This window comes from Ciconia boyciana, chromosome 18 (assembly GCF_034638445.1).
Source record: "Ciconia boyciana chromosome 18, ASM3463844v1, whole genome shotgun sequence".
In the NCBI taxonomy this organism is placed as follows: domain Eukaryota; kingdom Metazoa; phylum Chordata; class Aves; order Ciconiiformes; family Ciconiidae; genus Ciconia; species Ciconia boyciana.
In genome coordinates this window covers 8,942,837-10,096,269 of record NC_132951.1, presented here as the reverse complement: position 1 = coordinate 10,096,269, position 1,153,433 = coordinate 8,942,837, and the positions used below count along the sequence as shown (strand labels likewise).

The 1,153,433-nt window shown below is 46.0% G+C and overlaps 5 protein-coding genes, 1 long non-coding RNA gene and 1 pseudogene across 24 annotated transcripts in view; 4 read left to right on the top strand and 3 right to left on the bottom strand.

The window, feature by feature from the left end:
- The window catches only part of TNFSF8 (TNF superfamily member 8), a 16,602-nt gene extending 6,626 nt beyond the window's left edge, over nucleotides 1-9,976 (bottom strand). Inside the window, exons 1-2 of the mRNA XM_072883366.1 lie at nucleotides 9,782-9,976; nucleotides 2,918-2,963 (exon numbers count right to left, since the gene is read on the bottom strand). Coding sequence (XP_072739467.1) covers nucleotides 2,918-2,963; nucleotides 9,782-9,976 — 241 coding nt within the window. The remainder of the gene's footprint in view (nucleotides 1-2,917; nucleotides 2,964-9,781) is intronic.
- A 33,548-nt stretch (nucleotides 9,977-43,524) lies between these two features.
- On the bottom strand, nucleotides 43,525-149,212 carry TNC (tenascin C). Of its 6 annotated transcripts, XM_072883527.1 has the most exons (27): nucleotides 117,205-117,430; nucleotides 91,444-92,036; nucleotides 89,170-90,483; nucleotides 87,132-87,395; nucleotides 86,166-86,281; nucleotides 85,914-86,070; nucleotides 85,024-85,293; nucleotides 83,691-83,876; nucleotides 82,860-82,949; nucleotides 81,878-82,141; nucleotides 71,749-72,021; nucleotides 69,413-69,685; nucleotides 68,011-68,283; nucleotides 65,386-65,661; nucleotides 62,846-63,118; nucleotides 61,101-61,373; nucleotides 55,497-55,619; nucleotides 54,096-54,239; nucleotides 52,798-52,917; nucleotides 52,205-52,348; nucleotides 51,237-51,367; nucleotides 49,478-49,610; nucleotides 47,480-47,631; nucleotides 46,450-46,546; nucleotides 45,616-45,777; nucleotides 44,173-44,336; nucleotides 43,525-43,689 (listed from the first exon to the last, which is right to left on the bottom strand). In XM_072883527.1, exons 2-27 carry the CDS (start codon nucleotides 91,904-91,906, stop codon nucleotides 43,579-43,581), a joined length of 6,246 nt encoding a protein of 2,081 aa, XP_072739628.1. In that variant the 5' UTR covers nucleotides 91,907-92,036; nucleotides 117,205-117,430; the 3' UTR covers nucleotides 43,525-43,578. The 6 variants fall into 6 exon arrangements, with proteins under 6 accessions (XP_072739628.1, XP_072739624.1, XP_072739623.1 ...); XM_072883523.1 differs by lacking the exons at nucleotides 62,846-63,118; nucleotides 65,386-65,661; nucleotides 68,011-68,283; nucleotides 117,205-117,430 and adding exons at nucleotides 142,577-142,648; nucleotides 145,282-145,380; nucleotides 149,077-149,212; XM_072883522.1 differs by lacking the exons at nucleotides 62,846-63,118; nucleotides 65,386-65,661; nucleotides 68,011-68,283 and having other exon boundaries at nucleotides 117,205-117,426.
- A 282,888-nt stretch (nucleotides 149,213-432,100) lies between these two features.
- On the top strand, nucleotides 432,101-686,353 carry PAPPA (pappalysin 1). Of its 3 annotated transcripts, none has more exons than XM_072883095.1 (23): nucleotides 432,101-432,149; nucleotides 528,195-529,263; nucleotides 554,765-554,910; nucleotides 559,305-559,598; nucleotides 563,706-563,898; nucleotides 570,339-570,460; nucleotides 576,029-576,536; nucleotides 593,752-593,880; nucleotides 595,491-595,582; nucleotides 608,038-608,234; nucleotides 626,552-626,665; nucleotides 627,073-627,208; nucleotides 630,855-631,068; nucleotides 640,472-640,640; nucleotides 647,154-647,337; nucleotides 649,953-650,163; nucleotides 650,771-650,942; nucleotides 654,326-654,473; nucleotides 657,183-657,292; nucleotides 663,967-664,038; nucleotides 667,925-668,023; nucleotides 679,886-679,989; nucleotides 680,411-686,353. In XM_072883095.1, exons 1-23 carry the CDS (start codon nucleotides 432,116-432,118, stop codon nucleotides 680,466-680,468), a joined length of 4,575 nt encoding a protein of 1,524 aa, XP_072739196.1. In that variant the 5' UTR covers nucleotides 432,101-432,115; the 3' UTR covers nucleotides 680,469-686,353. The 3 variants fall into 3 exon arrangements, with proteins under 3 accessions (XP_072739196.1, XP_072739194.1, XP_072739195.1); XM_072883093.1 differs by lacking the exon at nucleotides 432,101-432,149 and adding an exon at nucleotides 501,864-502,735; XM_072883094.1 differs by lacking the exon at nucleotides 432,101-432,149 and adding an exon at nucleotides 501,864-502,735 and having other exon boundaries at nucleotides 679,886-686,353.
- Nucleotides 464,045-472,902, top strand: LOC140661241 (uncharacterized). Of its 2 annotated transcripts, XR_012045680.1 has the most exons (4): nucleotides 464,045-465,090; nucleotides 465,975-466,137; nucleotides 471,739-471,899; nucleotides 472,800-472,902. It is a non-coding gene; the product is annotated as an uncharacterized lncRNA (long non-coding RNA). The 2 variants fall into 2 exon arrangements; XR_012045679.1 differs by lacking the exon at nucleotides 472,800-472,902 and having other exon boundaries at nucleotides 471,739-472,003.
- Nucleotides 686,354-694,972: 8,619 nt separating the features above from the next.
- On the bottom strand, nucleotides 694,973-1,060,385 carry ASTN2 (astrotactin 2). Of its 5 annotated transcripts, XM_072883508.1 has the most exons (23): nucleotides 1,059,995-1,060,385; nucleotides 1,002,137-1,002,324; nucleotides 965,438-965,822; nucleotides 945,596-945,745; nucleotides 936,669-936,776; nucleotides 922,286-922,432; nucleotides 909,945-910,112; nucleotides 897,977-898,061; nucleotides 897,724-897,798; nucleotides 897,116-897,253; nucleotides 861,432-861,582; nucleotides 848,986-849,152; nucleotides 846,796-846,984; nucleotides 826,765-826,889; nucleotides 826,222-826,326; nucleotides 824,492-824,671; nucleotides 801,070-801,335; nucleotides 787,837-787,970; nucleotides 786,528-786,676; nucleotides 729,303-729,444; nucleotides 703,495-703,595; nucleotides 702,342-702,525; nucleotides 694,973-695,864 (listed from the first exon to the last, which is right to left on the bottom strand). In XM_072883508.1, exons 1-23 carry the CDS (start codon nucleotides 1,060,317-1,060,319, stop codon nucleotides 695,627-695,629), a joined length of 3,900 nt encoding a protein of 1,299 aa, XP_072739609.1. In that variant the 5' UTR covers nucleotides 1,060,320-1,060,385; the 3' UTR covers nucleotides 694,973-695,626. The 5 variants fall into 5 exon arrangements, with proteins under 5 accessions (XP_072739609.1, XP_072739610.1, XP_072739612.1 ...); XM_072883509.1 differs by lacking the exons at nucleotides 897,724-897,798; nucleotides 897,977-898,061; nucleotides 909,945-910,112; ... (4 more) ...; nucleotides 1,002,137-1,002,324; nucleotides 1,059,995-1,060,385 and having other exon boundaries at nucleotides 861,432-861,577; nucleotides 897,116-897,130; XM_072883511.1 differs by lacking the exons at nucleotides 861,432-861,582; nucleotides 897,116-897,253; nucleotides 897,724-897,798; ... (6 more) ...; nucleotides 1,002,137-1,002,324; nucleotides 1,059,995-1,060,385 and adding an exon at nucleotides 859,101-859,116.
- Nucleotides 810,479-816,424, top strand: TRIM32 (tripartite motif containing 32). 7 transcript variants are annotated; one of them, XM_072883514.1, is made up of 3 exons: nucleotides 810,479-810,579; nucleotides 812,587-812,702; nucleotides 813,558-816,424. In XM_072883514.1, exons 1-3 carry the CDS (start codon nucleotides 810,493-810,495, stop codon nucleotides 815,566-815,568), a joined length of 2,214 nt encoding a protein of 737 aa, XP_072739615.1. In that variant the 5' UTR covers nucleotides 810,479-810,492; the 3' UTR covers nucleotides 815,569-816,424. The 7 variants fall into 7 exon arrangements, with proteins under 7 accessions (XP_072739615.1, XP_072739622.1, XP_072739616.1 ...); XM_072883515.1 differs by lacking the exon at nucleotides 810,479-810,579 and adding an exon at nucleotides 810,654-811,754; XM_072883516.1 differs by lacking the exon at nucleotides 810,479-810,579 and adding an exon at nucleotides 810,654-812,270.
- Nucleotides 1,060,386-1,144,426: 84,041 nt separating the features above from the next.
- On the top strand, nucleotides 1,144,427-1,151,001 carry LOC140661399 (CMP-N-acetylneuraminate-beta-galactosamide-alpha-2,3-sialyltransferase 4-like; annotated as a pseudogene).
- Nucleotides 1,151,002-1,153,433: the final 2,432 nt, after the last annotated feature.

Below are 1,153,433 nucleotides of genomic sequence, written 5' to 3'. Positions count from 1 at the left end.
ACATGAACATTTAATTAGCCGACATTGCATCGCTCTCAGCTACTGCTTGTGGATTCGTGCAAACCCATCCATTGAGGACTGACAGCTGAGTCTGGAAAACCTTCTATAAAGGTTTTCTTCTTTAGAAGAAAGAAAGAAAGAAAGAAGCTATAAATCTGCTTTAAATCTTCAATTAATCTTCTATAAATCTGCTTTAGTGCCCACTGGTGTTTCTCCTGCTTTAATATTACAGAATTAATTCAGAGATGTAGCTGTGTCTGGACCACTATCCATTTGCGTTACCATACAGTCTCTGCCTGAGTGAACCCCAGCTGTTCCCATTAGCACAATCCTGCATCCTCCATCAGCATCTCCAAGATGTTTTGCGCAAGTAGGTACCGACACAGGGCTGGAGCAAGGCTGAGCACCAACCTGGCAAGTCGGCAGTGCTCATTTTTTTTCTTGCTTGCCCACTTTTACAGCGCAGGGCTTCGAAGCCCTGTTGTGAACAAGGTGGGTACAAACCACATCCAAATTACACTATCAACATCTAGGCTGCCTGAGAGGCAGACATAGATCCAAATCTAAATCCACAGCAACTTCAGCCTCACCACAGTCCCCGTCCTGAAATGTTTCTTACGTTTCTGTTTCTTGCTGTTCTGCAGCTGCTGGATGGGACCTTGCAGCGGTTGCTGCAACTCCCTGCTTAGAAGTCAGCAAGCGATGCCTGGCTGCGTATGACAGAGCTCCCTGCCAACGGGGCCTCAGTAAATTACCCGCTGGGATATATTAATCAATTAGCCCTGCTTTATGCATTTTAAGAGAAAAATAAAAGGCCATTGTAATTCGCTTACACTTTAATGCTCCACTACCCTGCCAGAGACATACAATAGAGACTGATAGGCAATGAGGGGTAGGCTGATAGAGCACTTACACCCATTGCAAACAGCTTTCAGCAACTCTTCCTGCCGTGTGGGGTTTCTATATCATTCCCTCCTTTGCCTTTCACTAATGGAATCATCTCAGATTTAGCAGCAGAATTCAGAGCAAGAAGATGCCTGTAACTGATATTGACCCAAAGACAGAAAGGTTTCTGGCTAACGAAACGGCATCTTTACATTCCTGGAGACAGCGCATTCCTCCTCCCTGGCACCTGCCAGTTATTGATGAGGAGAGAAAGCATGATATGAAATTTAAAAAATTTATTTTCATATCATGCCTGATATGAAATTTAAAAAAAAAAAAAATTGCAATGCACTTTTGGATTACTGAGACCTCTCCTCCCTGTCCTGGGAATGCCAGTATTGCTCGTGCTTTGCTTTGAAATAATACTGACGTACAGATACAGTCTCTATGGCTCCTCCTCAGTCAGTCACTAGGCTCCACACCAACAGCTGTCACTGCCTCTTCCTAACTGGTGGTAAAGCTCAGCCATGAAAGCCAGCACAGTTCTGGTGACTTCTCTGAGGTTATGCTGGTTTACAGAAGCAGAGCTTCTGCTCTGGGGCCGTACCACCTTGCAGCTGCTGGGGACTCTCCATCATCAACGGTGGACTGTGGGCAGCGAGGCTGATGCTTTGCAGCCCATTAGGTTTCCAAAGCTCCTTTTTGGGCACCTTTTGTGGTGCAGTGGAGTGAGGCTGTGATGTGACTGTCCAAATGACCTTATCCAACTCTGCCTTGTATGTTCAGACCCTGCTTTATTTCTGAGGAACTTCAGCTAAAAAATAAAGCACTAGAAGACTTAAGAAAGACTTAAAAAGACTTAAGGAGCTACTTAGGTTGATAAAGAGAAAGCAATATGTGCTTAGGATGTCCTAGGGACATCCTAAGGGGAAAAGAAAATCCCTCCAGGGTACGGGAATTTTAAAACATAAAAAAAATGTTGGTTAGGCAAGACGTGAAGTTCTGGGAAAGGACACAGTGACATGCAGGCACTACGCTGAGACCTGTGGGCTATGAAACAAGCCCAATACGGAAGAGTCCCAGATTCAAAAATTATCCAAGATAGAGTATGCGTTGCCCAAATGCATTATGTCACCTGTGTGCAAAAACACAGCTGCAGAAAAGATGGTGACATTATTAGGACTCTTTGGACCTTGAACTTCCATCTCCCATTCTGCCATCACTCCTAGATGAACACCATGCTTCATTTTTCCCATCTGTAGAGTGAGAGGCAATGGTATCTCCTATCCTCCAGGACGGAGTATGAACTTGCATTTGCAAGACGTCAAAATACTTGGTGCTAAGGGCCATGTAATCAGGGAGGCAATGTCAATGAAATAAATAGTGCTCCTCCTGATTTATGCTAAGGAAAAGCAGAATCTTGGTACACTGTCTCTGCTAGTCTAGTCAGACAGTTTTTCCTATTTCGGGCTCCCTGTGCTCATACTCTGCCTGTTTTAATTCCTTGCTCTGTGCTTCTTGCTGCTGTTCTCCACTTGTCCCTTCTAGACCTACTCCTTCCCTCCTCCCTTTTCCTCACAAACCAGTAGGAAACACATGACTGCTCCAGGCCAGAGGAGTACAGGAGGAGTTTCAGTTGTTTTGAAATATATGCCAACACATTTGCACCCACGCCTTGTGAAGACGGGGACATTACGCCCACATGTGCAAGAGCCAGCCCTTAAAATAAGACCTAATAGTCAGACTGATGTTCACATCCTCTGGCAAAAAGGCTCTCTTGCAAAGGCACCTCAGGGCAGATTCAGACATACTTGTTATTTCCTCAGCCATGTGCTGGTTTCCGGAGGTACCGAGTAATTTGAAAGTTTTTTTCTTCTTCTTCTTTTTTTTTTCCCCACTGCCTTGGCTTTTCACCAAGAAGAGAATTTATGTGAAATGTTAAGATGTGCACAACTGGCTTATTTGTGATCCTGGGCAATATTTGCATTACAGATGAGACAAATGGCATTTGTAGTCAGTTTAGGTGTCTTACCTGTCCTGATAGGTTTTGCGATGCTCTCCGTGGCAGGATCAGCTGCCTGAAAGAGAAGTGAGAGAAGGGATGGTTATGGGAGCATACCCATGTTCAAGTACCACCCTGCTTTAAAAGTGGGTCTTAAAAGTTCCCATTGCATGCCATGAAGGCAATACACAGCCTGATGCACAGGGAGCCAGTGCCAGGCGCTGGCTCCTGTAGAGCCTCACAGGTCAGTGAGGGATTGCTCTGGAGCAAACAGGTCCGGCAAGCTCTCTGCACTCATCCAAATATCATCCTCGGTCATCCCTCATATCTGCCTTTTTTTTCTAACATAGAAAATCTACATTTCTGACACAGCCAGCAATTCTCTCACACAATAAATGTGTGTGGTTTTTGTTGGGGCTGTTTTGGAAGCACAAACCCTGGAAACCTCACTCCGTGGCTTGCAAAGCTTGGAGAGAGTAGAACAGAGTGGGACTGGACACCCTTGAGAGCCAGTGTCCATCCCTGGGAAGCCTGTAGCTGCATGAAAATAAAAGCTGTAGAGCCCCAACACAGATCTGAGAGTGACAGAGTTGTCCTGCTTCACCTCTCCTCCTACTTCTTGCTGGTATGTAAACCCAGTGGTCAAAATAGCACAGGAAATTGTCCTCAATCAGCATGGCCTGAGAACTTCTCAGGAAACATGCTCCAAGTGTGAAATATGGTAGGCTTCATCCATGGTCTTGTTTCTGTTTTATCATACCTCTCTGCCATCCAAACATAGAACCCAGAAGCATGTGCTTGCTTGCATATTACTTCCACACAAGTAAAGTCACTGACAGCTCATAAACGTCCATCAGTACCCTCAAGGAGCAAACAAATTCTCCCAGCAGCTGAGGAAAGATACTGAGAGTGCCTCAGTGCTTGAAACTCTGTGTCATGTCCCTTCACTCACACACACCGAGCAGTCCCACAGTGATTTCAGAATCAGGGAGTGGTTTTTGCTCAGGCTAGCCTAAACCAGCTCCTCTTATCTGGATACCAATTACCTGGGCTAATTGTGTAGGCTAACCAGGACAGGCCCAATCTAGCAGAGAATATCTGGTGTTGGAAGAGACCCATAAGGATCATCGAGTCAAACTCCTGCTCCTTGCAGGACTACCTAAAACTAAACTATATGACTAAGAGCATCATCCAGATGGTCCTTGAACTCTGACAGGCTTGGTGCTCTGACCACTTCCCTGGGGAGCCTGTTCCAGTGACTGACCAGGATGTCCAAGAAGAAGAAAGTTGGGAAGCTGGTACCAGCTTTAGCAGAAAATCTAATATCTCCTTGGAGAAATGAGGCACACCATCCCTGTGGTGGGAGACAACTTCATCCATAGTGGTCTTAAAACATAAGAACTTTATTGCTGTGTGTAAATAGGATAACGTGTGGTGTGGGGAGAAGGAAGATGGTTGGACAGTGAGAGAAGTCATGTTGTGTCTGTTTGTGGTACTTAATGTTCTAGGCTTAAATGTTTAAGAACATTTTTAATTAGACTTTGGCCTAACGTGACCATATTTTCAACCATGGCTGCAGTGTAGAGCTGCATCTACTCCCAGCAAAGCAATGTTATCCTTTGGTCTAATACCGAAACGCTGTGTCCTGCAGACAGAGGTGGCATAGGTGCTTCATAATTTGGGTATCTGTAATATGTGATTTGTTCATTTTCTCTCCCTACACCCATGTAACACAGGGGAGAAGTTACCTGTTGAGACAGTATTTCTCCAGGTGATCTTCCTAAGCTGTACAGGACAGCTGCTGGGTTAGGAGAAGAACGGGAGCCTAGAGCTGTAGTTTGAAAAACCAGGCATTTCCAAGCTTTTTGCTCCCCCACACGACATCCTCCTTTGAAAACTCTTATGGATCCTATGCGTGGATCCTATATCATCAAATGTGGGACTGAGAAGAGTCTTGGCTGAAAACTCTCCCAAGGACCACCTGCCAGAGCCTCTCAGCTCCTGTCTTGAACCCTTGCACTGGGCTGTCCCTCTGACATGCACTCGACGCAGGAAAGCATTACTTTTCAATGCAATGTATGAGCATTTCTGCCCTCTGCGGAGAATTAAAGGCATTTTTGCATGAGAGAAAAGGGATGCTCTGTCCCAGCTAGATTATGCTAAATGAGATCAGACAGCAGATCCACTGCTGCCTGCAGACAAGGATTTGGTAAAGTGAGACATTATCATCAGTGAGGTGTTCACCTTGCAGCCCTCCCTTGGAGACAGCATGCAGGACAAGGCTGATGGCTCACAGCTTGCTTCATAGTCAGGGCAACAGAAACAAAATTAAAATGTACTAATGTATGGTGTTCTCATGTGGTAAGTCTCCCAGTGAGTGAAAACAGCAGATACTAATGCAATTTATTTTAGTAACAATTGAGTAGATATTAAAATAAAACTTTAGAGCTTGCTTTGAAATGTTACTGGCATTACTTCTTTCTTTTCTAACAGCAAAAATATTGCGTACAATGCTGTAATTTGGAATGCAAAGAGGCACACAGTAGGAGCCCAAAGAGATTGAATTCTACAGTGCCAGCTCAGGAAGAATTCATGACAACAAGTTTCACCCTGTCTGGAGTGATCTGGGTGCTGCTGATGAAGGATCTCAGTCTTTACTCAGCAAGCGGAATAATTTGAGTTTGCTTCATTAGACAAAATGATAATCAGGTGCCAGTGAAAGTAATTTCTTTCTTCTTTCCCTTAATCATTTTACAAGAAATTTTGCCAAGCTGAGACAGACTGGTGCTGCTAGAGGGTCATTCTAATGTCTAATGTCACAGTCAGAACTGTGAATATTCATTTAATGAGGCATCTCTGAAGTGTGTATCTGCCTCTAGAAAGTCCAAGAAAACTCACCCTGAAACCACAGGGTGGTGGTTTCCTGGCCTGGGGTCAGCTTACTGGCCTGGGGTCAGCTTAACTAGGTCCAGGGCTCTTCCAAGAGCATGTCCGCACAGCAGCTCTGCGGGGACAAGCTCTTTGGACTGCTGTCCTCGAAGGAAGTTTTGCAATTTGAAAAAAAGCCTCCAGGCTCTCCCGTGTTTCTGCTCAGCCTCAAACCATCATTACCCGTCTCTGGCTGAGGGGGAAGGAAGGCAGTGGGACGTTAGGTAGGTGGGCCTGAGTAGCCAAGAGGCAAAGGTAGAAACTAGACGTGAAAACTCCAGAAAGCGGAGCGCTGTCCCCGCAGCTGCTCTGATAACAAGCATCACAGGAAACAGAAGTCTGTGTGAAATTCAATTTTTCCAGTGCTGACAAAGCCTATTGAAGTGACACCTCTAGACAGCAGGTGACTGTCACTGTACAGAATGCCAATGGCAAGAGTAGGAACAGCACCGTTTTCTTCTAAAATGCCTCAGTGGTTTTCCTGGGGTGTTCAAAGAGTTGGAAATCTGCTTTCAGGGGCAATTTTCAGTAGTGTTGGGGTTTTTTTTCTTTTAATTTTTGTCAGGGTTGTCCACCAGAGGGGGCCAATAGGCACCGATTGGGGCAGCCCGTGGCAAGATTATTTTTAAGTAGACATAAACCACCCAATAGATAGTGCAGGAACATGCTAGGAGCAATTCCTGGTTCCTGGTTACGGCAGTCCCACTGCTAAAGGGGTTTTGCATTTTTGGCTCCAGCAGCCTTGAAGACTAGGTCAGCAAATATAAATATCTGCACTGACTCTTATAATTTGCCACACTGGTGCCTTAACTCTGCTGAAAAGATTTGCCCACGCAGTTTGGAGGTTAAAAATGTGAAGTCTACAAAATCCAGAGCAGTGATTGACCATCTCAGATTATGGACTTTGGACGTTCACACAGAATTTGCTCATAGAGGTAGGTGGCCTGGGTGTCTGATACAGCATACCCTGCAGTACAGCATAAGATTTGCTAGGGTCTGTGTGTCTTAAAATTACATTTGTCTAGCCCTTTCTGTCCCATAGTCTTTCACTGATTTTACATATATCTCTCTATATACATAAATGTCTACATAGATGTGTATATATACATATAACCAGCAGCAGTGAAATGCAGCAGGCAGAAGGGTGGAGGTTTTAGCACTCTTGTAATAGTGTTAAGAAGAAAATTGAAGGCTATGGACCACCGTACAGTGACTATTCTTATTCCGGAGAAAAATAAAGTCACTTGTGAAAGATCAAGACAAGTGAATGGCCTGAAGCCAAGGGTTTCTGCAGATGAAAGCAAAAGAAATGAACTGACTTCAGCACTGCACATAGTTAGTGTCCAAAAGACGTAGTTTAGTTCCAAAAAATGACAATTCCCAGGTCTGACACTAATGTGCTGTGCCACCCTTCTTGAAAACAAGGCGTAAAGGAAATTTCTTGGGGTGTTGGAAAATGTAGGGGGGTGGGGAGGGATAATGTATATTAGAAGTGCTGTTAGATTCAGAGAAGCAGCTTTGGAATCATAGTTGCTTTTTTGTTTTGGTCTTTCATGTTGGATTTCCCTTATTCAGAGCACCTAGATTTTGGGTGATGTGAATGCCTTGTTTCTACACAGTTTGATTTTTCCTTTCCAATGCGTCTTCCTTCTTCTTAAACTAGGCAAGTGTAAATTCATCAAAAGGAATACAAGCAGCCAACTTCCATGTACCTGCAATGGGGCTAGAGGACTGTGTGATCTGCTTGCCACCAGAATTCTCTTAATGCACTGGTACCCGAGACAGGGGTCACAAGGCCTGCATTGTCCCTAAGACCCTCTAACACTCCTTTGGACAGAGGAAAATAAAAGTTTCTAGCTCAGCTCAGCATAGGGAGGGCATGACGTTGCCACCGTTGCCCCTGTGGTCACGAATCACTCACATAATCCATCTGACAAAGATGTCTCTCAACATCTGGAGGGAAAACCAGATCATCCCAAGAGGCTGATGACACAAAATATTGGTCCTCTCTTGAGAAGTTACAAAGAAAATAATTAAGCCAACTGATGATGCTCTACTCCCTACAGCAACAGGACTCAATAGCCACAGGGCTCCAAGTACAAGAACCCCCCAGACCTCCTGTCCTGGAGCTGCTGAAATCAATGCTACAAGATGCTCAGCCCAGCCACAACTGTATTTACCAAAGGAGTTTGTGCCTAGCCTTACGCTGACAGTGTGACCATGAGCTAAAGTGTTTTTGTAGCAAGACCTGGAGTTTCTTGAGGAACCTGCCTCACAGAATCAACACTTGTTCCCTGGTCTGGAAATTCAGGACCAGTCACGGATGGAGAATGACTATGCTGCCTCTGAACTGGGGGTCTTTCAGCTCCCTGAGAACAAGAACAGAAGTTATGCTTTTACTGCCAAATTCCTCTTGCCGTGTAAAATTACTGCTCGATTTTATTTGTTTCTCACACACCTCAGCTTCCTACTTTCTCCTTCAGCCAAACTCATTTCCAAAGCAGCTGCAGTAATGTCATTACTCTTTTAAATGAAATCCTTGACTCTTTCAGTAATATTGTTTCTCTGGCAACTAGTGTAACTGCATTTATCCTGATGGAGAGGTAATTTAATGCTTACTTTCATAATAAGTACAAATGAAAGCCTCATTATATAGGAAAGCTGTGGCAATTCTGTAATTACCCAGGCTGTTATTTTAAAGATCTCCCTTAATGTCCCACTATTTATCACTTGAAAACACCCATGTCTCATTCTAACTGTGCCCAAACTGCTTCTCTTTTGGAAGAACGTTGATTTCAGGTAAATGACTCCTCTCTGGTGCAACTTAAAGACATATCAGTCAAGCCTTCATGGTTTAATTTCTGGGTAATGTGCATACACAGACACACAAATTGCCCAGGGTAAATTTAGTAAGAGAAAATATTGAGCTGAAAGATCATATTTTGTTTTCCATGGCCAACTTCCTCCAGCAGCCCCACACTGGTGCTTTCATTCTTTGAACAGTGGTGGAGGCACTTCAGCACTTAGATTTTTGCAATAAGATTCCAAAGCCTATAAAAATTCTAACCTGTCATTTTACCCTGGTAAAGTTCATGGCAACGTTCCTGGTAAGATTAGAAACGCATTTTTTATATTCACCACCACCTGTACCTCTGCCCTGGCTGTAACTGTCTCACTAATTCCCCATTCAACCCCATATCCACTTGAGAGCAATCCTCTTTATTTTAAGAAGGAAAAAATGTCTGTAGGCAGAGAGAACAGTTGTTCTTGTCAGACCTTGCCTCACTTATATCCTTCAGTCATCCTTGCTATAACTCTACTTTTGCACTAAAAATCACACCCAAGAACACAACTGACAAAAAAGAGAGGGTCAGTGAGCTACTTTGCTCCCATCCAGTGCTCCGGGTAGTTCAAGAGAGCTCCTCTTCACCACATCACGGTGCATCCCAGCAGACAGCACCACACAGTGTCACACATAGAGATGTCTTGTGTTATGTCCATTACTAAAATTTATCAATATTTCAGAGGAACACATGTAGACACTACCAGACCACACCAGACCAGACCAGACCATCTTGGACAGTGGTCACTCTGTGCAGAAGTGACAGGAGACACATATAAAACCAGATAGCAGACACTAAGGCACTGATCTGTCTTCACCTCTCCTCCTAACTAGGCAGGACAGAGGGTGGCTTGCATCTTGGATTATGAGCTTTCCACTTCCATTTACAGCATAGAAATTGCATGGTAGAAGTTAAGGCTGCCCATGGAGAAAGGTCCTCTTTTTTGGAAAGTTCTTTCCTCTCCCTCTTTGTTCCATCTTTCTCTCCCCTAATTCATGTGTGTGCATTTATAACAGGAGACAGCGACTGATTTTCTGGCCACAGGACAATTTCTGGAAAGCAGTAGGTTAAAAAAAAAAAGGAAGAAAGAAAAAGCCAATGAGTAAAGTAAGAAATTGCTTACCATCCTCTGAACGACGAAGACCATGATGGTGGCTAACGCAAAGACGAGTAACGCAACAAGGGTAGCAATGATGAAATACAAACATGTTTTGTTAGTGGCTCCAAGCCTCCTTGAAACGGTATCTTCATTCACATGCATGGCTGATTCATGAGAGTCCTTCACCTGAAAAAGTGTTTGCTCTTGTGCTGAGCACATTCTTATATAGCTGTCAGGGTACTGCTCTGTATCTCCCCTTGATCAGGTTCAGGTTGCAGCCCATCGCTGTTCCTGGCAGGATTTTCCCCCTTCATCCTGGCTCATGTGATCTGGAAAAAAAACTTCATCACTTGTAGTACAAAGAAAGAGGGACCTGGGGGCGTGAAGCAGGACGCAGCTGTGAAGAGGGGAAGGAGCTTCATGTTCTTGATCAGGGATTTTGCGACGGCAGTCTTGTATGCTGCATCGGAGGTTTCTGATGTCAGAAGGTGAATAGTTACCAAGATCAGTTGTCCCCCCCGCCGTCAGTGGCTTTCTGTGAAACGGAGAGCTATGCAAATTCTGTTTCATTTTATACTCAGTGCAGCACCAGTTTGGTACAGTAAATCACCCTGAGCTCTGCCTTCCTGTTGCACAGAGTAACCTTTTCTTATTCCCAGTAGCGTCCCAGAGCTGCTATCTCCAGAGCTCTGCGGTCAGAGATGACCTAGCCTTTGAGTTTGGTGACTGTAGCTCCTGCCTGTGAAGGTCTGGAGATGTTGGGTGAGATTTTCATTGAAGTATTTCATAGAAATGTGTCAGGAAGACATCTCTGATGCAGGATGCAAGTTCTAGGCAGAGGCATAGAAAGCAAGTGGTCACACCAAAGTTGCTTGATGTTAGGATATGCCCACAGAGGGTGTCTGTATTCATGTTCCTGCCCTGGCTTATTTGCAGCTAGTGAATTAATGGTCATTTCTATCCTGTCCACAAGCCTCTCCTCTGTCCTAGACTGGGACCATCACCCAGACATGGGGTCTCTCATGGAACATAAATGAGATTTCTTCAACTGGAAATATGCCTACTTCATTCCAGTGTGAAAGGACCAGCCATTCCTAACCCTGCATTTTTTATGAGATGAATCCTTGCTTTCTGGCCAGTCCAGCTCTGAAGATACTTGGGTGTTTCTGAAAATTTTTATAGTTAGATGCATGTCCTCTTTTGATTCGTATCAATGCAAGCCAGTTAACTTGTGTAATGTGATCAGAATGACTAGGAGCATTATTTGTCTCAGCTGCTCCTGGTTCAGTGACACAAGGACATCAGAGAGGCTGAACAGGATCTTATCAATGGTCCCTCTAGCTCAACATCTTTCTTCAGTAGAGAGCAACAAGAAATGTCTTGGGAAGAATATCAGAACACAAAAAGCAGGTAGAGTTATTTATTGAGTTTAATTCTCCATTTTCCTCTGATTTGGGCTTGTGGGACTCCTGAACCAGAGGTAATACCTTTCTATTTTAATCCAATTCTTCTTTACACCCCTGACATTAAAGGGTCTTGGCATTGTACTATTATTACTACTATCTTTTAATAAAATCACTAGCGCACAGCACTACAAAAGCTTCTATAGTTTTCCAAAATAGTGTTTTTCAGAGCATCTCTTATCGCCGTGGAAACAGGCACAATCTATTTTAATCAGAGACAAAGGGAAGCAGCCTCCTCTCCTTAAGGATGAGACAATAGTGGAACATGCTTGATCAGGGCTTCCTCAGGAAATCTGTCACTCAAGCCTGACAGCTTGGACGAGATGGATCTTCACCTGCTGGGTTCCGCCTGATCAATGCAAAACCTTGGACAGCTGCTAGCAACAGTGGTTCTCACTCACCCTGGTTTGTACTGGAAATTAATCTCGATTTGCAAGAGAAAGATTTACACTCTCTTGCCTGTGAAAGTTCATTTGACCCTTAAAGCAGTCAGTCCTGCAGAGCAGCAAACCCACCTTTTGGGAAGCAGAACATGGAGGTCCCCTAACATTGTCATTGCTTCCCAGTCCTCCTTGACAATGTGACAATTCTGAAATGCAGGAAAATCCAAACTACAAAGATCTTGCAGTGACTGACATCATCTACTATTCTTGAAAAGACACTTCAACACCTCTTGCTCATGGTTGAGCAGATACATACCTTAGCAAGGAAGATGATTTTCAAGAGAATAATGGTAGTATAGTTTTAAGGATGTCACATCATGCTTGGTGTCATGACCTCTGTGAGCTTGTAGGCTTTTGTGGTTGCACATGGATGTGCATGGTCAGTTCTTCAAACTGTAAAACACTTGTGCTAAACTTACTTATAAGTAGGCAACCAGGTACTATAGTGGTGATGAGTACAAAAGAAAAAGAGATCAGTGAAGGCCAGTGAGGGAAAACGGGACAAACTCATCCACTGTGTAAAGAAGTGCAATCCAGATTAAATTTGGCCTGTTACTTTCGAAGCTAAATTTGGTTAGCCCACTGGTACAGCATTGGAAACCCACAGAGTTTAGTGAGTTGGAAATGTGGAAATCTGCTGGGAAGGACACATAATAATATATAGGAGCACAGAGCATCCACTCATGAAGCGATACCATGCTATAGAGTGTTCCAAGACAGCAAAGGCAAACACCTAAGATTGCTGCAGGTAACAGCAGGATCTATGAATGATTCCCCTTTAGTGATGGGTGAGATATCTTGATATGTGGAAGTGAAACACTGCTCAGCTAAGACAGCTATACTGTTAAGGCAGCCAGTAATTTTTAAACAGGATAACACTGCAGGATGAGTGGATACTTCTGTAGCTTTGTCTTTGGCAGTAAATAAACCACCACTCCTCCCTGTTACATAGGTGTTCTTGGGGTACTTGGCTGTATATCCTGGTTTGTAGGTGGTGATGCACTTTCAAACATAACTTTAGTGCAATGCTCTGTTACCCTCTAGTTCCTAACAACTTCACTCTACAAACCCTATCAGGCTATCTGTCTGATTATGCATGATTTCCAGGGCACAGTTCACTGCTTTCATGCCTTCTGACCAATGTTGCATCAGTTCTCACAAGCTCTGGTTCAAGACGCTAAATAGCAGGTGCTTGCCCTGTATTTGCATTGGCACATGCTGCGTCCTCTGCAGCAAAGCCCTTTGCATAAAAGGACAGAGAAGGAGAAAACAAGTGAACCACAAAGCCAGCAGTTCTAATTATGTCTTGGTAGAGTTTGCAAGTGACTCTCTTCAGCAGAAAAATACAAAATATCCCAGCCCCTTGTTAATATTTATTTATCTACTCCTCTGCTGAAGGAAATACACTTGCTGAGAACTGAAAACCGATCCACGTGGTCAATGGAAATTCACCCTTGACTGAAATCTGTGAGAAATGAAAACCTTTCTGAAAGACATTAATGGCCAGTTCTTCAAAGATGTGTAGGTACCCAGCTGCCACTGAAATCCAGGGGTCTGAAGTGTATAGGTGCCTTCAGAAGTTTCTGGTTTTATCCTCAATGGGAACTGGGTGCATTTCTCATCAAAACCACCATTCATGTTTACACCCATGTAGTTTGCTACCAGAATCTCGTCCTTAGCTTTTCAAGATCTAAGAGAGCTCAGAGAAGATGCACCATAATGTATATTTTATTATCCCGAGTGATTCCTAGTACCCCCCTAATTAAGGATCTTAGATAACAAAGATGCTATTGGGCTTCTTATCTTCAAAGAGAGACCCCATTAAAGACAGGGTTATTTAACTTCAGCTGAGTTGCATCTGAGTGCACACATATAAACTTTTGAGCACATGTGGGCACTTGTAAATCACTTGATTTGGAAATGCAAAATCAGTAAATTGAGGTTACTGCAAAGCGCCATTAGCACTCAAGGTATGAATCACCTTTTTGTCGGAGGTTTTTAAGTTTCCTCTGATGAATCACTCTCTCATGTTGCACTTCAGCATTATATCAGTACTCCACACCTCAGCCCGAGCCAAGGGAGATGGGTGCCTGGGCCAGGGTTGACAAAGTTGTTTGTTGTTTTGGGTTTTTTTATTATTATATTTATTAGAATCTGTGTCTATTCATGTGATCCTGATCCAAAGTTTGGTCACAGAATGAAGCAAATGACACTCCAATATCACACCCCTAACACTGTTGCAATGATATTGTTGGCTGTTGCCATAAAATACTCTTTTGAGGGAGATGCTGCGTAGCTCTCATCCAAGCCTTCTGCTCCTGAAACATTTTGGAAGGTTTCCAGGAATAGCAATGTTCTTTTCTCATTTTGTTTCTCAAATAAACTTACTGAATAAAAATAGACATCAGACGGGAGGAAAATAAGAGAAAAAAATAAATATTAGAGCTGCCATTGCGCAGTATTATCTCCTTGGGTAGCTACATAGTGTATTCATGCTGTGCAACTGTCTTCCTTGTTCATAAGACTTATATCACTCAGCCTTGTAAGGCAATAGAAAAACAGGTATATTAAATTAGCTGAAAATTGGCTATAGGGGGAAAAACACCTTTTTATACTGTAGGTGATATGCACCATCCATCTCCTTTGAAGTGCAGATAGAAACCAGAGGCATTAGGATAGATAATAAAATGCAATAATAAAGCAGTACAAATGGAACAGTTATAAAAGTGCAATAACTTCCACAGATTTGTCAGAGAGTTCATTTGCTCAGTAGGAGTTATTGTCTGCCCAAACAGTAACAGTTCTTCCCATGTAGCATCCTCCCCAAAGAAGGGAGCTGCCTGCTTTGCTAGAAAATCTTTGGTATCTTTCAGCAGCATTTGCTGGTAAGAGTCAGTCCAAGTGGAAAAGCTCTTTCCTGGGTACTAAACCTCTCTGTATTCTGATTAATGACTTGGGAGTAAGATGAAGAAGATAATGTATGAATCACAAAGCTGGAAGAAATGGGTTAATTAATAACATAGCTTAACTTAAAAAAAAAAGCAGAATTATTTAGAATGTGATTTTCAGGCATGTCTAGAGATTTCAGACACCTGAAAATCCAGTTATTCTGTTAGAAAACACTGGAAGGATCTTCATTTCCAGCATGGTTCTAATCATTTCCTGGAAATCAGGGCATTTCTGTGTGATTCAAGCAGCATAATAAAAAAATTGGAAGGATCTTCATTTCCAGCATGGTTCTTATCATTTCCTGGAAACCAGGGCATTTCTGTGTGATTCAAGCAGCATAATAAAAAATTGAGTCACCTGGAAGTATATTCAGACTCTGGTGCCTACTCTGGGGTCTAAACTCAAAAGAAAGCGGATTGTATCACTTTGAAGTTCATTAAGAGGGAAAAAAAGGACATTTATACTTGCTGGTCTGAGTATGGTTCTTAAAGTCTCTGGACATACCTGAAAATCTTGGCCTGAGCAAATCCATATGGTGGTTTTGGGTCAGCAGGAGGAAGCTCTAATAAATGGATTTGGGTGGCAGGAAGAAATAACCGTAAGCACTGAAACCCACAGAAATGAAGGGAACGGCTCCATTTCATTGTGCTGGACTTTGGATGAGGTCTGCAGACAACACACTTTGACTGTGTGTTGTATGAGGGGAAGCAGCACTGAAACTAGCTGCATCCAGGTATACCAGGGTTGGCAGAGAAATGCAACACTGCAATCAAGGCATCACAGAAAAGGATCTTACAGTCAATATGCATAAGAGATTCACAGATTTTAAGCCAGAAAAGGGCCTTTAGATCATATAATTTGACATGCTGTTCAGGAAAAGGGCATATAGTTTTACCTGGAAAACTTGGAAAATAATAAGGCTACTGAGCTAGGCAAAGAGACATCAGGTGGGGTCTGAGTTGTGGGACAGGATCAGACTCGAGTAGCATTTTGCATCTGCATGTGGCCCTCCAACCCCACCTAAGGAAGAGTGTGAGGCATGTAGACACCTGGGGATGCAGAAGAGCAATGGTTTCGGAAATGATGACAGTGCCTCTTAGATGGAAAGGGGAACTCAGGTGTCTTTGGAGACATAGATAAAAGGGTCTAGGTTGGGAAAGGAATTGCTCTGGAAATGTTAGGCTGTAATAATAAGAATTTTCCTGTGTGTGAAAATGAAACTTTTAGTAATTGGCCATGGTAAGAAGTGGAATCCTGAAATAAAGACTAGCTGGTCTGATTTATGTCAAAAGCTATTATTTGTGTTCCCTGTGCATTAGAAGTGTGTTGAAAGCTTTTGATTGAATAGAGATGAGTGATCTGGAGGTCAGATGTAAAATAATGAAACCTTCATAGGGACCACATCATCTCTGGTTAAACTTCACTAGAAGAGCAGAATTACATCATAACTGAATTTAGAGGGCAGTATAATGTATATACATATATAATATATGTAATATATGAATATAATATATGAATATATATAATATATGAATAAGGAAGAAATTCTTCACTATGAGGGTGGTGAGGCACTGGAACAGGTTGCCCAGAGAAGCTGTGGATGCCCCATCCCTGGAAGTGTTCAAGGCCAGGCTGGATGGGGCTTTGAGCAACCTGGTCTAGTGGAAAGTGTCTCTGCCCATGGCAGGGGGGGTTCGAACTAGATGATCTTTAAGGTCCCTTCCAACCCAAACCATTCTATGATTCTATGATTCTATTAGAAATAAAGACCACACAAAAGGATGGCACTCTACATTTGACAGCTACTAAATCTCCCTGTGTCCTATAAAGAGGGAAATATACAGTCTGCTCAGCATGACGTTCATACACTAAACCCTATAGGGAAATAATATGAGAACCAGCGAAAAGCCAAAGTCGTGACTAGCTTGAAATGCAGTATATACATCGCAGGAAGAGCAGGAATGTAGGGTGAAAGTATATTTATAATTCTGGCAAGTTGAAAGGCTTCAGTAGTTCACCTTTCTCAAAGTAATAAAACTCCATCACTCTTCTTCTCAGGGAAGAAACTGTGAAGTTGTTTATTTTTTCCATCCCTATGGTGCAAGGAAGGAAAGAGCCTGCAAAATTTCCACTGTAGCATATGTGATAGAGTTAGCTGCCTTAGGTACCACAGCTACCTTAGGTCACCTCACAGTCTGAGATGGGTTTATTCTCACAGCACCTATTTAAGGTGGGTCAATGTTGGTGTTTCTCCTCTATCTTGCTGTTAAAGACAAGTAATGAAGCATCAGAAGCTGAAAGTGCCTCTATACGGGCTCGGTGGTTAAATACAGCCATGCACTCAAGACTGGGGACCCTCTTCAGGTGTTGGTGCCCACAAAGGCTCCCTGAAGAGGTCCCCATGCCTCTGCAGAGTTGATGTGACATGGCTCAGGAGCCTGAACACACACGGAAAAGCTGTAGCCAAGGGCATCTTAGCTTAAGTGATCTGTCAAAATCCACACAAAGAATCGATGGTAAAAGAAGGAAATAAACCCTATCTCCTCAGGGAGATAGGAGCTTTCTCTCCTAGAATTGCTAGAAATCCTAAGAATGAGGCAAGAATGATGTTTCAAAAAGCCTTAAATGATGAAAGTAATCTGGAGCTTTTTATTCATGGCAATTAGCACAAGGTCAGCTTGAAGGTACCGGTGGCTTTTGGTTATGGGTTTGGGCCTGGGACACTTGCAAAGCAGTAGCTGCTTTCTAGTCATCCATAACTTCCACTTGGCTGCAATCAACATTTCTAAACAGAGCTGTTCAGATCCCAGCCCTATGCAATTTACAATTATGCTAATTTACAGATGTGCTAATTTACAACTCTGGATGAACATTTTTCTGCAGTGAATTTTCAGAGTTGCTTGGCTTCTCACAAGCTCTACTCATTGACAAGGGGCAAGATTTTCATAAATGCGTTGAACAAAATGCTTCTTGCCTCCCCAGGCCAATGCTGAAGGCAGGCATCGGTGTAGGCTAGATCATGCTTTCTTGGTAAGTGATTCATCCTGGCTTAAAACAGTTGAGTTAGGTGGGGTGAATCAGTTTGATAATGTTTGTGTCCCCAACCCATATTATGGAGGGATTATAGAAACAGCCTAGACAAGTTGTTTGGTCTAGATACTTTTCAGATAGCTAAAGGCAGGGAAAATGACTGGGGCTGCTTGTGATTTAGGAGCATGAGCCTCATTAGCAGGTGGAGGGCTGGGAGTTTAATCATTGCAGTTCTTGTGAAAAATCACACCCACCTTTTGACATCACCCTTCTGAGGGTGGCAGCCACCAAATAAGCATAATGCACCATGTTCGGGAATTAAATGATAAAAGGCCATCATCAAGCAAGGATGACCCCGGGATTGAGAGCTATCTCAGTCACAGAATCACAGAATCGTAGAGGTTGGAAAAGACCTTTAAGATTATCGAGTCCAACCATAAACCTAACACTACCAAGCCCACCACTACCCCATGTCCCTGAGCACCTCATCCAAACGGCTTTTAAATACCTCCAGGGATGGGGACTCAACCACTGCCCTGGGCAGCCTGTTCCAATGCTGGACAACCCTTTCAGTGAAGTAACATTTCCTAATATCCAGTCTAAACCTCCCCTGGCGCAACTTGAGGCCATTTCCTCTCGTCCTGTCACTTGTTACATGGGAGAAGAGACCGACCCCCACCTCTCTACAACCTCCTTTCAGGTAGCTGTAGAGAGCGATGAGGTCTCCCCTCAGCCTCCTTTTCTCCAGGCTGAACACCTCCAGTTCCCTCAGCTGCTCCCCATCAGCCTTGTGCTCCAGACCCTTCACCAGCTCCGTTGCCCTTCTCTGGACACGCTCCAGCCCCTCAATGTCTCTCTTGGAGTGAGGGCCCCAACACTGAACACAGTATTTGAGGTGCGGCCTCACCAGTGCTGAGTACAGGGGCATGATCACTTCCCTGCTCCTGCTGGCCACACTATTTCTGATACAAGCCAGGATGCCATTGGCTTTCTTGGCCACCTGGGCACACTGCTGGCTCCTATTCAGGTGGCTGTCAACCAACACCCCCAGGTCCTTCTCTGCTGGGCAGCTTTCCAGCCACTCTTCCCCAAGCCTGTAGCGTTGCATGGGGTTGCTGTGGCCCAAGTGCAGGACCCAGCACTCAGCGTTGTTGAACTTCATACAATTGACCTCGGCCCATCGATCCAGCCTGTCCAGATCCCTCTGTAGAGCCTTCCTCCCCTCAAGCAGATCAACACTCCCACCCAACTTGGTGTCATCTGCAGACTTACTGAGGGTGCACTCGATCCCCTCGTCCAGATCATTGATAAAGATATTAAACAGAACTGGCCCCGACACAGAGCCCTGGGGACACCACTTGTGACCGGCCACCAACTGGAGTAAACTCCATTCACCACCACTCTTTGGGCCCGGCCATCCAGCCAGTTCTTTACCCAGCGAAGAGTACACCCGTCCAAGCCATGAGCAGGCAGTTTCTCCAGGAGAATGCTGTGGGAAACCGTGTCAAAGGCTTTACTGAAGTCTAGATAGACAACATCCACAGCCTTTCCCTCATCCACTAGGCGGGTCACCTTGTCATAGAAGGAGATCAGGTTGGTCAAGCAGGACCTGTCTTTCCTAAACCCATGCTGGCTGGGCTTGATCCCTTGGTTATCCTCTACATGACGTGTGATAGCACTCAGGATGATCTGCTCCATCAGCTTCCCCGGTACCGAGGTCAGGCTGACAGGCCTGTAGTTCCCTGGGTCCTCCTTCCGGCCCTTCTTGAAGATGGGTGTCACATTAGCTAATCTCCAGTCAGCTGGGACCTCCCCAGTTAGCCAGGACTGCTGGTAAATGATGGAAGGGGGCTTGGTGAGCACATCTGCCAGTTTCTTCAGTACTCTCAGGTGGATCTCATCAGGCCCCATAGACTTGTGAGTGTCTAAGTGGTGCAGCAGGTCACTAACCATTTCCCCCTGGATTATGGGGGCTCCATTCTGGTCCCCGTCCCTATCTTCCGACTCAGGGGGCTGGGTACCCAGAGAACAATTGGCCCTGCTATTAAAGACTGAGGCAAAGAAGGCATTAAGTACCTCAGCCTTTTCCTCATCCTTGGTCACTGTGTTCCCTCCCCCGTCTACTAGGGGCTGGAGATTCTCCTTAGCTCTCCTTTTGTTGCTAATGTATTTGAAGAAGTATTTTTTGTTGTCTTTTACGGCAGCAGCCAGATTGAGCTCTAGCTCAGCTTTGGCCCTTCTAATTTTCTCCCTGCACAACCTCGCTACACCTTTGTAGTCCTCCTGAGTTGCCTGCCCCTTCTTCCAGAGGTCATAGACTCTCCTCTTTTTCCTGAGTTCTAGCCAGAGCTCTCTGTTCAGCCAGGCCGGTGGTCTTCCCCGCCGGCTCATCTTTCGGCACCTGGGGACAGCCCACTCTTGCGCCTTTAGGACTTCCTCCTTAAAGAATGTCCAGCCTTCCTGGACTCCTTTGCCCTTTAGGGCTGCCTCCCAGGGGACTCTGTCGACCAGTCTCCTAAACAGGCCGAAGTCTGCCCTCCGGAAGTCTAAGGTGGCAGTTCTGCTGACCCCCCTCGCCGCTTCTCCACATATCAAAAACTCTATCATTTCGTGATCACTCTGCCCAAGACGGCCTCCAACCATCACATGGCTCACAAGTCCTTCTCTGTTCGTGAACAAGAGGTCTAGCGGAGCACCTTCCCTAGTTGGCTCCCTCACCAGCTGTGTCAGGAAGTTCTCTGCCACACGCTCCAGGAACCTCCTAGACTGTTTCCTCTCTGCTGTATTGTATTTCCAGCAGACAGCTGGTAGGTTGAAGTCCCCCACAAGAACAAGGGCTAGTGATCGTGAGGCTTCTCCCAGCTGCTTATGGAATAGTTTGTCTGCCTCATCATCCTGGTTGGGTGGTCTGTAACAGACTCCCACCACAATATCTGCCTTGTTGGCCTTTCCCCTGATTCTTACCCATAGACACTCCACCCTATCGTCACCATCATTAAGTTCTAAACTATCCAGACACTTCCTAACGTGTAGGGCTACCCCACCGCCTCTCCTGCCTCGCCTATCCCTCCTGAAGAGTTTATAGCCATCCATCGCTGCACTCCAGTTGTGCGAGTCATCCCACCATGTTTCCGTCATGGCAACCATATCATAGTTTTATGTCAGGTGCATCCAGGGAGGAGCGGTAACAATGGGATAAGGAAATTGAGGCATCACTGTGTCACACAACAGCCATGACTGCCAGGGCATGATCACCTCCAGAAAAACTGGCTGTTCATTTACATAAGCCAGAGAAAGTGTATAAGTCACAGGAGAATGAAAAAGCAAAATCAAAATATTCAGCCTTGAGTGACAGTCCTTCTTTGTCCCTACAAAGGTAAATGTCTGGCAAAATACTGCATCTGCCACTATTTTCACTAGAACAGTTACCCTAAAAATACCCAAAGCTTTTATCAAAGCTGTATTTCTTATCCGCACGAAGGACATATCTGCCATGGATCCCGTTTTGTTTGCCTTCCATGGAATTAAATTTGGTGTTTCTGTCTTTAATTCCAATCACAGCTTACAAAATCTCTGTGCATTTCTGTTGATATTCATATCATTTCTACTTCAGCTTTTCTTGAATTAATGAAACCCAGGAACCTTCGCAATGCCAGTCTCAATTTATGCAGGCTTATGCTGAAAAATTTAATCTTGTCTATTCTTGAATTCCTCCTCCCCGCCTCCCCCTCCAAATTCCTTTATTTCTTTCTTTGATGCATTTATGCAAATGTCTTAGTACTTCCTTGGCATACAACACACAGCAGGTTTTGCTGATTTTTCACCCTGCTCAGAAGATACGGACACTGAGAGGCCCAAAGAACAATCAAGAGAACCCATCAACACGAATCACTGTACCAAATAGCAAGTGTTTTTCTGGCAATACTACTTCTCTGTACTTTTTCCCCAGATTTTTCCACACTGGAGGCCTGCCAGCCTACACATGGATTTCTAGCTGATCAGAGCAAAGCAGAAGGAATGCCACAAGGCAAGGCTCAGCCATGCATTCAAAGGTGCCACCATCAAAACAGCGGCACCTGGATACCTGTGTGTTCCCACAGCAACTTGACAATTCACAAGTAGCTAAAGAGTCATGGGGTCCACCAAACAGCAGCCATGGTTGAGTGAGTCAGCAGCAAACAGCATGCAGATCAACTCGAAGTGGTGCTAAACTCAGTTAGCAAACCTGACCTGCGGTTTCATGCAAACCCTTTTTCCTTCTTTTAGACTATATGGGTTCATGCCCCCTAAATTTCACTCTCAGTTTCAGGTATGAATGAATTAAAAATCTTTAGGTAAAATCAATCTAGAAGAAAAACTACCTAGTTTGGACTAGTTTCAGTACAAACCTAAGCAAAACCACAGAATTGCTCATGGTTTCCAGACCAAACCATACATTTCACCTAGTTTTTTGGGGTTTCATTATGAAAGTTTCATGGAGTCTGAAAAAAAAATAAGCACGAAGGTTAAGCACTTTGAATTGCTATCTATACACTTTTGTCTCCTGGGAATATAATGGTTGACAATGCAAGTCCTTGCTATCAGGTGCCTGGTTGCAAAGAGACAGTTCTCTGCACCGTGTGAACCCCCAGTTCATTTTAAGTGAAAATAGATCAGTTTGTCTTCTTGTCTCCTGAGCTTTGGACTTGGTTTTGGCTCTCGTATTGGTCTTGTTAGTATAGTTTCAGTCTTGAATACATACCTAGAATACAAAAATCAAGGATTCATTTTATCATTGCGGGAAATCTATGGATGGTGCAGGCTTGGCATAGACAAGTCTACATCTTTCATATCGCAGGGTTTAAAGAGCCTGGGAAAATACTAAGACTCTATTGTTGTTCTCTCTTATTGATTAACAGTGGCGTCTTTCAGTAGAGAATAAAACTGGATCATTTCTAAGTCAGGCCAGGGAACTCATCAAGCACTTGCTAGCTCAGGCTACTCACACGCATGTGAGTGTGGTGCAACAAGGGCTGTGCACATAAAAGATAGCTTCAGCCTTGAATTCATGACAGTCAAATAGCAGATAAACGAAAATAGGAGTGAGATGTAGGATGGGCAGTACTAGAGATATATTATACTGTTGAAAAGTTGTCTTGAAATATAACGCATTTTTAGTTATATATAAGCAAATGTGTGTATTTTTGTCGGGTACATTTCTGAAGGCTGTGTCTCGCCTACTGAGCCAATTCTGTCATCCAAGATACATCAGTATTAATTCTCTTGCTGAATTCCTTAGAAATTACCTTACTGGGCACAACTGAACCAGGAAACTCAACTAGACTGGAAGATTTCATTTTAAAAGACAGCTAGCTTTCATTTCAAAGGCTTCAAGGATTCTCTTTCTTTCCACATTTCTTTCAAGGAGTCATGCTAATGTTTAACTAACTTCAGTCTCACGGATTTGCTTCTCTTTCTTATTGGATTGACAGAGGGTCAGACAGAAAGATAGAAAAGAGAAAGCTTTGGGGTTTTCTTTCACCTCATTAACTCTTAACTCTTCTTTCACCTCATTAACTCCTATTTCCACTGGTCAAAACTTTCCTTTTCTTAACTTAAATGCACATGGACCCAGGTTCAAATTTTCTTAATTCCTCAGTTTGATTAAATAAATAAAGTGAATTGCTCAAATTTCTCTCATTAAAGGCATTTTCTAGACCCTGAATCAGTTGCTCACTCCTGCCACTGCAACTGTTTAGCAGAGAAAATCTATATGTTTCTCAGAACATGCAGGACAGGAAACTACAAACTGCAGCTTCAAACAGTGCTTCGAATGAAAAAAAACAACACAGCAAACAATTGAAATTTAGAGACACCCACTCAAATGCAAAAAATATCCCATTTTCTCTGTGGCCACTGTTAAATATAATTAGCAGTTTCAGGCGTGTCTTGACAAGCTGTTCTGTTTTGGTTTGGTTTGGTCTAGCTATTTTCTAGCGGGGGTTGGCCCGTGGGTAAAACTCAGACTGAAAGGAAATCTGCTTTCATGTCTGGGCTCTGCCACAGCTGTCCTGCCTGACCGGTGCCATGTCACCCACTGTGTCCCACTTTCCCCAGCGGCTCTGGGAGGGAAGCGGCATGCTCACCCGGGTGGGAGCTGTGCAAACATATGGCCTCGCCATCTGTCAGCATCTCTTGAAAGAGGAGGATAATTTTAGACGAGATGGTAATGACTTTGCCTTGAGTTTCTTAGGCCAAAAGCCCAAGGGAAAAGGGTGGGAGGGGACCGAATGACCACTCTGCAAGGAAAGCCATCAATGCACACTCTGAACTTGCCTGCTTCTTCTGTGAATGCTTTGGGAAGAGACATGTTTGAAACCAGCACTGAGCAGAAGGACCTGCTAATGCCTTTGGGTCTATTGCAATACACCTAACTCCAGTCTTTTCCGCCCCAGAGCTCAAATCCTTTTACAAGAAAGATCTGCCTGATCTCTACCATTTCAGAGACAGAAAAACTGAGGCAGAGGATGGAGAAGTAATTAACAGAGCAGAGACACCCCGCGTCTTTCCAAATCCTTTGCCAGATGCATTGGACAAGTGAGATCCATGGAGCTGCAGTGAGTTTCTATCCTGAACTCGGTTTGCAGAAACAACATCAGGGGCTGAGGAAAAGCTCTGTGGGTGCTTGTGGCAGCGGGTTGTCCCTGCCGTCCTGGCTGGGCCAGGACAGTCTCTTCACATGCAGCCGGGCAAGGCAAGGAATGAGAGAAGGAGTTTGGTGAAGATAATGAGAAAGAGGAGGTGGTGGTGTAGGTTGTGAGAGAAGATGAAACAGCTTTGACACAAGCAAAGGAAACTTCATGTTTGGAATTTCAAAAAATCGACTCAACATTTCTGCCGTAGCAGATAAACATCTATCTATTTTATTACTGGGAATCATCTTTTGCTGTTTATAAATAGAAAAAACATGTTACCTCATGTTATTTCCTCTGGGGTTTTTTGGGGGGTAGATATATGTGGGTGGTAAACAGCTCACAAAGAAGTTGTTGTTGTTATTATTAGTCAATATGAAGAACAGGAGGGCAGGGGCTGATGCTGTGATGTACCAGGTACGGGCTAGCCACAAGCCAAATATAGGTCATTCACTCATCTATGGTGAAGGAGGGACAGCACAGCCGAACCACTAATCTGTGGCTGTGATTATTGTTGCTTTGCGATACTATCTATATTCCTATAAGCATTTTTCTTGCTGAAAGACAACTTAGGCAGAGACACAAAGACCTCAAAGTCTAAAAACTAGCAACGAGACATAAAAGCATTCATAAGCAGCTAGACAGGGTTATCAGTGCACTTGTTTAAGAAAGCTTTTTAGCCTTGACAAAGCCTTGGTTGTGTGGTGGTAACAGCTAGCAATGGAAACATGTGGTATTGGTTGCTGTACAAACATATTACAAAGCAGTCTTGTGAGTCTGCAGTCTGAACAGGCAATACAAAGTCTGATAGGAAGCAAAAGCATGGAGCACCAGTTATCTGGTCTTTACGGCTCTTTCTTCCAGCCTGAAGTGCATGAACTACCCTTGCTTGCCTGGAGCATCCCTGGGGGTGGGCAGCAAAGCCCTTCAGTGCTGGTGCCTGAAGGATAGTCCTGCAGGGAGCTGGTCTGGCTTTGGGGAAAGGGAAAGGGAGGGCCAGCAGGAGCACGAACTCTGGAGATGGGGCTCCTGGGGCATGCACAGGCATTTCTGCATGCCCAGGTGGGCTCCAGGCATGGGGGAGAGTCTCAGCAAGTGATAGTGGTAGATATGTGCCTGTAGGTTCACCAAATCCAAGGAAACCTTAATCCTTTGGGTGCCATGGCATATTTGGGGTTTACTGTGGTTATATCTGGCCACTGCAAGCTTTAGAGCAACCTTCAAGGCAACCTTAACTATCAGGGTAGCTCTAGCCTGAAGGAAGTGACCTGTGACAGCCATACTGCATGTCTGTGGAGACTGACATGGATGACATGTCTGTCACACTGGGACTATCGGCTTCTGAGTCCGAGTCCAAAATGGTGTGCAACCAGTTGGAAACACTGCAGTGAATCCCCCTCACTCAAAAATGCTGGTTTGTTAAAAGCAAAACCCTTTTTCGGAAAGATGGCCATTCTGATAAAACTTTTCAGAAAATTAGAAAAACCCTTACATTTTAATGAGCTTGCATGATGCAAGTTCAGCATTTTGGGAATAGAGTGATTTCATTTTTCTATAAAAATGATATTTTGTTTTGGAACACATTACTTGATACTATTTTATTTACTCAATGTATTTATTCAGCTTGAAACTATGGGAAAAATTAAGCCCTTTGATCTCCGTTTCCTACACTTTGGTGGTGAAGAAAGGGACTTTTGCTTTGTGACACATTTCTAGGATTTTTTTTTCTGAATAGAAGTTATTCTTAAACTGCAGCATTACAGCCCAAATACAAAAACTAGTTCCTGATGAAATATTTGCATGACCAGTGCTTCTCCAGTGATAGCAAACTCTGTCAGCACTTTTTTTTCAGTAATTCAGGAAGACTTCCCTTACTGCCAGTATAATGAATTTCATAATACTTTGATAATTGATCAGTTTGCTTTGCTTCCCGAAGAGATACCTCAGTGCAATAAGGATTGGATGATGGTGCACAAAGACATGAGGAGAGGTGTCAGGGACTAGCAGACAGGGAAAGCAGGTGGAATATAGGAAGAGGTAGAGGAGAAGTAAGGAGCTGTAGCAATAGGTGAGGGACTGGGTGGCTGAAATATTAAGTTTGTGGGCCACAGGAATGGAAAAGATGTTCTCCATGAAGATAAGTCTGCTGTGACATAGCCTAGAGCCAGGGCCCCCCACCTCTGCCACCACTAAATCTCACTAAATGCACTGGGCTTCCCTGGAAAAGGAGTGTCATGACACCAAAGGGTCACGACTATTCACAATACAGCCACACATCACAGATGAACTGCTGCACTATCAGTGACTCTATTAAAGCAACAAGAGACTGGGCTGCCTTGCTAGTGAGGGACCAGCTTCTGCCCTTCTTGATGCAGCACTTGGGAGAGTGGCAGAGGGCTGGAGGAGGGAGCTGGGGTGATGGGATAGCCATGGGGTGCCTGGGAGGGGCGTCAAGGTAGGAGTGTGGGGGCAAACCGAGGATGAAGAGACTGTATGGATATGGTCCAGAGCTGGACAGGACATTTACACATATAATTGGGGGACTGAAGAGGAACAGAGAATAAGAGGTGATTGGGGATAAAGGCAGTGCAGTGGGGACAGCGGAGGCTGCGTGCCCTGAGCTGACGCCAGGGTGATGCACAGGCACTGGACGGTACAACTGGTGGTGAGTCACTATGTAGGCAGAGGATGTGGTGCATGGCTCGGAGGAGCGGGGAAGACGCAGCCCCACTGCTGCTGCTCTTGCCTCCACTTTGGAGAAGAGTGAGCAGCAGTGGGGGGGAGACGGCCAAGGGCACAGCTTGGCCAGGCATCACAGGACCTGGGCACGAGGGGCAGGTGCCCATCCTCCCAGCAACTGCCACTGGGGATGGAGACAGGCAGAAGCTGGGCAGCTCCTCTGGTGAGTACTCCAGCAGAGCCACAGACAGACACTGGTGACTGCGCTTTATTTCATATGGGAAATTGTTGGTTTGGGAACCATTTTTCTGATTAAAACAAGTGGTTGGGACAGTGGTTCTCCACACCAAGGGAGTTTTCTATAGGCCACCTTGAGACTTTTTATTGTTTATAATGTTAAAAATCTAAATATTTAGCCTGACCTACAGCTGACTGTGCAGCATGAAGGAAGGGAAACCAGCCAGGTGGAAAGCAAAATGACAGAGCACATGACAGACCTGCAAATCAAAGCACATCCTAATCATAAGGAGAGTGCAAAATCTGATAAGTTTAACCCTGGTAAATAGTTAACTGAATGCAGTAGTTGAATGGCAATAAATCTGTTAGATTAATTGAAAGAAGGTAGAGGTGGAGGTACCACAAGTGTTCAAGTTACCACAGAAGATAGTCCTAGACAGTTGCACAGCCCACAGCCTGCACTTTCAACACTCCTACAGTGGAATCGGTTGTGATAGCCATCTCTCTGAGCGAAGAACTGGCTTCCATGAAATGCTGTGGCTCTAAACCTGGGAGAAAATGGTTCAATGAATCATCAATTAATTGGAAAAGACACTTTCAGGTTAGCCAAGCCAGTTCATGAATTTGAGTTTAATTTTGCTGAATGGTTGAGGTGAAACCACAAATATGAAAACTTTTGGAAGTGCTGAAACACTGGAATTAGTCAAGATTAAACAGTGGTTTAGCCAGATCCAAGATTAATTGCTTTTACACTTCTGACAGGTTTGGCTCTTGCCAAAACCTGACCAGGTCAGGGACACATTGTTCCTCATCCATTAACTGGCTTGATTAAGGTACAAATGCACATCATAATAACTGTAGATATGATCTCCCTCTCTGAGTAATTCAGACCACAGATTTGAGCAATGTTCTTCACCCTCAAGAAATCATTGTTATTAAATAGCATGCACAAAACAGAATACCATAAGCTGAATGGAAGGGCAGGAAAATACCTGATAATAATTTCCCGAAAACTGCAATTTAAAATTCCCTCCCTGGGACTCACTTTTACAGAATGAGTACCTATTAGATAAGTCTGTGAATTCAAACACTTATGACCTGGACCCTGCAGGAGCTCAACAACCCTTTCAATATTAGTTGGATAAGGAGAGAGCTGTAATTTTATTTTTATGCCAGGAGCAGCAGCAGCAATAGGCACTAGAAAGGTGTGTTCCATATGTACAATAAAACCATTCTGGAGTCAGCGGATGCAAATTGTCAAGAGCCACTTAATGAAATGTCAAATAGGTCACCACCCGTTGTCTTTGGTCACTGCAGTGAATGAGAGCACTGTACTGAGTCAGACCAAATACCCACACACCATCTGCAAGCACAGTAATTAAGTACAAGACGCTTTGGGAGAGAGTATAAGCAACAGGGAAAATATGGTGGGCATTCACCTGAGTTATCTAATTCCTATTTGAGTCCAGTTACACACTGTAACAATAAAATCCATAATTTAATCATGCAACATATAAAGCAAATGTTCTTTTCATTTATTTTAAATGTTTTGAAGGGTTTATTTTCCTGGGGTGCCCCTTAGGCTTGTTAGATAAAGAACTGGATTAGTCTCTGTCTCGCTGCCTCCATGCACTCAATATTTCATAGGGCTCTTTCATACCTCCTCTCTTCGGGATGGTGGTGAAGCCCAGAATCTGTTGCATCCTCTAACCCTCCCTGTACTGTCTCCTCTGCCTGGTCCCCTTCCAGCTCCCCATGGGATGAGACAGCATCTACAGCACCAAAAAGTGCCTTTTCCAGTACATGATAATGTTGCCCAAACACTTGTTGGCAAAAAAAAATAGCTAAGAGCATCAGCCCTGTTGTGCAAGGCTTTCCATGTGATCAGACCTTGGTACAAGAGGGTCTCCCAGCAAATCACAGCTGCAGCCCTCTGGGTGCAGGAGATGGATGTTGATGAGGAGCTTTCCCTTAACCAAAAGGACCCCTAGCTCTGTGCTCCAGTTTTTATGGCATGCAGACTGATCTGGGAGAGCACCAAGAGCCTTCTTGTTTGGCGGCTGCTGGCTTTGGAGGACACGAGCTACTTTCACCCAGCTTTAGACATCTGCAATGGGACTTACCTGCCTGTTGTGCTCCTTACTTTGTAATCAGAGGGAGAAATAGACACTTTTCAGAAGGGGTTTGTCAAGCTTATTTTATGTATCTGCTTCGGGAGGGCATGATTCATACCCTGGAAGCAGCCGTTTCTCTCCAGTGACTCAGCTGCTGTCTGCTTTTGCTAAGAGGGCTCCATCTCCGGGACACTCAAATGTCTGGGGAAACAGAGAGCCCAGCTGTACAGGGGAGCAGCTGCCTGAAGTCTCAGACCATGGGAAAGAATAAGGAAAATCAAAAGCAAGGTGTGCTCTTTAATATGAACCCTGCAGGGCAGCCAGAACCTGAAGGGCTGTGACCGGAGGAGCAGCCCCTGGCAGCTGCTAATGAAACCCCATGAGATAATGAGCAAAAGGAGTTGTGTGCCGGTGTTTTGGCTTGGAGCAAAAAGCATTAATAATGAGCACAGTGAAAGGGGAAGGTGTCGCTGCAGGTTTCTGGGAGGAAGTGGCACAGGCAGCAGGCAGGACTCCCTGCCTGTCCCCGTGGGGGGACCAGAGCTGCGTGCCCACGCGCCCCATCCTCTGCACGAAGAGCCAGGAGGGATGCAGCCCTTCCCAGGGGCTGCCCCCCGTGCCCAGCAGGAAAACACTGAGCATCTTTGCTTTGCCTTGAGAGGTTTACCCAAGAGCAGGAAACCCCAAGCTGGTCAAAATTATGAAGAAAAACTAAAACGAAACAATATTTACGTGTTAAAAGAGCTGAAGCAGTTTTTTAGGTTTGTTTTCACTTCAGCCAATGCCAGGTCAGTTTTTCTTTTGATCTGTGTTAGTCCCCCTGTCCCTATTGGGGCAGGCACAGTGAGAACACACTTCAGACTAGCTGACAGATTTCTGGTGTGGTTTTGTGTGGTTTCCTGAGAATCGGGGGACATTTCTTGTTTTGCAATTTTACAGAAACCCACAAGTATGCCTAAGTGCTTTAAAGACCTAATAAACAGGTAGGTGTTGTGAAAGGTTAGCGAGGGGCAAAAAATTGTAGCACTGCCACGGTCGACCCGTCTGCTGGCCCCTCGCAGCAAACCCGCTTTGAAGTTACTTCTAGCTGCAGCGAGTACACCGCGCCGAGGGATTTTGACATACTGATGAGGCGGGTGGTTATGAAGCTGCAAGAAAAATGCGGTTAGTTTTACTAGCACCTGTGGCAAATTCCTCTCAGAGGTCCTCCCACAAGGCAGTGTGTGTTGTACAAGATGATGCAGAAAGAACAGGAGGAGGGACATGATTGTGTCATATGTTCCTCTGGAGCTCGTTATTTTATTTTTGAAAAAAAAAAAAAAAAAAAAAGCTTTAGAGTTCTTTTTTTTTTTTTTCTTTCACAAGGGACATTCAGTGGAAACTATTACAGCGGCATCATAGGAAGGAGCCAGGCAGCCTCCGTTTGCATGCTGAGCTCATCCCGATCCCTGTGCCTCGAGGAGGAGAGAGCCGAGGAGGAGAGCAGATGCTCACATGGTTGAAGCAATGGGGATGGCAGTTGAGGGAGGAAGGTGATGATGCTTTTGGCTCTGGCAGTGATTTGCTGTATGTATTGAACTGGGCATTTAGTGCCTCTGTGCTTGGGTTTTGACACAGATAAAATGGAAATCCCCAGGAGCGAGGAGGTCTGTTGTGGGGCTGCTGTCTCTTGGTGTGTTTGAGAGGTTCCAACAGAAAGTGTTTTCTAGCAGATTTCTCTTTGAGAATAAAAATTTAAGGTAAGAAGAAGAAAGATTAGGAAAACATTTAAAGTACAGAATGGCAGCAAGTAGCGCTTATTTTGCACTCTTCCCCATGCTCACATGTCCCTGGAGAACACCTATATCTGGCTATGCTTTTTTGCAATTATACAAGCAAAGATATAAGGAAAGCCGCCTTCTGTAGGTGTTCACCTAAGAAGCAAGAAAGTTATAGAATCAATGATACGAGGTGGTAAATGAACCAAACCATCTCTCTTCCCCCAACCACAGCACTGCACAATGGGTTTTCACTTTCTCCCAATGGCCTTGAAAACATTCTCATCCTGAGGAGCAGACTGTTTCGAGCTGATGTTTCCATACCTCATTCTATAGAAAGGGACTGGGGCTCTCAGAAGGGAAGGCACTTCTGTATAATTTCTGGTATACTTCTTTCTTGATAGATGGGTAAGAAGCATTGAAACATTATGCTGTCTCTTACACTAGAACATATGAAGCATCTCTTGGAAGGACAATGACATGAAAAATAATCTCGTGACTCTTACAAGAACTAACGGTGTAGCCTTCAACTTAGTAAATTAGAAATAACACCAGTGCCACTTATTGCTGTACACCCAGCTAGAACCAATGTAAACAGTGAAACAAGAGCTGCCAGATGTGAAAACTGCCCCAAAATTATCAGATTTGGATAATAGCTCTAGTTTTCCTGCTTTTTGAATTCCAGCTTGATGAACTTCATACTAATCTGCTGAGTACCTTCAGCCCCACTGGAAGTCAAAGGGAAGGTCGTGCAGCTAAGCCTGCCTGAAGAAAGAAGCCTTCAAATATCTCACATTGGCCAAGTGGAAATGAAGGCTTCCAAAGTCACAGGTGACTTCCAAAGAGTGGTCATGCTGGCTGAAGTGAGAGGCCTTTCTGCCCAACTTGGACCTACCTATACAGGTTGTAGGCTTAAGGCTGTCAACATTTTTAAACCATAAAAAAAGGAAAGAGTCCAGAAGGCAAATTTAAGAGTATGGTGCCAAGACTGCACTAATGGCTGCTTGTATATACATGCGGTTCAAAGGGATATTTGTTTGCGTAACTCCGTTAAAATAAGCTGTGGTAATTTGAGGGGAGGAATTTTCCTTTCTGGTGAAGTCCATCTGGCAGCTTACCTGCAACTGGGCAAACACAGCAATGTCTTTGGGGCCATAGTTCCAACTCACAACATTGCTAAGGTGCAAAGCGTTTGTTAGAAATAGATGGGGGCGTGGATTTTTTTTTTTAAGAGTATTGGTTTTCTGTGCTTTATTTTTTTCCAGGAAGAGATAGCTGAATCTCAGAACTGATGCACTCCAAACTCTTAAATGCTGGCACTGCTTATTAGCTGCTTGCTCAGTGGAGAATATTCTTCCTTATATAGGCCTTTCAGAAACTAGGTCAGAGGATTAACATGAGTACTGGTTGCTAAAAATCCTCTTTGACAGCCTGCCTTCCTTTATTATTTTCTCACTTTGCCCATTGCAGACGCCAACGCCTGCCAGCTTCTCTATTGATTTCTCCTGGGGTGAGCTGCGATGACCACAAAAAGTAGGTCCACTCCCTGCCACCGCCGCAGACCCTGCAAACACCCTCGGCCAGTTGGCCTGTTCGGCATGTTTGACCCCTGACATCAGTTGTCTTCCCAGGAAGGAGAGGTTGTTTTTCAAAGAAATGTGGCAGTGCTGCACCAGCCTAGGCATTCAGTTGATTTGTCAGTGGAAAAACATCTGAACACAGATGCCCTTGTGTGCCAAGGGATGGTGTACTCAGGCTATGCTGCCTTCATTTTCTGAAGGTCCTGTTCTGAGAAGAGGGTAGCTGGGCTAAATGCCAGGGAGGGTGTTAGATGCCCACACAATGGTCCCCCTAAAAAGCTACGTCTTCGCCATTGGAGCTTCTGGGAAGTACTGCACTGCAAATAACAATAATAATAACTGAAGCCTTCTGTGAAATGTTTGCACTGAAACTCCACGGAATATTCTTGCTTTTAGACGCTGTTGTTAACTCTGAAGGATCACACACAATACATTTGTGCTGATGGGACATTTCTTGCCATGCTGTTTACAGGAGATAGATAACATCTTTCTGTGAGATAGATATATATATATATTAAAAATACATATACCCACACATATTCACATATGCTGATCACCAATAACAGATTTAAAAACTATCATTATACACCCACTTGTCTGAAATAGGAGTGATTTCCTAGCAGGAACAGGAACACTGTTATCAGATATTCACTTTATATACACTCTTAATCTGATTCCTAATCCATATGCACATGCATGCCTATCTCAGGACTAAACTGACATAAAATAAGACTCTCAGTGCAGGTTTTTAAATCTCTAGATGGCCACTTAGCAAGGTGCTCTTAGTTCCAGAAATGCTAAGTGCAGAACAGCTCCCCAAAATCTGCTGTACCTTCAGTACTTTGGAAATCTGACCACCTGGGAGGGAGCAAAGTCCTAACAATAGGTTCTGGTTTTGCAGCTAATCATGCAGCCTTCAACTGAAAAATAAAGCAGCTGATGTTTCTTTGGCCAGTAATGTACGCAAAGCTCACGGGTTTTTTGCTATAGAAACTTTAAACTCTCATCATGTGTTGTTTGCTTTGCAGTTGGAATAAAAGTCGCTTGTCAGCCATGTGTATCCTTTCTGCTATTTCTTCTCCAGATCCATGGTCTAACCAAGCGTACAAACAATTTATCCACTTTTAATTTGGGCACTAACTGTTCAGACAGCTGACCATGCCAATGTTTTGCTTTCTTGCTATGTTCTAACTCCAGACAGCCCATTGGTTGTAGCTGGCTTTGATTTTGTTGCCTTTGTGATAAGAGCCGAGGGGATATCCTCATTTTTACTGCCTCCCATTTAGATGAACAGTTGGTGTCTTGTCGCAGAGGTGCCATGTGTTGACATGTTTGCTGTACTGTAAAGTTCCCTGCGTATCCACATAGGTAACATGATCAGGTGGTGCTTATTCAGTGTTCAACTAAGACAAAGAAAACAGACTTCTCCAGAACCCAGTGTGTTGCAAAGCCTCCCAGATCAATGCTTTATTGAGATTGGAACATTGATGAGAATTGCCAAACTGTAGGAAGGAGAGAAGCTCTAAAGGCACAGATTGTTAAAATCTTTCCCTGGGAGAAGTAAAACTTTCCAGCTAGGAGCATTAAACAAAGCTAGAAGTACACAATTACCATTCCTTTACTTTGATTACATTCCCCACCTGCTCAGGCCTTAGGCACGTGAAGCAAGCTCTGATCTGGGATGAATCCCTCCCAGGACAGAGACACCTCTTTGGTTCTTCCCTTCTTTTCTTTTTTCTATAATGTACTTTGAAGCATATACATAAGTGAACAAACTAATTGCTAGAGAAATCAGAGAACTCCTACTCATAAACACACTATAAAAAGAAAGATAAATGTGCATTTAGCACACACTAACAGAGTAGTGAAAGGAGGCATCCATCAAAATGTTTTGGAGTATTGTGATTTCTGCTTGCAAGTAGTGGGGCTGGTGGGACTCAGCAGCCACAGGCAGTTGCTAACAGCTCATGAGGGCCGATGCTGAGATCCTGATAACTGCTGCCACCTGAAACCTCAGTGGTTTCTGCTCCCTTTCTAAGCTGCAAGAAGAAATACTGAAATTTATGCTGAGCTGGTAGCTCTTTGGGGGTCTCTGTACCAGTGGTGCTCAGCTAAACACCTCCCAGCCTTGCAATAGTTTTTTATATATATATATATATGTATATGTGCATGTGTGTGCACGTGCATGCATGCTGTTCATGTGTACTCTCTCTCTTTCTCTCTAGTGCACAATGAATACACTCTAGTACAGATGGGTATTTGTGGGCAAATGTATATACAGACTTGGATAGTTTCTACACATGCATAGGTGTACACATATATGTATACATATATATATGTGTATCACCTGTTGAAGTACAGCTGACTCACTGAAGGCTGAAACTATTTGGCAGCTCACAGCAGTGCTTCCCCTGCACTTGGGGCATCATTTAAACTGCTAGAAGAAGGAAAGCTGGCAGGGTGCAGGATGTTAACCCAGCCCCAAAAGCTGCTGGGGAGAGCCTTTGCCCTGGCAGAGCCATAGCCCAAGGGCCTCTACAAAGCCACAACAGCTCAAACCTGTGCAAGGCAAACAGGAAAGAAAACAAGCTAGAGGGACTGCACCCCATAGCACTGCAGTGCAGGGTGGTGCAGAAGTGACCAGGGATGTGTCACCTAAAGTAACTTACTACGTCCTCCAGCACATGGAAATTTACCAGGGGAGTTTTCTGTCTGAATTCTTCCCTTGGTCTGATGGCATGATGGCAGTCATAAGACAGCACAGCTGAAGGGTACTCACGCACACACTCTTCCGTCTGCACTGGTACACGTGGGTGTTGCACTCTATACACAGAGCAATCCTGTTTCCCCTTGCAGCAGAGAGGGTTTCCTGCTATGGTGTGGAAGCAGCACCTTGTCAAAGAGCTGTTTTTCAGCTCCATAGCCAAGTGAAATGGCAAGGGTTTGGGATGGGGAAGACAGTTTGGGGTTGATAGTTAGAATTGAGGTTTTGCTCAGGGGAACTGAAATTTTGGTAGCTGAGGGAGACCTTAAGCTATTTCAGTGAGAAGAGTTCAGAGCAGTGGCTGGAGCTGTGAGTGCTTGGAAAGCCTTTTGGAAAGCAGAGATCAGGCCTGTCAGATGCAATCACAAATGTGAAATCAGGGTATCCCCCCTTAAGCCCCCCCCTCCCCAGGTATCCATGTATCCAGGTATAACCATGGCTGGAATATATTCACACACAGGGCTTCAGAGGAGACTCTTTGGGCTGATGGGAGACTGCCAAAACACAGAGCTTCCGCCTGTATCATTCATCTGATGAACTTATTAAAAAAGCATCTGCAATTAATTTGACTGATGTGCCAGCACTGCAGTGGGGGTGTGTTATTTCCAGGTAGTCTGGCCACTATAAGGTAGAGGATGTACAGAGCTTGTATGTAAAACATATAAAAATTGACTTCTCAGGGATCTAAGCTCATTTTTACTGTTTGTTTTCTAAGGAAAAGTCAAATGGTTCAGGGTATATGCATACTCAGAATATGATGGATTTTTTTTTTTTTCCAGTTTATCTCAGCCAGTTACACTTCTTGGGTCTTTCATAAAGGACTTGAAACATCTCTGTGGGAGCTACTTCAAAATTTCCCTTCAAAACCTTTTTCTAAGGAAGATAGAGAGCTTTTTTTTTTTTTTGGTCTAAGTACCTTCTTTGCAAGCAGCATCCTATTTGCATGGAAACCTAGAACATCTTGTTAATAAAAATGTCCCAACTCTTCCTAAAGCTGAGACTTTTACAATTCGTTTGATGAAAAAGTGGAAATTATCTTTGAGAATAAATCTGAATTGTTGTGCTCTCTAGTGACATAGCCAGGAATTTTTTTCTTCCATTTGGACAAGAAATAGTATTTTTCACATTATTTCTCCTCTCTCTTTGCCAGTTACAGAAATAGAAGGACAAGGCACTAAGTAAAGTAAAAGTAAAGAGGCAAGGGAAGGGCGGGGAGGAAATGAGCACTTTCAGTCGTGAAAGTAGTTTCATTTTAAGCAGTGGACAAAATTTCAGGTGAGCTGTTGTTTTTAACCCTTTCCGCACAACTATAAAGAAGGGGGATGCCTTAGGCAAAGGGAGCCACAAAAGTGGCAGTGAAAGGTATTATCTGTATTGGAACCATCCGTGTATTGCTTTTTTCCCTCCTAATCTGTCTGTCTGTCTTGGTCTCTTTCTCTCTTTCCTCTTTGCAGCATATAATTTACAGTAAAAACACAGGAAGCTGAATGATTTCCTCTGAGGAAAGTACCTGCCAAAGAGGTGAACGAGTAAAATCATCAGGCCCTTTGACTTCATCACTACACATGTATCCTCAATGGTTTCAGGCAGAGACGCTATCTTGCAAGAAGTTGCCTTTGAAGTGGTTTTGCCAGTGCGTGGCAAGCGGCAGGTAGACAAGGCTTGAATTTTTCCTTGTGGTAATCCAAGCACAGGGAGTCCTGAATTTGTGAATAACAGCAGCTATTACGCTGCATGTTGTACCCGAAAAAACTCTTAACCATTAACACACCATGACTAGTGGTCATTCTGCACACCGTGTGTGGGCTTTGGAGGCTCCTCTCCGTATCCAGAGACTGAAAAGTGCGAGGCTGCCAGGCTGAGTCTTGGGAGTTGCAATGGTGGTAACTAGGCAGGGGGAGGCAGTTTGCAAGCTGTGGTCTGTATGGCACAGCCTTAGCTGCCATTTCAAATCTATCCCCTCTATTCCTCTTCGCAATCTTCTGAGAAGCCAAATTGGGGAAGCAAAACATCAGCGCTAAGGAATGTGACTTGGGCCTCCTACATTGAAAGACCCCTTTGAAAAGCTCAGCCCAAACTTTTGCAGTTTCAGAGGTCCTGAAGAGAGGCTTTTACCCTAAAAAATCCTTATCCTCAATGTCACCTAAAAGGGCACGAGTGAGTAACCCTTCAGATATCATCTCACTGCGACCATGAGTTCCCCACACTTTAAAAGTGACTAAAACTGAAGTGGGTTTTTCAGTGTGCATATGTCTAAATGTAGCAGTAGAAGGGATGAAAGACAGAGATTGTATACTTGGGTAGAACATCAGCTTTGTTTAACTATAATGCAATAACTTCCTCTATCTTTCTTTTCCAACTCCTACCACCTCCAGAAAAACCTTCCTTTAAATTACAGAGGTGTTGAAATGCTTGTATGTGGTTATACTTTCCTGCTCCATCCTCCACTTGGGATTTCATTTCCACTGCAAAATGAAGTAGGACTGATTCATTTTGCAGAAGGAACATGACTGATATAAGCCCGGATGGAGACTCATTCTCAACCCTGTGGAAATTCCTCACAAAGGTTGCTATCAAGTGAAAACCTCTTCACCGTACAATCATCAGGGTTGTGTTGCTGCTCCTGAACTTCTCAGCTGGAACCAGGAACAGCTTGTGAGCAGCTGAGGATGACCCAGAAAGCCAGAGCTGTTCTTACATTGTCTTTTTATTCTTTTTTTCTGAGAACTGTCTTTCCCTCTCACCTAAACCAGCTTCTTATTCACCACAGAGAGGTCATGTTATTCTCTAGATTGAAGGTCTGATTAAAATGTGTTTTTTTACAGTGAGGCTGTCAGCCTTCCAAGAACAAAGATCACATGTGCAGCTTTTGCTGGTATTTGCTTGCAGTCTCTTGGTAACCAACCACACCTTGTTTATCAAGACAAACATATGTTGTATTCACACAAAGCTGCTATGGCACTACAGGCTGAGATTTCTTTACCTGGTGAGCTCGCTGGGGAAATACCCAAGAAAAAGGCATATGAACAAAGACTAGAGTCAGGATGGTTTCTGAGCAGACTTTTTTCAAAGAAAATGATAAGGCAATCCTCAACAGGGGATATCCCCACCTGGAACTCTAAAGCGGCTGAAGGGTTCATGTCTTCTTTTTTTTTAATTTATATAGGTTTTTTTTCCCCCCACTTCCCATAAAATACATTTTATCATTTTGCCTGATCATTTTGTCAAGATCCTATATTTGTAACATTATATGAAGGTGTCTCAAATCTGCTCATTACTTCCAGTCTGCCTGTAGCTCCTGATAAGAGTACAGAGAACCAGCAGCAACCAGCCAAGCACTGTCTCAGCAATCTCAGCTCTATTCCAGAGGCCTGTGTCATCTTGTCCACATCCCTAGAAGGCAGAAGTATGAAATGGCAAGGTACCTAGGAGGCTGTTGCCACCACCTTGCCATTTTCTGGGTGGAGGATCAAGCTGCTGCTTATTGATGACACTTAAACATTTGTATTAATCTTTCTAGTAATCAAGGTCTGACAGAGAAAGTTCATTAGGTTAAGCACAAAGAATGCTTAAAAGAAGGAGAAGGAGAAGAAAAGAAAAAGAAAAAGAAAAAGAAAAAAAGAAAAAGAAAAAGAAAAAGAAAAAGAAAAAGAAAAAGAAAAAGAAAAAGAAAAAGAAAAAGAAAAAGAAAAAGAAAAAGAAAAAGAAAAAGAAAAAGAAAAAAGAAAAAGGAAAAGAAAAAGAAAAAAGAAAAAAGAAAAAAAAAGAAAAAAGAAAAAAAGAAAAAGAAGAAAAATAAAGAAAAAAGTACTGCCCTCAGAGTTAATGTGGCAGCAGCGAGAAGGTTTTTCAAGGCTGCAGTTTTGGATTCAAAAGGGTAGAGGGGGCAGCCACTGGCTCACTCTATACTCGATTCCTAGTTTTACACACTCTTTAACCCCCAATTATGCCCAACCCCTCTTAAGGCAAAGCAAGTCAAACTTGTAATTTTGAATTAGGTGTCATCCTTGTACAGGAAAGATGGGAAACAGAAGGTGTCTTCTGTTACAGATCACTGCAATAGTTTGGGCTACTTATTCACTAATGGAGGCTTGGGCAAGATGCCCTGGTTTTCTGGTTACATTTAGCCCAGAAATAAGTGAGGTCAATTCCCTTGATCAATGAAAAAAATGGAATAGCATCAGGAGAAAACATAAGGGAGCTGCACCCAGAGATGGTGCAGCAGAGGAGGGTGCTCTCCTGGGGTCAAACTGAGCTGGCATCAACGTCTTGCTCTGGTTCAGGCAGATGGAGGAATTTAAAGTATCTATCATCTCCCACATCACACTGGAGTGCTCCAGCCACGCAGTCATTGTGGCTGCACACTCATGCCTGGATTCAGAAAAAAACCATCATTTAGTAGTCTGAGTCCCACAGAAAGCCAGAGGATTTAATAAGCTAAAAGCTGCCATCAGCTTAAGCCTCAGTCCCCAAAAATTACCTATCCAGCTGCCTTTTGCCCAACTGGCTTGAGGTGCTCACCTCACCCAAACTTAAGTAAAAAATCCAAGTCAGAGATCTTGCTAGGGCTGCAGTATGAGTAAGGCTCTCTGCAGGGCTGAGCATTGACTGAAGGAGGGAGGATAGGTGCAGCAGCACTGGAAAAGATTCTTTGCATCTTTCCACCCCTTATGGATACAGTTCTAACTCCATAAATCCCACTCACTTCCCCAAAGATCTCCTTCAGTGCCTTTGAGATCTTGGGTCTTGCTGCCTAAATATTTTTGAAGCGTCTTCCTCTCCTGCCCCCTTGAGGCTCCTAAACCGCTTCGTCACATTAAGTAGTATCATCAGCACTAAGGTAGCTTATAGTTTTTTAAGTTGACAAACCAACCAGACAGCCATTTGGTGCACCCTTGCCAGGTTTATTAATAGATTTCAAAACTGAGGGGTTTTTTAAGCGATTCTCACAAGTTACAGTCAGGAGAGGGGGGAGAGAAAAGCCAAAAGTGACCATCCCTTACAATAGCCCATGGTGGAGCTGTTTGGTACCTAATCAAGCTTGTGTCAGCTCTGAAGGGTGTTTTGGCATGTGTTACTTCAAGGATTTGCCAGTTTCTCTCTTGCAATAGTAATAATGAAAAATATCAAGCAGGGCATCTGTCAGTAATTACAGGAAATACCATCTTTCTTCTGTGCAGTGTGTTTGCATCATTTCTGGAGCAAGGTGCAAATCTGGGCCTATTTCCAGCAGCCCTATCTGAATCTGCCAAGCTAAATGACATCACAGCCAGGTACAGTCAGCTTTGTGATGTTACTAGAGATGAGGAAATAATTTCATAAATGTCAGTTCTTCCTCTGAATGTCTGCAAACAGACTGCAAGAGCTTTCAAGTCCTTAGTTATACAGATTTAGTGCCATTTCCTAAAAACTTGAAAAGCATCTTCAGAGTGGAGCATATTTCTTCATTACTGGATTTGTTCTCTTTTATACTGCCAATCATTTGCTCTGACAAACACCAAAGAAGGGCTATTAATTGCAGAGAATTAATTTAAGATAGTGCTGCAGCTCAGACCCTTGCCAGTGCTCTGGAAGGTCAAAGGAGACTTGTGTTCCCTGTGCAAAACAAACAACATTCACTAGTATAACTTCAATTATGAGGGCGGGGGGAAAAAAGAAATACATTCAAAATACGTGAAATAATATTAAAGAAGAGGGTAAATAGGAGTTCCTCTTTGACATGTGCTGTGACCTAGCTCCTGCAAGCCAAAAATAAACTTTTTCTCACAGATGCCCTTGCAAAGTTCCTGCTGTGTGGCTACAGGGCAATGTTTTACTACATGCAGTTAATTTTCCTAACAAAGACCACTGCTGCAGAGACACCAACAACAGCTAGGAAGCTCGGAGTGCTGGATGTCACCATATGAGAAGACAACAGTGAAGAATGGCAGCATCTGAACAGATGCTGGATACCTGCAGGATGTCCAAGTGCTGCCAAACAGAGCAGGCACAGACCAAGACAGACGGACTCCGTGTGCCATCTGCCGGTAGCCAGGCTTAAAATGGATGAGCAGGGTGAGCAGGGCTGCCAAGAGACGCTGGAATAGAAACTGGATGAACAGAAGACCTCCAATGTTTTACTAATTCTGTTAGGAACTTCTCCCACTTCCCCAGCTAGGCATTGCCTGTTCCCAGCTGGTAAATCCTCTGCACCATCCCCATGCATTCTCTTAGTCTGTGGTCCTAAAGTCTGCTTAGTGATGAATAGCTGCTCGCTGTGCGAGATGGTTCCTAGGAAATGCATTATAAATACCTACAGAAATTGGACATTTCTGAAATGTAGTTGCTGACACTGGCTATTAATAAAGCACAGAATACAGGCTTTGATGCTCCTGTCTGCAGCACCTTCTGTGTCTCCATACAGCAATTCCTGCTGTTCCGGGGCTCCCTCACAGCAAAGCTGGTCCCAGTGCACAGCCCAGCAATGGGGGATCCCCACCAGGCTCTCCCCTCTGGGGTGATGCCAAAATTTCGGTCAAGACCATAAACAAGATGGCCCTGGGATGTAACCATTCCCAAGGGCTAAAGCTCAGATGAAGCTCAGAAATGCAATAATCAAAGGATTGCAATTAAAAATAATAACGATATGAAAAGAAAAAAAAATTAGGAAGATGGGACCTAAGGGTGAAGGGAAGTGATTCCCTCCCTCCTTCCTTTCCTCCCTCCTGATTTTGAAGTTGTTTAGTGATATTTCCCATGCACGCACATTTTTACACCCTGTGTCAAATCAACAATATCTGACCTTACCTAATAGCTAGCACTTCACAGTAAGTCTTATTTGCAGAGCCGATCATATTCGCCCTGACTGAAAGCATCTTCTTTCCCAGCAACCCTCCAGTGATTGTCAAGGAGGAGGCAGAAACAATTGCTCTGTTTGAAAAGTGCAACTTTGAAGAAGGGCAGGGAGACTGGATTAAAACAAAAGATCTTTTATTGTCTTCAACTGAAGAGTATGATACAGAGGAACTACACAGAGGTTTCATTCATATAAAAAAAGAGAGCCCTTTATTTACACAAGTGTTCAAAGTCGCCAATGGTACCTAACAACAACTCTGTATTTTCTTCGTACTCTTTTGTTAGTTATTCCCACCTAGATGGAGCAAGCATTGGTCAGTTACACTTAGAAAAACATGTAAGAAACTTTTGGGAAGGAAAAAAAATCTTCTAAAAGAAACCAAATCCTTATGGGCGTTTCACTGTAACAAACCCAACAGAATACTTACAACCAATCACTGACAAAAGGAACAGTTTTCAGTACGGGCTCAGCAGTGTAATCATTCGCAGCCTTTCTTTTACTTCCCCATCTAAGTAAATATACCCTGGACATGCACAAACTCAGCATGTATGAAAAAAGGTAGAAATTTATTTAAAAGTAATTGTGCTTTTATTTATTAAAAAAAATTTACAATCAGACACTGTCCTGCTGTGTTTCCAAAAGCATGGTTCTCTTAAAAATGACAAAAACTTAGCTTATTATTATTATCATTATTATTATTACTTTGTCATTATATTAATAATATTAATCTTATGCTTAAGTTTAAAAACATACTGCTTTCCCCTTCCCATCCCCTCCTTCTCTGTGGTACTTGATATATATAAAAAAAGGCTTTCCAAGGACCGAAGAATTTCAATTATAACTAATAATAATAATAATGATAATTAATCGTACACATTTGTGTGTGTAAAATATGGCTGGTTCTAAAACAAACTACCAATGTACAAAACTGTTCTCCCTCCCCTACCCTGGGCCACCCAAGAGATAGTCAGACTGTGGAAGAACTTTATCCCAGAGGCTTTCCGAGAAAATAAAAATTAATAAAACAACATACAACCCTTGAGATCGTTGTCTTTGGTGTGGAGGACATTAGTGATGGGCAGCCGGAGCTGCTCTGCTGAAAATGCTGGGACACTTAAGGCTTGTTGTTTGGACTGCTGCAGAAGCCTCTGTTGGGCCAAGGGTCATGGATGCTTTGGTACGACTACCAGCTCCTCACACCCCACTATCCCAGTGATGCCAGAGGATCCCCCCACACCCCCACTCTATATCCCTCCCCCCCATCACCCTGCCCGTAGCCCCTTCACCACCTCTGGGGCTTTACGCTCGCTTTCGCCTTCCTTCCAGATTGCGGAAGCTGGAGGGTCTCACTTTCATCTCTGCAAACTGGATGGAATACTCGTGGCCCTTCCAGTGGAACCAGTTAACACCCTGTAAAGACAAAGATGAAGTGTAGGACGTCACTTCTGCTCCTGTTGTCAGCCTTTACCGCTCTCATTTCAGCTTGCAGGCTGTTTTCTACCTTGGGAACGGAGGCATAACGAAGTAGAGGGGCTTTGGGAAGCACAGGGCTCTGGCTGCTAGCATGCACAACCTGTACAAACAAACCCACATGCTGTCCCCTAGAGCTGTCACTCTTTGCCTGGCTTTCATGGCAGGAAGAACATCTTGTTTCACATGTTGAAAACTACAGTTGTTCCCTGAACACTTGGGATATTCCCTGTGTGGGATTGGGATTTCACCAGCTGACATTAAATTCTTGTTTTGTGAGCAACTGCCCATATTTTTCCCTATGATTCTTTGGTCTGGAGAGTGGGCTTGGTTGGTGCTCTGATGTCTGGCTAGCTGAACTGCCAGACAGATCCACAATTGCAATTCCCCTTCATTACGGAAGCCTTCAAACACCGATCTCACCTGACTGTGGCTGTTGTCACCATATCTGCCCATCAGATTGACTCGGTGACAGTTCTTGTACCAGAATGCACCCTTGTATGACAAAGCACAGTTGGTGATGGCAGAATCATTGTCCTTGTCAAAGGTGGAGAAGGACCTTCCATTATGGTACGTCATGGAGTCACCTGGGTGGGGGAGACAAAAGAAAGAGCAAAGTCAATGGTTTGCCTAGTTTAGGTTACATGTGAGTGACTATTCTGCAGAAAATGTTTGTATTGTGTCATGTACCATCTGTAAAGCCTGGCTGTATATCTAATTTTTAAAAAATTGACTTGTTTTACTACAGAAGGAAGTACACAATTTTTGTTGTGGGAGACAAGTCAAAATATTTTTCCAGGTGGTCTGTAATCCCCAACTTATTAAGTGGTTTTTCATGCAGCTCAATTTCTGCACTTCGTGCTGAAAGCTGGATTTTGGCCCTGTACAGAAGGCAGTGTGGACAAACCAAGTCCAAAGAGACCTCCCCAAGGAGTGAGTCAAGACCAAAGGAGTCTTCACACTTAGCTGGTCCATGCAGTAAAGCTACCCATCTTCATTAGCTGGAAACATAGACAGAGAGATGTCTGCCTACTCTTGACTTCCCACTCTCAGGGTCTGGGTGCTCATTTGCAGATGGGTGCAATAGGAGCAGCCTTCAGTGTATGCCTGGAGCAGAGCTCACATTCACACCTCAGGATCTGTGTTGCTCCATCCATTAATCTTAGACCAGAATGCTTAGGAAGAAGAAATAGTAGGATTCAATCTTACTAGCTGTCGCAGCTACTACTGCTCTGCATCACTGTGTTTGCCTTAAATAGACATTAATTCTACTACTGCTGCATATCCTTTGTCTGTCTCCCTGTTGGCTCTGTATAAAGTTCATGTAATGGTCACAGGGCAGAGTCCATACACACACATCTCTATGGTCTGTTTTATGCACCTTGCAGCATGAAAGGTACCTCCTTTTAAGACATCCTGTGGAGCTGGATTTATCTCTTAATCCCCTGAAGAAGACTCAATAAGTCCAGTTTGCCCTGGTATGATTACAAAAGGCAGATGATTTGTTCAGCAGAATTACAAATCATGCTATAGCAAGACTCTGATGCATATTCCACTGACAAGAGATGAGGCTGTGCCAAGCTATTATTAGCTGTATAAACGACAGTCAAGCATTGGCCAAATGAGATATGTGGCTGTTTCATATACTTGTTTATATTCTGTCATAAGCATGCCATAAACTGTGGCACCTAAATGACTGGAGGATTTAAAACGCAAACATAAAATATATTGGTATGTTCATATTTTCAAACATCTGATATACAAGAGGTACCTGCTGTGATGATGATCTGCAACATTCACACACTGTTACCTTGAGCCAACTGGGAGGAAATTGCAAATCACAAGAAAAAAAATATTTAATCTCACCTGCTGTGCCACTGTACCCATCCACTCTTAGCCGGTATCTGCTCTTCATGTCTCCAACGCTGAACCTGTCGTAGACAGCATAAGCTGTCTCACCTTTGTCCTGCAGATCCACGCGCAGCTCATACTGGCCCTGAGAAGTGATTTTGTGAAGGTTCTCCAGACCTGTGGAAATAAATGAACAATCCATTTGTCTCCCCATGTTTATTTGTCTACCATCGTGTTATCCCATAAAGGAGGTCATACTGGCCTGTATAGATACACCAGGGCATAAACACTGGTGAGGAAAGTGAGCTATTTCAGCTGTAGAGTAATGTTAGCACAAAACCAAATAGATAAAAACAGGCTGATTGAGAGACCTCTTCCCTTCAAACCACAGTAGCAGGTAGCCCTTTGGAAAAGTAATCAAAGTTGTGCTGTGTGATCATCATTGTCTTTCATTTACAACCAAATAAAATGTAGCACAATCTTTGAAAATTTGCTTTTTCTTCTATTTTCCCCACTTTGCTTTTGTTGCTGGGGGTGTTCTGGGAGTCCAGGAAGAAGGTTTGCAGTTGCTTCTTAGGTTACCCCCTGACTTCTCACAGAGCACCAGTGAACATTGGTTTGCTATGTTCAGTGACCCAAGAAGCATGACATCAACAAACTGCAACTGGAGGGACTGGCTTGGACCTGGCAATTTCAATCTCCCTCGCAGCATGCTGTCCCTAGCCTCCTTCGCACAGATTACATTCCTGTTTACAAATACTCTTGCCAACTAAATGGAGGCTTCAAAGTGGCTCCTAGTCTATTGGGCTTTGTGTTTTCTTTTTTAAAAGACAAATTCTTGCCACTTACCTATCCAGAATTCATCCTTAGGATCTCCAAAACCAGCCACATAAGTCTTCCAGTTCCTGTAGAAATCTTCCTTTCCATTTTGACGCCTCAGGAACACCTGCAAACACCACATGCAAGAATTGTTATCAACAGACTGCCTCTGACAGAAAGGGCACTAGCAATGTAGCTTTTACAAATGCAGAGCTTGGCATTGCTGCTCCCCTGCCCTTACCACCCAAAGTAGCAATCCCACTGCAATTACTGAATTGTACCAAGTCTGTTGAATGCTTCTTGCTTTTTTTAAGTCTCTAGTTTATCTACTGGGTTGCCAGGCTCCCCTGAGTGATATGGCCTTTTAGTTCCTGCTCTCTGCTTTTTTAAGAGCCCCTTGCAGTTCTCAGCCAAGATTTTCTACGTCCTCTAGTCTTCTAGCCATGCATTTCTCCAGCTCCTTCTTCCTTTCTGTGCCCTGGGTCCCTCTGACATGTTCAGATTTGAGGACATCAGTACAGAGAGCTGGCATTTTTATTGCCATTCATTTGTTGTCTGGGTGGGATGTGTCCTTTGTATAATGGCCTGGGAAGCCCATCCAGCTACCATGCCATGTGGCTGCTGAACAAACGCTTTCTCTGGCCTGTGCTTTAACCTCCTTCACTGTCTCTCTCATTCAAATAGAGTCAGTCCACCCTCCTTGCACCTAATTAGCTATTTAGAAGGTATGTATCTGATCTAAGATGGTCATTTCAGCAACCCCTATAGCCAGTGGAGAGAGATCAGTGCCTTTCCTAGGTGCTGAAACCAGTGATGTGACCCATCCTTTGGAGACCCCTCTCTCTCCTCCAACTACAGAAAGAGCTGGTAACCTTGTTCTAGGCACCTAGATGTCCTACCTGAGATAAAATTCCCCAAATTTATAGACAGGTCAGTGCTAGTCTGATAGTAGAACACTATGAGGGATGCCACAGATGAGCAGGGATGGGATCTGTTACCCCCGCTCTTAGCACAGGCAGATGCGTGTGAGGGTGGTGCGGGCCCTCTCCCTCTTACTCACAATCCATCCACCCCCGTCCTTGCCCATGTCGCAGAAAACTTGCAGAGGCTGAGCCTTGTCCCCATTCAGGTAAACTGTGTAGAGCCCAGAGGTGGTTTCTCCATTCAGGAGAGCCTGGGAGCAGTCTTTCGGGTAAGGATAGAGAAGACCAGCTGCACACACAAAAAAAGAGAAAGCAGTCTTTAAGAAATCAGCAATTACAAGGAACCTGTTGAATACAGATGACTCATGAAAATCTGTTGTAGGTCAATGGCACAGCCAGGTACAGAGCCCAGGAATGGGCTTGTAGTTGCTATCCTACATAAAAAAGATTCACAGTAAACAGCAGATGATGTAAATTTTTCTTTTGAATATGCTTTTGTACACTTGTCTACACTTTTGTAAGTGCTGTGAATGCCAGATAACCACTTCCTGCTATGATGGGAGTGCATCCTCCAGCTAAATATCTAAATGGCATGAGCTGTGTTTATAGCAACTTTTGGGTAAAACCAAATCTACCAATCTCTGATTATGTGACAGACAAGGGAGGGGGAATTAAAAAGACAGGACTACAACTAAAAATAAAAAAATTGGGAATATTTTCCTAGCGAGTACAGTATTAAATATGTTCTAAAACTACGCTTTAAAAAACAAAGCAAACAATAACAGTTGAAACTACAGGGAAATGTTGTTAAGCATTTCTTTCTGACAACAAGCTAATAGCATCATTGCAGTCAGAACAACTTCTAACCCCAAATAAAGCTTTTCTTTTTTTCTTTTTAAATTCACTTAGGCCATTAACTTTTTCAGCCAATGGTCTAAGTAAGTGATGTTCAAGGTATGTCCATAGGAGAGTTTTTAACTGTGGCTGCTCACAGAATGGCTGTTGCTCCCTTTCCAGTGTGTTGCACATCCCTGCCTGTGCGCAGCTACGAGAATTTGCATCAGCTTTGGGATTTGGAGAAAAGCAGCTGTCTGCAGGGGGCTGCTTCAGTGTTTCCCTCTCACTAAATAGCACACAAATGTATGTTTAGAGTTAAGGCCAGGCTTAAGTATCTGCTGAACGAGGCTGTCACTGCATTTGTATGGGCGAAGGCACCCCATTCAGTCCCTGCTTATGGTCAATTTGTCAAACATCACTTAAATACACCCAGATTTAATTCTTCTCCTATTTCTGGTTGTGAATTGTCGCCTGTTGGTGGAGTTCACCCTGCTCTACACAAAGAGTGGCTGTGGGCAGACTCGGGGCTGTATGGCTTTTATTAGCACTTCTGTGAGGCTGAAGTTGGTACAAGCGGCAGGAGGAAGAATGGAAATGGCTGAAGGTCCTACTGGGTCTGAAAGGCTGGAAACCATGAAAAATGAGACAAATAACAGGCAAGGTTTCACAGTTAATACTGAACAACTTTTTTTTTTTTTAATGTCAGCTGTGAAGTGACCTTCAGAGAACCCAATCTATTCTTGCATTCAGCTCACTGGAGAGCTGTCCTGTTAGGGCTGCAACAGACATGTTGTGTAGCTTTGCGAAAACCAGTCTCAGAAAGAGGAGAAAAAAACTGCCCAGAAATTCATGTCCTCGGACCACTGAACTGATGTGTGTGTGTGTGTGTGTGTGGTTTGCTTCATTTCAACTTAAAACGCTGATTTGTTTTAACAGCTTGCTATGCATCAATACAGAGGTAAATCAGTGTGTCAGTTTGGATTTTAAAGAGTAATGTTCCTTTTGATATTTTACATGGGAAAGGCAGGATATTTAATCAGAGAGAGGACTATAGAGGTGATGTGGATGGATATAAAGAAAATAATTTCATCCTGCCAGTCTAGGGGAAGCAGATGACACTACAGCTCAGGAGGAACAGGGACTTTTGCACCGACACTACAAGCAAATGAAGTGCATACTGACAAATGGATTAAAAATCTTCTGTGAGGTCTGTGTCTGCTTATTGCAGAGCTCGGTGCTGTCCTGAGAGCAGTAACTTATATGTTATTTCAGCTGTGCATGTGCTCTAAGGTCCTTACTTGTGGTGAAAATAGTCTGGATCGTTTTGCTCTTCAGGGATCTGTTCAGCGCCTGGAGTTTCACCGTGTACTGGGTAGATGGGCTCAGCTCTGTCAGGCTGTAGGAAGTTGTCTCGGGGTTTAGGATGACTTCCTATGGGGAGGATAAATAATACAAGGAAATCTCTGTGAGAAAATAATAATAACCGGAACTGTTACATATTTTAGTTTGTCACATTATTTTTTGTGGTAACTATTTATGGTATTTTTAACCATCAAAATTATTTAGTACAAACCTTCTATTCCTCTAAGATTTTTATCAAGCTAACTTTCTTTAGAAATTCGAGAAAAGTTGTCTGGAAATGAAAGTTTACCATCATAATGTATAAGCTGTTTAAAAGCAAGTGGTTTAAAAGCAAGTCAGCATAAATGTTTACATGCCTCAAATGTACACATTGTATAGATATCTCTGTGAAACTCATAAAAACTTGAGAAGAATCACCCTTTAGGACAAGGAAACATCATACTCCAGTCTTCAAAAGGCTGTTTTTCTGTAACTTAAAAGACTGATTTTCAGTAAGCTTAGGGAATTTGCCTTCTTGAAAATCACAACCCTTTCTGATGTACCAGGCTGGGCATCCAAAATTATCTGGCATTTTTGCTGGGATTCACCTCATTATATTTAAGCATCTAGTGTGATCTAGTTATGTAGGAACATAATAAAATCATCGGAGAGCAAGAGGCACTTTCAAAGACAACTAATCCTGCCTCAGACACCTCACTTGCACAGGGCTGGATTCTCCTGAGTTTAGAAAGGAGAATCCCATTCTTTGGGGTGTCTGAATTTATTCCATGATACAGGTTTGGAATGAGGGAAAATGGTTGCTTGTGCTTTTATCTGTATTGTGGAGAGATGACTGTCAAAATTCAAGCTGCAGTTGAGCTTCTGTTTCAGGATATAATATAGAAAAGTACTTACGCAGGTTTTAAATGCATTTGTGTTCAAGCTAGCACTGAAACAGGTACTTAGCGTTTTACCATGTGTCCTGGTTTCAGCTGGGATAGAGTTAATTTTCTTCCTACTAGCTGGTATAGTGCTGTGCTTTGGATTTTAGTATGAGAATAATATTGATAACACGCTGATGTTTTGGCTGTCGCTAAGCGGTGTTTACACTGGTCAAGGACCTTTTTTTTTTCTTTTCCTCAGCTCCCCATGCTCTGCCCAAGAAATGGGAGGGGGCACAGCCAGGATAGTTGATCCAAACTGGCCAAAGGGCTATTCCATACCATATGATGTCATGCCCAGTATATAAACTTGGGGAGTTGGCCAGGGTGTAGCGATTGCTACTCGGGGACTGGCTGGGCGTCGGTCGGCGGGTGGTGAGTGGTTGTATCATTTTTTTAAAAAAATTATTATTATTATTATCATTTTTTTTCCCTTTTTTTCCCTCCCTTAGGTTTTGTTCCTCTCTCTCTCTGTCCTTGTTTTCCTTCTCATTACAATTCATTATTATTATTATTATTATTTTGTTCCAATTATTAAACTGTTCTTATCTCAACCCACGAGTTTTCTTACTTTTGCTCTTCCGATTCTCTCCCCCATCCCACCGGGGGGGAGTGAGCGAGCGGCTGCGTGGGGCTTAGCTGCCGGCTGGGGCTAAACCACGACACCATGTTTAACTCAAGGCACATGATTATGTTCCATTGCTGGACACTTCAGTGCATCTCTACTGCCCAGTTTTGAGGCACAGCCCTTCTGGTTTGGTTAAAAGTGCTATACCTTGACTCTGCCATCAATGGACTCGTAGATCAGGAGATAACCAGTGACAGGAGCACGTGGAGGCCTCCAAGTTATCACAGCTGTTTCTGACTGAACCTCAGTGGCACCTAAATCTCTTGGAGCATCCAGTCCTGAAGTAGACAACAGATCAAATAGAATCACATCTATATAGAATTTAGTACACAGGCTATCTTATGGGCAGTATATTAAAACAGGCCAGGAAAGCAAACTTTTTTTCCCCAGCAATTTGAAATTAAAAAATATTTCAACCTAAATTTTGTGATTAAAAAGTAATTTTTCCCACTGGATGTTTTAAAATAAAGGTATTTACTTTGTCTAAGTTAAAATATTGGCTTGTCTCAGGCACTTTAGTTTATAAGCAGTTGCATTGAAATGGCTTTTGAAACAAAATTGTGCTTTTCATTATTTCACACAAGAAGACAGATCGGTATTTACATATTCCCAGGAAAAAAAACTTTGGTTCCAAAGATGCCTCTTTTGAATAGAAAAAAATTCATACTTGGTCTGGCTACAGCTTCCCTTCTCCACTGTAATTATAACACTGAATTTGTATGACAGCTCTTGGCTCTCTAGTTAATGCCCTGGGGCAAGTCAAGTAACAGTCAGGAAAATGAGAAACATCCATGATTTCATTGATGCTCCCAGAAAGCCATAAGTATGAAACCAACTAGATACCTTCAGCATTGGTACCCCAATATCAGCCCCCAAAGAAGAGCTCCTGCTCCTGCTTTGTGTGAGAACCTGTAGAATCGGTGACAGAAAACCACCTTCTGGATCAGTCACACCAGCCTTCCACCAGAGAAAATTTGGTGCAAATACTATCAAAATTCAGGTTTCTAGTAAAAAAAGCATAATGTGCTGGCTGAGTTTATGGTATTAGAGAAAAGTAAGCCAGGTGGGACTACAAGAGATGACAGCTCTCCCTGCAGTGAGGTGGGACACAGCACCTGTAGTAAACTGGGTGGAGAGGGTCTCACTCTTCTGCATGTCCTTCAGTGCATGGACACTCAGCGTATACTCAGTTGCAGGTCGAAGGCCCTTCAGGTCATACTCCACAGTGTTTCCTGATACCATCTGAGTAACTTCTGGTTCTAACAAGAAAACACAGAAGAGAACAGGTCCCAGCATTATTCAGACATGTCACAATGTACTCAACTCCATGCTCCACTCAGTGATTCTTTTTTTTTTTTACTAGATGTGAGCAAGCGCAAGATAGTAAAAGCCCAGAGCCTATGTTCCTGCTTACACCTATGCTGAATCTGAATTAACACCAGAGTCCTTTATCTAAAAGTATTAGCACTCTCTAGTGTTCATATGAATTTTAACACCATCTTTTCAAGAATATCAGTTATCTCTGTTCATGTCTGAATTGGGAATTCTTAACTAAAATGATGATTTTTAAAATGCTTCCAGCAAGGCATCTCCTTCAAATAACAGCCCCCTGCCATCCTCCTGGAGTCACATTGCTGCACCCATTTCTGAGCATCTCTTGAGAGCTGTAATGCTGTCAGCTCCCTGACCCATCACTAACTCTTCTTACCATCCTCAGAAGCATAGGAGACAACGTAATTATCCACAGCAGCAATTGCTGGCTGCCAGGTTGCCAGAGCCTCAGAGTCTGTGATGTTCACCACTACTAGGCCTGACGGGCTGTCCAGAGCTGAAAGAAAGAGAGTAACAGATTGAAGGAATTTGACAAACATTCTCAGCTCTGTGCAATGCTCTGTTGTAAATATATGATATAAAATGCGCAAACGCTGCTGCTTGATGCAGCTTTTATGATTCCCTTTGGAATAGTGGAGCTCTGCAGAAAAGACGTGAGTGCCTATAAAGAGACATCAAATGCCTCCACTGGAAAGGAAGGTCAATGAGTGAAAAGATTAAACACTGGGAACAGACATAACTAACTATGTTCTCAGATCAGTCTTGATTTCATCAATCTTAATGGCTCTGTCAGAGCTGACACATTTCTCTCAACACCCTCAAATCCGGACTGCTTTTTGGAGCAAACTCAGGAGACAGAGCTGGGAAAAATAACTAATGTGATGGCAACTGATAGCCACTGTGACCTTCCACCAGCTTGCCCTGCATGTTTAAAAATAAACCAATCAAACAGCCAGCCAACCATCCAAAATCCCCACATGTCCTGCCTTGCTTCCTCAGGGGACTCTATTTTGCACATTGTTTTATGCTCTCCCTGAATTGGGGTAGATATCTGCCTCCAGTACCTCTGGAATGGGCTATAAATTTCCTGTTATTATCCAATACTCATCATCTTGTTCCTTGCCTCAGTTCTCTGAATACTTGTTAACCCCCCAAAAAAGAATGAATGAAATGAGACTGCAGGGTGGGGTCAGCAGGCGCATAGTGGACCCTCATTTCCTGCAGGGATATTTAAAGCTGTATTGAAGAAAAACCAGGAGAGACAATCTTTTTATGCTTAGAACACAGTCTGGAACCTGGGAGATGTGGTGTTTGAGTCCACAAGAGAAACTGGTCTGAACTGCTCAGCTGAGCTGGCCCTTTGCTCCCTCATCTGTAAAATGGTATTAATTAAACTTCTGTTTTTTTTCTGATGTATTAGGACTGTAAATACATGAATTGTCTCTGTCTCACTGCAGGTTGGTTCAGCACTTAGCAAATGGGAGCCTGATCAAACTCACAAGTTCTATACTCATCTGAAATACAAAGACACAAAGAAAGAGGGTAAAAAACTTCCTACAGTTTGCGTGGACAGCAAAAATGGGATCTCAGTGGGTCTTCAGCTCCAGTTCCTGAGTCTCTCCTACAGCACAGACAATGCATTTGAAAGCCTGCTATTTCCCCTTTATATATTACCTGTTTTCAGAGTGCCAGAGATGGGTTCACTTTCTTCAAAGCCTTTCACAGAGATGATACTAACATTGTAGTCTACACCTGGGACTAACTTCACCAACTTGGTCCTTGTCTTGCTTCCATCGACTGTAACAACATTTGGAGTACCTAGGATGAAGCCAAATGACAAGGGATTAGTGACACAATACTCCAGTAAATGCCTGAAGGATGTGTTTCAAGTTAAAGACATTATGACCAACATGGATGTACTTGTACAGGAGGAAGTGAATTTTCCCTAGGTAGTTATGATCACCAATGTCAAAGGGCAGCCTCAGGAAAAAATATTGCTGCCATGACACCTAAATCTAAGACATTGGTTTGTATTCATTCCTAGTGGTATGCCAACAGTAAGAAAAAATTAACATTTCTGTTCAGAAAAATATAATTTTACAAATTATATGTAAGGTGAAAACACAGCACTCTCTACATGGAAGTTCATACACCTACAAGGACAGGACTTGCAGTTTAGATCTGCGTTGTTTCTGGTAAGGGTTGGAAGTTTCTCCTTCACCCATTAATTTTGAATAATGATATAGTAGATACTATTTTAAGAGGTGCTCCATGTGTGGGTGAGGACTTAGGACACATATTTGTTTCAAATTCTAAGTTTATTCCAGGAAAGCACTTAGACAAGTGCCTAACTTCATGAGTGTGGATTGCTCCTTTTCTTCTGTGGGATCACTATATATTTGAAGTTGCATGTGTGCTTACATACTCTGTTGCCTAAAGGCCTATATCTTTACTTGTCTTAGTCAATAGCGTGTCTTTTATGGTCCTGATGTCTGTAGTGTTTGCTCTTTAGCTGTTTCCTTTCAGAGATGTCCCTAAGTTGTGCTAAAATCTGTTTAAGTATAGGAAATTTTTTAAGCTGAACACCAAAACAGAGATACAATGGAATGAAACAACATTGAGGAGTACTAAGAAAAATCACTACCTTGGAAAACTATTATAACCATGGATTATGGTTACTATTATTTCCAAGGGCCACCTTTTCAAATATGCTTAGCTCATAAAGTGCCTAAAAAATAATGAGACAGTCTGGAAATAAATCCTTACTGAGGAGGCTCAGTGGGAACAGAGATTTTTGTGAACATGGCCCTATGAGGGGTACAACCATTCCAGCATCTAGCTCTGAGCTCCCTTACAAGTCTTGTCCATGGGATGTGGGACACTATGTTCAGACAGAGGTTGGCTACTGGGACCAGGTACGCACACGCACATTCCTGGTCAGCAGTTTGAAGAAAAAAGAGATTATCTCCGTAAGATCATCTGGGAGATGCACTGAGAGATGGATATCAGCACAACAAACCCTTTCTGCTCTCTCTTTTACCATCTTCCTCCCTGTCCCTCCTCGCAGTTACTCACCTCCTGTGACAGGGACATAGGAGATCCGGTAGCTCTCCACGCGGGTGCGAGGGGGTGTCCAGCTGACTGTAGCAGAGTTTTCCGTGATGTCAGAGAAAGAAATTCCCTTGGGAGATCCAACAACTGTCAGTGGAGAATAGAGAATAAACACACCACAAAGAAAGAAAAGGTAAATAATTTGTTTATCAGTCCTTAGTGCTGGAACACTGATTTTTCTTATCCCTCTATCCCAAGAGCTGATGCTGTCAATATTCTGTCTTAAACACTAATGCAGGGTGTACCAAACAGTTAATGGTTTTATTACGTACTGTCAGCAACAATCTATTTGGTCTAAATTTTCCTTTTTCAGTAACATTACAGTAGTGCATAGCTTAAAAATACCCCAGACGTATATCTACATATCATGTACACAAAAGTAACAGAGATTTCAGTGTTACAGAAAAGTATGGAAGAATACTCACAGGAATGCCATTCTATTACCCAGGGGTCATTGTATTTATAATTTTTTCTACCCCAGTTTCACTTGGATGATTTTTAGACTTTCCATGGAGTCTCAGAGCCCTATCTGTGACACACAGCAACAGCAGCCCTTAGCAGTGGAGAGATCTCTCTTCCTGAGCATAAAGTTTCTACTATAGGATGCCTAAAAAAGACCTGAACTCAGTTGTGCGAGTTCATCAAGGGTCCATCCTTTCAAGCACTGACTGCCTGTAACTTCTGCTGGCTTCAAACTAGAAGCGACAAGATTTTCTTGGAATCTCTATCTGAGACCATGATTTTTCTTAGGTACATTCAAGCACATCCATCCAGAGGACATCCAAGTACAACCATCATGAGGAAGGCACTTGTAGTTCCACTGCAGCTCTGTTGTACAACCCAGCCTTTCCCTCTATAAACCTGAGCACTACATTTGCCCATATAAATTAGATCAGTCAGCTGGGCAAACAAAGCCCAAGTTTCGCCAAAATGACGCAATCTTAAGATGCAAACCAAAACGTATCTGAAACATTCCAGTTTAAGGCTTAATTAAGCTATTGCAAAACAAGCATGGAAAGGGATTCTGGAAGGACACGGTAAAAAGACCTGCCACTTCAAAGTTTACATTGATCATCTCACTTCCAATTTGCTTTTTTGACTGTAAGCAAAACAACCCTGACGTGTTAAAAAAATATGCGGCCCACACAGAGTAGGCCTTTAGCACAAAGAGGAGAGATAGCAAACATCAGCCACATTAAGAGCGGTGGAGACAGGCTGAGGGCAGGGGAAGGGGGGCAAGAGGAGAAAAAAAGTGACTGTGCTTGAAATAGCTTGGAAAGAACGTGTCTGCGGGAAAGAAGTCAGAGGGCTGTTTGTTCCATGTGTCCCCAAAGCTCTAGCAGTAATGCACTAAATCAACTGAAAGACAAGGAAAGAAAAACAACTGAGCTCTCAAGAGAAATGTAAATTATTTCTCTGGAGCTCACTAGACATGTTGCGTTTGTGGGGTTTGCTCACATGGAAAAGCCAAAAAAAGAAAGAAAAGACTTAAAGATAAGGAAGAAAGCAAGGTGGGGTTAGTAAAGCTACACAGCACACAAAGTTGCTACTGGTTTAGGTACAGTCTGAAGGAAACAGAAGAGCATAAAGAAAACCTGGGAAAGAGAGAGAAGTGAAAATCACAATGATTTTGCTTCACATGGTAGGTGCCCTTAGTGACTGCTGAAAAGTGCTGGTGATGACTCTGGAGACCAAAGAGATGGACCAGCACTTGGTTTTCATACACATAGGCAATTCCAGCCTTTCCCAGAAAATAAAGTACCCAATCCATCCCACTTAGACTCTGCTGTGCACACTTCCATGGGCTTCATGCTTGTTTTCTGTACCAGGTGAACTGCGTAACAAACAGTAGTAAGAAGAGCTTTGACTATGTGAGAGTTCCACATCCCCAGCTACCCCAACTGCAGCTACTTTCCTGGGAGCAAACCTGGCAAAGAAAGTATAACAGACCATCAGAGCAAGCATCAGTCCTGGAATGAGTCCCAGAGATGTAAGAGAGTGGTACCTTTGAGCAGCTTTGAGGGAAATTAAAAAGGAGCAAATGAAACCATCTTCTTGAGCTACCTGAAAGCAAAAATTAAGCAGGCATAAAAAATGGCCAGCGTTCTTCTGCCTTGTCACTCATAAAAAACCTCAGTTCATCTGTTGGGCAGACACAGGTAATTAGCATTATTCTCCAGCATCATTCCCCATTAGCTGTATGAGAGTCAGAGAACTTTCCTGTGAGGTTGCTAAAGCACCCATGATACCTTAGTAGCTGCTATTCTTTGGGGATTTTTTTGCTAAAAAATTGTTCTTTCATTACTAACAGACTATAGAAGTATGTTCACTGGCTTTCTTCTCCTAAGCAACAGGAAGCATGAGGTTGCATTTATCATGTATAAAGAGCATGTGAATTGTTTTGTGATCCTCTCAGATGAAAAATGCTGCCACAGTGTGGCAAAACACCATTAGAAGAAGAGGAAAGTAGCAGCATGAGACCCACACTTCCTACCAAGGATATTAAGTGGCACATAGCCTTGTTGCGGTCTCCTGGTGAGGGCTGAATTGCACCTTAACAGACATTATACAGATGAATTTCCAAAAGACACTGACTGTCCCTCTGAGAGCAGCAGAGGACAAACTCCCTTGTGCCAACTTGATTAGACACTGCAGATCTGTATGATGCTGCCTTGCACTACAGTCATTTTATAATTAATGTTTTCTATCATAGCAGAATTGATGAGGGTAAACTGACAGACAAATGCAGAGGGTAGGGAGAGTGGGTAACATCATCACCCCAAAGAGGATAACCTTTTAAAAACATTATCATCATCATTTCTGGGGGAAAACTATTGCTGTTCACTTGTACATACGACTAAATAATGGAGGAAGAACTACTTGTGATGGGTGTGGAAAGATACGACTTTATTGTCAACACCCATGCCCAGCAGTTTCACACCACATTCCTGGTGTGATGGGAGCAAGGAAGATCATCTCAGCCTCTGGGCAAGTTATCAGCTGCAGGACCAACACAAGCTACATGGAGAAAATGGCAAATGCCAGTCCTGCCCTACTCATCCTTTCCACATCCAAAGCCCATGGCTGTCACTAGATAACTGCCTTGCTAACGTCTTCTTAAAAGAGAAAGAAGGAAAGAAAACCACAGAGGAGGACAAGGCAGCGAAAGGTGAACACTGCAAGATCTTTCCTCCCCCTCCTTCCCCATGGTGGGTGGGTGGTTTGCTGCACAAAGATAAGAGATCAGACCTTCAGAGAGGATTGCTTGGCAATGCTCAAACCAGACTCCCTCAACTGCACCAATTATACCAGCTGAGGACCTGATCCCCGAAGACTGCATTTGAGTATACAAGGGTACGTGCCCTTGTATAGGGAAGAAGGGGGACACTGTGAGTGATAAATACAGAGAAGGATTTTCAATCTAGATTATTTTCCTGCCTTCATTTCCATGGTAGTGTTTGGTTTAGGTTTGTTGGTCTGTTTGCTACCTTTGTTCCAACTGTTATTTTCCTATCTCCTCTACTAAAGCTTAAGACTTCCTAGCTAATTTATTCCTTGCTCACTTGTAACTTGTACACAGGCCAGAATAAAGTAATGCTGAATATAAGCCTGTCTGAGCTACCCCTTTCAGCAATAGAAATATTTATTTGCAACCAGACTGGAAATGCTATAAATATACATATGTTTGTCTAATAATCACTCCTAAAAAAGAAATTGGATGCCTTGGTGGCCCGGCTATCCAATGTGGCGTAACCTGCAGTCCAAATTATTTAGCTGGATTTTTGTGGCTCCAGCTCTATTATCAATTATCCATGGGCTATTTACATCTGACAAACATCTTTTGGGCTATTGGCTTCAGTAGGTGACGTGCTAAATCTCCCTGAAAGAGCTGAATAAGAATGTAGTCATGAGGGAAATTATAACTCTTAGTTGTTTACCATAAATATCCTGGAAGTCAGTGAAAATGGGGACATGCTGCTTACAAGTGCAGTTGACTTTAAACATCCCTCTCCATTATGAGTCAACCCGCATGAGCCTGGAGGAAGGTGGCTTGTGATGGATGCATGTTCTGCTTCATGTAAATGTCTGGGTGAGTGTATAATATGCCCTTGCTGTTTATTCAAGGGATGTGATGGCAATCAGTAGAGCTGGTCAGAAATGTGCCTTTCCATGCTAACAACTGGCACCACAGACATTAAGGTGAATCATGAGGCCATGCTATTTCAGGAAAAGCTGTTCAATACTGAGTTATTGTTGTCCCTTCTCTGTGCATTGTCTGGAGTACACTGCTACAGCTGCGCAAATGCCTCTCTTATGCACTGCTGTTGGCTGCCTCACACACTGAACTTACCTGGTCCCTTCTCATTCCCCTCCTCCTGGAATTAGGTTGATTTGAAATTACTATGTTTTCATATTAGCAAGCTCAAAATTTTTAAGAGAGTGAATTTGGGTCAAGGACATTACTTCATTTGTTTTAGATTTAAATAAGTTTCAAAATGAAGCCATGATTTGGGTGGAAAAAAATTGAAAAGCTTCATTCAGAAGTGCCAAAATGAAATGCTTCAAATTATGAACCTTTTTTTTTGTTTAAATTAATCTAAAGAATTCAACCTAAGCCTCGAGAACTTTTTACTTGACTAATAGAAAAATAATAGAAGAAAAAATATTCCAGTTACAAATAGCAAAAAATTCCTTCTTCTCCCTGGCACTGGGAAAACGAAGCTCTGTTCTGGTGGAGATTTTTCAGAAACATAGATAGGTTTAGGCTAGCTTCAGACAGAAGACATTTGCAGCTATGTTTACAATGTTTCATCATTAATGTGAGACTATGAAAGGCAAGAACTCCAGCTTTGTGGAATTGGCATGCTGCAACTGAGGGTTAAGGCCTTAATATTTTTAAACCAAAATGGCATGAAGTGGCAGTCATATCTGCATCTTTTCTTCTGGATGATTTTACCTGGGTAAGTCACTAAGCTAATTTACATCAGGATTTTTGACACACAAGAATGAGAATATATAGCAACTTCTGCTGAGGGAGTTCAAAGCTTTGATTTTGCAAGAAACTCAAGTTTATTTTGAATTATCGAGCACGTTGCTCCTGGTAAGTTCAGTCTAAGTTAATGGCGCTTAGTCCTTTGCTGATCAAGCCATAAATAAACTTCTCAGTAGCTCTGATAAATTCATTTTGCCATACCTCTTTTCTAGGGAGGTAAATTGTTGTGGAGTGGTGATATGTAATTAGTCCCAGGAAATCACTGAAAAAGGCTGATACAGAGACAATATTTCTTGGCTCTCAAAGCCAGTGCTTTAATTGCTAGACTCTGCTGCCTAATTCCAGATCATGAAAGTAATTAAATAAAACTATATCAAATAGATAATGATGAAGGCAAGGAATCTGAGATGATTGATTATAAATAACTACACCCCATTGAACCGGTAACTTGGCTAAGGGACATGCAGGAGACAGTTCAAACACCTCAGTAACAGCCCAAGCTGTCTGTGAGAAGGAGAGATGCTGAAAGAAACAGGTATGAGCATGTTATGCTTTTCCTACTGCAAAGACAGTACCTGTGGTTGCTACTGCATTTACAGGTTGGGAACGCCGTCCACTGCTAAATCCATAGAGCTCAATTTCATATTCAGTACCCTCTTTCAGCCCTGTTATATCCTGGGTGCGTTCATGGCCTGGTACTATTAGTTCCAGTGGATCAGATTTCCTTTTGGTATCCCTGATTTTTAGAACAAAACTGTCGAAAACCCCATCATCTGCAGTCCAGGACAGACGGAAGCCATCTGGAGTAGCATCTGAAACCAGAAGGTTGTCGACCTCGGGTTCTGCTTCTAAAAAAGGAGAAGACAGCAGTAGGGAAAAGAAATGATTTTTTAATCGGTTCGTTAGAGACCTGCCTGAGGTCTGGATATAGCATACTGCAAGAATCCAACCACAGTGCAAAGAAAGGGAAACAATCTGCCAGCTATTGAAAAAAAAAAAAAAAAGAATATTAGCATTATACACATACTAAAGAAGATATATGTGAGTGTGTACAGGCCCATTCAAACTTTCACTCTTTAATAGCAAATCCACTGCATGGACATACACCATTTGCCTCTGACATGCAAAGTTACACATGCTAATAGTAAGTTTCATGTGCATTTCTCCCTTGCTACCTATGCGAAACCTTTATGTATGATAAAAGCAAGCTCTTGTTATAGAACTGCAGGCATGCCTGTAATACTGTCAGGTCTCTCTCTGTTAGGAGGACAACATAGAAACCACTTGAAAGAGTATTTTTCTTCATGCAAACCCCTTATTTCATGCACTTCTGGCATCTGTGATGCTTCTGATCAGATGAATCCTTTACTTCAATATTAAACAAATGCTGAAGCAGCAAAGGGGAATCATGAGAATTCATATCCCTTAAACAGCACACTTAAATTCAAAGGCAAGACCTACTGTCTTTAGTGAAAGAACCCATTCAAGAGGATCACAGGAGCTGTAAGTTATTAATTACCTGCAAAATATCTTTAGCTCAGTATGGCCAGGCATTATTACCTAGAGAAATGCTACTGGAGTGGTTACTATCTTACAGCATCTCCAATGCACTTTCTTCCACAGAAAGACATTCCTATTTATTTTCTTGCGAACCTCTAATCAGGTAACCCCTAGCTTTACTGCTGCATAGGCAGCAACATGCAGATGAGACTTGATGGTTATGGGGCTAGAGAATCAGTCTGCAATGATTTTTCAAGAAAGCTCAAGTGCTGCTGGAAAACAGCAGCTATGATGAGGTTGAAAACGTGAGCTAAGGTTTTCTGAAGAGAGATGCCAGCTTCATGGGTGGCAATGATCACACTCGACAGTCTTTGGGTGGAACCCACACAGACAGTGAAAGAAAGGAGGCCATGGGCAAGAAATCCATGACTCTTCCTGAAGGTCCTGATGGCTGGCAAGTTGGAGAATGCTGATGTGCCCAGCAGCTGTTAACAAGACGAGCTTCTGCATGCAGCCATTTTTCTTTAAAGACTTCGGTTAGAAGTACCTGCATGACCATACCAGAAACTTTCACCCAGCAACCCACGTCATGCGCCTCTACAGGATCCCTCATAAAGACAAAAGAGAAACATCAAGTTAAAAGGAACAAAATTTCATTGGTGAACCTATCAATCATGAGGAGTTATATGTAGCCACGATGCAGAAAAGGATGCAAAAGCCAAGGTTTGCTTTGCAAATGGATTGCATGAAACATCTTCCATGTGAGAAGAAAAGCAAGAAAGAAAGTGTGGAAGAGAACAATTTGTTCACATTAAAATACCTGTAATGGCCACAGTGCTTAGGGGCTTTGTTTGGTGCCCCTTGGCAAAACCATAAAGCATAACCTCATAGCCAATGCCAGTAATAAGGCCTTTAAGCTTCAGTTGCCGCTGGGCTCCTGTAAGGAGGAACTCCTGTGGGTCCAGCAGCTTGCCAGAATCCACCACGACTACTAGAAAGTTGTCAAAGGCATTCTCCGATGCCATCCACGACACTGTGAACCCATAAGGGTTAATATCAGAGACAGTTAGGTTTTCCAGTGGGGGCATGGCCTCTAAAAGAAGGGAAAGTGCAAAAACACACAAAAAAAGAAGCGAAAAACATTGCAAATTAGAAAGTGTCACAGATTCCACCAAACATAAATCACATTTTTCCTCAAAGTATGGATTTAATAGAAGTACATAGCCAGGACCACAAGACTAGGATTTTCAATGGAGCCTCCAGAAGTTAGATGCTCAATTCTTAATTTTCATCAAGGGTGTCTTAGCACCTCATCTCACAAGCTCCATTGAAATTCCTTCCAAGCTCACTGTGTAAGCACTTTTATTCTGCTACACATACACTGTAAGACAGTTACAACCAAAACTGTTTAGAAATGCTATGCATAAAGCTTTCATTTCCTTCCACTTGTCTCCACCATCAGTGCTTTAGGGACAAGCCTCAACTTTGGCATTCACAACTCCTGTATTTTGCTGCTTTACCTCTCTATTTCACATGAATATCTCCAGCTTTTCCTTTCAATAGTGGAGGGGTCAGAGATGCCAGAATGACTGCCAGAAGCAGGACATTAATCAGTCAGGGTCATAGCCAGTGCAAGTACTAAATACTTGCAAGATTGTTTTTTGTGGGGGATAGGAGATGGACTGGATAAGGGCAGGGGCTAATGACTGCAGAATAGAGCAATAATCTCTCCAAAGAGCTTCACAGGCAGCTGCTAGTGTGGTATGTTGACAACTTAAAGAAATTCCAGTGAGGGGTCTTTTTTTTTCACATCAGCATGACATTTGTCAAAGTTTAGAGGCTGTGGATCAACTCCTCAAAACTTTCCCACCAAGTCTCTGAAAAAAAAAGGCCAAATTTTCACAAGATAGTTTATCAATGTATTTTGCTCACTCAAAATCTGACAAGTCAAATAGGAAGATCAGCTGGCTCTGATAAGCCCTGGCCTTGATCCTGGATCCCAGGCATTGCTAGTGTTTCTCTAAACTATTTGTCAAAACTTGCTTTCTTGGCTCAGGAGCTAACTCATTCAATCTTCCAATCACTCAAATTCCACTCACTTTAAGAAAATACCAGTTAGTTAAACAGAGAACTTTCACTGGGAAAGGATCTGGAGTTTCATTTTGACATTTCACAACTGCTGAAATTGATGTTCTGTTAGAATTTGGCATAAAAATTCCCTCCTAAAGTTTTATAATTTGGAAGTCCTTATGTTTTGATGTTTACACATTTGAGTGCCAGAGATTCAGCTCAAATTTACTCAATTTGGAGACATTTTTGCAGCTTACTTGCTTCTAATCAAGCAATCCCAAAGATTCACATTTTGGTTTGGTCTCTGGGAGGGTGGGTAAACAAATAATGAGCCCAAAATGCTGAAATTATTTTCCTGGGATAGGTGTTGAGTGACACCAACACTCTAAACCCAGCAGGTTTATGTGAACTGCTGGCACATCCTTCTGCTGTGTAGAGAGTGCCACATGTTTACCTAGCTGTGGGAAGCCTCCTCTCAAAATACCAGTGTCCATGGTTTATTTTCAAAAAGGAAGAACTTGTGCTCTGGTGGAGAAATAGAGCAGGGGTTTTGAAAGCAAAGAGTTGCTCACTTATAACTGTGTGACTAAATGTCATCCGAGGGCAGGTAAGAGCTGCTGCAAAATGCAACCATTTGTCTTAAGGAAAATGATCATGGACATTGCCTTTCACAGAAACTGACAGCCCAGATGCTGGAAGGGATGCTGCTACTGCAACTGGTGTTCCCACTGCATGTTAATGAAGAGAGGATAAAAAGGAAAAGGCCTCAATATCTCCATTAATCCTATTTAAGGATTAATGTGACAAGCCCTAGTAAAACATACTGGCCACATAATATGTAGAAGGTGAACTCTGTGGCATTTATTTGATCATCTAGGAGGCATGTGATATACAATCGATCCCAGTCAAAATCTGGCCAAAATATTCAGAGATAAGGGATGTGTTGAGGGGACATCACAGGACAGGAGGTGTTCTAAAATGCAGTCCTCTCTGGATCCTTCAGATGCAACTACTGAATATTAGGCAAATTTCCCCCTCAAACTTCAGGAGTTAAAAAAGATTATTCGAAATGGGAGAAAGAGGGCTCTTAACTCACTTTAAACTAGTACTCCTCGAAATTTTTTAAGGTCAACATGACTAGTCTGACCCATCCTTGCACTAAGTTTGCAAACAAAAGCATTGTTGCTGGACAAGATATTCAGTGCTGTAGAGAGTCTTTTTTTTTTAATCCATGCTGTAACAGATATTTTTATAAGCCAATAAATAGACTACAAACTTTTAAGCAGGTACCTGTCATGACAAAAGCAGTGAGGGGCTCTGTGTGAACACCTGCATTGGTGGTCCCCTTAATGTTAATATCATAGCCAGTGTAATCTAGCAGGCCTGAGATGTGAGCGCTGCGAGCACCTCCTGACACTGTAAGCTCCTGGGGTTCATGTGCTGCATAGGAATCTCTAATGTGTATAACAAACTTGGCAAAAGGCCCATCTCTTGTGGTCCATGAGAGGTTGAAGCTGTCGGGGGTAACATTTGTGAGTGTGAGCGTGCCCAGCTGTGGCTCAGCCTCTGAAGGAGAAAGGAACACACGTGAAGAGAGAGAGAGCATTACTCCGGGGGGCTGGGGGAATTAGCAGTGGAGGTTTACAGATGCTTAAAGATAAGGCTGAAAGTTTTAACCTTGTTTTGCAGTGGTTGAAGGAAAAAAAAAAAGGAGCATTGCAATAGCTATTTTGTAAGGTTTTGGAAAGAAGCCACTGAAATTAGTGCTGATGCTTAATTTATTTTTTCATTCCATTTTCTTAAAAAACCTCAATTTTCCTAATGAAATGTGGGCCTGATTTACAGAAGCACCAACAGCATACAGCCCTGTGGTAAAGCCATAAAAATTGCAGGAACTCCGCACTGGGAATTTGATGGGAATACAAACCCACATCAATTCCAAAGTAGATAAAGTAGGATTCAAGCAGGAATTAGGTGAGTGCAAAACAGACATCCCTGAAATCCCAGTTCGGCTTCTGTTTAGTGTTTCTGTTGCCTGGAGTTGTAGATACTTTTATTTTTGGACCCTGAAGTTTATGAGGGGTTTCAGTCCTAACAGTGATTATCTCAGCACTAATCTCAGCCCAAAACCTCCCTGGACTCCACAGATAAGGTGTTCCTCATCCTCTGATTAGGCTCAATCAGAGAATATCTAATAGACTGAATCCCCTCCTCCCCCCAACACTGCTGTTGCTCTCCTTTCTGACTGTTCAGTGGTCAGGGCACTTCTTTAAGAAGCAAATACTTCCCTTTTCTGCTAGAGAAAATTCAAAATTACATCTCTCCCTTGCCAGGGACAACTTGGCCTTCATGCTATGGGGGGAGGGGGGCAAGATCCTCACCCATCCTGTTTTAAAGCTATTTAGCTTTAAAATTTAGCATAAAATCATTAAAGATTCATTAGAGCACAGAGAGATCACAAACATGACCCGGTAGTCAGGTGGTCAGAGAATCCTGTGTCTGCTCTCAGGACTGATTTCTATTTTTTCTCTTGCCAATTGAGTATAAACCAAGAACACCTTGGGAAATGTAGCCAGTAAGATAGAGGAAAATAACAATGTAAGTGGTTCATGCTGGGAGAAAAGTAAGAAAGATGTATCCCACCAACAAAAAGAACAGTAAAAGAATGAAACCCTTTCTTAACTAAAACATGAACTGCTGCAAGATGTTCCAACTTTTACTCCCGTTCCCCTTTGCAAGACTTTTAAATAATAGTCCACCTTCTTCTCTGGAAATATCTAGGAACAGGCGAATCCAAGTGGCCCCAATTAAGGACACATGCTGTTGTCATGCTGTCAACCAGTGACCATCAATGCCTTCATGGCTGACAGTGAAGATGTCACCATGTAAGCATGGTACTTCCGAAGGCAGGGGTGGAGATGAGAGAATATCCACAAAGCAAACAGGCTTGGGTGGAGAAGCCAGCGAAACCGAGCATGGAGCCATGAGCCCCGCATGCAGGTCAGAGAGGACAAACCAATCCTTTCCAATCTTATCCTGAAATGGCCACATTCCTTCACATGCCACTTGCATCCAGTCAGGCACGTTCACATCATGACACCCAGACTCCAAAGAACACTACATGCAAAATAAGTTGAAATTATCTCTTCAGGCAAGTCTCCTGCTATCCTGGAATCACCATCATGATAGGAAAAGCTCTGACATCCAGTGAAACCAGACATGTCTTAGACACTCAAAGGTAGCAATGCAAGTGACAGAGTGGTGGGCTGACGATCAAGAAAGGGTGGACTTCCCTTTTGAGCCCTGCTGTCTGCTGGGAACACACAAAAACGCTAGGCAGAAAGAACATCAGAACCCGCACAAGGTGGCCAGACCACTCCATGCAGTTTTGGTTGATCATTTAGCATGCTGCATGAAACTCCCACAAGAGATGCAAATGTCTTGGCAGACATTTGGTTTTAAGAACAAAGAACCAAAATGGCATGCAGGTGCCTCTCCAGGCTGATAAAGACATGAAGGACTCCCACCCACAAAAAAGCAAGTAAGGATGGGATGAACAAGAACTTTATTCCAGATCAAGTGCAAAGATACTCTGTGAAAAATATTAGCCATCTGGAGCAAGTCAATTATATATACACAGAACTTGCAGGTAAGTGTATATATAAGGAAACCAATCATGGTTTACTACTGACTCCCTTAATGCTGGGGGCACTTTTTCAGCCTTTCCCATTGTCTCAGATCTCTCTTTTTCCAAGCACTCTCAAGCCCCGTGTTTTTCAGCCTCCCCTCATAGTGATGTCCCTATAATTTACCAAAGGAACGATGATGAGTTGGAGCCATGTTTTAGAGCAGTTCGGTGGACAGCAAAAGACAGAAGAGAAAAAAGCAAACCTGGAAGGTGAAACAGTGAAATACCTGTGGTTGCCAGTGCTGTCAAGGTCTGACCACCTTGCCCATCAATTACACCATGGAGTTGGACAGTGTAATTAGTGGCAGCTTTGAGGTTGGTGACTACATAGCGCCAGGAGGCCCCTGGCACTGTGTGCACCACGGAGTCCAAAGGAAAGTCAGAGTTTCTGACTTCTAGAATAAAATGGTCAAAGGCATTGTCCTGCGCTTCCCACGTGAGTGACATGCTGTCTGAGGTAGCATTTGATACAGTGAGTTTGCTAAGGAGAGGTTCCTCTACTACAGGAAGAAAAACAAATGGAAATGTATTGCAATTATTAAAACCCAAAGCAACAAAATAAAATAATATAGAAGTTTGAGTTCATATGAGCCACAGGTCACAAAAATAATCTAGCCTTGTGTTTCTCAATGTTTACCATACCACAACCCCTGCAGTCACCCTACCCATGTTAGCCGTGATTCAGTGAGGATATTCACAATCTGCTGATACTAGACACTGCAACTCTGTATTATCTGATTACTGGAATTTGATATTCTACTGAATGTCATTGACCACATTAATATATCGCTATGACAGATTGCTATGACAAATTTCCTAAGATCATGTCAGCAGGCAAAATTCAGTAGAGATATTAAATGATCACAACATGAGCTATTATCTGCCTACTATGAGAATACACTTTCTGCTTCCATAGTCTAGTCCTCTCCTTCCACTTTCATACTGTAATTGGCTAGAGCACATCGAACATTTGACTTCCCTGTCTTTTCTGGAAAAACTGTCAACTGTAAAACCTCGAGATGCACAATGTACCAATAACTAAATGCCTACCTATTTCATTCACCAACATCAAGTCAAATGGACTCTTTCAATCTCTCATCTCATGTAAACTGAATTCTGAAGCTGAATTCAAGCAATGCGTCTGCCTTGTAGGAGTCTGCTGTCACAGACTGAAATGTGCCTGAAATCTTATTTAGAGAATCAGGATAAAAAAATATATCTAGAAATCAGCTTATCTGAGAGAAATAGTGTCTCCTCTATGCTGTGTGCAAACACATGTTTGCAAGGCTAACATAATGAAGCATCTCCCACTTGGTTCTTGGGAGATTTGTTTTGCTTCTCGTCTGTGTCAGAGGTTGCCCCAACCTTAACGTTTGAACAAGAGCAAACTTATTATGTGAATGAAATCACATCACAATGTGATTGACTGACTTTGCTGGATGGGATGGTGGATTAACATTCACAGTTCAAAATGTCTCCGGCAGGTCTTCCTTAGAAGGTGTCAAACAATGAGGTAGAGGATTTGGCAATGGGTAGACTGATGGGGTAGCTGAGGGCAGGGAAAGGGGCACAACCTGTAAGGAAGAGTTCGAAGAAAGGAGAGTTAGCATTGAGGTAGGTTTTATATACCTGTTGTAGCTGCAGCACTTATTGCCTGTGTGCGGAAACCATGAGAGATCCCATAGAGGTAGACAATAAAATCAGTGCTGGGGGAAAGCCCTGAGATATGAGCAGTTCTTGAATTGCCTGAGATGTTGAACTCCATGGGCTCCAGCAACCTGTTAGAATCAATAATTTCAATAGTAAAGACGTCGAAGTCCCCATTGGTGGTTGTCCAAGACAGGTTGAAGCTTTCAGGAGTAATGTCGGAAACGGTTAGCTCACCAACTTCTGGGTGCAATCCTGAGGAGGGAAACAACATTGGTCAGAAGGGGACGGCCCTGTACCACCTCCTGCTCAGAAATGCCGTGCTTCTCTTTGCTCATGCTGGCAGCACTCCAAGATGCCGTTGGACAAAAGGGTTTGAGTAAAAGCTTGCTACAAGCGGACAGGTACTAAGGGGAAGAAATCAAATGGAAGCATCTCAAAATGTTAAATAAGGGAAAAAAAGGGGGGGGGGGGGAAACAACCAAAAAAACCCCCACAAGCTTTAAAGCTATGGCTATTTCCCTTTACCTCCAGGAGCAGCCACGTGTCTTTGAGGTCTGAGCATGAAAGCAGATGCAAAAGAACTTTTCTGAATGCCTCTGGGGCATTTGGAAAAGTCAGCTTCCAGTTTTAGGAGAAGCTAAAACTAGAGCTATTCCTTTATCCAAAGGAAAAGGTTGTGGTTTTTTGCTCTTCTACTTTCCCTTCCAGCTTAAGTCTATGAAAGCTGGCATGTAATTTTGGAACTGGAGCCAAAATGCAAAGCAGGGATAGCTGCCTTGGGGTTTCTTCCTCTCTGTAGACATCCCTGATGTGTTACAGGAAGGCTCAGAAAATTCTGACAGTTGGAAGTCCCCAGAAGGGAAAATTTTGAAAAGTCGGGTGCTGAGCATGACCCAGAAAGGGAAGGGAAAACCTCAGCAGGGCATCTTCTGCTTTTTTCATTAAGTTAATAAAAAGAGAGCACATTGCATATTTAGATGGAACACCCATGATGTCTGTTTTCTTGTTTGTCCCTGTACAGCCTCCTTTGTCTAGCCACATTTGTCTATTTTCAGTGGGCAATCTGCTACAAGCTCACACTCAGGACTCTCAAAGCACAGGACTTCTAGCCTGCAGTGGGACACAGCCCAAGGGAAGTGCCTTGTGCCAGACACATTTCTACCTAAGCCAGGCGGCTTAAAGCATTATTGAAACAAGCAAGCTCTACTGTGTTTAATGTTTTAATTCTGTTTAGTTCTTATGTGTACTTTTATCCCCTTCTCTGCTGGGTAATATGTGCTTGGGGAAATCAAATAGGAGCAAGCTCTGGCCATCTCACAATCACAGGAGGCTGCAAAGGTCTGTAAGGAAGCCCAGAGGCAGCAGATATTGTCTACAATAAATTATCTGAAGGAAGACCCACTGGTGCCCCTTTATTGCCAATTAATTCATACCCTGTTTGTTACCAATGACCATAACACCTGGAAGAATCAGTGAGCCATACAGGATAGACATAAGTTCTCACAGTCGAAGCTCATGATAAGCTCTCATTTAAAACTGCTGTCTTTCACAAGGTCAGCCAGAAAATTATTTTTGTGGCTCTTGAGAAGTTTCATGTAACCTTCTGATAATGTGGGGCTTACCTTCCTTCTTTCAGGTCAGTTTTATGCCGGGGTAGTTCTGCTGAATTTGGTCTTCTTGCTTTATACCTTTTTCTGACCAATCACACTGTTTAAGAACCTTATGTGGCTTAGTATATGATACTACTCTTGGTAGGAATTCACTTGTGTTCTTTTCTATATAAGAACATATAGAAGGTGACTGTCCTTGCCCTGGAGACAGATGCACACACTATACCCCTGAGTTTGTATTTACACAGAAGCTGGTGCATAATTTCAGAGGTAGCTTCTGAAGCGTAAAAAACTAAATATACTCTCAGGCTTTGATTATCTGGGCTATAAAGAACAGATTTTTATAATTTTACAAGGCAACCTGGGCTTTCCTGAGCATGTACAACAGCCAGTTGGGTTTTACTGTTAGTGTCAACCATCAGAAAACAGAGTAAAGGGAACAAAACAAGCCATTCTGAGGTGGGGGAAAAAAGCATTCCTAAAAGCAAAGGGCTCCATGGAGGCACTGAGACTCTTATTGAAAAGTCTGATCATGAGACATTTCCATGCCAGAGATGTTCAGCCAAGCTTTAATGAGTTCAGTGCACCCCATGCAAAGCCGACCAAGTGAGCAAGCTTTGCCGAGCAGTTGCAATAGCTCTGGCTCACATCCCTGTCTGCAAAGAAAGGGAGCCATGAGACTGGATGAGTGACTTGAAAAGATACCTGTCACGGTTTCAACAGAAAGGGGTTTGGTCCTGTAGCCTTGAATCACACCATGAAGTGTGATGTTATAAGGTGTGTTGGCCTTGAGGCCTGTAACATTCATAAAGCGCAGTCCACCTGGGACTGTGATATTCCGGGTTTCTTCGGGATTGTCAGACTCCTGCACCTGAATGATAAAGTTCTCATAGGCCCCGTCGGCTGCTGTCCAGGTGAGCTGGAAACCATCCCAGCCAGTCTCTGATACTGATAATTTTCCAAGCTCAGGTTCCTCCTCTGAATAAGGACAGAGAGTCAATCAGTTACTCAGATTACAGACTAGTGGTGATGACATATTATTTGATGATGACCTGTGTTAATGAATTTCACTTGTAATCAGTGACATGGAGACGCACCCACACACACACATTTACATTCTCAGCTGCCCCAGATAACTTGTAAAGTCTCTTCAAAGACACCGCAAAACAGAACAGTAAGAAAAGAACTGTAATAATAGATAATAACCACATTAATGCTAAAAGGCTGCTTACAGAAAGCACCTTATAGACCATCTTACAGCTGCAAGTGTTTTGGCAACATTAATTTGGCAACATTAATTTTAATTTTTACAGGGACAACATTAAAATTAACTCTCCCTATGAGACAAGTAAGTATTACTACAACCACTTTAGTGCACTATTAACAACTCAGTGTTTGCCATTATGAAATGACTGTGAATACTGCAATAATGTCTGTTGTAAGGGTAGGAAGACACTGAGTTTAGAGTAGTTGGGATTCAGATGTTTATGCTTTTAATCGTGTCTACATGAAGGATGCTACTTATTCTTCAAAACTATTTCTAATCTGAAACAATAAAGAAGGGGAAAATTCCTCCATGGCTGCATGTCTTCAGTTTAATGGATTTGTCTTCCTTATATTACATTATTCTGCCCACAAAACCTTCCTGGGGGCAGAGAAGCTTGGATTTTCAGAGTTACTGGTATTAGTCTAAAATTGAAATCTGCATTCACAGAAATCAACATTCTCATAAGCCATCACAGGGGTGGCCTAAGAAGTTGGGAACCATCAGAGCTAACCCTCTGATGCTGTTAAATCTGAAAGTTTAGGTCATTTTCTCGGCAAGAATAGAAAGTCCTCAGTTACAGAGGAAATACAACTAATTCCTTAAAATTAGCAGTCATATGGGAAAATGCTAGAGTAATACCTGTTTTTTTCTACATGGAAAATCTTGCTATATGGTCTATCATTGGCCTATGGACTGTGATGACTTTCTAGCACTTTTCTTATTTACTCGCATTGTCGACACATAAGCATTATAATAAGAACAGAGTCTAGCTGAATAATCCCAATCTGCACGACTAAGAATGTATAAGAGACAATGCATGGAGGGAAATGGATCTGATTTGTCAGTTGTAAACTTCAACTTTAAGCTTTATGCATTTTTAAAGGCAGAAGGTAAAGAGGCCTTGGAATAAATAAAAATTAGGCTCAGCAACATTACTCATATAAGTTTTCCCCCTGTAAAAACAGAGTGCTTATTGTATGAGTGCTGCATAGCCTTATATGGGTAGCTGGGGTTGTATTTTTAGAGGCTGAGTGCTCATAGATCACAGTCAATTATCTTCAGGGAGATTCACTAATGTATAGTAAATTGCTACTACTCAGGAATACACAAGTTTTGACGAGCTTTTCCCATCCTGTTAGAAAGAAAGAGATTGTTTATGAAATAACACAATGATGTTCAACAAAAAAAATGCATTAATCCAGAGCTGTTTTGCTTTATCAGGAACAGAAGTGAGACTCATTGAGGCAAACTATGTATCCTGTCAAAATAGCACTGTTTAGCTGGAAAAGAGAAAGCAGGACAGAAAAGGAACAGGTTGTATCAGAAATAACGATCTTTTGGTGGCAACAGAAACTAATAAAACAAACACATTTCCTTAAAATGAAAATGAAATTAAACCAAAAGTTACAGTAAGGTAAAATCTTCTAAGTAAAAGCTTGATTATAAGTAGTAATGCAGTAATCATCACAGCTTAAAAGCAATTCAGATTTCTCTGAAGAGTGCTCAGTTTCATTCACCTCCACGATGCAGAGTCCCTTTTCCTCCCATTTGTTTCTCATGCATGTCTGAAATGGAAGTGCACACAACCCCATCATGCTCTCTGGGGACCAAGAGATTCCCAGACAAAATCATGCGCCAACTTGGACTGTTGGAGACCTCCAAAAGCCCCATCCATAAAGCATCCAATATATATGAGAAAACAATGACAATGTCATGGCAAATGATACCAAGGGATGATGTTTCTTACTCAAAAAAAAAAAAAAAAGAGAGAACAAACCATTGAGAGATGAGACTGCTCTAGCCTTGTAGTAGGTGTGAAATAATCTATGTGTTTCCATGTAAATATTTTATCTCATGTTGTGAATTTGGTTTTGGGTGATGGACAGGTACAGTCATTATTCTCCAGCGAGGCTCTCCAGATATGAATTTATGCACTAGTACTTTGATCATTATTGAACTGAGCCCTGTGGCTATAAGCCTGTTTCCTCATGAAATTCATGTAATAGGGATAAGAGGTAGAAGTTTTCAGAAAGGTATACTCCCAATGTGTTACAATCTTTTTTTTCTCTGACATCACCACTTCCATGCCAATGCTTCAAACTGCAACCTCCTTGCAATCTTTCTTGTGTTTAAACCACAATCCAGATAAATACCTGTAGCATCTTGCTATTTTCATGTGCCTTTAAATAGCAGATGCATCAATGTCTCTCTTTGCATGCAATTTGAAAAGAGAGAATTGATGCCACATCACCTTAAAAGCTTCATGGGGCATTGTCCATGCTACACCACTCAAGGCTCTCATTCCATAGCAATAAGAGTTTTATCCCGTGCAAAAGGAAGAAAGAAAAGAAAAAAACTAAGAAGGCAGGCATCACTCACAAGGCCTAGAATTTCTGCAGTGGAACAACAGTACAAAAATTAAGTTCTGTATTTCAAAGCAGAAAAGGAACATACGGCTAATGAATCCATAGAAAATACCTGTAGCAGCTAGGGCTTCCAGGGACCAAGAGAGCTGGCCTTGAGAGCTTCCATGGAGGTTAATCTGGTATTGTGTGCCAGCTGTGAGATTGGTAATTTCTGTTTCTCGATGGTTTCCCGGCAAAAGGATTTCCTGTGTTCTGTTTAAACTGGACAGGTCTTTCAGACTGATAAAGAACTGATCAAATACCTCATCCTGTGCTGCCCAAGACAGGGTGAAACTACTGAAAGTCCTGTGTGTTATATTAAGGTCATGAAGAGCACCAGTGGCTTCTGAGATGGGAAGGTCAGTGAGCACCGAAAGCAGAGCATGAGAATCAGTGCTGGGGTTTGTTAAATAACTTAGCTCTGTAGGTGCAGGATTGGTAGGATTAAATGACGTTTCATTGTTTGATTCTCCAGGTGTTGTGACTAGATGTGCTAAACAGAGGTAAATTACAAGTTAAAATTGCCTGATAATAAACCCTCAAATATACCAAAAGACAGCTAACATCTGCTACAAAACAGTTTGTGTGCTTTGCATTAAAGAGTTCTAAGAACAGCGAAAACAAGTGGGTACTTCTTTTTTGGAGACTGAATCCAGGCCACAAGCAAAGGTAGCATCACCAAGCACAACATGGTTCTCATACAACCACACTGACTAGCAGATCCAGAGCAACAGCCATTAAACAGAGAGATGAGCTGAAATGCTTCCAGCAGAGAAATGGGCACATCCTCAGTTGATGTAAATCAGTACACTTTGACTACCTCCAAAGAACTTTGCTAATTTACATCGGTGAGGATTTGATCCCTAAGTCTCTCAAACATGCCTTTTTTCTTTATTGCAGCACATCTGCTATTGCTTCTGATACGAACTGTAAGTGGAATGCATGCCAAATATTGCAAACATATCCGAATCCAGATTATCAGATACTGAGAAATCAGCCACAGCAGAAGCATGCTAAATCTCATCCTATCCAATCAAAAACAGGCTTGGAGGAGTTATCCATCTGGATACATGCAGAATTTTCAAAAAAGGTGGGGACACACGCACATCCTTACCTAAAAACCAGACAGAAAAAACTTGAGCAAACTTTCTTTAAAGAGATCCAAAGGAATGGAAGGGAAAAAGACTTGGCCTTCAACATGCTGAATGATCTGTGAATATATCCTGTAGCACAGTCAGATTCTGAAAATCTGAGAACTGTGGAGATTACAGAGAATGTGTTTCTGATCACGGCTGTAAGGCAACAGGCAGGTGATTTTTCTGACATGCAGTATTATCTCCTCATTAGTGGAAAACCACATCATTTCACACCTCAATGACTTCCTTGCTTTCATGCTCCACTTGCATTCAATTAAGAGAGAGCAAGTCGTCTACCACCATCAATCAGATCAGCACAAATATGTACTCAGGATTCAGTATCTGTCTCCAAATTCACACATGTATCAGAAAAAAAAAGTTTTCAGAGGAGAAAGATTAAAAAGTTTTTCAAATAAATGCAGAAATGTTATCTGAAAATATACTCTCAGGACAAATACAGATGTAAAAACATTGTTTTCTGCTCACCTCCAGGAAGGAGAGAAGCCTGTGAGGCAAAAAGTGATTTTTATTTACATATATCACTGATATTCTTGACTTAGGTAAGGGGCCTCCTTAAATTACCCCAGCACACGATCTGAATCAGGCCCTACATATGCTGCAACCTGAAGACAGCCATGTTGTCATCACACCAGCATACCTGCAATGGTAACCACTAGCATAATTCCCTCTTTCTCAGTAAACCGACTGTCAGAACTATTATCTGACTGCACCAGGGTTACTGAGCTCATGTAACAAAGCAGGAAGACATGCAGTATGGAACTGTTAGCCTTCTGTGACTCTCAGTTGCTTGTGCACAATTAGATGCCAACCACCTCTTTCCTATTCTGGGAACAGGCAAAAAACTATGGCATCAAGCAGGTGCACTGGTACTTGTTCAGCCTTAAGGTTGTCCACTTAACATGCATAGTGGTAGCTGGGCTTTACTGTGGAGTATTTCTGCAGAAGACATACATAAATAGAGTGAACAGATCAGTGGGGAGGAAAGGGCAGCAGTACATTACACAGGTACAGCTCCATGCTGTGGATGGTCCCACTGGGAAACTGTCATGCACCCTGAATTGGAAACCAAGGACAAAACATCCAAAAATACAAGGGAAAAATAAAAAAACAAGACTGGCATTAAGCTCCTGATATACTGAGGATCCCCAGGAAAACCCTGTGTAATATTAGTCAAAACTGGCTTCTCATTTTCCCTCATTTTACTTGACCACCCCTACTGAAATTTCTCCCAGATTCCTGCTAGTTATAGTATAACCACACAAGGACTTGGTTACTCTAATCTGAATGGGAAATACAGTAAGAGTTCAACTCTATTATACAAAAACTGAGGAACCAACCACCTAAGCAGCATTTTAATTCAGAATTTTGCTGTCACAAGTGGATTAATTTTATTATGCCAACTTTGACAACTACATGGGAGGTTGCCATGTACAGATTATCTCATGGAGCATATGCAATTATATGTAGTTACATTACCTCTGATTTTTTTCAGACCTAATTCTGAATATTACCTTGGGTTTAATGACTTGACTCCACAAATGAATTTGTGGGTGAGAAAGAATGGTAGAAAGATACCACAGACAGTATCACTGTTTGTTGTTCAGCAGATAGAATACTATAACAGATAATGGAAAATCTGGAAAACAATCAAACTGTAGGATAACAAGACCAATGGAGTTCAAACACTTGAGTTAGCCACTAGGTGAATAGATGGGGAGAAAAGAGAGCTCTAGGAGCCCTAGGTGGGTGGATGACAGCCAAATAAAATGATTCATGGTGGCAAGATGACGGAATAGCAGATGCCAAAGAGCTGAAAGCTATGTAGAAGGGAAACTGGATGGACAACAAACATATGCTCTTTCTCAGACCGGAATACTTCTCAGTATCATTCTCTTAGTAAAATCTTCAAGCTGAATATGGCCTAAATATGTCTATACTGCTATTGCTGGCCTTTTGGGGAATTCCATTGTAATGCTTCACTGGCGATTTTACTAAAAATACGTTAATGTTCTGCCAGGATATTTCCCCAATGACTTGGGATGGAGCAAGGAGTATTCTGTATTATTTCTTGCTTCTGTCTCTTGGATTTTATATTATTTTCCAAGAGAGGCTATCAGCCAGTTTCACTGTGGAATCTTTCATCAGCTCAAGCACACTTGTAAAACATGATGGCCTACCAAGGTATTTGCATTCTTTTCAGACCCCTTTGGCTAAATGGCTTTCCCCTCTGTCAACCAGCTGATTAAACTAGGCTTATAGTACCAGTGCACCTCTGAATTTCATAAAGAAAACATTGCAGTATATCACAAGCCAGAAATACTACAGTAGCTACCACTAAAAATCCTCATATTGAAGTCATGTTCCAGGTACTCTTAGCAGAGGAATTAGCTGAAGAACTGGACAATTTTTACTAGCAAATTTAGTTTCCTGGTGGTCAGCACTGTAGCTTCCCACTGAACTGGCTCACCTAATCATTCTTCTTAATGTTTCTTTGAGTTTGTATAAAAAATGGTGGCGCAATCTAGGACTAGTAGAAGCCAGGAGAGGAAGAGGGACTGACGCACAACACAGCCAAGGGTCTTTGGTAAACAGCATAAATCTTCTTAAAAACATTCAACGGAACGGAAAAGTTACTTCCCCAAGCCATGCTCCTACGTGCAACTCACTTCCAGAGGTAAGACAGTATCACATCCACGATTCATCAGCAGTTGCTGCACAATCTGGGTCCTTCAGCAGAGGAATTTGAGGTTGGCGCTTAGTTTCTCTAATGTCCACTCATTTATCTCCACAGGCCTCTCATGCCTGATGTATTACCATCCGCCCTCCTCCAAGACCCACATTGTGCTATGCAGGCAGGGTTCCAGAACCAGAGCAAGAAAGAACAAAGCTGCAGTCTGACTGTTCAGCTTCCTCAGAGCTGGGTTACGTGCTTGCCCTACAGATTAGTTGTTAATCTGATGTAACATTCTCAAGACACGCTGCCAGAAAGGTCCCTCCAACTAGTAAAATGGCTCATTTTCTTTGATTTCTGAAGCGGTTCTAAACCAAAACCTTAGTGCAATGCTGGGTGAGACCTCTAACAAATAAGCAGTACCCTAGTTTGTGATACCTTTGTTAATAACAAAAAGAAGGTACCTGTTGAAGCCTCAGCTTCCAGAGGAGAGGAGCGCTGTTCTCCAGCCAATCCATACACCTTGATTTTATAGGAAGTGTTAGCTTGGAGGCCGTCAATCACAGCACCTAGGGATTCTCTGGGCAGGAACGTTTCTGCAGGGGGCCCAGCTGCCAATGACACTTCCTCGTACTCCACCACAAAACTACTGTAGACTCCTGTATTTGTATACCATGAGACACTAAAGCTGTGGTCTGTTACCCTCAAGACCACAAGGTCCCTCAGTGCATCCTCCTGCATCCCTGAGCCCTCTGGAGCAAGAAAGCTCCCAGAGCAAGAAAGCTCCTCTGGGTCAGGAGTCATTACCTGCATTAGGGTTAGACTATACAGAGCTACAAAGAAACAAACAAGCAAATAGCAGTGTGAAATATTCAGCCTTTCCTTTTCAGAAAAACAAAATAACATTTAGCAAACTGTTCACTTCAGAAGCTTTACCATCCCTTGAATGCAGAATCATGGACATCAGTTAAAAAACCTTTGTTACTTGAGCTGCACTTCATCCATATGAAGAGACAGAAGCAACGGAAGGCTGCCATCCTATATTATGGAATAGTTTGTGACATGTCCTTTGCTAGAGGTTCATGAGCTCTGAATGTGTCAGCTGTCTCTCTGTGGAGAGTTGATATACACAAAAAGATAACAGGAAGAATGTGAGAGGGGAGAGGAGGCACCAACAGAAGATCTTCAGCTCTGGGGCTGAAAGAAGCTTTACCCTCAGTGACAGAAAATGCACTATGCAAACAAATAAAAATAATGTGTGGGAAACTCCTGAGTACCTGCAGGCAGAGAAGCCTGACTGAACCATCAAGGGGCTGAGAAGAATATAAGAGAAAAAAATGGCAATCTGGAGAAGCAAAGGAAACTCTGAAAAGAAAAACTCTCAGTCCTTCTGCAGCCCCTGCCTTCCTTGTTCAGCAGGGATGGCACATGCCCCTCTAAACAGCAGGACTGTCTCCTCCACCCACTGAGAAGAGCTAGTCCAGTCCTAGCCATGCTCCTGGCATTTTCCACACTTCAGTCATTCCTCTCTCTCCCTGGTTGCTCCAAGTACTCTCCCCAGCAGTGCAATGGACCTGAAGTCCTCCATAGCTCTGCAAGGGAGGGTAAAACAAGTTTGTTTGGCTTAGCCTGAGGACTTCAGGACCTCCCAAGTACTGGGAACATGGATAAAGAAGACTGACTTGAGGGTGGACGAAAAAGTAAACTGAAGATGACACTGCTTGCCTTATACCCCACAGGCTTACAGAGCACTTCTGCCGCCCCACGCTCATGTGTTTGGATTTGTCCATTCCTATGCAGAAGGAAGGTCACAGAGATAGGTTATGTCAACTACTGTTGTTGCTTCTAAGGAGCCCACTGCAGAGAATGCTTTGTTTACTGGCTGCTCTGAGTAAAGACTTAAAACAAATACACTGACCAGATGAATGTATTTATAAAAAAACCCCAAAACCAAACCAGGAAAAAGAAGCCACCTTGTGAGACTTTGGAAGCTGGTGCTGAAAAGATCAAGCTGTGACATTCCACAGCTTGTTGTTTTTGCCTTTTCATCGTCCATGCATACTTCTTTTGAGACCACTCAGTCTTCAGACAGATGGGGAAACAGATAACTTTAGAAAAATAGAAGCCTGCTCACTCTGGCCACATAAACCTTCAGCTTCCTTTTGTATGTGTGTGCCTCAAGCCTTCCTAATTTTTCCCCTACATTGGACACAGGCCTGACTTATGCATCAAACAAGTAATTCAGTACTGATGGTTTTCTGTAGTTTACACCATACCTTATAACTCTCTGCTGTACTGGATTACTTGACTCTGTAAAGCATTCAGAGGTTTATGCTGCCATGAACACTACCAGGGAATATGAAACGAGTTTTGATCAGTTCAGCTGTATAGTTATTAATTTGTAAAATCCACAACTTCTGACATGTTTACCTCATAGACGGGGAGATGTCTCTGATCCTCTTCTTTGGGGAGAAAAGGATAAACACCTTGATATCTGCTAAGGACAATAATTGTAGCCCAACTGATTCTGCTTTCACTGTCTCTGCTTACTTATAGCAGTTAAGGCTTTGCCTCACAGGATTTAGCCTGAAGGCACCTAAAGATTCAGGACTTACTTGTGTTCTATACTGAGATATAATTCTGTATGCAACAAACTTTGGGTCAAAATGTTTCACAAAGAATAAAACCTTATTCATTAAGTAGTTCACTGATACTCGTTAAGTAGAGTGGCTTGTACAAATAGAGATGGCAGAAATGGACCCTCTCTTTGTAGACAAATGTAACAATCGTGGTATCCAATGGAAATGGTGACTGTGACCAGATTTGTGGTGGTAGCGTTTCTTGCTTTTGGATGAGAAAACTAAAAAAGGGCAACATCAGCCCTGTTGACCCTGCTGAAGCATGATGGGTGGGAGGCATGCTGTGAAGAGAATTCATTAGGCAGGAACAAGCAATGTTAAATACATTCTGGTTGTTCTTCCTCTTAGTTTTTGTCTGTAGAAAACAAAAAAGTTATAAGACATAATGCACAAAAAAGCAGCCTCATTTAAAACTAAGGATGAGGTCTGCATTTCCTGCAGGACAAATAGCTACATTCTTTGTGAGTCTTCTCAAAGGATAAGCAAGAAATCATTGAGAACATGGAGCTAAACACAGCAGGTAGGGAAATACACAGCTAGATCTATCTGCTAGACAGTGCTAAGTCTGCTCTGCAGGCAGTTGATGTTTTTAAGCAGTTGCCCAGACATGGCTTACAAAATCAGGTGAAGTTGTTCTTGGGCTAGTCATTGCCCAATGACCTGGTATACGTCACTCATCAAAAGCTGTTACTCACCAGTCGAACTCTTGACAGTTGTGGGTTTGCTTTTGTGTCTGCCTTTCTCTGCCACCAGACTAATGGTGTATTCTGTCCCTGCCTCCAACCCTCGCAGGATAAAAGAGGTGCTGTCCACAGGGATCTCCACTTCGTTCTTCCTTCCAGAAGGGTTAACGTAAATGAGGCGATAACGATCAAACTTGGCCACTGGTCTTCTCCAGCGAAGGGATAAGGTGGTTTCAGTAGGGTCACTGACTTCCAAGTCCTTGGGGTTATCAAGATCTACAGGTTAAAAAGAGAAAGTTGAGTTGTCCCTGAACTGTGCTGGGACAGTTTTTTAGGCATCTGTAGACAGGGCAACATCTATACTGGCTGTCTAGCAACAGCTCAGAGTCTTATCCACCTTTTGGAGCTTTTGAAGCCCCATTGTTTGGAATAGGTAGAGGATGATGAAGTTCTCTTTTACAGACAAACCACACTAGAACAAATTTCCCCGACTTGCACTCACTTCAGCAGGCACTGCATAGAGGAGAGGCAAAATTTAAGCCTTCAGAGAATTTACCTGGGAAAAGGGGGATATTGTGAGAAAAATCCTGGATTTGAAGGGCAGTCAGGACTATTACAACCACTGAGGCTGCGCTCTTTATCAGATTAACCTTTTGGCCATAACCACCATTTCTGCCAGAAACCCTCACAATTAGAGGATGGCCAGAGTAATCAGTGTAAGCATAATTATCATTAAGGAGCTCACCTAGAGATGAAACTCCCAGAGCATTAGGACATCCTCATACAGGAAAAGGAAGCCAGATTCAGAGGCCAAGATCTTTGGGGAAATGTTTTTTCTTTCCCGTGAGGGAAAAAGTCCCATTGGTACCAAAATGAAATCAAGAACTTTCTAAAATAATTCTTACAGCATTACTTCGAAAGGAAAGAAACATCAGAGTGACTCCATCTGACTTGCTGCTTCCTCCAGAGCACAAAGGAGGATCAAGCTACTCACCAGTGCCAGCATTAATGGTAGCAGGAGCGCTTTCCCTGTCCTGTCTCACTGCTGTCACTCCAATGCCATATTCAGTTCCAGGCCTCAAACCTAAGAGATGAGGAATAGAAGCATGAGTTCCTGTCCGTGGAATATGCCTACAGGCATTTGTTTAAATAAGGAAGCCTGAACGTATGCGAGGTAAGATACATACTTTCCTGTGTATGCAGAGAATCAAGGTTTCAGTTGACCCTCCAGCTGACCTGATGTTAATAAATCTTTTTCCATGTACATGCCAAAGGATAAAGATTATGGCTGACTGAGACTGCATTTTGGACACTGTGCAAATGCATAATCAGAGATAGCTTCTACTTTCAAGAGCTTGCAGTATAGGTACTTCTGCCAAAGAAAAGCAGGTAGACGTCCATATGACATGGAGAAAGTACCATTATCTAGCCTCGCAGGCTGGTAAGGCAACTTGCAGGTACACAGAAAAGTGGCAGACTGGCACCAGTAAACACCTAGAACATGCCAAAGTCTTTTGAACTCAGGGGTGTGAAGCCATCTCCACAAAGACATGTAGCTACCTAGAACTCAGGGAACTGACTAGTGGGATTCAGAGATGCACATGAAAGTGAAATGGCTACACATCTTCTGTTGGCTAGTTATCCATCTGCAGGTGTGTAAATATATATCACATGTATTCTAATTTAATTACTTGTACTCAAAATGCATAACCTCTGCTTGTACCTCTTACGCATAGTGACCAAAAAGACATTTTTTCACTACACTACTGCACTCTAGGGTGACAGCAGTGGCATGACATTAACGATGATCTCTCCATTCCCCTACCTGTGAGTGTAGCTCTGGTTGTTGCTTGGCTGCCCTTTGGCACTGTGATCTCAGCATGGTCTCCACCAGAGATGGGAGCAAACTTAATTCGATAGTTATCAATATTTGCATGGCTGTTCTTCCACTCCAAAGTAATGCTATTGTCTGTCTGTGACACCCGCTTCAGGTTTCTTGGAGCATCCAAGTCTGTAATCAATCAACCAACCAATAAATAAATATATAAATATGAATCATTCTCTTATGAGAGCAGTCTCTTATGACAGTACTTTTTAGAAGGTGAAATGATCCATAAAGCTGAAGTTAGGTTTCCTCTGATGTAATACCACTATGTTCTTAACTATATCAAGCAGATTTCTTTTAGCATGAAGTGGAGAGTTCACTAGCTTTGGGAAAAAATCAGTGGAAGAAATTCAGCTTTTATCTCCTGAGACAAAAATAACATTTTCAACTTTAGTAATTATTTTTTATTACAAAATAGGCCTGTGGAAAAACATATTTGGATGAAAATACTATTTTTCCTTTATAAATACCTCAGCTTTCAAAAGAAAAAAGGCTGCTAAGAAAAAAGAATTGATCACCTCTAGAATTTCTGTTCAGTAACTATCTTGCATTCATGGCTGAAAGGAACTCTAAGTCTCAAAAAAAAAAAAGTTGAATATTATGTAGAAATTCAATGGGCTTTCACTGTTCACACCTATAGTAGACTCAAATCCTGCTCTGAATGAACAACTACATTTTGGGATGAAAAGGGAGGTAATTCTCTATGTACCGTTTACTCAGCTCCCTTAATGCATCAAACCTTGATAACATGATAGAGGACCCACATTTTCATAAAGCATTCCCAGGATTACTAAGCAGCAAAGTAAATTTATAAAAGCATGACAGAAAACATTTGCAGAAATGATGAAGGAAAAAAAGCAAAGTTCTCTGCTAATCTGTTATGCATTTAGACAAACAGAAATAAGGTCTTAGATGGAATAGGAACCATGGAATATATTTATAGCCCAGCAGACAGACAAGTAATCCAGAGGAATTTGTTTCCTGAAGTAGAGATTTAGGGTATGATGAGCAAAAGCTTCTAAGTGACTTAATAACATAATTCCCATTTTCAAAATAAATTGAGATATTTGGGAGGTCTAAATATTTTGTTGAGCCAGTAAGGTATATAAGGCACAGGAAAACATTCTCCACTTTCATGTACCTCTATAACAGTGCTAATTCTGTGTTGACGCAGTAATTATCAACTCAAGCAACATGGCACAAACAGCACAGGAAGATTGATGGTGATTGCATTACCTTCCCAGAAGTTTGGATTGGTATCCAAGCCTCTTACCTGTGACAAAGATTTCTTTCATAGGGTCACTTTCCATGTCCCCTCGACGAGAGATGAGTGTCACTTCATACTCTGTGTGCGGCCTCAGGTTTCCAATAGAATATTGGGTTTCATCTTCAGAGAGGTCAATGGTTGTCCTGTCCCCTGGAACATCCTTGGGGCCATAAGTGAGCTCTATGCCTTCAATTTCAGCCAAGGGTTTGGACCATGTGATAAGAGCTGTGGTGTCTGTAACATCTTTTGCCTCGATCTGGCTAGGGGCATCAAGCTCTGTTACAAAAAGAGAAAAAGGTGGTTTTTTTAAAGAAATCTTGCCGGAAAAATCATACACATTCTTGTGCTTTTAATTGCTGATTCAGAGCAAAATTAAAATGAGTGGCTTCTACCAACTGAAGCTTATCTTCAATTACTTTCTTCCTTTAGTTTCTATAGTTATAGAAGAAAGTGCCAAATGGAGTCAATTCATCAGAAGCAAATTCATCAAAATTAATTAATGTTAGAAGCTGCCACAGGAAAGACAAGCAGGAACCGTAAGAGGTTCTCCATCTGCACAACAGAAACTCTCCTTTAAATGATTTCTTCATGCAAATATCACCAGGACGAAAGAAATTCTAGTTCCTGTTGATGTACATTTTGAAAAAGAATAAAAGTGCATACTGCTTGCTACCTTCTAGCTAAACATAAATTTTCTTTCCTCTTCAAACAGACAATTTGGAAAGGAATTCATTTCTCCTCATGTATTCTTCATTAGCAGCTCCCCTACTGTCTTCCCCCCCCCCATCAATTCACAGTATAGAGCTTGTATTTCTCTTTGTTTAAAAACTCCCTAGGCTACACCAAACAGCAGTTGTTTTATTGGTGGCACTACACCAAATACAGGTTCTGCTTACTTGTGGTTATCACTCTGGATAGTCCTGGTCCTCTGGTATTGTTTTTCACTATATGAAGGGATACATTATACTGTTGCCCTGGTGCCAAACCTGGCTGCATATAAGATGTCTCTGGCCTTTTCAGGCTGCTGGTTATATCTCCATTATCATCCTTTTTCTGTAACACATGGAATAATTGCTTAGTATAAATATAAAAAATCCAGGATCTTTCACTTATATATGGCCTCTATACAAGAAACACTGCTTCCTTACCATATTACGGAAGACCAGCTCCCAGCCATCAAATGAAAAGTTCAGAGGATCCCACTCCACCTGGACGGACGTTTCTCTAACAGATTTGAATTTCAGACCTTCTGGAGCAGGCAGATCTGTGACAGAAAAAAAGTGTATCGTTACATGAGCAACAAGTTCCCGTAAGTAGGGCACTGAGGGTGGGACATCTTTCCACCACTATAAATATCTGCCATGCAGGTATCTGCACCTGAGATGTTTAAACCCTCTTCACAGTCAGTTATTCTGTCTTCGGAGAAACATTCCTCTGACCTATTTTAGATGTCACCTTAGAGTAAAATGAATTTTTCCCTAGAAATCTCTATTTTTGCCCTCTTGAAAGAAGCGTAGTGTGGACATTTGAAGTTAGGTGAGATGAATCCTGCCCCAGGTCTCTAAAAATGAGCACAGTGACAGAAGTCAAAGAGTATCCTTTGAGGCTGGGATGTTTAGATACGACTGTGGTGTGCACAATACAAAAAGGAAGATGAACAACAAATGAACAGACAGGCAGATAGAAAGTAAGTTGTGGTAAAACACACTGAAGATGCAAAACAAATATCATGTCCTTTTCAGTTAAAACAGTTTGAATCCAAGTGATTTCATATCGCTTTTTTACACACATTTTAATATTCTTTCAGGAAGCATTACTAGATTTTAAAAATGTACCTTATTATGAAGAAGCCAAGGGTCTTAATTTACAAAGACCTCATGATATTCATTGGGAGGCACTGCAGAGAGCAGAAGAGCTAGTGAACGGTACTTTTAACACAGTCATTGGTATTGGAAAACAATAGAAAATGAAAGTGCAGAAGGCTGTCTTCATCCAGAACAGAAGGTGAATTGAAAATAGAAAATACAAATGAAATAATACCGTGAAAAAGGGATGCAAATACATGCATACTGTGGAATAGACAAAAGAATGAATACAGGGAATATTAAACTCACATGTTGCTACCCTGGCACTGACTGGAATACTCTTCTTGTTTTTAAGGATTGCAAAGACACGGATAAAGTATTCTACACCCGGCTCCAGTTCATGAATAGTGGCAGCTGTCTGGTTTCCTGGCACGGTGAACTGCATATCTAAGCCACCACTGCTGGTAGGGACATAGGTGATGAGGTACTCATTGACGAGATTCTCATGCTTCCATTCCAGATTTACGGTTTTATCTGTTATGTTTGTCACAGTCAGCTCAGTTGGAGGAGACACTAGGAAGGGAAAAAAACAAAACAAAACAAACTTCTAAGAAGTTTTCAAGGCTCAGAAACTAATGACTTACCCAGTTTCACATTTTTCCAGGAGCTGTTTATAAGAATTATCCAACAAACAGGGAATGTGGAAGCCTTGTCACACAAAGTAGCCGCTTGAAGAAAGGAATGTTCAGCTGATGAAGACTACAGACGTTTACAAAAGTCATGGGCCAATTTCTGTTCTTACACTTGCACACAACCTATGGCTGACTGTATTCCAGCTCCTCTCATGGCTACTGCACAAGACTACTATAGCTGTGTCCCTAGGGGTGCAGACATTTAATTCATTTGCCAGCAACACATGATTTTATAGCTGGAATTCCTGGGGTTTGGATACACAAAATTGCACAGATTTTCCAAAGTAAAATAAAAATTATTATTTTTGTAAATACTTTCAATAGATTACTCCACATTTGCATGTGCAAGAGCACAAAATGTGTCTTGGGAGTCTTCCAGAAGGAGGAGATGAAAAAAGGGAATTTCTTTTCAAGGGTATTCATTATCTTTTATAATATTCCCAACCCCAAAGTACTCTCCGATTACTTCACAAAGATCTTAGTTCCTAAAGAAAACTATCTCCTTTATAGAGTAATGCCTGTCCTTATCTAGCTGTCAAATTTTCTACCAATTTCCACAGAGTCAGTGGTACTGGGAAACTAAGCATGTGGCTCTACAGCTAAGTTTCCACTCCAGCTGATTCCATGATTTTACTCTAAGCTTTGTCAGATGTAACATATGCACACATACATATATAGACACATATATAATATATATTAAATCAAGTTTTACTTTAGTTAGAAAAATCTATTTGGCCAATTGAGAGATAGGCAAGGTCCCTGCAATAATCCTGAAAGCTTGCATTGCAATATTTGCAACATCTCGCAGTTCCATCGGGACAGTTGTCTCACACAGATCACTCGGATAGGACAAAGTTATTTTCTGTGTGTGACCTCCCTCCACTACACCCTCTGCCTCCACCAGGGCTCCAGCTCAGAGATCTACCTCCAAAGAAAAGTCACTGAGCCCCTGAGGTCTGTCAGTGTATATTGTCAGTGCTGTGTGTTTCATTTTTGGCTCCTACAATAGCAATGGCATTGTAAATGCAAACCCCTTTCTTACCCATCCAGCATGAGACTGGGAACCAGCACCTGGCTGTAAGAAAAAATTGATACCCAGGGTCTTTATTCACTGACATTCATTATCTACATTATCTAATTCCTGCAAAGCCTTATTATTTAGTCAAAATTCAGTCCATATTCTTTTGACTAATCCTGCTGAATACCTAGTAAGATGACTCTGGATACATCTCCCTCTTCTCCATAGCTAGAACTGTTTCTTTCAGATGCACTTTTTTTTAGCATCAGGAGGTACTATGAGAAACTGAAAGGTCATGGTGACAAATCCCACCAGTGCTAGCTACAGCTTGGGTGACATTGTGGTGGGAGCAAACCTGGAGATAACAAATGGACTGCATCACCATTATCAGCCTGTTGGCTTGCTGACCACAAAAAGTCACCGGCAACTGCTACACTATATAGCCCTGAAAAGTAAGGGAGGTGAAGAGCTTGCTGCTGGTGTTGTTACTTCTCTGATTCAGCTCTTTGGACTATGATAAAGAAGAGTGGCAACAGGACCCAGCTATATAGAAAAGGTTCACAGAGCCTTCGAGGCTACTGGATGGACACAGGGAATTACCCAGGGGAAGCAGTTCAAAAGGGACATTGCAACCTACCGTCAGAGCAGTCATCTCCCATGTAACCATCCTCACAGACACATCGTCCATCGATGCAGCGGCCCGCATTGTTGCAGTCGTTGGGGCAGGATCGTTCACGGCAGTCCTCCCCCATGAAGCCCTCATGGCACACACAGTGCCCATCAATGCAGCGCCCGCGCTGGTGGCAGTCGTTGGGGCAGGACAGCTCGCCGCAGTCCTCCCCTGTGAAGCCATTATCACACTCACAGCGCCCCTCCACACAGCGCCCACGGTTGTTGCAATCGTTGGGGCACCGCAGCTCACCACAGTCCTCCCCTGTGTACCCCTCGTGACACACACACTGCCCATTGACACAGAGTCCATGGTTGTTGCAATCATTGGGGCACCGCAGCTCACCACAGTCATCCCCCATGAATCCCTCATGGCACACACACTGCCCGTTGACACAGCGCCCGCGGTTGTTGCAGTCATTGGGGCACCGCAGCTCCCTGCAGTCCTCTCCAATGAATCCTTCGTGGCACACACACTGCCCGTTGACACAGCGCCCGCGGTTGTGACAGTCGTTGGGGCACCGCAGCTCCCCACAGTCCTCGCCCAGGTACCCCTCATGGCAGATGCAGCGCCCGCCCACGCAACGCCCGCGGTTGTGGCAGTCCTTTGGGCACCTCTTCTCACTGCAGTCATCCCCCACGAAGCCCTCGTAGCAGATGCACAGCCCATTCTCGCAGTGCCCATTGCCATTGCAGTTGTTAGGGCAGGTCAGCTCCCCACAGTCTTCCCCGGTGAAGCCCTCCTCGCAGAAGCAGGTCCCATTGACGCAGCGCCCACGGTCAAAGCAGTCATTGGGGCAGATGAGCTCACTGCAGTCCTCGCCAGTGTAGCCCTCATCGCAGACACACTCGCTGTCCACACAGCGCCCACGGTTGTGGCAGTTGCTGGGGCAGAGAGGTTCACTGCAGTCTTCACCGGTGAAGCCCTCATGGCACACACACTGCCCGCTCACGCACCTCCCATGCACAGTGCACCCTTGGGAGCAGAGCTCTTCACTGCAGTCTGTGCCTGTGTATCCCTCAAAGCACATGCAAACCCCATCCACGCACTTGCCTTGGTCGTTACAGTCAGATGGGCAGGTGGCCTGGCTGCAGTCCTCGCCAGTGAAGCCTTCATTGCAGATACATTTGCCCTGGACGCAAAGGCCCTGGTTGAAGCAGTTGCGTGGGCAGTCCGGTTCAGAGCAGTTGGGGCCTTTCCAGCCAGGCTCGCAGATGCAGCCGCAGATCTCGATGCTGTAATTGCCATGTCCACTGCAATAGGGTGTTGTGTCCAGGCGACCTGTACCAACGGTCCAGAAAACCCATTACTCCCCTTGGCTCTGGGATGTGTTAAGCCAGTGTGGCACATACAACCTAAAAGGGGTTTGATTTTCCCAGCTCCCTGAAGGACATAGTTTCCAGAATCACCAAAGCTCTTGAATGAGAATTCTTCCTTCTTTCTCTAGTGAGATTTAGTTTACCAGGAATGTTTTAATTTGCTCTAATGCCAGGGAAGAGCCCCTGCCAACAACTTGATAAATGAGCGTGCTGGATTCCTCTGCCCTTCTCAAAATCCCTCTTCCACTGACTGAGCAGCTTTCCTAACTGCTTCATTAGGGCAGGCACCATAAAGCATTATTCACAAGTTCACTCCAGAACTTAAAAAGCCAGGCAGCATGCCGTATTATCAACTGTGAGACGGGCTCCGTGCTCGGAGGGACTGCTCAGATTACTGCTGAGAAGACCTGTGGTTTCTCTCTTGTATGACCAATCTCTTACCTCAGTTTAAAAAACAGCCAGAAGGTTACCTTTTTTTCCCCTTTTCTAACTATTTGTGCTTGTCTATTGCCTTATGTCCTGCTGTATTTTCATTGGTCTCTATTAAAGAAAATTTTGAAATGAAAACGGTTACATTGGCAGCTTACTCAAGGGAACAAAAGGTGGAGCCAAGAGCTTTGACTGCATGAGTTTTAATCTTAACTCCGACACAGATTGTCACCATGCCCAAGTGCCACACATGCTCAATGCCACAGCTACAAAGCAGCCCAGGCAGGCTTCGGACCCACAGGTTCATAAAACTGCAAAATTGTGAATGAGTGTATCCTGCAAGCTGGCCAAATACATTCCTAGTTTTGATTATGTTTCAAATTTAACAGGTTGACTTTTGCTCATTCTTCAAACAGATTTGAGTATCTACTCTAAACAAGATCTACAGCCAGCACAAGGATTTCCCCAAGAGCAGGTCCCCAGTCTGCCTTACCTTCTACTGCCTGGGAATTAGGACAGCATCCAGCCCCACTGGCACACTGCTCCCGTAGGGAGGATACCAGCCCCTCCAGCTCCTCTAGTCTGCTCAACAGATCCTTAATGTCTGGGGCAGCTGCACAGCCACAAGCCCGGCGAGGGATGTTAATACGGTGCGTGAAGACGATCTGGTTCTCATCATTCACCGTGTGCTCCTCATAATTCTTGACAGGCTCAATTTCTGCCTTCAGGTCTGCATCACCACTTGCTGTATCCAGGTCCACAGAGCAAAGGGAGCCAACAGGCAACTTAATGTTGTAGACGTGGTTAAAAACCACAGGCTGATTATCCTCTGGCAAGGTCACGTTTAGCCCAGTCTCCCGCTTATGCCGGATAATTCGCTTGATGAGTCCACCATTGACATGCTGGTACAGCAAAGCTAAGATCACACAGGCCAAAACCTGGGTGGGGAGTCCCATTGCAGCGTTCAGTTCCTTTTCAAAGCTGATGGAGCCTTATATACGTTTGGCCTTTGTAGTCTGGAGCAGAAATTGGAGAGCCAGTCCAAACCAAGCTGGATATCCTTTCCTTTCCTGGTACACTTGTTCCCTAAAAAGAAGAAGGAGCCATGTAAGAGATGAACTGCAGCTACACCACCCAACAAAAGGCCTATGACACTGAATGCATGCTGGCATCCTCTAAGAACGTGGCTGGGGTGCTACTCAAATATATGATCTCACTTCACCCAAGCTGCTGAACTTGTTCTTATATATAATAACAGTGCATTACCTTGCTTTTTAGGATCTCAGTGTGCTGGTGAACAGAATGTCACAAGACATGAATCTTGAAGGAAGCTACTATTATTTCCAATTTAAAGCAAGTATAGTGGAGTATGGAAGGTTTAATGGCCTCAAGCAGACCAGGGCAAAGAAGCCTGCCGAGTCTCATCTCAACTGAAAACACTACTTTCAGACAGAGGTAGGTAAAATAAATATATGTTCTGTTATGATTCAACTGATGTTAAAAGCCTATATTTCCTTCACGCATTAGTCCACTGCTTGAAGGCTACTCAAGGCTGGATCATGTAAGAAACTCGAGACATTGTCAAAAGGCATATCAACTAAGCTCATTGCAGCCCTTTTCTGTATGCTTTAAATTATTCCAATTGCTTGGGAATCTGAACTCCATAGCTTGTAGCCCAATAATAAGTTCCACTGTACTGATGATTTGTCTACAGCATGAAGATAAACAGAACTCTCTGGAGAACACTGCAGGTTGAAGGTTCTGGTGTCAGTGCTTGTATCATAGCTAGCAACATTTTAGCATAGAAGTAGTGAAACACAACAGAAGATGAGACTCCAACAAGGGAGACACACTGCAAGAAACGGCAACAGAAACACACGTGTGTGCACACATAAAGAAGGGAGAGGAAGAGAAGGAAAAGAAATCCTTTGATCATCTAGGTCCTTCAAGAAAAAGAGAAAGCTTTACCTCAATAAAGGTGTAAAAAGGTCTTTTTAGCAATCAATACACCTTTTCAGTAGGCAACATTTCCCACTGTCTGATCTTTCATCAGCTGTAATACAAGAGCTCGCTTATGGTTACAAGCACCTGGCTGGGCTGTACTAGCTCTTCCTGAAACTCATTCTTTTCAATTAGCTTCAATATTTCCTCTTCCTGCTCAGTCTGTACCAGTTCCTTTCAAATGATAGGAGCCAGGGGAGCTGAAAGACATCTATTAACTTCCATGCAGAATCAACCCTTCAGCATGTAGAGTGAGAACCAAAAGCAGCTAATGGACTGACTAAACAAGTGCACCTCATAAATGTCATCTTAGCATTTGTTTTCCTTTCTACTCCCAGAAAAGCTTGGCTAAATGGTTAGGTCAGTGACTGTGCTTTCACTAGTTGTAAGCTAGTGAAATGCCAGTAATGGAGGAAACAGTAATTTAGTCTCTAAACACCACGGTTTTGATGATAATTCATTTGTCAGATGGGAGACTAGCTTCTCCCACCCTTCTCCTTCCCCCGAAATGTAGAGATCATTTTTTCCATGCTATCCCAGCTGCTTTTGTAAAAGTATGACAATAATACATCAGACACTTTACTGAAGTTAATTTTTTTGTAGACAATGTTGAGCTCACAAAGAGTGAACTTCACCCCTTTTTATTGGGGAATAAATCAGAAGTAAACAAGCAGCAGTGGAGGCTTTTTTCTTGTCATGGAAAAGCATTCAGCTTTAAGCCATTTCTAACACTTAACCCATTTGTTCAAATATGTCTGCAACCCCTGTCTGCACCAGAAAAGATCACAAGGTAGCTAATAAAGAATAACAGACACAGACATGGTCCAGGTCTCATTTGTGACTCAGGCCAACCCCTAAATGGGGTTGCCAGTTCATGAAACATGTTCAGGACAGTATTTGAAGTGGGATTTTACTCTCAAGCACTCCCACTTGGGGTTTTCAAATTGCTTTCCATGCAATGAAATTCCATGTGCTATACACTTTTTGCCCTGAGACAAGGTCATATGGCTAAAATTGGTACCTAATCCTCAAGTAGTTATTTAAGGGACAGGCTGCTTGACAGATGCCTCACCAATGGAAAATGGAACAAACTGGAAGCAGCTCTGCATCTAATTCTCACTGAATTTTAGTGAAAGTTGAGCATCAGTTTCCTTATGGCTTTTGTAAATGCTAACCTACAAGAATATGGGCCTTGCCCAAACCAAGAAAATTGATTGTAGTTTTTCTGCTGACTGATGTGAGTTTACATATAATTTTATAATGATACAAACTGTGATTTTTTTAATATGCCTGCAAAATGAAAAACCTGCTTCTGACAAGAGCCACTGTCACTATTACCTTCACTATTGATGAAAGCCACATGAACACCATTACTTTTACTGGATACTCATTGCACTAGAGTCAGCCAAACCTCTCAGCCTACAGATGATACTGGAAGATTTAATGTATCTTGGCTGACTTCCTTTGGAAGTTTATGAAGAAGCATTGTGGTGGTCTAGAAGAAGCACTCCCCAATGTCTGATCTGTGATGTCTATGTTTTGACACCTAGTGTGACATCTGAGCTAGTTCAGATCAGGTGTTTCTCATCTGATCTGCCAAGGACCCAGCATGATTAGCTGAGCTCCACTCCTAGATCTGAGATCTACAAAACAAGATACCTTCATGCAATTATTTATACATTAGCCATATTTTTGGCTGGAAGAACAAAGATGACATGCTTCTCTCCAACTCCCATTCCTCAAATATATCTAAACAATGGCTCAGACCACAACGGACCACCTAGGAGCAGGCCATTCTAGAGAGAAATAGAAGCCACAGCAACTGTCAGGCTCTGTTTTTCCTTCATTTTTCCCCATCTTCTTCCTTTCAGAACAGTTCATGTAGATCATATTTTAAACCTGCCTCTTGGAAACATCCTCTGTATACTTTCTTTGCAGACATTAGCTGCTGGATTATTTACAGGCACCTAAAATTCTTACAGCAAGAGTTTGCAAAAGAAGATGGCCCTTCTCATTGTGAGTTTGGCCTTGCTGCAATGCATATAGAAGGAGCTGGGTGATGTTTGTAGCATATGTCTCAGATATGTTGAGAGGCTTGTATGACCAAGAATGTGTCCATTTTTTACAAGCAGTTTGTCTAATACGGAATATTACTCATCCTAATGAACTGCGCCCCTCATGTCTTCCTGCTGTCCTGACTACAACACAATTGCTTCAAAAATCTTGGTAATGATTATGTGGTTGGTCTGCAAAATATTCTGCTTGTCATGCAGAACAATAAAGTCTAGAGCTCATGTTCTCCCAGTCTGATCGCTGGCATCTTCCCACAGCCATCACACTCATTGGGCTAGAGTTATCTTTTACTTCTCTCCTGTTCCCTTAGGCACAACCACAATATAAATAATAACAAGAGGTGCTGTGGCCTCTCACACGGGTCTTAAATTTCCTTGATCAGGAGTGACTTCCTACAGGACTGAATTTTGCAGTCATGTCTCTTAATGAGTTGCATGCTGGTACCAGATAAAAAATAGATACAAGAGTATATCTCAGAGTCACCTAAGGCCTGCTGTGCACATCATTGCTTCCAAGAACACTTAGGTAGCCTACCTATCTGAGTACAGCTTGTGCAGGTACAGGCTGAGCAATGAAACCTTGGGTCACTAGCACTGGATACAGCAGCTATCATCGTAAGAGCAAGACTTTTTTTTTTTTTTTTTTTAAATTGTGCAAGATTTTTAGAGCACATAAACTTAACGAGTGATATATCTGAAATTGTTCGTCTAGGTGCCTGGGACAGAGAGGTGGGTCTCTCTCTGATAAATGTGCTGTCTGTATCAATGTGACATGGGAAGAGGGCGTTTGGCAATGGCTTAGCCACTGGGGCAGTAGTGGTGTTGAAAGTTTGGAATCTCTGCAAGGAGACTTGGGTTCAAGTTCAAGTCAGAAGAGTATGAAGATAATACAGATTTTTTCATCCTAGCCACAGGCTAAACTTGCTGTCTCCTCTCTACTCCTCGGTCTTGGCTGGCTCTGAGTATGTTACTATTCACTTTAGAGTTTCTTTGGCCTATTAAAATAAATAGAGACTATTAATTGAGAAGCTAATCATGGCATCTACACAGTACCAGCTGATGCAGAAAGAGATTCAGGAAAAAAAATTTTCCTTGTCTTGTAAAAACACTAACTGTAAAAGTTAGATGTTATCCAAAGAGAAAAAAAAAGACCATTCTTAGAAAAACACTCCTTAAAAATGTGATTACTAGCTAGTAATACTCTTAATAATATGTGGTGGAAGTAAGATGGACTGTCAATAGCACAAAGGAAAGGAATAATTTTCATTTCCACTGCAGACCTTTCATCTGAGGATCTGAAAGCACATCATAGTCTGGCTGTTGAAAGCTGAAAAAATGTTAGGGTTATTTTTTTAGACATCCCCTCCCCGCCCCCCTCCTGCCATCAGAACTTTTTTGGGACCTTTCCATTTAATTAGAAATTTGTTTTTTAATAGGAAATTTTCAATCAATCTTGAAAAAACCCCAGGAATCCTGATTCCTGGGGAATACTAAGCAAAGGTAATGTATGAATATTTTCCTTCCCCAAAGACATATTTGCTGGAAACCAGCAGGTGTGAGAAACCAAATTAATGTTTGCATAGTTTAAAGTTCTAATGTACCACTCTAGTCTCTCTTGCAAATTCAGGAGTGGCAGAGTTGTGAGATGATTTGTGGGTATGTGGAGCGATAAATATGCAAATGAGAACCCTGTGCGATTTTAATCAAAACAGATTACAGCAATGAAGAAATGGAGGTGTTAAGAAGTATCTCAGCTGTCCTTCTTAAAGGAGGCAGAAGGCTTATTAGATTTGCTCAGACACCCTCTACATGTCATGACTTGGAAATTAGACTTAAAGAAGGCAGGGGAAAAAAAGGAGAGAAAAAAGGCAACAATTCCTCTCTAAACAGATACTTCCAACATTGCAGCAGGAGGGGATCAAATATTGTCAGCATATACTGCCTTCAAGCACATCTTGTTAAAATCTGCATAAAATTCTGACAGAGAGGAAGAGACAGTTAGGGAAGAGCCATAGCCCTCTAGAGAAAACATTAAAATGTGCATTATGAGGTTTGTCAATTGCTAACCCCAAAATAGTTTTCTGTGATCTGTTAACTGAAGAAACTTCATGTTTCAAGAATTTCCACCAAGGCGTGATCTGGCCAGCTGTTCCCTCAAGATTGGGGTATCCAGCAGTGCAAGTGTGTAGGCACTGGCATCATGATATCATGGTGCTCTTCTCTTTATCTGTTGCCATACAAACAAAAGAGCCACGTTAGGAATTTGATCTGACGTGGAACACTCCCTCTTTGCAGACACGGGGAATTTGTACATTTTCTACAAGGAATACAAGCAGTGCTATTACAGAGGATTAATAAATTGAAACTGTCTGCCAGAGTGCATTTTTACAAGGCAAGTCTTCAAAAGATGCAACCTTTTAAAGAAAAAGTGCTCATGTAGCTTTGCCAAGAACATGTGACTCTTGAGGCTGCAGGCATCTTCTCAAACACAGATGGATTAAGCCTGAAGTAAATTGAAATGTTCTCAAAGAAAGAGACTGGGGGAAGGGCTGAAAGTTTTGATACGGCAGACCAAAAGACGAACAGTTCTGACTTCATCATCTTTCACTGCTGTTTCCATACATTCATAACTACAGAAAATAATTTTCTTTCCATTCCCGATTCCAAGAGGGCAAAGGAATCAGCAGGGGTACTCAGTGTAGGTCAAACTACATTAAATCACAGTGGAGAGCAGAAATTCATAACAGTCCTAAACCATCAGTACTGAATCTTTCCAGCAGGAATGATCAAAGCCAAATTGTTGCTTTTATTCCTTCTTCTTCTTTATTTACATTGTATTCATTCTAAAGAGAAGAATTTTAAGGAAGCCAAATCTAGAGTAATTCAGAAAATCATTTGTGTTCCCAAGGCTTACAGAGAAGATGTGTGCAAAGAAATGCTGCAATTGTTTCAACATCAGTTAGACACCACAGATATAAATAGGCCCTTTAGGATGTGAAGCTCCAAAGGGAAATAGTCGTAATTTAGAAATTTCCTTCAAAGTCTTAAATCAACTGCATGAAGAGAGGAAAAGAGGATCATAACTATCAAAGAAGAAAGAAAGAAGCTGATTCCCTCAGTCTCAAAAGTTCTAACAGATAAAATGCAGTGTGATAAGTTGTAATCCATCCAGTTTCCAAGTTGCACTGTGAAGACTTACCTCTAATCTATATTCAGACAACTTCACGTCTACCTCCATGGCCAGTTCATGAAGAAAAAATGTCCTGCATATACTCTACAGTTTTCTATATAGGAAATCCCACATCTGGAAAACCCACAAACAACTATGGATCCAGACTCAGTGACCCTCCCCACCCCATTTATAAATAGCAAAATGCAAAGGCACCAATGTGAAAGCCTTTGCCACCCACCCTGCTCCAGATTTGCAGACTGAACCTATTCCTGGAAGTTAAAAAGGAAAGAAAAATATTAACCAAAAAGATCTTGCTGTCTGTGGATGTCCAACAACAGTGAAAAAGAACGAGAAAGCACCCTCTGCAACAACTGCATGGAGAAAGAGGCAGAGAGGAAACAACTGGCAAGGGTTTTAAATCACGTTTTTTTAATTAGAGAAGTATGAAGTCTAAAGATAGAAGGTGGTATAGGTACTAAAATCCACTTTCTGTCACAGAAGTGATTCAGTGATGTCCATAGCCCCAGAACAAGGGCCCCATGGCATCCATGTGTGCTGTAGGTGTGGCAGAAAGCCTTTTCTCCAAAAGATTTTGTAATTATAGTGGACAAACAAAGTGTCATTCCTCCATTTCAAATATGGAAAACTGAGACACAGGGAGGCCGGCACTGAGACACCTGAGCTCCTAGAAGCCTCTGCATTTAGGCTTAAGTATTTTACCCACTGCAAGACTGACAAAGCTGATCCAGTTTTGCTGAGTCCCATTCACAGTAGTTCAAACACAAGCACCTCCCAGAAGGCATTTATAACACCTTACAGCACCAGACCCCAATACCAAACTTTCCTTTTCATGAATCTGCCTTTATGACTTAAGCCCTTTTTATTTAAGGGCAAACTGGAAGTTCATGTTTGATGCGGGTAAGCAGCCACAACTCAGAGCTCTGGATACACCCTAAAGCCGCCTGTGTTTCATCCAGCGCTGGCACCGCACATTTGAGAGCAGTCCCTTTCATGGGACTGAGAACACTTACAAATATGGGCACTTTGAATGCAGAGATGGGAATTGATTTTCACAGTTAATTAATGATTGATTTCTTAGCTCTCATAGATTAGAGTTTTCATGTGCAGAATGCATTCGTCATACTTTCTGAGGGCCTTGCCCATGCCACTAGAATTACTAATAAAAACAAAACAAATTTTAGATTACCATAAATGAACCCTACAGTAGATCCTGGTGATCACTAGAATTGCAAACAGATTTATACCTCAGACTGCTTCAAAGAACAGCAATTAAAACAAATACACAGATATTTTTTTCCCCCATCCAGCCCTTGAGGTCCTGCATTAAACATCACTCAGCTAAGCATGAACTCTTCACTCCAGTTAATTTTTCATCTTTGGCTTCGGCTCTTAGATGACATTTCTACTTTGGGGAAGCTGTATAGTTTCTGGTTCACAGATCCTACTGTACGTCATCTATAAATAAAACCATTTGGATTCATTTTAGCTTCTGCCCATTCTACCTTGGCTGAAAACAGCATATAGACAGGGCTTTGCCAAGACTGTTTTGGAAGGAATTTTAATTAATTGCTTTGTGTACAATTTAGAATTTAGCAGAGGCTCATATTTCAAAGCCATCAGCATGACAGTGCCACAAAAGGGGAAGGAAAAATAACCCACTGAAGCCAACATCCATAAAAATGTGAAAGAGCTATGGTAAATTCTGAATGATAAGCATAAAAGGAGCCCCATGAGAGACTAAACTTTCTGTCGTACAGTGACTATTTTGAGTTAAATTAGCATGATTATTCCATTATAAACTACTTTGTTTCAAATGTTTTGTACTCTTAGCCATGGAAAATCTCTCTAGGTCTATCCTTGTTGAGGTTCTCAGAGACAGAACAGACCTTTCCAAACTAAACAAGGAGTTTGGCTGTTTTTCAAAGCAGAGCAAAAGTTCAGAGACCAGAGGTGGTCTTCTCTATCAGTGACACCTTTGATCAATAAAGTATTAAATATAATGAGCAAATCACATGAATTAAATGAAAAATTAAGTCAGCTGGCAGAGATACAGTTGAGAGAAAATGACTGCTGAAAACATGCAATAATTAAACAGAAGTGGAAAACAGATTATGGCATGAGGTGCCTGCAATAACAGGATATTGAACTGAACAACCAAGAGGTGCCTTCCAGTTTCGTAGTGCTAGAGAGTTTTTTCATTTATGTTTCTTAGGCATTACATGGCTAATTATGAGAAAAGCAAAAAAATTCTGCCTGAACATAATACTGCTGCTATTGCTATTCCATCAAGAACAAAGGAGCAAGAACTCAGAGGAGAGCCAGGTGTGTGGAAATGGCACTGTGCTGGGACATGTGAGATCTGAGGAAATTCCTAATTTCTGGCATGAGCTTAGCCAACTCAATTATCATCCTGATTTCTAATAAGTCTATGGCAGATTTGCAGCCTAAACAAAGTGCAAGTAGCTAAACTAAATTACTTAATTCTTTTTGGGTTTCCAATTGTTCCTCTAGAGAGATTCTTCAGTTTACCCTCTATGAAAAGACTTTCCCTGCTCTCAATTTTTCTGCCTAAGTTCTATGATCTTCATGCCAGAGGTTGTCTCTTAATGCATTTATATAGTACCTACATTAGAGGAAGCTCCAAGTGTGTTAAACAATAGTAGCCAAGTGGCTACAGTTCTTAATAAGGTCTAATCACAGTCACCTTCTAAGTAGGCCACAGATAGACAGTAGACAAGATTGACAGTGAAAAGGGCAGATGGGATGCCTTCAGAAATTATACAATCTGGGCAGAGCAGAGCTGGTCTGAAACAACTACCATGTTGTTTCGGGCTGCTGGTTATAAGATACTCTTGTTAAGGCCATGCCTATGCAATTACTTACAGAATAAACTCAGTGCTTCCTTTGGAGCCATTCCAGAGGCCAGACACCGTTGGAAGAAATTAAATAATAAACCTGTGTTTAACATATTAAAAGAAGATGAGTCTTATAGAAATGCTTTGTATTACTACAAAGAGATTTCCATTTCAAGTGTGTTGGGGTGGTGGGCAGTGATGGCCCCTACTGCAGTTTGCACAGCCAGCAGTGCAGGGCAGCCAGCAATGTGGCAGAACCTGCACACCTTCTGCTCTGCTTTTACCGCCCAGGCACAACTCCTGCAGGATGCGCGAGGGGCCACTACCCCTGAAAGCTGCCTCCTGCAGATAACTTCAAAGTTGTACATTCGGGCTGTCATGCTAAAAAGCAGCTTGCTGTCCCTTAAAGAAAAGAAAAGACACAGCACCTATTGTAACATGACGCTCTCATAACGGCTTGAACCCTCACTTAATCAAAACGATCATGAACATCAACCGGAAAACCTCAAGAACAAGGTTTTGCAACATCTGTTGTCCTGCCAACAGGTATCACAAGTGTTATGCAGAACTCATATTTACATGATCAGACCCTAAGGAAATGGCATCTGCTGAATCCTAGAATATCCCAGCTTCTCTTGGCTTGTGTCAGAGTCTTATGGCTATTTAAGCACAGTCGTTTATATGAGAAGCATCCAGTGTGGCATTACGTAATAGTTATATATAGCCAACCAGACTCAGGAAGAGACCCATACTAAATACAGGAATCAAAAGCTCTTAATAACTCATTTTCAGTGCCACCAGAATTAATAAAATTATCAGAGTTCAAAATGAATGAAGATAATTGCTGAGTGACTGAGATGCATAATGCAGAATTAATCAGACCATGCTCATAACTTGGTGTTTAATCTCTCATGTAATATACTGTTAAATGTGCATAATTAGAAACAAATAAATGATACATCTCGGTCTGAGTTGCAGATGTGTTGCCTTCCAGCATGCTCATAGGCTCCTGACTATAGATAATGTGGCTTATACCAAATATGCCTCCAGCTTGTGACTTGGCAGGATCTTGCCTTTTTAGTTAATTTTACTTCAACAACTGCTGAAGCTTTTCCTTGGAGACCCTAAGGTCTCTGCTGTTATACCTTGTCCAGCAAAAGCATGCCAGGGTGGGAGGCTACACTACTCTCCATGTCCTCCTCTTCATTCACAGGGGCAATACAAGCAAAGTCTTTACACCCAAACTAAGATTTCAAAGCATCTAGCTAGAAATCTACATACTCCCTGAGAAGCGCCTGTAAAAAGGATATGCTAAAGATATCAATGCTGTCCAGTATTAGGTGCTAGAAACCTTGAGAGTATCAAGGCAATACAATGGTGTCACTTCTTACATATTAGGGAGGTATGCATGCCACCTTCTGGCAAAGGGTTAGTTTTGGAAGTGCTGTGTGTGACCTCAGAAGCGTTCCCAGAATCAGCTCCTGGCTGCCAAGGCTCTGAGCACCCAGCAAAACCAAGAAAGACAATGGGAGCTGTGAGCAAAAACCAGACTTGCTCCGCCACTGCAAACCTGTGCCAGAGCTCACTGGAGGGCAATGGCCCAAATGCACGGTCCAGCCGGCAGCTTTTGAGTTCATGGCCGGCTATTTGCGACCAGGAAGATCTGCCTCTTGTGCTGAATTTCCATACATGTTTAATCCCAGTGACTGAGGAAGACATTGGCAAAGCATATGCCCTGCAGAATGGAGTAGAATAAAGCACTTTGCTGCAAATGGAGCCTAACATTTATTTTGGGTGTGCTATGGAGTCTGAATTCATGTGATAGAGTAATCCTGTCGATGAGGTCATGTGTTCCTCTGAAGGGGCTTCTTTGTACCCTGGGTTAGTTAGCAACGCTTTTTCTGTTATCAAGCATCTGATTAAACTCACAAAAGAAGGGTCTTTAAAATACAGTCTCGGGCAGAATTGAGAAGTGAATAAATAAATTGGGGTTTTTTTTCTTTTCATTTTATCCAACAGGAAAGAGAGACAGCAATAAGATGGGAAAGGGGCACAAGAAAGGTATTCATTGTTCTCAGATGACAGAACAAAGGTCTTAATCCATTTTCAAATTTTCTACAGAGCCCAACCCTATGGCAGATACTAGTTATACACATCCATGTGACAAATTTCACCTTGAAGGGTCACAGTGCACTATCCAAATAGCACAAGCCTCCCAGAAGCCATCCTATGCCTCTCACTGCTGGACTGACACAGCACCTACCTTCTGCAGTAGTGAAATCCTTTACCAAAACACTGGGCTTTTCTTCCATTATGGGGGAGGTAAACTAAAATATGGTCCCAATTTTTATTTGACTTGAAGAAAGACTTAGCCATTTGGATGAGAATATTTTTTGTCCTGCAGCTCAGACAACTATTGTAATGCTTTGTAGTACCCCTTACCATGTGGCAGGAACACCAGCTCAGCTCCAACAGCAGGGAGTGAGTTTTAACTAAATCATTACTAATTTCCCTGGCAGGACACACACCCAAGGTCAGCTTAGCTTGTGAAGTCTAAGAGCAAAGCTCGAGTTGTTTTGCAGTGATTTATCTGTAAGCACTCAAAGATGCTTATAAATTGTAAGATATCTGCTGTTAAATACCTGTACTTATTAGAATTATATTATTTCAGATTAGTTATTTGGTGGCATCAGTGATCCCCTATATTAGAAAAAAAAAATTAACTCAGTTCCTCTCATTCTGGATAATTTCATTCAGTATTTCCCTGTTCTCTCCATCCATTGGATGTCTGAGCAACCTAACAGGTGTATAAAGGTTGGCTCTATAAAAAGAGCACTATAAAAGAACTGTGACCAAGTGATGATAAAGTAATGGGTACAGCTGGTTGAAAATTTTTTCACAACACATATTTTGCCATTGTAAGATGCCATTTTTCATTCGATTCTGAAAACTCAGCAAGAAGAAAACTAAAATATAGTCAGCAGCATTTCAGGAGTTCCCTTTCTCAAGAAGAAATTCCATCTTATCCCAAACAACCTTTCTGGGAAATCTTTGAAACCAGCAATTTTTCTGCTATGGCTTGCTTTGAACAAAATGGCCTTTTTAAAGGATAACCACCTCAATAATTTCTTCAAGTTCCTTTTTCTAATAAATCGCAGAGCAGCCTGGACTTCAATTACTAAGTGAAAAGCATTATGAAAGTGAAACTACAGTGCCCATACTCTCCTTCATCCCAGGACAGGAGGAGAAAGAGAATTAATCTTATGTTCATTTACACCTCTAAAAGTGCGGAGATGTGCCCATAGGGAAGACATGTCAGTGCATTTTAAAACACCATTAGACACCAAACTGAATTTTCAGGTAGCAAAATACTTCAAAAATAGTGGTCCAAGAGCCAAAGAGCTTTTTATTGATGGCTGACTCATTGTCCGATTACCTTCCTGTTTCTTACCATCCTTGAGGACACTGATCCTTCTGTTTGCAAGGCAAGTTCTGCTTATTATACAAAAAAGTATCATAACTACAGATAAATAACACTCCCCTCGCACCCCCCAGCACATTTGGCTGGAAACCGTCTTGGCTCAAGATGTGAAACAAACAGCTTGAAAGACTGGGAAAAGAGAAGAAAGAAGAGCTGGGGAGGGGGGGCAGAGGAGACAGATACTCAGATTTCTCAGTTTTCTAATCTGATTGTACTGTTTTGGTGTAACAGCCAACTCCACTTTCTCTTTTCCTACAAAGCGTGTTAGACCAGCTGGTGAATTTGACCTGTGGCACTCCAGTGATTCACAGCAGCTAAAAATATGTCTCTGTATTACTTTTTTAAACATAGTTGTTTGAGGCAAAATAAGGATAAGATCATGTAAAAAGGATGCTGCTGAATGAGTTCAAGGGAATAATGCAAACTGTAGTGGGTTGACTGAAGTAATGTCTCACATGCTTTATATTGCTGCTTCTTTAAGCCTTAGAGGTGCAAAGCCCAGGAAATGAAAATACTGCATTAATAAAACACACAGGGTTTTTTTACAAATTAGGTTTATTCCCTTTATTATGTGAAGAGGTGAAACTGTGAATGCTGAGCTGAAAAAAACAAACAAATGTTCATTTGGAGTAATTTTTTTTTTTCTCAATATATTTCAGCTGACGTTTACAACAGTGGCTTATATGTTGGTGTGATTTGGGTCCTGCTACCCTGGCAGCATAAGAAAAGGAGGACATATCTTCTGGATTTGTCCTGCAGGGACATGTGGAAGATGATGGCAGGCAAGGGAGCACACAGGTCACTTCTGGTCTAGCACAAAGCCTTGGTTTGTGGTGCTGTGAGGATGGATCTTTCTGGAGAGTAGAGCCTCTCCTTTAAGAAAATTTGGAATACAAACTGCCAGATGTACTTACTAGGGAGTCTGCTGCTGACTGATAGAAAAATCAAAATGGAAATAAAGTTTGAGATGAACCGATATATATGGCAGCCAAAGAATATGTTCTTCTAGGAGTTATAGTTCAATGGAATGGTGAGGCAGAGACTGTTACCTTATAGTATCATTACAAAGTGAAAAATGAACAGGTGTCCCACTGAACGGATTCCCCTGGCCCGGAAAAACTACGTCTCAACAGTAATTGAGACAAAAGCTTCCCAACCAAGGGTCTGCCATCTCAGAGTCTTCTGAACCACAATGAGAGAAATGAAGCTAACTAGAGGCAGCTTGTAAAGGGCTGGACACATGGAGTTCCCACAGAACCATGTGCTCTCGTCAGAGACTCCCAAAAGTGCTCACAACCTTGGGATTAATAGTGTGGTCTCGTGGTTAGAACTGAGGACTGAAACTCCAGCATCCTGCACTGAAATTATTTTATCAATCGTCTGGTGTGTCTCAGTTTATCCGCTGGTAAAACCTCACAGGGGGAATGCATGTCTCAGTGAATTAAGTATTCCAAGGACCTCACAGGAAAGATACTGTCAAATCCTCATTTCCATAATTAAACATCTTCCTGAAGAGTGCTATAAAATTGCCAGAAAACACATAAGTAAAAGACAAAGAACTGGAGTGTTATCCCCTGCAATGTAAAGGAGAAAAAGAATCACAGATAGGGAAAAGTCTTTTGCACTGAAGAAGAAAGTCTGACCAGAGATGTGTAGCAAATATGCAGATAACTACATGACTGCTTGAAACTCTAGAGTAACAATAGAAAACTGAAGACTTATTCTGAAGCCAAAACATAGGATGTGCCAAGCCAATTACCAGAATAAGAAGATGGATCCATGGAAATAAACAAGGTTAACAAAACCCACAAACACACCAGAATATTCAAGAAAAATCTGCAACTGAAACAAAATACATGGGTCCAGCTAGTTATATCTATAGAATGCCCTTTCATCTATAACAGTCTCCAGGCATTTTTTGAAATCGGAGGAATCATTCATACACACACGTACACACAATCTTCCTCCATGATGAGCTGTATCCCCCATTGTGTAGCAACATCTTCTGCTGTTACACAACCGAAGTGATTCATGCTTTCAGACAGGAAGTAAAGAAGAATACTACATCCACCTCAAACCACAGAAAGATTTTTATACAAGCCACAAGAAACAAGCTAGTTATTTTATCGGGCAGATTATTCAAATGTGTTACATATAAACTAAAAGAGAGAAACAGTATTAGAAGAGTTAACTATGGGAGAACTAGCACCAACCCCATCTGGTCTAGCTCCCAGTGAGTGAGATGAGGCATAAGTTAACAGGGAATTCAGTCTGTCCTTGGAACTTGTTTTTGTGTTAAGAGCTCGGACACTTGAGCATCAATTTCTGGAAATGGGAACTCTGAAAAGAGAAACAAACCAAGCAGGTCAGTGGGGTGCTTTTGAGCTGTATTCAGACTCATGGCAGGGTGCACAGCAATCAGCCAAGTAGAGCAATTTGCTACAAACTTGAGAGAAAAAAAAATAAAAAAGAAGACAGGACTATGCATCTGCTAAATACTTTTTTTTTTCCTCCCATCTGCAAAGGAATCTCTGCTCTTACGGTAGCTTTCAGAGCTGGAAGAAAAAAGCCTAGACAAAAACTGTGGATTAGAAACAGCAGGACACATCAGTGATGTGAACAGCAACAAAGGCAATGGATTCAGAAAAACTGTCGCTGTTCTAAAAACAGAAGCAGAACTATAGAAATGGGTCATCTCAGGACTCCATGGAAAGCAGAAGGGATGTGTTCACACCTTCCTTTTGCTTAGTTTCCCACTGAAACCCCTGTTTGCATTTACAGCACAGAAGAGAGTTTTACCCATTAGTCTCTGAAGACATATGTGGAGCTCTGGATTATTAAATGTGGAATTGAATCAGGTCCACAGGAGAGCTGCCACAGACACTGAAGCCTAGATTAGTGCCTTTTACAATAGAAAAAAACCCTTTCATAGCAAAAGCAACTTTTGCGCACAATCTCACAGCAGAAATCACTCTTGCCTCCTGAGTATGTACTGTACCTTTTAATAAAGCCTTTCCTAATAGCAAAAGCATTCACTTGCTCTCTTGGCTTTTTCCTCCTCATAGCAAAGACGCAGAGCTGGAAAAGTTCTACTGTATTCTAAACTTGTCTTTGGAAAGTTTCTTTGCCAAGTTACACTTTGTCAGGAGCTCATTATTTTCTGGGTAGACACTAGAGACTTCACTTTGAATTATTTTGAGGGCTTTGCTGATGCAGTTTCAAACTATGAGGTTTGTGTGCTTTTTTGCATGAATCACAGCAACTTACGTTCATTCCACATACAAGGCTCTGCTTCATTTCCAGACCCTTCTCCACAGTGTTTCTTCCAAAACCAGCTATAGATTTTCCACAGCCCATTTCACAAAGTTCTAGATGGTTTTGTGATGAGATGGGAAGAGCAGAAATTCAGGACTTCTGAATTTTCTTCCCACTCCTTTCACACTGAGCAAGAGTTTCTGAGAACAAAGCAGCAGCCAGTTCTGGGGAAAGGAGCCTGGACAGTCTCATTTGCCTCTAAAATTCACAACTGAGGTATCAAACATCAGCTTTTCTACAGATAATGAGAGGTAGGAAATTAATCATCAACACTCTTGATAAATATAATATGAATAGGTGAATAAATAGGTGATCTACTATAAAAAGCAGATGGCAAATTAATCAGCTTATGGAAAATATTGGTGAAAACTATGCAGTAGAAAATAGGATCTTTACATTTATAAGAACCATGAACCATTGACACAGTAAACAAATACATAGTATACAAGTGAATAGGCTAAGCACACTGAAACAACATTGCTTTGTACAGCATCTCTGATGAAGCTGGTTTTTTTAAATTTCTCCTGGAGGTCAGAAGGAAGAGGTTAGCCAAAATTCTACTCCATACACCCAGCATCACATTTTTCCATATTTAAAGTGATTTTAGCTGAAGGAATGTCACATACAGAGACAAGTGATGTGGAATTCTTCTGTTTTAGTGACTTTGCTGTAACTAAGAGCACAAATAATTTACATGTGTATTGGTCTGGAATAACAAAATGTTTAAGAAGTATCAATTGCTACAGATGATATTGGCCAGCAGGCAGCAGGATATTTTCAGAATTAATTGTGGTTATTTGCATGCAGTTTGTAATTTTCCTTTGATTTAACCATATACTTATTCAAGCAATGAAAATGACATATCTAAAAATGTCTCAGAACTCAGTCAATAAAAGCCTATTCTTGGCGATCAGAAATATTATTACTTGCCTCCTGTCATTAACAGACTTTGGTCATCATCTTAAAAGAAGCTGGGGAAACATAACGGTAACCCTTCCCCAGACAATTCTTTGCTTTTAAAACAATTATTAGTTTACTTGGGCGGGTTTTCCTCCCCGCCAGAGCTCCTCTGTCCTTGGTACTAGCATCTGAAATGTGCAGGAATGTGCACATTTTTTTAACTCGCAAGACCACAGAAGGAGTTCCTTGAAACCTGACTTCCAGTAATAGCCCCCAGGCTAGATATCTACTTGGCCTAGTTCTGTCAGATGTGGTAGCATCAAGAATTTGCATCTTTGGCAACATAAGGTAGGGTAGCAAACTCTTAGTAGAACAAAATACATAATGAAGAGTGAAGATGGAGTGAAATCAACCATGGCTTTGCAAGACAAAATAAAATATAAGTTAGATTCACAAAACATGAAAGAAATTGAGTGCAAGGCATTTGGAAAAAGAGAGAAGGCTGTTTCTAAAAAGCCCAGTCTGAGGATGTTTCTCAGGGCTCTGATGTAAAGCAGAAGCACTTATATAATGTAATGGAAAATACAGCCATATACACAGCCCTGGGCAAGTGATTAGTCGCAATGGTGACTGAACTCGGACAAAAATCTGTGCTGCTGTTTCAAATGTCAACAAATTGGGCACTGTTACAGTAATGGGAGACTTGAGAAACCTCCACCAGCAACGCTCTGACCTCGTTCTCTTAACACACAGTGACTTGAGACCTGTCTGTGCTAAAGTCTTAGCTGACAGCAGTTTGAGCTGTGAAATAAAAGAAAGGATGTGGAGCTCAATTATCCAGCAACAGATCTCCAGTGAAATCAATGTAATTGTGTCACATGAGAATTTGGCTGGCAGCCTCTGAAGTTTGCATAGAAGAAAACTATCCCCTCAGAAATGCAAGCTGAAGTGAAGCGGACAAGGAATAATGCAGACAATGAAGTGCCATTCTATGCATGAAAAATGCTTGGTGGATTCTAATTTCCTCTCTGTCAGACTGGTTTTATCCCCATGTTACTCCATGAGCAGTACTCCTGACCTATATGAGCATAAACCAAATCAGATCAGGCCAAGGCATCCTCTGCAAAAAGTAATTTCTCTACTATATAATTAAGACAATGTCAGACAGGTATAGTATATGCCTGTATAATATATTCATACCCCTTATATTCAACACCCCTTATCAAAGGGAAATAATAATTGCTCATGTTAGCAGAAAAAGCTCTCTCTCCAGGTGAAACCACTGAAGTTAGACACCATAGACTCAAATTTTATTTACACTAAGGCCCCCTTTTTGTCAGTGTAGTAGGGCATATTAATAGGATATTAGGATATAGGATTATAGGATATATAGGGCATATTTCTATTTATAGGAATTACATTTTTCTTCCATCAAGTGTGAGTTCCATGCAGTTTAAGGGTTCCTGCACATGTTCTGAGCAACATAAATAGTACAAAAGAGAGTCAGGCCACAACCTGGAAAGCACTGCGTTAATTCAGGATCAGTTCCCTTTTCTTACAGATGAAACTTCATCCGTTTGAATAGTGCCAGTGGGACCATTAGAAATGTGGAAATGTAATCACACCCAAATCTAGAGGGAACCCAACCAAACCAAAGCAAATGAATCCTCTGTCCAAAATGACCTTCCTCAGCCCTGACATGGCATTACAATACCAGAAGCATGGGGCTTCTGAGAAGACAGACGGGGCAGTGACACGGAGTTCCCTGAGATGCAAGAGCCTAGGCACCATGTCCAGTGATGGGGAAAGCACGGACAGGCACACAGGGCTGGCTGGTAGTAAACCATATTTCCTTGCTTCTGCCAATGACCCTGTCAAATCCCACTGTACTACTACTAAGGCAAATAAACAGTATATGAAATAACGGCCTGAGAATGGCAAATAAAGTACAAATAATGTCTAATGCATTTGAGAATTACCCTCTCTTTAGGTCCTGCATTCTTTCCGTCAAACCTGGAACTGCAGCACTTGTAGTGCTGGATCACTGCGATTGACTTGCTAACCTGTAAAGTGTATAAGTCCACATCATAATTAACGCTTGACAGTGGAAATATAAACTCCCTGGCTTGTAGATGGTATATCCTCCTATAAACACTTCACTTGGCCACCAAACTGGAAAAATAGATAGGACATTCATAAGGAGTGCTCACCATGGGAAATACCAGCATTTTTTCCTAGAAACCATTTACATTGCCAAAATACTTCAATAAGAAAAATTATCTGAGATCTTTCCCTTAATATACATCCTGTTCTCATTTGACTTGTCTACAGTGTGCAGCATTCATTCTGAGTCAGACTTGAATTACTGTTGTACAAGCAATGCAGAAGGGGAAATACAAGCCACAAGTAAAGGAAAAATATGCATTACACTGCGTCTCACTAAGAGGAATGGATTGCCTACACATCACAGGCTACCTTTATATCTTTCTTGGCATAGGCCTTTGTCGCACAGCACAGAGAAACTATTTAGGAGGATTCAGCATATCCAAAATAGGCTGGCTTTCCAAAAGAACCAGTAAAAACAAAGAACCAGTGCAAAGTAGACACTGAGCTCCTTTTGAAAGCCTAACAAACTGACTTCTGACAAAATGAGATCATGCCAGGCCAAGAAGGAAGATAACCACTAAGGTCTTGTACTGAAGTGTATAACACATACTGAAAGTGAACCTTTCCTGTCCGAATAAAGGCTTTTCATCAAACCAAAGAGGCAGAACATCACAGTCTGAAGTGTTCAGCTCACAGTTGGCTGTCTCACCTGCTAACCCTGCATCCTGTCTTTGAGACAAGCCCAAAGCTGATTGACAAAATCTGCCTGTGTCCAGTTCTTTTAATTTCTTGGGAATGAAAAGCAAACTCCTTTCTTGGAAAGAAATATTTTTCTTAATCCCTTTCCAGCAGGAGTTCCTTAATGGTGGAAATAACTATTTAGCCAGTTCTGATGGGCACACAGGGAAACAATATCACAGTTTAATTTTCATGTATACTCAGAAGACGACATTTACATCCCCTTTTAGCTTTGTGCTGCCAGCATGGTGTAGGAGAGCATAAATTTAAAGAAGAATCAAAAGTTTAGATTAATATTATGGTTAATATTCTAATCCCATAAGAAAATTAGCATTTGTAATTTTAGGTGTTTGAGCTTATGATGTTCTGGTGCATCTAGGGATAAGGCACAGACAAACGCCCAAGTACTTAGTTGAAGCAAAATCATTACAGCGGAATTTCCCCAGGCACCCAGTTTCAGACTCCTTTGAGTACGTTGGCCAATATCTATACCCATATAGTCAATGCTACAGCCTGGCATGGGGAAGAGGCAGACTACTACAATAGACCTTTGTTGTGCCTGTGATTCAAGCAATTGTTTTTAAAATCTGTATTAAAGATTTCTGTTCTACCACCCTGTACTTTCTACTCAATTACTAAAAAGAATATGTTTTCTAAGCATGAAACAATATCATTTTTGTCAAGAGTTTGGAAACCGAGCTCTTATATGAATTGAAGAAAGCTTCCTTTCTCTTCCCTGTGCAGTTCTGGTTATGGGGAAAGAGCTTTCTGTGTGAGTAATCTTTCTAAGTAGGAAGCAGAGCTCCCCTATTGCTAGGGAAGAATGGACCTCCAGTAGGCTAATATGTGATGGATGACTGAATGCAAACTTGGCAACGTTGTTCTCTGCTACCCAAAGAATACAAAATGCCACAGGCTATTCGTACACAGGGACTCTCTAGTTGGAAGTTCTGAAAACTTGGCAACATCCTACCTTAGTTTAATTGAAACTACAGCGGCAAGACAATTAAGGATGTGAATTTGGAGAAATTTCTTGCAACAAGATCAACTCAGGATGAATTTATCTTTGGTGATTGACTCATGCATAAGCCAAACAAAAACATAAATAGAAAGTTATTCTCATTAACTCCACAACCTGAGCAGCAAAATCTCACATTTGTTTATGAGGGGTACTTTATGGGATATAATGTATATGAACTAGTATTCTTTAAAGTCTACATCCAGATATACTGAGTGAAGCTGGGGGAGGGGAGGGGGTGTTTTTTTGTCAGCAAAGGGATATGCAGTATATAGGGGAGAGAGAGAGAAATGATGCATATAGAAACACAGTAAAATATTACATTAAGCCATGTCTAGTTATAAGGACATGTATATCATTCCAGTGACTGTTAAAAACAGACACTAAGTAATTCAAACTTTGGCCTTATAGCAGAAGGATCCCTATTATATTCTTTCTTTCAATGCCCAAACACTTTCTGCTGGATCAAGAGACATTCTAGTCAGGCAGAATCCCATTCTGACTCCTCCTCCCCAGTCTGCCTATTCCACACAGTTTAGTTACATCATACATTGAAAGATTTTGCTAGCTGGAAGAATGCCTGGTTTTTAACTTTTCCCACATGTGGAAGGCATTTAACTTCAGCTCAGATTGGACAGAGGGTCGAACGCATGAGTGGACAGTAAGCACTGAGTTAGGGGAAGTTTCACACTTGTATAAACCCCAGAGCCTGGTGGAAACTGAAACAGCTCAAGATTGTCTCTCGGGATTGTTCATTTTCCTTCTTTCTGGTAGTCCCATCCTCAAAGAACTGCCTTCTTCCTTCTTTTTTCTCTTCACTACACAAAGAACTTTTTTAAACAGCTAATAATAGCAATTGTAAGTTCTTTGTGGCAGAGAGCATCACTTATTACGTCTATTCACTCTTTCTAATACAATGAGACCCTAAAATGCTATAGCAATAGTAACAACATCATCAACTTCTAATAAACTCCTACACAAAACCAATAGAAGCCATGGACAGCAAGTCCACTTTGATATCAAGCAGTTTAATGAATTAAATTACACCTTATAAACTCATAAGTGATCTGTACACATCTCCTATTTTTCAACTCTTAACCTCAAGTTATGATGTTTCCTGTCCAGTCCTACCATTGCTTGCACTAGTTTTGCATATTTCTGAGCCTGGGTGATGATAAAATATTTACTCCACTTAATTCACTCCAATTGCTATCTTCCTTAGTTTCCTACTTCAGTAACAATGATTTTTCTGCAATATTACATCAGCAACTTCCGTAAAACTAGTAAGAGTAACTATTACATTTTACAGTATTTTCAGACTTCCGTAGTTTATAACCACAGGTTTTGATAACAGAGATCAGTCTTTGAGAAGGGTGTGCTAAATTCACACCAGAAATTAAGTCTGAGAAAGTGCGTGTTAGTAAATCAGAGCACAACTGTAAAGCCCAGTATCTCAAACTGCCTCAGTTCAAAACAAATACCTTTTTATTATTGGAAAGCTGAGATTTCTAACTTTCCATCGATGTAAATCATCCATTCCTAAGCCTAGAACTTTATGAGATGCTGGACCTTAAAACTGTCAATGGTCCTTCAGCTTAGCAGACTGTGATGGCACTTGTCCAAGGACGAATATATCAAGTCACAGGTTTCAAATTAGAGTAATTTTTAACCACTCTGAATTTCTCATGTTTCAATATATGTCACACAGGTAGGACAGGTAAATGCATAGTTGATAATGAAGCAGACACCACCCTCTGCATTTACGCTTACTTCCAAATGTAATATTCAACCTAGACAGATACCAGGGTTCACTAATGGAAACAGCCAACTGAACGAACACTGTTTCTCCCTTACAGATTTGCCAATACGGGACATCCATTTACACCAGACAACTATTACACAATCCAGTACACTTCATTGTCATTTAGTACCACTCAAACCTCTGAACACAGCCTACAAAGCTGGATGAACCGCTGTGTTGTACTAGGAAAATGGCAGAGAACTGCACAAGCAGGTCTAGTATTTCAAATGGCTTTACCAGAAGGGACGAAAGGGTTAAAGCTCCGGCTCCAAAGTAATATCACTGCTTCAAAAGCACACTTGCTTCTCAGTTCTGCTTCACTCTTGAAAAGGATGAAAAAGTCCCAAGAAGCACAGACTCTGCCATCTAATCTCATTTTCTTATCAAAAAGTGAAACAATACTCAAGAACAAACTTTGACAGTCTCTTTATAGCAAGTCAGAACATCTTCATACATGAATAGTCTTTGGCTTTTTTTAGATATTTTATAAAAAGCAGTAATATGGAAAATAAGCCACCCGATCTGAACTTCAAACACCTTTAGAAATGCTGTTCTAGCAACATGATAGTTAAGTTTAAGTGAATAAGGAGGAGAAATGATCCAGTCTTAAAGAGCTGGGATCAATAAAAAAGAATAGATTTCCATTAACTAAAAGGCTCCAGCTAACACAGTTACTCATAATTTTGTGGAGCACTTTTTAGCCTGAGTTTAGGGATATTCCCAGTAAGTTCTAGCATCATTAAGCATCATTATTTCAACAGGAGGATTGGATCTGGTTGATTGTCTTTTCATGTGCCTATCACCACAATGTACCTGGATGAGATTTCTTTAGCAGAATATCAGTTTCCTCTCCAAATGAGACATGACATTCTAATCTGGAGGCTGTATGCTTTTCAGCAGATCCTCTGGCTCTTCTACAGCTTTGGAAACACTGATAAAATAACCGTAGTTATAGGATTAAGGACTGGAACTTGCAAAGAATTTTCTCTGGGCTGAAAGGAGCCCAAGGATAAAATTAATGAGCAAAAAATATGGGAAATGAATAGCAATTTACTGAGGATAGTGACTGTGATAGGGTCAGTGACAGTGGGGGCAGGCAGTCCCCTGTACAGCATCCCTCTCACTCTGCCCCTTTTCAGCTGCTAATAGCCCTGCTCAGTTCAGATGTGCATCCTTTCCTGAGCAATGGTGCAGAGGTGTAGCAGCTGCAAAGGGGATGTGCTAGGAACACCCTGATAACCCTTCCACATACTTTCAAAATTCACTGCCAGGGAAGGTGAACTGCATATAGACAGATTCACTTCTTTTGGCTAAACAATTTCATTTGATCAAACATTTGTGCCTGAGTTCCCAATAGCAGCAAGGAAAACACAAAAGACATCATAACACTTTTCTGCAAGTCTTCCTAGAATTCAAAGGACTGTCGCTAGCCCCCACTGTCCAGCTCATTCTCGGACTACAGCACCCTTAAGATTTCACAGCTTTGAAAGGCAACTACGCAACCCCAGCATAATAAAACAAAACCCACATAAAATGTTAATCAGGAAGCATGTAAAATGAATTTCCATTATTTAATATGATTTTTTTAAAAAAATAAACTGGGAAAGAAAAACAAACACAACAGCTTGACAAAGCTTTTATGCAGTCCATAGAATTGCATGCATCTCATTGGTTTCTATTTTTTTAATAAAGAAAAAATTGATAAATATCTTCATTATGCTTTTTAATTTCATAATGTCTCCACTGTGCAAGAGGACTTGTCACTGTCATTTCAATCTGAACATATCTTTCTCCTGCATAGTATGATACAGACTTTTCAGAAGTTTAGAATAACTGCCAAAAACTCTATCTTCTAGTAGCCAGAGAGCAAATCAGGCAGGGAAAACTCTGCAAAGGTGATGTAACACAAAGTTTTGAGTAAGTGGGCTTAAATCCGAAATGAAGCTAAGTGTGATCACCTTCTCCCAGATTCTCTATTTTAAACCAATTTGAGCCTAACTGGTAAGTGCAGACACAGTCATGCAGAAAACCTCAGTGCACAAGGGAGCAAGTAGTTAAGACACACTGTAAAGCAAGTGTCTCCATTTTTCCATGATGGTGGAGAATTTCACCCTCCCACTCCCCAGAACCCACCCATTTAAGTACTGGTAATAAGATACCAGTTGAATCTTCCTTTGTCTTTTGCTCCCCACTGCAGACTAATGTTACCATACTTCTAAAAGAAACTGGAGCCCAGTGGGGGTGGGGAGGAAGGTGACAAAAGCTTCAGTGCAAATAAGTGTGCAGACAGCAAATTAAAAAGGAAAAGGGCCTGACTCTTTTCAAGTTGTACACAATAGCATAGGAAGAGGAGTTACCTGGCACGTTTAAGAACTGCAAGTGGATTTAATCTGGTACACGAGGTGATGATGGGGCAAACATTTATATTACTTCAGTAGCCTAGAGGAAATCCCAAATCTGATTTTCTACCCTTCCTGTCAATTAGGCTTCTGTCTATATTTCTGTAGATGTTCACCATTCAACTAGCTCATCCTTCATTCATTCACTAGATCAGGTTGATGTCATTGAGACATTTCTTACATTATTATTACACCAGACAATAAAGACAAACTAAAGACAGGCATGCTCCAATTCAAAAATATTCCTTAATAAGATCCCTGCCTATTCAGACTGATAGTCATAACTATGAGGGTCATGACAGAACACTGTGTCATTGCAAACTCATGTGGGAGAAGAGCTCCTGATTTTTTAATTCAGGAAGGAAGCAGACTTACCTTACAGACTCTGACAGAGATTAGATCCCGCTGTGAGCAGTCTCCATGAAATAAATATGATGTTAAAGTCAGCTATCAGCTTCTGACTTTGTTGCCGTCCTGTCAAAACTCAGAGAAGTTGCGTTGTCTAATTTTGTGTGTGAGTGTGTGAAAGACAGAAACGTTTGACAGTAAGGCAAACTGGTCAGATCAGCCAGATTCTGCTGGGTTTATATAGCTGAGCTGCAAATCCTGATCCTTGGCTCATTCCACTGTAATAGGATGCCTGAAGGCATTTTTTTCAGTTTTGCTTTAAAGGAACAGCCTCTCTCTTTGGCTTAGCTTCTGAAAGACACACATGCACACTCACATACACACACTGTCATATACAGGCACACGCACAAAAAAAGAATTTGCATGCAATTTATGGCTAAAGAAGGAAACCCCTGAACCATTAAAAAAGAAAGTCAGCTCAGGGCAAATGACTCAGAAAGCAGAATATTTTCCTTACAGCATCAGCAGAATACATTATCAGGAGTTTTAATTCCCTCATCCCCATTATTTTAATGTTGCGAAAGAGTAGCAAACTTAAATAAAATCAGAGGAATCACAAGCAGGATTTCAATTCTAGAAACTCCTACAGAACATAATGGGTCTAACGTGCAGTTAGTGTAAATCGACCCCACTCCACTGGAAACAACTGAAAAGTTCAGATTTACACAAGCTGAGGATCTGGCAAATCCCGATATTTTCAAGCTTGTGATCTCCTTTGCGTCCTTTTGCACTCCTTCTGCTCTCTCAAGAGCCTCAAGAGCTGTAGGGAGAAGAGTGGAGAAATCAAGAGAAAAGTCTAGTAAGCAGAGTCCTAGACTGATTCTTTGTTTAAAAAAAAAAAAAAAAAAAAAGATAAAAACCCAAAGAGAATGACACAGGAGGGGTTCCCTTTCTTCTCAGATCTGATATAAAGAGATTACGTGGCCCTGTGTGTGTAAAGATAATCCAACCACTTTTGATGAGGCATATGGTTTCTCAGTCATTGCATTCTCCCTGCTTCCCATCCCAGAGCTATCAGTAACACACAGAGTGCTCATCTGGGACCTTTTCAGGGGTGTTTGTTATCTCTGACTAACCTTGAACCTCAGGCTTGTGGCAAAAAGGAAAGATCACAGTTAAAGGATTCTCATTTACACTGATCCCCTTCCTACCTGATACTAAAAATCTGCCTCTCCCTTGCCTACACCCCAGCCCACTGTTGGTTTGGGGTTTTTTTGTTCTTGTTTTTTGGTTTTGTTTTGGGCTGTGGGGTTGGTTTGGTTTTTTTTTGGGGGGGGGGGAGAGGTGCACAGGGGGAGAGAGGAATATTAATCTTTAACTTTCAAGTCTATCTTCTAAGATAAAAGATGAAATCACTTCTTCTGTTTGATGATTTAGAAAGCAAGACTTATCCAAACACCTCTGAAGACAATGAAAACAGAAAACTACTCACTGATTTCAAGGGGCTATGGGACAGCCCAGTAGGAAAGTAATGGGATCCTACTCAGGAACAAGGATGCTCATAAGGATAAAAACTGATTGCCCAGGCCTTTCTGATCATGTTTCTTTCTGAATGTATCTCTTCCCACCTGGCCTTTCCCAGGCTCCATGGACTCACACATCAATTTCAGGATTTTTTCCTTTTTGCTGCTTCACAAACACAGCACTACCAGGAAGATTTGGCCCATCCTACACATTTAGGAAAGGATGGGAGAATTCCTGACTCTGAAATTCTGAATCACCATTTTAGAATCATTATTTTTGGAGACCATAAAAAGTAGAGTTCTTTTGCTCACTGAACTACTTAAATTTTCTTTGCTGTGGCTTTCATACGTAACATTGACCCCATGTCTGTATTCTCTTGTGCCTAATAATATCGCTGAGCTCCTGCAGAGCTCCCTTCCTCAGCACATGGCACAAATTTTAGTAATTTCCAAATAGCTGCTGATGAAATCTAAACAAAAAACTCCAAACCAAAACAACAACAACAAAAAACTCATAGAAGTTTTTACAAATTATTTTTCCAACAAACAGATCCTGCTTCACCAACCAATTACAGAAGTGTTCAAAAAACACTGAGATCAAAAGTTTCAGTAAAATCAGTGATGCATCTCTATCAGCCATGTATGAACACCCATTTCCAATTTCTGTGTTAATTTTTTGACATGCTGTGTTTCATAACAGTCATGCCCTAAGAGAAGAAATGAGCCTCTGCTGGAGAGAGGATCAGAAATGTTATCTAATCTCTGGTAAAGGCATTGGATCCTCTTTGATTGCTGATTTCTTAAAAGTAAATCTTGTTCTGGACGTCTCCACCAATCTCAAAGGCAATGGGGTTACTGTATACAGCCACTGGTAAGTGTCCCATTTTTGTGTGCAGTTCTCAGAACATTCTCAAGATGGTCCTGGTACCAGCCTATGTCAGCTCTCCCCCAATTATATAGTTCTGTGAAATTCAATTAAAATGTGTACTCAAGGCCAAAAACTGCATGTGAGATGTAACACAGTTTTTCAAAAAAAATCAGGAAAAGATGGTTCCCCATACAGTGAACCATTTGCTATCTCTTACTTCAGTAGTCCTTTCACATACTTTTGCAAAACACTTTATTCCGTTGTCCACGCCCACAAGTCTAAACAAGATAGTTAAAGCTTGTGTGTAAACTGTGGAAAGCAACTTGCAGGATTTATTTTCGGAGCATTTGCAAATACTAGCTTTTCTGCCAACAGTTATTGAATCAAAATTTAAAGTAAATTTTTCTCCAATAATTCACCACCCACTTACCTGACTTCAAAAAATTATGCCATATGAGATGAGTTTCAGGTAAGAGTTCAGGCCTGTTCTTGTTTTATCTTTTTGGGCTCACCCATCCTTAATCATACTCTGTTGCAAACATTGAATGATACACTGAGTCAGAAGCAAATGATAACATGAAAGAACAGGGAAAATGTATTTTAATCAGAAAGATGGCTTTAGGTTGTGATCTCTAACAAGCAGAACTAAAACTGGATTCTGTGTCCTGTGGTATCCTCTTTCATTAGATAAATGTGGATAGCAATTGATTTTTTTTAAATGAAAGGAACAGGGAGAAATTAAACGAACACTGAACTTCATACTCTTGAGTTTATTCCTATGTTTTTATGTGCTTAACAGCTCATATTAGAGATGAAATGCAAACATGTAGGGAAGATCGTAACAGACAAATCTAGGAATATCTTGATATTTATGAAAGAATAAAAGAGACCAACTAATTGTTTTGGAAAATATTAGTGAATTGCAAAAAATATGCTCATTATTACCTTGGGACAAAATTGTTACAACACAGGTAATTAGACTTAGTTCCAATTTAATACCTGTGTTGGTTCACCCAGTCATAGGAATAATCTACTTTGTAGCAGCATATTTGAGAGAGTGAAAGCCGCCCTAAATGTGAAGACATGAACACAGGGGGAATTAACACTACCTGAGAAGCCTGAGAAGACTGAGAAGACTTTTGCCACATGCATAGTGCAGCCGATTTCAATAACATGCAGATGGGAATGCAGTGAGCCACTGGAATATAACTTATGAAACATAAATGGCTAGATGATATTGCTTTGGGGCAGGGAAACAGATACTTGATTCGAACAATTTTAGGAGCCAGAAGAAGTATTCAGTGCCTGTGGCTGGAAGGAAGTGCATTTCTCAAAGAAAACTAGTGTTAGAGTAGGACAATGCTCAAAAGCAGCACCCAAGAGCACAGCGTGGAGACAGCCAAGCCAGCCAGCTTGAGAAACAGTAACAATTTAGTCACAATGAAATGCATCCTGCTGAAGACAGCTTATCTTATTTAATGTTAAGAGGAAGATGAAAAATCAAGATTTAAAGAGAGACTGTAATATCACAGGGTTGATCCTTAAAGAGACATGACTTTAAAGATCCTTTTCATGCTCCGTTCTTATGACTGATGCTTTTAGGCCAAATAATTTCCAGAGACATTTTGATCCTTCTTCACTGAATATCCTTTCCCTACATTTTCTATCTTTTGAGACCATATTCACAAGATTTTACTGGTAGAGAATCAAGTTCACAGTACTTTTGTCTTTACATCTGCATTGCCTTGATTCCTTTATAACTGTAGCCAAATACAGGTCAGTTAATTCTAGTTCGCATTGAGAAGTATTCTGGCAACCTTGCTAAAACTTTGGCTCTTGGGCTACCATCTTATCTGCTGCTTTTCAGTTGATTTCCTACTAATTTGCAGCAAACCATTGTCCCACTGCATTCACTGCTTCTTACTCGACAATCATTTGCACACAGACCTTGAGTTCTATGAGAGCATTTATTTAGAATCACTCAATGCTAATACACAAGAAGAAACTTCAACTCATTTCCCCAGAAAATATCTAAATATCTAAACTATTGCTTTAAATATCTGCTATTTGCAGGAATTCATGTTGCCTCTACACTAACATTCTCCCTTCCCTGATGTGATGACTCTCAAACAGAATAAGGGCTTTCAAGCACTGCAGACTTTTGGCTACTTGTCCAGTGCTTAAGTATTTAGGTGACAACACTAATTTATATAGTTACACATAGACCATCCTTTCCCAAATGTTATGAGCGCTGGTATGACCATGTTCAACCATGCTGAAGACAACATTGCTTTGAGGCTGGACTGATCCTTATAATTGCAACCCATGTTGAAAGGCAGGAAGAATGTCCGCTGTTTTCATATCAGAGAATGCAGAAGCTCATTCTTAACCTGGGAGAAGTCTGGCCTAAACAGACGAACGCAGAAACTGAAGGTACAAGTTTGCAATTGCTGCACAGATCAGCACTACTGAGAACTTCAGTGGAATCAACTGCACATGTAAAGACAGTAAAGTTGAGGCCCCATAATATCCATTAAAATATTCAAAAAGGAAAAGGAAATTTCCTCTATTATTTGGATTTATTATCATCATTGTCATCGGGACATTTCCCAAGGGTTGCATTCATTCCCTAAATGAAGAAATAAGAAGCAGCTGTTTGAGAGCAGACCCACTGGGCTTGTGTACTGCCTGTACACAGAAAGACAGTTGTGACAGATATCCATGTAGCCTTTCTTTAACTGGCCTTTTAAGAGCTAAGTATGTCTTGGCAGTATTTGCATGACCTGGAAAGACCACAAGCTTAATCACAAACAAGAGGTAATTGAGAAAATGTTGGTGTTTAATAAAGTTATTTCAAACTGTCTTATCACATCAGTGAAAAGATCTTATGTGCCTGTTAAGGGATACATGAGAGTGGAGCCAGATATCTTGGGTGCTAATGCAAGGTCTGCCACGCTCTGAAAAGATGACCTTGATCATCTCTTTCCCTGATCTATGAAATAAATGTCCTTTGCAAGCTAGACATCAACACACTGGTAATATACACTAGACAAGAATTTGTTATTAGTGATATCAGGAACATTTACAAAGATAATCTAGATAGCACTATGCTAAATTCACTCAAGAAAAATCAGCTTCACTGAAAAAAAAAAAAAGAGTAAATAGAAAATAATAACTATGCCAGTACACAAATATTTTCCATCCAAACTGCTCATGTCAGACTCTGTGACAGAGTGACTTCTAATGTTCATAAATATCTTTGGCATTTATTATAGTTGCAGTAGATTTTATTAGAAGTTTGAGACAAAATATGGTTTTCACTACGTATCAAGGTAGGAAGAGCAACAAGAAAGAATATACCAAATTGCTGAGGACTGAGTGAGAAAGTGAAGCTCGCTATGTGGGATGGTGTAAAGCTTTTATCAGCATGTTAGCATTACTCATAAGTGGTTAATGCACAGATGACACAGGGAAAGTAACTCAACTGCTGTAAAGGTTTTATACCGTGCCACACGAATTTGTATCGTCTAAGTGCTTGACTTCATAAAAATACTTAAGCACAGGCTTCTATCCATCCCTAAATACTTATGTGCACTTTACTGTAATCATGTTTTTAAGCTTATTTATGTCAAAATTACAGATAATCACATTAAACACATCCTTAAATGTCTTGCAGGAACAGTTTCCCTACTGAAGCTTAAGTAACAAAAACAGCAAAGCCAAAGTCTGTAGTGCTTATCCATTCTATACGAAACATGTTCAAATATAACGATAGCCATTATCAGTATATGCGCTACAGTGATGAGGATTCCTAATGCTAATAAAGACTGAAGGGTGGATAGTTATACAGCACCAACAGATGTGAGCACACCTAAGTACCCTTCTGTTAGAAAACATGATACAATTTCACCCAACTATCATCACAAGCGGTTTGGCCTGGGAGGAAGATGGCCTACACTACCCACAGGATCGCTCTACATAAGCACTCCCTTAGATAGAGATGGGGGAATCTAATGAACACGGTAGTTGAAAAATGTAGCTCTCCACAGGCAGTGATAGCAATGTTCCTTTGGTTTGCATCTTGGTATATCAAGTAGGGTTTGTTTAATAAGAATTTGTCTTAATTTTGCGTAGGAATTTGGTGGCGCTTGCCACCCAAATGTCCCCATTTATGCCACATTAACACCTCCCATACACCTCCTCCACATCCCAGCAAAAAAGCCATGGACACTCCATAATCTTTGATGCCCTCCTGGACTAAGTGATGGCCCTGAAGGGCCCTGCAGTTAAAGGTGCCTGAAACAAGCACTTCTGAGTAAGATGTTGCTCCCAGAAAACGTGTTCAGTCACTAAAAGACACGCCAACTGGTCACCATAAATGGACCACTCGCCTAACATAACATAAGCATGAGAATACTCCTCTGCAAAAATGTGCACCTGTTACATAGACATATCTTTGTTTGCTGCTACTAAATATAAAAATCTACTTTCTTAGGAAAAAGGAGAATGAAGATTTAACAAGAAGCTCCTCTGGTAGTTAACTACTTCCTTAAATGATTCTAATTAGTGTGAACCATGCTGTGCTGTAACTGAAAAACAGAGAAATGGTTTCACGAGTTTAAGCAAAATTTAGTCCCAACTGTATGTTTCACCCAAAAATGTCAAAGCACTTACACAGAAAAAGAATGAGATGAGACCTTAAAGGTAAAATAGTCTTTCCCTAGGGCACAATAAGCTATATCAAAACCAATACAGTTTAGTAAAACAAGCTTGGCAAAGAGCACTTGGCACTTTTTTTTTTTTGAGGGGGAACTACAGCAAAATTAAATGTGATGTCAGCAGCAGAATGAGAAATCAAAGACAAGGTTCAAGACTTTCTAATACCCAGCCAGAAGCCTACATGACAAATTTTACATTTTTCAGCTACCCATACCCAAATACACAACACCGTGTTTCTAATTCCTGCCTTAGGATGAAGGCCTCTACTCTGAGGAAAACAGTGAAAAATTCTTCTCTAAGGAAAGGAAAAAGAAAAAAAGATTACAGCTCAGTTTTGTCATTCATACTTCAGACAATGCTGTCAATTAGTCTAAAAGTTGTACCTGTCCTGGCTAGCTATTTAACAGGTAATCCATAACAAATGTACACAAGCAACCATCCCCAAAATAACAAAAGAGAAATTCTACAAGGATTTGGATCCATGGAGTTGAAGGTGGTGGGTTTAATAATCACTATGCAGTGATTAATTTTTGCTAATTGGAGAGACAAGACCCACTGGCAGTCAAGGTAACCATGTCCAATCTTTAAAGTAGAAAGCTGGTTGCAATGGTGGACTTAATCTTAAAGCAACACCCTGACACAGGAAGACAGTATAGAAAAAATGTGGCAGAAGGACCTTCAATTATATATCCTCTGGAAATTAAATAAAAGCTGCTGTTTAGCCACATTTATAAACATCATATCATACATATCATCACTGGCATTCCTGTGGGTGAAGGTAGGCAAGCATATAGACAAATTAGGATTTATGATAGGTATTCCAACCAATGTTCTAGCAATAGCATCCATAAAAGACCCATCTGAGGATAAGCAGACACACTGTATCCATCTTGCACAGTTTGACTGGCTTTTACAAAGATAGTCCTGAGCCACTGACATAAGAGAGAGAGAAAAAAACCATTTCTATTCAAAGCACCCCAATAAGAGAGGAAGAGACCTGTTTGTCCGTCCTTTGAGTAAAAAAAAAAATATCTCCTCAAAACCCCCAAACAAACCTTGGAGGAAAGCTGTCTGTCCAAGTACTAGAAATCTCAAGCTGTGTTTGAGAAGACAGGAAATGTCCCAAAACAACTAAAAACCACCTGTTTGTGCTGGCCCTAGACACTTATGTTTCTAGTCTTTAAAGCATATCCTAAAATTGTTTGAAACTAATAAGTCATGGTCACAGATTAGCAAATAGGGATATTTAACATCTCCATCCAGCTTTTGGGGATGAGCAGCAGATAAAGTCATTAGAGAAAGTCAGGAATCTGGCTGATGAAGAACTGATCATTTGCTTTATAATTCTCAGCCTCTGCAATCAGCTGAAGAGGTGAAAGGTTCACTGAAATAATAGAGACGTAAGCCAGACAGCAGAGCTGTTTGACCTACACAGCATTTGTACAAAGCAGCCAAGTGTTTTAGTGTGAGAGTTGGAACTAATCTGTTCATTTTCAAGGAAGAACTAACTTTGGATGTTGAACCTCAGGTTCAAGAGCAATATCCCAGAAGCAGAAGGGAGGGGGGCTGGTAGGTACGATAGAAGCATATCCTTGAAATATAATTCTGGCTTCCTCAGGTACTAACAACAAGGTTTTTACAGCTATGTTTGCCTAATTATTGCCTCACTTCTTGATAATGTAACAAGAAACATGGTCAAGGAAAAGCAGACTTGTGAGAATTTCCACTTGACTCCCGAGCTCCAATCTTGTCAATTTTTAGTGAAAAGTGTTAATTCGTGTCTCCCTCTCCCCTGTTTTTTCTCAGAATTGCTCCCTGACCAGCTGGGATATCATATCCAAGTTGTCAAAGATGGGCAAGGACCAGCTGCATGATTAATCCCGCATCACTCACAAGACTCCTCAGAAATGTCCTGCCTGATCTAGCTGTTCATCTCCAGTTTGCACCCAGAGAGAAGAGACAGAAGGCATGAAGAAACAGAAGCATAGTCCTACCAGCCCAATTCCCAGTGCTGCCCATTTTACCCAAGATATCTATGGACACAGCAAAGCAATGGGAAAAGGGGGAGGTGATGCTGGCTCTTCACAGAGCTCTGATCCCATTGATATGGCAGTGAGGGGGAACACAAGCTCTTTCTGCTCTCTCCTTGTGTATCGCTCAACACACTGCACCGTGTTGCTAGTGAGGTCACATCATAAAAGCAGACCAAAGGAGGAGAAGAGGGAGGCCTTTTTTCCTTGCCTTTTTCCCAGCATATCCGGTAGGAGCCCATACACCTCTCCTCATATCCTGCATTTGGATTCTTCTGGGACCAAAGGGAAACCTCAAAGCAGATGGGATTTAGTTTACTTACATTCTCTACAGCTAACTCAGATTTTATTAAACACAGCTGTAATCCCAGGCTTCTTCAAATGGGCTAACTCACTTCTTACGTTGCTTCTGTATCTTTAGAAATCCAGGCTTAGCAATAATTTTGAGCCAAAAAAGAAAAGATGGTAAAAAAAGACAGAGTGAATTTGTCAGAAGTATCTAAGTCATGAATTTAACAAAAAAAAAGCAAGTTTGTAATTGAGCCCTGACCAATCCTTTATTTCCCAGTTCTTCACATCTTTAACAGGGCAGTGTTGTCCACCCTAGATTGAGACTAGAGTCTATCAGATAACACAGCAGAAGCAAAATATATGCTACAGTAAAACAGAATAATGCATAACTGACTACTCCTTATACCAAGTGTCTTCCCTGCATTCTCTAAAACCCAGGAGCATGCTGTTATCTCCTCATAAGTTTAGGGCTCTCTTAACATCAACAGAAGAGCAGCAAATTCAGTTTAAACCTTCTCCCTTGCTCCTAACCATCTTTTGTAGCTCAGATTTAAGATTATCTCCCTTTCAGAGCTAGCAAACAAGGCAAACTTTCCACAACAGAAGAATCCAAATCATTCCACGTTGAAATAAGGTTGCTTGCAACCTATTTATATGACAGCGCAACAATAGAAATCATGTATGCTGCTTGTATTCTGAATACAATTCTTTTATCCACATACTTTTAGAGTGCAAATTGTATGAGAGTATTGTGCAAATACTCCTCCAAAACTTCATTTACAAAATCGAAGTTAATTGAATGCACAAGTTCAATTCATAAAAGAACAGACATTTCAATTTTTTTGCACTATCAGTATCAGTAATTTAATAGTACCCGTGTTTTCAAAACAATCGAGACAGAGCAGAAAAGCCTTGTGGATGTGTACAGCAATAAATTCAACTTTTTTATTATCCCAAACAAATGGCAGTCGCTGTCCTAAGGAATAATAAGGAATGCACAGAAGCACACAACTAAAATGAGGATCTAACCAAGAAAAAAAGAGTCCGTGCTGAAGATCTCTGTTTTAATCTGTCATCTCCAGAACAGCCTTGATTTTGTTACGAGTGCAGTTAGGTTTCTCTCATCTAAAGCCATTTTTAGGGCAAACATTTGCATTATGAGAGTTATTTCTACTGTTGTTGTTTTAAACTGCATTTATTCTGGCAAAGGCAGTGCCTCCCACAAGGCTGAATTATAAAACTGATGCCTGGAGAACAGAGAGGACTCAGAACCTATAATAAGTATCAAATTCCAAATATTTTATTTCTTCTTTAAAAGCTTTTTACAGATACCATCGTTATGCAATGAGGATTAGAAGTACTCATTTAACAGCCAGTGCTTTAGTATCCCAAAATGATCATGTCCAAGATTGCTTATTACGGTTAGGAAGTGATTCCATTTTGTAAAGCCAACAAAAGAAAGTCCATGTCATGAATTCCAGTCAGTGATAGCCAAATTCAGCCCACGTCCTCCTATTGTACTTTTCCACCACCTCAACATGGTAGCTGCCACACAGTAAAGTTTGTATCTCACTACCTGTTGCTAAATAAAAATAAAATGTAAAAAAAGAGCAGCATGGTGGGAAACTCAGAATTCAACACATCAAGCATCTTGGATTTCAACTTGGCATTTGGTCAAGGCACAGAAGCACTTATGGACTTCACGCATATTTCTTTGATAGTATTATGACTTCACTTTTTCTTTTCTTTTTTTTTCCTTCTGTCTACATGACTAGTGTCTGTTCCCAATTTGCTGCGTAATGAAGTGACACAGGGCTTAGGAACGTCCCCTGGAACAAACTACCAACCCCCACCGCCTACTACAACGGGGAGACTCGTGGCTCTGACTTCATGGCACCCGGGACTAACAAGCACAGAGCTACTGCAGCAGCCCTGACAAGAATAAAAAAGCAACCAGACTCCATACATCCGCCCAGTACTGAGGGGGAAGTGAGTGAGGACAGATTTTCCATTCTATAGCCAGAGGCCCATCTTACGGGAAATTTCAGTCAGTAAAAGCAAAATGTTACTGGAATGTTGCCTTCTTGAGCCTGCATGGAATTTTTTATTATTATTAAATTTGGAGAAACAGGTGTGAGAAATTCATCTCTTTCCCCATGGGGCTTGTTCAGATGTTGCAGATTGCGTGGACTCTGTGAGATGCAAAAGGGCTTCTGTCTGGCAGTGTTACCTGCCAGACAAATAACTGTTTCTAATTAGCTGCGGGTGTTCCCCCGCTTGCCCACCCCAAGGCAAGCCAGGAGGAAAGCATTTGGCAATAACTACGATATTGTCTGCTGAAACAAGCTGCCAAATAACTTCCTTTGCATTCAGAGTATCCCATAAGGTAGCTGAAGTAGTGAGCTGGAGCATCTCAGTGCTTTGTGAGCAGCCACAATGCAAATAAACTGTCCTCTGTAGGTAGAGGATGCTCAGCGCCACTGAGAGACTACCATGAAATGATACTGAGCCCCTATTAAAACATTGACTGCTCTTCCTTTAGGTGAGGCAACACAGAAAGGCTTCACAGAGCCAGAAAGCATCTTTCCTGTTTGTGCCAGCTCCCTATCCATACTCACAGATCTCAGGCACTCAAGACAGGGCTGCAAGGGGGATATTAACCCTTGCTGCATTGACTCTCCTACTAGCCCAGAGCCCCATGCTAACAGTGTAAACGCAACATGACTCATTTCGGTACTCACATTTAGGTGGTTTAACAGGCATTTCTAACCACTCAAGAGTGTGAGCAGGTATAAGCAAGCCTATGTCCTATCTAGTGGAGGTGTCACAGTCCTACAATACTGAAAAACATTACGGTAAGAAGCCCCTGAGCAGGCAGCCAGACAACGGTAGCAAGAGAACTATTTATTCTACAGGGCACTCTGTTATGAGCTGCATATATTTAAAGACACATTACAATTCAGGAAGGATAGTACAATAGATTTTACTCCTTTCAGCAGCTGGCTCAGACAGCAGACACATGGGTTCAGGTGGTTTCCATTCAGATCCAGAAAAAAAAAAAAAAAAGTGCAGAGAGAACAACAAGCAATGCCTCAGTAAAACAATTTTCATCTCCAGGCTAATGGACACTTGAGGAAGTTAAGATATACTCTTGGAAGTGACTCTTGGCACCTATGCCTGTTCCAACACTGTAGTACAGATGAATAAATTAACCCTCAGTAAAAGAGGAAAAAATTATTTTACATTTTTTACATCTACTGAGAGACAAAAGCAAACAGCTCAGTAACAAGGGCAAGGAACATACAAAATGTTCTAAGTTTTCTAACTTAACTTGTGTCCTTTCCAGAAGCTGACTGCAAAGGATACAGTTGGTATAGGAGCTATATCAAGGGGAACAACAGACAACACAGACACCTTTCACGTTTTCTCTTCTGAAAGCAGTCCAGGGAATTAATACTTCTTGTATGGTGTATAAAAAACAAAACAACAAGAACTCTTGTGCATAAAAGACTCAGGTGATTAAAAGCTATGGGATGTTGCTTGCAGAGGCCTGAGAATCCCTGTGCACAGCATTTTCTAGGGTCAAATCCAGCCCCCCTGCATTGTGCCCACTTTACAGCCTGGTACACAGCAGGAGTTACACTGTGCTTCACTCTCTCCTCCCACTGCCAGCAAAGAACTGCCCTGGCCTGTGCCCGTGGGCTGGCCAGAAGGTTCAGCAGAGGATGGTGGTGGTTCAGGCATATACATGCATGTATGCATACCTGCTTAATTTGCACAGACACACCTAATCTTCCCTTTCCCTTTTTGTTTCTAGTCCTTATACTTATGTTTCGCTTAAGTGCAATGCATTTTGCCAAGGCGAGAACGTATGAGATTTTTCTCTCTAGGTTCTGGACCATTGGATAGTCAGACCTTTTCTCAAGGCAGTATTACAAGTGAGCCATTTGTTCCATAATTAACCATTTCAGAGACAAGTTACTGGACTGCCTGGACTTCTGTCTAGACCTTCTCTGGCAATTCTCTTTTTCCTACAGAGTCTAATGGAGTTGCTCATGTATCATGTATCTTTTATTTCATTTTATTTTTTTAACCATGAAATTTAATCTTTTACCTTATTAAAGAAGAATCTGATGAAAGGCGAATGTATTTCAGAGACAGTTGATATACTTACCACAATGGCGTAGGACTGTCTGACTTCCACGCTGCTGTGGATTTAATGTGGGAGCCTACGAAAACTTTGATGTTTTAACTAGGCAGGAAGAGGTTGAGAGGAAGGAGAGCACTCAAGAGCAAATTCTGCTTTTAAAAGGGCGTAAATCCAAAATAGCTTCCCCCCCCAAAAATGACATTATTTCAGGTTCTGACTGAGCTTGACCTCCTAAAAGGTCAAAAGTTTGATGTTCTAGACTAGAGGAGAGGAAGCGGTTAATGTTTCACCGCACTGTAAAAAGCCAACTGTGTCAATAGACTATATTCCACCTGGAGAAAGAAAGTTTCTAAATGTGGTTAAATTTGACATCAGAAATGCATACATGCAGCCTCCTATATAGTATCAGGAAACACAAGGCGAGACATAATATGTCAATGGAATATATTTTACCTCGAGAATAGGAATAATGTGATCATTGAAAACATGGCTCAGGGACCCTCATGACTCACAGTGTGCAAATCTCAAATTCCTTCACAGGTTAATAGGTCTATTTGGAGAAAATGTCAACAATCTGGACACTTCTACAAAGCTTTCTCCAAATGCTCCCATGTCAATTTGACTTGGAAACTAGGCTGAGCACAGCATGAGACCCAGCTCTCCTCAGAGAACTATGGGACTTGCTAAGCATCATTTGAATGGTTTCCTTTGCTCACTAAATGCAAGCTGCACAGGAGGTTTTGAGGACTGAATAAAAATTACTATAACTTATTTAGTTTTCTAAGAAGGTCATTGATGAAAGTTCCTGATCACAGACCCATCCTGAAGTCAATTATAACAACTGGGCAAAACCAATAATTTCCATTCTCCCGACAAGGTGGTCAAAGGATATGAAATGACACCACCTATGCCATGCAAGTTTGAGAACATGTACACATTAGAAAGGCACTTGGCTGTTACTATGACTTTCCAGTCTTGGATAATCATGAAGCGTCATATTGTGACTTAACTAGCTATCCCTCTCACCAGATCATGACAAGTATTAGCCAGAGAGACAACTACAGAAACAACGTTTACTGGGAACAAAGGCGTACTTTCAAAATGGCAACATTAAGGAGTGAAGGAGGCCTTAGAAATCAACTCGATGTTTCTCTTACCCTCAGGACACTCAGCACACTGAGCAGCCCCTGGAGCCTTATGCCCAGGATAAGCCTGTCCAGCACGTGCAACTGATACTAGAGACTGCTGCCAAAATCTCTTCGGAGAAACATCCTACCTCATTCATTTTACACTCTTTGCACAGTCAAAATCCTTTCATTCCTCATACCCGCAGTGGAAGTGACAGGTAGAGGAGCAGGCCCTCAGTACCTTCTGTTCCACCAGCCAGGCACTGTGAAGCCATATGTCTCCTCATTCAACCTGAATTCAGGATCCAGGGGAAGGCTCAGAAACAGCTTGTAAAGATATTTTCTCCTGCTTCATAAACTATCCCTGTATGACATGCAGCTGTTGCAAACAGCTGCAGCCTCTTGAATATCCCCTTTAAAAACATGCAACATGGTTTTGATATCTAGACAAACTTCAATTTAAAAGTTGTGAAAGCAGCTTATGCCAAGTAGTTCTAGACTAGATGGCAGAGGGAGCAACGTGAAGGCATAGAAAATAAAGTTTCCATACAGACTATTTGGTAACAGGTTGCCTCACAACATGGATGTCACTGAAGGTGTGTTTCAGAATCCCAGGGGAGTTTTGAAGCTCTTTTTCAGCACCACTGTGGTCCTACTACCAGAACTAGGAAGTTTATATGCATATAGTTGAGCCAAGGTTAAACTACTATCATACATCGGCCTGCAGTACAGACGTACCCAAAGGCTCCATATAAGTGTCTGGCTCTTTCAAATAGGACGAGAAAATAAAAGATAAAGATACTTGCCAAATACCAGAAACTCCTAGAAAATGCAATATTTTCTGGAGTGACTTTTGGCCTGTTCTTTCGCCTTTTGCCAGGGGTTTGGGCTGCACCTGAGCCGGATATTACAGTGCTGTGTTGGTCCCTTCACAGAGCAGACAGAACAGCTCTGCACTGATTATACAGCACTTGTCTTGTCTGAGCAAGACAGCTAGGGATTTTTCATTTCCATGATCATTCCTGACTGGCTGCATTTCCCTCGAGTTACTGGGCACTTTCAAATAGACTTTAAACACAGAAGAAAGGAACACGACAGCTGAATTGGGGACTATTTTTTAAAAGCTGTGCACAGATTTGCAAAACTCATCCCTTTATATCAGTTAAGAGAAGAATGTAAATAACAGCGTAGCATAATTTTGCTAAGAATCTTTGCAAATTTTTCCACAGCAAAGACTGGGAAATTCTCTGTACTGACAGTTACTGAGTTCTTTTGAGATCTATAACAACAACTTCTTTACAGAGGTTTCTAGGTTAGCCCTGCCCTAGAATAACAGTGATCTTTGGCCTTGCAGCTGTATGATCTCTGCTGAAAAGGCTACTGTTCACGCACACTAATGTATTCTTGGGATGCATCTGCACAGCAAAATGTAGGTGCAACTTACTATCCTGCTTTCACCTTAGTGACACAGATAACGGCTGTAATAAGGAGGTGGCAGTGGGGGATTTGGCTGCAACTGAGAGTTTACTGGAGACTGTAGCTATATAATGTGGCATCGCTCCAGTAGTAAATTCTGTCCTGTATTTTAATAGTCCTTACTATTCACGCCACCCAGTTTGAAACTTACTTGGAAGTTATGCCCGCATATAGTACAATTAGCTCTTTGTTTTGCTGGCAATATGTGAGGACAGAAAGGACACGTGGACTCTGAACGAGTTCAATGCAGGCTCCTTTCAAAGCAGCTGGAAGAGCCCCAAAGTTATGGTATAAATGACATCCATAAGCTCTCTAGCCACAGAGTCTTCACAAATTTGTAACACAGGATAACAGAAATAGTGCAATCATTTAAGTGGCTAATGGTCACCCTTTAATGACTCTCTAACTCACTGAACTTTCAAAAGTACTTGATAAACATGGCTTTGGCTCCCATTCACACTGTCTGGCCAACATTTACTACAAAGCAGTTTCCGGCAGACAATCTTGAACCATCTTCAATTCAGGGTTCCCTTGCAATAAGGAAGGGGGATGTAAGAACCCTTTTAATTGTTCTTATACTTTGTGAGCCCCAAAGTAGGAAAAATCCTGGAGGTGTATTGCTCAATGTCACCGAGTTAAGCAGCAGCAAGCAAAGTGACGTCATCAAAGGCATCAAGTCTATTTCTTGGAGATACTTGGATGAAAAGGCTATTGTGGGGGACTGATTTCATTTTGTAAGAATCCCAGCTATAAACGGATTAGCAAATTATTGTGACAGACAGTAAGCCTTTCATGAGAATGTTTACCACTGAGTTCCACAGGCCAGGATCTGGCCAAGCCCATCATCTTGAAACATAACCAATGAGTAGTGACTTCCAGGAATCACATGCTGCTAAGAAATGTGCCAGCAAGGCAGGCTGGAAGCTAGAAGATGACTGTGGAAAAGGTGGCGGGGGGGGATGACATTCTTTCCTGACTGTCACTCCAAGAATCAAGTTTGGAAGCCAGAGGACAGCAAGCCAAAGAGCTAAACACATCTGGTTTTGCAGAGGTGTTAGCCAGAAGAGTCGGACAAATGGATCCGTGCCTACAAAACGGGTCCCTAAGGTGTCAGGCTAGAACTGTGCAAGTGAAGAAGTTTTGTTTGAGCTTTATCTACTTCAGATTACTGTGGCAGTTTTTTCCTTCAGTAAGATAATCAAAGTATTAGAGCAGTGCAGTGAAGGATGGAAATACTTGTATAGATAGTCTCATAAAGGAGAAAGAATAAGTATTCCATGATACAGTTATTGTTCTTCCCAGTATAGCAAACCACAATAGCAAACCACCTTTCTGGAATAAGATAGGGTTAAGTCGAAAGTTGAACCTGAAAAACAATTAATTGTACATTAGTACTGTTCTTTGCCTTTCCAAAATCCTCTACCTGAAACCCACGCTGCATTTTGTATAGTTACACACAGAAAACAAAGTAAAGACCAAATGGCATAGATGAGGTTACATACAGTGCCTGTGACAGAGCTAGAAGCAGCCAGATCTCCTTGCACCCAGGAGGATGCCTCAGCCAAACCAAATCCTTCATCACTTTGCAAGTCTACAATGGAACATGTGGCTTCTGGGCAAGGCAGAACTAGAAGGAAACTTTCTTTGGAATGGACATATCTGGGAAAAAAAACTGTTTCAGCTTTTCAAAAAGGAAAAAACCCAACAACCCTTTCCCAACCTTTAAGCTAAAGGATACTTTTTCCTAATGACTCATGATAACTGTCAGACCCTGAACTTGCAGACACTTACACGTTCAGCTGACTACAACCCACATCACAAAATCTGTTTCATTAGTGTCATACTGGCTCACTGGGACCCCAAGCACAAGGGAGAATGAAGCTTAGAGCCAGCAGGGAACAAACACATCGCTGAAACCAAAGTTCTGCCCTCAACAAATCAAAATACTTCCTCTAATACTTCAGTATGTTAATATCAATTCAGGAATAATTCTTAGCTTGAAAAGGGCATCTACACCTCTGCATAGCTATTTACCTACCTGTCTAGAGCTTCAGAAGGTTACCTAAAATCTGGTGAAGAACAGATCCTTATATAAATTTCACCAGCCCCAGTTCTGCCCTCATGAGCCTCAGTCATGATTGCCCTTTTCATTCTTATTAATGCCGAGTAACGATGCATTCCCTACCAATGATGGCTATGTTCATAAATATTTACAACTGACTGAATGAAATCATACTTTGTTCCATTACCCATCTACACTTAAGTGTGTCAGAGAGCCTAAACTATTACACTGCCAAATACAGAGAACTTCATGAAATATAAAGCAATACAGTTCAACTTTGCTCAAATAGAGTTCAGCCAATTTTCATCAGCTGCAGATCTAGTTTTGTATATAGTTTACATTTAGGACCTCATAACACCGCTTGTTTCCTTGGTATACTGTGAGATATCCAGACTACCTGTTTTGTCTACTTCGGCTGCTATGGTTTCTCATGGTTTAGCTGAGAAGTCCCTCCTGAACTTCAGAAGCTTCATAGCCTTACACACATAGCCTTACACACCCTCCTCACACTGCTCCCCAAAAGACCTTAGCCTCACTAAGCTTTCTGTGTCTTGTTAAGCACTGATACTGATTGTCCGATCTCATACATAAGAATGGGGGTAAGCTATTTGGTCCATTCTTTCCCAGCCCGGTACATGTCAAATTCTACCCCAGTTATGAACTGTAATGAGTTTCAGCCGTCTGACATCTTTTTATCCATTATGTTTGTATGAACTGAGTAGATTGGTGCTTTCTCCAAATGCACAGTTCAAGTACAGAACATCAGAAGCACTGGATTTGGCTTTTTGTCCCAGGGCTTTGTTTTTTTCCACAGTTTATTTACAGACTGAAGGAAACTTTGGGATGGGAAGAGGAAGGCTCTAAAATTCACTCTCATTTCATCTTTCTCATAGCAAAAAAACAGGCCTTAGAGCCAAACACTGATTCTACTGCAGTAGCAGCAGGCCAGTCCAGTTTGTTTTCTTACAATATCTATTTAGAGACAATGAGGCTTTACTCTTTCTTAGTTTTGTCCTGTATTTCTAATTACTAGTAAGACTGGATTGTCTTTTTTTTTTAATATAACTATTAGATATAAATAGACTTATGTAATTTCAACAGTTCTGCAGTGTATTCATTATTTCTAGTTGCTGCTTCTTTGCATTCCTGCACACTGGACACTGAAATTGCCTTTTAATGAAGGTTTTGGCTTGCTGCATTTAACCTCATTGATCCTGAATGTAAATAAAGTTTCAATTTGTTGGAGTCCAGTCTAAAGTGTGACACAATGTTCTATTTCACAATCTTGAGGTGGGGGGGGAGAGAAATCAAGAAAAGCCCAAGTTCTTGAAAAGATCAAGAGAAGACCAGAGCTGGAATTCACTGAACCAAATAGGCTTGCTTGCTTGCTGCTTGTTTGCAAAGAGGAATGCTTCACCCCAATACAGGCCACTCATTTTCATGTGTACGTATTCCTTGCCTTCCTCCCTGCCTTATCTTGTCTTTCAGACAACAGTAATTCCTTGTTATTCACTGTAGTGATAATACAGCTTCCTAGGATTTAGATGAAAGGTCATTCAGAGAAAGGCATGCTATATCTTCAGGATACAGATTTCATACATTTCAGGTTTGTTTTTGGTTTCTTTGTTGCTTCTCCTTGTTAACTCAAAAGGAAAAATCACTGAAAAAGATATTAAATATGATCAAGTTCAGAAGGATGAGGAACGATAGTCTTGCAATAAATGCCCTGATTACCCCCAAGACATAGCCAAATCATTTAATATTCTTTGTGCCTGAGTTTCCTCATCAGAAATCCAGTCATACCTATAAGTCCTTTATTTCTTCCAATTTTTGAGGGCAAGAACTACCTTAGTTTCCAGGTCCTCTGTACATAACACAACAGATTAAAGTAGGGCCTGTAGTAAGACAAATACTGAGTAAAACCAATGCAACTGAGGACAAAATTTGACCAAGGGTGTTCAGTACATTAGCCCCATCCCAGTTATTATATATAAAGGCTAAAATAAGGATGAAGTTCAGAGTCAAAAAGAAGCATCAACTACATAAAACCAAATTTTCCACAAACCTGGGATTTAGTGACATATTCACATACGATATTAAAGGCAGCATACTACTGACTGAACACGCGATTCCAGTATATCCCTACAACTGGTATGTTGGAATAGCTCCTCAATGTCCAGCTACTGTGAAAAGTATTTATGAAGCATGCTGAGATGGATTAAAAAGGAAAGGAGGAGGGAGCTAACTGATTGCCCTATCACAGCTTCTCCATCACTTTCCTATCCCTATTTGGAGGGAACGGGAGCTTTCCAAATATCTGCATGCAGGAGAGGCTGTAGGTCTGAAATCTACGTCAGCAATCTGCGCTCTCACCCACTGCCCTACCAGACACAAACTCTGTCTGGTGGGAACCGAGTTGTTGTAGGACCTGCTGAGTTTGTTATTTGCACTGCAGTGTTTAAAACTGCTGCAAGGAAACCCTGGGGATATTAAGCAGAGCTATTCCTTCCCTGTCAAAATGTGTAAACATGAACAAATAAGGGGTCTGTCTGGAGAACATCAAAGTCAGGTAACACTTAGCCCAGTGCAACACCCCATAGCTGTGGGGGGACTGAAGTGTGAAAGAGTTATTGTTTTACATAGCTGCTGTGAAACGTCACACACCCTGGGATTAGAGCATGTGTTGGCTGCGTTTCCACACCCTGAACCTAAGTCCTCCTTCTTCTAGCTGCCTGGAGCCAGATTGTTTCAACCTTTTGTTTGCTTTAAAGTGTCCTTCTGTCCTGCTTTTCTTGAAACAACACACCCCCTGCATGCCAGATGCTGCTAATCAAGCACTGCTGACCTGGTGCATGTTCTGGCCTCATGGAGAATGAAAGAATCATTTCTTTAATGTCACAGTTTGATATTGTACACAGAAGACATATATTGTACACAGAGACAAATGAAGTGGACATACAATTCTCCCAAACTGTGTGGGTATCCACATAGAAACACCTGCTGCTGTCTCAGCCACAGATACTCCAGCCTCCAAAAACATCAGCAAACTTACGCTTTTCTGTCTCATAGCCCTACTGTGATTTGCACAGACACACATGAAAACATGGAGCAGATCTTAATCTTTACTTATGTGAATAATCAGATTGACAACTCATGTGTTTATAGACTGTTTATATGAGGAAGGTCTACAAGAAAAGACTCTGCTTGGATTTATACTTTATAAGGATATGACATCCTATAGTCCACGTATGCTGCAAATATATTCATATTCGAGGCCAGATCTCTACTCTGATACAGAACAACTGATTTTGGTGAAGTCATGTTGAGTAACAAGCTGGCCTTCTCTCATTAGTTCATCATTTTTATTTGCCCTTGCTATTTTAAAAGACCTGCCTGGGGTTTCCCATACCAGATATGACCTCCAGGCTGCCCTTCCTCTGTGATGACACAATAACGTCTAATTGCAAGCCCTTGAGAAAATTTTGTAAGAACATTATGCACCATTCTTGATCAGCCTTCCCCTCACCCAGCTCAGGTTCAAAACAGTTGGCTCAGTGATTCAGCTGCAAAAATCAGCTAGAAGACTATACAGTTTTGTTGTTATAACAGAAAACCTGAATCCACACACCACATCTTTCCTCCAGATGGGGAATTCCTTCTGTACAAAGCTCTCTTTAAAGTGGTGATTAGCAGTTACTTTATAAGAGAAAGGAGAAACTGCTTTCCTTTAATCCTCTCTAGAAACAAGTTGTTGTTTGTTTTTTTTTTCCCCACAGTGATGGTGGGGTGCTGGTCTAGCAGGTATATCTGGAAATCAGTAATATTATTAGTTCTCTGCAGAAGTCCAGACCCCTCTGATAGAAAACTCAGGCTCTCTGCAAACCCCAGAGGTCCTCAATGGGCAGGATGGACAGAGCAATCACTTTGACAAATTTTTTCAAAGCCCTGTTAGAACTGGATCTCCTCCCACTTCATCCCAGCAACCTAATAAAATAAGCATGTGTTTCCTTTACGACTTACTCTTCCAGGAGTGAAGAATGCTTTCATCAGGACACAGAGATGAAGGCTTTTCTTGCACCTCTTTGTGTATATATCACTGGAGAAGTTAGACCATCAAAATAAACTCACTGAGGAACAACTAATGATCTGTAACTTCATGTACAAAGCCCGCTTGCTACCTAACTCCAGCACTTTCTTCTACATCCACTGTCAATTGCCCCTTCCGTAAGATGCATATTGTCACACAGCTGGTGTCACCATTGACAAGTGAATGGAATTCACATGTGAAAAACACTTTCTTAAATAAAAGAGCTGTAGGGGGAAGGCTTATGTATTCAGTAGGGTTCTCATTCTAGGAGAATATACCTGCAAAAAATTCAGGCTGTTATCCTATTATTTCATTTCATTACCTTTGGCCAAGGCTCTAGGGTTAGATCTAATAAAGGATTTTGATGCTTACAACTTAAGCAGAAGCCCTGCTTCAGGTGTCTGTGTCTTCCCCCTCCTCCCCAAAGTCTATAAAGTCTCATTTTACCACTGGAAATTACAAAGGAGGTGAAATAATTTTGGAAAATTAATTCCAGAGGATTTCCTTCTCTAATTGAAACAGATTTCTGTGTGGAGACCATTGGGAAAGCCACATTTGGAGCAGGAATGGGTGGGGACTTCAAAGACACTGTTCAGATGAAAGAATAAAAATGTTTTATAGCAGATAAATTGTCACGGAGACCTGAGACTCAGAGTACAGCCTATGAGTGAAAACAGAGAAAAAAACTTCCATGAGGGTTTCTGACCCTTCAGACCAACACTTTGTTTCAAGATATACCTATATCTTTACCATATGCTTGTTAGAAAAATACTCAAATTTAAATCCTGATTTAAAAGACAAACCGACACCAGAAAATGTAAACCTAGGTAAGAACACAAAAACAGTATACCCACAGCCAAAAGAAATACTTACAGCATCTGCTAAGGGAAAAAAAGCCTCCCCCTCATACATCGTAGACTTCATTTGAATGATGAAGGGAGTCAGCACCTTCTAATACACCAAAGACAAAGAAAGTGGCTGTCCTCAAAAGGGTGATGCAAAGAGATTTGGAAAGCAGACAACTTACAGGTGGAAATGCCTCTACGGTACCCCAAACCCTGCCATATGACATGTTGAACTTCAGGTATGTGCCTGTATTTACTCTTACTCAAAAAACCACTGCAATCCAAAATCTTCAAACTCATGGACATCAAATGAATTTTAAATTTCAGCATATACTTAAGAGTTTTTTTGAGTCAGGGCGTATATCATGTAGTTTTAGCAGGTGTAGAGATGCAAGCATAACACTTAATCGTAAACTATTTGAAATTATTGGTGGGAAAAGATAAATATGTGTCAAAAATGCCTTAGTAAAGGTTTTCACATAATCTTAAGGTGAAGGTCATCTTCAATGGATCATAGTAGCGCTCTCTTACCATCATCCCATGCCTGTGAATTCCTTAACATTCTATAAAGATGAACACTTTGTCCTTCTCACTCTATTTTTGCATATTAAAAAAACCCTGAAGTTATACAAACAAATATCTTTCCTTGCACAGGAAGAGAATAAAACATCACTGTATAAAATGAAGAGAAGATTCTCAATTGTACTAATGCCCACCTGAGTTGCCTGTCCTGGAGGGAGAGCAAGTGAAATTAATGACTTAAAGACTACTTATGACACCATTTTGGTATGAACAGGCTTTACTTCAAATGAGAACCACAACTTCAATCTTTACCCTGTCTTGTACCTTACCCTTCCAAATCTATACACACAGTTCACAACTGCACTGCTTACAAAACAAGTTGTTCCAAAAGCAGTGGAACAGACTGAATTCCTATCGATTTGTGTCCTTTGCTCTCGAAATTCACTCTCTGCCCTTCCCTGACACAATATTTCTACCAAGCATAAGACATCATGTTCTGTTCCTATTTAAGACCTACAGAGCCTGAACTGGCCAGTCAGTACATACATGCTGACTGGCCAGCTGACCGTGACCAAGCCATGTCATGGCTGAATTCTTCCTGCCTTTCCATTAGTGGGCACACAAATATGGCTCTTCTGGTCTGCATAGTCGCTGGGTTCATGAATGTGTACAGATTTATTAACATAAAGAATTTCATCCCTCAAACATTTGATCAGAATCTGACAATATGTTCAAGTTAAAGGCACACGTGGAGTGCAGGGGGAGGAGACAGGCCAGGCAGGCTAGATGGTTAAATTTACGAATATGTAAGTTGTAGAAAACTCATTTCCCTAGGAAAACGGGCTAAAAATAGAGTCAGTAAAAAAGAAGAGGAAGCTTGGAATGCTTTATTTTTTGCTCATTTTCAGCACAGCTGATCTCTTTCAGAGTTAAATCGAGCCATGCTATTTTAGTCTTTGCCCAAGAAAGGGATTTTAAGCTTTTTACGAAACAAGGCATTATCTAGAACTTCCATGGGAAGGTAAATAGCTTGGCTATGTACCTTGTGGTACAACTATGGCAAAAATAACTTTAGTCTCTTGAACAGTAACTGAACCTTCAGATAAACCGACCAATCAAACAGAGCTGCTCAGCTAGGTCTACACCCCTACAGCTAACTGCAAGAAAGATCACGTTTATCATCACATTGACACATGTGTGCCAGGGAGAGAAGTGATTTCTCAATTACTCCTCTTTCTAACTGGGCAGTACACAGAGCGGAAAAGGGAGGTTTGCTGCAGAGAGTTCGGAAGTAAGCTACTACCCGTTTTGAGCAAAGGAAGAGATAAGGCCTCTGGCCTTGAGGAAGAAAAAATCCACAAAAACTACTCTGAACTACTTAATTTGCTTTTACTTTCCCATAGAAATACCTGTGCTGTACTAACAGTTTACATACAAGGCCATGTGCAAGCAAATTGCATGTCTCCTCCACCTGCAACCCATCCTGGCAGGTCACAAGCCAGCAAATCTGCAGCTGTGACAGCCCAGTACTAAACCCAAGCTGATACATCCTTCTCAGCACCACCTGGGATTCTAATGCCATTTTAACACAGATACAGAGCTCCTTAACCAGAGTGGGTGCACATCTGCCAGCTTAGAGCTCTTGCTGTACAAGTACATGATTGTCTACTCCTGTATGTGTAGCCATTATAAGGCTTACCTTAATCCAGTTTGGAACAGATGAGCTGAAACTGCACAAAGGCACTTAGAAGAATGTCCATAGGAGGATTTACTGCAAAAAAAGTAAGAGAATGAACTTTAATGGCAGTAGTTATCCTCTGTAGACAAGCCTTGAGCTAGTTTGTTCTCTGCTCTGCCCCAGCAGCAAGGCAGTAACAAATTCCCTTTTCCCTGTGCTGGCTCTGCAGCTGTAGACTAGGTCACGCTGCAAAACTCCTTTCAGTAAATCCTCATGAAGGAATCAAGCCCTAGCTACACTAAACTTTGATATTTTTTTTTCTTTTTTTGCTCTACACAGCAAATTCCACCCTCCCCAACTCCCCCCCAGATCCATGACCTAATTCAGTCTCAAAGGATCCAGTAGAAGCACACAGAGAAAAAGCAATGAACAATCTGGAATTATGGCACTGTATCTTTCACACAGGATTTAAGCCATTTCATCCTTGATATGGTATTGTTACTCCCGACAGCTCTCTGCATGTGATTTGTGGCACGCGGCAATGACACAGGGCATGATTGTTGCAAATGTTGTAGCAACAACTTAACAAATTCCTGTTAAGAGAGATCAAGGCAACATGACATTTGCAGAGAGCAGGATTAAGTTGCTTTTGTATGATGCTCCAGAAGGTTTAGCAGCTCTTGACAATTGCTTGGAAAAAGGTGACTTTTTTCTCCCTAGGAACAGATCCTTAAGGAATAAAGTCTGTTATCTACTTGTATGAAAACCCGTCAGGCAGAAACATCGCTGACATTACAGAATTCACAATGAAGGAGGCAGTAATGGGAAGCAGATGCAAACATTTTATGATTCAGGAGGCCAATCCAGACCAACAAAGTGGGTACATTTGGCTGGAAAGGAAGTGGGAACATCTCCCAAAAATATTCTGCTGACTTGACTTCATGTCTGCTGGTAGAGCTCATGAAATCTTCAACAGTTTAAAGACAGTTGTGGCAATGTCTGGACCTTCAGATTTCATGGAGACGATTATGCTTGATAGTGGGATACAAAGCTGATTCTCTGTACCCCTTCTATTAAAAAAAGTATCTAATTAAAAATTTTCAGCTTACTGTGTAACACATTCAATTTCTTGATTTAGAAGACAGCACAGACTCTGAAAAGCTGTTGTTCAAATGTATTTTAGGAATCCCTTTCCTGCACTACCCACTTGCCTGACAGCTTCTAAGAGTGTAGACTCACAATGTTCCTCATGAAAGAAGGCAACTTATTGCCTTCACTAAAGATATAAGACACGGAAAAACTGAGGTCTAGATATTTTGAAATGGGATCTTGACAGAATTTGGGCATCTCAAACAGCTTCAAAACCTCCCTTAACTTTGTTATTGACACTTTTTCCAGTAAGACTCCCTTGATATCTAAAGCCCTGTTTCTTCATTTCACAGAATAATTCATTTAGCTCATGTACTGGGAAGAGGTCTTCTTAACCACAGGCCACTTTGCCACCTTTCCACTGATGGGGGGCAATCCATCTAAAGCCAGTTCACAGAATTGAATCAGTCACTGAGTTGACAGAGCAAGGGTGCACATAGCTTATGCACTTCATATTAAACAGTAATTGAAGTAAATTCAAATATTTAAAATAGAAATTTTGGACAATTCTATCAAATGAAATAGAATTGCATCTGATTAACGAGTTACCCACTCATGAGGTCATCAGCATGCATAATCCCTCTGTATTACATGCAAAATGCACCAATTTAAGCTGCTGAAAGAAAATGAGCAAAAGCATGCCAGATTAAACACCAGTGAAAGACAAAGGATCTTCCACCTTGGGACATTTTTTTGCTGATCCAGCTGATAAGCAGTAACACTGCTGAGGCTGTAACTATCAACTTCAATAATGTCTCACAGCCTCAACCTCAGAAAGGCACGGCCTGGCGTCCCCTCCACTGCATATAAGCAAAAGGTTGTAAAGGAAAATTGTTACCTTTCAAGTAACAGTCAGTTGTTATACTAAAGACCTCTGAAGAAAGAAGCACTAAGAGATAACACTAAGCTGACAGAAAACAGGTGTGTCAAACTGGGCCAGTATATCCTGAATTTTCCACATCCTTCCTTCTTTTTCCATCTGACTCCCCACTTAAAACCTGAAAGTTCTTCCAATAGTTTAGTGTAAATCAGGCATACTTTATATAAAGATTATTATTATATTATTATTGCAGGAATATATTAAAAATAATAAAGCAGTAGAAGACACTTTAACTACCAGCATAATCAACTCCCTAGTAGATTTGAAGTAAGCAACTGAAATGTGTCACAGCCTTCATAGCCATTGCAGATATTAAGGCAGAGGAGCAGCACTGTGATTCTTAGAGTAGCTGAAAGTTTCAGCTGGATTACTTCACCTGATAATTTTAATCATTTCTGAATGCACAAATTCTGTTCTATCTACAATTTCTCTACTAAAATGATTGTATAGATCATCAAGACAAAACAGATTTGCATAGAAATTATATGGGATAGCGTTCCAATAACTATACAGCCTTAGAGAATTTATCTACATTTTTAAAGTTTAGCTACATATTTAATAGAGTACTCTAAGTACCAGGAAACAGTTTATGAACCCTATGGAAAAGATCTTTCTCTTGAACTGTTTTTCCCCCTGCAAAGCAAGGAACCTTGTGAGAAAGCACGTCCAAGAGGTCTGTGCCAGACCACCTACTGACCTGTTTAACACATGCCAGGAGCTGCAGGATGCCAAGTGGGCCAGTGGGTTTCTCTGCCCAGATGAACTGCTTGTGTCCCGGCAAGGGCAACAAGTTCAGCTGCAAGACAAAGGAGCATTTCATTTCTCCTGCTTTCTTGTTCCACTTTTGTGTCTGCCTGTGAGTCTCTGTCATTAAAAGCAAATGATTAATTGGGCACTGGGGAGCTGTCAGTGTTACGTGTTTTAACCAATGGACTTTTCTCAACTCAGATGCTAAGCACTTTAAGGTATTTGGGGTTTTTTCTTGAAATTTTATGTTCCTAAGTGCATGGTTTGTATTGGGTTTTTTGTTTGTGTGTTGGTTTTTTTTTTAAAAAAAAGCTTCTTTATCAGAATTTGTAGTTGACAAAGTACAAGAAAAGACAGTGAGCCCTTGCAATGCATTAATAAGAAGGCTACAGCCAAGTCCAGCTCCCTAACTATTGTATAATCAAAATAATTGTTTTCACTTCTGTAGAGAAGTAGCAAAACTAGGTACTGTAGCACAAATTAGAGTAACAGTAGTGCTGCTGCAATGTATGCTGGGCAGCTTACACCACCAAGGGGCTGTTTTAGCACTGAAAGAACCATCAAAATCTTGGCTGTTTGGACATGGCCTCTCCTTGTGGGACAGGTGGGCACAAGCTTCATCATATGAAGACTGCTTGTTACCAAACTTCTGCATGCTGCTAAAAGCTAATCAACACCTAGGTCAGCCACATTTACCTTTTTCCCCCCTATGGCCTGGCATAAGAGAGCTTCAAACAGACTCAAGGTCCGAGTATGTGTTGTGGTGAAAAAATCTTTACTGCGCACTCCTTCGAATCTGGCTTACTTCATGAGCAACAAGCTCTTCAGGATAGAAACAGATGCTTCTCGTACACATGGGCTGTGTTTGGAAGTGCCACTGGAATTCATCATCGCTATGGGTAACAGAGCCTTTTCAAATGTCACTTTATCCCTAAGCCAGGAACAGTAAAGTACAACCAAAAGCACAGAAGTGAAGTTCTCTGCCTACAGAAATCAATGAGAATTTTGTCCTTGACTTCACTGGAGCCAGGCTTTCATTCAATGTGTTTGTACTTCAGGTTTCCTGTGGTGAATAAATAGAAAAGAAAAGCTAAAGTCCTGGCACCAGTGTCATGAGTCAGACAATCAAGTATGTGCAGTATGCATTTATTCAGAAGAATCAGGCTTTTAGGGCATCAGTGTCTAGATATACAGCCATGTGAAATTGTTAAGCTAGACAACATGACTTCTTTAGTGGGAGCAACAACCTCTTGCATGTTTTCTGTTGTAGACAGGAAGTCAGCAGGGTTATCAGTCTCAAAGAAGTTTTGCAGATACAGAGTTGCTCTGGGAAGCACACAGGGTCATTTGGTATGCTGGGGAAGGAGGGGCATGAAAAGAATATTGTCAAAGCTGGGACAGCCCTTGTCAAAAGCTATGATGTAAATACAGAAGTCCCTGAAATGAGATTTTGCTATTTTATAACCCAAAGCCAAAGTGGTATTTGGTCCCAAGCGAGAATTTTTCCCTATAACCCAGCTGAAAGATTCTGTCCTTTGTAGGTACTTATACCACTATGCTGAAAAGAGTAAAAAGTATTTCCACAACAATTTTTACAATTGTTAATAGTTATCATGCTTCATAAGCATGTGTTTGTCACATCAGAATCACTGTTCACATTCATTAAGTCCAAGTTGTTTGATGCTACATTGTAATTTTCCATTAGGCAGATCTGACTGGAAAAAAAAAAAATCAAAGACTAAGTGAGGCTAGTATTAAAAAAAAAATCTCTTAAAAACTTTTATGGTGCTCCTTTTGTTGTTTAGTCTGTCCTTTATCTGTTAACATATTGGAGAAATTACAGCATTCCCATTATGCACAAACATCTGGGGATTTTTTTTTCTTTTCTTTTTTAAACACATCCACAGCTTACTTTTTGTCTATATGTACCTGGACATATGTACCAACAATCCCAGTTTTGGGTATCCAAAGTCACTGGCCATTTTGGAAAAAAAACTGAAGTGAAAAATTGTAAACAACGTGCTGAGCTAGCACATTTCTAGGATCTGTAAAACCAGAAACATTCTTCTACTAATTGCCTTTTATAGTTTATATTTTGTCACGTGCAAAATAACACCCATCTGCTTTGTAAGACGGATGAAGGAGAGATACCATTAAAAACAGGTTATACTGGCATCCAACATTTCTAATGACAGGGGGTTTTATCTTTTCTCTCTTTTTTTTTTTTAAAATAAGTAACACATTGAAGGTCTGGTTCTTTGCAAAATTACAGGTCTGTGGCATACAATTCTTCAGAGACACGTGTCTCTGAAGATCACCAGTCATCTGGGAAACACTTCCTTATTCAATGCCCTTCCTCCATGAGGTGCAGCTACAAGAGACATTACAGTGCTGCATGAACATGTGTATCACACTCAGCACAGCTCACAAATACCAAGGCTATTACCGGTGCCAGGAGGCTATTACAGGTAATACTTGCCCCAGGCTATTACAGGTGCCACCAGAAAATCCCATGTTCTCCATGTGAAGCAACATGATGTGCTGCTTTAAGAGCCCTTAAGGGAAATGAGTCAGAAATCCCAGAGCTTTTCCTTCTTTGGGTCATCCCCATCTCCCTCTCCATTCCCCCCTGGCTCTGCAGGGAAGTTGGGTCTGTGGTGCACAGACTTTCCATGTCTGCAGTTGCTCATATTCCCTTGTTATTGTTTCTTAGGAGCATTCCTGAACCGTGAACTTGTTGATTCTTCCAGATTAGAGCAGGGAAGCCAGTCCAAGTGCCTACTATTCCCCCCTCGATGCAGACAGACAGAGTTCAGCTGGTTTGCATGTGGAGCCTGAACTCCAGAGGTTCAGGCTGAAGCTAGAAGCAGCTGCTGATACTATCACAGCAGGATGCTAACTGCACATTTTCATGTGAAGACATCATCACTTAAGAGTTCTCTGCTAACAATCCCAACAGCTGCTTTTCTGGCTTCGTTGATGCAGATACCTCAGAGGGAGATATACAGGTGCCTGTGCCCTTTTCCTTTCTTCAGAGTCCTTTTAATATCCATTTAATAATGTTTACTGTTTTTCTCTTTAATCAAAATGATGACGTCAAGCAGCTCAGTCAGCTGCATGCATGACTTTTGAAGAGAAAGATATGTATACACACAGTTAGGGAGATGTTCCCTGAGCAGCTTGAGGGCTGAACATCCACTGAACAGTGTGGCTACCAGGGCGTCTCAGGGACTGATGATCCACTGACAGGCCATTAGCTTCAGCTCTTGATTCACTTTGGATATGTTGACATGGTATCCAGCAGACAGGCACGAGTTTGTTCTACCTATGTTCAGGTCCAGACAGCCACAAGCCCCTTTGAACCTAGCCTGGAAGAGCTTTTGCAGGTACCTACTTTTGCCCAAGTTAATGAGGTCTGCAGAGTGGTGGCATGTACTAGTTCGGGCACAGAGTCCTACATAGTCATGTGTCTTTTGGTCAGTGCAGTGCATGTGGTAAATAAGCTCATGTTTGCCTGCAAAAGACCCTGTAGGCATAATTTTAAATACTTTCAAAAACTGCAACGCAGGTCCTCATTTTCGTTAGGCTCTCTTGATAATTTTAAGGTTACTATTGTTTGTTTTGAAATTGCTATGGTGATTACCTAGGCAGGTGTCTGATTCAGATGATTTATTTTAAAACGATTAGCCCAAGGTAACATTATATTTCCATCTATAATTAGTAAGTGTTTGTAAATTGTGCTTACCAAGCTTCCAGCTGTGTGGTACCTCCTGCACTTCTTGCAGACCTCCTAGGCTCTCAGGGAGATGCAGCAGCTGCCAAGGCCGTGGGCAGCGGTGGCTGTTCTGATGGAGCTACTGATGCTGAAGCATTACTTCTTCCTGAAGAGATTTTGGTTAAATGTTAGGAGACTAAGAAAACTCCCCCTCCTCAACAGGGCAGGGGAAGAAAACAAGATGGAAAAAATGTGTGCTGAGATAAAGACAGGGAGATCACTTACCATCTACAGCCACGGGCAAACCAGGCATTTTTTGGAAAAGTAATGTAATGTATTGCCAATTAAAATAGGTTTGGAAAGTGAGAAGCAAGTTGAAACACTTTTCCCCCACCTTCACAGGCTCAACTTCACTCCTGGCTCCTCTGCTTCCCCACAACCCCAGGCGGTGCAGGGAGATAGGGAATGGAGAGTTACGGTCCGTCGGTAACAACTCCTCTCTGACACTCTTTCCTCCTTGCACTTTTCACCTGTTCCAGTGTGAGTCCTCCACAGGCCACAGTTCCTGTCAGGAAATATTCCCCTGCTCCAGCACGGGGTCCTCCAGGGCCTGCAGCGTGGTTCGCTGCTCTGGTGCGGTCCTCTCCACAAGCTGCAGGGAAATACCTGCTCCCCCTCCTCCTTCACTGACCTGGGTGTTTGCTGGGCTGTTTCCTCACCCTCACTGCCTGTGTGGCATTTTTCCCCTTTTTAAAATACATTTTTCACAGAGGCACCACCAGTGCAGTTTGCAGGCCTGGCTGTGCCCTGCAGTGAGGCTGCTGGAGCCAGCTGCAACTGGCTGTGCCTGGCGCGGGGCAGCCCTGGCCTCTCCTCACAGAGGACTCTGCAGCCTCCCCACTACCAAAACCTTGCCACCTGCACCCAGTATATACTTTTATCAACTTTATTCAAAGCGGGAGGCTTTTTTTTTTTTTTTTTTTAAAGATGAGTCTTTGCCCCTGAAGCACAACTGTTCTGTAAGAATGAAAAGGCCCATGAAGCTTCCTTGTTAAAATGGTAGGACAACATCCATGCTGCAGCTCGAACACGAGCAGCACATCCAGAGTCTGATTAGAATTCAGCTAAATTTGGCTTTTGCCAAAGTTTGTAGCCAGTGGCCTCTGTTCCACAGAAACACCAACTCCCTGCTCTGACGCAAAGGAAATCAGGATGTGTCGGTTCCTGTAAGAGCCTATGGACAACTTACATCCCATCCCAAATGGTGATGAATAACACAGCATTCATCTTCCACATTGAGCAAGCCGCGGCATTGCCAGCTCTCACCCCAGCAGCCGGTGAGTCAGCAGTCTGAGACGTCCCTAGCTGCCATTCAGGCAGCACATGCTAACACAAGTTAGACTACTATTTAAGGTCATTCCTAGCTTCTGCGTGGCCGTAGGCCAAATCATATTCACAGGGCTTTAGCTAGCTCCTCCTCTGTGAAATTATCCCCTCAAATGCGGTACACAGTCACTTCCTCTGCACGTCCCTGGTGCAGGGCTAGGGTGGCTTCCTCCTCCTCTGCCGCCTCCGCACGGCACTCCTGGGGCAACACGGGACACCTTTCTCCCAGAAACACAGCTGGAGCTTTGCTTTCTGGGCCATGAAGTCAGGGAAATCACTCACAAACACAGCTGGGGCTCCAGTCAGACCATAAATGGGGAGCTTTGGGCCTTGTTACGAGGTTTCATTTAGCATTTAAACAATTGTTTTCATGTGGCTGTGCATCCGGTAATACGTTTGTGGCACATGGTTTTTGGAATAGTGCAATCTCTTGTGCCTCCATAAATCACACAGGCTTTCTGAGTAATCCTGCCTGGGCGAATATACTAGCTCTGACCCAGGGATACTGCCCAGATGCACACGATCGAGGTTTTCCCTCGAGGTCAGATAAGAATACCTCACTCCACTGCAATGAAGCACATTTGAAGACATAGGGGAACCTTTCCCACCCTCCTTTTACAAGGGTAGAGGTAGATGGAATTTTAATGTCAGCCTTGGTCACGTCTGTCTTGCTGAGCACACTTTGTATTTGCCATCAGTTCAGTGATATCCCAATTGCTAACAAAAATATTACATTGGGAAAAAAAAAAAACCAAAACCAAACCCAACAACAACTTTAAATACTTAAAGATGACTATAGGAATGGTGGAAAACTGTAGCTGAGAAAGACATTAACAGCATAAGGATTCAGCTTTGCTTAACCTTCATTTATTACTCTTCTCCCATATATAGAGGCTTCACTCCAGAAATGAAGGGGTTAGAGATTAAGGTACTAGCTGAAGATGTGTATTCAACATTTTCTCCAGCACCAGAAATCCTGTGTGATTTCAGGTGATGCACAGTCCTTTCATGCCACTCTTCCTCACCTGGAAAACCCCAACATCAGTCCTACCTTTCAGGGGTGTCACAAAACAAAAGGCTATCAAGATTAGGAGATGCTGCTTTAAGATCAAACCCAATGGGATTTATACCTTGATTTCAGAGCAAGAAAAGCAGGCAAGCTTCTGAGCAAGCTGAAAAATATCACTTTAAATTCCATTTTTGTCTCGTTTATACTTTTTCAATTCCATTTATGTCAACACTTCATTTACCCCTAATGTATTCATGTCTCTAGCTGCAGCTGAGGTGAGAACCTTCACATTTAGAATAAAATCTTCAAAGAACTAGGTAAATAAGGACAGGTTCTTGATGCTATGCCCAGCCATTTGGGATTACTGAGAAATGCAAACACTTCATTAATTATCACAGTAATAAAGGAGGTCTCTCATAAGGTTTTGCAGGAAGAAGCCAGTGTATTGAACAGCAGATTGCTAAAATATTAAAAACAACTAGGAGAAAGGTGGAGTCTGAAGAAAATCCAGTGTTTAATTCTGGACTGAAAGAAGATGCTTAGCTCCAGAACAGCCTCCCAGAGAACACCAATGCAGGTGAATCCCATCTCACACAAAACTGAGAAGACAACAGCTAGTGCTATCCCCTTCAACTCAAAGTCAACAGCCAAAGCCATTTAGGGTGAAGGAGACATAGGATCAAGACCCAGCTTTGTTGGATTTGGAACAAGGATGGGAATCCTTGAGTTAAAGCTCCCATAGCAGTCACTAATTACCAGCTGGCAGTCTCTCAGCTTCTCCTCATGAACTTGCTCTGCTTTGTGTCACTAGCTAAATATTTCTTGGAGCAAGGATAGGAAGCTGTTCCCATATTTGTATTATATTCCATATCAAGTAGAGCATTTGGAGTGGGAGAGCAACTCACCCCAGATGAGCTGCTAGAGAAGACTGTATTCAAGTCTTTAAGCCAGGCAGACGAATTTACTACTGAGCTACTGGGTAGAACAGGGAACACTTTCACCTGAAGTTTTTCCCAGCAGGTCAAAGCACCCTTTAAGTCCAGCTGCTGAATCAGACACACAAGCTAGAGAAGGCAACATCTAGGTTGTGAAAAGTACTAGAGCTTAGCTGTGAAACAGCTGCCAGCTTCACTAGTGTTGTCACGGATGAACATGAATTAGTAGAAATTTGGTCACTGTTGATTTTAAGAGTAAAAACTAAGATTCAGAGATTTGGGGTAAACCAGGGCAAGCTGGCAGCTGAGTGAGAGCATAAAAAAATAACTGCAGTGCCTATGCAGTAGATTTACATGCTCAGAGGGACAGCAGGGTACCCAAGGTTCTATAGCCAATCTTCCTCTCCTGCCTGGAAATGTAAGATCAAGTTTTCTTGGATGTGCTAAGTCAGCTTTCTCAAGGTTACATGATTACGTGTGTTGCAAGAGAAGAGGAATAATCTATCCTACTTTTAACCATATCAAGATTCTAAGAAATACCCATCTAGTAGACTGTTTTAATTCTTATTTCACATGAGAATGTAAGCGTGAAAAGTGCATCCTTGATGCCATCCAAGACAGAACAGGTAAAAAGAGAACAGAAAAGTTCTCCTGTCATAAAGCCTCCTCTTTTATGTTGCTCTTCATAACTAGAAAAGGATAGTGAACTTCCTTTAAGTTTCTAGTCTAAGTGCCTCCTCAGAAACAACAAAGCAACAATAAAATCTGGTGTACATCAATATGCTAGCTGGATTTTTACAAGGTTTATTTCTTAATAAGATGTTGATTCATTTGTAAATTAAGAACACTGTTTGTTGTGCAATCTCCCTTTACATGCCACTCAAACATCACATGCAGAAAATTAAATAGCAGCTTGCTTATCAAGAAGAGGAGATCCTCTTTAATTTGGAAGAAAGTTGTTTTGTCTAAGGGTTGGGTTTTTTTTCGCCCCAGCATATGACAAGTGTGCCAAGAACATACAAATAAAATACACACAATATGTACTTCAGAAAAATAAAAAGCCAAGATTTGATTTGAATTTAGGACAACTATAAAGAGGTGATTCTTTTTGAACTAGTTATGTTACTCAAACTAGTTCCACTCTCACCAACCACAAATCCTACTCAAAAAAAAAAAAAAGCTGTACAGACTTATGTTTGCTTCCACAGTTAGAGAAAAGATGAGTAACAACTAGATCAGGCACTTTCCCTAGTGTCAGCCACCAATCCCTATTTCATTGAGAAAACAGCATTATGTTTCAAGTAGCAATAGTGACTTATTCAGAACCTGCTACTGGTTTTTCTCCATCAGTACTGGCCCTGCTGCCTGGGGAGCATGCACAGCTGCAAGACTGAGCTGTAGCAGAACTAGAAAACTGCTCAAAGATGCAAGATATACCATAAAAGTTTATAATGAGGCATATACAGCTAGCTGCCTTCAGCAGTTAGATGCACCATACTAAGTAATTTATAATGTAAAGCACAAGAATCTGCAAACTGTGTAACAGGGCTCAGCAAAATGTCTTGAGGGACAGTGAAAACTAGTTGAGTTTCTTGTAAACGTCTATCATAGTTGAACTGAAAGGCTGACAGAAAGAAAAATCAGTATATTCTGGAGAAAATGTTAGCTCTGCAAAACAGAACAAGTTGCAAAATAAACCTCATGGAAATCTTAGTGAAACTAGAGGCAGCTTCTGGTTGGGAAAATGGATAGCACAGCTCTTTGCAGCACTTACCACCTGCTCGTGCTGTGACACTCAGTGTAATTAGGCAGAACAAACTACTGGAGGGAATGGAGCAAAGACATGTAGGGAAAACATGCATTTCAGGAAACAGACGAAGTAGTCTTTATCACTCATAAATTAAACACTGAGCCCAAGTGGTATAGCAGCACGCACATTAAGCCAGATTTCTGTTCTCATAAAAATGGAAAAAATTACTTCCAGTAAAGTTTTACTTTAAAAGGGCTAGTTATCAAAGTCATTTTTGTGAAGATTAAGCAAAGACTGCCCCTGCCATGGCTTGCAGTGTAGCTTTTCAAGTGCCTGAGGTCTGTCTGCTGTTGGTTCATGCCTATACAATGGCTCCATTTGAACTCAGAAAAGCAGAACTCATCTTTCTTGTTATTCATTGCTGATACCGTTCAAGAGCTCATAGACCATTCATATTTATAGTGACTGTAAATAATCCACTTGTTTTGGTATGAGGGGAACAATCCTAAAACTTTTCTCAAATAAGACTTTTTTTTTTTATCCACATATTTTTAGAAGGGATAACATTACTTCACCTTTCCCCATGTGGTCCCATGTGGTTGCTAATCCTTCTCCAAATTTTGCTTTTACACAAGAATGAAAGTGCAGGGATGCTCTGGCACCATACCCTCTTCTCCTAAATGGAATGTTCGTGGTTATTAAAGCAAAAAAAATGTTGCCTTAATCATTCACCCTCATTTCCACTGTTAGTCAATTAGGTACAAGCAACTTTCCAGCAAGGGATGCACGCTCCACCTCAATTTTAATTGGATCCATATATTCAAAAAGAGCATCTTTCACCCCAAACCATGCTTCAGACCTGACATTTTTTTGACATCTGGAAGAATCCTGCTCCTTCTGAGTTTTCTTCTCCTTACAGCCTATTTTTTTGTTGTTCGCTGCCTTTTTTTAAGCTTGTCTTCTAGAAGCAAAATTCTGAGCAGAAAACCTCAATTTATCTTAACTTCCTTTCTGTGAGATGCTTGAGAATTTTTCCTATTTCATAATAATGGCGATAAAACCAACAGTACCATTGCAACACTCAAAAATTATTCCACAAAATACCTCAAAATTTACAAATATTTAAAACAAATCAGTCCAATGTTATTCTCTGAAATGTTCTGCTCATTTCTAGTGCAGAGCATGGCTTTGTCCCATTCTTCCATATGAGGCATACAAAAATGATTTGCAGCGGCAATGTACGTCACTGCAAATTTCTCAGAGTCCTACTCAGTTCTAAAGTCAGGCCAACATGAAGATGCTTAACACATTAGAGCATCAGAAAGTCAGTGCCACATCTGCATGGGACTGAGCCTTTTTCTGTTAACGACTCTGCATGAAGTTGAGTGTGCAGCTTGTTAGAGGAGAAGTCCTGACAATGTTTGCAGCTTGACTCTGAGAAACAGAGCACTGGCACTTCCTGCAAACACCATCAGCAGTGGATGACTGGGAATTTTTGGAGATGTTGCTGCCAATAGGAAGAAACTGTCAAGCAAAACAAACCACTTGGAAAATCCCATTTCAGGAGGCCAAAGAAGAACTGTGCCCATTTTCACATCTGAAGATTAATAGAAGCCCTGTTTTTCTTATGATTTCCCTTTTTTTGTTTGTTTTGGTTTTGTTTGTTTGTTTGGAGGTGGTTTGGTGTTGGTTTTTTTTTCATTTGTTTTGCGCTTTTGTTTGTTTTTAAAATACCTTTATAAGAATCAAGAACCAGCTACTGGCCTACAGCTGCTCTTTCCTCTAAAGGCCTTCAGAGTGTGCCTGCAGAAAGGGCAGCTGTCACACCAACAATGCAGATCAGACTGTCCAGCAAACCTCACCACTTGGAGAAATTAGTTTCAGGAAGCCAAAAAGTAATTGTTGCAAGCTTCACATCTGAAGACTATCAAGCTGCTTTTATTATGATTTCAGGTTTATTTTATTTTAGTGTCTTTAAAAGAACCAAGCCTCTTTTGTCAAGTAATAAACATATAAAAAGGATTAAAGTCTTTGTGAAACCGTTCATTACCAAAACAAAAAAAAGACATCAACAAGCAATCAAAAGCCATTTGTACAGCACCTTCCCCTGGGAATTTAGTGCTCTTAATTGCCATTTTACATTGATCATCATTTTTCTTCACTGGTGGGGAAGGAAATAAGAGTCTCATCTTGTACTCAAGACCAAAGTTGATCTGAATGTCTAAACCAGCTACAAGCTCTGACACAGGATACGATCAGATTTGTTTCATTTTCTTATTTTCCATTAAAAGAGGTAACTTGAAACCACAATATTCTTCGCTCCCTGGATTTAGAGTGGCTCCCCAGGAAAGTCTGCTATCCAAACATTTTGATTTGTAAACAAACAAGTTCAGACTGTAGTTGTTTACACTATAGTAGAAGAAATGAATGCTTCAATGCATAGTCACCTGCTGCAAAACAAACTGCTAAAAATATAAACAGATCCATATTCACCTTTGGGGCTTCACCAGATAAACAACAAGAACAGGGGAACTCAGCAAAGCTAAGCTCTCTGCCATTAGTACTTCTGTCAGCAAACACTTGTAGGCACAGACGTTATTGGAGAAGGGTCACGTTTTAGGCTTTGATCCTTACCACAACAAGAACTGCTAAGCCCTACCTCGGTGCCTTTAACAGATGACTTATCTAGAAGATCCACTGCTTTAGCAAACTAAGTTGCAAAATACCCTGGTAGATGTAGAGCATTATCTCTTCCCAAATCTCTCATCACTAATGCTGCTGGTTTCCTGCTGCTTCTTTTAAAGGCAGTCTGCAGTGACAATTAAAAGCACAATTTTGCTTCACCAACTGTGCACCATGCTCACAGAGCCTCCCCTGGGAAAACCACAAACTCACTGCCTTTCTAAAGGCTTTACTGACCTTTCTCAAAAGGCCACGGCAGCTACTTTTTGAAGACTTGTGAGGAAGAGAGGGAAACTCAATTACCACAAAGTATTTTTCTTATTTCTCAGCTATTTCCCCATTACAGTTAATCAAGGACTCTGGGGAACAGGCTCTGAGGCAGGCAATGTTGCAGGTGGCAACGGATTTCAGGAGAACCAGCTGTAGATCTGCGTTTGGCTGGGGATGAACTGGAAGAGCAGAGAAGACAGGAACTCGCATAGTCTTCAGCACTGTCTCCTCTTTAGCTGATCACTTCAATAAGAAAGCAGCAACCAATCCAGGCATACAAGGGCAGCTTTTGAGGAAAGCAGCTCTTAACCTACAGCTCGCTTGCCCTCTGAGCAGACAGGCAAGAAATCACAACTTTCCTCCTAAATCCAAAAATCTAACTGTTGCTAAATAGGAGATTTTTTCCTAGGAAACTCAGGGGTAATTAACTTTACAAAGTCTTCTACCTCCTTGCGACAGACGGTGAAACCCTTTAGTTGTCTGGTTTTCAGTTTGCTCCATAACTATGTTTGGTGAAAAAGCTATGGCCAGGCAGCAGCTCCCCATTTGCCTTGTCCTGCCTACTGTGCTTGGGTTAAAACAATCTAAGAAGAACTAACAAATCCAGTCAGGGAGACCAGAGTTTCACTGTCACAGAATCACAGAATCGTAGAGGTTGGAAAAGACCTTTAAGATCATCAAGTCCAACTGTAAACCTAACACTGCCAAGCCCACCACTACACCATGTCCCTAAGCACCTCATCCAAATGGCTTTTAAATCCCTCCAGAGATGGCGACTCAACCACTGCCCTGGGCAGCCTGTTCCAATGCTGGACAACCCTTTCAGTGAAGTAAAATTTCCTAATATCCAGTCTAAACCTCCCCTGGAGCAACTTGAGGCCATTTCCTCTCGTCCTGTCACTTGTTAACTGGGAGAAGAGACCGACCCCCACCTCTCTACACCCTCCTTTCAGGCAGCTGTAGAGAGCGAGGAGGTCTCCCCTCAGCCTCCTTTTCTCCAGGCTGAACAACCCCAGTTCCCTCAGCCGCTCCCCATCAGCCTTGTGCTCCAGACCCTTCCCCAGCTCCGTTGCCCTTCTCTGGACACACTCCAGCCCCTCAGTGTCTCTCTTGTAGTGAGGGGCCCAACACTGAACACAGCATTCGAGGTGCGGCCTCACCAGTGCCGAGTACAGGGGCACGATCACTGCCCTGCTCCTGCTGGCCACACTATTGCTGATACAAGCCAGGATGCCATTGGCTTTCTTGGCCACCTGGGCACACTGCTGGCTCCTATTCAGCCGGCTGTCAACCAACACCCCCAGGTCCTTCTCTGCCGGGCAGCTTTCCAGCCACTCTTCCCCAAGCCTGTAGCGTTGCATGGGGTTGCTGTGGCCCAAGTGCAGGACCCAGCACTGAGCCTTGTTGAACCTCATACAATTGACCTCGGCCCATCGATCCAGCCTGTCCAGGTCCCTCTGCAGAGCCTTCCTACCCTCAAGCAGATCAACAATCCCGCACAACTTGGTGTCATCTGCAAACTTACTGAGGGTGCACTCAATCCCTTCATCCAGATCATTGATAAAGATATTAAACAGGACTGGCCCCAACACAGAGCCCTGGGGACACCGCTTGTGACCGGCCGCCAACTGGAGTAAACTCCATTCACCACCACTCTTTGGGCCCGGCCATCCAGCCAGTTCTTTACCCAGGGAAGAGTACACCTGTCCAAGCCATGAGCAGGCAGTTTCTCCAGGAGAATGCTGTGGGAAACCGTGTCAAAGGCTTTACTGAAGTCTAGATAGACAACATCCTGTCACCTGCTTTCCAGAGCAATGGCCTGAAACTCAGGAACCAGTGGGCTTCTCTTCAGCTTTGCCGTGCCGTGCTGGCTTTTTGCTATAATTACATTCCCTGCAAATGTGTTCAGGCTTTCCTACCCTTTGTCACATCTGGATGTTAAGCAATTTCCCCCCTTAAGGAAAAATTAGTCAGGAGTTTCTGGAAGTGCTCAGCATTGCTGTACCCGTAATTAGTTTGTACACAATGCACAATTTCAACCATGAATTTACTTTTCCAAGGAACACTCTGAGGTGTTTGCTTTAATGACTCTAATCTCTGCGAAAGCTATCAACTATCTGCAGTGATCCTGCTCCCTCCTGAAATATTTTTCTGTTAGAGACATTACTGTCTCACAGGAAATCATTACCTTCTACGCATACACTACCTACCTCATACTTTTTGGTCACATTGCTATCAAAAGTGAAACTCAAAATTATGCCTAAACTGGGATGATCATTACCTATTTGTATAGGCAAGGTACCCTATTCATGGACTGACCACACAGAGACACCCCCTTTGGCATAGGCTGGAAAATGCAAACACACTAGAACTGCCTTGTTTCTTTTAAAAATAGCATTGAATAAAGGGCTCCTTCATTTCAGGCAACTACTTAGGAAATCAGAGCATTTTGTGACCCATTCCTTTGGATTACCTGCTAACATCTCCATTTCATTCAGAAAGCTACCTTGGGTTTGTGCAGTAAGGAATGAAATTCCCCCCTTCCCAGCAGGAAAAGAAATAGTTAGTGGTATTCAAAGATTAACCAAAGTAAGCCACAAAGGAAGCCTGCAAGCACATCTGGAACCCTGTACAGCATCACAGCAGTGTGTTTCACTTATGTTCCCTGTGCAGCCAGTCTTCACCAACAGTCATTGTTTTACTTCCTCTCCTTACTTATGTTGCTTTTTGGCAGGGGAGTGGTGGAGAACGTATTCAGAGCAAGATGCAACTCCATGTCAATAACAGTATCACAGTCTGTAACCGACTCAATTATGTTTCCTACACAGAAAAAGGTAGGGGAGATTCTAAAAACCAGACTAAACTTCAGAGATGGATCCAAAACCTTTCTATGAATATTCATTCATCCAGATGTGTAAACATAATTTATTTTGTCACATGTACTTGTCAGTATATGCCAACTTTACCAGTTTTTTAAGAAATAAGATGGCAGATCACTCAGTTTTTTTGCTTTCTATCATTTGCCCAGAATTTTATGGATACACCGCAGAAATGGGAAATGCAAATGCATTACCAACCTTATACTACATGTGGAGGAAACCCTGTTTAAAAATCTTGCTTTATAGTTGAACAAGATCATATCTGCATGGACTGAGGCAGTTTCCTTACTCATACTCTGAGTGGGTCAGATGTAGCAACTGTTTTAACAGGACACAGAGCACAAGTTACTATGCCCTGCCTCTCTGTTGATATGGATCTGAACTGGCTCATATCAGGCTTTCTTGGAGCACAAGAAGTGCAAATAAGGTCTGCCTGCACTGTCATTGAAAACATGCTCTTGACTCCACACTGCTTGTAGAGAATCTCTTTACTCTTTGCTATTTACGCTATGACAAGCTATTACTCCTTTGTGAAGGAGAAGCATTCTCAGGTGTAAGGAAGGCAAGGCAGAGGAGGAAGGAAGAGACTGGTGCAAAGACAGGGAAGAAACAGAAGAGACAAGTGTTATTGAGAAGTAAAATATACAAGGAGGCTGAGATCTGAGTCTGATGCAAGACTCCATAAGAGCTTGCATAGCCTGAAAATGTAACTGGAGAGCTGTTTCTGACAGGCATAGGTAGGGCCTGATTCTTGACGGTGGCATCTTAATGGACAGGCTGGCATCTTGAAGGAACATCTGACAAAGGCTCAGGTAACCAAGCAGACACAGAGGGTCTCTGGAGAGTCTTTTAGGGAAAAGGAAACATTCTGGACCATAGAGGGAAAGAGGAGAAATTCAGAAGTGAGAGCTGCGGTGTTATAAACAGACATTAGTAAGACAGTGTAGCAGGGTCTGAGAAGCAGAGTCACCATTGCTCACTGAAAGACAGAAGTAAAATGATTCAAGAGGTGAGGCACAGAGATGGGATAAAGGCCAACAGCAAATCTTTACTTTTAAATCTGTTCTTAGGTAATTTACATGTGAAAAAGGCTCAAAGGGAAAAAGCAGTGCAATGTAAAGTGGGATGCTGCATTAACCTTTTAGCATTTCCATTCATGCTTACCTTCCTCTCTGGCATGTTGGTAGGACCGGGCTTCAGGAGAGCTGGCCCTCTTCTCCCTGCAACATTGCAACTCCTATCAACATCTGTAACTGCACCATGCATCCAGCAAGCAAATGTAAACTTTTGTGGATAAATCACTTTGATGCCAACACCAGTAACTAACTTGTAATTTAAAACACTTCATCCCATCCACTGTAACATAAGTCAGTCTGCAAGGTTATGCCAGCTCTTGAAGGCATAACCTTCAAGGACAGATACAGGAAGAGAGGATAAACCAGATTTTTTAAAAGTCTACACTAGAGAAGCAACACTGCAAACAACTGCCCCACCTTCATTAAGTACTAAAACAAAGACTGTTTCTGCCACCTTCCTGTCTCTGCAAATGTTTCACTAATTAAATCCCTTCCCAACACAGTGTTGGCCTCAGCTGAAATAAGTTTACCTGTTTTTTCCAGCTATACAGAATTAGAGCAAGCCAGAGAAGCATCATCTTGCTTCTCAGCTTCAGAAGTAAGGACAAGTCCCCTTTTCAATCTCCTCCAGAAAAATCAATCTCTGCTAAATAGAAAAACAGTAAAGCTCATAAATCCCTGCCCCTACAGTTTCTAGGAGACAGAACCGGAATTGGAAATGAAAAAGTTTCTTATAAAAATCACAAGTCAACAACATTAATTATTGTATTGCAACATCAATGGCTCATTGATTAAAAGAAACATTTGTTCTCACGCAGAACTCATTTAACATCCTTTGTATCTATCACTGTGACACAAAGAAAAAAGCCCCTAATAGTCAAACTCTCATTACCTCCCTGTTTTTAGTACTCCCTCCCCTCTCTCATGCTCATGTCATTTGTGCTTTCTTTCCATCTCCCTTCTTTGCACCTTAGGGCATTCATCTAACTTCTCTGTCAGTTTTGCAGCTTTAAGTGAGAAATTTTGGATCCTCATAGGAATGAGGAGATACATACCCAGTAATGACTATGAGACACTGTGTTCAATAACAAAAAAGTCAAAAGGAAGCCCTTCTTGCGAGACAGATATAATTTCTCTCATTTTGTGGAAACAGAGGCACACAGAGGTTAGATGTCTTGCCCAGGGCTTCAGTGAGTCATTCTAAAGCCAGAGGTTGGACCCAGAGCCCTGAGCTCTTGCTCCTTTGCTCTAATCAATTAACCACTTTTCCTCTTCAGGATTTATTTCCTCTTTCATGACTGATGACTCAGCTCCTGTGTAAGGAGGGCATTATATTATACTGCTTCATGATGAGAGGCTAATTCCTCCTCGACACATGCTGTTGGGTATAACATGACCCAATGTTACTGAGATAATCAGTCTGTTGTCTCAGTATGTTAATTGAGACAAATGGTGTAATGAGTCATGTTTAGGTGTCTGCTTCAATGTTTCCTCTTTGTTTTCTGCTCCTGAGATTAATGCCTTCATTCCTTGGAGGTGATGTTCCTCCTCTCTGAACACTACTGCTGGGATACTGCGTGTGCTTGTGCTATCTCATTTGCAAAATATTCTGCTTATTCAGATTTGCTATTTTCAGAGTCTTTGGAGAATTATTTTTCCATGCCAACTGTTTTTGAGGGTAAAAGCAAATGAGAGGAATGGAATCAAAACAACAACTCCTCTTCCACCCCCGTCTTTACACTTGAATCAAAAATGTGAACCCTCATTTATAAGCTTCGCCATTTGGGATTATGTTTAAATTCTTTTATCAGCCAAACATTAGTCAGCTGTTAATCAGGGGCATTTCTGTCTGAGCTTTCAGTATGGGAGCCAGACACCTTCACTCACAGGGCCATGGACTGAGGAACAGAGGGCAAACAGTGGCACCCGATTCCTTTACAGCAGGGCCTTGTATTGGTATTTGTCATGTTCATGTTTTCACCTTTGCAGGGGAGTCAGTTCCCCACAACCAGCTGCTTGAAAAAACACCATCTAAATCATTCCTCCAGGGAGCAAACCCACAGCTTCCAGAGCTGAAAACACAGGCAGTTAAAACTTGAGCTAAAACCCTAAGCCAAGATTGTGACACTTCCTCACTAATGGATAGCTGAAACTTGGGATCCACTACTTTTTCCTCTTTTAATCCCAGTAGGTTGCAATCAAAGCACAGCAAAAAGATTTCCTTTGGTCTCTTCAGCTGTGTCTTAGGCAGCTATCTGAGTCTTGTTTCTCCCCAGCTGGTAAAGCACAGCACACCAAAGGCAGTCAGAGAGGCACTGTGACTCTTACTCACAGATGGGACCAGTGGTCATCCTCTCTGCTTGCATTCCCTGAAGGCTCATGTAAACACCCTTTGCAAGCAGCCACATACTTCTGCCCATATTTGAGGCTGGCTAGACATGAGCCTACTTCAGGCTAATAGTCATATGGGCCCTTTTACACATCCATCAAAGCCCCAGGCTTGTTGGCACATCAGCATAGCTGCACAGCTTCTAGACAGAGGCCAATTCACACACAGGTGGCTTAAGCAGGCACTTAAATACATGCATAAAACCATAGAGCCAGGCTCTGCATTTCTTCAGACAGATCTATTTCTCTGTTTCAAAATCTCACCAAGAGGGAGAAAGGAAATAGCCCTTATATAGACCCCTGCAATTTTTCTCTTTAAGGACTATATAATCCCACATATCATTTGAGAGTATTCAGCAGATGCAGCTGAATTCAACAGTTGCACATTTTCCCCTCAGCTTGCAATCAGTGCTTAGAGGTGAACAACTAGTCCTCGCAAACCAAAATATTGTTTAGTGTTAACAGCAGAAGCTAAACATAATAGCTAAACATAAAGCTAGAGGATTTTTAACATAGCAAAAGGCTTTGAAAGAATGCCTCCTATTCAGTCGAAATTAAAATCTTCCCTAAGACATCCACTGTGAATTAAGCCAAAGTCTGCACAGAAAAAACCCCAAATATCCCAGAGAGCTGCACTGTAACCATCCATGGTCATACTCAGCATCAGTAAATTACTGCATATCAAGCATGGCCACAGGGGAGTTTAGCAAAAGTTGTTTAAGGATTTAACAAAAGGGCACAAGTCTGTGCATAGACAAAACTCAAAGCAGGGCTAGCAAAGTCAATATGGTGGAATTTATTGCTAAAGGCAGTAGCAAAAATGGTGAAAAATTGTCTCTTTTGACAAATTCTAAAAAAAAAATACCATGCTAGCCTTTGCAAGATCACATATCAGAAACATCTGTGTCTCTACCAACCCATACACAGTTGGGCTTTCCATGGGGGTCCCTCAAATGCAGTAGGATAACATCAGCCACACACAAGACAGCAGATACACTCATCTAGAATATGATCCATATGGAGGCTGCCGAAGTACAGCTGACATAGCTTTATAAGAAGCAAAACTTGGCCCTGTGCTTTGCACTCTCAGTTGAGACAGGTTAGAGGAAGACAGCACCATCAGAGGGGAGCAGAGCACTCGTGCATTTGGATGTAAACAGTAGTTAATGATGAAGCAGCACATAAGTAGTGATCTGTTGTTACAAAACTTTATTCATCAGGATTGTACGGAGGTGTTAAAAGCTAGATGTAGTGACAACTCTTGGTCCCAAAATAGAGCCTTAACTCTTTAGCAAGGTGCCTCCCCTCCCCGCCCCCCATGAGGTAGAATTACCTGATTTGGATAAAGATAGAAGCTGCCACTGGAGTATCTCTTAGCTGACCCCAAGTACATGGTTTCAGTTATGCCCTTCATAACTGATTAAATTCCAGACTTGTTTGGATTTTGTTTCCAGCCTGGAAATACAATACATAAACACAATACAATCACATTTGAAACAAGTTCTGATGAAGAAGTTTGTTTCCTGGTAAGTGGTTAAAGTGCTACCAAAATATTTGGCTGCCCCTGTAAAGAAAGGGGTTTCCCCTCTATGCTGGGCTAGCTAAAATTGAAAAACAGCTTTATGGGTTCTTTCTAAATGTTTAAATAAGGACACGTCAGAAAGTTCAGTCTGAAACAAGAAAACACTTTTTTTCCCCTCTCCATTGCAGCTTTCTGTAATTTCCATCTGACTGTTCAAGGCTGGTCCTCTCTCAGGGACATAAACACCCAAGGGAAGCTCTAAATATCCAGCCACTACAAAGACATTTTATTTGCAGGAATATTATTCAGATGATGTTTTTATATAGTAGATGAGAGAGACTAAACCAGGCCATTAGCTGCATAAACAACCCAACTCTGTTTCAGTTTTGTCTCTACCACACTATTTCATTTTACAACACTATTTCAGTTTTGTCCCTACAACTACACATCTCTTACTGTACTAAGCTAAAAAGCTGAATTACGTCAACACACCAAACTCTGACCCTTATTGCAGGGAGGGAAGAGCAAACATTAGAATAATTGAACTTGAACTTTATAATGAACAAGTTAAAGGTAACGCCTGCTATTTGACATCTGGAGTTTAATCATTGGGGATTAGGATAAAGCTAGGTACCCTAATACCCACTCCTTCCTTCAGCCATTCTATCATGCTGAATGGGCTACTGTATGCACAAGTAGAGCTTTGCTACAGCATATTCAAATTCAATTCGCAAACCCTTGAGGAGACACAGAAAATATATCATTCCTACGTGTACAAATGATGTTCTTTATGGCTTTCTGGCCAAGTATGCCCATTTAAGACCTTTCCTTCTTGCTGCCAAAACAAACACAATCCCTGTTCATTGTTTATTATTTGAAGAACAATCAAATTACATGTTATTCAGTTTTCACTGAATTTATATGACCCTGCACAATGACTTAAAAAAAAAAAATCCAGATAAATTATACCAAAGGATTCGAAGTGAAGAGATGAAATGCAAGCTGGGCAGATGAAAGAAGAGTTTCAAAGCCAAGGTCAACATTATTTTGAGAAATGCAGGAGAAGTCTAAGCTGTCTTCTCTTAACTGCTGCCCACCCCACTCTTGCCTGCTGCCCTGCCCATCACAGATCTTCCCGTTACAGCCTCAGACACAGTCCTGAGTCTGGTCATTGGACTCAGGAGTACTGCAAAACCTCTGCAAGGACCAGATAACATCCCAGTTAAGACCTACAGCTACAAGAGAGATAATTTGTTCTCTTGGAAGCCCTTCAGGTCCCCTCCTCTGCCCCCCTTTTTTTTTTCTTTGTCTGTTTTCAATGTAAAAGCAGTTTTCAAAAAACAAAGGGTCCAGTGAATGATTTAATAAATTCTGGATTAAGTAAAAACTAATCTGTGCCATACACTTAACTCAAACAGCTGGAATCTCTCTCTCTCTTTTCAATGAGCTCTAAGAGGAGAGGAGGGGGGGGGGGGGGGGAGAGAGAAGAGAAAGTGTTTTAAAGACAGCAAAGCTCTACTGCAGATTTCCAGAGAATCCATGAGGAATTATAATCCTTAGAGAAAGACGAACAAATGGGGACTACACACAAAATAATTTTCTGGTGTGTGGTAGGGGAGGTGGGAAAAAAGGTGTTGGGTAACAGTGACAGAAGCAAACGCCAGAAACACAGAAAGAAAAGTGCCAGTGACGAGATCACTCCTGTTAGAAGCTGACCTTTGACGGGGCTCTGCAGAGCAGATGCAGCAATTCTTGCCTTGTAGATGCAGTGCTGTGTTTTGTAATTGGACGTTGTTGGAGGGGGGTTGCACAGTGAGCTCTTTGTGGTGGTTTCTTTAATAGTCTCCTATTCTTCCTGGGGCTGCCTGCGGAGGATGGAAGGGAGGCAGAGGGCAGGGTAAGATGGCAGAAACATTTCAGAGGGCTGGGAGAGAGAAGGGAATAACAGCAAAATAGATTGCCCCATGGGCTGCAGTGGCAAAAACATACACCAGAGGTTTGAGGGCTTGGAAAGTTTGAAACAGAGGATTTAAGTTCAATGCAAGATAACATTTTCATTTTAGGAGCTCAGACTATTTACATTCCAGTTGTAGCTGTGAATGAGCCTGGATAACCCACTGCCCCAAGCACCCCTCCATCTTCTTGGGCTGACAGGCTCAGCCTGTGCCAAGCAGGAAGCTAAACTTTCATTTGTTTTCTGACCTGCTGTCATCTCTGTCCTGAGAAAGGCTGTATGCAGGTAAATCACTCTGCCAACCTCTTCAAGGAAAATGCTTTATCTTTCCTAGCATTCGAGAGCCCAATTTCCCAAAACATAACTGTACTTCTACACTAATTCAATTCCTTTCATTTTTTTTCAGATTTTATTTCAGTGAAATTGGAGAACAACAGAAGCCTAAGGGCTCTATTAGATCTGTTCACCTTCAAGGAGAATTTGATAGAAATGGATAATCCTGCTACAGACTGTTGGGAGTTTGTTCAAGAAACCACACACATGCACACATGTTACTGTGTTTAGGTTTTGCAACTGTTCAGCTCCCATTATTTTCATCCTTGATAAATTCTGTAAGACATTTTGATAGTAACAGCTACCCTCTGAGTTTCTTTCTCCCTTGAAGTCACCTATGCTCTCTCATGCCTTCTCCCAGACTACCATCTCTAAATAAAGAAAAACATTCAGAACAACTGAAAGAAGAAAATTTGGAAATTTGGAAAGAGATGCACAGTTTCCACACCCATCCCTTGCATCACCAATAAATGACCATCAACAGCTTTTTTTTTTTTTTTTTAAATCCCAGGATATCAGTCAGTCCTTCCTGGACATGAGAACAGAAAGGTAACTCTAGCAGAGCATCACTACAAGTGTCACACCTTCAAAAAGAAGTTTCACTGATTTTAAACAACTCCTGTTTCCAAACACCAGTAGAGGACATGCACACAACCGTATAACTTGCGGTGACCTGGAAAACACTTTGCTTGCTTCCTCAATTCTTTGTTCACTCCTGTGCTTGTGACTTTTACCTCTCAGTTTGGATAATGGCAACTGTTCCAAATGCACATCCTTGCATCCACCCATATTATAGGTGCTTAAAGATGTGGACTTGGGATTCAGTCATGTGCTGATACGGCTTGCTGCTGTATCATACGGGTCTGACATGCAGTGCCATGACCTCAGCTGTCACATGCAGCCAGTTGCCTGGTCTGTTGATTTGCCAGCCAGTACTATGTGGCACACATGACTCAAACCAGAGAGCAACTGTACCTAAGGATATACCAAAATCCACACAGAAGCTAGTATGGTACTGTAGCTCCTTATAAGTAAATATGCACCACCGTGTGTGTACTGTGCAATCAGGTGCATCAAGTACCAGGCCAACAGCAAAGTTTCAAGTTCTGCAGTAGGGAGACAGTCTGCTAAAGCTAGACTCAGATCCTTTCATGCCAAGTCCTGATTTCTTACAGGAATGCCTTCTTTGACCTTATCACATTTGGACACCACCTACCTTTAATTATTCTTTCCTTTGTGCAAGTAAAAAAAGGCAAGCTGTGTTCCTAGGGAACATCAGTCTTATGATCCCAACATTTAGTCAGCTTCCCCAAACAGTACCAGCTGAGGGGAAGAAACACAAATACCCCCATGGACATAATAGTGCCTGTTCCCCTTTTATATTTGTACACAGCCAGCTCAAGGGAAAGTACACACACGGCAAGCAATCAGGGTTCATCACCCTTCTCTGTCCAGGTTCCAAATGCCTGTGTTTAAGGCAGTCATTGTAACCATCCAGGAATGCTTCTATACTCACATGCTCAGAAGATCTTCCACTTAGAAATCTTCCCTGTTCCAGCAGGAAGAAACCGTGTTCTTCTGCTTAAATAAGTTATAGCCTGATAATTAGAGTACTTGCTTGGATGCAGAAGATACAGGCTTGAATCTTTTCAGGAAAAGATTAGTTGCTTTTCTTTACTTAGATCCAAAGCACACCAAGTATTTGCAGTAAAACAAGTTTATGAACAGATGGTTACATTCCAGAGAGAAATGGGAAATACTGAAATATAATTCGATTCAACTAGGTATCAAAATCTGGGCCAAGAATAAATAGGCAAAGATTGCTGAGACAATCCATCTATTTAATACATCCTGTTCCCAATTAAAGCGCCTTGTTTCTTTCTCCACACCCTTTTCCCAGTTCCCTCCTGATTTCCTCTCATTCTGTCAGCTTCCTCCCCAGGTTGCTGGGCCAGGCCATTGCAGCTGGCAGCGATAGGCTATACCCCCCTCCTTGATGCAACTTGCTGTCATGTTAACAACTCAGGGTACCCTCATGGATCTACTGGACTCATGCAAAACCTTGACCTGCTGCTTCCCTGAAGCAATGCAAAATTTAAGCAGCAGAAACCTCCCATTTCACTAGACATTGCAGTATTTTTTTACAGGGACTGATGTCAGCTTGAACATGTGGCAATTGGAAAGACAACATTTGTACTCTGGGAACAGCAAAAGCTGTTTCCTTTGCTTTGTAATTAGATCTTCAAGTTGGCCTAATCCATGTGCTGCATAAAAAGGCTTATTCTTCTTAGCCTCAGTCACTCCAGTTGCAAAAAGAGACTGTCAAAATGCTCTAAAAGGTTTCCTTAAGCCTGTTTTGTGGCGTAAACCCCAAAACTTACCAACAAGTGGATCACATATAATTGAAAGGAGTCCAGCAGGGTTAAACACTGGCTGTGGATCACATGAGAATGGGCATACCTTTTGCAGCTCTGGAATGGGAATGTTATGAAACATTTTGAATCCAAAAGCAGGAATCACCTGCACCTTCAATCATAGCTAGGGTCAAAGTCATTCTCAGGAAGTTAGATGGTTCTAATTCTTCCCATTATGCTTTGCATGTCCACCTAGAAGTGTAAGCTCCCTTCATGCTGTAAGTCTCAGCTTTTCAGCAGCCTGTTGGGTGGAAACAGACAAACCAAGAGGCCTGTGGGTGTCTCAGTGTCTCCTACACAAAGTGTGGATAATGGTGATAACCTCTTTTGAGAGCTACAATGAAAAGTGCCACACGAGAACATTACTAACAGGAGATGAGTGCTTTCTAAAGTTTTGTCCCATATTTTACAGGAAAAATATGCCTGTAAGCTCTGGTGTGAAAAAACTTTTTAATTCCAAGTTTGCTGTGAAATACAGAAAAAACATTGCATGAGCCAATTCTCCCATTTTGTAAAAATAAATCGCAGTATGAGATCCACATGGACTACATTTTCTCCTGAGCCATTCTTCCCCTAGTGGGAACTAAAACAGATTTCTAAAATTTTCCCAGTAGGAAACATTCTGTGATGTCTCTACTCCACCACAGCACCATCGCATCAGAAACCATGCAGTCCTTATGCCTAATTTTGTTTTAACAAAGTTTATTCATGGGCCATCTTATTTTCATCAGCACAAGAAAGTCCTTGAGAGCAGCTCTGCATTCAATTTCTTCATTGGCAAATTCTGTTTGAGATTACCCCCTTCCCACCTCAATAAATTGTTTCTAATGTCCTAGGCGGAGGGGTTTTTTACCTTCATTTGTGGCAATGCAATTCTTGATTAGATTACACTTCAAACTAGGTCTGTGAAGTGGTCTGCAACTAACTAATCTAATGTAAGTACCAGTGCATAAATCCATACCACTTCTCTTTGTAATTCTGCCCCCCCCGCACATCTCTGCATTGTTTTGCTGACCTAGTTTAGAAAACCTCTGTTCCCAAAAAGTTATTCAGTACAAATGAGTACAAATTTAGCAGGGTGACAGTGTGTAGAACTGGGAACTGGCTTTATCATGAGCTTTCCTATGAGAGGAATCTTAACAGCACATCATTAAATTGAAGTTATCCTTAAGTTCTGAGTCGCCTTGAGACATTTTGTGTGGATGTATTACATCCTAGGTTGTGGACACACAAAATAAGTAATTACTTATTCCTCATTAAGAAGGCACAGAAATGAGTACTTATGTTTTGACTATCCAGCAGAAACATTTTGAGAACTGCAACAATTAATCCAACCTCAGAGTACAAAATGTTCATAGTTTTCTCTAAAAATAAGGTATCTGCTTTCCTCGGAGAAGTTGAAACTTCAATTAGAGAGCTGAAACTTTCAACTGAAATTCTTAATTTTAAGTTCTGCTTCAAAATATAAGGGTCTTCCCAGAGAAGTATTGTCAGTGCTTTTCAATTATTTGAGAAAAAAATTTTGGTGGAAAAAGTTCTGACTAGTGCCAGTAATTACACAATCTGTCATTAGAAAAATGTAACATCTGCCATCCACAGCACCTTATAACCATGATCTAGTTTCTGCTTAGGAAAAAAGTCATTGTGACAGATGCAGTAGCAATGTATGCACAAAAAAACCCCACAGAAACAATACCATCTTTAGATAGATCAAAAGATCTAACAGCAGCACTTGTTGCTATGCTGATTATGCACAGGAAGAAGTATCACTGAAGGCCCTTTTTGCCTTTATCAGGAGGTTTTGCAGACAGCTGCTTGTTATTGTCTGCCCATACCATTCCATGAATAGGGGTACACACTGAAAAATAAGTTTTTACTTGCTTTATTTCCTATTTAAAAAAAAAAAAATCACAAGAACTCAAGGGAACACCTCCCAGCCACCACATTATGGACTTAAGACAATGCCTAATTTTACCTGCACCATTCATATTTTGAGTTTATTTCATTTGAAGTGAAGTAGAAGAAAGCTTAAAACACCCAAGCCTGTTATCCTGTATCACAATAAATTGATATGCATTGTACAGCACTGGCTGAGTAGCAGGCTTTAGGTCAGAAGCCAGGAACCTTGCTCCAAAGAAACAGGCAAAACATAACTAATCAAACAGCATGAGTTAAGTTTGGGTGTTTGTTTGGTTTTAAAAAAATTCATGCAACTATTTAGATTGCTTCTGATATATGGAAACCAGAGGCCAGTCAGCAGGAGAACATCAAGAAGTTAAGCACTGATTTCAACTCACTTCCAGCCAGCTGAGGGTTTAGTGAAGAACATTCCCTTGCCCCCAGCTTGTCCTGGGGTACAAATCCCATTAGCTCAGTATCATGAGAATACAGAGTGAAAGAGAGCATAGCTTCAGAAACTAGCCCAAAGCACTCTAAGAACCAGAGCAAATTAGTGCAAATGATGGGAGGACAGTTGCCAAAGCAATCTTTGCAGTTGTTCTCTTCTGACTTTGGGTGGCAAGAGAACGGGGGTGTTGTGCCACAGCTTGCAGCTTCACACGATGTCAAAGGGAAAGATTAGCTCATCTTTCAGTGACAGACAGGAGCTTGGCCTGTGTTTTTTCACAAACATCACCTTTCCCAAGGGAGAGAGAATTTAAACCCTTGTCTGTCTCAAGCAATAAGTGTCAGTTATCAAATGCAAACCTCTCGCCTTCCAGTCAGCACTTCTCCAGAATGACAAGCAGCTGGAGGGAAACAGCACAATAACCCATTGAGTATGAGAAAGAGAAAGCTTTTTGCCACAGGGCAGCGTTACAGGTCTTTCTGAAGCTTAAGGAAAGGTAATTAGAGGTCTTGTATAATCTGTTCCCGTCACGTCTGGGCTGTAATGGAAAAAGGACCTCCACAGCTCTTCTAAGAAATTTAACATACTTCCGGAGACTCTCTTTACTTTAAACATATGGCATTTTCAGTGTAGTCCCCAAGCATGAATACTGTGTGAAATACTTACAGTACTGGATAACCTTTTCAGTACAATGGCTTTGCAGTTTTTGTATTTCAAACACAAATAAAAGCTTACTCAATTTAATGCCTTTTACTATCAAAAAAGCTGAACATCTTTCAGCCAAGTCAAACTTAGAGTAGAAGATGTGTGAAGAACATTTGCCTGAACTTGTGATGGAGAATTAAACATTGCTAATCCAGTTGTGACTATTTTGGTAAAGGTACTGACAAAAACCCCAAACAAATAAACATGGTTCAAAATCTCAGCCTGGATCTATTGGAGTAAGCATCTAAAATAAAGTTGCAAATTGATGTGAAAAATGGACAAAACCAGTGCCACCTCAAAAATCCCTGCCACAATAAAAGTTTGTACAAATTATCATAAAAGGAAAAGTTGACCCAAAATAGGAAGATATCAATCACAGCAGGAAAGGCAGTTTTCCTATGATGAAAACACTAAAAAAAAAAAAAGAAGAGGTGACAAATTGATGAATGTGGCAAAGCTAAGGAAATCCATTTTTGAGAAATGGCTTATGGCATGCTGAAAGTGCTTGATATCTGCCAGGCACAGCAGGTATGGGGGGAAGACCAATGTGTTTCCTTAAATATGAAGGCAAAGGGAAGAGGAACTAAAGAAAATAAATAAATAATAATAATAAAAAGACAGAAAACATAGAGCTAGTGGTTTTCAATGTTTCCTGCAGAAGTAGTAGCCAGTACTGTTGAAATGACAGATCCCTCTCAAGAGCTTTTAAACACATTGGAATTGACTACCTCTTCCCAGGAACTCAAAGTCTAAGCAGACAAGGTAGGCAAAGAAAGTGGTGGAAAGGGGAATAATTATCCAGAATTCATAGATGGGGAACAAAGGGACTAAGTTACTTGTCACACAATACCTTGTGTTTCAAATACCTAATCCCATAGGCTAAGCAATAAAGACCACCCTTTCTCTTGACAGTGTATTTGTAATTGCACACAATCCAAAGGAAAGGAAGGCTCTATCACTGAGAAGTATTAATCCTCCTAATTAAGTGGAGTAGTTGGAAAGCAGTTAAGAAAACAAGTGAAAGAGTGAAAGGGAACTAGCTGAATAACATCAGAAATAAACACTAGACTTCTTGCTAAATATGACACTTCCATCAGTCAGAGGCCCCAGGGGAGTACAGGGCTGGAGACAGACTGGTATTTTTTGAGGACCATTAAAAGCCTGAGAACCACTTTAAGCAGTGCAGTATATAATAGCACCACAGAGCCCCACTGGAGCAGGGTACAGCAGGCGGGAGGTCTGAATTGTATCCCTTCAGCTCCCACTGCCTCAAGTAATTTCAGGCTATTTACTTGGCTTAGCATCTTCAGTAGAAATGACCGAATTTGAAAACTCATCTTAAAATAAGCATCTAAACTGAAGACATTAAAAAATCAGTAACCGTTCTGCAAATGCTTTGCCTTTTGCTTCTACATCCCAGTCCGTAAATTAAGATAATGGAAACCACCATCTTCGTAAAGTGGTCAGACATCTCTGATGGCATAAGCAGCAGTGGGATGCTCTCTTCTAATTAAGATACTTTTAAAGCTTCATTATTAGTGTACTTGCAGATCAGCAGCTGTATTGGCAAGTCACATGCATGTTACAAATCAGTATTAAGGAGGTTTTCCCAACTTGAATGGGAAAAAGTATTTTAACAAGCATGCCCTATAGATAGTCTTTGTGACTCTTCCTCTGCAACTACAAAGCGCTTAGGATTTCCTCCTAATAATAAGTATTCATGATGCCTTAGCAACAATTTGGGTCTACTTCTCAATGTTAATTAAGTTCACATTTTCAGGTCATGTACTTAGTCTTCATTGCATAGTTATCAGACTTTCTGTTCTCATGTTTTGTTATTCTTTTGCTCCCTCCTTTCTTTCAAGCTTGGTTGAAGCTTTACTTTTTCACATTTGTCCTTTTCCTGTTACACTTCTTGACCTCTACAGCAGCTTTTCCCCACTCCTTTTGGACTCTGCACTTAACCTCATTGAAGATGGCTCTACCACTGCCAGTTACATTCTGGATTTATTTATTTTACAAGTTCCCTTTATCTCTTTCCCTCCTTTGTTTATGATCATACATATTCCTAATAGTTTTAACATTTTGACCATGAATAAATTCTTGGCCTCTTCCATAGTCAAGTCTTTGAGCTCCTCAGCCACACGACTTCATTCCCCGCTTTCCTTAGTGTATCCTTCTCCATTCTTTTAAAACCAGTTCAGACTTGCTTTTGCTTCTTATATTATATGCCAAGTCACTGAGAAAATGAAATTGGTTGGAAACTTTTCTGCAGAAGGCATAAAAGCCTTTAAGTCCTCTATTCCCAAATTCAAACAATGGAATAAGAAAAGCCCTGTTGCTTCAACACTGTATAGGCAGCAATTCACAAAATTACCACAGTGTATGAAGGTCAGTAACGCAGCCAGTCCTCGTCAGCTGGAATTCCTGACATACAGAAGCTGTTGTCCGTCTGAAATGAGTAGAGGAGAGTTACTGAGGATTTATTCCTCTTTCTGAGTAAACAGGGTCAAACATGCCATCCAAGAAAACCCCCAAGTCAGCAAAACAAAAAGTAATTGTGTTCTTCCAGGCCAAATATGGCCATAAGGAAAGGAGGAAAAGGCCTTTTGACCTTGTGAAGAGAGAGTTGTCAAAGACAACTTTTATTTTATTGTCATGCTATTTCAGCACAACTCTATCTCCTGCATTTCTAAAGAGAAAAAAAAAAAAGCAACAATAATAGCCAAAGAACTGAAGTTGAACAAACAAAATACCAATCAACTTCCTGAGAAATGGACTTCAGTAAACTTTTTATTTGATCCTCTGAACTTTTAGAGTGAGAAAAAGCTGAAAAATGTCTCCTCAACTAAAGCTTTCTTGAGGATAAACTTTTCAGTCCAGTGGTCAAAATGCACAGAGTATATTAAATCAAAATACCTCATTTAACCTCAGAGAGTTGGTTTCATCAGTACCTCAAGTTTTTCTTTCAGAATGTGCAGTTTTATATTTGAAACTTTATTATAAAATGAAGTCTCAAAACATTGTTTTGAAAGTAGCAAGTGTTTTCTAAAACAGAAGTTACATGAATATCTTTGGCTCTCCCCATCTGAACAGATAAGCAGGGAAAGAAGATTCTGTGCTCATTACAACTCAGTACTGAAACGAGGAGCCAAGATGATCAGAAAGCACATTTTCCATACACTAAAAAAATTCTGTAGCTGAAAAGCTGGTGGAATTTTGTAGCATTGGAGTCACTACTGAAAAAGCCCACAGCTTTCAATCACTAGTATTTAGTTTAGATTATTTATTTATTTTTTTTTTACATGCTGTTATAAAAACTTGATCTTTGGGAGATGTGAGATTAATTTTTATTTTTCTTACAGAAAGTCAGTTTAATCGGTGAGGCATAAAAAGATCAAACTGCAGTACAGCATTAGCAAAAATTTAAATAGCATCTTTCTAGCATAATGCCATTTCAGAAAGTAGTACTGCGTTCCTCCCAGGAGGACTGACATTTAAATATTTGTAGGATCAAATGCTGATGACAGAAGATTTACTTGACCTTCTCTCCCTGCCAATAGAGGATACAGCTCTATAATGTCTCCTAGTATTTTAACTGTGCTTCCTTTTAAGTGACACAATAATCAGGGATTTCTCCTATTTTGTCCTTTTTTTGTGTGTTTGAGGCCAGCACACTTATCAGCTTCATCAGATCATGGGCAGGGGCCTTATCTATACCCTCAGTGTAGAATCCTCAGGTTCCAATCCAAAACTGGATGAGGTGTTATGCAATAAAAGAAATTAATGAAGCAATAGTTTTCTAGTAGTTTATTATATCAGCTCTCCAACTGCTCTTATTAGATTACATTCTTACTGAAATCATAAGATGGATTCACAACATCTCAGCTAATCTTGCAGCAACATGTCAGTTAAGCTGATTTTGCACTGATTTAACACAACTAGATCTGAACACACTGGGAGAAAAGGGACTGTTCAAACATCAAATGTGAGCTCAAAGTGGTCATAGATACACCAGCTATAAAGTAAATCCTTTAATTATAAAGCACTGGAATACTAATTTTAACATAAAATGCAAGTTTCAGGAACTCATCTTCCAAACTTCCTTGGTACCTCTAAGAAAAAAAATCTTATCCTAAAATTGAGACAAATTAAGACTGAAGTATGAACTGGCAAGACACAGATGATGTTGAACTAGCAATTCTGCTCTGCTGGAAAACCTTTGGATTATCACTACAGGAAAGGAAAGTTCACCACATAGGGGAGTTGCTGTTGTTTAAAGTAATTATCTCCAATGAACTGGCATGATTTGATGTCTTAGAGCATGTCGGATAAACAGCACCTTACAAAATGAAGTTTTGCCTAAGTATACCAGTTGAAGTGATACAAAAACCCTTCTGTATCAATACATTAACCTTTTCTTTCCCCACAGGAGAGGCATAGAAACAGTCAGCTTCTTGGTGATACTAAGAAAACATTAATTTACGTAATCTGAGTTTTTCTTCAAAACACTGATTTCACACAGTAATTTTTACCTTTCTCTACTTGTCTCTGTAGGAAGTAGGAATCTACTACTACTGAAGTCCTCTGATATAACTATGTTGAGTATGGTAAAAGGGACATCAAGTATCTGCAAGAACCACGACTGACAACAGGACAGATTAGAGCAAGCAGGTAAAAAAACCCAAACAAACAAACAAAAAAAACCCACACCAAAAAAACACAATAAAAAACCAAAAAACCACAACAATTTGAGTGTTTCGCCTCTCTGATCACATCTGATCCCTTATTGCTTTGTTCACTGAGGTCTTCATCAGCATGACGCTGCTAAGCTTTCCTCCAAAGCAACAACAAACAAAGCTAAAAGTGTTCTTAAGCACCTTTTTACCATTCAAAGCAGCAAGTTAAGCCCCTAAATATCTCCAGGGCCCTGGGCCTGCATTCAGAGAGAAGCACTCAGCAACACCTTATTCAACTGAGACCACTATTCCCTCTGGGTTAACTGGAGTTTTTACGGGTCAAGTCACAGCTATATATAGAAAAACTTGGTAATTTATTGTTCTTGAATAGCATAATCTTACGAGGATCTAAGTATGTTTCTCATTAGAAGTGACATTTGAATTTCAGGGGGTGGTGGATGATGTTATTTTGTTTCCTTTTTTTTATTTTTAAAGACTTTTCCGATTAGTTGTTTGTTAAATTGATTTTTGTTTGATGTATTCTGTATTTAAGCAGGACAGTATGTGTTGTACATTAGATGTCATTTCATGTAACACTTTCTGAAAGAAATTCAGGTATCTCCTATCCACTGTTAATTCTAAAGACAAATAGAATATATTAATCAATGCCAGAGGCAAAAGAACTCAACAGAAACTAACTGGCTGCATTATGGAATAAGTGATTGCTCCATAATACCCTGCACATAGAAGATGAGCTTTTCTTTCTCCTGGCAGTCCTCATAAGTGGACTTTTATCATGACAGACAGAATGTCAAAGGGTTTCAAATGATTAAAGGCAAGAACAAATCACAACTCTTTCTCCCTCCCCCAAAAAGATTAATGTAAAGCACCTTGGGATTTGTCTACATGAAAAGCTTCATATAAAATAATTGTTGTATAAAAATACTTGCCAGTATTTGTCAAATGCTGTCCTTTGAATAGTTGACATCTCTATTAAAACCTCTCTCAATTAGTATTCCATTCAGCATTAGTAAATGGTAAGTGTCAAGCAGTCACAATAGAGTCCCAGCTGATGCAACTAAAAAAGAATCTAATGCAAATTCCAGCAGGCTTCAGATGTAGTTTTAAAACACTTTCCTTAGAGCCTAGCTTTTTATTTGCTGACAGATGCTTTTGTAGGCCTGCTAACTTTTGAAGCCAGGAAACAGTAATCACCCAGGCAGAGGTTGCATCAGCAGAATAAGCACAGCAACAATGAATAAAACTCCGTATTTTGAATGAAACTTGAGCACATTTGCCAATATCAACAGGTACCACACCATTGTTTCTTGGAGATTCATCTGCTTGTGTAAGCTGTCCCAGTTCCCTCTAGCAAAAAGGAAAAGCTGCTTTCAAATTTCACCTACATCAGCACCAATGAAGAGTAACACCACAAAAACAGAATTAGTTCCAGTTTATATCAAGATTACTGAGGTTGAAGCCCTTGAAATTTCAATTTTCCAGTTACTGAAATGAAGACAGTAAATAATACTTGCCTACCATAAGAAGGAATTGGGCTGACACATTAACATTTGCTCAGTGTTCAAAAAGTTCTAGCTCAAATAATTCACATATTCTAAATTTGCCTCAAGTTCATCCTGTGCCTAATGCCAGTGATTTCAATCAACTTACACCAAAAGATGTTTAGTCAACCTTTTCTTGCCTTGAGCACACTGTACTTTCTGACACTGTGGCCAAATGCAACACAGATGGCTTCCATGGCATGCAGCCAGACAGACACAGGTCTTCTTACCTGGCAGCAAATCCCCATGCCAATACACTGCTCAGCGGCCTGAATGTATCTTCATACATTAAAAACAAGAAACCACATGGAACCCAAGCTAAATTTCATTTCCCTTCCCACTTGCCAGCCTCCAGGAGCAAAGAATTTTCGCTTCAGGCTTTTTAATTAAAGCTTCCCTTCTACAGCTGCACTGTGTTAGCACTGGACCCATTATTTGGCTTACAACACACCTGTAGAGCCAAGAACTGTAGACATGAAACACAGGAATGTGTCAAACTAGAAAGGGTGAGAAAGATGGTTGCTGGTGAGATTTGGGTCAAAGCAGACAAAAAAGGCTGTATTCTCCATTGTCAATGCGTACAAGCACTATCAACAGAAGGGCAGAAAAGAACGGGAATCCAGAAATTTGCATTCAGAAGTTCAAGAAAAAAATCCCTGTGTGACTTTGGTTAAGTCACAAATTCATATTCAAAATGTAATTTTCTTTGTAAAAACTGTAGTCTTGAACACCACCGTTAGCTGTTGCTGAAATCCCCCGTCAATGCTTCAGTTTACCACTTCAAAATTGTACATATGCTTTAGCTTTACCTGCACTTCTGTGCATTACCAAAACACTTCAGTCTTGGTATTGAGTTGCTAACTGCCTATGCTCTGGCTGTGCTTGAATGAGATCCTAGTTCTGCATAACCCTCCTGTTTGACCAGCAGTTATAGTATGCTCAGGACTCATAATACAAAAAAGTCTCTGACAGAACACACTAACATGCATAAGTATCTTTTAAAAGATAAGCAGAGAAAGAGGTAATGTTCTCTCTTCTCATGTACAGCTTCCTAACCTTTAGGAGGCAAAGCAAGGGTAATGCTCACGAAACATCTCTCCAAGAGACATAACTACACAGTTATAGGCTACTCCCATACCGTTTTGGAGGTGTGCTTCATTAGTTTACCTAAAAAATTATTAAGAGTTAAGAGGTTTGCAGATGCTACAGTAACAGTGAACAGTCAATAGAAATATAGTATCTCTCTTCAATAAGTTGCCAGTTGAAACTAATGGCCATGTTTAGTTTTTCCCCATCAAATGGGAAAACAAGCCTATTACAATGTTTTATTGTAGTTTTATGGAGAAAGTGACATGTGTTGGGGATTAACGTTAATGAAAGAGAACCAAAACCTCATAATTTTGGAACAGAGTGTCCTGGAATGCAAGAGAAAATTTAGCCCTAAAAATCAAGGTTCACTTTCATAACAAGTATTTCCCATTTTCTGCCAAAGAAGACAAAAAGAAAATAGCAGACTTAATGAAAAATAAGCCGAAGCCCACAATCTCAATACAACATGGGGACATGGATGATACCTAAAAGTGAATTACAACCTTTTGGCTAAGTTGTTATGCAAAAGAGGCCACACATGAATCAACCACACAAAAGCTGGGACTGCAGTGCTGCAGGAAGCGGATGCATTGAAAGGGTGAGACAAGGAGAAGGGCTGGAACTTTTCACTGAGACAAAAATACTGAACACCAAGCTGCCTCCGCAGCTGCGCCTGGTGAACTCCAAAATGTAAAAATATATGGTCCCATTTGTAGTACCAGGCCCTTAATAAATTGGGAAGCACATGAGAAAAGGTAATGCATAACTAGCATAATTAACATCAGAATTATGACAAACTCTAGCTGATTGTTGAGACACCCCTTGCTTAAGGGAAGGCATGGCTTCCTCAACCTCAGACTTGTCTGCCTTTCAACCCAGGTGGTCATACTTTACCCAGTGCCACTAAGCAGTAGAATTTTACCACAAAATGCTGCAAGGATTTATCTTAAGAGCAAGCTGAAGTCCCTCCACCCCCAACCAAAACAGTTTTACATTTCCCAGTCCTTTTTTCCTACAAAGTCCTTTATTTTTCCCATTCAAAAAAAGAGCTTCAAAGAAAGGGCTGGACTCATGGATACAAAGAATATTCAGAGCTATAATGAGGGGTTTTGCCATAGGGCCAGTATTTTTTAAACAAGGAGTTTAAATTTCTTTTGGGCCTATTCGGAAATCAGCCAGTGAATATTGAGTTAGGAACAACCTCAAATTACTCCACAGCTGTCTACACATAGTTCCTTGAAACAGCTAGTGTAGCCTAGTTTAATTCAATAGAAGACAAGCTCTGCATGTCAGTCCACGCATATGTTAACCTCTTATACTTCATAAACTGTCCCCACAGGTTTACTTTTTTAAAAAAGATTTTATACCCTGAAGAATGTCCATCCTTCCATCTATCTCCCTTTCCCATAAACTGCAGAAGACTCCAAAAGGAATCATCAACCCACAATTCTTACGTGTCCGCTTCCAGTGCAACACGGCTGACAAAGACAACGTTTCACCAGGAGAAGAAATGAGAACCGGGTTTCGCCAGCCATGCAACAGCTTCACGTTGAGACCGTGACTGCCGCACCCGTGAATCTTGCCAAGACCATAGGGAACTGAGCTACGTTTGCGGAAACAGTTAAGCAAAGGCTACGGAGGCTGCGGGGAGACCACACGGTGCTGCCCGCGGGCCCCTGCCCACCAGCCCTCCGCAGCGCCCAGCCGCCGCGGGGACGGCCCTGAGCGCTGTCCCCCACCGCGGTGCTGAAACGAGGGGCGGAACGGGGCCGACAGCCCCGAAGCCGTGAGACATGAACCCCTTTACGGACAGTGAGGGAGCGGTGGCTTCCCCGGGTTCACCTGCAACGCAGAGTGACCTCCTGAGTTACCAGAGCCTGGTGTCCAGTTTACTCGTCACGTTTTAAGGACAGCTGTAGCCCAAGCAGGTGCTTTTCAACAAAGGAAGCTGCAGAGATGAGACAAGATCCATCTTTTCCCTGTCATATCTAGAAAAGGATTCCTGTGAATCATCACGAGAATTAAAAAACTGTATCATAAAAAACTGCTTCATCTGTATCCTAAACTATCTAGTGCATCTGAAACTCCCCCATTTTGCCCCAGTCCTGCACATTTTTTGAGAGCAGAGAACCAGTCACAACGTCAGAATGTACTTTCAGTATGAAAATTACCTGTGTCAGCTTTAACAGGTGACACTTGAGATGAAGCTTTAAGGGCCACATGAGCATCAGTTAGGGAATGAAACAGTCTATTTGTCTTGAGACTTCTTTAACATGAGAAAAGAAGAAACTAAAATGAGTCAATCCATCTTTTCGACTACGGTTCATACTATAACACTAGTAGTAGAAGTTACGGATAAGCTACCTAATTTACCAAAGGTCTTAATGACTTATCACAAGCATCTCGAGTTAACTGAAAACAAGCATTTTTACTAATTGGCCTAAAACCTTAAGTTGTTTTCATTCCAGGTTGGGACAAATATTTAAAGTTTTGCTCTACAGTTGGAGCATCTGTTGGACTAAACATGAGCAAAACTTAAAATTAAAGGATGGAAAAATCAGATCAAACAGATACACTATGCAGTTTTACAATGTACTTATATTCACTACAGTGAAAGCACCAAGAGGCTGACCAAGCACAAACACTTTGACACTGCAGCAACTGTAGTTTAAGAAAAAGATTCATTAAAACTGTTCATGGAAAATTCACATCTGCTAAGAGTGATAAAAATAGAAAGGCAAGAAACAGCTTGTTCTTAGTTCTTTTACTGTTTGCCAGCCAAACCCTCTGTAGTTCAAATAACTTCTCTAATCCCTGCTTTTAAGCTGGATTGTATATATACTTATATAACAAGTACTAAGAGCCTGTTTTCAACATTATTTAACTTAAACAGCTAAGTATATATACTAGCCTATGCATGCTGCCAATACTTTTCTCTTGCTTGTGGGCTCTTCTGCTGAGAAGAGCTTTAACCATGACATCATCACATAGTTCCATCAACTGAACAGAACAGGATCCCCTTTTCTTTTTCCTGTTCTTCATGGTTCTTTGGCACCACTTCCAGGAGCTTTAAATGCAATAAGTAGATCTTGAAAGACAACTCCTCCTTGAAAGACCTAAGCCACTGAAATTAGAATCTCTGAAGAAACAGAATGAGTACTCTAATTATTTTTTCCTCTCCAAAGAGAACAGAGCTTGATCTCCTGCTGTGGTAACCACATGCTAAGAACCGTGATGAAGACATCTGTTATCTGACAGACTACATTTGCACCTACTTTTATTAAATTCTTTCTCCAGCCAATTTTATCTTCTAATTACTGTACTACCTGAACACCTGTCTCCACAGAATTAATCCTTACAGCGCCATGAAAAAAAGGCAATAACAAAATTTCCCAGCATCATACAGAGCATGCCAGAAGCATTTCAAGGAAAAAAAAATTCCTTATGAAATGCCACTGAAACAGACTCTTATCCCTCTCCAAGAATACACCATTTTGTAAAGTAAAGGCTTCTCAGATGCAAAATAGTATTTCTAGTCTCATATATATGTGTGTGTGTGTGTGTGCGCGCACGCAGATCAAGAAGAATAAATGACAAGTGATTATGGCATGTCTGACATGCTAGTGATATGGCACGTTTTCAAATCTGTAGAGCTTTTTTTTTTCTTTTTATTTGAACCTTAGGACTAGAATCAGGGTCCCAGAGATGAGGAAGATAGTTCTTAAGAAGAGTAATCAAACTCACTAGACCCTAGATAATCCCATGCACTTTGAACAGCTGAGAATTCTTGCAGCAAAGGATACAGAGAGCTGTATATAGTGTTAGACAATAATTTCTGTTCAGGCTTGGAGGTCAGAACTGTAGATGCTGTGAAGAAACAAAGCCCCATTGAAGATGGTGTGATACATGGAGTCTACAGGATTATTTTTATCCCAGTGTGCCACTGAATTGACTGACATTTTATATCAAGTCATTTCATCTCTGTGCTTTAGCCTCCCATTTGTAAAATAGAAATGAGACATTTCATTAAGAGTATAGTCTGAAGACCTTCAGGTTTTGCCCTAGCCTTGAGTTATTGTCCCTGGCTGCACTTTATTTTCTCTCATTTGACTGCATGTACAAGACACCGTAAGAGACTGAACATGAACAAGCTGCTTTCAACGTGGTTAACCAGATTACATTAGATCACCTTCAGCAGCACATCTGACTGTGCCCCAAAACGTTTGCTTGAGAAAAACTTAAGACTTTACCCATGTTCAAATCGGCATTTTGCCATCTCTTAAATCATCACTAGGGGCACTTGCTACTACTGGCTGAGCTTGGTTTTCTGCATTGCAATGGATGAGATTTCCAAAATTATTCCTATGAGTCTTTTCCACAAATAAATCCTATACTTTCAGAATTTTTTCCTGTGTATTTTTACTTTCCTTCATAACACTAGTAGTAGCTACCTCCCTGTACACCACCTAAATAGTTTCTATACACTGTTTTTTTGATTGGGCTTTTCAATAGCTCTCAGGTGTTACCCTGTCCCTAAACACAGATATTTGTTTAATTTCCCTAAATGATCAACCCCTTCACCCTCCTGTTCATCCATTTTTCCACAATACTTTAATTACTCAGCAGATAATCTGGCAAATAAATTGCTAGACTATATCCTGGGTGTGCTACCCCACAGCAAGAGAGAAGCTGGAAAGCCAACACTAATAATTGTTTTTCCACAGGAAAGATATCAACTGGAAACCAAACCAGTTATTTTCTGATAAGTATCAATAGCTTCTCACCCAGAAGCGAGGAGTTCTATGGGACTTTATCTAGACTACTGCAAATCACTCAATTTACTTTATTCTACATTACTTTTGACTGAGAAAATGAATCCTTTAAAGATAATATTTGTGGTCATAACCACATACTCTCTAGGACCTCACACATACAAAGTTCTTGTGGCTTCCTTTAAATAAGTGTCCTCAGTATAACTTCTAACTCGGGCAGTGTTTATACTGCTCAGGCAGCAAAAGCTGCATTTGCCAAAAGGGCTATAAAATAGCCAAACAACATCGCTTGTTAAAAACTATGATCAGCTTGATATTGCATGCTTTTTACAGGCCTTCAAAGCTTGAGGACATCTCAAGAGGTGGCCATATAAATAACCTGCTGGTAGAAAAAGCTATAAATATCTATTCCTGGGGGGGAGGAGGGGGAAGGTGGGGTTTGGGTGGGTTGCTTTTTTGTTGTTGTTTTCCCCTGAGAAAAAAAACCTGTGGTATCTAGGGCAAGACCCCACAGCATCTAACTCCAGGATAAGAACTTCCACTGTCGTGACTCGCCTTGGAAATTGCACATCTGTATTTATTATACAACAGCTTCTGACTAAACTACACAGGACTTCAAAAAGCTGATCTCCCCCAACTGCAAAAAAAACCCAAAAAACAACTCATCTCCCCCTCCCAAACTTCTACTTTTATCTCTCTCCCTCAAGTTGCGATAAGACATTTCTGTATGACTGACATTTGGCATTCATTTTTCTGCTAAACCTAATGGCTGCTTGGAAGCCAAATACAGGCCACAGCTCCCAGAAGCCAGGTAGTGATGACTTTCACCCCAGCTTTTTGGAAGTGCATCTCACTAGAACACTGCCTAATTAAAGATCTATTATGGTGACCAGGCTTGATGCCTGTGATACATATATTGATTTAAGCCACAAAAGAAGACAAGGGAGGAAAAAAGAAGTGGAAACAGTCATGGCTAGAAAATAATTCCTAGCAAGTTCCGTGCAGGGCTGTCACCCACACTGTAGAGCAAGAAAACTCATTATCATTTGACACAATGGCATGTTATCTTGATAAAGAAACTGAACAATGCCTGACTCGCCTACAAAAGGCCAAAAAACCAAAAATCCACCAAATATTTGCTACCTGGGGCAAACTTTTAAGTGTTACAAAATATTTAGCAGTTGGTAATGGTGTCAATGCTTTGAGGCTCTGGAGAACATGTTTGCCAGTTTGTCAGGACAGTAAAACTGCACAGCTTAAGGTTACATAATTCAAGTTTTGAAACTAATGCTGGTATTACTGTGATAACATACACATATAGGCACTCAGGCACTTGGTAGGGAGTGACAGACTGACATTATTAGAACAGCACACATTTATATAGGCCAAAGATCTTGGAAATTCATCAACTTCAGTGACATTGATTCAAACTTCTAGCCTCCAAACTACTTTTTACAGAAGTTCAAGCATTTCTTTTATTTCGACAATGGCAACTTCACAGAAGTAATTCTTTAGCTGTTTTTTTTAATCCACAAGAGTTGAGTGACCCTGACCTTACTTTCCTCCAGTGAAATGGCTGTGGACATATTTTCATAGCTGTAAATAGCAGAGCTTCATACTCAGATATAATCACTACATTCAGTTCTAAAGCAAACTGCCTTTTTCTTAGAAAAAAAAATAATCAACAGGACAGACAGAATTAGGAAAATGCATTTTATTATCTATTTTAACTCCTACTATTTTGAGTTATTAGTTATTAAAGGAGACTAATTTTACCAACTATAAAAACAAGTCCCATGCAGTTTTGCACTAGCTGACTGCTCACTGACAAAGAGAATCAAGAACTCAGTAATACCGATCTTGCAAGACTGCAGACTGGAGTTCAGCAATGCTGAGCTCCCATGGTTTAGGTTTAAACTGCTAAAGCTTGCTATCTCTGCATTTTATACCACCATGAACTTCTGTGACACAAGACTGCATATCTGTACTTCCTTTTCTACAGTAGAATATCTACTTTCCACACACCTTCTGATGAAAAGCAGGCTCCAAACCACTTCCATAAAGCAGGAAGGAAAACAGATACATCTGACTTCTAAATATCTAAAATCCTTAGACGTACACTTAGTGGATAGCGTATCTCTAGTGATTCACTGGTTTGAGTAGGCTCTTTCTATATAACACCAGACAGGGCCATCACTTGGCCTATCAAAATTTAATGCTATGAGTACTGAGACAAAGTATAAAAGGATTGAAGAAATTTGTCTATTTTCAAGGTGAAATTCTAGCCCAAAGTCACAAGCAAAGATTCTGAATATAGTTCAGAATTTCATCCCTTTAATCTCAACATCTTACAGATATAGGAAAGATTTCTTTATAGCAATTCAACATAATTCAATGTCATTCGCTCTACAGAGGAGAGAATCCCTTAGAGCATTAGTAGATTAATAAAGCTAGTGTACTCTGCTCCTCCATTCATGATTGTATAATATGTATAAAAGTTTCCACTGCAAAGTCTGGCTAACTTTTAAACCCAGAGAAATCAGACATCAACCACTGGTTCCTACACACATCACCTTTTCAGTAATGTTCAGTAGAGAATACTACTTCTCTAAAGTGTTTTAGCATGGAAAAGGGAGCCAATGAACTGGCTGAATAGACTTCCATATGTTAAGCACATCCTCCAACAAATCACAGAGACTCCAAATGACCTTGTAATTTATGCAGTGAGAAATTAGAGGAGAGAATGACAACCAATACAAGGAGACTCTCTCCTAAAAGATGGGGCTTATCCAAAGCCTACTTAAATCAGTGGGAGTCTTTCTATCAACTTCAAGAGGCTTTGGACCAGATACCGTATGAAAAGTCCTACAGCTGGACCAAAATACAGAGACTATGGGGAGAAATTTTAAAACCAACAAAACCACTGCTTAAAAACCAGAAGTATGGCTCCTCCCCAGATGTCATTGAAATATCTTGTGCAGTTCCCTGCATTAAAAAGGCCCTCAAATCAATGCTGTGTGCCAACAAATAAAATACAAAAGAACTATACCATATATTTCTCTGGAAACCCAGGCCAAGGTAAATTACCAATGTCCAAGTACTGAAAGTTGTCTTGAGGAATATATAAATTGTCACCAAAATGCACTGGCTCCCAAATCCATCTGCACATTTCCAATCGGACATTATCAATACAGTCATTCAAACATGCAGCATAAGCACTATCAGAATACATACACACCATAAGCTACCCACCTGTGTTATTTCAGTGCCAAATGCCTTTAATACTATGAGGTCCTAGTCTTCTAGTCAACCCTTGCAAATGTCTATATGGACCTATGGAGGAAGGCTCGAATTTGTTCTGCCATAGCAATCTGTTATAAAACAAAGATTTCTGTGTGTTTAAATGCACTAGCTGGAATGGAAATTAGGGTCTCGCTTAGCTTTACAAATATGTGCATCTTGGCTTTAAAAAGCTGTGCATATCAATACCTAAAATAATAATAAAAAAAAAAAATAAAAAATTAAGTGAGCCTCAGTGATTCCCTCCAAGGGAGTTGAAGTCAGGTGAAGTAAAAACTTGAAATCAGTTCACCAACTTAAACTCTTTGGACAGAATTCTAAGCTTCTAGATTTCCAGCAGCCGAAGCTATCAGATGTCCAGAACTTTCAGACAAACAGCCTCACTCTATACGACATTCACATCTGGCACATCCCACACTCTGCCTTTGGTCCTGTGCAGGTACATACGAATTCTCCCAAGTCATCAGCATGTGCATTAACATGTAGCCCATTTCTTCAAGCTAAAGTTTGCCAGCACACAAATTTTTGCAGAAGTGAAAAGTTTTTGTATGAAAAGATAAAAGTTAAGATTAGAGTCCTAATTCAGCAAGACTTTTAAACATGTGTCTAATTTAAGTATGCAAGTAATTCAACTGAAAGGCTGAAAGATGGGAATGTGCAAAAGTGCTTTCCTTAATTATGTCCAAAAAGTAGACCAGCATTGGCTGAATAGAAAAACCAAAAGATTTCACTTGTTTATAGTATCAGCAAGAAAAATTTTGATCTCAAATTGTCATGATCTGCTCTGCAGTTTTGTTTTAAACACAGCTTCTGGTTTACCTCTAACAGTGAAACAGTTTTAATCTCCTAAAAATATGAAGTCTATCTGAATCTTAAGAATTTGTTTACACAAATGAACCCCTGTGCTAAAATGCTTTTTCAGCATTTGAGAGGTTCCTGAGTCTACTTACATTAAATACAGTTTAAACATACCAATAGGGCATTATAACCTTCTAGGCAGAACAAATACAGAGGACTTTCTTTTTTTTTTGCTGGTTTTCCATTTTAAAAACTTCAGTCTGCAGCCACACCGAGTTAGTCGATGAGTTGCATAAAAAGCAGAGTCACAAGAATAAACATGTGATTTTAGGGGAGAAATCAGGTGGAATCAGTTTATTCAATACATACCGACTTCCTCTCAGAACAGATCATTTTACTGCTAGGAATAGTGCTAACATCTGATACGAAACCAACCATCTTAAGAGGAAGGGTAATCTTAAAGATGAAAGGGTAGACAGTGTCCATTAATGACTTTATGAATAGAAGTAGTCTGTGGTGCTACCATAATTAGTAATAGTATTCCTGATAAATAATGCAATTAGCTCCAAAAAGAATAATGGTAATTAATGTTACCTTTTACCTGAAGTATATAGTAGCAAAAGCATGTAGAAAGCTGTGCTTTCTCCAGCTTCAAAGCCAAGGTGAAAGTCCACTGCAATAAACTACACCACCGGGTCTGGGATTTTTAACTACATTAAAGTCGAGACATCATGGAATCCATTTGGAGTCATTCCAGAATCTCTGCTCCATCACTCAGCCTCTAATCAGAACCAGTCGAGGGGAACCTGACTGCACAGCTCTGACTCAAACCCTTGGCATGCACAGAATAAATAGAAAGTAGCAAATTATTAATTTAAAAAACAACCCTTCAACAGAGGTGATACCTTAACAAATACAAGGAGATTTCAGAATGATGTATGTATGTAAATTCCCCCGTTGCCAAGGAAAGGAAACATTATATATGCAGTATGGGAAAGCTCCAGGGCTCAGCACACCTATTTCTTTCCCCACCTTCCCCTCCCTCTTTCTTTCTACTAATTGTCTAACTATGTATGTCTGAGGCAAGAGTTTGTCACAGTTTTCCATGCAAGAAGCCAATCTCAGTAGCAAAACATATGAAATACCTGGGGTATTACAGCAAAGTTTGCACGCAAGAACACAAAAATTCAAAACCTGAAACTAATATTTGGACATAGGCCTTGCCTACCATACATCAAAAGAGGAGCTTTCTTTTAATTATATGTTCTTTCTTCTCCTCAGTCATATTTACTACAGTGTGCTCAAAGCTTAAGCTGCACAGTGAGCGGTCTGCAAATTCTCTGCAGAACTTGTGCACCCATAGCAGTGCATGAAGTGCCCTTTATTACTCATGTACTACTGACAGAAGGTGTTCTTCAAAATTGGCTGTCCTGAACTGGGTCTGGGCTGGTAGCAGAAAGCAGAGATGCACTTTGAAATGTAATCAGTTCCCTGATGGAAATGAAAAAAGAACAGCTTGGCACAGAATTCCTCCATTCTCTCTACCCCCAGCAGTGACTTTTGTAGTAAATTAATCACATCACAACAGAGTCAGATCCAAACCAAATTTTGAACTCCACTCGGTTTTCCCACAACCCTCCCTATTGCTGGAAAATCATATTTCCCCAAACACCTACATGCTGCTCCACTGTGTCCAGCAACTGCAGATCTCCATAGCAGCACATGTTCTTTCTTAGTGACCTGATGTTCCACTCTCCCCTTGGCAGGGCTTGCAAGGGCCACTGCATGCCTGCTTACAGATGTGTATTAGCGGTGTGTTTACCTCCAGTTGACAAGTTGATCAGACAGACTGTAAATACACATCCAAATACAAGCACATGCTAATTTGGAATTGTACACTCTCAAATATCTGGGATCGGCAGAAGGGGAAGTCACTTCATGCTCCTTATCCCCGAAGGAGGGAACCTGGCTGAAAAATCATGAGATGGGAAAGCAAAATAAATTCTCACCATCTCACCTAATTACATGAAGACAAATTCCAAGACTTCAGGAAAAGAAACCAAGTTTCCAAAATTTTGGGACTTAAAATGGAATATTGAAAGCTGACAGTGCTGTGAATATCTCTGGTATTTCTTTGTCGCTATGGAGTACTGCACTTAATCTAGATGCCTGACATGGAAACCCTTAAACCGTTATGAATTCTGTTGCTATGGTATACATACATAGGTACACACACTTATATCCTGCAAAGTACTTATTTGTCTGGCAGGCTGGAAAATATAGGACAATGGGGGAATCTTTCTGGGTGAGTCACTACAGGAGCTGCTTAGAACCTTCCAGGGCAGCCTGGGTATTCTTCTGGCTTTTAATGTATTTCAGTAAGGACTGTAGAGTTTGGTGTAATCTTAATAATTCTCTTTCTCTTGGCAGCCTTCCACCTTTGTGAGGTAAAGACTGAGGTTTGCAAGAGCAGTAGGGGAAGAAGGATTAGTAAGTTATTCTCAATAACTCCCTCACCTCCTCCATTTCTTCCCCTTTTGGCTCTCATCATTTCTTTCCCCACCATTCCTCAAAATGCACTTTAATTACTTCATCATTGCCAAACAGAACCACAAAATCCCTGTTGACTAGTCTTCCACAATAAAAAGCAAACACACATGCATATAAATACATACACACACTCTATAATAACCCCTTCAAATCTAGAGCTTACAGTGATTTAAGACATTCTAAATATAGTACAGGCTGTGGCTGAAAACCCCATGAGTTTTATTTTTTTCAATCTAGGAAATAAAGCTTTCATCAGCCTGAAACTCCAGTTCTAATAAAACAAGGGAGTGCCTTTCACTTAATGTTACCTCTAATGCCTCAGGTGCTGAGCAGTAAAGGTTCAGCACAGACACTGATGGGTGAAAACTGTAAAGGAGATCCACAGCTTTCTGAGCAGGAAGGAATGTGAAGGGCTTTTGAGCCCACTGCAGACAGTTCTGCATGAAGATGCTGGTCTATTAACTGTGACAGCAAGGACAAAGACATCCCATTCAGCTGCCCTTGAAAGGCAAGGCACCTCCTCTGGCTAAGGGATGACTAGAGAAAGCATGAGTGAAATAACATTGCTGAACCTACTAGAGCTCAATCGGTCAGTGCTCTAAGAATATATAAGGGCAGAATCTCAAACTAACAGCATATATTATTAAAAACCATATTGAACAGGAGCTCTGATGACCTGGCTCAGGCCAGTTTTAGCCTGATGAATTGCCTTTAGTAGGTCACTGAAGTTTCTTGTACGTTCTGCCTATCCTGTCTAGGCTGTCAGTACATTGTGACCAGGACAGTCTCATTACACTGTTCTCATAATGATTCTAAAAGTGGAGACTACCACATGGGGTTGATAAGACAGCTAAAAAAGTTATAAAAGCATAAATGATTGCGCTGCTCCTCTTCACTACCTCTTACCAACTTTTCTAAGCAAGAGAAAGTGCATCCAACTGATTCATGGATCTATGCTTGGGGAAGAGCTTCTAAGGAATAGAAAGGACCATTAGGCTACTGAAGACCCAGAAGCTATTAACTGAAATTATGAGGATGGGCTGAGTTTAAGGTGACTATCAAAGAAAAATTAGGCTTTCAGCACAAGGACAGTGCAAAAAGTGAATGGCAAGTGATATCTCAACCTTCTGAATTCACCCTGTCACTTAAAACCCATAAAAACCCTACAGTTTTTATGGTTTCTCTGTCTTGCAGTATTGAAGCTGAACCTAAAGGGCCACATACAACCGATCTTCTATGCTAGACAAACATGGGACAAGTGCAGACCTAAAATCCTCCTCTAAAGCAAGACAAAGGAGTTGATATCCCTAATAAGCATCAGCTGAGGTCTAGCAAAGCAATACGTAGAAACAGCAAAGGAGAAATGCACTGATACTTGCTCCCTCAAATGAGAAGTGGAAGTAAGCCTTAGTCAGCAAGTGGCTTCTGCAGTAGCTTTGAGCAGGCTGACATTAAAAACCTAGTCTAAGCACCACCAGTTCCCCAGTAGATCTCTCACCCATGAAGCAATACAGACAAGCTATGCAGCTCACTTGCCTGTAGCTAGCTACTACAATCAACAGGTTTCCATTGCTAGTGCTGGCTTGCAAGCAGGCCAAAATGAAAGCAGGATGTATCCCCCTGCTGCTGAACGTCTTGTCTGCCTGTTCCTTAACCTCACTGATGTAAATTCTGTACTTCCCCCCCTCCCCCCTTCAGTGTTTAATTTCTATTTCAGCCTAATGGCTAGCTTGGATGTGTGTGTTTGCTTTTAATTTGATTTATTACCAAGCTGTGTCTGAAAACACAGAGGGGTGATGGAAATGTTTAAAAACATATTAAAAGCTATTAAAACTCATTGTTTTTGCATGTTACATGGGTTGTTTTCTCCTCTGAAATGAAATTAATGTTCTTTGAACACTGTTCTCCCTCCTGCCTCCCCACCTCTCCTTGCACCATGCCACTGTAATGTGCAGGTGTTATTCTTTGATAGGATGCTACTTGAGATCAGACCATCAGAGTTTGCCTAAAGGAAAAAAAAAAACAAGAAAGCCTACTTTCCCCTGCAAAATACAAGAGTTTTACAGTGCAAAAGTGTAGTTGAAAAAAGGTAATTATTTTTATTCAGTTGGCACTCTTATGCAGCCACTCCCCATTTCTGAGGCTAGACAAGAACAAACTACTTGAGAGCTCCAACTGATAAATATACCTGTATCAGCCCCAGTTAGGGGACACTTGCCCTCAGACTAGTTCTGAGACATCATAGCCAAGAGTGTGCACCTGTGTTGGGCAGGCCAGGGCTCATGGGCAGCTGCACATTTCCTAAAGCACTTCACCTTCTTTCCCCTTCCTTTAAGGTACCTTAGTACCCAAGATGGGGTTGCATAGGAATCTGCTTCATTAAATCATTTTCTGCCCTGTAGCTGTTTATACTTGATGCTACTATTTTTGCATTTGGTTACTGCTGAAGTCCTTCGTCACTGGAAGGCTGAATGTAGCAACCAAATGGACTTCAGGACATGAGAACAGTCCTCTCCACTCTTAAACTAGTCAAAGCATGGGAACTGAAGTCATTGGGGCACTATAATACAGTGAGCACAGATTAGTAGCACAGATAGCAGGAAACAGCATGTCTTTTGGGATGAAATCCAATGTTCCAACTCTGACCACATGCCATTCACATAAGATAAGTGTGCACTATTGGAGAACAGAGCCACACATTACATGAAGGCTTCTTCCATTTCTGGGTGCAGAATTTTTCATTTCTTCTCCTCAGTACAGCAAAAGCTAAAAACTCAAGCCGAACTCATAGCCACAAGAAAAGCAATTACGAAAGACCAGTGACAAGTGGTCCCACTTCTGCTGACTGGCTCTCCTAACTACAGCATCATTTCTTCTCATTTGCGTGGTCTCAGGCTTTTATACATAAATTAAGAAACAGTGACAGAATTTTGACAAATTTCTCATATATGTAATGATCAGAGAAAACCTGCTTAGGAAGAGCAAATCTACAGAATTTTACAAAACAATTTACAGTTTCTTATTCCTTTGTAGGAACAGTAAAGAAAGCTAGAGGTCTATGGTGTTACTCCACTGACTTCAGGAGTAGTTTTTGATTTACAATCAGTGTAGGTGAAGATAAGAAGAAGATAGAAGGAAAAGGTGAAGCTTTGGGCATAATGATAGGGCTGTTGTTATGGCAGATGTGTGCATAGGACAAAGTGCAAACCTAAAGTTTTGCTAGAAGGGTAAAACTGTCCTGTATAGAAGACAGTACTAGCCTCAGGACTAGCCTGATGCTGTTATGCACACTCAGAAAGTAAGGAAAGACCATCACCTTCTTCTGTAGCGTTCTCTTTGTAGCACCATATTTATATTTAAATAATGCAAAAGGAGCAGAAAACACTCCCAAAATACACACTCCACTGTGTACGTAGTGCTACCACTGGAGAGAAGATGAAAGAGCAAGACATTTCAGAGTTATTAGTCATGTAATGCAATGACACTGTTTAAACACTACAGAAGTGAAAGTGCACCAGAAAGAAGCTATTTGACTTACTTTAAAGAGCCTGCTATTCCTAAACAAGGTCCCTTTTCCTCATTTTTTTCACCCCCAAAGGAAAAAACAAAACCCACAATAAACCCAGGGTAGTTTCCAAGATGTGCACTCTGAGCGAACAACTGGCTGTGAACACATGAGGGTACTGGGAAATTATCATAATGATTTGGTTCTTATTGTATTGAGTACTCAGTAGCAGGCAGGAACAGTTTGCATCTACTATGCATCAGTGTATGCAGCATAGACAGATATCTGCACTGAACTGAAATGGTGAATTCCGCAAGAGACTAGTTTCTCAGAGGCCTGGCTCTCAAGAAATCCTTTACTGGGTGTCATTGTTGATGCCAAATACTGGTTTGTTCCAAACAAGTGAACTGAAGCTCCATCCCCAAGAGCTCTTCTTAGGACAAGCTGTCTGGGTCTGAAAAGATGGCAAAGCAGGGAAAAAGGCATCTCAGTGTTAAATGCTACCGGAGTCAGAGCAAGTAACATTAGGGAACTGGTGGTGGAAAGTTTCTGGAACTAACCTACACAGGGCTTTCCAACAGATAGAATCAACAAACCCATGCCTATCCTATTCCCCACTCTCATATACTCCCATCCACAATTCTAACCTGAATTATTGAAACTTCTTTAAGGCAAATTTGCATCCAGCTATTCTATGCACACACACAAAATCTAGTCTTACATTTCCTAGATTCATTAAATTTGGAAATGTTTCCCATAGCTTAGACTGGTGTACTAGGCCTAACTTCAGCCCATATAGCCTGACAGACAGTGCAGGGCACACTGATCTACATTTAAAAAGTAGAGTTGCAGCAAGAAAGGAAAGTGAGAGGAATGGAGAGAGGAGCTATGTCAAACAAAATAATGCAAATGAATTATCACCCAACGATCATGCAAGTGCGATCACTTCACAGCAACACATGAGTATAGTCCAGTGATTATTACAACTTATAGGAGCTCAAAAAAAAGAAGGCATACCCAGGCGACTTGTTAGGGTACTGTGAGATTTACTGAGCAGCCTGATGCAGGAAAAGTGCAAAGCAGGTCAACTCGTCATCACTACAAGGCCACTTAGTCTCTTCTATGCCTTTGCAGTGCTCTTTCAGCACTTTCTTACAATATTTTTACTAACTAGATCTCCTTTCTGCTTCAGCAGCATACATTGTTAGTAATAAACACCTATTGTCTTTGTAGATCATCATTTCTCCGGTGCAAGCACATTGCTTAATTTGTATAACTTGAATATTCACCTCCTCAGCAAAACCACCAAGGCCAAAGCACCTCTTCCTTTATGCACACAACCAGTTACTATGAAGCAGAATACAGTATTGAAAGGCAAATTCTTGCATAACACTAGTGGTTCCATAAAAAGTTCACAGTTTAAAGTACTATTGCTAAAACATAGTCATGAAAGTAAATTGTAAAACACTTGGGAACAAGAGACTCAATGCAACAATAACCCACTATGTAAAACCAGTAACAAGTAAGTGGAAAGTAACAAAAGAGTACATTAAGACAACTATTTAGCCATGTCCCTTTAAATCACTACATGATACAGCTTGAATACAGACCAAGTTCTCTGTTCCCCTGTTGTTAGGGCGGTAGCTGTTTAGCAGCTGTAGATATTTTTCCACAACAATTCAGAATACTAGGAAAGATCCAAGCTCTTCGGAACAAATTCTTCACCTATTCCACTCAATTTTGCAAAGAAATATATCACAGATGCATTCTTGCCATACCCTGTCCCTCCCAAGCCCCGACATGCACCAAACACTAAGACTCATGAACTGAATCCAAAAGCGGAATTCTTCCTCAGATCCTCCCTTTGAAATAAACCTGTTCTCTAATAGAATTGACTCTGCACTGCGGTCCTTCTAATTACTGAATGCCAGTACCTTTATGAAGAAAAGCTACCAGGTGTTAAATGGCTTTTAATCTACTACAAGGCAAAAAGCTTATTAAGAACTGACAGCTAAATATTAAGCCAGAAAAAGAAGAGTTTAAAAGAAGGCACAATTTCCTAGCAGAGATGGTGAATAAACTTCGGAACACCACATCCAAACAAGTGGCAGGATCACTCAATACTCCACAAGGTGAGGTCAGCATCTCTCCCTCAATATATAGAGATTAGGTGCCTTCAGAAGAAATGCTTCAACAAAAGAAGTTATGAGGTTCCATACAGGAGTAACAGGGAAACGTATAGCCTGCAACATGTACCATCTCTGTCTGACCTCTTTCAAGAGCTCCCTGTAACTTAAGCTGTGTGAAGTCTTTCTTCTGCCATCCTTTCAAGCTCAGACATTTGCCTCTGGAAAGAAAAGCCTTGACAAGAACAGTGTAGAGTCAGTCAGTGTAGTCTCATAGTTTTGCTAAGTTGAACAAACATGAGTCTGGCCAAACCAAAGAACTATTCCTTGGTGCTCAGTGGCAATTACGGTTTTCCTGGGGATTTGGTCAGCTTTGGAAGGCCAGACTATGCATTAGTCGACCTCCTCAGGCTTTGCTAGCCAATTTATGCTTCCTTAATCATCACTGTATTCTCCATGGGCAGCTCCCAAAGCCACCCAGTTGTCTGACGCCATTTCTCATGCCAGCCATGATTTAATGATAGCCTTCTCACTGGCATTTCCATTTCAACAGCGATCAGCACTTCTCGTATTTGCCTTGCTGACCAGGCTTCCAGCTGTGCAGTTCTGTACACACTCTGCACATTAGTCTGGTTCAGAAGTCCATACCCACATATCATTTCCAGCATAACCACAACTGGCAAGCATGTTTCCAGTGAAATCAGAAGGACAGGAAAGAAGTTCACCACTCAGCTTCAAAGCTGAAGAGTAGCAATAAAGCTGAATTACAATAGTACAGTTTGTTCATTTATGTAGCATTCTTTTGTCCAGCCTCCTAAAACCCCATAATGAAAAAAAGAGAACATTTCCTTTGGCCAAATTTAGATGTTATATAGACATGGCTGCCTAAACATGACTTCAGATGTTAAAATTATCTTGAGTTGTTCTGAGGGAGCATCCTAGGGTAGCAAAGAAACACTAGCTGTAGCCCTCCGAGCTGCATAGCACTGGGGAACACAACACAGCTCTGGTACATCAGAAAGTTGATGGAGTTTTATTGTCACCAGTTCTAGAGCCCCACACAAGGTACCTAAACTAACGATCTGTGCATACACTTCACTGCATGACAAACACCTATGACCATCCGCACAGGTCTTGTAAGTTCTGCTCACTCTGAGATAACCAGAATAAAAAGTGACACCTAGCCATACCTCTTGTAGCTTTGTTAATCCAGAATTTGTCACCATTTACAAAAGGCAGAACTTGTCAATACAAGTCAAGTTACCTCCATGTTCAATCTGCTTCAGAACAGGAGCTGCCACATTTGAACCCTGAGTAGCCAGACTGCCCCAGTGACAGTTGTTCTATGTGTATTTTTAAATTAGTTAGCAGTTATTATTCACCTACTTGATTACTTTTTTCCTTCCTTTTGTCCCTTATCACTTTCAGCCCATAGACAAGATGTTGCTTCTTCATTCACTCAAGGTGGGCAACGGGACTTGTTTTCTCTTAAAACTACATGGCTTTTCCTTTTCAGAATAGCACACGGACACTTGTGCTGTACCTGCTCCCAGAATAAACAAAATTCCAGATTTCTGCTTAGAGACAAGGGCTACCCTCTGTGGCCTAAACATATATTGCAGAATGAAGCACAGCTGCAGAGACAACTTCTTCAAGCTTGCTTGAAACACGTAATCTCAGATTCTTACATCAATGATGCCTGCACAAGGTAAAAGCAGTTAGTGTGCTCTCTTGCAAGAAAGTTACCTTGGACAGAGCTTCACAGCCCAGCTGATTCCAGTACCTAGAACCTTCTACTTTAGACCATGCTGTAGGTATACCTTTTATTATTGGTAGTTGCAAAGACCTCCTTTAGCTCAGGGGAGACATTATCATAGAATAGAATCATAGAATATCTCAAGTTGGAAGGCACCCATAAGGATCATCAAGTCCAACTCCCTGCTCCTCACAGAACTATCTAAAACTAAACCATATGACTAAGAGCATCATCCAGATGTTCTTGAACTCTGACAAGCTTAGTACTGCTGGCACATGGAAGAAATCTCAGATTTGGTTTTAGATTTTAAGAACAACCCTTTTTCTTACTGCAGCTGACAAGACAGATTTTTCTTCAAAAATTATAGTCAAGTGTTTCAGGCCCAGAGCACAGCAGAAACGTGCATGGATGTAACAGTACCACAGAAGTTCTTATTTCAAGAGCAGATATCCCCAGAATCTGTCAGAAACTTTGGACAAGTCTTTCAAGTATGGGTGACTGAACCTCCAAGTCCTACTGCCAGTGAAACTGACTGGAGCTATTCCCCCTTCAAACTATACACCTTTAGGCAGGATGGAAACAGCAATTGACTCCAATTCAGAAAAATAGTGTTCGGCCATCCAAAGATCTAAGATGGATTTGAAAGTTTCCCCTGTTCAGCGCAGAGGCAGCTATTTGAGAAGTCAAATCATGAAGGCAAAGACAAAATTCAGTTCTCATCTGAAGCTGAAAGTGTCTTTTAGCTCCTACAGAGCCTACTGTTTAAAATGCCTACTTAGAAAAAGCGCCTCTAAGCAACAGAGATCTGATTCATCTCCTGTTAAAGTAAAATGAACTTCTGCGCCCAGTTTACATTGGATTGGACCCCAACCTGGATAACCAAGTGGCCCAAACCTACACTTACAGAATGAGCAGGTACAGGCTCAAGCTACATGGGTATAGTCTGTAAGAGAGTTAAGAGTGCCATGTACGTTGCATCAACAGATCAATGGCAATTTTAAAACCTTTCTTTTTTTTAAGGAGCAGATTTTTTACTCCCAGATGTATTAAGCTAAATTAGAGCTAATGCACAGATTTGTAAGAGAGCAGGGCTGAAGAATAGCTCTATATATGGAAAGCTCCTGTAATGCAGATAAGTAATTTTTCCAAAATGAGAGGGTGACTAGGCAGACAGCAAGAATTTTGGCAGAGAAGAGATCTTTTGTGAAAGGGCAGTCATTTATCTCTATTCTCCTTCTACAACTCCAGGACAAGCAACAATCACTAAGATTTATAACTGGCCATAAATATGCTTAGTACCATTACACTCTTAAAGCAGCCCAGAAGGAACCACACCATACACTAAGGATTTGGGACTTCTCAAAGCAAGCTTAGAAATCCACACAAAAAAAGGCCCCTGCGTGCACCTGTTCAGACACACCTGAAAATTGCTTATATTAACCTGCTACCTCTGTGATAACATTAAGTTACCAACAGCTTTGTTTCAAAGCTTTTTGGAAGGGCTCTCTTCCCCCCATCACTTTGAGCTTTCCTCCTTGGATAACAGCCAAGGTTTCAAGGACAGCACTGGTGAAACAGTAACTCAAGTGAAAACAAATTGGAACTGAACAAAGGCACCCTCACATACTGCCTTCCCCATTGGAGCCAAGGTTTCTTATTTCCTTAGTGACTTCCAATTTATGAAGCTTCCACTATATTAACTAGAACAACATTTCTTTCAACAGTACCCAACTACTTCTGCCAGCTTTGGCCATGTGAGCTCATCCAAGCCTTGCCTTACAGCTCACCCACTGACCAGTTTAATCTCTGGCCCACACTGATTTTTATCATCCCAACTTTTATATTTCTCTGACTTCAGGGTTATGCAACTCCCAGGTTCTGCTCCCATTTCAGGACTTCTATGTTTCATGTCCAGCTGTCCACTGGCCAGCAAACCCCATATCAGCAAACACACACGGCCATTCTCTCTTCTCCTAAGAAATAATATTGGAAGGCACAAAGGGTGGATGACACTGCAAGGTGACTGAGAGCCCCACTGTACCTGCTCAGAGAATTAGGCTATGGGTTCCCAGTCCTTTGGAAAGCCCAAACAGAGAGAAGCAGCCAGCACCCAGCCCACGTGGTAGAAAGTGATACATCAAGGTGATGTAGGAAATTCTCTCCTTCAGTAATGCTGGCTGTTCAGCACAGATTCTGCCCTTCAGGAAAGCATGCCTAGCTGCCAGTGGCATGAGAGTTCAGCAACATTTTGCAGGACCAGGCTTAAGGCTCAAAGACTTGACAGTTTCCACCAGAAGAATGTATTCTTCCAGAGGACTGAAAGAAGTAGGAAGAATATGTCCCTTATTAGACCAGTCCAGTGTGCATGCAGAGGAAAGACTGGAGTCTGACATGTGACTAGCTTCACACTTCCAGGAACCTCTAGGAAAAGGGTAAAAGCAGACAGAAGAGCAGTGATTACAGTTCAGTGCAGAGGTAAGCAATCCTTGGCACTAGTCTCAAGTTTAGTATCAGAATTTTTGCATGGGCTTGGGGGCACAGTTAGCTATAAGGCTTTTTAAAATAAACTTGACTTTGGACTCCAGACACATTCGCTACTTCTGATTTCATTTATGGTAATTGCAGCAGGGAAATATCAGGGAGAGCATGGATAACCACCCTTTCAATGAAGATGTGCAACTGTAAAGTACCCAACAGCAGCTGACCTACCCACAATGGTTTAAGGTGAAAGAGCGAGATGCCAATAAGAGTAAAACCAATTGGTTGTCTTCAGAGTAAATGGGGAGGACAACCTCTAGCTTTCTAATTTACAATAGTTATTGACACTGGATCAACTTTTGTACATCCTGAAAAAGTGGCCTACAGGGCAGGAGTTCAGGATTCATTAAGGCCTTGCCCAGTGGATGCTAAATCACACTTCTAAACTACAAAAGTAAGAGACCCTTGCAGTTATTGACAAGCCTTTGGAAAGAACTGTTTAATTGCAATATGCTTAGGGTACTGGTCAAGTTTTTTATGCTTATACTCTGAATGGTCAGCCAACCTAGTCCAGACTCAAAAGGCAGGTAATTTGTGTCTTTCATCTGTCATCACGTGAGTGCAAAGACATCGTTAGGAAAGAGCTGGGCTACAGGATACGTCTATTGATTTAAATGTGCAGGTGCCCTCAGGGGTCATTCTGCAATTATATCACAAGGTATGCACTCCAGGCTTGTCTTAAACCAGTTCTCTCAGAAAATTCACTTCTCCTAATGAGTCCTTAAGAAATTTTCCAAGTAAACTGCTCAGCCCATAGCTCGTCAGCTTTCAGGCATGCTGTTCATCTGAAGTAAGTGTTCCTGGCTCTCTAGTTATTATTACGCAATCCTTTTGTGGCAGCCAACTGGCTACAGGAAAAAGCACTATAGCCTGGATCCCAGGACTGAGGTTTCAGAGATGCTCAGCACTTACAGCTATTCTTGTAGTTGGGAAAAATTGAAGGAGGGACAAAGACAAAAGGGAGAAGAATAAGTCTGGATCTGTAAACACTCATAATTAGTGATGGATTTAAACTATGAAACAACTCCGAAGAGAAAGATACAACTTAAAATCCTACTACTATTATCTGAGTATTCAGTATCACTCAGTGGATTAGTACTCTAGCATATATATGCATGACAAAATATCAAAGGGTTTCTTCATGTATGGGTACCTATTTAAGATGTCATTAAAAAACAGCATTTCCGTCTACAACAATAGTAGCTCTGTGCTTTTCTCACTGAGAAAGTGTTATTGGTGCTCTGCTAAGAGCCTCCTCAGGATTGCTTTTAGAAAATGAAATCCAGTAACTTTAGTTTAGTCACTAATTCCGTTGTCCTAGAAAGAAGTAGTGCTACTAGTGAATTACTACTTCTATCTGGGGATTTGTTTAGAGCAATTTTCTGTTAAAACACAAGTTGTATAACATAGAAACATGCCACTTCCACTGAAGTACCACTTAAGTCCTCTAATAATATCGTGACAGGGTTTTGTGTACACAGAAAACAGACAAATAAATCCAGGAGTTGCAAGTAAAGAATTCAGAGCAGTTCAGCTTACTGAAGTGCAGACTACAGCACTCCCCAAAATCTAGCAGACCTATGAGTCTATCCCTATTAGTGTTGGGCTCAGTTGCTTGCTGGTGCAGTCCAGCTGTCTCACTTGCAGGGAGAACTTAGGTGTAGATAAATCAGGTTAATTCCTAAGTGAAGAGATACTCTGCAAATGTACACAGTGGTCACACAGCAAAATATAAAGCACTGAACCTGGGACTGCTGGGAGTGCGAGAGCTCTATTATGCAGGAAGAACAAGGAGTTGCCTAGGGCAGCCAAATGCTTCAGAGTGCTTTATTGTGTGACTGCCTAGAGTGACAGGAGGGACATTTTCCAGACTGCCAAAGGAAGAAACCTCAGGGCCAAGCAGGGGCAGGGGAACAACCCACAACCTATTTTCTATCTTTAGCCTCCATCCCACTTTGAGAAGTTTTACTCATGAAATGGTAGATTCTATCATCTTACCTAGCTGGTCTCAGCATGTTCCTGCAGAATTAAATAGTGGCCATGAAGGAGAAGTTGGGACTTTAAGTGGCATGACTTTCTCCAGCTGTGAAATCAGAACTCTAGATGAAAAACAAACAGTCTTTAGTCACCCACCATCTCTTCAGATCACATTTTCCAGCTAACATGCAGTCATCTGACTGGAACTACATCTGGAAGCATATATAATCCTAAGAAAACATCAGAGCAGCTCATTCAGTGAAGCAGAAAAACCCAATCCAAGCTTCTGTTACAGGACACTTCTTGGATCTGGGGGGAAATGGAGAACTGAGGTAGATCTAATGCTGAAATTTTGTTTTAGTATAGTTTAATTGACACCCTCACTATGACATCCTGAAAGCTTCTTAGTATTCTATTGCCAATTCTTCACACCAAAACCCTCTCACACAGCTTCAGTTTGTGCAGGACTAGACAATGCCCTGGTCTGAAATAAGGGCTATACGGATATACTTCCATACAGGAAGTGACAGGAAAGTTACGGCTAACAAATGCAGTCTTTAGTTATCAGTAAAATCAAATCTAATGTGTGCTTCACCTACAGCCTGCTACTTCGAGGGTTAAGTGTCACAACCTTATATAAGGTGAACCACAATGCATCTGTCAAGCGGGTAGTTTGTATGGATACTTTCCCCCCACATTTTGAAATTCTTCAAGACAAGGGCTGTCTCCTGTTAGGCATATGACAGTGCTTACCTCAACAGGGCTCTGAGCTTGACCCTGGCTCCAAGGCGTCACTGTGACCAGCATGTCAAGTAAAATTTGAACAGTGTAGGCCAGGAGGCTGAATGAGAAGGCAGTGAGCGCTGCACACATGCTCCATGATGGGCTGCTGTACTTGGTAAGGTATGATAGATCATGATGTTAGTGTCATCATTGCTTTACTGGATTATAACCTGGCCAACATGACATTCTCTATCAAAGAAAAGAGTACCTCTATTGGGGACAGCAGGTAGGATTTCCCTGTTAGTTATCAGCTGTGGACAATTATCTAGAGAAGCCTTTTGGATTCTCTGCTAGTACCTGGGACTCAGACACAATACCATTACCACATCACTGCAGAGCACAAGGATGCCTTATGTTTACTAGTCAGAAATAAAGGAAACTGGCACCTTGAACTGAAGAAGTCTGTCCAAGAGCTTTCTTCCTTTGTCACATAGGACACAGATTCCATCTGTAAGTATATTTACAAAATACAGCAGCACAAGCCAAATGCATTCTCAGCCGACAGCTAGAATTGTCTTAAGAACAAGTTCATTGGGTTTTCAGGTTTGTCTCATTTGGTCATTTTTAAACACCATCTACCTTACCTGACACATGACACTGCCAGTAAAAACTCGAGTCCCTATGATGTTTGCTTCAGTAACTGAACCCTGACCATTCAAAGTGGCTAATTTTATTTGTAGCGTGGAGATACAGGTCAACTACTTTCTAGCTAGCACAGCTCTTTCAATATTTCAGGCAACTCCATTGTGCACCATTGATACCTCAATTCTTCCAAAGCATAACAGGTCTCCCAACAAGCCTTATGTAGTTGTACTGGTGCCCATAATTTGGGCACGGAAAGGAGCAGAAGGCAGGATTAATCCATGGAATTTACTTAGAATAGTCCATTCTGTTAGGAGTGTCATATCCTGAGGACTCTTCAACAGCCAAATTTCTTCCTAGTGATACAGGTTTGGTTGTATGGGTCTGCCTTTCTCTTTCAAGCAGATTAGGTGAATTAAGATTTAGTACATTGTGCTGGTCCCTCAATTTTAGATACTTCTATTAATAACTTTATTTACTCTTCATTTTGAATAAGTCTTCAACCTCAAATACTACCAGTGACATTAACAGCCTTCCTATGTTACTTCCCCCATGAGTGACAGAGTATAAAGTCTGCAAGAAAGTGAACTTTCAATTTTGGTCACCCACACCTTTGAGAAGTAAAGGATTAATTATAACATTTTCTTCTTCTAAATAGAGGGGAGGGAAGAATTATCCTAAATTTAGATATTTTGCTCTGTAGGAACTCAACTAGATGGATACTTTAAGTGTCAATTCATAAGCCAATACAAGTTATAGACAAATAGTTCAAAGCCTCACAAATTGAGAGGATACTCAGGTGTCCACAGTTTCTTGCAAAGCATCATCATGAAAGATTACACTCTGCTGAAAGTGCAATGAACTGAAAAACTGGCTGCAGCCGTATGGCAGAGTATAGCTACTTCTTGATACAAATTAACACAGCTTGGTGGATCAGGACAAGGACACAGGAGAACAGTATGAACGGAGAGAGAAGCAGCTGACTGGACAAGGCCTCCATCATGGTCAAACAATGCTGTTGCACCAGTGAAAAAAAGTTGGTCAGAAAATGAAAGCCATGAAAGTCGTTCTTTTGGGGACTGACATTTACTTATGTAATTCTATAAAAGTTAATTTCAGGAAGTTTCACTTCCATTTTTACCTCTTAAAAATTTTTTTCTACTTCTGTATGTCCTCTCGCCTCCTACCTTCTGTTTGCTTTCCCTCATATGTCCCACATTTTCTTCTCTGCTAGTAAAATAAACAAGAAAAGACAGAGTAGCTTGCAAGTTTGCCAAGCTTTCCAACACTCAAGTTTCATGACAGTGTAAAATGAAAGAGAATCTTTTGAAAAAGATTAAAAGATTAAAAATCCTTAGAGAAGGCCTTTCCCAAGTCCAGGATCAGCAGTCCTTATTGTGCCAAGCAAGGTAAAAAGAGGCACACAGCAGGCACTTCCTTCAGCTACCCATATTATTGGCTCTGTGTCCAAAGAAGAGGATGCGACTTTTCCTTACACATACAAGAAGCCTGCTAGGGCAGAAAACTGAGCCAGACTGCATACGTGGAAAAAATCAGACCTTGGAGAAGGTGACTAGTAGGGTTATGCTTAAGAAGGAAATAAAGAACGAGATGTATGAACTCCTGTTCTGCTGTGCTTCATGAGCAGCAGCTACGTGCTGCTTCCATCCCTCAGGACGGACTGTACCGTGCTCTTCTCCACGCCACTCAGTATGTTATACCCAAGGTTGCACAAGTATCCTGGAGACTTCGAGTGCATTGCTGGAGGGAGGAAGGGGGAGGGTAAGATGACTTATGAATAGAGCTATTCACCATATCCCATGGTGGGCATTCTTTTCAGCTTGAAACAGCAGCCAGGCTCTCCAACACTAACCACAGATGGAGGCTCTGCCAAAAGAGATGCTGAGAAAGGGGAAAAAAACCTCCTGGTTGATTTGTATTTAATCAAAGTAAGCTACTGCCAAGACTCACACCATATAGGGACTTAAGATGCCTCGATGTTCTGAATAGCAGACTTTGCTTTTGATAACTAGACCTGGATTATTTTTTTCCATGCAAAAAGAAAAGCAGCCCAGGCCAACCAGAACCATTTGTAGATTAATGCCAAGCTGTGGGAGTAGCTGTGGACAATTCTATTTTTTCTTCAAAATGTCAATCTGTTCTACTGTTTTTGAGAGCTGAAGCCAAACAAGGCAGTACACCAAGGTCAGGTTGCCTAAAATTTAAAAGGCAATAATCCCTGAAGTATTTCTTAAAAGCCTGAGATGTTTATCAAGAACAGTTTGATCCCAAAGATTTTCCTTTTACTTCAGGAGTAAGCCATAAAAAAGTTAAGTGATTTGTACAATTCAAACACTTCACCAAGGCATCAAGAGCCAGGAAAGCAGATTTGCCTAAGCACTCATCTCCTTTACTTCTTTCATATCTGAGCAACATTCCTAAGAGACATCTTCCTTCTCTTGAGTGGTCTCCTCAGAAATTCTACATTTCTTACAAGTCAGATGCTTTTGAAAGTTCAAGACCTGAAAGTTCAGCTGCTAGTGTCATGCTAACAACTGTGCTACTATGGACAAAATCTCAGATGGACTTTATCAAGACCTTTGCGGACTGCAAGACATCTTCTGCCTTGTGTAGGCTATACTACCACAAGAATGAAATCTATAAGTCATTCCCCTAAAATAATGGATTAATTAAGCTATTTCAAGGGGATAAACAAACAGTGCCAAAATGCCAAATACTGTTTCCTGCACAGCTCATATGTAAAAGCCTACTGCAGAGCTGGAAGTTACTGCCACAGCCAGTGGGCATCTCAAATGTAGCTTGCATAGAAAGATCTTGCCCTAGAGTACTATAATTATATTTTGCAAAGTTCAGACTTCTAAAAATTCAGACAAATTTTCATTTGAAGCACCTGTTTAGCTGAGGTTAGCATAAGTGATTGGAGTGTAATCTAACCAGTTTAACTCCTATTGCCTATTTACTGTGTTGCATTATAGCAAGTTCTTGCCTGAAGCAAGCAAATCATATGTGTTGGCAATAAACAAGGATCCATGCCTAATAATTGAGATACGTCCTGCCTGCACATCAGAGTGGTCCATATAAGAGTGTCTCAAGTTTCTTTTCAGAAAATCATCCAGAGGCTCTTTTTGAGCATTCAGTACATACTTTATAGCATTCAGAATAATGTTGGAAAGTCTAGCCATTTGTGGGTCTATAACAAGCTGAGCAATTTAGAGAAACCTAGTCCTTTGGTGCCAAGCCTTTTTAAGGACCTCAGCTTAACAGTGAGGTTCTTGAGAAGATTTTAAAGAGCTTGAGAGCAGATGTCAACACTAGAGACAACAAACTGGTGCACCTTTAGCAACTCCATGATTTCTAGCTGTATTGTCCCCACTTCACTTCTGATCATGATTCAACAGGAAAACACAGAACCAGAGCTCCAGACAAGCAACTTCAATTTCAGCTATATTTTTGCATTAATAAGGAACTTAGGCTTGGAAACCAGAAGCATGTACTTAAGAAACAGAAATCCCATGCTATAGCCCCTACCAAATGCCATCAGGAGCCAGGGATATACCATTTGAAGGAAATGGCAAAGATCTACAGGAGTGGAAGATGCACAGTTTCCATCCCTAGATGGGGGATTTATTCTAATACAGGCTTCTGGCAAGGAACTAGAGACCCTATCAAACTTGCCCCTTCAGAGAAAAAAGCCTTAAGGGAAAACGCCTCAAGGAGGTTTAACAGTCGGGATAGTGGGGTATAGGAAATTAAGACACGTGCTCCTACTCTGGAAGTTTGTCTGATGGCAACCAGCATCCAGCACAGAAGCTAGAGGTCATTCTGCAACTGGGATCTGAGAACTCCATGCACTGAATTGATGCCTCTGCTTCTGTGCTCCAGGGCAGGCAGCTTTAATTAGCACAGCCCAGATGTACACTGGCCTCCGATTAAATGGTTCATGACCCAGAACACAAACATCTTTAACAAAGTACTAATTCCACTTCAAAAGGCAAGCCCTTTAATGAATTTATACAAGCCTTGAGGCTAGAATTACCATCCAAATATTACTGGTCTTAAAAAGGAGGAAGTAAAGAATGGAGGAGGTAGAAGTATGGATAAATTATAGCCAGGAGCACTGGCACGAGACATACGCATTACCTGGCCTGGTGGCTGGGACAGTGAAGCAACTGGCAAAGTAACACAGAACTGCTATAAAACCTTGTTGCAGCTTCACAAGAAGTGCAACATTGCAGTACTTCAGGCAGATTGTCGCCTTCAAAAACAAGAGTGACGCTTTAGAATGGTTTAAGACAAACAATAATGCAGCTGAGAAAATGCCTTCACTGGGCCTTTTAGCTCCCCAGCTGAAAGGCACAGCAAATTTGCAGGTGAAGTTCAGAGAGGAAGAGCCCAAGGCAGCATACCTTACCAAGCTTATTAGCTTGGGCTCCATCCTACAACTCCTTGCCCTTTTCGCCATCAAGGTCAGATGAGCAGAGACATCTAGCTGGGAGGCAGTCAGGTCAACAACAGTTTACCACTGACGGGAACAGAGTAGAAACACAGGGGAGAACCTAGATGTCCTCTCTTCCCTACTCTGCCACTGACCTTATCATATCACTGACCTTATGACCTTATAAGACAAATACTTATCTTGTTCTAGCTCAGTATATTAACTCCTATAAATACTTAAATCCAACTAATGGAAGAGACCTCCAGCATCATTTTAAATAATATCCCTCATATCCCTGGTGGCTGTTGGCCAACAACATGGCTCTGTCTTCATCCTCAGCAAGCCAGCTTCCTTCCAGCCATGCCTGTGCTCCAAGCCAGCCAAACCAGCTCTGATCCCAAAGCCATGCAACTACAGTAGTGCAGTACTACACCTGAGATAGCAAACTAACAAACTCTGCCTCAGGCACAGGCAGAGGAATCAGCAAGTCCTAACACACCAGGCAGGCAGAATAGGCAAGATGCTTCATGAAGATGATGAAAAGTAAGAACAATCTGTTATCCTGAGAACAGCAAGACCACTGCAGGGGGAGTGAAGGACTACATAAAAGCAGGCATTGTCAAATGACTCCTGGGTCTACTGAGTAATTTTAACATCAACCTTCTTGGATATTTGAGCATGCCCTTAGTATCCTAGGTAGATGGCAGTTTTAGAGCCCATCTGTCCATAAAAACATTTCTTACCAATACTGCTTAGGCCTGTTTGCCTTGTAAGGTAAAGGAAAGCAGAAGAAAACAGTTGTTAAATGGAACAGATTAATTGCAGTCAGAAGTTTCTGAATTGTCTGTATGGAAACTCTAGCCTTCAGGAACAGCATGGGTAACAAGTCACTGAGAATAGAGTTGGTGATGAGGCTGCTTTTACAGGGCTTTGGTCCACAGGAGGAAAAAAAAAAACCCAGAACAAATTCTACCCACATATAGAAGGAACTTAATTACCTAGTCGTCTCCAAGAAAGTGCTAAAGTAGGCTGCTGGTAAATGCACCTCCTTTTCTTTCCTACTCCCACCTTACTTTACTCTTACCTTGCTTTAAAGAAAAGTTTCTTACCACCTTAAATTCCTAGTATATGATTGCCTGCCTTGCCTTCCTTTTCATGCGAGAGCCCTGAGAACTACAGCACTGTGTCCACAACATGTTCAATGATCTCTCTGCCAAGGCTGTTAATTAGTCCATCCATTACTCTGCCTCAGCAAGTTGCATCTTGCTTATCAGCTTTGCTTTCTTACTACTAGACTTGAACCAAATTTGGCCCAACAACACAGGGATTACCATTAGTGTTCATCCTTTACACAGCCCCTATTAATGTAGGGCTTACAAACTGCAGTATTTAATGTGTTGCAACTATTAAATGTTCTTACCAGTTTCACCAGCAGAAAACTGAGGCAGAGTATAAGCTGCATACCCACAATCCCATGGGAAATACACCTAAAATAATGACTCAACTTCAAGTCATTTAAGTCCCATGCAACAGTCACACTTTCTCCAAGTTCACATTACCATATTGAATCCTTTAAGACTGCTCAGGTGCCTAAAATCAGTCACATGCTCAAAGTAAGTTGTTGATAGGAGACCCCCCCAAAATATTTCATACTCATTTTCTTAAGCAGTGCTGAAGAAACTAAAAACTCCTGTTAATAAGGCACCAAGCAACTTTTCATACTGACAGTCTCACCTTTCCCATATCAAGATCCTGAGCAATCTGCACAGCCTGCTCCCAGAGTGGGCACTCACATCCACCACATCAGTAAAACAGACACAGAGAAGGATTACTCAGGGTGGACACTGCACAATTTTAGTCACTTGTGTCCAATTACGAAAAATCTGCAGGGGCCAGAAACAAGCCATTTTCTTTCAAGACATTGTCATGCTGTGCATCTGATCAACAAGCAAGCAACATGCCATGGCATGAAATAACTCATGAAGCTCTCTGACTAGAAAAATAAGTTTTCTGAAAAAAAAACCCTATATGAAAGCACATGCCTTTGTCAGACTCTTACTGGTTGCAAGCCTACATCTCCCAGGACTACTTTTTATGAAGACAAAAGCAAATATAATGCTGGCAAGAATCCCACACAGCTTGTATCTGTCCAAATAATCAGCTATGTTTTTAATTTAGTTGCAATTTAGACAGCTAGCTTCAACATACTGAACAAGGCAGAGTTGTTTTAAAGATGCTCTGAAAGTGAAGGGAGAGAAAGACAAACCATTCAAAAGCAAGGGCAGCGTGGTCAGGCAAGCTCCTGGGATCTCTATGGAAAAAGAAAAAGTGTTTGGTGCCTTCAGCACTCATAGATCCTAAACAGCTTGGGAAGGTGGGGAAAAGAACAGAGCTCTTCCCGGAGAGCTGGGGGATTTTTTTATTTTGGAACAAAACTAGCATTTGTCTTTATATTTGTCCTTGAAGCTGGCCAAGACCTCTTTGATCAATAGTATCTCTTTGTTTTGTCTCCTTTAGCATTGTCAAATGCTGTCTTTTCTTCATAAAACTTTGCTTATTTCTGCAAGAGCATGCAAGGAGCTCACATGCCCCTAACAGCACAGAAAAAGAGGTTGCATGAAAATCTAAAGTACTTGGAACAGGTAAGCAACAGTCACCAACAGAAAAAAGAGGAGGTGGGTGCTACATGTGGATGCACTTGATTCACTAAAGCTCAGATCTCACATTCTATGAAAAGGTTTAAAGTTCACATTACAACCAAAGATTAACTAAACATTTTGCTTTTAAAAGAAAACAGAAAAAGCTTGTTCTGAACATATTTTACTTCTAGATTATACCAGTATATATAAAGCACAGTAGAAAGACTTATACTGCATGCAGTTTACTGGTCTAATATTAGTGTTGCTTGTGAAAGAACGGTACCATTGCAAAGTATAAAGGGAGCAATAGCATTTGCACTCACACAGGTGACCAATCAAATAGAATCTCAAAAGATGACAAAAGCTCTCAATAAATTTTTGGAAGAGACTAGAAATCTGAAGCAGAGAACTGTATCCATGAGGAACAAAGATTAAAAAGCTGCCCTAATGTGCAGGAACAGCCATGACAGACTTGGACAGGCTTCTTGACTTCACAGCTGCTCATGGCAAAACCCAAAGCAAAGCCCTGACCGATACCATTGCACAGGAGTGTTCGCCTCAAAGGCGTGCAATAACCATAGCTCCATGAGCTCCTGTGGCCTGAAAAGTCACTTCAGCATACATCCGTATGCAAGAGGGCAGCTCAACTCTCCAGCAGTCATGCTCCAACAGAGCTGGACTACTCAAGAGCTTTGCATGGACTTTGCTTAATGCACTACAAACAGGCAGACAACAGTCATTAGTCACTGAAAAACAACCATCATTTTTGTACTCAGAAGAGCTCTGGGACATAAGGTGACCAGGGTATTACAAGGAACTGGACTTCAACATTTGGACTACTCTTTTCTACTGTTGTATAATTTTCTCTGCTTCCACTTAAGCACTGCCAGCCATCCCTGACCAAACTACTGCACTGTGAATTCCTAAACATAAGAGCATAAGCATAGATCACCCCTAAAATGGCAAGAGATGCACAGATGATGATCAGTGATGCCTCTTTAACCACCCAGGCTCTGCAGAGGAGTTTTCAACACTCATCACAAAATGACGAATATTAAAATACTCGTTCTGGTTTCTCTGAAGGCATTAGGGACTAGCCATGTAATGGAACACAGACATTCCTAGATTTCATCTCACCACTTTCACTTCAGTGATCAGTTTTAGTCTACAGCATAGAAGTAACCTAAAATGCACCAACAACTGAATTAAATTTAGGACTTACAGAAGAGTTTCAGCCATTCTAAAAAAGCTTTTAACAAGGAAGATTTTATTTTTAAGAAAAGCTTCTTAAGATGGTCTTAATATTTATTGCTTTTTAGTAACAGGAATAGGAAAAGGAGTAAGAGGCATGATTTAAACACAGAGAACACTCAGTGGAGCTGGAGTCTGGAAACGGTCTGTGCAACTCAAATGCTCTGTGAAGCCCAGTTTAAACAAAACAAAACAAAACAAAACAAAAAAGGCAAAACACTTAAAAGCACACTGAAAAAAAAAAGAAAAGAGTGCCTGATGAGACAGGCTCTTTTCCCTGTCAGAGTTTTGGGCCATTTGCTGAAATGAAGCAATGGTACATCTAACACTATCAACTATTTCAGACCTGTAACTAAGGCAGGCTCCTACTTTGCATTCCCCCCCTGCCCCCAGCACCGCTTTGAAGCAGTGGGCTCTGTTTCAGCTCAACAGGCAGAGCACAAATGAAACCAAGTTTATAGAAATTGAAAGATCTGATATCTCTGCAGCTGTGTTAGTCACGTTGACCAGTAACAACCTATTAGTCCTCAGGCGTGCATCACTCTAAATACATGTGCAAGCATCTGTCTGCTTCCTCCCTACCCATCAGCCACAGACTCCACTGTACAGCTGTACTGCACTGCTTCCCTTCTCCAAGCACACTCTGCTTAGAAACCTGGCTGCAACGCCACCCTGTGTTTCATCATTTCAAGGAAAAACGGTAATTACTGTTAGGGTAGACACTCATTTATCGTTTTCATCTAGATTTCCTTACCCCTAAGTATCAATTCCCTTCTACAGCTGAGATAGCAACAGCTGTCCAACAGAAGTGACAGCTTTAGGGAATTCTTATATCTAAGTTCTACAAGCCAGTGTAGGCCAAAAATACTGGGAACAATATATTCAAGCATATAATTTGTTCCAAGATAACTCTACAAAAGGTAGAAGTTTGACCTTCACCCTACTCATTCCTATCCTTACTTCCCTTAGACTTCAGACTCCACAAAATGCTTCATTAAAGACATATAGGTATATTAACCATCTTGATAGCACCTGCCACAAACAGTCCCTGAAGTTCATGCAAAACAGTCAAAATACTGCTCTCCCACTGGATCCAGAGAAAGAGTTTCTACTGATTTCAACACAGCTAGGAACTAATAGGACATCTGCAAGCTCTGGAGGACTGCTGCCAGAACAAAATTCTGCCTATTCTTGTTCTTGTAGATATTTCAACACCTACAGTTTGCTTTAGCGAATGAACAGGAAGAGGAAACAGAGTCTAGGAGGTTCCTAGAGCGTGTGGCAGAGAACTTCCTGACACAGCTGGTGAGGGAGCCAACTAGGGAAGGTGCTCCGCTAGACCTCTTGTTCATGAACAGAGAAGGACTTGTGAGCCATGTGACGGTTGGAGGCCGTCTTGGGCAGAGTGATCACGAAATGATAGAGTTTTTTGATATGTGGAGAAGCGGCGAGGGGGGTCAGCAGAACTGCCACCTTAGACTTCCGGAGGGCAGACTTCGGCCTGTTTAGGAGACTGGTCGACAGAGTCCCCTGGGAGGCAGCCCTAAAGGGCAAAGGAGTCCAGGAAGGCTGGACATTCTTTAAGGAGGAAGTCCTAAAGGCGCAAGAGTGGGCTGTCCCCAGGTGCCGAAAGACGAGCCGGCGGGGAAGACCACCGGCCTGGCTGAACAGAGAGCTCTGGCTAGAACTCAGGAAAAAGAGGAGAGTCTATGACCTCTGGAAGAAGGGGCAGGCAACTCAGGAGGACTACAAAGGTGTAGCGAGGTTGTGCAGGGAGAAAATTAGAAGGGCCAAAGCTGAGCTAGAGCTCAATCTGGCTGCTGCCGTAAAAGACAACAAAAAATACTTCTTCAAATACATTAGCAACAAAAGGAGAGCTAAGGAGAATCTCCAGCCCCTAGTAGACGGGGGAGGGAACACAGTGACCAAGGATGAGGAAAAGGCTGAGGTACTTAATGCCTTCTTTGCCTCAGTCTTTAATAGCAGGGCCAATTGTTCTCTGGGTACCCAGCCCCCTGAGTCGGAAGATAGGGACGGGGACCAGAATGGAGCCCCCATAATCCAGGGGGAAATGGTTAGTGACCTGCTGCACCACTTAGACACTCACAAGTCTATGGGGCCTGATGAGATCCACCTGAGAGTACTGAAGGAACTGGCAGATGTGCTCACCAAGCCCCCTTCCATCATTTACCAGCAGTCCTGGCTAACTGGGGAGGTCCCAGCTGACTGGAGATTAGCTAATGTGACACCCATCTTCAAGAAGGGCCGGAAGGAGGATTCAGGGAACTACAGGCCTGTCAGCCTGACCTCGGTACCGGGGAAGCTGATGGAGCAGATCATCCTGAGTGCCATCACGCAGCATGTAGAGGATAACCAAGGGATCAAGCCCAGCCAGCATGGGTTCAGGAAAGGCAGGTCCTGCTTGACCAACCTGATCTCCTTCTATGACAAGGTGACCCACCTAGTGGATGAGGGAAAGGCTGTGGATGTTGTCTACCTAGACTTCAGTAAAGCCCTTGACACGGTTTCCCACAGCATTCTCCTGGAGAAACTGCCTGCTCATGGCTTGGATGGGTGTACTCTTCACTGGGTAAAGAACTGGCTGGATGGCCGGGCCCAAAGAGTGGTGGTGAATGGATTTTACTCCAGTTGGTGGCCGGTCACAAGCGGTGTCCCCAGGGCTCTGTGCTGGGGCCAGTCCTGTTTAATATCTTTATCAATGATCTGGATCGAGTGCACCCTCAGTAAGTTTGCAGATGACACCAAGTTGTGCAGGAGTGTTGATCTGCTGGAGGGGAGGAAGGCTCTGCAGAGGGACCTGGACAGGCTGGATCGATGGGCCAAGGTCAATTGTATGAGGTTTAACAAGGCCAAGTGCCAGGTCCTGCACTTGGCCTTGCTTTCCTGCACTTGCTGTCCTGCCACAGCAACCCCATGCAACGCTACAGGCTTGGGGAAGAGTGGCTGGAAAGCTGCCAGGCAGAGAAGGACCTGGGGGTGCTGGTTGACAGCCAGCTGAATATGAGCCAGCAGTGTGCCCAGGTGGCCAAGAAAGCCAATGGCATCCTGGCTTGTATCAGAAATAGCGTGGCCAGCAGGAGTAGGGCAGTGATTGTGCCCCTGTACTTGGCACTGGTGAGGCCGCACCTCGAATGCTGTGTTCAGTGTTGGGCCCCTCACTCCAAGAGAGACACTGAGGGGCTGGAGCGTGTCCAGAGAAGGGCAATGAAGCTGGGGAAGGGTCTAGAGCAGAAGTCTTATGAGGAGCAGCTGAGGGACCTGGGGTTGTTCAGCCTGGAGAAAAGGAGGCTGAGGGGAGACCTCATCGCTCTCTACAACTCCCTGAAAGGAGGCTGTAGAGAGGTGGGGGTCGGTCTCTTCTCCCATGTAACAAGTGATAGGACGAGAGGAAATGGCCTCAGGAAAGTTGCACCAGGGGAGGTTTAGACTGGATATTAGGAAATGTTACTTCACTGAAAGGGTTGTCCAGCATTGGAACAGGCTGCTCAGGGCAGTGGTTGAGTCGCCATTCCTGGAGGTATTTAAAAGCCGTTTGGATGAGGTGCTTAGGGACATGGTGTAGTGGTGGTGTTGGTAGTGTTGGGTTTACGGTTGGACTCGATGATCTTAAAGGTCTTTTCCAACCTATACGATTCTGTGATTCTGTAACAGGATTCGAAGCCATCATTAAGTAATACAGATGCACACAAAATCATATATGAACCATTTGAGCAGGGATGAAATCATCCTTCAGCCCAAAGATCTTTCCTACCCATCCTGCTTTCAAACTGTAGCAACAGCCTACTTACAACAACCTCATCCAGCAAGAAAATTTAGAAACAAGTTTTCACATTACCTGTTCATCTTAGCAGCATTGGAGGAGGAAGACTATTGCCCAAGCCTTATTTCTACAGAGAAAAAAAAAAAAATATATATATATAAAAGTATAGTAGATCTCAGGTATTAAATATGAGAGCAAAAATTGCAGCATTGACTGCAGGGTTTACACATTGAAATTAGCTTGTATGTTTAAGGATACAGTTTAGAATTTCCAAAGAACTACAAGTAATAAATGGTCTTGCAAAGCAAAAACATTCTTGACAGATTAAAACTGCTTTAATCTAAAATAACGTTTGACCCTCAAATTAAGCATGCTTCATTCACATTTTGAAGGAACTTCCAAAAGGGGAAAAAAAAAAAAAAAGAAATCAAGATTATAACAAGAACTAACCTCAAAGCTGAAAGAATTAAATATTTAGAAGATGCCAAAGAAAAAGCTGTCATATCCCCTCCTATGGATTATGAAACATTCATTTATTAGTTTGATACCCTGACAAATTTTATTTGCCCCCAAACTTTAGTTGAAATAGAACAAGATGAAGTTTTTTCAAGACCTAACTTGCAGGAACTTCAGCAAAAAATCATTACTTTTTCTAAATTATACTTGTTCTTGGAACTCCTGACAAAAAAAAAACAAAAACCAAAACCAAAAAACAAACCCAAAAACCCCCACAAACCTTGGAGCTGATTTTAAAACCCCTGCTTCCACTTTTTCCCCATCCCTTCTTAGATTGTTTTACCCCTTATGCCTTCTACTCTGAAAGTCTACTCTCCAAAATAATTCTGTTTTATTAGAAATGAAATACAATTCTTATAATTAGGACATAAGAACATCTTCCATGACATCCAAAACTTCAGGGTTTTGGATGGAAACCATGAAAAAAAAAAAAAAGAGCACAGAACCTAGAAGCACTACCTGAGATCAGGTTATCACTGTATCAGCTTGCAAGAAGATAATGCTTTCTCCAGAAAAGTTACCCGCTGTCTGGATCATCATCTTAAACTGCAAAGGTACAACTAGATAAAAAAATCCTCCAAAGTTATCAAAGTAACAGGAGCCTTAAATACTTTTGTTAGTGTCTGTCACAGTAACTCGCCAAAGGACGAATGCATACATTGCCACACTGCTTCAGACCAAAGGTTCATCTAGCTAGAGAGAAAACAATACCAAGTTGTAAGCTGTTCACTAGAATGTAACACTGTATGAAGATATTCAGGGATTTTTTTTTTTTGCCAGTATCCCATTTGAACACTCTGGATTTAAAAAGGAAATGAATTGAAGGGGCTGGGCAGGAGAAAGAAAAGCCTGCTATCAACTTTTTATATACCCCAAGCCAGGTGCAAGCAGATCAGGAAGGTCAAAGGTGCCCAGGAACTGTTTGGAACCAATGCAGCATATTACAGAATGCTCCAGGTACTTAATAAACTGACAAAAGAGATACCAGCAAAGCCCTAGGGCTTTTCTGTCAGTTTAGTCTTTGAGACTAACCTGGGTGTTGGCCTTTTGGATAACTTCTTCACTGTCCTGGCACAAAGTCTTACAGAGTTTTCCAGAAATGACTTGCTTTGTTTGAAAGATCCTCAGTCAGCCCAAAGTAACTGAAAGCAACAACTTCTTTGGGGAAAGTGCTGAGTCAGCAAAAAGTTTGAATATGGTGAGGGCTTCCTGAATTCAACACCTGGGTGCATTCAGAAGAGAAGCATTTTTCAAGGGACATGGCTTGGAAGAGATGACTGATTAGGTACTGCTGGAGCTGATGAAATATTATCAAGTCAGCTGAAGAAGCAGAGGCAGAAGGGTCACACAAAAAGGACCTCTGGGCAAGTAGAAGTGAGGAGTTAGCTAAAAATAAAACAAACCAAACTCTACCACACTCACAAGTGAGGCCATGAGCACCTAAGAAAAGTAATGAAAAGGCAAGCCTGCATAGTATTTCCCCCCCAGTAGTCTCCCAAATTCAAACTGTTTTCACCTCCAGGAATTCCACAAGCTTGATGCTGTTTGTTATATTGTAACCCAACTGCACAGCCTGGTTTCTCCACCCCATGCCTAATCTAGTTATTGAATCTCCCTGTCTCACGCTGATGATGGATTATTGTGTCTTCCGTTCTGGAAACAGGCTGTTGAGACATGGAATAATCTTTGTAAACATTTTGATTTCCACAGACCTATTTTTCATCTCCTACAGCTTCTCAGAATCCACTGAAGATGTATGTTCGCATGCTAGTCTACCCCTCCTAGGAGGTTATTACCCTTAATACCAAAAGTTGCACACTTTAAAGACAGTCTTCTTTTCTTGAGGTTTTCTATCTGAAACTGAACTAAGTAAGATTAAGCAGCTTGTTTTTCCCTTCAATTGATGTTTACTTTCTGTTGGTGCACACACAACAGTATTTCCTTAAATTGCTCAGAGCAGTATGAGGCATTATTAATTCTAACTGACATGAGGAGTCACGCATTTCATATTTATACTAAGGCACATACACGCCACTCATTTTCAGTTCTTTTGAGAAAAGGAATCAAAAATGTCCATTGACTAAACAAACTGTCCAGTAGCATAAATACTTTGCCTCAAGTGCTTCAAAATGTTTGAATGTGAGATAAGAGGCAGCTGTTACTGCCTTCCACAGCCTGCACTGAGAACAATAGATGTGGTTCTTCAGATCTGGTGCTGTTCCTTTCACAGCCTAGAGATGTTGCACGTGCTCGGAGGATGGTTTCCTGTTGCTTCCCTGCCCAGGCATCACCAACCACATCAGTTAGCAGGCACAGAAAATGCACCTTTTAAGTGTGCCCATACTGAGACACCAGGTTCTTTGACCTCTAAGGATCAGTTTTCTGAATGACTTCATTACAGGCGTAAGTTACCCTTCCCTAAGCCAAATAAACCAGATTTAACTAAAGACAAGAGTAACATGCAAGTTTGACAACTGGCACAAGATTTAAGGGCGTTAAGGAAAACTGGAAGACAATGCAGAGATTCTTTGCACAGCACCCACTATTCCAAAAAGGTGATACAGCCCAGGGAAGAGCAGGATAACTCCTCTAAGAACTAGCATACTTCTCCTAGCTAGTGCAAATGCCATAAGCAGAAACAAATTATACTCTTTTTCCCCCCTTTCTCAAAATTAATTTATCACCAGGAAAATATACTAAAGACTTAAAAGAAGCTTTGCTCATTTCAGTGCATCTCTTCTCCCTGATCATACATTACTGATCAGAAACCACATACGCCTTTCTCAAAACCAGACAAGGGGTTTTTTTAAGGCCTGTCAGAAAGGACTTCAGCTATCTAGTCCCTGTAATAGCCATGCAACTTAGTCTACATATGTGATAGCCAAGACCTTGGAGCTGTATCTGTTAGTTTTGACCAGATATTTTTAGAGGGTAGTTCATTTTGCTTGAAGACACACACACACTGATTTTTTATTAAGGATGCATCTAGAAAGTGTGAACTAGCCTGGGGCATTTGGGCCACACCAGCAGTGACATACACTGGCAAATAACCAATAAACTGATTCTACAGTGCTAATCCTGCTTCTTCAGACTATACAGCAGCCACTTAGACAGTCTGCTCATCACTAGTTCAGGAGAACTGATCATTGTTTTCCTTAGCATTGAATTTTTCCTGTAAACTCTCTTTGCTTATTTTTGCCACAGACTTCAAAGGCAGATTACTCTAGAACTATACAGTTTTCAAGTCAGAGAAGGAAAAACAAGTATCTTTTTAGCTTCAGCTTGCATCAATTCAGTCCCCTTTTCCTTGTTTTCAGCTCAAATATGTACTTCAAACACATACTGCCAAGCATTTCCTGGAGTATCAGTACTTGTAATTAAAACCACACCCTGGCTCAAGCACCCATATATGAATCTCACCAAAACACACACCTGTTTGTCTTTGCTGGTCAAGGCTCCCCCATGTTGACAATCAAGGAATATGATGGAATTTGGGGATCAAAGTTTTTTTCCACAGTTGTTTCACCAAGTAACAAACACATGTGAAATTTACCAACTGGACAGCTGGGCAACACAGACAAGAAATTTAATCCAACTAGGTAAACTACAGACTGCTACTGGACTGCATCCTTGTTCCTCCTGGTTGGTGTTCTCCTCCAACCCAGCTGGACCTGTTGAGTACATACCATGCATAGAAGGTTCCTACCTGAGAGTTAGAAATCAAGCCCTTCATTCTTCATATGATTGGCTGAGAACTGGTGATATTGAGCCTTCCACACAAAGTACTTCATAAACATGAAGTAATAAGTCTTAATCCAGGTGGGAAGTAGAGAGGCTGACTGCACATGTATACCTCATATCAGAATCAAGCTCTTCAATGCTTAGGACTGCAGACAACTCAAATTTAGAGCTTCATTTTGGACCCACACCTAGTTTTAGTGTAACAGTGTGCATCATTTTAAGTTTTCTTAAGATCAGCTTCCACGGAAATATACTCCTTTGACACAACTAATCACTTAGAGTATCTGAGGGCCAGATCCCAAGCTGATTTACTGGCTTGGCTGCCTTTAACCCATCAGACATTTGCATTGCACCACTTCCTAGTGAGTAGCTCTAGATTGCAACAAGAGGGATGCAACCAAACTTTCTGCCCCAGATCTGGCAATGACCACCTGAGTTATGCCAGTTGTCCTCAGATTCAGCTGCTGCTGCTGAAGTATTTCTGTAGTGACAGGTGGTCTCACTTCTAAAAAAATTAGCTGTGAAGAATCCAGGAATGATTTTTCAGAAGCTTGAGACACACAGGAACACTTTAATCAGTTCATAAGTAATTATAATATAGTTACAGGTGTTCTATTCACATTTGACTTAGTCACTAGTGGCCATGTCCTTTGGAAACTGAAGGACTTGGGTCACATGCTGAGAATGTTACCAGTTCTCAGCCAATCCCATTTACACACTACCATCAACATCCTTGACTAAATTCAGGAGGGTGAGAAATGCAGATCTCCGGACATGCTTTCATGCTGTTATAGCTATTCCCACTTTCCCCTCAGCAAGATGTTAGGGATGAATTATTTGCTACAGCAAAGGAACTCCAATTCTTTATGCTGTGTGCTCTGGGGTCAGAGCACTGGGATGTTTTAACAGTCCTACTAAGAGTTTCTGAAAGCCGTAACAGCAGCTAATGGATCCACCAGACACAGCTTCTTGAAAATATCATCAAGTTGGCTAATGGAAACTCCAGCCCTCCTCTCCCTGTTGTTTCATACATATAAGTATCATTTCACTCATGTTAAGCATAAAACGCTGTCCCTCCACTCACATTTGATTCAGTGACAGATCTCCAGTTCTATTTCTAGGGCAATAAATTAAGCATTGATCAAGTTATGTTTACATTACCTCCTAAGGAAACATGGGTGTGAAAAACCAATCACAAAATATGGAGTCTGGTGTCTAAAACAGAGTTATGCCTCCCCTTGGTTTGGAACAGCATATATAAAGCTTTGCTTTGGGCATTATTCCACTAGCTGTAGGATAAGCTTGTTGTTATTATGGCTAACTACACCAATTTGTATGAAATACCAGACTTGAGCCTTCACCTAAAAACTCAACCCAGTTCTTTTGTTACTGAAGTTCAGATACGTTCCCTCCATCCATTCCAGGCTGGGACTAGGAACGCTGAAATACCAAAAGCCCATTTCTCTGTGGTGCTCACCTGAACCATACTGTTATGCAGCTGATGCAACAAAACAGAAAACCAGGCTGCCTGCAAAAAGCTGCCCTTCCATTTCCCTCACAACAAATCTCTGGTCCAAAAGGTTTTTCAATCCTAGATTTATAAATTCATATTTAAGTGCACAAAAGAATCAAAACAAATTAAAAAGCCCCTAAATCCACCAATGAACTGATACTGGCACAGCCTGCTCCAGTAGCTATAGTCTCCATCACACACCAAGAAGATAAGTTCTTGAGACTTCTCTCTCATTTAAGATTTTCCATGAAAGGAGACCTCAAGAACCTCAAGTTTCAAGCAGATGCACTACCAGCATAACTAAAGTTCCTCATATGGCTATGTCAATCATGAAAACTTGCAATCCAGACTCCAAATGCTCAGGGTTACATCCTTTCATTTAAATTCATTAAATTTAAATGAAATTAAATTTTGCTTTAAATTAAATTTACCCCAGCAGGTAGAACAGGTAGAGCAGTTTCTCCATCTCAAGAAGGAAGAAAGCATCAGCTGAATAGAGAAAAACAGAGGAAGATATTTTTCAGAAGTTAGACCCTTGTGACATCCAGGAACTCTGACATCTTTTGGGATTACTGTCCATCTGAAAATCCTGCCAGGTTAGATACATGGAAAAAACAAGTCTTTCAACACTCCCTAATGCAGAGTTTATAGTTCAAACCTTGTTTCCCACTAACAACCTTTGATTACTTGCCATGGGTGGAGTCCAGCAAGTACTTCCTGTTGAGCAGCACATGCCCTTGTCCTTTGCAGTACTACGGTATCTGAAAGGTGAACAGTAGAAGCAGCAGCTGTTAGCACATTTGCAGATCAGTAGAAGCATCATACCAGATGGAAATTACCTTATCTGTGCCAGTAAAAACTGAAGACTTGGCATGTGATAGGGTGCTCTATTCCTGCACTAGAATCTGCTTTCCAAAAAGCAAAGACAGCACACATGAATGTTGTTGACTTAAAAACCAAGTCAAGGGGAGGTCCAGATGGCTGTGACATTCCACGAGTATTCTGTATATATGTAGGACAGCATCACAGTCGTAAAGCATAAGGTGATATGAACACCAAACTGAAATGACTCTTTAAATTACCATGAAAAGCCAAGCATATCGAAGAGAAGTAGCATCAGCCCTTTCACAGGGAAATCTGAATTCATATCATCAATCTTGTGCTTGCCAAGAGCACAAGGCAAGGATGGAGAGCAGCCTCTTCAACAGATGGCATGTTCTGACACTCATTTTTCTAAAGCTCTATTTACCCACTACACAATCTCACCAGATATCCTCAGCTTTCACTGAAGTCCAGGCAATCTTTTATAACAGGGAGGGAGAGCACACAGACTTTGGTTAATGCTCTGTCGAAAGCTGACTTTATGGTGGGGTATTCTACAGTAATTGCATGAAACAAAACATGCACTCTTCACTTCAGCAAAAAATCCTATGAGGCCAATAAGGTCATTTACGTAGTTTTAACCTTGCACGACAACAAAACACTTGAGTTTTCTAAATATTCACATAGATGATACTGGCTTCTGAACTATAACTGATTCTAGCCTGAAAACAAACAGAAACTGAGCATCTTAAGGCAGAGTTTAGCAGGTCAAAAGATTTTCAGGCTAGAACAGTGCTTTATAGGCCAGACTGAATTACAAAAGCAAGATCTCGATCATGTCTTACTCAAGAGGTACCAAGTAACACAGGAATCCTCACAGACCACATGAAGGATGTCTGCTTTTCCATCAAAAATTAAAAACTTTTAAAGCCAAATCAGTTTTATTAAGCTGACCAAAGCCCTGATCGTAATAATTTTTTCCCCTCTGAAGTTATGCACAACAGCATAGGAAAGAGACTATATAGTGATACGGTGAGCTAGTAGATCTAGTTGGCCAGGCAGAAAGTTATTCAAAACAAGCTATTCAACCTCCTTGCACTTTGGTACATTCATGTTTCCCACCTTCTTTTAACCTATTTCAGTTATGAGGTCAGGACACCACCAGACATATGCCCTTTGTTGTGGATGGTCTTCAAATTCCAGCATAACACAGGTGAGTCCTGTTCACCCATCACACCAATTCTTGGCACAATCCCTTGTAAGCATAGAGCCAGGAGCACCCTGCACCAATTACCAATCCAATACCAGTCTGCATAGGTGAAAAATGATACAGGAAGCAGCCAATGCTAAGTCCACTAGAAATGTAGGGGGCAAGGCCATGAAAAACAAAGTGGATAGTATGGAAGAGGGATTAACTGGCCTTTCTGTGCTTGAAGCCCTCAGTGAGAGCTCAGACAGACCATGAACAGAACTATCAGAGTGGCAATGATTGGGGTAATTGACACTAGGAGGGGATTTTCCTCTCATTGGGTCAAAGCTTTTATATTGTATGGAAACACAAACACACAGTGCATCTCAGGACGACATCTTTAGAGAAAGGGGAAGGGATTCTTCATTTTATTTCTGTTTATATAGGTTGAATTTCTTTGTGTTAGCCTGGGAAATAAAACTTTTGATCTTTTTTCTCCTAATTAGGATTCTCTCATACAGTCCATGAAATCCTTCCAGTATGGAAAGACTGCAAGAGGCAGCAGGCAGAAATTGCAGTCTAATTTTCCACTGTATCTTATAAGGCCAATTCAAAAAAGATTGACGCTACCACCTCCTGCAGCCCCTTGCCACTGAAGCTCATGCCAGATATCTGTTCTTGGAAATCCACCCTGGGTCACCTGCAAACATAGCTGTTCCTCTCATTTGAGGACAGCATCATGACAAAAAACCCGAGAATTAAATCCCAATGGGACTAAGTGAAATTAAAGCAGTCAACAACTCCAAACTTGCTCCCTTGAACTTGACATATACTGAAATAAGATGTGCCTTACTGTTATTGACTTTCCATTTATACCTTTCCACTAGTAATTGGCCAAAACTCCCAATTCCAAAGCCAGCCGAAATCTGTAAGATGATCAGACTTAAATCTAAATTTTATAGCCAGTGTCCTATTGGCAAATAAAACATTTTGAGTAGTTATCTTCCCACTTGCAAACACGTTGAACATGTTGATTGCTGCACTGGCAAAAAACGCAAAGAATATCACAACAAAGCTCCCAAGCACAGATCACTGTAAAATATGGCCATTCAGTTGCACCAGACCTTTTGACTGGAAAAATGGCATTCATTCAGACCTGAGGATAAAATTGATTAAAACATTAATAATCCTTTCTACGTACAAATGATAATCCATTGAAATCAAAGCATCTCCAGTCCACATTCATATTTACATACATGAAAGATGCAGATCTAAGCTACCTGAAACTTAACTGTGCTTAATGCAATTAGTTACAAAACAGTTTCAGAATCTATGGGGTTAGGGGAACTTGTATAGATTCTAGGTCAACAGTTAGTATTTAAAAAACCTCCCTAACTGTGCTAAGGCATAACACTACACAAAACCCTCACAAATCTCGCAGCTGGAAAACATAAGCAACCTGCAAATAATTATCTCAACAACTGCACTTATCCTTCATATTTCCACCAGGCCATCTTGGGTGAGGTGATGTGTTCTTTGAGACATGAGGGTGAATTCCTGATGAATGCTGACAAACACTCCCTCAGCTAAATAGTTCTTCTTGAGTAAATTGTGTGGCAGCTCAGTGAATCACAAGCGGAAGATAAGCTCACAGCTGCACATAGTCATTTGTGCACATGGTTGTGGGAGAATATAGATGTGCCATGGGGAAAGGAAACAAAGCAGAGGAGGAAAAAAACTAAGAAAAAGTGTCAGGCTAGAGAACTGGGACACAGAGTGACTAGACATTACTCATTTTTTCTGGGTATACCTTAAAAGATTCTCTGAACTTCTGAGTTGGGAAGTTTCTTCAGTTCCTCTGGGCAGACAAATTACAAAAGTTCATCTCACATGAACAAGCATATTTGCAAGACTTCTTGTAAGTCCAGTGACTGATCACCCTACTGCCTCCTGACAGTTTGTCTTTTAGTTTTAGCAGGAAGCAGCTTGTTATTAGTATACCTATAAAGAACTGAGTGGATTTGCTGCAAGCATCAGTCTTTTGGCTGCCATTAAATAAATAAATAAGCCTCAAAACAGAGATCTTCAGTTGGAGGACCAGTTTAGGCTTTTCCTTGCCTCATGCACATGTGCAAACCCTCCCACATGGAATGATTCTAGCAGCATACATGTATCCCTAATTCTGTAGCAGCAGGAACCTCTCAACAGAGAGAGATGATAGCAAAACTATCCTCAGCATCTTTCACAGGCAGGGAAGCCAGCATGTGGCTGAATCCTCCTGCATTCCAGCCAGCAGCATTGAGTGTCCTAGAGCATTCCTCTGAGGACAGCATGGACAAACACTGTGCTTGGATGAGAATGAGAAACCACTGCCTGAAAAACAATCGTTTCCATCTTCTCATGTTTATATTTTTAAAAAAAATCAGTTGCATATGGGCTTTGTTGTGCCAAAATTGCCACCAACATAATGAAAGAAACCAAGGAAATATCATTCAAAATAACAGGCCTCTAACACAGTGCATTAGCAATACAGGTCCCAAAAAACCACAACGTGCTCCTCCTGGAAATAGTTATAAAACACCACACACACACCTCTCTGTAATAAAAGTCTGAATTTTCCAAGGCACACAAGTGAGCTGCGCACACCCTTTCATGTAAGATCCTATAGCCAGTCTAGCTTCTTATCACATCTGTGGCACTACTCTACATCATATTCTGCTTAAGTTCATTTTAAATGAATGTATCAAAGTTGTGGTTTCTGCCACTGCTGCCAAGTTAAAACACCTTTGCTCCTGCTGCTGCCACCCCCTCCCTTGATAAGAAGAACAGTTTATGTTCAAATTCAAGAAAACCTGTCTAGTCACTGCAACAAAAATAGGTGACTAAAACATGCTGAAGATTTTATCAGCTCTGATAGTTCAAATCTATCAAAATAAGCAGAAGTGGGCACACCAAAACAGCCTGCATTTTCAAATTTAAACAGAGCAATCTAAAGTGTGATTATAGTAAAAAAATCATGACTTGTAAATAATGGGCATTGCGCAAATATCACAGGTGGACAAAGTATCACAGTACTATCAATTACAAAGTCAAGAAGTTTAGAGTTAAGAAATGCCAGAATTCAAGACAGTTTTTGCAAGCTTTGTAAGAACCAGGCATCGCTAGTTACATTCATGAGCATGTGAATGAAGAACAGCTTCACAAACGTTGGGGTTATCTCCTTTGAACTCTGACAAGGCAATTAAAACTCAACAAGAGCTGGTTTAAAAAAAGAAAACCAAACAAAACAAAAAAAACAAAACAAAAAAACCCCACACTCAACAAAAAAACCCAAACAACCAAATACAGAGAGACAAGACCTTTTCATCTGTTAATGTCATTTTGGGAAAACAGTGAAGTAGTCTGCTGACAATAAGCTAGACAGGTAGCTATTCTCTAACATTTTGGATGGAAGGCACTGATTTCTAGGAATATAAACAAAGAGCAAGAAACCTTAGGCCTCTTTATATACAGCTGGTTCTATTAGCCCCATTAATAACCTTTATTTCTCTGTTTTGTTAGAAAACCAGACATTCTAAAACATCCTCATCTTTCCAGGGCAGATAACAGCAACATCCTAACTTTTTATACTAAGCACAGGTTATATATAAAAAATACACACAAGTCACTATACACAAGCTCAGCGTGAATTAAGAAAAATAGTAACTTAGTCCCATGTTAGTTACAATCAATATTTATCTACTTTAACAGAGCTATATTAGACAAAATCTTGCTTTTGTTGTATAGAATTTTAAGTAGACATGAGGCAAGATAATGCAGCCACAATGAACAAGAGACAAATTTTTAGTTAACAGGGAAAATGATACTCTAATGTGATTGGTGCTCAGTTCTCCCAAGAAAAATGCATGGAAATTGAAATTATAACAATACACACACCAAAGGGATCCTCAAGAAAGTTGCAGCATGGGATCTAGAACAAGAAGATAGGACCAAGAACACTTTATATTTTATGAAGGAATTCTGTGATAAATATTAGATAGACTCTGTTTGAGCAGGAATCCAAGATGCTCTCAATGACATTCCCTCACCCCCTCTCTTCCCACGTGATCTTGAGTCAGCACAGTTTCTATAACCAGCCAGTCAAAAAAGGTGATTATCCTGCTGTGTTCAGCATTGGTAAGGCCTCACCTTGAATACTGTGTGCAGTTCTGGGCCCCGCAATTTAAGAAGGATGTCAAGGTCCTTGAATGCATCCAGAGGTGGGCAACAAAGCTGGTGAAAGGGCTGGAAGGCATGTCCTATGAGGAGTGGCTAAGGACTTTGGGCTTGTCTAGTTTGGAGAAAAGGCTTGAGGGTCGACCTCATTGCTCTCTACAGCTTCCTGAGGAGGGGAAGTGGAGAGGGAGGTGCTGATCTCTTCTCCCAGATATCCAATGATAGGACACATGGGAATGGTTGAAAGCTGAGCCAGAGGAGGTTTAGATGGCACATTAGGAAGCATTTCTTTACCGAGACGGTGGTCAAACACTGGAACAGGCTTCCTAGAGAGGCAGTCAATGCCCCAAGCCTGTCAGTGTTTAAGAAGCATTTGGACAATGCTCTTAACAACAAGCTTTAGCATTCAGTCAGCCCTGAAGTGGTCAGGCAGTTGGACTAGGTGATTGTTGTAGGTCCCTTCCAACTGAAATAATCTATTCTGTTCTAAGAGTAGTGGCAAACACCGCTCAAGAGCCTAAAGACAAATGGTAAGGAGATCCTCCTTGGAGAAAGACAGTTTTGAACTCACCTCATCATGAGCAAGTTCTCTAACCACACATATAGAGCATGGTCATATCCTCCTGTAACTGTAAGAACACAAGTGCAATTTCTTTCTGAAGAAGGTAATCACTTGTGCTTGTTCCAGGACATGCTTCTGGACTGCAGATCTTGACAGAAATTGAGGAGGAGCCTTCCTTGCAAAGTTAGTGCTTCCTCCAAAATGACAGCATCAAAGAGGAAATCCTGTTTTCATTAATAATCCTCTGACAGGTAGAATGGAGGGCTCCTACTCCCTGTATTTGTGTTTCAGATCCTGTCCTGAGGTACTTTATACATTGTAGAGAAACCAGGCTTTCAAGACTTGGGAATAATTTCTTCTCTATTCAGCTTGGGGACCTCTCACTCCAGACCTCATCCCTAGTGTATAAAAGATGCAGTGAGGAAGCAAGCACATGCTACTGTAGCTATAGAAATGTAATGGCTAGATGCAACAAGACTTCTGAGAGCGCAAGTTTGAAGCCACATTCTCAGCTGCTGCAAGTCAGCACACACAGACTCTAGGGCTCAAAGCCACAACTAGTGTGTTACCAAAGAAGTATTCTCGAATTTATACTGTCCAAACCAAAGTAGATCACTAACATCAATTTCCTCCTTTTGTTGTTGTTGTGTTTGAGGTTTTTTTTAAGCAGTCCCAGTCTTCAGTTGTCTCTCGCTTGGGTGCAAGGTACAGCATGAGATATAAAAGGAATATCCAAAGCCAATTTTCTCTTTTTGAGAAAGTTAATCTATTAATATTAAATGTCCAAGTTAATAGAACAATTTCTGTTTTGGTTATGTCTGTTTACAGAACACTACATATCCAGAATATTAATTTTACTCTTTGCAGTCTGAGTAACTGTAATAACGCAAGAGAACATTTAATTTCAGTGCATTTACAGCACAGATGCTGTAGTCTGTCACCTTGCATACATGCTGTCATTTAACACTTATGCAGAATGCCACCAGGCAGAACATTTTGCATCTACTTTATAGTGTTGTAAAAGTTGTATGAGGATCCAGCCCCCCCAAAATATTTCCATTACTATTTTCAGTGCTTAGCACTCACAGTAGTAATCCTCACAGAAGTGAACATCACTCTTTAAACTGAAATCAAACATCATTCAGAGCTAAAGACTTATCACAATGTGAATGTGAAAGACCGACTAGCAACTGCTGTGGCACTGAAGGTTTAGGTCTGATTGAAAGACCAGAAAGGAGATATTTATGCTTTGGGGAAAGCACACCCTCAGGCTGTTTCCCCACCAAGACTACAGCAAAGCTGACAACCCCCCTACTTCTGTCAGATAAAGAGACTCTAGAAAAATGAACCCAGGCAGACAGTACACAGCACTTGATTTTCCTCTCTGAAGTTCAGTGTTATATCACATATATCACCACAGGACCCACTCAGTCCAGGGCTCAGAACACCAAGATTTTGAAATCAAAAAACATAGCTGTTTTACATTCATCTGCCTTGTAAAATAGTACCTAGGAAGGGATGGAAAGGAACACATGGCTCACAGATGCTTGCTCTGTAGACTCTTGAAGGAGTTTTGCCTGCAACACTTAAGGGCCTATCGTACTGCCTTCCAGTGACAGTTGATGTTCTAAAAGCAGTAGAGTGACTTCTGGAAGTTAACTGTTCAACTTCAGTCTTGGGTTACCTCAAGTTCAATGAGAATTCTTCATGAGAGTTTTCTCCAATGGAGAAATTCTCCATGAGAATGAGCCAAGCCAAATTGTTAAATAATTGCAAAACAGCTTTGGGTGGGGAGGGAATGTTTTGCATCTCACTTTGTGGGCTTCAGGGCTATGTTTTCTTTAACAGAGAGTTCAGTCCTCATGAAAGCAATCTACATTTGCAGAAACCAGCCCATACTCTCACGTTTTCAGATTCAAAATGGGATTGGTTATAAATTCTGTGTTTCCTTTTCATTCCAAACACAAGCAGAATAATTAGATTGGGAGCTTCTGCTTCTATCTGAGGCTCAAAGCTCAGTTCTTCCTTCCCAGTTACACTATGGGTGTCTCCATTACTCCAAATAATTAAGCACTTTGCAGAAGGCTATTAAAGAGCCTTTGACTGGGGTTTCATCTGTATCTTATTTTATTGCATGTATACCTTTAACTGATGTCCAATAAAGAATGAATTTTATCCAATGGGGAACTGTAAAAATATGGAATCCAAAGCTGTAAGCATTCACTCTGCTACTGCTATAGCTAGGAACATTTCCAACAGCACAATGCTTTCTTGAAAAGTCATAATTTAAAAGGTGACCTTAGGTGATATTTCTCAGAACTAGTACAAGAGTGATAACCTGAACATATTTGCTGATAGACTACCAAGAGAAAGCAGACAGACTGCTATGCCTTCTGCCATCTCTTCAGAATGCACAAAAAGGTGAAGTGGAATTAAATAGTGAGAAAGAGAGTTTTGACACAAAACCATGGAGTTGTTCATAACCAAAAAATGGTGCAGCTGAAAGCTAATGGACTATTCTGCTTTGAAACTATTTGCAAATTCATGCCTAAGTGAAGTGGTCATTTTACGTGCTGGATTAATTCATTGTGTTTAAGGTCAGCGGAAAGATAGCAACACGGGCTGTGGAAAGATGTTCTTTAAAAGAAGAAGTTCACTGTTAGTTTCTTTTTTTATTAGTAATAGTGCTATGGCTTTAGAGGACAAGATACTAACTACTGAGTCACATTCAGCTGCAGTAATGCACAATGCATCATACTTAATTTTACACATACCAACAGCAGTAGAACCACCTACTCAATGAAATATGATTCAGCACAACAAGTTCTTGCAAAACTATCGACTATTTAAGAATAACTAGAACTTGGTGGTTTACACTCTGCACCTATACAGGTTGTGAGAAAGGCATAAATACCTTCATACATCTAGCACAGCACACGTAAACTTGGTACCAGATTCTGTCTCCAGATGCACTTTCACATCATTTTGATCGAGAGGCAAACAGGCAGGACTGAAAGTTCTAAGTTTCTACCATGAGAAATATGTATTTTGCTCCTAGTGAAAGCTGACATCCATTTGTAGCCACCTCCTTTCTTTGTAAGAGAAGAGAATTTATTTTGAAGGGAAGAATGACAAATTAATTCCGCATACTACACCTTGGTACAGTACAGCACACATACTTCCTTTTACCCTATAATACTGCTGAGTTATGACTGACCCAAAAATTAAAGTTAGCACAGGATTCCCTCTCCCCAAGCCTAGAATGAATATACATAACATTAGCTTCCAGCTTTTACCCCCCCACAAATTTGGATATAAACAATACCCTGATATACCTGGGAAAGTACCAGAATAAGAATTTATCAGGATCATAATTCTAGAAAGGTTAACAGCTAATCGATGCTCCCAACTTATTTTATCTGAGACAATCAAACATAGGAAGTAGCAGGCACCGAAAGCAAAAATAAGGACAAGCAAAATTTCTACTGTATATTCCCAAAGAGGGGAGGAAAGAGGATCACAAAGAGAGTCCTAACATAAACAAAATTCTGTATTGTGAGCAGAGACAAAGGAGATAATGAGACTCACTTTGGGGAAGACAGAATGCAAAAACTTACACCAATAATTATCACCTAGACATTAATCCAGTCTTAAGATTAATCCAATCTTATCTGGTAAGAGAAAAATACTTCTCCTTATGTCATCTGTCAGTACATGATACTTAAATGTTTGCAAGAAATTTAGACGTGGCATTGCTGCCCTTCAATAGTATTCTCAGATCACTGAAGGCAAGGAAAAGATAGAAATGCTCAACTGATAGTACTAGCTGGAAAGACTTTTGAACAACTCTGACAGATCTGTAATAAATTACTATTATCTGGCTGCATATTCCCACCTACTGTCTCATGTAATGTGGAAAGAATGAAAAAGAAGAATACAGGCAGAAAGGAGCAGCATATAAAACCAGCTTCCTCAAGTCTCCAGAGAGGAAAAATAAAATGCCTTAAGAGTTGTTTTGCATGAGCAGTAGCCATGCTAAATGCACCATTACATCACCGTGATAGACACTGTAAAGCTTATATAGCTTCAAAATATCAAAAGACTAAACGTAACACCTTAGACAAGAAGTCCCTGAACACATCTACAAAGCACACATTTCCTTTACTTTGTCAGGGAGAAACAAGGATCAGTTACTCTCCAGAGCACAGTCAGGAGCAAAAGGAAATAGGGCTAGAGACGGATCTGGAAACAAGGCTACAGCATAGGTGCAAAGTCCATGCAAGAGACAGAGCCAAAGACAGGACTGGTGACAAACTATGGACGTGCACACAGAGTCCTGCCAGAAGGTGACCAACCTACCTCCATATGTCCAAAGTCCATTGAAGAGGTAGGGCTAGAGGAAGGGCTGGAGACACACATACATATAATATAGCTCCGGCAGATGTAAAAGTCCAGGACTGAGCTTAAATAGGTTTTCTGGGCCTTGGGCAGAATGTTGGTAGGGGTCCCAAGTAAGACTGGTCAGGGCTCTTAAGACCTAGTGGTGGACTCAGGGCCCTGACACACTTGTCACAGCTCAGCTAGTATATTTGTTCCTCTAGATTTTGTTTCTCCACACCCTAAAGACACATACAGACAATATGGTTTAACTTGAACACAGGTGTTTTGAATATACATAAGTGATTTAAGATACCTCTGATTGCAATCTTACTTTATTTTTTAACTTTAGTCTCCAGATATGAGGCCCCCCATACTTAGCCCTGCTGCCAAATCACAGCAGTCCAGAGTTGACATCATTATGCTACTTGCCACTCCTTCTTCCTTTTAATCCTTTCTCTCGTCATAGAAAGGCAAAAAAAGTCAGCTTCATGTCAGCACAACTGCTTCCGCAGGAGGATGCAGCCAATGCCTGTCTCAGTGCTCCATACTGAAGCAGAAAAGCCTCTTCTTTTCTTCCAGGCCATACTCTCAGCCAGCAGTACTTTCTAGACTGAAGGCCATTCTGCACCTCCAAGCTACTAAAAACTCAGCACAAAACACATGGACATGCTTCTACAAGGTATAGGCTAAAACAAGGCACAGTCAACTGCAGCTAGCCAAATTAATAATCATCATTTTAGCCTACAGGGAGAGCATGCCATGATACAGTTTTTCTTGGACTTAGACAGTAAGTTTTCTTACCACAAACCACCAGGCAGCTCTCCTACTCCCTTTTAAGCTAAGCCTTGTCCTCTACTGGCAAACCAAAAGGGGAAAACCCTAACACTTGCCTCTGATATCATTGACTGAGGCCAATGAGCCTTCTAATGAGCTTGTTAACCCTTTCCTCACCTATGTAGGGTTTGTTTAGTAGAAGAGGCGAAGTGCCTAGAGTACCTAGAAACAGTCAAGACTTTAGATCTTAACCTGTGAGCTTACCTATCCTCTATTAACTTAATGAAGGGTCTGATGATTGCAAGGCTTTTCGAGGAAAACAGTCTTAAGCTAGGTGTTGTATAGATATGTAACAAGGGATCTTTGTCAGTGCATTGCAGTTTTAGAGAAAAACATAAATAGCAAGCTGGACTATAAGCAAATTAAAACTTAACCAAACAAATGCTGTGCAACAGTCTCACTAACAAAATCAAAGTGAAAGATCAAAGCAATATTTCTTAGCTCCTACATGAGTGGGAAAAAGGAAGGCTGTTATAATTTTGTATACTGAAAACCTGCCTATCCCACAACTTATACATAAATGGACTCACAGACATGCAAACTTAATGCACTTATTTTTTTAGATTCCCAAACAGTGTCAGTCTCTGGCACCTACTGGAGCACTGTGCTTCAGATACTGCAATATTGCAAAAGAAAAACAGAAGAGGGAGAAAAAAGTGGATGGGTTTAATGTACTGCAAATATTGTCAATCTGAAGATTCTGAAAATCATAAGGCTGTTTTAAAAACAAAAGACTGCTTACTTTCTATTTTGGTAACTCTGCCTTTCAGATGCACTTAGACAACACATTTGATTTTTCTTCCAGTTGCACACAGGTCGGGGGAAGCACAGACTTGTGGTAACAGCGGCTGAAGTTCTCATGCCACTTGTCAGGTCTGGGAGCCGGGGCACTGTGAAAAACTCCAAATCCTGAGACATTCACACTCATATCACAGCTGTAGCAGAAAAAACCTGCCAGGGCCCAGAGAGCACTAACAACCCTGACAGGCCCCACCTGACCACAGCCATGGCAGGGCTGTATTTAATCCCAGATGGGCGTATTAAGCCCTTTTTTATGTGGGGGACTGTCTCCAGTGTTGTTAGGGTTGTGTTGGGCTGTATGCTGCTTTGTTCGTGTAGATTTTACCCTGCAAACTCACCTAGATGGACCTTGGACCTGTTTTATCACTATGAGCTTCCTCAATGCTCAGCTGCCCTCCCTGGGCTGGCCCTTCTGCCTTGCACAGGTACGGTGGGACAGGCCCTGCCAGGTGAGGCCTCTGCCCTGTTATCCTGCTCAGCTCTTGCTCAGCAAGCTCAAACCACCTGGAGCCCTGAGCTGGGCACACTGGGGCCTTGGCCCTACCGTTCCCCCAGAGCAACTGGCCTGGCCCAGGACTCTGGCTTCCCCACAGCACCCACCCCCTGCCTGGCCCCAGGTTCCTGAGAGCCCCCTGGCCTCCCCGTGGCTGGCTGGATCCCCTGCTCAGTACCCACTGTCCCTGTCCTGGCTCTGTGCCCTGAGGTAGCCCCTAACACCCCACAGCCATTAAACAGCTCTAGAGCCCAGGCCTCGGTGGGGTTTGGTGCCCACCTTGTTGGAGGAGGCCCTGAGGGCACCAACAGGCCTTAACAGCCCTGACCAGCCACCCTGGGCCTCCCAGACCTCATTCCAGCCTGGGGCCCTCAGTCCTTGCCCCAGCAATGCTGTAGGGTGCTGGTCTCCAGCTCTGCCACAGGCCTGCTGGGCTCAGCCTGGGCCCTGTGGCCATTCTGGGCTGTATCTGATCCTGCTGCCACCCTTGCCTGGCCTGGCAAGGCCCCTGGCCCCCAGGGAGCCCCTGGCCCTTACTATGCCCTGACAGGAATGCTGAAAGCTGCACCTCAGAAAAATCCCCACCTCAATATTCACAGCCCTCCTCTCATATATTCACAGTGGAAGGGTGCATCTACTGCCTCAGGCTGAAGTGGCTTAGCAGCCTCCATCCTCTTCCCTTGCTGCATCTACTGCACTGTGTGCAAGCACAATGTCATCTCCCCTTTCTGACGGGTAAGGGACATTTTGTGGGCTGCTCGTCATTGCCAGCTCTGGGTTAAAAGGCTGTGCCCTTTCCTGGGGCCTTCTGGCAGCAGGGAGCACCAACACTTTCTCAGTGGGAGATAATTGGAATCTCCATGCTCCTAAATCACTATGTCCTAAACATGTGCTTTCCAGAAGAGAGCATAAATCAGGCTGGAATCAGCAGAGGTATAAAAGATGGTGTGGAATGATTTTCTAGGTATAGCCTAACTGAAGAAAGGAGAGAAGAAAAGTAATTTTAGGTTTGGTTGGTTTTGGTTTTTTTTCAATCAAAGCCCAAAGGGAGAGAAAGATAAGAAAAATGAACAACGTTTTGTGTTTTCTTCCCACCAGCTCAAGAAAATTCACTTTGCATCAATCTATAACTGTTCTCTTGGACTTGAATCTTTTTTTTTCTTTTAGTTATTTAATCTTTTGAATGCAAAAAGAATCAACTTAAAGCATTGCTTTTGAGTCAATATATATTCATTTTCAAACCAGAAGATACAGAAAATGTAATTTAGAAAACAAAGTAAATTGGAGTGAAAACATCACATGACAGCATTTTGATCTTTTCAAAGGTTTTTCCCTAGCAACTTTGGCAAAACCTACCTGTTAAATTCAAGGTGCATTGGCAAAGAGCTTCAGCATCCCCTGAAAATCCTTTTCTTCCTTTTTTTACTATGGGTCCCCTCATTCAACCTACTTCAAAGAGCAAATCCTTATTCCAGCTCAGCCACTGCAAATGGAAATTGTAAACCCTCTCAAAGCATTTTCCTCCTAAATCACTAATTAGAAGGGAAGGCAGTAAAAAACCTATTGAACTTATGACTAGCAAAGATAGCAAGAAAAAAGTTTTCTTGTTATCTGAAAAAAGCATTTATCTGAACAACTATGAAAATGTCATTTGTACTGGAAGCCTCTCCACACTGCAACTGTGTCAACATAATTATTACTGCATTTTTTTCCCTTGCTAGTTGAGGGACCCTTTATGGTGTTGCCAAGTGTCCTTGCCCTATCCAGATATAAACCCTGCACTGTTTTTCTTGCAGAAGGATTTCCTGTAACTCTTCCCTCTGTCCTTCATAGGTTTTAAGTACGGACTGTGTGGCAGAATGGGTGTGACGGGTTATTACTAAACCACTAAATAAGCAGTCAAACTTCTGGACATGTGGCATGAACGGCATTCTAAAGTTCATCATTTAACTTGTTTTTTTTTTTATAAACTGAATTCATATAAGTTCCCAGCTCTCGTGATTTATCACACATTGAATATTTGAGTTTTACCTTACAGCCCCAATACAACTGTTGGAGTATGGTATCTGAACATGAACATCTTTTTTTCTTCCCTGATTTTAGGCATCATAGCTGTAGAGAAAATCTTGAACATGCGAATCCTAAAATTTCAGAAGCTAAAAGAAAAAAAAAAAATCTAGTGACTTAAGGCAGTCTTGTGATTAATTTTTTTTTTAATGCTTGGGCAAAGCAACACTGACTCACTGTAGCCATGCCTAGCATCTCCAAACACCCTTGACAAGGCTATTGCCTGGCCAAGATCTGTGCTTAAAAGTTCCAGATGTTTACAAGGTATTTGCGTGAGGGAAGTATGTGGCAATAATTGTGTTTCTTCTAACTGAAAAATGGTTGAAGGGATTTTCCTACACATTCCTCAAAATAATGAGCAAAACCAACTGTGGGCAGGAACTAAACAAGACCAGTTCACAACAAAAATAATATTTAGGACTGAAATCTTTCTGCACCTTCAGTTGTGGAGGTAGCTTCCTTGTGTACTCTAGAGGTAGCCTAAGGAAATGGGCTGGTATTCATCACGTTTTCATCACAAAGCTGCCTCTGTGGACCATCTATGAAATTCACTGTTCTGTAATTGTAGACTAGCAGCACTTTGCAGAATTTTCATTTGTGCTCTACTCAGAACACTAAGACCAAGGGTAAAACATCTAAAAAGAAAATTATTTGTAGATTTTTTCTTGCAGATTTGGGGCACCCCACTTTTATGCTATTTGCATACCACTTTCAGCCAGGTCTTGGCAAGGCTTTTATACAAACTGAACTGTCTGACTCCTGTGACTTAACAACTGACCCTAGATCATCTCTGGCATTGGATTCTACAGAATACCATTTTGAATCAGTTGTTGGACTTTAAAAGATTAAGCCTACAAATACTTCTAGATCCTGTCTCATCTGACTCCACCTGATCTGTCCCTGTTCTTAAAACCCATCTGTCTGTCTACATAGTTGTCTTGGTACTCATTGGGGAAGATCAGGAAGAGAAGCTGTAAAATGAGTTGTCCCATTGAATTTTAGGAGATCCAAATGCCTCTCTTTCATTCTTTTTCAGCTCAGGATAAGGTTTTAGCTCATTCCCCTTATGAAGTCACATATAGTATACAGGAAGGTAGAGAAACTAAAATAAGCACAATCACTCTAATAATTAAAAAATTGTTGCATCTCCACAATATTTTTAATTCCCCAAAATATGTTCATGGATATTTTTGCAAAATTTGGTGAGATATTTTTGGAATTTGTTCTAGGTTTGCTCATTTGTGCCTTTGCATGTTCATTTGGTTTAAACTAGCTGTGCATCTTGCACAAGCTGTGCATCTTGCCTCAGCCCCAAATAGGTTCTCTACAAATGCTTAAGCCCTGACCTGCAGGTATGTGGCACACAAGATAGGATTAACCTCAGTTTGTTGTCTAAAAGTTAGGTATTTAGTCCAAGTGGAATGTCTGGCTTGTGTTACAGTCAATGAAGAAACAAGCACTTTGAAAGAGTGATCTATTATATCGAACTCACACAACTACTTTGGGTAGGCAGTGTCGATCTCCTTATTGGGTAGAGAGGGCGTTCAGATAACCATGAAGTGAATCAAAAAGCAGATTTCTGCCATAGCTTATCCAGCACTAAGAAATAATTGGCGGAGGGAGGCACAATGGTTTAATTTGCACTTTCCAAATGTACAGATAAAGATAAACCCCTCTTTAAGGATCACTGACACCACAGGGATCCATGGTTCACCCTGTGAAGACTGTTGGATGTGCATCTTTAGTGTACATCTGGGTTTAAGAATCCCTGTGTGCAAATAAAGCAGCTTGGCTCGACAGACTAGCAGGCAGAAAGCCCACAGCATGTTTATAGCAACAGTTTTTTGGCTTGTATTTATCTGAAGGGTCCCACTTTTCATTTAATTACATTCTGTATAAATCATAAGTAAAGTTATATTTAAAACTGGAGAGTTGTCCTAATGTAGAACACTTTCAAGGGTGCTGCAGTTTGTAGAGAAAGACCATCAACCAGCCAGGGCAGACTGAGAAAAACAAAAACCTGAGCAATAACCTAGACCTATGTCCAGATAAAACTCATGCCAGGTCCTGTTGGTTGCACAAAAGGCCCAGAACCAAATACTTTGGAGTTCCCCAAGGAAACGTCAATGCTGATTGAGTCTGTAATTTCTGGAGGTGCATTTCTTGCCTGTAAGATGTGCTGTCTGAGGAGCTCTAGCAGCTTTTTCATAGCTGAAGTGATTTCAGGGCCAGTGTGAGCTACAGACACTCTTACCTAAGGCTATCTTATCTCTGCATGTGATTTCTCTGTCAGAAATGTGCATGCATGCACAGATGGCCTGCATATGTGCTATAAATTTTATATTTCAGGGACCCATTCAAATGACTGTGCCTGTGTTAAAGATCTGATATACAGCAGACCGCTGAGGGAAATAAAGAGAATCCTCAAATTCTTGTATTTTGGAAGATGAAAGGCAAAATACAGGAGTAGTATGGGAGAAAGTCCACCAGGGTGCCTTCACAAGGCTTGTTCTCCTTAGAGCTTCCACCTCAGCATTCACATCACAGGCTCCATTTGACTCCATGACTTAAAACAACTTGAGAGATGAATCCAAGTGGCTCTTTCTTCCCTAAAAGGTGTTTCTGAAGGGCATCTTTCCTCTTGTCTCTTCCAAAATCCCTTTCCCAACTACCTCAAGCTGTGAGGATGACTTGAGTAAATCCTTATCCCTAGGGCTTTCCCTGGCTTCCTGCTCCCAGGTACACAGCACTTTATTATCCATACATGAAAAGCATAACTTGAGCTTAACCAAAACACATAAGCTGGATCCAGATTCAAATTCCAGGCTCCCCTTGCCATGAGCACCCCTGGGAGTGGGCAGACTCCCTGCGTGAGGGACCCGCATACATCAGGGGCTGCATGGGGAGCTGCTGGAGGAGGATGGGTGGGCAGGATGACAGGCAGCCTTTTTGTCCAAAGCTAGCAGCGGAGAACACTGTGGAGCTCCTTCTTCAATGCATTGTCCATGTACAGAGGTGCTATGCCTTGCTGTTGCTGTGCCACAGAGTGGGTGGGGAATTCCTGCAGGGGTTCCCCTGGGGCTGCTGGGGTGCAGGCTGTGCCTTGCTTGGGTGCTGCCTCAGGGCTGGGCTGGTCTTGGTTTAGCTTCCTTGGGATTGAACTGCTGTTTTCTCTGGGAGGAGAAAAGAGCAGAGTGGCCTCCCCTAGATGGGGTGCAGGAGGAGTTTTCGTACATATCTTACTGTATGATTGTGCTTGGAACGATTCACTGTGCGAAGACATGTTTTTCCTTCACGTGAGTTTCAACAACCCACAGTATAATGGAGCTCCCTCTGTATGTATGATGCACAGCTAAAAGTCATAAATGGTAATGATGATACTGTAGAAGAAAGGAGGAGGTGAAAGCTGTCACTTTCTAGTGGGAATTACTGCTACTTTCATTTTCATGTAAATGGCATCTCATTTGGAACTGATGAATCCCCTCATATTTCCATCAAATATTTTATAGTAGCCAGTCCTCTCTATTACTGTGATTGTTCAGCATCTGATTATTGACAATGGAATTTTTCTAATGTATATGTTATAAATATGCATAGAAATAACACACAATTGGCTTCCTTTTCTGCTGCCTGGTACCCATTTACTTTTTCCTATGCAAAAGAAAGTGCAAATGGATGTGAAACATTACCATATCAGTGTATAAGTCTCTGTAAGATCTAATGAGATAATCCACATGCAAATGAATCTAATTTTTCCTTGCACAATACAACTGTATGTTGACTGTCTCTAATATAAAATGTAAATCCCTGGTATACGGGGAAGTTAGGGAAGGTGCTATACAAAACTACTGCCTGCCAAGCTCAGGCACAAGGACTAGCAAGTCATGACTCTTTCCCTGACCTATCTTTCAGCTAGCTCATAAAAAAATGAAATGCAACATGTCACTTTGAAAAGCTAAAGGCGGAAAAAAAAGAAAGCCTGTTGCTGAACTAGGCTGGCCTTTTTGTTCAGCAGCTTAAGCAAACAGAGGCACAGGGAGAAAAAGCATAGCACTTTGATTGACCTAGCCCTGGCTTGAGGTTATGAACAGGAGCCCAGTAAAACTGGCATTAAGCTTGCTTAGGAGAAAAGCTTGGAAAGGACTTCTATGGTCAGGGTGCAGGCACAGAGAAGGAAGAAAAAAAAAAAGGTGAATCAACTAGCTAGTTTGAACGCAAGTTTCACTCTGACTCAGAAAAAGAACTGAAAACAGTTCTTGCAGTTCTAGTCAATATATCAACGTTTTGGAAACAGTGAATGGAAACTTAGAAATAAGGAGCAGTGCACGGGGAGCTCAGACAACTCACGCTGATGGAGATGGATGTGTTTAGGCTGCTTGGTTAGTTAAGGTGAATGACTAGATCACCAGAGCCTGCATAACTGTTTACATTAATCTTCCTCTGTAAATAACATTCCTCCAGGAGTGTGTATGCACACATACACTCCACTTAACAGTCATAGTCATGTTAAAAAATGGTTATGTTAAAAAAACAAACAAAATCAGATCTAAGCCTCTGAATGATGCTTCTGTGAATGACTTTAGCAGAAGGAAAACAGAACTTGATGTGAAAAGTATGTTTTTCTATCCCCTCTTCCTTCTCTTTTGTGGTGCAAGCTCAGTATGATTGATGCGATGCTTAAATGTACAGGGCTTGCTCTCCAACATGCCTGTGGAGCAGGATGGTAGCCATGTGGTAATGTCATCCAATTTGACCAATTTTTCTCATGTAAATGGATAAGTCTCTGCTGTGAAATGATGCCTACAGTTTCCTCACCCATAAACAAAGTTTCATTTTCCACTGCCTAATCTTCCTCTTCCTTCTTGGAGGAAGAATGGTTTATTTTCAGAAGAGGAACAAATAGGAAGTAATGAGAGGAAACCCATTCTGTGGTCAAAGTGGAGTCCCTTAGCATTTTGTTTCTTCTCTGAAATCTGTGGATATTGGCTTTAGATATATATAGTGGGTTTTGACCTTGTAGCTTTTCTGGATTGCCTGAATCTTATAAAAGTGAGAAAAAACAGATGATCACATCACTTCCCTTATGTTTGTTCCATGTTCCTTTCTATTTGGCTCTTGTCTCTTTGTCACTCACTCTCATCGAACTTGCTTATAAATCCCGATGCTATGTTGTGCATCTCTTCTTGCTTCCCCTCCCCCATTATAGCAAAGAAAGTCTGTGATGCCTTCTTTCATCACCTACTTTTTTAAAGGAAAGATAAATCAGGAAAGACTAATTGCATTGTTAAGCCAGCAAAAGTGGAGAGGAGGGGAAGTGATAATGGGACAGACTTGCTTCCAAAAGTAACAGATTGACTTAGCCAGGCCTCATCCACTGTTGACTTCAAAGAATTTAAACTCTGAGATGGACTCTGGTTAAAGAAGCTTTGACTCAATGCTAAGAATAAGCAAACATATTCAGATAAGATAAGCACCCTGAGCTTTTACTTCATAATCCTGAGTTTTTGAAGTTGTACTAGAACAAGAAGTACTGTGAGCAAACATCCTCCTGATATTACAGTTTTGTTCCAAGGTTTTATTTGTCCCATTGCTCCCTGTCTTCAGAACTCCTGTATCCTGGGCTTCTTGCTTCCTGGTGGGCAGGACTTCTTGAATGGCAACGCACTTGAGGGAAGATGAAGAGCAGTTCAAGGAACCCTGGAGGAGAAAAACAAGAATGATCAAAGGTTTAAAAACAACCATGCCCTTTGGTGTATGACTGAAAGAATGGGGTTTATTAAATGAGGAGAGGAGAACTGAAAGAGACATAATGTTCTTCAAATACATAAAACTTAGCTGCAAAAGATTAAACTGTTCTCCATGTGCAGTATAAATAAGAATAGTAGTGAAAGGCTTAAATCACAGGAAAGGAAATTTTAGGGAATATGTTATAAAAGATGTTCTAAGGAGACTGAGGCACTGAATTGCCTAGGGGTGTGTGGAATTGCTGTCATTGGAGAGTTTTAAGAACAGAAGAGTCCAACATTTCTTGGAAATGGGGTTAATTAATGCCAGTACCAAATCTGTAGGGGAGAAAATCTGATCCTTTCAAATCAGTGGGATATTATGAAGAACATCCTTATGTGGGTTTCCTTTCCAGCATCCCCCTCTTAAACAGAAGACTTTACTATAACAAAAACATTTTTAACAGCAAAAAGCCCTTTAAAATATTGACATATCATATCCCATTTTTTGCAAAGACAGTGTTTTGTGTTTTCTTCAGCTTTTGGTGAAAATTGAATTGCTTTTTTTTTTTTCCTGAAAATCTATTTCAGGATGGTCTTGTATCCCAAGGGGAAGCACGTGAGTATTTTCTTTCCAGTTCTCTTCATGCTTAGAACAGCATTAGAATCTAAACAAGTCTTGTGTGTTTTTTCATGCTGGTGAATAAAAACCAGTGTTTTACTGAAGAGACACAAACTAGAGCTTCATCCTATCACATGCTGGTCATCTTCATGCAGCAAATCCAACTTCAGGCCTTAAGGGGACTTTGCTTATACATGCAGCTCCAATGGCTGAGGTTTTGATCTTGCAGGGTGAGCTACTGACAAAGTTTCACCAAAATACCAGTTGGCTTGGGATAGTCTGAAGCCCTCCAGGACCAAGAGAAAATGAAAGAGAACTCCTTTTCCTTCTTTCATGCATAACTGGCTATTGGCTTGACAGTAGTGTTGGCTAAAAACACAAGTGACAGGCTTAGGAAGAACAGACTTTGGGAATGCTGTTGACTGGGCTACAGCAGATTCAGCCCCATCTATGTCTGATCCACCTGAAATGCATGGAAGAGGAAGTGGCCTGCCCTGAGCTGCAGAAGTGCTCAGGCTGTAAATCTCTGAGGCTGGTGGGGTTTAGACTGAGCTGTTTGACAGGCAAGCTCTGAGAATGGGCTCAGGCCCAAACTACATATGTAGTGTGGGGAGAGCTGTTAAGTGTTCTGGGTCATAAAAAAGGATTCTGGGTCACAAAGGATTATGGCTGGTTGATGGATTTTATGCAAAACACTGTTTTGTATCTTTTCATTGCTTTTCGGTCCTTCTGAGCTGAGGCTTACTGATGTATTTGAAACAGTCATCTGGCAGCTCTCTGCTTGCTGTAGTGAAGTTACTGATTTGTTCACATTCGCAAAATCAGAGACTTACTGAGTTGTTCTCATGTGTAATCTCTTTAAAGCAAAGAAGAAAATTTTGTAAAGTACACCTCATCATGAACAAGGCTAGAGAGAACAAGCTCAGTTGTGCAGCACTGAGAATATGTGAGCCCAAATAGGCATCTTCCTTTAATGTCCAGTCTGAGGACAATGTTTCTGAATCCTTGCCCTTAAGACTGTTTTGGGTACGCCCCACTTTTATATTGGAACAAGTGAGCATGTTGTTTATGCTTGCCCTAGGCAACAGTTCAGCAAAGGAGAAACTTTCACCCATCAATAGTAAGGTTGATGAGCAACTGGCAGGATGCTATTATACCTCTGCTTCCTGCCAGCTCCCATATATCTTGCAAAGCCTAGATGCAGTTTATTTTAGTTGTTGCATGTCATTATGGTAGAAAGTCTGGCTACTTAGCCACAATGTAAATAAACTATATTTGCCTGACCAGTGTTTGTGTCATGAAGTATTAACTAGAAGGCCCTGCTAGGAGCTGAAATCTGGTGCTCTTCATTAACTCTTTGATGAGAGCAGAGTTCTAGCGGAGGAAACCAGATCAAATATTTAGAATTTACCCAACTAGGAGAAAACAAATTCTCTGCCTGATCCTGGTAAGACACTCTAGAAAAGCAAGGTTTGTTTATGCATGGTCTTGATGAAGCAATTAGCTTCCACTAGAGTCCTTTGGGGGAATGCTGGAGCCCAAAGGGGTATATGGATCCAAATTTTACAAATCATCCCAGTTTCGGGGATGGGCAGGAGCAAGGTGGTGAAAATAAAGATTTCTGACCTTTGCAGAAAGAGGCAATTGAAATCTACATGTGGAAACAGTGTAATATCTGAAACTCAGCCCGCCCTTTCAGTGAAACATTTCCAAAGTGTTGCTGAAGTTTGTTTTATGGAAGGTTTCAAACAAAGCTGCACTGGCTCGATGATAGGCCTTTAGATATTGCAGTCCAAATATGAAAGAAGGGCTGGTGCATTTCCTGTAAAAATTATTTTGCTTTTTATTCAGCTGGTGAATATGAAATTGCTTCAGTCTGGGGAGTTAGGAAGAATGCAGTGCAGCCCTGTGTTAAAGCGAACATAGACATTGACTGACTGATACGATGCTGTTGCAGGAACTAGGAAAAAGGGCTGGAAAGGTCTTTCAAGGTCGTGTCCAGTCTCTGGCTCTCTCAGGCATCCATATAACAATGGCATTCATAAATGCATCAATATGGATTTTCAAATCAAGACTGAGTCCAGCTACTCCTGTGAGGAGGCTGCTTCAAAACCTTATATCTATGATGGTTAAAATCCTTCTTATTTCCAACCTTAGCATATTACTGCCCAGCTTAAGGCCATTTATTAATAAAAGCTTTGAGCAAGGCTGCTGAACTTTATTTCATCAAGATTAAGTTCTTCTGCCAACAGCCTTTTTTTACATAGCTCTTTCCCTTCCTAACATTTATACTCATGAATGCCACTCCAAATATTATGCCACCATGTTATATTGCCAAATGACATGCTATGCTAGAGAATTGGATTAATACGAAAACAAACCCCTCCCCCTTGCCTTTTCATCTGAAACAGGTTTTTAACCCTCTCCTAAGATTTCCTAAAATTTAAGTTCCTTCTTCCTCATTTACTTTATCCATGTTTTCCTCATCCATTTGTGGTCTGTTCCAGTCCATCCTTTCTGGAACATGAAGCATCCCTATCACATTCTTTTAGCTCTTGCTTTGCCAGAGCTAAACTCCCCCCCTGGTTCTGAGTCACTTGTTTGCACCCTTTTCTGGATTCATCTCCAGGAGTCCCCTGGGATGGGTAAATGCCTTTCCACTGTAAAATGGTCTCCTGCTCAGTAAAGATTTTTTTGGATTGGAAATATTGCTAGAAGGGACAAACTTTTTCAAGGCATCTTTTACAAAATCTAGCATATTTTTCTAAGCTGTGTGTTTCATTAACTGGAATATTCCTTTGGCACCAAAGGTAGGATTTTGTGATGCTCTCTGCCAGCATCTTGGCTCTTGGGAAATTCTAGATTTTCACTGCATGGATTTACTTCTAGAGCCCTTTCCCTCTGTTAAATCAAGTTGGAGTAGTTTATTTTTTTCTAGGCCTGAGGGATAATTGCTCTATCACTTCTAGTTTCAAATGTTATTTGTAATTCTCAGAATATCCTATGGATATCCTGTAGCTTCTCTGGATAAAGTGTTTTCTTTTTGATGATTTTTTTTTTTTAGAAACATATACGCTTTCTCAGTTTTTCTCCAAAGTATTCCTTCCAATATTTGAATATCCATGCTAAAGTGGGCAACATGCTTCTGATATGGGCCTTTATTAATGAAGGCCCATTATTAACAAGGAGAAATTCCAAACACCAGAACACTTCTATATGGCAGAAGATTCCTTTGTTTTTGCCTGCACTTTGCATTTTCAGAGAAAGAAATTGAGAAGAATCTATACTCATGGAGTGAGTATATACTATCTATACTCATGGAGTGGCAGTGAGAGCAGGGAGGCTTATTCTCTATTTTATTGCATCACCTTGTAGGAGAAGCTTCTCTATACCACCACATCTGTCACCTCCATGTGAGCCTGCATGCAGGGAAGCTCTGCTCTGCTCCGGAAAGGGATAGATGTCCATGGAAGGAACAGGGGAGAACGATCTGTTTCCATCTGCCCCTTCACCCCACTGCCATGATATAGAGGAGATATGGATAGGGAGCAGGCCACAGAGGGGCAGCAGGACCTGGTGGTAGGACTAGTGTCAGACATACTTATGATGCTGTAGTATTACCAGCACCTAATTGTTTGGTACAGCATACAGCCAGAATCCTGGTAGTGCTGAGGCACCCTTGTATCACTGTTCCTGTATAGTCTGTGCACCATATCCCAGGGTCACAGAACTCAGGGTTCAAAATACCCATTAAGGCTCAGGAGCAATCATGCTTGGGAGCCCTTCAACTGCTGGCTAAATGGTGCTCTCTCATTGCTTAGTCTCTGCTGTAAGATTCAAGGACATACTGTCTCGCTTGTTCTGATCCTGGCCTGGGTTGGTTTGTGCAAATATTAACGTTGGCTTTTCCCTTTCTCAGCCTGCCTCCTCATATGCTAAGAGACCACATGTATGAATAATGTGACAAGCATTTCTTTTGGTGGGGTTGGAAAATGCAACTTTCCTAGAGTTAGATCCAGAATTGGCAAGTCACTGCTGCCACTCAGTTTTTGGACTTAGCAGAAGGAGCAGCAACCCCTTTTCATTAGCAGGCATCTGGGGCAGACAAAAGGCCTGCTGAAGTCAATGGGCACCAGAGAATTGCATTTGAGAGTATTTACTTCAAAGTCACAAGGCACTCATGCTGCTGAGCAAGAGGTTCCCTCTGTGCAAAGGGTGACCGCTCTGCTGCTCTTGAGCTGTGTGTGGTTCGGGCAGCCCCACAGTGGCTCCTCTGAGATGGCTAAATGACATGGTTAACTGTGGGAGGAAGCACGTAAGCACGAGTCCCCTGCTAAGTTGGGAGTCTAAAATTTGTTTGTGGATATTATCCTGACAAGAAGGGACTACCTTGGCCATACCAGTTGAAAACTTTGCTGGTAAAATGGAAACACGGTTGATTAATAAGAAAAAAGGTCAAAAAGCATATGAGTATTGTATTCAGGATTATGGAACAAATCTTGACATATCAACCTAAATCTAATTGCAGCCCCCTTTTTACAGGCTGGTTAGAGCTTATTGAAAATAAAATTAAAGCAGCTTTGATTTTGGCCCAAACATAAAGCTGAAATACTGAAATAGCATGAAAAGACATTTTTCTTATAGCAATTTCTGACCACATGAAAATAAGGAAATACTACAAATCTTTCAAGAAAGCCTGACTTTATGAGATTTCCAGCATCATTTCCAGATTAAACAGATTTGGCTCAATGTTCAAGCTTCGTTAGGCTCATCTGAACCAAACACATTTTCTGAGATTTATGTCAGTCTGGGCTTTACTCCTTATATAAGTATTATAGCAGATTTTTGAAAGCTCTATTTACAGGTATATTTAGGGGAACTGTGCAAATCATTCAGCCTGAATCTCAAAAGCCTGGATTCTGCTTTCAGCAGCAAACCTGGGATCACTGACCAGATCAGTAAGGGTCTAACAAATTCTGGACAAAGTTCCATGGAAATGGGGTCCAAGTTGGATTTTAATTTTGACTTTACTCAGTTTAGAGAAGAGAGAATATTGAGGAATGGGAACACTGCTGTATGATTTCTTGCTGTCCTACAGGCTTGTTTGATTTTTATACTGGCTGTGTCACTTCTAAAAGCTATTGAGGTATCCAGTTGCTGTTGATTTTAATCAGAGGTAAGGAAAACCTGGTGAGGATTAGCTCATTACTTTCTGAGCCGATGTCAATAATGATTTCATGATAATGCCTGAGTTGAAGCTCAGTTTTGCAGAGTGTAGCTGCTGAGCCTGCTGGGACTATCCTACAAGAGTGTCTGCAGTCAGCATTATTGCTTCTCTGCACAGAGACACAGGTACCTTATTTCAGATTCCAGCTGTTCAAAAAGGTTGTGACGTTGTCTAGCACGTAGGAATAAGGTTAAGGGAACTCAAGCCTGAGTAAGATATTGCCTCTCTGCTTCAGATCTGCGTGCAGCAGGGATGGTATATCGCTTTGGTACGCTACAGCAGTGTTAAAGATTGTGAAGTGTTTTCTTACCACTAGGATTAGTAGGACTGTTTAAGGATTTTTGCATTGTTCTGAAGAAAAAGCTATTGAACTAAGGCCAGCTGTTACAGGGAGATTTTTTCATTTATTTGAATATCAGCAATATGCAGGGTCAGAATCATGATGTTTTATCTAGGAAATCAAGATACTACTTCTTTTAATGTCTGTTGCGCTTTTACGCATCTAAGCTCTCTCCAGATCCATTTGAATGTAAATGCACTGAAGTCGCACTATGTAAAGGCTGCCTTTAGCTCCCTGAATGCAATGTTCAGCAGCCATTTTGTTCTTAGAGCAACTTTCTGGACTGTGACAAAGGAGATGAAAACACTAGGTTTTCTTATGACTACTTCACTTTCTTTGCTTTCTTTCATGCTACTCTTTACAAGAGTTAGATGAAGCTGGACAGTACATGTTTTGTTCATTTTGTAGGGAAAAAGATAAAATAACTGGAAGTCTCTAACAATTTAAAACTGCAAATCCTTGCAAAAATGAAACTGTCCTAATTCAGGAAAAAAAGTCTTTCCCCATAGTGCCCATCTTTCTGAAAGCAATAATGTTTACCAGATTAGTATTTTTGGCTTTTGTTTAACATTAAAAACAAAATAAAGTTTATAAAGGAGATTTGGCAAAGATGATACCCATAACAAAATCTAATCACTTTAGATTTTTTTTTAGTATAATGAGATCCATGCTTCTTTCAAAAACGTATTTGGACTCCCAATGGGGAAGATGTTTACAGCTCTGGACTTTCAAATTTTTAACTTGATTATTTGCAGGCAACATAGTCGGCCTACTTATATAACAGAACAACAATTGTGTAATCACCACTGTTAAGTGAAAAGTCACATGATTTGAGTTTTGTTTAAACTCAGCTGGTTCTTGTTTCTTAATGGGTTGCCATTCTCTTGTACGCACCCTCAAAGAGAGTGAATTTGATAATTTGAAACAGCATTTCATCTTTGTCTTTTCATGCTTTATAACTTTGTTATGGCTTTCAAAACCCCCCAAACTGCCAGGGAAATAGCTTCCAGTATTAGTTATCTAGACTAATTACACACTTCTGCGTGGAACTGGTCTGGCATTAATGGTTCAACAAGAGTTTTCTTAGTGAGTGTGTTTTGCCCTTATGCATGAACAGCTTCCCACAGATCAGTTTGTAGACTTCAGCTTTTAGTGGACCACAGAGACTTAGAGTGCTTTCAAGAACATGGTGGATGTAACTCAGAGGACTGGAAGGATGGAGGATCAGAGGCAGCAGTCACAAGCAAACATATGTATGTGTGTGTGTATGAAAGAAAATACATTTCCTGGAGAAAAAAAATAATCTAAATTATGTTTCTTAGGAATTGGGAATACAATAGTTCCCACACCAGGATCAGAGGATTTGAACTGAGCACATGGTTAAGCCTTCAGACCCTGCAGAATTTTAATGCCCATCTTTTGTGCCATACCAGTTCCTATATTCTATAAGCTGTTCTTTCAAACTGCAGGTCTTCTAGAAATAAAATAACAGGAAAAAAAAAAAAAAATTGTCCTGGATAAGAAATGGTATACTAGATTTCCTGTAGTGTTTCACTGATGACTGTTCGTAGTTGTAGTAAAAGCCATTGCTTGGGAGATAAATTGAGAGTGGCAGTAAACACAAAAAGGTAAATGGAGTACATGATGTCTGGCTCATTTGTTGGAAAGGAGAAAACATGAGAGGTTTTGGTGTTTGGAATTAATGAGTATTTCCGTTATCTACCCTCTGTCTCCTTTTTTCTTTCTTTCCTAGATCTAAGATTCTCTTCCTTTCCTGTTTCTTCAACATTCTCTTTTTTTACTACTTCCACTGTACTGCCCGTGGTGTGGAAGAGCTCCCTTGCCCCACACCCCAACTCCCCTGTTCAAGTGCCAGCAAGTCCTCTCGTTTTTTCTGCTCAGTCTTGTACTTTTAGCGGCCTTTCTGGCAGATCAGTTAGAACATATTTAAGATTTGTTTGCTCTTCAGGATATGCTAAACTATATGAGGAGAGCAAAATAAGTATGGAAAACTGTCTTAATATGACTGTGGCAGTGCAGTAGTTGCCCTCGGATGTCTGTTGATAGTAAATGAGAGAACAGCTGATCTACTAGTACAGGCTTTCTCTCCTGTAAGGTATGATTCCCCATTTGAAGAGTTTACAACTCCTGAGCTTGGCTCTTTTCCTAGAGACAGGTTTAGCCTGGGAAGGCTAAGTGACATAGCATCTCAGCATGGTAGAAGTACTACATCCCACAAACAGATCCTTCCCTTTGCGGCAAGACTAGAACTGCAAATATTTTCCATAGTTACTCTGCCGTTCTCTGTGTGGCTGTTACATTTTGTTAAGTGATGATGATACCTACGTGCATGAGCAAGATGTCTATTCTTTAACCTCTGCTATAAGCTGGTTTTGATTTCCTTAATATAAAGCAAGCAGAGGACAACGGATCATATTGTGCCTGATTACATTTTCTGAACAAATGGCTTAATGTCCCCTGTGCCCTATCTTAGCCAGGGTTACTTCACTATAACCACAAGAGAAAGTTGAATCAGCCAGCAGATTGAGCCACAGCTAGTGTCTGAATCCAGGTGCTGATGGGAAAGGCGTTTTTCCCCTCTTCCCAAGTCTTTTCCTGTAGCATAGTGTCCACTGGGATGGTTGTGGAGGCAGTATTACATTGCAAGGACGTGTGTCTCATTCTCTGACAGTCTTCCATGACTTCATAATTTATACCATTATAAAGTGAAAATCATATGTTGCAGTTACTCCTCCTGGAGTGGGCAAGGCAACACAGCTGCTGCCCTGGGAGGCAGGACATCATCTCTGATTTCAGAAGCCATTTTGAAAAGAAAGAGAGGATTACTGAGTATTGTTTATATGGAAAGAAGCAAAGTCACTATCAAAATGAGGAAAAGCAATCTATAAGTGCAAAAATGCTAAACACAAATTGTTATTTGGGGGGTGTGTGTGCTTGAGAGACTTTATCCCTCTGTTCTTTGTTTCTAATGTCTGAGGAATGGTATTTAATGGAATGGGGCAGACAGGGTCAAGCTGAGACATGGATTTAATTCCTTACCTCTATAAACAAAACCACATTTCTTGCTGAACCTTGCATGATGAGAGGGAAGAGATGGGGACAGGAATTTAAGCATTACACTCTGTTTACAAAAAAAGGGACGGAAAATGTTCACAAAGGTGATACTAGTTGCAGGCACTTCTGCCTTTGCCCAGCCACTAATGTAACTAATGTATATTTGCACTATTACACTTTGCTCATAGCATATGCGCACCACAAAGAAACAATGCAGAGGGGATTATCCATGGATCGAACTGCTTCCCCTTGGGTGTAGCCAAACTGCCAGTCACAAGGCAGATGCTGTAAAATACAGTAGCACATGGAAAAGTGGGACGTGATGGGGAACTGCTCTGGAGGCACAGGATGAGAGAAGTGGTGGAAAGAGCAGCGTGTGGTTCAAGGCAGTGGTGACAAGGGGTGGCATTTGGACATTTACAAAGCTGGAACTCAGAAGATATTTCAGATTTGGCATAGCAATTGCTCTTGGTAAACAAATTGATGCTCCTGGAAATAAAATGGCAAATAATCAGTAACCTCAGACTCAAGAGAAGCCCAAAATTTGGTGTTTGAATGTTTGTGGACCTGTTGGATCCTCTTGTACCATCAGCCTTGACTTTTGTGGTCACTCATAGTGTTAGCAGCCCAGGGGGACTGAAGATGCTGCAGTGCATTCGTGCACCTGGGGTTGTATTATTTACCAGCATCCTGCTCTACAGACTTTTGTTGTATGACAACTTATATTCTGTCATGCATTTTCATGCGTAGATCTGTGCCAAAAATTCCAGTACACCATACACAGATACTGGGGAGCAGATGCAAGAAAACTGTTTTTATTATAGGACAGGACCAGCGCCTTAAATTATACTTGGTGACTGAGAAATAAGGTGTTCAGATTTGATCAGTGCAGATATGTGCCCTATATCTTAACCACACTCTTGACAGCTATTTTTATCATACTTGGGGGCATGGAAAATAGCTGTATTTTTAATGTTGAATAGCCTGTACTGATAGTCATTCGGCACCCAGGTAATTTTCTTCTTTTTAACCCTTGACTAACCTCTGAATACAGACTCATTTTACATCACACTTTAGGAAGTTAGAAGGGCTCCCTGAGAACTGTGGAGTTTGAGCCACCTCAGGATTTCTTCAGTGCAGGGAGCTTTCCATTATGGAGTTTGCTTGGCTGCTCAGTTCTCTCCAGATATATTCCAGCTGCTTCCCACTTCTCAGCTGATGCAGGCTCTTGATGTTTTCATAGTTTGGTAAAAGAAGCCAGCAAATCCTTATCCCTTTTGCCTCCCCTTTCCTCACATACACACGACTGACAGGAAAATAAGCACTAATATGTCATCTTTAAAATAAGAGGGGGACATGGTTTCCCTATGAAGTAGTGGAAACACTGACATCATGTTTGGAACAGCTTTTTTCCCCTTTCCCCTTCTAATTGCACTGAGTTTTTAAAGCCAGGGAATAAAATCTTCCCCTCTGGAGTGGGAGAAGGTTCCCCATAGGCTGCTATTTGTCTGGGCTTGGTATGACTCATGCTGCTCCTTTTGCAGCTCATTGACAAATTACTAGAACCAGGAGCTGGGAACTTAGGCGGCAAAGGGAGAAAGCAAGGAGTGCAAGTCAATTGGTAAAAGAAAATGAGGAGGAAACATTATTTATGGAAAGTTCAGTGACTGGTTCCTTATTTCTCTATTATATTCTTTTTCTTTCCACTTTAAGGGAAATGGCTCCTATAGCAAGAATGACTCACTCATCAGATGTTGCCAGTGATGTGGGTTTGCCAGTAACTTATTATGTTAACCTTTTATCACAGCATGGTGCAAGTGCACGGTTCCAGATAAGACCACGGATGTGAAGGCAAAGGAGGGAAACAGTGGGGGGTGGAAAAACCATCATTTATGGTCAAGTATCAGTCCTGTGTGTCTGCAATGAGAAGCAGCTCTTTGATGGCTGTTTGAGCTGACCTGAAATAGCATTGAGAGGTTTGTCCTCTGTAGCACTGTGTCCACACAACAACATGTGCTGACTTTCATAGGAGTTTGGAGTTCTGTATCTTGACAAAGCAGAGGAAACTCCACCAGGCACAGTGACAAGCCAGGTACAAAATGATGTCAGCGCTCTTTGCTAAATGTTTTCTTGCTGCAACACAGTTTGGTTGCGGTGGCACCTGCTTCCCAGCTCTGCAGAGCTCCTCAGATCCCCAGAAGGTCCCTAACTCTTCACGGGGGAGAATTTAGCCTTGTGCTAACAGAGGCAAGGGAAGGAGAGAAACAAAGGAGACTGCAAGCGATGTAAGGAAGTGATCTTTCTAGTTTCCCTTCTTTCCCCTCTCTCTCTCTCTGCCTCTGCTTGATACAAAATGACAGTGAAACACAGGAAAGAACAGATAAATGGATCAAGGTATGATGTCTGATCATTCAGTCTATGAGGGAAGCCCAAAAGTTGCAAAAGGAGTCTGAGCTCAGCAAAGGAAGAAAATAGGACACTGTTCTCTTCAGGAGAAGACTTTAAATCCTTCCAATTTTGCTTTGTGTCTGTGTTTCCTGTTCTGAAATACTTTCTCTTGCAAGTAATACTTGAATTTTCACTGTTCTGAAATACTTGCAGACAGCATGTTTTAGACTCAGCACTAACAAGACTAAGCCTAAGAAGGTTAGTGCTAGAGATTTGATGTTTCACTATTCCAGTCAAATCAATCCAAATAAAACCTTCCAGCAGTGGCTAGAAACTGTTCTGCAAGAAGAGCTGGCTGCTGACTGATGGTTCAGTAACACACCTGAAATGGTCTAAGTACCATGAATATACTATCGGTACATCTGTATTGCTAAATAAAGGAGGTCCAGGAAATGAGGGAGAGCAATCAAGCAAGGACTCTTGGTTGTCCCTGCTGCTTTGTTAAATCTCTTTTGGACTCTGTTTTGGACCACTTCAACAAGCTCTAAGATAAGTCTGCTTTACAGAGGGCTGGCTGTAAGCAGTGTGGGTATGAGCCAGTAAGCAAAATCTGATGTTAGAACTGGGTATTAGTTCCTGGTCGTCCCTATTCAGCAGTATAAATACAGTCTCTGGAGTAACATAAAATCCATTGGCATATTGGTTGACGCAGGCTTTTTTAGTTTTCTTGATGTTATCCCCACTTCCTAGTTGCCTACACTGGAAGGTGCAGCACAAGACAAGACTGAGTCCCTTTTAATCCAAGTTGGCAGTTCTTATTGTGACTCACATCATCTAGTATCTTAGGACCATCAGAATAACTCCACCTGATAAAAGTTTGGACACATTTTCAAGGTAGAGTTGGACAGCTCTGCATTTAAACAGAGGCATCCCAAGAGCAGTAGTAATCTGCTCTCCAAAGAAACTAGAGTTACTCAGGAACCTTTGTGCTTATTTTAATAACTACCTCGGACATCTAGGAGTATATCAACTCCAAGTTTGAAGTTCAGAGTTTGCCACCTCTCAGATGTGCCATTGCTACAGGATATGGGAGGAGTTCTCTAAAGTGGATCAGGAAAATGATCAGACTTTAAATAAAAGCTATTAAAAATGCTCTTAACCCAAATAATTTCATTTATTTGCTTTAGAGCACACGTGACTGCCATAACCTAACTGTTAGTGCAACAACTGGGAGGAGGAGGAATATGCACAGCTGGGGGGTCTAAGAGGGTCATAACCTCTTAAAACATTGTTAGTGCTGTAGAAGATGAATGTATGCACCTTGAACATCTGTGCAAAGAAGGTACAAAATGTTTCTTTTGGTGCTTTAGCCTTACTAAGTGACTTACACCATAATCAGAAGGGAGTAGAGCATGTAAGGGCAGTGCCACAATTGCATTTAAATATCCTACAGAAAAACACCCTTGATAAACTTTTCTCAGCATGCTCTAGTCCCGTTAGTGTTACTTTATAGCTTAGATATTACATGTCAGAATCAGGCACAGAACCAATCCCTTTGTTTTAGACAAAGCAACTAGGAGACATGTAAGCAGTACACAGTTTTAATCCCTGTATCCAATATATCAAAAGTTTGGGGTTGTTTTTCTTTGAGTTGATGAAATGGAAATTCAAATGTTACTTTGACAGTGCCATAAGAAAGTCTAAAGTGAGGGACTGTAAACAGAGTTTGAGCTGACATTTCAGCTTGGAAGTTAGGGGAAAGAATGAAGTGAAGCAGCCAGCATGAACGCTCACTTGAATCTTGAGGGAAAACTTAACATTTAAGAGACTCTTTTTTTTCTACTGATATTGTAATTTGTAAAGCCACATCTGAAGGCCATTTGTTTTTGTACTCAATATATCAATTCAAGATACTCTTATTTAACACAAAAATCTTTGCCATCCTCTTTTCTTACCCCATTTCTCCATTCCCTTCTTGTCTTTGAATTCTCTGCAGTAATTCCTGAATACAGGTTGGAAATGAAGCTATTTACCAGCCTAGAAAGATGAAAATATTTGGTAACAAAGCTCAACACGCCAAACTTGGTGTCTGCGGTTGGGAGCATTCCTCATTGCTGTTTTGTGTACTAGCCTGGAGTTTTTAATTAAATATGATATAGTGGTCACTCACAGCAGCGTCGTTGTGCTAGGCAGTATTGTATATCCAGAAGCAGCATGGGCACTTGCTCTGCATTTTAGGGCAGCATCCTGAACAACCTCTGCAGAAGATGTTTTTTATAAGAACCTGCAAAGCAAAGCACTCTGAGGTGAAGGAGACACAGGATGCGTGTCTGAGAAAATTCACTAGGACTGGAAAGTGGGAGAGTTGCCCACAGATCTTTTCCTTTGCATTCCCTTTCGCTGTAGTATTATAAACAATCATTAATATTTTTAGGCTTGTGGTAGTTCTGGGAGATATTATCCTCATTTTGTGCATAAGGTCTTGGATGATCCATCTGTCTAGAGAGGTACTGTTTTATGCTGGGAAACATTTGATCAAGCCAGGCTAGCAAAGAAGTGCCTTTGGGAAGTTAGTAAAGCTGGCAGCCAAACAAAAGGCAATGTTTCATCATGTGTCTTTAGAAAATCACCCTGCTTTTCTGGTCTTTGTGCTCTTCCAGCTTTGTGTTCCAGAGCACTGCATGTGAGCCCTGCCTAGTGCTCGCTCCAGGTTGCTTCAGATTGCTATGACAAACTCACTGTGTGCTCTTGCTTGTTTACTACATTCTTATTCAGTTCTTTTCTTTTCTTCTTTTAATTCCTGTTATAATAAGCCCATTTTCAATGGAAAGTGACATTTTTATGGCCAAAGCTTTATAAGCCTCTTCTGCTCCTGCAGTCATGAAGCCAGTGTCATTTCGGTTGTTTGACATGGCAGCTGGGGGATTCGACTGCAGCATGAACCGACAAATGTAATTAACCTACCTGTAATCCACTTAGGTAGTAGTATCCAATCCAAAAAACTGTAACAGCGACAGCCATAACATCCTACCTGTTACCCCAGATATATATTCAACAACTGAAATCTATTTCACTGTGAGTTTTATTTACAGTATGACTCTGTGCTGTTTTCACACTTGGTAGACATACCCCTCAGAACAGCTTATGCTTCTTCAGCCTCTGAAGATGATGTTTATTATGCTCTAGGTGGCAACATCTTCGACAAGGCCCAAAGGATCTGTTACTTGCTTAAACAATGACTAAAATATTGTGCTCATTAGCTCTTTTCGAACATGTCTTCTCTACTGGGAATAAGCTTGTCTGTCAAAGCTTTAAAGGAATTGGATGATTTTTTTTAATTTTTATTTTCATTTATTTTTATTTTTTAGGATACTCAGATCATGCATTCTGCTGCCAGTTTTCCCTTTCTATTGGTGAATGCAAATACATATAACTTTCAAGCAAAATTCTGGCTCCAAGGAAAACGCAATGTAAAAAATTCTATTGACATGAGCGGAGCCAGGATTTCAAGTATTTTCACCTCATTTTCATTTATTAAACCCAGGTAGTATGTCAGGAGCTCCCTGAAGTCGGAGAAGCTGTGCTCATTTATGCTTGAGAGCAACCGATTCACATTTTCTGCTAGTTAAAACCCTCTATAAAGTTTATGTGGAGATATTTCCTTACAGTTTTTTTTCCCCTAGGCTGTCTCCTTCTCATGCCATTTCTTATCCAACACTTTATCACCAGTTTTTCTCTTTTGACTTTTTTCCCAGTAAGTTCAAAGCAGCCTTCATTCCAGTTACCGTTACTTTTGGCCTTGCAACACAAGGCTTTTTAGCCTTCATAATACAGTTGACATTTTTTGTCAATGAAAATAAGGATAGACTCAATGAATTAATGGAGCTTTAAAAAATGCTGTGACATAATTCCATATCTGAATACTTTTGGCATACATACCTTTATTTCAGGTGATTCTAGACTCTTAGATAACAAACAACTCATTCTCAGGATGTTATTATGCAATGGACTGATACGCTCCATGATGGCTTCCTCTTGAATTTTAATGATGTGCTATTTGTAAGTCTTTCAGTATCAGAGAATTCAGTGAGGGAGACTAGCATCACCTGGGAACAAGGCTGATACTAAATAAACAAGACATTAACAGGTCTCTGGCATCTAAGCTGTTATTCCCATTATGGAAGAGGATGATCTGTATTGACCAGATAGACATAGTAAAGTCTTTATTTAATACTAAATGGGAAAGATACATATAAGTTTGAAAACAACAACTGTTGGCTTTGGCAGACCTCTGTGGAATGTCATACCTGGAATCTGCATGTACAGAGTGAGACATTCAGCTATAAAATGGTTACGCCCATGTTCTTCAGGACAAAGCGCTGTAGGCTAATAGAAATGTCCTCTTTCCTCATCCTGGCCTACAAGCCACCATAAAAATTAAAAAGACTTTGATTTTTTAAGTCAAAACCCTCAAGATTCTCCTACTGTTGCCCACTTCAGAGAAGACAAACCATAAAAAGTAAAAACAATCTGGAAACTCTCTGCAGATTTACCTGCACGGCGCGGCACAGTGCAAACTACCGGCAATTGGGCTGTCTCTGATCAAGCTTGCTCAGAACCAGCAGCAGGCTTGGCCATGGCTTTCTTCCCAACGTATTCCTCAGTCCCATACAGCAACCCAGCTCCCAGTACCTGACCCACTCGGGTCAGTGCCACGTATGGTTCATTGTGTTGGTTGCCTTAATCACAATAATATCTCATAAATGATGACTTCATCACAAGTCTTGATGACCTTAATACAGTTAGTGGCCTTAACTGTATGCATGGGGAGTGCTGCTACAGAAAACTTGAGTATGTTAACTTAAAAACCTAGGCTAAAAGAATAGAGTTGAGCTCTCTCAGCACAAAAAGAGATTGTAGGGGGTTGACAGCTACCTGACAGGGATAAATTAATAAGACTTTGTATTCAAAAACACACAGGCACCTACATGAAGGTCCTGCGTGTCCATCCTTTGAAATCAGGTTCTGCACAGTTCTGGAAAAAAAAAAAAAAAAAAAGAAAAAAACCAAAGAAACCAAAACAAACCAGCTGCTTCTTTAAGCTGACCAAGTGGAAAAACTTCAACATTTGGCATATAGAAAGCATAAACCTAGCTGGATTCTTTCTGCACAAGAGAAAACTGGATGCATACTAAAGAGTCATGAGAACACCTACCCCGTCTGTGACCTGACTTGCTCTCTGCACACTACAGCATGTTTTGAAGTGCCATAAACATAAGAAATATCCGACAAAAAAGTCCTGTCTGTAAAATAATGCAAATCCTGGATGCTAGCTTAATTTAAAAGCGATATGTAAATTCTCAAGCATTTGCCGGAGAGCTATGACTCTATTTATTTAGTGTACTCTACTGGGAAATTCTGCAGATCTTGACAACATTTTTTTAATTAAAAAGTACTTTTTGGAAACTTCAACCTTGCACATCTCACCACAGCTGACTACGGTATGTGTATTCTCTCATATGAAAATAAGTATCTTTCCAGAATCCAAAATATTAACAACCTGAAATCAAGTTATATCAACAGTGAGCCTCATTCTGCTTGTTTGCTCTGGGGAGACATCAAAAGCTAATGAACTCAGCCTGGAGATTATGGACTTTCCTGTATCATACTCATAGCCATAGTATCCAAGCATATTAACCAACTTGACTAACATCTGTTGTGTAGTCTTCTCTCATCCTTTTGTCTCGTCCTTCCAAAGTCAATTTTCACAATTTTCAGAGAACAAAACCCAACTTGTAGTCCTTTTAAGTAGATTTTGCTTTAAATAACTGTTTTGTAAATGAAAGCACAATAACCGCAAACAGAACAGCAATGGCCAAAGCGCAGCTCCTCTTCTCTATCTTTTCCTGTTAAATATTTCCTTCCTATTCCAGTTCATGCATAGAGTAGCAAAACTTAAAACATTCTTCCTTTTCCATCCACAGCAGCCTATGGAGCTGTGCTGGGAACCAGAGCAGGGGACTGATCGTGTTGAATCAGTCTGCCTCGCAGCACGGGCATGATCACAGTTATTCTGAAACGTCCAGGGCGTGAAGGAGGAACAATAATTGATATTGCCACTGGCTTCTCTCTCTCTCTTTAAACTATTTTCTTGTTTGGGATCATGAGAAAGATCTTTTCGTAATATCCCATACAGAGAAACAGCCTTCTGGCTACAGCTTGCGATCAGTGTATGCTTGAAGCACAAAGTCATTGTCCTCGTGCTGTGCGAGTTTTGCACATTCAGAACTGCATGGATTTCACTTCAGCTGGCCACATGCCCAAGAAAACTATTCACTGCCAGCACAGGCAGATTTATATTTAAGGGTTGACTTTCTGCCTAAAAGACAAGGATTTTAAATCCTTCTGTTACTAGCTGTTTGTTAAAATATCTGTGATCTGAGGGCTTTAACAGGAGTTATATCTATGTATCTGAAGGAAGTGTTTGCATCAGTGGCTGCTGTAGGTCATGGGCTAAATTCATTCATGGAATAGCCTGACTGAATTCAAGTCATACCAGGAATAAGCTGTCTGGGTTTTGACTTTTGCTAGATGAATGAACAGATCAGAGGAATATGGATGTTAATGTAACATAAGCTTGGGTGTGACATTACATCCTGCCAGATCCCCTCTGATCACTCTAAATGTATCTCAGTACTTCAGGCTACACAGTAGCATGGATCTGTGCGGGTACCAGTAACAATTATCACCACAGGCCAGTTTGCAGCAGAATAATTACGATTATTGTCCATTTGTCCTCGTTTAGCACGAGCAACAAAGATTCTGGCAACAGAATTAGTGTGCATGGCTACATGCTCTGTCTAGGTCACAGCCCAGACATACCCAGTCTGCGGAGACCCCGAATGTTTCTCATATGCACGGTCAGACTGTAGCTAGCGGATCTGACGCTCATTGCGCCATGGGCTGCTGAGTGGGGATCTCTGCAGAGTCTGATTCACTGTCTGCAGGCAATCTGTGGTTGAGTAACTGAATCTTGCTGCCGCCTGCCTTTCTGGCTGAAGTTGGTCTGGGAGTCCTTGCAGCACATTCACATGTCCTTTAGGGAAGATCTTCTTTACTATTAAAATAAACAGATGTCTTGGTGGTTTCTGATATCATAAGTATTCTTTCCTGTGAACTAATACTACTATTATTAGTGGGTTCATATCTACGCAAAGAGTTCTTTTGTTCCCCTCTTCTTTTTTCATCCCACATACATGCTGGTTTTCTAGCATCTATTTTACATGTGCAAAGAACGTTGCTCTCCCTGTGGTTCTTGTCAATGCATTAGGCTGCTCCTAATGGGATTTCGGGGTCATCATGTGAGTCTGCAGTGCATCTACTTGGGGATATGCTAGTCATATGTCTATATTAAGAACTCTGTTGACAGCTATAGGCTGTTGGACATTCTGAGTGCATTTTTAGGCATGAACACATACCACCAATGTAAATATAAGGTTAGATTCCAAGTTGCCATGAAACAGAGGTATCAGAAACTGTTCCTTGCAGGCACTCCAGGCAAGAAACTTGCCGGTGGGCAGAGTCTTTCCTTCTGGGCAGTTGTTTAAATGGAGGAAAAAATTAGGAATGGGGTGAGAATGGAGAGACAAACTAGGAAGGGTGAGAATGGTCTGTGACCATGCTCTCCCTAAACTCACACAATCACAGCTGAAAATTGGATGAGGCTCTATTTTTTTTCTATGATTGGAATACTGTTTGAACAAGTCCTTCTAGGAAGTGCCATGGGATTGTGACACAGGGGCTGGACACATGGACAGAATCTTGTATATTGATTTGGGGTCCTGAAAACCTTGCTGTACTACCAGACTGTAGATTCAGGATACAGCCTGTATGAGTGTAAGCTCCTGGATTTTGGGCCTATCCTTCCTTGCTAAACAAATCATGGGCAGCTTGCTCATCCAGATGCCAAAGGGCACAGGCTGGCTACATTCACACAATACAGCTGGGTTTTCTGGTGTGTGTGTGTGTGACTCTTTAACACATAGTTATTAGTTTTTGCATGCTTTTTTTTTTTCATTTCAAGATGCTGGAAGTAGTGTGACAACTGTGTTGTAGCCCATCAAAATGGTGTTTTCATTGTATGAACAAAAAGATGCTGCATGCCTTGGGATGTGCCATGAATGCATACTGGGAATTCCTGAGGGTGCAAGGTCTCCTGGAGCAGCGTAAGGTAAGGAAACCAGCCTGGTGCAGTCTTGCCTAGATTACCTAATAAGCCCTGGAACTTGTTTTTCCCAGAACTGAGTCTGAGTGTTGCCCTGAAGACTGCTAGTTGGCACAGACCACGATTGTGCATGGGAGACAGCTAATGGTTGCATGGTATTGACTGCAACCCCCAGTGCTTGAGCCCCTGAACTTACCCTGTTCCACTTAGCAGTATAGCCACAACCTGAGAGACTACAGGGGAATTTCCTGAGGCTGGAGTTCCACTGTGCATTGGGATACACTTTAGGTTTATGAGCTAAAGACAAATGCTGACTATCTACATGGCACAGTGCAGTGGCATGCAAAGGTACTAGCCCTGAGCTTAGTTGCAAAGCTCGTATATCATTCCACTTGTGTTACTTTCCTTTCCTTCACCAGGGCTGACTGACACAGCTGTACTAAGCTGGCCAGTATGTTTTGTTTGGGAAGGATGCGTTGTATTGTATAGAAAAATCCACTCATTAGTCAGCACTGTGCTAAATTCTTTCTCTCTTCTGTACTTTCTGAAAACTTCTCTTGTGTACTTTGCTGTGACCTTTCTCTAGCAAGTCACCTTATTCCCATCTCTCTCCAGCCATATTTTTCCCTAGACTCTTCTGCTTTCCAGTACATGCTTCCAGTCACCATTTTCTCAAATTTGCCAGCCCTGATCTCTGCTCATAGCCAGCCCACCCACTTACAAATGCCTTTGGGAGTACCTGTTCCCCTCACTGAGTAGCTTCCTTGCAGGCAGACAGTCCTCTGGGGAGCATTAGTAAGCCTCTCAAAATGTTAGGAGGAATATCAAATTCTCATACTCTCTGTTATGAAATAGCCCCCTACTACAAGGAGAAATAAACACTTCTCTTACAGGCAATGTATTCATTATTTGTGCCTTCTAGGGGTTCCTTCTACTGATACCTGCCTCTGGGACACATAAATCATTAGTTTAACTTGATATGGGTATTTTCTAGTCTTCTTTTTTCAGGGAAGCGAACATGTTGGCATTTATCCAGTCAACCTCCCCTTAGCAGTACAGTTATTTTGTTACAGCTCTCTTGAATGCAGTATCTGTACATTTGTTCATATATTAGATTATGGTAATGTTAAAAATATTCCTTTAACCTTGTTTCAGTCAGGACTCAGAAAAATAGCCTGATTTATCTGCTTCATGGGTGGTACTTTAGGCAGTTAATTAACAAAAGCATAAACTACATTATTTACCTTGACTGTCTCTTGGTGTATGCCAATAACGTTTAATGTTTCAAATTGAAATTGGCCAGAAATGGAAGAATGTGCTCAGTGGCTTATTATCCTCTAACAGGACATTCCATCGGTTCACAAATTCATACTGCTCCTGATTCTCCACCTTCTTGCACTATTTTGAGCCAGAAAAGTAACCTGCTGTGGGTCACAGAACTGGAGAGGAACAGGCACCAGCAGTACCAAAAGCTTCTGCAGTGGTATCCCAGGTCAGTGCAGGTAGTCTGCATTTCCTGGGGCAGGGGAATGTTGCCAGGTTTGTACCTTAATAGAAAATCTTTTTCCAGTCCTAAACCTGACAATCCTGGACATGTGATCAAGACTACAGCTGATATGTTAAAACAAATAGTAAAGACACGGTACCAGCCTTGACAACTGTTATTCTCTGACCAGTTGGAAACAGGCAGAAATAGAGCATCTGTGATTTAGCAGAAGGAAACAAAACTGTGCCTGAGCTGCTACATGGCAGGAGCACACAGAGGGCACACTCCCTCCCAGAGTCCTAGAGGCAAGCAGCAGCAGCCCAAAAACATGAGATGTAATTCACTCAATGAAAATTGTGAAAGCAAATCAGGACTACATTTAGCAAAATTTCTCCCCACATTTTTGCTTTTATCAGCGTTAGGGAAAGCAGCAGCTCTGTAAATAGGCAGTACTTTTTCCTTACAGTGAAGTGCAACGTAAGTATTTGTGAGAGAGTCTTTCTTACATCGTCATAATGTGAAGTTGAGAACTACTGATGTAATGGGAACTGAACTGAACTGAACTGGAACTCTGATCTGTAAGTATCAAAGTTTCCTTTAAAATTCATCTTGTGAAAGAGTAGTCCCCTTGAGTCTCATCCAGATTTAACCCTTCAGAAAAAAGCTGGAGGATGCAGGTTTCTTTCTGTGTGACTTGACGCTATAAATCCAAGCTGCTAGGTGTCTACCTCTGTTTAGTCTCAGGGCGGGACTGCAGATTTGCCTGCCTTTAGAAATTTTCCTCAATCTTGTGCAGCTAAGGAGCCCTCATTCTTCTAACAAGTTTGCTTCCCATCTTTAGGAAAGGCAACTTTGCCAGCTTAGCTTTCAGAAGTTCCAGTGGTCAGTAATGATGTTTTAACGTGGATAATAAAAAGGTCAAACTCCATTTCTTTTAATCCCTAGGACTGCACTTCTTAGAAATGAGTAGGAGATATTCCATTTCACCAGAACAAATAAAACAGCTGAAGTGGATGGATGCTAGACTGCAACCCAAGAGCACAGTATCAAATTCCTTGTTCAGTCAGTGACTTCTTGTGCGACCCTGGCTAACAGCTTCAGAACAGGAATATCCTTTGTGATTATTCACCAAGTAGGTTAATACTTCTCTCACTGATAAAAGTGCTTTGGGAAGAGAAATGTGGTGGTTTAGGTGTAGGTGGACCATCTTTTTCTCCTGGAATCCAGCGGTGAAATAACTATTCTTCATTCAAAATAACCAGAAAAAGCAGTGAAGTTCATTGTGGAAAGGAAGAATTTTGTTTTGACAGGCAGTACGCCAGTCTGGTTAGAAAGACATAGCAATGATTGTATCTAGACAGTACAGTAAGCATGATTTGGTCCAGTTCTGAGGAACCTTCAAATAAACTTCCAGTTAGATTTGATATGTTGAGCATGGCCCCAAACCCAAGGCATCTGTACAACTGCTGACTTCATTATTTGGCATCCTCCTGGTGTCTGACTGCAGAGGCCAGTCCCCCAGAAGAAGTAAACTGGTGCCTTGGCTCATGCTCATTACCATCCACGAGACTGCTCTCTCTTTGTCTTAGCTATCACTTGCAACTATCTCAGTCTTGCAGTATGTTCAAAAGGAGGGGAGAATTAAAGGGAGACAGAGCAGGGGGAGGAAATCTGTTTCAATTTAGAAATCATCTGGGCACCACAAATTCTATCAGAAAAGATCCAAAATGAGATTCAGGAGAAGGGAGTCTTCACACTGAAATAAAGAGTTGAATATTCATTTGGAGCATGTCATTTTAATAGAAGAGGCTTTCAGATTGCTCTGCACTTAAAGCTTGCCAAGGCCATGGGTGAAAGGGCAGCTTGGGAAAAAGATTCTTTGAGTTTGCTTGCTAACAGCACTTCAGAAATAATGGGTTGTGAATGATGCATAAGGTTTGACAAAGCCTGTGGACCATCCGTCATCTGATATGTAGAGTCTTTACGTGCACAAGGTCAGGTTAACGTGGAGCCAAGATGAAATTGTAAAAGTGCTGAATGTGCCTTAGTGTCCCTAAAAAAACTATATGGGTTAACTAAATGCTCTTTTGAAGACACCTAAAAGTCTGACTGGAACTTGAGTCATAACAAAAGAACTGGCCTGTTGTACAAGTGCTTATAAACCATCACGTATTATCAGGTACTGCAGAATAAACTTTAATGGAGCTTGTGGACAAAAGTCAGCTTTGAAAGAGCAGAAAACCACCCTGCCCCCCAAATTTTTAAGGTTTAAGTGTAATACTTCACTGTGTTTTTTCCAATCCTCTTTTCTAGGCTTTCAAATATAAACCTAACATATCAAATGAATCCAGAACAGCACTTGACATTTTAAAAAGTTTACCGACCTAACATGCTGGGGTTTTTGCAGACTGCAAGTTCAAAAAATTAATACTAAAGTACATCTCATTTGTACTTTTCATTCTAATTTTCAATAGGAAGAGCGTGTAATTTATTTAATGTTTTGAACAAACAGTAAGGAGAGATCAGGGTATAAAGACAGGACACCATTTCCCATTCATTTCTGGAAAACAGAGAAATAATCAGACATGTCTTCTCTGGCAGAAAAGCTCACTGAAGAAATTTAAAATTGCATACTGCAGTTTACTTGCCTTCAGTAACACTGAGGCAACTGTCCACACACGGTTCTGAACAAGATTGCTGAAGTGATCTCACCTAAAAATAACTTATTTTTGTTTAAGGATTTTTTTAGCCAGGTCAGTGTGTGGCTTCATAAGTTGTTGTACAGACACAAAGGGAATGGGAGGGGGGCAGCAGCAGTGAGCAGGCTGGGTACACACGAGACCTTCCTAAACTGTCCAGAAAAAACACATCATCAGGCAACAGTGTAACCTTATAATTCTTAGGCAACTCTGAGCAAGTGATTTCTCAGAAACTTGTTGTAACACAGTGGACTATGTCTTGTGTTTGCAATGGTGACATCTTAATTTTCCTTATCCAGGAAAGTTCTACCTTTAATAGTGACATAGGTTGCAGGGCTATGTTCAGGTAGATCTCCAGAGTAAAAACTAAGGATGAGATTATGATTTCTTTATACATGTTCAGTAGTACTTGATTAACCATTAAACCATCCCCTTGAAAACAAGAAATATATTCATGGAGTGCTACAGCAGTAAGGAAAAGTATCAGGTTGTCCCAGAGGGTGGAGGATCACTAGGAACAGTCTGAGCCAACATCTTCAGATCATCTGCTTTGTGAGACCTGGTTACAAATGTTCTGTCTTTGTGGTCCTTCTGTTTTGTTTTAGGAATCAGCTTTAAAATATCTAAATGCTCATTTTGGAGTTTTTAAGAATACAAAGTGTTAATGAAGTATTTTGCTTCGGAGGGAAATCCATGAGTGAATTACAGCACGGTAACATCCTAGATGAAAGTTATCTGGGAGAACAGAAAAACATACTGGGAATACTCACTGGTTAAGAATGCTGCTGCTGTCATCTCACATAATTTGTTAATGTTTGGTGTCCTCAAAAAAGCATAAGAGAATTAGGCCCCTAAATTCCATGAGGATTCACTGGGACTTGGTTACACTACTTCCATGGACTGTTTTGTAAACAAAACCCTTTACAGTCACCTTTGCTCTTCAGCACATATGCATGGTCTTCTCTTATCGCTGCTGAGGAAACATGATCTTGTACAGATGTGGATACTTGACTTCTGCTCTAGCATAGCGTGAAAGCTTGTTGTTCTGCATTTAGTATATGAATGGCATAGTAACATGTTATCAATATACTAACCCCACAAGACTTGTAAGTTATTTCTCACACAAGCTGAGAAAAGCTACACTGTGGTGCTCCTTTCACATCATTACTGAACCTCACTTTCTTCCACTGCCCTGCACTACAGTGATGCTGTAGCAAAAGCAGGCAGGCTGCCTCAGAGTCACTGACCATGGGAAACTATTGCTTATGAGGCAGAGTAACTTGGCAATGCTACAGCTGATACTCAGCAGTCTCCATGACCTGTCCTATTCTTGATCTAAGACATCTAAAAGCCTGGGCCTGAGTTGCCTCAAAGGCTGCAGGCAGCCCAGCAGCCTGCAGCTGTGCTCTACTGACTAGCTCTGACTTGAGCCCTCAAGCCCAGGGAGCAAAGTATGGTAGTGGCAGGCCACCAGCACTGAGGCTATTCCCTGCAGAGATCAGTTAGTGTCTACTTTTGGCCCCTTTTAGCTCTCAATGCAAGATCCACCCACCAGTTTGAAAAGGTCTTTCCTGAGTAATATCCCCTCCACAAGCACTTTAGACTACCACAGCAAAGAAAAAGAAAAAAAGCAGAGAAATAAAGAGGAAGAAAGATGCATGTGAATTGTGAGGGTGTGAGAGCCCTGAGGGCACTAATAGCCTTAGCAGCCCTGACCAGCCTCACCTGAGGTCTCCACCCTGCCCATGGGCTCAGGAGGTCATTTAAGCTCAGTCCTGGGACTTTGCTCCTAGCTCAAGCTATGCTGCAGGATTGCTGGTCTCTAGCTCAGCCACAGCCATGCTGAGCCATGGCCCTCATTGACCTGCACCCTGACACGTGAATTAACTTCCTGGCTTGGACTCAAATGTCTGTCATCACTATGAACCTGTTTGTGGTCACTGGACTGTGTATGACCCTGTTCACCATCACTGAACCTAATCCTTAATTGCTGACTTGTACCTTCTCGTGGCTTGGTCTTGAACCTGATTCGTCACTATGAACTTGTATAGTGATTGGGACTCTTAACTGAACCTGGCCACCACCCCCTGTCCTGTCTTGCTCACCTTGCTCAGGGGCTGGTGAGGCTCCCCATCCCTTTGGAAGCAGCTAACACTACTGTGCCTGACGGAGGAGACCATGAAAGGATTAGGGTATCTATGCCAGCACGCCCGTGAGCTCGTTGGACATGAACTTATGAAAGTCTCTGTTATGCGTTCGCTTGCGGTAGCAGGGAACCAGCCTTGATGACCCAGGTGATTCCTGCCAGTTGCGTGCTGCTAAAATGCATGTGAACAGGATGCAGATGTATTGAAGGTAAATTCTGAATGACCTAGAATATCCTAAAGAAATGCCCAGTGAAATGAGGGGACTAACTATATTGCACTTACCACTGGAAGTACACCTTTAAAAGTGTGTGTTTGATAAATCCTTCTTGTGAGATTATGGGGTATTTGGGAATAACTCTTCTGGTTTGCTTAGGAAGCTAAAACTCTGGAGAGCAGATTGGCGGGAGCTGTTTTTACTGTTAGCCTTATTCAGGTTTCTAAGCTGATTAAATGAGGCTTTGGCTAATGTGTGTCATGTCTCAACACTGTGAGGATGAAGTGTTTCATGAGTTTCAGGAGCCAGAGCAGACTTTTAGTTACATCATAAGAACTCTGGTTACAATTTAAAGGCAGTTTACCTCTGCTTCTCGCTAGTTGTTTCTGCCAGCTGTGTCCTCTAAAGTAATTTCTGTTGGTAGGTACCATGACCCAAGTTCCAGAGGGGATTGGGGAATGCAGAATTAAGTGGTGCTATTCTGTATATACACTGCATGGAAAGACTTTGATGCTCCGGAATTGAGAAGGGGAAAAAAAAGCTCTGAGCAGGGGGCTATCACCTCCAATAAGTCAGGAAACACTGGGGACAGGCTGTGTTTTACATCTCATCCACTTCAATGTCTTGAAAAAGGGTCTTTTCCAGTGAACGTGAGCTGTTATTCTTTTTTTCTTGTTCTATTCTTAAATGAAAGTGTCCTCAGACTAGACAGTGCAATCAAGATCTGATTTCCTTCTCTAGCCACAAGGCAACAGCTCATCCTCACCCCCTCATTTGTGTAATCGAAGAACTGTAAACGTTGTCTGCAAAGTGGAACAGCTTCAAGCAGAAGCAAAGTAAAAATTCCTTGCCTCTCCACTGTGGAGTAGTCTCCTGTTTCAGGCACTGTCCTAAGGACTGAGAGCTCTGATGTTCAGACCACTAAAAATTAAATTTGTGAACAGAAGTGAGATTAAAGTCACTAAGTTTTCTCCTTTCAGTACAGAATAGATCAAGTCTTCATTATTTAGCTTGCAGGAAGGAATAAGACAAACAATAGATTAGAAACTAAAAAACCATGATGTGTCGTCTTTCCTCACAAAAGAATAATTATTTTAGATAAGGCATTTGGCAGAAAGACCATGCATGGTATAATCTAGGAAGCATGTCATTATTTAGCCTCTGTTATCTCGCAAATACTGTTTAAAAATTCCAGCTTCCTAGTAAATTAGGAATAAAGACTAGTTAGCCCAGTGCTGAAGGTCACTTTGTGGTACACAGTTGGCCTGTGTGAGAGTCACAGGATTTTCTGTGAAAGAAATCAATTTCTGCTAAAAAGATTTTTATACAGAACGGATTGTTTTTGCCAAACTGGATTGGTTTTCAAAATCATAACCACAATAAAAAGAAAAATCCTGGAATTACGAGCCTACACCCATTTCTGTATGAATATTTTGCACATACTTAATGTGGACACGTATCTACTTAGAAAATGGAATGAAACTAACAGCTCATTTCAAATAGGCCACCAAAGAATTGTTGGCTCACTTTAATGTTCATATGTTGTTTGCCTGCAACAAATTTGCTAAGAACATGCCTCATTTTGTTAATACTTCTGTTTTAATGTGTGTACAGAGCTCTCTAGCTGGACAGGAAGATTCTTATAAGGCCAAATTAAGATATTCCTCTTTTTCGTGAGAAAGTTGGGGTCTGATTTTTCTGCATATTAATTAGTTGCAGTGAAAAGAGGCTTTCAGACCCCTCTGATCCAGTAGTATATCACATGCCCTTTGTATCTGCCTTGTGACAGGAAAGGCAAATTCAAAACTCACTACTTTTTTTTGAGGTCTGATTCTCTGCTTAAACTGGCTTAAGTTAGTGATTTCACTAGGATTATTCCTGATTTACACTGCTATTTTTGAGGGGAGAATCAAGATGGTTGATATTTAGCTAGATAAATAGAGACACATGGAGGGAGGAGAGAGGCATGAATATACACTTACAGAAATGTGGAAGCCAATACTTTATTATACACTTGTGAACAGACCACATAGCACTTACCTCACCTGTTAGTGCATCGAAACTCCTATCAGTCAGAACAAATAACCCTAAAATGAGATTATAATACTTTCCTATTTTTGAAATCCTTCTTCTAAGAAATGCAAAGCTGAAGGAATTCTTTGCTAGAGGACTCATAATCCCTAGAGTGGTTTGTATTGTGTGTATTTCCCCAAAATCATTTTCATATGAGTATTGGAATGCTCTGCAAAACCCCTCTATTTGCCTTTGGGGATGTTCCAAAACTCTTCCAGAAAGTCTAAAGTTTCAGGGGGTTTCTGGGATTATTTGACTTCAACTGGAACGTGCCTCACTTTACTCCAGACAGAAGAGAAATAAAGTCAGCATGTTTCTCTGGAAGCTGAGCTTGTGTATATAAACACAGCACTTCCACTGGTAACTTTTTGTTGTAGAAGACTGTAAGCATGTGTTTGTGCACAGGAGAGGCCCCTTTGTCACTCAGGTTAGCAGATCTTTATTGTGATATGGAAAAATTAATAAAGCACAAGGAAACAAGTTTATAGAGTAAAGAACTTTTTGCCTAAAGGGAGGCAGTTCACTGGCCAGTTGTTTTCCTGCAAACAAGTATGTCCTTGTCAGAGTTGGGTTACAAAATGGAAAAAAGTGGAAAAGGGAAAAATGTGTGGGAGGACGAGCAATAGAAAATTTTCAAAGATCATGAAGTCTAGGACGATGTATGTGTCAGTTGTGGGAAACATGTCCTTGACTGCCAAGAGCCAGCTGGGAAACAGACTTCCATGGGAGATGACGTGAATCCAGCATCTTTAAGCAATATGACAAAACCATTGTTTTACAAAACTCTTCCTCTATAACAAGATGACATTAGCAATGAGGTCTAATCAATGAGCAGGAAGAAGGGGATGTCTTTTCATGTAAAACTGAATGTTCTAGAGGAAAAGTTTTCCTCTGAGGAAGATGCATCAGCAAGGGATGTAAATATCTAAAGAGGTTTTGTTTCCCTCTGAGGAAGATGCATCAGCAAGGGATGTAAATATCTAAAGAGGTTTTGTTTCCCTCTGAGGAAGATGCATCAGCAAGGGATGTAAATATCTAAAGAGGTTTTTTTCAGCTGTAACCTGCCAAAATATTAATTAAATATTCAGCCAGAAGTTCTTAATATCTTTCATTTCAAAATGAATACTCTTCAAGATGAAAACAGCTGAAATTCTTTTTAGAAGTATCTTATTTCTCAATTGAAAAATTGTAATCAACCCTACATACAAAAACGGCACTCATACTTGTCCACTGCACCAAGAACTGAAACTCATTAAGCAGACATTAAAACTTAGTAAGTGATCAACACAAGCAGAGAAATACCAAAGTTAACTATTAGCTCCGCAGTGCAAATGCATGTGGCCTTATCTAATGCACTAGAGAGCTCTCTAATGCTATGCAGATTGCTTGAAGGGCGCAGTGGGAAGCATCTTAAAAATCCTTAAACAGAGGAGTAGCTAGGACAAATTATAAAAGCTTAATAAAAAGTCTTTTTGGTCATGTATTAAAAAATGGCAGCTGAAACCTTCTGAAAGGGATGGAAGTCTCTCTTTAAAATCTTGCTACTGCAGGATTCCCTGGTCTCATGAAAAATGGGGAAAGCAAATACAGATAGGAAGAAAAAATATCTCCTCTTTCTTTAGCAATGGATTGTGTTACAAGACAAATTTTGGCATCCTATTTGTATTTCACCTGAATGGATGAAGTTTTCAGCTCTTATCCCAAAATACATGTGAAAGGGTTTCAAAGCTTCAGTACATCTATCTGAGCCGTATCTACTCTTTTTTCTTTTACCATACAATAAACTACCCAGTAAGCTTCTGTCTTTCTAGCTTTGGTGGCTAGGAAGGTCACTGAAAAGGTATCTATTGCAATTTTGCAGTCATCTGGAAATCTAAGCATGTCAAATTTTCTAGGTGCTTGTAGCAATTGCTTGGCATGCATACAGTAACTGAGCAAATCAAGTGTCTGTTTTCCCCTCCCAGAATAATATATGGGGGGCTTACAGATACAGTAAGACTTAAAGGATTTTAGGATTACCTTTGTGTTGTACCACATTCTTCTGGTGTTCACCTATATTGGGGGTTTAGGTACCACAAACTGTGTCATACATTCTTTAAGATTCTTTTAAATATAACAAACTTTGAAAAAGCTGTGATGCCAGAAAGCAGTAAACTCAAACCGGTTCCTAACAGGATAGCCGTTCATTTGTCAGCCTGATTGTTAACAGGCAGTGATGAATTAAATACAGGCTGGGGGATGATGTGATCGAGAGCAGCCCTGCTGAAAAGGACTTGAAGGTACTGATAGACAAAAAGCTGGACATGAGCTGACAATGTGCGCTCGCAGCCCAGAAGGCCAACCGTATCCTGGGCTGCATCAAAAGCAGCGTGGCCAGCAGGTGCAGGGAGGTGATTCTGCCCCTCTGCTCTGCTCTGGTGAGAGCCCACCTGGAGTACTGCGTCCAGCTCTGGAGCCCTCAGCACAAGAAGGACATGGAACTGTTGGAGTGGGTCCAGAGGAGGCCACGAAAATGATCTGAGGGCTGGAGCACCTCTGCTACGAGGACAGGCTGAGAGAGTTGGGGCTGTTCAGCCTGGAGAAGAGAAGTCTGCGGGGAGACCTTATAGCAGCCTGCCAGTACTTAAAGGGGGCCTATAGGAAAGACGGGGACAGACTTTTTAGCAAGGCCTGTTGTGACAGGACAAGGAGCAATGGTTTTAAACTAAGGGAGGGCAGATTTAGACTGGATTTAAGAAAGAAATTTTTTACAATGAGGGTGGTGAGGCACTGGCACAGGTTGCTCAGAGAGGTTGTGGAGGCCCCATCCCTGGAAACATTCAAGGTCAGGTTGGATGAGGCTCTGAGCAACCTGATTGAGTTAAAGATGTCCCTGCTCTTGCAGGGGGGTTGGACTAGATGACCTGTAAAGGTCCCTTCCAATCCAAAGCATTCTATGATTCTATGAACTACTATCAAAGTGTAACACTTTGATTATTCATTTCAAGAGGACTAAGGGGACCTTGATCTTTTGGCATTTTGCAGATTACATACCAAATGGCTGATATGAGGAAGGGCTTTGATATCATCCAAAGTCAATGCCAATTGCTTAATGCACAGCTGTAGCTGAGCTGTATGTCAGTTCACAAAGCCAGTATGGAAGACTTCACTACAAATTCATATACTTTTTGAGAACATATAGACATATGAAAGATGTCTTTGAAGGAAAACCTGAAATAGGATTAAGAAGGACTCGTTTGGAAATATTCCACTGTATTATGGGTCCTGATCAGCAGACCCCTTGATTCCACACTTGCAAGGACGATGTTTTCTGGTCTGGATGATTTAGATAAACCAGGAATAGCCCAGCCTGCAGAAAAGGCTAAGGGATAGATAACTACTAAGAGCCAAATGTTAATTTTGTCAGCAGTAGCACTCCCAGTGACATTAATGGTAACTGCATACTGCAATAGGGACAGAGAGAGTCTGCTTTCTACAGAAACCTTCAGCTGCAGCCTGTGAGAATTTCACCAGCCCTGAAATTTTTCTTGAAACAAGGGGAGTGGGATGTAGCTTGTTGCATGTTCTTGTTAGACATACTGGTCTTCTCGAGATGAAACTAAAGATACAAGGAAAACAAATCCAAGGAACTTTTGTTTGTCTTACTGAATCAATTGCATAAAGTCTGGCACAGGTAACCATTTATTATAGGTTATTTTGCCAAGTTTAAAATCCTCTTCCTAGATGCACCATGTTTCCAGTGCCTTTCAGAGGGGATTCCTTCCTGACAACCTTTTTTATAATATTTACTCAGGGGAGGCAGTGTGTTTTCCACAGAGTGATCCAAATTCACTGCTTGCATAAATCCACGGAAGTCAGTGAAATTATGTTGCCAACAAAGAAAACGGTCTTTTCATTCTTCGCAAGACTGAGAGAAAATTGCATACAAGTAGGAGAGTGTATGAGAAAGATCACGATGTGACTACTAAAGATAGAGTCCACTTGACAGACTTGCCCATTTTTTGACTTCCTAAGTTTCTTTGTTAGCACCATCTACCATATTAGTAATCATGTTGTCTTTCTACATCTCCATTTGCTCCTTATTAGTTAAAATTTATTTTGTGCTATATCTCTTTGAAGGGTGGAAAGATGAGTTTTTCATACATGTGGCTATCCTTATGATTGTTCTATTCAAAGTTCAGGATTTGGAGTAATTTAAGACATGCATAAGGCCTGCAGAGGTTCTGCAAATGTGTCTGAGGGGAGAAATATGGCAGCTAAGCTGGCTGGCTTTTCTTAAAGTACTTCCAAAACAGTATTGGATATGTCTGAAATTCTTCACTCTTTCAAACTAAAAATGGGTAGCCTCTGGAACCAGTTAGTAGGAGACCACATTGGCAACCACTGTGAAGATCTGATTCCTACGGTAGTGAAGTTGCAGCTCTTTTTGAAGGTCAGTTTTTTAAATTACCAGTAACAGATAATCAAGAAGATGATGCAGACCCTGGTTAAAGTGGCACCTTTACTTACCTTCCCAGATCCATCTTCTGAACCAAGACTTCGCACTGTCATCTATCAGTCGCCTTTACCTCAAATATTTGTTGGCTTCTGAATCATAGCTGTTCACAGAAAACCCAGGTTAATTTAGCCATTCAGACAACCTTCTGACTTTTTTTGTTTGGTTTTTTTTTTCCTTTTGTGCCCATTACTACAGCATTTTAGTACATTTACAAAACTCTCTTATATTCATTTCCATTATGCTTGGATACAATATGGAAATAGGGACCCAGGATGTAAGTAACCTCTAACTTTTGGGTGCTCATTGAGAGATCCCCAATGGCTGATTTTTTTCAGAGCACTTAGCAGTATAGACCACTTTATTTGTTCCCAGCTCCCACTGAGTTCAGCTGCAGCTGTGAGTACTTAGTGCTTCCACACATCAGGCTCCTGGGGCCCAGGTCAAACAAGGAACACACAATAAGTGGCTACCTAGCTGAAATGACTTAGCTTAGTGTGGTGGGGTACTTGGTGGTAGAAACTGATATCCAGTCTAAGTCTGTATCCAATTGCCAGAGCTATGAGATCATCTTTTCTTTTCCAGCACATTCCTCCTCATGTAGCATGTGAATCTTCCTAGAAATGAAATAGGAGTCTTAAAGTTTCTATAGTTATACAGCACTAATTCACTGCAGGACATGCCTGCTTTTTTTTTTAACCCAAATGAAGTAATTTGGAGTAAGGAGGGATAGTGTGGGGTCATGGCAGAGCTAGAAGGAAGTCAGCAGCTTTGAAGGAGGTAACCTGGTTAAGCATAGGAATCAGAGAGATGCATCTTTTTGGTAGGAGTTGCTGAGAGGAAGGGAAGAAAGATGTCTGAAACTTGTATCTGCCTCCTTAATGTTGGTTTTCTTCCAGCATGTCTTTGTTAGAAATATATTACTACTTCCTAATCTGTCTGCTTCCTGAGGGATGGAAACCCAAACGGGATATGGAGTGGTCACCTCTGATATTGGTACACAAGGAGGTCTGTTATGGCTCCTGCTGTCCTGCTCCACGTTTGCCCTGGACTCAAGACATCCCTGGCATCTTTGTCTTGTGGCTACTGTTCTGCAGACTGTATGCTTTTCCCCCCATGCTCCTTGAAAAAGCTTCAGGAGACCCCCGTTTACAGTCTTTCCTCACTAGGAGCAATGAGAAAGCTTCCTTTATTTGGGCAGGGTTCATCAATGCTTAGAGATGCAGGCCTCTGGAGACATTTACTAGACCTTTAATCATCTTACCAGAGAGACAGAAAAGCAAAGGCCAGTGTATATCAGCTTTTGCAATTCTGTTTTCTTGGCTATGTGTACAGCTGGTTCCTACCACCAAATGCCTTAACGAGAGATGGAAATGTTTCACTGAGGACAGTGAAGCCTTCACATGGCACTGAGAAAATTCACAATGACACCCAGTGGTTGAAGTCTAGAACCTTTCTCAGGGGAGGTGTTTTGGTCATTCCTTCTGTAGTAGTTTTAAGAAGATCTTGCTCTAGAAAGGATGGCTAGATACACAGACAGTCAGCCAGAGGACTGGTAAAGGGAAGAGAAGCAACTCCCTTTATACGCAAAGGATTATGGATAAGAAAGGTCCCTATAACATTTCTCTTAACTGTCTTAGCATGTTGTTTATTTTCTCATGGTTTAATCTTTTGAGCTAAATGTAGGACACAAACCATACGCAGATGAGCTGAGAAGGCTATTTTTGTTTAAGATGGCTTAAAAAGACTATTCCTAATCACTGTGCTCAGTTACAGCTGTTGTAAGAAGTCAGATCTGCAGCTTTTGCTTCAAGTATTGCCAATGTATCCCCAATATTCCTTCTTCTGCAAAGATGTCAGTAAAACAAAGTAAGTCTGATGATTCCTGAGGAAGGACTGTATGTACCGAAGGGGTTGTGTTAGTCATCCACTTTAAGAATATTCTCAGAAGTTTGAACTAATACTTGTTTAAGTGTCCACTTTCAAGTGGCATATGAATAAGCTTCTTTGAGTTTTCTGTTTTATTCTTAATTAGCAAGGGACACTACGAATCATCTCAGTATTCAGTTTTCAGACTTTGGATATCAAAACAAAACAAAAAAACAGGCAGAAAAGTAAAAATACTGATTATGGCTCTGTGTCTTGAAATGTGTGGTTCCATATAGCTAATGCCAGCCACACTGCTTGCCTCTATGATAATACTCTCATGTTACTTTGCTGTCTGTTCTTCAGATTTTTTTATTCCTGGGCCTCTAAACCAATGACTAACCCACCTCTTTCTTTAGTCTCTGGTTCTCCTGGAGTTTTGACTCCTGTCTGGGAAAGCAATGATCAGTCACAATTATTTTAAGAGACAGTGGTGGCCATGGAAACTGATTGAAAGGAAAACACTCGAAGGGTGGGAGAGCAGAGCCTGAAGAGCTCTTCAGGGAACCCCTTTATTGTTGGGTTTACAACTGCCAGTCAATAGAAATCACAATGAGGCAAGATCAGACTAAAAATGTTGTGCATTGCTCTAACAATGAAGCAATTAATCTGTTTAATAACTTACTAGTTACTGTGGTTGATTGTCTCACTGATAACCTTAAATCAAACTCACATTTGCTACAGATCTGCTTTAACTAAAATAGCAGTTATATTGTGGGCAGACTAGAGATGACAATCATTGCTTTTAGCCACACCTGTGCTTCACCATTTAGTAGCCTCAGACACTCCCTTTTTCAAAGGCAAGGCGACAGCAGCAAGTCCAGGAAAGTATTTTGTTGGCTTTGCACTCAGGTAACCTCAAAGGTGCCGGACTAGTCCTGGAGGCCAAAAGCTCTGCCTGTTTGCAGAAGGGGTAGATCACTAGCTATTAATAAAAGATTGCCCAGCTCAGGAGGCTCAGTTCCACGCTGGCCTAGAGGTAACCTCTTCTGCAGCAATTAATAAAAAATAATACTATTTTCTGAAACTGTTAGTAAGGTGTTTGAGCACAACATAGACCTTTGGCTTATTCCTGTTTAGCAAATAAATGGTTTTCAAATACATAGTCTGTGCAGTTACCTAGAAGCAAAAATTGTGTCTACTACTTGTCCCTCCTGCAGTCTATTCCTTCCACAAACAATATGTATTTGTTGGAGATAATACTGTAATGGACAATTTTGTCTCCAGAGTAGTTTGACAAGCACATACTGATTTCCAAATGACAGTCATGATGTTTGCACAGCTGCCTTGATAACCAGGTATTCCAACCACATTTACATGCAAAACCTTTCTAGTTTGCTTATGCTTGTATTTTGATGTTCAAAATATCCAACTTCATAAGTGGTTTAACCTGTGGTGAAACCTGTAATTCCTAGATGCTGATTCAATTTAGAAGATGGTGTGATCTGGTAGAATACTGTCTGGTTTCAGCTTAGTAAGGCTGGTAATACTGATGACTTATACAAGGCTTTGTTGCACGGGTCACAGTTTCATCTCCATCTTTCCATGCAAAATTGTACTTCATGAGAATGGAGGTAGGGTAGACTTAGGGTGAAGACCTAACTAAAGCTCCTATCCTTTGTACCTTTGGGGAGATTGTTTCTACTCAGCTTCATTTGTCTTTCATTCCTTCCTCAACCCTTTCTTTTTTGTCTCTCCTTTTTGTTGTTGGGGTTTTTTTTCATGTTTAGATTGATAGATGTTTAAATGCAGGTATTTGACTGTCACATCTGTTATATGCTATTTACTACAGCGAGGCTTGGTCTTAAACTGAGTTTCTGGCTCCTGCTGAATACAGTGAATGCCCACGTTCAGTCAGCTGTAGAGTCTACAAAGGCTGAGTCTATAAATGCTGAGCAAACTGACTGGGCAAATGTGTCTGATTCCCCAGAGACCTTCGGAGATGTTTGCCTTTTGATTATTTGCAAGATTCTAACCTATTCTGTTTTCTTCGGTACCCAAGGATGTGAACAGCTGGAGTAATCAGAATAAAACTCATTTCTAGTCAGAACCAAGTCACAGGGAGGTATTACCCAACACGTTCCTTTGCGTAGAGCTTGGATCCATTCCATTATTTTGTCAGCCAATATTTACGGTCTTCCAACCTCTTGCCATGGCATTTGGCTAAAGTTTGAAAGCAATTACAAGTCTGGGCTGATGTTTGTCAGTTTGTAGGAGGGAGTAACTAAGTGCGAACATTCAAAAACAATTCACTTTCTCTGCCTGAAAGAGTCTGTTGGGAGAAGACCCTTTTCTCTGGGTTAAATTGTTCATATAGTGTAAGTGCCAGAACTAGTTTGGGTGCAGTTCTGAGATGGAAAGAACCTATTTTGCCCAACTACTGTCTCATGTTTTCTTCTTCTAGAGTCTTTCACAAAGGATCCAGATCTTCCTCATAAATTTCTACCTAACCTTAGCTACACCCTTTTCTGAAACAGCAATCATAACATTGCATTCTGCAATAAGTGTCCAAACAACATCTTTGCCCAAGATACCCCACAAGTGACCTTCATCCTCCCTGTGAGGCAGACAGCAGTATTCCTAAATTTATAACTGGGTTTCAGGTTGTGGAAAAAAAGAATACATTATCATCACCCTTTCATTTTAGGAGTCATTTGGGTAATGTGTTTGAGAGCCATATCTGGTTTTGGATGGCTAGACAGATTGAAAGTGTGTAAGAAACAATTCATAACTTTTATTCTACTAGCCTTCCCATTTCACTTTTTAAAGTCTCCTTTTCTTTCTCCCAGTATTTCTTCTCCATAAGCAGACCCTACTGTATGATTGAACGGAGCCGTTATTGCTTCACTGTACAAAGCAACATTGATCAATTCATGCCAGAAATGCTTCATTTCAGCAAGCCTTGAGAAGGAAGCCCTTTCCTTTCCAAAGCACATGTCCAACTCACATACTAGCAAGAAAAGGTTTTGTCTTTCTCTCATAACTATTTGTTCTTGAAATCAACATGAAATCAATAACTGAACAATTCTCTCTCCTATCCTGATTCCCTATGACATCCACTGCTCATTTCTCACAAGCATTGGAGTGACTTCTCAGATGGAGATGGTCCTAAATTGGGGATCTGCATTCAGGATTTGATCCTAGTTCTGACTTAATTTTCAGTGCCTCTTTCCTACATTCTGGGATGATGGCAGTATGGGAGCTACTAGCTACCACTGCTGCTGCCTGCCCTTGTGAAATGGAAATCGCTCCTCTCTGACGTCACTGCATCATGGTCCTGGGAAAGAAGCTAAGCATGATTGCAGGGTAGGAAAAAAGCACTGAAACAAAAATTACATTGGTTTGAGGTTAAATCCGTGGTTGTAGTCCAAAGATACCCTAGGACTGACTGTCCTTTATAGCAAGCTATTGAGGGAACACTCACACAGAAATCTGGCAGACAGAGGAACTTTGAGATAGCCTGTGATAACCAGACCAAAAAATAAGGGAGTGGAGCCGATGGATGCTGGCCTGGAAATATGTAATCTAAAAATAACATATGATTTCAATAAGTTACTTCTCCTAGCTGCATTCTTTAAATGCCTGTTTATTCAGCACTATATACAGTGTGTTCTATGCTCCACATGCTATACATAACTTATCCTGCAGCCTGAAATAGTCCTGCAAAAAAATAAGCCCCAAAAAACACTCTACAGATGCAAAACTTCAGTCTATAGATTAAGGGCTTAGCACCAAACTGTTAGGCCAGACTACCACGCCTGGAAGTTGGTAAGCACTTTGTGAAGTTTCATGTTATCTCCTAGTGCTTCCCTCCTCCCCTGTTATGTCATCCCTTTAGCTTCACATCTGGACCACAGAGCACCTCTGGATGTCTATTTCCATACCACTGAGAAACACATTTTTCATAGCTTTATTGAGAACTATTGCAGTAGACTTAAAGTGAGGAGGAGCTGGTATTTTACAGTGGAGCTGACAATAGCTTCACACTTTTTTGAGGTTTTTCTAACCTAGGCAATTTTTTTGTTAATAATTGATGAATGCTGTAGTGTCTGTGTTGACCATAAAGAGCTACAGACCCAGAGCAGTCACCAAGGACTGCAAGCCGGGGAATCCTTGTCTGCTTGAGAGCCCAACACCTGCCCTCTTACAGGCTCTGTTTCTTCCTGCTCATACCCAAGGGCTAACCCCCCCAGCAGCCAGTGCACGTTTCAGGCAGGGAATAGCATGGACAAGAGATAATGTCATGTTTTTCAATCCTTCACGGAGCTTTTAAATGGCTGGAAGACTGTATGAGTAACGAATTGTTAAAAATGATTCATGTCAAGAGGTCGCCACCGCTGCTGCTACAGCAGCAGAAAGAAAGGAAAGGCAAATGGCTTATTTCTCTGAGCGAGCAATGACTCATTAACATCTGCGTTTTTCTATTTATACGTGTGAATTCCCTCATTGACTTGCAGATTTTCCTTTCCATTCTCTTTTACAGTAAGACTGTTGCTATTTTAGTCTATTTTAGTCCCTCTATAGGCAACTTTTTCCACTGCCCTCTTCCACTTCTTCCTTGGGAAGGAGGTGCTGCTCAAACTCCCTTTCACAAGGACTGTGGCTCTTTGAAGCCAGTCCGTCTGCAACCGATGGCGTTATGAGATCCTTCAGCACCAAAGTGGAAAGTATTTTACAGAAAGTTTTTCTTAGAGGCTTATGGAATATGAGACTTCTGAGAGAGGCAGATCTGAAGTGACTGAGATCTCCTATACAACTGTTCTCCTGCCCCATTTCCCATGATGTCTCTCTTTGGAAGGAGGTTTCCCCATCATTACTGCCAGGCTGTCTAACTCAGTGTGCTGCTGATTTTGTCAGTTTGGTCAGATCTATCTTTAGATTCCACTTCTGCAGAAATTGGTTGGTTTTCATGTTTCATCAAAACACTCTGATTCAAATTAAAGCCTGTTATTTTTGGTTTGTGTTCTTAGCTGCCAGCAGGGTGCTGGTGGATTTCTTTAATGACAGTCTTGGGTACATGCAGTTGTGCTGTGGCATTCTCTGCTTCCAAGAAATGCTGTGCGTAGGTGCTGGCAACATCTCAGAAGTGAGGGTACGCTGACAAGGCAGTGTCCCTCTTTCTCTGTGCCGCTGTGGCCCAAAGTATGGTGGGTAGTTCTCAGAAACAGAGCAACTCAAAGTCTGGGAACTGATGTTGGACATACTCTTAGGGCAGCTTCAAAATAAGGTGGTTCATTTAGACTTGTTTAGTGCTAATGTTTGTCATGAAACAAGCAAAAAGGCTTTAAAGGGTAAAACTGGCTTTAACTGTCATCTCTGTGATGTATAAACGATTCCAGTCTTTGCATCCCCAGCACTTTCTGGACTCTAAGTCCATCCAACTAAACTTTTCCAGTCTCTTACATTCCTTCCCTCCCTCTTTGTCTTGGTTGACTTTGGCCAGGACCTCTCTGCACACCCAATTCATTCAATTCAGACCCAAGTCTGAAGCTAGAGCTGTAAATGTTTTCTTAGAGATGCTTATCTTTGTGACCACAACAGGGAAATCATGACCTCCTTTTAAATAATAAGAATCTGAGCATTCATGTCTATGTTTTTAGACACCACAATATAGTGAAGGCTTGGATGGATGGTGGGCAGGAGGTGATTGTGGAGAAATGGAGGGCTCTAAAGTCATACCAGGAGAAGAGCTTAAGCACATCCCCTCCAGCCACTTTTTGGTTATTTTCCCAATAAAAGGAGAGACTTGTTCATTTTTGCTCATGGTTTGTGAATCATTAATCAGTGCTGTTTACCTTCAAAGCTGATATTAAAGGCGACTAGAGTGTGTTCAGTTTTTTGTTTTGCTTCAGGAAGTGAAGAGTATAGTGATTAGTTAAGGTTTGAACAAAACAGTATTGAAACCCAATAAAATACTTTGATTAGAAACATTTTCTCACATTTTAGCAAATTCAGAGAATATTCCTCTGTTAATTGAATTTTCCTTTTAACCACTTGGTGCACATGATTTCAAAATTATGTTGGAATTGCATTTTTTGCTAACCAACACAAGTTAAGACATGACCCTGCCTCCTGCAGATTGCAATGTGTAGTCATGCTGCCCAGTGTTGAAGGATTTCTAATGGATGCTTTTTATGGGTTGTGTCCCAAGCCAGGGGATGTGCTTAGCTCCTCACAGAACCGAGCTCTCATTTCTTACATGACAAAAGGAAAATGCCACAGGGCAGGAGACCCTGTCTGTGTCCTGCTGCTGAAGAGCTGCATATTGAGTTAAAATAGAGCACAAGTATTGTACAAATGGGATGTGATTTTTTTTTTCTTTTTTTGCTTTCTCTGCTTTTTATACCACCATTATGTAGCAGTGAAAACTGATAACATGAAACACATGGACTATCAGGTGACATTGCTGCTGTGGCAGGGGAAGCTCCCAAACCGCAGACTGCAGGGCTGCCTTTTCCTCTCCCTCTCCTTTCTGGATTTTCCCAGGGAGACTCCCCTGCAGGAACAGATATGAGACAGCTACATTATCTGTGAATCAACAGTCGCCGGTGATCTCATAGCAGATGCATAAAAGTGCAAATTTCAGCATTTTTCAAACCTCAGGTTACTTCAGATCTAACAAGCGTGCTTCTACCACCCACAACGGAGTAGGAAAAGAAAATTTTCTGTGCAGTCTCCCACAGCCAAGGAGCTCTTGGCCCCTGCTCCTCATGCAGAAGACCCCTGTTTGGTGGGAATAATTGCATTATAGTATCACCCAAGCTTGTCTTCTAAATAGAGCTTTTGCAATCTCTTTGGACTACCCTTATGTTGAAGGCCAAATATACTGTTAAAAATTGATGTAATTTGCTGAATGTCAATAGCTTTGCACCCTCAGCTGTTGTAAGTTAGGGCAGCTCCATAAAAGTCAGTGGGTCTATATTAATTGATATCAGCTGGGTTTATGACGCAGAGTTTCTATTTCTGCAGCAGCTTGCTTTCATAGAGATGAGGGGACAGGCAGTTTCATGGGGTTTGCAGGGAAGGAGGCAAAAGGAGATGAGTTTTAAAAGGTCTGTGTGCAAAATAGCTTTTTCAGCTGGTACGTTTTGAGAGCTTAATCAAGAGAGACCACAAGATGAGACCATTGTACATTGCAGGGCAGGACTAAGAGAACTGTGTGGTGCAGACTGTGCTACTGACCAGGGGACTGGTCCCATGAGGAGAGAGATGCTGCTTTACTGCGCTGCCCTCTCCTTCTTGCTGGCTCTGCTAATGCTTTCATGCACATTTCAAGTCTCTACTGTAAGGAGGACCACATTGTGTTTTTGTGAAGAGCAAGATAGCAACTGCCATGAAGTGCATAATTTTAAACCAGTCTGGGAGACGGAATCTGACCCATAATTTCCAGGGAGAAGGAATAACTTAAACTGTGGTTCAGGCTGCCCTGATGCTTTCTTTCCTCTTACATAATGTTCTAGGCAAATTATAAAATCATTTGATGTCACTTGGTGATTCAACACACTTGCAGAAGCAGTTGCATCCGTAAGAGAGAAATGAGGCTAGGGCACTGCAAAGCCATGTGATCTAAAAGGCATATTTTCCAAATGTCACTTGATGCAATGCTGTGACTGGCCATTGTTCAGTGAGACTTTAGCCTAAATATGGTATGTAGTTGTATCTGCACAGCAGCATTAAGGCCTGTAGGGAAGGAATCCAGGTGCACCAGGTGGCTGCAGGGTGGAGACCTCCAGAAAATGCCTCCAGTTATCCCAGCAACATGTGAATGGGAATGCACAAGCTGCTTGTCAGGGTAATTCTTTTTACCAAATTTTAGTTCACCTTGGTGCTGCTCACCTATGTTAACCACATAATGAAGATATGTCTGTACAGATGAGAGTATTTTCATATTCCTGATTCAAAAAATCTTCTGAAAGATCCTTAAAGGTCACATGGTGATCTAGAGGCTTCTTCATGGTCTCTGCAGCCTTTGCCTGTCACCACTGTCTGGCAGACTGATGTTCCACTATGCCAAGCTTGGCCTTGGATGAGGTGTCCATATCAAAATATTTCTGTTGAATATGGCTAACTTCCCATGTGATACACTTTGCACTGCAGTCCTATGCTACTTTCACAAACTTTGTTGCCTGGAAATTTTGATTGGCAGTGACTTTCATTTTTTATCATAAATGCAAGCATGCTCAACATTCAGCATAGAGTCTCAGCTATTGACCATTCTTGATATCTCACCCTGCTTACTTCTTGTTAGAATGATTACAAACCACTTGCAAAATCGTTGGAAATGCCTGAGAACATTGTGTCTGCAGTACAGCTGCAGGTCTTTCCCCCCTCCCCGCCCCAGTCTCTTAATACTCCTCATTTGCATCTAATGATATATCCACTGGATGCTGCCCCTACAGCTGAAGTTTTGCAATGGCCCGTGGATGCTCCTGCTGTGCTTTGGAGCCACTGCTCCCAGCTGGCTTTGCACTGAGGTGAATCAGGAAGGATTTGAAGGGTCTGTTTTGGTGACCAGCTGCTGGAGCCAGCCATGAGGAGCAGATAGCAGTTAGCACTCCAGCTGTTTTCAGTAATGTGGGACCATGCTTTATGAGCTAGTTTTTAGTGGATATATGCCAAAATCTCTCCCTAAAGCCCACTGGTGGTATTGGCACCATTCACCAACAGATGAGTTGCAGAAAAGAGCGCTCAGAGCTTCAACTCGCTTTGCCTTAGTTCTCCCAGATGGCTAAAACACAGCGTTGAAGGAGGACTGAGACATGCCAAACAACTGCCACTGCTGCACATGTTTTGTGGGTAAAGAGCAAGTTTCTGTCTCCTTACCCAGCAGTCCCAATGGTGCTAGTGTCTACCCTGGTTTTCTCATCCTCCTCTACCTGACATGTGAAAAGAGAGGATCTTCCCACTGCAATTCAATTATCTCTGGGGTGGAAGATGGAATATGCTCTTTGAAACCTTTAGTAGTACACACAATTTGAAGCAATGATCAAACAGATTACCTTATACAGCCAGGAATTCATAGAAGTTTAAATGGCACAGAAATATCACATTAGATTTAACCAACATCCCTGAATTTGGGTGATATGCTGGAGCTTAATTTCCGTAAGCTCAAATGAATGTTTGGTCTTAGTGATACAGGGAGGTCAAAACCTCAGCTCATGACACTCTGCAGGCATCATTTCCAGCCATGTGGAATACTCTTCTTGTTCCGGAGCATGGTCATGATTTACTTGAACGCTCATGAAAAGAGATACACCTGCTTTTCCTGGACTCCACTCAGTGACTGTGCATATGTGAAAATACATCTTCCATCTGCTGACTTCTGGTTGAAGTTTGTTTCTGTTCTTTAAGGTCTCAGTTTCAAACTCACAGAACCAGAAAAAGATCTGGTTCATAACAAAATTTTCAGTAAGTGGTTCTGAGGAAGCAAAGTTAAAGAAATCCCAAATAAATTGCTTGGTTATTCCAGCAAGGAATCCTGGATGTAGTCCCTTACTACCAGGGCTCACACTGGTATGCATTGCTGTGTTGAAATCATTTCAAGTCATACTTAAACTTCCAAAGTGAATTAGTTTATCTGCTACTCTGAATTACTTGTTTTGCTTTAGGAAATATGACAGCATTATCCAGAAATGTTCTCTTCTGAGTTGATTACAGAGATGAGTTTCTGGAAGGTATCAAACATTTACAGCTCCAAAGGGAGAGAGAAGTTTATGCATGGTAATAAACTGTAAACACTTCCGGTATTGCATAGTTCTGACAGAGAAGGCAGGCATTTATCATGTATAAACAATCTGAATAAACAAGAAGTTGTACAGGAAGGACGTGATGGACCAAGTCTTTGCCTGGTGTAAAGCAATGTTGCTTTACTTGACTTCCTTAGTGCAAGCTGGTTCATGGTGGCTGAGGGTCTGGTTCAAGGGCAATCAGTGGGCAGACTGTAGCAGGTACAGGGATTTGGTCTAGAAAAATAAGCTCTCTGTTTATACAAATCTCTTGCAAATATTTTCAAACAGTTTTGAGGAGATAAAATGATGCTGGAAAACTCAAGATCTTTTTTTTATTATTTACTTTTCTAATTCTTGAATTTTCCATGTGTCCAAATAAGCTGATTGATTCTCAAAGGTAACTTAAACTATTCTAACTGTAGCAGAGGGAAGAACCTGGGATGTCACAGATACCCACAAGAGAACTAAAAGGGCATCATCAATAAAGTGAGGCAGTTAATGGCAAATTAAACATGGAAAAAGCATCAAATGAATTTAAAAGTTGTTGGCTCTGATTTTAAGAATATTTTGTACTACATAGCTTCCCCAGTAAACGTCCAAATATACTTGGATCTAAAGTGTTCCTAGATACTAGCCAAGCTGCCACAATCTTTTTTAGTTTCCATGATCCATCTCCTTTGCAGCTAATCTAGCATGTACTACTTACTTTATTGACAGCTCCGTCACCTTTGGACTACACATCTGCGGTTAGCATGTGTGCACATTTTTAACTTTCAGCAAAAGCACCGAGACTTGATATAATGCAGGAGGAGACACTTTTAATAAGATGCTTAATTGAGGTCTGTCCCTGTCAAGGCAACGTGAAAACAGATGCTAAGATTTCTCTGTTCCTTTCTAAAATCCTGTATCATGTCATATTAACCAGGAAACATTTCTTCTTTCAGTGGGGGAAAAAACCAAACCAAACCAAACCCCCCCAAATTGATTAAAAGACTTGTTTAGCTAATTGACTATGAAAATAGAGATAGAACCAAGTAATAAAACTTGGTGAAATCTTTCAAATATGAAGCAAATGTATAAAATAGGGGGTTATCTATTCAATAATCTAAAACAGGCTGATACCTACAGCTTCCACTCTTCTCTGTGTGGTAATCTAGTCCAAGGTTAAAGGTAGCCAAGCTTAGTTTAGCTTGTCATAGATATTTTTCTAAAACTCGGCTAGACTCCGAATGTCATGTATAGATAAATCAAGATCTGATAGCCAAGACCATGCTGCCTGCTTACTATTAGTCTTATTAAAGTTATCCACCCGTGCCACTTGTCTGTCACCCTGTCCCTGGTGTGAAAAACATTATATAAACTGCTTTTTGTTAATGGTGTTGCTGGAATTCAGGCTACGAAATGTTGCAGGTCACATTGTTTGCACATGATTCAAGTGTTCAGGGGATCTGAAAAACTAATTTAGCTCTTCTCTGGAAGGTTTTAAAAACTCATTTGGCATTTCTGTTTGGAAGGTTTTTAAGTCACTGTAAACTAAGCATGGGCTGAGAGACATCTTTCCCCTGAGTCTTTCTTTCACTTCTTGCTCAGTCTGCCCATCTAGCTGATAAAGGTGTTCACCTCTTCTGAGGTCAAGAGAGGTGCTAGACAGGGGTCCTGGGGCTGGTCTGAAACCTGCAGTAGGGTTCTCTGTGCGGTACGACTGAATCAAATGATTACATCGATAATGTGGCCTTCTGCCCAGGAGCAACTTTTCAAATCTCTGTATTTAAAGCTAGCATTTTCTAGCAAAATATCACTGAAAAGTCAGGGGGTCTGTGAGCAAATGCATTTCATTGCTAGAAAGGGACAGGAACTCAAGGTACAGTTCCCTGGTCTCTGGGGATGGCAAGTCAAAATCCAGATTCTCCTCCACTGCTCACAGCTAATGTTGTAGGCTCAGCTTAACTCTTACAAGTCTGCTCTTTCCATAGTCTGGTAAGGCACAGGACTGGCAAGGACCGATTGCTCTTTGAGTCTGTATAAACCACAAAATATCTCCTAAAGCCATAAAATATAAATCACATAGTTAAAGACCAATGGTCGTAACGAGACCATGGCATAGGAAAGAGCACAAGGGATTAAGGACAAGGGCCCTAATGCTTCAGGGGATTTGTCAGAGAAAACCTCTATGTATCCCCAAGGCTTGGCTATGTCCCATGTCACTGAAGAAAGTAAAACACTGCCGGTAGTCCCTCCCTAATAATCTGACTTAGAGTAAAAAAAAATAAATCCATCCTGCCTCCAACTGTGGTTGTAGGCTAGATAAAATGGGCATCTCAGGATGTGAATGAGGCCAGGATTACTGGTGTATCCTCTGTACGGCGTGTCTCTAAGTATCGCTGGCTCCAGCAGTGCAGAGAAAGGGTGAGTTCCATATAAAGCAGAAGGTGTAGAAGGTAAATGCTTCCTAGCTACCCTATATACCTAACAGAAGAACCAAAGTGTGAGGTTCATACTGCATGAACCTGATGGACACAAACAGATCTCGCCCCCTTGGAAGAAGTATACAACTTATATTGAGCTCATGTAGAAGTTGAGGCAGCATCGAAGTTCAGATCTGGACCTGAAATCCTGCTCGGTCTTCAGTGTACTTTTAAATCCCTGTAGCACTTGGTGCTTTGAGGCTGGATTTAGGCAGCACTTAGAGAAAAATGGACCAGATACCAGATTCTGGTCCTTATAAGTCACTCGGTACAGCGTTCCTTACCACTGCGGCAGCCCATCCTTTAGCTGCCACACAAGTCTCTCCTTCAGCACAGTGGTTTCGATTCACACTACTGGCACTGTAGAAAATGCATTCAAACCTCACTGCAATGATTTGTTTTCCTTCATTCAGTTTTGTTTCACCCGTTTTATTGGTGCCAAGCAGAACCAGCTCTTTGAACACTTTATTTAAAAAACTTTTTATTGTGACTGTCGGGTGTCCCCTCCAGAGCTGACCACCAAGCACCGCACACGTGATGCCAAAATGCTCTGAGAAACTGCTCTTCCCTTTCCCCACTCCCCATACTGCCTTTTGTAGTTCGCTATTTAGAGATCTGGATAGAAGAACAGATGGAATAAATCGTCTGGTGGTAGCCAAGTGACGGAACCACTTCTGGGAAATGCTACATCTCTCTTTCTGTTGGTTTTATATGTGAGATGCCCAGAAGTCACTCTTGTGTCAGGAGTGTCAGGAACAATTTGCTTTGCAAAGCACTGTAAATCTCCGAGTCTGTTCTGCTTCCGGGAAGGCTCCCCAGCAGAGACGCCTGGAGCCTGCTCTTAGGGAATTTCCAGCCAGCCTGGGGCTCTGCTCTAAACCAGCGTCCATGTTGTTAGAGCATATAGGAATGAGGCCAAAACCACCATCTATATATCACCTCTGCGGATGTGGCATATAACCAGGGGGAAAGGGAGAGGCACACATTAAATCTTACAAGTACCATTTTGTTTTCTCTTCCTTCTTCTCTTCCACCCTCCCCCCCTCTCCTCCTTCCAACCCCCTGCTTTTTTTTTCAGTAGCTGATGGGGGTGGTAACATTCCAGGGGGCCAAGACAAACTGTTAAACGTTGTGATTTCTAATGGTTCCTCTTGAAAATTGCTGACAGATGCTGGTCCTGAGATCAGAATAGCAGAGGCTGCCAGCGTGAGGCTCAGGGCCAGCCATTGATTCCCTTTTTTAATAGTGAAGTCTAAATCTATGGTAACTCTCCAGGCAGAGACTATGTGCCACTTTTCTCAAAGTTTCTCCTTGTCCCCTCATCTTTCCTCTTTATTCCTATTCCCTTTCCCACTTCCCCAGGCTTTACCCTTTATTCTCCATTTCATAATTTTAATTAATAACTTTTCTGTCTTTTTTTTTTTTCCCCTTTTTTCCTTCCCTGTTTCTTTTTGCTGTCTAGCTACTGGACTCTATGGATGTTTGCCCAGCTACAACTTAGAAAAAGAAAAGTGCAGGAATTTGACTGATGCAGCAAGTTTCTCTTCTTTTTGGAGCCTCTAATTCACAAGACAGCCTATTTGTGTCTCAAAATAATAGATGGATAGAGCCAAAGAAGGAGATGGGATGGGGGCTCATTCGGTATTGAGGTCAGTCAAGGTCTTGCAGAAGGAGACGGAGGTAAGCTGCCAGCTTAGGGAAGGAATGTGTTTTGATTCCAGCCAGACGTGTAGCTGTATTTGTGCACACTGTGGCTGAACTATTGTTGCATCTATAATGCGCCCCGGCACCTGGCATAGCAGTCTGGGCTTTTTCCTCACTTAATACCAGCTCCTTGTGACAGAATATCCCTAACTGGAAGTTTTGCAAGGGAAGAGATTAGGCACGGTTTCAGTTTTGCTCATAGAGCTTGGAAAAGCACTGACACAGTCCCAAACATTGTTATGACTTTAAGAAACAATAGCAGGCCCCAGGATGTGGAGGAGGGGAGGTATTTGTCCCTAGAAAGGTCAATGAAATTTGGATGGAATTGGAAACTGCTATTCTCCAAGGCACAAATTTCTGCCAGCATGCAGGGTTAAGTCTCCCATTTATCTTTCTAAGGATTGCTGTGAATGTGGAAGCACTAGAGGTGCAGGGATGAGTACCTGGGAATTGGGTCTGAGGTCCTTAATTTCAAGGAAATACATATGCACAGCTGGGTGACCAAATCTGCTTTCTTTGTAAGTGTGCTACAGCCACAAGTTGTGGTGTAGGACATTTATATTGGGCGTTGGGGGGAAACATCTTCACTAGGAAGATAGTGCAGCACTGAGCAGGTTACCAGAGGGGCTGTGCCATCGCCATCCCTAGGGGCTCTCAGCCTTGGCTGCCTTGATCTACTACTGGCAATAGTCCAATAGCCAAATGGGAGATTGGACTAGAAACCTCCAGAAATCCTTTCCAACCACGACTTCTGTGATTCTGTGATGTTCAGATGCCAGTTGGCGAGGGCAGGATGTAAACACAAGTTGCCAGCTCAGCTGAGGCATATCCCTGTTCCAACAACGTGATCACAAAAATAGTGATGGCTATTCCTTACCTTTTGTCTTCAACAGCAGAGTCAATAGACCTCAAGATAGCATCACAGAGTTGCTTTGGGCCAGAAAGTATGACCCATTCAGAGCTGTGCTGCTTAACCAAGCCATCCTCTCACCAGTGTAGCAATTCATGCATGGAAAGCCATTTTATCCCTTTTCCTGTCTGCAAGGGGCTCCAGTATATCCCCTCATGCTTATCCATCAAGCAAATGTTGGAATCAGATCTGCCAGAGATGTGAATCCCCAGCTTCCTGGCTGGCAGCATTAATGGTCGTGCTTGCAGAGTGTTTTGCTGTCTTATTAGCAGCTGTCAACACCACTAAGGGAATGTCTCTCACTCTGACCAGCAGCCACGGGAGATTAATGTGTGTGATCCTAGAGGAATTGTTTCTTCTGGCTGCTGATGTGCCACAATTAGCACCGTCATCTCTAAGCTGGTACTTGGTTCCTTATTAATAAAACGATTGTCGAGGATTTCCTTCTAGAGAGTTGGGGGAGTGCCATGTCAGAGAGGCAGTGATGATGGATCAGCTGAACAGAGGCACAGCTTGGGAGCCGTGCAGATATTGCATTGCTCATGTCACCACCTCATTACTGTTGTTGGTTTTTATGGCACCATAAACATTCGGCTGCACCGTTTTCCTCCACTGCAATGCAGACAGTGAAACAAGAGAGCTATCAGCACCTCCGAGGAGGCACTCAACATGATGCAGGAGTGAGTTCAGTGCCTATACAAAGGACACCGTAAACGCAGTCTGGGAGAAGTTTGAGCGCAGGCATCCATAGGATAGGCTAATGCATCCTCTCCTGAAGCTGGAGGATTATAACAAAATTTCAAAAGAAAACCTGGTCTCCAAAATGGGGACATACAGCACTAATGTCCTTTTGCCTCATGGTTCCAAAGTGTAAGAGGTAGCCGTGATGTATGGTGTCTCCTGTTGTTGGAGGGCACTGTGAAGTGCGTAAATATATGATCTTCACAGTTGCATCTACACCACCACTAATGTGGAAGGCAAGTTCTTCTGCATTTTTAACATGGAAAGTCTGAAAGTTGAAGCAGCTACATACGGGCATCCCCATAACTGGTTAAATGAAGAAATTCAAGCAACTGACTCACTGACCTGCATTCATTTTCACTGCGGTCTTCAAACACTAGACAGCAGGGGAGACCCTGCTCGAAGCTGCAGCCATTCCCGAACTGTGAGCTATCTCCAGTGCAATGTAGTCCTCTCCCAGCTTCATGGGGACCATGTTCATGCTGTCATGTAATGCAAAAAAGCAGGAACCACAGTATATGCTCTAGGTGAGTGGTGTTTGTTCTTCACTGCTCTGCTTGTCTGTAGCAGATATGGGTATGGTGCTGTTCTATATCTTCTGTAGAAGGTACAACTGTTTGACATCACAGTGCAGACTGTGGCGGTGACAGATATTTCATTCAAAAACAGAATGAATTACGCTGCTTCAACCCACAGGCGCCTAACCACAGATGGGCAATTAATACCTAATGTCGGAAACATGACTTGAGTCTTCCAACTCTTAAATTCCAAGTGCTACTCAGAGAGTGAAAGCACTAACTTTGCCTGTAAGAACTGATGAAAAAAATATCAGTCAAGTCATTTAATTCAGTAAGGAACAGCAGTGAAATAGCACATATATACAAAGAAATTCATTACACTGTTTGATATTCTTGGCAAAATACAGAGCATATCTAATTGTGTTTTTCATTGCTGAGTTCACTGCCTGATCATAGCGGATAAATAAAGTTAGAGAAAGTAAAGTATATATATCTGGGTATATATTTCTATAAATGTCTCTGTTATAATTGCTATTTATTATTTATAGTGTAGTAACACCTAAATCCCATCAGAAATTGCAGCTCTGTTGTTTTAGGCACTGTACCCACCCAGAGTGTCTAATACAGCCTTTGTCTTGACAAGCAACCTTAAATAAGACCTCAGGTGTGCTTGGAACGGGAGAATGAATATCATCCACTTGCCTTAGATATTATGGCAGTGATCTGTCCACTGGGAACGCTCCTTGTGAGGGCACCAAACTGACTGCATGTTCTGCAGAGAGTTGTTCATATCTGGCTGTGGGATGTAGGGTATGAATGTGTACAGTCGCCAGAAAGGGCTATATTTCTTAGAGTGGCTATAGATGACACAAGTTTCAGATCCTCCTCTAAGCTCAAATTCTCTGTGCACAAACAGGAGAATGAAAATACAAAGAGAAAATATAACACTGAAAAGCAAGTGCTTTCATGTCACAAAGATGTAGTAAATATGAAGTCAGTGGGGTTTTTTACATTCCTACTGATCTGGTACTTTGCCAAGAACTGTGCAGACTTTACAAAGTCCACCTAGGGAGCTCATACAGGAGGAGGAGGAGGAAGATAATAATGTCTTTTCTTTGAAGTGTTTTGTTTTCTGCCTGGAGATACTCCTGTGCAGAACCAAGCTGCGATGGGAGAGAGATGGGGAACAAACAGAGGTCCAGAATACATAAATAACCATGATAGGGCCTCTACAGAGCCAAATTACTTTGCATGTGGGAAGAACTAAGTGGGGTGGAAAAAAAGCTATAGGTTAAAACCCAGGAGACTGTCTGTGTTAGAAAATGACTCATTATTAACAACACTTGTCAAAAATAAGTCCCTTCCCCCTCATGCAGGATTGAAAACTCATTGGCTACTAAAGTAGATAGAGCCAAAATGTTTTCAGTACCTATTATAGAAAATGTATGAGACCCCTGAGCAAGAGATTTCTGTTAAAGAAGGTGGGAAAGGTTTGGCTTTTTCTACCCTAGCAATCAGGTAATTATCCAGGCAGAGGTTACCAAGCAAGAACTCCTCGCTGGCATCTGTGGTCAGCCACACATCAGAGCCACCAATGACTCCAGAGCTCAAATTCCTGTCGTGCACCAAACCAGGACCTGCACAGAGATCCCTGATCATTTGGGTGAGAAAAGACATGAGTGAGATCAGCATCTGACGCGTGCTGTCTTCCTTGGCCTGTATTTTCTGCAACTGTAGAAAAGTACGCACAAGTCCATGCCACCGAGGTAGAGCCGTGAGCGTGTGCTAATTTGTGTCTAGACAGCCTGCCCTCACCTCTCCCCCGGCTTTCCCTGGTGCTAACGCACTGCCTTTTAGGCACTGTTTCAGATGGAAGAGGAAGTGTTGAAACGCAGATCCGAGGAAATGGTGTTAATGTCACTTATACCCTGATTATGTCACTGTATGGCTGCATCTGTTCGGTGCCCTGCAATAAACTGCGTTTCTCGTCCTCCTCGGGGGCCTGTTCAGGCACAGTCTAGAGCATTTCTAGCTTACGGGCTTGGGTTTCTTCACATGGAAACTGAAGTGCAGGAAGGGCTGAGCAGGGTCGAGACTTGGTCCCGTCACAGAGTTGGACCTCTGCCAGTACTTACACCTAGACCTGGGAGCCAGGAAGCATTCCTGGGTCCTACAGTATTGCCTGGCTTATTAATCATGGCCTCATAAACCTGGTTACATCAAACACCACCTTAGTTCACACTTGCATCATGGTGAGATTATTAAAAATCAAGCATAGGGATATGAGAGGACTTTGTCAGCCTTTTGGATTTCAGAACTGGAGGCAGAACAATTTATATGAAACTTGCAGAAATGCAGTCTGTGTGGTCCAACTTGGCTTTGTTGCTGAGGGAATTTTAAAAATTGGAAATACCAAAATTAACTATTAAATACTGAAAGATAATATTTAAAAAGTAAACAAAATAAAGCCAGAAAAAAGTTTTAAATACAAAATTCTGGTTTCCTCTTTTTAGCAATCTCTTTTAATGGCTCACATACACACTGTGGCTAATAATTTGCACTTAATTTACCACATATTTTTATTAGTAACCTAAAATCACGCAAACATCCTCAGATTGTTACCTTTCCTTTCTAGATGTTATTGTAAAAGTTTCAGAGCTAGCAAAGGAAAATATTTCACTGATCATGGTGCTTGGGAAGAGTCTGTTCAAGTCTAGGTTTAACTGGAGACTTGTTAGGTGACCTCAGTAAATGCTCAGATGGTATTTCAGTGCTTAGCGGTGATTGATTTCCACGGAAATGAGGTGCCTAACTTCCTTGCAAGAGAGCAAGTTACAGGACAGGACGATGACTGGCCTCAGCATGCTGTAATGTGAGAGCGATCTGAGGAAACCTTTGTGGGTCACCTTTCACTGAGGGCTGCAAATCAGCCAACACAGCAACTTCTTGGTGTGTCCGAGCCCTTAGATTGGTTATTTCTCTGTTTCCTATTGACAAAATGAAGATTTCAGTATTTTTTCCTCAAAGGAGTGAAGACGAGTACATTTGTGTTCATAAGGTTGACCTACGTTAGAAAAGTACTGGAATATATGAAAAATGTCAGTAATAGAACACTAAAGTGGATGTCTGCATGACTGTATTTTGTGTGACTTGTTGATCGGTTGCTGGTAACAGGGTGCTAAAAGCTAGGCCCACATGGTCACCTGGAGAGAAAAGTGTTTCTTGTTAATTATTAATATTTTGATAAAGGTTATCAGAGCTGCCCAGCACCTTTTGGAAATGCATGAATAATTCCCTTATATGATGAGAAAACAAAGTGATTTCTTCTGGTTGCTATTTTCCTTCGACATCTTGTTCTGTGCTGTGTTGGTAAAGGTTTTATGAAACTGAGTGATGCCCTCAGGAATCAGCCACAACTCCAGGAAAGGCAGCAGCAGGCTCAGGTTTGGGTAGTTCAGCTTTTTTTCAGATCCCTGGTTTCCAACAGCCCCTTGGGGAGGCAGCAGCCATGGGTGACCCTAGGCCTTTGGGGGCGGCTGTGGAGGTTCCTCACTCGTGGAACCAGGGAAGGTAAAACCAAGAAATAACTCAATGCAGAGCTCAGAGGAGCAGAAAGTGAGTGTGGGGTGAAACCATGCCATGGGGGAGGTTTGCTTGCTATTTCTGGGGCAAAGCAGCTCAGACTGGAAAAAAGTCAGAGAGGTGCATCAGGTGTAGCAGGCAACGGTGATACACTGCATCACGCATGCACAGTAGTAGATCAGGGTGGGTGAATAGATACTTTCAGATTTAGAGACAGTTTGTGTCCTTCCTGCAGCACAGGCAGAACTTGAGTCTGTCTGAACAGGCCTAGTTTGCTGAATCACTGCAGAAACTGTCTTAAAATCTTGTGATTCTCTCTGCTAGATGCAGCCAGGAGCTGCTGACCATCCTCTGTATGCAATCCCAGGCAGGAAGCTGCCAGTGCAGGCACAAGTGACTCTATTAGTATAAATTATGTTTAGGATCCTAGGGACTGGATATATATTGTTTCTCTAAGAAAAAAGGCATCCAACACTTGCAGTATCTAAACAGGTCTCCATGGCATTGAGTTGTGCTGTGCTACCCCTACGGGGCCACATGTTTGCAGGTTATTGGCCTTGCAGGGGAAAGCAGGAGGGTGTACACTCCTCAGGGGCATGCGAACACAGGGCCTTGTGCTGTCTCTCTGACACACCTCTTTGCTGGAGTACTTTGATTCCCCCCCCCCATTAACAACCTCTCCCTTGTCTAGGTCTCAGTGCATGGTTTTATGGCTGGGACTGAAGTGGTGATGGTTGGTCCATTCATTCAGAGCCTCTTAATGATAATAATAGTCCATCTAACCCATTGATAGTACCTCTGGATTGTCTCTTCAGACACAAGTCATTCATCCATCTGGGTTTTCCCTTTTGTTATTCCCCTTGAAAAATATTTCTCATTTCACAGTCTATCTCTGAGAAAGAGCTGGGGACCAGGGTGTGTTGCAATGACTGTGGGGATCACGCCGGCTAGTGACTGCAACACGAAATGCAGTCATTCACTGACAGCTGGCTCTTTTTTCCTTTCTTGTTTCTCTTTTTCCAGTTCCCCCCGCTGACGTTTGTGTGTAATTAGAGAAGAGAAAATTAAGGAGTAAATCATAGGAATTAAAAATGTCTCCAAAGCAGATGGATCCTATTAGCTCTACTTCTCAGGCTGCAGTAGTTTTCCAGTGCTTGGGACAAAGTCAGATTTGCAGACGTGTTTTGTTGTGGCAATTACACGCAGCATGTCAAGTGTCAGAGAAGATACATACCAAGGTAGCCTAGGAAAGAGAGAAAATCTTTCCGTTCATCTTCATAGTAGGAATAAATTAACTGGTTTAGACAGATCAAAAATTTACCCCTAGATTGAGAATACAAAAAAACAAAACCAACAAAAGCCCAAACCCACCCTTTTTTCTGTCCCTGTTGCTTTTTACATTCTCTGTAAGAAAACCATTTCCCCCAGAACCTGTACAATCTGATGTTTGCCAAAGTGCTGGATGCCTCTGGGATGATTCTTGTGAGATTCCTTAGTTTTTCAGCTGCCAGTCAGTTCTCTGAGTCTCTGTGCCAAATCCTTAGGGCTCACAGTTTTTAGATTGAACATGGTGCTGTGATACCCATACATACCTAAACGGCACAGTTATAACAGTTATATCCTCCTGACAGTAGCTGAATTAAAAAAACAGTAATAGGATCCAAAACATTAATCAAGAACTCCTTAGCTCCTTTCTGTGGTTCTTAGATGGGGGAAATTCTCCTCGAGCAAATACCCCGTAAGTATCTATTCTGCAATACAAGGTCATGGAGAAAAGCACAGAGGGCTTTGGCCAGGGCTGGTGGATGTCCTCTCTCCTTTCATGAGTGCTCCCAACATCACTGTTTGCTTCATTTTTTGTTTAAACATTTCAAACCAACGCTTGGGACTTGCTCCTCATTGCACAGCAGCTTGTCTCATGCAAGACACAACCATTTTTAGCCTCAACTAGAAGACAAGTCCAAGGGCTGAATCAGAAGGAGAAAAGTAATGTTCAGAGAATAACACCAGGGAATATTGGACATGCCAGAGATTCAAATGTGTTTCAGGGAGCTCCAGAAGAGTTTATCAAACACAGATGACATGACAGCTATGGATAGCAGAATTTCATATAACCTTTCAGGCAAAAATCAGTTGTCAAAAATCTTCAGCACACATTTTAAAATCTTTCACACAAATCTCACTTTTCTGCCAAGACAAACTTTCTCTCTTTGAAAAGCAGAAACAATTTTCAAAGGGCCTTTCTCCCATAATTTAATTATTGTGATTGATTTACTCGTCACCCGAGATACCATGCCCTTGACTTTTGTTGTACCAATAGTAACTGGCAGAAAGTGAGAGGCAGAGTAGATAAGCCAGCCAGCATACCTGTCAGTGTCCCTCCCAGCGAGACAAAGGAAGTTAATACTGTTGGTTGTGCATAAGTGGAACAACAGTAGGACTAAAAGGGTGGTTTGGTTCCTTTGTATGGCACTGGTCTGGAATTTGAAAACCAAAGAAAAGCATGTACATGAAATCTTTTCCTTCTAACTCCATCAGTTGACCTAATAAAGTATAAATTGCATGATTTCTCCCCACAAAGCTTGCCTCACTGGTGTCTTGGGCCGTCACATCTCCTGCAAAACCGTTCTACTGTGATATGTAATTTTGGCACTGTAGGAAGTGTGAAAACTTGTAAAGGAAGGTACAGAAGTTACACGAAGGCTGAGAAAATGCTTCAGAACAAGAACATAAATAAGTTAAATATGTTTGGTAAAAGAAAATATTGAGAGGTGAAGTAAAGATGTTATGTAAGTACATTCCTGGGGGAAAAAATAAAATACTGGGCCATGCTGAGCTCCTCAGTTATCCAGCAAAGTAAGAAGCAGCAGATAGATCTGAAGCTGAATAAATTTGTGTGAGAAATTCTGTGTTGCTGGATGTTTTCATACAAAGCCTTTCTGAAAGAGACATTTTAGACAAACACATTATTTGGTTCAGAATAATTAGGTGAAATGTAATGGCCTGGCCCACATTGGAGTAGGAGTTGGAGTAGGTAATCTAGTGATCCCCCCTGATCGTAAGGTCCCCGAGTACGCTTTGTGGCTGCCCACACCATGAAGAGCTGTCCGATAGCTGTGCAACCAAAGAGTGGGAGTGGAGGCAGAGGCTAAGTGACTTGCCTGAGGTCATGCAGTGGAGCAGGAAAGCAAAACCCCTGTCTCCTGACTGCTCTCGTCTCCCCTGTGTGCTGTCCTGCTCTGTCCTTCCAAACTGCGTCTTCTCCTCCACACATCCGGTCAGGACACTAAAATAAGAAAAAAGGCAGTTAAGGGGATTAGCCAGAAGGTCTGAAGTAGTTTCCTGTTCACATAATGACTTTCCGAGCTAATGGGGCTGTCATCCTATCCTTATAATGGTAATTAATGGAAAATCCTGACTATTAATTTTCTCAAGCAGATCAGGACAAATCGTATGTGTATTGGTGGCTGGAAGGTTAGGTAAGATATCTACAGGTCAGGTAGCCAAGTGTGCACCACCAACAGCACTTACTGGTCCTCTGAGAGGTCTGGACTCTACTGTTTTTGACAGAATATATGTCAGACCAGCACATCTTGGTTTACAGAGGTAGTTATGTGTCTTTATTGCCATACAGCCAATGGGGAAACCGAGGCATAGGGTGGCAATTGACTTTTCCAAGTCATTACAGCAAGTCCCTAGCAGATCTGCATACAGCAACTTTGTACCTGGCAAATGGGCCTTTTTGTAAGGTTTTCTGACATCTGACCCTGACAGGAAATCTTGGTCTTCCCCAACAGAAAAAAGGAACGCAGATGACAACAGAATAGTCAAACTTTTACGAGACATCACTGATTGAGGATTTGGGATTAGTTTGCAACTAGTTTGTGAATAACTTAAGCCATTTCCATTTTCTTTGCAGCTATTTCCCACATCTTAGAAATGAAAGCTGCCAGATATTCCTAATAGATAAATGAAGTGCCAGTGCCAAATAATATGCAGTAAATAATCACCTCAGGATGAATACTTCTTTGTCCCCTTTGGCTGAAAGGCACTGTTATAGTCTTTTTCTTGGTTTAAAGTTAATTGATGCTTAAAATTCTGTGTATTTCAATTCTCTGGTGGACCAGTATCTTTAAAGGTGGAGCCCATCTCCTGTGAAAGGCTTGGTGGCAGTGTGGGTCAGCCAGCACATCTGCAGTCTCGCAGCTACTGAGTTTAGGAGACCTGTTGCCTTCTGCTGAGAACTATGGCTTGTTTGCTCTTGAGAGTGCGTAGGATCTTCTGGCTTCTCATCTCAGGGAAAAAGACTGTTGTGGGCATGAAGGTTAGAGTTCAGGGAAGAAGTCTCACTACTTGAGTGAAATGAAGATCCAGCAGTAGGAAAGATTGAGAAATTGGGCAGCTCTGGGAGGCAAAGTCACAGAGCATAAGAATTATTATTAGAATTTATTATTATTTATTTTTCTCAAAGGAGAGGAAGGAACATTATGTGCTGCAAAGGTTATGCACTACACAGCTTGCAGGAAGAAAGTGGCTCTTGAAAAGCTGCTAACTAGGTTATGGGTGAGGAACGAGATAAAAGAGATCATGAACCCATGTAAACCTGTTTAATCAGCCCCAGCCCACCTTCTTACCTCCAAGTATAATGGCAGTCTGAAATCCAAACCCGTATAAGCCAAAGCACAGATGTCTAAGCACAAGTGAAGGCGCGTAACCTATAGTAATTCAGTACTTCTTTCCGGGCCTCTCCATACCATTTCACACCATTAAGCTCCCAGGGACGCGTGTTAGGACACAGATGCTGCATGACTGGATCTGGAGCACTGCCACAGAGGGACTGGAGGAAGGTATTTACAATATGGGTGTTGATCCTCTTAGGCATCCCCCTGGGTTTGGCCTCATATTTCTACCCTCATTCCCCGCCAAATGCCCAACCAAAGTACAGGCTTCAATCCCAGAAAGTGGAAGCACTCACAGAGCACAGCGCTGGTGAATTAGTCTGAAAATGCACCCTTTTTTGTGAGTTTGCACAAACACTGTTGCTGCTTGTGATGGGCAAGGGGCTGAGGACTGCCAGCAGGAACAGCACGGCTCCACAGGGTCTTTCTCCTGAATTCCTCTAATCAAACTATTAATAGTGAATAGTTTTGACTTAGTGTCCCGCACAATGACACTCACCAAACAGCTTCTCAAAAGATGCTTCAAAGCCAGGCAGGCATCACTGGAGCTGTTGTTTTCATTTAATTTCTTTTTGTAAACTGACTTAAAGCCAATATCAATATTTATCTGCAACTAGGGAAGTGCTTTGCTGCCAGGAATTTGAACATTCTGTTTTCCCCTAACTATAAATGGGGAAATTACTAATGAGAATATTTCCAAAATGAATGAGTGGAACATTAATTTCCCTTTAGCCCCAGCCTCTAGTCATCCCACAAATAACCTTTTACATGTTTTTAAGTCTTATCTGATGGTTAAGTTGCAGGGTCCCTTACAAAATATGATTTTAGTAAGATATTCTGGGTATTGCTATCCCTCAGACTTTAGTATCTAGTTGTTTTGTCCACATTAACTCTTGAGGATGGGTATGTTTCTTCTGTCTCCTTCACTTGGAGTGATAGAATAATTTTTTTTTAATCAAAGATAATAGAAAAAGTCTGAAAGGTACCTGAAGAAATTGTTTAGCTAGCCCCATGCCCAAGGCTGGATCAGCTATACCTGAACTGTTGTCTACAGATAGCAGCCTGACCTGCCTGCACTCAGAAACCTGCAACCTTGGCAAGTCTACAGCTTCCTTACACAAATTATTCAGGGGCTTTACTATTCCTATAAACTGCATTCCCTACAGTTTCATCAAAACTTCCTCAGCTACACTTTAAACTTATGACTTATTGTCCTTACCACAATGGATATAGTAAATGTTTTATTCCCCTCCTTTTTGCAATTACCTTCCACATATTTGAGCACTGTTATCATGTCTTTCCTCTGCCTTCTCTTCTCCAGGCTTAAATAGACCAAGTCTTTTCAATCTTTCATCACAGGTCACATTCTCTAGAGCTCTGATCATTCCTCTTGCTTTTCTTTGGACTTCTTCCAACTGATCTTCCAGTCTTTCTTGATGTGTGGTGCTTCAAACTGAATAGTCTGCCAGCTGGAGTCTCATGGTGTGAGCAGACTGGCAGGTGATCTATCAGCTCACACAAAACAATAAGGGGATATAAAATAGAAGCTGATCGTTACATGTCATCGGCTACTAGTACATCACTATCTGTTAATGTTTCTACTATGTTGTATTGTATACTGGTGTGCCAGCTGACACCAACAGACCAAAGAAGCCTTATGTTCCTTTCCACCTACACTTTGGCCAACTGTGCTCTGATTAATTTTCAATAGTGGGAGGTGAGATGGGTTCCAAACCTGCTCCGTTTAAACCATCCATCTTATTAACCTACTAAGCCAAATAAAAATGTTCTTTGATGATAGCTCATGCCCCTGAGGAGGAAAAGGTTGGAAGAAAAGTTGGAGAGAATGAGACATTTCATTAATTACCCCATAGCAACTTAGTGGGAGGCTGGATATTTTCCTAAACTCCCAAGCTGTTTTGTGCACACATCCTCCCCCACATTTTTTTCTACTTGGTACATTATTTCCATCTCTCTGCTAAACTCTTGGTGTTACCAGTTGCCAAGCTAAGATCTTGCAAATTCTCCCTTGCTGTTGAAAACAGGGTCATTTCTATGAATCACTCAGACTTAGAGGAGTTATCACATGCCAAGATACTTGTGATGGACAGACTTTAATGGAAGCTGTGACTTCACATATTTATATGTATAGATCAGCCTCCAGCTGTGGAAGGATTCCCCCTTCTCTATCAGTTCAGCTTGGGATGTGATCTCACCACGTTCTGCTTTCTCATGGAACACCTCCAAGTAAAGCCCGGATTACTGTGGGAAGCTGTTGCCCTCCTCCGTTTCAGCTTCCGAGCCAGTCTCTTATTGTAAAGTTTGCACGATATTCATATAAATCACTAGGCTCATGGTAGAAGATTGAAGCCAAGTCCCTCAACACCAGTATCCGAGATCCCTGTAACTTTTCCCTGTAAAGTAGCAATTTAATCCAGCAGTTACATTTCTCTTTCTAAAACTCTGACCTAACATTGCTAAATTAGTTCCTGATTTGCTTTAAAAGTTGCTGCATTAGAAGAAAAGATGGTGCAGCCAGAGCCTAAGTAGGTAAAGCCATACTTTCTAACATGCTTCATTAAAGCACGCGCAGAAATACCTCTTTGTGTAACGAGCCCCTGAGGTGTGAGGATGATCCAGTCAAGAATGAGTCTGAAGTTCTCTGTTCTCTGCCCTGTGTTGTCTCTGAGCTGCTGTTGGATGTGAAGCTGTTCCTTCCACTTCTCCTTGCCCAGTTAATCAGTCATTTATAAAAGAGAAAAAAGATGCTATTGTTTCGCATTTTATTTCTTTAGGATTTCTTGTCTTCAATGTGATGTAAAGGGTAGGCACTATACTATTTTATTTGGATATGGAATTTGCACAGTTTAAAGACCTGCTCTTAAAACAGTATAGATTAAGGCTGGATTATCCAATGTTAACTTTATGGAAAGTCAAACACTAACATTGGATGTTTGTAAGATTTTATCTATGTGCATTTTTGGATTAACAGTTAATTAAAAAAATCCCTCTGATGCTCTTATTTATTCAAGTAGATTGTGGGCAGGAGGTGAGATTCAAAAATAACCTCTCAGTAATTCCATATTGAATGCCTGATTACAGATTGCCAGCATGAGTTCATCAGTTAAATATAAATGAAAAAGAACTTAATTTTTTAAATTCTCTAAAGATCTAAATTGCTAATGGTAGACATTGCAGAGTGGAAGGAAAAATAATTAACTGTCTACATTTACAAATTAAAATGATGGTTTTCCAGTCCTAGCAAAGGCTGAAAGAAATACTGGGCTGTGTATTTTTTGTACTCACTGTCCAATGTGAGCACATTTCCCTCTCTGGAAGGGGACAGGCACTGTGGAAGGGGAGCCCATAGCTTCCAACAATTCCAGATAGCTCTGATTTCATCTCATGGGGCCAGGAACCAAAATTGTACAGGAGATCCTGGCATTCAAATCCAGTCTTCAATTCCCTTCATACTCAAAAAGGCAGGAACTCTCAGTTTTGGTTTTGACATCTCTCACTTCAAATGGTATCTAGCTTATTGTTTGGCTCTTTGGCCGTCTTTTCCATTCCAGAATTCTCTCTTATTACTATAGCACTTTTACTCCACCTACTTTGTGGACAATGTATTAGACAAACTTCATGAAAACATCTCTGTTCTTCAGTGTATTTGCTAAAAAGGCTGAAAGTTAATGCTTTCTCCACACAGGAGGCAATTTATGTATATCTGGAATAGCCTTTGCTTCCTTTGGCTGTAAAATACAATATCCTTCCCTGGTCTTAATGCCACGTCTGGTGTATGGCTCTAAACTGCTAAGGGCAGCTGTTGCATGTTCTGGGAGGCCATAAGCATTTGTTGGCATTCCCAAGGATTATCACCAAGGCAGATGCATGCTGGGGAAGAACGAAGGCCCAGTTCGGATAATGATGACTTCTTTACTTGATACAAATTTGGTCTCAAGCCCAGAAACCTTTCTGAACCCACTAGAGGTGATAATGTCACAAAGCTGAAGAAATATTTGAAAACGCATATAGTAAGTTTTCCCACCCTGTTAAAGTCGGTTGCAGAAGTTTCTCTGCCATCAACAGGAGCATGAACAAGCCCCATTAGAGGCAAAGGAGGGCTGCCACCTTCTCAGGAGGACTCATTGAAAGAGAAGCAATCAAGAAAACAAGGAGTAAGCCTGTGATTCAGCCTCTGAGCTCCCCAGAGTCATCCAGGCCTGAATCACTGCATGTGCAGAGGCAGATTAATTGGAAAGCGTTTATTAATAATTTAAGAATAGGATGACCCTTGGCTATGTGCTCATCCCCGGCAAGTTTCTCATACCACTGATTCAGTCAAGCCAATTCCAACATGTGACATTACACAGAGGTACTTGCCTGCTTACATACTGGGAAATAATGCAGAAAAATACACTAGCCAGAGGAAATGAAAATGCAAAGAGCATAAATTTACACTGTCACTTTGAGTCTGAGCCTGTTTTTAAATCCTCACATGCCTTCTCTCCATATTGTTTACCAGCACTTTGGCTAAGCCTTGGAGCTTTCTTGACGATCAAGCTTGAGCATGCTCCATGCTTTAGCATATCCCATGTACACATTCATGTAAGTGGGTGAGTGCAGTCAAATATGTTATGTTCCAGTCTACCAGTAGCTATCTCCCAGCGTGGTCATCTCTTTTTTTTAGATTCCTCTCTCGCCATCAGAAACCCAGGCCATTGGGCAACCGGGAAGTGGGAATCTGTTGCAAAAAGAAGCAGAGCAACCTGCATCCTCTGTAGTTTTCATATGGGAAACTGCATTCAACAGGATGACCAACATCTTTTGAAACTGGGATATGCTGGGGCTGAGCATTGTGGACCAACCTTAAATTGCATTTGCAAGGATATTTCTTTTTCCGAATTCTAGTTTGGATGCATCTAAAATCTCATGGTAACCTGGAGATTTTCTGAGATCGTAGGTAAATATAATGAAAGTACTACAACAATAAGTGAGCTGGAGATTTTCATCAGAATTAGGTAGAACTAGCTTGCAGGTCTGGACACCCTAACAGGTCTCTTCAAGGACTCTGATGACACCTATCTCTTGGCCTTTAACACAAATCCCAGTAGCCTACCTCCTCAGTCAATCTCCCCAGCGATTATTAGTGGTGGCAATCCACAGGGGTCGGACTTTAGTTCTAATAGTCTCCCAATACATTCAGTTTATTTTCAAAACTTTTTGTTTTGAAATGCCAAAATTAATCAGAGAAGAGATCCTCCACACAGTATTAAAGATGTTAAAAAAGAGGGGATTAGGGCCATGTCCTTTTCCAGTGAATCTCTCAAGACACCTGGACATGTAAATGCCTTTACTTGGACAGTTAGAGTTGTAAGAAAGATGATTTTGGAGACCTTGGCCACTGACTCAAAGGATGCCTGGGTTTCCTTGTAACAGTACAAATCACAGGACTGCAGACTTGCTTCATTTTCTGTGGTGCATCTTTCAGCAAGAGCAATGTGTTTGAAAATGGGGGATGTAACTTTATCCCATTATGGAGTCACACAGCTATATAAAAGGCAGCGTTGTTCCAGTTGTAAGATTGGTCCATGGCAAACAAGTCTGTATTCATCAAGGTATCTTCACAGCCCCATGAAATGCCAGCAGATAACTGCTCTTTCAGCTCGTGCTCTGGTTGGTATAAACGATTATGCAGAAACAACACTGCATCGGCCTCAGATGTGTTTCCAGTTAGCTGCTTAGAAATGCACGTGTATTAAATCTGTACTCCAAAGCACATTGACTGCTCCTTTTCTTCTGGGAAAGGTGGTAGAACCATGCATAAACTTCCTCATAGACAGGAACTTTGCATCTTCTTAACTAGGTGTAATTACCTTGAGCATACTATCACTGTAAACAGTCGAAACAAAATATGCTAGTCCATCTTGCACTACTGTGTCACCTGGCTTTTAGCTTAGTTCTTCTCTCTTTCCCTATGAGTAGCCTCATTGCAAAAGAATAGATTGACACCAGTATCAGTCTTATAGCAGGTCAGAGCAGAAATGAGTGCAGTATCCCTTGGTACGCTTCACTGTTGGCAGAGAAAGGGTTAAACCTAAATACAAACCACATTGCTGTGCTTTCTGTCCTTACCATTTTTTGAATGGTCAAGGGTAGGTGGAGGTACATATTTTTTTCTTATTGCTGCTGTTGCCTTTAAAACTTTAGAGAGGAAGGGATTTACAGGGCGAGCAACTGCTGATTCAAAGCAGTTCTAAGAATTGCTTCCAAGCTTTTAAAAAAAAATTATCTCTTCCCACTCCAAATGATTGATGAAGAAAAAGACAAAAAATTCCCTATCACACAAAAATCACTCTCAAACGCCATTTCCTTAGCTGTGTTTTGTATTACTGGCAACTCTCCCGTTTCCATCTCCTCCACTTGGCACATATCCTCTTGCTTTCCAGTGCCTAGGGGACCGTGTTATCATGATCAAGTGAGGAGGAAATTACAAAAATGGCATCCTGTAATATTTCATGCAGGAATCAAATGCCGCTTTACCATGAAGCCATTGGTTTTAGTCCATAAAATTCAGTGCACTTCAGAAGTTAATTCCAGTTGCTGGATACAATTTTTATACTGGCAAATAGATGTACATGAGCTGAAGTGGATTGGATCCCGTTTTGAAGAGAACTCCATGTTTATGTGTCACAGCTGTCAGAAATGCATGTACCTCCAGAGACTTAGGGCCTTTCTTTCACTCCAAGCAGTGACAGATCTTGTCAGGATTTGGCTTCTCAGTCCCTATATTGCTATGGATCTGGGCCCAGCAATGTGAAGTAAGAGAAGTTGACAGTAATCTCTGCTTGTGGTAAGGTGTCCTTGGTATTTTAACTAAATCCTCTTGTTTGTTGAAAAGGGAAGTTCCCACTTGCCACTTGGCTGGTAACCAGATGTAGGATGGTAACCAGATGTCTGCACCCTGGATCTCCATAACCAAAGGAGTGAGGCAGTGAGGGCACCAGTTAATTCCCATTGGGATCTCCAGACAGATTGATCTGAATAGCACATCCAGAGTGAGTGCAGTGAGCACAGAGCAGTGACCTCCCCTTGCACAAATGCCACGGTTGATCTGACTAGGCACTGTGGGCATTTCTCCAGGATTTCCAGATACTCACAGGCTGGTCTGAGCTACTGCCCTGCCTGAGCTGTGAGTTATGTAGAAATCTTGGAAAGTCAGCCAGTGCCATTGTGCCTGGACAAATGTTGAGGCAGAGAAAGCATATGTATCTGGGCTTTCCCAGACACAGGGTAACCTTTCAGCTGCTACATTTAAGCCACACAGTCAAAGTTCTCTATCTAGGTCTGTCCAAATTCTTCATTCTCTATAAATAGGCAGTGCTGGCTTCCCTCGGACAGTCTGGCTGGACTGCTTTCTCAGTGAGGACGATTAATTCTGACGGCAATCACACTTGTTGATATCCCTGATGAGACTGTCAGTAATTGATGCTGGTACTTGGATCAGTTGCATGTCTATTAGGAAAAAGCTCCGAGTTCATTTCCTCCAGGCAGAGAGCCAGACCACATGACAGACAGAAGTGCAGACACTCTCAAGTGATACCAGGCCAGAGTCCCACCAGCCCCGCTCCTTCGGGTCCATCCTAAATTCACAGTTATTTGCAGGGAAAGGCACATTCAGCAGCCTGTGCTCTGTGCCAGCTGTTAGATGAACTCCAGCCCTGCTGCCTTTTCCTGCTAGGAACCTAGAGGAGAAAGGACAGATTATGTGTTTTAATTCTCTGCTGAGTAACATGGAGGAGCAGATTTTTCAACAGAGGTTCAAGCCTAGGCCAAGCAGTCAGACCCCAGGAGCTCCCATTTCTAACATTTCACAGGCAGTTTCTGAATTCATCTGAAATCTGACTTCAAAACTACTGAGAGGCCAAAATGACAAATAAGCTCTTCACAAATCTTGTCTCCCTTTGTATACAAAACTTGAAATCTGCAGCCTAGCCCTTTCTGATAAACTCAGAGTGGTGGCTTTTTTTGGGGTTGGACTCGCTGTGGGTTAGGGAGAGGATTTGAAGGGCTATTACCTTCTGCTGTTGGTTTTGCTTCTTTCTCATGGGATGATGCAAGAGACAGAATCCCTCTTCCCCAGCCACACTGGGAGCTGGTCCTACCTTTCTTCAAATGCAACCCTATAGTTGAAATAATGTTCTACTTTTGTAAAAACACAATTTGCTCTCAAAGCTCCCGCTAAGCCAAGCCTGTTGCACTAGCATGATGGAAGCTGCTCCTCTTTGCATGGCTTGAGAGACTGAGCCAAAGATTTTTGTCAATAGATTTCAGAGTGGATGGCTGAAATCACCTTGGCTGATCTGAAATCCATGTCCTTTTATTGACTATTTCGCCATTTTACTGTAGTTCAGAGGGCATTTACTGTCACAGAGATCTAAGTGCATAAAGCACTGTCAAGAGGGGAAGAAGTCAATATGGAATAACTCCTGTAATTGGTTTTATGCTTCAAGGAAACTATTATTTTTAAAGTATCTCAAAAACTATACATTTGAGGTCCTTCCTATATTGTTGATATTAAATCAAACATTTAGAAGTCGAAATCCGAAGGTCTGGCCAAGGTTCAAAACTGCAGAGAAGTGTTGCAGAGCAAAGCTGAGGATTGTGTGAATTCACAGAGGTAACCTGCAGTGATGTCTTTTATACTCCAGCACTGACACAAGTCCAGCCTCTAGTTTAATTTAGAGCGGCCTGAGTCTTTTTTCTGTCTTTACCCTATTATCTAGGCTCTCAGGATGATTCTCAGAAGGCCTGAAGCTACACGTCAGACCTGCATGGATCATTTCATACTCTAATTGTCAAATAGTGATTTTGCCAAAAAATCTGTTTCAGTGATCCCCAAGCTGCTTGTTAATTCAGGCTGAATTCACAGATGAGGTCTGGCTGGAGGAGCACCATCATGGCTGGAGTCACGGTGCTTCCTCTTCTTTTTTCCAATATCTGAGTGGCAAGCAAATGCAAATGCAATGGGACTATGGGAAGCCTGGGTTTGCGTCTCTCCTCTGCCAAAGCAGGGCTCATCTTATAGCTCTCGCAAGTCTGTCCACTAGGTTATACGGTATTTAGGCTTCATGTCTCCAGTTTGGCTAACTCCACCTCCTATAGGCTATCTAGATAGAAAAGTGGAGAGCAAGTCAGTGACTGTCAATGGAGGGACTACCCAGGAGATCAGATATTACTTCTGCTCCTGGTAATATGGAGCAGAAGAGGACCCATAGTAGACTGAGAGCACCCCCAGTGATGCCATTCCCTCTAGCTCACACACTTCTGTGTAGTGGTAAGAGACAGGAGTACAAAGCCCTCCAGGCACAGAAGGCAATCTGTGAGCTGCTGGAGGGTTGCCAGGGCTGCTCCCAAGCGTCTCATATATGCCCTGAAAAGCAGGAGAAATTTCTCCACAAAGGAGAGCTCTTGAATAGGAGAAGCTGTTGTCTATTACTGCTCGGTTTGACACAATTAACAGAAGCCAGTATAATGCTGCCATGAGTAACAGTGCTCTCAGGCTGGGATCGTCGGAAGCAGCTCTGGTGAAAGTTGCCCCACTCTGCAAAGGCATCCCACACTGGTTTCAAGGGGTTGTTTTTCAGCAATGTGAAGGGTAGTTCCCTGCCTGTTAGCAGCTATTTCTTTTGGACTGCCTTGCTTATCTTTTCAAATAGAGTATTTAAATACATTTTCCAACTGGGAGAGATTTCATAGGGTGAGGGGAAGAGTTTTGGGGAAAGGATGAAGATCTAAGGAAAATAAATTCTGTACTGCAGGAAGGGCTCTGCAAAGGGAAGAACAGACTGGGCTGTAGGTTTTATTAACCATGTATTATACGCAATTATGTGCCCCCAAGTGCACATAAAGGCTGTAATAATATTTTTGAGTGTCTCCAGCTCCACTTCTGTGTTTGGTGATGTCACCACCAGTTTGCAGTGGGTTGGAGGCAGAAGAAAGATGGAAAGAGAATTTTATTCCTCATTTTGGATGATGTAGGAAGCAGGGATGTGTAAAAGCGATTCTTGGCATGGTGCTTTTCTTGAAGACATGTTTGAGGTAGCCTGAGCTACACTCCATGTGTTTCTTATCAGTGGCCTAAAAAATTGGTTGAATCTAAAAGCCCTGAAACACCACCACACCTACTCATTCTGTGAGGTAAGGGGAAATTCATTCTGCTGCGGTGCCAGCAGAGGAGGGATGCTGTGACACTTTTCTTATTTTTGTTAACTGTCTACCTTGAAAGTTGCTTTCACTAGGAAAGAGCAACAGAGCAAGTGCCAAGGCTTCCTTGTAAGCTGATCCTAAATTAATAGTTAACACCTGACCCAAGTAGTAATTACTACCCCTGTGTTACTTACTGTCACATGGGTAGCTGAGGTTTTTTTGCTTACCTGGACTTTTTTTTGGCTTTACATATTCTAAATTTAAGCTCGTCTGGAAGAAATTAGTTCTTTTCATCTCCTTTGCCTTCAGTGTTGCTGTGTCAGGAAAGCTTGAAAAACCACTTTGAAGGTTTCCTTCTGAGCAGCACGTGCTGTCACTGTAGGGAAGGGATTCACCCATGAGATGGCACGGCTCTGAGGAGATGCCAACCTGCCATGAAGCTCTGCTGCCATCCGGGGTCCCTCTTGCCTGCCAGTGACATTCAGAACCTTGAAACAGAACTGGAATGTCACAGGCTCTGTGACAAACAAGCACATCATATGGGACAGTGCCTGAACCAAAGAGGTTACAGCCTAAATAAGCAAAGAGCAGGAGGGGAAGCTGCCCTTGTCAAGGAAACAGCCTGGCAGGCCACCGGTATAGCTGCTCACAAAGCTGGTTGCCTGGCCTCCCTCGCCAGAGCCATAGCCCATATATCACTTGGAGGGTGATTAGAGTAGGTCTTCTGTAAAACAAAGTGGGGTCCTTCAGCTCAGCACCCAGCTATACATGCACAATACATGGATGCCTGCTTTAGTGCTGCATGTGCTCAGAAACACATATTTTCTGCTGTCACCCTGCAAGGATGTGTCTGTGTGGCTAAACACTGCTTCCACTAAACGGGGTGGGATGGAGGAAATTAAAAGCATGTATGCCAACATGCAGAGGGAGAACATGATTTTCTCAAAACTATCTTGGTTTTGTTTTCTTTTGATAGGAACGGATTTGACCCACCTCTTGATGCAGAATGCGGTGGCAAAATCAGTGTATTCAGAAAGCTTGGGAAAATGCTGCAGCCTAAGTCTCTCTCTGACTATTGTCTCTGGGTGCCTTGCCCTGGAGGATGACAAGCCGAATGGCCTGCTATCTGTGACTGTCTGTACCAGAACACTGCTTTCCCTGTCATTGACACTGCTAATCAGTCACGGGCAATTCTCCCTCTGTCTCACACGCATATACTTGGACACAGGCTTTCACCCCATGAACAAACAGGGCTCTATAGTCCTAGCTTTCCTCAAATTCTTTGCTTTGGGGAAACGAGTGGAAGCACAGAGCAATGTGGATTGAAAGCTTGCCACCTTCCGGACATTGCGAGTACTGTGTCTTCCAAAGAAAAAGTACAAAAAGGGAACTCCAGCCAGCAGCTGAAAGTAGATATGCAAGTACCAGTGTACATGTACGAATTTTAGGGATGAAAAAGGAAAAAGATGGATGGAGAAGGAATGTGAGCTGCATAGTGCAGCACTCTAATCCATCCTCACAAAGGCTGGAGTGCTCATTTTCTTTCTTTATGTTTGCGTATGTTGCTGAGCTCGTGAAAATAAGGGATGGTATAGCACGTGCAAGTATGTGCTAGTATGCCTCCCTCCCTCCATCCATCCATCCAACATATATCTTCTCTTTTCCCAGTCCCACCTGCACATCTGCACAGTGCTGGCGATGTGCTGGCACCCTGTCCTTTCCCACTGCAAACCCCTGTGAGCCGGAGAGCCCGTACCTCTCTGTGCCACACTCCCCCTGACATGTCCTTTGCCCAAGAGAGACCAAACCCAGGACTCCCGTGCTGTAAAACAAAGCACAGACACAAACCTATTTTCATTCATAACCCACCACGGTTTGAATTCAGGGCTCAGGAGATGGGAGGCCACGGAAGTCACCCACTGCATCTATCTGTCAGCCATACACCACACAATTCTCAGACATGGATTTCATACCTGGGTAAAAATGCACCTGCTCTGGTGATCCTAGACTGAGAGGTGTGATCTTAATTTTTAATAAATAGGTACAGTAAAACAAAATCCCATGGTAATAATAATAGACTCTAACCATGGGTCTTCAAGACGGGACGTAAGCCATGGGCACTGTGTGCTAGAGCTAGAGGAGGGTCTCTGCTGCTCAGAGCTTCTTTTCTCTGGACTAGCCCATAGACAAATCCTTCTCCTAGTAGCAAACAATATTGCTCAGATGATGGGAGCCTGCCAGTTTTTTTACCTGAAAGCAAAGCAAAACAAAATACAAAGTACAATATTTTTCCTTTTCTTTATTTATCTGGTTTTTAGATGAGTCCATCATTTGTGATGGGAGTCTGAACAGACATTTGTGCAGTCTCAGTACAGCTTTACTGGTGTGACTGGACAACAAGAGCTCTCAAAACCCCCAAGATCAGTACAGCTCTCCAATCCTACCCTTTCATTGAAATTTCACAACATTCACCAGTAACTCAACTCTCAACACAGAAAAAAGGCCTGCAGGGAAACAGATTTTGTTTCTGTAGCTATATCAGATATCAGTGACACACTGTGTACATGCACTGGATGTTGACAGGTCTGGGGAGCAGTGACATGGCTACCACAGAGACACTACTCTCAGATATACCACATGAAACCCAAGGCTCAATTTAAACATCAGTGCATTACTGGAGAGGAAATAATGGCTATTCTTTCTGTGACAGGAGCTATAAATGTTGATATTATTCCAAAATAAAGTCAGACTTATGTACTCTTGCAAGCTTCAAAAAGCTTTCATCTCCTACTGAAGAAGACAACTGCAATAGAAAGTGATCAACAAACCAAGGAGGTGGTTGTATTTTTGCCAGCAAATATGCCTTTTACTTTCTTGCTGGAGTACATTGGAGCCAGAAATTGCAAAACCCCATACGTGCTGCATCCAGCATCTCTCCCAAATATTGGTACCTGGACATTCTTTTAAAAAGAAGGTATAGGCATCATACAGGATGTAACAGCATCCCTATGTATTACGATTTCGTTCCTCTGAACATTCTAAATCACTTCTTTTCTGGCCCTGTTAAGCCTGACCTGCCTGAAACTCAGTTCAGGTGACTCAAATTAATTTAGTTCCCCCTCTGTCGCCCTCCCAGCCTGGTGCAGTAGCAGAAATTGCTTTAGATATTTGCATTCAGATCCAGGGATGTTACATTTGTCCTCAAGAGCAAAAGGTCAGAAGGACATTTCATCCCCCTCCTGCCTACAGTGCTGCTGTGCTTTGCTCTTGACTTTGCACACGTAAGAGCCACGTCCTGGTGCGTGCAGTGCAAACAAACGGCAACGACAAATTTGTCTTTGAGAAATGGAAGACAACTTTTATACAAATAGACCTACTTTGGGTCACGAGGGACATGCAACCCTGCATCATCTTTGGGACACAGAGAAAGGCTTCAATCTCTCATGTCTTTCTGCAGCCTTCAAGTGCTGCCTGAACCTTGGTGCATTCTTTCCTCCTGCTTTCGCCTCTGTGCAGATGTGCTGGTGTCGGCGAGGTGGTACATTGCATAAACCGCCATCACCACCTCCTCAGCGGGATCAGAATTTCCCACCCCTTCCAGGACAGCTCAGCAGGAATAAAGATCTTCCATCAGCTTCAGAGGCAAATGCTGTTATAGCAAAGATGATGATTGTAACAGGCATGCAAATGAGTAAAGTCATTTAATCTAGATTGGCATCATCTTAATTACAGCAGTGTGATCAACCTTTTTGACCGTACAAATTGCCTACCAAAAACATAGCAGAAAGCTTGAGGGCACATCCGGCAGAGCTCAGAGAGCTGTGAGGGGAGGGAACTCTAAGGGCAATTTGAAGGTGTGAGGTGGCATCAGCCTCCCACAACTGAGTCTCCAGGCAAGACAGCGATTTGAGCATCCCCCTCCTTGCTGGGGATTCACAGTAACCAGCATGCATAATGCTGCAAGGCTCTGAGACCAGCAGGAGTAAAGGGGTGTGTGTTCTGCTTAAAACTCATTTGAGGCTCACAGGACACCCTGAATTAGGGAGAAGTATGCAAGTGCTGTTACTGTACACTGTGTTACATCACGTCTAGGTTGCTTTTCCTTTTTGAAGTAATCAGGAATTGCGTATCTGTCTCCCAGTGCTGTCCTTAACCTCTGTCATCACAAAATTGTTGTCTGGCTAATAATGCACGGGTAGTTTCTGTTATCACTCACCTTTTAGCAGGGTGTGTGAGGTAAGATGCAACCCTAGGCAAAAGACTGACAGCTTCTGGGTTTTATCCCACAAACCAAGCTTCAGTCCCAGGATACAACACATGCAAATGCAGCAGTGTAACCACCTGGAGCAACATCAGCTCTTCGACTCCTAATTTCACTGTCTGCAGTGGCCTTGCATCAAGGTGTCCCTTTGCCTTGTCGGACCACCACAACACTGAAGCTAACTTCATGCCTAGCAAAATCAGGGCCACTCTTGAGATACTAGACCTGGTGGCACTGCTGTCACTGCTGCTGAACTCCGTCACAGAGATGACACAGAGGCAAAAGAACAACCTTGCCCTGCAATATTGCATAGATGCCTGCAGCAAAACCACCGCTGCCAGCCAGTATCAGTGTCCCAGGAGAGACGTGTGAACCAATACTAGACCACGGCAGAGCAACCTCACAATCTGCAGGTCTTCCCTCCTTAGATAATTCCCTGGATGTCCCCCATCTGAGTGGTTGTCTGACTGGGCGCTCTCAGCCAGGTGATGTCTGGCATGTTCAAGGCTTTGTATTGCAGACATTAAACTCAACATAAAGGAAGATTTCTTGGAATTTTCCACTAGCTGCAGAGGAAACTTTAGTCTAAATCCTTGTAGTACCTTTTATGTCTCTCTTCAGAAGACACCCCAAAATTACTAACATCAACCCTGTTAAAAATACTTTGATTCCTAGTGATATTAGCTACTGAATTTTGTCACTTGCAGCTAATGCTCTGTACCTGGAATGAATCTCTTCCTTGTTCTCAGGATAAGAAAGTAATCTCAAAAGCTTTTTGAATAAGCCCATGCTGTGCAGATTTCAGGCAGAGGCACACAGAAGAGCCCTTGCAGATGTACTCTGTACAAAACTGCAGACAGAGGCTGTTATCTGAAATAACATGTAAGTGCTTTTGTAGCAGAGGTAACATATTTATGCAGTGATAATTCTGCTGCATTTATCTTTGACTTTCCCTCCACTGTGTGTCCACACAGCTCTCTCCAAAACCCTACTACCAAGAGTAGTCTCTTTTTAATTACATCCATTTTTCTCATGGCACCTGCCTTTCCTTTACATTTCCACATACAGACCTGGCTCCTACTTTTAATTTTGTCTCACCCTTTAGCCAGGACAACCAGACATGCTGAAGTGACCCATACAGCCCTGGAGTTCAGGTTCCTCTTAAGATATCAAAGACACTCTTGGGGATACTGTCTTGTCCCACATTTTAGGAGCAGCACAATTGCCTCCCACGGCCTTTTCCTAAGACACAGCTTTTCCTCTTGCACCTTCTCAAGCCATCAGCCTGGGAACACATCTAGTACTTAACCCTGAAATAGGAAAGAGGAGCACTCACCACCCTTCCTTAGCCTCTGCAGAAAATTTCTTCACCTTCCTCTTTTTACCGTTACCATTAAAATCTGGCCTTGGCCACACTGAATCCTGCACGTCCCAGCTTCCTCACCGAGGGGAAGCTGGAGGTTTGCTCCTTCAAGGAGCACGGGGTGCAGGCCGCCTGTGCAGCACCTCATTACCCTGGCCCGGGGAGGGTCCCTGCGGGGCTGCTAGCGCATGGCGGGTGGGTGGCTGCTGGCACGGCACCCCCAAATACCTCCTCTGCCCCTTGATGTGACCCTGCAGTGAGCTCAGTCCCAGCTGCAGGCGATGCTGGGCCGGCTCAGGTGGCTCCAGCACGGATTTAAGGGCGGGCTTGGCAGGTTATACTGGTTTCTACCTGCGTGGCTTGAGGGGGTGAAGGGCCCCCCGTGAGGTGCGCTCCTGGGTCGGCCTGTCCCTCCTCGGGTGCTCCCCGCGGGAAAGGGTCGCTGCTTCGGGACAAGGCTTCGGGTAAGGCTGGAGGAAAGCCGAGCTGTAACCTGGACGTGAGGCACTCGGGGGGTGGTGTCGGTGTTCCGGGGCTGCGGGCCGCCCCTGAGCCGTTGGGTGCCGAAGCGCTCCGGTGCCTGCCCGGGCTGGGCGAAGGCCGCGGCCCGCCCGCGCAGGGCTGAGGGCGTCAGGCCCAGTAGGTGGCGGCAGCTCCTTAAACTTGTGCCTGGGCGCGGGCGGCGGCGGCGGCGGCGGCTGTGGGGAGCGGAGCGGAGCGCCGCCGGCCCCGCGTTCCCGCCTCCCCAGGCCGCGGTCTGCGGACAGCCCCGGAGCCCCTGCCAGAGGGGTCGGCGCAATTAACAACAGCTGCCTGGGGGGTCCCTTCAGAGCAGGGGGAGGGTGAAGACCTCGAATGTGTAATTCCTCTAATAAATGCTGCACGTCTGCCTCTCCGGCCCACGGCCGAGCGCGTTGCACACACACGCGACCCCCCAGCCCCGACCGAGCTTCGGCGTGGTCATGCCCGCTGGGATCTGTGCTCTCCGTGAGGTGGCTGATGTGCGGTTAGCAGAGCTGAAAGCCCTGTAAATAGGATCAAATGTGGGTAAACATTGCATCTATCTAAAAAGGCCGGGGGTCTGTTCGGAGTCGGAGCCTCCCTGGGTTTGCAGCTCGTGTGTGCCAGAATACTTCAGCAGCTCTGGCTGCTGTTGCCGAGACCTTTGCTGTGCTCAAAATCAGTCTTTTAGATGTCAGCAATATCCAAAGGTAGACTGGGAAGTAGATCTGGGGACAGATTCCTGATCTGTGACAGTGTAATTAACTCCTACCTGTTTAGGGCAAGGAATATTACATCCCAGCCCTACACAGGCTGGGTAATTCCTGTCTCTTGCCTTTTGTCATGCAGATCCACCTATTTAGGACTAAGAGCCCTTTCCTGGGTGGGGTTGCCTGAGCTCTTAGCAGCTAATGCGACCACCAGAAGCAGGGGTGTAGGATTCACGATTTCCTTTAAAGCAAGCGGACAGTGGTAAGGGGAGAGGGAGTTTTGCAGCTATCTGTGGCCACCGTAAAATTCTCTGCTGTGTAACAGACTACTCCAAGGTTATTCTTTGTCCTGATTATGCTGCTTGGTGACTGGGAGACCTTGTGTGTATATATAACTTATCAGACTTGCCTCCTGTCCTTCCCTGGAGTGGCACCTCGTTATGGACTGTGTCCTGGTACTGCTTTAAGCCAATGCAGCTTTACTCCTAGAGGAACTTGGTACGTGCTTTCATCTAAGTCGTAGCTGATGACTGGCCACAGTTTGACCACAGTTCGACAAAAATTCATGTGAATTTAGTGGCAAAGCAGAAAAAAAGCCTCTTCTATTGTTCTGTACTTTTCAAATGGACCCTCAATACATGCCTTGTGTTGTGTGAACCCTGGATGTGTTCACTGTATGAAATCAGTCCTGGCTAAAACCTTTACTCCCTGCAGATGCAGCAGAATTGCTGTGTTACTCTATTTATAGACAGGGGATAAATGACTTGATGAAGGTCCGGTGAGAAAGTTGTGGCAAAGCTGTGAGGTAAATAAGCACTTGCATCATGGGCAATGCCAAGGAGAGGGAGGACAGGTATGTTAGCTCAGACATCTTAATTCCCTTTTCACTGCTGTTGCTATTAGATTAGTCCCTCCCTTTTGTACGCTCATCTGTAGCTCTGGTGCGCAGTGCACATGCTTCTCCTTTCCCAGGCTGTGGAGAACATCCTTTTTCCTACTACAGCTGTGATGCATTTCATGGGAGTGAACATTTCTGAGTGTTTGCCTGCTGCCCTGCTTCACTTAGGTGCAATGCCGGGAAGAGAGCAGCCCCAAAGTCTTCATCTTTCATCTCCGGTTGGGTACAGGTTTGCTGGGGAACTTTCACAAACTGGGCAGTTTTCCAGTGTCTCATGTTTCAGCCTCACTTGTGTAGCTTTGCAGCAGAGTGCAGTCACCTGGGCATCTCTAGGAGTTGTATTGGGTGACAAGTACTGTGGTTCTTGCTATTGTCAATGCTAAATAATGGAATATGCTTCATTGCAGGTCCGTTACCCAGAAACTGTGCCTTTTGCTGTAACACTTCCCTAGTGTTAAAGGTGGCAGGCTGTGTTTCCAGTAGTTCACATACAAGACAGCGCAACCTGTAAGTGACTTAAAGATGTGCAATATTCCATTTGCTTGTCTTCTTGTAGCTTGTCAGAGGGTATCTCTTCTATGATGCTTATCACACTGCTGAAGTGCTCACCCAACTGTGCTGGTGGGGCTTGTTCATCCGGTTCTACTTTTCGTGGAATAGTCCGGCAAAATTGGGGACAACTATTCCCCAGACTTCATTTGGGTCCAAACCACTTCCCCTCTACACTTCAATGCAGTTTAACTGGGATGTGAATTTTAACCTTTTTCTGAGGTGCCATTTTCTTCCTGCTTTCCTAGTATCCCATACAGAAATGCTGATGTCCTCTGGATGCAGTTACCTAGAGCCAGCTCCTTTCTGGAAGGCAAAAGGGAGCTTGTTAACAGTTACCTCCGTGCTTAATTAATGGTCTAACTTGGTGGGGTGGAAATGCTCCCTTCTGCCCAGTGCAGTTCTGTTACTGCGCTGTGTCACTATGTACCCAAATCTGTACTTTGTCAGCGCTAAAATGGTAACTGTGCTTGATACAGACATAAATGGGATGAATATTGGTAGCTTACATGTAGCTCTTGATTCCCCTTGTGTGTCTGTTCTGTGAAATGTTTGGAGGGCTGAGCAAAGGAAGGGAATAGGATAGCAAATTTGAAGCCTTTATTTCTATCTGCTGAAGTCAAATGACTGGAATTAAATGTGACCTGTCTGAAAGCCAACCTTGTTTCCAAAAAGTGCATGGGGAGCTGAGATCAGAGGACACATTACAAACATTGCAGTAGCATAACTTGAGGCAAGTGCAATCATTTACTTGACTAATGAATCCCCTGGGCTGCTAGCAAGAGAGCAAATCTCTCATTCATCTTCTTAATTTAATAAGCAGAGGGGTTGGCCTTAAGGGTAAATGAAATGCGTAGTGATCCCATGAATGTTTCAGCAAATTGATGTACAATAAGATAAGGGAGACCCAGCAAACGGCTTACTTTATTCTGAGAGACTGTCAATGGGTTTTAAGGGCAAGGGAGAGAAGCTAGAGCTGATAGCTCTGTGTAGCTCTCTCCACTGCATTTCTCTCCCAATATCTCCAATTTGTACAGGTTGGAACACAGGATTTTTGTCAGGATATCATCTAGTGAGCTCAGTACAAAAGTAACGCCTGTTGTGCTTGGTGCTGCACGTTAAGACAGCCATCAGAGAGATCAATGAGCTTGCTGAGCTAGGCAGCATGTGAAAGGCTGAGCAGGGAATACAACCTGCAGCAAATACCCTCTGCTGTTTTACATGCCTGTGTACACACAGTGAGCTGTTGCTCCTTGGAAAGGTTCATGGAAGAGCTGGAGGATGCCTGTACTCGTGGGAGCTAATGAGGCTCATTCCTGTCTTTCATGCTCTTAATTACTTTAGAGAAGAAATCGATGGTGTGAAACGATGAAATGCTTTAATGGCTAGAACAGTGACTTATTTCTGCCATCACAGCAATTACTGTGTGATCACCTGAGTAAGTGTTATGTGTTAGGGAAACTGAGGCAGAGATGAAGTCATAATATTGATATAGCAATATTAAACTTTTTAGTATAAATATAAAAACTGGGTAAGAAAGCTTCTGACACATGCAATAAATTTGGTAGTGTTGTTTTTTTAAAAAAAATAAACACAAACCGAAACCAACAACCAATAAAAACCCTAGAATGGAATACTTTTAAACGTCAGTTAAACCATATAAAGTGACTTTTGGGAGGCTGGCTAAAGTATGAAGAAGTTGAAAATGGGAATGCTTGTTCTTGGCTATTGTTCGAGAAAGGATTTTGGGATTAGATGGTCCATTGCTATTGAATGTAGTTCATTACTTTACAACGAACACAAAATATAGAGCAGAAAACTGAGCTGAATTATCACAAAATTAGCGGATTTTCATATGTCATGAATTTCAGAGTTCTTGAAATCAAATTGGATGGACATGTTAAGGAAGGTAAAATATACAGATATAATGAAGTTCATGTATTGCATTGGAATCTGAAAAATTGCATTTGGGAACTGTCTAATTTGATGGGATGGAAGCTACAGAATATGGATTTAAGTTATGAAACTTCATGTATATGCATTAGTATAGTTCTGTATTAGAGTAAGATTGCTTATAATGGAGCGCTTTTGGATTCTGGCCAGTATTTGCAGGGCTGCTCTTCTGGAGCTTGGTGACTTGAAGAATACTGTGTAGCAAATTGCTCCTTTTAATTGAGGTAAATAGCTGTCATGTGCTAAACAAGGCATTGGCATAATGTAAGCAGTATCGTTTTATTTTACAGTTCAAGTTGCAGTTCTGAACACATCAAGGATTGAAGACCTTGAAAATCTCGGTATTGCAGCATTTATGCTACCACAAAGCAAAATTCCTCAGAAACTCCAGATTGGTGACTGGATTTGTTCTAAACACACAGGGACTCTCTCCACTTGGGAGCCAAGCTAAGAGCCAGCTCTCCTGTCCTGTTGTTCCCCGGGCGGGCAGCAGCACCACTGCCAAATGCAGTGGGGTTGCACGGTGCCTGCAACTTTGCAGTCTGTTTGGCGATTGCCGTAGATGCCACGTGCAAGATGCTCCTGTGTCAGGGCACAGACTGTCAGTTTTGGGGTGTGGATAGCTTAATGTTGTAACAAAATTCGACTGAGTTGGACTGCTAATGTTTCTTGTGCTTTGCAGTATTGTAGCTGTATGAGATACATGTTGTAGGAAGCATTTTTATTCACATGAGAGAAAACAGTAACCAGGAGTTTGGGTTTCGATGAGCTGGGGCAGGGAGGAAGCTTCCAAAGTGGAATATTCTCATTTCCACTGTGACTAAATAAGAGGCTTGACATTAAATGGTCTGTGCTGTCAAGCCTGTCTGGGAACTAAAAGGTTTAGGCAGGTATGTTGTGGTCAGATCCAGTAGTCAGAGCTGCTGCTCGTTCGTGGAGCAGACGGTACTGAGGGGTGAAACAACCCCATCTGGGCATGAGGTGTTGCTCCCTTAGGTGCTCCCTCGCCTGCGAGGTGACTTTGAACTGGTCATTAAAGGCCAGTTCCATCCCCAAATCAGACTTAAGACATGAGCACTGTTGGCATAGGAAGAGGAAAGAGAAGTGTGCTAAGTGTCCTGGTTCTGTAGTTAGGATGCAGAGGGTGGGGGATACATGCCTCTGTTGGTTAGGAGTCCCCATGATTTGGAGCACTCCTAAGGTCTTGTAGGTTGGCTACTCACTGCTATTCCAGTTTAGCTGCTGCATCTTCATCCCTTCTTGAGACAGGACTAGTTTTATCAAAGGAACAACTTGGAGTGAAGGAAGGGATGTGCTGTGGCTGAGCCTGAGGGACACTTCATTCCTGCTGGAAGAGGGTAGGTTGTGTAGGTTTGCTCTTGCTCCTGGTTGTAAAGTCTGCCCCTCGCCTTCCTTGCAGAGCTCATCAGATGCATTGAACTGATGCAATTTGCTGAACTAACAAAATTCTCTCTCTTGGGGTAACCTAGTAGACATACTAGTTCTGGGTGCAAGTGACTGGATAAGGGACTTAACTCCTTGACCCACCCCCCCCTTGGCTTGCTTCTTGGTGAGTATTTCAAAGCTGCTTGCTGATCTTACTTCAGCCAGACTAATTCTTTGATGCTTTATTCTGTTTTCACTTGAGAGTGATTTTTGTGCTGGTGTATTAGAATAGTGAATTTCTTTGGCTGTACTGCTAGCTGTCACTTCCTTCCTAAGAGTCTGGGTAACATTTAGCTGTGCTAGATGGGGAGAACAAATAGTGGAAACATTAAGCTGATTCAGCCCTGTGTTCACTTCTGCACACCAGTGTCTAGATAATGTTAGGGTTTTTGTGTGAACCTGATGAGCATTGGGGTGAAAGAGGCCAGCAGTCTTGGCTGAGACATCAGATTTTCAGTTCCCAGTTTGGTGTGCATAGGTCACTCCAAACCGGGAATTTTTTATCAGACTGGTGTCAGGCTTACAAGAAATAAGTCCTTCCTGCTGACAGACCCCAGGCTATCAGCAAACCATTGCACACCCAGGCACAGGGACCCTAAGTGTGTCCCATCTCCCAGGCATCTCTCTTGCTGTGCTGCCTCTCTGTGTAATTGAGAGGCATCTGGATTAGTGCGCTGTCCTGCCGTGTGCGGCTGGTGAGTGAGTGACTCTGGAGAAGCTTGCCTTGAAATGGAAGAGCTGAATGATAGGGATATGCAAGTGCTGTAATACCAGCCAGGGCCTGCGTTTGCATATTCCTGTGTCTCCGAGGGTGGCCAGTGCCAGATGCGTCTGAGAGAGGTGCCAGAAACTCCTTAGTGTGCTCTTTTAAAATGTCAAACTCTTCTGTCTGCTCCACAGAGCGATGAGATCTTTCATGTCTTCAGCTGAGCCTCCATATTAAAAATGGTGGCTCTGTACCTCGTTCCAGAGGTCGCTGGGTTTCACTTGGCCAGAAGTCCAACCTCTCCTGTAGTCCTGCCCCGGGAGGTTTAGCCTTAATGCATTTATCTGTGTGTACAAGGAGAAGGGAACATTTCTGTTTTTACAGATGGCGTGGATTCAGGAAATCCAGTCAGCTGGTGTGGATCTGGAAACCATTCTGCCCTTATTAACACCCTCCAATGATATAAACAGAGAATCCCCAAAGCAAGGAGCAGTCTAAATAAAACTTCAGGCCAAACCAGAACATCTAAGGTGTGCCAGATCTTGCCTCAGGGAAAGAGAGAGGTTGGGAAATGCCAGGAAAGGGAAGATCTTAATTTCTAAGAGAACAGCCCCATGATTAAGGAAAGTCTGTACTCCTGCCTCTCCCAGACAGGAGAGAGGAGAGCTGAGGAAGGAATATCCTAGGGAAAGGGCTTTTCTCTGCCACTGCCTTGTCTCTTCTCTTGGAAATGACTGGCGAGATCTAAGCCAGGGATTGTCTTAAGACAGAGGTTGGAGGCCAGAAAGCCTTTATAGATCTGAGCCTGTATTTGCTGTCTGCCTCAGTTTCCTGTCTGTAGTACAGGAAGAACAACTAAAAATATCCAGCTGCAGAGCAGTATCTGTGTCTGCGGTGGGAGCCCCGAGGTCTTGCTGTATGGCATGTCCTTCCTAGTTTCTGGAGGGAGATGTGGTGGCTGCAGGTATGTTACATCAGGGCTTGGGGATGTGCCACTTGCCACAGGGTGCTACAGCTGAGGATGCATCTCTGCTGTGTGCCCTCACCCTGACTTGCGTTTGTAGTGGGGAGTGAACTGTGGAGCAAAGTGATCTTTAATGGGGTGTTTAAGAGGCTGTTCCTATGTCCTGCCAAATGGACTGGGACAGTTCTTCCAGGGTTGACATGCCCAATCAAGAGAGAGACGGTGAAGGGGCTAGAAAATGCTGTGTGATGCAACTTTGAGAGCTGAAATTAAAAAAGGGAGTTTCCTCCTGCTTTTCTGCTACTGTCTTATCTCTTGCTGCTTTTCTTTTATCTCTCTTCCCTTTTTGTTTGGGTCTGTTCTTTCCCTGTAGCTCCTAGTGTAAGTAAGAAAGAATTTAATATGCTGAGACAGGAGAGAAGTTGTTCCATGCGTTGCAGATGCACAACGTGTCTTCATTAACTCCCCATGACATTCAAAATAGCTAGAGATAAAGACAAACTAAATCTGGGAAGACAAATATAAATACTGTTCCCCCTCCTTCCTCTCGCCCCTGCACAGTGCACCCCCCTAGGGCATGCATTCAATTACTGAAGATGAATGGAGCAAAGCAGTCCAGCATTTGGGATGCTTCGACTAGCGCTGCCCGCTTCTGCCATCAGATGGCCCCACACTTCACGAAATCTCTCCCTGCCCAGGGTCCAGCCTGGGAGATGCTCCATGGGCTCTGCAATCCCTCCTTTCCCTGGTGGGGTGACAGCTTGCAGGCAGTCAGGGAAGGCTAGCAAAGCCCTGAGCAGGCATTGCTGCATTTCCCACATCTGTGCTGTCTCTTTTTGACCTCCTAAGGTGTATGGAAGGGAAGACCTTGGTGTTTAAGGCACTAGATGGGGAGCAAGGAGTCAGGCTTGCTCTCCTTCACCATACTGTGTAAGTGTGAGCAAGCGATGTAGCTTCTCCCCTGGGTGTGTGGGGTGTGGACACAGGCTGGTGGCAGTGGAGGCAGGAGTGCTCGCTTGGAGAGGCTGCGTGTGCGGTTGCTTCTGCTCTCCAGCAAATCTCGATGGCATTTTAGGAAGCTTGAGGTTCTGGTTAGCTTTTGTTTTGCTGAGCGTAGGTTGGAGTAGTTGTTCTGTGTGCCCATGTCCACCCTGGCTTGTCTCCCCAGCGCATAGAGGGTTTGGGTCTTAGATCCTGCACTGTTGTGTAAGGAGAATTGATGTGCTAAGGCAGCGTGGGTGCAGAGGATCTCCGGAATCTGGGGTCACTGTGAAATTTGTTTGACACAGGATCCTGTCCTGTAAAATGACAGCATATTATGGGTCCTGTTCACCACTGGGTATTGTGTCTGTATAGGGCTTCATAACTTCTGGAGATCTGCACTAAAACTTGGGGTTTTTTTGTGGGGGGAGAAGTCTGTCTGCCCTGGGGTTTGCAGCTGGGTACCCAGAACACCCCAGCTTGCTCTGACTCAAAGGCACGCAAAGAGCTGCTCTTTCATGCATCCTTTCCTGTACTCCACCAGACTCAAACTCTGTTCAGGCTTTACTTGCGTGGAAGTCTCTCTGTGATCTCTCAGAGCTCTTCTGTTACTGCAGTGCTGCAAGAGTTAGGGTGAGCTCAGATTACTGCGAGCTGGGGTGAACAGCTTCCCAAGGAAGGACTTGCCATCTCTTTCCATTATAGTCTTTTCAGTTCCCTACCTCTCTGTGCACAGCAGATGATTATCTCACAAAAGCATTCTGTTTTTTTTTTCCTGTGTAGTTCAAATTATCCTTTCCTAAGTGCATTACCTTGCATTTGTCTGCACTGAACTTCATCTGACTTCGTGCTGCCCATCCACCTAGCTTTGTTAAATGTAATTGAAATTGAGTTTGGGCTGGGGGGAGGCCTGGGGTTGATGTAGCAGAAAAGCAGGCCTGTGTTTCCAGGACTAAAGAAATAGTGTGAGCTATTGCAGTTGTTGAGTCCTGTTAAATCCAGTTGTGTTCACGTTACAGTGAATTAAGTGAACATCAGAAACGAAAAGGCAGGGCAGAACCTCATCTCTGCTACACCAGGCTTAAAACTAGAATAACCGAATAGCCTTTCTTGTGTGGATTCACGTTTCATGCTCCTTTGTCTGAGGTTAGAATTTGTCCCTTGGAAATTGTCTGGAAACGGCATCTTCTTTCTTGCTCTAGTAGAAGCAGGCTGAGAGAGCGAAATGGGGATTGTTACCTTGTGTCAGAGGACACAACCCCTGAGGGTTCACTACAGCCCAAGCAGGAATCTGGACACAGTTTTCTCATTAAGAACGATATCTGCTTCCAAGGACTTAAGCAAGTTCATCTACACGAATGAACTGGTGAATAGTCTTACAATTTGCTCTGATTGTTTCATTGTTTAAATTACTCCAAGTAACTGGCTAATCATAAGAGGTTAAGCTTTTAATAGGAATAGTGGGGGTAAAGCCACAAACTACTGTTAAAATGAAGCTGCTTCTTGTGAATAGAATTATACAGTCCAGTTGACTACAATAGTGGGGGACTGTATTCCGCAACCCCGGCAATACCTTTCCATCCCTTGCTATTAAAAGGCTTTTGTGGTGTAAGGTGGCTTGCTGTTGAGAAGGACCCAGACCTCCATTTGGAGAATTGAACTCAACACTGTTCCCTGTAGCTTGCATACAGGTCAGATGAGATGATGTGTACATGATTTTTTTTTTTTTGCAAGGAGTCTATCAGAAATAGATGCAGAGTTCAAATTCTCCCTACTGCAGTCAGCAGAGGAAGGCATTTCAAAAGGTACCCTCTGTTCCCATGCTACTCCTTACAGGAGCAGCAGCTATAAATCACCTGCTCAAATGCTGTAATCAACTTGGTGCTGGAACTTGGATAGTGGGATGTTGAACCCCCTTTAAACTCCTTTAGTCTGGGATTTTTAAGCCTCGCAGCCCTGCTATGAGGAAGGGGTTGTGTCATCATACTGTATTTACAGAGCAGACACCTGAAATGGGGCAAGGTTCTGGTCTGATCAGCTATCCAGCACCAACAGAGATGAAACAGAGGGGAGACGGTGGGTGATGCGGGTTGTAAGTACTTGCTTGTTTTGCAGCAGTGACCAGCCAAGTTCTGCTGGAGATCTCCCTGCTGTTCCCTGTACTGCCTCACCTTTCCCTTTGTCAGTGCTTTGTGGTTCTGTTCCCCTCTCTCCTCCCTGTGTTCCTTTTAATGGTTTATTATTGCCTTAGTGGGGTTTTTCCCTCCTTCGGTTCCTGTGGCTTGCACAATGAACAGCTCCAGCATGCCTGTACATGACTAGCAGCTTCAGGTAATGTTTAGTGGCAATTAAATGAGATTCTCCTCCCCCACCCTGCCCCTTTGTTGAATGAATCTAAAAAGGCTTTTATGGGGGGGGAAATACGGGGGGAAATTAAAAGGGTTCATAAAAGTGAATTTTAAGAAAAGCCTAATGAAGGAAATGAACCTCCTGAGAGATCAAAGCTGAACCTGCTGTGCCAGTGCAGAGAGTTTAGGCTTTTTCTTATGTTTCCACTGGCATGAAAGCACATGCACAAATATGTCTTCCAACAGCTTTAACTCTTAAAGTCCTGTGGGGTTGGCATTAATGGCCTATTTCTGTTTTGTCTAGTGCTAGGGCTCAACTGTTTCATTACGAATTCACTTATGTGAAGCCTCCTTTCACTTATGGAGAGGGCTGGGCATCGCCATGATCCACCATGCCCAACAGTATAGGGATGCCACCTTCTCTAAGAACCGGGTCAGCTCTGTGCTTTGCATTGCAGCATTGCTCCTGTCTCTTGCTACAGTGGCACTACAAGGAAAATGCTGTCCCAAGTAGGAGGTATGAAGGCAATACCCCTCTATTCCCCTGGTTGCCAGCTCTGCCTCATGAGGGAGGTGGTGTTTGAAGGGGGGAAATGGCTAATCACCTGGTCACGGTAAGTTATGGAAATGTTATGAAGTCTTAAAATTCCATTTTCCTTAAATTAAAAAAATAGGTGGCTCTCAATAGGCTCCGAGGGGGGTGGAAATGTTGACTGAAATGTATGTAGGGGAAGTTCCATTAATCACGGAAAGCAAACTGAAGGCTCTTAATTTTACCCATTTTTGTAGACCAGACTCCCTATACCCGTAATTTTTCCATTACACATGTAATCTCCTTTCTGAAAAGGGCTAGGTTTGTTTAGCATCCATTTTTTTGGTTGTTGTGGATTAAAGACTGGATGGTTCAAATTTGTCAGGGGCTGGCTCTGGTCTCCTCTCCTCATCTCGTCACTTGTCGCCCTTGCACAGGTCCCAGGGCTCTTACTTTTAAAGTGTTTCCATGTGTTTGAGAACAGAATAAAAATGGGGCTGCACAGAGTGCCTTATGCACTCACAGCTTCCCAGAGTGCTAATGAGGAACATATTGGCAGTAAGTGGCTGAGTAGAGCAGTATAGCAGGAACAACAACTTGCACGCAGCCTTATTTATTGCAGGCCTGTTTCTCGGAGAGAGGGAATGTCAACCTGGATTTGGACTTTCACCTAATCTTCTCTGAAAGTACCCAGAGATATTAAGTGGCCACCTACTCAGCTGCTGGACTTCAGTTTAAAAGCAGATCCAAAAGCCTGCTTATACAAAAGCAAATTACTCGCAGGCGCAGTGGTGTCTGTAGGTCATGGCCATAAGCCTCAGGCTCAGTATAAAACCTTTGGACCTGATACTTTTGCGTGTAAATTGGGGTGATTTTGCCATGGTTGGAGTGCCGCTGATGTAGGATTGAAGGGGGGGAGGAATCATGTCCCTTTCCTCTACTGGGAGGTGATACTAAAGCTGCTACAAGAGAGTTAGCCAGAGCGTGGTCTTCCCAGAATCTAGCCTAGGAGGAAACAGTGGGCTTTCTTGGGTCTGCATGTCAGGAAAAAACCCTTCTGGCTTCCACAGAAGCCTGTTTAAGCAAGGAGGTGAGGAAGAAAACAATAGGGACCAAAGTCCAAATTTAGTTACGTGCGCCCAGACTCGGGGAACTTCATGGGCACGTACATGCCCATGATCAGAGCCTGTTTTTGCAGATTGGTCTGTTGCCTTTTAATAGGAATAATGTTGCCTGAATGGGCAAACAGGAGGATTTATTCATGGACCAGCACACGTGTTGCATTGCTCAGTCTCCTTCCTCTCTTTGCCCTTTTTGAATAGTGTTCATAACTGGTCTGCCGTTGGTGCTCCGCTGTAGTGCCCTGTTCTCTAGTAATACTCCTTGCTTAATACAGAAAGCAATGAGAAGTGTTCCTGCCTGCTATTAAGTCTCTATTAATGGGAAAAACTGGAGCTGTCTGATAGACCATCTCCCCTCTGCTACTGTGGTGCTTCTTGGAATCTACAGCAGTATTGAATTTGGCCCAATGAACATTGTTATGCTTTAAAAAGCTAGTGACTGAACTATTTTTATAATTAGTTGCCTGTTGAGATTCATGATTGTCCATGTGCATCCTAACACCTTGATTAAAATACCTTTGAACCACGCTTTCTCTGCTTTTTTCCATTTACCCAGATCCAATCAGACAAAGCCATGATGGAGAGCACTTTGCCTTTTACAGCACTTAGCAATTAGCTGACAGTTACAGCAACCTAAAAACAGTATATAGTTTAAGGGGTCATCTTCAAGGTGAACAGAAGAAATTTTTAAAAAGACTTAAGTTCTTTATTAACAGGCTGACCCAGCTGCTTCAATAGTGCAAAATTGATATTGCTCTGATTTACCCTGGCTGAGAACTTCACCCTCTGCATTAAATTACACAAATTACTGTGAATATTGCAAACTACAGTCAGTCCCTTCCTGCCAAGTGATGAGCTCATGATTCCTCACTTGTCTTGCAAGGGTTATGATGACCTAACCAGGACCAAAGATGCAAGTTCTTGCAGTTCCTTTGACTGTTGTTTGTAGCAGGAATGGTGACTTCTCTGAAAACCACCACTTTATCAGCGGCGACATGGGAATGACAATTCCTTTGTTCTTCCTGGAGGTGGAGGAATCTCTTACCAGCGTGTGTGTGAGCAGGATGGGGTCTAAAGGCAAGTCCGTCTGTGTCTGGTCACGTTATCTGGCTGGTAGAAGGTTATTTCTGATTCTATGCTTAGTCTGTTTCTCAGTATTGCAAACATCGCTTTCCCTAGGGATGGTGGTTCCCATTCTAACTGTGTATGAGTTTTGTCCCTGCACAAACTTGCTTATTTGCCTCTCAGACTTTTTACTGCTTATGCAGGGAATGAGGGAGCCGAAGCAAAGCCATCATCTCGCTTATGCTGAAAAACCTTATAGTGAAGGAGGAAGCTGGCTCAAATTGAAGCAGATGCTATGTGGGAACAATTACCTGAGAGAAACTCTGGGAGGGAATGGAAGAGATAATGAAACACCTAGGGATTTGGGAGTCAGCTTTCCAAGGAGCAAAGGGGTTAGCAGTTTAGAGTTGGAGCTTGCAGCTGTGGTGAGAATCAGCTTCCCTTTCTTTCTGCTCCTCCTTTTTCCCCCTCTTTCTTTCCCCCGGCTCAGGGGACGGAGGAGAAGGTGACCTTTGGAGCATGAGTCACATTGCCAGCAAAGAACCCCAGCTGCAATGGTGCTGTGCTCAAAATGCAACTTGCTGAGCTCAGCTGCTGCCTGCAGCCCTGGCCAAGGCAAACAGCCGGTGTGGGGGCTGCAGCAGGGATATTGCTGGGTCCTGACCCAGCTGCTTGTCAGCAGAGGAGCTCTATCCCTGCTAGATGGGGCGTCACTGTCACCAGATCCAAAGCAGCGTGAGCTCTACATGGATGTGAACTTAATGCCCTACGACTCCAGGAGAACAAGAGCAGGATGGGTGCCCAGAAATCATCCAGCCATGGATTCCCTGGAGCCTGAGGCTTAGCTAGTTCCCCTCCCCTTTCTCTTCTCCTGCAGGCAAGCACTCCTATCCCATCAGCTCATCTGAAAGGGCCAGCTTTGTTTTCAGTTTACCTACATGGCTTCCAGTACTGTTGATAGGGGATTTAGCATATGTGTTAATAGCAGGCTGAGCGGGGAGGACCAGGGGTTGAATAACACTCGCTGGGTTTCTGTACCTGTCCTGCCAAAAGCCCACTGTTAGTTAAGGCTGTTTCTATTCAGTCCAATAACAAAACCAGAGTTTGGACAAATTGTCATTCTTGCAAAATAGCCTGCACTGTTCAAAATGAGTTGCTGTGTGGGGTTGGGCAACAGCAGTAGCTCACTGGTGCAAGCAGCAACCTTTGCCCTTGCAACGCACCTGAAAGTAAAAATAGGGCCAGTTTTTGGCAGCTGAAGGCTCCCAAAAGATCCACTCGCATCTCGGAGCCTTCATCCCAGTTTGGGTTGACTCATTGTTCTCCCATCCTTCTGTGCCTCAGTTCCTTTCTATAAGTCTGAGGGTAGAAACCCTGGTTGCCAGGGAGCTGAGTGCTTCAGCCGCTCCTCTGTGTTGCCTTTCTGTTGACTTCAGAGCCTAGTTTGAGGTTTTGCCACTAATTTTGAAAGGCCTCCGTGGTGCTGGCTGTGGGTAATACTTCTTCCTTCTGAGATATGGATCTCTTGAGCTGCTAAGAGAAAGTTTGAGTGTTAAAGATGGCTGATTTGCAAGAGATGGGCTGTGGCCCAGAAGGTAGATGTATTGAGACAAAGAAAAGCATACCAGGATATTACTGAAACCACTGGTTTTCAACCTGTGGTTTGTGACCACTTCTAAGGAGTTGCTAAGAAATTTTTAGAGGAACCTGTCATCGGTATGCAGATATCTGCTTTACGGGGGAGAAACCTGTGTTTTAGGAACTTTAATAATAATAATAATAAAAAAAACCACTTTAACCATCTCGGTCTGTAATATCAATTTTTATGTAAATCTTGTCAAAACTGTCAAGTCTGCAATGCAGAGAGCTTCATGTTGTATACTATAAACCCACGTAAAGTGGGACGTGTATGGTTTGCTACTTACTTATCTGGTTTTTTTAACCCATACTGTGGGGTTCAAGAGGCTGCACTGTTTCTAAACCAACATGCAATTTGGCCCAATTCATACGTGGTTTCTGTTCTCCCACTTTAAATCTAAGCAAAGACTATAAAAGCTACATTGAGTGCATGCTGGAGGAGGTTTGAAATACTACTTTACAATACAGAAGATTACACTTTCATTTTTCTCAGACTTGATTAACTGGGGCTATTGCAGGCAATCACCTTGGCTCTGGATAAAATGTGTCCAGTTAGCAGTTTCTGCGGTGAGCACGGAGAATGCATCAGCAAAGACTTGAAACATCTTTGTTTATTATTTGTTATTGTTTCACCTGCCTTGAAATGGTAATTGCAAGCGCTTTGATTCATGGATTAGAATGCAATTTAGTTTCAATTGTTGCAGGCCCGTCCTACCCACCCCTGAGCCAGGCTTTGGAAACTTCCCCATCAGCACTCAGCAAATCCTGACAGATCCCCCCACTCCTGCTGCAGCAGCGTGCCTTCATGAGGAAAAGATGTAGGGAAGGTTATCTTTGTTAAAGCAAGGCATTTATGGTGATCTTGTCCCTTTTTCTTTTTTGAGCTTTGTTATTCAGTGTATTTTCTTTAGATTTCATCCTCAGGAAAGAATGGGCCAAACTGGCTTAAGGGAAGCTGTGGCGTTATGCTGATAGCAGCAGCGGAGGATCCTGCTTTCTGTTTAGTCTATTGATTTAGGTACTTGTGGATTTTCTGTACCTGAAATATTTTTTCATGCTGTAGCAGAACCAGCTTTAACTCAGACTAAAATTTGCAGTTAAGACAGTGAAATGTTTAGAGATGTTTTGTTTTCACAGTGATCAGGAGCTGCAAATTAGCGTTACCGCTGCTGTGACCAGCAGGAGATAGACAGTGCTGGGGATTGTGTATGTGACTGCCAGAGAAGAACTTTTGTATTTAGCTGTTGTACAAGCTTGTGCGTGATACTCTGAAAACAAACCTCGGTGTTAATCAGAGAGGAACAATTCCAGAGCTGAACACAATAGCAACAAGCCTGGAAGGGACCTCGAGAAATCATGTAATTCAGCCTGCTGCTTCAAGGCAGGATTTGTTCTACCCAGGTTATTCCTGACATACCTGCTTAATCTGCTTTTAATTTGCAGTGAGGGAGTACTTTAACAGACTGATTGAGGAGATTTTTGTCTTCCTAATATTTCACCTTAATCTCCCATGGTTCAAATCAGCGTTGTTATTCCTTGTCCTATCAACCAGGAGCAGAGAGAAAAAATTGTTTTTGTTCCCTCTTGCCTAGTTAAAAGACTGAGAGGAACTCGTTGATCTTTCCTAGCCAGGACCCTCCCTGATCATTCAGCCGTGTCTCTCAGTCAGTGTTTTCTAGACATCTTATTTACTAATTTCCTCTGAACTTGCTCCAGTTCTGTGCTTTGCTTAAAATGCAGCACCAAACACTGGATGTGGTACCCCCACCTGAGGCCTGAGCCAATGCAGGGGAAGAAATATTCATGTTTTACAGGAATCCCCTTTGTTTTTATAGGTGTTTTAGCTTTTTTCTCTTCCTAGGAAACCCAGAAAAGGGTGCAGTTCAGCTCTCTCTGGCCAGGCAGATTTGTGGGATGCCGTATCTACCAAGTGACTCCACAAAGTATCCGATACCATTTGAGTTCAACAAAAATCTGAGGTCACATATGCAAAATAGAGATCCAGGGGATCCACAAAAGCCTGGGAGTCAGTCATATTCAGTCTTGCACAGAAAATTAGTTCATTGCTTGGACGCTTGTAGCAGCCCTCAACATATTGCTGCTACAATGCTGTACGCTTTGCCATAGCCTGCTGCAGGAGAGCTGATTTGAAGGTCAAGTGCTGCAGAGCAATTAGTTTCAAGCCAGCCAAGCCAAAGTAATTCTGACCCCTCAGCACAAGAGGGTGCAATAGGTTTGTAATAAAACCTAGGCACGAGGTGGGCTTGTCCCTTCTCCTGCAATGGTGCCAGTGGAGAAGTTTTTCTTTGCTGAGACTTGTCTCGCAAACCTAACATTCTGTTAATTGGTGGAGTTAGAGCTGTGTGAGCTTGCTTCATTATTTTCAAGTCCTTTTCACTCTGAGTGTTTCCATAATTATGTTAATTAAACCTGGGTTTTTAATTATTATTTTTTTAAATAATCAGAACTGTAGTTGAATTATGAGAGTGCCAAAATGAGCCTGGCAAATCATAATTTTAGTTTGCTGCATTATAAATCAAAAGCAGACTTGATTTCCCAGCTTGCTGGATGTTTTGTTAACCAGATCACTCCAGCTCTCCTGAGGCCTTGTATGCCAAGAGCTGTCCCTGAACGAACAATCAGGCTTTATAAATAGCAGCCTTAACAAGAGCGTCACTGCCAGATGCTGCTGAAACAACTTAGGGACTCGTGCACAAAGGAAACTCCCTCATCTGGGGGCAGCTGGGCTCCCATCCATTATCTAGGACATCCCCCTCCTTGTGAAATTTCAGAGAAGCTGTTGGGATGCCTGCAGATGGGGTCACAAGCACGTTCCCATGTTTCTCAGATGCTGGGCTTGCCAGCAGCTCCTCCTGATATGCTTTGTGTTTACTACAGGAGTTCAAGATCTGAGTTTGATCTATTGCTTCCACTCATGTCTTGTATAGAAACAGCAGTAACTCCTCTCTGCCTAATTAGCTCTAACCAGCGTGTAGCTATGCTCTCCCTTAGCACGGCAGTGCCTGAGCTGCCTTTTAAGGGTCCCTGAATGTTTCGCAGCAATTGCAAGGGGTGGTCCAGGCTCCTGCCTTCCCTGAAGAATCAAGTTCTCCTCTCAAAATCCTTTCTTGTGACTATTGCCAGTTCTCTTGGCTTGGAACACTAGCCTTTCTAAGCAATTAAGGTGAGTGGTGGACAACATACTCCAGTTTTTAGGTAAACAATGATTTTTTTAAAGTGTAGGATATGTATGCAAGTCTCCAACAAGGCATTATTTAAGAAATACTATGTGCTGAGATCTGTTTCAGAATATAGTCAGAAATTACAGTCTTGGCCCTTCAGACATGTAGGTAAGGTAATAAGGACCCATGGGTACCTGAACTGCCTAGGATTTCATAAGGAGGCAGATGTCTTTTTGAACAAACTGTAAAAGACTCTCCAGAGGTGACGGAGACAAGAAGCCACGTAAACCCTGATTGCCTTTGTCCCCATAGTGTGCCTTATTCTGAATGCAGCCTGTCCTTTGCTGCTAATGTTCACAGACCAGCATGGCTGACATCGCAAAACTGTGGACTGCTCAAAAGTGTGCTTTGGCAGGAAAAGAGGATGGGGAAGAATGACAGAGGTGAACTCTTGTAGGGTTGGGTAAGTCATTTGGGGTCAGTGTCAGTTTTATCCCAGAACCGAAGTGTGGTTAAATACTGTTCTGGATAAGTGACAGTGGACTACATATAAGTGCTATGGATGGAAAAGAAGAGCACCATGTTGCTGTGGAAGCAAGTGACTTCACAACATAAGAGTGTTCTGTCTGAAATACTTTCTGCCTCGTGTGCTGGGTCTCCCGTAAGCCCTAATGTACAAACTGAATGTCTCTTGTTCTGTCTCACCAAAGGCTTAGAATTACAGGGGTTGGGAGGGCCAGAGCAATCTAAACTTACACTCTTCCATCTTTGGGCATCCCTGTATATTAGGAATGTGTTGGTCCATCCCCATGCTCTGAAAAATGAGCCCTTATCTTTCCAGAGAACTGCAAATTTTGTAGTTACTTTGGTAGCTTTTTTCTGGTTTGTTTGAATGTATTCCATATTGCGCAAGCTATATAATTTCTTCTATTTCTAGAAGAAATGCTAGAACTATGCCTCTGCTAACTTTAGTTTTCAGATTTCTAGGTAGGGGAAAGAGGGGATCATGGGGGAAGTCATCTCTAAAAAGGGAAGATAACGCTCTTTCACATCTGGAGTGGTGTTTCTCAGAGAAGTCAAACAGTTTGAGGCTACCTGATTCCCAGCATGTGGCATGCTAGGTTTCAAACATTAGAGGCACACTATATCCCAAGTAACTGCTGATCATGTACCACAGGGTATGTAAACACATCACCCTGTGGGTGGAACTATTTGGCTAAGGAACACTTACTTGCAATCGTTAAATACGTGCAATAAGCGCACCCTGTGCTAAGCAGCAGCTTCTGTATGTCTTTGTCTACAGGAAGTTATCAAAAGGCTAGGAAAATAAATCTCATTTCAGGCTTTAATCTGAAATGAGATTTATTTATATATAGGTATAACATATTTGAAAAAAGTCTAAAGACCTTATGCATACCAGTTGGGCTCTGTGATCATTTCTGGGAAGATGCTGTCAACAGAAATGCATACATGCTGGCTTACTCATAACCACCGTGATCTGTGGACTGTTCTGCTGCTCGGACAAACAAGAGCAGGAATGACCAGCTGGGTCACCACAGAGCTCTGAGAGCATCTTGAATTAACAATCAAAACATTCTCTGCCTTAACTTCATGACTCTGTGCAGCACTGATGTCTCCTGAAGAGGCGGTACTTGCTATGAGAGCTGGATCTGTTCTGAAATGCTGGTATTGAACTAGATGCTTGGGATGAGATTTTCTGTCATCCTGCCTGTTACGGGGTCTGTTACTCAGGACAAAAACAGAGACACGAAACTTTTGTCATTATGCTTAAAGTATTTACTTTCAATGCAAATGACTTCACAAACTGCAGGGCTGGAAGATCAGGTCATGTGTAATTTAAGTCCTTGTTTCTGCTCTTCATTTTTCCTGGTGTTTTTGCCCATGCGGTTTGCCTATTGCAATGACCTACTCTTACGCATCTTGCTATGAAGTTAAATTCCTAAGTGTAGTGCACAGGGGAGAGGTATTCCACAGGAGGACCCATGGAAACTAGTACAGGGAGTTGGGAGCTGCTGGTATTTCCTCATAGGAATTGCCTTGGGGAGGGAGAAAAAAAATGAAGACACTGAACTTGTAGCTGCCACAGACTGAATTGGGCATTACTAAATATGCATGTATCTCTGGTCAGCACTTTTGCTCTTAGAAAACAGAAGAGAGCAATTCCTTGATTTAGTCAAGAACAAATGACGGTGCAGCCTGCCTCTCCAAACTCTGAAAGCTTTGCTTGTGTGAGTTTTTCAGGGAATGCAGGCATGTGTGAGTGAGAAATAGGGAGAGATGTGTTGGCCGTTCTTCATTTCTTATCACTAAGAATTGTATATTTAGTGAATGGCATCTAACCCTTCTGACTTTGCCTCAGTCTTCACGGTGCTGGGTTTCTTAAGTGATATACTCAATAGCTGGAAAGTTGCTAATTGTGCCCCTTGGTTCTCCAGAATTGTTGTCATGGTCCAGGAAATGTAACCTCTTTCAAATTCTCTTTGTGTTTTACTTAGTCCTTGTCTGCTCTTCCTTCAGGCTTGCACTGCTCTGTCTTTTTGATTTAGATGTGGTATTAAGCCTATCTAGTTTAGTCTGAGCTGGCACTTTTGTGATGGGAAGCAAATACTTGCAGTCACCCATATCTACTGGATCCAGTTTCCATCAGTCTTTTGTGTGGAAGTCCACGATGTTTTTACACCATGATGTCTCAGACTGTAGTACAAGATGCCCCTCTACACCTGTCTCACAAACAGCTTATGTGGTGCTGTGACCAAATTTGGTGATGGTGCAAATGGGTGCAGCTCTGTGAAACCATATGGAGCTAGGGCAGGCTGCGTTTGCCCTGTGAAGCTTGCTGCTCATCGCACTTCATCAGTGATACAGAAGGAAAAAGAATGCTCTTTGCATTCAGACTGGAACAACTAGCTGCAATCCTTTCCCTCCCAATGAAACAAATCTCCCCTTTGAGGCAAACTGGTTACACTAAGCAGAGGTCTTTAGCAAATCCTCTGCTACATGACTGTGTGCATACGCTCCAACTTAAGCACCCCATACATGCAAAAGGTCTCTTGGGGTTCTCGCTAGGCAGCAGCTGCATTGCCTGTGTTCCTTCCTTATGCAGTTTGCAGCATCACCAGTTCCTGTGACACTTGTTCTTCTGCCACCCACCTTCCATTTGGATACAGAATTCGTCTCGCTGGAAAAAGGGAACATTGGAGGACTGAGCTCATCCTGGGTGAGGGCTCCGATTCACCTGCCTGCTCCAATCTACCTGTGCAGCCTGCAGATCAGACTCCTCGCTTGCCCCTTGCTTTCTGTGTCTTGGGAGCAGAAGGGGATGAGTGGGAGAAGGAATTTGCTTACTAATGAATCCCCAAGCTCTGCTTTTAAAGGATAAGACGATGGGGGTAATAAAAGGGTGTTGCCCAGGTGATGCAAGCTTTGATTAGCTGATGGTGGTTATTTCCTGCTTGCTTCAAGCCATCCACCTACTACTTCTACTGCCCTTTAACCTAAACACTAGACTTTCAAAGCTTGACAAAAACCCTGAAGTTTTACTGCATACAGCATTCTTTTAGTATACAAAATATTCTTAGCATATGCTAAAAATATACTGTGAGTACTAAAATTATACAGCCCTTTCCAGAGAATCTTCCTAATTTCTGTAGATTTAGTACATGTCAAGAAGCGATTTAAAGGTCATCTCATTTCCTTATGTTTGTTTAAAAAGAAGTGCTGAAGGCTAACACTTTGGCAAATGCTTGCTATGAGTTGTACACTTTGTACTTGTTTTTTTAGATAGTGGTGGGTTTCATCTTATGGAAGCAATCAAAATGGAGCTTGATTTGAGAAGTAAGGGATAACACAGATCTTGTGCATATAGGTAAATAAAACTCCTGAAAAGGCAAGATGTATTTTGTCTGTGTCTTGAACTAATTGGAAAAAATCTTTATCAGTTTTTCTCTCCCTGCCTTTTTTTAAGCATACAGATGCTAAAATGTCTTTCTAATGGCTTGAATTACTGTTGTATGACATCTGGCTGCACAGGTGTGGTAGCAGAATAGCTGATTCCTGATGGAAAGAAATGTCCATCTAAGTCGTATGAGGGCATTACTGAAGTACAGACTTTTGCCTTGAACTCCTCTTTACCGCCTGTGTTTCTGATGCACAGATGTGCCATCCATCTGAGCAGCTTAGGTGAGAAGGGAGGATCTGCCTTTGTTATTTTGAATAGCAAGAGGAATAATTGGGGAATTTATGAATTTATGACAAACCCTTTGCAAGCAGGGGTGGTGTTGCATAGAAGGGAAAGAGAAAGGCCTCCATTCAACAGAGAAGTTTGCTGCAAACTTCACTGAGCTAAACCTGGCAGTGGAACAAGAGCATAGGCAGCAGGCTGCCTGCAATGATAAGGCATTTTTGAATGCCTGAGTTTGGTGTATTTCAGTGGTACTAAGCCAAATTCTACTTTCATAGTGGATCTGGAGTATAATGCCAATTGTCTTAATGGAGATGTATTCCAGATTTACAGTGCTGGTGGAGAGAAGAGGGGAAAGATTATGCACAGAATGAGTGGATGATGGAAAAAAGCTTGTCTTTTTTTTTTTTTCCTTTCTCCTACCACAGTTTTCAATGAGAAATCATGTAGACAGCAGCTTCTAGTCTGCCAATGCAAATTGAGACAAATTAGAGGGTAGATGAACTAATTATTATAACGTCATGGTAGCAATGCTACAGTTCAGGCTGCAGAAGGCATTCCATTATCAGCTCTATTCTTCACAGTTACCTTTTAATTGGTAGTGTATTTGTATATAAATTAAGGCAAGAAAGCCTCTAGCCTTTTGTTTTATAGTCATTCAAGAAATGCTTCAGTGGGTTTTGGACTAGAAGGAAAGAGGGACCCTTTGCAATGATCGGAACAGACGGTAATGTCCCACAGGGGGGACATTTTTAAGAATGGAAATTCCTTTTTAGACCTCACAGTGGAATACGAGTTAGATACACATCTGATAAACAGGCTATTTTAAATCTCTGTTTGGGGATATGGGAAAGTGAAATGTGCAGCTGGCAAGCTAAATCTCATCATGCTTCACTTCTTAGAAATAGACAGTCGCCAAGCAAAAGGCCTTATTACAGTTATTCTAGTAATAACTAATATACATACCTGTATGTATATGTATATCTCCCTTCAGAGTACAGCTGCAGGAAGAAGCTGTGCAAAAAGATAGTTTGCATTTGCAGTTTTTTGGAGGTGACTGAAATTCTCCCCATCTTTAAAAACTTTGATGTGCACTTTAGGTGTAAACTGAGTTTCAACTCCTAATGAAAACTCCTCTGTAAATAAATATTCTACTTCTAATGTTCTATTTGAGAGGTGTTATGGCCTCAAAGATAAAAAAAATTTTATCTGAAATGTAGAAAATCTGTGCTATAGTTCTGATACCAACCCTTTCATGTGCTAGGTCATGTTACCTGTGCTTTCTTCCCAGGCTTTTATAAATGAAAGTATTAACTCAAGTAGGCTCTTTGGAACCTCACCTGTCTCTTATGGGGATGCAGAGATATATATATAAAAAAATAACATGAAATGGTCATCTTGGAACCATTAGGTTTTTCTGGAAGGTGGGTTAAATGACTGCATCGTGGGGAAAACCTGGGTGGAACATGAAATTTCCCTTCCAGCTGGAGCCTCATTGTTTTGTTTGACTCTTTGGAGAGGCTTTGGAGGAGCCTTTTGTACACCCTGCCCACTACTTGAGGAGAGCTGAGTGGCTTGGGCTGTCTTAGTGACACACCTCTGGAGCATCCATTTGGTGAACTACCTTGGGGCAAGAGCCCTGGGGCTTGCTGAATGGGAATCAGATTATAGGAGCTGGAACCTTCATATTTTTCTAGGGTTCCTTATCTCTCTGTCCATCACACTTACTTTCAAGGCATTTGGGACCTGGCCAGCCCACCTATTTGGTAGGGCATGGGAGGTGGGAATTGTCTTGGTAGCTCAATGGGCAGAGAACTGAGGACACAGGTGGGCAAATAGCTTTGAGGCTGCTTTCAAAATGGACACATTCGTGCAGTGTCTTGATAAATCATTGCTTTTTCTCAAGAGAACAGCAAAAAGACTGTCAGCTCCATACATACTGTACTTGCACTTAAAGTAAAAGCACTGAGACCCTTTCCTGCTCCTGGGAGCTGTACATTTACTTCAGTAGGAAGGACTGTTAATTTAAGTATGCAATTGATATATGTCATCTGAATCAAAACATCTTGCAAGAATGTGATTAAATGAAATTCCTCAAGTACGTTCCTGCCATCTGGAACAACTTTTCCATATTTTGTTGTCTCATTGACTTTTCAAAATTCAACTGAAAATGTGTTTTTTCACTTTTTTTTTCTTTGGTAATGCTTAGTTTTCATCTCCACTGCACTTCTATAAAAATCTGTAAATCATTTTGGAATAAGCATTAAGGGGAAGGAGCTCTTCAGAGTCAGAATACAATCCTGTTGGGTACTAGAGGCTTCCACTGCACTGAGATGCCATCCTATCCCTGTCTCTGGGGGACATGGCACCTCTCTGATTTTAGCCTAGGAGTCATATCCAACAAATTATCCTCAGAGTAGATGGGAAAGGATGTGTGGCTGATGTGATGCCCACAGCCTGGCCAGCTGATCTCACTTCAGCCTTAGAAGAGGCAGACTGACTTTGTCAGGTAAATGCAGTCCCCAAAGAAGCAGGAGATGAAGTAACCACTATTTGGGATCTGAGTTGCACACCCCTCGCATTGGACCATCCTGTTAGGAACAGCAGCCTTCCCGAGTCTGCTTCTGTGGAAACTGGGGTCAAAATGCTCTGTGTATGAATTCAGAACATAAAATACAAATGAAGTCCTAAGTGCATGGTCAACTTCAGGCTGTTAAGACTTGCTGCAAACGAGATATGCATGACATCAAGGCTCAGCTAAGCAGAGATGAAATGCCAAAGTAGGATTTGGGGACTACAAAGGCATAGATCACCATGCTCATTGCCTTTCAGTGACCTATTTAAGCATAGAAATATGGAGAAATTGTTACACACAGATTGCTGTGCATGTGTTTCATGAAAAAAACCCAACAAAAACTACTGCAAATGTGCTGAGTATGGACTGAATTATCTGAAACTAGCTTCTTTTCAGATACCCAGCCTGAGACTTTCAAATTTACCTGGATTGTTTGGTGCTCACTTTATTTCTTTAATGGCATCTTATTATCTGAATTACTGGAAAATCTGTAATTTTACATTGTCTCAAGTTTGTTTCTTTTTACTAAGTTCTGCTTTGGATTATTTTCAGTAAAAAACCAACGCCCTCCCACCCCCAAAACCTCCTTTGCCTTGGATGTGGGGTGGGTGCACTCTGGAAGGAACAAATTGAGAAGACCCAGCAATCAGTCATTTAGGAGATTGAAAATATTGAGGGATTCTGTCCTGTAAAATAAGTAGCTATTTCTGTACTCTTTTGTGACTCACTATTTCTGTTGTGAATAATTTACAAAAATAGTAATGAGGGAAGACTAAATAAGGGGAGAAGTACAAGAATTGAAAAGCAGGAATCCAAAAGTTAGGTTCAACTGGAACTGTTTGCAATTTGCAATGTCTATGGGTTTAGGCAACTTAAACATTTAAACCACAAAGTGAGGAAAGACTGGCTTGAGAGTACTTTGGCTCAAACTTTGAACCTAATGTAGCCCAATTTTGAACCTAATGTAGCCCTCTTGTTTGAATTTTAGTCTTGGCCTAAATCTGATCCTACCGAAGACAGTAGCAACATCCCCATTGCTATATGCCTGTCCACATAAAATTGAGCCAGTGCTTGCAAGGTCCTGCTGATGATATCAATTCAAAAATGTTTATTATGGTGTGGTAGAGGGAGAAGAGCCTTCAATATCTGCATTAACTCCATTTACCTTCTGGCACTTACTTCACTGACTCTGGGTGACAGTTGCCTTGGCATCCTACTATAGATGAGTGGCACACAGGTAGGTGTATGTATTCTGATGCTATGGAAGATCCCTTTGGAAGATGTTTTGCCCCCACACGGACAAATAAAGGGGTCTAAGGTGCTCCATGTGGTACCTTAGGTAAGATGAATGCAGATCTGTGCCAAGGTGGTCAGAAGCTTGAAGAGCGGTCTGCAGCTCATCACCATCCTAGACAGGCAATAGAGAAGCAGTCTCCACAAGGGACTAGGTACTGTTGCCTGGTGAAGAGACATCTTTTGATCGCTCCTCAGTCTCTTGACTCCTGAAATTGATACATATAAGGCAAAAATTTTTTGAAAGTTTTGGCCCACTCTCCTGCTGCTGACCCCAGTGGGAGTAGGGTGAGTACTTCTGACATTCCCACTCTCAAAGTTCAAGCCACTTCCTTTCTTTTCCCTTGAGCCCTCACCACGGATCTGTTGTGAAGAAAATGATGAGAAAATGTTCCTGTGTCTGACTTCTTGTTAATGGTGGTAGTGCTGGAGCCGTGCTGTCATGTTGTCAGGTCCCAGCTTGCATTTGCAAACTTATCTACTAGGAAAACTACTTGTCCTATAAATAGAGATGGCCAAGAATGGTTTGATTAAAAATTTGTTTACTGTTTGAAGTCTCCTGTTTGTGGAAAGCATTAAGCCAGTTGGAGTAATAAGTTTTCCTTGAAATACTCATCAGGAAGTTTCCTCAGGTTCAGGGCAGCTCTGTGACAGAGTTGTTGACCTGGAAAGATGGATAAGGTGCAATTGCTTTTCTGATTAAAGCAGATTGAAGTCTCTGTTCTCAACCACGTCAGTCACTCTCTCACCTTCCCCTAAATCCCTTGCAGAACTGTTCTCCTTGTACTACACCAGTGATGTGGAATGAAGCTAAATTTCAAAACGCTGGAGGGTTTAGTGGAGCAGAATTGTTGTTCTCTAGCCCTGCTATGTAAGTAGACTGAAGTCTGGGAGATAATAAATCTAGATAGCACAATGTCCCCCTTCTCTGCCCTCCCCTCGAGGTCCTTACTGAAGAACAGCATGGAATAGGAAAATGCCGTGGAACGTAAGATACTTATTTAAAGGCTTTAAAAAAACAGGGTACTTATTTATGTTCCTAAATTTGGACTTAGGTTGCCAATGTTAAGCACTCATCTTTGAAAATGCTGGCCTCAGTGGACAAGCTGTAGGCTGGGATTTTGTTTTTTTTTTTAAACTGCAGACAGATTAAGTGGAATTCTGTTTACCTGCCTGGCAGCCTTGCAGAAATAGGGTGGCAAAGCCACAAAAGGAAAAAAATATTCCATCATTTGGAGAGTGACATCATTTGCAAGTCAATGAATGATCTCCCATTTAGGAACTTGCATAAATGGCTGTTAATGGTTGTTTGGCAGACCCAGCCACATAGGGTCTGGATTAATGTGGTCATTGTTCTAGATTTATTATTCCCTTTTTTAAAGAATGCTCTTACATATTCAAACGGAGCAGAGGCAATATTTTCTAGTGTGAAGTGCAGCATACTGACTTAGGGTCACATGTCAGGCACTGAAATTACCATCCTGTATTGTGGTTTTCTTTATTGAAAAAAGAGTTTTAATCTGAATGGAAAGAGTTCCTTTGAACCTTTAACCATTCTCAGATTTCTAATTATTTATTTCTGAAAGACTTAGGTACACTTCCACCTGGACCGAACTGAACTCCTTTATCAAAGTTTCCTGAAAACTTGGAGAAGTTCTCGTCCAGAACTGGATCTCAGCTTTGTGGCTTCATCCCTTTGCCAGATGATGTTAGCATTTATAAGCAGCACAAGTAGCTAGAATTTCTCTGTCAGTTCCTATTATAAGATCCTGATTTTAGTTGATTATAACTTTGCCAGAGTGGTACTGCGGGATTGACGTTTTCCATATTTGATTTTTTTTTTTTTTTTTGCAAGTTGTAGTTAATATGGCTCATCTGTGTCTCAGTGCAAGGGAGGGAGCTGGAAAATATGCTGTTTTGCTCATGTGCTCCTTTTTGAACTAGCAATTTTAGAACTAGGAATTTTCCTTGTATAAGAAATTAGTTCAGATGTCAGCTTTCTCATTTTATGTGGCACTGGTGATTTCACCAAAAGCTGGAAGTTGGGGCTCATAGCATATATATAGCTTGTTTACAGGCTTATCCACCATAATTTCTAAGGGGTACACACAAGGGGGCCAAATTCTGTTAGTATGGATATTGCAATTCTGGAACATCACAACCTTTATAGTGCTTGACTAAAGAGCTTTAGCCTTCCTTATTTGCAGTTTTCATTTGGACTCTGGATTCTCGAAGTTTGGGTAGGAATCTTATATCTTGAAAATTGGATGTAAAATAGGAAAGTTCTTTTGTGTTGGTGTCACCAAAGTAATAAAGGGTTTATAGCCATAATCAGGATTTTGCTTAAAAAAGTGTGTGCATTTAAATCCTATTTTGTTTTTGCACGGTTTTTGTCTTGGCTGTGCGTTTTGGTGTTAGCTGAATCCACTTTACATCTCTGATAAAAACTTCAGAATAGCACCCTGCTTAGGACAATTCTGAAATGGATTTGAACCATATTGTGTTTACTTCTGTTTCTAGGTTATATTGCTGAATGCAAACACTTGTGAAAATGCAAAGAAGCAATGCAAATAAGAAGGAAGTGAACTTATTTGAACTTTCAGGAAAGAACTTAAAATCCCTTTAACTTATTTAAAATGTGAGTTGACTGCCCAGTTCTGTTCTTATGCAGTTTGGATAAATGTTCCTCTCCTTAATCACAGCAGAGATCGGTCACTAGTTCTTTGTATGTAAACTGTGTGCGCAAGGGCTTACACTGAGGGTGAACTTGGGGGAACGATGTTCCTGGTTGTAAAGCAATTAAACTAATATGTTCTGGAAGAGGATAGAAGGGACAAGGGATGTCCTTTGGCTGGCAGTTACTATTCCAGCTCTGTACATTATATGAAATGCTGGCTTTGCACCATACAGCTTTTCTCCTCCACTGTCATTTTTCTACAGTGCTCTTTAAAAGCTGAAAATAATTTATCTTAGCATATGTAAGTTTATTTTTTATGTAATTATATGTACCATCATGTTAACTTTGTGAAAAGGTTGCGCCTATTGTCCTTAGAAAACCAAAGTGATTATCATTGGTTTGTTTTGTTACACAATTGTTTAAATTATAATAAGTTACCATCATTGTTTCTTGAGTCCAGCTGTGTTTATGGATTAAGATCTACTGACTCAAATATTTACAGTGTTCCAAAAATTATGAGAACATGCAGTGCTGGGGGTTTTCCATATGCTGCTTTATTTGACTGAGACAGTTCTCCATCACAACTGGAAAAGAAGTCTTGGTCTGGAATAGTTTTGTAAAAGACTGTCAGGTTCCTCTGATATCTGTCTGGGCCAGTGCTGTCCGTCACTCTGTGGTGTTAGTATACAGAGGCAATTCCAGGTTTCCAAGAGAGACCAGAGCTCTGGTAGTGATGGGTGTTGAGTCCTTTGGAAAATTTGACCCAGTTGGGGGTACTGACTGAGCCCTTGAAGTCTGGCTAAAGCCAGTGATAATTGCATTGCATTCTACGCCCAGGACATGCCAGTTTAAAATATCTTCTTGATGTGGGTTACCTGCTTCTGCAAGGAGCATATTGTGCAGAGATACCCATTTAAGATCTGGACTGGGACAGCTCCCAGGAAATCTGTGGACCTCTTCAGAGCAGGTTTGTGTCTCTGTCTAAGGCAGTCTAAGAGTTGCATTTGAATTTGTGTTGTCATTATGGGCCAGATCTTTTTTGATGTGAGGAACTGGTGTTATTCACAGAAGAGCTGTGTTTCTTGCAGGGAAAGAGCAAGCCCCTGTGACTTAAACCTCTACACTGCAGTTCAGGAGCATGGCTCCGTGCAGGGAAACACTCCGTTCATTGAAGTCTGTGGATTTGAGCATGTGCCTATAAGCCCATGTTTAATGCTATGTTTGTGTTCAAATACTTCCTCATGCAGGGTCTGAGTCTGCTGCTACTGAAGCCATAAGCCAAGATCAAATGGCAAGGGGATTAGGAAGAAACTTTCCCTCTTGACTAGCTGTTCTGTAACTGCCTGCTGCAGAGCTGTTGTATTTTTCCTTTGTAGCACCAAGTACCAGCTACTGTTGACAGCAGGGTATTAAATTTGTTGGGCCACTAGTCAGTCACCATGGCAATTCCTATGCTTCTAAGAGGGGAGAGGAAGGGACGTGAGAGGCTGTTGTACTTTGCTGTGCTTTTCTGTAAATAGAGCAGAGTGAGTTTGTCGGAAGAGGTGAATCATCAGATCTTGTCCTGCGCGCCTCGAATACGCCCTGTCCAGGCTGCTGGCTGTCCCCCTCTGCCATGGCTGTTCAGACTTCGGCTGTGGGTCCTGCTACTTGCATTGAGCACAACAGACCTCATGTTATTTTTGGCACCTGCTCTGTATTTTTTTTTGTATTAGCAATAATAAGGTAGCCACCATTCTGCTGTCATTTGTAAAGCACAATCTGCACAGATGTTTAAGAGCAAAAACATGGAAAGCAGGTGAGATGCATGCCTAGCTTACCAAGACACTGCCCCAACATCAGCGTGGAGACTCTGATGGGACTAGAGTCTTGTAGACCCTTTCATGGGTTGTTTTTCTTGATCCTAGTTCCATATTGGTTTTTAAACTGAGTACGAGTGACCAGAGTGGTCACTTCTGTACAGCCTTTGTGTGTATCAAGTCTCTTGAACTAGGTCACACAAGCATGTGCTCTTACCTTCAGGTCTGAAACTACAAATATTTTCATTACCGTGGTAAATGGGCTTTTTTGCTGCATGTGTAATTTAGTCTCAAGTGTTTTGCCAGGAACCAACCTTTTCTGACCCATTCATGTGACAGCACCTCAGTCACGAGCAAACCCATAGAAGCAAAATGTTCTCCCAGTGTTGGTAGGCAGACTGTTCTGTGCATGGCCTGGGAATCTCAGCAGATCGGCCCCTGGATTGTGCCCTGTTTGTAGAGCCTTGTGTCTTTCCCCAAGCTGTGTTCCTTTTATTTTCAATGTGTGTGTTCCTTTTATTTTCAATGTTTGATTACCTATGAGTCTGTTACTGGGATCTCATGATGTATGGTGTCCTCCGTTCCATGTGCCCAGGCTCACTGTGGTGTAGATGGAGTCAGCACTCATCCAGTGATGCTTCGGTTGCACAAAACATTCATGAAGGATATTGAGGTCTGACTAAAACTAGGTTTATGGCAGCTTTTTTACCCAGACTGTTTAAAAAGAGCAAGTCCATTGTTATTTCTAGCATTGAAATAGGACATTGTCCGTTTCTTCATTCTCCAAGTGATCAGGCACATAAGCATGTGCTTAAAGTAAAGGAAGAAAGAGTTCAGTCTTGTCCTGAAAGAAGGCCTTGTGGTATTGTTTCATTAATAACACCGTAAACCCTGGTTTCTATGGGTCTGAGGGTTTTTAAAATTCTCATCTCTATTGCGCGTATTAGAATAAAAGTTATTCCCCTGCGCATAGGAAGTATCACTAATGGAGCTACGGATGCTTTATTTTCCTCTGTACCATGCTGAGAACTCACCTCATTGTGTCTGCCTAATTACAGTGTGAAATACAATCTTCTGTCTGTCTCTCTTTATTGTTAATCACTGTGAGTTTGGATAAAAATATTAACCCAAAGTATGAAGTAGTGTAAGTATGAAAGCAGTATGAAGACAAAGCAAGAAAGCCATCTGTTCTCTCCTTTTCTTCCTTTGGCATATGGAAGCATGTTCTACCGCTGAAGTCCACATATTCTTCCCGAGATGTTTGTTTTGTTTCATTTGTATTTAATTTTTTAATCACAAGTATTAGTGTGTCTGTGTAGGTGTGAATATCAATGTAATGATACAATGGAAGATGGTTGATAAAGCTGATGTGCTGAACAGCTGCGCTCTACCTGGGGTTTTAAAAAAAGTTTGAAATGTCCAAAATGTATTCACCACCTCTGGGGCTTTGTTTTTAGTGAGTTTTTGAAACTGCAAGATTAAACTGAGTAAAAATAATAGCATCAACTCCTTTTAAGGTTGTTCAATACTGTTAGTAATGCTATCTTGTGTTCAGAGGCTAATAAATTTGCTGAAGTGGTAGTCATTTGGGTAAGTGCTATATGCTAACTGCAGACTGATATTTTTCTGGAGTCTTGAGACAGCTGATCTGTTTGACATATGGATGGAGATGAATGTTTTGCCCATATTTAAAAATATCTTTTTAACTTCAGGGTGTTGGAGTACTTGAAATAAGTAGAAGGTCCTGGAGATGGGTCCTGCAGGATGGTCCTGGAGCTGTCCAGGATGGTCCAGGAAGGTCCTGGAGATGCGAGCTTTGTCCTGCAGATGTATGAACACATGCAGCTTCAGCCTTGTCAACATGGGGCTGAAACCAAACACAGCCCTATGAAGAGGTGTTGATGGAGGCTACTTCAACTGATGGGCATGGTTTTCTATCTTAGTGCCAGTGCCTTGTCTGAGTGGGTAGTAGGCCTTTTTCAGCAGTGTAAGTACATGCTGCTATTTGTGAGCTCTTGCTTGCTAAAATGATGATTTCCAGCAGAAAAGGCTGTGAAATGAGAGAACGGAGGTTGAAGAGTGTTGAATAAATAAATGGTGGGGGAAAGCAGAGTGCTGAAGGAGGGGGAGAGGAATATGTGCGCATTGCTAGCCCTTAGCCTGATCCTGGTGACGGCCAATGTGGTCATGTAAGAGAAGCGTTTCACAGGGGCTATGTAGGGCTGAAGGTGCAAACAGTCTGGTGTTCATTAACATCTTGATGCTTGCCTTCAATCAGTGCTATAATGTCTTTTTTTTTTTTTTTTTGCATACGGTATTAAATAGAAAGACTGTTCTTGTGAAATCTAGTTCTTTCATCTGGGGGATTACAGAGATAAATATCAGCTTAACACTCTAGTAATTATCTAGTACACTTTTATTTTGCTGATTAGAGCTGCGAAACTTCTGAAAGTTTGCATTAAATTTAACTCGTTCATTAAATCTGTTGGAACTATGGCACAAGTCAAGTCTGAAGGTGACAGATACAGCAGTTCAGTTATGAGTGCGTAAAACTTGTTTGGATTACCTGGATGATATCAAAGTGTATGTATGTATTAAAAATAAGGATATTTTTAACCCTGATGAATGTGTGAGAAACCAGTAGCTTTAAAAAATGCTATTCACTTTGGAAGATTCACTTAAACCTGAACACTAATGAGCATTATCATGGCAACTGTGCAGACAAGATAAGAGAGAAAAGAAAATAACCTATAAATATCTGTGATAATTCGTTAAAACTCCTGTTTTTATCAAGTTGTAGTGGATGAACGTTTGACCAGCAGTCACTGTGAACATAAGACAGAAATAGCATTCATAGAAATCTTAGATGATAACACATCACTAGCTTCATTGTATATTTTCCGTTTCATGGTGACTACAGAGGACCAGAGTCCACAAAACAGTCTGTGCTCATACAAAAGGCACCCCTGTATAGCAAATGAACAAAATGTTCTTGGATCAAACTCCAGTTTTTATTTTATTTTTTTTTAGGCCAGAAAAAGTTATTTGAATGCTCCCACAGCTTTCCTCTTCACCTCTTGTACTGTTACATCCTCTGACATCATACTGTGCTTCCAAGGAGAAGTTTATGGTGTCACGAAAAGGGCCTCAGAAGTTCAAGACGCTGTGACACTGAGAGAAAGTGCCTGTATGTTTTCAAACATTATGGAAATTGTAAGCGTGCTTTCCAAAACTGTCAGAAATATATACTTTGAAAAGATGAACGCCTGTGTGGGATTAACTCCTCATGTTACACATGTACTCTGGAGTGTGTTGTTTTCTCCCACTGGTCTCCAGAGCCCAGTATCTCAAATGGAATCTGACACACCACACCATATGCTAAATGAGGCCTTTCCAAATTGAGGTGTGTGTTTTTTCTGTGCTGAATGTAATCTTTCCAGACCTAGTTTGTGTAAGTCTGATGGGAGTTCTCCTGCTGTTTTGGAACAATTCACCTGGCTCAACCACAGCCCATCTTTGTATTTGTTGGTGTTAACAAATGCGTGTAGATGGGTCCCTCCTCCCCCTGCCTCTGAATCGCCCCCAGTTGAAATGTCTTGCTGGTGTAGTTGGTGTAGCTAGCTGGTGTACATATGGAGTGTATTTCTAGGAGATGTTATGCAAACCAGTTCCAAAAAAGAGGGAAGCATAGGAAAATGATGTTAATGCTATCCCTAAAGCAGATAAAATCCATTTCATATGTTATTCCTCTTCTTTTTAAGAAAGGAGAAGTAAATAATTATAGCAGCTGTTTGTGCTAGAACAAACTGGCACTGTGTATTCACAGCTAACACTAAACAGCTGATCTGTTGCAGATCCCAAGACTCTTCATAATAAGATCTTGAAAGACAGGGTTTACCTGGATATGAAACAAGAAATGCTCCACTAACATTGGCACTCACTAACTCAGAGTACAAATGGCAAGTCAAAATGAGCATAACCAGCTATGACAGATATCTGGCTTGGGCAGGAGATGTCCCATACCTCATCTAGAAGGAGGAGGGCAATGAGATTGCCTAAGCTCGTGTAGTTTAAAGTACTGACGTGGTAGATGGCACAAAGTTGTCAAGCCCCCTCTTTGTGTTTGACATAAATGATATGAGAAGCAAGTGCCCTCTCGCTCCCCTGTTGAGGTTGTCCAGAATGTCTCTGTTGAGAAAGGAGGAGGATGGATGAATGTGAATTTTTTCTTTCCAGTGTTTTTAGGCTAGTGATCAGGATTCTCATCAAGCTGAGCAGAGACCTGTACTCCAGTCTCTGCCCACCAGGAACTCCAAAATACATAAAAGTTCATTAATCTTTGGGTACAATACAGTGCCTCTGCCATGTTCAGTGTGGCACTGCATGAATCTGTCTTTTGATGATGTCAATCTGTCTGTTATGCTGTCTTCTAGATAAAATGCTGTTAACACATCATCTTTTAAAGCATGAGACATTCATATGGCAGTGACAGGTAATATATACTTGTTTCCTTGAAAAAAAATATTCTTTTCCGTTAGCAATGACTTGCTGATTGCCTATTTATTTTCACAAATCTTCTCATGTCAAAATATTTTGATAAAAGTCTGGCCCATATTAAATAATCAAGAAAATAATTACTACTTCCAATTTCATTTAATTTTTGACTGTCAAATAATCTAACAAGCTTATTTTTAGATCTCAGGAATACATCTTGTAAGGTGTTGCAGTGAGTGAGCAAAGATGGTTTGTACGCAGGGGAGGTTGGGGAATGGAGGGAAGCGGCTGATTTCAAAGCCCGGCATGCATTAGGATTGAAAGGGAGACAGCGTGGCGAAGGCAGGAATACTTTGTGTGCAATCTTGACCCAGCAACATTGGGTTAATGATCACAAAGTGGCAGCCAAATTGGCTAATTAGAGAATAAGTGCCTGCTGTTTGCATCTGTCTCATTAAGTCTGAAGAATAAAGCTGTAGAGGAGAGGTACTGAACAGAGCTGGTTAGCAGGGTGCTGGCTGTGGGGCGGTTCGGGTACTGGTCTACTGGAATTGTTTCTTTAGTTGTTGAATGTGACTTCTGTGGTTATTGTATGTCCTGTTGTGTACTCCAAAAGTTGTATTATGGGGTCAAGCATTGAGCTGTAAAGAATGTTTATTCTTAATTTGATATGCTGATTTGAAACAGTACTGTAAAACCTCTTCGTTTTAACATGCAGCAGGAATTTCCTGTATTTATCCCATTAATGTTGAAAATGTTGAAGTTGCAGAGAAAAGGTATGCAGAGAGGAAGGGAGTTAAGGTAGGGCAGGAGAGTGAAATTGCATGTTAATGGGTTGATTTTTAAAGGAGGATGTTGGCTATTTGAACAAGTCTTTTGAGGCTGTCCCCAGACATCTGCCAAGTTTAAAATTCCTCTTTGAACACCACCATGGCACTTCTGGGACTGGCGGGAGAGTTTGTGTTAAATAGCCAGTATGAGATTTACGGGAACCAGGCCTGAGTGGATGGGACTTGAGAAACTGAAGTGCTTGGGATGTGTTTTTTGCTTATTTGTTTTGGTTTTGTGGTTTGTTTTTTTTTTTTTTTTGGAAGGGGAAAGCAAGTGAAAGGATAGTGAATCTGTCCAGACAAGGTAACTCCCTGTTGCCCTGCCAGGTACGGAGGGGGACAGAGAGGTGAAGAAGGTATGAGGTGGTGCAGGTAAAGCAGGGCAGGTCAAGAGAAAAGTTTGGGGAATGCTTGTCACGTTTCCCCTGCAGTCCTTGCATGCACAGGGTGCACGGGTTAGGATTCAGGCAGTTAATAGATATACAAAAGTAGAAGTCTCGAAAGGTGGCACGGCACAGGGGACTCCAAACTAGCATTGGTAATAGTGAACTGAGGAAAAACAGTCCTGCTGCCTGTTAACGGGCAGCTGTAATGTGAGACTATTCTCTTAAGGCTGTTTCGGGTGATCCTTTTTCTTCCAAAGGCTGAGCGTTAACTGTATTTGGAGGGCTAAATGGGCAGAATGATGTTCTGCTTTATGAGAAAGATGGTAATTCAGGACACCTCCCAGAGCGTACTGAGGCCGTTAGGGACCTAGTCTAAATGACAGTCTTTCTCTATTGACTTTGAATCAAGTTGTTGCATCCTACAGCTGAAACTCCCAGCCCCCTTGCAAGGATTTTGGACACTTCGTCCCCCATGGAAAATTAAAATGAGATTAGAAAAGCTCAGCCTGCTATTCTAAGTGGATTGAATCAGAAGCAGGAACAGACTTGGGGTTTTGTTAACAATCAATTGAAACTTAATACTGCAATCACTTTCAGCATCCACAGGGAGGGAAGGCAATATCTCTGGAAAAAGACAGTATTGTATATCACAGAATTGAATATTCTGCATGGAATATTTATTGGAAAATGATTTACATTCCCTTAATTTTCCCCTACAAATGTCTGCCCTTTTCTGGCTGGAATTGTCTTCATAACCACATCCCTGTTTCTAAAACTGCTAATAGAGCTGATTTAAGTTGTTCATATAAAATGCTTTTCATGGAGAAAAGAATTGTTCTTAAAGTGCATCTGACTAAAATATGCCAAGGTTACTAGCACTTCGCATTTTGCAAATGAATTCATATCTTATTTAAAATTTTAATTGAACATACATGGCTTGCTTTTTTTAATAACTTTCATGAAAAGATTATTTTTTTCCCCAATAAAAACCAGGCTGTGCTCACTAAAGAAAAATCTAAGGAAAATTTGAGCTAAATTACCCTTTCCCTTAAAAAAGATGTTTGAAGAAATAAAATAGAAAAATAGGTCTCTTTGGGCCCTTGCAAAATGCAAATATCTCTTAATGGGCAGGCTTTGCTTGGCTGTTAACTAGTTGTAGGTGTTCTTGCTCCATTTGGTTTGCATAACCATGGCCTAATTCAAAACTATTTTTTCTTAATGTACCCCTTTGTTACTACTTCTGTGCTAACGTTTTGGCATTTACCTATTTCCTTGATAGCTTCATATCTCCTTGCTACCTGGCCTGCTTGAGTGGTGTGAATGGCAGTGACATTTGTGCCTGAGCTGGTGTCTGTCCCTGCAGCGTGCCTCCCTTGCTGTCTCCCTCCTGTCCCCCTCACCTCCGTCATGAAGGTGTTTGTCCCTGTAAGGACAAGGGACATGGGGAACAGTGGATGAGGTGCCTGCTCTCTGCCCCAAAGGGATGGTGGAGGGGCACTAGAGGCCTGGGGAAGAGGGACAGGCAGTGGGGTTGTGTGCTGGACCCTTGGGCAGGGAGATGGACGTGGCGGGGACCATGACCAGAAATGATGGGCCTGGACCTTATCCCTCCAGTTTGCAACCTACCTGGAAAAGCTCTTGCTTTTGTCTCCACCAGCACCGTGGGGGTTGAGTACACCCTTGTGTTAACTCTTCTAGCACAAGAGTGTTTAAGTCTACCTTTACAGGTGATGACCAGAGAATCCAGCCTCTATTAAAAACCAGAAAGATTAAAGCAGGGAAAGTCCAAAGAACTTTGATGGCAAGCATAAGTACTCAATTTCCAACAAATAGTTGTTCTGGATTTAATTCTTGCCATACATGAACAAGGGCTCCACCAATTGTACTTTGATATTAGAATTAGTTTGATTTGAAGTCAACCAGAACACTTGCATCCTGGCAATAGATCAATTTTATGTTGCATGTGGTTCCATTAGGAAAGATTTGCTGTCACTGTCAGGGTAAAATTGCTGATTTCAATCTTGTCTGGTTTCCCTCTTTGCACTTTGGCAAGTAGAGAAATATTTTGCTTTTCTATGTAGTTTTCCATTGAATAACTAGGGCATCTCAGTAGTCTCTTAAAAAAAAAAAAAAAAAAGGCTGGCAGCTGCCATCTTAATGTTCTCAAAAAAGTAAAGCATCTCAAAGACTTTTTTTTTTTCTTCTCTGCTGACTTGCAGCTGCTGTGTTCATTTATTAAGGTGGGAGTCTATGGGATCAAGCCATTAATTAAATAAATTTTGAAAAGTCTGTTGAGTGGGTGCTGGACACTTTACCAGGATGCATGAGACGTTGTCCTTCTGGGTTTTAACTCCCGCTGTTTGTACCTGTAAAAATATTGATAACCCAATATTGGGTGAGACTTTCTGCCCTGAGGCCCAGGTTCGACTGAAAAACAAGCAGAATGGGTAAAAGCAGAGCATCAGGGGGCAGCTGGAGAAAGGCGTTGTCATGTCATTGAAATGTTGTCCCAGTTCAGCATCATTGTTTACCAGTACCAGAAACTGCATGTTAAGCAGTCCCTCCTTCCTGTGACGTTGTATGACAACGTCCATTTTCACACTGATTTCTTTTTTTCTCCCTCAAATTTAAAAAGGGATATAATGAATGCAAGATGTAGTTCATGTGGCAATTATGACTGCTATTGTTAGGATGTTGGCCTGTCTATTCTGAATAACCAAAGCTACAGTTCCTGCCCCATGCAAAAATTAACTGTACATCCCAGGCGGGATCTAACCATGTTTTCCCCTGACTCACAGGCATGACAGAATCTCTGGAAGAGTTTAAGAGAGGTAATGTCACGGGAGGCAATGTCTCGAGTGAAATATTCTGGTGTTGACAATATTTTTGTTAAAATTCTTCAGACAAATCTATGTGGAGTATAATTGGTTTGGATCTACATTTAAAACACAAAACTAAATTGAATTTCCAGTCATCTTCTAGGCATTGATACTTTTTGACTAGGGCTTAGCGCTTACGTGTCCCGTTGTTATCAGTGATAAGTTAAAACATTATGGCCAAGTACCATACTCCCTGTGATATTTAAATATATAACATTTGGAGTTCTTTGCTTTTACTTCTAATCTTTCAGCAACCTTATACTTTCTAACTTTTCTCCCAAACTGAGGACAGGCTTTTTTCTTCATTAGGGAATTCTGTTTTCAATCAGAAGGTGTCAGCAGCTCAGACTTCAGGGATACTGTCAAGTAGTGCTAGATTATTGATAATTTTGCAAGAATGACCACAGCAAAACACAGTAAATGTTTGCAGATACTCTGAGTCTGTGGCAAGGGTAGGAATAAGTGCTAACATGTCATAAGATACAAAACCCAAACCCTCACATATGGGTTGTTTTTTTTTTTTTTACTTAATAAAAAGTAAAGAAAACTAGAGGTCATATGACAAGGCATTTCTCTAAACTTTTCTTCTGTTTCTTAAAGCCAAGTGTAATGTTGTAAGGTTTGGATCTGATAGAGAACCCAAATCTTTGCAAATACTGTGGAAGACTTTCTTGGAGCTGGGTACCTGGCAGGAGCCCATTTCTTTTCAAATAGTTCAGGCAAGTGTTCAGATGCTGGAGCATGCATCCGTGTTGCACAGAACCCTTTTTGCAACTGGTTTTTGGAAAATATTGCATTATTTCTCAGTGCAGGAGCTCAAGACCTATTTTACACCTGTTCCTTTAATACACCTGTGCTTCCAGGATCCTCATCAAATAGGCATAATTTATACTGACAGAAACTACTGTTGCTGATATTAGTTGATAACTATTCAGTGAGTGAAAAGTGCTGATAAATGTGCTTTTATATGGCTGCATTGGAAAAGCTTTTACTGGCACACATCACAAAAGCTGACCCTGTTCCTCACTTTAATTGACATCGATGGCCAGACTGGCAAGTTTCTTGTGTAGATTTAGGATCCATGCTCGAGTCGCATATCTTCTAGACTTTCATCAGGGCTCTAGCTCTTAATAATTTGCTGGGTTTTTTTGGAAAGCCAGAATTTAGGCACGGTAGATGTGTGGCATAGTGTGGTAATCCCCCTGCTTGTGCCAAGCAGGTTGGCTCCAGCTCTGCGCTGCCCTGGCAGTAGCTTTGGCGGGCTTGAATTTAGCTCTTGGAAAATGTTGTGCTGGGGAGTGCAAGAAAAGAAGTTTGGCGTTTACAGGGCCTGGAAAACAAAATGCTCTTTTTCACGGGAGGATTTTAGGATTGGTTTGGGGGAGCGAAGCAAGGAGCTTGTTGAGAGGTAAAGGGAATATCTCATTAATGATTTACTAATGAGCTGTAAAAGTTCTGACTCTTTATAACTTCTGAGGATGGAAAATGTTTCTTGGAATGCTGCAGCCCCACAAAGGCTGGGGCAGCTCCTGGCTGCCTCTGTGTAGGGTCTTTGATACAGTCTGACTTACCTCTTTACTCCAGTCCCTTAGGCCTTAGAAAAGATTAATCACAGTGTGGTGGGAAGCACATGGAAATAGCAAAGAGATGAGAAATGAGAGCGGGAGAGAGGAGGAAAAAAGCCCCAACATGAAACACTGTTTTCTTTCTGGTAGGGCTTGGGCAGGAATAAATTGCCAATGATCTCACTTTTGAGCAATGTCAGTTTATTTGTACTGCCTCTGAACTGACCATTTAGCAGGGGCTTCTCGCTCCGAGGCCCGACGGGCTTCTCTGCTCTGGCTTACAAGGGAAGAGCCTTGTAATGGCACAGGTCTTATGTACAGTGCAACAGTCACCAGGGATTTGGTCTGGGGAGGTCCAGCCAGAGCCCAGTGCAGTCAATGGAAAGGACACTGGCTTCAGCTGGTTAGCTCTGTCCCTGTCAAATTGACTCAGACTTAAAGGTAATGCTGCATATATCCAGTCCATAGGTGGGCACAACATCCACTGCTGTGGCTTATACAGAAGAAACGAGACAGATCAGATCCTAATGAAACAGAAATAATTAACTGAAACTTGACAACTCTGAAATCAGTGTCCCTGGAGTGTTAAACAGCAAGGACTTGGAAAGAGTCCAAGAAGGGCCAGGGTCTGGTACAGGTTTGCCTTTCCTGCAGTTATAATGCTTTCCTCTGTGTTATGTCTCTAGCTTGGAAGAATTTGAGTGCTTTTCTGCAGCCAGTTTTTGTGGTCTTTTTCTCTAGTAGTAGATAAGGATAGTGTTGGAGTTAAGGCATGGATCTTGAAATCATTGTACCAGGGTTGAAATCCTGGTTCTGCCAGTAACTTGTGTGGCAATCAGTCAGTCGCTTTATTCCCTCTGGGCTTCAATTTTCCACCTATGAAATGTGGTTAACAAAGCTTTTCTTCTGTTTGTTGTCAGTACAGCCTACAACTCTTTGGGATGGGGCCACTTGTGACCAAGTGCATGTGAAGTACCTTGCAGAACAAGGCTGTTGCTTTGTTCAGACCTGGTGGTGTTTTTCAATGAAATATTAAGAATAACACAAGTGGAAACCCCTGCTGGGCTTAGCTGTGAAATCTCTGTGGCTTCTAGCTTGCGAGCAACCTTTGTCGAGTAAGCACAGCACAGAGAGAGGCTGTGACCTCCCCAAAGCCCTGTGTGCACCTTTCCTTGCAATGACTCTTGCCTGGGAATGGCTCTAACACCGTAAATCCTCCTACACAAGGCAGCACTCCCACGTCCTTGTACAGTAAGGGAGAGCAGAGACTGTATGAAGGTGCTGCACATTCACAACCTCATCTTGCTAAGAAGTTGGAAGGTACCCAAGCATCTATCTAAGCAGTGTTAACACTTTGTGTTTTCTAGGTTTTTAAAGCTCAAGTGTTTAGTTAATGTCTGCAGAGGTGGTTAAATACAATGGCTCCCTCTGCCAAGTTACAAATCTGAAGTTTACTGGAAAGAAAAAAAAAATCATACAGTTAGAGTTTATTCATGGTTTTTGCAGGTTGTAAATGTAAGGAAATGAGACCACTCGTGCAGATGGGCATATACCGTATGCCTAGTACGACACCTAAAAATGCCACTCAATAATTATAGGCCTTGAGACTCAAAGCAGTGGGCAGAAGTCCCCTTTAACATTGTTGTTTGACACACAGTTTATATTTTACAAACAAAGTATGTTCGGTTAGTGTGACTATATTTTGCAAACATTGCTGCAGAAAAGCTATTTAACAGCAAAGCATATATATTTTAAACTAAGATATTTAAACCAAATATCTTTCTGAAAAAGAACTGCCATGCAGGGAGTGTGAGGTTGGTGGAGGAGGATCCTGCATTCGATTCATAACAGCCTGAGAAGTGGCACTCCAGGTAATAGTGCAAGCTGCAAGGTGCCGAGGCTGAAGTACTCCCAGTTTTGTGGTTCTGTCATTTTGATGATTCTGGGAAGAGCTAAATAACAAACATAAATCTAAATATTCTTTGTGCAACAGGCAAATTTTCATCTATTTCTGGATGCAAGGATGCAAATATAGTTTCCTGTGACTGACCTGTGAGGTAAGATACGCATCTTCTTTTCCCATTACTGATCACTCTAGGGGAGAGCTTCCTCCCTAGGAAAGAAGGACCTAAAAGCTTGTAGATAATGGAGTCCTGCCCTGTGTTCAAGGAAACGCTGTTGATGGGCTCTCTTCAGGAAGGGAGCAAGCTCTGCAGCTGCTGGGACAGCAGAGCTGTAACAGGCTGTTGCAGATCCCCCTTGTGCAGGTGGCAGGAGAGGCAGTCAGCACGTGCCAGGCAGCCGTGTTCATCTTCCTTCGTTTAGCACCATGGAAAGAGGAACTCGAAGCTGCTGGGGATGTGTCCTCTTAGGAAATGGTCTGAAAATCATCCATCTGAAGCATTGCTGGTATTGCTGCTGACCTGCTACCAGTTCTAGTAGCAGATCACTCCTCTAGATTTCCAGACAGAAAAACAGTGGTTTGGTTTTCTCCTGCATCCTAGTCTTCACATCATCTTCAGTTTAGGCTGTTATGAAAGGGAGAAAATTTATATTCCATTTCTGCAAGCTCTATCTGCACAGTAACCTTCTTGCAATGTAAATACACTTGTATATTCATGAGTAACAGGCAGTGCCATACCTGGTTGTCAGGCCTTTGAAACTAAGACTTAATTTTGAAATACATGAGGATGTACTGAATGTGAACACGTTGACAAGCTGAGCTTCCTGGAGGGGATGGGGACCTATTATTATTATTGCTAAATATATCTTGTGAAGATATAGTACTCAGTGGCCTATGTGCCCACCCCCTAAATACCCAGTGAAGAGTGTTGGACCAGCTCCTGTACACTCCGATAACAGCTAGGCATGTTTTTATGGTCAACCTAGTCTCTGGGACTCTTTTTCCAGTGGGTGAGTCAGGAGGCAAGGAGATACCTTCTCTGCCCTGGTGAACTTGTGTCATTTAGGTGTCAGAATCTACTTGAACCATCCCCAAGGAAATGTGATTAAAACAGGCCCCAAGTGACACACGTTCCTCTCTGCTGCTTCACAGTGGAAGGCTCCAAGGTCTGTTGGTGAGATTGAGCTTCCTGCTGAGAAGTCAACTCAAGCTGGCTTGAGATTAAATAACACTTTTAACTGCCTGATACTGTGAAGCTTAAAAGAAGAAAAAAAAGGCATGCAGTGTCACCTAGGGAGTAAACCAAAGCTTGCTGAAGCCCATTGAAAGGTTTCCATTGAATTCAGCAGGTATTGGATCAAGCTGCCAGCAACATGCTGATGTGACCTCAGGTTACAGCTGTGCCACTGCCACTAAAGGAGGTTGTTCAGGTTTGGAGCTCAGCTCTATCCCAGCAGAGGCAACTCAAAAAGAAAGAAAAGGGGTGGGATTGAATGTGGAGCTCATTTTGGATGCTTTCAGTTTATAGACTGGATTTATCACCCATAGCTGAAATGATTTCTCAGTGTTAGACACCTGCCCTTCCCCACAGCCAGCTCATAAATGACATTGCTCTTTAATATAATGGTTTTAAAGGTACAAAGGGTAAGTTCCAGCTGAAGCAATGTTTAATTTGGCTTTTGTGGTTCAGACAGCTAAGGAGCCGTGGGCATGTCAGTTTGAATTTCAGCTGCAGTTCTGTCATGCACCCAAACCCAGCTTTAAGCATGTACCACTGTGCCCCCATACAGGGCCTCGTGCTTTAGGCAGCCCTGTACTTCAGGGAGCACTTAACATACGAAAGAATTTATTTCTGTTTTGAATTTGAGCAGCACTACGGTGCATTGTACTTTATTACAATGCTTCTGAATTGCTTTCATAATTTCCCCTGTGCCACCACCCGAATGTAATTCTTCTCCTGTGCATACTCTACTCCAGCTTAGCACATGGCTGTCTGCTGAAGCTCGCCTGCAGGCTCCTCCAGTGTGGCTGATGCTTTACATTCCCATATCATCTCTTAACCAGTCTGAATGAATTTCAATTCACAGTAATCCTGTATGGGAACCAAGCACGATTATGTCCTGTAAGTGAGAAAAAACAAGGTGAAGAGAGATGAATGCTGTGCATGAAGACAGTGGCAATCCATGGCAGGAGGAAAAGCTGCAGAGCTGCCAGCTGCCCAGTTCATTTGTGCTACTGGATTTTGGTTTGTCCCATGTGTCATTAACTGGATTACAAGGAGAAAAATCTTTTGATTGCCTAAAGTTCATGCCTATCCTGGCAGAGGCAATGGGCAGCCTTCAGCACTCACATATATTCCAGTTTTAATTACACATTTTTTGAGCTTAAGAGTTTCCCTTGAGGCGCACATATTCTTCTGTTTGAACCTCTGGAAACTGAGGCTAAATGAGAAGATGAGTTTTCTTTAAGTATCCTTCTGCTTGCTCTCTTTTCTGGACCTGCAAAGTCCTTCAAGGTGTTAAACAAGTCTGTCAACGAGTTTCAGTCACATCTTGGTCCCATGAACAAGTTGGGATTATTGCATTAGAAAAGTGCTCAGCATACAGAGCCCCCATCCTCTGCTGTGATTTGAGAGAAGAAAACTGGATGCAAAGTTCCCTCTTAATAAATGTGTCCTCATTTATCATCACTTACTGTCTTTGGAAAATGAGAGATTGTTTTTCCAAGTGATCCTGCAGCACTGGGAAGACTTCTGCAGCTTTGACTCATTGTGATTATTCCCAAGTGTTGTCATCGGTTCTTCCTGTATTTATGTGAAATTGCTCTTAGCCTGTGCTTGGCTCCCAAAGCTGATCCTATTCAGAAGTTCTTTGAATAGGAAAAAAAAGACATCCCCACCCACTGCTTATGGTCTAAAATATGATTTGCTTCATCTAATTTCATGCTGCTGGGAGATGCCAGAATGAAACTTCTACAGATCCCAAATCTTCTATTTTTCTTTGTCAGGCTTTCATTCATGGTATAGGTTATATATGGTGGTTATAATTAAAGAGAGGCTGAAAAGAATGTAATATAGATCACTATACAATTATCATTAAACCTGTACCATGCTGGTCCGTTCTCTGGATGTCTAAACATGCTAAGACATGATTCTCTGCTGCCCTGCGTGTCGTAGTCACATCCATCAAAGCAGAAGTGAAAAGTGTTACTAAATTGGACTGTGGGTGTTTGTGCTCACTTTAATGTAAATGACTATGATGCAGATTCTAGTCCTGCTTTGCAATGTACTGCGTGAAGATGTGTAACTTACGCTTCCGATAAGCTTAAGGGAGAATTGGCTCCGTGTAGCAGGTACTGATAGAAACTATTACAATCCCAGGCTCAGTACAGTTAAGGATTATCAAGTAAAAGTGCAACTGCTAGTTATTAAACTTCAGAGAGGATGACTGTTTAGGGCCGTGCACACTAAGTAGTCAAAAGGGAAGGCTTTTTAACCTATAGCCTCCAACATTCATTCTGCTGATGAATGATAGTTTCTAAAGTTCCCGGTCTTGTAAGATGTAGCAGGATCCCTAAACACAAGTAGTATGCTGAGGCAACAGTTGAAGTATTGTGCAAAGCCACACATGAAAGGTGAAGTTTATTTCTATCAGCTCAGTTTAGTTTGGAGCTTGAGTGTATCTGCCTGCGGCAGCCATAATGTAAGGATGTTAATAATGACTTTCTGTATGAAATGGGCATAAAAACTCGCTGTATTCTCTTTAGCAAGTAAACACTCTCTTTTTACACCAGGGCTTGCAATAAAGGCTCCTTTCTCTAATTCCTTCTCCATCCAGATGTTTTTCCGTTACCAGCGTAGCAGAGAAACATCTTCAGATCTTAAGGCCACCATCGAAATATTCCCTACACCCCTGTCTTAATGTCATCTTTTCTGTTCTATTCATTCTATTCCAAGTATGTACTGTATTTTTCTTTTTAGAAAAAGAGAGCAGCTACTTCTAAGAAACTTTCTCCCACACTGAATGTCTTTCCCAAGCATGAGAACATTCTATCCTTTCATTTGCTTACCAGACATTGCATGATTTGCAATGGAAACTGGCAAGAACATTTAAAATAATAAAAATAAAAATTGTGATCATCTCAGAACTGGAAGATGAGTGCATTTGCTGAGATATGCAGGGTTTTTAAGCACTGTGATTGAAGTCTCCAGGAATGTTAACTGAATTTTAATTTGTCAGTAACAAAATGATATGTATGGAGTGAGTGTGTTAGAGGTCAGAAGAGGGTGAGAGAGGCTGAGCCATGCGGGGTAAATGCATCGCTTAGTGCACACTGAACAGGTTTTCGGTTACTGCAGTTTTCAGACTTGTGCTCTAATCTTTATTGATTTGAACAAGGGCTCTCACACAGCAATTAATGCGGCATTAGTTGTCTACAGTACTCTTGGAAAAGCTGTGTGCTGTATATTAGCATTGCTCCTGCTGATGTGGGATCTGCCATGTCTGCAAGGGCTGGAATGGGCAAAAGTGTGTGTGTATCCCTGGACTAAATAGTGGGTGGCCAGGGATCAGGTGAAGGGACACTTTTTTCCTCATCTACCTGCTTTTCTTGTGTGCTTTGTGGATGAATCCTTGGGAATTTTTCTTGTAATGGCTATTGAGTTGACTTGCCTCAGTTTTTTGGGAACCCCTATCAGACCTTTGGTCTGGCTTTGTGCAGCGATTTGTTTCCCTAAGATCCCATAAATTCTTGTTCAAAAGCAGCATGTAATTTAGCTCTACTCAAACAAAAATCAGGAATTCAAAGAAAGCGTTGGAGACAGCCCCAAAATTGAGGCTTCCTTTTAAAATAATAATAAAAAAGGCTTGATTCCTCTCTGTTACTTCCTCAGGCCAGAAGATCAAGCAGATAACTCCAAACCAATTTTGAAGTGCTGAAAGCTTTGAGTGAAGAGGTCCTGCATGTTGTCCGATGAAAACAGCATTAATCACTGTGTGTGAGGCCACTCAGAAACCAGTGGCGATCTGGTCTTTAATGGAATTGGCTCTCCTATAAGCATGAAGCTGAGCTGTACTTATTCTGCTCTAGCTTCTTTAAGGTCAGCTAAAGAATAATTCCTGCAGTAGGTTTTTGTTTTATACTAGGGTGAGGAGGTTGGCAAGTAATCCAAATAGGAGGTACACCTGAGGTCACCACACTGAATCGGGCAATGGCACACTCAAGTTTTGTGGGCTCTTGTCATTGTGTGAAGTTGCCAGGGACTATTTTGGACTATGTGGGTAGCTTTGCTGAGACAAAACTAGCAGAGCTCTGTGTTGTTTGTTGTAGGTAGGTCAAGGTGAATGCCCTCTCATGAAACAAGCTTTTGTGCAGCTGCCCCTTCAGACCTTTCTGTGTAGTGCACAGCATCCTCCGTAAATTGCATCATCTCCTCCATTTTCGTCTCTAAGTATGTGAAGCTGTCATCTAGCTTGGGCATTTCTCCTGCTGTTTTGTGCTCCTGTGGTGTCTCCTGCCACAGATCTCTGGGCAAAGAAGCAGTGACGAGGAAGTGGTTATATAGCCAACGTGGCTCTGAACTGAGGCACAGAGATTAAGGGGAATAAAGGTTTTGCTTCACCAGCATTGTCAGACCTTGTTGACATTTCTCACTCAGTCCTTCTTTCAGAAAGTGAGACTAAAAAAACCTCCCTAAATGCTGGAGGGGCTGGCTGAGAGGGTGATTTCAGTATCATTTGTAAGGTATTAAAGCCTAGATCCTTGAAGTATTTCAGCATCTTTTTTCTCATTTAAGAGTTGCTGAATGAAGCATCTAAATAAATCAATCTCATGGTTTTGAGTTGGCTTTATTTGTGATTTTTGAGCATTTTGGTTTGGCAAAACCACAATAAACCCTTTTTGGGCAGAGGCCACATTTCTCTTTGAAATCTTGTGAAGCGGCACACGAAGCTATGCGCCTCTCTACATGTTTCTCGGTAATAAGGGAGCGATGAACTGGGAGCTGCATGTAGTGGTCCAGCTGTTCCCACACAAATCCTTCATTTGGATGAAAGGAGACTGTAGCTGTTAAAATGATAGCAGTGAATGGCATCAGAAATACGACAGACAGATGGATGTTAATGTAACAGCTGTAAAAGGCCCATATGAGAAAACTGGGATAAAGGCTAATTTATCCTACTTCAGTTGTATTGCATTGTTTTTTTTCTGAATGAATTGGGTACTTGGTGATCCAATGGCAACATAATTTCCAATTGTAAAATGATAATGCACAATTGCCAAAGCTGTCAGGTACTGCCAGCTGGAGGGCTGGCTGCTGGGATCCTGCATTTGCCCAAATAAAAAGTGGGAAACTTTTTAGTAAGACGAAGCTTCAGGACGTGGGCGCCTGTTGAAGTGCAAAAAAAAAATTTGTTGTTTCCTTCCTTTACAAGTTTCCCCATTCTCCTGCAGTACTTGGGCACTGAAAACAGAGAGCTTCAGTTCTCCAAGTATAAGGGAGAGGATCCAGCACAAAGCTATCGGAGATGATTGGGAGCCAACAATACGTGACCAAGCAGGGAGGTTCACAGAGCTGGGCTTGTTTAGTCAGGCAAAGAGGGGATGAAGCAGCTCCCTACTAGCAATCTACAACTACTTGAAGGGTACTTACCAAGCTGAGGGAGATGTTAGTGCCAGATAATAAAACAAGGGGGCAATGGCTGTAAAATAGCTGTTTGGAAGCTGCAAGTTGAATATTAGGAGAATGGTTTTCACTAGAAAGGAAGTGCAGGCCTGGGACAGGTTGTCTAGACAGGCTGTGGAAGCGCCATCCTTGGAGGTTATTGAGTCTTGGCTAGACGAAGCCGTGGCTGACCTGAGCCAGCGTTGGCAATGATCCCGTGTTGAGCAGGAGGCTGAGAAGTCCCTCCCAGCCAGTATTTCTGTGATAAGAGATATTGGAAGGGAAAAGCTGTATCTGCAAAACCACTTATTTTTATACTTGACATTGGACAGAATTAGTTGAGGGACAGAAATCATGAGGAAAGCATTTCTTAAATATGTGGAAAAAAGCACAACTTGAAAATGTAATAAAAGAATAAGAAGTCCAGACACTGTATTTTACTTCAGGCTTCTTGAAAAAAATGTTCTGCAGCATCTCAAACTATATCCATTTACGTACGCGTAAAACCATACACCAGTGGATCTGTCATAGCTTTTCTTCACTTTGAGACGATTAAGCATAGATTCTGTGGGTTTCTTATTTCCAGCACATTTCTGTATAAACAAAATTTGCCTTATGTTTACTCATTTGGAAAACAGCTAAGACTTTGGGTGCGTATTCTAAGATTTTTTTTTTTTTTTTTGAACTCACTTCAATATTTTTTCCTGTGTCATAATAGTTGGCTTGTATCAGCAAAATGTAGTAATTGGCTGATTGTGGCTGAAATCAGAACCATATACCAGAGGCTGGTTTGATCTCTTATGTCAGTTATGGTTACTATAAAAATTTGACTAATTGGTTGAATTTGAAGATAGAGGAAAATCTCCTGGGTAAAAAATAAAAATGAATATTTGGAGCGGTAATAGTTGTTTAGCTTTCAAATGTTCAGGATTTCTTGAAGATTCCTTCTTCTCCCTGAAATGTGTGAGTTGGCACTGAGTCTTCAGAGTCATGGGAGAAATAGGTGGTGAAGGATTGATCAGGATCATTTCCGTGCAATAGCAGTACTCAGTGCTATGTGTATCTCAAACAAGCAGATCTCTTAGGCAAGAAAAATAAATTCTAGCCAAGCTTGGCACTGATGCTGTGAAGGAAAGAGGTGATATTTTTCTGCATGTAGGCTTCCTAAACTCGTGTATCGCATCTTCCCAAGTTGCAGAATAGGGAAAAGGATTTAAAGATCCATGTGAAATGCAGAACTCCTGGGGCTTCAGTGGAGTTAGAATTTCAGTCATATTTTCAATAACTACTGTCCTCTCTCCGATTTTTCTTATAAGAGATCACATCTCTTGAGGGCATTCTTGTCACGCTTGCTATGGGGAAATTACCTTGAAGGTGTTCTGCCAGAAGCCTAATTCTGGGCTGGTTCCAGTTTGCTTCGCTAATGGGTAAACGGTTGAGTTATCTTGGGAGCTTAGTCACATCAAGATATTGCTCATACCAAGCACTAATTCATTTAGTTGCATAGAAGGCTTTTGAGATGATGGCTTCATCGTGAGTCAGTTATTCATTATCACATTCCTCTGACGTTACACAGCAATATTGGAACTGCCACAAGACAACAGATGAATGATACAAGATTAGATGGACCTTGTCTCTGATAATGGCTAACGTGTCATGCCTCAGACAGACACAAACAACCAACGCGTTGCATCAGGCTGCTCATGCGAGGGAGACAGAAGCCTTTCTCAGCCCCTGCCTGTGGTTAGCTTATATATAGAAATGTGAAAGTGACTTTGCAGCTTGATTTCAGTTAATGGCATGGCAAAATTCCTATTCCTAACCATGTCTAATCATTCCTTTTGAAAATCTTGTTAAGGTATTCTCTTCAATTAGCGCTTGTTTCAGTGAGCTTCACAAATTAATTAGATGTTGCATTACAAAAATAATTATGCCTTTTAACCATTTTCAGTTATTTACTTCTTTAAATGTTAGTTTTGTGAAGCAAACTGGCTTGGTGCCATAATTCATTTGAGCAGAATCTGACACAGATTAATGAACAAACTTGAAAAGCAAGCAGTAAGTCCCCCAGCATTTTGTAATTAAGCAGTTTGATTAAAAACAACTGGAACAACTCTCTACACTGAGAAACAAAGTGGAACAGCTCTCTGCATTGAGACCTCTGTAACAACAAATATCAAAACCAGGTCTGAAAGTAATTTAGGTAGCTTAAAATTTTTCTTAGCTAACTGATAGTTTCCTAGGAGAGGTTTCTGAAGAGTGGACATTTAGGCAATGCACGTATTATTCCCCGACCTTCTACTTTGCAAACACAGAATGACAAAGGCATACAGCTGACTTTTTTTTTTTTTTGAGGAAGGAACTCAAATGCTATAACCCTGCTTTGCCCCTTGTCCTACCATGCTTCTGCTTGCTCTACAGGCACAGCTCATGCAATTCAAAGGAGGTGACTTTTTAATATGAGCTGAGAATTTGTGCCACCAGCTTTAATGGAGTTGCTTCTGCCTTACTGTGATGCCAGTGAGACCTAAACCAGGCTGTCTAAAAGTACCTGTGCACAAAATGGCTTGTGGCTATGAAGAGCTCTGTTACCTGTGTTGGACCAATGGCTTAAAATTGCTGCTGGGGTAAAATTCCAGCACTGATTTTGCGGAAGCTGTGCTGATTTACACCGACTGACAAGCTGGCTCTAAGTAAAGCTAGGCATAATAAGTAGTTTGACTGTGAGTATCCTAAGGCTTCATCATGCTGGTTCCTGTGCATGTGTGAACAGTGCTGTAATTGATGTGAACAAGGCTAGTCTGAAAAAGCTGACACTGCAGCTGAAGTGCGAGGCAGCGCTAAATTTCGTTCACCTCACATTAAGGGCAAATCAGGTAGAGAGAAAAAAAACATACGTTCTTCTCTCCCTGTCCTAGCATTACCTGCCTGAGCTACATTTCTGTGGAAATGTGCCTGTCTGAGGCCTCAGACATCGATTTTCTCTTATTTTCTAACCCATTTAGTGCTCTCTTTCGCAGGCAGATCTTGTTTAGAATCAATAGCTCCCCACTATCATCCCCATTTAGTGTATATTCATTTATTGGATTTTAAAAGTGGAGAGGAAGAAAAACTTAAAAGAGAAAATATGAGGTTTTCATTGGAAGTCTAGTATTTGAAATGCAAACCTTTTCTTTTGGCTTTTCGTATTACTACATTACAAAACACAGTTGAAGCCATTTGTGCTCCAGCTTGGCTTATAAAATCCATAAGCAGACTACAAAGATCTCTTCTAACCTCCTCCAAAACTCAGACATCAAATGCTGCTTGGGCCCTTTCAGTCAGTCCTCTCCTCAGATGCATCTTCCACAAATTTGCAGCAGGTCATAAAGTCTTTCAGATCTGTCCTCTACTGAGCTATGACACAAAACGAATTCTTGGAGACATCTGACAGTGACCTGTTCCATCATTTTGCTGTTCCTGTGCAGAAGGGTGGTCACCTCCTGTACTGAAGGTAGCTTAGATGGCATCTGTAGGGCTATGAAGCTGCTGGGCTGTCTGGGTCATAGATTTGTCAGGCATTCTCGCAGACTTTAAAATTAATTTGTTAGCTTTATTCAGGATTTGAGAAACATCCTGTCTTCCAGAAAGCCTGCTTATAACTTGGATGTTTGGAGAAAAAGGAAGTTTAGGGAAAGCTGTGCCCAGAGTCCTGTCCTTACCAGCTGGTCTCTTCCTTCCCATCACTGCTGTGCTGCACACCTCAATAAATGGGAGTATAAAACTCCTACACCTTCCAGGAAACTTGATTAAGTGAAACATTTCTGCTATCGATAAGGAAAGATAAATTTCTTTATCAATAATGATCCTCCTCCCCAGGCAAGGGGCAGAGGAGGACCACTAATGAGGTGAAATGAGCATGTTTTCACATTGCTTGCTCATAAGAAAGCCTGCACATAAAAATCTGCAGGTGTTGCATGGCATTACTCTTCTTTGTAACTTAATGTGCTTTTGCATGAAAAGACCAAACCAGCCTGTTCTTAACGTAAATCTGTGTGGACACTTCCCCTCTCTTCATAGTCTAATAAAACAACCAGCTCAATACAGGTTGCATGTTCCCCTTTTCCATGTGGCATGTTCTTTTGCCTTATTCAGGATTGTTTGTGCCTTCCTCTTCCTCAGGACTGCAGTGAGGAAAACGTGCTAATTTTCTGTCTGTTCAGTTGGCAGAGTGCTTGAGGGAGTTGTGTGGGGATGAGGTATGTAACAGTGATTTAAGCAGGATGTATTTAGCCTCTTCATATACATGGGATGACCCTTGCATGGAAGTCTTTCCTTGTATATGCAATATATGTATATTCCATTGTATGTACATTCCATGTATATGCAACACATGTATATTGCAAAACAGAGAGCTTTTCTGAGCTAACCCCAGCCCACAGAAAAATGCTTTGTCAGTCAAAAGGGTAACCAGGAAACTGATCTCTGCAGTAAAACAAACATAAGCAGCATGTATAGCTATATAACCTGATTTCAGTACTGTTATTCCTGATTTGCCTGAATATAGAAAGAGCAGCAGCAGGTCAACGTATCCTCTCACACTGGGAATGCTGACAGACTCCATGCTGGAGATCTGATGAAGTGGGTTTTATTTGAGAAGGTCCAGCAACATGGGAGAGGTTGTCTACAGAGGGTAACTTCTGTCACATGTGGCTCCTTTAAAACCCTATGGGTCATGTAAGAGGGTTGAAGAAGAAATAATTTTGGTAATGGCACTGTCTTAAAGCTCTGGGTGGAAATGTATGCCTGTCTCTACAGTTCTCATAAAAGATCCCAAGGAGGACCCAATGAGCATGAACACTTAAAGAAGCCCCTGGTACCTAGGTGCAATGCAGTGTCTTCCCCAGGAACCAGGCCAAGACTTTTACTGTAGCATCAATTACCGAAATGGGCCAGCACATCTCTCTTCTCAGCAGCCTTTCTCCTCTTGGCGAGGAGGATACTTTCAGGGTCCAGGGAAAAGAGATGTTTCTGCACCTGCTATTTGGCAGAGGCCTCAAACACATCAAGCACCAGAGGCAAAAGTCTTTCTGTTGCGAAGCATCCAACCCACCTGCTGGGGAGGCTTTCGATTATGCTGGAGGCTCCCAGTGTGCCAGAATGGTTAGTAAAAGGCATTTTGAGTTTGGGACTCTTTTTTTTTTTTTTTTTTTGAGCCAGACCTTGTGGTCTGAGATAGAGAAGTATGGACACAAAAATAAGTTAATTGAAGGTAAACTAAACTGAGCTTGCAAAATAAGTTCAGTGCAGTTACTACAAGTTATTTCTGTTGAATGGAACTCTACTCTGGAAGCAAACATCACAGAGTGTAGCTTTAGTCCAGGTAGCTCAAGGGCTGACAGATCTGCACCTTAGTAGTCCAGGCTTCAGTGCAAGGTGCACAAAGTGAATCTGAGTCTTTGTACATGTGCAGGATTAATCTTTGCAGCTCCTGCTTCACTGCTTTCAGTACTCAAGCAAACCAGATTAAAGATACCTTGTGTATCTTTGCTCGAACACCTCCCCTTGTCATTATAACATACATTTCCTTAGAGACCCATACCTACGATGGTGATTACTGGGAAGCAAACACAATCACCTTTTTTCCTCTTCTGTCTAACATATGCCTATCTGTTGTTTAACTTAGTTTCTTAGAGCAGGGTTTCATCTCCTTAAATTATTGGAAAGCATCTGGCAAATAACGGATGCAAGTGTGTACAAACAGTGATAAGCTTCACCAGTTTTAGACTGCTTTTCTTTTAGTGCTTTCTACTCAGGATGAGAAGCAAAACTGGAAAACATAAAACTTCCTAAAGCATATATTATTTCCAAGCTCCAGTACAGTGGCCCTGAACTCATGGCTCTCAAACCTCCTGTTTATCCGTAAAGCCCTGAGAGAGCTGAAGCTTACCAGGAATGCTGAGTTGCATCTTCCTTGCATCATGTCTCATGCTTCTGTGCTGCTGCTTATAGCCCCTATAGGTTAAGGGTCAATGCATGTGCATTTATGTAAAGTCTGAGTCTGCATTTAGGGGAAGGCTTGCACTGATGTTATGCATAAGCTATTCTGGTTGGTATATTTTCCTATACTTTGTAATCTGACTGTATTCTGCTTTCTTTCTACCTGAGATTTAGAAGACAAACACCGCTGATACCTTGGCCCCAAACTAGTCTCATTCTACGGCTCAACATGAGTAAGGGCTGCCAAATCTGCCCTTCTGATTAGATCCACCTTACAAAGCTCACATGGAAGTTTAACAGCACAAGTACAAAATCTGCACCCTTTTTTTCTGATGTGATAATGGATAAAATCAATGCTGTTTTACTGTTTATCTAGAAAATACAGTAATGTGAAGCAAAGTGGTATGAAAAATATTGTAAGGATGGCCATAATGAAGTTTGTCCCAAAACAGTAGAGTCTGTGTAGACTAGTAATAAGTTCACCTTATTGCTAAGCAGATGAAGCTGCTAAATGTGTAAAGGCTCTACTCTTAAGCATTCCCTTAAGAGTAAAGAGCCCTTCCTGGGGAGGTTGAAATAATGATCCATTTAGGCTTTTATTCAGAGTTTAAATTTCACCTACATCTCTCTGCCTAGGCTATATCAAAATTCAGACACTACTGAAATCCTCTGGAGACCTGAATGAAGATCTGAAGACCTGAATATGAAGCCAGCCAAGAGGCAAAGGGACTCAGGAGAAATCTAGGCAGCCTGAATATGCTCTTTAGTGGCTACTCACATCTCATATGTTCTTTAGCCAACAACTTACATCCAAGAATGTAATATCCTCCTCCGCTCTTTCCCCTCTTTCTGTCCAGTCCTACAGCCCTTATGTGAACTTTGAGTAATTCCCATCAAAGTCAGCTGGTTTGCTGAGTGAAGTTCAAATCCCCCTTGGCTCTGTGTAGTGCAGCTTTAAGTCCTGGTAATAAAAGAGATTGGGGAATCTGCAGAGAATTAGCAAACCACAGGCCAACTCCATATCCTGCTCACTTGCCTCATCAGCCCTTTTCTGAAGAAAAGGTAACTCGCTGTCCGGTCTTCCCAAGTCCAGCAGAGAGACCTTAAGCCTGCTACCTTTCAGCTAAAGATCTGTCTTGAGATCCTCTTCCCTGAAGCCTCAGAATAAATTATAAAGGAACCATGTTGTTCCGGTCCTCGTGGGGAGGTTAATGAGATACCTTCTCAAGATTGACAGTCTTTCTTGACAGCCTTCATAGCATTCCTTTGATGCTCTCCTGACAATAGTTTCCAAGGTAGTAAATTATAACTGGACATAAAGCCTTCACTGAGAAATGAAGACACTATTTTGCACTTACCAACTCTAATTACAGAAAGAGGCAATTTCAAGCGATATACTTATCAGGCTTAGCTTGAGCAATGATTCAGGCTTCCAAGAAAGATACTACTTAAGTGGTTTTATTGCTCTAAATGGGATTAAAATTCACTTTTTATCAAAGCATCAAGGTCCCTAAACATATACTTAATCAAGAATATTAGACTGTATCCTAACTTGTTCTATTCCTAACTTCAGTACAGAGCTTTTTAAGTGAACCTGGTGCGTGCTAAACAGAAGAGGGCAAATGCCTCAGAAACACGTTAGCTTTTGCGATTATTGTCCTGTGCCCTGAGCTGCTTTTGAATTGTAGCTGTGCCTTTTTTCTGTGAAGTATAGGTGCTTTTCGGGTTTGAAATTACTGATTTTTTAATTGTCTTGATCTGACAATGTGTGGTGATGCAAGCTCATTAGAGATGAACCCAACTGGAGTAGATGAGAAAACCCCTCTCCCAAACTTCAGGGCCTTGCCAGAGAGATTTGAAACAAAGCACTGCATTTCAGGTCTCCTTTATGGATGTGTCTGAACTGCATCACTTATTCTGACCAGCTTCAAGCTAGGGGAATTGATAGGAATATGAATCAGTGTCTGGATCCAATATCTGTGGCTTAAGATCAGCTCATGGAAATACAGGCGTTTCTGAGAGATGTCGTACCAAGGGATGAGAATAGGAAACTGCCAGCTCTAATGCAGCTTTCTCTTCTCCCTACTAATTGTTTTAGATAATGAGGGAGACGGAAGCACTCATGATGTTTAAGCCTAGGGGGTTGAATCCCAGCAGAGTTGACTCAGCTATTCATCTTTGCAAAGCAGATAAGCTTGGTGGTGTGCGTAGTAGGAAATGAAAAAAAAAAAGCTTTCCATTATGAAAAAGGACTGCGTTTGAACAATGCTTATAAAAATGCCCTTCCCCCATCCCCTACCCCAACTGAAGGAGGGAAAAATATTGTTAGAAAAGATGCATGTATTTGGAATCACTATTTTAACAGCTTTGACCAAGCTAAAATGGTAATAAGGTAATATTCACAGGGTAAAATAATATACAAAACAAGGAGGGGAAGCTGATCTGTACTGGCTGCGTTGCAGTCCCTGCCCCACCAGCCTTGCTGCAGGGCTAGCGATGCTCTCTGTGTACCGCTGTTGGCTCGGTAATAGCTCCCACTTCAGCTTTTTAATTTCCTATAGTGGAAGGTGCTGTAGGGGATTATCTTGCATCTTCTTTCATACATGCTGCTTTTATTTACTTTTCTAAAAAACTTATCTTCACGTAACAGACACTCACTTTCTGGCCCTGTGACAAACATGCTTTTGGTGACATACACAGAGCTACTTGTGTGGTGGGGCGGAGGGACGTGTTGTATCGTGGAGCTGAATGCCAGGAGCATGTCCCACGATGTGACACGCCCATGGGATCTGTCATGGCAAGAATGAGCTTTTTTAGGCTACAGAGGAGTTGTACCAACATTGTCATGTGCAAAGCGTTGGTGAAATCTGTGCTGTTGTGTGAAAGTGCCTGAGTAACCCCCACCTGCGCCGTGAGGTGTGATGGTGCAGGCTGAGCACTGGCAGCCTGATGCTTTGGGTCTTTAATGTGGTGTCGTACTGGTGCTGAGCAGTAATTTCTGTTTGTGACTAAACTGGAGTAAGGAATATCCTTGTAGAATGACTGGATTGAGAAGTTACTGCTTGGAGAAGGAAATTATTCTGGCTCGAAGCTTCACTGTGCAAGGCATTCTCCCTGGGTTTTGGGAGCGCTGAGGCATTGCTTTGCCTCCTCCTTGCCTGCTGGTGTGGTTAGGGCTCGTCGCAGCTCTGTGAGCCTGCGGGGCCTGTGTGTCAGCAGCGCTGGGATGGCACCTAGGTGCAAGGGAAAAACGAGTGCTCCATGTCTGCCTGGTCCTGCACATCTCTGCAGTGAACGGGCCACAGCCTGTAGCTTTGTCCTAGTACCGTGGGGTTTCTTTGGTATCTTTTCTGGAAGATTTTTTTCAATAGCTTTTACTTTACCTATACTTTGTAGTTTTAATTCCTTGATAGGAAGACTGTGGGACTTACCTAGCAGCCATTTTTCTCAGTGGGATGCTGTAGGTCAGAGGCAAAGTCCTTTTCCCTATATATTTTTCTTTACAAACATTTCATTCTTGTTACGTTCCCTTTGCCCCTGAGTGCTGATGTCTTGTGTGTGTTTATTTTTTTCTCCATTTCCTTTACAGACTCCCAGGAATGTGTCTGTTTTCAATGGGGAGAGGCGCCATTGTAACAAGTGTCATGTTTACCCTGTGACTTGTTTCTGAAAAAGGAAGAATTTCCAAGGAGTGGGGATGTCGTTAGGGGAATCCACTTGATCTGTCCCCACAGTTTTCATGTTTTCTTATCCTCTGGGGGGGTTTCTTACTCTAGTCAGAATTGGGAATTGACATAGCTATTTGTTATTTTTAGCTGCTTTTCAGAGAAGCCAAAAATGGTGGTTTCCATTAGTCATTTCCCATGTTGACCATATAAAGGCCATGGCAAGGCATGATGCTGGCCTTCAGCCTATTGCCAGTATCCAGGAATCAGGGTGGAGGACTCTCCCTGCAGACTGTACATTAAGGGGAATTCCTTTTCATGGCCAAAGGTTCACATTTTTCCTCTGGGGCTGGGGAATCATCCTGTTCCCTCATGCAGAGATTAAACTATGCTAGGCAGCTTCCTCAAGTTTGCCATGTCTGAAGCTCCCAGAATTTGACAGACTTTGCTCAGCCACTGAACTGCAATACAGCATGGCTTGACGCTAGGGGTAGCGTTGGGTTTGGCATACGGAGTAAAAGGATCAGCATGGATATAACAAATACAGAGTAAGGCTAATCCAAAATGCATATCGTTTCCTCTTTTGTTTTCTGTTCTGATTGTTTGAGGTTCACAAAACTGTGGTTAGTTATTTTTTTGTTTTCCTTTTCTCTGCTGCTTTTCAGCTTTGCCAGCCAGCTGCCTTCGTTCTTGTGGCATTCCTGGTACAAGAGGGAGGGCAGGCACTAAAAGGCAGCTTAAAGGCTGTTTGTGAAAGTCTTGCAGTCCAAGTTGGCAGACAGAAATGGCATAAGGGTTGGATGAATATTCAAGTGTTTTACTTCTGTGAGCCTAATGATCAGTGCTGTGTCATTGAACCACAAGCTGTATGGAACATCCATTTGAGCAAAGACTTTATTTGTTCTCTGAAATGCTTAGCATGTTCTAAAGCGATAATGGCATTAATAACAATAAAAAGGTATATTAAGTTATGGAGATGGCCTCTTTAAAGCAGAGAATACACTGGCCGTGGTAAAAAGAACACTGTTGCTAAGTGGTAACTTGGTATTATTGTTTGTTCTTGCTATTATCTATACCTCACAGCTTTGGGTGTATTTTTCTTGCTTATTTATTGCTGCTTGAACACTTTTTTTTGTCCAGAACATGCCAGGAGGCCTTGAGACAAGTCACATTACTCATAGCTTAGTGGAGTCCTAGGACTCATCTTTTATTTCTTGACACCATCAAAGTTTGTTGGAGCCTAATAGGCAGAAATGCTTGACCGACACCACTTGGTGACAGAGAACAGATGTTCAAGTCACTTGTGTGTTAGGACAGGCCTTGAAGTAGCTCCAGCTCCAGGCAGTGTCCAAGGTGCCCCTCTGCAGAGCAGACTCACCTGCACTGTCGCCTCGGGGTTGCTGTCTGGCGGGAGATGGTGAACTCTGTCTCTCAAACTCAGCACTTTCAGCAAGTTTCTGATTCTGTTGTACTAAGTTGCATATTCAGAGGCCCAGGGTGTTTTTACTCTTTCCCTTTATCTGCTTTAAATGTGTGATGTTACTATTTAAGGGTGAATTTCAAGCCCTTCCCTATACTGAAAGATAAGCATGCAGAGTACCAGAGTAATATAAAGCTGAAAACCATAAAGAGTGGCTTCTGTTATGGTGCACAGTTCTCCATCAGTAGTATCTTAGCACTGTGCAAGGGATTTTTTTTTTTCACTAATTGTACATTCTACAGAAATTGTAAGGAAATTTCAAGAAAGATGCCAAACAAAGAAGCTCACCAAAAGAGCCCCCACACTTTGAGAGATAATAATTTTTAGTGCCTAAGAAAGGAAGACAATTCAATGAGAAATTCCCATGAACTCCCTGGAGTCATACAGATGATTCCTCCTCCCCTTACTGCCAATCCAGGCCTTTATTCCTTTTAATTTTATTCTCGCATGCTCTAATTCCTTTTAATGACATTATTTACCTGGAACTGTGGCTTGCTTAACAACTCAGAGCCACAGAAACTTTGGGTTATGCTATTTTCCGAGCTTTAGCTGAAGCAGAATGAAAACTCATACTCCTTATAGAAGAGCTGAACGCCATCACATTGCGAGTTTCCTTCAGCCTGTGCAGTGCGTGGTGACCTCTGCGGGGTGAGCACAGCACACGTGCCAGCTCCACTGGGCTGTGAATAAGGATATCCAGGGGAAAAAAGTGGGACATGAGCTTTAGCTCAGTGAAAGCACTTTAAATTTTCTGGAAATGCAGAATAGAAGTGATAAATATTTTACATTTTTAAAAAGCCAGCATTTGTTCTGTTAAATTAAGTAATTTTTCATGTAGTTAATGTTTATCACAGAAAGCAAAGACTTCTGGTGCTAATCTTCAGCTGGTAAAAATTAGAGTGTTTCCATAGACGCATAAATATGCTCTGACTTATTCCAGCTCAGCATTTGACTTACTACAAATAATGAAATTGTGAGGTAGGGATGTAAGGAAGAAATTAGCCAAGCTGCAGCTTGGCAGAAATCACTGTGCTGTTTTCAAGGGTCCTGAATACTCAAGACTAGAATCGGCCAAAACGCTCATTACAAACAGTATTAACAACTTAATGCCTCTATAGTTGTTAAGTAGTTGCAAATCAACCCTGCTTTGCTTTCAGAGCGTTTGTTGTTTTGCAATCGGAGGGGTCACATTCAGGCTTCAGGCCCCAGGCCCGAATCTGTTTTCTATTCCCACTGCCCGTGGCGTGGTTGGTCACCCAAGTGACGTAGGATTGTTTCTCCTCCCTGACTGGGCAACCAAAACATTTTAAGTATGAGAATAATTAATACCATACTGCCTCATTATGCTAATGGAAGCTGCAGGTGTTTGACGTTTCTGAAACCCAGACTTCTATAGGACATTAAAATTTATTAACGTTGTAGCTCTGAGGGGCTTCTGTCACGGACAAGACCCCCATTGTACTTGGCACTGTACAAATGCCAAAGAGATGTCCCCTGCTCCAAAGCATTTACAATCCTAGTAATTTTTAATCCTATTGTTAAATTACAATGCATTGTGCCTTACAACTGTGTAACACAATGTTCGTGAAGCAGAAGGAGGCACTGAGAGACACAATGCCCACTTGAAAATCATACATCTGTCGGAAACACTTGACCTACTTTGTACAAATGACCTTCAAAGATACTGTCATGGATATAGATTTTGAAGGGCTAGGGAAAAAGATTGCCTTTTTAGTTTGCTTGTGTTCTGTATCTGAAATCACTTTGCATGCAGTCAGTTTTGCATCTGAGCTCTTCACTTCTCACCCTCATGATGTCCATTGAAGAAAATTATTAGCAGTGAACTTTGATGCATGAAGCCTCTTTCAAAGTCTGCTATATAAACTGTGATTCCCGCTCGTGTGTACTATGTCTGTAAGCACGTAAAATTTGATTGTCTTTGTCTTTTCATAAGACTATGCAATTTACAACTTCCAATTTATTGCATTTTTTCCTAGTTATAATTCACTTTGTTTTCTTTATGTTTAGGAGTCCTTGTGATAAATAGTTTTGCATTGTTTTTTTGTGTTGAGTAGACATGGCGATTTCAAATTTGCCAAAGGAAACGTGCTGCTTAGTTACCTTGGAGAAGCTACATGGGTGAATCACATTCCCATCTATCTCTGATAGTCTAGCTACAAGTCTGATAATATCTAGCTATAGTTTGCACTAAGCTGCTGCTCAAGTGGTACAACCTCAATTTTCCCCTTCCTTAGAAGCAAACAATCCCAAATAGAAAAGAAAAAGGTAATTTCAGAAAGATTTCTTCTCAGATTTTTTGATTAAAAGACAGACTTAAAGGAGTGTGTGTGGAAGGACTCGCTTGTGGTCATTACAGTCTTCTGTAGTGAAGAAAAAGATATCCTATTTGTTTAATTTCAAAAAGTTTTTTAGCCTTTGTATTTTTCACAGAGGCATAGATAATTTCTTTTTTTACACCAGAGTTTTGGAAAAAGCTCTTTAATATCTTCCAGAGCTGCATGTTAGAGACCAGAAAACTGAAGCTTGAGACTCTTGAAAGTAACCTATAGTTGGGAAACTCAAAAGCATCCTTTAAGAAATATAGGTGCTCTACTTCAGTTAATTTAAATGCAGTACTTAGAATGAGTGAATTGGCTGTGTGAAATATCTTCTATCTGTCATGTTTTTGTAAAGAAAAGAGACAATTTAAAGGCATGCTAATCTTTCCCATTATTCTGAAGCTAAGCTTTCAATAAGAAAAACTGCCTTTCAAACACAAGTGTCGTAGTTAACACCTCTTTATGAAAGATAAATGATAATGGAAGAGGAAAACAATCACCATGGTACTTTCAGCCATGAGGAAAGCCCTTGTGGATGAAGTAGAGGTTCTTAGTGGAAGATCATAACAGACAATGCATCATAAAACAAACAACCAAGAATAAGGAAAAGCTAAACTTAACAGAAAATTGTTTCCTTTTCTTTCCATTTCACTTGACTTATTTTCCTGTGGCAGTCAAAATTGATGCTTCTGGTGGAATTAGCATGTTTGTGATACTCTATCTTTTGTCATTGTAAATGTACTTTTACAAAGATATTTAGGGACCCGTTGGAGCTCTGAATCGCCCTGAAGAAATCGCCCTGAGAGAAACTTTTCTGGTCCAGGCTGGTTTGATGCCTCTGTTATGCCCTGCTGTGCCATCTTTGAGCTGAAATTTTCAAGAAACCCGGTGGGGATTCCACATTTTTGGCAAGAATTGGCCATAAAAATACCTTAGACCCATTTGATGTTTCCAGCCTTTATGTGTTTCATTCTCTGTTATCTCAGCACGCAGCTAGCAATGGCAAGGGTCAGTCAGAAGGCCCAGATCCAACAAAGCACTCTGACATATGATTGCATTTAAACAGTAAATAGCAGTGGCATCAAATCATATGAATTAGGAAGAAGGATGATGTTAGTCAAAGCAATGAACCCCAGTGCCTTGGATTCGGATGGTGGGTCTGCCACAGAATCCCTGTATGACGTTGGAAAACACCTAACCTTGCTGTGCATGCCTGTTAATCAGTGTATTTTCTTTATATCTTTGTTTCTGGGGAATTCAAAACCAAATATTTAGGGCCCTGTGGGCTTTATCAAATTGGACATTTCTAACTGCAGTAAAGCACACAGTTGTTTGAAAGTGTCTGCAGACTTCCTCAACCCCTTCAGTTTTCTGGACAGATTAGTGATGTATGAAAGTTGGTCTCTATCTTAAAATACAGACATTTGGAAGCTGGAGCGTGGTCTACAGCTGGAACTCCCTCAGAGAGAGAGGTGGAAGTGTGGCATGTTGAACTGCATCTAGAGACCTGCCCTGGGTCCACGTTGAGGACTGGACTTGGGGTCTGCACAGAGGCCAGCAAGCTCAACTGAGGTCAAGCCAGGCGTGCTATTTGGAAAACAGTGGACCGTGTTTGTTTGAATATGCCCAGCTGCTTAGGTGTCCAAGATGTGAAGTGTGGTTCCCAGATAAGGAGTCTGTAGGCTGGCCTTGAGGGATTCAAAGCCCATGCAGGGTATGGGCCAGCTGCTGCTGTGTCTGCCCACCAACCACAATCATAGCTAGGGTCCTCCTCCCTCCTTAAGCTCCTGCAAAAATCCTACCTTTAGTTTGTGTGAACTGAGAGGTACAATACAAATAAAGTAACAGATTATGCAAATATGTAAACAGTTGTGATTTCCCCTGAGATTTTCTCAGTGCAATTCAATGGAGTGACTAGAATGAAGGAATATTGCTCAGTACTCTTAGGCATGTGAGATCAGACCAATAATACATTACTAAGATAATACTTTCTTATCTCATACGTATGCTGGGAAGACTGATTAGTCTTTGCCTGTAATACGCTGGGAAGCTGGGAAACGTTACTTGCCATAAATGCTAAATATTACTCTTACTGAGGCATCTGTGACTCAGTTCCTTAGTTTTAAATAAAAAAAAGTGTGTCATTAACAACAACAACAAAAATGCACAAGAGCTTACTGAATTACAAATTTGTAGTGACAAATTTGAATTGACAAAGCTCAAGTAATTTAAAGCATGAGCTAGAAAAGATCCTCAGACTTCAGAGTAAGTCTGAGACCTGCAACTCTGCAATGCTGAGGACTTTTAACTTTGTATCCCAATGTATGTTTTTCTCCCATTTCTTTGGAGCCAGGATTAATACCTTGGCTTTTATCTGACCTCTTCTCTAAACACAGGAATATCTCAAGCTATGTGAACATTAAGGGTTTATAAGGATCCCAAAGCAATAAGCAGTAGACATCTGCAGAAGCTTGTATGTCATCTCATGTACAGAGCTTAAATTTGGAGCGATGCATTGCACCGCTTCCCAGCATCGTTAGCCTGGAGCATGAATGGGGTGGGCTCAGAAGGTAGATTATTTTACTTGATTTGTGAAGCTTTGGTGAACACTGAGAGAAAAGCTCCCAGGAGTGTTTCTTAGGTGGGGAAGGCTGATGAAGGTGCTGTACCAAAAACCCTCCCCGTGGAACTTCTCTCTCTAGCTAGGCTGAGATTTGCAAAGATGGTAATAGAGCAGGGTGGCCAACCTCTTTGCAGAGCCTGTGCCTGCTAGGAAATGTCTTGTCCTCTGAGATACTGATCAGCTGGAAAGGGCTTACATCCCTGTGGTCATTCTAAAACATGCATTTAGCAGGCACCGCTTACTGCTTTCTGTTGGCTTCATGGAGTTTTGCACTTCTCTGCCTCCCAGTTTGTGTCCTTTACTACCATATCAAACAGTTAAGATCTAGTAGATTGTTTTTCTATTTTAATTCCATAGATGAATTGACAAACAGCAGATTCTACACACTCTCTCTCTTGAGTTTTTCAAGTGAAGAGATAAGCTCGGCATCTTAATGTGGTATTGATCTGAGCCCTCTGGAATTTGAATTTGCTTGACTTTGTGAAGTTTGCATAGGTAGGATATCTGAACATCAGATGCCTGTCAAGCTAGAGACTGGCCTGTTTGATCTGGCTAACTCATAATTAATTGAGCTGTTAATGTGAGTGTTTGATAAGAACACCTGGGGGTGTTTGGCACAAAAGGTGCTGGAGACGTGGAGCTTGACAGATGGATGCTCTCCAAATTTAAATCAGGTAGGTCTTAAACAATGATTTATAGCTGGGGAGAGTGGAATGTAAAGTGATGTGATATTTTCCAAGTGAAGCAGTCTGGTCTTTCTTAAGATCAGGACACAGGATGGAAATGATCTGAGCTGTCTATTAACAGCCTTCATTTCAGCTGGAACAGGCTTTTCTATTGTGCTTTTTGTGCTGAGACTCTCCCTAAGCACTTTGCCATGACAAACCACATAATAGTTCAGTTTATGGAGGCAACAAATAGAGCAGCAATAATGCATGTAATACCTCAGTACTGATTTAGGGGTACACTTTGACTTGCTAGCAAACTTCACATCCCAGTAAAATTGACTGCAAGCCTGGAAGGGTTTCATCTCCAGTGATAGGTAGAAAGACTATGAAGAGCTCTTATTCTTCCTAAGTTACATCTACAGAGATCATCAGTCAGGTGCTATTAGGATTTTTGTAGCAGATGTAGCGAGTGTTGCAGCATGCTTACGTGTTAACCAGGCAAGATAGCAGCACCTCTTTTCTGTAGCATAACAAGTGGGACTGGAGAAAGAGGATCAGTTTTCATTTGAGGGACCTGTATCACTGGTGAGACTAAAGCGTGCAGGGGATGGAAATGAATGGCATCGTACGTTTGACTGGTTGCCTCCTTATTCTCTGCCAATGAAGCAGCTTTCCACCTGCAAATGCTTTTTTGGTTATTGCTTACTTCTTTTGGTGTTAACACCCACCACAAGAGTGGACCCAAACAGTGCTGTGGTATCACAAACTTCCTTCGTCCTTCAAAGTCTGGACTTCCCACTGCTGATTCCTCATCATCCTGGGCTGTTCTAGCCTACTTTGGCAAAAGTTAGAGCTGACTCTGGCCCTTGAACCTGAGCATGTACTTTATGAAAAGAGAGAACAACTGACAACCTCCACATAGACTGTCTTACTATGTGGGTGGAGGGGAACATACAGCAAGAACTTATTATCTTTTTATTACATCATTCCAAATATTTTTAACCTCAGTTGTACTAAGATTGTACCCAGAGCTGATTGAAACACCTGTTTTAACACATTCTTGGCTTGTTTTGCTCCTCAGACTGGAAAATTCCTCTGGGGAATGAATGCATTGCTTGAGGAGGAGGGTGTAGGAAACAGAGGTTGTGCAATGCACACTGAACACCCCATTCCTTTTCTGCATAGTATATATATATATATAGCTTTATGTGAAAGCTTACTGCAGGACAGCGTTAAGGATAGAAGCTTTACTGTTTGCTGTCTGATCAAACTCATCAGATGCTGAGCCACCAGAAACATTCATTTACTCAATAAACTTTCTCCCTTTGTGTCTGATTGTTGTTGAAGTTATACCGGTATCTGCCCATGCAGTTTTGGACTTTGTGCTATCGCCCTTCAGAGAGGATCTGAACTAACCACTGTGCCATTGTGAAGAACGTGTTAAGGTTGAGTTTCCCTGGCAATCTCTTCTCAATTGCTTTTGTTCGTTCTGTCTAGATCGCCAAACCAAAGGTGTCAAATTCCACTATAAAGAGTATTCTTATTTCACAGGGGGTTCTGTTAAGTATACTCACCATCAGAGGCACTGCTGTCCGCTAAGTGACATAAAAAGGGATTTGGTTTTTGTATTGAATTGTGTTCGTATTCGAGTCACAGCATTTTTAAAAATTCCTTTCTGTTGCTAAAAGACTTGACTCCCTCTTCTCTTAGGAAAAATACTGTCTCAATAGAAGATGAAATATATCACAGAATAACTAGGTTGGGTGTGAGGGGGAACATCTGGGTGTTTCTGGTCCAACCCTCCTGCTCACAGCAGGGCTAAGCTTGAGGTTAGATGGGGTTGCTTAGGGCTTTGTACAGTTGGGGTGCGGGTATCTTTAAGGATGGAGATTGCAGTCTCTCTAGGCAATCTGTTCCAGTACTTGCTCTTAGGGTTAATTTTCCTCCTTTTCTAGCTGGAATTTCTCTTACTGTAACCTGTGTATTTCCTCTTGCTCTTTATCTGTGTACCTCTAAGAAGAGCCTGACACCATCTTCTCATTACCTCCCTGTTAGGTGCTTGAAGATTCTGATGAGATGTCCCTTTAGCCCCCAGGTAGAGCAAACTCAGCTTTCCCCACTGCTCTTCATACTTCATGTGCTCTGAAGTATGGTCTGTTACCATCTTAGTCATCTGCCTCTGGGCTCAGTCCAGCTTGTCAATATTCTCATTTTACTGACCTTGGTTTTCCCTCTATGGTTATGCCTGAGACCCATTTCTAGGTTAATATAACTAACTTAAGGCTGTCTTCTGTTCTTTCATTTTTGTTAAAATGAATTTCAGCTCTACTCAGATTGTTTAAAACAGTCTGTTACTTTACGCAGATGCTGGGACTGGAAATAGTGAAAAGAGTCGAGTATAGAGGTAAATGTACTCAAACAAACTGTTCTCATATCTCAGTGCAGGCATCACAGTGAAGTAGGCATGTGCTTGCAGAAATACTCTGGGGTTTTGCACGTATCCAAACATATACACTGTTCCAGCTTCCTTGTCAAATTCTTATGCTTAATATCCCAAATATCTCTTAATCTGATCAGATCTATTCTGTACAGTTGAGAGTCGTCTTATTTCCTTAGGCCCAAATGAGGTTGGTAGCTATGTATCCTTCTTGGAGACAACTGGGAAATAATTAAAATCTGGAAATCATCGTTCAGGCAAGGATGGAAAATATTTTCAATTTCTGAAGTAGCTGTGACAGTTTTCACGTGAGTGCTTGTTTTCTTTTGAAATCTCTCGTTCTTCTCTTTGTCCACTCAGTGTTAATTGTTTCCTCTCCAAAAAACTATATCCTCATGAGAAGCACAGGCAATTTTGGGGTATGTGTATCAGTGAGGCAGGAAGGCAGATACCTTCTGCCCTGAACGTGCACATCTGTTATTTCAGTTTTCTTTCTTCCTGTAATATCAATGCTGCAGAATCCTGAAGCTTTTTTCGTTGTTCCTCATCCATCTCCCACCCTTTGGATGTGGTGGGTTTTTCTCTAAGCTGCTCTTAAGGGTTAGAGTCCAGAGCAGTCTTGCTGATGCCAAGTTCAACAGCAAATCAAGGACTTGCATCAGGGCATAAATGTCACAACATCCCAATTTGTGAGTGTGCACTGCTTATTCGAGCAGCTCAGCTCATCGAGCTTGTCCCCGCTGCACAGTCTGGTGTGCACGGCTTTGGGCACAGCCCAGCCAGCCTCTCAGCGCAGGCGACCCATATACCTATGGCATGGGAGAGCTGTGTGCAGGCTCTCCATCAGTGATCTGCAGGGTCTTTGCACGGTAGCCCCACCATAAGACACAACCGGCAGGATCCCACTGAAATCATAGTACAAAACCATTAGATTTCATTTAGGGACCTGAATCAAATTTCTATCTATATAACCTTTTTTCTGGCTCTGCTTGTAGAGAATGGTAGAAGGTGCTGTTATTTTTAGAAGTGACTTTGGTTGTGCAGAGTTGTCTGTGAGGAGCTGAAATACAACTGTCCCTTATTTCAGCTGGAGGCATTTCCATATAAAAGCTTCTTTAACTTGTCGCTGTATTGTAAATTTATTTTGGGGGTTTTAATATTGAAGTCTGCCCAGCATGTAGTATTAGTGAGAATGAAATTACATGAACGTGAAATAGAGGAGTTTAAATATTCAAAGGGCACTAAATGAATTAGGTTTCATTCTCCCACTGAAGGGACTGTTCTCTGTATTTCTCCCCAGCATTTTATGCCACACATACATTATAACTTCAGACTGAGGATACATAATGCATTCAGGCACTATTTCCAGTTTCTCCTTTTCTTCAGCTTGCAGTGTCTCGCTTAGCTAAAAATCAATTTGTTATTACATGAATTGCTGCAGGACGTAAAGCTGTCTATGTAACTAGCCCAATTAATTAATATTTTTGCACTGTACTTTAATCAAACATAGTAGCCAGGCAGTTAAATATGACCACTCATCAGTATTTTCCAATGGAGCTTATTTTTTGTGACTAAATTATTATTGCAGTCTATCTTTGTGCCATTCCACTACCATCATATTGAAATGAAGTGTTCTCGGCAGCAGCGGAGAAAGACTGGGAAGTGAGAATAGTGGGGAGATGGTAGAGACTCTGCCTAAGTCTTTTCAATGAACAAACTAGTCCTTGGTAAGATGTGTGGCCCAACAGATGACCCTGAACCTGTCTGTGAGCATTTCGGTTCCATTTGACTGAAGATCACTAGAGCTATGTCTTGGGGTCACTTTAAAGCTGTCTTAAACATGGTTTGCTCCTTGAAGGACTGATGGAGACACATGAGCCCTCCCCATTGTGTAGGTTACTCTAATTTACTCCACTTTGCCACAGCGTTCGAAGGAGCATGATCCAGATGGAGGCTGTGGCAAAGCAAAACATCTAAGTCCTCGGGTTTTTCCATTCCTCCTTGTCTCTTCTCACCCCTGAGATCAGAGCTGAGTTTGCAAAGGCATAAATCTACTAGTACTGTGCAAGCAGAGAAATACGAAGAGTTCATTGTACCAAGTTGGTTATTTTCCTATCCCTAGTGGAGCAGAGAGGCTCAGACATAGCAATATATTCTATAAAAATAACGCTTATATCTTTTTATTGTGCATTCTCCTGCAAGATAAAACACTGAATCACAAAATACAGTCTTTGGGAAGTATTCTGTCGTACTTCTCAAGGAAAAGAGAGAACGGGGCCAAGGGTTCTACGCGGTGGTAGACACTGTCGGTTGCTTGAAACAATGGCTAAGGTGAATATAGGAACAAGTTCCTGGAGATTGTCACAGTAGCAGTTTGCACTTCAGCTACAACTCTCAATGACTGTCCCAAATAACTTTAGTGCTTTTTGGATGTGCTAAATCCACAGGTGTGTGTGTAAGTGTGGCCAGTCAGAAAACTGCAGAAAATCAGGGCTAGAGAGGGCCTTGGTAGCCTTTGAACCTGACAATTCACCAGCTATTTTAACTCAAGGACTATCTGGACTTCTTTAAAAAAAATATAAAGGCTACCTTGACCAGCTTTGCCACAGTTGTTTATTGTTTAAGTCCAGCCAATATTAGGCTAAACTACAAATACCTATGTATTGCTATTTGTTTGCATGCAGATGTGCATGTACAAGAGGTTTTTACAATTGCTTTTACCTACAAGTTCCAGCACTGCTGAGGCATTGACTAAGTTTGGACTTGAAGGATTTCTGTGTTGATAGTCTTTTTTTTTTTTCCTTATAGTCTTTCTTTCTCTTTTCTGTTGTTCTCTATCTTTATTTCTACTATTTTAGGAGTAGAGAAAGAAGGAAGAGCTGTGCTGGGTGAGAAAGAAAGGAGAAGGAACCTATGCCCAACCTAGTAACTGCATAAAAGAAGAAAAATCTAGTTCAACCAAATCCTCAGTTTGACAAATGCCTCAACTTTCCATTTGGAAACAAAAAGCAGTTTTGACTTTCAGGAAATTTGGGGTTGGTGTATTGAATCTTTGAATGAAAACATTTCTATTAAGGGTAACTTTTTGTCAGAAAGACCCTCTACTGAAAAGTTCTCTAATGAAAAATAATTGAATGGTGCAGGATTCACCTGCTGCTTCCCCAGTGTCACTTGCTGCAATGGAGGTTCCCCAGTCCATGCACTGATCACAGGTACTCTGGGTTAGCAATTCACATCATTGCTGCTCCTCACGCCCTCTGCAACCACAGTTACAGATCTTGCATTAATTAAAAAAGTGGCCTTTTTACTTTCTCCAGAAGTCCCGTCACTGTGCAAGTGCAGCCTGAGGGATATTTCTTTTCCTCTCCAGCAAAGATTGCATAAGGATTGCTAGCACGTGGATCCAGTGCGTGGTGTGCGGCAGCCAAATAATCATGGATTTAAGAGTCCCTCAGCACTCATTCACACGCCAGACCGTAACCGCTCTGATTTTTCCCCTTTCAGCAGCTGCAATACCCAGGCACAATGGGGTGAGTTAAGGTTAAGGATGTCGTTTCAGCTTTAACTTGGAATGTCCTAGCTTTGATGGCCCCAAGCCAAATCCTTAACATTATTTTAATGTCGTTTTTCTTCTTCGTTTTATGTTTGCATACATTTAGAAGCAGAGCAGGGGTTACTTATGTCACAGCTGTGCATACTTTCTAAGGCCAATGGATAAATACAGGCTTTATACTCCAAGAGGAAATTTTTTGTAGGACCCAAAATATAAGTTGGTTGAGAGTTTGTTTGGTGGATGAGATTGGCAGCTGGTGCAAAGAGCTGTGTCTCCCTTGATTTTGATGGAATTGGGCTGATTTATCTCTGCCGAGGATCTGGCCCTCTGTTCCTCTCTAAGCTCAGAACTTTTTTCTGGCTACTTGACATATACTTTTGTTTGTATAGAATTATCTATCTCTTCCCACCCATTTCCTACTTCCTGTCTTTCCAGAGTTAGGGTTTAATTTTGCACAGACTGAATCTATTTATCTGATTTTTTTTCTAAAGAAAAAATATTTATTTATTTTTAAGCCAAACAAGTGCTGCGTGTTTTGCGTTGGTACCCAAGTGGTTTGGTTGAAGTCTCGGCTGAGTGAAGTTTTTAAATTTGTTTACTGGAGTCTTCCCCAGCAACTTGACTAATTCTTCCTTTTCTGATCAGGATTAATGATGTGCTAAAAGGTGTTTTAGTTTTTTTTTTCTGGTATTGAAACATTGAGCCAATATCTATAGTATGAAGTGTCAAAGTACAAAAATGCTTTAAGAGAACCTTTCAAACAAATTTTGTAGCCAAATAATAGAGAAAAGTATTGTTCTGTTTTCTTTGGGATTTTTTTTTGTTGTTTTCTTTGTAACAGAATGGAGATTTTTAGGATTAATGTCTATTTCTTTCTCAGTTTTCTTGTTTTTATCTTGGGTAAAAGTTTAAACTCTTTGTTTTCCTTACCATCAGAAAGTCTTTGAAAATCTGGAAGCCTTTTTTTCTGCCAAAACAACCTGCGATTTTAGTGGAGGAAGGTCACAGGGACCCAACAACTACAACTTTAATTATATACATGAAGTTGTAATGGCAAAAATAAATGATAGCAACGCTAGTTGAGACTAGTGCATTGTGTACCTAGATCAAAATTCAGAGAGATCAGTAGAAGGTTTCCCACTGACCTTAATAAGCTTTGGGTCAAGCCTTAGACTTGTAAGATGAAATTTGTTTCTTTGGCATCCCTCTATATACTGTGAAGCCATCTCATAAGCTTAGAAGCTCAGCAACAGCACATTTCCCCGTCGTATTGTGACTTGCTCTGGTTTCCTGTGGATCCCTCCGGAGCAGCAGAAGGTTTGAACGTGATGTTCATTTACAGATGCACAGTGCAAGTTCTACCCCGGAGCTCCTACGTGTGGTTCCCGTCCTCCAGGGCTGGAGGGAGATGAAACATTCATGGCTCTTTGGCCCCTGAGTGCAGCTAGCTGCAGAAGTGGATTTTTTTAATGCAGTCACGCTATCCCTGCCGTGCACAGACTTTTCAGGTGAGCACTAATGCTCAACCCGGAGACATAATTGTGGCGTTTGTGGTCAATGTAATACTGATTTGAGCCTCCTGACAGATGGATTTCAAAAGTGTTCTCCGTGTCAGTGCTAGTGCAGCAGTTGTTGCATTCCTAGGGGAAAAAGTGTTGCATACCCAGTTCTTTAGAAATCTCTATCTGTATTCTTATTAAAAATACATATTCCATATTTCTGAAAGAAAGGGAGGAAGAGAGCACAAAGCAGCAAGAGAGTAAAGTCCTATTCCTGAGCACCTGGAGGGTTTATTCCTTTTGGATGTTTTGTTCACAACGAATTCTCCCTGAGCCAAGAGTGCAGAGCTGAGGGAAGCGTGCAGTCCTGCCTGCTGCTGCTGCTGTCCACATTGTGTGTGGCTGTTAATGCCAAAACCGGTATTTTTCTGAGTAGAGGGGGTATATGAGGTAAAGCTTCAAGGGGCAGTTTCCTGCTCTGTTGGAAAGAGGCAGAAAGACATTTTGTATCCTGTCAAGCTGTATGCTTTTTCTCTCTCTCTTTTTTTCCCCTTTTTTTTTTTTTTTTTTCCCCTCCCCTGTTGTCTGAACTGCTGTATCTTGCTCAAACACGAACAGCGGCTGAGGGGCCGAAGCCTCCCCAGGCGCAGTGTGGTGGGGCCGGAGGGGCAGACGACTGCAAGTCAGCCTTGTCTTGTCCAGTTAAGCCCATTCTGTTTTCACAGTGCTGGAGGGTGTTGTCAGTTAAAATGTTTGCATTCCCCTTTCGAGCTGTGCCCTGGTTTGATGAGCATCTGCCCTGTGGAAGGGCAAGGAGCTGGCAGGGTGGGTGTGCAGGTTGCCCATTGATGTGCAAGAGCAGCTGACTCCTGCCGCCCTGTTTCCCCAGTGCTCCTGGGTCTTTGTGAGCCGACCAGCAATCAGGACGGTAGCTTTTTCCTCACGTGCTTTAGTAAAATGCACCAAAATTTACAAACCACTTTGAGTGCTGAACTGTGTGCCGAGAGCTGCAGAGGTTTTGTGTGCGATGTAAAACTCTTTATTCTGAGGGATCCTAAACTGAGGTTCATGCTCACTCTGGCAAGCAGACTGAAACATCATTGCTTTTTAATATATGCATTTGTCATGTATGGTGCTCCTATTCACCACCCAGTAATCTCTGTCTTGTGTAACAGCCACAGCTTTTATTGTCCTGACCCACCAAGTTGCTTCAGAGATGTGTGAGAGCTGGGCATAGATTCTTGTCATTTCTGCACATACATGCACATTCATAATGTCCTTGTAGGTTAATTCTTATCTCTCACGCACCCGCTTCTGCAGATACTTCAGTATCTTTCAGCAGTGATCCCAGGTTGTGTGCGGATCACACTTGCAACAAAAACCAAGGAGGAGTCAGAGCAGGTAAAAGCACAACAATCCACAATTAGCATCGTGAAACCTTTGTAAAGTTTTGCACTTTCATTCTGAGGAGTTGAAGCTGCAATTCTTCTTCCCAGTGGAAGCATTCAACAGTGTCAACAATTTTCCACAAAATAAAGAAGCTGTGCTTGGAAAAGCATTTTCCCCATAAGAAAACTGCTTAATCTGAAAAATAATTTCAGCCATCTCTAGTATGATACGAACTTCACTCTGCAATAACCTATAGTAACCTGAGTATACTGGGAACTAAAAATTATTATTCTTTCTTCTCTGAGAATACTGTATGTTTGTTGAAAAATAAACAAATCTGTTATACAGGTGCAGGCAACAAGGACAGTATCTTCGTGCAACCCTGCAGCAGGGGTGTTTACGCGTACCTTGCAGGATGCAAATTGTTAGTTTTATCTTTTTTAGAGCCTTGCTCTTTAGCCTGAATAAAAAAGCCATCAGTGATATGAGAATCTGAATAAAAAAGCCATCGGCGATGTGAGAATGCTGCTTTTGAATAGTGGGCTCCAGTACCAAAATTTGTGTCATTGCATCCTAATTTAGGAGGTGACTTCCACTGTTATAACTGACTGACTTTTTCCATGGCACATGGTTTGTGGGGGTGGGAAAGAGTATGTTACAGACATTGTCTGGTGAAATTATTGCTTCTCTTAGGCAGAAGAAATTCATCCTAATTTACTGAATCCCCACAGCAATTCTCTTTCTGAAACAGCCACACTTGTGATGGACACAATTCTAGCTGTTAGTAGAAATTGAAACTGTCCAAAAGCTTGAAGCTATAACTGTGAAAGGAAAACTAAAAGCATGGATTACTCGGCTTAAACTAATACCCTTTAGCAGAGAACAGTAATGGAGTTGCATTTTCTTTGGGATAGACAAGTTGCACTCAGGTAGCCTATGGAGCAAAAGGTGTTTGTGGTAGATGGGTGCACAGGAATAAATCCTGTCCTCAAGTGAACTAAAAAGTACCATCCAAAATCAATCTCCAGTGTCACTTTTAACTTGAGGAAGCAGGAACAGGGTCACACTGCAGATACTTCAAACAGGGTAATTTCAAATGTAAATTGTTTTAGTTGCAGTTCTTAGAGGCTGCTGAACTGTACCATGAATTAAGTCCAAGCCTGAGCAAATGCTGGGAAAGAATAATATGAATATTTCTAAATGTGAAGAAGTATTATTCTCTTCAACGGTAGTAAACAGATAGTATACTTACTGTGGCAATACATTTTTTAAATTATTTTTTTAGTAGTGGTGGAAACTACCAATCATATGCTAAACTAGTTAAGTCAACTCTTTTTCACAGAATGAAATTTCCTCAGATTTATGGCTACGGAGGGAATGTTTGACTTGATGACTGAATAAATAGCACCAACAAACTTGTTGTCATTGTAGTCCTGATCAAAACCTCAAAATTTTCCAAGAAGGGAGGCAGATGGACTCACCCAGAGCTCCAGCCATTTGCATCAGTGACTGAAATGTATCAGAGTCAGAAGTTCAGTGGATAGAGAAATGACTCACTTCTTTTTTTGACTAACAATAAAGTCATTCAGCTGAAGTGGAGACAAGTCATATCTGATATCATATTTTTATATCCTTTTTGCTTATTATAATTTATTTTCTTCAAATTGATATTGCACAGAGAAATATGATGCATTGTTCTGAAATTAAATTTGAATCTGTATCAAGGCAATTTAATCCCACTTGGAGTTGGTGGATAAAGGAGCAAGCGTAACCTTCGAAAAGTCCCTTGCTTATAGTTGGCTTTTTCTCATGCACAACAATTTAAACCAAAATCACTTTCTCTAATGAGAGACTATAAATTACTACTTTAATGAGACGCATGAAGTTTGAAGAGTTGAATTCCCACATTTCTCTTATCTGTAAGCCTGGGTGCCTCAAGGGATGGGAAAAGATCCGTAGTGCTGAATTTCTGTGTTATAACATCGCTCAGTATTAAGATGATTATTAAAATATCATTAAGTCCCAGATGGGAATCTGGACTTCAGTATGCTGACTATTGTTTCCATCTAATGTGAGAGTCTTAAAATGCTTAGAAATGAAACAAAAATTGGGAGGAGAACTTGGATCTGCCCAAAACCAAAGAGCAATGTGGTGACATAGTTTCTCACAGTTCCTCCTACGCTGTTCCTACAAGTGCACTGCTTTGTGTTTCAGTAACTTATTTTTCATATAGATACTGACATCTGCATTCTCTCTTGCAAAAAAGAACTATTTGGAAAGGATTACTTACTTATTTCCTTAGAATAACTAGCAGGTTGTAATGTGGTATAAAGAAGCAAGGATCAAAAAACCAAAAGTGATCATTGTGAAGTTAGTTGCACGGATCTTCTGTAGCATGGACTGTAGCAGCTCCACAAATTGAATCCTTGCTGCTCAGGAACAAATCTTGGGGTATCAGGAGTCCTGTTTTGATTTACAAATTGGTAGAAGGGGATAATCCAGCACAGCTTTTAGTCAGTTATCCTCATGGTTAAGTGTCCATAATACCAAAACCAACCCTACTTTTTCCATTGAGATGTGTTTAGTGTGTGCTTCCAGGTGTTGGCAGGTCTGGTGCATGGTCCCCAAGAGTGGCAAATGCTTTCAGAATCACAGAATCGTATAGGTTGGAAAAGACCTTTAAGATCATCGAGTCCAACCGTTAACCTAACACTGCCAAGCCTACCACTACACCATGTCCCTAAGCACCTCATCCAAACGGCTTTGGATCCATACCTCCAGGGATGGGGACTCAACCACTTCCCTGGGCAGCCTGTTCCAATGCTGGAAAACCCTTTCAGTGAAGTAACATTTCCTAATATCCAGTCTAAACCTCCCCTGGCACAACTTGAGGCCATTTCCTCTCGTCCTGTCACTTGTTACCTGGGAGAAGAGACCGACCTCCACCTCTCTACAACCTCCTTTCAGGTAGCTGTAGAGAGCAATAAAGTCTCCCCTCAGCCTCCTTTTCTCCAGGCTAAACAACCCCATTTCCTTCAGCCGCTCCCCATCAGCCTTGTGCTCCAGACCCTTCCCCAGCTCCGTTGCCCTTCTCTGGACACGCTCCAGCCCCTCAGTGTCTCTCTTGGAGTGAGGGGCCCAACACTGAACACAGCATTCGAGGTGCGGCCTCACCAGTGCCCAGTACAGGGGCACGATCACTGCCCTGCTCCTGCTGGCCACGCTATTTCTGATACAAGCCAGGATGCCATTGGCTTTCTTGGCCAGCTGGGCACACTGCTGGCTCCTATTCAGCTGGCTGTCAACCAACACCCCCAGGTCCTTCTCTGCCGGGCAGCTTTCCAGCCACTCTTCCCCAAGCCTGTAGCGTTGCATGGGGTTGCTGTGGCCCAAGTGCAGGACCCAGCACTGAGCCTTGTTGACTCTCATACAATTGGCCTCGGCCCATGGATCCAGCCTGTCCAGGTCCCTCTGTAGAGCCTTCCTCCCCTCAAGCAGATCAACACTCCCACCCAGCTTGGTGTCATCTGCAGACTTACTGAGGGTGCACTCGATCCCTTCGTCCAGATCATTGATAAAGATATTAAACAGGATTGGCCCCGACACAGAGCCCTGGGGACACCACTTGTGACCGGCCACCAACTGGAGTAAACTCCATTCACCACCACTCTTTGGGCCCGGCCATCCAGCCAGTTCTTTACCCAGTGAAGAGTACACCCGTCCAAGCCATGAGCAGGCAGTTTCTCCAGGAGAATGCTGTGGGAAACCATGTCAAAGGCTTTACTGAAGTCTAGATAGACAACATCCACAGCCTTTCCCTCATCCACTAGGCGGGTCACCTTGTCATAGAAGGAGATCAGGTTGGTCAAGCAGGACCTGCCTTTCCTAAACCCATGCTGGCTGGGCTTGATCCCTTGGTTATCCTTTGTACCCTTGTGTAACGGTTGAGCGGGAGTACCCTGGTGCAGAGCAATCTACTCTGTGCATCCTTAGGCTCCACGTCATGGCTGTTAACTTCTGCTTCTCATGGGGCCACTATGAATTTCTCTTTTCTTGACCTCATCCTGCAGTGTGTGCATGAGAGAGCTGGAGGGAAGAACTGTTTGCAGCATCCCTGCTCTGCCGATAGTGCAACACTCCTCCATGGTTTGCCTGGCTTGTCAGGGGATTGCTCTCAGCTGCACGACTGTCCAGGGCGGTTCTCCCTTCAGAGGTTTTTGGAAGTCAGCTCAGACAGGTCCTGGCCAGGGAAAACACAGAGCTTGTGGGTGGTGGCATGTGGCCACACTGTGGTTAGCACCAGTGAGGCATGTACAGCGTTTGAATGAAAGGTCATTCCCTGGGGGATCTTTGAAGAGGGGCCGTATAGCACTTGTGGCCAGAGAAGCTTATGCATCTATAAGGAACCACTATTTATGCACAATTATATATTTATATATACATTTGTATACTAAAAACATAGCACTCAATATATTGATTATGCAAATGCTGTACCGGCTAGCCTGATGTAATCTTTGCTGATGTTCTTCAATCGTAAGTAATGTAATAAGAGTACAGAGTATGATTGCGAGGTCATTCTTCTTTCTTGAAGAAAGGCAGTTTGTTTCATTTATTCTTGATAAACTGTCCAGTTGCTGGTATGGTAGCAATACAATTTAAGATATTAGCATATTTATAAACCAGCATGTGTTCTAGCGTACGGTTTCTGGTTGGAGTCAAATCTATTACTGGTCCTTTGCCTCTGCCAAGACCAGCTCAAGGCAGAGCTGTCTCAGCAGACTTTATGTATGTGTATTCTTTTCAGAAGATCTGTTCTTTGCAATGTGGACTTTCATTTATTATGTATTTATACAGCACTTAGCATCATGAAAATCTTGATCCGATTGATTTCTAGCACTTGGGTGAAAGAAATGTTATGCAATAACAATCATCATCCCTTGTTGCCTTTCAGACACTTCAAAATATAAGCTTAATTCGTAAAAGAGGGCTAATTAAGTAGAGTTGTTCCGCACAGAGAACCAGTGTTTCTCAAATGCTTTCAAAACCGTAAAACAATCTGTGAGTAGCCAACAAAAAAGTATGTTAACAATGGCCAAATCAAACAGTGATTCAGAATTTGAATTAAAGGTCATAAAAACCCTGTATGCATTAATCGCAGAGCTCTGGTATGAATATTAATAGCAGCTGAGAGCTGTTGGATAGATGTTTTAGCTTAATTTTAAGCATTAATTAAACATTTATTAAAACTTAACTCTATAAATACTTTATAGCTAAAAAGCTATAGTAAGGGCTAGGCTGGACAAAAGTGTGGGCTATTAGTGTCTGTTCTTTGAGTTAGGTGTGTCACCAGTAGGACTGAGATTGGTGTGAAAATATGATTTAGGAAACTATATTTGCAATATCTCAGAGCTATATATCTTGCAGTAAGGCCCTTGCAATACCAAACTTTAAGATATTTGTGAGAAGGTTAGATTTTCAAACTACTTCTGCTAGTTATCGAAATGATTTCTGCAGTAAGGTTATATCAGGACATTTTCTTTCTGCCCTAACCCAGCTCTCAAGAAATTCTTTGTGGACAAGATCTGGTGCATGAGATAAATGGTAGCTGCTCAGAATGGATTGCTTAATGGCTAATTTGGTTCTTGCCTTTAAATCTGGGAGAAATCTAAAAGAAATGCCAAAAAATGCGAGTCAGACCTGTCAAGTGTTGTTTACGTTTATGAATCTGCTGAAAATATAATTTTAACTGGTTTTGCAGACACTGAACATTTTTCTCTCTGCAGAAATGTAAGCCTAAACTCTTCTTTACTTGGCACATTAGTGTTTCTACAGATCATAATTTCTTTCTACTTCTCCTGTTCATTGTTATTACAAATAATTTTGCTTGATCTTGATATTATGGTTTAATGTTGATATATCAGAAAGAGGGACAACAGCTAGTTAGATAAACTTTGTGAATAGATGGGAAATGACCCATGAAGTTAAAGAAAATTAACCTGTGGAAACAAAGCTGTGTTTTACGTGACTGGTAGAAAATACTGCTAAGGGGGCTGGGAGCCCTGCAGTACTTCTCAATGCATCTCTGAATTGCTAGACCAGCACAAACATCCAGATATCTGTATTTGTAATACCTAATAAAATGGGACTCCAATTTTGAATTGATTCTCTGGTTATTTGCCTAATAAAAGCAATGGATATATTAATGTTAAGTGGGAAGGAATGGTACATGTCAGCAGGCAGCAAATGCCCTTTTTGAGTAATTGCACTTATTGAGGATAATGGTCAGATGAAATTACCTAATATTCTTTTTTTTCCTGAATTCCTGTACCATTCACTGACACATTGTAGGGTTCTTTCAGTAGTGTTTCCTAATGAGCTGTGAGAATGCAAAGGGTGCAAGTGATTCTTAGTTGACCTTGTTGGCCTGAATTCACATTAGTTGGAGACGTTGTAGAGGTCAGTCCTCTGTTTCATTTCAGGAACTGTTCAATAGCAGTTTTAGTAATTCACTGCTGTGAAAAGATAATTCAGTGTTTCAGATAAAAACACCTTGTCCTTAAAATGCACTGGATTCCTCTTTTTGGACAGTATGTGATTCCAGGGCTCAAAGGCTTGTTTTAGGAAGCAAGGGATTTTTACATGAGGGATTACATACCCAAAAGACCTTATGCATCTTGAAAATCTCAGCTCAAACATCTGTTGGCATACATATACAGCCAGGAGAAAATGTGTGTTGTTTTGCCTAGCTTGCATGTGAGCCTGAACTATGGCCAGTGGAGAACTTGGACAGGAGGTGTTTGCAGAATGAACTACGGACTGGATGATGGGAGCAGGAGTTACTGAGTACCAAGACAGTCTTCCTTCGTGGTTTGATGCTATATCAATAGCACATGGTACTATTGTTCAGGAGAGATCTGGTGGTAGGAGTTACCTTGGAAATCTGTAAAATCAAAATTCTACCTCTGGGTTGCAAAAAAGGTCTTTACAAATGTCAAAGACTTAGTCCCAGTGTACTGGCTAAATTCCAGAAGGCATAAACTTTATTTGTACCATGCTTCCTTAGTGCAATTTCCAATGGATATGATAAACTTGATCTATTTTGCTCTACTTGAGGAGCTGCTGTGCTTGACCTTTGCGGCGACTACATTTTGATGGCAGACAAAGTGCTAAATATCTTCCATTGGGGTCCTTCCAGATAAAAATGCCATGCAAATTTATTCTTTATATTAGATTTATTTATATCCTAGCTGACATGATAGTAGAGGAGAAGTGGATCCTCAGGAGATGTAAATTAGTGAATGCCCATTTCTGTCTGCCAAGAATCTGTCCAGGATGTCTTCAATCATACTGTTCAAGTTGTAATCGGACAGAGGCATATCTCCATCTTCCAAGGTCTCTTTGTCAAGCACTTGGTTCTTCATTTAAACCATCTTCTGAGTCCAGAAAAGGTTTTCTTAGCTGGCCTAAGTTTAAAAGTGCTCATTCTTCCCTGTCTGCCCTTGCATGTTGTTCCTATACCCTGTGCTACTGCAGCGTGCTATTCTGTCAAGCACAGGGGATGTTCTGTTGTGTGGAGGCTGAGACATCCTTGTGTTAGAAGGCAGACAACCTGGCAACATACTACAGCAAAGCTGGTTGTCATCCTCACAACACAGAAATAGGAGAAATTGGCATTGTCAAGGGAAGTGCTGGCTGTCTTGAACTTCCCTGACCGCCTAGTGCAGATCTCCAGTCCTGCAGGTGAGACTGCAAAACATGCAGTCCCCTAAAATCCTTTTAAGAGTGTTTTATTGATAGGCTACTTGTTTACGCTCTTTGAATAACTTAGCGCAAATAAAAATCTGTGAGAATGAAAGGTCATGCAGGCTGCAAAACTGAGCATCTGAAACTTATGAAGAGCTCTCCCTCTGCATAAAGAGGCAGAACTAGTTTGGAAAAATTTCAGTAAAAATATTAATAACTTCATGGACAGGAATAATCTGGATTATTCAAAATTTCTCATGAGAAAGGCTCTGTTTTTTATAGATATTCTTTTATCTAACACCAAAGAATTCTAAATTATATAATAGCTGAAATGAAGCTAAATTTAGAGAAAGAAACATCAAGTAAAAGTGATTTAAAGCAAAACAGGATATCTTTAAAAGGAGAGCATTCCACTTTACCCAAACTGTTTTTTCTCCCCTTCCTCATTAGCTTTTTGTTCCATACAAACTTTCTGCAATTTCAACTTTTTTCGTCTGGTTTGGGCATGGGGGTGGGAGGGGAGGGAGAATCTTCAAAATCCTGAAAACGTTTTCTGCCCAGAGCTAACAGCAAGAGAGAAATCACTCGAGGTTACTGAGGGGAGGCGGATATGGCATGCCCACTGCTGAAAAGTACTCCAGAAAGTCTAGTCTACCTTTACATCAATACAAAGGGAATTAACTTCCCTCTTACTACTGATGCTGGTTCACGGTGTGTATGTCTCACGGCTGCTATTTTATTTGCATTTTAGCTAGATGAAGTACCATTGCAATTAGTTCTTAAGGCTTCCTGTGGAAGTTCCTTCATTCTGAGGTCAGAAAAGCTTCGCTCTGCTGAAAAGTTTCTGAGAAAAGGAGAGCCAGCAAAGCAGGGAGCTTGTTAGCAAAGCTGGCCTATGCTTTGGATTGATTTTGTTTTCTCTAATGGCTTGATCATAACAGTTGCACTCTAATTTTTCTACAGGGTTGTGCACATTTCAGGCAATGTAAATATGTACATTGGCATGCTTATTAGCTCTGCTGTTTCAGTTACGGATATTTGATAGTGTATAATAAAACCAAGTGGTCCTGTATACCATTTGTCATGCTGAGCTTGGACTCATCTCTTTGTACTCCCACTCCACCCTTTCCAACTTCATTATATTCCAAATGCTCCTCCTTGCTTGGAGCAAAATCAGTCCTCGCTTTGCATTGGGTGGAAGAGGAGAAATGTGTGCTGGGATTTTTCTCAATGCACAGAGCTGCGTGCAGACTTAATAGTTGCTTAAACGATAAGCGTGGGGCTTCCCTGGGGGGGGAACATTGTAAGACAGCTGAGGTCACGGTCACAGCCTCAGCCCCCATGTATTAAGCTGCAGAAAGAAGTGGAAATATGAGAGGGCCCTTTCCACTTATCAGGAAAGAATACTACTGTGAATGCTGCTTCCCTGAGCCGCCATATGCTGCAGGCAAAATAGTAAGCCCCTGCAGCTCTGAGAAGTGATTTTTGTTTAATCATCCTTTCATTTCAAAACGCTGTTTTCTCCCCACTAGCCCAGTCTGTGTTCCCCTTGCCGAGGGACTGGCTCGTGTCACCGGCTAAATGCATCAGGCCTGTGTTGGAACGGTGGTAGAGGATGTATTTTTCTAACTGAGGATGAAAGTCACTAGGTGAGGTTTAGGGGATAGTATTTATACCCACAGGACCTCAGAGAGGTTAAAAAATGTGGCTTTCTAATTCCACTGGTAGTCAGGTGCTGATTTACCTGTATAACTTGCTAAGGTGAGATGCCAGTGGTGAAGCAGAGATAGGAGAAGCCCCAGTATAAATGTCGGAGGGCTACATGGTCCCCAGACTGTGTCCTGTCTTGCAGGAGTACATGCTCCACAGCTTATGCCAATCAGGAGGAAAAAATGCCCCAGAGACCTTCTCCCTGACATGGTACTCTCAGCGTGGGTAGGTTATTGGGGTGTACATTGTTCACAGGGGTGTCCTTGGCCCTCATCCCCTTCTCTTCCCACAAAGTCCAATGGCTCAGGCAAACTCTCAGAGTTTTACTCTGAAGCTCTTGAAATTATCCCGCATTGCCAAAAGAAAGGATTTGCTGACAGTCAGAATCCTATTGGCAAACCTAGGTGGATTTATGATCTTGGGTGGAAACCAATTTGAACTATAATTTTACGTGAATCCGATCCCTCTCCTGAGCCAGGCAAAACTTCATGATTCTGGCTGATTTTTCACACTCAGCTTTTGAGCACTTCTGTTCACATTTGAGCTGAAGATAAAACTCTGGTCCCATGAGTCTGTGCAAACCAAACTTCAAGCCCATGCAAATAGATACAGCTCTGTTCCCTGCTTCTTAATGTCTCTAGCGGTAGGTTGAATTTCTTGGTGTCTCCTGCTTGGTTGCCTTTTCCCCAAAGGAGCACCTCAGGGGTTACGCAGATGCTCCAGAATATAAACCGAGTAACATGTTTAAAGCATGTGCCACCATCTCATGTTATTATGACAATTGTTATAATTATTAAAAGCATTGCAATGTTACCTCCCCTACTCCTCTTAGCTCCTTCCACCATTTCTCTCCCCCACAAATCCAATGTTATTTGGGGAACAGCAATTTTGGGTATTCTGGATTCAGTTGCTGCTTCTGCTCCAAACACTCAGTGTGAACGTGGAAAATTACTTCAGGGTTGCCTACATGCAGGCAGGCATACGAGTTAAGTGGGTGCAGTCCAGTCCCCTGCAGATTTTCTGCATGCTGCAGCCACTGTTTGTAAACAGGAATACACATAATAGGTTGAGAAATCAGCTCCAAAACAACAGGCATTGTTTGTGTGCTGAGTAACTCTAGTGATCAGTTAGGATCTGGAAAAAAAACATGTTGTGTCCAGATGAATGTAAAACCAGAGCCTCCCCTGCCAAAAACTCCAACTGATACCTTGCAAGTTCTGGAAAGTTTAGTTAACTTTTTTCTCCATATTTAATCTAAATTGAGAGTATATTTTTTTTTATTTCAGCAAACTAATAAGAAATGTTATAAAAAATAATGAAATATCAAGTGAATGGTGGCTAGTTGCACCTCTCACTGTGTCCTGACAGGAATGCATCAGGGTTGTGTTCACACTGGTCAGAGCTAAGCCCTGTGAGCTGCACCGGTTGCATTTACGTTGGACAAAAATGGGCTTAGGCTTGACATGGTGTGAAGGTGGTGACATGACCCATTGGAACAAGTATTTTTCTACCATCCCATCAGAGTCTGTGCTGTGTGTGCTGTTAAGGTGTGAGTGAGTTAGGAGTAGTGTTAGAGGATGTATAAAGGACAAGATACAGCATGTCCATTTATTAGCAGGTGATACTTGTGGTCTGACTTGCTAAGGTGTTGAGCACCAAAACCAAGCAGTGATGTCTGTCAGTGTAATAGGAGCTCCCTGGTGCCTTGTAGCTATCTGGGCACTGATGGAAACCAGGCTTTGGTGCACCTGCCTCGGTCCAGAAGATCTGCAGGTCAGCTGTCGTAAAGATACAGGTTCATACAAGTCACTTGACTTTCATCTCTTTATTCCCTGTAATAGGAAGGACCATTTCGTAAAATTTCTTTCCTATCTGTAACACCTGTGGGCATTAGAGCTTTGTCTCTAACTTGCTCCCACATTGCTGAAGGCAGCACTATCGTTTTCTGCCCGAATTATACCTATGACAGCTCTTTCCTAAGCTGCACTGGTGACTTCAGAGCCACTCAAGGTCAGTGACCACGGAAGGACAGCAGCAGCATTGTTTGTGATCTGAGGAAAGCGCTTCAGTTGCTAAATGGATTTGAGTTGAGTTTGGTTTTTATCGTCCTGAAATAACCACTGCTCAAACAATTGTAATTCTTCTGATGTCTTTCTGGAAAACATTTGGCTTGTTTGGCAGTGCAGTGTTGTGTAAATAAATATGTACCAAGCATCAAAGTCAAGGAGGGGAGGGTGAGTTCTCAAATAATTATGTAAATAAATCCACATAGCGTGCTCTGATACTGGCTACCACGTGCATTTGTATTAATTGGTACAGACATTACTGACAAGTGAATCTATTCTGCTTCATTCTCTTGAAGGTTTCAAAATTAATGCTTCATTTTGCTCCTTGTTTCGCTGTAAGGGGTGCAGGGGGACGCCAAGGCTGTCTTATCTCCACATCCCCTTCAGGTGTCTCTGGGAGGCTGAGACCAATCAAACTTTGCATAAATAAGAGTACTTGGCGTGAAAGAGTTTACAAGCTTGATCCAGCACTTAAAAATTACATTGGGAAGAAATAAATATACTTATTTGCTGGAATGGCATTTATTTGTTGATCTCATCTTGACCTTTTTGGGGAGGCTAACAGACATTCAGCGACTGTAAAGTGCAAAGACTTTTGTATATATCCCCAGATGAACTTTGTCGATGCTTCATTGACAACATCTGTAATTAAGCCAACTTGAGTGGCTCTCTATTTTTCTTTATCCAAAGAACTCGTTTGTTTGTCCAGGGTTTGGCACCCATGCTTAATCACAGAATAAGTGAGAAAAAGCAGTTGCTCTTACTGCTTCTGTGATATTTTCCCCCTGAACTATTAAGCCATTGAAGTATATTGTAGGAAGATGGGAAATCTTCCAGTTTGGTGGTGATGCAGGCTACTTGAATTGTAAAGCTGGATCCTCATTCAGGGCTCCACCAAACCTGGGGCTGATAACTGCCTACCCCGGTTCCTAAGGAAAAAGAGAACTCCAGTAATGTGGCAGGAGGTGAAGATGGTCAGGAATAAGGTGTGAGGGTGCTCTTTTGGAAAGCAGGGAAATAATGAAAATAGCAGTTGGAAGTGACATTTTATGTTTGAAGTTTGAGTTAGGTGGCAACCAACCCACGTGTTAAAGTCATAAGGGTAGGAGTGAGGAGTAGGAGGTGGAGGAAGAAAGGATTGTTACCATCTTCTAATTCAGGGTCCCAGAAAACAGGAACTTAACTCATGACTAGGGCACAAAATCATGGTAAATGAGAAAGAGCTGAGAAAGTATCTTACTGCTTTTTAATTCCTAAAGAGAAGATGTGTTGCTTTCTTGGAGAGGCAGTTTGCTTCAGCACCAGAAGGGGCGAATGCCTGAGCAGCTGGAGAGAAAGAAAATCAATGGGGCAGAGAGGGCCACTTTGGGACCACAGAAGTCTCTAACTGGTTTGCTAGGATTTACTCAGCTTTTCTTCTTTCTTTGCAGCCTTATGGTAGGTTCCAGGTAACATGTGTGATTGTTGATTACATTATAGCTTGTGAAATGATTTGCATTAGAGTAGGGCAAGTGTAATAAGCCTTCGAACTAGAAGAATAGTGTAGGTCCTCAAGTATCAGTTTTTAATTGACACAGAATAGTTTAAGAAAGACCATGCATTATTTTCAATTCTCGGTGTGAGAATATCATACGGATTAATTTTATTCATGCTCTTGGCTTTTTTTGTTGCTGTGGATGGGGATCTATGTTTTCATTGTATCCTGAAGGTGAGCAAATATGCACTGCATGCATTGTTAAAATTCAGTGCACCTCCAGTTGTTAAGATGCTCAGCGAGAGTAGCATTGGTAAATTGATTCATTAGATCAATTACTTAAGTTTTTTTCCTCTCTGTGCTTGCACAGTTCGCTTCAAATACCAGTGTTCAAAATAGCACTGCCTGAGTTAGAGGTATGAATGATTACTTCTCTGGCTAGGTATCTCCTCTGGCCAAAACAGTACACGTTGTCAATTTGAAGCTATCTGTTCAATGTGTACTGCCTAACAAATGGCTTTGGCAAATATTGTATTTCTGCAGTACAATATATTGGTAAGCTGAAGTACTTGAGTGTTCACAGAATCTGCTCTTACTGCTGCTTACCACTATTTTTCTACTGCTCTTACTTGCTGCATTTTATTAAGCATGTATTATATGTAAAGTCCTGATTAAATGTTTATTGATAGATTGATTACGTGCCTTTTACAAAGACTGTAAAGGCAAAATGGGTGTATCTTTTATGGTGAAAAATCACAGCAAAACTTAAAAAAAAAAAATCTTTCAGGAAAGCCAGGTAACTGGACTAGACTTTAAGAATTGGGAGAACAGATCTCCTGAGAGGGTGAGCTAAGGAAAAAGTGACTTAAGGAAAGCTGGCAGACCCTTAGGGAGTCTTAAGGCCACAAGTTCAAGCTATCCCATTCAGAAAGTCTAGTAGGGGACTAAATGGGTTTAATCATGAGCTCATCATTGACCTCAAATGCAAGAAAGAAACATGCAATAAGAGGAAACTAGGTCAGGCTCCCAGAATGAGAACAGAAGTGTAGCGGGAGCATAGACAAAATCAGAAAGGCCAAAGAACTAAATAAAGATATAACGTATAAGAGCCATTGGCAGTAACTAGATATCATTCTGTATCACTGTTACAAGAGGCTGTTCTGCTCTACAATAGGGAAAGAAAGCTATCAACATATCAGCACTGAAGATAATTGTTTAATGTCTTCCTTCATATGAAGTTCAACACTAATTAGATGATTTCTGTAATTAGGACTAGTTATATAGCACTAAGGTCCCAACCTAGATATGTGAAAATGGGTTAGGGCCAACCTGGGTAATTTAGGTGTTTTCAAATTGGTTGGAATTATGAATTTAATTTTAGAATACTTAAAAAAATTTCCATGCTGCAAGTGGGGTTAACTTGCAAAGGAGAGAATAAGAAGCCTGGGAAAAGACTAGCACAGTGAATATTCTTAAAAAAGAAAAAGGAGGAATTGGGGAGCTAGAGATCCACCAACTTAACATTGATTTCTGGAAAAATACATGAACAAATAATCTAACAACCTTTTATAAACACCTATGAGAAAACAAGAATAAGAATAACATGCCAAAAATCTCATCAAAGCCATCTAACTTCCTTGTGCAGCATGGCAATAGGTCTTGTGGACAGGGAAGAAGCAGCAGATTTATGTATCCAGATTTCAGTTAGGTCTTTGGCAGCATCTCAGTGGCATCATAAGTAAGTTATGGAAACATTGCCTTAGTTCATCTCAGATCTTACTTACTTTCAGGAGGGCTATTGTCTCTTTATTGATTAGAGTGGGGATCTAGAAGGCTTACCCTAGGCTGTACCTCCTAGACTTCCTACTTAAAGGCTTCAGTAAGTTTATAAAGTAAGGTGAGATAAATCTAGGCTAATATTCAGTGCTGTCACTTAAAGAAGTCTATTTGCCCCATAGAGTCACCAGCAGAACCATAAATTAAGATTTCTTCATACTCAGTCCCATAGGTAATGTGCTGAAGGCTCCCCAAGGAGAAGGGAACCCCCTCTCTCTCAGTGATCCATGTTTGCCTTGCTGAGAGTGGATGAAGAAAGGCACCTTGGTAGAGTAGATGTATAAGTGTTAATATAAGTAGTCTGTACCAGCTTCTTCCCAGGCACAAACAGCTCCACAGGATGCAAGGAGTAGGGAATGAAACCACTGTTGGATCAGGGATCTGGGGTGACATCGAGGTGGGAGCTCCTCCATCTAGCTTCTGCAAATGCCCTGACTTGCACTGTTGCTGAATTTAGCCTTGTACTACCTCTCATGCCCCAGCAACCCAGAGCAATAGTCTGGTTATTCAGTCTTAAAATCAGGCCTAATTGCAAACCAGGCCCAGTGGCCAAAGGACAAGAGTATTATAAATGCCAAATATTTGTGAGAAGCCAACTTGTCCCAGGGAGGGACAGCTGCTCCTAATTTGCCTGAGAGAATCATATTTTAAAGCTTAAAAATACAATAATTTTTGTGCATAGCAGGGCAGTTACTCCCTACCCAGAAGGGTTTAGTATTTGTGTGCCTTGGCCTGCCAGCTGTGAGATGGGAAGAATACTTGTCTGCTCAAAAGGCGACTTTGAGACATGCTAAATTATTTCAAAATGCATCTTTGAGGCGTTCAGAAGAAAACTGCTGAATTGTACTAAGTTTTTAGATACTGGACCCTGTGGCAGGTTAACAGTGTCCAACTTGAATTAAGCCAGGTCTTCCAGTCCAGACAGACCTCAATGCATCTCCCAGCGTAACACAAGAAGGTAAAGATTGTGGATGTTTCACTCTGTCTTGGATTGAAGGAGCTATTGGAGAAGGCACATGTTCCTTGTCATGAGAGACAAGGGAGGAAGGAGGAGTCCAACTGGTCTGTTGGCACAGCCTACATCCAGGAGGGTTGGGAAGGACTGGAGCTGGGGCTCTTTGTAGTGCACAGCTAGAAGCTATGGCTGTAATTTCTTCTTTTACAGATGAGGTATCCTCTCTCAGCACCAGGCTTTGTCGGGCAGGTGGTTCTACCTGGGACAAATCTTGTTTTGCCTGGGGAAGTCGTTGTGACTGCTGTTCTTGAAAGGGGTTGTAAATCCTTGGTGGGAAGGAGTCCCACTGTTGCAAGAAGTGACTAACAGGCAAGTTGGAAAGTGATATCTGCACATGCTGAAGGTGTTCAGACAATCGCTGCATGCTTGCAGCAAATGTCAATGCTATGGGTTGGGAACATTGTTTATGCCTTGGCTGCACAGTCTGGCTGTGTGCTTCAGCTGCTGCTCCTTCTCTGAAGGTGAAAGAATAGAGGAAATAAGAGACAAGGGATCTGAAGAAAATCTGCGTCCCTCTCCCAAGGAGACTGTCAACCCACCTGCCTCCTCACCGTATGTAGGGAGAGGATGCAATGAAATTAGCCATCACTGGACCTATATAATAAGCTTCTTGTCCACATGCTGCTATGAATTTGGGTCATTGCAACCCATACAGATCAAACACTAGCTTCAAGGAAATGCAGGCACCCTCAGATGACTTTTTTCCTCCTGCATCAGATGTTTCTCTTGCAGATGTGTGGTACTTAGATCTCTGGTCAGTGACCGAGAATTTTGTTTTAAATGTTGTAGGTCTTCTAAATGTTCTCATTGTTGATAGCCACAAGGTGGCATTGCAGATTAAAGGGAAAACATCTCTTGTTGTTCAGTGAGATAAGAGGGAGGTGGGAGACTTGAAAAAAATTGTACAGCCACCCTGAAATTCTTTCCACGTCTTGGAGATGCAAGGAAGACTTTTCCTTTCAACTCACAGGCCTCCAGTTTTGATAGAAGTGAGCATGATGTTTGCTATATTATGAACATGAAGAGGTTCAACTGATTCAGCATCTGCAAATATGTTTGAGCTGTTCAGAGCTGCTACTTCGCTCTCCTCCTGCCTTTGGGATGTGATGTAGTTTTAGAGCTGTGAGAAAGGTGATGGTGTCACCTCACAGGCTCTTTTGTTTCAGTTTGTGCATTCAGATCCTGAAGAAAACTCATTTCTTTCTTTCCCTTCCTACTCCTTTCACATTTCCCTTGGTTTCTGCGCAGACTCAAATTTGGCTAAAGTTTGGGCTCTCTGAAAGGATGGCAGTCTGTAGCCAGTGAACCTAAACCCTCAAGCAAAGATTTGAAGCTAAACAAAGTCTTAAGGCTATTTATTTGTTTACTTATAAAGAGGAAGATGAGTTGAGCATTCTGTCGCTGGACCTTCCAGGTCCTACTTTCCAGGTTTTACTGTGATCCAGGCCTTAGTCTTTTATGTTAAGGGTAAGAAGACTTGGAGCAGGATGTTCAAAGGTGTTTGCTTCTCTGTTGAGTCCAGATGAAATAACAAGGCATTTAGGAGATCTGAGTGAATCCTTCAGAAGCCTATTTTGCACCAAAAAAATGACACCAAATTTCTCACTCCGGAAATACCGACCACTTAAAATGGTGAAGCACATTCTGATCTTATTTCCTTGTCTTTTTTATTACGAGTCCCTGTCCCAGGGAGCGTGTCATTCTTGTGCATGAGTACAGCTGTAATACGACGAAGGGCCCTGATTTTTGCTCAGTCCCCAGTACGTTGCTGTAATATAACTGCTGTATTGCTGATGGCTCTTTTCTAGTCCTAACTATTCTTATCAGTGCTTGTTGCCTTTGTATATACTTTCCATGTAAACCAGGAAAAGTAGCTCTCCTGAAAGATGGATCTTTCCAGCAGTGGAAACAAGTGCTAAATGGAGTGGAGGAGCACCAGGCCAGCAAAGGAAAATCTTACCTGTTTTGGAAAGAAAGTGAAAATAGTTTTATTTTTACCTCTGCTTTGGAGAAAGAATGAAAGGCAGATTGAATTAAAAAGCTAGCTTTTGCTCAAAAAACACTAAAAGTGTTGGTTATGAATTTTGTAGATAAATGGAAGATAACTGACAGTGTGTTTTACCAGGCAAGAGAAATACCCCTGTTCTAACTTTTTTCTGAGAAGGAGGAAAGCAGTTAAAATTTTTCATCAGCATTAACATGCACATGACAGCGGAGAAAAACATCACACAGTTTTGCTTGGACAATTTTCACCTGGGTGAGAAAGCCAGGGCATATAAATTCTTATAGGTCTGCAGATATAGATATATTTATATACATGCACATATGTGTATGTATAGGAGTTTCTTGATATATTGGACATGTCTGATTCCTTTTGTAACCAGCTTTTTTCAGAACCATTTCAGAAAAATATTCCTAGTGTCTTCAGCCATGTTTGCTTTGCCAATTGTCCATAAATTTATACTAGTTTTCCCTGCGTGTCTGCCTTGAGGTTACTGCACTGAGTAGGGAGGCTCTTGCACAGCTCAGCTGTCCCCAGGCTGTGAAACTGGTTTCCTCCATGGTCCAAAAGACCATGGTGAGCCCACCACAGAAGTGTGCAGAAATGTTGTCGGTCTAGGTAGCGTGGGAAACACTGATCTTGCTCCAGTTCCTTGTTCTGTTACAGATCTCTCAGCTAACTTTGCTCAAGATATTCATCTGCCTCTTTTCTCGGCAGGGGCAATGCTGCTCAGCAGTTCAGACTGGACAGTTTATATTCCTGCTTGAGCAGACACTGTCTCTTGCTATGTGTAAAGCACAGCCAGCCTTGGACCGGGAGGCCTGATGGAATATAAACATCAAGTATTTATTAAATATTGTGAATATTCTGCCCCTGACATGTAAATAAGCAGTTGGCATTTCGATTTATGGGATGATTGACCGTGGTAGAAATATGTAAGGCTAATGAGAACATCCAATTATGTTAGGATAATTTAAAAAGGGGTATATGCATACTTCTGGGTCCTATGTACTTCTGGGTGTAAGCCAACTACTAAATGATAGGGGTTAGGATGAGGCTAGCAAGAAACCTCCTCTTACCAAGGTTATTTCATAACTGCCTACTGCAGAGTTTCATATTTACCACTGGAGCAGCTGGTGCTGGCTCAACTCATCTGTCAGGCAAGGTGCTGAAAGAGATGTATTACTGGACTGACCCGAATAGTGAATCCGATGTTCTTGGCATTTTTTTAGTCTCCCGACCTGAAGGGAGAAGGCGAACCTTTAGAAAAAGAAAAGTTACACATTAAAATATTCTGTGCATTGCACATTTCTGTATGGATGTTCAGACCAGTGTTACTTCCTGCTGAAATCAAAGCTTTGGGGATTCATGGGCATTTCCAAAGCTGCTGTGATACCACAACTCCTGTGTATAACCTCATGCTTAACACAGGGCTTTTATTCAGCTTGAAATTCTCTTTTGCTCTTCGATCAGCTCTGCTCTGGAAGGAGAGTGGGGGAAGGAGTAATACGATTTAGCAGGATCTCTAGAGACGAGCAGATGCAAGTCTGTCTCTCCTGGAATAGAGATCTTTATTACTGTGATGGCTGTTGTTCGTATTCCAGAGGAGGTGGTCAAAGAAAATGCGGGACAGTATGAAGGTTTTCTGAGGAAAAAATGCTGTTTAAACTACCATCTGTGTGTAATCGTTAAGTAGTGTGCATCACAGTGGAAAAACTAAATTTTCTGCATCCTGGAAAACACTATGGGAACATGTTTGGTGGATGTAGTCTAGTAAAGATGGGATCTCTCTTGTGTGTATTGTTGCTTACTGATAAGCACCTTGGGGCAGTCTCAGCCTTGCTGAATTCTCATTGAATGCCCTTGTTGAATGGGAAAGCTGTACTTCAGCTAAAGGGGTTTGACACAAGGTCTAGCTTGGTGACACAGAGGTTCAGACATGTATTCTGCTACAGAATGAAATCACAAACAAGATTTATCTTTTTTTTCTTTTCTTTTCCTTCCTTTTTCTGTTCTCCAAAAGGGACTATACTATTTTCCCCCACTCCCCAGCTCAATAAACTGTATGGTGGTTGTCAGGGAGTTCACATAGCATGGCGAGTACTTGAATTCAGGTGCTTTCTGTAAAGCAGACAGTTCTTCAACCTGCACAAATTTGAGTGTTGTAATCACTCAGCTACTGCTGCTTAGTTTGAATTAGGGGTCAGGAAGAAACATCTCTCTGTTTTTGCGGAAACAAATGTACCTCTGAAAAATACCTTTGTTTTTGACAAATCAGTATTTTCTTTAAAATATTTCTAGTGTGTGTTGCTGAGTTCAAATGCTAAGGCCTTCATCTGGAATGGCATTGAGTTTGAAAGATTTAATTTGGTCTTCAAATCTATAACCTGCTGACACACTACAAAGGTCTGAGATGGCTGCCACCACCTAAGCACATTTTCAAAGCACAAACAGTGGCTTTAGTCATAGTTAAGTTGCATGAATCAGACCATTCTTCCTTGGACAGTCCTTCTGAGGAGGAAATTTGTTTAAACTTCTCTCTGTTGTGCCTCTGCAGTTCATGCTTTCATATAGGAACAATTTTTTTTGTGTGCATCAGAGAGGGGGGCGAGTAAGGGAACAGCGACACACTGACCCCAAAAGCTCTCAGGGAATTTTCTAGAGCCTTGGGCTGCTTGTATGGAGGTGTGTATATGCTTACTTCAGTCTTTCCTTGTTCCTCTGGTTATCCTGCGTACACCTCTCGCTGATCCACCATCCCTGCCAGGGGGGTATGAAAACACAGATGAGCCTTATTTGCACAGCAAAAAGTCTACAGGTATTTTGAAGGTGAGTGCTGAGAGGCAACGAGTCGATGGGAAGAAGTTTATACTATTGCTATTTTTGTTCTACCTGCTGTGTAGATGTGGAGGAATATACATACTCTCATCAACTGTCAAGTTAGCAATTTCTGTTCTCAGTAGATTCACTTCAAGGTTAAAGGCAGAACAATTGCTGCCCTTGATTTCCTTAGCATGAAACCAAGTCTCAAAGGCCCTGCTGATGCCCAGTTGAGAAGCAAATTTCATTTCCATTGCTTGAAATGACACCAAGAGATGTGGGCGTCTATGCCCAAGGGATGCTGAGCTCCTGTTGGCACTTCAGAGATGTCTCTACTCATGCACTTCTCCCTGTTAGACACCCGTTTTAGGTGCTGTTACTGAGTTCATGCTCAATCTCTTTGGAAAGCAGAACACATTGTTCTTGACACTCATCTCTCATCCTTTCTGTGCAAGATTCAGTTGGCTAAAAAGGCTTTATTCCCATTTGTTCTTGTGGAAATTAGTACAGAACCAGACCAGAGTAGATCTGTGTGCTCACATCTGGCTGTGAGAACATCTGGGAATGGGGCTGAGAGGGGCATGTATAAGCAACCCTCTTTGGGTAGTAGCAGGTTCAGTTTAGGAACCTGAGATTAAGGGGTATGGATAAGAGTTCCTCTGAGGTTAATATTTACGTTTTATGGGAAAACCTTAGGGGGAAAAATTTTTCATCTATTTTGGACCAAAAAAGTACAAATTTGAAATTTTCCATGGAAAGGAATTACTTCCATTTTAAATCTCCCCCCACCCCCCATTTAAATATTGGAATGAAGTGGAAACAAGTTTGAAGGTTCCTGACTGGTCCTTAAAAAGCTAACCAGGAGCTGACAGTACAGAAATCTTGTGGTGATAACTGAGCTGAACACTAAGAGCGATTACTCCTGAGCTCAGAAGCAGTGATCTGTACTAAGGCATGGGCCCAGATGTGGAGGAACATGAAATCTGTTCTTTGATTTTTACCTTGGTTTTAACTGTATCATTTAAAAGTTACAATTAGGAAACACAATAACTGTTCTCATGTACTTAATGGAATAATTGCATTAGTTTAATATCACTAATTTGTTTTGTATTTTATACTCCACTCCTTTGGAGTGCCTTTCTGTGGAGACTTTGGGCTCCCTTCCTCTTTCCTTTCCTCACTTTCTTCATTCTTGTATTGTTCATGGCTCATCTGGGATAGGCAGAACCATGTTGTTCTTCGTAGTCTCATAGCCCAGAAGAATTTTTTGTGAGATAGTCACTACCGCAAACGTTGAAGCCTCCAAATAACCCTATTTGTAATCCAGTTATGTTGTGTTCTCATAAATTCCTAGGCCACAAGACACCCAGATACGTCCCTGAGTTGATGACTGCCCGGTTAGCGGCTGTCGTTAGATAACTGAGTTCACCCTCGTGGCTCTGCCCATGGGAATATAGAATTGTTCATACATATGACTAGCTCTTGTGGTTAAGCTGTGCTCTTTCTGAAATGGCCAATGCATTAGAAGATGGTTTTCTCTTCTCTCTCTCCCCTCCCACTGACCTTCCCCAACATGTCCTTGACTAAATACGTAGTGCTGCACACGAAAGGAAGGAATTTAGAAGTGTGTGAAGTACTTGCAATTAAATGTCATGCAAGCCAAATGTGGTTTTGTTGCTCCAAATTCAGCTCAAATAAATGGAAAGGATTACAAAATGAGGGAACAACTTGGGTCAACCTGGAGTGTTAAACAAAATATGTTTTCCTTTCGTAGCACCTAGGAGTATGTGATGCATTTTACCGAATGGAGAAGACAATGTGGAATCCAAGTGAGGGGCTCAGGCGAGGTAGTCACAGGACTAAGAAAGTTGGGCAGTGTTGCTTCATGAGCCTTACTAGTTCTGGTGCTTGAAATAGTTGCTGCTTGCTTTGTTTGGCTTGCGCCACTGCAGAGGAGGGAATGTTTTCGATGCCTGCTGTGACAGGACAAGAAGGAATGAAGGTAGGAGTCGGAAGTGAGGTGATGGCTCAGGCTCACCAATGGGAAATCAGGCAAAGGAGAGACAGGAACTGTTCGTGTTGAGCCTGCCGTGAGCCAAAGCTTAGGGGGCTTTCAGGTTTTTAAGATTATTTAAGATTATTTTCCCTTGCTGGACCATGCAGCAAATGAGATATCCCCATATGTGAGATTTTATTACCCACCATTCCTAGTGACATTCCTAGGGAGATGAGTATAGTTTCTCGCTGAACTCGCTCAGATCTCTGACTTTCCTGTGATCAGGAGATCAATTTAATCTCCTGATTAGGAAATTTTCCACTGGTTTTAATTGAGAACTGCTCTGTCCTAGTAGAACTACTCAACTAATTTTGTTAAGTTGAGAGCCAAAAGACTACAGCAAACCTGACACAGCCCTGTTGTCTTCTGCACACCGAGCTCTGAAAGGTTTGGTAGCATTAGTTGATGGAGGAAGGACGTGTGCCTTTTCCTGAAAAGCCGAGGAGAATAATTTGCTCTCTGTATCAGCAATGCTATTGCCTTTCCCAGTCAACTGCTGCCAGCTGTGGAAGTCACGTTCCCTCCTGCCAGCCGTTCATTGTGCTTTTGCAGTAGGAAGAGGGGGAATGGAAGAAGGGGGGATCTTAATTGAAAAAATAGGCCTAGGGCTTCAGGGACATAACAAAGTCAGTGGGAGTGTGTGAACAGCAATTTATTTTGTCAGTTCAAGTTACAGTCACTCTGACATGTGAAAATTGCAGATGCCAGTTTCTCAATGTGTCACTGTTACACACAGCATCCCAAATAAATAAATAATGAAACTCTGGACTTGGTTTGCAGAGCTTTGGAAAGCCCAAAGAAATGGGATATAAAAATTGGCAGATAAACTGAGAGAGTTTTCTTTGACATAAGGGGCATGATCTTAGCTCAAGACTTTTGGAAGATGATCTTCATACCTTTCATTGCTTCAACAGAGTGTTCCTATTGTCATTGTAGTCTTCATATAGTTTATGGCGTTCATAGCCTCTTTGGGCTTTGAAAATGGAACTGTTTTCATGAAGAATGAAGCAGACATTTTCCCTTGAAATTGTGAAGGATTGGAAGGAGTGTGGCTGAAGTGTTGACCTGAGAATGAGTAGACCTCTGAAGCAACTCGTTAAGGCTCCAATTAGGAAATTCTGTTACCCTGATTGCTTAGGAGCCTTTTAAATGTTCCATTTCTATATTCTGTTCCTCACCTGTAAAATGGGAGTAATGGTGATATTTACATCTCCTGTCTTTTCTGACCTAGTTTAGATCCTTTGATAAGGAGCTCTCCTTTCCATGTGTTTCTATAGCACTTAATATAATTTGGCTCAGCCTTTATTATGGTATCTAGATATTCTAGCAATAATGTTTTGTGCAAATCAAGTAGATCCAGTAGCAGTCCCACCAATGAATGTTTGTTCATTGAGCTTACAGAAGTAGACAAATAGCCATTAACGATCAGGTGACTGAGTTAGAAAAATGAAGAGTTTATTAAAAGTTCAATCAGAAAGAAACTGCTCTGCAGAGACCCTTGGCAGGAGCTTGAGTGGCAGCAAAGACATTCATTGCCCTTAAAAGACAAGTCATTAATAACATAGCAATGCTGTGGTGGAAAGTTTTCTTTCCCATTTCCCCAGTTAGGAGTCAACAGGGTGGTCAGACAGAATATGTGACTTCTGAGGAAATCCTGAATAACTAGACTGATTTTATCTAAGAAGAAAAGAGAGAGGATATGATATGTCTTCAAATGCATAAAAGGCCTGTGTATGCAAGATGAAACATGTTATCTTTAGAGAAGAAGAATAGGACGTGAAGCTGTAAATTTAAATTGCAAGGAGATCTGTGTCCAGAAGCTGAAGAAAGTATCAGCAAGGCCAGTGAGAATGAGAGCTTGTGCTGTTATCGTAGCACGTAGTCCTAGCAAGTTGGGGACAGAATGGAGTTCAAGATACTGCGTAGCTAACCATCGCTCTAAACATCTGAAAGGTAGGTGCTAATATTTTTGCACAGTATTTCAGGAAGCTGAAGGTCAATGCAAACAGGAAGGTTTATTTGGTTTCATGACTTTGGAAGAACTGTTAAGCTGCCACTTCTTACCAGCAGGTAGATTTTGCCCAGGAACGTTCTCACGAGTGTAAGAGGATCCCCCTGTTCATAGAACAGTACATCACCTTTGGGCGCACTGCTATCTCTTTTCATGTAAACTTAAAAATTAGGGGATGGAGTCTCAGGAACTCAAAGCCAAACTGTCCTTCTTGTGCAGCCAGGGCCAAAAGTAATTTTGGTTACATGAGGCTGAAGACAGACATGTGAAATGAGCTGGAGAGGGATCAGCTCCTGATGACAGGTGAGCGAGCTCAGTCTGTACACTTTCTAGGACATGGTTAAATCTGAAGTTCTTCTCTTCCATGGAAAAGCATCCATTGACTTTGCAGCAGTGCTCCAATGGGAAGTGCTGCACTGCCCTTCTCACATTTTCGAGAGGACCTTATCTGCTTCCTTAGGAACTACAGAAAGAAACTGTATGAATTAGACTGCAAATAAATCTTAGGAGTTGTACTGGATGTTCTTCATCCACAGCTGCCCTGGTCACACTCTTCCCTAGATGGACAGACTTCGAGAGAGCTGATGCCGTTACTCGACAGACCACTTAACGTGATATTAGCTCTGTGCTTGTCTATACTCTTAAAACATGCGTCATTGTACACTGTAATTATAGGGAGAGTTAGCTGGCAAGGAAGGATGATTGCATCATTAAGGCACTGGAACAGGAATAACTAATTCTGCTGTTAACTCCTCATGTAACCCTGGCTATGACACTGAAGATCAGTTTTCTAATCCAAAAGGAAAAAATTTTCCTACCTTATTCACCTTATTTTCTTGTGTTGTATAATGTCGCTATGTCTACATAATATTTTGAAGGGACAGAGACATGAGGAAGTTGTGTCTACAGCATGAGCGATGAGGATCAAATTCAAACTGGAATTTGAACTAAAACTATAGGTGTCCTACAATAAGAATATTAATGTCAATAATAATATTTATAATAAAAACATTTACAAAGAGTTTGGAAGATTAATCATAACAGAAATAACTAGAAGAAAAGTCTGCAGTATATAAGAGAACCTGGTTAATTCTTTCTGTGTCAATTTGCAACCGTGACATCTCTCACCAAGTATTCTGGCAAGCTCATAGCACTTTCAAGAAAAGATTTAATGGCCAAGTTACAGCACTGAGGTCTCATGTTGCTTTTAGTTTATTATTATTGCAAAATGCTGTGGAATTACAAATAAATTTTGCTTGTAAGATGAATGAGTCTGTGATTTATAATCTTTGATATCAGTATTATTGATGCTTTCATGGTAAAGATGAATGCAGTCGCAAGGGTTGGGTTTTTTTTTTTTTTAATTTGAAGTTTTGGGACAATTTTGAAAAGGTGGATTTTGGTGAGATTCTTTGTAACCATTTTCCCAAAGAGTTCAGCCAGCTATGAAATGTGAGTGGTTTTGTTTGGTTCTCCCCCTGCCCTGCCCCCGTTTTGCTTCTTTTTCTTCTTCTAGATAAAAATTTTTTATGAAGTCAACAGTTTCCTACCTCTGCTCCTACCTCCCACACCCCTGCTTTCATGCACAGAATTCCACAGTCCCCTGGGGCTCTGTTGCCTGTTGATGCTGTTGGCAAGAAGCTCCTCTGTCCGTAGAAGCTGTTTGCCTGTGCTGTGTTCCTTGCACCTCCATTTTGTGTGTGTCACATTATAAACCCATGCAAAACTATCGCAGCTGAAGAGCAAAGTCATCACTTTCAAATTCACAGTGCAAAGCAATAGGTTTTTTTTCTTAACTGTTTCACACAATGCTTTTATCAAAATGGCTTATTCTTCTGTCTAGTCAGTGTGCCGCAATGACCAGTTCTAGGTGCAAGAACTGCTGCAGTGGGCAGTAATGGATTAAATATGTCCACTGTGAAAGATTCTTCCTTAATTGCATTAGTTTGAGGTTTATTTTATGCCTTGATATGTGGCATTGAGCCAAAGACACCACAATACACCTTCCTTTCCAAGGTCCGAGCGCTGAAAAGTATCCCTTTACAAGAAAGGTGCTTAAGTGCTTTTCTGAATCAAAGCCTGAGTCAGTGCTTTAATGTACTCTGTTCATGCTTGGAAATGGCTTATATTCCTCTGAGCAAATTTCCTTTAAAGAAGCTAAGCCTGCTACAGTGTCTGAAGAATTCAATGTCACACTGAAAACTTATCCCCCAGATCTGTGTCCAAAGAGATCCTGCTTAATGGATGCTACCTATTACTTACTGCCATACAGGATTCCACTTTCAAGCACTGAAACAGTCTGTTCTCTCTCCAGGCAATGTGTCAAATTTTTGTCTGGTCGCCTATGGTGTTTTCCATTTATATTCAAGGTTCTAGAGAAGGTCACTTCAGTGCAGCATCAATAGCACCTCCGTAACCATGATCTCATACATATATTTGAGGCTGGCTCTAAGGCAAGAGTATGGTAGGACTCAGACTGCCCACTGGAAAGTTTAGGCAGCCATCTCATGTAGGAGAGTGATTTAGGGATATGTTCTCTTCGCCACTGCTGCTTTCAGCACAGTGGACCACATTGTCCTTTCAGAAAGTCTGAAGCAGGTGCCTGACCTGCCTGGAAATGTTTTATCGTGGTTCATTTTAAGCCTTACTGCTGACTGCCGGTTCCTTGTCTGACTATTGCAGTCCTCGAGGAAGATTCATCCCTTAGTCTTGCTGGGCTATTTTAAGGCAGCGCTTCTAAGTATCTGCGTGAGCCCATATGCTTCAATTAGCTTTTGTCTGGCCTGAGCTGTTTTTGTTATCACCCTCTTTTTGCTGATAAAGCAGGAACATTTTTAGAGGCGATTTCCCCCCCTCCCCTCCCTGCAGGAGCCCTAGGATGGATGGGAATGAACTTTGTCAGGTGCTTAGAGTAAAAGGAATTGTCAGGATACCTGGCTCCCTGTTGGTCCTGACAAATCACTCGGGGAACTTGTGTCTCAGGTTGCTCAATCTGCAAAGCAAGGCTAATATTTATTTCCATTATATATATTAATAGCACTTAGTAATTTTGAACAAGGTCAGGACTGCACTGCATTACATACTGTGCTAAGACACGCATATATTAGTTCCTGTCTCATGCCTCCTGTAAAGAAGTGATGTAAGAATGCAGTGCCTGAGAGATGCAAGAAATGATCCATAATGCATAATGTATTCTGAGGTTCTGTCCTGTCACTCTGGCTCATCTGATGGAGTGCATAATGGGTGGGAGATAACTTGAGCTGGCCTTTCATAACTTGATTATCTTATTTCAATGTTAATACCCATGATAAGGATCCATGACTAAAGGGAAGCAATGTCTGAAAAACCGCTGCAAAGTTTTGGTGCTGCTGCTGGTGACGTAAAACAGAGAGAATAAAGCAGCAATGCCAAAGCACGTGTACCTCCACCAAAGCTGACCCATGTTTTTTCTAAATTTAAGCCTCTCATTTTCATCACTGGCTTACATACTGGAGTCGTTCTCTAGATGATCCTGTGCTCTTTCAAGCTCAGACCAATGACTCTCTGAATTAATAGGTTAGTAGACAACAACTCTGTGAACCTACAGTATGAATTAAGAAGTAGGCTGTCTCTAACCACCGTTAACACATCCCAGATCTAGGGCTGCCTGACAAGCAATGTTCTGCCATTGCCACCATGACTTTGTTCTGTACTTTAAACTTGGAAGCCATGGTTAAAATAAAGAATAGCTTGGAACCTCTGGTAGTTAAATCACTGCAAGCTCCTATTGTGGATGCACAGTGACACCGTGGTTGCTAATGTCCATAAAACTGCTTTACGGGACTAAGTTATTCTGATGGGATCCACACTATGTTAGTCCCTTTGCCACAAAGGATGAGGGACCTTTGTGTGCAAAAGTGACGTGTTGGGGTAGCATTGCTGAAGTTATGGAGATGTGAGTTTAGATATGTGATGGGACATGATTTTTTTGGTTCCTTCTATAAATAGACAATATTAATAAATGGGGCTTCCACCTAGTATCACCATGCCCATATATTCTGGTTTCATACATGGAGGCAACGATTAAAGTTCAGGGTGGGAACAAAGGCAACTGGATGTGCTGTTGATCGCATAACTTTGCTGGTGACAAATAGACAGCACTCGGTCCAGGGTTGGACTAAAGTGGAGTGGGTGCTTGTCTCTGCAATATTAAAGCAGGAGTTGCTAGCACTTGAGGAAAGAGCAAAGTCTCTTTAAGCAAAACTGTAGTAAATTGTCTGTAAGGCAATTGCCCACCTCTGTAAGGCACAGAGGTGGACCTGCAAAACCAGTTCAGCAGCAGAGCTAAAGCTTTGTATTAGTAGGACTGCAGCAAGGCTAGTGATGTAGTGATATATAGATGTCAACAGAACATCATATACTGAACTGAAATGGTTGTAATGGAGCAAAATCAGGGTGCACAAGCTGTGAAAGCAGAATGAATCTGAGATTAGCAACACTGTATGGAGAGCTACAGCTTAATCTTGTATGAAAAGATATATAAAATTATTTATGAAATGAAGGCCTGGTTGTGAGATGGTAATCAGTTGCTGAACTGCGATATTCTGAAGGTTTGCTTAATGCAGAATTAGCCAGAAATCTATAAAATCAATGGCAATTAAAATATCCTTTTAGCTTTCCATTTATACCTTTTTTTTTTTTCTATAACAAACCCCTGCTTTCTAAAGTTCGAAAGTGAGGTACAAATTTAGCGAAAGCAGCGAATACAGTTGAGAGATGCTGGCTCTTCATGCCTTGCAGTCATGCAGGGCAGTACTTGGGGGAAAAAAAGAAAATGATCCAGAGCCTTCATTCCAAGAAAGAGTCTAGACATTAAGCCACTACATAAAAAGCTATTGGAAATTCAAGGATTTCCTTACAAGTACTTGCATCTTTCTTTCCTGGCTTCTTCTGGAAGTTGCAAAGAGGTCCATTGACTTCTCTGAGATTCACAGTACCACATAAGTTAGACAGAAAGACTCCATGGGAAATGGGCCAAAGGAAAGGACAGTTCTTAAATATGTTATCTATTTCACTCTTCTCCTTTATACATTTCTCTCCACAGCAACTCTTCTTCTGTACTTAGTGAAATATGCTTTGAAGTAAGTTAAATTGCCAAAAAAGTAACTTAAACTGCCAAAAAAATAGTTAAGTTATATTTTCATTCTCCATTCCTTATGGAATAATACGGAAAAACTAGTAAACACGAGAGTCATGTTACTTCCAGTGTTGATGCAGTGGGCTCAAAAGTCACCTCAAATTGTTCTGCCCATCTCTCTTTAAGTGATAAGGTGACAACAATGCCAAGCAACAAGCAAAGAAAACAGAAGGCCCTATAGAGCAGTTTGAATACTGGGTCTCTTTTAGAGCTGGTTGTTTGGATAAAGAAACTCGTGGAAATAAGCCACAGCTGTACAGCTGGTACCCACTAATAGTCCTTTGGAGCAGGAAATAGGGTGGTCACAAGTGAGGTGTCCATGGCTGGTAGCAAGCAGGGATTGTCCATGCCTGATAGAAAAAATTACCTTTCCATGGCATTTCTGTCGACTGTTTCAGGGTTTAGGGGTGTTGAGTGTGGCTGTCTTCTGATTGTTCATGTTAGCCAGCTCCCAGCTACTTTTTGAAGATACTTATTTTTGTAACTGTTGCATTTATCAGGGTGGATTAGCCAAGTCTGTTGACTTCAGTGCTTTGGCACAGGCTGTCAGAAATTATTTTAGCAATGCTCTGCCCTGGACAAAGTGCATTTACTTTTCAACTTCTACTCTCACTTCCAAGCAGTAAGCTACTGAGGGTTTCATTTACAGTCAAACATTCAGTGGAGTTCCTATCTGCAGCTCTTTGTTGTACATTGGATTTTTGTTTGTTGAAATCAAAGAGAAGGAGAAAGGACCATTTCCACCTAATGGCTTCTGGCTACCAGTAAATTGTGGCTATTCCACAAGGAGGTATAAAGCATAGTAGGATGTTTTCAGAGAGGTAATAAATCTGCTGGGGTTGTCATGAGGAGTGCCAACATCATTTGACAGGGAGGAACTTGTGGCATTTCCTTTGCTCCATCTCAGGCGTAATCTCCACAAAGGCTTGGATACATGGGCCAAAGTCTCTACTCAGCAGATCTATCATTTTCCAGCACCAAAGGGCTGGGCCCATCCTCTGCTAATTGTTTAGGGTAATACCATGCTTTATTTTCACTACCAGTATTTTAGGGGAACTAAAAAAACAGCCCTCTTCTCGGTTAAGCTGATTGACCTTTGATAGTACCTTCAGGGCTGTGAAGAAGTTTTTAATGGAACATATTCACCCTAATGTTGTTCAAGGTAAGGAAGATTTTAATCTGAAGTAAAGGCTCATCATTTAAGAGACTTTCATTGGAAATTACTGAGTATCCTCTCTATGCCATTATCTCCAGCAAAAAGTTCACTAATTTTCTCTTGCATGACTCGGACTAACCTTTACATTCATACATACCTTTAAAGTAAATGCAACTACTCACTTCAAAAAGGTTTCTCACTCATGCGAATTAGTTTGTTCGTTCTCTTAATTCCACTTGTCTCCCCTGCAGATGAATGTCACCGTAACCTCTGTTCTCCCATACTAAAACCTGATCTCGTCACTCACTTCAAAGATGCAATTCACTGCCAAATACCTCGCCTTCATCCATCTCAATCTAAACTCAGCAAAATGACCTCTCAAAAAGTACTCTACAGAGGCACTCTTTAATCAACATCTGTTTAGAGCTTTCCCCGTTAACTTCCCATAGGCAGATTGTTTTCCATAATTAGATACAGATAGGCTTTGATATAACCAGCTGACATATAGAATACATATTCATTTCTCCCTCTGACTTCTTGAAGGATCTGAGTAATGCAGAAGAAACACCTAGTGCATTTAATACTAGTCTCAAGAGCTTCAGACTTGTCTAAGAGAGTCACTGAAGCACTTCAGGTAAAACTCTTATCTCTTGTTAAAATGAGAGGCTTAGGACAGTGTGACGCTCTTGATGAACTAAGAGGCTGTATTTAGATAAGAAATGGAGAGGAACTTGGAGCTCGTGTCTCCTCATTTTCCTTTGCTAGATGGGCTATAAGGGGCAGAAACATTCTTTAAGGACAAGAAAATTATGACATTAATAGAGCTATCACTGCAGAGTTTATGGTTTTGCAATTATAGCCCTGAACAGCTACTTGGGGCTCATTGATGCTTACTGCTGTGGACTTTGCTTGATCTGTATTGTCTTAGGCCATTTGTAGAGACTCTAGTTCAGATAAACACTTAAACATATGCTTAAAGTTATTTCATATGTAAAATATCCCCTAAGCCCTCTCTACTAAACATGACCTTGATCTCTTGGTGCTGCAGTTCCCCAGTGAAAAATAGAAATATGATAACAGCTTTATCAGTCTGAAAACTCCCAGCAGTCCCATGCTACTATTTCTCATGTAACATAACAAAACATATCTATAAACGTGATAGTATTTACTGGCTTGATTCTGCCCTTTCCCTTCAGTGAAATTAAATAACAGCTGACTCCAGAGGCAGGCTGATTGATTTCAGTGAAACTAATGCTGCTACTCAACAAGAGTAAAGGCAGAAGTAGCGAGTCAGGCACCAAGCAGTTTCTGTTATTACCCCGTTACTGCCACAGAGCTCTGGTTATTTTGAGAAAGCCTGTTTGTATTTTCTCTTTCACTGTCTCCTCCTGATCTTTTTTTTTCGCCTTTTCTCAGCTTCATAGAATAGTCTCAAAACTTATCAATTGACTGTCAGTTTTCAAATCTCCTATTTCTGGAATTTTCAGGTTCCTCGAGTGAGCATTTAGAGCTGCTGTATCTCCAAACCATCTGCTATTAGAGGAAAAAAAATAACACTTTAAAAGCTGACAGCTGACTTTCAGAAGACTTTAGTAATTACAGCCTCAGTTGAAATTATTGAGAACTAATAGTCTGAAATGTTTTGGAAAGTCAGGGCACGGAAGGGTTCATTTGCATTCTGCTGCCTCCAGCCCCATAATTTTCTACTGTTCTTCAATGTGTTATTGTTTCAGGTATCAAAGTTTGGAGGTTATTAAAACTCAGTAGTTCGCTTGGTCTTTAGCATATTGTTTTCAAACATTTCCAACAAAAGTAAATGCTTAAATCCCATTAAATTAGAGTCTAAATGCCTTAGGTTTCTTTACAAATCCTTCTGGTAGGCATCAGATATCAAACAGACAAAACAAAAAAATTAAGCTGAAGCCAGGGTATTTTTTTCCCTATGGGGAAAAGGGTATCCGTTATGCAATGAATCTTCTTTTGTAATGGTTTGGTGGCTTTGACAAAATCCATTTTACTTCATTGTCCTTTTACTTTACATAATGTCCATAAAATGGCAAAACAGAAGATGTTATTGCTGATCAGAACAATTAGCATAAGACTCTTGAGTAGGGTAACATTGCAAAAAAGCAACCTTTCGGGCCAGAGCAACTTTCTCAGGAACTGTATTCTGCATGAAGGTGTATGACGTGTCTCACAGTCCCCCAAAGCAGTTTTCATCTGTTGTTTTCATTTCGGAAAACAGAAAAAAGAAAAGAAAAGAAAAGAGGAGCTGGTTTAGTTCCCCTCACATTGTAATACCCAGCACGTTACAAGATACCAGAATAAATGTTACAAGACAAGTAAAGAGGTAAAGCTTAATTCTACGATGATCCCAGGGGATGTTGGAAACTCTAGTAAAATGAGATTCTATGAAATCGAAATAATTAAGTAAGCTTTAATATTTTTTTATTAGGCTGAGGAAGACCTGAAATGGGATCCGTTTGGGAGACCCTGCTCTCATATGGACGCCTCTGGATTTCGGAGAGGGGTTCCAGCCAGGTGTAGGGTTGTACCCACATGTATAAAGTTACAAGAAGGCTTAAAGGTCTTTCGGAGCAGACAGAAAGCTAATAAACCTATAGTTTATATAATCTGGATATAGTGCACAGGTCTTCCTTAGGTAAAACCCTTTGATGCAGAGGACACGTTTAAGGAGGACAGCTAAGCCAATGCCCCAGTTCCCATTGATTTTTACTGGGAGGCCGACTCCCATTTGTCTTTGATTATTGGCCCCTGGTTTCCAATGAATATAACCACCCTGCTTTCATCTGAACCCTGTTGTGTTCCCCTGTGGGCTGTCCTCTTCTCCTGCTATGCAACCCTCATAGCGGGCTTTGAGGAGCTGTGCCCAAAGCCCAGGGACAGCAGTGATGGGAGGGAGCAAGGAGCTTTGGCTAGCTTAATGCAGAAAACTCCAGGAGCATAGGTGGGAGCTGCTAAAATTGTTACGGCAGGCCTTGTAATTGGAATACAGTTCTGTAGATGGTTATTTCATTGGAGAGTAGTCTTTAATTAATACAGAGCCTCCAGAGAGCACTTTGTCATTTCTTTCTTCCCATCCCTCCCCTCACGTATATGTCTACACACATTAATCAAATCACTCTTCTGTTCTGTCCATGAGTTGAACACGGGGACTGGATTTCTTGCTCACCCTTGGAGAAGGGGCCAGCGTATGCATACATTAAAGCCGAGGTACTTGATCTGTGAACGCTGGCTGAGCTGCGGCACTCTGCAGTGAGCAGGTCTCAGTCTCTGAAGGCTCCCTCCCTCTCTCTGTCCCTGATCCTTCATTTCCTCTGATGTCATCACTCCAATTTAAACAGAGGGGCCAGGCTAAAAAGGCAGAAATTTCTCTTTGGCTTTAACCTCTGGCAAGTTCGGGCCTGTTTGGACATGTCCACAGACGTTTCAAGAAGCGGGAGTTTCTCTAGCAAACATGCAGCGTTCCTGTCCCCCTCCCCAGCACAAAGCTGTTTGGCATAAGTTCATTCTTCTGAAACCTCCATATTTACACAGGCCCTGTGAGTGCCATTTACTCAGGGTCCAGCTGCTGATACTTATCTTCAGTTTTCTGAAGTAAAAGGCTGAAATGTCATGCAATTTATATGTTTTCCCCCCAGCTTGCTCCACATTAGCCTGTTTGCAGCCAAATGGGGTCTCCCAGAACTGCATCCTGGAGCTTGGCATGGGGTAACATCCTGAAGATAGAAAGGTGTGGCTGCCATCCATGGGTGAGCAGGCCACCACTCCCCTTGGAAAATCTTTGCACCCAAGCATTTGGGTCAGGTCTGAAGTTCTTTTCCTTAGGATCACACTTGCTGTTGAGAGAAAGATACTGCAGTCAGCATGGATGTCCAGATGTTTTATAGGAACAGTAATGAAGTTCATGGGATGCAGAAGGGCCTGAACAGTACCAACTGCAGCTCTTCAGTGATTAGTATAAAAGGGCAGTGTGAAATTAGCAAATATTTTTCATTAATATTTCTAGTAGAAACAACAATAACTCTGTTCTAGGCCTGTAACTTTATTTTAAGAAGTCTTTCACCAACTTTCACTGAGTCTTTAACCTTGAATTTCTGTGTCTTTTTGTGTTTCTGCTTTGGATGGAGAACAAGAATCATCCTCATCAGTTGTATAATTTTTAGAAGTTGGAATTTCTTGAAAATGTAGAGTTTTAACCAAAAATATTGAGGACTTTTGTCCAGAACAGGAACACCCTTAAGTAATAATGCTAATCTCCCAGATAAAAAAGAAATCCTATTTTCAAGTAATACACTGGAAAAAAACCCACAATACTTTAATTAAATTAAATCACAATGAAATGCAGAAGACTTAAATAGATTGGCTGTCTAGTATAGCTGCTAATCTGTCTCATGTTCAGTGATCTGGTTCACCCTGCATAATCATAATCTATTCTGTGTATGTTGTTCCAGACCGACTACATACCAAAATATTTTTCTGAGTTAATCAAATGCAGCCTGAAATTCAAAGAAAAGGAGAAGAGTAAAGATGTATACGCAAGAGATAAATGTATTGCTTTCAGGTACGTCTTGGAAATAGATAAAAAGCCTCAGATCTGTAAGGGAACTTTCTCTGAATATGCTTTCCCTGTAAGCATATTCAGTAGCTCCTGTAAATGCACAGAGGATTGCAGCGACTCCAGGTGCTTGGCAGTTTGGTTTCTATATCTGGGGTCTATGAGTTAATAAAGAGGAGACAGAAGATGTTCCATCGCTACAGATTTTTTTTGTTTCATCGCTACAAATTTTTTTGTTCCAAAAAAATTACGCATCGTCTGCTCATGGTATCTGAGTTTCTAGATAATACAGATCCTGCTCGTGCATTACTTTACCCCCCATAAATCAGTCCCTGAGTCAAAACCCCTTAAAAACATAAATGCAAACATAAACCCAACAAATGTTAGGGTAGTTAGTCCATTACTTAAAAAGGAAGGAGAGGAAATAACAAATGATACAGAGCATGAAGTATTCAATGCCTTTTTTGGTTGCTTCTCCAAAAAATGGTTGATTGTGGTTATATACTAATGCAGTACGTTTTAACAAGGGGATCATCTAAAATAGCAAAAGACTATGCTGGCTAAAATTTAGATAATTTAGATGTTCTGCAATTCAGCAGGACCTGATGAAATCTACCCTGGAGTACTTTGGGATCTAGCTGAAACAGTCCCAGAGTGAGTAGAGATTATCTTTCAGAGTTCACAGATGACCAAGGTAGAGTCAGAGGCCCAGGGAAGGGTAAACATAAGGTCTATTTTTAAATAGACGGAAAATGAGAACCAGAGGGATTATGGAACAGTAAAACTAACTTCAATACCCAAAAAGTTTCTAGAATTAGATGTTACAAGCACTCAGAGAATAAGAAGTTAATAAGAAACAGCAAATATGGATTTGTCAAGAGCAAATCATGTCAAACCAGTACAGTTTCTTTGCAGGGTAGATGAACTAGTAAATAAAAACCAAGAAGTGGATATGACGTTTGTTGATTTTTAGTAAAGCTTTAAATGCTGTCATTCATGGTGTCCTCATAGTCAAAGTAGAGAAATGTGCTCTATTTCAAATTGCCACATGGTGGGGGCACAGCTAGTTGTAAATTAAGGCTCAAAAAGTAGATATGGATAGTTTTCTGTCAAGGTGGGAGGGCATGGCAAATGAGGTCCCTCAAGGGTCTGCCCTGGGTTGGGAAGTGCTCAGTACTTTAGTGACTGTCTTGCATGATGCTATAAAGTGCATACTAATAAAATTTCTGAGGTCCCGTTGGGTGGGATTGCAGCATTTTGGAAAGGAGAAGCAGAACTCTGAATGATTTGTATACCTGGTTATATGAAATTAGCAACTTGAAATGTGATAAAAAGAAATCATAGTAGTTAATGAAATAACTGCAAGTACAGAATACAATGCAAAACAGAAAATGCTTAGCAAGAGGAGCAGTATTTAAAAAGAAGACAATTAAGGATGCAGAGTGCTGGAAAGTCATAAACTGACTACGATATAACATCATAAAACTGCTTCAGGACAGACAACTCATGCAACGGAGAGTTTTAATGGGACTTGTGGGTAAAAGACAAGGGGTAAATTTTGCTTTTCAGGCAACCTTCATACAGCCTTGGCCGTGTTCCGCTTTGGTTGTGCAGTTCAAGAAAAATCTTGACAAATTGGAGAGGGACTAAAGGAGAGCCATAGGAATGATAAGAGGTTTGGAAAATGCAACCTATGAGGAAAGATTGAAAGAATTGGATTTGTTTAGTCTAGAGAAGGGAAGACTGACAGGACGTGATAACATTCCTCCAATATGTAAAACATTGCTAGAAAGAGAATGGTGATGAATTATTCTTCATAGCAGCAATGAGTAGGAGAAAAATAATTGGCATAATTTTTAGCAGAAAGGGTTTAGTTCAGATACTAGAAAAAGCTTTCTAGCTTCAAGGTTAGTTCAGTAATAAAATAAGCTGTGTGAGAAGATTACTGGATCTGCTTCTTTGGAGGTCTTTAAAAACAAGTTAGTCATCTGTCAGGAATGGTCTAGGAGTATTTTGTATTGCCCTCTGTATGAGAGAACAGGCTAGACTTTGGGTGTCTTGTGGCTCTTATATCTTAGTTTGTAACTGTAAGTGCATTTAAAGATTAGACTGAATAAAATATTAGGAAGTGGCAAGCAGATGGAGTGTTGATCGTTTGTCTACTCTGTTTTTCAGAGGGATGAGTCTGTAGAAGCATCTAAGTTCTTATAATCATGAAAGATTTTATTCATCCAACACTCGTGCGAGGTAAGTGGCTCTTACACTTCTTACAGTAGGTGAGGAACAAGGTAGATTAAGTACTTTCATCAAGGCTATTCTATATTATATAAACTAAGAGCTCTGGGCCAGGTGCACGTTCAACTGAAATTATCCTTCAGGTTTTGAGAAGCATTGTCCCCGTCTCATCTCTGGATATTTGGACAGTAGGCAGTTGGGAGTAGTTGTTCTGTATGATCGTAGTTTTCCTCGGCAGTTGTGTTGTGGTTTTCATACATTTGTCTACCTTTGTTTTACTTTTCTTCTTCATTGTGCTGTGGTTAGTATTTAATGTGCTTAGCTTTTTACATGGCTTAATTTGTTATTTACAGTTGATTGTGAGATAACTGTGACCGAGTGGAAGCAGTACTGGTACATATACAACTTTCCATTCCCAAGCTCACTGCTAACAGGTGAACACTGCTTCCTGGAAACTGAGTCCTCTCGTTTTAAATCACAGATGACTTTTTGATACAAAGGTCAAGGGACGCTGGGGTTTTCAAAGTGCCTAAGAGGTCCAGACACCTACAGCTTCCCAAGACTGATGAACACCTCATTGCTGCAACAAAGATAATTTAGAATGTAATCCCGTCTTCCCTCTTTCTTTCTAGAGTTGTGACTAGAAGGACATATATGTTATTGTATGCTATTTGTTCTTCATGCGTGAACATAGAAGTGTAAAAGGGATATAAATGTAGAGTAAGCACAGTTGTTGCATACAGGTTTTGAGTAAATGGAAATGGCCTCTGGAAAGGCCAAATACCTAAAAATGGCAGCATTTTAAATTTCATTACACTATTTAGGGGAAAAAAAAAGAAAAAAACCCCCAACCCCCCCAACAAAACACACTCCTGCCCTTTCAACCTGAAATGCTTTTGTAGCATTTCCTCAGGACTGGTCTGTGCTGACTTCATGGGGAGGCTCTGTTAGGTGAGGTCCAGCCCAGCAGGGGCTGGCAGTCCAGCTCCCTGTTACCCCACTCTGAACTGCCTTTCCCCAGGGATCTTGTGGCCTCTGTGAAGTCCAGCTCGTGCAGTTATGGGAAACTGAGACACAACAAGGCTACCAACACCACCAAATGCCCATGGCCATTTTGGCACAGCATCGTGAGGGATGTACATCGGCATACCTGTACGTTGGCAGTTAAGTAATTTTGTTAGAGACTACCCTAATGACAAGGTGAGAGAAGAAGCAGAGGTTGGCAGTTTTTCTGCCTTCACAGCACCCCGTCTTCCCTTACACATTGCTTTTGTGTGTCTGAGCAGCAGGAAGCAATTGTCCAAGTAACAAGAGCTGAGTCCTCGCCGCTGATGTGTGTGTTTAGCATTGGGATTGCCGTTTTTCATGCCTTGGGAATTGAGATGCAGGATTAGGTAGCCTGATGGTAGGTTTGAGGGAGGTTGCGCAGTGTAGCTGGCTGCCCCAGCACATGACCCTCGCTAGGGCTGGACCAGCACGATCCAGACGGGATGATTTCCAGCTGCACCGACCAGTTCCCAAATTCCAGTTTTAAACTTGGGACCAAACAAAGTGATATCCAGAACGTTTCTTGTTTGGGGGGTGTGTGTGTTCATGTGTGTTGTTTTGCTACACAGCTGCATCATCCCAGAATAAACTACCCTAACTAGAGACAGAGACTGTACGGACCAAGGAGACCTCTGTATCTCTGATCGGTGCTTACAAGCAGCAAGCCTCTGTAAAATCCCACCTTCACGCTTTGCCTGGGGAACGCAAAAGGTTAAAAGCCAAAGCTGTGTGTTACTTTCCTGCAGTGAATGTATTTCTTTTCTGATAAAGATAACAGGCAAGATGTTCCCCACACACACCTCCTGCATTGCTGATCCCTTCTTCTCACCCTGCCGCTGCACACGCCATTTCTTCTGCACTACATATTGTAAGTGGGGGAGATTTCTTGAACCAGGGGCCTCCTGCTTAATGCACTAAGGATTCAGTCAGGCCAAAAATGCCTGTAGCATATGGGGAAGGAAAGGGCCAGCAGTGAGCAAGCTTGGACAGATGTGCTATAGAGGGAGCGTGGTGTTGGTGGGGGTGGAGAAAGCTCTCTCCCCCCAGCCCTTTCGGAGGGTGGCCAATCAGGAGAAACGGACCCTTTTTAGGACCCCAACAGTTAGGGAGAGCCCCTGAGGCATTTTTGGCCGGGAGGTTGTGCACACACACATGCACACACACACACACACACAAGGAACAGTTCAGCAGCAGTCCAATCCCCAGTGACATGGAGCTTTTTCTTAATTCAGAGCATATTTCAGGCTTCAGTTTGAGGGGAAAAAAAAAAAAAAAACCACCAAAAACCAACCCATAAACCATAAAGAATCTATTGAAACAATTGTAAGGGGAAAAAATAGAATGTGGCTGCAGACGAGGTTGTTAGGGAGATGTAGGGGAGAGATGAAAAATAAAAAAAACAATTACCATTTTCCTCAATGGCCTCAGAGCAGCCTGGCAAAATACAGACCTGTGCAGGCGCTTTCCAAAAAAACCAGAGAAGTGTCTCCCCCAGAAACATTGTTGCCCTCAGGTGAGCTTCTGGTTGAACTGGGCTTCGTGATGGATGCGGCTCTGCTCATTCGCTCTTGTTTGCACGCCAGCATCTCTTGTGTTTCTCAGTGTTGTTTTTCAAATAGAAGCTTAAAGCCAGGTGATCAGTAGTTTATCTTCTTGTTTGTTCTTAATAAGCACCTTCATTTGGGGATCTCAAAGCACACTCGAAGCAAGAGGCTCACAAGCTTTCTGGTGATGTGAGGCCATCTGATCCGACTCCCCTCCATAGATGCAGAAACAGCCTCTTCAAAGTGTTCAAGTGATTTTTAAAGGGTGCCTGGCAGGACTGGGAATGGCACCTACATAACCCCAATCCTCCCGCATAGAATCTCTCTATAGCATGATCTTTCCTGACAACAAATTTTTTGTTTTGTTAGCAATTAGGAATTATATGCCTGGACATTGGCATCCTATACAAAGAGCAACTGAGTTGGTCCCTGCCCAAATACCTTCGTCTTCACTCTCAGGGACAATTTTCCTCTAAAGGCAATTTAAATGCACAAAACTCTTAGCACAGCTTGTTCATTACTGCCAAGGACCTGCAGTGCAGGATGCATCTCCTCAGTTAACATCTGTTTTTTTGACCAAATTGCCTCAGTTTCTGCATGGGCCCACAGCTGATATAAAATGCTGAGAAATTATGACTATTTTTGTTGTTTGGGTGTTTTGATATTTTTATTATTATTTTTTTAAACCTGCAATTCATTTTGGCATACTGAGCTGGATTTACTTACAATTGTACCTGGGCTATTATGATGTTAAAAAAATTACTCCCAACTTAGCCCAGTGCAGGGAGGTGAAAAAAACAGGGGAGGTGTGTGTGTCTCATGTGGGGATCTTTGGCATCAGACCAACAGGAGCAATCGACATTTGGAGGGAAAAGATGCATGTGCACATTAGGAAGCAACATCTGGTCCTAAGGCCACATGTTCACATGCTGGCCTTGATTCTGCTGCCACAAGAGAGAAATGCTGCTTCTGTGCTGTCATTCTGCCTGTGGCATTGGGTCTCTGTGTGCAAAGGGGTTCAGGGTGAGCGAGGTGCCTGTGTGGCAGGTTTAGGCATGCTGGCCTAGTTTTTTAGTTGTTTTTCTCTGCCAAATAAGTCAAGAAGAAAGAAAGCAGGCAAATGAAGTCCAATTTTGGAAGGGAACTGGACACCTGAGATATTTCTCTCACCCTGTTTTAAAATGTCCCTTATGCACGTAACAGCTTAAGGAACTGCATAAGTGATCCTTTGACTGCTGTCTGGGCACTAATTCCAATTCAAATCAGTGAGAAATCAATAGGAGTTAGATGCCTGGAAGTTGCTCTCCTAGTGAGGACTTGAAACGGTGGGTGGAGTAATGCTTGTGTGTCTTTGACAACAAAGCAGCACTTTGTCACCCAACTTTAATTGTCCCATCAGCCCTACAGCTCTGTTCCAAGGAGTTCCTGCTGTAGTTATTTCTGACCATATTTTACTGCTTTGCTGCTTCCAGGTCTGTATCTAGTGCTCACTAGGATTGTCCAAGGCAGATAGGAAGACTTTGTACTAAAAGCAGTAGCAGCAGTTTCCTTGGCTTTACTGGCAGCCTTTGGGGAATCTAGCACTGGTCATATCATCTACAGTTAAACTTTGGATCTGATGGCCCTGATTGAGGAATGTAGATCCAGCTTTGCATCACCTAAGGCAATAAAACGTCTGGCAGCCTTGAAGACTAATTATTGAGAGTAAAAGGAGACAATGTGTCTTGCTGCCTTTTCCAGGGGATGCAAGACATGCAACCTCAAAAGAGGTTCATCATTTATTGTCAGAGTCTCTCTAGTGAATTTGGAAAGTCTGAACGCAGGACAGAAAGAAACCAAAGTGCAAGGACAGGGGATCTCTTTTCCTTGTCCTTTACTCGATATTATAGAATGAGTTGTTAATTTTTATACTCTCTGCATTTCCTCACACCTTTGGGCATATTACGCTTCTTTGTGTAACTCCCTTTGGACCAAATCTGGATTACCTACCAGACCTCCTTAGTTTTGATTTAACTCTGTGTTGTGTTTGTAGTATTATGCTGAACTCTAACTCTTGTTTTGCTTCAGCCCTACCTTCCACTCATGCACGGAAGTCCTGATCATAAGGTGAGCAGGGCTGCAAGCTGAATCCATCTGGGTGACGCTGCTGGATGGAAAGGTTGAATGTGCATTGCAGGTAGAGGGGAGGCAACACAGTGGGGAAAAAACAAATTAGAAGCCTTGTTGCCGACAAGGATGTTATTGTGCAGTGCAGCCATCCTCACCCGAGGAACTCAGAGTGACCTAACTGTAGTAGAGACCAATCTGTAAGGAAATGGTGCTTCTCCTCTCCATCAGTCCACAGCTTGTGCTCCAGTCCCACGTCTGCTTTGGCAGGGATAAAAGCCGAGCACATCGCTGCTACCGGCCTGGGGCCTTGACTCTTGGAGGCTGTGGTCACACCACTCTCTACAACAGTATCTCCATTTTCTTGGCCAAATAACTATGTGGGTAACTCCATACTTCCTTGCTAAATTCCTCTTGGAGTTTTATTTTGATTTGCGTCTGTTCCTTGTGCGGTATAAAGTTTTACTTTGTCTTGACTAGCACTTGCTGTAAATGCATTTTTTCCCCAATAGTGGTAAAAGTCCGAGTTTGGAAAGCGAGAGCTTTTGGGAGGTGTTGCAGAATGTTACCTTTTCCCCAGTGCTCTTAATTTTCATCCACTGTCAGGGAAGGGGATGGTGAGTAGACTAAATAGGCCCAAAGGAGTTTAGAAAATGCAAAAGGAGTTAAAAAGCCAATGCTTTTGCAGGTTAAGGGATGAATTCGGGATCCTCTGGGTATCCAGATATCTGGATATGCTGGTGAAATCAAAGAACTGTAAGTTCAAGTGAGTGTTTACAGGCTCCCAAATTCAGTTAATTTATGACATGTTTAATATGTTTTTACAAATGTTTGCTGTACTCAAGTAGTGACGATGCTTTATTTGGTCAGTAAAATTCCATCCTGCCTGCAGTACGCAAAGACCTGAAAGTCACAAGGATGTTCTGTGTCTAAGGAAAAAATATTCACTCTCATTTTAAACAGATATTCCAAATTCTTCTTCTTTTTTTAATAGAAACCTAAACCTGTCACTGAAACCACCAACAGGACTTTCCAATTCTCACTAACATTAACGGATATTTCTGGTTTTTCTGGTTTCTATTCTTCCTCTTTTCCTTTTTTTCCTTTTTTTTTTCCTTCACCCTCTTTCTTCAGCATAACAAGATTGGAAATTAGTGCTGGCTTGAGGCCATGGCTGCATCTACGAGGCCATTTAAAGTTACTGCTCTCTTACTCCCTCTGGGCCAGTAGGAAGTTCAGCTGTGATCATAGAGAAAAAAACCACCCCAAAATGCTAGAAATAATAATTAAAAAAAAAATGTCAGAAGAATATGGAGTTGCTTTTATGCACTCCAAATTTAGGGGGAAAAGAACAGTGAAAGCAGCTAGAAATACTGAAAAGCAGCTTTTTGTGCTGAGGTGCTGGGATTGCTCTGGTGAGATTTGTGGTCACGGCCAGAAGGGAGAGTCTGTTTTACTTTGGACTGAGTTTGGGCTTCTGGCCTCTGACTTTTACATAGGTATAATCAGGAATAGTCCTACTGAAGGTGGTGGGGTTCAGCTGCTATGCAGTTGGAGTGAGGGAAAGGTCTGAGCATCCAGGCAGGTGGGAAAGGATTTGCAGCTTCATCCCCATTCTAGTTCTGAATCGTGCAAATCATCTTATGCAGGAACCTGACCTGAAGCAAGCCTTTTATTATAGCAGCATGGCTTGGACTAGCATTTGGGAAGGTGGACATAAGATTGGTTCGCATGGACTAGAATTTTAGTGAAAGAACCTGCCTCTTAGAAAATATCCTTGCTTGTGAATAGAAGACTTTTTGGCTGCAAACAGGGAGCTGAAGATGAAGAACTGGCCTGTACATGTTCACACAGATAACCTTTTTGCATGTACAAGTTGGTGGCTTTTCAAAGAGCTTGTGCACACATCTGAAAGCATCTGGCTTGGTCTAATGGGTATGAAAAGAGCAAATCCTGGCTTACATGAATTAATGGGTACCCCTAAGCCCTCACCCTCTTTTTTTGCCTGAAGTTGAATGACCTGGTCCTGTGAAATCTATCCCCACAAGCTTTGTTTTCACTTTTGTACAGTAGTAGCTACTGAGCAATATTTGGGCTGGTTCTTCTTGGAATACGAGTGGAGTTTTTGTCTTTGCAGACAGAAGGAGTTTTCTAGGAGGGAATGAAGGGAAACCTCAACATATTCACTTTCGGTGAAAAGGTGAAGGAATTGTCAGAGTCTCTGTATGAAGAGGGAGAGGTGTTGTTTAATGGATTCAGATATTCTCCCAGCACCAAATATACAAACCATGTCCAAGATCCATGAAACAGGTTGTGGGGCAGGCAAATTATGAACCTTTTAAAGAAATAAGTGACCAGAATGCTTTGGGTCCTCCTGATGTTTTCTGACTCGTAGTGGCTCTAGATTTTTATTCCTTTGAACATTTCAACTTTCCACTCAACTCTAAAATGATTAAATCCAGTCATTGATGGAGCTACGGTCGTACTTGCTATGGCCTGTCCCAAAAGGCTCCACAGTTGGAAAGTGGCTCCGATCAATATGTGATGATTTGGCAGTACCAAAATAATACCAAATCATCACATACTGTCCTGACCTGCTGTTATTTACATCACAGAACCTCCCTAGACTCCAACCCTGATGAGGATCTCATTCTTGATGCTATGCACATGAAGTAGATGTTCCTTCTTGCTCCTCAAAATTTAGTCAATATAGGTGAGGCAAAGAGAGTGTTACATCCTTGGTTAACAGCAAATTCAGACTGTTCTACTTTAACACCACTTATCCTACAGCTCAATTCAGTGCCGTATCCTATAGCTCGGTTCAGTGTCATATCCATTCCTCAGATTATTTTAAATGAATGTGGACCCTCTCTTTGCTGAACAGAGGTTTTGCCATAAATTTTCAAACTTAGGAGAATTCTTTAAATTTCCATGCATGGGTTTCCTGTTTCTCCCTTGGTCGTTGGTTGCAGATCCTGTGTAAGAAACTCCTTGCTTTCCTGTTTATCACGAAGGGTTAAAAAATAAATAGCGGCGCGTGTTGTGGGGTGCCAAACTTTTTATTCTGCTCCCTCTCCTTTTGATTTAAAAGCTTTGTTTATCTCTATGTAAAGTCACTGGCAGGCCATAAAGAGATATATTGCCTTGGTGCAGACAGCACAGACTCCGCTCCTGGGAAAGCAATGGACTGTGAAGTTGAGTGTGTGCGTGTGTGGGCCCGCTCATAATTCAGGAAGGGTTCTCTTTTGGGAAGCTCCCAATGGATGCTGCCTGCAGCCGCTTGCGGCTCCTTGTAGGAGAAGTGTGCATGTATCCAGGAGGGTTGGTCAGGCTCACTGCTTTTGATGTTCCCATAAAGCCATCACTCCAAAGCTTGGAATTGCAAGGCTATTTATAACTCAGTTATAATAGAGTGGATGAAGTACTCCCAATGGTTTTATTTTATTTTATTTTTATTTTTTGGTAGAGAAATAATGTCATGTCAGAGCCCAGCTTGCTCGGGCACTCCCTGTTTAGCCAGCATTGAGTAGTGAGACTTAACATCAGTGTTACTGCTTTATTTCGCAGACACTGCCATCAGTTGAACCTGCGAGCATACATTCCTTTACAGGACCTCTACTCTGATGTGCATTTGCAAACTGCATGTTCCCCCAAGCACATCTTGCACATCTTCCCAGCCAAGAGCACTGTTCCCCCAAGCACGCTTGCGGGTGCTCCCGCAAGTGTGGGGGAACAGTGCTCTTAGCTGGGAAGAAAGGTAGGGCATTTTAGTAGGAGAGATGGAATAGGTGAATTATTTCTGTCTGGCATTTAGACTGCAGAAACTGCTTATTTAGCTGAGCAGAGGACACTTGGGTTTAATTTTCAATGGAATTGACTTGTAATGTCCTTTTTGCTTATCACCAGAGGAGGTATCTACTGAAAAAGAGGGCAGAGCACCAAACGCAGCTGAACCACTGCCAGCAGAAAGGTTATTGATTCCCTGCAAGAGGAGATGGGAAGCTGCCTCTTTCTTCTTTTAACAGCAAGTCATGTTTTGTGGGAATCCCCTACCTGGACTCATGGATTTCCAAAGATCTGAGTCTTAGTCTTGAGAGAGGGAGTTGGGAAGAAGCAGACCCCTCTCTTGGAGAATTTCCTCCACACGGAGGATTAGCATGAGAACAACAGATCACTTCAATCCCACTGCCTTTCTCAATACATTAAGTGACACATAGCCTAGAGGAGGCCCCTGAAGATTAATGCTTTCCACAGATTCAGTTTATCTTTGGAAACTCTACCAACATATGTAGAACATGGGCCCTCAGCCTGCCACCTCCTCGTCCCTGACAGGCTGTACCCACCCTGTTTTTTCTTATGGCTGACACAAACAGGGTTCCAGACTCTCTGTGTCTTCTGCAACTCTGGGTCACTGTACTTAAAAGGCTGTTAATCACAGCCTCCCTGTGAGTTTGTTTGCCTGGGGAGAAATCATTAGTACCTTTTTACAGTGAGGATAAATCTGAGAATCGCCTGAAAATCTGCAGGAAATTACTTTTCAAGTGACCGATGATATGACCTCTAATTTCCTAATGATCTAGGAAGAGTTCAAGCCCAAGTGCTTGTATATGCAGAATGCCAAATTTATATATACAAAGCATCATAATTACTGTCATGGAGATTTACAGCGCTTTACAAATCATTAATAATCATAATAATAATATTTACCATAACTCTTTCTGGCAGATTAATTGCAATTCTCTTTGACCATCCTCAAACTACTTTTCTTACAACGTCGTTCCCATTGGCATGAAAACGAAGTACACAAACCATAATTTATTGCCATAAAGGGTGGCTCTATTTGCATGTGTTTATTTGAGACAAAACCAGATATTTGCTATTGAAGTGAAAGCATAAGCATCAATGAATCGGTAGATCTTTTAAGACAGTGCTGCATATTGCTACATTTCAATATGGCATTAGCAGATGATGTGCTCTTAACTGTTTGTGATAGGCAGGTGTGATTCTCACTGCTCAGTTAAGGTACCATTTGCAGTAATAAGTGTATAAAAGACATACATAGTAATTTGCATGAGAATCTTTCAGGTCTTTCATGCCTGTTTTGGGGTGGAATATCCACGGATGATAAATGTCAAGTTTTGGCTACAATGACTGATGTATAATCAATGGACTGAGGTGATAGAAATTTCTCATTCTTCTAAATACCATCACAATTATGAGATTTGGAGAAAGGAAAAAAGTAAGAAAATGTTTTCCCGTTTCCTCTGCTTTCCTACTCAGTATACAAAGTTTGTAAGCAATTTCAGATGGGATAGAAAATAAATGTTGGCATGCAATGGCATTTTTTAGTTTGAAATTTTTTATGTTAGTATATTTTCTTATATTTCCTTATATTTTTATAAGATAAAAGTCTTTATAAGCTATTTTATTGTAGCAGTTTTATGAATTTTCCTGCCATTTTTTGACAGTATGTATTATTCCTGCCAATGTCATGGGTATTGTTTCTCTTTTATGAATTATTCTATCTAGGTCTGGTTTTATCCGTTACTAGAAATCTGTTATTAATAGAACTTTATCCTATGGCAGATTCATTAATTTGAAAGGGCAGTTAAATTATTGTTTATGCTTTTTGACATTGTTCTGTTATCTATTAAAAAAAAAAAAGTCAGGCAATATTAACATTTTGTATCTTAGTTTCATGCTTCTCTTTGTTTATTCATCCCAAGCACATTTTGTGTGTAAAATGATCATTCCACTTGCTGTGGTAGCACAGCTGTAGGGTAGAAGAAATCATCTGCTTAATTGTTTACAGGAATACTACCCACGGGTTGGTGGTTAAAAAAAGTCTGGCTCTAAGATGTACCAACCACTCACATCTCTGGTTGAACTCACTGGGAGCTGCGAGTAGCTGCAGTAACTTTTGATGCGCGAGTCAAAGTTGCAAAAACATGTAACTTCATATTGAAATACTGCTTTAAATATATTATAGAGTAATTTAATAATTTGTCAGACCAACACACCCTTTAACTGCATTCAGTGTTGCAGCATCAGACTCTCTACAACAACCTGGATGTTCAGAAAACTTCCACAGGATGACAGACAGAAATCTCAGACACGCCTAACCTCAGCTCTGTCTTATCAAACTTTCATCTCTGTGAGACAATTCCAAAAGCTCATGTGTTATAATGCAAAACGTTGAACTATTAGTGCTTGCTGACATGGAGAAAAATGGTAATAGTATTTCTCTCCCACCTGCCTGTCCTTCAATTTAATTTTATAGCGGGTGTCTCATAATTTTTTTAAGTTTCCAAAAAAAGACTTAAAGAATCTTTTCTAAAAGAAAGCACCAAGCAAGCTAAATGTAGAAGTTGCTGCCAATTCTGCCTTTAATACTTTTAAAACAAATACAAATTTACAGGCACACATATACTCAAGCTGTGTGCCAAAGGCCATCAGAACTAAAGACATGTTTTAGAATATATATGTATAAAGTGGGTCTGATGATTAACATAATTTGATGCCTGGAGACAGAACACATTTACATGACATTCTTTAATCTATTTCTAATTTATATGATGTTCCTTGGTCTGATCTGTTGGTTCTCCATCCCGTGCGTCCAGCAATAGATGGTGCGTGTTTGTGTGAGACACGATGGCTCGCCTAACAAGGACCGTTCTATGTTTATTCATATAGTCTCTGTTCAGTGTAATCCCAGAGAGATAATTACCCATGAATGTGTTCTCCTTTCTCAAGTAAATTAAAGGGTTTCCCATATGGTACATCCTCCTGAGACCACAAGGAGTTTTCTGAGAATCTGCAACAGTTCAGGTACAAGGAGACTCCCAGCTTAGCTGTAACCTTTGAGGTCCTTCCTATTTTCATACCAACACCTATGTCATCAATCCCATTACAGAAAAATTCCTCTAATCGGAAAACCCTGCTGGTGGAAAACCTGTCCTCATCCTATGAAAAGTAAGAGGTACCATGGGGATGTTTTTGTTGTTAGTGAATCATATCTGGTAGGAGTTGTTTCTTTTTCTTGTGCCACACCTCCAGCCCCCTCCAAGCCATCCAGCCAATTGCTTTGGCTGAAACAGCTCATGGAAGTATAGCGTACAGTAATTGCTTCATTGTGTTGCTTTAAGAGGAAAGGAAAATAGCTATTACTGTGAGCAAGTGCTTCTGTTTTTTTTCCCCTATTGCTGTTGTGTGTTTTGGTTACGAAATGTATCGTATTCTGAAATTTGGTTTTTTGAGACTTTCTGTTGTTCAGGTGGAAAGCTGAGGTCGGGCATCTGTTGGTAACGCAGCTGCCAATAAAGAGAGGAAACATTGGTTTAGAGAAATACTCTTCATTTATAAAAGGGGAGTGAAACTATTACTGATTAATATTTTGTCCTGACCTCTTTATGTGAGGTAACAAAGCAGCATAGTTTTATTCCTGGAAAGCATGCCGAGGCTAGGCTTGATGCCTAGGTACTTTCATCTTGTCTCCAGTTACATAAAAGTTAATGGAGATTTGACTTTTAAAATTACTGTAGTTACTTGTTTACCCATTTGGCTATAGATGTAAATATGGAATTTAACGGTCAGTCAGTGGCTGAGATAAAGCTCTATAAATTCAGGGTACTGCCTATAAAGAAGCTCTTCTTCCGTAAGGCTGTTCTGAGAAAAATGAACAAAAAAAAGCGCAGCTCCAGTAAACTGAGATCAGACCTATTACTGGAGATATCTAGAAATTTATGACTGGAAAAGGTATTAGGTTGCGACCTGATGGTCTCCTGCTGCTGAGGCTTCAATGGTGATTTCATCGCCATATGAAGGCTGCTGCCCTCATCCCTGTTTTTTTCCTCATTCAGAAGCTGGACATGGTATTCAGGACTAAGAGGAAAAAATGCCTCCCCACACATACACACAAAGTGTTATCACTGCCAGCTCCTCATCTTCAAAGACCCCTGACTGATGGTCTCTGTGACTAAGTCCAGTTAATTCCCCACCTAAGAGAAAAAAGTAGAGTTCAGAAGTTCAAGGAACCCTTTTGCTAACCACACGCTTGTGGTTGTGTGGGCTGCAGGGTAAAGGGTTAGGCTGAATTGCTCAGTGTTTCAGACCTGGTCACAGTCATGTAATGTCTTCTTTCAAGGCAATGAATGGCCAAAAAGGTGGAAGGCTTCACACCTGCTGGTGGGACCTGAACGCTCATGGAAATGTAGCCTTAGATGTCACCTTGGGAGCTGTTTGATATGAAGTATCTGGAAGTCTCATCCCAAGTTCTGGGAATGTTTAGCATAAGATTGTGTATTCATGGCCTTGACAGGCTCATATATAACCCTGTATAGCATCCCCCTTTCCTCCCAACTTGTACAACCGTTAATAGTAGTAGTCTCCTATGAAGCTTAAAGTACATAGAACATTTAAAGCTTATAACATTTATAGATTGCTACAGTAGCAGGAGAATCAAGCTAATGAAAGGATTGGGTGGGTGCCCTGAATTAATACGACCATAATCTAATTCATTTTAACTTATTTTTTTGCTGTGTATAAAACCTTCCGCTCTTCTCCAGCAGCGCACTTAGGGCCCAATGCACAGGCTCGTAGCAGATAATGGGAAGGTTCCCGCATAGTGGGGCTGAGAATCAGGTTTTGAACAGGAGGCCCTTGGCAAGGGCAGAGTAGCGATGGTAGAGGTGGCAGAGGTCTTCTATGGAGGGCAACGGGAGGTCTAGGAAAGGGGGATTCAGAGTTTGAGGAGTGAATAGGAGAATCAGAGCCAGGAGGTGTAGATAAAGCAGTGAGTTTTGAAGCAGGCTCTCTGCCGTAATTTGAAATAGAGATACTTTTTTTTTTTTTCTTAGAAATTTACATAGTATAGAGCCTACTTGCACCCAGAGATTGTCTTATGGGCTGCTCCTTTCCATTTTATGACAATATAGCATTTTACTCTCTCTTCTCTGCCCTTGCCTATTCCCTGGAGAAATTGTGTTTGGAGAATACTTCTTGTAGTTATAACTCTAAGTGCAGTGAAATGTATTTGACTGTGCTGTCTACTTTTGTTCCTTGTTTCATCTCCATCTCCCATCTGTTTTGTTTGTTTCAGCCAAAAAGGAAGGATTATTGAATGCTCTGTAGATCATCCCTTGGAAGCTTGGAGGGTGGGGAGGGAGCTCGGGACCTGCAAACAGTCAGGTTGAGGAGCTGGAGGGGAAAGCAGTGATTTTGAGAGTGAGCAAGGCACTGTGGATTGTTCTGTCAGATTTTGTTGAACTGTGTTACTAGATCACTGAGTCCAAGAAAATATTACAGTACATGTCCATGTAACAGCCAGTTTATACTTATGGCCTTTTCATATTCTTCTCAGAAGCTATGTATGACACTGTTTTCTGTGTATGATCTTTGACAGCCCTCTCTGTCTACTAGAGAGCTATAGAAAATAATAATAATAATAATATAATAACATAATAAAGGACTATAAAATTCTTTTTCTTAAACCTGAATCCATGTATACCGTGCAAGGGTTTCAGTAGCTTCTGAGTGCTCATAAGCTAAGGGATGGGCCTGTTCTAGGATGTGGAAAATTCAGTGAAAAACAAGGCATTAAAGAAAGTAATAGCTGGATACGATTGAATGGGGAGCACTGTTCTTCATGGACCTGTCCTGAACTCATGCCCCAGCACAGTTTGAGGACTGGTGTTGTACTTGGAGTAAACCTAAAACCAAAGCTGAAGCCACTTGCGCTCATTAAAGAACCTGTGGCAGCTTTTGCTGTGCTGGATGAGCAACACCTTGCCCTGGTCAGACACTTATTCGAGTGAGTGTCTTCTGTGTGTTGATTGCAGCTATTTATAACAACTTATTTCGGAGGCTCTCTCCATCACTTTCTCTCTCCATTGAATCAATGAAGGGAGAGTGCATCTAAATTAAGTTTATTCTCTTACTTGCCTTCTGGAAGTATGTTTTTTCCCCTCACTAAGTATATAAGAAGTCTAGAGAGATTAGTCTCATAATGTAGGCTAAGATAGGTATCTAAAAGTAAGTGGTGTTTACACCCCTGTTCTCTGTGTCCTGCATCCTCATTCAGGTAAGATATGCGTTGTCCCTTCCTCCTAAATTGCTATGTCATGTTAAAGCATTTCCAAGGTGGCTGCACATCCATTGTGATCCCATGTGCTTCTGTGAATACCCAGATGTGTATGGGGGTGATAAAGTCTATTTTATCTGAAGGGACTTGCAAGCAGTAAAATACAGCCTTACATAAAAGAAATGCTTGCAAGGATTTGCACATACTAAAGGATGAAGAAATATGTGCAGTTGAAGAAAATCATGGTTCCCCCCCAGCTAATGCAATTAACAACCACTACCTGTAGACTTAGGGCTGGATTAAAGTTTAAGTGGATGAATGCAGAGTTGCGCTACCCAGAGCTCCTGCTCCTGACAAGGTGTGCTCTGGATGATGGGTTCTGCAGGGATGGAGGTGTTTCCCTGCAAGCCAGGACACTACAGGCATACAGTTCTCTGCAGCTTCTCCATTGCCAGGCTCCATCTGCTCTGTCCTGGATCCCACTGTGAGGCACATATGACAGATAGCATCGGCATTTCTCGGAGGGCTCTGTGTGCTGCCTGGGGTGCTGGTCCTCCTGCTGTCAGCCAGCCTGCAGAGCTGTGGTGCTCAGACGCACATCTGCCCGCTCCGCCTGGTTGAAAGGGATGTGGTCCAGCCCTTCTGGTCTAGGATGCAAGCAGTGAATACCCACAATTAGCATTTGCTTTGTTAATCTCTTGCGTAATCCTACAGATAATGCAGAGACCTGACTTGGTGTCTACTGGGGAGAGGAAACCACAGCTCTCAAAAGGGCAGTGTCAGGATTCATGGGATAGTCACCGTAAAAACACAATGTGGTATGGTGAAATATGCCCATACTAGGCTGAAACCTGCTCACGTTCTTTGTGGAAGAGCCATATTATAGAGTCTTTCCTTAAACAAAATATCTGCAGGCAAAGCCGATGAGATCCTACCTCAGAGGAGCACCTGCAGAGCCCGGCCTGTGCTCTCCAAGCCATTTCAGGATGCATGGCAGAGCAAAGCCGGTCAGCCTGCAAATGCAATTATTTGTTTATTTACACAGAAAATCCCTTCTGTTCCTTGCAGAAAACTGAAGCCAGAGCTTCGTCGGGGAGTGTGCGTGCTGGTTTGGGCAGGAAGCATGGCACGGGGGGCACCCGACCTGGTTGAAAGACAGCTCCTCTGACTCATCAGCTGAAAACAAAATGAGTATATATTTAAAGCAAAGCTCTATTTTAAAAATTAATGATCTGCAAGGGAGAGAGGAGAAACTGCTTCTCTGTAATGCAGAAAAAGGCCCTGATGACCACAGCCTGGGTCCCTTTCCAGATGATGTCATCATCAGTCTAAATAATAAATTTTTAACGATGTGGAAAAAAAAAAGGAGGAGGAAATAAAAAAGAGGGGGACTCTGTTTCAATGAGGAGTAAAAGTAGCTGGTGGCAACAGGGTCTAAGGAAAATATATGGTTGGGTGAGGTTTCTGCCCTGTGTAATTAGATTATCCCAAGTGTAGGAGTGTGCTGCAAAAGGCACATTGAAATGCCAGTAATTGACTGTTCTGTGTCTTCCCCTGCTGCATACCCATGCAGAGTGGAAAACTGGGGTACTTGGGATATATAAGGCAGAGGGGCATTCTATAAACAGGGTTGCTAATAATACGCAGTTAAGATTAGAAGGGAAAGTATGGGCTCTCATCAGCCCAGAGACTAGGGGATATTTTCCTCTCATAAATAACAGGCCACAAGAAATCTATTCAAATGGATTTGTGTTTGATTGACAAATGTTTGCAGTATATTACCAATGGAGTACTCACACTGGCTCTTTAATGCAGCTTAAATTACTAGCAACACATTCATTTTTAAATGCGCTCAGATTTGTTTCATAGTACCCCCCTGGAAACGTGTTGCCCATTGCCGAGAGCGTATTGTGCAGGCGAGGAGGGCTCGGGGAGAGCGGTGCAGGCATCAGCAGTGTGGCTTTGGAGGGGGCTGTGGCACCAGCGTGGACTGAATGATTTTGTTTTTTCACTTCATGCCGACTCCCCATCATGGGGGGCCCTTGGGCATTTTCCATGGGATTCCAGACAGACTTTTCACAAAAAAACGCCAAACTAAACCTTAGCTAATACTGGAATTGTGCAGGATATCAGAATGTACCTGATGTTATTTTGAGCTGTATTTTAAGTGATCTGACTTCCAGATCCTATTCAGGGCTTGAGCTCCAGTGCGCTGTGTATTCCTGTAGAGATGACCCTCTCCGTGAAGAACTTAGAAGCTAAGGAGACAAGACGGCAGCTATTCCAACCTGGCAGGCAAGGGGGCTCAGTTGTCCAAAAGCAACAAAAAATTCATGTCAAAGCTATGGACCAAAACTGCATTTCCTCAATCTCAGTCTTGTATTTTCCCAACTAAATGTATTAACCCTAATCGCAGTTTTCATGGACCTCAGCTATCTGAACGTCAGGCCTTGAAAGGAACAGATGTGTTTCATGAGGCTTGGGATTTTATAATGGGAGATTTCAGTGGTTTTCATACCCAAATCTACACCTTCTCCTCAAACTATAAGGGACAGATTTATGTCATGTTTTGTAGCGGGCTGATCCTAATACCCTTGTCATGAGACAGATTTACTGTAGTTGTCAAGACAGATTTGCTGTAGAAGTCAATACCTCAGCCCGCCGGTGCCTTAAGGAAAAAAGGCCTGGGTATTTATTGCCGTAAATATTTTATTCTTGCTCTCCCAATACAAACCTTGCATGGCCTTTCACAAACAACTTCTATTATGCCCCAGTTTCTCATGAGTTAAATGGGGATTAAGACTGATGAGATAAGGGAACTTCTGAACAGGAAGATGGAAAAAAAAAAGTCTTTTCTCTGCGAAGCCCTATTATTTTGCTTAAATGAATTATTTCCTTCTTGCTGTTTTCATTGCTCCTTAAATAGTCACTTTAATTTCCTTTTAGTTTTGTTCTGGTACGCAAAGACACACCGTTTAGATGCCCTTCAGCTTTGTGGGTCATTTGGTGTCTCTCTGTGTTGCTGCTACTATTCCCTTAGCAAGGAAAACTTGGAAAGTATTTGTTGGGTTTGAGGGTGACATTCACAGAGCCCAGCAGAGATGCTGAAGTTAGCAAACTCGATATGGGTCTTTCTACCGTTAGCTGGTGGAAATGCAGAGGAAGAAGACAAATATTCAGTCTTGACTGTCAAGTACTTTTGTCTGCTCTGGGTCCCCTGTGAGAAGAGGAGACACTGCTGCACTCACAGCTGGGTTTTTCTTTTCTGCTGGCCAGGCAGGAGGGGACCAAGCAGGACTTAAATCCTCAGGTCACTGATATGTCCTTTGTATTCCCATATTTCTTCCACCACTGTGAAGGATACATTGAGCTTTGGGTTTTATGCTGGGCTAAAGATGCTCTCATCCATCTGCGTCTGCTGCAATCTAAAACACAATTCACATTTCACTAGTCTAATACAGACACTTATGGACTCTTTTTTATTATTAACTTGCCCAGAGTTTGCCACGGATGGACAGTTTGTTAAACGTTGTCTCAGCTTGTGTGTGCTGTGTCTTTCTTTTGCCTGTTGTGATAAAGCTGGGCACTGGGTACTCTATCAGTGAGGAGCATACAGTGTAAACATGTCTCTTTCTGTACATGGTGACAGAGTAAGTTAATGAAAAAGATGAGCAATTTAGATGGAAAAAGGACACCGAGTTGGCAGTGAAAACTGACAATACAAGCTGACCCTGTTTGATGGAAACAAATAATGCTGGTGGGAGGACTGGAGTCACTTCGCCATTCCTTGTGTGTGTTGCACCGGCTGCAGTGGAGTTTCTTTGCCAGCACGCTGGATGCAGAGCTGGGAGAAAAAGTGAAGGAATTGCCAGGGGCTGTCTGGATGGGATGTATGTACAGAGGAAGTGTGAGCCATCACACCAGCTATTTGGCAGTTGAGGAACCCGTCTGTAGAAACCAGGCCTTCTCTGAAATGTGAGTTATACCATTTCTCAAAACTGTATGTAGCAAGAAATGACTGGGAGGCCAGTGATTCATTCTGGGTTAATGTAAAGGTACCAGAGGGGCTAATATAAAGGAAGAAAATTGATACTGGCTTTGCAGTGTTTGTGGTGCAGAAATGCGTACAAATGTTTCCCAGGGAAAGAGTGGAACAATCCGATGCAATATTAAAAACAAAAAATACCCACCCAGTAACAAACAAACAGCTACGGGGATATAGGGGCTGGTAACAGTGTTTGGATATCTGTAAATCAGTGCAGACTGCACAGGTATTTGCTTACTGCTATACATTTCATTGCAGCTGAAAGGAAAGGGCCCTTGTGAGATGGTAGAAATTGTATGAGAAAACTTTGCTTGAATTGTAGCACTGTGATTATTGTGTCAAATACACTTTATTGTGTATCCATGGGAATTACACGAGGGACAGATTTGACCCTTTGGGATGAATACTCTGGGGAAATTAAAACTAGCTATAAAAGCTATGTATAGTTGAAAAGGCTATGGTAACATTTTATACGGTATGAGCCATGTTCTATTCTTTACAGAAACCCGTATCTGTAAAAAAGCAATTAGAAGTGCTTCCCTGAAAAAAGGCAATTGAACACAGTGAATGAACTGCAGGAATTGTACAGTTTCCAGAAAATGGTGGTAGTGAAGCATTTGTGGGATCCATAAAGTCACCATAAATTCCTAACTGAATATGGATTCACTCTCCAACTCTAAAACCACAAGATTTATTTCCTGCTGGCAGGGGAGGTGAAGTTCGCAGAGCTAGATCTGTCTTGAGCGTGCCAGCAGGTGGTGAAAGCACCAGTACGTTCCCAAACGTGTGACGTTCCCAACGTCACGTTGATGGGCCGCGTCCTTTCAAGATGAGAAGAGGAGACAGGACTGGGGTTTTTTTGGTTGAAGACCTGTCTGTGCTTTCAACACATGTGATTGTAGATAGGTAGGAAGGTTTACTAACGCGCAGCATGTCCTATTGGAGAAGAAGGATAAGATAGTGGGTACACTCTTGGTTTCACTCAGGAAGATCTAGTTTTGGCTCAAGTGCTGACTTTGAAGTCACACAAGCTCTGTCTGTGCGGTGAGGATGCTCCTTGGTGATTCATGTGTTTTGTGGTACAAACCTAAAAAATGCAGTAAAGTTTGCTTTGTTACCTTTCCATGAAATTCCCTTTCTCCCCCAGACTATGGATGTTTCATGGACATATGCTTTCAGGAGGTATTGCTGTGGATGGTGGGCTTTTTGTTTGTTTGTTTGTTTGTTTTGGGCTTGTTTTTTTTTTCTTTCACCCTCTCTGCTCATTCCCATTGGGCAGTTCCTCTGGGTCCTGGTTCTAGTGCAGTTCACTTCAGACTCCCATCTTTTAACCCTGCTGTGCTTCTCCTACTGCTGAACGTAAGAAGGACACCAGCTCCGGCAGCCAAAACTTTTAGTCACTGACTGCCTGCAATAGTGATAGAAATACACAGATTAATGTGGATTTGGGGTGGGAAAACTGGAGAATAAGTCACAACTTCAGGTAGGATGAAGTAAGACAGGGAGATATGGACTAAAAGTCGCTGCATTGAAATGGAGAAGTCTGTGGCTGCAGAGATTTGTAATTGTTTGGGCCCTGTCAGAGATGAATGGCTACATCTCTTTCCTAAGTCATCTGCATAGCTGGGTAAATGTGATTGCATTGATTTAGTGTGTCTTCAAGAGTCTTTTTACAACCACAGGAGCTAGAAATGTCTTTTGTTGTTGTTGCTTTTTTTAATGAAAGCTGACGTTCTGGAGCACAATTCAGCAGGAAGTGGGGGTAAGTTTATTGGCTGTTTTGGTGGGGCCTGGAGAATAATTCTGCCTTTCTCCTGCCTTTTGTCTATTCAGACTGTAAATTCATTGAAGCAGGGACTGCTTTCTACTGTGTGCCTTTATAGCACTTGCTGCAATGGATCTGTGCTCTCAGCTAAATCCCCTAAGGCTTAACAAAATATAAATTAGGATAATGGTATAATAAGTTAAATGTTAAATGGTCGTGGAGGGTAGTTTATTTACATGAATTATCACCTTAAAAAAAAACCAACAAAAAAAGTCCTTCTGAAATCCTGGTGGGAGTTTTAGCTTTGTGGAAAAAACTATGCATTATTCTACAGTATTGAGAAGACAGGGCAGTCATATAGTGGTTGTGCCCCATTTTAATGGAGAGGACACGGGCTGGTTTCAGACTTCCTGTACCCCAAACTTCTCTAAGTTGAGTTTGCTGTTAGCAGTGGGAAATGACTCTCTGCAGTTCCTTTCCACAGACTTCAGTGATTGCTTTGTGTTGTACAGTGCCTTGGGCAGAGCTTAGACACGCAAGAATATATCCTGGAAAGATAAAATAATTTTTCCCTCCTTCAGCTCCTGCGCAGAGGGATCTTCAATGAGTTCTCTGTCTGTTTTGTTAAGAGAGAATGTAATGCTAAGCTGGGCAGATGTTACAGAGTGGAAGAGTGCAACAGAGCTGCAGCAAGCCTGATGTGGTGTCATGCTGGTGTAGAATTTGCACCTTTCCTTAATATGAGTGCGAATAAGGCCACAAGTGGTAAGACCTTGGGATCCAGGTTGTCGTGCATGTGTAGGAGCTCAGAAAAGATGAGTAGAATGGTGGGAATCCTCAAAATCCAGAGCAGATTTGCTCATATGTGTTGTGTGAAAAATGGTAATCTTAATTCCGCTCAGCAATCTGCCGGGTCCAAGCCCTCACCAGTAGCTCGTTCTCTTGCCTGCAAACCAGCAGCCTGTCGTCTGCATCCTTTAAGGTGCTTTGCTTAGGGCGGTGCTGAGACCTGCGGGCCCGTCCATAGCTGAAGCTAGTGGAAAACTTGTCTCTAGCTCTTATTTTTAGCATAGTTAAGATCATCAGCAGCAAAACTTTCTATTGCTCAGATATTGGAAGTCCTCATGAAAGTTAGTGGCCAGTCGATGTCTGTCTGCCAGTGTTGCACTGGCTACTTTGAGGTGACCTGCCAGCTGTGTTGTCAGGTCAGCTGGAGGCATCTTGTTCTAAGCTTTGCAGTGCGAAGCAGCCCTAAAGATGGCAAATTTTACTACCACATAACAGCCTTATTTGCAGGTTGCTCAGTGCAGTGATGCGGAGCACATCCCATATCCCTACCCACTCCTTCATAGTTTCTGGAGGCCAGAATACGCCGGCTACATTTTAGCACTGTTTGATTCAAACATTTGTATACCTGTCTCTCTGAAGCACCCGCTTCTGTAATAGATCACCCTTGTTTTTCCATTTCCAGAGCAGACAGCACAGCTCAGACACACCAAAGAGAGCCCCAATCCAAACACAGACCAATGTAAGAGAGCCAAACTGAGGACAGTGGTCTGTCAGCAGATAGTCCAGCTTGGGAGGAGGCAGAAACAGGATTTTCTGTCAGCTTCATGCCAGTGACGGCACCGCGACGTTATTTGCTGTAGATTAATGTGGGAGAAGGTCCTTGCCGACAACCCCTGTGAAACAGTTCAGCTTCAAGTGGAATTACAGTGGTCCTTTTAGATAAGTATATTTTTGCCAGCTGATCCCCAACAGCACTCCCAGTGGTGGAGAAAGCTGAAACTATTACTGTAAATACAAAAGGAAGACATACTTGGCATCCCTTTACATTAGAGCTGGCTCAGAAGAACGTCTGCGTAGCTGTTCCACTGCCAAGATGGATTGTAGTCAGATAGTACACATTGCAAAGGAACCAGAGCACACACTGAGATCTGTTGGGGTTTTTTTAACAATAGTTTATTTGTGTTTCAAAGGGATAGTTACAGGAATCCAGATCAATATGCTTGTCCAGAACTGTGCCTTCCTATTTTAGGGCCTGGATGAATAGGAGGTTACTTGAGTTCACATGCATATTGAGGGACCAGTGCCTGCGGTAATGCAGCCTCCCAGGCTTGTTACTTTTCCTTTTTCAAAGTGAACATGAAAGAGCTGCAAGACTGAAGTTGCCATTGTTCTGGTTCCTGGAGTTTTATTTTTTTTCCAACGAAGTCCATGTGGCGTTGCATGTTGTGAGGCTCTTTACGAATGCTGAGGTCGTGTCTCAACAGGAGATGGTAGGAGCTGAGCACTCCCCATCCAAGGTGTTTAAATAGGCTTTGGTTGAACCATTTTAGACATATGTCCTGAGAACATGTTGGGCTTTAGACTGAATCGAACACTTCTGAAAGGGAAGGAAGATTGACTGTTTCAGTTAAATGTTCTGATTTTTTAAATGGAAAATTGTAAAAGTACAACTTTGCTTTGATGAAAATATGTTCAGCATTTCCCAGTCCCAGGTTTTGAAACCATCTGTATATTTTCATGGTTTCAGTACTCTATCCTATTTGTTGGGACAGGAAAAATGGTTGATTAATGGAGTTGGTTGCATGGGACCAAAAAAATTATGTCTGGTTGGTTCTGTTTCTGAGATCTTTTGAAATGCTGGTTCAGACAATGAGTTGTAAGTGCTTGAGAATTAGACCTGTAATTGCTTTGAAAATCTTGGTTTATGACCTGTTTTTTCTCTACTGATCTTGATGTATTTTTAAAGGACACAGGCAAAACATGAGTTTGAATAGACTCAGGTACTTAGATGCTCAGAGTAAGAGTAAGAGTAAGATATTTTCCTATACAGAATTTCAAGCCCTGATTTATAGCAAGCAATAGATTTCTGACAGTTTTAAGCAAGCATGTACCACTGCTGCACCTGGGTTTTTGAGGGCAAAATTGCGTCCATTACTTGAGCATATATGGTATCTGGCTGATGATGAATTATGCTGCTCATTCTTTGAATGGTGCCACTGCATTTTTTGTGAAGTGTAGACTCAACAAAGTATCAGCAGACGGAGCCAGTTTCTTCTGAATTTCAACCTATGACAACTTTCTCCACACGCACTGGTCTACATTGATCCAAGGGGCTATCTTGATGGGTGCGTTCCAACACAGCAGTGCTTCAGAATTCAAATTCTGGTGTCATCTGGCACATTTCTGATGTCTCTGTCTTTAGTGATGACATCCTGTTACATGAAGAATTTTGGCTGGTGCATGGTGTTCTCCTTTCAACTGTTTTACATAGCTGAGGAAGACACCATCCTAACTCAGTACAGTTTGCAGCAGCGTATCTGGTATTTGTTGTGAGAAGGGCTTCTTTAATCTTGGCTTACTTTTCTCCATTTTTCTCTTCCCTCATGTGTTTCTGCATTGCCCAGCATGAAAGGTGGGGCAGTCACTGGTGGTGGCACTGTTGCAGGAGCAATAAGCACTGTGGCGGTCCCAGTGGAGGCCAAGAGAAAGGAGTTGTGGTTCGTCAGGGATTTCACAGCCCTCACTCTTAATTGCATTAGAAGGTGAATGATTGGGAAGGTTATGAGAAGGATGTGGATTCTTCTTCTGTTTGCCACTGGTTTTGTTGGTTTGTTTTTACCTGAGCTGATGGGCATGGTGGGGAGCAGGGAAGACTCTTCCTAGACACCCCATCACTATGAGGGGAAGAAATGGTTTTACAGGCTTTAAAGTAGCAAGGCAAGATTTCCAGAAGTGCATGAATTGGGAACCAGCCACAATTGTGGGGGACATTTTGAGAGCAGAGCTCTTTCCAGATCCAGGTCCCTTTAAAAAGAAACCTTTAGCATGTTTCTGACCCCACAGAATTAGGGGACTGGTCCGCCACTGCTGTGATGAGAGGGACAATGAGAGCGTGGTCCAGAAGACACTTGCACAATCCTTCCTGGCTCTGGCTAGGACTTGAAGTTCCTTGCCCTCCTGAACACAGTAGAAAACTCTGCACGCTGACATTGCCTTGCAGGTAACTGGCTGGGAAAGGATTTCTTCAGGGCTTATACTCCACCTCCACCCACGCTTGCAGTCCCAGAGTCACCAAAGAAAGTTTAAAAATATTCTGCCAAATGTTTGCTCAGTTAAATTTTTTAGGCCTTTTTGTATTTAACCCATTTTGATTCTTGATTTTTTTGTTCCTGTCTTCCCTTAAAAAAGTTTCCCTTCTGGGCGATGATCCTTAGGAGACGGATGTGTAGGAGACTCATAGAGAGACTGTCTTAGCAGTAGTCACCTTGTAAGTACTCCCATGCAATGCTTTTCTCTATGCACATTTGTGACCTGGGAGTTTTATTTAGCACTTTTTGATGGGAATCAAATCAGGGTTGGATTTCAACATCTCTTGGAGAGGGAACGCATGGCACATACTGCAATGCAGGGAAGAATACCCAGCACATCATGTGCCTCCTCACTCCTCATTCTTCACTTTGTTCTTACTGTTCTTCAAGTTGAGGGATCCGCCTCTATTTCCCCCTGTTCAGGAGTAAAGTCACTGAACCAGAGGGGTGACTAAAAGGCAGAGGAGTTCTTGTTTTGGCGTAACAAGAGATAGCCTTTCACTTCTGCTCTTTTGTGCTTTGCACAACTTTTGGAAGAAACAGTGGGCTTCCACGTTTATCGTATCTGCAGCATGACGCCATGGGATCCCTGTGTTGGGTCTACCTGTGCTTCTGGTTTAAGAGAGGAAGAGAGGGGCAGGGTGCAGCTCCAGGCTCAGCCCAAGTCACTTAATCAACCCCTCACCTCCAGGGGCTGAGAAACGTGCTTGGGACGTGCTTCCAGTTGGCTCTCGGATGCAGAGGGTCACGGTCTGTCCCAGCAATGGTTCCCCCCACCCCGCACTGGGGCGGTGGAAGTGCAAAAACTTTGATGTACAGTCAGCAGTTCTTGTAGGAAGTTTATAACCTGTTCATTTATCAAGATTTTCAATGTGTGCACGGCTGGAGAGGAATGAAAGCCACAGATTTATTCCTTTAGGAGGTGGGTTAATCCTGTTCCAGCAGTTCCTGGGCGGGGGTGGGTAGCAGGAGAGGGAGCTTTTTCTGTACCGTCCAAGGCAGCACGCTGTGAGGTGCATTCAGATGAGTTTCACCTCAGCACGCACACTGCGTCACCTGGGCTCCCTTAGCAGGTCTGCTCTTCAGCATCCCAAGAGAACCCCCGAAACAAATTACCAATTACAATTTGTGCTTTAATTAAACAGAAAGGTGGGCATACGCTTCAGCTTTGCTGTGAGCCACAGCATTAAATAATCTCTTGAATGATTACAGACCCAGCAAATTGGGGCACTGCTCACTGCCTTTCTTCACATACTGGTGATTTACCTCAAAGATTCCCCTGTGAGTGGTGAGTTCGGTGTCCTCCTAACCTGTCCCAGACAGGTTTTGAGGCTTGGGGATGGTATGAAGAGCCTTGAGCATCTGTTGAAGTTGGAGGGAGCCCCATGTCGTTAAGGGCCAGCTGGAAGATGCTCAGAATCCTACAGCATCTGGGCCCTGTGTGTAAGACCTGATGTTAAAGCAAGGAGCATATCCAAAATTTGAGCCACAGAGGGAAGCATTGGCAACATGACAGGAGCCCAAAGGTTGTGCTTCATTTGCATGTGTATTTGCATAATTGCAAATGCATGAGATGCACATTAATAATCACTCTTGCATCTTTATCATTCTCAATAGGTACAGAGAAAATTTCTTGCTCTTGGAGTTCATCAGCAATAAAAACCTGCAGTGTCCTCATTCTGTAATTGCAGGGAATTAGGGACACCTTGGAAGGGACATGTTTTATCATTCTGTTGGATGTGTCTGCCCTTAAATCTGTAGTCCATAAAATTTAACTCTGGACTAGTTCTGGGCAAGAGAAATTCGCTGTGAAGGGAAAAGTACTTTGAAATTTTTATACTAGTGGGGATATTTTGAGGAGCCTAGAACAGCTGGCACCTGGATCCTGTTGAATTTCAGTGGAAGTTACACTGCCTCTTGCTCTGTTCAAAGCCTCAGCAAAACCCTATGGGGCATGACCAAGGATGAGTGTAATTCTTTTTGGGTGTTCTGTGTAAGGACTTAGTGGGACTGACTTAGAGTGCTGGTTACTCTAGATGTATAGTCCCATACTGTCCCTGCCACAAAGACTTTATTTCTCAAGTAGGCAGATCATAAGAAGGATTGGAAGAGGGAATGCAGAGTCAAAGGGTTTTGCATATCAGAAAAAGCTGCTCTTTACCAGCTTGTCTTTTTTTAACCTCATTAACTAAATTTCTCATTCTCAAGATTATATTTACTTTTCAGAGTCGTTCCTTCTGACACCACTCTTCTGCATTATACTGTGATGGCATTACTTAATTGCTGAAAGTCGCAGTGGTTTTAGGATGGAGCGTGATAGATTTCTGCAAGTGATTAAATGATGCAGTTGTCTGTTGCAGGAGGGACCGGACTGTGATGGCCTTGATTTGATGGACCAGTGCTGTGTTCCAGCCTGGAAAGTCTGGGCTTTGCTCATGTACTTCTACAATGTTTTTGTTACAGTTGGCCCGAAAATGAGAACTCAATTCAACAGAAAACATTTTTTTTACTTTATAATGTTTGTTTTAATTTTTTCTCAGATTTAAAACTTTTAACATTTTTCAGGATGGGGGAGATGGAAGGATATGATTACATCCAGCCGAAACCATCACTGTCCAGTGGCTTGGATTGAGATGACTCAAATTCAGAGTCCTTCTTTTCTTTATTCGGGCCTTGAGTCAAATCTAGGTGGGTACCTTAATCATGTTAGAGGGCATAGATTCATGAATCCCATCTTGATCTTCTTTTAAAACAATAGTGTAACTGAAATTTATTGCTACAGTGTTTGGTTCAACAAATCAGCATTTTCTGTAAAAACAAATAAATGTCAATAGGGATCATTGCTATTGTTCCTTTATCTTCTCTGCTGGATGTGCTGTAATTATGGAATATTACCTTAATTGGTGAAGACAGGATAGGTTATGTATTTACCACTGCAGCATCTCAGTCTAATGTCTCTCTTGGGATACTGGCTCCAGAGTTTTCTCAGTGAAAAAGGAAATCTTCATTAATTTGTCCAAGGAAGCAACAGGCTGTGAAGAAGGGGACAAGCTACTTACAAGCCTTGTTCTGCATGACAGGAGTCCCATGATTTGGCAACAAGCAATGCCCTGTTTCAGGCACCTGCTTTGCCTCAGTAGGATGAATTCGTTGCTGGTGATTGTCTGGTTTACGTTGCTGGTGTACGTTTTCTCAGGGATCTGGGAAACTGCTGAGTTTTTGCATAATTGTCTTTACACTTCCATTTCAGGTGTCTTCAAATGTTTCTAAACAACACATAGGAGACTGAGCAGGCATTGATTGGTTTCTCTAAAGCAGAGATCTCACGCTTTTCTTCAACAGGATTTCACTTTACCCTTCAAATAATGTTTGTGCCCTCAGAGTCATTGTGGCTTCTGTGCTTACTTTGAAACTGTATTGATCATGTAATTAAAGTGTCTTCCGACCGCCTCAGGAATCTAACAAGATTGAGACCTAGGCTTTCTTGGCTGGTTTCAGAAACCTCAATCTGTCCTTCATTTTAATCTTAACTCCCAACATGATTCTTGCAGTTGCTGACAGATCTTGCAGCCTGTGCTCCTCAGAGTCTTCAACCATGCAGAATTCAGTCAGCTGGAAGATTTAGATGGATCTGAGTCCTGCACTGTGCTAATTCCAGTCTTGCATTGCAACTGTCTCATTTTAGTGGTAGTAGACTTCTGTCCACAGGCCCCAACGAAGACATGGGGAATCACTGTGCAAACACATGGAGATACATTCCCTTGGCCTTTGCCAACTTCCAGCAATGAGAATGGTTCTAGTAATTTTATTTAAAATTCTACATCTGATGGAAAGATGAATGCAATAATCATCATTCACTGTTCAAAATTATCATTGGTTCCCTTTCTCTTGGCTGTGTATAACGCCAAAGGTGCTTGCATAAAAAAACACATTAGAAAGATATCTGATTGATTGACTAACTTAAGTAGTACTACAAAGTGAGCCAATAAAAAAGAAGCAAGACTGTCAACCATTCAATCTCTTTTCATCTCTGCAGTATCTTTCACAGCTACTACTTCAAAGCCCTTCACAAAATTATCAATACTTTAAAAAGCTGTTTGGAATAGATAGTACAATTCCAGATGCAGCTAAATTATTTTGGGAAAGAAAGGGTTTAAAAAAGTTGTTTCAAGGAATAAAATACACACTAGTAACAAGAGGAGGCAAGTCAAGAGTGAATGTGAGTACACTCTGGCAGAGCGCTTCCCAGCTGAGGAATATAATGCAAAAAGCCTATTGGCCAAAAGTTTTTGTTCAAGACTTCCAAAGTCCAGCATTACCTATAATCATGTCCAATCTCTTGCTGATCCAAAAAACAATTTTTCAACTCAATTCCAGCTGAAATTAGAAACCCATGTAGAGATCTCAGATTGGTGAAAAAAGCCTGTTACCATGCATGCCAGAGATCATTCCTGCTGCCACATTCTGGACCAAGTGCAATTTCTTCTAATAAAAACATTTCTGGCAAAGCTGTACATTAAGAGTTAGTGTAATCGAATCTGGATCCGAGGAAAGCATGCAAGCTTGCTTCCAAGTCAGCAAGAGTTAGGCAGGATTTAATCCTCCATGTATTTTTATTATGATATAAAAAGCTGTTATATTGGTATTTTTAATACATTTATCAAAAGGAAACTGCAAATCCAGACTCACTTCCAAATTTCCCACTGATATAGGAATGAGTAGCTGAGACAATTCTGAAGTGAACTAAGGCAATGGGATTTTGTAATATGGGCTTAGCTGCCAGGACACCAGCACTCGGATTTGACTTTTAACCAGTTCACACTAGACCTATGCAAACATTTTCCCTGAACTATTTGCTGTAGTGTGAAGCTGATTTTTTTCCCCCCCTCCTGTCTGCTCTGTTTGTGCACATTTTTCTGTTGGCTTCTCATGAACATTTTAGCAACCCATAGGATCTCCTGGGATGACAAAGCCAGTCACCAGCCATGCACCAGCAGCTCCCACCACAACCAGCACCACTTACTTAGGGGCCTAAGAATAGGAGGCGGCAGACATTTCTATTAAACCCTCTTTTTTAAAAAGAGCTTGGCTCTCATTTGCTAGTCTAAATAAGGTCCAGATTTTCAGAATAGCTCTATAGATTGCGTGCTGAACACTTGTGAAAATAGAGTCTACATTTCGCATCTACTCTGGGGCTCAAGGCTTTCAGAAAGCTGGCCTCAAAATTTCTTGTTCTTGGACAAACAACGAATGTTTGGGGATACCTTGGGGTTCATTCTGCCTTCCTTACCCTGGGGTTTCCAGTGGTGGGACACCATGCAGCGTGAGTGGCCAGGCTGGTGTGACATCCTGCAGGATGCTATGGGAGGACGTGGTAAGGGGCCTCTGATATGGGAGATGGGCATTTCACTCCCTGCTCCACCACAGATGGCCTTCAGGGTCTTTGGCTGGGATTTTCAGGCTGTTTAATGGGTGTTTCAGGGTCAAAAGGAAGTGATTCAGCTTTTGAGTTCTAGAAATAAGATACTTTGAAAGGACCTGATTTTGAGACCTACCTCTGCCCTTTGATATATGCCAAATTAGGTGGTGAGAGTGGAGGCACTCCCAGTCATCCCTCAGAGTTGGTATGCTCTGACTTCTTGGTTTGTTTGTTTGCTTTTTAAAATTCTTGCCTCCTAGGAATTTGTGAGGACAAATGCATTAACGCTATAAAAAGTGTTTGGGAACTAAGCTAACAGAGACAGTGTAAATCCCATGTACCGATTCTGAAGCCCAAATTAGAGCAGCCTAGGGGCATCTCACCATCTTTTTATTCCTTCTCAGTACCAATTACTTTTGGATGCTAAACAACCTGTCCTGAAGCCTGACTGTACTACAGTATCTTTCATCCTAAAAAACCCTAAAACTACACAGCAAATATATTACATAAACCATACAGGGATCATTTTACCTATCTTTAGAAAGCAGCCTCTTGTGGGTTTGGAAAGTGTGAGAACAGCAGTGTTATGCAGGAAGCACCATTTTTAATCAGGATGCTTTCATCTCCACAGTTGAAAGTCCCTTGCCAAAAGCGCTCTCATCTCTGACCCCTTATGCGGTGATATAATGTAGTTCCTCCTGGGGCATGAGAGACGCTGAGGTCAGCTTTGCCATGTAGTCTGAATTACTGATACTAAAGAGGATAATTGGCATTTCTACCACCTGGTAGAGTTAATAAGACAGCATCCAGATCAACTGTCTAGAGCCCTGTAAAATAATCATAAGGAGAATACAGTTCTTTAATAGCAATAAAAGTATAATAAGGTCCTCTAAATAGAGTAACAAAAGTTGAACGAACCCAATATTAAAACACTATATATTACTAGATTTTTTAAAAAGTCCATAACAAGGAGATCCTTTGGCACACAAGTATAAAATCAAATTTAACAAGCGAGTTAAATAAGCAATTAGGAGTGGGGATTTTAAACTTCTTTCTAGTCTCAACTGCTCTAATTTAGCACAAGTGGAGATCTGCCTCGTGTATTGCAAACCCTCTTTGGTGATGGCCATACCTGAACAGTGGCATTATCGGAGAGATTGGCATTTTTAGAAAAAGATTGAAGACCCGATTCTCATGGTGGGTCAGATACCCCAAAATGACCCTTTCTTACATGATGGCCATGTGTCTGAATGCTCACCCAGGATGCTGGAGACCCAGATTCAGTTTTCACTTCTGTCTGGGAGAATTCAGGCTGAAATCTCCTTCTTTCCAGAAAGATCTCTGCCCAGGGAGCTGGTTTCTCTGCACTGGGTGCGTTTTCCAGCACTGCGGTTAGTTTTACTGGTCTCTTAATAAGAATGCAAGACACACTGGATAAGGAGGAGGGGAAAAAAAATCTGCGGCCTTGTAAAAAGTGCCTTTGCCAGTGGTAGGAGACCTGAGTTCCAGCTGTAACTCCAAGGTTGTTTAAGCGTTTTTCATGGAACAGCTGAGCAAGCAAAGAAGCAAAACCAGAGGAGCTTGGGGAGTTCAAAGGAACCGAGTGAGGTGCCTTTAGGGTTGGCGGAAGTTTTCAGGTTGCTGTTTTGAGCATAGGAATCTAAATTCAGAATCTAAATCTGAAGATCTGAGTCCTGTTTTGGCCTCGACCTGATGCACTCTCAAAAAAAATTACCTTTGCCTTAAAAAATGTGTATACACCAAGCAACAGGCGTATTTTCTGTTGGATGAACTCTCCCAGGAAACCATAGTATTTTTCTAGCTCAGCCACTGGGATTTTACTGGCAAATTGCACGTCAGCGTGTGAGGTCCTCAGATGCTGTACGTTGGAGGAGCTCCGTGACTGATACTGCTGGTATTCATGTTTGCACCAGTGCCATTTGAAGAATCTGATCGCTTATAGCCATAAAGAAGATAAGGCATCCTATCTGCTTTTCTAATTGATGAATCTGTTGTGGACGTCCTTAAAATAAGGTGGGATTTTTAAGCCATTCTCTTCAAGTGTTGTTACAAGAGGGATTTTAGAAGGATTTTGCAAAGCTGGACTGGTGTGTTGCCATCCCTGGCAATTCTTTGTTGATAATGGACTCCATCGCCTTAAAAGTCTCTGTTTCTGCAATTATTGAAAATGTCATGGATGGTAACTGACCAGCAAAGTAAAGACAACCAACTGTTTTGGAGGAGTGAAGTGTCTCAGCCACATTTTGCTTTGCCATTTTCATATAGCATCTGTCTTGCTCAGGAGCGTGTCCTGGTTTAACTCGCTGCTCAACAGCAGCAGAGCAGCAGTGCTGGCCCTGCAGTCAGCACTAGACACATCCTTTTTCATTCTCCTTTGTATGACTGAATATTTCCCTTTAGCTATTTTATTTTTTACAAAGAAACTTTTATCTGTAGCCACATGTGCAAAACTCTCAAATGGGCTGTTTCAAATCTAGTCAAGGTCATTGAAAAAAGATATTTTTAAAGTGGCTAGGGCTCTTAAAAGTCCTTTTGGATTCCCCAGAAGCAAAAAAGCAGCATTTACCCTGTAAGCCTTATAGATCAAGGACTTGAGTATCTTTCAACATCCTAAAGCCCGTGCAGACTTTAAACTGGTATTCCCAGCTCATTCGCCAAAAGAAGAGGAGGAGGAAAATGAAATGAACTGAAAGCTTTTGCCTTGAGGTCTGGTGCAATAGGCCTTCTGAAGTCTGGAGTTGGAATTGTTTCAATCTATGTAAATATCGGGAAATGAAATTCCATATGTCCCATGCCAGATGCTCCCAGCTGCTGCTGCTGTGTGGGGAACGGTAAGTAGACAGTTTAGCCTTATCAGGCGGGGGGGGGGGGAACCAAAAAAAAAACCCAAAAAACCCAGAAAGGGTGGGAGGGGGGCGGATTGTCATTTTGAGGTCAGGAGGGTAATGTGTACAAGTGCCTATGCCAGTGAGCTGACAAGCCAAATCACTGGACAGTTATAAGTGCCGTGTGAGGCTTAAAACTGGAAGACGCCAATGAGAGCATCACAGGACTTGGCATGAGAGCTTGACTCTAACGTATATTGTTTATTTCAAAGTGTATAGAAATTGCATGCGTATGGGAAAGAGTCAGGTTTGGACCGTGAGTGGCTCGAATGGGTAAAACCGACTTTGTTGTAGCCTGGGAAAAATAGCACAGAGCAGGCACAGGCCCATCGCTGAACCAACACAAGTTATTGCCAGTGACTGCACAGGCCACTTGTCACCAGTCCCCGCCATTGCCCTTGTTCATCATCCCCTCTCCAGCTTTTTGGCTGGGCCTTCTTTGTGTCTTATGGTAGGCTCGCACGTTTATTTAATAGATTTGCTATTTATATCACAAGCGTCGTGCTGTGGAAGGGAAAGAAGTAGAGCGACGCAACCACAATTTGAAATGACCTGTTCTTAAAAAAGCACACACACCCTAATGAAACTAGAGATTTAGGAATCCTCGTGGAAACTCCAGCTGCCTAAAAATAGGCAGTGCCCCTCTCGCATCTGCACGGATCCCTCGCCGTGCTCCTGGCCGTCAGCACAGCCGTGCTCCGGCCTGGCCAGAGGCGGGTGGAAGTGCCGCCAGCCTGGCCTGGAGCAGCCCTCTGCCTGGTCCAGCCCACGCTTGGGTGGCTGCTCCTGCCTCCCTCCCCCTTTTTATTTTTATTTTTTTTCTAACACAGTGACAAGTGGAACGGTCTCCAAAAAAGAGCGGCCTTGTGGCTTGCCCCGACATCGCTGCAGACATTCAGTAAACACGAGGGAAGCCGGAGCCCCATGGCCGGGGCGCGGGAGGGAGCAGGCGAGGAGGGCCGAGCGGTTACTCAGCATTTACTGTCTGAGAAGGTGAGAGTTACTGTGGAAAAACCCTGCAGCTTTATTGTTCTAACCTTTATTTAAATATAGAATCTATAACCCGTTTTTCCAGAGAATTTAAAATAGCAGTTTTTCTGCTCGCAACTGCCCCATCCAACTTCTGAGGTATCACATACTTATGTATTATTTTATGGAGCTGACAGAGGGGGAGTCTAGGGGGAAAAAATAGCTGAAATAGCCAACAGCAGTGTGTGGAATAAACCCGTGTGTCTCGGGAGGAAGGTTGGCTGCCGCGAGCCTGCCAAAGCCTGTGCTTGCTTTGACGTTAGCCTGCCATCCTCCTCCCGCGGCTCCCCGGCACGAGGGGCTTGGGCCTCGGGGCTGCCAACAAAAACCACCGTGTCCCCACGCAGCGCCCGCGAGAAGGGGTTAGGCGGGCGCCTTCGCCCCCGCCGTCCCGCCTGAAAGAATTATTTGTAAACTTCACCAGCGGAGGCATATCATTAGAAGTGATATTTTCTAGTGGCACGCCTGGAAAAAGAAGTGTGTGTGGGGGGAGAGGGTATCAAATGAGCGTGGTGGTTTCCTCGGTGCTGCTGGAGCTGGCCGGTCGTGCTGCTCTGCGGCGGGGTTTGTCCAGCCTCAGGACGCAGGGCCTCCCCCGCCGCTGCCTGTCCGAGACAGGCAGCAGCGTTTTGGTTTCTTGTATGTCAGAGGAATCCCTTACAACACCCATTCCTGCTCCCTCTTTGTTTTCTTTTAGTATGTTTTTAATACTTCGCTAAACACTTTTGCTATAGAATGAGAGGTAGAGAAGCTGTGAGGAAAACACCCTCCTTTATTCTCAAAGGGGAAACCTGCACATGTCTGTGGGGTAGTGTTTAGTCCAAAGCAAGGCTTTTTTAAGCTATGAGTGCTCATGTTGCGGTATTCTCTTGAAGTCCCTGTGGAAATCTGGGCCTTGGGTAGGTAGTGCTGTACCTAGCCTACTGATGGGCAAGACAGACCAACTGCATGTGGGGAGGTTGGCATGGCTCGCTGAGGGTCATGCTGTGGAGCTTGGTGGCAGAGCCAGGTCTGCTCCGCTGCCAGTGTGGTGCCCAGAGCCTGCTCGACGATTTTTTATGTTGGCCATTTTCTGTGTGGCTGTTTCTGTCCCGTTCTCACAGTGACGAGTGTTTTGTTCTGCAAAAGGCATGGTGTTTTTCCTCTTGAAAGAGTGTATTTTGGGGCCTTAAACTGCATCAAAGCAGTCAAGGTGTGCATATGGGTATGCCAGCAGAATCTCAATGGATGCACTTATCACTCATGTATCTGTTCCCCTGGTGCTTCCCTCCCCTCTCTTTGTTAGGTGCTTCCGTGATGTCATAGGATTTAATTCTTAATTTTCTGTGGTTTTGAATGGTTGGCATTTTGATTATCTGATGGCTGACCAAAAGTTGCCTACCTGTCTCCTAGTCTTGGTAAATGGGGCTGCAGAACTCAAAAAGTGTTTGAAAATCATGGCTGAAAGATACGGGGGTAGGAAGCGTAAAATGAATGTAAGCTATCAAAAGGTGTTAACCAAATCAAAACGGAATGAAGACAGTGGGTTGGTGTGCATCCATCTCATCAGGCAGGGTTTCAGAAAAGCGAGTTTGTGTGGAAAAGTTGCACTGTCTTTGTTTGAAAAATAAAAATGAAACATTTTATATTGAGTTGGTTATCTCAAGGTAAAACTGTAGTGTAGACAGGGCATGAGGAAGTTTCCTTTCCAAAGTTTGACAAGACCACTCCAGTGATGCTTTCCAAGCAGGTTTTTCATAGCCAGCTAGGTGGACATGAAAAGCGGTGATCCTTCCTGACCACCTGGTGTTTTACATGATAGTAGTTGTCTTGGTATAAAATCGCAAAGGAATTTTGTGCCTTTTTTTTTGTTTTTTCTTTTTCTTCACGAGGTGAGGTAAAATTACTGGTCCCTTGCCAGTCCTTTTGATTGATCAAGTTGAGGTAGGGGATTGTTCACGTTTGCTATTCATTCACAACTTGTATTGTATAGTGAGACACTAAAAATCTCTTTGATGCTCCCAGAATAAACTTCCAAACCATTTCAAATAAAGACCACGGCAGTAGGTTAATCAGTGACTCAACCAATATATTCTGGTACAAGTTCTTAGATCAATCATCATTTATTATGGAAATATACAGAAGTGCTAAGAGAGTATTGTGTATGTTATCAGGAACAACATACAAATAGTAAATAAAAGGAGACTGCTAAAGATCTAAACTGAACAGAAAGTGCAGAGATAGGAACGGGTTTGAAAGATTTTCAAAGATCTTCACCTCTGTGTTTCCTCTACTGCTGTCCAATATGGCATCTAAGGTATTCACAGGAAAGGTGACTTTTTTGGGGAGTCCTTGTGTGAGCGTAAGTTGCTTATAATGTGTCTTTCTGACCAATGTCTCTAAACATGTGGAATGCTAATTGATTTTTTTTAAACTTCTGTAATCACATGGGATTTAGGTTTCCTTTGAAGTCCTTAGTGAAAGTTCAAGTTGGTTTTTATTTACCATAATTTATTTACCTACTTTTAACTGTGAAAAAGGGCACTTCTACCATGATGTCAGGGGGCCAGCCTTCCTCTGTGCTCCCCTCCCACAATGTGACCATTATATCAACATATGGCAAACATTTCTCCTATTCTGTGTTTACTCCCAGCAGTAAAAATTCAGTAAAAAGCCAAGGGCCTTCCATAGAGAGAGGAAAACTCAGCTACAACCTTCAGGACAGGAAAAGCAAATACACTTTTAACAAGAAAGTTATTGGGACATTGCTAAATATTTCCAAGAAATAAAATAACAAAGGAGCTTGTATCCAAGAGGAGTCACATATCTTCAGAAAGTATAAGCATCATGGAAAAAAATCCTGAAGGATTATTATTGAAAGGTTAGCTGAAATTAAAGGCATGTTTATGCAGCCAAAGAGTTTTTGGGCTTTAATTCATTAGCTCAGGTTTCATCTACCAGGATTCCGCCCCCGGCACGTGTAATAAGATTAGTTCATTAATCGTCAAGTCCTTGGGAATTAACATACTGGAGGTGCTTTTCTCCCCCTCTGAAAAGTCCCCCTGGATATATAAACACAGCAGTGATTTTGTTCAACGTGGGATCAGAGTTAGTCGTGCCAGGTTTGGCTTGATGAGAGTGACTGAATCCTATAAACAAGTGAACAGTGGGAGAAACGTATTAAGAAAAAACCTCGTTTTGTCTTTTAGAGTTGTACTGCAATGTTTGGCTGATTGCATGTGGAAATCCAGTGTATTAACTCTTTTAAAGAAGAAAAAAGAAAAGAAAGAAAAAAAGGAAATACAGAGTGGCTTGTTTTACAGGATAATTACCCTGGGAACTCTGCTCCCTACCTGCCATCCCATTAGAAAAGTGAGGATGAAAGGTCAGAAGTGGACCCAAGCAGCAGATGGGCAAGTGTGTGGTATGGATGTGTGTGTATCCTTGGGGCCAGACCTGGGCAGAGTGATGCAGAAGCATTTCTGCCTCCCAGGGAGATGTTTTGTACATCCGTGGAAGGGACGGCAACACTGTCCTGGGGCAACACTGGCCTTGCTCAAAAGGCAGGACAGAGAGTTGAGTTGCTCCTACAGCAGATGGCTGAAGGTAGGTGGAGGGAGCGCATGGTCAGCAACATGGGAAAAGGATTTTGGGACTCTTGTCTTTCCTTCCCTCACTCAGAGCCTAAACAAGGTCAAGGCAAGATGTGGCCCAATCCTTTTCACTGACTGAATAGGAAAGAACCACCTTTGTAACAAGGTCTTTTAGAAATCACTTGGGTCGTGCGCCCATTTACATTCTGCCATGTTGTCATGCAATTTAAGCAGATTAAAAACACATTTAACAAAGTGCAAGGAAGGAAATGCCCTGATCCCAAGTGGCAAGGGTCAGAAGTGACATGAGTGATTAGGTGCGTTATTGGGTATTTTGATACGCCGTTGCTTAGTTCTGAGGTTCTTTAAGGATTTTGAAGCAGGGAACGTAAGGCATGAGGCTCTGGACTCATGGGAATTTTATCTGCCAGAGGATATTCGGCTTTCCTTTTCTTGTAATTTCTGAATCCATTTTTTCTTCTCTCTCAAATCAGATACAAGCTATTTTGTAACAGAGGTATATTTCACTTTTGGAGCTATAGGAAAACATTCCTGACATTGGCAAAGGAGACCAGGGTGGGATGATTTATGGGTAGAAGATTAAAAAGAGCTAAATATACCTGCTTGGTTTAAAAAGACTAAGTAGGTGTATGATAACTATCTTCAAACACATAAATACTAGAGAGAAACAGAAATGTCTAGTTTGAGCCAACAGAGGCAAACCCGTAGGCAGTGAAAGGAAAATAAGTAAAACTCAGGCTGAGTATCAAAAGAAAATTCCTAGTAGTGAGATCTCTCTAAAAATCTCAAGGTACAACAATGGTCCAGTTGTAATAATGTCGTAAAAGTGTCCCAATGCTACAAATATTGTAAAGAGTGCTGGGGATTTCCCATTTATTATGCCCAGGTGGGATTAAATAACCCAGGCAAAGGAAGGCTTGATTCAGTTATTAGCCCCTGCGAGGATCTGGAAGGAGTGCAGGAGCAAATCAGGTAAACCTCTCAGTGCCAATAAGTGGAGGGAGACAATGACCAAAAGAAAGGTGAATATGAACTTATCCTATTTGGGCTCAAAGTGCGATCTGAATGGTGAATGCTTTTAATGAAAGCATGGCTGCTTTAGTAACCCAATACCTCCATTACTATTTTAGGCTGTAATTGTAACTAATAGAAGGAAATGGACTTATATTTTGCTAGAATGCATTATTTATCAGTAAGAGTTTGAGGATTCATACAGCGTTGTGGTGAGAACTGCTTGATAAAGAGAGCCTAAATAGACTGAGTCAGCTACACTGTATGAACTGGTTTTTTGAGTGTAAACTGTAAGTCCAGAACAAAGCAAAAAAAGAGAAGAATAGTTCTGTATTGACATGGCCAAAGGAGACTTTGTAGAGTAAAGGCAGCAAGAAATACAAGGTGAGGGTCACTGTGGGATATACGGCCTGTAAATAAAGAAGAGAGGGAGTAGGGAGAGGGCAGAATATCCCAAATGTTCCTAAATCAAAGGGGCAATATGTAGAGAAGGACTGAAAAAACAACAGTTGCAGGGACCCTTTCCAGATCTGTGGAGCTGATGACCAAGCCCTCCTAAGATCATAAAGATCCAGGGGACGTTCAGTTTCCTGGAACAAAATCCTGTACTTCTTTCCTTAAGAGAAACTTCGTCACCACAGGATAAATCACTGCAATCCCAACAAGGTGAATCCTGCTGAATTTGAATTCTATGCCATCCCTTTGCCAGGGAGGGAGCAGTCTGGGGCTACAAATAATGGAGTAACATAGCAAAGAAACACAATAAATGTGGTTATCAGGAAATGTTTACAAGCAAAGGGCACTGGGCTATGAAATAGTCACTGCAGCATGATGGTGGAATCCTATTGTTTAGGGCTTTTTTAAAGCTGTCTGGACAAAATCCTAGAAAACGTCTTTGAAGACAAACCTGCATTGGCAGGGGAATGAGCTGAATGATCTAACTGGACTTCTCCACCTCCAGCTCTGGCGATCTGCACACAGCTTCCCACGAGGAAAGATGAAGCCCTGCTGCCTGAATCACTGCAGCGGGTGGGTCAGACCCACAGCCCCTTACGCTCATGACGGGCGTCTCCCAGCTCTGCAGACACCGGTGGGACTACTGCGTCGGTAATTCTTCACTGTGTAAGAAGTTGTTGCACAACCTGGCCCTTCCATTAGGAAGTGAGCCATATAATGAACAATTAACCATGCACATCCTAGACGCAATTTCTACACAATCATTTCTATTTTGTCATCCAGACTTTGGTTTTGCGGCTGCTGCTTCTTTCAAAAACCGAAGAAAACAAAGCGAGCTATTTTATATTTTGTTTTTCTTAGTAATTTATGATTAATGGGGTAAATCTTGGAATCCCTACTCAGTTTTCACTTCGTGTTACCCAGGGTTTCTGTTTATTCATGTTTTGTAACAGAAATAAAAACTATTTCCTTTTAGCTCAAGGCACCTAATCAGGATTAGGCCTGGAGCAGAATATTCTGCATTCTTGCGTTCCAGGAGTACCTTGATGTGGAGTTATCTTTTGTCAGCTGCAGACTGAATATTCAATTATACTACTGTCTTTTTTAAAAAGGTATTTTAGGGCCTATATGATAAGCTAATACTGAATACAGTTATTCTCTGCACTGCATTTCATGGTCTTCTTACAAGTTCGTTAGCTGGAAGTTGATAGTTGAAGAAGAATTTGGTTTGTGAAGCTGCCTCTCTGTGGAATTGAGGGATTGGGTGCTATTCATTGCTGTATAAGCTGTGCAGCAGTCTACTTATGGGTCACACAAGTTATGGGTCTCAGTCCTATGCTGAGCTCAGACTAGCATCCCATGCTTTTAGTCCCCAGTTTATGCAGTATCTGCAGCACAGGAGTTGCCATATCTCCTCCTACCTGTTGGCACTTCCTCCTTCTCTGCAGACCAATGAGCACTATAACGTTTACAAGAAGCTGTGATTTATGTACAAAATCAAGGCTCTTTTGAAACAGCATCTAATTCGTAGTTGCTTGAAATAACAGTCTGTCCTTATATCTCCAGTGGGTGAAGATGAGTGACTTGGAGGGAGACAGATGTCAAATCAAGGCAGAGCGTGTCCTGGATGCTTCTCAGTCGATGCCTCATTATCAAAGCCAAACTGAATTGTAGAGCTTTTCTGCAATTACAATAATAAGCAGCTTTATTTAAATGTAATTGCTTTAACTGAAAATATCCTAATGCGGTTTTTTTGTTTTTGTTCTGTCTGGTGTTTGGAAAAGTCTCCATAGCTTTGAGTCACCTATTTTGAATTTTTAAAAGGTTTATGTCTAGTTACAGTACAGACATATTATTACACATCGAGGTCTTAGTCATTTTGTTCTGCTCTTGCATCCTGGTGTGCTTATTCACTTTGGTTTATCTGACTAGAGAGGGAGGGAACTTGGAAGGAGCGGGAAGGGTATACAGATTGAAGGAAAGGTCCCACTTACCTTTAGAAGCAACTGACCTTTACTTTTTTATTATTATTATTATTTTTATTTCATTGACTTACTCTAAATAGTGATACAATTGTGAAAGAATAAGAAGTCCAGAAAAACACTGTTTTTTCTAAGACAGCTTTCTGAGTTGTACACTGTATTGGAGAATCCCATTGAGTTATAACGTCAGGTCTCACCTCCCCAAATAGCTTTTACATTTACAGTGCATTATTTGCTTTTATTTTTATACAAAGGGATTACGTGTTCCTTTTTTATTATTATTATTTTTCCTTTTCCGTTACTGTGCCTGTAACGTACTCAGAAAGCTGGGTTGTTACAGTAGTGCTTGGCAGACCTTACTAGGAACTGAGCAAAACTTCCAATCCCTTGACCTTTGGTTTTCCAAAATTAAAATTTGCAGCAGAAGTGTGTACGTTAGGCTTATCGCCTAAATATCCAGGCTGATGCTGCTGGGTTTGGGCTGCAGTGAACCTCGTTCTTCTCTGCTCTGTCGCTTTTGCTCCCCACCCTTCCTGTTTGAGCTGTGGTCTGTTCAGCCATGCAAGAGATTTTGAATCCGGACTCCTGAACCTCCTCTTGACCCTGTGCAGGTCACTGTACAATGTGAGTCACTTCACCAGTCAGCGAAGTTTGGCCTCGTTTTGCCTGAATATTGGACAAATTACATCACTGGGCTCTTGATGGGGCAGCTGTGGTCTCCGGGTCTTCCTGGCCTGGTGAGAGAAGCAATGAGATGACATGGAGGTGATACTGCTCAGCAGAAACTGCCACAGCAGTGTCCCTGAGGCAGCCTGTGTACCTGCGTGGCTCCCTGTTACTTTGTCTTCCGGCAGTGGCAAAATTAGTAAGTGTAGAAAAGACGATTATTAAACAAAACTAATGTGGTGGGAGAACTACTTAAATGCACTACACAGAGGAAAAGCATTGGCCAGGTACAAGGATAGGGCATAGGAAAATGGGGAAGGACACATCTGTAAATTAATATGAAGAAAGGAAGCAGATTTCCTTTCAGCCTGTCCTGAACACAGCTCTCTGTTTGCTTGTTGTTGCTTTTACCAACAGGGAAGTCGGCCTTTTAAATCTCTCTCTGGCTGCGCAGGTGGCAGTGTAAGTAGCATAAAACAGAACTTGTCAAATCCAGGAATCTGGCTTGTGGAGGGCAAATCCCAGAAAGAGGAAAAATAACCCTCAACCCCAAAACAAAACGAAAACACGATACCTAAACCAGACTTCCACTTCTGGGATCAGATCAAAACAACAAAAAGCCCAGAAAGATTAAACTAAGCTCAACTCAAATTAGTTTATTGTGTTGCATGTTTCTCGAGGCAAAAGAGTTTACTTTGGAATTAAAGCACACACACAAAGCATAGCCCTTGACTGGACATTCAGCATGCTAATAGTTTGCAGAGGAGTTCAGGGAAGTTGACTCTAAAAAACAGATGGGTGTCAAGAGGCACCGTTGAGGTCTCCGCATTCCTCTCCATGTATCGACGTGGGGTTGTTGTGCTGAGATGGTCAGAAACTGTGCAGCTGTTTGATTCCTCTGCTTAAACAGCTCTGCACACGTACAGCCGCCTAACACCCCATAGGGCCCTATATACCATATAGTGCAGCTTCTGCCAGGGACCAGTCCTGCTGCAAACATGGGGAGGGGGTGGAGGGGAGGGAGAGCACTTTAGGGGGCTGGAGACATGCTTTGAGGAAGCATCGATAAAGTGCTCTGGGTGGCTCTTTTGAAGTGTATCTGCCTCCATTGTTTCTTGTGGCTGTGGGACTGTTGTGTGAGAATTCCCCCAAAAGATTTCTCTTGTAGCATTGGTTGGTAGCATTTTGTAATGTTTTGGCAGGCAGGATCCTGGCCACAAATAATTAGTGCAGAGGTGGCATGAAATTGAAAAATGAATTATGAAAATATTTGCTTTTTAACTTTCAGCAAGAGCTTTGGTGTCGTGTTTGGGAATAGTTCCTGTTTTGTTCCAGCTGGGTTGAAGTTTTTGTACTTTTCTGGATTGTTCATCTTTTGAGGTGAGAGACGGGCATTTCTTTATGCTGGGGGGTGTCCCCACAAGTCTAGCCCTACATGTCCTTAGTGAATGGGGACAACATGGGATGCCATGATAGGAATGGGTCACTGTGAACCCACTGTGCGCTGGGGCCCCAAGGAAGCTGCCATGTTCCCAGCAGGACTCTGGCACAACGGAAGTGCACGAGGCTGTGACGAGTTCCTGTGAAATGATGCTTCCAGGTGGAAGTGAAGCCACTGGTAAAACATTTGGAGACCACTGCCCCAGTGACCCTCTTCTACCGTAGTAGAGGGTGCAACCTTCCCTGTTACTCTTCAGGATTGGCAAAGGAATGGAGATATTGCCCAGTCTTAGGTTTCTATTTTATTTACTTATTTTTAAGGCTGCAGTCCTGGCAATAGGAAAATACCAATGGCTATTTGTGCAAGAGCCACTAAGCATCACTGGGCTCTCTGCCCTGAGAAGGGCATTTCTTTCAAGGACACCTCCTGGAGACCAAGGATTGCTGTGTTCAGATGAAGGGCAGAGTCTCTCTTCTCCTCTCCTCCAAGGTTGCTTGGCTGGAAGCAGTACACTGAGAGCTCCCCAGTCTGACTGACTGGGAGGGCTGGGACAACGGGTGTGAATGCAAGGACACTGTGGAGAGCAGGAAGAGTGGCTGAGGTGGAGAACTGGCTGCTCTTTTATTCTACTTCTACTGGCCTAATTCCAGGCTCCTCCTTTACTTCATAGTATCACCCAAGATATGACCCTGGTCCATTTGGAGAAGGTACAGGTAGGATTACAGGGCTCTTTGGGAGCAATTAAGAGGCCAGCCGTGAGGCCTCTGAAACCACTTCCTAGTTGCCCACAGCTGCAAACCTCCTTGCTGCTCCAGCTTCTCCAAGTCTGGGGAGTGCCTGGGCAGATGCCTGCGCTGGCCGGCAGCTAGAAGGTAGGTAAGAAGCAGGGCATGAAACATTGGTTGCTTGAAGATGAGTTTCTGAGAAAAAGGGCAGCTTAGAGTCCAAGGACAAGGTGTCAGAGCAGTGCAATGCTTGAGGAAAGGACAGCCTGGTTTTTCTTAGTTTATTTTCACACTTGACCTTTTGGTTAAGGACTCCAGTCAGACTAATTTCTTCCAGCATAAAGACAAGACACTGAATTTTATTGGTGACAGGCAGTGGAAGGTTGTATTTTTGGACTGGGGTTGTATACTGAGGGAACCTATTCATTAGCTTTCCTAATATTCTGAATATTAGCTGCTGCTACTGCTTTATGATTCTGGCTTCATGTGAACAGTGTTCATGCTAGCACTCTGCTTTGATGGCATTGGATGTATTCCCCAACAGCAACTCCTAAGGTATGGTAAACCAAGGTGGAACTAGCACATGATAAATAGAACAGCCTGACTTTGCTATGGCCTTGTATGCCCTTGGCTCTCTTTGCAGTCAGTTGAGGTGTGATGTGGGGTTTCCCTAGCACTAAATCTTTGTGATTTTATACAGATTGAGGCAAGAAGAGGGAAACTACTTGGTTGGCTTTGTCTGTGTTGTTTTTTTTTTTTTTCCTGAAGGTCTAACTCTCTTGAAATAACACGTAAGAGTCAATAAAGTTGTTAGTAGCTACAGTGGGGATTATTAATCCCACTTTTGAAGATGAGTGATGACTGTTAAGGATGGATGTATGGTTAGATCCTCTCTAAACAGCTGGGATAATACGAAAACTTAAATTCTAACCAGTGGTTTATAGGTTTGGTGTTTTCTCCATGCTTGTGCTCCTTGCTAGGGACTTGCTAGGGAAGGGCTGTATTTATTGACTGTTATGTCCAGTCCCAATGAAAACAGGAAATCCTTAGGAATCACAAGAAATCCATCCAAATCTCATCCATTAAATGAAAATCAAAATAGTGAGGAATTAAACTGTTGATTCTTCCTAATAACACATTACTGCTGGAGAGGTGGTCCCTGAAATCAGCCAGAAGTTGATAGAAACTGGTGGACTTGAAGCTGCAAACTGGCTTTAGTTAGGGCTACAGGGAGCTAGGATGAAATGGTTCTTTCTCCTTTGCGTGTCCGTCTGCTGTACATTCGGACTATCTCCATGTGCCATATTGTGGCATCAGGTTTTTTAATTCCTCATTGATTTGAAGGAGGATTTGTGTTTAAAACTCAATGGCTCAGGGTGGCTTGTGAGGAACAGGGAAGGAAAGCCCATTTTGTGTTTGTGTAACATTTGCTAGAATTGGTTAAACAGACACACATCAAAATAAATGCTGTAACCTTTCAATAATGTTTAGTCTCCCTGAGAATGAACATACTGTAAGTATGTGTGTTAAGTATACACCATTAATAGTCTCTGTGACATTTGGGCTGGCTCCACAGGGGAGATGAAGGGCATGCACTGAAAATGGTATCAAAAGGGAAAAATAATCACCTCAAGTCACAGAAATAAAATTTACCAGAAGTTGCAGGAATAAAAATAGGTTATTTGGGTTCCCTTGATTGAATTTGATCTCTGTGATGTCGCCATCAGAGGACACAACTTATGTCCTTTCATAGCCCAGGTTTCTTCTCTGAAGTTGTGACAGGAATGGGTCCAGAAATTCCTGGAGAAGTGTCACAGATGATGGATAATTTTGCTGTAAGTTACTGCCGTTACTTAAAGGCAGTAATTTTTTCTTAAATTCTGGCTTTCCCTGTTGGTCTTTTCTGTTTCTGTTTGGAATGATATAACCGTAGGCATAAATACTTAAGGACAAATTCCCACTACAGTGGACTTTGTCCTCAGCTGGTTCACCATGTCAAAGCAACCTGATGGTCTGCCAGTGCAAGCAATCTTCTGCTTCTGGAAGCATGTGAATGATCTCAGTCCTCTGCCCTAAAATGAACAACAGCTGAGAGGTGAGGCTGGCCTAGATGTCAATTAGGCAATTCCAGGAAGGAAGAGCAATTTTGATGGAGAAGATGATAAAGCCAGTGAAGAGTTCTGTTAATGTCAGTGACCTTGAATACAGCCTTTGAGGAGCATAAATAGGTTTTTTTGTTGTGGTTGGTTTTTTTTGCTTTTAAGAATCATGCTTTACCAGCTCACTGTTGTCTGCACAATACCCCCTACCTGATGCTTGGGGTTTTTTATGAACTCAATGACACTAGCTAACTATGTAGGTTTATTTCCACTGAAACTGAAGCTGAAGAAGTCCATGACTTAACTGAAACTCCGAGCTGTATCAAGTTTTGCTTAGGCTCCAGAAAGCTTTGTTATTTCCTTTTTATTAACTTTTCTTGTCTCCTTTTATCTCTCAGTGATAAGAATGGTTATTATTTCTGGACCATTGAGCTAAGACTATTTAAATTGTTTATCGGTGTATAAAGGCTGATGTGATTTTTGTGGTGGATCATATCATCCTACAATAAACAGTTAGATAAAGTGAGATGGGATGCCTCAACCTGGTGGATTAATGGTGAGTTTTAACAGAACAAGAGTTCCATGTGATGTTCTGAAGGCCCCTGAGTTCACCCAGACCTGGCCATGGCTGCTTTTTAAGGCTTTGAACAGTCTCTAGAGATAAGTCACTAAGGATGGCTGCAGAGCACGCAACTTTCTCTTTACAGTGGACATATGTTCAGTCTCGAGAAAAACGGTTTTTGCTATGCTGTATTGCCCAGATCTGGGGGGTAGTTTGGGTGAAGGTAGTTGTCATGAGTTTATATAACTCTACCACATCAACTATTTACATCTTGCATTAGCCACAAGGTTTGATCTGACGTTTTTCTGTGGCTCTTAACATAAACCAAACTGACAGGTGCTGCAGGTGAAATCTTAGGGCCTTTCTGGAGTATCCTTGGTAATAGGAGGACTGGGGAGTCAAATGCAGATCTATTAATTTTGTATCACCTTTGCATCAGCCGTGGCCTTGGGGAATGTTCCAGGATGGACTGGAATAGGCTGAGATGGGAGCAAATCGGGGCATGGCTCAGACAGACCTACATTTGGCTGTGGCTCTGCCGACAGATTAAACTGGTTTTCTAAAAGATTTTATCATCAGTGTGACTCAGCATCATTAAACTTGAAAGCAATAGCCAAATTGGTGATCAGAAAGAGAACTTGGGGACCATCAGTCAAAGTCTGATGGCCTATAATAAGTCAGAGTGGCATCCAGATGACTCATGTTCTTGCAAGTCTCTAAGCCAATGTTTTTTAAACACAGAAGGGGTTTGGATAAGCTTCTGAACTGGACCCAACCTTCCAGTGGTTTGAGGTTCACCTATTACTATTTTCTGTCTAACTTAGGCAAAGGCTTAAATTTAGAAAAACAACTTAGTGTGTAAATATTAAGCACTTTTTTAAAATATTAAGCATTAAAGTTGCAGGTTGGTTTTTTCACTTGAGCATGGAAATATGTAACCTAATTTGCAGAGGTGTGGAAGCCAAATCAATTTTGGGACTGGAGTGAGCTCAGCTCATTGCACTTATCATGTGTGTATTGCTTAGAGCTATAACCAAAATGTCTGCAATTTCACTCTGTGCCCTGGAATAGTCAATATTTGGGATAAAAGATAAATTATTTGCAATTGTAATATTCCAGGGGTAGGAAATGAAATTGATAATGTCTGATTACATTTGAATAAGCATATAAGAAGACAAACCCCCAATTCTGGAAAGGCTTTTGTGTGTAAGCAAAGCTTTGCATCCTGGGAGTAGCTGCACGAAACAGCAATCAGAAGATATATATTAATAATGTACATATGTCTTTACAGGACTGGGGATGTACATATTCTCCCTCCGAGAGCCAAAACAGAATGAAATAAAAGTATAGCATTTGCCACTGTGATGTTTGTTTGGGGAAATTTTGGAAAACAAGGAACTATTGTGTAAAACCTTTGTCCTTGTTGAGGCTTGTGGTTTATCCTCCTCCCTCCTCCAACAATTACAATTTCTCAAGAGCAACCTAAGAATTGTTGAGTAAAAGTCATTTATCTAGTATGGTTTTCCCTAGGATTGCTTTTCACTCAGGCTGTCACTAAGATTTGATGCCGGAAACTGCCCAAATTCATTATAGAAGCAAGCTTGCTAATGCAGAGCTTGAATTGTTTGGAGGCAGTTGGCTGGAGAAAGGAAAGGCCTTGTCCACTATGAAGAAGTAATAGCCTGTTTTAGCTTGTTACCTCCTTGCTTGCCATATTGGTATCCAAAGAGCAATAACATTTCTACAAATGAAAACAGGAATGACAGCCAAATGAAACATCCTCCTCATTTAAGATAGCATCCAGATCTACCCGCTTTGGTTAGATTTGCTGCTTTTTTACCTGTTTGCTCCGTGCACTGCATGGATTTAGTAGGATTTGCCAAAGCAGACCTTCAAGTGCTGCCAGCAGGAGAAAATCTGACAGTGCAATATGTGAAGTACTCAAGAGGACTTTTCTAGCTCAATGCATTTTCCAGAGGTGCGTTTTCTACCTTGCATCCTCAACAAAGTACTTTCCCACAAGTTGTCGTGTCTCCTGCAGTATGATATTCTTCTACAAGTACATATATCTTTCAGTGTGTGGGAATGCCCAGTAATGAGGGCTGAATGGAGATTGAAGTTGTGAGTCAGGGACTTGGATAGCTTTAGTACTACGTATCATCAGCTTTCCTGTGAACTAGATTGTCATTCAAATGCATCGTGGGTTGTTGGTGTCTGAACGTTGTTGCCAGCTGATAATTGTCCAGGCATCCAGGTGGTTTCAGCTCTGTAGGTGTCAGAAGCCAACGAACAAATCCTCTGTTGTTTGGCTGACTCCAGCTGTTGCACTTTTAGGCAGTTTCAGCTAAAGACTGTTTTCCGTGTCTTTGCCAGTTTTCAGCTGCAGGCATTTCTCAAGGCCTGGACTTCAAGATTGGTTTGAAGCTGTGGTTATTTGCTTGCATGTAATGAAAGGGAACTGCACAAAAGCTATCACTTCTCAGGAGATCAGAGTGAGCCACATAGACTCCCTATTAACAACACCTTTGTAAGCCTGAAGTCTTAGGGCTCCCTTAATAGTCAAAGGGAGGTAGACAAGACTAAGTTAAGCTCCTGCTGGTTTTTCTGGAGGGTGATTCAATATAGCCACTTCTCGGGCTATAAAGGGAACCCGGGAAAGTTTACCTGACAAAACCGTGGATCACCTCTGTGAATGCTCACCACCATCACGCATGCAGCAAAGCCTTGCAGCCACTTGTCAGTGTTCAAAGTGACAGTGCAAGGTGCAGGAACCAGACCCGGTGGCTGGGAAGGAGAGGTATGCGCACTGCAGCTGTCTGGACTGTACCTATTACATGGATAAGCAATCAGCTCCTGTCTCCAGGGCTGTCAATCTGGAACCTTTCACCAGCACTAAATTCACTTTAGAAAAATAAAATAGAGAGACAGAAAGATTAGTCAGACTTCTAAAATGCTTCAAGAAACTTTAATGTTATTATCTAAGCAGAAAGATATCCAGCAATTCCTCAGCTATTTAACATAATAGGCAGTTGCTGACAAACGACGTTATCGAACATACACTCTTGAGTGAGGAAGAATGATATGATCTTGCTTAAATTGTATTTTAACAAACATGCCTATCTAACAATTAAGCTGGAGCAATTTTACTCTAATAGATGCTTTTGCTGCTTAATATAGAAATTTACATGTTCATTTGTAGCCCCCAGAGATCAAACAGCTGCCAGACTCCCAGCTGCCACCACCCTATTCCTCCCCTTACGACTTGCTCTCAGCTCTGGCTATGAGCACTTGATCTAACGAAGCACTTTAAAATACAAATCCCACTGTTTTCTTGGCTGCGGAGCTGAGCTCACTGGGCTGTATTTGAAATAGGCTGTCTGCCAGCCAGACACCCTTACTCACCTAAGCTAATTTTACTCTGTCTGATGGCAAAATTAGTCGTTCCCCCTCCCTCCTTATCAGAATCCTGTTGCATTATACGCAATGCTACGAAAGCCTGCAAAGGGCGATCCTCCTCGGTGCACTTGGCCGTTCACCCTGTCCCTCCTCCCACGACATGGTGCGAGGGCCATCCTGCCTGGGATCAGCCCTGTGGCTGCGGTGGGCTCTTTCGGGCGGGAAGGGCACCAGAAGAGGCAGCGGCTCTTCGGTTGAAAGTCTGCCATCCAATTCACAAGGCATTTCCCAGCTAAGGAGCTTACAGTGGGAGGTGGCAACAGGCAACTTGGGCGCTGGCAGCGTTTTTTCCATTCTCCAGTTACTCTGTAGTTCAGCTTGGGGCACACACGAGCCTGATGTAATACGCTGTGTGCTATTTCAAGGAAATGGAGCCCATGTCCTTCAGGCCAGCCCTCGGAAAGTTTAGTAGATAAGAAATCCCCCTCTGAATGTTTCTTACAGTCTCAGATGAGAGAAATAGGTTATGCTTTCTTTTAACTCTGCCAGTGAAATAGAGTTGTTTCATCTAAAATGCCAGAAGCGGGGTGCCTGTAGCTCTGCATTTCATGTGCACACACACTTTTAGCATTGATCTAGCAGAAGGTGGCAGGTAGAAACGAATGCATGGCTAGCAAATTGAGAGTTGTTAGGGAACTGTGAAATCAGTTACCTGTGGACTACAATACTAAAAGCCACACCGTGATGCAGATACTCGGCTCCTTTTTCCTCTGGGATAAAGATGCGGAGGGGTTTGGTTTACCTTCAGGTCTCATCTGTTGTTCTGTCATATGGATGAAGGCACTTCTGGTCTAGGCACTGTCTTTTGCTCCCTGGACACAGAGGCAGGATATTGAGCTAGATGGAGACTGGGTCTGGTCATGAAGTTATTCTTTTGCAGGAACCAGCAAAACTGTATCCCTAAGTAACTTGTCCAGCAACAGGAAAAAAGCCCAGACTTCTCTATGAGGTGATTTGGCATGAATAATTCTGGAAGCTATAGACAAAGGGGCATATTCTCCAGTATAAATCGATTTATGTTTTCTAGAGATTTGGCCTAGAGCTTTTTTCTCTGACTTGCATACCATTGTGACGGTTTTGTAAAACATTGTCAAAGATAATTCATTGTGGATTATCTTGTATTATGATCAGCTGTCCATATCATAACAAGGGGCATCCAAAAAAGTTATTTCCTCCCCCTCACTCTTTCTGAGTGATAAACCTCATACCAAAGGTGCCTGTGAGGGTTGGAAGGCCAGAGAATCTGTTCCATTTGTTTTCCTATTTAAACAAAACCACTTTTACTTAACCATAATCAAGGAGGGAGGCAACATCACTCCACTTGGCAAACAAATTTATAAGAAGTACACTTGCTGGAAAATTTTATAATTTATTCCTGAAAAATAGACTGAGTGTATTGATAGCATAGCACAATCTGGCTTGTGCTTCCTGTGTGGCAAAGGGAGTGAACATCCTCCCTAAGTCTAGAGCTGACCTCTCTTCTGCAAGATGACAGATGCCTTCATTTATAAATAGGTCCAATTAGAATCAGGATGATAGAGCTACACAATGAATTTGGGAAATTCCTCCCCTTCCAGAGGTAAGAAATGCATCTTCTGAAATAACTTGTGGACGATAATAAGTTACCCCTGGAAGAAATGATCCCTGGGCTGCTCCAAGGACAGGCAAAACACCACATTGAAATATTTTCAATGAACGCCTTTTCCCCCAGCTCCTGCAAGCTTTCCAGAGATGAACCAAAATGCTCTTGCAGAGAACTGTCCCAATTAATCGAGCACTGCAAAAGGAGGTCAGCATTGGACAACTAAATACCAGAAGGTACCTTGAACCAATAATTTAGCCAAATATGGGGTTGTTAAAGCAGTCAACAGTGACTGCATGATTGAGGAGGATGTCTCTGGAAAGCATCTTCCAAACCACACCCGGAGAGGGAAAGCAGAGTCTCAGATAACGGGAGTCTTGGAAATATTTTCCTCTGTCTAGCATGTGTCCAAAAAATCCTGGAAAGAGACTCCTGTGGATCTTGCATTGAAAAGATTTCAGCCTGCGGAAAAGCTCTGCTGACATTTGTCGCATGGCCTTGTGTCACTACCATCTCATGAAGTGCCTTCCCCTCAGGACATGGAGGGCATCAGATTAGACAACAATTTTTGTGTAGCTCGAAATAAAACATGGAATGGAGGCGTTCAGTGCTTTAAAATTAAATGGAGGTAAATTGGGTCTCAAAACTTCACATGGAGTGAAAAATTGAATCCCATCGTTTTGAAAAGTTGGAACTGAACATTTGGACTCTTTCAAAAGCTTTTGTTTTCTGTTCTTTTTCATCTCTTTTGGCCAGGACTATTAGCTTAATTTTATATAGCTTCAAGAGAAATTGTGAATGGTCCAGAATTTCACTTATAACACTTAAAACCCAACAAAACCAAAACAAAACACTAGACCTACCGTGAAACAAATGCCTTCAGGTGTAGCTGCTTCTGAGAACAGACTGTGAGAGATAACAGCTAAGGGTATGATTTTCTAGTGCTTTCAATATAAAACTATGACCTTTTTTTCAGTTACTCATGCAGGCTGAAATTTTTCCTGCTGGTTCATCTCTTAAAACGTTTGAGCCAAAGCAGTCTTCTCTTTCCAGGAACAAATTGGGAGGAAATTGTGTGGTATTACCCATTTAAAAAACCAAACAAACTCATAGCTGTTTCAATGTGAAACTCTTAAACGTCCACGCAAAAAGACATTTGTGAGGATGTGGGGGCCTCACTCTGCTGATGTGCATTTTTCTGGTCCTAAATTTGCAGCTAATTCTGTCTCCAACTGCGCATGTTGCATGGTTTTGGAGCCTCTGCTTCTGAACTATCAGTGCATGAAAGAAGAGCCTGCTGTCCGTGCTCACGTGCCAAAAATGGGGCTTCATTTGCTCTCCACCCCAGTTCAGTCCTGGAGCAAGGATCTGTGCCCTGAGTGGGGCAGCCCTAAGCAGCATGTGATAAAGGAGCATGTGATCGTAGTGTTGGGGACATTGTTGTAGTGTGTGTGCACATGGGGAACAAATTTTGGTTGCACAATCAAGCATAACTCAGGGATTTCCTAATCACTGAAATCTTGACTCTGTAACCTTATGAATTTTCTTCCATCTGTGGTGGTGTAATTCATTGCTATAATTGCAACAGATGGCTGTTGTTTTTTTTTTTAAATCATGATATGGCAGAAAACTGAAATAGTAAAAAATTGAGAGTCTTGGGGTCTATGACGTTATACACTGTATGAAGTGTCAGGTTCTGATACAAATATACATTTGGCATTACCTGTCTATAAAATGCAGTTTTCCTAATCAATGTTATAAAAATCCCTGCTTATATTTTTTTTGATAGCTCACAATACACTACTTTTTCCTGGGTAGTAGCCAGGTAGTAGCCACTTGTCACTGTAATAACTGTTACAGCTCTGCCCTGGCAACTTCATGTGGATGCGTCATCATCCTTAGCCTACCTACACTGATCTGAGACGGAGCATAAATGATAGGAAGGTATAATCCTGTCTGTCTTGCAGGCTGCAAGCTAAGGATAGGCGATACAAGTTTGGAGAAAGGAAATGCAACTTTCCCCCCAAATCTTTGGCTTAACTTAATGTACATTGTGAGCCCGGTGTTTCAGAAGAGATCCAAGTTACCTTTTCAGAAAGCTTCAGTTTCTGTAGACCTCTGCAATTCCTGGCTTCACAGCTCCAGGTATGTCAAAACGTCATGTCAGACGCTGTTTTGATGGCATCATAGTTCAACCACATGCAAGATGTAAATCCTAGGAAAGGTTTCCTGCCCTCCTTTGAATTTTGAAGAATTTTGGAGAGCCTAGAGCAGAGGCAGCAAAACATCTGAATTTTTGGGGGAGTTCTTCAAACAAACCTCTGAACTTTTGGGGGTTCCTAAGTGATCTAAGGAAAATGTCAGAATTTACCTCATTTGATATTGGGATAAGCAAACTGGAGAAAACTAGAGAATGAAGGTAGGGAACAGGACCTCACTCCCCAGTGTTGGGAAGAAATGTTCCTGCTCCAAATGATGTCTGCCCATCATAATTAACTTTAAAATACACTTTGTAAGTTATGCAGAAAGGGGCTGCATTTCAGCTTTGCAGAGCAATTACCTGGAAGTGATGCATTGATTAAAGACTATAGTTTTTGCTTATAGGTAATCAAATGTTGTCTTTGTGCCTCCTCTTATTCCAAAGGCTTCTAGGTAGACACTATATGGGATACTAGAGCACATGGAAAAATTAGTGTCTGTATACATTTAATAGCTGAAGAAGAATATTACCGATGTTAAAAGCAAAAAACAGAGCTGTTCACAGAATGCTCGTAGGGCCAGTGACATTAATGTGACGTGCTGAACCCTGCTCAGTATCTGTGGGAGCGCAGGTGAAAAGTTTTGTCTGGTCCAAGCGCAAGATACTGACAGCTTGAGAGGCAGTGCAGGTAGCAAAAGAGGCCTTGGCATGAGACAAAATAAGGGCAAATCTAGATACCCACATTCCTGCCCTGCTTCGCTGCGTGCTATGATGCTGTAGTGCGATCCTTTGGACTCTTTATGTTGCTGGTAGTTATTTGGGGATTTGGTGGTTTAGTGGCAAATTTTTTTGACTGTTTTGTTTTTCAAGGAACAGAAGCCATATATCAGCTGAAAAAAGTTGCAAGTCTAGGCTACTATAGATTTTGCTGGTCATCTTGTGTTTCTCTTGAATGAAAGTTTTTAAGAATCATTACATAAAGGTAAGAGAAACTTTGGGCGATGTTACCCACCCTCTGATACAGAGTATAGAGCTTTTCTAATTCTCCCTACTGTTCAGAGAGCATGCTACAACTGCAGAGAATAATGTTATAAAACTAACATTATTATTTTCAGGACATTTTTTTCACTTAATACAATCACTTGAATTTATAATTGAGGCTGCCTGCAACATCCTTTTAATCTAGTAATGGTATAACTCTATAACAGTCTATTTGAAATGTCAGCATTAGGGAGGGAGAGTGAGCTGGATAGCTGGAAAATGTGCTCATCCCTAATGCAATTATTAGTACTTTTAAATAACTTGTTCAAAAAGAGGGAGAGTGAGTTGCTGACTGCACGTTCAAAGTTTTCCCCCACCTTGGGATCCCTTTTCATCCCTGGTGGAGGTGTGGAAGAAGGGAAGCCAAAGCAATGACATAGCTTCTGCCTTTAGCCCTTGCTAGAAAAACATCCTGTTACACCTAATATCCTCCACAGCAATCGCTTCATTGGCCACAACCCAGAAAACCTTCCCACTAATGCCAGAGACTCCTGCATAACAATAACAGAAGTCGGTGACAGCCACTTGCGAGGTGTGGCTCTGACTCAAGCTTCGTGTTTGCGCTGCTTCCTCCTGCACACCCACCCCAAAACACATCCATGGAGCGGGGCCCCACGGTCCGCTTGGTCCTGTAGCCAAGCCCGGGGCCCCTTCCAGTGTTGCCGTCTGCTTCTGAGGCTGCTCCTGCACTGTTTCCTTTTCAGTTTCTTACATTCCTTCTGGAGGCCTCAATATACCCTCCGTAATCTCTCTTTGACCCTCCGGTCAAAAAACTAGACTGATGCCACTCAAAGGTGTCCTAATCGGCAGCAAATGTGTGACTGGATGCCTCTGTTGTGGGGCAAGGCGAGTGGTTGGGATCATTGCATCCACTCTCTGTTTTGCATGAGGACTGGTAACCGGTGTGATGGGTTCGGCAGGAGCTGCCCTGCATGCTCTCCCTTCCCCTGTCTCCTTTGGGTGCTGCTCTGAAAACCTGGGGACAGAGTACTTCTAATATGTTGATTTTTTTAATCGGTTAAGAAGCACAGGAGGAAATCAGTAATGGTAGACTGCTGGGATTATTTTCAAACCATGTTTTATTCCCTTAGTCAACTATAATGGGACTGCAGGAGGCTTTATGATAAGCTGTAAAAACTCATAGCTGAGTGTGGTGGTTTAATGGTCACAAGGACTTTCAAAAAAGAATATAGTTTATTTTTATGTAGCATCCTTTTAAAAAAAAAAGTAAAAAAAGTCAGGAAGTATTTTACAGGGAGGAGGTAAAATAGGCAGTGAATGCTTCCAGGAGCTGGATGCTGCTTTGGAGGGAGAAAGGGCGAAGTGGTATATAAAGAAGGACAGGTACCATTTACAAGTGGGAAGGATGAGGGGAGAGAATGGAAAGTGAGAGTAATGGGAGAAAGAAAATGAACGTGGAGGAGTCGGACAGTACGAGAGGGGAAGGATGCAATTTTAGAAAGGGAAAGAAGAGGGGAGGTGAATGTTACATTTGGGGCTAGATGCGGAGGAACAAGTTTGGGCAGGAGGCGAGAGCGATGGGTTTAGTGGGAGGTGGCTGCTGAGAGGGGAGGGAGAGGGGCAAGGGCTGTTAGATGAGGGATGATGGCTGGGCGAGACGTTTGCCTGACCAAACAGTGGGTTTCCGTGCTACTCCTGCAGGTGATGGTTGTACCCTGGTACGTAATTTCTGGGAATTTAAGGAAACACAGTTCCAATATTAGGTTCACTGGTTATGCCACTAGTTTCTGCACAGGAGCACTCTTTCTAAAGACAGTCTCTGTATTGGATTTGCATAGAAAGAAAGATTGCTAAGCAGAAACACCCTCAGGTAGACCAAACATCCAAACCCCTTTCTCAGTGACATGTACGTGAAGTTAGCACTGTCAAAGATAGTCCTTTGTGGTTTTAATCCTAAGTGATTATATGGCTTCTGCAACATGCCCTGTGATGGCAAACCTCAAAGAAAGGCGAGAACCCATTTGAGCTAACAGATTTTCACCTAAGCTCTCCTGACTTCTTGTCTTCAGAATAAACTGAGAAAGTAGCTCTCATAATCCTGTTGAGCACTCAGGGCATGAATACCCAGACACAAAGGCTTGGCATGTAGCAGATGAGAAGGGCATAAAGAGACATGGTACCTCCAGGGTGGCACCTCCTGCTCTTCCTATTGAGGAAGGAATCTCCCAACATCATTTTAAAGTCAGCATCCAACAACCAGTCTGAAATCCACCAGCACCAGAGTATTTCAGTTGCAACCTGTGTCCACTCCTGTTAGAAGCTCGTTCTTAAGCCTTGATAATGCTATCCCCGTCTCAAAGACCTCACAGGCCTTTGAGAGGTGTAGAGATAGGGAGGTCTGGAGCCATTGGCAGATTGAGACAAGAAATAATTTCCCTTCCCCACTTAAGAAGGTAAGTGAATGAATTTTATGCAGATGAAGTACTTGGTTTAAAAAAACAACACAACCCCCCCCCCCCCCAAACAAACAAACAAATCCCCAACAAAAACCAGGATGTCTCATGACTGGACAAGGAAATAGTGAGAGAAAACACCAATGAGCTTGAAGGCTGAAGAGCTTTTATTCCTCACTCTGAAGAAGAGTAGCATAGATTTAATGGTCTCAGGAGGAGGAATAAGGAAGCTAGAAGCAGCAGAAGTAATTATAGTAAGCTGTGCAGAAAATTAGCCTTTCTGAATGGGGTTATGTCTTGACCATTTGTCAGTGAATAATCTTAGCTTTTCCTTTGGATCCTCCCAATCAGAGTTTCCTATAGAGTGAAATCCTTGAAAGCCTGAAGCTTTCCTTAGGGTGCTGCAGGTTCTCCCCTGGCTCGCTGCCCTCCCTGACTCACTGCCTCCGGGGACCCTCATGCGGGGACACCCAGCAGGAGCCAGATGGACGAGGGGTGCTCTTCGTGCGAGTCTTAGATGTTGAGCTGTGGTACAGCAATGGAAATGCCACTGTGGATTTCCATTCAGTGTCTTTTTGCCTGAGATGAACCACTGAAAAAAAACCAATATCCAAGAGAGAAGTACTCTGTTCCTCTGACCTGCTTCCTACCCGGGTATGTGCGTGCTGCCTACCGTAGATATTAAGGCTATGAAAGCTTATTGTCAAATCAATTCCGCTCTTACTGAGACCAGAGAGACCAGGCGTGCGCCTTGAAAGACTTTAAATCTTGCCCCTCCCTGATGATTTGCAAAGTTTAATTTCTGTAATGGGCTTTGGTGACAGAGGCATTCACTGTTTTTCCAACAGGAATTGCTGAATGTATGAATGACTCATTCTGTAGGCGGGAGATATAATGGCAACCTTCGATATCCTGATCTAAGGGTGGGGAGGTTGTGTGGGAGGGGAGGAATGGGGTGCACTTTAAGTTAAATTATCCACCTTGCTTCCCCTTCATCAGGCAGCCCCTCCTTCTTCTCTCAAAGTCCCTTTCTGGCCTAGTATCAGGATAACGCTGAAAGAGGGAAAGGGAAGGCTGAAGGACCTCCTGTGGGAGATGAAGTTTATAATATATGCATTTGCCTGGAAATGCCATAAGAAATTAATATTTGTTACAGAAACAGTGGGACTGCATTAATATTTTAATATTAAATTAATATTTAATTTGAAAGCTTTGATTTGAAAGTGAATGAGACAGCCATGACATGAACAGTTGTGCTGTTCCTGTTAAGAAATGTTAATGATTTCTTGACAATGTCGGTAGCAATAACTTTACACTGTTTCAGTTACATAATGCCTTTGAAATATTGGTGAAGTGATTACTGAGAACAAAAAGCAGGCTGGCTTCAGCAGCCCTTTTGGGAAGGACTTATGTTACAGAAAAGTGTGATTTCCTCCAGAAAGAGGATCCCACCTGGTCCCCCAGAGCCAGGCAGGCTGGGGCATTGGGTGGCCGCCCTCTCCCCAACATCGGCATCCTACACCGATTTCAGTCATCTCTCTTGCCTGAGGTGCCCCAAGCCAACACACTGCTCTGGCAGTGGCTCCTGAAGAGTAAGGCTGAACCTGGAGGGGCTGAGAGCTTCCCAGAACCAGGCTTCTCAGCTGGCTTCCCACAGTGACTCCTGCCATGGACCTTGGCACCTTTTATAGCCAAAAATGGCTTACTCAAGGGTTTCTTATGGCTTCTCTGGCTGAAGATGACTATGGGGTATGTGTTAATTTTCATGCATTCAGTAATCTTAAACATCAAAAACATCTTAATCACTCAAGCAGGTTTATTTTGTACATTTTAAAGGGTTGTTGAATCAGAACCTGTAGTTTCTGGGAGCTCTCTTAGGGTTTTACTCTGGGGTGTGAAGGCAGTGAGGGAACAGAGGAAAGGAAACAGGTCTGTTGCCTCATGAGCATCCTGACTTTAATCTTAAATTGCAGCTGAAACTGGAAGTCCTTGGCTGAATGTGGCTCCAGTGAACCTGAACTAGATGCCTACAGCCTGTAGGCATCAATTGTGAGGACTCTCTGCCTATGGTTTTTAAACCCCTTGAAAACTCTTAGAAAAAGCTCTCCTCTGCTGAATAAATAGGGATGTGGAATATTTTTGTGACATGTCTGTTACCCATTAGCTCAGAACAAGGAAAATTCATCTAAAAAATAATTAAAGAGACACTTTGGCATGGTGTCTTGAAAGCTGTACCATGCTGTAGGTTCCCAATTCCAGAAATGTGTTTCTTCTTAAGGCCAATCTTTGCACAAAATTAAGAGAAAAATGAAACCTAAATTCACAATGTGACCCAATCTAAACAAACAGAGAGTGTTTTTCTTCCTTTCTTTTTTCCCCTTTTCCCCCTCTCTCTCTTAATTTCATGCCATTGTTACAATCAGCCTTATTAAACGTAAGTTAGGGAGAACGAGGAAACAAAACCCCAATATAGGATGCGGTTTAAAGTACTGGTTCTTGAGCCTGATAATCTTTCTCATTTTTCAGCTGCATTTTTCTGATGGCAGTCTTGGTGATTTTAGTGTTGGCAAAAGATGCTAGACGTAGAAGGATAGAGGCTTGAACTTGTATAATAAATGTCAGCACGTGTTTTTGTCTGCTGCACCTCTGCCTTGGTCCCTCTACTATCTCCTGGTACCTTCAGGTGGATTCTAGGTGAGGTTTTGAGGAGTGAAAGTTCATGATGTCCTCCAACAAATCATATCACAGAAGGCAATCAAAAAGGATCACATCAACTTGATAACCTCGGCCATACTTGACAAGGCTGGAAAAAGAACAGCTATCATTGCAACCTGTCAGAAACTTAGCAGTTGAATATGTAAACATCAACTCCTATTTAAATCCGTCACTTCTACTGACATAATTGCAAAGGTAGGCACCAACATACCTATATAGCTCCTGATTTTGGTTGGTTTGCCCCAACCTATACAATGGGGCTCATCACCCCACTCACCTTTAGTGAGAAAGCTGCCCGCATTCCCCACGACGTAATTGCTGTAAACTCCACGTACAGCTATTCCTATTAAAAGTTGGCAATACAGTACTTGCCACAAAGCATGCATTGTTTTGGAGCACATGACATTTTGAGGGCTGAAATATTGTGAATACTCCTAACAAAGTTGATTTCATTTGTGAACACAAAGCCTCCCTATTTTTCGTAGTAACTGTTCAGTAAACTATTCTGACAACAACCCAAGTCTGATCAAATTAAAATCAGTCCAACCTTTTTTTAGTGATGAACTGAACTGAAAAGGTTTTGGTATCCTAGAAAGAGTCGCTAACCTTTCTGGGCAGGTCCTATAGTATTTAATAGCAAAGGGTACCTTTTTGTATAAATATTGTGAACTATGGAATTTGATGAGATTTGTATTGCACTATAGAAATGTACTTTAGAGAATTAATTTTGAAGTCTGTAGGTTTAAATGTTTTCTAAAAATAGCATTGAATATATACAGGGCTTTGTGCTTCTATGCCTATTTAGTTTTGCAGAATGTTTTCATGTATTATTTGGGTTTTCATTTGATGCACTTTTCTTTTTCCTCATTCTTTTTTAAAGCATTGGTGGCAAAGGAATGAAAGGAGGCTATTTTTTGCTACAGGATAAATTTTGATATTTCAATTCCAGTTTTTGCCTCCTGAGGAATTTTCTATTTTCTTGAGATTTTTAACCAGGTCATTCACGTACTCATCGGTTTAATTACCTGCCTTAGCAGTGTATCTGAGCTGCCATTTCAACAGTCCAGTCCATTTAGTGTGTCTAATTCTGTGCACAGATGTACTTGTGCAATAACAAGCAGTCTTAAAACTAGGATACGTGAAATATCCTCCAATACAAACAAGGTTATACTCTTCTCAGATCCATTTCTGCGCAGCTTTTATAGCTGTCCATATGATGCTTTCTGTTTTTCTATGCTAGCGGGCAAATAGGGTTTGACACTCAATAGCGAGCTGTACTGCATCAGAGAGATCTGCTACGTATCACTGGAGAACCGGGTATCACCTCAAAGAGCGAAGGGAATTTTTGAAAATCCTGTTAAATGCATTAACAATGAGCTGGGGATAAAGTCAAAACCCTGCTTAGACATTTCGATTGAGAGTTGCCATACTACTATAGCCAGTGGTGGGTCTTGGCTGCAAATGTATTTATACATTAAGACAGATAGAGATGGATTTCACTAGTTTAAACGCAGCTTTAGTGCAGACAAAAACAATGGGGGGTGGCGGGGAAAGCACAGGCTGCCACCACCCTCACATATGGCAATCGTTTCCTATAATACTCGCTATATTGTATTTATTTCATGCAGTGACATATCACAGAAAGCCACCGATACCAAATTCTTAACCAAAAAAACCCCAACCTGTAGCTTTTAATGAGGGCTGTCCTCCAATTTATTTGTGTTTTGTTGTTGGTTTTATTTTTCCTTCTGCTTTTCATCTGTCTGGTTTCTATTTCCACTCTTTCTGTTCTTTCCTTCTCCGTTTTGTTTTGTCTCGTTTTGTTTTTTTACTGTATTTGAGGAATCTCAGTTGCACTGAGAAGCCTGGGAGGTATGAGTGGAATGTTTTGATTTAATACATCCTTGCCTGAACTTTCTTTTGACAAATCAATTAATATCTGTGGATTCTGGGAGCAGAGTATTGGGGGGTACAGGGAGATGAAGCAGCTGGGGTTGCAAGGCTGGTATGAGGATGGGGAAGCTTGACAGCACGGCTGGGATCAGAAAGGGAGGACTCCAGCGTGCTTGCTTCAGGTGCAAGAGGATGACAGATAAAGTTATGAGATTTTTCAAATTCTGAAGCTACGCACATGACTGAAAAGGCTAGACATATCTTCCAGGCAGGCAGGTAATCACCTTGCTCTGCGATGCCAGATCCTGCCTGCCTTGCTCTGAACTTCAGGTTTAAGGTATAATCCGCAGTTTGGCAGAGGTTGGCTCAGGTGCCGGGTGCATTGCGTTTGGACTGATGTAGCCTCCTGTGTCAGCCCGGGGCAGAAGTTAGCCTTTAACTGCTGATTTGTGCGTGATCTCAAGGACCCAAGTCCGGGTGAGGATCAGATGCCTGTGAGGCTTGGGAGCATTTGAGTCAAGGACTCGACTTGGGCCCTGTGTGCTGTGAAGACAGGACAAACTGCTAAATTCAGATCCGCTGCTGAAGGCTGTGACGGCCTGGCTGGGAGGGTTCCCCACTTGGCTCCATACCTTGTGTGCATGGGACTTTGCAGCTGTGTTTTTCAAATGCCATTCAAATGAAAGCAGAAAGGGGAAATCCCATTTCACTGGGAAGAGCTCTCAAATGCAGAGAGAAGCTTTTTCTCTGAATTCTGTCTTTTGGCTTCTTGCTGCAGAATGACACACAGTGTCTTTTTCTTGATCAATTTGTTTATAATTTGCTTGATTATCTTCTTCAATAGCAAGACAAAACAGGTTTCTCTTGTTAATCCTGTTAGTACTGGCACTGGAGCACAAATTTAGTTTAGGAAAAACATTTGGGTATGTTCAACTTTCTTGTAGATGGTGCCTGTGAATACCAAAACGTGGCCTGATATGTTTGAATTTTCTAGATTATTCCTGAGCCATGTATTTCCATCCGTCTGTCTGAGTCCTGCTCCTTGTCTCTCCCCATGCATACTTATGTGCCAGCACCAGACTTTCCTTTTGGCTTTTAGAGCAGCTTGTGTGGCTTTTCTGGTATAGTACCACAAATGTACTGACTACACTTTGGGGGAGCTGAGAGTGCAGCGAGTAGAGCCCTCTTCTCCATTCCCACCTCCTAGACCCGCCTCTCCTCCAGCGGCCAATGCCACTCTGCCCGAGGCAGCCCACCCTGGCATGTGAGGCTAGAGAATCGCCCTGCTGCTTCTGCTGTGTTCTTCCTCTAGGACAGCTGATAATGACCTTTCTCTCTTTAAAGTTTTACAAGTGATGTATGATTAAAGGAAGATGTTGGAGCAGAGCACTGGAAGACTGATGACCTCCCATGTATTTCTGAACAGGTACCCAGCTAGCAGAGGCCCCATATGCCTTTCCAAGGCAGCCTCCCTCCCCTCTCTGCACCCATGCACGCTATTTATCTTGTGGGGAAAACATTAGTAGGTCTAAGAGGATAGTTTAGGCTTCAGAGCTCACCTAGTCCTTGACCTCTCAGCTGAGACTTGCCAATGGGGCAGTGACTAATTAACAGCAACTGCAGTGGTGTGTTTTGTGTTGTGGATACATGCCTCTCTGGGTGGAATGTATCTGCTAATGTACCGTATGTTTACAAAGGCAGGGGAGCCCTGTGTAATAAGCAACCCCCCGTCTTTTCTGTCTTAGAGATGTCTGACTGTCTGGTGCTGTCCGATAAGTCTTTGGGTCAGTGAAATAGTCTTCTCCCCTGTTGCCCTCCCAGTTTGGTCTTGGCTGTTTTGGGAGCCCGAGTACTCCTGTGCCTCCCGGAGATGGACTTGAGGTGGCCCCAGCAGATGTCAGGGTGGGCTTGTGGGTCCTGTCACGGATACAGCTCTCTTGAGTTACAGACTACAACGAGGCAGCCCAAACAAACTGAAAATGCTCAGGGGTGAATAAAGCAACGGCCCTGTGCAGTCCTCCTCCTGTAGGTCATAAACCAACTACCAGTATTTGCAAATCACTAGGAGGTCCAAATCACAAGGAGTTTTTCCCTTCCTGGTCAGCTGACTGCTTCTCTTGTTCCCCTTTCCTTCCCAGCCGGGTCCAATTCTCTTCCCCCAGCATTTGACCCAACCCCAGAAATACTGGAGGGCATATAACCTTTGGGTGAGACAGTTTGGGAACCGCATAACACATCTTGCGTTCTGGAAAATCAGGGGATCTCCTTGTGCACTCCCCTGGGTTTTACCTGTTTTTTCAAGAGCAACATTTGGTATCCCCTCCTCACGGCCCCTCAGAAATTCCTCATTGGGCAGACAGTGCAGAAGCAATAAAAACAGTGTTCTGCAGTTCTGGGTTTCAGCATCCTGGTTTCATCTGAGGATCCTAAATCTCTGGGCAAACAGACTTTTAAAATAAGTATCATTTTAGTCTCCTTAAATGAGAGGGGAAAGCAAGGCAAAGAGTCTTTGTGTTCTTGTTGGGGTTTTAAACCTGTGCAAGAGGGGCAGGGGGCTCCAAGCAGGGCTTTTGATACAGGGGCAATACCAGAAGGGCCTGGGGAGGGTGCTGGGAGGTCACTCCTGCCAAAGGCGCGCAGGGGAGCCCCTCGGCCACCCCGGTGGTGTGGGGCCGGTTGGGTATGGTGTTGTGGGCACTTGCTGAGACCCAGGAGGTCCTTCCTCCTCTCAGTATCTTTTGCTTTAGGCTGTGATTTTGCTGCCCCCATCAGTCTGCTGGTTTAGGAACCTGCCTCCTTTGCCTGCGTGGTGCTCTCCCCTACCGGGATGTGGCCCTGCAGAAGTGAGAGGTAAAGGGCCTGGCCCCAAAGTCACCCCGTGGGACCCACTGAGGCTGCTCACGTAAGCCTTGTGCATCCTTACGTGTGCATCTTGGGTCACAGGGACGTGGTCTTGGAGTGGCGACGGGGCACCATGTAGGGGAGGTGTGATGGTTGTTCTCCTTTTCACAGCTGAGCAAGGATTTCATCCAGGCAGTCCATCCCGAACACCCAGAATTACAGTATACAGCCCAAATCAAAATGGACCCCCTGAATTAATCAGCATTTACATTGTTTAATTGAAGAGGAGGAATGTGCCCCATTGCTTACATCATCTGCAGTGTCTCTTTGCTCCCACCACAATGTTGTAGAATAGAGATTATTGCCCCACCCCCAAGAATGTATTTCAAGAATGTGGTGAAAAAAATACAAAGAATATGTAACTTTTCTGGAAATAAGATATTTCATGAGGGAAATTTGAAGGATAAAGTAACCGGATTCCAGGCGAACAGGCATCAGTATTGTTAGGAAATACAGCTCTTTGCAGGGCAAAAAAGAGTGGTATGCCAGGTTTAACTAGGAATTTATAGCCACTGACTGCAAAGTACCTTATAAAATTACTGATACTTTAATAAAGTCGTCAATTATGTGTTTAGTCTTGATTGTCAGCTATTGCACTCCTTAGCTGTTCAGTAAACTTTTCTGGGTTAAATGCTATATTTCAAATTGACACGAAGCTGTTTTATTGGTGTATATTAACATAGCATGTATTTTACATATGGGACAACTGGGGAACAGTGGTAGAAGAGTCTCTTAACCACTAGTAAAGGCAATGTAGTGCTGGTGTTCTGATTTCTGCTCAAGTTAGTGTAGTTGTATGGAATTATGAGTGTGCAGGCAATAGTTATAAAGGCCCCTTAAAATCAGGATTGTTATTAGTATGGAGTGTGACAATAAAGGCAGCATACAGACTTTTAATCATTCATCCTTTTTTAAAATAGGAGGAGGAAGGACAGATAGAGAAAACATTTTTAAAACTGGCAAATTTACACTAAGTCCAAATTAGGTCTTCTGTTAAATCTTTTCCAGGGCTGAACATGTTTGACATTTTTTTATTGTTGGTTTTTCAGTTATTAGCATTTCTGCGTTTTCCTGGGCTCATGAGGAGCCGTAGCCACGTTCCACCTAATGCAACCCTGTCTCACCATCTTGACACCAAGCGAGTGGCTCTATCCATCTCCTAAGAGGCGCTGGACTTTATGGGGCTTGCAACCCAGAATGCCCAAATCCCTTTTTCATTGAAGCTATTCTCGGCTCTTTGGGTTTCATTCCTCGGTATTCTGTGGAGGCAGCGTGATTCCTATCATACCATTGTTGATTGCATAAAATATTCCCTGAATCCAACACGTTGCATTAAAATCTGGTGTCTGGGCCCTGTCTGATTCTGAACAGAGTAGCTCTTGGATTGCGTTTCAGCGATCCTCAACCCGAGCCAAGTTCGGAGAGACTCGATTGGGATATCGGTGAGGGGTAAAACCCATGCAAACCTCTGCTGTGATTGATGGAGTTGTGCACAGTGAGGACAAATATGTACAAATACTTGCCCAAAATAGTAGGGCCTCAATTCAGCTGTAACTGGCAGACTTTTCAGCTTGACTTTCAAGAAACATTGTTTTTAATTGACCTTCGTGTGAGTAGTATGAAGAGCCAACGCTGCTTTTCACAATGAGAGTTTCAAATGGTGGAATCTCCCATCATATGTAAAATTAGTAATTTTACTATATCATGAGTGATTAAACCTGATCCCCAGGGAGCCAAAAATAATGCTGTGTGACTTCCTTGCCTAATTAACACAGAACAAATGTGAAAATGTGTACATTACAGTAAACGGTGTGCTAATTGGCCTTAGAGAAATACTAAATATGCGGAAGAAATGGGCATATATTTTCAAACATATTTGAGAGGTTTTGCAGTCTGCTTGCAAATAGGAGAAAAAAAAAGTCAAAATTTGACAAAACCATTATTTGTTATGATTTATTCACTCAGCTCTCGTCTTGAACCTAGGAGTTATTGGCAGCTTCAGCTAAGATTCCTGCTGAGTATTTCTACTTATAATGACTGCATACAGCATGTAGCTCAATGCTATTTTTTTGGCATAATATCATGAATATCTATTTTAATTCTTGTCTCTATATGTGTATCTAGGGTTTGGTGCTTTTTTCCTTTTTCTTGTGAAAATACCTCTAGATGCAGGACAATATCCTGCTCCCTTTACTTAGGAGAATACTCCACTCGAGTTCAACAGGAGGATTATTCTCCTTGGGTAGAAACCCCCCTGCCAGAAGGCCCGTACATCACTTAAGTACTGGCTTAAGCAGAGAATAAATGTCCATCTGTGCAGGGTAGAATTTCATCTGTTGTCAGGGAAGTTAGATCTGACCCACAGACTTAAGGAATCCCAGATTTACTCACTATTCCTAAAATCACATCTCTTCCACTCTCTGTTCTATATCACTCAGGACTCAAGAGTTTATGTATCACATTTTCTTTATGCTTTTGCTATGTCTTAGAAATAAAACTGATTAAATAAGAAATTCGTGCTCTAGAGGTAAATTCCATCTTCTTATACTTTCTTCCACATGCTGAGCTTTGGGCCTTTCCCTTGTAGCAAGAACACCCCAGAATTTGTTACTGGAATTGCAGTCTGATGCAGTGAAGTGTTGCGTTTTGGTCACAGTGAAGCCCTTTCTTTTGCCACTAATATTGTAAGAGACAGAAGGTCAAATATCTTCAAATTGAAACGGTGCAGTGCCATCAAATGGAAATGTTTCAATAATTTTCTTTGATGATTTCAGCCAAATCATAATGTCCCTAAGAAGTATTGTGACTTCACAGAATTAGCTTTTTCCACTGGAAAAACTGGAACCCGCATTTTTTTAAGTTAAAGAGCCTGCTCTTCCAGACGGCACGTGGGCAAAGTTCCCGGGGACTATGGGGGAGTTGTCAAGTGGAGAAAGCAGTGTCCCCAGCAGCAGGTATCTTCCTAATTTAGCTCTCATTTGAAGTTGAACAGGTTAACCTTAAATTTTTGAATTTTTGTTTGATTTGCACTGTCCTCTATGTGTTAAATTAGAATAGTAAAGTGCAGTACTTAAGCTCTGATCTTAAATTGTTTCTGCCAAGCAGGCACGTACGCATAAGTGTCTTTTTTGCATCCCTCTGAGTTCTTCGGGACATTTATGGGAGTTTATACTGTGGTATAGTTTGTTTCCTAGCTAACAATTTCCTCTTGGTTGTTGAGAGGCTTAATTGCTTTGAGGTCTTATATTAAAAACTTTGTAGATGTTGCCAATATTTTGTGTCTGTCTTCTAAGTAGAGCTGTTGTGGAGGGAAGGTCTATACGGCTAGAGAGGGGCTGGTCAGCTTGTAGTTCTTGTTGACTTCAGGTGGGACTTTGTGGATATATCCACATCTCTGACAATGCCAATTGTACATTCTTGAGTGTGTGCAAATTAGTAAGAAACTGAAAAAACATCTCTCAGAAGCCTTGCAAACATGCAACAACTCTTTCTCATTGAAAAATTTGCTTTTGTTAATTTTATCATATATATTTTAAGTGTAAGTAGCCATAACAAACTCATACTAATAGGGTAATCTGCAAAAGCAGAAAGATTACAGTCCCAGGAAAACTCTTTTGTTGTGATTGCTGTTAAAAGTTTGTAGGAAAGTAAGGTGTGACAATCGTTAATTTTGAGATGGAAGAAGGGGATGATGTGGGCTGCTGGGTTTGTGACTGAATTTGGTGCGATTTAACTTGGTTCTACTGGACTTCTTCAGAGTGGAATAGTGGCCCGTAGATTCAGACTGTGCTACTGCTAAGTCATTTCCACTTATTAAGTACTTGGAAAAATCCTTTTTGTTGCCATCAGGGGGAGCTTTTGAGATCTTTCAAGAGTGAAAAAAAATATTAAAAAAAAAAAAAAGGAGAAAAAAAAGAAACGTCCCAGCTCAGAAACAGAGATCTACAAACCAGCAAGCAGCCAGAATCTTACCTGTGGCTACAACTAAGCCAAGGAAACCAGGGGAGCTGAATTCCTTAGACTGAAAAATTAGCAATATTGAGAGAGGATTTTTTTTACTCAACCCACCAATAAAATTAATAATTTTTTTTATTATTATTTTAAAAAAAAACAGGAGTGTTTGGAGCATTCAAAAGCCAAATCCTGCTCTGTTGCTACAGCTTCTGGAAGGCAAATGCTCTTCAAAAAGCTTCTCTCCTTTTAGCTCCTGATGATTCGATGGGGACCTTTGATGCAACATTTGGATTAGCTGCACACAACTGCACTGAGGGGGACCACAAAAGGGGGAGCCTGGCTGATTGCATAACTTTAAGAAAATAATAAGAGGAAAAGAAAGAATTAGAAAAAGAGAGAGAGAGTGAAAAAGAGAGAAAGAAAGCAAGCAATTAAAAAATATCTGAGACTCAAGTTTCAAGACTCTTTATGTGCTGCAGAGGAGCATAAGGTTTACCAGCAAAGTGCAACGGGGAGTCTGAGAGGAGAAATAGCTTTCTCTTTTGCCAAGAAAAAAAAATAGGAATGTGTGTTTTGGACTGGACTGAGAAAGAAAGCTGGGGAGATTGCAAAAAGGGGGGTGCAGGATTTTTGTCACATTGACCCATTCATCTTGATTGTCTTCTTTAAAAAATAAATAAGAGGGGGGAAAGTGATAGGGGGAAAGAGGAAGAGAGGAAAAGAAGGGGGGAAAAAGAAAACAGCAAAAGTGTTTGAACCTCTGGAGCTATCTGCTCCTTCAAGCTGATTGATTAGTCATGATCCCTGCAGTTTTAATGGGAATCATTCAATTGGGAAGGTGGAGCACCCTAGAGTAGATTAGCATATTCTTGTTTACTCATCTTCTGAGGGGCTTTTTCTCTTTTCTTTCATTTTGTGGAGAAGAAGGGAGGGGGGGAGGTTGGGGGGAAGGAGGGGGTTGTGGCTTATGTTATAAAGGAGGCCAAAAAAATAAATAGATTAGAGCATCTTTTGGGGGGAGGGAAATCAGTGGGTCTGAGTCTTGGAGAAAGCTGGGGGGGTTGTTTTGTTTTTTTGTTTTGTTTTGTGTGTGAGAGAGAGTGTGTGTGTGTTTTTTTCAAGAAGAAAAAAATAAAGGGAAGAAAATCCAGCAGAGAAAAGAAGAGAGAGAGGAATTCCAGCTGTGGAGGAATAGAGGAGAAGACAGATAGAGGAGGAAGAACAGAGAAATACATTTCAACCAAGAAGGAGTTTTGATTTATTTTATTTTTATTTGTTTTAAGGAAAAAAAAATCTATAAGCAGGAAAAAGAAAGAAAGAAAAAGAAAAAAAGAAAAGAAAAAGCAACTGAGAAGGGTTATAAAAAGAGCAAATACCAAGAAGGGTGAACAAGAGAAGAAAGTCAAGGCAAGGAGGAGCCCAAAGCTGGCAGATCGGGAGGATTTGCAGGGGAGAAGGGGGGGGAAGATTGGAAATGCAGCTCTGGAGTTTGCTGCTGCCTCTTGCGCTTCTCTGTACAGCCCTAGCCAGTGGACCCGAATGTGGGATGGACGAGCGCTCCCGCAGGGCAAGAAGGGACACCAGGCAGAGCCGCCAGCTCCTCCACACTGCCCCGGGCACCTGTGCCACCAGGTTAGCCCGAGGAAGGCGCTCCACTGCTGGGCTGGAGCCTGGGCATGTCCCCCGCAGGAGGCAACAGCGGGAGGTGAAGGGCGAAGAGGAGTCCCTTACCCCGAGCAGGGCGCTCTATTTCAGTGGACAAGGTGATCAGCTGCGGCTGAAGGCAGATATTGAGCTGCCCCGAGATGCCTTCACTTTGCAAGTGTGGCTGAAAGCTGAAGGAGGACAGAGATCTCCGGCTGTCATTGCAGGTAGGTAGTTCGTCGTGCCTGTGGCTGCAGCATCCCTTTTACGTTCCGGGAGCCGGCAGAACAGCCAGCTGTAGGCGTGCGTGTGTATAGTATATGCGTGTGTACATTCAGATGTGCGTGTGTGCCTTGCAACATGCATATGTACATGAGTGCATGTGTAAACATGCTCGGGTGCGTTTATTATATATATATTGGGTGAAATACCGGAGCTCGGCAAACTGTCTGAAAGTATATGCTCACAGAAAAAGTTATGTAAACTTTTGCAGAGGGAAATGGCAGTATCCTGGGTAGTTTCTTTATTTCTGTGTGTACGGATTAAGATGCAGATAGGAGAGAGCGCTCTTACGGTGGGTTTTTACCTAATTTTCAGGCTGGAAAACTGTAAACAGAGCATTTGAAAGTAGCTTGTATGTATGTATGAAAAGAAATGTATGTGTCTAGTGTGTGGCCGCAAAGAAATGCATATCTGAGGTCCCTATACGATTTCCTTAGTTTTATTAGCTCCTTAGTGTACTTCACTGTTACCTTTTTAGATGCAATGTTAGCATGTGGTTTCCAAAAAGCCATAAAGGAACTTCTGGCTATTGTGAAACCTCAAATGAATCAAATGAGTTTATAAAGTTCCCAACCCCTCGGCACTCAGCTGGGGCTGGGACTAGCACTGGAGCTAGAGGATGCGTTGAGGATTTTTGTCTCCCCTTAGAAATGGCAAGTGTAACACAAATGATTGTAAGGTCAAATAGCCCTATAAAATCATTTAGTACTCAAAGCAGCTACCAGTCTAAGCTGTCTGAGCTGAACAATAATGAGGAATATTGCACTTTTCTTATTTAAATTTTATGAGCCCATCATCAATTTGGGTCCTTTTCCCCCACGTTCGCTCCCTCTCCCCCTCCCTCCCGCCACCTCCCGCCCTCTCCCTGCTTTAATGATAAAGTGCAGCAAAGTTGTCGTGAAATCGGATACTTTTCGGAGGGTTACAAACCCTTATAAATGTCGCCACATCCATCTTCGCTCCGAAGGAAGTCACAGAAAATGGAAATGCCCTCAAAAAAAAAAAGAAAACAAATCAGAAAGAGAAACGGGGGGGGCGGGGGGGTGGGGAGGAGGAAGACATGTTTTACAGTTCTTTTGGCAAGGAGATTCCCTGAAAGTACAAAGTTTCCATGTCCTAGGATGCCTTAAAGAGACAGGGAGGATTTCCCCTTCCCTTTAACCGGAGTCACTTCCTACCAGAAGGCAGCGGATGCTTTGCCGGTGGTGCCGCGGCTGCTCCGCGCCAGCCCAGCTCCTCTCCCCTGCCACCCTCCCTTCGGCGGTTTTCTCCATCCCCCCTGCCCCGTCCCCGACCTGCCCGACTGTCCTAAGGAAAACAAAAAACTAACATGAACTCGGCAGTGCATTTCCTTAACTTTCCCCATCCCAGCTGCTCTGCTCACTTGTGAGGAGGGGGACGCGGGGTGCGTGTGGCTGCTGGGGTGGGCAGGAGGTGCTGGGCACCGGCTGGTCCCTTTTGCCTTTAGTAGGACAGGCAGATGAGTAATTTTGTAGGTGAAATAGATTATTACTTGCTTTACTTCCCCTGGCTTTCCCATACTCCGCTCCTCTGGTTCCCAATCTTAACTTAAACCCTAGGGCTCAAAGTGCCTCTCTTTCAAGTTAGGAAAGGCAGAATTTGGGTTTACATGGATCTCATCAGTGGCAGAACATGGTCAGTGTATTTTTTAATGTGTTCAATCCAACACCTAAGATGCTGTGTCTGTCTTTGGTGCAAGTATCTCTATTTCATACAATAGGGAACCTAGACAAACACACACAAAGATCATTTGTAGTAAAATACTTTAATTGGATGGGGGAGGTTGGGTTGTTGCCTGTATAAAACACTTGACCCATTTTATGCATGGAAATAACATTCCACTGTGAAAAATGAAAAGAAATGCCCCAGTTTAGCACCGTAGAGCTTGCAGCTCAGCTCAGGAGGACTTTGTGATTTTTATTTTATTTTTCAGCCCCCCCCCCCTCCCCGGCCCCCCCCGCACACACTCTTGAAGAGGAGCCAGGTTTGGCTCTGTGTGTAAACACCTGGAAGAGGTCCAAGAGGAACTCACTCGGAGTATCCTCCGCACACCACAGCCTCCCAGACCTGCAGCAAGCTTAGGGAGAGATTACACTTCCCTCAATGAGGAAATCAAGGGTTCTGGCTGCCAAAACTCTTGGCTTTCTCATTTTCACTGTTTTGGGATGTAACAGACTTGGGAGCCCTGTTCTGCCATTGAAGTTGCATCTGTAGGACCCCACTGAAATCAAGAGCCCTTCTGGGTGTTTGGGAGGGACCAGGGACTGGGTCAGACTTGCTGACAGTGCTAGAAGTGAGTTTCTCCCCAACTTCCATCCCAGCTGTAAAGTGGGAAACTGTGTGATTGTACAGATCTGAGAGAGAGGGAAGGATTGACTGGAAGACACCTCTTTTTCGGAGTCCTCCTTGTATCTTCATCTACTTTCTCCCCCCCCCCAACCTGCGTTGACTGCTCCCCTTCCATCCGTCCTTGCTGGCATGTAAGTAGTCACTGCAAGTCATATAGGAGCCACATGTGTGCCTATAGGGAAAGCCTGTTGTGTCTGTTAAAAATCTCATGTAGGACCCGAGTTGTTATCAGCTTCTGTGCCTGAGCCCTGATATAACAGAGCTCTTCTGCTAATCCAGGCTACAGGAGTTTCTGTTTCTGTCTGGAGCCAACTCTCCTTACGTCACCCTCTGCTGCAGTATTCAATTTGTTTTCATAAATGGCTAATTTTACAGCGCTGTTAAGTGGGTTCGTCATTGTGCCGGGCCATGCCCTGTCTCTGATGATAGGCAGTCCTTGGTGCCAGGCTCTGCCAATTTTCACGCTGGTTGGCAGGGATGTTATTGCTGCCCTGTTTGACTTCACCGATATCTGTTCTGGCATTTGTCAGGGAAAGCTGTTGGGAAACTAGAAGTCTGACCCATTGATCTGTGTTACGCAAAAGCTCAGAAGCATTTTCGGAGCTGGGCTATGCTTCGTTTGTGCAGCTCCCGCGGTGCAGCTCTCAGCTCGTGCGTACTTGCCTCCCTCCCCGGGCCACATAGTTCTTGGACAAACACTCCTTGGATGTGCGTACCTACCACACAGCACAGTACATCCCTCTTACAAACACACATGTGCACATGGTATTAATCATGCAAGTTTCTGCACTTTCCCCTGTAGAGTCTTTGAAGGCATCTCTAGTTGTGAAGGAAGGAGTTAAAGTCCAGACTGTAGTCAAGTTAGGTAATACACATGCCATGCAAAATAAGACGCTTCAAAGCAACATTGACCTTGCTTCTGTTGTAATCAAAGATATTTCAGTTCTACTGTGGAAATGCAACTCCATCCTAAGAAACAGGATCCTCCTGAGTCTCTGTCAGTGTGTTTTCTGGTATATGGCTCAGGAGCGGGATAGCTCATGTTTTCATAGGAATGAGATGTTGACTCTTTACTGGCTGGGAGCTGAGAGGAGCGGGATGAATGATCGGCAGCAGGAGCTGGAGTAAGAAGGCGTGCCTGCTCTGAAGAGTGAAAGTTATTTGTGTTTTGTTTTGTTTTTTTTTCCGTTACAAGTTTCATTCTCCTCTGTCTCTCTATTCCTCTGCCTGCCAATAGAGAGCATGATCCCAACTTAATAAAGCTTCATATGTAAGGGAGTGCCTATGTTTTCCCAACTTCAGTCCTTGGTGAACATAAAATTGCAGCAGAATCCAAAGGGAAAGAAATGCCAAAATCAGCGCAGTGGAGCTCACTTAAAGCCACAGCTCTTGCATGTAAGAGACTGAGAAACATCTGTGTTGGGGCCAATAATTGGGCAGTTATAAAGATATGTAATTGACACTGCGTAGGTCTGTTCCCTCCACAGGGTTTAAGAATATATGTTTACTTTTGGGGGTTAATTTGGTTCCCTTCTGAAGTTCTGGAGTCTGATATTGAATTAATACACTTCAGGTAGAATCGGTGAGCTGGGTCCTGTCCCCGGAGCTGATCCTTGTAGTGGATGTGTTGGGAACTTGAGGACGTTTTCAATAGAGAATTTACTCTGAGTTTTACTGGCATTAAAATAATAGGTAGATAGATAATGCAGCATTTTCTCATCTTCAGCAGCCTGTTGTCTTTTAATTGCATGAATTTTCTTATTTTGATCTGTAATGAAGTACTAGAATGAAGTACTATAGAATAAGTCAAATGAAAAGCTTGTAGTTCTGTCATTTAATTAGTGCTGGCATGTGCCAGGTCCCAGGGTGATGGGCGTGATGGGTGGAGTGGAGTAATGGCTGGTCCAAAGTGACAGGAGCTTGAACACCTGCCCAGATGCTCCTTCACGGCGACAAGCCTCCAATACACCATTGCTGAAGGCTACAGATAGCTGTGTGGTTTTGGCTTCCCTGTTCCCTGGGTTCAAATGATTAGCCACTTCATGACTATGGATCTGGATAAGGCTTGACTAATAGGCCACTGAAAAAATACGGCATAGCTTGTCATTTCCTAAATATTTGCATTTGAACAGCACATTTCCTTTGGTCTGCATAAGCCGGGACAAGAGTCAGAAACTGGAAAAGAAAAATAATTTTTCTTTCAATAAGATTTCCAATTTTAACTGGTCTCATTCTTTTGACCAGCTACACAGTAGAGTCAGAACAGCACAGTTAGAAGAAAGTTGTTTGTTTTTTTTTCTTAAAGCACTTACATGTAGGCTGCTCTAATTAATAAAATGGTAATATAAGAAAGAGGGAAATTTGACTCTGTGTGTGTGAAGGATGGTGAATTTAGATTCCTAAATGATGTATAGCTGTCTCCTGTAGGCACGGAGATGTGTCCCAGGCTGAGCTCACCTCTCCAAGCTTCATTTTGGCCTGATTTATTTCAAGCCAGACTGTTTCAGTTAGAAAAACTCGTGCAAGGCAGAAAGCAAGCTGGGGATGGCGTTTTGGAGAGAGTGGGAGCGCGGCTCTCCTCAGGGATTCGTGGAGACGTCTGGAGAAGCACAGAGCAGAGCTGCAGCAGGCGGGCCTCGGTGGTGAGGGCGAGAAGAAGCCCTTGGAGAACCTTTCCATGCTAAGCCATTGTGGAAAGACAGACCTGGTTGGTGATTCAGACGCCTGAAAGTTATCACATCAGGTTGAAGCTGCTCTCCGGGTCCCCACGTCGCCTCCCCACACGGCGCCAGGGGAGTGTTGCAGATGGCCGAGGGGATCCCGAAGCCACGGCCGTGCCGAGCAGAGGTGGAGGTGCCCACCATCAGCCCCAGCCACACATGGCATAGTGAGGGATGCACTTAAATCCCAAATCCCAGAGCTCTCACTGAGCACTGCAGTGGCTGGGAGGGGCGACGCTGGCTCCCCAGGGACCCTAACCCAGACCCTTCCATGAAGGTAGGTGCCACTCACCTTCCTCATGGAGAACGGGCAGGTCTCTGCTTTCAGAGCAGGCCCAGGAGTTTGCTGATGCTGCTCCATGAGCTTTGTGTGTTCGTTAGCCTTTGCCAGGGCGGTAGAGATCCTTGGCTGGGTGCATCAAACAGTAAAGAGCTGAACTGCTGGTGGGCACCTCCTTGGTCACTGGGGCCCAACCCTGATTAAACGCAGCAGGGACACGCCAGCTGGGTGGAGCAGGGATTTTTGGTAGAGAAATGCCTTCTTTGGAGGCTGGGTCTGGCTCCGTCAGGACATAGGTGCCAAGCTCCTCAGGTGTGTCGCAAGGTGCAGCTTTAAGACAAAAATACTTCAGGACCAATACCAATGGGTTTTAGGTGCTCTCAAGGCCATGGGATTAACTGAGCGTTTTCACCTTGGATTTTCATCGCTCATGCTAGCCTGAGTCAGAAAGAAGAGCCAAAGTATAGTGGTGTTTTTCAAAAAGACATATTGAAAAAACAAAAATAAACCCTTCCATGACTGGGGTCATCTGAAATGTTCCTGTATAATAGTTTTGCTTCCAATTTTAGCTGTTGTTTTTTCAGCTCCTCTCTGCTTTACTCTGATAGAAATTATAGGAGCAGAAGCAGAGAAGGGACCACCTGGGTTGCCAAATTCAGTCCCCCACAGTGTCAGGGATATAACAGCAGATAATTAGTCCAAACATTCATGGAATATCCACTTTGTAGGTTCTGATATAGCACAGGCCACAGAAAATTTCCCAGTGCTGCACTATAAACCAAAGATCTTTAGCTAAGTCTAAGAGTAACCACTATAATGTAAGACAGGAAAAGAGAAGGACAGATTGACATAATCTTAAGTACCTAAAATCCAAAGCATTGGTTTAAAAAAGTGTTAAGTATGAGAAAGAAAAACATTTGCTGGTAAAAGATATCAGCTTTCTTATTTTCAGAAAGTTAAAAAAGAATCAGGTGTTTTGACAGTTATGAAACTTCTATTGAAATTTAAAGTTAGAATATTTGCCAAAACTGATCCTTTCCCACAGATAGTCTGTTTTGATTAATTTCCCTTTTTCCTGAGAAAAATATTTTATCAAACATTTCCCACCCTTCTCTGGTCTTAGTCTGTGTGGCAGTTCCTACATCCCGTCATAGTAAGAATGAACGTGTTCACTTATCTTTTTACTTCTTCAAACCTTGTATTCCAGATTATTCTGAAAATGCATCAAAAAAGTCTTGTTTGATCAAAACCCTCTACATTTTTCTCTCAACTATATCAGCTAGTCTAATATAATATTTTTCTTCATTTAACCTCCTCTCTCAATACTACCAAATTTTTCATCAATACTGTCTTTACTTGATCAGTATATATTACTCTTTCTATTTCAAATATGCAAAATACATTGGACTTTTCTATTTCCTAGGTTCTGGGCATGTGCTTCATGCATTGTTCTGGGCACAGAACAATTGACTGTGCTGTCCTTTTTGTTTGTTTATTTTCCCAAAATGAGACTTCTAAAAATGAAGGTGTACCTTTCTTTTGACCTTATACTTAAAGTGCTCTATGGGCATTTCTCTACCTTGGGGTAGCTGACATCTGGATATGATTGTTACTTAGTTTTATTTCAGCTTTCTGTGGAGAAGAAATGCCTGATTGTTGTTCTGCTAATTTCTGCTTGTTCCTACATTTCTCTTCATTTTCTCTGGTGTGAGCATGCATGCACATACACACACAATTTCCAAAGCACCTTTGATTTTTTTCCCAGATCAATAGAGCATTTAAACTCCAATGATCAAGGAAGAGCAGCTTGTTTATTTCCCCACATATTCTGACACAAGTGCTGGATCTTGTAAACTGCTTTGATTTGATGTTAGTGCCTATTATAAAGTTTACTCTCCCCAAAGCCATCCATGAAGTCAAAGTACTCTTACTCTGAACATGAGCAGAGCAGAACTCAAAAAGGTGAGTTAAAAAGAGAACAAGAGTGAATATCTTATCCCGGAATTTTCCTTTCTGCTATCCTTGTTCATTGTGATCAGAACAATTTGCTTAGTCAAGGACTGTTCGACATCCATAAGGTTGCCAGCACCAAGTGAGGGTGCAGTATGTACCATAGTTAAAACTGTGAGCAAATATAAATATAAGCCAAATTATCCCTTGGTGAGAATGGGGCTGGATTCATCATGAATCACAGTTTTAACTTCATGATTTACACAGGCAGCATGGATTTGATCCTAAACCTGTTCAACATCATGAAAAAATACCGTTGACCTCAGCTGACTCTGGCTTAGGCTCTGATTTCAGAGAGTCTTCTGCATCCCTCCTCCACAGCCTGGACCCTTCCATGGTCCTTGCTTTAACATCCTTTATTTTGCTATCCTTTCTTGCTTTGGATACCAGAGAAGAAAAATTGCAAAGCCCTAACGTCAGAGAAATTGGCCAGGGGAAGGGGACATGTTTATTTTAGTTGTTTTTGCTATACTTCAAATCCCACTTTGGCCTCTGTCTCTTTCAACCTTTCTCTTCTTTTTTTTTTTTTTTTTGGTTTTTTTTTTCAGTGTTAAAAAGAGCACGTATTCAAAACACACTGTCCGGTTTTCTGTTTTGCTGGGTGATGTAAGTGTGTAACTTCCCCGTCCAATCTCTCCACCCTCTCTTATCACCAACATAGTCTTGGTTCTTTCTCTACTATCTGGTGTCCTTGATTCCCCCGTCTTTCCCTTCTTCCTGCTTTGCACAGTTGCAGGTTTCCTCCTCCCTAGCAAGCGCGTGCCTTGGGTAACCCTGCACTCTCTGTAGTTCTCCTCTTCTTTTGCCGCAGGAGGGTGGTGTCCCCTCCTTTTAGACCAAGGGTGGCCACCAGGTTGGTGGCTTCAGCCAACTCGTGTTGGAAGTGCTGTGGGAATAGAGGGTAAGCAGGCTGTATGTTTGTGTGCTTAGTCAGGCATAAGCTCATGCATATTTTCCGGGAATTATTGATATTGTTCTGTTTAATATCCATCCTACTGGTACACAAACAAGGAGCTGAGCCGTTGTTCTCACAAAGAGGGAGTGAGGGTGAAGTGAAACTGAGAAGCATCTGGAATTGGCCTGGTGAAGCAGCATCTGAGCGATATGATAGCAGCTCATGAAAGCAAAAGAATTGCTGTGTTAGAGAAGAAAACCACTCTGTTCTTTGCTGATTAACTCCTGGGGTCTGGTAGGCTTTCCTTGGGTCTTCCTTTTGAGTGATACTTAGGGCTCTTTTATCTCTTCTCATTCCTCCCCTCTGCTGTGTTTTTCCTCCTTTTCCTTATCTAATTTATTGTCTCTTGATTTGCTTTAAATCACTTTCCCATATGGATTTCTCTCCTCTGACCCATCTTCCCCTCCCACATCTGATTCCCAGGAATCTTCTGTCGTCATGGAACTGGGAGAAGAGCAGCCCTGTTCCTGACAGGGAGAATCAGCTGCAGGCTCCTTTCCTCCTTCGTTTTCTTCCTTGCCTATTCTCTGCTGTTAGTGTTGGAAGCATATTCACAAAGATCATCCGTTGGATTGAGGAAAGAGATCTTATCACCGTTATTTTGTTTGTTTTATTTAAGACAGGGAAAGAAATGGAAAGGAAAGGCCTTCACTGTTACCAGTGTTACTTAGTTTTTAATGTAGTTTTTTTTTCTCCTGTTCTAATCTACCCTAGTATGGTTATTTTCCTTTATCATTGCAGCAAGATTGTGGTTTTGTAGTCCTGATAATTGCCTCAAAACATCCTGCTGATGGTGGTGATAAGTTTCTCAGGCATGAGAGAACATTGCCCTTAAAATCAGGGAAACTGAGGAATGGAGGGATGCTCTGATTTGTCCAAGATTTGTCAGTGTATTGGTAACAGAGCTAGACACAGATCCCAGCAGGTTTGGCCTTTTATTAAACTCTTTGGTTTTTTTTTTAGGGGCAATGATAGTTATTCCTCAGCCTGGGTTGTTCTCCATGTGAAGTCAACACACTCTAATTCCTGTAGGCTGTTTCCTTGTAGCTGTTGATGGTTCTTCGCTGGATAATTGTTGTACTGAGCTGATGGTGGTTATGAAGTCTTTCACCTGGTGTCACACTGTTGAAAGCACTGGCAACACGGGGGACAGGTGAAGAAGGCAGCTGGCATTTGTGACATGAGCTCTTTGGAGATGGCAGAAAATCAGATGGTCTGGAATTAATATCTCTGACCTAGACATGCTGGTGATGTTTGAATCAGCATGAATTATTGTATTTCTCAAATGGAAGAGCATATGCAGCCCATAATGGGAGAGAAAAGCAAATATCACTGAAGCCCCTTAGTTCAGAGTGCTCTTATTTAAATTGGAATACTTTGATATTTTTGATACATCTGCACATTGATTAATATATTGACTTGCTGAAAGAGCTTGTAAAATATGTAAGTTGTAACTGCTAAGCATGTTCCTAGGAAATGCTGTCTCTGGATATCTCAGGTTATTAATTAAGGGCAAAAATAACTCATTTACCCCATAGTTAAATACGGACCAGGTGAGTCATTGCAGAAGTGGCTTTGCATGTTAGTACCCCAGACTGTTTTGGGGAGGGGTCATCATCTAGTGCACGCTCTCATGGCTAAACAACCAGTGTTTCTTTTGGGAGCGTCAACAGAGAGGTACATCATACAATCCCCGCAATTTTGTTCTGAATTCAGCAGCATCTGTACTTGTATGGACTGAGGTGCAACGGCTGAAATCTGGAGCTTGCATTACTACTGTCTTACATTGCATCTGTCTTGTGGAAAAACAGAACAGCCTCTCTGAGGTCAAAACAGCACCTTTCACCAGTGATAATTTAATGGGAATTATTTTCAGCGTAAACTAGACAAGAATTGGAAGCCTCTTGTGCTGTAGCTCATGAATGGAGATGTTCAGGGAGAAAAGGAGTACTGGGAGAAAAAGCAAATGTTAACTAAATGCATTACGCACACGATTTTGAAACATGTACTTGGCAGAGGGAAGGGTGAGCAGTACAAGCCAGATTCTGCTGTTGAACACACCAATGTAAACCTAGAGTAACTCCTTTGGAGAGGAAATCAGGGGGGCTGCTCCAGACCGAGAACATGTAGAATTTGAGGCAGAGACAGAGTGCACGCAATGGGGAAAATGAACAAGCTGCGAAGTGGATGTCATGGAGAACAACCTCCAACCGCCGTCACCACTGTTGATGGTTTAATTTGGGTGTGTAATGGTTATGGTGATGCAGTGGGAAACATTTGTACAATGTGGGGTTGTTTTTACTTTTTGGAGCATTTTCTGCATATACCTATCGTAATCCCTCTGGACTGTGAAATTAGGCCATATACCGTTTTTACAGTGAGCCCTTTGTGTTTCCGGCAACAAACACTTCTGAACTCTGCTCTCCAGTCTTGTGGCCCTAAACTTCTTCACCCACTCCCATACTGTCCCATCTCCAGCAAAAATATCCCCTCCTTTGTTTATAAACAACACCCTCGGAGGAAGTTCACAGGAAGAAAAGTTAGTTAATGAAAATCAACGATGCACTCAGGTCCAGGCTGTGGGTTGGAGCCAGCAAGGCTGCTGGATGTTTCCTACTCTGCATCTGCTTGTAGGAGTTTCTTTGATGAGATGTTTGTCTGTCTGTCTAACTATGCGTCTTTCTCTTCTTTTCCCTTCGTCACGGAAAATATGAAAAAAGAGGGAGTAAAATTATAGTCTCAATTTGCTTTAAAATCAGCATGGACAGTATTCAGGAACCCCGAGCAGGGAGGCTAACTTCAATGAACTTGTAGAATTTCTTGATAAATCCACTGTGGTTGGTTGTCTTTTTTTTTTTTTTTAGCACTGAAATCTAGACTCTGGCTCCTGGCAAAACTGTTGCTCTTGAGTTGCGCAAAGGCTGTAAAAGGACTAAAATAGCCCAAAGGATAATTGTCCTACTATAGTCTGAGCATGAGGCTGATAGATCTGGTGTTGCACATCACGCTCACAGAAATACCAGCTTAAGGAGGTAGGAGTGAGCAGGACCCAAGGAAGTAGATAACAGGGGACTGTGGAGGCACCATGAGCTCTGGAGCAAGGGACAGATAGGCATGGTAATGGTGCTGTCAGCTGGAAAACACAAAATGCTTTAACTTGCTCCAGAGGTCCCCCAAACCCCTTTACAGCACAGGGGGGACCCAAGAAAAAGTCCATTTTCTTGTGACTGCTCCTGGATTGTGCCTTTAGTACTGCACCTTGGTGGTCTCAGATAGGAGGTGAGGGAATTATGTGTTTCTTTCCTCCCAGGAAACACTGGGATCCTCTAAAAAGCCTTTCTGGCTACTCAAAATGCATGGAAGAATCATCAGATAAAGAAAAGCTCTGGGAGTGAAGGAGGCAGCACTGGTCAGGTCTGTGGTTCCTCACTTGTGCAGAGGTGTAGTATCAATGCAATAGTCATGTCACTGTCCCAGGCTCCCCCTCTTCCATAAGGAGTGTCCTTGGAAATTGGGAATAAGGGAGTTTTTACAGATATAATAGATGTGAAAGTTGTGGTCCCACTTTTAGTTCTAAGAGCCTTGAAGTTTTAGATGTATTACAGAAGGTCTCTAGTGCTGGCAGAATCTCCATACCTTAAAATGTGATGGTTTAAAATAGTCTTATCTGTTGCTTTTTGTTGAAAGAGCTGTTTCTCTTATTGTACAAATATTTTTCTGGCATGTAATTAATAGCCTTACCTGTAAGACTATTCCAGTGCAGTCTCTCCACCTCCCACCCCAACAGGGGGGGGAGACAATCAGAAATGAGCATTTCGTATTGCGGCATGGACAAAGTTTATCAGTTGTTGCACAATCCCTTTGCCTGTGAACAGATTAAATAAAGAAGGTGGGCAGGGTGGTGGTGGAAATGGACCTGATGTGTACCGGTGAGCTTCCTCCAAGAATTCCAGGATAACTACCAACAGTTTCTCCTAGGAGGAAAGTTGAGTAATTCATTCTTGCCCTTTGAAGAGCTCTGAATTAATGAAGAGCAGAGTACCTTCTGCTCTTTGCACTGGAAAAGACTGGAATTCCCCAAAGTCCTCTTGCTAGAGATGGTTTAATCAAACGGACTGTTTACATTCTATGTCTCACCAAAAGCAATGCTCAAACAGGGGTGGTCTTCAGCTATACGCTGTAATACTAGGGGTTTATTTTATTTTATTTTAAACATCAGCATCCCACCAGTTTTATTGAGAAATGGCCATATCCAAACACCTACAGGAACAGAGTGGAGAGGGAAGCAACAGCAGCTGCATCTCACAGAGGCAAAATGATACTGTGAAGGGTCTGTGTTTCTTCTCCATAGGTTTCTGCAGGGTTGAGATTTGGCAGCAAAGGTGGGCCAGGAGCATTTGCACTCATAGAGGAAGACACCTTGCAGCGGTAGGAGGCTGAGCACTGGACCAAACTCTTCCCTCTGCCTCAAGCGCTGATGGCAGAGGCAGAGAAGCAAGAGCCTTTCTGCCCCAACCATGTGTTTTGTCTCACACTGTGGAGGCCAAACTCTTTTGGTGAACAGTTTCTGTGCTCTGATACTTAAGAAGGCACTAAATTAAATGGGAGCTATGTATTTCATGAGAGAGGGAAGAAGGAAACAAGATTAGGATAGCTCTTCCTGCTATTGCCCACCTCTCACTTCCCCTCCCTCAGGATGAACATCTCCTACACCTATATCAAGAAACCAACACTTTATTGCACATCTGTATGTCTGAAATTGGCCATAAACCTTGAGTCAGGATCTAAACTTGTGTTCAGATACGTTATTTTTTTAAAATACTTTGGTATCTTCTGGAAGTGATGTATTTCCGCTCCCCATGCACAGGATCTTCTGTGCATCACTGAGGAGGATGCACGTAAGTAGGCAACATGGCCAACATTCTTCCAAACCCAAGCAATCCAACCAGCTGTTCAGCAGGGATGTTATTTATTCAGAACTGTCAATGTGTTCAACACATGGTGTCCTTTGCACTGACGGACTCATAGCCTGGCTTTTATGGGGTTTCTCTGACACTTGTCAAACATTGGTGACAGGGCAAGCTTGATGAGGCACATGTTTTTATGTGAAAATTATTATAGAAGGGCATTGCAACAAGACGTTCTGTAAGGAAAGAACAGACAGAGACTAGATGGCAGAGAAGAAAAGAGGCAGTTGCAAAGGGTAGAGGTTTCTTTTTGGCTGGTGGTTTCGGGAAGAGAACAGAGATTCCTTCAGTGATAAATTAGATGCTTTGGGAGGAAGAAAGGGTGTTTGTTTCAGCAGTGATGAAACTGCTGTGTGAGAGAGAAGCAGGCTCCCTCTTCTGCTAATTCAAGCTGCTTATTTTGTGGCATAGTGGTTGGAGGTGGACAGGTTGCTCTGGGGTTTTAGTTGCTACTTTGCAATTGCTCTGATGTGCCTTCAGCTCTGTCCTTTCCATCTGTGAAGGTGGGCTAATGGTTCTCAGCAGCCCTCAGAGTGATGCTGTTTGTAAAGATGAGGTAATATCATCAGTGCAGCGCTTTGGTTGTGTATGATGCTGTAAATGGCAAATGCCTCTCCGTTGTACCAAAAAGAAGAAATGCTCAGCCAAGAAGTCCCATTGGCCAGGGTGGTTCTAGGTCCCTGCAGTGCTGTGCTGCTATAAAGAGAGGACTGAGGTTGTGGAATGCCAAAGAGACAGAAAGACAGAGGCATATCTTGCCAATCTCCTACTTATCGATTTGTCCCATCTTTTTTCTCTTGACTTGTGTAAGCTCATATTCATGAGTATCACAGGTATTTATTTTCCCCTACTGAAAAACAGAGCTGTTGCCTGAACATTGTGAGTCTGGCCACATTCCCTCCTGTTCAGCACAATGCAATCTTGGCTTTTTGCTAGTTAATATTTTCTGTCAACAACCTGCAAGAAAACATAAAATCAGTGCTGATAAAATTTGCAGATGTTGCAGAGTTCAGGGAGTGGTAAACAATGACCAAAACAGGACTCTCATTTGGGTGTTTTCTAAAATTGAGAACATGCAAACAGTGTGCGTTACAATAAAGCCAAATGTGAAGTCATACATATAGAAAGATGGGCGGCAAGTCATACATAAAGGATGGATGGTGGGGGAAGGGTCTTTCACCTGGAAGCTAAATGTGTAGGACTAACTGCCTGTTGGAATAGATAAAGCATGTAAATGTGAGCTGCCAATGTGATGCTGTGGCCAAAGGTTTAGAGTCATCGTTGGCTATGTAAACAAGGAAGCATCAAACAGGATTGGGGAGGTTGTGTTATCCTTGTATCGACACTGGAGTAGCTGCTGCTGAAGTACTTTGGCCAGTTCTGGTGTCTACAGTTTAAGAAGGATGTTGTATGAAAGAGGATTTAGAGAAAAAAAATGAACAATGACAATAATTATATGATTTGTAACAAGTCTTAAAGTATTTGACTCAAGAAGATTAAGAGGACACTTGATCATCATGATCTTTAAGTATACATTTGAGGAATATTAATCTGATAATTTGAGGTTGGAAATCTAATAATAGATGATATGAGTAAATCTAATGGATGGACATGGAGACTAAGCAACTTCAGAACAGAGAGAAAAGGCAGTATTTTAGCTCTGAGAGTAGTCAATTGTTAAAAAACTTTTCTGAGTAGAATGGTGGAATATCTGTCACCATAACTTGTAAATTAAAATTCAGTGTTTTTTGAAATTACAGGTTCTTTAGAGAGGAGTTAATTCAGTGCTCGCCCATATTGTGTTTGAGTGCTTCTAATGTCAGATTATTCTGGGATTTTCAGCTATTACTGTGAAAATAATTGAAGCCAACAGTAAAGCACAGATAGCACTAGGGTGCTAATTTCAAATCCTTTAATTTTCCAGTATTTCTATGGATTCTCCTTGACACTGGTAGGATATTTCTAATCACCATAATATTTCCAGCTCTTTGTAGGGTCTCCTGGGAATCACTATAGTTGAATTGTCAGGCTCAGTTCATATGTTGTTAATCTTGTTTACATTTTGTCACCTTTAACCAGAATGGTGTGCTGAGCAATGACTTGACTCTTCCCCTTCAAAACAGTCCAGCGTGCTAGTCTGAAGACAAGCTGAAAAACAAGACTGAAATATTTTCTCATTGAAGGCAGTACGAGTTTTACTGTTGAATTCAATGAAGCCAAGAATTTACCTCCAGAATACAAACTTCAGGTAGCAAAATCAAGGTTTCTCTCTGGAAGCTGGAGATTGGCAATGTCAGGACTGTGAAGCTAAAACAGCAGACATCCGTTAAAAACAAAGAAGTTAATGAAAAAGCAGAGAATAAGCTTGGGGTGACTTTTGCTTGTCATTTCCTTGCTGGGTGGTTTGTCTCACAGTCTCAGGGCAGTCCAGAAGGGTATGTAGGCTGTATGCTGAAATGACCTATTCCTGTGACTTTGGCCAAGTTGCAAACAGAAAATATAGACCAAAGACCTGTTGAAGGTAATTTGTGTTCTGAGACAGGATTTTGTTTCATTTGAGCCATCCCCAGCTGGAGACCATTCCTCAAAATTCAAATTTAAGCCAAGTGCTCAATGTGCCCCAGTCTGCTCCCTCAAACCCATGTGCACATGTATATATAGGCCTATGCACAGAGAAAGTAGTACGTGTACATGCTATTTTATTAGTCTTCATTTCTTTGGTTCCAAATTTAACCAGAAGTGGAAGGGCTGAAATAACATAAGAAAGGTTGGACATACGATATTTCCTGCTGCTCAGCTAAACACAAGAATTGCCAAAAATCTTCCAAGGTAGCTTGTTTCTTTTACATTTTTCTCCCAGTTCTGCAGACTTGAGAAGGTCAATTACTTTTGAGAAGCATTTGACTTTGGCAACGCTTATGGAAAGTGAAGGAGAATTATGACCTTTTGGAGGTTTGCCTATCGCTGTCCCATCTTGTCCTTTAAGAACTAAAGGCTGAATTTTCAGCTACAGCCTTCAGTTTAATAGGTGTGAATTTGTTTCTATACACTCTAAGACGTTGTGAGTATCTGTGTGAGAATTTTCTTTTAGATGTCTATTTATTTGTGCTCACAGATCAAGTGATCACTGATATTTGTAGAGCAGAAATACAGGCTCAGGTATTTCCAGGAGGAAAATCATACCAAAACAAATGAAATTGGATTCAAACTGAGCAGAAAAATAGAGGTCTAAAATTATATACTTAGGTTAGTATGTGGTGACTACAGCCTATCTGGAATGCATACTATAATAGTTATATCATGTTCGAGAGGCAGGTTTTTTCAGCAGGATGTTTCCTAGAAAGCAGAAATATCTCTGTGGTTTGTGTATGGGTTTGGAACTTGTATGCAAGTATGGAGTGGGGAATTTGAGGCACGAAATAGTCATGATTAGAGAAGGCCCGGATCCCTTTCAAAAGCGACAGCAGAAAATGGGCACAATCAGCTCTGTTCTGCCTGCCATTATTGTATGCTGTTCTGGGTATTGCATCGGAGACGTTTCTTTTAAGGCTGGTAAATTCCTCAGTTGTTTCTATTAGTACAGGAAAGTTACAGTCATATGGGAAAGCCAGATGCAATAAGATATTTGAGTCTGGATAAGATCTCAGATATTTTTACAATACGATATTTAATTCCCACCAAGGCAAAGACCTTGCATGGTATAAATCAGTGTAAATGCGCTGGAACTACTCAGTTTTGCACTCACAAAGTATCTGCCCAAGAATGTTCTCAAATCCAATTAAATAACTAGAACTGTTTCATGTGGAAATGCCCCTCAATTACAAAGACAAGCCTAAGCTATCATGATGTGATTTTTACAGTCTCCTCACAGGGTGCCCTACTTTGCATTTGTGGAATTTTTTGTTTTTGTTTTGTTTTTGTAATAATGTGGATGTTGGCCATCTGTCTGATGCTGGAAAGGTTGTAAGGTTGTCCCTGCTCCCCAGGTCCTCTTCCCACTCCCTCATTGATCATAATGTTTGATTTAGGTGCCACTAGATTTCCTTCTTTGTTCTCTAGCCCTAACCTCCCCCCCACAAACACACATGCATTGTGCAATGGTGTAAAAGCTCTTCTCTCTGCAGCTGGGAGTAGTAACTGCTCAGCTGGTTCCAGTGCTGCCCTAAAGCTGCTGTAAAGGTCAGAGACAAGGGAATTCTAAAAAGCAAAACAAGCTGTGTTGTGGTCCCCCCTTCAATACTTGCTGTGTATTTTGATCAGCACTACAGGCAATCTCATGCGTAGACCTCCACTTCTCAACTGCTCCACGTTTCTGGCCGTTGAGGGGGGTTCTGTAGGGCAGCATGTCGGGCATTTTTCCAGCACGACTATGGGTTTGGCTGCTGCTGCAGCTGATTGACTTGGATTCCTTGTCAGGCACAAAGCACATTTTGAAAGGAAATGCCATATTGAACTCCCAGTGAGCTGATGGGTATTGTGCATGGTCATCTGATGGCACAGATGTGCCCCTAATAATCCTTCCAGGAGAACGTTTCCTCCTGGGATGCTCTGGCCATCTGATCTGCTCTGAGGTATGCTGACCTATCTTGACCCAGTTTATGATCAATTCTCTCTGCTGTTTCCTAAAATGAGCCTAGAAATACCACTTTATCATTTAGATTGCCTGGAAGCTATGGTACTTACGTGTCTGTTCCTTCCATAGAAGATACTCTCTGTATTTGCTCTCAAGCATTAGCTGTTACAAAAGGGAGGAAAGCCACTCTGTGTTAGCATGCACAAGAGTAAATTTCTCTGTAGAGCTTTCATAGCTAATCAGTGTTTGGCTAATAGTTCAGGGAGGTAATGTATGTTCCACCAAGCACGTTGCTGGGTACATTCATCTGTGTGTGTAGAGCGACCCTTCTGGTGGTGTGCCATTGTATTTATCTCCTTTTTTGCAGGTTTGTGTGTGCTTCCAGTATTGTGTGTGTTACTTGTGCATGTGTCTGTGAAAGATGGATGATTTTCATGCATGCCTCTTGATATGTATCCATGTGTTTTGCAACATCTGCTTTCAAAGTGAGAATTATGTTAATGCTGGATTTCTCTAAAGGTGAATACACTGCCTCAGCTACAATAGGATGGTTAATTTGTAACGTGGTTCTGCTCATCAGTGAGCATAGATAAGCTTGGAAGCTGAGAGGTGTGTTCAAGTATCTTTGAGCCAAACCAACAAACTTACTGAGGGCTTTCCATTCCCTATATTTGACGGTTATCTGGGTTTTCATAAACACTAAACTCTGCTTTATTATCAGTGGGCCACACTAAAGTGTCTAAAACTGGCAGCCACCAACCTGAATTCTTGTCTGGATCAAGCCTGATGCAAAGCCTCCCATATTTATGACATACACCCGTGATTCTCTGAAGGACCATGCTGATGGCTGCAGAGTTTATGACTTAAAGTTAAGTAGTAGCAGAACGAAGCCTGCCTGTACTATCTTAATACTGTCCCTATGTCCGCATGTGTTACGATCATCTCTAATAACATGGACACATACTGGTTTTCCAAGCTTCAACCAAAAATATTCGGTTGTTTCTGAGAGCAAGGCAGACAAATAAATTGTTTTGAAGATATTAGAAAATCCTTACCCTTGTTCTCTGGAATGTTCCTCTGGTCCCAGACTTGATAGCAGGGACTGAAGTTTGACCCTTGCGAAGGATGTGCTTTTTGCTATCGATCTAAAAGCCCGCCTAAACCTAGTTATTAGATCATAAACAGCCACAGTTTGTTAACCAAGTACCAGTCTCCACTGGTTCTGTAGCTTTATTGTGAAATGCTTAGGGAGATAAGAAGCCAACCTTCCCACTAATACTTGTTTACGCTGATGCTGTATACAAAGGAGCCCTTGCAAAAGCAATACCCAGTCCAAGGATGACCCTGTTACAATACTGCAAGGACTGAAGCTTGCTCCTCTGTGCCATCTGGTTATGCGGTGTTGTGTGTTCACTTACACCTCAAAATCCTCACAATCTAATAATTTCTCACTAACCCCAGCCTACCAGTTCTATTTGTAGTAAGCTCTTATATACTGTTAGCGGGTATATTCTCACAATAGGCTCAGTGAAGTGTCACTAATATGATTGTCCATAACAGTGGCTGCTCTGTTGCAGCCTACATGATTTTGTTATCAGAAGGAAAGGATTTATGTAATGTTCATAACTAACCAGCCACTACAAATTCATGTTTTGCTGGTTTACCTGTTCTCACCTCCCTGTTTTCAGGCTTCAAGCTATCTCATTGAGCATATAAGTGACTTGGAATTTGAGAAACAGTACAGAATATATGCTTAATTTAATGCTAAATGGCAATGATATAAAGATTTTGATATTGCAAAGAGCTTCGGGTCAAATTCTCAACATTAAATAGGCATAGCTGTATTAGATGCTGTATTTCTACATGATGAAGATCTTGTCTTTCATGTCAAAACAAAAATAAATCCATCCTTCTGTCTCAGACCTGAATCCTATTGCATAGCTTGTAAATGAGAATGTCTGGTGTGAATTCAGCTAGATTGATAGCAGCAGCACACATCCTCTTTTTGCTCGCTTAAGTAGTATGTTGCCACCTGATCAAGTCTCAGGTGGTTTGCTTGAGCTGCTCCTTGTCTCAGGGTGCGACCTCAGGAGGCCTCTTAGCTGTGTTGGAAATGGTATAGACAGAGATGTTGCCGTAAGTACTCTGGACTTTGAATTATTTAACTATTGTGGAAGGAAATGGGGGCTGGGGTAAGCATGGTAAAGGAAAGGAGAGATTATTTCTGCCCTTTGTAAAACTATACTGGGTTCAACGTCATACCGTGAAATATCCAGTGCAGAACTCAAGAACTGCTCCAGTGGATCTTCGCTGACTTATCCAATTGCATGGAACATGGGGATACTTAACCCAAATCTGTCGGTTTTAATTATTTTCCTCTGGACAGATAAAAGCTTTCTATAGGTTCCTGTAGAATATTTGCTCTTTCAAGCGTTCCTCTGTGCTTTGATACTAAACGATTAAAGCATGCTAAAGAAAAAAACAGCCCCAACCTTTAGCTCCCTGTTCTTGGGCCCCCTGACTGCAGCTTTGATTGTTGACCTAAATTCCCCTTTCATAACTGAGTCCTGTCACCTCTGGTTGTAGTCCCCCAGCAAAACAGGCACAGCCAACTTTCAGAAGTGCAGGGCACTGTTTTCCGTTCTGCCTTGCATGGCTGTGACGGGCTCTACAGCACACCTGATGTGTTCAAAGTCAAACTGACCTCCTTCTTCCCCTTCCCCCAGCCTCTCGGCTCCGGGAAAGGAAAGCATAACAAGTTGGTTTTTTTTTTCCTTCTTCCAGTTGCTCAGCAAAGTGGGGAAACTTTTTCTGCATAAAGAATTAAATTCTTAGGTAATTCTATGGCTGGGCTGATTACCGGGAAGATTGCTTTTAGCAAGACGCAAGAAACTGCACTGAAGTGAGCGAGGGAGGCCTGGAGTCTGTTATTGATAATATTAAAGTGGATTACAGCAGCTTGCATGGGCTACTTCGGCCTCTCTTCTTTCAAACTCTGCCCACAGAGAGAGCTACTTAGGACTCCAGCAGCTACAGCCTCTAGCTGTGAGTTCCCGTTTCTCTGTGGCTGCTGCTGATAAACATCTGCTCCAATCTCAGCATCATGAGCTTGGTTACAGCAATGCCTCGTGTCCTCACCCAGGACTTTCTTCCAGAAGTTCAGCAGCTGATGCTACACACTGTGTTCATGCTGCCAAATCCTGTCCAGCGCACAGGGCCCATGCAAGAATGTGGCTCTATTTAAGTCCCCAGTGAAGTTCTGAAAACAAACTGGGTTATAAATCATACACTGGCCTTGTTTAGGGCCTCCTGGAAGAGGTCAGATGGACAGTGGTATACTGGAGCAATTGTGGGTCAGTAGCAAGAGCACTGAGATTTCACTCGTGAAAAAAGGGAGAGACTATATTTCTGGTTTTCCATGTTTGGCTTTTGGTATTGGGGCCTTGGAGCTTAATTTTCCAGCTTTTCCCACTCTTGATGCCTAGGAATTTACTTTTCCTATAAGGGACAAACATCATGGGACTGCAAGGAGCCTCATGGGCCATCAAAGACTGTCTTTGGCCAAGCATACAGGCCAAGCATACAGGCATCTTACTCTGTTCATGCACTTCTTTGGAGTTGTCTGAAAAGTGACTCACTTCTTTGTGGGGAAGGAAGGTTACCAATGACTCTTACTGGAAAGCTGAACTAGCACCTCTTTTTTAAAAATAAAAGATAAAATTCCATTTTAATCCCTCGGGTTTCAGGAACAGCAGCTTTATGGGGAAAAAATCATTCAGACTAAGGAGTTAGAAGGGCTGTCAGTATTCTTCTCAGCTGTAGCTCCATCCCTTTCTAGCAACTCGGGGCAAGCAGAAGTGAGGAAAACTGCTGCTATATGAAACTTGTACATATTTTTTTAATCTAATTGCTGTGGGGAAAACAAACATCAGTTTTATTTCGCACCATTTCTTGGCTCAGAAACTTCAGGCATATTCGCCAAATTGTGGTTTTGCAGTCATTGGCTTGAGTGTCATTTACCATGAGGCCTCTTTACACCAGTCTTGGTTTGTAAAGAGATGTTAAGTAGCTAAAAATGTCCTTTACCACGTTATTGTAAAGAATTCTCAGTATAAATGAGAATCTAAACTCTGTATGTTGTTCATGTAGATGTTGATTGTGGTCACAGCTGAATTTTGAAATTCAGAGTGTCAACCATTGTGAGGGGTGATTTTGCTCAAAACCAGCCTTGTTTGGGGTAAAAGAGGCCTCTTGTTTAAAATGTTCTTAATTATGTCTGAGAAATAACTCGTGGCTATGGAACCTTTTACTAAATTGAAATAAATTGTGAAAACATCAAATTATTCAGTTTTCAGAAGTTCTGGCAATTATTTCACATGTCCCTCTTCCAATGGCTTTGCCCTTATTAGTTGTCATAGAAGAAGTAATAAATTCTTTTATTATGACATCCAAAGTCCCAGCTGAAATTAGTTTCATTGTGCTGGGGACAAAACGGAAAAGTGACACTCCCTTAGCCAGAGGATTCTTAGTCTAAAGCCAAAAGTAAGTGAAGCATTGGGAAAGTAGGTACAGCATACAAGCAAAAGAAGGTCATAAAGAACTGGTATGACTTGCAAGTTATAAGAGAGTGTGGGGTTTCTTATCCCTTTTCTTACTCTTTTTCCTTTCTCTTAAGAATAAAACAAGTCTTGCTGCTGAAGGGATTGTGTTCAATCCATCTTTTCATCAAGAGTTGGATGTCTGTAATAGTAAAAGTTTGAGAAAAGAATACTGTACGTGGCATATGGATTCAGTAATGACCTTTGCCCTAAACTAGAAAATGTAAGGAACTGGAATAGTAGACTGTTTTAGTTCAGCAGCTTTCATACTGGCATGTTCAGTGGTGTCCCTATTGTCACTGTTTTTTTCTTTTTCTGCCCTCCTTTGGCTCCCTGTAAATCTTGAATTGATGGCAGCTGTTTGAGCCAAACTCAAGACACGTTGCATCACATCAGGGTTTAAATGCTCAAAGGCAAGGGAGGATTGCTACTATTCTGTAGTATTCCTCCAGCAGCTCCATCTGTTCAGCTGAGGTCAATCACTAGCATCATGCAGCACTTCAGAGAGAGAAGATGATGTTCTTTAATGCTGGCTAGGAAACTGAATTTCCATTCCACAATAATTTATTAGTTCTTTGGGGGAATATTTCCAGCCCCAGTCAGTACAAAAAGCCAAAAAACTTGACCCTTAAAGACTGGGTGGTAAAATTCCCCAGAGCTGGAGACCCCAGAAGCCTATTCCACGACTTCTAGCTGTCCATCCAACAGCAGGGATCTTGGATGCCTTAAGAAACAGGTGGAGCAGCTATTGCATGTGCAGCTGCCCTGTGGTCCACAGGCCTGGATAATTTGGTCGCTGGGTGGCAAAGGTGGCAGGAGATGATGGGGAGCATGGCTGGGATGTGTTGACCTTCTATGCCTGCAGTCAAAACAGCTGAGGGAGTCCCCAGGGTTCCCCCAGCCATGTTGAAGAACCACACCTTCCCAGAGAGATTTGCTGGGACTAGCCCATTTCTGCATCACTTCTTCTGCCCTCACCATGCTCTCACCATTTCTTGGCAGGGAAAAACTCTTACAAGATGTCTGATCAGCTCTGATGGTCTTACTACAATAAGTTGAGGTTTTTATAACTTTTTTTTTTGTGACTTATTTGGAAGAGGGACTTGGCATGCCAGCTGTCTTCTCATTCATTGCAGTATTATACACCCACTATCGTTGGACAATACCTTCATCTGAGATTCATAAAAATGCAAATGTTTATGGGCTCTCATACCTCTGAAAATGAATGCTTTGTAGAAGTATTTATTCCATAAAGGAAAAATAAGAAATGCTTAAAAAACAGACTCGAGAAGGTCATTGGTAGCTTTGGCTTTCATATCACAAATTTCTCAGGTAAATATCCATCCCAGCAAATGTAATTTTTTTTAGCATATTTGGTTTTTCCTTCCCTGGTTCTCCTCCTCTCCTTTCTCGTGATCAGAAGTAGCAGTATAAGCTAGAAGCTGGTCTTGAAAAGGTTTTGAACTGAGTGCGCCCTACAGATGAATAAACACATTACCTTCCGAACCCTGGGATCTCTCTTCCAAAGGAAACAGGAAAAGGGGGAGCTCAGAGTCCCTAGCAAAATACCAGCATGCAGAAAAAAGGCCTGTTTAAATTTTAACTTTCCCATCAGAAGACTTTTTTTACAAGGGGAGGAGGAGGAGAGGGGAAGGGTGTGAGGAGAGGGGGGAAGGTGGGTGGTGGGAGAGGGGAGGAAAAATACAGTGAACGCTCCTGTAACCTTTGCTCTGTTGATACTAGACAAGACTGCACAGTTAATGAGTGATTGTTAACAGATGGCTGTTGAGCAACTTAGTCAGAAGCAGAAGATGTTATTTGGTTGTAGTGCTGGGAGGGTTAGGGTGCAGGGGTGAGGTAAGGGGATATTTAGTCTTTTCATGAGGACTGAACTGTCAGAGATTTATGATTTTCATTTAGGTTTTTGGAAGTGAAAGCTTGGGAGAAGGATTGTTTTCTATGTGCTGATAGTAGAAAGGCTGTTTGGTGCTGAAGGCTCTGATGATTATTTTTTCAGTTGAGGGGTGTCCCTGCAGCCCTTGGCCTTTGAGAACGGAGAGATGGAAATGTCTGTCTTTAACTTGCCAAACCTATTGTCCCAAACTGAGAAGGTGCAGGCTCTTCCCACTGCTTGGAGCTGTCTGAAGACTGGTTGAGAGAGCTTTAGATGTGGATCCACACATTGTCTATGAGAGAAATCAGTAGTGTATATTCCCTGCGGTGCACTAAATTGTTAAGTGTGTGTGTGAGGGGGCAGGAAGCTTTCTGAATGTGTGTGCCTGTCTGTGCATGTTTCTTGCCCTTTCCTGGTGTGGTATATACCTTGTTCAGCACATCCAGCATACCCATGTATGCCATTTGCTTACCGATTTTTATTGGGTATGAATTTGAAGGTAGCCTGAACACATCCCATTCACTCTCTGTAGGATTTGGGTGCTTGATCCTACCAAGATTGTTGCAGCTGCTCAGTGTTTCTCAAACTGTGCAGTACTTCAATTTTATACTTATTTCTCCGCTGGACTTTATTAGATACAGGGTTCAGGGGTGTAAGATATGAGCGAGATCAACAAGGATTCCTTCTCAAGACTGTTCTTATTTTCAACCAGTGATGTATGGGTTGAGTAAAGGTAAGAACACGGTACAACATTTTGCTGATAGAAATTTGCAAAAGGGTTTTGGGTTTTGGTCAGGAAAAGAGAATCTCATTCATATGCCCCACTGGCAAAACATGACCTTTAATAGTAAGTCTTAATATGACCTCCCACAGTCACACACTAGATGATTTAATGTCTTTCTTATACACTAACTTTCTAACATATGTAGGTGAGTGTATGTATATACATATAGAGAGATATATTTATACAATTAAAAGACTAATTTCTTTATTCTGTCACCTTTATTTATTCATATTTCTTTTCTGGGGGCACATAGGACTATATGACAAATGTTCTTACACCTCCCGTGACCGAGGATGGGTCCTGGGGATTAACACCGTCAGTGACCAGGGGAATAGAGACCCCCGCTATTTCTTCTCTCTGAAGACGGACCGTGCTCGCAAAGTAACCACCATTGCAGCACATCGCAGCTACCTCCCCAACCAGTGGGTGCATCTGGCCGCCACATATGATGGGCACCTGATGAAACTCTATGTGAATGGTGCCCAAGTGGCCACAAGCGGAGAGCAAGTGGGCAGCATCTTCAGTCTTCTGACCTTGAAGTGCAAGGTGCTCATGGTTGGAGGAAATGCCCTGAACCAGAACTATCGGGGTTACGTAGAGCACTTCAGCCTCTGGAGGACAGCCCGGTCTCAGAAGGAGATCTTGTTGGACATGGGCCAGGCAATTCACAGACAAGACATGCCTCTACCTCAGCTAGTTCTTCAAGACAGTTTACTGAATGTGAAAAACACCTGGTCTCCCATGAAGGATGGCAGCAGTCCTCAGAGCAAGTTCAGCTATCATCATGGCTATTTGCTGGATACCAGTCTAGATCCTCCTCTCTGTGGACAGACAGTCTGTGACAACACGGATGTAATCGCCAGCTACAACAAGCTCCCTAGCTTCCGCCGCAACAAAATTGTTCGCTACCGTGTGGTAAATCTCTATGATGACAAGCACCAGAACCCCACCGTCAGCCGGCAGCAGATTGAGTTCCAGCATCAGCATTTAAATGAGGCTTTCAGCCGCTACAACATCACCTGGGAGCTGGAGGTGCTGGAGGTGAAGAACTCTTCCCTTCGCCACCGACTCATCCTGGCCAACTGTGATATCAGCAAGATCGGGGATGAGAACTGTGATCCTGAGTGCAACCACACCTTGACCGGGTACGATGGTGGAGACTGCCGACACATACGCCACACACTCTTCAACAAGAAGAAGCAGAATGGGGTATGTGACATGGATTGTAATTACGAGAGATACAACTTCGATGGTGGGGAATGCTGTAACCCAGAGATAACAGAAGTCACCAAGACGTGCTTTGACCCATATTCTCCTTACAGGTAGGCAATTTCTTGAACAAACAAGCTTTTTATGATCATATTAATGGATATTTGTCTAGGTATTGATCAGCCTGCTGGCTGATGAACCCTTGTGTTATTGGCATTATGGGCTTTGGAGTTTTTAATTAATTTATTTTTTCTTAGCTCACATTACAGTTATCCAAATGCAATCTCAGTAATGGTCTCAACAGCGTCTTAACATTGAATTGGTATTCACCATCTAAGCTAAAGAAAGTTAGTGCTACAGACCAAAGCAGCCAGCTTTGGGAGACCCATTAGTTGTTGGTTATGAGCAGTATATTGTAGCATTGCACAGTTCATTTTAACCACAGACTCTAAGGTGTGGGGATTGGGTGTCATAGAAAGCTAGTATGTATTTGGAGAGGGAAGAGCCCCTCAGGCATATACCCTTAGGTAAATTTTAATTCTGTAGGACTTCTTTGAAGGTAGGTAGGTTATTCTTTATTCTTAACGCTATGAGTACAGCTATCTGTAAGCACTGCTGCAGAGGGGCAGCTGAGTCTGTGGGTCATGAGGGGGAAGGTGGGTACCAGGCTCCTGGCAGTGCTGTTGCATGCATTGGGTGGATAATTGAACTCTTCTGCGCCCCTTTTTGTACATATGAAAATGGGGCTAATGCCACTTCATTGCAAATGGCAGGGTGACTTTCTGTGCATGAATGTGGGTTTATAAAATCCTGAGCGCCTTTGTTGTAGCTTGAAGAAGGGCATCCCTGAATAACTTGCATCAGTTGAGTACCACATATCTGCAATGACTCCAACTTGCTTTTGATTATCTTCAGATAAGAGTTAGTACATTTAAGTAAAAAAGTGTTCCCTGTGAATGAGTTAGAAATATAAACACACAGAAGATGAAGGTTAAAGCTGAAATTCTGTTGTCTGTATCCTATGTTACAGGTTTTTTAGGGCAATTCATGGAGTCATGAGGGAAAACCACTAGATGGTCAGAACACTCTGTGTTGTCAATGTTCAGGTTAAGAAGGAAAGTATGAGCTGTTCTGGAGTCCCTTTCATTATAGCAATTCAGGCTATATTTGTCACTTCCTTAGTAGAGAGAAGTTTTTAAACAACATTATCAGCTCTACTGGAGCTTTAAATACGCATAATTAAGCTGCAAAGAAATGCTTCCTTTCCTTTTTTTGTGTGTTTTTTTTTTTAAAAAAAACTCCAGTGAGGTTGTTTTTTAAAAAATCCTTATAGCTCAGCTTGACTTCAGTCAGTTACCAGTGAACAAAGCTCAAATGAGGAAATACTTTAAATACTAATGATTGAAAATATCGAAAGGAAAAATAACAATCTTTTAATACTGTTCAACTGGAGAAGAACACAACTAAGCAAATGTCATCAAAGGCATAATGCAAATTGGATTGTTTTAACACCATAGTTCAGAGAACTTGAGGTGTTAGTTATAACAGCTATGAGAATTTTTAGAAAAATACATTATTTTTAATCTGATAGTACCCTTTTATCACTTGTTCTGTGACCAGCATAATACCCATACAAAACAAAACAAGAAAAGCCTTTGAAGTTTTAGTGGGCAGATTTAAGACTGTGCCTTAATGTTATTCTGACATACAGAGATGTTTCTATTTCAAATGAAGTCTTTTTGCTTTACAGATTGTACTTGCACAAGCCCAAGCAAGGAATTTAGTTCCAAAATCTGAATTTACTTTAACACAGCATGGTTGCTTTTCATATGCAGTTATAAGTTCCTTTTGGAGACAACCACCTTGCTGAACTTGTCTGGAGGATTTGCATTTCATGGCGTTGAGCTCACAGATGTTCTACATGCTCATTTTGGCTTAAGAAGCACCTCCTCTTGACTGACACACTTAAGTCAGTGAGGGAGGCTTGAAGGTCCTCTTCCACAATGTAGAGCCTGAGAAAGTCCATAGATCCTCCAAACATTCTTATACAACAGTTAGATTTCATTTATTTGTCTTTGCACAGACATTGTAATGCAGCAATGATCATTGGCAATGAAACCAAGAAGGGCAGTAGAAGGTATTCCATCTCTCTGGAGCCTTTATTTGGTGGCTGATGTGCTTAGGCTGAGCTCATACCCACCACTACGATGGGTGTTTGCACTCAGTATGGCAAAATACAGCTGTTAGGCCTGTCGACTTGATCAATGAGGTTTGTAAGGCTGAACACAGCTTTGAGTATTTAGGTTAACAAATACAGGTTTAGGGCAGTGGCTTTGGCAGCAAAGCCTTCATTGACTAAAAGGGTGAAGATTCAAACCCTATGTTTGGCTTTGGTATTGCCCTCAGCATCATCCCCTGAGAGAGATTTCCATGCCAATCAGTGACTCAGTCAAAATCTGTGACTCAGTTGGCACCATCTGGGCCCATTTTGCATCACCAGCCCCTCTTGTCATCACTTTCATTGGCAAAGAGTCCTCAGTCCCCTCTAGTGCAGGCCTTGCACCACATCAATGAAGACATCTCTACAGCCACTGAGGGCTCACATCTGATTCCAGGTATTTCCTTTGCCAAAGTTCAGTCTAACAATAGCAGAAGAAAGGGAAAAGAGCCCTCAGTCTGGTGAGGCATCACATAAAAAGGGGAAAAAAGATTAAATGGTACCAGTAAAAAGTTTCCTGAGCTTTGTGCTGTAAAGACTCTTCACAGCCTTCCTTGATACTGGGGTGGCCCTTAGATGCTACTGGGTTTTGTTCCTTCTACACCCTTAGTGTCAGCAGTTGTAGCCAGCTGTTCACCATGCAGAGTTTATTCCTGAAATACTTTTGTCCTTTGGAACCAACCAAAAAGTGCTAGTGCTTGATTAATGTTGTTATAAACAGGAACCCTCTTCAGTGCCTCTTAATCCCCAAAAGAAGATGTATCCATTTCCAGTCACTTTCCTTCATCTAACTGTCTGAGTCCAAGCCCATCAAGCCTCCATCCTGGGACAAAGTTTCTATGAGTCTTGTTACAAAAAACTCTGTGGATGCTTCTTGACTAAGTGCAACTACAGATGTGATATCACTGGAACAATTTCAAGACACCTCTATCTGCATTATAAGTTTCTTGTGATCCTTTTGGCACCCTGGACAAAGTGCTCAGGTACTTTGATGGTGTCCTTCAGTCACTGTTGCAGTTCGACTATGGTGACCTTACAGCTGATCCCAGCAGCAGAGCTGTTTGGTTCCCCCCCCCCCCCCCCTTTTTCTTTTTTGCCTCTCCAACCTCTCTTTCTGGAATCTCTCCAAAAAGAGCTGATATTCTGTGCCATAGTCAGGTAGCGGGGATGTTGGTGCATAGACATTTAAGTGCAGTGGCATATCCATAAAGAAGTTTGCCAGAGGGACAGTTCAGAGGGACAGCACTGATGGATGGGGACTCTGCTCTCAGAGCTGCTAGGCAGAAAGCTGTAGACATTGGGGTACCAACTAGATCATCTCTCCTCTTTTTTAATAGCTTACGGGGAGAAAAACAAAAGACTCGTTATCATTAGCCACACAGCAGGCTTTATCCAAGAATACCTGCCTCACTTCTTTTTATTAATTTCATGAGAGTGGGACAAAATGTATTAAGTCCATCACAAGATTTGCAAATCTTGTTCAGATTTTCTTTATTTCTGCAATTCTGGGAAATTAGAACATGCTAAGTTCATACAGTCTAGCCCCATACAAAAGGAAGGAGCAAGGATAAACACACTTGCCGGAAAGACACATTCCTTGTGTTGTTTGGGATATTGCTGGTTACAAAATAGGGAAGACTGAGCTCATGACACCTACCATGGCTCCTTTTCAAAAAACTTGAAACAAACAGCAAGGGATCATACAAAATCATGCTCTGTAAGCCCCATTTGATGTGGCAAATTCTTGCACCATACTATGGTTAACTGAGCCATTCCTTTTATGTAATATTAGACTTGCACATCAGGCTTCACCACAGGATCACATGGACAGATAAGAAAGCATTCCCCTTGATGCCTTCTTAGGAAAATGCTGATGAAATTCCTGAAACAGTAAAAGCTACTAGAGTGTCTTCAAACTCCCTCGATTCATACAATCTACTGAATAGCTGCTGGAAATCCCCTCGGAATAACTGACCCTGGGGACAGGCTTTCTCAACAGCCACATGTGTGCCCTGAAGGCTCTCGCAACCCTTCTGCTCTGCATAAACAAGGGGCAGGGATGAGCTGTACACGCTCCAGAGTCTATTTGCAGCACCTGCCTGCAGACTCAGGGTGACACCGAACCAAAGAGCTGGAGAAGAGTGCCCTGCTGATCCCACCCTTTTCTGTGGCCTTTTCCAATGCTTGTATTGTGCAGTTCAGCAAAGCTTAGCATTGCGTCACATCAACTCACTCCAGATTAAGGGCATTGGCACATTCCAGTCATACATAAATTAGACTCTGAATACATGTTTGAACAATTTGTAGACATTTCCATAGTGGTTTTGAACAGCAAAGGGTATGGCAGAGCCTTGTATGAAGAGCACACTGTGCTATGCCATGTGGATGGTAGCAGTAGCACTAAAAGCAGGAGGTGGCTGGCTAATCCACAGCCTAGGTCAACCTTGTACAGATAACTGAGCTGTGGCTGCACTTCAGGGATCCTCCATGGAGTGTCTGATCAGATCAGCCTCTTAACTCTTTTTTCTTCTCTTCCGCTGGAAATTTTTTCATGAGGCTTCTTTGCAAAATATGGTCAACTTACTCTGGCAGAGAGAGGCATACTTAATGCCCTTTTCTAGGAGTTAGAAGAGGAGTAAGAAATACTCCTTGATTCCCAATAAAGGATTAATTTCCACTTAATCCTAAACACTAAAAAGAACAGAAGAAATTCATCAAAGCTCTTCAATTCAGGAAGCTTGAGAACTTAATCCCCTGCCTCGAAGAGACCATTGTGCAGCTCTTGACATCAAGGATTCCTGCATTCACACAGGTATCAGACAGACATATAGCAAATACCTGAGTTTTTGTCTAGGGATTCAGCATTAAATGTCCAGTTCTTTAATTTCCAGCCCCAGGGCGGTTTAGAAGGTGGAGAGGTAATGCTCTCAAGGACAGAGCTGCTGTATCTTGGTAGTTGTCACCCAAAAGCCAAGTCCCAACAGGAAATCCTCTGTTCTCTCTGTTTATTCTGTCCTCTATTCCAGATGTCAGGGATGTTAATCAGCTGGGAGGAGTTGCATCTGTTCCCATGCTAGCAACTGACATTTATAAGTCTAGTATTGAATTCTGATATAGACAGGACTTCAGTACGAAAGAAACTATTTCTACGTATACGATTGCACACCCTAGAAACAGTAGTTTGCTCGATTTAGCTTGACCCACAGTCATCTTTTCCAACAGTTTTTTTCAAGAAACATTTTTTCCCCAAGACTCATAGGACTCATGGTTTCTTTCATGGACGTTACCCATTATGTAAAAAGATCACTGTCTGGTCAAACTGCAGGATGCTTGGAATGAAGACAGCCTATAAAATCTATGGAGTAAACTATCAGGGATCATTAAGAATCCTTGTGGGAGACAATAGATTAAAGTATTATTATACTCTCCAGTGCTAATGCAGACCCATTTGGCTCTGGCTCTGGAACCCCACATGGAAGATTCTCAAGCACAGAGTCTGCAGATTTGGCAAGGACTGAGTTTGCCCTCGCTGCTCTGCAGCACTGCGTCCTCCAGGCCCGGCTGCCCTGTGGGCACGGACGCTCTCCAGCAACCCCTTACCAGCCTCACTTTAAGTAAACAAGGTGGAGCTCATCCCCTCCCGTGTTCTGAAACGTAGCAGTGTGTATAAGCTGTTTCATTCTCTTTGCTGATCAATTCAAATTATACTGTCTTACACAGAGACCCACAGTTTGATCACGTCCAGCATGTCTCTTTAAAGTGCTATGGGGCTTTGCATTAATCACCCTGTTTTTCTCCCATATCCATTTGTGTACAACCTCTCTTCAGTAGTGGGTGTGAGGTGCCCTCTGCGTTTTTAATTAGCGGCAGCTGAAACCTTCTGTAAATTCAGGAGGTTGCACCTTTCACACAGAGAAAGATGCAAAGCACAGTCTATTTCTTTGGCAAGCTTAACCAGGTGCAATACTTATATTTGCAGTTCCCATCCTATCTTTCAGACTTCTTTTCTGATAGGAATTTACGTCCAATTCTTGCAAGCAATATCTGCCCCTTGGGGAAATACAGAGCAGCCACCTCCACCATGCTCCATTTACGGCATCCATGAGCACGATGCATTTGACTTTGCCTCTCACATGGATTGCTGGAGTTGGGCAAACAGTTTTTCAGTTGTTTGGTTTTTTTTTCCCTAATGCTCCCTTCACTATTGCTGCCAGTGGAAATGTACAGAAATCTTTCAGAAGAGATGATGCTGACTTGTGCTATGTCCTGGGGGAGTTTGCTTTGTGCAGCCACACATCGAACCCTCGGCATTACTGGTGCCTTCATGTAGTGGGTTCACAGGGTTCAGGAGAAGGGGTGAGAAGGATAAGGTGAATTTTCTTTATATAGTCTCAGCTGAAAATGTCGATGTGAGCAGAGGCATGAATACTAGCCTAGCAGCTCTGCCTTTGCCCGACATCTGTGAACTTAATGCAGGGGGAGAAAGCCAATCCGAAAGTATGATTACTCAGAAAATAGCAGTTTCTACAAGTAGTCTATATCTTTGCATATAAAAATACCTTTATGCCACAGAGGACTTGCCTGCAGCCTCAGTAGATGTGATGGAAAGATTGGGAAAAGGGATGCAGGTTCTGAGCAGAAGAAACAGATAATACTGTGCCAGTGCTATGATTTTCAGAGCAATGGTGTTCTTGATGTAGCTGGGAGAGCTGAAGCTTACGAGTAAGGCAGGTTTCAGCAGCAGGGAGGATGTATTTTCTTAAGCCAATTAATAGTGTTAGGAAAACAAAATAATACAAAGAAGGGTTTATGAGCTTGAAAACTTGGCCTTTTCCCCCCCCAAATGAATCAGTTGATCCAGTTTAAAAAAAAAAAAAAAAAAAAGATGTATCTCAAGAAATCATTGCTTGTGATTTTTTGTAGTCTTTCTTTTTTTAGTTTGTTGGTCTGTTGGGGGATTTCAGAGGTATGAGAAGGAGTGTATGTCAGGAGATTTGGGTATGTATGTATGTTTAAATTTGATAGCTGGAACAGAGTGAGGAGGGGATTAACTAAATGGAAAGGTGATGGAAAAGAGGAAGGTCTTGAAAAAGATTGAAGGAGAAAGGATACAGAGGCGGATCTGTAGGCAACAGCATGAAGCACAGTCTGTGTCTATTGGCCCTTGTTTGAACTTCTTTGGCACAGTTCCTGAGGTTTTAAGTCCCTGTCTGCCTCCTCCCTATTCTGTCTTCCTTCTTTCCCCAAGGCAGGTCATCCCTTCAGTATAGGCTCTCTCCTCTGCCCAGTCTGGGGCTAGGGGAAACCCAAGAAGTGGATGTCTCAGTTTATCTTCTCTTAACTGCAGCGACAAGAATTAATTCCCCCTCAGACACTCCAGCATCAGGACAGTGTGGAGCTGTCCCATCACTTTTGCACCTGTCCACCACTAAGATATGCTTGTATAGAGTGACTGGCAAGGCCAATTTCCAAGTACGTGTGATGTCTTCTCCATTAGCTATATGTCAAGACACCCATTGAAATAATCATAAAGAGTCCTAAAACTTTCTCTGTGTACATATTTGAGAAGGATGAAGAGTGTGGGTGATCAGAGAGGCTACAGAGAGTTGCTGGTAATGATTTCCTTAGAGCTATCAGGAAATGCAATGATGCAGAGCCTCACAACAGATCTTTTAGGATTACTGAGATACTCTGGAACCACTTCAATATTTGCAACATGTGTTCATAAAAGCTGTGTTGTAAAAAAGCGTGATGCTGATAGCCATAGTAATTTTTCATCCATTAGGGCCAGATTCATTGAGAAGTAGGATGGATATATCCCCACCCCACAACCCGGTAGAGTGCTTAGACCAGGCATACAAACCACTACTGTCAAAAGCAATTCTGTGTTTGCTTAATTGCAGCCCTGGCTGAAGCGGAGTTACAGGGCCTACATATAGTGGAGGAAGATTAGGAGCACTTGTTCTGCTGGGGTCAATGAATTCCTGTCCTTCAATTTTTTTCTGAGTAGATTTGCAAATTTGGAGTTTCTCAGGGTAACTCAGCTGAAACTACCTAGTTTGCACATAATTTCAGCACTCCAAATTAACATAAATTTGCAAGAAAGTGTTTTCAGGTTCATTAATAATGGATTGGTGGCAACACCATTGGAGTCCTTGTTCTCAGCTTCCAAAAGGATCAGGGTGAGCTGCACTGAGGAAACTTCTTGGAGTACTTAAATGTTTGGGGTATGAAACTCTAATAAACCTCCAAAAAGCCAGGAAATTTGGAGTGAAGGCTGAAACTCCATACCTAGTGCACCCTACTGGGTCTTTGTATTTCAGAACACGTTATGTTTTTTGCTGAAATATCTCCACTATGGAGTTCTTCAGGGTGGAGTTTCACCTTTAACTCTAAATTTCCTGGCATGTGTGAGTTTGAAGTACATGCTTAACTTTTCCCTAGTGCTGTTTTTCATTTTTAATTTCCTTTTTCTTTTAAAGGAGGGACCCTGCTAGAGGGACCCCTGCTAAAAAGGGACCCCACTGAAACCAAGATTAGAGTTTTTGGCCTAATTTGATCTTTCTTAAATTCTTCAGGAGAACTCAGTTCAGCATTTTTTTTCTACTGTCGTTTTAAAGACTTTTGTGGCCAATCTACCCCAGTGAAAAAGATCGATAAAATCTGCACCCTGCAGACCAATTATTTTAGAAGGTACCCAGATGTTTAAGTAGAATATAACAAACCTTAGAAACATAGAACATCTCGTGTAAATTCTAGTTAAAGATCTGGTCATGGCCATTGATATGTGTGAGTTGTTTGTTGTGAAATGTATTATTTCCGTTAATTCAATAATTGCAGAAGCAGCCCATGTTTGCTGTTGACGCTGGTTGGGTTACATCAGTGATGGTAAAATAGTGCAAACAGCAGTGGTTTGGAATGACAGAAGTGGCAATTACCTGCAATGCTTTTAAAACTAATTTTGGCCCTAGATGTTGAAAAGATGTGTCATCACGGATTTGTGTGAGGGCAACTTCAGCAGGGTTGAATTACAAGGCTTTGGAGAATAAAATTCTTTCTGCTGCCTCAAAATGCATCTTTTGAGCTGTATTGCCAGGAGATAATATGGAATAAATTTGCTTCTCATGCTGTAACTTTGTCGTGTCAATAAATTGAGGACTTCAGTGAGAAGCTGTGGTAGTTAGTTTCCCCAGCACAAGACTCTGTTGGTTTTTCAAATCATTCCCATCAGCTTTGCAAGGAGAATTTATCTTAGTGAAATGTCCCTAGGGAAATTTGAAAAGTGCTGAAGTTATATGGCATTGGCTTTGTAAGTGCCTGCAGCCTCAGACCAGGTGTGTTGTAAGTGCGGAGAGCCTGAGCCTGGTTTCCAGAGGACTTGAGGCTCCCATACCATTTCCCTGCCGACTCTCGTGATGGCTGTGGCATTGTACGGACTTTGCATGGAATTCCCTGAAACTCAGCAATTCTTGAGGATTTTCAAGAACTTTAGTTCATGCAAATGAAAATTTAAAGTGAAATCCAGTGCTGCCTGGAGCCAGGTACTTTGTCACCGACCAGCCCCTCTGTGATGGGACTGGTACCCTTCAGTGCTGAGAGGGTGGTGAACTCCCTGTATCCTCTGCTAAGCTGAATATTTCTCATTCTGACACATAAAAGCACTTTGTCGCTTTACTGGGAGACAATATTCTTCTCCTTTCACCCTTTCCAGTATGGCTCCGTCAACATCCCTGTGTTGAATTTCCAGCCTTGACTTTGTAATATGGATCACAGCTGGTTGGTTTGAATTTCCCCTGAGTTACCCAGGATGCTGCTGAAAGCACAGGAAGAGAAGAAATGCTTTAATCAGTTAAATCAATCAGGCAAAAAAAGTAGACTAGACCTTAAAATTTACCCTGCGACCTTTGATACTCACTGCGATGACGTCTTTGTTCTATTTCTTTAAGTGCAAGAGTTTATTGGGACTTGGCAGAAGGGTGGAGCGAGGAAGACACAGGAGGGGGGTTTGCTGAGTTAAAAAAAGAAAATGAAAATGTCAGTGAGAAAATGGAAATACCCTGATGTTTCTCCAGCCTAGTGCTGGAGTCGTCCTCTCTCTCCCTCTTTTGCAGGGAAGGGGCTCCTTTTCCGTTAGCTTGACTATGGCCTTATTTAATCGGTTTGCTCTGACATGGAGCCAAGAAAGGGCTTTGCTGTGTGATGCCGGGTCCTGCATGTGTTCAGGCATCCACAGCTGTTCCCTAGCAAGGGTTGGCTTTTGACTACTGAGGTATTTTTTTATAGCCACAGAGGGCAACTATTAATAGATGAGATTTACCAAAACACAGAGCTACGCAGTGTGGTGTGGAGGGGAAGAGGGAAACCTGTGTGATTTATGCCAGGAAAATTCCATGTTGAAATTATACTGAAAGACACAGTAAAAATGAATATGCCAAGAAGGAGATTTAATCTGTTACTTGGGCCATGCCAGCATTTCTCCATTAAGGAGCTGCCCCATTGCATGAAGTATGTTGCTGAATTATTTCTTCAGCATTAAACAGCACAAATTATACAAAGGATAAAGATAAGACACATAAACACAAAATACCAGTTTTTCTGAGATGTGATTAGACTGTGGAAGAAATACCAAAAGGAAGCAGAGGCATTCCTGACCCTGAAGACACTTCAGTTTGATCAGACGTGGGATTAGGGGTAAAATGTGAAGAATTCCACATTGTGTGGTAGGAACAAGCTGATAAGGAGTTTGCCTCTTTGTTTATTGATTCATTTCTAATTTCCGTGATATGATGTAATGAGACTTGTACCCTTGTCAGACTCACAAATTATATTTGTATATCAAAGAAGACAGGTTAGGGAGCATTGAGCAGAAAGGAGTGACGATGTCTATTTAAGCTTCTTTTGCCGTCAGAGCTCAGACATTGATTAAATAACATAAAATCCAGATGATATTGATTAATAGACTCATCACTGTAATAATCTACACGTTTTTTGTGCACCTTCCAAAGGCACAAGAGGGAATTATATTCCCAAGACAAGACCCACTGACTATCAGTAGCATGTGAGTATCAAAATCCCCTTTACACTTTGAAAAGTTTTGCCTTCAGTTGTTTTGTGTTTCCTTGATTCATTTATTTGTTTTGTTTAATTAAAAATGAGACAGGGAGAGATTAACTGGTGAAAAATTCTAGCTCAATAAAGAAATATGATACACTCATTTAGAGAACGTGGGTAGACCTCAAAAAGCCAGAGCTTAGTTTGCTTCATGTGAGCATCAGAGAGTATGGAAATGTTTCCAAACTGTCTGAACTGCTTAGGTTTGCAGAACTGGTTGAGAACAATTACAAAACGCATTTTTCTGTGATCTCCTGATTTCCACGAGCTTGATGATGCTCTGTTCCTGTCTTCAATCCCAGCAAGCACAAATGGAGACAAACATAAGCATGTCTGAGAAATATTAAGAATTACATAAACTTACATTATTCAAAATGCCTGAATATTTTTGGGCTTGGCATTTCTGGTTAAGGGTTTTTATTTTGCCTTTACTTTTAACTTGCTTTCTGTTAAGGACTAATTCTGCGAGTTGCTGATTCCTCCCAAAATGTGTAGTCTCAATGTTAGTGCCCTAAGTGCTGAGGATAAGCATTGGCTATTTGTAGTTCCTTAGGGGAACAGTCATGCCATCTGCTCGCAGCAGGTATAGACACACAGCATAGGCGTGATTTAGAGAATTAAATCTTAAAGTCTTTATAACTGCTGGAGCAAAGGTAGGTTCTTCCACTAGGATTTAGAGCACCTAGGTTAGAGGCTGAAAATAGCTATGTAAATGCCATGCACAGTTTACATCAGGCTTCCCCGTCACACTGCATTCCTTAACAGTCATTCAATCTTTTCTATTTTTACGTATATAATGTTGTTCCAAACGTATGTTATGCTTTCTGTCTGGACTAAGTTACATATTCCAAGCTCTTTGAAGTCTGTAGAAAGATTGAACTCCCAAAGACTTTGGTCTTTGGCTTGGATCTCTACATCCAGAGCATGAGTGAGGTCGAGAGCCTTCCTGAGACGAAGGGCAATAGCTAAGAGGAAAGCTCCTACAGAACAGCACTGCACTAGAGTAAGTAGAAGAAATGTTTTGGGTAAGGATTGATGGCAACGGTTCACACCATTATGAAAATTACTTCCCTTTTGCCTCCAGCCTTTTTACCATGACTGTGTCAGTGCCAAAAACCAGAACTCACTCACTAATTCTTTCAGAATTGATCGGTCATGATAAACTTCCAAATGCAGAGTAAAATGCTTCCGTCAGAGTGTTTCTCCCAGTTTGCCTGAAGAAATCTGTGCCGTTTGATTCCCCCCCTGCACCCAGTTGGATTCAGAAAAGGGCTAGGAGTTCCTGGCTTCCTCCTCATACACTCAGAATTCCTCTAATGGTTTTATTTCTGGGGATAAATTTATTCATGTGTTTTTGCTTCAAAATGTCTTATTTTGTCTTAAAAATGCAGGCTCAAACCTTTAGCTATCCTCATCTTGATCAGACACAAAGTTCTTTTTTTATCCATCTGGGAACAATACCTGAAGTATTTCTAGTTTTTGATCTAGAAAACCATCAGAAGGAGATAGTCCAAAAGGTGATTCCAGGACACCTTCTCGTCCCCCACAACTGAATAAGGCAGGATGTCAGGTTTTGCAAAGTTCTTGAGATGTACTTGAGCTGGCAGCAGAGGAGTTGTGGAAGTGAGGGAATTCATAACAGCCCCCCTCTGTCTTTGACAGGGAGCTGCAAGATATTTCATGCTAACATATGTTTTATAAATGCACATTTGTATAATTCAGGGTCTATGTGTGGGAAACAGTGGACAAAAATGACAACCCGCAATTTTTGCTGGATCCTTTGCAGAGCTAGTTTTGTAGTCATCAAGATCTTAAGTCCTGTAGTAGTTGTTAGTGACATGTGACCAATAAATTACTGCAGCAAACCAGAGCAAAAGTTGATGTGTGGTTGAGATATGCAAATAGAGTGACAGAGGGTGCAAATGTTATGGGGAAATTAAACTGCATGGCCTGTCTATAGCCCTCATACGTGTGGCAAAAGTTGGTCAAGAAATTCGCCATAAAGGAAAACTAGAGTTTTCCCCCTCTTGTGTTAGTATGCAACAATGGAGAACAGATCTTTTGCATTCTCGTAACCCTTTGCTAGATGTCTGTGTTTGATTCAAGTGGATCCACAGGCTTGTGGTGCCAAAACCAGCAATTTCTGCATTGTGTCTGAAGGCCAAATATATGGGTATGATTTCCTATAGTTTACTGTTACATGCTGGATCAGTATTGTACGTTTCATAAGCTGCCAGTCCAATTTTGTAGGGTCTTGGGAAGTGTGTCCTCCAGGGAATGCTTACAATCAGCCTTATGTTTTGGACTTACAGTGTCTGTTTTCTGGTACACATGTTAGCAGATCCATATGTGAGGCAAGCCAAATGTCCTTCCATCCAGCTAATAACCTGGGCTTTAGATGTGTCTGCTGCCCTCTGTTTACTTAACGGGTAGAGGACCTTTTCTGCTTGATATATCCTTCAGTTCAAGAAATGTCCACTCTCAGAAGCACACATGTACAATGCTATTTGCTTTACCTTGTATCTGTGCAGGAGTTGCAGGTCCTGCATAGGTTTAAAAACCAGAAAGTCTGAAAGTTCTTGAGTGCTTGGAAAAGGCACATTTACGTCTTTCCTCCTGCTGCCTGTTTCTGGCTCAACAGAGAGAAATGAGGGGCAGGATTTTGATGTCAGGGAGTTAATTATGTTAGCAGTGTCTGTTACAGCCATTGCTGCCAGGTTTTGTCTCCTAACAGTAGTCACTTGACAAAGTCATGATCTACTAAGTCCTCTCCCCTGCTCTTTCTTTTCCTTTCTTTCTGTCTTCCTAGTGAACAGGAAGAGAAAAAAAAAAAAATTGTTGGATTTAGAAAATACACTGTCCACAATATTTTCTTTCTGCAATTCTGAACTATTTTCATTGCAGGTGTGTTGGTGTTTCTGCCAGATCACCTGGCAATTTACTGTGGATTCTGGGAACTTCAAAGCTAAATGTTCTTATGTGAAATTTCTGTTTCAGTGACTGACATTTTCTGTTTCCTTGTAATCTCTTCACTGCTGGGAAAGAACAAGAGTAACCAGCTTTCGTAGATCTCATAATATTAGTACTACTTTGAATCTGACTATTCAGTTTTTCTTTTTTTTTCTTAAAAAATGTGTTCAAGACTTCACTGTTGAAGATAAAGACTTACTGGTATGATCCATCAATACCCCCTGAAAAAAACAGAAAACAAAAAGAGCTAAATATTAGTCCTTTGTTGTAACAGGGAGAAAAAAATCTCATGAACTTTGAAAATGTGAGGCTTTTAGTGCCAGGGCACAAGCTTTTCTTGGTTTCCCTGAATTGAAGTCTCCATCACCAGACTATGTTCCTTGTGAGCTCACTTTGGTGTCTTCTACCCTTTCCTGCATAAGGTGAAATAAGAGGAAATTTCAACCAGTCTCATTTGAATCAGGTTTTCATTTCTTTCTCAGAAAAGAGGAAAATTGGGATTATCCTAACCATAAGCCATTGATGATCTGCCCACTGCAGCAGGACCAAGTTTATCCACAACCCTGCCAGGAGGTTAAGAAATGAGATTTGGAAGTCCATGAGTTGTAAAAACAAAAACAGAAAAGAAGTGGCATCTCCAAAGCAAAAGTGATGTTTTGCAAGATGCAAATTTTGACTGGTTATTTTGGCCCATCAACTCCAGAAGTATCTGTAATAAACATGCTAGGTCCTTTGTGGTTATATATGATTTTATTTTTTTTGTTTTTGCTGATGTCGGCCTGATTCCAAGTCGCTCTTCATTCCAATAGCAATGTATATCTCACTTTGTGGCATGGGGTTTATGTGCAGGGAGGATTAGTGTCAAAAAGTGAGATGAAAGGAGCAAAGAATTTGATCTTGTTCTTTCTTCATCCTGCATTTTTTACTGCATATTGATTAGGGAAGATGCTAAAGGACCAGCCCCTTAAAGTTCCAGCTGCACACCCTGGCAGGGACAGCACCACATCACCCTTCTGCAGGAGCTAATTGCTAATTGCAATCTGTGAGCACCCCAAGGTCACAGTGCTCCCTGCCCTGACCTGTGTTTGGCTTCCTAAAAATCCCAAATATTCCCACGGTAGGTGACCCACCAGAGCCCACCCAGGCAGGGTCCTGACCTATCCTGCCTGCCTGCAGTTGCCTACTACAAGGGCAGATGGCACAGGTAGATGGAGCGCAGGACAGAGCAGTATCGACGCAATAGGGTAACCCCATGATTTCTGTGGACTCTAAAGAGGGGACACAAAGCATTTCCCAGTGCTCCAGAAGTTCCAAAACCTGGGTCACTCCAGCTGTGACTCCCAAGGGTCATGCCGAGCAGGCTGCAAATGGGACCACAGCCACCGGGATGGAGATGAGAGAGACAAGGCTGGAGTTGAGTATTAGTAGTGGAAATTGTTAGGCAACTTTAATATAGAGCGTTGCTATGAGCTACTCCTATAATTAAAGAAAATTCTGTGTCAAAGGCTCAAGTTTCCTCTTGATCTCTAACTTTCAGTCTGATTAACAGAGGCTCTACCTAACTCTTGACCTGATTCAAGGGAGTGATGACAGGCTGCATTCCTGGTCTCTGGTGCTTTCCATATAAAAATTCAGGTTTGTTCTGGTGACTGAAACCCAAATGTCCCTTACTTGAACTATTGTGCAGTGTGCTATGCACGTATCTGTTGGTTGTTCTTGGAAGCTTTGAGATGAGAGGTGGTATGTAAATGCCAAATATTATTAGAACGGTGGCTGCTCACTCATTGAAAGCAGAGCCCTGGTTCTGCAAGAAAATCTGCTTATGAGGTAAATGTGCTACATTGTCTTCAGGAACTGTGAAGCTGAAGGATTCAGGAAGGACCAGCTTATTGTAGGGAGCTCTGACTTTCCATCTGCTGAGCACTGGACCTTTAGGACTTTTTTGGAGATTGTAAAATATGAGTAAAAGATTATAAAATATGAATGAAGCCTTGTAAAATATGATTAGTGGCCACCAGCAGAAAACTTAAAGGATCAGTAACACAAGCCACTGCTTATTTAAAAGAAAGATGATCCATATTATCACAGAACGTAGGCTCAAGAGATCGAGTTTCCAATACTAGCTGTCACCCTGAATGATTTTGTTACTTTGAACAAATTATTGCATTTCTCTACCTCAGTTTTCCCATTCAGAAGATAAGGAACATTATTCCATTTGCCTATTTCATGGCTTCTTCAGTCATGGTAAAATTTCCTGAGGGGAGGCCCACTTTAGTGTCACTTAAGCCCTTGGACGGGGTTTGGAGTGGTGCAGAGGGCTTGTGTCAGGGCTTTGACCAGAGTGGAATTTCTCTCTTCATGTTTAGGAAGCATTTTGAGGCCCAGAGGGGAAGCCACGTGGAAGTGCCAAGCAGTATAACTGATGGTTAAAATAGCCTAAAATATATATACCTTCCTATACTGATTTAAATTCTCGAGTATATGTGAGTGAGATTTGCTGCAGCCAAAAGAGCTTTTCATAAAGCGGCAAAGGAAATATGTTTTAACAGAATGGGTTCCTGAAAATATCCTTACGCCAATTCTTTCTTTATCGTTTGACTTTTCTCCTTGTTACAATGGTTCAACCTGTAGGGTCTGGAAAAACATCAGGGTAACCAGGGCAGAGGGAATATCAGATGGAGATGAGGGATGGATAAGAGACAAATTACAGTACATTTCTCATGGGTCATTTGGCTCAAGTCTTGAAAAGGAGAGAGGAAAAAAACCCCAAAGTAGTAAAAGAAAGAAAAAAGAGACAATCAAAACAAATAAAACTGCCAGTGCTGCTGATTTCAAAGGTCTGTGAAATGTGCATGTATGCTTCATAATGCTTTGCTGTTTTAAGGAGATGCGTCTTGAAATGTTCCATGCTTTAATCCTACTCACTGTCTCAGAAGTTAATTGTACAATAAGATCAAAATTTGCTTTGCCAAGGCTTTCCCTTTGTTTTCTTTTTTCTTCCTGCAAGTTGTCCAGCCAGCATATCTTTTTCTAGTTCTGTGTACTTGGTTAGCTTAATTATTTTTTATGGTCGTGCAAGGAAACGGGGTTTTTCGGTTCTTGCTGCACGAGTGAACTCAAATGTTGCTCCGCTCTTGGACGTAGACCTTGCAAAGGAAGCAGGCTCAGTGATCACATATTTATGGTCTGTAGCACTGCAACTCTTTATAAACCTACATAAAGGTTATATAAAGGTGGGGTATCTGGTATAAGAAGAGGGCAGTAAGGCCTGGGAGGATAAAGGGAGAGAGAGAATAAATAATTTTGTGTACATTAGCAGCCACCCCAAATTTTTGCCCAGAGCTCAGACAGAACATGTTTGACATTTGAAAATTTTTGCATCATCTTTTTCCCCATTCTTTTTCCCTGAGCCTCTACTCTTTCTTATCCTGGCCAGAACCAGCAGCAAAAGTGCCGGGGGGAAAAAAAAAAATAAAAAATCTGTTTTCACTGTATTTCTGAATCTCAGCCCAGGTTTGTGAAGGATTTGGCAAGGATTTACAAACCTTTGAGAGAATCCGTGTGGAGATCTGAGGAAACCCGCCTCCCTCCTTAAAAAAGCAAGTTGCGTTGGCCAGAAATTGGGCAAAAATTGGTTGTTTCAGCTGAGGTTTCCTTTGAGATTTTGGATATGAACCTGAAGCTGCACTTTGAGAATCAGATTTTGCTCTGACTAACTCTAGATTTACACTGGAGCAAATACATCACAGTCAGAGCTGATACTTGTATGCAGCCCAGTGAGAAGAGAAGTTGGCTCAAAGTGCAAGCTCACATAAACCAAACGAAAAGAGGACCCAGAGCTAGGTTTGGAGTAGTCCAACTGTCAGGTTTATTCCAACCTGTTGCTGTGGTTCAGCCCATTAAGTAGATATTGCATTTACAACATCCAGAAGTTATCTATAGGCAGAATTATGAAATACAGCTGTATTATTTATTAGAGGTCTTCTATGAGAAAGTCAGACAGGGCTGAGCAGAGGTGTGCCATTAAGGTTCTATAGATGATGCTACTGATTTTTAGAACTCAGTAGCAAATAATTTCCTTTATGTATGGGGTGGTTTTTTTCCTTGCAGTCCTATAGATTTATAGTGCAAAATGTTACAGTAGAAATGTGCTAGGACTGTCCTGCTGGAAAGCCAGCATTTCAAAGCAAATGGAATGAAACTGATGACTTGACAATTGTAAAAATTCCCTACTTTAGACCAAGGAGCTTCTCTCAGTCTTTATTGCAGGATAAAGAAAACCCAGACCCAAATGAGTCCTATATTTTGCACAGTAAAACTCTTCTTTCTATATATTTTTTTAAATATTTTTTTTTTCATAGGATGAGTAAGGCCTGAGTCACTAGCATAATGGTAGAATTAATTTAGTTTGGAAAAGAGGGCACCCTAGGATCAACAAACACCCAGACTTTTGTAGCCATGTGGGCTTTTATTTTGTAATATGTGTTGCTTATAGTTGGTCTTAACTGTAGGACCTGCCCCTGATGTATAAAAGCCTCATCCAGCTTTAACCAGCTAACCTGAATGCATTAGCAGTGTTACAGAAACTGATACAGAGTTCAGCACAGGCTACCAAACCTACCCAAGAAGCTGGGTTTGTATTTGAACAATTATCCTAAGTGTCTTTTCTTGGATCCTTGTCATTACTATTTTTTTTGCCAAAACATTTCTCCTTTCTTGTAATGGTAGATCAGATTTGGGGGCTGTAGAGGACATTTTGCTGCAGCGGATAAACCAAAATTCTTTAAAAGCTGCCAAGCCTACATGTGCTGACAGTGCTTGCAATTTATGCTTGTGGACATGACCTAGTGACTGCCTGGTTTGGATTCGGTCAGAATTACAGTTACATATTTGGATTTCAGTGTGAACACAGGCAGCGATCTGGATCTAAATTGGGACCTGGAGCCTTTCACTTCATAATATTCTGGCTCCGCTCTATTTCAGGCTCTGTCCCAATTACTGAAAGATTTATACCTTTATCAATAAATTATCATGACTTTTACTACACTTACACCAGTGTCTTAAATTAACACTAAACTAAATGTAGATGAGGCACGCTTCCTGTTGAAATGATTTATGGCAATCTGTCTGAAATGAGGAGCAAAATTAAATTTGCCAGCAAAGGCAGATCTTTAACATCAGGTCAGACAAAAATTTTATTGCAAGTCCACTGCTAAAGAGGGTTTGTAGGTTGTCTTTTTTTGTTCAGGTTTTTGATAGACCTGTAGCACTTCAGGCAAAAAAAGAAGAAAAAATGTTATAGATGTTTGTAGGTCTGAAATCTCTACTGTGTACTTTATGTCAGGTTGGAGGTGATAGACAGGACGAATGTAGCAGTTACATGGCACCGATAAGCTCTCAGCTTGAGGACTGTGTCCTCTTTTGATGACCTGCCTTTGAGAAAGATGTGGAGGGTGCAGATGAGAGCATCAGAAATGACCAGAGGTCTTAAGAATATAACCAGTGGGGAGTGGCTGAAGAAATAAGGTGGTTTTAGCCTAAAAATGAGATGGTTTACAGGGGATATAATAAGCTTTCAAATAAGTAATAGGCTTGTAAAGCAGAAGGGAATCATCTAATCTCCCTGTCTGTGGGGAATGGCACAAATAGTCTTGCGCATCTGTTGTAGCAAAAAAGATTCAGGTAGACCTTCAGAAAAACTTCTTGACCATAAAGGTATTGAAACATGGGCTGCAAGTTGCTGGGGCAGTGGCAGAGTCCTTGTCATGTGTGGTCTTAAGTATGAGCTAGATAAAAATTTGCTTGGTGTGACATATAGAGATGCCCCTGCTTTGGGGTGGAGGGCTACCAGCGATGGTCTCTGGACGTTCTTTCCAGACTTGTTTTTCTGTCACTCTATAACAGAAGGCAAAAGGCAGCTTATATACTGGTGTCAATACTGCATCTCCAAAAGGAGAGTTCCATGTCTAACCACCCAAGACTGAGAAATCACAGGGGGAAAAGCTAAATTACAATTGTGTGCATCTGCCAAATGGACCCATTTCAAGGTCATCTTTCAGTGCTGTTGAAGTCACGGCTGTTGCCGTTATCTTCAGGAAGAACATCATTTATCTCAAAACTGTCCTTACTGTTCACTGCAGATATTGAAAATCTCTAGGTGGACACTGCGCCCTAAAACCTTGGGCCACCTATGTTGCTTGAACAAATGGGACAGACAGTTGGTGAGTGCCTGTCCACATACCCGACTGCTGGGGTCTTTGCTGCTCTAATGAGTTAGTATCAATCCTGGGGCCAAGATCAGAGCTGGATAGACAAAGGGAACACCACTGAGACCTGTCAGCCATACCACGTTGGGAACCACACCTGGATCTGTCACAGGCTGCTGGCGAGCGTTGCCAGGGCTGTCTAGAGAAGCTTTCTCTTTGTCTGCTAAACTGTATACCATGATTTAAGCTGGGCTGACAGCTCTTTTGAGAGCACCAAATGAAACCAGAAACAAGGAGTCTTGGGAAGGAGAGTGATATACTGGGTGCGTATGATTCCAGCACAGTTACTCTGGCCTGCCATACGCTGAACCCGCTAGATAAAGGGTAGGACATTGTATGTCAAGAGATAAAATGGAGACTTTTCGAGGCTGACTTCCCAGTTCAGAGGATGCTGGTGTTTTTGGTTTGGTTTTTTGTTAGTTTGGTTGGTTGGGGGTTTTTTTTGTAATGATGAAATGCAGTGCCTTTTATTCCTAACAAATTCATCAGGAAGTTGGAGACCATACTCCATACTGAGCAGATAGCAAAGTTCCTACTCTGTGTTTGGGTGGGGTCTTGCAAATAATCCCTTAAATACCCTGTTTGTTTTCTTGCTGTAAAGTGACACTTGCCTTTGAAGGAAAAAAACAAAACAAAGTCAAATAGAGAATAACTCAGAGCAAACAGTAGAAAACATTTCCTAACAAAAAGGGCTGGAAGGCTCCATGTTCCTTGCAAAAACAACCACGAGTGCAAGAGGCTGCACCCCAGCTACATTAGGGAAACACAGGAAAGCCGTCTCTGACCTGGAAGAAAATGCGGGAGGAAGAGTTTCCAACCCAGTTACAAAACTGCTTGACTCTAGTCACCCAAGCCAGATTTAATACGATTAGACCTGATACCAGCTGAGTTTAAAAGCCATTGTCAAATGTGTTTGTAGCTATGCGGCAGAGATTTGTGGCTGGATTTGACTTTGGAGCTGAGGGCTGGCAGAAGGGAGCTCCTCGCAGTGGCCCCCGCAGGCAGGTGGGGCTGCTGGCTGGGGGCTTCACCTCACTGCCTAGGGACGAGTCCTGCTGCGCCGAAGCCACAGCCCAAATGGACAGGAAATGGGCTTGACAGATGAGACAGGCACGGGGATAATGGCTCGTGTGACTGATGGGGCAGGCTGTGTGGTGGGTAGGGCGGTCGTGAGACACTGCTGGATGAGCTAAAGACTCCATTAGACTGAAACTGGAGCACTGTACGGGATGCACATTACTGTTTGAGGTCTGGGGCTTACTGGATAAGGGTGAGCTGCTGTACGGTACAGTTTCAGAGGGATATTTACACTGCAGTGGAGGAAAAAAGCAAACCAAAGCTGTGCATTGGACAAAAAAGTTGACGAAAAGATCTGGGTGGGAATGTGCACATGGCCTGATATGATTTGGTGTCCCAAATGGCCTTAAACAGCCCATAGAATTTCGATGTCTAAAACAGATTCCAGCAAAGGAGACTTTTTATGATGCACTAATAGGCTCATTAGGCTTTCTTGAGCAAGGCACGCTCACAGCATCGTATGTTTTTTCCATTACAGGAATTACACGTGTTTTGTTGTGCTTTGGGTTTTGTTTTGTTTTCCACATAGACTTGCCCTGACAGTTCCCCCATTCAGGTTTATATTGGAGGTACCATCTCGAGCCAATGAATTTTATGAAATATGTTGCTGGCACTCACGGAGAGATGCATAAAGGAAATATTCTAATGACAGTTGGAAAGGCTTTGATCCCTTTCCAAGACTGCACTCATGTCTTTGAAATGCGAGTTTGGCAGTGCTGGAAAGGCTGGGCTCTTTGGCTCTCTTTGGCATGAGCCCATGTGACAGACATTATGTCCTCTATCAGGGGACCCACATAACCTTGAGAAGTGTAAGCAATGCTCGCAGATTGCATTGGGTCAGATAGTCTGGGCTGATAACAAAGCAGCCGCGGCAGCAGGGGGGAGTCAGCCTAGTCCAACGCAATAACTGAAAACTATTTTGACCTGGTAACTGTTGGGTCTGCTGCCTGCGGCTATGTAGTTGGACATGAACTGCAAAAGTAGTTAATTTATGCCTCCTTGAGTGTAGGAATGTGGTGATGATGGATAGGGATAGGAGGTTATTAGAAACATGGGGAGGAAGGAGAGGATGAAATTCCAGCTCGTGTTTTTATCTCTTACACACACACATGCGCTGGTTCCTTTGCATACATACTCTTGGCTGTCTCGCATGTGTGCACAGTCCAAACCCTTGCTTACACACTCACACCTCTGTTCATGCACGCACATGCAGGCACATGTTCACACGCTTACAAGGGATTTGCCTGAGCTAAATGCTTGAGCATGTTTATGTGTTGGGGGTTTGCTGACTGCTTTTACAAAGGGCTTTGCATTTACTTCCTCCCAAGCACGATCTGTTTACACCTACTCCTGTGCTCCTGTGCAGACCCGTTGCTAAAAATCCTCTTAGCATTCTGTTTTTACACCGTTTGAATATATTCTGCTCATTCGCAGACTTTTGTTGGCTAGCAGAGAAGTAGTGGTCAGAGAAATACTATAAAACCAAGTCCAATTGACTTAGTAACGTGGATTTACGTAAGACGTGAGTTCAGTCTCGATGATGCACTGACGTCACTGGCCAATTAGTTAAATGCTGTCTGCTCTGGATGTTGTCTGCAGTAATAATCCATGTACAAAACAGCCCTATGTTGAAGCACATAGCCTGTATGCAAGTGAGAGCGCGATTCTGGCCATGCACTGAGGACATAAATGGGGATTGGACCATGTAAACAATAAGCAAAGAGGCAGTTGAGAATAAAGAAATATTAGTTTAGATTATTTGAAACCATAAGAGAAGAGCGAGGATAAAAATGGTTATCTCAGGAGGGGTGTTTGATTATAGTTACTCCTACAGGGATTTGCATAGGCCATAAAGCGTCTGCATCCAGAGTCAACAACTGCAGTCTCAATACAGACAGTGGCCTTTCCTTCCCACTGTGATACAAAACACACAAACGTTTTTCTGCTGAGAGGTATGCAATGCTTCTGTTTCTGTCCTTTTCTCTCTTGCACGAAGTATCACATCACTCCCACGTTCTCTCTTACACTTTTGCTCACTGTCTTTTACTGATGCCGCAATACATGCAGACATACATATTGTCCCCTTCACATGCACGCATCCTCTGTCACATATTCCCCTGATGCGCTTACACTTTCATTTGGAAATGCAGATTAGCTCTCATATGTAATTTCAAACTATTGCTCGTGGACATGTATAAGTATGAGCCCATGTTTGGAAAAGATGTTTTTCAAAGACACAAAGAAGATCCTGGAAACAGATTATGCGCAGCCTCAGAACATTATGCAGATACATGCAGAGCAAGCTTGAGAAGGTCCTGGAAATAGATTATGCACAGCCTCAGAACATTGTGCAGATACATGCAGAGCAAGCTTGAGGAGCTAAGGGGAAGATCTGTGTATTTTCCATAGATATGTTGGGAACAGTGGAGAGATGAGAAATGTGTAGAGGGTCACAGTGCTGACCTGTCCTTCAGGATGTCATCCACATTTGATTGGAAGATAAACACTGTATGGAATGGAAACATACCCTTCCACTGGTGTCCCCAAAGAGCACGTCTTCCTCCATGAGTCAGCGAGGGCCTGGGGACACCCAGCCATGAACTATTTTGGAGGCAATGACTTCAGCAAGTGGCAGGGGAAGCTACTGTGGAAATACGAATGTGTTTTCCATTGGGGAGTCCTCCAGGGAAGGACAGAAAGATCTTGGTGCTGAGCCAACTCCCCTATTTTTTCTTCACCCTTCTGGGAACGAAAGCCTTGCAAAGTATGCAAGGAACCCTGCTTACTGAATGTGAGTGTGTTTGGTTTGTGAGAGCTACATGAGCCCTATACACACCCGTACAGATATGGAAAGGGAGACTTTAGGAAGCAGGAATCGACCATCTCAAGACCACCGTGGTGTCCTTTCCAAGCACAAGCTAGTCGATTGTGCTTGACTCAGTGTGATCTCTCTCTCTGTTGTCTCCACCTGTCAAGTGAAGATAGTACAACTTATCCATGTTCTAGATCTTGTGTTGGCACACTTCATATCAAAAGACAATGTGAGCTAGAAACAGAGTTTCTAGGTTTGGGTTTACTCTTATGCTTCACCTTCTCCAGCTTTACTCTGAGTTAGAGCGTCACAGTGCCACAGAAAGCAGTGTGGCACTATGGTACATGCTTCAGCAAGTAGCTCCTGTGTTCCAGTATTGGCAAAATCTACTCCTTTAAAGGAGTGCAAAAAGTACTTCCAATGTCCATCAAGATTAAGGGATTGGTTTTGTTTGCCTGCAAGCAGATTGCTCTGTAACCTCCAGACATCCCAAAAGCTAAGAAGAAACGCTGCTCACCTGGGGGCAGGGGGAACCTAAGGAGCCTTAGGAATTTCTGTCATGGTATGTTACCACTCCTGCAGAGATCTCCTGATGGAGATGTCTTGGCACAACTTTGCTTGCTGGAAATAGCAGTTCCCAAACAACCATCCTATGTCAGGCTTAGACCATGTGCAGGATTAGACCAGCACAAGTGACTGCCACTGGTGCTAAAAGAGTAACTTTGTAAGCTGGTGTTAGTTGTTGTGCCAGCCTGAAGATGTGAAACTTGTTATTGTGAAGGAAAATTAGAGGTAACAATAATAAACAGCTTAGAGGAAATGTGCAAGGTAACTGCTGATATAAAAAGTTTTACTGACCATAATACATGGTTAATTACATTCATAATAAATAGATTCCTATACTTATCTTAGGAATGTGGACAGCTTTATGTATTTACCTTGGATTTTGTGGCCTTAGTTAATCAATGGCCTGGAGTCCTTAGATGAGATTCACTATATGAATGCAAAGTAATTGAAGTTTGGGAGTGGGTTATTAAAATATTTCGGGTGACTGATATGCAGGATATTATAAGATCTTTGCCTGGATTGCAGCACTTCTTCAATACTTTGTTGCTTTTTGTGTCACCTTTAGAAAAAAAAATGCTTTTCTTTTTCTACAGAGCATACTTAGATGTCAATGAACTAAAGAACATACTCAAACTGGATGGATCCACACACCTCAACATCTTTTTTGCCAATTCCTCTGAGGAAGAGCTGGCTGGAGTGGCAACTTGGCCCTGGGACAAGGAAGCCTTGATGCATCTAGGTGAGTGATAAAGATGTTTCTTCTTTGTAAAGCATTCTTTTGAGGCGCTAAGAAGGAAAGACAAATATGCGTTAAGCTCTGTTCTGATTTCTTATCATTCGTCTAATATATAGTCAGGGGAAAAAAAGTATTTCACGATTCCCAGATACTGGCTCACAACCAGGAAAATATTAGGTTATAAACCCAAAGCATATTATGGTATTTGTAGATGATGTCAAGCTGAAAGTATTTCACCTTTTAAGTGAAGCTACTTTGCAGGGCATTCACTCCATGGGAGCACTTTGCGAAGAAGATTGGGGGAGGGATAGGTGGGGGGATGCTAGACAGAAGTGAATTTTTAACCTTAGCCTGTTACATTCTGATCCTTAGTTCATTACTTAGTAAGTGTTTGATTAATTTTCCTCACAGACTATAGTTAAAATTTGTTGCTATTTTTCTCTACTAATGTGCAAAAGAGCAAACTGGTGAGAGATTGTATTTCTAATGTTCATTTGAGTGGAACTGGAAAGAGTTCACTACCCTGCAGATTGCCCTGCATGTTTCATAACTAGGTTGCCAACAATGGCTGCTGGAACCCAGAGATCCAGACAAAGCTGTGCAACCTCCCAAATGACTCATTGCCCTGACACCTGCAGTGCCACTGGACCTGTGTTCCTTGCAAAAAGTCAGATGAACCTCAGAAGGTTCAGAAGGCACCGAATGAGTCTGTATGTGCTTCTCTTAACTGCACAAATCTCCTTGGGGCTGCAAACCTGATATGGTCATCTTATAAGAGCAGGGATTATCACAAGTTTTCCAGATATTTCTCCAGCCTGTCCAGACCTTCCTAGGCTGGAAGTGAAGTCTAGTTTCAGCTAAGGTCAGTCTTTGTGAAAGGCTGTTTCAGCCAGTTTTTGTATTACCCAAACCCACGTTGAGCAAAACAAAAAAGATGTGGCAAATGTAAACCTAGACGAGGAGAGCAAAATATGGTGTTTAGTATTCTAAAGCATACTATGAGACCTGAACTACAACGTGAGCCATCAGTCAGGGAGGCTTTTCCATGTTCAAAAATACATTACCCCAAGACCTAGATGTTAACATCTCTTTATAGTCACCTTGTTTCCATAGCTGAAAGTGGCTCAATGGTCAGACCAAGCAGTTGGAGCTGGCTGCCCTGCTTCAGTTAGTAAATGTTTTATTATGACATTCAGCTCTGCAGCTGCTCTGGAAGAAGTGTGAGCAGACTTCCCTTCCCAAGGATCGGCACTGACACAAATCCAGTGTCTTGCTGAGCTAGGCTGGAAGTGAAGCCACTTCCACTCTGCCTTGCCTCCAGCCCCATCTCCATGGGCTCCTGCTGGGACCACCCAAAACAGAAGATGCTGTAAATGCCCACCAGTGAGCAGTCCCCATGGCAACATCTTCTGGCAAAAAACAAAGATAGATATTAACCCCAGCCTCGACCAGCACCCACACTGCTGTGATTTCTATTGCTTTGTAGTACCCTAAACTCCTACTCCTGCACTAGCCCCAACAGTAACTTTGCTTCTAATTGTGCAAGCGTATGGGTTGCTGGTGGGAAACATTAGCCCTAATGCCACTGCTGGAGTGAAATAAGGCTGCAATATAGCCAATCCTTCCTTAAATGAGTATTTTCACAGCTTCCCTTGGTGTTGCCACGGGAGGGAGCAGAGAATAAGGGGAGAGCTCCAGAGTGCCAAGAAGAACCTTCTGCAAGAGGGCTGGGGCTTGCCCAAAGCCCTGATGAGTTGTTCTGTCACTTCGTTAAGCTAATTGTCAACATCAAGCCTGAGCAAAACAATTTAAATTCAGCTCCTACAGTGTATTGACAGAATTCATTGACCAAAAAAAGATCTCACGAGAAAAAAAGACGTTAGCCAACAGTTTAAAGTTGACTTGCAGTGGAAAGAAGTAAAAATAAATAAATAATGGTCATAATTTCCTGTCATAATAGCCCTCCCAGACCTGTGCTTGGTCTGTAAGAATTCATCTTTAATCTTTTTTACTCTCTTCTATAAATCCAATATGTACTTAATAAAAAATATGAAATATGTCCTGTGGTGCAGATCTAAAGGCTGGGATAGAGATTGTCTGGGTGAGGGAGTTTATCTTTTCTGTAAAACTGCAATTGATTTAGATTGTTGACAGCTGTGAAAAATATAAATTTTCAACAAAGGCAAAAATAAAATCTCCCTCTCCAGCTGCCTCAGGGCTGTCCAATGCCAGAACCATTTACCCAGCCTTTATTTTGAAGGCACGTCCTGCTGAGGAATTCCACCAATACTCCTGCCATTGAAAATCAAACCCTGGAAGTATCTTTGGGAAAGAGGCCCCCACAAAACAATATACCAGGGTACTCTCTGGGTGTAAATGGCTCCACATGGGTAGACCCCAAGCACCAGAGGACTCAGAGCATGTATTGTATAAAGGGGGAGAGAGGGATGCAAGGAACATGGGGATCACAGTGGCTGCATACTGGTAGGTCTGTAGACAATTAATTGGGCCTGTGGAGAGCTAGCATAAGGACAAGTTCTGTGCTGTGAAAAGGATGTGCAGATGCTGCATGTGGCATAACAGGCATGATGTGGCAGTGTGATTGATTTTGTTAACTCTTTTGTGTCTGTATTTAAATTTGCATGTGTCCTTGCAAGACATCTGAAGTGGTCCTTCCTCTCTCTTCAGCACTGATAAAATTTCAGCTGGAACACTGTATCATGTGTGGACACTGTACTTGAAGGAAAACGTGTGAGGCAACTGGGAAAACCAAAGGAGAACAACAGTCAGGGAGGTCTAGAAAAAGGATTGAGCTACAAGTAAAGGTTGAATGGATTGTGGTCATTCAGACTGAAGGAAAAGAGCCTGAAGTGGGGATGATGACAATCTCATAAAAGCTGAGGAAAGGGGAGGAGAATCTTCTTTTTCTTCGTATCCGTGTGAGACAGGACTTGAAGTCATGAACTTAAATTGCAAAAAAATCAATTCAGATTAGATGTGAGTTAAATCCTTGCAGCCGTAAGGATACTGAGTGCTGAAATTGATTGCTGGGGTAGTCGTGTCATCGGGGGTCGTAAAGACACATTAGGCCAATACGTGTGAGGGATGGTATAGACCTAATTGGTCCTGCATTGTTTAAGAGTGGAATTAGATGACTTCTTAAGATCTTCTTGGTCTTATTTTCCTGTAATTCCATGGTTATTGCAACCAGGTCTTGAGGCAGATGAGAAGGAAGAGTCTATGGTGTGTCAGAATCCGGTGATCTCATCTTCCCTGCACTACAGTCACTGATAATGTTCCTCCTGCCAAAACCTTTTCTCTCCTCATTGTCACTAAATTATTAGTGTACCATATCCAAGATTTATTTTCCCACTACAACTTTTACAAAGCAGTCTCCTGTTCTCATGGTAGGCAATATACACAAACAGTTTTAAATAAAAGGCTTGGAAAAGTTGAGGTCAACAAGCTAAATAAAGAAAATATGAAGCATATCATAAATCCAAAGGTACATCTAGCTGAGCTAAAAATATAATTCTTATGATTAATTCAATATACTGTATTTGCTTATCTACACATCCCATAATGCATACAGCAAAAAAATCACCATTGATTTTCTTTGTGCACATTTAACAACCATGCAGTTCTTTTACAATTATCACATTCCAGGATTATATTTTTTGACACGTTAGACTTATTGCGTATTCATTAGTGGACTGTGCAGTTCTGATCAAACTAGCCTTGTCTGAGTGTATGAACAGAGTGTGTTTCTAACCGTTACTTCAAAGCTGTCTATATGATTGGAGCACACTCCACAAAAACTGTTCCAGCCTTGGGTGTATTCTGTTTTCTTTGTCCAGCTATTAGTTTGCAAATATTGGTACAACCTACTGCAATTTTTAGGGTGTTTCAGAAGTTAATGGGCTTCTATTATATCTTTACTCTGTGGAATAGTATACAGAGAGTGCTTCAGGTATGTTTTGTTTGACTCTGGGTATCAAATGCATTGCTTACACTTACCTGGGCAGAATCATTCTATTTAAGAACACTAAGTGATTTGAAATTGTATAGTATGAGGTAACTGCATGTAGGATTTTTCTTTGAGTTAACAAACCAACCAAACTGACCATATTCAGTGGAAAGACCAATTGTCACTGCAGTTTTGGTTTAGGGCATTGGACTTTGTCCCATGATCCCTCATCCATAGAGCACCAGATTAAGGGTGAGATTAAACCTTGCTGTGCAGTTTCTCTGAGCCTGATTATGCAAAAAACAGTCTGTGCTATAGAGGATCTGATGAACTGCCAGTGAATCTGCCCTTAAGATTGTCTTCCTTTCCCTTTCTCTTGCTGTTCTGAGGAAGACAATGCAAATGAAGCTCTTCTCTTTTCCCCTTGCAGGTGGCATTGTGCTGAATCCTTCCTTCTATGGAATCCCTGGCCACACACACACAATGATCCATGAAATTGGGCACAGCCTGGGGCTCTATCACGTCTTCCGGGGGATCTCAGAGATCCTCTCCTGCAGTGATCCGTGCATGGAAACTGAGCCCTCCTTCGAGACCGGGGACCTCTGCAGTGACACCAACCCTGCTCCTAAGCACAAGCTGTGTGGAGATCCTGGACCGGGCAATGACACATGTGGTTTTCACAGTTTCCTAAATACACCGTTCAGTAACTTCATGAGCTACGCAGGTACTTGGGTTTCCTCGGTGTGCTGTTGGTGTCTGTGGTTGGGTGGGAACAAAGAATAGCAGCATTACCTCTGATTTCTACAGTCCATTTCATGCGGGGCTTTATGCTGATGTGTGTGTCCATTGTTCTAGGACCAGACTTGTTGAGGGACCGAACTTGATGGCCTCAGGGACCGAACTTGATGGCCTCAGGAATCCCTTCCAGTTCTCCTGTTCTTTTTTCCCAGCTTTCCCCAACTTTACATAGTTTCATGTGATGACCAGGCAGAAGGTTTGGGGGAGGGAAGAAATGAGATAAGCATTAAGAAAACAGCTTCTAAAGACTCTACAGCAAACTTGGCACCCTATTTCCCTGGGATCCGGATGCCTGATCCATGAGGTCGTCTTTGAAAAACCCAAATTCAGAGATTGTTTACTGTCCCCCAAGGACATATTGAATGTCAGATGAATATCGATACCACCAAGGCTATGTAATGAACCTGTGATAGGTAGACATCTAATGGAATACTGCTCATGCCTCCATGCGTCTGCTCAATTACCATGTTTGGTGTTTGATTTGGAGTTACTGTCATTCAGCTACAATCACTCACATCTGAGTTTCATCATCAGAGTGTGAATACTGAGATAGTACCTGGATCAGGATTCCTCTTCTGGTCAAAGACTACCAGTGTGCTGTGCTGGTTTGCTGGGAGTGCAACTGCAAAGGCTCCGTATCAGTGTGGTAAAACCACCCCTCCAAGAGGAATAAGCTGCTTAAGCAAAAGCCTGGTTTTGTAGTTACAACTCTGCAGGCTTCTGTAGGCACAGCTGTGTTGCTCAGGGGTGCCGGTTCATGGCACTCCTACCAGCAGAGCATAACGCAAAGAGAGCATGAGCTCCTGTGACCCTTGCCCATTGGATGAGGGTGGGGTGGGGTCCTTGCTGCACCCCTGGAAGGTCAAGGGGACTTTGAAGGATCCTCTGTTATTTCCCAGAAAGAACAGGGGATACCTTGGCTTGTATTTCCCCTTATTTTGGGTCTCGGGGTCTAGCTGTGATGAAGGTCTGTGACATTGAGCTGACAGCATCAACAACATTTTAAAGGTGACCAGTATACTTATAGCCACTGAAGGGCACCTTAATAGTCCAGGCAAAAACACAGATTGCCCACTCAAAAGGTCATAGGAGTGCTTATTCTGTAATAAAACCATAGAGAAGCAAAGTGTTTAATGTCATCTGGGGCACAGATTGAAATGATTTATAACAGAAATGCTTTTATGCCCTTCAGGGCACTAGCTAAAAGTGATGCTTAGTTTTGTCTTTATTTTTCTATTTGTTTAGAGAGTGTTTTCAGGGACAAGCATACACTCACTGAGTCAGCTCCTCAGCATGTTGCACACTTTTGTGCATGCGGTAGGGCAGCGAGTTTTACTGCCTGGTACAGCAGCCTCCTGGTAACATCGCACAAATAAGTCAGTGCCACTTCAGATGACAATATCCCTCCACCAAATCTGCTTGTGTGTATGCGACAAGGGGTGGAGCGTGCATGTTTCAAAACGCTGAGGTCTCTTCTTCCAAAGAGAACTTGCCTTGCCAATTCTCTCGAGAGCTGACACAGAGAGGTAGACCACAGAGATACCTATCTGTTCTTGGGAGCTAAATATGTGCTGGTGTTCTGAGCAGAAACCTTTTTTTTCTTCCTCTTGAAAAATTAAGTGAAGCGACATGATAGGCATCTCTAGAGCTCATGCATGAATCTGTTTGCTTTTCTGTTGTTGCCAGTGGAATAAAAATATATCAGGATATCAAATTGCTGTAGAAATACCTTTGAAACATCTAGGTTGAGGTCATGCAGCTCTAAACATTGCCATTCTTTCTTTTCTCTTTTGCTGCTTGTATACAGCCTGATCATATTGTGTTTGTCTGTCTGTCTAACATCCACCTGTCCAGTTACCCCCAACTCTGTAACAAAGCCCTGACTTAAAGGGTAACTTTTCTATCCCTGAAATAACAAGCTACAATATCCAGAAGATCGAGAAGTGTGAGAAATTGGACTTGTAAATTATTTTTACAAGTCCAAATAGCCGTGGTGTTCCCAAATAAAAAAGATGAGTTAGTCATTTAGACCACTCTCCATGAAATCAGCAGGAATTCTGCCTCTGAATTCTGTTGGAATAAACATCCCAGCAAAGCCTCTTGATTTCCTCTGGTTATTACTTCATCAGCGGATCTTGAACCTTTCTTGAAATCGAGTGATCAAGTGAAATACCTTTCACCCTCACCTCTCCTCCCTTCCCCTCCCCCAGGACACAGCCTGTGCTGATGTTTAAACAGATTGAGAATGCAGGTCATCTTTCTCCTGTGCCATTGTCTCACTGCTTTGTCCTATATCTATTTTATTGTTCCTTTATGATGGCTATTAAGGGCCTTTGTCTCCTTCTGGGCTTCCGTGAAGAATATTTATGGCTTTTACAACATGCTTAGGGGTAGACCATTGATAATTATTGAGGAAATCCAGAGATGTCATATTAAAGCAGCTTTTTGCATACCCACAGGGATTTGTAGATATTTTCAAGCTGGTAGTGTCTGTCTATCTGCTGTGCATGTTTGATGAAGGGAGGTTTGCTGCTCAGTGGCATTAGGAGAGACACAGGAGAACACGTGAACTGACAGGTCCTTACGGTGGTAGGACTGCATTTAGGACTGTAATTTGAACAGGATCCCAACTGAAGCTGTCTCCTTTTGCTTGCATCTCAGGAAAGATGTGGTAAGGTTTTAAATTAGCCAGCAAATTCACACTTCTCTTTAGAACAAATTCATATTTTTTTGTTCCTCTTGAGTTCCACAGGGTACGGACTTGCAGACATCAGAGCATCTAGTAACGCTATTACAATATTGAACTGCCAACTTACACGCAAGCAACTCTCTGAACAGCCTTCGGTGACCTGCATCTTCCCAGAAAAGTGTATTACTTGACCTGAGCAAAACTGTCATTGCTGTTTGTATCACGGCAGCATGCAGAGGTCCCATTTGGGACTAAGCTTTACTAGGCTGGGAGCTCTGCAGGCACATGTGAAGAAACACTCTGTGTTTTCAAGAGCTTTTCATCTGGTGGGAAGAGTACCAGAAAAATGGTTAAAGAGCTAGCAATAAGTTCTTCAGCATAGCTTTTCTGGGTGACTTTGCACAACATATTTATTCCTTCTGTGATCTTCACAATAGAGAAATAGTAATTTTCTACTTCTCCGGGGCATTGTAGTTGTAAAGTTGTATGGTGTTCAGAGGGCACCAGATGTGTTCTTGTTACCAAATCATGTTTGGGGAAAACAGATTAAATGAGAAATGGACATTTATGGGAAATTATCCAGCAAAATGATACCTCCCTTTTAAATGAAAAAGAAATTTGAAATATCAAAAATGTTTATGAGAAGTTCAGAAAGGGGTTAGAATCATAATGGTAATGGGGGAGATTTTTAACAGAAGTAAAGTTATTTTAATATACCAAAAATTTACATTTTTAATCAGTGTTTGTAATGATCTTTTTAAATTGATATTTCAGAACATTTTGGTTTTGTTCATTAGAAAATTTAAGAACTTTAAAAAAATTATGTATTTTTAAAATTCTGTGTTCTTTTAAGCTAAGAAATCTGTTAAAGCCTATTGCACACAGTTTGCATGAATCTCAGCCAATGCTTTATCCTAACACTAGCCGTCCTTTGCCCTTTTGTCCTCTCTCAGAGATATTCTTTTAAACATGAAATTCTTTTAAGCCCAGAGGTCCACTGGTAGCCCCAATTCTGACCAGAAGGTGCTGCACTGAGACTTTCTGTTTCTCCACCTCCACGTGTCTCTGTCTCATCTTGGGATGATCTCTAGGTGTTTTGTATCTATCCCAGACCAAAGGGAGAGAACATTTATTGATTTATTTTTTCCTTTCTAACTTTTGTTTCCTTTTACTTGCCTCCAGAAGTGATGACTGCACTAATATGTTCACAGGTCATTAACTTGTGAGTGCTGCGAGAACCCATCCCAGCCCTTGAAAGAAGCTGCCATTCACTGGGTCGTAATTCTCTCTCTTGTTCCCATCTTATCTCCCACGTGGTTGATGTGGCTTCTGTTTTAATTTCAGATGATGACTGCACTGACTCCTTCACGCCCAACCAAGTGGCCAGGATGCACTGCTACTTGGACCTTGTCTATCAGAGCTGGCAGCCCGCGAAGAAACCGGCTCCTATTGCAATTGCCCCCCAGATTGTGGCTCGGACCTCCACCTCTGTCACCCTGGAGTGGTTTCCACCCATTGATGGCCACTTCTTTGAAAGGTGATCGTGCGCTGCTCTGTGCTTTTGTACTGAATTGAATAGAAAGGGGAGAAATAGGGGAACAACCTGGGGCCCAAATCCAGGAGCGCAGCTTTATCATGCTGTGCTCAGTCTGGGTTAAGGCTCTTTCCTAAATTGGTTCATATTGAGGAGGTTATTGATCTGTTTTCTGCTCTTCCTTTCTCAGCCTGTAGCACTCTGTTGAGGGCCATTGATTTGCCATGTAAAGGGCAAATCTTTTTCCATATGTTATGGGAGGAATTTTCAATCAACGATTCTGGCCCTGTGATTCCTGCTGTTATTGCTCCTCACAAATACCTGTGGGCTTCAGCTCTGCCTGCACGTTCTTCCTCCTCCTCTTGCACATTTCTTTTGCGAGGACAAGGTGAATCTTATTTCTACTCCTGTGGCAACACAGAGCTCATGGGCAGTGGAGTCTCACAGGGCAAGGAGGTGGCAGCACCGGGGAGAGGGACAAGTGCTGCTTCCTTCCCTGAGCTGCAGGTCTGAGATGGGAGCTGAGCAAGGCAGCGTCAAAGACCTAAAACCCTGAGTGTCATGCAAATGTCATCTTCCTGCACCCTGAGTAGAGCATGTAGGTCAGAGTATGTGTGCGTCTTCGTGTCTGATAGGCATACAGCTACGTGGTACCAATAAAAATTAAATGAATGCAGGGCTCTGGGCAAGAGTTGCACCACTTTGCAGTTCATAGCCAGAGCAACTCTTACTCCAGAATGACCTGAGCAACTGGGTAGTTCACCTAAATACTCTTACGCAGCACTTGGATGGGCTGCAGGAGCTATGGGAGACCTAGCAGAGAACTTCCTAAATGATTGACCTTCTCACATTACTGTTAACTCACCTTCCCTGTTTGAATTTCTTGTCCACTTTTTGCTTTGTTATTTTATAGAGAACAAACTTCGAGTGTCCTTCAGGACTGTAGCAGTACATATCACAGGAGGCCAAATTTACAAGCATATTAGTACCCAAAGAGCTGTCTCAGCATTGCTCAGCGAGAGCACTTTGAAAGGCACTGCCTCCATCAAGGATGAAACTCCTTCCAGCACTGCTAGGATACCATGGCCATTTCAGTGGCCAGTTTGCACTTTATCTGAGTAGGCAGATAGCTATTATTTTCTGCTCAGATGAGATTTTCCACCTTTATTGCAGATTAATATGGGGAAGACAATCAAATCATATCAGGAGTTGATAAAGAGAGATCTTGTGCTCTAAACAGTATTTGTTTTAATTGCAGTTTTGCAAATGAATCCTTTTATTCCCTACATGTGAAAAGGACTTATGTGAAGTTCTGAAAATTAATTCAGAATTTTTTAGCCCATAATCATTTTTAGGTAAATTAAGTTTCTCCTATTTAATTTAGACTTCAGAAGATACTTATTGTGTGTTAAATAAATACCATCTGCCTCTTAAAACACATTGATGCAGAGTTAATTGTTATGTAACCAAATATGTCTTTATTACATATTTCTTATAACTCAATCAATATGTTCTTAATAACCCCTAGTTATTTCCTTCTTAAATAACATACAGTGGATAGCCTGCTAAAGCTAAAATTTCATAACAGAGTTATCATATGTTAAATAAATAGTGATTTTCTAGAAAAAAAATCCTTTGGGTTTTCAAATCTGTGTGCTCAGTATTACTGAAGAGATTTGAAGAGACAGCCTCAAATACTTTGAGTCCAATTCCTTGTTAAAATGAGATTCCCAACGCTAACAGATACAGAAATGTTACTGTGACCATTTAAAAATGTCAATGAGATATATAAATGATCCTGTCTAAAACATGCCCAAATTTCTGATATATTAATCAAACCAAGGATGATAGTAGTATTATAGTGACTAACACTGGAAAAGCTCACATGCTGAACTTCCAGTACCGATGTGTCCAGCGCTGCTCGGTTAGAGATACATGCCTGTATCAATTTGTAAAATTGGGTCAATGTGCAAGACAAGTAGGAGGTAAAATTGGCCAAGTATAATCTTATCTGTGTGTGGGAATGCTGTAAATCTTTGCAGATATTTTTACACAAAGTGCACACCATGGCCCAAATTTTACTTGCCTCACTTGAATGAATAAACTCATTCACTTCAATGGGACTATTCATGTAAAAAACAGAAGACTGATACTCAACTGCTGAGTGCCTTGGGCCTGGTTTCTAATGCACAGAGGCCCCTTCCATGCTGTTTTGACAGTGTAAAAGGGCCTTAAAAGGATGAATGGCTCTGGCTACATTAGCAAGTATTGTGGCCCAATATAAGTAGATCTCTAGCGCAAAACAGTTGTTAATGAAGACCTGACGTCAACACTGTAGGGGTTTTGGGGGGGTTGTTCAGCCTAGCTCTAGCCTGGCCCCATGGTATCAGCAGTTGGAGCACATCAGGTGTGGTCCTGGAGCACATTTCCATGCTGTTTTCAGGCAAAACTGGGTCCAGCTTCCATGCTTCAGGACTGCTCCGAGTGCTGTATGTGGGGAAGATGAAGAGTTTCACTTCAAAAGCTCGCTCCTGATCCAAATTACAATGCTACTGTAGGCACACTCAGTGTAACTCAAGTTCCTTTTATGTCCCTTTTATTCTCTAGAGCTGTGCCTAGGCAGTGACCTCTGCTTAATGAAAGTCAGGAAGGGAAAATTTAGCCTTGTGTTTAAAAATACAACACTGGGCTGGCTGTATCTGTGGGTAAGGTCCTGACAGGTCTGCGGTTGAAGGGAGATGAAGCATGGAAGTAAAGACCATGTGCCTTTTCCCTGCTTAGATGCAACTTTGTCACAGATGTCACAGTATTAGGTGCTTTTCTCTTAGGGCCTCAGTTCTACGGATTGCATGACTAATTATGTGGATTTGGGGACAGAGAGTAATGCTAACTCATAGTTCTTGTAAATTTGGGGTTGGCTAGCCTGTGTCCTCACACTTTGGCAAGAGTAGCTACATGAGCTGTGCACAGAAGTAAAATCTTCTTCCTGACAGACTCTCCTTACCTGTTTAGTGGGTTCAGTTGACGTCTGCTATATTACTCTAGAGAGTCATTTACCTGCACGTAAATTTGCCAACATGTGTTTGACCTAAACTCCAGATTATTATCTCTAATAATGAAATATTTCAAGCACCACCATTTCTTCTTGTAGCTACTACACACTGGATTTGAATACTTACCATTCTCCATCCTCCCATTAAAAAAAAAGCATGAAAACTGTCGCATGTGCATATAATAATATGTAATAATAAAATAATAACAGAGCCAACAAAACAAGTGAAAACAAGTGAGAAAAAGAAAACTCTATTCATTTCCTGACTGCATCCATTAGACGCGTTCATCTGCTGTCGCTAAGCATCCATTCATGCGCCTCCTGTTTGATATGCGTAGGCAGGATGTAAACAGTTATTGTAATAGGCCTCTGCAGCAAATTCTGCTTGGACAGAAAACTTTGAATGCATCTGCTCTTCCAAGTTTTCATTGAGGTGACTGCAGTATTTTCCATGAATTTGATGCTATCTCATTCTTAGCAAGCAAATATTTTGGTCAGTATGGTGTCCCAGATCTAGATGGCTGGGCTTGATAATCGCTTGCTTAAACCTTGCTGGAAAGTTTCAGTGCCTTAGAGGGGAGAGCACCAATTCTGAATTTCCAGTAAGCAGATACAATTTAGTCTGGAAACAGGCACTCTTTACTGAAAGGAATGACAGATTTTTACTGGTTTTAAATTGCCCACTGAACTCGTGCTGGCCCTGAAGAGAATTGTCTGGTTTTCACTAGTAATCTTTAGATTTTGAATCCACCTTACTGAAATATCATGCTGTAGGAATGAATTCCTCCTGCGCTCTGAACTTCATAATCTGGAATTTCCCCAGTACTTGGCTTATTAGAAAAGAGAGAAGCCTAGATTTTCCATTACCCTGCACTTTGGGGAGTCATGTGCACCGGTGTATAAGGTGTCAGATATGCTATCGTTCCTAATTAATAGTGTTTTGAACCAATTTATGCTCATTTTGTCTTGATGTCAGTGGCTGCATAAGGTGTAAGGATCTGGCTTAGATTTTCATAAGCCCATAAATGCAATTCCATAATTAGTTTTGACATGCATGGCTGTTTGTAGGATTTGTGTGCAAGAGTCTGCAGACCAAAAACGTTAACCTAGGAGTCATCCCCTGTGTAACTCCTTTCAGCCAGTGGAGTTACATCAGGGTTGAGTTTGGCTCCCAAATTGGAAAAGTAAAAAGAGAAAGTTTGCTCATAGCCTTTCCCACATGATGCTCCTTGTGATTTCTCTTACCTCCAAGTCCTTGCTGGTAAAAGGAAATGTTTGTCCATAAGCCTACAGTTTTTTCCACCATGGCAGCCTGTGATGAAATTGTATAGCTGCTAATTTGAGTAAAAAGCAGTCCTAATTGTGGAAACTTGGCTTTCAAAGCCTTGTCCCCATCCAGGACCAAGCGCTAATGCAGGAGACTCTTTGTAGAGAAACTGAAAGATTATTATTGCAGGGACTTCTATCCTGACTGTTGGTGGATGTGTCTGAAAAACAACTGCACAATAATAATTCTACATTTTTATTTCTCGGTACCTTTTATTCTGGATTCTTGAATTTTTTTGCATATATTATTTAGGCAAGCTGCGTTAGACACTTAAACCACTGCTAAAAAGACAGCTGAGAAATGAAATAGGGAGGCAGTGTCATACCAATAGTGCAGGTGGGTGAAATGAGACAGAGCGAGAAGTTATTTGCAACATGCCCAAATTTGTTCATTACCAGCGTTACAGATTGTGCAAGGAAGAGGAGGGCACCTTTGCCTCTCCCTTCTTTATTCTACCCCATTGCCACATTTTATTCTTCAGATGTTTTCAGCAGGTGCCTCCCTTTCTGCACTGTCTGCGAGTTCCATCGTTTACTGTCTCTTTGTAGGGGTGGCTGTGGGCCATATTGAAATGGATACGAGTTTTACCACCGATTTCAGTCCAAGTCCCCCTGTTGACAATCCCTGCTTCTACCTAATTAAGCCAACAGAAAGTTGACTTTCAAGTAGAACCCTGTCAACAAATAGGAGATGCTAAGCTGTGGAGCAGCTGAGCGTGTGTCGTCCCTACCACCAAAGGGAAAGGAGATCGCATAGCCTGGGAGAGCTGTGAGAGTAAATTTACAGTCCCGGTGTCCTCGCTGAGGATCCAAAATAACTTCTGCCTGAGGATCACAGTGCCCTTCGCAAAGCAGTGCTGAAATAAATCGCGCAATGGGAGATGGTTAAAATTTGCATAGCTGATTATAATAATTGATGACTCAATGCATAGTTACTTGAGTAGCTTAGAGAGTACACTATGTGTTATGCACAAATTGTTTGCCTAAAACGTCTGTCCTTTCCTAGGTGCATTTAATCATTAAGATAATTAATTTTTTCCTTTCATTTTGAGTGAGCAGCGTTCCTTAAAGCAGAACAATGAATTCTGAATAATAAACAACTTACTGGGATGAATAACCACACATTCTGGGTCATACATGGTTCCAAATTTTCTGACCCTAAGGAATGTAGGGCTGAACTGTGTGAGTTGCATCCTTAGCTGATATAAATCAGCTTAACGTTATGGAAGATATTAGAGTTACTCCAGTCTACATCAGCTTAAACCCTGATGTTGTGAATGTATCAGCAAAAATACATTGTAGGTCAAGTAATGTTGGCTTTGGGCAGTGAAGTGCCTTTCGTAATACCATGTCGTGCCATCTGATGGCGCGGAGCCATAAGATGTTCCAGTTCAGAAAGAGCCATCCGCTGGTGCCAAAGCTGCCAGGTATTGAATCCAGCTTCCCCTGCGAAAAGGATTAAGGGCATGTTCTTTTCTGTATGTTCATAACCAACCCCTTTTCCAGGCTTGTAATGATCCGGGCTGTGATACATCTCCAAAAGCAGGTCCTTGCATACTTAGCAAAGCCATGCTTCACAGAGCAGTTCTGTCTGATGTTCTCAAAGCCTGGGACTTTGCCCTCTCCTCTAATCACCACTAAGCCTAAGGCCTTCACAATCCTGAAGATACTACAAGTTCAAGCAATAAATCCATGGTGGGAGCAGAAATAGATCTCAAATCTCCTGAGGCCGGTTTCTCTAACCACTAAGCAAAACGTATTTTCTTTTGTCAGGGTTTCATCCAGTTGTAGTGCAGGGGGGGGAAAAAAAAAAAAGATATAGCTGAGTGTGGTTTCACAGGTTGCTGTCGTTTTGTGTTGGATGGCGGACTCACAGATGCCGTCTATGCAGGCCGTTAGACCAAACCTACAGAAGGTCAGCATCAGGAAACACTTTAGTCAGTGCTGTGAGAAGAGGGTTAAGTAGAACTGAATTCTAAGTCTTATTGCTTTTAATATAGTTGAATAGGCAGCTCATTCAGCTGTTACTAAGTTGGTGTGTTTTCCTGTTTTCCTGGCCTCCTAGAGAAGTGGGATCAGCATGTGATCTGTGTGCGGAAGGAAGAGTCCTGGTGCAATATGCCTTCAGCGCCTCTTCCCCGATGCCCTGCGATCCCTCGGGGCACTGGAGCCCACGGGAAGCAGAAGGTGAGTCACAGGGCTGGGGACACAGATGTGGCACGGGAGAAGACGAGCCAGAGCAAAAGGAGATCCACAGAGACAGTGGGAAAATCTGGAAGAGAGTGACTGATTATATCTGTGTGTAGCATGAACAAAACTAGGGGACAGATGAATACACTGTGCCCTGAAGTAATGTCACTGGCTGAAATACCTGTGTTTTGGCCCCCGTGTTCTGACCCTGCCCATGAATTAAATGAATTCTGGAACCTGAATTTCAGAAAGCAGCAGAGTGCCAAGAAATGCTGACCATTCACATCTGCCAGGTGAATTCCTCAGGGGAGCTGTTTGCTCCTTGTACTCCAACTCCAAAAGTGAAGAATTGCATGTTATTTATTTGGGCCTGATTTCTGCTGCTCTAGCATTAAATAGTAGCGGGCTGCACCAGCTGAAAGGAGTGGAGATTGCCCTTTGGGCAAGTACTCTGCAGCATGAATGCAGGTGACTACGTCAAGCCCAGTCTAGTTCAGGGTGTTTTGCAAGTCATTCTTACTGCTTCTCTTAGAGCCTGTTGGAGGGAGAATGGTCTGCAGAGCTGGTCGTACAATGCCATTAGATCTCCATCATTAACTCTCCTCCGTATGTACCTTCCCTTATGTAAGTAGGTGGATGTGGTAGAGCATATTTAAGATTATACCAGGTGGAGGTCAGTAATCACAAGTTACAGTTTGGAAAGAGCAGAATATTATTTCAATCTGTCTGTCATGAGCTATTCCTTTGGGAGTGGCACGCTCCGGGCCCAGACTTCACTGTAAACACACAGGTGGGCTCATTGAACTCAAAGGCCAATGCCTGGATTTTGCAAACTCATTATACAAATACCTCCTTACATTAAGGGCTTCTCTGTCCTGCAGCTAGAGTACATGGGAGTTATTGTACAAGGAGGATTATTTGTAAGCTAATATGGTGATATATGCAGTGCTGGCACCCAGGAGCCCTCCCTGGTCCTAAGGTCAGTACGTGCAGCAAGCTGCGTCCCCGCTACGTGATGGGACAACATGTGTGGGCCAGTGTCCTCTGCCCTGCGCACCCATCTCCCAGGGTGGGGGCCCAGCAGAGGTTGTGGTTCACTCCAACTCACGCCCCCAGTTTGGACATCCAAGGGCCAAGGCTGCCGGGCAGAGCGCACCTGCCCCTTGGCTGGAAGCTGTTCAAGAGCTTCAGCCTGGGAAGCAGCGCTCCAGCTACGGGTGTGACTGGATTATCAAGTAAACAGGAATATCAAAGTTTAGATCACTTGTAGTAGTAGTGCAGGATGAAAGGTGGAATTTCCACTTAGCCAAGGATTACAAGACTTCGAAACCTGGTTTCTTTTGGAACAAAACCTGAAACTTTTGAAATTCTTCATGAAGGAAAATTAAAAACAAAAAGTGTTTGAGGCTGGCCAAAATGTTTTGTTTAGCTCATATAATTCCTCTTTCATGAACTTCAGTTATATTATAACATTTGAAAATAGCACCTTTTAGTATATAATCTAGGGCAAAAGCAACTTTTAATATCAAAATGAAAAGTGTTTCAAAGTGCAAGAGTGAAACAATTTCTTCCAAAAATGTCAAAACACAATGTTCCAATATTGTTAGAACTTTCTTCTCATTTTATCTTCCAGAATAAAATTTTGGCCAAATAAACCCAATTTTGCAAAATGTTTTGATTGTGAAAGAACTGAATATTCCATTGAGATCCGCAGTTCCATCAAAATTTCTCCAACGAGCTCTGATTTGAAAACTTCTAGATCTCACACGTCTTGCCAGCGGCATCATTCCTAGAGAAACTAAGCTACTTTAAGATTTATTACTCAGCTGCATTTTGCATTTAATTTCCTCTTCTTACAGTGTGTGCCTGCATGTTCTTAACTATGAAGGGTGCAGTCTGATCCTTATCTGTCTCATTCAATTGCTGTTGTGCCCTTGCTCTGGAAAGAAAATTTGGGAATCCTATCCTCTTACTATGTTAATAAGTTGTCTCCACTTTAGGGTAGAAAATATACCAAGTGTATGGTATTTGTTGCTCTGTAATTTTCTGTCATCACTACCACGCTCCCTGACATTCAGGATCTCTGCCTATTTGCACTTGGTCTGAGTTACAAATAGCACAGTTAGATCACTGTCTGGCTTCTTTAATTGTCTATCTGTGAGTACTCAAGCATGCAAGCTTTAAATTCACTTTCTGCAAGCGTTCATGTGTGTAAATCTCCACTGCTTGAATGTTCATGGAAAGTGAATACAAAAGAGGCATAAGCATGGCCAAAATGATCTCATTTTAAAATTTGAGACGACACTCATGGAAAATGTTTTGTAGTACTCATCCAGCTTCTTACCAGAAAACCACATTTCTCACATGTGTCTGAAGCAGCTCTGAACCTGGTTGGTCTGATTTCATTTTCCTGAGGTCTCATAGCGTTGTTACGCTGCAGTTACCCCAGGTAGCTGACACCAGCTGTGGTCTGGACTACATGTGAGCCGTGCCCATTGCAAAACTCTGCTGTGGGGACAGTGTCCTTAGTGCTCTGCTTGTGCCTGAGCGTGGTGGGGTCCAACCTGCCGGGTAAGATATTCTGTCATTCTTTCTCAGCCAGTTGTGCCCCTTGCATGAGTGGCTGTTTGCTCCTTGGCAGCAGTTGTGGGAAGGCACTGGAGATCAGGCAGTTCTGATTTACTTTTTAACTTCACCATAGAGCAAGAAAGCTCTAACCTACCTGGATTCTCACCAGCAACACCAGCCAGATAAACAAACCTTAACAGCACCTCCACAACTTGGTCAAAGGGGTTTTTTGTATATGAAAGGTGATTTTGGCTCAAACCCAAGTAAGTACTTTTGCTTACTGTGCAATATATGCATATATCAGTCAATTCCTACTGCCTGGCTCACTATTGACTAAAAGAAGTGCGAGAATATAATAAAAAATCTTGCTGCCTTAGGCTGCTCTAGTGCCCTGCCTTTCCCAGAGGCCAATATTTCACTTGATAGTGATTCATTCTGTATTTGCAAGTGGAATTGTCTCAGCTGGACATTAGAGTCCAATTGGATGGTCCCTTTGTCTTGACCACATAAGAAATGTGGCAGGTGAGTTGTTGTGGCAGTGGCTGCATCCCGAGAGGCTGCCGATCCCAGCTGGCCTCCCCGTACAAGTGTGTGAAGTCTCTGTCCATGTGCCGGGGCAACGGAGGGGCCTTCATCCCAGCCACTTCACTTAACTGCATGACACACCAGGCTGTGTCTGTGGCTGACATTTTGGGTGAAGCCTCCCTCCCAGCCTACCATCCTTGCTCTCTAAGCAGGAGATGGGATTTGACTTCTCCTCACAAACCTCACATTCGCATTTTGTTTGTGTTAGGCAAGGCATGATGCTGTATGAGGTGCTGTTCTATGACTCATCTTGCTGATGATCTCATAAGCCAAAGGATTTTCAGAACCTGCGTGCACAGGGTCAGAATAACTACTACACCATTTATACGAATATTTGTAATTTTCATAGTATTTACCCATCTCTAGAAATCTAGAATTACATGAAATAAGGTTTCCATCCTCTTCCACAATTAAATGAATGTTTCTTACCCAGGTCTAAGTGTTTGATGATAATTAAGAAAGGGTCTCTTTATCTCGACTTCATTGAGGTTTTTAGTCTATGGATGACTACGATTAAGCTCCCATTTTGGGGTAATGATCTGCATTAAACTCCCTGGAGGCTGAGTCCAACTCATGTAACTCCAGGGATCACACCCTGATCTACCAAAACATGTAGGTTTATTCACTATTTACAAGTCTCACAGAGGCCTTGTGGCAGGTGGTGGCAGAGGCCTTGGCAGAGGTGAATTTGCAGGAACCCAAGCGGAGACCACTTTTGAAAACGTACTAGGCTGTGAGCCATTAACCCACTCCATTTTCCTATCTGCGAGATGGCAGCGATAAGATGCGCAGATCTTTCCAAAGCCCTCTGAGATACTAGAGTTAAAAAACACCTTCTTAGGGCTGCAGTCAGGAGCTTGCTGTGAGTCTGCGAGAAAGTCGTTGGAGGGCCCAGCCAAGCACATGCGGATGGCAGCAAATGTTGTGAGATAACGTGAGTCGAATAGGGTATTTGCTACTCAGAAGGATTATGCACAGTACTTGCAAGCTTGCCAGGGGGAAAAAACTTGAGCATGGTAAATGGAATTCTGGCTTTCTTCAAAGTATATCGCTGCTGTGGTAGCTCCAGATCCTGAGGTTAGTGGCATTCCCGCTACTCTGTGGCATGCGAGGAGGAAAGGAGGGCTATGGCATATGTGTGGGTGAGGGAGAAGCGTTAAAAGTTGTGCATCTGCAGGACAATTGCGTTGGATTGCGGGGAGGGCTGCCTGAGATACTGTTCTCAGGGAAAATCTATTCTGCATCTGGGTTCATTTGGTATGAACAGGAGAATTCCCTGTGCTGTTTATCCTTGACAAAAGAGGCACATTTCTAACGCTTCATTGGATCACAGACAATAAGAATAACCTTCACACATTGCCCTTTTCTTTTTAAATTAGTAGTGATGTCCTGTTTGTTCGTGTTTGCCCAGTGCTTTATCTTGCTTTCTTCCTCACTTGCAAACAGCTGTGATCTCTTTTCTCTGCCTTCTCTATTTCTCTCCTCTCATTACCATTCTTTATCTTTACTTTTCCCTTTCTTCTTTTCTGTACTTTGCCTTCTCCCTGTCGTGCTTGCTCCCTTTTTGTGTGATTATTTGGGAAGGAAGAGGGAATTTATAGCTCTCACTGGATTCTGTTACCAACTGTTCCACCCATCTGACCTCTCTGGATCTTGCAGTCCATGACTCTGTGCCAAATTGTAATGTTACCATAGTATTTGGGAACCCAGCAAGCATTGTGGCTTTCATTAGTTTTTAGTAATACCTCCCATATAGTTGAACATAGCCAACGGTGAGAAATGTAAAAGTACAAGTGCCTGTTGTTTCATCACAACGAGTGCAAAGAGACAGCTCAGACCTGTGCTCCATGTGCCTCCAAAAAAAGGGGTCTTACACAACGTGCTAGATTAGCCTGTAAATGGCATAGGAGTTGCCCCTCAACAGCACAGTGCAACAGCTTCTTGGAATTAACAAAAGCTCTTTTCTTGTCTTTGTTAAAGAGAAAAAGATTGCATTTTAGAGTGAGAGGCAAGGGAGTAAGTAGGAGCACGGAGGTGAACAAAACGCAAAGTGACTCTGTTTATCAGGTAAAGTACCAAGTAGAAGAGGTAGAAAAGATCATTGTTTGGCACAGGAGAAGGCACTGGAAATAGGAAATACAGGACCAGATGCACTGGCACAGTGTGTGTTGTGTGGAGTCCAGTCCAGCTGGGCACTTAAACTGGGTTTGCGTCTCTCACCCAGCCAAGAGACATTGGCATTACTTTCCTCCTCTCTATGCTGACCATGCCTGTTCTGCTCAAGTAAACAACTACTTTCCTGGACAGATATGCTCTCCTGCCACCAGTTTGTCTTTCAAGACTCATGCCAATGATAACCCATGTTCTCTAACTTCTTTTGTGCCCTGTCTTTGCTTCCTTCTTTCTTTCCAGGGCACCCTGATGTTGAGCAGCCTTGTAAATCCAGTGTCAGAACATGGAGTCCCAACTCAGCAGTCAACCAACACACAGTGCCCCCAGCCTGTCCTGAGCCTCAGGGCTGCTACCTGCAGCTGGAGTTTCGTTATCCCCTGACTCCAGAGTCCCTCACAGTCTGGGTGACATTTGTTTCCCCGGACTGGGACTCCAGCGGAGCAGTGAATGACATCAAGTTGCTCACCATCAGCGGGAAGAACATTTCTCTCGGGCCGCAGAATGTCTTCTGCGACATCCCTTTAACCATAAAGCTGGATGTGGGACAAGTGGGCGAGGAGGTTTATGGGATCCAGATCTACACTCTGGATGAGCACCTGGAAATTGATGCTGCCATGCTGAGCTCTGTCCCCCACAGCACGCTGTGCGCGGACTGCAAACCCATCCAGTACAAAGTCGTTCGGGACCCTCCTTTCCAGTCTGGATCTCCAGTTGTCATCTCAAACCTCAGCAGGAGATTTGTCGACACGTAAGTACTGCTTTCCAGAAAGCTGAATAGACTTGTTCAGAGAAAAACAATAACCTGTTCTCATCTTGTTTAATGTCCAGCATCACAATTGATTGTTAGGATTTTGAACTAGACAGACATACCAAGTATCACCAAGAGAGGATATACTCATAGTTTCTCTCTGGAACCAGGAGCGTCACACCCAGGTGAAATAGCCTGAGATTTCATGGATAGTTTTTGAGAAATTTCCGGGCTAGTTATGCAGAGACGTGAAATTCAGGCTTTGCTTAACCAGAAAGGATATTGAAAACTACCTGAGCTATGATAAGTTAAATGTTTAAGATAACCTAAATGAGGACCTCTGGAGTAACACGGTCATCATTTCCTTAGAAATCTTTTGAAAGTAATATTTTGATGGAGAAGGAGACAGAATGGCTTTCAGTGCTGGAGCACCAATTAACTGCTAAAGAAAGAATTCAAAAAAATACACTTGCATGTTCAGGTATATAAATGTATTTCAGCCACTTTCATTTTCTGCTTTCGCATGTCACTAAAACAAATAGTGTTGGAGCGGGACTGTTCTAACATAGTACTGCACTAGTTTGTTGTAGGGACTGAGTTTCATCCCAGATGCAGTTATGCTCATCTAGTCAAGGAATGTATGATTGTTGAGGAAAGTCCAACTTCAAAATATTTAACGATTTGAAGGAGATCCATGATCTACCCATAGGCATTCTACAGCAGCAAGAAAAACATCTTTTGCATAACATGATTCCCTGGAAATGATTCACTCATTTGTGGGAACAACATGAAGCTCTTTTGAAAAATGAACACCAGATAAAAGGAAACCTGCTAAGAAAACTGCACTCTAATTTAGAAAAGATGATCTAATTAGTGCAGCTAATATCAAGGAAGCATACATCATTATGGTCTTCTAAAGCATATTTAAATATAATAAAAATGATTAATTAACAATTCAGTAATCACGAGCTACCATCCCTTTCATGGCCCAATTATACAGCCCAGAAGATGCAAATTGTCCCTACGGGTTTAAAAATTCAAGGTAACTAACAATAGTGAATATAAAAACAAGACCCAGGACATCACTGAGGTTACTCATGTGCTGAAAGTTAAGCATGTGCTTAAGTAGTTTCTTGGGTTGTAGCCTTGTTCCAACAATTGCTGGCACTTAACATGAGATGAATATTGGCATATTGGAAACATGGAAAATGGTGAATTTTCCCATGGTTTTGCTGTGAAAGCATCTTTGCCTGAAACCTGGCCCTCTCTCATTGGAAAATGGGACTGGTTTGGTTTGAAATATTTGCATACCTTAGCACAAGTTCCCACAGAAACAGGTCCAGTTTTGAGTTCATAACAAAATGTGGGGGGAAAAAAAAAAGCCCAAAACATAACTTGTATTCTGAGCTCTATTCCCTTGTCTTTTATTATGATTTTGTGGGTGACTTCCAGCTTATAGCCAGCTGTAGTAAAAGGGTGCTCTAATAATTAAATCAGTAGCCAGGGATTAATGACAATTTTCCTGTGCATCATTGAATAAATCACATGGGGTAACATTACTGTACCTGTCTGTATGTCTCATCTAGTTACATAGCCAGCTAAAAATCAGACATAAAATTTACATTAGTCTTTCTGGGCTCTACCTGTGATCAGTAGACAGAAACGGATGCTCCTGGAGGCTGGCACAGCCAACCTAACCAAACCCTCTAGTCTAGCTGGCCTCAGGTTGTGTGTGTCTTTCCAGGGAGTACAGGGAAAACCCTGCCAGTGAGCTTCGATGTGATGCTTGGAAAACTGAAATGAAGGTTTCAGTCACTGGGTGAGGAGTCAAAGATGCAGATTCTTAAGCATTTGTAGTTGGCTTTGATTCAAGACTTCAGCATGTGTTTGAAATCTTGAAAAGTGGGGTGATGTTTTTATCCTAATATGCCTATGTGCATAGCACTGATCCCTATCCTCTGGTGATGGGGGGGGTCGTGCAGATTTGTAGGCTGATGCTGTATGTCCAGGCTGCTGCTGGTCCATACCTTGAGACACAGCAAACTCGCTGAAACTCTGCGTGGGTTTGTGGTTATGTGGTAGAGGCAAAGGCAAGATGAATTTTCTGTTAGCACCTTATGCAAAGAGTAGCTACAGTCCTTATACTCTGTAAGCAGGAAGGAGGGAAGATGCTTCAGGGAAGTCAGGGACAGAGGTGTTGGGCTATGCTCCTATGTGTGTCTATATATATGTAGAGGTAAATGCAATCTCTCTCAACCTGTTTGCATCTACCTGTTTGTCTCATTCTGTACAGCTGGAATTCAGCATATCTGTGCCACCAGACTTTGCAGTCCCTTTATCTCTCTGTAAGCCCCAAGCCAGTTACCCCTCCTTTATGCTTTTGCATGTTTTCCATATTAAATAAAATGACACCCCTACATGTTCTATGGAAGGTTATTTTGAAGGTAGTCGCATATCTTTACTTTTGCCTCCTCTGACCTTGATCTTCACTTTCTCTTTTTCTCCCAAAGAAAATATTTGCTTGCACTGTTATCTGTGAGCAAGATCCTTTCCCCAGGTGTGGCGATGCTGAAAGAAAAATTAATTTCTCCTACCTTCTTCCCATCAAAGAGAGGGAAGTTCTCTTTAAGCTGAGAGGAGAGACAGCCTTTAATGGATAGCCCTTGCCTAGTCAGCACTGGGTGCTCCACAGAGGAGACTAAATAACTAGAACAGTGGAAACCTTTTATTAAGAAATGCAAAATAATGCCAGACCTTCTGTTCTCAAGCTGAATTTTAATCTCAGCTCTTGGCTCAAGCTGAGGCTAACAATCATTTCTAAGGGACAGGACCTTATCCTTGGACCTTATAGAAACCAGGCAAGATACACTCAATTCCACTGAGTATGATCAGCCAGAATTGCTGGTATCTGTGATACAAAATGAGAGTCAGAGCCTAGGAAGAAAGCAGAAAGCTAAATAAATCAGTGGGGGAAAAAAAGAGGTCAGGCCAGGTGCAGCACAGAACTGCTGAGTCTTCACACCACAGCGAGTGATAAGGAAGGAGCCTCATCTGCAAGTCTCAAAGTCTCAGCTCACAATTTAATCCAAAATTCGGGTTGTACTCATACGTGGAGGGTTTCACTCTGGCTGTTCTCTAGAAATAATGTGCAAGTTAGTCACAATGGCAAATGTGGTAATTGCTTTGCCCTCTCTTTGCCCTCTCTTTGCCCTTACTGTAGCGCTTTTACGCTCACATCATTGCAGTTGGAAAGTAATTGTTGCTCTTGCATTTGTTTGTAGCAACCACTGATTTTTTTAAGAGCTCAGTGAGAAGTGAGTGCCCTCAACGAGATGCTCTCCTGAGGATGTCACGGGTACAGTTAGGTGTCAGTCCCACCAGGACAGCCTGGGGTGAGCAGCCTGTGTACCCCATTGCACTCTCAGTAGCCAAATTTGCGAGTGGTGAGCAGCGGGGCGTGCTGGCGAGATCCACGCTCTCCCCTCTGGCAGGCCAAGCTGAGAGATACCGAGGTTAGTTTTGGAAAGTTGTCAGAATAACTAGAAAAGTTTCTAAGAATTGGAAATTTTCCCAACTTTTCTGCCACAGACTTTGTAGGAAACCTCAAAATGGTGGATGGTGATGGATCGGGTCGTCTTTGTGGTGTTAACCTGTAGGCTTTTTTCAAGACAAAGGCATTGACTGAAATAACCTTAGAAAGAATCCCAGCATGAAGCCCTGGTACGAATTTTGGTTTTGCAGAGCTGAGCATCACTGAGAAGCAAGAATGCTGTCCTGTGATATATTCATCTGAGCCATTCCTACACTGCCTAGAGCTTTAGTACCTACGTGACACCTAGAGATACTGCATTCATGCTTGAAAAAGAAAGAAAAAGGAGAGACTGAGAGAGAAACTTGCATTTTCTCATATAGGGAATACGTTTTTCTTCTTAGTTTTGGCTATTTTACACCTACATTCTATGGCTAAACCTTTTCTGTTGCTCAATAATAGCTGGAGGGACTGGTCATCATCTGTGTACAGTTGTTGTTTAAGTAAGTACAATATTTTAAAATATTTTGTTAGAATTAGGAGTTCCATTCAGTGCTAAGCTTGTAAACTCCATGTCATTTACTGTATTTTAACTCTGCACCTAAGACGGTGGAATGCAGATCTCACTCGGGCTTCTTGGAGTGATTGCAGAATGAGTGAGAAATTAGCATCATCGAGACTGCAAGTAGTTGGAGAGCTGCTGTGGAATTGTTCATGGGTCCTCAGCGTTTCATGTGCTTTAGCATTGTACTTTATCCAGAACAACTGTTTGTTTCAAAATTTGCATTATTGATGCATTTGCCATTTGTTACTGGTATCCAATCAGAAGGGCGTATGAGAAGTGACTTGTCAGAAACCCCAGATGATGAGTAGTTGAAGGAGATGGAAAACAATTCTTAGTCTGAAGGTTCCTACAAATATGAACAAGCAGAGAGGCTGGAGAATCAGCAGTGGCTATTCATAATGAGCAATAATTCATTACAGCCAATTATTGGTGTGCCTTTTAGCCCCTGAACTCAATAGGAAGACTGCATTTACATGACACAGGCCCAGCTGAACAAAAGACTGAAAAATATGAATATCACAATGATGATATGTAAACCTAAGTTCCTGCTGAATGCAACACTAAAATTTCATGGCAACATCTGTCCTTATTATGGCATTCCTTCCTTCATCTTGAAGATCTGTTTCTCTATTTTCTGAAGGTCTACCAGCCAGAGGAATGTATGATCTAAAGCAGCTGAAATGAATTGCCAGATCCATCTGTCATGAAGATAATTAACACCATATTTCCACCCAAACAAGATACAGATCGCTGGGTGGATGTTCTCCTGACACCAAAAGCTGAAGCCCATATTATCACCATCTTCTGCTCACCCCTCCTCCACGGTTACCGTGCCAAACCTCTCTTGATATGCCAGGAAATACTGGGGAGTATCTAAGATAGGACTGAAATGTTAAGAAAGCACTTTACACGCCCAGATTTATCTGCAAGAGCTGCTAGGTTGTCCGTTCAATATCAGCATGCTACACATCTGGATTCCCAACAGGCTTTAGAACTGTACATGGTATTCCAGATGTCCTTGTGCACGTATACTTACCCAGCTACCTTGGAAATGCCTTGCCTTGATGTGTGCAAGGACCTCGTGTGCTTTTATTGTGGATACATCCCACTGATGGTTCATAGTTGTCTTGCAATTGAATAAATACAACCAGCTGCTTCTTCCCTTCTCACTTGCAATGAAGAGCTCCCAGCTTATGCTGTATTTCTTGACCCTACATGCATAATATTGTCTTATACCAACATATGCACCATTTCGAGACATCCAGTCCTGTAAATTAGTCATTTCTACATAATAACTCCATACTTCTCTGCATTGACTGAGCATATTTACCAATTCTGTGTTGTCTGCGGATACTTGGATTTTTGCGGTTCGGATCTTTATTTGCAGGAAATGTTTGTGAGTTAACCTCAAAGTGATAACTGAAAGACAAATTTCCATTTTCATTCAAAATTCTCTTTCGATCCAACTTATTATAGCTACTAGAAGTGCAAAATAGTGTCATCTCTTGTTGAGTCCCTAAGTATTTGATGCCTGCTCTCATGCCTAGCAGTACCAGAGACCTGCCATTATTAAAAGCATTTGTTCTCTAGCCTGCATCTAGGAGGTTTCTTTCCCATAATTACACATTTTTCTGTATTATTTCTCTCTAGTAATATGTTAGAGATCCCTATCTGTATCCATATGAAAGTTTACAGCTCATCTCCAGTAAAAACACTTTTACCAAGCTTCAACAGGAACAGATTTACTCTTATTCACGCTTTCTTGCTCATTCCTAAGAGCTTCCCTATCGTTAGTTTACAGTGCTGCATGGACAAAGCTATTTTGAGCTTTCCCAAGAAGCAAACACCCTTCTGTCCCACCAGGTTTCTCTTACCCCTCTAATTTCCCATTTCAGGTACCGGACTAGTACTGCTAGTTCTTGCCTAGTTCTTCATCCAGAGTCCTTGCATTAAGGAGTAAATGTTTCAGGTGTTCCTCTCTGACCCTAGTTTCCCAGCTGGATTAACGGCCATGCTGTCACTGTCCGAAAGCCTCGGTGTGTCAGAGAAGAGCTCTGAGTGTATCGGAGCTGCCTGTGGTCAGTTTTGGCAAAGCTGTGAAGTTTAATATTCAGCTGGTGTAGGACAGCGTAGCAGTCCTGGAGCTCAGCAGAGGTGCTGGCAATCCGCTAGCAAGCATCATCTGTCTTCACGCCTCTCTGAGGCCCTCTCTAGCCTTGGCTGCATTGTCAGCTCCTTCCTTGTGCAGCCAGTATTGATTGCCCTGTTTCTGCTTAATGAACCTGGAAATTTCCCATGATGAAAGAACAGAAATATATGGGATGATTGCCTGTCCCACACCTTCCCTTCCAACAGTGGGAAAATGGTCATAGGCTCATCTGACCCTAACAGAGGTGAAGTGCTGGTAGGAAGGAGAGTCCTCCACCCAGCAGCATCTTCACCACCAACATCCCCCTGGGGAAATGCTTTCCATTCCCAAACACTGTGGCCTCGCCTCTGGCTTGCACGGCAGCGGGGAGCTGGGACTGGGCAGGGAGGCAGCAGGGATGACTGATCCTGCTCCCTGTGCCAGGTAGGAGAATGTACCCCTGCTCTATACCGAGGGCTCACTAAGCCAGGAAGAGGAAAACTGTTTCTTTTCCATCTACTGTTCCTGCGTCTTTCCTTCACATATGTTGTGCTGCTAAATACCAAGGTAGCGGTTGTTATTATTTATAGCTGCCAGTAGCGTGCCGGGCATTTTACAGAAGAAATACTCCAGGTGCCTTCTTTCAAAGAGCTCACAATTAAATGTTAGAGGCTAGCAGTGCCGCTGCTCTCAGTCATTATATATCTCCACTTGGCTGATGTGACTTGACAGCTGGAAGCCACATTCTGATGGTTTTCCTTCTTTCTTGCTTTCTTCATTAAAGATGCCAGGTTATCTCTGCAAAAGAATAAAACCTGCTTCCTGACCCCACACACAGAACAGATAGAGCAATTTTTTCCCTTACCACCCTCTGCCAAATTGCCTTAACCCTGCCCTGGAGAAGAGCAAGAACAATTTGACTGTCTGTGCCCATTCAGTTGGCACCTTTTCTGCTCAGCCTGTGCAAAGATGCCATTTGGTGCCAGCTGTAGTGATAGATCTGTGATTCTTCACTGTTGCGGTTTCTTATGTAACGCTGTAACTATAGCTGGCACTTGACAAAATCCATAGCTTCTGTTCTGTCTCGGCCACACATGATGCAAGAATAAGGTAGTAAGGGCGGGTTTATATCTTTATGGGTTTGTGATCCTGAGACAGGGAAGCCCAGAGGAATTTTTCAGCCTGGATCTATCTTCGAAGTGTGGGATTGCTCTGAATGACCCCCAGCTGCCTCTCTCACAGAAATGATTCAAGAGCTTGGGAAGAGCCAGGAAAGAGGGACTTCCCCATTTGGGGAATGACACTTTGCTTTGGGATCGGCTCTGCCGGCTCTGCTCCAGCCAGGGACTCCTCAAGAACTGCTGCTACATTGGATTCATGTCTCCAATGTACCTCTTGGGCAATACGCAGAGGCTGTAGAGAGATCAGACCCATAGACTACAATTTAGCTGTATGCAAGTGTCCCTGAAAAAGTGAACGTTAATGGCTGTCCTGTTATTAACCAAACAGATACTATTAGAAATTGATATATTTAATCACTCCCAGCCAGGGCGGAATTTGAACTCATGACCTAGAAGTAGTAGCAGAGTTTTCAGCTGCAGGAAAAAAAAAATGAAGGTCAAACAGGACTTTTCCTGCTGGGCAAAATAATTTATTGCAGGTGAAACAGTCTCAGATATGTGGTAAATTAGGCTGTGCATTATCTCATGGATAATAATTTCTCTCTGATGTTTGCCTTCTTGTGTGCATCTTTATTTTGGGCTCTAAATAAGATAAGAAGCACCAGAAATCTCCTAGGAATAACAAATGCATTTTCTTTGCTTGATTGAGGAAAGAAATATTGGACAGACATGTGTTATGCAACAATTTAAAAATAACTCTCTTGTAAAACTTGGAGTGAGCCTCAAATACCGCAGAAGAAGCAGAAATGTGTTACTTACCTTTTTATCAGCAGCGTCAGCCAGTACATCTTTTTTCAGCTACTTTTACTGAACTATTGGCCTGATCATTTCCTGGGCATTTTATTTTAATATATTTTCCTAGGAAATAAATTCTGAGTCTCTGTTAAAATTGGAGCTACACTCAAACAGGCAAGGATTTGAAAACAACGCTGCAGTAAGACTAAAATACCTGTGCTGTCCTTAATACCTTGTTGGATACAGCCACAGACAAGACAGAAACCTTTTAGGTGTATCATTGCATGACATGCAATGCACTGAACACACTGTGGGCCCAAGGCACCCATCGTGTGATTACTTCACCCAAAGTTGACCTTAGTATTTCTGGCCAGGATCTTCTTGGGTTGGGTATCTCCATGCTGATGCCCTAATTCCAGCATTTTCCTGGAGCTTTTTGTGACAGGAGGGGCAGGGTGGAAATAAAGCTCATTCTTTCCTGCAAATTGTACCCCAGTGAGGGTGCCTGGAATTGGGCACCCCAACTTATCAGCCACTACTAAAAATCCTGGCCCTGAGAGCTCAGTGCAGTAAACGAGATCATTTATTAACAGTGGTAGAGATTTTTTTGAAATGTAAGACCAGTTGCAGATGTAATGACAATAGAGGAAATTAGCTCATGATGGGATTTTAGAAAGAGGCTAGTGGAAATATGTTCAGTAATGTTCAGTTATTAAACCATTAAAGATCCCACTGGAGACCAGCTAGTAGGATTTCTCATAATCTGAAGTGGCTTAAGGCAAAACACAGAGCCCCTAAGGAGGGAAATGACAAAACGTTCCTTTGCAATAGTCACCTCATCTCCTCGCCATCACTGTGTGCCCTGCTATGTGGCGTGCATGACAGCACATACATCTCTCTTACACATATGCACATGTACATATAGGCTCCCTCCCTCCTCCTGAGGAGCAGCGCCTCAGGAGTGCCACAGCCCCCGTGCCCTTACCCTCCAAAGCAGAGTTTCGTTGAGGAGAGATGGTAGAGGTCAAACCAGAGAAAACTGCAAACATCTGTGTTCGCTTGGGGCCCGGTCTAAGCCCTACTGAAAATGCACATAATAACTTCCACTGGCTTCAGGAGCCTTTGGATCAGGTGCTGTGAGCATCTCCTCCCATGGCTCTGTTTACCATTTTGGTGGGATTACATGGAAACGGGAGGGTATTAAGTTCTGAAAATCAGGTCTTGGCTCAGGACTGTTGAAAGGAAATCCTAGAGGTCGGGTCTGGATTCAGAGAAGCTGAAGAACATTATTCTGCCAAGTTGATGACCCTAAATTGGGAATAGCCTTCTGCCCACAGGGAGAGCTGAACCTGACGAACTGGCACGGGGCTGAGGGGAGCAGCCAAGGTGCTCCCAGCTCTGGTGATGAATAATCGACATCCAAAAGTTGAGGGGTGGTTGTTGGGGTCCCAGACCCTGTGCAGGGTGTGTATCAGGCACTTCTCCTGCAGCGTGGTCTGAACCAGCGCTGGAGCCCACGTGGGTGCTGCTGCTGGCGGTCCTGCATGGCAAAGCTGCACCACAGCTGGGATGTCGTTAGCGGTATGAGTAATCAGGCAGTGCTCATCGAGAGGCATGATGCAACAGGCAAAGGTTTGCCAGTGACGATGATGGCCTTTAGAGCAATTAACCTGTCCTAACCTGCCTGCTGGTCGTGTTCCTGTTTTCTCCCTGCTGTGCCGGTATACCGGGGCACTATCCTCAGGTGGTGGATACTGGCACCATTCCCTTGAAATCAATAGAGAAGTTCTGGCTTCCACCGGTTGGAAATGGGGCTTTCTGAATTTCGTGTCACAGATCTTTCCTTCCTCAGTCAAAACATAACAGCCTTCCCTCCTGCAGTGGCTGCATCTGAGCTTCACGTTAAGAAGCACTCCTGTCTCAGCTTAGGGTCTGATCGCAGTGGTGGAGAAGCAAACACAACAGATTTTCCCCTGCCTTCCCTGCTTCTAATAGCAACCAGGTGCTCTGACTCTTAACCTGTGTGCTGCCGTGAAATTGCCTGTCTAGTGCAAACACCCATGTGAGGCCCTGGGCCTCTAGGATTTACTTTATCCCAGGATTTGTAACCCAATCTCATTTGGATCCTCCATTTATATCATCTTTAAAAATTCATAATTTTTGTTTTTGTTGTTATTTAAACATGAAAGTAGAAAATTATCTGTTGACATTTATTTTTTTTCTTTTGAGAAAAAACAAGAAATATCTTTAAGGCCTTGGCTGCAAACTTTGTTTTTTATTAAATGTGCTACTGTGTTTTAAATTGGTACCAGGACAAAAATACTTGGACAATTATATAAAAGTCTGCTGGAGTTAATCAGTTGCATATATATCTATATGTTTGCTACTTAAAAAAGTTATGGTTCTTGCATGAAAGACAGAAGGGAGCGGTCTGTGTAAAAAACAAATGTTCAAAACCAAATGTGTTTAAGGTCCTAAACAGGACCTGGTTTTCAGAGCAGAGGTGCTACAGCCAGGCACCTAGTCCTGCGCCAGGGCATCTTGTGCAGGCAGGGAGCTGGTCTGAGCAGCAAATGCACACATTTGAGGAACAGACGAGCAGCTGAGTTGCAATGGTTTAAACCTGGAGTATTTTTCTCAGGTCTCTAAAGTTACTTGAGATTTACACCAATGTAAACAAGAGCAGAGCTGCACCCTAAGTGCCTGTTTTGATTTTGTGGTGATTATGAGAGCTGGTGGTGACTTTGGTTCGTAGCAGTATTTCATGGAACAAAGGACATTTTCCTTTTCCTAATAGATTGGATCCCTCAACCTTTGACTTCAGTCTCAAATACGTGGGGTCTCATTGTACTGCATAAGTGGGTAAGGTGGGTTTTTTAGGTGTTACTAGAGATACCTTCCTCGTACAGTCAGGAGCAAAAGTTGAGTTTGGGCATTGTCTTGATGCCACTGCTTTGAATGGTGATACTCTGGGCTTCAGAGAGCAGAGACACCTGATGGTACAAAACGTACCCCACCAAGTATTCAGCTGAGATTATCTGTTCAGGTCATTGGCTGCTCTGCCGTTCTTCCTCAGAAGTACCCAGTTCAGGTTTAAGCTGGGTTTGAGAGCAGAAATCCGTCATCCAGTCCCCACTCTCCCATCCAACTTATAAGCCTTCATTTAATACTTCAACTACTCTGTTTTGATTTGCTTGTCAACAAACAAATCATAAAGAGCAAACCCACCGCCCCTGTTGGGACCTATCTTATCATGGGTAGAGAGAAAATCCTCTCTGAGGCCATTTCTTCGGTGTTTATGTCTTCTGAGTCAGCTCAGTGTCTGAGAGAGAGGCAGGAGACTTGTTTTGAGGCCTTTGCACCTGCCATGTTGCTGGGCTTATCCAAACAGCGAGAGATCGGACTGCAGCTGAAAAAACAGCCCATCGCAAGAGCTCAATATTTTTTACGTCTTTCTTTTGTTTACAGCATCCCACCCCTCCTCTCTCCCAACTGCAGAGCCGGGCAGGAATTCTCTTAATTATCTTCTGCCATGCTTCTCATGCCATTTTTATTAAAAGAAGGAAAGGCAAGGCAAGGGGGAGCGTGTGCAAGAGAGGAGATAAAAGAAGAAAATGGTCATATTGGCACAATCAACGTTAATGCAGGAAAAAGGACGGGAGTTGGGGAGCAAATATATTCAGGTTGTCCTAAAGTGAACTCAGCCCCTGGGTTACTCTTTATCAATTGCTTTTGGAGCACCTGAGGATGGGGGAGCCTGCAAACACCCCGGCGGCATTGCCAAGAGGTAAAACCCAGCGCAGTTTAATGACCCACTCTCTAAGTAGCAATGAAGAGAGCAGTGTTAGCTCTTCTGATCTAGAAACATCGAGCCCTGGTTCAGTGCCCAGGACTGGAAAGCTCTAAGCATGTCTGAGCTTTGCAGTGCTTCTTCACTGAGTTAGTGGGTATTTGGGGTATTTCAGGACCTCTGTAAATGACGTTGAGATTTTCAGTGGCTGTGAGCAGCATGGGGGAACCAACTGGACAGCTCCAGGCTGCGGAAGATGGGACTGGAGCTGGCATAGACCTTCAGCTCTTCCGTGCGTGGTCGTATTCAGTCCTCCTTGAGCAGCTGATCCAAAGCATTGCAACAAGTGAAGATGTGGGTTGCTGCTGTTTGCTGCCAGCAGATTTCCTGTTTTGCTCAGCAGGCTTTCTTGCTAGGGAAGAAGAGCAAAGGCGACAGTGTTAGAGGGAAACAGGGATGTTGCTGGCAGACTCATTCTGGGCTGTGGAGAGCTGTCCAGGAAACGTTGTCTTTTGGCTCAAGAGTTTGGTGGCTATTTAAGGTCAAAGAAAGATGGGTCCTTCATGAGGACACTTGAGGTGCAGAATCTGCCTGTTTCACATGACACTGCCTCTGACAGCCGTAATTTAATTGGGGATGCCTAAGACCTTGTCGTCTTGTCCTTAAATAACAGGAACACTGTCTGCTTTCATTGCTTTCTGGCCATGTATGTTTTCATAGGGCAGAAGCTACAATCAGCCTTAAGGATATTTTCAATTTTGTTGGAAACAAGTCTTTGCTGTATAAAAACCCTCTCTGCTGTTATTTGTAGTAGGAAAAATATATATGCTATTGTAGTAGGGAGAGAGGTGCGGGATGTTTGCTTTCTTTGGGTGCTTTCACTGAGTCTCGAGTGCTGCACTGTGCCCTCAGATGCTGAAGCCCTACAGTGGGCACTGAGCAGAGGTGGTTGGGGCAGCGTCAGCCCTTGCAGATCTGCTGGCACTCGAGGGCATGTGTGTTGCTGCTGTAAATTCAATGATCCTTTAAACCCACCTTGGTCTGAGTAGAAAACAACTTCCCAGAGGTATAATTTTTCCCATAAGTTTTACAGGAACACCCGAACTGAAAGCAGAGGTCCCTCGCCTGGGGGACACAGCAAGATTAACTTTACTGCCCAGCCTCCCCAGTAAAAACAGGAAAAGAATTAGAGGGTTTTGTATTTCTGACCCTGGACCTGTCACTCGCCACAGCAGACAGGAAAGTTGCCCTCGTGGTATTTCACGTGGCACGTCCTAATTCCCCCTCTAAGCAGAGGGCTTGAGTCATTGCTTTTTAATAAGACTGCCTCCCCACGGGCGGAAGCTGCAGCGATCAATGCAGCTTACTCAGTTCTCGAAAAGGTCATTAAAAGACCATAGATATAAATTTAACAGAGTGTTTGTTCACATCCTTAACACTAAAGATGTTCTTCTGTCTCACTTCCTTAAGTAGCATTGTACGAAGCTGGCGTGTGTTGGACCTGCCTGACAGAAGAGTTGAAAGAGCACAATATCACTGTTAGTGTGTCATCAGGTCCGAGGGAAGGTGGGGGAGAAAATAAATGGTCAAAAATCACACTTTTATCACCACTTGGAGCAGAGCTTGTTTTGCTGACATCTCCAGATACAGTCTGTGATATTGACCTTGGTGCCCATTAACTATATAGGAGAGAATAAATTCTTTTTTTTTTTTTTTTTTTTTTGGCGGGGGGATGCCCCTTCATTCCTGCATTCCTTCCTCCCTCCCTCACTATGGTACTGGATTACTGCCCGAAGTATTGCACATATCATCCCTTTAGCAGCTATATTTTTCTGAAATGTGGGTACTGTGAAGGAATGCTAAAACTCTCAGTTGCTGCCGATATGATATCTTTAACAGTTCAGGAGCATATAAGTATCTCAGGTTCCAGTTGTTGAGTTGTGAAATGCCACATCAGCTCAATCAGGTTTTTGCCACTAGTTGCATCAGGCCAGGGTGAACTGAAAGCGTGATGGCTTGTGTTTGAGTTTCTAAGATGGCTTTCTGGTGCTCCAGTCGAGGCACGTCTCCAGCTCTGGTTGCGTGATGCTGGAGGGCACCTCTGGAGCACATGTGCTCCCATTTCTGGTCTTGTCTGGGCATGGCTGGTTTGTGGTGCTGCCCCTGGGTGTGACAGCCTGGGTCTTCTCTGCCATCCCCAGCGGGGGGAAGGCTGTGAGGCTCCAGGTTGCTCTCGACTGAGCTGTCCAAAAGGGAAGCTGGGATGAGGATGGGGAGGATTGGCCCCACGCCTGCAGTGTGGGCCTGGAGAGCTGGCTACCAGTCCTGATGCTGCTTTACAGTGCCTGTATGTCCCTAGGCATTTGTCTTCCCTTTCTCTGTATTTTAACCTAAGACAAGGATATTATGTTCATAGCTCATGGGGTATTGTGAGCATAAATCAGCTAATGGCTATTTTGTACCCAAGCTGTGTAGAAGTAAGGGAAGTCAGGCTGTGCAAATACCTAAATGTATGTGTAAGGAATCAGGTATTTTGCTCACCTTCTTTTTTGGAGCAGAAATGGCCTTTTCTTTTTCCTGTCACTAAACTATAAGGTTCATTTGGCTGTCGGGACGTATCACTTCTCCAAGAGCTTTCCTTTTTTGAGCAGCAGGCTGCAGTTGGAAATCTGCCCTCACCAGTGTGTAGCAGGTGACAGGATTAAATCAAAGGCCACTGCCACAAGGCCAGCAGTCACTCTTCTCCGACGTCTATAGGGTCCTCTCCCCATACGCAGTTTTGCATTCACAGGCCATGCAGTTAAATATGCTAGAGTCCTCCCCACCTAATAACTTTCATTTCCAGTTTTCTGTCTTATTCACCCACATACATGTTCATCTCCAGTCACCTAATAATTCATAAACACCATATTCTTTCCCGTGCTTAATTTAGTACTGTCTTCTTCCATTATGTTCTGCCAACTTCCCGCCCTGTACATAAAAAAATGTGAACTTTTCCTGTTTTCCGTTTGCTTACATGTGCACACAAGCATACAAAAACACTCCCACATACTAAAACACGCTTGCAGAGGCACACTTTCTGCTGTTAGCCAAATGCCTGCCCATCACCTATGGGTATTGGTGGAAATCAGAGAAAAAATCAGAATCTGAAAACTACTATTTTGCACTCAGGCGTGCGATCTCAGCACATCAGAAAGCAGCATGGGTTTATTTATTTTGTAGCTGTTATAGCTGCCCAAACTGTTCATTTGTTAACAGTCTTTTCTAAGAATTGAACCTTTTTTGTGGTTAGCAGATCCCCAGTGACAAAATCCACATTTCTGCAAGTATACTTGTTAATCTTAAATATTTTACAAATGGTTTTGAAGAAAGAACTTGAGAAATAACTGCTCTTTGATAATCAAAGCTTGCCTCTGCTTTGATTTCATCAGTATATATCAGAAACTTCCTGTCTTAATAAGTGGATTCATCTGGGAGTAAAATCTAGAGGAAACCCTCAGTATTATACATCAGTATGTGTTTGGCCACTTAATTATATTTTTTTTCAAAAGCAGTTGTTTTAAACAGGTCCCAAGGGCAGAAGTTTGAAATTTTTCACTTTGAATAAACACTCATACCAATATCTGGGTAGATGTCTCCCCAACCTGTAGGTGAACTAAGATAGTGTTTGTGCTACCTGAATCCTCAAATTTAGCTAATAGGAGCTACAGACTATTGCCGACAGGAATCAGGTGAAGAAGCAATGAGAAAGCCAGTTGTGTTGTGTTTTTGTTCCACTGAGTTTCACTCCTCATTTCAAGTGTGCTAACAAAGAATCAAATCCCAGTGCTGTTCACGTGCAATTCTTTCAAAGACAGTTATTTTGCCTGCATAGTATCCATGAGAAACAGCTTTGTTGTAAAATATAATGTGTGATATTGGAGTTTAAGTCATGCTTGTTAATTTAATGAATGTTGTAAGGAGATACTTACTTCGTGAACTTGAAGATTTCAGTAACTACAGTCCATTGATATCTACTTCAATGGCTTTGTTGCTCTGTGTAGTAGATGTATCTCTTCATAGTACACAGTTCATTAATACATGCTTTTTGACCAAGTTCCTGTGACAAAAAGATTTGTATATTACTGTCAGTAATTGGGGCAATACAAGCGTAGTAAGTAGAGGACTGGCGTGGCTTAGGAAAGAACTGAGTTGCATTATGGGCTCTGCAATTAGCCTGATTGATGACTTTGAGCAAATCATTTTGCCTTCACCACTCCGTGGCTGTACAAATCGGCACAATGAGGATAAAGGTAATGAGTTTCTTTGTGGATCATTTTGAGTTCTGATAATGTAAAAGACATTGTAAAAGAGCTAAACATTTATATTAGGCTTATATTATTTCTGTATTGCATATATAAAAAAATATTCCTTGTTTACAGATGCACAGGATTTAGGTAATTATGGCTTTGCATAAATATGTAACAGTTTGCTAATTCTTTCTGTGAATATTTCGATGCTAATACTGTGATCTAGTGCTGTGGTGTGGATCCTATTTATTGCGCTCTCCTGGAGAGGAAGAAACCTTCTTTTTAACTCTACTGTTTTAATACCCGTATGCAAAGTGGATAACTTATTTACCTATCACTGAAACATCCGCAGTCCAATTCTGCCTTAAATCAACAGGCAGATTCCCACTGGCTCCAGCTGCAGTCGGATCGAGCTCAGAGCTGTTCAGGAAGTAATCAGGGTTGACAGGGTATTTTAAGTTCTTTAAATGAACTATGCCACAAACTTGCAGGTAATGCTGTCCCTGAGGTGGAGAGATGGGAGCAGAAGTGTCCAAGGCTAAAGACAGTGAAGCACAGGGCTGGTTTCTCAAATGCTGCAGTACTATTGACTGTTGGTCATGCTGTTACCATTTCCCACTGCATGTGGTGAGGATGGATACACTGCCATGGTGTCAGTGCAATGCCATCTCTACAGTGGGTATAGATGTAAGCAGCAACACATCAAACTGCATGATTTTCATTAACAAATAGTTTAGTTGTCAAACAGTGAAGAGTTGCACCTATTTCAGAGCTGTGCATAAATCAAGCATGAACATAGGTAGCGCTGATTGTGCTCACAAGAAAAAGACACCCAACCAAAAATTAATCCCATCAAAACAAGGTAGGAATATTCTGAGGACCTGATTGAACTAAAACTTGCCTTTTTGGCAGCCAACCCCCATTTCAGTACCTCCTTCTCTGCCCTTTGCTACTGCCTTTGTTGTACCGATCACTTAATATTTCCTTTTGTCTTGCAGAGAACTGAGCGATAGGACCACATACACATACCAGGTCGTCATTGTTTCTGGGACGGAGGAGAGCGAGCCTTCCCCCACACTTGTGTATATCTCTGGAAGTGGATACTGTGGAGACGGGATTATCCAAGTGTAAGTCTGGAACGAGCAAACAGATAAATCTGGGCACATCTACTCAGCCAGAATCTGAGACTAGAAAGGAACTGATGACCTCTGATGTCTCCTTAGTTTAGGCTGGCTCTCATCTGTAGATAATGACTCATGTGCTTGATGATTACCAGGATGATGACATTTAATTGGAAGTTAGGCCTTGCTATCCTGGCACCAGTAGATACAGAGAGAGATACAGATAATGGAATCCAGACAGCAGGATCGATATGAAAGTATGCTATATGCTGTTTGTTCGTGTATCTGTATCTTTATACATGTATATGACATTTCCTATATGGAGCTGAAGTAAGTGCTGCAAAAATTCACACAGCCTTTGATGCTGTCCTTACACATGAAGTCCCATGTGTCTGGCAGCTGGTGGAGAGGGTAGAACCCCTGCCATGTGGTGGGCCAGGTTCCTGGTGCAACCTCTTGTTTGACCGACTACCGGAGCTGGGATGCATTTGGAGGTGATAGATTTGGCCTCTGAGGGAGAGTGCTGGGAATTGCATGTTCTTAATCAGCTCCTCCCTCTCACCGGCTGCCAATCCCCAGACCACTGAAAATGTAAAACAATCATTCACAACTGTGTTAGGGTTTATTCTTTTACTATGTTGGCCCTTAAGGCCACCTGCTTCAAAGCTTCCTGGCATTAGATAATTTAGTTATTTAAACAATGGAAGTAACAACAAGCAAGTGCTTAATCCAGCCAGTATTATTTTCTTGAAATAATGCTGATCAGCAATCACATAGTTACAACTCTGTCAGATGATATACCTGGCAGCAAGTATTTGCAGGATGAGGCCCAACAGGCAGGGAAATCAAAGAGAACAATCAAATGACATATGAATCCAGGGCAGTCTTGGAGAGAGAGGTGGAGAAAGACAGATTAATTTTGCTTTCCATAATTTTTCTCCTACTGTTATGTTTGCACATTCCTCAAACATCACTTGTGGCTTTGCAGCAAGCGTCAAACAATAGCTGAGCTGCCTCAGGAGCGAGCAGGAACCAGACTGTGTCACAGCTTGGTTCGTTGTGGCCCCACTTGCAGCTGTGGCAGCCCCTTTCTCATCTGTTTCGCACTCTTCTCCCCACATGCTGCTGCAACTGTGTGGGCTGGCGCAAGGCAGGACCCCGTCCCTGACACTACCTGCTCCCTGTTGACTGCTCTCCTCCGAGTGCCGTCACGTGGAATAGCCCAGCACCAGGCTTTATGCCTTGTTATTCCCATTCTGGGGTCACAGTCTGGCCCTTCCAGATTTAATACAAAGAGTTTCAGCGATTCCTGTTCTCTTTTTCCCCACCTGCTGAGTTGCAGCCACACCAGCTATGAAGGAAGTTGCTCATATCCTCATCAGAGAACAGCAAGTGGTATCCACATGTGCAGGAGAGAAGTGGCCAGGCAAGCTTGTGAACCAGAAATGATGAAAGTCAGGGCTGGAGGAGAAAGGGAGAGGTATTTTAAGGGTTGGCACACAAAGCCGCTGTACTGGATTTCAGGGCTTTGGAGTTCTGTAGAGGGGTTGTAGCAATTGTTGGGATGATGCCATTTGCATCTGACTCCTTTTTGCATGTGTGTGCCCTGCCTACAGAGACTTGGGGGAAGAATGCGATGATATGAATAAGATCAACGGTGATGGCTGCTCCCTATTCTGCCTGCAGGAGTTATCCTTTAATTGTATCGGTAAGTCTGGCTCAGAGCCCTTCCACTCATGGTGGGCAACAACTCTACGTAGAGTGCAAGGAAAAAATCAACAGTATTTTCAGCATTTCCAGCAGAAGAGTTGTCATGGAAGAGCAAAAAAAAGGTGGAATTTGTAGGTTTGAAAGGCGAACATATCTTCCCAGCTTCTGGTCATTTTGATGGGAAATTGGTTCTGCTGGCTTTGAAACAGCCTAGGACTTAAGGCTAAGCAGCCATTATGGGACTGATCCAAAGCCCATTGAAGTCAGTGGGTGGTTTTCCACTGGCTTCAATAGGCTTTAGATCTGGCTACGTGAGAAGACATGAACTGATTTTTTCTGGTAAACAGGAGGAGGAGTGAAAGGGGAAGGGACTGAGACCAGAAGCAAGTCCAGCTGAGGTCACACCTCCTTTGAGTTGCAAATCAATATCTGAGGATCAAAGGTCTAGCTAATCCCCTTTTTCAGAGGTGAAAACTACTTAATCAGATTTCATTTGCAAGCCTGGTTTGCTCTGATTAGCAAAACCTGTAAGCACAATGGCCGGAAGATGCTCGAGCTATCGGGGATAGCAGGGCTGCAGTTGTGAGCTTTACATATTAAACTCTCTAGGAATGCTGGGGGCAGAAAAGGGAAATGGAGACCAATTTACACTGCACCTTCTGTGGGGTAGCCCTGCGTTGTGGGATTGCATTTCCCAAACAGGGCTCAGCGAGGTCTGGGGAAGGATGAAACATGCAGAGTTTCTGAAACCAAAGTTAATATTTGTAAAGGGTCAGCTTTTTCTCAAGAGATTTTATTATGAGATTCCTCATCTGGACTGACTAAGCAAATACTCTGTCCCATCTAGTGATCCCATGCCTTCAGCTCAGGGCATCAGTCCTAAGCAGATAATGCAATGTTGGCAAGACAGAAATTTGCTCTTTTTGGCAAACTGATGATTATCTCTTGTGCCTGGAGCAACATATAAAGGACCTCACAGGCACCATGTTTCCCTTGGGTGGTAAGCTGGGGACTGCTTGTCTCGTCGTAATGGCTACATTTTTACTTCAGCATCCCACGCTGTGGGACTTGAGGCCTGATTTGGTGATGTACTTATTTACATATTGCTCTGTTGAAATCTGAGAGTATTTATAGTTGAGACTAATGGTGACTATTGGTGGTCTTGAAGTTACGTTTGTGTTTCAAGTAACTTGCTGCATTAGAGCCTCAAAGTACTGAAAGATATTAGTCATAATATTTTGAAAGTGAGATAAACACTTATGCAAATGTTTTGGGTTCTCCAAAAGTCAGGCATAGTGTGAGGCTGGTTCCAGCAAGGGTTTGGGTTGGAGCTGTATGGTTGCATCTGTATCACCCTGCTCAGCAGCAGGTCTGAGCTCCTTGGTCCAGGTCTGTACTTTGACCACATCCCAGTGTTACGTTAGGACGTGACCCAGGTCCTTCCCTGTGTACACTGGTTCTCAAGGAAACTGGGTTGTGTGGGCTGGGCAGGAGCTGCATCATGCTCTAAGTAAATCCCCGGAGAGGACTAAGAGTGGGGTGTCCCAAGCCATGGGCCACAAAGCGATGTCTTGCCAGGTGGGTGCAGGAGCTTGCTTTATGCCCATGTACACGTTCATCTCCAGGACCAGCAACAGGACTGGTTAAGAGTGTGGAAAAAAACCTGTCTGACAGCAATATGATTAAAAAATGAAGCAACTAAAACATACACACAGATTTTTCTACACCATTACAGAGGAAGTGATTTTTCAGATTTGCTTGTGTTGAAAAGGAAAGGGGAATTCCAGAGGTTAAAAGTCCTTTGTTTTTCATGGGCTTTGGAAAGTTGTGGGTTTGCACAGGTCCTGGAATACAAAAGCGAATGAAATCAAATTGTTTGTGAAATAGTGAATATGGGGAGTCACTTAGGTGAATCAAATCGACTGAATTGTGGAAAGGTGCATGGACCCAGACCTTAAAAATGTTTTTTGCATGACTGTACAATTGTGGTGGTGCAACAGTTGTGGTAGCGATGGCCTTAGTGTGCATGCAGGGTCTGCGAGGGTATACCAGCTGCTGTTGTTTTGGGGCAAACACTGCCTTCATCAATTCCTTAGGAAAGGTTCAGAGAAGGTAATACCTGTGAAACAGGTCCTGTGGGCTTTTATGGGTGCTGGACCACCATGAATTAGGACATCAAGAGCTAGAGAGAAACTGCTGGCTAATCTTTCAGACAGATGAACAGTGCCGATTTGTATTCTGTTTTAACATATCAAGCATTAAAATCTCACCAGAAAACATAAAGATGTTGGGGAAGCAAGTGGCTGTACATATTACATAAATAATAATTAAAAAGAGCAGAAATTCAGCATTCTCCACAATCTAATAATATCAGACCGGATCCTCTGCCTTTAGCCAAACAAAAGTCTTCTTTGAGACTGGTGGGGTGTTTTCTTGGAAAATACAGAATGCTTGGGTCCCTATTTGAGGAGCACAGAAAAATAAGTGTAATTTATTTCCATGTTTACAAGGCTAACACATGTTATAATCCTGTAGGACAACAAGTAATTATTTCAGACAGTGTTATTTTTGCAGTGATGTTCTTGTATTATGTAGCTCTTTAGAGCCCCGGGAATCACTCCACTTCACCAAAGAATTCAGTGAGCCTCCAACACATGTTCAGAGGCTTTGCTGAATTGGGGGCCTCAGGGTTTGATCTTGCAAATGCTTCCTTCCAGGCGTGTTTCTGAACTACCACAAGGCATTCTTTAGACTTCAGCAAATCTAACCACAACAGTGAATGCAATGTTTGTCACAAATTGTCTGCAGGATTGGGTCCCACATGGCTGAAAATAATCACTAAACATTTTGTTTGCAAAGGCAGGGCTGAAGCGGCGTCATCGGGGGAGTTCCATAGCAGGAGGTTTGATAGCAAAGCCCAAGCAGACTTCTTCCTTCCAAAGCAGAGACCACGCAAGTCACCTTACTTGGTAGAAGATAAATACAACAGAGTCCACAAACACCATCAATATTTAGTTTTAGAGCCATGAATCACAGAATAATTTAGGTTCGAAGGAGTCCCTGGAGGTCTCTGGTCTGAGGAGGGCCAACTTCAAAGTTAGATCCAGCTTCAAAGTTGGAGCATGTTGCCCAGGGTCATGTCCAGCTGCATTCTGGATATCTCCAGGGATGGAGGCAGCCTGTTTGCAGGTGTCCCTCTGCCTCTCTTGCTCCCTTTGCCTTGTAGGATCATGAGGTTTATGGGTTTTTTTAATTGGTCCAACTTCCCTTTGAATAAATGGCACAAGGCTCTCAAGACACTTTGCGCTAGTGCCTGTAATAAAATTAGACTTCTTTTTTTTTTTCCCCTTGGTTTTGTTTTCCCTCATCCTTTCCTCTCTAATCAGATAACAGTGGATCAATCTGCTCTGCCATGGGAGGAGGGGCGTGGGGGAAGGAAGGAGGGAGGCAGGGAAGAAGACTGTGTGGTCTTACTGTCAGGCTGTCCTGGCCTTCTCTGAACACAAAGCCGAGTAACAGAAAACAGATAAGATTAATAGAGTTTTCTTCCTGCAACATGCTGAAGAGCGACAGTGAGATTAATTAATTAATTAATGAAAGCATCTGGCAGTGCTCCTTTTTTAAGTTCTGCATACACTTACCCTTCCCCATCCTGAAATTTATCATCTCTACTTTTTTTCCCCTTTGCGTAGCGGATTTTGCATATTTTATCTCCTCCTCACAGAATTTGGTCCCACAGGGAAAGTTTCACTTTGCCTTTTGATTTGTAGGAGACAAGCAAATGAAAGTCGTGTCCGCTGTGACTGATGCACCCCTCTCCTACCTCTTGGCTGCTTTTCTTTCACCTTGCTCTTGATTACTCCCGGGATAACTGATTTTTGTGATTACTGCGGACCTCAGCCAAGTTCAAGCTGACATGTCCTGTGTAAAACAGGCCCCAGTCATAAGAGTTATGATTTGCAGTTGTGGGAATCCAGAGCTTTTTAGCACTTGATCCATTCCCACTGAACCGTTGAGAAATGGGTGTCTAACAAGCAGCTGGGCACCTTGTCCTTGGTATGCACTCTCTCACACACCAACATTGTACACACACATCTAGATATATGTGCGGACATTGAAAAAGCACTGCTTTCATTTGCATTCCTTTTGTTGAGTGTGATGTGCATTATGCATTGATTTAGCTCGCCAGTGCTGAAGAAATAGAAGGATATAATAAAAAAGATGCAGAGATCAATAAAAAAGAAGGGAGGGGGAGAGAAAGCAATATGAAAAGAGATGAGTAAAGACTGATAGACACATTGAAACACAGCTGGGAAGTAGCTTCAGAACTTCTATCTACCCTTAAGTTTGCTTGGTTATTTATGGGGCTTTCAGTCGCATCTTATTGGTGTTGTTATTGCTACGCTTTATCTCCTTTGCTTATAAGGGACTCTTCACTAAAGCCTTTTTACAGCAAAACAGGGCAGTGCTTCCGCTAACTTCCACATGTGAGTGGTCCCACTGAAGAACGTGAGTGTTTCAGGTTAGACACACGTCTCCGTGGTTTGTTGGTTCAGGGCCTCAGGGATGTAAAATACAAAGAAAAGGCACAGAGTAGAGGAAAAGAGAAAATAAATATATCTAGCTCTTGAATTTACCACCAGTTTCTGGCATGCTTGAAGCATTAGTCGCCAGTGGTTGTTCAGGGAGAAGTATGATTTTAATTTGACAGTGATCCTTAAACACCTTTTATTTCGCTCCTGCTTGGCCTCAAATGTTTTTTTGCTACCTTACAAATCTGGATCCTTCTCTTCCTCAGAGGCCTCTCCCTCCAGCTGTGAGTCTTACCTTTGTGGGAGCTCTATCCTTTACCTCTCCCATTATCCATAAATTAAGCATAGCACTTTCCCCTAATCTTATTGTTTGGCGGGCTGCATTGCATTCAGGGAAATGATTAATATTCATGAGCTTGCTATCTCTGTTTGGTGCATAATCCTCTAGGGAAATTGCAGTGTTAAATGAGTGACACAAACCTAATTTTATATGTCTTTTCTTTCCTTTCTTCCTTTTTCCTTTTTTTCCCTTTCTGACAGAGAAGTAATGTGCTTAAAATAAATTGATGGATGACCATCCATATTCATTGTGGGCATGCTTTGAGAGCGCGCCTCGCTCCCATCCTCTCCCCCTCCCTTCCTCATACCCCTGCACAGGAACACAGCTTTGACTGCTGAAACCACGGCCCCACACAGCAGCTAATGGTGATTTCGCCTTCTTTCACGAACACTAAATAGGCCTTGGCTGACCCTGCCGAGGGCTTTCAGTAGAACAACAGCACGGGGGAAACCGCACCACCTCGCAAGAGAAACTCAGCATCTCATAAGGCATCAACAAGACTAAAGCGTTGACCAAGGAGCTTGGGAAAGCATATTGCTGTCGATAAAGAAGCTAAGGTTCTATAGCAGAATTTCATAGCAAATAGCAATGAATTTACTGATGGGGCTATTCAGATTATATTTGTGTGAAACCTTCAGCTTAAGGCAAATACTTTGAAGCTGACTGTTTCCTGCAGCTCATGGGAGTGTGGCTACATGTTCTAAAATGTCTAAGCACTCATTTGGCAAGTTAGTAATCACAGCATCGTCATAAAGTCTCTTAAAGTGATTTTCAGACTGTCATCGTTAATACTGCAATCTTAGCAGGGCCAGCTGAGCCACAGAGCAGAGAGAGCAGGCATCTCAGGCAGCAAAATACAAAGGACAGATGCTTTTTTGTGGGGGAGAATGTGGGCTGGAGTGGTATTTGCCTGCATTTTTCCCTAGGCCAGTGACTCCAGCCCAGCTCAATCCAGCTTTGGTTCTTAGGACACAGCTACAATAAGAGCCCAACAGAAGAATTACTCCTTTGCTTGTTGCATCCCTCATGCGTTACTCTCCGTGGATCAGAGAGACTTCCACGGCTGGTCATACTTCCCTCCTTAGAGCATCCTCTGTGACTTAACAGCAACTTGCTGTGCTGAGAGGATGATGCTGAGCAAAAGACCTTCCTTTGCAATAACATCCAACTGCATGCACAAACAAGTAGTTTGTTTTCCTTGGTGAATGGCACCACTGGGTTTTTTCTCTTGGGCTCCTTCCCAGCCTCCCAAGCAAGTGGGCCAGTTGTCGAGAAGGGCCACGCTGGCCAGCCGTCTCGTGGTCATAGTGGTTGCTGCCTTGTGTGACAGAAGCCTCAAGACTTTCAGTCGAACAGTCTCCAAGTTTAGCTAATAAATCTGTGTAAGTCTGTGGAAATATTGAAATATTCTCAGCACCGCTTTTCTGATTTATCCAACCACCCAGGGAGGGAACCAGGATTAGGTGGGAAGAGGACATGTGTTGTAGTGCTTTTATAACATGCCTGGTTGCCCGGGGTTGCGGGAAGGCCACATTGGCTCCTGTTGGCTAGCCACAGAGCAGATAAGGTCTTACTACCACTGCCAGCAATGGAAAATACCCTTTCGCTTAAGTGACAAAGGCTCGTGTTCTTGGAGGTGAAATATCAAATTTCAATGCCGGGCTCTGCGAGGGAGTTGTAATTGTATCTGTCTGCAGCATGCAGATCAATTGCATAATTATTGTGCTCCAACCGCTATATCATACCGATGAGCCGAGTCACGCCAGACAAAGAACAAGCCCAGGAATGTATTTCCATGAAGCAGCTGAATTACCAGGGAGCTGTGCTCCACAAATGCATTATGCCCGCCTGCTTGGTTCAGGAGATGCTCAGACACGATTGTCATATTGTACAGAAAATGCCTCCTGGAAGGCCCCTGGATGTTCCACAGTAGATTGCAATGCCTGCATTGCCTTCGTTTCCAAGGTGTCTGTTTTATTTCATTGAAGGAAAACATCACAATTTATTGATATGCAACTTTATTCAGAAAGGTCTGCCCAAGCTCTGTGTAATGGTTTTCCTCTTTTCAAATCAGAATATCCAGGAAGGCAAATAACTCTTGAATATTTTACTGTAGCAGGAAATATCTCTGTCTCTGGCTTCTTCAATATTAAAGAAGAGATTAGCAGATATCCTGGAAGCAGGCCATGTTATTCACTCTCTTCCCATTGAAGCCAAAGGTGAAACTCCCATAGAAGTAAATGGAGCAGGTTCTGCGATTGCTCAGCCGCCGGGTTCATGCGATCTGCAGTGGAATTATTTCTCCTTTTGTGATAGAAACCTCTGGATACGTTTCTTCTCATCTGTGAACATAAACACCAGTGCTGGAGATGCCGATTAAGTGACGCAGTGGTAAAATCATGCTTCTGCAGAAGTTGCTGACTTAGGTGAGCCTGTGATTTGGCCCTCACTGTGTCTGAAAAGGCCTGCATGCCTCTGGACAGACCTTTCAGGAGTTAAAATGCAAAGCTCGCTCTGTTCCAAGAATTTGTTACTCTGAGACAATGCTTCTGCATTTTTGTCCCCCCTTTTTTTCTTCTTTTTTTTTTCCTCGGACGAATAGTTATGTGGCATGAGGCTTGTTATAGTTGGAAACATCCCTAAGTAAACAGCTGAGCTTAAAAATACTCCCTTTTTTTGTCTGGCCTTTTAAAAAAATAGTAGTTATTGCACAAAAGAAGACTATGCTGATGCCAATCGCTGTGTTCTAGCTGAAAACAGGAAGCCGCCCTGAGTGTCTGTCCCCAGCACTTTGACCATGCAGCTCGGACATTAAAAGCCTCGTTGGAGGATGTGCCCTGTGCTATGAATTGGATCTCTTTATCTTCTTTTTTTTTTTTTTTTTTTTTAATGAGGTGGAAAGCTGCCTATCACAGATAAGTGCATATCCTGCATGTCTGCTTCCTGATCGCTACCAGACTTCATTCATTTCGCTGGTGATTTTCTAGCCTCACTTTGAACAGGTGACTGTGATGGGGAGTTACCTGCTCATCCAGACCTGGTCTGATAGGCACTTCCCAGGTGCTCTCTAAACCCTCTGCCTTACCTTGTGTGTCCTTTCATTTCTGAACCTCAGAGGAGGGGTTGTATTTCAATACAAAAGGCTGCCTTTTGCAACTGTGCTTGGACAGCTTAAGAAGCAAGGAGAAATGGAGTTTGCATCATTTTCTGGTGCAACACAGAAGAGCCCTAAGATCGTTCTGGATCTTGAAGCCCAACTGCAATAGTAAGCAGGCCAGGTCTTGCCAATCTGTTTCCCCTTCTCCAGGTTGACAGCTGCCAAGGAGCGTTCAGGGATTCCCAGATGTCTCAGAAATCTTCGCTGAACCGGAGACTGCCTTTTCCCAAAGCAAGGGCAAGAGAGGGACTTTGGTTTGGCCCCAACATTTTTGTGCCTTCAGTAAGAACTCTGTCAAGGAAAAGGAGCTCAGGCTGCCTGAATGAATACATGTTCCTGGAGTTCGGCTCAGGATCCTTCAGCATCTGTTGTCAATCCCCAGAGATGCTGTCTCCTGCTGCCAGGTGCTATGCCTGCAGACATTTTACTCTTCTAGATTTAAGCTGGATTTCCAGGCAACTGCTTTTTAATTTTTTGAAGTCATTTTTCCTGGAGGACAAATCAGATTTCCTTCATGTTCCCTTCCTCCATATCTCCTTCAAATCAGATTCAACTTTGACGTGAGAAGTCCACGGTGTTGATGAACGTAGTCCATGATGCAGGCCATACGTGACCAATATATCACTATGACCTTCACCAGGTCTCGGGAGCCTATAGACCTCTGTGGAGACAAAAATTAGCTTATATTACCAAGGGCCTGGATGCATTTCATGTCACACTAGTTGAGAAGAGAACGGAAAAGGCATTTTGCACCATTACGGAAATAAAGATGTTAGCTACTCCTTCCTAGAAATATACCACTCCTGATACTGCCCTCCCCAGCTTTGAGCCTGTAGGGCTCTACGGATTTAACTGAGCTGTGTTCACACCACTGTGGAAAGGGAAGAAGCCTGTTAGTTTTTATTTTGTGAGGGCAATCGTAGGAAGAAACAATCTGGTCGTTCTTCACTTTGCTCATGAAAATGTAAAGCCTAATGTGTAACCTACTGAGCATCCAAGACCGCAGTAAGAATCAGGAGTCAGAGCTGGCGCTCCGTACCTGAGGAAGGAAGAGCCTCTGCTTCTTTTTGGCAGTGATGCACCACATTTGGCTGTCGTAGGTTGATGCCCTCGTCAGTCCTCTCACCAGTGTCTGGAAAGGATTCAAGAAAGTCCCCCTTTTTGCCATCACTCAGAAATAGGAAGCTCATGGGCAGGAAAAGCCTTCCCCTCTTCTCACCAATGCTCCCCTCAAAGCATGGCATTGCACACTTCAGGATGGCGTGAAGTAGTAGGACTTAAGATCTTCCTTAAAAGAAAACTAGGGTTGTAAAGCCACTTTCCTCCCATCATTTTTCAAAGCACACAAAAGCCAGCGGGTACCTAATCTCTCAGCCTTTGTGCGAGGTGTCATCCAGCCAGCAAACCCGCGCTGCGATGGAGGGCAGGGTGCAGCGACTCTCCGGGACTAGCACGGTGGAAGGGCTCATGACAGTGCAGTTCAGTAAGACTTTGTTAATCATTTAGGCAGTCTCCATTGAATTCAGACATCTCAGTCTCTCCATTCGGTTCCTCCCTCGGGTTTTGCAGACTCCAAGCAGACAGATTTATTGGGGTCTTAAGCATAATCACAGGAACAAATTAGCCTCTGCTAGGATCACACACTGGCCTGGATCACAGCTATTCAAAGGCTGCCTTCTCATCCATGTGAGTATGAATTAAGTCATTGGATTGGAGTAGGTCTTGAGTATTCTTTTATCCCAAACACATGATCTTATCAGAAGCCCATTACGTTTATCATCGCATTAGGAGGGAACATTCAGAGCCAGTGCAGGAGTATGTTGCTATATAAATGTTGTGCTTACTTCAGCGCCTGTCGTGAAAATAAGTCAGTGCTTCAGGAAGGCTAGGGAAACACTGTCTAAATGCATATGCCTAAAATTAGGCTGTGAGTTTCTGGGTATGTGTTTGCATCAGTGGGGTGGCTGCATTGGGGATGTGTAAAAAGAGCGTACATGTGTTTGTGTGTCAATGTTTCTGTCAGTGTGGGTGTGTAGCAGGATGCACTTGGGTGCTGGTGTTTCACTGTAAGTGTATATCTGACTGTGCATATGTTTATAGGCTGAAGGTTGGGTCTTTTTAATATGGTAGGTATTTTCCTTTCTTTTTTTTCCTTTTTACAGAAATAAGCCCCTTTTCATAAAATGACAAATAAACTTTTTCCAAAAATACATATTTTCACATGTTTGGGATTTGTTTTTGAGGATTTTTGATTGCTGACCACAGTCTTTCCATAGCTGAATATTTCTCAGAGATTTCTGCTGAGACTCTCACTCAAACTGGGACATAGTGCTCTGAGGCGGGTGAGCCGCTTAGCTTTATCCTACTGTTCTTGGGTACAGCAGAGACCTGGCCTACGCTTTGATACATCTCTGCAGAGAGAGGAGCAGAACAAGAGATGCAGAAGGATAAGGTGAGGGAACCAAGAGTTTGTCTCCATGGCCATCACAGTTACATGCTTGCCCTGCCCCTTCCTTGAGCTGGCCAGACATAGAGTGTGTCTCTCCCAGGCACGAATCAGCCACACTGGTGTAGCACTGTGCCAGCATTAATAAGCCCTGCAGAGAAACAAGATATGTTACAGGGATGTCCAAACTAGGGCTCTCGGGGCATGTGTGGTTCATGAGCAGTTCAAGCTCACGTTCCCAACTGGGTCAATATCAGATGAGGAGTAGTAGGGCGCTGCTGGCATCAGGGCTGTTGGGCAATCCAGCTGTGGGAGGAGGCAAGGCAGCTGGGCCACTGGGGCCAGCACTGCTGGGTTGCCTTAGGGCCCATCTGCACATCCACCCTAGCCCCCTCCCACCGTGGAGTAATGGGACACCCCGGGGGCCATTGTCATCTTTTGTCTGTGAAGCACTCTCCCAAGCGCTCCTCCTCTTCGAGGTGTGTGGTATATGTTTGGTGGCTTCCAGCCATATGAAGATTTTAAGATGTGACACGTAGGGTCAAGAAGTTTGGCCACCCTGGGAATATTCGCTCATGCACTCATACAGCTGAACGGCTTCCAGATTCATGCTGGCTCCTTTTCGCCAGCTCGGAGTACTGGCCCAGCAAATACACAGTTCCCCACACTTATCCACGTACACAAGTTGGCCACAGAGGTCGTGATGAAATGAAACCATAATGAAATTCTTCCCTGATAGACTTCTCCATTCTCTCAAACTCACACTCTCTTAAGGACCTGGAATTTTGCACAGGGGATTGGGAGGAAGGGAGGGGAAAAGGAGTGAAAGTCATTAAATAATTGAATTGCAATAAACTGATTTTTTTCTGGCTCATGATGGTATTTCACTGTGTAAACTAGGAGGAAAAATAAACAGGGGATTTAGTAGTTTGGAAGTAGCTCAAAATTGAGCAGCCGTTGGATTTTCTGACACCTAGCTTGAGATAGTCCAATGCTACCGACAGGACTCTCCTTAGGGATCGTTTCCATCAGTCCTGCTAGCAGCTCTGGCTAATTTCCTACCGTTTTTTCTGCAGGCTTATTTGCCAGACAAAAATACAACAGGCTGTCAGAACTGGATACCTCTGGGGACTGACAATGATAATACAATACAAAATAGGATACCAACAGGTCAAAGGTTTCCATTTCACAGAGTACTCTAATGACTGAAAGTCATTATTGCTATGCAGTCTGTTTGAAAAGAGTAGATGGATCTCAGTTCAGTTTTTAATGGGCCAGTGTTACAGAAACAACCTCAAAAATTTGGCATCTTTGTTGGAAGTCTCATTAGAGAAGCCACAGAATAAATGGACAAGGATAATAAAGTCTCCTGCTGCTTTTGATCCTTTCAGGTCAAATCTGAGTCATGTTGGTTGAAGCCGTGTGTGTATGTGGCAAGCTTACCCTCACAGTATGTATACTGTATCTGCTCTTTGGATAAACAGATCTGTTTGGCCCTTTGGTCACTACAACTGTGAACTTGGCAGTTTTCATCATCCCTAAATTCACACTTGTTGTTGTTGTTGTTTTGCAGATATCTTTTAAAAACAAAAAGGAAAACATTGTAGACCAGACCCTCTTTGGCATTTTTCCCTCCAAGTTGGTGGAATTAAGCCAACACCCACATTGTCTCTCTATGTATTTTCTATCTCTGCTTTCTTCTGTCTCCATCCTTTTAAATGGAGATAGATGAAAATAAGCAGAAAACCCCTTACGTTACGAAATATCTTGGGGGAATTGCCCAATACAAAAGTTGTCTATTGTTGCTTGGCTTTTTTAAAATCACCTTGCTATTGCCTAGAAGTGACCAACATTTTCACTTCCCAGTGACCTGGTCCAGCAGATGCATGACCACTGATGATATCAGGTCCTAGCAATGAGATTGCAGACATGTGTAGCCAGCCCTTTGTGATTTCTGTTCTCTTCTTTCTTCTGGCAGATGAACCCAGCAGGTGCTATTTCCACGATGGTGATGGAGTATGTGAGGAATTTGAGCAAATGACCAGCATCAAAGACTGTGGCGTTTACACTCCCAAAGGCTTCCTCGATCAGTGGGCTTCCAACGTCTCCGTCTCACATCACAGTGACCAGCAGTGTCCAGGATGGGTGGTCATCGGTCAGCCAGCAGCAACCCAGGTAAGGAAAGCATACTCCCTCTCCTGTCCTGGAGAGTGAAGTCCAGCAAGGACCAACATTCATGAGCGTAGCTGGATGGTCAGCATTCATGTGTGATGTCACCCCTGCCTGTTAACTTGCTGCTTCACCAAGGAAAGCCCCTGACAGCAGTTTCCCTCTTTCTGAGCCTGATTAGTAGTGATGTGTTGAAATTCAGTTCCAATCATTCAACTAAAAACGGGCTGAAGTTGTGGCCTGCTTGATTCAATAAGCTGTGTAGGAGTCACCTCAACTAACTATCACATCATCTGAAAGACCAGACAGGCTCTCTGCAGCTAGCAGAGGGTACTATCTTGTGGTGATGAGTTCTGAAGGCTAATGCCAAATAATACAAAAGAGCGTTCTTTCGTTTTTTAATAGTTTTGTGTTTTCTGTCTCCCAGTTTCATAAAAGCACCCTATTGTTCTATTCTGAGAAAGGTCCTGTCCATTCCCAAAGCCATTCATTAGCTTTAACCCCCTTCTTACATGTCTCCTTTGTAACATAAATAGCTCCAGTTACCATAACTTTACCTTTTGTCTCCCTGAGAGAATTAGATCCAAATGAGTTCAAAAAGACATTAGATAAATGCCTGGAAAACAGAGCTGTACATGATGCAGATGCAACAGTCCAGATGCAACCTGACTCAGGAAAGCCCACATTGCTTATTGTTGGGTTTTTAGAAGATACAGCAGGGAAGGGATTATCATATATAAGAGCTGCTTCGTATATTCCTCCTTCAGCATCCACTGTTGTCCCTTGCTAGAGGTAGAGCCGTGGATTAGGTGGACTTTTGGTTTGATGCAACAAAGTTGTTCTTACAGTCTAATTATTTGGGAGATGTCTCAAGTGGGCAGTGCAGAGAGGAATGCTGTGTCACAGATATGACAAGCAGATTTCTCCATGAATAGTAAATGCTAAGCATTTCCAGTTGGCTTGCAAGAGAAAACATCTTTATCCAAGAGACTTGGCCTTGTTCACATTGCACAAGTCTGTAACAAATTACTGACCAGGTCATTTTTAAATGCACAAAGTGTGGTTAGCTGACATAGTACCAAAACAGAGTCCTGAGCCCAGTATTGCCTTTTTGTCATGGTCTCATTTATTATTCCGTACTGTAAAAGGAACTTTCCTCTGGACCCCACCAGTGCCTTTCTCGTTCGAGCTCCCTGTGCTGTAGTACGGTCCAAAGCCCACTGTCTCCAGGTCAGGTGCTGCTTTATGTGCATGTCCTCCAAGCACTCTGTCCCCATGCAGCCGCTATGGAGAGCTGCCCTGATTTTCTGCTAATGCACTGGTAGAAACGCAGCCACGCCGTGCAGTAGGTAACATATGGTCCTGTGGTGGAAAAAACACCACCACACGCACACACAACAGAAAGCCCTGCTGTGTAGCCACAACTCAGGCATGTTTGTTGTACCCAGATGAGATGAAGTTGTCACAGCCTTGTTAAAAAAAAAAAAGGGCAAAAAAAAAGCTGTTGTATTTATAGGCAGACCACTAGCGTATCACACACTGGCAGAGTGAATGGGAACATGCCTCCTGTTATTGCCTGGCCCCTGGGGAGATAACAGTGTGTTATTTACTTCCAGCAAAAGGAATTTTTGCTTTAGCTCAGCTGGTCCTATTACACCAGTTTGAGTGCATGGGGTTCATTGACCTTTTTAATCATATATGTTGAGAAAGTCTTTGTTTTCCCCAGGAACAAGACAGCCTCATCGGCTCGTGAAAGCACCTGACTTGTCACTCTGGAGAGGTTAGGTGGGGCAGCAGGTCATCAGTCTGTTAGCTAGCGGAGATGAAAATTAACCTAAGATCTCCTCTAATCACTGCATGTAATGATCACTGGTGTGTAAACAAGTTTGGCTTCATTATCTGCACAAGCATTGAGCCTTAGGGGTTTTTTGTATTGATGAAAGGAGCACCTTTCCTCACCCAGATATCTTTCAGAGTAGGTTGTGTGCTTGCTGGTGTTGTGCAAACTTTTCGTGTTGTTGCTGGGTAGTTTCCTGATTAATCGGAGTGGCATTTGTGTTGGCTTCTCATCAAGAATGCTATGAAAGATATGTTTGAGTGCAGTGCACAGCAATATACAGAATACATAAGCTGCCTGTTTGTTAGCCATCCCCATTTCTCATAATTGCCCCAGCGCTCTCAAGGTGCTTTAAAACATTTTAAGCATGTCCTTCATGATTTAAAATGTTTCTCATCCTTAGGCATCTCAACACCCATTTCTCTGCATGACTGTCATAGTTTTGCCTAGGCTGTTTCTGAGGAGTAGGCATCGCAGGTTGGTTTGTTATTGTGGTATTTCTCAGCAATATCTGCCTGCGTGCACTTCTTTACTGTTGTTGGAGGATTGTTTATAAGCACAAGCCGGAGCACACTTGCTTGTTATTGTAGGGTTGCTTCTGCGGACTGACCACCCCACACCTGTTTGCTCAGTTCACCTAAGACATTGCCCGTTTCTGCAGAGTTCATTGTTCCTTAGAAGTAGGGTGCCCGCACTTGTTTATTATTTTGAGATGCATCTTACATGCTGGTTTCTTACTTGTTAGTATAAGGCTGCTGAACGGAAACATACTAAGCGAGAGAAAAAAAAGTTCACAGTATAAGGTTTGTTTTGAACAACAAAATGCTTACAAAGAATGACACAGTCTTGGCGAAGAGATAGATACACATTTGAAAAATGGAAAGGTCAAACAGCCCCCCCCTTTAAACAATTGCTCTTTCTGCAGAAGCAAGACTGATAGACAGCCACTTCTACTTTCCTGGCAGCCACTCTTCAGTGCTGATTAAGAAATATTCTCAGTACTGACAGTATCATATTTAGAGCCAAAGAGGACCAGTCAGCAACATTGCACCAGCACAGAAATGCGAGCACCAATGCAGGGTATTTTTACAGTTTGATTTCTAATCTGGCGTCCTCCGCAGATCTTGAAGCAGACGCTGCTCAGTACCTGTTGTCAACTGCAGGAGGAATTCGGCAATAAGGGCTTTGCACACTCTTGGGCTGCTCTTTTCCCTACTGCTCTTGCTGTGAGTTTGTAAACAGCGTCTCCTTGCCATCCACTGTGTGTGAAATATTATCAGTGTTGATGTACTGGTTGTGTGGGGTTTTCTACAGCACTGTTTATTTCTTGGGGCCTTTCTTGTGCTAATGATTATTGATGCTAGCATTAAGTCATCAGCTGGTGTATGCTGGCAAAGACTACAAAAAGGCAGTAGCGCTGGGCAGATTTATACTAGCTGAAGGACAGACCCAGTAGGCATAAACAGACAAAGGGTGCTTCGGCTGATCTGTTTTGTGAATAGCTGCAATTTTTTCTGTATTGGAAGTCCCCAGGGACTTATTTCCCTGACCGGTTTGTACCCAGCTAGGGTCAACCTCCTTGTTGCCAGCAGGAGGGGGTAGGACATGGCCTCCCAACACCAAGTTAAGCACACCTGGACTTGATAACGCCTGAGTTTAAAAAGCCAACTCATGGCCTAGCCGGGCAATCCCTGTTTTATCATCACTGGTGAAGCTGCATCGGTGAGGAGTGTAGGCACATGCAGTGTGGATTAGGTCACTGTAAAAGGCTGGCTGTCCTGTAGGGTTCAAGAAATCAGGATCTTGCGCTGACCTTAGTTGACTCAATCCCCGTGTTCTCATTGCACACCAATTTTGTTTTGCCACAGTTTTCACTGTGTTGAGTGCAATAGCTTATATGTTAGTCTGTCTTTCTAGAGGACTGAGCACGAAGGATTTGGATACTTCGCTAAAGTATCTTTTCTATCCGGATGTGCCTTTGGAGGAAGCCTCTGACAGGCCTGCTTTGGGAGGATTGCTCCGTGGCATGGGAAGGTTGCTCTGTGGCTTGGGCGAGAGGAGCTGAGGCAGACATGTGCAGACCAACCATAGGAGGCTGGAGATGCCATTTCTCCTTTCCTCTTGCTGGTGACACTCCTGCTTTCAGAGGACTGATTCATCTGCAGTTTCCCTTTTGGCCTTCATAATAGAGAATTATAAGAAGGGACTAATGTATCTTTAGATGACTTATTGTTAACCTTGTTACTCCTGCCATGGCAATGTGTGTGCTCAGGACTTGGAAGTTGGTGTGTGCATTGGTGATTTAGAGGGCCAGTCCCCCAGTAGCTATGTCTTTCATTACATTTCCTCCCAGTTCTGCAGAAGTTGTTTAGACCAAGTAACTATATATATATATAATTTTTTTTTTCTCCCTATGCCATTGTCGGAGCCTGGTTTTCCCCTGTATGGAAAAAGCCGTGCAGCTCAGGCACAGTTAACCGAAAGGGGACTCTTTCCCAAGGCTGCTGGGCACAGACAGATGCTGGGATTCGTTTTCGTTCCCGGACTGACGAACACACCCTGTTCTCCTCTGGGTACCCCACAGGGGCTGCTATGGAGTAAGAAGTTGTGGAAGAGGATTCTTATTACATCTTTCCCACAAACAGAGGCCCCCTCCTGCCCCTATTACAGTTCCCACAATTGCAGTCATCCAGACTCACTGCAACAAACCTATTCTTCCACCAGCAGCAGAAAGATGTCTAGAATTGCAGTATGTCTGAAATTGCCCACAAAAGGAGAAGACAGGAGCACAAAAATATTCTGAATACTAGAAGAAATAGCATGATAGAGCAAGGGCTCCGAGAGTGGTAAGAAAATAACGTAACAAAATTGAAGAGAAAGATGATGAAGTTCTCTGCCATGCATTTTTATTCTGTCTAATAAATATAACGCTGAAGATAATTCCCCAAAGAACCAGCAAAGCCAACAAATAGAGTAATCTTGAACAGGAGTGGGAAGAGAGGAAACCTGCAACTTTTAATGGAGAAGCCATTCCTTCCCTTTGGGGTGATCTTGCTGAGAAGAGGGAGGGTGTCTGTCTGTCGGCTCTGCAAGTGGCCCTTTTTGAACTTCCTAATTCGCAGCCAAGTCCTGTTGCTCTTCAATGGTAGGAGTTTTGTTGTGGTTGGAGGGATAAAAAAAATCCCCATTTTTAATAAGATGATTTGCTTTGCAAATGTCTTTGTTATTTATAGCTGAGCCAGGCTTTGAACCGCTAATCTCTGGAGGATGAGGGCAGAATCCCACTAAGAAAAACCATTAATGGAGGAGCCATGAGTGATCAGAGACCAGTTCTGGAAAAAGATGAACTGGACACTGTGCACAGGCTGTTGCAAGAGGAATGTAGGTTTGCTGTACGCATCTGAGCTCATTTCCAGTACTGGCTGATCCACCAAAAGGCTTCAGCTTAGGTTACAGAGTCTCCAAGTCTAAAGTTAGTTCAAGGGGGTCCAAAACTTTGTCTCTATTTCAGCCTTCCCCTGGATACTACAGACCAGCCAATTTGGTCTTTTGCCTGAAGGCTGGAGAGTTTCATCATGAGCCTGGCCCTGACCATCAGGCAAATTCAGGCTGGAATGCTCCTTCCTTGGCTTAAGTGATGATATTATTCATATTTTTTCAATGTACAGGGATTAATTAAGCCTTATCACAGCCACACTGCTTGATTTCTGTTCCTTTTAATAAAGGTGGAAACCGGAGCACAGAAAGGTAAAGCTACTGTTTGATGATTAAACCTCAGTATCCTTCAGAGATGTTGCAGGCACTGGGCATTTTTGAGCCTAGACCTCCCCAGGACTAGGAAGTTTAGGACTTCTTGAAAGGGAAATGTTCATATCTTGGATAAAAAGAAAACTGTTCAGGGCCTGCTGAGAGTCGCTGTCTGGGAGCAGAGACACGGAAGGGGTTTGGGGTCATTAGATCTGCATTTTAGCTCTGTCAGCCACCTCACATTATCCTGTTTGTGAATTAATCAGTCTTTATCCTAGCACAGTTTAGCTGTTCATTCCCAGTAAAAAAGGACTGGAAAACTGTCCCACCAACTCCTTGCTTTAATGGCTAGAAACCTTGTTTCCCACCTGTCTTGCTGGGAAAGCTGGATTTTGCAACCTTTCTGCCAAAGGAGTTCCACTGGTCTTTATTCGCATGTTTGCATTGCTGCTTTGCCTCGGAGGAGGTGGTCCATGCAAATGGTCCACAGCAAGGTGAGCTACACTACAAAGGTATGTGCTAACATCAGTGCCGTGGCTCCTGCTCAGAAATTATCTCAGTGTTCTGGGGAGGTTTCTGAAGCAAAATAAAATGAGAAATGGGATTTCTAGGTAGGCTAGCTTGAAAAAGACTCAGTTGCAGAGAGATGGCTGAGAAAGAGCGTTACCCTTAAAGTCGATCCACAGCTGGCTAGAGAAAAGGGCATGGTGCCCATCACCTGGCTGCCTGCTCCCTGCTAGGACAGACAGGGATTCCCTCCCTCTCACCCCTCCATCCCCACGTCTTCCAGTGCTCCTCTGCTCCTGGCAGTAGTAAACCAGCAGACCCTATGGCTGATGTCGTAGCCTCTGGCTGATTTGTGTAAGGGGAGGACAGAGAGAACACAATGAGATGTCAGAGGAGATTCCAAGCAATTTTGCCAAACACTCAAGGGATTTTTTTTCTTTCCACTCCCCTCCCCCCTTAGTTTTTAGAATAATTTTTCAAGAGCACATATGCAAGTCATCTAAGGGAAACAGAACAGTGAGTACCAGGGGCTGGTACACTGTGTTCCCTTTGTGTACTGTACAGAAAATAGATAAAAGAAACAAAGGATGATGCAGAGAGCAAAGCAGCCATCAGTAGTCTCAGAGAGGTTCAATCTGACCTTTTCAGAGATGAAGGTCAAACCAAAAATCCTCAGGTTCTGGAAATTGGTCCCATCTTCCTAGGACCAGGAGGCATTTACCACTAACGAAACGAGAGCAGAATTCCATGCCATTTGTTGTTGCTAGAGGCGACAACAAAGGCAAGAAAGGAATATTGCCTTGGATAATAATAAGGATTATGAGCTTCTTTAGGAAGTAATTTACCATTTTATGATCGTATCTGCTGTACACCCAGACACCTACCCAGATTACATGCGGTAACAGAAAACAGCTTGGACCCCCCCAGCATCAGTGAGCTAGAAAGCCGGACCCCACGACAAGCAGCAGTGCTCGTTAGCATGCACTCTTCTGAAAGGAGACCCCCCTCCTCGGCCCTTGCCCCTCAACCTGCCAGTCTCTCCATCTGCTGTTGCTGCTCACAAGCCTTTAGATGCAGAGCATGTCCAGCCGTAAGCGTGGGATAGCTCTCCTGCATCCCATCCGGGTTGTTTGTCTTGGGTCCCTCTCCATTCAGAGCAGAATGATTTTGCATAAATGCATCGACACGTCTGCTTTGTTCATGCATGAAGGGTCCTCAGCATTTCTCATCCCACCCCCGCCCCAGCCGTCTTCTCCCTACCCCGCTGGCATGTAGCTTCACCAGCTTTTGCATGAGTTCCCACTGCAACAGCGAATAAACCTGCCTGAAACATTGCCAGTCAATCAAGCACAGTTAAAAATACCCAGTCGATTATTTTGAATAGAATTAAAACAAGTGATTGGACGGAGAGGATGGAAAAGGGTGCAAAAGCGAAGCCGTAATGGCCTTTACTATGTAATTTGGTTTCATGTTCTGCACAAGAAAACATGTAAAATATGTAAACAGAGCTCTCCAGGATTGTAATGTAGCTACAAAGCCACAGATATACAGGCAGGCAGGGTGCTATTCTTCAGCAGAACGGAATGCCATCCCCAAAACCACACGATCATTTCTTTAAGCCTGAAAGTAAACTTTCTCATGCCAGGAGTGGAGAATTTATTTTTTCTTTTAAATGAAGGATTGTCTGTCTGCACTACTTGTTCAGAGAACTGTAGGCATTTTAGCCCACATTGTCATAAGAGACCTCGTATTTTGAATGCCAATAAGTTTTAGGGTGTTCATCTTGAGATGTCTCTAAAAGGCATGGTTTTTGGAGGATGGTGCTTACCCAGCACTGTCCTGAAGGTCTCTCGAGTCAATCTCTTTGTCCCCACCTGCAAATAAGTATCTGCTTTAAAAAAGAAAAAAACAAAACTGGAGACTATTTGGATAAAGTCTTGAGCTGCTTTAAATCTCTCCTGAATTGTGCTGCCTTAGTTGGAGCTGTAACTGTTGAGGAACCCCAAATCTGTGCTCATTTTTTGAAATATTGCCTGTAAAGTTGGAGGATCACTGTTTCCTCTGAGGTCATTTCAGTGGTGAATCTGATAAGAGGACATGATTCACTGGTCTCGTAAGTGGGCCCAGCTCCCCCTGCTATCAGCAGGAGCCTCCCCCAGGCCTGGGTTCCCACCATAGCCTCAGGGTCCGGCTGCAAACTGTAATGCGTGCCAGGAAATGGTTATTTGCATGATCAGTGCTATTATCTGTCTGTGCATGTACCTACTAACTGGGAGAAGCCCTCATTTCAGGAGAACATCAAGTTCTGCTTAGCCATTTTGGTTGTTGGGCCAAAATCCTTGCGCTTAGCACTTTGGGCAGCGGATCTTATTTTCCCATTTTTTGGTAACTAACCCTTGCATCATTGTTCTCAGAGAATAGAAGTCTCTTTTCAGAGGGGAAGCTGAAGCACAGGCTAGAGATGACCTTCTTTCCACCTTTCTCCAACCAAATATCTTTGAAAAATCTGCCCTTCTAGCAGAGCAGCTCTGTTCCTGGTGCACTGCACTGCATTTACACTGTGACCCTTTACCTGCTGGAAAAGGAAAGCCTCACTGTATAAATTTAACTGTGAACAGTGGTTGTTTCTGGTGGGAAAGGCCGAGACTGTGCAGCCATGATTTCCTCCATCCCCTGCGCTCCCAGTCTCTCCTCCTGGAGCCTGCTCCTGAGAGGCAGTGAGGCTGAAGGAACCATGAGCTTCCTCCCACAGATGGTGCTCATAATTCATCAGGGGAGCAGCTGGGAGTTTCTGTGAACTCCCCTACTAGCCTGGGACATCAAGGATGAAATGCTCCAAGTGATTTTTTGGTTTAATTTGTTGGAGTTTGAGGTTTATCAGAGTAACCAGGGCTGTTCTGAGGTTAGAGGGAAGTGACGGGCTTCCCCAGACACCTGCAGCCAAACCTTTGCTTGGGTGCAGATGTGCGCAGGCTGGAGGAAGCAACTCACTGTTGCTCTACGGATTCTCCATGGATGGTCCAACTCATTCAGAGGAATTTGTTTGTGCAGCAGCGGTTTCGTTACTCGGCAGTTTCAGTGGGTAAAGCCCAGTGAAGCACGGGAGAACCTTCTGATTTGCATACCACAAGATGTGCCTTCAGGTATTAAGAAAAACAAGCCACAGGGTTTAATCTTAATGCACGCTGACGTAGGGCTGAGTAGTTGGATGGGAAACCGAAAGGGTTTGACTGCTGAGGTGCAACCGTAGTTGGCTCCCCAGGACGGCACATGGTAGCTCTCCTCCATGCCCCCCCCGCCGCACTCCCTGGGAGCCCCGCCGCAGCCTTCCCTCTCGCTATTAAATTCAGGGCCTCTTCCCAATGTATCATCTCCCTGGATGTATCCAATTAAGGCCTGTTGACAGCCTAGAGCAGACTTATACCCTTAGGATTAGAGGCATGTGTATGTCTTCATATAGAGAAGGACAACAATTGGGTGTCTGGCTGGCTCGCTGGGAGTGCGGTGTGGGAAGCTGAGCAGCTTGGAGAAGGAAAAGGAGCCAGGGAGAGAGAGATTTGCACCCCCAATTATCCTTGCATGTGGAGACACTGTGTGATGAGGGTTGCGTGTGGTTTACACAGCGTGTTTACATGGTCCATAACCCTAAACAAAGCTGAAAAGCATGACTTTGACTCTGGAAATAAAAGCACTGGAAACCCCTGGTTTTCTGCACATGAGAAAGTTTTGTTCTTTAAACACACAGATGTTTTTAAATTAAAAATCACTCTTTTGACCTTTCCTGAATGTGATCATGTGGTCAGAGCTGACATTAACCACTGCACGGCTGTTTGCTTCAGCTGCAGGCGAAGCTTAGCGAGCAATCTTCAGAGCTCGTGGTAGCACCTGCGTTGTCTCACATCTCTTGGAAGCTGCTCCTGTGCCCTGTGTGCACTTGGGGTGGTTCAGGGGAGGTGGGATTAGGTACGGGAATATTTAGGGTCTGCTCCCACTGTGCTAGAAACAAAAGTGTTGTGGGTTTTTTTCCTCCTTGCTAGTTGAAAAAGATGTGGCTTAATTTTTTTCCTATTTGCTTCTCTTCCTATCAGAAACATTGCCCAAGTGCTTCTAAGCGTCTCTGTCCACCTCAGCCCGTGTGTTATTCTGATGGAGAGCTCCTCATTGAGCTGAAGTTCTTTAGGGATTTGTTGTTGTTGCTTTTGGGCTTTCTTTAACTAGCTGTGTGCTTTCTTTGTCCAAGCAAATTTATAGGACCAGCCTGGGGAGGGAAGGAAGGAGGGAATGTTACCAAGCCCAATCCTGCTTTGCCTTGCAGGAGTGCAAAACCAGCAAAACTACAATGAATCCAGTGAGTCAGATCCACTAATACAGTAATAAAAATATATTTAAGATCCTCCTAAAGTGTGGTGCACATTCTGCCTTTGACACTTTGATTTTCTGATGCCAGCTGTTCCCAAATGAAATGCTCCAGTCAAAGGAAAAAAAAAAGAAAAAGCTTTTGCTCTGCTCATCAGTAGTAGAAGCTTACGGGACGGGATTGTTTTCCTTTGCCGCAGCACCCCCACGGCCAGCCTTGGCCCGCGGTTATATGCAAGCTCTGCTGTAGTGGACCTAGCTGGTTCAAGTTAGAGACAGGCAGTTTGGGAACCTGCCTGTGCAGCCAACAATAATGTTCTGGCTACTGTATTTGTTTAACCTCGCTCTCCAGTGGATGGATATACAGTCTGTTAAAGCACTTATCAGTCTATAATGCCTTCACACTTTTGTGAGCAGCAATGTGGAAGTTGTAGACAGGAGCTTTTGCCGTGGATTGAAAATGTCTTTTAACTTTAATGAGGCCGATGTTTGCAAAACTAAAGGTATAAGGTCTTGTTTGACTGCTGTTTCTTTATGCTGCCTGTTTAGCGGGTTGCGTTTGGCTGCTATTTCTACTGGTAGATGTATTTGTGAATTTGAACATAATAGCAGAATGCAATTTAGGGCTAATTTAAGAATTATGACTTCTAGGTGAGATCCTGGCAGTGCTGGAGTGAAAGGTGCTGCTGTTTAAGAGCAGCATCTTTACGTCCTACTGCTGTGGTAAAGAAATAGCAAACCTCTGATATGAATAAACAGGAGCACATGGCACACCTTCATGTGCTTCATAGGAGACTGTATTCTGTGTGGCTGTGCACTTGGAGGTATTGCTCGCTTTTGCATCCTTTCACAGTGCATTGCTGAATGGCAAAAGAAGCAGGGACACGAAGAAATTGCACTCATGAGCTCCAAATGCTGGTGTTTACTTGTGGGCTTGTGCAGAAGTTAAGTTGATTATTAAAACCCTTTAGTGCAATTATTTCTTCTTTTTCTCACTGTTTTTCTGTAGTTTCTGGCCTCAGCTCAAGTGATGTCTTTAGGGTGATCCTTTGAACCATGCAAAAATCATCTGGTTAGGGTTTTGTTGTAAAATCAAAACTCCATATTGTTTTTTCCACAGGTCCAGCTAGCATCCTAGATATTTTGATTACACCTGGCTGGATGTCAAAGCCGATGTGCGTTTGGGATAGGGCCAGTCAGAACTGATTTACAGTTTTTTCAGGTATAGCATGTGAAGTTTATGGTTTTATGTGATTTTGATTTGAACTGACCAGTTTTAAATGAAGTTTGCTTTGAATCTGGAGATAACAGAAATTTGAAGGAAAGCTCAAAGAATGCAGGTCTGCATGATTTAAAATTTGAAATATATTGTTCATACAGACTCTTTGGAAGTGAAATAACTGCATTTTTTGAGGAAGCTAAAGTTAATAACACACATTGAATACACATGCAATCTGGGACATCATCTAATGGAAATCCCTGTAGCTCCTATTCGCTTTCCTGAAACTAAACCAACTTATATGACAAAACAAAATAGCCCTTGCATCTTCCACTCATTTCTGAATCACAGCCCTGTGTCACATCCAAAACTCTACCCAAGAAAATGTCCCTTTGGCAATGAATGCTACCATTTTTATTGTAAAGTAGAGGAATTTATCATCATGTCACACTGCAAACGAACTATTGATGCCAATGTCATATAATCTGTGGTGTTTTCATGCACATAAAGGTCACTTTCCAATTACTAAAAAATCCAGCCAAACCTTCAGCTGAAAATCGGAGTTCTGGGCTAAGAAAGCTGTAGTAACATGCTAATTGAATACTAAGCCTGCAAGGTCCAGACACCATCGGCTGCTCTAGATTCAAAGGGGAAGTGGCTGTGCTGAGACTGGACATAGCAACTGGCAATGGGGCTTTATTTCATCCTGCAGGAGATGTAATCTGCTTCCCAGTCCCACAGCCAAATCCTGTTCTTCATTACATGGGTAAAATTGACAGATGAGATTTCCTCTTACTTCTGAGCCAACTGAATCTGGGAGTAATATAGCATCAGTGCATTACCCCAGGAGTTTTATCAGCTTCCAGTTGATAAAGCTTTTCTGTTGATCACCTGCCTGCATGCCTTTGTCCTGGAGCAGGACATGCTGCAGTTTTTCATCTTCTGCCATCAGACCTTTAAGTACCCCAATGAAAACAGGCAAAAGCAGACAAAGAACACGAAACTTAGTAAAACTGTTACCAGACACAGAGGACAAGGAGAGGTTTGGAGTAGAAGCTGCAGTTCACGAGCATCAGAGGTAAGGGAAAGTTGCTGCTGAGGAAGAAGCAGCAGACTAGAAGGTAAGAAGGCTATTGAAAGAGAGAGGACACAGCTTTCTCTTGTCATCTTATGCTTATAACCTATGCTTCTGAATCTCAGATTTGGGTGTTTTTTGGTTTTTAATTTTATTTTATTTTACAACAACAGGGTATTTTAAACTCATTGTTAGCGCACAGAACAATTTAATATATGTACCAGTTTGGAACAAGTAACTTTGAATGCTTGCTTTAAGTTTGAGAGGCCAACCTGAAATGACCCAATGCTGACTTTCGTAGTTGGGCAGACAACTGTTGTCTCAAATCTTGTGACAGGACAAATCGAGAACACTAGTAAAGAGACTAGTCCTAAAGCATGTCCAGGGCAAAATTTCTGACGTCTCTTGAGTTAAGCCTGTTTGTGTACAATTTCCATCTGAGTTCTGTGGGCTCCTGAGATTTGAAATGGTCATAGAAATTGGCTGATTTTTGAGGTGTTTTTTGGAACCCTAATGGTGGCCTTTTTAATGGTTCAGTGCTCACTAATGTGGGCAATTTAATTTTTTCTGTAGCTCCAACCCAATTCCCAGCCTAAATGAGAAGAACAGTGCAACAGCTTTCAGAACAGATTGGAGGTCTGTGCTGCAGTCGGCAAACTGGGTGGTGTCCATGTGGCAGTCAAGCTGCCTTATAATATTGGGCAATAAACAAGCAGGAACCTTTTTGATATTTAGAAACTGCACCATAGTTTCTCATCCTTGGGTAAGAATAACCTTAGGTCTGCAAGAACAATAACATATTTAAGAATAAAAGTCTGGGTGACTGCCAGCCCCCATGTCTGGCAAAGGAGAAAGAAAGTTTTCATCTGTAAGGGATGTGTTAAAATGCTGCTTATGTCATGGTTGGGATTCTCTGGCATGTGTTGAGTTAAATATAAATAACATTCTACAAAGCAGTCGGCCAAAAATTGTAGATTAATTAGGTTTCATTATTATGGTTGAAATCTGTTCTTTAGCTGGATCTTCAAACAACAGAACATGTCCTGTTTGTGCCTCCACGGGTTTCATATCAGTCCATGAGTACTTCTGTGCACTTGTACAACCTCATTCAGGATGTTGCGTGCTCCACGAATAGATGGTACTGTGGGTTTTACCAATAGATCCTGTTCCTCCTTGTTCTGTGGTTGCTGTTTTGCAAATGGGACACCTGTTTCATCCCAGGAACTCTCAGCATTGTCTGTCTTGGTGCAGAAGTGGCAGTAGTGCAGTCCCCAGTAAAAAGGAGAGAGGGAGAGGCAGCAGCCTCGCGTCTGGGGCACGATAACCACTTCTTCCCTTCTCCTCCAGAAGGAGGTTGCTCCCTACTGCCTGATGGACAAGTGCTTGTGATGGCCCTTCACAGCCATACTTAGCTTGAAGACATGGTCTGGAGGAAGCCCTGTCATGGGACAACAGATGGGATTTTGGGAGCAGACAGATCTGCGCACTGGAGGTTTGCTCTGTTTATAGCCGCCTGTGGGCATGCAGACAGGCACGTCCACTCCAACCGCAGCGTCAGCCATATGCCAGAGCTGAGTAGGGCAGCATCCTAGTTTAAATAGCAACTTCGCCTGTCTGCATTTAGAATTATTTTGATGTTACAATGTGAGAGACGAGAACCACCAGTGTATGCAAAGCCTGTGGTGTCTGGCTGTGCTTGCTCGATGGGAACGACAGAGTGGGATGGCATCTGTTTGTATTTAACCCGCTCCTGTGGGGAGGTATATGCTTCACACGTGTATGTGCTTTGTTTGTCCCTTCCCTTTGTAACATCTGAGCACCTTTTTGTGGCTAATGGCTTTTACCCTCAAGATACCCGTGTGACGTGGGGGAATATCATCCTTGTCTTACAGATGGGGGCCTCAGGCCTGGAGAAGCCAAGTGATGCCCAGAAGGTTGTAATGGGGCCATGCACTGCACACAGTGAGGTTGAGACCTAGTCCAGTGCCCAGTCCACAGGATCAGTGATCCTTAACCTGTAGTTCGTCTGCAACAGTAGCCCATCAACACAATTTAACATTGCCTGAAGTCACGGGATGGCTGGGAATCATTCACAAGGGTGGCTTCCAAAATTTGCTCTTCAGCAAATTTTCCCATATTACTTTGAAGGAAAACATTATGAGAAAATGGAGTTGATTGCAATAGTAAATGCGTTTTAGATGTGGCAATGAACTAAGCACTCACGATATATCACTTTTCCCTTTCTGCTGACACATTCCTCAGTCCCCTTGAGTAAGAGAAGGAAAACAGGAGAGGCAGTTTGAAGAACATGTTGTCCCTGTGATTGACAAGAGGTTGTATAAATCAGTCAAAGGGAATCCTCCAGGCATTCCCTCTTGTGGGAAGATCCCACAGTGCTATGTGGCCTTGTTCACTCTGTCTCTCAATGTCTGTGTATAAAATGTGTGGGTGGGAGAGGAGCTGGATTAGAACCTCCGAGAGGAACAGACATCAGCTCTTTTAATTGAAAGCAGCTTCCTAGGGAGGGGTATGACATGGGCTTCCAGTAAGTAGATGCAAATAGTCCCCAAATACTTTGGAGCAGATACTAAGCTCCTGTGGATGCCAGTTGCTGTGTGGATCTAAGAACCTGGATAAGCCCCAGTGAGTGAAGTTTTGAGTCCTGCGTGATGCTGTCATTCTTCAAAGCAAATACTTTAGTCTTTGGTAACACCCTGAAATGAAAAGTACATCTATCCCTTCTTCCTTCCACAGCTGTCAGGTGCTTTAGCTGCTGTTTTGCATCACTGTAGCAAACTGGAGGACGTTAGGAAATAATTTATTTCTCATAAGTGTGAATTCCTATGAATTTGTAGATGTGAGGAGAGATGATGCTCTGTCTTCCATACCATTGGAACTTGTAGCTTAGAAGTGGTGGTACTGCAGTAGTAAGTGCCTTCACACTGCTGCCATCTTCAAGGGATGCCTTAAAAGCAGAGGTGTGAAAGTATGTCCCAGCGAATGGTTCTCAGACTTTGCAGTTGTGGTGTGACACTCAATAACTAGGTAGAATTGAAAAGGGGATGTATTTATCACGTGCGTTAGAGCCTATTGAGATGGTGGACTCTGTAGGTGATAGGGACAGTTTATCCAATCAGATTGTAATTACAAAATCTTAAAGAACTTTTTTGCCATTAGCTAAGTTTACTAGAGAGCAGCTAGTGTAGAAGAGGGTCTTGTAGCCACTCCTGTCATATCTGTTAGACTTTTCCCACACTTCTCAATTATACTGTTCTCCTAAAAGAATTTTTTACCGCGTACCACTTTGAAACACTTGTCTGAGTAGCAATGGATCAGCCTCAGCAGGAGGAAGCTTATCTAACCTGTTCAAACCAGACCAGTCTACCGAGTCTGCACACCTCAGTTGCACATGTCTCAAACACAGGCTCTTTATGCAATGTTAAGATTTTTGCTAATATTCTCAGGCAGAAGCAGAAAGTGCTAGAGTTCACACACGCACACAAATCAAACAAGGCATTTAAAAGTTATCAGAGATTTCCAACCCACCTCAGCAGGGGTTTATTTTGGGTTTGATTCAAACTTTTGGTGAAGGTCTGGGTGATTTCTTAATACAGGTTTTCACTCATCCGTTAAGTGGCACTCAAAATGCACCAAACGTCAGTACTTCTGTTTCTTTCAACCACCTTTTTGGACCAATAGAGCAGGAGGAGATATAGGAATAAGAACAAAATCATATAAAAGTAATGAGACCTTTGTTCATGTCGAAGAGCTCTCTGACCATATAAATTGCAGATGTGGGGAAGATAAATTCCCTAGCTGGAGAGGTATTAAAATAAAAACCATGCTCCCAACAAGAGACAGGCTGCTGAAAATGCAAGAAGGGAGAATTGCGAAATGGTACATGTCGAATTGCTGGCCTGGATTTCAAATGCCAAAGATAGTTTATGTAAAGCCTTGCTCTGCTGTAAAATGTAACACTATCCACTGGCTAGCCTCAATGAAGCTTGGTCCCAGTTGTTTTAAAAAATAAATAAACTAAAAATCTTCTTCCAGCCCATTAAAGCTGATTTATGTTTTGCCCATAGATTCCTCTGTGCTGGATCTTGAGGGACTCAGATTATAGAGGTGATTACCTCACTTTTAGCCAATCTGGTTTCTCATTCCCAGGCATCCCAGGCTCTCTTTGCATTGCCCAGACTTTGCCTGCCGAGACCAAGAGGGCAGTTCCATGCAGAATTACGAAGTGGGCATAGGATTTTGAATGGTTAAAAACATCTCTGTTAATTCTCTTGTTTCACTTCAGGGTTTTCTTTTTGTTTTAATCATCAGGGAAATTGCTTATGGGAAGAGCTTTACTGACAGCACATCACCACCTGATTGCTCAGTTCAGGCTCTGGTCTTGGAAAGAAATCTAATACTGTCCCCAGGAGTACATAGCTCCAGTTAGCACCTAGCGCAGGTGGTCTGTGTGATCAGTCCTAGGCTCTCCTGTGGCTAGCACAACTGCTGGAGATGGTTTGGCCTCTTGGGTTACATTTGTAGCTCCATTGCCACTATACTGTGTGACCACAAGGAATTCCCTCTGTCCCCATGACTCTGGTAATGACAGTCACTGAGTTCACCAGTGTGTTGTGAATCTTAACAGGTACCCTTCAGATGCTCTGAGAGCCTCAGCTCGAAGCATCCTTCTAATGCAGTTGTAGCCTTTTGCATGGTGTACATTTCCTTCCTCGTTCTGATTCAGGGAATGAAGGCTATGGTAATGAATGTTGTTTTTTTGAAGCAGCTTCCCTGAGCAGTGTGGTTTCAGGGTAAATCCTACCATTTCTTCCAGCTTCATTTTCAGATCTTACTGATGGCACTGCAAGGCTCTCTAGCACTTAAATTCAGGCATTTTGTTCTTTGAGCTTTTCATCCATGCCAGCACTTGGGATTCATCTACTTGTTCTTTATTGAAAAGAGCAGTTCACTTATAATCCCACTGCTGCCTGCCATGGAAAGTGCTGTAGGTGTAGGAAGAAGGTGATTCCACTTACAGAAACTAGTTAACAAAACAAGAAACTAGTTTGCTTAAATTGGGTTGTAGAGACAGGCCTTTCCTGGCTACACTTGCTTCCAAGTGTACATGGCCATCTGTGGCTTCCCTGGGGTTACAGTAACATGCAGGTTTAAATAGGACATTGCTGGAGTACTGTGGAGAGCATCTGCAGGCTGTCTGTGCTGTGAGTTGGTACGTTCAGAAGTGATCGTCATTTTGACTCCAGTGGGAAGAGTTGTGGTCCATTTGGGTGGGAGCAAAGTTGTTCTGAATGCTGTCAAAGACCTCGTACCAAATTAAGAGGAAACTGTTGGCTGCCATCCAGCTGCTGTGAGTCTTTTGCTCCTTTTCATGTTTCAGTTTTTCTTATTGAAGTGAAAGACCTGGAAACTTAACTTTCAACTAATCTCATGGTATTTAGAAACGTCATTATTGTGCATTATTTTATTCTAGCAGTGCACCTGGACTTTTTTCCTCACTTTAAAGAGTCGTAATTGTTCCTTACTGTCATCTACGTCTGTTTTGGTGGTTTTTTGTCCTGCAGATGTGTCGAACTAAGGTGATTGACTTGAACGATGGCGTCTCTCAGTATGCCTGGTATCCCTGCACGGCCAACTTCCAGTACTCCCACATGACACAGACCATTTTCTGGCTGAAGGTAGGAAGTGCACATGTCATTCAGAAGTCTCCTCTTTGCCTGCCTGTACAAAGTTTCTCCAACAGGCAAAATATCATGGGACAGCCTTCCCAGGGCCAAGCTGCTCCTTTCTTTGAAGTATGTTTAGTGCAAAAAGCAAAACAAAGTCTCCGAACACTGTCTAGAGAGTCAGTGGTGAAGTCCCCTCCTGTGACAAGGCTATTGAATTTCTGAGAGGTTACAGCCTCCAGCTGCAGGGCTGTTTGATTCGGGTTTATCTAGTTTGTGTAGGAGAGATTGGAAGGGAAGACTTCTGTGTGACCTGGGATGGGAATTGTTATTTTAAAAGTCCTGCACTGACTCTTGGGTTTTTTTAAAGCCCACCGCAGTTCTCCACCTCAGCCTTTGTGGGGCTTTTGTTTTCCCAGGCATATTTTTCCCAGCCTATGGTAGCTGCCGCAGTCCTAGTTCACTTGGTCACTGATGGGACCTATTACCTGGATCAGAAGCAGGAGACCATCGGTGTGCAGTTGTTTGACACCAAAGAGCAAAGCCATGATCTTGGTAAGATTGTATTTTATTCAACTCCCTCTTTATTGCTTGCTTAATCTGTTGGTACCCCCATTCACAAACTGACCAATACTCCTGCTCAGCTTTTCCAGGATCAGACAAAAAAAGTGCTTGCTTAATGCTTCAAGACCTGACTTTGACTAGAGTTTGTTGAAAATGGTGCATCATTTTATGCAGACACTTCTTCATGCCTGTTCACTATGTTTTCAGAAGTGATTAGTTCTCTTTAGTCATTAAAATAAGCACTAAATGCTTCATGCCCAGCCCCTCCCTGGAGAGACATTGACAGTGATACAGATGAACTGCTGGTAGCAGGGAGTGAGTGACCTGCACCAGCTGGTGCAGCAAGCACTTCTGCTTCGCAAGGTGTAGTTCATCGGATCTCTAGTCCTGCTTGCAGGGAAGTTTCCACAGCTATTTAATGGCCAAAATTTTTCATGCAATGTATTTCAGGTTTGATGAAGGTCTAACACCAGGGCCCTTGCGGGCTGCTTGCATGGCCTCAAGTAGATGTGCCTGACAGAGGCTGTGGACCTGCTAGTTGTGCTGAAGTGCCAGGATAGACCATTTTTGTCTCTCTCCTGGGCACAGGTCCCTGAACCTGGGAAAGCTGCGTCTGGTGAATTGATTCTGGCTGCATTTAAGCTCTAGGACCAAGGACCTCACCCTAGCTCCCAACTCCATGTCAGGGTAGGACTTGCATAATCCCTTTCCAGCTGTCCCCTACCCTTTTTCCCACTGGGAAGAAAGCTGGCCATGTTGTCCCGAGAGTAGTTTTTAAGGAAACATAACCCCCTTCCCCCAGCTTTCTATTTTACCATAACTTTGCAATTTTGACAAGCTGAAACTCAAATGAACCTCCTACTAGTGATGAGAAGGAGAAGGGACACACACAAGTGACAGGTGTTGGATGACTATCCAGGGTAATATATAACTTGGTGGGGTGCGGAGGAAAAGAAAGAAAGTATGTGTGGTGTCTCTTGTCCGAAAACAAACCGAAATTCATAGCAAGTTGTGCAGGTTGAGTCAGGATAGCTCCCAGTTTGCCAGAGCCCCTGGATTAGTCTTATCTTCCTCCTTTCACAAAACAGTGGCACATAGCTCTTTCCCTCTGAGAAATAAATGATGGAGACACAAGCATGCCAACAAATGCTTAATGCGACATTTTATAGAGACAGACAGACAGATTGTGAGAGAAAGAGAACAAGAGGAGCAAAGAGGAAACTGAGGGTTAGGTTTTGAAATCCTCGATGAAGTTGCAACATGAGTTTGGCATGGCTTAGACTGACGCCTGGAGATCTTCAGATCTGAAATGTTGCCTTCATCATGGAAAAGCCCCTCTGACCTTTTCAGAAGAGGCTGGCCTGGAGCAGAGGACAGGTGTAGGTAGGCTACCCAGCAGTTCTCACTCAGGCAGAGCTCCCAGTCACAGTTTTGTCTGAGTTCTGGGTGTGGCATTAAGTCCTTTTCCTGGATATTGTATTTGATGTGTTTGAATTATCACCATGGCAAGATAGAAACTGCAGCTGAAATGCAAACTTTGGCATGCACTGGGTACAGGATTGACTGCAGACGGTCAGCCAGCCTTAAGCAGAAGTCAGTGGCAAATTAAAAGTATGTCCAAAAGGAAGTAGCAGTAATTTAAAGCTTAATTAGTCATCAGCGTGCTAAAGACACTCCCATGAGCAAAATGCAGTCTATCCAGAAGTGCAGTTTCCCACCTTGATCAGAGCAAGTGTTTACTGTGTGGATTCCCAGAAGATAATGAGAAGCTTCTTCTGAGTCTTAGTAGGAGATGGAGAGGTTGGGATGCCAAACTCCTCAGCACTGTTAGTTCAGAGCCGTTGTAGACACTGGGGTTCAGCTGCTGGGTTCTTTGCAAGAGCTGTTGAGCGTTGAATAGGTGGATACAGAGCTATGGAAACAGGGGCAAGCATGGAGACAGCTCTAACTTCCCTGCCATGGGCACCTGTACTATCTTGAGTGTTTTTTTGCTAATGAAGGCAGGTTAGTTAAATGAACCTGACCTGTTCAGCCCCCGTTTACCTTGTCTGGGTCAGAAAGCACCAGCAACTAACTGCAGCACAGCTCTGAGGGTCTGTTTTGTTGTGGACGCCACCTCAGTGCGAGGAATGAAATTGAAGTGAATAAACAGCCTCATACCATAAGGTCTTTCTTGGCTTTCCATCAGAGAAGGCAGAAACTTCCAAGGAATTTGGGAACCCGGGATTTCGAGTATTAACTGCACCTGTTTGTAAGTGAGAAACGTGCACCGTTCCACAAGGAGCTGATATCAAAAGACCTGTGGGAGGCAAGTAGACAGGGAGGTTATTTCAGGGTCAGGTAAAGACCAAAACAAAAAGAGGTTTGCTTTTTTATTTTATTTTTTTTATTACAGGAAGATTTTTTTAAAGTAGAGGGTGGGAGATAGATGTTTAAAGAGAGTGGTCAGAAGTCTGTCTTAATTCACAGGAAATCACTTTCTAAGGAGAAAAATGAAAACTTTTTTATTCCTTCCCTTTTGAGTCAAGAAACCTGAACTGGAAAAAAAATTAATAATAGAAATCCCTGAGCCAGTTAAACATGCAAATAGAATTTATTTTATTTTCAAATTCGTAAGTATATCAGGGTAGCCAAAGGGCCTGGGCCAAAGCCGTTGCTGGGGGAGCTCCAGTGAAGTGAATGGAGCTGGAGCCAAGCTGATCCTCGGAGCGATGCCACAGAGCCTCAGAGGCAGGGCTTTGCAGTCAGCCGTCAGGCTGTGAATCTCAATTAATTAATTTTGAGGCCAGCCGACAGCTGTCTGTCCCTTGAGTTACCCCTCAGATGGATTTGGCCCATTTGAATTCAGGTTGCCTCTACTTGAAGGTGGGAATTTCTTCCCAACTATCACCGACTGCCTTCTCTGCTGAAGAAAAGGGATTAAGAAGTCTCCTTGTCACCTTTCTGGTGCTTCTGTGCACCTCAACCTCTTGAGACACTTTTATTTTCCCAAGACACAATTATTTTCTTCTCAAATGAGATCACCTGTAAAATCCTCAGTGGGTCCATCACCCTCGTTTCTATCTCCAGGACCATCTTTGCCTTTTTTAGCAAAGAGTAAGATACCCTAAGGCTGAAAACCATCAAAAAAATCAAAACTGGGCACATTTAGTGTAGAGCTCATGCAAAAAAGTTTTACGCTGAGTGCTAATGACATGCAGAGCTACAAACAAGCCACTGGTGCATTGCCCATGGTGCACAAAGCCACCCAGCCTGCCGGCACCATTTGATGCACGGTATAAAGGCTCCAACTGTCCTCTCAGACCAGTTTTACAATAGTGCGACTCCGCTTCCTCCGCGATGGTTGCTCCTGATTTAACAGAGCACAATAGAAACGTAGCTGTGGTCTAAAGAAACTGCTCTGAGAGCCTGCCGCGCTCGCGGAGAGAATGGCAGCCTTTCTTCAGCTGTCTGGGGGGATATACTTCTCGGCTAAGCTCTCCAGAGCGATTTGGGAAGCCCCTCCAGGCAGCTTACCATAACTTTTCAGCTCTATAGGGCCGTTCCTATGGGTGAAATGCTTCTGAAGTGCCCACGGCTTTGGGAAGCGATTGTGTTAAGTCTGACCCTTCCTCTGATCTTGTCTCTCCTCTGGCAGGTGTCCACGTCCTGAGCTGCAGGAACAATCCCCTGATTATCCCCGTCATCCATGACCTCAGTCACCCTTTTTATCACACCCAGGCTGTCCTCATTAGCTTCAGCTCCCAGTTTGTGGCCATCTCTGGGGTGGCCCTGCGTTCCTTCCACAACTTCGACCCCATCACCATCAGCAGCTGCCAGCGAGGACAGACCTACAGCCCAGCGGAGCAGAGGTGAGCCTGTCAGCTTGCTTCCTTCTGCCTCGCCACCCACCGCCCCCCGCGCCGCCCACCTGCGCCGGGGGTTAAGAGGAGGCAGGAGGGGCACAGCAGCTGAACCCTACTGACCCTTTTGTGTCGCTGGTAAAAAACCGGCAGTGTTCTCATTGATCAGGATGGATGGGACATTTAACCCGCATGGGATACTGTTAGTGAATTATTTCCTCTTCCTTTCTCCTCCCTCCTTTATCCCAAGCTTGGAATTGGGGCCAGTTAACTCTCCATACATTCCCCAGTATGGCATCGTTTTCCCCACTCACACGCCGACCTCGATCTAAACTGCTTTGTGCTGCTAAAGTGCTACAGGGACCTCCCACAGAAACGGTCGCGCGGAGACAAAGTGATGCTTGTGCCCCGGCGGGGCCAGATCCTGCAAGGTGCTCGGCCCCGTGAGGCGGGTGCTTGGCCACCAGCATTTGTGGTGCTTTTATGGCTGGGGAAGGGCCCTCAGTACCTTTCCGGATCCGGCCCACGTTTTGAAAAGCTCTGTGGGACCCCCCAGGATGAAAGGTTTATGGCTACCGTTTTATTCTTGTTGTTATTACAGACACATCAATAGATCACCACCAACCCCTCTCAGTCTCTGCTTTACAGCATCCCACAGAGTTTGTGACCTTTCGTGGCCTCTGGTGCGGCAGCTTCATGGATCCTTTCAGCGAGGCAGTGAAAAGAAGAGGGGAGAATTTAGCAAAACCCCTGAAAGAATAATTTTTTTTTCCTTTGTGAATTCAAAGTTGTGAGCAGTCATCATACCATAGCAGCAGCAATAGTAAAACAAGTTGCATATCCCAGAAAACCTCTGCTCAGCCTCCTAAGCAAGCTGTCAGGTTTTTTGATAATGTTCTGGCTTGTTTTTAGGACCTGCTTTTATTCCAGGAAAGGCGGGAGGGTGAGAAGGGGGAGAGGGAAGGGAAAATAAAGTTTAAAAAAAAAAAAAAGGAGTATATCTATAGCTAAATCAATCCAGTCAGTGTGTTCTGACCTAGATTCAAGGAGTCTGATCATTCTGTGCAATAGGTTGTATAAATTCAGAGGCCCAAAGACAGCAGGATCAAGTTTCAGATGAGAGGTCTAGTTGTGGAAGTTTGGCCAAATCCCAGTGCAGGAGCGGGACAGAAAAAGAACGAGAGAGACTGACTGGAAGGAGATGGTGAGAAGCAACAGGGAGCTCGAGAGGGCTGAGATGGAGGACCACATTCCTGCCTCTCAAGTTTTCAGTAGGAATTGAACCATTTGTTCGCTTACGAAATTAGAAGTGCTCTGTGTTTAGAAAGTTATTTCCTTAATAAAAAATGCATTCCCCTTAGGCAAAACTTCAGTGAGCCTCTGCAGCGCAGCAAACTAACCTTTAGAAATCTCTTGAAGAAGAATCAGCCGCCGTTTGCCTCTTTTTTTTTCTCCTTGATTTTTTTTTTTTTTGCATTGTTTTGTTTTCATGATGCACTGAACCATCTCAGCCCCTTGGTCTCAAAAACTTCCATCAGAGCCTTGCTCATTCAAAATAACGTTTTAGGTCTTGCAGGTTACAACGCTGGATTGATCATAAAGTTTCCCATGTCAGTCAAGGAACTAGAAACTCTCTGAAATAAAGCCCTGATCCAAAGCCAATTGAAATCAGTGGGATTTTTTCCATTGATGACAGTGCTATAGTGGAAGATCTCCAATTTGCCTTGTGATGGGATCGTTTTGGGTGACCATATACGCTTTCTTCTTCTGTACAGGAAACTCTAAGCAGTTCAGGTATCCAAGATGTAGAGAAAGTTGTGCATTAAGTTGTGCAGCCAGGAAACAGGTGATGCCTTTGCTGTCTATTGCCTGCCATCTTTTTCCTTTGTTATTTTACCCAATCCAGGAAGAACGTAGAAAGAGGGATTTTAAAAATTTATTCTTAACCAGTTCAGAAGCTGGATGGGCGTTTTGTGCCTCCCGTGCTCACGGTCCTCCCATCAGACCCCCTTTGAGTGCCAGTCCCACACTGCCCATCCTTCCCTGCTCCCCTTTCCCCACTGGTTGCATTTGCCTAATATGATTTTTAAAATATTTATTTAATTTTTAAAGGAACTTTCCTTCTGATGTGTAAGCATCAATTTTACCACTTTCATTTTCCTTAGGTAAACATGGATATTTTTGCCTGCTTTTTGGCTTCTCTCTACAAGAGATATTATTTCTCTCTCTTCAAGGAGAATTATTTTGGTTGGAGAGGATTTACAGCCAGATACAGGCACTTCTAGGCAAGGGTGCTGATTTTAAATATATGAGGGAAAAGAAATATATCAGCCCTTAAAACTTAACACAGCTTTTATTTTGAGGGTGAATGGATCACTCCCGTGGGCTAGTGACAACTTAATAACTGAAAATAAAACATGCGCTCGCTCTTCTTTCTTAAAATATGTATTACAGTTAATATTTTAGAAGATAAAAAGGAGCTTAAATGCAAAAATCCCATTGAACTTTATAGGTAGCCATCCTCAGTCATCGTTAGCTCTTTTGAAAATCCATTCCATCCTTCTGAAGACATTTATAGAGGGTTTAAAAAAAAATACTCCGTACTTTCCAGTTGTGTTTTTCCAGTTGTTGTTTTTTTGCTGCAGCTGACCACAGGCTCTTTTTTGTTTTCAGCAAAAGTTTACCTCACTGCTGGAGATGTGCTGTAAAAACAACATGCTTTATTTTCACATTGCATCCTTAGACCAGATATCATGGCCCAGTTAGTTCTTCTCTCGCACTTTATCGTTCAAATTATTATACTTTTATTATTTCTTGTTTAGCCTCGTGGAGTGCACGGTGAAATTGGGTGTGCAGATGCAGAGGTATAATTTCCAACCCCGCAGTCACTTGAGCAGCAGGAAAGCCTGGTGCATTGGGGCTGCCTTTGACAGCGGTTCCTCAGAAATCAGGTTTTTGTCCTTTTCACTGTGTAGGAAACATCAGCTTGGGGTCTCCCATCCCTGGCAAGGCAGTCCTTCTGAAGTGCTGCTTTTCCTTGGTGGCATTTCCCTGCTGCATTCACAAGACCTGTCCCCTCCTCTATCCCACCTGGTACCATTTGCTCCTCTCCTGGAAACTGCAGGCGGGAGGCGTGAAAACCCAGGTAGACACCCCAATTCAGGTGTCAGAATTGTGGATTTCAGGAGTTTCCAGCTTTCTAATTGTCCATTAACTCTGTGTTCATAATGAAGATAAGCCTCCCATCCCCTGGAGCGGGCTCTGTCTGCCCGCGGCTCTCCAGCATGCATGCCCCAGGTTGTGCTTTCTGGTTAGTGTAGCAAAAAGATTTTCCTTTTCTTTGTTTGGTTAAATCTTGGTACGAACTCACTGTTACGGCTGCAAAATGGTTTCTGCAGGGAAGATTTTGGGTTTACCTTCCTCCATAAGTGTGAACATCAGGGTGTTTGACAGACGCGGGGGGGGACCAGCACTGTAGACTAAGACCCACTCCTGGCCAATGCGGCATCACCTGTCCTCACCATGGCCTCCGTGGAGAGCCATCCTACGAGCTTTCACCCTTTGCTACCCCAAACAAGCCACAGGGAGACATAGCCCATTCCAGCTCTTCTCTTTGTCTTGTTCTCTCCTGCTGTCAGATTCCCCAACAAGAAATGGTGAAGGTAAATCTTCAGCAGCAGAACAAATGCAACCACCCTTTATAACTCCCGTTATTTTTTTCCTTTTTATAAGGGCGGGGGGGGAGAAGGGTCTCCTTGTCTTTTTTTTTTTTTGTGATTTAATGCAGCTTTCTCTTTCCCGATTCAGCTGCCTTTCCCCTGCCCTGCGTTCTGTCATTAAGCGCAATCTCTGTCAGCTTGCTTCTGGTGAAATTAATGAATTTCTCACAGAACTGTTAATCATAGAAGCTTTGGTCCGTGACATGTGTTATAATTCAATGGGTTTTTAACCTTCGCCCCATTTTGGTAATTGGCAAACGGCATCATTTGGCTTTTATTAAAGTGGAAGGCGATGCGTTTTCTTTGTTTGCCTGGGACAGACTCTGGCGGGAAGACCCGCGGGGCTGCTAATGCCCAGGCACACGGCCCCGCTTCCAGGCTGGCAGGGCAAAGGGGCTTTGAGAGCTTTATCGGTTCAATATGGACCCCCCCAGGCAGGAATATCTCACACAACGGGGTGCAGGCAGGCTGAAGGCAGAGCCAGTCCCCAGGGAGAGCGTTGCCCTGCCAGTGGTGGGGACAGCAGTGGGGACGTGCTGGCTCATGCCTCTCCTTCCCCCACAGCTTACCTGGGGTTGGATCAAGTGTTTTCTGTAAATCTCTGGGTTTATCCGCATTCCTGACACTATCAGTTTGAATTAAGGTTTTGTTGTGATCGTTATTCGGAGTCAGGCCCAAAGGTATGGCAGTGAGATCGCTGAAGTGACCATAGGTGATGCTACTCTTTTGGTCACTCTCATGGACCAGATTTGAAAGCAAACACCTAAAAGAAAAGGTCTTGATCCTCCTTCCAATGGCACAGTCAGCACAGCTTCACCGGTCTCCATCAAGCCCCAAGTATTTGGGTAGATGTTCTTTGAGATTTTGTGTTAGTACAAGGAGACAAACGTGTTTTAGCTGAAGACTGAAGAAGATAAATTCATTGCCACCTCTGCAGTTCATACTTCTTTATTTCTACGACAAGGAATATGGCTAGCAGCCTTTGCTTTTCAATATGGTGCATGTATGTTTGGATTAGAGAGGGAGAACCTGCTCTTGCCTTTAGGGGAATCTCTACAGAGGAGAAGACGAACCCACTGTAATGATAAATCTGTTAGAAACACCCTCAGAAGGTTACCTCTGTGTGAGTTGTATGTATGGTGGCGTAGAACAAAACCAAAATATGCTTCAGATCTTCAGCCCAGGCTGGCCTGAACTATGGAAAAGGAAGTTCTTCCTATGTAGAATAGATAATGTTGTGGCTCTTCTCGTAACAAGTGTATACCATGAGCTTTTATGCTCACCTATGCATATATATGTGTCAGAGCTATCACAAAGGAAACAAATAATTAGGGCACTGTGTTAAGATGAGTCCTTGGAAAAGTGCTTGACCCCAGGGTTAGGAAAAGAAAGTTTGGCTGCTGTAAGCTTTTCAAAAGAGGAAGTCCTGGATTGTTTTTATGTGAGGAAGGAAGAGTTCCACTTAATTGTTATAATTCTCTATAAACACGTTAAAATACAAATGTTTCTAGGATTGTGTCACTAAGACCCCAATTTAGCAAAGCCCTTAGCTATTTGCTTACATCCCCCTGTAGTCAAATCTATCAGTGGGACTTAACTGTGCTTTTGAAGTTAAGCACATATTTAAGTGCCTTGCTGAACTGGGGCCAATATTGGCACAGAGAAATAAAGATTTAGAGGCTAATGACTGAGCTCATTTAGATTAGGGATGGGCAGAATGGATTTGAATAAAGTAAGAACTTCAGCCTACATGTGAAGCTAACTCAGTTCAGGGCTTTTTACATCATTGAAATGGTCTGCCTTGGTCTATATTATTAACACGCTGCAGACAGTGGAAAGTGTGCAAGAAATCCACTGCTCCTTGCGCTCTGCCTGGTGTGAAAATGTTGCTTTAGGAAATCATACACTACCAGGGCAAGAACAGGAACAGGTGAATCCTGAGGTGGACCTAGTAAAATAAACACTGTCAGGGAATACCCCAGGCACCGACACTTGTTTGTTACATATATATCAGTAAATCATGAGAGTGGTCCTTGGGTCCCTTGCATAGCTTTTATCGAGACCAGCTCATACTCTGGCAAGCAATTCCCAGGTGCATCTGGGGAGTTAGGATAGACCAGGGATGATTTGAAATAGGCAGTTTTGATGAAGTCACCCAATTTTGATCACAAGAAAGTGGGATAAGCTGTCCCATGCCAGGATTTCATTCTCAGATACTCTATATTGTTTCTTTCCCAAGGAATGCATAGTTTCTGGAGCATGTGATGATTAACCACTGTTAAATGGCCGTACCCATGCAAGAGCTTCTGTAACCCACAATTCTGTAATATGGATGTGATGGGTTCTTTGTCTAAACTTCCTACTTGGAGATATTAATTTCTCCTTCTTAATTCTGCATTTGCAGAACTCAATTCAGGATCGTGACTTCAAAATTCATTGGGATTTACAGCTGACAGTAGCTGATACCAAATTGGAACCAGTAGCTAGAGAACCAGAAATATTTAAATTGGAAACATTTGGTGGCAGTGGTTGTTTTTGTACAAAAAGTGAATGGTTGTATTGTTTGTCACTGAAGTCATTCATATAGAGTTACAGACAGAGAGAGCTGCCCAGATGATCTGCTAACCGAGGCATAATCTGGAGCCTGGAGGGGGTGGCTAAAAATGTTCCCTGGCCATTTAAGAAGACCACAAGGGGACTTGTAAACAGAAAGAAGAACATCACAATAAGTGTTTCTTAATGCCTTTGTCTGTGGCATTTCAGTTCTGCAGGACTTTTAAGCCCAGGCTTGCTCATCTGGTGTCCTGATATGAACTCAAGAAACCAGATTCTTTTTCTCCTTTACATCAATGGAAATGAAAAGCAGTGCCACTTACTGCGGTGACGTTCCTCCAGATTTCCCTTTGTGCAAATTGCAAAGGTTTTCTTAGACTCATCCTTCCCTCTGAAGCCATTCAAGGCTGAATTCAGTGCTGCATTGATGTGTAGCACATTGATTCATGTAAGATATTAAATGAAATAGGTCTGCTATTATTTTATTTTTCCAACTTTAGTGCAAAAAGGTTTTCAGATTTTGCGGGAGTTTTGCAATGGGCAGTCAAGGTTCGCAATATGTACTTCTGAGAATGGCTTGGCAATGGTGCTCGCTTTTTTCCTCAATGAGTCAACTTCCTCGACACTGGAGCCCTGGCATGGGAGGAACTCATCTTGCAGCCTCACCGTCTGAAAAACGGAGGGGAGCAAAGTGATGGTTAGCCTTCATGGGTAGGTGTAACTGGGTTATGTAGGGAGTATTCGACAGGACGTCTTTCATCATTTACACTCTCACTTAACATCCATGTTCAGATATTCTTGCTAATGTTAATTGGTGGCTTACTCAACTAGCAGTGCTGTGAGGTCCGTAGTAAGGTGCTACTTCTCTCGGGGAGCCACAGTATGTGAGGCTGCCTGGGGGGCTGCTGCCGAAACAGGGTAAGGTCTGTGGTTCACAGTCCTGGGTGATTCATGCTGGGCGTTTACAAGACAATTGCACATGGCTGTTCTCCTCACCTCATTTCTCTGCAAGAGAAGACCACCTGGGCACTAGGATATACTGTCCACTTGTTCTTCCACCATCTCATCCACAGTCTTATCGATCCGTGCAAAGTGAAATCAATGGCAGTTCAAATTTGTATGTCAGGCTGTGAGTTGCAGTGGCTGGAAAGCACGCGTGAAACCCTTGGTATGGAGGGGCGGGTCAGATCCTACTGAAGGCAGGATCACTCTATGTAGATCAGCTCTGGCAGAGGATCATCCGTTCTGCAGAAGCATCACAGTTGTAGTGCTGATAGACAGGGCGCTGTTTGTGGCATACAAGGGTATCAAGTTGGCCAACACAGAGGTGGAATTCTCCTTCCTCAGTCCTGTCAGTGGCAATACTTTGTGCACAATGAGGAAATAAGATCTTTCTGAATGTAGAAATTGTTTATGGCTCATCGCACTCCAGGGAAGGGCCACCACTGAACAAGCAACCTTAAATTACAAGCAGCGGGCACTTCCCATATAGCACTAGTCTGGGACAGAGAAATAAGTTGTGGAGGTACATAATACTGTCATTTAATCTGATCTAGAGCTCAGTAGAGACATGTACAGATGTGCTTCTCTATCAGTAACATGGGGATAACAATACCAGCCCAGGTGTCTCACAGGGGTGTCATGAAAATTAATTAGATAATGTCTGCACAATGCTTTGAACACAACAAAACACCATGTACGTGCTAAGTCCTGTGCTTACTAAGGTGGATGGGGTTTTGGTGGCTGTAAACCCTTTTTCTAGGAGACAGGAATAGCTTGCTTGTAATCCGTTTCAAAATTTGTGTATTGATGCATTGCTTTCCCTTCTTTCTATAACTTTCTGTGTTTCAGGTTCTTCCCTACCCACATAGATGGTAAACTAAGTCAAGGTTTTCCCTCCTCAGAATGAATTTAACTGTATTTTATTTGAATTCATTTTCATTTTCAGCAGAGGCATATCACCTTGTAGGAATCCTTAACCCCAGAATTTTTGTCTCTAATCCAGCAAAACGTCTTTGCACATAGAATCATAGAATAGTTTGTGTTGGAAGGGACCTTTAAAGGTCATCTAGTCCAACCCTGCTGCAGTGATCAGGGACATCTTCAACTAGATCAGGTTGCTCAGAGCCCTGGCCAACTTGACCTTGAATGTTTCCAGAGATGGGGCATCTTCCACCTCTCTGGGCAACCTGTGCCAGTGTTTCACCACCCTCATTGTAAAAAATTTCTTCCTTATATATCTAGTCTAAATCTACCCTTGTGCTTTAAGACTCTCAGCATTTTCATTGCCCTTTAGCTGAGGGACTGCCCCATACTCACATTTGAACATGTGCTATAATGTTTGACTCAGGTCATCAGAGATGGTGAAAGATTTTGTGTCAACCAGACATCTCTGTGTATATAAAAATAAAACAAAAACCTCTTTTTACAAGTTGTGCTAAATGTTACAATAATTTACTGTAGGGAGAGCAGACAGTTTCCATCCAGGAAAACATTTTATGGGTGGCAGGAGAGCAATGGGAGAGATCTGAAATGACAGCATGCTGCTGAGCTTGATAAGAGCTTATCAACAGAGCTACACAGCTGATGTTTGGTGTTCCTCGTGAAGTGGAATAAAATGAATGTGTTGATTTCAATCGAGTTTCTCAAAGATAAGAGTCTCTATCACAGAAACCCCTCCTCACATGTACACACATGCACACTTATCACTAGCAATATCAGGCACTCCTGAATTCAGCAGAGATTTAAAATTGGATGGGGCATAAGGACTGCTCTTGGAGGGAGAGTGCTCTCGTGGGATGGATGGATGGGTGCATGTTGGTACAGGAGTAGGAAGGCCACAGTGCAGTTGAATATTGCAGAACAGAAAGTAATTCTGCAGAATTGGCAGTCTCTTCCCTTTTGCCACAAAACCTGTAATTTGCTTTCATTGTCATCACCGTTACCACTGTCCCTGTCCTTTGGAAGACATAACTAGAGAGTGTGCTTGTTGGTGAGGAGCCCTTTGCCAAGTTGGGTTCAGCGTGCAGTCTGTGTACCTGCTGCCTGACAAGTGATCAGTTTGTCAGTCAGACACACTTGCTTTTGTGGAATGAATTAAATGAATTGAATAAAAATACCACTTCTTGTCTCCCACCTAGCTGTGTCCACTACTCCTGCGAAGCCACCGACTGCCAAAAGCTAGAGATCGAGAACGCACTGCTGAACTGCACCGGTGGTGGGTGGTACAACGGTGCCCAGTGCAACGTGAGCTGCAAGACAGGCTACATTTTGCAAGTCCAGCGAGATGATGATCTCAGCAAGAGCCAGGTTTGTTCTGCTGGTTTTGTATGACCCACAAGACAGGGATGAGCAAACAGATGTGGAGAAATTGAGAAATAACCCAGCCTGAAACCCAAAATCTCAGCTCAGCCTTGGGACAAGGCCTTATCCAAATACTTCTCATCAGAATAGGAGCCATCTGACTCTGTGGGAAGAGGTACTGACAGTAAGCAAAGCTCAGACGTTCCTCAATTTTAGAAATTTTCAACCCAAAAGGTTTAAATATGCGTTCAGGCCTTCTCTGATCTCACTGACTGTAGTGAGCAAACAGTGTTTCTTGGGTTGGTTTTTGGGGGGTGGGGTGTTTGTTTTTTTACACAACCAGTTTCTGGGCAAAATATCTCATTTTTATTCCTTGGGCTGAGGCTAAAAATGTCTTAACTCCTTTGCAGTGTTTCAGTCCATCTGCTCCCAACCACACCCTGACACTGCGGAAATGCATGGTATCAAGGGGGTAGAAAAAGCACCCAAAGCTTTTTGCTTCCAAACAAAGCACCAAAAACCTACTCCAGTGGGCCAGGCAGTGCTCCCCATCTTCTCTAAGCCATGCATTAATAATCCAGTCCTACAAAAGCAGCATGTCTTGATGCAGTGAGTGGGGTATTGAGGAAAACTATCGATTTCTTTAAACATTGAAAAAATGCTGGTCCTTTGTACTGGGGGATGTGGACGAGGTGTATGCGCAGCATGGCCCAGCCTAGGCACGCCGCTGGGAGCAGGGTGCATGGGATACGTGGGTGCAGGGCAGGCACCCCAGTTTGTGCTCTCGTCTCTCATGCTGCCGGATCCCGTGAGCGCAACGTGGGGGTGGTTTCCCCCATCAGCACCTTCTCGCATGTTGTCGGGGAAGCACACACATCTGGGGCCGGGGAGGGCTGGGGGCAGGCAGCCGCGCTCAGCAGCCTGTCTGTATTTGTGAAATACTGTGTTCTTCATCAGCTCACAGAGGGGGCAGACAGAGTGGAGGGGAATGAGTCAGCCCTTTCAACTCAATTACAAAACAAATACAGGACCCCGCGAGCTGGGCCTCTTCCATCCTAATTGGCATCAGCACCAGAACCCCAGCTCCAGCTGAGCATTTTTACAGAACAGAAAACAAGTTCTCAAACGAGCCTGTATGGCTGAACCAGGAAATAGTTGGAAGGGATCTGTACATTGAGCACACAGGAATCCCAAACCAAATAAAACAGCCTAAGCATGTTTCACCAGCACTGTGTTATTTAAACGCAAGAAGTACCTTTTGGGGAGGCTCAGCCAACTGTGTATGGTTTTGCTCTGAGAAGTTTGGTTTCAGAGCCTTGATCAGATTCATATGACAGGAGTGGAGGATTTTAGCACCCCTAGCTAACGTGATTCACTGCCTATTACGACATGCTTCCTCTCACCCTGGTCTACTATTGCACTTCGTCTTTTTTCCACCGATAAAAACCCTGAGGCCAATGGCTTTGTTTTGCTCAGTGCTGTGCATTCACTGTTCAAATCAAGGAAAGAGTGGAGCATCTTAAAGATATCCATGTTCAGCTAAGCACATTAAACACATGCTTTAAAAGTTTATTCATGTGCTTCGGAGATCTTTTGAAAAGGAACGGACAGTTTCGTTCCCTATTGTCTTGTTGTATTTCTTTGTGTCAGGTGCTTCAAGCCAGAACTTGTGGAACATCTAGGCAAGAAATGAATTATCCAAGAAAGTCCGGAACCCGTGGTTTGGATTCCTCATATTGTGTTGTATTGAATTGCATTGTGCTCCTTCTACAATTGCTTCCCAGCTTCAGCTCCTCTTCTGATCACAAGCATTTGGAGATGAGATAGGGCATGTGGGTTGTTATCTATGGTCAGAGGGACTTTCTGGCATGACTGAGGAACCTTGCACAAAGCTGTTGGTTGTTTCACTGTTGTAATTTAGTTGGATATTTTGCTTGTTTGACTGATTTGAGGGTATAGAGCTATTTTTTTCTCATTTAACTGACAGTGTGGGGGGCTGCACGAGGAAGAGGAGGAAGGAAAGTAGCTTTGCACATGCTGAAGTTTCACACTCATGGGAAGGAAGGAGGCTGAGGTGAGGTGCAATGTCTCAAAGATCAGACTGAACATCGGTGGCCCATGACCACAGCATGCTGATGAAGATGGTCGACAGACCAGTCAAAACACCCTGGTTTAGCATCTGAACCACATTTGTCTTCTGTATTTCACTGAAAGGCAGAGGAAAAGGGTGAACAGAGAATTAAAAGCAAAATTTTCAAAAGCACCTCAGAGATGTAGGGGCACAAGTCACATTTCAAATCAATCTTTTACATCTAAGGGGTCTTTGAAAATCTTCTTAACAGTTTCTGCACTTTCTGGCCTCTGTGTCTTCTGAAGCCATGATTTTAATCAGTCTTAGGGCAAAAAATTTATTCATCTCTGCTCTCTGAGAAGCTCCCATTCCCAAATTCTGTTAAAATTCCATAAAATACACCAAACCCTAAAAACCATCATCACTATGTGCAGTAGAAACTGTTCACTGTTTGAAAATAAAAAAAAGCTGAGCTGTTTACAGACTCTTGGGCTCTCTCTCATCCTCATTTAGGGACTTCAGCAACAACAACAACAAAGGGTTTGCATAGTGATGGAGCAGAATCCTTCATATCTTTCTCACAAAGAAGATCTCGGGATGTTTTCATTTCTCCCCAATTTCTTCCCACCCCCCTGACAACTCCATCACTCTTTCTTCTCTTCTCCCGCTTTTCCCCCTTTGTCTTTCACTGCTTTCCTCCCCCTTGTCCTTCGCTGAAAGCCCCGCTCATTCAGTTACTTGTTGTCATCTCTCCTTGAAGCTACCACCACTGCTGCTCTGGTCAAGAGGTGTTATTTAAAACCCAGCAGCTCCCTAATGTTGTGCAAAGGCATCATCAATCATGCCAGGAAAAGAAAGCGCGGCTCATGTGGGTTCAATTAGAGGCACAGTAGTGGGCAGAAGTGGAAGAATACTTAGAGGGGAGGGCACAGCTGTTCATTTTTAAGGAGAGGAAACTTCACACGTGAAGCATCGCTTGAAGAAGGAGCCGGCTGGGATCTTGGGTAGCAGGAAGGAGACATGAATTCTCCCAGGCTGTTAAAAGTCCCAAGAAACAAATCTTTCTGGCACCAGATTTGTTTAAGTTTGCATCCTCTTCACTGTATCTTTGGAGGCCCTTTTTTTTTTTTCCTCTTTTCTCCTCCTCGCCCACCCTCCCTCCTTGTGTAAGCCTTTTCTGGAAGGCCGGACACGAAGGGAAGCGGTTGCTGTGATGCCAGTCAAAGCAGCACAAAGTGCCCAAAGTGACAGCTAATAAACCAGATGAGAAAGCCAAGTGCTTCATATGGACTGCTGTGAGCTGGGTGACCTTGTCAGATCAGACAGGCGAAACAGGCATGTGCCGGCTCAGGCTTTGGGTGGGAGATGCAGATGCTGCCACAAAGACCCAGTGCCGGATCCAAAGGCAGCACTGCTCAGGCTGTCGATTGGAAATACCCCCGAGGTGCAGCGTGGTGTTGGGGAGAGCCGGGCTCCTGCTCAGCAGCCTGGGGTCCTGCCCTGCAATGATCCCACCTTCGGGTGGGACATTGCAAGAGGGAGAAGCTGAAAGCTGGTGTGTGCCATCTGCAATAATTTCCATGTTAGGGTTGTCCTCTGTGTTTTCAGTCAAAGCCACTAGTCTTTGTCTCCCTTGCAGGGAATGTTCTCTGTTATGTTCTGCTGCAGAAATGCATATGCTCCTATTGCTTGAAGTGATGACATGATAGACATGCTCTAAAATGTGCCATTATTATGTCTGACCTTGAAAACCTCAGCTTCCATCATACAAAGTGTGGAACAAATTACTGGAAAAAGCTGAGAAGCCAGGGTCTTACCCACATGGGCATAGCTTCTCTGTGTGGGAATGGCCTTGCCAGTGTGTCAGGAGAGGAAAAGCCAGAAAGTGACTCTTCCAGATTTGGTTAGTGTTTTTGTTGGGAAAGTACCATGGGGAAAAACCCAGAGATGAAAATGTGGAGAGACTCTATTTTTTTCACATCAAGGTCTAGAACAGGGGCAGAAATAAAGTGCAGTGGGAGCCTAGCTCTAATGAGGGATCCCTTCCAAGGAGGAGCGACCCCAGGCACGTTGCGTTTCCAGCAGGCTGTAGTGTCCTACAGCTTTCTGCTAACAAAGACCATGGCTGCAGCTGCAATACTCTCACAAGTGTTAGCTTGGGCAAAACGTTCTTGCCCGTTTTCTGTAAAGTGTGACTGTCATGCACAGATACTGCTTCTGTTTAAATTTTTGTGTTATATTCTGGATTCTGAATTTGCACTGTTTATTTGGTGTTCTGTAGAGGTACACCTGACGTGCAACACTGTTGTTAGAGAAACTCCCTTGTGCACCATACTGTGTCTCGGCAGCCAGTATCAGCTAGTAGGGACAATCATTTATTCCTAAACTAGATCACACCAACACTAATAACTGAATTCTTGGAGTTGAATCTCCTATCACTGACAGAGCTTCCTTGTGCTCAGCGTGGATCCAGCATCCAGCAAGATACAGTGCAAGACCCTGTCTTTTCCATAACGTCTGGATAGCCCCTGACATCTATAGCTTGGTTTTATGTTTTAACCTCCTGCTGTTAAGGTGCCCAGCAGCCACGGTGCTGGAGTGTTATTTGATGATAGCATCTGTTAAGGAAAATGGAGACTTTGCTGAATGCTGGAGCAGCCCAGCCTGGAGTGCAAATCTGGTGGTGGTGCTGCTGTGTGTATGTGTTATGAAGACGTGGAAATATGCTATATCATCCCTTCTTCTGTGGCCATCACACTGCAACTTCCTGGAAGCACAGGCATCTTCAAGTCATCAACTGTCTACACAATATATATATATTTTTAATGACACAGATATTCTGATAAACAACAAAGGCAGAACTAATAACCACTGGGGAGCAAAATGATTGGGAAAGAGATCACAGAGTGTCACTTCACGTGAGTGCTCTGAGAATCCCAGAATGTGCTACTCTAAATTTGTAGAAAATACATTTTTTTCCATCAGCAGTGCTCCCTCTTTAAAAAAACTCCACAGTCTAGAAAAGGGGGTTTGTGCCCACTTGGGAAGTGTCCAGTTTCTCAGCTCTGGGACTGCTTTTTCCATTCCGAATGCAACCATATATCAAAGGGAGACAGGTCTGAACTTCTGTTGAAACCATTAGGGTGTTTTTGCAAAAAGGGAATCCAGGTCCCTTTGATATGTGCTAGAAAAATTCCCCTTCCTTTTATAAACCCAGATCAATGGTCGGCGGTGCAAATCTCCTGTGAGCGTCCCAGCCCTGAATAAAATATTCCCTGGAGGCAGAGGAGTGCTGCTGTATGGCTTGGTCAGATTCCTTGCCGGTATCTTCCCCTTCTTGTGTTTGTGTTTCTCACATTTCTTTTTCTTCTGTCCCTCTCTTTGTTCTGATATGGAGGGAAGAGTCCTACTTTCAGATTCTTCACTGGATATGTTGTTTATTCTGTGCTTTCTGCCAACATCTGTTTGTCCTGCAGTCACCCAGTAAATTCTTCACCTTAGCTTTGGACGGCTGGCTCCTTTACCTCCCCCCCTTTTTTTCCTCTCTCCGTAGCACTTCAGGATTTCAATCTGCTGCATTGTTTGGATTATTCTGCAAATCCATAGAAGTGTAGCTTCTGTGTAGCTACAACGGTAGAGTGATATCAGGGAAGTCAGAGCACAGGCAGTGACTCTGTATTTAACCTCTCAAGTGCCAGGTGAACGTATGGGCAGGATGCTCTTGGGTCTGTCCATTGCAAACTCCTCCAGGAAAAAGTCCGTCTCTCAGGCGTGCATGTCCCCACTGCCAGGGCAGCAGGGCCCTGATTTCATCTGGAGCCTCGGGGCACTCCGACAATAGAAGCCGTAGCAGCAGCTGTCAGTATCTGAACACAATGTTGACATGGCCCAGGCCACCTCCCTTGGAACCCCAGTCCAAGGGTGACTGATATCTCTTGGGAGAGCCTCAGATGGGAGTCCCAAATGGGTTCGTGTCAGGTTGGCTTTTACTGCAAACCCAAGAGTGAGTTCGACTACTCAGAAGTACATGGGGATCCCCTTGGAGTGGCTGTGTCACTGCAAAGGTGACAGGGATCGGGGATAGCTGTCAGCTCCAAACAGCTCAGACTTGCACGCTCCTTTCTGATCGCAGGGCAGAGCAGCAGGCTTCCCAGCTTGTCTCAGGAGGCGATGCAGACAAGAGTTCAGATTATTTGTAGTGCTCCACTCTTTATATTGAAGCACTTCGGTGTCTCACCCCAGAGGTGACAGAAATACATCCTGGTTCTCTGACACTGTTTCTTGTGGGACTTGGTGGTTTTAGTAGCTGCTGTCCAAATGATGATGGTAGTGATCAGGCCCAGTTTTGCTTAACCTGCGAGCCAAAATAATGGCTGTTACTAGGCTTGAAATGGTTTTGATCTCTCCCTTGCTGGCTGTGGAGGCTGTAGGCCTGTGTCTTTTTCCAGATGGAGTCCAGCATCACCATGACTTGCATGGATGGGAAGTGGAACAAGCAGGTGACCTGTGAGCCCGTGGACTGCGGTGTCCCAGACCAGTACCATGTCTACCCAGCCACCTTCAACTGCAGTGAGGGGACCACCTTTGGCAAGAAATGCTCCTTCACTTGCCGACCTCCTGCTCTTCTGAAAGGTATCGGAGGGTGTCTGTGCAGTGACCTGGGGATAGCTGCACAGCTATCAGAACACAGACTGTTCCTAGTAATATACGTTACTGTTGCTGTTGTTTTAGAATTATTCATGATATTTTAAGTATGAAGAATTATGAGGCTCTATGGGAAGGTTTATTTATATTAGAAGTTAAGTTCCTTTGCATCTCTCTATTACCTTCCTTTGACCTTTCCTTGATCACGGCTGGCCAGGCAGTGATGACAGTGAATATTGCTTCCATACAACCAAAACATGGAAAAGTCATGGGGATAAATCAAATTGAACTCTCTCATCTTCTTTCCCATGCCTTCTCTGTTTTCTGTGTCTGTCTCCCTTCTATGCCTCCTCCATGTATTTGGAAAGGCGGGAGAAGACTGAAGAGTCCCATGTCCCAGTGGCACAGCCGCCCATCACTGTTTTTCCTAATCCACCCATCACCTCTCTGCTTTTCCACACTCATCTTGCTCTACCTCTGACCTTTCTCTCCTCTTTTTGTTTGGAACTCTCTACAATTTTTTTTTTTCCTTAAAAATAACACACTCTGCTGCCTTCTTTCCTTTTCTCCCCCATCTTCTTCCCTGCTGCTTTTCTGCTAGCATCCCCATCATCTTCTCAGCACCATCAACTCTTCTGCTCACTGGCACATTACCCTTTTGATCTGGTCCTCAGGAAACAAGAAAAGATATCATTGTTAATTTGAAGGAACATTAAAGCCAAATTAACTTGTCATTTTGCTGGGGAGTAATCTTAACTGCTGTTGTCAACTCAGGTACAAATGCTGTATAAGCTTTTTTTGTACATGTGGTATCACCTTTTCTGCTAGGATTCATTGCAAATCCCAGAAGAGGCATGGGAAATATTCTTCATTTCAGTGAAAGGATATGTTGATTTATTCATATATAACCAAATTGCTTAATTCTTTCAACTCTGAGTTAGAAGGGTAACCACAAACACCCAACACACAGTGAAAGTTAAGACTACTCAAAGGGGAGATTTTTATCAAATTCCTGTCTCTGTTCATACGCTCAGAGGGTCATCTTCAACAAGGGGTGTTTTTTCATTTAAAATGCCTGGAATTTTTTTGAGGGGGCAGTGAAAATAATTGTATTCCTCATGACCAACAAGAGCTTCAGCTGATGACTCCGGTGGAGGTAGCTGGAGGGATGATAACCCCAGGTCAGGGCCTGCAGCTGTGGTGTGTAGCATCACTTCACTTTTGTCCAGAAACTCTGTGAGCCGTGAGGTAAAGGCACCATTTGGTGTACAGCCATCGGTGATGACTAATAGATGTTGCCACTAAGCTTCCGGAGAATGGTGTTTGAATGACTCATGCCTAATTCAATCACTGACGTCATGACAGCCACTGTTGGTAATGTCACAGCTTATCACTTTGCAGTGGCAAGTATGATATCACCACGGCTGGTCTGCAGAGCTGCTGCATGAGTCAGAGCAGAGGAGCATGCTGGTGCTCTAGAAAAGAGCTTCCTTCTGCACAAAATACCTCTGCAATCATCTGCAGTTGGGGAGGGGAGAGAGAAAGCCAGGGCTGATTTAATGCGGCTTCTCTTATCTTTGTGGGTAGGGCAGGAGGGCTCCTCCACATACCTTCCTGAGCCCTCCAGAGCCTTTTGTTTTCTTCTTCTTTGAATTCCAGCCTCTTGCCCCAGCTCTCTTCCTTCCCTCTCAGAGAGACGGCATTGCTCTGGGGTTAGCAGTTTGTCAGTATTATTTTGGATAACTCCAAAGTTGGCTTACTGTTGAAAATATGCCTTGTGGGTTGAGAAGAGTTCCTGCAGCAGTGTTCAGGGATTTCAATAGAGTATTAGGGATTTTTGGAGGGTTAGTGGCTCATAGCTGTGCTTTGTTTCTTAGGAAAAGCTTATTCCTTTTCAACATACAGTATAAAATAACAAAGAATGTAAAATACACTGAGACTAGGCTACTTTTAGCTTAACCTTCTGAAGTCAAGTAGGTCGTAGCAGAGGCAAATACACCTATTGTACCTTTTACCTTTGAGGTGCTGGCCAAGAAAGCTTACTAAGGAAAATTAGTCTCTAATGAGTATTATGAATCATATTTATCACAGTAGTCCCCAAGGACCGAGAGTCCCCAGCTGAGAATGGCTCCTCATTGTGTTGGAGTAGTGACTCTAATACTAACAGGTGCTCCTCCAAAAGGCTCCAAATTGAAATAAAAAGGACAGATTCAGGGAAGAGATATAACACAGAAGCAGAATGAAGAATGTAATGGTACCAAACCCTCTCTTAATGCCATGGCTTTGGAGAGGAGGGGGTTGATGTATGAAGCATGCTTCCTTTCAGAGAAGAAGAAAATAAGGAAGAGAAATACAAAAGATTACAAAGCCAGTGTGGTTTCCCCTATGCTATAGCATTTCCTGAAATAAGCACTGTCTGCCTGTCATCTGAAAACAGAGTCCATAATGATTTAATGCCATCATCTAGAAAGAGAAAATGCATAGGACATACACAGTTGAATTTGTCAAACCAACTGAGGTTGATTTTGATATATTATGGGTGTAACGACATTTTGAAAAAAATAGTCCTGCTGGATGTTATTAACTTTGCTCACTGTTCTTAGGAAACAACAGCAACTTGACCTGCATGGAGGATGGGCTGTGGTCCTTTCCGGAGGCCCTGTGTGAGCTGATGTGTCGAGCACCCTCCATCGTCCCTAATGCAGATCTCCAGACTACTCGTTGCCGAGAAGATAAGCACAAAGTGGGCTCATTTTGCAAGTACAAATGCAAACCAGGTTACCATGTCCCTGGATCCTCCAGAAAAGCAAGAAAGTACGTGAAAGAGTAATGCCATGCAGCCAGTATGATTCAGAAAGGCATGAGTTAAAATGATTTTGGGAAAGGGATGAGCTGTTTATAACAGACTATATGTGCTGTAGGGAATATCACTGAGCAATTCCTTCATGCAGATAGTTGCGCAGTTTCAGGGGGATTTAGGCACCTAGCTCACTTAGGCTTCTTTGAAAATCCTAACCAGTGCTCAAAAAACAGACCTTACCTTAGAAATACCCCTTTGATATGCAGCCTGGGGAGTCCCCTTTGAAACTCTGCAGGAAAGGGTTAGTGCTATCGTATACTTCTGACTCTGCACAAACCCACTTCAAACCAACCACAGCCCACAAGCCTGGGAAGCAGAGTTTTTGGAGATGTGTCCAAGGCCAAAAGAGGAGTTTAGGCTGGGCAGCTCAATGTTGGCTTTGCAAATAATCGTTATTTTTGCTCAGAGACCTCATGACGCAGATTCACGACTTGTTGCCCAAGTGTTAAAAGCTCAAGCACACCCATCCCCTGCAACCTGCTAGCAGAGCTCAGAGGCTTTAGAGGCTCTTAGCTGACTCAGCCACTCACTAAATGGTCTTGTTTTTTCCTGCACAAAAAGGCGAGCCTTTAAGATCCAGTGCACGCAAGACGGCACGTGGCTGCCGGGCGCCTGCGTGCCCGTTACCTGTGACCCTCCGCCTTCCAAGTTTCACGGGCTCTACCAGTGCTCCAACGGCTTCCAGTTCAACAGTGAGTGCCGGATCAAGTGCGAAGATGATGACAATCAGTCGGTGAGTCTCTTTTATCCAAATTATCTCAGCCCATACAAGCATGGTTTTATCATATGTTCCCTAAGGACCCTGATCTTTGAGGGGCTGAGTGCCATTGAGCTCTTCTGAGACCAGAGACAGAGAAATGGAGAAGGGAAATACATAATTAAAGTAGAGGGAGAGAGTTACTGCGAAGAGCCTGGAAATATTATTTTTATTATAGTAGTAATGGTATTAACTATTACCCATAGAGGACTAGCAGTGAGTGACTTACTGTTTCCGGACAATAAGTGGCTGAAAAATCTGCTTCAGTGGCTCTATGATCTAGCTAGAAAATAAGGAGTAATAAATGAAAGTAAGTAGGATATGAGTTACCCGCACTTGTCCTGTGTGTTCATTCTGTTTTACCTTGCTTTTCTCTCCAATTCTTTTTCTCATTATCATTATATGTATGTGTGCCATATGATAATTTAACTTTATAGGAATTACAACTATTCAGGTGAACTGTCTCTAAACATCAATGTTTTTCTGGCTGTGAAGGTGTCATTTGGCATCAGGGGTCAGATCCTCATCTGGCATAAATCAGCGTGTTGCCTTTGACATCCTAGGAGCTGTGTTCACTGATACGAGAAGGTCTGGCCTTTAGTATCTTGTTTTAAATGCTTAGTGTCCCTCACCAGAGGTAATTATCGTTTATGAGATAAATAACTTCTCCCAGAAGTGCTGCTGCTGCTTGATACGCTTGGGAAGAGAAAGTGGGGATGTAGAAGCTGCTGCTACTACACACGCCGAAGAGAGCAGGGAGTGCTCCGTCAAAGGCCTTTTAATATCATTGCAGATTCTAAGGATGTATTAAAAGGCACCAACCCTGCTCTAGGGCCAGTGATCTGAAAGACACCTCTGATACCTGCTCCAAACGTTAAAAGCCAATTGCTGCCCCCTTCCCTGCCAAGTCGGCCTGCTGTCTTCACTGGGACAACAGGCAGAGTCCTGGGGTCTTGCATCAGGGCACTTGAAAAATGTTTCCTTGTATAAGATTTACAAGAGGTTACAAGCCTTGTGAAATGAGAAGTTGCACGCCTGGGTACAGTTTGGGTGTGAGCTCTGGGATACGGCATCTGTGGCTTTGTGCATCTACCACTGGTTCAGACTGGTCAGCGTGGCTGAAGACATGTACCATTGCTGCCATGCAGGGAAACTGGGGCCACTAGGGTAATGACAACTGGTATAACAGGTTTGTGTTTGCTTTTAAGTGAGCGGAACATGAAGAAGAGCAAGCAATGGAGTCAGGGTTACAGCAATAATGACATAAACTGTGGAAAGTGAGAGATACAGCTATGTCTCTATTCACTGTGAGGAAGAGTGTAGTGACTGTTCAGCTGTGAAAGCACCTTGAGCAAAGGAGCAGATAACATCTTGAGAAAAGGATTTGCAGAGAAAGGTATTTCCAGACATCCCAGAAAATAGACTACAGAAAAAGAGGGAGGACTCCTGTCACAAGCCAGAACCACTTGAGAGGTGTTAATTATTTAAGGATTAAACCCCACTAAGTCTCTCTCAGCTATATAAGGTGATAATGCACGTTGCATCCAAGCAAGAAACCCAGCAGGGATTTTCACAAGAGATTTTGCAGGTCAGGGAATGATGGACAGTATGTTACTATAGCAATGGATATCCTGGGATCTCTGAGTACGTTGCAGAAATCTATACAATAGTACCCTCAAGCACAGCCAGCTCCAGGAACATAAATTGGGATTCATGGCTCACCTTTAAAAGTCATGCTTGAACCCTGGCATGCAAATTGCAATGGAAGTGCATCGCACTTGCTAAAACAGCAAATTGTGCTCAATTATCACTTAGCGATCTCTTCCTGAATTTGTCACTGCACTGAAAGGTCATTACTCAGCTGTACATATGGCATCTCTTAATCACCAGGAACGTAATGGTCATTTAAGCAGGTACCTCCCCTGGCACTCAGAGCAAGGGCCTTCCATTTCTGAATATTGTGCACAAATCATATGAACAGTCAGATCTAAATTAGTCAGTCTCTGCCAAACTGGCCCTTTAGGTGAGAGTCACCAAGCTGGATCACACCCTGAGTCCATCTGGTCCATTATCCTTTCATATGATTTTCTTATTGCTTCTGGCAATGGCCAGATGTCTAGAGAAGGGGAAGCAGGTCTCACGCAGTAGTCTGCCGATAAGACCACTTTGCATCTCACTAAACATTGTGTTAATCAACAAAACTGAGCAAAAAAAGCATTAGGATAGTAAGAACAAAACAAACTCTGAAGGCTGTGCAATCTTCCACGCCGGTACCAGGGGCTTGTGCAGATTCCTGTGCAACAATGGGTGTGGGTCATGGGAAAGAGCTCCTAAGAAAAGTTCAGCAGCCCTGCTGGGATCCCAGCATAGACAGCACACTACAGGATCCCCAAAGATATCCAAGAGCAGGGTGGGTAGATTGCAGGCAACATGCCTGGCATGTAAAATGGGCGAGGAGAAGCAGGGATCCTGCATGATTCTCCCACCCAGCAAGGTCCCCGTGGGAGGTTTGGAGCCCAGCCACACCAGGCATCCTCCTGTTGAATGTCCCACATTGCCCCATGGCAGTTAGGCTCGCAGATCCTGTAGAACAGCTTGCGCAGAAATCCCCAATGCCATGAGGGTAGATCTGACAAAAGATTGCCTGTGCACTCCTTTGTTGTTTCTAAAGGGCATGATATTTCCCCTCGGACTTTGGTATTCATTCTTCAGTATCATACAGAGAATCTTTTCTATAAGAGAAATGTCATATTCTGTTCCTTGCCCGTTCCCACACCAGAGGATTTTTTTCTCCTTTCCACCTGCCTCTGTGCGTGTCTGTCTCAGCCTCTTCGCTTGCTGTCACTCAAGGCAGCCAAGCTCTGAAGAGCACGTTCTGCCCTGCTAAGCATCCCTGCTCGTGTCCTGCTTTCCTTCCTCCTTCAGATGGCCATTGGGGATTCTTTCTTTTTCAAGACAAAGATGATGCAACTAGTTAGAGAATGGGAAGAGGGAAAAGGTTGTCTGCATTCAACGCAAACCTCTCAACAAGAAGAAGGAAGGCAGATGGGGTGAATGCACCTTTACCACAACTGGAGTTGGGTCTATTTTAAGGTAGAGACCTTGCAAGGGCCTTGTAAAGACATTGCATTGCACAGAAGAGGCGTGTGTGTGTGTTTGTATGCAATGCAGGTTTTCCTTTTTTTATTCTTTGGAAGAAAACTCCTTCTGGCCCCCCAGGGCTGGCAGTCCCAAGTGGGGGCTCTTCCGGCTCCCGCAGAACTTTGCTCCCAGCTCAGCTCTGCCCAATTCTCACTTCGCAGCCTGTCCTTGCTCTTGGTTTTGTGACCGTCCTCATTATCTCCATCTCTCATTCCCAGGGCCGTGGAAGCAACGTCATTCACTGCCGGAAGGATGGCACCTGGAGTGGCTCCTTTCATCTCTGCAGGGAAATGCAGGGCCAGTGCGCGCTGCCCACACAGCTCAACAGCCACCTGAAGCTGCAGTGCACCGGCGGCTACGGCATAGGTTTGTGAGCATCAGCCCCAGCCAACTGCCATGGGGGGATGCAGCTCAGATGGGAGTGGGGAGCAGTGGGACAGGAGATGAGGAAGAGGATGGGAACAAGAGGGAGGAAGGAAAGAGCCTGCAGTCTCTGAAGTCACCTTCTCCTGTGGACCTGTTTGTCTGAGTGAGAGGCTGCTACAGGAGGCTTTTCAGGGAACTGCTTTTAGGAAACATGAAGCTTTGAGAGGCCAGGCATCATGTAAGATGCTCTGATTGCCTGCTTCTTGCAGCGCTTCCAGTTTCATCGTGTCCCTTCTTGGCCAGCTGGTTTTGGCCAGCTGGGCAGCCAGCATGCCAGACTATGCCAGAGATACATCCGGTCCTCAAAATACAGGGAGAGATTGTACCTGCATTTGCTCTTACACTTTTGTAATGTCCCCCTCCTTCAACCACATGCGCACACACACGCCCAGAGGCTGAAAGGCAGAAAGCTGGCAGGGAAGCGCAGCACCAGGATAATTCAGGTCTCTCCAGAAAGAATATGAGGTCAGCTGAGCATCCCCTTTTGTATGACGGTTGTTTAGGAGCTGTTGTAAGGGTATGTTTTCCCCCTTCCTTCTGGGGTCCCTGGTCACTCTGCAAGGGGTGATGCCTTCATGTGCTCAGCTTTGCTTTGTGTCACCCAGGCAGAGGGAGGGGTAGACTACACACTGAACTGTACACACTATATTGCGTTTTCATCCCCTGTTTTTGAGGTCTCCCTGCTGTAAGGGCTGCAACGGGAGCTGCACTGGCTGCAGCCCGCACAGACCCACAAGGCCCCTTCCTGCAGCCCCACTCCCAGCTCCTGCCAGCCCCCTCCTCCCTCCGCCTGTCCCTTTGAACTTGGAGAAATTTCCTCGTTGTGCGGCTCCCTCATTATATCGCAGCCATGCGAGGGACCATGAGCTTCCTTGTGTTCCCTCCCTGGGGAGGAGAACACGGCCTGGATGAGATCACCGCTCTGTAATGATGCCAATTACAGATCATATATCAAAACAATTCCGACCCGCTCCTTTCTGTACGCGTAAACAGCGTGGCGGAGCGCGGGAGAGCAAGCGGCGAGCAGGCTGTGGCGACTCTTAATGTGGCGAGGCGTTTTACCCTTCAGACAAGGTTACCTCCTGGGGCCAGCCAGGTTTTTGCAAGGAGAGAAATACCGATTCCTGATTTGGAGGGGAGCATCTCAGTGCTGGAAGCAGGAGGGTCTGCAGCTGCCCACGCAGTGGGCGCCTGCCGGCCCTCAGTCCTCTCCCAGCCCTGCCAGGGCAGCTGCCAGCAGGTGCTGATCCCAGATGCAAGGTCTGCTGGGCCTGATCCTGGGATGGGACCACACAGCCATCATGGAGGCGAGGGACTCATGGGCCAGATCCTCCATGAGAGTGTGGCTCTCGCTGGAGAGGGAGGAATTGCTCGGTGAGGGCACAGCGGCCATTGGCTCTTATCCTCAGCAGATGGAGACATACCGCACACTTTGTTAGGCTCGCCCAGCACCACCTTTCGGGATCAGGTTGTTGGGGTTTTCTTCTCTTCTTTGTGTTTTTGGAAGCCTGATCGATGTCCTTCTGAGAAGGCACTCTCCTGCCACTCACTCGCAATGGGGCTGGTGTCAATGGGCCTTATCTGGCAGGTCCGTGGAGCCACTACCATGTGCACTGGGAGAGCAAAACAAACCCCAAATGGTCCCCGTCTTGCTGGCTCAACAGCCCAGGTCTGCTCTGCTCCCGATGACTCCTCCACGTGGGAGTACGTGAGAAGGCAGAAGCAGGTGGGGAAAATAATAGCATCCAGTCGTAGTCACTATGAATCCCACACACCTTCAGTAATTCCTCAGACACCTAATCTGCCCTTCCAGGCTGAGGTGTGTGTTGAGCCAAAGGTTCAGCTCTCCAAACCAGTGCGGAGATTAATTCCTCCCCCAGCGCTGATTGGAGTGCAGAAATCCTAATGACATGTTTGCAGCAGCTGTGCCATTCAAGAGTGATTTTCCAGGGGGGAAATGGTAATGGTCCAACACACTAGGGCTTACGGTTGTGTCACCACAGGGCTCTGGGATATTGCTGCGGAGTATCGCAGCATGTTTTAATAAAGAAAGGACAGGATTCCCACTGGGCATGACAGTTAATCAGAGAAAAAGCAGGTTTATGTGTGAACAAAGCCATCATTACCTCTCTGCGTACTTCTTATCGACTGTGGGACTAAGGTGATAGCTCGTCTGCAATATCATTAGGCTTGGTCACCCTCCAAAAGATTATTATTGTCTGTAAATCTGACAGATCAAACGGTAGGTTTTCGTCATGTCATAGGTGAGATGAGTTTGACAGCCTCTGCTTAATCAGTCCCATTGCTTGAGAGAGCAGTTGAAATGGAAAAACCTTCACATTTTCTTGATGATCTGAAAGCGTAAAACCTGACCCCCTTCTTGGACTTAATAGCCAGAGAAATACCTAGATATGCAGCTCATGCAAAAAGGCCCTGGAATATCTGCCACCCCCACGATCTCCTGCTGAGATGCAGGGTTGTACTCAGCATTTCATGTGTGGCTAGAAGATATGTGATAGTTATGGTTGACTGCTAATTGCACTTTAGGAAAAACGAGCTCTAATCCTGTCCTTCAGCTGGAAGGATGCTGAAAGGGTCAGAAGCTGCTTGCTTTATCCTTTAGCTTTATCCTCTCCGTGTTTCGTGCAGGCGCAGAGTGTACCACCTCATGTCTGGATCACAGTCACGAGCCCATCCTCCTGCGTGTGAACGAGACTGTGCAAGACATCCAGCACTGGATGAACCCTCAAAGAGTGAAGGTCAGTGCCGGACGATTTCACTAACCATCTCCCTTGTTGCATGTTTATGTGCAGTGAGTGAACAGCGTTACCCGTGGTTCATTCCATGAGGGGAATACTTGGTGAATTCTGCCCTTTAGAAAAGAATTCCTGATTTTTGTTGGTCTTTGAATGTTGTTCTGGTAATGTGGTGGCTTTCTCTCCAAGTTGCTTTCTCTCTGTGATTTCCCAGTGAAAGTCAGTTCAAGGTAAGGGCCCCAAATCAGCGTGCTCAGATCCACCCAGCTCCTACAGCGGGTCTGATCTGGAAACATGATTCATTACACAGGAAGATGTGATGGACAGTGAGAGAAAGGGCACTGGCCAGGTTTTATTTTCTTCCTCCTGTTCAGTATTTTGCATTCGTTGTGTGCCAGGGCTGGATTTTTCTGCACTGCTTTTGGATGACAAAAGAAGCTGATACAGAGGGTATTTCATTTCCCGAACCAGCAGAGCTGGCTGAGTCCTCCCCCCACCCCTTCACCCGCATGCGAGAGATGTCTGCTCAGCACAGCCCCTTCCAGAGGTCACCACTTCTTCCTCCTGCCTGCTGCAAATGCACAGGCAGCATTAACTGCTCACGGCACTCCATCCTGTGCATCCTCCAGCGCATGGCGGCATCGGCCTGCCCTGATGGGGACATGCACACCCGTGTACAGCGCCTTGCACACACACTCACCCCTGCACACACATGCCGCTTGCAGCAAAGAGCTGCTTGTTTTCATGCCTACGCTTGGATACCAGTGGGAGAGAGTCATCTACCTCTTTCTGAAAACGCTCATGCCATCTACACAAATATGCCCTCCTGCCTAGAAATACGTGTAACCAAGCACTTGTGCCTACGCAGTATTTCTGCAGGTGTAGACATTTATCTGGACATGCTCAAGTGCACGTTGGAAGACGCTGGCACATCACATGTCACCAGGGTGCAGGTTGCTGGTGGTGCTTGAGCAAACACTGTCAGCTTTTACATACTTGGCCCTGGCTTTGCAGGAGTCTGTTTTACACACTTGAACTCCATTTAGGAGGAGAACGAGTAGCCAGCACAGCCCCAGCATGTCCTGAACAGCTTTGACAGTCTATTTGCTTCTCTACATGCCTAAATATGTACCCAGGGTTTGGGATTTTTGAAATCTGGCCTTTGCTGTGGATAGTGAGCCGCTCCAAAAATCTCCGCCACTTTATACTTCCCTGTTGCTCTGTTTCACACAGAGCAATAGAATAAATCCTGGAAAGGGGTGGGGAACCTAAGTCCAGAGAATACGACAAGCTCACAGTGTCCTTCCCAGCTTCCCATTCACTCCAGACGCCAAGATTATATTACTGCCTAAGCCTAGGCTTTGCCAAGTTTCTGGCATGAAACATAAAGAAAACCCCTATCTCTGTATTAGGGGCAATTTCTCACTGGCCCTTTCCCGAGTGCTAGACTTTAAAGTGGTTTTGTAATTCATGGTAAAATAAAGTGACAGCTTCCCTCCCGTTCTCTGCTGTGCTCCGTTTATTGATGCGGGTACGCAGAGGGAGCTGTAACGAGTTTTATACCTGCAGGTCTCTGGAGGGCTCATTAGGCAGCAGGGAAAACATATAGTAGTAAAGGGGGAGATGAGGGGAGTGAGGGATGGAGGAGAAATGGTTTCCGAGAGTACAGTGGTAAATAAGACCTATTTTGCCCTGATGGTGAGGATCTTCCGAGAGCTTTAGGCTGTGAGCAGATACAAGTTTGACCCCACAAACGCATTGTAACTAGAGGGTGAGATTTGGTCTTGAAAACTTGCGTTGGGAGACGGAGGAGAGCATTTAGGAGACGAGCAGGATGATGCTGAGACACGCTGGAGGGGATTTTTTTGGTAGCTGTAAAACATCCATCTTATTCAACTCTCCAGATAAGGGGATGTCACCCACAGGGAGCGGTGCCTCGTGGGGTGCCACTGGGGGAAATGCTGCTGCTGGTAGGACTGGGGAGACCCTGGAGAGATGGGACTGGGACGCCTTAGGGGAAGGTCCCCACAGCAATGTGTTATATATCATTAATAATATCTGTCTTTATTTATGGTCAGTGACAGCTTGCTGTTGTGCCATACGAGTAAAGCAAGCCTTTTACACGACAAGGCTTTGTGGATCTCAAAATACTTGAATGACACAAAGGAAACACTTTTAGTTACTTAATTTCAGGCACAAGTAATGTACAAATGAGTGCAGTATGAGAAGCAGGTAAAGCTAGGACCGATCTCTCAAGTTTACCTTTGAAAGGACAGGCACAGATAAAACATAGGGACAGCCGGCAAGAAAAAAAAAAGTATTTGTGTGTAGCTGCTCAAGCAACAGCTGTTATGGAAGCGAAGTGGGAAGAGGGAACCATCCTCCTCTGGGGGTTGTTTAGAGCAGAGCTGTGCAAATCACTCGATTTTTCGGTTTACAGGAAGTTCTGTCAAATTTTAAAAAAATGTTTTCTCCTAATCAAAGTGCATTTTTTGATGTGATTTTTGGTGAACCAAAAAATTGGAGAAAAAACCATGTTGGTTTGAACATAACTTAGCATTTCATTTCCAAGGATTTTTTTTAAACTTTTTGTTTAATGAAAATGAAAAAAACTTAGAAATTAAATGTCCTCTCAAAGGAACAACAACAGATATTTCATTTTGAAAAATGTCTAAATATTATTGTGTTTTTCAGAATTGGTTTAGGCTGAGTTACTTTGCTGGCTCTGAAACAGTTTGCAAAAATCAGTGCAAGCTGGCAGTGTCTTCCAAATCTGTATTTTCAGCAGGGAAAAAAAATTCACCTGAAATCTTCTGTGTGTCTGCTGTTCTGCAGCAGTCCGTGTTCGGAGCAACCATTGCTGTTCCTGTGATTTCCCATTTACCGTGCCCGTGCAAGGGGCAGCAAGCTGTTGAAGACACCTATAGATAGAGCTGCCAAGCCTGACTATGCAGGCAGTGGAGAGAAAAAAGTGAAATGTCTCAGAAAGACAGCTTGACAGCTCTTTCCCACTGACTGCAGAGAAACAGGGCAGACACCTAATTTCTTAGGTTGTCTGAATTTGGGTCCTTGCCTTTGTGCTGAACAGGAACAGGCCAAATACTGTGCAAGCACATGCATGCTCGGGATAGCCTTGAAAGGGTCGGCATGCCCCAACTCTGCCTACCAGTGGGGCTGAGTGGGGCCGTGGCCCCTCTGCATGCCCAGGACGCTGCCCTACTGCTGGCAACGTGTCTTCCCATATGCACTGCAAGCCCTGGGATTTTGGATGTCCAGAAGTCATTAAGGGGAATTCTCCTTAACTACTCCCCTATTCATTTAAGCTTTGCAGTTTTCCTCCTTCCTTCCCCTCTCCTCTTTCTGTGAGTGTTGGGCTCATTTTGCAGGCAGGGAAACTGAGTCATGGAGTGGTGAAATCACTTATTGCAGTGCCGCAGCTCAGCGCCCAGGAAGGCAGGACTTCCCACCCTCTCTGTAGCTAGAGGAGGAAACAGCCACAAAGCGCCGTGTCTCCCCTCCCTTGGCAGCAGCAGCCAATCCCCTCACCACCGCGACATTAAGCCCACAGTTAATTGTCATGTTCATTTAGTGCCTGAGGAGAGAGTTAGCTGAGACCAGTAGATGCCAGTCCCTGGGCTTTAGCCCTGGGGGACACTTGACCCATCTAAGGTGGTGGAGAGCTCTCCACCAGCCTCTCTTGGGGAAACCTAATCCCCTCCGCAGCCCGCAAATTGTTGACATCATTGTGTTAGTCCCACCATGGGAGGGAAGCGCCGTGACCGGAGGCACTAGGTCTTCCCTCACAAGGAGAAAATGACAGCTTGATTTGCTTTCTTGGCTCTTTGTTACCTACTGTGGGAGCGCATCCCAGCTTCCTCTCCCTTCGCAGCAGATGGAGTCACAGCCACCAAACCGCAGATGTAGCTGGATGGCGTTTCTGGGATGGGGACGGGACCAAAGTCAATACACCCGGCTGCGCAGGGCGGCCTGCATGGGAGGGCAGCTGTGCTGCAGAAGCCGATGCTCAAGGGGAGCCGGGGCCATGAGGGCGGCATATGTCACCGCAGCGGCTTGGAGCACATGGCAGCACGGGGAAGGGATGGGACTTGCAGAGGCAGCAGCCAGATGGGCTTTATCCCCCGTGCACTGCCTGGCATGTGTCGGATGTGGTCCTTCCATCCAACTCTTATTGCATCCTTTGTTGGCCTTATAAATCCACCTTCCTTTCTGCACACACTGATGCCATTGGATCCTGGTCATGTCCTGCAGTACTGCTGCCTATACCCTTCCTTGCTTGCTTTTTATATGTTTGTTTATCTCAGTTGCCCCATGCAGCACCCCATGGCACCTTTGTGCCTTGTAGCACCGCAAGAGGCAGGAACGATGCCCAGCAACCTGAATCATCCTCAGTTTCTTAATTTTCCAACCCAGGCTCTCCTTCTATGAACAACCTCTCTCCTGTCCTGTTGCACCACACACACCACAACAGCAGCTTGAGGGTACAAACAGGCAGGGTGGTGGGAATTCAGGGTTTGGAAGACCAGCAAGAGGAGTCAGGGCCATGGCTAAGGGCCCTTCCCTGAGCGTACTCTTCTTCCAGCTCTGTGAATGTTAGAAGGATTGAATTCAGCTGGAGTAGCTCTAATGGTCTCCACTAGCCTAGCAAAGTGTCATCTGAGAAGAGGACAAAGTAACTGGGACTATGCCATTGGCAGGTAGCACTCAAGAGCAATGTGAATGTCCCACTGACCCAGTGATTAATCTAGCACAAGGTCAGCTGGCTTTCCTACGCTATGGAGAGCAGCCCGGAGCTGCACTCCCTCTCCCTGGAGGCTGTCCAGCTGAAGGCTGTGCAGCCCTTGGGATTGAGATGACCTTGAGTGAGAGCTCTGAGGAGAGCACCATCCCAGCAGAGACTTCGCCTTCCATCGTTCCCCTAAGGGAGGGTGCTGTGTTTTTAATACTGGGAGGGTCAGGAAAGTAGTCAGTGCATCGTCTGCGAGGGAATGCTCTCACTTGGAAACCTCCTTTCTTAAGAGCCTGTTTCAGTGCTATTCATCTCCCTTTGTTAGCTCCAAATGCTCACACACATTCACACATATCGAGAGGTTTTGTAAATATTGATGCTTCTTACCAGGGGAATGGGAGATGCTCTTTGGAAGTGCACTTCTACCTATTGTCTGTCTGGCTTTGGATACAGGAGGCAAATGCCTGAGTTTTTCTACTTTGGTTTAATTCTTGGGTTCAAATGCTCTTGAACTGCTCCCTTATTCTCCCCCCTCCTGGTCTGTTGACTGGCCTTGTTTATTTTGAAACCTAGAAAAGCTTCCTTTCTTTTCCCTCTGAAGTGCAATAAACAGAAGAGGGAAAAAAAATTTAAAAAATCTCACCATTTGTGGCAGGCAACAGCCTGGAAATCTCCAGCTGTCTGTCAAGAGTGCGCTGGGGGAATGTCTGACACCGCAGGGCCCCCGCACCTTGCAGCCTGCCTCCCGGGGAATAAACAACATCCTCCTCCCTCACCCGGCCGCTTCTCCGCTCACACAGACGGGCCCTGTTGCGAGGCAGGTGGGGCAAGCTGGGCTTGACTAATAGTGGAAAATCCGAGAGCATCGGAAAGATAAACAGCCCAAGTCAGATAGTATAAAAGTCCTTTTTCTAGCACACGCCAGGTAAGCCTCAAATGACAGAAACTGTAAAAACATGCTGAGGTTCCCCTGCAGATGGATTAAATTAGCCCTCAAATAAACAGGGGAAGGGATGGCTTGTGCGTCAGGTCTTCCCAAATGTTAATCCCTTCCTTCCCCAGGCCTCCATCCAACCCCGACCCCTGCCCTTGGGCAAGTGCCTATGTGTCCGTCTTGCCCAACTGGACATTGTTGTGTTTCATCCATGGACAATAACCCAAAATGAACGTTGTGCCTGATGTCCTGGTGAATGGATGGGAGTCCTGTCTCCTAGACCTCCATGGTATTGAACCACCATCTCCACTGACTGACCAAACTTTTCATCCACTCTTAAAATCTAAGTTTCCATGTCTACAGGCAAACAATGGCTGCCCTGGGTGTGTCATCATTAAGTAGGCTGGTCATCATTTTTGCCCAAAACTAGGCTCTCCAGAATTTATTATAAATACAGAAATTATTATAATGCTCATACAATGTAGCAGATGATGCTGTCCTTTCTGGAGGTTATTCTGAAGGCATGTAGTGGGAGGTGCTTCCATTTAAGATCTAAAGGATGGTGCAAAAATGTATCTGAAAGTCCACCTTTAGCATCTTCAAGAAGCACAGATACGATGGGTAGTGAAAGAGAACCATGTTTTGCAGCACCAAAGAAATCCCTCAATTAATTCCTAAAATGTCTCCCCCCTACCCAAGAGCAAGACAGTGGATCTGTGCCTTTGCCTTTCCCTGCCACGTTCCCCCATGAGTGAAATATTGGACATGACATTTTAGGAGAACCTTAAATATTATTTTAATCTCAAATGTTCTGTTATTGCAAGTGTCAAGTCCAACACTTCTTGTAAATACCTGGAGGACAGCCAGGTCCTGAGAACACAAGAGGTGTTAGGAACTGAACTTCATTGGTTAAGTACAGGAGAGCCAGCACGCTGATTTTCTGTACACTGATTTCTTTGTCTTAACCTGTTTTTTTTTCATTCTCCTCCCCTCCAGAGCGTTGTCTGCACGGCAGGACTCAAGTGGTACCCTCACCCTTCCCTGATTCATTGTGTCAAAGGCTGCGAGGTGAGCTTTTACATTAGCTCAGGTGGTCCGTGTTTGCTCTCCTAAGTGTTATGGTAACAGTCACTGCAGTCACCTGGGTTGTAAATGCTGTTTTTCAAGTGGGGCAAACAAGCTTTTGCCCTGACTACCCTATCAAACATACTGCGATCTCCTGCATCAGTTCTGACACTCAGCGGTGAAATCGGTGGTTTTCCTAGCGCCAATGGTTGGGTGACTGTCACAGGGGTTGAATGATCAAGCGGCTCAACAACATTGGTAGACCATCAGTATTCCCCAGGATCTGGGAATTTCTGGGAAGCTGCAAAAACCTTCAGTTGTTTTTCCTTGATTTTGACATCTTATTAGAGGGCCAATTCTTTCCAAGGCCAGCTAGGCTTTGGGCTTTGGTGTGTGCAGATAAACTTCAGGAAAGCCAGAAGCAGAAATTATACCACTGGGTAGACAGCACAGCTGGTCAGTGAGCAAATCACACATCCCTCCACTGTGCACCTCTGTCTGAACCAGAAAAAAAAGATCAGAAAAATGCAGTTACATTTCAGCTGCGATACTTTTTTACAGTTTTGTGTGTTTTTTAAAAAAAGCAATTATTTTGAAGGATGTTGTTTCTGCTGGCAACAGTCTTTGAAAAGTCTGAGAAGTCTTAAGATGCTTCCAGTGGTTAAACAGGGCTGGAGCACCTCTCTCAGTGTCATGGTGCTCATGCAGTTTCTGTCATGCCAGCCCTTCAGTATCTCACCCATGTCAAGAAGTCAGTCCTTGTGGCACCTCTGTAAGGCTGGGAAGCTTCATGCCCATTTTAGAAATGGGGTAGCTCAGAGGCAGAGGGATAGATGGCTGCTTTGGTTACATGGACAGGCAGTGGAAGAGCTGTGTCTTGACTCCACGTCTCCTGACTTTCTGCAGCACTGACTGCACTTTCAGCAGCCAGTAACCCAATTTTAAAAGCGCATTGAAGTTATTCGCCTGGAGTGGCAGAACATGGCACAGAACTCCAAAATCTGACACGAAACTCTAGACCACATTGCTGTGCGACGTGATTTGTCTTGAAGTGAAAGACAGGTTTCCTTCGCATACAAATGTTGGGCCCAAGAGGGTAATAACTCTCCAACAATGTAATAGTTTCTGTCTAGTTGTTCCCTAAATGAAAAGCATTCTGCTGTCAGTGCTTTGAATGTCATAAGCCATCTCACGTATTACATTCATGCAGGCTGGCTAGGCGCCCCTATTCTCCAAAGAGAGCTAAAATAACATCCAGCGACCATTAAGAAATGCCATTCAGGTGCTGATGCACCATTGGGTATCCATTCTTCTGCTGTTTAAGGATAGTTGTTACTGAGGCAAACTTTGCAATGATGTAATAATTTACCAGAAGCCATTATTACTGACATGCTTTTTCTCAGCATTTTCTTCCCTTCCATCATTGTTAATTGCCAGACCCCTCTGCATCAATAGGAACTTTCTTCTTTTCATCATTCATTCAGCAGTGTCACTGCATCGCAATCTATCATCTTGGAAGGTTTTGCCCAGACAATTGATAATGGCCTCTAGCATCACTTTTAGAGCATGATGCTTCCAGGATCCACGAATGGGCCAGTGCTTATTCTCTGGCATTAAGATTTCAGAAGAAATACTGTCTTCACCAAGCCTTTTCTCACGACTATGGAAACAGGGACTAATAAGCCAGTAGGTCAATAATACTGGGCCATTAAGCTGATACAATCCCTAATGTATTAATATCCTTAGCATTAGGGAAGGTTCCCTGAATAGAAGGCTGTAAGCGGGGCATTATTTTACGCTTGGCGATCACAGTGGTAACCCAGACTGCTGCTGCAATGTGATTTTTTGTCGCTCCCTAGTGGCAGGAATAGAGGTTTATGAGTCAGCCCCGTACTTCTCAGCAGCTAACCTAAGTGTTTCAGTAGAAAACTAGTCCCTCTGGACTACCTGTGTAGCCCTCCAAAAATAGAGCAGTAAGATATGCATGAAGACCTCTAGAGACCTCAGCCTCCACAGCCAGGTCTCCAAGGTCACCCAAATGAGGATTTTGGTACCAAATCAGGATAGGTGCTATTTGTCCCATTCTTCTTCCCCAAAGGACTGACTTGCCTACTCTGTGCCAGTGCGAGTGAAAGGCAAATTCTTCCACAAGTTTCTTTTACTGATTTTCCAGTGTTCATAGGTGTAGAGTGCAGGCATAGGCACGGGAAATTAAAGGCAAGCCTTTCTTGACAAGCAGCCACAGCCAGGCAATACAAGGGAAACATGAAGAAACCTACAAAGTGTCTTGGGCAGTTGGGCAAAGTTCATGGTTCTTAAACTGACCAGGTTGGCATAAAAATATCTCTCCATCTACTTATAAATAATTCCCTTTTCACTCTTAGCATATTAATTAAATTGGACGGGTGTTTGCAAGTCAAAGTCTTTGCCTGTATAAATAAGTCAATCTCTGTGGAAGTCAATGGAGTTAAGCCAGTTTACAGGCATAGGAGCCTCAGCCTGTAACTCTGATTTTCCTTGTCAGCATTTGTAGTATTGGCATGTAGCTAAACAAGTGACACGCAATAAGTCAGTCACCTCCTGGTAATCCTGCTCTGGTCCGATATTGCCATCATTACCTGGATTTCCTATACCCTGATAGAAATATTTAAATTTGCAAAACATCAGCAGTAAAAGCCTGCATTTGCAGCACTCCATAGGGTCTGTTTCAACACTGAAGAGCATGGCCATGGCTCTGTCTGGGGAGAGCACGGCAAGCTCTCATTGCTGGTTCTTCAGTTATCTATCATCAGGGAGACTCTGGTACTGCAATTGCTGCAAAATCCTCCCCAGGAAACCTCCACAAGCCTCCCCACCCGCTCTGCAATGATGCCTTCTTGTAGGAAAGTCCCTGGTGTGTTTTTCTCAGTGCAGAATAAATGAATTTTCCAAAGAGCAGATAAAATGGGAATGGCCCCATGAGCCTGCACGTGTAAGAAGTGTTACAGAGATATGACTGTGCTCTCTGCTGAGCATCCATTTTTCTGACCTTTCTGCCTGGGCTTCTCATACCTGTCATGGACCTTTTTTAGCATCAGGCACAGTTTTGACTTCCAAGAAAGACTGACCAAGAGGGCTCCAACATGTAATGAAAAACCAGACTTCAAGCCTTTTCTTCAGAATCGTGATTATTATTCAGGTCCTGTGTAGCACATAGACTAGTGATCACATTGCACAGACTAGTGACCACATTTTCATTTTCAAGGTCATTTATGAATTTTACTTAATAGCTCTCCACAACATGCCTCTGAATAATTGTCATTATCCCAGCTCTGAGCTGTGGAGCAGAGGGAGATTACGTGTCATGGCCAAGGTCACGTGCAGTCACTGCTGCTCAGAGAACGAGAGCACGTGGTCTCTATGCTGAGCTCAGACCACTTCCATTTCTCTTTGTGATATGTTTTGTGCCCTCAATGCTGACACTTGTTGCATAGTTAGGAGAACTGTGGTGGAAAGTACAGCTATTAAAAGCAAGCCAGTTTTGCTGCTATACATAATCTGCTTCTTATCCCACATAGTTTTGGAAGGTTAGCTTAAAATTATCAAAAGGTGCCACAATTTTAGATGCCTTGATGCTGTCTCTGGGCCTAGTCAAATTAATATTCCTGAAGCATCATCTTATGTGGGATGTGAAAAGCCAACAAGGGCTCATTTCCCTTCCATCTAGTGTCCTTTTTTTTCTGTCTGCTTTGAAGGGAGAGGGGAATAATTATCTCTTGCTTTTCAGGACAGTTGGTAATGTTACAAAGTATACGGCTCCTTCAAGTCTTCATATTTTCCTTCTGACATATTGTTACAGGTTTTATCCATGTCTGTGTTCTCAGTCTTTTTCTGCTTTTTCCTTTTTCAGCCTTTCATGGGGGACAACTACTGTGACTCCATCAACAACCGAGCCTTCTGCAACTATGATGGTGGGGACTGCTGTGCCTCGACAGTCAAGACCAAAAAGGTAGGGATGCAGCTTCCTCTTTTCACTGGGAATTCCTTGGAGAGTGCTGCTTTGCGCCCGGGAAAATTTTATTTTTGCTAGAATAGGGGCTGTCCAAGGTCTCAGAAGGACCTTCAGTCCAGGCATCAGCTCACCATAGGCACTGAGTTCTTGTTGGTTCATTTTGAAGTTCTCTCTTGATATGCATATGCGTTTCCCATCATAACCTGCCTTATACCTGTGCAAGGCAGGTTCTTAAATAAAGTACTCAGAGGCGTTCATTCATTCTTATTGTAAATAAACCCTAGCTTCTCTATAGGCAAAGGCTGGCTCCCTCCAAAACCCTGGGGGATGTTCATGAGAAAAGCTGCACCTACTGCTTAGGAGAGCTTCACACAGAAACACTGACACAGGTATCTTTGCCTGTCCTGATATCCACCCTCAATGCTCAGAGGGGAAACTAAAGGTTAGGAGTCATTAGGAAAAGAACAGAGAGTAAAACAAAAGCATCGTTTTAGGTCTGTACTTGGATCCGTGTGTACCCACATACATATGGCTCGCTGACCATCCCATCTCCAAAAGGACAGAGTGGGACAGAGAGGGGTGTGGAGCAGGGCAGCAGGGCTGAGCAGAGATGTGAAATATCTTCTCCACAAACAGAGACCACATAGACCAGGACCTGCAAATCTTGCAAAAGAGACAGTGGGCATGGTTAGTGGCAGAGATTTGAAAAAACATTATTTAATGCAGGGAGGATGCTTAGGAAAATAAAATCCATTGTTTCTTATCACACAGCAGTGAGGGGGTGAAATGGTAATTACCTGGAAGCAGGATCCAAACAAGTGAAAGAAAGTGCTTATTCACACAAAGTGTATCTGAATGATAGGATGCGTTGCCACAGAGTATGATTAACAACAAAAATATATTTGAAGTCAAAAAGAGAATAGGCATATTTGTGAGGTTAGCTCCATCAGTGGCTATTAGACACTGTGAACTGGATGCAGTTTCTGGCTCAGGAATATCTAAACCATTGACTGCTTGAGCCTGGGGAAGGATCCCTCCACACATTCCCCCTTTTTTATGCTTCTTTTGACACCCATTTCTGGCCACTGTTGGAGACAAGAGATGAGCGATAGAGCTTGTGGTTTGAAGCGGTACAACATTTCATGTGTTTCTAACCAGGATAGATTTTGAACTTGTTTCCCAAAGAAAGGAAAGAAAATTTTAGCCTCTGCCATGTGAGATTTTGACCTTCTCTTAAAGATTTGAGTGTAGATCAGAATGAAGACAATCCAGCTATGTTAAGTATCTAATATATATTAATAAAAAACACCACCTTGAGAACAGACAGAGGGAGCTTGGGCTCAGCATATGACATCATCCATTTCACTCATCTGAGGAAGAGGGTCCTCTCTACCACAGCGGAGGGACTGAAGATGTCTCTGCAGGGAACAGTCCTTTCTAAGACAGCTTTTGCTGGAGGTTTCTTTTCCTTGGTTCAGCCAAAGATCTCTTACCAGTACAGCACTGTGAGCTGTCTCTGGCCTATCTGGGAACACTGGGGAAGGGAAGTGGACATATCTTGGCAAGTGAAAGGAGTTCATTTCTCCACTGGGGAAGAGGTGGGGGAAGAGGTAGTTTTTCTAAATGTGCTTTTTTGGACACTTTTTCCCCTGTATTGCTGTGTTTCTTTTGTGAGTGTCCCTGTGAGCCACATGCTGGGAGGGAAGCATGGGCAGGTGAGCTTCTCTGTTCCCCAAAGGTGGAGTAGGGCATGGAGAGCCTGTACGGGGCTCCCTGCTGAAATGCCCACTGCAGAGATGAGCGGGGTGACAGGCAGCAGCATCCTCAGTGTCATCTCCAAGAGGATATTCCTATCTCCGGCTGATTTTCCACCTCCTTGGGAGGAGCAGCCCAAGGGCAGGCACAGCTTGCTCATTGGCCTCTGCTGGGAGGGCAGAGCTGGAAGTGCCCGGTAGCTCAGCGTGGTGTAGGTCTTCTCCTCCTACAACAGCCTGCCTGGGAAACTTCATCTCACTGCCTCCAGGCTTGAGAGCAGGGGATGAAAAATCCCAAGAGGTGCCAGAGGAATGGAAGCGAGGTGGCTGGGAGGGGACCAACCCAAACCAGCCCCATCAAGACAGGAGCTAAGGGCACAACGTATTGCTGAGGCGGGGGTGGGACTGAAACACAAGGGATGTGAGTGCCGAATTGAGGGGGAGAGGGATAGGATTAAGGTTTGGGAGCAGAATTTATTGCTGGGCAGGGAGTTGAGACAGTGGGATCTGCACAGAGTTGTGAGCACTTACCAGCCAGGCGAGTCAGGCTCAAAATATCTGCTGCTTCGCTGCCACCCAGAAATGAAGTGACCACCCAAGATGGGGAAAGCACTTTGTAGCCCAGTCGGTTACTGTTTTCTGTGCTAAAACTGCCCGATGCAAAGGGCAAGTGGTTCAGAGGCAGGCAGCTGGTCATGCAGCTGATGCATTTCCCTCATGGAGGTGGGGGGTTGTAGCTTTTTGGAGATAAGTCTGCTTCCAGTGACTTCACTGGGAGCTGTACCTTTGTGACTGGGGGAATTAGACTTGCCCTAGTATGCACGTTAGAAACACCCATCCTAGAGATCACACAGTTTGAGGGCTGAACCACAGAGCCCATTGCTTCCTTGGCACACATTCAGCTTCCAAAATCTCCTCCTCTCTCCCAAAACACCAACAACATCCCAGGAGCTGAACAAGGCGCTCGGGAGGAGTGAGAAAACCACCTTCTCCTTGGACCTTCCATGCCAAAAGCAAGATGCTAAGTCCCAGTTTATTACATTTATAGGGTAAAGAGGGGAATAATAACCCAGCCGGCGGGGCTGCGGCGTCAAAGCCAAAGAGGCAGCAGGCAGCACCTCTCTGCCTGCAAAGCAGCCGCCGACACCTGCGGCAGCAGCCGTGGGGCCGCAGGTCTCGGCTCTGCGAGTTATTTTCCCGTCTGAGGCCTTTGACTGGGACCAGATTTCAGGCAAGGCTGTTCAAATACAGCCCTCCCTTTGAAGAGGTTTATGAGCGGAGCGTTACAGGAGATATTCCAAAGGGAAAAACAATGAAAGGTGAGAGAAAAGGGAGCTGAATAAAAATACTCCGCATACCAAATCCTTCCAGCACAGTTTGCCACCTACTTAAAAAGGCACAGTTTTAAAATACACATTGGGTGTAAAAGCCAAAAACCTGGAGGAGACATAGGGAGGAGTGAGTCCAGCTCTGTTAATTCCAATACCAGATGAGGATGTATTTTCATACGGTCGTAGAAAGAGTGAGACACATGAAAGAGTCTGCTTTGCTCCTTTTCTTTCAGGGTTACATACTATGTGGCAGATGTGTCAGTCTTTTAAAGCCCCTGCAAGTTTACCCATAAATGTCTAACATTTATGCAGCACCTGTTTTTCTCCCAAAATGTCACAGGACATTTTACAAGCTTTAGATTTATCATCTTTTCACCGTTGCAGCCATTGCTGAGGTGACACATGGTTCACATTTAACAGAACATAGCAACTCCGCACATTATTTTAGGAAAGGGCTGAAGATTAACATTGCATCATGTGAAGATTCAGGAGTTAACAGTCAAGTAAGAGCTGGCTTCAGATTTTTAACGTCCGCAAACTGTCAAGACTTAAGTTTCACTGCAATCCCACTACCCTTCCAAAAGCACTTTCAGCTGCACACAATGCTGTAAACCAGGCTGTGCGAAAGCAAAATTATTCAACCCATATTCACTTTAATTCTGCACCCTCTTACTTAACGTGAGATTTTGCACGCTCCTGTTTTGTTGCCCTGAAAATGCACAAGCGACTTCCACGCAGCATTTGCTTAGGCCACATTTTCCTTTTGCATTTGAGCTTAGCAGCGAATGACCTTGTGCATTTCTGCAGTGAGAGGGGAACAGAGCGGTGTGACTTATCTGACCAACCACCCGACTAATCAGCGCTGCTGCTTAGATAGGAAATAATGAGTATTTGCCCTGCACTATTCACAATCAGGCTAGAGAGCTTAAAAGAAATCATTAAAGACCTCTTTTGAATGCTACAAACGGCAACAAATAAATTCAGTCATATTCTGGGCATAAATTCGAGGCAACTGCAGTCAGCAAGTGGGAAAGAGAGACATTCATCAGCTTAATTATTTGTTGTGTGCTAATTGATCAGCATCCCCCTGCAGCGGGCAAGAAGCCAGGGCTGGCGCAGGGACGAGTGCCACCCAAGGAAGCAGGGACGCGCATCCTGCGGTGCCTGAGGGTGCAGCCCCGGGCAGGTGGGCTGAGCGGGGAGCAGGAGCTGGTGGCAGGGTTTGCAGTTGGGGCAGAGGACGGGGCTGCGCTGCTCGCAGCTTGCCCTGTGCATGACCCAGGAAGGCCATTGCCGGCCAACCTCCAAGGGAGAGAAAGTTTCTGTTGTGTATCTGGAGGGGATAAAGTCTTCCGTGAAGGACAAAGCAAAATCCCATCTCCTTTTAATCTTCCTACCCTCCTGACCCAGCACAGGTTGCCAGCTCCCTTCTGCCTGGCTGCTCTAGGAAGCTGCTTCTTGCTTTGTATCCTGCCACAGATCAAAGAAGATACAATTTTTTAAAACATTAAATACGTGACACTGCTAAAGTGAGAAAAATAAATAACCTGGGCATAACTGGCTGTCTCTGGGCTGGTGACCGCCTGCAAGGAACTCCTGGGGCATGCGATGTTGCAGGGAGAGAGGTTATGGCTATTTCTTTCTGATGCTTTTTGCGAGATCTTCTCTCCAGCTGCTGTTCTCCTTCATTTCTTTTCTCTTCCACTTCCCTTTTACAAGTTTCCCCTGGACAAGGCTCTCTAGAAAGGCCTTGCAGAAATCAGAAATGTCTCTCTTTAGGCTCTGCTTACGTACTTTGTTCCAGACTTGGATTGCAGATTTGCTTAGTTGAAGATCCTGCAGCCTGGTCCCTGCAAATTTAAAGAGAATTTGCTGTTTTAAAATTCCCCCAACTTAAACCATTTGAAAGGGCAACCTTTTATCTGTCTTTCCTCTCTGCCTTTCCTTTTCATCACATAAGGAGTAAACCTACTGCTCCCGTGAGAAAAACCTGTCTCGTTCAGTTATCACTCAGGTTTTCCCTCAACAGCTTTGCCCCATAGCACTTAGAAAAGAAAAGGAAAAATCATCCTGGCAAAAATTCCCATCTCAAATGGCACCCCTTCAGCCTCTTGATATTTCTGTCCAACACCTTGGAGAGGAAAACCAGCAAGTGCCTCGGCGGAAAACAAATGAGGACTTGCATTAGATAGAGGACCGTGTGGGATTCATCCAAAGCTTTGCTTATCTAAAAGATAGGCAAGTTATCAAAACCTCTTCAGAGACTTTATGGCCGAGAATTCAAGGCCTAAAGAAAGGAGCTTTGAACTGAGGGGCTGCTGCTGGCTCCAGCAGGGATTTCCAAAGACTGTCCCTACCTCCCTGGAAAGGGGGGTCTGCTGCACTCCTACCCCTAAGAAAAAGAGAAATAACCACTTCTCAGTATTTTGGAGAAATAAGCGCCTTTTCCCAGCTCTCTAACTGCAGCACAGACCTGTCTTGGGGAATCTCAGGTCTTGCTCCATCAGCAGAACATGGTTTTGAGGCAGTTCGCGCAATTAGTGGCCTAAGTGACCACCCTGGCTGAGGAAATTCTGCTTATCCAGAAGAACTGATGTTTCTGCCATGATGCTGCTCCCCACAACTTGAACGTCCCCAGCTGGGTGTGTTTGTCAGCTCTATAATTAGCTGGCGAGATACAATGAATGGTGGGTGAGCAAGGAAGGATACAATGAGGAGTGTTGCTTCATGCCTCTGGAAGCGGCTGAGCGCTGCTGCGTGCTCCAAGCACGCTGGCTCACCCAGGTGTGTGGGTGAAATCACTTACCCATGAGCTGTTGGTCGCAGCCTCAGTGGCTAGCTGTTTGTCATGTGAGGAGCATTTTCAGTCATGGTTGGTTAGGATGGGAGCTTATTTTGGGGCTCAGAGCTTGGTTTCGTAATTGTTCAGGGAGACTTTCCAGGCGGTGATAAATTAAAAGCAGTGATGGTAGCAGCACATGTTGCCTATCCTGAGAGAACGTTCTTGGCTTCAAGGGATGTGGGGCTTCCCACAACATACAGCATTCCCAGGGGATGTGCTAGTGGAGGGTGTTTGCTTTGCTATCTGACCTCACTTCATTAGCAAGTGTTACAAAAACCAGCGAACAAACCTTCCCTGCTCCACCGCCAGCTATTTGGCCTCTGGGTGGTCTGGCTCCTATTAAATCTTTGGTGATTATTTAGACTAATTACATTCACGTTTGCACAATCAGTAGCACGAGGGTAGGAAGTGCAGCTGATTTCTGAGCAACTGAGCTCCGTGTGGTTTGGCAAACGGGCTCCTTCGCTCCGCTCAGCGGGCAGGTGGGGATGCGGGGATCCGAGCGGGCAGGGCTTTCCTGGGGGTCCCTGCTGGCTTTGGGCCATCCTTCTTCCACCGGTTCTGGTGAGGCTGCTCCCCATTTATACCCAATGGAGAGAGAGGAGCATCTGTTGGGTTTAGTTGAGCTATGTCGTGTTACACCAGGCTTGCTGGCTTCCATGAGAGAAAGCCCGATTTATGGCGCAGCAGCTGACAAAAATTCAAGCCTTTAAAACTGTACGTGCTGCATGGAGAGGAGGTTTCCTGCGAGCTTCATCTTCGCCTTTCCCAGGCCCTCTGGAGCCCTAGGTGTGAACTTGCATACCAGCCCCCAGAGTTAAAAGGGGGCTCACTCTTGTTCTGTTATCTCAAAACAGCCCTGGTGACCTAAATGCTAAAAACCACTGAGAAGACCCTTACAAGATGCATTTTTGTGCCACAAGGGCCTTGTCAGGGAACAAAATACTCCCCGGCGTTTGAGCTGCGAGGGTCTCAGGAGGCACGGGGCTGCGACACTCAGCACGGCCTGCCACGCTTATCTCGACATGCTGCGTTCACCCACAGAGGCTCTGTCTGCAGCAGGGCCTTCATATTTCTAGTTAGGCTTGTCTGGGAGATTTCGCAAACACTTCAGGGCTGAAATCTTAACAACAGGCTGTTTCCCAACACTTTGCAACCCTCCTCCCCTGCTCCCCCCGCACCCGCCTCCAACCTGGGCTCTTCCCCGGGCCTGATTCCGCCTGCCCTGGTGCTGCTGTGAACCAGCCCCAAGTGCGCTGGATGGGAGGTACAGACGGGTCAACCTGATACGAGCCTGTGTGAGGGATGAGCTCCAACCCTTTGCAGAACTGTTTCCCATCCCTCCCTGTACCTGTCTGGGATTTCTCCTGTCAACATTCCCACCAGTTCCCTATAGACTGGCCTTTCTCAGCAGGGATCTGTCTCGGAATGTCACCAGCCTTTTTAGATAGGTGCAGTGTAGCAAGGATTTGTGGCCTCTCACTCATTTCATGACCTGGATCCCACTTCTACAGTGGTCTGTTGTATTGTTGTCTTTGTTCCCACAGTCGGGAGCATGGCATCAAGGACAAATGCCGCCCTGTTTCCAAGAGGGAGCTTGGGTTTTATCCAGGGCTCATCGCCTAGCATGGGAGAGGATGCTTAGGGCTCACATACCTTTGTGGAGAATGGAAGTGTGGGTTCATATGCTGCACAGCATGGGTGGTGAGCTGGTCGAGGTGGAGGTGTCTCAGATCTCCCATGCATTACACCCCAGATGTCCGTGCTGGCCTTCTGCCTAGCCCATAGGCTTACGCCTGCTGCAATTTCTCCTTTAGGTTCAGAGCATGGTGTGTCATGCAGTGCATGCTCCTGAGGTGGCAGATGTGATTTAGGTTGTGTCTGTTTTCTCTTGAAGATAGATAGTCTGTGGTCCAGTGTGGTTCAGGTGTGACCCACATTCCCCTGAGTTCTGTCGATCCACACCGTGGCTCTGTTCTGGATCATCTCCAGGAGATGTGTGTGTGTGTAAGGTGTGCGTGTAGGCATGCGAAGCTGTGTTCTTCAGTTGTGCCTTTTTCAACCTATTTTAGTTAGTCTGAGGAGACAATATTCTGCACTACATCATCAAATGACCGAGCCAGGCCCTAGGCTTAATTTTTAGCTTTTTCTCCCTGCCCTCCTAGATATTAGCCAGGTTTTCTACAAGGGGAGATATATGTAGGGGGAATGCAGCACTTGGCGAGTGGAAGGAAGAAGAGCTGATTCTTTAAAACTGGCTTTACAATGGGTATATCTGGAAATTTCAGTGCAGGTCATATATTCTGTTAATGAGCTGGGCTTTCACAGACCTATTTAAAAAGAAAAGAAGCAGTTAATCTTGGAGTATGTATATCTGGGCTCCACACCTAAGTGGGCTATCATTCAGAAAAAGGTTCGGCATTTATTATTTCTAGCACATCCAGCAGCTTTATTCATGGCTCTGTACTCCAGAGGGCTATCACTGTACGAGCCCAAGGCAAAAGACAGTCCTTCTTCTGAGGGGTTTTATGGTTTCTCTGAGTTGGGTACTTTGACAATCCTAGTAGATACTATGTGTGGGTTTGATTCCCTAAATACCTGTGGAAATCAGGGCCTTGGGGAACTCAAATGTGTATTTGTTGTAGATGTTGTTTAAAGTGGAAACCCTATATTACTGCTAAGTGTTTGGAGAATTTTGTCTTGTCTAATATGACTGTGGATGTGCTCATTACCCATAGAAATCTCTGCCTTTTCACATAATAGAAAACTGATCTCTGGAGCTCACTGCCATAAGACAAAACAATTCATCTGTCTGGACAATAGCGCTGTAAAAATCAAATTGCATTAAAAAAATCTGTAAGGGACATAAAGTGAATAAGGCTAATCTGATCCGGAAGAAATCCTCTTACACTCAGGCTACCCACTGCTGTGACTGCTGCTGAGCCATGAAACTGTCTGCTGTTGGGGCCATGGCTCTGCCCCAGAGAGAAAGCTTCTGCACTTCTGTCCATGACCGCTGTTAGGAGATGAGAGTTTCTAGAGGACAACACGCAGCAAGACATTTCTTCTCTAGTGGCTCCCTCTCACCAGAAATTGGCTGCAATGTAGTAGCGATCTAGTCTCTTACGTGCACCTTTTGTTCAGGTTGCTCCAGTGCTGAGCGCACACTTACAGTGACCTGTAAGAAAGCAAAGGGGAAAATGAGGGACTCACAAGGACAATGGGAGGAGAGGGAATGAAGAAGGTAGATTACTTCAAGGCAACATCAAACTCATGCCAGTTTGGGTTTCTAAGGCCATAATTTCAGCACAGCCCACAGAGTAGGTTAGGGGAACGTGAGCTGGTAGTTTGGAGACACAGTCGTGCAGGGCTTTCACTCTTAGCTCTGATGTTCCCACAAGTGAAATGGTAGCATTTATGGGATCTCTGTGCCTGCAACACATTTCACTGTCCCATTTATGCATGGACAGCAGCAGAGACAAAGTGCAGTAGGTTGTCACAGCTAATTTCAGCCACTTTACTGAAATGCCTGAGTTAGGTGTGTGGTTGTCCTGTGTTCAGTGCAAAATGTGTATCCACCTTCTCTGTGAGCCTGTCTCTTTCCTTTGAATGCAGGGGCAACTTAATTGCCTTTGTTAAAATATTACAGACAAACAGAGGAAAAAGCTTGATCAAGACAAATGAAAGAATCAGGTTCCCAGGTCTCGCCTCCAACCAGTAGCTTTGTTGTACAACAGGGAGGATTTTTTAAGTCAAAATCATTGCCAAATCCAGATTGAGCTGAATGATTCAGAATAAAACATAAAAATAGGGGAAAACTCCAGACATATTTAAATGTTTTGCTTGAGCATTTTCTAAGTGAAAAAAAGTTTTATTTCAAGACATAACTTTTGCTCTGAAAAGTCTTTTTTATTTGTATGTCTTGGAGGGAAAGGTCAAACCTGAACTGTAGCAGATAATCTAAACCAAAATGTTTCCTTCTACGCTGAACAAAAAAAGTCAATTTTGTTTCATGTATCTTTTCTTTTTTCCTTTCCAGTATTTTAATTCAGTCATTAAACAATCCCTTCTCAGCCTCCTCCCTAAACCCCATTGTTTGCAGATGTCTCTGTCTTCCTATCTAAGGAATATTCATAACACTGTGATATGAGACAGTCCTGCTCTGGCTGGCTTCTGTTGGATCAAGTGACCCTTAAGCTCCTATTGTTTTCTGTAGTTTATAAACTTCTTTAGTTTCCAATTATTTGAATTCGTTTGCTTTTAACTTTTTGGACTATCTCTTCTCTTTGCAACCTCCACATTTGCACAATTGTAGATTCAGATTATTCCCTGGTTGGTTATTTAGCTTGTAAGTCACCAAGGCCATGGCTTGATGAAGAGTCATCACCCTATTCTACCTGGAGGGTCAGGTCTTCTGGGAATGAAGTCAAAAGCAAGGGGAGGAGGCTCTCTAAACCCTGATTTGGTGATGAGCATTGGCTATTTAATGTCTCTGTCAGCATGTCCCTGCCTTAGGCTCCTCAGTTGTGAAATAAAGATCCACTCCTCTCTATCCCATTCCCGTGTGTGTCAGGAGAAAGGCATGCTAGAGATGGACATGCAGGGACACGTATGGAAGGTCTAGGTGGAAATGACAGTTACGTGTTCATGCACAGTGCTTGGTCCACATTCCTAGATGTGCTGTTGATGATACATAGGGAACAGGCAAGACGTAGTCTTCATAGCCTGGAGAAAAGTGTTTATGAAAGAGAGAGCAAACATGTGGCAGCAAAGCCAAGGGAAGCAGACGGAACGCGTGCGTGCAGCCCTCACCGGAAAGGTTGGAACAGGTTGTGGCACTGTATTGGAAGGAGTGTAAAGGAGGGGAATGAGGTCATTTGCTCAGTTTGTGCAGATGGGAGAAATTCTTGGGAAATCACTTCAGGGCAAGCGAGACACTGTTCCACCATCCCCCCCCCCTTTCTTTATGTAAATACCGTGATGCCATAGGCCAAAATCAACTTCCACTAGCCAGGCACTGCAAGCTATTGTTTCAGCTCCTTCCCATGCTTCTCCAGAAAGATCACGGAGAGATGACAGATCATGCACGTAGCAGTCTCTTACTTGCATTCCTTTGCTGTTCCTCAGTGCCCGTTAGCTGTATCTCTTGACCTTAAATACAACAGGTATTTAGAGAAGTCTCTCTGCTGGATTACAGCTTCACTGATCTGCTAGGTAGTGTTTGGTTCAGTTCCTGCCCTGAGGAATTGAAACCAAGAACATTCATAATTAAGTGCACAAATGGACTTAGGCACGGCAGCAGCACTCAATCCATAGGGCCCTACTGCAAAGTGGTACCCTACAGAGGGGAGATTATGGCCCAGGAGTAGGGTTCACCAAAACCCCCAAGCTGAAGGTGGATAGGAGTGCTACGGGAAGACTGGAGTTGGGACCTGCTGGACCCAGTCGTGTTTGGTGATCATTGGAGTTGGTCATGAGAGATGAGGGTTTTGTAACTTTGCTGTCATTTAGTGTTTGTAGCCTTTGGGGTAAGGATAGCTTTTCAGAAGAGATTGGCAGTGTAATGTGATCCAAGCATCGCGGTAAGTACCCCCAAAAGCCCCAGAGTTGCCTGAGAGGTACACGTCTCCCCAGCCAGCTATGTTCATGTGCCTGATGTGAACTGTTAAGGGAGTATCTGCCGACTAGTAACTGCGTGAGTTGAACAGGTTCTTCTTTACACTTTTCACAGCCTCTCTTATGGACAGATAGCTCACCTGAGGCCTCAGTACACCACCAACTCAGCACTAAAATAAATCACTGTAAAAATAAAAATAGCTGAAGACTGAAGCTGATCTCTGAAGATATCACTCCAGAGGTCTCGTTTGTTCTCCAAGGTGCTGTAGGTGTGTACCCTCCTTCATGTCTTCGTGTCTTCGGTTTCCTTCCCCAGGTTACTCCCTTCCCTATGTCCTGTGACCTACAAGGAGAGTGTGCTTGCCGGGACCCCAACGCCCAAGAGCACAATCAGAAAGACCTCCGCGGCTTCAGTCTTGGGTAATGCCAAGTGACATGGAATGGAGGACCACACTGCTCAAGGCAGGCTAGGAGAGACACCACATCCCTTTTGGTATCGTTTTTAACATTTAGCTGCTCAACTGGATGGCATTTCTGCACCAGGGACCCTTAGAATTCAACCAGTCTGCCTTTAATTTTTGTCCAAGGAGAACTCAAAGTAGGGGTTTATGTATTAACTATATCTTAAATAGTGATGACAAGAAACAAACAACCAAGAGTCAAGTTGAGAAGACTTTCATGTATCAAAACAGCATGTTATGCCCACCTAATTTGAACAGTTCATATCTAGATTCAAGGCGAGAAACAAGCTATTTATGTACACATATTTATAGAAATAAGTAGAGAAAGAGAGAAAGAGTGAGAGATTATAATCAACGCAAAAACACTTTCCCCTCTCCAGCACTCACAACTCAGACCGTTCATGGAAGAGGCTGTGCTCTTGGAGGACTCCAAGCTGAGCCTTTTCTGATGCTGAATGCCAAGGTATCGCATGCTCGGGGCACTGAGATTGGGGTGGGATCTCCACAGGGCTGTACGTCTTGGCAAGTGACTTGCCAGACACCCAGCCAGCTTGAGACGTGGGATGCATCTGCTCCTCACAGGAACACTACTTCCAGCCAGGGAGCTCAGCAGACTGCAGTGGCCTTTCTGTACAGCTCCTCCTTCTCCCCCTGCTCTCAAAAAGCCCCCTTGTAGCCTGCCTGGAAGCTGCAGGGCTGCTGGGACATTTCTGTGTGGAGGTGGGCAGGTGGTCCCATGGTGGAGTCAGGGAGTGGGGAGTCTAAGGACTGGCATCGAGGAATGTGGATGATTGCTTCTGAGGAGCAGAGAGGGTAACTCGCCCCCGCACTTGTCATTTGAGCATGTCTGCTGCTGCTACTCCTGCTGCTATGTCCCATACAACTCGTTTCCTTACTGTGTCAGGACAGGGTGAAAACAACCCCATGCAACCAAACAGTCTGCCTTAAAGCTTACCTACAACCTGCCTTTCAAACCCTCTGGTCTCTTCCTCAGCATTGGGGCAAGAAAACAGGACACCAGCCAGCCAAAGGAATCTGCTTTCTGGTCTCCACCCAGCCAAGTGGTTCTCTAGACCTCCTCTACCCCCCTCTTACGGTCGTATATATCAAACAACTGCTTCATGCTCCTGTTTTCTCAGGAGAAGGAAAGAGGAGGAGGAGGAGGCACATGCTATGGGGAAAGGATCGCAAGAGACAGTATTAGAATTTTGGCCATATTTGTCAGTATTAAGCTGCCAGGCCAGTGGGTTGGACACCTTTGATAGACCAGGAGCTTAGCTGCTTGTAATCTTCCAGAAGGAAGGGCACTAGCTGCAGCAGACCTCATACTTCCCTGTTGTATAGCTCCATCCTCCTGTTTCATCCCAGGGGGGCACATGTTGTGCCAGACCCTTGGGGAATCATTTCATCATAGGGTTCATCATGTTGAGTCACTGAGGTGCCCAGTGCATCTCATGCTGCTGCTACAATCCATCCCATGTAAATCCCAGTGCGGCTTGGGTTTGTCCCCTGCTTCAGGCTCCTGCTAGGAAGAACACACATCCAAAAGAGTGTCTTTCCAAGTGTTAAGTCTGCCTGTTCCTTGGGACTCTCCTGAATTGTACAATCTACTGGGTAAAGACAAGTTGGAAAGATTTTTTTCTACTCCTGCTTGATTGAACATTTAGGCACTGGAGCAAGGCAGAAGGGTAATGGCGGGGAGCGGGGGGGTCTTTTAGCTCATGGAGATGGATGTAAAAATGGGTAGGAGAACTAGAAATGGAAAACTGACAGAGTTATAGGTGCAAGGAGCCAGGCTCTTGTCACCCATGGTTGGGGTTGTTTCTGTTGGAATAAACCAGAGATGAATCTCAAGAACTAAAATTTAGAGGCCTGGAGAGGTTATTGTCATAAGAAGGTGAGGAGCTTTCTGTTGTGAAGCTCCTAGTTATTCCCGGAGAAGGCCTCGCCATGGGAGCTGTGCAGATGGCTCTGCCCTCACCGTGCCCGGGGGTACAGGAAAGGGAGGCGCAGCCTTCCATGGAGTCAGGCTGAACATCCTCCAGTGTGGAGAACATTGGCAAAAACTGGGCCTGGGCAAAACTTCCACTTTTGCCTCTTACCACCTAATTAACAATGGAAGTAAATAATTGTGAAAAGGTTGCTTCCTTCAGGTCCCTTTGTCCTCCTCTTTTGTGTTGGCAGTTTGTTCATGGGCCATCTAGCCCATCAGAAGAGCTCACAATCTCAAAAGCCTTTCAGACTGCCAACATATCATGTCCTCAATGCCTGAGGCATCTTGGCATGATCTCCCCCCTCCACCCCACCTGGGTTTCACCCTAGCAGGGAGCCCCAGTTCAGGTCCTGCATGCATCCTGATGGCAGCTCAATTTGCAAAATCCCCTTCTCAGTTGAGCAGCCCAGCATGGAGAAGATTTTCCATCTGCTTTTCCCACACATTGCCCAGGAGAGACAGGTCTGTATAACCATTATTGCCACTTGCTGCTGTGAGCTCCCAGGAGCTCAGGGCCCGCTGAGCTCCTCTGCCCGGCCAGGGCCAGCTCGCTGAGCTGGAGACCTTCTCAGCTCAAGGGAGACGGCGGCCTCTTGCCAGCAGAGCCTCACACCTCAGCTTCACTCCTGCAGTCCGGGGGCACCCCAGTTCCCTTTCTCACAGGCAGGCTTTCCATGCTGCTATTGGATTTTTTTTCCCAACTGCTGTGTTGGCACTGTCCATCTTCTCCAATGGGGCTGACAGACCCAGGAGCAGAAGTTCTGCTCTGAGTCATGTTAAATCCAATGGCTTTTTTTTTTTCCATTGGGAAAAGATTGCACTGGGGCAAAGCTTTGCCCTCTGTGTTTCAGGTGCTGTACCGTGCTCCCAAGGAGGTGCAGAGAGGGGAGCTGTGGGGCACGGACACCTGCCCAGCTCCTGTCCCCTGTGCCCCCGCCCTGGGGCAAGGCCAGCTGGAAGGCCTTGCAGCATCTACCACTGTAAGGGCCTTGAATGCCCAGTGGAGTCCCTAGGAAAGACCATTCATGACTGTGATGGCCACTGGGTGGGAGGTGAGAGGGATATTACCCACCACCTCCACCCACCAAGCCAGTGATGTAGGACAACATCAAACAAGAAGCTTGGGTGATCAGGAGAGGGTGCCCATGCTGATGAAATTTAGCTGCTCATAAAGTCCAGGTCACAGCAGTGCCAAGATCTTCTCTGTCACAGATAGTGAGCCAAGGCTGCACCCTACCTGGGGCCACCAGCCAGCCTTCTGGCTGTAGGTGGTGTCCATGGCCAGTGGGAGGGAAAGCTGGAGCAGAAAGCAGTGAATGGTGCATGGTGGGGTGGGAAACTCCTATCAGCTGCTACCCCTCTCCCTCCCCACCCTCTCGCAGACAGGCTGAGCTGGTGTCCTCCTGCTTTTCTTGCATCTTCCGCTGTCCCCTCCCAGGCTGAGAAAGGAGGATGGCACCAGAGGACTCTTGGAGTCGGGTTCCAGCTACCTCCCTTCCGGTTTCGGTTTCACTTGGTTGTAACTGTCGGTTTGTTCTAGGTTTTACCTGTGTTTAAGAAAAAAAAAAAAAAAAAAAAAGAAAAAAAAAAAGAGAAAGAAAAAAAGAAAACCCAATAGCCAACAAAAGTTTCTTGCTGCAACTGATTCAAGTGGGGGAAAAAAATAACAACAAGTGAGGCTTTACTGAGAGGAAAAAAAGAAAAAAAACAAAACCCACAAAAAAAAGGAGAAAAGAAAACCTACATAATCCAAATTCAAGAAGAGCAATGCCTATTTGTGTGTGTTTGAAAGGAAAACACTGTTTCTGCCAGCTGAGCAGAGAGCTAGATACTTAAGTGTAGATTTCCCTAGAAGCACCGTGAGGTTTTATAACATTGTCTGGTTTTGTTTTCCTTGTGCTTTGTGATAAGTCCAGGAACTAAGGCTAACGTATTTTTTCCCCTGGTATATTGTTGTTTGAGGGGGGAGGGGGGCGGAGTTTATTATTATTTTTTTCCAGATTATTTTTCTAAGTGTGTATTTGTGCTTATTTTTACACTATCCAACTGTACATATGCATTTAACCATTTAAGTATTTCACTGTGCTCTAATTACTGCACTCAGAAGCACTGCACAGTCTGAATCCCGAAGAGCTGCGAGAGACTGGGAGTGAGGGGGGAAGGAGAAAGCTGCTACATGAGCAGACAGGTGATTCCCATGAGTGGGAAGCGGGGTGCGACCGTCCCCTTCCCGCACTCCAGCCCATCGTTTCCATTCGAGGCCAAGCTAGAAGACAGGAGGGGATGGGGTTAACTCAGCCGAGGCTGGGATGCTCAAAGGTGTTTCAGAGCTGGCGATTTGGCCTTTGAACTTTTTTGAATGCCGTAGAAAATCCCAGCCTCTCAGCAGCGTCTTGCCCTCCCCTGCCCGATCCCTGGATGCCCCAGTGCAAGTTAATGGGTGTGTTCATATCACTGGGGGAGGACCATATGCCTGGCTTAGATACGCTCTTGAGATCTTCATGATTGTGGGCCCCGTTTTGGTCTCAGTGGTGCAACTGAGCTGATTTGCTTTGTGTTTCTTCCACGTCATCCCATCCTCTGGGGAAAGTCATCTCCCTGCCGGGGATGCGGAAGCGCCCCTGCCTCCAGCTGACCTCATGTGTTGGGCACGCTGGAGCCCCCGGACAGTCCTCTTTCCACTGGAGGACCTTGACCACTGAGTTCAGTGGGAGCATGACCAAAACATCAGCAGGAGCAGGTCCAGGTGGCCCAAGATGTATTCCCTTGGAGCTACGGTCGATTTGGGCAATAGGGGTTTGGTGTTGGGCTGTTCCTGCCACCCGAGGAACCGGTGTTCAAAATCCCCCTCATTTTAGCAGGACCAAAGTGGGCCTTAACGTTTTGTTTCTGTCTTAGTTTGGCGATGTGAATTTTCCCCTTTTCGCCTGATCTACACATCCAAGATCCATTAAGAATAATAGTCGCTTCCTCTGAGGCCAGAAACAAGAGCTTGAGTTGGCTTCAGGTGTTAGATGAGGAGTCTTGGTGCTATTTGTTGGTGGTGTTAGTCCTGTTAGGTCGAGATGCGGAGCTAATGAGTCCAAGTTGTCTTTGGTTCCCGTTCTGGTTTGGTTTGGTCTTTTGGTTTTTCATTCATTGGGTGAGGCAACAATTCAGCCTCCAGTTTCCATCTTCTGAGTGCAAAGAACCAGGGCTTTAACGAAACATTTCACCAGCAATTAAAGAGGGAATTGGAACCATTGCGGAGTTTGCATTGTACGGCCTCTGTAATTACTTACCTGTCTGCAGATGATAGGCTGAATTTTGCTCCCATCAAGTCAACAGGGGTTTTTGTTGTTGTTGTTGACTTCACTGGGAGCAGGATTGAGCCGTACTATATATATAAATATATATATAAATATATATATGATATATATATAATATTATATGTGTAATATTATATATATATATCAGTGTAATATTTACAAATAAAACTGTGATCTCGTCTAGAGAAAAATGTATTCATATTACCAACTGCTCTTCCATATTTATGTATCATATTGTATCTTTTTATTATTGTTATAATTATTATGATTATTATGGTTATTTTTATTATTATTATGGAATCTTTCTTGGCACCTTTTGGAAGCCACGTCAACCAATACTCCAATGAAGTGCTGAGGATCTATTTTCACAAGAATTCTACTGGTCTACTGTATAAAAGAGAAAAGAAAAAAAAAAAAAAAGAAACAAGCAAAATACAGTTCAACCCTTAATTCTGTACCTCACGCCTGTACGTTTGCTGCTCCGATTTTGGGTTTTATTTTGCGTTCGTTTGTTTTTAACGGATCTAATTTAAGTCTCCAAGCAATATATAAAGATGTAAATAGTAAAGCTTATTTATTAAGATTGTCATCTTTTTTAATTTATATTTACACAATTGTTCATCTAATTTATTTTTTTTCAATACAGTTTTTAACAGTTGTCCTTTTTTGGTTCATGATGTTTTTTAAATCATTTTCACAGAATTTCTTTATACAGGTTTTTCTCTTTCTTTTAATAAGCAACAACTTCCTCTGGTCTTTCAAAAACAGGTCATGTTTCACTCAAAAACAGTTATGTCAGATTCATCAGAAATATTTTGCCATTGTTGATTCCTATACCCTAAAGTTCTATATTATATAAATATATAATACCTTGTATGCTTAAATATTTAACTGTGTGATTTTGTATATATCTTCATACACATGCTCACACACATATGAGGGTTAATGTCCCCAGATGTTGGGAGAACAGAGAATCAGAAACACAAACAATATAAGCTTGTATTAAAGAGTTCTGAACTGGACTGCTTGCTCTTGCCGCGTCTCCTTTGCTTTCGGTCGAGCCGGCCCCGAGCATCGCCGGGTACCCTGGGGGGGAGAGCACGGCTGCGGGGTCCCACATCTGGCTGCACAGCTGCACGGGTCACCCTGTCCACATGCTCCTGCTGAGCTCCAGAGCTTTGGTTTTGGGCAGGGGTTTTGAAAATCGCGGTGTTTTGACCGAGCCCTGATGGGAGAGGGCTGTGGCAGGTGGAGGGAGGCAGCTCCAGCCAGAGCCACGTGTCAGCCCAGGGGCCCATTTCACCTCCAGCGGGTTTGGTTCTGCCAAGGTGGTTCAGGTCCTGCTTCACGTGGGGCAGACTGGTGCCCAGTGTAGATTTTGGTGTGAGAGATGCTTGAAAATTTGGAGGTTGGATGCTTCTAATTTTAAAAAGAATTATTTTTTTTTTAAAGTTGTCCACAGTCTCTGCTCATGCTCTCCATCACATGCAGAACATGGTCATCCAGAAAATGAGTCCCAGTGGGAATTTTCCTTGACTCAGGGGTATTCCTAGGAGGGAAGGAAGGCTGAAAGCTAACTATGTGCAGCCACGGAGCTGAACGTGCCAATGCACAAAGCCTTTGGACACACAAGAAAACACATAGTTAAAGATAAGGTAGTCTGCAGTGGTCAAGATATAGCTGGGCTTGCAGTCCTCCTGCGCCAGACCAAGGCCTTGTAAGGTATGCACAGTGAGCTCGTGCACGTCTGGTGATGATAAAGCCCCGTGCCCAGTGTACACACACACACACATGCAGCATTACAGCCCCTCCTGGTCCCAACCCCTGCTCAGAGCTGGCTCACCTGCAATGAAGATGCATGTCTTTGTCCTTCTGGAGAATGAGGCTCTGCAACCCAATAACATCATTTTGGTCGGTGCAGTGATGGACATATCTCAGTCACATGCCCACAGGCATGCACAGGTCCAAAAGGAACAGGGTGGACTCAAAACACTGGGCTGTCGGTTCTTGCTAGTGTGTGAAATAATAACCTGAATGGGATTACGAAAGTTTTGGTCCTTCAACACTGAAAGTGTGGCTTTTGCCATGGCAGGTGTTTGTGGAGAGGAGGGTGGGCTGGAGGAGCTGCAGCTCCAGCAAAGCCTGCAGCAGCTCAGGGCTCAGCCCTGCACAGCTTATACAGCCCACCTGCACCCAGCCAAGAGCAGCTTCCCTGGGCAATTGTGTTGACGGTCATTAATGGCAAAGTCCTTTGGCCCTGTTCTGGACCAGTAGCTTTGCAGATTTTCCTCCCTCTGAGGCTTTGCCTCCCCTTGGTCACAGCTGCATGGGTCCTGCCGTGCTGCCCCCTGCACTGTCGCTGCTCCAGTGGGATCCCCGTGCCAGGGCCAGGGCCACGGTGCAGGACCCAGCCTGCTGCCTGCTCCGCTCAGACCCTGCTGTGGCAGGCAAGGAAAGGGACTTTATGCTGTTGTACTGAGAAATCTGTATTGATTTAGCTTCCAAATGTGAATTGATTCAGCATTGACATCTCCAAACGTTGAGGATGCACGTGCAGTCAGGATAGGTGCCATTTAGCCCTGACATTTATTGACCCCTGATCCTAAAGAGAGTCATTTTTAACGCAGTTAACTCCCAAACTCATTAATGATTTAACTCCCCAGGAAAGCCCTGATAAGACACGGAGGCTGGGAGCATGGGCAGAGGACAAGGAGGGGGTGCATGGGGGCAGGAGTGTTAAACACCAGCTATGCTGACTAGCCCATTTGCCATCCTGATGTAGTTATGGTACTGACTGGTACCACCTTGGCCCCCTTTAAAAGTGTGGCAGTAATACTATAGTGCATAAATAGCCTGTGGACTGGACAATAACTTAATTCCACACCACACAATCCATGGGACGTTTGGAGGCAATAGACTGAAGGATGAGAATAAATTATTTATTTATTTTTTTTACACTGGCATAAGTGAGTCAGTAAAAAAATATTTTGCATTTTAACTGTCAAAATCCACTGCACTATATTGAGCAGGGAGAGAGAGACAGAAAGAGCACAAGCGAGAGCGCATCATGCTTTCTATACCATCCTTGTCTACAGTCAATGCATTATTAATAGGGTATAAGCATGTCACAGACAGTCCTATCAATAGAACATACTGTAGATAAAAAGGCCCATAAACAATGTTTTAAATGGTTTGTGTCTATAGCAATACACAAATCAATTGGCTGTGTGTTGAACTATCTATTAAGCATTAATAAGGACCTTAAGATGGGAGCAACCCATAAAGCCAGCGAACAGCGGGCAACTCGCTCTTGCTGGGCCGGGCTGCATTTGCTGAGCTATGTTCAGCTCTGTTCCTCCTGTGTGTGCACAACCACCCGAGCACGATCAATTGAAATGCACAGTCAAACAACAGTTTCTATGTCCAGTTTACGTGTCTGTCTGGAAATCAACCACTAAAGACAGGGAGAAGGAAAATAAAAATCAATACAGGTATTGAGCAAGGTCTGAAGCCACTGTCCTGTGAGATGGCAACAGGGCTTGTGGCCACCTGCAAATGTTAAATCTGGCTGATACCTGGCAAGGAAGTCAGCTTTAATATCTCAACCCCGTAGCAGTAGTGCCAGTCACCTTGCTGTGCTGTGACCAGCCCAGGGAGTCTCATGACACACTCAAAGTCACCCAGACTGGGCCACCAGCCTCTCCATGAAGTGACTGTGAGGCACTTGTGACACCAGATGTGGTTCCTGTTGGCTGCATTAAATCAGAAGGAGATGACTGCATTAATTATATATGAAAGCCAGGGAAATTGCTCTGACTTCATACGGCAAAGTACTCTCCCAGCTGAAAGCCACAGCTTCTAAAACAAGTATGGCATTGGTAATTGTGGTAATGGGAAAATGAAGCTGTTTGTTAGCAACTTTGAACAATTTGGACAAAAAGACACAGAGGCTTAAAAAAAGCTTCCGTAGAAAAACTGGAATATAAATGAAACTACTCACAAGTATAAAAGAAAACTTCTTTCCATGTAAGCAAGGGCATCTGAAGATCACATGAACATTCAGGCGTGTACACTGGCAAATGTGTGCCCATGTGCTCGCTTGCTTACACACAAACCCAGAAAACACTTTGTGGTCCAGTACTATCTTTTCCTGAGCTTTTGCATCCCACTTCCTCAGTTTTTCAGTTTCTAAGGCACACACCTGGGATGTGAAGTGAGCAGTTCCCAGGCCAGAATTCTCCTTTTTGCTGCTCATTAACTACCACAACACCACGATGGCTCCAAATTTTCCCTCTGCCCTGAATTGGAGCAACAGCTGCCTACATCATTCAAGTCAACAACTGGCCTAAGTTCTCTGGTAAAATGCAGCCAAAGGGCCAGGGTCTTAAATTTTTTTTAAGTACAAGTGAGGCAATACTGTGTCAAAATAGTTTTAAAGGTCTTGAGGATCTTTGCTGATCTCTGTCAGGTCTGGGGAGGATCGTTAGTGGTTAAAAACAGCTTTTATGAAATTAGTATTTTTTTGCAGATAAAAAGTTATTCACAATTTTTTTTTTTGACAAATTTTACTTATGACAAATGAAGAACTAGTCCAAACAGCAACATGGGCACTTCTAGCCACCCCCACCCCCGCACCCTGCTCTTAAGACATTACCTGCCAGTTTACCCATTTATAAATCGCTCCCCCACTCACACAGGTTTTTAAAGAAGCCTAAGAGCCCCATATCTAAGCTCACTGCTGCTCCCCTTTATCATCATCCAGCCCACAGGGATGAACTGACTTATGCTCCAGGTTTGTTGGCATTTTTGATGAAAGAGTTAAAATATGGGGATGGTTCTGGCTGAACTTCAAAGCCCAGCTCTGTCTTTGGGCACTCACCTTGCAGCACAGACATGCTCAAAATAAGCAGGTTCTTTTCAAAATGTTTCCTGAGCCCTGACACAGCTGTGTTTCCATAAGGCATGAAGGCTCCACACCACAGCGGCTGCTAAACGGGTTTGGAGACATGAGAGGGTGGGCAGGAGCAAGGAAGGGAAAGGGAATCCTTTTTATTGCACACTTTATTAAGGCTCAAACTTTCCACCCAAGCATTTATAGCCTCCTGACCCCCGCAGCACCATATGAAAGGCCAAAGCCGAAGCACACCGTATCGACTCAAACCGTTCCTCAAAGCCTTTGTAGCTCCTGGTGCCTGGGAGCTGCTGAGAGCCCTTTGGGCACAGCCTTGCCCGCCCCAGCCCCAGCCCAGCACTGTGAATGGCACTTGCAAGGCCAGAGCTGCCCAGGGCATGTCCCCCCACCATGGTGGGACTATGAGCCATGGTCCTGCCTGGCTTAATGTCATGGTCACCAACACTAGGGGAGGCAGATAGGCCAAGTGTGCTTAGGAAAAAAAAAAACAAACAGAAACCTTTTCCTCTGTGTCTTGGAATGCACAAATTGATTCATGTTGGTGATGCTCAGCTTCTGGAGAAGTAATCCTGCCTCTGGCCCAGCAGGTAAAACGTGCAGTTTACATCCTCCCAGCGCAACAAAATGTGAGCTGGCAGGCCACCGAGGCATCTGTCACATCACAGGGCATTGTCATGGCCAAGCATTAGTGTTACTGCAAAGCTTTGTCCATCCCAGGCACCCCCCCATGATGGAGAGGACCTGGGCTGCCCATGCTGAACAGCCTGTGGCACTCCGTTGGCTTCTTCCCCAGCCTCAGCAGAGCCTGCCTCATCCAACCAAGCAGAAATTAAAAAAAAAAAAAGAGGAAAAGCAGAAACCAACCAAATAAATAAAGGAGCAAACGCAGCACTTGACTCCAGAGGCCTTTGCCGTGGGAAGAAGCTGTCCCAAAGCAGCATGTCATCAGTGGCACAGCAACCCAAACAATCAGCCCCTCTGTGCACTGTGCCAGCTGCGGCCCGGCTGGGGACGAGGGCGGTGGGGAACAATGGCTGTGGGGACAATGGGGATTGTTCAGTGCCGCTCTGCTTCTCGGGAGGGGGCAGCCCCACACAGCCCTGGGAGGGGACCTGCAGTTGTCACCAGCTCTGAGGTGCCAAACAAGTGGCAGATTTGAGGGTGCCCTTAAGAAGGGTGTGTGCCCGCTGGGACATTCAAGGGATGCTGAAAGTGGCAGTGAATATGTTTGTTAAAAGGAAGAGTGTGAACACAAGTGCAGTGAAGAGCGAGCAGCCTCTGCAGAGGAGCCGCCTCCTAGTGCTGAGCTGGAGTTTATGGGGTGCTGGGGGGTGCATGGATGGTGGGAGTAGGGCCAGGCTGTGCAGGGAGCAGCAGACACGCTGCACGCACCCATGACTGCTCTACCGATGCCGTTACCTGCACATGTACTGACTGCAAAGGCACATGGAGGAGGTTGTTCCTTTTGACCTGAACTCATCCTAAAGCTGGTGGCTCCTTCAAGGAGCCACTGATGCCAGGTTATCTTCCCTGATTCATCCCATCAGGCAAATAATTTCAGCTTTGCAAATGGATGTGGGTAGTTTATCTGTTAAACCTGGATGATGGCATCTTTTTGCCCCTCTCCCCACTCACTCTTCATGTCTCATCCACGCCTTGCTGCTCTCCCCACCCAGGACAGTGTTGGCCCCTGGCCTGCCAAAGCCCGGCTTGTGGCACAGCAAAACTGAGGTACGGGTTGGGAAGACGAATCAGCTCCTGGGGCAGCAGCCACTTGCTTTGGAGCAAGGATCCCTTTTCCCTAAGGGAGCCAGAGGAATGGGGGGGGGTGTGTGTCTGTGTTTGTGTGTGTGCACACACACTATGGGGCACTGGTCCATCTGCCAGCATTGCTAGGCTGTGACTACAACTGTTTATCTTGAAAGCCGGAGAGTTACATTCTCCAAACTTTCCAGGGAGAAAATACAGACCCTTCCTTTCAGCTGCACACCAGAGGATGTGTAACCTCGACGAATTCCTTGGTTTTGTTTGGCTTGGGTACGCCGTGCTGGGTAGCATCACTGGCCAGAGGCTCTTCCGGCTTTGATCTGGGAGCTAGGTGCTCTTCTCGACAGGTTAATAGCCATCAAACTCCACAGCCTTCCTGCCCGCGAGTCTAGACTCTTCCACCTGCTGTGTACATATTAACACAGGCTTACACACAACTCGCTCTGTATACATACCCGTACGCAACAGCCAGCCTCACCAAGGATGCAAAGCAAAGCTCTTCAGCAGCCTTCCAAGGTAAGCAGCAAGAATGAAGCCCCTGGTCTCTGCAGCAGACACAGCTGCAGCACGGGGCCAGGGGGACAGCCAGCCTGTCCTTGTGCTGCTTGTGTTTTGTTGCCAGCAGAGGTTAGGGCTACCAGAGCTGAAGGTCTCCTTTCCATTGCCATCTGCAGCAAAATGGCCCTGTGCTGTGCGCTTTGCCCCTTCCCCCCGAGCTCTGCCGAGGGAGACTGCTGGGATGGGTATCCCAGGTGCAAAAAATACCACTGTGGGGGAGCTCATTGTATCAGAGTGGAAAAAACGTGCTGAAGGGCATCCAGCCAGCCACTCTGTATTTTGGCTGGCATGTCCTATTCCTAATACCTAGCACCACACTCATGATGGTCAGGAATCCCGTGAGTAGCATTAGCCCTGTCACACCTACGATTGCCTCTAGTCCCGTCAGCAGCGTTAGAGAAAACACAAGCAATTTGTCTGTCAGGTCGGTCAGCACCGGCTCTTGCCTGCAGTGAAACCACAGAGCTGCTCCCCATCGCAGCACACACTGCACGGGGCTTTCAAGAGAAATGAATCATCTCCGAGCAAAACCAAACAAAAACAAAATAAAACACCATGTTTGTAAAATACAGGGAAAGGCATGGCTGTGGGCCAGAGCCTTGAGAAAACAAGACGGCTGCAAAGCACCTGGAGGTGGATGCAGCACTAGCAGCAACATGCCGACAGGCTGGGACCGGCCAGGCTCTGTGCGGTTGCTGCTGGCCGTGGCAGTCCTGGCGTGTGCCGTGTCCTGCTGAGCGTCTGGGGGACCTGTCCTGCGGGGCGACGGAGCCACCGCCCGCTCTGCCGCTCTTGGGAGGGGAGGTTCAGTCGTGGTCCATCTGCATCAGTGGCTCCGAAGAGAGGTTTAGGGTTCCCCCCCGCCCCCGCAGCAGTGCATATACCATGTCATGGCAGCACACGAAATGAGCGGCTTGGTGTAACACCGTGGTGCCAGAAGCACCAGTCCGGGCACCAGCCGGGATGCCTGAACACTTCAAGGGGTTTGTTGTGTTTTGTTTTACACAATAGCAAAGCTGAACAAATATTGCCTCACCTCCTCCCACACCAGTGTCTCCCATTTTGGGAGGTGCAACCTCCGGTCCCTCTGGGGCTCACAGACCTCCTTCAGGTCTGGCTGGTGCACGGGGTGCTGGATGGGTGCTGAGAGCCATGCTGGGGCTCGGCAGCTCTGGCCAAGCAAATCAAAGTCTACGTTCATCTGCAGCAAGTCACAGTCATCTCCTTCATCCCCACAACCAAACTCCATGGCCACCAGTCACCTCCAAAGGGCAAAGGGATGGTTAACGGGCAGCAGCAGTGCTGGGGGCTGAGAGAGGTTTTAACATGTGTGGCATCATGGTCCCTCCATGGCCCTCGTGCTCAGTGCTGTGCAAGCCTCAGAGACACAGTAGCCATAGCCCAGATCCCTCAGTGTTGCTGTCCTCTTCCTCTCTGTCAGAAAAAGGGATTTAGCTGAAAAATTAAGACCTCAGGCAACCTGCAATGCTTTGGCGCTTGCTCCAAAGGCTGCTATGTCAAGGCAAAGTTTTCTGTGAACTCCAACAGGACTTTGACCAGGTAATGGAGGCCTTCCCAATGTGCAACATCAACGTGGCTCAAGACAAATGAAGAGACATCACCAAAGAGGGGGGGAAAAAAAAGAGCAGTTTGGGAGAAATGATCAGAATTATTTGAGTGGGTGCAAATCAGGCAAATAGGTTTAGCTCAAGAAGAAAAAGGTCTCTGGCTGAACTTCCTCCACATCAAATCCTGCACCTTTGTTTGGTTTCAAAACATTTTCATTTTGAAACGCACATCCTGCTTATTTGCTTTTACATTAAAGGGTTAAATAACCTGAAAAACTAAACAAAACTATTTGCTTTGGGCTGACTAAACTGATTCATTCAACCCACACTGTTCCCTTTTCCCTCTCCAGGTTTGTTGTTTTGCTAGAAAAAGAAAAAGCAATAGTTTTGAGCTGATCTGATTTTTGTTTTTTTTTTCCCCTCTCACCCTCCTGCACTTTTCGGTTTGGCTATCAGGCTGAGAAATCCATTACCCACAGGGATCCCGGGCCAGCCTAACCCACATCTGACAGTAAAAGAAACCAGATTCTCCATGTCTTTTTAGCCCCTGGCTTCCTTCTTGGGCTTTCCCACATGCCTCCAGCTCCCACTGGGGCCGGTGGCCGAGCTGGGTGTTGGGGAGGGAGAGGACCCTATGCGAAGAGGCTGCACTTTCCCCTCCTCTCCGCACGTCCAGCTCCTGGGGTCAGCACCGGTTTCCAGATACGGCCCCTCATCTTAGCCACATCCCGGCATGGGGACAACCATCGGCGATGCCCTCTCCGGTCCCGAAACACTACGAACGCCCAAGCGGCGGTGTCAGGAAAAAACACCAAGGAGGCAGTGAAGATGGACTTAATATGAATCTTTAATGCACAGAACAAGCTGCCGGGAGCCTTGCGAATGAAGGCTGCACACGGAGCTGGTCCATCGAGTCGGAGTGGTACAAAAGCCCAGCTTGCCTGCAGCATCCCGGCACCTGCCTGGCATCCCCATCCAGGACCTTCGCTGGCAGCGCGGTGTTGCCGGCCACCCACGCCACCTCCTCCTGGCGTCCTTGGCCGCCACGGCACAGGGGCCCCTCGCCCCACAGCTCCTGCCCGGCGGCAGGACAGGCAGGGAGGGGGTCACCCTGTGCCCAGCAGCTCCCCTCTGCCTGGCCCTGGCCTCGAGCGGGTATCTCCTCCTCCCAGGGTTTTGGAGCATGTAGTCCAGGAAATTCAGTAAGAAAAGATTAAAAAGGAGAGGCTTTTATACTGAGTCAAATTAGGTAATTTCTTTTTTTTTTCCTCTTGAAAAATTAAAAAAAAAGGAAAAGAAATTAAAGTCCAACTTGCTGATTTCTTGTTTCTCTGCTGTCTGCATGAGAAAGTCCTGTTTGGCCTCGCTGTCCCCTTCCGCCCCCTCTGAACACCACCCGACCCCGAACCCCACCAGCCACTCAGCGCATCACGAGTCCTCGACTCCTCGGAGTCCCTTTGCCTCCCACAGCTCCAGGCCTGCACCTTCCCTCACCGCCCCTTGGACTCCCCATACGTGTTACGCAGCATGGAGACCATCTTCTCCTCGCACGTTACTTTGGTGTCCTTTAGGATGCTGTACCAGACCATGCCAGGCGGCCGGACTTCTTCGCTGCGGCAGAACAAGTAGGGCATGGTCTCAGTGCGGCTCTGGATGTAGGCACTGCGTAGCAGGGTCGAGCAGTGACTGCTGACCTTCTCCAGCCTCCTCAGGATCAGGTGTGCCTTCCTGGAGGGGACAAACAGAGATAGAGACAGAGCAGGGTGGGCAATGCAAAGAGGAGACCAGAAGCCAGGACTCCTGTGTTCCACCACCAGCTCTGTCTTGCAACAAGAACAGACAAGACCTGTTGCCTAAGACAGTGTCCTTCCTGTTTAAGGTGGAGAGAAGCTCTGTTTTGCCCCAAACTTCTGGGTATATCTACTATTTCACAGCACCAGGTCAACGGGACTGGGCGGACCTCAGGTCTGACCCACTAGAGCAGCTTGGGTGCCCTGGGGACACTGTCTGCCCCTGGCTAGATGGTCACCACCACCACCATGTGCTCCTGGCAGGCTCCAGCGCATGTGCAGGCCCCCGTGCACCCTGGTGAGACCCCCAGCACCTTACTGCTCCTGACTGCTGAGCCCAGCCCTCCCTTTCCTGTTTTCCCAAGTCTCCAGGCGGCAAATGGCCCCAAAGGACTGACACTAGAAAAGCGAGGAATAAAAGCACAACACATTAAGACAAAACAAAATAAACCCGTAAGAAACCAAGAATCCCCTCGTGGGAGTCTGTAAAGTGCTAAATCAAACAAAGGGAGGGGAAGAGGGTTTACTTCAGTGGTCTGAAAGTCTCAAGATCACAGATTATTTCCTCTCCCTCTGGTGCCACAGGAAAGCTCTGGATTCAGGGGTAGGGGATTTCACAGTTCCTACAGGAATGTAAATTCCCGATAATGATATGTCGGGGGCAGCACTGTCAGTCAGCGAGGCATAAACATGGGGATTATTTGATTATGAAAGCTGAGTGGTGTTTCAGCCTGGGCTGTAAGCTCCCAGCCGGGGGGGGAGTGCTGGGAGCCCGATGCGGCCACATACCCGCAGGCACCGGGGGACGGGACGCCGGGGAAGGGCTGGCCAGAGTCACCCCAGTGCCAGAGCAGAGGGCAGAGACAGCGGTAGGAGGCAAGAGGGCATCCCGGCATCTCCAGCCGGATACAGACCTCTCCCTCTGGAGCAGGAAAATTGGATGAAAGGCTGTAAGAAACCACTGCTCCTCCAGGGCTGCACACGGAAAACTTCCCCGCTCCTCCCTGGGCGTGACAGGCTCAGGGTTGGCTTTTCAGGAGAAGGAAGAGCAAAGGGAGCTGGCCCTTCTTGGGAGCTGGCCCTTCTTGGACAACACTACATGGTATCCATGTATCGATTTAATCTATAAAGACAAGCCTGACTAGGCAATTTGAGCCTCGTTAGTTATACATACACATATATAATAATGATGTCATGGGCTGAGCTGTGCCCAGCTCTGACAGAATACTCTGACAGAATACTCCTACTCATGCTACTCTCCATAGCAGCCACCTGACCTTCTACAGCTTCTGGTGCTCCCACGGCACATCAAGACCTGACACACGGCCAAGAACAGGTCCTTCGCTGCTGGATGCCTGCCGCTAAGAAGTTACGAAATTCTACGATGGCATTAGATGCTGTCAGTAAAGACTGACTGATTAAAGCTAAACTCAGCAGCAAATCAAAGCCTGTAGTGACTGTCACTACAGTTAACAAACTTCAGCAAAATGCAGTCACTGGTGCTGGAAGGGACCAAAAGGCATCATCTCTGCCATTTCGTTGCTGGGATCAACCTGCCCTGAGGCGCATTTATCTAACCCGTTCTTAGAGCCAAGAGTTGGCAACCCTTCCAGTGCTCACCCATCCTAACGCTGAGAAATTGTTTCTTAACATCTGTGCTGATTCTCCCTTTTTTTTCAGGGAAGGCTGAGCAAGCACAGGGCCCATGGATCATAGGATGGACTTTTATGTGAGCTGACAGCACTCGGGAGGAGAGCATTTAGCCAGAATACCCTCCTCCTCAAAAAGGATAACTATCACCTCTCTAAGGTGATAGCTCCACGGTCACCCTTATTTACCATAATAATCTCTACTGCCAAAAGGGGGTATCGCCCCTTCCCCAGCTTGTCCTTGCCCATTTGCTTGTGCTGGCGCAGGTGTCCAAGGGGCCAACATGGAGAGGTTGTCCATCTAAAGGCAAATGAAGCAATCCATGGAAATTTCCCTTAGATTGGTTCCCACTCCAGCTCGCCACAAGGCCTTTCCCAGCCATAGAAAGAGGGAAGTGACAATGAGTGGCCATGAGCAGCCCTCGAGGCAAACCCCAGCGGTGGGTAACCACAACTTGGCCTTAACCTAGACAAGGGGTGGACTCTGCAGCATGCACCTACACATGTCTGCTGGCCAAGTCTTATCTTCCTCTCCTCCCTTCTCACCACTTCACCTTTCTCCTCCCCTCCATAGCTTTCTTCACCCACCTCTCACTTCTCCCCTGCACAACCTGCTCACTCCTTTGCCTCCATTTCCCTTGGCCTTCTCTACCTTCCCATTTTCATCACTTTTTCCACCATACTTCCATGATCTTCTGGATTTTGCTAAAAATCACCATGTTGTCCTTGCTTCCTGATACCTACTCAGGTCTCTTATTCAGGCAAACATTCCTATGTGTGAGGAGCAGCTCGAGGTGGCAAGAAGTCCAGGAGTCAACCCATCCAGATTTGCTGATGTCTTATGTGGTGTGCTCCTCACGGAGGTGGTCTCCACACACCTGCTGCATCTACAGTTGTGCTTGGTGCAGTCAGCCCCAGGAAAGTATCAATGTTTAAGGGTGGGATGCAGCACACGATGGTTTGGCCCTATAAGGATGCTGAAAACACACTGCACCATGGTCAAGGAGGAGACAGGGTGATGGGGAGGGAGGGAATCAGGCCCCTCATTTTTGGTGTCCGGTGCCAAAGCCCCAGTTTTGATGGGTTTCACTGCTTTGAGTCATTTATTTTAGTGGGGTAATGAAGTCATGTGTAAATGTTAGATTTAGCTTTTGGCTGTCAGCTATTCCCTCTTAAAAAAAATAAGGAGAAAGAGAGACAGAGCGGGTGAGGGGAGGGGTGAGAAAGAGAGAGAGGCTTTCTGGTGAAGGTTGGGTAATAAATTACAGGAGCAGTTCTTGGGCTGCCAATTTAACACCATAAATCAAGCCCTGGGTATTACCCAAGTGCTCCCTGCGGAGGGCTGTCGGGTCAGAACGACCACCTTTTCAAATACTGGAAATGAAATCTTCCTAAATGCTGACCAACCTCATCCCTGCCAGAAACGGTAATTTATTGCCTTATTAAGGGGCAGGAATCGGGAGAGGACGGCAGGGGAGTGAGCGAGGGGCTGCCTGTGGCCAGACCCCGAGCTCTCAGCCCCCAAAGGGATGAAGCAACCCCCTTCCCCCTCACCAGAGCCCAGACGGGGGGTGCCCGAACGTTGGTGTGAGCCAGCGCTGCCCTCCCACCTGGCACGTGCCCACCGCAGGGGCAGTTGTTTTAAGTTGGCGCCAGCCAGGGACTGATTCTGGTCTCCACTTATGTGACAGATTTTGGAGGTCACAGCCTCAGTCATAAATGAGGAAGAGGGGGATTTAAAAATAGTGACGGCTCTATGCGGCTGCTTCCCTCTGTGGTACCTCCTGGCATGGTGGGGGAGAGGAAAGGGGAGGGGGATGGGTATCTGCTGCTAGGACACTTTCCAAGGGCTCGTGCATGAACCAGTGGCCCCAGTGCAAGGGAGTGCGGTGCAGTGATTGCACAGGGGACAGGGCACCGAGGTCCCTGGTTGCCAGATCCAAGGACATCCCCAAGAGCGGGAGACACGTTACCTCCTGCTCTGCCCAGCCCTGAGCGTGTTTCTGCAGGGTCGTTTGTCCCCCAGCTGCACAGGGAACAGCGATCACTGACCTTGATGGCTGGTGCGGGATGAAAACATATCCAGAGCCAGCAAAACACTGCCCTATCTCACCTAGGAGGAAGGTGCTAAAGGAGAATGAACCAGCATGAAGAAGCAAAGAAGAAATGATACCTGGGCTGGAGGGAAGGATGAGCTTCCCAGGACTGCTGCAGGGAGAGGGTGGCTGCTTGGCTGCCGTGTTCCCATATGGGGCGATTTTGTCATAAATTCAGATTTTTCCACTCTACTGAGAACTGACCTGGGTCTGTCAGACCCTTGTCTGAGAGGACAATGAGTCCGGGACTCGATGGCCTCTTATCACAGCCTCCCATCAGTACATTGCATTCCCCCTCAGTACCAGAAGGCAGCTGCTCTGGAGATGCACTTCATCTCCTGCGGCTGTCCCGGCTGCCTGCCTGGGCGACTTGCTCGAGCAAAGGAAAGACTGCGAGCCCTGGGCTAATGCCACATCCTGACCCCGTTGTTGCTGGTAGCCACAAGTAGGAGCACAGAAGGAAGATTCTAACTTCATTATTCGTCCCGCCTCCTCCTAAAAGCCAGGCCCTGTTTGCAGTGGTCAAAAGAATTGTCCTGAAAATACAGTAAGAAAAAATAATAGAGAAATCGCCCTGTCACTGTGTCAGGAAGCACTCTGGCTGCACAGATCCAAAGGTCTGAATGCACAGTAGCATTAAACCTTCACCACTTTAGACAGATTCTTCTGTTTTGTTGGAACAAATTAACTCTGTGAGATTCGCTTGGTGTCTGTAAGAGGAATGGGGGGAGCAGGAAAAGGGATGTTGCTAAAGGAGACTAGCAGGATGAGGCAAGCCAGGTGCCAAGATGCTGCTGACCACAGAAAGTCCTGGTTTAGGGCCACCTATGAGCTAAGTTTTTAACGTCTCCTTAATGTAAACCGTCTGGTTGGGACATCTGGCTGTCAGTGTGTCTTCTCACAAGCAGCTGTTTGCAGTAACCTGTGGCTTTCATGGAAACTGGGCTCACGAGGACTCCAGTGTGATGTATTTATTACACGGAGGCAATCAACTTCCCTCTTGTCGCTCAGTTTTATGAGAGAACATTTACTGTGAAGCTGAGGCTCATCTGATAAACATTTCAAGGTACGAAAATGAATGTCCCCCTGGGAAGGAGAACAGTCTGTCAATTAAAATCATGTTACGAGATGGCCTCCCTTGGCAAAGCCTCACTCGCCTCCTGCTACGTCAGTGCCTCTGTTTCTGTCCAAGCTCACTGAGAAGCAAGGCTGGAAGGCAGAGCTTCGCTCTTGTCAAGAGCCTGGCACTGGCTGCCATGGCATTTATAGATGCTTCTCCTTGGCTGTAAGTCACATATTTCTCAAGTACAGAACAGGGGCATACGAGCACTGCTAGGAGCTCATCTGGCTTGGCGAGGAAGACAGACAGCAGCTGAATTGACCACTGGCTCCAGATGTAGCTTGGTACAGAGTTGGGCAATACAGGCAATTTAAATGTCACCTTGCAAATCTCATGCCTTGATGTAAGTATCAGGCTAGATAGCATCCTTCAGTAAGTGTGTTGGAGCTCAAGTAACAGAGGAAATAAGGATGTGTAAGATGAGGCTGATGGTTCCAAGGGATTTATAGAGAGAGGAGCCATTGAAAAGGACAAACAAGTCTGCAGTGTCATCAAAGAAGAAAGAAGGCAGTGGGAAGGATGAGAGTGGCTCCATGCCGGAGGCTAATGAACTACTGAAGAAACTACAACCAAGGTCATCTCTGGAGGAGGGCAAGCCCCAGGCCAGCTTGGATTTAAGTCCAAGCTGTTGTGAGGAGCTGTCATCCTGGTATTATGGACAGATCCTCAGCCATGTCCAACATGCAGATAGGAGCAGGGGGGGAGAGAAGGAAAATCTTTTCCAATTATTCATAGACTACAAGACCCTGTTCCTCCACCTTCCTCTGCTTCAGCTTCTCAGAGAACAACATGTTAGATGAGGATGCTGGATGAACCATGGCTCTAAAAGCTTCAAAGCAGGTCAAGGCTATTTGAATCCTATAAGAGATCTCAAGATGTCCAGAGGGATACAGCTACTTCTGAGCATTTCTTGCTGAGTGTTTCCCAAGGGGCTGGGTGGCAGTCTGGTCTTTGCCGGGACACTGCCAGGACCCTGCCAGCCCCCTGGATGCAGTGTTGTCCATGGACCCATTATTCCTGAGCTGTGATCTCTTAGAGTCTTACCACCCCTTTCACTGTACACTGGGGGGTTGCAGATGCAGTCCCTCTTTATACTCCCAGGAACAATTCTCTCCCAGCCCTCCTCAGAGCATCAAATGTACACTAAAGAGAAAAAGTTTCTAGCATAAAGCTGTATATAGGTAACAGATGAGGTGCTGTGTGCTCGCTGGTGTTCTTCACTGTGTCCCAGGCCTAATTTACACCTTTTGCCCCTCACCCCCCCAGCTCTCCCAACACACTCAGCTCATCTGCAGTATCACCTGCCTGGTTCAGGCTGGTTGCTAGATGTCCCACAAGCATTCATCCAAAGACCACCCAGCTGCTAGATGTCCCATAAACATTTATCTAAAGACTGACTGGGACCTGGCAGTCCTAGGGGATGGCAGGACAGCTTGGTGAACACCAGAAGGGAACTTCGTCAGCTACGAGGAGAAGGCAATGAGGTTCACTTCCACAGTGGCCAAGCAGAGGGGTGCTCCAGACGGTGGGGCAGGGGAAGGGACAGGTACCTGGGCCCCAGCTCGTCCTCACTGCGCCAGACGAAGTCTCCAAACTTCTCGTAGTGGGAGTTGTAGTGGTGCTGAACTCGGAAGAGCATGGAAGCGGAGACCTCCATCAGCGTGTTATAGGCTGTCTGCTGCTCCTTCCCACTGGTGTAGCCATTGTAGAGGTTGTAGATTTTGTCAGCTATCTCTGGAAAGGATCAGGGGGACAGGATTAATGAACAGCCAGAAGGTGCTAACACAGGAGGAGAAGGAGCGAAGCCCTTGGCAGGGCTGGCAGGAGGGGCAGGCATCTGGGATGGCTGCCAGTCCCTTGAGGCTGCCTGCAGCAGGGTTTAGTGACTTGGGGAGCATTTAGCAACTCCTCAGACTACTCCTGCAGCAAGTGCCCTGCGTGAGCGGAGCAGCCTCAAAGACTCCAGCAATACTCCATGAAGGAACAGGAATTCCTTCCTTTTCTTTAGTCTCCCATTTGCTCATTTTTCCTGGGAATGTTTAGCAATAACATGAAACAAGGCATTAATAAAAACTTTCTTTGGTGTGCTTTTCAAAATAGAAAGCAAGCAAGAAAGAAAACAGGTAACCCACCTTTCATTTAGAGGAATCTTTTTAAATTTGAAAGCAGCACAGAGCTCTGGGTGTGAGAACAAATGGGATTGGTTTCAAAACTGAAAAATGCAAATGTGCAGAAGTGGCTGGGCTTTTATCGGTGTTTCTGTTTCAGAACTGAACCAGCTGCCACCAGCATCCTTTTAAACACCCGGAGCTGACAGTGTCCCGCACTGCTTGCTGCACCGGCACAGCGAGGGCTGCCTCTCTTGCTTTTGCAAGAAGAGATCACTCTTTTCCAGGGGACGTGTGTCAAATGCACGTTATCGGCTCCCATGGCCATGCATGGAGAAGGATGCCGTGGCGCTACGTGGCACAGGACCATGGGAGCCACCAGCTACCCAGCCGAGGGGACTTCGCTACTGGACACTCTTGCAATTTGTCACTCCTCCCCAGATTAACATCCCTGTGCCTGAGGGTGAATTTACAGAAGCCTTCACACTGGGAGAGGAGGGATTGGAGGGGCTTGCAGGAGTACAATGAATACAGGAAAGGCAAAATTAGCAGGAAAAGTCTTCTGTTGCGGAAAACGAGGCACCTGAACACTGACCTTCTGCCTTGCTGTCATCTACCAGTGGGCAGGCTGTCCTCAGGGTGACCGTGCTCAGCTCTGAGTGTCTCCCTCGTGTATCCACTGCGTAGAGGGTAAACCTGGAAGGCAGGACGGAAAAGGAAAATAATGGCTTTATCCCTCAGTCCCACACCACTGGGTTGTTATGGGAACCGGCCTTCACAAGAGAAATGAAAAATGTGGTCCAGGCTCCTATCAGTCAGTTTTGGCACCTCAAGGAGATGTGAGACGATCTCGGGCTTAGACCAGGAGAGTACTCGGGGAAAGGAGCCAGGGCCAGAGGGACAGGCCACTGCGTCCCCACACAGCATCTGCGGAGCTGTCTTTCCTCTCCCCCCGCCGTCCCTGGGAGCCCTGCGGGGCTGCACCCTGCAGCTGCATGACTGCAAAAGGATGCAATCATCTCTGGGGTTGCTTTGCCATGTGCCGATGCAAATATTATAAAGCTGTGGTGTTTGCAAGCCGGGCTCCTCTCCGGCCTTCCTGAGAGTGGAGCAGTAATTCCTGCCGTAAGCGGGCTCTGTGCTGACAAGTGACAACCCGTACACATCCTGTGAATGGCCCTTGAGGTTGTTTTCTCCCTCATTTCCTCACCAGGGTGGGGTTGGTAACAGGGTGGGAATGAGAATTTCACACTTGAAGCTAATGGAGAGCATCTGACAGTAAAATATGGCTTTTGTGCTGGATGAAGCATCGAATAAACAGGCTGTGGCTGCATGGGACGTCCTGGGATGCTGAACTCAGAGTCCTGGTCAGAATATCAAAGCTCCAAAATGAGAATGCTTCTTCGCAGCAGGGGCGACAATCTTCTGTCCACTCTCCCAAAAGGCATGGGTTCATATTTATTCACCCCGAGCCAGGCACGGAAACTCGAGCTGGCTTTGACAAAGTGCAGGAGCTGGCTGGAACCCCTTGGAGATCTGAGAAGCCTGGTGGCGGGGTACCCAGCTCCCGAGAAATAACACAGCCCTGCTCCTTATCCTAAGGTAAAACCGAGCAGCTCTTGCAAGTGAGTGCAAAGAGTACCATAAAAGCAGCTGAAGCTTAAATGGGATTGAGACCCTGAGGTATGTTTACTTAAGCAATGGTCCTAACTCCTTAGCACCCTTAATGGGGACAGAAGCAATGCCTCCTTTTCCTCACCCCACACACAAGCACCGCCAGTCCCCCTCTCCTCCCTGCTGGCCCTGTGCACCCCACACGCGGCTGATAAGAGCTGACATTTGCACAGTAGCAATTCCCAGCACAGGACATATTCTCTCCGAGCAATTAGCATTAGTTCTTTAACAATACTTGCTGTCTGAAAGAATGCCAGCAGACTGCCAAGGAACCCACTTGTGTGTAGGGACAACTCCGATTTTCACAAAGCTGGGGCATGCAGGGGACGCACACGCTGAGCTCACCCAAGGAGATGCTATTTAATTCTTTGGCATGACATCATTTTCCTTAATTTACAGGGAACGTTGCTCAGAGTGGGAGCATCTCAGGAAGGACGTCCGCACTGTGCAACTTCACAAGTACCACACACAGGCTGTTCTCCCGCTATAATTAAGGGACAGCAACAGAGCAATAGGGTAATATCGAATTCAGGGCAGGAGTCTAACTTCAGGGCTTTGCATCCCATCCCAGAGGTGCCACTGTCCCTCCTCCTCCCTTCAATAACGAGGGGTTCAAAGTGAGTAAGGACTCTCCAGCTGTGAACAGGTAAGGTACACGTCTCTGCAGCTTGGCAGCATGAACCCCCCTCTTTCCAGGTCCAGAAGGTAACAGCAATAGGGGCAACCCAGTGTTGGGTGGGGGGACCTCAGCCCCAGCAAGACAAGGAACTCTGCAGCGGGAGAGCTGGACAGAGACCCCAGGAGTCCTGTTGCCCAGTCAGGTGCTCAGAAGTGGGCAACGCTCTTCTTGCTCATCAGCATAAGCACAACAAGCAGTAAGAGGGCTTAACAAGCAGGTTACTGCTGTGCGCTGATCTCCATCCCCATCCTGGGGTCACTTGCTTAGCCACAGCGGCTGTGTTGTTGTGTTTTCTTTCTTAAACGGGTGAGCACAGCTAATGTGTAACCTCTGCTCTGCCTGCAGCAGCTCAGTCAGTAAGGCTCCATTAGCTCTGAGGCAATCAGTGCCAGAGCACTTTGCTTGAAAAACGGCAGACTTTTATCAAAACACAATTGTAATATTAGGCAATTAGTGCCCACATCACCTATTCCATTGCCAGTGGGGTCAGGAGGAAGCATCTCTGCTTGGCAGGGTGTTAAAGCACATCCAGCCCTTTGGGCAATGTTAAAGACCTGCGTTAGCTCTTTGCACTTTTCCCCTCTGCCCAGCACACACAGAAACAGTCACTCAGCTGCCAAGAGCAAGAGCATCTGTACTGGTCAGGCCTAGGTTAAAAAATATATATCAAGAAACAAGCCCTTCATTTCATCATTTTTTCAGATGATATAAGAAAAAAACCCCAAAATGTAAATGGAAAAAAAGTCAGAATCAAAGTGATTTTGCTCTGGTCAAAAATTCTTTTTTGAGAAAAGAAATAATTGCTTTACCTCACCTGAAACCAGTCCTCCTTCAAGAACCTTAGAGAAAAGTTTTTCATTTCCATTCACTTGAATGAGGTGTTTTAGGATCAGCACCAATAAACTCAGCTCTGGTGGAAGCTGGCAGCCCCAGCGGTACGCAGCCCTCTGCACCTCTCTAGCTCCTTCCAGCGAGTGATCTCAGAAGGTTTTAGCATTAATTACGGTCCAAAAGATCACCCTGAAGCACAGCAGTATTAATAGTTCTGTTTTATCGATGGTAGAGACATATGGGGTGAAGCATCGTGCCCCGGAGAGGCTCAGTGACATGAACAGTTTGGAAACTCAGGAGATGATGGTTTCCAATCTTGTTCTCAAACCACTTGACCACCCAGCCTCTCTGCGGCAAAACACTTTTATGGCCAGTTAATGGCACTGCGCAGAGTGCTGGGGTTTATTTTTTTCTTTTATTCCCGGAAACAGACAATTAAGAGAAGAGAGTGCAAAGATCTGTGGCTCAGTGTAAACCCAGCATTAACAGGCGGATCTTGCTTGCTGCATCTAAGAGAAACCTCCAGCAGATGCAGGCAAGGAGCTGCTGGCAGGGATGGGACCAGCCTGGGACCCAACAAGGCACAAAGAGGGCAGCCAGTGGGAGGAGAGGGACCACCACCACACGGGAGGGATGGGGATGCCTGCATGGCAAATAACGGGAAAACCGAAGTGAGCACGACTGAGGGAGGGAGCTAGGCAGAGTACGTGGCGGGCTGGAGTCCAGCTCTGCAACGCTACGTGGAGATCCTCCTGCCATACTTACATCACGTAGATGTAATTGGCATTTTGGGCCAAGGACCAAAACAGGCAGCATCCCCACCAACGATGATTATGCCAACCCTGATAATTTGTAAAAAAAATGAGGCCAAAGAGTGGTTCTGAGTGTTTTGCCCAAGGCAGAGGATCTCTGGGGTCAAGTCAAAGCCAGAAACAAAAAGGTCCCAGACCCACACTCAGTGCATGAAACCATGTCAGACAACCTGGAATGCCATATGGTAGCTACGATCTGGCAGAGCCTCCTTCATAACCTGGAGGTGTTTTGTTTAGCAATAAACTTTCCCTACGATTTTTTCTCATGTTCTCCCTGTGCTTTCCAAAGGAGCTTGGGGCTACCTGCTACTATCTCACAGCTGATCCTCTTTTTCACCCGTGCATTCAGTAAGATCATACATGAACACTTGATTTTCTAGAAATAGTAAGATATATTTTGCCCAAAGAGGTTCCAAAGAGCATTTCACCACTGGAAGCACGTATGCTCTTGGCAGATATCAGCCCTTCCATGCCTGGAAACACTGCCACCTCTGCAGCAAAACACAGCATATGAAGTCTTATAAAGTAACGCCACTTAAATGTTTACTACTAAACTCAAACCTATTGGGATCCAAAGGAACTTTTAGAGAGAGATAGAAAGCAATTAACATGTGGCCTCATGAAATGTCAACAACACCTTCCTCGTAGATACCCCACCCAACGTTGGCTGAAGCCTGGATTTTATCACTAGGCTCAGGATGCTTCTTGGGGGAGGAAGAGAAAGCGGAGGGGGGTGTTAAAGCTTCAGTTCCTGGAATCCAATGATTGTGGAAGATTGTCAATTGCGTTTAAAAAAAAAAAACAACACAAAAATATGTTTCTATCCTTTCTCAATGCAGAGAAAAAAAGAACCCAAAATACAAAATTCTAAAGGCATGAAACTATAAGGCTGAGAATGAAACCCCAGAATATGTTATTTATTTACAGACAACAACATCGGCTGATGCTTTTTTAACTCCCTCTCATAATGCTCATGATGTTTGAGTGCTTTACTCATGATCCTTATTTGCGGGAAGGGAGATAAGGACTTCTGCGTCTGACCTTCCTTAGCTCGGCGGCCGATTTCTTTATATCCTACAGAGATACCATAGGCATTTCTGTTCTGTCTTGTGCACTGCTCTTCCTGAAGCCTTTGGGCTTGCACAGCTGCTCAATGAGATGCCGTACCACAAATGGTCTGCCTGGGCTGCAGAGAAAAGGGTTCGATAAGGAGTCCAGTAAGCACTCCTGCAGCTGCCAAACACCCATGCTAAGTAACAGGGTGCCTATGAGTAGCTGGCTGCATCCAAAAGCAACGGCTGTGTGGCAAACCCGGGCTGTGCTAAGGAGACCTCTGCACCATGTAAACGGGGGACAGGGCAGAGACGCTGCTCCAGAGTCCAGGTTTTCCAACATTCTCATGCTTTCCAAAGTGGTGCAACCACAAGATGCTCTTGCCAGTAGGGCTTGGCTTGAGCTTGGCTGATAAGCCTGGGCTTGGCGCCTTGCTCCTGCGGCCACGAGACTGTTTTGCTGCTAGCTCCAGGAGCTCGGTGCAGGGCAGACCTGGCTGGTGTCACACACATGGTGCAATGGATTCTCTCTCCCCTGGCAGCGTGGGTACCACCACCCGTGATGCTGAGCATGAAAAAACAAATCCTGACCTGGCTGAGGTCATATCACCTCAGTGTTACGTGCACATCTTGTCTTCACCCTCTGGTTGGTCATGGCTTATCCATGCCTTCTGCACAGCCCAGGGTCTCTGGGCTCGCACGCAACCAGCGCGGCACCACTGAGGCTGGTCCAGCGTGCTGACACACACACACATCACACCCCTGCTTTGCCAGCCCTTCTTGCTTCCTGTTCCAGCTGAAAAACAATTTGGAAGCCTCTGTTTAAAAGCCCCCAATGGACCAGCTCTTGGCAATCTCTGCCTCCCCCCTCCCCGGTGATCTCAACACGAGGACTGGGCACGAGGGACCCGGGGCCAGCAAGAATTGGGCTGTGCCTGGACATGCAGAGCAGAGCAGCCAGGAACGGTGCCACAAACACACAAATGTGAACACACTCGCACACCCTTGGACTCGGGGGACCCAGGAGCAAACACTGTCCTCTCTGTCTTTTAGTAGCTTCAGCTCACAGACACCAAGGTGAGGGACTTGCTGGAGGCAGCCTGGAGGCGGGGAGGCTGAGATGGTGTGTGTATTTCTTTGTCCCAATACTCACAGCAGAGCATCAGTCTGGTGAGCAGCAACAGACTTTCATCTCAGCATCTCCTGGCTGCTAAATACACAAATAGCTTCCCTGAAAGACTATTCTTGCAAGGTAGGTGAGCCCAGGGGTGCTGCGGGGTGGAGCAGAACTGTGGGTGTTTTAACCCCAGCCACGTGCCACGGGGCGTGCGTAGTCCATGGGGCCACTGGGCACTTGCCCACCCCTGTCCCCCCACCATGGGCTCATACATCTCCTGCTGAGCCTCCCAGACGCTTTCATGGATGGCCACGGAGCAAGAGCAGGGCTCGCCTGCCAGCAGCAGTCTGGGCAAGAACGGAAAGGGGTGTGTGTGTTTAGTGCAAGCATTCCCAATTCAGAAACCATTACAATTTAAAAAGAAATCAAATCAAATAAAAAGAAGCCTGTCCACACAAGCCACAGGAATGCAGCTTAGCTTATGGGTAACTCTGTGATTTGAAATAATTAAGAAAGGTAAATGAGAACAACCCCCCCAGTCTCTGTGGCAAATACCAAGCAGACAACAAGCAGGGAGTGGGTTTTTGGAAGGAGTGGATTTCTTGGTCTATTTGTTGGGCCCTGACTTGGGGCTGATCGCTCATGCTGTGCCTGTGTCCATGGTGTCAGATGGGTCAGAGGTGGGCTGGTACCCCGGCACGGGACTGACCACGCTGCATCCCTACCGGAGGCTTGGGATCTGGGCAAAGCTTCACAGGGCAGTGGATGTCCTTGTGCTGTCTCCCCAGGGCTGGCACTGTCACAAAGTATTACAGCAATCAGATGCTCCTGTTAGGCCATTTGAAGCCTGGTAGGAACGCAGGGCAGGGCTAGGGACAAGGGGTTGTGCTGTGACTTCAGGCTGTGCCAGCGCAGAGAAGGCTGAGGAGTGGAAGAGGAGTTTCTGAGCTGCTCAGTGCCTGCTGCCCACTGGGGAGAGGCACCGAGGGAGGTGACACCAACCTGCCACCACTACCCAGCAAATTGCTGCTTATGTATCATACCTCTTCTGCAAAAGGACCAATGTCTTCTGTTTTGCATTGCCATCATTTTTGGCTCTGCCTTTCTGCAGAGCCTATACTGCAATAAGGAAACAGTGGATAGTGCAATCTTGAAAAAATAAAATCTTTTAGAAAGCTTTCCTCACAGTTCTACCATGGAAGAAAAGTACCTTTTATAACTAGGCTTCCTTTAACCATCTGTGACAACTGACCTTGCTCCCATCAGCGTGACAGAGGAACAGGTTAGCAGCAACGCTGGTGCCACACCACAGTATTGAAGCTTTGCCGTTACATGAATACATGAGGCTGTCAGTAAACTGTTCTCACAATTCACACCTTTTTTTCCAGGACAGCAAATGCTGTGAGACTAATCGTTATCCTTCAACAGACACCTCCCAACAATACCAGACCACAGTTGTCAGATGGAGGGAAATAAATGTACCTGCCACAACATGCCTCAGGTGTCTGATGCCTTTTGGAAGCATATAAAACAGTGCCCATCAAATACTCCTGGCAGGAGGAAGAGCACAGGCTGCTCTCCAGAGTAAGAGGCTGCTTGTTCAAGGAAAGCTCTGGAAAAGGGCAGAGGAGACCTGATTCCTGAGACAGTGAGGGCAGGCAGAGCAGCTATGGGGCTGGGGACAGGCTTGCACAGCCATGGGTCCATCTCTGCTCTGTGGCAACCCTGGGAAAGTCACCCAGGGTTATCTGCACTGCAAGGTTACTCTGAGTTGCATCTGATGCCATGTCCATGCTCAAAACCACTGACTTGAGAGCATGGTACTTCTCATGGGAGCTGCCAGGGAGGAGGGCAGAGCCACTTAATGCTGCTGCATTACAGGGGTGCAGTGTGGGACAGTGGCACTTTGGTGTCACAGCATCCCACCACCGTGCTCGTAGAGGTCTTCTGCAGCACCCACTGCACGTACTGCAAACCCCACAGGTGCCATGCACCCCTGCACGACAAGAGACACAGAAACTAAAGCTGTATCAGATGCCTTCTTACCCAACACCCAGATTTGTCTGAGGCAGTGGCTGCTGTCCCTTGGAAGCTGGGTGGCACTGGGATGACAAGAGGGAGGAGAGGCTTGTAGGAGACTGCTGAGCATGTCTACACACAAGGTTGATCCCCAGGTAGCATGAATGAGGTACCTCGGCTACAGTTGTATCAGTTTGAGAGCCGAGGAATGAGAAAATGCTGCTCCATGACTTTTGGCACTGAAATGCTGTCTCTGCACGGCACTGGGTCAGCATACCATGCTGCTCCAGGTCTCCTAGGCTTGCCCTCTGTCTCTGAGCTACGAGGCCATGGAGAGCCAAAACCTGCAGTGGGCAAGTTGTGAGTGCTGGTCCCCCTGACTCCCCTCTGCATGCGTGGCAGACACTGCACACCTGAGCCAAGCTATGATGCAGATTCACTCAGCTCTCACTCCTTATAGCACTTCATCAATCTCTTTGTTTCAGATCCCTGTCGAACAAGATCCAAAAAAAAGGAGGAAAGGGAAAGAAAGAAATTAATTAAAAATCCTGACCATTTCTTGCTACTGCCTGGATCCATGCCTCCCTGCTAGAGAAATCCCCGGTATGACATTCACCTTCCCAGCCTCAGCTGCAACATCTCAATTTCCCGAGATTTCCCTTCAAACCTTGTCAATAAACCCCACCAGAGCAGCGATTCCCAGTACTGCCATGGCTGTGAAAGAGGGCCTTGATACACAGGCCACCTTCTGTTCCCTAGAGCCCTGCTCCTGAATGATACCTGTGTTGGAGGGCCAAGATCCCACAAGAAGCCCCTTTGCCAGCCGGACACCTTGCAAGCGTCAGTGCCAAGATTGCCTTCGGCGAAAATGTGTTTCACTGGAAATGAGGGAAAAATGCCAGCCGGTTTCAGTAGGGCCATGCTTTCACCCAGAAGGTGCAGCATGGCCACTGCAGCCCTCCTGGCCAGTGTTCCCAGGGTGCCTTCACCATCCCAGGGCTGAGAGCACCAGCAGTGCCCCCTGACCCCCTTGCCCTTTTCTCTGTCTTACAGATTTCCTCCTTTGTCACCCCTGCTCCTTGCAAGCACTGGCAAGGAGCAGATAATTACTCCCTCATCCCTCACCCTCGATAAGGTTTCTATTTCCCCAATGGATGGCTCACGCTCAGAGCAGATCCTTTCAGGAGCAGCTTTACACCACTGATGAAGGAAGAGCAGAGCAAGCTTCTCTGGAGAGAGGGGCCGCTGCACTGCACAAAGCTTCTGAGGGAGATGAGATGTGGATGAGAGAACAGCTCCTTGGTGTGGCAGAAGGAGAAGCACACCCAAAAAAGTCACCCTGATATGAGATGACATTAACACAGCCTACATTGCAACCCTGGGACTTTAGCTCCTAGGCGTGCTCCAAGGGGAAAGAAGTCTTTTATTAGACTCTCTAGGGTGTCTCACCAGACTCTCTAGGGTGTCCCACAGGACTGGTCCCTGAACTCTGAGGACATGATGATGGCAGAAAAAGCAGGATCACTACAGAATTGCCAGTTTTGGGGACGATGGATAGAGGGTGTTTGAGGTCTGTATTTCTTGGCAGTTGCGTCCTTGCTTTCGTCCTGCTGGCTGTGAGGATGAAGATTCGCAGATGTGCTCATAAAGGCAATGCAGCAAGAACCGGCCCAGCTCTTCACAATCTCTACTGCCTGCCTCAGGGCTTGGGGCAAGGTGTTCCCCCTCTCTGCCTGGCAAGGCCAGAGAAGGTCCCAGGTCACCCAGGATGTGAATTCTAATGTCCTTTGGTGGAGTGAAGAACCAGAAGGAGGTGGAGCTGAGCCACTATGTGCTGGTGCTTTTGTCTCCAGTGAAGTAAAAGCAGCTACTATTGGTCTGTTGAGCGCCAGCGTCCCTGTTCTGCTGGGACTCACCAGGAGATCCCAAACGAAGCCCTTGGACAAAGGTCAAATGAGTTGCCTCCGACTCCCCGTGCTGCTGGAACAATTCCCCCCATGCCACGGCTCAGATGATTGACACCCGAGGCTGCAAACCGCAGGGGCTCGTCCCGCTCCAGCAGCAGAGCGTCAGCAAGAGCTGGTGATGGATTGAGCTGTCCTGGGTGCAGCACGGCCAAGGAGGGCTTTCCCCAGGCTCTGCATCCCACATGTCCCTCAGGTCCTGCCACAGCCTTCACACGGGCACTGCAACGTCCGTCAATCCCTCCAGCTCTCCACAACACCCCCCGCCAACATCCTCTCCGTTCCCAGGGCCAGGGTATCCCCAGGCAGCACCCGCATCCTCTCTCCCTCCCACTGCAATACCTTCTACTCTCCCCTTAGGTCTGGGACAACCCTGCCCCTCTTCCCTCAGCCATAGACACCCCAAATCCTCCAGCCCTGGCTTTGCGAAGGTTTAGGAGTAAGTCATTACTCTGAGGTTTTGCTTGTCTTCTTTGCACAGATCTATGGGTGGGTGGCTTTCAGCCTCACCTGAAAGCATTAGTCCTGCGTGCCGGGTGGGTCTCCCAAGAGAGACCATCACTTTAGTACCTTCCTTGGGCTACTCCTGGGATGGCTGCTGTCTTCCTCCATGAAGAGACAGCAGGGCTCAGGGAGGCGGCGGCTGCAGGACATGAGAAGGCTGCTCAGAAGGAGAGAGGGAATAAATCAGACTCTTCCTCCAGTTGTGTCAGGGAGAAAGGAAAGACAAGTGAGGCCCTGGACCCCTGCAGTGAGCTCCACAATGGAAATGTTCACAGCTAACCATACCAGCCGTTCAACCTACCAACGCTCTGCAAACGCTTGGCCATCGCTGGCCCTGGGGAGATGGGGGGAGAGGAAGGTTGTGACCCTTGGCAAATTGGGAAACGTTTGCCCCTCCCAGCCTCACAGTCACTCTAAACAAGAACCAGACACTCCACAGTTTGCTACCCCTGGAGATCCCCTTGGTGGGGCTTGTTCTCATCCTCCTGGGGGCTTGGCTTCCATCTGGGCTGCTGGTTGAAATCCAGCTCCGGCTGGTAGTGACTTCAAAAGACAGTGTCATCTGAGGAGTAGTGGGTGGTCCACGTCAAGCGAGTCGATGGCTGACTGTTCTTATATAAGCCACCACAATAGGGCCTCCGGCTCGACAGCCTCAGAAGAAAAGCGAAGGGCTGCATCAACTGCAGGGAGCGAAGCCTGTCCTCGGCCTCGAGGGTGGTCCCTTTGGTGCAGGGGGAGTCACCTCAGTAGGTCAGCATGGGGAGGTGGACATGCCCTTCTACAAGCAGAGGCTGGCTATCTATCTATCACCGTTGGGTTTGTCCCCAGCACCGTTGGCCAGCCCTAGCTTCACCCTCCATATGAAACAAAGCGAAACAAAGCATAACAACAATAACGGCACAGAATGGAACGGCTTGGAGGAGGGGGACGCCTCCGCTCACCGCACTCGCAGCATCCTAGGCAGGATCCAAATGTGCCAGCCTCCGAGCGAGAGGCATCCATACTCTGCGCTGCAGGAGAGGCAAGGGCAGCCAACGGGTCCCTGCAATGGCCCTGCAACATCAGCACGGGGATGGCGTGGGGGTAGGACGGTGGCAAGGCAGGGATGCTGCGTGCCAGTGAGCCCCAGCGGAAGGATGCCAGCCAAGTCTGCGGTCGCCGCTGCCCGCTGGCTGCTCCCCCCACGCTCCGAGGCCCCCAAATCGAGGCAGGATGGGGCGAGGGGCTGGCAGCGGGCGGGAGATTCTCACAGCTCCAGCAGGCAGACAGGGAGGGTGGAGGGTAGGACAAGGGGGGGGGCCGAAACAAATAATAAAAACAAAATCCCAGTAAGCACGTTAGAATTCGTTTGAAGTGCAGAGGGGCTTTCAGGCAGGGTTATGTACATCTCCCAGCCCGGAGTGATTTACACATTCCTTGCAAGCAAAGGAATCTTCCCTGATTTGAAGTAAAACAGATGTTTTAAGTTTTTCTTCGCCCCCCTCCCCGCCCCCTTTTAATAATTTCTTTATTGAAATGATGGCTATCCAGACAACCAGCCCAGAATGAGAGCCCTGCTACCACCAGCAGGCCTCCATTGGGACTGGAGACCCACTGCCCTGCATTTTGGGAGAGGACCTCGTCATTGTGGTGACTGTGCTTGTGAGTGTCCAGAGGTGCAGAGCCAGCCCTGCTCTCCCACAAATGCTGCTCCGGAGGCATCGCTCCCTGCAAGTTTCTTCCCTTGCTTTTCCCTCTGCGTGGGGATTGCAACTCCCAGCAGCTTTTCCTCCTCTGCAGCTAGAGCTAACACATGGATCCTCCATCCCTGCTCCACCAGCCCAGGTCCAGGAGACCTTCTAACCTCTACTAGCGGTCCAGGAGACTTGTGTTTGATGGTGGGACTTGCTCTTGCTCCTACACCTTAGCGTCACACCTCAGCCCAGTTGTGCTCTATCTTAGCAGTGTCGATTGAGAAGGGCAGTCTGGCCGATGCCCACAGGCTGGCAGCAGGGCAGCAGTTGCACTGCTCACACATCCCAAGTGAAACAACCCAGCACAGGGGACGATGTTGGGTAGGCAGGCTGGAGCTGGGACTATCTCTTGGTTTGAGCACTATGCGATCTCAGCCAAGTTATTTTGCCCCTATTTTTGTCCCATGTTTTTCACCCAGGAAAGTCATTTGGGGAAGGAACTTCCTTTTCCCAGAGGGATGCACAAGGCCGAGTGCAGCGGGGGCTTCTGAGTGCTGGTTGATGCTGCAAACTACCAGCATAGCCATGCCCTTGAGTTTACACTCAGAATAATAACTCATGGCCAGTAGCAAATCCATCCGGCTCCCCCCATCTTTCTTTTCTTTCTCTTTTTTTCTTTTAAACCCTGTTGTTATTTCTCAGTACTTCGTTGGTGGCAGGGTAGGAAGGTTTTTTGTAACACATTCATGTACCATTGGGACTCACTCCCATTCCCGTCTGGTACAAGAGATTGCACAAGAGAGAGAAACAAACGGGGATGAGGAAATGCGTGTTTATGAGAGGCAGCGCTGTCATCGTGAGCAAGGGACCCCCCGCAAGAGAGCCGGCCTGGGAGCCAGTGGAGAGTTTCCATTCTCTCCTAACACTCCATTCATGCCTCGTTTCATACCTCCCCGGAGGCTCCACGACTGGCCGCGGTCCCACAGCACGGCGCGGGACTCACACCCCCCATGCGCTGCCTTCTGCAATATTTGTTGTTGGCGGGAAAGAGAGAGATGTTGTTGTCTCATAAAGATAATGAATTGAGAAAGAGCAGCACCCTTTGCTGTTGCATGTGCTCCTTCCTTTTCTCCCACGGCAGAGGAGCGGGTCCTCCCTCCTGCATTGCCCAGTGCCCTCCCCACTGTGCACCTCGCCTCTGCCTGCTCCCCTTGTGCACCCCTGCTGCCCATCCTTGTGGGGCTCTTCATTAATGCCTGCTGCGGAGGCTTGTATGGGCCTTCCCCGCTCGGTGTGCTGTGGTCGCCACGATGAGCATCCTCCTGGGTTACATGGGAGCCCCCCGTATAGCCCAAACCACATTGCTGCCTGATTGGATAGAGTCACCAGTAAATAACCTCGACTACAGTGGTCTGGAAGAGCGAGGGATCCCATATCACCACTATTAATGACTTAGGATTGTACATCTTTTGCAGATGACACAGAGAGGGTCTCATCACTTGCTACTCCCTGCCCAGGCATCTTTCCCAGGACAGTCCCTGTCCCACCTCACTTCAGATGGCTCTAAGCTAAAGTCACCCAGGTGACAATTACTCCTACAAGCAAGGAATGGCGATGGCTGATCTCTGCACTCCCTCGTGCATTGCAGAGCTCCCAGCGATGGGGATGGGGTCCCCCCGTAAACAGGTGTGGTATTAATAAAACCAAAAGCAATCACCCATGCACACATACTACAACCCACTTGGGTCCCTCTCCTTTCTGCTCCTGCAAGCCCCCTGCCTCCTCCCTGCTTTCTCCACACACCTCAATTTCATTATCTCTCATCTTGAGCTGCCTATTACACGCTTTTTGCCAACATAAATATTTAATCCCGGCGCATTGCACAGAAAGGCCCATGTGGAGTTAATATTTCAACTCATGTTTCCACTTGGAAAACAATTCAGCGTGTGGCAGTGCAGCAGGTACAAGCCAGGGACAGAGCCGAAAGCTGGAGGTGGCCTGCAAGAGCTTGGGACCCGTGTGGGGTGATGTAGGTGGGCTTCGCGTATGGGGTGGGCTTCACACCATGGGCTGGGCTGCACTGGGGAAGCTCTGCCAGAGCAGTGATTAGGCCGGTTTGGATAGGCAACAGAAGAGCCACAGGGATGTCACTGCAAGCTGCTGCCTGGGGAGTGTGGTGTGGGGTACACTGCCAAGGGGAACACAAGGTGCAGCACTTTGCTGGGCTGCAGCAGTATTTACCATATTCCATTCTCTGCAGTGCCCTTGGTGGAAAGCCCTCCGTAAAGGGTTTGCTTCACCTGCCAGAGCATGGGGCTAACCAGCCACACAATCACACGCTACTCCACACATGCACCTCCACAGGTATCCTCATCAAACATCTCAAAATACACTTGCATACCCAGAGGTTTTGTAGAGCAGGATCTGGCCATGATTTCACCTTGGACGGGCTACAGGATAAGGGTTATGGGATGGTGGGTTTATGGGGCTATTGGGTAGCACTAAGGTACATGTTCCTGCTGCTGACATAGGAAAGACCCCCAGCAAAGTGAGGTGTCCCAGCCCCCCAGATCCAAATCCATAAACAGTGTGGAGAGATATGCACAGCAGTCATCATCCATACATTTCCATGCACTCAGGTCCAGCACTGACAAAGGGAAGCACCCACAGGGATGCAGCACTGCAAAATGTACACAAACCCTAACAAAGTCCCCAGACCCAGAGGGGAGAAGAACAAGAGGCAGAGAGGACAGAGAAGGTGACACTGGTAGTGCTGATGCTTCCCAGAGGCAGCCTGTTATTCGGGTAAATACATCACAGCCCGGGCAGCTTCAGGTCCCTGCCAGTCCCCTACATACTGCCTTGATGGGGATGAGGCCAGTTGGACAGGCAGGACAGAGGGTTGGGATGAGACAGAGTCCTTGTTTCTGTCTTGGTCTACTTTATGGGTATAAAGTAGGGAGAGCTGCATTGATGCAACTCTTGGGCATTATCCCAGACTTGCTCTGGGACAACCAAGCTCACAATTAAGCAGGAAAATGCTGTTATTAAGACAGCAGCTTCCACTGGATAACAGGCTGCCCAAGCCAGGGACATGCATCAGTCCTTGCCCATGTGGGATGGATGCTCCTGCAAGAAGGATGGTGCAGTGTAGGGCTAAAAGGACAACTTATGGCAGCCGTAACAGCTTGAAGTCCTTTCCCTTACATCTGTGGTGGCATGTCAAAGGGCACTGAAGAAGCATTTTGGTTCAGGGTGCTTGTTCTGAGAGGTTCCCTCAGCAGCCTGGGGTGTCCTGGAGAGCAAGAGGCATACCTGAGCATCCCCCACCCCATGCAAGAAACTGGCATTGGCGTGTGTAGAGCCTCCGGTGTGCAGGATACGTACTCACCTCACAGCCTGTCACTGAAAGGCTGGAAGACTGTGATGTTGCAATGACACAAACCAGACAGAAAGAAAATATGAACGTATCCCAGCCTGGTGGCAGGCCCTTCTGATTGGGGTTGTGCAATGAGATTAAGAGCTGAGGCTATTTCCATAATTGCAGGGCAGTGGGAGATGCTCAGAAGGAAAGAGAAAACGATGCCAGGGGCTGGCACGCTCCAGACATAGCTCAGGTTGCTGCTGGCATGCGCTGCCCTGCGGCTTCCCCAGCAGAAACCAACAGGAGAAAAGATGGAAGAAAAGCAACAGGCCCTGATTCAGGGGTATGACAGCCCAGAGCTGAGTCAAGGTCAGCACCCAAGACCACCTCACTGAGCTGGCCAGCTGCCCAGCCAGTGTTCCCAGGTGTTGGGGCAAACATCTACCAGTGACCCAGCACCGAGCTCCCTGAATCGGGGCTCCCTTTGCACCCCTTCCTGCCAGGGCAGCGGGTCTCCACACCCAGCTCATCTAGTGAAGACAAGACCCGGCCGCACAAGCCCCTCCATTCACCATCCCCTGAACAAAAAGCAACCCTCACCTCATACTACTCTTTTTAGAAACATGTAAATTATGACATAAGCTCTGGCTCGGAGGGTTTTCAGTGAAAGGCACGGTATTTTCTTTCCCCTTTTCATAACAGAAACCATATTGTTGTATAATCAAATTTATCTCCTTCCTGATGAGGGAAGTGAGTGTGTGTGTGAGGTGACCAGGAGCAATGAGGGCATGCGTGCTGGGAGCAATCACTCTGAAGGTGCTCAAGGCAAATATCCTTGGCAGTACGAGGCGGCATCAGACTGGGGAGACCAAGCAGAGACCAAGAGGGCCATAGCTCCATCTGGGAGCGCCACCCATGGCAAGTTCCACCTCACCACGTAGATGTCACCTCTGCAACCAAGCAGCTACTTCTCGGCTTTCTCTCCCATTTTATTATGCTGTTATCCTCACTGTGCAGGAAACCTAGCAAAGGGCGTAGCTCAGTTTTAACACGTCTGTTTTACAGGTGGGAAAACTCAGGAAGAAGCAGCTACTTTGAGGTTACTTGCTAACTTTGAGTGTCTCCATTTTACACTGACCTACTCTGGTGCAAATTCAGCTGAAGCCAATGGGAGCTGTGGCTCTGCCAGTGAAGCCTTGAAGATGATGCTCCCAAAATGGAGATGCCTGAATCCACTGGTTACTTTTGCAAACATGGGTTCTGCAGCAGGGACTTGGCCACCTAAGCACTAACATAACTTGAGACAGGCAATGAGGGCTGTGAACCTCTGAAGCTGAGGGATTTCTAAAGCCTCAGGACATACAACTGCAAAAGGTCCCAAAATGTGGGCACTCCTGACAAGTCCACTTTTAAGCAAGAGTTAAGCAGCAGCAGTTGCAGCACAGAAATCACAGGCCATGCCCTACCACACTCCTGCTCCATAATCTGAACCCAAGGCTGCCTGGAGTCTAGGGGAATAACACCTCCCTTCAACACCACTGAAGATGGGACCAGCACAGAAAAGCCCAGATGCACTCAATATCCTCAAACTAGGAAAATACAAGCAAACTTCTATTGCAGGGCAGAAACAATCCCAAAACCCAAGGAATAAGTTAAAGGTCACTCGAGATCTACTGGAAAGCAGATGAGTTCAGCAACCGCCTGTGCAGAGGCTCTGTCACCCGTGCAGCTCCCCCATGACAAACTCCCTGCAGCTGGGAAACAGCCTTGTCCCACGACCTTGAGGGGGAGAAGCGGTGGCAGAGCTGGAGGGCTCGCTGTGTGCTGATAAAGTCCAGTGTGGCATGACCAGGAGGTGGGTGCTTACAGACGTAATGCTCTGCACAAGCCAAAGATTAAAAGAGAAATGTATTTTTTTTTAAATACATAGCAAAAAAAAAAAAGGAAAATGAAGATAACGAAGTGCTGTCTGGGAGACAAGGCTGGTGAGAGACTCTCTGTGCTGCTGTTACAAGAAGAGGATGGGGTGGGATGTGCTGCAGGTGTCCTTTGGAAAAACGAAACAAAAAAAAAAAGTTTAACCAGTTTTATGGACTTGCAGGCCATATATGAGATATATGCACATTGCTGGTCTGAGCTGGGACAGATCTTGTAGGTAATGGCATCCAAACTTTGCCTCTAGAGTGTGGAGGAAAAGATGGGCAGGCAGGATTAGTTTGTGACTTATCTTTTTTTTGGATCAGCATCACCTTTTGGGCCCAGTATCTCCAGCTTTTGGGACGTGGGGTCACATCCAGAGTCCGTCTGAGCTGATTTACTCCACGGGCTGTGGGTATGGCTCTAGCTTCAGGTAAGACCTGTGGGTGCAGTAGTATCTGAACATCTGGGCACAGAGCAGCTTGTCACATCCTTCCTGGGGCATATTTATGGATACAGCTGAGCTGCGTTTGGCCACTCTTAAGGCTAGAATTAGTCTATTAAAAACTGGAATTGTCTGCAACTATCAGGTTGAGCTGCTACTGGGTGCAGGGAAGCAGTCAAAGGAGGAGGCAAAAACATCCCATCCAAACATCAAAGTGTTGGCTAAGCGACGCACAAACCCACATGTGGCAAATCCAACCATCATTTTGCAGAGTCAAAGTCTGCCTGGGGTGTACAAGAGCTACGCAGCCACAAAACAATGCACAGTGAAGGGATAATCACCCTAACAGAGACCTGAGCAGGAAGCAGCGTAGCATGTAAGGCACCAGCTCCAATCCTGCTGCAGACCAGCCCTGCCAGCCCAGGCTTGCGCTCTCTCTGATACCCCCTTGCTCTCCTCTTGGCTTGGCAGAGCAGGTGTAAAGCCATGGGACTGCCAAGTGAACACAGCCGTGCTGCGTCTGGCTTGGGCTGGCTCGCACACAGCCTTCTTGGATCCCTCTGCAGCACGCTTGCCCATAATTCAAATTCCAGGATCAGCATGGGCAGAGCTTGTTTTGGGCTGTGTGCACCCCAGCAGGACTGCAAGCAGGACCCGGAGCTGCAGACGTGATGTAACACTGCCTCTTTGTGTCAAAGCCCTGGTGCTGCCCCCCGCAAGGCAAGTGAGCATCGCTCCTGCTAACTGCCCGGGATGGAGGTGCGGTGGCAGAAGCTTCATCTGCGCTCTGGCAACAGAGGGGAAACTCCAGCTGGCAAAGTGGCATCACCCGCTGCCTCTAGTACTGTGAAAAAAGGTCATTTTGCTGCCAGATTGGCTTTGTGGGAAAAAAACACCAACACACTGAGAACAAGAACAAGAGAGAGGGGAGAGTGTGAGACACCAAGCCAGCCAGCAGCATTTTCGAGGGCATGCCATGGCTTCCTTGATGTGACCTCTCAGGTACCTGGCTCCCAGTCTGCATGAGGAAATTAGGAAGAGGAGACCCTATTTTTGCGCAGGAGGCATTGCTTAATCCCCTGACCAAAAAAGCAATTCTCTTAAGTGGTATTCTGAAGGGGGGCTAATGTGAAGTGTGAGCAAGGGCATCCCTCGACTCTGCTCAGCTCCAGCCCACTGAAGAGCTTCAGGCGTGTCGCATCACCTCTCCCTGCCTCAGTTTCCCTAGCTAGGATATGGTCAACAAGAACAAAAACATTTGCCCTTCTCCTGACCCATTTCTCCCCTATAAGATAAAAGAAACACCCACTCCAAGCAGTGAATTCCTTGTGTCCTGGAAAGGGAGAGGGTTCAAACCCCGCTGTAAGAATCAAATCAACATGATCCTCAGCTTTTAGCCTTCAGGAAAAACGCACTCTATACCATGGAGAACTGATGAACAAAACAAATGACTCCAACACAGTAGCACAGTGCAGCTTTTGCTGTCTTAGAGGCAAATCAAAGCCAGCAATGCCTGTGTTGATATTTATATTGCATCTCTTGTACTCACTCTCCCACTAGTCAATGAGATAAGCCTTGGACAGATCTATGTTAGTGGCATTAGGTTTCTACACACTCAGAAATAAGAATACTCCCCAAGTCCGTAACTGTAAAGGACGGGTGATAGGGATTTTGTGATGGGGAAAAGGTGGAATTGCAAAGGTCCATTTGTCTACCAACAGACAAAGAGGCCAAACTCCTGCTCTCCACCCCATTACCATTCCTAGGAAGAATCCTCTATTTGCACACTCCCCCAGCTGCAATACCCTACACAACAACCTGAAGAGGCCAAACTCCTACTCTCCGCCCCATTACCATTCCCAGGAAGAAGCCTACATTCACACACTCCCCCAGCTGCAATACCCTACACAACGACCTGTCCATGCCTCCTCCTCCTCCTTGCTCCCCCACTGCCAGCCTTCCTCCAGCCACCCCTAGAGGAGCAATGCAAATGGGCCTGGACCCAGCCAGGTTTGGGGCTCGGATGCCAGGAGCATTTAGAACAAAACCACCAAGAATGTTATTTCAATCCGGATGTCCTGAGGAAAGGGTGGGGAGGAGCTGGCTGCAGGAGGCAACAAAGGCTGTTCTGTTTCTCTTTGTGACACGAGCTATGAGCAGAAACAGAGAATTCAGGGAGGATAACCTGGTCTTTCCAGCAAAAAGGAGGGGGAGATGTTCATACACTTGGCAGATACTACGGAAGAAGGTTCCACGGAGGTCAGTGGAAAGGTACCTCCTGACTCCAGATCTGTCCCAGGTGGCTGAATACTGGTGGCAGGGACAGATCTGGAATGAGGATTCAGGCATGTCATGGTTTAGCCCCAGTCAGCAGCCAAGCACTACACAGCCGCTCACTCACCCTCCCCCCATGGTGGGATGGGAGAGAGAATCTTGAAGAGCAAAAGTAAGAAAACTTGTGCATTGAGGTAAGAACAGTTTAATAATTGAAATAAAATAAAAATAATAATTGTAATGAAAAGGAAAACAAGGAGAGAGAAAGACAGAGGAACAAAACCCAAGAAAAAACCAAGTGATACAACCGCTCACCACCCGCTGACTGACGCCCAGCCAGTCCCCGAGCAGCGATCGCTGCTCCGTGGCCAACTCCCCCAGTTTATATACTGAGCATGACATCATATGGTATGGAATAGCCCTTTGGCCAGTTTGGCTGTGCCCCCTCCCAGCTTCTTGTGCACCTGGCAGAGCACGGGAAGCTGAAAAGTCCTTGACTGGCGTAAACAGTACTTAGCAAGAACTAAAACATCAGCGTGTTATCAATATTATTCTCATACTAAATTCAAAACACAGCACTATACCAGGTATTGGAAAGAAAATTAGCTCTGTCCCAGCCAAAACCAGGACAAGGCACAAACCCAACTTTTAGAAGGGCGATGGCAAATGGTTGGTATAGTAATATTGCAGCAGCACCTGGAGGCCCTGATCTGAATCATCCAGGCTGGGCTGTACACAGAGATAGCAAGAGAGAGCTTAAAACCTGAGCTTATAAAGGGAACAGGCAAGCAGATGAAGATGGAAGTGAGACAAAGCGATCTGTTTGCACGACTCAGTAGAGCAAATGGCAAAGTTGGGCAGAACCTTCAGCACCTTGACTGGCCATGAAGAAAGCATGAATGTCTTTTCTGTGACTTCTATATGCATATTCTCCTAATGTTGGAAACTTCAACAGGAGCCCAACCTTCCTCCATGCACAGGACTTCATTAATATCAGCAGAAAGAGAGATTATCTCCTTCTGCTGAGCCCCTGACCTCCCTGTACAGACTATCTTTCATGGAGCCAATCCACCTCCACTGTTGTGATCTGCATGTAGCCCAGATGGGCCCAGACAGCTTCATGCTGGACTTCAGCAAAACCACATCCAAGCCAGCATTTGGGCAGCCTGGTTCTGAAGCAACCCTAAACTGCTGAGGAAGGACAAGCCTGCAGTTAGAGCACAGGCCTGGGATTTAGCAAGCACTTGTTCAGCTCCTGACTTGCCTTGTTTGAGCTTCTACAAGCCAGGAATGCCTGAGAAGAAACTACAGTCATACACCACTCAGCTTCAGGAAGCTGGAGAGTATGCGGAATAGACTATGCTCCTGCACTCACAGGGGACTCAGCCAAGGGCTGTAGCAGATGTGTTTTAACCCATGCCACTGAGCTATTTGGGATCTGTCTCCAATTGCTCCAGTGCACATTCACGCGTCTTCCTGACGGAAGACCAACAATAACAATTAGTATCATATAAGGAGCAGCGGACTGCTGCCAGCACTAGCACACTCTTGAGCACCAAGGGTTTCCATTCCACTTTTTATCCCAGCTATGCATAAGGCAGAGGTCAGTCAACATTAATCAGCCTTGTTCTGGGCCAGCTCCTTTAGCGCATTCAGCTTGCTGAACTGCAATCACTGTCTCTTCGTGCTACAATGGGTTCCCTCTACTCAATGCCTTTGCCTCTCTCCTTAAGCTTCCCAAAATAAAGTATGTTCACTGTTATCCAGCATATGATGACAGAGGCTAAGCCTCGCCATGCTGGTGATGGCCTCCAGACCCTACAGGGGATGATGCTGGCTGGGCAGGTCTTGGTGGGACTTGGCTGCGGATGGGAGCCTTGCGTTGTCATTCTGAGGTCTAACTGAATCCCCTTCTATCCGATAGCAGTGCCCGATCTTCATCTCCTAGAAAGGGGTTTTCAGCTTTCCAACAATCCTGAAATGCACTCTCCCAGAGCCTTTGGGCTGGTTCAAGATCACCCTGGGGAAACCCTATCTGAGCCAGCAAAGGGAATGCAAATTCAAGGCTCCTTCTCAGCACATGAACACACTCCAAGGAAAGGCTCTGGAAGGGATCCTGATGACTTCCATATTATTTCCAGTAAATTTTGTGCTGATTCTTGGCACAAACACCGGAAATGAATAGGCTAGATCAGGAATGTAAATAAAGTGAAACATTGGGATTTAATCTAATCTATAATTATAGTATCTGTGGTGCAGGGAAGAAGTTGGTGTGTTTACACTGCAGCTCATTGAGGAGCTGGAAGGGGGGTTTCATTTCCCTTTCCAAAATTTCCCTTTTTGGCTGAGGGATACTTGGTGTCTCCCCAAGTATCTGAAATGAATGTGCTGGGCTGGCAAAGCTGCTTTCCAGCAGCTGATCAGGTACAGCTCAGCGAAGAGGCATCCCCAGGCACTCAGGGAACGACAGGGTGAGAAGCTGAGATGGATGAGCTAGCGAGATGGACAAGCTGGGTTGAAGGCTCAGGGAGGCTGCAGGATGCACAGGGAAAGTTCCTGTCTCCACAGCGAAGAGATTGGCTGGGTTCGTAGGTGCTGAGCTATATAAGGGCCATGAGCAATGTAAGCTCAGTCCTCCAGGCTGAGTTTGACCTCTGAGACAAGCCAGAGCTCTTTCTCTTGACTGGTGTTTGGTGCCTGGTGCACCACCAGCTGCATGTCACAGCATGGTGCTCCCAAGCTCCCAAATCATCAGTCTGATTGGCGTTAACCGCTATCCAGACTGGCCAGTCCATGCAAAATGAGCACTTAACAGACACATAGACATCTCTCCCTCTGCCTCCCTCTCCCCATCCTCTTCCAGATCCACCTGGGAAGAAGCTTGACAGACTGCTCTGGTCTAGCTGACCTCCGGGGAGAAGAATCCCCTTTCCTGTGATGCATTCTGCAAGAATTATAGGACTTTTGTTTTTTAAGAGTTTAAACCAAACTTGACAGTCTTCAAGGACCATCCTCAGTGTCCCTGTGTGCGTTCATGTGAGCACGTTCGCATGACTGCAGCATGGATCCCCACATATGGGCACCCATGTCTGACAGACTGGCAGGAGTGTCCACACGTGTACACGAGCGTATGGTGCACATGCATCTTTGTTGACATGAACTACTTTCCCTCTGAAAACCCTCGGTGCAGGGACTAGCATCTCAACTCCAAGGTCCTACAGGCAGGGGAAAGAAAAGGGCTGACACGCAACATATTTTCATCAGACTGAAACTGCAAAGGACAAAGAAATTAGTTCTCCTCTTGTAAGTTTATGCTTTGAAATTACAGAAGTCTCAAAAGCAGAGAAATCAATCAGTCTTTGTTTATTTGTTTGCTTGTAGAGCATTTTTTGGTTTTGTTTTTCATACTCAAGCCCAGCTTTGATCTCAGGCTGGTAATACTCCAAACGAATGGTCAACAGCAGAGTGTAATTGCCATAGGTACTACAGAAGAAAAAGGACAGGATGTCTGACACATTTACAGAGCAGAAGAGACTTCCACGATCTCGCAGTCCCCTCTCTCGGTTTATGTGATACCTTTAGACTACTGAACAAGCGAAAGCATTTGCTTTTGAAGAGCTCTGATGCTGCAGACTCTGTGTGCTCACCTAACAGCCTGGAGAAAAGGGCAGGTCCCTGCCGAGTTGCTATAATCAGAATTATACCCAGGCCAGAGCCTTCCAAGATAGCTATTTTTCCACAGAAACGAATGAAACAAGCAGAAGAAATTCAATTTAAGAAATGACCCCGAGCCCGTGTTTCTGTTGTTGTTACGTCTGCATGGGCTCAGAACAGAGTGTTAGCCTCACATTTCACTGTTCTGGCTTTCTTCATACTGTGTTGCAACTGTACGGACATCTGAACAGATGAATACTTAATATGTGTGCCTATGTATCTGAGAATGCACAGATCTAAGTAAACACATGCTGGTTAGGTCCCAGGTTGGAGCAAATGTCTGTGTGTGTGCTGGATATGCATGCATCCACGGCAGTGCATGCAAACACGTGGAGCAGTAGGTGTATTGGTCCATGCAGGTGTACTGAGGCATGCAGCAGTAGATGTCGAGAAGAGTGTGCTGTAGTGTGTGCGCATGCACATGTTTTGGATGCCCAGGAGTGTGGGTCCATGCCCCACAGGTGCCAACACGAACATGTGTCCATACATGTGCGCTTAAGTGTGCACAGCCCTGGCAACTGCGTGCCAAGCCCTGCTGAGCATTAGCTGTGGGACGGAGCCAACACTGTGTGTCACCCCAGGGCCTGTCCCCACAGAAGGATGAGGTCAAAAGCTCCTTGATGCCAGGGGACTGATACCTTCTGGCTGCCTGCAGCCATGGTTCCCCACAAAAATTCAGTCCCAGGGGCACCCAGAGAGCAGGAGCTGCCTGTAGTCACCTCTAGGACACGGGGCATCATTGACCTCTGCTTACCCCCTCCATGGCCACGTGCCTCAAGACCGTGAAGCAGAAGCCTGGCTTTGACCAAAGGGATGACACAACCCCGGACAAAGCCTTATGCCTTCAACCAAGGCTCTCCCAGCCCTTTGAAGACATCAGGAATTAGATCACAGAGCCCCTAAGTGACAGGTGAGTGCAATTATTCCTGCCCGGCAGATAGCGAAGATGATTTGGCAGCCCAGGCTGCCCAAGAGCCAGACCTTCTGGCTCCCAGCTCCATGGGTTCACCTCAGCAGCAGCCTCCCCATCAAACCCAGCGGCTCTTCCCTTGCCCAGTGCCCCTGGCAGCCATAAGCCGAATGGCTGAGAGCTCACAACCGGCCAATTTTATGGGCGGCGAGTTATTAGCAAGCTCTGCGGTTGCTCCAGCCTCTCCCTGGCACCTTGTCAGAGCAGCCCAGTTCCCAGAGATATTAATAATTATATTTATGTGTTAATATATATTTAGCAGGAAAACATTTAGAATTATTAAATGGCAAGAGGTATCACTTGGAGCCTGCTCCTGGACACAGCCCTGCTCAAGAGTTGCGCAATAAAGGTTTCTCCTTTGGAGGCTGTCAACATACTTAACTGGGGGGTGGTGGAAGGGGAGGCAAAGGGAAAGTATTAATCAAGATCTTTAAAAGTGCTCACTGACAGACCATTTGCCAGCTCTCACTTTAAATGCTTTTGTGGTCCCATAAAAAGTTTCATTACTCACTACAAAATGTATTTTAATTATTACAGTCACTCTGACATTAAGCCCTGGGTGTTTCTCTGTTGCTTACTCTGTCTCTCCTCCATCTCCTTGCCTTTTTTCTCTCTTTTTTTCTCTCTTACTCTCCTGACTCCTGTTATCCTCACCCCAAGACAGAGGATGCCCTGTCTAACAAGCCAGGTTGAAAAGCCCAGACCCCCTCCAAACGATACTGAGGTTGGAAAGCCCAGACCCTCTCCAAATGATACTGAAGGAGAAGTTAATATTCAGATCCTCAAATTATCCCTTTGCTTTGGATGCTGATTACTCCCCAGGATTCAAACAGAAAATCCAATCCCATGTGCTCAAAGGATACCTCAGAAGAGTCAAGTAAGTGAACAAGAACATCAGCACCGGCGTGGCCAGCCATCCCTGCAGAAGTGACTGGGTGGTGGGCAGATGGATTTGGTGTCTCTCTGATCTGGTATATGTGTCCTACTAATATAAACAGCAACTTACATAAACAACACCTATCTCACTTTTGACATCTGGCTATTTCGGTCCACCAGGCATTTGGCAACTTCCTTCATTCTGATCACATTAGCTCACTTCATCCATGAGAGACAACCCTATCCCACCAGGCATGGACCTGGAAGCCCAGCGTACTGAAAATGTGAGTTATTCCAGTGGAGTCTCCTACAGACTCCCAGTGCCTCCTGTGCCATATGGGCAGACACTGGTTTTCCATCTCACTAGCTGAGCCTAACAGTCAAAGCAACAGAAAGACTCTCATCATTTGTCCAGTGTCTGGTGGAACATGGTGCTAACCAAAAAGGTTAATAACAATTAAATAGCAGCATTGGAAACCCCCCTTGCGCCCAGCACCTCCCCACACGCCTCTCCTTACTTGTACAGACCATCTGGTTCCAGGCACTTGAAAATGACTGAATAGAGGCTCGTTTCAGGGACATCTCCATGGCTCCTACCCGCTGCCACACAGGATGTTGCAAGGCCAGAAAGCAAATCATCTGCAAAGCTCAAGGATTCTCCTGGAGAGCAAAGAGATGAGTAAGACCGAAACATCAATACAGGTGCAAAATTATTGCTGACCATTTAAAAAACACTGTAGGAACACCTCTACACAGGATAGGCAATCAACAGACTCTATCTGGCTGTGGCTGGTAGGAATGGCCCCAAGTATATATGGAGAATATCGCCTATGGACAAAGCAAGTAGAAAACACACCTGGGCCATCAGCTGTAATAGGGACCCACTGCAGAAACCAGGGCCAGTGCTAAGTCATCACTTGGACAGTGGAAGGGTGCACTCACAGAGCATACAGGCAATGTGTGGACTCACTGCAAACACCACATGCAGGACCACCATCCAAGGATGGGCTGCAGGTCCCCAGAAGAGCTGGAAGCCTGGCTAAATAGGGCTCTCCTGTCCCAATTGCACATTCAGTTCTTAAAAGGGACATGGCCTTTTTCAAAAATCACCTGTCACAGGGAAATGTGTTTCTGCTATGTTAGATTATCAGGAAAGGAGACATTTTTAGAGCTTGGATGGAATTGCTCTCAATGTCCTGGGGGTTTTCGTGTGTGGTGTTTAGTTTTTTTTTTTTAATTCAGTGAATATCAGTAGCTTTGCATTCCCTTTCATGTGCACTCTGCTGGCTCCTGGAGCTCCTTCAGCTGTGCTGAAGAACACTTGCCCCTTTACAAGCATTCGAAGAAAAAAAATACTAATTAAAAATGCTGAAAAACTTTTTTCTTTTGTCTTCTGGTTTATAAAGCTTATTAAACACTTAGATCATGAACCAGCTGAAACTGAAAACGCTCCATTTATTAAGCTTTTTGGGCATGATTATCCACTGCCGTGCAACCTGTCTCCTTGCAGTGGGCAGGCTGTCCATCAGTTATAGCTCATTGCATTCAATTCCCATTTTGCATCAGTGTAACTGAAAGCCCAAGGTACCAAGCAGTAAAAAACCCAGAGTAGCTGCCCTGTTTGTGCCCCCAGTTTCACCGATGGGAACCGGAGAAAGAGCTGCTGCAGCTGATAAAGTTATGCTGGTATAAGCAAACCTGGACCCAGATTGCTGTGCCGGGTACCTTGTGCATGGGTAAATGTCAAGACACCGCAGCAGAGGGAGGAGGAGAATTCCTTTCTCAGCACTTTTCTTTCTTTATTTTTCTAAAAGCAAAAGCGACTGAGGATTACCGAAATGAAGTGCAATTCTAGGTCCTTGGTACAGACCGTAAGAAATAACCCAGTGGTATAACCAGCCCAGAATGTCTCACTGTGCGGCTGGATTACACAGGTAGAAGAAAAATCCCCTCCTCCCCAGCCCCCCAAACCGCATTTGCGTCTTGTCTCAAAATACACAACTCAGTAACAAATGTCCCCGTTGGCTAGAGAAAAGAGCAGCAATAAATTCTTTTCCTCCCTAAAGGAATCCAAGCCTTAATTATTCATTTTAATGCTCCCAGCACAACTTGTTCTTTCCAAACTTTTTTCAGGCAGCTCTGTCACCGGTCTCCGTAGCTTAACCCAGTCCCCAGCCCCGGGTCCGTAGCAAACCCCAAGTCAACTCAATGGGCAGCTTGGGTTGGCAGCAGTAAAATCAGTGCTTGGAAGTCACAAGAGCCGAATGGCCTTGAGCAAGCCCCTTAGCTCTGGGTTTATGGTTTAAACAAAGAAACAAAACCCTATTGCTAATTTCCAACTTTCATTTCTGTCCCTTTTCATATGACATTGAGCTGGATTGGGGAACTCCCTGTCACCAGAAGTCATTGAGAACAGACACTGCCGTGACTTACAAGGCAGATGAATCACAAATGCGTAACAAAGAAGCAGGACCAGATTGTGTTGCTGAACTAGAGCAAGAGCTTTTAAGCCTCTTCAGACCTCAAGCAACCTCCCTTCTGACCAGGAAGAAACTTCATGGGGGAACAAATCATCCCATGGGTGCCTGCTGTGGGATCTCACACCTTCTTCCAGAGTACTCAGGGTTGAGAGGCAGCCAATGAGGGGTAGGAAAGAAAATAGCTGGGCAGAGAGACTATGATGAGCAACTGGGCAAGACCAAGGAGAGATTTGGACTGGCAGCCCACGGGTAGAAGGAGCATCAGTCAAGACATCTGTGCCAGGGAGCACAAGAGATGGGACGGGAGAGAAAAACACAGGGCTGAGACAGGGAGTGCAGAGGGTGGAGCCAGGCTTGCAAGAGACTGGAAATGGGATGGAAAATGTCACGTGCAACCACTGAATTAAAGTGTGCATTAAAATTGCACAGCTAACTCTCTTTAAGGGACCTGCTAACTTCCGAGTGCTCATCTTTCATGGTCTTTCTGGGTAGCTTTGAAGAGAACGGGCTGGCAGCGAGCACTGCCCTGGAATGTAGTGGCAGCTGCATCACACGATGGTCTGGTTTGCCATGGATCAGACCTGCCTAGGTTGTGGAGTGTGTTGCTGTCCCCCTGCACAGGAGGAAATGAAGCTCTCAGGGTCTGCCAACACCGTGTCAACTTGGGTTAAGCCAAAACCTTTGCACTAAAATCCTTACAGCAACGGGGTGCTTTGTGTTCAATCCTGATCCTCTGAGGAACTTTCCCCTCTCGTTGGCCCTGCTACAATCAAACAAAAGCAAAGAGGTTGTTATGAAAATAGGAAAACAGATGCTAGCAAAGGTGCTGAAACCTCGGCCCCAAGGTTGGGAGTCTTTCTGCACCTGTATAAGCAGCAGTGAGATCGCTGGTGGTGCCAGACTGCACAGACTGCTGAGCAAAGATGGGGTCGGGTAAGGGATGCCCCAGGGACAAACTGACTACCCAGAGCTGTCAATCTGCAGCGAACTCAGGGAGCTGCTTTTCTGTGCTCTCCCCTGGGTGAAGCAGAGCACACAGCAACTTTATTTGTTCATCCCACACAAGAGAAGTCTCCCTTTGTTCAGTCTGTGGTGCTCCAAGAGCAGCTGAAATGAAATTTCCTAAGCCTTCCCTAGGACCAGAAAACAAGATATTCCCTAGATTTAGACTGGGACCTTGTCAGTGGAATGCAACTAAGGCAACAGGTGCATTTGCTGACATTGCAAGAGGATGATAGACTGCTAATGTTGCCCTACCAAGGAAAAGTGCTCTTGGGAAGTTGTAGCAATAGAGGAATAATGACCTACCTGCACAAGGCCACGGTGAGAGCTCAGTGCATAGTATTGCTCATCTGTGCTTATGAAAAAGGCGCAGGGAAAGCAGGAGAGAAGGTTTCACAGGGAAATAACAAACCCCACAAGTTTACCATACAAGCAGAGACATAAAAAGACCAAGCAGAAATACATGACTCTGTGAATACATCAACAGGGCAGGCACTCAGATGGAAAATAAGTATTTAGGCTAATGGGCAGTAATGGCAAGAGAAAGCGAATTGGATATAAATAAACGGTCTGCTCCTGAGAAGGGCAAATAACCTAACTATCTTTTTAAGAAGGAGTTTGATCACTTTATAAAAGGGATTATATGGATAAGTAGCTTGTGATGGAAAGCAAAGGGGCTTCTCTTTCCCATCTGGACCCGTGTTCTCGCACACCCGCCAGCAAATATAAAGAAGGATTTCAGCCTCCCAAAGCAGCCCTGAAGCACAAACCTTCTAGGTTGTTGTAGTATCTTTGCTCGCATTATTAAATTTCAGAAAGAATCCAAAGGTTCTCTGCAGAGTAAATGATAGCTAAGTAGATCATCTCTGTGGAGTAGGAGATATTTTATTGACCAGACAGCCATCTGTGTCCTTCATTAATAGTAATAAATAATTGATGTCACGCTAAATAAAGCAATAAGCTGTTACAGTTATCAAGGACAAATGACCAGCTCCTGTGAGGATGCCTCACCTGTGTTCACTTCTCAGTACTAAAAAATCCAGACCAGAGCTCAACATCACTATGGTAAGTGCTGTGCACAGAGCAAAAGGTGGTACCTGCTGCACACTGATTACAGGTGATGGAGTAATTGTGCTCAGCAAAGGGATGCTGATACTCCCAACTGTACACCAAATCCTTGCAAGATTCTCTTCCCCCTCATTTCCATGCCACTGCCTTCCCAGGACTGGTCTGCCCCAAACCATCCAATTCCCCAGGCAGCTTTGGAAAATCAATCTCTGCTCCACTAATGACTGCCGGGAAGATGCAGCTCCCTTCAGGTGGCATTTTCCTTCTCTCTCCAGTGCAACCCCTCGCTACTGCCTCATCCTCTTCCGCAGACACAGCTGTGGAGTTTGGCAAACCTCTTTTTGGTTTTATAAACATGTATCTTATACTGATTCTGGTGTTGTGGTGAGTCAGAGCTCTCCCAAAAACACAGGAAAATAACAGCATGCTTGGAGCTTGCAGGGGCGTTAGCCCCATTTTGTGAAGCTTTGCAAACTTCTGGCCACACCAGGTCTGGTGATACCAAGACATATAGGTCAACCCACTGGTGATGGCTCTGGGCTAGCCAGCTGGGAACTCAACTTGATGTCTGGTCTGGAGGAGGAGGACACTCCCGACTCAGCTGCCTGTCTGCAAGGCTGACCTGGCAATCTGCTCTCTAGCGAGCACACTTCTAGTGGCAGGAGGCTCAGATGGGCAGGAATGGGGACTGAGGAACGAAAATGGATGGGAGCAGGCTCAGACCGCTTGCTTACAGTATACAACAGTCTTAGTCTGCCTCAGTCCTTCCACTGCAACCTGTGCCAGCGCCCAGCAGTTGCGGACAGCAGGCAGGATGAGTCACCTATCAACCATCCCACCGAAGACAACAAGAGTTATGGCGTTGAGTTCAACCAGACTAAACAAGAGAGTGAGGCCAAGAGCCTCCAGGGGGTTAGAGGAGCAAAAGGAAGCTCTGGGACCCTCACAGGCATTCCCACACCTTCAGCCCATGTCCCTGTGCTGAGAGCAGCACAGACAAAACCCAGGCAGTGCATTTCCACCAAAGTGCATTTCCACCAAAGTGGAAATGAAGATGAGAGGAGACCTCCCTGCTGCAATTCACCTTCGAGATTCCTAGAAAGAGTGCAAAGGGGAAAGTAGGAAGGCACCAACGTCTCTGTCTTGACAGCTTCTTTACTAGACTGGATGAAACCAACCCTGCAACATTACCAGTCACTTTCTTCTGATTGTGGTTTTCTCCCTCCGTCTTTCTCCCGTTTGCTTTTTTTCAACCTGTTTTCAATTTACTCTTGTGGCATCTCTGACTGTGACCTCATTCTGGTACTTAAGGGGGGGGGAGAGAGAGTGTCCTTTAAAAAAGAAATGAAAGAAATCATATTTTATTTAGCTTGGTTGGTTTTGAAGCTTTAGCAGAAGAAAGATTAACCTTTTCTGCCTAACTTAATGAAAACAAGGAGAAAGCCTGTATGGATAAATAAATATCTGTGTGGGTATGGAGCAGGCACGATCGTGTTACAGCCCCAGTGGAGCTGTAATGGGGAACAGGCGCGTTCCTGCGCAGCAGCTCCCAATTCCCGATCCATTTTCAAGGAAAGAAAAACAGAGTAGAATGTCAGAGGCCCAAGTGGGCATAAATGAGGGAGCCCGGGGAAGGCAGATGGGGCCCAGCGAGGACCTCCGTCCCCAGCAGTGACCTCCGGAGCAATGCCAGTGAAGCAGATGGAAAAAGAGACTTTATTCCACTTTGCTCTTGCCAGGTTTTGGTTCCTGAAACGAGGAAACAAATGGCATGCTCAGCCCTCCAAGTTTGTCACCTTTTGGGGGTCCTTGTCCCACCCTCCTCTTCCTCCAGGGCTCTGCCTCCAAGGAAGGGAGGTTCAGAGGAGGGCTGTGAGCAGAAGGCTTGGACCAGGTTTTTGGATGGGTAGATGAGGAGCACAGGCTTGCAGAGTGGTTCCTCCACAACGAGGTTGTACCTGAGTTTAATGTGCTTTGGATCTGGCTCTTGGCGAGGGAAGGCAGCAAAAGGTGGTTTCTCTTGGAGATGATGGGCTGATTTAAATTAGTGTAACATAACTTTAGGCAATGGAGCTGTTCCGATTTACATCAGCAGATGGTCTGTCTCACTGCCTAGACCATTAAAAGCAAACCGTCCCTACTGATCCTGGTGGAAGGATGTCAAAACCTCTTTCCCTACATGGCTTGCCAGATTATAAAAGAAATAAAAAGGCCTAGTTATTACTAAAAAATCTTCTGCCCACATTCTGGGAGCATCCATGCATGCCAGCCTCTCGTGTTAGATGGGAGCCTAAGCCCCACACCCAAACAGCCTGCAGCCTTTGAAATAATTTCTTTGTCGTGACTTTCCTCAAGGACACATCCATCGGGAATCCCTCTGGCTGGGCCCAGGTTGTCTAGGCTGAAACAGAAAAGCCAGTGATTAAGCTGTGCAACTTTGGGCACAGTTTGTGCCTCACTTGCCAACTTGTACGAAGGTGCAAATTGCAGTACTTCTCTGAATGACTTCACCTTGCCTAAGTTATGAATTTTGGGGGAATTTGCTTCCTACGTCTATATGCTACTAGACACATTAATAATGATGAATAGCTCTCCTCGAGGCTTCCCAGTTCCTCCGCTGATGGAAGACTGCATTTGTAGATGGCTAAATTTAAGGAGCAATGCTTTAGCTGAGCTAAGAGCAAAACTTGCATTCCAGTGCCACAAAAGTCCCTCGAACGTCTTCGCTGGTGCTCTCCAGGGCTAGAACTTGCTGCATACGGAGTCACCACGTGGAACTGAAGGATGGGCTGTCTTGCACTGTTCTTATCAAAAGCAGCCAGTTGAACAGAAGGAAATGGTCTTAATTTGGATGAGCTGCAATGTTCTAAAAACACGATGCACAAGGCTAATCATGAGTATATTCTTCTTTTAGGGTCATCAGTAGGACTCACTGCTTCTTCACCTGAGCTCTCCACAGACTGCTTATCACAGTTCTTTCACAGTCAATATCTAAGACCTCAGAAAAACTGCTTCAACTCATGTAAAAATGCATCACCTTCTCCATCTCCCCCAAGGCAGTATTCTGCTGGAGGAGAGTGAGAATTAATGCATTTCACTGTGCTGTGAGCCCTCCAGTATTTCTCAAGGTTCACTGGGTTGCTAAGGGTCAACCACAGCCAGACACAAGCTGACTCTGCTATGCTTGGAGCCATCCAGGCATGAGCCAGTTCCAATCTCAAAGCCACGTATTCACATTAGCATGGTGGAGAGTCCAAGTGAATTTATCTATTCCCTTGGAGTTTGTTTTGGGATCTGCAGCATGTTAAAATAGTTACTTGATTTCAAGGCAAAGTGGGAACCCATTTGTGCTGGGAGTTGTGCAGACACAAAGCAAAGACATGAGCTTTGTCCTCAGATACTTCTTGTCTGGCAGAAGATTTTGTCCATCACCACAGATCTAGTTCTCACTCTCATCACCACAGATCTAGTTCCCACCCTCATTCTTGCTTTCCTTTCAATTTTAGCTTCTTTTAAATTAGAGATTTCTAAACAATGGACCAGTGGTCCAGACCACTTGGTGGTCCCCAAGGCCCGTAGTCAGCAGTCTGTAGCAGATCCAGGGACTGCACAGAGACACATGTTCACCAAGAATCCCACCAGCCCTCCTACAGCCCCAGAGCCACCCTTCTACAGCATAAACCGATGTGTCAGATACTTCAGAGATGGCAACAAAACCTGTATCATAACCTCTTTCTTCTTAAATGCATAAGCCAGTGCTCTCTTGATGTTCCTAGGGGAACGAGTTACCATCCGAAAATGACTCCCAAATTTTGGATGCAAAGATGGCACCAAGGACCTGGGCTCCACCAGTCCAGAGCACTGGGAGGTTCCATCTTCTGCTGGGATTAAGATGACTAAACTTGAAAGGGAGCAGCTTTCACTGTGAGACATGTCAGAGGACAAATCCTGGGATCCTTCCTAAAGAAAGGTCAATGACAAGGTGATTCTGGCCAGTCCAAGCAGGCCCTGGTGATACACCTACAACACATCTGACATATAAACCTGCCTAGTACACAAACTTCCTAACCTGCCTAGCACATGATGGTCTATGAAGAACGCAGGGGAGACCTGCCAAACAGCAGGGTCAGGTCCTTCATTGCCAGCTCTACTGAGCAGTCTCTTACCTTTATTTTCAGCTCTTTATGACCCAGTAGTTTAATGCCCCACAGAACCCCACTGGCTGACTTGTACCCACTGGAGATCAAGCCTTACACACATATGCAAATACCAGACTAGCAGGAGGGGGAAAGAACATTTCCTAGAAAGAAACTCAGTGTGCAATTAATCACTAAAAACATAATTATCTCGGGTGCTTTGTCAAATCAAATTAATGTAAACGTATGCTGAAAAGCCATCAGCTGGTCTATGCTTCACTTCTCCTTGCGCTTATTGGGAAAGTGGAATTTTTGGACTTCTTAGATCAGCCAATTTCTTCTATATCGCCGCTGTTGCCTGACCCTGCTCCTGGTCCCTTCTTACGCTTCATGGCTCAGTGCTGGAAAGTGGACCAAACCACTACCTGTAGTGGCAACAAATTTAAAGAAAATATTCTTTGTTTGGTCCCATTTATTCTAAATAGAGGTAATATGTGTAGATGCTGATGAATTAGTGATAAGACTTTGGACCAGTATATTCCGAAGGGCTCAGCACACGCAACTGCAGCCAGATCTGCAGCCTGTTAGCCAACTAACACTTACAAAAATTGGTCCTGATGGAGGGACCCACATGGAAGCAGAGCTCTTATTTGGCCCTAATATGCAGGTTTGGACATTTGAGAATGTGGGGGCAGATCCTCAGTTCATAAAAACTCCTGTAGCTCCCTTGAAGTCAAAGGAACAATAACAATTTACACTAGCTGAATTTCTGCATCCTGGCTGTGAGCTCTTTGGAACAACTACACCATAATGATTATTACAGATATTTCAGATCACTTGTCTAAGACGGATAGGAGAACACCACTGCATAAGAAAATAGAGAGTTGGTTTGCTATGATTTCCAAAGAATTATTGACCCATATCTTGCAAACATTTACACATGTTTAGCTTTATTCCTGTGAGTTGTTCCATTACACTCATGTGCCAGATAAACTAATGTACATGCTTGCAGAACCAAGGTTAAAACTTGTGCAAACACAGCGAGTTCTAAATATTTTTGTACATATATTCAGTTACCTCAGATTCAGACTTGAAAGCATGTCATTTGACTGTGCCTCTTTTCATAATTCTCCATTTATCCAAGCAGGTATCACAAGAGAAGCCAAATGCGATATCAGGATAAAACTGAGAAAAGAAGCAATTATCTGACCAAACTCAGAAGCTAGAAAACACCCACTCGGTCAGGACTAATGCATGCAAGAGTTTACATCAGTTCTTGAACAAGGAATTACCTGGGTTACTAGAGTATATTCACAACAGCTTTCTTAACACAGCTAATGAATCATTCACTTACTGACTTCCCCATAATGAAGTTAACATTTTTCTTCACAGTTTTGATTCATTAGAAGACACAAGTCAGTGAAGAGGAGAAAGAGCTGGGAATCTCTTGGCCATGAGGAGTATACTTCAGCATCCATCATCATATCAGCAATCACTCCATCTTTTCCACTAAGACTACAAGGTGAGATAGGATCTCCCGCACCACTGCAGAGTCCCATTGCTCACAAGGACAGAATACAATCTCTAATTTCTTAAATTGAGCTGATTTTGTTTCCCTGAGGACAAAACACTTGTCAACAAGGCGCCTGACACCCAGAGACTTCAATGCACTTCACAAAGGCCATTAATACCTCCAACACTGTGGCAGCATTTACATCCCTCAGCCTAGACGTGAGCTCCATTACAATACACACCTGCGTCGCAGAAGGCTGCAGCATCAGGAGAGGTGGCAGGCAAAGGAGCAGGGATGCAAAGAAAGGAAATTACTTTTTCAAGATAGTAGGCAAAAGGCAAATTTGAGGCTATAACCCAGAGTACCAGTCCAGATCTCTAACCACTAATAGCTGGTTTTCATCTCTGAAAGACTATTAACCCTTTTTTACAAGTGAGCAAACTCCAGGCACTGAGGATACTTGCCATAAGCGCACAGCAGGACGCTGGCATGGAAGGAATGCCTTCTGCTCTGAATGTTTGCCAGTCATGTTTGCCAGAAACAAAGACAAATCAATCCTGGCATCCACAGGAAAGGGGAATTGTTAGTAGCCAGGACAGCTCTGATGGACTCTCCTCCTTGGGAACCCATCTCATCAAAGGCCCTCTATGGTGGGAACAGTTGTTTGACTCCTAGACGTCCTTGGCGAAGCAAGGTATCTGGGCACGCTTCCCATCCCCAGGATCACCGATCACTCTAGAATGGTTAGTTGGAGACACGTCATCACCAGCAACTGTGCAACGTCTTACCACTCAGACGACAAAAGACAGATTCCCAGAATGAGCAGAGCAGGATTAAGCCAAGTGGTAAATGGATTCCAGGGCTGTTCCAGGATTGGTGCTGACGAGGGAAGCCAGTGCCAGGTAGCCAACCCGGAGCTCGTACGGCGAGGTTATCACTTCCCTCTTTTCTTCAAATCCATAAATAGAACCCAAACATCACTTGGGCCATGTTAGAGAGATAAGGTGAGTCTCTCCCATCCTTTGCAAAGCCTGAAATAGAAGCCCCACTACTCCCTATCCTAAGCATCAAGCGTAGGTCGTTGACATTTAGCAGTAGGGAAAACTACCCAAACAATGAACGCTCTCGGGTCTCTGTTCTCCCCTCCCTTCCCCTGGTCCCCTGGAAAATGTTCATAAAGTGAAGTGGAAAAAAAAAACAACCCAAATCCCAACAACCAAACCCAAACCTTCCTAAGGCTGTGGAAGTAACATGTAGAGGAGAAGAGTGAGTCAGGCTCTGCTAACTGTACATGGGTCACCAGGCCTGAAGGTGGAGGTGATTCACCAAGGCAGCAAGAACTAGAAGGTAGAAGAGACCAAAAAGAGGGTGCAGAAAGAAAGTTGTATCCAAGAAGAGAAGGAAATAAGAAATGAAATGGTTCCAGGTTGCACGCACCTTGCTCTTTATCAAACACCACTCAACTGGAACTGACCCAGGATGACTCACTTGATAGTGGTGAGATTATTCCCTTGGTGCTTTGTCCAGCCTTTCTTTATGAGAAGGAGGGCAAACAGGCTGTAAGACCTCAATCCATCCCCATCCCCCGCTCTTCCCTCTCTTCTTCCCCTGACATGCTCAATGGAGCCTCACCTCCCCGCTGCCTGTGCTTCCACCGCTCCTTTCCTGCACCCATTCCCTTTAACCGCGGCAGCACTATGGGACTCTGTTTTCCCCATAAAAGATGCCTTCACGGAGATGAGAAAAGCAGGGCCTGCTTAGGAGCATGGCATGCTGTGGGGAGGCCCTCCTGGATGCTACTGGCACAGACAGAACATTGTCACAAGAGATGGAGAGGAGCATGGGGCTCAGGTGCCTGGGGAGAACTCTGCCTGCCAGAATGCTCTCCTGCTATTCCTCCATTCATCCTTCCTCCTCAGCTGTGCCCCCCCCTTTTATTTAATAACCATAAAAATTCAAACACAAAAAAGTTCCTCTGAGAAAACCCTAAATACAAAAAAAAAAAGAAAAAGAAAATCCTTCCTCTGAAGTTCACAATGAGAGCTGTAAAACTTCTTCTGCTTGGAAAATTCTCCTGGTCAGTTTTTCCTACTGTTTAATCCCTGCTTTGAGTTACACAGAATGAGTAAACACATTTTATAAGGTTCTAATTCATACCTAACCCATACAGTTTATAGCTTAACATAGTAAAATATACACACACACACTTTATATACATATATATATATATATACACACACACACACTAACACACATATGCATAAAATAGCCTTGGTCCCACTCCTGCGAGCCTACTAGCAGCAGGTCTGATTGCTCCGGCATGTGCTCTGCTATGAAAGCAGCCTGGCATGCTTAGGTGTGAGTTAGCTGGCCTGGGGAGTAGTTTCCGCTCCAGATTCCTGCAACCTCCTTTGTAATAAATAATTAGTCAGTCTCGTTAAGGGAACAGCGGGATCCACCGCTCCATCCTTGGAGGACTAAGGAACGCCACCACGTGGTATCCCAGGAACAATTTTTGTCCATTTTCTGCCCAGCGAGCACCTGGAGTGAAGCCCCATGGCAGGGAGGCAGCCAAGGTTGGACTGGAGGAGCTGCGGGGAGCTCGGCTACCATACGGCCATGGCCAGGCACCAGGCAAGGATGCATCTGTCTGAAAGGCAGCTCTCTGCTGGCAGTGATTAGAGAAAACCTGAAGGTGGGCACTCAGTCAGAAGATGGCTTATGGTGTGAACACCACCAGCTGTTGCTCTGGAGGAAGGTAGGCAGCCCTCACACCAAACTCATCCATGCAGCTATGGGTTAGGGTCAGTCCCGATGGCACGTTGTGAATGTCTTGCCCTGTGCCAGCCTCTGCACTGAGCTGTTGGAGAGGTAGTTCCCCCTCTGCAGCAAAACTGCGTCCTTCACCTTTGCTTGGGACCACGGAGGCCAGTCACGATGTGTTGTGGATGGCATTAAGGCCGAAGAGCTACCTGAACCTCAATCTCCCACTCCAGCTGTTTGAGAACCAGCCACCACCTGTCTTTACCTCCCTGGAGGCAGAGCTGACCGATTCACCCAGTTAGACCTGGGCTCTGCTTCAGGTCCCTCTGCTTCTTCAGCCTTTTAACCCAATGTGGGCAGGGGAGATGGAGTCCTCTTGACCGGTAGTTAACAATTAGCTAATTCTACCTAGGAAAAATACACCACCTGACACAGAGAGCTTGTGAACAACAGCAAACCCCAACAGTCCACAAAGAGGTCTACCTCACCATATCTGATGGGCATCTGTGCAGCTCTGGTACCCCCAAGCATCCCCAGGGTGAATAGCTGTGCACATCAGACCAAAAACTCAGCAACAACACTCCCAAACTCTGCACAGGGGGAACCTTATAAACATTTTGAGCTGCCTGCCAGGGGCTTTGAACTTGGCTGTAACTCGAAGGTAGGAGATCTTTATGACTATTGACTAAGGAACTGCCTATACCATTGCTCTGAAGAATGGCTTCTCTTGAGCTTTTGTGTTTTGGGTTTTCCTGCTTGTTTCCCCCAGCAGCTTGCTATTAAATTAAACCGAGCATCTCGTACAGCCCCATACTTCTGTCATAGAGAATAACTGTAAGTGATTGAAGTATCATTTCTGCTATACCTCTGCAAGACCACACCAAAAGATCATTTTCTCAGAGGTAGGAGAAGCAGAGGCACAGAGAGAACTGTGTCAGTGACGCAGCCAAAGCCTCTGCCGATACAAGCTGCAGCAGCTCTGCTGACACAAGTGGGAATGGAGCAATTTGTGCCAGCTGAGAGCCTGGCTCTAAATCGTGCTCGGTGCAGTGCAGCTCTTCTGAGCAGGAAGACAACAGAAACACCCAGAAAATGTCTCAGACACTGCATTTTGTGGTTCTCCAGAAAAGCCTTTTCGCAGCATTTGTTTGATTTATGGGATTCACTGCCCTGAACCCCATGTATTCCCCTGATGGGCTTTCCTCTCCCAGAGGGCATCCAATTAACCAGCAGAGAAATCAGAGTGGCAATTAACTTATTTTAATTTTCTGACTCACTGTCATACCTCCCCTCATCTTGTTTTTCCTCATCCCTGTTTGTTTACCCCAGCCCCAACCCCTCTTCTGTTCACAAACCAAAGAAAAAGCAGGAACAAATATAACACCCACCAAAAGGCTAGGGTCAGCTGGAAACCTGCACTGCAACAACACAACTGCCTGGTCTTAATCTCCTCAACTTTGTCTTCTCACTCTCCAACACAGCCTCCACTCAAGCTGTCAGTAAGCCAAATCCCAGCAAGCAAAAATTAGTTGACCCTTGAAGTCATTTTTTTAAGTCAGGGGGCCCCTGTACCCTTTAAGTCCTCGAGCAGCCTTGCACAAAAGCCACCTCCCAGGTGGGAGTTTGTCTCCAAAGACCACGCTCCTGGTCTCTGCTAGCAACCACGGCTACAGCTGCCTGAACCACGTCCCCAGGGGAGGTAGCACCATTACCATCCCTGCTTTTCTCTCTCTTCCTTCTGCCCGTTGCTGCTGTTAAAACCAAGGTTTCAATTTTTCAAGTGCAAAGATTGGCTTGAAGATTCAGTCTCTTTTTTCTGGGAGCTTTTTTGATACACAGTCCCTCCAAGGGTGTGGAAAAGCACTCCGGGTCATCAAGGTGAAATTGTGGGCATCATTCAAGCCCATCCCGCCAGTTCTGTGATAACTTGTCACTTGAAGGCACAGACAAAAGCCATTGCTCAAGCTAGCAGTTTGAAGTTGCTTCCAGCCACACAAAATGTGAGATGTGGGCTTCAGGCCCCATAATGCTATTTTCATTTTCCTCCTTCTCCAAGAAAATAAACCGAGTGTTTATTTCCTGAATGCTCTGGTCTGAGAAAGGGCAAAACTTTCCTCCTGGAGCCAGGTGGCTGGAAAGGGAAGGCAGAGGCAAATATTTGCCGAATTTGTCAATGAGCTCTTATTCCATTTTTCTTATTAATATTTATTTAGACATAATGTGAGGGAAACCTGCTCAGACCACAGCAATGTAGGAGATTCCACTGTTATTCTCCTCATGCCAGCTACTGGCGGGGAGGGAAGAGAGAAGGAAAAACAGAGACAAAGAGAGAGTGTCAGGGAGTTCACAAGCAATTTAGAGAAAGTCACGGGCTTTGGTCTTGACTTCGCAGAAGATAGGATGCCTTGAGAAAGTCAATGCATCTATGGACCATGTGATGGGTCAAAGAGGTTGAATAGCTCGGCCTTCCTTGCTGATATTCAAGGCATAGGTGTAGCTTAGAGACAGAAAATTTTCTCATTATAGAGCACTCTTTTTTTTTTTTTTTCTTTTAAAGGAAGGAATTGTTAATGACATGGAGACAAGGAGAATAAACTGCAATCCCAGGTTTAGTAAATTGTGTGAGAGGAACCTAATGTATTTCTTCAGTGAGACAGTTCATTCCCTAGACACGAGAAGCGTGGTACAATCTAATTTATCTGGGTATCAAGAGGCACTAGCCATGACACAACTTGGGTAATTATTAGGTAAGCTTGAAAAGATGGGAATTAGCAGAAGAATTATACAGCAGGCAAGGACCTGAGTAATGGACAAATGAAAACAGGCTATGCTGAGAAGAGAGTGACGGGAACTGAGTTATAACTAGCAGAGTTCCTCAATGATCAGGCTTGTAATCAATCTTATTTCTCACTGGAAATACAGCAATGATTTCAGCACCGATGAAGTGGAATGCATTATTAGTGCACAGGAGATCAGAGGATCAGTCAAAAGAAATTAAAAGATCTTGAGGGCTATAGTAATACAAGTGGAATGAATTTTAATATTTAAAAATGCAAATTAACTTAAAGATGGACATTAAAATGGTTCTTTTGTTAGCAGGAACCTCTGCAGATAGAAACAAAGGAGGAGGAGGACAAACACCTGGATGCACTGGCTGAGCACAGCACAACCACATGTTGCTGCTGGATGAGAGCTGGAGAAAAGGAAAGGAAATTTTTGGATCAGCTTAGAAAGGGTCTTCCAGTTGAAATAGAGAAGAATCAAATCCTTTGATATCAAAAGGCTGAATGTGGTGACCCACTACCTGCCTTGCCATCAGAGAATCACAGAAAGTCTCCAGTCCCACCTCTTCAAAGCGCGGCCAACTGCTTCTGCAAGGCATGGTTGCTCGGGACTTCAACCAGTTGAATTTTGAAAATCTCCAGGGATGCCTCCAAGAGCCACATAGCTGGTGTATAAATAATCACTGCTTGGTAGCATAAACCCCACTGGGCTGCGGTGTCCAGGAGGAAAGACCTGGATGCATTTCTGCAGGGCTTCAAAGCCCCAGCATGCTGGCTCCCCAAACTGGTCGGGAGGTACACGGCTATGAGCGTGTCCCCTGTTGCCCTCCACTGGATAGAAGGAGAATGTCACACTGCTGTGTCAAGTCTGGGGACAGCATATCCTAAAAGCATCTCCTCTTTCAGCTGGGGTAATAATCTGTGCTCTGGGAATAGAGCAGCTGAACTCTAGCTCTGTTTTTGCTCTGACTGTGTCTCGTGTAGCAACAGCTGGGGGACATAGGTTTGCTCAAACCACAGCCAGACGATTGGAAATAAAAACGATATTCATATATTAATTAACATCTGGTTACTCATCTAATTACATGCTACAATGTGCACGAGTTTTTTGTTCCCTTCATATTTTATGCATTGAATGAAAACTGAACAAATGTTGCAAAAGCAACAGTGCAAAAGCAAAAAAACAAACACTACCCAAGTTTGTACTTATAACACTTACAGACACATCAGTTTAATTAACATGTAAAGACGGACATGACTAAACTATGACGATGAAGATGGTGGTGACACCAAACTGGAATTAACATCCAGCCTGATCATTTTTCATTAAACTGGGCTTCCCTTTACACATATTCTTTTTTTTAAAAAAAGTAATAATTTGTTAAACTGAGCAGTTCAGGGCCTGATTTAGCAAATTATTACTTACCCATTTTCAAAAGCCACTTTTAATGAAAACCGGCCCTAAAAATTTCAGCCGGACTGTAAAGCACCATCCCAAAGGAAACGAGCTGATGTCACCCTGCCTGCGCAACACATCTGACAGTGTCTGGTGTTTTCTGCCACACTTTGGGGACAGAAATAAAAGAATGAGGGGGAAGGAAAGACAGATTAATTAAGAAAAGTCATCACTCAGGTTGTCTGGCAGTAACACATTATCCCATGCGTATTGCCGTCCCCACGCAGCTGGCAGGGGCGGGTGATGGGATGCCTCCTGGCCACCAGGGAGGTGATGGGGACTGTGTGCATCTGTGCGAGCACATGGGTGGGCAGCAAAAAGAAAAGCTAAAGGCTTGGCTTGGCGCTTGGTTCCAGGTTACGTTTGGGGTTTGTTCAGAAAGGGGCGTTGAGATGGGAGGCAGAGGTGAGAGCCGAGCCCCTCTTCCTGCCCCATCACAGGCTACCTGGGGGAAATAAATGCCCGACGCATGCTGCCCCACTGAGAAATCCAAACAGGCTCTTACATGATTAAACACTTCCTCAAAAAGGCTGCAGGCTTCATTAAAACCACAACAACAAGAACAAAAAAACCAACCCTAGGCTCACAAACTCCTTTCTGAACCCAACAGCAAGAGTAAAGTAAGAGGAGTCTTGGGGCTGGCAGAGATGGAAGGCCACAGGGTTTCGGGAAGTGTCTTGCACAGAAGTGAGGCTCCCTGGCACTTGCCCCCCAGCGCCTGCCCTGCTCAGGCACTGGTCCAAAACCATGGCTCTGTTTGATGCTGATGCCATGGAGAGAACATAAAGCAACTGCTCACCTTTTGGGTGGCCCAGTGCCCATGTTGGAAGCCTCTCACCAGCACAGCAGATACGTACAGGTAAAACTGGGGGTATGAGCACACAACTCGGATGCAAGCTCTGAAGGGTTAATACCACCAGCTAAGCAGCTGGTGTCACCCCCAGTTTGCTAAGAGGGATCAGAGGCAGGAGAGGATTCCTCTCCTCATTCAAGTTACCCATCCTTCACACAGACCATCCCACCCACAGGAGTCCTGCCATGACGGCAGCGAGGTGTGATCCAGTTCCCCCGGCTCATCTCACTGCAGCATCTCTACGAAGGTGACTGGGCAGGGTCCCACCACGAACAGTGATTTTATGGTTAGCATGAAGACTCCCATAACCCAATATAGATGTTTCTGTCCCTTACTGCATCTCTGCATGAGGCCAGATCTGTGCCCAGCTACCCGAGAAGAGGACACCCATGAAAACACCCCCCCCAGCAGAGCAGGTAGCACAGCCTCAGCACGCTGCCCCAGCACTTTCCATATGTTCAGCTCCTACGACACTGCCAAACTTTAACTGTTTGGGTTGAAATTTTCCACCCTGGGTATCTGCCTCAGGCTGAATTTTTTTTGGAAAGTTTCAGATAAAACAAGTCCAGCCAATTCCAACAAGGCAGCTCAGGAAAAAATATAGTTTTCCTCATGTTAAAAAAAAAAAAGCCAAAAAACCGAAACCAATTTACAACTTGTGTTGTGAAGCCCCAGTGCTCAGAGCAGGGACTTGGCATTTGGCAGACAGGGTGGTCACTGCGTTAACGACACGGCTTTGTCATTAGAAATTTCATTCAAATTGGCAGCATTGCAAGGCCATCAGTACTCAGTTTGCACACACTCCACAGAGAGGTTGTTTGGCTTCTCCTGAATTCCCCGAGATGCTCCAGCCCCTCACAGCTCCTGCACTGGACCACACCACGTACACATCCCTCCCGAAGGGTGGGTGAGCATGCCCCAGCCAAAAGGCAGCCCATAGCTTCATCACTACTTATTCAGGGACTGAAAAACATTGCTTAACATTTCCCAACTGCCTGGTGCCTGCTGCAGCCGCAGGGGAGAGGCAACTCATGCATTAAGCGCTAATGCAATGGTAATGCAGAAAGGGCAGAGGGCCATGCAGGGGCTGCAGATGATGCCGTGCTGGAAGTTGAAGAGGGCTCTGCAAGGCCACCACGTGGGAATGCACAGAGAGATCTCACTGCACAGAGAAATGCCTGAATGACAGGGCTTCACCCATCTCCTGCTGAAACAGACTGGGGGACATCAATGACTTCTGTGGGGCAGGATTCAGCTCTTATAAAGGAAAAACAGAATAAAATAATAAAATCCAGTAACAAAGCAATATAGAAATGTCTTCCAAATTATGACCTATTCTATGTCAATAGGCCTCGCTGCTTTGCTTGGTTTAGTGCACTGGGGTTTCTCTTCTATTAATTTTTTTAATTGCAAGTGGTAACAATAATCACATGCTGCCGTTTGCTCGACAGGTAACCCTGCCGGCATGGTGTACAAGCAGAAAGCAGGGCAGCTCTTAGGCTGAAAATAAATCACTTTGACTGGGATTTACCTCCCTTTAGCCCTCTTCAAACCAGGCATCTAGTTAGGTTCTTCCTTTAGTCAACAGAAAGGTAAGGGTATCTCCTGACGGTGATTCCTCACACCCAGACAATGTTAATGAAGACATGCAAGAGGGATTTCCTGTAGAGGAAACCTGTGCAGCTCCACTGACCACTGTGGGGGCCTGGCCATGCAGGTTAGGCAGATAACATTAATGAGGATGTGTCCAGGGCTAAGGATACAGCTAAACTGTCACGTAAACCACCAGTCTCATAGTCATCCTCTTCTACCGTACACACCATCAAGGAAGCACCATTGAAATGTGGATGCAGGCTGAGCTTCAGGAAGGAGGACCGTGAGACCCCATCCCACAGGTCCACATTTCCATCCACGTATTCTCAACTACTCTGATCAAAATCACAGCCAACACAACCCACCAGCACATCTCCCGCAGAGCCACGTGAACATTGGTACATGGGAGCTTGTACCAGCTGGCCAGTGGGCACCAACCAGGCTGGAAAGCCCAGGCAACTAGTAATGCTCAAGCCCACCCTTACCTCCAGGTCTGCGTGCTTCAACTCTACCTTCCCAAAATGGGAATAACAAGAGTTGCCTGCCCCAGAGATGGTTGGTGAGAAAAAAATTCACAAGACATTATAACATACTGATGGAATAACATCTCGGGTAGAGCAAAAAGTCAGACCTTCATGTGCTAGAGTATCCCACTTGCTCACTCAAATTCTTAACACCATCTAGCAGTGAGTGGGGCTTACATCTCACTCCCTAAATTGGATCGGGACACTTGGTAGGTAAGAACTTGTCCTGTGTCTCTCTCTGCTCCATGGTTCAACAGATGACTCCAGTCTTCAGGACTACTACTCTCTGATCCTTCACCAGTATCAGGAAATATGCCAGGAGGAAGGAACAGAAAGAAATCCGGAGGAGATGACTGTCATGTGAAAATCCAGCGTGAATGGTGCAACCGGTTGCAAGTCAGGGGGCTTGGGAAGGGGTGGTGGGAGCTGGCAGGGTGGGCAGTTGCTCAAAGGAAACCACAGAGGACTGACCAAGCACTTGAAAGATTCCACGCATACCTCCCAGATACGCCAGCGTGGTTACAAAATCCCTGCCCAGCACTTGGGGTGGCGGCTTGCACTTGGAAAAAAAAAGGGGGGGGGGGAAGAAAAGAAAAGGAAAAAACAAAACCCCAAACAACCATTCATGGGACACACAGAGGGCTGCTGCAAGTCCTCTGCTTTAATGAGATGCTGCAGGCATCGCTGCCTTGGAATTTGGGCTATGCTTGCGGTCCACGGGGTGGAGGGGGGGGGAGGGCGACTCGCTGAAGCCTTTGGTCACATTAAGCAACATTACATGATAATGCTGCAGCACTTTCAGGCTGAGGGAGAAGGAAAACAAAACAGATGACTCTGGATGGAAAGGCATTGCTGTAAACCTGGGAGGGAGAAGAACATTCCTTCTGACACTTTTTTTGGCTGGTTGTGTCCTCCCCTCCCACCTCCCACCTCTGTCTCCCTTCCCCCCTCCTCCTCTTGGAGAATTGGTGACAGCAAGTTTTTTTACTAATATTTCCATATTAAATAGAAAGGAAGAGTGTGAAAGGCCATATGGAGTGGTGGCAGCTAGACAGTGGAATCTGCAACTGAAGGGTGGAGTTGGAGCACTGGAGAGGTGCCGGTTATTTATAGGGTATGAGAGAACACAAAAAATGTCTGGCCCCTTTAAGGCCCCTTAATCCAAACAACCAATGGAAAGGAAAAAAAAAGAAAAAAAAAGAGAAAAAAAAAGGAAAAAAAAGAAAAAAAAAGGAAAAAAAAAGAAAAAAAAAGAAAAAAATAAAAAAGGGAAAAAAAAGGAAAAAAAAAGGGAAGGGAAAAAAATGAGGAGAAAAGACATCTCTGCACCAGACTGCAAAGTGTGAAGGAAGACTGGGCGATGGCCTGGCACGGTCCTGCCCCATCCCTCCAGCCAGACCTGCACCCCATGGCCCCATCACGCGCGGGCAGCGGGACCGGCAATGGGGCGAGGAGCCCTGCACTCCCCAGACAGCCCTGAGACACAGCTGCCTCAAGGGTGGGACGTGGCAGCTGTTTAAACCATGATACAGCAGCGTTGGACGGGAAGCGGAGATGAACGGCGTGTTCAAGAGAAATCAAAAGGGAGAAGCTGAGAGCATCGGGAATATGGGCTGGAAATTCCCTTTCTTAGGTCGGCATTTGTGGAGCAACTGGGGATCTTTGCGCTCTAATCCGAGAAGAAGAGTCCGTAAGATGCAGCCGCTCACTGTCCTCACTCATTTGGGGATACATAAACTGGAGGATCATCTTTAAGGGTTTTCATGGCCGGGTATTTCAGCACAGATGTGGATGCTCTGGGAAGGCTGCTGGTTGGACCCTCATCACAGCTGGTTTAAGCAGGATTATTCAGCTCTAGGCCTGGAAGACAATCGCTTCTAGCCCTTTCCTAGGATTCCTGATAGATTTTAGCCCAGCTGAGTAGTGTCTTTCCTCTACAAGATATCCTTCCTGAAGAGGAGTGAGAAGGACCACGGTGCAAAGAGGGGCCGTGCAAACCACAGCAGTTTTGTGCTCTAAGTAAAAGTCCTTTTTCCTTCTTTGCCAAAGAAATGCATGAGGTTATGCCTATCTTTTCTAAGCAGACATAAGGGAATTGTGAAGAGGTCCTGGAGGACACTCAGCACTTGGGTGATTTAGTGTACAACAAAGTGGATAAGTCATCAGCTTCGATGAATATACACCTGGAACCAGGGAAACTGAAGACAGACAATTCTGTGGATAGAAAGGGGTCAGTAAAGAGATTCAAGAGCTCGAGCGGATGACAGTGACACTAAATCCTCAGGTCTTTTCACAAGCCCTATTCTTATTCCCTAGGATCCTGTTGAACCCATGAGCCTTCATTAATAGGTTTCATTCTCCCCTGCCAGTATCAAATAACAAATATCAGATCTCATATGGGAACCACTAACAACATAAAAATAAGATTTATATGGAAAGATGAAGTTCAGAAGAACAGTTACAAAACCCAGAAAGGTTTTGTTTGTACCCAAGCACACACAAATAAAATCAAAGTCAAAACACTGCTATTCAGGATTGCGATCACCATCGCCTGTGACCTTCTCCCACCATCACTGCGATTTTGAATGCTGGACATTGGCTACAAATTAATTTGCTGAAACTGAGGAAAATGCTTCCCTGATGTGTAAATAAGAAAAGGCTAAACATGCATTAGGTAATCCCAAACTTCATTTGACCACTTCTATTTCATGCAAACCGCATGCTAATACTCCCTCTAGCTCTCCTTTCATCTAAGACAGGAGCTCCAGAGCTCTAGATCTGCTCCCTACCTTCCAACTTCACGAGAGGGACAACAGCATTATAATGACAAAATCCTTAACTGTCAGTTGGTGACGCTGGTTTAGTTTTTCTGGTGACCACAGAAATGGCTAAAGCATCACAGACCTGGAAAAAACAGAGGCATGGAGAGGTGAAAAGACTTGGCCATGGTGGGGAGAGGCAAGTCCTCAAGAGGCAAAAATCATTACAGCTCTTCTGATGTCAGCACCCCAGGGAGGCTGGACCAGCATCAAGCAGAGCAGTGAGGAAGAAGAGGGCTAAGCCTCTTCCTGCTTGTCACAACACGATTCCAGGAAACTCGGACCTCGGCTCTCCTCCTGCTCTGGACTTCAGCCACTGGCTCATCCTGCTCGGAGAATCTGTCAGCACACCTCAACCCTCGAAAACTGGGGCTTGAGCCAAGGCCCTCAAAAGGGAGCAAAGGAAGGATGGGAGACAGAGTCCAAAAGCGTCTTTCCGCCCTAAAGGTGAGCCCTTTGGAACAGGCTCGAGTCCCATTCGCTCTGCCTGGGGATGGCCTGCCAGTGGCTGTTTGATATGTGGAGTGAATGAAAACGTTACCCCCACGCGATGATGTTCCAGCACCTTTCAGCACCAACTTGTCTTTTCCTTTATCTTTTTCTGTTTTAAACACAGGCTCTTGGGAAAGCAACTTAGCAGACCAAGCTGCAAAGCAGAGACAGAATAGAATTGTCTTTTCTTTTGGCTTCCAATACAAGAATGCAAAGCATTGTCTCTCTGGGAGGAGAATTAAGTATGGGCAAGTGTTTTGGCAAGAGAGACACAGAGGAGAATGGAAGGCGAGGATGAGGCGGGGGAAGAGGAGGGGAGGGAGAGCTGGGGGTCAGATGGATGGTTTGGTCTTTATAAATCTTGGATAGGGAAGAGGCACACAGATGGCTCGGTGTTTTAAAATGATTCTAATAAATCAACTCCACAATCATAATCAAAATGCCCTTGTCTCTCTTTTCCCCCCTCTTCCATGGATCACAGCTGAGCAACGAGGCTGGAGCGTGCGTCTGGCGAGGGAATGGCAAGCACTCGAGACAAAACCAGACTGCGCCGAAAGAGTGAGGGGACGCGTGCGAGCGAGCGTGCAAATCTGCGTGCCTCTGCGTGCACATGTGACCACAGCTGGGCGTGGGAGCCATCACAAGAACTCGCTATGTCAGTCCGAGGGTGAACAAATTACACGAGCAGGGGAAAAGGACAAGCAAGGGGGGCTTTGCAGCATGCAATGGGCAGGCAATTTTCAGGGCAAGGATGGGCACATCCCTGCAGGAGCCTGGACCATTTCTAAGCAGGAACGTGCCCACAAGTGCAGGAAGAGGGTCCGAGTGGGAGAGCGAGCCTGCAGCTATCTGCAAAGAGAGGAGCTATCCTGATGGCGGGGGAAGGAGTGGGAAAAGGCAGGGTCTCATCTCTCCCAGGCAGAAGCGGACGTGCCGGGGAAGAATGCTGCGTCCCCATTCCAGTGCTCAGTCTTGGCTGCGAGGAATTTGCAGCCTCTCCTCCTCCAGCAAAAGCCACTGGGCCTGGACCGCAGGGAGAGCAGAGGCTCTCACTGTCCGGGTTTTCCATTTGGAGCTCCACGTGGCATGAAATCCCATCAGTTTCCTTGCCAGAGGGAGCCAGGTGGAGAGAACAATAAAAAGCAGAAGGCGCGGGGCGGGGCGGGATGGTCCAGAGCGGATGCAGAGGATGGAATTAATCAGCTGTCCGGGAGGAATATTAGAGCTCTTCGGCTTGTCGTCAACGCCTTCTCCTCCTTCCCAAAGACAGACACAATGAGAGACCAAGGAACATTTCCTATTGTTACAGGGGATTTGTCCACAAGGTCCAGCCCCATGTGGAAGTCATTACCGGCTGGGAGTGGTAGGTATCTCGCACAGAACATGCAGCTAGATGGGATGGGGGAGGGCAATGGGGAAAAAGTTGAGACACCAGAGATGATGTGTCCCTGTCTAATTGATTTAGGCATCTCGAGGGAGACTGTCACCATAGCAGCCCGGCTCCAAGTCCAGGGATCACTATGGGCTGAGGTATGAAGTGTTTTGCTTAATATCACCCCTTGGACCGAGCCAAAGTCCTCAGTGCTCCTGCGAGAAGCCATCAAGGGTAGCTCAGCGCCAACAGGAATGGATCATGAATTTCACTGCTGCTACCGAACAGGGAAGGGAGGAACAGTTACGTCAAGGTTTTCTTTTCCCTGTCTCCGACCCTCCCTAGACAGAAAACTGAAGTGGCTGCAGCAACAGCTGTACGAAGCACGAGGTGAAGAGCTGACCACTGCCCACCTGCAAGTCCTCCCGCTCCAGCAGAACTTGGCCTTCAGGATCATCCATGGAAGAACGTAATTATCCATGGGTGAGAGCCCAGGACTGAGTGATCAGAGAGAGTCAACACCTCCAGGCTCCCAGGGGAAGGTAGATTCTTTTAGACAAGTTACATCTAAGCTCAGTCGTTTCATGCTAAATCATACTTAAGTCAGCAGCATCTCCAGAATTGGTGATGTCAACGTCCCCAGGACAGCTGTAGGAAAGGGGCACCTCAGAAATCAATGGGAAATCAACACCCCAACTCATTTGCTGCCATTTCTCGGTCTCCCTGCTCCTAACCTGCTGGGTACTGGATTGGATTGAGTTGAACAGATGTTGCTGTAGGTAAAACACAGTTCGGTGTACAACAAAGCTGCCCTTCCCAGGCCCCCCAGGTTCACTCATGACTTCCCTAGCTGTGAAGGAGCAGTTAGAAACAAAGTCAGTCATGCTGATTGGGGTAAAAAAATAATTGTAGGAAGCCTGGTTTGGCCATTTGGTCTGACAGAAACCATGTAATGCATTGCAAAGAGAAGTGAGAGTGCTGGGGTCCAGGGGAATGAGTGATAGTCAATAGGTAGCTTGACGTTACCTGGTCAGAAGAGCTGTTATGGAAAGTGGGCCCAGAGGACACCTTTCAGGCTGTGTGTTAAATGCCACCTGTCACTGTTGGCATCTTTAATGCAGAAATGTTTCTCCAAGGGATCTCAAGCCACATTGAACAAGCAGCCTTTAGGCTCCCAGGAGGAGGAGGTACCACTCTTACCTGGATGACATTGGAGCAGTCACACAGCTCCTTTAAATGCTTGCCTCTTTTGAATCAGGCTCTCAAAAAAGACTCAACATATAAATACACAAATAGGGAGCAATACCAACACTGAAGGTTGTCTAACCATACCCTAACCGGTTGCCTTCCACCTAGCAGGGTTTCTCTTTCACACAGTTGACTTTTGTCAAGTTTCTACCACTGGTTGGGGTTATGGCTTGGACAGAGCTGATCTGCAGGCTGCACCTGGGTAGAAAGAGGTGTCCATCTCCAGAAGATGCAAAACCCAGTCTCATGCAATTGCCTTCACAAAACTGTAACATCCAGGGGGAAAGGATTGGAGAAAGTTGGGCAGGCACATAGTCAAGGGGACTATAGGGACATAGTCAATGGGACAAGCAGTGTTTTCTGGGGTTTTCAGAAGCTCCAATAATGTCAGCCGCAACTACCATGCTTGCAGATGGGCACACGCAACTGTCTCAGACCACACGTCCCCTAATAGCACCAGGGGAGCAGAAGGCCACTGCTGTGGGGGCAGACCAGGAGAAACAAGGACTCTCAGCCACCCTCATGTGTTGTAGAACATGTAGGACAACTGCCCCCTAAAAGCCTCTTTTGCACCAGAGATATAGCAGATTTCTCCAACCTTCTGCCCTCGCTGCATGGCCCTCCTGCTCCAGCGCAACCCCACCACAACTGTATTTCTTGCCTGCATTGCGTTTGGTGCACACAGAAGCCCTCACAAAACCAAGCATGGAGCTACAATGCTGTGCTACTGTTTTTTTAGAAGTAAACCAAAATCAAATGAAAAAACTTGTTATACTTCCATGGAAATTATGACCGGGAAGCTCAGGATGCGCAGCTCATTTATCTCCAAGGAATTTCTTCTCAATTGAGCAGGATGTCCCTCCCCACAGGACAGCATTCAGCTAGGTACTTTTACCAGCATGAACACTGCAGCTTTTTCTTGTAAATGGTGTGAATGTTCTCCTCTATTTATGTCCTACAAGAACTCATTTTTACCAACATTTATGCATCATAACACTTAGCCCTGATCCTGTAAAATCTCGACATGGGCCCAGCTTTGTGTATGCCTGAGATCTCCTTGGTTTCAATGAGCTATTCATCGGCAGCTTGCTGAAGAGGTTGAAGCTGTACTTATGTTTTATGTATGTGGAAAAATTATTACATAGCAATAGGGTTCAAACAGGAGTCCCCAGATTCATCAGATGTTTGACTCACTTGGTACATGCAGTCTAAAATGGAAACAGGAGATGGGAAGCATAATAAAATGTGATAAGAATGTCTTTAAACATTTCAGCTTATTGAAAAAAAGGTCTCTTTTTAAGTTCTCTAACTTTTGAAATCATGAACATGTATTCTCACAAAGTTAGACTTAAAAGTAGCTCATATTTAATTAAAAATTGCATTGTTCCAATTCTACCTAAAAAATACATACAACATATACATGTATAAAAGACATTATTACACTATAAAATATATATTTACATTATTTAAATTAAATTTAAAATTAAAATCATACTGAAACTACATGTATTTGTTTGCCGTATGTCTTTGGAGGACATGCTATCCTCATTCCGTAATACCAAAGAATATAAAAATAAAAGCTAGGTATTGAACTCATGTAGCTCTTTTCTCTTTCAACTTTTTTTTCTCTTTTTAAACATCGACTGACTTTTTAGGCAATCTTTTTGACATTATGTACACACTCTCCACTGCGGTACCAAAGATGATATGAATATGGTATGGATTTGTCCTGTCTGGTGGGGGAAGCGCATCACCCCCTCCACTCAGCCAGGCAAACAGCAGCGATACCATGAAGGCTCAGCAGGACGAAGCAACTCCAGCGCTGCCTCGTTGGCATTGGGATCATCTCCTACGACAGCGAAGAGGCAACGGCCACCGTGGGGAAGGGCAGACACCAAGCCCCCATCGTCACCAGCCCACGATGCGGTGGCCTCCCAGGGCTCCTCTTTGCACAAACGCTGCTCAAAGCAGCCCATTTGCAGCACTGCTTCTCTCCCACCTCCCCTCCTGCATGCTCCCCCACACACCGAGCTTTCCTTCTCCTTGCCTCTCTCTCTCTTTCACTCTCCCACCACAGCTGGTTAAAATTACGCTGGAATTTTGTTTTTCTGTCAAGTGAATTTGGACCTGGTAAATCCCTCCCAGCCATTCCAGTGGCCTCCCAACGAACATTGAGGCTGCATGTAATACACATGATTTAAGAAAGGTGCTGCTGGAGCTATTTCCGAGCACGTTCACGATACAGGGTTCAGGGCAGCCAAGAGGGGCTCCTGTGGCTTGCAGACACCCGGGGAGGGATGGTGGGGTTTCCACATGAGGAATGGGTAGGGGAAGGAGGAGAGGTCCGAAGGCACGTCATGTCAGCTGGAGCAGCTCACCTTGCAAGGACAATGCAAAAAAAAAACAAAACCCCAAACCAAAACATCCCAGGCTTGGAGAAATCCCAGCCCTTTTGTCTTGAGAGACCACAGGAGCAAACATGAAAACCCTCCAGTGAGCCAAGCCAACGGGGAGCTGTGGTACAGGAGAAGGACACGTTCTTGGCTGACCTGGGGAAGCTAAGGGCTTGCACAAGCATATAATAATAAATCGAGACAATGAGCATGCACCTGCACACATATGCTCGTGCCTGCCTCAGTGCAGGGGGGTCCCAGTTTGTGCCTGGGGGGCCACCAGCTCTCAGTGCTGTTTGACCCACCTCTGCCTTGAGTTAGCAGAGCACAGTGCATGGAAGCTCCATGTGCCCAAGCCCTAGAGCCTCTGCCACTCACCTCTGCTGCATCCCTGGTGAATGCAAAGGGTCCCAAAACCAGTGTCCCCACCACAGCGAAAGGCTTGGGCCACCCCCAATGAACTACAGGATCTCCCAAGAGACCAGGCTGCAGTTATGAGCAGGACTGGTTAGGAATACTAGGTCAAAACCAGTTGTCCAGCAAAAAAGTCCTTCTGGTTAAAAATAACAGGTTTAGAAACAGGCATACAGGTCAAAGAAATTTTGGGTTGGGGGAAACAAAGTGAGGCAATCCCTTTAATTGCATTGAAACTGCCACATTATGACATTTTTGGAATGGAACAATGCAATTTTAGCTTTCAAAGTGACTTTTTAAAAGACAATCACCAATGGTTAAAAATATTAAGTCAGGAAGAGAAAAAACTTTTTGCTTTCGCACAACAAAGCCTCTAAATTAACCCTAAGCGGGTTTTATGAGGGGGCAGGGAGGGGAGGTAGGAGGCTGTAAAGGGGAGATTTTATTTAATGGAATATTTCAAATGATTATAGGAGGGAAAGAAGGGGAAATGTTCCCTTTTGTCATAATTAAATACATGCATATTGTGTATATATATACATGTATATATGCATACTCACCTCTTTTCCCTTCAGACCGAATATCCAGGTCCTCTCTGGGTTTAATTAATATCTGTTTGTGCTGGGCATGTAGACACAATCCCTGTCCTGGGCAATTCCCGATCCCAAAAGAGCAAACCAAAGGATGAATTAGGATCTAAGGGGCGAAGCAACAGCTTAAACTCCTACAATGGGTCAGTGGCAAACCTGTAACCAGAATCCAAGGAGCTCTGGATATCACTCACTGCATTATGGACTTGGCCAAGTACGTGAAGGAAAAACTATTTATAAGGTGATGACTGAACAGTTGAAGAGCCATCTACATGGGCTGGGTTGGATGTGAGCATGAAAGAGAGGAGAGAAGTTGTGTGTGCACACGTGTGTGCCCATAGGCACGTCTATGCTCACCTCCTGGATGGGGCTAGCAACCAGCACTGAAATTACCGAGAGGAGGTGTAAAGAAAAGAAATAAAATCAAAGACTGAATCTTGGTACTAGTCTATATTTCCCCCCCCTCAAACCCAAACACAGCAATAAAAATGTTAAATTAACTTTAAGGCATTTTTTCCCCCCTCTTAGTCCAGTGTAAGCTTCAGACGATATGAGAAGTTTTTATATATAATCTAGATTTATAGGTTTTTTTGTTTTTCAGTTAAATGTTGGGTTATGAAAGAAAAGGAAGTTATGTTTTGGTCATAAACAGAAAGCACGCACACAGAAATTCATTTAGATATTAATTTTGCAAACCTGATGCCTGCATTTTTATATGTATATAAATATACATATATACACACACAACAAAGATATAAAACTAAAGCCTGTGCTTCTACATCATGTTTATACACTATATCTATATGTATTTATAGAGAATCCACTTACTGACTTTTTTTGGTGTTTGAAAACATGCCAGTAAAAAGCCAAAATGTCAGTAAACACAGTGGATGTCGTCACTGTTTCCCCTTTTCAGGTTGGTTTCCCTGGTGTACAAAGGTCAGCTCCAGCTCCAGCATAAATTATTACTGCCTATTTGACTCAGAATAACATATCCAAATAATAACCAACACATGCTGGATGCTTTATGGATGAATAATTCCTATCCCAAAGAACTGGCAATTTAAACAGTTTAGATGTAGCAAAAACTGGGAGAAAAGTCTCATCGCCCGGCTTGTGCGGCAAGGGGCAGAATAAATCCCATGCCCGAGGTAGCACAGAAAGTTTCCTGGGCTGAACCGCTGCTGCCAGCACCTCCGCACCCACCCCTTGCTGGACCCAAGGCAGGAGAAGCACCTGGGGCAGGCTCATGATGGTCAAACCTCTGCTAAAACCCAGCAAACTTTTGGATGCTTCGACTCAGCGCAGAGCTGTCGTGCTTTGAGACAGCGAAGTGGGTGCAGAGGAGCGGTGTGAGCTCGGATGGATGGAACACTGCCTGCCCTTCGCAGGAGAGGGTTGGGCTTTCACCCGTCCCTGCTCTGCAGGACCTGCTCTGGTTGAACACGTGGCTGAGACCCCACCAGCCTCAGTGATGCCCTGCATCTCTCCCACACGTGACAAGCACAAGCACAAACCCAGATCATTCCTACGAGCCCATCCTCAGCCTCTGCTGGCTCCGTCCCTGACATGTAAATAATGACATACCATTTCCATGGCTTTCCAGCCTATTACGCTGCTCTTTGGACCTTGCCTCCCATCAGAACAGCAAACCTGTGGCCCTGCATGACCCTCCTGGCGCAGCCAAAGCAAACCAACGTGCTATATTTGTTTTTCAAGCCTGGGCCAAGAACGATTCCCGTAAGGCTCTGCCTGGCTTAATGGAGCTGTGTCTGTGCTGTGCCTCTAAGCCTACATTTGGCCACGGGGCCAGAGCTGCTTTTTCGCCTGGCTTGTGTAGGATGCAGCGGTGTTTGCTGAAGGTAACTCCAAAGTAAGAAGAAGCAGTAGAAAGTGATGATGGGGTGGGGGGGAGGGAATTAAAAAAGGGATACGAGGGAAAACGAGGAGGAGGGGCAGCCGGACAGTGCTCCCAACCTTCCTAACATATCATGTCTGTTCAGAGACAAACTTGGCTGGACAGCAGGTTTCCAGTGAGGAGCGCAGCGAGAGGACAGCCGGGGCTGCAGCCTGGCGTGAGCCGTTGCCGGGACCTCCTCGCCATGCCTGTGTCACGCCAGCACGCTCAGCCCCTCCAGCCTCTTGCTCAACGGCTGCAGCAGCCGGGATGTTTTTCTTGGGCGAGGTGGCCGCTGCAGTTGTTCGGGGGCAGGCTGTGCTGCCGGTGGCTGGGGGTGCCACAGAGAGTGGTTTGGTGCCGGGGGGCTGGTGCCATGACTCGCAGCCCCACTGCTTCACCTCTCTGCTTTGTGACAGCCCTCGGCTCCCTTGTGCAAATGGGGCTGTCCCCAGATCTGCTACCAGCTGCCAAGCTGCTGCCGTGGCAAAGCACAGTGTGGCACATGGCGAAGCCATCGCAGGGCTTTGCTGTGTTTCCCTGTTGGCCCTTTCCCCACAGGTCACACTCTTGGGCCGTGGCTACCCGACCTTCTCCCAAAGGAGCATCCTCAGGAGTGCACACAGCATGAAAGATCCAGAAATGAATTCTGGGTCCTTTGTCATGCAGACAGGTACACAGACCTACCCCTAGCCAGTCACTGATTTCAATCACTCCAAAGAGTGCTGAAAGAAATCTTGCCTTAAGATAGACAGACGAAATCCTGAGCTTTTTTTCATCATAACATAGTGCTGTCCTCTGTGTCTTATGAAGCCTCTTTCCACCCTGCATGGGTACATCCTTTATTGCAGGGGTATTTGGTCTGCAGTGCAAAGAGAGTCCTGGATACCACCAGACACCCGTATGCAGAGACCCACATACAGACCCTCCCAATATTAGGGCATGGAGGGATTTTTTTTTTTCCAGGAGATACCTTTTCCTGGCAGGATTTCCCCACTGCCAGCACTCAGCAGAGGAACAAGCAGGTTTCTCAAACCAATGACGTTTGCAGCCGGTTGAGTGCATAGTTGTCGGCTGCACTTAGTAGGCAACAAGATACTAATTACAGAATCACAGAATCAGTAAGGCTGGAAAAGACCTCTAAGATCATCTAATCCAACCGTCAACCCAACACCTCCATGCCTACTAAACCATGTCCTGAAGTGCCACATCTACATGTTTTTTGAACTCCTCCAGGTATGGTGACTCCACCACCTCTCTGCGCACCCTGTTCCAATGCTTGACCACCCTTTCAATAAAGAAATTTTTCCTAATATCCAATCTAAAGCTCGCCTGGCACAACTTGAGGCCATTTCCTCTTGTCCTATCGCTAGTTACTTAGGAGAAGCGACTGACCCCACCTCTCTACACCCTCCTTTCAGGCAGTTGTAGAGAGCGATGAGGTCTCCCCTCAGCCTCCTCTTCTCCAGGCTGCACAACCCCAGGTCCCTCAGCCGCTCCCCATCAGCCTTGTGCTCCAGACCCTTCACCAGCTCCGGTGCCCTTCTCTGGACACGCTCCAGCCCCTCCATGTCTCTCTTGGAGTCAGGGGCCCAACACTGAACACAGCATTCGAGGTGCGGCCTCACCAGTGCCGAGTACTGGTGAATGAAATTAAAGAGTTTCATAGCAAGTCCCGTTAATTGCATCAGTGAGGTGCAATCATCCCCCTACACCAGTGTCCGTGCAAACTCCCGGGCACTTCGCCCTGCAGCCTGGTGCACCAGGAGCCCTGCACACCAGAGCAGAGCAAAGGAGTTGCACCGGGCTCAGCACACAAAACCCAAGTGGTTCAACTGCTGCCGGACAGGAAAAGCTTTGGGGAGGATGAGGAAAGCATGGCTGTTGGACCCAGATCTTCTACTTAGTGCTGAAATGTGTCCAGAGCAAAGCAGAAGAAAGAAAGAGAGAGACTGAATCTGCAAAGCTTGGCTTAAGAGCCAGAGCAGAAGCTGAGCTCGCTCAAAGCCTGGATGTATTTATACTGGGAAAAGATTCAACTCCTTAGGAAGAGAATGGCCATGAAGTTTGGACCCAGAACTAAATTTCTTTTGAGTTTGTACTGTTTGAATTTCAGGTTTTTTGTTGGACTCGTAAGCACTGCTGTCCCTGTCCTCTAAGGAAGCACCCATTGCTGCTCACAGGTGGGACCCCAGGGCAGCCATACCCTCCGTACCTGCACTGCAGCCCACCCAAAACATGGCTGCTTCGACGCATGGGAGAAAGACATGGTCTTCGCCTCCAGGACATGGGAGTGTAATCAAATGCCATCGCCCTGTGGCCAGCAGTACTCTGCATTCTCCAAACAAGCAATCTCTGAGCCCAGCAAACCTCATCGAGTCCAGCTATAATGAGGATGAGACACACCTTCCTCTGAACATTCTCAAAACCAGCAAACAAGCTACCCAGAAAACCACCGAAGAAATATGTCCGAGGCCTGAGTGCATCCCAGCCTCCCTCGCTGAGGAAGGAGTGGAGACAAGCAATCTGAGGACATCTCTCGACCATGGTGCCGAGGGCTGGTGAAGTCCTGCTCGCCCCTGCTACACAGGCATGGTGGGCAGAGGTTTCAAGAACGGGTCTGGTGCCACAAGGCTGCTGGGATCCCTGGACAGCACAGGCAGGAGAGTAAGAGGCAGCTGAAGTTTTAATGGTAAATTTAAAATGTTTCTACTAAAACTGAGCCTCCACCCTGATGGTATTGAACGACTCAGCTGTGCATAAGGAGCCCTCCTCCCCCAGGGAGCGTGTTTCAGGCCAGCCCGGGCACATGGGATCACAAGTCATCGTTTGTGCCAGGGTGGCAATTAAGACCATTGAGTCAAATTCCTGACCACGGCCACAGCCGCCTGTGGGCTGCCGCTCCGAGGGAGCCATGGTGCCCACAGCAGCCCTGCGAGCAGCATCTCAGAAATGCCACCTCCGGCCGAGAGCTCCCCCCAACCCCCCACCAGCACCCAGCAAGCGCGTGGGCATCTCCCATGGCCTCGCCATAAACACAGGACATTGGGCTCCAGCTGGGATGTTCTGGCATCTTTCCCCAGCATGGCATTCGGCAAGCTAAAATTATGTCCCTGCCCCCTACACCCTCGTCGGTCCTGCTGTGGGGACAGGGCACGGCTGCAGGGGGGAGGCGAGGGGCTGCAGGGCATGGCTTGGACACAACGCTGGAGATGCCCCTTTTGCTCTGAAAGCCTGGACAGGCAGGAGCACAGGAAAAGCCGCAACTCCACCTCGGCACTGCCCGTTCCTGCCTACCTGCCCTGGGGAGGGAGGGAGAAGGCGATGGTCCCCCATGCCCCTCGGGCCCTGCCGGATGGTCAGAGGGAGCTGATGCTGCACCGCTGCCCAGCGGGCACCACACCGTCCTGCCCGCAAGGCAAGGCAAGGCAAGGCAAGGCAAGGCAAGGCGCGCAGTGATGGCAGGGCTGGGGCTGCCTGAGTGCAGAGCGACCCAGACGGGGCCCCCTCGGCTTCCCGGCCAAGGCAGGACGGAGCAGCCCAGCTGCTCGGGCTTGGCTTCTCCTTGCATGGCAGCTGGGGGGGAGAGCCAAGCGCAGGGAGAGGTGGGGAGCGTGTGCGTGCACGGGGGGCTGCAAACGCCCTCCCCCCCGCCTTCCCTCGACTAGGGAAAAAAAAAAAAGAAGAAATAAGGAATTAGTAATTAGAAGGTGAAATCAGGACATAAAAGAAGCACAAAATCGTCTCAAAGGGTGCTTTTTCTTTTTAAAGGTTTCACCAAGATTTTTGCTTTTCCCAAGGGTGTCCTTTGCAAATCAGGCCTCACTGCAAAGGCTATTGGATATGACTCTGACGTCAGCAGGGAAAAGGTCCCCAGACTCTCATTAGAAAGGGGAAGAAAAAAAAAATCCATCCTTTTTTTTTTCCCCTGACCAATTTAACCTTTTCAGAACAATAAACAGGCTGGTTGCAGGACGAAACCAAACAAGCAAAAGGACTGTGGGCTCTGCTTCCTGGGGACGAGGGAAGGCGTGTGGTGGGCAAATGCCAAAGGCTTGAGCTGGCACTGTGGCCAGGCAGCCCCTGTGCTCCCCATCCTGCCTGGCTCAGCACCGGGGGGCCCCTGGGCAGCAGCACCGTCCCCATGCATGGGGTTGTTTTTAACCCTTTGCTAGTCTGGAAACTGAAGCTCATTTCACTACCTGAGCCACTGTGTTGGCATCGAGAAGGGGTCCTGCAATGACGTGGGATACAGGGGAGGCTGCCTTGGATGGCGAGCATGAGCATCCAGCAGTACCCAAAGGCAGCGATGAGTTTTGTTTCTGGCTCTGCTGCCGACACAGCATACGATGCTATGCAAACCGGTGAGAGGGGTGAAATGCTGCTCTGCCTTTCCCCAGCACCCGTTCCCCAAACGTGCAGTGCCAATCTGGTTTACTGTAACCTCATCTTGCTGAAGGGGGGAGACAGGTGAAGAGCCGCGGCAGGGGATCCCCAGCAGTTCCCGAAACACCCCTTGCAGACCTCCCACCCATTTTGGAGGATGCTTGGATGTCAAGTTTTGCACAATCCTTGCACACGGGTGCCTAACAGAAGTAGCATATGGTTACCAGCAGCCATACGCACTGGAAAGGGAGCAGCTCCTCATTGCAAAAGTAAAACGCTAGTGTTTAGAGCCCTCGGTTGCCATTTCAGGGAACAACAGAGGTGTGAAAGAGGCCCGAAGGGGCAGGCTCCATCGAGAAGGGTCCCAGCCATAAAGATTGTGCCCAAGCCTCTGGAAAATAAGAAATTTAACTTTTAAGATGGTGAAGGGTCACACCTAAAGGAAACGGGCTTTTCTGAATTATAAAAACGAGGCTTGTCAGTGTGCAGCGCATGGGTCAGTGCTGATGGAGCCTGGCCTGCGATACTCGGGATGGGCAGTAACCCAAAGGGAACATCTGCTCATCGCATGGTATTTTGGGCCCGGTTTTCCCAGCCTGGGATGGGCAGGTCTCGGCGAGCCGATCTGGCAGGGCTGCTCATGAGAACTGGGCCGCTGCCCTCCCGCAGGAAGCAGAGGACAAATCACTCCGAGGTGGGAAAAAGACGATGCGAATGGCAGAGCCGGCTAACGGAGGAGGGAGGACCAAAGGGCTGGGTGGCTTCTCCAGCCTCCCCTCTCCATCAGCTGCCCACGCAGGACCGGGCCACTCCTCACCCCACAGGCAGGCTTGCTCTCCTGGGGGATGCTGCACGGCTCCCCTCCCCTCTTTCTGGGTGCCCTTCTGCCCCAAGCAGCCCCTTTCCCCTGGCCCTGTACCATTTCCCATGCTGTCCATGCAATGAGAAGATAACTTCCCACCTGACATGGTGGGACTCTGCTTTAAACCCTGCCCTGCACATCCTAAAGCCACAGCACACCATCCCATACACTCTCCCATCCCACTCAAGGACTTTATCCTTGGCCCTCATCGCACTATAGGGATGCACAGCGCTTCTCCCTGCTGTGGATGCCAGAACTGCGCCGGCGCTAGATACCAGTTGCCCCAGCTCAGCTGCGCTGGCGAGCGAGAGGACGAGAGGTTTGGCCAGATCTCCACCCAGCCACGTCCCTCCAGGGTGGAGAGGAAGGAAGCAAAGAGGCCGCTCGCTCCCGGCCGCCTGGCCCCCGAGCTTGGCTTGCCTGCGCAGGGGCGTGTGTGCAAACAGGGCTCTTTGCTCTCACTTTTCCTTTCCATCTTGCACTTCGCCGTCCAGGGCGGCGAACGCGGACCCCGTCAGCCCAGAAAGCTGGGATTCCTTTCCCATCGCTCCCCCGTCATTAGCACTGTCATGTCCGTCCTCTGGTGCTGCCACCCACGCTCAGGCTGAAGCCTCAGCCCTTCCCTGAGGTTTGACGGGGGTGCGCTGGGCTGGACGAGAGCTTTTGGATGGGCTGCAGGGACCTTTCTGGGACAGACAGATGATAATCCCTTTGCAACAGGGCTAACACCTCTACAGGTCGTGTCCTGGACATTTTCTCAGCTGCCACTGAACGCAGGGGGAGGTGGAGCTCATCAGCAGCGGATAGGGAAAGCAGTGCTGTTATTTTTAGGATTAGGATGAAATCTCCTCCAATTGCCTTCCCCTGCCCCGCTGCAGTCCCTCCTGGCCTGGCCACAGCTCAGGACCTCCTCAAATCCCGCAGGTTTGTCAAAGGGCATCAAAAGGTGCTGAACCTTGTCAAAGGAGAGGGGGCAGAAAACAACAGGGGGTTTCCCAGCTCCTATCGCTCACCCTATCTCCAGCCTGCACCTTTGCAGACATTCATCTCAGCTTCCCCTCAACTCGGTTCTCCCCTTTCACTTCCCCACCCTGGCTAAGCACCCAGCCCAGCAAGGCCAGCCCAACTCGGACATCACCTTGATTTTACCCCAACAAGGCTCATGGGGGGATGCCCACCCGCCAGCGCCAAAAGCGGCTTTGTGCTGCACGGGATAATCCTGGGGGGGTAGTGATAAAGATCTCCTCATCCCCATGGAAATCGAGCCATGTTCCTCACATACCTCTGCTAATTCAATTTTACACTGTGTGACTAGACCTGCCAAACCTTTATTTTTCTTTCTTCTTGAGAAGTTCGCAGCAGAGGGGTATGGCAGGCAGAGGATGGGGGGCACAAGGGAGGGGTGGGCTGCCTCCTGCCTCTCCTGAGCCTGATCTCTGTGATAAATAGTCATGCTTGGTGCTCCTCAGGCATGTTTTGTTACTCTCCTTTCAAAACATGGGGCTGAGGACAGAGGGGAAGAGAAGCCCGAGGCAAATATGTAATTGCTTAGAAACACCTGGGGCAGGAGGCAGTGGATTTTGGATTTAGGCAAGTGAAAGGGAGAAAAGCACCCGGAGAGCATCCTTTGCAGTTCTGCTAACATAGCTTAGCCTGGCCTGGACCACAGCTTGTCCTACTTTTGGTCTCCACTCCCAAGATGCCCCAGTCGGGACTCCCAGCCCCCCCACAATCCCTCTCCCATGCCAGGACCCCCCCTGCACACTTCGGTCCTGCCCTGCACTGCCCACAGCCTTGCCAGCGCTCATCCAGGGTCATACATCAGCATCGTCACACCTGGCCACCCCAACCCCCTCCGATCCAAGCCAGGGCAGCGGGGATGCTCAGGCTTCGGCACGCACTGCTGCTACAAGTGCTGGTTCTGTGGCAGGGACCTGGATCAGTGAGAAATGCTCAGGAGCAATAAAAATGCTGCCAGAAGTCCTTACAACATTCTATAGCTACTTGTGATTTGCAATAGCATCTGCAGCTGAATCACTCTGTAAAACCGTGATCAACCATGCAACATCTTAACACAGGGATCGGTTGCAATTGCAATGCATGGGTGCAAGAAAACCAAAGAGGTGCCTCTAAACAGGGGTCGCCTTTTAAAGTCCATACATGAGAAGACCCATTCAGAGGATACGCACAGGGAAACTGCCAGCTCAGAGTCACTCGGTCTGCAAGGAGATTTCCTGGATGGGCAAATACTTGCACAAACACATGGGTTTTCACAGGAGACTTGGTCTGCTGGAGGCCTAGGTCTGGTCCAGCACCCATGGCTGACACTGGAAAGCAGACATGAGGTGGCCTGTTGAGGCATCAGAAGTGGAGATCTAAGCCTCTTGCAGCTTTCCTCTTCACTCGGGGACAAGCCCCTCAGATGTGGTCTCCTGCACGTGGTGCAGGATGCACAAGAAGGCAGGTCATTGTCTAGAACAAAGATCAGGTACTCACTTTCCAAAGGAACTCTGGCTTTGAGCCCTTTCTCTCAGAAATTTATCTCAAATGGAACATGGATTGATGAGTTCTGTTAGTGACTGAATGCAACTGTCCAACTGGACTTGGAAAAAAAGTGAACCAAGACACACAAATTACAAGACACTTTGACGAAGCTACTAATGAGTGTGTGTAAATCTCCTCGAGTTCCCAGTCATCAGACATGAGAGCCAGGAGGGGGATGAAATTTGGAAATGAATAAGTAAATACAGTTATTAAACATACAGAAAAGATGGAATTCAATATTGTTTGCAAGATTTAAAAAAAAATATATATATGAAAAACCTGATAAGGTCTAACATGCACAAAAAGGCTAAACTTGAGGGCATTTTAAATTTAATTATTTTACATATTATTGGAGCACTGATGTACTTCATACCTCCAAATGGCAGGACCTACACTAAGTAGTTGTAATATCTACAGCCTATCCCGGCTACTTGAAATGCAAATTAACAACGTTTTCAAGTCTGATTTAACTTTCACATTCAATAACTCGAACTTTTTTCCTTCTCTCTGCCCTTTTTTTCTAATTTTGTTGCGAGATTACCCACTAGTTTTCTTTTAAACCTTAAATTACTCTTATGCATTCTCTACATTAGTTCCACACTGAATCTATTTGTTTGGGATTAGTTATACTTACCTAACTCGAGGGGTGCTAGGAGGATTACTGGAAGTTTGCAAAGGGCTCTGACGGTGGAAAGCACTATCTAAATGCTAAGTATTACGAAGTCAGATGAGCTATTTACTGACCCCGATTGGTAATATCCCCCCCTCCAAATTGGACGCAGAAATTGAAAGAGCAGAATCCTTTTTTTGGAGAGACAAATAGTGACAGAAGGCCAAGCCAAGGTCCACAAATAAAAGAAATCCTAAAACATCATTTAAGGTCAAAAAAGGGCTGGGTTTATTCCTGGTATGAATAAGCACTGAGCAAGTGTCAGGACCCAGAACACGGGCAGGGAGGCTGCAGGGGTGCAGGAGGCAGAACCACACCTTGTGGGATCTCCCTTCCAGCCTTTCGCAGTGCTTCCCCCTCATCCATTACGCAAACCAAATACCCAAACAGCTCATCTGGCAACAACTTGCAGCCTCGCTCTTAAACAGAGAGATAGACCAAACTCCTCTTCTTTACAAAGATGAGTTTTACTGATGTAATGTGACCTTTTGCTGGGCAATGCTATTTGATCGTTTCATCTTGCAGTAGCACCTCGAGGTCCCAAGAGAGATTAGGGTCTTGTTGGGAGAGATTTTATACGCATACATACAAGCAGACAACTTCCGCTTCAGGGAGTTGGACTCCATGATCATTATGGGTCCCTTCCAACTTTAGATATTCTATGATTCTGTGAAATACTGGCACCATCATAGTCCCACATCGGCTCTGTACAGACACAGATGGCAAAAAACCCCACCCAAATCAACCCATGTCTTCAACAAATTCACCATGACCGTATTTATCAAGGTGGGAGGGTTAATGGGAGCACGGCCCCTTCCTTTCCCCAGTGCAGACACTGCACCCTGGACCTAGAGCTGAATCCCTCCCAGACATGGCCAGGAGAATCCAGACGGAGATGGAGGAATGAGGGAGAGGGGCATGGAGATGAGGAGAAAACTGGCTGTCTGTACACATGGCAGCTTTTGGGGAAAGTTTTGAGAAGAGCTTTGAGAGAACATGATGAGGGGATGGAGACAGTGCAAGGATCCTTGTTTAAAAGCCTCTTATAGAGACAATAAAATTTAAAGTGCTGGGAAGAAACTCAAAAGATATTCAAGAGGTCAAGAGCAAAGCCAAGAAGTGATGGACCAGCACTTTAGGGTGGAATAGTGGCCCTAAGCCCTCCCATTCTCAGGTCCTCAGCTCCTGGCATGGGCAGAGAGGGAACAGACAGCCGAACTCTGCCAGTGAGAGCCTCCACTGGGAGACACATGCCCGGATAGCCCCACATCACAGGGCAGAAAAGGAGGATAAAGACAGACCGTTTATTTTCTTCCTTCATCTTCCTACAATGATTTTTCCCATTGTGCTGACACTTAGTCATCAAGTTGGACTAAGGGGTCACGAATCACCAATGTCTTGCAGTTGGTGTGGCTGTGGCAATTTTGGTGTTTGCTTGCCAGTGTGAACAAAGAGCTTGATCTGCCTCATCGGGGAAGCATTTAGATCCCTTTAAGATTATTTTCCAATAAGGGCCATAGAAAATTATTTTCCAATGATGGAAGATTATTTTCCAATAAGGGCCAATGAGCCCTTCAGACCTGGCTCAAGACTCTGGCTGTTCTCTGCGAGATGCTTTGGCCAGCCAGGAGAAAGCAGCACCATCTTTTGCAACACAGCCACCTGCAAGGCTTGTGCTCAGTGCCAAAGCCAGAGTGGAGAAACACTGACCAAGAAAGCCATGGCAAAAGGATGTCATCTGGGGCAAAATAGGCAGAGGTCTCGCACCTCTCAAATGAGCCATCGGACCATGAGGAGGGTAGGGGGACGGTGATTGGGATTAGCTGGTGACTAGTGGAGGACTGTGTGTCCAAAAGTTGGTCCTTTTTCTCCTGTTTCTTTCTCCAGGTATATCACTTGGCCTAACAAGAGATATTACCCCCCCTAACAAACCACATCTCACTAAGTATTTCTCCAAAGTGGAATTCAACAGGAAAAAGCGCAAGCACCAAGAGTGCATCCTCACAAACACAGCCTCCACCCCATGGCTGGACACTGCCACCCGGACAGGAAACCCTTGTCCACAACCAGCGGAAAGAGAGGAGACAGCATCCTCCAGCCCCCACGCTTCACCCACCGGGGACCAACTTGTCTACATTGTTCTCTTCCCCAGCCAAAACTATTCCATGAATTTGACCTTAACTTTCATAATAGTTTGGGGGTGATGAACACGGCATTCTTGACGTAGCTAATGTTTGTGAAAAAAACAAATGAAGAGAGAAATAAATAAGCAAACACCCAGCCGCAGACTGCGCTCGGTTTCACTGTGGTTGACATTTACAGCCTACAGTAGCTGTGGTGAGGATGACAAACCGGGGTGGCCAGCAGTGCTGCCGGGGCAGCCAGGCAGGGCGCCGTGGGCAGGGCTGCGGGGCCAGCGAGAGGCTGGGTGGGCACCCACCCTGTGGGCACCCCTCGCAGCCCACAGCATCGCTGCAAACACTCACAGGCTCTTTTCCTGGAACGGGCACCTTGGCTCTCTGGGTCGTCACAGCGGTGGGACATGCTTGCCTAGAAATTCTTCTGGAAAGGCATGGGGTTAATTTATGGGGGTAATGGCTCAGTTCAGCCTTTAATTCCCTCTGGCAGAGCTAAAGTCCTGTTTGCCCGGTCTGCCTGACTTCCCACCTGACCTTGGGCAGGTCTCTCCATCCCCCTCCATCTGCTCAGACCATGGGCAGGGAGATGCCCCAAACACACCATGGCTTGTGCAATGGAGCTATCACCCCAGTGGGGACCATCAGCCCCTAACAGACCCATGACACTGGGTGGAGGACTCTTGGGAAATGCTCTCAATTATTCATGAATCAAGACAAGCTTCCTAATTGGGAAAAGAAAAACTTGCTGGAGATCAGCTGCTGGACACGTTTTGCTGATTGCTCCTAAGAGCAGAGAGCAGGGGTATGCTCCTCGCTTTCTCTGCAAGCTTTAAGAGCACGCAGAACAGCATTTGTGAGATAATTTGGTGGTCACAGAGGACTGGGTTTTATTCTTGAATCGAAAACTGGCTATTAAACATCATTTAAAGAACAAAATAAAAATAAAACAGCAATTTCTTTTTTTATGCTCTTCCTATCATCATCATTAACCTTCTATCTGCATAATATCCCTCTGCCAAGGATCTTCAACTGAGTAATAAAATTTTAGTACTTAAACCTTATCAGTGCTCTGGAAGGCAGTATTCTTCTCATTTCAGAGAGAGGGAAACCAAGGCACAAAGAACTGAAATGACCTGCTCAAAGTCACACTGAAAATTATTAGCCGAGCCAGGAATAGATTCCCCCAGTCCCAAACCCCGGGAGGCAGCATGCTCACAGGTACACTGCTCTTACAGGCCAATTAGCTTTTATGGAAACATTTAAGGAAACATTTCCTTTCACAGACTCTGCCTGCTAATTTACTCCCAAGCTTTGTCATCCGTGAGCGAGAGTGTCTTAGTTTTAGGCTGTCGTGGAGCAACTCAGCCCCTTTCCTTGCTTGAGACAAACACGCTTTCAGCAAGTAAAGATTTGACAACACAGAGCACCCCACTACACGCTGGTTAAAAAAGGGCTGGAAGAGGTTTTTCTGTGGGTCCCTGCCTACTAATTAAGTCTGATTGCAGACACTTCATCAAAGAAGAGTGCTTTGCACGGAGACACAACCATGGGGACCGCTGGGGCTCTGGGCGCAGAGGCATGCTTTGCTTTCCAGCATGCTGCTCTATTTGGGTCTGCTCAGCTTGGTGGGGCAGAGCTGATTTTTCACCTAAATCCTCAATGTCACTACCTAGGTCCTGCCTTTGTGGAACCAGGAGAGAAGGGCAAGCAGGAGCAGAAGAGAGAAGGGCAGAAAGGATGGGAGTGGGCGAGCACGGCACAGGAGAAAAGCAGACCCTTGTTTGCTTTCCATCTCCCTCTGCTGAGAAACGGTTAATAGGTTGCAAGGTTTCCACCCTTCCAGGACGGAGCTTTTTCCTCCCCTTTCGAGTGCCCCCTGCCTTCCTCCTCCAGCGACTGGGAAGCTGTGACTGCTCTACACCGCTGACACCTCGGCTGCTCTGGAAACCCATGAACTGTTTGAGAAAGGTCAGCTGGCAGCCACTGCATCCCTTCTCCTGCCTTCCCAGCCCAGACAGCCTCGGGCAGTGCAGGAGCCCCCTCTGTAGGCAAAGACCCACATTTACCAGCATCCCCTGCTTCTTGACATGCTTTTTCAGCAACACCCCCTCTTCGCCCTCCCCAACCCAAGCCTCTGCCGTGGAGCTGGAGGGAGAGCGGGACTGCGGGGCTCCCCGCCAGCCGGGGATCAGGTCTCTGCTCCGCTGCTTGTTAATAGCTGGCCCCGTTACACACGACATGAATGGAGGCTGGACATCCAGCAGGACAGCAGATTTGCCATCAAAACAGCCAATGTCTTGCCAGCTTGCTGTTGGCAAAATAAAACAAGCATGCCTCTGTACGGCTCTGGGCTTCGGTACGTCTCCTAGGTCCAGAGCTGCGCTCTCTCCAACCTTTCCAAAGCAGTCACCTACTTTTCTCTGGTCTCTTGCCAAACCTGAGCTCCCCAGTGCTGCATGAGCACTTTCCCAGCCCATATTACAGGGGCTTTAGTGCACTCCCTTGTGGTACGACAAAAGGAAACCATCCACCCCCGATGCTCCTTCTCCTGCACCTCCTCACCCCAGCACTGCACATCATCCAGGTGAGACTCTTCAGCATTGCCACAGCTCCCCCAAACCACAGCCTTAAACCCAGCTCTGGTTCAAAATGACCCCATTTGGTCCATTAGATATGCTGCAAAATCCCCCCCACACGCACTTGCTGGGGCCAGCAGTGAATTAAGAGTAGATGAACACCAGACGGGAAGTAGCCGAGGCAAAATTTCTGCCTGGATGCAAACAAGCTCTGTCCTTCCCAAAAGAGGAGTCTTTCTGGGGGTGGGAGGTTAGCAGCTGAGTCAAGGGCTTCTGGCAGTTGTTATCAGCCACTACTCCTACGAAACAGTTTGACCACAGCCTTTAAGAAAATGTGTCAATTCGCCCGTGTTTACTGCTCTCTGTCCTCACCACTTACAGTGCCTCCTCCTTGGAGATGCTCAGCCTGTGTTCACTACATCCTTTTTTTATACAGCCAGCCCTTCCACACCCTTCCCGCTCAGCCACACACCCAGCGTATTTGCCAGCAGCCTCGTAAGGATTTGCTAACCTAGAGCATGAAGCCCCCGTTTTGGATGGTCTCTAGTTGGGAGAAACACATACTCTTACCCACTCCTGGCCCCTTTTGTACAAAGCCCCAAGATGTGCTATCGCTCACGCAGACATGTGCCCCATGACAAATGGGGGGGGGGGCAAAATTAGAAAGGACAATGATGAAGTTCTAAAGCCAATTTGTAGGCACCCTGAAATAACTTGATTTCTCTTGTGTCCCGGGAGCACTTCTGTCCAAGACGTAACATTACTCATTTTCATTTGGAGAAGTTTCAGCATGTAACAAAAATATCTCAGGCTTAGTAATGAGGCAAGAAATCGTGCTTACGTAGCTGAGCAAGTAACATCACTCAACTTCCCTGTCCTTGTGGCGGAAGAAAAATGATTGGAGAATAAATTAATCCTAATAAATGTAGGATTCTGATCAGGCATACATAACCAGCAGTGCATCTGCAGGATGAGCAATTGATGAAGTCATTGCTTCAAAGGTGCCTTGATGCAATTAGTCACTTGTAAAACACGCAGCAGAGGAGAAAATCCCGCTCCTTTTGTTAAGGAGCATGAAAATGCTCCATGTGTCGGAGTGATTTATGGGTTACAGTGCAGCAAAATTAGAGCGCGTGGCAATTAGGGTTGTTCTCTCAGAGATGAAAGGCTGGGGGGAGATGAGTGAGAAGATGGACAGGATGCAGAAGGGCCAGATGAAGGCAAAACGCCAATGCCACATTTCTGTGCGGTTTTAACAGGGATTATTTCCCCTTTGCACAAATTATTGTGGGGGGAAAGTGGGCTTCACATGTAAAACTGGTGCCACTGAAGATGAATCAAGTCATTAATCACCAGCATGAGTATCCGTAATTAGAGCTGCCGGGAGTCACAGGAGCAAGAGTCAAAGGCTCTAACAGGATTATGGACAGATCTGGATTGTTTTATGACTAATATCAGCAGATAAAGGGAATCTATCACGTGCTTGAGGAGGTCAGCTGATGAACATGGGGGGCGGGGAGGAAGGCATTTCCCATCCCCAACCCTGCTGCCCAGCTTCGGTGTCCACTGCACCGGCTGCCCACTGCCATACACGCAGAGAGGAGGGCAGAGGTTCGCCCCAGCACCCTGCTTGCAAGGGTACCCCAGGGGGAGAGGACCCTCCCCACAGGCACCGCAGCACCCAGGGTGCAGGATCAGCCCACGGCCGAGAGCTGAAGGGAGCTGGCTGACCTGAGCTGGCTCACCCGGCCGTGCCGAAGTGGGGTCGGTCCCCGTGCAGCTCGGCGTGTTCCCGATGGACGCACCAGCTGTTTGCGGCTGGAGGATGCAGGCAGATGCCGAGCAGCCGACCCTTGCAGCACACAGCTGGGGCGAGTGAGGAGCGCCTGTCCAGCTACCCACCTCCCGCGCTATCCCAGCCTTGCCCGGACAAACTGGGTGGCTTTCCCACGTCCGTCCTCCCCATCACAGGCCATCTCTCCAGCTCACACGCTCCCTTCTCCAGCCCTGTTCCCAACAAGCCCTGGCAAGCCTCTCCACAGCCGCTCGCTTTTGGGACAGGAGGGAGCAGGGAGGCCGCAAGCTGGGGCCAGGCAGAGCAGACGCCAAAAGTCCTCCCAGCCCCCCCGGGAGGGGAAAGCGCAGCCTCTCCCTAGGTCTAGGGGCCCCAGTGCCCAATTTTAAGCAGTTATTGCTGCTTCTCTGAGCTCATCCTTGAAGACTGGAAAAAGTCTGGGGAGCTTTCAAAGAAAGCTCCTTAGCTTAAATAAGGAGACAATGGTCTCATGCCTTTGTCCTCAAAGCAGGGTGCTGAGATGGGGCTGCGCTGCCGGATACCATCACACCATCCTGGGTGTGTCTGGCAGAGGAAGCTACATCAGCTGCAGGAGGACCCCCGGTGAAGTCAGGTCTCCGAGGGGGAATAGTCCCTGCGGCCACTGCACGTTGTCCCCACAGGTCTGGCACACCCCAGGGCACCCAGATGGGATGGTCATCACCCCATCCATGAGAGCTGTGCACCAGGATGGGGCAGATCCGATAGTTTCTTTGATGCCTGGAGGTAGCTATCACTCCTGCTCGCCTTGGTCCCTAGCAGGACAGGCACATTCGCCTGGGTTTGACACTCTCTATGTACCAAGATAACACCAAGGTTTTCTAGAGGAACTGCAGATTGAGGTCGGAAAATAACCTGCAGCCAAGTGTGAACTTTTGAGGCTTGAGAGCAGCAAGCACAGTAAATATCAACTATACATGAATTTAGACCCCTTGCTCTTAACTGGCTCTTCTGGATTCAGAGTCCATGCACAATTTTTGGCCATTACTGCTGAATGCCTCTGTTTCCCAGGCCGCACAATGAAGTTGGAAAGATTTATCGATTTCCACAGATGACAGCACAGAATAAAGGAAAGCCAAGTATTATCTGTGATTATGTACAAGCTCACCTCTTGCAGCACAGCAATGCTGCTAGCACCTGCACTCCTGCCCTCAGTGTCCTCACGAGTGTGCACACGAGTGTGCCACAAAGGGGGAGATGGAGAGTGGGGTCCCTCAGCTATTCCTCAATGCTCCTGACCCCACTGTCACCCCGGGCAGGCGTTCAGGGCCAGCACCAGGGAAACAAAGACTGAGCCTCATTAAAGCCAGCAAATTGACCTAGCTGCATAGGACCATGGGTCTCTCTGGAGTCGAAATTCAGGTCTTCTCAGTGGGGGTAATACTCACATTGGTGAGGCCAGTCCCAAGGACAGTCCAGCCAAGGATGGCAGAATGACTGTAGGAGCCTGGCTGCTATGTAGGAAGAGCCATTGCCATGCTCCGAGCTCCAGTGAGGTATTTCCTGTCCCAGTGTCACCCTATTTCATCAGGGTGAGTCATCAGACCACCACGAAAAACCTCAGGACCTTGCTTCTGTAGTCGTGATCAGAAACTTCCTTTATTAAATTAATGACTATCCCCTATCTGTCATCTCACTGTTAATAAAAAGAAACAAGGGCTGGAAGGAGCACTGCAGACCGACGTCTGGAGCCAGGCTTGTATCGGCAGAACTCGTGTCCAGCAACGCTGCAGAGCTGCTCCCAGACACAGCATGCAGGAACGGGAGGAGGTATTAACCTACGCACTAAACACCTCTGCGGCATAAACGTGGTGGGTTTCACTTCTCCAGTACCCCTCAGGATGCTGCTTCAGTGCAGCATCCCTAATCAGTACAGCTCTGAAACACTCATTTGGCCACAAGGACAAGCTCATCTCACTGGCTCCAACTGGACCAACATGACATCGTTCCTCAAATACATCTCTCACATGGGACAGATGAAAGCATGCACTTAAATGCTCACTGCCTTAAGTGATCCCCTCTGCGATGTATCAACCCCTTCCCCACAACTGGCATGAAATGGGCCAGCAAGGAGGAAGATCTTACTTGGTCCAAACAACGCCAGTTCAGAATATGAAGCTTTTTCTATACCAGGGTTCCTGGAGACATGACGCCCATTTGAAAAAAGATGTTCTCTCCTCTGTGAACAAGCCCCAGCGGCAGGTCAGCACCACTCACCCCTCCCTCCGGCAAAGGAGAGGTCACGGTCCTGTTCTCTGGAAGAGCAGGATTACAGGGGCGGAAAGAGTTCAGAGCCAGTTGCTCCCGGCAAAGACCAAGTCAACCCGATGCTGAGATAAGACTGCTCCTTGACCCCACTATGCAGGCCTGATCAGTGGGAACCCAGCAGGGGAACGCTGCAGAATATCCAGTCTATCCCCCATAACCCAAACTAGCTGCAGCAGTATTTCCTATTATGTCTCCATAACCTAATCTGACCCCCTCTAGGGTCTCCAGATTAATATCTGAGAAAGCTCACAAGTCCAATCACCCAATTACAGGGAGGAAAGCTTTATCCTATCTAAACAGCATGAAATGTAACCTAGATCCAGCTGCCCACTCACTCCTAAGAGCCAGATCTCAATCCCTAGCAAGCTGAACAAACTGGGAAGGGGTCATGGGGGAGATGGGGAGGGTCTCTCCCTGCTCTTGTATCATACGAAACCTGCAGGAGGAGCAGCTATTTTAATTGGCAAATCCCCTGACTCAAGGTTTAATCCCTCTCTGTTTTTACTTAACTTCCCTTACACCAAAGCAACATGGGAATAGATGACGTGCCCCGCCCTGAGCCACTGCCCAACAAGAGGAGCCCCCATCGTCTTGGTGAACAGGGAGGCAGGGGACGATGGTCCTCAGGACACATAGCATACACAGCCCAGCTTGGGAGATGCAGGGCGAAGGGCTGGTACCACCACGTGACATCTAACACAGATGCACCTGGGGAACGGTGTGGGTTAGAGCAGCCTTGATGCTGACAGGGCAGAGCAGGCAATGAGCAGGATGACTGCAACATCCCCACAGTACCTCTTGCACTGGGGTTGAGAGGTTTCGACAGGACAGAATAGGCTGTCCCAAGGCAGCCTTTGTGCCTCCTTGGATCCCTTTCCTATCCTTCTTTCCTTCCAGAGAAGTGTGGAGGGACACTGTCTAACTTTTTGGATTGTATTTCAGCCACCTGACAAAGCTGAACGCATGGGAAACCTCAACAGCAGCCAGAGGAGTGGAAAGCAGATTCCCCATCCCATTCAGGATCTCATCTCAGGCTTTGGCTAGAATGAGAGGAACATGCAAAATCTCCACAAAGATCCTAACCTGGCAGTGAATCCCAGTCTGGGTGTCATTCAGAGCCCATCCAAAGGGAAGACCCGTGTTTTTTGCTCAGCAAGCATGCCCAAGTTTCCTCCCAGAGCAGGGTTGTATTGCATCCACAGATGCCCCACAGCCTAAATTTTCCAAGTAGCTCAGGGCTGCACTGCCAAGCGCCAGCTTTGCAAACACAGACTGAGCTTTCCTCCAAATTCCAGCCACAATTTATTGATTAGAAAAGCCTGTCTAGTCAATAAAGGCTCCTATGAAAAGGTTCCACTGAACTGCACTCACATGCCATGATCCATCTGACTGCGTTAGCAGCCTTCGCTTTTGATGCTTTCTGACAACATGGATTTGTGGCCTTGACTTTTCCAGATCAGGAGAAACTTAATCCTAGAGGATAAAATTACAGACCAGTAAAAAACCCCTCCATGACCGGCCTCATTAACTGCCATTTAAGAAGTTCAGAGCCTTCTTAGCTAGAAGGGAGCATCTACAGCTGTCCTTTGCCTTGAGGGAGAGGTAGCTCTGAACAGACAGCACAAAGCCCTTGGCAAACACTGTGCTCTTAAAGTGCATGACATACTCGTGGCACCATCCAGGCTGCTCCGTCCTCTGCAGTCAGAGGGAACAGGCAGACAGTCCCAGCTCTCCACCTATGAAGTGATTTGTGAGAAAGCAAAGATAATGCCCAGTTCTGTCCAAAAGGTGTCTGGGCAGATAAAAATAAAAAACCTGGAACAACCATATGGAAATGTGAATTAATTAAATATTTCAGCAACTGACTCAATCCTAATTGAGAGCTGAGAACCCTCCACCTCCCTTCTGCTTTCCAGGATACAAAAATGACACTGGTAGGTGGAAATAACTACAGCTGTCCCAGTGGGAGAGAAATCAGTGCTACACAGCGAGTGTAATGGCCAAAATTAAGCACTTGCTTGGTGCTATTACACAACACAACCCAGGAAGCAACTTCCAAAACCTTGACCTTCTCTTCAAAGGCTTATTTCTGAATCATCTTTCCTTTTGCTAACAAGTGAAGTGGATTCAGCACTCAAGGAGGGTACTCTGGGTGTTGAAAACATCTTTACCCGTGCTCTAGTTACAGGAGAGGCAGCAGCAATGACTGCGTCCACACAGCAGCCCTGCCCTGGCCAGGCTCCCCACACACAGGCGTTTGCAGATGAAGCTCTACTGCATTTCCATCCTCAGCACATAAGCCAGCTAGTCCTCACCAAGCGGTGGCTGTGATCAGCCAAACACCTGCCCACTGAGAAACCAGCTGAGATCCACCAAGGGACAAGCAGGTAGAGACAATCAAGCAGTGAGTATAAGACTGGCAATGGTGGGTCACCAGCTCCTGACCACCATCAGGTCCTCCTCTACTTTGGTGATGTTCAAGGATCTCTCTTGAACATGAGTCAGACACAGAGATGCCCCCTGAAAGAGCTGTCTATCGCTCCCAGGCTGAGCACTAACCTTCCTGACCACCAGCATCACTGCGCTGAGAGCAGCAGTCTGGTATCATAGACAGGGAGAGTAGAAGAACTGCTCTCCTGAAACGAATGGAGACTGTGGTCTCTTTTCCAAGTCTTAGTTTGTGATCCACCAACTGCAGAGCCTACGTTCCCTGGGCCAACTTACAAATCAAAAATCGTCTACAAAAATGGCACCTATATTAATATAGGTGCCATAGCTCGCTCTGCAGAGAGAGCTTTGCCTCCACGGGGCTTTACAGAGGGAGTCAATACCATCACCCACATTCAAGATCATTAGCATCTTTAACAACAACTCGTTTAAACACGCATGCTTTAACATCCTCCACGCTTCATTGGCTTGAATTAAAACTCTGGATATTCACGTATTTACCCAACTCCTGGCTGGACCTCAAGCTCCTACAGCTTTCTAAGGGCAGTGTCAACTCCTACTACTCTCTCTGGTGCCCAGCCTGTTTGGAAGTCAGGACTCTAAAGATGATTTCAAGGCATGCAACAGGAGTGCAACCTGGTTGTATGGAGATTGCACTGACTCTTTACTGACAGGCATGGTATTTGTTCTGGCCAGATAGTTTTTTCTCTTCTTCTTCCAGCCTATCACTGGTTTTCACATGGCAGTAGCAGCACAGCTTGCACACAAGAGGGTGTCCTGGAAGTGACGGTTGCCATAGCTATATCTATACAGCCCCAGCCACCCAGCCACGTCAGAACGATGCTCTACAGAACGGAGTTAAGTTATAAATAAGATACTCTCAAGCCTTAGTTCAGAGCACAACTTGCAAGTGTACAAAACACTAAGCCTGCTGGTTTGACCTCTTTCACTTTCTTTTATAGACATGATGTGTATTCAAAGACTCCTCTGCAGAACAACATTGCTCCAGAGATGCCTGTAACACCGGCATGGTGACGCGCACAGGTTTTACATAACCATACCCTCAACTTCTCTACATCGTTCTGCCCAGTCTATTCTCCAGACACCCTCCCTAGCTTACCTGCCAGCTCTTCTCCACACCACAGGCCTGTATATAGAGGGCTCTGGTATACTAGAGGACTCTGACCAAGCTGCCAGAATCTACATTCTCCTGCTCCGAGGTCTACGTGATCTCCAACAAGCTCCTTCAGCAGGCTGTGTTTCTGTTCTCCTCCTTTCTTTGAGGAATACAAGCTACCTCTTCTTATGAACATGATCACTGCCCAGCCAAAGAGATGCAGGAGCAGCCAGGATCCCTGGATATCGTGAGAAATAATAAAGCTTGGGAGTCTCTGCTTAGACCTCACCGGTCCTTCTGGGACGTGACATCTCGTGAATGACAGCAGCACTGCTGCATAAAAGCAAGTGAGTGGTGTACTTTGTTGTATACTTTTTCCAACTAATACCCCACAATATCCCCAACTACATTAACCCAGCTGTAGAAGTGGTAACACAGAAAAGACAGAGGAAACCACAGCGTAAGAGCCTACGCAGAACAGGACAGAAGGTGATGTGCTGGGAAAAAGGTAGAGCCTAGTAATCCACCTTTTGTGATCTGCTAGCAGCAACACAGAGCAAGCAGTACGTTGTAGCAACATCCCATTCACACTCGCTGTCACCCTCAACCATCGTGACAGCAAGTGCTGCTTTGTTTTGCTGCATCTTCCCAGTTCTACCCCCTTTGATACTGGAGCACAAGCAGGAGGAGATGGCTTTACACTCAAGAAGCACAGCTACTGCATGTGCTTTGCATGGGTACAGAGCTGACCGCTTGCGTGGTGGGGAATGACTGGGAGGTGCGGCGTAATTCAGTGGTCAGCATGTGGGTCCTGACAGAGCAGCAAGCCTAGAGCAGGGTAGGAAGCTTGAGGGGTCCAGGACTTGCACCCCCTTCTGCTCTCAGAGGCAGGTACCGTTCAACGCTGAGGGTCTTGTGCGGAGGTTAGCTCACGGCCCAGCTCTCATGACCTCGGGGAAGGCATTTTATCTCTGTGCCTTGTTTTTCTTCCTCCATCTGGACAGCAAGGGAGAGCCCCTTGCACGATCTGTGGGAGGAAGGGTCTGACTTATGAACAGCAAAGTGCTTTGAGATCCTCTCATGGCTCGCACACTGAAACCACCAACTCCACAGGCCTCCCTCACCATCCCCTGTGCAGGTGCATGGTGGCCATCCCCTGAGTCTCCCACAGACAGCTGGGGCCCAGAGGCACAGCAGGAGCTCGGAGCTCAGCACCATCCTGTGGCCCCCCGGGGTCGATCTTGGTGGGGAGCCCCACCAGCCTTGGCCAGGCCCTGTTGGATAGATGCGTGGTCAGAAAGCTAGCAGCAAACAGACAGGGGCAGAAGGGGAAGAAAACTGCACCAGGGAGAGGAACATTAAGAAAGGGACAAAAGAGCTCCCAGAACTACAAAGCATCACAGCAGCAACAGGGCCACCACCCCAGGAGCGATGCAGTCCCCCGCCAAGCCCACGGACCCCAGTCCATCACGCAGCAAAAGCCCAGCCCCTCATTCTCCTCCAGCCGTTCCCAGTCCTGCTGTGTGCATGCTACAAGCTCATTCAAAGCATGTTTTTATTTTTCAGCCTTGCATTTCGCATGCTCACAGTGGCCGCCCCAACCTGCGCTGGCCCCCAGGTGGGTCTGACCTCCCAGGTGGGCCCCAGAGATGGTCCAGGTGGTGTTAAACCAGGCACAGGTCTGCCTGTCCCCACCCAAGGACTTCACCCTTTGTCTTTCACATGAAGCCTCCCACCTCAGCTCCTTGGCTCCCAACCCTAAAACCGGGCCAAGGATCCTTCTGTCCTACCCATCATGGGCTGGAGGATGCAGCGCTCCCCATGCAGGACTGTCTCAGGCGGTAGGGCTCAGCTCACCCAGGGGACCTTCTAAGCCAGGGCCACCACAACAAGCAACAGCAATACCCCAGGTCCCCCGTCCAGCACAGGCAGGGACATGGCCTGGCTACAGCAACCAGAACTGAGACATAAAAAGCACTTTACACCACGCTCATGTTATCCCCTCGTCCCTCCCCCTCATCCCCTTCGGAGCTTCTTAACTTCAGAAACCTTCCTCCAGAGGAGTGTTGGAGTGACAGAAAACATTTTCCAAGCCTAATATCAGTTCCAGATGTTCACAGCCATTTCAGTTTGTACCTCACCCTGTAAAACACATTTCTCCCTCTCCCTCTCTCAAGTGCAGCGCCTGCTTCGTCCATGACATAATGCGCTGGCGGGCTCGGCCGCGCACACACACACGCTCGCGCCCTCTTCGAGAGCCCCATGTTCAAACAAAGAGCATCACTCAACTACAAAGCCATCGCACACACAGAGTTATGAGTAATTTCCACAAGTTTTAATAAACAGTTTGGGATGTAATTGCTCTCCGTCTTCTCCGCTGGCTCCTGAGCGGAGAGCCACTCGCTCCCCGCACGCTGATGTTGAAAGCGTGGTTTGTTTCACACACAAGTTTACCTCCTATTAGCCTCAGACGGTCCAAGGGCTGTGTTTTTCTAAGCACCAGTAATAAGCTTCTTTAAAAAGCACATAGAGCCGGAGGCAGCCGACCCATGCAAGCTCCCAGCTCCTTCCGTCCCGTCCCGCAGCATCACCGCCCTATGCGGAGCCCGGCAGGGAGCAGAGGGGATGTACATTAGATCAGCCTCAAAACTCCCTCCTGACTCTGCTCCAGGAAGAAGAGGAGCAAATATTTTCTCGCTCAAGGGAAAGGCTACATCTTCCATTTGCAAAGCAAAGGGGAGGCCAAGGAGTTTTGCAAGGGTGAGAGACTGGAGGCTTTGGGGGCACAGGAGGAAGGCAGACGGCAGGTTAGTACCTGGCCGCTGCCTATCTAGCTTGCCATGGGGCTGACGAGCAGGTTGGCACAGCTCCAGCCCCAGCCAATGCCAGGAATCCCAATAAGAAATGGCTACAACTGCAATAAAACAAACAACCCCCCCATACAAGCACAAATAACCCACACGGTTAAACTCAAGAGATCCAAGGGGTGAATGACAGCAGCCTCAATAGCCCTCAAACCTTTCAGGATCCTCCCAGCCCAGCGCTGCCACGCTTTGCAAACACCCGTGGTGCACCTCCCAGCAACGGGAGCAACCTGCTCCTACCTGCCAGCAGACCGATGGGGAAAGAAGATCCACCAATATCCATCAAAACCCATCCAAATTTCATATCCCACACACTCCTCCCTAAGCTTCCCCCTTTCTGGGGTTGACTTATTGTTTCTGTGGGTGCTGCTCAGATGTGATGGAGATGTGGTGCAGCATGACGGGTGGGTGATGGTGGCGAGGGGACACCCATGGTAGGATTTTTGGCTAGCCAAAGCATGGTACCAAACAAAGCCTTTGAGAGCTGTAGCAGTCAGCGTCTCTGCAAACCTATGCAAGGTATTTGCAAGAATCAGGTCATCTGGCATTAGGGGCCTGTAGGGTAAGAAAGAAATGAAGGCAGGAATGTTGTTTGGTTATAAACAACATAGAAAAAAGGGAGAGATTTAGGATTGGCTTTTCTCTTTAATTGTTAATGGGGTCATTCTGTCCCAAACAGTCCCCCAGAGCAGGGAGAGGGGAGGGCAGTTCCCCACAATGAATTCAATCGCCTGTCAAACACATGGCAGTCATAAAAAGAAAATAATAATAATAATCTGTATTTCCTACTCTGGCTGCCAGGCAAAGATCCAGCCACTTCAAAGGAGAAACCCCATGTTTCCCTGGTCTGGCCTCACCTGACCAATGTGTGAGCAATCTGGAATCCCCATCCAAAACAAAGCCCCTCCTTTGGTGGCTTGTTTTCTTTCTCCGTTACTGGAGGGTGCCCCTCCAAGATAAAGAACAAGCCTTCTTCCATGCCGGGAAACTAGAAACATAACCCAGGGCCATGGCCACATCGGGCAGCTCTGGAAGTGGATGCTGGCAAGGTGTAGGAGAAAGCTCCTGCAGGACAGAACTGGTGTATGAGCCAAGAACTAGAGCTCCTTCTCGCAGGGGTCTCCACAAACAGCCGGGGCCCCCCCAGGATGTGGGGCTCTGGCTCTTTCCAGCAGGAAAAGTCCAGCTCTTGTAGCACAAAAATTTTGGATACGGTGGTAAGAGAGGCTGCAGAAGCAGAATAGATGGGCCCGAAATGAACAGAGAGGGTGAAAACTTCCCTGTGGCTGGGAGCTGGAGCAGTTTGCTCTGTGGCAGCTCATGGCAGCAGAGGGCTTGGCTCAGAGGGTCTTACAAAATTAGTGAGAAGAAGAAAAAAGCCACCACCACAAGCTGAGAAAGCTTCCGACCAAGACCTAAGGACTGCTTAAGGATGGTGTGCAACTCCAAATTTTGCTCTGAGTGATCTTCCCGAGATTGCCTTCCTGACAGGGAAACACAGACAAATGTCTTGCCAGGATGTCCGGGAAGCCTCTGCAAAGCTGCATGAGCGCAGCGAGGTCCCCCCATCCAGTGCCAGCCCTGTCCCCCCCTTCAGTCTGGTTCCTTGTCCTTGCAGGCAGCCCAGACATAAGCTGACCAGGCTCCACCCTAAAACAAATGAGGTTTTTAATCACCCAAAGCAGTAGCTATTGCAGAGCTTTGCTCCAATGACAGGTGGAAACCTTCTTCCTACGTTCCCTTGCCTAGAGGGGGCTGAAGTTAGGTACTGCCAGCATCTGGGGGAAGCAGCCTTCACACAGAGGTAACTCTCTGCTTCAGTCAACAACACTGGCTGCCCTGACATGTCCCATGAGCTTCTTTAACAAACTACATCCAAAATCCTCAAGCAAAATGCAGCCTGAGATTTTGCCTGGCTTTCCATGCAACAGTAGCATCATTCAAGGTCTCAAGTGCTATTTTCTGAAATACATCATTGATTCACCCAAATCAAACCCCATCCTTCAGACCCCTCCACCTTGCCCAGCAGCTCCTGGAGCATGGCCTGAATTGCTGGCAAAGCCTTTGGAAGGCACAGAGAGCTCAGGCCAAGCATGAGCTGGGAACCAAACTCCAACCCAGGGAAGTTTCAGGTTCCCCTGGAGAAGTTTTGTGTTGCTTAAACGATCTCCGTAAACATTGCAGGCTTCGAGTTACTTTGATAGGTGTGCAAGGCAACTTAAAGTGTCCTTTCAAAGGCTGGCATGCAACGCAGTACTCATTAGAACAGACCAGTAAAGCCCTTGAGTTGTTGAGCGCTGACCTTCCTCCCACACCAACCATCCTATAGCATTTCAGACTGATCAGATCAAACAGTTGCTTCAGTCAGCGACTCCAACTCACAGCTCTCCTACCCAAAAAGGGCAAATAATTTCCTTCTGCCATGCTGCGTTTTTGTATTTCCCCTTCCCCTCAAATACCCATGTCTGCAGAAGCCTTCAGAAACCTCTCCAGAATGGAGCGGCTTTGATACCTCGTATAACACCTCATCTCTATGCACTGTTCTCCACAAAAGCAGCAGCTCCCAGCCAGGCAGGGCACAGGATGCATCACCGTGCACCCTCTGCACCAAGAGGAGCTTGCCCTCGCAGCCACACCCACCTGTGTAGAGGTCCGTGTCCGTGTACTCATCTACCTTCTTGTGCTGCAGGACATAGTCAGACACCTTCGTCCCAATGGCAGGCTGCACGTCCAGCCACTCTAGAGAGACCACAGTGCTGGAGGGCTCCACGTTGGGGGAGAGCCGCAGGCTGGGCAGGAGACAGGAAAGAAACCAAATAAGACATCAGCTCCCTTTCTGGGGAGGAATCCACCTCTACGAGCAGCACAATCCCAAGCAGGGCTCACACTCGTACACAGGGACGGGCAGACAGACTCACAAGGACAGGTGGCAGAAGGAGAGAGCAGGTAGGTGAGCATGGAAGAACTTCCAGTTGAAGGTCAGTTGGGTCCAGCCTACTGCAATGCATGCCCTTACCTCCCACTGCTCCTGGAAAAGCCTACATCATGCAACCCCAAATAACCCATCTAAAGGAGCCTTCATCTCCTGGGAGAAATGCTGAACTTCAGCAGCCCCACAGGGAACCAAGGACTAGCTACCCCGGAGCAAAAGAGAAGGGGAGGACCCAGCTTAACCTTCATGCAGCTCGGTAGAGTTGAGTCTACAGGAGGGGAGGGTCCAGTCTGCATTGCCAGCAAGCAAACACAAGGAAGGGTGGGAGGGAGAGAAGGGGCAGGCGTGGCTGTGAATTTACCCAGCTGCAAATGAGCAAGCCTCTGATGGGTGTGAGCAAAAGCCAAAGCAGGGCAGCTGTGCAGGAGCTCCGGCCCGGAGCAGGGAGCATGTGGGTAGGGGTGAAGGCAGAGCAGCTTTGTGCTCCCAGTTGTGCTAGTGCAAAGGCGTCCGCTCTCTTTGCACCAGGGTAAACGATAATGTGACGTACAGGGCTACAGAAAGTCCGGCTCCAAACATATGAGTGTGTTTGCTGAACTCGGGATGGGAAGTGAATCCCCTCCGAGGGTATTGGCTCACTAAGAAGGTGTTCTGCTCCTTGTGGCTCACTGGAGCCAGTCTTCCTGCTTTCTCAGCTAATTCCCCATCAGTTTGCTCCTGATTTGCTCTTATTCTGACAAGCCACAATGAATTGCACCGTAATTCCATTTCTTTCAGCATTTGAAATCCCTTTCTACAAGCCCTGCTAATCAGGTGATGAAAATCTATAAGGAAACCTTCCAGGGCCACAGCTGGAGCCAGGATATCCTAAAGGCATCAGTCACACAGTGAGGAGCGCTGGACTGCGGCCCCAGGGCTTGAAGGCGAGAGGAAGGAGGTGCCCATGGGCTGAGCCTGCAGGAAAGGGGCTGGTGCCGGGGGCCATGACCCGCGGGAGGGGCTCGCACCGATACGTACACAGGCGGAGGGAGAGGGCTGCAGTTCGGGAGTCCGTTCTCATCGAAGGCGTTGAGGTCACACCTGCACCAGTCTTCGATAACATCGCCTTTCCCCGAGCACCAGTATGAGCTCATCAGGGCTCCCTTGAAAGCCTGACATGAGAACAAAAAGCATGAACACGTGTGCTAAAGACGTGGTGAAATCTGGCCAGCGGCTTGGCTGCGCGGTGCTGAGCGTCAGGGGTGCATGTGTGCAGAGCCCCGGGATCGGGAAATACCGGGGTGTCCTCCCCAGCTCTGCCACAGACACTCTGCATGGCCGTGGGCAAGTCCCTTCGCCTCTCTGTGCTTCAGCTCCCGCGTATCGAGTGATGCTGGTTCATCCCTGGGTGCTGCTTTTGGCGTGGGGCTGGGGAGTGTCTGCACGATCCTACAGAGAGGATCTCCTGCGATGGAGGACTGAGCTGCCTGAAGAAACACAAACGTAAGCCCGTTCGTGACACCAGACATCATGTGTAGGGTACCTTTACACTGCTGCTGTGCACAATGAAACTCTTCCACGTGCCCATCCCGTAGCTGTTTCTGTCCCCACTAAGAATAAAGTAATTCCTATATCCCCAACAACACAGACCACTTCCATCCTTCTCATAGGTTTGTTATTCATACGAGCTGCCTTCCTGCAAGCAAATCGCTGCTTTGTTCATTTGCATAAGGAATACTCACAAGTAAAATAGCAGTACCTGGAAGAAAAAAATAAAATCCTGTAAAATACTTGCACGGTATTGCCCCGCCGAGCAGTCTCCCCTCCGCAGGCTGTCCCCAGCCTGACCAGGAGCCCTCGCGACCACTCCTAAGGATGCCAATGGATCCCCAGAATAACAGCTGTTCATCTGCTGGGGTCTGAGGCTGAAACACTTTGACTGAATTCCCAAAGCCCTCCAGGTCTAACCCCGCAGTGTCTTTCTTGTGCTCATCCCGCAGCTCGGGGAGCTTGGTGTTGGTCCCCATGCCGCAGGATGGGGCATTCCTCGCTCCGTACCCTGCTGTAGTTCAGACTGCATGAATTTACGGTGGTTTCTCTTGCTACCCTATGCCTCTCATGCCTAATTAAACCTCTAGCTTGGAAGACAGCATCTCTCCCTGCACACACACACGGCCGACGTTCAACCCAACCCTGTGAAGCCACAATGCCGTGCTAGAATAATCATAACACCAAAACTTCATCCACTAAAACAAACCTCTTTGTAATGCTTTTGACCTTTTAAAAGGCACATTTCAGGGTTGAAACGCCTTCACGGGTCCTCATCCACGTACAGCAGCCTCGCTGCCAGCCTCCGCGCAGCCCAGCTCGCAGCAGCACTATTCCGCCCATTCAAAGCCGCCTGCGGATGCCTGTCCCCAGCGATACTGCCCGCGCTGCCAGGTTACGCCTTAAAGATAAAAACGTGCCCTTTGAGGAGGACAGGGATGGCTCCAGCGGCTGCGGCATTTAGCAGAAAACTCTAGGAAAAGCGCCATCCCGGGGAGGTTTCTGAAAAGAGGAGGTATAAATAGAGCCTGACGTCAGGGCTCCCATTGTCCGGGGTTTTGTCACTCTCCCCAAACACCCCGAGCACCTTTAACAAGGCGCCTCAAGGCTCTCATGTCTGAAATATTTTCTGCTCCCAGGCATTTACAAAATGGGACTGTTCCAGAAGGGAAAAAAAAAAAAAAAAGAAAAAAAAGGGAGGAAAAAACATGTGAAAGAGAGAAAATCTGACGTTATTTTATTTTGTTCTTTAGAACGTAATTGAAGCGCTGGGCTGGAAAGGGCATCGCAGAGTAATTGGAGAGCAGGGAAGACAGAGAGGAGTTTATCTGACACATGGATAAATGGGTGCAGATACATTTCTGTAGAGAGCGGCGGGTCTGTGCAGGATAGAAAACAGAAAGCAATGCACATAGATGGATGGGGATGTGTGTGCTCTCCCTAGGAAGCAGGATAAATACATATGCTGTGGGTACATGTGTGCACAGACATGCGCTGTGGGCGAAGGCAGAGGTAGGGTGATCCCTGGAAGAGCTGCACCATCACACCAATGGCACCTCTCCACTGTCACCTCGTCCCCAGCCCCAACCTCTGCTGCTCTGCATGCTCCCTCCCTGGCCCCTAACCCAGCTCCTCCCTGCACATCCCCAACCCAGGGAAGAAATCCCACCCGCCCCATCCATGCCCTTTAGCCAAATCCAATAGTCAATTCCTTCCTTCTATTCTTTTTTCCGATGATAAGTGCAAGGCTGGATGAGCAATCCCCTCTGCTTTGCCTGCCCAGCCTCACACACATTTTAATTAGATCCTGCAGGTACCCAGCCGTCATCTGCCTTGCGTCAACCTTCACGCAAACGAGGTTAGCTAATCGATGAGTCCTTCAATTGCACTCATTAAGGCGAGCGCACCTACGCGCACTAACCAGGTTACTCGGAGCACAGCTAGCCCAGTGCTGGCTGCCGCCTCCGTCCAATTTCCAGCAGCCAGCTGACGTCAGGGATGGGCTGGGGTGGCTGGGCAGCCAGGACTCACCTTCCCTTGCTTTCCAGTGGGATTTCGAGCCAGCGGTGTCCAGGATTTTCCCGTCGGTGCCGGGGAGCACCTGTCAAAGGGTGGGGAAGTGGCAAGAGAGAACTGATGGGGGGAAACGGGTAAGATTGTGCAGAAAGGAGGGATGAAGCTCCCTGCATGAAGATGTTCACCATCGCTTTAGGAGGCTCTACACCCTCCGTGAGGACACCAGCCTGCTATGTGGGGACACACAGTTGCTCCACAGAAACTTCAGGACAAACAGAGGGTCTCCGTGAGCTTTGAGGACTCTGTGGTCCCTTCCTTCCTTCCTTCCTTCCTTCCTTCCTTCCTTCCTTCCTTCCACCCTTCCTTCCCTCACCTCCCCCAGCCTGCTCCAGGCTCTGGCTGCAGTGGCAGGGGCTGCTCTTAGGCCCTGGCAGAGATCAGCAGTCGAAGCCGCCTTCCCCTGCAAAGGCGATGGCTTTAACCAGCCCAGCCCCAAAGGCACGCTGCAGGCACGTGCTCCTCCACAGCTGGCAACCACGTGAAAACCTCTCCTTCCCTTTCTCCTTCTGACAGCGTAGCCCAGGAGGTACGGGACTGCTCACGCAAACCCAGGGGAACGGCAACTGCCACCTAAACCAGGAGCCCAATGGCACAGGAAGACCAAGAGCAATGGACAAAGGATGCAGAGGAGGTGCTGAGACCCATCCCGTGTGCAGCTGCAGCCTTTGGGAGAGCTGCAGGTGGGAATGCACAGGGACCTCCCTGATCTGTGGTGGCTGAGGACCGCCTTCCCCTCCTGCCTTGGAGCGGGCACCTCCACATCTCCTGTCCTTCCCTGCTGCCGTGCTCGCAAACGTGCAGCAAACACTCTCCTCCCTGCCAGGAGACAGCACGTACAACAAGAAGACCATCTCCAACACGACCATCTCTGCATCGGATGCTTCGCCATGGTGGTCACGCCAAGCTACTGAGCTGGAAAAACCCAAGAGGCTCTGCAAGCATGAAGGGCGTCCCAGGAGCAGCGCTGCCTGCTGGGGATGGCAGAGCAGCCCCTGACGTGCCGTCCTGTGCTTGCCAACCACTCCCCGGGATCTCAACGCCCCTCTGTGCCCTAAGGCAATTTTATCTTTCATTTAAAAGTATCCAAATTGTATTGTTTCCCTGTGAGTCAGCCCATTTAGTTTATGTCCTTCAGTGCCAGAGGGGAAATTTATGAGATGAGAAACTGGCTCGAAACGTTTATTTTCTAGATGACGAGTCATGCCATTAGATATATAGCATTATGAATCATAGGAACAGCATCTAATTTGCTCTTAAAGGTATAATAGGTCTGACTCCCCACACCCATACACACACATATATTGGATTGATAGTTCCCCCATAGGATGGCTAGTTCATTTGTTTTGACATGAGCAAGACTTACAGGACCATAAAGTCCCATCTTACCATAAGTTAAGCCTATTCATAAAAAAAATATTAGGGAAACGAATGATCAGCTAAGGACATTTATCCTACACTCGATTGCATATGGATCTTTCTACTGTTGTTATTTGTGCTCAGGGGGAGGCCATTTGGCCCCATTTTATAGCTTAGACGCTCTGCAACAGAATATAGAAGAACATTTCCTTTGTCCTCTGTTAGACCTGGCTGATGGAGGGAGAAGCATTAAGTTATTTCTGACCGTGGGTTTTCTGTTGACATCCCCAGAGAGGTAAATTATAGGACATGATGGAAACTTTCAGATCAGCATTTGCAGGACTCAGCACACACCACAGGGGCTGGTGTTTCCAAATGGGGTACTGGAAAGGGCATGTGTTGGGTGCTTATCTGTGAACATCTGGTCTTCTCCATGGCTGACAGGGATATAAAAATCTGGCTCAATTGTTTCTTTGAGTCTAGGTTTCTTTGTGGTTGGTATGCACACCTCGGTTTCTGGAAAAATTAAAAAGGAAATACAGGGAAATGAAAAAATAACCATAAATGAGCATGCAGGCTGCACATAGATATGTTGGAGATACCAGAGATTACCTAAAAGCTGGCAGTTTGGTACATTTTGGGTTTTGCACTAGTTTCCCTGGCCTTTGTTTGCTTCTTCTTCTAAATGTAGAAGCAAGGGTAGAAGAGTGGAAGCAGGCTGGGTCATGCCAGCGGACAGGCTCAGCCTCATGTCCAGGGACACAGCAGCCAACGGAGACATTCTGTCCCGTCCTGTTTGCAGGATGGAGACGGTGCCTGCACACCACCACCACCTTCCCCCAGGCGCCGGCAGGTGCCACCGGAGGAGGCAGAGGAACACCTGGCGAGGTGCAGCCCTCTTCTGCTTCCCAGCAAATGCAGTCACCCAGCGATGCCAGCCCATACAGTGCCTGACACAACTGGGCCACTGACCAGAGCTCCCGGACGCTGCCGTGCTCCAAGCAGTCCGGAGATAGCGATAGCAATACTGACTGTTCATCAAGGGAAAGAAGACTATGGGATGCAGGCTCAAGCAGGGATTTCACAGCCTGACTGGGATGCTACCATGATGATACGATGGCTGGAGGAAAAGTTTTCCATGCCCTTACAGTAATGCTCAGTGCTGTTCACAGGAGATAAACGCTGCTCCTTAGTCTAGACATCTCTGGGAGGAGGCGGGGGGGGGGAAGGAGGAGGAAAACGAAGGATTTCCCAGGCCAGAGACTCTTTCCAGGATCATGCAGTTTGCGTCTGAAAGTCTGCTCCAGGTTCACGGCAAAGGAGGATGAAGTTTCCCTACTGCTGTTGGCAGGTGATCTCATTTTGTGCTGCTCACACCCTCCCTGCCTCCGGCTGCCTGTCCCCAGGGAGCAGGATCACCAGCACTTCATCCTGGGAAGGCACATCAGTGGTTTGCCGGAAAGGTCAGGGTACTGGAAGGGACCCAGGGTGGGCAGCATCCTGGTTTCCGTTATTTATGGGATCCGAGGGAGCAGCAGAGGACACTGTAAAACCTGGCAGCAGGGGAAATAAAAGCCTTCGCGTTGCAGCGAGAGTCCTGTCCTGGGGAGCCAGCTCTGCTTTCACACCTCAGCTACAAAGCTCCCCATTATAGCACGATCGGGGCGGTTACAATGCGGCTATTCTTCCTCTGGTAACGTGAGTCGGATGTGGGCTAGAGCTGCAGCAGGATGCTCGAGTGCACGAGGAGGAGGACAAGGGCCAATTAGCAGATATTAAAACAAAGGAAAAACAAATAAAAAACCCCACACCCCAGACCAAAACAAAAAACTCACCTCAACAATACAAACGCTGTCCCCATTTGCCCTGGCTCCCTTTCAGCTTTGGCAGTGGAAAAAGAAATCCCTGGCACCAGCTCTCCACGCCTTCAGGGGCTGCTTCGGGGAAGCTGCATATGTGCAGGGAGGATCGCTGTCCTCCAGTAGCTCTGCTGTCTGGTGCTATATGGGGGCCATATGAGCCCATGGCCTCGGGGACGCCTCTCACTCTGTCCCCATTGAATCCTGCAAAACCTCACCCTCCTCCTGCCAGGCCCAGATGGGGAGAAAACGTCAAGAGAATCAGCCCTGAGATACAGGGCAATAGGAAGGGCCCAGATATCTGCCCTCCTGAACGGGATGCAAGGGGTACAGCCAAACTCTTCCCTGAGAAACAAGCCTCAGTTTGACTTCTCCAGGCCCTGCCTCGATTCCTCTGGCTTTTCCTCCTCCACCTCTGTCCCTTCTCCTCAGGTGGACGTTTCTCCTAGTCCTGCTCAAGCCTAGGACAGATGTCCTCCAGGCACGTCTCTGGTCTCCGCTTACAGAGGTCTGCTTCCCTACGGGCTGAACCGGGACAGCTGTATGGACAACATTTACCTAACGGAGTCAAGGGCTCCTCTCCTAGGCACAGTCATAATTTCAAAGCTAGCAGCAGAGCCTGGATGTTGCCTGACAAGGCAAGCTCCTGCTGCAGGAGCATGAGGTCTCGGGGCGCCAGCACCAGGATCCGGGATTTCTCAGGTGTGCTCTTTTCCATCTGTTCTGCCCTTCGAGGGCAATGTCGACACCAAAGTCACAGCACCAGCGGTACACTTGGATACTCCAGCTCCTTGCCCAGGGGCTGGAGAGCTGCAATGGCGAGCCCAGTCCGCACAAAGGAGGGTGGGCTCCCCACCACCCTGACAGACAGGCGGCAATGGAGGCATGATGGATGCGTTTCACGCCATTGTGGGCCCTTTAGACCGTCCAACCTGGTAATCCAGGGTTGGTATAAATGCACAGAAGTGCTCCAGGTATGCAGCCAGGGCACAGCTCCATTGCACCGTGCCTTACCAACAGCAAGTGAGAGGCAACCTTGACCCCAAGACCCAACCAAGAACCACCAACAGAAGACAAAACCAGCTACACTTTGCCCTTCTGCTGAAATACAACCATCAAAGCAAGGGAGCAACAAGGGCACGGAGATCACCTGGACCCAAGAGGAAAAGCAACACCAGTTTGTGCAGCTCCCTCTGAAACTTCCACCACCACTTTGCCATCATCTGTGCGAACAGCTAGCCCACTCTGGAGGGAGGAAGGACACATGATCCCATCATCATCAGTGCATCCTCGGAGTGAGCTGAGAGTAAGTAGTTTGAAGGACGGAGGATGGGACGGATGAAAGAGGAGCTTTCCCCTCTCTTTGCCCCTGCTTGCCTTCTGGTCCGTGATAACTCAGCTGCCCATCTGGCCGGGCTTGGGCAGTCACTGGAGCGGGCACAGCGCTCCGCTGGGACACGAGCACAGGCTGGGCAGGCTCGCTGCCCGCGGCTCCCCTGGTCCTCCCTCCCAGCACCCTGGCCAAGGCCACCCTGCCTGCCCGGGGACACTGAAGTGCCCAGTGGTGGCCATGCTCTGCTCAGCAAGAGATGGCTCCTCGGGGCCAGCGGGTGCTTGCAGGCAAGGGGTGGGAAGGAGCGATGGGGAATTTTGCACCAGTCTTGAGAGCTGCCGTCCCAGCGGGTGACCCAGCAGGGGCTCTGCAGGCCCCTGGCATGCAGGCACTGCTGGCAAAAGCACGCTGTCATCCATGTGCAGGCAGTGAAGCAGCTCTCACCGAGAGCCCCACCCACGCGCCGGGCTCCTGCCGAGGCCGACGGGGCTGGCAGCATGGGGACGTGCACCCCAGCAAGCCCACATCCCCTCCACACCACAGGCTGGGTTGCGTGTCCTGTGAGGAGGCCATGGATGCAGGCAAACACTGAGATTACTCAATTTTCGAATTAAAAGTCCTAGGGGGTCTTCTAAAAATCCAAGCTCCACGTCCATTTGTCTCCTTAAATACAAACAACAGGGGTTTAAGTCCATTTCCCACTAGGAGCGAGATTGATCTCTCCTGCCCCCCTTTGCTGAGCCCCCCTCGCCACGCCACCCTCTAAGCACTTCTGCAGCTGGCCGAGCTGCTCTGCGGGAGCGGCTTTGTGTTTGTTTCGGTTTTTCTGCGGGGAAAGGAACAGACCACAAACAGAAGGCACCGCACCGCTGAACTTGCCTGCCTCTTTCCTCCCCACTGCTGACCACAGCTGCCCTGTGGCCCCAGCCACGCCCCTGGGCATCCCCGTTGAAGGTGCTCCCGGGTGCACTGAATCTTCCAGGTCTCAGTGCTGCTCCCCGGGCTGGTGCTGGCAGTGGGAGGGAGGGGGGAAGGCGGGCATCCCCGCTCCTCCCGGTGCCTCTCAGGGTTAGCTGCCTGGCTTGCCTTCCCGCAGCCCAGGCCAGGGGACATGGAGGTTTGCAGAATATGCAACCTTGGGGTCTCGCTCTCTCAGCCCGTGCCTCTTGGTGGACTCCAGGGCTATGCTGGGCAGTAAGAAGTACGTTGCCCATGCCGTGGGGTGAGGGCAGGCTGGAATATGTTGATGGTGGAGGAGGAAGGCCACCACAGCCTGGCACTCTCGCTGGGGTGACGTGCAGCTCTCCTCTCCTTTGGCTCCAAGGTGTTCACTAGAGGGAACCAGCCAGGGTCACCACGTCTCTCTTCTCTCCCATCACATGCACTCAACAGTATCCTGCCCTTAAGGTGTTGGGGGCATTTTGCCACCAGAAAGCCCCACAATGGATAGAAGCTCTTTGCTGTCAGGCCTGGCCAGCCACTGACACTGGTGGAGGTTTCTTCCACAGTCCTGCAGTGGGAGAATCTCCTCCAGCTTCATCTGGACACAGCAGTGGAGGGACCACTGCTTTGGCCACACTGTGGTGTCTGCACTGCTGCAGAGCACAGGTGTTGCAGAAGAGAGATGTGGGCAGACGGCATCGATCAAAATAAGCTGCAGGTTCCAGAGACATCCAGAGAAGTCACTGCCAAGGTCATGGCTTCTCTGTCTCTTTACAACTCTTCAACTCATGTTGTGAAGAGCAATGGAGCTATAACCGCAATGGTGTATAAACCTACTTGGACTAGTTTAATCTCACCAGCTGACTGGGACCGGTGGAGAGAGGACTCCAGCATTGCCTCTGTTCCAGTAAGCAGTCCTTCCTCTGTGAAACCTTCCACCCACAGCCACATCAGCCATGACTGCTATGAAAAAGCCATTCAACAAAGCCCTTCAAAAGCTGCTCGGACTTTCAAACACATTTCCTTGCCCCTGGGAAGCTCCTTGCTCACCCCAGCACTGCCAAAGTCCCCAGCCAGGCTGCAGCTATCAGCGACCGTGCAAGTTCTCTGAGCAACGCTGTTAAACCACAGGGGGAAACAGAAACACCTCCTAGCAGGGGCTCAATCTGTAAAGTTTTCCTTGCACGCAAGAAGGAAAAGAGGGGCCATCAATAACTGGCAGTGCCCTACTCTGGGCACCCGAGATGCTGCTGGGATCCTCCCCACTGCTGGGAGCAGGAACGGTGCTTGAGCAGGACTGGGGAGACAGACCAAAGCCTTGCTGATCACACACAGCTGAAAGTCTCCTTAAGCTCATAGCACAAATGCCTCCGGACAAACAAAAGGCAAAACCTGACTCCTGGAGACTTCTAAATTTCAAGCCATTGCTTCAAAGCAAGAAGAAAACAGCAGTTCCCAATGACATGGAAATAAAGAGTTTTCCAACTTATTTCACGTGGGCAAATCAATATATTTTCACCTAATCGCCCTCTTGGAAACGGTCAGTTTTAGCTGAAATCAAACATGCATGCATAGAAAAAAATCGCAAATCAGCCCAAGGCAGACACCCAGCATGGAAACTTAAACCACAGCACTTAAGAGTCTGGCAAGGTCATCAGCAACCGAGAACATGGCCTTGTACAGCGCGGCAGTTGTAAATTTTAAAAAGCGTGTAACTCACTGCACTGAGGCAGATGAAAAGATAAACCTACTAAAAAAACCCTGCACATACTGAAGTGGGCAAAATGTGTTTACCTGTGTCTTGCCTCATCTCTGCTGCTAGGTTTATATGAGAAAACTTTCAGCAAACTTTATAGATGTTAGTATCCACCTTATTAATGCTTTCTTGCTTTCTCTCTGTACACGTATATAATTATCTATGTGGACATATATGAAAAGAGAAAGATCTTCATTGTTTATAATGATTATTTTTTTAATGCTGTGGGGGAATTGGGATCTGCTTGCAGTTCCTGTAAGGTCAGCATTTGCTGTATCGATTGAGTATTAGCCACATGAACGGGGAAAAGCATGCAGGGGAGCGCTCAGATGCAGACACTGTGCTCGGAGGTGCAGGACTTGGCTCAGCCCAGGCATCTGCAAATCTTGTTTATGCCACAGGCAAACGCCACTCTGCTAGTGCCTGGGACTCCCCCAGGCCTCCTACTTGATGCTGAAAAAGGACATTTCATCATCCAGACCGTACATGAGATGCTCCTGACAGCACCCGCCCTTTGGGAGCCTATCCCAGCACGCAGAGCGAGGAAGCAGTTTAAGCTGGCGGCTTTCCGGCACGCCTGCAGTGGACCGGGGCACACCGCCGGGTCTTGGCGACAGGGTGATGCCCCCATGGAGATGGCGGCTTCCCACCGCGCCCAGACCCCTGCCCTTTCCCGGTCACCCTCCCTCCCCGGTCATGGGGGAACGCGAGGGGAATAGCGTCCCTGAGCTCACAATGCCGCGAGAGGTGCAGGGACACGTTCTCACACAGGCGGCACTAACGCCACACCAAGCCATCCTCCCTGGGGCACGGGCACGGCCACCATCGGCTCCATCTCCTCCGGAGAGGCAAGCGCAGCTTTGCCCAGCCCAGGCCACCCGGCAAAACCTCCAGTGCCGAGAGGCGAGGTTTGTGCCGTGGTGGCAGCGAGCCCCTCCGGCAGCAATGGATTACTGCTACCAGGCACTGGGACTCATCCCTGCCTGTGGGACCAAAGGGCAGCAGGGGATGAGAGAGAGAGAGAAATAAATATCCTGCAGCAGAGAGGCTGATGGAGAGAAGGGTGAGAAGCAAGCTGGGGAGGAAGGGATGGAGGGAGCAGGACAGCGGATCAGATGAAGGTTTAAGAAGTGAGCAGGAAGGGGAAAGGAAAGTGCTTGAGCTGATGGGAGACAAGGGATTCATGCTGAGGGAATGGGAATGGCCAGGAAAGAGGAGTGACAGGGAAGCCAAAAAGCACTCCCTGTGTCCTGCTGCAGCAAGGGTGGGGATGGCCTTGGATGGGCTGCGGGGATGGGGGGGAAGAGAGGGCCCCTTCTCTTCAAGAGGAGCCCACAGCCAAAACAAGGAGACCCAGTCCAGCTGCATGCCGGGGGTCAGAGAGGACAGCGCGCACCCACCTGCTCCCCCACCCCAGGACCCGCCACTGTGGATGGAGCAAGGTGACCCGTCCTGGCACACGCTGCTCGCTGCCAGCTCCCTGTGTCCCCTCAGCACCTGCTCCGGCAGCATCCTCCATCCTGTAGCCACCCGAATCCCTTGCCCTGCCACCTCTAACCCCAGCGCCGCTGATCGAGAGCACCCTGGGGTGAAAGGGGAGCAGACCCACACACAGCACCCTTGCACAGACAGGCTCCCTGGGGCAGCCCCTCCACCTCTGGGTGAGCAGGTGGAGGGAGGAGGAGGAGGGATGCATCGAACGCAGCCCTCTGGAAGACGGCTGGGGCTTCTCTTGTTTAGTTGCTTCACTGGAGTTTTGTTTGTTTGTGTGTTTGTTTGCTGGTTTTCCCGGCGCCTCAGCAGAAAGCACAATGCGGGCTGTCCTCCAGCTGCAGCTGATGGGGCCAGCCCTCTGCGTGAGCCAGGGGAGGGAGGGAAGGAGGCTGCTGCTGGTGAAACACAGGCTCCAGCTGCCCAGGACAAGGAGGTGCCCCAAGCAAGCCCGGCAGGGCAGGCAGTGTCGGCAGGGCTGGGGGAGGAGGGGACCTTGCAGCCGGGGCCAGAGAGGCAGGGTGGCATTGCCACCCGGGCACAGGGCTAGGAAGGGGAGCTGGTGGTGAGCAGGGTCCATGGAGATCCCCCAGATCCTGCTGGGCTCTGCTTGCTTTCACTGTTACCCTTTCCCCACTGGCTAATCTACCTCTTGTACCCCAAAAAGAACTGTTGTCTTGCAGATCACTGCTACGGAGGACGTCCTTCTTGCCTGAAAGAAAACAACCTTCCCATTGCTCTCTCTGTACCTGTAATGCCTCATCCCAGCACTGCCTTGGACATGCTGATAATGGCAGGTCAATATCTGCACAAGAACTGCCCAACAGGAAAAGCAGGCATGGGTGGGGAAAAGATGCAGGATGAGAAAATAGTGGGAGAAAGGGAGTTTGGGGGAAAGCGCTGGAAAGAGAGAGTAACTAATGTATGGAAGTCAGGTACGGCTGCATGGAATAACCAGGAGGGTTGATAGATGGGAAAGCAGGAACAAGATCAAGAGGTAGACAAGGAGGGACAGTCCCCATAAAGGACCTGGGAGCCAGAAGAAGCATGGGGGCTCTTTTGCTCATGGATCTGGGAAGGGGGTGAAGCATCATGCCTGGTGGTCACACCTCCGTGTGCTAGGATTGCTTCCTGACCTGCAGCCCTCTGCATCCCACCCACAGCTGCTGCATGCTGGCTCCCTGCAGGCATCTTAATCAAGTGCAGGCTCAGCGCTAATAAGTGACTTTAAGCAGGTCTGTAATTTTTGGACTTGAGATTGGGGTTAGAGGGCTGTGGAGGGTGGCAGCGAACTGAGAAAGTGAGAAATCAATCTCCATAGGATTAACACTGAAGTTCTTGCAGGAGGCAGAGGAGCCCAGCTCCAGGGAAGGGTGACCTCCAGCTTGGCTGGTCCCTCCTGGAGTAACAGTGACCTCCTGTGGCTGCGGGACTGTCCCAAGAGGCTGGTTATTCCCTCCCTCTGCACCACCGCTTTGCAAAGCCACTCTGGAGCCCTACAGGGCTTTGGCCATTCCTTGCACAGCTATGGCTGAGATCTCAGAGCCAGGAGTGAAAGACTGACCTGATGCCTTGGCTCCCAAGAGCCCTCCACAGGAGGCATCCTGCACACTGGGGTCTGCTGTGGGTGGACACCAGGAATGACCGTGGCCCCGGCTGTTTACAGCATTGCCTTCACTGTACTGGAGGCAGGGAGACACAGGTCTGCGAGGGCTATAGGTGGTGGGCAGCAGGATCTGCCAGCTCCATCGCTGACACCATCCTGAAGTGTTCCCCATCAAACATGCACACAAAAACACTGCCCCACTCCAGGGAACTCAACATTTATGCAGAGACTGAGGAAGGCAGACTTGAGATGTGACCAAGGCAGGATGATAGTGGTGGAGCTGGTCCATCACCGGCTCACTCACCTCCCTGGTATCGTTGTCCGGGATCAGAGCGTACAGAGGCACCACTCGGTTGATCTCTAGTAGAACCGGCGTAGGGCTGAGCTGCTCCTTGCCGGGGCGCCGGCACAAATGGCAAGTGGATGGGCAGCGCCCTTTCTCCTCACAGTGAATCTCCACGCCTGAGATGAGGTGATCATCAGACAGCATCTGTGCTGTCAGCAGGCCCGAGAGATAGGTGATGAAGGGCATAGATTTCAACTCCTTCTTGTTTCCAAGCTCAGTTGTTTCTGGTTTAGGGAGAGGGAAGAAACCAAACAGCATTAAATAAACTTCAGCACAGTCATCCCAAACCCAAACCTTGCTGTAGCCAGGATAAATGCAGCTGCTGAAGGTGTAGGCCAGGTGGGAACAGGAAACCAGAAAGGTCAAGGTGAGAAGGAGAAAAACAGGACTTGCAGGTCACTGCTTGGGAGTGGGTAGAAAGTGTGAGCATTTCCAGCTTCCTTTCTTGTAACTTTCATATTCACTTTCTGCACTTCAAAATGAAACAAAACCACCCAAGTATATCTTCCCTGCCAAAAAGAAACCTCTCCAAAGTGACCAGGTCAAAGAGCTGAGTACCTTCATCCCCGCCTCAACGCCAGCCCTCTCTAGTCCCTGTGGTCCTTAGCTCTCTCGTTTGGGTGACACATTATCCAGGGCACTGAGACGGACCCAAAGGAGGCTGCAAAGAGACTACATTGTGGGATGAAGCCCCTTGGCAGAGGAGGTAAGCGGGTACTGGAACAATCTCACCACATGGGGAAGAGATGGAGGCGTTTCCAAAACCAAACTGTCAACACTCTGCTTTCAGGAAATATTCAGGCCTTTTAAACCTATTGTGAAACTTCCTGGTGGCCTTAAGCACAAGAAGATAAACCCGGAGAGCCTTACTTTGTTCTGCCTTGGTCCAAACGCTTGCTAAGGACATGGAAAGCATCACACCTGGTGATACCCTGAGCAAAGGAGCCAGGACTCCCACCTGTGTCCTATACACTCCTATTTAAACTCTTTATCTACAGACACTTCTCTTGGGTTGACCCAAGAATGAAGGCTCAACCTTCATAACCTGGCGATAGACCTACAGAGGAAAAGCCGTTCTCCATCCTATGCCTGAATGAAGCTCCCAACACCATGAGCTGGATGGCTGTTGCCTCCAACAACCACCTCCCAGTTCCAAGAAGGAGCTGTAGAGGAAGGAGGATTGTCTCAATGCCCTCAGCTTGCAGTGACATGCAGCTGACCTGGCAAGGCACTAGTCAATTAGAAATACAAGTAAACACAGTATTCATTGATGACTCCCAAAGCCCTTCAGGCTAGGCACAGCCCTTCCCTGCTGTCTGGCTGTCAGGGAACACTTCTGTGCGCAGGATCAAAGCTGTCACAGGAAGAACAAGCAAATTCTAACCAACTTGTCTTTCAGTGGGATAAAAGGGGGGCAGTTGCTAAGATAAATTAAAACAAGGCTGTGAGGAGATGTCTCAACATCTAGGAAGACACTGGTGTACACAGACATGGAAAGCGAGAGTTGGAGCTGGTTCTTGGAGAGATTATTTTCTGGAAGAGCAGCTCCAGGCAACTTCAAGCCTCCTAAGGGAAAGCCATGAAGCCATGATAAACTGGGTGGCTCAGAAAGAGTGAAGCTATAAGGTGATACCGTGAGCTTCTGCTCACTTTTAGGTAAAAGTAACATTTTTTTTAACATCACTACTAAACTACATTTAGAAGAGAAAGAAGGAGATGACGATGACATTTCTGGGCTGCAAAGTTTCTTCACCAGAGCTCAAGCAGTGATTTCAGCAACGCTCCATGGGGAAGTTAGTTTTGGAGACATGCTTTAAGGGACAACATGAACATAGAGTTGAAGAGAAAGTGGAATCAGTTATCTCATGATTGGCAATAGGATATCAAACCTTCCTTCCTGAATTATTGGCTTTATAGCTAAGAATTATAGACCACTAGCATCAAATGCCTGGATGTGTCCTTAACACAGGCTATGGCTTAACCTAAGCTTAGCTAAGGTTGTCTGGAGATGTGGCACACAGTTTCAAGCCTTTCTAAAAGGCGTTCTGAAAACCATTGTTCAAATTGCACATATAGGCTTCCACCAACACCTGGAAGAAGATCTGGAGACAGCCCAGGCTGGATGGGCAGCATGGTCCAGCTGCTGGAGCACTGCTCTGGGAATGCCTTGTTGGAGCCTCCGTTCCAAGCTATCTGCTCTGTGCTTCTCCCCCTGTCACCCGTTCTCTCTCTCATCACAGGGCACACAATGCATGTGCACACAGTGCTTGAGGTCTCAGGTGCTCTTCGAGTACAAACAAGCAGTAAGGAGTGGGATGAATAAGCATGAAGAGCAACCTCCCCTGGTCCTCCTCAGTTACGTCTGTGTTTGCAAAGAGCAAGCCAAGGCAAGTAAGGAGCAAAATAAACTTCTGAGCAAGAATTTCCCTCTGCAGCAGAGTGCTAACTCCAGTCTCCCTGCATTGCCCCGTGCTGAGGGACAACCCCGACTGATGCAGCTGTAAGAGCTTAGACTCAAGTGTTTGCATTAGCCGCCCCATCCAGGAATACAGATGAAGCTCCACACAGCAGTGCTCCACCAGACATGTCACCCTGGGGAAGGGGAGGACACGGCTTCCCTGCAAATGGTGGGCTAGACAAGGAAAGCTGTCCTCCAGTGTCTACTCTGACAACACAGCCCCTTTAGCAAGAAAAGAAAATGACCATGAGCTCATCCAACATATCCTGCACTATCCGCCGCCTCCTTTGCCCATTGCTCCCAGGAAAGGGCACTGTAGCCAGGGGTGGTGGTGGTGGTTTCAAGAGCTCTCCAAACGGACCGGCATAAAAGTGAGGGTTCCTCCTTTCTCCTGATGGAAATCCAGATGGAGCAAAGCCATTTCAGGAGCAGCAGTCACCAAATGGAGCTGCACAGGGGGAAGAGTAGACGTCTGCAAGTAAAGTAAGGTAGAAAACTGTGTAAGTAGTGCAGCTCCCCTTCCATAGCAGCCACGTTCTCAGCAACAGAAGATTAACCATGGAGCCTGGTGACTCGTGGCAGGCTTGTGAGCAGAGCAGACTTCACAGGCAAGGTGGAAATGGCTATCTGCATTTAATCCTCTTTATAACGGTAGAAGCCCCAGTCACTTTGGGGAAACGCACTGCTTTGCAGACTGGCTTCCTGGGGACGTAAGGGGTTACTGCAGCTGAGCTTACTGGTTCAGCATGCTGGCAAGGGATCCACGGTGTTCCCTTGTACCGAAAAGGCTCTGGGTACAACTCCAAAGGAGGAAAATTAAATAGGATGTGGCTCAGCAGAGGGATATGGGCTTCACTGCCAAATTGCCAGCTCTCATCCAGACGAGCACTTGGAAGTCATCAGCACCGGATAGCAATTCCTGGTAGCTTTTGTGGAACAAGCTTTGGGGGCTTAAGTACCGTCCTAACAAAATAATCACCCTGTTTCTGCTCTTAAAACCTATCTGAGAGTGCCAGCTGCACACCCTGCTTGTGAGCCAGCTCTGGGAGAGGCAGCGAGAACTGTTGTTCCTCATCTGCTTGCTCAGGGGGTAGAAAGCATCAGCTCCAGGTGCCTTCAGGACTGCACTCATCCCTAGAAAGCTGGCGATTTCCTGGACGGAGACTGTGCTTCCTCCTCATCCCACCCACGTCACTCACCACTCACGGCATCTCACAGAGGAGTTATTCAGATCTGGGAGGTATTTTCCCCCCAAACGCACTCCTTTATTCCTAGACCTGCCATTGCAACTGTAGCCCAGGGAGAAAGGAGCGGGGTCCCTCTATCTCCCTCTCTCCTACCTCTGTGATGAGTTCAGGTTATCTGCTCAGCTGCCTGCACACAAGGAGGGGGCTGAGGGGCCAGTCACGGCAAACCCGACAGTGAACTGGAGAAACCCCGCATATTCCTGGAGGCTCGGTCTGTTTATTACCGTGTCGCTGTACAGTGTTTGTCAGCGCTGAGGCCCATCTGACTGGCTTCTTCTTGAATAAAAATATGGGCGCCCCAACTCTATTTCTGATGAAGTCAAAGGAAGTTTTTGCTGTTGGATTGGACAGAATCAGAACCAGACCCTGCAACGTACCGTTGCAATGCCATCTCCAGCTGCCAGTGAAACCAACAGAAACACTCCTGTTGTCTTCGCTGCAAGCTGGGTCCAGTCCAGAGTAAGTAAACCCAGCTTTAGCATTCAGATCTACATTGCACGAGCCCCATGCAGAACTGCATAACCTCCCAGGGCACTCCAATTGCTCTTGCAAAGCCTCTGCTTGGCTCCCAGGGAAGGGCTTTGCAGGTGACCACTGCTAGGGTGCTCCAAAGGTCCCATTCTGGCAGGATGAGGCTTGGCTGCAGGGGCTCCAGCGCAGCAGCAGCGAGGATAGAGGGATTCCTTATCAGCCCTTGCATCTGAACATGCTTTCCTAACGCTGCTGGTGACTCAGTTGAATCCTGGCAACGTTTGTTTGGAAGCACAGCGCTGCGGATGTGGTTAGACACATCACGGCAACTTGTGGGAGTTATTAGTTTGTTTGTTTGTCTGAAATATGTATTCAAAAAAAACCAACAACACAACAAAACAAATAAAATAACAGCCTTCCGCCAAGCGTCAAGCCTTGCATAAGAAAGGGAGGATGAGCAGCGCAGGGTGTGCAGAGGTACTGCTCGCCTGTTGGGGTGCCTGGCTCTGGCTCTGTGCTCCATGAGGATTTAATAACCCCACAGCACGAGGTGACTGCCTGCACAGTGCACAGGGGTCCCTGCTCAGGATGCAGCAGTTGCAGATGTGGGGAAAAGCTTCCAGCATTACCAGCAGCACCTCCTAGTGCTTGGACAAGAGGGAAGCACCACTATAACACCACCACTATAACAATAACAAAAGCATAATACCTAATTCTTTTGTATTGGAGTGCTATTTTGTCTTGAGAGCTCCCAGGAGATGATGGGTTTGCTAGTGGTCCAGCATTTTATACAGCGCCTCATCCAAAAGATCCCAAGTCATTCCAAAACTGGGAATCACTCCACTTGCCACAAGAATGCAGCCACATCAGGGGTAGGATGTGGTAGCTCTTCAACAGCAGAAAAGCTTGGAACAAGGAGAGAAGGCTCTCCAGCTGAAGCCGTAGAGGGAACGTCAGGAACAGACCCAGGTAGGGATTTCTCCTGTCTCAGCAGGTTAACCCCACCGACACTGACGGGCTGCTCAGCTGGGCCTGATTTAGGACTTGGGTTTTGCATTTCATGCAAGGAAGATGTAATTCTGGTCCACCTCCCCTTTACACCACCCTCCGGCTGGATAGACCTAGTGCCACCACAGGCAGGGCAGCGGGGATTTACGGCCAATACACATCTGCTGGCACAGGCTGCCCGTTTATTACCTGGTGGAATAATACCCCATTTGCTGGCAAATCCATTGAAAGGGACTTAAAAGAAAATCAATAGATGCGTTTGCCTGGGAATTTCTCTTGCAGTGAGATATTGTCAGTGCGGTAACCAACAGGTCTACGAAGAGCTTAACGCTGCCTGCTGGTAGTGGTGGGCAAGCACTGCTCGGGGCTGCGAGGAAGGCTTGGGCGCAATGTCCGGGGGAGCCAGCAGTGCTCCTCTGTCACACGCATCCACACGTGCAAGCGGCGCGGTGCCAGCCCCTGCCACTGCCAGGAAATGCTGTACCGGCAGCGGCTCGGCCGGCTGTGCCGAACTGCCACGCAGCCAGCGGTGCCCGCCCCCCCAGGGCTCACGCGTGGGCTGGGGCAAGGGAGGGCTCACCTCTCTTTTGGGGGAATGCAGCCGTCCCTCGGCATGGCATCCCATGTGGGAAGCCGGGGTGAAGGCATGAGCACAGCCGGTCCGGGAGGGACGCAGCACGGGAGTGCGGACCCCAGCAGTGTGCACCCTGGAGCCTGCAACCCACCGCAGGCCCGTGGGACACCGTGGGGCCCTGCCACCGGCGTGGCTGCGGGGCAGTTGTGGCCACCGCGGTCCGTGAGGACCTGCTGCCCTCTCGTGGCATCGCGGGAGGATGGCTCTTGGGCTGGAGATCCTGCCACCGCTCGCTCCGTCGCTGTCACCCCACAGCCCCTCTGCGGGCACCTCCCGAGCCTCATCTTTCGGGGAGCCCCACCGCTCGGAAGGACGAGTCTGGCAACCCGAATGCGTAACACCCCTGCGTGCCAACACGAGATAATCTCCTGAACGTGATGGTTTGTGACCCCTTTTCTCCCCCCCGTTATACCTGGAGAGCCCCACGCTGCCAGCTGCCTGCCCCCACCGCCAGCCTCCACTGCAAACCCCCCTCTCCCTGCTGATGCTCTGACTGCTGCTCCCAGCCGATTAACCTAACTCAATTAAACACAGAACCCTGCGGACTCGGAGTGCCCCAACGCCCAACCGCAAGGAGCGGCCAGAGAGCTGCACCGCGGTGCTCGTGGCTCAGCGGCACGCGTGACCCCTGCCTGCCCGCGGGAACCCCTCTGCTCTCGGGCTGATCCCGACGGTACCGGCAGGGAGAACGCAGAGGCAGACCATCTCCTCTGCCTGCAGGCTGGCCCGGCAGGCTCTGCAGTAACCTCAGCTTCAGATGAGACATTTACAGGCTTGTAAGCCTGTAAGAAAAAAAGCCAGGAGGGCTTTTTAGAGACCACTGATAAACCTCTGTAAAAATGGACGGCGCGGGCATCACCGGTGAGCTTGCTTTACCAAAGGAACTAGCTCTGCAGAGCCCTGCACGGTCCCCACTGCCATCCCGCTGCCTGCGCCAGCTCTCGCAGGAAGAGCAACTGAAGCCCTGTCTTGCTCATCCGACCCTCAGCAGCATCTCAGTGCTCGCCCCCCTGCCTCTGAGCCACTACAGCCCCACAAGGACGGCTCCATGAACCCCCAAATCGCTGTTGCCACCCCCCATGGGCTGCTGTGTAAGACCCATATTGGCAGCTGGCTCCCTCCCTGCTCCAACGCACCCGCACGCCCATTTCCCACGGGATGTCCAAGACCTACCAAGCCCTGCCGGCTAGATGGCCGTCGGCATGGGGCAGCCCCTCGGGACATGCCACTCTGCCAGGGGGTCGGGGTTCACAGCCTCCCCATCCTTCCTCATCACGGCACAGGGTCTCCATACTCCAACATGCTGGGTAACATCATCGGCTCATCGTTTTCACCTCTAACCAAATCCAGAGTGTCCTTCGTTTTTTCCCCAGGATGCATTAAAAGCTTATTTTCTTATTCCTACCATTATTTTTCCCTCATACTGTTCATTTTCAGGTGTGCTCACACAAAATCTGCCAGACTACCTTGTTTCAATGTTAACATCCACTTTTATTCACTAGAAAATACATCAGGGGCCGAAAGAACATTTCCCTGGTGATGCCAGGAACCAGGAGTGTCCCCTCCCCGGGAACAGCAACACCCTCAGGGATCTGCTGGTGCCCGGAGGGGGGTCCCGCTGAGGTTTGCTGCTCAGGGCCTGAAGCATAGCATGAAACAGGAGATCGTAAATCTCACTCATTTTCTTTTGCAACCCTGGTCAGGCTTTGCATCTGCTCTCTGTGCCTTTGAGTGCATCCGCTGCCCACATTGCTGATCCCTGCTGCTCCTGATCGCTGCTTGGGTGTAGATCCCTTCCAACTGAACTATTCTATTCTATTCTAAATAGAAAAAAAAAGAAAAAAAAAACCCAAAACCAGAAGGTGACAAGAACTGCTGCATTATGCTAGTGCTTTCTTCTGTGCTGGTTGGTAGCTGCTGGAGCAGGTAAGCAAGCAACACTGGAAACGTGCTGCAGCTTTCGCTGAAAGGTCTGGGCACAGCCCCACAGCTTCTGGCACGGTGCTGGCTGCGCCGCACTCCCGCCTGGGCACGAAGGCGGAGAGGCCACAGGCAGAGTTTACGGGAAATAGTTAAACTGAGGGCTCGCCTCCTCCCCAGGCAGCAAACTTCTCAGAGCCTCTGAACCTTCACCTGCGCACCAGCCTGCGAGCAGGGCTCACTGCGGGATACTGCCTGGATGCCGCTGCGACCAGTGGCGATCCTGGTGGCACCGGAGCTGCGGCACTGCTGGTGTGTGAAGGACATGGTTCCCCTGGACCTGCCTGCCTAGGCCTGGGCTTCTGCCTGCTCCCACAGAGGAAGCCCCAAGCCCCAACATTTCCTGAGCTGCGGTGCAGCACCACGGGGTCACAATAAAACCGGTCTCTCTGCCACCCGTAAAGCAGTCTCATGGTGGACAAGCGAAAGCTGAGCTGGAGCAGGGCCAGTGTTACTGACAGCCCTTACAGCAGCATGACCCTGAGAAATGCCAGGGCAGAGCAGAGCCACGGTCCAGTGGCTAAAGCCCTGCCTCAGGCTACTGCTGCCAGCCTGCAGGCAGCATGAGAGCCCGTCTGACGGGCGGAGAGGTCAGAAATGAAAGCTGGAGGGACGAGGAGGAGGAGGGAAGAGGCAGGAGGGAAATGACTGATTCCGTGATTAATGACTCCGATCATTAGTCCTGCGGGGGTGTAATGGAGATGCCATCCTTTGCTGTCTCCCAGGCGCAAGCAGAGGAGTTGAATGACCGGGCAACGCAAGCTCTCCTCTGATTGAGGGCAAACCCTGTAACTGCTCAATTCCCCACGAACTGTTGATTTCCTGCCTGCGCCACGGCAGCTGCACCGATCGCTGGCCACCAGTGCGGAATCGGGGCCACTGTGGGAAAGGAATTGCTATCAACCAGGACGTGCCCTGAGCAAACCCCTGCATAAGCGACTGCAGCTGCCTGTCTATTCACTGACGGTATTTATGCGCATCACCCAATCAACCGCTTACATTTGCTATTCTCTACCTAAAAATAGTCCTTTTTGTCCTGGGAGTCCACGGGCTGCTCCAACGCATTTCTGAAACGGACCAAAGCCAAATTTCCCCCAGGTGACGCAGAACCCGACACACGCGCAGGACCGCGGCCGGGGAAGGGCAGGGGAGGGAGAGGGGCGGCGGGGGCAGTGCTGGGGAAAGGGCACGGCCCAGCCCCTGTGTGACACAGCTGCATGTAATAAAACAAAAACAATAAAGAAAACATGCTTCCGCGTCCTGTTTTTCTTTGAGCTTTCCTCGGTAGACACAGCTACGGCACGAACGCGGAGGAGGGAGCCCGGCCCACCTGGGAGCTCCCTGGGCGGGCAGGTCGCTGCTCCAGCTCCCGGCGGGGGCAGGCCCGGCACCGGCCTGCGGGCCCTGCGCCCCCCCCTCACCGACCCTCCCGCCCGGGGGACGGGACCCCGTAGCCCCCAGCCTCCTCCCCCCCCCCCCCTCCTCCTCCTCCTCCTCCTCCTCCTCCTCTTCCTCCCTCTCCTCCCCTGCCGGCGCCGGGCCCGCCCCGGCCGCGGCCGCCTCCCGGGACTCCATCTCCCGGCATGCTCCGCGGCCCGGCGCACACGTCACGGCAGCGCGGCGGCGCGGGGCACGCCGGGGAGCAGCGCGCGGCCCGGCAGCGGCGGCAGGTAGGGCGCGCCCGGGCCCCGCGGCGGCGGGGCCCCCTGGAGGCGGGGCGGGGGCGCGGGGCGGCGGGCGGGACCCCCCCCCTCACAGCCGCGGGCCCGGGGCCGGGCCGGGGCGGCCTCGGCGGGCCGGGCTAGGGGACGGCCGGGCCGGGCAGCCCCGCCTGGAACCCCCCCCCCCCACCCCCCCATCACGCCGGGGTGCGCCTCCGCGAGAGGGGCGATGCCGGCCGGCGGGTGACGCGCTCCCCGCCGGTGAGAGCCCCTCGGCGGCCGCGCCGGGGTGGGGCCGCCCCGCCGAGCCCCCTCAGGCCGCGGCCGGTCCCGGCCCTTGCCCGGGCACCTGCTCGAACCCAGCGGAGGCCGCGGCGGGGGCGGGGGGAGAGGCAGGAGCGGGCTCGTCGTGCGCTTGAAACGGCAGCCGGTGCGGGACCGAGAGCCTTGTCAGGGGCGCGCCCGCTGAGACCGCGCGTCTCCCGCCTGCGAGCCCGCACGCTGCCCGCCAGCCGGCCGCGGTTCAGCCAGCAACGCCAGACCCTTCCGTGCGCGGCCGCCGCTTCAAGCGAGAGACCTGCAAGCGTTTGCTTTGAGCAAAACCCCCCATCCCGTGTATCGCCGTGACGGTTTTGTAGTCGCCACTGAAATACTGTCACAAACGCTGCAGGAAGAAGTCTCAACGCCGATTGTGCAGCTTTGCCCTGTTATTTTAACTTGTTAATGACTCAAGCTATGAATTACAAGCAAAACTAGCTGTCTCACCACACACACTAACGAAGAACTACACAGTGAGAAGAGAAACTACAGCAGGGAAATTTTTGGAATCTAAGGAAACCAAACTCGCATAACTTACAGAGTTTTATAGCTTGATCCTCAGCTGAGGCTTTCTTTAGTACCCTGCTCTGCGTCAGAGGAACTGCCTTGGGAGGGACTGATACACAAGACAACTCACTGTTAAGGAAACTTCCATAAAGGCACGGCCGAGTGCGAGACAAAGATAAAAGTGCAGCCAGCAGTAAAAATAATTTCGCGTTACTAAGGCGCATGCTGTCATTCCGATAAAAGAGGGTTATATATGAAAAGAATGTCATACAAATCATCTTTCTAAAAACTGAACCTAACTTAAAACTAAACAAAATCCCCACTGCCATTGTTCTTTAATGAAAATACTTGTCTTAAAGGTAGTTTTTTATGTAACTCTCTGGTGTATCTGGCGTCTGTGCTGCTTCCTCTTCCTTCCCTACGCAAGTCTTTTAACATATTTCCAAGGAAAATAAGAATAATGGATCTGGTATCCTGTGTTTCATTTTTAAAAATAATCTTAAAATACAGATTTTTCATCCCTCAGAGGAAGGTTTCTGATCTACGTGGCAGTGCCCAGGCTTCTGCTTCCCCAGCTGAGATATATGCTAAGAATAAAAGGGAAGCGTATTCAGTGCGAGTAGCAGCAAACGCCTGGCCTGCCACTGTTCCCCGGGTGCCAGGGATGTGATATCGTGCCGCCGTCGAGCCAAGGATCAGATCCCAGCTTGGTACTTGGAGATTCTGCTACGCCACTGAATCCCTTCCCAAAATGTGGGCTTTAAAGGACTGTGACCTGCAGCTGACAAATTAAAATTATTTTTTTTTTTTTGTTCTCTCTATGAACATAAAGAACTTTTCTTCGTTGCAGTTGTCTTCTTCCACTTGGGCAAACGGTAAACTGAAATACAGTGAACCTTTCTGCCTGAAATGGTGAGGATGAAGCAGGCAAACCCAGCAGGGAAGTGAGAGTGCTGCATGCATGCAGCCGTTATTCAGAAAAAGCTGTCTGTTCATATCCCTCTGTGGCTGTCTCTTCATTTTAAAGACTAACTACTTCCTTCTCCTCTCCCCCTAGAAGAAATGTTTTCTTCCCCATTTCTTCTAATGGCTAAGCAATGCAATAGCAAAGGTATTGAAACCCAGTCTACTGAATAATAACTTAATGATGTGAACCCTGTTCTGTTCCTTTTGAATGGATGGCTGCTTTAGCAAGAGGGCTGCTGGGATCTGCTCCCTGCTGTGAGGGATGTGAGGATGGAGAAACCTGGATTGAAGCTGAACGGCAACCAGAGTGGTATAAAACTGAACCAGAATACAAGAATGAGGTCGATGCTGCAAGACTGTGAAATAAGGAGAAATTATATGCAATTAAGCTAAGTTCAAGAACTAATAGTGAACACTTGTGCTATATATTAATGAATGTTTGGAGTTGTCTGTTAACTCCATTATTGCTAATACCTGCTAGAACACTGCTGCGTTGAGCTGTGTTTAATTTGCATGCTGAAGCACGATGCAGCATGGCAGAGGTTAATGAAGTACATGGGCGTAAAATCTTTGCTGTGTGTTTCAGTATGTGCAGTCATTCCCAGAACGAGTGGAAGCTGACAAATCGTTCCTTCTAGTTTCACTTTCTGGCAAACGTCTGAAACCTTGAAAATTTATTTTGGCTATCTAGAAAAGCAGAGTAAAACAACCACATCTATTTCGTTCATATCTGATGTCACATCTGAATGCAGGTCTCCAGAGGTGATATATTAACGTCCTAAAGCATTGCACCATCTGGTTCCTCTTTTGATGCGCAACATTTTGAATGCTTGGTTTAATCTCCCTGGGTTTCACTAAATTATGTAAACTCGGAGGCTTGGCAGCGGGAGATGGGCACCATGAGGAGATGATTCAGTCATCAATATCTATTGGGCTTCCTTATTGCTGCCATTTCACTTCTTTCAGTTCTACTTATAAATTTTGCAAGTGAATAATTCATCGCACTAGGAGCTGCAAGTTAGTTTTGGAATTTGCCCACTCTGAGATTAGCTATGACTAATCCATCCTTTCCACACGTGGAAAAGCTATCTGGGCTTCCTTTTTACAGGGTTGGGTGATAAATCAGAAATAAATTGCATGTATATGTAACTGCTGGTGGTGACATAAATCACATCTCCTTTTTTCTTTCTGGACAGAATTGGAGCACCTTGGAATAGATGCGAGTACAAGACTTTGCACTGGCTAAAGCTGCCTTGGAAAGCCATGGCTGCCGCCCCTCATCTCAACTCGGATGCACTCCGAGAGGTCCTGGAGTGCCCCATTTGCATGGAGTCCTTCACTGAGGAGCACCTGAGACCCAAGCTCTTACACTGCGGGCACACCATCTGCAAACAGTGCTTGGAGAAACTCCTAGCGAACAGCATTAATGGGATACGGTGCCCCTTTTGCAGCAAAATCACACGGATCACAAGCTTAGCTCAGCTGACTGACAATCTTACTGTGCTGAAGATCATAGACACTGCTGGACTGGGGGAAGTGGTGGGTCTTCTCATGTGCAAGGTCTGTGGGAGAAGGTTGCCAAGACACTTCTGCAAGAGCTGTAGCTTGGTTTTATGTGAGCCGTGCAAGGAGACATCACACATGCCCCAAGGGCATAGAGTCATTGCTATCAAAGAGGCTGCTGAAGAGCGTAGGAGGGAATTTGGGACGAGGCTTGCCAGACTTCGGGAGCTCATGGGTGATCTGCAGAAAAGAAAAGCATCCCTGGAGGGTGTTTCGAGAGACCTGCAATCTAGATACAAAGCAGTTCTGCAAGATTACAGCAAAGAAGAGCGCAAGATCCAGGAAGAACTGGCCAGGTCACGCAAGTTCTTCACCACCTCTTTGTCTGAAGTGGAGAAGGTAAATAATCAGGTAATGGAGGAGCAAGCTTATCTGCTGAACTTAGCAGAAGTGCAGATAATGTCTCGCTGTGACTATTTCCTTGCCAAAATAAAGCAGGGAGATATAGCTCTCTTGGAGGAGGCAGCAGATGAGGAAGAACCAGAACTGACAAACAGTCTCCCAAGGGAGCTGACTCTTCAAGAGGTTGAACTCCTTAAGGTGAGCCATGTGGGACCACTGCAGATCGGGCAGGTGGTGAAGAAACCCCGGACCGTTAACATGGAGGAATCGCTCATGGAAACTGCAGCATGCTCATCAGCTTCATTTAGGGAGCCTGACTTGGTGCAAGAAGAGGCCAGCTGCACACCAAATTCCTCACCAGCCAAGCCGAGGATGCCTGAAGCAGCCACAAGCATCCAGCAGTGTTACTTCATCAAGAAGATGGGCTCCAAGGGCAGCCTGCCAGGGATGTTTAATCTCCCCGTCAGTCTACATGTCACCCTGCAAGGAGAGGTGCTTGTGGCAGACCGAGGCAATTTCCGAATCCAGGTTTTTACCCGCAAGGGCTTTCTGAAGGAGATCCGCCGGAGCCCTAGCGGAATCGATAGTTTTGTATTGAGTTTCCTTGGAGCAGACTTGCCTAATTTGACTCCCCTTTCTGTCACCATGAACTGCCATGGCTTGATAGGTGTGACTGACAGCTACGATAACTCTGTCAAGGTCTACACCATGGATGGCCATTGCGTGGCGTGTCACCGGAGCCAGCTAAGCAAGCCCTGGGGCATCGCTGCCCTGCCTTCTGGGCAGTTTGTAGTGACCGACGTGGAAGGAGGGAAACTCTGGTGTTTCACAGTGGACCGCGGCGTGGGGGTAGTGAAGTACAGTTGCTTATGTAGCGCAGTGCGCCCAAAGTTTGTCACCTGCGATGCTGAAGGGACCATATACTTTACTCAAGGGCTGGGGCTTAACCTGGAAAACCGGCAGTACGAACACCATTTAGAAGGAGGCTTTTCAATTGGCTCCGTCAGCGCAGACGGGCAGCTGGGACGCCAGATTAGCCACTTCTTCTCCGAGAATGAGGATTTCAGGTGCATTGCCGGCATGTGTGTTGATGCCAGGGGAGACCTCATTGTGGCTGACAGCAGCCGTAAAGAAATCCTGCATTTTCCTAAAGGAGGTGGCTATAATATCTTAATCCGGGAAGGACTCACTTGTCCCATCGGTATCGCCATTACTCCCAAAGGGCAGCTGCTGGTGCTGGACTGTTGGGATCACTGCATTAAGATCTACAGTTACCATCTGAGAAGATATTCCACCCCTTAAAGGCATGTCTCTAGGTAAAGCCCCTTTTGGCAGCAGAGATTCTTCCAGCCTCATTGCAATCTGATGGGAACCGGTGTCAAGCGTTCAGGAAGATTGTGCCATAACCGAAGGCGGTTTGGCACAGAGACCATCCTGTTTTGTGTTTAGAAACAAAATAGCTTATGTGGTGGTGGTGGTGGTCTGCTTTTTCTTCTTCTTTTTTATATAAAATCTGTACAGTAAAAAAAACCAAGCATGAGGGAAAGGATCCATCCTTCTGGAGTATTGGTTCCTTGCTAAATGACTGGTTACTCCATAAACCTTCTCACCTCCTTTCGCCACATCTCCCACTCTTCCAGCTTCAACCATTGTATCTTTTGTTGTGCCATAAACACTGACTGACTGCTCTAAATCACCTTCCCTTAGAGGACTAGAGAGGCAATCCTCTTCTCGATGTGGTACTCGCAAGGAACTGGGTAGCAGTTGTCTGGGCAACTACTAGAGAAAGCCATTTCTGATTGCGGCACTGCATAAAACGAAATAGCCCTCTTAAACTGCGGGGAGATGGAGCTTTACTTTCAAACTGACGAGGGAGGGTTTTCTCTCTCCGTTTTTCTGGTATTCAGGAGATTGCCCCTGTCGTGCCATTTTGTGAACCATGTCTGTTCAATATGAAGTGAGTACTGTGCCATCATGGGAGACCGAGCTGAGCCAGAAAACTGCCTTCTGATGACAACAGGGTTTTTATTACTACTAAGAGTTCTGCTAGGTAGAAGGGGGTAAAAAGAGAGGTGGCTGGAGGAAAAAAAAAAGTGAGGGGAAACCTACGGTTGATATTTACTGTTGTTTTATTATTAAATGTCTCCTGGAAACTGTCTTTGGAAGGTATGTCTGGTATCTAAAGCTTCATGGGGAGAGGGGAAGGGCTGGGGGAATAAGACTGGGAGATTGTAGCAAACGAGTTTAAACGCCAGCATACTGTATGTTCACCTGCACGTCGCTGTTCTGCATTCCAGACCATTGCATTTAGTGATAGGTTTCCACCCGTCTGCATTTCGTATGTGCAAGCTACTCACTGCTGAGATGGTGATGGGGGGGAGGGGGGCTGTTCTGCTTTTATTTTTTTAATACTTGGAAGCACGTCCATTGGTGCGTTGCCTTTTTTTCCCTTGCACAGCAAAACACTACATTCCTCAGATATTTTTTTTTACGGCACCAGCAGGCACCAGAGTTCATGTTCATCACGGCTTTGGGCCAAATGAAGCACAAAACTGCAGCTGTGCGAACCAAGGCCCCCACAGTGCTACTCTCCTGGCTGATAAATGTGTACCTCAGTGTGGTGCTGCTCGCCTAGAATAGTTTATTGAAGGAAAGATGCATTTAAATAGGGCACAGTGGTAGCATGTTAATCTGCCACAGATAATAGTTACACTGCAGTGCATTTATTTGTCGCTATCGACAACGTAGTTGCAAATTTGGGGGCACGACAGACAATATAAAAGCTGATTTTATGGTGGCTGCCATGCTACAGCAAATTGTTTGCTACTTGTGCTACAACATGTATGCAACAGGTGATTTTTTTTTAAGCTCCCATATACTTTCCCCTAATGAAACAGCAAAGTAAAATAGGCTTCAGAGCCGCTGCTGCTCCAGCCGGTTGTTTGGCAGTTACAGGGTTTGCAGAAGAAGCGCTGGGAGCAGATTTTGCTGGGAGTTGGGGTTTTTTCTCTCCCTGTTCCGCTCAGCCAAAGCGCTGAAGAGGGCCAGCACAACAAACACCCAGCTGGGTGATGGAGGTGCCCCTCCATCAGGGCAACTTCCTGTTTCTCTCGCTATAATTCACTGGAAAAAGCTTGCAGAGAAGGGAGTAGGAGCTAAGACGCTAGCATGGTAGATGGTGCTGAGGGAGCCCAAGGGAATTGAACCCCCCTTCCCTCCTGAGCTGCTCCCCGTGTTTGCCAAGGCTACCAACTTGCACGTAATTATTTACATTCTCTGCCTCTCTTTTTTGGGTGTGGGGGGGAAGTCGCCTAAGGTATGTAACAGCAATTTGGGGAGCCGATCTCATCTTGCATGTATGTTTTTGGGAGAGGACGACTATTACTGGGCCCTTCTGCAGTTAATTACGTTGTAACTCAAGGCATTTTTTCCAGTATTATGGTAATAGCAGTTCTTCTCCTACTGATCTCTTTTAAACACTTCTCCTGTTTCTAAGGACTGCTCCAAGCAGGAAGCTACCGTGGACCTGAATAATTGAAGCAATATTATCTATTGTAATAGGTACCTCTGTCATTTTCTGTTCCATTGGATTTTATTTTTTTTTCTTTTTGCAATAAACATCACACTACTAGCAATAACTTTTTCTGGAGTGCTTCAAGGGACATAAAAGCTGGTCCAGTAAACTGAGCAGTTGGTTACCCCAGCCTGTTCCTGGTTACACAGTTCAAACAAAGCGTCTGTCATCTGTTTCTCACTCAGAGATTCAAGAAAAATAACACTACCCTGCGATGCACTGGTGGGCCAGGACACTGCGATCAGCGCCTGGGGGCGTGTGTCACCTGCGGCTCTTCTTCTAGTCTTGGGTTTCAGGCAGAAAAGGGAAAAAGAAAACCTGCTGTCCCTCGCCCAGGGTATGCACGTCCCCTGACAAAACTCGACAGTGACTGCGAGATGGTTTTGCAGAGCTGTATTTCTTGCCGTGGTGCCCCCACACAATGTTGTGATCATCTGCCAAACGAGATGAAACGGAGTAATTAAGGATTGTGATTAAATAGTTTGGCTTCTGCTCTCTACCTGGAGAAAGAGCTTGTCTGGTTATATGTATGTGTGTGGTTTTTAAAGATTGTGTAATAAAGGAAAAATTGATCCAATTAAAAGCGCATTGCAAACCGCTCATTTTCTTATTAAAAACACTTCATCTCCTCCCTTTGGTGGCAGATTGGTTTTTACGGCCAGTGGGGATTAGGCTTGGGAACACAATGGCTACAAGACCCCTTTTATGCCGTCAGGTTGCAGAGGATAAATCTGATCTCCTTGGCAGGTCTCGCGTAACTTTATCTGACACTTCCCTACCCACCTCATAAACAAATACTAGAGTTTCGTACCTTAATTCATGCTGATACTCCCACAAGGGCAATATCTTACTTTTCACCGAAGCCGATACCTGATATTTTAAAGGTCTGGTGCAAATTCACTGGCACTGAGCGCTCAGTAACGGGACGCGGAAGCCTGGCTGCAGGCTTCAGCACCCGTGTCCCTGGCTCATCGAGGGGCTTTCTGGCTCAGCTTTGTCCTGCTGTAGAGGTGACATAATTGCTGGGGCTGGTAGGAGTGCTGCTGTGAGGGTTCACCTATTACTCTGGGTAATTTTAACAAATGCTGCAAAAAAAAAGTATTTGAAACAGTGTATTTAGGCAGAGCCAAAGGAGAGCTCAGCAGTTCGCCACTTGGCTTTCAAAGGCATCGGTACGTCAGCAGCACGTGCAGGTCTTCCCCCGGTCCCGCTGCCCAGCTGGGTTTGCTGATCTGGGTGAAGGTTTTCATCACTCGGGCTCATCTCAGATGATATGAAGCAGCTCTTTAAACAGATACGAGTTGCTAGTTTATCAAACATATATGATCCTTGCAGAACAACTGCCGTGCTGGTGCTGTTAGACTTACCCTGCCGTTTTATGAGAAGTTATGATTTCTTAGGGTAGCGGCAACTAAGCCGCAAGCATTTGTTCTGGGCAGCAACCGACAGCCAGGGTTTCTAAAGGGACAAGGGGGAGAGCCTGTTTCTTAATCCAAGGGGGCAGAGCTACAAAAGTAAAAACAAAGCCAGATGCTTCGAGTCTTTTCTATTGTATAGCTTAAGTGATTTTTCTGGGTCATTACGCAATGCGAGGATTTAAAGTTATTTCATTTTGCACAACTAATTACTCTACTTGCCTGGCAATTTTGGATTACAATGAACAGTGCATAAGGTCATTTAGCAGACTGAGTCACAGCACATATTTTACTCTAAACTAAATTTCATGGCAACCAGCTAGATTGTTTTTTCCTCCTCCGAATAAAATGTCAGAATCTGAGGTTTTGAAATAAATATAATGACATAAACCGCAAGCAGTAAGAGTGTTACAAAGTTAATAGAGTGGTTGTTTATAGGAACAGATCTCATGGACAGGGAAATTCTATATGCTTTACTCCTGACCAAGCAGGTATAAGGGAAAGCCATTATCTCCTTTAATAGATGCAAAGTTTGCCTTACAGCTTTCTTAATGCACCTGATTGTGTCTAGGAAATGAAAACTAAAGGTTCCTGTGGACTAGTTCAATCTTAATTGTGTTACGGCAGTACCAGACCTGAAGGGAGATGAATGAGACCTTCAGAGGACGGAAGGGATCCACAGACCCTACTCAGAAGAATATGGACTGCTATTTTAGCAGAGCTCAAGGCTGTATGCTTAAAGTGGCTTGTATTTTATGGAGATCTTTTGTCTAAACTGCTGAGTTCACAAGACAGCATGAAAACTGTAACCTCTTAAAGGTAAATACAACCAACGACATATGGTCCAAGAGAAGAGAAGCAAGTACTGGGCGGGCTGGTGGGCAGAAAGCCTTAGGGAATGTGATAGGACCTGTCAGGGCGCAGCCCCTCCGTGGACTATTTTAATGTAAGAGGCGTTACCGAGAGGGAACATCTTTCACATCTGTAGCAGCCACTTTCAAAGCTCAGCTTGCGGAGCGCCCAGCATGGCCCAGTAACCTCAGACAAGGAAATGCGAGATAGAGATCATAGGAAATGCAAGAAAAACCAAACGTTTCGCTCACTGCAGACCGAAAGCACTACTGCAACCTAACAGTTGGGTAGTGAAACCCTCTGAATCTCCTCCACCTGGGCACAGCGCATCCCGAGCCCATCAGCACCCCTCCCTGCTCCCCAGCTGCTCCACCTCCCTTGGTGGCAAGGGAGAGGAGCTCCTGCAAGCCTGCATGACCCCCGTGGCAGCACACCACCGGCACGCCATTCCTTTTTCCAACTTCTCCCAGCTGGAGAACAGAAGTCTCCCATGCTGAGGCTCAGCTAGACTGCACCACGTGAAGGAAAAGAGCTGTCACTCAAATGCTTGACAAGACGAGACCCTCTGCATTACTGCTGATAACGTCTCCATTTTCTCTAAGAGTCGGAGCACTTACAGACATTTGTTCTGCATTTTGTGTATCGCAGTGGGAATGAGCAAGCTGGAACAGCTCTTGGGGAAATCCCACCAGGGCTGTCAGATTTTGCTATCAGAGCAGCTCTTCCCTTTCCCTAACCAAGCTCTCCTCCGCCTCCTCGTCCAGCCAGACCGAGCGGCCACAGAGCAACCAGGTCTCTGATAAACCTTTAGCAGGGACTGAAGCAGTCCCTGGCAGGTGGATTTGCTGGATAGAGGGATCGCTCTCTTTCCTCCTGTACATTTTGTGAGTCTCTTTGTGGTGGGTTGACCCCCATCCTCTACCTCCAGTTTTCTCGCTGAGCGTGGCATTATACGGTGTGGAATAGCTCAGTTTGGGTCAGCTGTCCTGGCTGTGTCCCCTCCCAACCTCTTGCCCACCCCAGCTTATTCACCGTGGGGACAGAGTGGGAAAGAGAGGAAGCGCGAACGCTATGCAAGCACGGCTCAGCAGCAGCCGACACACTGGGGTGTTATCAACACTGGTTTAGCCACAAATCCAAAGCACAGCACCACAGGGGCTGCAACGAAGCCCGTTCACTCCATCTTGGCCAGAGCCAGCACATTCTTACACACAACAGGAGGTGGCTGGGGCGTCGCGTTTGTCCCCAGCTGCCAAACTAAGATGCTCACACAATTGGTACGAACTTAATGAGGTGCCATCAGCGTTAAATGCTGGCTTCGAGGGGGGAGAAAACCGATGTGGGCTCCTGTGGCACAGATCAATGGCTGGGTCGATCTTGAGGTGCCTGCTCGGAGGCCACTCCGATGAGTTAAAGCATTGCTTGGCTGCACAGAGCCAGAGCAAGCAGCCCAAAGAATGGGTTTTTAATCACGCTGCATGAAATAAAATTGGGGTTTGGTTTGGTTTGCTCATGGGCTAACGTGGTTCCTAGGTGGGGAGCCTGGGGAGATGAAATCTTTCCATGTCTGCCCTGAAAGGAGCGCGGTGCTCGGTGTGCCATAGCCACGCAGGCAGGCAGCTGTGCCTCTGTGCCTCTCTGGTGCTCTCATTTGCAGCATTCACTCCTGCAAATCCTTAGGAACAAGGCTGCGCAGCTCCCTCGCCTCGCCTCCCCCCAGCACACGCCTTATCCACTTGCAGGAGGAAGGGGAACATTTTGCATTCCTACAGGCAGAGCAGCCTGCAAACCAGCGCTGCCTGCAGCCCACCCGTCCCGGTGGGACGGTTGGTCCCGGCAGTGAGAAGGCACCAACTTTCTGCTGTCCCTGGCGAGAGCCAGATCGCTTTCTCCTCCTTTTGGCTGAAGGAAGCGCTCTGCAGACACCGACCCACGTCACGGGCTGCTGTGCCGGCTGCGAGCGCAGCGTTCGGGTCGCTCCAGCCCCGGCAGAGAGCCAGCGCCTGGCCCGGCGCTTTACAAGGAGTCCGGCTGCCAGCGGCGCGGTCTCTTCTTCGAGACCATGTTTTCAATTAGGGCTCGACATGCAGATTGTGTGCTTTATTGGCGGAGGCCTCCTCCTGAGGCCTGCTGATTGATTTATGAAGTTGATTAAAATATTAAAATAATTTTGTACGATGCTGCAAACACACCACAATGTGCATTTTTATCATATTTGGTGCAGTTCAATTAGCTCGAGACTCTCCTCTCCCCCTCCTCTTCTGACCTGCTTTGCTCGCTAACAAATTACAGTTATCCTGGCCTTACTTTTGTATTTATTAGAGATGATGCATATGTGCGCTCTCTGAGCAGTTCGGAAATGGGCTGGCTAGCAGCAGGGAGCCCGGCGGGCCAGAGCTGTTTCCGAGTGGAGAAGGCATCCAGAACTGTCTAGCTGGAGCTATTTATTCAGATCCTCCTTATGTCACTGGCAAAATGAGGGTAAATCAGTGGAGAAGCTGGGAATAAAATCCATCTACCATAAACAGCAAGCTCTTTCTCCTAGCTAACTGGCGTTTCTCCGGGAGAGAGCCCTGGGTTTCCTGTGAGACCTTCTTCTCTGTCCACAGAGCCAATCTCCCCTGGTATCAGCAAGAGCCCTGAACATCCTCAATGTCCTTCCAAGAGCATTTTCTGGACATCAAAGAGCTAAGTACAACACTGGTCCCCTCTGCAGTACCGACGGCCCCAAAGTTCAACCTCACCGACCCCACCAGCTACCGAAGCCACAGACGGAGCCACAGACGAAGAACAAGGTCGGAGCCAGCACCCGGTGTCTAAATGCCACATGGTCAGAAATTAAATGCTTATGTCCAGGCATTACATGCAAAACCCCCAGGGGATCCCTGGGGTCCCACGAGTGCTTTGGTGCTTCGTGGGTGGTGGGGTAGGATGCTCTGGATGCTCCCACCATGCCGGGGCAGCCCTGCGAGTGGCACGAGGCGGGCACGGCTCCAGGGGAATGGGTGGGAGCTGGGTGGGGAGCAAGGGAGCCCGCCTTGGCCAGCTGCATACCATGGACTAAAAAGGAAATCATTTTGTCAGCAAGGCACTGCTCGCCTTCAGGCCCTGTGCCACTGCGGGGCTTTGTGGTTGAGCCTGGGAACCACCGCTGCCCCTGGCCAGGGAGAAGGTGGGGGCTCAGAAATGGGAAATATTGCACCACTGGATCAAGTGTTGCCACCATTCATCTCCCCTCTGGCCCCAGCACCGTGAAACAGTGGCCATGCTCACGCCAGGCTCAGACTGCAGGATCCGCCTTTCCTTCCCACCCAACATCTCCGGAGAAACCCTGCATCTGTGTTGACGGCGCTGGGACCATGAAGCCACTCCGGGTCTGCTCCCCACCGACACGTTTGCCCGGGGATTGCAGGGAGCGCGCCCAAATGATTAATAACATTGTGAGTACATAAACAACACACCTCTACGACTCTTTCTCCTGCTAAACAGGGGCATTGCTATGGCAAACTTCATTTATCACTATTTAAAACCCAAACAAAAGAGTACAGGGTGTTATAAATATGCTTACAAGACGAGCTGCGCTGGGAAGACAGAGGAAAAAAATGAGCAGAAAGCAACGGAGGCAGCGGGCAGGCGCACACCTCTGCTGGCTTGCACGGAGCGAGGCTGCTCTCGGCAGCACCCGCGGGCAGGATGCAAGTGCCTTCATGACCTCCGTTACCATCAGCCCTATGACAGGCCTTATGAAACACCACAGATGTTTTTCGACGGAAAAATATCAGACCTGGGGAATATCCCCAGCTCCCTGGAGGAGAGAGATGAATTGGCAAATGGAAGGCTACAGCGATAAGGGAGTTTTTATAAACATAACCTAATTGTATTACTTCAAAGTCCTGAAGTTTATTGCCCTGTTTAATGATGTGTCTCGTTATTTATGGTGTAGCACAATGAGTCTGCCATGGATTTAATACACTTCCTTAAAGACCGTCATTGTCACAAGCAATAAAACGAAGCCATTCTGAGACAGCTCAATTATGTCATATCTCCATCACCCGACCCCGAGCACCCCCGGCATGCGGGGCCCACTGCGGCAGGGCAGGGGGCAGATGGTGAAGGGGGTCCCCCCGGGGAAGGATGGAGCTGGAGTTCAGCTGCTGAAGGGCAGGAGCAGGCAGGACGGGTTCGCCTGGCTCAGGGATGCTGCCCACGGACATGTGCCACCATCTCCTACTGCTGGGCTCCCAGTTTGGTCTGGGTCTCCTGTCTGTGCCCACTAACCAGCGTGGTGATGGCGTATGCACGGGGCAGAGGGGGTGATGGATGGAAAACAGCATGAACAATAATAGGCGTTTGTGCCCCTGCCCATTTCCGCTGCCCTCCTCACCTTTCTGGTACTGGAGCCAGAGCTGCTGCTGGACCTTCTTGCTGGGGAAGTGGATGGTGCAGCTGAACTCGGAGCCGTACAGTGCCTCCGCGATGTAGTGGGAGCCAAACTGCTGGATGAAGGAAAGCAGCTCCTCCCGGCTGCTGTCCTTGTTCAGGATCTTCAGGATGTTTGCAAAGCCTGTGGGAGGGAGGCAGGGGATCGACAGGTTGGCCAGGCAGGGCTGCCAGCCACGGCCGGGGGGAAGGAGGCCCAGAAGACCCCCTCCTCAAGACATACAAGTCCCCATGTGGGTGCAAAGCGCAGTTCCTCCTCTCTTGCCTCCATGGTCTACATGATCCTTTGGAATCCACAGCCTGCTATTTACCCTGGGCTGTGGCTCTGGCATCCTTCTATGATTCTTCTCCCTAAGAGATTTCTCAAATCAATTTGAAGGGATGTCCACATGAACGCATGTGTGCGCAGACACACATATCCACACACACACAAACACCCTCCCACCAGCTCCACCCGTTTTCCAGGCTGCTGGGACATCATCAACAGTCTCCCCAGAGGATGTGCTTGGCCTTTGCTTTACAGTAACGATAACCAGAGATGGTCTCCTGGTGTAAATTATTACAGATTGCACTGCAGACCATCCCCAGTGTAAATACCCTGCACAACCGATAACTGTTTTTAGGAAAGCTGGAGATGGCCCAGAGGGACATGTGGGGCTGGGCTGATGGCAGCTCCGTGGGTGTGCAAGGATCGGGGCATCTCTTGAGCAACGCCCCGCAGCACCCATGCAGACAGCGGGGACTGCTGCCATGGGACAAGGACATGGACCCTCTCTGCTCTGTGGAGATGAAATATCATGGAGGCACTGGTGACTACACAGCACCTCGGCATCATTTAGAGCTGGCTGATATCATCGTTTTGGTTCAGTGGTGGAACTGAAAATATACTGCAAGAAAATACGTCATAACTGTCACTAAAATGAGGTTATCTGGCTGGTTGGTTGGTTTATTGAAGGAGAAGGCTGGTTTAATAAAAAAGCTGGAAGAATTCATTTTGAGCTGAACCCAAATATTTTGTTCAGCTCTGAGCAGGTTATTTTGTTCTGGGGCTGTGCAGCCTGTCTGCACTAAATCTTGTTTTTTTCTTTCCCCATTTAAAAACAGGTTGATTTTTAAATAAAAAATGCTGTTTTGAAATGAAAAGGCAAAACATTTCAGGTCGCAACAAAATGTTTCAGCATTTCTGAAACAAAATGTGTAGCTATAAAAACATGGAAGTGAAATGTTTTGACGTTTCCAGGATCCTCCTGCCCGCCCCTTCTTCATCTGCGACTCCTTGCTTTATATGACACACATTTACAAGCGCTTTGGGTCCTTTTGAAACCACATTTTTTCAAGAACTTACTGTTTGTCTTACATACACATATACACAACCACCCCCATGTGAATCCTCACCGCAGTGTTGCTTATTAGCTTGATCCTGGCTCTGACCCCAGCTCTTGGTTTGTGCAACCGAGCTGCACAAACTCCCTGCCTCAGTTTCCCCCCTGTAAAAAGGAGGAAAATCTCCCTGCCTGCCTCTGCAGCAGTGCTGGGAGGACGAGTAACTGCCCAAGCAGAGCCTGGAGGTGGGAAACGCTGGTGAGATGCTTGGCATGACTGTGCCTTGGGGCAGAAGACCACCACTCACCCACCCACGTAGACACACGTCTCCCCACCGCTAGAAACCCTCACCTGCAGAGAGGGTGATGGAGCTGAGCTTCACCCTGTAGAGGTTGCTCCTGACCCGCCAGTGCTGCACCATGGGGTAGCCCATCGCCTCGTCGTACTTGATGTCCCCTGCAAAGGAAGAGCCAGCGCTCAGCCCCTGCTGACCCAGCGGCCGCGCTCCGGGGCACGCTTAGTGCTCACACCGAGCAATGGCTTTGCTACACGCCGCAGGGGCGAGAAATGGGATGGTAGCAGGGATGGTAACCTCCTCCGGTGGTCATGCCATGGGGTCCCCAGGGTGCTGGCAGGACCAGCACTGTGGTGGCGGCACGCTGCGGCTGCCAGGAGCTCGTGGGGATGGAGGTGCTGCCTTGCCTTGCCGGGGCGGACTCGCACAGCCCATACGCTATTTCTACCCAAGGGATGCCGGAGGGATGCTGTGAAGGACCCCGAGATGCTGGGGGTGCTGATGCCCCTTGGGGACCATGCTGGGATCCAGGGTGGGAGAAGGGGCTCTTGCTGCTGTGTCTGTCCGCAGCGGGGGCTGAGCCTGGAGGCACTTCGTACCGGTGAGAAGCTGGAGGTCAGGAAGGGGCTCCGAGAGGACGCCGCGGCACTGCTCCTCCACGGGCAGCGGGATCACCATGAGGCCGTCGGCCAGCTGGGGGAAGTCCTTGATGAAGTTATTCTCCCTGCAGAGAAAAGAAGACAACTGCAAAGCAACGATGCAGGCCACGGCCGGGCAAGGGGGCTGAGCCGCCCCGGCGGCATGGGGACAGATGGCTCAGGAGGGCAAGGGACATCTCCTGCAAGCAGGAGACCTAACAGGGGATGGGGTTTGCAGCCCCCACCGCCAGCTGCCCCTGGCTCCGCAGCCCTCTGTGGCGATGCTTAATGAGCTCCCTGGGGACTGTGGCTCCGTTAGCTCTCTGGCAGCGTGGGACCGCTCTCAGCCTGGGGACCCAGCCACTGGTTTTGGCCCAGATTTTCAAAGTGTGCCACTGGAGAGGGGGCAGACAGCAGCGAGGAGAGAGGAACGGCTGCTACACCCCAAAGCTGCCCCTTTCCACCGCCTGCAGCATCTTCCCAGTACAGGACTGAGACCAAGCACCAGACCAAGCCCCACTGGGGCTCCCCATCCCAGGCAGCATCATCGCCCCCACGGCTTTGCCCCTGGCTGACTGGCTTTCCAAAAGGAGGAAAAGGTACATTTATAGAGAGACACCAAAAAAAAAGCTGGCGCGTGCAGCTCACAGTGCAATTTTACCACACATGCGGGATCTTTTCTAACCTTGGCAGGTATAACATTGTATAATAGGCCCCTAATGAATTGTTTCTAGAACAACGATACTGGGGAAATTATTTGAAATGGTGAACAGACAGGTCTCTGGGAGACAAGCCTCCCCTGGCAAGCAAAACGCCTCGCGCCTGCGCAAAGAAAACGAGAGGGGGGATTTTAAATATTGATCTTAGAGCCAAAATATAGGCCAGGAGGCTCTGCATCCTCCGGGTGCAGAGACAAAAGGGCAGCTGAGCAGAAAAAAGGGAGGTTCCTGCAAAATCAGGTCAGCCCCAGGAGCTGGGGGAAGGCTCAGGCTGGTACCGCCTGCCCCAGCTGCATTTTTCTGAATACATTTTCCTTTAAACAGCTGCTGGGTTCACCCCCATTCCCCCGTTTTACCCCCTGCAGCTTGTCCCTGGGAGGGATGCTCCATCAGGATCATCCGGCGAGTGGGGACACCTTGGCCACCTCCAAGGGTCCCACTGCAGTGAGATGCCGGGCTGGTGGAGCACTTCCCTAGGGCCCTCTTGCTGCTCCAGGGTCAGGATACGGCCACTGCAACCTGTACTGGTGGCGAGCAGGAGGCCATAGCCCCATGCAACCAGCCTGGGGATGCTCCCAGCCCCGAGGCAGGCGAGGAGCAGTGGGATGAGCAGCTGCAGGTGGGGACACACGAGTGGGGCTGAGCATGACTGTGGAGGCAGCCCTGCCACCAGGCAGCAGCCTGCCTTCACGCTGCACCCCTGTCTCAGAGCCGCCGGCACCTGATTGCGTCTCAGGAGCTTCACTTTAGGCACTGCCGGAGAAAAAGTGACTTATTTGTCTGAGGGGAAAAGCCTCTCGCTCACACATGTGCTCACAAATCTCCTATTGATCATGCTGAGTGCGGGATCCCCGTGGCGGAGCGGTTCTTTGCTATTCTGAGCCCTTTGCTGTCTTAGCGATGCAAATGGGGAACTGCAATTACTGCCAGAGCCGGGAGCTGTGTGGGTGGTGGGAAGCAGGGGCTGCAAAATTAGGCAAGCCGGTAGGGAACATGGGAAGGACCGTGTTGGTGTCTCTGCTGCTCTGCCTCAGCAGAAAAGGGAGAAAAGCATCAGCGCTACAAAATCCCAAAGCCCCGCAGAGGCGCGATGCCGCACTGGGAAAGCGGGATGCAGCTGCACTAAGCCCGCCTGCCACCCTGGGCACGGGGACCGTCCCCTCCCTGATGGGTCAGCCCTGCACCCGAGGGTGAGCGCAAGGGCCAGGCAGGGCACGCCAGAAGCCTGTCCAGCCCTGCATCCCACCTCCGCGAGGTCCAGGAAGGACAATGACACTGCCTGGTGGCACCTTCCCAAGTGCTCTCCCACCGCCCCGCACAAGCGGACAGACCTGGCGGTGCCAGAAGAGCTCAGCCATGGTGGACAGAAACACGCGGCATGGCCGACACCAGAAGACTGCATTAACCCTGTGCCCTGCACCCAAGCGCGGGGCAGAGAAGATGCAAAGAAGCAGCATCTCCTCCTTCCCCCAGGCAAACCCACCCGGACCATCTCACCGACACCCGCCTGTGCCACGAGCCCACAGACCACCTGGGCACGAGCCCGGCTCATCTGGGCGGCAGGCCAGCCCCTGGGGGCTGGTGCTCCATGCACGGGCAGCTGAGGAGGAAGAAGCTGGAGGAGACGCACAGCAGTGCGAGGGGAACCCACAAGCAGGGGCTGCTGCTCAGAGCTGACGCCTCTGTGAAAAGGTATTTACCGAAAAGCCGTGCTCTGCGTTGCCGCTTGCTATAATGCCGTTTGCTTTAACTGCTCCGCAGTTGAAAGGTTGAGGAAAAACAAGGGGCAAGCGCGAGTCAAGGCGTGGGTGTACACACCGGTGTGTGGCCACAGCGTGCTCCCGTAATGGGAGGGAGCAGTGCTACAAGGCAGGACTTCAGGAGCAGTTCGATAATGCATTTCTGCTACCAAACCCTTCCTGCATCTCCTCCCTCCCTCCCCATCTCCAGCCCCCTGCTCCCTGCCACCCCAAAGCAGGGGTCAGCCGCAGCCCCACGGAAGGGAGCACCCGCTGGGCGCAGGGTCCGGGCAAGGCGCGGCCCCCCTGCAGAGCCCTGCCAGCCGGCACTGCGCCGAGCCCCCGCTGCTTCTGCGGGTGCAGGAAGGCAAACCGGGAGGGCAGATGATGGGGACACCCCAAACCGCTTGTGCCAGGCAGCTGGTGCCCGCGGCGTGCCCGGCGGCATGAGGGCCGTGTGCTGCGGAGCCGCAGCCGGCAGAGGGCTGTATCTCCTCTTCCACTGCGCCTTATTAATAACCCTGCGGCTCGCAGCGCTGCTCACCGTAGAGGCACAAAAAAGAGTTTCTGCCAGGCTTTTGTGCTCTCTGGAAGCTCTAATCAAAGCCGTCGGGGCTCCGCGCGAGGGGCAGGGATACGGACGAGGGGAGGGATGTGACAGCATTCCTGTGCATGTGCCGCCACACGTGCCTCCATCTGGGGCCCGGCCGAGCCACTGGCACCTCTGCAGGGGTTCATGCCAGGGGGTCCATGCTCTTTCCAAGAGGCACGGCGGTGCCTTCGTGACCTCGCGGTTCGTACCAGCCGTGGAGCCAGGTTTAATCCCATGGGATCAGGAAAGAGCCCAGCAAACCCGCCGGCTCCCAGCACCTGCTAGCCCCACAGCATCCTCCTCCGTCTCTTGTTCTGCCCCCCAGCATCTCCCCAACACTCACGGAGCAGATGCCCAATAGTCGCAGGAGCAGCGAGTGTGCTGCTCTCTCCAGCACGATCCACACTGAATCCGCTTGTCGACTCGCAGTGCTCTCCTGGTGGGGATCCGAACATTTCTCGGGGCATTTTGCAGATACCGAGTCATTATACAAGGAAATGCTGTTTCTCCCTCACAGCCCCGGTCCCCAGTAGCATCTGACCCAGAGTACGTCCCTGCCTTGGGAGAGCTGACTTCCAGATAAACGAGTCTTGATGCTGGGAAAGGTCAAACGGCCAAAGGCTTTACTGAGCTCTCATACTGGCAGGGTGGGCTGAGGAGGAAGGCAGTTGCCTGGATTAAACTGAGTTCAAAATCCTGGCTTTGACGGACACTTCGTGTAACCTTGGCCAAGTCATAAAATGCACCCGCTGCCTCGGGTGACACAGATAACAGACAACAGCTCCCTCCGTCTCGGGGTGCTGGTGGGGTAAAGGCAATTAGCAGCTGCTCAGGTACCAGGAGGAGTGCTCAGGCAGTGAGAGCCTGCTGTGCCGGTGTTCTCCTGTCCTTCTGAAACTAGACAGACAAACTAGAGATGTTTTCAGGGAATCTGACCTTAAATAATACACCCAAGGTCACGCAATACAGCCGTGGCACGGTGCAGCGTAGGGCTGCATTGCTGTGCTCTGCAGTGCTGGTATCATCTCACGCAGCCAACTGGAAGTCTCCAAAAAGGACCAGCATCCCACAGCATCCCTGAGCAAAAGGGGATTTTGGGGGGAGCAGGAGAGCCCGATGCAGGCTCTAGGGAGCAGCCAGAGTGCTGTGGTCCTCCTGGATGGGGCCACAGCCGCCGGGTCCTGGTCCATGGCACGATTCTGCTGAGCCCTGGAGCACCTCATCCCCTTGGCGAGGTGCTGAAAGCCAGGGCCAAGATCGCAGTGGGATTTTGGCCCTGCAGTAGTGAAAGATCAGCTGGTGACGCACACTGATTTCGTTTTCCTGTTAGCAATGCCATTGGGTGAAGGAGCAGCTTCTCCTTCTTGGCTGAGCCGGCTGTGGCTTCCTCCCTTCGCACTTCGCTCCCGAAGGACACGGCCTCAAGGCCGGACTTTGCCCGCCCACCCTGTCGGAGACCCTCCTTGCTCCTGTACAACTCCCACTGCAAATCCAAGCATCAGCTGGCATGGGGCTTCCGGCCTCCATCCGCCACTGACAGCAGATGCACACCCTCCATCGCAGCAACCGGGCAAATATATTCATGAAGGGGTAAAAAAAAAAAAAAATAAAATGACCCCACAAGTGATTAGCTGATGCCCTGAAGCGTGAGATTTAATTACCCTTATCTGAGCCGGCACAGCTACAAATGTTAATCACATTATCATCCAGCGTGCTTATGTTCAGCAAAGTGACTATGCGAGGACTGCGCTTTCTGCTATGCAAGTCTGAGAAGACGCCTTCTCTGGCAAGAATAATTTATTAATCTTACTTCTTTCTGTCCTGCAATGGCTTGGGGAGAACAAGATGGATTTGAGGTTATTTAGTGCCAGCTTTTGACCCAACTTTTCCTTGGAGGAGCTTTCCCGCTGCGGTGGCTGCAAGCTCACAAGAGCCCAGCCTGCATCTGACACGGGGACATTCAGAAATAGCTTCTTTTTAGCTTGTCACCGAAAAAAAATTGATCTAGAGCCACTGGGAGACAGAAAAGAGGGTGTCCTGTTTCCACAGCCACTTTGGATAAGGTAAGCATGCCGTAAATCTCCCCCCATGTGTCTCCATGACCTCAGGCACCAGTGAATTATAAAGGCTTAATGCAAACCCTCTGAAGCAGCAGTTACTTACACCAAATTTACTGGTCATTAATTTTAGTGAGGCCCCACTCCTGTATAATGAGGCAGGATAAGAAAGGAGAGACCGGTCAGGTTTTGCTGGGCCCTGGAGCCCCCTCCAGCTCCCCAGCTTTCAGCCCTAACCGCTGTTTGCAACAATGCACGGCCGGGCTGGGCTGCAGGGAGAGAGAAGAGCACCAACCCGGAGCTGCCCGTGCCCCCTGAATCCCCCCGGTGCAGCCACAGCCATCGCTCCCATCCCTCCATCGGCCCCGGTGCTGCGGATAAGACCTGTCCCTGCGCTGCCCGTCCCTCCCCGCTGCATCCCTAGCGTGTCCCACTTCAGCGGCAGCAATAAACAGCCTGACAATATTCAATACCTGCCTTACCCCCTCGGTTCAGGGAGAATTAGCATTTAAATTGAGGTGTTTCGGGGAGGTAAATCACACCAACGCTGGGGCCGCAGTGCCTGTGCTCCTCAGGGCGGGCGATGTGCCAACAAGCATGGTCCTCAGCACCATGCCCTCCACGCACCCTCGGACCGAGCCCCAAAACCTGCTCCAAAAGCCTCCATGGGGCTGGGAGCGACTGGGACCCCCTGTCCCGCACCCTCCACTCCCTCTCTCCCATGGGGCTGGGGCTGCATGGCAGTGAAGTCACCTGCTCTGTAACGGGGAGGTGTTGAAAAGGGCTCAGCCGACACTGGCGAAACGCCGTGGGCTCCGTCTCGGTGGCTTTTTGATCCCAGCACTGAAACACTAATCGTGGCACCACGCCGGCACGGCTGCGGGAGGCCCTCGGTGGCACTGCCACGGCTCCTCGTCCCTCATCGCACCCAATCTGGGGACACCGAAGCGTGGGAGGGGACAGTGAGAGCTGTGGGACCAGGCAAAGAGTGGTGGCTGTCACTGGGGACCACAGCTGGGAGCAGGAGCTCCAAACCCCGCTACTGCCTGTGCCACCGGGCACGTGGTGCCGTGCAGGGACCCCAGCCATGGCACAATGATGGTGACAGCCAGCAAATGACATCTGGACATGGGAGTTTAAGACCTGGGACAGCAGTGACAGCCAGACAGAAGGATGCAGGCGGTGGGAGCCATGCTGCTCCCTGGGAGCCAGGCAGGGAAGAGGATTCCTTCCTGGTGAATAGTTTATTCACCATAAAACAGGAATTCAGTTGATCCAAAGCTATTTGTCATGTCTGCTTGAACCTGTTGCAGAAACTGAGCAGAGATTTTTTTGGTTGTTGTTGCTTTTAGGTACAAAAGAGATGGAGGAAGATGAAGAGTTGCCACCACTGTGCTGCCACCACCTCCATATCTCCTGGGGGGGCCCTGCGCCTCCCCGGCAGCTAAAGGCAAGTCTCAACGGAGACTGCGACTGCTTTCCCATTCTCCGCTAGCGCACCAGAACATCCAACTCATTTCACGGTAACCCAAAGCATGCTGCTGCTGGTGTTTTCGTTCAGCTGTTGAACCAATAACTTGACCTTCTGCACTGCTCATGCCTGAGCCCAGGTCAGCAGCAGGACCTTTCCCCCAGCCCCAGGAGTTGTGTGCCTGTGCCCATCAGCATCGTGCTTTGCCAACGCTGGACCATTCCAACATGATTTTCCTACAAATCATGTCCAAACATCCCTCAAATGCTAAAGCCCACCTCCTGTCTGCACAGCCCCGGTGACACCGCCGAGCGCTCAGACAAACTCCACCAGCAGTGCCCACCACCATGGCACTGATGGTGAACATGACGTTCACCATCACAGAGAAAAAGTACATTCTCTCCTCAAGCCATTTCTAAAGGAAAGACACAGGAATCTGCTTTGAGATGGAGAGATGGAGAAGCCGCGAGTGACAGGAGCAGAGATCTCCCTCCTGCACCCTGGCGAGGCCTGGAGCAGGCAGCCAGCGGGGGGACGTGCTGCTGGAGGAGGTCCACCATCGGCACGTGGCTCTGGCCAGCAAAAGCAACGCAGCCCAGGTGGAGTGCCTGTGGCCATGCGGAGGGACCCCACAAGGATCCCCGGCCTCTCCCAGCTGCTGGCTCTCGGGATGCTGGGTCCCAGTGACATCTTCAGTGCCCATTTATCACCTTTTATTATCCTCCCTGCCCCACTCCCCATTATACAGCTATTTATTTATTCCAGTAAAGTGTGTCTCCTGTGGGTGAAATCCTGCAGTAGGCTGTGGATGTTTCTTCCTCTGGAGTGCCTGTTGGGAACAGGCTGAAACAGAGTGCCGAGTAAAAACAAATTTGGAAAGTTATGGTTCCCACAGCAACGCCTGGCGCCTGTGCAGCAGGCAGCACGCAGGCATGCAAAACTGGATTTATGCCTTAATTACAGAGTCGGGGCTGCAAGAGGAATCCCATTCAAAGCTCTAGTTTTCAGTCCCTCACACAACTTAGAAAATACACCGATTATCCCCTTTGGGATTAAAATTTCCCATGCTTAACCTAAGTTTAAAGGTGATTTTCTGCAAGAAGTTTTAAGAAAAGTAAAAAATCCCTATTTTAGAGTGAGAAGGTGAGGACGAAAAGCCAACACATCCCCAGCTGGAGGAAGGGAAGAGAGTGACAACCTGCCTCTTGGTAGCCTGTAACTCTGGGACAACTTGCTCCTGGAAGCCCACACTGGCAGAGAGCAAATCCGTCGGGAGGTGAATGCATGTGAGCTAGGAGACATGACTTCGTGCAGAAGCTGCCATCATTAACACTTGAACCCAGATAACATCTCCTAGCTGCATCAGGACCAGAGCCCAAAAACACCAGAGTGCACTGACAGTCCCTTCCTGCTGACAGAGCAGGACCCAAGCTCTTTGCATTTACTGCCAGAGACCTCCTCATTTGATGGATTGCTCACATCAACGACAAGCAGCAAGGAAGCTGATGAAATACAACCCAGTGTACGTCTGACCCAACGCCTTCCATCTTTAAGTTGCCATCTCCTTACTACTGTCCTGCTCGAGTCATGTCACATCGGTGCATCATGTCACTTAGGGGCATCATCACCAAGAACAAGCCCTTCCACACACACCTCTGCTCCTCTTATCCTTGCACTGGGGAAAAGCAAATGAGCAAGCTGCGAACACCTCTCTCCCTGCGTGGCTCTGCGTTAAGCATTTGTCTGATCTCGCCAGCGCGATAGGCAGCGGCTCCACCACTGCCCACAGCTGGATGGGTTTTGGCCTCAGCAGCCTTGTCCTGAGCCTGCAACCCGGTGGCAGAGCCAGGAGGACACGTCTGAGCCACGTGCCACCCTTCCTTGATGGGAAGGTCCAGAAATCACCCAACAGCTAATGTCGCTGATGAGAAATCTGCTGATGAGAAATCTGCCCGTTTGCAAAGGGCTGGTGCTGCTTAGTGTCTGCCAGGAGGATCTGTGTCTTGCTCCATGTATCTGCTCTTCAAGGTGTCTCGTTCCATTAGCTTTGCCATTGCTGACAGCCACAGGGTCTGACCTTGTCGGCTTCCATAAGCCCAGCAACTTTCAGCTTTTTAACGATTTGTATGGGGAAGTGCCATGAAGACAGACAGACCTCCTGGAGCAGCTCACGAAGCTTCTGCCCAGTGGGCTGTAGCCACTGCGAGATGATCTGGGGACGGTTTCTCTATGGGGACGTTTTTTCAATCCCTGAACAACCCAGAGCCGGGCTGGACGCCTCCTCTGAATGATTATTTCGGCAGTGAGCTGAGCCAAGGCTGCGGGTCCTCTTGCATGGGTTGTTTGGGTGCTGTTTGCAATCATTTCTCGAGCGTTGCTCAAGCAGCTCTGCGCCTGGCGCTTTCATTAGCATTATTTGTAACGAGGCAACAAATAACAAAACTCCCACTGACTTCAGAGGAGCCAGGACTGCACGCTGGGACTTCCCAAGGAACCGGCACGAGGCTGGTACCTGACTTGCATCCAGTTCCGAGGGGATTTAGGCACGGCGACCTGAAGCCCTTGGCCTCTCTGCACACCAGCAGCCCCTTGCACCAGCAGCTCTTCCAGGGAAACCCACAGCCCAGCTGCAACGCCCTGGGAAGCACAAGCACCGCCTTTTAAATAATATTTGCCTTTCCAATGTAAATGCAGACCCAGCTCTCTACTCAGCACACACATCCATTCTCTTTTAACAATTTGGGATCTTAAGCATTTTTTTTTTTCTCTCCTAAGCTTCATCATTAACCTTTAAGATGGAGATAAGGCGTAAGAGTTTGGAAAGGAATCAGGAGGGACCCTGGAAATGAGCCAGGAGCAGTGTTAATACTGGGCTACACATCATATCTCTTCAGTTCTTCTTTCCCCCCAGGGTGATTCGGACTGCTCTTGACTACCACCATGGTATTACAAACTCTAATGAGGTTTGGAAAATAAGAAACCCACTGCGGCGTGGGAGAAACTAATAGAAATTGTTTTGTCTTCTCTCTATTAGTCATTAGAAGCAGAGGAAAAACAGCCACAGGCAGTGGCAGGGCTGCAATATCACCACACATTTCATATGCTGGCACTCCGACAAAGTCATTTCAACGCAGTTAATGCTTCCGCTTCCCCTCCGCGCGAGGCCTGCCGTACACCAGCACGGGCTCCGGCTGCGCCAGCGTCCCTGTGCCAGGATCGACTGAGCTTGAGGTGACCCCAGTGGTGCCCAGTGCCTGCACAGGATGCTTGGCCAGCCCACGGCTCTGCCCAGCAGCAAGCCCGTCAGCATGGACCATCGCAGCTGCTGTGCAGCGAGCTGCTGTGCAAAGTCTGGCATCCCCTGGGGCCAGGGACAGGCAGGGAAGGCAAAAGCAGCACCTGGGCAGGGCAGCGCTGGGGACGCATCCGTAAGCAGCAGCTCCCCAGTGCTGTCAGGCAGCCAGAGCATATGGTGAATTAGCTGGGATTTGCGACCGCATCTGCAAAGTCACGTTTCTGTGTGCGAAGTTAATTACGGAAGCCATGAAACGATGTGCGCGGCGAGCCAGGGCGCGGTGACGGCACCTGCAGGGAACTCATCCCTTGCCATCCTCCCAAGGAAAGGCGGGCGCCGAGAGCCAAGCCCTGCTCCGGGGCTCAACGAGGTGCCTTGGAGCACCTTCCACTTTGCTTCCCTCCTCTCAGCTCTGGGGGCCATTGCACCCGGGCTGCGCAGCTGCCTGATGACAAGTGGCAGTGCCATCACACCTTCCAGATGTTCGCTTGCTGCCCGCGGGTATGGGCACAGCTGGCAAGTGGCACCTTCCCCCGGAAAGCCAGGGTGCAGGCACGCAGGCTGCTCTGCACGCACAAGGCTCCTTTGGCCCATGCTGGGGGAGAAATGAACTGGCACAAACGCTCCGAGCTTTCATCTCAAGAAAATTGTTATTGAAGACAACAGCTCGCGGAGGACTCCTCCTCACCCAGCTGCAATCTGGGCAGGGTGAGAGCATGACAGCAAGGGAGCATCACTGGGGGATGGGGAGGAGGGCGAGTGATGCTGGGTCGGTCCCCACGACCTGCTCCTGCATTCCTCTGCACTGAGCCATGGGCTCCAGTGTCCAAGCCAGGTCACATTGCCCAGGAACCGGGCATGGTGGAAGATTTAGGAGATCTCCTGGGTTATCCCACGTGCCCTACGGGTAGGATGCGGCAGGGGATGGGAGAGGTCCCAGCATAGCTTGTCCACCACCTCCACTGCCTTTGGTGGACAGTTCAACTGATGGGGCCCAAGCCCAAACCTAGCACGTGCCTTCAGGTTTACACAGTCAGGAGTTACACTGCAACACGGAGAAGGGTAAATCCCCCATCTCTGTAGAGATCACTTGGGATGGGAAAGAGCAAGACAAGATTTTCTGCTGCACCGAGGATTGCATCCAAGCCCTGCTGCTAACTCAGAAGCAGGTATGGCTCGACAGCTGGCATAGCTGCGGAGCGCTCAGATATCCCCATGCTGGTGCCTGCTCACGACTGCATTGCCTGGAGCAAGGATCCGCATTGCTAAGTCAATGTCAAGCCGATTTAGTCCTTGGATGGGGAATCTCCGTCGACCAGCACTGGCACTAGCGAGGAAGAGCAGTGACGGGCTGGTAAGTGTCAGCCTTGTCCCCAGAGGTACCGCCGGCGCCGTGTCCGTGGTGCAAGCAGTGCAAACCCACAGCCCGTGCTAATGGTGACCACCAAGGATATGCCCACAGCATGATGGAAACCCCTGCTATCACAGTTTAAAGCTGGGTGGTTACAATTCACTGCCTCAAACCCTCCCACCTCACTCTCTTCTTTCTTTTCTGCTGAACATAATCCTTATTTTCATGTGTCCCAAGTGGGTGCAGAGCCCTGTGCCCCAGCAGTGGCTGCACCCCACGTCAGATGAGGAAAGAAGGAGAAGCAATTCCTCTCTGCAAGTCTGTACACTACTGCAAGGCTATAAAGCCAATAAGGACCCCCTGGGATGAAAGGTACTCTATAAATCTGAGCTGTTATTATTATAAAACCAATTTCCACTGCATCTCTTAATAATGCAGATTAACTATGCAATAACACTAGCTATAATTAGTATCAAAAAAGTCAGAGATGGGAAAGGCTAGCAGGTCAGCCAGTCGGTCTCATGGACTGCTCCCCACACCACGGGGGAAGGGGGGGAACGTCCCGGGTGCCCTGGGAGCTCGGAAAAGCAAGGCAGGCTTGGCAGTGCCGGGCACCACGAAGGGAGTGGTGACAGGGAGGGGATGGCATGAATCACCGTGCCTCTGCCAAACCCAGGAGGGGAGCAGAGCCTCGCTCTCGCTCTGCAAGTGCCCAGCGCCAGCCTCCGGTCCCTCCTCTCCTGTGCGAGTCCATGTCCCCTCTCTCAAACCTTTGTCCTTTCCTCATGTTCAGGACTCGAGACAAGGGTGTCACCATCAGCTTTTCACAGGGTGAACCCTGGAGACCTCACTGAGCTCCCTGACAGCTGCGTGGGGGGACATGTGTGTCCCCTGAGGGTCACAGGCTGATGACAGCAGGGCAGGCTCCTTGCAGGAGGAGCCTGTGTCCCAGACCAGCTCCTCCAAAGGACGAGCATCCCCCAGACCCTTCCCATGCCCCACCCGAAGCTCCCAGCCCCAGGGCTAGGAGGCACGACCTTCCCGTACGCACACACGCGCGCCTTGCCCCAGCAGCGTTCCCGGACTGGGATCCCACTGCCTGCTCCCATCCAGCCCAAGGACCGGCACTACTCCAACCAACCCAGCTAACGCACGCAGCCCAAGCCCCGCTGCCCGCTGCCTTCCTCCACCTCCTGCTCCCAGAAACCCCGTCACCCTCCTTGCCTCCACGGTGCACCCGTGCAGCCCCAGCCCTTCTCCCCTGCCATCCCCGCTGGCACGGCAGCGCTGGCAGTGGGAAGGGCAAGAGGAAGGGCTCCCTGCCTGGGCGCAGCACTGCTCTGCCCAATTAGCGCTGCTGGGTGACAGGCTCTGTTTGTGCTGCGTGATTAGCTGTGGAAATGCAAATCTGAACTTCCTCCGCCGCAGCAGCTAACAAGATAATGAATATTTTCATCAGCTGCTGAGAATACAAACATCTGCGCAGACACAAACGTGCTGCCAGGGCCGGGGGGGAGCAGGGCCGCGGGGTGGGGGAGCAGCTCCCCGTCATCCCTCGCTGTGGGGGAGCAGCTCTGCTGCCGGGGGAAAGGAAAGCTCTGCCACCGCTGGCTGGTCCCCAAGCCCGGCAGAAGCCTGTGGGTGACACTCCATCAGCTCCGGTGGGTGCTGGTACCGTCTCCACCAGCAGTATCTCTGCTCTGGACTGTGCCTGTGTCCACAAGAGTGGCTTTGGGGTACAGACCCGCGGTACCCACAGCTCCCAGGGCACCACGCCAGCTCTGCCCTCTCACTGCCCATCTCTGGGGCCCGAGCTCACTTTTGAAACACCAACTCACCGGTTTGCCCAGCTGCCAAGCCTGCTTTCAGGGCATGGACCGAGGTGAAAGCTGCTTGGCTTTTCCTCGGCCTCATGATAAAGGTGGGGTGTTTGGTTGCATTTTTTTAACACTCACCTATTGTTTTGGAGCAGCACATCTTCACAAACTGCCCGGGGCTCAGGAGGGGCTGGGGAAGGAGCCCAAGCCCCAAGTCATGGGTGTGCAATTGTTTTTGGGCTCTGGCTGCGCAGGCAGCTTCCACCCTGCTGTCCCTCCTCCTCCCCAGGGCTCAGGCACATACTGGGAGCGGTGGGGCTCTCGTGGGCAATGGCCAAACAGCAGAGGCTGACCTCATGCAAGGTTATCCTGCTGCCTGCACAGACTGGAATGAAATGGAGCAGCTCAGGGGCACATCCAGAGCAGGGACAGGGCAGCAAGAGCAGGAGGTGGCTGAGAGAGCCATGCTGACGCTCATCGACAATGTGCTGGCCCGCTCCTTAAATCCTACCCACACTGGGTGCAGAGCGAGTCTGAAAACCTCTGAAAAACTTAAAATAACTCTATTACTAACATCTCAATCAGTGTATCTTAAAAACCATCTCTTCCGCCCTGGACCCCTGCATTGTCTTTAGGATATCGCTGGGACTAGACTTGCTTTTGTTTTGTTACAAGAATAAAAAACCGCTACCCATCCGGTGCAAAAGCGTGTGGCTGCAGGCTGTTGAAAATTCCAGCTCAAAGCCACGCAATCTGTTCTTCTCCTCGGTGGGATGCTAACTTTGAAATGGAGGAGGGCTGATGCACGCAGGATGCAATAGTAACCTAACTGACGGGGTGCTGTGCTAATTGCATTAGTCATTTATACACTGGATTAATAAAATCTCAATGCTTAGCCTGGCCAGTGAGGATGCGCTCAAAATGCACGGTGTGTGTCTATGTGCAACCTGTTGTGGGCTCTGAAAAGGGCTGGATGGACTCAAGAAGGCAGCCAGGATGTCCCTGACGCTAGGTTGAGAGGTGGAAAAAATGGGATTGAGGAAAAATGGCTCATTTTTTTAGGGGCCCTTGGGGGATTGAGGAAAAAAAGCTCAGATGGGGGCCCTTTGGGGGCTGCAAAGCCATTGCGTGTGGCATGGCCAGGTACCAGGACATCTCTGCTCCGCAGGCAGCATCCCCGGCTGGGAGCAAGCAGTGCCCCTGCATGGCACCTACGGGGAGCAGGGCAGAGAGCGGAGCATCGTCACATCCCACAACAGCTCCACAGAGCTGCTAAACTGCTAATGACCCCCTTACCCGCTACTGAGGACCAAGGCCTGAGGCATTAGCCTGGCTTGGAAAGTCATCATTGCTTCCAACTAGTATGTCTGAGGCTTCAGAGTTGTGAACAGGTAATAGAATTGCAGCAACAAATAATAAAAAGAGGAATGAAATGGAAGGCAGCCACTGGAAAAGAGATCCATCCGTTATCCTGGCCTGAAGGGTAATAGGTAAACAAGGCGTTGGGGTACCGGCTGGCGCCGAGCTCGCCGGCACAGGAATAATAAACAGCGCAATTATAACTTCTGTGCTTGGAGGTTTCACAGAGAGGGAATAAAATATGAAAAAATCAATAGCGTTAATTTAACTAGTTACAGACGTTACATTTGTGATGCCGCGGGGGAGGCAGGATGGCCTCGGGCGGCTGGCCCGCAAGCTCCAAGCCAGGAGGCACCAGCGAAGCCCCCACGCAGCCTCCCGCACTCAGATGCGATGCTGCACCCTGCGGAGCACCCATCCCAGCCCTGGCACCACCCTTGGCCGGGGGAGACACCGGGTGCAGCTCGCAGGAGGCCTGCCCCGGTGCAGGGGGGAGCGATGGGGTGGGGACATTTCCCAAAGCAGCCCCCCAGCAGGGACGGCGCCGAGCTGTCAGCACGCCCCACCGTCGCCACACTGGTTTATTAAGGACTGAGAAGCAGTGAGGGGAGGGAGTGACAGATTTAAAATTAACTTGCCAAACTCCCCATCAATATTATGACAATTCCCCGCATCGGTTCAGCGACCCGGCACGCTGCCTGACAGCATTAACGTAGCTGTGCAGAGGCAGAGACGGCTGCTGGGCTGGCAGTGCTTGGGGCGAGCGGGTGCCCGTCCCCCGTTCCTCCCTGCGGCACCCTGGCCACCGCAGTGCTGTGCTCGGCAGCACCAGCCGGTGCTCAGCACCACCTCCAGCCCACCCTTTCCCTTCCCCAAGGGTGTAAAGAAGTAGCAGCCCTGTTTTACAGGCAGGGATGTGAGGAACAGCATCCTATGAGGACTGATTTGCAGAGGGAAGGGTGTTTCCAATTTGCAGGAAGGTGCTCAGCACGGCACAGCAGCCCTGCATCCTCCGGAGCCATCCTCCCTGGTTATGGAAAGGGGAAAACACGCCGTGTTTACCCATTTTTTTGCACCAAGCAGTGAGGGAGCGCTGACAAAACCTCTCCCTGCTCCAGCCACCAAACCATTTTGGCTGCTTATCTGCCCCTAACAACCAGAAACTCTCTGGACTCGTTGCATCTCTGCTGGGGGGGATCAAACGGGGGCTGCGTAGGCGAGCGAGGTGCTCCCCTTGTCTCGGGGCTATGCCAAGCTGGAGCAAGAGCCGGGACGAGAGGCAGAGCCGTAGGCAGGGATGGGAAGAGACCCTGGTTAGGGCAGAGGGCTGCTCCCTGGGGAGCGCTCCACCACGCATTGCTCTGACATCCCGTTTGCCGTGCAGTAATAATCCAGAGAGTAAAGCTGGCTCCACGGGTAGTAATTTGGGGTTTCTCCATATTAATGGCATAAAAGCAACAGTCTGAAACTGCAAACAGCTCTTAAACAAAAATCTCTATTCCCTCGTGGCAAAGAGATGGCACAAAACAGATAAGGAATGAACAAACAACCCATTTGGAAAATAATACCCCGGTGATTTGGGGACGGCGCGGAGTTCGGGCTCTGCCCCACCATGAGGCAATGGGGGGAAAATCGCTCTAATCTAGTCTTTAGTGAGCTGGATCCACCACTGAGCCTCCCGGCTAGACCGAGAGGTGTGACTGGAATAGATCAACTCCAATCCCATCTACTTATTAACACTGCGCAGCATTTCGCCAAAGAGAAGAACCTTTTTTTAAAAAAAGAGAGGGATGCCCAGAAGAAGGTGGCAGCTCTGAATGTGCTTTCGGCTCAACGGTGGAAGGAGCGAGGGGGGTTCTGGTGTGTGATCAAAGACCTCTCCTCTGCCCCTCACCAAAGGGTCCAGAGAGGGACTGCGCGGAAGAAGCATCACCAGAGGAGCACTTTGATTTAAATGCTTGCAATAAAACAGCAGCAGCAATGACATGGTGCACTCGTCCAAGCAGGAACCTTGACGCTCGCTGGCTTGTCCAACAGGTCAGCCGACTACCCCAACCACCACAGCAATAATTAGTGGTTATTAAGCCACCTCAGTATGGAAAAAGCTGTCCACAGAGCTCCTAACTCATGGTGGCTCAAGCTGAGCTGCAGGGATGCTGTGGTGCTCACATCCTGCTGGGTTGTGGCTTCGCTATCACCGATGGATGGGGAGAGGGTTCTTGGCACCAGCACAAAGGGATGTGCGAGTTGGGACAGGTTCTGTGCAACACGACGAGGAGTTGCACCAGTGCTGGTGTATATTCGGAGCACGTATAGTGCACACAGTATGAACTGTTCTGGCTGCTGCCCATCCCAGGTCACAGCAGCCAGTATTTGCTTTCTCCATCCTTCCCTGGGGTGTTACCATCTCCTCGGTCATGCCACCAAAGTGTTTGGGTGCTGCCTTGACTCCCTTGGATAAAATGATGTGGGTTAAAGAGGAAAACCAAAATCTGAGCCAGCGCTGACTAGAACCGCAGGCTGGTCTCAGGTCTGGGACCTTCAAGCTGTGCAGCCCTCCCGCTGCCAGCCTGCTGTGCCGCATGCTCATGTCAAACGCCATCCTTACTCTGCGTCCTCAAGGTACCCGCTGCACATCCCCATCCTTTCGAGCTGGCCGGACACGATAAAGCCATCGGTGCTAAACCAGCTCCATCCCGGTGCTGTGCTGGGCCACGGCCGGGAGGACCACACAGCCACCAGAGAAGGGCAGAGGCTCTAATCAGCACTGCAGACCGATGGGTGGCAAAGAGACCACCCCAGCCCCAACAGGATGGAAATACCTCTGTAACTGATAGGTGTTGCCCAGGCCAGGGTGTGAGAGACGGCTTTTCCCAGCACAAAGGCTTCTTCCCAACGCCACGCTGACATGCCTGGCAGATTGAGAATATCCTATTTATTAAAGACACTGAAGATGTGGCGACATGGGAAGCAGACACCATTCAAAGGACTGTCACATCTGCATAGCTAAAGGATCCCAGCAGTTATAAATCCCTCTAAAATACTCAGCCCCTTGTTCTGATAGCAGGTTCTTGCTCCTACTTTGCAGAAACAGGCTTTTAATCCCTGGTATTAGGCAGCTTCCTGCTATGTTTCAAATGCACCAAATTAAGGGCTTCTCTAACAGCTGGTGTCTTAATGCTCAGAGAGGTTCTTGAATATCTATGAAAATCAGAGGCAAATTACATCTTTTAGTTAATAATTTCTTCTCCATTAACCTCCTTCTCTTCCCTTGTTAGGAGATGATGTAATGGTGCTTCTATGGCGTAACCCTCCGACACACCGGGCAGCCTGGCCACGGGGAAGGACGCTGCGCGTGGGGACGCGAGCCCTTCTCATCACTGCCCGGCACTTCTGGAGCCTCCAGGCTACATTCCAATGGGAAAGGGCAGCCATGCTGACCTTCCAGGCTGCTGAATACATTTCTGGAGCAAGACGTGCTGCCTCCTGCCAGGCTCCAAGCTCTGCTGAACCAGCGCATCACACGCTATAGCCTGCAACACACAGGCAGGCTTTGCAGGTTGCTCTTGTTTCAGACCTGCTTTCTCCTGCCCCGCACAGCTGTTAGACCTGGGACTAGTCCCCCAGCCGACACTGGGCACTGAAAACCCTGTTTGCGATGGCAGGGTTGTGCAGAAGACCTGGCTCCTGCTACGCAGACCCTCACTGGGAAAAGCTTCCCCCCATCGCACGCACCCCAGCCATCACCCACACAGCGCGGCAGGAGCAGTGCCAGCCGTGGGAAGCAGGACGGATCGCTAACAGCCCTTTTTTTTTAACCTGAAAACCTGTCAGCCATGAGCCCCAGGGAGTGCTTTGGGCTCTGATCCCTGGGAGATGCAATCCCACAGGGGTTTTATCCCAAGAGCAAAGAGGCCAAGGGCAGCCCCGGCAGGAACCGCTCCTGGTCCTGCCTGGGACTGCTCAAACCCACCATCCCTGGGATGCTCCCGGACAGCATGACTTGGAGAAGCCACATGGCCCAGGATAAACCAGACCCACAGACAACCTTGTGTGCTTTCCAGCTAGAATTTAGCCCTGAGGATGGGATATGTGTTTGCTTTCCGGCAGCAACAAAGCAGCCCTTAGACCCCAGCCCCAGCTGAGGCAGGGGAAGGATGGCTTTCCAACCCTCCTGCTTTGCAGTGCAAGCAAAGGGCAGGCTACAGATGAGCTGGAGAGGAAATTAAAGCCTCTGCAAAAGGAGGTTTGGTGCATAGAGACTGATGGCACAAACTGGGGCTAGACCTCATTTGGGGGGAGCCCATCCGGGTCTGGCATTCCCAAGCAACGGGCCTGGGGAGTTTTTGAAGCCCCCAGACCTGCTCAACCTGCCAGCTCATGGAAAATTTCAGCTCTGCAGCCCTAGCTCTGCTCTGATGGACCCATTGACACTTGTAACGTGGGAGGGAGAGAAAGCAAAGAGGAACCCACTGGGAAAATTGCCTTCGTGTACTGTCAATTCTCACTTCCAGCAAAGACTGCGGCTCTGCTGGCTCCAAGCACTCCACTGGCTGCGGCGTTCTGAGCGCCTTTGTGCTGGTGGAGCTCGTAATTCATCTGCCATCAAGAGAGCAAAAGGCCAGAGTTCAGCGTGAATTCATAGCTAGGAAGACTCTGCACTCAGCTGGGGAAAAAGCACCCAGAAAAACACCGTGGCCAGCAGTGATGAGCACCCACAACTCCAGCTAAAATCGGAGGCAGCAATGAGGTCTCAGTGCCTTAATAGGAAAGAAACCCTCAGTGCACTGGCAGATGCTGGGCAAGGAGGAGTCGTGTCTGGGTGGGACGTGGGCTGGATCCTCTCCTGACCGAGATCAGCACTGCTGCTTTGAAACTCGTAGGCCCACCTTGGTTTACACACGATCAAAATGTGGCCGTGTTCAGGAGAACGGAAGAAAAATAAATAAATCAACTCATTTTCCAGCCCTGAATTCAGCAACTACCAGCAAGCTCTCCTCCGTGAGCACGTAAAGGTGAAGACCTGGACTGTTCAAACCCTGCTCTCCCCACCCGCATCTGACCCTCGGCACTCCCCATACACCCAGGACGCAGCTTGCAAACACCCCCAGCTACCTGCTACTTGCACTCTGGTGGGGTATTTACCTTCAGCTTATTTACCTTACTTCTTATTATGCTATATCCACGGCTCCTCCCAGTACTATAACTGGGGGCACTGAATAAAACCAGCTCGCATAGGTTGGTAACACGCCAAAGGAAATGCTTGTCACGCTACACACAATTCATGGCCGAACTCATTGTCGCAGGATATTGCAGAGACAGAAGACATCAGCATTAAGAAAGAGATGAGGCAACACCACCAAGAAAAGCCCATCAAAGGCAATTAAACGCTCATCTACCAAGAATCACTGGCCCAGGAGGGTCCTGTGCTGCTGCCTGATGAGCAAGTAGGAAAACCATGGATGCTTGTTGTCCTCTTCCCCCAGGTATCTGCTAGTGAATGCGTCAGAGATGCTGTCTCTGCACCAATGGACCTTGGTCCCATCTCACCATCCCGATGTTCCCAAAACTAGGAGCAGAACCAGGCCATACCTGAAAGTCATCTGGAACACCTGCCCTTGGTTGACGTGCTGGCTCCTGTTGTTATAGCCGTGAAGCATCTCCCCAAAGAGGGTGTCATTGAACTTGGCATCCGACTTCAGGCACTTGGGGCCCTCGCAGATGTCAGACAGCATCAGGCAGGACTTCCCATCTGGGGCCAGCTTGTACTCCTCCACGCACCTGCAGAGCACCACAAGCTACATGAGATGGGCCAGGTGCACAGCGTGCAACCCCACGAGCCCTGCCGTGGGACGAGTGTCTGCCGAGCCTAGCCGAGCACTGTCAACACCTGCAGCAGCTGCCCAGGAAGGTGCAGAGGTTGCAGAGCCCACATCCTCTGCAGCGGCTCGGCTGGGCGACCAGCAAACGAGCGCCTGGCTCCCAACACCCATCCTTCCTGCAGCAGCATGACCCTGTCCGCCTGCAGCCACGCTCTCCTGCCTGGGAGCTGCGCCCGCGCTGGAGAGCGGAGCTGAGCCCACCCGCATTTGCTGCTCAACCATCGCTGACCGCCCGGTGCCCTCTGACGCTGCTGTGGTGCAGGTACATTCCCCAGGCAAGAGCAAAGCAAAATCAAGCTCCGGCCCTTTTTCCACCCAGTAGTGCCCTCCTGCAAGGAAGCAGCTCCAGCGTGGCTGCTCCTTTGCTCTTTGGTCCCACTTTCCAGAACATTGTGGGTAAGATGCGCATGCTCATCTTCAACGGACAATAAGGGAAACTGAGGCAGGCAGCAGGGATGTGACTTAACTACAGACACTGGAGACATCAGTGGCATCTTTTGCATTTGTGCTCATCCTGCCTCCCCTCCTTCCTCCGGCCTTTTCCCCAGCATTGCAGCTCCCAGCTGACAAGGAAACCTCCGTTCCCTGCCTGCCCCTTCCTCCCCGTAGCCACACCGCTCTGCTAACATCAATCCAACCTCCACCCAGGCTTGCTCCCCTCTCCCATTCCTCTACCGCATTTTACTGTTGCAAGCGAAACTCCCACCCGTCTGTCACACTTTTCCTTGCCTGTTCCCGAAGTGCAGCTCTGCCTTGAAAAGGGATTTAAAAAAAAAAAAAAAAAAAAAGGAAACAGTCTCTATCCTTGAGGATGGAAGACTGAAATGCAGATTCCCTGTGTGGTGTGGATGGAGACCACATAATGTCCCAAGATTTTCTAGACCCTCCCCACAAAGGTTGCTTGTGCCTATAAGGATTTCCAACCCCTTTCGCAGGCATGGCGGAGGCAACGTGCTCTCTCTTCGTGACTCAACTGCTCTGTGCTGCTAAACAATAATAAAAAAAGGTGGGGGGGGACACCCAACAAACCTGCAAAAAGGGATTAAAAAAAAAAGAGAGAAGCTGACAGGGGCAGAGCTCCCTGGGCTCTTCTTCCCAGGGGAGCAGCCAGCGGCTGGGGCTGCATGAGGTCTCTGCTGCTCCTGCAGCATCGGGACTCGACAGATGCTCTGTGGAGTTACTGTTAGGATGTTGTGGGCATTTCCTTCCCAAAAGGGCTGCTTTTCCCCTCCTTCACCCTAATCCTTCCCACAGGGATGTGCAGGAGGCTCCTCGTGTGCCCAAGAGCGTGAACCAGCCAAGGGATGCAATCTGCAGAGCCCTGGCGCCGGGGCCAGCGTGGGACGGGGTGGGTGATGGATGGCTGGCTGCAGCTGTGCAGCATAAAGCCAGATAATCACTGAGCTCCTTTTAGAACATACTGCAGCCAGGGAGATTTTCCTGAGAGAAAAAACTAAATTGTGTAGGATTATAGGATCCCCGCCAAAATCAGGGATGAAACTCTATTTTAAGAGAGGCACAGGGGAGGGGGAAAAAAAAAGTAGTATTTTTTTAAACAAATCCTCCACCTTCCCCCTCCAATACGCAATGTATGATATTTGGGTCCCCTCACAGTGAGTCACAGATCAAACTGTACCGTCACACAGTGGGGGAGAGGAGGAAGGTGCATCTGCTCACATTGCTCCTCACACTCGCATATGCTTTTGCCTGCAGGCAAACCAGGTGCTTCTGCTCCCTGTTGGAAGTTGGCTCCGCAAACAGCTTTTTTCTCGGGTGCCCAGCTCCCTTGCTGGGCATGCCAGCTTGGGGACGGCCGCCACAGGAGGGTTGGAAGGGATGGAAAAGGGCACGGGTTATTTAGCTGCTAGCAGGAGATGCAGGAGCGTTGGAGGGGACTCACCCACAGAACATGAAGATGGTGCTGGACGAGGGGTCATGGGGCAGAGGAAGGGTCTGCTGGAGACAGAGCTGCTCACAGCCGCCATTGAAGCCATCCGAGCAGTCGATCCCTTTGGAGTAGTCGTAGCAACCGGTGCCATCCTTCATGGGTCGGAGGTCCTCAGGGCACTGCAGCGAGAGAGGGGACACAGTAAGGTCACCCATGGGTCCTCACCTACCCTGGAGCCACAGCGATCCATGCGTCGTGCTGCTGAACTCTGTCTACATCTAAAGGAGATGAGTTCATCCTGAGTGATGGACGGGGTCCTGCACCACCTCACACAGCCTTTGGGGAAGGGTCAAGGACCACAGGGCAAGGACCTGGTCTGCTGCAAAGGCCACACTCCCCATCCTCCCTCCGGAGAAGGGTGAAATCCCTGAGGCAGCAAAATTACACAGTGATGAAGCCTCAAGCCAGCGTGGGGCGAAGCGTGACGACCTGCTCTGTAACGCGCTGGAGAAACCCTCTGCATTTGTTACCTGTTCCTCTGAGATGCCGAGAAGTCCGGTGTGACCCAGAAAAACCATCTCGACACCTGGGACCAACCCAGAAAACCATCTCAATGCTTGGGAGCGACCCAGAAAAGCATCTTGGCCCACGGGAGGAGGCAGCTGCAGGCAGGACTGGCCCGCGGTGGAGGGAGGACTGGGGGAGGACAGGATCGCAGCCCAGGCTCATCAGAACAGGTTTCCACAGCTGAGGGAACCACGCTGATTCACACAAGCTGGGGATCTGTCTCTGGGTTTTAATTTCAGTTCCCCAGCTGGCTTTCCTTGTCCCAAAAGATAAAAGCCAGCAGGCGGCAAATGCCATCAATAAATTGTCACCCAGATTAAAGCACTCTTCTATTCCACTTGCGTTATTTATCCCTTTCCGCCAAACACACACGCACACAAACAACAACAAAAAGGCCAGTCCTTGAAAAAATAAATAAATCTTGCCTAGGAGCAGCTCGCAATTAAAAATGCATTATGGAATTTCTTGAAGATGAGTTAGACTGGAGCTTGTACAGGTAGTGATGAAGGCAGGTTATAAATGGCCTCTGTCAAGCAGAAGAAAGGTTATAAAACCGCTATACTTTGTGCTTAAAAAAGAAAATCAATTTTCTGTGTGAGCAAAATGCTGTACATATTAATAAAAGTTCAGGAGACCCTGGACCCTGCGCCCGCTGTGACAGGCAGGGTCCCGATGGGAGATGGGCTGCCGAGCCTTGCTCACTCTTGGCTACTCAAGAAGCAAACTGCCCGCAGGGGACATCAGAAAGACGCATTAGGGAGTCCTGGCTCGCCTCATCCGAGCGATGAGAAGTTTCTCTCCACCTCCTAGAAACCCTGTGCCACTTCCCTACAGCATCAAAGCTGCTTCTGCCCCGCCTGCAGCAACCGCGATGTCTCAGGCATCCCCGTGCCTGATGTCCCTCAGACACCTCGCTGGCTCCCGTGCCCTCAGCTCTGAAGCTTGGGTGGACCTTGCAAACCTCAGCACCTTCCTTGCAGGCACTGGATAAGGTGGGAAGGTTGAGAGGCACACGGCTTTTCTAGCTAAAGGATGTTAGGACAAGTGGTGATGATTTTAAACTAAAAGAGGGTCAATTCAGACTAGATATAAGGAAGAAATTTTTTACAATGAGGGTGGTGAGACACTGGCACAGGTTGCCCAGAGAGGTGGTAGATGTCCCATCCCTGGAAACATTCACGGTCAGGTTGGATGGGGCTCTGAGCAACCTGACCTAGTTGAAGATGTCCCTGCTCTTGCAGGGGGGTTGGACTGGATGACCTAGTGAAGGTCCCTTCCAACCCAAACCATTCTATGATTCTATGTTGGCAGCAAAGGGCTCTGGAACAGGACGCTGCCCATCTCTCCAGAGCCGGCAGGGCACAGGCAGGGCCCTGGGAAACAGTAACCCTGCCCAGGCACGAAGCAGCAGAAGACATGGGAGCAGGAAGCCTTCTAGATACATACACAGAATAAATATGAAGGAGGAGAGGACACTTAGAACAATCTGTGCTTTTCACTGCTGAGCTGCCTGGGAAACAGGATCAGGATAAGTGTGTTTGTGAATCCGCAGGTACAACACTTATCTCCTGTGGTCTCCTCTGCATCTGCTGGCCCCACTGTAAGAATGAGAGCTCTGCAAATTGGCAGAAGCGCATCTCCCCGGAGGACACGGAGGGCTGACTGCAAACAGCATCTTCCACTCCACACACTGCATCCGCCTCTGCTGCTCTCCCCACGCCAACGGGGATGGGGAGGTCTGGGACTCTGCCCAAATCCCCTCTGGAGCTCCCAAGGGACCTTTTCAGGGTGCTGAAGGCAACCAGATGGAACCTTAAGTCAGCAGAAGCTACAGGATCACAGCCAGGGGATCAGTCACGGCTTTTCTTGAGCTGTCACTTGGGACTCTTGCCCTGGCACTGATCCGTGTGCTGAGCTCAGCATCTTCCCCAGCCCGCAGAGGAAGATGATGGCTCTTTCCCCAGGACTGGGTTAGCAGGTCACTGAAGCCCTCCGTCCCTTAGCCCCACTCTGCTCGAGGTCACCCTTGGGATATTCCTCCAGTTCAGCTTTTAATCACCACAAAGCGTGTTTCCTTTCTGTTTGTAATTATGCATCCTAATACGCATTAATTATGGCAGGCAAATAGTTCGGCACAAAATTTGCAAAAGAAAGCACCCCTCCCCTCCGCACCCATCCCCGGCTCACGCGGAGCCGGCTCTCCAGCCAGCTGTAGCGTTGCAGCAAGAAGCTTTCCAGGGACAGAAAGCTTTGGTAGCTCACACACTAACGCGGGAGGTGTCCCTGTTTGGTGGGGCTGGGGATGACAAAGATGCCAGGGATGACGAAGGTGCCAGGGACAGTGAGCCAGGGGAACCGGCAAGCTCTGTAATTAGTGCCAGCCAGCAAAACGAACAGGCACGCAGCAGGAGAGGCACTGCCAGCCGCCTACGCGGAGGCTTTTGCAGGGATAAATAGGTGGATGGGGCACCTACTTGGCACAATAAAACTTTACTACAGACCTCCCTACCCCTGGAGCAGAGGATTTGCAATCGGGATATCCCACGAATAGATCAGAGCAGGGCTAAAACTAAAGCCCATTTGGGTGCAATATGTTCTTGCCCACAGTAGTCAGAAGTGACCCGGAAAAAAGCCGGCTCATGCTAATCCCGACTCCCCAGGCTGTGCTGAAGGGTCGGTCTGGGCTCCCGGGTGGACTCACAAAACCGGCACTCGCTCTGCATTTGCTGGGCTTTTATAAAGGACCAGATCTGTTATTGCTGACATTGATTTGTCTGGCTCGGGCAGCAGAGAACCAATAATTACGGTGAGTTTTAATCAATCCCCCATCAATTCAGCTGCAGTTCAATTTGCGATCTGCCTTGGCAGTGACACAGGATGGGGGCCTGTGTCGGAAAATGATTAGAAAATCAATAAGCAACTCAGCCAATAACTCTGTCTAGGCGATCACGGGTGACACGTCCCTCCCCGATGGGAGGAAACCTGGCGAGACATGGTGCCCCAGCCCCCGGCCAGCCACCTCTGTGCAACCCTCGTCCAGATATGGGATGGATCCATTTAGCCAGGGAGGCAAAGGGATCCTAGTTAGTCAGCTATTCAAAAGAAAGAGCTGGTTTTGGTTTGCCATGTTAGACCCGCACTGCTCAGGAACTCGCTTCAAACTCCCAGACCATCCTTCATCCATGGATCTGACAAGGAAAAATATCTCACAGCTTGGGAAGAGGGTTTGCTACTTAATGCATGCTATGGAGAGGAAAAGGGAGGTAGGTGGAGACTCCAGCTCGTGGTCTGCTCCAAAAAGCCAGGGAGAAGCCGTTACCATACAAATGTAATTCCACTCCCTTGCAAATCCACTCTGTCTACGCAGGAGTGAATTGGTTTCCCTGTGATGACAGCCAGCCCTGAAAATTGCTCTTGGGATTGAAAAGAAAACTTACTTTCTTATCTTCTTCTGCATTAGCACTGATAATACAGATCCTGCAGGCTAAATGTGACCCACAGCTACAACGCCCCGACCCTGCTGCTGCCGATAGGTTTGCGAAGGAGGAACCACCGGCAGCTTGGCGGGGTTTGGCTGATAGCACAGCCAGGCACCGGCTCATCCCCTCCCAGCCGCGCCGGGCAGAGCACCCAAGCAGCCTATTTTTGTGATTGCAAACGGACTCCAAGTATGCATTGGGAATGGATATGCTGAATAAGAAAGTCCTATTTTTATCTGGTTTTGGAGAAACGGGCTTTTTTCCCTTTCAAATGACATCTCTAAGGTGACACAGAGTGGCAGAACCTGCTGCCACATGCCCGCTGCCACCCCCGGGAGGCCGCCAGAGCCAGCCTTGCCGGTGCACGGGGCCACGGTTTGGAGTGCATCGGCATGCCCAGCACAGCGCATGACACCGCATGGCCTCCTGCCACCGGGACTCGGCACAGCTCCTCCGCCCACCGCCACCGACCTCGGCATGGCCAGAGCAAACGTGATGGAAGGAGGATCGTCTTCGAGGGAAAGCAAGCAAGCATCCGCTGAAACCCGTACAAGATTGTGTCTTAGGGAAAGAACTATCTGGACAAGTCTCTGTTTGCGTTAGTGAGCAAAGGACCCTTTATTTTTTCCCCTTTCTCGTTTACAAAGCTCATTAGCAGTAAGAGGGGTGAGGGGGTCACTGGAAATAACATCCAAGTCTCATTACTGACACGGATCCCCCAGACGAGAGGACACCAGCTCTCCATCTGAGCTGCCTGCCAGCGTTGCTCAGCTCAGCTCCTCTCTTCCATTATTAAGTTTTAAAAAGAAAATATTTAATAAAGCATTTCTGTAGAGAGTAAACTGCCTTTTTTATTATTCCGCTCTGTTTTCTCAACAATAGCAGCCTTTTTGTCAGAGATAAAAGCCCAGAATTCTCCCACGCTGGGGTGTCAGAAGTGATGGTCTGGGCGCAGATGAGCCTGGCTCCTCCCCGGCTCTTTGAAGCGGCACAGGGAAGCTGCCACCAAACCCCTGCTCCCAGTGCCACTCCGGGTCCCACACCCCCATGTCTGGATGCGTCTGGAGGCGAGACCCAGGACCCCAGCCCCGTGATCCTGCCCAGTGCAGCTCCTCCAGCTGCAGCCCCAGCACTGCCGGCCTCAGGCTGCAAAATGTGCCGGCGGCTCCGTGCTGCAGATGCATCGAGTGCAACGACCAAAGGCCCTGATAACCCCCCTTCGCTTAGAGGCATTCTCGCTCCTCGCCAAGGAACCTCTTCAACGTGAGACAAAAATATTAATCTGAGGCACTGCTGAGGTACAAGCAAGTGCCAACATTTTACTGAGCTCCAAACTATGCACTGGCATGTATTTTATTCGCTTGTTGGAGCTCAGAAATTATACAAATGCAGTAAACTCCTCTGTATCCTTTTTTTTTTTTTTTTTTTTTTTGACAAATTCGGCTTACTCTGCCTTCACTTTCTCAGCCCAGAAGGTCCTGGGCAAGCAACACTCCTCAGCAGCAGCAGAACCAGAGTCCAGCTGTACACAGCCCAGTCTCTACAGGTGACATTTATCCCTCCTGTCCTAATATTTTGGTAAAACGGGCCAAAAAGCTGGTCGCTAAAATGCCCGTCGGCTCCAGGCAGTCTCTCTCCAGGGCCACCCCTGCCTCGCCTCCTCGGGGCAGCGATGTCCTCACCACCAGCACCCCGGCCGCAGCAGAACCCTCCCTGGCACCCTGCTGCGAGGGAGCATCCTTCCCAGAGGGAAACATTACAACTGTTTTCTGAAATAACAGTCATTATCTTCCCACTCTTTTTCCGCTCCCTCCTTTCCCCCTGCTTCTTTTTCCCTTTCAAGATCATCAATCATTATTTTAGCCTCAGAAAATCAAACCCATCTGTCTTCCAGGCTCCCGAGCACACGCAGTGATAGCTCACGCCCCTCGGCTCAGTCCCCCCGTGACAGTGGGCTGGGGGCTCCATGGAGGAACCGAAGCTCCGTGCAACGAGGCAGCATCGCATCGCCTCGCGTCCGGCCACTGCACAGCTCTCGAGTGGACCCTCTCGGGCAAGTCACTACGTGTATTTTTTGCTTCTCAACTCAAAGTGGGATGGACTTGTTTCAAGCAGCTGGCGGGATGCTACGTACATAGAAATAAGTGCTCAGAGCTCCTGGAGCAAGGAAATCAAGCTAGTGGAAACCCTCCAGCTGCTTTCCTTCCAGGAATCACCAACAGCCCATTTTGGGGTACACTGGCGTCTCCTGCCCATCAGGGCATTCCCCCTTCCTCGCCACAGTGGAGGCTGGCACCTCCAAAAACCTTTGGGAGACCAGAAATTCAACTCCTGCCCCACCTGACATCCAGGGTACAGCCCAGACACAACACTACATGCCAAATCCTATGGCCCAAACCAAACCCAGAGACCCAACCCAGCTGTGACCACAACACCCGAAGCATCCCAGTCTGCTGGGGAGCAGAGGGGCAAGGGCTGGTGCCAGCCAAGCTCTCCGAGGAACACCACTGAAAAAGCCAATGCTGGAGAAAATGGGGCTTTTATCACCCAAACTACTTCTTCCAGTGCAGGCAGAGACCTCCAGCTCACCTCGGTGCTTCCTGAGCTATTCTACTTGCTTTTAAATTTGGCCACCGCTTGCCAACATGGTGCAAACCCCTTCTGCAACACTGAAAGCAAAGGCAGGCGGGCAGCGGGCTCCCCACCTGCCCCTCTGCTCCCTGCCACAGCCACCTACCGGCCCCAGCGGCTTTTGCCATCCTTTGCTTCTCTCTCTTCCTCAAATCCCATTTTCATCACAGGTAGTTACCGGGCTTAACGAGATAAATCTGAAACCACAGGCTTCTTGGGAGGGGGCTTGCTATTGAGCTCAGGGGACTTCTGCTCCCAACCATAAGGAGTCATCTTCTGCTTCAAGGAGCCAGCTAAGCTTTAAAGGGATTATAAGAGAATTGTTTCCTCCCCATCTCTCTCCCTTGCATGTGCATCTCTAACATAATTAGTGAGGTGCCTCGTAAGGCAGGGACAGATGAGTTTTTATTTTTCAATGAACAATTGTCTGTCAGAAAAATGCAGATTTGATGAAGCTTAAGTGCTTTGTGGGATTCCATCAATTACACCTCAAAATTCATTGGGAAATTAGGAGAGCATTTAATTTTGACAAGGTTGAAATGTTTTGGTTTCCACCACCTAATTTTGTTTTTATTTCAGGCTGTACACTGGGATAATGCAATATATAACAAAACTCCAGATGATGATGTTGGAATTAAACATTTCCTCCCTCCTTCTCAGAAAGGAGATGTTTTGAACCAAAATATTTTGGAGTTTTCACATATGTGGGCAATTTCTGCACAGCATTTTGGTTTGGGTTGAAACTCCCAAACACCCCATTTCTCCCCAAGAATATCAGTTCTCAGCATCATCCACTTCGTTTCGAAGCACCTCCACACCCACGTTGGTCCCCAAGCCACCCTTGGGTGACTTGTGCTGGAAGGAGGAGACCGACATGGTAGCCACTGCCCTGTTCCTTCATTTCTAATCCCATTTCTCCCTGAAACGGTTACACTCTTTAATTAAGCTGTTTTGCTGCCCCGCTTTGCAGCGGCTAAGGAACAGCCCATCGTCTTGATGTGGAAGAGAGCAAAAGAGAAGGATTAGCTCCAGACAGGCTGCGCTAAGGCTTATACGCCTGTGTGGACCATGCCAAATTTCTCTTCCTTCTCTGTCTAAAGAGGCTGGGACCGACACTGCACCGGTGTCACCATGGGCCACAACTTCATTAAAAGACTCTGCAGTAGATGCTCTCCCTTCTGCATACTGCTGAGCCAGACAAACTCCCTCCTGCCTGATGGGCTGACCCCCTGCCTGGGAAGAGGAACAGCTCACATCATGCTTGGAGCCAAAATATACTTTTTTTCTCGCTCAAATTAGAAATAAATCTGTGCTAGAGGAACCCCAGTCAGTGAGCAGGGAGATGGTGATGATCAGCAGGATTTCGTATCTGTGCAGAACAGCAGCACCCGCTGCCTGGGCTCGGTGGGCTCTCCTACCTCTTGCCAACACCTCTCCCAAGATGGGACGGCTCCACAGCCATGCTCTGAGCCCTTCCACATCCACCTGTGCAACATCTTTGGCCTTCATGGCACAAGTCACTCTCTTCTGACTTAAAGGACTAACTCACCAACATCTGCAGGCATCACAGATGTTGCAGAACCATCAGACCACACCACCTGCACCCACCTGCAGCTGTGCCACTGCAGAAAAGGGAAATGCAGCAGAGAAACAAGGGGCCTAATTCTGCTGCTACCTCAGCGTGGGACCCCAAGCTGCCTTCCTCACCACCAGCTGGGCAGCTCATGCCCTCCTGCACCTCCAGGAGGTCCTCACAGTGATGAGACCCCATCCCGAGAGGCACCACAGGGCTCAGACACATACCTTCACTGCATGCCTGTACCTGCCGCTGCCTCCCGCCGCAGCGATGCCGAGCATGCCCAGCATGCACTGGAGGGGCACCATCCACCTCCTTGCCCAGCTCACATGCTAAGATCAAAGCTCACTTTCCTTGGGAAAAAAACCTCACTCCTCTTATTCCCCTGGGGCTGGAATCCTGCCTCGCCAGGGCTCCCAAACAGGCACAGTTGTGAGGCAGCAGATACGAGTGACGCCCCCCACTTCTCCCCAGGCAGATGAGAGGACTGGCATCAGTGAGCAAAGCCAAGCTGAGATAGGTTGGGAAACCTCAATTTAAGCCACGTTACAGGTGTTTCCTTCAGTCCCTCAGGGCCAATTCACAGGTTTTAATCTCAAATTATAAATCACCGACACATGAGGGTCAACCACTTTCCCTTCTGCAGCATCCTCCCTCCTGGCTGAGCAGCTACCACCGTGCTGGTAGAAGGGATCAGTGATATATATTCCTGTACGGCAATAATCTGACTTATTCCTCCAACACAGTTTCTCCTCGTTTGCTGTGATCCCTGCAAGATGGTATGAAACGTACACTAGACTCAAGGTGCAGAGCCACCAGATTTAGAGCTTGCTGGGGTTTTGTTTTCTTGGAAAATGCCTGTGGCTTCCCCAGACCAGACAGCAATTCTGGGGTGCAACAAGGAAAAGCAGCACAGAAACAGGTTTTCTAGAACTTGGGGGTTCTTTTGTTATGTTGCAAGATAGAGCTCAAAGGCAAGGCTCCATTAGCAATGCCAAGGTCTTAGCAAGGTTACGGCTCATACTTCTTAAAACTACCTGAACAAAAAAAGCCTCCGATAAGAAAAGAACTCCAGAAAACCTTTATGCACTAATGCCATCTACTGGGTACAGGTAAAAGTAACAGAAAAGCCATGAAAAGAGGGGGAAGAGGGCCCTGTGGGAAGCGTGGGATGGAAGCTGGGGAGCTGTCACCCCTCCGGGTGGGGACCCCACTGCAGAGCCTTTGGCGTCTTCCAAGGGACACCTCACATGCAGGGTTTTCACTAAGCAAAGGGACATCCTCTTTTCTCCTTCGTAAGCCCAAGGAGACCACCCTCAGAGAGACTCCACCACGAGCTGCAAGCGACTGCCCTCGACATTTCAACCAAGTCCTTTTAAGGCCAAACAATTAGGTAATGGCAGAGCCCACACCGCTAAAAAGCCCAAAGATAAATGCATCCCCAGTGCTCGCAGAATTACTGGAAGCTGTATTAAGGGCATGAAGGAACTGGTAACAGATGATGATTATATATAAAAGGAATAAGAAATCTTTGAGATTTGTGCTGTTCCCTGGTTGAGCTGCGAGGCTCCAGCTCTGCTGCGTATTAATTGCTTACAAGGCTGCATGTATATTTTATGCTCAGTACCTGCCTGGAACATTTGTTGGATTTAGCCTTGATTGATGAACCACTGATTATATACTTCTGTGGTCCTCGGCAAATTAATAAACTGTTGACTGGTAAAGATTAACAACATGTCATGATTTGCGAAACAGTGTCCAGAGTAAAGCTGAAGCAAACCGAGTGCTAAAATTAGTACGTGAATGCTCCCTGAACTCTATAAAAAGGGGGTAGCTTAATTAAATTACATCCCGATATTGCCCATAGCACTTACCAAATTGGCAAATTGAGTTCACGGCAGTTCAGCTTTAAAACTAACTGACATCCCTGCAAATTCTCAGCAAATGACCCCGTCCCTGCTCACACTGGAAGCCCAGCTCACACCCAGCAGATTCCGGGAGCAGGACCGGGATGAGGAGGGGACGTATCGCCCAGCGCAGGGGCTGCTGCAGAAGGTGCCCCAAGGTTGCACGCTGGGGCCACGGCGCGCTCCGAAACTCAGCTCCCATCACTTGTGACCCCACTCAGCACCACAAGCATGGCCCAGGGCCAGGGGCAGCGCTGCCTGCCCACCTCTTAGGCTTTTCCCCAGATCGACAGCCACGGACCATGGTCAGAAACGTGGGGCAGTGCCCCCCAGCCCTCTGCTTGCACCCCTGCCATTGCTGGGGATCTACAAGCAGGTGATGAGTAAAACGTTGCACGGAGTTGGGAGAGCCGGGAGGGACGGGGCACTGTGCCCTGATGTCAATCCGATGGGAAGCAGGGAGAGACGTGGACCGGAGGTGGGATGCAGCAGCCGTCTCCAGACTCCCCCTGGGAAGCTCAGCTCTGCTGTCCTCAGGCTACAGCCGGGACTGGAGAGGGGGGGCTTCACCCCATGACCGGGGGCTGTGGAAAGGGGCAGAGCAGCCTTGCGCTCCTGCAGCAGGAGAAAAGGGCGAAGAGCAGAGGGAGGAGAGACGGGCATCTCTGCGGCCGTCTCCTGTCCCCATGGGATGCACGGCCCCGGGATCCCAGCGTGATGCGGGGGGACGGGGTTTCCCGCAGTCCCCGTGTGTCACCTCTCACCCATGGCTCTTGGGGAGGGGATGCACTCCAGGAGAACAGCTCCCACTGCTTCTCCTTTCTCCCCCCGCTGCCTGCTTTATGCGGTTTGTTCTCTTTACATAAAGCCTCATTTAGGCATTAGAGAAGTGGGGGGGGTTATTTTCCCTGAGTGACACAGTTTTCAATTTCTGCCTCTCCACACGCTGGCGTGGCGAGCCCTAGGCCTATAATTTATTGACAATTTCTATCTTAATAGATCCTGACTTTTAAAAAGAGGCATCTCTTCCCAGCAGCATGGGGCGATCAGAGCCCTGATTGCTTCTGACAGTGTCCAGGAGGCATGCTGGCCTTCAGAGCAAAATTACACCCCAAAAAAACGGCAAAAACCCCCCAAAAGATGAGAAAGGCAGCTGCTCCCTGGAAAAGGGAACAAAAGAAAACAACAATGGGAAAAGAAAGCAGGAAAGGGAGAGGAGCGGCAGGGGAAGACGGCACCGGGCGCTGCGGGTGACACATCAAGCTGTCGTGCTAAATGGCCGTAACAAGCAATCGGAGAAGGGGATGATGAAAACGCTGCCCCCAGGACAGCACCGCTCCAGCCTGACCTTTCCTGGCTGCCACCTATAAACATCTTCAATAAACAGAGACACTTAACTCCTCTGCCAAGATGGGAGAGACGGGGCGATGGGGGCTCTGCCCACGGCGGGAGGGGAGGGGATGGGGCAGAGGGGTTGCAGGGGGCTTCGGAGCAGCGGGTGGGTGTTTGCAGGGCAGGCCGCGGGTGACGAGCCCTGGAACCCCTCGGGGGTCACCGCCCGCTGCCTGGCAGGCAGACGGCTCCCATAACAGACAGATGAGAAGGGATGCTCCAGGTTTCCCCCAGTTTCCCAAGGCTCTGCCCCCGTGTCTCTGCGTGTCGTACCAGACTCGCGTGAGCTCCGCATGCAGGGAAGTGGCGACTTTGCTGTCAAGGCGAGATGGGTTAGAGCCGGGAGAGGTGCTGAGCTCTGCTGCAGCCCACACGGAAGAACAGCAAAACCCCTCTGTGCATTGGTAGCTGGGAGTGATTCAGAGCCTCTGCCCAAAACTAATGGCCTTGTGTCGAAGAGGTCTTCTGGAGGGGAGATTGCAAAACCTGGGACTCAGTAGGTTGTCTGGCCAGACGTGAGCACATTCAGAAACAATTCAAAACTCTGAGGGTGTCAGAGTGGCGCAGAGGGGGAGAGGATGGGGAGATGCTTCATCTTTCTCCCACGCTAGGAAGCACAAGGCAGGAGAAAAAGTGAGACTGCTTTCAGCCCGAGCTTTCTTGACAAGCAGGAAAATGACCATCAGCCTCAAGCATTTTTCTTTTGCTCATCTGAGCCCCTGGGCTCCTTCCCTGACGTCCTTAAGGCATATATGATTCGCCATGAAGGCCCCAGGGGTAGGAGGAGTCCACCACCAGCACGCACATCCCCTCAACCACATCCCCGGAGAGGGAGCAGGCAATGTCCCCCTCTGGCTTGTCCCCAAAGCAGACACCGGCCCAGGGGCCAGCAGCCGCGGTACCTACCACGCAGCCCGTCGAGTCCACCTTCCGATCTGAAACGCACTTGAAGTTGCGCGTACAGCCACCGTTGTTGCGGGAGCAGTCTCGGACCGGCCCAAAGGAGGAGAGCAAGTCATTGATGGTTTCAAAGTAGGTGGACAGCATCGCTTCTTCCCTTGGAGAGAAAAGGCACCGTTAGGGCTGGCAGGGAGCTGGCAGCACATGGCATGGGCAGGGCAATCCACAAAGAGAGCTGCTCTGGCAAAATCATGGCATTTTGATTAGCAAAACAGAGTCAAAGGAAGCTTCCCAAGAAAATTAAGGCTTTGTGATTACGCTATATATAATAAATTCGCTGCATAACTCTGACATCCTTGATGAAAATCAGCCAGGTATGGCGTTTCAAAGATACTATCTACCATTTTCATGCAAACTAGCAACTAAGAGATACTTTATTAGTAGCCTGGAGTTGTGTGTGAATCCAAGCCTACACTAGACAACAGCGAATCCACAACGGTGAAACTCCTCCTGAACGTTTCACAGCTGAGCCAAGCCTCCCCAAGCACCCACACCTCGTCTATCACCTGGGGACACTGCTGAAGCTGGGAAGCCATACGAGACTTGGCTTCACGCTTGCTGGGATGTGGATGCAGAGGCTCATACCTGTGCTTGGCTCCAGGGGCTGGAGGACCGGGAGCAGGGGACGCAGTGATGGGTGCAGGCACAGCTCTCTGCTGCGCTGCTCCAGCCCGTGACAGTTCTGCAAAGCCCGGCACGGCTGCACTGTGACACCCCTCTCTTAAGCAAGCGAGAAGCATAAATGCCTACAAATTCAATGGCCATGTAAAGTCTTGGGAAGCTCCCAGCCCTGCCTCTCCCAGCTGCACACGCAGCAGATTTTGTCTGTGACAAAGTATTCAGGCACTTTGCTTTCTGCTGGGTGCCCGCAAAGGGAACACAGATGCTTGTCGAGAGCTTTCAGCATCTCCAAGGTATTTTTCATCTTCAAGGCACATTTTAAATATTAACCAATACCTGCAACCCATCTGGGGTAACAGATCCCGTCACCCTCTTCCTGACAGGAGAGAGACAAAGCAATTTACCCAAGGTCACAGAAGAAGTCAGTGATAGAGACGGACTTGAGCTCCACAGGCTATTTATTAGATCTTTATACACAGCAGGCTGCAAATAAACACTGACCCCTCTGACCTTAAAATACCCCCCAAGGCAATGCCGGGAGTCACAGGCTGGTTTATTCCCCTTTAGCATCTCCCCTGCTCTCCCATCAGCACCTAAAAAGCCACACCATGACTCAATGCCCAGTGCTAGTCTCCCTTTTGGGGGGGGGTTAATTTGAAAACCGTGTGCTTGGCAATGAAACAGCGGTGGAGGAATATTCAGCGGCCCTTGAACACCACAGCGCTGCTGTCTTGAACTGGCACTGCATTATCTCTCAGCGGAGGGCCCCTGCGTGCACACACGCCGTCACACTCACGCACGCAGCCCTGCCAACACCAAACGCTTGAAAAAATCATGAGTCAGGCATTAAAAAAAAAGTATAATGAGATTGGCATAAAAATGATGAGATTTTAAAAATAAATCAATCACTGGCTGGGTTTTTTTTTCCTCCCCTAAATATGCCTTCTGCTTTCTGAGCCCTTAGGACGTAATCAAGCTTCTCCCTGCAAACTTGAGGGCTAGAAACTACTCAGAGACCAAACCCAAAGAAATAAAGCCCTATGCGGTATTGATTTTGCAGATTCCAGATTTCCAGGCAATCACAGGATTCCAGAAGCTGGGACTTTCAACAAGGAAAACACCATAAAACCAGCAAGAACTGGTAAATTGGCACATCCTCGCTCAGACAGAGGTGGAGGGCAGCTTCTCCACTACCATGGGTCGGGGTGGAGGAGTTACCCCAGCACCGGGGTAGCTCTGTGCCCACCGTGGTGCCTCTGGCTGCATCGCTGCCCCGTGTAGCAAATTCATGTCTGCGCTGCCCGCTTTCACCCCAATTAATGCTTCCCAATTAACTTTTCCCTCTTGGCAATCATGCTTCCAATATTCCCCCTCTCTTGGCCCATCTCCTAGATTTTCCAGCACATTTGGAGCTGAATCTTCCTCTGTCCTTTCTTGGTCATGTTTCAAATATCTTTAGAGGCCCTTTTCTATTAGCACTCTGTTCCCACCAGAATTTGCAGCTCCTCCAAAGTGAGGGAGTGAGAAAGGCAGAATATATTAGAGCAGGGCACGTATTTCTGCTGGAAAGATGGGGGGAGAGAAAGGGCATATTATTTACTAACCAAAAATGCTGTTTATTAATGTAGAAAGAATTATTTAAATAAAAACCCACAAGCCATGACAACTCCTCCACCACCCACCCAGAAAGCTCAGCCCCATCTGGTCCTCCCAAGGGGCTTCTCATCATTGGTGGACTGCAAGAACCGTGTCCCCATCCTCCCTCCTGGCTTTTCCATTTGGCCACCAAACAACCAGACCCTCGTGCAGCTCCCACATCCCCCGAAGGGAGAGGGTGAGGAGCTACAGCCGCGCTGGGTGCTGTAAAGGAGACCCTGGGGCCAGATCCTCGGCTGGGGTAACTCTGGAGAGCCAGAGTGCTGTCGGCAGAAGCCGGCTCATCCCACACAGCACCGTGCTCCCAGGCTGGGGCTGGCAGGGGCAGCTCATCACGCTTTTAATTAAAACCTGGAAGCACAAAATGACCTTCTGCCCTCGGGAGGGTGGAGGACAGGAACGGGAACGTTGCTCTCCAAAATCATACCTGGTGTAATGGATGACCCCTGACAAAACACGGGCAGGGCTGCCGAGCCAGAATGAGGCATTAAACGTATTAAAATATTAACCTCGCTGGAAGGTGGGGAAGAGGAGCTGGAGGGAAGTGTTCAAATGTCACCTGTGAGAGGAGCGGGGTGACGGTGCTGCCTGCAGACGGAGGGAGGCTGCTCAGCCGGATTGCTTCTGCATCGGCCATCGTTAGATTAGAGGAGCATCACTTCAACGCGGCACCCTGACAAGGGGGATGTCAGCAGATGAGAGGGCTGACATGATGCTCGGAGTGAGCTGGGGGCAAACTTTGCTTTCATCTGCCTCCGGAGGGGCTGGCAGAGCCGGGCTCGGTGCAGGCAGGCGCTGCCGAGCCTTTGGCACTGCCAGCCTCAGCGGCTCCTTTTAATTTTAGGGGGTGAAGAGCAATAATTAATTACCTGCCTCCCACAGCAACAATGGGACAGGCAACACATGGCATGGAGCAGATGATTTTCCACCCACGCGGCTCTCGTGGTGACCCCTGCCCGGCCCTCCCTGCCCGCTGTATGGGACCGCAGCCCCCAGCCCCCAGATCCCAGAGCCAGCCCTGGCGAGCGGGCAGTGCCGACAAGGCAGGGGACACTCGAGGAGCAACGGCAGCATCTGGCCACCACCGCACGGTGCCCGCCGGGGCAGCCGTCCCTCCCCACCGCCCGGGCATGCCAGATTAGACCAGCCCTCATGGATGAATCTCTTTCCCTGCAGTAAGGAGCTGCCTGCAAAAGAACAGCTCTTTCCTCTTGTTCTCCGTCTATCCGTATTGAATTTCACTGGGTGACCCTCGGATCCATTCTGACAAGGCAGGATGGAGAAGATAGGCTCTGCAGGTCACGCCGTGCCCAGAGCACACCGGAGAGCTGGGGGAAGCTGCCGGTGGCCCTGGCCAGACCCAGGTTCCAAAGCCGCAAGGACCAGGCAGGGCTCAGCGCCCAGTGTGCTGGGAGGACGGGGCAATTCCCCACCGCCCTGAAGCAGATTCCAGGTCCTGTCAAAAAGGGCATTTGGGAGCCAGTGATCTAATTTCTGGTGCCAGATTCTCTCCACAAGCACACATGTATCTATGAACACATGCACATGCTCTTTTTCTAACTCTCCAGGCTTCCCAAAGACACACACAGATGCCCAAATGATACACTTAGAAATGAAATACACTCCCCTCTGCTGGGACCCACTGATGATACACAGCCTCAGTAAAAGCCCCTTTTCTAACAACTTCTATTGCCACAAATGGTCACTGTGATGACCAACAGCAGGGCTCTCCACCAGGCTGGGCACAGCTCCTGCGGTGCAGACCACGGCACCCATCCTCATCCAGCCCCGTGCCACCTCCCATCGCCCGTACTCGTCTCGATTCCCTTGAAAATACTTTTCTCCATCCTCCCCCTTTGTTCCAGGCCCTCATTAATGAGGCAGATTCAGTGACAAATATCGCTGGAGGTTATTTATTCATGAAATACCAACACCATGCAATTCTCAAAGCCTCCAAAGCACTCATCTCAGAATAAGCTCCTGAGCTTTGCAGTGGCTCTTCTCTCCAGCTCATCCTGGAAGGGGATTAGTGGGTGTTATCCAACTCAGCTGCCCCTTTTTATTGCCTACTAATGGTTAAAGACTTCGGTGTCTTACAAAGTTAACCATCACTGAGAAAAACAAAGAAAAGGATGCGAGCTGGGGACTAAGCCAGTGCTGCTCTACCATCTGCTCCCTGAGCTGTGTTTGGAGAGGGATCAGAGGGGAGATCTGGGGCTCATGAGTTTCTACAGACAAGGCCCACTAGCAGCAAAAGGCATGATGCTGTGTAACCCGCAGCTTCACCCTGAAGGAGGGACGGGTACAGAGCAGGGACCCAAAACCACCCAGCACAGCCCAGGCAGGGTGCCTCATGTCCAGCACCTCATGCGGCTTCCTACTTCCATTGACAAGACCCCACTCAACAGGGAACTTAAGAGCCGATGCACTTGCAAACCAGGACAGAGCAATTTACACCCAGATTCTGCATTTTTCAGCCCGACAGCTGCTTGCCTGAGCAATTTTGACCAGCTCTGGCTACAAAACTTGTGCTGTACTGCGAGGCTCGAGAAAAGGCTGGTCTCCTCACAGCTAAGAGCCCACCAGACAGGTGTCTCCCTGTGCAGACTTTGCTTCCTTTTCCCATTACGCGCAGCCAGGGGTTAAACCTGGATGTCCTCTGCCCTCCACCCTTCTTCCCTGCCACATCAGGTCATCTCACCCAGAGCTGGCTCTACCCAGAGGGACCCTCAGCCTCTGCCCCATAGATGCTCATGTGGGACCCACGGCTGCTTTCCCATCTAGTCCCCATTATGGACCCGTCCAGCCCCGAAAACTCAAGCCGAGCACCCATCCCTCCAGGGCAGTTTCCAGGAAGAGCTGGATGCCCGCCCTGGAGGAGAATGCCTCCGAGGAGTCCCCAGACACAGTCCCAGGCCTGCAACAGCTGAAGTCCCCGTCCACGTGGCGGGTAGGTTATTTCCTCCCCAGCAAATGCTCTGTCCAAGCATCACTTGTGCTCTTACCTATTCCACTCCTGTCTTCCCCCGCTCCTTTTCTCTTCTCCCTCACACCTCTTTTTCCTCCACTAAACCCCCACCTTCCTCTGCTAATCCGGATAGTGCTGGAATCATTAGTGAGGTTGCCAAACTCTTCCTTGAGTTTCAGAGTAAACAGCTCAAAGATATTAATGGGATTGGTGGAAGTGGGACCTGCATGAGCCTTTTTGCTGTGCAAATGGTTCTGCCTCTGTTTGTCTGCAGCCACGTGGGCTGGAAACTTCTTCACCAGCCATGAATTGCAAATGCTGGGTGGAAGATGGTGAGCCGGGAAGGGTAGGTGCTCTCAGCTGCAAGCTTGAAATATCAAACTGGAGTGGGAATTATAGACCATAGCAGAAGCAAAGTTAACCCAGCCCTTCATCCCCAGCTTCCTGCACTGCAGCGCTTGGCCATTTTAAGGCTGGGAAGAGCTCAGGGTGTTCACACAACGCCCAGCAAAATTCATCACAGAAATGGGCACGAAGGGTCTGCCTGCCTGATCGACACACGTACCCGAGCTGGGGGTGCGCTGCAAAGCTGATAATCAAATTTTTTATATAAGCATTACATAGGAACGATAAAACATCAAATTACATCTGCAAAGCCCAGCATTCAGAAGTGAATTGTCAGGATTTGACCAGCACGTGGGGCTGGGACCCCAGCTGCAGGCAGACCCCTCGGGACCCCGAGGCACCACCACCCGCAGCCCCAGCCCTGCTCTCAGCGCGTGGCATTCCGTCTCGCCTACAAAGGCAAAGCCATCCCTTCCCCCGGGGCTTTCCCCTCCCGGGGACTCACCACCCAGGACACCCAGCATCTCATGAACATTAGTTTATTCTCACAGCTTCTGTACATTAAGTATTCTTTTCTTCGCACTTAAGACAGGGCGCCAAGGCAACAACAGGATTAAAGGTGCTCGTCACTGTTGGATGTCCAACAGGAGATGCTTTCAAAATTATTTTTAGTACTTTTAGCACTTCCCGTGCTCACAGTACAGTTCCAGCCGGGTTTGACTGCACCACAGGCTCAGCTGTTCTGTACAGAGGGCCACGCAGTTAAACATCCAAATTATGATGAATGTATGGTCACCTCAGAAAAGTGGTCTCCGATTTAAAGACAACAGAATATGTTTTTTCCAGGATTTCAACCCTTTTCTTTTTTATTCTGCCTGCAACAAGAGACCATTCTCTCTACAGCCCTCTTCTTGCACCCACTACACCATTTACCACGTCTCTAGTGAATGCAGCAACCATCTCCTGCAGCACTGAGCCATGAGCTATCTCCTGAGCAAGTCCATCCATGCGTTGACCAAGCTGGAATGCTCTGGAAAAGTTAATCTCCAGCCCCGGCGTTGGAGGACCCGACGAGGTGGTGGCAGCTTCTAACCAAGGGACTTCACAGTCTGAAACTTTGGCACGCTTAAGCCCACGTCTTCAACCAGGTTTCTTAGTGTGGTGCCTGAAGACGTGTGTGCATGGAGCAGATTTATTATTTTATAGAGAAAAATTAAGTTTCTGCCCAGCACACCCACAGACACTTTTCAGCGACTTTAATAGTGCTGGGAGGTTTCAAGAAAAACCATCATCCAGGTCCTAAACTGGGAGAAATCATCCTTACTTGAGTGATGTTGGAGAAGGCACTTCAATGGAGCTACGCTGACACACCACAGCTGATGAGCTGCTTACTATAAATTTTCCGGGTAGTCTCACTTCTTGTGGTAATACTATAATAAACACTTGCAAAAACACTCTCCCAAAAACCTTGAGGTTGAAAGTGTGAAAAATTCCCTACCATGCTTCAATAATTTGCTAGAGATTCAATAAAACCATCACTCTGCCAGAGCGTTTTGAAGCTCACCTTGGCAACCAGAAGGGCCAGAAATTTAATTACAGCAAAGCAAAGCAAAAACAAACACCAGAATAAAAGTGAGCTCAGAAAGCCCATCACACGCAGCACACATCCCGGGGATGCTGGGGCTGGCGAGGACAGGGATCTTTCTGATCACACCGGGTGGATCCCCCACCCTCAGAGGTGGCACGGCTCTGCCATACGAAGGACCAGGCTGCCACAGCTAAAACAAGACAGTTTTAATCCTGAGCATTGTTTCCCCTCTTTCAGGGAAGCATTGTGGTTGCCGCTTCAACCCTACGCGAGCCAAAGGCAAATGCAGGCAATGCCAGCTCAGTCTCCCAGGCAACCTCGGCACCAGGAGGTTTAAGAAAAGGCGCACGAGCCTCGATAGGGACGAGAACCCAGGGTCAGTAAGTGCGCTGGAAATTAGACATGTCAGTGCCTGCTTCACCACAGCTCGTAATTAATCCCAAATTCAACAGGTTGCATTTCCCGTGCAGCGATGCTATGGTCAGGATGCTCCTGAGTGTCAGGCACCTCAACAGCAAAATGCGGGATGGGATGGGATGGGATGGGATGGGATGGGATGGGATGGGATGGGATGGGATGGTACGGTACAGGGGCTTGGAGCACAGCAAGTGCCATCGGTGGGACAGAAAACCCATGCTAAGCACCTGAGGACGCCAGCTGGGAGGAGAAACAGCACTGCCGAGCATCGTGTCTCACCCCGACCACCCCGGCACGGCACGGCAAAAGGGATGGGCGTTGCCCTATATCCCCACCACCCCGTTCTGCATTTATTTAAGATACAGCTTTCCCAGTCATTTTCGAGGTCCCAGGCTTTATCCTCCTGATTTATATCTTTTTGGAGCCCCAACAGCCACGTCCTGGCAGGTCGCAGGGGCTCAGCCCTGCCACGTTGCACTGGGCAAATGTCCCCGCTCCTGCGCATTTTCCACACGCCCCTCGTTAGCTTCATCAGGAGCTAATTCTTCAAGGTGGGGATGTGACTGTCCCCATTTCAAAGGTGTCCAGCACTGACTAAACTCCTTTCCCCCTTCCATGCAAATGCAGAGCCCCAGCTCCCTGCTGCTATTACCACAGCTGCTCCTAACATCCCAGCTGTTTTCAGCTTCAAAGGAGTCTGTTTCCCTCTGTTACCTACATCACCAGCCAGAGCCAGACATACCTAATTCAGTTTTATTAACTTTAGTTATTAAGTTATTTACCTATGAAGCACGCAAAGTTATGAGACGAGCCCGACCCATCCCCTTCCCTACGCTGCTCCTCCAAACTTCAGCTGCAAAGAAAAACTTTATAAGATGAATTCTAAAAGTCCAAAAAACGGTAGGAAACCAGAAGCACAGGAAAAGCACAGTTTCAACATCTTAAGACATTAAATAATAAAAAAACATAGCATTTAGACCACCAGGAACAGAAAGCTCCAGGCTCAGTGGAAGCCACCTGGCCCCTCACACCACTGCAATTACCAATAAACGCCTTTTGGCAAGGGGTTCTAGGCAGCTCCAAATATTAATAATTTAAACAGTTAATAGTAGTGGAATCTTCTTGTTCAACATGGAATCAGTAGTAGTAGTACATATTAATTGATAGTAATTGAGCACTAATTAACTCACAAAGTAATATGTTTATCTAGCAAAATGGATCACACTATTTGCGCAGGGGTTATCAGTAAAGGCAGCAATGCATAATTAAAAATACATAAATGAAAATTATTAAATGATTTCTCTATGCTAATTAATATTTTTACTAGCTCAGTTTGCCCAGCAATTCCTTCCATCCCATCCTCTCAAAATATTATTTTCAAAATAGTGAACTTGTAAATACATTTCTGGCTTCAAGTTAGAAATAAAAAACAACTGGAGGGATATTTTTCACCAGAGCTAACACGGTGATAACAGGGAAGGAAAAATCTGTGCAGAAGGGGAAGCAAGAGACCACAGGGGGGTCTCGTGGCTTGCCATGACGGAGCTGCTCTGAGCCGAGCAGACCTTGCTGATGCTGCTGGCAAGACCTTCTGCAGGCTGCCCTGAAAGGAGGGATCCAAAAATACTTCTAACACCCCTCCCAGTGAAACGCTGACCCCTGCACTGCGCAGGTGGCCGGCCAGGAGTCCTGTGGGCTTATCCGGAGGGATGGAGCGAAACACACCATGCTGTAGGAGGAGAAGAGACGGGTGGCGGTGGGGGGAGAAAGCTGGTTTGACGTTGATTAAACCCCCGGTTCTGACCCCAGAACCGCATGCTGTGACCAAGGACAGGGACCCAGGAGGACAAGAGAGACCAGCCCAGCGCCAGATCCTCCATGGGGATCACTCTTCTTCGGGAGCTCGGCAGGGAAGCGGCATGGGCTCTGCTATCATCCCCGTCTTGCTCCCGCAACCAACTGCTTGGATGCAACCCAGCCCTTCCCGCAGCCCTGCCACCCAAATCCAGAGCAGCTGCCAAGCGCGGTACCCCACAGTTACATTTACAGGGAGCAAAGCCCTCCATGGGGGATGCCACGTCCAGGCTATCTCTGCCTGGATGGTGGGGTCTCTGCCGGTGAAGAGATCCTGCAGAGCACCTGCTCGGCAACGCAGAGACATCGAGGTCCATCGGGCATCCCGCGAACGGGAGCCACTGCCATGCAACGCAGGTACGCACAAGTCTGCGCACGCAGAAAAGGTATGATAAAGGAAATTATAAAGGTTGCAATGTCACATACTCAAAACTTCAGAAAATGTGAGATCTAAGGTTGCTAAGGCAACCTTAATTCAATCTCTGGTAATTATGCACTTTGATGAAGGTGTTGATTGCAAAACCACATACAGGAGGGTTATCTGAAGGACCTACTTCTCCCCAAATGCAAAAGGTGATGGTGCTGAGCTGTAGCCAGGTGTCTTTGGGTGCCTGAAACAGTGCAGAGCTCGACATTTAGGCATCCCAAAACTCACCCCCAGGTACCTATGAACATCGTCAGGCTTCTCAGCGTCCTACAAACAACTTCATCTGCAGCTTCCCAGTATCTTGTTCTATCTTCGTTGGAGGACGTATAGCTCCTACTTTATTGTACTCTATTCAGGTGCTGTTCTGCATGCACAATTACTCAGCTCCTCATGGGTTGCTTATCCTTTGCTCAACACCAAAAAGCAGCAGTATTTCACAATGAATAAAGTGATTAAGTTCCCAATCTCCCTGTTACCATCCCCATTTTACAGACAGGGAGCTAAGGCCCAGGAACGGTAATGTAAGAAACATCCACTACATTACATGCACCAAATTTGAGACATTTAGACTTGATTTTTCAGAGTGCTTAGCATTAAATGACACTTCCCCTGCTCAAAGCACAGCTCTCATTGACTTTGGTTGAAGCTTTTACAGCTCCACATTAATGCAGATCATTCCCAATGCAGGTTCATTGGCTGTGCTGAGCGAGGCAAAGGTGAAAAACTAGGATATGATCATGCCATTAAAAATGGTTTCATAATGCATATGCACAGAGGTGCTGCCTGAAGGCTGCACAGCAAACTGACCCTGGCACCTCCCGGCTTTGGAGTTTTGCAAACTTGATAACGTTTGCTGAAGGGGAGCCTAGTCGGGGTTTTATTCTGGGCAGAGAGGAAGGGGAAGGCGTTTAGTCTGGGAGAGAGGACATTTTTCAGCAGCAGTTGCAGGACGCAGCATCGCTCAGCCTTTGGTGGGCAGAGCTCTCCCTGGGGCAAAATCACCCCAGCAGGCTCCTACCTGCCTGCTCACCGTCCTCCCCTCTTGTCCCAGTATAGCCCATTCCTCTCCCCCATTCCCCCAGTTCCCCTTCGCCGCTAGACCCAAACTCTCTCATGCCCTGAACCAGCATTGCAGAGCAGGGATGCTCGGCCGTGCTTGGGCACAGAGGATTGCTGCTGACTCTTGCTGCTAAAATCAAACAAGACTTCATGCTGTGTGCAGCGATTCAAGTTTTTCAAAAGCGCTTCTAAGCTGGCCAAATTAAGGTGGTTCTTCGCCTGTAAAAGAGAGACCCTCCACAAAACATCTGCCTTAATCCTCTGCAACAGTTTTGCCTGGGGGAGAAGAAGAAATCTTAAAAAAACAGCAATCGAGCAAAAGCCTAGACAGAAGGCCTGGGATCTCTCATCCTAAATTATTAAAGGCTGAAAACATCATGAGATGGGTCAGGCCACCCCAGTACCAGCAGCGATTGCAGCCCTGCCTGGGCTGGTTCAAATAAAACATAGATTCGCATAGACTCTATGTGGCATGGCAAAAAATGCCATTAATCTCACTGCCGTGATGAGCTCCGGGCACCTCCTCACTACCTCACCCGTATTGACTCCCAACACGGACCCGATCAGATGCTGGAGAGGAACTGAGCATCCAGCCACCTTCCCCTTGTCTTTGCCCTTCAAAATAATCAGCCATCAGCAAACCAAGATTTCAGGTCACTGCTTGTTCGTCATCCCAAAGGGATGAGCTAAAGGATTTTCCCATTTAAAACAGACATATATTCTAGCCCAAAAGAGAGCTTGGCTGCAGCAGTTCCCATCTCTCCACCGTGCTTTCCCTGCCTAGAAATTAGGAATTTGCTTGCTGGTGGGAACTTGGAGGGGACGGAAAGGCAGAGAGGAGCTGGAAGGACCCCAGCCCACATGCTGGCTCTGTCCCCTGCTCCTGTGCCCCAGCCCCACGGAGGCAGAGATGTCCTACAGTGCTCCATGGGTGCTGGGGATGGGCCTGGTACGGGGTATGGCATGGGGGGCTGTATCTACCTTCGGTCATCACGAGCATTTTGCAATGGCAAGCTTGAAAATCCCAGCGTGGGTCTCAGACTTCAGTGTCTGCTTAGGCACAAATGAGTCACTGGGGTTTTCCTTCCCTTTTATAGCCTTCGAGGGTATTTTGGGCAAGTCTTCCGTTCTAATGGGCTCTTCTGGATCTGACTTTGTAGCAATTCATGAGGGTCACCAGGGAAAGTTGGACTTTGCAGGGAAACTGGGAGAGGGAGGGGGTTACCCTTTAGCCCGTTGTTTGCCTGCGCCCAGGCACTGGGACCAGCCGCATCCCAGACTCAACCACTCTCATTTACACAGCAATTGGGATTTTTTTTCTCAAGAAACGTATAAAGTGCTTAGATGCGGTGGCGATAAGCATTTTAGAAATGCCAATAGAATTAGATTAGATAAATAGGAAACAGCCAGGGCTGCAGGATCAGACATCCATGCCCTGATTTTTCACAGATGCTCCTATCGATCTGCCGGGAACAGACAGCATCAAGCCCCTGGGAAACCGGGTGCCGGGGATCAGCCATCTCCACATGGGCAGGGATAAGTGTTCGGAGTGGAGATCCCTGCCCCGATGAGACGCTCGCTGAGAAGCGATCCCTGCCCCAATGAGACACTTTATGCAGGCAGGACGGCCCGTGGAGAAGCGAGCCCCATAACGCTGCAGCAGCTCAGCATCCCCACGCAGCTCCGCAACACTAGGCTCTGCAATAAAGCTCCGTCCAGCTGAACCCCCCCGAAAGCCACTCAGCGGGGTGACCTTCACCAACCCCTCCACATCCCAGGGATCACCGGACCCCGTCCACCCCGCCTGCTCCCTGCAGACCTGGGCGTGCTGCTTCCCAGCCACGGCACCGGGCGAGCAAGCGTCCCACGGTGTGGGGTGTGTACACCTGCACGGAGAGAGGGGTAAGAGCCCATGAGAAGCAAAACTAGAGCTTTTTGGAGAACCAAACCTGTGAGCTGTATTTTAGAAAACACCACACACCTGGGTCAGTTACTAGGGATGCATTTATGCATACGTATACATATATGCATAGCTTTGCTGCTATATATAGCACCTTCTATCAGCAACGCTCACTGGCTTTTAAAAAGCCAGGTGAATGTCCGCAGACAGAGGAACTGAGGCACAACTAGATTATTTACAGCTCGTTTCCAGAAGTAGTCTTTGAAGTTGGAATCCAATTAATTTTATACCTGGGGAGAGATTTGCATAGGGATTTTCCGTCCATATGGGCAGATTTTTCAAAAGGACTTGGCTCTTATCTAGGCACCCAATGCAGACTGTGTTTTCCAAGGTGCCCAGCATCCATTAGTAGCTCCTCGGAGTACGGCCGGGTTTGTCACAAGGGCAGCACCCTCCTTGGTAAGCCACCGGTTACAGAGCCCTTCCAAGGACACAACCTCCGTGGGTATGGTCTCCAGAGGTGAGGAGCACCCTGATCTGCTGCCACCTTTGGTAGGGACCCATCTCACACCTGCCTGGAGATGTGGGCACTTGAGACCAAATACGTTCCTACCACAAGGAAAGAGAGGGGTTTTCTGCCAGTTTAAATCCCTGAACAAGCTCAGTCCAGGATCAGAGAGTTGCCACCACTGACATGGGGGAAGTGATGGGCATCAGTAGCTAAGGGAGGACAAGGACCACCCTGTGTGGTGGCCACAACCCACGAGATCACCTTGGCTATGTTTTAAAACTGCACCCATGCTGCCAGGAGGGTTTGTCTTGTATCTCCCCTGCAAAGATGCCACGTCCCATACCCTTCTCACCACCACGTCAGCGAGCGCTGCCTGGACAGGCCTCAAAGCAGCCACACGCTGTCCCCAACTTGCAAACTCCTTGGGGCAGAAGCTGTATTTAGACCTATGCGCAGGGCAGCTCTCTTCAATGCACTTCAATGAACCTTTCCTGATTTGCAGTCTTACGAATACCCCGGCGGAGAGGCAAGCAAGCCTTTCCCCATCCCCTTGCACACCCCCATCGCAAACCACAGCCCCCAGGAGCCCACGGCGCGGTGCCTGAAAACCTCTGATCCAGGCGACGGCTGCAAAGCGTCACCTTCAGACTTTTGAGACAGAGACAGACCTTCAAATGCACATGAAAGGCCCAGAGGCCAACGTTTCACAAACAAACGGCACCCACTGGGAGGGAGCAGGCAGCCCTGGCTGCAGCAATGCCTGCTGTAATGAGCTGACCTGCAGGCTTCCTCCCGGCTCGCCGACTCGTGGGGTAATTGCTGTATATTTTTAGCCTTGCCTACAGCCATATCATATAGCGAAGGCCGCCGAGCTCTGTCCAGGGCCAGGTGTGTTCAGAAAAAAGGATAATCAGCATTTAAAAAAAAAAAAAAAAAAGGAGAAAAATCTGGCACTGAACTCTGTTGCATCCATTTTTGTTCCTGCTGAACCAAATTGGCTGCCATCGAAGCAAATGGCAGATGAAGAAAACATTGACTTTCTGCTTGGGTCAATAAACAAGATGAATTGAGTGGGGAGTTGAAAGTAGAACAGGGAACATCATCATTTACCTGAGGAAGAGAGAGGGTTAAAGGCAGAGAGGCTGAAGCAGGGTGCACATCTGTAAGGACGTTTCACTTGGGAGCTCTGCGCTGGGAGGCAGGAACCGTGCCAGCTCCACCGAGGCTTGGGGACTATGCTGTGGGACTGGGTCTGGGGTGCTTAAACCAGAAGGCCCTGGACCCAAATCCCAAGAAACGACTACAGGGGATTGCATTCCTGCAACTGAGCATCTGCTGGTGCCAATGGCATTTCCCCCGAGCGGGCACACAAGCTGTGCAGGGCTGAGACCTGACTGCTGCTGGTCCAGAAGCAGCCAGACCAACCCTCCCTGAGAGACACCGAGGATGGATCCAGCTCACCCATCCCAAGGTAACCCAAGACACACATAGGACTGGTCACTCTGGGCTCCTCCGAACTCACCGGGGGAGATCAGCTCATTTTGGGGATGATGCCCCTACCCTAAGGAGGTCAAGGATTGCAGCAAGAGCTGATCGGTGCCCTGAGCTCCATGGACTAGATCTCCACTGACTAGAAAAGGCAGCCTCGGGGACTAGCTTAGATACAGATCTAGGGCTGATCTGAGCTAATCCTAAGTGCAGTCAAATCAGTCCCAGCCTACGGCCCTTGGGACTACTTGTAATAGATGCCAAGGAGAGAAGGAAGAGCCTGTTATTGGCCTTCCTGAGGAAGGGGAAGGTCTCGAGCTCACCCGTAGCATTAGATAGCTAAAACACCATTTGGGAGAGACAGAAAGCCTCGGTTATGGGAAAAACTCCTTGCACTTTGCGCTGGCTTAGACACCACAGAACCACTGTGAGACACAAACCTGTAAAATGCCAAAATCCCAGTGCCCATAACAGGATTCACTGTCCTTGCCATGTTGTCCCATCTTTTAGCCTCTTGACAACGTAGCTACCCTGGTTTAGATCTGCTGAGCAGGGCTATTAATGGTACGTACGGGTAGAAATGCAGAGGGCTGAGCAGACTCCCAGGGCTGCTCACTGGTCCCAGACTCAGGTGTGCAAAGGAGACATCACTTTGGAAGATCTACCTCCTTATTTTGTTGGGTTATTTTTTTATTCACAAGCCTACCCCCTCTCAACAATAACCCATGACCTGAAGCACCTCTAAAGAACAGATGATGGTATTAAACCAACGGCAGCACCGTGCTTACACACAAACACACGCTGATTTTGAAGTTTAACTTGGAGCTCCTCCGGCATCGCTCTGATACCAGGCATCCCAGAACAGACATCCTCCCTTTATCTGTAAACCTTTGTGCTACTGCATTATTAAGCGGAACATAAAGAATATATGCATTTATTAAAGGCAGAAGAGGCTACACCTCCTGGCAGATTCTTCCCTGAGCTCAATTATTGGCACCAAGTGTCCCACATCAAAGGCGTTTAGAGCTGCACTATGGCAGAGGTTGCAAGGGATGCATCAGGGGCCTGCGCCCGCGGGCAATGATGGAGCTGCAGGCAGGTGCCCATGGGGTGGGAGCGTCCCTCCCTTGGGCCAGCCAGATCTCAGCCATCAGGTGCGTTTCAGTTGCCAGTGTCACGGTGAAGGATATTCAGTTTGAACCGCAATTCACAGCAGTGTGGGACATGGTTGTTACCACTCCTGCCTGATCAGCTCTGTCAAAACCTATCGGGGGAAATTTGCCTGGGAACCTGCTCTCCGGCTGCACATTTAGCAACAGGAGATTGATGACAGAAGAAAAGGAGGTGGGGGGGTAGAAGACAAGAGCACTTGCACACTGCAGGACCACCCTCCTTCTCCTGCCCATCACATTCCACTTGCCACCTTTATTTTAGTGTCTATCTTAATTAAGGAGACTAAATGGAAAGGCTTCCATGCTAATCCAAGGTCTGCCCCACAGGGATGAGGAGGATGTCCAGAATACAATATGCTTCCTCTGAAAGGCACCAGAGGCAGACATGCAGAGATGTGTGGAGGCCAGGCTCCCACCACGGACCCCGCAAACCCCCTCTGCCAGGGCAGGGAGCGACGGGTGAAGACCTTCTGATGGATGCCAGGAGAATCCATCAGAGCCGGCAGCAGCCGGTGCCTCTGGGTAGAAGGGGGAGCTGTGAGCATTGCGTGGGCTCTCGGAGGAGGCGGAGGGCGAGGGAGGGCTGATCCCACCCCGACCCCGCGGCAGCGTGCACCCCGCTCCTCTTCCCAGGAAGACTCCTCAGCCTGACCCGTTTCACACTGCAGCTGCACAGAGAGCGATGCCGACCCGATGCCATGTGCGAGGAGAGATGAGGGTTACCCAAAGCCTCTCAGACAAATGCTCTCCCAAAATACAGGCGGAGACTCCTCTTTGATTACATACACAAGGGCCAAAACACTGATTTTTCAGTGAACAAGCAGCAGCAGAAGCAAGCCTCTGCGAATGTGACCCTTGGAAAAAGAGTCAAGTAGAAGGTTTTTGGAGGCAGAGCTCACTGGAGAGGCAAACCTGGGGATTTACGACCAAGAAAACAGTTGGTTGTTGTATTTTTACCATTTCACCTAAACAGGCTTCTCCGTACATATCTGTAGAAAGCGGGGATCACAGCAAAGGCTGAGCTTAACTTGTTTCTCCAAGTTTTTCTCTCGATGGAGGGAGCACCACAAAGCTGAAATGCTGCCCGATCGCTGGCCCGAGGGCAATGAATTTGCTTTCAGCATTTGGCCTAATTCACATTAGAAGACTCAAATTTGACTTCAGTAATATTCACCTCTATCTACCCAAAACCAAACTCGGTTTAAAGACATGAAGATGACGTCAAAAATCCTGCTCTGCCACCAGAGACAAGCTCAGAGCATTCCCAGGAATAAAGCCCCAAGCAGGAGCTGGAATTTTGGGACCAGCTGCAGACTTGGATGGTGAATTACCGCACGACCGCAGGCAACACGCAGGATGTGTCAACGCTCCAGACTGCTCATCTGTACAACGGGGACAGCAACAGCTACCTGCCTCCCACTGTGCCGCGCAGTTAATTAATGCTCCTTTGAGTTGTGAAGATGAAAAGCACCCTATAACTGCAAAACAGTGTTTTATTATTATTATGAATGAAGACTCCACTTGTTCCATCAGAGCGCACCTTAAAGCAGCGCTACTGTAGACACTGTGAATGGTTCCCAGCAGCTCTACTACCGCTGGCATTTGCCAGAGTTTGGCTGTAGACTTGCACGTAAGAGCTTTGAACGTGTTGGGGGAGAAAAAAGAGAGGGACACCAAACAAATAGAAATTCCACCACATTTTGTGCTTAGCACCTGGAGATGATGCTCTCACCCTCCTGGGGGCTGAAACAAAACAAACCAGAGACAACAGCATCTCTTCACCTCCCGTTCTTGCCTGTGCTTTACCTTCACAGGCTGCCGTAGCCCGGCATGCGTAACGTCAGGACAGATCGTATTGCAAGGGCACTTAAACAGCAAATTAAGATCACACGGCCACTTTAGGAAGTGATTAATATATTGTCTCTCTTTGACAGGTGAGAGAAATGTAGCACAAGACACCGAAGTTGCCTGCTCGTGGGCACACAGCAAGCTGGGGGCAGAACAGCGTGCCTGGACTAAGCAAAGGCATGGACAGACCCCCTGTCCAAAGGCATGGACAGACAGCTGTGCCCAGCTGTTGGCACCACCCAAATTGCATCCCCATCCTCCCAGCTGCGCTGGCAGGAGGGGCCACGAGAGCACTCCTCACCCACCCACCCACCCCTGGGGCTCTCTGGCCCCTGCAAACCCTCCTTACCCTCCCATGGGCATCAAATCCAGTGGAGCAGGTCCACGAGGTCCCCAAAGCGAACCACTACCCCCGAGCTGTATGCAGGCTCAGTCCCTCTCCTGCCACAGATGGTTTTGTGTTGACAACACCAGACTAGCACATAGCAAAATAAAGTTCAGTTCCTGGCTCGAGTACTTCAGGCAAGTCACCTTTTGGTACCTGAGCTATTTACCATTATTTTTTTTCCACCTTGTGTATCTAGCCTGCATCTCTCTGAGGCAGAAACTTCCTTCGATGCTTACGCAGCACCCGGCGCTCTGTTTTCCCGACCCTGCAGCCAGCCTCTCTGTGCCCTGGCAATGCAACCCCAACCCGGCGGAGCAGCTTGCGGCTCCCCATCCCCCCGGCACCGCCGCTCCCCCTCTCCAGGCCACCTCTGCTGTGCCCGGCTGAAGGACTCGGATGCCTGCAGCACACAGTGGCCATGCCGCTCCCGATAGGTACCTTTCATGTTTAATTCAGAGGCTAGTTTAGTTAATCTATTTTTTAATAATTCATCCCTTCCATCTTAATTTTGGTAGTTGTTGAAAATCCCTAATAAAACATTTAGGAGCTCTTTTACTGAAGCAATGGCATGATTTACTCGATGGAATCCAGTCTTTGATGTCCTGACTTAATTCCCTCCCTCCCACCGTGCCTCAATCCTGTTTATCGCTGAGCCGGAGGTAAGAGGTTCTTGTCAAGTTTTGTAGCACTTAGACACTTGGTCAGTGTTAATAATTCAGCTGCCCCGCACGGCTTGGACAAACCACGTAGCACACCAGCCTCTTCCTTTTATCAACGATTCCCTCTGCCACCGCGGATCCGGGCATGGGCCAGGAGCAGTGCGGAGGGACCAGGAGGAGCATCCCGACCGACGTGGGTCGGAACTGTGAGCAAAATATTGCAGGTGCCAACTACATTGTTGAAAGAATATACACCCTTTTACAGTGCTTATATTTCATTCTCTACTGCCGGAATGGAGAAACATGCTGGGTTTTTGCATCCGTAATTGGGGAAGAACAGATGGTGGAGGCACAGTTGGAAGTAATACAGCCATTAAAATAATCTATATGGCTTGTAATTCCCCAACATGTGAGAAAGAGGAGGGCCTGCCTTCGCCTGAGTGCCCAGCCCGGCCTCTCACCCTGCTGCAATATGGGCAGGAACATTTTTTTTTGCAGTTGTTGGGATATTGAGGTGTTTTGGTGGGTTTGATGGGTTTTATCATTTCCCTTCTCCCAGGATTCTCCTCTTGAAAGCAGTCTGAAGAGTCAACAGCTGAACCAGAGATGCTTCCACTGGGTGTTTATTTGACCTCCGCATGCCATGCGGGGCACATTTTCCCCCCAGATCACCCAGTTAAAGCAACTGCTAGCTTTACATCTATCTTAACAATATAAAAAGATGAGCAGAAAGTCCCAAGCACTTCAGGCAGGTAGGGTTGTCTCTGTAGTTAAATTTTAAATGGGGGTGACGGGAGAAAGAATTACGCAAAAAAACCCCCGCTGATTCATGAAAATTGAAACTTGTCACAGGAACGCACAGGCTTTGCCATCACCTCTATCACTTTCAAATCTCGAGAGCGCTTCTCTGTAAAATCAGAGGAAGAAAATTGCCCAGAAAAGCCCAGACATTTAGCCGATATATGGAAAATTATGTCCTTGCTCTGCGTGATTTAGGCCATGGTTTCAGAGACCTCTATGCCCTCCAAACACCCCAACCCCACGCTGTTTGGTACCTCTCATTGGGAGAGGGGTTTTCGCTATGTTTTTGTTACTGCTTTGTGTCGGTTTGTTTTTCCACATGAACGTACTATAGAAAAGATCCTACTTCATCAATATAAAATAGAGAAAATGTCTCAAATCTCAAAAAACCACACTGGAAGGAGTAATCCTCTCCCACTCAAAGCCAGAGGCCAGCATCCCCATCCTGATTTACAGAGCAGAGAAGGAAAGCGAATCGCAGCAGCATCCCCTTGCCAGGAATCCAAGCACCCCAGGTCCCCCAGGCACCGTGCTTCCCATGAACAACTCCATGGGCTGGACACAATTATTTTCTCAGCCAGAAACCTCTCCATTGGGCTTAAAATCTTCACTGCGATCACGCAAGCAAGTACCTCTCCAAATCCTTACTCTCTGCCCTGAACACACGGGAGCCAGCAGGACGCTACCTTGACAGCTCACTTTGCTTTATGGAGCTGTAAATATATTTTTTAATAGGCTGGCGGCAAGAATGATGTGTTTTCAGGCTCGACAACATCCAAAATTAACTGCGATTCATTTCAAAAGGGGCGAAGGTGTGGAAGAAGGGGGAACGTGAGCCTGAAACCTGCAGAATATAAAAGCCTTGAAAGCAACTGCCAAAAAGCCCCTGCACAGCTGCCTTCTGGCTCTCGGAAAGAGATTAAAAACCTGAGCAGCATCAGGCTGAAGCAGACGTCACGGAGGCCACCCTGGGCCATGCTCGTGCTCAGATAAGACTCTTTCTTATTATTTTCCCGGAGACAGCCCAGCCTTTGCTAACGCGTAGCTCTGCCCCACTCCTGCATCACCTGGCACAACGGGTTCATCTAAACCGAGGAGAGGAGATGCGAGACGCCAGTGCCTGGGGTGACCAGGGGCTCCCCCCACATGGTCCCTGGGGACCTCGGAGGGCTCCTGCCATGAACGTCAGCATCTCATCCTCCTTCAGCATCTCATCCTCCTTCGTGTGCCAGAGCGTTAAGCCTGACGTGCCTTTGTTAGCCCCAGCTCTGCTCTCCAACACCTAATTTGACTAACCCTTTAGTGACTAATTTAATTACCCCGGCCCACAAACTGACAGACAGCTGTTAAAAATGGTTATTGCATTATTAATACGCTCCAGTAATTTCCCATTAAAACTATACTGTTAATAATTTTTTTCCCTGTATTTCTTCCCTCTTAATTAGTCTATTTAAAACTTTGAAGGAATATTCTCTTTATGGTAAATGGGAGCGTCGAGCAAATTACATTTTTGATTGAATACTTCTGTGATAGGCCAGCAAATAAGACCGTTGAGTTGTTAATTATTGTCAGAGTTTCACACGATGCCTGCTAATGAGGCAGTCAATCTTCTCTGCCATTCCTAGAATATTAATGGAGGCCTTTGGTATTGATTCTGTCACCAGGAGAAGGCAGGAACCCCTCCTTCGCGAGTGGCTCCGGGGAGGGCAGAGGGGGCTCTGCGCTGGGAGGGGACACGGAGGGAACCAGAGACCTTTGGGATGGGCTGAGCCAAGGAAGGCTTGAAGCCGGTTGAAGCTCAGGAAGCTCTTGAGTGGGCCAACGGGGCCTTGCACAGCTCACGGGCCCGGTGGGAGAGTTGGCACATCCCCACAGGGATCAACCTCATCAAGAGGCATCGATGCACAACAGCCGCACCAGGCTGTGTTTTCACAGGCGGCGGCAGGGTGTCAGCTCCTGCCAGACACGCTGGTCCCTGTCCCCTCTCTCTGTGTCTACCTGTTGACTCTGAATTGTATCAGATTCACCCCTTATCTTTCTGTGATAAGAGAATTTGTTTTGGGTTTTTTTTGAGGAAAGGGAAATACCTGATCTGTCTGGACTTCAACAGATAACTCGATAGAGTGATGCGGGGAAATTATTAGCAAAGTGACTGTGGATAAGGATTCACATGGAACTGCGAGGCGGCTAAGAGACCATACAAAAGCAGCCTTTGAGTTATGCTGGAAGATGAGACAGGGAGCTTTCAGTACCATTTCTCAGGCCATTTGGGGATTGATCCTATTTGCACTAGTGCTCTCATCAGAGGATGGAGGAGTTTGGCAGCAAAGTCTGCCCATGTCAAAGTCACAGGACTTGATGACTCTTCCCACCCACGCTCCCATTGCCCAGCTGAGAGCAAGAGCAGATCTTGGGGAGCCATGCCCAGTGCAGTCCCCAATGCCAAAGCCAGCTCCCTGCGAACAGCGTCTTGGCCAAGCCAGAGGTAATCCTACCAGAAAAAGTCCTGATTTTATAACAGGGAAACCGAGACAGAGAGAGGCAGCGGCCACCCAGGAAGCCTATGGGTCTGTGACCGATGTCCCAGCTGTCCCATTAAGGCCATCTCCCCTGGGCAGGCAGGGAGCCGCACTGCGCTGAGTGAAAGATTGCATGCACATACGTGCAATTAAAAGATGCCACACGTATCCCTGCTTCAGCCCAAAAAGCAAGGATGAACACACAGAAAATGTTCCACTTGAGCCGTGGAAGCTGTTACAGTAGCACAGCCCCCCTGCACGAGCATGTCCTCCGCTGCCTTCTGCCACCGCATCATCTCCTGCAAGAAGAAGCAGCCCTTCCCAGAGCAGGAGCATTTCTACCACTGCAGGGGAAAACCCCTCGCTGCGAGACGCGTGGAGCAGACACCGGCACGCTGCATGGCTGTGGTGACACGTGGCGGCAGGAGGGACCGCAGCAGCTTCTGGCAGCCTCGGAGCTGCAGCAGATGACGTGGGACTGACTTTGCCGGGACTCTGTGGCACCAAGTCAGAGCAGAGATGTGGATTTCCTAAATAGGTCACCCAGCACTTGGTGCTGGGTTTTATTTCTCGAGGAAGCGCCTGCCGGAGACCAGCAGGATCAATGCTGCATGCAGGGACGCCATGCTGGCCCTGCAAACCAGCTCAGCTCCCTTTAAACTGCTCGAGCCTTCCCAGCCTGAATCTCCCCCAGCCCCGCTCCCACCGGGAAAGCCAGGAGAGACCACATGAACCTTGCAAAGCTCAGAAAGCCCCGATTATAGCAGGTAATGTGCCGACGTATGTCAGAGTGTCACAGCTGCTGCGGAGAGGCCAGAGCTCACCGACTTTACTCCAGCTACCTCCTGCAGCTCCTCCAGCCGGGCTTTGCACAGCCTCCCCCAAAATGAGACTAGTTTGGGCTATTCTGGGAACACCCTCTGTCTGCCTGACCGGATGCCGCAGAGAAAGGGGGGTTGGGGCATCTATGGGGATGCTTCCAACTCTCTGCATGCCCTGTCACCCACAGGTGCACAGCTGGAATGACACCGAGGGACAGGCGGAGGACAATGGCCTCCGCAGGAACAACCACCAACAGCGCTGGAAGTGGTGGTGGGATCAGGACTACCATCGCCACAGCAAAGGGACAGCAAAGCTGCTGCCACCTCCCCACCTCTGCCTGCAACCTGAGCACACACGGTGCTCTCCGAGCAGGCTGCCACAGTACCAGGGAGCCAGATGTTTAGCAGGAAATCTTTTCTGCTCCCTTAAATCCCTGGAAAGCCCCAGCTGATAAATCCAAAAGGCACACAACAACGGGGGCTTTTCCCACTCGCCAGATTTTCACTGAATCCCACCCATTTCTTGGCCCCTCTCAGGGCTGGGCAAGGGAACAGTAAGAATTATTGTGGTTTCTTTTCCACCATGGAGCCAGGCAGCAGATGAGCGCGGCTGCTCCCCAAATACCAGCAGTGTCCCCCGACCTGTCATCCCTGCTGCTTCCAAGCCCATCTGCTGCCCACTTGTGCTTTGTAAGCAAGCCAGGCACTATTTTTACTGCAATGAAGTTTTTCAGGCTAAAAGCTCCTTTTTTTTTTTTTTTTAATAAACCAGGCTTCAGTAAAAGAGGAAGTTTCTGTTTATAATTAATTGCCTGTGATGCAGCATATCCCAATTTTATCAGGAAAGGTGGAGTCTGTAACTCTCCCTGAGCTGCAAACGAGATGCTATGAAAAGCCCTTCAGGTCAATGGCAGCCATTCTTGACTCTCCTCCTCCTCTATCAAGATCATGTATCAGCTATATTTGGGCACCAGTTATGGCTTTCAGCCCCCAAACTACTATGTCACCCCACTGGTCTGGCACCACGCCAAACTAACACAAACCCAGGAGGGCTCCTCCACCTCAACCTAGCACCCACCGCCCAGGCAGGAGGGTGGGAAGGGTGGGCTCGGGTTTGCCTACGGTCACACCAGGTAGGGATGATCTGCTCCTACCTTAAGTCCTCGAGAAACTCCTATAAGGGAGAGAAGAAGCCAGGTCTCATAACACACTTAGTGCTGGCTTCTTGGCTCAAATAAGCCAAGCACCACACTCTGCCTCCCCCAGGTCTCCTTTCCCATGGGGAGATGCAGGATGATAACCGGAGCCATCAACAGCTCCCTGCAGGAACAGGGAACGTGAGCCACCTGTTCAGAAAGGGCAAGAACTAAGGAGAGAGTTATCCTGGAATAGTCCATCCATAATAAACAGTCTTGCCTTGCAGTGGTGCCCATCCCAGTTGCTTGGAGCAGGTCTAAGAGGGTGCATTTTTGCTGTCAGTAAGACAACAGTCAATGTCCTTTGGACCCAAACAGAAGCGAACTACCACCTTATAGGTAAAATGCCACCACGAAGACTGGCTGTGGGCAGGAGGCGAGCAGAAACCCACGAAGGAAGGCATTGCCATGGAACAAGAGAAGGAAACCAGGTACCACCACTCAACACCTACCAAGCCCCTACACGGGGACCTCGGGCACAGCCGGGCTGCGAGCTGGGTCAGCAGCCGCTATGAACGCTTGCAGGCAAGAGGCAGCGCTGCCCAGCCTGCCTGCCCAGATGTCACTCAGCCTCTGCAGACACTGCCAGCTGGGAAAACAGCCTTGGTGCTACTGAGCTTAAAGGTCATGCTTCAAAATAAGGGCAGGCTTTGAGTTAATAAAGGGTTAATGGCAGATTACGGGCTGTCAGCATGGGCACATATGGAGTAAAAGGGGGGCTGAGATCAAGAGCCTTGTGGTGGGTTAACTCCATCCCTTCCCGTAGGGTTTTCAGGGCAACCTCCTGGGGAGGCAGAGCAGAATAGCTCCACAGCATTTACTTCGGCAGAAGAGCCCTAACACGTCAGGGACCTGTTACACATATAGATAATCTCTGGTATGGATGGTTATAAGCAGTGTATTCACCCCTTGGACTCTATGGGTCAAGGAGCCCTTTATTGAGCCACCCACAACTTTATCATTAACCCCAAGCTGTGTCCAGCTCCAGAGGAACCACATTTCAGAGCCAACATCTCCAGCTCTGGCCCATCTGTGTTCGATATGCACTGATTAAAAAAAAAAAGGGAAATGTGGACTGAACTGAACAAAGAGACTTCTCACTGCAAAAGCTCAGTGCATATTTACACAGTATCCTGCCTTAATTCTCAGCTTCTTCATTTATGTCATTTTAAGCCCTCTGCAGTAGCAGGGAAGTATTAGCTGGTGTTTAATTGTGTGCTGCTGGGTTCAGCGCGGCTCCCGACGAGCTGCTGCTGGGATAGAGCCCCGCAGCAGGGCAGGGGCAGGGCTGGGGTGGACGTGGCGAGGCAGTGACAGGGCGACGGCCCACGGCAGAGCCACCAGCCAGGAGGGTGAGCAGTGTCGGGGAACACCACCCCAGCCTGAGCCAGTTTTGCCTTACATATAAGGCAAAACAACATTGGTTTGCACCAAGCGACCCAGCTATGTGATGCCTGGGCCAAACCCCCACGTGCAACGCCCGGACCTCCTGTTTGCAGGAGGCATGAATACGTTCTCCCCCAAAACCCATCCAGCCACAATGCCAACAGACCTGAACGTGCCCTAGATGCAACTGGAGGCTCTTCACCCTGCCATGTGCTTCCCCTCCAAAGCCTGCTCAATACTAGCTGCTTTCGTTTCCTCTGGTGGAGGAGAAACAAGCGCTAGATAAATTATGTACAGACCTTGTGGTCCATCGACACGCTCATCCCCATCCCTCCCTCCCAGCGCTGCCTTCCCTGCCTCCGCTCCGGCCACCACCAGCACTGCTCAGCCCTGCCGGAGCCCAGCCCTGAACACGGCGCAGCCTGCGGCATGGCAGGGCAGCGGGTCCCTAACTGCACCCCTCTGCGTTATGATAAAAGGCACTTGGTTGCAGCCAATAGCACCTCATTATATAGAAAAAAACCCCACAGGACATGTCTAGAGCTGCACTGGTTATGGCACAGTAATTCTTCAGGCAGCGTGTGCTGGTTCTGGCTGGGGTAGAGTTAATTGTCTTCATAGTAGCTGGTAATGGGGCTGTTTTGGATTTGTGCTGGAAACAGTGTTGATCACCCAGGGATGTTTTCGTCCCTGCTGAGCAGTGCTGACACAGAGTCAAGGCCTTTTCTGCTCCTCACCCCACCCCACCAGCGAGGGGGCTGGGGGGGGCACAAGGAGCTGGGAGGGGACACGGCTGGGACAGCTGACCCCAACTGCCCAAAGGGACATCCCACACCGTATGGCGTCATGCTCAGCATAGAAAGCTGGGGGAGAAGAAGGAAGGGGGGGACATTCAGAGTGATGGCGTTTGTCTTCCCAAGTCACCGTTACCCGTGCTGGAGCCCTGCTGTCCTGGAGATGGCTGAACACCTGCCTGCCCATGGGAAGCAGTGAAGGAATTCCCTGTTGTGCTTTACCTATTAAACTGTCTTTATCTCAGCCCACAAGTTTTCTCACTTTTACGCTTCCAATTCTCTCCCCCATCCCACCGGGGGGGAGTGAGCGAGTGGCTGGGGGGCTGAGTTGCCGGCTGGGGTTAAACCATGACGCAGTGAAAGCAGGACAATTCCCAAGATAGGATTATTTTTTTGCAAGGCTTCACCTAATATTCTTGATTTTTTTTTTCCCTGCTCCCTCCCCAGTCCTCCTTCCAAACCCCTCTAGCTTTGCACTGCTCTTTGAGTTAGTCCCTCCAAAAAATATTCCGCTTAATGCACTCCAGTGTAGTGCCCAGGAAAGCACCACCGCTCACCAGGCCTCCTGGCTTTAAACATGTAGCAGAAGGAAAAAATCGAGAAAGCTTTTGCTTTTCACTCTGTGGCCAGCAGCCAGATTTGAGGAGACTGGAGAAAAACCTGACAGGTACTTATAAACATCTAAATCAGAAAAGGAGAAGCTGAGTGAGCGGCAAATCAACAGACTCAAAGGGGCAACGAGGAGGCAGCTGGGCAGAGCGGAGGCAAAGGGCAGACGGTTTGCAGCTGACGCGTGGTCCGGTCTGGCTGCGGTCCTGTCAGCCAGCTGCAGCAAAGCACGGAAAGGTTTTCTGAGCCGATGGGCAACGCCAGACAGGGTGCACTGTCCCCTACTCCACGCAACACTGATGCTGTCTCTAAACCATGCGCTGAGCTTTTTGGTGCTTCTAACGTCATTTTGAGCGGCTTTTGCTCCTTTGCCTGGAGGTCAGGGGGTCAGGGAGAGCCTGCAGAGCATCTCTCCTGCATCTGAAAACTGTGTGGAATGAGAAGGACCAGCACGGCACGAGCAAAATTACTCCGAGCTGTCTGGAAAGTGCTGCACCGATGGCTCCCTCGGCTGCTCCGAGGCCGGCGGGAGGAATAGAGGGCATTTTGCCCTAATAAATCACCCTGAGAGCCGGGGTGACATCCCAGAGCAGAGCAAATCCCTCAGGGGCAGCAGCCGTGGCAGCGGGGCACCATACCGAGTCCACCAGAGCCGATGGAAACACCACTCCAGCCCTGGCTGCTCAGAAGCAGGAGCCGAAACTAATTAACTTCATTCGTCTTCAGAGAGCGTGGCCGTCCTGGTTCGCCAGCTGCGGCTGCGGCTGCCCCCGTGCCTGGCCCCGGCTGCCCACGCTGCCGGGTTTGGCAGCCGCGGTGCCTGCACGGTCGCTGCCTGCCCTAGGGTGAAAGCTGAACGGGAGCTTTCCCCCTCAGTTTTGTCTGGTTGGCACAGAGCTGCCTTCCCTCGTCCCTCCACAGCGAGAACGACGTTCCTCTGCAGCAACATGTGCATCCCCCCTTCCCTCCAGCAGTTAAAAAGCCCCCATAAAAATAAACCTAGGGGTCCATCTTCTCCGAGAGTCCTTTGCAAGCCTGCAAGGGAGTGTCTTCTCGCGGTGCCCTTAAAGCAGGAGGACAAAGCTTCCCTGTTCGTGTCCAACTCCATTCCCGTCATCTCTGCCGAGATGATTTCTCCTCCCCACGCCGGCTGCAGAGCCTGTCGCAGGTCCCTGGCGTGCTCCCAGGCATGTTTCGGCTCAGCTGAATTTTAGTACTTTTGTCCTCTGGATGAAGTGATCCAATGGCAGTTATGGGAGATAAAAACGAGAAAGGAGGAGCAGACACGGTCCACGTCAGGCAAGTTTAAGGCAACTGAAATCTCAGCAGAACTGCCTGGTGGATGGTGCCAGCTCTTTCTACTAAGTTGCATTAGGAAATAGCTGAAGAAAAGGTAGTAACCCATTCCCAATGTCACTGCCCCACCCAGGACCGTACCTCCCACTGACACAGCTACGCTGAAGGAGCTGCACATCCAGATGGGACCGGGGCCATCGTCTCACCTAGCCCTGAAGCTTCTCGGGGCCTTAAGGACAAAATTGCTGAGGACAGCCCTGGGTGAGAGGGCAGGGACTCAGAGCAGCCTTCCCCAGGCACCCAGGAAATCCTGTCCCTCCTGCTGCTGCCACCATCCTCGTTCCTCCATCGTCCCTCTCCTGTCCCCAGCGACCCGTGAGTGCAGCTCCAAGCCCCAGCCCGCCAGCTGGGCAGCCACGCACTCTGGGCTGGCACCAGGTGAAGGCGAGATGGGTCAGCTTGCTCTGAAATGGGAGAGGGCAGAGCTGACCCCAAATACCCTGCACTTGTTGGAGCTCAAGTACCTGCACTACAAACTGGGCCCGCAGCGCTGGCCTGGCACCGCTGTCCATCCCCAGTGACCTGACCCTTTCCAAAAGCACCGCAGCTCCCTCCCCAGCACAGGAGGAAGAGGAGGAGGAGAGCAGGGGTTCCCTGTCTGAAGCCTGGCCCAGGTCCCCACTGTCCCAGCACCACGCTGCCACACAGCCAGCCCTGTCGGGGCCAGGGGATGAACTGTCTGGTCCCTTTCCCACCTGCAAACCTTCCAGTCCCATTCACAGGTGGAAGATGCACACAAAGGCAAAGGTAATAAAACTCAGATGGGGGGGGAAAAAACGTAATTCAGGAAAAATAGTACAGACAGGCTGTATAAACAGAGAGGTCACAGGGCTGCACTTTGAACAGGCAACTACAAAGCACGCTTCAGACGATGTTGAACAGAAAGCAAAGGCAGGGACATAAAAACAAATAACACCATCAAACAGGGATGGGAGAACTCCTCTCATAGAAGAAACCCAAGGTCTGATTGCATTGCATCTCCCCTTCTGCTAAGCACGCACATCAGCACAGTGTTTCAGAGCCCCTGCCTCCTCCTCCAAACCCTCTGGACTCGCTGCTTGTCTCAGCACCGGCAGGATCCTGCTCCACCACGGATCCTGCTCCAGGCGGCTGGATGGACGGACAGACAGCTACGGCAGCAGAGCTGGTGTAAGGGGCGGCTGCAGAGCCCAATGCCAAACCCTACTCTGGGATGGGAAATCCCAGATGCATTAAAAGGAATCATTCTGGGTGTGAGACAGCATTTGCATCTTTGGCAGAGTTTTTTTAATTGTCTCAATAAATACATAAACAAAATCTGTTCGCTCCTTGGGTTGTTTTTCCCTCGTGGGCTCTGCGGCTCCATGGACAAGGGGAACAGCAATCGCTCAGCTGCCAAACTTCTGGCTGTTGCTGGTGCTCCCTGAGATGGATTTGCCTATGAGCCAGGTCCAAATTTTCATCCACTACCCCTAAGAGGTTTGGTTATTTTCTGTGCAGTTTTACGGCCCAGCATAAAGACCTCAAAAATGCAGCAGCATCGCACAAAGGACGGGAGCACGGAGAATGAAACTCAGCATTACTGTAGCAGGAATTATTAAAAGCTCCTGAAGAGGGAGAGCTGAAATGTCCCTCTGCTTCTGGGCATGAAAGATCACCCACAGCTGGTGATGGATCAGGAGGAGACATGCTGAGGGCAGTGAGGTCTCTGCACCCTCCCAGAGGTGCTGGGTGACCCACGTTTCAATTCTGACCTACCCTACATACTCCCTGGGTGATTTCAGCTGGAGTTTGGGTTTATTCCCCCCCCCCTTTCCTCTCTGCCCCTATTTCCCCATCTCACCACTCCCATAATTCCTCTCATTTTGCTGCTCACACCCTTTGGTGGCTGCTGCAAGGTTAGATCTCCATTTAGTCACCCCCGTAGCCAAGTGAGACGTACCTGACTCGTCTAACCTGCTCTCATAAATTAAAGCGGGAGGCAGGGAGCAGGGAGAATCCCGGTAAGCAGCCAGGATGATGCTAAGTTGACAGATGCAGGGCAGGGACTGGTGGCTGCCTCTGTGTAAAGCATCTGTCCTTTCCCTCCAGAGGATGAGGTCAAAGGCTGACTTTATCCCTGCGTTAAGCACCGCGAGCTGCTTCTCCACCGCTTTTGCAAGACAGCGGTGTTTTGGGGTGATAAGAGGCCCAGGCCAGAGCGTCGAGGACGTTATCTGCAGGGATGACGGTGTCTCTGTGTTGTGCATGGTAACAAATTGCCCTCTTTCCCGAAATGAGTAAGTTGTGCCTGGTGATGCAGTGATCGATTTGCTCCATCATCTGAAGCCATGCATTGGTCATGGGCACCTGCTGCTAGCTGCTCACGGCCGCTTTATTGGCACCAACGGAGCCAGAGCCTCTGCAGGCAGCTCCCCAGGTCTCCGCTGAGGAACAGCCCAAAAATGAGATTTCCCCTCTCCCCTGACCTCCTGGCTGAGGGTCCCTCCAGCATCGAGCATCCAGAAATCACAGCCCGCTCTGTTCCAGGAGACAGAAAAGGGGGAAAAACCAGACCAAGTTCCCATGGCATCTCCTGCACCGAATGGCAGGAAGAGCTGGCAAGGTGCCCTCTGCCTGCTCCTGCCCATACCCTGGTGGCATGCTGCCCACGGGGACCGGCCCAGCCCACCTCCTGAGCCTCAGTGGTGCTCGCCTGCAGCAGCACCCATTTTCCTGTGCTCCTGCAGATAAGGCACAAGGCTAAGGCATGGGGCAGATGAGCTCTGCTGCTGCTGCGACAGCGTGGCCACGGCAAAGCTGTTTCCCCTATACTGGCCCAGATTCCCTTTGCCTTTCTCATCCACTTCACTTTTCATCCTCCTCTGCTGCCAGGGAGCCTCACACCGCAGCGCTTGGCGCTGACTTGCAAAATCACGAGTGCCCAAATCACTGCAAAACCCCTGCAGAAAATCACTGCAAAACCCCTGTAAGCCTGGGGCAGCAGTGGTGTCGCAAGGGCATGGCAGGGCTGAGCCAGGGAAAGCCACAGGCAGGGAGCAGAAGCCCAGCTCCTGTCCTCGACATGAGACGGGACACATGTGGGCGCAGAGCTGGGGAGCAGAGCTCTCTGCTGCTGAGAGAACTGAAAATAAAATAACAAACAAATAAAAGAAGAAAAATAAAAAATCCAGTTGATTGTACTTTAGCAAAGAATTCAGAGAGCAAAGGGGCTCGCTTGGGAGCAAAACGAAGATGAATCGACAGCGAGTTCAAGAGAATTCATTCTGCCGCTGAACACTTGTCTCTCCATCAGGACATCTCAAAGGCTTGTCAAGTGAAGGCAAGACTTTTATTTGTTTCTGTGGTTGCCATAACGATAGAGCTATATGTCATGTCAGGTGGCAGCTAAGGCTCGCGCCTCTGATTTATAGCCGCTCACCAGAAATTATCAACTTCTCTGCAGAGCGGGTGGCACGCTGAACCAGGACCACCAGGCGTTTGCCAGTGCCGCGTTCTGCCCCCCGGGTTATCTCCCCTCTTGGTTCCCCACAGCCGGCTGCGCCCCAAGGGATGCTTTTATTAACCCCCATGGGGATGCTTTTATTATCCCCCACAGGGATGCTCAGTGCTGATGGCGGTGGGACTTGGGGGCTGTGGGTGCGGGTCCTCCCCATGAGCTGCCAACGGGGCAGAGCAGCGTATGCTGCCACAATTATAGCAATTCCTGGTCCCACGGGACGAGCGGTACCTCCTAAAGGGCCAAAAAGAGATGGCAAAGTGTCCAGGAAAAGCCAGCAGAAGGATTAAACACCTGATAGTAATTTTTTTTTTTTTTTTTAAATATGGACTACTGTGTTTACCACCAGGTTATGAGAGAAATACAGATAAGAGAGAGGGATGGGAGCAATGGGGAGAGGGAAACAAAGAGAGGTCTTGAAAACAAGCGAGACAAGGTGGGACGGGGAGGTATTTCTTGTCCTGGCAGGGGATGCGCAGCTGGGGCAGCCTGCCCAGCCCAGGACACAGCCTCCGGCCGAAGCTGGAGGCTTCCCAGCGTGGGGAGAGCCCCGCAGCACTGCTGGCCAACCTCATGTGAACAAAGCTGTCACTGCTAGCGTGGCTGCCACGATCCCAAACATGTAACCGACGTGATCATAGTGAGGAGAAACAGATTTTGGGGTTGAGGAGGGGATGCTCAGTATGGTTACTGATAAATTATACATCTAAGTTTCATTAACTCTAAGCACCCTTGTGCCTAATTTATGATGCACGGTCCTAAAACCTCCACCACCGAGTTCTGCATGCAAAGTCCTGTCCCCACTCATGCCCCAGCACACGTGGAAGCATCCCCAGTGGGATGTTTGCACGCAGGCCTTTGGCTCCTGTCTATAAGAAGTTTCTCTACTGACTTGGCTGCAGCAGCGGGAGGAGGCTTGGGCCCTTCGTTCCCATCCACCAAAGCACTGCGTACAGCTTGTTGCGCTGCTCAGCGGTGAAACACATGGAGAACAGCATCCCTCTGGAGAAGCAGCAGGGAGTCAGCATTTCTCCGGAGAGCTGCTGAAAGGCAGAGCCCTCCCATCCCTTCCGCAGTCTCAAGCATCTTCATAAAAACACAAGACCACGCTTGAACCTTTAACCCTCTGAGTTGTAAAGACTTCATCACTTGTTTTCTCCAAACCAGGCTTTCTGCAATTTCCCTCCATTAAACTCTTCAAGACAAGTGACCTCAGAGCCAAAAGGTGTCAGGCTAATGAAAGGTCTGGAGGAATGCAGCACGCTCATTATTAAAGACAAGAAATACAGGACTGAGCTACCATCACAGCGTTACAGGACAGCAAGCGGGGCACTCCAGGTGCAGAGACGCGGTTGTGTTGCAGCTGGTGTAATACAGCCTTGGATCTGCCCCTTGGCATGAGGACGTGACTGTGTTAGAGCCCAAGCGCTGCAGGACCACCTGCAGGAGCTGGCAGCACAGAGGGACAGCAATGTTACCATGGTCCCACCGCCTGGGGAACAGGTCCCCCCCATGCAGAGGGGTGGCTGTGTTTGAGCACCTACACAATGGACAGCACGTGTTCACCTCCGATGGTAGGTCTGACATTAGGGGTCATCATCTGGACATCCGAACCACCAAAACTGCTGCATTACTGCTCCCTTGGGAAGCTACCGACACTTGTCTCCGTCCAGAGGGACAAAGCAAAGAGGTTGCAAGATAAACAGCTCTAGAAGTACCTTTCTCATTGCATGAAAGCACCCAAGAACCTCAGAGGAGGTTCTTGGAGACAGGCCAACACAATGCCCATGAGCACCAAACACAGCAACGTCCCTGCTTACCGACTGCAGTGGACCTGAACAGCCCCAGCACTAGCTCCTCCGCACCATCACGCTCCGCTCAGTCTGTATCACTTTGGTTTCCACCCACCCCAGGGTGCTTGGGACCCTGAGCTTGCAGCCTGATCCCCGTTTGAGAAGTGTTTAAGTTCTAATGCAGAAATAATAGATCTCTTTTCGGTTTTCACTGTATCTGTGAAACCTTCCATAATTCAACATCAAATATTTATTATTACGTTTATTAAAGTTTTAATAATTTAACATCTCCTGTATGTAAGATACAAGCACCGTGAACTCGCCTCCCTTATTCTACCTGGGTCACTCCAATATTTATACCTGGAATTCTCAGTTCGGGTTCCATTTACGAGGGGAGCAGGCAACAGCCTCCATGCCAGAAACTCCCCTCCTCCTGCCTGGCATTCATCCATCCTGACAGAGACTCTTCCACGAGGATCAGTGCCCGGAGACAATTACTGCACTGGAGCGGAAAGCAAGCTTCCTAGCCTCTACTTTCACTAAGGTACTTTTAACAAAGATGTGAGGAGGCAAGAAAGAAATAATGTTCTCCTGGCATTTTGGCTTAGAAAATGTTAACGTACAACAAGGCGACCCTTCACCTTCTCAAATGAAAAGCAGTAGTCTTCTGCAGACAAGAAAAACAACACTCCTAAGAGAGCCAAATTGTGACAGATATGTACCATCAGTCTCTTTTTGCAGGAGAGGGAACAAGCACTAATTAGCAACAAAAACACACTTGGAAGTCAGGACCTCTTGGATGTCAGTCCTGGCTCTGCCATAGGTTTTGTAGGCACTCGCTCCAAGCATAGCCCTGCCAAGACTCATGATGATGGGACAGAAGGATGGAAATGCACCATCCCATTGCTCGGGGAAAATACAAAGCAGAAGGGGCTGGGAGATACAAGAATCCTGCTCGTGCCCAGGAATATTATTTGCAAAACAGAGAAGAATTTGCAGGTGAGGAAATTGTGTCTTGAGTCAATGGCAGAAGGCAGTGAGAAGGAACGGAGGGAGGGATCACGGAGTCTTCTCCCTGGCACCCAACGATTACATGCTCAATCTTAATTTAATGGGGGAAAGGGGAACACACACTAAATACCTTAGGAATTAAACAGTTAAACCCTTGTATTTTACAGTTAAGCCCTTGCAAACCAGGCAGAGGAGGACAATCACCACCACCACTCTCCTCTGAGGCAGAGGCTGCTGCTCCCTTTCCAACTGGGGCACCGAGGACAACCATTTTGCCTGGCTCCTTTTCCAAGGGAAAGGTGGGCACCCCTTTGCCCACCTTCGGCCTCTTCTCCCAGCAAACAGCCTCTCCTTCCACCACGGCAATTCTCCTCCTGCAACGCCCTCTTAGGTCCCACTTCTGAACCAGACTGTCACAAGTCCAACGACATCTGGTTAAAATACAAGCTAGCCAAAATGGGGGAGCATTTGCAATGCATTGCAAATGCAATATCCGAGCATTTACGGAACTCGAGGAAGGAAGAAAAACCTCTAGTTGCATAATAACTGGACACGCAACATGGCCAAGGTCTAACCTTGGCCCTTCATGAGCACCACAGCTGACTATCAAGGGCTGGGTAGATGTGATATACGTATGATTTTCTGAAAGATGATAGCACCTCCGTACTGGTAAAGGCATCAATTTAAGCTATGCAATCTAACATTAGATTTAAGCCACTTTAAAATAGCCTTGCCACAGGTTCATACCAATTTACCTGACTGGATAGGCAGACTTCAGAGCTATATACCCAAGCCTGGCCTAGACCCATCAGGACCAAAACAGCCTAGAGAGCTATCACATCAGATTTCTTATTGGAAGAAAATTAATCAAACTTATCATCACAGAAAGTACTGCATCCTCAATAACAATTTAAAGAGCAGTGTAGTCACTCAAGCATGAGGAAAACGAGAAGTCTGCTTCCTACCTGACATCTGCTGGATCTTCCGTCACAAGAACATCTGTCTTGCAGCTGGCAAGAGGATTGATAGAAAGCTCCACGGGGGGCACCACGAAGCTCTTACTGACAGGCAGCCACAAACCTTGACCCAAACTATAGGTGGACCTGCAATAAGGACAAACGTGTCATATAGGAACGTAGCGTCCACAGTGAATGGTGGCCCGCTATCGCACCTGACCACCGGGAAATCAGAGTGGTGGTGGCACCGTGGGATAAGTTAGTCATTTGATCTCCTCCTGAAAGCCAAACACCAGCAAATGAGAGAGGAACAGTTAGAGATGCGACAGGGAGAACATGGGGGTGGTCAAGCTCTTCTTTTTAGTCCAGGGGGACTTTACATGTGCACCATCCTCACTTTTGCTGAGACATGTCCAGCCAAGGGGAAGAGAGGGAAACCCTTTCCCGTCTGCTGAACATGGAGAAATCTTTCAGGTTTGTCAAAAGCAAACGACACTTGTGTCCCCTAGCCAGCACAAGAAGATGGAGCCAGGAGTGACCAAAAGGTAGCGTCCGCCAGGATGTCCTCACCGGCACTCCCCTCCCAAATGTCCAAGCTGAACACTTCTTTGACTCACCTCAGTATCTTCTCCGGTGCCTGCTCTCCTGTGACCAAGTCATATCCCCGCTCGAGCGTTGTATAGGGCCACGGCCTGGGAGGCAGAGAGGGAAAGAGCAGCTGTGGCATGTCACTCGGTAGGGAAAGTGGCACAGCCCAGTCCCAGGTCTTTCATGCCAGCGATGGCCGGTGGGGAGGAGACCAGACCCCTCACCAACACAGGAGCCAGGACAGAGCGAGCGCACCATCATACGGGAGTCAGCCCCACTCACCCTTCGCTGTGTCCCCAGTCGCTGCGCACACACAAGTGGCGATGGACAGGGTCTGGGGCGTAGCCTTCGTGGCAGCTGCACTCTCCTAAAAGAGAAGAGGGGAAAATGAGACCTCTCTGCCCCAGAGGCACATCAACGACCACAGCATTGGGCTCTCCTCCCCTGCTGCCCTTCTCTGCTCGTTCACAGCCATTCCTGATCCCCGACATGGGTCTGGAGCACTTTGGACTCTTCTGAAACCTCCAGGAGATGCAGAGCAGGAGATGGGGAGATGTGGAAAGCTGCAAGAAACCTGTAGCTCTTCTGGAGGGGATTAACATGACATAGCACCCACAGTAGCTGGGGATGGGATTCCATGATGTAAAGGGTCTATCCTTAACTCGTATCCCTGTGCAGCCCTGCAGCTCCCCTGGCTCGGCAAACCTCTGCCCGATGACCTCCAAGAACAGCTCACGTTCCCCACAGAGACATGCCTGCATGGATACAGCCCCTGCCCTCGTCCTGCTGAGCCCTGCCCGCACCCCTGGCAGAAGGGCTGCTCTGGGGCCAGCAGTTCATTCCTCAGCAGGAATCGTGGCCTTGCTTAAGGAGAGCCACTGTCCACCTCCATGGACCTCCCGGGTGGGTGGATGCTCCCAGCCCATCCTGGACACATTCCCTTCCCACCTCTGCCTCTGCCACCTCGCATGGCAATGGGATGGCAGAGTCTCCTGCAGCCCAAACTCCCGCAGAAGGATGCAGAAGCCCCCGACCTCAATCCTCTGCGGGCAGTGGCCATGCGGTGCCCCCGTCCCGCAGCTAAGGGGCTCTTGGCCCTGCCCCCCTTCACTCTCTGGGTGCTGGCTCACCCTGTTACACCCTTTTGACAGCAGCAGAAGACATTTCCTGCACCAGAAACCCAACCGTGCTTGGCCCAAATTGATTCAGTGTTTGGTAGAAATACATAACCCGGAGCAAGAAACAGCAAAATCAAAAGATTAATTGGATTTTCACGTGGAGTTTCTGTTGCAAGCTCCTGCCGATGCTTTTTTTTCCCTCCCTCCCCTCCTCTCCCCATCGTGCCTGACAGCACGCCAGGCTGAGCTGTAAACACCGGCAGAGGTGGGGACCTGGGGAGGATGCTGGGGGCGGGGTACCCCCATCACGGTGGTAATGCAGACTGGCAGGTACCTGCATGCTCATCAGGATCCTAAGCAAGTTCTTAAAATGCCTCGCAGGGATTACAGTAAAGAGCTTTATTGTCAGGAGGGAGCAAGACGGGGGTTCAGCTGCTGAGATTTTTGAGGAAGAGCCGCCTGGAAAGGGGGAGGCGGCAAAAACAGAAAAGAGGGGGAAAAAAAGAGACAGCTAATGATGTGCTAAAATGCAACAGCACCTTCATGAAATATTCACTGCCTTAAACACGTCTAATATTAAAGATTAAATGTCCTGGGATTTGTCCTAGCGACTTCGAAGCATTGATTTATGATCTGTCAAAAGCTGCTAACCTCATGATTCATAACGGGAGCGGCAGGAACATTGCTTCTCCAAAGGGAAAGAGTTGGGAGAGAGACGGCAGCGCTAGCCCCTGCTCCGGCTCAGCCGTGCCCGGGGGCTGGGGCGGTCTCCTTGCAAGAAAATGCAGGTCCTAATGGCTCCATCAGTGATTTTAAAAAAAGAAAAGTTATCTTTTCTTGGGTGCTTAGTACGCAAGTTTCCCCAGCTGCGCCATGGATCATTAATTCCTGGCGCTTATTACATAACAAATATATGCTCTGCAAATGAGAGACATCTCAAAGTGCTTGCGAAGCAGAGCTGGGAGTCGGGGCACCGGCTCGCGCTCAGCTCCTGCCACAGAAATTAGAGCAAGTAAGGAAAAAACACCTACAGAGGTTGGCATCAAACAGCCCGAACGCCTCCCTCCTTATTGATGGCTGGAGGTGTCGGGGCGGTGAACCCCTTTCCCGCAGCACAGGAGGGTTTATTTTGTCCACTGGTTTGTTTACTGCTCCATCAGTTTGGCGTTGGAAGGAGAAACTCTATCAACCTGCAGAAATATTGATTTTATCGACTCCAATCCTGGAGTTTCAACAGCTACAGCTGGTGCTCGAGGCTTTATTGGGAGGTTTATTGGGAGGTTTATTTCAGTAAGCGAGAGGGCAAATGGTGGCACCAGCCGGGGAGGAGATCCGGGCTGGCAGAGAGGTGGGGCACCGGGGAAAGCCACCCAGGGCACGGAGACCACTGGTACCTGCCCCTCACCAGGACCACTCAGGACCGGCTTCCCCCAGGGAGATCTGCACATTTTTGGCAGTTTTAGTAATTGGATAGGAAGGCTCCCAGCATGGGATCGGCTGAGCCTTGCAGTCTGCTGGAGGAGCAGAGACTCCATCTCCGTGGGCCAGATGGTTTAGGATCTATTTCTGTATCTAGAACCATCACCAGGCAATTAGTGGGGTTTCCAAAAAACCTCAGCAGAACCTGCTGTGCTCCTACAGGTTTTCATGAGCTTTTGCTCTCTCCCCATCAGCATCCACCCTCCTTCTTTGGCCCCCTGAACTACTCCGTTATTTTCTGTCTGTCCCCATCCTCCCCAGGCACGATGCTGAGCCAGGGAGGATGCTGAGCCAGCCAGGCTAATCCCCACGGCCAGAGAAACACCCGGTAAAGTCCCCAGAGTGGCAAGAACGGGGGTTCCTGTACCTCTAACTCCTCTTTAAGGTAAGTGTATTCTCTAAAGAGCAGATTTCCACATGCCGTTAAAAAACCACAAACCATCAAAAGCCAAAACAATGCACTCGTTCAGAGCTACTAAATCCCGTGTGCTTCTGAGACGAGTGAAGTTATCCGTTCAGCATCACTCACTCTAAGTTAGGATTCAACCTGAGCTTAAAGCCAGAGTCGATCAAAATAACCAAGTTTGACGAATAACCGCACCTGAAGCTGGATGCAATTTCCACAGGTCCTGCACATGCCTCCGCGCAGTGTTCGGCTGCTGCGGGAGGACAAATGAATCAGGATCTACAAACCGCTGTGACAAGCATTCTATTTCCGCAGCCACCAACCCGCACCCTGCGCATGGTAAAAACACAGGCATGTGCGGTCCTTCCTCTTCCTTCAGGTTCACAACGCTCAAATCGTGTCAGATAATCCATGGCAAATTTTGAACTGCTATAGCAAAAGCACAAATCGCTGCTCACTCAGCTCTGGAAGTCCCGTGTTGTATTTCCAGTGTGTTATTTAACAAAACATGGCAGGGAGGAACACCCCTGCCATTGCAGAGAGAAGGTGCATAAACCGGGAAATGCAACACCACAGCTCTAGCAAGAGGCCCAGAAAACATGCTACTCATGCGACACGTGCAGCTACGTGGAAGGGCGAGGGGAGAGCTGAGGCCATGGGAACACAGCAGCACCCACAGCTCTCCATCCTCCCCTGCTCCCCTCTCCCCACTTACACAAAATCTCAGCAAAGACCACGCTGCCATGACTAATTACAGGCGACACGGAGTCTCCGTGCTGGTTTCTGCCTGGGGATGGTGAACCTGAACCTCTGTCTGAACCAGCATCCCCAACACCGCAGGCACGTCTCACCTGCAACCTCCCTCCTGCTGTGCCTTCATCCCCATGGAGGCTGGTGGAAGAGACTACTGGTAACCCAGCCCGAAGTGCCACGCAGAGCCACGCGCAGCAAGGCAATGGGCGGCTACGTGGGCAGGAGCGGGGAGCCCAGCCTGCTGCACCCGGAGAAGTGGCCGTGCAGCTCGAGCTCCCTTTGGCCCCACGACGGTTGCAGGCATCGCTCCTGCCCTCAGCTGGGAAGTGAGAAGGAGCTGGAGAAGGAGCTGGAACCTGACCTGGAGGAACAGGGCAAGCTAAGGACACATCGACCTGGTTTCTGCATGCAGACATGAGCTTCCTCTACATGTTTCTGAGCACAGGGCTTCTCACATTGCCCATGCTTCACACCGGCTTTAGTGCTGGAGCTGCAGAAGGGCAGGGCTGGAGCAGTCTGCAGCCATCGTTAGCATTGGCTCAGGGGTGGCCCACGCTTAGGCTCGCTCACGCCTGAAGGAAACGAATCTAACGCAAGCCACATCCAAGCTCACCATCTCCAGTGGCACAGGCATGGTGCAAAGCCAAGTACGTGGAGGAAAACAGCCCTCTGGCCCCTGTTGCACCTCGACCAGCACAGCTAGAGGCTTTAGTTCTCTTTTTTCTTATATTTAAGCTGGAAATTGCAGAACTATTCTTCCATTTTGCCCACTGCACCATGCTGCTGCTCCTCCTGAAAGGGGAAACGGGGTCTCGTGCTGCATCTGCATCCTCCCTGGCCATCCCCGTGCTCTGCCCGGGGAGCAGCAGAGCAAGGCTGCGGCACGAACTGTCAGCATGCCAGGGTAATCCTGTTAGCCTCATTAGGGAGAGAGGCGATCCGCGGTGATAATGCTGCAAGATCCCCCTAATCCACCCGCCCAGTGCGCAGCACAAAGCTGAGGCTCCCAGAGTCCCTGTGCTCCCAGGGAAGCTGTCTTTGGCATTTTTATTTAAGGAGCCGGAGGGGCTTTGGCAATGGTGGAGCAAACCTGTGGCTTGTCAGCCCTCTCCTGGCACTGCCGGTGTCCACAATTCCCTTCTCCAGGGCAGCACCTCCACCTCTGGTGTTTGCCTTCATCTCGGAGGGATGCCCTGCTGTGCCGGGGCCATGCCCCTGCCACAAAAACATGGTCCTGAGGACAAGTCCCACCCCCAGCTGGGGTGGCAGCTTGTTCCTGGAGGCTGCAGGGCTACAAACACGCGCCTTTCGACCTGCGTGAGCATTGCACATCCACGCTCACGCCTGCTTCGGGGCTGCCTCTCCCACCACGAGTGATGCACAACCTGGCCCCAGCTTTTCAGGTCAGCACTCAAAGGTGGACCCTCCTCTCTGGGGACACACACCAGGGGACACGGCTGCCCCAGCAAAGCACCCTCTGTGCCAGCGAGCTGCAGCAGCACCACTTCTCCAGCCACCCTCAGCTCCGCAGCCCAGCTGGGTTGTCCTCCCTGCCGAGTCGCCATCCCAGCGGTGGGGCGAGCTCCAGCACAGCTGTCCCTCCAACACCACCTCTTGCTTCTCCTTCTTCCACCCACCGTGGCACAGGAGGAGAAAGGGTCTGCAGAGAGAGGTGGGTGCCGGGCGGCAAGCCGAGGCCGAGCATTTTTTGGCAAACAGAGGCGGCCGTTGAGCACAGCGGCTGCCCGCTCTGCCAGCCCTGACTGCACCAGTGTTCGCTGCGGGGCCACAGCACAAAGCCCCTCTCTTCTGGGCAAGCACAGAGCCATCTCCAGGGTTACCAGCCTGCTCCGAGGCAGGAGGACTGGAGGGTCCCCCCTCCTTCCCTGCTGCCGGGATGCAAAGCCTTCGCCCCCATCAGCAGCTCAAGCTTCAGGGCCCAAACCCCCTCTCCAGGAGCAAAGATGGCTGCAAACAGCATCTCCTGCTTGGGTGCTGCTGTCCCAGCCACCAGCTCGGTGCTCGGTGAGGGCCATATCCCCTTGTCACCACTGCCCACAGCAGGAGCCACTGCCCAGGAGCCCCCACCGGGGCAGAGGGGACCTGGCTGCTCCCATGTTGGGCTCATGGGCTGCCTCTTGCCACCATGCGGGACACCCCATGCTGCCCCCCAGCTCTGCTGTCCCCCAGCATGCCCCTTCCAAGGTGGTGGCAATGCCTAGGACCACTGACAGCAGCCCTGAGCACCAGCTGTGTGGCACAAGCCACCAACAGATCAACACAAGTCACCCCATCCCTCCAACAGCCACAGCCACAAACTTCCCATAATAAAGTTGTCGAGGCCCCAGAGTCTTGTCCGCATCCAGAGGAAGCCCTGCATTGATTTATCCTTTGCAAAAGGTTTCTGAGCTCCTGGTGGAGAAACAACCTCTTCATCCAGCATCCGCAGAAAGTTTGACAAGGGCAAATCAAACCCCGTGTCCTTCAGCCATCTGAAGCACGTGCTCTGGCCCCACAGGCATCTCTGAAGCGTGTGCTCTGGCCCATGGGCACCTTCCACAGGCAGAGAGCCTCCTCACCATTGCGGAGCACCCTGGACTCTCGGTGCAAGAGGAGGCTGCAGGGTTCTCTCCAGGGCACGGCAAGGCCTGATGGCCCCCGCCGCTGTCTCTGAACCACGTGTGATGCTTGCCTTGGTCCATCTCCCTCCCTGCCTACAGCAACTCCCATGCAGGCAGATCTGGCTGCACCCCACCCCAGAGCTGTGATAACCCCCAGGGAGGTGCCACGGGCCCCCCACAGCAACACCCCTCCTTGCTGCCAGCCCTCCTGCCGAGGGGCGATTACTCCACCGGGGAAATGCAAACCCTGGGAACCGCCAAGAGGTCTCAGCCCCCAAGTCCTCCTGCAGACAGGAGTTTCTCTGCCTACAGTTTCTCTGGCCTAAATAAAAACAATAAAACACCAAACTATCTGCTAGCAGCACTCCCCGTGCCGGCCTCAGACTGGCTGCTGGGGGTGCAAGCGCAGCATCTCATGGCTGCTCAGGTGCCCCGGTGCAGCTCCCCTGGGAGGAGCGGCTCCCAGCGGTGCGGTGACAAGGGTGAGCTCGCCAGGGACGGGGCAAGACACGCATTTGCGCAAGGATTGGGATCAGGGTTTCCCATCGGTAGACGTATGGATGAGAGGAAAGTTAAAAAACCCTGCAACAAAACCCTTCCTTAAAGAGTTTGCTGCGCCTCTGTGGGATGGCAGAGCAAGGGCCTCTGTTGAGAAAGAGATTTGGAGAAAATTAAACACAGGCAAGGATGAACAAGGGTCTTAATAGTTCATTAAATTCCCAACTTCAATGAAAAAGTGAAGCATCGCCAGAGAGCCGCTCCTCGAGTCGGGTCGGCCCCTGGCTGAGGCTCCTCCAACAACCACGGCAGCAGCACTGGCTCCCAGTAAAGCTCTCGGAAAAGCTTCTCTTCTTGCCCTTGCTATCTGCTGTTCCTGCCCTTCGGGGACAGCGCTTTCCAAACCTGGGTCTCTGCTTCATCCTGACGAGAAATGCAATTTCAGTAAAAGCAGTTTAGCTCTCAAGGAATGAGACAGGGAAGGTGGCTCCTGCCCAGCTGACCTGGCACAGAGTACGGAGGGAAAACCTGAAGTTAATTTGACAGTTATCCCTCTTCTCCCCCCGCTGCAAATCCCCCTCTGAGAGTGTAAAGACAGCACAGATAACCTTAACTCAGCCCCCTTGCAGGCATGCATTTTGATTGCTGTTTATGTATAACACTTCAGCCCGAAGCTAAATTAGCTTGGGAGTTAACTGCCTCCTGCCCTGCTTGGTGCACAAGGCAAGCTGTGCCGCCACATGAAAAGAAATCGTATATTACATGGGTTTTGACCAAGTTATTAAACTACATACCTTAGAGAGACAGAACCTCATCTTATAAAAGTCTAAGTCAATAAAGACACTAGGATCCTCCAACAGCGAAAATAGCAGAAGTGCACAAGAACAAACAAATATTACTTGATGTGCACAAAAGCTGCATGATATTAAATTGAACTATCAGAGAAAATGGCTGTTTTCATAAACACAAATAGACCCTCACCAAGGTTGGTCATCTCCTGATTTACATGCTCCGCTCTGCAACCTCCAAATCCCCTTAACAGGTTGCCTTTAAAAAATGGCTCTGTTTAAAAATGACTTTCATCTGTCTCCTGCCCGCAAGACCGCTGTCCTACCCGGACAGGAACACCATCTGCGGCTCTGGTGACAAACTAGCCCATTTGGAAGATGATGGAAACCCTTTTTTTCCTCCTGCCGATTTCCAGAAAAGACCCTTCACTACCACATCTCATTTGGTCCTTACAAGCGTGTGCCTACTGCTTTGGGGGGTGCCATCAATTGTGGATGCAAAGGAGCGAATTTCGATGGAGAAGTGCCTGATTTATAGACGGGGAAAAAAAATTCAACGCATTTGCACCTGCTAATCAAGGTAGCTATCCATCTCATTTATGCCACTGCTCCGGCAAGCCTGACAGCACAAAATCAGAGGCTGTTTTTTCCAGCATTTGGCCCTAAGGGACCGATTCTCCAGCAGGTCTCTTAAGCGATGCCCGCAGAATGTGCAAGTGAATCAGTTTTGTGCATACAAAGCAGGTAATTGTGCTCACAAATCAGGATTTGCATATGTCGCTGAAAACGGAGGCTCTCATAAACGTTACTGGTGCTGGTAAAGGAGGACAGTGAGAAAGCAGCACTCCTGGATTTTATGCAGAGTTATCCCAGTGCATGGTACGAGCGGCGGTGCTGGCAACGTACTCCACATCTGTGCAAAATACGGAGAGCGAGGAAAGTTGACTGCAAGTCCCAGAAGACGAGAAACCCTCTCTGTTCTTGCTTCAAGCAGCATGGTCAGCACCTGCAAAGAGGATGGAGCATTTTGGCTGAACCTCTTCAGCTGAGGACCGCATCCTGACCCCGGAGAGGTACCTGTCCCATCCAAGGTGGCAGCTGGGGCATGGCCACCAGGTAATGTCTGCAGGTGGAAGATCCTCAGCAGCATCCATTTATTTATGTATTTGCAGTCATGTCAGACCAACCAGCTTGGCCGTTTCCAAGGCAGAGGGGCAGGAGAAAGATGATATTTTGCTCATGTGCAGATGTTGGTGCTCCCTCTGAAAAGCTCTGATGAGCTGGTGCTTTTCCATGCAGGTTTGAAATTTGTCAGGGGGGCAGCAATCATTTAATTAAAGAGTGAGTCACATGGCAAAGACACAAGGGAAGGCAAATTAAGGTCAGGCAAGCAAAATGTATTTTGGCATTTCCTGGTGTTTCAGAGCCTCTGTTTTCAGTGCGGATTATTATTCATACTGAAGTAGTACTTGGTGGCTGGAGTCAGGCGTCAGCACATTGTGCGGACAGATCTCATGTAAAACTCCAGCCCAAAAGAGGTCTTCAGTGCTGGGAAGGGGTAGGAGCTCGAGTCTCACCAGATAGAGCATACGCGACCCAGGGCCTCTGTCCAAACGTGTGCCAGGAGCCCGTGGCACTGCCACCAAAGACGAGTCCTGCCTGCAGAGCTCTGCCTACACCCAGGGGCAAGGATGCTTTGGGACAAGGCTGTATCCACGCTGCCACGGAGAGTGGCTCCAAGGGAAAGGCTGAAGTCAGATTAGCTATAAATGTGCTGGAGGACCTCAAAGCTGGATCTGCTGCTCTTCACAGGGGAAACCTTTGAGGCTTTCATCCTCCAGACAGGACAAACCTCACTCCATCCTCCTCATGGACATTTCGCCCAGCCCGAGAGGACAGAGGGGAGGGGAAACCCCCAGCACCCATCACTTGGGATGCTCACAGAGATGATAAAATCCCTGACCTGAAAAGGTTGAAATCTAGGCAGGATTTATGTCCCATAGTAAAACCACGGGCCTGCCTCTCTCATGGTGATAAAAATAAATCACCCTTAAAAATAGAATGACATTAATAAAAATAAATCTAAAAATACATGCGGTGCATCACGGAGTTACGATCTCCTCCCAGCCTAGCATGGAAACTTCTCACCAGCTAAAGGCTGGTCAATGGTGATAATCATAAGTGGTTCCTGGGGCTATGTCCTGGGGTAAGGTGTCAAATAGGTACTTCCACAGGCCTAATTTTCAGTGGGTGGTTGCTCAGCTCTTGTGAAGTTTGGACCTCTTAAGGCAGTCCCGGATTTCGGCTCTGAAAATCAGCAGCCCCACCAGCCAGTCCTGCTCTACCCCTATGGATCCAACTGGCATAAACTGGAGAAAGCTTTTGCTTTATCCACTTGCAAACTCCCAGGCTGGAGAGAGAGGGAAGAAGCTGATCAACAGATTTTGGGTGAGGAATCTGAAGGTTCAGGTCAAGACTTCTCTGCCCTCACCCCCACCATGGGTACAGCAGGGAGGATGGGAACCAGGGACAGGAGCTGCAGAGCAGCCGGCGAGGTTAGGATCCAGCGCAGTGCTGGAGCAGAGCACCTCCTGGGCTGACGAGCATCGCTCCCTTCCCTGCAAACGCGATCTGACACATCCTGCTGCAGCGTGGGGCATCCAGCGAGAGCGACAAGCTGCTCTGGTGAGCTGGGGATGCAGGGGCAGCAGCAGCTGGGCCGGCTCAGGAAAACAGCCGCTCCTTGCAGCAGAGGCAACTCAAGGATTAAACCAGCCTGGCTCAGTGCCAAGGACGGCGTGGGGCTGGTGAGCAGAGCCACGGGGCTCTTCCAATGGAGAAGTCACAGTCTGCCTCCATACGGTCTCCCCACGGTTTCTGCTGGACCCAGTTTTGTGGTTTTTTTTTTCTTCCTCCTCCCCTGAACCAGGGGAGAGCTGAACGCATCCTCCTTCTCCTGCAGAGGTAGCTGCATTTTGCTGATGCCTGAAATGATCCTTCTGCCCTGGGACATCTGGATGAGAAGAGCCTCCTCCTGCACCATCTCCATCTGCCGGGGTGGCTGCTGCTACCTCGCAGCCCTCCTTGAGACTGTAGGTGATGCCCAGGGCTCATCTACACGGGGAATTCATCCAGCGTAATTATCCTGCTGCAGCGATGCCTGCCAGTGCCTCCATGCAGACGAGCCTTGAGGTACAGGTGTACTAAAAAAGGACATTGTCTTGACCAGGAAAATGGATTTTTGAGACCAAGTTCAGTATTTGCATCTCAGCTGAGCAGGGAGGGATGAGAACAGGGTCGCCCTCACCAGCCCATGATGTGTTCACGACCCAGGAGGGTTTCTTCCTCTCAAGATGCCACGTATTAATGGCACAGTCTGTGGCAGCAGGAGGCTTAGAAAAAGCTTTCTCCTCTTCGAGCCATTCCTCCTCAAAGCCCCTGGCAAAACCAGAAACCAACTTCCCTACTCACAGTCACGAGTCTCATGCACAAACACAGGTAGCAGAGACACTCTCATTTTCTCATTTTCCCTCCCTTAGAGAGGAGGGAAGTGGCTCACGCAGCGAGATGGGGCTAACCTGGGAACAGTACTTCTCTGCAAGGAGACAGGGGGGTTGGCACGTTCTTTAGATGCAGAGCATGCCAGGAACAACAGGGCCACTTGTCTCCACGCCACCAAGAAGGCATCCCACCTGATGTGAGGCACCGGGGAGCAGGAGCAATGCTCACCGCTGCAGAGGGCACGGCACACGCTGTGTTATGAAAAACAGCCACGGTCCCCGAGCCACCTTCCCATGCAAGGTCCCGCACCCTCACCTGCACTAGCTGAGGAGATGTCAATTCAGAGGGCCAGCCGGTGGCTGGGGTCACATACTTATTTCCCACCCATGCAGACCCCCTGCCTTTATTCACTAGTTGCACTTTTGCTGTTTTCCACATTCCCGGCTCACTGCAGACTCCAGGACCCCCATTTGTCACCCAGGAGTACATAGGCCAGAAGGAAAGGTGACACTTCTCCTTTGCCCGGCCCCACATCTCAGACTCCCAGCAGGGCTGGCTAGTGCTTCACAAAGGCAGCCTTTGCGTGCAAGAAGAACACACTCAGTGAAAAGGTCATTTACAGATGAGGAAAGATGGCAGACTTCACAGCTCCACGAGGAAGGGTTGGAGGAGAGATCCAACCTAGGTGACCATCAGGCAGGACCATTAATGGGAAATGTGGTGCTCTGTGGTGGAATGGTCAAAACTGAAAATGGATGGAGATGGGGCAAGCTCACAAGTAGGTTTTCCAGACTGGACAGCAAAACAGCACAACTTAGAAGCAGATAAACTCCACGTGCCTGCAGCTGCCACACCAAAGAACTGATAGGTCCACCATTTTAAATCCCCATCCTTGTGCCCACCTTCTTTATACTTTGCTGATGGGGTCACCACTGTGTGACCCCGCTGGCACCTTTTGGTCCTCCGAGCCTAACACCAGGCTAACACAGAAGTGAGCTGAGTGGGCATTGAAGTACACAGATACAAACCTTCTCCCTTGCATTTCCAAGCTTTGCAAGGTCTTCATGCTTCCCCAGCCTCCCTTACCTGTCTCTTGGTCACACAGTTGTTCACAGGCATCAGTGGTCCTCTGTCCACAGAGGTCTCTCACCCAGGGGGACGTGGCATTGATCTGATAGTACAGAGACAGCTTGGCTGGATTAAGCCAGTCGGAGATGTCCAAGTAGCTCCCCTCGCTCACAACAAAGCTGCTGCCTGGAGAGTGGGGAAAAAAGTACATTGAGGGTAAAAATAAAAAAAAAAAACCAAACACAAACACAAACCCGTGCATTTTGGCCCAATATCAGAATGCTCTGCTCTTCAGGAGCTGCTGTGATGTCAAGATCAGCAAAACAATACCAAGTTCACCAACACTCAGACCCAAAGAACTTCATTTGACCATTCCTCTCCATACAAATGTGCCCCAATGAATGGTCCATCAGCTGGGACACTCCTTTGCCCAGACACTCGCCTACCCCCACCCCCACCCTACTCAGCATCAGGAGATACTGGATTTGATTCCCAGATCTCTGCAGAAATATGGACCAGTGTAATTATTCTGATCCATCAGATCGGAGCATCGCTTCCCCAGCTCCGGCAGTGGTGTCCATGAGATGCCTGGATGCCAGGCTCAGGACACGGATGGGCAGTGGCAGCATGGGCTGCTCCTACTTCAGTTCTTTAGTTGAAGGTGAGTGAATTGGCCCAACACACAACTTCTCATATGAGTGGTCTCATATCAGAGACACTCCCTCACCCTCTCCCTCCTGAGAGTTAGAAGTTAATTCCTGCCAAAAGTCTTTTCTTACAAAATCTTATGTTTCTTTATTTTGTGAAATGTATTTTTCCCCACTGGCATCTGGGAATATGCATCATCTAATTAGCCAAATAGATTTTCAGTTCAGCCCAATCATTTCCTTATCTAACATCTGAGGCCCAGCATCGCTTGGGGGATTTTGCAGGCACAGAGGTCCTCATTAACTCTGATCTTCAATTACATTGATTATAAGACTGCCTCCATAATAGTGCCGCACATATCAGAGGGGAGCCAAAAAACCCTCTGCCATTAAGTGGTGTTTTGCGAAAGTTACCAGGGTAAAAGCCTCTGAAAACAGGGGAGAAGAAACCTTCAAAGAGGAGTGGGCAAGGGGAACTGCCCAATAGCCCAGGAACCCACAGCCATCCTTCCACTAAGCACTAGGACTTGCAAATGTGAGCAAAATTTGCAACCACTATCTGAAGGTTCAAATCCTTCTAAGCGATCACCCAAGGATGGCAAGTCTATAGATCCAGGGTGTATTTTCATGAAACTTTAGGACTTGTATCACTTAGTAAAGGACTGGGACATCATTTTTCTAAGCACTGCATAAGATCTCAGCTCAGTGAAAGCCAAGCGATTGAAAAAGCAAGACAAAAAAAACATAGCAGCAACCACCCAACACGAACCTGGTTGAACACAAACTCCTGATTTCCTTTTGAAGAGAATCACTGATGCTTTAGCAAGAAGGAGCCCTTCTAAACCTCATCCCATGCCACATTATCCATGCAAAGGATAAAAAAGCAAAGCTTCAAGTCAAGCATCCCAGCGAGCGACCCCATTTGCAGGCATCCCAAGATCTCAGCACCATACAAATCTGGGCCCTAATTTCACATGAATTCAAATCTTCTACACATACTGTTTATACACCATAAAGATATTCACAGACGCATCTCTACACTCAAAGCCAATGGAGGCTGCCAAGCTACTGACTGTTCAAGCAAATGAAAATTAGACATCCAAGATCCAGCTGCTCTGGAGACACAGCAAGGCAGGAGCCTGCATCACCAAGGCTGCAGGATACATCTCCATCAGACACATGGCAGCAGTAAATTGCTGGGTAAACTCCACAGCACCAGTGGAAAGCATCGAAACACCGAGCACAAAGAAGTACCTTAGAGCCATGTAATTTTATTTCTAATTATCATTCTTTTCCACGAATATTTAAAGATAGCTTTAAATACCAATGGTAACTATTGCTGGTTTATTTTACCAAACAGAAATGCATCATGAACCCACTGGGAGTGTTTGCTATTCATGTGTATGTGTCTGTGTAGTAACCTGTCAATCCTGCTTTCTTCCTTATTTTTGTAGTTCCGTAATAAAGAGCGAGGCTTGGGAGGCACTTAAGCACATTTTGAGGCTCAGCTTCAGACAACTCCCTTTGCACCCAAAGACTGAAGAGCGAAACCACCAGCTCTCAATTAAATCCCTACTTAATGAACCCCACTTCTAGTTAAAATACAGCCAGCCTGAAAGTGACAGAAGCAAATCAGACATAAAATAGTCATAAAATTAGTATTCATAAAGACAAAGGTGACTCAAGCTGGCAGAGAATCCTGACCCAGGAGCTGCTACAAGGAGGGGACCCCATGGTCAGAGTGGGAGATGGAGGGGTGACTTTTGGAGGTCCCCATCAGCCCCACGTGCTGAGCTCCTCCGGGAGGAGGAAGCATATTCGTGGCCTTGCTGCCAAATTTTCATCTTCTTTGGATAGCCTGTTTGCTGCTGGAAGTATAAAAAACCCCAAACTATCTATTTATGGAAGTACCTCCTAAATCAACACCAAAATGTGACACCCAGCCAGGAGCCAATAACTTCTCTTTTCAGCAGAAGTTCAGTGTCCATGTAAAACTACAAATTTGGGAAGCTTGAAATAATTTGCAAATTGATCATGCTTTGCCATATTCTGTACAGAGAAAGACCTTCCCCAAAATAATGCAACTGTAACTTAAATAAAAAAGGAAAGTCCTGGCATTTTCAAGATGAATTACTCATTTTAATTTTAGTAAGTCTGATTCATAAATCATCCTCAATATCACAAGTTTAAAAAAAAAAAAGCAGAAGTGAAAACAGTCGAATCCAAAATCCCTGAATTCAAGTTCAGTCTAAAATGGAGGCTATTCTACTTCAGTCTAAGAAAAAAAAAACAACCTGGGGAAATGAAAGGTTCTAGTTAATTGTAAACACTTTCCTTCCTTCCTTCCTAGGAGGAAAGAGGGGACAACTCCAGCAAGAAAACTTCTCACATGAAGCTGAGTGTGTCGCAGCTCAGCTGGGTAAGATTTTTGAGAGGTGTTTGCAGACACTCTCATCACCTTCACTCCCACTGAAAATACAAACAAACAAACATCCCAACCTTGATCCTTTTATAGCTTGCATGAGAAAAAAATAACAGGAAAAGGCGTTTTACAAATATTTTGAAAGCTAAAATTCTGAAGATTTCAAAGCCTTTTCACACATTTTTTCTCTTTATTTTCAAAGAATCCACACATAGAAAACAGTTTTCAAAAGTCACTAGTGCGCACTTATCAAAACCATCTTAAAAAGCTCAGAAAGGGCAGGTGGAGTATCAAATCCTTTTAGAAACTACTGAGAACAAACATTTTCTAAGAAGAGCTGTTTCAAACATCTTTAGCTTCCCAGGAACGTCAGCCAGGTTTGTTTTCACCAACGTGAAGTCTCTCAGTGGAGGGAAATCAAGTAGGAGGGAAGGGGGGGGCAACAGGGAACCCAAGAGGCTCACACTGCCAGGGCAGCAGCGGGTAGACCCCGCTCCAAACCACCCTCTGAAAACCTTCCTCGAGGACCTCGGACCCCCCTGAATCTCCCTACACCTGCACCCAGCCTACGGTTTGATGCACACCTACAGTAGAGGTGTCTCCCAGCAGAGACACTCTCCAAAGCCACCCAGAAAGACTGTCCACCCTGCTGTCCTCTACTGGTAACCCCATCACCTCCCAGGTGTCCTCCTGGACACAAGTTTTGAGCTTCCCACTCAAAAGCTCAGTGAAATCCCCCTTAAATGGAGACATTTAGGCGCCAGGGTAAAGCAACCATCAAGGTAAAGCAACCATCAACCAAACAAGGGAATACAACAACAAAATGGCAGCTCTCCACCCACCACCACCACCACCTCCTCCCAGGAACCCCCATTGTAGGACATGTCCCTTGAGCGCTGTTGGCTTTACAAGCCAGTCTATGTGGTAGAGCAGCATTGCAATGCCATGGAGAACATCATTACATGGCTATGCAACCACCTCCCGGCTCCATGAGGTCCACCAGCACTTCGGGGGATTGATTTGTTTGGGTTTTTGCATGCGTGTGTTTCCCCCTTCCCCTTCCTTCTCCAATGCTGATCAAAGCCAGATCAGTTAAGACAGCATCGAAAGTTCATGTCTCTCATGCTGGGGTCTCCTTCAAAGTTCAGGGGAACTGCTTAAGCCTTGACAAAAGAGGCTTAAAGTTTTGACATTTCAAAAATCATTTTCCAGAACACAACAGGATAAAACAGCTCAGAAGAGATATCTAACAAGGGAAAAGAACAAAGCGCCCAAAAGGCAGCCAAAAGGGTTTGGCTTTTCTTTTCTCTCTCTCTCTCTCTCTCTCTTGTTTTCAAGGGAAGAGATCAAAAAATAATTTTTTTGAAGAATTTATATTTCTTCCCCCCTCTGAGTCTTTTTGTCTTCTTTGGTCCATTTGCTGTATCTTGGCCAACGAAACTCCCTTTCATCTAAAATTAGTATTTTGTGTTGGAAAGCCATGGGAGGTCATACTACAGGTTGCTATTAATATATCTAACCCTATACTATCTTACAATTATAACCCTGTTACAGAAATTTTTTTTAAGATGCTAGAGGAAGAATTATCCCTCTTGCTCCATTCTAGAGGTACAAAGAATAACCCTATTTGATTTCTTTAGAAACCTTTTTTTTTTTCTCTTGTTAAACTTGAAAGAACATTTCCCAAAGAGACAACTCCTCCCCTATCAGCTCTTTCCATTGATCAGCTCTCGTTCTCCTGTCCTGGTCCCAGGAAATGAAAACTTCTGCTTCTTAAATTTCTTTCAGAAAATGCAGAAGACCCAACCAGACGTTGGATTTCCAGGACACACACATACTGACCTAAGCAAGCAAACCGGGCTCGGTGCAGGATCACACCCACAGACTCTCACGGTGCTCAGCTTTACCACCCCTCTCCTGCTCAGCACAAAACTTGGTAATTTTGGAATAATTTAAATTCTTTGAAGTCAAACTCTTAGTTCTTTATTCTAAATTGAAACCAGGGATAGTATCACACTGGGTTAAAATTCAAGCTATCAATTTCATCTTCTTTTTCAAATGGTTTCTCTCTTGAACAAGTTGAAATGCCTACACAGAAAGTTATGATAGCAAGTTTTTAAAAACAACAAAAGCCTATAGACACACCTTTCATTTACTCTTCCATCAGCCAAAGCGCATACAGTTTCTATCACACACAGTGCTTGACTCAAGGACGTGTTTTCAGCACACGAACCACTTGCATGACCGTGGGCTGCTCACGCCAGTGCTCCCCAAGGCGCTGATGATCAAACCGGGAGACCCCCAGCCCTCAGAAACACTGCCAATCCTGCCAGAGCTTTTTTACTCTGGCAAAGCAGAAGCAAATTAGTGATACAAATCTGTATGTAGCTACAGCTCAGAATAGAAGCATCTTTCCTGTGGGAGGAGCAGGGTTACATTTTAATTGTTAAATAGCACTTTCTTGATAATTCTGACAGACTCTTTCTTTGGGTTTTCTTAGCAGTCAGTCTTGATTTTGCCAGGGCTGAACTTCTGACAAGCAACGTACCGATTTAACTTTATTCAGCAGGTGATGACTTGGCCACCTTTTCCCAAACCCGAGGGAGACGGCATCTTCCCACCCCTGCCTTGTGGTCAAGCTCATGCAGCAACACGATCTCCCATGGCATTATTAGACAATATAATTGCACAGGCATTAGTAACAGCACATCTCCATCCTCAGTAGGCATCTGGACCAGCAATGGCTGAGACGGAAATTAGACTCCTAAAAAAAAGCTTCTCCTTAATGCTCCGTATCTCCCAAATCCCATGTTCCAGCCTGGGGCTCTCAGTAGTGTTCTCTAGATATTGGACAAGGGTTTGGGGAAATCCAGCCTAAGTCTAATCACACCACGAAGTATATGATGGATGAGTTATGATAAGCTTTAAAAAACATGAAAGTGTGTGTGAATAGAGATTTTTCAGCCAGCACCAAGACCAAACGTCCTTCCAGGATGGCAGAAAACAGAACCAAGAGGCAGCACGTACAAAGTTAATACGCCACGGGACCAAGGCGATCTACGTCATGAGGTTGCGTGTCAGCAACGCTACTTGTTGGGAGAATGATAAAGTGAAGTAGCACATTCCTAGCTATGCAGCCTCCAAAAATCCTTGCTGCATTGCTGCATCATAACTGCTGCAGGTATCCCATGAATTCTTGTTCGAAAGCAAGCGTGGCCTAAGCCAGCTCCCTGGGACTGACCCACCATCACCCTGCAAGCAGACAGGGTCTCATCCTGCAGATGCAGAAGTCAATGTTTGCATCTCTCCATCTAGGAAGGGAGCAGGTTAGTTGGTCAAAGACATCGTGCCTTACTGTAGTCTTCCCTCAACCATCCCTCCCAAATTAGAGGGTAAATGGTGGTGGTAGAAGCTCAGCAGGTGCTGGATGCCACCTCCCCAGTGGTGGGCCCATCCTGCCTCTCTCCGGATGCAACAGCTCCCAGCTCTGATCCAGCCCCTGCTGACGCCATCCAAATATCAACACTAATCCCCCTAGTTTTGCTCCGATGAATCCTGCAAAGGAGAAAGGAAGAGGCATTTACTTTCCCTTGCAAACCGAGCTGCCCCGGCAGCCAGGCGCCCTTGCGGCAGGCACACGGCCAGGGGAGCCAGGTCGGCGTGGGGAAGAGCCGAGCGCAGGATCACAAGCCTGTCAAGGCACGATAAAAACATGATGTACTTCAGCCTCCAGAATCTTATTAGTTCTTCATGCAAAGAGCATTCGCACCGTAAAACCGTCTTGGAATCCCTTTGATCCATGCTGATACAGTTTATAAATTGATGTTAATATTTAGAGTTCATGTCTGGTAACGCTGCAGCCATTTGCTCACATTTTCTTGCCAGCCAAACAAGCGTGAGAACAGGAGTGAGCTGTAATGCAGACACAGAGGTGACCTGGTGATTAACAGCTGATGGAATTAAATGCAATCTGTAAAGCTGCCCCCAAATACAGCCAGCCTTTCCAGAAACACGCAGGGTCTGGGACAGCCAGACCTGGCACCGAGTCTGCAACAAGAAAGTATTGCTTCTGCCGAAGCCTGACCCAGGTCTCCGTACAGCAAAACAGGCACCTCTGCAGCAGAACAACTCTGGGGGGAAAAAATAGCACAAGAAAAAACTTACTTTAAGCCATCAAATTCCCTAAGCTGATTTCAGAGGGGGCTGGTGGGGCTGGGACCAGCTGGAGAACATGAGGGACCCCAACAGCAGCATCCCTCTGAAAGCTGGGAGAGATACCTTTGAGATCAGATCCCCTTCTCCGTCCTTCTGGTATAAACTTGGGGTGCTTCGCATGTAAATCAAAGAGCATCTCCAGCTTATCCTTGGTGTAAAACAGGATGGGGAGGCAACCGGTCCCCCACCTCCCGCTGCTCATTTCTCCATGACCGCATGCGCAGCACGTGCTGAGCATACGCACGGGCGAGCGCCTGAGGACACAAGCTAATGCCTGGTCACCTCTGAGGGCTGCAGAAGATTGAGCAGGAGATGTCAAAAGCAAACAATTTAAAGCAACAAATTTAATTAAAAACAGAATGAGAAGTTGTTGCGAGTCCAACAATTGCAGTCTGCAGAGCTCCAGCAATCTTCAGGGAAAATTAACGCAAGCTGCTAATAGCAGCGTCCAATTCCACTGGCATCTTGGAGAAAACAGTGGTGGTGGGAAGGTAGGAAATAATCTTCAGATGAAACAGTTACCGATCGGCTGCGTGACAATCACAGAACACCATCGTTCAGACGGGCAGATGCAGATGCACGAAGCTTAAAAGAAAAAAAAAAAAATAGAAGCCACAAGGAAGCTTCCTCCAACTCTGCCATCTTGTCAGGCACTCAAACCCAAAGCATGGTCTCGAGTGACAGTTCCACCTCCCCCTGGTCTCCTGGCTTTGCGTGGAGTGGGACTGGGTTTGCTTTCCTCCTCCGGTTGCTTGCAGTGCAGTGTTCATCCTGGGAGAATTTATTCACGTTTGCAGGAGGGCTGAAGCAGAAAGGCAGGCGGCTCAGAGCAGAGCCCACCACGAGGACAGTGCCTGCCAAGCGGTGCCTCTGCTCCTGACCTCCATAAACCACCCCGTCTGCAGTTCAGCAGGGCTTCAGACAGAGGGATTACCACATCTCCTTTGGCACACGTCTCAGAAGAGGAGGGAAGGAGGTTGCGAATGCCCTGAGACATCTTTGAAGTGACAGAAACCTGCTTTATGCCCTTTACTTTATTTCCACTTATAAAACAAAGCCCTACAAGCCCCTAGCTAAATGTAGCTCTTGCTTCCTTCTGTATGTACTGGAGGATCTCACCTACCTCTCCCACTAAAGTATCCAGATACAAACACCACCCACACCATATATAACCTCTTCGCAGGCTGTAAAAATGGGAAACTTTAATTGATACTATATTTCAAACTGTTATGCAGCAAGGACGTACTCCAGGCTGAGTCCTCTAGGGTATCTTTCTCCAGCCCTGCCTTCCCTGCAAGCCGCTCCCATTGCTGTATCTCTACTTTTTGAATGATTACTTACAAGAAAGAAAGAAAAAACCTAACTATTGAATGTATAGAGCTGAGTGGCTCACATATTCATAAGGGGTTTTATTACTCAGGTGGAGGGGTTCTCTTTCCTCTCCTCCCCCCTTTGACACTGCTAAAGGGTCCTTTAAATAACGCTTTGTATTTCCATATCCTCATAAAAGCCACTACGATTCTTCCTATAAATCCGCGCCATCTCCAAAGTCAGAACGACGCCTTCTGCTCAGCGCGGGCAGAGGCTGCCCCAAAACACGATGCCCTGGAGCAGCAGAAGGGAGGGGAGGATGCTCCAACCACCGCATCCTAAGAGAAGATTTAGAGGCACCAACCCGTTTCGCCGAGGCAGGAGGCCCCAGCCTGCCCTGCCAGCCACGGCAGCAAAGAGCACGGCACCTTCTGCCAGGCTTCCCCGGGTTTGGCCGCCTCGTGAAATGAAGGCAGAGCAGCTGTACAAACCAGGCAATAATTGCTCAGAGGGGAGAAGAGCTGGGGGGGGAACCCCATCAGATGAACAAAAGGAAGAAAACGAACCAAGAGAGAGAAATAAGGGTAACGGAGACAGGCTGGTTATTAATACTGCTGCTTGGAATATATTCTCCCAGTCTTTGCTGCCAGTTGGCTTCTGGTCCCAGTCCTTCCCCTCCCCGTTCCCATCCTGCAACTCCAGCGGGCTCGTGAGCTTCTTTCTCTAATGCCGTTGCTCGCTGCAGAGGGGGAAAGCTGCTTTCCTCCGAGGCTGGAGACATTTGGCAGGGCTTCCCCCCTGCCCCCCCCCGCCCTTTCCCCAACTTGGCTTTGGCTTCTGGCACGCTGGAGCTGGCTGGCGTCTATTTAAAGTTTCCTTCAAAGACGAGTTTTCATCTGCTAGGAGAGAGATTTCTTTCAGCCTCTGTCTTTGTTTGGCTTTTCCTGCAGAGGTGTTGGTAGCTGCTCCGCTTTAAGATCTTTCTTGGCTACTGGCATCTATTGAAATACCGCATTTCAAAAAGGAATGAGAGGGCACCCTTCTCTCGCACAGGAGCATCTCCCGTGAACGCACCATCCCTGCCTTCTCACAGAACCTGCCTTATCATCATGCAAAATACAAAAGGGAATGACTTCAGGAACCAGACTATTTAAGTGCATGGCAACATTTACGAGACACGGCGCGCACCATCGGGTGCCACGTGAGAGGCTGGTTTAAGACTGATCAAAGCTCCCAGCCTCGGCCGGGCCAAAGACATCAGCTCGGCTGTGGCTTCGCTCATGTGGGGATGCCCACGCCAACCTCCTTTTGAACCCAGACAAAAAGGAGGTTTAAATCCACCCAGGAGATCACCAGGGACGAGCAAGTCCCCTATTTGCCATCAGTGTAAGACTCTGGGTGCCAAGCCTCTGAAACACAGCCAGCCACATTTTCCTGGGTATCATTAAAATTCCCCAGCCCAGCTCAGTTCTGTGATGTCTTTAAGTGTTTTATAATATTTTGCTGCCAGTTGGGTGCTGCCATAGGATTTGTTGTTATTCAAAAAGAAGGGACAACTTTAAGAGCTTTTCTCTTCCCAGGCAAGGGACTCTGCCATCGCATAAAATTATGAGATTTCAGGAGTGATAGCCACTGCAAAATGTCTTGGCTGCTTCTATGTGAAGAATTTGACTGTTTCTCATAAAAAATATTTAAAAAGTTTTTGCAGTTTGTAATTATATTTTACAGTTTCATTACAAAGCTCATTTTAATTCTTCTCCAAACCGTTTTTACCAGTCCTCTTGCCACTTTCTCTTTAGAGAAGTCATTAAGTCGGGACTGGAGATCATCCCATTTCCCCCAGTTTCAAGGATATTAATCTGTTTTATTGGTATTTCATTGTCATTTCCATTCGAGTGTTCTCCGTATTTGCATAATTTGCATTGCCACCCCCTTCCCGGTGACAAGCACAGGCTCAGCTTTTCACTTTAATACTATGGAGTCACATTGCATTTTGTTTTATTTTCTTTTTTGAGGACACGCTGTCTTCCCTGGGCTAGAACCGCAGGCCGGGAGCAGGATGCCGAGGTCCTGTCTCCGTCACTGCCTTCCTGGCCAACCTTCAGCAAGCACCACAACCAGCTGTGAACTCCTAGCCCGAGGGATGAACTGGCCAGTGCCCGTCTCAAAGGGACATGAGTTAACACTGGAGCAACCTCATTTCCCAAGTGCAAAAAGAGTTTCTGTTCTCCAGCTACTCCGAATAATGATCTGTGTAGACTTCAGAATATTTATGTGCAGCCTGGACAATCCTTAAAGCCTTTTAGAAGCAGGTCAAGGCGTAGACAAGTCCTTTGTTTCAAGTTATGCCTTTTTCATGTCTCCACTGATGTTCAGTTCCTCCAATCTGAGACCACAACGTAGACGCTCTCCTCCCCTTTCCTTTAAGGACCCAGCTTTGACCGCTGGGATTGCCCACATACCCGGAGACTGGGTTGTAATTTCCAGAGCCAGCAGCTAAGAAGCGTCCTCGGGGATCAGAGCAGAGGCAGCCCTGCATGCCAGCACGGGGGCATTGACCCACTGGCTGCACCCAACACCCACTCCACAAGCATGCTTAGGTGCAGCCATAGAAGTAGGGTTGATGAGGCAGCAAGGGCCAGCGGTGGGGCTGGGGAGAGCGCATGCCCTGTTGGTGCTGCAGCGCAGGTAACGTCCTACGAATGCGTATCAAGGCCAAGAAGAAACCACTCTTAGCAGGGCTGAATCCCACTTCAAACACGCTGGTGAGTCGCTCCCTGCCACGGGGTGATGGTTTAAGCCCCTCTCCATCACCCCGTTGCTGCCATGCTGCTGCACCTCTTTAACCATCTACCTCTCCCCAAAATATTAATCTGCCCAAGAGCTGCCCTCCATCCTGGCTCCCAAAGTGGGGGGCTGTACAGGAGCTGGCAGCGCCGTGACACCCGAGCAGCCAGCGATGCGCCGGCTCTGATCAGCATATTTCTGGCAGAGAAAATGTGCCCCCTCCACATGCCCCAAGCAGCGAGACAAGCGCAGGAGCTGAGGAATTGGAACCGACTGAATAATGGGTCCCGTCTGCTGGAAGAAAATGAAATTTGCCCTCATGTTACTGAAAACTTGCACTCGATGCTCACTGCACATTATAAAGAAAAGGTCAGTGAAACACAACAAACACAAGGAGCCCAGTTGGAGAAAGCAATAAATAGTGACAGCAGCCCTCATCTAATTTTTCAAAGCATCTCTGCTTTTGCTCAAATCCTAGCAATTTCACTCTGCACTGCTGCAAGGGGCTGGGACGAGCAGCTTTGCTGCTGCAGGACAGGAGGACGTCTGTGCAGGCTGCCAGGGCTCGTCAGCGAGTTCGGAGGAAAACAGGAATATCCATCAGACACTGTTAGCAGCAGTAGTAGTAATAATAATAATAATTAATAAATAAATAAATAAATAAATAAATAAAAATATGCGGTTGAGAAGATTTCAGCCTCAGGCTCGCAGACACACTTTGCTCCTCTGGGAAGGGGGATCCCTGCAGCTGAACGCAGCCGCAGCAGTTCCCAAAGGGGGGTGCCCCCTCCGCACCCCCCGAGCAGCGAGACAAGCGAAGGAGCTGAGGAATTTGAACCGGCTGAATAATGGGTCCCGTCTGCCCCCGCCGGCGGGGCCCCTGTGTTAAATTTGCCCTTGTGTTACCGAAAACTTGCACCCCACATCCCAAACACACCCGGTGCGGCAGCAGGGTCCGAGTCCCCAGCGGGTCTTACCATCCGCGATGAAGTGCTCGGGTACGTGAAGCGTCACCTTGACAGTCAGCGGGCAGGAGAGCTGGGAGCCACACACCACGGCCAGGACGCAGGAGCTGACCGCGATCAGGGTCAGCGCCGTCTTGTTGACGGGGCTCTTCATCGAACCTGGAAGGCAGAGAGAGGGGTGGGTGGCCAAAAGGCAAAGCTGTACCAGGGGCTTGCTCAGCCTCCCTCCTTCCCTGCACGGATGCAGGAGGGCCCCAACCCCGGGGAAGGGCAGGCATTGAAAACAAAGACGTCAGCTCAGTAGCTCTGGAAGAGCTCCTGAGGTCTGCAAACCCCATCATTCCCATCACACCTTGTTTGGCTGGGTTTTTAACATTTGTGTTGTTTCACTCACTGAGTTACATCCGTCTTGGGGACTATATTTTCCTAGAGGAGGGAGAAAACCTGCTCAGAGCCCTGTACAGACTCTCTCCCTGGGAACCCCCCATCCCCAGAGCCGTTCTCCGCCCCTGCCAGGCTCCCTCGGCAAAGCCACCATCACTCTCATCAGCCTTGGTTTATTTGGCAAATCTTGTCAAGTCAAAAAAAAAAACCCAACAAAAAACAAACCCAAGCCAAATCTAAGGGCTGCCTGGACTGTGGCATCATTTGCTTTCGCTTATCACTAGGAGAAATCTACACCTGTAGATGTTATATAGCACCAATGAGCGTTAATTATTTACACAAATACATGTAAATATTCAGTCATCACAGGGGGACTATGCCGAACAACACAGCGACCTACAGAGCCAGCCGCCTTTGACAGGCAGGAGATACTACAAAACAAGTTTTACTTTGTCAGGCGCAGAAGTTCACGCACGACATCTCCCACGAAGCAGCTCAGTATCTTCTGACACACAAAAGTCAGCTGCCAAAGCAGGCACCCAGCCCGCCCGGTCCCCGCGTGGCATGTGGGCCACTCTCAGACTACCATCCTTGTCTTGAAGGCCACGTACCTGGCACCAGGGCTAAGGGATGCCTGCACCAAGGAATAATCCCATGAGGCTGGGAGGATCCCATCGCCCTGTGGCTCCGCTCAGACCTGCACATTTGGCCAGGCTTGGTGGGTGGCTTCTATTTTATTTGGATTTTTTTGTGAAGCATTAGGTGAAAGCCAACAAGGAGCTCAAGCAGGTGTAGAGGGGCCGGCAGGAGGTAGAAACGCACTGGGAAACCCTCATGGAGCAGTGCAGCGTGAAGATGACTGAATCACTGTCAACTACAGTTGCGTGGGACAGAGCAACCCCCAAACTCTGCAGGGAAGGGGGTGAAGCTGGCCAATACAGAGCCATCGGGAGAGACCTGGCTGCCCCAGGAGATTCAGATGCTCTTGTTGGTCGCATGCCAGGAACACACATATGTCCAGATGAGACACCCTCCACTGATGGACGTGACCAGGAGAAACTGTCCTCTGGCTACCACTACCCCATCAACAGGTCTCCACTGCCCAAGAAGAGACCAGCCCTGGAGTCTGCATCCTTGGGGCACTGCTGGTCCCCTCCCCGCCCAGCCTCTCCGGAGCTGGGGGCTGCCCCACCACTGCTCCAACAGCACCGCATCCCCTACGGCCACCTAGTCCGACACCTCGCACCAGCACTCTGCTTTGCTCGAAGCTAACGACAGATGCCTTGTGGAGCAGTCACTTCCCTTCTCTGGTGCTTGGGACACCGCTTAAAACCCACTTGGGGAGTACGGCAATGCCAAGGAGAGGGCACAGCCCGGCAATTAACTCCAGCCGCTGCACAGTCTATTACGGTGCAGCTGAGATGACAGAGGTCCCAACAGACCTGACCGCATCCCTGCTCAGGATTCAGGCAAGGACGCTTATTTATGTTTGGAAGCCAATCCAGCCTCTCCTCCCTTGCTCCCTGGCCCTCGCCATCTCATCAGCAAAGTGAGATTTAAAAAACATCACTTTGAAAATTGAACGGAAAATACATCCAGCAAGTTAGCACTTGCACACCCTGTAAATTTGACCAAAGCCGCTGTTAGAGATGCTGGTGCCAGGGCAGGGATCTCATGCTCGGGCTGAGCCCACAGCACGACCTGTGTTTTCCAGGCAGGGCAGCCTGCCAGCATGCCCCACCAAAGCATCCCCTGGTGCAGGATGCAGCCTGCACAGCGGATGCTCCAACCAGCATTTGCAGGACAGGAGAAGTGGCTGATCTGCTGGAAAATACCCCCATCACTGCGACCAACAGGAGCATGCAAATTGATTATTTATGAACCATCTTTTACTTTCCTTAGGCATGCATCATCTAAACAGCCTTCCCACCCCTATTTCACAGCTCTATTGGCAAACTCCTGTGCCCTTCGCCTTGTGATCCCCTTTTTTTCTTCCCAATCTTTATTCATATCATCAGCATAAGTTAGCGCCTCCTTGGGAGGCAAACTCATCCTCTTGCTGGGCATACTGTGCCTGCCACAAACCCTGTGCTTGCTTGGAGTTACTACACGAACGCAAAAAAGAAAAAAAGGGGAAAAAAAAAAAGAAAAAAGAGGGGGAAAAAAAAGGAAAAAAGGAGGAAAAAAAGCCTCCATCAGGATAATTGGACACAGCCATGTATACAATAGACCAGAGAACACTGGATTTTACCATTATAAATCACCTTTCAATCCAGGGTCTTAAAGTGCTTTGCAAACATTAAATCACAAATCCTGTATGAGTTAAACGAGTATTATCCCCTTTTCACAGAGAGCCTGAATCAGAGGTATGATGGCAGCTTTCACCATCCTGCAGCCAGAGTGGAGCTGGAGGAATTAGGATCTGGGAGCTCCCATCCCCATCAGTCCACGTGGCTGCTTCTTTCCCTGTGACTGAGAGGGGCACAGGAGCCTGAAACAGCAAAAAGCCCATTACAGCTCAATGAGTCTGAGCTTGGCTGCCCAAGGAAAGGGACAATGTGCTACAAGTCTCTTATAACTACCTTCCCTGCTCGTTTCCATCACGGCGCTAATTATCGACCTCTAGAACTGCCTGACGTTGGCTTTGACCAACTGAACCAAAACAACGGGTCTTTTGCTCGAACGGAAATTGGATTTCCAGCTCAGCTCTTTATTGCTTACGGCCAATTCACTGCCAGGTTTGATGGGAGGCTGTTGGAAAAGCAGATCCTTCCCTTGTTCTTTAAACAGAGGGACATGGCTCCCATTCTCCATCCCATCACCTGCTCTTCAGACCACTGATGCTCCAGCAGAAGCACTCCTGTGCTGGGTTTAAACACCCATCTGGAGATAAACAGCTTCATGCCAGGCCTCTAAAACCACAGGCAAATATATTCTTAGCAAGCCACTGCTAACCAAACCAACCTCAATGGGTTCACCGAGGCTTGATGGTCCTGTTCAAGAAGCGAGACAAAATGACCCATTCCTTCTTGGGTTGTCCAAACCAGCTCTGTAACTCAGGTAGCACCAGCATAAACCACAACACTGGATATGGGAGCTCTTCCTGGGTGAAGCCTGCTCTTTCCCTCCTCTCCTTGTAATCTCCAGGCTTCCAGGGAGGTGTTTAAAGTACAGATTTGCAAACCCAGGTCCACCAAACAGGCTGGTACCAACCTCCTTTACCAAGAGGAGGAAGCTTGGAGGGGAATGCAAGACCTTCGTGGATGGCTGATGGGACTCAGGAGACCTGAGAGGCTCAGCACCCAATGCAAGTCTTCATTTGGGTCTTGTGGGGTCCAAAAAGCCCAAGAGGAAGGTGGTGACCTGGCACAGCTGAGACCAAACTCGCTCCCCAGATTCCTCTGCCCTAATAAACCCTTCGTATATTGAGATGACCTCTCTATACTTTTAATTCAACATGTTTCTGTTGCATTTTGGATCATTGCAACAGAGTGAGTGGGTGCCTGTATGCTCAGCCAGGCTGTTTTAGAGGGAAAGTGATGCTCACGGGGGGTCCCAGGGGAGGCAGACCCGGGGAGCCTGTGCCCGAGGAGCGGGCAGAGCAGCAGGCAGGATGAGGATGAAGAATCCTCACACGTCAAACGACGAGGATGAAGAATAAGAAGAAATTATTTCTTCCCCAAGTGGGAGAAAGAACCTTGCCCCCCAGCCTGCGAGAGCAAAGGAGAGGGAAGTAGAAAGGAAAGGCAAACTGCTCCGGTTTAGGGTAGAATCATACCTGAGATGCTTCCTGTTAGTGATCCAATTAACAGCAGCTTAATTAGACTGGAAGACAAGAGGAGTAGCCAGGACTGTGGTCAGAGGGGCTCCTGCCACCACCACCTGTTCCCACCCAGGATTTTTTCCCCGTTAAGTACCGGTGCCAATTAGCCTGGCTCCGGCCTCCCGGAGAAGAAGCGGGTCCCTCTGCAGACAGCTCAGAACAGCTTGCAAAGCACCACATTCCCCTGAAGATTTTGCACCTGCTGCAAGATGAAGATAAATTCAAAGCCAGTGGTGTAAACACTCTGCAAACGGCCCCTCCAAATGCACCGTGTCTCCTTTGAAATATCATTTCCTCGTGCAGTTAATTACTCACTGCTTTGTACGCTTTCCCTTGCCCACCTAAAGGACAAGGCGGGGGGGGACACACACCCAACAAAACTCCAAGCTCATTTCTTTTGAATATTGGCACTGCTGCCTAAATTTAAGAAGAAAAAAAAAAAAAAGGCATGTTCAGAACCCGTATGGATTTACGAGCAACACAAATATCCCGCGCTCTTGGTAATATGATGTTTCTAAATCAGGTTCATAAATACATGCTTCAGAGATTAGTCTATAAAAAAATAAACTTTAATTACCCCATCTTTATCAGCACACAGCCCATGGTGTTAGCCATATGTGGGTGTTAAACGCCAAGTGCTTTGCAATCTTCACCGCCCCCCCGGAGATAATAGCATAATACAGAATGTTTCGTGGCTACTCGGATATTAAAATGTATTTCTACCACCCGAGGAAGACAGGGATGGGGAAACCGAGCAGGAGAACAGCGAGTGCCTGAACTGCTTAGCAACGCACAGCGCAGCCGCCAGCGCCCGGCTGCCGCGCCGTGCCGCATGCAGAAGTGCCCGGCGCGGGGTGAGCGGCTCCTCCGGCACCCCGGGGAGCGGCGAGCCCGTCGCAGCCCATCTCGCATCCCCAGCATCCCCACGCTGCTCCCAACGCGCGCCGCTGCTGCTGGCGTGTCAGAGGAGCTGGGCGCTCTTAATGATCCTTCTTTATGTTCCAGCAGAGGCTCATTAATAACAGCGTTTCCAGGACACCCTCACACACAGAAACATCTCAAGGTGTTTTACAAGCGGGAGATCATGTCGAATCAAATCAAACGCCAATTAAGATGAGCAGCAGCGTTGGCAGGCAGCTCCTGCCATGGAGCACCCCTGCGCCAGGGAGCAGCTGCTGCCCATCTCCCCTCCCTGCACCTCTGCCCCTCACCATGGCCTCCCCACCCCTTCCACGTCAGGATGGTCCCTCTTTCTCCAGCACACCAGACGCATGGGATGGGATGGGATGGGATGGGATGGGATGGGATGGGATGGGATGGGATGGGATGGGATGGGACGGGACAGGACAGGACGCGATGGGACATCCTCCTTCCAGCCAAACACAGCTCTCCCTCACCATGGTCCCCACCAAGTTTTCATGGACCACTCTGCCCCAGAGCCACTTCCCTCAGAAGGGGATGGATGTTGATGCAATGAACCCCCCAGGCAGCATCTGAGCAGCGGGGTGAGAGCACGAGCAGGCGTTTCATTGCGCACCCTCTCTACAATGCCTGGCCTCAGCCCCTCCTTGAGCTGGCACCTTCTCCATCGCTGCCTTGGACAAATCCCCAGTGAAGGTGCTCATATCTACAGTCTGGATCTAGGTCAGGGTTTGGGCACAGGGCTGTCTCCAGCCTCATCCCCAGAACCAGCAGGACGGGGATCAGCCCCAAAGTGGTGGTTTCGCTCCCCCCCATGCCGGGGGAGACCCCTCCCACCTCCAAGAAGGCAGAGAGGGCACACACAAGAAGGGATCGAGGGGGAAGCGGGGAGGAAAGGCGGCTGCGTTGTGCAGCAGAAGGGTGAGATCAGACACTTCTGGATTTATAGAGGATTTGATCTTGCTAAGCTCACGCTGAATCAGATTAATACTATTAACATTTATGAATTACCCACTAGCAATTAGCCGAGGCGTCCTCCGGTACGGCACGTGGTGCTGCAGAAAAGGCAGCCCTGGGCGTGGGTCAGGGAGAGGAGGATGCCGAGGGGTGGCACGGCCACCACGGCGAGGTCAGGGTTGGGCTGCCGGACCCCGCAGCGAGGTCAGGGGTTCGGTGGCTGAGCTCTGGTGTGCACCGCAGCCTGCCCTGCTCATCCCGGCAAGCTCTCACGCTCCTCCAGCAGCCTGAGCCTCGGCTCTTTACATGCTCCTAGAGTTTTAATGCCTCATGTACTGAATAAATGTATTTACGTCCTATTTATACATTTGCTGGTGGTGCCCCCCCTTTGCTCTAAAACACTGTGCCGGCAGCTCGCAGGGAGATGCCGCCAGCAAATTTCAATCAGGAGGAGGAAGAGGAGGAAGGGGGGAAGTGGAAGGAAAGAAAAAGCCCTGAATGCTGGGCAAGGAAGGGGCAGCAGAGAGGAGGGGGAAATGGAGATGACCGAGGTGGCACAGGTTGAGATGCTGGTCTTTGCTGACCCATAAACCAGCCCCATCACCACCAGGGTCACCACCTCTGGCCCCATCACCACCAGGGTCACCACCTCCAGCCCCAGTCACCACGGGCAGGTTCTCCTGCCCATGTCTTAGACCTTCCCTGGCACAGCAAAGGGGGAAGAATTTGTGCAAACCCAATTTGCTCTCCTGGCGCTGTTACATTTTTTGCATTTCTTTGGGCATGGACAATTAAAATCAATGAAGTCAGTTTTGCTTTCATGTTCTCAGTGCTGAATTGGTTGAGATAAAATCACATTAAAGAAACAGTTACATATTTAAAGGCAGAGATTGCCTGCACTGGAATTTTCTTTCAAGCAAATCAATGGAAACACTTCTCCTGGAATTAAGGCCTGATTTTTTTTGTTTTAAACTCCAGATGAGTCCAAATTTTACAATATATAAACACAAAGGGAAATATGAGTGGAAGGCTTCATTTTAAGGAGGAGGGAAAGCAATTTTCAATACAGTGTAACGAAAACATTATTCCTACAGGAAAAAGAGAAAAAAAAGTAATCATTATCTATGAAATAGCTCGTGTTGAGTCACAGCCCAGGGAGGATTGCACTCAGCGAGCGAAGGGCTGGTCAGACAGCTGAATTGATTTTGGAGACCGGGAGGGAGCCGTGATGGAGGCCAGGCCTCCGTGGAGGGCTCAGGACCCGGCAGGAGAATGCCCCAGCACCCGGCACGCTGCCCGTTGCTGCTGGACCTCTGCCGTGCTGCCCATCCAGGCCTTGCCCGCTCTCCCATCGCCACTCCGCAGGCAGAGCCGGGCTGCTGCCTGGGAGCTGGGAATTGGGCTGGGATCTCCAAAGCCAGATGTGCAAAAACAACAACAAAACAAAACAAAACAAAAAACAAACCATCTTTCCTCTCCCTCCGTTATTTTTGGAATAGATGCAAAATGGCCCAGCAAGGTGGGACTAAAAATCTCTGCTCTGCAACAGCTCCCCAGGGTTGGGGCACATCCCCTCCGTGCCTCAGTTTCTCCCGCAGCCAAACGCCGCGCAAGGGCGAGCTTCACCGGCGCAGCGTGACGTTCACCACCCTCTGCCTCCTCCCACTCTTCCCCCTGCTCCCGCCAGGAGACAAATCCATCGCGTCACGGGCGCGCCGAGCATCGGTGCCGAAACGCGTCTTCATTTTCCAGCCCGCGCTAACCCTCGCCCTCCTCCCGCCCGCATCCAGCGCCGTGTTTATGTTCTGCTTCCTGGGAAACAAGAGACTCGTTACCATGCGGAGGGCGACAGCAGAGCGATTAGTGAAATTTGTTACCCACATGCTCTGAACAAAATTAAATTAAAAGTGCTGCTTTGCTGTCAAGATAAGGGCCAAGCCGGATAGATAATTTTTCACTCTCAAACACTCAATTACTCGCTGAGGCTGTATCAGATACAATCAAAAAATAAATAAATAAATAGAAAGACCCACACTGCCTCCAGGAACAGATGTAAAAGCCGTTATCTCTAGCGCAGTACGGGGAAGTTAAAGAGCCTGCGGCTGCTGCGGCACCACGACCGCTTTAATTGTGGACCCCTTGCTCCTCAGCTCATGCTCTGCAACCAGCTTCCCGCAGCGGCCCCTCTCCCCAAAACCTCAGTACCCCACACGTGCCCAGGCACGGGCAGGAGCACGTGTGCACCCCACAGCCACAGCCACCGGGGACTTCGGGGACCAAAGAGGCTGCTGGAGCAACCCCAGCCCAGCTTCCCTGCGCAGACGGAGTCTAACAGGGATGGAGAGGGGCAGTGGGTGGGTTTCATTTGCTGATGCAGCGCCTGCTTACTCTGCGAGCAAAATAAGCCATCATCCAAAAGCACCGTGTTTGCTCGCTGGAAAAACAGCATCCGTGACAAGAGCTTTTAAGAGCTGAGAAAGGTTGGAAAGTTACAGCGTCCCTCATCGGCACCGCTGCCCTGGGACACCGCAGGCGTCTGTGCAGGGGCTGCGCTGCAGGGGTGCAGCCGGGGGGGTGGACGTACCCCGGTGCTCTGGGAGGTAAAGATGAGCCTTGTATCATGAAGTTATCTCATCCCCAAAGATTTGGGGATGTCCAGATTGCATGGAACACCCGTTGTCCCCTCCGGGTTGCCCTTCCCCAGCCTTGCAGAGAGCAGCACAGCACCACGTCCCACGAACCAGCCGGCTGTGTGCCAGATGCCAGCACTGACCCGTCCGTCTGTCCCTGCAGCAAGCGGCTGCGTGTCCCCTTCCCGGGGAAGGCTGCCCTGCAGCGCTGCAGGGGCTGGGGCACGGCCGGCTGTGCCGCAGGCTGACCAGGGGCAAGGCAAGGAGGAGACGGGCAGCAGCTGAGCCAGCACAGGGCTGCCAGCGCCAGCAGGGAGGGAGAAGGCTCCCCAAGCACAGACAGACAGCAGGAGGCACGGACAGACCCGTTACTCCCTCTTGCTACTGTAAGCAACCCAAATCAACATGTTTGCTTTATCGCCTTTTGTCTCCCATTTGATTCCCGACAGCGGCTCCCCCAGTTTGAAGGCTGCCAGCATGGCAAGCCCAACCCGGCGCAGACCCAGGGGGACGATTCCCCAAGGACCACGGCAGAGACGGAGCGAGGCGCTGCCCGTGGCGTTCGCTCAGCCCCGGCGGGGCCAGAGGCACCAGCAGAGCACGGAGAATGGCACCCAAATTTCATTCTGCATTTCGTTTAGTTCCCTATGAAATAATAAGTGTCTGCTGCCTCCGGAGACAGGAGAGGATCAAAGTGAAGCTTCCTCATATGTAACAGACTCCGAATACCTAATATTCCCTTATAAAAGGCCTTGTTTTAAACACCAAACACAGAGGCAGATCAAAGCTCAGCTTCTCATTTCTCTAACAGCCCTCAGAAGACTTCGCCAGCCAGCAAGGCGCACACATGCTGCATGCACACACGCGCGGCTGACGCCAATCCAAGGTACATAATTGGACTCTGCTAATTTGTCTAAACCATCACCGCGTGCTATGGAAACAGCATAGACTTCACGGAGACCTCAGCCAAGGAGCATCCCAAAAGCAGGTCCTCCCTTCCCTGGGGTGTCAGGGGGCTCTCCTGGGACAGGAGCAGGTTGCTGGGATGGGAAGGTACCACCTGGATGCAAGCAGTGCATGAAAACAGGGTGGGATATTTCCCCCCTCCTCTTTTCAGAGGCTGCAATAGAGGCAATACTGAGAGGCGTGAAGCGATCCCAGACCCGAGTGTAGAGGAACGGGCTTAGGGTGGTCCGGCTGGGGCTGAAGCAGATGCCAGAGCCTGCTTGAAGAGCAGCAGCCAGCTGAGGACATTCGATGAGAGACCCCAGCTGGGTCACTCTGCTGGGCACCCTCCAGCACATCTCAGCCGTCACGGTACCCACAGCATCGCTTTGCGCTTGCACCCAGCGCTCCGCTTTGTCTCCGGGTTTCCAGCAACTCTCTGTACCTGATCTTTCTGCTTGACGAGGGGGAGCGAGACCAGTCCCAGTCCCAGTCCCAGTCCCAGGGGCTCGCCAGCAGCTGCGGCGGCTCCTGGCAGGTTCCAGGACAGCTCAGACAACAGTCTGACAACAGACAACAGTCAGACAACAGTCGGGCTGCAGGAGGGGCCGGAGGCGCTCCAGGTCTCCGAGATGAACGGGGTCAGGATGCTCAGCCTCTCACAGGGTCTCCATACAATGCCGTCACTTCCCTGCCTCAGTTTCCCCTAACCCAGGAAGCTGCACAGCATCTGCCCTGCAGACCCGATGTGACGCCGATTTACTCTTCACTTATCCCTTAGAAACCTTCTCCTAGAAGGGGCTTTAAAAGAGCAGGAACGTCTCTGTGTTACAGAGCAGCTGCTCCGGGGCCCGAGGAAGCAGACAGAGGTGGGGAAGGCTCGCTCGCGCCTCCCTCCTCCCCACGGGCGAGCCGGAGGGGCTCGTCAGACTCGCCGAGTCCTTGACGAGCTGTGCAGAGCAGAGCGCAGGAGCCAGCCCACCACTGCAGGGAGCCTGGTACGGCCTTGGAGTTACGATGCTGCTTCTTTTCTCCCCCTCCCATCTTTCTCTCTATTTTAATAGCCATCGGGCAGGCACTGCATGCGACCTGGAGAGCTCAGGGCTGCAAAGTCAGACCCAGAGCTGAATATATTTTGCTGGGCAGGAAACAACCACCACCCCGGAGCAAGAGGGATGGAGTAAGAGTGATGCACCGGGCAAGGCAAGGTTTGTGCACAGGGCTCTGCCTCCCTGTTTTGGGGGGTTTTTTGCTACTAATATTTTCCTCTCGAACGCAGAGGGGGACCTAACTGAACACATCCCACGCTGCTCAGGAGAACAGAGGAACTGAGGAAGTATCAAAGCTTGACACTGCCTGTGATGGGCAGCTGGGGATGTAGATTAGCATCTCTACAACACTGGCGTGTTCTCTCTTGTAGAGACGTCAGCGCTGGTAAAAGGTGAGATGACTGACAGCCCTGGAAAGAAGAGCCATCCATGTACCACAGCCGGCACGTGGGGAGGTTCCCACGCTTCCCAATTCTCCCAGGGGAGTGGGAAAGGGGAGAGCCAGCCCCCCCAGCAAGCAGAGCCCTAGAGTGCACAAACCTGTTGCAAACAGGTTGCAAGAAAACCTCACTTCTGGAAAATCTTGTGGAGTCAGTAATGAGGGTCAGCAGGAAGGAGCAAACCAGCCCTCCCCAGCCCCAGCTGAGGGTCCCTCCAGCCTCCGAGCACGGAGCTCTGCGTGGCCTGACAGCCCCTCTCAGGACTTGTTTCACTTGGAAAAGCAGGACATGAAGTTCAAGTTCCAGCTCCCTTAGGACTGCACGCCAGCCCTGCCGTCAGTGCTGCCATCCAGAGCAGAAGCCACAATGATCCATCAAAAAGAAGCAGAGGGTGGAGAGCTGGCATGGACACAGGCACAGGGTCGTGGTGAAGAAAAGGGATGCCTCGCTGAAGACAGGTACGAACACAGCACTTCTTGGCATGTGGTGGCTCCCCAGAGAGACCGGTGACCAGCATTGCCTCTCCCAGCTCAAATCCCAGAGATGGGGCTGAGCCCAAGAGCAGACAAGGACCAAGGCTCTAGAGGAAAGTCTCTTCTGCATTATTTCTTATGCTCTCCCCCTCTCTAACTTCTCTGGAGGCTTCCCAAAGACAGGGGAGCATCCGTGTAAGAGGATCCCACAGACCTAGAAGCTGGGAAGATGCGTGGTGCGGTGTGCTGGGACCACAGAAGGTGATGCCTCGGCTGTCCCTGCCTCCGTGCCCAGATTGATCAGATTTACTTCTCTGTGTATTCCAGCACTGAGAACCAGATATCAATGAGTCTGCTGCTCCTGGGCTACCAGAACAAGCTCTCCCTTGCTCAATGTTTACCTACGGGAATATCCCTCTAATTCACCTTGCCAAGGCACTATGAAACCTGCAGTCTTTCTTCTACAGGAGACAAACAAAGCCCACGAACACTTCACCAGCTGAATTCGACAATGCTCAAAGTAAAACCAAACCTACATGCCACCTAAGTGGAAACAACCCATCGCATCGGCTGGGATCAATGCCTTGACGGTATCAGTAATTAGGCTCAATCCTGCAAAATCTAATCCGAGGAGAGAAACCTCGAGGAATCTCTCTCCTTGGACCTGATAACTATCTCACGGCACCTGCAATGACACGCAACCACAGCAAAATCAATTCGGGAACATCACTGTAAGAATTAACTGTATCTGACGACGCATCCTTCTCTATTAGAGTTATGATCTCGTCCAATTATGGATCTTTGCTGAACTTGTAATTATGAGTTTGGTACTGTGACTTCCCACTAAGCTATTGCTTTCCTTCCACAAGGGAGAGAAGAGTCAATGAAAGTATAATGGAAAATTCCTTTCAAGGACACAGCGATGGCAAAATTTAGCTAGACAGGAGGGGAAATACAATGGGGGCTTTATGCAAGACAATTCCCTCGGTTAGCCACCACCGAACATGAACAAACCAGGTTCTCGCAGCATCACTCAAACGCTAACGTAGATCTAACAGCCAGCTCTGTGCAACCGTGTGAGGCAGCTCTTCCTCCTGAATTCCCTTCAAACCCAGCCATCAAAGCTGCCCAGGTGAACAACAGCTTATTCAAAGAAAAATAAAGGAATTTGTCCCATTTATCTATTACTTTATATTTGCCCTACGACGAAGCTTAAACAAACAACCCAAAGCCAACGTATATGTCAATAAGAGTATCTTTGTACTCAGCGTACAGCAGGAGCGTGTTTCGAGAGACTGACAGAGCACTTGACCTCATGGGGAATGGTGTCAAGGCAGCGGGAAAGCAAAGATTTATCTGCTTTTCATTAAAACACGGTTTTCCACACCTTGCTCACGTGCCGTCTCCCCCTTCCTTTGCGGTAGCTGAAAAAAAGCCCAGTCTCAGTGACTTTTCCAAAGTCCCAGGGACTTTCACCCAGCCTAGTATTTCAGAATAAGTTACTGAAAAAACTACTTCAGCGTTTGGGCAATTTCCCCCCTGTGCCACCAACTTTTCGGGACCATTTCTTTTGTCCCTGTTTGCAACACAACCAATTTCTTCCTTCTCTCGCAAATAATTTTACCCGTAACACAGCTATATTCATACTGCAACAGGTACTTTAACTCGCAAATTCTCTCCCTACTTTTCATCAAAAGCTCATTTTAAACTCAGTGAGAATTTCTCGTGGTTCTAAAACACATGGAAAAGGAAAAAAAAAAAAAAAAAAAAAAAAGTCCTGCTTTTCGGCAGGAACAAATGCAATACACCCCCGTGCATGCGTGTGTTTATACCCACGTGCAATCGTCAAGCTGATCAGAGATGTTGAGGTAATTTCACCTTCAAATAAACACATTGCGAGCATTTATGGGAATGCCTAATCATTGAAACAAATGGGGCCGCATTTGCTGTGGTGGGTGCAGGCATCTATCTGGCGTGCTGCGCTCTGCCGATGCCCGGCTTAATACAGAAAATAAATGAAGGGAGCAGACCCACTGTGCAATTTTTAAATTGCTTCCCAACATAGTTATTTCCTGACAGTGATTTTTCAAATGCAGCAGCAGCAAGGCTCACCCTGTCCTCTGCCAAAGAGCTTGGTCCGAGGGTCCCAAACAGAACGATCCAGCGTGATGTGACCGGAGGAAACGTGGACACTAATTTCAAACTGCGGATAATATTTCGGTTTCTCAGCTCCTCTAACTCACAAAAAAGCCTGAAGGGACTCCGGTCTACAAATCCCTGCCCCAGCCCTCATTTTGAATTTGTTCCTTTTAATTGCCTTTGTGCTGAGAGGAAGGCTGGGAAACATACGTCCAACGGATGCTTTGCATGGGAAATAAAGGGCAGAAAACAGGAGTTTGGAGCAAGGAATTGCCAAGGTGACCAGCCCCGACAGCTGCACTGGCACCAGGGCGATGATGGACACAGTCACCACGCACCGGTGCAGCTTTAGGGAAATGCCAGGGCACGTGTAATGTAACTGATACTAGAAACCACCAAAGAAACCCAGAACCTCAGCAACATCACTGGGAAATGCTATTTATGGCTCCTGCATGGTGCTGCATCGCACAAAGAGCACACCTTGAGATGTCCTTACCACTACAGACTGGTATTGCGGTCCTTACCTAGACTTACGCAGTGTCAGACAGCATCACCCATGGAAACAGTCAAGGTGCTCAAGCATTTTTTGCCTCTTACACCCATGTGCATCACCAGTACCTATGTCATTTTGTACCTTTGCTTCGTCTCCGGCTCCGATACTGCTCCGTGTAGAAGGTTAGCTGGGTTTCATCGTCCGCTTCTGAGCCAGAGTTTCCTTTGGCACGTCCAAACCCGATCCCACCTGCAAGCAATAGAGAGGAAAAAATCAGCTGGGATGCATGGCACCGGGGGGAGCTGGGAGCTCCTCGGCAGAGCTGCCGGATTTGGCCGGCATCCACCGCTCCCGGCCCAGGTGCTCTGCTTGGGGTCACCAGAAGCGACCGGGGACTTTTACCACTCATGATTTTGCTGGTTCCTTCTTGCCCTCATCAAGAATCAAGACCCCATGGTGCCAATTGTGATGTAAATATAAGAAGACGCTTCCTACGCCCAGGAATGTATTTTACAAATGAACTGCAGTGTATTTACAAAGAAAACCTCTGAATGCAGAAGCTGCTCTCCCCAGGGACACCTGCATGGTGAAGTACAGTAAATTTTAGGTACTTGCTTCAAAGCAAACCCAGCTGAGGCAAGAGGCACGGGGGGAATATGCCTGGTGAGGGTCCTGTTTCCCTCCCTCAGCACCCACTTTGGCCCATCCGCTCTACCAGCTCGTCGCGATGGCCAGCAGCATGTGTCCCCGCGGCAGCCGGCACCGACAGCCGCGGCAGGGAGCAGGGCTGGCCTGCGGTTTACCCGGCATCTCCCTCCCAGAGCTGGAGCGGTGCGGGATGCTGGCGGAGCCTGGCCCGCTTCAGCCGCCGGAGCCACCAAGGAGCGGCAGATGCTTAAAAAGCAACACAGACTCTAACTGGCAGAAGTCCTTCAATCCTTGCAGAGTTTAAAGCAGAGAGGCCTCTGGGGGTTGACAGTGGCCCTTTAAACTGCCATTAAAATACTTTACCGTTTTTAAAAAATCCTTTATTCTAGGGAGAAGCACAATTTCTCCACTTCTTGGCAGGAGAACAGAAAATGAGCAGTGCCTTCTGCCCTCTGAAATCCTTAATCACCGTGATGAGAGGTGGCTGGCAAGAGCCGGAGGAACGCCGGGAGCTCGGCACGCGGCTCCTGCCCCATCCATGCCCCAACCTGGCTGCGCGGTGCCCTCGGCGGGGTCTCAGCAGGTGGGTAGGAAGAGGCTCCGCCACCTCCTTTCCTCCTGAAGGCAGCAGGAGGGGTCAGTGCTTGCACACAGCAGCGTTTACTGCTTGGACATGGGGTCTGGGGGGTTTACAGACTCGCGCCCCAAACCATAATCCACCATCAGCCCCCCCTTCAGACCCCCATATCGCAGCGAACATCTGATATCAGGATACACCTGTACCCAGGGACTGGGGTTTTGAAGGGCACGGCAGAGTGGTAAAACCAATAAGGCTTATTCGCATCAGTGAGGAAAATCTTAATTAACCTGAGCTTCTAACCCAGGCCCTTGGGCGACTGGCCAGAGCCGCAGCTCTGCTGCACATCCCCTTCTCCCGCTGAGCAGGGGCTGCCCTGGGCTCTTCTGCTGCCGGCGGTGCCTGGGGCTGGGAGACAGACACCAGCTATGGGAGGGTTTTCCCCCCAGAGCTCGCCAGAGCTATCTCCTCTGCCCGGGAGAAGGACCTGGATGCTGCCCGCGCAGGCAGGACGTGGCACGTCACTCTGCCACCTTCCCATGAGCCAGACGCGGTCCCTTTTGTGCAGGAAGATGGGCAAGGGTGGACAGAGGCAGCGATCTCCAGTGCTCGCTGTGCTCTCACACCCTGCTGAGGTGACCAGGCAGCCAGTGCAGGCAGCAGGCAACTGGTGCAGGCAGCAGCCACTCCATCAGCCACCGTCCCAGCCCCCTCCAACCGCTCCGCGTTTGTTTGCCGGCTGCGTCTCCGTGATGGATGGCGCTGACATGTTAAATTACTCAGGCTGGATGTCTTCGGAGAGCTGGTGACAGCGATATTGCATTTTCTGATTACCCAGCACTGCGCAGGATGTATAAATACAGGAGTTGGGAGACCCAGCGCAGGTCCCCAGCCCGCAGCGGAAACGTCTCCTCTGACCCAACACGCGGTGGCAGAGGTCAGCCTGGAAACACGAGGCCGGGGCAGAGGAACGGCTGCAAGGGATGCGCTTTTACCCCTTCATGCTATGAAGGACGCTGGAACGCATCCTGGTGGTGGTTTTGGAGGTCCCGGAGCCCTGTCGAGGCAGTCTGTAGGATGCAGGAGTGCTGATCCTCAACTGATCCCACCGTGAACCTGATTTCATGTGTAACTAGCCCCCCAAATCTTGCCAAAGCATCCCTGTGAAATGCTCGCTCTTGGGGCAATTCCTCCTGGCCCAGCTCCGCTGGCCGGCCTCGGTGGCAGGCTGCTGGCTGGGGCACAGGGCTGAGGATGCTCGAGATGGGGCCGAGGATGCTCAGAGCAGAGAGCACCCACGTGCAGCTGCTAATAGGGATGAAGAGGGAGAGCACCCATTTACAGCCCAGCAGCCCTGCCTGCTCAGCACTCCTTTTCTCTTTAAAAAGAGGGAGAAAAACACCAAGTAACAGAAAAAAGGTCCTAATCGCTGCGACCAACTACAAAGCAGAATAAGATGCTTAAAAGAGAGAGGACGGGGAAACAGCAACTTTGCAGCGCCGGTGTCGTGGTTTAGCCCCAGCCAGCAACTAAGCACCACGCAGCCGCTCGCTCACTCCCCCCTGGTGGGATGGGGGAGAGAATCGGAAGAGCAAAAGTAAGAAAACTCGAGGGTTGAGATAAAGACAGTTTAATAGGGAAAGCAAAAGCCGCGCACGCAAGCAAAGCAAAGCAAGGAATTCCTTCACTACTTCCCATGGGCAGGCAGGTGTTCAGCCATCTCCAGGAAAGCAGGGCTCCATCATGCGTAATGGTTACTTGGGAAGACAAACGCCATCACTCCAAATGTCCCCCCCTTCCTTCTTCTTCCCCAGCTTTATATACTGAGCATGACGTCATGTGGTATGGAATAGCCCTTTGGTCAGTTTGGATCAACTATCCTGGCTGTGTCCCCTCCCAGCTTCTTCTGCACCTGGCAGAGCATGGGAAGCTGAAAAGTCCTTGGCTAGTGCAGCAACAACTAAAACATCTCTGTATTATCAACGCTGTTTTCAGCACAAATCCAAAACATAGCCCCATACCAGCCACTCTAAAGAAAATTAACTCAATCTCAGCTGAAACCAGGACAGCCGGGTACCTGTAAGACACCAGCAACTCTCCGCAGCGGCTCCCTCGAGGAGTTACACCCCCTTTGCACCCAGTTTACTCCTGCCATTTAGATTTAAGAGAAACCAAAGCTCCCCCTCCTCGCCCGCCCCAGGCGGTGGGGCAGGAGGCGGGGGCGCGGGCGAGGAGGGGGAGCTCAAGGAAGATGCTCTCGCCTCTAATCCTGTTTGCAGATTTACAAGCTCGTTAATCCGTTCAAATAGATCGCAGCTCAGCCACGCGCCAGGGCAGGGCGCTCGTTTTGAGCCCGACATTAATTTAGCAGGGAGCAAGGCGGGGTGCCAAGGCAAACACCTCTCGTTATGGTGTAATTAAAGATGGTAGCGTTAACACTAAATAGGGACTAAGGAAATAAAACTCAGGAATTAGAGGCTCTGTTATCCCCAAAGACTTTTCATTAGCCAAAACCATGTGTATTTTTTAAAGGTGCATTTCTGTCATTAAAAAAAAGCAAACCTGACATTTTAAATCCCTTCCCCAAAGTCAGGAGGTTACAGAGCGTCTCAGGGAAGCAAAATGGATGCAAAACAAATCAAACCCGAGTTAAAATAAATAAATAAGTAACGGGAGCTCTTTGGATAACTCCTGTCTGAGGCCAGGTATACTCGGACACTTAATCCCTCCAAGCTGGGTCTTATAATAGAAGTGAGAGCTCATATTTGACCCCAACAGTGTCACCCTGGGTGACATCTGTGTCCGTGCATCCCCCCGCCCGCAGCCACAGCCCCACTGCCAATGCAAAAGGATTTTCTGCATCCCTCCCCTCCAGAAAAAGGGCCAAACCCTGCACACCACAGCATTCAAGACCCACGACCTCCCTGCTCGACCGTGTTCGGTTCACTCCACCTCCACACTCGCTTGCCCCGTGCAACACAGCCTCCCGAGTGTTCAACAAGCCCCGCTGCTCCCAGGCTTCCCAGTACAAACCGGCTGATGAGTTCCCTTCCCCTCCTCCCTGGCACTGCGGCGAGCTCTGTGCACCGAGGGCTGGCAGGGCAATGCCGAGCCATACAGCTAGCCACGTGGAAATTTTCAGTTTAATTCCTTTGCCCCCAAAAAGCACACCAGTCAACTGAAAAAACAAAGGTGGCCAGAGGAAGGTAACTTAGATGCAATTTTAGGGAGGAGAAAAAAAATATGGAAACATTTTCTTTTGAAATGTATCCAGTTAACACACAAAAAAAAAAGGATAAAGAAAAAAAGCCCTTTAAAAAATGAAGCGCTCTGCTCTGGTTTGTCATTGCAGCAGGGGTACGCACACCCGCACACTGGCTTCAGCTGATGAAAATTCTTCCTCCGTATTGATATTCCCTTTTCTTTCTGCCTATGCCCAAAAAACCACACGCGGGGGGCGGGCGGTGCAACAACCAGGTGGCGGCCCCACGGCTTCCACCACGGCAAACCGGGATCCTGATCCCAGATGGAAGCCTTTGCACAGCTGTGAAGGGTTTTATTTTCACCAAGGACCAACTCAAGGAGCTGGATGTGATGCTTTGACTCAGATGAGGTGAAAGCTTCCAGCTGAACCCCAAAAAAGCCTCTCCAGCAAAATGCGATGCTCCACGGGCACCGCGGGACAGACGGACAGGGTGAGGCGGGAGGCAGAGGTGTCCTGGCAAAAGCAGGGACCGTGGGCGAGCCCGGCCGAGCCGCGGCTCTCCTCCCTAGGGTAACTTTGGGTGACTTACGGCACAGCCAAGACCTCTAAACACAAGAAGCCGCAGCCCTGATAAACAGCGCATCCCGTCTCAGGCAGATGGAACTATTAATCGCTTATTTATTCTCAAAGCCAAGGTGCTTTTAAAGGCCTGCCCCAGGAGAGGGCACCAGACCCCCTCTCTGCGCAAACCGGCCTCCCCCAAGGCCACCTCCCAGCCCTGCACCCCAACATCCCACCCAGCCCTTGGGCTGGGCGCGCAGGGTGGTCCATCAGCCAAACCTGCGTCCCCGGTCCCTGCACCGCTGCCTCTCCCCGCGTTTCCCAGGGCGTCGCTTCCCACTTTAAGCCCCGCTCGGATGCAGCTGGGTTGGGATGCTCCGGGTACCAACCTGGCTGCGTTTTGGGAACCAGTAAATCCAGACCCTCTCGGATGCAGCATCCTTCCCTCCCATGCTGCCAGTCCTCAGCGGAGATATCCTCCTTCCAGCCCACCCCTCCTGCACCTCGGCTCTTATCATCCTTGCTCTCCCTCTATTATTTATAAACTCTAAATGCACTTCACTCGATAAAAGTGTTTGGGGAGAAAGTTTGTATGAAAAAGGCATTAGACAAAATAAAGTTATATGGTACTGTAAATGGAGAGGGTGGTGTGTTTTGTTGTGTTTTTTTTAAAGTCCATCTTCTCGGCAAAATACGACATTTCCCAGAGCTGTTAGAAACACTTAGTGCAGAATCAGATTTAATGACAAGCAATAGGCAGCAGTTTAAATGCACTTAGTGCAGGGAAGCTAAGCAAGGCAAAGCTTATCCCAGATTTGGTTTTGTTGGGCTGGGGTGGCAGGTTGTTTGTTTTCTGGTTTGGTTTATCCCATGCTTCTGCAGGAGCGGCACTCGGAGCCCTTTCGGAGCCTTTCCGTAAAGGAGGAAATCCTTTTGCTGTGTGCAGTTCCTGCAGGGAGAGCACTCCAGCTGTAGGGCTCTGATGAGGTTAAGCATTAATTAAATCGAACCGTGTGAAAATAATTACACACATGCATCTGTCAGGCCGACTTGTCACTACCCAGTAACAAAATCGGATGCGAACTCCATCAGTGGAACTGTCACACGGCTGTTAGAAGGAAATAAATGCATCCCAAACGGACAATTTCATTTAGGGGGAGGAAAAAAAAAACCCACGGATTGCAAAGGATTAATGAGGCGAAGGGTTTGTGTTTGCAATTGGATGTAAAATGCAAACATCGTGAGTTGCGATATCATCGTTTAACCTTAATGTTCGATAGCACTCCAACCGCTCGCCCATCAGAGGGACAATTAACCGCAGGCTGTAAAAACAAAACCTCCAGCACGGGAGAGGTGCAGGGAAAGGCGTGGATATGGCCTCAGCAGCAGAGCCCGGCCATGGCTTTCGCACATGAAAAGAAATTTAAATTAAAAGGAAAAGAGGATGGGATGGGGCTGTGGGGAGGGAGATCTCCACTGGAGATGCTGGAACTGGCTTGCTTTTTGGGGCTGCTTGCTGATTTCTGATGAGTGAGACCTTAAAATCTTTTTTCTAGGGCGTGTCGGTGAGGGCTCCCGTAGGTGGACACTCAAAGTCACAGTCCCCTCCTGAAGCCCGTGGGTACATTATGCTTCGGGCAATTAAGGCCGGACACAGCTCCCCACCGTCTCTGACGGCACGCGCAACCGCCCGCGGAGGAGCTGCCGGGAGGAACGGAGACCCAAGGAAACCACAGCAGGTTGGGCACCGACACCATGGGGACCCGTCCTGCTCCCGGTGCAGACAAGGGAACAGCCACGGCAGCACCTTCCCCGCTGACCTGGGCCCTTCCCTCCCAGCCATCCTCTTCACTTCTACCGGAGCTGAGCCCTGCTGCACGGGGGTGCAGTGAGACATCCCCACCCATCTTGCAGTACCTTTGGGACCATTGCAACCAGCTCAGGACCAGAGCAGCTCGAGGTACCGGTGCCCAGCTCCTCCCCATCACCTCCCTTCACCCGCATCCTGTCCCCAAAGCCCTTCCCCAGCCCCACGACTCGGGCGTGCGAGAGCCTGCCCGGCGCGGGGCTGCTGGAGCAGGCACCCCAGCATACCTGAGACGCACGCCCAACACCCCGGGAGACAGCCGGAGAGCAGAATACAGCGACAGGCACGGCGGGGAAGATTTGTGGCCAGGCAGCTGGGCGTGCTCTGGCTCCCAGCGGGTCCCTTCCCTACCGGGGGCAGGGGGAATGGCACAAGAGCCCCAAGGGAGAAAATTTATTTTGTTCAACACGGGTCTGGCCGACCCTGCCGCTGGGGACCTGCTGGAAAGCCCAGCTTTAATTGCACATGGCTGAGGACTGCCTGTGCCAGGGGCTGTGGGAGGGAGGGAGGCATGGAGAGAGACCTTGCCCAGCACCATGGTTGGTTTTCCAAGCGGGGCATGGCAGCTGGAGGGGAAATTCAGCTCCCCATCCCAAGCAGAGATGTTGGGCACGAGCCAGTCTCCAACCCTTGTATAGAGGAAACGCAAGCCTGGGCAGAAATGGAGGGCAACGAAGGGCTCTCGTCCTGGTATCCACTGACTATTCCCGTGGCCACTGATGGGTAGAGGGATCCAGGGGGACGGCAGCGATGGGGTGAGGTTTGGGAAGACCCTCCCATGCCCTGGGGCACACTCTGGCATGGATGGGGATTTGCGGGGAGGCAAGGGAGCACCAGCCCGGGGAGGTGGGAGACGGAGGGTGCGTGTCCCCAGACGGGGGACAAGCCAGGCTGGCTTGGGGCCACACTCTGCTCCCATGCAGCCAGAGGCTCTGCCTGCAGCCGGGCATCGTGTCTCCTCCTAAGCTCAGCTGCGAGGATTAATTGACTTGCTCCATTAGTTACCAAAAAGCATCTTGCCTTCAGGTGGTTTAAAAGTGAAATAAAAGCAAAACCAAAAAAAGAGGCCGGAGCAGGGAGTCAGGGAAACTTCACCAGACAGTCACTGTGGACCCCAAAGCACCCACACACATGCACACTAAAACCCAGATATACGTATTTGAATAACTACTAGAAAACAAACCAAATAATTTAAACCAGTTAGAGTTGGAACATTTTCCTCACACTAAGTGAATAATTTATGGGTAGAGCTATAATAAAAAAAGCCCTCTCCAGGCCTGTATTGCAGGAAAATGTATCCAGAATAAAAGATCACATTTCAGACTCATAAATAAATGAAAAACAAAACCAACAGTAAACAGAAAGAAAAGTATTTCCTTCCCGGTTCCTGGCACTGCCACAGAGCCCCGCAGTGCTCAGGGCAGACCACAGCTAAGGGTCCTCCCTGCCCATCATCCCTGGAGGGACCCCGATGCCTCCTCCTCCTCCCCAGCTGGAAATCTGGACCCAAACCCTCCGCACAGCCTCGGCACTCACTGCTTAACACACAGCCTTTACCATCTTAAGCAGCGAAAGCAGTAGGAGGCAACCGTTTCCCTTGCTGAGAGGCAACGCAAGGAACAACCCTGCTCGCGGGGCTGTTCCAGCCAACCTCCTCCTGTTGCTCCGGTGTAGCTGGCGATGGCCATCGAGGCTACAAATAAAACTCAGCATCCCTCCAGCACGCTTTAGCACGGTGCAGCCTTTAGAGCCATGGAACGCTGCTCCCACCCTCTGTGTGGCCCCTAAAAAAATAGTCCAAAAAACCCCAAGCACTGGGAAAGTGCAACGAAGACAGGTCCCAGTAATGCGAGTTACACCCAAAATGAACTTCGCCCCTTCCTCTGAAATAAAAACTTGCCAAGAAACTGTATTTCACCCCCACCAAATCCAGGTTAGCTGGGGCAGCTGGCAGGGACCCTGGACTTGCAGCAGACCTGGATAAATTCCTGGGGGGATGCGAGGTGACACCCCTCCCAAGCACCTCCACCAGACCACCCAGAGGATGCTGCATGGGGTTTGCCCTTCTTCACCCCATCACGGAGGAGCTCCAGGGTCCCCACGCTCAGCAGCAAGGGTGAGGAGCTCCTGCCTTCATCCCCAGCCTAACTCCTCTGGACGTGGCCAAATCCAGGGCACCGGAGGAGCGGGTGGTGACCGCGGCAGCCTACCTCGGGGCCGGCTCCGGCGTTTCCGTCTCCCCACGGACGTGCTGCGCAGTGCGGGCTGGAGCTGCCCGATCTCAATGGGCGTGTTGGTGCGGAAGCTCTCCTTGAACTTCTGCATCAGGGACTCCACCGTCTCCTGCGTCACTTCAGGAGCTGCAACATCGGCAAAGGCACTGTGGTTAAAAGAGGACCGGGCCACCGTGTCCCCACTGCCCGTACAACCCCTTCCTAGCGGAGGACAGCATGAGCCGGAGCTGAGTCCTGGGGCAGGAGCTCTGCCAAGACCCTCCGAAGTCACCCACAGGGACCCATCCAGCACTTTCCAAGTCTTACCAAAGCCACAGAAATTAGAAAATTATGAGTTCACAGAAAATGCATTTTTCACACTGCTTTCCAGCATTTTGGATTACTCCTCGCCTCTTCCCCATGTGCACGCAGGTCACTTGGAAGCATCATGCCCTTATCCAAGTTACAGCCTGAAGGGTTCAAACCAGACAGGAACCCCCCGGGCACTGAGCTGGCTTCGGGGCAGGTTTAACTCTGCCCCGGGAGCTCAGAGTCAAACCCCAGGCTTGGGAGCCTTTTGGGGGGCCGGGTACTCCCCGGCAGGCAAGTTTAGGATTATGGAGTGGTGGGCAAAGCTGGGGTGGGAGCCAGGCGAATGATACGCAGCCAGTCCGGACGGGCTCCGAGCTGCAGCAGGAACCCCTGGGGTCTCGCAGGGGCTGCACTCCCATGCTGGGAAGCTGCACCTGGGCTGAGGAAGCAGCTTGCTGCAATGCCCCACGGCACATCACAGCTTGCTGATATTTAAGCAACTCCCCTCCTTGCTCTCACACCCCCCCTATCCAGTAATGCCAAAAAAATCCCCAGAATTGTCCTACGAAACTCACCATCCACCTGCACAACAGATGGTTACGGGAAATCATGAAACCACTTGCAAAGAGCAAAGATGAAATTGAGGATCAAAAGGTTTGTCCTCCTGCAGGCCACAGGGGTCTCCCAGGCTCCACAAATGGTTTAGCCTCTGTCCACTCCTTGAATAAACTCATTAGCAGAACATAACCTCTGTCCTGTCTCCATTTCGAGAGTCACAAAGTCCCTCCGATTCGCTCCTGAAGCTTCCTCTGCCCGCAGCGTGCCTGTGTGGGGCTGGCAGGGATCACCGGCCCTATAGGCACCCTGCATCCCACCCGGATAAGGGATGAGCGAGTGCCTTGGAGCTCCCCAGCCTGCCAGGAGTTATCCTGCTGCGTCACCCAGGTCCAGAGACACATCAGATCTGGACACCCGGCGAGCTCGAGGTGCATAACTGCTCCGGACCATGGACTCCAATTCCCGTCACAGCATGTGGCAGGGTCCATTTTAGTGTGAAATGAGAAGGTGACCATGCAGGACGAGACATTTGTAATCCTAGACAAGGATTTGACTTAAATGCGGAGTCTGCAGCAGACTCCTCCGACAGCCACCCACGCTGCAGGGAGGGCAGAGCCCCCACCGCCCCATGCCACGGGCACTGCCACACCAGCCCACAGAGAAGCTCCCCCTTCCTTCTCCCCAAATCCCAAAGGCAATGTCCTCGGGCCCCCCAGGGCAAGAGGCTCTAGACCACCCCAGGGCAGGTTTCTACCCCGGCAGGCTGCAGAGAAGGTCCTGGGGCCGTTGGGAGGGGGAGCGCTGGGGAAGAGCAGACTGGCTGCCGTGCCCGTGGGCACGGGTGCACCGGGAGGGCTCGGGAGAGGATCCGTCCACCTAGCACTGCCACACCGGGCGATGGAAGACAAGGATCGAACCTGCTGCCTGCGTAAGCGCTGAAGGTGGGAACCATTTCAGAAGAGCTCCAGAGAGAGGGGGGCCTAAGGGACCGGCTATGTTACATCTTCCAATTATTCAACGCCAGGCTCCTCCAAGAACCACAGATCAAAGGCAGAGCTCCCCAAAGCCCCCTACATTTACGGCAAGCGTGGCCGGATCCTGCGGTGTTGGATGTCCCAGCAGGCAATGTTGCAGGGGAAAAAAATCAAGAGCGGGGAAAGGTCTCCAAAGAGCACCTAGCCCCATCCCCAACAGCACACGTCCACCCGCCTCTTGCAGAGCTCTTCCGAGGTGCCGGGGAAACATGCTGAGGCAGCACCAGTGCGGCTCAGCACCCCGCCGCCGTGTCAGTGGGGGGAAGCCCATCCCCGCAGCGCCTTCGCCTGGGAGCAAGTGTAACAGGGCCTCCCTGCAAACAGATGACAAGTTATCTGAACCTCGGGGCTGTGCGATACATCACGTGTGCAAGTGGAGCAGGGAGCTTGGGAACTGCACAGCTGAGCCTTATTTACCGAAGAGGCCAGAAGGAGAGCACAGGAGGGGAGGAGGAGGGGGCCCATGCCTTCAGCTAGCGATGAAACGTGGCGAGGTTGCAGCTCTCGTGGTCCCTGCTCAACTGATGGGAGTAATCAGCGCCGCGGTGATCGTACCCCATCTGGCCGTCACGCTTGGCACATCCACCCGGAGGCATCTGCTCACGCGCTCATCAGTGAAGCGAATGCCAAAAGCAAGGGGGGAGCATCACCTTCGCGGGGAGAGGGTCCCCGCGGTCGCCAGCGATTTGCGATGATGTTACAAATACTTATTCGAGGAATGGGAGCAAAAAGCTGGTGCATCTCACCACTTCGCACAACTCGTGTGTGCCAGCGCATCGTTGGCCTCTCCATGCCCCTGAGCTCAGGGGTTTCGAGCAATGAAGAAAAAAAAAGAAAAGAGAAGGGGGGGGAGAAGAAAAAAGAAAAACCCCTTGTCAACATGATCCCAGCAAGTGGAGTTCGACATGGTCAGCATGGAGAAAACCCTTGCTGACAAATGAAAGGTAGCTGTGCTTCAACGGAATGATCATCAGGTGTCAAGGATGAAGGAAGGACCCTTCACGCACTACCAACCATGACAAAAGGGAGGGAGCAGAAACCAACGCACCGTATCGTAATGAGGCACGGCACTCACCGAGGCTGCTGGGACCCTGTTGACTACGGGGGTGACCATCACATTCATAAAAGAAACACCATCCCCCGCAAAGTGCCACCGGGGCTTTGCCACCCGGGGGTTTCCATAGTCAGCCGTCTGACCCTGGACAGCCAGGGGTAGGAACCCACCACCCGGACCGATGCCTCCGTGGGCATCACACAACCGCACGGCAAACACGAGTTTGCACACGTGCACTGCTGTGCCATGCATGCACTGCACGCCTGCTTGGCATTCCCATCTCCCACAGAGGTTTTAAGAGTTCTGAAAAGGATGGGAACGCACACTACCACAAGGTAGTGCAAAGCTTCAAATACCCCAGCTCTGCCCTGCAGGACCCGCCTGGGCTGCACGTGCCAAACACGGGCTTAGCCGGCGACTCCCGGCGCTGCCGCAGCACCCGCACGCTGCTCCCCTCCCCAGCACAATGCAGCCACATCGCCAGCACCCGGGCACCGGCTTCTCCCCACGATGACCGAACACGACACAGATTTAGAGGCGATAGAACCGTCCTCTCCTTGAGCGAAGCTTGCCAAACTGTCTTCTCTCCCATCCCTGGTTTCCAGGAGATAAATCCGTCAGGGCTACTGAGCTCACATCTTCGTCACCACGTTGAGAGTTTCTCCAGCCTGGCAGAGGCGGTGAGATCCACCCCGAGGTCTGGCACAACGCTATGATCTCAATCTCACCCCGTCCTATAGCGAGGGCCTTCAGCAGCGTAACAACCCCAGGAACAAACTGAAGCAGAGGAAGCACAAGGCTCTCCAGCCTCCGCAAAATCAGCTTCCATCTCTGGCAGCGATTTAAGGATGCAGCTGAAGGTCACCGTACCTTTGTAAAGCACATTACATGTTCCCGTCGTACACCTCCCTCCTGTCCACCCCCATACGCTATTTTGAAAGCGATTTGCTCTCCTTATGGCTCCCCTATTCACTTGCACATCTCCCACAAAACAATTCATACCAATAGCCTTCCTTTCTTCCTTCCTTTTTGCCGGCACAAATTGCAGTGGGAAAATATGTTGTTTGGCTTAAAAATTACAACAACAACAAAAAAAGTCATCAACTGAACAATATGAGCGATGTTTGGGTAAAAATACATTGCAATGGAGATGGGAAGCGGCAGCACTCGTTTCAGTCCTCACGGGACTCCCAGCACAGCCAGGAGAGCCGCATCTTTCCCAGACACACAGGCTGGGTTTGGGAGGCTGTTTCGGGGAGACCACAATTAGTATCTCACCAGCATCAGTGGCCAGGAGGGATTCTCCAAAACACAGTCCCAGGCTCAGATAAACACAACCACCCACAACCCGTATTTGAGAGACGCTGGTTGCATGCCTCCACCTCCACTGGTTGCACTTGGATGGTGCCTCCACCATCCCAGGACATTCCCGAGGATCCACCACAAGGGACAAGGAACTGCAAAACCCCTTTGACTGTGCAACCTCTTTTCTGCCAGCAGAGGCTGGGAAGCTGGGATGGAGCCGGTGGCAATGGAAGTACCCCATAGCCCTTGGAAACAAGCCCTCGACCTCACTGAGGTATTTTAGGGTCTTAAGACATGGCCTTGGCGGACCCCAATGAAGCAGCTGTACCACACACTGGAGAATTACCCTCGAGCCTAAGCCAACACGCCTGCAGAAACCCTACGTCCACCCAGTACCTGGCAGCCCCACTCGATGCTGCACCAGACCCTGGCAAGGCAGGGGAAGGGCAGCAGCTTCTCCCCAAACCAGGCTCAACACCTCGTGCTGCCGCTGAGCGGTTGGGAGAGCTGGACAGCCCCATGGCTCGTTCTTTGGAGCATATTAAAACAGAGCAGTGAGGCTTAAGATCTGCAAAGGTGCCAGCTTCCCCAAGTCTCCCAGTCTTTAGCATTCAGCTCAAAATTTCGGTCCCTGGAGCCACAACCATCCCCGTCCTCCTCATACAACATCTGCCCTCCTACAGCTGCAGGGAGAGGACTGGAAAAGCAACAGCAGCTTGTATTAGAGCCTCCCACACTAGGTATCGACTAAAACATCAACATTACCAGTGGTTAAAATGCTCCCAGAGTTTTGGAGAGAGGAGTAACTCGCAGAGCAACTCAAGAGCTGCTCGACTGAGCATGCCGCTTCGCTGGAATCGAAGTGTTTCACAAGAACACATCAAACTCAATCAAGAATTAAATGAAAAAGTTTGGGCACAATTAGAAGTCAAGGTTGGTGGGATTTTTACCTCCTGACCTGGACACGTGTTCATGACGGCACCCATGGCCACGTATAGGACACAGCCCCCTCGTCTCAGACGCTAGCTCTTCTCCATGCCCCTCTCCCATCCTCTCACTGGCTGTTTCCAGTATTTTTCAAATAATCCACTTTTTCTAGGCACAGGGGAGGGTGCTCTCCTCAGAATCACTGACACTGGCTCAAAAGGTCTAATGCATCTATAACGCACCACGTAGACATCAGGTACGTGTAACGCAGTTTAATAACGTTATAATTGTTTCCTTCAAATCAAACCCCTGAGTTTCAATAAGCACATTTTGATGTTTCTGGATTGGTATGTTGGAAATTTCTATTCTACAAAGTATTTCAAGAAATCAATTTCCGATTCTATTTGGGATGAGCATAAATTTCACAATACTGGAAGCTTTCCACATGTGGAAACCCTGTTTTCTCACCAGCTCTAAATAATGGGTGTTTGTTGCTTTTCGAAGCATGAAATAAGCAACGGTGTTTGTTCTGAAACTGAGGTGTGGACTGATTTTCAACAGTGCCACCCTGAAGGTACTAAGCTCCAGAAAGCAGAGAGCTTTACTTGCATAAAATTAGCTAATTACACCGATGCCTATGTGACGACGGTAGGAGAGATTTGTACAATAGCTTCACACATATCGGGAAGAAAATACATCTGGAGAGTAACATCCTGCCACAGAGCATGGTGGATACAGCAAAGACACGAGAAACGCTGAGAACTTTAGCTCTCCATCTCTTTCTCCAGCCGCCAAACACCTCTACCACCTCTCGAGCAAAAGCTTCTGTCCCCATTGGTCCCCTGCTCTCCTTTAGTTCATGTCATATGCCATGTGCAGGCACACCATGTCCAAGAACACCAGGACACTGCTAGCTGCATTACACAACCAACTCAGGACTTATATATATAGACATAAATATATATAAATATATATATATATATATATTAAAAAAAAAATCAAAACAAAGCACAACCAACCACACATACCCATACATCAGGGGACCAAGCACCTTCTGCAATGCATACATCTCCAAGCCGTCCTTAGGCGAACCCGTCAAGGGAAATGATCTAGGTGGCACCACGCGCTCTGCCGGAGCTGGCCCCCAGCCCAGCCTGCCAGCGCGGCGCAAGGGAGGATCAATCTCTCTCTGAGAAGCTCTTGTACACAGAGGGGTTTTCAGATGCAGCAACAGAGGGATATGGGAACCCAGGAGCATTTTGAAAACAGGCTTGTATTCCATCTCAACTTTTTCTTTCTTTTCTCTCCCGGCCCTTTTTGTTGAGTTTTAAAATAGAAAACATATATTTTTTTTTTAACATAGGTATTAATACATTTATAGATTATTATATACATTAATAAATCTCTCGCTATAAAAATAGATTTTTATACATAAAAGTCTGATTTTAATTGCAAATTGGAGGGGGAGGGTAGCAGAAGAAGAGATAAAGTTTTATTCGAGATGTCTCCTTTGAAGGAAACTGAACAAATGTACTTTCCTCCTTCACATATTCATGAGATGACTGCTTCCCTACCCCGTTCTCCACCACCCTCAGCTCCGGGCTCAGAGCCAGCACAGTCCTTATCTGGTACGAGGCAGGGAAAAAAAAACCAACCCTGATAGGATCAGAAGTTTTCAGTAGTTTAACAAATCTGGAAAAAAAAAGTCTCCATTGGTTTTTAATAAAGCTTGGGGCATGTGACAGGAAAGGGGGATGCCGGGAGAGGCTGGTGTGCAGCATGGGAGGGGGATGGTGACCTGCGTTGGTTCAGCATCCCGCAATGGGGACGGGGACCTCGGGGAGCACCAGGGCACCCCACAACCCCTCTGACCACACACTCACTCTGCTTTTCCTCTTTACTGCAAAGCTTTGTTGTTCCCCCCCAGTCTACAGAGGTAACATCTGCTGCTCCTGTCCTTGCTGCAGCCAGGTGAGCTGCTCCTCAAACCGGCAGGACCCAGGGGAATGCCGAGCCCGCCGGGAAGGGGCATCCGGAACCAGAGCCCACGGCAGCTCCCTCCCAGCACCGGCTGCCCTGACCCTTCTTCATCCTCTCTCCAGTCACGGCGCTCAATCGCTTCCCAGCTAATTGCCTCCACTCATGTGTGCAAACTAACCGTTTACTGGAAAATGCCACGGAATGTTAATTTCATTCGGAATTGGGTAATTGCAAAGCACTTCCATTTTTTTATTAAAGGAAATGAATAAGCATTGTATTAATAGCATCGTTTCCAACTCCGACCAAAATCGCGGCCCCATCGACGGAGGCTGCGAGTCATTTGTCACCCCGCACTTTCCCTGCCTTTCTACCTTCCTCCTTTCCCTTCCCCCCGCCACACTCGTGACTTCCCATGTTGGTAATTAAGATAATGCAATATCATTATAAACACATCGCAAAAGATCAAACACTTAAGAGTCACGGTCCAACGGTCCCCGCCTCTGCCTCGCACCTTTACATTGCGAGCATCTTGCAAAAGCAGATGGGTCTCTGCGCTCCTTGGGCTGCTACCAGCTGGGTTTGACCTTCCCAGGAGCTGTTTCTGACTAGGAAACCCTCAGCTCTTCTACGGGGCAAAGACTTTTCTAGCACACCCCTCCCCTAACTCCTACAGGGCATTGCAGATTGGGGTTGTTCAGCCTGGAGAAGAGAAGGCTCCGGGGAGACCTTATTGCAGTCTTTCAATACTTAAAGGGGCCTTATAAGGACGAGAGGAAATGGCCTCAAGTTGTGCCAGGGAAGGTTTAGATTGGATATTAGAAAAAATTTCTTTACTGAAAGGGTGGTCAAGCATTGGAACAGGCTGCCCAGAAAGGTGGTGGAGTCACCATCCCTGGAGGAGTTCAAAAAACGTGTAGATGTGGCACTTCAGGACATGGTTTAGTAGGCATGGAGGTGTTGGGTTGACGGTTGGACTAGGTGATCCTAGAGGTCTTTTCCAACCTTACTGATTCTATGATTCTAAGAAAGATGGGGACAGACTTTTTAGTAGGGCCTGTTGCAATACGACAAGGGGTCATGGTTTTAAACTAAAAGAGGGTCGATCCAGACTAGATAATAAGGAAGAAATTGTTTTGATGAGGGTGGTGAAGCACTTGGCACAGGTTGCCCAGAGAGGTGGTAGACGCTGCATCCCTGGAAACGTTCAGGGTCAGGTTGGATGGGGCCCTGAGCAACCTGACCTAGTTGAAGATGTCCCTGCTCACTGCAGGGGGGGTTGGACTAGATGACCTTTAAATGTCCCTTCCAACCCAAACTATTCTATGATTCTATGATTTGTCCCTTTACCCCATTTCTCCTTCTGCAAGAAACAGCCTTTGGCCATGGGATGCTGCCCCATCTCCCCCACCCCAGCACCAAGAAGGTCCAGCCCACCGGAGACTCTACTTCCCACCATCTCCACTCTAATAAAACCCTTAACTTACCTTTTTTTATGAGACACCGTAACCTTTTTGCTTACATGGTGAGCAGAGAGGAGAGGGGAAGACAGGTAGACCCTTAGCAGCAGCTAATGCTCCTCAAGTTATAAAATAATTGAAAAGTTAAATAAGAACACTCTGGAGGAAGCTTCCCGATTTGGTGCTAATGGGCACACGAAGCGGCCTGGGCTAATGTTGCGTGGAGAAGAGATGTTGGCTCGAGAGCACAGCGCTGCCCTCCAGCTCCCTCTCTCCACTGCACATCTCCTCCAACCACAAATACAGAGGAAAAACTGCCCCATGGAGCCAGCTGGGGCAGAGACCCACCGAGGGCAGGAGAAAGCCCCATCCCCACCTGGCTGAGGAACTGCTGCTGAGGGATGAACCTGGAGGCAGCACTTCGGGATCTGTAAAGTGAGTGTGAGCAAGTCCCAGCACCCCTAGGGATGGGCACGGGCAGGGCAGGGCTCCAGGAACAGCAACGGCTGGCAAATGTGGGTGGGAAACATGTGGCCCCTCTCCAGTCTCAACCACCACCCAACTCCCTGCTTGGCAGCGTGGTGCAGAACAAATTTGTTAGTTGGAAATCAAATTTCCTTTGTCCGACAGGCAAGGTGATACCTTTTCATGGTACCAGGAACTCCATGCCGGGGAGAACAAGGGAGTGACGTCAACCCAGAGGAGAAGGGCAAACCACCAAAAACCCGTATTGCAATGGGGCCGAGGAGCTTCAGCCATGCACGCATGGCACAAACACCACCAAAAGGAGCCCCCCTGCAGTGGCAGGGACCAGCCATCTCCCACACCGGGAAGCACAAGGGTGCAGGCAGAAACAAAGGAGCTGAGAGCTGGTTTGTTGGCTCAGGAGAAGACCTGGAGCTGAGGGAAAACCTGGAGAGCCCAGACTATCAAAAGCAAACCACTTCCAAGCCACACGGGCAAAGAAGTGAGGCCGAGCACAGCCAGAGCCCGCAGGACCTGATGGGCGAGTCGCAGCAAATGCTGTAACTCAGCTGGGCAGTCAGGATGGATTTGAAACACCTTGTTAATAAGTTTCCTCTCCCCCTGGTCCTTCGGGTAGGTCACTGCCTAATGATAAATGGGTCTGGAAAGTGCCTGCAGACCTAATATCAGTGCAGGTGCCCGGCCTCGATCCATCTTCCTTAGGAGTCAGCGAACAAAACTAACTGTCTTGGCGCTGTAGCCAGGTAGAACACGACCGACAGGAAGAGGACATGCAAACAGAGCAAAGAGCTGGCACTGCAGCTGCCCTCCCTGCTCCCCTCCCCATAAAACCCATTAGCCCAGGACGGACCGATGGGGAGAACATCTCGTACACGCCGACCGACGGAGCCGCAATGCCCCTAGAAGCCAAGGTGAAGAAGCGCTGAGCATCATGGACCGAGATAAACCCATCGCTCTCATGCAGGTGACAGGATCTGGAGCAGTCTCAGCTCTGAGCCATGCATCCCAGGGGCTGCCCAAGTGCTCACTAGTCTCTATGTATTTCCAGCAGAAATGAGGAACATTGTGGGGTTGTCCTCCTTCATTGCAGACCCCACACCCTCTTCTCCTGGTCAGCCAGACTTCAGAAACCGGTGGCAGGTTTTTGCTCCATGCTGACACCACAGAAGGACAGCCCTAGGCAGAGCTGAAGCTCTCCCAGGTCCTCTGCATTGCACACAAGGCAGCTGCAAGATGCAGCCCAGTACAGAAACCCAGGAGAAGGGAGGACACTTGAGATCCCCCAGGGTCTCCCAAGGGGAATAAACAGCCACCATATTATTTTTTCAGATTTTGCATCGGGGGTGGAAAAAAAAAAAAGTACCAAAAAAATCATCTCGAAGCTAATCCTGGTCAACAACTGGCCTACAACCCAGCTACGCCTTAAATAATGTAGTGCTTTATCAAACATTCATAGTGATGCACAAAGTGATGAACAACATGCGCCTGGCATTTATATAAATATAGTTCCTGATGGCTTGTTTTCCTTGGACAGCCTAAACTTCACAGCTTATCTTCTGTGAGCTTGTGATTTTGCCTGGATGAAAAGTGCTTTGGACACCTGGGGAATCAGGGTTACTGCACACAAAACTGCCACGACATCTCCACCAGGCATCACCACGACATCTCCCCAGCCCCACAAAACCCAACAAAAATCCATGTTAAAAGAGCTGCTGCTGACTCGAGGAGCCACAAGTCACCCAGCTGTGGCTGGGAGAGGGGATGACCAAGGGTATTTCTTCTCACATGGGAAGATGTGCAGCAATGGGGTGAGAGCAGCCCAAGCCTCACAAAGCAGCAATAAACCAGCAGGACTTCACAGAACCGGCACGCCTCTGGGACGCTCAGCAAAATGCTGGCATATTAGAACACCTCTTTTCTCTTCCATTCGCTATGGCACCATCAGAAGCCGCTTTTCCATCTGATGCTTCCCTCCTCTGTCTCATGAAATTAGTGAGTGGGGATATAGCAAAGGTGAAGGGAAGGGAGAAAAACAAGAAAATCACATCAGGAAATCCAACGTACCAGTCTTTTCTCAACAGCGGGCCAGGAAGAGCCCCGACCAGCCTGAGAGATGTTTAAGTCTTAAATTAATCATTAAGCACACGCCAGCCCAGCACCTTCCTCGGCAGGGGGATGCAGGACCAGAGGAGGCCACCAGCCCGTGGGGGCTTCCACGTCCCTTCTGACCTGCTGCTGGAGGCAGGAGGCATGTTGGACCTGGGTCTCGTTGGGGAGACCTCCTGGGCATGCTCCTGTGCATCCGCCATGCTGCCTTAGGTCACTTTCTTGGGAGGTGTACTGGAGGGGGAGCGTGTCCCGCAGGACTACCACACCAAGAGACCATCACTCCCTCCCACCATATCGATGGGGACAACCCAAATTTAGGATGGAGGCAACCAGTTCGGTGTGATGGGGTCATCAAAACAAACCTAAAACTCCAGCTTGGCAACTCTCTGTTCAGAGCTCAAAAGGCAATTAATATATTCATTATGGCTGTGGTTAGCCCTCTGGAAAGCAAAGCTCTTCCCTGGCAGGTATGGACATTTTCAAATCAACATTAAAGTCAGAGCTAGCATCACTATAAAACCGAAGGACCCAATGGCGTATCCATTGTAACCTCCGCAACTGGGGCCCCTATTCTGTTCTTTAATGCACTCAAAGCAGTTGGAATTAAGCATGTTGGACGTAAAGACGTGTTTAATTTCTTTAATAACTAGAGACACTAGCTAAGCACATGCTTAAATGTTTTCCTGAATTGGGAGCCAATTCCTACCCTGTTAGGCCTCATTTCTTTTTTATTTCTTTGAAGCTGAAATTTGCAGCCGGGTTTTTCAGCCAGGAATAGCGGACTGCAAAAAACACTTTCCATGGGCAGGCTATGTGAATATACATTTTCAAAGGTCTCTGTAAATTACACAAGGAGTTGGCGGGGATTAGAGCTGAGAAAAGCTGATCACGTACAAAGAGGGTCACGATCCCATCAGGTCACTGGAAAGAAGACAGAGCCCCAAGACACATCAGATGCTGGCCTGACGTACTGTCCCATTTTAGCTTCCAGCCCCAGCAAACGTTAAGCCATCATTTTATTTATTAAAGGCTCAGAAAGCCTCTGGTTAATGCTTGGATTCAAGGCGGCGCTGCATCTGCCTACCCGAGCAAACGGCAGCTGCAGACAGCGGCTCCCAGCCCCAGCACGGCGGCATGGGCACCGGGGACGGCACAGCCCGGCACGGCGGGGATCTCCCTGCCGGCAGCCAGCCATGAGCCCGGCTGGGTGCAGATGTCCCCTCGAGGATGCTGGACTGTCAGCTCAGGGACGGCAACACCAGGGCGGTCATCTCGCTTCTGTTGCCCATGGGCTCTTCCTCGTCCATCACGGAGGAGAACACCCTCACCCTGCCCGTTATGAGGGCATCACCTCCGACTCACACCCTGTCTTTAAATCTCACCTCCACGGTACTGCAGAGCTCATACATTTGTAATGAACAGCAACTCTAGGGCACAGCTTAACTACCTGCCCTCCTCTTCCACATCTCAGCCCCCAAAATGTCACTTTCCCCAGCCCAGGCAGCGCGACCTCAGCCCAGAGCGCTGCCTTACCTCTCCCCGAGAGGAGTCTTCACTGGGAGGTGCAGATAATGACTGAGGCGCAGCCACCAGAACAGCTGCTCCAGCATTGGTGGGTGACATGGGAAGCTCCCTCTCCTCATCACCAGGACCCTTCCCCTGCCTGCCTTTTGCTGTTACCTCAAACCTAAACCATTTGTCTCCCCTGCCAAAAACTCTTCTGCCGCAGTTCTCCTGGACTGCATCACCCAGAGGAGTTTGGCTGGGAGGCTGTTGGGACCACAATTCCTACGTGAGCAGTTCTCAACATTTCCTCGTGCTGCCCTGTGTGCTGTCTGGCTTGGCTCCCCTCTCCAATTCACAGATGAGGGCTGGGCCATTAAGTGACATGACCAGGGTTACCAAAGCAGCTGGTGGCAGAGTGGAAATGGATCTACATCTCCAGGTTCACTCTAGGTGCCAGACCATCTTTCAGGCATGCTCAAAAGCCTCTCACTATCACCACAGAGAAAAGTATCCATGGATTAAGTAAGAGAAACTTCAGAGGTTTACCTAAGTTAACACAGCAGGTGAAAAGAAAGTCCAGGAGATATGAATTCAAGATGACTGCACAACCACACCTTTGATATGCCTACAGTATTAATCATCGGTACCATCAGTAATAAGTCCTGTCTCCTGTCTAGACTTGGAGGCCATACCCAGACTGCAGAGTCTGTGAAGCCAGCACAAAGGCCCGCTTGAAAAGTTATTTTTTTGAACATGAAAGAAACTGAGAAAATAAAGATGGGTCCTTTGTTGCAGAACTGGAATTGCAGATACTCGATTTTCAAGTCTGACATCTATTTTCTCCTCAGTTTTCACCAGGCAGAAGTTCTGCTTCCCACTGATCCTTAGGAGATTTGGTTTGGCAAAATCTTCTTGTTGGGGAACTTGCGAGTAACCCTATATTCAGGCTTCCTGGACTTTTATCTGCCTTCATTTACTAACTCCATCTCTGTGCATCCAACGTGTCCCATCGGGGGATGCAGTGGTGCTGCCTGCCATGGACTGGGGGCCAAACCCCCTCAAACATCACGTGATGGACAGAAGCAAAGGGCTCCTGCCGCTGTGGGACGAAACCATGTCGGTAAAGATGAGAGCCAGGTATATTAAAAGATAAAAGCAAGTTAGGAATTCTCAAGGGCTAGAGCTTGAGGCCATCTGCTTGGGAAAAGCAGGAGAGCAGCAATCATCAGGAACATGGACTGGAAACTCCCCAGAGAAGTGAGGACAGAGGCAGTGAGGACAGTGGCATCACCTGCATAGTTTCCCCAAATCCCCTTAATCGCAGAATGCTGTGTACACACGGGGACCGGGTTCGGGCACGGGGGTCTCCCCTGCAAAGACCAAGACCCCAGAAACTGCACCCCACACCAGCAGACCCCGCTTGGCACCATGCACACCCACGGGGCACAAAACCCCTGGAGACCACCTAATAGCCAGAGAGAACCCAAACTGCGAGGAGATGGCACGGCCCCCTTTCCACGCCAGCACAAAGGGATCCTTTTGGCTAATTAGGACTGCCTGGCTATTGCCTCCTTCCTCGCTCCATTTCATTTTATTATATTAATAAAAAAAAAGACTACTTTTCTTCTTAAACTGCCTTGGATTTTTCTTCTGTCTAAATTCATCTGGGCTCTGTGCAATGTCACTGGGTCAGTTTGTGCTCCTGCTGCAATTCTAATTTTGTCAGCTTTCCATTTTCTAGGGAGTTGGGGGATTTTTCTTTCTTTCTTTTTTTTTTTTCCCCCAAGTCAAAAATGATTTTGCATAACAGTAATAATGTTAATGGCCCTGCACAGCGCATCCAGACTACAACTGCAGCTAGGGAGAAATAAACATCTCATCTTTGCCCTGCTGTTTATCTACCCACAGCAGAGCCTGGTACCAGGTCAGAACCTGTAATTTCATTAACTTTATCACTCAGACGGGCTTGTTGCTAGATGTCATTATTCAGCACATTGCTCCCGTGTTTTGTTTGTACTGGGCTTCACTTCAGATGCTCCGGTACCACATGGGAGCAGCCCTCCCATCCGCATCGCTGCAGAACGCTGCCTGGGACTTGGGAGGAAAGTTTGGCTCGCTGATCCGTGCTCCACTTGCCCGTGATTTGCAAAACATTTGTGCTGCTCAACCTCCCAGGCTGGGACTTCTCTCCCATTTTGCAGGGCTGTACGCAGCAGAGTCATCCAGTGCAATTCCCTGCCTGACCCGATACATCCAGAAGCTCCACGTGGGGAATAAAAACCCCACACTCTTCCTCGTGGAAAGGGGAAGCAAGCCCAACAGCCGCACAGCGCGGGGTGCATGAATCCCAAATGACGGAAAGCGCCCGCCGCCGGCGCGACCCAGCACCTGCAAATCAATCGCTGCCCGGCTCACGGGGGAAAGCAAGTAGTGCAGGCAGGTGGAGGGCGAGCCGAAATGCTCCATCTTCATTGGATTTGCCATCCCTGGTAATTAATGCTGGGAAGTGACACTTGAAAGAGCCTCTAGTGACAGCCCCAGCGATGATACCGTTTGGAGCCCGCTGACAAGTCCCAGCTGATGCCTTATCACAACGCTACACTGCAAGAGCAGCAAGGAGAGCTTTTCCCTTGGGCGCTGATGGACTCCCCAGGATGCGGGCACAGCTCCTCGCCGGCCCCGGTGATCACACAGAAACCTGGCGGCTCTGGCCATGCAGCCGGGCACTGGGAGGGGAAGGCTGACCCTGTCCTCAAGCTAGGGCTGTGCTCCAGCTGGGTTTCCCTTGATGCCTCCATCTTCAACCCACCTGTAAAACCGTGCCCAAGCAGAACTGATTTCTAGCCCCTGGGGATCTCCAGGTACGTGGCGTTTGCTCACACCAGCTGCAGAGCTTCTGCACCCCACCTGCCGCATCCCCGTGGGAATCCCAGCTGCATCTGCTGCTCGCGGGCAGGTCGAAGCCTGCGTGTGCAGCACATCCAACACCTCCCGAATCACCACGTTTCCCACTGTTGTGGTTTAACCCCAGCCGGCAACTCAGCCCCCCAGCCACTCGCTCACTCCCCCCCCGGTGGGATGGGGGAGAGAATTTGAAGGGTAAAAGTGAGAAAACTCGTGGGCTGAGATAAAGACAGTTTAATAGGGAAAGCAAAAGCTGCACACGCAAGCAAAGCAAAACAGGGAATTCCTTCGCTCCTTCCCATGGGCAAGCAGGTGTTCAGCCATCTCCAGGAAAGCAGGGCTCCAGCACGGGTAACGGTGACTTGGGAAGACAAACGCCATCACTCTGAATGTCCCCCCCTTCCTTCTTCTCCCCCAGCTTTCTATGCTGAGCATGACGCCATATGGTGTGGGATGTCCCTTTGGGCAGTTGGGGTCAGCTGTCCCAGCCGTGTCCCCTCACAGCTCCTTGTGCCCCCGCCAGCCCCCTCGCTGGTGGGGTGGGGTGAGGAGCAGAAAAGGCCTTGACTCTGTGTCAGCACTGCTCAGCAGGGACGAAAACATCCCTGGGTGATCAACACTGTTTCCAGCACAAATCCAAAACAGCCCCATTACCAGCCACTATGAAGACAATTAACCCTACCCCAGACAAAACCAGCACACCCATGCATGTGTAAACCAGGTCAGAGCGCAAAGCCCACAGCACATATATTTATATTTCTGGTATAAAAACCCTAGATCTGAACCACAGCCACCTCGTCCTTGATGGTCCAGGCTCTGACCAGCTTCAGCAGAGAGGAGCAACTAGCACATACTGTAGCTTGACTCCTTGAGCAAAGCCTCATCCAAGAGTGTCCATCTGGGAGGAAACACACGGTGAACCAGCACGGTTTGGAAGGGTGAGACCAGGCGAGGCACAAACCTGCCTCAATCCGAGGTGCGAAGCCTGACGGCATCACGAGCTGGAGAGAGCATTTGGGAACACATCTCACAGCCTGGGGCAGCCCTGGCCCTGCAGGCAGCTTGCAGCCCCGGCTCGGGGGTATTTTTCAGTCAGTATAAGAAGTTCTTTATTGCCAATTCCTGAAGTCCTCGGATAGTTTAATATTCTGCCCTAGATCTTGTTTACTATTGTTTTGAAGAGGACTGAAATGCAGTTACTGCTGTCTTCCCCACTCACACAACTCTAAATAATTTATAGAAAAGCAAAACAAAGAAGAGAATATGAAAGAATAAAAAAGGTAGCTCAGTTACGATATGAAGGCTTTCATTTGTTCATTCTCACTGAGCAGACGGTTGGGGAAACATCTCTTAACACCGCGGGCCAGTAACAGCCAGCTGTACACAAAGGGGGATGCCAACAGGGATGCTCAGATCAGCACTCCAGGATGGCAGATGGACCCCTGGGCACCTCCGCATTCGTTTGAACAACGATAACCATCACCGTCGCAATAGCCTTGCTTAAAAGAGGAAAGAGTGAAAAGCACTTTAAGGATGGAAGAAACACAACCCCAGCCACCAATTACGACCATCACATGTGCAGGGACCTGCTTTCCAGACATGATGCATCATCTGGGCTCTCCCTGGCTCAATCGCTCAGAGCCGCAGTCTCCTTCACAGAGCTGAGAAGAGTCCCCATCCCCACCCCTGTCCCCCAGCACTGCCACCGTGGGTGCTCCAGCAGGGACCACTCGGCCTTTATGGGGATCCCACACGCTCACGGGAAGAAGGGAAGGACAGTCCAGCGTCACCCCAAGAGTCCCCTCCCTGCACAGAGGGAGCTGGCACATCCCTTCCTCGCTTCTGCTGGAGTCACTCAGCAATTAGCACTGATGTACTTTGCTTTTGTTTATTCAAATGCATTTTACTGTGCATTGCAGGGGAACAATATTAAATGGCTTCTAATGACATTTCAATAAGCAGAGGTGGGTGTTGCAGCTTCTGAGAGACAGACTTTAAAAATGCAGGCAATCAAGTGTGCATTAGCCAAAACACTCAGGGGAAAGTGCTGCTCTTCGCCCAGGAGAAACATCCCCGAGTCGTGCAGTTGCACCCGTGCAGCCCATGGTCCCTCTGTCCCTGCGCACAGGCAGGGGGGCAGCACCCAGACCCTGCCCGGCCCTCTCGGTGACGGTTCTCCAAGTGCAGAGAGCAGAACCGCATGGCTCGGCAGCACGAGTTTTATTTTTAGTTAAGAGAACAACTAAACAAGGAGCAGCCAGTCTAGACTAGCTTTATATAGGCTCTCACACTGGCCTCCTCCTAGAGCTCCTGAATGCCCTCCAGTAGTGCAGTAAGAGACGCCACCAGCGCCCATCACCCGTGGTTTGCGCTCTCCTCCTCTCCCAGGAGAAGCCGTACAGGCTGATAGCAGGTCAGGTGCCTCCCCAGCTGCTCAGCCCGCAGGAGCGCTGCCAAGCCCCGTCTGTATGGGCTCACCTCTGCTCCTCCATACCTGGTACAGCCAGCAACGGGTGCAACCATGTGCGCTGCGACTGCAGAGGACCCTGTCTGTCTGTCCTATTGTATCCAGCCTTCGGCTACTCGCTGTGCCGATGTTGGACCGCTTTACCCAGAGGGATCCCACCACTCCTTTCTTTCTGAGCTGGGTAGAGCTTTGGGGAGGGAGAACCCCAAAGGGACCTTAGCTCCTCCAAATCCCGGCCCAGCATCCCCACCCCAGGGAAGGCACAAAGCATCTGCAGCACCTCACCTGCTCAGGAACGGGCAGCCCAGCCCAGCTCTCGCTGCCCAGCTCCCTGCAGCTGCTACCAGGGGATTTATACTTTATAACAGCAACGTCATCCCATATTATACCCTACAAGCACAGTCGGCACCATCGGGACAGGCAGGTACTACAAGGGCCAGCAGACAGAACCCACACATAGAATTGCGTAGGCTTCTTTCTAATCTGACCTACAGATGCTATATAACACTGTACCTGCCATGCACATGCTATATAACGCTACCTGCCGTGCCATTGCCCCCCATCTATAATAGGGGCAAACACCATGGGTGGAAATCGGTTCACATTCAGGTTCTGTGTCCGTCCGTCAGATCCACACGGATTCAGCTCGGCGCTTCTTCCCGTAATGAGAGTTTTCTGATCTGCCATTTCCAACTCCACACTGGGCTCCCATGTGCTTGCCTTAAATCTACAGCCCTGATGACTTTGTGGGTGACTACAGGATCGTTTGTCTGATTGCTCAGGGAATAAAGCACAGGAGATGTTTTGCCGCTGGTGGAAACCACAGCTTTACGGAGCAGCTCTGAGGAGCATCAAGGCTCAGCAGGCTGGCGGAGCCCCAGCGCACCGACACGTTCGCTCGCTAGAACTGATGACCTACTCAACAGCAAGGCAATGAACATTTCTGCCACCCAGAGAGTGAAGTCTGGCCTGAATGATGCCCACGTGCACTCACTCATGGCAAGAAGTCGGTATGAATCCCAGCATTCCCGTCCCGTTGAGGAGACAGGAGTTCCAGCGCTGCTGGAGCAGCAGGAATGACTCCTCTGCGCTGCCCCGTGCACGGTGCTGCTCAAGCCCTTGGCAAAAGAGCAATTCCCCTCCCTGGGGAAATGCCAGCTCTGCTCCTCCAGCCAGGCATCCCCTAACCCGCCGGGGGATTCACAGCGGTCTCTGCCACTGCTAGGACCAGATACACCACCAAGCCTGAAAGCAGAGCGATCAGCTTCCCATCTCACCACGCCGCACAGGCTCATGCTGGAAACGGGAGGCTGGTTTTGGAAGAGGATGTGCCAAAGGAGACGGGTCAAATCCTATGAATCCGCATCTCCACGGAGCTCCCAAGCACACAGCTCACACGCTCCTATGGCACCTGAACCACCAGCAAAGCACAGTCAGGGAGTGTTGCGAGATCAGGGCACCTGATCCTTGGGCTGGCAATGACAGCTGAGGGCTTACAGCTACTGTGCCTCAGTTTCCCCAGCACCATCCAAAGGCGATTCCCCTCTCAGGAAGGGCAGCTTCAGGACAAGGTCTGCAAACCGGCTTGTAGATGACAGCTAAGGACCAAAGCCTGGAGAGCCAAGCACCAGCCACAGGGGCTATATATGGATGAGCCATCCTCTCTAGGTGACACCGCACAGGACAGACCCCCCGGCAGGGGATGGGGAGAGGGAAAGAGGAGAGAGAAAAGCCACAAACCTTTCTTTTCGTAGTCAGGCTTCTCCTCCCCGCCCCGGCCCAGGCTCTCCAGCGTCCGTGTCACCTGGCTGCCAAACTCATCCTCCCTGGTGCTGGGCTCTGCCCGCCGCGGGGTCTCCTCCTCCTCCTCGTCCTCATAGTCATCCAGGATTGGGGTCTCACGGATGGGCACCCCAATGACTGAGTTGTGGGCCTGGAGGCGCGAGTTGCGGAAGCTCTCGCGGGCCTGGGGGCCCAGCAGCACCGAGGGGATGTAGTGGATCTCGTGGGTGGCCTCCGTGCTGGCGCTCTTCTGCGGGATACGGCGGCGCTTGTGCCAGCGCCGCTGGGCGTACAGAGCCACCGTGAAGACCAAGAGGAGCAGGAGCAGCGCGATCAGCCCACCCTGCAGAGGAGAGCAAAGGGCACGGGTCAGGAGATGTTCGGGGCGCAGGGACGGGTCAGGAGATGCACGGAGCACAGGGAGGGGTCAGGAGATGCTGCGGCCAACATCCGTGGACCCTCTCCTCTTCCACCCTCAGAGCACCTTTGCATCCACGCTCCATGAACTGCACATGGGTGGGTTCATGGAGCAGCCACCTCTGGGACGGGATGTCACAGGCAGGAGCAGCAGGGCACCGGAGGTGGCCTTTGGCCAAGGACAGCAGAGTGACACCCCCAGCTCAGCTCTGCCCAAGTTATTTTGCCTGCTCTCCCAAGGACTTTGTTCTTACCACGCACCCCTTGGCTCCCCGCAGGCCCCCGAGCCCACCCACACGCACAGGGGCTGAGGTGGGCAAGCTCCCCCTCCTGCCCTACATGGGGAGATGGGAAAGGAGACAATTGCGTCCCATCACATAGGAGAAAAAAACCTCATTAAAACAACCCAGCCACCGACACGGAAGCAGTAAAGCCTCAGCAGAGACACACAACATTTCACGTACACAATGGTGCGACAAATGGCACCACGCAACCGCCGCTCCCCAGGGCACGGTTACCCCAGCTCCGTCATTTCTGGTTGTGATTTGCCTATGGCTTCAACGAGACTTCAGCTGCAGACCTGGGGGCACAGCACAACATATTCCAGACCAAGACATTCTCTACAAAGCTCTCCTCTTCCCCCACCTCCAGATTCTATTCAATACGGCTCCCATCTACGTTAACATAAAAAAAAAAAGTATCTTTACCAAAAAAAAAAATAAACTACCTAAATATCTAGATGTTCATGGAAGCGGCCTCTCCTCCCAAGGGAGCTGGGCTAGGAAACGCCGAAGGGAGCTAGCCCTGCCTCTGGCTGCTCTGGAGTTTAAATTCAGCCACAGCCGCTCAGCCCCGCGCAGGCAGGAGCCGCGCCTGCGCCAGCTTCCAGCCTCTTAATCGCCACAGCATCGGAGCAATTTTATCCCGTGGCAGACAAGCAAAGCAGGGCATGTAAATCAGGAGCGGCGTGAGCAATCGGGGCTTTGCAGCGCGACGTGAACAGCCAGGGCAGGGCAGGTGTTTCTTTGGCACAGGGGATGCCACGGCCCAAAACTTTACAGACCGTGCAAAAACAAAGCAGAGACGTTCACATATTTCACCTGCATTCGATACAAAGCACCGTGCTGTACCCAGAGCGCGGCTCTGACTCGCAAACAGGATCAGCTGTCATGAGGCGGCATTCAAAACTGCAGCCCACAGGATGAGTTAGCTGGGGGAGAGGCATCGGGAGCAGAGGAAAGACGCTTCCCTGGGCCACCCGGCACCACGACCTGCCGCAGAGAGGAGCCCAGCCCAGCATCTCCCAGCAGGACCCCCCCAGCTCTTCCCCCAAATTGGCACTAATGGGAGAAGGCCTCAGGGATTCAGGAGGACATTGCTCAGCTTGATTTCCCTAATTTAGGTGACATGCGCCATGAGGAAAGGTGGTTTAGCATCCAGGAGATGCTCGGGGATCTCTGTCTCAGAGAAGGGCCGGGCTCGCTGAGCCAACCAGGTTCATGCCCTGTAGTACCGGAGCACCTGAAAGACCAGTGGGATGAGGATCCCACCTGGCCTTCCACGCTCAGAAGCAAGAAACAGCATGGACACCTCAACCTGGAAGAGCAGAGATGTGTTTCCTCGGGTCTGCACTGCACCTGACGCACGGAGAGCCCAGAGCACCCCTGGCGTGAGCCACCCGCACCCCTCGGCACCCCATCGGGGCCATTTCCTTGGAAGCCCGCTTTGCAGGAGAGAAACCACGGCACACCAGACTCTCCAAAAAGGAGACCTGGTGACAAGAACACAGCAGGGCCACAAACCTCAACACAACAAACCACGCTGCAAAATCAGGTCTGGCTTGTGCGTCGGCATCCTTCCAGCAAAGCCAGGGCTCTCACGGTACAGCAGGGTTTCAGAACACCACTCATGGACGTGACTACCGGGAAAAGCCTTCTCCAAGGCCTTGCCGCCAAGCCCTGAAGCCGCCTGGCTGGACGTTGCTCGTGCCTGGGTACTGTCTGCAACTGCAAAGTGGCTGCAGGGCAGAGCACTCCATGCCCACAGGTACTTGCCCTCTCTGGAAAAGCACAACTGGAGACAACCTAGATGCTCAGAAAAGGCCAAAGTGACCGAGAAAGCCCTGCACAAGGAGCAGCTTTGCCAGCTGGACCCACAGAAGGGGTCCGGGCACCCACAGCAGTGCTGGGGCCGTGCATCTGCCTGGCTGGGCTCACCTCACATCTGTCTCAGGAAACAGCTTGGAGCAGATAAACCTGTCAGCACGTTAAAGATCTCCTGCTTGGGAGATATTACAAAAAGGGGTAAAGGCACAGAGGTTATTAGTGTGCCTTTCCAACCCCCGGCTTGGGAACGACAGGGTCAGCTCAAGGAAGCCAAGGGCTCCCAGCCCAGCCTGGCCACAGCTCCCGCACCCTTTGGGGATGAGCCGGAGAGCTGGGCTCTGCCGGCCACCGAGACACCGGCCCCCTCTGCCTGGGAAAGGCTGGGGGTGCCCGTGCCAGCCCCTTGGGTGAGCACGCATGGGCTCATCGCAGGCTGCTCAGTTTCGACACGCTCCTTTCATCCCTGACCCTGCGCCGGCAGCTGCTTGTTTAACCACGCCGCGCACGCCGGGAGAGCTTCCTGGGGAAAAGGGGGGGGAAAAAGGAGAAGAAGGAAAAAAAAAAAAAAAAAAAAGAGTCTCAAACTTAGGAAGCATTCAAGCCAGCCTCATTTTAATCTATTTTTCATGTTAAATTATCCAACTGAGGGAGCGGGAGAGAGAAAGGGGAAGGAAGGGATAATATGAGAAATGTTTTATTTGACAATGTGTCATTCGGAAACTGATTATTTCTGTCTCCGAGCTTTTTAATATTCCCAAACAATGGCCGAGCCGCGCAGGGATTTGGTATTCTAAGGCTGGATTTATAATACTCTGTTCTGCAGTGATAAGAACACGGGCCTTTAATCCTCTGAGCTGTGAACATGCATATTCTCCCGCGTAATGTCCTTCCCGCCGCACTCCTGCGTGCCCCGTGCCGGCCGAGCGGGAGCCTCCGGGCACCGGAGCGTTGCTGAGACCCACAGGAGAGGAGGAGGGATAGGAGGAGGAGGACGGGGGAGAAGAGGGCTGGTGGGGACAACCTGCACGTGTGAGCATTGGATCGTGGCACGGAAGCAAACCGCAGCTGAAGCTGGAAAGCAGCAAGGCTGGGACGTATTTGAAGCACTGAAGGAAAACCGATGGAAGAAGCCACCTCAAAGCCCAAGAGGTTGGACGCTCATATAAATTACGAAGGCTGCCAAGCTGCTGACCTGGAGGGCGACCACTGTTTGGGCATCTGTCCGAGATGCTGAACAATTTCTGAGCAGCCAGAGGATACACGTGCTTCTTCAAGCGCAAGCCACCACCCTTCTCTACCAAAGCAGTGAAAGCTGAGGGATTCCTGCTGCTCCGCTGGGGTCTGGAAAATTCTTTCTTGCAACAGGCTCTGGCCTTTCCCAGCCCTGCCCGGGCTCCTCAGTCAGCTCTGCTCCCCGCAGCGGGGTGGACTTGGCATGGCTCCCCGCAGGAGTCCTCCCGCCCTGCAGTTTGCAGTCAAACACAGCGCAACCGCAGCGATGCAGCCCAGCCGTTACGAAAGCAAGCCCTGACGGCCTGCCAGCCGCCACACCAGAAGGGGCTGAAGTCACAGAAGAAGGTCCCAGGCTGGAGGAGAACACGGTTTGGGCTGAGCAGACCTGCTACGCCAAAGCATCCCTTCTGCGGGTCAAAGAAAAATCAGTGCAAATCAGCGTAACGTTCAGCCCGGCGTTAACCCCCTTCTGCTGCTTCCTCTGAACACTGATACAAACTTTTGCCCTGGGGGGAAAATATCCCTATTTATTTTTCTAACTTTGAAGCCACTATTGCTCCCACACAACATCGAAAACCAATTATTATCCCACATCGTGCTGACAACCAGCCCCATTGCAAACTACCTGCTGCTGGGTGAAACGGGGCTCTCACAGCCCAGGGCATCGCTCCAAGGACAGTCCCGCGGGACAGTCGGGCTCCGCCCAGCTCGAACCCTGCACAAAGACCCCCCCGTTGCACCCTGCAGCTTCAGAGAGCTGGGGCGAGCAGGACCCTGACGCCGGAGCATCACGTCACCCTGCGTGGCCCCAGCGGGCGAGCCACGGTAAGCAAACAGGTATCGGTGATAACCACACAATCCTCAGCTCTTCACACTGTGTACTTTTTCCTTTCTTTCCTTTTTGGCCATGAAGGTAATTAAACACTAGAACAATTTACCAAGGGTTGTAGTGGATTATCCATCACTGTCAAATTTTTTTTATTATTTATTTTTTAAATCAAGCCTGGATGCTTTTAGAAAACTTATACTTTATTTCAAATGAGAAATAAAGGCTTCAGGGAATTCTTGTGCCCTGTGTAGCACTGGAGAGCAGAGCAGATGACCCCACAGTCTCTTCTGGTCTTTCAATCCCCCAATTTTGTCCTCCCCGCGTTTCTTCGTGAGTCACAGCATTCAGCTCTAGAGCATCTTATCTCTCTTCCAAACATTTCATCCCCGCCCAGGTCGACCCAGACGCAGAAAGCACCACTGGCCGGTGGACACAAGCTGGCAGGTAAGGCACGTCCACCTAACACAGCCCAAAGGGGAGATGCCACCAGCAAGGACCAAACCTCGGACCTCCGCGGCTCGGCACACAAACCTCTCCCGGTTCATCTGTGCCATTGCTGAGGGCTGTAATAAAGCAGTGCTCAATGAGCAGGTGTAGCAAACATTTGCATTAGGTTTTAGTCATGCTGTAATTTGAGCTAACAGATTTCTAATTAATTTAACTAAAAGTGATGGCGAACAGCAGCATGGAGACCCTATAAATGCCGTTTCACCAGGCAGAGGCTTGTTCCCGGGCACAGACCCTCCGAGGCCATGCCCCAGAGTGAACCACAGCCAGAGCTGGGATCATCCATGTTAGACACTGTTATAACAGTGTCTGTTAACTGGCAACCAGTCCTCTCGGCCAAACCCCCTGCTGCAGCCAAACTCAGAGAGGATGGCCGCGGTGCCCAGGCTGGCGCGGGGCAGCCCCAGGTCCGTCCATCCTCTCCCTCCCAGCTCCGCCAGCAGGTCCCTTTGCCAGGCCAGACCCAGCACCAGGACCCCTGCACCCACACCCCAACCAAGCTTCGCTCAGGGCAACTTTGGAAGAAAAATACCGCATGGAACGTGTTGGGTTGCATGGCATCTGCTTCTTCCCTTTCCCGAACAAACCTCTGCACCACACCAGCTTCTCCCTAGGACTCCTTTGCCTTATTGCTCTTTCTCTCTTTGCTGCACCTCCCAATTTAAATATTTCTTCTGCAAATCTTAATTAACATGCTGTTTGCACCTTCTTTCAGATCAGCAACGATGAAAAATAAGGCTGATCTCTGCAGACATCTCAGTCTTCCCTCTCCTGCACGCTGCCAGTTATTATGGCCTCCTCTGCACCCTGCCCCTTCCTCACCCTCCCGGGGTGCAGGACATACCCACAGACGGCACTCGATCCCTCCAGCTTTAGAGAAAGAGCAGGGCAGGGGAAAGGACGTTATACAGCGTGCTCCTCCCTAGAGCGGGGGTAACCCAGCCTCCGGCTGTCGTCCCTGTAACAGGGGAGTTTTGGCTCTTTCCTGCAGAATCAAGGTTTCTGCACCCACGGCACCTCTGTCTGCCTTCTCTGTCCTCGCCCTCTCATGTCCGTACACACTGACCCATTGCAACCAAGTCTAAAAGGGCAGGAAAAGGTCTCAGAAATACTGACATCCCTTCAGCTTTGTGGTAAGAGGAGATAGGTAGAAGAAAGAGGTCCCAGATCACCCCATCCACTAACGCACCTCGTACGGGAGGGCTGGGAAGGGTTATCAGAGCCAACCAAAAGCATGCAAAGAGGGAGAGGACAGGAGAGAAACAGGGCTTCGGGAAACAGGCTTTGCAAGAAGCAGCCACATCCGCTACACAAGGAAAGCAGGGCTCACAGACAGAAATGGAGCAGCAGCACCTGGCGTTGGGGAAAGCACTGGGTCCTGTCTTGGGAGATGCTCCCACAGACACAGACCTGACCAAGCCTGCTCGGTCCTCACACAGCCTCTGCCAGCAGAAGGGAAGTGACAGCGTACACCAAGGATGGAAGGACGCTTACTCTCTTCCTGCATCCACTGTGGATGGCACCAGAAGTTGTGAGCCTGAATTGCAGTGAGGACCACTCAAGAAGAAACACAACCGCAAGAAGCGTGATGCTCTCAGGAAAGCTGGGACACCTTGGTCACTGGAGGTCACCTGCCCCGAATGTGGAGCAGTGCTGGCACGTCTCGGGCTTATGGGGGTCCTGCCATCTCCCTTCTCCTCCAGCTGCCCTTCCTGACAGCAGGCAGCTTCTGTCTGGAGCATGTGTTGCCCACCCCTGCCCATGAATCAGAACCGCCCTCTGACAGCACGTAACCCACGTGCTGCGCGGGTCAGCAAATGAGCCCACGGGCAGGTGAGCATCAGTCAGGGAAACTGAGGCAGAGCATGAGGAGGAGAGCAAGGACAGGCAGCAAGCTAGCACAAAGGCTAGCGAGGAAGAGATGAACACTGGGATTAAAAAAAAAAAAAAAACTCCAAAAAGATCTGGATCCAGTCCTGAGCTCAAAACACCTCGACCTCACCTCTCCATAAAAGACAGCAATGACTTAAGGCAAATCTACTAAAAAATACAACATTTTCTCCCTGTACGCTTCAAATCCCCATTCGAGCACCGCTTCACCAAGGTACTTAACCACACGCTTAACTTTAAATATGTGTTTAATTCCCATTACAGTCCATGAGACTAAAGCACACGCCTCGGCGCTTTGCTGAGCAGGGATGGCCGCTTGAATTGTGGCCCGAAGAGAACTGTATTACATCTTTCCCCCCCGCCCCCCTTTCCATGGCTCTTACATCACCACCAAGCTCCAGCGATGATGGGGCACTGTCTTCTGTTGTTGTTGTAAGCACAACCGTGTCACCTAACCCTGCCAAGAGCTAAGAGCACCTATGAACCACCCTCTCCAAAAGGGCTTATACTGGTGCAAAGGAGTGCAGGATCTGGCCCAGAGGTTTAAAGGGAAGGGTTCCCATAGGATTGCTCCATTAGGCCCATGCAGATCCGTCATACGCGGCTGCTCTGTTTGCCATGCCGTACATACACGCATCAGGCATAAATTTAATAGCATATACAGTCCTGCAAAGTATAACACATGCACAAGAGATGAGAGTTACAGTTGCTGTGGGAACCATAACTTTAAAATCTCTGACTCTTCTGCATTAAAAAAAAAATAACGAGTCAGACAAAAAGTCACATTTCCATATAATTTTATTTTTTTTTAAGCCACGCTGAATTTTGTTTTGCTGTTTCATCCAAGAATGGAAACAAAAAGAAGGAGCGAACCTGCCAATCAGCCTTTCTGCGCCGTTCAGACATGCGATGTGATGTTCCAGTAAATGTTTATTTGAATGGTCTCCCAGGCACCGGCTGTATGCAAGCACCAAAATACACAAACCTCAATCACACCGAACATGCCTGCATATCCCGAGCTGCACATCTTGCTAGGATAACAATTCAAAATGACTCCTAATCCATTTTTATGATGTAAAAAAGGCATTTATTTGCAGTGAACTGAAAGGGAAGGGCTGGAGGTGATTTTATTAAGCACCTGATTGCTAGCTGTTTTTAAAGCCAGAGCGCAGATTGCATAAATTGTGATTTTAATACGCGCTAAACGGTTCACCTAAATCAGCTGACCCGCTAACCCGGAGCTTGCCCTCAGAGAGAAAAGATTTTAAAATTCATAAGGTCTCATGCGTTCGCTCTCATGTTTCCCTAATGCGGGCAGGCTGGCTGAGCGCAAAGCTGAGACAAAAACAAAAGCTCCCCCCCCGCCCCCCAAGGAGTTTCAGTTACCGAGCCCCATCCCTCCTCCCCGCCGAGCCTGCTAGAGACACCTCCACGTGTCTCTAGCTTGGCTCATTTACACCCGGTACCTGAATTGCATTTTAGCCATATTCCAAAAGGGGAGGAAAAATCCAGTTGAGTTAAGAACAACCAATCTTGCTTTTAAATAAAAAAGTCACCACATCTGCTGTAAGTCTCTCAGACACGAGAGGTCTCGCGAGCGAGGGCTGCCACACGTTGCAGGTTGAGAGCGCCCAGGGTTGTGCCAACACACAAAGCACTTTGCAATTAAACACGGGGCTAAAGGCAAGTCCCTCAAAACCGGCGAGTGCAGAGCCACCACCCATACAACGTCCCTCTCTGCACCGTCTTCAGACCAGAGCCCAAACCCCAACTGCCCGCAGGGACCCGGCTCAGGCGAGGAGCATCCCAAGAGCCGGCGGAGCTGCTCTGCAGTCGCATCCCAGCAAAGGCAGGCTCTGCCAGGGGAAGGGCAAATGGGAATCCACCCAATATCAAGGAGGAGGACCAAAGTGACTGTCTGTGGCCCTAATACCTTCCCATATGAAAGAGAAGAGCAATGAAGCTCTCCAAGGCTCAGTTTCAGCTTGATTTCACTGAAATCACCAGTAAGAGCAGCTTGACCATACCTGCTTTGCCTGATGCTAGTGGGGAGCACATCCCTGCCCGACCTCTACTCCCTCCAGAGCTTCCCCTCTTAGAGCAGAGATGGTCACTTGGAGGACCCTCTTAATCAGACCCTTCCACAGACCTCCAGATCTGCACCTTGTACCCACGCACCCCCAGGCAGGGACAGCCGGTCCCACAGGAGCCCGAACCCACCTTGCTCTGCACTTCACTCCTCCTGTTTCAGGGACAGACAGTGCTGCCTACAGGGACATCTCATGGGGTTTTTCCAGACTTTTCTGCCCTGAGCTGTGGACTAAGCTCTGCCCGTGCAGGTGCCCCATCCAACGCCAGAGCATCCAGCACGATGTGCGTGGCTGTGCTGGCCAAGCCACACCGCTCTGTTTTTCTGGAGCCACTTTTATCACGTTCATGCTTCATCCACTGCCCATCCAAGGCCACAAACACCTCCACAGCTCCTGCCTGAGCTGGTGCCTCCTCCTCCAGAAAAAAATGCAGAATATTCATTTTAGCATCTGATGGAGAAGCCAACCTGCTGGTCAGCTGGCCCCTACGGACAGAGCAGCACTAGCATTAGTCACAGCAAAAGGTGCGCAGAGGTGGCACGATGAAGGAGGGATACAGCTAAACTCGATAATTTAAAAAAGGGATAAAACTCAGAGAAGCTGCACATCTTTTAGGAGCCTTTGCCTCAACCCCAGGTTGATGTCAGACCCTCCGGATGACCACCCACAAACCTCAGCATCTCCACCGCTCACAAAACGCGGCGCAGGTCCTACCTTTGCTCCCGCCCCATGTTTATCTGCTTTGTTTGGACAGCAAGTGCACAAGAGCATCTCCCAGAACGTGTGTACACAGCCTGTCTCTGCAGCACCCAGGCATCAGCTGGGGTCTCCAGGAGGAGGCCCGAGTGGCCACGGGGCCCCCCGAAATCACAGCCACTGCGGTATAGCCCTTCCAAACAAAGGTTTAACAAATGCTAAAGCGAGGTCTCAAATTACTAGGATTATTACAATATCTACCAGCAGAGCATTTGCTAGCAAACGATGAAATATAATTAAAAGTAAAAAACACTTGTCAGATAAATGAGTAACACGTACTGCTGTTGCAAAAGTACCTTTCTTGTTTTTTTAATAATTGTGTTTATCCGCTTCCTCACTAATTTACAAAAAATGCAGTTAATTCTCAGTGGATCTCACAACCATTAGTGCGAATTAATGCTGTTCCCACTGTATATTCTGCATACATTAGAAAAAAATTAATCTAATAAGAGATGCACATCTCCGGATGAGGGAACATGAACACAATTCACATGGTGCCTCCAGCTTCCAAGTGCTGGTGAGTGACACGGTACAACATCCTTTCTGCTCAATTAACCAGCCAGCTTCTGGGGGCTGCCAGACCTTGGACAGTTGTCCAGAAAAGTTGGCAAAACACAGAGAAAAATTCACCACAGCTTTAAGGAACGGGGACTTCTTGGAGTAGCCCAACACCTCCGAGCCCCGTTGATGGGCCAGGTCTTCTCTACGTTGGTGCACACTGCCACACTCCTCCATACACTGCGTGGAGCAAAGACAGGTGAGACGGGAAAAGGAGTTTAGAGTTTATTTATGGGCATCTCAAAACAATTTATGGAGCAAGGAGCTGATGGGAAGGTACTATTGCGCACACAGGAAAGGAGGGAAAGAGCTCTTTTTGTTGGTGGTGGGGTTGGTTTTTTTTAAAGGTCTATTACTGAGCCCAGAGCTGGCAGCTGCTTTGGGAACGATTCAGCCTACTGTGTAAAAAAACCCTGCCTTACCATATTTAAAGTGAAAATATTTCAGCATAACGAACATCTTTCTGAAAAGCAGCAACAAAAACCACTGCTTTCCAGGGGCAGAGGGACGGTATGCAAACACGATAACAGGGATAAAAGCTCCGCGCACGTGTCTATATAGCACTTGCCGCAGCCCCCCACACCCTGGAGAAGAACCTCCACTGGTACCTGGGGCATTGCACACCAGGAAAAGATAAAGGAGTTTATCAATTTGCACATACGCAAGTTGAGAAATGCACCGATCCCCCCCCCGCCCCGTGCATCACAGAGCAAGCAGATCAGAGACTTTGATTTAAAGAAAAGATCAAAAAGCTCAGCAAGTCCACAAATCTTCCCCTTTCCAAACACACCACAGCTATTCCCACCGGGTTATTAAGAGCCCAGTTAAGTACAGCACTTAACCACGCACTTAACTCCCATTAACTTCACCCAGACTTTGCACATACATAAGATTTACCAGGTGTTTCAAGGCTTTTTTGTCTTCTTGCCCAAGAACGCAGAGTTCCCTTTACCCAGCCCTCGGTGTGATGCCTCCAAACGACCTCGGGGCTCGGCACAGTGGAAGAGGAAATCCACGGGGACAGGAGTTTTCCTGCCGTACATCTCCCACATTCATTGCTTATGCACCCGCAGGCCCACAGAAACCTTTTTGTTCCGTGGCACGTCAGACCATGCTAAGGCGTCTCGCCAAAACCCTGCTACTCGTTCACCCAGCCTCTTGCTGTATTGATCGAAAGCCAAAAATATAAAAGAACGGGAACGCACCAGCTTTGTTTTGCTCACTTGTTTTCAACTGCACTTTGAAGGGGACGAGGCCAGTGATCTCCTTGCCAGGGAGACAGAGCCACAAGCGGGGAGCGCAGGGCATCCCGCTGCCGGGCCGGGCCGGGGGAAAAGCCGAGTTTGCATCTGCCAAGGGGCCCTTTGCATCCCCAGGGCGCAGCCAGAGCAGCTTCAGCTCTGGAGAGCTCTGCACGCCCAGGGGAGAGTCCCCATCCCAAAGCACTTGCGGCTCAAGGCACCTGCAATTCAAGTCCCTCTCTTTCTGTATGGATACAGGACATCAAAGATGATGGGAGCAGAGCAAAGGAAGAAGCAGCCAGGGCTCCTACCTACACCTCTCCCCTGTAGTACGCTACAGGAGGGAGACTCTGGACAGGTACCAAGATGGTGGCACTTCCAAAAGGACATTTACCTGGGCATTTGGAGGAAGGACCAGTGATCTGGGGCAGTCCAGTTCCGGCCCTCCTCAACAGCTTGAATTTAAAGCCTGTGACTATTTCTGAGTCGACCACCAAGCTAACCCGCACCCTTGCTAGAGCAAGGCTTGAAAGAACAGACCTGAAGGGACGCCCTGGGGACCACCCAGGTGCAGCCCCCTCCGGGGCAGGGCTCAGAGCTGCATCCCTGCTGTCCAAAGGGACCTTTGCAGAGCCATGAGCTTTCGCTTGTACTCTCACAAAGCGAGAAGCAGTCCTTGCACCCAGCTCTAATTACAACCATGCTCTTGCAAAGAGGAGATAGATCTTTAATTAACAGAAGCTGGCACCAGAGCAGGAAGAGGGCAGCAGCAATGGCTCAGAGGGGCAAGAAGGGTTTGGGGGAGCTGGTGGGCTTGCTCAGTGCCACACACACACACATCAGGGTGCTGGATTTTCTCTCCCTGCATCCTCACAGGCAGGATCGATGCCATCCCCTGCAGGACGGGTCACCAGCTGCCACCTCTGCTAGGGCTGCAGGGTGCTGCTTGGCTCCCTGATTCTGGGCCCACCCAGCATGGACATCTCCTCCCGTGTGGCCAGCTCAGCAGCCTGCCTGGTGCTGCAGCAAAGCCAGGGTGAGACCTGGAGCAGGGTAAGCAGCAGCAGGGGTATAGAGTGGTTTTATTCCAGGCACACAGTTTCACAGAATCACAGAATCGTATAGGTTGGAAAAGACCTTTAAGATCATCGAGTCCAACCGTTAACCTAGCACTGCCAAGACCACCACTACCCCATGTCCCTAAGCACCTCATCCAAACGGCTTTTAAATCCCTCCAGGGATGGGGACTCAACCACTGCCCTGGGCAGCCTGTTCCAATGCTTGACAACCCTTTCAGTGAAGTAACATTTCCTAATATCCAGTCTAAACCTCCCCTGGTGCAACTTGAGGCCATTTCCTCTTGTCCTGTCACTTGTTACCTGGGAGAAGAGACCGATCCCCACCTCTCTACAGCCTCCTTTCAGGTAGCTGTAGAGAGCGATGAGGTCTCCCCTCAGCCTCCTTTTCTCCAGGCTGAACAACCCCAGGTCCCTCAGCCGCTCCCCATCAGCCTTGTGCTCCAGACCCTTCTCCAGCTCCATTGCCCTTCTCTGGACACGCTCCAGCCCCTCAATGTCTCTCTTGGAGTGAGGGGCCCAACACTGAACACAGCATTCGAGGTGCGGCCTCACCAGTGCCGAGTACAGGGCACGATCACTGCCCTAGTCCTGCTGGCCACACTATTTCTGATACAAGCCAGGATGCCATTGGCCGCCTTGGCCACCTGGGCACACTGCTGGCTCATATTCAGCCGGCTGTCAACCAACACCCCCAGGTCCTTCTCTGCCAGGCAGCTTTCCAGCCACTCTTCCCCAAGCCTGTAGCGTTGCATGGGGTTGCTGTGGCCCAAGTGCAGGACCCAGCACTGAGCCTTGTTGACTCTCATACAATTGACCTCGGCCCATCGATCCAGCCTGTCCAGGTCCCTCTGCAGAGCCTTCCTCCCCTCAAGCAGATCAACACTCCTGCACAACTTGGTGTCATCTGCAAACTTACTGAGGGTGCACTCGATCCCTTCATCCAGATCATTGATAAAGATATTAAACAGGACTGGCCCCAACACAGAGCCCTGGGGACACTGCTTGTGACCGGCCACCAACTGGAGTAAACTCCATTCACCACCACTCTTTGGGCCCGGCCATCCAGCCAGTTCTTTACCCAGTGAAGAGTACACCCGTCCAAGCCATGAGCAGGCAGTTTCTCCAGGAGAATGCTGTGGGAAACCGTGTCAAGGGCTTTACTGAAGTCTAGATAGACAACATCCACAGCCTTCCCCTCATCCACTAGGCGGGTCACCTTGTCGTAGAAGGAGATCAGGTTGGTCGAGCAGGACCTGCCTTTCCTAAACCCACGTTGGCTGGGCTTGATCCCTTGGTTATCCTGAAGCAACAGCCCTGAGCATCCTGCACAGGCCCACCAGCCCTGGGGACCCTCATCTCCTGACTCCAACCCCCCAGCTGCACCTCTTGCCCACAGAAAGCACCAAGCATCACAGCGATGCACGCCACCAAGATGACCTGCCAAGCTCCCCGGTACACACTGCTTTATACGCTTTGAGGGACTGAGACAGTTTGGGACTGGCACTCCCCAGCCTTGCTATAAGCAAAGGGTTTGGAGTGCGTCTGATCAGGGTGCGTGCGTGAAGAAATGAGAGCTCCTTCCCAGATGGAGAGAAGATTGAAGGGCACTGCTATTACAGCCGGTTCACTGCAGCCCAGTTGCACTGTGCCGTGAGGGTCTGCGATGGGAACACTGCGCCCCCCCCACTCCCTGTGAACAGTGGCTGAGAAAGTGCCCATTTGGAAATGGGAAAGAATTCATTTCAATTAAACATGCCTGGTGCTCCAAACGAAACCAATTAATTCTCCCCATCTGAAAGCTGATTAGCCAGGATATCTGGGTAAATGGATAATAACAGGCTAATAACCCCCTCCCGTCCCCGCGCACACGCCAATGCCGCCGCGAGGTTTTTGACACAGCGTCGCCAGTGTAATTGCAGCATCTGTGAGTAATCGCGGAGCGAATTCAACCACCGACGCAGGCGGCACCGTCCCCGGCAGCAGGCAGGGACTGGGCAAGGATGGCTGCTTTGGAGCCAGCCTGACCTCCAGTTTCCCCCTCCCGGCCCTCTGCCCCCCACAGCAGCATCGATCGTGGCACAAGCTCTGCGGCACTGGGCCCCCCCACCGACTGACACCAGCGGGGGTTCGTTAGGGCCAACCCCAGCCATAGCAGCTGGGTGTTCAGCTGACGAGCAGTAACTCATTAATGCAAACAGGCTTCAAACAGAGCTCTGTGCAATGGGAGCTGCCCCCCCCCCCCCCGACCTCCTTCACCCCCCCCAGGAAGGGTCTGCGGGGCAGCCCTGGGCACTGGGCATGGCAGCTCCCTCCATGGCTGTTACTAGCCAGTGTTTAACCCCACCGTTTAATTAATTCCCTCATCTTTCCCCCTCGACTCCTGCCCTCTGGGATGGTCTCCCACCCAGCCTGGCCCAGGTATGGATGGCAGACGCACCAAGACGCCGGGATTAATGGGCAGGGGAGAGCTTTGCACCTCCACCTCAAAACGGCCCTGATTTAAGCGTTCCCCGCTAACCCAGGCACGGGATGGGCAGCTCCCGGAGCCACGCTGAGGCTTGGCCACCGGTGTCCTCAGCCAGTTCAAACAGTTGAACCCGGACGCGGGGACAGCAGCAAGCAGGAGAGGACAGGGGAAGGCACAAAGCCATCCCTCCCTCTTCTGCGTTCCTTGCTCCCTCCAGTCCCCAAGTCATCCCCAAAACCACTACAGCCCAACCCTCAGGTCCCTGCCGAGGGGCGGCCACTGGCTGAGGAGCCAGTGGCAGGAATTTTCCAGCTCTGCTCTTTTTTTTCCCCAGTTGGAAAGCGTTGATGAGCTAAAACCACTTTCCAATAGGGTATTTTTGGTTAAGAGCGATCTCCGAGCCAAATCGCGCACGGAGAAAAACAAAGATCTCAATCCTGCTGCCATTTTCTAATCAAATTTCCTTTTACTAATTTGACAGGCCTGTTTTGAAAATCTAAATTTAAAGCTAAAATAAAGTTAGATTCCACAGCTAAATAGGAATCAAGACGAAATATTTCAAATGGAGCTAATAAAGCCCTTCTACCCACACCCTCCAGCTCACAAAGCACCTCTCCACTCCCTATTTGCTGCGCCTGGTGCAGGCGGCGGATACTGAGCTTTGATTTTCTCCCCCCCGCCGATGAACATGCACCCCCCAACAGTTTGTTTTTAGCTTCTGGGAGGCAAGAAAACCACCTCCCGCCCAGCTTCAGCTCAATTGCAGCTCACCCCGATGCGCTGCCCGTCCTGCCGGCTGGGCCGAGTTCACAAGTGCGCAGCTAATCTAAATTAAGCCCAGCCCATGCAATGCTCCTATCTTCAGAGGAGGCCTGGCCTCCTGCAGAAGAAACAGCTTTGCCTGAGGGGAAAGCATGAATGGGAGATGAAGATACAGCCATATGTTCCCAGAAAAGCTTGCCTGGGTGGCAAGGTGAAGGCGGGCAGCGAGGCAAGGCAAAAGCCTCCGGGTAGAGAGAAGCATCCATTTGAGAGGCAGTGCAGATCTGCATGGGCTCCTCTGTCTTTCTAATCCTTCCCTTACTCCAAACAAAAAGAACCTCTTGGTCCCCAGGCACTCAGCGGATGTCCTCAGCATCCGACCTCCTTTCAGGCTTTCATCGCAAAAGAGTAATTTCCCACAGGACAAAGGAAGCCAAAAAAAGAACATCATCCCTAGCATGTTGTATAGACAGAGCACCGGAAATTTGGTTCAACCTTTCTGGTCCATGCCTGTGTGGTCCTTGTCCAAGCCCCCAGCTCAGGGACCTCAGGACACCCAGTCAATGTGCAAAACACTGAGGTGAAGGCAACCTTCCAGTCCATGGTTGGAGAGCACCTGAAGGCAAGACCTGGTGAAATCAGTGCTCCACATGCCACTGCAGCAGACCGGTACCCAAGAGGACAAGGAAGCTGCTTAACTCTTTGCTAGCCACCACCCCAAGCAACAGCACCCTACGCCGGGATGCCGTTCTCCAAGAGCTTCGTTTGCGGTCAAGGAGATATGGTCCTCCTCCAGTCCCTCCTGCTGCACAGCCCCATTCCGGCCTTCCCTGGGGTTTTGTGGCCAGGCTTTCCACACCAGCGGAGATTTTCCAGGGGCAGCAGATGACTCCGCAGGACTAGTCCACACACCCAAGCCCAGGATCTGAGATGCCATGGAAGGGACAGCCAGAACTGCCCTGCCAAACGGAGGAAACCCTCTCCCCAAGGCAGGCAAACATTTTCCACAAAGGAGTTTTCAAAACAAGTTCTTCTCTCCTGGCAGCCTCAGCAGAGGGCTGGGACAGGCTCCAGCATGCAAACAGGACCTCAGGAGCCCAAATGGGGCCAGAGTCACCACATGCAAGAAAACAATTAAGAAAACAAGGCCCAGGGCTCTGCTCTCTCTCCTGTATGCCCGTTTCAAGCGGCAGCACACTCTTGCCTCTGCCCTGCCAAGTCCTGCTTCCACCATAGCCCCTCTCCCTAACTCATCCCGGGGCACAGCCAAGGACCTGAGCCACCTCCGGCCACCAGCAGAGCTTGGCCATGCCAAATCAGACGTACTGGTCCCCTCCCACGCCCCTGGGATGGTCAGCCCTCCGGAGAAGAGGCAGAGCTGCCCGCACACAGCCGGTGTGGGCAGCAAAGGCTGCAGACTGTCACAAGCCCTAAAGCTGCGCCTTCCCATCACCAGGTGCAAAACGCATTTATTGCTTTAACATTCCCAGCGACAGCTCAGGGCTCCCTTTCCGAAGGACACTCAAGATAAAAATCTATGTGACGGCCAAGCAATTGCAGCAGGCAATTTAATGTGATAGCTCTGGATCGCACGAGGCGAGGAAAAGCCTGTCCCAAGAGCACCGGGTGAGTGAAGTTACACACTCGGCAACTGCGGCCCTGCCTGGCCCGTAAGTGCTCGCTGTGAAACAAGGCCAGTCTGCAAGGGGGGGGGTAAATACCTCCTTGGGGTATTTAAAGAGTGGGTGCAACCCCAAAGAGGAGGGCTGGAGGGGTCAGCAGCAGGTGGGGCTGCTCCAGGGAGATTTGCTGCAGGGCCCCGAGCCACAGCACTGCGTGACCCCCACAGATGGGTCTTGCCAGAACGGGATCTCGAGGTTTAGGGGATCTGAAGATAGTTTCCCACGACTCCTCATTTCCACCCTTGTTTTCCTCCTCACACATCTCAGTGATGCTCTTTAACAGTGCAAGTGAGCTCGAAGGATCCTCCCCTGCCAATAACTCGATCATTAACTTCTGCCACGAACAGTTACCCTGTGCCACAAAGCTGTTTCCACCCTTACACCAGAGAGGGGACACGTGGCACTAGCAGGGACCAAGGGACCCCACAACGCTCACAAGCTGCAAACGTGCATGGATGAAAACAGCAAGACTAACAGCCCCACAAGAGGGTCAAGAACCTGCACTGGGCTTCAGCTTTCTACTCTTCTCCTTGGTGACCACCCCACCATGCTGGGAACACTTTCTGGGCTTCCCCAGGGCAAGCTGACCCATGCATCAGCAGAACGACACCGAGTGTCAACTCTGGCTGTTAACACGCAGAGCTCAGTAACCCAAATGCTTCATTGCACCCTCTCTCTGCCCCACACACAGCAGTTCTCCCCGCTTTATGGTGACCTGCCACCACCCATGAGTACCAGCTCAGGGCAAGGGGACAGCAGCTTCTACCGCAACCCCAAGAGAGCCCTTACTCCTGGCTAGGGCTGCCAGGCACCGTGATACCACGCTATCCATCACAGGGACCTTCCTATGCACCGGAGGTCCCGTGGGAGGAAGAGTAACAGCACACCCAGGAGGCTGCTGGGAGTCACCCCTTGCCCAAAGGGCTTCCAAAGTTCACTGCTTTCTGCTCGCCCAGGCACAGGGAGGGCAGCCGGGGGGTCAGGGTTCCTTTCGGCAACTCAGGAACAGCCCCGCCCCTGTTTTGTGGGAGCAGGACAAGGATAAATCCATAAATCCAAGGACAGATCTGTGCTGGGGACTACAGAAGAGCAGCTTGGTTACTTATCTAAGACCAGGTGCCCTCACACAAGCCGGTCAGGGGGGTCTGTTTTAAAACCAGATGCTGAACGTGTCTTGCACAGATCAAAGAGGAGCCCTGGGGACTGGAAGCCCAGAGCAGAGGGCCTCGGCAATCGCTGCAGCTCTCCACCGCCCCTGCCTCAGGCACCAAACGTCCCGGTCCCTCCAGGGACCGGCTGCTGGAGCAAGAGGCATGGAGGTGGCTACGTAAAGCTGGGGTATGTCCCATTTTTCAAGGGACACCTTGGAAAGAAAAATACAAGCGCGTAGACCCCTCTTCTTAAAAAGCAGATAGTTGTCCTCCACATGCACGTGTGCCTTCAGCCTCTGGCCGAGGAGCCGTGTGCAGCGCCAGGGCAAGAGGAGGACGCCAGCCTGCGTTCCTGCTCTCTACCGGGAGCAAGATACTTGAAGCTAAATCCTCAGAGCAAAACATTTACAGGAAAAGGATTTCCATCAATCACTTCAAACCACCTGCTTATTTAAATCAGTCCAAACATTGTAAAAGTTATTTGAAATATTAGGCTGTTGCAAAGTTGGGCTGAAGGCAGCTGGAAGGGAAGCGTGATTTGGTGGGGTTTGTAAGGCTGCTCCTCCTCGGGTCAGCCACAGTCCAAACCCAAATCTGCGTCAGATAGCGCAGGCTGAAACAACCGCCTGGGGGGACGGGGAAGTCTTGAAGAACAGGATAGAGAAACATCCATCACCAGCGACAAAGGGTTATTGATCCTGCCCAGGGGCAGAGAGATGGATTTAACGATGTCTCCAAATCCCTTCCACTCCAGAGAGCCTATGGAAAAGTAATGCTTATCCCACAAAACCCTTGAGAAGGCAGTAGCCCAACTGATGCCAGTGCCATCGACAGGGTAGGCATGTGTGGGAGGTTTGGGGTACTGAACAACCAACTCCCCACGCAAAAAAAACCACCCTGCAGTCACAAAACGCCACACCCTCCAAAGCAAAACCACTTCAGCATTAACCTGAAAAACTCGTTTAAGCAATGACGATGAAAAATTAGCACGAGCCAACGCTTCACAAAGCACACGGCTACACTTGTGCAGCCTGGGGCGTGCAGGTGAAGCTTCCACTCGCACCCACGTCTCACCAGCATCCAAACCCCAGGGATCGAAGGTGCTTTCCAGGGAGGTTCAGTGCGGTGAAAGACACAGACAGGTACAAAGATAGCAAAGGGTCATTTGCTCATCCACTTCATGTTCGAGTTTTCAATATTTGCGCTGTCAGGATGTTTTCCAGCACAGATAATCATTTAAACCTGAAACTTCTCAGAACAAAAACACACAATTAGCACTTCCCCCACCAATTAGGAAAGGAAGAAAGAAATCCAAGGCACAATTTAAGTTTGTGTAAAATGGAAAAGAGCAAAGAACTAGCTATATATGAATGCAGTTAAATTAAAAAACAAAGAAGTCATGGTTCCTATTTCTATACGTTACACCCTTCAGATCCCAGCTCAGTAAAAAATATATATACGTATATATATGAAGTTTATATTTCATATATATACACACACAGAGCCATATAATACGCATGAAGTGCTTTTGGTCATACGTCAGGTCTACATATTTGCCTGCTGAAGAATCCCGATGGGACGCCCAGACCCGCGATGCCGAGGGGCTGGTGGGACCCCGGGAGCGGCCCACGGCACCAGCCCGCAAGCTGCGATGCTGAACAAGCGAGCAGGCGCGCGGGCGCTTGCGTCGGCTGTGCTGCGGAGAAGGTCAGGGAAGCATATGGCATGCACGCCAGGTGCTGGAAGGAGGATGACTTCCTCCTCCTCAGCAATTTTTAGGGCCTTGTGCATCGTGAGCCAGGTCTCCCTGGCTCGAGGGGACAAGAGGAACAAGGGCGTTTTTCTCTGCTATCAAACAAGAAGTGAGACTCGCACGCATCCTCTGATGTGATACAGCTTCAAGGCTACGGGGTTATGCATTCAGGACTCATCTCAGCCTCGAGCCACAGCGCCCACAGCCCTTCTCCGGGACGGTCACAGCACTGTCATCCCCGGCAGAGCCTCGCGCCGGGGTCACACCTTTCAGCTAGCAAGAGACCTACCAGGACGCATGAGCGGCAACCAGGGAGACAACCCACCTTTCAAATCAAGGTCGCCCCCAGAGAAGGTCAAGCTGTTTCCAAAATCTGGGGGGTTGTTGCACCCAGCCCTCCAGCTTCTCCGCATATTCACGCCTCCACGTGCCGTACCCCTTCTCCTGCATGCAGCCCCGTTTCTCTCGCCCATTTACACAGAGCCTAAAATCCCTTCCTGAGGTGAGCTCTCGTTTTACTCGAGCATCACCATGATCCACGAGACAGGGCTTGCACACAGGAGCACCTTTTCACCTCCCTTCTCTGCAGAACCCCCCCTGCGCCTCTACGCCTCTTCCTTTTTTTCTCCTCACCCCTCCCCATGTGAAACGAGGATGCTCCACGACTTTGCCAAGTGCATTGGGAAGAGCCTGAAGGACATAAGATGACTTAGTACCGGTTACCGCATTAGCTGCTCCCCTGAGCAACATCCCAGCGCTGCTGCCTGCACCTAAAGGACATGGGAAGCCACAAACCAGACATGAAGGACAGGAGGAGAAATATCTGCCCATCCCCAGCTTCTCAGCCCCAGGAACCAGCAGAGCTTGGGGACAGCCACAGGTCCAGCCCCTCAGGGTCACCTCGCAAGAGGGGGAGCAGGGGGCGAGCAGACCCCCCCCTTATAACACAGGGGCTGGCTCTCCCTGCTCCGGGAGAGGACCAGGTTTTTGAAGACATATGGCTCCTCTCCGTACTTCCAGCAACGACTCCACCACGCTTCCAAATTCCAGCTGCCTAAGCGGTTTTTGCAGATATTTCCTCTTTCTTTGCAATCATTTGGCTAATAAGATGAGCAGGTTGGGCTCATTTATTTTGGACACTGTTCTTGGGTCATTAGCAGAAAGGCTAATCATTGCATTGGCAGAAAATATCACTTCTGCTTCAGAGCTGGCTGCATAGCACAGGGAGGGGGAGAGAGAGCAGGAGCTTGACAGAGCCTTCTGAAAAAAATAATACAAAAACCAAGTTACAAGCCTCTAGAAGTGGAATTTTCCTCTGCTATTTCCCAAGGTATCCACCACTAGGATGAAGCGGGCAGACTTCAATGCCCGAGGCTGCTCTGCAGAGCTCACGCTCTCTCCCACAAACGTGCCACCTCCAAGGGCCCGGGGAGGCAGTGATGCTCGCGGCAGCAGCCCAGCCTTGCCTCCTCCCTCGCTGAGCCACAGCACCATGCCCCGGTGATGCTCAGCTCTCCGGAGAAGGATTGCCTTCCTCGCCCACAGGCAAAGCCAGGTGGGATGCCGAGAGCCCCAAAGCACAAGGTGCAGGAGCCCTTTCTGGGATGGCTTGGGGTTAGGAGAGCATATCGGATGCGATACCTGTGCTCTGTTTGCAGCACTTGAGCACCAAAAGCTACCTACAGAGAGCTGCTGGAGACATTTAAAGAACAATTTGTATTCGGTGGTGAAGGCTGGAGTGCCAGTAGGGGTTCTGAACCACCAGGCATTTGCAGAGCTGAAGCCTGAATTTCCAGGAGAGACGGCAAAGCTGAGCCCTTTCCATTTCTGTCTGAAGCAAGGAGAAAGCAGAAGCAAAAGACGAAGCCCCATGACACGGCCATGGCGAAACACAGCGGCACTGCCGAGCAGAGCGGCTCCCCAGGCTCAGCTGCTGCAAAACCACCTCTCACCAAGGGGCCCGGGAAGAAAGTTACCCTGCAGACATCCTGCTAACGCAGAGCACGGGGACGCAGAGCTGCTGCCATCTCACAGCGCAGCAGCAGCAGCCGCTGCCTTCATTGACTGACCTGGCAAGGGCAGAAACATGGTGCTGGGAGGGAACAGCTGGACACGGCACAGGTTGTCCCATCCTCTACCAGATATGCAGCCAGCACGCCTCCTGCTCCCCTGCTCCAGCTTCATCTGGCCCCAGATGTCCCGGCCGTGTGCTCTGCCGGCAACTCCATGACCTTGGCCGCTCTTGGCAGCATCCTCGGGGCAAGCACAGGCTGGGCCTCCCGCCTCCCCGGGGAGGCTTTTGGCAGCCATCCATCAGCTCCGCGCTTCCCCTCCCACTCTCTCCGGCACCGCAGCTGAGAACCCCAACGCGCTTGCCAAGCGAGCACTGCGAAGCCGTTATACAGGGAGGGAACCGGGCAGGGGGACGGGGCGGCAAAGGCTGGGAGGAGGGATGCCAGAAATTTGCCCCCCACCTCTCCCCGGGGTGCTCCAGCTTGCCTTAAGCCATGCCGTGCCGTGGATCTTCCTGGTATCCCCATGGGACCGTCACACCGCGCTCTCCAGGCAAAGCCCCCCAGCACTGCTGCAAAGCCAGCCGCTCGCCAGGGAGCCCGGCGACCAAAGGGGAGCTCGGGCTTGCTCCGCAGGGCACTCTAACCAGAGAAAGGGAAGAAGATGATTTGGGAGCTAATTTAGAGCTCGGATTTCCTAAGCCTTTTCAGACATCGAGGCTATTGGCAGGCAGCGTCACAGGCCCTGCCAGTCTCAGCGGCTATACAATGTCCTTCCCTTGGCAAGGGCAGCGGTGGGGAAAAAATAACACACAAAAAACAAGGGACATGTGATGGAGAGCTTGGCTGAAGGCTCCCTCCCCCCGCCAACCTGCATGCCAAGGAGGAAGAGCATGAAAAAAAAGTGACAAGTGGCCATTTAAAAAGGAAAGAAAAAAACCCACACTACGAGTTTTGCTAAGGGAAACATGGCCGAGCTGAGGGGACGGAGCTGTGGCAGGAGGTGAGCGAACGCAACCTGGGGCCAACGCTTTGCTCAGCGGCCAGGGCAAAGCCATCACCCTCCCCACATCCTCCGGCCAGCTCGGGGAAAGCGGGGCTCCCACTGCCTCCTTCACAGGCAGGAGGGAGCAGCTACATTTTTGCACAGCCCCCATGCTGCTGTACGGAGCCCCAAAAGCAGGATCTCCACCTCCCGAGGAGGCATCGCACCCACCCCAGTGCCCTCGCCCCAGCAAGCCCACAGAGGTAAGCGCTGCTGGGGGCACAGCTCTGCCAACAGGCTTGAGTGCATGGGTGTGAAATAGAGGGATTTTGCCTCAAAGTGTCACGACCCAAAAAGGCAGGGTGGAGGGAAGCCTCCTCTCTCCTCCCTGGCGCACGCAGCAGTCCCCGTGGAGGTGACCGCTCTGCTGAGGGTGCTGCAGCAAGAAGGAGCTCCCAGCACCCAGAGGGTACAGAGGGCAAAACCCTCTGCGGCCAGAGCATCGCAGCTGGGAGCAGTAGCTTCCCAGGGAAGGACAGGATGCGTCCGACATTTAACTGTTATTTTTCAAGGGAGAAGAAAGGAGATCGATCGTAAGAGCAAGGGGAGAACCCCAGCCACCCGGCCCAGGAGCAACCTGAGTGCAGTGAACACACACAGACCCCCTGGCTGGGTGACAGCTCTGCCTTCAGCTGCAGGGCAGCACCCACTATTGAACGGGGTGCTTTTACCTGAGGAGGGACGTATAGCCCCCACCCGGCCGCTGCAGCAGAACAGGCAGCAGGAAAGCACCCCAGCATGGAAAGGGAGCGTGGTGAGAGATCGTATGTCAGCAGAGACACCCAGATGACAGGCAAGGCACGGTCAGGTGAAGTGTGATCACTTTAAAACCATGGTCGTTGAAGAGATACACAGCACATGACTTAATCATTAAAGCCATTCTTCCCATCATCATGCATCACGTTGGCAAGCTGAGCACCACGGACCTCTACAGGTTCAGCTACCCTGTGCAACGCCTGGAAAGCTCGAGCCAGCCCTGGGAGCAGAGCAGCCTGCTCGTGTGTACGCAGTGCTCCCTCCACAAAGATCTGCTCCGTTAGCAAAGCCAGGATCTTGGCATTACAGTGGCCTGCGGAGCACAAGTGGCCCAAAGCCAACATGGGTCGTCTCCACCCAGGACCACCTCCTGCCACGCAGCACCAGCCACCCAGCCAAGGTGCACACAGGCAGGGGCATGCACCCTTCAAGGGTCTGCCACTGCCAAGGTCAATGTTTTACCCCAACCCACCTCAGCTGGGGAAGGGCACTTCCACATCACCGGGAACAGCTCATCCCCGGACCCCCGCAGGGAAGGCTCTGCCTGGCAGTGGTGCGGGGGGCTGGGGCTGGCAGCTGGGGAGGGGTACGAGGTCCAGGGTGGGGTATACAGGGACTGTGGTAGACAAATCCAAAGCAGTCAGTATCCTAAGGTGGCTCGGTTGAAAAATCCGCCCGTGTCTGTCTCTGCCTCAGCCCAGCCTCAGCCGTCCCCGCAGAGCAGACGCAGGCTGTTGAAATGCTCATGCAAACCCTCACCTCCCTGCCATGGCGGGCAGGGGAAACACAAGCCAGCAAACAGACCAGCTAATTCCTGCCTCCCAGGAAGCACAGGGTCGAAGGGGGAGAAGAATCACATCACTTCACTCCTCTGGTTTGGCAAGGTCATTTCCCCGATTCCCAGGACTAAGCAGCAGCTACTAGAACAACCTGGCTGACTCCTCCTCCTCCCCTTGGCCCCCAGACAAGGGGAGGATGAGCCAGGCTGCATGGCAGAGGTGGTTCAAGTACACAGAGAGGGAGAGGAGAACCAAAAACGGCTCCACACTACAGTTAGTGTTGAAGTATTCATCCCAGCACAAGCCACGAGCGTCCCAGGTGGATCTGGGAAAGGGTGGCCCCAAAGCAGTACTGAGGATGCCTTGAGACAAGGTCAAGGTAGCCCTCAAAGAGGAAGCTAAGATCTGTCAGCCCAACCAGCATCACCAGGTAACAGATTCTCAAGATGTCTGGTGTGAAACAGGACCAGTGACAAGCCGGCTGTGTCACCCCGGGCTCCGGGAGCTGCAGGCAGCGACAGCACCAGCCCTTCCTTGCAGCGCATGTAAGGTGGGTAGAAAAGCTTTCACTGGCAGCTTACACTCTTCCCTGACCAGGGAGGGCACAGGCACATCCACATCCCCTCCAGTAACCTCAGCCTAAGGGCACAAAGCTTACCTGATAACTGGATCCTCAGCCACGCAGCCAAGAGGCATCTCACAGCTTGTTAGCTGGATGCTGCAGGGCGAGAGAAATCCTTGGCAGTAATTCAAGCAATAGGTCAACTTACCTGGAGTTGTTGTCTCATTTCTATTTGTTTCTATGAGCCTTGCAGCAATCATTGCTTTTGTTTGCAGTTTGTAAATGAGCCTCTTCCTTACCTAATCCCACATCCCGGATGGCTGGCAGCACACCGCTCCGTCCCCACGGCACTCTCCAAAACCAGCGCCCCGCTACTCATCCCCCATCATCTCCCAACCGCGTGAGGCTGCACGCAGCTGAAAGACCATTTTCCAAGTGGGCTGCAGACGTGCCTGAACCCACAAGGTCCTGAGAGAGTGTGGGGGACAGTGTCTAAACAGCTACGCATACCAAGCCCCCGCCGCAAGGAAGGGTGGTGGGAGAAGCAGCTGCCCTGCCCTCGCCATCCTCGAGGTCCCAGCCATCCTAAGGATGCAGTGTGGGACCAGGTCCCCAGTACCTCACTCTGCTGCCACCCCTCAGAGCCCTCGCCTGCCTCGCCGAGCCACGTCCTGGCACGTGAGCAGGTCGGAGAGTTGAAATCATTAATTTCTGTGGCAGAGGGAGTCTGACATGCCCAATGCTGGCATGAATAATGATGGATCTCCAGGAGAGGCCAAGCAAAACCTGCAGCTTAATCATAGCTACAGACTCCCTTTGGGGCATTAACCAGTGCCCTCCATCCAGTCGTTTCCCCCATTGCGATTTCACGCTGCTAGCGGCTGCCATGCCGTGGCAGCTCACAGCGCCCAGACAGGGCTGCCCATCCCTTTACTTCTGCCTTATCAAACCCACCCCTCAACGCAAACCTCTGCGGAACGATGCTCCCAAAACGCTCCAATGTTTGCAAAATAAGTGGTAAATTCAACTCCAGGGCTGCTGTCTGCTCCCCCTGCAATCGCTGCCATCACCACCTTGGTTTCACCCCGAGTCTCATGAGTTTGGTGCAATGAGGAAAACCATGCCCAGGACAGCAGGAGAGCTCAGGCTTGCCTAAGGGGTGGCTGGCAACGAGTTCATAACCAGATACGCCTCTGCAAAGGGAAACAGAGATACCTGACATTGCTAAAGCATCAGCCGGCTTTGCTGCCATCCTCCTGCAGGCAGGTTTCTTGCCTCCCCATCCGGGGGGAAAAAAAATAAATAAATAAAAGTAGGCTCCTCTGCCCTGAGAAGCTAGAAAGAAGGAAGCTAGAAGGGAAAACAACCAGTTTCCCTGTTGGATAAAGAGCAACACAACAAATAAAGTGCCAAACCCCTGAAAGCCAAGCGTTTCCCAGCAGAGCTGGGGCCGATGCTCCCACTCACGCCCTCCCCAGCCGCTGCAATAATGGATCCAGCCTGGCCCAGCCCCAGGAGCTCCCACCCAGGGCAAAGCCCCGCCAGGCCGAGCAGCTCCCTTCAAAAATAATTATTTTCCTGCAGTTTTAAATAATTGGATTTTAAGAATAAGCACAATTACTTTTTTTTTTTCCCCTTTCCCTTTGCTGCCCATCGTGAATGCAAGGCTGCTGCTCGGAGCTGGCAGAGACCTTTTGGAGGCTGGAACGGAGCTCGCTCCCTCTTGTCCGGGGGGGATGGATGGGAGGGAGGAGGCAGAGTGGGAGCAGTGACAGGTAAAAATAACCACACTTGGCCTGATGTTGCTCCCAATTAAGCCAGTGGGAATTTTGCCCAACTTTCTACAGCAGCAAGATCCAGACATGCACATAAAAAAAAAAAATCCTTTCCTATATTAGCAGCCCTATGACAATCAGAGAAAATCACATACACATGAGCTTCTTCCCCCTGCTTCACACCAGCAGGTATTTGAGCATCCCCTTCACCAGGGCCAGGCGCTGCAGAGGCTGGAGAAACTCGGTGGGCAATCATCAGACCCACATCGCCATCTCCCACGGCACCGCATCGCCTCTGGTTTAGGCGCAGTTACTCTACGAAGAGCTTGGCAAGATTTTCAAGGAATGGTTTATCTGCTCAGACAGTTTCACATCAGCTGAAACTAAAGCGTAAGTGGTTTTGGGGAGGGTACGGAAAGCGTGGAAGAGGAGAAACATTTCATTCTGACACTTTCCTGAACAAAAAGCGCTCTGCCTTTTCACAGTATAACATTGCCTTGCGAAACTAAGTCCAATTTATTTTTAAGTGGAAAAAAAAAAATAAGCCCAAACTGAAAGCAAACATCATATTTCTGGGGACAAATACGATATTGCATTTCATCCTGTCATTAACACTTATTCCCATCTTTGGGATTTGCCAACCAAATGAAAATTCAGTCTCTTGTAGTGCTGTAATGCAAAATCTTTCACAACCAGCTTTAAGCTATTCTGCATCAGGTTCATCACAGTTCACCTTTACACGAGCCAGTGCCTGATACCGACAACATTACAACTGATGCAAACATTTCTAACTTGCATCCAAACAAGAATAACTACCGAGAGAAGGGAGATCTGCAGGTAACACAAGATTTGAAGGAGAAAGAAAGATATTTCACTCCTTGTCTGAAGGCCAGCCCAGTCTTCAAGCCCACAGGCTCTCCCTCACAGCTGAAACAGAAAAAGCAAACCCCAGGGCGAGGAGCATCGCCCAGCTCCCCGCGTCCCCGGGGTCAGAACCCGTGTTGTACCGACAGAAAGCCAGAGACAACGCGCAAGCCCCTGCCGCTCCTGCGGGGACGTAAGGAGTGCGTCAGGTGTCCCCCAGCATGGAGCACAGCCTCGCCGGCAAGGCAGCGGAGGGGACAGCACCCTGCACCCCACCAGCATCCCCGTCACCTGGCCGAGGAGCACCCCGAGGCAGGTGGTGCGAGGTCTGCAGCCCTGGTAAACACTCTCCGTCATAAGCAATTACCTTGGAGCCAGGGGCCAGCCACCCCCAGCCACCACCACACCTCCCAGAGAACGCAGCATCCACCAGAGTCTTCCTGGATTAAAGTTTCGTGATGATTTTAATGCCATATGTAGTTTTGAGCCTGGCAGTTTAAAGCAATTAGATCTAGGCTGGTAGCTGCAAAGCATTTCTGCGTTTACATCAATGTTTCAAAGGTACCGATCAAACACTGCCGGCACTTTACGCACAGGATTAGCACAGGGCTCCCGCGTGGAATTGCTCTCTCCGGCAGCCCTGCAGCTCGGAGAGACTCACGGCACCGGGATACCCGACCCGCACGGGACAGGGACGCTCCTTCCTCTCCGACTGCTCTGCAAACCAGGAGCCAAGGCAGAGCCACCCCACCAAAGCCTGGCTTTTCCATCTGCTTCACCCAGTCTGAGAGAAAAAGCACCGAGAAAAGGTCAAGCTACCAGCTATGCCCCGCGGCGCTGTAGATGCAGAAATATTTCTCCCAGACAGATGGCGGGAAGGGGAAGAGTGAGGAGGAGGAAGGAAGGAACAAGTTCAAGACAAGAATCCGAAATCGGCAAACTCCCTGCGCAGCCCAGCACACCGTGCAATAAAAATACATGGCTTGCTGTCGCCAGCAGCGTGCAGGGACCCGCCACGGGGGCGAAGGCAGACGGGCACGACGCCTTGCTGCGTGTCCCAGCTTGAGCCATGAGCTAACGCAGCTCCAGCGCTCCTCACCCCGTTTCCAAATCCTTCCTCCTGCGGTTTTTCTCCATCTCCTCACCACTTCAGCATCCCCCTTCCAGCTCTAGCACCCCCTGACCATACCGGCCACCTTTCCAACGTGAGCTCTTACTTTTTCCCCTCCATCCTCTTTTCTCAGCACGTCGAGGTTGGGAATTTTCTAAGGCTGCAGATCCCTCCCACGCGTTCAATGCCATCTGCAAAAAGCAAACCCCTCCCAAACGCTTCCTATGGCTGCTTCTCCCCCAGTACCAACTTTGATTGCTCTGGGGATGACACAGGAAAGTTAGTTTGCTGCTCAGTTCGGATGAACCAAGAGTTTTTATTCAGCCTTACTTTATCGGAGATGCAAATCAAGCACTCCAGTTACATATTTTAACACAGTGGGGGGGGGAATCTGCTAGATAGAAAGCTATAAAGTGTCTAATGTATTCACAGTAGTTAAGGTAGAAAACAGAGAGATTAGTGCAAAATTATTAACATAACAGGTGTCATTGTCACAAAAGTGACACTTTAAAGACAAATCTCCCCAAAATTAATTCCCTAAATACAAGAGCACTTCGTTAACTACATGTAGTCCCTGTTTTATACCGTCTCTGCAAAGGAGGAGGAGAGCGGAGAAGAGGGGGAGGGTGAATGAAAGAGGCTGCTTCTCCCAGCCTACAAAAAGTTGGTTAATGGCGCATTATGGAAATTAAACTTGAAGCTGAAGAATGTCCCCACCCTGGGAAAGAGCAGATGCCACCGACAGCATCGGGCAAGAGGACCAGGAGGCTTGCTTCGAGCTTCGTCCACCAGCAACCCCCCACACACACCGGTTCAAGTGCACACACCTGACTGCATTGCTGTCTCCAAGGTGCTCCGGACAGCACAGGGCAGGTAAAGGTTGGTAGGGTGAAGTTCATGTTCCAGCTGTGCTGAGCTCCAGTCCCCAAAACAACAGAGTCTGCGAGCACTCAGCCCCACCGCCTCGGGCCACTAGACCCAGCAAAGGTCCCACCGGCCCCTTTGGCCACCCCAAAGCAGCTCAGGAAAGAGCTTAGGGCCACCTTCAGCAGACCGGGGAGGACTGCTGATGGGACGCTGCTCCAGGCGAGATGCTAACGGCTTGGTCTGTCATCAGCACGGAGCCTGCGGCTCTCATCCATCCCCGGGGATCTGAGGATGCTCGACCCATCTGCACGTTGGGGTGGGTGCCTCCTTTTCCTCTCCCCACACGTGAGGAGTGGGGATGCGATTCTCACACAGGGACACACTGAACCCAAGTCCTGGGGTTTTAGGGCTTTTCTTTTTGGTTTTGTTTTTTAATAAAAACAGCTCATTGGAGACCAATTTAGCTTTTTAATACTTTCAGAAAAGGAAATCTGCTGCAGCAGCAATTCTTTCCCTACCTTAATTAATTCCTAAACATATCACAAGCTGGAAGTGCATGTTTTATGAATCTGGTTGACCTCCTGGTGCAGAAATGATGACACAGATGTTGTGCCTTTTTCACTACCTCATTACTCATGTTACACCGTTTTTTTTTTCCCCCAATTGAGCTGGCTGACAGGACCTCCAATGTTGCCATCAGCAAGACACACTGCAAGGGGCCAGAGTAAGGCTTAAGCAACATTTTGCATCCACCGGAGCACCCGGCTCCACTGGAGTGGCCAGCCATCCCGCAGGACACGCTGCCGTGCAAGCTGCGAGCACAAAGTCGGTAGGGAAGTAAATCCATCGGGAGGTTTTGCACCAAGGAGAACAAAATACTGTTGGGTAGGAAAACGAGGCACCACTCAGATGATGGCCAAGCAGAGCGGAACGCTGAAGCTGAAGGAGACCGCATGTGGATGTATCCGAAGCCTGCGGGACCTGGAGCGATCCCTCAGAGAGCTGTTTGCTGGGGAGGACGGGAATCACCCCAGCTCTGCAAATGGTTTCAGCCTCCTCTCCCCTCCCGCGCACGCCGGGATAAGCCCAGTTGCACTGGTATGACATTATATCCACCTGTGGGAAGGAGAATAACCCCTGCCGGCACATGCAGACAAAAAGGCCATTGGGCTTGCACAGCTGGTTGGAGAAGACCTCACCATCCTGTCCAACACGCTGGAGGGATGCTGTGTTCAGGGCAGCTGAGGCACCAAGGGGCTCGTCCCAACGGGGTATGGCTGCCATCGCACCCCAACGATCGCGCAGGACAAGCACGATGCCACCCACACACGACGCTTTGTGCGGCCAAGCTGAAAGCCGAGAGCCTAATGAGACACAGGCTCCCCGAGGAAACACGGGCAGCAGAGCATGGAAGGAGGGAGAGTTGTGATATGGGTCACAGATAGCAGCAAAAAAGAAATAGAAAAAAAGAAAAAGGCAAATGAATGCATTTGTCATGGCCCTCGCTGGGTGACAGCAGCTTCAGAAAGGAGACAGCAGCAGCTCCTAAAACTTCACTTGCTCTTGGATATTCCTGCAGTGCTTGAGAAACTCGAGAGCTGCCCCAGCCCGAGGCAGCCGTGGGAAGCCACGCTCGCCAGGCCCCACCTGGCAGTGCACGGCGTGCACAGGCCCCCTCCCCGGCTCCACTTCAGAGCAGGATGCTAAATCAGAGCGAGGTGTTTAAAAGCACACTTTATACCCATCTCCGGGGCTGACAGAGCACAGCACCAATGGCTGATCATTAGGGAAACATCAGGATGCATAAGAACAAGAAGAATAAAGGAAACGCGTATAAATAAGAGTTGAAAAAAATCCGCTGGGAGACCTAGAAACCAGCAGCTAACATGTCTACTGCCAGTAACAGCCAGCAGAAAGTAGGCATTAAAAATAATAAATAATAATATAAAAAAAAGCAGCCTGATGAGGTCTGGTCACCTTTTATTCCAGACACCAAAATGCTCCCTTATAGGACAACTGTACGAGATGAAACAAGGCTTTTGCTTGTTACCGGTCTCAAAAAAGCCCACTTTATTTCTGATGTAGACAGAGCAGAAGCAACGCGTAGCTCGTTTGCACACCATGCAGGCACGGTCCCAGCTCTGATCTCCCACAGCCAGGGCTTTACCGGCATCGCTCACGCAGGCTTAAGGGAGGAAAACCCATCCCTTCGCCAGCAGGATGGCACGCGGCTTCGCGTCCTCTTCCCAAACCTGCATCCTGAGCACTCGCAGGGCCGGGAGGAGCCGCTGGCTGTGACGGCCTTACCGAAGGTCTGTGCGGTGGGGGAAGGCAGAGATAAGACATGCCTGTCCTACCCATACCCACCCCCCACCTCCCCAGAGCCTGGCAAACAAGCCCCCATCTACGGTGAACGGTGCTGGACACGGCCCCGGGTCTGAATTTACCACGACGCAGAGCAATAACTAAGCAGGGGCACAAGATGGTGGGGAACAACAACAAAATCTCTTATGTTTTGTTAAATTCAGCAATTTACAAGGCTGGAATAATTAGTGGTTTAAAATGTTTTGACACAAGCAGCTCCAATAATCATGATAAATCATATCAGGCATATGCCCAGATCCTTGAAGTGACAGATGACAAACACAGCAGTGACAAGACGCTCCATCACGCGGGGAATCATTGAGTTAATGGAAGAATTATTGCTTCTGAAATCCACTCCAGTCCTATTGTGGGGAACATTCCAATTTATCAAAGCCAAATGAACATTAATTGCTGCAGCCTGGTAAGTTTTCGAGCTGCTGTGACCTTCATTGAATTTTAATCCAAAACAGATAAGATTTACTTCCACACAAGAGGAAACAACACAATTAAACCCAAATGACAGCTAAGATTATGGGGAAAACACACAACAGGCATAATGACAAAAATATTGATTCCTTTCTACTTGACACTGCACAAGGAAAAAAAAAGGTAAGTAACTAAAATCTAGGATTTGAATATTTGTTTTTTCCCCTTCTTCCCTTCTTTTCATTTGGGAGACAAATTTCAGATGCTCAAGCCAAGAGGAAAGGGGTGGCAGACAGTAATGGAGACTGAATTCCCTTTAACTGCAGTAATTAATGTTATGTCTCATTGGGGAGAGATTAAGAGAAAACAGTGAGGAAATGAAAAAAAAAATAAAATCAAGTATTATTTTGCTGTCAAAGATGCCCTTGAGCTCAGGAAGGGAGGTGTGAAGAGGGTCACAGTCAGCCAGTGCCCACGGCTTTTGCAGGGGCAGATGGTGGCCCCAGGGACATGGGGTCACGGGCACCGGTGGCCCCTTTTCTGCTGCACTGGAAGGAAACCCACCCCAAACCAGAAAGCCACACACCGACAGCCAAAATCACTGGAAGAAGGAGTAAGCCCAGGATTTACACCCCCAGAGCCCCCACGCAGCACAGAGGGGGTCTTGGCTTTAGAGGCAGAGCAGGAGCAAACAGCCAAGTCATAAACATTTACAGAAATCCAAAATAACAGCCCGTCAGAGGGAGCTCAGCTTGGAGATGTCTCGCTGCCCAATAAAGCTTTGCCAGAGTACTCCCTAAGTGGGGGATTAGCAAGATCCCCCAGGCAAACCTTCCCCGGCTTTCTATAATTCAGCCGGAGGACGAGGAGACAGGTAAATGTAAGTGTTACAGCCACTTAAGGGAGATGGAAGGACGCACTTTCCCGAGTCTCCTCCCGTCCCCTGTAGCAAGATGCTGGGCTGATGATGAATGGGGCGCGCAGACCCTAAATGCCAAGGCAGCGCTGGGGTGGGCTGAAACTCCTCTTGCGTAGCAGGAACGGTGTTTTAGTCTATAGAGAGCATAGAGGAGACATCGGGCTTTATGGTAGGAAGTAGAAGGAAAAGTACTGGAGAAGCTGGAAAGGAGGACATGGGATGCATCTCGAGGCAGGAGAAGGGATACGGACACGGCGGGCGCAGGGGAGGGCAGGAGGGGGGACCACACAGCTCCCTGCGCTGGGATCTGGCGGCTGCCAAGCATGGCACGGCCGGGGAAGCCCGCTGCCGGGGAGGCAGGAGGGCTCGAGCGATGCGGGCTCTCTGCGATGTGATTTAGCTGGGGTCAGGGAGGAAAGTAAAGGCGTGGGAAAACAGCCTGAAGAGAGCCCGGGGACTCAGATGAAATATTTCACCCCAGAAACAAAGACTTTCGCCCCATTTTACTTGAGCTACAGAACTCCATGTGGTCTTGAGGGGGAAAAAACCAACACCACACACATTTATCTTCTGCTAGTAACTCAAAACTTGGCTCAGGTTCACTCAAAAAGTTAACGAATCTTCTAAAAAAAACTGGGCGAAGTTTCAAGTCCATGCTGCAATCCTGACCCAGGGAAGAAACACCCAGGGCTTCTGCCTCCCCAGGGACACACGTGCAGCCCAGACCCCGACCCGGACCCACATCCCTGCCTGGGACCTCGGCTTCCATTGCAAGGAGTATCAGGATTTATAAGGAAAGTGGAATTACGGCTCATTCTGTGCAGGAGGAACTCTCCCCTGTCTTCCCCTTGCTTTTGCAGAAGGGCAGGAGAGGCTCAGGGGATGAGTTAACTCTCACAACAAAGCCACAGATGCTCCCATGCTATCGCCTTCAGCGAGATGCGGCAAAGCATATCTTCACGGGCTAACCCAGGATTAGAGTGCAAAAACATTTCTTCTGTGATATGCACAGCAATGCTTTCAGCTCCAGCCCACCGGCATCACTGCTTCTGCACTCTGAGGTACAGCAAACGAAGTCTCTGGGCAGGAATTTCTCAAACTCATTTCTCTCTCCAAAGCATCAATTCATTACAGTCATCACGTTGTTTTTCAGAGAGATCAGCTTCAGCAAGGTCTGAGGACCAGGACTGAATCTCTCCCTACTAAGGAAAATCTGCATTTCAAGCAGTCGCAGTAATCACCGGGCTCCAGAGCCAGCGTCCCCCCACAGCCGCAGGCCTCTTCTCCACGGCTCAGGTTTGCCCACAATAGCCAAGCAATCCCACGCTCAAAGCGGGGATCGAGCTTTTCACACCCCAGACGTGGGGTTTTGCTGCCTTCATTTCTTGCTCTGTCTCTCACTTATTTTTTCAGGCTCATTTTCCAAGTATACCAGTTTTACCTTTTTTCCCTCCAAAACTCCATCACGCTGACATTTTTAACAGGACATAAGAAACGTTCCCTATGCAACCCAGTAAGCTGCAGTCCCCAATTCCCCTCCCTTCTCCATCCTGCTATCATACTGCCTCTTATCTTGCCAAACAGACTTAATGCAAAGCCTCTCTCCGTGCTCACACGCACTCAGTGCCCAATCTAAAGCCCCACTGACAAGGGCTGAGACACTAAAAAAACCAGATGTAAGTTGTAAAAGCCAAATAGCCGCTTGCTCAAATGAGAAAAAAAAAAAAAAGGCTTTGTGCAGCCATCGCCTCTGCTCCTCCTTCCAAAACGAAGAACAAGGCGTGGAGACGACGCATGGGTTTGGAGATATGAACAGATGCACCTTTCACAGAGGGTTGCTGCAATGGGATCCCCAATCCTATGAGACACTTTCTTTGGGCAAATAGATGACATTCATATACACAGGATCTACAAGCCTAACTTCTTTTTTTCTTTTATTGACGGGATAGTTTATCCCAATGGGAGTTAAGGGACAATACATTTAGTCCCATTTTACAGATGGAGCTCTAAAGCACAGAGAAATAATGGACCAGATCCAAATACGTAGGCAACCACCTCATAAGACACCAAAATAAGCATTTTAAAAGGCAACAGAGCACGTACACAATCTGTTAATAAAAGGTCACATAAACACCCGAGATGGGGATATTCAAAGCATCCGGATCATCTTTTTACTTTTAGCTCAGGTTCCTCCTTTGCAAGAGAAGGATCATGCTACAGCCCATATTCACTTGATAGGTAAAATTCAGTTTCAGAAAGCTTCAGAAAGAAATGACCAAGCCCCAAAATCTTACTTTTGCACGAGCCCAAATGCAAGACCAAGGAGAAATACTCCACTGACACACCTCGCCAGCTGCCAGCAGAAGCAGGAGGAACCACAAGCTTCCTTGTCACCCTCCCAACAGCTTCTTCCGTATGGTCTGTTGTTTTATTTTATTTCTTTTTCTTAAAAGACCAACCACTCTTTTTTCCCTGGCCCATTCAAACACATCTGTCCTTCTCTGGAGGCCCAACTGAGAAGGGACACGGACATTTGCAAACCGGACTCACCACCCTGCTCCTTATCACCACCCTCCCACCACGATCTGGCTGCCAGCCACTGTCCCCTCCCAGAGGGTCCTCTGTCCCCTCTGGTGCCATTGGCAGCTTTGACTCACCATGACTGAGATATGAAGAATGTGCATCTGCTCCTCCACTATCTCCGAAGGCTCCTGGAGGCTGGGGGGGGTGGCCCGGGAGAGCTGCTCGGCGCTGCTCATGGAGACGTGGAAGTACAGGGTGCCGTTCTCCAGCCACTGCTGCTTCCAGTGCACCAGCGAAATGTCAGCCACAGTCCCCGACATCTCTGCAGGGACAAAACACGCAACTGAGGATCAGTTTTCTCCACAGCGCTAAAAGGTGGTATTCTTAGGAGTCCTGGAAATCGGGACTTTTGAGTCTTACCCCTAGTGCTGCTTCTGATCTACAGGATGAACTCCAGCACTGTTTTTTGGCCTCTGCCCACTATTCCCCCCATACAGGAACAGTAACAGTTGTCTTCCTTAATAAAAAGCAAGGGGCTACGCAGTGCCTTGGGATTTCTGCACTAGAAAGGCAACAACAGTAAATAACACGTTGCGCAAGGTGCCTTCAACCTCCTATGACTCTCCCAGCAAAAAGGCTGGAAGATGCTCCTAGAGACCTGCAGCCAAGCCAAAGGGAGGTTTGCTGCTCGGCACGGGGTGGAGGGAGGACACTTGGTGCCAAGCAAGCCGAAACGCAGACATCACTACATACTCTGCTGGCGTTTACAACTGAAACCTTCTTCCAGGTTGCAAGGTAGCACTACAGCTGTATGTAACAGGGACATCCCAGCACAGACTAATGAGCACCAGCAAGAAGAGATAACCACCAGGCTTGACAAATATCTATTGGGGTTGCATGTCTGTCAGCCTTCTTCTGCAGCCTTCTGTTGGTTTTACATCCCATCCGATCCCGATTTACAGCGTAAGCACCCTGGGAGCTGGGATTACAGCATCCCGGGACACACATCCACTACGGCAGCTTCCCCTGACGTAGGACACCACACCTGACTAATTAGGGGCTTGGACGATCCAGGCACCGTGTAACCAAAAGCCAGCCCCAGATCTGCAGTCTCCAGTACCACCAGAGCCAGCAGCTCCAAGCCTCAGCTGCAGCTCCTGCCTTGGCCAGGCAGCAGCAGACACAGGCAGGAGTGCTGACAGCTCCACAGCTGCCCATCAAGTTTTAAACGGATCTCTGCAAAGAACTGATTTGGCAGTTTGGCAGCCGAATCAAAACCGAAAAAAAATACTAGCGCAAAATGAGCCAAAATATTTCTCCTTCCACCACCTCTTTTTTTGTGTTTGTTTTTCCATTTGCAATATAAGCAATGGGAAGCAAGTCAGGTCCTCTTAGTCACTGGGCCCACGGCTTCGGCAATCACCTGTTTTGTGGGAGACCCAAATTCAATTCCCTCCTGTTTGGGAAGAGCAACCGGCTATACCGGACCGTGACCTGCAGCCTGCACGGTGTGTCTGCTCCAGAAAGGCCAACAGCACGAGTTCATGTTCTCCTGGCACCATGGTAGGAAGAGAGACAAGGTCCTCCTCCACACCTTGGCCACAGAGGGTCAGCAGGGAGGACAGGGCTTGTTCCCCTGTGGGCAAAGTGGCCAGGGAACGGTGGTGGCATTTTGCATTTCACTTTCCTGAACCCAGCTGGGCAAAAGCACATCCAGTTCCAGCTCCCAGTGGAGAGGAAGGAAGGGACAAGCCTGGCTGAGGCTGTCCTGAGGAGTTACCCACACCTTTCACGACAAGATGCCTCAAGACACTTGGGTGCTGGCTCATGAGCAGCCACACAGGCTACAAGACCAGGCACTTCCACTTTTACGGACCCATGGCCCAACCCAGGAAAAAACCTCTCGATCCTTCAGGACCAATTTTTCTTACCCCTGAAATCAATACATTTTCCAGCAGCAAGCTCCTGGCTTTCCACTGTGGATCAAAACGGAGCCAACCACCCCCTGTCACACCCCTGGTTCTGCCGGGTCCCCCCTCGCTGCGCAGCCCAGCTGAGGGAAGGCACAAGGTTACCCCGGTACTGCCAACTCCCTGATTCAGCACCTCACTAATTGCACTGCTGACATACCTGAGCCGCTGCACTGTCCCCTGAATCTAATCGGAGGGCTGTGCTCATTATCTCTGCCTCCCAAGCACATTATCCCCAATCTCTATGCACATCTGAGCACTCAAAGGAGAAAAACTAAACAGCTCCTGACCATGCATGGGATCCATCAAGAGCCCACGCTTGCACTTCGGAGGGGACATGTGAACTCCCTGTCATATCTCTGTCATTGCAATGAGATCGCTCCTAATAATCCCTTCCCTTCTTTAATATAAATAGCTGTTTGCTGGAGCAAATCAGTAGCAAGAGGTGTTGCTTGCAATCTTTACCCTGTAAATCAAGCCAGCCCCGCGGCTCATGCTGCAGGACAGCAGCCTGCACAGCACCTGGGAGTCTAACGAAGTGAGTCTTGTGTCTCTCACCTCCAAAGAGGCTAAAGCAGAACGTTTCTGATAGTGGTAAAAGAAAGAACAAAACGAGAGGAGTATCAGGGCTGCTTAAGTGCAGCCCTTTTCGTAGCAATGCATCAAAGGTCCGTACTGAAAAGCATCTCCTTGTCTAATTAAAACTGCAACAAATGCTACTTTTAGGACTAAAAGCAGTGACTCAGCTTTGGGACAGATATCACAACCTCTTCTACAGAGGCAAACAGGCCATGGGACAGCACAGAAGCATCAAGAGACAGGACTCTGGTTATGCAAAGCCATCTTAATTCTGTTCAAAGGGACAGTCGCCTGCAGGAGAGGATGATTTACAGTACTACACCCTCATCACACACACACCCCTGCAGCAGACCTTTCCAAAATCGCTCAGGAAAAGGGGTTTTATCGCCCAGACCACCACACAGACCTGATCTGGGTGCCACCAGGACCCCACCGCTACAGTTTCCAAAGGCTACATCACATGACGGAAGCAGGGAAAAAAACTCCAGGGTCAATCTTTCTCCAAATTTTTTCCCTTGCACACACATTTTTGCATGGGAAGTTTAAAAGGATCACAGAGAACATTTCTGGGGAGTTCTGAGATATAGGCAATTTTTTGGATTTTAGCCTAGACTGAAGATAAGCCTGTTTCATTTTCAAAAGGTCTCTTCCAAAAGTAGAAACTTCAATTTAACATTCATTTCACAATTTTAAGCAAACCCAGCAGCGAGGCAATTTCTGACGAAAGTTGACTTGCCAAGCGTGGGTACCATTTACGATACATTTATAAATACCTGGATACTCTTCACCCCTGCAGCCCAGGCTGCAGGAAACCTGGCTGTTACTACTCCCAGCATTGCCAGGGCATCATGAGCCTTCAATCAGATCCGCTGCTCACAAAGAAAGAAAAGTCTTTTCAAGCCCTGTTAGCTGCTGAAGCCTTCAATATCCAAGCGCAGGGAAGTTTCTTGGCCTCATATACTTGACATGAATATTATACTGCCTGTGTTTCACTGGACACGCATTGTCACTCCACTATCTACACGGTAGTTACAGCAGCGATAGCCCGTCCATCAGGAAGGATGCAATAGTCTGCAGCAAGATTGCCTGTTATCAGAGCTTTCAAATGCCTTTGGAACAAATTAAGGGCATTCCTGGACCAAGACACAATGAGATACAGTTAAGGTTTTAAATGGGCAGCGATGGAAAAGCAGTCTATAGCTATTTAAAATCTCAGCATCTAGCAGACAGAGAGTTCTCAGCCCAGATTCAAACACAGCTTCACGGGTAAAACACCGAGTAAAACAGCCAAACAGACCACGAAACATCTGCCATGCCATCTTCCTACCTGCTCACCGCTCCCAACAGACAACAGCAGAGAAGGGACGACGAGGGTCCTCCTTCCCTGCAGCAGCCAGCCAGACCCCTTCTCCCCGTCCAAAGCCCCCAGGTGATCGCATTTCTCCATCCCACAGCAGAGCAGAAGACCTGAGGAGCCCATTCCCCCTGCAACGCAAGCAGAGATGGCTCCTCCACAGCCTCTCCTGGCTGCCTGCCCCCAGCTCTTCACACCTGCCCTTCGTCTCCCATCACACAGCTCAGCGGAGCCCAAGGGCAGCACTGCCTCTCCCCAGCCTTTGACATCACCTGGCCATGGTCTGAATTTAAGAAAAGGGCACACAGAGCACTTTCTTCTTTTTTGCCCTTCCTCAGGCTCTGGGTCCCATAAAACCACAGTTTCCACATTTTTGTTGGGAGTCAAGCAAGCGATCCAAACAAAACCTTTCCTGGGGCTCGGACTCCGACCTGGGCTCGTGCCCATCAGAAGGTCACCCACCCAGGACAAGGCAGGGGACAGCAGTGACCCCAGCAAGATCCCTTCCAACTGATTCTCTAATTCCATTTTTCCCTTCACTATTGCTACAATTCTTACGTATAAACATTTCACTGAAGTCTTCAACTCGTATTACAATCAAACTTAAAAGCAAAAGGGCCTAAATGCATTTGGTTGGGAACCAAGACGATTCCCATAAAAGCAGATTATGCTGACATGATGAATATAAAATGAAACAGCAGATATTAAAGTTGGAGGATTGTTACTCCATGCCTTCGGGCTCCCGGCTGCCCTACCCACCTCCTCCCTCCTCTTCACCCCCTCCCACTCTGTTTTACTGAAGGCAGAGAGCAGGCAGAGATAGCCTTTTCACCTCTGCCTGCTCCAAGGCAGGCTGCCAGGCTCGAAATATTCCATAGCTCCCCCCAGCCCCCCCGACCTTATGCAATGCTTCAACATTCATCAGTTATTCGGGAGGTTGCAGCCCTGCCTTATCTGTCACGGCGTTTTACAAAGCCTGCTTTGTATTTAATTGGCTTGTTCTTGCTAATCTACCATGATTATTGTATTTTTATTTAATTCTTGAAGGTCATTATTAAAATAAGTCATTTTGCTTACGGCAGTTCATCCCTGCATGGTTCCCCACCCCTGGATAACCAAGCCTTGTGCTTCCCCTCCTCTCTGCTCCACAGCGCTGCTCAGACCGTGGGACCTGCCAGACACCTTCACAATAAGGACCAAATCCTTGGTGTGACGGGTGGGAAGCCTGTGAGTCATTTCCATGTACCGATCCAGGCTCCTCCTGCCTTTTTCCTCACCACCTGCTTCATCCCAGCAGGACCTGCACCCTGCAGCCAGACTTCATCAGCTCACCTGCACAACTCATCGTCTTAATCTGTTGGCAGGGGGAAAGCTGGAGATCTGTTTATCGATTATATTTCCTTTTACGGCAGGCTCAGAAACGCGATCCCATCTCGCACAAAAAGCCAGCACTGACAACTGCGTTGTCCTCTTCTTGCCTGTGCGTCACCCCTAATTCTGCAACCCCATTTCTCTGCTATAAGGCCAGGGGCTCTTCCGAGTTAATGTTCTCCAGAGGCGCCAACCTCCGGTGAAGCGTTAGTTTATAGGTTCTTCAGTGCTAGCTACCACTTATGCTAATAAACCAAATTTATGCAGAAAGTCATAAACAGAGAGCTCTCCCCAGTGCCCTTGCCAGTACAGGATTGCTCCCTGCGGAATAGATTATCGCTCTCTGTGCAGACTAGCTCCAAAATGACTCTAGTAATGGGGTTTCCCCCATGCTCCCTGGGGGACTATTCTACACTCAAACAGGCCCTAACAGTTCTAAGGGTTTGGGTCTTTTGGTGGCAATGTGGTGGGTTATTTCTTTTTTTCCCTTCCCCTCTGCTCATTTTTTAACATGTTCCTTCCCTTCTGCATCTACTCCCCTGCTCCCCCCACAGTACTCCCTAGGGCAACACACAAACGCAGCTGCAGATCATAAAAAGTAATAGAGAAGCTCAGAAGTTTAAGGGGGGGGGGGGGGGAAGATGACAAGCTCCCTCTGATCATCTCTTTTCAAAGCCTCTGCCTGTGAGGAGCACACAGCTGTACCTGCAGGGCATTTTAGAGGTGGCTTCGGTGCTGTGCGTGTCTGCTCGGACGTGGCGCGTGTCCGGGGATGGTGCTGGATGGAGGAGGGCTTCAGGGAGCCTTGGTCTTGGGGTGGTCCATGGGGTACCCCACCAACACTGCGGGAGGCTGGGGCACTCTCTCTGCACCTCGTTTGCTCTGCCAGCAGCATTGCGCATCTGACATTGGATGGGCAAAATGTCAGGTACCCCAGGGCAAGATGGGATTTGCAGTAAAGTGGGTTTGGCTATTTTTAGGCTTTGCTCAAGCCGCCTGGAAGGAGAAGAAGCAGCCAGGTTTCAGGCATGCTCCTAGGACCGGCCGCCTCAAAGACCGCATAGATGTGGTAAGAGCTGAGCTGCCACCAAAGGATCCCTGACAATCAGGGCAACACAACTAAGCGCAGATCCCAAGCTCAGCAGGAACCCAAAAAATGAGAAAGCCTCCTCAATGGCGAGCCTGCCTCTCCCCACAGCCAGGCTGGAGAGGCACAGGGGCGAGGGCAGCCACAGAGCAGCCCTGGGGCAGAGGATCCCCCCGTGCTCCCTGGGAGAACCGACGCTCGCCAGGGACGGCACCATGGATATCACCTCACCATTCTGCCCCTGTACTCAGCACTGGTGAGGCCGCACCTCGAATGCTGTGTTCAGTTTTGGGCCCCTCACCACAACAGAGACATTGAGGGGCTGGAGCGTGTCCAGAGAAGGGCAACGAAGCTGGGGAAGGGTCTGGAGCACAAGGCTGATGGGGAGCGGCTGAGGGACCTGGGGTTGTTCAGCCTGGAGAAAAGGGGGCTGAGGGGAGACCTCATCCCCCTTACAACTGCCTGAAAGGAGGGTGTAGAGAGGTGGGGATCGGTCTCTTCTCCCAGGTAACAAGTGATAGGACGAGAGGAAATGGCCTCAAGTTGCACCAGGGGAGGTTTAGACTGGATATTAGGAAATGTTACTTCACTGAAAGGGTTGTCCAGCATTGGAACAGGCTGCCCAGGGAAGTGGTGGAGTCGCCATCCCTGGAGGGATTTAAAAGCCGTTTGGCTGAGGTGCTTAGGGACATGGGGTAGTGGTGGGCTTGGCAGTGTTAGGTTTACGGTTGGACTCGATGATCTTAAAGGTCTTTTCCAACCTATACAATTCTGTGATTCTGTGAAACTGTGATCCGCACTATAAAAGGCAGGTGACAGACAAAACACCAGCACAATCGCCTGCTCTGTCACCACTGTGAGCCAACAACATGCCTCTGTTGCAGCCCCAGGTCATCCGACCTTCAGCCCCAGCCAGCGCACAGCCCCAGCCCGTGCTGACGGTAGGGCATCACGAGTACAGAAAGCGATGAGAAGGTGTTCCCACCTTCACAGTGCCTCGGCCAAAAATCGTTCCTGGAGACTTTTCAGAAAATGCTGAGAAGGGCTTTGCACAGACTCTGCCCTGTGCACGGGTGACTCCCAGGCTGAGCTTGTCGGTGCTTTTGGCAACAGCAAGGAGCCACCAAGCACCCCAGCAACTCTTCCCTCATAAACAAGGGAACCTCTGGTTTCTCAGAGAGCTGGATGCCTATCACATGCATCTTGGCTTGTGGGCTTGAAGATTTACACCCATTTACCAGTAAAACTCTCCCAGCAGGCAGCGATTTGGTGGGAGCAAGGTTTGTGGGTACATCTGCACCCACAACGCAGAGGTACATGGCACCCCTTCGCCTGGTGCTCTTCCCAAGCCCGTGTACCTTTGCAGAACAAGGGATTCTCATCTTGCACGTGGCACAAAGCAGGACACACAGCCCACGGTGGCTGAGAGAGATGTAAAGGAATAAATGCATTGAGCTGGTAAATTCAGCCACCGGCACTTCAAGTCAGACACTGAGACCCAACACAAGAAGAGCTCTCCTTGCTGCCATGATGTTTCACCATCGAGCTATTACAGCCATGCAATTGCATCAGCTGTCCCAAGGGTGGCCCACAGCATCTGCCCAGCTTCAGCAGGCACTAACGTCAACCCTTACACTTCCCTGCCCAAGCCTCCGACTCGGCTCCAGCCTTTCTGGGGCAGCCCGTGCAATTTGCCATGAGCTGGTGTTACACTCGTGAGCCCAGTGATGGTACTGGATTTACTCCAGTTAACGTCAGGAACAGTGAACTCAGCCAGGACATTTGGATTCTTCCTGCCCTCCCTCCAACCTTATTCACAGACATGCTTTTTTTCTTTTTTTTTTTGAAGAGAATATTTTAGTAGATGTAATTATTATGAAATGCAGCTGCAGCAAGAGGTCAGCAGACTGCATCATCACACAGATGGTCCAGGAGATGAGACAGGGTGAGCAGGGAGGACAGAGACAGCCTCTTCTACGACTCAGCCCCTGGAAACACTTTGAGACAACCGGAGGGTTGGGCTGCTCCAATACAGCTCTCTCGCTCCTGGCTCTGGAGCCCTCTGCACCATCCCTACATCCCTTCGGCCTTTCTAATCGCGGGCTTTAGGGTCCCTCCGTACGTCAGTGAGCGGATATTGATTTGCCTGCACTGCCTACAGATCATAATCTGACTCCACGCACCTTAAAGAAGCTCAGCGCACGCTCCACGTTCTTACAGCTGCTTTGATTGCAATTCAGTCTCTAGTACATTACCCTTATTTATAATGCCAGGGCTTCAGCATGGCGCCTCAGGCGCTCTAAAATTATTACAGGGCCCTTTTGACTTTCAATTCCCTTCCATTCAATTCCATTTTTATTTGTCAGCCGAGACTCCCATTGACCAGCGGTGGAAGCCAACTGCGCGCAGGCAGACAGCGCTGCTGCATGTTAAGGCAATCCTATAGAAATTACTCGCACGCAGCTCAACACGACGGGTCATCTCAGTTTGAATGAGAAACGCCGGGTCTGGAAGAGCAGCTGGCAGAGAGTTCCTGGGTGCAGCTTCCTCGGAGAGATGAGACCTCCAGGCTTGCAGCAGCAGCGGGGGGAGTCAGCCGCAGCCCCTCGACAGCGCCATCCACCCGGCTGGTGCAGCCTTCATCCAAAAAAAAGGCGAAGGAAAGCGACTTTAAGTGTCACAGCCCCTCCTGCATATCCTGCAGAGATGAAAGGGCAGGCTCGCAAGAGGGATGGGTGTGAACACGGTGCTCGAAAGAGCCTTGACGCACAGATTTTGTTTGGCAGCCCTCTCCCCTTCCTCCATCCCCATCCCCCAATTAAGGCACAGCAGTTTGCTTTGGAGGTGCTTTGGGGTTTTGCTGAAAAGCTCAAGCTTTGCCACTTCTCTGGATCCTCCCGGCTCACCCAAGAGAGACACAAGGTTCACTTCTGAAAGAGCACTTGAAGGTGCAAGGAAGAAGGAAGAGCCGAGTCTTTCCTCTTGTCACAGGAGAAAGAGCTGCTGGTCCATGAAAGTTGCTGCTTTAGAGATGCATGATAAAAGCTGCAGAAGTCTTCTGTTTCCCACTTACTCCAGATCCTCAAAACCAACAAGAGACAGAGCTGATAAATGGGGGAAAAAAGTCTCTCTGAAAGGCACAAGCACCAGTTTTTGATGATCCGACTATTAATCTCTGTTAAAGAAATCAATGTCTTTGATGAGGAAGCTTTTCTACAGGTAACGGGCACACAACACTGCCAGCCCTGGCCCATCGCTGTTTTAAGGACGGATTAAATGAGACAGGTTTTTATGAAGACAGTAGGGATGTCCTGGCTCACAAAATTCAGCAACATGCAGGGGACCAGCAGATCTGCTGCGTCAGGGCAGGCAACTCCGCTCAGCCCTGAGCTCTGCAGGGACCTCGTCTGCCCCGCTCCGGGTGCCGGCCCGCACCTGCTGTGGCACACGACATCTCTCCATCACTGCTCCAGACCGGCACGTGACTCCAACACGTCTGAAAACCCCAGCTTGGGTCCTGCAGGACCGCTACAGGCATTAGAGGGTCGATCCCCACCCCACTTGGGCAAGCAACAAACTCTATTTAATCCTCAAGCCCAGGCGCAGCTCAGCTAAGCCAAGATGCCGGTGATTGGAGTGCTATCGCCTGCCACTGCAGATTGCTGTCTGCACAGTGACGCCGGAGCTTCGCTTGGAGCCTGAATGGATCTGAAGTGTCTAATGACACAACCAGAGGCTACCGAGCAAGAGCTGCTGCATGCGATAACCACTCGCTTGATTTTTCACAGCAGCTGAGGGAGCATGAGGGAGGCAGCCACACAGGCGGGCAAGGCACGGGCAAGGCACGGGCAAGGCACGGGCAAGGCACCGTGCATCGCCTGCAGTGGCAGCACGCGGTCCCCAAGTGGGTAGCAAATACTGGCACGTAGAGACGGGGCCGGGTGGGTTATGCCGATATTTTAACCCAAGTCCCACAGCAAAAGAGAGAAGGTGACCTTTAAGTCAGCCCCAGCCTCCCTGCATCCCTCCTGCTTTCTTTTCCTTGACACAGGCATTTGCCGGTGAGGCTGAGGTGGTGATGCCTTTGTCCAGGACAGCCAGCAGCACCTCAAACACAGACACCATGGCAGCGGAGCAGCCCCAGGAGTCATTATGGCACTAGATAAGGCTTGTGCAAAGAGAAAACATTCAGGTTTTGGAAAAATACCCATACGGCCTCTTCCCTGTGCAGGTGACAGCAGCGACTGCAACATTTTCTTTGACTCTGAGTTTCCGCAGGAGTTGAGGGCTGGGAGCGGAGCAGGGCAGAGGGCAGCCCAGCACAGCAGGGTGGGCACCGATGGGCAGAGGAGGGCTGTCAGGCAGGCGAAGGGACGGGCCAGGCAGCGGGGACCGCACTTCTCTTCCCTGCAAGCTGCAGCAGGAGCAGAAGGGCAACGTGACCTATTCAGGTGACTTGAAGAGCGTTGCAAAGCCAGGCAGACTTCACAACAAAGCAGAGCGCTGTGTTCGTTTTACAGCATCTGCCGTTCTGCACAGCGTACGCCGGGGAGCGAGAAAACGGTGCCAGCCTCGAGGGGCGAGCATCGCTCAGAGCTTGATTAAAACTAGCCAAGTGCTTTATAACCTCTATGCATTTTTAAATGTCTCTCTTTGGGAAACATACCTCTTAAAATGATACGGTAGTTTGATAGCTCAGGGCACCACTCAAACTGTGAAGTAAAGTAATTTTTCTAGCACGGTTCCTCCACGGACCTCCCCTCCCAATAAGCTCTTGAGCACTGGGGGGTCCCAGTAGAAACTCACCACACGCCAGGGTGGGATGGGGAGAGGAGAAGAAGAAAGTGGGGAAGGAGAGAGGAGGTCTTGCCACTTTCTGGAGATACAAACACTAGGACGGTTCACCCTCCTGAAAGACACGTCCTTCTCCAAGGAGGAGGAGCCAGCAGTGCAAAGGAGAGGAGCTGGCTGCTGGCTGGGGATTTGCAGGAAAAAAATAGATAGTTGGGCTCTTCAGCCTATGTGTCACCTGGAGCACCAGGTGGGTGCATTAAAAGCCAAGTAGCCTGAAAATTCTGGGCATACCCTCCCCCAAAAAGGCAAAAATATCAGTTACCAGGAATGAACATTTGCTGGAGCCCCTCCACATGCATCATGACGGGCTCCTACACTAAGAGGGTCCCTTCCTTTGCTGCCAAGGCAGTCATCCGCCATGGTTAAAAAGGATTAAGGGTCTCATCTCTTCTCTGGGAGAGGCTCTGGAGCGCTCACTCCCTGGAAAGCCTCCAGTTCCCCAAAGCCTCCCAGGTACCCCAGGTACCACCCAAGCACCCAGGTTCTGTCCTGGCTACTCACAAACCCCAAATTCAGCTCTTACTTACAGAAACGAGTTCTTGCAACCTCACAGAAAACTCACTTCTCTCTGAGAGTCCAGTATTACACCTGAACCCAGGAGCAACCTGCACATTTATGTACCCCAAGGGACGCCATCAGCCCAGGACACACCGACAGCCTCCCGTTGGCCAAGCACTACTGGGTTTCTGCAGGAAAGGAGAGAAGCACAGCAAGGGCTATGCAAGAACAGCCTGCTGCTCCCTGAGGATGCCATCTGGGGTGCCAGACCCCGCCTGAGCAGGACAGACCACCTACGCAGCCTCAGCCCTAGAGCAAAGGGCCGCGGTCGGAGGCTGCAAGCTGTCGGGCTGCCAGAAGCAAAAGGGTTTACTGAGACGTAGCTGTGAAAATCCTCACCTCTCTCCGGACTGACTCACGCTGAAATGAACTGGACTCAAAGCAGCTGATCTAAGAGCACAGAGAAGTCGCTGGAGGGCTCAGAAGTGGTATCGTAAGATGAGGAGACATTAAAATCCAAAATAATAAAAGCAACCAAATTTATTAAGGCTTCTCGGAGCCTGTGGGCAAAATAATTTTTCCCCATTTAAAAGTGGGTAAGCCAAAAAGAGAAGCTAAGAAATCTGTCAGAGATTAGAAGTGACATAGTGGCAGAGACGGAAGCCCGAAGCAGCAATGTCCTCACAAACACGATCACCACCCCGGGCTGGCACAAGCAGGGTCCCTTTCTCCAGCAGTGCAAGTGGAGATGCAGAGGTGCTAGCCATGTCTTGCAAAAAGTGCTTCACCTACTGAAATAAGAGAGCAATCCCAGGTCGCTGGAAAACCCTGCAGCGCTGCCAGGGGGTGGCCGGGCCATTACAACACCCCCGTGACCGTGCCGGGGGTGCCAGCCCTTGTGCGAGGGTCAGGGAAATGCCTGCGATGGTGCCGTGGTGCAATGCCGCATGGTGCCAGCCCCAGCCAGGCACAGGGAGTTCTCCAGCCACTGTGCTTGCCCAGAAGTGCCTCCAGCTCTGGTGGCAGCTCGAGCCCGCCAGTGCCACATCTTTCCAAACAGGCAGAGGAGGGCCAGCTTTGCAGTCACTGCAGCCCTAACCTGGCTTTGCAGAACCTTTGCCAACTCACCATCAACCCACACCGCCCCATATGGTCCCACTCCCTCCCCAGCCAGGTTTCCTAGCGTTCCCCACCACTGGAAATGCTTCCTGAGGTTCTTCCTGCCCCCCATCCTTCCCTCCCATCATAACAACAGGGCTACCACCCCATTCCAGCCCTTCATCTTTATTTTCCCCTTCCCATCAAGTTCTGATCGTTTCCCATCCCCTACCCCATTATGAAAGGCTAATCCATGTCCCCATTAACAGTGGACCTGGTGCCCCCATCGTTACCACACCATTAGATCCAAAAGCAGCATGGTTTCATGGTTGTACCCCCATTTGCTGTCCTAACAGAGTCTCGGGGAAAGCTGTATGGCAGCTGCCCAAAAAGGGCCACCTACACTGAGAAAGAAGAGACACGGAGCATTTCCACCCTTGATCTGCACACACAAAGGTCATGGGAAAGAGGCAGAGGGGGATGAATCCTTGCAGCCTCATTAGAGGGAAAGAAACTGTTTCTGCAAATAATAATTGATTTCTAAATTTATCCCCTAATTAAATAGGTTCCCTGGATGAATCTGCATGCAAGCTGCAAGGTGATGATTTAGTGCCTGGCTTCCTACGGGAACGCATCAACACATGTTTGCAAATTGTCTCTCTCCCAGATTCAAAGGTAGGGTGATCATCTCCCCACGCCAGCACACCCGGAGCAGACGGGCCCCTCCTGCCACCTGGAGCTTTCAGCAAGCCAAGCCAAGCTTTCCTCTGCGCCAGGTTTATCAGAGCCGCACGCAGGGGAGAAAGGCATTTGTCACCCGTCTTGTCCCTGGTCCCTGTGCTCCTACCCAGCAGGGACTCTCCCTGTGCAACTCACACCCTGCCTAAGCGGGAGGCCAGCCGGAGGATTTTTTGGCAGGCAGCAGCTGTAAAACTATGGCAGAACTGGAAATGCACTGCCTAAACTCAGCACGTAGCAACGGCAAGAATGAGAAATATTATCTCCAAAACATGCTCTTGCTTCCTACATCAATTCCACGGCTGTTCCTGTCTAGTCGTTTTGACTTTTTCCTACAGACACCATCAGCTAATAAAACCTCAAGAGACGGATCCTGGGATAAAACCAGGCTACAAGCTCTGCAAAAATTAAACACATTTATCACTCTTCTGCAGAGAGCTCCTTTTGGAAACCAGAGAGCTCTGATACTCTCAGACAACCATCAAAGGACTTCGGACGCGAGAACTCCACGTTAGCTTGAAAAGGCGACGGTGCCGAGCAGCCCTGCTGCATTAAAGCCCATGCAAATTAACTCCTGCTGCCCAGGACCATAAGCATGGGGCCCATAGCCTGTCATACACAGTCCTGGCTCAAAGCTCTCCCCTCCCAAGAAGAGAGGCACTTGCCTGCATTTACACACCGTCTTCTGCCTGTCAGCAGCAGCAACACTCTTCATCTCCTCCTCTTTCTTCCCTGACAACTTTCCACGCCCCAAGATCATTTGTGCACTGGGCGTACAGGTCCACCTTCCTTCAGGGCTCCAGCCCTTTGGTGTTGAGGCTTTGGGATCTACAGACATAGATCATCCCTCTTGATGCCCCACACATTGGGGTTCCTGCTCCTGGCACGTGGTGCTTGCAAGGATGAGCCATAAGTGCAGCCTGGAAATCCTTCACAGTGCCCATCTCTGCAATACTGGGCAGAGACTAAGGAGCCCTCCGTTTGACCCTTGGCTCTGCCACTCACTCCAGAGAAATTCATAAATTCAGATATTTATGGATCTGCTTGGCCCTGTTAGAGGCTTCTGGAAGGCACAGACACAGCCTGCATGCCCAACTCGCACCACACTGAAATCAAACAAATAGAGAAGCTGCTCCCATGAAGATCTAAGAGGCTTTTCTGAGGTTTTGAACCTTATCCTGGTCTGTGGTGGAAAAAAAGAGACCATATGGAAGTTTCCCCATGAGGGAGAGGGGAAAATAACCTCTCCATCTATCCCTTCCAGAAACAGTGAATGTAGGTTGCAACCAAAGTGTGAAAGACAAGCACCAGGCATGGCCCAGCCAAGACCATGACCATTTGCTGTCCCAGGGTGACTGCAGCACACATGGACACCTACCCACCTGGTCACATGCTCTTCTTTGAAGAAATGCCAAAAGATGGGATTTTCTCCCCCCCTTCTCCCAAAAAGTGTTCAAAACTGGAGCATCTCCATGGTATTTTGGATTTCTCAACACTTCTGGATGAAAACTATCTTGTTAAGTGAGTTCTCAATCAAAAAATCACTACCAGTGACAGAGCTCGGGCCCTAACCTACTTCTGCACTCAAAAATAAAAAATCCATTAGGTGGCTGAATACTTTAGGAACTGCGTCCCTTCATCTCCCCGCTTTGGTTCTTCATCTGTAGCAGAGCATCCTCCTTTATAAATTGCCTCTGAGAGCCTCAGATCTCTTCTAAAAGAAAACAGTATTATTCACAGGATAGGAAAGAGATGCAAGAAAGCTAATTAGTCCTCGTACAGTGGAGTTTGCAATATACAGCATTTAAATGAAGCCTGATTTTCAGATCGCAGTGCTAAAATCTTCGCATTGCGTCACTGGCTTTCTCTTCCAGAGGTGCCTTTTTTGCTCACCTTGAGCATTTTTAAAGGCAAAGAAAATTCCTTTAGGTACCAAAGCAAATTCATAATCTAGCTTTCCACCACTTACAACTTGAGCACATTAAAACTCTGTTAAAAGCAGAGCAAGATGAGTCCTTGAGGCCCTGTTCCCCAAGGATGCGTGCACATAAAGCAAGGAAAATGTGTGGTTATTAGAGTTTAGCTTTATTGTTTTCATAAAACACACTGAAGATTCTGTTTATGATTCTGGAGAAAATAAAACCCTCTCTCCAATTGTTAAAATAATGAACACAAGATACTCCAGTGACTTCTAAACAATCAAACACTTTGGACTTGCACAGCACCCTCTACTCAGATTTCAGAAAAGTCTGTACAAGAATGAAAATAAGCCTGGATGGGTGGGGGATGAATCCAGCATCTCACCTTATAGCCAGAGGAAGCAGAACAGTTTACACAGTCACTGCATAAGGTTAAGTTACACAGATGGGAAAGGAACTGTTCAAAACTCATTGCAAAATTGCTTAAGAGCCAGTTTTGCTGGTTTTCAGTAACATCGCAGTTTCTGAATGATCAAATCCCATTTGAAAGCCAGACTTGAGCATGAGAATCATTTAAACACACTCAAAACCAAACAAAAAAGTAAAATCTTAGCCGGCACTTTCTCTCTGGCCCCTGCAGGAGTCGCTCGCAAAGCCATCTCCAACACAACGTTCATACCTTCTGAGGGCTTTTGCCTGCCCCGTGTCCCTACCACTCTGAAGGTCTTCTGCATCTGGCTGCAAGAAGGCATTTGTATCCATCACTGCATCCAGTGAGACACACAGCATTGCCCAAGGAACCCAACAGCCTCCATGACGTCTGCTCCTCTACCTCCAGTCTGGAGGAAGGACAAGGCAAAGGGGTTTTTTTCTCCTCCTTTAAATATTACAAAGACTATGTGAGGTTATGAATTATTGAATGGAGCTGTCTCTTCAGTTTAGCATGATGATGATGGAAGGGAAACATGGACCGCAGAGGGGCCATGTCCCCAGCACGGGAGCAGGGCAAGGAGCCAAGGAGCACGACCAAGCGGGATCCTTACCCAGCTGCTTAGTGTCTCTGCCCATCCATCAGAGCCTGACACCTGCCTGGCACCACTCGCACGGTTGGGATCGAATTCATCTTGGAAGAAGCCGAGGGAAATACATCTTCCACGGCAATGGCCTGGGAAGGGAGGGAACCTCTTCAGACAGGTGACCCCCTCCATATCTCTGCACCCCTACCTGAAAACCTGGGCTGAACCAGGACCTGAGACCCTCTTGGCCATGTCCAATGGTTAACCTAGACGGGCTGACCTGGCAGAAGCCTTCTTTGGAGCTCCGGCACAAGGGAACAGACCAGGGGTAGGGCTGAAAAAAGCCAGCGAGGACAGAGATACTGAGAAGGTGGTGGCAGAGTCTAGCCTGCAGATTGTTTTGCAGACGCTTTCTGGAAGGTATGACTGCCAGCTCTAAACCAACCTATTAGTATGAGCCTTTGGGGCTTGTAAGAAAAACCAAGATTTTTTTCCCCAGAGCCAGGTTAGATAGAAGATGTCTGAAAATTAAAGGAGCAGCCTAAAAAAAGATTTCAATTCCATCCCTCCCTTTACGTACATTTACTCGCAAGCTCCTCAGAGACAGAGGTCAGCTCCGGAGCAGCGGCGCCCCAGCTGCATTCATCCCCAGAAACTGGCATAGCATGCAAAAGCACTTTCTGCTCCTCAGACCCACCTTGCTGATTAACAGCTTCATTCCAAGAAGCACATAACAAGACTGAATTGAGACTTAACCAATTTCAAAGAAACACCAAATTCGATACACGCAGCCAGATCTTCAAGTTGAGGCGGCACTGAGTGTCCAAACTAACACAGTCTCTGTGCATCCTGCCCCAGCAATACGTTCTAAAATTGATGAGAACGGAGTAGTTTCCAGGGCCTCGCTTTTCCCTCTCCTGCAAACTTCTTCTGTGGGCCTCCTTCTGATAAAGGACGTAACCAAAACCAACACACTACCCCAAAGAGATTTGAGTTTTATGATCTAAAGCCTTTCTACTTGGAAAAAGCTGAGAATCAAGTTTTCCTGCAAGAGATTTGCCACCGTGGCTGCCCTTGATCATCACATCACACACTATATTGCTACCTGTACTCAGGGTTAAGATCCTCATTTAAACACCAGAAATGAAAACCAGTGTCTTCCCAGAGAAGCATGCAGGAGCCCCACTAGGTCCAGTCCTGACCTTTGCCTCTGCAAAATACAACTTATCCCCTTGCCTGCGATGACTGTTGGGCTGATCACCGCCTGGCTTGTGAATCCTGCCCACTCGCTCTTTTTTTACTCTGGATGTTAATGGAAAGAAATCTCTGGATCCATTTGAAATGAATTATACTCCAGTAATTGCAGCTGCTATAGGGCAGTATTAGGTCAAACTGCCCTTTTTGTGCTGTGTCTCAAACACTAGAGATGATGAATGGGCTCATTTTCAGCAGAGCTGGATGCTCGCAGCTCCAGGTGAAGCCCATGCAAACCGCAGATGCTCACCACTCCGATACTGCATCACCAGCGCCTGCCAAGCGCTCCTTTAATAAAACATCCAAACTCACACTGTATAAACACAATTTTGGCTCGCATTGCTTGCTACTTGTTGTCATCATCCCGCAGGTCCTCAGCACATAGCCTCCCCGTGCCAGCCCCAAGGCTGTCCTCTCCAGGCTGCATTTGATTGCTTAAGAAATCCATGCCGCTCTCCCCCCAGAAGGACCTTTTCAGCCCAAAACAGAGATTCTCCCCTCCCACTCTAACTCCGTGTTAATTATTAAGATAGGGTGGGATTGAAGAGACTAATTACCACTGTAAAGTTACTCTCCTGAAGGCTGATAAGGGAAGTAATTAGGATGGACAAGCATGGATTACGGAGCTCTAAATCTCTCTCTCTTGTCAAGATAATGCTGCTGCCCAACCTGACAAACGAGTCCATAGGCAAACATCCCATCACAGAGCACAGACCCTTCACGCTGCAGTGCAAGGGGATCCCTTCTCCAGCAGCTCCAGACTGGGACCGATGGCCGTAACTTCCAACACGCAACCCCAAGGACCTCAACACAGCCACCCTGCCCTGGGCTGGGCGACAGTTCATACTTGCACACATGTTGCTTGCTTTGCGTGGTGGGTTAACCTTGGCTGGCTTCCATGCGCCCACCAAGCCGCTCTCACACTCCTTCGTTCCTGACTCTTCTACCTCCTCCCTGCCCCGAGCAGTGCAGGGGGGATGGGGAATGGGGGTTGCCACATAACCTCAATGCACCTTCACAGTCAAAGAGATGGTATGTTCCTTCAAGTCAACACACCCAACACCTCCCCCCCTCCAGACACCGTGCTTTTGGATGCTTTGCCTTCATCTAGTCTTGTTTCACCTCACCAGATATCAGCTAAGACAAGGAGAACACTCAAGCAGTAGATAGAAGATGACAGTTATTCCATTGGGCTGCCATGGGACACCCGTCCCCTTGACATGAGGGCAAGGGTGACACTTCATGGTGTCACAGCAGTGTGCAACTGCCTGGGAACGTGGTTGCTTGAAGCAAAAGCCCAGGGCCTGGGAAATCCCAAGAGGACCAACCCCGTGCACATCTCCAGCCACCTTCCGTCCCATGACCGTCCGCTTGTTTGTCCATATGGAAGAGGCCTCACGGGTGAGATACAGCAGTAGCGGCTCAGGGAAACTGGATTGAAGCATGACCTCCATGAGGACCACTCTATGCGACCTTGCACGAGCTATTTTGTGCTTCATAGCTAGCGGAATACAGACGCCTGTACGCCACGTCCCTTCGCTCTGCCGGCTGCAGACCCCTGCAGTTCCCTGCATTTGTGCAAGACACAGCAAAAGTGAGGGTCAAGCTCAGGCAGAGCTGCCAGCACCACCAAAATAAATCTTCATGTAGACAGTGAAGCGCGTGAGAGTGAGCTAACTCACCCGAGCTCCCCAGCAAGCAAGCGTAGACTGCTCGGCTCGTGCTCTCTTCCAGCTGCAGGAATAGCATCTCCCAGGGTCACGTTCTTACTGCAGCCGTGCACGCCTCACACACATTCCTCATGCATACACACAGATTATTTTCCTATAACAATTTCAGGCACCCTGCGCTAGAGCATTTATAACTAATACATATTCTAATGTTCTCATTCACCTGAGACTCGAAACTTTCCTGGCTCATTTGTCAGATTTTGTTATTTTTATTTTTTTTAAAATACCTTCTTCCCCTCAGGCCAGTCAAATCAGTCCCGTTAATTTTAATCTCCATGGACATGGAAAGTCATCTCAAGGTCATTTTTGGGTTATTTTCCAGTTTCAAGTCTGGAGGATTTTGCAGGATTCGCAATTGAGGCTTCTGATTATCTGCTACATATTGAAACAAAAAGGAACCGGCTGAGGAGAGACAGTGATGAAGCACCTCATTGACACCCAGGTAATTAAGGAGAAACAAACATGTTTGTTGGCTGAAACAAGGGGAAAAATGATGCAAACCACTTTATTCTAGCAAGGAAGAGAGGATGGAGGAAAGAAAAAGCAGCAGCTAATGGGTTTCCATCAGAAGGGCTGCTTTGCTCAAGCCGAAACCTTCCCAGGGTGTTTGCATTTCAGTGGGGAGGTTGTCGGGTGCCATGGGGTGGCTTTTGTCACTTCTGATCAGAAAGACAGCAAAAAAAGAAACCCACTAAACTGTAAAACACAACCTTTGTGGTGCACGAGACAGACAGATCAACACAGACCCATTCTGATGGGAAGAAAAAAAAAAAAAAAAATATATATATATATATGTGTGTCCTAAGGGCTCAGAACCGTTGAAGCCTTGAGGTTTGCCACGGGACAGCCCAGTCTCCCCTTGACCAGCCTTAGCGTTAAGGTCCAGGAAATTATTCCCTCGGGAAACTGGTGACTCCCAGCATTAGCCGAGCTCATGGCCAGGACCAGATGATGCCGGGGCCGGGCCAGCACATCACAGCAAGAAACAAAGTTCATGGTGAACTTCAGCACTTGGCTCCCAAGGCAAACCTAATGGATGCAGGCGCATCAATCTGCGCTCCAAATGTGTTTATTAAATGTTTTTAATATTGCGGTGGCAGACAGAGTAATGCAATCAAGCCTGAGTCACACATCTTCCCAAGTCCGCGGGGACCATGGGTACAAGCCTGTTTTTGTTTCTTTCCCAGGGAACGATCAAGATACGGGACTCGCAGCTCAAATCACACGCGCTCTCCAGGGGCAGGCGACGGTAATTAGTTTGTGTGCATTGGAGGCATTTTCGGTTTCAAGCCCTGCTCGGGGAACCTGGCAGGAATACTCAAGCTGCTGGGCAGCGAGCGCTCTGGAGAGACCTAGTCCTGATGGTGGGTGCTGAGGAGATACAACGCTGGCCTCGAGCTCTCGAAAACTGGCCTTGTCCCACCAATTTTTTGCTATCTAAAAAGCACTGTACTCCAGGCTGGTTTTTTTTCCCCATGGGCAAGCATCTTCCAGAGAAGAGCAGCTATGAAAAATCGCTTATTTTAGTCTCCTTAAAACAAAGCAAATCCTATTATTCTGGGAGTGCTTCATCCCACTCTCCTAGCCCCAGGAGATGATGCCCGCCCCAGGCAGAGCTCATCTGGTCCGAGGTACCACCACCGCCTCCCCGGCTCACGACAGCCTGAAGACGCGGGGGAGAGGGCAAACCCACAGCCCCCCGCCAGCACCAGCGCTCAGAGGAGGATGGGGAACATCAGCGAGGGCAGCGCCGGACCACCGGATCCTTAACCTCAGTTTTACCTCTGCTCCAAGCTAGACTCAGACTGCCTCGGACTGGTCTGAACACAGCGGTCCAGTGCTACAGAGCCTTCCTTCAACAGCAAGTCCCTTCCCCTGGTTGCGCAGGAATCCTTGGAAGCCATGAGGCACACTCAGATGCAGCCGCCAGCGAGTGCATGGGCAGTCCGCAGCAGCAACCTGCACACCTCCAGCTGCTCGGGTCAGGTCCTTGCAAGATGCTAATGCTGTAAGAGTACAGCTGAAGTCAGGACTATTTTCCTGCTGACTGTGAAATCGGTGGGGAGGGGAGGAAAAAAAACAAAAAAAAAAAAAAGAAGAGTGTATTGCCATGTACATTCATCCAGATACAGCACTACCAAAGGCAGATTGGACATCAGGGCACAGTCATGAGATTAAGTCATTTTTCTGTTTGCTGAAAGCATTAAGGAAAAAAAAACCTTAAAATGTTTTGCTGTGAACTTAATGTTTCATTTGACAATTAGTTCTGAAATAGCAAATGCTTGAAACAAAGCCAAAAAAACCTGCATTTTAGAAAAAGAACGTTAAATCACTGTTGGGCCAAACCTACTTAAAAAAAAAAAAAAAAAAAAAAAGCTTGAGACAGAAAATCCGGGCTCTGCTTCGGGATCAGCCTTGTCCCTGGGAATGACCCCAGGGCACTGCAAAGGAGAGCAAGACGGAAAGCCACCCGAGCTCGGCCGGTGGAACGAACGGCGCTGCCCTCGCCCTTCCTGGAGCACGACTCTGCATCTCACCAGCGTTCCTCTGCCCGCCGCGCCGCCTCCGTACGTCGGCATTGATTAGGCAGCATTTACGTGGGGAGATCTGGGCAAAGCGAGATGCTAATGGTGAGCACCAGCCACAGGCGGCAGCTCCGTCACAACTCCAGCATCCTGCCTATTAAGCAGTTTATTTTCCGAGTCAATGCATCCAAGGACTTGGTTGTTTAACATTGGTACAAGGCTCCTGTCACCTATGGGTCAGGAGGGATTAGGTGCGTGCCCGTGCATGGGGGCGAGGGGACACGGACGGCTCCCTACTGCTAAGCGCGAGATCAGCTGCCGTGATTAGCAATCGAAATTAAAACACAAAACGGCGCCTAGTAAATCCAGGGGAGAGACACAGCTGGTGGATAACATTAAGGGCGAAAATAAAAAGTTATGTTTACATCTGAATTCATCGTCTATGTGTTGTTTAATGGGGTTCACTGCTGCCACCCCTGTAAGCTCCCACTGGTGGGGGGAGTCCCGTCTCCCCTCCACCACTCCAGGCTGAAGAGGCAAGGCAAGCTGGCCAGCCCCAGAGCCCGGCAGCCAGCCCTCACCGCGCCCAGCCAGCTCCTTGGCCAGGCCAAACACCCTGTTCTGAGCCAGAATTAGCCCCTTCTCTTCACACCAGTGACCGCAGGAGAAACCCTAAAGCTGCTGGTGGCTGCGTTCACCGCCCTGCGCAGCCAGCCAGGAGCCAGGAAACCTTCCTCGGGCTTCACCTCACCGCCTCCTGCTCCTTCGCAACTGGCCTTTTGCTAACAGACCTCCAGGCACTCTCTTTTCCCCTGCTTTTTTAAGGCAAAGCCACAAAATAACCCCAAACTCAGAGATACAACTTCCACTGGCAGCAACCCCTGGGGCTGCGCCTCCCTCCCACTGCCCTGGCTCGGAGCGAGGGCTGCGGGAACAGATGTACCAAGACACGAGGACTTTAAGAGGCTCCTTGTTTGCATGGAGCTGTGCTGCTGCGGGGAAGAGGGAGCAGAGGGGAGATAAGTACTCGCTTCTGCACACGGTACAGAGAAGGATTAGATACTTACAAATATTTTATCCTAGCTAAAGTAATTGCACCACTTGTTCTTATGAGTCAGAGCTATTTATTTTCATGCTTCAGGGCATCAGTTGATCACACCAGCTGAGGTCAGACAGAAATTCCCATTGCTCCTGTAAGCGTTTTGCATATTGCAGGGAAGTGCGTTAGCACAAGTTACTGCAGCCTGGCACTCCCCGCGTCCCAGCCCGCTTCGGTCCCCACTGGGTGCAGAGGACACGCCAGCGGGAACAACTTCTCCACCGCAACCCCCCCAGAACGACCCAGGAAACAGTCCTTGCTCTCACTAGTTTACCTTCTGCTAGTGGAGAAGCATATCCCATGTTCCTGCCCTGGGTGGAGGATGCTGAGGCTTTCGGTACCTTTTGGTACCACAGCCACATCCAGCTGCGCTCCCTCCTCCAGGCAGCAACCGGGCAGAGAGACCAGCGGGAAGAGCACCTAAATGCGAAGAGATGGTATTGGTCATACAGGAGGTGAAAGCAAAAACAACTCCTTTTGACCCTGAGCACAAGAGCCAAACCGGGGTCACCGAAGCTCATTTTGGCGGCCAGTGATTCCGCGGCCTTTGCTGGGAGCAGACACGGATAACTGCTCATTTCTGAGCGCTTATGGGTGCACAGCTCTAATTGTGTCACCACCGAGAACCCTCCCAAAAACCAACACTTGGCCAACATTAATAAATAAAACCAGGCAGCATGTACATGGAAAGGGCAGAGGAATGCAAGAAAACAGCCACAAGTATTGGACCGAGAAAAAAACTACCTCCCATCCTCCTCCCAGTGCTAACTATCCAGCTCCACTAACTCAGGATCATTTAGTAAAGTTCTTGGAAAGAAACAGCCCTTGATCTCTGAGCACCAAGCATGAAATGAAGCGGCAGAGGCCAATGCTCACCAAATAAAAGGTTCCCTTCACACAAACGACAGGTTGGCTGCTCCTGGAGCGAAACACATGCACATGCCAGCGGCCCCTCCGGCAGCAGGCAGGAGGGACTGCCAGGTGCTTCCCGTGTCGGATGGTGAGCACGCAAACGCGGTCAAGGAGCAGCTCATACCTGCATCCAGCTTGAAATCCCTCTGGGAGCTGCAGCAGCACAGGATCGCTCCCCTATTCCCTTCTTTTCATCCTGCTCATCCCCTAACTTCGTGCCCAGCCGTCCTCCCAAACAGCATCACTTTGCCTCTTCACCCCTGCTCAGATGCTCACCAAAAGCCAGGTATCTTACATTTCCTCACCTGCGCTTCATTGATCCCCATTAGTAATTACACTGCTGTGGCAGCAGCTCCATAACTTTAATTATAAGACAATTTCTGTTCTAATCCCTGGTTTGGACTCACTACCACAGACACCGCCCCCCCCCCCCTTCTCTCCCCCATCCTCTCATTTGATCGTTTCAGAAGTGAAGTCATGCAGATAAGAAGGAGTTTGAACAATTAGGTATAATGATAATACGGACATCACTTTCATACAGATGTCTGAATAGCGCTTCAAGGGCAGGACCGCAAAACCAGCCTGCTCTCTGAAGCTTTGCAATTTCTTATGTCATCAGAAACAGCGTCAGGATCCTTTTAGGAAGCTTGCATTTGTTTCCTTTTCAAGCAAATAATTTTATGTCCATCGTTTCCAAACGATGGTTCTCTGGGACACCCTCCCCTCACTGCTGGCTGCTCACTGCAGAGACATTGTACCAGCAAACTGCACGCAGGGCTGCAAACTTGGTAATACCTCTGCACCCAGAGCATCCCATCAGCATCCTCTGGGTGACAACCCCTGCGAGGCAGCCAGGGTACAGGGAGAGCGTCAGGAAAGGGAAACCTTCCAACTCCGAAGTCAGAAACCCCAGGTTTCACACCCAGATCTTCAGCTCAACTCACTCGACTTCACCTTTCATCCCCCAACCTGTCACTGGGGATAATATTTTTTTCCTGACATGCTTTGTTATTCAGAGATAGAAGACTCTGTAAATGCTGAATTATTATCATCAAATTATAATACTCAGAACATTGTCTCCCTTTGGGATTCATGCTGCAGGAGAGAGCACAGCACAGGCACCTGGAGCTGAAATGTGCCGTGTTTAGTTCCCTTAGAGATAGCAGGGACGGATGCTGCTTCAGTATTTTCTCTCTTCCTCAGCTGTCCTGGAAGAGTCTCTCTCTGACAGGTCTTTTGCTGGGGAGAACTGAACTATATTTGAAAGGTAATTTTGGAGCAAATGGGAACAGAAGTGTCAGCGCTATCATGACGAAATTTTTTGGAATTTCCTTCCCATTTCAGAGGAGGGGGGGTGGGAGAAATCAAGACATTTTGCATTTCATTGTTTTCAAAATGGGATGGCTCCTGCTGCTGCCACCTCCGGCTTCCCTGGGCTCCCCGCAGGCTCCCAGCTGGAGGACTCCGCAAAAGCCCCCGAAACGGAGCCAGCCAGCCCCACACATTTGGTTCTATCTCATTTTCACTTTCAGAAATAAAAATAAAGCAGATCCCAGATGGAGCCACTTACAGCACGGGACAAGGGGGCACCCTGTTGAGGTTCCTACAGGGGAAGCCGTCATCCAGCCTCTTCCTGGACCCACCACTGGTAGCCAGCACTAAGAGGCATCCAGCACTGCATCTCAGGGCACACATCTCCCCCCAGACACGCAGAAAAGCCAATCCACATCGCCGGGACTTCTCAAAATTACAGCACACAAGCACAGAGCCATCAACATCCAGTTCTGGTACCTGCAAGGCAGGGCATGGCTGTGCACAGGGCTGCTGGTCTGGGGACCATCTTCTGGGAGCAGCCTGGAGAAGGACCAGCACCCATCTCCCCATTCCTGCCCAGTTTAAGGCTTCATTTTGACATCTTCAAGCCCCTCAAATGTCACCTTTTCTGGAAAGGAGGCAAAGACAGCCAAACCTCTGGAGATGGCCAAAGGCTAATAAATTGCTAAGCATTGAGAAGAGAGCCAGGAAAATGAGATTCCCCAGGAGGTGCAGCCGGCAAGCGAAGGAAAGCAGCAGCCTGAGCCCAGCTTGGCCAAGCCCCGGTATCGCCACCAACACAGCTGCTCCAACGTCTGCCTCTTTCCATAACTCAGGCCAACAGCCCCAGAAATCTTCCAAACAAGTAATGGGGAAAACACAAACGCTGCAGGCACGCAGCAGCGCAGCAAGAAGCCATCAGGCTCGTGAGCAAGGGGAGAGGAGAGGGAAGGCTCTTGCAAGCAACAGCCTGCAGCTCAGGCTGAGAAGTTTTGCTCCTTCTCTGCTACAAAACTTGCTATCAGCTTTTGCCTAAATGCTTTTTTTCCTGTGAAACTTGCCCTGTTCCCCCTCCCACAAAGAGTTCACGCCACAAAACCCCAGCTAGCACGGCACTGGAAACGTTAGCCTCACCAGTCCCGCTGGGAAACCGGGCTTCCCGCACCTGCAGAGCACCACGCCAGCACCTCTGCTCCCTGTACGTCAGCCCAGCTCGGGCAGGACATTCCAGTTCATCGCAGAGCCCCCTCCAGCAGCCCCCCCGGAGGGGTCCCCCTGGGGCTCAGCACCCAGGGCAGGCTGCCTTCCCGCCTCTCCCCCAGCTCAGGGTGCAGCCTGGCTCCCTCCTCCCAACACGCCCCGGCTGTCACATCCACGGCTTCTCCCTGGGAATGATGACAGCAGATGATACAAGACCTTGAATTTAATTGCAGTGGGGGGGAAAAAAAAAAAAAAATTAAAAAAAAAATGTTCAGAGTGATAAAGAACCCCTTTCATAAGCTACATTATTTGTGTCTCTTTTCTAGAGAATTTTAGTTTTCTTAGGGGTTGGTTTGCGTTTTGCTATTCAGGGCCGCAGCTTGCAAAGAAATAGGCGTACAGCTGGGCAGTCGGTCACCCACGAGCACCCTGCCCGTACAGCATGGGAGGTGTCTGGCATCGCAACCAGCCGCTGCGTAACCGGGGCAAATATCTCACCTTCTCAGTCGCCTGCTGGACCCTCACTTCCCAATGCCACACACACACACACCCCACTTCTGCTTACCCTGGATATAGCGAAGGAGCAGTTTCAAACCCTCACACACAAGCCAGACCACTGGTAGATGCTTCATGGAGATGGGAGAACATTTAATAACAAAAATCCCACACCTTTACAAGCTGTATGGTTCAACCTTCCATTGCACTTGCTGGTTTGCTCATAGCAGAAAACCCAGCCAGGGTTCTCCCATGCTCTTTGGGGGCTGCTTCTTCTATGGACCTCGTGCTACCAGAGAAGAAGGGGCATGGCCGTGCAGTGGTCATTACTAAACAGGTTATCTGGGCAGTGCAGGGAAGGATCTTACCAGTGGAGGGGGAGCAGAGAGGGGAAGAGGCGCAAGGCCAGCCTCGCTGGAGGGCAAACAGTGGTTAAATATTTATAGATTTTAATGCATTGATTTGTTAAGTCGGGAGACAGTCCTTTAAGAGTTTGAAGATGCCTTTCAAGGCAATTCTTAATCAGCAACCCAGGTGCAGCAAAAAGGAGCTCAACAAGAGGCAGCAACCACTCCAGGGAAAGGTCTCAAAAGCGGGGCTCTCCCCTCCTCACCCGGCAGAAGACCCCTACGGCCAGGATGGGATCCGGGCAGCTCAGAGAGCCCTGCAAGAGATTTATGTCCAAGGCTTTCTAATTAAGTTTCTCCTGTAAGGGATTTATTTTTGGACACCATTTTTGCAGGAGAAAATTAAATGACATTGCTTAAGAAGAAACAAACTGCAGTATTTCATGCCGGCCGTAAAAGAAAGACTCCACACCCCTTCCAAAATCTGCACAATCTGACCGAGGAAAGCTGCTGCCCACGCCTGCCTCTGCATCGCCATCCCTACACCAGCTCCTTGCCTGGCTTTGGAAAAAACTCCAATACTCATAAAATAACCAAAAATGGGGGTTGCCCAGCAAGTGCTGACCCAGGTAAGGCACTGCTGATCATTGCCCCTGGAAGCACTGCCTGGTTTGGCACAAGGTGCCCCATTTCGGGAGGACACAGCTCTGTGGTGCTCCTCACATGCCTTGCACCTACCCCTGCCCGAGCTGGGACAGACCTTCTGGGTGGCACCATTTGGCCTCTGGAAACGTTTCAGTGCCACCAAAGCAAAGGCGTTCAAACAGGCAATGCTCCTGAGCAAGCGCCGCACGCCTTTGTTGGGTTTATGCCGAAGCTGATGGCGAACCAGTCTCCCCCATCCCTCATTTATGATGGTGCAGAGCTGGAAGCAGGACACCCGCCCAGCAGAATCCTAAACCTCCTGCAGTCCAGCCATGAAAAATAATACTTCCAAGTAAAATGGCAGTTTTAATTCTAATTCAGCCAACTGGAGGGTACAAATTAAGTGTTCCCCCCTTGCACCCCTCCCTCCCTCCCCCCCCCCTCCTTTCTGCAGTGATATTATATTTTCTGAAGGGAGAACTGTGAGAAAAATTTTGGATGCTCCTCTCTGGCTGGGAAGCATCAAGCAGCCCTAGGGCTGCAAATACAACATCCCATAGTCCATTGAATCCATTAGCTTACTTATCAATATGAGATTAATTATTCCAGTTCACAGGACATTTGGTTATTTCTTAATGCTCCAACTACCACATTCGAAAGAGCCGAGATGCTCTTGCCTTGGCTCACTGGATTAGCTACTCCTCATGGTCACTGCCAGCTTTTAAGACACAAGCAAATGCCTCCCCCGGGCTCACAAGCAAAATGACAAATAAAACCCCATTTCAAGAGCATCCGACGATGCCTGAGCCGACGACGTCCTCGCCTGCAGCCCCATCCAGGGAGGAGAGGGGGCTGCAGTCTCCCCTCCACCGATGACTCTAAGAGTATAAGCAAGTGTGCCTTGAGTTTGGGTTTCTGCTGCCAAATTTTAACAGGAAAAGGAGGAGGGGGACAGAAGAGGGAGGGAGCACACAAATGGGAATACAAGAAATCGCACACATTTTGTTCCCGAATCCTCCAAACGTGACTCACTTTGCTCTATTGTGACAAACTGAAACGCCTCTGAGGAGTTCATTTCACGTCTCATCCATTCTCTGAATAACGGGAAAATCCCTCTTTGTTTCTCTAAGATATCAGCACGCGCGACACGCCACGTACACCCGGTTCCATTAGACATAATGGAACGAGATTGTCCCAGAAGTTGTTTTCAATTGCTTGAGTGCATCTTTCATTTAGGGAAACAAGAATATATGAGCTGCTCTACCCCAGCCGATGTGAGGACGCAATCTTTAAGCTGAAGTCAGGGCCATTTGTTTCCCAGCTTTGGCATGGGAAGAGGGTTGGTCCCTCCTCTCCCCATCTCCAGGACTGAGTTAACCAAGAGGCTTGCCCATCCTCCTGGGGAAACCCAGGCTCCGGCCAGCACGAAGCCATGTGTGAAACTGGAGATCGAGCTGTCCTATCACAAAGGGTGCCCTCTCCCTGTGCTTCAAGCTTGGGTGCTCCTATCAGGCACCGAAGCCTTGAGATGCTACACCACATGCCATGCGATGTCGAGCAAGGATGCTGAGGGATGCACCAGGGATGCCTGCGCTTCCCTGGCCGTTGACCTGGTTTCCCAGTACATCCCATCATGCCATTACGCAGCACATAATGGTGACAGTTGTACAGTCAGAGGGCTCAGGAACACACCGAGACCTCAATGTGTAACAAAAAATCCTGCTTGTCTGCCAAGGAAAGCAGATTCCCCAGGAATGCATGTTCTAGCTGGCTGCCTACAATTTACTTTGACTTCTTGGGACAAAAGAAAGTTTGCAAGCCTTGGGGACAAACCAGGCTGCCTTAAAGACACCATCTGTGATAACGATGTTGTTAGCGTTGCTAACATTACTTCTGTATTCAGAAGGAACTGATGGGGCTTAGTGGGGGGCGAGAACAACTGATCACAGCAGCCAGGTCTTAAGTTTTGTTTTTTAATTGACTGCCACCTTGAGATAGTTCCTCTTCCCAACATGAACAAAAAAAAAAAAATCACAGCAAAGCAAACAGCGTCTTAAGCCTATCAGATCCTTTTCAGCAAAGCATTGGCTTGAAGCCTCCGCCACACAGGTGCTTAAAGCAAAGCACGTGCCTGAGCTGCGTTGCTGAATCAGGACCGATGCTCCCAGAACAAATTCACATGGATACTTGTCCTGCGCTTATAGGACATGACAGCGATTACCCCCAGCCACGCTGCACACTGCAGACTTCAGGCCTTTCAAGTTTAACAAGTTTTAGGTTTTCCCCTTGGAGAAAGCATGCGATGCGAGCACAACCAGAACGACAAAACCTGCCCCACCCAAAGCACAGAACCACTTTCAAGCTGTTCTTTCCCACTAAATATTTATTTTATTTTCAGATTTACCTCCCCAGCCCTACAAGGAAGCAACAGAATGACTCCTGACAGCAGCCAGACCGAAGTCAGACCAGCAAACACCACTGGCAAGCACTGGGGTCTGCGGGGAGAGGAGCGAGGCTCTCAAAGGGAGGTGGTCCCAGGGCTCTGCCACGGCCAGCATCAGCTCCCAGCTGTCCCCGTGCCCAAAAGCTTATCCCAGCCCTGTCCTAACCTCCAGATAGATGAGCTCAGGGCCACGCTGAATCATACTTTTTTTCCCTAGAGTTGGCACCCAGCCCTCCCTCTATAGCTTCTCCTGGCTTGGTTTCAACAGCAATAGGTTTTATTATTATGCCTTGCTGCCCTAATTCTCTCCGCACTCAATTTTCCATTGACACGTTGACCCTCTACTGCATTTGCTAGCTCTGGGCAGGCGGCAGGCAGTGCTCGGTCACCTGCCCGCGTGAAATGGGAGTTGAGGGGCAGGAGAGGCATCCTCCTGGCCCTGCCGGCATCCGCATGGACATGGCTCTGCAGGAGAGGGAAGGCTGGGAAGTTTCTGAAGGGAGTGGAAAGACACGGAGGGGGAGCCAGTGAACAAAAGGAAAGCCAAGGAAGGCAAAAAAAGATGCAGCACAAAGAAAGTGAAGGGTCAGAGGAAGAGAAAGAAGAGAGCAAAGGCAGCAGAAATTCGGCTGATGGGGCAGGAACACCAACACATGGTGATAAAATAGCTGCATGGCACCAGCGCGAGGCACTGGCAGGGCTGTCGTTTCCTTGCCCCATGGGAACTCTACCTGCTCCAGGTGTCACCACGCCAACCCTGCCTGGCTCCTGGTCACCTTTTCAAGGCCCCGCTGGGACACCCCAAAGAGCAGCAGGGGAAGATGCAGATGGTTTTGCTCCTAGGACTGTGGAGGCTCATTTCTGCTTTCTCTTCTGGTTTCTACTCAGTCAGATGGGTTGGGCAGCGGGAGGTGGTTGCCCCCAGCTCATTCCTGGGGCTTCCCACAGAAAAAGAAGAGCACTAGGAAGTGGATTGCTCCTAGGAGAAGACCCACCTCAAAGCCAGCATTACAGCTCCGAGCACTGCATCCATCTCCCTTGGGCTGCAAGGCAGGCGGGACAGGAGCCCGGCAGCACCCTCATTTTGCCTTCAGCCCAGGACTTTGCACCCCTCCACTTGGGAAAGGGATGCAGATGCACAAGCACAGCATCCCTAACCCACAGCCCTTGACCCAGCTGGTGCTGGCTGTCCCCAGAAGCCACCTCACCCACTCCTGCTGGCTTTGCCACGCTGTCCCAGCCCACTCCATCACAATTTTTATTCGCAGGGAGCATGCAAATACCCACTGAGGAGCAGCCCTGCCGGGGGTGAGGGCGAGGGGATCTGCACCAGCACGGCCCAGGGGGCTCTGGGGAGGAGGAGGACAGCGCTGGCTCGCAGCTGCCTGCGGAACACAATGCGGAGATGGAGAATGGCCTGTGATTACAATTTGAAGGGCTTCTATGCACTGAAAGGGAACTGATTCAATTGTGCCGCAACTCCTGAGAAGCTGTCAGCAATCAAGGCGTTCTCCCTGCTACAGTCATCAGAGGCAGGGTGCGAGCGAGAGCAGGAAAAAAGTATAGTTTAGGTGATGGCAAGGTACAGCAGCGCGGCTCATTCTGCAGCTGCGATTTCCTTCCCCATCAGCATCCGTCGCAGAAGGGAGGGATCATGAGGGGGACTGGGGGGACAGAGGAGATGCTGGTTTGTGAAACGCTTCCCTGGCAAATGCTGGATGCCCCTGAGACCCGCCAAGCCACGGACCTCCAAGATTGGAGCAGTAGGGGATGCTGCAGGGGATGAATTTACGATGCACATTTTGTGACCGCTCGCTCTCGCTCTCAGAGCGGCAGGTAGCACGGGAGAGCCCACAAGCTCACCCACACGTGCCACGTCCCCCTGGACTGCGACTGTCAGCAGGCAGCGTGAAGGCAGCCAGCCGTCCCACCCACAGGCAGTGCCTCCATCCCAGGCACCTTCTGCATCCCAACTCCTTTCCCTGGCTGCAGTCAATCTGGGTAAAATTTTCGCCCAGCCTCCCCTCCCCCTGCACACCCCAACGGCAGCGGCTCCCGCAGCCGAGCACAGCACCCATCCCTTCACTTTGAAAATTAGAACAAATGCAGAGCTGCCAGCTTTCACTCCACCAATTCAAGATCCAAGCCGCTGAAAGCCACTTTTAACGCCTCGCTGCAAACCTCGAACTGGGCCAAGAAAACTTTAACACAGACAAGCTAGAAACAAAAACCCCTCTGGCTCCTGCCCTTCCCCATGCACCCCACTATTCATGGGGAGCATGAATACTCATGGGGGGTATTTGGAGGGGAAGGTGATGAAGCAGATGCTGCAGAGCTGGTGGGCACCAAAGACAACTTAACGCCAACCCCTGCCTGTGCCCAGCACCAGCTGCCTGCAGCCCCCGTGACCCCAGCAGCACCAGCAGCTTGGAGTTACTCGCTGCCACTCATGCACAAAACTCAATTTGCAGAGCTGGAAGGCAGCCCCGAGAAGATTTCAGGTTTTGGGGCTGCAAGAGATTGGGAGTTCATTTGTAAAAGCCAGCAGCATGCCAGAAACGCTTGCTTTGCCACAAGCTCCACTCAGCCACTAATCCTAAAACCAAGCCACCGGCGTGCTCGGAGCAGGGCTGAAGTCTGCACGTTATTTCAGAGTTTATCCCCTGCCCGCGGACAAACTCATCCCAGACAAAAACAACCCTGTAAAAACTTCAGCAGGAAGGATGGGACCAGGACACGTGTGTTCATCTGCCCATTTCCAGACCTCCCTGTTGCCCCAGCTGAAGGTTTTTTTTCAAGCTTTGCAGAACTACCACTAAAGAAAATGCAGATCTCTGAAGCCTGCTTGAAATCAGCAAAATGCATTACGTGCACATTGGTAGGTAGAAGCTATCCTATTATCCAAGGAGATTATAATTACCTCTTTTGCCTATTAAAAGGATGCTACATCAATATTTAAGTTAGAATGCTCTGGTTATTTGCTAAAAATTATGTGGTAGCAATCAAGTGAAAATTTAGGCTGTAATACAGCCATAGCAATATTGCTAGTAATTTGTGTAACCAATAACAATTATTTTTAATGCATTAGCCAACATGTTTAAATAGGCTTTTTTGTATACACATATAAAAACACATACACATGTGTGTATATGCACGTGCATATACACACATGCATTGATGGGTAACGTGGGCTCGATTCCCCCCCTTTGAAAACTGAGACCTTTGATGCATCTTTCTTCGTTAGCACAGCACGAGATCATAGAATCACAGAATCGTATAGGTTGGAAAAGATCTTTAAGATCATCAAGTCCAACCGTTAACCTAGCACTGCCAAGCCCACCACTACCCCATGTCCCTAAGCACCTCAGCCAAACGGCTTTTAAATCCCTCCAGGGATGGCAACTCAACCACTTCCCTGGGCAGCCTGTTCCAATGCTTTACAAACCTTTCAGTAAAGAAATTTTTCCTAATATCCAGTCTAAACCTCCCCTGGTACAACTTTCCTGAGGCCATTTCCCCTCGTCCTATCACTTGTTACCTGGGAGAAGAGACCGACCCCACCTCTCTACAGCCTCCTTTCAGGCAGTTGTAGAGAGCGATGAGGTCTCCCCTCAGCCTCCTTTTCTCCAGGCTGAACAACCCCAGGTCCCTCAGCCGCTCCCCATCAGCCTTGTGCTCCAGACCCTTCCCCAGCTCCGTTGCCCTTCTCTGGACACGCTCCAGCCCCTCAGTGTCTCTCTTGGAGTGAGGGGCCCAACACTGAACACAGCATTCGAGGTGCGGCCTCACCAGTGCTGAGTACAGGGGCACGATCACTGCCCATTGGCCTTCTTGGCCACCTGGGCACACTGCTGGCTCATATTCAGCCGGCTGTCAACCAACACCCCAGGTCCTTCTCTGCCAGGCAGCTTTCCAGCCACTCTTCCCCAAGCCTGTAGCGTTGCATGGGGTTGCTGTGGCCCAAGTGCAGGACCCAGCACTGAGCCTTGTTGACTCTCATACAATTGACCTCGGCCCATCGATCCAGCCTGTCCAGGTCCCTCTGCAGAGCCTTCCTCCCCTCAAGCAGATCAACACTCCTGCACAACTTGGTGTCATCTGCAAACTTACTGAGGGTGCACTCGATCCCTTCATCCAGATCATTGATAAAGATATTAAACAGGACTGGCCCCAACACAGAGCCCTGGGGACACCGCTTGTGACCGGCCGCCAACTGGAGTAAACTCCATTCACCACCACTCTGGGCCCGGCCATCCAGCCAGTTCTTTACCCAGCGAAGAGTACACCCGTCCAAGCCATGAGCAGCCAGTTTCTCCAGGAGAATGCTGTGGGAAACCGTGTCAAAGGCTTTACTGAAGTCTAGATAGACAACATCCACAGCCTTCCCCTCATCCACTAGGTGGGTACCTTGTCATAGAAGGAGATCAGGTTGGTCAAACCTTTCCTAAACCCATGCTGGCTGGCCCTGATCACCTGGTTGTCCTGTACGTTCCATGCGATGGCACTCAAGACGATCTGCTCCATCAGCTTCCCCGGTACCGAGGTCAGGCTGACAGGCCTGTAGTTCCCTGAATCCTCCTTCCAGCCCTTCTTGTAGATGGGTGTCACATTTGCTAACCTCCAGTCAACTGGGACCTCCCCAGTGAGCCAGGACTGCTGGTAAAGGATTGAAAGTGGCTTGGTGAGCACTTCTGCCAGCTCCCTCAGTATCCTTGGATGGATCCCATCTGGCCCCATGGACTTGTGTGTGTCTAAGTGGTTTCCCCTTGGACCATGGGGGCTTCATTCTGGTCCCCGTCCCTGTCTTCCAGCTCAGGGGGCTGGGTACCCGGAGAATAGCTGGTCTTACTATTAAAGACTGAGGCAAAGAAGGCATTAAGTACCTCAGCCTTTTCCTCATCCTTTGTCAATATGTTTCTCCCCACATCCAGTAAAGGATGGAGATTCTCCTTAGCCTTCCTTTTGTTGTTAATGTATTTATAGAACCATTTTTTACTGTCTTTTACAGCAGTAAGCCAGATTAAGTTCTAGTTGGGCTTTGGCCCTTCTAATTTTCTCCCTGCATAACCTCACGACCTCCTTGTAGTCTTCCTGAGTTGTCTGCCCCTTCTTCCAAAGGTCGTAAATTCTCCTTTTTTTCCTGAGTTCCAGCCAAAGCTCGCTGTTCAGCCAGGCTGGTCGTCTTCCCCGCCGGTTTGTCTTACGGCACATGGGGACAGCCTGCTCCTGCACCTTTAAGATTTCCTTCTTGAAGAATGTCCAGCCTTCCTGGACTCCTTTGCCCTTCAGGACTGCCTCCCAAGGGATTCTGTCAACCAGTCTCCTAAACAGGCCAAATCTCCAAAACTGGAAGTGTAAGACTTCAGCAGGAGGATATCTTCTGGATAGCCTGATCCACACCCCACCAAGTAGATGCAGAAGGTAAAGTCTCCCATCAGCTGATGGCAACCTGCACGATCAGAGGAAGAATTCACTGAGTCCTACAGGAAAGGAGACTGGGGGTGAGAGAATGGGGGACAGCATGATTTTCCCTTCTCTGCAAGCCCACTCTAGGGTGAATAGCTCTTCCACCCAGAGAGTACTGGGGAAAATGTCCTGGAGTCTTTCTTGCAAGGCTTCTGTAGGTCTGCTTCCAGGCTTTAACCTCTATTTTTAATATACGGCCCACCCCGTTGTGCAGGGTGCAAGGTTTCTTTTCTTCTAAACAACAACAACAAAGAAACAGACTCATACATTTTTACTTCAGAAAATGGAAATCTGATTACTTATTCCTTGCAATCCCAAATTACCCCTGCCAGGCCAGACACAGTAAATAAATCCTTGCTTCTAGAGCTATCCTCTCCATTATAAGTGCATGATGGGACCAGCATCCCATTGACCCAAGGACACCGGGAGCACTGGCTGCAACTCCTTCCGTCTGTGCCATTGTCTCCCAGCTGGCAAGCAATCCCAGGAGGGATTAGCACAAGAGCCCAGCGGGATGATGCATTTCCCCAGCTGAGAACAGCCTTTGGGAGCACAGACACCAAAACTCAATTTCCTTCTCTGCTGTGGCATTTAACCTTGCAGAAAGGAGTGAGGGGATGGGGGAGAAGGAGGAGGGATGCAGGGGAGGACAGATGTTTCTATTCAAAGACATCTCTCTCGTGTCCTACCCTTCCTGAGAAGCCCGGGAAGAAGCTTGCTTTATTCGTAGGAAGCAGAAAAAAAGAGCAATATTATGGGCTGTTGTAGCCTTCCAGCAGTTGGAGTACGGGAGAGAGCTGCCAGTGAGCAGCTCTTCCAGAAACCAGCTGTTCCCGAAGACGCAGGCAGCAGAGATCACGGCAATCACGCAGCACTACTGCCCGCCCAACAGTGGCCAGCTAATTTCATTTTGGGATTTGGGCTTCATTTTCAGCCTGAATTTACCTAATTGCAGCTTCCAGCTGCTGGATACAGTTCTGCCCAAGCCTTCAAGGTGGGAGCGTTGCTCTGAATAGCCTTATTTTCCCAAATACAGAGAGCTGGTCAACCAATGCTATTTTTCCCCAAGCTTTCACATCAGGGAAAGGCCACAGCCATGAGCCTCGAGAATGGTCTTCTTTTACCCTGTAAGAAAGAAAATAATAATTCCCTAGCACAGCACCGGGCTGTGCACCAGCCTCCCTCCTCCCTGCGTACAGAAGGACTGACCTAAGACTGCTGTCTGCAAGCAGCCGGCTCATCCCCGGCTCTCTCCAGCATCCTGGAGATGCTGATCCCCATCTTATGGGGGTCAGCACCTCCAGGAAAAAATGCCCCTCCACATCAAATGAGGCATGAACTATCAGGAAAGCTTCATCAGAGGCATATGGTGAGGTTTCTCAGAAGTTGTAGCTATTTAGCAAAACTTGTGCATCCTGGCTGCCAAGCTAATTTCAGTCCTTCAGACCTGAAAAGGCTTCTTAGCTCAGGTACAGAGTTGTACCAAACACTAATACAATTCCCACAATATCCACCAAGCCCTGGATGCTTTTCCTGAAAGCTGTGCAAACAGTAAAACAGCTGCAGTATTTTTTTTTTTAATTATTATTTCAGTTTTAAAAAGCAGAAGACCATGACTCCAGGACCGCAGAGCTAAATAGCAAACTGCAGGAGAGCAGGAACTTCACTGAGAGTCTAATTAGGGGTCAGCCAATATAGAAACCAGCAAAGTATAATCTGAACAGGTCAAGGCAACGTAACTTCCTTAAGGGATGGTGGAAAAGAGGCATGCTAAGCAACCTGGCAGTATTATCTGCAAAAGAAAGCCTTTAAAATAGATGAAGGTGATTTAGAGGGTCTAATTTCAGCGGATTTTCAGAGGGCTTATGATAAAAGTGCTTCATAAAAGATTAAGGAAAATAAACGGCTGCCCAGTAAGGGGCACAGCCAGGCAGGGATTACAGCTGGCTAGGCAAAAGGAAACAAAGACGGTGCTTCCCAAATTGAAAAGAGGTTCACGGGGGCCAACTGCGTTATGGAAACGCAGCAAGAAGCAAAGAGCAAGCTGCAGTTTGCGGAGGATCTTGGGGAGCTTCGCTTTGCTGTGGCTACGAGGGTCACGCGTCTCCGGCTGGATTCATTACGCACCGCGGGAGGTAGGCGATGAAATTCTGTTTAGGCAAGTAAATGAACATGTTCTGCGTGCCGAACCGCTCACCAGAGGAAGGTGGATGTACTGAACAACCACGCTGATCCTGTATTTTAGTTGATTTGCCTCCAATACCGCCGATAGAGGAGACTCCAAAGGTGGATGATGAAGCCGCATCCCTGAGGCAGGATGCATCGAGAGCCCTGGCTGCTGCTGGACCAGGAGAGAAGAGCCAGATGTGCCTCAGATGTCAGAGAGATGGCAAAGGAGATTGCGAAGCCTGATCACATCCTTGCTTCTGATAACAGATAAGCCAGCACGGCGGTACCCGCAGGGAGCAGGGCTGCCTGTCACCAGCTCCAAATCTGGTGACTGTGCTGTCCCACGGCAGTGGAGATGCTGATGGTGGGGCTGCCCACGTGCATGTGGGAAGGAAAAAGCTACTCAGGGAACACCTGAAATTTAATTATCAAGCTGCAACAGCTCTCCAAAGAAAGGCATGAGGGCACAGAAAGGCATAGACTTCATATTGTTTTCTGGACTTTGCAAAACAGGCGCTTGCAGCCTGGCCAGTGCCGAGATCTTGCCCATCCAGACCCTTTATCTCCATCTCCCAGCCAGTGGCCAGCCACACCGGCCCTTCTCATCACCCCAAGAGCCACCGCCAGCCAACCCTCCCCTCCCCGTGCCAGGAAAGCCCAGGAGAGGTCTGAAATACGGCGTTTTGCTGCTTTTCAATGCGTGTCCCCCTCTGCCTGCTGCCTCAGCAGAGAAATAGGGCTCACGCTGACTCCGAGGGCTGCTTTCCCCAGAAACCACCCCCATGAGGACACTGCACACGCACACGCTCCTTCTCCAAACTGGACAAGGGGACACCGGCCACACACACATATATACACACACACAAAACACACAAATATATATTTGCCTGCAAGCCCCAAGCTGCAAAGTTTATGGAGAACATCTGCAGGCAGGATCGCGTGCGCAGCCCGTTTGGAGGCAGCCCTGGAAGCCTTGCAACAAATATTTGACATTCATTTTGGGGAGGTGTTTAGGGGGGGAGGGCCTGCCCGCTCATGCGAGCAAATTAAATTGAAGAGAAGCTGGTTCAGTGCTTTTCATTAACAACCCTCCGACGGGGGGGGGGGGGGGGGTATATTCCCAAGTCTAAGGTAGAAGGAAAAGAAAAAAAACACAACAGTTTTCTTCATGTGAAGCTAACACAGAGTAAATCAATCAAACTCTGCTCCCCCATGACAGGGGAGGACGCATCATTGAACAACGCTCATCGCTCCCAGTTGGTGATTTCTCATCTCACCCGTGCTAGGAAAGCCTTACCGAGCAGCGGCCCCGGGGCCGTGGCAACGCAGCCTCCCCGTCCCGTCCCACAGGCTTCCAGGCACTGCAAAATACCCGAGTGATGCACTTTGCTAACAACACCACGAGAGACAAATCAGTCCTTGGGCAATTTAAGGCCTTGCAATTTTTTTCAGGGACCCAGGAGGGTGCCACATTAGCAGCCTCCATGCACCTACCAAGAAGCTGTTCAGCTAAAACTTTTGGAGAAATCCAGAGACAGAAAGCGTCCAGCTTCCCAGGGATTTTTCAGTAGGGAGCACTAATGACATCAATCAGAAAGCCAGTTGAGCTTCATACACCCGCTATCTTGTGGCACTTCTTCGTCAGCGTATCTAGCAGCATCTAACAGCAGGAACACACTTCCAACAAATCCCAAACAATGCACTTAATTCCTACGTACAGAAAAACATCAGGGCTGAGACGTCTCCTACCTCAGCACAGCCATTTGGCCAAGGAGCGACCGTGTACACGCTGACAGCCACCTGCACAACCCTCCTCCGTGAGCCCCAAGGTCTGTACGGCACTGGGGACGTCTTGCTCAAACCCCGTGACCCCAGAAGCAAGGGTGAAGACGAGGCTATTCGACTTTGGAGACTGAGCAGGTAAAACCAGCGGTGCCACATCTCCACGCATAAAATGAGTGCCTCCTTAAAAGCGCTTGCAAATAAATCCAAATAAATACCCAGGTAATCCCCTCAAATCGGACAAACTGGTGCAAAGATGAGGAAATTTCGCCCCACATGCTATCCCTGCTGCAGGTGCATCCCCAACATCTCTGCGGCAGAGATGTTTCTAAGAAAAGCACAGAGGTTATATGGGACAAAAGCATCCGCATTTAGTCTGAGTGTGGACTTGAGAGCCTGCTTTACACCCCAGAAGCATTGCTGGGTACCAGCACGGAGCCCTGTGGTGGGGACTGGGAAGAGACAGTCACTTACTGGATCTAACTGGAAGAGAGAGAAAAAGTCAATGCTCCACGGGGACCCCCATCAACAGGAGCATCCCAGCAGCGAGCAGGTCACGCCACGACAGCTGACGCCAGCACATCCCCAGCCCACGCTCCACCCTAACAAAGACACAAGTGACATTCGAAAGGGAACGCGCTTGACATCCCCCTGAATCCCCCTCTTAGCCGGAGCCAGCAAACTATGGATTGGTCAAATTTACGCCTCCATGCGTGTCCAGCATCTACTCTTTCTGCAAACACTGCTCGGGAAAGCCCCTTCAAATGGGATTTCTCCCCACTGGGGTTTTTTCCTCCGGTACAAATCTATTTGAAAAGAAGATAAAGCATCTGCAGTTTGACTGAGGTTTTATTCAGAGAAAGCTCTGGCTCAGAAATAATTGCCGTTTGCTATAATTGGTGAGATGCAGGAACGGACTAGATACAAGTGGAGTCTGGTGCAATTTTGGGAGATTTGTTACGCTTAGCTCGCTTCTATCAATTTCAGTGGCTCAGACGCTTATGACCTGTTGCTCAGCTTATTGTGAAAATGGCTTTTATTTACTGCACTTCCATTAAAAGATGAAATCCATGCATAGGGCTCACAGGGCAGAAAATCACAGTTTACGTCTCAGCTTATCTCCCTTCAGCGGCCTTAGCTCATTTTCACCCTGGCTCACTCCCAGCTGCTATAAAAAAGTATTTCTGAGCACTCTTTTCAGTAGCCAAGGCCCCTTCCAGCCCACAGGGCAGGAGGCACATTCAGATTTTAAGTGAGTGCTCAGTGCTACAGCCGCTGTGTCAGCCCAGGAGGGGAGGACGGAGGGACGGGGAGGACGGAGGGACGGGGAGGACGGAGGGACGGGGAGGCTCCCAGCTCCCAGGGCACAGTACACCAGCGGTCATTTTGCAGCAAACACAGACACTACTGCGCTCGCAACCACCCTCCAAGCCCCGGCCAGCGCTGCTCTGCTGCCAGGCTATCAGCTCCCACCGCCTGCAGCCTAAGGAGATGGGACAAGCCAAGTGTGTGACCCATGCTGTGCTCCTGGAAGGCAGGTTCCTGCTCTCCTGGATCTCCAGAGTCTCCCCGATGCAGCCCCAAGCCCCCCCTCACAGCAGAGCAGACATCACCAGTGCAGAAGCAGGCTTGGCATCTCCTTCTGCACCAGTTCCCATCTGACACCAGAGCAATTCTCCCCAAAGCTGCGGCAGGTAGCACACCCAGCCTGCGCATCGGCAAGAACAGAGCAAGCAGCGATGAGACGTAGGTGCGTCCTTCTGTGCCAGCTCTTGCTTTGCACGGCAGACACCACCAGCCATGCAAAATGGTGTCAAGGAGGGAGGACGGGCGTGCAGGCAGCCCGAGCTCTCCTGTCCTCGAGAGAGGCCATTTGAACGCGAGACACGCTATCTCCTAGGGTAGCCAGAGATGGTCCCCAGCACCAGCGTGGAGTTGCTAAGGTTACCTCCTCGGCTGCCTAATTAGAGAAGCTGTCACTCTCTCGCGGAGATCAGGAGACGCGTGTGCACGCAGGGGAGAGGAGGGGAACTTTCAACTGTGCAGATCATTTTTAGCACACTAAAGCAGAGAGAAAACTCCAGCTCCTGACAGGACGGCGTGTTACAGCCATTGGACTGGACAGCAGCATCCTGCTCTCCCGCTGCTCAGCCACTTGTTGAGCTGCAGGGAAAGCTGTCAGCTAGAGAAGTGCATGGGGCAGCAGCTACCCCGGCTTGGAGAAGCAGCAGATCCTGGCCTGTCAAGTCCACTTACCGCTCCTCCACCCACCCATTTCATCCACTGGTCCCCTTTCCTCAGCTCTTTATGCACCCTCAGCCTGCAGGCAGGGTAGCAGGAAAGGAGCCGAGAGGGTCCCTCCTTCCCACCCACCGGCACAGCCTCCCCGCAGGAATTTTACACCACCTCGGTAACGTAAGCAGGGAGACCCCGGGGCCCTTGCAAACAGTGGATAAGAAGAGGTATAGGGAGGTGCGCTCACTCGGTCAAGGTCATTTCATGAGTCAGCAGCAAAGCCAAGACGACAATCCCAGAAGGACTCAAAAGCCCTGTATTTTCCACCAGATGAATCCACACACTCATGTATGCTTCCTTTAACTGCACTACAGTAAAGATCATGGAGGGAAGCCTTTCCCCCTAACCTCCAACACAGCTAAGAGATTGCTTTCACCTCCTGAAACCAGATCCCAAATCCCATATACAAGGCCAGGAACCAAGCTGGGAGCATGGAACAAGACACAACAAGAAATACACCACCTCGAAGAGCCTCAGGAGAGCCTCTCTTTCTTTTGGGAAACACCCAAGCATGGCATGCACACCCCATGTACGGCTGCCCCTTTGTGCAGCCAGCTCTGAGCACCTTCCTGCCCATCTCCATCCCAGCTCCGAGAGTGGAGAATCGTCCTCCATGATGTAGAGGAGGCTAGACCATGCCTATCCACGGTTAACACTCAGATTCAGGAGTGCTGGGCAGAGGGACCCCAGGGCTGTCCCATTCAGCACCATCCATCGGCTGGCACCCTTGGGAGAAACGACAGAAACCATCTACTCTCTGCGGCCAGGCCTTCGAGGAACGGGAGCAGCATTATTCCTGGATGGCAGCGCTGCTGGGGTGTGACTTTGCTGGTTCAGAAAAGTTTAAGAGCAGCAGGATAAAAAAGCAGATGCAGCCAAAAATGCAAAGAGATCCCTGGAGCTGAAGCACTTGCCAAGTTTCTCCCTAATGCTTCAAGACACCCACTCATCCTCCCCAAGGGCTTGTCAGACTCACATGGCAAAAAATACATGCTCCACACCTACCCGAGCCCAAAAGAAAAGACCCTTAAATAAATCTGGAATCCAGGGCTGGCAGGAAGACAAAGTTGGGGGCGGAAGAGGAATTTTTGGTGTCTATTTTCTAACGAAGGAACTGCCTGACAGCTCTTCTGCAGCATACCAGGGCTCGTGGCCCTGTAACTCACACGGCCCCCTCAGACATCGTAATAGATTGCTTTTAATTATAGGGCAGGTGCTCAGAGGCCCCTGGGTATCTGAGAGAGCACAATGGAAACTAGAGCTTAATGGGAATTTAAAAAAGCCATCACCGCAAGCTGGTGCATTTAGGTGGTCACGGAAAAGAAAATCCCAAGAAAAGGTGGCAGGTGAGTGACCAACAGTGCTGTTTGCCATCCCGGCCAAGAGGAGCTGCAGGCAGCTGGCAAAGGGGACTTGCACTTAGCACAGCCTCATTAGACACCCTGGACACCCTCTTGCATGCTGCGTCTTCATGGGGTGCAAGAGGCTGCTCTGTGCAGGAGACAATGCACGAGCAGCCAGGGCTGGACCCCAGCTTAACCCAGCGAGATGCAACGTTGAGACGGGGGAGCCAGTCGCTGGAAGATGCTGTGACATGAGAGAGCCCAAGGTGCCAGAAGTCCCCAGACCCACCAGGCCATTCCCCCTCTCGATACTGGTGTTTCGTGGTCAGCCTCTGCCCCCCGGTGCCCATGGGTGAGCCGAAACAGCACGAACCGATGAGCCCTGGGGAACGGACGGAAGGAACAGCCCAGAGCCGGTGCCAGAGGTGGCCAGCTCCAGCCTCCCCTTTCACTCCTCATTGAGAGGGTGCCACTTGGCTAACCCATTATGCAGGTGCTTGCTAAACAGCTGTGAAAAATTTGTTTTCACAGACCAACTCCAACAGCAGCAAGCACTGCTGGGGTCAGAAGTGGTGAGGGCATCACTTGGGCAGCAAGGATGGGACCAGCACACGTCCATGCTCCATCAACATCTCCTCTCACGCCCTCCTCCTGCTGCTCCATCAGCTGCCTGGAGAAAAGCAAGCACCCAGAGGGGCAGGGGGCACCCACCGCTCCCTCCGCCGGGAGCTCGCCCTGCCCAGCACATACCAGTAACACCAACAGGAGCCACTCGCTTCGCCATGATAGACGCAAGGGTGCCTACGTGACAGCCAAAGCCAGTAGCACCTCAAAGTGCCTTCACCGATCTTCGGGGATGGTCACGTTTGATTCTGGTCAGGGAAAGTCTTGTTGAGAGCTGTCTTTCGTGCAAGACAGCTCTCTTTTTATTTTTATTTTCTTTTTTTTTTTTTTATGTGTCAGTTTAAGACTGTAAAAATACTTTCATCTTCAAAACAGTGTCACACCTCCCCTTCAGCATTTTCATAACAATGCTGCGATTTCAGCTTCAAAACATCTTTCCAAACTTATTGTTCACACATACGCCGAACTTTAAAGCTCAGAACTGAGGGGCTGCGATGAAACTGGAACAAGCCGCTCTTTGAATAAAGACAAGTTTTCCTTTCATCTAGTGCTAATTAACAGAAGCATCCCTCCCTCTGCGCCAGCCCCTGGTCAGCACTCGGCGTGTCCGTGAGACCTCAAAGAAAAACCTCCCTCTTCCCTCACCGCAGCCCGTCTGTGCACGGCACAATGCAGCATCCCCATCAACAGAGGGACTTCCCAGAGAGGCCAACGTTATGGAGATGCAGGAGGGAGATGCAGGAGCCCCTCAGGAGCTGCTGTGGGACCCTTTCAGCTCGGTCAGGATGCACAGAGGCTTATTGCAGCTATGTGCAACCAAGCATCCCGCAGGAATGCAGGAGCAAACCTCCATGGGATGCTCCAGGGACTCGTGCCCTGTTCCTCACCTTCTGCTGGCCACCGCAGCAGAGGCTGCTGGACAGGGTGGATCTTGGTGTCCCCTGTAAGACCATGCTCCCAGCCCAACCTTTCCCTCCAACTCAGTTCATGCCAGGAATAAAAATCTTCCTGGGCAGCTCCCTAACTGCTGCAAATATTTGCATAGAGTTGGAAGAACGAGAGCATGGAGAAGACTGGGGAAATGCTGCATGGCCATCATCAGCCAAATTAAAGCTGCAGCTTGCTCCCCAGCCAGGTCCAGAGCACCTTTTCTCTCGCTCAGGTCTCACCTGCCTTCCAGCTGCCACGGCCAAGGCGAGAAGCACTGCTACAAATAACAGCTTTTCTTCAATCTAAATTCTTCCCCCACCCAACAACAGCAAAAGGAGAAGAATATTAACACTTGCTGGTTTGCCCGTAGGTGCCTTCAGAGCAGTTTTGTAGAGAGAGGATCAGAACAAGCAGTGATTAAAAACCGTAGCCCCGCATCCACAGAGAACCCTTTCCTTTTGAGCCACAGCAAAAACATCACCCTCCTTCCCAGCCCAAACCCCTTCCCCTAGCAGGGACGGGGAGCTGCCATCCCACTCCCGCGCCCTGCAGAGAGAGGCTGCGGGACACGGGGGATTTGGGACACCCTTCCCAGGGAGGTGACCACAGAGCTGCTTCAGCTGTGGACCAGGTATCCACGGGCAAATTTGCAGCATTCGTGCTGGAGAGAGGCATTGGAGACCAAGGTCTACTAAAATACTGGGTTTACGTGACTTAGGACACGCCCCAAACTGGCAGAGAGGCCTGCCGAACAGCGGGGAGCATGGTTTTGGGGAGGCAACGTAGCTGGGAGATGCCACAGGAGAAACACCAACGGGTTGCTCTGCAAAGGGCTCACGAGGCTCAACTTTTCTTCAGCATCCCCTACAAACACCCCGTATCTCACCCCAGCGCAGGCCCCGGGCTGCCACGCCAGCTCAGCTGGGAGGAGTGCTGCAAACAGGATTTTTTCCTCCTGTTTTGCATTTAAGTGGCTCATTGCAACACGCTGTAAAACCCTTCATCGGCAAGGAGGGAAAAGGTTTTACAACAGTCTTTAAAGCGAGCCCAGGCATCAGAGAAAACCTCCCCCGGCACGCACAATTTTGGGCAGCACACGTGATTTTGGGCAGCGCACGCACTCCCGCGGAGCAGAAGCGGAGGCCGGCAGCATCCCCGCACCTCCAGCTCATGGAGCTTGCATCCTGCCCAAATCCCAGCTCTTCTCCCTGTTCCTGCACGCCGCTGGGCCACGGCATGTTAAGAACAGCTTGTCAGCTAAGCAGCAAAGGCAGCTGCTACAAAAGCAGAATAAAATTGAGTACAACGAGGAGCAGCGTGTCTGTCGTGCACACTGCTGCTCCGGCAAGACCCCAAGCTGGCTACGAGCAGCCCCTACAGGCAGCGTCCCCGACCTCCCTCCCAGCTGCCATGCCACCGGATAATGGATTTCCTCCTCCGACGCAGCAGAAGCCAGGAACACAGTAAGGACAACTGTGCTGCTTGTCTGGGGAGAGCAAAGAACAGAAGAGGAGGAAACAGCAAGAGCTGGGATGTGATAAGATGTAAAGCAATGTAATGGAGTTTGTGTCTTCAAGCAGCTCCGGTTTCTTGAATTGTATTAAAAGGCAAGGCTGTTGCTATTTAATTAAATACACTTCCAGCCCCTCTGATCGCGCTCAGAAAAATCAAAGCGAGAAATACATGGCTGTTGATCCCGTACAAGGCACGCAACTGCAACAGCTACAGTGAGAACGACCACAAACCTCTATTGCCTTTTTGAAATTCAGTCGATATTAAAGGCTCTTAATAGCCAGGATCCATGAATTACGCTACCCACACCACGTCCCGCTCTTGGTGACCTGAGGAACCATCTCAGTGGGGCCTAGGGAAGGAAGAGAAGGTAAAGGAGCTGCAGGTGGCAACACCTGCGCTCCTCGGGGGTGAGCATGAGAAGGCTTGGAGCCTCCAATTGCAAAAGTAAATGGACAAAAAGGCTGGCGTGCTTTTGGGGTGTCCCTGCTCCATCCCAGGGACACCCACCGCAATTCCCCTACTCAAACATGACAAAATAACCTCCCTCGCTGGTGTGGTGTCTCCCCCTTAACCGAGGACCTCGGGCTGGCAGGCACCTCAGCCCTGTCAGCACCACGCACCCTGGATCTCCCGTGCACCAGCATGCATTTAATGGGAACACGTAAAGGCTGCTTTTGATTTTACAGTTTGTTTATAGCATACATTCAAGGAGCTACACAGGATGGGAAAATACATCCCATAAATGAACTGCTAAACAAAACAAGCTAAGTGTGTACCACTCCAAACAAAAATAGACTGGAGCTAACCTCTGCTTTTCAAGCATATGCCTCTGATGACAGCTTCGTTTAGTGCCCCTTATCCCACTTTCAGTTTTGATTTTTAGGCTCTGCCACCATCGACAGCAGCTTCAGATGCCTCCCACCACCCCCACAGCTCCAGAAAAGCCAAGAGCAGATGAAAATAAACCCAACTGGAGCTGGGGACCACCACGGGTGACGGAGGCAGAGGGCTGCATCGCCCTTCCCTGCTCCCACCCTGCGGGCAGTGGGAGGCAGCAGCAGCCCAGATGTTCCCAAAAGCTGCAGGACACGGACACGCCATCAGCTGCCTCAGGGACTGTCTCTGCAGGGAGAGAAGGGGACATTGGGTGACAGAAGGTTTGCACACCTTCAGGCAGATATTTACAGTCTCCCTCCCAAGAGCTGCCCCGGCAGCAGCCCCCGTGCCTGTCAGCTGAACACTGCCACCCTGCTCATGCCCAGAAGCAATTTCTCAAGTGCTCAAACTTTATTATCCCCTTTCTTGGGGCTGCATGGAGGGCACGTTCCCCTGCGAACGCTTTTTCTGCCAAGATCCAAAGCTGTTGAAGCTGCGCGAAAGTAATTCCCACCCACTCCTACTGCCCCAGGAAGAATATTTCTTCGCTGCTTTTGCATAGCAAACAACTACATGGTTTTCCTTTTTCTCCTGAGAAACTCAGGCTTAGAGGAAAACACCCGGTGCAGCGCTAGTCCGAGATCAGGCTTCATAAAGTTCCCCCTGCGAGGGGGAGCGGGGGGGTGACGCGCTACCACAGAGATTAGACTGCAGCCTTTACTGATAGCATTCAGTCACCCTGGCAGGCTGCAGCACACCGAGTTTGTAAAGCTCCTTGGGAATCCTTCAAGATGAAAGGTACAGTATGATACGGATGTATTATATCCATGGGCTTTGTTACAGCACACATTTCCTAGCGCGGTTTTATTGCTAGAACACAAAGTTCAGCTGAAGCCCAGGGGCTCTTCAGGTGACGAATGCACCCCTACAGCCCTCCCTCCGCTCTGCGGGGGATGAAAAATGCTGAAGCCCCTGATGTGAACACGGTAGACGGAGCAGCCAGAGCCCTTCCAGCAACAGCAGGCGAGGACCTGCCTGCACAGATAAGGCCAACGTCATCGCTGCTGGACATGCCTTCAGCCTGCAACGTCTCACTCCCAAACATACCTGTCGGGTTCCCAAAATGCCACTGCTGTGATTGGCTCCTCTACAGCATCCTTCCTCTTCAGCTGGACCTACCGTACAGCCTCCTGTCCCAAAAGCCATTCCTGGCAAGGGCCAGGAGGCTCCCGAGAGTTGAGCCTACCTTAATCAAGTGGTACCCAGTGCTGGCATCCCCTGGGAGACCCCAAGCTGCCCACCTCGAGCACCTCCTCCAGACAGAAGATGATGGGAGACGTTTGCCGCATTCAGCTGGTGGCTCTGGGGTTGGGGGATCCCAGGCCACACCGGAGCCTGAACCAGCAAAAGGCCCAGGCACATGGAGGTAAAGCCCAGCACGCTGCTTTGGCTCGGGCTGTCTCTCCTGCAAACTCCTGTCTGTTCCTGGGAGAGAGGGAAGGAAACGGTTTCTACTTTTTTTGGAAGCCTAGTTGATGCTTGAAATGCTACAAGTGAAACTGTGGCCACAGCTTGACCATGGGCTGCCCAGTTTGGAAGGCATGGAAGAGAGGGAGGGGAACGTGCATCCACCTTTGGATCACCTTCCCAACACCTCGCTCCTCCTGGGCACCTCTCTCTGTCCAGATTACCCAAGACATTAGAGGTGGAGGAACAAGGAGCGTGATGCCAACAAGAAGGCTTTCAGAGAAGCCTGGAAGGAATTCCCTGGGCACATTACAGGGCACAAAAAAGAGTTTAAACCCCTCTAATTTAAACAGATGAGAGGTACAAAGGACAAGAAAGAAGTGTGATGGGGGTAGAAGGAAAAGGGACATATCAGGATGTCCCAACAAGCCCCAAAGCTCTCCGGGGCCACCACCCATGCTGAACCCACCACACAGGTGACTGCTCAGACCCAGCAAGCCAAGGTGAAGGGTTCTCCATCTCCCTCTACGCCCACAGAGCAGCCTGTGCAAGGCAGCACTGAGTAACTGAGACTGAGGTGGGAACAACTGGCAGCATCTGCCGTGGGAGCCCCTTCACCCCGGGAAGCCCATCTGAGTGGGAAACTGCCCGAGAGAGCAGATCTCATTCTGGGTGCATGCTGCATGAGTAATTCATTAGGTCAGTGGCATCAACTTTTACCCCAGCTCCCGTCAGAGCCCCAGGCAGCAAGAGCAATAGCAACATGGCAAGCGTGAGCAGAGGTAGAGGCTTCTCAGCCTCAGCACACGGACCTAGTGCTCCCCAGCCGGGGCAGACAAGCAGCAGGTCCTGGTCCTAGGCTGCAGGGAACACGCTCTGCTCCAGCCCTCCTCCCTGCTGCCCCACACAAACTGCCCCATGTTTGCCATCACGGCATGCTGCTGAGATGGGAGCGGTGCGTCAAGAAGCTGATGTTACTGAGCAGTTGGCTGGAGGCAAAAAAAAAAAAAATCCTATGCTGTTGCCAACTCCTATCTTCTGTCACTTGATCCCATATTTTAGGGATGCACTGCGCTCCCTGGAACGCCAATCGCTCGAGAACCAGAAAGAGCAGCAAGGGAAGGATAGAGGCTGTGAACGGCCTTGGGACAGACACAGCTGCGACTGCGGCTGCCGCAGGCACACTCTGCAACGCCAGCTCACGTTAGGCGAGTACCTCAGCAGCCAGCAGCCCTCCGGGCTGGCCGGGGAGCCCAGCTCATGCAGCAGAGCCAGCTGCAGGGCAAGGCCACCCTGCTGACCCCAGAGAGATATAAGGGAGGGGAAAAAGGAAAAAGAGGACAAAGGAAAAAGTCTCGAAGGTATCAGCACAGGTGAACTCTTGTGAGGATGCCCACGGCCAGCAGCAGGGCTAGGAGCAAACGTGGGGTCTCCAGACCCTGCACCCCAGTTATGCGGTTCTGGGGCCGTAGGCTTTTGGGAGGGAGGTTCCACATTCACACTTAGGCTCTTTGCAGCCAGGGCAGCACCCTTCAGTAGGCATATCCCATCAGACCCGGAGGAAGAAAGGTATCGGGCACCAAAATCACGGGCCTGTCCCCAAAGGGGAGGTATTCCCTCCGCCACTCGAGGACGGGCAAGCGCCCAGCCCCGAGGAGCCGCACTCCGCTCCCCCCGCTGCAGCTCATTAGTGCAGCTGGCGATGTAATTTCTGCTTCATTCTCGCGCACTAGAAGAGCAGATGACGGTACACGCGAGGTGCGAGGCCCAGCGGGTCCCCTCTCCAGCGCAGCGGCTCTCCTCTCCCTGCAGAGAGATGCACGGCTAACCTTTACCAGCTCACCTCCACGCAGACTGTGCTGCGTGCGGCCATGCACGCCGGTCCTTGCCTCCCCCTCTTAACAGGATCACTCCCTTCCATGTGCCTGGGAGCAACACCATCAGCTCAGTAATCTTCCTAAATACAGCAGTTACCAGGTGACTGGGAAAAAATCTCTTTTACTGCTGATGCTGCTAATGGAAAATTTCTCCCCTTTCGCTGCTGCTTTCAAAGCCAGTTGCGGTTTCATACAGACTTTGTCTTGCACGGAGACGGGAGAGGTGGAAGCACAGAGGGAGGGGTGCAAGACTGGTGGGGAACAGATAATGAGAAACAGAGGGGAACTCATACTTCTCTCTTCCTCCCCATCAGCCGCCTCTGCCCACAGGCAGAGCCCTGGCTCCAAATCTTATCTGCCCCATCTTCTTGCAGGCAGTCGCAGCCCAACCTCCTGCGAGGAATCCCTCTTTCCTCCCCGGACCGCAGCAGGATAAGCACACTGGATGCATTTAAGAGCAGTGCTTCTTGCACAGCACACAGGGAAGATGCCTAAAGGGATCGATGGGCCAAAATCATTTACTCTGTGACTTTTTCCCCACCTGCCCCCTTCCCGGGAGACAACCAGAAAGCCTCACCCAGCCAGTGCAGATGCAGGCAGTCACGATCACTGCTCGTCCCCTCCGCATGCCATTCTGCTTCTTCAATACCATTAAGTGTCTCCATACTGTCTGGACACTGGAAACCTTAACTGCATTAGCTGAGACCCGAGCAGCAGCACAAGCATTCAATTCTTTTAAGTGGCACCATTTCTTAAGCTGGTTACGCACAAGAAGCATCTCTGCTCGATGCCGTCACCCACCCCACAGGTAGTGACAGCGGCAGGCCTGGGGAGCAGCAGGGGCTGGCCAAGGTTCATCATCCCCCATTTCAGATGTTTGCAACCAGAGGAGGACACTCCTGATACGAGCCGTACTGTGGGCATTACAGATGATGAAAGGCTTCAATCAAGGCATTTCTATTTTCCTCACTTCTCCTTTCAGCCTCCAACCCCAGTCTACCCCCACACTCTACAAGGCATTTTGGTGTGATGGTAGGTGTTTCTCAAGCCACCTGCAACTGCTAACATATATGTCAAGGCAGCATAAGATCAATACCTCATCGTTCCCACAAGTAGCATCAATCTATTCTCCTCCTGTCCCAGCCAGTCCCGCACCTGAAGTCCTGTTACACAAAGGGCTCAGCCCAGTTTCACAGCCAGCCAACACCGCACATCAGCACCGTATCACGGAGGCAGCACAAAAGCTTGTCCATCACGCAGCCAGGGTTCACACTTTTAGGGCTTAGAAAGGAAAAGGCAGCAAGTTTTGGAGGTAACGTCTATCTGCCTGGTGGCACTCGGAGGTCACTCACCTCCCCAGCCCCCACAGAGAAATGCAAGATCCCCACCTAATTCTGAAGAAAAGCATTTTTTCTTCCCGCAGAAGAGCAATAAAGGTCTCTGGCACACCGACATCATGGAAAACCCGCTGCCATCACACAGGAGGAAGGGGGGGAGCAGAGGGGATCCCCAGCCGCCAGCCTCCTCCCGCTACTCCAGCCTGACAGTTCAGCTGCAGAAAACCAGCTCCTCTCTCTATAGTTAATCTTCTGTTGCCACTAGCTGGTCAACGCGGGTACTCTTGGAAAGCAGCAACTCCTCGAGTACAGCCTGCCACTCAGTTACAGATTCCCAGTTCTAACTGGGATTTTCACCCCAGAAAATATCCGAGATGAAGCAAAACCCCTGCAAGTCCACACTCCACCGTGCTGGACAAGCCACGTTCAACCTTGCCTTTGGGGAGGGAAGCAGTCATCTGAGGACTGACACATTTTCATGGGCATTTTGTGCCTACAGCCTTTCTGGGTGTTACAGAGCTCACCTCTCCTGCAACCACAGCGGGCAGATCTCGAGCTCAGGACCCACATCACCAGTACAACCCCACCCCAAGCCAGGCTCTCCTTCCTTCCTTTTCTAACTACAAGAACCCAACGGCCTGGAAAGCTTAAGTAATCATATAGCGTCATACAAGGAGGGGAGGAAATTGCTACCAGAAGGTTTTCTCCCTTTCCTATACCCTCCCCAGGCAGCCCCCGCCACCAGGGACCTGGCCCAGACCCATGGCCACGCACAGCTGTGGATGGGCATGAAGCGGGCGGGAAGCAGCCCCCACTCTCAGGTCTACATCCCCCCCAGTCCCTATCCCAAGAAGCCCACCGACACCTCTCATCTTCACTGTACCACCTCGCTGAGGCTTTTTGGCTGGTGGAAGATGTGACTCTTTACTCCTTGTACTACCTTGGGAACAGCCAGAAAAATAAAAATAAACAAAAAACCCCCTAACACTTGATTAACCAAAGCTCTGGCCATATATGCAGAGCAGTTCTGCAAGTCTAGCAGGAGGCCATTAACAGAAAAGGGAGGTGTTGAAACCAAACTTTGCTCATCGGCTTCTCTCTGCAGAAGCAACCCAGTTCTTAGGTGCTGTGCCTTGATGAGCAGGGTCTCACGCCAGGCACGCTCTCCCTCTGCTACCCACACAACGCTGCTCCAGACCTCACAGGCCAACTCAAAGCAGAGAACGGTGCTTCTGAACAGCGGCACCAAAAAGCTTCCGTCGCACCCGCGCTCCCCGGGTAACCCTCCAGCCTCGCCACCCCGCTCTGCAAAAATGGGAGTTGTTGACAAAAAGCAAGGGTGGCAAAACCCTGCTCAAGCATTTTCACAAAAAGCAGTAAATTCAAACAATCCGCAGGGAACTAAGTGCCTTCCCTTATTTTAATGCGTTCTTACCCTAAAGAGAAGTTACAAGATGGCTTCAGGAAAAGTTAAGAAAGAAGATAAAAGAAGTGGCACTGAACTGCTGGAGATGGAGGAGCTGCCCAGCTTCGAGAAGCAGGGGGTAATGATCAGCCATGCACAGGGGGGACACAGGTAATGTAGCTGCACAAGCACCTTTCCTGACAACCACCAAAACAAAGCACCTTGTAGCACTGCAGACACCAGTCAAACAGCATCCATTAAAGCCATTTACGAGAAGTGTGTAGTAAACTGTTCTTATGTAAGCCACTACCGGGTAAGAGCAGTGGTGAAAATTTGTCTGCCTCTTTCCTTCTCTCTCCTTTATATATATATCTGCTCACACATAGACAGAGCTCATCTAAATTAGCTCGGAAGCTAACTGCTTCATTCCCTGAATTGCACTTAAAGCAGGCTACGCTGCTTGTGGAGCAGCTATTGTACAGAACACATGGCTGCTGACTAAATCAAGATACATACCTTAGAGAGACCTCATTGTACAAGAATAAAGTCAATGATAGGCTGCACCATTTGCCAGCGTAACACTAGAAGAATTAGAGGGGGGAAAAAAAAATACCGCAAAGCATCAGTTGTATCCAAGGTTAGGGAAAGGGCAGGATGCTTTTTCAGGAAAGGGGATGCACAGCAATTCATAATGCACTGGTGGCAAAGTTACATTTGTCATTTCCTGCCACCACTGTGCTTTGCTGGGTAATTTTATAGTAATGTAACTGGGGGGTGGGGGGAGAAACATCCTTCTTGTCTCCAATGCAAGAGAGAGAAAATAAACTGAGGCGTAGGAAATACAGAAACTGAAACACCCTGCTGAAGAAGGGACGCCGAGCAAACTAGAGCTGCCGATCAGCCTTTCAGCGGCAGGTCCCCCTGCTGCAGTCCAGGAAGGATGCAACAAGGAAACAAAGTTTTCTATCTCTGTTCGGGGAGGATGAAACCATTCCCTCCTGGCCTCCCCACCCGCTCGCAGGAGGCTGTGTGCAGGCTGTACCCACTGCAGAGAGGGCCCCCGGCCGAGCAGGTGCTACTGGCGGAGCATCTCCAGGCTCCCACCACCTCCCAGTGGGCTCCCGCACACTTCCCGGACGCCACTCGTGACCCACGGCTCACACAGGCGAGCGAGCGGCTGCTGCTGCTCCTGCTGCTGCTCCTGCTGCAAGCGCGCCGTGGGGCCAGGGGGCCAGCTGCATGGGGATTTCCTAGCGCTGCGTTCTCCTTTTGTCTCAGTCATGCAGCAGCTCCTGCAGACCAGGCTTCCCTGCAGGCAGGGGTGCAACCCTGGAAGCTCTCGCTTTATGCGCTTAAGTATAAGTGAATAGAATCTCATATTGTCAGGGAACAGAAAAAGTTGCTTTCTCCCTAGAAGGAGGAATCCTCTAAAGAAAAGGGTCACAGAGCACTGCATGTGCTTTGTACCAGCCACCAACTCAGAGCATCTATCTCCTCAGCCTATTTTAACTTGGTCTGCCCTTAAAAAGAACCAGCAGAAGATGTGGCACTTAGGGACCTGGTTTAGTGGTGGACTTGGCAGTGTTAGGTTTACAGTTGGACTTGATGATCTTAAAGGTCTTTTCCAACCTAAATGGTTCTGCGATTCTAAGTTTCACACTGCTGCAGACAAGGCTCTGGCACCTGACAGCCTTTAGCTACAGATCCCCCACCCTCCTTTAACGCGAAGGAGCGATGAGAGGCACAGGAACCACTCCAGCGTCAGAAGACTTACTAAGCTGGGAGTTGCTGAGCAGGCCCAGGACTACAGACTGCCGGCCTTAGCCACAGTGCTTAAACAAACTCATCGCCACCAAGCAAGGCAATGTTTTATTTCGTGCTTCCTGGTCTGGAAAGACTTTTGAGCCCTGCAGAACGGGGTGGCCTCAATTTATTCTCACCTTATTTCACTTCAGAGTCTGTAGTATCAGCACCAGGACTTGGCTCTGCCTGCTTCATGTTTTTCGGTTGGGTTGTTTTGTTTTTTTTTTCCTCTCCCCAAAATCCCTCCAGGATGCCAGTCAGGGTGGCTGTCCTGAGGTATGTGCTTTAGGAGGTCTTCCTACCCCATCCTTACCCCCATGAGGCCAGAAAGCGGTCTTTGCTAGCAGCAAGAGCCTGCACTCAAAGACATTTAGGAGCCCTCAATGCATTTGCGATCGGCAGGACGTCAGCTCTTACGTGTCTTCCTGAGCTCAGGCCCAGACAGCCAGTAAACATGTTCAGCAACATGCATGAATACATGTAAGCATCAGAAAACAGCTAACGATAAGGGCTATCGAAGCTTATGGCAAAGAGAAGCCCCTGTTTAAAGCAATCCCTGCCCCCAAGTCACTCCAAAGCCATTCGACTGACCTCCCACATGTAATGTGATTTTCACCTCCAAGAGCCCATTACGAGGCAGCAGCAGCTCTCGGGTGCCCAACACCGATGAACTTAGAAAAGGACGCAGAGGAAAAAAACACTATAGAAAACTCCAGCCTTACTTCCTGCACTAGAAAAACGAGCCAGCAGAAGTCCTCTACAGCACTCACCTATAAAAGAGTTAACTGCGAGCGAGACTCAGTTGCCACACCAGGAGACAGGAAGAAACGCAACAAATTTGAAATATCAGAGCATCCACAGCAATTCATGAGCTAGACCTTGGGGAAGGACAAGTGTTGTACCTTCTCTGGAGGCAACGTGCTGATTAATTTCAGGACGGTGATGAAGCCATCCCACCATAGGCAAAGTTCCCATTTATCTTCTGATCTGCCCGACGCCTGTGGGTCCAGGGGAACAGGAGGGGACGTTTTGGGGTCTTTTGTCCATGAAGGGGCAGCAACAAAAACACAGTTTTGCAAGAGACATGCTACATATTCAAGAGTACACACATAACCAATATCCCAGGCAAGCAAGAGAGTTTTTTAGACCCAAGACATGGTCTCTTTACCAGCAGTCACTCACAGAAATAGGATTTGCTATACAAGACCATGTCTCTGATCTATCAAGACAAATTTCTCTCCTCCAACTTGAGCTATTACCTAAGCTACACACAGAGGGGTTTCTTTGCCTTCTGATATATTTAGATCAGTGCGCAATTCACACCCAGTCCCTGAAGAAACTGTACTCTAATCTGAAAATTCGACTCGGTGAACCATGAAACTTCTTGTTACTTTTAATCACTGTAAGGTAAATGTCATTCCTACTGCATCAAACCTTTGATTTTTCACTTTTATTGCTTGAAACAGAGTATCTGGTTTGTTTGAGATTTTTGCGGTTGACCAACCGTGTCTAAGGAAGCCACACGGTAAAGCCAGAACCCAAGAGGCTCAAGAAGTACCGTCAACTCACTTATTACAGGCGCTTGCTAAAAGGAAGGTTCACAGAAGGTAAATTGAGATGACTGGGAGACACAGTCATCTTCCTACTCTGGCACATCGCGCCCAGCGAAAGGCAGTCACTTCCACAAGGTATGGGAAGGGAAGGGAATTGTGGCGAGGTGCCCGCCAGGTCAGCCTGCCTGCGGGCACACCTCGACACGCCTGGTGCACGCAGGGCGATGCACTGGAAGTCACAACCCAGCGGTGTCAAGCAGCGTCTCAGACCCGAAGTTAAGCAGGTACTTGAATTATCCTAGGTTCAGACACCGAGAAGCAAGAAAGCTAATGGATAAAGAAGAGATCAACAAAAAACCTTCAGTGACCTGGCAGAGTAAACACCACGCTGTCCATACGGCATTCTCAGCAGTTCCCTTGGAGGATCCCCGGGCTGATTAAGGCACGGAAAAGGATAAAAGTGACAAGAGGCAGCTCGGGCACCCCATCTGAGACAACAGGATCCAGCATCAAGACAAAAGTACGACAAGAGAATTATTTCTAGTCCCATCCCCCTCCCCACAAAAGCTGAGATAGGAGGAAAGTCTGCAGGCGTTCGCCACAGACCCAGGCACTGGAGTTGTGCGTGAAGCAGGAGAGAGCTTCGAGAATTAAGACGAAGCATTTGTAAAATTAGGCTCTGGCTGGAAAAACAGCCTCTCCCGTTCCCCCAGGCTCGGTGGTACCTCCTCCAGGGCTGAGCGTTCAAGTTGGAGCACAAGAGGCAGCACCCATCACTTTACAGCCTGAGCGGAGACGCTTTACTCCCAGGGTTTTTAAAAGGCAGCAGCCCTCAGGCCCTGCTAAAACATCCCTCCCAGGCAGGCAAAAAAAACCCCCACAAAAACCGAGGGTGCAGCAAGGGCAGCGTTAGAAAGCTCCAAAACACAACCAGGCTGTCCGTGATAAGGGGGGTGACCAAAAATCCCGGCGCAGCAGGGTGACAGCCCGGAGCCGGCTGCCCGCACCGGGATGCTCCGCGACCCGGGGAGGTTGCGGAGGGGGGGGCGGGGATCGGCGGGACGGGACGGGACGCGGCGGGGGAAGCGGTGCGGGCGCCTACCGAGGGTGAAGAAGGGCAGCTCGGTGTTGTCCAGGTCGTCCTGCACGGCGACGCGGCCGGGCAGCTCGCTGCGGACGAAGAGCAGCAAGCGGGAGTCGGCGGCGGCGGCGGCGGGCGGCGGGGCGCCGCTCCAGCTGATATCGTTCTCGCGGAGCACGGGCAGCGTGGACACCGTGACCGTCTTCACGCGGCAGGGACCGGGGGGCTCCCGCGACGCCGCCGCGCCGGGCCCGCCGCCCAGCATCGCCGGCAGCAGCAGCAGCAGCAGCAGCAGCAGCGGGGGCGGCGCGGCGGCGCGGCGGCGGCGGCGCGGCGGAGCGGCCATGCCGGGCCGGAGCCAGGCGCAGGAGAGCCGCGGCGAGGGGAGGCGAGGGGAGGCGAGCGGAGCCGGGCGCACTGAGCCGCCCCAGCCCGCCGCCGCCGCCGCCGCCGCCGCCGCCGCCCGGCTCCGCCTCCCGGCCCGGCCCGCCCCGCCACCGCCCCCCGCCGCCGCCGCCGCCGCCGAATCGCCGTTCCGGGGACCCTCTGCCGCTCCCCGGCGGCCGACGGACCCTGCCCGCTGCCCGCGGGGGGATCGCGGCGGCCGGGCAGCGCTCCCGGCCGAAGCCGCCCCGGGCTGCCCGGGCACGGCGCTTGCCCTGCCACTGGAACGCCGTTCGCTCCCGCCGGCCCCGGCCCCGCGCTACCTGTGGCGGCCCCTCCGCTTCTCCGGCGTCCTGGTCGGCCCGGCACCGGCCCCTCCGCCCTCACGGCCGCTTTGCCCGCTCCCCCGTAGCGCGGCTGCCCCGGCCTCCGCTCTCCCCCTGCTGCGAGGTTGCTCCCGCAGCGCCGCTGCCCTGGGCGCGTCGCCTCTTCCTTTGCTTATTCGCGAAATCCAGGTTTCCCTTCCACGCCTTCCCCCGGTCTGGCATGGGATCTAGCTGCCTGCCACCCACACCTGCAGACCACCCCTTCCTTTTAGGCAACTGCCACGGTGCAAGAGCACAGAAATATGCTTCCCGTGAGCTTTTACTAGTTATTCATAACGAATAGGCACCTCCAGTGTCCAGGGCACACGAAGATGGCTTGCGGTGACAAGCCTGGAGGAGACCCACTGGTGACTTCTAGCAAAGATTTTTGACCTGGTCTTTAACAGCCAGCGTTTAAATGGGAGCCAGAGGAATAAGTGATGCTGAGGTCTGATCACAGATTCCTGTATCCGTCCGTCGCATGGACGCCCCGGTGCCACCTGAGGGCTGGAGTTCATGCTTGAAGGCAAACCAGGTGAGCTCTACTGCCGCGATTTTGGCTCATGCTCTGCTTGAGCCACGGCAGAGCCAACTGGCGCTTCCAGCAGGGAAGCCAGAATGATGGGGATTAGCTTGGAGGCAAACCCTGTCCGTACAGGCAAAACGGAGCTGCATGAACTCCTGCCCACGGTCGGGCATGACTAACCGAGACGAGGAGAGGCAGCCTACAATAGTTATGAGTCAGTGACTCACAACAATTTCCTAGTGACTGCTAATCTACCTGATTTTATTTGTAGATGTACATATAAAAGAAGATGTCAAAACCCTAACAAAGCACGCTTAATGCTCAGGCTTATATTATTTCCACAAGTTAATTAAGATCAATTCATCACATGCCTATTGAGGCAAAACAGCCTTCTGAGATACCTAGGTCATCAAATGTTAAAACCACAACAACAGCAGAATGGCAAAGAACGTGAAATCCAGCAAACAAACAGCTCAAGCCCCGCTCCCGGGGGCCAGTCCCCGCTCCAGGAGCAGCCGCAGCTCCAGCTCACGGCCTTAACAAGCTGCAGCCCCTGCCACAGGAGTGTCAGTGTGAGTACGTGCCTATTTCCAGCTACAGGAATAGAGAGAAACCAAAAAGTGCTCACCAGCAAACAGGCAACTACTTACAAAACGTTTAATGTGGGACCCCCACTCTGCCTAACTGGGAAGGATGAAGTTTCCAGGCATGCTGGAAAAAAAATCAAGAAAAAATGCAGTCCTAAATGTCAGCTGTTGGTTGGGAAAACTGCAATAGTAGAAAAAAGTTTCCCCTCCTTTTTTTTTTTTTTTTTAAAGGGGGAAAGGATAGATTTTGGACGGGCTTAGGCTGTTGTCAATACGTGTACTAATTTCCAGGCATTAGCAGGGTGCGTGCCAATTTCTTTTTTCTAGTTTTGACAACTCTTCTAGGCAAAAAGAGCAAAGAAACAATACTGCATAGATATGCAAAATGACACACTAGTAGGCAGTGTGTCTGAAAAGTGGTGAAGTAGAACTGGAAATCCTGAAAAAGAAAAATATCTATTTCTGTTTAAGGCCCCATCCCTGTTACTTAGATCTCCTTGTAGCCACTTGCTGCACAACTGTGTGTGTGCCACAAGGAGAGACTTTTTTGCTGTCAAGTACAAGAGGATTTTGGCAAGGGGTTGTCCCTGGGGCAGGAACAGGATCCAGAGATACCTACTGCTGTCACAGCTCTGGGCAGTGTGCTCTGGAGCGTGGGGGTTTCTTCTTTAGGTTTGCCATGGATCCAGCTGAATTGGAGGGGAGGACACGTTCTAGGTGTATCCAGATTTCTTCTGATCCAGCATATGCCATCGAGCAATGTGGTGAATGTTTTTCAGAGTTTAGAGCTGGGAAGCAACGACCCGAAGACATGGGTTCAAAGGCCTGCTTTGCTACTGAATGTCTGACTCTGGGCAAGCCCTGAGATATCAGAAAATAGAGCTGGGAGGGACCTTGAGGGGTTGTCTTGTCTGTGTCCCAAAGAGCTGAGCAGCTCTACATACATCATGCAATCCTATTTTGCCTTGCTGTCTGTATTCGTAAAGTACCGCTAACAGCTATCTTCTGAGAAGCACACTGAGATTTTGGCGAGTCCTCCTGTACAAACATGGACACGACGACAAAGGGGAATGTTCTGCAAACCACTGCCTTCCAATGGGTACGTTCAGCTTCAATTTAGCCTAGATCCTTCCTGGTGTAAATGCAAATCTCTGGTCTCATTTTTGGGAGGGAAGGATTCCACCTGCTTTTTAGTTCCAAAGAATTGAGCTAAACACAAAACTTCACTGTTTGAAAACCACCAATAATATTTCCAAAGGGAAATATATTAGTCCTGGTTTACAACTGAGGTAACAGATTTCCATTATCCACCCTGAGCAGCATTCAACAGAAAAGTAAATGGCATGAACAGGGTAAAGCACATTGCACTGAGAAATTTTCCCTTGCTAGCAAAATATTCTAGGAACACTTACAGAAGTTTGCTTAAACTTGCTAATTTTGCATTACTTTAAGTCCATACAAACTGTGGATTTTCAAGCCAATTGCATAGTCTGTAACCCAGATTTCTATTTCTAAATTTAATATCTTTTTTCCTATTCTTCATGGATGCAGCCTTTCCTGAGGGAAGTCGACGACTGCCTGACCATCGATTTCAATAGCACTGGGGCCAAGAAACCAGAAAAAACTGCCGTTCCTAGCAAAAACCCAGGGATGAAAATGGAAATCGTCTTACAAGTGAAAACGCATTACACTGACAAGACCCATCTGGGTAGGGTGTGATGGGGCGGGTAGGGGATCTGACGGGTTGTCAGGAGACACCAGCTCCGTTCTCACCTCGGCTGCTGACTGACTGTGCAGTTTGGGGGCAAATCCCTTCTATTTTCCACCCTTGGGGTTTGTATCCTCTCTTACACACAGGAACTCAAGAAAATAATTAGTTGTTACCATAATAGATAAAAAGAGATACGGAGGGCCTTGGAAATCCTATCTGTAGCAGTCCCAAGCATGGGGTTTTCGGTACAAAAAGCACAGACTTTCTCGGCATGAGCTGGGAGTTTCTCCGCTATTGAGCGGCAATAGTGGGCTGTTATCAGGTGGAGCAGCCTCTAGAAGTAGGCAGAGCATATGTTGTGCGTCTTGTGAACCGGGAACCTTGGCTACGCTGAACTATGCCTACCTTATGTCTGCATCTGCCTACGTTCATTCCCAATTTTCACCTGAGTAGATTTTTTTAGCAGGAACTCTGAGACACTCCTCAATTTACTTCTTATTCCCAAGCAGAGCAGCTCAGCCCCAGGGTCATTTTCTTCTGTATGACAACAGCCCAAGTGGGATTCAGGCAAACCCATGACTTTGTGCCTCTCTGGAGAACTTTGTGCAGACATTTTGCTGGAAAATGCTTCAAATACCTATACTACCTAAGTTTAAAAAAGATGGGAGGGGAAAAAAAAAAAAAAAGTCATTCTCATTTAAAGGGTCACAGATGAAGCATTCTTCGACTTTCAATCCTGTGAGCTGGATTTCTGGACACCCAGAACTAATGCATCTTTTATCGGCGGGCGCAGAGGAGGTTATTGCAAAGATATCAATAGCAGCTTTCTGAAGTGGTTTTCAATTGGCCCTATTACCAAAGATATGTGCATACAGCAGCAATCATTAAAATGCACTATATATTTACAATATAGAGAACAATTTATGTCTGTAATGCGTATCACAAATCCTACTGCTAGCAAGTGGAAAAGAAAGTCAGTCACACAGCTATGATGTAATCAGAAGCTTATGTTTCACCCTGCAAGAGTCACATCACCATCAATAACTCCACTAAAGAAGTGAGAAGGGTTTTTTATATTCTGAAGGAAACACCGCAAAATTAATTTTGTTTCTAAGCTGCGGTGTACAAATGCTGGTCCGCAGCCATATGGTATCTGACTGTGGTCAACGACCACATTGCTCAAGCTGTGCTTTTGTCAGCTCTCGCAAGCAAAGCAAGAGACAGGCTGGGTCAGCAATTCAGAGAAACGCCTCCTGGGAGATAGAGCGAGGGGAGGCAGAAAGTGCCCTTTGCAATTCAGTAGGTGACGTTCTTGCTTCTAGGTTAATAGTGAGCCAACAGACCCCCCGCTGTGCTCAAAGCTGCAGGAGATGTTGTCTTTCTGACACGGCATCAAACTAGGAGCTTCCTGACCACTTCCAGATAAGCACCCTGAGGAGACACTCTGCGAAAGCAGGGAAGCTAAAGCTAGCAGCCAGGAGCGGCTGAATTTCTTCCTCCCTTCTCAAATGCAAGTAGTTGATTCCTACCTTTTACTGGATAGCCATGAAACACCGCTGTGCGCTGGGAAACAGCCCCTGGGCTCAGTTCAGAAGGGCCTGGAGTGGTAACAGAGGGCTGCACAATCTGTGCAGCTAGGAAAGGCTGTGAAACATTTCAGGTTGAGGTACAGACTATGGTTACATTACAAATAACAGCCTTGACTTACCCAGGTGGAAAGGTTGCGGTCAGGTGCCCATCACTATGGCATCAGGACATTTTCTAGTTTTCTTCCTCCGAGTGATATCACCCTGCACTACGTACCTCTGCAACTCACCCCGGAGCACACTGGGGTGTTAGCCACATGGTACTTGTCTGTAGTATCAGCAGCGTGCTCGGCACGTTTGGGATCGAAGCCACATCGAAAAGGGACCTCCACGTCCTAAGGCAAGCCCTTACTTAGGCACCTGGAGTCAGGCAGGTGCTTTGCTACAAGTCCCCTCTCCAAACCACCCCATTGCCAGAGGGAGGCATGGGCCAGCCTGGCTAGCAAGTACACTTATGGAGGAGGGGAGAACCAGGGACAACTGGAAAGCAGCCTGTTGCTTGAGGCAAAGTCCAGGGAATGAGGCTGTCCCTTCCCCTCTGTCAGTACCACACAGCCACTCCATGACTGCCTGCCCTTCAACACTCTTTCACGAGCAAAAACTGCCTCCAGCGTGGCTCCTCTCCTTCCCAAGATGAAAGAAACTTTAAATTGATGTAACTCTTGCACTCTACTTAATTAATCAGTTTTTGCATTACAAGTGAAACTTCTTTGATGCATGAAATATTAAGGAGCAGCGAAGGGAGGGGAAGGAGGGGGGGCAGGTATTGGCTTTCACTGCTTAGGAGATGGATGGGCTAAGGGACCCAGAGGCTAAACTGCAGACGGTGCATCTGCAGCAGGACAGCCTGCCCAGATAGATGCCAGCAAGCAAAGGATTTTCCCTGCACTTCTCGCCTCTCAAGCAGATGGTTTTTACTCCATGTTCAAGCCCTACACGCTCATCAAGGTTTGCTCAGACAAGCGCAGGAAGGGGACAGTGCCTGATTAAACTTTCATGAAAAATAATCTCTGGTTGATTCATTGTTTTTTATCTCGTGATGGCTGCAAGAAAGTGAAGTGAAAGGAGTCTTGGTGAAAAGAAACAGCTCCATTCTGGAAAAGCCAGCCGGGCTTTTAGTCAGAAGGATGTGTGAGTAGTTACCGTGTTACGAGTTTGCAAGTGCCATTCCACACTGAACTATGAAGGAGAGAAAACAGAAGTCCACATACATCAGTGTGGATATTACAGCAGCCCTCGATAGTGCATAGAGAGAATTCAGCGCCATGGTACCAGGTGTGTACGACAGCAGAGAGCCATTCTGCTCTAAAAAAAACCCCCAAACCCCCTTTTCACCCAAACCACCACACTTGATCAAAGTCACCCATCAGCTCTGCCCAAGAGTCCAAAGCAGAGCCCAAAGTCTCTTTCTTTTCCACCGTGCTCCTTCTGAGCTGACTCATTCGAGAGCTGGGTTGGTTTCTGAAAAAGCATCTGTCAGATCAGACCTGCTTGTACAGAACCCCCAGCCCCTCCAGAGCATCACGATGGGCCTGGCTCTGCGCAGCCCAAGCCAAGCAGCCAGGTAACAGGTTCTTCATAAACAACTGGTGATGGTATAGCCTGCATTAGCTGTATAAAGGGTAATAAATGAATAAATGGGTTAATTATATCCACCACAGAATTTAATTAGACCATCTCTGTTCACTCTGCTTCAGCCAGAATCTCAATTATAAATCTTTATTTTCAAGGTTTTACAGCTTGGACATAAAAATTTGCTCTGGGCTTAAACATGACACACAAGGTCTTCTGTTCAGGGACTGCTCCAGTTTTTTTAACCAATCTTTTTTAAAAAGGTCAGGCTGGGGGACCAGATGGCTCAAGGGGAAGGTAATGAAGATGCAGGGCTTTTCTGAAAGAGGTGGCTGGCTGAAACTGTGGGCAGCTTCACAGAGCTGAGGCATTATTAAAGGCTGCTGGGTGAAACCATGCTCGACTCCCACCAGTCCCTGACAGGCAGGAGTCCTCCTTGCGACATGGAACTGGGCTCCTGCTAACTGGCATCCCCGCTCCCCATCAGCAGAGACCGAGGACTGCAGGGGCTGGGGAGAGGGGTCCCCCAGGCAGCTGCGGCAAGGCCAGGCAGGGAAGCTCACACGCCTGGATCCTGCACGGGGAATGTGCTCCAGGGCTCTCAGGTGTGCACTTGCTGCTTCCCCCAGCGCAACCAGAATCACCTCTCTCCTCCTCCTTTTCAAAGTCCTGCTCCCAGGGGAGGAGGCGAGCTGGGTGACCTAGAGTAGCTGGAAAAAACAGAAAGCAAATTAGAAAGTATTGCACTTTTAAAATTGTTATGATTGTGAAGGTAATTTAGGACCCACCTTCTGCTTTCTGGAGTTGACAGTATTGAAATCCGGTACTTCTGTCTCGTTAAATGCACTCTGAAATATTCTGATCATTTTAAAATGTCGATAGTGCTACAGAAAAAAACCAGAAAACATGTTTACCAGCAGCAGAAGCATCTACAGTCTCAGGTCACATCCTCATTCAATCTGAGGCATGTTATTTTTTATTCTCTCATTGAGTTAATTAGTTGATTTGCTTTTCCTGCCCTATGCCAAACCCCCACCTCCCTCTGAGTGAAAACAAAGCTGGCCAGCAGCGACCTGTTCTCAGCAGCCAACCCCACTGCCAAGGCTCCTCACCCCACTAGTAAAGACTGTCACCAGGCAGTCCCCCTGCATAACAAGAACTGGTCATCCTGTCTATAGGCTCAGCATATATTTCTGGGAGCACTGCAGATGCCTGCTCATTTTCTACAAGCTTTGGTCACCCTGGCACATCAGTGTGTTGTGCAAAAATTTTTTTGCAACCACCCCCCCCAGCATGTTCTTCTGCACATACTATGTCCTAAATACATACTCACTTGGTAAACTGGAACAAATCTATTGGGTAAGTCAGACTCCAGTACTGCTGAATACATATTTAACCAGCAGATCACAACAGTTTATTGTCTGGTTGGTGCACCATAGAATTTAACCCTTAGGAAACACTGGCATGCATCAGGCAGCCAAATTACTGCTCAGAAGGCTATGATATATAGCACGAATTACCGTTAATAAAGAAAAAGATATATGGGATGGATTAATCAAATCATAAATTTCTTAAATATCTATGGCAGTCCATAAATCAAATTTGGCTGTATGTTTCTGGCCCTTATTCAATGTATAATGTGGAGTAGAGATGACCTACATGTACAGAGCAGATTTTTTTTTTGGTGTCCAGTTGGGTGAATAATCAAAGCAAGCAAACACCTTTTCTAAAAAGATCATATTCATGTATTTCAAGCTGCACCACTGAAAACGTGTACACCTTTTGGAAGTTAAAAGGTGTATGTTCCTACACCAAGAGTTAAATCAGATGCAGAACAGATACTACTGGACCAGGCTAGACATGGCACAGCTTGGATCAGCTTTAGCTTCATGAGGCATAGACAGGTCTTTGCTAAGCACACGTGACTATCCTAGCCAGGCCTACGAGCCATCCTGATTTTTTACTTACCCCATTTTGTGTGCAAAGCAGCTGGAAACTCTAGAACAGAATGTACTTCTGGGAGCCCAGCAATCACCAGCCCCATCACTGCTGAGGTTCAGCTGGATCTCAAAGAGGTCACACTCCATCCAGGCTGATTTAAAAGACATACACAACTAAGGGGAGCAGAATATCTGTCTTGTGCACTATCCTTATTTCCATTAAAAACTATCACTTGGAATCATCCCTTTACACCTAATCCCTCACCCAGCTCAGACTGAACCTTGTTTTTAGCCCACTTAGAGGCACAATTCCTTAGCTCCTGCACCTACTAACCTTCTGCTGGTTTTATGTGCAGGGAGGAAGACTCTAATAAGACTTCTTCCATCCCTAACCTTCACACGAGCCCTAAGACCAGCCCTTGCCTCGGGACCTTTGCTGCACTAGTCAAAACTGGATTCACAAGCTTGCCATCGGACAGGCTGCCTGGCCTTTGCACATCTCGGATGTTTTGGTGTGAGGTCTTAACAAAATAGAGTGACAGTGTGCTCTGAGTGAGCCTGCTCCACAGCCTAAACATCAATATGTATTTACCAGAGGGAGCAGCAGGCTTTAGAAGTTCGATTTCTTTTTGACTGTCCACAAGAGACATGAAACAAGGAGATTAAACACCAGGAATAAACACCTATAAATAAAACTATTTAAATCCACCAAAGCCAGGACATTTGTCATGAAATCTGCTGCTCTCCCCTGATGCCAGCACAGCAGTGCTTCTGATTGTGTTTACAGCTGCACAGGACAACAGAGCATCCACCTTCACTTTGAACCTGGCTGTTGCTGTGCCAGGCTGTGTGGAGACCGCCCTTAGACACTAATTATCAAAGTCTTGCCTTGACCAAGAGAATGCAGCTGTGGATTATTGTTTCCCCCCCTCCTCCTCCTCCTTTCTCCAAAGGAAACTGAAGACACCCACCAAAAAAGCCCATCTGCTTAAAATCTCTAACAAAGCTTAACCTGAGCCTAGGTGGGAGAGGGTTAAAAAACCTGAGATGCTCTTTATCTAAAGCCAGGCACAGGGGCTGCAGCAGGGAATTTGCAGGCTGCGTGTCTGGCAGCGGATGCCCTCTGTTGGCATCTTTTAGAAATATGATTAGATACGCAAGCTGGTAGCTCAGATCTGTGCAGTTCGCCCACTGTTTATCCTGCGCCATGTAGAACAGCCCTTAGTGCCGGGTCTAATCTACGAGCACAAAGTAATCAGCAGCCCCTGCCCCAGTGCACCCACTTGCTCAGTCACGAGCAGGGCCCCTGCGCTCCAAAGAGAATATTTGCACACCCTTTGCAGCTCAGCAATGCAAACAGCACAGAGCAGGGAGCTGCAGAATCTTCCTACCTCCCTCCTGCTCTGGCTAGGAGCTGTAGGGAGATCCTCGTGGCTCACTTTGCCAGGGTATGTATGGTCCTCCTCGGTGGATGCAGAGGCTCTGTGGTGCTGGGGCAGGAGCTTTCTGCAGGGATCAGCTCTGTCAGCAGCTCCAGGAAGAGCATCCGAGTCACAGATGAGCAAAGGGAGCACCAGGGGAGAGGAAAGCCATGATGCACAAGCAGGGTCTTGCAGCATGCATAAACACTGAGGTTACAGACAATGGTTTTCTCCTCTAAACCCCTTCAAGCACATATATAAAGAAACCAAAACATACAGCAAGCACCTTTCACAGCCATTGCTGCTGCTGCACAGGCCAACAGGTTGAGAAACTGCCCTCCTGTGACTGAGCTTTCTCCTGCCCCATGCACCCCAGAAAGCAAGGTCAGCTGGTGCCTCCTGGTAGACCTCATGGCCTAAGGAGGATGAGCACAGTAGAAGGGTCCTGGTCAGATAGACAGTCTGCAGGGAGGGCTCGTAGCACTGTGATAAACCTTCTCAGTGCATCTGGATGTGACCATGATACATCTTGAAGGGCACATCCCTCCATGGAGAAAGAGTGTCCATGAAGAGGTGGTCTGGAGGGCTCAGCTCCATTATACAGCACTGACCGGCAAGGAAGAACCCACCTAGGGATCCCTGACATGATTCAGCCCCACCTCATGGCTTGCAGTACTGCTGATTTTGCCTTGCCTGCTGCCTCCCTGCCCACCCCAGCCCTATGAGGTGCTCTGGTCAATGACCAGTGAAGCAAGTGGCACTTCTGGCCCCCACATCCAGGTGCCCTGAGGGCCAGTGCTCCTTCAGGGCCAGGAGCCAAGGGGCTATTGTGGCCCCCAGCCCATCCCACTATGGCTGAGGAGGGCAGTGGGGCCAGCTGCTGAGAACCCCCAGCATCACAGAGGTTTGTAGGGACAAGGCAGGTCCAGCATCCATCCAAGAGGCCAGTTGGTGGGACAGGACACAGAGGAGCAGCATGGCCATGAGAGGCCTAGAGACAGCTCCATGCACAGCCCACAAAAGGCATAAGTACTGGGTTTGGGCTTAAATACAGCCTGTGATAGCTGGGGGCAGGTGGGGCTGATCAGGCCGTTAGAGCCCATTAGTCCTCCCAGCCCTGACACTACGGGAGAGGGCACACATGCATCTCCTTGGCAGATGATGTCCATAATTCAGTCTCCAGTGAAGAACGAGACCAATTGTTCTCAAGGACCGATCGTTCCCGTAACAGGGCATGGCCAGGCTTTGGATGTGTCTCTTTGGCTTGGCATAGTCCTGGGGCTCTGGGTAGCACTGTCCTCTGAATCTGGGGTTCCCACCAACATGACAAATGGTGTTACGCCTTGACATTCACCACAAAGGCAAGGGAAGGTTTTTTAACCTGTAGGTGCTGAAAATCCCCTTTTCCCAGGTGCAGGAGGAAGGGACGTTTCAGGCTGGTCAGGACATAGAGATGATGTCTCCAGTTGCTGAGCTTTGCCTCAGGAACTGCTGAAAGCTAAAAGATGCACAAGGAGAGCCCCATCTTTCAAATTGCCTTTCATGGCAGCTCAAAGGTGTGATGCCACTATTCACCCTATCCTCAAAAGTTGTCTTGATAAAGAACAAACACAACAATTTTTGTGAATGATTTGTGGCTATTTTATTGCCAAAGGAAGCAAAAGCAAACTCTGAACCAAAGGAGATTGTAAGCAATAAATGATAATTATTCCAGTTATAGTTTCCTCTGTACTTCTCTCTGAGGAGACTTTGTAACAGAGATTATATATGGCAAGAGTGAATTTACTCTTGGAGGGGATCTAAGTACCTTCTTCCTAAAATGAGTTGTAATCTTGTTTTAATGGTAGATGAAAAACAAGGTGCAGGCATGGCTTGTCTCTATGTATGGGTGGAGTCTTGTAAATCCTATTTTGGTATATCAGGGATAATCTAAACAGCTAGTAATAAGAAACGTGAATAATCTTAAGCAAGCCCTGTGAAGCCAGTGCAAATATTTAAGTCACTTATTCAAAAGAAACCGTAGCAAGATCAGCCTTAAGAAAGGCATATCAAAGAATATCAAAGTCTTTACGTCTGAATAAAATCACACTGTTCTGCCCCGTGACAGAAATTTAGCCAGTCTCTGCACTGCAAGAAAACATTTCTAACCAATTTGGTGTTTACTGAAGAAGCTCTCAATATTGTGAATTGTAAGAGCATTTTGATATCCCCTTAAATCAGCTCAAAAATGCAAATAAAATTTTGCAGTGGGATTTCATGGCTTCACCTCATCTGTGAAAATATGGCTGGGCAGAGACCACGCTGTGGCTGCCCCTTCTTGTGCTTCGCTCTCCTAAATTGTCTTGCTTGCACTCCGAGCCTGCGAGGACCCCGGAGCAAAGGACGGGACACGTGGCTTTCAGCTCAGTTCAGAGTTTTCAGACCCCACTTGATCCCATTGCTTTGTGGAAAGGGTAACATGACGTTCAATATAAAATTGGCTGCCGTCATCCCTTTGTTGGGGGAAGGACCTGGTAATGTCTTCGGCTCATGAATATGTAATCTGCTGAATGCCTATGCAGTGCACTTCTAATTGCCTTTGTTCTTGCGGTGGGAAATTCTCAGAGCATCTTAAGAGTTTTTCTTTTATTCAGTCAATTTTCTGAGTAATTCTTTTAGTTTCTTGAGGATTTAATAGTAACTGAAATTCTGTTTCCAGCAAGTCCAAACAACCTTACTTTTATGTATAAAAGTCTTCCAGCTCTCAAAATAGTGTTCTTAATTTAATTAATTCTTAAAGAGTGCCTTTAAACTTGATCAGTCATTAAAGAAGTTATTGTCCTTTTTTCTTAACAATGTTTAGTGAGGTGCCTCTTGACAGATAACTAATTCCCCAATTAATATAAATCCTCTATGCTTCAGCTACTGCTATAGTGGTAACCAACTGCGGCATCATCTGACCTTGCTGTGTTGTACATAAAGCACCTCACCAGTCATGTAGCAAATGCAGTGGGGAAGTTATTTTGTGAATGTCTGTACACAGATGCACAATACTTGCAACTGCACATCTCAAGAGAAGCTTGTCATTTCAAACATTTAAGGAATCAACCAAGCTTTACAGCAACAAGAGGAAACATGAGTTGAACAGGAGTAGCTAACATCTTCCAGAGACTGTTTTCCAGTCCTCGGTTTGTTTTTGTTTGAAGTCTTGAAAGTGTTTATAGACAAAATTACTTTTAGTAAGAACCATATATCACTTCTTCTGGCTGATTTAAAATAGATTTTTTTTTCCTACATAAAAAAAAAAAAAAAGAAAGAAGCCTGATTTTTATCATATGCATTATGGATCTGATAACACATTCCTACATTCCTCTTTTTCCTAAATTTTCTGAAAGGTTTATTTTCTCACAATAAAACTCATGTCTGTGCTAAAATACTGTCGTATACATTATTTTTTTTCCTCTTTGCTGAAACACCCTTGTTAGCTGTTGTGTGTTGACCAAATGGTTTCTGGCTTTACAATCTGTCACTAGTACTACATTTACAGCTTGCAATTAAGGGCTTTGATTAAATATTTTGCACAAAGCTGCATGTTCCAATAGCCAATCCTTATATATTTTCCAAAACATGGCGAAAAAGATAAGAGTATTGAAAAGTAAACCAAGATTGAAGTTATAAAAATGGCCTTTAGAGTCTGGATAAATATACACAATGTTTTATAGCCACGGATGTTATCTCTTTTGATACTGAGGCTTGCCCTTGGGTGACAGAAAGCAGAATCTTTCCTGGATTTCTTTAAATGAGACTGAAAGTCTTCTTTGGTAAAGCGTGTATATAACATGGGCTGATATTCACTGCAAGCGTGTTGGATATTTTTAAAATGGCATGTTTTTCATGACTTAGCATATGTTAGGATAGCATACATTAACGGTGCTGTAAGCCATTTTGTTCATCAGTATGGATATTATCCCCTTAATTAATGTAGAAACCCCCACACTCCTCTCTTGCTTTTACTGGGGCTCTGAGTCTTGCCAGAGGTTTCTCCCTGTTTCCACCGTTCTCCCAGGTGAGATCAAAGTCTGCCTCACGCTCGCTAGCCTGGTGGCATGAGAGGAGAAGGTCCCCACAAGCCATAAAGCCTTTCTTTTCTGCATTTCACATCACTGTAGAGCTGATTACAAACACCCATGGTGAGTTTCGTGGTGGTGTGCCAGCAGCTGGGGTCAAGATTTAAGCATGGTGCAATCTGCCGGATGACCAGATATGGCCAACTGCCACCACAAGGCCAGAGCTTCTCGAGATGAACGGAGGTGCTTGCCGACATCTTCGGCACAACCACAGATGGGAGGGAAGGAGAACAGCACGTTGCCCTGTAGCCTCCTTCTCTGCTGTAGCTTGAGTAGAGCAGATGTCAACCAACCCGGGCTCCTTCCCCCTGCCTTCGCCAAGGCACCAGGGCTTGGCAGCCGTCCGAGGACACATACAATAGGAGGCTGACTGTCTGCACACCATTTCGTGCTCACTTGACATGAATCATTTTCTGCTGCCTGGCTATTGGAAGCAGCACGGGGCTGTCTGGCACTAGTCCTGCCAGCAGACCAAGGAGCAGAGAAAGGTTGGGCCCTCTCTCTGCTCCTCTCCTGGGCTTCTGCTCATCTCAGTAGCTGTTATATGCTGCTATTTCTCTATCAAACTGTGAATCTGCAAAGGAAAAAAATTTATGTCCCCCCAGACACTCTTCAAAGAGGGTCTCCAAGACGGATCAGCTCTATGCAGACTGAGCTTGCAGCTGTAAGCTTCTCTGTTCAGACTTTGGGAGTCCATTTGGGATGATCCAACAGGACTTTTCCCTGCTAACTGCTGCTCGCTGGTGGAGATGATGCTTTCAGGCTTGCTGCCAGACTGTTTAATGCCTTCTCTTGTGCCTCTTCACCTCCTGACCCAGAAAACCAGGGAGATGTGGCAGCCATGAGTGGTGCTGGAGGATCTCTTTCCTTAAAAATAAAAAACAAGCCTCCAAAAGCAGCAGATGAACCCAAGGGCAAGGGTTGTTTCTCCTCTGCTCAAATCTCCCTGTTCTCCCCGTCTGGTGCTGGTGCGCAGCCATCAGTAGCCAGGATGCTGACAAGGGCGAGGACTCAGTTATCCCACCCCAGCAGAGTGCCACTGTGTCACCTCCCAGATGACCATGGCTCTGGCACTCCCTCCTCCTCCTATCAGGCCTGCATAGGCAGCAGGAGCCATTTAACAAAAGCAAAAACATTAAATTATACATTTTCCCAGCCTGTCTGCTACCCTGTCGCAGTGCAGCAGCAGATGCTGGGGGCCATGCAGGGCAGTTTCCAGTGACGCAGAGCCTGGGTATATCCTAAGCTTTATTTACACACACCCACCCACCAGTCCTCAGACAGGTCCAGCAATCTCTTCTTCCAGGGCTCTGCTGAGCTGCCCTTCCCAGGCATTGACTTCGGCTAAAGCTTTCAGTCCAGTCCAAGACACAGGCATAAAAGACATAACCATTAACTTCTCCTTCCAAAACTGGTTCTATAGGCAAACCTTGCATTGCCCAAACTGATGTTCCATTTTCCTTTTCTAGACTACTTTTTTCCTTGGAAATGATTTCTTCCAGCTCTCATTATTCCTGTTGCTTCCCCCTGATTGCTGCCCCATTCTCCCACCTCTGCCTTCCCATATGGTAACCCCTCTGGCCATGGAGCTCTGCTGTGGCATCACCAGTCCCTAGGATTAATGCATGTCTCCTGCATCATCTGCCTTCTTATACAACCTAGGATGATGTTTGCCATTTTTGTAGCAGCTTGATATCACTGACTCATATTCACTTAGGGGAACAAAATAAACCTTAGATCTTTTTCTGCTGAACTGAAACCTAGCTCACCTGCACAGTCCATCATCCCTAGGCATATTACTTTTTGGCTGCCCTAGCTGAATCTCAACGTCTTACTTTTTCAGTCCATTTCTCTGGTTTGTCACAGAGGTGTTTGAAGAAGGGTGTCCTTGACAAATCCATGGTCACTGAGGCTCCTCTCCTTGAGACCTCCCAGATTCCTGTAAATTGTGTATTCATATCTTTCTATCAGGATTTTTCATGGACTGAAATTAAACTGGTGGATCTATAGTTCCCCACTTCTGCCCATGTTCCCAATACTTTTAAAAAGTTAGGCATTTTTTGTCCCTTTTCAATCTTCTGGTGCTTCCAGAGATAACCACTAATGACTCTGACATTGCCACAACCAGTTCTGCAAGTATCCATGGCTTAAATTCACCGGGTTTGGAATAATCTTCCCAGAAGGGTTTTCCTCCTTGCCTCTGTCAGTCAGCAGCTGGCTTATCACCAGGAACAGAAGGGATTATATCCCTTGTAAGCATTTTATCCGCTTATCTATGGTTGTTCATTATCTGTCTATCACTCTCTGAATCCTCCAGAGCCCTTGCCCTCCGTGGTTGTTTTGTAGCACCAAGTTCCACAAGTCAGACCCTTCCTCCCACCTGAATTTCATTGCAATCAGAGCCTGACTCTTCTTGTAGCAAAGGATGAGTGGCATCAGTCACAAGTAGCAACAAGGGAAATTTCGACTAGATACAAGGAAAAACTTTCACAATGAGAGTGGTTGAATAGAGCTTGGATGAAGATCCAACCCTAGAAGTATTCAGGGCTCAACTGGACCAGCCCTGAGCAGCCTGACCCGAGTTAGACCTACTTTGAGCAGGACTTGGACCCTTCAAAGGTCCCTCCAGCCCATGGTTTTGCAATGCAGCATTTCTTTCCACAGTGGCTGAGGCCATGACTACATCCCTCCTTTTTAGTGTCTCCTCTTCAAGGGCTGTAAAGGGGAGGGTCAGCTCCTTTCACCTCCTCCTGTACCGGCTGTTGTGTACAGCATCCAGTGCCAGGGTACCGTGCCTGTACTGATCTGTGTCTCTATTCAGAAACCCCCAGTCCACCCAGGAAACTCTAAAACTCTTTCCAGCTTCCCAACGTAGTGATAGGTGTGATGGGATGGCCACAAAAATATCCTGTGAGGGTACCAAGGGATAAAACTCCATTCTTTTATTTTTCCTCAACATTTCCCCAGTGAAGCATAACCAAACCAAACCAGAGTAGAATATCAGAACCCCCTGCCCCCCACCCTTAGTTTCCCACCAGTGAAAGCAGATCCGTGAAAATCTATGTTTAGACAAGGGAGAAAAACTTCAAACGAAAAGTGTCAAATTATTCTCCACTGAGACCCACCCATTGTCTTCACAGGACATGCTGCTCTCTGCTTTCACGAGTGCATGTCTGCAAGTTGAGGCTGGCCATAGCTGCCCAACTTAAAGCCTTTGTGCAGGCAGGAATGTGTCTGTAGCCAGACCCTTTCTACAAGTCTGGTGATATGTCTACAAAACAACTGGTTTTACCCTTGTCTGAGACTCTTTTTGTCTTAAAAACAGGTGGTCATATAGGCTTTATCTCTAGGAACTGAAAAAAAAGGACAAAAGAAGGGAGAGGATCTGGGTAGGTTTGGGCAGAAAATGGCTTCTCCAACCTCTAAAGCTGGTTAAAATTTAAATGTCATCCCATTCTGAACCTGAGATCACTGACAAGCTTGTTCTCACCAAAGCACTCGGTTGTTGGAGTCTCTGGGGGTATGTGAGGGACCGAGATTCAAATCCCTGCTCTTGATTGACCTGACAGAGACTTGACCTTTACAGCATCCATGTCATCAGGATGGTTTGAGCACCAGGCGCTTGATAGTCCTGGATAATCTCCTGCTCTTCTGAGGTCTCTTTCCCTTTGTAAGAGGGTTTAACCATATATCACTCTTGGCCAGACTAAACCATCTTATCAGGGTGGAGATGTTCTTTGGGAAGGTTTGGTTTTGAGAAGTTGGCTTTACTCTAATAAAAAAAAAAGGGGGGGGGGAGAAAGTGAGAGAAAAGAAAAACCTGTTTTATTGAAAGCTCCAGTCTGGCTGTCGCTGCTGGAAAGGGGTCTTATACAATGGAGCCTGCTTTCTCCTGAAGTGAACTGCTGTGAACAATAGAAGATCAAAACCCGAGTAAGAACTGATTTCTAAGTGTCTGAGTATCTTAATGGGAAATTCTCCAGCAATTGCTCGTCTACTTTTATCTGCAATTAGATATTAACATTCCAGACCAGGGTATTTTCCAAGTGAAAATGTGACACACTACAAGGTCTTGTCATCTAGTTTTGCTATTCCCCCCAACATTTTCTTTTTCTTTTCCCCCTTATCAGCATGATCAGGGACCTGATGAGGAACACAAGGGAGAGAAATGCCCAGGAAGGGCTGTGAAGAGAGATAATAGGAGGATCTTTGCACTCCAGCGCTAGTTGCCTGGCCTTTTATTGACAGAGCCTCCAAGATGCTCAAAGATAGCCTTGCTGCAAGTTACATTACCTTGAGATTTATTTCAGTGCCACAGAAAAGTGAGGGGGGTGAGGGCACAGGGAGGGAGGACTGAAAATGTTGCTATGGGTAGAGTGATTATAACCAGACTTTCTTTTTAATGCAAAAATCTTTAGCCCGACAAAGGATCCATCTCTGGGAGAGGTTTTTCACCATCCGATCCCCCACCCCTTTACATCAGAGCATTGCAAAATGTACTTGGAAGAGCAGTGAGTTCGTTTTAACCGATAGCATTCAGCGCTTTTTACTGTGCTATTCATCCATATGACAAAGCTGAGAGGGGAGCCCATACTTCTTCCTGACTTTTTATTGCTTTTCAGCCCAGTGGGAACCAGCCGACATGAAAAAAAAGTGGTTTAACCGCAAAATATGTTTAAGCTCCTTTCTTTATTTTTTTTTTTTTTGGCATGTCAGGGAAAAGGAGGAGGGGGAGGTGAATAGCAGTGGCAAAACAGTCACAAAATAACAGTCATGAAATTAAACCAGAAAACAGCCAAAACACTCATGCATGTGAGCCTGATCCTACACATAAAGAGTGAGGTTTGAAGACGGTGATTGGTGACAGCCTTCAAATGCTGGGACCACCATGTTATGTGACAAGAGATAAGACAGGATCATTTTGGGGTGACTAAATAGAAGCTGCAAGGAGAGACCATGGGCTGCAAGTAGGATTATGGGTTTCTTGGCAGAAAGTTCACGGACCAGTGCTCGCCCTGGGAAATGCCCATGTGTGTTGGGGTCCTCCATGAAGAGACTGGGTTTTCCATCTGGATGTACTGAACAGGCTGGTAATCCAGACTGCACTCTGCCTGCAGCCTTCATCTCACTCAATCTGACTCTTTTTCTCAAGCCCAGGAAGTGATTTTTTTAACCTATATTTAAACTTTTAATTTTTCTAAATCAGAAAAAGAAAGAACCTTGTGCTTAGCAGAACTATTGCTCATGCATATCACACCAGAAAGAAAGGAAAAGTTTAAGAAATAAAAGTCAAACAGTATTTACATGGTCCCAGATGTTTCCTTTTTTAGTTGATTTGAAACTAAACCTGCAGATTGACCCAAAACACAAGCATTTAATTAACTCTTTGAAAAAATCTTTACATTTTATCAAATAATTAAAAAAAAAGCACTTCTGATTTGGGAATACTGTTGTGTGAAGAACATGGAGATTTTCAGCTGTTCCCAATCAGAACAACATCAAAAGTTTTGAATGACTGCAAAGTCCCTTCTCTGTGCCACGCTGCCCCTGCCTGCCACCGCCTTCAAAACCCCAGCTTTAATGGTGAACACCAAGCACTGAAATCTGCCCCTAAAAGAGATCAACAGAGGCTTTCACAACAAGCGCCTGCTCCCAGGTCCCAACAACACAACTCCCCACCAGCTCTGTGCTCTGCTAGAGAGTCTTCTAAGAGTTTCTTTTTCTCATAAGGTCTCCTGATAAAGTGATTCTCTCCAGCTGAGCCCAGTCTGGCTTCAATCTGGCTTGTGCAAGACAAACATATTAACTCCTTCCCCACCAAGAGCCTGGACAAGGTCTCCTGGTGTGCAGGTCACGGTGTGCTAATGTGTGTGCAGTCGGTGCTGCATTTGCTTAGGTGGACTCATGACACTTTGTACTGAAAAGCAGCAAAAGATGATGCTTCTGCCACCTCCAACACCTGTAATTTGCAAATTATTATAAGGCAGGCTAAAGATGGTAAGAGAGAGGATAGAAATAACTACAAGTGCAGATGCAGGAAGAAAAACTAAAACACCTCGAAAGAAAATTGGTTGCCTTTAAAATACAGCAAAGGCATTATCTGAAAACATAGCTTAATAATTAGTCACACCTACATGGGGTACAAAATCCTGGAGCCTTGGCAAGACAATGGCTTCAGAGTCTCACCCGTTCTGGGCAGTGAAATGGAAAGTCTGTCTATCCCCAATGTCACCAAGACTTTATATTTGTTAACGTGGGGAGTGTAAGCAGGGCATTAGGGCACTTTGGTCCTCAGCAAAGGTCAGTCGCTTTCCTCATAGTCTTCCTTGCTGGCTTCTACAGCCCCTGCTGAAACTCCCTCTGCTCCAGCTGCACCAATGCCCAGGCTGGATGGTGTAAAACTAGCTCAGATCAATCTACAACAGCTGTCGTCCTCCCCATGGGCTGCAGTAGAGACCAATGCTGGACTGATGGCACAGTGGGCTTCTCCATGGTTACTCTCCTCTGGTTACCTCGTTGCTCTTGGCTCCAGAGACTGAATATCAGGAAGGCAACAACTGCTGAGTGCCTGCTGCTCCATGAAGGTGTTCATATTTAATGTAGGAAAGGAAGGTCTATTAGCACCACAGAGATTCCTCCTTCCTTGGGAGGTGGGGGGGCAAGAGCATCTTGTCTGCTGAGTCAGTAGTGAAGAAATGCTCACCCAGTTTAAAGCAAGACCTCTCTATACTGGTCAAATAAACCAGTGCAAAGCATGCTAGCTGGTGGGATGTCAGGTGAGCCCTGGCAGAGAAAAAGGATGAATGTCTTTGGCTCAGAATATAGGAGGGGCTGGGCAGGGGAAGAGACGGTCTTGTCCAGCCTGGCGGTCTATGAACGAACTCTAGTGGAAAGTCTCACGTGCTGAGTTTCTTTTTTTGGCAAAAGTCCAGGTTATCATTCTCTGGAGCTGTCTGCAAAAGTGCTATAGGATTTAATGCGAATGCAGTTGATAGAGTTTTATAGAAAATTAACAGATTTTATTGACATCTCATTCTACAGCCCATAGAGAGCAACAGCAGGAGGTGATTTTCTAACAGTGCCAAGGAGAATTACAGACTCTTCCCAAAGGCTCTTGCTCCCAAGACCTCCCATCCCGTAGCCTCTTTCCCCTGAGCCTTCCTCCCCCTGAAGAGACCTCAAAACAAGAGGTCATTTCCCCAAAAGCCGTTCCAGTTCAGCTCCAGTAATGAGACATTGTCTGGCTTCATTAGACGTGTGCAGCTGAAGCATGAGGAGAGAAGAGATGCTCTTTGCATGTCACTCGCAGGCTTCTACAGTGGGTTGATACTTTGAGACTTACAGAAAGTTTTCATCCTGATCCAGGAAAGCAAAAAATTCATGTTGAGTAATTTCAGACAGAAAAGACTTTTTTTTTCTTTTTCTTTCTCAAAAAAATGGTACCCTGTGAGTTGACTGGAGTACCCTTGAGCTGGAGCTTCTGTCCCCTGTGACCCACAGGAGGGCTTCAAATATCCTATTTGTGGATGACCCACCCTGTGAAGTTGTCTCTGGAGGCTGGAGGCCCTGAAGGTGACTGCTGAAGGAATTTGGCAGTTTCCATCAAAGGATGATCTGTGTTTTGGCATAAGTTTTGCAAAATTCCATCAGCATTTTCCAGTGATTTTTATTTTTTTTCCCCTCAAGGCTGCCAACCACCTTGTGATACCAGACTGCAGCGTGGGTGTCCAGCCTTCCCAGCCATTCCTGACCCCTCCATGAGGAGGGGTTAGGCTGGGAGCAGGCCATTTCCTATGACTCAGTTTCTTTTCCTTGTCAGTCTTTGGTAAGACAAGTTATATGACAACTGATGCCCAATACTAAGTGCTAAGGAATTGTCATTGTAGTGAAATGAAGTACAAGACAGCAAATGTAGATAAACGTTTGGAAACAGCCTTGATGCTGAAGCCATTTTGAATAATCGAAGGGGCTGTTTTGGGGAAAGACAGGTTATTTCTGAAAGATAACTTTTTAATGGCATGGTGTCCCTTCAGCCGTGCTGCTGTCTTCCATTAGCAGCCAGGAGGGTTAGGAGAACTCATCCAAAGTCTGCAGCTGAGAGGGAATTATTGATTGTTTATTTGTTACAAATGGTCATCAAAAAGCATTTTTTTTCTTGTTAAACCACCGCTGTGGCAGCCGTGTTTGTGGGGAGGGGGACTGTGGTCAGTGCCAGTCATGTGCAGGACTGTTCTGTTTTCCATTCCAGAACTGTGTAAACCCAATTACAGATATTACCCTTGGTGCATGTGCAGAGGGAAGGGCTACTCTGCTTTTAAGTGATGTTGAGTGACTGGGCCTTTTGCTGACAGCCACAAGCATTGCCTTCTGCCCAACATTGCTAAAAAGCTGGCCACAGTACAAGCGAGATCATCCTGGGGAACTTTGTGGGAAAAAAAAAATACCAACCCTTCCTTCCCCAGGTCGGAGAACAACAGTAAATGAAGAGTAAATTGTTCAGAGATGATCTATTTTGGCTTGGAAACCTGCTCAGAAACTTTCTTCCTAATGTCTTTTCCCCGATGCAGGCAGCGCTCTTCTAGCCTGCTTTCTAATGACCAGCATTAGTTTGCATTAGATGGATTTGCGATGATTTCTTTCTGCCTGGCTGCTAAGCCTGCAAGCAATTCAAATTAAGTTCAGCTCCCCGTGCCCCATCTGGCAATAGCAGCTCCCCCGTTTATGTTTGCTGCCTTCTCAGCTGTTATCCCTCTCTCGCATCCTACGGTGGTTTGATCTATCTGAATTTTGCAGGCCCACGGTGCTCCACAGACACCTGCCGGGGCTTATTGCATCCCAGCCCAGTCATTTCAAACAACTTGCTCTTGGATGCAAGACGGGGACTAGCAGGAGAGGGCTGGGGGAGAAGGAGATTGGTATTAAAATGCTGCTTTGCAGAAGCAGCAGAAAGCGGCGGTGCTGCGGTTCCCCGCTGACACGCGACATGGAAGTGGGACCCGCGGCATCAGCCCAAGAGAGCCGGGCTGGGCACGCACTTGGGGATGACAAGGAAGATGTAGGTGTGGGACTGGAGACTTGTCCCTGAGATGGGAGCTGAAGCCCAAACCTTGGCCCCCACCCTCACTGTCCCCTCTGGCACCTCAGTAATGTTGTCACCTGGATTAAGACAGAAGGAAAGGGAAGCCGGAGGTTTTTGGGAACATGGCAGGCTATGGTGAAGTCTAGCCATTCTCCCGGCCAGCACGGGGTCACAGTGCCCTCACAGAGTGACGGAAGGTGGAGCCTTTTCTTTAGCTTTCTAGAGATACTGAAAATAAGAGAAACAAGGTGAGTCAGAACCTCATTCCCCTCTCTCTGCCCTCAGCTCCCGCCTGGGGGAGAAATGAATGGGGAGGAGGGGAAGGGATCTTTTTGGGATGCCAACAACAGAGAGACTATGACTACATGGGGAGGGTGGGGAAAGGCAGTTTATCACATTTACCAGGTGGCTAAATGTGTTAAATGTCACATGTTAAAATCCTAATTTAGGAACAGCCTGCTCTATTCTGCACACATTTGCTCATAAGAGACGGCATCAGGGTTCATCCTGACCATCTACCAAGGTATCCTGTCACCACAAGGATCTTAAAACATGTCAGGTAATGCATATTTCAAATCACCCTTTCTTTTCTGGCAGTGGAGCCGAGGCCAGAGGGTCTGGGAGAGAAATGGCATTGGTTTTGTGTCCTTCTCAGCGCTTCTTTGGAAACGTTTGGTTTCCGCATCCTTGAGGTGACTCTCAGCTGCTGTCAGATACATATGATGGCCGAGGACAGCACGGATGGCTGTAAAGAGGTGTCACATCAGAGCAGCAGTGATTCTTCTTTCTTCCCATTTCCCCTCCTCATCCTCAGCACTAGGCTAACGACACCGCCAGGTACCGAGCAATAGAGAATTGAGCCTGTTGTTTTTACAGTGAAAATGAATGAAAAGTGCCTGCTGGGTCACATAAACCTGTCAAAAGAACAGCCGGGGCTTCCTGCAAGAGGGATAATAGTTAAGAAACCTGAAATTCTGAGAAAAAGGGATTATGAATCATCAGTAATATTTACAGTGCAAGTTCATATTCCCTATATTTCCACTTGTTTCTCTCTCTTTTCCAGGGCAATTATTTCCAGGAGCAGAAAAGCAGAGCCCTGAGTGCTTCCCCATGGCAGGTAAACAAGCCAAGCCCAAAGCACGGGTCTGACAGAGCTCATGGACATCTTGCACCCCTGGCCCCGCCATCCCCTCCAAACAAGGGGGGTGATAGCAAACGGGGCGTCTCTCGGGGGGTGGGCAGGGTGTCCCTTCATGCTGTGCAGTGGAGCTGCATGCTCATGACTTAGCAATGCATCCTACATCAAATCATGTGGGTGTGTGAAGCCAGCAGAATATCTGGGAAGCTGTGCTCAAGCAGTGCAGGCCTGAATGATATTTAAGCTTTATATTACGGCTTTATTAGACCACAGGTGGTGCACAGAACAACTGGGGCTGTTGCATATGGGGTTAAAGGCTGGCTAAGCGCTTGCAGCCACGGAAGTGCAGCCCAAAGCAAAGCACTCCCCTTTAAGATGCTCATCAGCACCGCTTCTCCCTTGGAGGGATCCTTGCAAAGACAGGGATGCGTAACTGCCAAGGGAGAGCAGCAGGTCTCTGGATGAGAGGGGGGCCGTGATGTGGGGAAGGGAATATGCAGAGAGGGGGAAAAAGTAAATAGTAGTTTGTGCTGGGCGGGTGCCAAGTGAAAATGTAAGAGCAGATCAAACACAGCCGGGCTAATGAGGGTACCGTTCCCTGGGCCTCACCAAAGTGGGGAGAGCAGGGACAGGCTGGACGGCAGGCGCTGAATGATATTCTGTAATTAGCTGGCAAATAGAATATGATATTTAGTGTAATTGCTCGGAAGAATGTCTCGCAGCCCCGATACATGCATTACGCACTGAATGCTGCATCCCAGCTGCCACAGCAACTTTGCTTCCCTTTGTTTCCCCTTGCCTGTCATTTCTAATCACATCGTTCCCAAATTTGATTGCATCATCTCCGAGCTTTAGTTGCTAGGGTAATATCACAAAGTCATTATATGCATGAGATGAATACATAACCCCCTTGGAGGACCGGTTATTTGACCATCCCTTTGTGACCCCCAACTCAGATTTCTTTTGTCCCTTTTAAACCAGATCCCACGACATAAAAAATGGTGAGAGGCTAGTCACTCATTTCCGTGGGAGCAGGAGCGATATGGGGAACTGTCATTCAAAGGTTAGACAAAAAGACTCCAACAAATTGAGCAACTCAACATCAGAATTGGGGCCACCAGCAAAACCACACTGCTTTTTAAAGCACAGGGCTAGAGTGATGACCATTGCACAAGTTACCTATCCCAGACCTTACCGTGGCCTTTCCCTCGTGTAAACTCAGACAACCCCATGGTCTGTGTGGGATTTGTGTAGGCCAGGGGAATATATATGCATTTGTGAGCAGGCATATGAGCCCTGCAGGCTGGCTCAGCTGCGTCCAGGTGTGCATTTGCAAGACTGCTGTGTCTCTGCAGAAATAGGAAGCTGTAGCATTTCGGCTGGTGATAGCATATATGGTCTAACACAACTGTCCTGACAAAAGTGACAATAGTGGTGAAGATGTCATGGAAGAAGCCTCCACAAGAGCTACCAGAGTGTGCAGAAGTGCTGGTGCAGCGTGTGTGTGCTGGTTAGTAGAGCAACACCCAGCTCCAGCTTTCCCCTCTTCTTTGCCATTGATCCCCAGGCTAGGAAGATTCAACTGGTGCCTGTACAGCCGTGCATGCTACAGTCAAAAGATTGCTCTGGGTGTGTAGGGGAGCCTCCGGGCAGTGAAAGCCGGTGGGTGGGAGGTGTGCAGGGAGCAGTGTCTCTGATAGAGCTGGTCTGGCCCTTCAGTAACTCCTGGGTGCGGCAGGGTTTGGCATCACCCTGCCCCAACATTTCAAATACTTGCTCTTCCAGCACAGGTTGAAGCCCTACTCAGCAGCACTTCCAGCTCATCAGCACACTGCTCTCCATCCCCAGCCCATCTGCAGGCTGCCTTCGGCTTCTCCAGCCATGGCAGAGGCAGGCTGCAGCAAGGGTCATCCTTGCAGCAGAGCCAGCTTTTCTCTTTTCCACCCACCACCTCCCCGGTGTCTGCCGGAGCCAGGACGGGTGTGCTCCCAGCCCCCAACAGCGCAAGGCAGAGAGATGAAAGATACTGTTTTTCAGGTGGAATAGCTTCCAAACCGGTACATTTGCAGTCAAAGTGCTGTTTGGAATGCATATGAACCACTGCCTGCAGCAATGAGAAACAAAGCCATTAAAGTTTAGATAGCCATGTTTTTATTTTTAACCAAATGAATCAGTCTCCCCTCTAGCTCTGAGCAGGAGAGGGGGAGAAAGTTCAGAAAGCCTTAACCCCACCAGGATCCTGCTGCAGGGAAAGTTCAAGCAGCCTGCTCAGTTTAATTGTGCCTAGGAAAGGTATTTAAACCGAAGTTGCTGCTTTGATAGTGCCTTGGTGGGGTGGAATTTTTGTTTGTTTCCCTGGATTTTAATTTCTTTTAAAGACAGAATAGATTTCAGGACGCTTACTGCATCTCTCTTTCCTCCCCACATCCAGAAGGCCTCAGGTTGCCTTTCCTTCTTCTGCATCCCTGCCTGGGGGAGGCTGAGGGCCAACCTGTTTCCCAATCTGGAAGCTGGGCTTGGCATACTGCAGGTTTTCCATCAAACCCCCCCTGTTAATAAAAACAGGCTGAGGGACGAGCATGACCCAAGGAACCCGCCTGACGTGTGTGTTGAGTGAACGTGGTGTGTATGTCTATGCACACGGGTGTACTCCCTGCCAGACCGAGGCAGGGATCGAGGCTGCAGCCTTCTTACTATGCACATCCAGCGCCCAGGCACGAACTGCATTTCAACAAGACATCTACCTGCTTCTGCACCATGGCCCAGTCTATTCCTCTAGCAGTTTCTCTCTCTATCCCAGCCTGTTTCCAAGGTTCCTATCCCTGTAGCATCTATAAGATGATGTATCCAGCTGTTAAAAAATGCCTGTGCTCTTGCTGTCAACCTGGGCTGCTTCCCTGAGAGCGCAGAAGGCTCACCGCTCCAGCCCCAGACACTTGAGCACATGCTTAATTTAAAGCTAAGGCTTAGGCCCTTGTGCTGAATCAGGCAGTGAGTGCTCGACCACTTGCAGGAAAAAAACTCAAATACATGGAAAATTACAAAATTACATTTCTACCTCTATTTATTGTTTTTCCATGCCATATGGAAATTTATGTAAATATACAAATGAGAAACAGGCCCCGGAGCTCCGGTGAGTCCGCCAATGTGCCACTAGTACTCAGAACATTGGCCATCGTTGATGCTTTAGGAGAACAGAGCGAGAGAAATGAATTCTGGCTCCAAGAGTTGTGCAGAGACATGGCTTCATTTTTTTTTTCAACACAATGCCTACTGTTCTCATGAAAAAACATCCCAGACTCCCCCAGCTGCTCCAGAGAGAGCTGGCTGTTCAGCCCAATCCCAATCAGGCTCAGAAAACCAGGGCTCATTGCATGCGTTTGGCTATGGAGCAGACTCTTTTGCAAGCAAATTCCCTTTACCAAATTTTGCATATGAAGGGTGTGGATTCGCAGACAAGCTGTGCATAGGCAGGTTACGACTCATGGTATCCTGAGGAGTGTGTCCATCCATTTTGACCAGCTGACAGGGGTTTGGGGGTCTTCCACTTCCGCTCCCCACAAGCATAAGGTCTGATCCCATATGTTCTTCTCAAATGACACCAAGGCTTTTCTGAAAGCGGAGGTGGTAGCAGGGGGCAGAAGGGGAAGCTTACCAACCCGTACGTATTATGGCCATCTCCATGTGTTTTTTAAGTTATGGGGTGATGTAACCTGTTCCTTTTGGATCCCACATCTGGGAAAACAGGAAACATCACCGTGAGCTATGTACCTTTATCTGAGCTGGACGGAGCTGGGGAAGAAAGGTTCATATCCAAAGTGTGAGGTTTTGTATTTTTTATACATATCTACACGTTTATATGTATATATAAAATATATGTATAACTGGGTATGTATATGTCTAATTTATTTATATCCACTTGGCCTTAAAAAGTGGTCCACTTATAGAATCACATCTTCATTTCATTTTCTTTGTTTTTCTAAGATTCAGCAGTCTTTTTTTTACGGGATGGGGATTTTTTTTTTTTTAATTATTTCTTGGCACAGCTTTGGGTGGAAGGCTGGGATCTGCAGAAGACAGGGAGAAGTCTGAGCAAAGTTTTCCTGGAAAAAAAAATGCTGCTCCTGGTAATTAAAGCTGGAAAAAAACTCCCAGCTATGCAATTTCCTTGCTTGTTATTAATTATCGGAAGTTCAAACATTTTCAGCATAAACATTACCATTTGTGCTTTGAACACGTATTATGCTTTATATGTGCTAAATGTTACTATTTCAAAAGATTTATGTCTTGAGTAAATGATGATTTAGATAATTGCATTCTGTCTACCAAAATCCATCCTGCAGCCTCACTGGAGTGTGGAATCCGCCTTTGCTCCCTGGCCTGCACCACTTTGTTGTGCTGCGATGTGTGATTAAACATCTGCTCCCTGTTCCCTGCGGGAGCAGGGATGCATTTCAGTGGAAGGGTCAGAGTTGGTGAGGTAATGCCACTCAATAGAGGTCTGCTCACAGCAGGGGAAGGCAAGAGTGTTGAGGCCATAGTTGATGGAGTAGGTGGAAAAGGATTTGCTCTTCCATGGGCGCTCGCTGCTTTGGAAGTTCAAGCCAGTGTTGCGTTGGGCTAGGCAAGAGTTTCAAAAGAAGCTCCAGATTTTGTATGCCCAACATTTGGCTCCTTGGCTCTCCAGCCTCTGTCATGCCTGGACTGGAGAGCAAACACACCGTCATGTTGGTTGATTGCTGTCTGGGAAGATAAGGGGAAACTTCATGCTGGAGTGCAGAGCAGGCTGTGAAGTTGCATGACAGTGGTGGCTTCCCATCATGTGCTAACAGATGCTGAGGTTACTGTGGGAACTTAGATGCCTCATAGTGTTTCTCTTCAAGGTACCCGTCCCTCTCCATTAAAGTCAGTACTGTGTAGTATCATGTAGATATATCCAAGCTGGTCATGGTTTGCTGGCCCAGATGCTGGTTGTGCTCTGCTCCTGTGTTTCAATGGTGGGCTCTCTAACACTGTGGCTGGTTGGCAATTCGTGGTTATATCTGCAGTTTAGGTGCACTCAAGGGTGTGCTGTCCATTCAGGGTGGCACTGGTGGGAAACGAGCACAGGGCCTTGTGGTAGGGGTCCAAAATAGTTTACCCCAAAAAGGAGGAGGTAAGTGTGGACCATACCAAGCTCTGAGCCCAAGTAGGCTGAGTTGTTTGGGGGAAACAGGGCCCTTAACCCTTAAAACATTTGAGCTGGGTCTGTAAGGTTGCTTTTCACTTGCTTTAGGCTTCTCTTAGCTCTGCAGTAGGCACTGTCTCTGACAGAGACAAAGCAACGCGCGCCCACTGGTATGTCTGAAGGATCCCCTGAAGTACCTGCAAAACTGGCGCAGTTGGCGTAAAAACAGAGAAAGGCTTCCGTCAAGAAAGATTTCTTTCCCCAGGGTTATTTCACTTGTGGTATGAGTGGAAACAGCAAGTTCCCACTTCAGTCAACAGCTCTTGGGAAGGGTCTGATGTTCAGCAAATGCTGAGGCTCCTTCAGCTTCTCCAGTGGTTTCAGCAGAAACAATGTGTGTTGCTCAGTGCTGTGCTGCGAACCCTGAGCTCTCCTAAACAGGGAGATTAAAGGAAGGAGAACAATGATGTGTTTGTCCTTTAGCTCTGAGTAGGCTGGGAGCAGGAGCAGGTAAATGGAATTTGTGTTTGGGGTTTTTTTTTAATTTTTACCATAGTCACTTGGGTCCAGAGCTGGAGCTGTAAGAGGAGAGACATGATTCTACAGATAAAAGCATGAGGATCGGCCTTCAAGGACTCTCCAGTGGGATAAGACTAACATGAGTCATCAGTCATGGTAGTGAATAGGGATATTAACATACTTTTGACTAGCATTTGCTAGCATGAATGCAAACTAGAATGAATCTGACAAATCCAGGAGTCATCAAGCCCCCTGTGCTCCAATGCATTGCTAGTACGCATAACTCAGTAGTTCTGCTGAGGCATATTTCTTGTTCATATGCAGAGTGTGTGCAGACCAGTGTGTCCTGTATGCATTGGGCTCACCAGGCAGGACTTTTTCGCAGAGCTAATTGCTTCACAAACAATGGGCATTTTTCCAGGTTCCATCATTTTTCAGCTTGGTGTGACAGGCACTTACAACCGGACTGTCGATATGTCAAAACAATGGCCACGCTGCATTGCACTGGGCATCTGGACAGCAAGATCTGAAAGGGGTGACGTGTCCAGATGTTCAGGACTCACTGCGCCTGTGCTGTGGAGGTGATCTGTGCATTTGGACTTCTACTACTACTACTCTGGAGTCGCTACACCAAGTGAGTGACCAGACAGAAAAACAGACAAACTCCTCAAATTCACCCCAGATCAAGTTCTCAGGTAGAGAAAGATGACACATCTTACCATTCCCAAATATACGGTAGCCCTAGAATGAGCCTGTCTTGGGGTGCAGATTATCTGTCACACCACTGTATTGGTGGATGCTGTTGAAAGCCTATGGGACTAGGAATTAAAAAGGAAATGTGGGTAACAGAACCACACAGAAGTGTCCTCTGGTGAGAGCTGGCTTGTTAGTTCTTGGGACTAACAGTTTTTCCTGATAAGTTCAGCAGTTTTTCAGGGTAGGAAACATGACCTCACTATACACACAGAAACTTGCTATTTTATACCTTACTGCCAGCATGGATCTTAATCAACCAGAAAAACTCAAAATGACAAACAAACAAGAGACAGCTTTGCTATCTGAGGTTCATTAGCTCCTAGCGACCTTTTAAATCTGCAAGAAACCAAAGAGAAATGTTCAGAAAATGGGAGGGCTTTCAAGTCATTTTGCCAGTAATTTCCACCTATTCCCCAGTTCCCTCTCAATAATGAATGGCATTTCTTGATTGTTTTCCCAAGATTTGCATTTATCTGAGCAAATGTAGGCTGGAGCTTTGACCCACGATATATAGGGGATGGGAGGTAGAGTCTCCCTGGAGGAATGGTGCATACTTTGTGTCTTGCAAGGTTATTTGAAGCTGACTCTCAAGGGCGGCGGCGGCCTCATCTGGGAGGCTGGAAATCTGAGCAAAGGGCAGTCTATTTCATGCTTGGCACAACCACACACCAGGGAGCCATCAGCACTGTGTACTGCAGAGGGTTAGATGTAAGGTCCATGAGGAGGAGCTGATAGCCAGCACAGACCTGGGCTCTGGGATGCATCCAGCACTGGGAAAGGAAGGAGAGATAAAAGCTGAATGTGGATGACACATTCTTTGGCGTGCTGACACCCTGCCCCTGGGCCATGGGAACCAGCAAGCAGAAAGCAGTGACTGAGAGGATCACTTCATGGATACAGACAGGCCAGTCGTCAGGTTGCTTCTCCATGGCAGGCTCTCAGGGCCAGCTCCTCAGCAGGTGTGAATAGCCCTCACTTTTGGTCTACCTGAGGCTACTCCTCTGCACCTTTACCTGGAGTTTTCCTTCCTGGGAGACTTTGAAATATTGGGCTTTCTTGCCTAACTGGAACAGAGGCAGCAGATGGATCCCTTCATGAAGCAGAGCATCTGTCCTCTCATCAGTCTTCTTCAGCTTGAAATCTAGTCACCTTCTCCAAGTAGAATGATGACAAGAGGACCATTGCTGGAGTGGAAAGAGAAGGGTTGTTTTAACTATAAGTAAAACCATTTGAGGCCGTCTTGTATCTTCTCAGAAAGCGCTGTTCTGTTGGGACCACAGATGAGGAACTACTGATTGTAGATGGAGAACAGAGAAAGGCAGACAAAGCATCAGCAAGAGATGAAACATTCAGAACCAGCAGAATAAGGGGGGCCTGAGGGCACCTCTGGAAGATGTTTTCTGTGTTTTACTGACTTGTTTTGATGGAAAAAAAGATTTTGATTTTTCAAAGAAGATATATAAGACATCACACATGTATTTACAAGACTGTAGTCCTCCCTGACAACCTCTATGAACTCCCTCCACTGAAGAAAGAAGTTTAAGAACTTCTGAAAAGAGAGAGAAACTAAAAGATGAAAGCATAAGCTAGAGAATGGAAACTCCCTTTCCTCCTGCCAAAAGAGAGCTTGAGGTGGAACCTGTCCTCTCAGCCTGAATGTAGCCCCTACTGACATCACTGGGAGTTACTGGGACCCAGTAGGACTGGAGCACAGTTTCATCCAGGCACTGAGGTCCTCTGGCAGCATGGAGGAAGAGAAGCCCAGGGCTGAAGACCGATGAAGCTAGAAAAGGTCTATATCACACAGGAGCAGCTGGGAAGGATAATTTGCCATCTGTGCTAAGTGGTTTCACCCCAGTGCTGTTGGTCACACCAGAATGCAGAATCGCAAAGAGACCTCATATTTATTGTGGGGAGGGAAAGGAGGGGGAGAAACCATCTGTGGAAGGGAATCAGGCCAGTATGTGGCCTTGGAGAGTCACCTCCAGAGGGGGCTGAGCTAGAAAGCACCTGGCATATATCTGGCACCTGTGAGACTGTGCAACAGAGATGCTGAGAGCACCTGTGGGATGCTCATGGCTCAGGCTGTGAAGGGACGGCAGGTACAGCCTGATGGTGTCGGGGATTTGGAAAGGACGAGGTGTGCTGACTGTGCTTTGCTTCTATAGCTAGACCATCGGGGTTCTCAGTGTGGGTCTCTCCAAAACCTGGCCTTCCCTGCTGCTGCGTGGAATGGGCTACCACGGTGGAAAGAGGAGAAGGCTTTGGGGATTAGGAGAAGAGGGTAAAGAGTGGACAGTTTGCTGAAAGGTGTGTAGGAGCTGGAAAGGAAAAATGTGCGTAAAACCAGCTCCTGTGTCCCATCACAAAGGAGATCAGATTCCTGTTGTGTTAGATGCTGACTCAGGTGCATGCTGGAGGAGGTCTCAGGGAATAGACTCCATTGCATCTTCATCTGTTACTGACGTTTGCACAGGCTCTCTTGCATACTCAGTGGGTAATTGCTTTCAGTTTGATAATTCAAACGGGGAGAACAGAGCAGAACCTGCTTTCAGTCTGAGTCGTTCGTATGTCTTTGTGACGTGATACGCTTTAAAGTTGCCTGTAAATTCATATGGGAAGCCCTAATGGTCTTTAATTTTTAGGTCCGCTGTTCAGTGCCTCTCTTCGTTAGCCTCCCAGCCTGGAAGACCAGAGAGCAGAGGATCTTCTGAGCAGAGGTTAATGCACTGCAAAGTGTTGGGGGCAGAATCCTTGACAGGATACACCACCTTTTTCTCCCAGCTTTCTGACAGCACTGCAGTCCTATAACAAACCAAAGGGGAAACTAAGAAGTGTTGATAGGTTTCTTTTCTCCTGGATTGTAATTCAAATCTGGCTCTAGGCCATTAGTGTTTTCACACTATTACCTTCTAATGGCTTCTTGCTCTTGGCTCAGCTCTTACTTGGTAAGTCACAGCTGTGTGCATTGTTAGATATAGCCTCCCAGTTAGCCTCTTGCTGGGAACCTCAGTCAAGATTATGACTTGTGTCCGTGTTATGAAAATAGCCTGTGTGTAGCAGCTGCTGTCAAATACTGCTCCTTCCAGCACTCACTCAACAGGTGTTATGAACCGTTTTCCTACCGCCATGGATGGGATCAGCTGTTCCAACAGAAGGTGCACTTGTAATCCATACCCCCTCGCTGTGCCATCTGGGTCACACGGAGCTGCTGATGAGCCCGTGACAGCTTTTGCTAAGGGAGCTGCATCTTTCAGCTCAAATGCTGGAGACTTGCAATGCAGCGGTCTGCAATATGTTGGCATTCCACCCAGAGCTGCAGTTTTGTCTCCAGATTTCATACCCTGCTAGAGGGGACGAAGTACCTAGCAGACTCTGCTGTGAAGCGTTGAATGTGACTGTGCCCATGCTCTCTGGTCAGCTACAGGAGTGTTGCTGAGAGAGATGCCATGACAAAGCTACATTAGATACCTGTTGCAAAGTTTGACTCCTTTCCATGGTGCAGGAGTAGAAGACTTAATGCTCTCCAGTCCTTGGTTTTTCCACCCCTGTCCATCAAGACTGAATTGTTTTTTTTCCAAAGTTTATACTCCAACCAGGTATAGATGCAGGAAAATCCCATGGCCTCTTATACCAGAGGTCAAACTAGATTGTCCCTTTGGCCTCAGGATCTATGTTTCCATGAGAAGATCACATCAAAGAGCTATGTAGGGCAGTATGGCCTAACCATTTTTAGGACCAGATACACAAGAATGGATAAGCATCAATGTTTACACAGCATACAGTGGGATTCAGGTGTAGCTGTAGGACAGGTGGATTAGGACTCAGACCTCTTGTCTCTTTTCTATGCTTGTTTGGAGGATAACACAGGAGATTTCAATGTGTAGGTCCAGCTGACTGGCATGAAATTAACTTAAAATTCAAAAACTAAATTGGAAAAAAAAAGCCTCTAAGAGTTCCACGGAAAATCAATTACTCAGCATGAGAAGGTGATGCCAAGAACACTGCTCCACAAAAAGGGCAAAATTCCCTGCAAATTTTCATCTATTCTTCCTGCAATTTCCCTTCCATTCCTTGTGATGTTTTAAGAGATGGATGAATTACTTTCTCTAGTTTTAGATATGCTTATTGGGGCTGGAGGGTGGAGAGACCAAGAGAGAAAAGACTGTTCCAAAAAATGTAATTAAGGTGATATTACTATGTGAATTACACATTATATTTTGTTTAGAGCCATTATTGGCTGGAATGGCTCTGAAATTGAATTGTGCTGCAGATTCCTTGCTGATCTTACCCACACTTGCTCATGGTCAGGGATTGCATTAGACCTGGAAAAGAGGAAAGCATGGATAGAGGGGATCCAGCTGGGGAGGAGGGGCTCTGTAAATAATTTCTTCCCACGCAGAAGCCTTCATCAGGCAAACAAAGAACTCACATTAAAAATCACTCTTCACTCCGTTGAGCCAAACTGCCTTGATGCATGCACCACTAGCTGGTATTCAGCTGTGGGGACAGTGAGGACATCTTGCTGCCCTTAATGATATCTCCTCTGCTGAAATAGTCATTTGTGGTGGAGGAGTTCAATGTATATTTGCTCGCCACAGAGGAAGGGAGAGATGCTGTACAGCCATTAAAAGCACTGACTTTCCCCTGCTTTCAGTCGATACTGCACTGAGATGGGTTTGAACCTGTGACCGAGGAGCAAACAGCTTATCAAATCTCGTCTCTCCTCACTTCCATGCCCCGATGTCCTTCTGGAACTGCAGTGATGGACCAAAGGGTAACAGCATCCCCACCGTCATCTCGCTTTCCTCTGAGTATGCTCCCAGGTCTCTCAGCTTGGCTCTTTTGGGATATGAGGCTTTCACACCCTCCGCCTGCGGCTGCTTGGAAGATTCACAGTGGTGGGAAGGAGAGAGCATTTGATAGGGTCGCTGTAGGGCATAGGGACACTGGGTCATGAGTGACTCCAGGAAGTCTGATGGGGGAGAACAAGGGCATGGAGGACATGGGAAGAAATAAGGGCTAACATCAACCTCTGTGTCCTCTCTCCAAGGCACCAGCTTCACAGAGATAGGGAAAAGAAGGGATGATAGGAAGAGTTTCTCACAAGGAGGAGCATGAAGGGGCTCAAAGACCAAAACGTTTTGCAATAGCTCCTGTGAGGACACACAGCTGCCTGGGAGCAGTGAAGGTTCACCTGTGCTTATCAGGGATGGCATGAAGAGCACAGGGGACACCTCATCATGGTGGTGTTGCCTACACAAGGTGGCAATCACCGGCAGAGCACAGGGAGGGGAGATGGCTGGCATCCCTGTCCTTGGGAACTTCAGCTTGCAAAGCTCAGCATTTCGGTCTGTCCTTGGAGACCTTTGAGTCTTTTGGTGTCTTGGGTTCACAGCTGTTCATGGAGGTAAAAATACTCTGCTGGATGGCACAGGGGTGTAGTGAGCGATTCACCATGTGGGCAGCAGGACAGACAAAGCCAGGTTTCCTGTAGTGCTGTCATTTGTGGCCTCTGATTTCTAATAATGTTCCTATCTCTTTCCTCTACTCAGCCACCTATTTCTTATGCAACCTGTAGGAACACGATAGCTTTGCATTAGCTACTCTGTTAAATTGGTTGAAACTGGCATACGGGTTGAGAAGTTATGGGGAAGGGAGGGATAAGAGAGAGAACCCTCCCATCCAGCACAGCCACAGTAATTCAGAAAATGAGAAAAATATGAGGTGCTGCTGTGCAAGAGAGAACCACAGCTGAGGGGTGGGGAAAGGTAGGTAAGAAGACATAAAGCTGTTGTGTCTTAACATTTGTGTCCTCATTCTGCAATTCTTTGTTCCAGGATTCATGTTTTTGTTTCATTGTTCTCTTTTGCACCAAGGCATACTTTGCAACCCCTTTGCATACTGCACTCTCAGTTCCTCTGCTTTGGTCTTGAGATCAGTTGTATCAGTGCACGGTGATGATGAGGGTGCTGCTCATCAGGGGAGAAGTTTACTGGGTGATCTGATCTGGTTGTGGCCCTGGCAGCCGGCAGATATGCCCTGGGAGGGCTCTGCCAGGGAGAGGCTTTGGAAGAGCTGCCATCTGCAAAAGGGGAGAGTAAAAATATTTCTTGCCTCCTCTTTCCTTAAGCCATCTCCCATCTGAATAAAGTGGGGGAATTAGTCGGGGATTATCTACCGGCAGGAGAGGTGTAATTCATTTCTGCCACTGTCCGCGTGTCAGGTTCGATTTTAATTTCAGATAATGTCAAAGCCAGATTAAAGCCCTATCATCTAGGTAGGAAAAAAGACCCATCCTTCCCACCCATCTCACTGAGCTGCCAGGACAGTGACTGCCATCCCTCCCTCCTCTCCCTTCAAACACACTTGGGTCTTGGCACACTGCTAAGGCTCTTGTGTGGGAGGTTGGACCCCCTTCCCCATCTCCTCCCCAGATCCTGTCACTGGGCAGCAGAGTTCCCCTGTCCTCCATGTGTCACACCCAGGATACTTTTATGGTGCCAGGCTGCTTTATCTAGGGACAAGGAAAGGGGCCTGGGAGGCACAGACGTACTGTAATTCGTGGGCACTTGGGAAATGAGCTTCCAGTGCGGGAGAGTGCACGAAAAGCAGGGAGAGGTGAGGGATGGTTGGGTCAACCATTAAAGAACAAGGTGGAAAGAACAGCATTGATAGAGCTCCCCATTGTGCCTGGCTGTCCTCCAGTACACTTCCTGGGATGCCTGCAGAGTAAGAAAGGGTTATTGATTTGGGGGGTTTATTCCTGGCTCTGTCAGAGACGTACAGAAATTAGGAACATCACTTAGAATGGCATCATCAAATAAAAGAGGCCCCTAAATTAAACACCTATATCTGTACTTGACAGCTAATGAGAAGCAGCGTGCATGGAGGATGTTTCACCTTTCTTGGAAGCTGGTGCTTTGGTGGTCTAGCGTTATTCCTCCCTCAGTCTCTCCCTTGCTCGTGTTGGGTCAGACAGCTCTGCTGAGTTCCAGGAGCCTGCTCTGACTTGTGCTCCTGCTAGCTGTGGCACTTTGGGTTTGCAGATGGATGCTTTGGGGCCTACAAAAATGGAGCGATTTGGCGGGAGTAAGGATGCTCTTAACTGCTTGGAGATCTTTGGATGGAAGGAGTGGAAGTGCCTGGTTATGTCTTCTTCCCTGAGTGAATTCAGACACAGGTAATTCCTGCTTCTGCTCATACAACATTTAAAGCAATGTGCTTCTGACAAACAAGGGAGAAGATGGACTTTATTAAAAATAAAAAAATCTCTTGAGATCTGATCAGGCACTGATAACTCCTTCTGGATTGTACTAGTATTTTGTTCCCTTTCTCAGTTATTGCAGACGGCGGCGATGAAGAAATGCTGCTCTGAGACTGATGCAATGGGCCTGCCATGGAGCTGTGTGTATGCAGGTGAATGGGTGATTTTGATGTTTATCGTGACAACTAATGTGCTAGTGGACTCTTTTCTTTACAACTGTATTGAATCAGAGACAGACTCAATTCAAGCAACCAGCTGGGTTTTCCCATTGGAAAAAAAAATATTGGAAATATGACTAAAAAATAGTGAAAATAAAAGAATGGACCTGATGCTCAACATGCCTCTTCATCCCTTTGTTTGCTCTCTCCATCCTTCCCCAGCTGAAATTCAGCTCTGCTCAGCAGCTATTCCCAGCTGTGCCACGTGTACCAGCACAGGCCCTAGCCTGGAGCAGGACGCTCCCTCGGGGGAAGGTGTCTAGGCTCGTGCTCCTGGCCTTGACTCCTGCATCAGTCAGTTCTCCTCTCTACGCTTCAGTACGGAGTACAGGGATAACTGTTCCTGCCTCCTTGGAGATGTGGAGCGGCAGAGAGCTCAGCCTGTATCATAACCCCATCATCTAGGTTTAACAAAATTCAGTTTTTGGAAAATGTACATAATTTGCATTTTGATGCATTTTACCATGTCTGCAGTGAGTTGTTAACATAAAAGTGTGCCCTTGAAAGGGCCATTTTGCTTTACCAAAGTACCAATATGCACTATGACTTACATGTCACATTGTGGAAACACTGGACAACATGTAGGGAAGAACTCACATGTCCCAAATAGTATGAAGAGTCATGAAGCAAAGATGAGACATGTGAAAGAGGTCAAATTTGGTTCATCTTGCCCTGCTAGTATGAGATTTGCATACCTCACTGCAGGATCCCAAAGAAACCTGGAATCCAGCTCAACTTTTTTCTACATTCATCATGCTCTGCCTTGAGTACCAGCAAAATCATACCTCTCTGCTCTGCTCTGCCTTCCCTGGCTGCTACATCCCCTAGAGCAATGCAAGAGGTGTGTTGCTGTGGGAGCATGGAGGTCCAGCCTGCATCATGGATGGAGGATGTGAATTGTTGCTGTAGAAGATAAGGTCTATGCCTCAGAGCTATGCATAAATCCAAGATTTTGGGGATTACCAGGGGCTGACGTGCTGGGGAGACGCTAAAGCTTAGGTTTGGAAACAGCTGGTGGTGGCGGTTTTGGTGCTTCTCTATGCTGGAGGGAAGCTGGGTCTGCTTCAGGCTGGCACTTCCTACGTTTGCAGCGTCCAGGCTCCTCCTAAATCTTTACAAGGTCTTTGGCATCATATGTGAGCATGCATGCAGAGCCCTAAGCACAGGTTCCTTTCATGTCCCGACACATGCAGATTTAGTAACACATGCAGTAAGTGAGTGGACACCACACCACATCCCGTGCCGCTGGAGTCCATTTTGTGGCTCCAGAGAAACAGACACATCCCTTCAAACTGAGAGCCAGTGACATGGGCCTTGGTATCCCCTGAGACGCTGTGAGACGGCACTGATGGGTGTTTCAGAAATGCCCAGCAATGACTTAGTCACTGCTGGTCAAACGTCTGGGACGCCCAGCTTGGGCAAGGAGAAGAGCCTGATGTTAGCTGAGTTAGTCCAGTGATGAGCAAAAAACTGCCATGGGCCAATACCATATATCCGATTTCTGTGTTTGAAAAAAATCCCTCATGTGCCATAAATCTGGTAGCTCTCAGGGAGACAAAACAAAACTAAACAACCCCCTGCTTCGTTTGCATTTAAACTCCTGCTTGCTTCTCAAACAAAACTGTTCTGTCCCACAGGCACTGACGATGGAGGGAAACTGAGGTACAGCCAAGCCCCCAGCCTCCACCCCTGCCCTCCGTTACCATTAACTCACACAGCTGTGAGAGCAGCGATACACACAGGAGCGCTGGGAAATGTTCCTATTGATCGGAAATGAATAATTATCACCCGCTCCCTGTTCCAGGGCCTCGCGGTGAGCAGAAGAACGGAAGCACTAAGCGGGATTAATAACTACTTTTCATTACTTTTAATGCAAACTATTGATTTTAAAGTGTTGTAGGGTATGACAGTTTATTACAATAAGACAATAAAACAGACTATATGAAATAATTGAGAATAATCTCTTCCCTTTTCCTGCACGATGCAAGGACATTATGTTCTGTGCATGTGGAGACATTTATGGCAAACTCTATCCAGCAATGGCAGCTTAAGCACTCTATAAAACAGCACTTTGGAGCTGGAGTATTATAAATAATAGGCAATAAAACTGGTAAATGGGGCTTTAATTTGATTCCATTATGTCACCGAATGACAGGAAGGAGGGGGCAGAGCAGCAGCGAGGGGATGCGACGCCGAGCTTGGTTTGGGAGCCCTGGATGCACGGCGGCAGAGCGGACCACAGCGGTGCCAGCGGGTCAGGTCATGCCAAACCCCAGCCCAGGCGTGGGCTTGATCCTGGCAGGTGACAGCCGGGGAGTCCCTGCAGGGCTCCTCGCTGCAGCCAGCACAGGACATGGCAGCAGGGACACTGCTGTCACAGGACTTAAGGCCCTTAAGGGCTTAAGTCCCGACCAGAGGATGGTCAGGTCCTCATCGTGCCAGGCATTGCCCAAATGTTTGAGGTACTATCCCAGAACCTCCGTGCTGCTGCCTGATCTCTGACTGCTGGAGCTCTCTTTTTCCATGCTTCCTGCCCCAAACTGGCGGGCGTCCCCCTGCCAGCACTGCCCTTCCCAGCCCCAGCTTTGGTAAGCAACGCACAGCGGCAGGAGGCAGCGAGCAAGAGCCCCTTTCTCGGGGGAGACGCCTGCACGCCTTTTACTACTCGCAGCAGAAACTCTCCTGATTGAGAGCCGCTGCCTGCTGAGGACCAGGGGTACACCTGATTATCACGTCTCAAATCAAATATACTCCAAAGAATGCTCAGCCAAAATGACCACGATGAAGAGCTTTATTCCTCAGCACACTGGAAAATCAGTGTAGCAACTCCTCGCTGGGCGCTCTGTGCGAGGAGGATCTCCGAAAAGCCTGGAGAAAAAACGCTGTGCACCGTCACCACTTCCCAGCAGGGATGCCCAGGGCACAGAGGGTTGGTATTTGGGATGGGGCAGGTGGTGCAGGGGACTGTAACAGAGCACACAGCCTTCGGCTCAGGGCTACCGGCTACCATGCAAGTGCTGAGAGAAAGCCATTACCGACTGATGGCTTTGCAGAGCCCAGCGATATGTGAAATGAGCTGGGAGTCTCAGCCCAGTGGTTTCTGCTGTAAAGCTGTTTCCACTAATTGAGCCCCTCCTCATCAAGGCTATGGAGTGAGTGTACCAAAGAGACCAAGGGCCAAATGTGGAGAAGGGGCTGAGGAAGCCCTGGAGATGTTTAAGTGCCACAATGCATGGTTTCCTCCAGCCCATCACTCCACGTACCCAGCTCTCATTCTGTCTGTATACCCTCTGCCCATCTTCGCCCCTTACACTCTGCCTAAAAACAACTCCCAGGCCCCAGAAAAGGGGATCAAATGCTCTGGTACAGGGAAGCACCTGGGCAGGGGCTGATCTTGATGCATGGATGGGTCTATCCTCCTCCCTCAGGTCCTTGTCCTACGGACCCCAGAAGCATCAGAAAGGTTGGCCCTGGGAAAGGGGAGGTGAAGGCAGTTCACTATATCCCTGCGGATTAGCCCTGTGCCCATAGCGTGCAACAAGGCTGGTCAGGACCTGCATGGACCTTCCATGGCCCAGTGGGATCTTGCTAGATTGCTGTGCGCTGGCCCAGTTAATGTGAAATTGGAAATGACTGGAGAGGAGTGAATGGCCAGGACCTCGAAACCACTGGTGGGGCGGTCACATCTGGCCCCAACTCACTTGTGCAGGCTTTGAGCTGGGGTGCTGCCAGCTGCATTTTGCAGCCCTGAAGAGCCTCCACCAGGAAAGTCCTTCCCTGGAGATGAGTACGAGCTCCTCTCCTCTTCATCCCTCCCGCCTCCCTGGCTCCACCAGACAGGATATCTCCCAGACACGTCTGTCGTGGCCCCAGCCCCCTGCACGCATCATTATTGCTGTGAAGATTTTTGCAAAGCGGGGAAGAAACGAGCCAGTGGTGCTTCTTCACTTTGTTTTCAGTTCCAAAAACCCAGCTCTTCCCAGATTCTTAGTGTCCCTGGGGTTTTTCCAGCCTCTTGCCTAAGCATATAATCAGGCAGGACTGTTTTTTAGAGAGGGGATTACACACACAATAGAGCAGAAGATTCCCACTGGAGCTATCGCAATCTATTAGGATCTGCACTCTACCCAAAATAAGCAGCACAAGGGGAAACACTGAACTAACTTTGCTGCACATGCTGTGCAGGCAAGAAGGAGGTTTGGGCTCTGGATTTTAATGGGCTTTTCTTTTGGTCCCTGCATTCCTATTGCATCAGGATGTGCGTGTCCCACTCCCACGGCCCTGAACGCTGATGATATTGCAGCAGCATCGACCCTGGGGCGTGAGAGGCAATGCTCACTGCTTCATGCCTGAGACCAGTAGCTTGGCATGGAGGGTTGTGTCAGAGGAGACAGACAGCGAAGAGGGCAGGGAGCAAAAGTATCGGGAGAGAAAGAGTTGCTGGTTGGGACCCGTTGTGGGAAAGACCTTGCAGGGAGTGAGGGGAGGTTGGAGATGGAAGAGAGACCTGCCAAAACAGGAGGGAGAGACTGCAGCCAGCCCCATGCGCTGAGCGCAGGAGAGCACAGTTCATTCCTGGTGCAGCTCCAGGGAACTGACATCCAGGATTAACTGCGGTCTGCAGGAAAGGGGAGAAGATGGGGCCAGCCAGGAGAAGGGGCAGAGGGGAGCAAGCTGGTTTTTGGGGAGAGGTGAAAGGGGTGCAGCGGGGTAGCTCCATGATGATCTCTGCATGGGGGTGGCTGTAGCCTCCACAGCCCCCCAGGAACCCTCCTGGGCAACCAGACCTGTTCCTCCTGGGTGTGAGGTTGACTGGCAGCATTGCCATGGCAACCTGCAGCATCCCAGGAGGAGGAGGAGGAAGAGGAGGAAGAGCAGGCCAGCGTGCCCCACCGGGGAGGAAGTTTTGCACCAGCAGAGAAGAGAGCAGCGTAAACCCGCGGGGACCATGGGGATCCTGGGTGCGTGGTGCCCATAGTCCCCTGGCCACAGAGGAGGCCAGGTCCAGCTCTCCTCCCTTTCACACACCCCAGTGAACAACAACCCCGTTTTAGTTTCCATTAGACCTGAACATCTTGCAGTGCATTTTTCTGCTCCGTGGGGGTGCCCATGAAAAATAACCATTTGGAGGCATCTGGGTGTTGTGAGAGCTGGTGATGAAGAAACACCCTGCACAGGTCTGTCTCTTTGGGTTATTTCATGTTACTTTTTTTCTTCAGGTATCTGAAGAAGGGTTACAGTAGGGATACATCTTGCTTCACACCCTTTTGTCTATCTAGTAAATCTACCAACTGTTTCAGGAAATAAAGGGTGATATGCTCTGAACACACCAACTCCTGCACCCATGCAAGCATATACACATGCACACACAGATGCAACTATTTGTTTAAATGCATGAGGAAATCGGTTTGATCTCTTAAAGGCAAATCTGTATTTAGGCTCAGAAATGGCTTTCCACGCATTTTTGCTAGTGCAGCTCTGACCATACAGCTGGAGGAAACAAGCAGTCATCTGTAATCACATGGCTAAAGGGGGTATTGATTAATGAGGCAGGTGGAAGCAGGGCCAAGCAGACCCTGTATGGGGCAGGAGGGGGCTGAGCAGAGAGCCTGGCGTGCGGCAAAGACCCAGACAAGAGGAGTGGACAAGAGGAGTGATGCAAAATGAATGACTGGAAGGTGAGGCAAAGAGAGAGGACTTTGCCAGGAGACTCAGCCAGCCTCTCTATCTGAGAAACCAGGCTGTGAAAGCAGTGAGAAGCAGGTGTGAATGGTTTTCTGCCTGCCTCAGGAAGGGGTTGGGGATGGAAAGCTGGGGTGGTGCGGAGGAAGGGATATTTCTGCATTTAATGTCTCTCCCTGTGTGCTGGCTCCAGGCCACCCAGGCTGAATGCTCACAGTTTGTGCTGAAGTGTTGGAGAACTGAAAGGGCCTGAGGCTGTGCTGGCTGGTCCCTGGCATCTTGCATTTCAAATGCCCTCAAATTGATGGATTTGATGCTTCCCCTTTTATTTATTACATTTAAAGCAGTTTTGCCAGGGGGGTAGCTCAAGAGAACAGGCAACTTATTTTCCTGAGGATCCCAGGAGCTGGGCTGTTGCACAGCTGCCTGCAAGGGAAAAGACAGGACCCCACCAGCAGCCAGCTGCGCAGCAGCTCGCCCTCACTGCGGGCAGAGAGGGGCCAGGGGAAGGCAGGGGTGAGGTGGGGAAGAAGGATCTGCCTGCCTTTGACCTGGCTAAGGAGCAGGAGGCAGCAGCCAGCGGGGAGTCATTTGCTGTGCTTTCCTCCTGACCGCCGGGCAGTTATTATCAACACAACGCAGCTGTAAATGTTCTCTCAGCGGCAGGGACCTGGGAGCTGAGAGTGCAGCTCAGCTGAGTGTGTTATTGGATTATCAACTGATTAGAGCTGTTAAGAGTCCACTCTTGAATAATCAACATGGTGCTTTTTGGCTGCTGCGTATCAGTGGGAGGGGGAAGGAGGCAGAGCAGCTAGCCTGGCTGCCACTGATTCATGAGTGAGCCCTGGGTGTTGCCAGCAGCAAGCCCTGCTCAGTGGGGAGTTGTGGTACCCACCTTCCCTAGGTCCAGGCTTTGCAAGCTCCACACTGATGGGATGTGGAGCTGCAGGGGTTCCTCTTCTTGCCCTGGCACAGGTTTCAGGCCATAGGGTTTTCTGCCAGAAGGATTAGGATCTGGAGCATCTTGACCATGTGGGGCGATGCCCATGCAGCCTGGTGGTGTGCTGATACTTGTGGTGGGCTTGATCCACCATGATCCAGGGCAAGTGTGTAGTGCACTGGAGACTATGGCTGTCTGTTCATGGTCTTGGAGGAGGGAGGTCCAGGTCTTGTATGTGGAGATGGATGAGCTGAATCCTTCTATTGGGCTAATATAATGGGTGGAGATGTGGGTGTCCCACTGCTTGCAAAAGGGACTCACTAGGCAGGGTGAAGGGCAGGGGGACTTTTCTGGTGATGTAAGTGCCAGTGAGATCAAAAGCTTAGCAGGAGCTTGCAGTGATGCACTGTAGTGGATTTCTCTTGAGACAAGGCAAGACAGAGGCCCAGGGATGGAGCTGAGTTAGCAAAGATTAGGCTGGGAGCATTTGAAATGAAGAAGACAGAGTGTTCCCTTTCCTCTGCCTCTCCTTTGTACTGACACACAGCAGCATTTGGGTAATAGGCAGAGCAACAGCAATGTCCCTGCTGGCTCTTCTCTTTCTTTTCCCCTTATTTCAATTTTTCAAGGTTGGTTTGGCCTGTTGCTGAGTCACAATTTCCCCTGGAGAAGCTTCCTACAGCCACGTTGCGGTAGGAGTCATCTTGCTCTCCTTTGATGCGTATTTTTGCTCCCTGGAGCTGAGTCCTTCCGGTGGTCTCTGTCCTGGAGAGCATGATTCACCAGCAGCTTCATGGACCATGTTTTTCCCTTCAGTCACAGTGATCCTGTCCCCACTAAAATCAATGGCATGGCACCTGTGTGAGCAAGGGGAGAATTTGATATTACAAGGAATAACAAATCACAGGCATATCAACTGTGCCCTGATGTTCGGGGGTACTGAGTGATAAGGATGGAGGAGATGCCTTGCTCACATTCTCTTTCTCTCCCTGTGCCTGCCTCTGAGGAGATCAGTATTCTCCTTTCAAAGACCTGTAGGGGTCACAGTTGGGTTGTACAACAGGCTGTGATCCCGTCCTTGGGAAAGGCAATCAGAGCATCACACTGCCCATTTCCTGCTAAACTACGGGTCAGAAAGCCAGCAGGAGGCCAAGTGCGCACTGCCTACAGGTTGCTGCCCCAAGCCCCACTCAGGTGGGCTCCAACCCCTCCTCTGCTCTCTCTGCCACTAAGCTCTAGGAGATGTTTCCCATGGGATGTATTTCTTAACTTCAAGAGAACAGTGAAACCGAAGGTGTTCCAGGCTGGAAAGAGCTGATTTCAAGTTCATGCACAAAAGGGTGTGAAGAACAAAGATTTTACCAAGAGGGTGGGATAAGGGAGAAAGAAGAGGAGAAGCCATGCATTAGATAACATGATTTATACATGCACAGTGCAATCAAGGGAAGGTAAAGTGTCCTAAAATTAGTAACTTGCAACCTGTCAAAGAAGGCTCAGGCTGAAGACTTATGTGTCCAGGTTTCTTGTTCATGTAAATGTTGGTGGTCCATCAAAGTTGGTGCAAAGGGGCTTTGCTTTCTGTTTGTCTAACCTGATCTTGCTCAAAACTGGGTAGTACAGACCTCAAAAAGCAAAATCCAGATGGCAGAACTGGAGGAACTTCAAGATATGGGATTTGGGTCTTGGTAGAACTCCAGTGACGTGAGATGGATGGGGCAGCTCTTGAAACCCTGACCTGGTTTCCGCTGGGAACAGTACTCATCTCTGTAGCTCACTTACGGGACTGTGCTTGTCCATCTTGGCTTCCTTATTCAGTGGAGCCTCCTAGTAACAGAGAAGTTACAGGAGACACGCAGGACCAAATCGATAGCAGTGTGCTAGAAAGAGGAGCTGTGCCTGGGTAAATTCATACTTCCCATATGAAAACAGTTCTCTTAGTAGGGATTTTCTGCCGCTATTGCACCAACAGCCTGATCCTTCTTCCTTCTACTGGACGAGTTAAAGTATCCTTCAGATGAGCCTGATCCAGTCTCCAACATGAGAAGCAGCAGAAACAACATCACCCATCTTCATTCTCCAAGGCCCCCTTGCAGACGCTCACCCACAGGAACACCTGGTCACTGTCAGAGTCCCCTCCCCACGTCTGCACTGCACAGGGCCTAGGGAGGCAAAGTAGGATCTGGCTGTGATGCTCAGATATGATAATTAAATTGCCTGTAATTATGTTCTTGACAGTGAAATGCAGGCAGTAAATGATCCTAACATTCTGCGCTCCCTCCCTCTTCCCAGGACCCCCCCAGCTGCCCCTCCCCTCTAAATGCTGAATTATTTTACAGTTGATAGTTCCTTAGATTTGCCGACCTTTAAAAGCTGAACACTACATGCCTGTTGAATTTTAATCAATTTATTTTTTTCAACTGGAAATGTCAGACTTCTGTACGGAATTACTTGGTGCCGGCTGATGTGACAAAGACTCAAAGTTCAGCATCTGAAGCCGCGGAGGAGCAGAGAGTTTTGTGCATTAGCACAGATAATTTGCAGGATGTGAAAATGAGAGCACAAGTGAGGGAGCATATATTTTTCATTAGCTTTGGTTTAGAGGGTTCGGGGACCTGCATTTATTTCATCCAGTGAACTCTGGCCTCATTAAATCCAGACCATGGCCAGTAATGACTGGAAGTAAGAAGCTGTGGAGGCCATTAAAGGGCAGGAGGTAAAGTGAGTTCTTCACTGGAGCATGGAGTGAACCTTGGTGCACACCAGGACAGTGGGAGAGCAGCAACCTCTGCTGTGCCCGCTCTGTGGTACCAAGCACGGCAGAGGAGGTGTGAGTTGCCCAGACCACTTGCCAGCCTCCACTGGTCCAGTTCATTAGTGCATGTTATATCACCCACTTCACTCTGGTCCTGAAGACCCTGGGCTATAAACTGAAGAGCCCAGCAAAGGTTTCACCTGCAGTGCTAGCCTTTCTCCACCCAAGCAAGGAGATTATTAACCTTCTCATTAGCACTGAGCTTGGCTGGTGTTACCTGGAAGGATTAAACATTCCCTGACTGGAGCAAAGCCCACCTTCAAAGAAGGGAAGAGGCTTACTTGTAAACATAGTCCTGCAGACTGAGTCCTGCTGCTGGGGAAGCCCATGGCAGTGAGTATACACCAGTGAGGAACCTTGTTGTCTGTACTAAGATTTTCTGGCTTTCATTGTAACAACTTTGGCATCACCTTTGTGAGCAGTAGCTACAGCCAGGGCAATGCTGGGGCTGCTCTGCCTCCTTTCTGAGCAGGGAATTTCTCTACTGTCAGTGGCTAGGACACTCGGTGTCAGTCCTGTCCTGCATCACCTACTTCCCCACTATCAGTCATTTCAGGCATAAGTTATCACCTTCTGGTTTTCTTCTGTCAGCAGCCTCTGGTGTTTCCCTGCAGTGCTGTAGTCTGTTCCAATCCTGGGCCACGACAACCCTACAAACATGTTTCTGTCCTATTAAAATTTAATTCCCTCTTTGGAATAGAGACTTCTCATTACACACAACTGGATGGATAAATGTTTGCTAAGGTGACAAGGATTGAGTATATTTAATCTTCCTTCCTTCTCTTTAAAAAACTCTGCCCGTCGTTGCCTCTTGGCACAGGTACATTAAAATCAATAATGAACCTTACAAGAAGATCTGTGATAAAATATGGTCTATCCTTCTCCATTGAACTATAATAAGCAGCTTTTTTAAAACCATGCATGTACCTATGTGCAGCAAAAATAATGTGGTGATTGTGTGTTGGTTCAAGGAAACCAGTGCTTTGGTCTTCAGGAGACTTAGTAGGTTGAGGTGCACCTCAAACTCAAATATTCTTCCAGTGGCACAAACTACGTTTAGTTAGGGATGTAACTTTTGGAAACTTGCCAGTGAAAAGGGTCATTCTTTGTGTCCTGATCTTAGAACCTCTCTGAAGCTTTGCAGTCTGCTCTCTGAGGCAGGGTTCAAGGAACCCGTGACTCTGACAGAGCATCACAGATCCTTTATTATGCTCTCATTTCCCTGAAATGGATTTTAATTGGAAAATGCTTGTGGGTTGACATCAGTTCTTTCTGGGGAGGGATGAACCAGGTTAGATGAATTCCTAACTGGGACAAGTCTAATGGGCAGAGAGATGCAGAATGGAGTCACGGTGGTGAGGTACATAGGACCGTTGCCCAAAGACTGACCGAGCTATGATTTATACCAGCCTTGCTCTGAACCAGGCTGAGGCAAAGACTTGAGTCTGCATTTACCATGTCTTAGGTGACTGTGCTGATCATCAGTATATTGGCTCCTCTGAGGGAACCTGTTCGTTGTGCTCCCCCTCCCAGTTCAGCCCATAAAATTTTGAGATTTCATTTTTGCCCTTTCGGAGGAAGAAAAATTTATCTGAATTTCGAGTTCTGCAAGAAATGGAATCCTACCTGCTGTGTAGCTTTTTTATTTAGCTTAGAGGTCCTGCTTCTCAAATCCTCCCATATGAAAAGCCCTCGGAGAAGATAGTGAGCCTATGGAAAGCAGCCCAGCCCAGGCTTACTAACTATTCATCAGTATTCCCTTTAAAGAAGGCAAATGTTATTATCCTCTTTGCCAAAAGGGAGTGTGAACACATCTGCTCTTCCACCCACCCTCTTGGCAGCCCCTCCCAATGCAAACTCCCACAACTCACCCTCTGTCACAGCTCGACAGCCCATTACAAATGGCTGTGTTTAAGCAAGGTCTTGCTCTTCATTTACAGCCCTCTCAGTCACTCCAATGGGTTCCTTCCCTGGCCTTTCACAGCCTCCGTTTGTTTCAGGTTAAGAAAATGTCAAGCTCATTTGGAACTTCCTTGCCCCTCCTTGCTTTGCCGCAGCCATTAGTGGTCCTCTCCCTGCTGCAGGAAGCTGACATTTACATCACGAGCTAGGGAGGAGATAATAGTAGTTAAGTTGGACTTTGCTAATCACCAGTTAATGTCCACCTTCAGAAATGAGCTCAGGTGGACAGAGCATATTTTCCTCATTTCTTCTCTCTCACATTCTCACATGCCCATCTAGCCCTGCCTGGTCCTCCACCCTCCCACCCTATCACCACTTATTTATTGACTGTGGCGGTAAGGTGTCATTCAGTGAAATACAGACTCAAAAAAAAATCACTAATTTTGGAGACAAGATTAGACTTGTCTGAATTTACTCCTCCTCCATACACAATCATCCCTCCCAACTCTCCCCACCCCTTTTAAACTCAGTAGGGAAGATGCTAAAGCCATTGGCAGAGCTAGCGATGAGGAGGGTCTCAGTACGTGATCAGCTCTGCTCATGTTGGAGATCCTGGGACACACTGGCCTTCAGGAGTGAGGTAAATTCAGTAAAGAAAGCAGGTTCTGCTCATTGCATTTTTCTAGTCCAATCACAGCGCCAAACCATAACAAGGAGCTGGCATTTCCCATTACTGCTGAACCTCATGCATATGGGGCTGTTTGACAAGGGGATGGATTAGGTGGCATCTAGAAGTCCTGCTCACCCCTAATTTTCTATGATTCTGCAAGAATGACATTTAAGGATCAGATCAAGACTGGAAACAGTGGCTTCTGTGGGGCTCTACTAATCACAAGCTTCGTTCAGATTTGAAAATGAGTTTTGACCAGGGCTATTGATTTCCCTCCTTGCTTTGCTTTTTCAATGTGTATGCATATGTGTGTGTTTGCAATTTTAACCTGAAAGACTGGAAGGCACCACTCCCTCCTTTTCCTGACTTCTGTGCACCTCCCCTTTGAAGCCCCGATAAGGGACTTCATTAAAAAAAAGCAAACTGCAGCAGTCAGGAAGTGCAAGGGGAGGAGAAGTAAGAAGAACTGATGAGGACAGCAAGTGTTTGAAAGCTGAAGAAGAAGAGGAGGAGCTGTGGCAGATGTTGCCAGCTGTTGCTCAGTGCGTGGGTGTCACATCAGCCCACCCCTACAGAGCAGAACAAACCCACAAATTAAGTCATTGTGCTGTGGCCCTGGTGCTGTCCTTTTCTATGTTAGTTGATACCCCTCCCCAGGCCTCTTTCTGTCCTGTTCTCATAGTCTTCACCCACCAGTGTCGGTTCTGGCTGCTCCGTTCTGTGCTCTGGCCCTTGAGCTGTGTCCGATGGCTGTCAGCCAGCTGTGAACAACAGGGAAAGGGGAGCTGGAGAAAGCCATCTTTATTCATATGATTGAAGTCCTCTAAAAACATGAAATCAATCCAGTCTGTGTGTTTTGTATATATAAAAAAAACCCTGCTTGTTTTATAGCCTCTCTCTTTTCCCTCCTTTAAATTTGCTTGTTTTCCTGGAATGACACTTTGCTCTATCATCAGAACGGGAGTGCTGACGTATACTCTTCCTTCTCCATATTACACTGCTCCCTGTGTAGAGTTGTCTTCTACCAGCCTCCAGAAGGTGTTCTTTGAGGTGTCAGGATTTTCTGAAGCTCCCCCATGCAGAAGCAGTTTGTCCCCCCAGCCTTGCCTATCATGCCAAAAATCACATTAATCCTTCCGATGCTTTCCTTCCCCTTCTGCTCCCATTTGACCAAAGAATATTAGTAAGGGTTTAAAAAGGAAGCATTTGCATAGCCAGAAATGAAAGGCCAGTTGTCCATCTAACCTTAAATCTACCCCTTATTTACATTCATTATGCCATCTTTATTCTTCTCATCACCTAGTATTTTCCCCCCAGGACCTCCACTTTATTTGGTATCTAACGCTGGCCCCTTTTGGGAGTGGACTAGTGAAATGTAATGTAGGAGACTCTTGTCTGTAGGACAGTTGCTTCATTTTGTGCAGACAGTGATCTGTTTTCATCTGTGCTGGTTCCTCTGTGACCCCTCTGCCCCAATCTTTATTCCCACTCCTGCTCCCAAAAGTCAGAAGAAGAAAGTGAAATCCCCTCGGCCCCTGTAGCTAGAAAGGTGTGACCCTCTGACCACAAGCTCTCCAGCAACCTTTCCACCACATGCAAATTTTTATAGCATATCAATAAAAGGATCTTGAGGCCAAATGGAAATTGAGCAGCTGCCTGAATTGCTTGAAGGGAAAGAAACCCATTCAAAGAGGGTTTTTTATTATTATTATTTTAAACGTTCAAATGAATGTCCCAATCAATTTCAGGCCTCTTTGTTCTGCAAACCCTTCCCAGGAAGCCTTGTATGCTCCAGCTGTGGGACCGGCAGCTCTGCCTTGGAGAAAACAGAGCACTGCTGCAAGCCCCGCTTCTCACCCCTGGGTCCCTCCAGCCGCTCTGGGATTGTCATCTCCCTGCTCTGCTGTCCCTGCCAGGCCACAACCTTCAGAAGGTTTCAGCACCCAGTGCAGGAGGAGCGTTTCTCTGAAAATCCCTCTGCGCTGGGTGCAAGGGGAAGACTCCTGGGAAATTTGATTTCCCTCTTGTGAGAGCTGAGTAGATGGTGAGTCCTTATCACACTCGTGAGGATGTAAAAAAAATTTTTATAGGGGAGGGGCAGAAACAAGCGTGTCACCAGAGGGGTTTCTCCTCAGCTCATGCATAGCAGAGTGAGCCCATGTAGTATTTGAATGCTGCTGTGTCTAATATTGGCTTTGCATAATGTGATTAATTGATGAATTTTCAGAGTGTGTGACTAGCACTGGACTGGACTTCAGTGCGTTTCCACTTTGAAGACTCTAGTTAGAGACCCTCAGCTTCATTTTAGTGATCAATATTCTGACTAGAGCAAGGCTAAGCCAGCTGCACACCTCTTGCAAAGCCACATATGCTATGCCTCATCTTTATTCTCCTTCTTAGTTCCTTGACCATTTACCTCTCCAGCAGCAATCAGCCTCCCTGGCCCTGTCATTATCCTTGCTGTAATGATGAAATAATAGCTTACTGCTTCAAGCTTGCCATCAGGATTGTCCTGAGTGCAGATGGCCTGGTATGCTATCCAAGCAAGGGAAAGTGCCAGGGGATGTATCCACTGCCTGCAAGAGCATCCACAGTTTCAGTGGTCCAGCTCAGATGTCCTTCCTCAATGGCATTTCTGCACAGCCTTCGGGGGCAGAGCTGCACGCAGGCTGGGTTTCAGACACCGTGTGTATCTGTAAGAGAGCAGGTCCATTCACTTCATCACTACTGCACAAAAAAGTCACCCTGATTGTATTTACTGAGGTTTTTTGATGAGGTGCTAGATCCTCATCGGGAGACAGTCTTTCTTTGGATTCATGCACTGCCCTTGGAAAAACTATTTTTTCTCTCTGTGCATCTGTTTACCTCTCTTATAATTTTTTTTTGTCTGTCTTATCAGTGCTGACTGCAAACTTGGTAAGACTGAGGTTGTCTCCTAGAAGTATTTGCACACTTAGCATGAAGAGATATCCAAGCCCTACATTAGCAGTGTGAGTGTCTGAATGCCTGAGGAACTGAATGTTGCAGGGTATCAGACACTGCCCTCTGTTCTGGATAGGGCTTTTCTACAGAGTGGAGCTTCTGGAAGGCCTTCATTTCCACCTGTTTCCAGGCTCCTAAGAGCTAGCATCCGCTGCAAAATTCAGACTAACTTCCCTGCCCATCCGCCTCTTGTTTGTTTGTTATTTTAATCTTCCTCCCTGGTCCACAGTGTGAAGAGAAAGGGCTGATTGACAGCTTAACTGTTTCAAATCAATAGAAAGAGCACTTGGAGATTAAAGCAATTTAAACAAGGTGTTTATGTGGTTTGGAGCTAAAACTGCACTTGAAGGAAACAAGCAAAGGAGCTGAAGGAAGTGGGTCAGCCATGAGACACTGGGAAACTGCATGAGCAGAGGTAAGATTACAACAATAGGCTGGGATGGCTTTTTCATCAAAAAGAGATCACTGCTTTCCATAAAGGAGGCCTAATCTCGAAATTGCTTTAGCCTCCAACTGATTGTTCCATCGATTTTAAACATGCTGGCCCTGCCCCTCTTTCTATGCTCTCTAATCCCTGGCACATCTCTCTCTCTTTCAGTCTCCGATCCACTGTTGTAACTGGGCTGTAGACACAACCCCTCCCCACGAAGCACTGCCTTTACCTAAAAAAGGTCCCCTGACTATGTTTGGTTTGCTGGGCTGGAGAACAGAGGCAAAGCCCCAGTAGTGTTGTGACTTCTGCCTCTAGCTGATGAAGTACCTCAGGGGCAACTCTGAAGCCATCTCAAAGATCCCATTACATTTTTAATCAATGCAAAGGCCCTGTCCCCTTGCTAAATTACTTGATCTCCTCCCCTTTCCAGGCTTTTAGGTAATTGCTGTAGATGAGCACTACTGCATATCAAGGATAGCTGAGCCAGGGCTATTGATCAATCCAAATGTGCTGTTGGCATGGTTTAGAAGAGCTTTACTAACTTACCCCAGGGGCAGATCAGGTTTTTTCGCCAAATCAAGCGAGTTTCATGTTCTTGCTGTTTTGCATAGCCTTAATGAGGTGGTAATTCAACCCTTCCTTCCCTAGACATCCACTGTGTGATGGCAATAATTTGTCCTGGGACATGCCAATCTTTCTCCAGTAACCATAGAAAAAGTCCAGACAATTGGTTTATAGTAAGTGCTTGATTTCTGGCCAGCTGAAGTTAGCGGGGAGGGATCCCACTGAGCCTCCCATGAGGGAGCATCACCATGTGAAGCAGATGGGTCAGTTCTCCCTATGCCGCCTGAGGATCTAACCCTGTGTGGAGGCAATCCTGCAGAAGGTGCACAGACAACCTGCTCCAAAGAGCTGGAAGTGGAGAGAGAGCAGGTGCATGGGGAAGCTCAGTGTAAAGGACAGGAAAATTTGGTTTGTCTGTAATTACCATATCTTCAATAATCTTCAATAAATCTGCAGGTGTAGATCAGCAAAAACCCCTGGCCTCCAATCTGGACACAAAGGTTGACAGCTTTTGGGGCCACAGCAGAAGATAGGAAGTCCTCAGGCCAGCTTTAGAGCAACCAGACTGCCATAGAGTAATTGCCAATTTCTATCAGTCTCAGGGAGGTAATGTCAGGTCCCAATTCTTTAGCAAGGACTTGAGAGCAGAGTGGGTGGTAAATTACTGTTTACTTTCTGTGTCACCAGAAACATGCAGCGGGATTCTGCCTCTCTGGCTTCACAAGAAGAGCATCAAGTAGAAACACCTGCTCCTTTGGTGGGGAACCGTGCACGTTTTGAAGGCCATCCACAGATTTGATGTACCCTGTTTGTAAGTGTTTCTTATTTTCTTGGTGATAAGTGTCCAGCTGACATAGTAATTCAGATGGCCCTACAAGAGCTGTCACAGCTCCATACAATTAGAGTGTGCCTTACAAAGGCACGCTCCATCTTCCTGGGTGACATGGTGCTTGCAGTGATGCTGCGTGTTGTTTGGTTCATCAGCTCGATGTCAAGCCTTTCAGCTGTCCTGCCCTATGCACTAGGCAGTGCTTGCTCCAACACACAGCCAGTAAAGCCCCTGGGCTTTCTAAGAGCATGTGTGGGTCCATGCATCTTGGTATGGGACATGACCAAGGTAACTGGACATGGATGCAAGAGTTCAGATTCACCCTACTACTGATACAAAGAGATTAGCTTTACTGCTTTGTGAGTCTGGTCGCTGATCTCTGAGGCAGCGATCATCATAATTACTTGCCATAGCATCGTTTTGAATATGTTTTACTGAAAGTCCTGCCTGATGTTTGACCCATGTCTTTTGAAATGGACAGCTTGCTCTGCAGGGAGGGGATGGCGGCCTGCGTGTGAAGGGGCAGGACTTCTGGAGATGGTTAATTATAAGGAGCTTTGCTTAACAGGGAGGCTAGAGGTCTGAGTGGGGTGTTGGTTGCCATGTAGAGTCCAGAGACACCCAGGCACTGACAGGGATTCACAAGCTGTGAAACACAGCCTTAACACGGCCTGTCACTGGTGGATGGTCTCCAGCTGAAGCAGTGACAACTTGGGCTCCTGCCACGCAGGGTCCAGTCTTGCAGCTCCTCTGCGCTGCGCAGATGGGGTTTAGATGGGGACTCTGGGGTGCACACATGTACAGATTGTGGATTTACAACACTGGATCAATCTGACAAAGGGACCCCATGACTGCAGATCTGCTCATCCGCAGTGGCAGGCACTGAGAGCTGGGAGGAATCGCTATCCAAATCAGCCTAGGAGAGCACAAGATACACTCCTGAAAAGCTGGCTTTGCCCCAAACACCCTGCTTTTAATTTTCTGGCAGGTGTCAGCCATGCAGGTTGCTCAGGGGCAGGAGAACTTTGCAGGGGATTAATTCAGTATCAGCAAAAGCTTCTACAAAACCACCAGCTTCCTGTGGGCTACTCCCCCTGTAATGGGTTGGGGACCCTGCTATAAACGGGGAGATAAAAGTATCACATTTTCAGCTTTTACCCCTGCCCCCTGGACTCATGCATTGTAAATCCTGGGTCCGTGCCAGTCCTCCCTGCCCACCTCAGAGCTCGTGCACATGCATTATCCGCCAGCTGACAGATTCAGCAGTGACAGATTAGCTGAGCTGGAGAAAGGCCATTTGGACCCCGGGATGCTGGCGAGGCCGACGGAAGAGTCCAACGGCCGGCAGCAGGAGTGCACAGAGCAGAGAGGTGTGTGTTCCTCTTGTAATCTCAGTGGAGCCAGAAAGCCCAGGGAAGCAGGAAGGGAAGTTCGAGCCATGGGGCTGGATAAACCACATTTTACTTCAGGTCCTGGGCTGGCTGCTCCTACCTGAGGTCTTTTAGGTGGCTTGAAGGCTAATCTCTCACCCAAGCCCAGGAAATGCTCTCCAGCACATTTCCACTACTTGGCATCCAACTGTGTTTCCCCATGGATACAGGCAGTAGGGTCGCACAGCAAGTTTTCAGCCACACAGGGGAAGAAATGACTCCCATTGCCCTGTTGCAGTACTACGAGCCCTTTTCCCCACATCCAGCATGCTGGCAAAGGCTTCCACGTGGAGATGGGGAAGCTGTAGGAAGATGCCAGTGTGACTGCACAAGTTGGGAGCAATGTTACAGAGACATGTGAGAGCAAAGCAAGGTCAGCTCTGACACCTCTTCGTGCAGTATCAGTGGATGCATTTGCATTGCCAGCCGCTAATCTGTGCCAGTTTGCACCAGCTGAGCACCTGGGCCATGGGTTTTGTGTGCTGATGGCATACTAACTGTTTTGCGTTTGACTGCGTTCTGCTTGTAAAAAGAAAAAAGATTGTATTGGAGCTATAGGAAGGACGTCTTAATCAAATATGCTGAATAAATACTGTGCCTTATTTATAAAGCTTTAATTCTCTACCAAATTAGAACCTGACTAAAACATGAATCTGTTCCCTAGTTCCTCACACAACACAGAAAAGAATGCCAATTTAAATCCAGATTAATTCAATTTTGAAGGTATAGGCAGGTGGAAAAGGCACTGAGTTCCCATGTGTGGCTAATTCTTAGGAATGTGACAAACCAGACTGTCTCCAGTTAGCTACTGAGGAGAAAGATGCAGCTTGGCACCTTAAGGTGCAGATGGACCATGAACTAAGGGAGATGGAGATACATCACCCAAGGAAGTGTCCCATTTGCTTACAGTGTGCTTGCCACATCCATGACATCTTTCCTGGACCCAGGATGCCCTTCTATGATAGCCTTCCTCACCTGAACATGAGGAGCTATTTGTGTAGACAGTAGGGGCATGACATTGGGAATCAAATGTCATGGTTCTCCCTGGGAAAAAGGAAACTGTGAAGAAGCTCCAGATTTCCCAGCTCATCTGATCTCATGGATCTGTGAATATCTAGAGGGTGAAATGACTTGCACAGAGGCCTCTGGCTGCTCCTGATGCTGTTTGCCTCCAGGGAAATATAGTTCCCTTCAGCTTGCTTTTAGGAAGCCTAGGAAGTATTGCCTTATGAGGAACTGACTCCCCATGGGGAAAGTGCCATGCTGAATACCCATCACTTTCAAACCATGAGGCCCAGTCTTTGATTTCAACTACAAAAGAGCCTCTACAGGAAGAGGGACTATCAGTTGAAGGGCACCAAGTGCCACCAAAACTGCACTGCCTTCCTTCTTGTCTGCTGCTGGCCAGATCCACTGGAGATGGAGGAGATCTGCTTGTGGGGAATGGTGTGGCTGTTGCATTTCAGGGTGCAGGCAGCAAGTATTTCCTTAAACCAGTAAGCAAGTGGGCTCCCAGAGCCTGCAAGGAAACATAGCGTTGTTCAGTAAACTGAATGAGACCATGTTCATTGATGTGTCTCACTGCACCGGTGAACACCTGCATACATTACGGTGGCTGCCAGCAGGCAATTCCAAGGGTAATGGCAATAACCCAGTCTAATACAACTTCCCAGTAGTGTGAAAGGTGATGGGAGAAGATGGGGAAATTTCTTTCCTAAGGCTATTCTTTCTCTGCATTCTGAAGTTTGAGATTTCCATTTCCCCATTCACAGGTATAATGACATGCTCTTAATGGCTGTAAAATTACAGAGCTCTTTTTTAACTCCAGCTACAGCATATCACTCTCTGACCTCCTGCAGCAGTGAATTACATGAACTGACTACACAGTACATCAGGTGTGGTGGTTTTTTTTTCTTTTAACCTGTATTAAATTTGCCTAACCATTAATCTGATGGAATAAGACCATAGTTTTCATATTATGGGATAAGGTAAGAAGAGCAATAAATTGCTTTTCACTATACCTCTTATAATTCTAAAATACTCCTGCTATTAACATTCCTCGCCAGGCTAAATACCCTCTTAGAATTCTGGCCACATGGGGTAGTCATAGACAAACCCCATTTAGGTCTTCAGTCGCCTTTGTTTCCCTTCAATTTTTCAATCTCAATTAAACATTGACATCTTCCCCAGTGTGAAATTACCTAGAACATAATGTGCCACAGTCTAAGTATATCCAGGCTAAATTTGGCCAAATCTTCTTCTTCTTCAACAGCTGGGAGACATGGGCAGTGGCTCTTTACCTAATGCAGAAAATTCAGATCTCAATTCCCAAAGATCAAATTTCTTTCTGTTCCCTGAAGCAGTAGAGCTGTGACTGTCTACTCAACGTCCCCATGCCTGGAGAAACATTTGAAAGCCCCTTTGGTATCATAATTTTGATGATCTAATGTGATCCAATCTGTAAAGATTTTCTTTGAGTTTAATATGTTGCTAAACTATCTTTACAAATCAAGAGCCCAGGTACTATCCTGGATGTTTCGCCACTCTGGAGTATCAAAACCAGAACTCCCAACAGGTTTCAGGAAGCAGAAAATGACCCTATCCCCTTGTTGGTGAATAACACATTGGAAAGACCATTCCTGACATAATATTAACCAAGTTTAACCTTTCCTTTTGTTCATCATACCCTTCCTCAAATGCTATAATCTTTGCTGATCCCAGACCTCTCATATCCTGCCTCTTGATCTTTTACTCTCTGGCCACTGCTCTGCCTCAGATCAGCAAACACCAGCCTTCAACACAATCAGATCTCAGAAAATCATTTTTGAACTGGGAAAGTCCAGAACAGTTGCTACAATGATACTACCCTGCGATTATAGAGAATCGCAGAGCAATCTTAAAAGCTAGGAGAGTATCATTAGCTATGTTTCACAGATGGCAAGCACAGGGAAGGGAAATGATTTATTTGAAGTCATACCTCAAGGAGGAGATAGAGGCAGGAAAGGAACCCAGGAGCCCTGACTTGCAGTTCCATTATAGAGTGTAAGTGGAAACCAACTGAGTGCTTACAAGCCTCTCCAGGTACAGGAAACACCAAGGCTGCTCTAGCAGACCTGGCTGCTGGCCAGCCAGAGAAAGAGAGCACATATGGGGTCCAGCTGAAATAAATGAAACCCCCTCATGGGAGTTTCAGATTTAATTGGCTGTTTTATGACCAAGTAAGCTAGCAAAAATCTCGGGCCATATCCCTTTCCTGCAGCTGAGCAGGCTATGAAGTCCAAACCAAGTCCCATAAACACTGCTTGAGCCTCCAGAGAGCCTCTTTCTGGTTTGTGCTTAGCAAAACCTGTCCCTTCTTGCATGAGATTAGCCTTTTTTTTTTTTTATGAACTTATCTCAGTGGCATTGGCAAGGAAAACTACCCAGATGAGATTTGTTGGGGCTGCAAGCCTTCTGTGAGGGTAAATGCAAACGTGCTTTCCCAACGCTCCGCCTGCATACACCCTCCACTTCAGTACAGTCAGCTCCAGCAACAAAAATTAGGCTCCCTGGAGACCTACACACCAGGCAGGCTTTGAGAAGCTCTATCAAGAAACTTGCTGTCCCCTAACAGATGTGACCAAGAACATGACACATACCCATGGCCTGCTTCTCTTTGTCCATCTCTCCCATTTGCTTTTCAATACTGGCATCACTTTGACTGTGTTTATTGATTTCCTGTTTTTCTTTCAATATCCCTTTTTCTCCCTCTCTTTCTCACTCTCCCCTCCTCTCCTGGGCTAAGCCGTAACACCACTTTGCCCAGGCAGTTTGGCAAGGGGAGCTGTACAAATGGAATAAGGTGGGGTCAAGGAATTTGAGCTATTTTTTAGTGGCATAATTACAGCCCTTGGAGACCTGGGTTGAATGCTGCGGTCCATCACTGAGCAGAGCAGCCGCTCCACTTCAGGGGGAGGCTGTGAGTACCAGAGTGAATGTCCGACATGGGTGATGGTAGAGTCAGGATAAGATCCAGAAAAACAGCAGGCAGGATACAGAAGATCTCCCTGGAGCCAGTTGCTCCTACAAATATGTGTCTGCCCATGCTTAATGTGGAGCCCAGTGGCCTATATTTGAAAAAGGTGATGGCAAAAGGAACAAGGAATCTCTAGTCATTTCAGGGGAGGCACAAGCCTTCATGATAGAGAGATGTGCAGAGAGGTAGGAGAACACACACGCAGCAGAGGGCTGTGTAGCACGGGAAGGAACTACAATACCGACTAGAGGAAAGCAGATATCCAACGTGCAACACCCTTGGGGATCAGTCTACGCCTCTAGCGTAATGATCACTCAAACTCAGTGTTCTTGTCACTAGCCTGGAAGATAACCTCTTGCCCTCCTCCCTTCTAGTATGTCTTAGCTAAAGGCAAGATGTAACCCTGGTAGTGGCGACACATTGCACTTAAGCTATCCAGTGCTTGGCAAGGAGATGCTATAATGCAGCTCCTAGTATAAAAATCCTACTGAAGACAGACCTCCGACTGGCAATGAAGACATGCCCCTATTCTTTGTCCTTTCACCATTTTCAGGGCTGCAAGTAGCAAATCAAACCTTTTCCTACGTGCGGAAATGCAACCTGCAGAGTTTAGTGACAGAAAGGGCAGAGCAGGGCCCTGCTCCCACAGTTTGTTTCTAGTTTGTTTCTCTGAAAATGCCTTCTGTGTTTTATACTTACACTGTTGTCAAAGGTGGCAGACAAGCCAGTGCTGTTATTCTGCTGAGGGAGAGAAATAGAAATAAAAATAATAACTGTGTGCCTTCACTGTGACTTGGAGTCATGGGAGGGAGTACAGAATAAAGAAGGACTTGGGACCTGGTCTGCTGCCACCCCGTGTGAATTCAGAGGACTTTGTAATGTTTTAAATATCAAATACAGCCTCAAGTAGTCTGATGAAGCTTGATACTTCCCCTGTCAAACACCCAGTTATCATGAGACAAAGTCCTCCCTCTGCACAGGTTTGGGCTATATTTTGGAAATGGGTAATCACTTGGTGTTACTGATTTTTTCAGGGTCCCTAATCCAAATGCTTTGGCACCTCTGGAAATAATACACTGAGAATTTGCTTCATCTGGCAACACAGATACCTACAGCAGTGAGCTATTTCGACTTTTGTAGACAGGGGAGAGAAACAGATACCTCTGGGGTGCAATTCATCCTGTGCTGATGTCTAAAGCAGGTGAAATGAATCATGCCCTTGACATGCCTTTTGCGTCCATGGACTGGAAAGGCAGCCTAGTGCGATGAAGCCAGACAAACAGCACTATGGACATCCAGAACGAAGAGAGGAGACTCTCCCGGGCATTTCATGGGAGACACTCCAAAATGAAAGCAACCAGAAAGGATTGTTTGGGAACCTTTACCCATCTTTGTACATATAGTCTGGGCCGTTTCCCTCTTCTTTAGCTATTAAACAACACTTGTGGTGCTGGGCACAGAGGACCAGGCTCCCAGCACGTCACCTTTTCTGTGGGGAGTTGTCTTGCCTCAAATGGTACCACTTTTGGCTTGGGCTCCAGGTCTCCTCCACCCCATCCTCACAGGGACCGTGGCAGACACTTGGCTGCTTTTCCCTTGGCCTCATGATGGAGCCAGAGCAGCGTGCGGACGTGGCGCAGTGTGCCAGGGGAGCTTACCTGCCAGGGAAGGGGCGTGAGCATCCATGCAGCTCACTGTAATTTCTCTAATGGCTTTCTTTGGCTTGATAGATATTGAAGGAAGCTTGTTGCCGGGGCAATTTCCATGGAGAGATAATAAGAGATCATTTTCAAGTGAGCGAAACTTTAATGGCACATTCTGGTAATGAGGCAGCAAGGAGAGTAATGACCGGAGACCTCAGAGTGCGAGCACATCATGAGAGAGGGGGCAGAACTCTTAGTTCACTGCTTGCAGCAGAAATTTGAGGCCAAATCTTTGTCCCCTTGAAGTCAGCCTGGAGTTTTGCTGCTGGCTACAGGGAGAGGAAGATTAAGACCTAAGTGCTGGCAATGGGGCTGGATAGGTCCATAGCGATGCCCCAGTGAATTCAATGGGGAAGCAGGAAGATTCTGGTAGGGCGCAGGCACCAAACGCTCCAACCTTCTCCTTGAGCAGAAGGTAAGTGGGAAACAAAAGTTAAAGGAGAGCTGGGTACTCCTGTGCACAATCATGTGCCTTCCCTCCGAAACTAATAGGAAATATTTTAGCCTGTGTGTGTTAAGGAACTGTGTTTCTAGATGAGAGGCAAGGGTGTATAATAGAGGGTGAAGGTCCTGTCTGTTTTAAGCTCTGTGTCCTGTGATGGGCATATTCAGAAATCCATAGGAAGCAGATCTGAAATTCAGGGAGGGTGGTAGCACCAGAGGGTTGGTAGGCAGAGATCAAGGGTCCATGATCTCTTCCTCATAGGGAAAGCCAATGATCAAGAAAGACTAAGAAAAGCACTCATCCCCTTCAGCTTTTCTATCCAAGGAAGAGCTATACCTGTTCCTCTGGCCAATTGTGTGAGTGTAAATATGGAACCCAGTAGCCCGGATAAGCATAAAAGCCACTTCTGACTTAGGAGAGCAAACTGTGCCCATGCCAGACCAGCGCAAAGTCACAGAGTGCAAAAGACAATGGAGAACCTGTGTGGGGCCAAAGATACCTAAGATCCCAAGACTGTGTTTTCTAGTCAGCTCCGAATCTCAGATGAACCTAGGAAGATTTGCCCAGGAATTAAACTACAGAAGAGGCTGTGGATGTCCCACCTCCACCTGGAGGCATGAAGCACCTTCATGCCTATCAGTTCCTTCAGTTTGTCTCTGCAGCTTGGTTTTGGCCTTGCTCTTAAGGAGGGCCCTCAATCAGCTACTTCTTAAGGGCAGCCAAAGCCAGTTGTTGTTTACCTCCTCTCGAAAGAAGGGAGGTGAAGGGTCTGCTTTCCTCCAGCCTCGTTAACAGTTGTTTCATTAATCACAGCTTTCTCTTCAAAACCAGAGACAATCTGTCCAATTAACATTAAAGCTCTGGCAGTCACTTGCAACGTGGGGAACTTTGCAAGCGGCACTTTGACAACCGTCGCTAATAAGTCTAACATTTTTAAAGCTGCTCACAAACAAAACAGCCTGGTCGCACCTCGTTAATACCCTACGTTCCCTGTTTGCATGAGCAGCAGAGCCAGCTTCCTTTCTATTCACTTTTATGATGAATCTCAGCAGAGCCCAGGTCCCAAAATACTTCTCCCACAAACCTCTGTCTTTGTCCATCACATCCCAGCCACCGTGTCCCCCCCCAGGTTTACCTAGACAACTCCTTTCTCCTGTAATACATCCCAAACCAGGCTTTAACACTGGACTGCACCTGACTGAACTGAGCTCCATGGAGCTGTAGGTCAGAAAGAATCAGCACATTAAAGTGTACGTCCAGCAGAAAAGGTGATTAATAATGTCTTGTAGGGGTCATGCCATATAAGCAGAGAACAGTAGAAGCAGTAAGGTGTGGAGACAAAGTTATCCAGTTAACTACAAGCCCCTTAGTCTAACCTTGACTTGAGATTTCAAAGTGAATTTTGAAGGAAAGAACAATTAAATAGCCAGAGATAAAGAGGAAGTGAGATAAGATGCAACATGGGTTTACGAAATGTAGATTGTGTCAGGCGAACATGATAGCTTTGTTTTGATAAGATACCTGATTTTCTAGACAAAGGAAATGCTGCTGATCTCCTTTATCTAGACTTCAGTAAGGTATCTGATAGGTGCCATGTGGGAAAGTATTAGTGAAGCTGGAGGAAAGGAGGATTAGTAAACTGTAAGGTGAGGTGCAACTCTCCGGAGGGAATTTACCAAAAGAGTTTCTCACAGAACAGTTTTGGAACTGATCTTTTCTTCTTGTGGATGATCTTGGCATTGAAAGCAGGATCCTGAGGCTAAAATCACCCAGCGACACAGAACTGGAAGTTTTGGCAAGGCAGAGGAGAATGAGAGTACAAGTCTGAAAGAACTAAGTGACCTTGAGAATAAGAATAATTGAAATGGGATGGAAAACAAAAAGTTTGAGATGACAGGTCACAAATCTGAGGACTTGCGATAGCCTCAGATATATAATATAGGAGATGAGCTGCAAATGATCAAGGACTGTGTGGCCTAAGTGACTGCAGACTGACAGAGATGTCAGGCACAGAAAGGCAAATGTTATTCTTGGATGTATCAGGAGGGATATTTCAGCAAATATAGACAAAAAATGGTGTCATTGACTGTGTGTCTGGCTTCTTAAGGTCAAGATGGATAAGCTTAACCTCACATGAATGCAGAGGAAGGCTGGAAGATGATGTAGAAGATGGAAAACAGATCACAGAGAGGAGCGCAGAAGAGTCAGGAACAGCATCTGTAATTTGGTAAAACACAGGTTGACATGGGAGAAGTTCCAGAGAGGTAGAATGGCTCCTGAAGCAACTAGGGCATGAACACAGTCAGACCAGAGTTAGGAGAAAAGGTTCCCTGCCTGTGTGTGGAGATACAGGGACAAAAGAGAAGATTTTGGGGTCTGAGCTTTTCCTTTTACACCTGCAATGACAAGGACTGGCCTTGCGAACCCAGGAGGTCCCTGACACTCACGTGCCTCCAGGCAGGGCACTTCTCCCTTGAGTCTTTCCTGGTATTCTGGACAGCTTTCTCAGTCCCGATGCTCCTGAGAATCCCTTCAGGCTCCTGCCAGAGAGTCAGTTCATCTGCGTGGGAAACTGAAGTGATGATTGCGGCACACACAGGAAAATCTCAAGTCTAATGTAGCCAGAACAGGTAACAAAATCAGGGGAAACAGGTCAGCAGAAGAGTTAGCATGGTGTAAGAATGCGAGCTATCTGTCCGGGGTCCTGGCGATCTGCTTGCTGTCCTGTGCTATTACGTTTTTACTGCTCTGGGTTAGAATTTCTTGCCACTTTCTTCCTAACTTACATCAACACATGAGACAATGACCTCTGCATTTTGCTGTCTAAAGATGCCTAAAGAGGGTAAGCTGGCATTTGGAATCAGGCGTGCTGACACAATTTGCGCAGTGCATGTTTTCCCCTCCTGTCTGTTGCTCCTGCATTAGTCATTTTAACCAGCATATGCTTTTTTCTTTTGCTTTATATTTCCCTCATTTTCAGGCCTTTTGTGAAATTGGGACAAGTGCTTTCTGATGAACCGACTATGGATTTGAGGAGCTCACTGGGAAGGCTATTTACTGGGTGGGTACGAACTGGGCTTAAATCTAAAGGAACTGTTAATGCCTTGTCTGGCACAGGGCTACCGCATGTGTCACAGCTTTGATTATTGCTGCCTGCCATGCTGGGAGGTCAATGTGAGATGAAAGAAGATTGGGAAACAGTCAGATTTGAGCAATCAAGGTGATATGTCCCTGGACGGGGCTTGGAGGGAGAGAGGGGAAGGCTTTGGTGAGCTGCAGGTTTTCTTCTCAGCTTTGGACCAGCAGCACTCATGTTGTAATTACATGTAGATGCTGGCATGGTGGGGTGAAAGCTGTTTAAGGAAATTTTTACAAAGTTTTTTCCGCTGCTGTGATGATGATTACATTAGCAGGTGCCAGGCATTGGAGAACCTGTCAGGCCCTGAGGAAGGAAGAAGCAGGAGCTGTGGATTAGGGATTGTCAGTGACTTGTTGCCTCTTAAAAAATGCTAACCTTCCTGTGTGCAAGGGGGTGGAGGACTGCATCACGTCTTGGACATGGGCTCTGCCTGTCTGTCTGCCCCATCTCTTTAACATACATGCAGGGGCAGCTTGTCCTTTTGATGTATCTGCTCCCCTGTATATTGGGAACTCTGCTAAATCGTAATTGCCACTGTTATGTTCTCTGTCTGCAGCTCCTGTCTCTTTTAACCCAAGTTCTTTTCATACACAGCACAGGAGAGAGGCTGGTGGGCAGGATTTGGCTTGGGGAGTGATGGTTTAGCTTCAGAGGGGATGGGGACAAGCAGTTAGGGCAGCAAGTGGCACCTTCACTCCTATGCTACGTGCTCATGCCTGGCCAGTTGCCCCATCTGGTGATGCTTTTGAGTGGCTCACATGCTTTCCTGGATCCACCCTTGCCATACCCCCCAAAAATGCCATAATCTGTATTTGTCGGAGTAGGAAACTCAGGCACAGGGAATGAAAGTGGTCCAAAGCCAAGGTTTACAGCCATAAAAAGTATTCAGGAGTTTTTAGCTTTTGGTGCTTCATTCAACATGACATGAGATTCGGGTTATCCCATCCCTGTGTCTGAATGACAGGAGCATCCTTCCTCCGCTCCATCAGAGGTGTCTCAGCCCAGCACACAGTACGTGCCCAGTGGCTTCTGTGCCACCCACTCCTGCCCCTGCCCCTCTCCTTGCCCTGGCAGCTCAGGAGCTCTCCCCAGAGCAGGTCTGTATGGGGAAGACAGCTCTGCTAAGGCCCGAGTCCTCTTTCAGATACATATGTAGAGTGGCAGGCTTTATCTCCCTGTCTGTGTTGAGCTACCAGATTAGGAAGCCCTCCTCCCCTTCCTGCGGGATCACCGTGTTGGCAGGTTGATGGCGAACCTCCGAGTGTCAGTATTTGTTCCCTCCAGAAAAGGTCAATGCCCAGCACTTCAGGGCCATGGCTCCATGACCTTTTCAAAGCACGGACAGATGGAAGTGGCTCTGTGGAGAAAGGCCAGGGCAGGAGGGCAGCTGGCAGCCTTTCCAGGAGTGTTTGGGAGAAGTCTCCCAAACACATACACATTTATGGCCAGCTCCTCAGCTTCTCTGAATTGATTTTACAGACAGTGTAAAATAAAAAAAAAAATTTACAGACAGTGACTTCAGTGGTGCTGTAGTGCTTGAACCAGCATTCAGGCAACCCTCTCCTCCTATTTGCACGATGCTTCTCTAGTTCCTCCGCACGCTGCGAGACCGCTCAACTAATTTTCTCATTTTGCTCCAAGGGTCTGGCTTTCCTTTCTCTGGTGCTTAGAGAGTCTTACCCCCATGCAGGAGGGGTAAGAAATGGAGCCATGTCTGACTTCTCCACCTGGGCCATCCACTCTTATGACTCATCCTGCACACAAGCCCACCCAGGCACAAGGCTGTAAAGCAGAGGGGACAGGCTTTAGCTGCCCGCCTGCTGTTAAGTGCCACGCATGGGACCACTGCTGGGGAGTATGAAGGGAGGTCAGAACTGAACTTGCCAGCGATGCACAGTGCTGCCCCACTCAAAATGATGCTTTGCCAACATATTTCCATGAAATGAAGCTAAATTATATTTGCGTTTCAGAGCCTGTATACATCTCACTCTGTGTCAGGATAAGAACTACCTCCCCTTGTATCAGTGTTGTGAAAACAGGTTGCAGGTGTATGGCTCAGAAAAAAGAAAATCATTTAGTCAGGGTCCTAGTAGCCACATTTCCCATGTGATTTTGGATGTCTTGGTTTCAGGATGAGACACAAAAGTCTTGGCTAACTGTCTGAACTCAGTGAATCACCAATTTCACCACCCCGCATATTTAGAGCAAGGCTCATGCTCAAGTGCACAGCAGAACTGGGGCCCAGATCTGGAGCTATTTCAGAGATGAGGAGAACAGATAAAGCAGATCCCATGCCCTGGAGAGAACACTGTTGGGTAAAATTACCCTACTGGCCAAATGAGATGAAGCATGGAGTAGGTTTAATTTGTGTGTTACATTCCTGTTAATAACAATATCTAATTAAGGCATCTGGCAACAACTTAATGGGCAGAAAAGGAAAAAATCAAGAAGGCTTTATCGAATTTTTCTTTCGACTCCAGCTCTCTGGATTTGAATGAGTCCATCACTGGAGGCAGAGCCTTGTTTGTCTGAATCTGTTTTCAGCCCAGCAGTGTAAGTTGTAGCTTTATTGTCTAGGACCTATCCCTTAAAATTAAATTCGTTGTTCTTATGAAGATGATTGCTTGAAGGGGAGATTAACCTTTACGATGTGATGATGGAAGTTGTTATTCATTTCAAGAGCCCGTGAAGATTGTTGGGACCTGGAAATGATGGAAACTGGACTGGGATTTGGCAACACAGATGAGAGGTGGAAATGGAGTTTGTCTTTGATGGGGCTCCCTCTTGTCCACTTTTTCACATCTGATTTTATTGTGGGGTTATTATTATTTAAAAAAAAAAAAAAGATTAAAAGAGCCTGAAGTCTTACTTGTATGTGTGTGCAGCATCTCATGCAACAAGATCCCTATCCCTGCCTAGGAACTTTATGTCATCCTAAATAAAAGACGGGTGATTTATCAATAGCAGAGTGGTCAGTTTTGTTTGTTATGTGTTGCACATTCCCTTTCCTCCTCCTGCTGCTGGCTTGCAGAAGAGACAACCATGTTGTCTGCAGCCTCTTGCAGAGGAAAAGCCCTTTGGCTTTTTCTTCCTGTTATCTCTTAACATGGAAGACATCAAGGCGGTGCATATCAATATTGCAATATTGCTGGCCCCTCCGATTGTGCCTACGCTACAGCCCAAGAGTATAACACCGGCTTGTGCAGACACACCAGAGTTAGCTGTAAACTCAGGGAGGGAACCAATGTTTCTAGGACAGTTCAACCACGGCAAATCTTAACCCTCACAAAAGGTTGTACAACTCCAGCAAGGGCACGAGTGTAGTCCTGACTAAACAGTTCTGTGTAAAATGACACTAAGTTGTTTTCAAGCTCTTCTGTATGTGATTGATCTCCTGTAACAGGACATGTGCAATTAACCAGCAGCTCTGCTATTAATAACTATCCCTGAATATGTGGATAAAATGAATTGGGGTCTCTGTGGATTATTGCCTTTCTCCATCTGACACTTCTTTAGATGAATGACATGGAAAAAAAAGGGATTCTTAGGAGTTTATAATTGAGTGTGTATTAGGGTTTATGAAGAGATTCCTACAATAACTGTCATGTTCCACCTGACGAAGTAGCTGTTATGTGAACATGCTAAAGTACCACTTTTCTTGCTGTGATCTTTGTTGTCACTTGCTTTCTCTGCATTAGCTTAAAATCTACTTTAGCCGATGCCACTGAATGCAGCCTGAGTAATGACTTGAGTGCAAAACAAGGATGGAAATAAAGAACGAGGTGGACACTTACTGTCAGAGGCCTCAAACTGGGCACCAAAGTGAAAGGAGGCCCACTGTTTCAGAGGCAGAGAGCTTCTGCTGTTTCCACCAGTGACAGCTTCTCTGGAAATCAGGACTCGTCGATTTATATCCTGTTGGAAACTGAAGATCCAGGTGCCACTGTGCTAGGCACTGTCAAACCTCTGCTCCAAAGGGGACAGCTACATCAGGCATGGAAGCACTGGAAAGAAATGAAGGCATGGAGGGATGAAGTGATTTGCTTTCTGTGTCACAGCGGGTTGGTGGCAGAGCCAGGAGAGGGGGCTCTGTACCGGACTGCTGTGTTGGGTATCCCAGATCCTTAGCTGGAGAGTCCTGGCAGGGTCGTCCTGTTGTGTAAATGTCAGTGTAAGGAAATGTGATTTCTCAGAAATGAAAACTTACCTACGGTCTTAAGTACAGTTTTGTGGTGGATGCAGAAAGATGGAAACTGAACCCTTACGTGTCAGTTATTGGCCTTTGCTGAGGGTGAGCTGTGAGACCTGTGAGACTGGGACGGCACTGCGGTCCTGCTGCCCGTGATACCAAATGACAGCAAAACCGTGGGGCCTCTGAGACCGTCCTGTGCCAGTGGGAGAAGGGGAAGATTTGCTTTCACACTCTTCAAGGCCACATTGTGTGTCACCGGCTGCTCTGACCTTCTCCGACAGAGATATTTGCTGCTCTGAGCTACATGTTAACAAAATATCTTGGCTTTGATGAGGGATTTGGTGGTGTTGGGGTGCTCTCCTTAAAGAAAAGGTGCAGCTTACAGGTGATCAGGTTTCCCTGCAGCCTGAGACCAGGGCCGATTAACACAGGCACAAATCCTTCCTCTGGCCCGGCAGTGGCTGGTGCAAGGCTGGCCGGGGGCATAGTGGAGTTAGAGGCAGACTGCTTACACCTGCCCACAGCCATGCACCCTGAGATGGTTTACAAAAGGATGCTCTGCCTTTGCAGCAGCAGCCAGCCCTCGTATCCTTTCACATCCAACAGCTCGGAGAAAGCTCCCTTTGCATCCCAGCTCTCCCTCCCCATCACCGGCCCACCCCTTCTTCCATTGCTGCCCTGGATCTTTCCATCCTATTTTCTTTCTCTGGCCTCTGTTTCTTTTTCCCCCTCCATCTTTCAGTTTGGCTTGTCACACACACACACACACACTCTCACACATGCACACACAGAGTCACACACTCGGTCTTCCCAGAGCTGCAGACCTGCCAGCAGATCTCGAATGTGGTGGGGCTGAGGGATGCCCTGTCACCTCCTGCCCCTCCACATCCCCACTGCCCTATTCCCCACTGATCTATTGCAAAGGACAGGTAACCTCAGCCAGAAAGACGGATGCCACAATTACATTCCCCTTTTCAGCAGCTCTTTCCCCTTGCTTCTTCCTGATGGAAATCGTGGGCAAGAAAAATCTATTATTATTCTCCAAATCATATCAAATATTTATCAGGGTAATTCTCTAGTTATCACCACCGATTGCAAGCCTTAGTCACGTAGTAAATCTTGTTAGTGTCATCTCTGGGAACGTGTCTCGTCTGTCTCTTCAGCTGAGTGCTGCATAAACCAGGTTGCCCCAGGGGAACTTGGCTTATGGGAAGCAGCGGAGAAGGAGGAAGCGGAGGCGATCAAAGATGGGCGCAGACTTCCCAAATCCCCTTTCTCCCAGGACATGAGATGGGGCCCGCTCAGGATGCGGCTAAGGGAGAGCAGGCAGGTTGCATGGGGGAAGGGGAGGTCTGCTGGGCCTCGCTGGCTAACGCCTCCCTAATGTGCCAGGTGCTGTACAGATAAACTCATTTCTAATCAGAAACTGTCTGAAATAGGCCAGGCTCGAAAAGAGAGGTGTATTAACTTCCCCAGGAGAGAGATGAAGTGAGTTACTCAGGGCTGTATGGGAAGTCAGTGGCAGAGGCCGGAACAGAGCTCAAGGTCTCTGGCTCTACTGCTGGTGCCTCAGTTACACGATTATTCCTTTTGGAGCACCGTGGCTGGTTTGAAACAGCACTGTCCTGGGGGTCCTGTAAGTCAGGGCAACCTTGACATCTCTGCTAGCCGTGCCAAGGACTCTCCCCTTCCACCCGCTGTGTAAAGGACTAGCAAATGCAGCCACTATAGCTGGGCTTTTTGTTGTTGTTGTTGCTGGCACCAAAATGTTTCCAGATTGTACCTATTTTTAAACTCTTTATTGGGTCAGATCTGGACAGCTTGGAGACTTCAGCTCTTCCCTCTTTCTACCCCTGTGCACATAACTTATCGCTGCAAAGGGAAGAAATGAGCAGCAAATTTCCTCTGCCAGAACCAATCAATCTGGCACCTGTCATCAGCATCACAGCAGCTATAAAATATTTAATTTCTTAATGATGAATTGGCAGATTGTTTAAAAAGACAACAAGGAAAGAAAGAAAAGGAAACAGACACTCACAATCTGCAGTCACACTCTTTGCCAGGCTGAGCCTTTGGAGCTGATAGCAGGAATGTGTTTTTCCATCCAAGCTACCTGACAGTGCTGTTTATTAATAAAGTCCTAGTTGTTTTGGGGATGTTCCTGCTCAGACAGTGATTGGACCCTTGACTTGCCATCCCAGGGCCCCACCACTGATTCCTGATGAGACTCAGCCTTCAGAGGAGGGGTTTTTTTTTCAGAAAACAGGAAAACAGCTTCTCAAAGGCACAGATCTTCCCTCCCTCAAGTGCTGATACACTGGTATAAGTAAGGAAAAAGAATGACCAGGCTAGGTCAGAGCACAAGTGCATCCAGCCAAGTATTCTGTCTCCAGTAGTGACCACCAGTGTGTGCTTTGGGAAATGTATAGGAATAGGTCAATCATATAGTGCTATTTCTCTAGCAGCCTCCAGCAATCTGCAGCCCAGGGAGATCTTTGTGGTTTCTAGCTCCGACTGGAATTTTCTTCCCTGAGCTTGCCTAGTCGTTTTTTAAAGTTATGCAAACTTTGAGCATCCACAAAATCTTCACTGAAATAGTCCCATAGTTCTCCTGTGTGAAGCTGTATATCTTTCTTACTTTGTTTTCAGCATATCACCTACTAATTTAACTCGGTGTTCCCAGTTCTTGCATTAAAAAGACACTGAAAAATCATTCTCTCTTCACCTCCCATCCTTTGGACATGTTTGGCTCACAAAACAGGGAGCGGCATAGAGATGTCTGGGCTAGTGGAGACCAGAATTGGTAAGTCTGCGGTGGACAGTCTGATTTCACGGGGCACGTCAGCTTGTGTGTGCGCACAGATACCTTCTGCCTCCGGTACCTCCAGTCGTGAGCTTGGCGGGGAGCCCGAGTCCTTACCTGTGTCACGGTCTGTTTGCAAATGCATAAGGTGATGCTGGTGGCGGTCACCGATTCAGCTGATGTAGCTGCTGTGGAAAGGGGATGGCACAGAAAGCAAGACCCTCTGCTGAAGTTATATGAATTACTTACAGAACTTAAAAAACACATCCCTGTCCCCATGTCGATTTATAGCCATTCCTCTTGCACCTCGGTAAATCCTGTAAATACACAGGCAAGCAAACTGCCTGACCAAAGAGCTCATTTTACTGTAGCCTGTTCTGGTGGGCTTTATTGCAAATACAGTGATATTTGGATTTTTTTTGTTTGATTAATTTTCTAAGTCCTGTTCTTGGGACCTTTTAAATACAAGAGAGTCATAAGGTTTCACTAAAGCAAATACAAACTTTCAGCCATCACAGAAAAACCTGAAAACTGGAGTTCTAAAGGCTTGCAAACCCCTCCTAAACCCTGGGGAAATGAAGAGGAAGCGAGCATTTTTCACTTATCACCATTTATTATTTTTAAGTCGGTCTCATGATTTGAAGCGGTGACGCTCCTCAGTGGCGTGACCAAACCTACACTATTCATCTGGGCTGGGGGAGCGCACTGGGAAGTTTGGCAGACGCAAGTGGGTGGCTGGCAGCTCGCATGCGGTACCTTCGTGCTTCCTCCTCTGCCTCTCCTGGCAGCGTGTGGGGAGCGAGGGCTCCAGCAGACATCTGCGGTGGGATCGGCCGGTTGCGGTGGGACGGCAGTGTCCAGCAGACAGCCAGGGTCATGCAGCGTCTTAGCTCAATTTACCAGGAGCTATCTGGCAGAGCGCTGAAGCTCTATCAGCTCTGGTGAATTGTTTTAACCCTCCTGCAGACATCCTGTGTAAATATGCAAAACAAAAGCTCCCACTTGTACAGGAAGGGCTTAACCTGCTTTCAAGAGGGCTCAAGGAGAACCTGAAAACGAGCCTGTTCCCACTGTGCCACCGGCTGCAGGTTTTTTGGGTATTCAAGGGGTAATTAGAAAGCAGGAATCCAGCAGCTCCTAGCTAGGTAGTTGCTGATTGCAGCATAGTAAGTCTGAAGAGGCATCGCTTTATCACTTTCCCATCTATTAAAATAGGCACCACCACCAGCAAAAAAACTGGGAAGTGTGACTCAAAGTGGGGGAAGGAAAAGGGATAGGGCTGATCGGTAGCTAGACACCCACATCAGGAGAGCATCTAAGCAAAAGCACTTGCATCCTACCGTTGTCAACGTGATTTCAAATTAAACATATGCTTAAGTAGAGAAGGGACTGAGAGAATAGTTGGCTGTAGGAAGTTTTTGGCTTGCAGTGATAGAAGGCACATGTTAAGGGTGTTCGTGGGATGGACAGTGTCAGAGTCCTCTCTACCACAGTGCTTTTCTATAAAGCCTTAATAAGAGCGTGAGGTTAAATAGATCCTGCTTTTCTTTCTCCCGTATTATGCAAAATCAGCGCTGGACACTGGTCTGAGGGTGTCCCTCTGCCCTTGACTCCTTGCCAGGCGTGCCTGGCTGGAAACCTTCCTCCAGATGGAGCAGCCCAGGAAAGGTAAGGCTATGCAAAGAGGAAAGAAATGAAAATGTATGAACGCCCCTAATTTTGCTTATGTTTTTGCTGTCATTTAGACCACAATAAAATGAATGTAAAATATTATGATTCCACTCTAATAACTTTTTTCATCCTTTTACACTGGCATAAATTTCCTCTGAGTAGAAATTTTTGTCAGAATCTGGTTGGGGGCAGATCCTTTATTTTATTATTTGATTGCGAAGAGCCTACTTTCTCCCAAATACCCTTTTTTTTTTTTTTCATCAAAAAGTAATAACTAAACATAGCCAGCCAAAGCCACGTATTGCAGTCAAGGCAGTCCAGCTAGAGAGCTGTAGTGTGAGAGGGAACCAGGAATATATTGGGCACTGAGGTGGGAGCATTGCCAAAGCTAATTATAACACTTTCAGCTTAAATAGTTCGGTTCCTTGTTAGTTGGATTAAAAAGTCAAAATTTCTGTGAAAAAAAGCTTTGACAGAGGAAGGTTTTTGGCTGAGTTTCTCCACGGGAACATGGTCCCCCCCATCCCACCTCACTCCTCCTCTTCTCCACCGGGCGTTGCGGCGGGGCCGCGATTCACCCCTCTGCCCTCCCCTTTCCAGGGAACCCCTCGGGGAGGCTGCGGCAGGTACACAGCCTGAAAAATGCAGCTTCCCCGGAAAACAAATCCCCCCGGCCACCCGCCTCTGTGGGCCACTTTCATCAGCTCCAGGGATGTCATCCCCCAGCCCAGGGAATGTGCGGGGGGCTCAGGGCACAGGTAGGTGCCGCCGGCTCGGGGTGAGGATGGCCAGCAGCTGGGGCAGGGCTGGGGTTCAAAACACGGCAGTGGCCCTGGCTCTCCCCCCGTGGCCGTGCCTCCCCGGGGTCTGCAGTGCGCGATGAGGGCAGGGAAATGGGGACGGGCCTGCAGGGTAGGAGGCTAAAAATGGCTGCTGGGCTTGTGAGGGCTGCTGGGCACTCTGTGTCTCACAGCTGTGACGGGCCTGGGCGGGGGGTCTGTCGCTCTGGGGACACAAAGGGCACCATGACTAAGGCCACCTGGACGTGAGCTGGGTGGCAAGGAAGGACAAGGCCCCCTTCCAGCCCCAGATTGTTAAAGCTGCTGCAGGCTGGCCTGCAGCACGCGAGGGACTCAAGCGCAAACCCCTCCCTGGGAGCAGCCCCAGGGGCCGCTTGCTGCGGGGATGGCGACGGCAGGGAACCACAGAGCAGAGCTGGCAGCACAGCGAGGCCTCCGCGGCGTGGGGGACAGGGCAGGCCTCTGCTTTGGCAGGGGTCCCCTTCCGCATGGCCGCCCGGGCTGGCAGGGCAGGAGGAAAAAGCAAGGGGACTGGAGGAGGAGCCCCTGCACACTGCGAGCAGTCCCTGTGCTCCTGCCTGCCTTCACCTAACACCTTATTTTCCTCCTTTTCACCCCAGAAAAGCTATTTCAGGCCATGGCTACTTCAGTAGTTGTTTCACAACCCAGAGCCCTGGTGCGGCTAGCCGGCGGTGTGCCCTGCATTGTGCACCCCAGCTGCCATCAGACCGCTACACTTTCCTCCCCTCTGGTGCTTTTTTTTACTTTATTTGTTTTATTTTTATTTTCTTGGTGAGTGCAAGAGCCAGAAACAAGGGCTGTGACGCCAGGAATGCCCCGTGCTGCCCCTGTGTCTGTCCCCGCAAGTGGTGCTGCTCGCAGCATTTGCCGCAGCCTCCTTTTGCAGGCACAAGCAGAACAAGCCCTGAAAGGCTTTTTCTCTCATTGCTCTCCAGCCGTTTCCTCCTGGTCTGTCCTCCCAGGGGCTTTGTGCTCACTGGGACAGTCTCTGCCCCAGGACATGTTGCAGGCAGGCGGTCGGGGAGAACTGCGAGGGCTTTGGGCTCCAGCTCCAGAACAGGGGGCACTGGAGGGGAAACTGGGGCCTTGTGACATGCACATCTCCCCCTCTGCTGTGTCAGGCTGGGCCACAAGCCTGGGAGATATGGGAAAGCATGTGCATAACCCAGGGCTGTGAGAGCCGTCGTCTCTCCCTGAGCCTGACAGTGCATGTGGATCTATCCTCTTCTACCTGCCCTGCAGGGCTTCTGCCCCAAATGGTTGGGGTTTTCTTGCATTAGCTCATTTTTCCCTTGCAGAATAGGCTAGGGCTTGGTTAGGCTCCAGGGCTTGCTTGCGTATCTTGCTGCTTGTCTGAGGCTCAGGGGGAAGAAAGGCCGGAGCTGCAGAGGGCAGGACGAATTGTCAAAGCTTTGGGCTGGAAAGCTGGCATGAGAGCAATGGGAGAAAACATGAGGACTGAAGGAGGGTTTCATATGGAGTCATGCCTTGGAGGGTACTAGGGGAACGGGAAGAGGCAACAGGCCGTGCAATGACCATGATAGCCCTGTGGAGGGGCAGGACCCACACTGGCCACAGAGGAGATGCAAAGAGGTCTGGCTCCCCAGAGACATGGCTGCAGCATCCCAAGGTGCCTTTTCCCACCAGGGAGCCAGACAGCAGCAAACAAAGGGAATGCAATGACACCAGCGGCCCCGAGTGCTGCCAGCCATGCGCCCTGCCCTCCTCACACTGTGCACGGTGCAGGGCTCCTCTGTCCCCAGCTCTGCTGCTGGATGTCCCCTTTCCTGAGGTAGCAGGAGACCATGGTGTGCTTGCCAGTCGCTGCTGCCATCACTGCGCAGGGCACTTTGCAGCTGTCACCATAGGTGCTGTCAAAAGGCATCATGATGCCGTTTGCTGGCATTGTTAATGAGCGCTCTCGCTCCCATGGATTCGCTTAACAGCATAGCACAGTGCTCGCTGACAGGAGCTGAGGACCTGCCATGGCTGGAGCAGGGTTTATTAAGCAGCAAGAAGGGCCTGCTGGGAAATCTCCAGGATAGGGAATTTTCCAGGTGAAACAGAGGGCAAAATCCCCATTTTCCACTCCCTGGCTCCTTTGCTGGGGGATCTTTTGCTATTCCCCTCTGAGATCTCCATAGCCTTCAACAGCCCTGTAGGATATGGGGCTGATTTCAGTCCTGTGCTGAAGGACGTCAAGACTGCAGAAACATTTGGTCGCCCAGAGAGCATCATGGCACAGGGCTGCGCTGCGACCGCCTCTTGGTGTGTGTGTGGCGGTGGCGGCCGCAGGACTTCGCACTCCTGGGTGGTCAGTGCCGGGAGCTGGGACATGCCACCTCCAGGGACACCCAGGGACACTGAGGTTTTGCTCGCCAGTTCCTCTGCCTCCTTGGCCCCTGCAAGTTTTGTCAGCCAGGAGTGTGTCTGCAGTGCCTGCCTAAAGCACATGATGGCACTGCAGGAGCGCAAAACCGCCTCAGCCTACTCTGCAACTCAGCTGGATTTTTAACCCCTCCGTGAAGGCGAAGCTGCTGCAGGTGCAGTGGCTTTCCAGGGACAAGGTGTGGAGGGAGGTTTGGGGGATGGCGATGCCCAGTGCTCTGCTTGTCCCCAACTAGGGCAAAGCCTTGAGTCCGAGCTGCTGGCTGCTGCTGCAGGATCACCCCATCTCCTCGGGACTGGAGGAGACACAAGTACGTACGGTGCTGCAGCGTGGGCCTGAGCCTGTGTTCATGAGCTGGCATCTTCCAGAATGCACGGAGGGTGCTTTGTGCAGTGGTTCCTCACAGCTGTACATGGGGCGGTCCCGGGTCTTGGCATGCCTGAGACCATTCCCCTCTCTGCATAGGCCCAAACAAACCTTCCCCAAAGAGACCGGCTGTGCTTAGCCAGGCAGCAAGACAGGTAGGTCTAGGGCTAATTTGGGCAGTAGCACCTGTAAGCCAATGTGCCCCAGATGCATCTGCCTGGGTGCACTGTGGAAAGCTGCCTGTGCCCTGGGCTCGCTCAGACCCCATTGCTGCCACATCATCTGGCTTCACCTCCTGAGCTCACACAGGCAGAGAGGTGGTCTTCAAATACACACAGGTCGGAATCAAGCCCTGCTGCAGGTCTTGCATGATAATATCCTTCTGGCTGGCAGCCGGGTTTTGGAAGAGAGTGAGCAAATTTGTTAGTTTGCTGGTTCCTGAAGTTACTGATCCTTGAGCCAAAAAACAGGGAGAGCCATAGAGACGAACAGAAAGGCTGTAACAGCATTTCCATATAGCACATGCTTTTTCCTGAAATAATCCCTGCAGGAGAGAAACTCTGTAAAAATATCTGGATGTGACAATCCTCGTATTTATCTGTTCTTATCTACAAAGAATTGAAGAGGTATAAACCCAGCAAGTTCTGCCCAAATTATTGCCAGATCCTGTAGGTACTGAAAACAGTGTGATCCCCTTCATAGAGGTTGTCTTGAATTATCTGGTGGACACAAGGTGGATGGCTCTGCTTTTCCTCCTCCTGTTGTCCCCATAGGAAAAAGTTCTCTCTAGGACTTTTCCATAAGCAACAAGACGTATATGCAGGAGAGAAAGCACAGAATCAGAAGAGGAGGGAAAAAACCCTCTCCCAAGAGAGGAGAAGAACAGAGGGGGTCTGGTTCCTGCAGATCTTGTCTGTCTCTCTGGATGGAGCACTCTTGGCTTGATATCTCCCTGTTGTAAACGCAGCTGATGGATTTTCTTTCTGTTTCTTCTTTTGCACTTGTTTATTTTAATAAAGATAGATTTTTTTTTTGGAAACCTAAAGCAAAATGTTCCGATGTCTCCACCCACCCTCCTGGCACTAAGCACTGATGGTTATTTCACTGGTTATAATTTGATTTCTGCCTCTCCTGCTGGGCTGATGTGAGAGAAACAATATTTAGAGAAGCTCATTTTAATTTATTTTTTTTTCTGGAGCAGGGGAGGCAGAGGCTGGGAGTGGTGTGGGAAGAGGGAAAAAGAATCAGCAAGAATGCACCCTCATTTTCTGGGCCTTTTTTTTTTCAAGTTTGCAATCTCTGATGGACAAAAATCACGGTATAGCTCAACTAATCAATTGCTCTCTGAGGACTGGAGAGTGCCTCATCTCTTTAGGTATTTTTGTGTTATTCTTGGTCTGCTGCAGTAACTCATTGTAGCTGCTCTATGCCAATGATTTTAGGTTTGTAGCCTGAACTGTGATAATCTCCATTTTGCAAGTGGGGAAACTGAGGCACAGAGTAGTAAATTGGCTCCTTCGCCTTCAGATCACCTGTGCAGCCAAGAACAGCATACAGCACAGGCACTAAGGGCTGATTTCCAAACCCAGGATATAGTCAGCACGCACAACCCAGACCACATCTTCAGCAGCACTCAGCTCCCAATTAAACTTGGACAAAACGAGGTTTTCGCTAGTGCTTAGCAGCCAGCCCTTCTTCAGTGAGAATACTGAGCAGCAGATTTTCAAAAGAATTCAGCTACTCCTCAGCTCTTGGAGTTTCTTAGGGAAAAGCTCCTGCATTTTGCTAAGAGGAATGGCTTTTTCTTTGCCAAAAATCTGACCCTTCGTTTCTAGGCACAGAATTAAAACCTTGTTCATCACTTTTTTCTAGTTTTTAAAGGAGCAGCATCCCTCTTTTCCCTTTTCTTCTTTTGGTTTTCTGGCTTCTAGGAACAGGGCTAGCAATTTCTTCTGTGCATATCTGAAGATAATAGCTTTGCTAAATAATTTTTCCTCTTTTAAAATATATATCAAGATTGTCTGCTGCACAGTTTACATTTCCTGCTGTGGAGACAAATACTTTAATTAAAATGGAAGGGAGAAAAAAAAATCACATAGAAAAAGAAAAAGCCTCTGTGAAAAGAAGCCTGAGAGGCTTGAGAGAAGTGGAAATGGGCAGATGAAGCCCTTTGGCAGCCAGGACGCATTTTGCATGAACGAGTGCATAGACGCACATAGGCTTTTGGGACTATTTTGCTTAATGCAAGGAGGGAGGTGCTGGTGAAAGCCCCAGCTGCATTAAGAAATCCAGTAGCATTTCTGTCAAGCAACAGGAGACCTCTTCTCAAACGGCTCATCCTCCACCTCCTGCTCCAGGCTGCGTGCAGGACAGATGCAATGGCTTGGTTTCAGATGATCGTGTCTTGAGAATAAGAAGGAAACAGGATCTTCTACCTGCCTTGACCCTGCCTCTTTCCTTCACTTAAGAGCAAAATGTTAAATGAATCCCCTGTGGTTGCTGTATTTGATGATGGGACTCCTTGTACCTGCTCTCCCTCCCTTGGCTTTAGCTTGCCCCTGGGGAAAGCATAGCAGCAGAAAACAGCAAGAAACTCCTGCATGTACCAGGCTGGTATTAACTCCAGGGACAGATGAGAGGGATGGGAAGTTGAGAGTACAGAATTGCTGCTCAGACCTGAAGATTTTCACCCTAAGTCTAGTTAGAGACTGAAAGCATTGCATCTAGTTTTGACTGCAAAGTTTGACAGAGCAGGGGAATGGGAGACCCCACTTATAAGTGAGAGTGCAGCATGAGTCTGCAAGGCTTGCCTGCAGGAAAAATGGCACAAGAACTGTTTCCTTCCTTGTGTTTTTAAGCAAAGGAAGCAGCCTGTGAAGGGCACCCACTCAACCCACTCCCATACCCACTGTATGTCTGAAGCCAGAAGAGATGAGCTAGCTCTTTCTACACCCTTGGCTTAAGATCTTTCTGAGAAACACTCCCAATACCCTTCCCCTAAAGTACATCCATCCATCCATCCATCCATCCAGAAAAACACCTTGCCTTCCCAAAGCACACCAGGCTGCCAGGACTTCCCATTTAAGGCCAGTCCTGATGCACTGCAGGTGCTGCCCACAGCTGGGGGACCGCTGGAGCTCCTTGGCATGGCCAGGGGAAGCAGCAGCTGCCAGCCCTGGGTTTCAGAGGGCAGTGGTGCTTCAGCTGAGTGGCAGTGAGCACAAGGATCTGCTTGGATGGATTAATCAGCCTTGCAAAGGTCTTTTTCCGGGCCAGGGTACAGGGGGAAGAAGGTGAATTGAGAGCACCACAGAGCACTTCCCCCTGCTGAGCTGGGATTTATATCTTTCTAATTGAGGATAATTAGATGATCACCATCAGATGGGTAAGATGAGTCTCACTTTCTGCACCATCCCTCTAAGAGAGGAGCATATTATTGCTGTTTTTCACCAGCCTGAACCAGCAATCGTCTCTTTGAGCTGTGACGCTGTCTCTATATAATTAAGGCTGTCAGTCAAACTCAGACACCTAAACACTACAAACTCCATGGCTTACGAGGACTGATCACAGGACTTTATTGCTTGGCAGTCAAAGCAGCACTTTGTGGGCTCTCTTTTCCCTTGTTGGAGGAACAAATTGTGGGGCTGTGAGAAGGAAACATCCCTGCGAAAGCAGTTAGGTGCCTCCAGTGCTTACTGGATTTGCTAGCTGTGACCATGGGTCCTGTGCAGGTGGTGGGATGAGCTGCGCTGATCCTGGTCACAGTTTCTGGTTCAGAGCCTGCTTCTGGGGCTCAGGGTATGGGGGGGACCTGCCTATGCTGGCAGGGAGTTTGAATGCTTATCTACTGCCTCAACCGGCCAGAGCACCCAGCAAAACAATGAGAGAAGGGCTTGACCCAACACAGCTGCTCTTCTCCATGCACGGGGGTCTTACGGGTCAGCAGACAGAGCATGGGGGGGACCAATGCTGTAGGGACGGAAGCACGGCATCGGGAAGTCTAGGCTTGCGGGATGGGCACCCAGCCTGCCTGTCTCTGCAGAAGTGCCAGGCAAAAGCTTATCAGCCCTGTTCTTGACTGGTGTCATCTCCACTGTATTGCAGGATGCGAATGGTGACAGCATGAATGCCAGATATATAGCGGGGAGGCTTTTCTTTGCCTTCTTCCAGTGGAAAAAGCTGGTGATCTGGCTCTGTGTAGGTAAGAAAAGCTCAATGCATGCTGAGCCCTGCTCTCTCCCAGCCAGCACTCACCGCTGTGTCCCCCTGCCCTAGGGCCTTGCTGGGCTGGGGCTCTACAGAAGGAGGAAGAAGAAGTGGCCCTCATGGCCACTCTTCAGAAGAAGAAGTGGCCCCTCTCTTCACTGGAGAGACCCCAAAAATGGGAAGTGACAGAAGAGGGGAGGGAGGAGATGTGTTTCCGTAAAGCAGACACACGCAGCCTTAGGTGTCCCCCCAGACTGAGATGGGGGTGACTTCCACATGCTCTCAGCACGTGGACATCAGCAATGGAGCACAGGCCCCAGTCATGGTGATTGCTCCAGCAGTTGGATTTCCCAAATTCTGAGCCCCCTCCTGAAAAAGGCCCCGCCACAGGCAGCTCTTTAGTGTGGAGGCTTTGCACTCACATTTGCCACTAGCAAAGCTGCGCTTCTTCAGAGAGGCTTTAACTGTGCCTGTTTTGGGTGTATTTTTAGAATATCAAGTCATCTTGGATGACTTTGGGGGGTGTGGAGAGTAGAAAAGCATCTAAAAGGTGACGTTTTTCCCTAAGTATAAAAATCTTTTTGTTGTTTTTGCACAATTATAAAGTGAATTCTCCCCTATACCCACCCAATAAGCTGCTTCTGCAGCAAGGGCAAAGGAGGAATAACTTCTTTCAAAAGTGTTAATATTTGCAAACACCCGTGCAAGGCCTGCATCCTGTGTGATATGTGTGCACAGGGCTGTGGGAGGACAGAGCAGGGTTAATGTGCTTCTGTGATGCACAAATGAAATTCCTCTGTGTGTGTGGGAGGTCTAGCAGTCACCCTCTGATAAATGCTGCTGCGATCTTTGCAGGATTAAGGTCCAGAGGTGGGTGTTTACCTGTGTTGTGTGTATGTGTGTAGCAGCACAGAAGTAATCAGCTGATGAAAGCCTCGGAGTGGTGTGTGTAGGAGGTCCAGGAGGGACCCACTAATACAGTGGCTCTATGAGAGTATGTAACTGCTTGTGATCTCCCACCAAGAGAAAGAAACCTAATTCTAATTTCATACCACCATTGAAAGGCTGGTTGTTTGTCACAGAAAAAATCACTGCTGCTGAATGACCAAGATGTGACCACTGTCATTTTCATTAGATGGGTGCAAATGATGGAGGACTTTTCCCTTCTGCATCCGCAGTCGCAAATTCACCCATATGGAGCAGGGCACTCGGGGTGAGCTGAGCTCATGCTCCGAATCAGCACAGTGCCTTGCTCAAGGTGAAGAGGCACTCGGACAAGCTATCATCCATGTTACTGAACTGCTTTTGGCTAATCTTTTCTCTGGCACGAACCTCTTGATTTCAGCCTGGGAATCTGCTCTGGTCAGGACTGGAGGATTTCTCCTGCATGTAGATTTCTTCTTATTGCTGCGAGCTTTTGCTGTCCTCAGCAAAGGCTTTTCTGTCCTCTGGGCATGTACCCAAGCACCATGGTGTGGGTTGCAGCTGCATCCTATTGCCTGTCTGTGGGATAATGGATCACTTTGCACAACAGGGGCTGTTTGAAGGCCCTCATGGTCCTCTGTCCCCTGTGACATCCCGAGGAGCAGCCAGCTGACAGCTATGGAGAGAAAGGAGTGAGGGAGCCCACGCTGTTGATGTGGGACTCCAAAGCTCACCCCAGCAGTGGGCACAGCCAGGAGGGCTGTGGGTACAGGGAAGGGGAGCCAGGCTTTGGGGCCAGGCCAGCCCCACGGGGAGCGTACCGAGGGGCCGAGGGCTTCTCTGGCTCAGAGAGTGCCATGGTCAGTCCCTTCCCCTCTCTGCACTGTTGCCCTGTCATTTTACAGGTTGATGTGAGTGATTCCTGGAGTGCTGTGAGGCTTGAGCTTGCAAGCAAATGTCCTTAGCTGCTGGGGAAAAGGATGCTGCATTTACTAGGGCTCATCACTAGAAGGCCCCGTTTAATTTTGTCTAGCAAGGGGCTAACTCAAATACAGCCACTTGGAGGCTCCAAACTCTGAAACAGGCTCTGCTCTTCTGCAGGTCTGACGGCTGCAGGGGCTGGGGAGATGCAGTCAGGGGCAGAGCTCCTGTGGGCTGTGCAGTGGGGTGGTCCTAGCTGCAGTGCTGTGGCCATGCGGCTGCTCCGCCTGTGTCAGCCTCTCCAGTGCCTTCTGCAGGTCTGTGCGTGCAGGGCCTGTACTACTCGGTGATGAATTCACGTGAAAGTCACGTTGAATAAGTTACCCTTTTTTCTTCCCTTTTCTGACCTCAGTGCTACTGTGGTCTGGGCTAGTGGTGGGGGACAATTCATTATTGTGGAAAGAGTAGGCAACCACCCTCCCAGGGTAAAACCTGGATGAGAAACAGCTCCCGCAGTAAGGTGTGAATCCTTTGGGGACTTGGAGGACTGTGTTCTGCCTGGCAGTGACTTGAGGGCAGGGCAGACAGAAAAGTAGCAGGATGAAACAGCGTCAGTGAGCCTGGAGGTGCCTTAGCTAGACTGGAGCAGAGATCCCCTGGTGCTGATGGTCACTTCCAGCTTGTGGACATCCCACAGTGCTATTCATTGCCTGCCTCTATCTGGAGGAATGACTGAGGCTTACCTGAGGCCAATGATATTCTAAAACTCAAGTTGTTCACGGTCCTGAACAGCTTGACCTAACTTTGGCATTAGCTCTCCACAGATGTTTTCACCTAAATTCCTTTGTGTAAAGGGGCCCTTTAAGTGCTCTTGGCAGGTGGAGGGTGCTGTTCATGGGACAGAAGTGGTCAGGAACTCAAAATCCTACATCTGTAAACCTGTTTAAGAGACTGATTCTCAGGCCACAGTCTGAGAGCTTTTAGGAAGGGCTAGTAGGAAAAGAACCTCGTTTCTTTGACAGGAAGAATCTTGGTGCTTGCCAGAGACGCTTTGTGTGGAGAAAGGAAGGTTTGTTAACCATGTCTCATTTTGGGGGGGGAATTTTGTTGAGAGATGAATCAGTGTCTCAGTGGCTGTTGATGGGTGGAGACTGGCAGCCAGGGGTTTATGTGCAGATACGCAGGAAGGAAAATAGAAGTAAGTTCAGCTAACTGTTGCACAATGGCATCTTGACATCATTACAAGTGAGTTGACAGGCCAGCAGAATGACGCAATATAGATGTGTGCATAAAATGTCCTCTGAAGGACAATCAGAGAGGAAAAGATGTAATGATCAGTGTGCAGGGAGGCTTTGTCATGGGTGTCATGAGCTTTGGCATGAAGTGAATGAATAAACGAAATAGGAAATGTAACTGGAATGCTGCCCCTCTCTCCTTTTGTGGATAAACAATGAGAGGATGAATAAGTGTTCCCCAAACATGTACAGAAAGAGGCGTGACTGAAAAGGAAGAGAAACTGGGGGGCCAGAACTGGAGGGAAATGAGATTTTGCTGTCACTGCTGCTCAGAAGGTGGATTAGAAACAGCGCTAAGGACTGTATTTAAAAGACGTAGGTCATTCATGGAAAGTACTTCAGGATAGCTCAGTAGCTTTCCAAAGCTCTTCATTATGCAGCCTGCTTCAGCTGCCCTAGTCCTTGTGTCTAATACTGCTGTGACTGCTCCTCTCGTCCCTAAACTGCTGCCTCTCTGAATCTCTCTTGCTAGGTTTGAATCTCACTGGAAGCCTTTCCTGACCAGCAAATCCTTATACTTGCTCATGGACAGACGTTTTAGAAGAGAGCTTGAAAAAGTTCTGTGGTTCCATAAACTGCCCTTCTGGCTGCAGAGCTCAGGTATTGCAATGCTCTTCCCTCAGCATTGTCGTGTCTTGGACAGACACTGTGCAGCTGGAGAGCCTCCCCTGTATGGGCAGCCTTGAGTGCTGCAGGGGAGATGGAAATACAGCTGGGCACCAGGGGAAATCTGGACTGACTGGATGGCATGCTTTTGAGAAAAGATCATAGTTTGTGATGGTGGTGACGGGGGAAGTGCTTTAACTCCAGGCTCTAGCAGTACCAGGAGGGAGGGAGAGGGGAAGGCTGACAGCAGTGCTCCTGTGGACAAAGCAGGAGCCATTGTAGAAGTTACCAAATGCCAACGGAGTGAAGATATTGAGTGGGTCGGTGCCTTTTGCCTTTTTCAGTGTGAGGTACTACGGAGCAGCTTCGGTTGCTGGTAGCGCTGGTCATAAAGTGCATGCCTTTTATGTGGAAAAATGCCTCAGTTTGGACAAGGTTGGGCAAATGGATGTGACAAGAGTGGTGTTTGAGCTGGCTCTCCCATGTAAAGTGTCCTGGCACTTTATGAAAGGATGAAAACTATCTCTTTAGAGCAGAAGAAAAAGGAGAGTTGGCCCATTGGCAGTGGTGGGGCCACATTTCTTCCCTGAAGATGACTCTTCAACGTCTTGTCTTCCAGTTCTCTCTGCTTTTACCACATTGCAGCTTCTTCCATAGCAGGAGCTGCCTGGATCCTTTGCCCGGTACGAAGGCTGAGCTGGAGATGGGTGTTCGGGGAGCAGGCGTGCGAGGGAAGTGCTGGGTGGGTTGAGAGCCCTGGTTTCTGCAGCTACTCAAAGTTCTGTCTCTTAGTGCTCAACTTCACAGTCCTCTCTGCTTCTCACTCCTGTCACTGTTCATCTCCTCTCTCAGTAGGTTTCTCTTTCTCTCCCTTTTAAACATGCTTTTTCAAGCAGCTCTCGTACTGATGAACTTAAGCTGCTAGATCCCAGCTCCCTCCCTTCAACTTCTGTCATCTCTGTTCTCAGTATTACCGCGTCCCATCTATTTTTTTTTTTCTCTAACTCCATCCCAAGTGTGACAGTCCAGGGCTTGGAAAGTTGGGTGCCTCCCTCAGTTCTGCCTGCCCACTTTCAGGGAGAGCAGAAAGCAAAGTAGACTGTGGCAGCTGTTGGCAAACACTTTCATTTGGGCCCTTCTTCTTTCTTCTCATTCATTAGAGGAATTATTCTGTGTCCTCTCGTTTTTCCTCTCCACAATACACTGCATGCCTCAAGCAGAGGTTCACTCTCCTAGTTACTGGTCTTCTGGGTATCTGCACTTGACTTTCTCTCCATTTTTTTAGTGTCTTGTATCCTCTGGCTAACTAGAGATCCCTCACAATTTTCCTGGTATGTTGATGGCACTGCATTGCCTTATGGTCACTAAGATAAGACCCATCTGGCCAGGATACAGCCAGAGTCCTACTAGTCAGGTCTTCACTCCTCTGATGCCATCCCAGGAGTTACCTGGGAACATCAAAAAGGCCCTCAGGGGATGCTGATCTAACCTGGTGGAGACACTTGTCAGAGAAGGACTTAATCTCTTGCAATCTATTCTTTTGCCAGCTCATGATGCCAAAGGTGCATTATGGTCAGCAATGGCTCCATCCATGGCCAACGCTTTGGGAAAATGATTGACTCTCACCACGTTATCATAAGGTACAGAATCCTTGCTAAAGCCTTCACAATTAAGCAGAGGCTGAGGAGTGATAATGTGCATGTGACTTTCTTGCCTGGCAAACATAACATCTAGGATCCGTCAGCTCAGGTAATCAAATAACTTTCTTGCAGTTCATGGCCAAACACAGGCGCTGCATGAGCCAGAATTTGTACCGCTCATTCACAGATGTTGTACCTGGAAGCTGGATAGCCATCTCCAGCTCGGTGGAGTGACAGGCAATCCCAGTGTCACAGGGCTACATGCATTTTTACTCTGACTTGAAAAAGTAATTTAATTTCTCTGTGCCTCACTTCCCTATCTGAAAAATAGTGGTTGTCTGCCACTGCTGTCTGCCTTTTTATTACAAAGGAGGAACTATTGGTGTGTCTGTGTGAAGTGCCCCATACCGTGGAACCAGGCTGCCAGGTTGGGCCATAATGTGTGTCGGTGCCCTCAAGTGAGTTCACACACCCAGTCATGTATCTGACAGCACACAGCTGCCTCCATGGTTGGGAACAAGGGATACTGAAACTGGACAAATTCTGGCTTTGATTCTCAGATTAAATGATGCTCCAGTAAAAAAGCACAAGAAAGATGTGGGCAAAAGAATGAGTATTCATCTCTTCTTCCCTGAATCGGCTCTGCCCAACCCTCTGGAAGACAATGACAATGATACACTGGTGGTGTTTGTCCCATCCAAGCCACTGGATTTCCTCTGGCTTAGGGAAGTATTAGTGAAAACAAGAAATAAGGTGAGATGTCTTTAATGAGGGAAGGTTGAAACCAGGTTATTTATAGTGACATATTCAATAGCTCTAATAATCATATATCTTTCAAATATTTAATGAGCTGTATAATGCACCTGAGACCTTATTTTTCACTAATTAGAAAGACCCCAGTCTCAGCCACATTGGAGACAGGTGTATGGGAATGAGTGGAAAAGACCAGGAGATCCTTTGTTCCTCCAAACTCTCCTGAGTCCTTCCGAGCACCCCGCCAGAGCAGTAGACCACAGCTAACTCACGGATGTTTATCATGGTACTGCTTGGTGTGCATGGGCATGCCTTAAGTATCTCTCTGCCTCTCTCCTACAGATGAAGGTGGGTTTTGGTGCCGGCCCCCCCAGGAGTGGAACGGGAATGTCTCTCAGCTCGGTATTCTCAACCCGTATGTCACCTATGAAGCGACGTACAAACTGCTGCAGCTGAACGTGTCAAGTAGGGTATGAGACCATACTGGAGAGCAGACAGATGAGCATCAGTGTTCTGTGTCTTCCCTTATCCCTGATTGCTTCACTGCCATGCAAGGGGAAGGAAAACCTTTTCATTAGACTAGCTAGTCCCTTCCCCTAGTAAATGCAGTCTTTTCCTGTAGCATGGTGCTTCAGGTTTGGAGCCCTGCTCCTACCCAGAAAAGGAAGACTTTTCCCCACCTGTCACAGCACTGCAGTGTTATTCTTATCCCTGTCTACCCCTTCACCCTTTGCCATTTTGCACTCAAATCCCTTTTTAGAGTTATATTTCTGTCTGTAGTTCTAGACCTCAGAAAACCTGGTTCTCCAGTGACGAGCAGCTGTGCCGTATAAGCCCTTTCATACGTGTTCCTGTGCTTTCCCTGTCTGAAGACCATTACTGATAACTAGGTAGCGTAAAATGGAAGGAATTTTGGTTGGCATTCCTTGAAACGCTCCGTTCTCACAGATCTCTGGCCTGAGGCTGGCTGTCATGCCCACTGTTTCTGGAGTGCAGATTTCCCCTTCACTGCACGATGGAGGATTATTTCATTAATGAATCTAATGATACTTTGTCTTTGGTCCTGACGATCTTTGTGATGGTGCTCTGTGATCTTTAATTAACTTTAAGCCTGCCAGGCACTACTAGGATGTTTATAATCTGCAACAAATGCAGTAAAAACTTGAAGGCCTGGTGTGGTAATATAACCTTGTCCAAGGTCATGCACTGACTCTTGGCCGGGGCCAAGACTACATGCCAAGTCTCTGACTGCTGAAGCAATTCTGTAAAAAAAAGTACATTTCCCTGCTAAAATGTTTGGAAAGTGCAAAGTGAGACAATCCAGGTGAGAAACGCGAAGTGCTCGGTTAGGCTTGGGGGATCAGAGAGCGTGTTCAGCTGCTTGCGAGCATGGCCGCTGTGCTGCGCAGTCACAAGGCTTAAGGCAGGACTTGATTTTGCACATGGCCATGTTAGCTTTACGTGAGCAGAAGGCAGTTTTGTAGCACACAGGCCAAGGTCAGGAATTTAATGCATGGATTAAAAGTGAGGTATCGCATGAGGGCCACCAGCAGGGAATACACACAAAAAGGCACATGGAAAAGGCAGAGATGCAGAGACCCTGTATAGGCTCTGTCATGGATGTGGATTTGTTAAAAAGCGTGCTAATTTCTTCCATTCAAAGCTTTTTCATTTCCATGGAGCTCTATATTTTATCAACCCAGAGCCTGTATGTTCATGAGCCCTCATCTTCTGCAGCACCTTTTCATAAGATGCTCCTTGTTTGAGTTTTGGGAGTGCTGTCCATGCACCTGTCCTCTTTTATTTACTTTTTTTTTTTTGCTATATTGACTGTGGAAGAAGGTACTGGTCCCAGCTGCAAAGGTGTTGCTGGTGTCAGTATTGTAAAAGTATGAGACTGAAATCCTAAACAGATGTTCTCTCTTTTCCTTTCCAGAGATATGCCACCACAGGAATCATTGCTTTGAACTTAGCCCTCCATATGTGCCAAGAGGTCAATATTGCAGGCTTTGGTTACTCCGGCAACCATGACAATACGACACCAATACATTATTACAATATGGGTTGCTCACGGGAAAAAGAAGTAGAAAATGCCTCCCCTTCAAACTAGGGTGTTCTCCATAGGGGAACCTACTGGACAAAGCTGGGAGTCAAGCGCCTGAGAGGTCTGGTAGCTATCACTGGTGCTACCCATGGAAATTCCTCCTGGCACATGCCAGGGGAATGTGTTGGGACATACTTTGTTCTCAGAGAGCAGCTTGGGCACCGGTGCTTGCACCTTCAGGGTGCCTTTCATCTGTCCTAGTGTGGTGATGAGGGTCCTGTGCAGTGGAAGTCCTGCAAGGGGCTGCAGGCAAAGTTGGATTGGGCAGGATCCAGTGCCTTTTGGGCAGGATGAGGGGCACAGTAAGAAATAATCTATAACTTTGCCTCTCTTGTCCCTGCAGCTCTTTCAGCACAATGTCACTGCTGAGAGGAACTGGCTGCTGAAAATGATCCGGTGGGGTGGTTGCTGACATAGCCAGCCCTTCCTTCCAGGCCCAGAACTGCTGAGAGAGGGCTGTGCTGCTTGCTGCCTCCTCCAGACACCACTGATGATCCCAGCTGGGCTTGTTCCATGTTGTTTTGAGCAGGTCACAGTCCTGTTGCATGTTGGGTGGGACGTGAATCCCAGAGATTCAGAGCGCTTGCCCTTTACTCCCTTGGCCTCTGGTTTCCACCACTGACTGCTGTGGTGGAGGGTGGAGCGTTGCACAACCCTTCTGCCTTGGGTAATGCCCTCCTGTTTTGTAAACAGCCATCCTGTGCTCATCAGTTATTTGTGAAAAGCACTAAACTGAGATGCTAAGCTGGTCCTCAGTCCCTGAGAAAGGGAGGGGGTGAGGGTGCGATACCTGCCATGGGATTTCAAACTCCTTCCTAAGCAGACTGGACTGAGAGAGAGTCATACCCATCACTTTGGAAAAGGGCCAGGTTGAACACTCAGAGATTTCAGTGTCTTGCTAATTGTTGGGAAACATTAAAGTCTGCAGGAAACAAGAAACATAGTTTCTTTTATTGTTCTGTTTGAGAATAAATGCACTTCTGGTTTCAAGGAGTTCGCACTGTCTTGTAGGAGGGGGATTTCTGGTCAGGACAGCTGAGAATTACCTTAGTATCTCCTCTGAGATCTTCTCATGGCTTTATGACCCCATGTAATCCCCTCTTTTTTTTTTTTTTCCTCAGCATGCTGTCCAGAGGTTTCCATGTCTCTTCCAGATTGTTCTAAGCATGGAGCCACCCTGGCAAGTCTACTTTGTGTGCTGAAGGTCTTCCACATTTAAGAACCCCTGCTTAAGAACCCTTAAACCCTCACTTATCTGTGTCTGGCTTATGTCCACATTCCACCTCTGGGACCACATCTTCTCATCCTCTACCACTTCCTTCCAGGATGCAGCTATGTCATGTTTCCCCTTCTTTACTACTCTTGTTGCTACTTTCTTCCTGTCCTGTTATCATCATGGGTTCACCTCAGTTGCTGCCTCACCAAAATAGTGCCTCTACCAGCAGAAAGAACCTACAGCGATGAGCCTACAAGCTGATAGCTATGTTGGTACGACCACGTCGCTGCAGCCTCTTCAGCCAGGTGCTCATTGGGAAGAAGGCTCCTCCTGCATAGCTATTAGAGGGCAAACTCTAAGAGTTGGATTGGCTTAACTTACATCAGGCTGCATGTCTTACAGCAGCAGCATTTGGGGTGTGGGAGCATTAGTACAGTACCCATATAACTGCTAACTCTTTCCACAGGAGGTGAAACTTCTGCTTTCCCTCCCATTTCCTTCCTTCGTCCCCTTCGCTGTGGTCAGGCTTTCAGGGCACTTCCTGTGCTATTCGTGTCACTCCTTTTCCTGGGTAACTTATCTTCTAGTATCTCAGCCCTGTCTCCTGAAAGCTTTCCATACTACCCTGTCTCTCATCATCTGCAAAGTGTTAATGCCCTTCATGTTGCTCCCACTGCTATTCCCTTTTGGCCAGCCTGGTTCCTCCTCCATTAGAACTGAAATGGTTTCGTCCTGGTTGGTGCATGCAATTCATGGCCGAAGAAATGCTGACAAAACTCCCCCAAAGCTGCCTTGCCCTGGGAGCCTGGTGGAAGAACTGGAGGCCCTGGTCCAGCTCAGTTTGAGAAAGGTCACTTGAAGGCTGAAAGGGGCTGACCTAATCTTGCATATGCAAACAGAACTGAACTGAGCTTGGGAGAAAAAGGGTATTTTAATAAATTCCTCTTTATCAGCTAAACACTAGGTTTGGGTTTCACTCTGTACACAAATAAGTCTTTACTCTCTAAATAACACGTAATAGCCACACAGGTTCTTCAGATTCCAAAAATATGGTGTTCCAAATGCATGCAAATAATGCATTTGGATCTGGCTCGACCACTCTTTGGGAATTTATTGCTTTGTAAGTAATGGAAGTGGGCTCTCAACTATGTGGACAATTAATATTCTGTGTTCTTCTCCTGGTAGAGTAAAATGGCATAAAAATCTTAATGTCTAAAAGCTGATGTATAAGGCATGCTATGAACTAACCCCAGGAGATGGTTTACATTTTCCCTCTAGGTAATGTGTATACAAGAACTTCGCCGCAGCTTGCAGGAGCTGTGTCTGCACTTTCTGCCACAGTTGTTGCAACATTTTCCTGTCATGTAGTGTCAAGTCATGGTAGTGAAACCATAAACATGAGGCTCGAGAGTCTTAGAGTTGGTCACTGCCTGTGGCAGTGCTCGCAGTACTTGCAGCAAGCAGGTCTGCTACACAGCTTTTTGCTTTTTGCTCTTACGTTTAAGAGCTGGCTGGTTTTCCCCCAAAACAGGGTTCTGTAGTCTCTCCAGGTAACCATGATTCATTAAAGCTGCCTCTTGTTTCAAACTTTCCCAGAGTATTGGAGCAATGTGGTAGGGGCTTAGTATTTAACCATGCTTTGGTGGTAGCACTGAATCTCCAAAT

What these genes read in the sequence shown, in the direction of transcription:
- TNC (XM_072883527.1), bottom strand. Translation starts at nt 91,906, where the DNA reads ATGGGACTCCCCACCCAGGTTTTGGCCTGTGTGATCTTAGCTTTGCTG. An exon ending in AAATGCAGTAGCAACCACAG is followed by an intron (nt 55,620 to 61,100) that starts GTACTGTCTTTG and finishes CTCCACTGACAG; the next exon opens with TTGTTGGATCTCCCAAGGGA. An exon ending in CCAGACTATTTTCACCACAA is followed by an intron (nt 47,632 to 49,477) that starts GTAAGGACCTTA and finishes TTGTGTGTGCAG; the next exon opens with CTGGTCTTCTCTATCCTTAC.
- ASTN2 (XM_072883508.1), bottom strand. Translation starts at nt 1,060,319, where the DNA reads ATGGCCGCTCCGCCGCGCCGCCGCCGCCGCGCCGCCGCGCCGCCCCCG. An exon ending in GCTGCCCTTCTTCACCCTCG is followed by an intron (nt 1,002,325 to 1,059,994) that starts GTAGGCGCCCGC and finishes TTGTCCCTGCAG; the next exon opens with AGATGTCGGGGACTGTGGCT. An exon ending in GCCTGACTACGAAAAGAAAG is followed by an intron (nt 945,746 to 965,437) that starts GTTTGTGGCTTT and finishes CCGATGTTGCAG; the next exon opens with CTCCTGAAGTGACGCAGGAG.
- PAPPA (XM_072883093.1), top strand. Translation starts at nt 502,339, where the DNA reads ATGCAGCTCTGGAGTTTGCTGCTGCCTCTTGCGCTTCTCTGTACAGCC. An exon ending in GTTATCCTTTAATTGTATCG is followed by an intron (nt 595,583 to 608,037) that starts GTAAGTCTGGCT and finishes TTCTTCTGGCAG; the next exon opens with ATGAACCCAGCAGGTGCTAT. An exon ending in TGAACCCTCAAAGAGTGAAG is followed by an intron (nt 657,293 to 663,966) that starts GTCAGTGCCGGA and finishes CCTCCCCTCCAG; the next exon opens with AGCGTTGTCTGCACGGCAGG.
- TRIM32 (XM_072883514.1), top strand. Translation starts at nt 810,493, where the DNA reads ATGCTCCGCGGCCCGGCGCACACGTCACGGCAGCGCGGCGGCGCGGGG. An exon ending in CGGCCCGGCAGCGGCGGCAG is followed by an intron (nt 810,580 to 812,586) that starts GTAGGGCGCGCC and finishes TGGCTGCTTTAG; the next exon opens with CAAGAGGGCTGCTGGGATCT. An exon ending in AACCAGAATACAAGAATGAG is followed by an intron (nt 812,703 to 813,557) that starts GTCGATGCTGCA and finishes CTTTCTGGACAG; the next exon opens with AATTGGAGCACCTTGGAATA.